Source organism: Natator depressus, chromosome 3, assembly GCF_965152275.1.
Source record: "Natator depressus isolate rNatDep1 chromosome 3, rNatDep2.hap1, whole genome shotgun sequence".
Lineage (NCBI taxonomy): Eukaryota > Metazoa > Chordata > Testudines > Cheloniidae > Natator > Natator depressus.
The window spans coordinates 95,240,902-96,355,797 of NC_134236.1; the positions used below are offsets into that span (position 1 = coordinate 95,240,902).

At 41.1% G+C, this 1,114,896-nt stretch overlaps 3 protein-coding genes across 9 annotated transcripts in view; all 3 read left to right on the plus strand.

Moving 5' to 3' along the window:
• Positions 1–85,962: 85,962 nt before the first annotated feature.
• Positions 85,963–850,818, plus strand: NKAIN2 (sodium/potassium transporting ATPase interacting 2). 2 transcript variants are annotated; one of them, XM_074948364.1, is made up of 8 exons: positions 85,964–86,880; positions 432,496–432,633; positions 499,519–499,599; positions 733,944–734,144; positions 822,359–822,419; positions 837,869–837,950; positions 840,700–840,843; positions 845,050–850,817. In XM_074948364.1, the coding sequence occupies exons 1-8, from the start codon at positions 86,827–86,829 to the stop codon at positions 845,057–845,059; spliced, it is 771 nt and encodes a 256-aa protein (XP_074804465.1). In that variant the 5' UTR covers positions 85,964–86,826; the 3' UTR covers positions 845,060–850,817. The 2 variants fall into 2 exon arrangements, with proteins under 2 accessions (XP_074804466.1, XP_074804465.1); XM_074948365.1 differs by lacking the exon at positions 840,700–840,843 and having other exon boundaries at positions 85,963–86,880; positions 845,050–850,818.
• A 76,586-nt stretch (positions 850,819–927,404) lies between these two features.
• On the plus strand, positions 927,405–1,083,532 carry RNF217 (ring finger protein 217). Of its 3 annotated transcripts, none has more exons than XM_074948366.1 (14): positions 927,405–928,037; positions 971,789–972,022; positions 980,877–981,041; positions 992,494–992,695; positions 1,013,713–1,013,784; positions 1,044,940–1,045,030; positions 1,045,229–1,045,307; positions 1,050,086–1,050,200; positions 1,062,089–1,062,273; positions 1,064,214–1,064,368; positions 1,066,368–1,066,530; positions 1,076,921–1,077,079; positions 1,079,663–1,079,830; positions 1,082,186–1,083,532. In XM_074948366.1, exons 1-14 carry the CDS (start codon positions 927,405–927,407, stop codon positions 1,082,411–1,082,413), a joined length of 2,649 nt encoding a protein of 882 aa, XP_074804467.1. In that variant the 3' UTR covers positions 1,082,414–1,083,532. The 3 variants fall into 3 exon arrangements, with proteins under 3 accessions (XP_074804467.1, XP_074804468.1, XP_074804469.1); XM_074948367.1 differs by having other exon boundaries at positions 1,082,210–1,083,530; XM_074948368.1 differs by lacking the exons at positions 1,044,940–1,045,030; positions 1,045,229–1,045,307; positions 1,050,086–1,050,200; ... (4 more) ...; positions 1,079,663–1,079,830; positions 1,082,186–1,083,532 and adding an exon at positions 1,019,298–1,022,257.
• Positions 1,083,533–1,087,681: 4,149 nt separating this feature from the next.
• Positions 1,087,682–1,114,896, plus strand: part of TPD52L1 (TPD52 like 1) — a 90,790-nt gene continuing 63,575 nt past the window's right edge. For 3 of the 4 annotated variants that reach the window (XM_074948370.1, XM_074948369.1, XM_074948372.1), the window contains exons 1-2: positions 1,087,682–1,087,846; positions 1,113,019–1,113,134. In XM_074948370.1, the coding sequence (XP_074804471.1) occupies positions 1,087,747–1,087,846; positions 1,113,019–1,113,134 (216 nt within the window). In that variant the 5' untranslated portion in view covers positions 1,087,682–1,087,746. Of the gene's footprint in view, positions 1,087,847–1,087,906; positions 1,088,093–1,113,018; positions 1,113,135–1,114,896 lie in introns of those variants that run through there. The other variant, XM_074948371.1, reaches the window with a different exon arrangement.

Below are 1,114,896 nucleotides of genomic sequence, written 5' to 3' on the forward strand. Positions count from 1 at the left end.
AATCACTGAGCTATCCCTCCCCATAGCACCTCACCCATTAAAAACTTTACCCTTGGTTTTTTCTTCAATTACTTCACTCACCTCCAAAGTTATCTGAAGCATTACAGAATGTTTGTAAATAAAATACTTGGATTAAAAGATATAGGTTATATCCATTAACCTCCACAGTTATTAAGCAGATCAGATTTTATTTCCCAGGCCTAATTCCAGGATCTCTAGCAAGTCAAATCTGGTGCAAAATGTGTTTAGAAACAAACTTTTACAAAACTCAATATCAATAATTTTTTTAAAAATTTCTAGTGGATTTATTTAAAAAAAAAAAACAAATACACTATCCACTGTGGTGCTTGAAATGCCAAAACTGGAGGATTATACTAGTGGGCGATAACATGAAATTGACAAAAAACTGTCCTCGAACCAGCATTCCTCAGCATGTAGAGACAGAGTCACATGAAATCAGAAACTGACTCTATCAGCCTTGTGACTGGTGAATCTACAGTCATCTCTATTGCAAGGGCTGGCATTTGCACTTCTCATCTCCCCTGCACCTGAAGTAAGCACCTATTTATGTGGCAAGGTGCAAGGAAAGAAGTATGGCATGGTGGGTGAGAAGCAGAAGGGAAGGCAAATGATTTAGAATGAGTAAGTGAGGACTCCAAAGAGGAGTCAAGCTGTCCCAGCCTCATACCTGCTTACTTCTCCTAGAACTGCACTGGCCAGCATGAGACAGGGTAACAAAGTCAAGGCTCTGCCCACTGTCCACCCCTTGCATTGGAGGGGAAGTAGCAGTCCAAGAGAAGCGAGTAAGGGATACATTTGCACAGGGGAGAAAGGAGGCTCTCTATGGCCCCATTGGCCCCTGCATGACCACATACTGCAGATCACAATTTCACTGGAAGTGAGATTCTGAGCAGCAAGTTGTAACAAATCAAGGTAGGTACTTCATTTGCAAAACCAAGGGCTTTTACTATTTGACAAGCTTTAGTATTAATTCCTATTTCAGATGACAAATTTTATTGCTCATATAGTCAAATTACTAGTACACATCTTTCAGGAGCTGATTTCCAGGTTGTCATGACAATAATGCTGAGGGAGGGGGGTGGAGGCAAAAAATAGTTCAGATTATATTGGTGGGGATTGGGAGAAGGGAGAAGAGACTTTCATACTAATTAAAGGAAACATCTGGAGAGCCAATCAAGTCAGTTTTTGTTAACAAGGAAATACAGAATAGGGTTTTAGATTGTCTGCTAACAAATTACACATTTGGAGAATTTCCCTAGTTTTTTCCCTCTTCCTTCTCTTCCTCAAATTATAATCCTGTATTTATGATATCACAATTTCCATAGTATTTTATAGTGATGTCACACAGGATTAGGCCTTCCTGTAAACAAGGAACAGGAGCAGATGAATTCTGAAAACCCAATTCTACAAAATGAAACTAAGGTCAAGCAAAGTGTCTTGTGTTGCAGTAAATGCACAGAAACGCAGCAGGGTCAGAGACAAAAGCCTTAGCCCCAGCTCATGCTTACAAATTTGCACTATAGGAAAACTTGCAGAACTGGTGTAACTTGATGGACCCCGGGACTATATTATCAAAGTCTTACTGCACACTTAGTCAAGCATGTATACAAAAAACAGTATATGTTCATTCTGAACACAAAAGGGGAGTAAAGTGAGGGTTAGGTGGGTGGTGTACATTGGGAGGGACACTAGTAAGTGGTAAATGCATATACAGCAGAAAGAAAACTGATTCGATGCCTTCACTCCTCATTTCCTGACTTTCTAACATTTGAGTTTTCTAGAAGGTTTAGAAAAAAAATGTAAAGAAAAAAAATACTGATTTGGAGAATTAGCTGGATTTCAGTGATATAGGCTTTCAACTTTAAAAATCTAGTGTGTATGTGTGTGAGGTTTTGTTTTGGTTTTTTTGCTAGAAGTACTGCTACAAATAGAGAAGATTTTCCTTTAGCTCCAGGTCCTGGGTTTTTCAGCCATAGGATTGGAATTCCGTCCCTGCTTATACCCATGACTGGTTACAATTAGGTTTTTTGTGATCCTTTTGTAGTCCTTGGTGTCACAGATCCTTAGCTCGTCAAACTTCAACAACATGTACAGAGAAAAATTAAACAGAAAAGGAAAAAGACATAAAGCATGAAAATAATTTCAGTGGTTATTAATTAGGGAAGAAAGTCACTTTTTAACCAGTTTTGATAGCAACAAAATTTCTGAAAAGGTACATTTTAAAAACAAGACAATAGTATTTTCCCTCATTATAATTATTATTTTTCCTAGTCTGAATGCAAGCAACACTTCTGAACCAATCAAGGTCAGAATTGTAGCTGTCAGAGCCAACAATACTTCTCTATTTTCAATGTTCTTTCTGAAAAATCTAAATGGATAGCTTTTTCATTATGCAATCTAGTTTCTTCATAGAGTATGACTGGAAGATATGAATTAGTAGATTGAGAGCCAGAGATGACAGCTGCAACTCCTCTGAAAAAGAAAGAATAAAAATAAAGGATTTTTTTAAAGGAAAAAAGGTTGGAGCATTAATGGCTTTGCCACTCAGCAGATTTGTTACATTAGTTTTCCCTGAACAGTACGTCACCACTTGTCTGTGTCAATCACATTAAATTCCTATCCATGCTCCAACATGTGTCCAGACAAAGTCAACTTTCTAATGCAGACCAAAAAGGTATTTTGCTGTATATGCAGCAGTTACTCCCTGCCCTTTCCATGCTCTCCTCCCCACCTCCCTAAAAATGGGTGACATGGAATGCAATGACCCTAAAGGGAAAATCTCAACATTTTCACTTTTTAATTAACAATTTAAATAAACCAACAAAACGAGCAGCCAGGAGAACACAGAAACAAGTCCTCAACTATGCTCAAAGATCACACAGAGTGCAAAGCAGGGAGATGGAGGGAGAATGCAAAAGTGGTGCAAAGTTCGTCTTTGCACTCCCCAAGTTCTGAGAAAACTCTGTGATTGGTACACTGGTACAAACGACAGCTGCAAAAGATGCTGACTACTAATGGCCCTAAGGCAGTAGGTCTAGTGAACAGGTCACTGGACTGGTGATTAGAAGACCTCGGTTCTATTTTCGCCACTTCCACTGACCTCTGTGTCACCTTGGGCAAGTCTGTGTCTCCCCTTCCCTCTCACCTTTTCTCTATTTAGATTTTAAGCTCTGAAAGTGCAGGCAGTATTTCTTACTATGTGCTTGCAAACTACTTAGCAAAATGGGGACCTGACCTTGGTTGGGACCTATAAGTGCTACTGCAATACAAATAATAATGGGACGGAAATGGTAGAGGGATCCACACAATGTTAGGGTGTCACAACCATACCCACTACACCAGCAGTTGGAAAGATAGTGGTGGAGGCACCCCAACACCATTCCCCTTGCCCTAGGGGGGTGATCCTTCTGGGGCTATGTATGACAGACACAGCCAGAACCAGCCAATTGTGTGGTGCAAGGCATCCACGCTGCACAGAAGGCTCTGGCCAAGAATGTACTCAAATTTATGACAGGCCAGAGCCACAAAATCCAGATCTGGATATGAACCTTCACTACGTCTGCAGGTGTACAGATCTGGGTGTTCTAGTTTGGGATCATCTTTAGCTCACATATGGGGGTCTCTCCACGTATTGCATCTGCGCTCCATAAACTGCACTGGTTTTAAATTCCTGGAACCTACTCAAAGTGTGGATTTTGATCTGTAAATCTCTTTTTGGATCCCAGGTACCTTAGAGACTGCCCCTCTCTTAGTGTTTAGGGTAACAGCTTAGATGAGCTGGGCAACTCAAACTGACATATGTTTGAGGGCAGGGCATTCTCAGTGAAAGCCCTTAACCTCTGGTATTTGTTTTCCACAAGATCCAACAGAGTCACTTTTTGGTGACTTTCTGAGCACATTAAAAGCCATGTTTATTCATTTTCTGAACGGACAGGTGGTTGAGATGGGAAGCTTTTATAAATGGAATGAGGGGGATATGAAAGTTTTGAACTGGGACCTATGGAATGAAGGTGTGATACACAGTCATAAACCCAACAATGTAAGTGTCAAAATAGAAACAAAGAACAAAACTTCGCTCTTTACAGTGCAAATAAGAAACAGCACATGCCAATTAAAGCTCTATCCTTGGGTTCAGCTGCATTAATAGCAGCAGCAATGCATCATCAAGACTACACAAACCCAAGACTAGAAGCACACACAGTCATATGTGCACTTTTCAAACATCACCAAATGCAAATTAAAATTGAGGATCAGATATATAATAGTCCATTGTTTCCTTTCCTGGGTAAAAATGTAGAGCAGAGGGACAGCTGCTTCTTTGTTCTCATGGTGTACTGCACGTGGTGGGAGAAAGAGTATATTGACCCAGACACCTATTATTAATAATCAAGTATATTTCCATTTGAAACTGGGCCAGTTAAGCTGGATTTCTGGTTGTTTTGTGCCACTGCAGCACAGGGGGAAATTAAGGCTTTTACCTTTTACAATGCAGAACCCAATCTTGCAAGGTGCTGAGCAGCCATCAACTTCAATTTGAGTCAAAGAGAACTAAGGATGCTCAGCAACTTGAAGGATCAGGTACTTAAAAATTGTTTTTCCTGAAGTCAAATTATGACTGGAATAGTCTGTTTCAGGAAGATTAATTTAAATACAACTGTCACTCCTAAGTACAATGAAGTTATGGGATATTAATAGTCTCGTGAATTATTTAAGAGATATGACTAATGTTTCATGTACCATAAGACTGTTATCTGCAAAAATAACATCTGTGTCTTTGCTTGGCAGAGCTACAATTTATCAGTATTTCTGAACCCCGGATGAAAAGGATTCCATCAGGTTATGAGTTCTTCATCTCCAGATGTAAAACCCAACTTGTAGATACTTTCACTTTACTCTTTTTGATCTGCAATGACTCAGACAAAGATTCTTTCCTGTTTGGAAACTCATAAGTTCAAAAATATTTCAGAGAAATGTTTATTAAATATTCATTTCCACTCCCAAAGAATACGGCCTACTTGAGTTAGAGATCATAAGGTCATGGTTTAAATCTCCTCTTAAGAAGGCAGAAATTGATCCTACAAAATGTTCAACTGAGGGCCCAAGAGAAGTAATAGTCAATGCAATATCTCAGAGAACTGAGGTGAATCCATTCCTGGAAGGCACCAGCTGCAGAAAAGACCTTTCATAGGTTATATTGGAGAACTTCAATTGATGGCAGTTGTAATTTAGCCGTGAATGTTGCCAGGTACTAATGGACATTATGTGTTATTAGCACACAAACAGTAAATCATTAGCCATGATGTCTGAGAAAAGGACACTATCAAGAATTTATGAAAATCTAATTCCTATTTCTTTTAGTTCTGGCAACATCTACCTGGTTTCCACAGGGAACAATAGCTACTAACCTGATCATATTTTTGCTCCATTGAGTACCCATCAATGGAAATTATCAGTGTTGTATCCGTGGCAATCATTCCTTGGTCTTCGGGAAACAATTCACAAAGGAGATGTCATAGCCTCTAACACCACACTACCAACACAGCATTCCTTTCAAATTCTAACCACCTTTGCACCCAATTAAACAAAATGCGTGAAAGTACATGAAATAGCATGGGGTATGTCTGCAGTTGGAGCTGGGGAATGTAATTCCAAGCTGGAGAAGACACACTAGTGCTAGCTGCCATCCAGTTAGTGTGCTAAAAATAGAGTGTAGCCATGGCAATGTGAGCAGGAGGACAGGCTAGCAGTCCAGAGTACATAGCCACCAGAGATCCTAGGCACATATTCAGGGCAGCTACCCCGTACCACCATTCATGATGCCATGGCCACACACTATTTTTAGCAGGCTAGCTTGATGAGAGCTAGCACAAGTATGTCTCCAAGCTGCAGGTCACACCCCCGCCCCCGCTCTAAATGTAGTGAGGCCCCATGATCTTACAGAGGATATGATCCCTGCACTTTCACCACATAGATGGAAGAGGGTCCTTATTACCCATTACCTACTTAGTGGCCCCATGCACCAGAGGACAGGATTTGGCATTTTAATTGGTTAAGACTTGATCATAAAGCACAACCAGTTAGGGCCGAATTGTCAGAGGCTGAAAACCCACCACCTCAGTTGAAGCAAATGGGAGCTGCTCAGTATTCAGCAATTTTGAAAAATCAGGCCACTTATTTAGATGACTAAATGTGGTCTTAAGAATCTAACTATAGGCATATATAGATTTTTAGAAATCTTGGCCGTGATTTCTTCAATACTCAGATGTATGTGGGTGCACCTCACCATTTATCTTTTAGACATAGCCGTGTTGCTTGTGTATCCAACAGCAATAACCATCTCTTCAAGCTAGACAGCAATGTGTGTCCAAAGCCTTCAAGCCCTTCGGTTTTTAAATGCATCTTTCATTTAATGTACCTCTCTAAATATTACTGCATGAAATAGGAATCTCCCACTGGAACAAGAGGCATCTGAAATCTATGGCTGAAATTCTCAAGATCCTCAAGAACTGAAATTCACACAATCATCTTGTAAACCTTGGGAAGAGTCTGGGACCGTATTTCAGAATTTTACACCTGTGATCACCCATTGTGTTTGTTGCTCAACACTAAAATAACATAGGGAGTATTCATCTGCCAGTATTTAAAAAAAACAGGATTATTAAAAAGGAAGCTCACTATGATAATTTTAAATACTTTCATACATTTTTATAAAAACACTTAACAGCTATTTTTCAAGTGATTAACGTTGATTAATTCACCATTAAAGTGATTATTTGCATAATTTTTGGAATGTATAAATAACCCAGTGATTTGTATGAACACTTTGGTCCCAAAAGTGTTTTTTTAAAAAGGTTTTCCTTTCAAATCAAGCTATTATTTTTACTCTGTGCCCCACAGAACAAGATTAAACAGGTGTATATATAGATGGTTCTTTTGTACTGTCCATATTTATTATATGCAGAGAGTAAGAATGCATTTACAGACCCCGTTAACAGTAGCCACTGATGAGACTCCTTTTCTAGATATTAGACAACTATATACCGTAATGCAGTTCGAGACGGATGAACTCTCCAGGCAACTGCAATGTTATTGGCTGTTAGGACTGCTGCTGACCATTAGCACACATATGATTCAGGAGTAAACCTAGTATTTAGCTGTTCCTAGTTGTTAGTTTAGCTAAACCTCTTGTAAGCTGACTGAGAACTAACATAATAAGCCAGTTTGTTGGGAAGGATGGCAGGTGTAGGAGAATGTGTGAAGAGTCACTCTAGGAAATTTTTATTGCACCTATGCAGTTTCCTTTGATGTCAGTAATCCACTCTGCCACCCTTTTATGGTGGGTCTTCACTTTGTGGGCACCCCCTGGGGCCTAGAGGCAGCATTGCAGGGGGTCATCATCAATGGCACGCCCTGGTGCATGCTTCCTTGGCCCTGCAATGGCCTGTCTGCGTCTCGGTCTTCCGTGACCACTTAAAAGTTCAATCCCCTTCCACGGTAACAAACGATCCCCTTGTAAATCCAAAATAAATCTCAAATAACTTTTTTTCTGCCTTCTCAGACAATGCTGAAGTCCTCTACTCCTGGGCCATACAGAGTTCCTCCTCGGCTGCTTCATCCGCAGTGGGATTCCCCATACCACCTTCCTTCCCCAAGGAAATTTACCGCAGAGATCTCCCTGCCCTTTACAAGCCCTATCTCAGGATCCCACCTCCCCAGCTAACCTAGTCTCTTCCAGACTGACTTTCCCAAACCTTTCCCAGAGAGAGACACCTCCTTGTTTCTATATTCTAGGTTACCTCCCTCTGACTGAGTTTAAGTCATTCTCACAGCTTGGACCAACTAACACAATCTCACCCAGCTGGGTCCACTAATTGCCCCTAAATGGCTGGATCATGGGCAAAGCTGAGGGGCAACTTCTAGGTTACAGGCAAGGCGAAGCCCAGCTTGCCTTAAAGGGCCAGCCAGTCAGTGACACACCTCAATCACTAGAGAAGGGGAAGCTATCATCATGATTCACCCCAAAGGCTCCTGGACCCTGCCAAATTTCACAACTGACTAGTAGAATCCTCTTCTCACCCCCAGGGAGAATTAAAGAAGCAATACAATCACATGCAATAGATACTTTGGCATCAAAGCACCCCCTTCTACCACATGCCCACACACATCTCCTTGGCTCTCCGACCACCTGTGACAAAATAAGCAGGAAGGAAGAGAACTGGGGGAAAAAACTGCAGTCTGACACTGACACAAAGATTTCTCCCTCCAAATTTATGCTCCTGTTCTACTAGAAGCTAAAACAGCTTATTTCTCATCAGCTATAGAGGCAGAAATGTCTTGCCTTTCAGAGCTCTTCTGAACGGTAAACCACTCTGTAAACTCAGAAGGCCTTCACTCAGTCCCAGAATATAGCATTTTTCATGAGGAATTGCCCTCCTGTTTTCCTACCTGCATTCAAGACCACCTCACAGATCTCCACAAGCAAATAAAGCCCAGGACTGGGGACACCGTGCTGCCTTTCCTGTCCATTCATATAAGATGTGATAATTCTGGATTTTGTCAGTGTTTCTGTCACCTGCAAATCTGATCCTTGCCCTTTCTGGCTGCAGGAAAGAGAGTAGCAAACACCCAAGACCAATGCTAATAGATATCATCAACAACTCCTTTTAAGAAGATTGCCTAACCTCCAGCGATAAAATTAGTGATTCTATCCATTTCCAAAGAAGCCATCACTTCATGCCAGCAACCTTGAAAACCACCCCCCACTTTTTCAACCTTCCATTTCTAAGCAAGCTAATCACAAAGTTAACTAAATATAATTTTCAAAACCACATCTCTGCAGCCACCATCCTGGGGCTGGCTTCAGGCAAAGACTGGGATAGCACTGATCACCCTGGTGCATGACTTCCCTCTGTCCACTGACAGGGAAAATATATTCATACTAATCCTCCTGGACTTTTCAAGAGATAAAATGGATCTCCTAGCTCTCCTGCACCAATTCCAAGAGGAGGTAGCAGTTAACAGAAATCCCCCACAGCGACCCAGGTCTTTCCTTTCAGACCAAACCCATGTGAAACTGCTCCCTTTCCTCCAGACTCCTTATATGCAAGGCTCTCTGTTCTCTCCCCTTCCTTTTTTCAACATCTGCATAAATCCACTGAGAGAGCTAATGAGACAGCATGGGCTGAAGCCTCATCAGTACCACAGACAACAACCAATTCTACATCTCCTTTGTGTCAACTGAAAACACCACCTTCTCCAAGCTTTCTGACTGCCTTTTTGAGATCAGCACTTGAATGAAGAGCAGATGACTGAAACTGGACAAGACTTAGGTGATGCTAGTTGGAAGAAGGGGAAAACAGCGTTGGGGAATTCTCTTTCATATCTATTCCATTCATTATAGACATTTACCTCAGATTGTCAAATTGGTTCACAGCCTTTCAGGTTCATCTATACTTGAAAGTTAATTTTGATCAGGTATGGTGTGAATTTAAAGCACAAGAGCTACTCCAGAACAGCTCTCCATGTGGACACTCTTATTCCAGAATAAGTTTCCACACAGAGAGCTATTATGCAATAACTATTCTTGTTAATATCCCCATATACACAATCCCTTATACTCTGCAATATACTCAAGTAGCTACAGTTGCCAAAAACCTCTGTGGCTGGCCTGATCCTAATGAACAAAGATATGGCCATATTAAGCCATGTATGTGTAGGCTGGAAAACTGCAGTTCTCTATAGCTAGGAAAAAAGCCCTCAGCAAGTTCCACCTTATTCAGATTGCAGCCGCCCAGGAGCTCACCAATGAAGATCAAAGCACCCCAACATTCTGCTCTCTGCACTGGTTCCCCACTGAATTCAGAATGTTGTCTGAGGTGGCTTTCCTGTGACCATGACTTGTCACAACAGCTGTGTTCCACTGGAAAAATATAACCATCAACCCACAGAGGAAGACTCATGAGACCATGGGAGGCAGAACCTTCACAGGACTTGAACTATGTTTATCATCAACTTAGTTTAGGACATATTGCTTGTGCATTGTATTCCGCTATTTAGAAAGTGCAAAGGCTTTAAAATAAAATTGGATTAAAAAAACAGAAAATGACAGTCTGCATAGGGAGCTCTATTATTTCTTCCTTCTCAATACTGAGTCTGTGTCTCTCAGTAATGGTACAGAACCTGGGGAAGAACATTAGATTTTTCCCTTTATAAGTTGTAGAGATTGTACTTTAGCCCCAGCTGAGACGCATACGGTGCAAGATGTGTGTACATATATGACAATGTAAAGCCTACCTTTGCACTCCTTCAATTGTAGGGCTGCTGCATACAGAGCTGGTGCCTCAGCATAAGTGAGAACAGCCTTAAGGATTTATTTAAAATGCTAATAGGCCCAAGAGGCAAAGCTGCAGCAGCAGATCAGCACAACACAGGGGAGTGCTGGCTATGCTCTGTTTCCTCTGGCCGTGTCAGCAGAGGAAGGAGGGTAGCAAAAAAAGGCTCTATACCACTACAATTTCCTCTGATTGAGATGATCTTTCCAGGGGTGGATACACCGTTCTATAGCCAGCTTCTACCAGCACAAAGTGACAGCATGGCACTTTAAAATCTGCCCAATAGATTTAAATTTGGCTAAATTTAAAACCTTCTTTTCCTCTAAATTTGTCAGCAGGAAACGTTGGTGACAGGCTCTTTTTAATTCAAAGACAGGCTCAGAGGTCCTTTATTGCTAAGTTACTTATAAATGACAGCACATCTTCTCCTTTCTTCCTGTAAGTTTTTCTTCTGACCGTTGTGTCCCCTTGCATCAGGATATTGTATTGCATGCATTCCCTGCTTCTGTTTACATGTGAGGCAGCCAATCTGGAGGAGCACAGCCCAGGTGAGCTCCCTAATCTCTTTAGGATCCCTTGATAAGGGGTGGGGTTAACTTCAGAAGAACAGGGCTTTAAAAAGCCAGCTTCTAAGCAACCAAAGGAGCTAGTGAACAGGGAGTTTACTGAGGAAGTATGAGAGCCAGATACACCTAACAAACATTCTCCAAACTTAGACCAATGAACCCCACCCACCCCCTCAAAGACAAAGAACAAACCATGCAAGAGTAAAAAAGTACAGTCAGAAGTCCATCAGCAGACTGGGAGCTGTCCAGTTTATTGTACTGAATGCAACATGTATTATTACCTCCCTTGTGGGCAGGTGGCATGTGTTTATTTGGTGCAAGCACCTTATGACCCTCAGAAACCAAGTATGGGGTCTTCAGATTTCAGAGTGGCTGAACTGGAAGAGCTAAGTGAGCAGGGGTACATAGACGAGACCCTCCTTTCAGATGATGTCATGGTATCCTCTCACACTGAGGATACTCCAGGATAGGGCACATAGCTATTAGGAAGAGACAGGTAATGCTAATGAGGGATTTGATTATTAGAAATATAGATTGTTGGGTTAGTGATGACTGGGAGAACCACATGGTGAATTGTCTGCCAGATGCAAAGGTGGTGGGCCTCTCGAGACATCTAGACAGACTTAAGTGCAGTTCTGGGAAGGAGCCCATGGTCATGGTACATATAGGTACTGGGGACATAGTGAAAGTTAAGAGAGAAGTCCTGGAGGCCAAATTTAGACAGTTAGGTAAGAGATTAAAGTCCATGACCACTGTGGTAACATTCCAATTCCGCACACAGGGCCAGTTAGACAAGCAGAACTGCAGGGTCTCAATGCCTGGATGAGATGATGGTGTTGGGAGGAGGGATTTAGATTTATTAGGAACTAGGGAACCTTTGGGAAAAGAGGAGCTGATACAGGAAGGATGAGCTCCACCTAAACCAAAACAGAACCAGACAGCTGGCATGTAAAATTAGAAAGATCATAGAAAGAAAAGGAGTACTTGTGGCACCTTAGAGACTAACAAATTTATTTGAGCATAAGCTTTCATGAGCTACAGCTCACTTCATCGGATGCATTCAGTGGAAAATACAGTGGGGAGATTTTATATACACAGAGAACATGAAACAATGGGTGTTATCATACACACTGTAATGACAGTGATCAGGTAAGGTGAGCTATTACCAGCAGGAGAGAAAAAAAACCTTTTGTAGTGATAATCAAGGTGGGCCATTTCCAGCAGTTGACAAGAAGGTGTGAGGAACAGTGGAGGGGCGAGGGGGGGGGATAAAGAGGCTCTTTCACCTGCACATCTACCAATGTGATATATGCCATCATGTGCCAGCAATACCCCTCTGCCATGTACATTGGCCAAACTGGACAGTCTCTACGTAAAAGAACAAATGGACACAAATCAGACGTCAAGAATTATAACATTCAAAAACCAGTTGGAGAACACTTCAATCTCTCTGGTCACTCGATTACAGACCTAAAAGTGGCAATTCTTCAACAAAAAAACTTCAAAAACAGACTCCAACGAGAAACTGCTGAATTGGTATTAATTTGCAAACTGGACACCATTACATTAGGCTTGAATAAAGACTGGGAGTGGATGTGTCATTACACAAAGTAAAACTATTTCCCCATGTTTATTCCCTTCCCGCCCCCCCGTTCCTCACAGGTTCTTGTCAACTGCTGGAAATGGCCCACCTTGATTATCACTATAAAAGGTTTTTTTTTTCTCCTGCTGGTAATAGCTCACCTTACCTGATCACTCTCGTCATAGTGTGCATTGTTTCATGTTCCCTGTGTATATAAAATCTCCCCACTGTATTTTCCACTGAATGCATCCGATGAAGTGAGCTGTAGCTCACGAAAGCTTATGCTCAAATAAATTTGTTAGTCTCTAAGGTGCCATAAGTACTCCTTTTCTTTTTGTGGATACAGACTAACACAGCTGCTACTCTGAAAGATCATAGAGGCGTTTTTAAACTAAGGGCTGGGGGAAAGCCGATAGGTCTAGACAGAGTTCAGACAGAGACATCACTTAGGTGAGGAGGATTTATTAAAAGAAGAGTCTCAATAGTCCAGCAAAGAGGAGAGAATAGAAATTGATAAAGTACAGCAAGGAAATGAAGAGAAACAGTCAAATGAAAAAGAGTCCAGTTCAATTACATCACATGAGGGCAGACAATTAAATATTGACAAATTCTGGAAGTCTAAATACTAAGATGGATGAATTTGAGTGCCTAGTTAAAATGAGGATATTGATATAATAGGCATCACAGAAACTTGGTGGTATGATGATCATCAATGGGACATGATAATACCAGGGTACAAAATATACAGCAATGACTGAGTAGATTGCTCTGGTTGAGGAGTGGCACTATATGTGAAAGGGAACAATCACAAGAGTGACATGCCTGAAAGATGCATGGAAACTTCTTAAAAACTTCATAACACTTGTTCAAACTAAATGTACACTGAATTTTTTAAAAAAATCAATAAAAGGTCCAGAAAAATGTCCCCTTAGCTAAAAAACAGAGTAAAAGAGGAGATTAGAGACAAAAAGACTTCCTTTAAAAATTGAAAGTCAAATCTTACTAAGGAAAATAGAAAGGAACATAAACTCTGGCAAGTGTAAAAGTATAATTAGGCAGTCCAAAAAAAAAATTTGAAGAGCAACTAGCAGAAGCCACAAAAACTAACAGAATATTTTTTAAGTACAACAGAAGCAGGACAAAGGCAAAACAGCAGGCCCACTGGTTGATCAAGGTGCTAAAGGTGCATTTAAGGAAGACAAGGGAGTTGCAGAGAAACTAAATGAATTCTTTGCATCAGTCTTCACTGCAGAGGATGTGAGGGAGATTCCCACACCTTAGCCATTCTTTTTAGGTGTCAAATCTGAGGAACTGTCACCGACTGAGGTGTCAATAGAGGAGGTTTTGAAATAAACGGATAAATGAAACAGTAATAAATCACCAGGACCAAATGGTATCGAACCAAGAGTTCTGAAGGAACTCAGCTATGAAATTCAAAACTGTGGTATGTAACCTGTCGCTTAAATCAGCCTCTGTACCAAATGAGTGGAGGGTAGTGAATGTAATGCTGATTTTTTAAAAAGGCTCCAGAGGCAATCCTGGAAATTACAGACCAGTAAACCTAACTTCAGTACCAGGAAAATTGGTTTTAATTATACAACCTATCAGAAACCTAGGTGAACAGTATGGCTTTTGTAAACAGAAATCATGCCTCGTCAATCTATTACAATTCTCTGAGCGGGTGAACAGACATGCTGACGTATACATATAAAATGATGGGCTCTAAAGTAGCTGTTACCACTCAAGAAAGCATTCTTGGAGTCATCATGGATAGTTCCCTGAAAACATCAGCTCGTGCAGCAGCAGTCAAAAAAGATAACAGAATGTTAGGAACTGTGAGGAAAGAGATAGATAAGACAAAATATCATAATGTCATTATCTAAATCCATGGTACACTCACACTTTGAATACACCATACAGTTCTGGTTGCCTCATGTCAAAAAAGATATATTAGAACTGGAAAAGGTGCAGAGACGAGCAACAAAAATTATTACGAGTATGGAATAGCTTCCATATGAGGAGAGATTAAAAAGACTAGGACTGCTCATCTTGGAGAAGGGATGGCAAGGGGGAAGATATGAAGGAGGGCTATAAAATCATGGTGTGGAGAAAGTGAATAAGCAACAGTTATTTACCCCTTCACAAAACACAAGAACAAGGGGTCACCCCATGAAGTGAATAGGCAGCAGGTTTAAAACAAACAAAAGGAAGTATTTCTTCACACAACACACAGTCAGTCTGTGGAACTCATTGCCAGAGGATGCTGTAAAGGCCAAAAGTAAATCTGGGTTCAAAAAAGAATTAGATAATTTCTTGGAGGACAGGTCCATCAGTGGCTATTAGCCAAGATCATCAGGGACGCAACCCTATGCTTTTGGTGTCTCAAAGCCTCTGACTGCCAGAAGCTGGGACAGGATGACAGAGGATCGATCACTCAATAAATTGCACTGTTCTGTTTATTTCTTCTGAAGCTTCTGGCACCAGTTACTGTCAGAAGACAATGTATTGGGCTAGATGGACTATTGGTTTGGCCCAGTATGGGCATTCTCAAGCTTTGGCATAGTTATTAAACAGTTAAGTAATAACCAACTCAGAATCCAGAAGTCTGCGCCGTTAGACAAACAATCAAATGTAAAAGCAGGCGGTTGATTGCAGTGCTTTAAACCCAGGACCCAACCTGGCCTTAGGATTCTCGGTTAACACTGGGACTACCTCCTCTGTCCCAGACTCATCCACCACTCCCATCAGGAGAAACAGGCAAGCTGACAGTGTTGACAGGTTTTTCCAGAACGACAAGACCTACTGGGTCTCGAAGCAAGCCCAAAACAAGCAGCAGAGAAGCGCAAGATAATTATGTTTAAAACACAAGCTTTGACACGTCTCATCTGATAGCAGGAGGGCATATATGGGATGTGGGGAAATTGAGTGTATGAGGCCATATATGGGAAACTGAGGGCAGAGGAGCATATATGGGACAGGGACAGCGGGGTGTAGGGAAAGGGTGACATATGAAACTGTGTTTCTTGGGGCTGCAACTAGTCAGTGGCCCTCAGCACAACATGCCCAGGCCGGCCCAGGCAGCTCCCACACTCTGCCCAGCCCCAAGATAGTCCCCTCACTCACCTGATGTATGGGGAAGGAGTGCAGAGAGGCTGCCAGCCCTGTTATTTCAGTGATGGAGTCTCCATCTCCAAACAGCACAATGTTCAGACAGCCACCTCTGCCACCTGGTCACTGACCAACAACCACACGGTGCCTGCCTGCCTAACAGCTGCCAGTGTTGTTGTAGCTGTGTTACTCCCTGGATATTAGAGTGACAAGGTGGGTGAGATAATATCTTTTATTGGGCCAACTTCTGTTGGTGAAAGAGACAAGTTTCTAGCTACACAGCAGAAGAACTCTTTTGCCAACAGAAGTTGGTTCAATAAAAGATATTATCACTCCCACCTTGTCATTCTAACAGCTGCCAGGCCATCCTACCTTAAAAGCCTTCTTAATTGGCCTCCTATTGGTCTATGTCACCTCCTGGCCCTTCCAGGACTAAATCTTACTAGTAGTCCAGCCTACGCTGGTTTTCCTCAAGCAGAGGTGCGCAGAGTGGTGATGCCTCCAGCAGGGGCTGTGATGACCTGACCTATACTGCTCCTTAGGAAGACTCACCATTCTCAAATTTAGTCTTGCTTAGTCTCCCAGATCTTCAAACTTCTCCTGAATTGTTACACTATCACATTAATTTCTATTCATTTGAGTTTGAGCAGTACTTTGTCACCTCAATGCTCCCATGTTGATCTCCACCTAAGAAATTCTCTCTTAGAAATACAGTATACCAAGCTTCTGGTCCTAGTCAGAACCTGACTGAAAGGCTGAAAAGCTATCTTAGACCCAGGAGCCAGAGAAAGCACTATAGGATTAGATTTTGAAGGATTAGATTTTTATCAGTAAATGTTAGTAAAAGTCAATGGCATCAAACACACCCAAACTGACAAAAAATATTTCTACAGATGATCATCAAAATTTACAAATAGTCAAAGCAAGAAAAATGCTTCTTAAGAGCTTATTAGTGTTTAATTTAAGGTTATTTACTTTGAATATTTTGACCTTTGATGCTGACAATTTGTATTTTAACAGTTATACAGTGATAACTTTTAAATCTTAATGTTTACTGTTACTAAATATTTATGGTCTGAGCCCTTCATTGCCTGACCCCCCCATCATTTCCCACAACTGTGAAAAATAAAATTGATAAAATTAAAAAAGGTGTTTAAAAATAAACATTGATTTTATCATTGAAATTTTACAAAAATAAAATCAAACTCTGCCTAGTCTAACTATAAATATTACTCACTGCTAATTCGTCTATTTTGATTAGCAGTAACCAAGGAGCTTCTTCAAGGTAAAGATGGGAAGCCCAGTTTTCCAACATGAGTGTCTAATTAGGACATCTGAGAACTCAATTCAACATTTAAGTTTGCTGGAAAGGGAAAATTACTTACCTGTACCTCTGCTTCTCTGGAGGTACTGTAACTGACCCCATAGGTCGTTGGGAGTGCTCTGGCACACCCTTGAAATCTGGTATTATGCACCACACTCTCAGAGTCAAGCACTGTGGGTGTTCCTAGCAGTAGGCCCTTCAGGCCCTGCCGCTTAGTGGGTGCCCACAAACACTCACAGATGCTAATGAACAGCAAAGGGTTGCTTTCCTAGGGCTGCCAGAAATAAACAGTGCAATTACCCTAGGCATGATTGCTTAAACAAAAGATGACAGCACAAGAGTCCCAATCCAACCACCAAAGACAGCTCACTTGGGGAGTATGTTGGGCTCCTCAGACCTACTGCCAGGGATACGCACTTCTAAGTTAGTCATCTCCCTGAGGCAATCATGCACTGCCCTGCAGATACACCAGTCTCTTTGCTCAGCACCTGCAGTCTCAGTCAAACCTACCTACACAGCCCTGTGACTGCAAGATACTCCTGGCTATTTACCTGCCATAGCTACCGCTAACCACTGGCCTTCTCTCCACAGGCAGCTCCTCCATTGCTGCCTCCAACCTGACTTTGCTGCTCATATGCATTGCAGCCTTCTGCTCCCTCCTGAGCCAATCTCCGTTGGGCCATGGGCAATACAGCACTTTCTTTTCCTTTCAACCTTTCCTTTTCAGCTCTAATGAATTTTGGCCCTGAGAGTACAGCAGTGGCATAGAACATGAGCAAAGCTGCAGATAAATACCATTCCCACAGCCTTCTAGGCTGTTGAAAAAGGAGCTTCTGGTGTCACAATCAGTAGTGTAGTCATGGGTAAACTCTTACCCACTTCTCATTTGGAGGATATACAGTTTAGTTTAGGTTAGTTTATCACTTCTTTCTTTACCACTATACCACTGATGACAAGCACTGATGACAAGCACTCCTCCAGCACTATGCATTTTTTATTATCTTCTCACATTAACCCATTTCCAGTCAGTTTAGTAGGTTGCCTAATTTAGGAGGCAGTGGCCTCGGTACTTCTGTACTTTTTACTGTGCTGCTTCAGCACACCTCAGTCAAAAAATATCTTTAGAGAAAGCACATTTTATTCACCTCATTGCTGATCTAAACACAAAAATGAAAGATTGGAACTGCCTCATATTTCAAAATTGAGTCTAAAATGGAAAAAATAAAGAAACAAAAAAAACCCCCACCTTTCAGAATAAACAAAAAATACTTTAAGATTAAAGATCTGCCATGCTGCCTGGGGTAGAGGCCAACATGTATTACTACAGAGGAAGGTGATCTCTGCACTCCTTCTAATAACGATAGACAACTGTGCAAAGCTATACTAATTCCTCCATTTCATTATCTGACTGCATTTTATTCTTTGCAATGTACAACACTTTGCATGCCCATTTAACTGCACTTCACCAAAGGGACCTATTAACCTTCTGCTGTTCTTGATATGGAGTGCTAAAAATAACTCTTCCCTTTAATGTGGATGAGTAATGTCAATAGTTTACCTTTGCCACTCTTATGGTGCAGTCAGTCATTTGGGTTAGAAGGAATACCACAAGCTTTCATGAGGAATTTTGTTGATGGAAAGATTCCCTTCAAAACATATTCACGAGTTTGTCCCTCTTCATGTAAAATCTTCTTCTCTGAGTTGTCTGCTTCATCACTGTTGACCAATAACTCAAATTATGACAATTAATGGAAAATACTGAAAAATCTAATCTTGACACGGTGCCTATTTGAATCCATATAGTATTTTATTAGATATTATGGTAGCTTTTCCCCTATCATTGCTGAATGAATAGGTATTTTTGACCTGACAAGCATTCACTGATTTGGAATGCTTTTGTAAGCCAAATTGACTTTGACAGCAACTTTCTAAAACAAAAATTTACAACTCCTCTCTATTTTCCCTCTTAAACTCTCACAAAGATCATTTGACCAAAATAACTTGCGATATTTCAGAATCTAATTACAAATATTTTCTTAATTCTCACTGGTACAATTCATAGGGCCAGATCATAGGATCCTCCTGACCCATGCACAGAGGGACCGCTGTGCACAGCTCTCACTCCTCCTGTGCAGAAATTGGGGTGCAGTTACCTTTGTAACACTATTCCCACACCCCCCACTTAAGATCCCACAGAGGGTTTGAGAATCATGTAGAGGGAGGGAACAGAAGCTAAGTGGGGTGAGGGAAAGAATGGGAGGTCCCACAATTGGTGGAAAAGAGGCTAGAGAAATATACATCATCCTCCATGTGTCCGTACTAAGATTACCCAGAAAATATACATCCTGGGGGCTGTATTTCCTTTCCTCAGGAGCACCGTCCATGGTGGAAATCCCATTTGAGGGTGAGGTCCCTGGGCAGGGGCACTCCCAGGAAGTTGGGCTACACTCGAGCCAGGCTGGCGTGGAGTTGCCGTTGGGGGTACAGAACTGGTGCTAGGATATCGTACCTCCTCACAGAAGGTCAAGGTCTCTTTCAGCTCCCACATTTGGGGCCTAGTGAGGGAAAACCACAACACTCCTCATATCCCCAGTAGAATCACTGCAGGGAACTCTGTGAGTCTGTAATGGAGATGTTCTTCCACGGGTGTTACCATGGCAGGGGATAATCTGGCCACTAGTTGTTAGGTCAGTTCACTACTAACTGCTCAGACTTATCTCAGATTAGCACTAACAGGAATTAGGTACACATCAAAAGGAAAAGACACTTCCCCTGAGCTCCAATTAATATTTTAAAGTAACAGTTATATGATTCTCAAGTATTTTAAAAGTGGACAGTTGTGTGTTTAAAAGCAGTACTGGGACAAAGTGGGGAAACATAAATTATTTCAGTGTACCAGTAATTACACAGCAGACATCACACGGAAACTGTACTTTTAGAAAACAGTGGGCAGTACCAATGGGAAATGCAACAACCGGAGAGCAATGAGAGTTCAATTTGGAAGAAAGGTGCTGTATCCTCCATCTGTACTTCCATTAGAGAAAGCCCATTTTAAGGTTGTTTACCAAGAATAACTCATGCCTGCAAATTTTGAAAATATATACTGGAGCAGGAGGGTCAGACACTTGTTAGGATGGATCTAAGGGGAAGATTTTACTGCTCCTCACATATGGTTTGAGATTCCAGGTGTTTCCAAAGTGAATTCTTTTACATCATGAATTAGATTACAAATTATGGTCTTCCACCAGGCATTTTGGTGATATTTTTCGATTTTCCAGTTAAAAAAATGTTTACAGTTTGTGTAATGAGAAATTAATTTCTCATTTGCTAGTGGCTACCAGATGTTCAGATGTAGCTGAAGAAACAAGAAGATACAATGACATGAGTGAAGAAACTTACACAAATCCTTAACACCCTTGATTTTGTTGTTTTGCATGAAAATCAATATTTCTTTGACATACATTTGTCAGTTGTATTTCTGATACAACAAAAATAGAAAACATTTTATAAAGCGTATATAAGGGTGCAATAGAACTATATCTGGATACTGAAACTGGAAATGTTCTAGAATTCATTTTATGAATCCCATTTGCTTTTGCAAAACACACAATTCCTATTATCTTTTTTCCATTATATTAAACAACTTGTCAGCACTATCTTCCTTTGATAATTCTAGCTACAAAACGCTTGGCCATTAAAATCCTGTATGCAAGAATCATGTAATTAAAGGCCTGATTCTGCCCTCAGATACAAAGTCTAGTTCTAAGGAATCAGGTGACTAAAAGAAAAGGTAAAATGTGAAGAATATAAAACAATATTCTGTATATATGACCTCTTGCTTGCTGATGATTTCAGAGTTCTAAATTCTAAAACTATTTCAGTATTAAATGTTTCTTTCGCATTAGATTTAAGTTAGTACATATATCTTCTGAAGGTTTCATTCAGAGCTAGAACATAAGAGTTCCCAAGAGCTGAGTAAGGATCAGTATATAGTTGCACTGCCCCAGGACCAGACCAAGGACCAAATTATTACTTTGACACTCAGTCACTGTTTTCCTGCTGTGCCAGTTCAACTGAAAAGGTAGGCAAGGAGTGGGCAAGGAGCGGGCAAGGCCTTGGCTAAATCCCTTCAACATGCCAACCAATGCTGCTGAGCTGGCACAGAGAAGAAGCAGTGACTGATCATCACAATCTAGTAGAAAGGGGAGTATGGGATGGAGACTATTAGGCCTCAGCAGCTGTCCCATCCTGCACACAGGCTAGCAATGCAGATAAACCACTAATTAAATAACCCTTGATGTTCATATGCAGATTCCTCTGTTGTATGGGAATCCCTGGGTGGTGTAAATCCAGCATAGGTAGCTCTATGCCACCTGCTCTCCCTACTCCTTGCTGAGCGTGTAGCTAGAATGTACTGGACTCTGGTGGTTCCCAACCAACCGAGTGGTCCCTAGGCAAACACTCCGTTGGCATAATTTAGAACAGCACTTGGTCAGCCCCATGACCCTGGGGGAATTGGATCTATGTAATAATAGAATTATATGTAAGGGGACTGTTGCCCCCTTACTAACATTCAGTGGGGGTGTTTTAGTTGCTAGCTCCCAGTACTAAAAAGGGGGAAGGGTGAATGGGGAACCAGGACCCTGAGACTGACACCCCCAGGAGCAATGGGGAGAGGCCAACGCTCCAGGTCAGCCTGAATGACAGGACGAGCAGGCTAATCAGGGAGTCAGGAGGCCAGGGAGGTCCCGTCTTCCGTGTGAGCTGGATTTGCCTGGGTCAGACAGAGTGGGGCCGAGCTATGGAGAAAGCAGGGGCCCAAGCTAAGCTGGGGAGTCCAGAGAGAGCAGACCCTGTCCTGGGAGCAGAGCTGCAGCCCCAAAGCCAGAGGCACAGCCCAGAGAGAGCAAACTTGCCCTGGGAGCAGAGCTGCAGCAACCAGAGCCAGAAAAGCAGCCCACGAAGCAGGTCAGTGCTGGGAGCAGAGTCACAGAAGCAGCCTGCAGAGCAGCCCTGTCCTGGGAGCAGAGCTGCAGCAACCAGAGGCAGAGGGGCCAAAGAAGCAGCCCAGGGAGCTGGAGGCAGAGCAGCAGTGCAGAGACAGAGTGGTGGAGCTGGGGCTGGAGCAGTCGGGAGCTGGGTGCGGCGAGCAGCTGGGGAGAGCGAGGGGGACCCTGGGCAGCAGGCCTAGCACAGGGAGACGCCTCAGCCAAGGGGCTCTGCAGGCTAGGCTTGGATCGTAACCCTGATGGGGCAGGGGCGACACTGGGAAGAAGGGTCCTACCACTTAGAGCCTGAGAGTGTGTGGCCACCACCAGAGCAAGTGTCCAACCCACAGCATCCCTACAGCACAGCCAGGGCCTGAGAAGAAGGCCTGGGACTTACAAGGAACAGACTGTGAACTGCCCGGATATTCCAGAGACACGGTTTGTGATGTTCCCTGCCACAGAGCGGGTTGATGTGTTTCCTTTAACCTTTCCCATTTTCCTTATTCTTTTTAAAATTAATTGTTGATTAAATAACTTGCATTTGCTTTAACTTGTATGTAATGGCCAGTGGGTCAGAGAAGTGCCCAGTGCAGAGAGAGTACCCCGGAGTGGGGACACCCTAGCCCCTGTCCTAGGTGACCACAGCAGGGTTGGGGGTCAAGCCCCCCAGGAATCCTGGGCCCAGCCTTGTTGGGGTTACGAGGACTCTGCCAGACAGGAGAGTGGAAGGGGAGTCCTCAAGGGCAGGGAGGCCACCAGGTAAAGGAAGTGGGAGCGAGGACTCAGATCCTTTCGCTAGCCCACTTCACCAGGGCAGTGCAGAAGCCAGGAAAGTTCCCAACAAGAGCAGGACTATTCCCCCGCTTACATATACAATCCCTTTGGAGAGATAAGTAGTCCCTCCCATTTGGAATAGGTATCAGCATCTGTCACAGGGTGGTCCCCTGCGCATATTTTCTCGCCACAAGTATAGCCCACATCCATTCCAGGCCACTCCACCACCATGCTTTATTATAGCATTCTATCAGACCATTGTCTGTAGTACTATTAATATATTTACAAGTCCCAGTCAGTTCCCCCTCTTACTTCTGGGAAGAAAGGGAGTGGTATTAGTAGCAGCCAGGTCTGCCTTCCTTTGGGCTCTTTATTCTCCCCCTCCCCCTCTGCATTTATCAGCTCCCAGCAGCTGGGATTGCTTCCCCTCACTAATTAGACATTCCGCTGAGGCCCCACTTGTTAGTTGATTCTCTATTTAGGTTCAGATTAACCTATATTGCTGGGGATTTGAGTGACAGGTACTGAGTCCCTGCTTGGCTGACTCTCGCAGCATCCATGTTCATGAAGATGCTGCAAGCTGTTTAGCAGAGGATAATTTGAGCTGCATAGAGCTCTTATTATACCAAAACATTCTTTTAAAAAACCACTGCTAGTAGTAAATGTTCTGAAATACTGTTCTATGTCTAATTCAGTCACCTGTTAATATTACAAAAGCTATTGAAATGCTTGTTGCTGCTGTGGTCCAGATTCTGGGGAGGCTACTTTTGCACCTGCCAAATTCTGGGTTGTGATGGGACCTGAAATAGTCACTGGTATAATTTAGGCAGCCCTGGAACGTGGCCTAAATTATGGCAGCCCATCCCCATCAATCCCCAAAGCATGTAGTGCCATTGCCCCAACATGCCCAATACATACCTCATGCCCTTCCCAACTACACTGGGACTTGCATGGGAGTCCTTGAAATATGTCTGTCTTCGTGAGTACCTGCACTACAGGAATTCTTCCCCTGTAGGATCTGAGGCTTTTAGAGCCCCTTTATACCACTGCAGCCCTAATGCCCTGAATAAAGGAAGAGTGGATGTGTGACATTCTCCCCAAAGTCTAAAGATCTGTTTTTTTCCTGTCTGTTTTGCTTGGCTGAATTTTCTTTTCTCTTGTTGCATGAAAGGAGTATTGTTCGTAGCACTGAAATATACACCCCAAACCTGGCTTTCATAGTAATTAAGTAGCGTAGCTTTGCTGTGGCATGATATCACTAATACATTCATGTATTGACCCACACATTCTCAGGCACCATTAATATTAACTCTTAATTAAGAAAAAATACACATTCAAATGTAGGGAAATCTGGAAGACTAGGGGAAATATCTGAAGTTTGGGCGTTAAAAAAAAGAAAATGAGAATGCAAAAAACCCTTGGAGAAATACATTCACTTTAAATATCAGAAAGGGAAAAATAATTAAGCAATAAAACACAACAGGGAGTGCAATTATCACATGATAATAATTCCCTTTCCAAATGGTCTTTAATCCAGGCTATAAATAGCATAATAGTAAGTGCTAAAGACTGATTTTCACATTCATTTTCAGTGTTATCACTGTGCAGTTCTTAAGGGATGCAATCCTGATAATATCCATGATGCCCTTCTCAAAAATGAGCAGGATTACAGACACAAGGACTGAACAATAGATTTTACAGAGACTGACTGAGAAAATCCATTTTTTTAACCAATCTTAATAGGTTTTTAGAATTGGTGTTGCAGAAAATCACATCAATGTCTTCATACGCAAAGTGGAAGAAATATCTTCTTTCTTAGTTAGGTTTATCAGAACAGCTAGTGGAGAGCACACTAGCCTGGGACTCAGGAGACCTCAGTTCTTTCCCTAGCTCTACCACAGGCCTGCTGAATGACCTCCAGCAAGTCACTTCAGTGCTCTGTGCCTCACAATATCTATCTGTCTGCAAAATAGAGATAATGATGCTTACCAGTTTTGTAAAACAAGTGGGATCTACTGCTAAAAAGAGTTAGATATGAGACGGGTTATTATTATCGGAACAATGCATAGGGCTGTTATGTAAGATGTGTTGGATTTCAACTGATTTAGACAATATGGTGGGGTAGGGAAAGGAGTTTGTCAACTGGATATGTTGGAGGTGGTTGTCATTAGAGAGATGTAGGGGGGTTTGTTGCAAGCAAGCAGGTCAGTGGTGCTTGCTTCCGATGTACGTTTGGACTGCCAAACACAAATTTTAGGGGAAGGAGATCATACATACATGTTGGGAGGAGGGGATGACAAAATGGGACACCTCAACAGTATGGTGCTCTGTGTAAGGGGGCATGGGCATGCTGAGGCAATGTTATGTACGACTTCATTGCATTTTCCTTCTTCCTCTAGCTTAGCTTAACTCTTTGCTGAAGCACAGACCAGACTTATGTCTTTTTAGGACTCAACTTCAGGCCTATTGTACATAAGACCCTAATAAAGAAGTGCTAATAGTTACCAGTCAGTTTCAAAGACAGAGTGCCATACAGTTTCTTAATAAAACAAACACATAATGCTCCCAGAACACATTGTCAACAGTAAAAAAAAAAAATCTCTTTAAGCTGTATTTGGAATATTATGGATGACTCTTAAACAAAAATTCTTAGATTGTAATCTACTACTGTTCTTCATACAAATTCCCCCACTTTGTAACTGTAACATACATTCAAATATAAGGTTTCAACATGACATTCTATACTTCGATACTTTTGCAAGCACACAGGCACAGACACCCTAGGACATGAGAGACCCAATCTGGTAAGGCCCCTAGAAAAGTATAGTTCCCCCTTGGAACAGGAAGCGACCTCTGTCACTGTTGAGTACCAGAGCCAGGCTCATTACGCTTGCGAAGTTTTTTGGCTATATTAACTGTATGTGGACATCTACATAACTCATTCCCCTCTGATCTTCTCTCGGAGATGATTTCCCTGTTTTTATTAGTGTGGCCATAGACTGTTGTGCATGCTACCTGGATTCTTCAGAGCTTAAGAAAGGTAGTATCAGTCACATGGTCCCTGTGGGGAAGATGGCTGCTTAGTCCCAAACCTACTCACTCCACACATATTAATTCGTCTCTATAGTTACTTTCCTAGCAAAATGGCAATAAGTTTCTGTCTTCAAAGTTTAAATAATCCCCTGGATAAACTTCAAACTCTTGAATATGGATTGCAATGAAAAAAATGAGAGGCAACAAAAGACCTAAGCCTGAATCACCCAAACAGCTAAAGGGGAAAACTGCAAGGCCACAGCAGAATGTAGCCCAGGATATTGTGGCACAGAAAGCACTTCTCACAGACCATGTGGATTCCATCTCAAAAGATATTCCTGGCCTCTCTAAAGATGTACATGATGTCAAATTCCAAATGGCTCACTTGGAAAATGAGCTACAAAAGACTGCCCTTGAAATCAGTGAAATTAAAGAAGAAACTGCCTTCTTAAATCTTAGACTAGACAAACTGAAAGAAAAATAGATCTCAGAGGAGCAGTCTTCACCTCCTGGGCATTACTGAGGGTCTAGAGGAAAAAGATATTATCAGCTTTGTTCATAAGCTGCTCCCTGACATATTTAAATTGGATCCAATATCTACTAAAATCCCAGTCTCCTCCTCCTTTCCTCTGCTTGTCTCCCTTTCTTTGGGCCAAACAAAGTCAAATGTTGCAATATAAAGCATGTGGTTTACATATGGTCTTGCTTTACATATGTCTAAGTGCTTATTATCAGGGACAGTCTTTATTTCCTCAAGACACCAAAGTACTATGACAGGGTTCAGTAATCCTGGAGTTATCTCCCTACTTAGATTTGATGCATGCAGTGACATGAAATAGGTAGTCCCACTTACCTTCTGGAAAGTTCCCCCTCAAACAGGGAGCTCATTCATGAGGAGAGTTGTGTCAGATTAATGAAGGCTACTTCTCCCTATTCTAATGTTCCATTTTGGTTGCAGAAGAGACGGCCATCCCAAAACTATCTTTCACATATTGTTTCAAGTGTAGCTGCAATTTAACTGTTACCCTTCTGCCAGGTTTTGTCAGCACCAAAAAGTGCCAGGTTCCATTTTTAGGAGATTCTTTAAAGACTTCACTAGCACTAGCTCCAGCCCCCAACCAGATACCTGGAAAACTAGATACACCACCCTGGGCGCCTCTTGCAAGCACTGAATCGGGGATTACAACAACAATAACTTTGTTGCGGGGGAGAAGGAAGACAGCATAATGAATTTGGAAAACCAGAAATTAACAAATTTTACGATGTAAGACTCCCACCCCCACAAGGTGTCTTATCAGTAGTCCCAACCTCACTACTTCTTCGGTCACTGAGTGGCTGATGTGTTCTGGCCACTTCCTTCCTCACCAGCTACCCACTCACAGTTAGCTGTCATGCATTGGAGCAGTCCAATGATTCTAGGAGGTCAGTGCTATCTGGACACCTCTGGGTGCTCTACTACCTAACCCAGCTGGAGTGATTTTAGCTTTAATTGCTGGGTTAGGTAGTCCAGACCAGAGTCCCTTGGGTAGGCTGCTCCTCTCTATGAGGTTTCAGCCCAAGCTGCTTAGTTCTGCCATTGCTCTGCACCATCCATTTTCTTGAAAATGCTGCTGCCACTCTGCGCTGTCCATTACCTGGAAGAAGCTGCTGCTGCTAATGCCACCATTCCGCACTGTCCATCACCTTGGAGCTGCTATCATTACTGCTACTATCTTCCAGATCTCGCTCTCTCTGACAGGCACACACCAACCCCCAAGTCCTCAGTATGTTCCCTGGAGCTTCCAGCCTCTTATCCATTGAACACTCACAGAATTATCAGGCCTGTTATTCCCAGAGCAACAGTACACACCAGCTTGTAAGATTCACCTGAGGACCAGCACTTTGCTTAACATCACAGCACTTACATATATTTGTAGTGAAAACAGGAATGACCTTATTATCAAAGAATAGAGGTTCAAGTGATAGTGAATAAGACTATTGGAAGCAATTGTTACATGTAAAACAAAGTCATACCACCCTTTCTAGAGACTAAACTTAACTAACAGGTTAACCTCCTCCTTAAGAAGTTCATCTCACCCAAAGTTCTCTTCAGCACTTTCAGCCATGCGTTGCTGAGACCACATTTTCATGAAGCAAAAACGATGTCCTTTTTCTTCCTCATGGAAGGGTGCCATGGTGTTTTCTTTGTCTTCAAAATATAGTGGAGCAAACCTTTCATGTTTACCTTCAGATAGGTTTTTGTGTTTCATTTTGAAATTATTTTCAGTATATATCTAGATACAGAGAAAGAGAGGGGGGGGAGAGAGAAAGATGGGTGGAGAGAGATGGAGAGAGAGCGAGAGAGATAGGTAGACATAGAGAGAGAGGGAGAGAGATAGGTAGGTAGGTAGAGAGAGAGTCAGAGAGAGAGATGTATATACAACTCCTTACATACTATTTGTACATACATTCCACAATGATATTGATGACTAGTGTGACACCAACTTTTATCCGAGACCCCACATGGCATTCTTTCATGAACCAGAACGTACATACCAGAATCGGGAGATTCCTGTAGTACCTCTGCATCCCCTTTTCAGTTGGCATTAAGAGGTTCTTGGGTCACATTCTCCCATTTCATCAACAGGTGAGAATGTGTGCCCTTCTCTCTGAGGCTTCACGCCACAGAATTCACATAGCTATTATTATGAGGAAACCTAGGATACTTTGGATACTTGGTTAACAAAAAGCGATCAGCTGCAAAAAATGTGTGAGCAGCCTCTTATTTTATTTCAAGTAACAAAAAATAAACATAAGGATAATGCCTAGCTCTTATATAGATCAGTAGATCTCAAAGCATTTTACAAAGGAGGTCAGCATCACCATCTCCATTTTACAGATAGGGAAACTGAGGCATGGACAGGTTAAGTGGTTTGCCAAAGGACAACCTGTGGCAGAGAAGGGAATAAAAACCAGACTCCTGAGTCCTAGTCCAGAGCTCTCTCCAGTAAGCCACACTTCCTTTCTCAACTGTCTTCTCAATTTTTATTAAATATTTTGAAGAAACTCATTCAGGGTTTTCTCCTCTATGGTGTTAAGCCCCTTCACCTGCCCAGTTCTCACTGATACCAATGGGAATTGAGGTTGTTTAGCACCTCACAGGGCCAAATCCACAATCAGGTGATTTCCATTTGTACTTTCTTTAATGCACATATTCAATTGCTCTTCTAATTTGCGAAGGAAAACAATTCGACAATAATCTGAAAAATAAATTTAAATAATCACAGGATGTTAGCGGTTGAACATAATTTCCTGTCACAAACACACCCACTTAACTTCAATCAGTCTTTCATTGTTTTGCACCACCCCAAAAATTCATTGTTGAAAACCCACCAGGCAGTGCCATTGCTGCTTGAGTTTAATGATTAAGAGAGCCATTATCTCATTCGGGAGCCATTTTACTAAGCTGGAGCTACACAAATTGGTAGTTTGTAATATGGGCACCAGTGGTTTTCTATAAAAATTGAGCAAAGTGGTGCCAGCTCAGGCAACACACTTGCTGCCCTTCAACTTGCAAGAATGCCAGTAAACTTAATAAAATAGCTTAGCAGTTCTTTTCCACTTCCACAGAAAGGGTCATTCATCATTTTCACCATAGAACAACACATTTCCTTTTAGCTTCCTCCTATTCCCAAAAATATGTTTAAAAAAAGTCAGAAGAGATGGTCTCCTGGCAGCAAGATATTTTCCTTTTAGAGACTTGTTGACACTAGGAAAATGACCTGTTGTTGATAACTTGTCCCGGCTGGCTCCTCTATACGTGGTATTGAAACTGATTTGACTGCTAGGAAGGACTGCTCCATTTTCAGTGCCCTCTATAGCAGTGGCTCTCAACCTTTCCAGACTACTCCTTTTTGGGAGTCTGATTTGTCTTGTGTACCCCCAAGCTTCACCTCACTTAAGAACTACTTGCTTACAAAATCAGACATAAAAAATACAAAATGACAGGTTTCAGAGTAACAGCCGTGTTAGTCTGTATTCGCAAAAAGAAAAGGAGTACTTGTGGCACCTTAGAGACTAACCAATTTATCTGAGCATAAGCTTTCGTGAGCTACAGCTACAGCTCACTTCATCGGATGCATCCGATGAAGTGAGCTGTAGCTCACGAAAGCTTATGCTCAGATAAATTGGTTAGTCTCTAAGGTGCCACAAGTACTCCTTTTCTTTTTAAAAATACAAAAGCCTCACAGCACTCTACTACTGAAAAATTGCTTCCATTCTCATTTTTACCATATCATTATAAAACAAATCAATTGGAATATACTGTACTTACATTTCAGTGTATAGAGCAGTATAAACAAGTCACTGTCTGTATTAAATTTTAGTTTGTACTGATTTTGCTGGTGCTTTTTTATGTAGCCTGTTGTAAAATTAGGGAGTTGATGTACCCCCTGGAAGATCTCTGCATACCTGTTTCGTACCACTGTTTTATAGCACATGTGCTAGACTCTCCGATGATGGAATATGTTGTGTAGTATATTTTCAGTAGTGAGTGCTGAAAACAGTTTAACTCCACCAATGCTAAGTCACAATCTGAGGGAACCTATTGTTGACAGCAATTCATTTTCTTAACATATTTGGGGACAGAATGTGTATATTAACCATGGATCGCTATCCTCCTTTTTTATAAAATGATGGGGGAAATGTAAAGCTTCCAATGAGAAGTACAAAGACCTATCATATATGACCATATCCTCCAGCAGATACCAAGATGCACCAAGGTATTGTAGATAGAATACTATAAAATATTATTTATTTTCCTAGGACACTTTTTAGTTTCAGAAAATATCAATATAATCTACACCTGGTGGAAAAGTTATTCACATGTCCACATGTAGTTATTATGCTCATGAAGTTTTTTTGGATATATTGAACCTGGCTCTGGTACTCAGCAGTGATAGAGGTCACTTTCTGTTCCAAGGGGGAAGTAACCTTTTCTAGAGGCCTTGCCAGATTTGGTCTCTCATGTCCTAGGGTCAGATTCCGTGCCTGTGTTCAACTTCATTTTCATCTATGGCAACCAGGGTCATAAGAATGATACTGAGTGAATAAACATGAATTCTCTGACATCCTGATGTTGGAGTGAATAGATTCTCACCCAGTTGTCCAAAGAAGAGTTTTAGGAGCTCAGAGAGGGCTCTTTATGGCTGTTTCAGAGCTCAGCTTGCTACAATGAGAAAGTATGTCAACTGAGATTTCCCCATACTCCATATAACCTATTTTGAGGAATTCTGCAACTCCCTTCCCTAGAGGGGGTGGCCTTTTTATTTTTTTCTGGTGGGAGGAGTTTCTGTCGCAGGCCAACATTTCAGCTGCACTGGTCCCAGAATTTATAAGATAGTCTGTCTGCTAAGAAAAAAAGATTTTTTTAAAAAATAATTGCTTTCAAGTAGCATTTGACATCTTATTATTACAGTCTAATTGTTACAAACATTCTCAGTGACCTAAAGTGCATGCCATTAAGTTCTGCTGGCAAGTTCATTGTGATGTAAGATGTACAGAAATATAGGGTATGAAATAACTGTAGTAAAATTACCACAGCATACATCCTAGCTTTTCAAAAATAATAGGAACATGTGGCACTGTAGAAAGAACAGGAGGACTTGTGGTACCTTAGAGACTAACAAATTTATTTGAGCAGAAGCTTTTGTGAGCATCTGATGAAGTAAGCTTATGCTCAAATAAATTTGTTAGTCTCTAAGGTGCCACAAGTGCTCCTTTTCTTATTGCGGATACAGACTAACAGGGCTGCTACTCTGAAACATGTGGCACTGTGGAATTTACAGGTAATCAAAGCTTGTGCTGCTTTCACCAATGTCATAGAAGGGGATTTTTATTAAAGCTTCTTTTTTAATGAACTGGAATAAGTATGTTCTGCTGCCCTACAGATTACACAAATAACTGCACAAAAGCCAAAATAATGAGACACATTAAAAAAAATTACGTTGGTTGTATAACTCCGCCTTCCTCCCCCAAAAATATGGAGATAGCCTGCATTTTATTATAGGTTTCATCAGTAGATTCAGATCCAGAGCTGTGATTAGGGTCTCAAAGTCTTGGGCTGAAACTGAAAGATACACTTCAGCTGCAAATATGTAGCAATTATCATGAAATGAAGTTCATTCCACATTTTAGCAAATCACCATGGAAACCTGCATTCATTGGATTCTAATTGGAAACATTGCAGACTTTGAAAACATTTTAGGTTTAGGACTGAATAATTTCTTATTTGAGCAATCATACTATTATTTTCAGGATGTGGCCATACAGCATGGTGGGGATTTTTTGACTATAATCTTTGCAAAAATATACTCCTATAATTACGCTCAGGACCTCATCTTGCAGTCTTTATTCACGCTTCAGTGGGACTTTTGCCAGATTAAGGATTGCTGGATCCGGCCATCGGCATGCTAACAAACACACACACATACACCATGAGAGGAGGCAGTATTGATTGTTATATAGCAGGTTTGACTTAAAGTTAACCATTGATTGTCTGGATATTTCCTTCTTTAAAAAAAAAAGATATTAAATTGCCTTCCGACACAAAACATTATGCACAGAGTATATTCTCCTCCTGAAAACAGGAGGAAGTTCCTTCACATTCTGTACAGTGTTCAGTATCATTATTCAGTATCATGGACCGACAAAAGTTTATATATTTATGAGATATGATCTATTTCAACCACAAACTATAGGGCTGCATAGTGTTCATTACGTAGTAGGAAAGAATAATTCCCTCCACGGAGTTACTGAGCAAAATGCAGTGGTCTGTGTTATGCAGAAGGTCAGATTAGATTAACAGAGCACAGTGGGCTCTCCTAGCCTTAAAATCAATGAATCTATATATCTATATCTATCCCTACATTTAACCCTGTGTGTATATATAAAGAGTATGTATAAAAGTAGTACAGAACAAGATTCTGTAAGTACATAGCACCAGATAATGTTATTTACTCCTGTGTGTGTTTATATCTATAACTCTGGATATTATACACATACCTGATGCCTTCAAGAGCCCACACTGTTATACATTTATCCAACTCTTTTCATGAATTAGCCCCAAATTTTCAGACTGAATCCAGTCTTCAGGGTATGAAAAAATTCTTCTGGAGAACACTGTGGGTTGGACAAATCAACATTTATTAAGCAAAAGCAGGAAGGGAACACAAAAGCAGGAAAGTAATGTTAATGTGAAGGCACACTATGCTTAGCCTCTCTATTAACAATAAAAACTTGGCAAGAAATGCTTCATAGCATCCACCAAACTCATGATTACAAAAGCACGCAGCAATATTAACATGTGCACAGTCCCTTCCTAGTGTACGTAAACATATAATACGGTAATAGCCATAAAAAGTCAACATCTGCCAACATTTGCCATTTAGTTATCACACAGTTGTAACTGTAGAGAAGCAATATGGTATCTTAGGCCCTGTCTACACTACAGAGTTAAGCTGACTTAAGTTATGTTGACAATCATAAGCCACTTTAATTATTTAGGTTGTGCACATCCACAAAACACTTTTTGTGTCAGCAGAGCGTGTCCACAGTTGGTGCTCTTGCATCAACAGAGAGAACTTTGCATTGTGGGTAGCTATCCCACTGTGCAACTCGCCACCCTCTGCTGCTGGGAGCTCTTGGTATGGATCATGGTACATCAAGGGGGCATCCCCACCATCCCATTAAGCAGTTCTTTCTGTCCCATCATTCCATGGGATTCCAACTTTGTTTCGTGCCATTTTTCAACAGCCCTTTTTAACTGTGCGCCCACCATCTCCTCCTGAAAACATGGATCCTGAGCTGCTGACCAGTCTGGTGATGAGCATTATTAACACAATGCAGCTGATCCTGCAGTATCTCAACAGCTCCAGTGTACTCCATGCAGGAGCACATCTACTGCAGAAAGCCTGCACGGTCAGCTGGGAAGATGCTGTGTGAACTGTCCATGCCGAGCAAACAGGAAGAGGAATTTCAAAAATTCCTGGGCCTTTAAGTGGGGGAGGGGCACATGCCTGTGTACCTTCAGGACAATGGAGTTCAAACTGCTGACCAAAGCAGTCATGATGGGCATTGTGGTATACCTCCTAGAGGCCAATTTGAGTGACATAAGCAAGTGCAGTGTCTACTGTATTTTCCACTGAATGCATCCGATGAAGTGAGCTGTAGCTCACGAAAGCTTATGCTCAAATAAATTTGTTAGTCTCTAAGGTGCCACAAGTACTCCTTTTCTTTTTGCGAATACAGACTAACACGGCTGCTACTTTGAAAAGTGTCTACACTGACACTCATCAATCTAACTTTTTCACAAAAAGCTCTATGCCTCTCATCAAGGTGGTTTTATTTTGTCGGTGGAGCAGGAGAGTTAAATTGGCAGGAGGAACAGTGTAGTGTGTACGCCGTCACAGTTTTGTTGATGAAAGCTGACTTTTGTCAACAAAACAAGACAAGGTCTTACATACCACGAATCTTGGTCAACCAGTCAAACAGGTTCCAGATGATGATTTTCTAGTCAGATGTCCTCCAGCTGCATGTTGAAGGGTTGTCTGCCGTCAAGCGAGAATTTATTAGTGTTCTGGCAAAGGAAGTTCTAGCTGGCATTATTTGTCTACAAGAAACTTACATCACACTGAATGAAGCTCATCAGTTTAAAATAATTGGTTTTGCTCTATTAAGTCACGACCTTTATGTGAAACATGGCTGAGCCACGTGCATCTGTAGTGATATTTCAGACGTCATATTGAATCTTCACCCTTTTGCAACATGATTGAAATTGGTGGGCTTCAAATACAAATGTATATAAGCCATCAAGTGAAACACCCGGTCCACAAGTTCTCCCAAGGATTAAGCATCCTGCAGTGTACGTTGACGACTTTAATTAGTGTGACTGCAGAATCAACCAGTGAACAACTGTTGGAGCGAGCAACAAATAATGATCTCGTACTGGTCCATGACTAAGCAGCGTGGTACCTTCCATTCAGCACATTGGAATAGGGACTACTGCCCAGACTTGTGCTGTGTCAGGTCGTTTTGTCATTGAAATCTACTCCTCTTGGTTACCAGTTCTCTGCAATATTGTTTCACCCAGTGTTCACAGAGAGGAAAGTGTAGCAAAGCTTGTGACAAAATTGTGTGATATACCACATCTGCTGTTAAAGACTTGATTAATCCATCACCTGGTCATCTGCTGTCATGGTGCCCATTGTGAATAAGTTTACTGGGTGAGGGATTTATGGCGAGCATCATGGTCTGCAGAGAAAGTGACAAATAATTATCTTGTCTTGGACCCCATGCAGAATCAACCCAGGTTTGATTTACCACAAAAGCAATGGATCCTTCTGAACCAGTTTCGTACCGGACATGGAATTTGTGCTGCAGCAGAATTTCAGTGGTGTTTTAGAGACAGTCCACTACGTCAATGTGGGCAGCCACAAACCATGACACACATTGTTGAAGTCTGCAAAATGACTCAACTTCCTGGAGGTCTTCATGGCTTGAACATTGTTGATAAGAATGCGGTGGCTTAGCTTGACCAGATTGCATACACCAAATAAATAACCATTCCCATCAGCAGGAAGGATGATGCTGCAGGGCTCTGGATTTTAAACCTTTCCTCTGTTTTGTAGATCACTTGTCTTTCCACCTCTGCCTTCTATATTTTTCACTTATATCTTGCTGAGTGTATTCTTGTGTTTACTTTGTTAACAGCTGGTCTCAGAGAATCTCATTGTTGCCTAGTGATTTGTGGCATGGATTTTAGTCTCTAGTTTTACACTGGATGTTATCTCAAGTAGCTAAGCTACTTCACTTGTTCCTATTCGCTTCAGGGTTTTATTTTTACATGCTGGTAAAAGGCAGAAAAAAACACTTCTTTCCTATCTGACCTTGTAGCAATGCAGTTGTATGCTACCGACATTCCAGTCAGCTAGTATAAACTTTAAAGGAATATAAGCCTTTTATAAACTATATTTTGCATTAACTTTAATAGAATTTACAGCGGTTAGGAACCATACCTGCAAAACATCTCTGCCCAGAATATCAGTCTAGCTGACTGGTATGTGCCTCTGAGTACGCTCTTAGGCCCGGATCCAAATAGGGACTTAGGTATTGCAATGCTCAGTGTGGGCCATTATCTCTGAGGGTGAGCTTTTATCTGTAATCTGTTCCTTAATGTATTAGGCTTAGACTTGCATGATTTGTTTTATTTTGCTTGGTAACTTACTTTGTTCTGTCTGTTATTACTTGGAACCACTTAAATCCTACTTTTTATATTTAATAAAATCACTTTTGCTTATTAATTAACCCAGAGTAAGTAATTAATACCTGAGGGAGCAAACAGCTGTGCATATCTCTCTATCAGTGTTACAGAGGGCGGACAATTTATGAGTTTATGCTGTATAAGCTTTATACAGAGTAAAACTGATTTATTTGGGGTTTGGATCCCATTGGGAGCTGGGTGTCTGGGTGCTGGAGACAGGAGCACTTGCTAAGCCATTTCAGTTAAGTCTGCAGCTTTGGGGGCGTGGGTCAGACCTGGGTCCGTGTTTGCAGCAGGCTAGTGTGTCTGGTTTAACAAGGCAAGGTTCTGAAGTCCCAAGCTGGCAGGGAAAACGGGCTGAGGCAGTCTCAGCACATCAGGTGGCAGTCCCAAGGGGGGTCTCTGTGACCGAACCCGTCACACATCCCTTATAACCTTTTGCCCTGTCGTTAGAGCACTCATCTGCAATGTGGGAAACCACTGGTTCAAGTTCCTCATTTGCCTCATGAGGAGGAGTGATTTGAACAGGGATCTGCCACCTCTCACGTGAGTGTTCTAACCACTGATCTATGGGATATTCTGAGGTGGGCCTCTTTAATCTCTCCTATTGAAGTTGTTCCCTTTAATTAAATATTTTAATTAAATGTTAATTGGACAAGAAAAATAAGGAGAATGACTCAATAGCCCAATTCTACTTCTTTCATGCAAACATTTGGTCGACTTTAAACGTTTTGGCTTAATATTACATTTAATTGTGCTTGATAAGAGTTGATAACAGTAGACCCTAAGTGTTATCACTATTCCCCAGCTTCTTTGTTTCCCTAAGGATAATCACTTTTTTTCCATTAAAGTACTTACTTCAGAAATGAATGTAGTGGCTTTTTCTGGTTGCTTTACAGAAGCAAAATAGAGCCAAATTTTATGTCTATGAACCCAGTCAGTAGATGTTTTAGATTCTAATTCTCTGACATCCACTCACATGCATGAAACTCCAGAAAGACTTAAAGTGATATTACCACGCATGTCTTGTTAGAAATCTTACTGCTTGCCTGATAGTTATGCATATAATGTATAATCAATTCCATAATCATTGTGCTTGCCTGAGTTTGGTAATTATTTGACTTAGACTAAGCAGTGCTTCTTCCAAATCCTGAAACTTTACTGAAAATCAGCCTTTTACAATTTTATAGATTAAAAGGATGGCATGTGGAATAGATACGCTGCATCTAGATATACTAAAACCTTTTCCATCTCTGGTGGACAGAGGCCTGTAGAAAGAGGTGTTAATTCTGATATACTTAGAAAAGCAAATGTAATTAAAAACTTTGCAAGGAACAGATAAGAGAAAACACATATTGGTAGAATTATTAAGACAGTGAGGTACTGCAGTTTGAAAAACTTTAATGCACATGTTATAGGATTAATTCATAGACAGCACATTATTAAAGTTATTCAATGTCACTTTTTTCTTACAAAGAACTTTTAGGAGCTCAGATGCTACAGTGGTGGTTGCCAATGTAAGAGGATAGATTGATAGAAACCCTGGTGCTAAGATTAAAAAAAAGCCCCTCCAAACCACTTGATAAAATTGGCTCGACAATTGTCTATATGGTAGTGGTGTAACAATATCTGTTTAGTGAATATTCATACTGTCACAGTGTTTGCATAGTAAGCTAATTGGGATTGTTACAGTGGCAACCGAAACCACTAATACGGGAATTTGTGTTTAAGGATAATAACTAATAGAATGCCTTTATTTCTAGTGAGATTGTTTTTTGTAAAAGTAAATAGTTCTAATGGGCCTGTGAGATGGGCAGCAGGGCTGGTAATTCAATTTAAATTCTATGGCTCAAAATCATTATTCTTCACAGATCCAAAGGGAAAAGTATCAAAGGTTGCATAATGTTGACTCTTCTACCCTTGAAACTGTGGTGATTGTCTTATCATTAGTGAAGCAACAGCTAGCCGGTTAGTTAGTGTCAATCAAAGCTTGTGAGGCATTTTACAGATTAGTCCTTATTGATATATAATGATATATGACTCAAAAGCAAGAGATGGAGCAATTTGTCATTGTAGCAGCCAGGTTCCCAATTAGCCTTTTTAGCTATTATTGTTGGATATGCCCTGTTTTTTTTAATGCTCAGTGCATTTTAATTGCATAACACAAACGCTTGAAGGAGCTGACATTAATCCAAAATCTTTGTTTTATAATCTAGTCAAGGGAAAGCACATGTGGAGAAGAAGGAGGAGGGTAGATTTTCTTATTTTATTCCTTACCTCATCTAACCTATGTTATTTACTTCTGAATTCTTGACACACTGAGGAGCTTAAGTTATAAGAAAAACCCATGAGATTCTGGCAGCATTTCAGGATTGATTTCTGCTACAAGGAAAGTAACAGAGAATTCTGTGGCAAGGGTAAACTAGTAACATGGGGCTGGATTCTGATCTCAGTCATGGTGGTGTAAATCCAGTGTAACTCTGTAGATTAAAGTGGAGTTACTCTAGTTTTACACCATTGTATTTGAGATCAGGGGCTGCTCATTCCCTCCCCGACCACTCTGAGCTCCTGGGGAGCATGAAGCTACTAAAGGATTGAGGAAGGACAAGAAGCAGGTAGGGTCATGGCCTCACCCCCTCCTCGCTATACCACAGCATGGTTCTCTATTCACTGGACAGAGAACAGTTAGACCAAAGAGAATCAATTCAGCAGTGGCTGATAAGCCATGCAAAGGAGAATTGGTGCAATGTCAGGAGATGATCTTCTATAGGTAAAAAAGGATAGTAGTACTTTAATTACCCTGTGTCCTCCAGGGTTATAACCAGTGGAATAGCAGACTATTTTGTTCTTCTCTTTTTAATTTATAAAATGTAGCTTTTGGGGCTTATTATATTCCTTATTGTATAAGGCCAGTAAATCCTGCAAAAATTATTCTTGAGTTGGTATCTTCATTATAAATTCCAGTTTTTAGGTTTCAGATCTCAGCTATTCAATATCACACTGATCTGCCATTTGGCTGGCAGCTTGGATTCAGAAACTATTGTAGCTCCATTAAGCGACTTCTAGAGGATTCCATATTTTAAGGCAACATAATGGCAACACTGAATAAGATGCTTTTCTCAGAATAAGAACAAAGAAAACTTAACAAAAAATAAATGTAAGCTATGGATTTCACATAATTAAATCAAATATTAGCACAAATCTACTAGGATATGGAAGAATAATCACAAAATATAGACTAGGGAATGGTGACAGAAATTCTGTTCATAAAGACCTTGGCTCTGAAGAAAGATTCTTTCAAGTGTGGACCATGTTTTTATCAGCTTGCATGGGATTTTCAGAATTTAAGAGAGTTAAGTGCCCAACCTCCTGTCAGAGTTCAGGGCAGCTGCCCCTGTATCCCCCCTCTATGGTCCAAGAAGGACACCCACTCTTATACTTCTGGCTCCCCAGCTGTGTCTCTCTCCCTCCTGACGAGGTTATTTCCAGGCTGCAGAGCTCTCTGGCTTTGCTATGAATATCCCTGGCAAAATCAGGCTGCCTCAGCAGTCCTTCTTTACTTTTCTCCTCAGCAATGGTTAACAGGGCAATTCCCAACACTTTAAATTACCACGCACCTAGTTCTAAGCAAACCCATTTATTCTTAAGGTAAAGCATTACAGGGGAAACCTACTGAAACCATTGAAAGAACCTACACACACACTAATAAGCTTACCAGAGATCACCCCAACTCCAACAAGGGCTCTGGCTGTTGAACAGTCCTTCAAACCACACTCTGGGGGTTTCCTGTGGTTACAAATTCATAACTCCTTTGGCTCAGAACAAGAAACCCTAGGAATCTATGAGATACTCCTTTGTGCCATTTGGGCCTTTTGATCCTGGGAATAGGTAATTCATAGACAAAGGTCCCCTTCCCAGAGTGAAGCTTCTAAAGATCAGATCCAGAAGTGGGCATTTGCATCCACTCCTCCCACATATTTCCTAGGAAACTAACAATTCATTCTTGTCCCAAGGTTTATTTACATTGGTCACATCTCCCACCCAAGTTACATATAATCCCACAACAACACATAAACATTTGCATTGTTAATACAACGAGCTCCTAAGATGCTTGAATGATCAATCTTAAATCAATATGATTTAACTTAATTCAATAAGGTTTGTCCTGGATATTGCAGGAACTTGCCATAGCTGTCACACTCTCATTAAAACTCAAAGGAATTGGGACATCTATTTGTGCCTTTGAAAATCCACCCAAAGAAAATAGACTGTAATGCATTCTACATAGGGATACATCTGGAGAACACTTGGAAGCTGAAGTGGTTGCAGAATAATGTGGCCTGCATATTGACCTTGATCCTGCAAAGTCCTTATATGTATGCTTAACTTTAAGCACATGCATAGTCCCCAGTTTTTATTATGCCAATCATGGAAACCTTTATTGCTTGTTAGTCAAGTTTTCCCTCCTACACCTTTGTGCTTTCCCCTGTGCTGCCCCATAAGCATAGGCATTGCTCCTTGTAAAAATCCACAGTCACCACATTATTTTCCTTCAGATCCCTCCTTAAAGTTCTCTTCTTTCATGATGCTTATGAAGCATCATCAGCCACTGTGCTGTTTATTGCACTAATCATAATAATCTCACTATTATCTTGTCCTGTTTTATCTCATCATATACTTAGACTTTCATGTCTTTGGAACAGTGACTGTCTTGATTATATATGTGTGTACAGTACATAGCCTAGTGAGGCATAGATCCAAATACAGCTACTGAGTCCAAAGAATAATAAATAAGATTAGGGTTGGGGGAAAAGTATTTTTAGGGGAAAGACTAAAACATGGCACTCTCTTCCAACCATAACTTATTCACATCTGGTGGGGTTGTGTAAGTGTAGGAGAAATATGGCCAGGCTAGAAGCAAGTCTGTTGGAGCAAATAATCTCTAAGTAGGGAGAAAAAGAAGGTGGAGTAATCTTTTGGAAGGGTGGAAGTGAAGTTGCTGAAAATAATGTTATTCCCTTTCAGCTCATGAAGTTACTTACAACAGTGCAGATTTGTGTAAAAACCATCTAGTAAGCCACTTTGCACAGATATAAATGACTACATTAGATGTAAGTCAGCAAGGAATAAGCTCTAGATCTACATAAATCATTAGGCATAATAGAAATAAATGCACTTACATAAAACTATGTAAGGTATCTTCCTTGAAAATAAATGTGTGTGCCTTCAGTATTTTTTTTCCATAAATGTCTTAGCATTCATGTAGAAGCAAGAGACCATTATCCTGTGACAATGTTCTCTTCAATTCATATTATCTCTTAATTAAATTAATGTATGCTGTATTTCAGACACTTATTAAACTAATCACTTGCATAAAGCAGAGATATAATAAATATAAACATTCCAGTAACTGTTTCCTTATAAATCAGAGATCATTGCTTGCTAGAGTAAAAATCTGGATTTGGTTTAAATTCTGTTATAATATTATAATTAATATATATTAATATTATAATATTAATAGTATAATATACTATTATAATTTTAGACTGTATTGGGCCTAACTCTCCATGCCATTACACCACCTTTATACCAGGTTAGTTCCATGCACTTCAGTGGAATTTCACCAGTATAAAATGGCATAACAGATTGGAGAATCAAGCCCAGGATTTAAGAGTTTGTCTAACATTAAGAAAATTTGCATCTGCGTAACTATATTAATGGAGTTACAGCAATGCAACCAGCTAATGTAGACATGCTAACCTGGTGTAAAGTGGTGCTTACACTGGTGTAACTTCAGGAATTTTCCCCAAGTTACTCTCAAGGGGAAGTTTTCTGAAGGCGCGAAGGACAGGAAGCTGGGCAACTACCTGCCCTTTTTGTCTTGGAAAATGGCCCCTTTATTCTTTCAATTGTCCCAATATACAGCTGGGCATTTTATGGTTTGTAGAGTTTATGTTTAACTACTAAGAAATTTAGAGAAACAAACTTGTTTCTTCACATATTAGGGGTATTTTCCCCCAACAGTTTTCATGTATTACTTGATATTAACTGTAATAAGTCTAATGAAATAACTAATGAAAGGTTTTTAACTGTAAAACTCTGCCAAATTATATTTTACTTAAGAGATCAATGGTTTTTTGCCTTGTGAATTATCTCAAGAATCTACAGTGTATATTAATTATGAGCCAAATTCGCCCTTTGAATGAACACATTCTGCTCCCACTGAAGTGAATGGGAGTCATATGGATTCATGAATAGACTGTGCCATTTCTAATTTCCCTGGCAACTGCATCAAAATTCCTTCAGTGAATTTAGGCCCAGATTTATGCACCTACTCCCGCTGACTTAAGTGTGAGTTAGGTACCTACATACCTTTGAGGATCGGGACCTTAATCTTTTCCTCTAAATTAAAGATGGGCCTGAACCAAAACCTTATACCAGAACATCCTAGACATGAACTTCACAGGTAGCCTTATTATAAAGGTTGTCCCAAAACCCACCCTCAAATTTGGGGCAAGTTTGGATCTGGAATCAAATTTTGAGCTTCATATCCACCTATACTCTATAAAAAGCATTATTCACTATAAACTTTTATACTCATATTGGGGAAGGGTATTTCAGTAGCTAAATACCAAGGAGTTAGGTAGGCACTTTCAGAATAATGAAGATAGGTGATTATCTATCTTTCTGTAAACTGATATAATTTACCCTGATGTGTTTCCAGGAAGCTTAAAGATTTTGCAGAATGCCAAACCATCTTTGAAAAATATAGCAGAAAAGAATAGACTTGAGTGTAAATTGAGGAGTAGGCTGCCAACCCAGCAAGGGATTGGTTGCCATGGCTGCTGGGTGTAAAAGCAGCTAGCTTCTTGAGCATCTGATTATTATAATATATTAGGTAGCAATCCACATGTATGAGAAAGTAAAAATGATATAAAATAAAATCTGCATAAGCAGCATTATGAACAATATGATGTACTGAGTCTTTTGTGTCTATCCCTGTAAGATTTCAGGTATTGGTCACAGCAGACATGGGATTTTGGATTTGATGGACAAGTGAGCTGATTCAGTATGCTAAATTCTGTGCTCTCACATCTGATAAATGCAGGCTGATGCTATGATATTTATCTTCACTTGTGAGGATGGGTGGGATAATTAATTCATGTCTACACTGCTTAATTATTTCTTTTCCTTCTCACCATGAAACTGGAAAGGAAAAGGGAGAGAGACAGATACATCTGTATTCAAGCTTTATGTAGCCATGATTTTCACACAAATATAGAATTGGCTATCATCAGGATATCTTTTATGATTCCTTTTGTATACCATTGTAAAACAGCACAGCCAATTTTTCTTTTGGTAATTTTATGTGGCATTGAATTAGCTGCAAATAAAAATGAAAAAATAAAATAAAACAAACTTACAAACTTCTAATTCATAATTCAGTTACTCCAAGCCCTTTATTTTTATTTTTCCTTGTTCTTAGAATGTAAATACAGGTATTTGATTCTTTGGTGCACCAGTCATTACTGATGCTTGTGTGATGTCAGTTTGCTATAGTATAACAAGAATTTTAATGTTCAGCTACAATGACTTTCAGAGGGAATCAGTTGTTTCCAAGGCTTAAGCTGCAATTGGAAAGGTTCCAAATCATTACCTAAATTTACATTCCACTGATGTTCAGAAATGTATCTTTATAACTAAGGGCTATGTCCTACTCCCATTAAAGCCAATGGGGGAGTTTTGCCATTGACTTCAGTGTAAGCAGACTCAGGTCCTAGCTTTTTAGGAATAAACAAAAAGTTCTGTTCTGCCAATATTATTGCATATATTGTATGTTTGTGTATTAAAACAAAAGAGTGGCACAAAGTCTGGTAAAGAACTGGAAAAGATCCTTTGTAGAGAATGGATGATTATGGGAATAGCACTAATATCCCTGCCGAGAAATATATTTATATACATGTATTGCTGAGACTTTTTTCTTATCCTTTAAGGTGTAATGTAGCAGCTTGTACTTGAATGTAAAAGCTCTGAGAAGGGAGTTTTGCAAGACAGGTGGGTAAGGCTCTTATTTACCTTAATCATCAGTTAAAAACCCTTATGATGAGACAACCTGGCTGCTAATTATGGAAGGGAAGGCTGGGAAATAGGAAGGTTTCACCACTTACAAGAACAGGGATATATTGAAGAACAGGGACATAATGATATTGACTTCCTTGGAGTTTTAACATTTCCATTGTTGATACGGTTAGGTGAAATATAAGAATGTATTTGAATTTGGGAATAAAACATGCTGAAAACTCACCTGTGTAACATCCCAGCCCAGCAAAGAACTTAGGCACATGGGACTACTCACATGCTTAAAGTTAAGCTAGAATGGGGCCTAAGTGAGATCAAATCCTGGAGTCCTAACTTGGTCCTTACTTGGGCAAAACTCCCATTATTCAGTTGAAGGATTAAATGAGGTTTGAAAGATTTAACTGATGGGTTGTGTAAATGTGACAGAATGAGGAATGTATGAGTCTTCCTTCTTTTTGTGATAAGTCACATTACATCTTTTCTACCAAGATTCATAGATTATAAGGCCAGCAGGGACCGCTGTGATCATCTAGTGTGACCTCCTGTTTAAAAGTGCTAGCCCCAGAAGCAGAAATAGGCAAACAAAGACAAGGTGTTGTGTTGGTAAAATGTACTGTGTGTTTGGCTACACAGAAAGGCAAATAGATACAGCAACTTAAAAGTTTTCCCTGCAGTAGGAATTCAGTAGCCCAGAACTGCCTGCCAAAACACAGCCTAATTGACCATTGGAACATTTTATTAATATTTGCAGTGGAGTCTCCATCATTGACAATTTTTCTCAAGATTGAATGTTTTTCTAAAAGATCTGCTCTAGGAATTATTTGGGGGAAGTTCTATGGCATGTGTTGTACAGGAGGTCAGACTTAGAGTGACCCAAAGTAAACATTTCCCAAAGTAAAAACAAGACACTGTGTGGGGCTGGCCCGAGCCACTTGGTGCCACCGCTCGCCAGAGCCCCACCACCCGGCACCTTGCATCACCACTGCCTCCCCAAATGTTCCTCCACACACCCCCTAAAAGGGTGCACCTCACTTTTTTGGCAAAACTGGGCATTTGTTCCATTTGCTCTTGCCAACTGATAATCAATTGGCAAGAGCAACCGGGATGACAAATACTCCTTTTTACAAAAAAAAGTCGGGACAGCTGGCACAGGGCTTAAAAAGGGGACTGTCCTGGCCAAAACAGGAAGTTTGGTCACCCTAGTCAGACTACATGATCATAGCAGTCCCTTCTGGCTTTGGAACCTATGAGTCTATGAAATACCATGCTATACAAACCTAATTTGTCTGGGGAGCTCTCAGAAATTATGGGAAGTGTTATTAAAATTAGATGATAGACAGCTAAGTTTTACAGTCCAGGAGTGCTTGTTGGCCAGTTCAAGGCATCTCTTATTGAATTGAGTTCTTTGTAAGCAATACTGTAGCAAATGTTGTCTGAAGACAAAAGCTATAATACACCACAATGGGCTTCCTCTGAACTCTTCTATAATCCTGTCATGAAGAAATGCTTCATTCTTTGATAAATGTGCATCCCTGAAGCAATAGCCACATGAGGTCACTGTTGTTCATACATGAATTATAAATTTAAACCTTGATGGTTTGAGTTGACTGATGCCAAGATGTGAGACTGAGAAAAAGCAAAGTGCTATGCACTATACACTGATAAAAAGTATAACTCAAGAATTAACAGCCACTGGTGATATTTATTTTAAATACAAACTTTAACTCTGAAATATAAGAATATTATCAATTGTAAATACATTCTTTAGTTAAGGTTTTAAAAATGATCTGAAAAGTTTTTTATATTGGCCAAAAACCAACTAATGACATCATGAAACATATTGTATTGTTAGAGTCATTTGGGGGCTATTACCATGTATATCTGAGTTATATTTTAATTGATGAGCTGTGGTGGCACATGAATACCAGCAGAGCCCTGAGAATGAATTATAGCCTTATATTCTGTGATTACCTTGTGCTTTTCATAAGACAGATTTTTGGTTTTATATTTAAAGTTCCATGTCCGGAGAGGTGTGACTTTCCACAATGCCGCATTTCTTCTCTACCTCCCTGCAAATTCTGCGTACATGGTAAGAGGGTCTGGCATTAGAGGAGATTATCACAGACTTTACTAGTGCATCCTATGCACTGATTTGATGACTGATGTGAAGGCAGCCTGACTGTAAATCTACTTATTGGATTCTTTTCCTTAGACTCCTATGAAAAAAATTCTACCTGTTCTCTATTAGACTGATATAATTTATGTGATTGGCTCCCCTCTTACACAAAAAGCTGCCTTCATGTAATATTGATAAGTGAATTGCACAAAAGTCAAGAATTTTTCCTTTTATTTATGTGCATTACACTAAGATCTTTCATTAAGATACCAGGCAGTATATATGCAGTAATACAAAGAGTATTATGAGTGCACCTGACATTATAATGGAAAGTAAATGCACCTTTTCTGTATTGTATTAATTGGAGTCCATTGTTGTATGGTAATATAATGAATGACCTTATTGTAATGATACAATCAAGAGGACAGAATTAATTTGGCAATTGAGAATCTCAACTCTGAATTTCTAGAATGTATGATTTATTTATATGATTAAATATATATTTATATGATTAAAATCTTCATTTCTAACATGGAATCAAATTCATTATTACAATATTTCAAGAAAAATTGCTTAAATAGTTGTGTTCATCAATGCACATTTAAACACAATGATTTGCACCATTCCTAAAATAACCAGTAAGTGTATACAAAATGAATTAATTTTACAGCATATTTCATAAAATAATTTAGTTATATAAACCTCAATGTGTTTTACAGGATTATAAACAAACTATATAATATACAAAAAATGAAGAACATTAAAATGGCAAAGTCAAGCATTCAAAAGTAAGGAAATGCTAAAATAAAAGTCATGCATGTATCCTTAACTCTATTCCAGACATAAGCATTGAAATACATTCTTCATTTAGAATATAATATATTTTTCAGATGACAGTTATTTCATCAAGCTTAGACTAATATGTAGGACAGCAGAGGACTGTGCACTAATGTCGGAAGGTAAACAGAAATAAAACACATACATCACTGATACAAAATATACACAATACAATAATAAAACTTAAATAACATAGCGCAGATGCAGTATAGTAAAACTGGTAAATAATAGGTTAACAGGGGACAGCGTTGTCAATTTTCATCTATAGTGTATTGGCTTAGAAGAATTGCAAAAAAATGAACTATTTCCATAATTACGTAACTGTGAGCTATAATTCTATAGTATATATCTTACTGTTCTCGCTGTGCCTCAGTGTTCTGTTACTATAAACATTACTATGTAATACAATTAACTATACTAATACAGGTAGGCCACACTAACGTTTGAATGGCAGTGTAAAGAACATGCCATATTTTTCAATTTAGTTTAGTTTGTGACTGTGAGGGAAGTCAAGATGATGAATCTTGAAGGAGAAACAATTTACTGTCTCACTGAGGTTCGGTTTCTTTCTTTCTTAAAATAAGACATCTAAATTGAAAATATATGCCCTTGATCCTGTAAATACTTAAGCACCTGTGTAACTTTACATGTGAATTTTCCCTGTGATAGATTGGATCACAGAAACCCCCTTGGGGCATCCACTGATGTGCCAAGACTACTTCTGCCCCTGCTTTCCCTGCCAGCTTGGGACTCCAGAACCTTGCCTGGTGGTGTTAGACATGCTTGCCGGCCACAAACACAGACCCAGGTCTGAACCACATCCCAAAAACTGCAAGCTTAACTGAAAACGGTTTAAGAAGTGTTCCTGTCTCTAACACTCAGATGCCCAACTCCCAATGGGGTCCAAACCCCAAATAAATCCGTTTTACCCTGTATAAAGCTTATGCAGGGTAAACTCATAAATTGTTTGCCCTCTATAATCTGATAGAGAGATATGCACAGCTGTTTGCCTCCCCCTCCCCCTGGTATTAATATATGCTCTGGGTTAAATAATAAGTAAAAAGTGATTTTATTAAATTCAGAAAGTAGGCTTTAAGTGGTTCCAAGTAGTAACAGACAGAACAAAGTGAATTACCAAGCAAAATAAAATAGAACATGCAAATCTATGCCTAATACAGTAAGAAAACTGAATACAGATAAACCTCACCTTCAGAGGTGTTCCAGTAGGCTTCCTTTTACAGACTAGTCTCCTTCTAGTCTGGGTCCAACAATCACTCACACCCCCTGTAGTTACTGTCCTTTGTTCCAGTTTCTCTCAGGTATGCTTGGGTGCGGAGAGGCTATCTCTTGAGCCAGCTGAAGACAAAATGGAGGGGTCTCCCAGGGGTTTAGATAGAATTTCTCTTGTGAGTGTATACCCCTCCCTCCCGCTGTGTAGAATTCCAGCTAGAAGATGGAGTTTTGGAGTGACGTGGGCAAGTCACATGTCCATGCATGACTCAGAACTTACAGGTAGCAGCCATGGTTTACATGCTACCTTGAACATCATCAAGTAGACTTCTTATGTGGACTAGAACCTTCCAAGATCCATTGTCCGTTAAGCGTTTCTTGATTGGGCACTTAATTTGCACATTCCTTTCTCAAGAAGCTGACCAAATGCCTTACTAAGGTTACTTAAAATCAAGCAAGCATACAGCCAATATTCATAACTTTGAATACAAAAATGACATGCATACAAATAGGATGAATAGAGTCAGTAGATCATAACCTTTACAGAGATAGGTTGCATGGCATATGTAGCATAAAACACATTCCAGTTATGTCATATATACATTCATAAGCATATTCACATAAAGCATTATGGGGTGCAACGTCACAGTCCCATAGACTTGATGGGACTACTCCCATGAGGAAAATTATGACCATCTTTAACTGCTTGCAGTATTGGGGCTGAGACAGAAAGTTTATTTTTTGCTTTTAGTGGAAGAAAACCAAAGCATTGCAGACTTAAATTATCTAACATGCTCTTTCCATGTGAGTATGTTACAGCTCTTTATAGATGTTAATGAATTAAGCCATCTTAAAACAAAACACATGGGCCCAGATTTTTGAAAATATGTAGGTGTTGCTGCACTCAATGCCTAAGTTTCATTTTCCAAAGGGATTTAGGCACTTAGGAGCCTATATCCCATGGTGTGTCAATGGGATTTTGGCTTCTCGGTGCTTAAATCCCATTTGAAAATGAGATTTAAGCTCCTCAATCAGTGAGCATTGCAACGCTGAGGGTAGCAATGCCTGTATACCTTTGAAAATCTGGGCCTTAAACATAGGTTTAACTTTACTCCCAGGGAAAGGGACTTCAAGGGGATCACTCATGAATTTAAGGTTTGAGTGCTTTGCTGGATTAGGGCCTTGATCCTCCCAACACCCTTCTGAGGTAGATACTTATTATTTTCTCCATTTGTTACAGTGGAAGATACTGATGCACAGAGAGATTATGTGGCTTGCTCAAGGTTCCACAAAAAGTGTACAGCAAAGCCAGGAATAAAACTCAAATCTACTGCTTTCAGTACTGTGCTTTAACAGTATTTTCTCATACTTCAAGACAAAAAAAACCAAACCTGTGTGTAAGAGCTCTATGGGTGGTTGAAGGGTGTGGACTGATCCAGACTTCCTGACCCCGACCAGACTTGTTTCCTTTGAACACTGTATTGATGCATGGCAGTCCTGTGCTGGAGAGCAATTCCAGAAGATCCATGTTAACATGTCTCCACCAATTTGAAGGGAAGATTTGGATGATTGCCCTGCCTCATACTGAGTCATTCCCTCTCTGGATACTAAGTCATCCCTGCCAGAGAGCTCATAAAATACTTGTGAAAAGCAAATTTTATCATCTTTGGAAAGGACCAGATTTAACCCAATGACTGGTATTTTAAAAATAAAAAGTCTCCATGAAGGATAACTCCAGACTTCTCCACAGTGTTTTCACTGCACACCCTGCCCTTTCAAATTATACAAGATGAACACAATGGTATTAAATCAATATATTAGGTATATTTTCTGGATCAAACCTTATGGCAAACATTTTCAGTTTACTGCCGCTTAATCTGTTTGTTTATGAAGTAGTGTTGCGTCTTTCTTTGGTTATTCTTGTAAGAAAATATTTCTGTCTAAGGGAGAAAACAAACTGCATTTTCCCCAATCTCTTACCTTTCCTTGTTGCAAGAACAAGCACCTCTGGTGCAAAAAGTTTATTGCAGGGTAAGAAAGATTTTTTTCTTTTACTCCCCTTATCTTAGCAGGGCATTACTGCAGCCCTGGAAGAGGTTTCCATCCTCTTTACTGAGAAAAATGTGTCTTATTGGAGCCAGCCACTACCATTCTATGAGATCAACAACCCAATAAAATGCTTTTGATACTTGTGGTCACTGGGCATTGCTGCCCAAGTGTATCAACCAGCTAGATGTGGTTGAAATTGCTGGAGGGGAGTTCTATTAATTTCATCAGGTAACATTAAATCAGTGGCAATGTCTAATTACTTCTTACCTTTCTTCATGGAATCCCACAGGTGTCTGTCAGTGTTGTTCAATGTGTATGTGAAACCACTTGGAGAACTGATATGTCAACATGATCTTTTGTATCACCTGTATGATGACCAGACCTATACTGCTGTCTGATCTTATCACAGTGCTTCGATCTCAGAGTAAATTTTATCAGTAGTAGTTTGTAGGATTCATAAAGGTTTATGTGCTTGGCAACATTCAGGGCACACCCGGAGTGTTGTGTAGGAGCAGTGCACACACTGCTCCATCCAAGGGCATCAACCTTGGAATCTCGCCAAGATGACATGAACCGTGGGAAGCCTCTCAGGACTGGGCTCAAGGCCCGAGAGCAAGGAATGCGGTAGATAGAAATTGGTAAATAAGAATGTTAAACAAAGCCAGTGTATTCCTTTTATCTGTTGGAGAATGTAATGCGCGGGGGGAGAGAGAGAATAAAGGGGAAGGTGGAAAGCTGACAGGCGAAAGCCTGTTAGCAGAGACCAGCCTGCTTGCTTGCTAAAAGCTGTGTTCTGTCTTGTCATTGAACCGCCACAGTAGTTAAACCTTTAAAAATTTCAGGACTAGTCTATTTGAGGGACCCATGTGCCATCAGGGACGTTAAAATCGGTGGGGTTGGAAATTCTCACTGTTATCCAGATAGGACAAAAGCAAGATCCTGCTTTTTCATGGGGCCAAAATTCTGGATTGCTCTTGCCTTGGATCCATTACATCTGTGGTGTCATTCAGGGCAAGGCTCAGAACTTTTTAGTTTCCATTTTTGATTACTTGGGTTATGTTAATGGAATATAGGGTGGCATGTGGGGTTTTTGTTTGCTGGCTCTTGGATTCTTTACAGAACTTTCACCCTATGTGATGGCAATTTTCCTTTTATGGCCAGATTCAAACACCCATTAAACTTGGCAGAAAGATACACCCTGATTTGAATGGGTGTTGAGTCCATATTTTAAGGCATTCAGAGGTCTTTAGGCATAGATATCACAGAATTTAATAATAATAAAATAATAATTAATTAATAATGTTGATCTTTAAGTTGTGCATTTCAATAAATGAATATGGATTGTTGTGTATGCAATAAGGACAATTCTCTGGATTATGAAGACACATATACATTTTCACTCCTGAGCAAGAAACATTCTCTTGATTCATTTCAATCATCATTAGTACAAGTTACAGTCAAATATAAAAATCTGAATGGACATAAATTATGGCATCTAAATAATCTGATAGTTTACTATTAAGTAAATTCTGCAAACTGGCCTTTCAGTTCTCATTCAAACATAAATGTTACCCCCAATATCTTCTTATATATTTTGTTGGGATATATAATCAATAGTGATAAACCCATTTAGGCACAGAGAAATTGCTTTTATCAAATTAGATAGTCTTAGAACATTCTTTTTCAAAACCATGGTATTCCCCTTTCCCCATCTATAAAAAGAAAGCCAATTAGGTTTACTGAGAGAGTTGAAGGTACTGGAAACAAAAAGCCCCCCCATACACACCACACACACTTATTTCAACCTCTTGTAACAGATGTATCATATATTATGAGATGGACGCTCTACGTGACATTTCGAGAGCACATCGGTTGCCCTTCACCACATTTTGTATCAGCTTCACAAGTCAATGCTAACCTGGTTGACATCTAATTTAGACACTGCTAATGAGGCTGTAAAAATTGGGGTCTCTAGAGACACTTGATTACTGACATATACTGCTCTTTTTAATCCAAGAATTATATAGCTGTCTGTCTTTGGTCATTAGACAGGGAGAAACATCCCTGAGTGAAAGTTTCAATGTTCTTAAATAGGTTTTCAAGAGCACAGCTTTCTGTTGTAAGTAGAAAACAAATGTACTTAATCGTGCAGTTTTCAGCAAATCTTGGCGCATTATGCATTTGTATTCTTACAGGAAGAAAATGTGCATCATGTAGTTGCTGCAGCTTTATAATGGCTTAACAGAGCCAATATTAGGCATATTCAAATAACAGAATATAAACAAATGTATGTGCTGTCATTCTGAAAGCTTTCATAGGGTAGCAATTTTCAAATTAGCAAACTGAAAGTTATCTAAAAGGCAACATATTGTTATATTCTAATGGACCATTATGGCATAACTTACTTACTTCTGTAGCTATCTGCTCAAGCTTAAATTTGATTTCTGCAGTTTTGGACACAGACGCCCCACAGGGCTTTTACAATTTGGCTGCTGTTGAGCCGAATCCTGATTCAAGAACCAGACGTTTTTCTGGATTATTCCAGTGGAGTTTACACTTCAGTGTTTGGCAATGCATCTATCTAAAATAATATAATTCTGTCTAGGCATTTGTACTCTGTTCATTAGCCCTAAATAGTACAGTGCAAAGAATCACATGTCCTAACATCCCCTCACATACAATGCTGAAACAAGCCTGACCTGAGAATATTTAGAAAGAATAACTTTTCTCAACAGTGAGAGGTTGAGTGAAGCCAGATTGCAGCCAACTGACCTGAAGAAAAACATCCAAGGTTTTATATATTGGTTCTATTGCTCCACTGACTGACAGGCATTTAAATACTCTCATGATCGTTTTCCTTGACTTTTCCTTTTGCCTGGCTCTCAAACAGAGAACATGAATAAAGTCTGCTTTTCTTTCCCCATCCCTAACACATACTGCTGCTATCCTCTCAGGTTCAGCCTCTTAATTTGGCTTCCAGCTCTCTAGGGCAATTACACAACTGGTCTCTTAGCCTGTCTCATAATCACTCATTTCTCATTAAGTTCAACCTGTAGGACAGTCACAGAATCATTGTAGGAATTAAATATGGAAAGTACTTTGAACATTTTGTCTATCCCTCCTGCCTCTAAAGGATTGTTCCTTTAAATGAGCCAGATCCTTAGATGGTCTAAATCCAAGTAGCTTCATTGAAGTCATGAAGCTATGCTAATTTACACTACTGACAATCTGGCCAATATATTTGTGAGTGCTTTGACCTGTGCTATTTTAAATGTTTCAAGCTTCCTTGACCTGTGCTATTTTAAATGTTTCAAACTTTTACTATCAGGATTTCTTTTCTAATATTCAACCTAAACTTTGCATTTTTCTGTTTCTACATTATTCCTCTCCATCCTGATCCAAAGCCCACTGAAGTCAGTGGAAAGACCCACACTGATTTCAATAGGCTTTGGATCAGGACTGGGTTAGGTTCCCTCTCTAGGTCCTCAGTTAGCCATGCTAATGGTATTCAGGATAGGATTTTCAAACCTGCCTGAGGAATGTGGATGCCCTGTTCCCATAAGCATAGTATACAGGCACCTTTAATTTTTTTTCTCATGGAACAGTCTTTCAAAGTCCTCTGGATATTTTCATTGCTCTTCTGTGAACTGTCTCCAATTCCACAATATATTTTTAGTGTTGAGATGCCCAGAGATGACCACAATGTTCCAAGTGTGGTCATCCCAGAGCTTCATAGACAGGAACTGTTATCTCCTTGCTCATTTATAGGCTGACTCCACATATGCAGCTTAATATTGTGTTGTCCCATTTAACTGCTATATCACTAATGCAAATACTTGTCTGATTTGCTGCCCACTATCATTGCTAAGTCCCTGCAAGAGTACTATTGTCCAGAGTTTTCCCTTCCATTTAATATCTGTGTTTTGTATTGATTAGCTTGTATTTTTCAAAGATGAATTTCAATTCAGCCCATATTTCAGACCTCTTTTTGTCTCTCTTTTATGTGTCCTCACTAGTGTTTGCAAGTCCTGTGCATTTCATTAACATGCCATTTACTCCAGATCTTGAATGAGAAAGTTAAAGCAGAACAACCTGTCACTGACTCCAATCTCACTTCTTCCCCACGTGGTACATTTCAATTTGCCATCACCCTTTTTCTGCAGTAATTCAGCTGGTTTTCAATCCATGTGATAATCCTATCTAAGAGTTTGAATTAATTTGTGTAGGATTTTGTGAACATTGACTCAAACACTTCACTAAGACCCAATCCATCTATCTAAGTTTATATGGTGATTTGTGTGGTCCTCATCACAGTAGTATCTGAGCATCTCCACAGTCTCTAATGTATTTATCCTGTGAGTTAGAGGAGTATTATTATCTGAGGCACAGAGAGACTAAGTGACTCACCCAAGGCCACACAGGAAGTCTGTGGTAGAGCCGGAAATCAAACCCTGGTCTTCCAAGTCTCAGGCTACCATTCTAACTACCTTACTCTTCTTCCTGTCTCACATCTACTGCATTCCCTTCATCCAGTAATGTTATAATTCTATCACAAAAGCAATCAACTTTTTTGTCTGGAATTATCTGCTCTTCATAAACCCATTGTACTTGTTCCTCATTGTTAGAACATGGCCTCCTTTGGAAAAGAAAAAATCTATCAGAGAAGCAAAAACAGCACACAGGGCACTCTGAGTTACAACGCGGAGTTCCCAACTTGTCACCCCCTTCTTGGAATTGGTGGAAGAGACAAACTGTTTTCCAGCCAGTGGAAGCAACCAGCAGTGAGAGTATAAACTCTTTGAAGAACCGGGAATGTTTATATAAAAGATTGTATTTTAAAAATTAAAAAGAAAAACAATGGCCAAACACAAATATAAGGTAGATCTCATTTTCAAAAGGGATTTAGACCCTCAAGAGTCAAAATTCCATTGACAGTTGATATTTAGGCTCATAAAAGAGGTAGGCATTATAGCACAGAGTGCAGCAACACCTAAATATCTTTAAAAATCTGGCCTTATGTACGAATTTAAAACACTAAAAAGACTAAATTCTTCTGCCCTAGAGATTACAACCAGATTCAGATATCTATCTGATCCCATGTTACCTTTGTAGCCTTCTTTGGGTCTTCATACCACCAAAAACAATTAAATCCCAATCAACCTCCTCTTTCCACTCCCAAAGTACCTTCCTTCCCCTCCAAAAAACCAGTTAACTTCACATGACGAAAATAGATCAGGTAAACCTTTGCCCTCATTAATTCAAGAAATCCCATCGTATTTATTTAATGTAACTAAACACAACCAACAATGCTGGCAAAAATGGCTACCAAATTACTAACCTACATTTCCCAAAAGGCATACATAGGCTAAAGGCAAATTTCATATTTGCCTCCCAGGTCTAAGAAGCCAGTGGTCACATCTCCATTTCAATGAGCATCACACTTTGAGGAAGACACATAAGGTAAGTAGCATCTTCACATTCCAATGGCCACATAACTGCCTGGGAAAATACACAACATATTAACCACAAGATAAAGTCCCTCAACAATACATAAGTCATTAACGACATCCTATCACTCTGAGGTTTGCATAATATAACATTCATTTTATAATCAGCTGCATGTTTGTTTTCACATTCCTTACCAGAAAGAACTCCTGAACACAGAAGTCCTCTCAAAGATTCTTTTAAATATGTCTTTTACCCAATGGGGCTGAATTAAAATATAAAACAAATAAACAAACAAAAACCCAAACCCTGAATCTTGTAAAAAGGCTTTTGGCCTATCTGCATAGGTACAATACTACATAGGGTATTTTACTGAAATTTCCCTCCGCAGCTACACAGAAGTAACCAAAACAAGCTTCTGCTACCCATGTGTTTTCTGACTTTTGATTGAATAGATTGGAAGGATGAAAAAGCCCGTTCCATAGAAGAAAGGCTGTGAAACCAATCATGGAAAGGTTTCAGAGTAACAGCCGTGTTAGTCTGTATTCGCAAAAAGAAAAGGAGTACTTGTGGCACCTTAGAGACTAACCAATTTATCTGAGCATAAGCTTTCGTGAGCTTCATCCGATGAAGTGAGCTGTAGCTCACGAAAGCTTATGCTCAAATAAATTGGTTAGTCTCTAAGGTGCCGCAAGTACTCCTTTTCTTTTTGCAATCTGGAAAAGAGACATTAAAGCATAATTTTCTGAGATGTTCTGAATCGTTGCATTATTGTTATTAGGATACAAATAGAAAAACTGGTCTTCAAGACAAATTTAATGGCTACAGACATTTAAATGGCAGGTGAAAAGGAAAAAATATTCTGTTTTTTTTTAAAATAATGATTACTTCTTATAACTGAATTTTATAGCACTTCATATTTACAGAGCTTTGGACAGACACAGTGAAATAGTCATTACTAAAGAAGGATTCTCCTTTCATTCTGTCTCTCTTCTTCCACATTAAAGAACAAATTGCAAATGTAAACACGTCAAGTGAATATGTACAGTATTTTTAACACTGTCATTTTCCAGGTAGAGGACGAGCTCTTACATCAAAAAATAAATTGTAAAAATTGTTCTATTCACATTTACTGATACTCGTGTTTCTGATATGCATACTGCCTGCTTGAAAGTGCAGGCCCAACATCTTTATGTATTGTTGGCCATTTACATTTTAAAACAATGTCAGTTGGATGTCTGATGATTTAAAAAATCTGGTATATGGAATGTATATGACTCTAAATGCTGCAACCTAAATTAACTCAGGACATTATTAAAGCTACATACATAGAAGCCTGTTTGTTTCTATATTCCAGCTTGTATCTGCATACTGTCCTGGTGTTAACAAAAAAAGGAAGAACATACTCAAAACTAGGCTGAAAACTAGCATGTTGAAGTGAGATTATGAGTATAGGCACAGATCTGACTAAGATAAACCACAGTAAACCAGCAGCAGCCCCAGGAAATATTGTACCTCAGAGATACCCCTCTGAGTCAAAATTCCCTCCCTGCTTCCTCTTTCCTCCAGGAGAAATGGGTTAGAAATTTACTGCTGGCCAATAAATTGCTGCACAATCTTTCCCCATTCCTTGGGAAAATAAGTTATCCAAAAAATGGGGAAGTCAAGACTCCACTCTGTCCCCACCCACCTGTTCCAGGAAGAATATAAGTAGGTACATAGACCTGTTTAATCCTACATGTCTGGAGCCAAGGATAGCTTGTGAAAGTGGGGGAATTCTTACTGCCTTGTGAAGGTCCATAGTTCAGGTCAAAATTTAGTTTTAAACTATACAAATAAGTCACTCCCTGGTCAATGTGTGTTTGTGTTTGATCCATAGAAGATATGAGTCCGTTATAAACTCCACCTACAAAGCTCAAGCTGTACAGATTTATGCTTTCAGCTCTGGGGGTGAAGGGTCTCAGTTCAATTCCTAGTATGTTGGCCAAGATGGCCAAACATACATTACAGAAAGTTCACCAAACAGGTGTGGTGTACAGACCTCAACATTAATGCAAAATTATATTAATAAAATTATTATTACTATTTTAATATTATGTCATTACAAACTTGTTTGCACCTTTACTAAATATTAAGATATAGCTACATGTATGTTATAGCCAGGATGCTTGAAATATAACAATATCTATGTATGTAAAAGTTAGTTATGATATAAAAGGTTCAGGATGGTTATGGAAATTGCAGGAGGCTTCTGTTTTGCGTCATGCAAACACAAGCCAAATGTCAGGAAGACGCTTCTTAGCCATGAAACCATGTTTATCACCCCTAAGAGTGTCTTATCTAGACCAGGACATCTCCTTATGTATAAAATACCAGTTTGGTACAAATGTAATCCTTATCTCAAGAAAACAAAGTACGTAAAACATTTATGTTTTAGAAAAAGACCCAACTGTGAAAAAGAATGTACAGTTGTATTTATCAGAGCAATAAATATATGTGTTAAGTGGGCTTTTCACCCTCTTGAGAAAAACTTTTAAGTAAACCTACACAAACAATTCTAGAAATATCCTTGTTGAAATGAATTTTCTAATTACTCTAAAAACTTCCTTCAGAAAAGCCTCTGGGGAAAAACATGTGTAGTTGCAAATGTTTTAAACTTTTGTTTATTTCTTAAAATGACAAATTATTTCTACTGTCATAGTTGCAAGTATTGTTTAAATGCAAATTAGATAAGATTTGATGCTCTTGTACCTTGTGACACATGAGGCAACACAGTGTTTCCACCTCAGTCTGTCTAGTGCAGGGATTGGCAACCTTTGGCCCGCGGCCCGCCAGGGAAATCCTCTGGTGGGCCAGGATGGTTTGTTTACCTGCAGCATCCTCCGGTTCGGCTGATCGCAGCTCCAACGGGCCGGGGTTCACCGTACCAGGCCAATGGGGGCTGCGGGAAGCGGCGAGGGCCAATGGAAGCAAAATACTCCACTTAGGAAGGAACAATCAGTTGCACACATACAAAATGGGAAATGACTGCCTAGGAAGGAGTACTGCAGAAAGGGATCTGGGGGTCATAGTGGATCACAAGCTAAATATGAGACAACAGTATAACACTGTTGCAAAAAAAGCAAAAATTCTGCTGTATTAGCAGGAGTATTGTAAAGTGTGACAGGATTCAATCGGTCCACCGAGCCCCTAGGGGGCGATGGAGAGCTGTGGTCCCACGGGCAGGCCTTAATCACACCTTTCAGGCACTGGGGAATTAGCGGAAAGGGTGTGCCAGCACGAGTTGGCAGCACGCCCCTCAAGCCCCAGGGCACGCCGGCACGAGTCGGCAGTGCACGATTCTGCTACCCAAGGCGGGTTGGCCGGGGTAGGGGAACGCAGCCCACCCAACTCCACTGCGTTCCAGCCCAGGGCCCTGACAGTGGCAGGAGGCAAAGGTCCCGCCATTAGGTCAGCAGGGGGGCCATTCGCGCCCCGCTGACCAAATACATCCACCGCACGGTGGAGTTCTGCCCCTGGGCTACTTCCTACCCGGTCTCTCAAGCGGGCCTCTCTGGTCCCTCCAGCTCATCTGGGTATTCAGCTGCTGGCAGCTCCAGCTCCCCTTCTATGTCGGGCTCACGCTGGCCCGGGTTACCGCCTGACCCCTCCAGGTCCTCCGGGTACTCAGCGGCTGGCAGTCCTGGTCGCCACAGGCCTTCCTCCCAGTCAGGTTCCTCCTGGGTCGGCAGCAGTGTCTGGAGGGAGCAGCCTGTGTCTGTCTCCCTCCCTAGTGCTCCTCTCACTGGGCAAAGGGCCCTGCCCTTTGTACTTCCTGTCCCACCCCTCCCCTTCCGGGGATTGGTGTAAGCTTGGTCTGGCCCCGCCCACTCAGGCTGAGAGGGTGGCTCTTTACCCTCTGGTTCGGAGGGAAACCACCCTGGCTCCCTACAGTAAGCAAGACAAGAAATAATTATTCCTCTCTACTCTGCACTGATTAAGACTCAATTGGAGTATTGTGTCCAGTTCTGGGGGGCCACATTTCAGGAAAGATGTGAACAAATTGGAGAAAGTCCAGAGAAGAGCAACAAAAATTATTAAAGGTCTCTAAGGGAGGACTGAAAAAAAATTGGGTTTGTTTAGGCTGGAGAAGAGAAGACTGAGAGGGGACATGATAACAGTTTTCAAGTACATAAAAGGTCGTTAACATAAGAACGGCCATACTGGGTCAGACCAAAGGTCCATCCAGCCCCGTATCCTGTCTACCGACAGTGGCTAATGCCAGCTGCCCCAGAAGGAGTGAACCTAACAGGTAATGATCTAGTGATCTCTCTCCTGCCATCCATCTCTGCCCTCTGACAAACAGGGGCTAGGGACACCATTCCTTACCCATCCTGGCTAATAGCCATTAATGGACTTAACCTCCATGAATTTATCCAGTTCTCTTTTAAACTCTGTTATAGTCCTAGCCTCCACAACCTCCGCAGGCAAGGAGTTCCACAGGTTGACTGTGCGCTGAGTGAAGAAGAACTTCCTTTTATTTGTTTTAAACCTGCTACCCATTCATTTCATTTGGTGGCCCCTAGTTCTTATGGGAACAAGTAAATAACTTTTCTTTATTCACTTTCTCCACACCACTCATGATTTTAGATACCTCTATCATATCCCCCCATAGTCTCCTCTTTTCCAAGCTGAAAAATCCTAGCCTCTTTAATCTCTCCTCATATGGGACCCATTCCAAACTCCTAATCATTTTAGTTGCCCTTTTCTGAACCTTTTCTAATGCCAGTATATCGTTTTTGAGATGAGGGGACCACATCTGTACGCAGTATTCAAGATGTGGGTGTACCATGGATTTATATAAGGGCAATAAGATATTCTCCGTCTTCTCTATCCCTTTTTTAATTATTCCTAACATCCTGTTTGCTTTTTTGACTGCCACTGCACACTGTGTGGACATCTTCAGAGAACTATCCACGATGACTTCAAGATCTTTCTCCTGATAAGTTGTAGCTACATTAGCCCCCATCATATTGTATGTATAGTTGGGATTATTTTTTCCAATGTGCATTACTTTACATTTATCCACATTAAATTTCATTTGCCATTTTGTTGCCAAATCACTTAGTTTTGTGAGATCTTTTTGAAGTTCTTCACAGTCTGCTTTGGTCTTAACTATCTTGAGCAGTTTAGTATCATCTGAAAACTTTGCCACCTCACTGTTTACCCCTTTCTCCAGATCATTTATGAATAAGTTGAATAGGATTGGTCCTATGACTGATCCTTGGGGATCTAGTTACCCCTCTCCATTCTGAAAAGTTACCATTTATTCTTACCCTTTGTTCCCTGTCTTTTAACCAGTTCTCAATCCATGAAAGGATCTTCCCTCTTATCCCATGACATCTTAATTTATGTAAGAGCCTTTGATGAGGGATCTTGTGAAAGGCTTTCTGGAAATCTAAGTACACTATGTCCACTGGATCCCCCTTGTCCACATGTTTGTTGACCCCCCTCAAAGAACTCTAACAGATTAGTAAGACATGATCTCCCTTTACAGAAACCATATTGATTTTTCAGCAACAATTTATGTTCTTCTATGTGTCTGACAATTTTATTCTTTACTATTGTTTCAACTAATTTGCCCGGTACTGGTGTTAGACTTACCAGTCTGTAATTGCCAGGATCACCTCTAGAGCTCTTCTTAAATATTGGCGTTACATTAGCTATCTTCCAGTCATTGGGTACAGTAGCTGATTTAAAGGACAGATTACAAACCATACTTAATAGTTCCGCAGTTTCACATTTGAGTTCTTTCAGAACTCTTGGGTGGAATGCCATCTGGTCCTGGTGACTTGTTACCGTTAAGTTTCTCAATTAATTCCAAAACCTCCTCTAGTGACACTTCAATCTGTGACAATTCCTCAGATTTGTCACCTACAAAAGATGGCTCAGGTTTGGGAATCTCCCTAACATCCTCAGCCGTGAAGACTGAACTAAAGAATTCATTTCGTTTTTCTGCGATGACTTTATTGTCTTCAAGTGCTCCTTTTGTATCTCGATCGTCCAGGGGCCCCTCTGGTTGTTTAGAAGGCTTCCTGCTTCTGATGTACTTAAAAAACATTTTGTTATTACCTTTTGAGTTACAAGAAGGAGGGAGACAAATTGTTCTCCTTAACCTCTGAGGCTAGGACAAGAAGCAATGGGCTTAAATTTCAAACAGGATGGTTTAGGTTACACGTTACGAAAAGGTTCCTAGCTGTCAGGGTGGTTAATCACTGGAATAAATTGTCCAGGGATGTTGTAGAATCTCCATCATTTGAGATTTTAAGAGCAGGTTAGATGAACACCTGTCAGGGATGGTCTCAATAATACTTCATCCTGCCGGGAGTGCAGAGGACTGGATTAGATGATGTCTTGAGGTTCCTTCCAGTTCTACAATTCTATGATTCTATGAAAATAGAATTTAATTTCCCATTGAACCCTAATAAAATTGAAGGAATTCAATAAAAAGAAGACATTATTCACTAACTTTAGAAGGTTTTCTGGGATTTTCCTGACACAAGAACAAAGCCAATTAGAAATGTTGCATATTCATGAAACAGACTGCATATTCAGAAGCTGAAGGTGTCACCCTAAACCAACCCACAACAGCTTGGAGCCAATGAAGGATGACAGCAAACATCTCTGAATCTAAATAAGCTTGAAAGAGATTCCTGATTTCATGAAAATAGGAAGGAGAATAATATAAAACTCTGAAGTGAGCAGCCCTCTCACTCTCTCTCTGCTATCTTGCTTAAACAGCAAGCACTCCAAAACTCATCCTGTCCATCTCTGTAAGCGAGCTACCACAGACAGTTAAGAAAAAGAGAGAAGACTCAAGAAGAAACCAACCCAAGGAAAACTTTCCCAATACTTCAACATGGATTGGTAAAAGGCAATTAACTAAGACACTGCCAAGGGATTAGTTTTAAAACTCTTGTAATGATTTTATTGGCATATGGAAATACTGTTGTAACCTAAGATACTAACAGTTTCTCCTGTTAATCACCAAATGATTAGACTATGTATTCCTAGAGAGGAGACAGGGGCTAAACATTGGCAAACAGAAATAGCGAGCTTTAATTGAATTTAAGTTTCTTAATATTTACAATTGACCTGTCTCAAGGCAGTTCCTTAAATGGCTTCTTTTAAGTAAATGATTTAAATGTTTTCTTCAATTTCATAGGATTTAATTAAGATTGCTTACTTTGCCCAGTTATGAACTGTTTAGGTTATCAATGATATACCAAACAGGACCTACCTGCTCTTCAGTGAATTCTTTTGCTCAATTATAAACAGTTTCAGAATCTATGATATACTAAAATGACTCTCAATAAATTTGGGAAATACTATACTCTTGTCTTGATTTACCAAATGAAAGAATACCCCCAAAGGCAGTCCACTCTCAGAGGTGTAATCTCTGGTGAAAGCTCTCCACAGAGAGACATACAGACAAGATTGTAATGGAAATAACCAGTTTATCAGTTGTATTCTGTCATTTGTATTGTTTTGTTTAATGTTTTCTTTTCCTTTCTGTAATAAAATAACTCTGGTTAATAATTGTGATTATTTTCCTTTCTTTTAATTATGGTGTCCCCTCAGGTTTGTTAAACAACCCCTGTTACTAAAATAGTGGGAGTCACAATCCTGAGTTAGCAGTTAGAGAAACAATCAGTTAGAGCTAACCTATCATTTCTTATTTCTCTAAACTAACTATTTTAAGTATTTTTAAAAATAAAATTATTTGGGACAGGCCCTCACACAGGCAGAGAGGACACTAATGAGCTCCTCTGGGCCAGTTCAACACCAATGAGGGCACCTGCAAGACTTGTTCTGGCTGGGGTAAGAAGAGCTTAAAGAGAAAACCTGCCTCAGGGAGGAGCAGTGAATAGGAAGAAGGCTGCCCTGCTTCAAACAGCTGAGACAAGCTTGCTGAGAGGGAGACAGCAATAAGTCTTACTGCTCCCCAAACTGTAAAATGCAGCCTCGGAGCAGTATGCCCAACGAGGAGGGGCTGGAGGTAGACCCCATTTTGGACTAAGCCCAAAGGGTTGACCCAGCAAGACTGTCTGAGATCCAGGTCACCCTTCCTTCTCTTTATTTTCCTATGGGCTCCCCACTCCCATAAGGGAAGAAAGACGGGAGAGGACTTTTGTTTGTTGGCTCTAAGAATCCCCTTGTGCATTTGCTGGGGAGTGGGGGAGAGAAAGACATTATGAAGGACCTGAATTGTGCATGGAGATGAAGATAAAGAGGAATGCATACAATCACTTCCATTCAAGTAGGTGTTATTCTATTCCTTTATCTAGTATGATTTGCATTATACTCATCAGATGTGCCCATTCCTAGACTCTTGCTTGATGTAATAAAGTAGCTTTAATGTTACAGTTTATGGAGGGCATAGAGAACAAATATGTTTGTTCTTAAATTATAACCTTATTACTCATGGAATATTTATAAGAAATTTTCCTCACTATAAGTAGAGAAAATGAAGATTTTACAGACTTCTTGTATTTAATTTATTGAATTTAAATTTCACGTCCCATAGGATTTTTAAATTCCTTTTTAAAAATATACAAATAAAATCAACTAACATGATCTAAGAAGCACTTAAGGTTGGAGATTTTGGCAATGTCAAAAACTGCATGGTCAGAGCATCTTCATTTCATGATTGTACTTTCCTGTATCATATGTTTTATAGATAAATGGCAGGAATAGATAACCAACCTTTTAAATTCAGAAGAGTGCTTATAATATATCTATTGGCATCCTCTTAAGACAGCTGACTTCCCCTGAAGGGTCAAGATAGATCATCACAATTTTAAAATGACAGCAAAATCATGAAAAAGAAAACCCTTAAAAGCTTCAAAGTGCTTAGATCAGGGAAACTGGGCAACGTTTAGTCCAGAGTGTTGAAAGGAAAATAACGTAAGATATTTCTTGTTGGTTATAATTATGGTCTTAATATTATGACGTTGCAAGTAAAGGTTTTAATAATAGTCAGCTTTTATGGAGCCAAATCCTCAATAGTCTTAAATGGAAATTTTGATCAGATCCTTAGTAGTTACCCAAAGTCACACAGTGGGCAAATAGTCAAAATGAGACTATAACCCTGGGTTCCTGACTCTTAACCCTATGCTTTATCCCCTAAAGATGTGCGGGATACACTGGAGTGAATTTTTTCTCAAATTGTGTTTGAACAGCAACCAGAAACTTTTGAATTATGTCTGTGGGCTAGGAAAATAAATAACTGTAATTGAAATTAAGAGAATAAGGACTGCAGGAGTTAGCTGAGAGTGAGCTGGAGAATTCCCAAAAAGTTTGGGAAATAGAATGGATTTTAGCAAGTGGGGAGAAGCAGAGTGAAGGAAGTCCAACAACAGCAGCAGGCTCTACAGATAGTGAGCATTAAAGGAAACAGGTTAACATGTAAAAAGAAAAGGAGTACTTGTGGCACCTTAGAGACTAACCAATTTATTTGAGCATAAGCTTATGTGAGCTACAGCTCACTTCATCGGATGCATACTGTGGAAAATACAGAAGATGTTCTTATACACACTACACGGGTAGTGATCAATGGCTCCATGTCTAGTTGGCAGCCGGTATCAAGTGGAGTGCCCCAAGGGTCGGTCCTGGGGCTGGTTTTGTTCAATATCTTCATTAATGATCTGGAGGATGGTGTGGATTGCACCCTCAGCAAGTTTGTGGATGACACAAAATTGGGAGGAGTGGTAGATACGCTGGAGGGTAGGGATAGGATACAGAGGGACCTAGACAAATTGGAGGATTGGGCCAAAAGAAATCTGATGAGGTTCAACAAGGACAAGTGCAGAGTCCTGCACTTAGGACGGAAGAATCCAATGCACCGCTACAGACTAGCTGTGATCGGACAAATCTGTGGACGCTGCAGGTAAACAAACTGTCCTGGCCCGCCACCGGATTTCCCTGATGGGCCACGTGCCAAAGGTTGCCGATCCGGGAGGGGGTGGGGAGAGGGGAGGAGGAGAAGAAGAAGAAGAGTGGTGGTACTAAGGACTACCTGATGAAATGGAATCTTCATTAGTGAAAGAACACACCAGGCTTTGATAAAATAATTCCAGGGTCCAGACTGAATGAAAATTCTGTGGTGTATAACACAAGAAGATATTAGAAATAGTATTGCACCTTTCATCCTTACCAATCAATAATCTGTTCTCCAGCCTTTGCCGTTAATACTCAGTTAGTCTCAGCCTTTAAATGAACTTTAAAGGCCTGTTGAGGTATCTTAAATATTTCAGGGGTATTATAATGGGAAATACTGGTGAAATTAAAATTACTGCTATAATCCCTTCTTGGCTAAATTCATCTGAAGTCTCTTCAAGGCAGTGACTGTCTGCCTTTGTTTGTAGAGCACCTAGCATACTGAGGCACTGATATAATAATATTCCATACAGTACATGTGTGAAGAATATTATAATATAGCTAGCTCTCTGAATCCTGGGATGGGAAAGTCTGGCTAGAGTCTTTAAAGTCTCTCCCCTGCTGATAGGGGCTACTCTGTTATGCACAAATGCATCTTGATATAGTTATGGAAAATGGAGACAACTAGGTGATTCTGAGGCTACTAAAAATGAGACATCCTTACCTGAGGATGGCTGCCTCTAGAGAGGATAGCAATTGGGGATGCATACACTGGAACTTCAGTAAAATTTGTATCAAGACAAGGGAAGGAGCCATAAAGGAAGTGCTAAAGAATCAGAAATTGTGTCAAAATCCCATGGAATTATTGATAACTAGATAGAAACTACTCTAATAAAGGCTCAGCTCTGGTGGCTGCAGGAATTGACAAACCTTTCTAGTTCAAATCTAACCTTAAGGCAGGACATGAAAAATTGGAAAGAGTATTAATTGCAGCAGATTAGACAGTACTGATACCTGCCACTGCTGAAGAAAAATGCACATAAAATCACTTTGAAAGAATCTGTGAATATTAAAAGTAACCAAAAAACCTGAAATAAATGTTAATGAATGACTGAAAAAAGGCAGAGGCAATATCTAGTGTTTACTCAGTGTAGGCTTGTGTACAGCTTAATGGTTCAAGAGGAGGGAGTTATACTTGCATCCTGTAAAGAGAATGTCAGAAATTAGTTTTGAGGAGTGATTTGAATGAGGGAGAAACTAAAATTAAGAGGTTAAAGCAGGTATCCCATGGATGCAGAGGGGAATAGGGATATGCGAAGATTCATGCAATGGTTCAAATATTCCATGGGTCTCTAAAAGAAATTAAAGTCAAGATAGCTGGTCTCAGCAGATCTGATCATTTTGACATTAGACGAGTCTATTATTCTAAAGACAAAAGAATCATGATGAGGGATCAAAGCTTGCTGTGATTCCATGGCTCACTATGTTACCAGTTAGTGTTACCAGTTGAGAAGTTTACTTCACAAGTATTATGAGAAGGTAGTAGCCGCTCCAAAGTTATGATTGCAACCAGCTTCTATTATAAGAACTTATTTGTGCCTCTCCCCTGAAATGTTGACCTGGTAAATTGTTTGACTTGAACATTCCTGTATTTTACTTTAAAAGAAAAGGAGAATGGTTCTGTAAAGACTGAAGAAAATTCATCACACTATTTTTTGAGTTATAGGTCACTAAAAATTACTGATCTGAAATTTCTTTCTCTAACATTTTTGTCTGTCTCTAGCTCAAAAATGGCTTCTTACGACTATATCTGTATTTAAATCCCCTTTCAAATCCTGTATGCCAGATACCTGTGAAGAAAATGAAAATCCAAGGAAGACAGATAATCCTTTTTTGGGAATTCTATACTAAGCAGAATAGAAAGGACATGCTGCAAGGGATAAGTGGACAACAGTATGGTGTGCTGTCTTGCTGAAGCTAACACACAAGATGTGACTAAAATGGCTTCTGAAGTCAGTGGACAAGAATCCACTGGTGATGATGCATAATGGCCCTAATTATGCTGCTTCACGGGACATGCACAGAAGCAGCTCACTGGCTCACACCCCTTTGTGGCTTGGTAAAGGGTTGCAGGGTCTTTTCCCAGTCACCTCCTCCTTTTGGTTACCTCTGCCTGGGTCTTCTGTGGCCTGGTCCTCCAGCCACGCTACTTGAAAGTTCAATCCCTGGCTGGGGTATCCAGGTCCAGTTGTAACGAGTTGGGACCCAAGCTGGCTTCTCGCAGCTGGCCTCTTCAAAGTCCCTTCACTCTGGGGAGGGACCCTATGACAACTTGGTACAAAGCGTTGGATTATAAGACAGGGCTGTGTAGTTTGGATGACCTCCATCTAAGTAGAGGAGAAACCAGTCTTCTAGGGGATAGGGTGGCTAAACTAGTCAGCGTTTAAACTAGGCTTGTCAGCTGGCTGGATTTTAACTGGTGTGGCCAGTTTTTATAGTGCTTTGCTGGTTGCAAGTTGCTGGTGAAAATGTGCCTGTCTTTTTCCCACAGCATCAACATTCCCTCTTGAGCTACGTGCATGCATGGCAGCGGCCGCACAGCGATCTTGTAACTACCAGCACGCTCATGTCACATGGTTGAGAGGGGAGCATGGCCGGTGCAGCATCCCGGTCCCATTCCATATGCCGGGCCCGCAATCTGCTGAAGCTGTGGCAGCACCTCTCGACACTGGGGAGTGGGATGGACCCAAGGGAGAGGTAAGTAGTGAGGACCAAGATGGGGAAGTCAAGAGCTTCTAGAAGGGATGGTATCGGGGACTCCCTCAGGGGCTGAGGCTCCTGGGAGGGGGTGGGTATAGGAGGGTCATAGGAAGGTAAGAGGCAAAGAAGACTTGAACCACCATTTGTGCCCAGCCTCCACCTGCACTGCTGCCTTCATGAGGGGTGCATAGGGGGTGTCAGTCTGCTAGTGTGCGGGCACCTGAGAAGGGAAGAAGAGGGTCAAGCAGTGGGGGGAGGGGGCAGTGTCTCGCTCTTTCTGTGTCTCAGTGGCAACCTTATGTTAAACTAACAACAAGTGGTGAGGGTGAAAAGGGGAACTAATGAACACTTGGTTAGCACAAAAAACAAGAAGCTCAGAACAAAATTAATCAAAGCTCCAAAGGATGAAATTCTTTAATTGCCTGTACAGCACTGCTAGGAGCCTAGGTAATGAAAGAGTAGTTGGAATTGCTCACTTATGAGCATAAATTCAACTTATTTGGTGATACTGAAACTTGGTGGGAAGCATTGCATGAATGGAATGTTAAAATCAGCAGTCTCAACCTATTTAGGAAGAAAGTTTGATTGGTCAAAAGGGGAGAGGGAATAGCACACTAGGTCAACAGTGACATTACCTATTTCCAAGCCACTGACAACTCAGACTTAGCAATTGATTTTTGAATGCTTATGGATCAGTGTCCTAACATATAAAACACAGATGGGTGTCTGCTACAGACCACCAAATCATACTAGAGAACAGGATGACCGTCTCCTTAAGCACCTAACTATGGTGGGAGGGAAGCTGTGTTATCATGGTGGACTTCAATCTGAGTGACATATACTGGAGGTCTCAAGCTGTCAGTACTAAAATATCCTCAGAATTCCTAACAATTTTAAATGACAAATTTCTAACTCAAAAAGGGTTGCATCCAGTTCTATAATAGACCGGATCTTGACAGACAAAAAGCAATTGATCACAGAACTAAAACTTAGTGGTTGCTTAGGTGCAAGTGAATATGACACATCTGTTATGTGCAAATTGAATAAGGTCCAAATCAGTAATATATAGACTTGGTGCTTTAAAATGGTCATCTTTGCAAAGCCGAAAACAATTATGAACTAAATCAGGTCGGAGACAGAATTTAAACAAAAATGTGAATGAAAATTGAGAACTGTTTAGGAACATTGTACTAGATGCCCAAATAACCACAGTTAAAAAGGCTACACTGGTTTAAAAATGTTTGGCTTAGAGGGGAAATGGAAGTAGCTATAAAAACTTTTTAAAGATATATAACAAATGGTGTGGGGAGGGATGCTGATACCAATTAATATAAAGTAGAGGCTAGAAATGATAGAAAATTGATAAAGGAAGTAAAAGGACGCAAGGAGCAATCTATAGCCAGTAGAATGAAGAACAATAGAGTTTATTAAATATACTAGGAACAAAAGGAATCATAACAATGGCATTTGTCCACTGCTACACAGAAATGGTAGAATTTACAATAATAATGCAGAAAAGGCAGAAGTGATTAATAAATATTTCTGTTTTACATTTGGGAAAAAAGCCAGATGGTATAGTCAATCATCTGATGAAGAAATTCTTTCCATTACAATAGTAACTCAGGAGGATGTTGAACCGCATCTACCAAAGTAAGACATTTTCAAGTCAACATGCCCAGATAACTTGCATCCAAGAGTTTTAAAAGAACTGGCCAAAGAGCTATCTGGACCATTAATGTTGATTTTTTTCAGTAAGTCTTTGAACTCTGGGGAAGTTCCAAGGGACTGGGGGAAAGTGAATGTTGTGCCAACATTTAAATGGAATAATCCAGGTAATTATAGACCTGGCAGCCTGACATCAATCCTGAGCTAAATAATGGAACAGATGGTACAAGACTTAATTGATAAAGAATTAAAACAGTATAATATAATTCATAGATTATAAATCCAGAAGGGACCATTGTGACCATCTAGTCTGGCTTTCTGTGGAAGGGACAGATGATAGGACTTCCCTGAACTAACTGGTGTTTGAACTAGATCTTATATATTTTAGAATTCGTTGGTCTTCTATTCTGATAATGGCCCTTACCAAGAAAGCTGCTAAAACCGAACCAGTATATGGCTGGCAATCACATGACTGCCAAATGCTTTCGTGGTATGAGATTGCAGTGATGGCCATAAACTGAACATCCAGCCAGGCCACCTTGAGATCCAGGTGGCACTCGATCTGCAAGGAGGTCACATCCCTTTGGGATTTTTCCATGATGATGGTTATATATATTTTAGAAAAACATCCAATATTGATTTAAAATTTTCCAGTGATGGAGAATCCACCACAATCCCTAGGTCAGGTGTTCCAATGGTTAACTTACCGTCTAAAAAGTGTGGCTTATTTCCAGTCTGAACTTGCCTAGCTTCAAATTCCAGCCTTTGGATCTTGTGAGACCTTTGCCTGCCAGATTGAAGAGTCCTTTATTACTCGGGGGGTTAGGAGGGGGGGTTGTTCCACATACAGGTATTTATAGACTGTAATCAAGTTACCCTTTAACCTTCTCTTTGTTAAGATAAACAGACTGAGCTCCTCTCATAAGGCATTTTTTTCCAATCTTTTAATTATTTTTCTGGCTTTTCTCTGAACTATCTCTGATTTATCAGTATTCTTGAATTGTGGACAGCAGATTACAGTAAACCAGTAGCGCTTTTGTTAGATACAAAGTAAATATTATCGAATACCGGAGTGAGAACCTCCCTACTCCTTCTTGAGATTCCCCTGTTTATAGAACCAAGGATCGCATTAGCCCTTTTGGCCACAGTGTTGCACTGGGAGCTCATCTTCAACTGATTATCCGCCACAACCCCCAAGTCCTTTTCAGAGTCACTGCTTCCCAGACTACAGTTCCCCATCCAGTAATTATGGCCTGCATTCTTTGTTCCTAGATGTATGACTTTACATTTGGCCATACTGAAACACATATTGTTTGCTTGTGTCTACATGATGAAGTGACCTAGATTGCTCTGTGTCAATGACTTATCCTCTTCCTTATTTACCCCAATCTTTTCGTTATCTTCAAATGTTATCATTAATTCACCAAAAAAAAAAAAAAATATATATATATATATAGTGTAGAGCCAAAAACCAGTCCCTGTGGAATTCTTCTAGATGCACACCTGCTCCACAATAATTCCCTGTTCACAATTACATTTTCAGACCTATCAGCTAGCCAGTTTTGTAATGTGTGCAATGTTAATTTTGTATCATTCCAGTTTCTCAATCAAAATGTTGCATGGTACCATGTCAAATACCTTACAGAAGTTTAAGTATATTATAGCAACACTGTTAACTTTATCAACCAAACTTGTAATCTGATCAGAAAAAGTGTCAGTCTATTCTTGGTTTCAGAGTAACAGCCGTGTTAGTCTGTATTCGTAAAAAGAAAAAAGAAAAGGAGTACTTGTGGCACCTTAGAGACTAACCAGTTTATTTGAGCATGAGCTTTCGTGAGCTACAGCTCACTTCATCGGATGCATAGCATATCGTGGAAACTGCAGAAGACATTATATACACACAGAGACCATGAAACAAAACTTCCTCCCACCCCACTGTCCTGCTGCTAACAGCTTATCTAAAGTGATCATCAAGGAGGGCCATTTCCAGCACAAATCCAGGTTTTCTCACCCTTCCCCCCCCCCCAATACACACAGACACACATACAAACTCACTCTCCTGCTGGTAATAGCCCATCCCTCTTTGAAACCTCTCTTTATAATGCGCATGATAATCAAGGTGGGTCATTTCCAGCACTAATCCAGGTTTTCTCACCACCCCCCCCCACACACACACACCCCCCTCCAAAAACCACACACACAAACTCACTCTCCTGCTGGCAATAGCTCATCTTACAATGTGCACAGCAATAATCCAAGTTTAACCAGAACGTCTTGGGGGGGGGTTTGTAGGAAAAAAACAAGGGGAGATAGGCTACCTTGCATAATGACTTAGCCACTCCCAGTCTCTATTCAAGCCCAAATTAATAGTATCCAATTTGCAAATGAATTCCAATTCAGCAGTTTCTCGCTGGAGTCTGGATTTGAAGTTTTTTTGCTTTAAGATAGCGACCCTCATGTCTGTGATTGCGTGACCAGAGAGATTGAAGTGTTCTCCGACTGGTTTATGAATGTTATAATTCTTAACATCTGATTTGTGTCCATTTATTCTTTTACGTAGAGACTGTCCAGTTTGACCAATGTACATGGCAGAGGGGCATTGCTGGCACATGATGGCATATATCACATTGGTGGATGTGCAGGTGAACGAGCCTCTGATAGTGTGGCTGATGTTGTTAGGCCCTGTGATGGTGTTCCCTGAATAGATATGTGGGCACAGTTGGCAACGGGCTTTGTTGCAAGGATAGGTTCCTGGGTTAGTGGTTCTGTTGTGTGGTATGTGGTTGTTGGTGAGTATTCGCTTCAGGTTGGGGGGCTGTCTGTAGGCAAGGACTGGCCTTTCTCCCAAGATTTGTGAGAGTGTTGGGTCATCCTTCAGGATAGGTTGTAGATCCTTAATAATGCGTTGGAGGGGTTTTAGTTGGGGGCTGAAGGTGACGGCTAGTGGTGTTCTGTTATTTTCTTTGTTAGGCCTGTCCTGTAGTAGGTGACTTCTGGGAACTCTTCTGGCTCTATCAATCTGTTTCTTCACTTCCGCAGGTGGGTACTGTAGTTGTAAGAATGCTTGATAGAGATCTTGTAGGTGTTTGTCTCTGTCTGAGGGGTTGGAGCAAATGCGGTTGTATCGCAGAGCTTGGCTGTAGACGATGGATCGTGTGGTGTGGTCAGGGTGAAAGCTGGAGGCATGTAGGTAGGAATAGCGGTCAGTAGGTTTCCGGTATAGCGTGGTGTTGATGTGACCATCGTTTATTAGCACTGTAGTGTCCAGGAAGTGGATCTCATGTGTGGACTGGACCAGGCTGAGGTTGATGGTGGGATGGAAATTGTTGAAATCATGGTGGAATTCCTCACCCACCATCAACCTCAGCCTGGTCCAGTCCACACATGAGATCCACTTCCTGGACACTACAGTGCTAATAAACGATGGTCACATCAACACCACGCTATACCGGAAACCTACTGACCGCTATTCCTACCTACATGCCTCCAGCTTTCACCCTGACCACACCACACGATCCATCGTCTACAGCCAAGCTCTGCGATACAACCGCATTTGCTCCAACCCCTCAGACAGAGACAAACACCTACAAGATCTCTATCAAGCATTCTTACAACTACAGTACCCACCTGCGGAAGTGAAGAAACAGATTGATAGAGCCAGAAGAGTTCCCAGAAGTCACCTACTACAGGACAGGCCTAACAAAGAAAATAACAGAACACCACTAGCCGTCACCTTCAGCCCCCAACTAAAACCCCTCCAACGCATTATTAAGGATCTACAACCTATCCTGAAGGATGACCCAACACTCTCACAAATCTTGGGAGAAAGGCCAGTCCTTGCCTACAGACAGCCCCCCAACCTGAAGCGAATACTCACCAACAACCACATACCACACAACAGAACCACTAACCCAGGAACCTATCCTTGCAACAAAGCCCGTTGCCAACTGTGCCCACATATCTATTCAGGGAACACCATCACAGGGCCTAACAACATCAGCCACACTATCAGAGGCTCGTTCACCTGCACATCCACCAATGTGATATATGCCATCATGTGCCAGCAATGCCCCTCTGCCATGTACATTGGTCAAACTGGACAGTCTCTACGTAAAAGAATAAATGGACACAAATCAGATGTTAAGAATTATAACATTCATAAACCAGTCGGAGAACACTTCAATCTCTCTGGTCACGCAATCACAGACATGAGGGTCGCTATCTTAAAGCAAAAAAACTTCAAATCCAGACTCCAGCGAGAAACTGCTGAATTGGAATTCATTTGCAAATTGGATACTATTAATTTGGGCTTGAATAGAGACTGGGAGTGGCTAAGTCATTATGCAAGGTAGCCTATCTCCCCTTGTTTTTTTCCTACAACCCCCCCCCCCCCAAGACGTTCTGGTTAAACTTGGATTATTGCTGTGCACATTGTAAGATGAGCTATTGCCAGCAGGAGAGTGAGTTTGTGTGTGTGGTTTTTGGAGGGGGGTGTGTGTGTGGGGGGGGGGTGGTGGTGAGAAAACCTGGATTAGTGCTGGAAATGACCCACCTTGATTATCATGTGCATTATAAAGAGAGGTTTCAAAGAGGGATGGGCTATTACCAGCAGGAGAGTGAGTTTGTATGTGTGTCTGTGGGGGGGGGGGAAGGGTGAGAAAACCTGGATTTGTGCTGGAAATGGCCCTCCTTGATGATCACTTTAGATAAGCTGTTAGCAGCAGGACAGTGGGGTGGGAGGAAGTTTTGTTTCATGGTCTCTGTGTGTATATAATGTCTTCTGCAGTTTCCACGATATGCTATGCATCCGATGAAGTGAGCTGTAGCTCACGAAAGCTCATGCTCAAATAAACTGGTTAGTCTCTAAGGTGCCACAAGTACTCCTTTTCTTTTTTCTTTTTAGTCTATTCTTGCCACATGTTATTATGGAAAACAGATCATGACATACTAAACTGCTATCTTTTCAATGAGATAACTGAGAACCAGAATGTTTAAATGACTTGCCAAAGGCTATAGAGGAGGATTATAACAGACCTAGTAACAAACTTCATCTTGAATCCTTTAAATGACTCATATTTTACTCACTAGACCAAAGTGTCTCTCATACAAATTGCTTCAAATCTCTGCATTTAGATGAGGTGAAACAGGGGACCAATAATGCTCACCCATTTTTGTATAATGCTTTAAGAGCTACAAATGGAAAAGACCTAGTTTAATGGAAAGCATTATTATTTGCTATATCTTTCAAATATGCTAAGGCACAGACAGGTTTAGGGACTCACTTTGAGGCACAGCAGTCTAATAATGTGTGCATTAAGGGGCCTGCTCCAAAGCCCACTGAACTTAGCAGGAGTTTTTCCATTGACTCCAGTGGACTTTGGATCAGGCCCTAGCTGTAATACCAAACAGATTAGGCTCTAGATGTGGGTCTAGCAGTTAACTTACTATGACTCTTTGCCAGCATTCTGAATGTTGGTATGCTGTGTGGTGTAGGCATACATGGTCGAGTTACCTACCTAGTAAACATATGTAGATTGCCAGGTGTGCATTGAGGTCTCCATGGGAGCCATTAACTTCTTGGGAAGCACCACTCACTCCTTCAATATAATCTAACAATCTGGTGCTCTATTTCATTCCATTTCCTTTTCATTTTCAAACCTGTATTATCAGTTACCACACAGAAGAAAAATGTGTGTTTAAAAACAAAACAAAACCTACACTTGGGAAATTCCCACAACAAAAAAGTTATTTCAGAAACCAGTTAAGATTGCTAAGTAACAACAATGTAGTTTACCTATCACATCACTTACAAAAACCTGTTTGCTCAAAATCAAGAAAATGAATAGGTAAGGATGTCACATGTTAAACACACTATTCTTATTACTATAAAGAACTTTATATATTCATCAAAACCTGCAGGTTGGGCAGGAGGTGGTTTAATAGAAAATCTCCATTACGTTCGCCAGAAGGTAGGTGTAAGGCCAGAGTAGTGGAACCCTACTCCCAACAGCCAAATGGTTCTAGGTGGCAGAGGAAAGAGAGAGCTCATTTTTTTCCTCCCAGCAGCCAGAGTGTGGTATGAGGAGACTTTAAATTCTAGGCCATATGCTGATGGGATTCCCCAAAGAAGGTCTAGTGACAGGCAGCAAACACCTTACTCTCTGCAACAGCTGGGAGTGTCACTTGGCTTCACACCAGAGCACTGCCTTTTTGTTTCACTGATGGAATGATCCCACTCATCCTTTGGATCAGCCTCTGGCAAGTTAATGTGATGAATTTTACAAGCTTTGATTCCATGCATAGTGGGATCATATAGCTCTTGCCATTTAGCTAAAACAGAGCCTTGCTTAAGAAACTTACATATTTATATCCATTGCAACGCTCTGAATAGCATTAATTTCAATAGAAACTGCTTCTTCGTGAAATGGATTTCAGGCATCAGACTGTTATATGACAGATGATTTTGTCACTATGCAAAATGTGAAACCTGTAATCAACGTGTTATGGCATTTCAAAAAAGTATGTGACAGTAAAATAAGTAAACTGTCATTTGGGCAATCAAGTCTTGAAATCCTGCAGAAGGGAAAAAGAGTGCTTGACATTCAATCTTCATGGTAGGGATGAGGTTCAAAAAATAGTTTAAAATTACTACAGCCTTTCAGGTTTCAATAGAGTTCTTGGTGAAAGGTATTTAAGCTTAGAATAATTTTCTGTTATGTATAACATTTGTTTGTTCTCCTTATTGATTCACCCCATCCCCTGGTAATACATAAAAGGTCTATGATTTTAACAAGTGCGTTAGTGAAACTGAAGTGATATTTCCTTCTCCCACCACCACCACCACTACTGCATTTTATATATTGCCAAAACTAGTTTGAAACTAGGACAAGTATAGTGGACAGGTATCTATATTGATTTGCTTAGACTTGTGTCAGACTGTATATAGACATGATGTTAATGGATGGACATGTTTAGATATGGATGGACTGTTGTGTACATTTGCAAAATTGCTTGTGATATACATGTCCAGAAATATTACCAAGGAAAATAGTAACCAATGTAAAGTAGCAAAATTCTGTTTCTGTTCATTCACCTGGAAGCTTCACCATTTGGGCTGACATCTCCCCAGTTTGGTCTTTGCTAGGGCTGTCAAGCGATTAATCACACGAATAAAAAAATTAATCACGATTAATTGCGCGATTAGTCATGCTGTTATCCAAAAATATTTAAAATAAATGGTATTCTATTGTTGCTTACTACATTTTAAAATATATTAATTTCAATTACAACACAGAGTACAAAGTGTACAGTGCTCACTTTATATTTATTTTTGATTGCAAACATTTGCACTGTAAAAAACAAAAAACTATATTTTTCAATTCACCTCATACCAGTACTGTAGTGCAATCTCTTTATCATGAAAGTTGAACTTACAAATGTAGAATTATGTAAAAAAAAAAAACTGCATTCAAAAATAAAACAATATAAAACTTTAGAGCTGTGGAGGAAAAAATCAGTGGACCCAAGTAGGCCTAAACTTCCCAAGTAGACCTAAAACTTTGGTCACGCTAACTGTGCATATAGAGCATAAGAGAAGAGTGAGGAATATTCCATTGTGGGGCAATTGCAACAGCATAGCTTAAGAAATGTAACCCTAAGAGCTAGAAATTAGGAAAGACCCATTAACCACAAAGAACAACCTGTCAATAACAGGAAAATCTTGTTCTGCTATATTCCAAATAAGGCAAAACTACTGTGAAGGCTCACATTATATGCCAAATAAGGGAAAACTCCCTTGGTGGAAGTGTGCTTGACCAATTGTGGTTTTCAGCTATGTAAACTCCTGTATTTTCTGTTTACGCCAGAGCAGCTCCGGCTGACTCTCCCTGTATGCGCATGCTTGAATAAAGGAGCCTCAGGCTTTGTTCTGATCCAAACACGAGTGGTTAATTTTCCCACGACAGAGACTACAAGTCCACTCAGTCCTACCTCTTGGTCAGCCAGTCACTCAGACAAACAAGGTTGATTACAATTTGCAGGCGATAATGCTGCCTGCTTCTTGTTTACAATGTCACCTGAAAGTGAGAGCAGGCATGCACCTGGTACTGTTGTAACTGGCATTGCAAGATATTTACATGCCAGATGCACTAAACATTCATATGTCCCTCGTGCTTCAACCAGAGGACATTCCAGAGGACATGCTTCCATGCTGATGATGGGTTCTATTTGATAATGATCCAAAGCAATGCGGACTGACGCATGTTCATTTTCATCATCTGAGTCAGATGCCACCAGCAGAAGGTTGATTTCCCTTTTTGGTGGTTTGGGTTCTATAGTTTCCGCATCAGAGCGTTGCTCTTTTAAGACTTCTAAAAGCATGCTACACACCTCGTCCCTCTCAGATTTTGGACAGCACTTCCGATTCTTAAACCTTGGGTCGAGTGCTGTAGCTATCCTTAGAAATCTCACATTGGTACCTTCTTTGCATTTTGTCAAATCTGCTGTGAAAGTGTTCTTAAAACGAACATGTGCTGGGTCATCATCCAAGGCTGCTATAACGTGACATATATGGCAGAATGCGGGTAAAACAGAGCAGGAGACATACAATTCTTGCCACAAAGAGTACAGTCACAAATTTAATTGAGACTTTTTTTTTTTTTAAACAAGCATCATCAGCATGGAAGCATGTCCTCTGCACTGGTGGCCAAAGCATGAAAGGGCATACGAATGTTTAGCATATCTGTCATGTAAATACCTTGCAATGCCGGCTACAAAAGTGCTATGCGAACGCCTGACCTCACTTTCAGATGACATTGTAAATAAAAAGCAGGCAGCATTATCTCCCGTCAATGTAAACAAACTTGTTTGTCTTAGCTATTGGCAGAATAAGAAGTAGGACTGAGTGCACTTATAGGCTCTAAAGTTTTACACTGTTTGTTTTTTGAGTGCAGTTATCTAACCAAAAAAAATCTCCATTTGTAAGTTACACTTTCACAATAAAGCACTTCAGTACTTGTATGAGATGAACTGAAAAATACAATTTCTTTTGTTTATCATTTTTACAGTGCATATATTTGTAATCAAAATAATAATATATAAAGTGAGAACTGTGCACTTTATATTCTGTGTTGTAATTAAAAGCAATACTGGAAATGTAGAAAAACATTCAAAATATTTAATGATTTTTAATTGGTATTCTATTGTTGTAAGTGCAATTTAATAGCGATTAATTTTTTTTGAGTTAATCGCATAAGTTAACTGCCATTAATTGACAGCCCTAGTCTTTGACCATGACCATAAATGATTTTTGGGAATATGAGTATAATCGGTTAAGCTATTTCTTAGAGCAAGGAGAGTGGGGAAAGAACACACTCCTCCCTCCCCCTTGTGATCATTTTTATGTTACGAACCTTTCAGTGGAATCACTGATGTCTGAAAGTTAACATTTTGTGTAGTACGATCTTCAGTGGGAAGCAGTCTCCAGCCTAGTTTCCAAGGAAATCAGTTTTGATCTAAGCATTTGAAAACTGCTTGCTGAATACACACAACAGATCCTAAGTTAATTATGTTTCAACCAAAGAAACAAATACACTATACATATGTGCACAGCTGACTTTTCTGCACAACAAACCACATGGGCCATAGAATGGATCCAAACTGGCCTGGGGAAAGACCGGAGTGTCTGCTCTACAGCTCTTTCAGACTAGCTCCACCCTGGCTAATGTAAAGTGCACAGAAGTGAGCCTCACAATGTTAGATATGGGGATGGGGGCCAAGGATATAGTTCGCCCTCACTCCATGAGGTTCATCAGAGCATAAGCTTTTTTATTTTTTGAAATAATATTTTATGATTGTAAGGAAAAACCTTCCAAAGATGAAACAAAGGCAAACCTATGCTGTGCCAAGTCTGTTACAGACTACATAGCTAAACGAGAGGTGTGAACTCTTCACAACCATCTCAGTGAGGGTTAACAGACTCCCTCCGGAGAACAATGTAAAAGTCAACATCATTAACAATATTTGACTGGCATTGGTTAGGAAGGAGGGACATGTGCCTAGCTCTTCAAATCCGAGCTTGCATGAGAACAGGAATCCCCATGCTGTTTGCAGAAAACTGGAGAGATTCTGTAATAAATACATAGGTCATGTGATCTTCACTTGACCTTAACTACTCATCTGACTGCACAGCAGTGCCCCAAGGATTCAAGAATACTCACAAGATGAGACAGACATAAGGATTTCAAGCAAGTCATCCAAAGCTAAGACATACAGTTGAACTGGCATGTTTATATTCCTTTTTTCTGCTCTGCTAGCTGATTTTCTTTCCTCCTCAGTGCAACTGCTGGTGGAGAGCAGCTGGGGCAGAAATGGAGGGGAATGGCTGCAGAGGCAGAGAGTAGGCTCTAGCGTGGTGATGCAGGGAGCAACAGGCTACAGAGCTCCCGGGGAAGAAGCATGTTCCGGGGAATGTGGAGAAGGCAAGAAGGAGAATGATCCAAGGGAGTTAAATAGCATGGAAAGAAGCACAAAGGATTAACATGGAATGGATAGAACAAGATAAGGGCAAAGGGGGTGAAGGAGGAGAGGTGGGAGAAAAGGGGAAGTGGGAAAACAGAGCAATGGAGACAGATGGAAACAGAAGAATCAGGGGAAGGAGGGAACTATAATAAAGGGGGGGGTAGGAAGTGGAAGGTACAGAGCTCCATGAAGGACTGTACTCTGTCTGGGCTCTGTTATCATTTTCATTGTAAAAAATTTACCATGTAATAAATGTGTAACACACAGGAGTTCTAGTAAGAGGTAACTGTCTCCCAGTCATCTGTCTTGGGCTAGGGTCACAAAGGTCACTACCCCATCACATGACAATGGTCAGTCTCCAGCAATTCCAGGAGCTTCTGTTGCATTGTCTCTATTAAAAAGAAAACCAAATTAAAATCAAACATAATATGAACCAAAATAACAAGTACAAATCAATGACATCAGTTAATAAAACACACATATGGAGATGTCAAGGGTGGTGCTCAAGGTAGACAACCAGAGTTCTCTGGTAGATGAGAACTATTCTGCTTCTTGCTGGGCATTTGTAATCACTGTCTCTGAATCTCCATGGCATTCTGATCACATGGCCTCTTCTTGTTCTCCAAATAGCTCTTTCTGCAGTGACTTCCTCAGCTGCGGAGGTGGATTTTCAACCTGGAGCCTGTTTGCTGTTCTTGGTGTCTTTTATCAGTGACTGGCAAGTATGTGTTACTTCTGTCAGCACCATCAATAGCATGCTGGGTGTCCTCAAAAACCAATCTGACTTTTTGGTTTTATTTAGATGTCTTCTGTTCCCCGCATGGCTGATCCTCAATGGCAGTTATACCATATGACATTGTGGATGGTATAGCTGTTACTTTGGCAGGCTGCCAGCAATTTTGTGTTCAGAACTGGACAGGGTCTATCACTTGCAGTGGGAGTAAAAGTTTGACCTTCTTGTTGAAATGTTTCTTCTGTTTTAGTTTCTTGCCCTATAGTACTTCTGTTGACTTGGTTTGAGGTTGACTGGGTTATGAGCCCAGTTACATGACTGGGTAGGGCTGGCCAGAGCTCTGAGCATTCCCTCTCTCAGGTGCTTGGCTGGCTGGTTCTTGCTCATATGCTCAGAGTCCAACTGATTGCCAAAAGTGGGGTTGTGAAGGAATTTCCCCCCACATCAGATTGGCAATGACCTTTGGGGGTGGGGAGTGCCTTCCTCTGTAGTGTGTGGGTACAGGTCTGTGATGGGGAGTTCATGTGACAGCACTCCTGAAGAAGTTAAAATGGCTCAGAAGGGGGCTACTTGACAGGATGAGCTGCACATGGGTGAAGTGTAGGCTGGATATACAGTGCTAACTGAACCTGAACCCCAGCCTGGCAGGAAAAGGCTAGGCTTGTATAAAGCCAGGGAGAGGAGAGCAGAAAGAGGCTGCAGGGGGAGTGAGTTAGCAGTCAATCTTGGGATTGAGAGAAAGAAGCAGGAAAAAGTCTAGCAAGAACTGCAGCAAGGATGAGACCACAGGGCCCTTAGCTGCTTATTGTAGGGTCCCTAGACTAAAACCCGTCGTAGAGAGTGGGCCTGGGTTCCCCTACCAGCCACTGGGAGTGGCATGGACAAGGCAGTGGACTTTGAAGACTGCCTGAGGCAGTTTGTTTGGAGATACTTGGATACCCCAGAAGTGGGGAGACTATAGTGACCTGGCTGGAAGGCCAAGCCATGAAGAGGAAGTGCTGCAGCTCACAGAGAGTAAGAGAAGCTACTGCGTGAGGGATTGGGACAATTGAGGTCTGGGGAACTGCAAGAAGAGACATAAAACCAGTGGTGAGATAATCCCCAGATGAGCCACAAGAAGGTGTCACAGCAGTGAGTGGAGTGAACCCTGTGACAGGGTTACTTGTAAGGATTATCTGGATATATCTCACTAAATAATTTCCCCGCCATTGCAAGGATCTTGAGCACTGGCGCACCTCGGTCCTTCCTATTCTCTGTCTATGGCACATAACAGTCTAGAGACTCTTGTGGGTCTCATTTACTTTGGTTTAATTTCTGTTGTTGGGTTTAGTGTGCAGCTGCTGGGTGGTGGCTTATGATATACAGGAGATCAGACTAGATGATCTAGTGGTCCCCTCTGGCCTTAAGCTCTATGACTGAATGAGGTGTCAGGACTCACTCAAGGTTACTATTACAGACACATATGATCTCAGCAGGCTTGTAGATTTAGGCTTTGATAGTGCTCACACAAGAGACCCACTTCCTGGACACTAAAGTGCTCATAAGCAATGGTCACATAAACACCACCCTATACCTGAAACCTACTGACGGCTTTTCCTACCTACATGCCTCCAGTTTTCATCCAGACCATACTGCACGATCCATTGTCTACAGCCAAGCTCTACGATACAACCGCATTTGCTCCAACCCCTCAGACAGAGACAAACACCTACAAAATCTCTATCAAGCATTCTTACAACTACAGTACCCACCTGCTGAAGTGAAGAAACAGATTGATAGAGCCAGAAGAGTACCCAGAAGTTTCCTACTACAGGACAGGCCCAACAAAGAAAATAACAGAACGCCACTAGCCATCACCTTCAGCCCCCAATTAAAACCTCTCCAACGCATCATCAAGGATCTACAACCTATCCTGAAGGACGACCCATCACTCTCACAGATCTTGTGAGACAGGCCAGTCCTTGCTTACAGACAGCCCCCCAACCTGAAGCAAATACTCACCAGCAACCACACACCACACAACAAAAACACTAATCCAGGAACCTATTCTTGCAACAAAGCTCTTTGCCAAATGTGTCCACATGTCTATTCAGGGAACACCGTCATAGGGCCTAATCACATCAGCCACACTATCAGAGGTTTGTTTACCTGCACATCTACCAATGTGATATATGCCATCATGTGCCAGCAATGCCCCTCTGCCATGTACATTGGCCAAACTGGACAGTCTCTACGTAAAAGAATAAATGGACACAAATCAGACGTCAAGAATTATAACATTCAAAAACCAGTCGGAGAACACTTCAATCTCTCTGGTCACTCGATTACAGACCGAAAAGTGGCAATTCTTCAACAAAAAAACTTCAGCAACAGACACCAACGAGAAACTGTTGAATTGGTATTAATTTGCAAACTGGACACCATTAACTTTAGGCTTGAATAAAGACTGGGAGTGGATGTGTCATTACACAAAGTAAAACTATTTCCCCATGTTTATTCCCCCCCACCCCACTGTTCCTCACGCGTTCTTGTCAACTGCTGGAAACGGCCCACCTTGATTATCACTACAAAAGGATTTTTTTTCTCCTGCTGGTAATAGCTCACCTTACCTGATCACTCTCCTTACAGTGTGTATGGTAACACCCATTGTTTCATGCTCTCTGTGTTTATAAAATCTCCCCACTGTATTTTCCACTGCATGCATCCGATGAAGTGAGCTGTAGCTCATGAGAGCTTATGCTCAAATAAATTTGTTATTTTCTAAGGTGCCACAAGTACTCTTTTTCTTTTTTCTGGAGTGAGGCATTCATTCACAGTGAGTATCTAGTGGCACTGCATATCCATTGTGCAAGTCACTGTCTAAATTTGATTAGTAAACCTAGTGAGATTCCTGCCATTCATAATTGTTGGTATAATTGCTAAAACAACATCATTAATCAGTAACCCAGCCAAAAGAGTGACCTCCCTGGAACATTGTGTCGAGTGTTTCTGATGACACAGCAGGTAAATGGCTTTGCAGTCTTACAGATACCGGATGGTTTAAATGACATAATGCTGTGATTTCCCCCACAAACTTTACCCACATATTTTGGACACCTTGGAAATCAAAAAGACTGGAACGCACCAGCCAATGCAAATATTTTCCATAGTGCTTCACAAGACACTGACTTTATCTCTTCCAACGTTCTTGAAGCAATTTTGAGTAACATCAGAAGTTGTATGCAGTGCGCTTATAGCTGTATCAGTTCCAGGATATTGGAGAGACAAGGTGGGTGAGGTAATATCTCTTATTAGACCACCTTCTGTTGGTGAAAAAGATCTTTGAGCTACACAGAGCTCTTCTACAGGTCTGGGAAAGGTACGCAGACTGTCATAGCTAAATACAAGATTGAAGAGATTCTTTACCATAACCACACATTCTAAGGGACCATTCAAGGTAAAGTGGCCTGTTAACACCCCTCCAGTCATAGGACAAAAAAAGGGAGTTAGTGGGTTACAGATTGTTATAATAAACCATAAATCCAGTGTCTTTATTAAGACGATATCTTTTAGTGTCTAGCAAAGTTGTGAATTTAAACTCCCAGACTCATCTTTTGAAAGTGTTGTACAGATTTCTTTTCAGGATGAAGACTGACAAGTCAGATATGGAATAATCGCTTTGTGAAAAGTGTTCACCCATAGGGGACAGGGTGTTGTTGTCTTTTATCATTTTCCTGTGAGTTCATTTGAGATCATAGTGATTGTCTGGTTTCACCCACATAGTTGCTACTGGGGCTACACCACACGTTGTGATAGGCATGTGTATGAATCCATGGAGCTTGAAATGTGTGCTGTGCAGTGAGATGTCGATCAGTGCAGCAGTGGAGATATATCTGCAGATCCTGCATCTGTTCTGGCAGGATCTGGTGCTGCTTTCAGTTGATGTGCCCTGGTCTGTGGGGAGCTTGCTTCTGATGATGAGCCCCGCGCACGTGTGTGTTGGGGGAGGAGGTTCAGGAAAGATTTCCCATTCTTTTGCTCCCTCCACCAGATCTGCCCCACCATCCAACCCACTCCCCATTTCCCAAGCCCCTCTCCTCTTTCCAACAGCCGCCCCCCACAAGTCACCTTCCAGTCAACCTTCTCTTGGGCTTCCCTCCGCTCATTCCTTCCATCGCTTTTGAGCAAGGAGAGCTGGGGGCCCCAAGGGAAGCGGCTTCTCTTTCTGCAGGGACCTGGGACGCGCTCCCGGGCGGCGCCCCTCCAGCTGGCGTGGGGCGGAGGCGCCGGGGGCCAGGTCCCAGCCAGGTCCCCCCCCCCGTGGCATTGCCCACGTTTCGCGCCGTTCCTCCCGCGGTGCCCCGGCAGGCGGCAGCAGAGAGCTCTTCCCGCGCCCAGTCCCTCGCTCGCTCTCTGAGCGGCAGCCGCCGCCGCCCCTTCCAAAAATGGGAGCGGGGGCGGGGGTCTGGCCGAGCGGGGACCTCGCAGCCTCAAATGCCCCCGCGGCTCCCGGAGAGGAGCCGTGTCCCCACCGCAGCCGGCACCTCCGCCCGCCCCGGTACCTGACCCAAAGAGCTGCCCCCTCCTCCCCAGCGTCCCCCCGACCATCTGCCGCCAGAGCGCGTGTGGCAGCCACAGCAGCTCCCCCCGCCGCCCATCGCCAAGGCCGCCCGGCTGCGCGGGCAGGGGGAGCTCGGGGAAGTGAAGCTTTCACTGCTGGTGGGGGGAGGGGGGCAGCAAAGTCTGTTGCAGAGCCCGAGCCCTGAGGGGAGTGGGCACCCCTCCTCCCTTCCCCGCGCCTCAGCCGGGCTGCGCTGGAGCAGGCAGAGCAGCAGCAGCCCCCACGTTGCGAGCCAGCCCCGTGCCATGCCGCTGAGCAGCCGCCGCCAGCTCCGTGCCACGCTCTCCTCCAGCTGCTGCTGCGCGGGGAGCCCGGCCGGCGCCGCATGGAGCCGCTGAAGCCTTCGCCCAGGGGAGTCGGGAGACCCGGCTAAGCCTCCCAGCGGAGGGGCGGCCGCTGCTGGCGCTGCCCGAGACCCGGCTGGGGAAGAGGAGGAGGAAGGGGGCGCGCTGCTGCCCAGCATGAACTGAGCTCGGCCCCGCCGCCTCCCCGCACAGCAGCGCCGCCGCCCTGGAGGCTTTGCGAGCTGAGCTGGGGGGCAGGCTTTGAAGCCCAGATGCCTCTGGGGCTTCGCAGCACAGCGCGGCTGCTCCTGCTGGCACCTGGCGCAGCATTGCCCCCCGCGCTGCCGCCGACGCGCTCGCTGGAGGCTCGCTCCGTGGTGCACAGGGAGAGCGAAGGGGGCAGCGGCTGCTAACCCGGCGCAGCGGGTCCTAATGCCTGTCGCTTCCCGGGACGCGCTGGCGGCGGCAGCAGGCGAAAGCCCCCGGAGCCCCGCTCAGGTGTGCCTGGCCTCTCCCGCCATCTGATTGGATCAAGTTGGGCTCTACGTGGCGAGGGCTCTTGGAAACCATGGGTTATTGCAGCGGCAGGTGCACGCTGATCTTTGTCTGTGGCATGCAACTGGTAAGTGACACGGCGCTGTGTGCGGTGCCTCTCGGCAATAGTGGCAAAGAAGTGCAGGGCAGAGGCTGACACATGGGCTGCAAGGGGGAGGTGGAAGGTAAAAAAAGAGAAAAGAAAAGAAAAGACTTTTCAGTGGATCATTGACACAAGGTATCATTGATCACATGGAGCTACTGTCCCAGCTGTCTTAAAATAAACCCCCCAAACGAGGGAACTCCCTGAAATGGGAGAGATCTGGTGGTACCTTTGATATGCATTGGAAAAAAGGGTCCGTTACAGGTGTTGCTTAGAAAGCTATAGAGTTTTGTACATACAGTAAAGTTAATAAAACAAAACCTCAGGACAGTTTTGACAGGCATTGGCTAAACTTGGTGTCTGGTTTTTTTCAACAAACTGATATTTAGTTCGCACTCAGGGATGCCATTGTTATTAGTCATGAACAGCTTGCCACACAGGTGTGAGTGAATTTACAACTGACTTTTTCTGCAGTTATGTTTCTTCTTTCAGTATTATTAACTGATGTTTAATTGCATTGCATTGTTACAGAAGTGAAAACAAATGCAAGAATGCATTGCAGATATTGTATTCATAGCCATCAGACATAGAAACAGTACTGAGTTTAGAAAGTATGCAAGAGAGGTACAATAACTTAGAAAAAGCTTAAAGATAGATCTACTTATCAAAAATATGGAATAGGTAAACATACCGTGGCACTCTAAAGTGACTGCACACTTTTAATGAACGGCTAACAAGCTAAAGAAAATCCATTTCCTTTTCTGTATTATATATGAGAATTTCTATCTGGATTATTGTCTGATTTGAGAGGATGGTGGAATTTGTAGAATTCAAATTAAATGCGATGCAAGTACACATCACTAAGGACCCAGCCACAAAAAATGCCACCTCTCTGAATTTCAATTGTCCAAGTGTGGAACATGTGGTAGAGGACTTCTTTAAGCAGTTAACCTTGATCAGGAATGAAATAATTAACATTACCTACTCCCCTGTATCTCTTATTATATAGTCTTGCTGGAAAAAGCCTGAGCTGGTATCAATGGCAACCAGCATTACCACCAATTTTTCCAATGGAGATAGGTACTAAGAAGATTGCAGAAGAAAACAATGGATTTCAGAGTCCTAAATCAAATCTACTTTTTATGTACTATCAGTAGAACTGAAGCACAAATGTCTGTGGTCTTTATATATGTTGTGATTAATCCTTCATCCTTCTGTGTTGTGGGAAGCCTTCTATTTGTACAAATGATGTTCTCAGAAGTTATCTGATCCTTTATATTTGGTAAAAAGAAAAGGAGTACTTGTGGCACCTTAGAGACTAACAAATTTATTTGAGTATAAGCTTTCGTGAGCGAGCTGTAGCTCACGAAAGCTTATGCTCAAATAAATTTGTTAGTCTCTAAGGTGTCACAAGTACTCCTTTTCTTTTTGCGGATACAGACTAACACGGCTGCTACTCTGAAACCTGTCATTATGCAAGGCTTTGTATTTGGTATATTTTAGTAGATTTCATTTATTCATATGCAGTCTAAAAAGAAAAACTTGAATAGAAGTCTGTAGTACATGAGGAATGTAATCTTTTCCCAGCAATTTGGAAACATAAAACACATCATTTAAGTTTTCCAGATCTATTTAAGTTTCAGACCCATGCTTTTCATTTTCTGTGAAAAGGCAACAAAAAGTTTAAAATGTACTTCATATGGACAAAAGATCCCTTTGAAGAAATATTAGCTGGAGTGAATTAGCTTCTGACGGTGCAGAGATGTAAAAAGTTTCTTGTTCTTAGGGTCTGCACATTTGCTATCCGTGTGTTTATGTGTGTGTAAAAACAAACAAATAAAAACACCTCTCAGGGATATGTGAGTAAGTGAAATAATGCAGGATCTTGTTTCATATTATTTTACTTTTTTATTTTAACTTGGTAGGGTCCTAGAATGAGTAAAATATAATCTAAGTACTGTATTCCACCATTGCTTACAAAACCTTTGAGAATCAATATATTTCAAATAGACTGCAAGGCACTACTGTTCCCCTTTTTGACCCGAGCTACTCAAAAAATCAGCGTTTAGTTGGTTGGTCCAGTTAGGAGGAGAAAGGGTAATAGGTACTTCTCTGATGCAGTTTAGTTTGTTTACAAGGATTGTACAAAGTCCTGTGTCTCTGAATGCAGAAGGAATCAAATAGCAGAAAACAGCTTCTTTTGCTCACAGCACCAAGAGTACTTTTAGCCTGCACCCCTGACCCCAAAACATCTCCCCATATATCTTCCAGGGTCAACCTCTGTCAGCTGTTTCTTCAGGCTCTCTCCCTGTCTCCTGTCCTTATCCCAGTTTTTTCTTTTGTTCTGCCTTCTCCCACCCCCAGCCCTATCTAAAACAGTATTCAACAAAAGCTCCTGGGTGAGTTCACATACTCCTTGTCTTAAGTGGGGGCTTATATTTACAGTTATGCTAATTGAAAGATGTATTCAGACCTGTCAATCTCCATGGGGTTTTTAACTTGACTATAACTAGATTTGAGCGAGCTCATACCATTACATAGTGTCCTGACAAACCGGAAAGCTTTAATTTCTTTACTGCACAAGAAGAGGCACATTACTTCTAAACCCCCCCCCCCAACCTCAATTATACTGTATCTGTGTGGTGACATTTCAGTAGATCAAAAATATAGTTGGCCATACAATAATACTCTTCTTATTTTACAAAGATCGTGTCCCCCCCCACTTTATGTGCCGTCGCATTGATATAAGTCATGAGCCTTCAAACCCTTTCTCATATGAGTACTTCCATTGATTGATTGGTGTGAGTGTGTAACTGATTAGGCGTCAGCCCTGATCTACACTAGAAAATTAAGTTGGCTTAACTGCATTGCTTAGGGATGTAAAAAATCCACACCCCTGAGCTGCGTAGTTAAGCCAACCTAACATTTATGTAGACAGTGCTAGGTCGATGGAAGACTGCTTCTGTTGACCTACCTACTGCCTCTCAGGGAGGTGGATTACCTACGCCAATGAGAAAATTGCACTGAAGAGCTACAGAAGTGCAGGTGCAGGGGAGTAGCAGTGCCACTGTAGCATTTCGAGTGTAGACAAGTCCCTAGCTACCATCGCTTGGGGAGATGGTGTTCCTACAGTGATGGAAAAACTTCTTCCGATGCTATAGGCTGTGTCTATATACATGTCTGTGCTGGCATAGCTATGGCACCAGAGCTATGCCACTGTAATCTCTGTAGAGTAGAATGGCCTAAATTTTCAGGATTCAGCCCATAATTAGCAGCCATGTTGATGCAGATAATAAAAAAATGAAGAAAAGTCAACTGGCATGATATTGTGAAGCAGCATTACTTGACTGTTGATAATTTTTTTGTCCACATTTTTAACAGAGAACATTTTTATTGAAAACCAATGGTTTAATTTTAAAAACAATTATAAAATATAGAAAATACACTTTTAAGGAAAAAAGTTTCCGATTTTAAGAAAGGAAAGGGGTTTTGCACTTGTATTTGTGTTAGAAGAATTTTTGCATATTTGCTTAGTATAGATGTAGTGATTTAGTTAGTCTTGGCAGGATTGGCAAAATATGTAATACAATGGTATATTGTTGAGCATTAGAAAAGTTGCTGCAGGCTTATCTGTACAGTGTATGGCCAATCTCCGAAATGGACCATAAAGGCTAAATTTTCAAAGAATGCATCAGGAATGCTGTTAGATACACTTGAGAGCACCTGCTCAAACACAGAATTCCAACTGCACACTGATCAGTGCTCCCTTGCTTAACATACAGAGTCCCTCCTATTTGTGCTCTCACTTGTATTATGCAAAGCAGCTTCTGACAGTTCATTTTCTTCTGCATTATTAACCAATAAGAAAAATTAATGCTGTTGTGACTGAGGCTGGAATGCTGTGTCCAGTTCTGGTACCCAGCATTCAAGAAGGATGTTGATAAATTGGAGAGGTTTCAGAGAAGAGCTACGAGAATGATTAAAGGATTAGAAAGCATGCCAAATAGTTATAGATTGAGCTCCTTGAGTCCATTTAGTTTAGCAAAGAGAAAATTAAGGGGTGACTTGTTTGCAGTCTATAGGTACCTACATGAGGAACAAATATTTAATAATGGGCTCTTCAATCCAGCAGAGAAAGGCAAGATTATCCAATGGCTGGAACTGAAGCTAGACAAATTCAGATTGGAAAAAAGGCAAAGTTTTAACAGTGAGAGTCATTAATCACTGGAACAATGTACAAAGAGTTATAGTGGATTCTCCAGCACTGACAATTTTTAAATCAACATTGGATGTTTTCTCAAAGGATCTGCTCCAGGAATTTACTTTGGGGAAGTTCTGTGGCCTGTATTATACAGGAGGTCAGACTAGATGATCACAATGTTTTCTTCTGGCCTTAGAATCTGTGAACCTGTAGCAAGTAAGAGTTAATTTTGCTGATGTCAGGTCCAAACTGTTAATTAATTTAGTATATGAAAATAATCCCAGTATACCTCTTAATTCTTCAAAGATATTAAACTGATTCTTTGTAAATTTATCTCCTCCTCCTCAAGAGGCCACCAAGCATGGATGTGTGTGAGTTGTGGTCTCTGTTTCTTTCACTTCTGACCCAGATTCCATGTTGCTTTCAGAGGGAGTCTCCACTATTCTATCTCTTCCCCAACCTCTCGGCCTTTTTTTCTTTTGGGTCTCCTTTCCCATTAATAGCTCTACTGGTCGCCTATGCTGTTGCTTACAGTCTTCTCAACCAGCAGAAAAATGAAACTGACAGTCTTATTGTCAGTTTCGGTGCTGTCCATAAAGGTCAGAAGAGCAGTAATGAAACTGGCCACAGCCTTTTCAGTTTCCCTCTGTTGCTGTGAGGGAAAACTATGAACAATGGCAGAAGCACTGAGCCGGTCAGCAGGAAATTCAGGAAGACGGTACTTCACTTTGTCAAACTTGGAAGTTATCGTCATAAGCAAAGGCTAGAAATTTTAAAGTGGAATTTAAAATTCTTCAGAAATTAATAGCTTATCACTCCACTTCTGTTCACTGTGGAAAGGGTCTCACTTCCCAGAGGCAAGTAGGTGAATGGTATTCTCCATCTCATGCAATATTTTATACTATTTTTATATGTCACTATTTACATTTTAATTTGTGTTCTATACTGTCATGAGGTCCATTACTGGTAGGGCACCTTGTCCTGGCTGGTCTGGGGATTAGCTCCTTCCAAGTCCGATGTCCCTTTCTTCGCATTGTGGTACCCCTCTCAATCTGGGACTCAGCTACCCCTTCTTAGAGACTCAGCCCTCCAGCCAGGTCACTAGGTCCTCTCCTTCTTGGGTAGCAAAGTCCTCAGATGCAATCCCAAGCAGTCTTCTGCTCCATGTCCCAGTCTGTGCCACTTCAGCGGTTGGTAGAGGAACCCATCCCCACCCTCTACTCCAAGTTCCAGTCCAGGACCCGTGTCTAGCAACTGTGATCTGCTTGCATCCAGAGCCTGTTGCTGTTTCCGCTGGACTCTTTCCTACTTCTCTGCTCTTATCTTCTGCACACACACACTCTCCCCCACTCTGGATTTATCAACCCAAACTCTCTGCAGACTACCTTAATCTGTAGTCTTAAACACATCTTCCTTCTCTCAAGATGTGACTGCAAACTACTTCCCCTGTAGCCCTTTCCTGCTGCCAGATTCCTGGCTTTATACCAACCCTGCCTGTTTCTTTCCAGCTGGACTCCATCCTCCATCAGCTTTTCAATCCCTGACTCTCCCCTTGTGTGGGGTGGACACCTCGTCACATATAGCTGATTGGTTATAATAAATTGTACTCATGAATGTTAGGCAGAAAATTTATAGATACACCTAACAAATAGGCACCAAGTTTTTGAAATGTTACTAGTCATTGTGGGCACCGCAATTTTTGGATGCTCAACTTCAGTTGCTTTAAAGGGGCCTGATTTTCAAAGGGTATTTACTCAGGACTTTCTGAAAGTCAAGACACCCAAAAAAACTGATACAGCCAAAATTACTAGTCATTTCTGAAAATGTAGCCCAGGCATGGGGAACCCTTTTTTTGTATCAGGGGCCATTGACCTACCAAAAAAATCAATGGCGGGCCGCGCATGTTCAACTCACGTGCCCAGGGGGGCGCAGAGGCTCGGTGCTTGTGGCTTCAGCTCCTCGGTGGGGGGTACTGCGAGCACTGGCTCGCCCGCCGTGGGCGGGAAGCCTCAAGCCTCGGGAAGCTCCAAGCCTCAGCACCTCTCCCCCCCCACAGGGCTGGAACCACAAGTGCTGGCTTGGCCTCCGCAGGGCTGGAGCTGTGAGTGCCGGCTTGTCCCACTGTGGGAGGAGGAGTCTCTGCGCCCCTCCCCCGCCCCGGGGCAGGTGAGTTTAATGTGTGTGGCCCACGGGCTGGATGAAAATGAACAAGGGACCAGATCTGGCCTGCGGACTGTAGGTTCCCCATCCCTGATGTAGGCTTTAATTCTTATCTGTGCTTTATGCTGGTTAAAGTAGTGATCAGATACTTAATGGATTCTGACAGCTTGCTTCAAAAACTCCCTTGAGTTTCATGCCCTTGCACAAATTATTAACATGAGTGTAGAGAAAACTCAAACAATTTATTTCAGAAACAACACCAATTGGGGTAATTTCTATGCTTATCTGTGATATTGATGTACTGTATGTGAACCCATACTTAGTTATACTGTTGCACCTGTATGAACATATTTGTTCTGCTGGAAATAAAGCCCTGTAAACTTTCAAATGGTGGAAATGAATTACATAGAATCAGAAAGTAATATCTGCAGTATGCCTTTCATGGTAAGAAGTACAACTAAGCTACAGTGCTAGCCTTCATACTTACAGAATTTTCTCTTCCAATTATTGCATAAACTGTAAAACAATGATACATTTAACCACGCAGAACCAGAGCTTTATTCTTTGGAGAACAAGTGTGCCTTAGTGATAGGTTATATTTCTTACTTTTTACAAAAAATTATCAAACTTCGGCTTGAACAGCAAGCAATCTTTATGCTCATTTTTATCTGTCATGAACAGAATATTTTAAATCATCATTACTGGAAAACTTGTAGATTCTGTCATGCATTGTGGTGTAGGCTTTTCATGTCAGAAACTGAGGTTGGACACCAGCTTAATGTCTGAAATGGGAAAGGTGATTTCAGGTCTGTAGCAGTTTATATCACAATTCTACCCCACTTGATTTTGCACAGTTTTGTATCATTAGTATCCTTATTTTAAGAGAAATCCTTGTCTGAATAGCTTGCAGATTGAATTATCAGCAGTCCTCCAGGGAGCTATGGCTATCCAGGTTAGAGCTGAGGTCACTTACAGAGCAGTATCAAAAAACTCACAGGGTTGTGCCTAAGCAATATTTACCAGATAGTTTTACAGAATAATTAACGTTCCATTCTAGATGTGTTCTTACACCATGCCTTCACCATAATATCTGACTGCCTTCCAGCAGTGCATTAAGGTATGTAACTGACATCACGTTTGTGTTTGTTCTTTCATCCTCTCCCCAGCTGGGAGGTGTGTACAGGGTAGTGTTTTTTTTTTTAAATTCTTTTGATAATGACACATATGTTGCTATATTTTTATGTTAGAGGAGGCCATGTCAGAGAAATGTGCCTTGTACTTAGAGCGGAAGGTGTTAGGTTTGTGTGGTCCTTAGTTCACAAATCCATAGGCTTTTTAAAAGTACAAAGATTCTTTTTTTGCTTCTAGAACTGGGTCTCTGGATGCCTTCAAAATTGTGTTTGGGTTAAAAACAGGTTGTTTCTTCTTAAAAATTCTTTGTAGTTTTGTTTTAATTTTGTGAGAAAAAAAATTGAATGGATGTAGATGAGCATCCTAGCCTCTTTCTGTTCCAAAATTTTCTGATGGCACTAACTCTACAAAGGAAGGAAACACAGATTTACCTGCAGCAGACATTCAACAAATGTATATTTTTGAAAGCTGCTGTGTAATGCTGCAGAGTGCATTTGAGGAGTTGTCAGGATTATATAAGTCAAGGATTTGAGCTAGAATTCAAAGAACTAACATCTTTTGTTGCAATGGAGGAAATGTGTAGCCAATCTGTAAGATGAGTAAAAACTTGAGGGGGTGGGGGATACACAGTATATTTCTGTGCTGTTATTCAGATGAAATACTCCAAATTGATAACTAAGATCTTTATTTCTTAATATTTTTCAGGTTATGCATGGTAACAGGTACAGAACTTCAGTATTACTAGAAGTAAGAGCTGTTATGTAACTGGATTGTAATGGGTTGAGTTCCATGTAGTAGTGAATATGTAGAGAAATTCAGTGAAGGTACAAAAGTTTTTAACCATCAAAGATGTTTTATTCTTGTTCTAATGAAGTTTTGTTGTTGTTGGTTTTAAATATGGATAGACTAACATCGCTCTTCTAGAGGGAAATAATACTGCTTTCAATATCTGGTGAGTCAGAGGATGGAAGATCTAGTTCCTTCTAACTTGTAAAGTGATAAAGAGATATAGTGGCTTGAATGGACACCTCCTTGCCAGAGCCAATAAGTAGGTCCCAAGCTACTACCCAATTTATTTAAAAAAATATGTAATATACCATTGTCTTGATGGTGTTTGAAAATATTTCACATTCTATAACTCTCTAGAAATGACATCTAGAGGGGGAAACTACTGATCTCTGTGTTCACTAAAAAGTAAACATGCATATCTAATAGTTCTATTCAACAGACATCATACTTATGCATTTTTAATTTCAAATATTGCTTTGAATTCATAAATAACTTATGAGAAATGTTTATCAGTTTAAGACTATCTGTTGATTCCTACTAAAATGTGCACATCATATACTATATCTCACAAGTGTCCTTCATTTTAAACTCATATTTACCTTTCATGCACAAACCTGCTGCTCTTCTATATATGTAATTGTACGTTTTTAAAATGAGAAATACTGGAGTGGGAAACTAAAGTCAGAAAAATGTTACTGATGTTGAAAAAAATTTACTCTTACATTGTTTTATGTTTCTTACACTGATAGCTTTCTAGTGCTCCTCTTTTTAGGCCATTTTACCTACATATGCTTTAATTCTGCTTTTATTGAAGGAACTGAATAAATGACCAATGACATCAGTGGGAGAAGGATTGGAGTCATCATATCACTTATTTGCACCTGAGTAGGTTAAGGTTCAGGGTTTTGTTTCGTTTTTTCTTTCTTTTTTTTTCCCCTTCACATCACAAGGTCTTGATGGTAGAGTTTAGTAGAGAAGACACCAACGTGAACTTAATGATATCACTTCTAAGGGGAACTCAGTGTTTCTTCCAATATAACAATACCTACCACATTTATATTTTGTACCCCCTTTATAGAATTACAATGCTCTAGTGGGAAGGGGGTGTGTGTGTGTGTGATTGCGGCCTAGTAAACAAATCCCTGAACTGGAACTCAGAAGAGCAGGATTCTATCCATAGCTCTGTCCATGGCCTTCTGCAATGACCTTGGGCAAGTCGTATCACCTTTCTATGCTTCAGTTTCTGTATCTGTAAAATTGGGATTTGATGATACATACTTCCTTGGAAAATCACTTTCAGATCTATTGATGAAAATGCTATAAAACAGGTTTAAAACATTGGTCAAACTGGACAGTGTCTACGCAAAAGAATAAATGGACACAAATCTGACATCAGGAATCATAACATCAAAAAGTGGTAGGAGAACACTTCAACCTCTCTGGCCACTCAGTAAAAGACTTAAGGGTGGCAATTTTGCAACAGAAAAGCTTCAAAAACAGACTCCAACGAGAACTTGCTGAGCTTGAATTAATATGCAAACGAGATACCATCAACTTGGGTTTGAATAGAGACCGGGAGTGGCTGGGTCATTACCCATATTGAATCTATTTCCCCATGTTAAGTATCCTCCCACTTTCTTGTCAACTGTCTAAATGGGCCATCTTGATTATCACTACAAAAGTTTTTTTCTCCTGCTGATAATAGCTCATCTTAATTAATTAGCCTCTTACAGTTTGTATGGCAACTTCCACCTTCTCTGTATGTGTATATATACACCTTCTTATATCTGATGAAGTGGGCTGTAGCCCACAAAAGCTTATGCTCTAATAAATTTGTTAGTCTCTAAGGTGCCACAAGCACTCCTGTTCTTTTTTCATAAAACAGGTAGGTATTCATCTTCTTCTTTCAGAAGACATTACTACAAAATCCTTTGCAGACTCTGCATCTATAAGGATCACATCACTTTCTTCTTAAGTCCAGCCACTTCTGGTGGTAGCATTGTCACAGCTGTTTCTTAACAGCACAGCAAGACACAGCAGAGTAGGACAGAAGTGAACAATAATTTCTCTTATTAAACTACAATGGAAATTGAGACAGAGCAGAATATAGAACTGTTAATTGCAATTTCGCTGACATAAGCATAAATAGTACGTAAAATTTCATCTGTCCTATATTTAATTAATGTTGCAGACCTAACAAAAGGGCCAGATTCTGGAGTAGTATATTACACCTTCCCAAATTCTCTCACAGAAAACAGTTTATAGAATAAGATACTATTCACTAAGAGGAAGGATAGTGAATCTGGCTTAGAGACAAATGTTGGCTAATATTTGTATCTGAACTCTTAACTGCTTTCTGAATTAAAGTAATTCTTTCTCAGGTGACTCATACTATGGTTCACTTTACTAATTAAAAATTCTTTTAGCATTCTCCACAGAAGGGCCTACTAATTGGCTCTCAACAATTATTTTCCTTTTAACTTTAAGATAAAAAGCTTTAGTGCAAAAAGGAAGATAGATACTATGATGTCTCTTTAGAACAATGCATGGGGGTATGAAAAGTAGTTATCCAATCATTCATAACAAAATGCGAAGCTTACAGATGTTGGCCATGACTAACAATGGCCCTGAGTTTTCCTTTATTCTCTGGTCACAGATTGAACAGACTATCACAGAAACTATTATAAAGCATTGAAACAAAGGAGAGAAAAAGCCAGTTGTATATCATTGCTGCTTTCACAAATAAAACCACAAATATGTTATGCCTAAGAAGACCCTGTTCAATGTTCATTGGAACCACCAGTGACATGGGTTTTTATGAATAACACTAGTTACTGGCCAGTCATGTCATTGCATCATTATTCAAGTTGGCAGTGCAAAAGACAAGAAAACATTAGGAGTTAAGGGACTACTAAAGAGGAGGAGGCTGATCTGGAAAATAATTTTAAATACAGATGCTGTATTTCTTGTTAATGATGTTGTAAAGCTTTTAAAAACAAGGTGCACAACCACTCCCATCCCATGTGTTTTAGGCCAATCATATTTTTAGTTTCTTTGACATTATCAGTTACTAGTCACGACAGCCACTCGTGATAAGCCAGGTGATGGCACTAGTAGCGTTGATTGTAAGACTCTGGCTCAAATTTACTGTATACTGAAAAGAGAGTTCATTGTCTTGTGTTTTCCATGGTAAGCAAAGCCCTCATGATAACTGGCAGTAAAACTGGACAGTAACTGGGACTTGCAAAAAGAAACCACAACAAACTGCAGCTGGATGTAGCATCCAGGAACACACCAATAATGTTTTGTTTCAATTTTTGGCAGCCTCTAAGAATAGTTAGGGGCTCAGCCATCTAGTGCAATGCATTTACTTGTAATGAATGCTATAACCCATAGTTGGGGCTATTATAGTAGGTAAAGAAGAAGAAGTTCTGAAAGAGATTTTGTGCTGTATAATGCTCAATTGTTCCTTTCCAGATTCAGAGTAAGAAAGTTATTGATACCACTTTATCAGTGTGCATTTGTTGTACAAAATCAGATAGGCATATGAACAGTACAAAAAGGCAGCTAGTTTAATGAGTCCTATTTGCTGCACACATGTGCTGTTCTCATGAATTTGAATAAAAATGCTTTTTGTGGTTGCTGGTATTTGCAATCATTCTTATTTTGTAGTATACATAAAAATATCATCATGTGGGTCCCATGTCAGTATTATATCTGTCATGACTAGCTCTCTGTTAGGGGTCAACTATTCCTCTCCATACAAAACATGCATATAACTTCCACAGATAATAAAGTTCTGAGTGTAATTCACCACAGCATTACTCTAATTTATGCTTATATAACTCTATTGGTTTCAATTAAACACTGATATAAAACAGGAATAGTACAATTCTGAACCAAATCAATGCAAATTATTCAATGGAGACTAGACCCTTATATTTGTATAGTTAGAGTGTGTTTGCAGTGCTGATGTTAGAGAATAAAAGGCCAGTGGTAACATATGCTGGATAAGACTCCTTGATCTTGACTTTAATACAGGAGACCCTTATAAAAGGCATGTGCTGGAAAATAGAGTATATTTGGACATCAAAATCATATTAATTGCCTTCACTAGAAAAGAAGGATCAGATTCTTAGGTGCTCCAACAGCGCAAAGCAGGTGGGAAGCTGGTTTAACTGGCTCCCTGAGGATTCTCCTTGTGTAAGGGAAATCTGAGTTGTATAGAGCCAGCATAGTAGTTCTACACTGACACTCACCATAAGGGGCATTCCTGGAATAAAGGAGGTGTGGCTGGGGCATTCCTATGACCCAGAAATCCAAAGCTGCCAGGGGCATCGGACCTGGATGGCGCTAATCCCCAGACCAGCCAGGAGGAGGTGTCCAGGAATATATTCTTGAGAGAGCCATCTACTGACACCGTATCTATTAATAGCTAACTGTTTACACATGCAGACACAGAGCTCTCCTTTAAAAAGTGCTCCCCTAATTCTGTGCAGAGTGAAGCTCAGTCAGACTAGAGTATTTAGCGAGATGTAGTCCCATGTTTATGTAAATGTTTCCTATTTTTTTTTATATAAAACCCTCAAACCGATTAAAAGATTGTATACCATATTTGGAATGAGGTGTATGTTTTTAAACACTGAACAGAATAGAACACTCTTTAATGAGAGCAGGAACAATTATTACTAAGACAGTGACCACTATTCCAGACAATTTTGTTGAGGATTTCAGTGGTCTAAAGTGATCTAAAACTTCTGTACTGAATGGATTGAATGGACTGATTGAATGGATACGCTTTTGTATTTCATTATTTGAGAATTTTGCCATTGAAAAAGGGATGTTTTGTTGGCTTTTGACACCCTGGTAGCATGTTTTTATTTGAACTAGAGAGCCTGGGTTTATGATAGGGATCCTCTTATCATAAGTTTTTTTGGCCTCTGGAGGAAGAATGGATGGAAGAATGGAAGGCCCCAGCAGCATTGATCAGTCAGCACTATTATTAACAGGTTCAATAGCAATCTCTCTCTCAGTAAGGTGATCAGGTGGGAATTGGGAGATAAAAATACAGCTGGTTGGAAACACCAAAGAAAAGTCACTTTTAAAAGAAATTCATGCCTGACAAAAGTAAAAATTGATAATGCTGGCAAGAATTAGGCAGAGGCCATGCAACCTGCCTCAAAGAGTTATACCAATGTACTTAAAGCTTGAGTGTAGAACACTGTCGTCACATTACTGCATCTGTCTTTGAACAGACACGCATTACTTTAGCTTAGGTGACATGGCCCCAACCCCACATCCTGGATCTTAGTATTTCCAGACTTTGGGAAAGTTTGATGCCAAACTTTGCATCCAGGCCCATCCCTACAATTTAGGACTCAATTTTGACTAGTCATATGATGGCAGGACAAGAGAGTAAAGCCCCATCCCCATCTGTGCTCACAGTAGGACAACTCAGATTTTGGCTGGGGCTTGGGGTAGACTGGGGGCTACACACCCAATATTCTCCCTTTGAGTATGTGGATGATGGGAGGGAACGAGGGTGGAGCCAGGACTGCACCACCCTTACTTCTTGCAATGGTCTGACCCAATCCAGGGGAATTAGCTGTAGCCTGAAAAGGTGAAGTAACCTATTTCCTCTTTGCCCCAGGGCAAGAAGGAGAAGAGGGAAGGAATTGTGACTTCTTTCCTGGAGTGGTCTTTCATACATGTGACCCCTTATTTAAAGGATCAATCTAGTCCTCAGTGATGAGGATGAATATTAGGTTCATTTCTACTAAAACTGTTCTATCTGTCACCAAAGCTATGCTAAAACCCAAATGGAGATAAGTGTAAGGTCAGTATATTAACATTCAGCCACCTGAATCCTCGGGAATGTTAAAGTTGATCAAGATAAAGCATAGTTCATGAATTGTATTTTTAAAAGGTCAAGAAGTGAAGACGATTTACTTATTTCAGTTGAAATTCGCCAGGTCTGGGGTTAGGGTGAAGGGAAAAGGAATTAAAACTTGAGAGCTATTTATGTGTTTAGATCAACAATTGTGTCAACCCCAGCTGTTTGTGAATATTGTCCACGTCTACATAAATATTTTTCAATACTAGTTCCTTTCAAAGTAATGATGTGCGTAAGACACACTTTCTGCATTTTGGCTTTGAATTAGTGTTCCAGGAACATGGAAAGTCTTACTTTTTCCACAGATAATTTTCTAAGCAACTTAATTTGAGTTCCCACAATGTTAGAAAGAAAATATTCTGCATGCTGTTTGTTTGACAAACATCATAAGGAGGAAATAGCATGGTGAATTTTGAAGGTAGAATCTTTTCCCATTGGGATTAAATATCTTTAAGATGTACCCCCGAAAAGTTGTCTTGAAATACTGTAATTGCATTCAACATGTCATTAAGATCACTCCGAAAGGGCTTCCCAAAGACATATGTCTACAAAGTTATTTACTTAGTGCCAAACAAAACAAAATCTTCACACCTGGGATATGGTGAAGGATCATTCAATAGTACTGTGTTTTTTCTTACTTTGTCTTATAAGCCTAACAGGAGAGAGGTGGTTATACAATCTGTCCACTCTTGCAGAAGCACAACAAATCCTTTGACTAGCCAGCTAGTATAATCTTGTAATTATTTTTTCTCATGGAGTTAGTCAGAACTTTTACTACTGAGGTCCTACATTATTTACCTGTTTCCCTTACTTTATCCACTAGAAGCTGCTTTCCCTGCCACACTTGCTCTTCACTGTCTTAACCAGAGCAGCTTCAATTCTTCAGAACTTAATTTTTGCAATGGTTGTCTTGTATTTTGTGCTACAGTTGAAATTACATTCCCTAATGACCCCTTAGTTATAGTGAATTTTGCATCTAATAGGCAAACTTTAAAATGTATATATTAAGATACATTTAGCAACAATAAAAAGGTTTTTCCTCAAAGGTCCTAGTCCCTGAAGCGGTCCTATCACTACTGGTACACACACAAATAAATAATAATAAGTAGTCCTATGACCACTGATATAATAAAAATAAAGTGGCTTTATTATAGAAATCACTCCATTGATGCAAAAGGGCTGGATACCCTGACTTATTAGGTAGTGACGTATTTGCCTACACTGGCTTTACACCATCTGTTGTGATGGAGTGGGAGCATGAGGGAATCCTTTGAGTCCTGGCTGGCACTGTGTCATTTACTGCAGCTCCTAAGCTGCTCTATGTTGTGCCAGGCTGTTTTGGTCCCCAGTAAGGGTGAGGCTTAGGGAAGAAGAACGTTTAGAGTAAACTTCTCCCCCCATCCTTCTTCTCTGGGTCCTGTGGTGAGTACATCTCAGCCAGACCCAGGGTTCTGGCCCAGAGTTGTTAAATTAGAGCATTTATTTACAGTGCCATTAAAGACAAAAACAAACACACAGAATACCCAAAACACCATCACCACTGATACCACTGGGTGATCAAGATGCTAAAGGAAGCATCAAGGAAGCACTCAAGGAAGACAAGGCCGTTACAGAGAAGCTAAATGAATTCTTTGCATTGATCTTCACTGCAGAGGATGTGAGGGAGATTGCCACACCTGAGACATTCATTTTAGGTGACAAAGATAAGGAACTGTCCCAGATTGAGGAGGCAGTAGAGGAGGTTTTGGAACAAATTGATAAATTAAACAGTAATAAGTCACCAGGCGCAGATGGTATTCACCCAAATGTGAAATTGCAGAACTACTAACTGCTGTATGTAACTATGACTTAAAGCAGCCTCTGTACCAGATGATTGTAGCACAAATTTTTAAAAAAGGCTCCAGAGGCAATCCTGGCAATTACAGGCCAGTAATCCTAACTTCAGAACAGGCAGATTGGTTGAAACTATAGTAAAGAAGAGAATTATCAGACACGTAGGTGAACATAATTTACTGGGGAAGAGGGAACACAGCTTTTGTAAAGGGAAATCATGCCTCACCTATCTATTAGAATTCATTGTGAGGGTCAACAAACATGTGGACAAGGGTGATCAAGTGGATATACTGTACTTGGGCTGTCAGAAGGCCTTTGACAAGGTCCCTCATCAAAGGCTCTTAAGCAAACTAAGCAATCATGGGATAAGAGGGAAGGTCCTCTCATGGGTCAGTAACTGGATAAAAGACAGGAAATAAAGGGTAGGAATAAATGCTCAGTTTTCACAGTGGAGAGAGCTAAATAGAGGGGTTCCCCCAAGGATCTGTACTGGTACCAGTGCTATTCAACATATTCATAAATGATCTGGAAAAAGGGATAAACAGTGAGGTCGCAAAATTTGCAGATGGTACCAAATTACACAAGTTAGTTAAGTCCAAAGCTGACTGCGAAGAGTTACAAAGGAATTTCGCAAAACAGGGTGACTGGGTAACAAAATGGCAGATGAAATTCAGTGCATTTCCATACATGCATATTGGAAAGCATAATCCGAACCATACATACAATATGGTGGGATTTAAATAAGCTGTTACCCCTCAAGAAAGAGATCTTGGAGTCATTGTGGATAGTTCTCTGAGGACATCTGCTCAATGTGCAGTAGCAGTCAAAAAAGCTAACAGAGTATTAGGAACCATTAGGAAAGGGATAGATAATAAGATAGAAAATATTATGATGCCACTATAGAAATCATTGGTACACCCTCACTTTGAGTACTGTGTGCAGTTCTGGTCACCTAATCTCAAAAAAGATTAGGGGAGGGATAGCTCAGTGGTTTGAGCATTGGCCTGCTAAACCCAGGGTTGTGAGTTCAATCCTTGAGGGGGCCATTTAGGGATCTGGGGCAAACATTGGGGACTGGTCCTCCTTTGAGTAGGGGGTTGGATTAGATGACCTCCTGAGGTCCCTTCCAACTCTGATATTCTATGATTCTAAGATATATTAGAATTGGAAAAAGTATAGAGAAGGACAACAATCTTCCTATCTTTAAAAAAGGGAAGAAGGAGATCCAGGGAAACTACAGACCAGTCAGCATCACCTCAATCCCTGGAAAAATCATGGAACAGGTCCTCAAGGAAACCATTTTGAAGCACTTGAAGGAGAGGAAGGTGATCGAGAACAGTCAACATGAATTCACCAAGCGCAAGCCTGACCAGCCTGATTGCTTTCTATGATGAGCTAACTGGCTCTGTGGATATGGGGAAAGCAGTGGACATGGTATATCTTGACTTTAGCAAAGCTTTTGATACGGTCTCCCACAGTATTCTTGCCAGCAAGTTAAAAAAGTATGGATTGGATTAATGGACTATAAGGTAGATAGAAATCTGGCTAGATTGTTGGGCTCAGTGGGTAGTGATTAACGGCTCGATGTCTAGTTGGCAGCTGGTATCAAGCAGAGTGCCCCAAGGGTTGGTCCTGGAGCTAGTTTTGTTCAACATCTTTATTAATGATCTGGATGATGGGATAGATTGCACCCTCAGCAAGTTCGCGGATGACACTAAGCTGGGAGCAGAGGTAGATACGCTGGAGGGTAGGGATAGGATACAGAGTGACCTAGACAAATTGGAGGATTGGGCCAAAAGAAATCTGATGAGGTTCCTCAAGAACAAGTGCAGAGGCCTGCACTTAGGACGGAAGAATCCCATGCACCGCTACAGACTAGGGACCAAATGGGTAGGCAGCAGTTCTTCAGAAAAGGAGCTAGGGGTTACAGTGGATGAGAAGCTGGATATGAGTCAGCAGTGTGCCCTTGTTGCCAGGAAGGCTAATAGCATATTGGGCTGAATTAGTAGGAGCATTGCCAGCAGATTGAGGGAAGTGATTATTCCCCTCTATTCGGGACTGGTGAGGCCACATCTGGAGTATTGCATCCAGTTTTGGGTCCCCCACTACAGAAGGGATGTGGACAAATTGGAGAGAGTCCAGCGGAGGGCAATGAAAATGATCAGGGGGCTGGGGCACATGACTTATGAGGAGAGGCTGAGGGAACTGGGATTGTTTAGTCTGCAGAAGAGAAGAGTGAGGGGGGATTTGATAGCAGCCTTCAACTACCCGAAGGGAGGTTCCAAAGAGGATGGAGCTTAGCAGTTCTCAGTGGTGGCAGATGACGGAACAAGGATCAGTGGTCTCAAGTTGCAGTGGGGGAGTTCTGGGTTGGAAATTAGGAAACACTATTTCACTAGGAGGATGGTGAAGCACTGGAATGAGTTACCTAGGGAGATGGTGGAATCTCTATCCTTAGAGGTTTTTAAGGCCCGCCTTGACAAAGCCTTTGCTGGGAAGATTTAGTGGGTGTTGGTCCTGCTTGTAGCAGGGGGTTGGAGTAGATGACCTCCTGAGGTCTCTTCCAACCCTAATCTTCTATGATTCTATGATTCTTCTATGAACAAAACTGATTAGGGGTATGGAACAGCTTCCATATGAAGAAAGATTAAAAAGACTGGGACTGTTTATCTTAGAAAAGTGACGACTAAGATAGAGGTCTATAAAATCATGAATGATGTGGAGAAAGTGGATAAGGAAGTGTTATTTACCCCTTCATGTAACATAGAAACCAGGGGTCACCGAATGAAATTAATAGGCAGTAGGTTTAAAACAAACATAAAGAAGTACTTCTTCACACAACACAGTGAACCTGTGGAACTCATTGCTGTGGGCATGTTGTGAAGGTCAAAAGTATAACTGGATTAAAAAAAGAATTACAGTAGAATTATGAACATCTTGGGAATGGCGGTTGTTTGTAACTCTGAAATGTTCGTAACTCTGAACAAAACTCTGAACAAAATGGTATCGTTCTTTCAAAAGTTTATAACTGAACATAGACTTAATACAGCTTTGAAACTTTACTATGCAGATGAAGAATGCTGCTTTTAACCATCTTAAACGAAACAAGCACAGAAACAGTTTCCTTACCTTGTCCATTTTTTTAAAATGTTCCCTTTGTTTTTAGTAGTTTACATTTAACACAGTATTGTATGGCAGAGTATTTGCTTTTTTTGTCTCTGCTGTCTGATTGTATACTTCTGGTTCCAAATGAGGCGTGTGGCTGTCCCGTCAGTTTGTAACTCTGGTGTTCATAACTCTGAGGTTCTACTGTCGGTAACTTCGTGGAGGATAGGTCCATCAATGGCTATTAGCCAAGATGTTGAGGGAAAAAAACCCAATGCTCTGGGTTTCCCCAAACATCTGACTTTTAGAAGCTGGGACTGGATGACAGGGAATGGATCACTTGATAAATTGCCCTGTTCTGTTCATTCTCTGAAGCATCTAGCACTGGCCACTGCTGGAAGGCAGAATACTGGGCTAGGTGGACGATTGGTATTACCCAGTATGGCTATTCTTATGTCACCCACAAAAAAATAAATAAAACATACAAAGCAAACAATAAAAAACCAAAAATACATGCAGGAGAATGCATTGAAAAAAACAAAATAAGATAGGCTGTTTCTCCAGGCTCACTTATTAAAGAAGATGGATATAATTGTAAATAGGAAAGCTGTGGAATATAGTTAATAAAATCAATCCTTACAAGGATTAGTTACGCTCATAATGGTGACTGAGTTCCTGCTTTTCAAGAGCTGACAGGCAGTGATGGAGTATGTGTCAGTGTTTTTCTTTCATAGCCTCACTTCTGCCACCCTCCATATCTTTTAACTATTTAGGGCTTATGTGCACTGCTTCCTTAAAACTTACTAGGAACAAAAAGGTAGACTGAGCCATTGCTTAGAATCTATCTCATTGGCTACATATATGGTAACAGATTGTCTCCTAAAGTTGAAGTAAAGGGCCAAACTTAAATAGCCGTCTGCTTTTGGGATTGCATCCACTTATAACAGATGCTTCAGCTAGCTGAAAATAAATGTAGGGCCTTTGTAATTACAACCTAGACTGAAACTCATATCTCTGGCCAAGCCTTTGTCATGAAGTGTTACTGAAAATCATTAAGATTCCTTAAATCAGTAACCTATCTAGTCATGAGATCATTTGTACTCTCTTCCCAAATAACCTCTCATATTTTAGACATTGCAGTGGCCAATGTTTTCATTTCTCCTTTAAGACGAGAGTTAAAAATACAAGGGAATGTCATATAATGACACAGACACACTGGATGGACCCTGCTGCAGCAGAACAGAACAAAAAGTAGCAGAGAAATACAATGTAATTTTGCACACTTTAGGAGAAAATTTAAATCTAGTAATTGATTTAAGTGGCTAGAATTACACTAGGGATTATTAATTTGAAGAAGTGCAGTTGTGGAAAGAAGAGCTGGATTGCTGAAATGTTAAGAGAGCATTATAATAGGTTTTTTTGGCAGGGGAGTGCAGATGAGAATGGAACTGATCTTGCGTTTATGGAACTTTAGCATCACAAAGCATTTTTTTCCTCGTACCTCACGTTTTTTCCTCTTTTCTATTGTTTTGAAAGCCAGCAATGCAAAATGAATGACGGAGTCAAAGGGGCTTTCTGTAAGTAGAGAATACACAGCACACATACTACTGCAGTGTTGCCAACTCTCATGACTTTTTTTGCGAGAGATGGGGTTTCACAGGGGGCTGGAGCTCATCTGGTGATTAAAGTTCAACTCTGCCAGAAGCTGGCAGATTTCTGTGCCCTCTGCTTGCTGTTTTCACAGTAGGGGAGAGGGAAGAAGCAAGCAAAGAGCCCAGCACTCAACACAGCTCTGCCTTCTCCTCCCTCCTCCTCTGCTGTGAGCAACAGGGATGGGTCATCTGGTCCTCTCCCACCCCTCCCCCAGCACCTGGCCCGGGAAGGGGCAAAGAGGGGTGAAGAGCCCCTGGAGATGCACCCCCTCAGCCTGGATGGGAGACAGTGGACCCTCTGCAGCCCGTCCCCCTACCCCTGAAGAACCACAAGAGGAGCAGAGGTGAGAGGTTGGAGGGACTGAACTGAGGTGGGGTGATGGGGAGGGATTGAACTGATGGAAAGGGCTGGATGGGGACACAACTGATGGGTGGAGCCCTGCGCAGATACACAAATGTGTATCTACATCCAATCCGCGATCCACAAAAATTATCTGCAGATTCTGCAGATTTGCAGGTCTCTACACCGGGGCTGGACTGAGTCTCCAAGGCACCCTTCCCTCCGGAGCCTCGGGTATGTCAAAGAGCATGTGTGACAACCATCATCTTTGCTGACATTCTAAGGATTCAGGGACCCCCAGAGCTAAACCATGTGAATCTCTACAGTCTGAGCTAAAGAGCCATTTTTTCAAGCTGAAAGCTGTAACAGAGCCATGTCTTCTGTGAATCAGGCACAGTTGGGGACATGTAATACCGTGACTGGTAGGTTACAGATGCATTTTAGGCAAAATATTGTAACAGTCAAAGTGGAAACTGAGGTCAGAGATTGTGCTTAAATGAGTTCACATCTGTTATGGATTTATTAGTGTATTTCTAGTTATAGAGTCAGGTTCTCCCACAGAGTGTAGGTGGTGCTCAAAGCTTTAAGAGAAAGAACAGTAAATCTGTTTTTGATGAAAGTATATTGCTGTAACCTTTAGGAACAGATCTGAGTTTACTTTAAAGCATGTGTTGTTAGTGAACTCATCATTAGAAGTCTATTATGGACAGAATAAGTGATAGATGTTTCATACTTTTTTCTGCTCAATCAAATTAAAAGAATAGTGATAATTTCACATTACCCCTTTGCAATGCTATGATTAGACCATTAATTAAAAAAATAAAAGTTAGTGTAAGTGGTATGTAGCAGGGTTCCAGGTCGCTGGGTATGCAAGACTCCTTTCCTGAGTCACTATAAACACAGGTGCCAGAACGCTGAGTACAAATGGAGAGCATTCACTGCTGAGTCTTGATTGTAAATGAACCTTGTTGGCTCCAACCATGCTATAAAAGGAATTAGAATGTCTCCCTTGGCCAGAGGGAGGCCTGTATGGAAATGGGGAACAGTGAAACTAGGAGAGAAAACTTATGCTGGGCTTTGTTTTGTTATCTGAATCACCAGTAAAGCCAAATCCCAGGAAGGGGGTAAATTTGGACTATGTATGGCAAATGGAGACACTATTGAAGGCATGGTGGGACCTTAATCTGCTTATAGAGTTCAAATATATCGTGGTCTTGCATAAAAGACTGCAGACACTGTACTGTATGTATGTATCTGTGATAGGGTCCGCAGGGTGCAACCTGATTGTGGGGCCGCTAAGTCCCCCAAACCCACTAATCTGGGTTGCCTCTCACACTGTGTTGCTGTTGTCAAGCTGTAAACCTCTGACAGGTACTGCACCTAGACAGACATCCACAGTCAGGCACAGACCCAACTGAGTTATATGAATAATCTCCCAGCTACTCATGAACCATCAATAGGAGGCTCCATCCAGTTCCCCCCAGCTCCCCAGCTTTGTACCCCAGAACTGTACCATCTTGCACTGGTCAGAAGCCTGGTCAGTGTCAGGTCACTATCGTTTGTAAACTGAGCTGAGATTTCCCAAGCACTTCAACCAAAACACACTGTTTTAGGTTAAATATAAAACAGAAATATTAACTACAGAAATATTTTAAGTGATTATAAAGAGCAAGTGTAGAGATCCGTCTGAGTTCTACAAATGTAAAGGGGATTTGAATCAAGCAGCATCTTACTCAGGCAGGCCACAAATCCTCAATACACAGGCTGGAACTGCTTTCCAGCCCAGGACCACCCTTCCCCAGCTCAAAGTCTTTGTCCTCCAGATGTTCCTCCAGATGTTGAGTTGGGCTGGGGTGGGGGCAGAAAGGCCAAGTGATGATGTCACTTCCTCTCTTTTATAGTTTCTTCCAGCTTTCTGGAAAGATCTTTTGCAGTGACCTGGGGATCAGGCAGTCCCCATTGGTCAAAAAGTCTCCATTGTCTACATGTTCTCTCTGTGAAGTCTCCATTGTATACAGTTTCTGGGATAGTGGATTCTTTCCTTGATGGGTGTTGATGAGCCACTAACCCAGAGGTGGGCAAACTACGGCCCGCGGGCCACATCCAGCCCATGGGACCCTCCTGCCTGGCCCCTGAGCTCCTGGCCCGGGAGGCTCGCCCCCGGCCCCTCCCCCGCTGTCTCCCCTCCCCTGCAGCCGCAGCGTGCCACGCTGTGTTCTGGGCTGCGCAGTTGCAGAGCCACCGCCAGCCACTCGCGCTCCAGGCAGCGCGGTAACGGGGCAGAGGGCAGGGAGCTGGGGTGGTTGCTAGAGGGCAGAGGAGTTGGGGGTGGTGATCAGGGGGCAGGGGTGTGAATAGGGGGCGGGGCAGTCAGAGGGTGGGGAACAGGGGGGTTGGATGGGGCAGGAGTCCCGGGGGGGGGAGTCAGGAAGGAGAGGGGGGGTTTGGATGGGGCGGCGGGGAGCGGTCAGGACAGGGAGTGGTGGATGGGGTAGGAGTCCCGGGGGGGGGCATCAGGGGGCAGGGGGGCATTGGATGGGGCAGGAATCCCAGGGGAACCATCAGGGGTGAGAAGCGGGGGGTGGGTGGCACGCCTGGCTGTTTGGGGAGACACAGCCTCCCCTAACCGGCCCTCCATACAATTTTAGAAACCCGATGTGGCCCTCATGCCAAAAAGTTTGCCCGCCCCTGCATTAACCGCTGTCTGGCTACTCCATTGTACCTGAAAGGCTGGTTGTGAGTGTTCCTAACCTCCCAACATATTTCAATAACATACACATAACAAAACTTCATAACTTCACACACAATGATAGCACATACAATCTAGCAGGATAATTATGTTCAACAGATCAAGACTTTTAAAATGATACCTGTTAGAGAGCTTATTCCTTCACTCTCCCACTTCCCTGGTCCTTCTCACATGAACAGAGAGCAACAATACCCGAAGTCCGAAGGTGCAAACAATTCGATGTTTATTGGGGTGAACTTCCAGCAAGCTTAAATACAAGTTCCTTTTTCCTTATTTTCGAATCCCAACTTACTTCCTGTTTGCCCCTAATTTATATAGTAATATTCTTAGCTATACCTTAACCAATCATTCTACTGAAATTTAACTAACCAATCCTAACATATTGTAACATGATTAGCTAACCAATTATATCCCACCACCTTAATTAGATTACACCCAGCAAAATTAATTATACAGCAGACAGAAGCAATCACAGAACCAGACAGAGATTATACAGACAAACAATAGCAAAGTGGGAACTATAATGACAAAACAATACAGAAGTGAGGATTTCACATCCCAGCTATTGATAAGTGAGTTCTTGCCAGACAGGATGCTACCAAACTAAGTTTCCTTTTACATTTTCTAGGCACTTCCCTTTCTCTGGAGGTGATAGGAATTATCAGGACAGGATTGTATTCCTAACAGCCCAATAGCACCTTCTTTCAATGTGACTAGTTTGGAATGTGAGGATGTGACTGTTCGCTTCCTGGCTTATGGCTGCCTCTGCTGCTTAGCCAAAGGCCTTAGCCTAAGCACAGGGCCTCAGACTGTCACAGTAAGAAAAGGCCCTTACACCAGCAGACAGTGATTTTGATTCTTTCTTTTATACCTCTAGAACTAGCCAAGTGATAAGAATACCCCTAAATTCTTAAAGTACAGGCCTTTACAGACAGGCCTGAATATCTATATCCTAACAATACCTTGCAAAGAATACTTTGTACAAAACATATCATAATTATACAACAGTGGTGAATATGGGAGTTCCAGGGTGCTGCTTTGAGATAGAGTATCACAGTATAGCAGGTTCTTTCCTATCTTCATAGCTTTCTCAAACTGATTTCTTCTTTTGGGCTGTTTCACCTAAGGCTTGAGATGAATGTTTTAGGAATGTCTGAGCAAAATCAGTTGAACCATTTAAGTCACGAGGACATGAAAAAGTACTCCATGTTCTTATTTTCCAATCACAAACACATGCATAACTCAAACATAGCTGTGTGTGTGCACGTCCAACATGACTTATTTTGTAGGTATTATTCATAATTAATGAATAATCCTAGTTTGCATAAGATTGGCCCAGTAATTGTAAAGCCATGAGAAATACAATTTTTAGAAATATTTGTATGTAGCCACTAGAATTTTGTTATCCATATTCTTTTTTTATCTGTTTCCAGCTAACGAGAGCAGATAACTATGACAGGGAGTTTATTATTATTTATATAACAATAGCCAACAGAGGCCCCAACTGAGACTAGGCCCCCATTGTGTTTGGGTGCTGTATGTGCAAAGAGTAAGAGACAATCCCTGTCTCCAAGATTTTATAATCTAAAGAGACTATACTGACAAGGAGAAGAAAGGAAGTATTATTTTCCCATTTTACAGATGGGGCACAGAGACATGAAGGCCACAATTCAGAGCCGTAGAAATTAAATGACTTGCTTAAAGTCACACTGGAAGTCTGGCAGAAATGGAAACTGAAACCATAATTCCTGAATCCAGCACCTTAACCAAAAGACCACACTGGCTCTCAGTTTCTGGAGTGATTGAACTTTGATCTTTAGTAAGCTTTTGGCCTATTGTTTAAAGCAGCTTGTTTCTTGACCAAGGGTAATTTGGGTTCCAGATGCTCTCAGTCGACAGCAAACCGGATTCAGGAAGCCCCAGAACAAATACCTGCATATCAAATAACTTAAAAGTGCCATTGGCAATTGCATTTTTTAAAATAAATAAATAAAAAAAATTCTAAGAAAATTTCATACAAAGGGAAAATGCAGCGTTAGGATTCAAAGTTCAAGTGTAATTCTGATTCCTTTTTCTTGTGTCTTAAAGTATGTTCTCTCTTTTATATCATCAAAAATAAAATGAATAACTCAAAATGGAATTTCTTTAAATTCATTTCTCATACTAAGTCACTGTTCATGGCTTGATTTGCATCCACTGAGATGTTTAAAACAAGCCCAGGTTTGAAAAAAAAATTAAAATGTTCAGTATCTGCTAGAAATATCAAATAAGTCTGAATCTTGCTTTGTGGCTGTTGTCATAAAAGATCATCCTTTTTGTATTAGTTTTTTCTTCTTCATCTTTTCATCATCTTCATTCTTTTGAGTGCAACAGTTTGTGGCTCATTGCTGATACCACCTTGAAGACTTTAGAATCAACTTCAGGAACTGTTTTCAGAGTAGCAGCCATGTTAGTCTGTATCTGCAAAAAGAAAAGGAGGACTTGTGGCACCTTAGAGACTAACAAATTTAACTGAATCCCAGACATCGGTAACTCAGGGGCAGTCATAGAAGCACCGTGGCTTCATTCAATTTGCTGCCTTTAGTCTTTGAGGACAATCCAGAATACTCCTATGCAGCCCAATATTTCTTACTTGGCCTGTGAACGGCTTGTTCAGATAGTTGTCAGACTTGCTGAAGTTACTCTGAAATCCAAGTTTGGCTCTTTCACTGTCCTTTTTACACCATCAGTTAAATGTGCCTGAGACATATCTTATACAAGTATAGAGCTTTTGCACAGCACTGTTCTAGGTCTTTTGTGCCATTTTTATCCAATCCTTATCCACCCAGCCTTTCGGCTGTGTGCTGCACAATGAATCCAGAAGAGAAGTTTATGGGTTTTGATAATGTTTTGATTATTATTTCTGTAAGCTTCCTGCCATGTGCCAGGATTGACAAAAGCATAGCAAAATGTGACCTTTTGTCATCTTCACAAATACTGTACAGTTTTTATACTGCTAGAAGGATGGTCTGATTTTCAGAGTTCATTGGTGTCACATCCCTGTGAGAAGTCTGCTGCAATACATACACATGTTCTTAGTATAGCCTGATTTTGAACTTGTGAAAACTGTCTGCTTTAAGGCCGAGATTTTCAAAGGTGCCAATGGGATTTAGACACCCAGTTCCCATTAAAATTAAAATGGGAACTGGGCAACTAAATCTTCTTGACAGTTTTTAAAATCTCAGCCTTAATCTTTTGGAAGCTTTTTTTGTAATCTTTGCCCGAATAACAGTCCATAAAATCTGTACATAAGTCAGGATATTATTTGGTAGCTGCCACTTTGTGTTTTTCTTTTTTCCATTTTTAGTGTTTTAAGACTTATACCTATCTGCTACTTTTGCTGTGCTTTAAATCCAAACTATATAGATATGCTTTTGTAACAGTAAAGAGGGAGGATGACTTTGCTTACTAGGCTTCTTGCAGCTCTTCCATTTTTGGGGGATGGGCTTAATTATTTTTTTACATACACAAAATTCATCAGATAATGCTCAATATTTAACCTGCAATGTAAAGGTAGCGTAAGGCAGGGAACTTTTTCACTTCTGAATTGCTTTTTTTTACATACTTCTCCCTTTCCTGCCTCAGAACCCTTATTACTTACCTACTATTATACTGTATTTAACCTGTTTGACTACCTGAATATAAGTCAATTTCTTCCCCGCCCAATGTTGCTCTAAAATATTGACGTATTTTTTTGGCCTATACACAAATATAAATGCCATTTCAACATGGAATACAATACTGGGAACTAGCTAGTGCTTTTCTAGTTTGGGTAATTAAAAGTACTACTTGTCAGGTTCCCCCACCCCAAGAGCATTTAAAGCATGTGAATTTAAAGTATACACATTTTTCTGTAAAAAGTGATGAAATAATTGTATGTAAAGCATACTCTATGGAATCAGACAGACATCTGAACAAACAACATATTGGGCCAAAGTCAAAGTGAACAAATAATTCTGAACATCAGATAACTTCCTATGATGCCTCTCTAGCTGTTAGATGCACACATAATATAAATGTCTATTAGTCCCTGCAGTTATTCCACATTTAAGAACCACTGATGACCAAGAATAGTTGCTATAACAACTTCCATTTGAAGGCAACTAAGAATAAAAATCTGTAAACCTGAAGTGTTTGTTTATATTTAATCCATGTTTTCTTTTCCTTCTGCCTGTACAAATACAAAACCTGTTGATGTTAACACCAGAGCTGGCTTGGCGCATACCTGCACTTCACATTGATGCAGGGGGAAAAATGCAAAAATTAAGTTATAGTGTATTTTGGGGGGAGAAATTATGCTAATGATAAAATAATCAGAACATGACAGGTCTTCCGTCACTGATATATATCATTATTGTCATTTTTATATCTGTATCACACAATCAGAATTCGAGCTTAGTTGTGCAATGCACTGTTTAAACACATCAGATAACACAGTTTCCTGCTCAAAAGAGCTTACAGTCCAGTGCTGGTTGTGATGGCATAAGTCTTTGGATAAGATATCAAGGGTCATATAATTTTCCAAAGTCCTCAGCCACTTGAGGAGATATCCGATGACGTGAGCTGTAGCTCACGAAAGCTTATGTTCAGATAAATTTGTTAGTCTCTAAGGTGCCACAAGTGCTCCTTTTCTTTTTGCGAATACAGACTAACATGGTTGCTACTCTGAGAACAGAGATGATTGATCTTGTGAGCATAAGGAAACAGCTAATCTCCATTAAATTCATTAGAACTATGTTGATTTACAGCAGCTGAGAATCTGGTCCAAAATGTCAAAAGAGCTTCCAGATGTAAAGAATTAGTTGGAGAACACACACATTCTTACTTTGTCTGCACTAGTGTTGTCTCATTTTGGAGCCTCGGGTGAGAAATAAACAGGACTGGGCCCAAACTATACATGCTGAGGATCTGTTTTTTCACACTGTAGAGAGGTTTCTAAAGAGAATTGGTGCTGCCAATGATAATGCCTGCAGAGATGGAAGTTCAGATCCTAGTATTAAACATATTGAAATTAAAGTTGAGAAGGTGACTAGGATTTAAAATTGTGATACTTTGAAGTAAAGCTCCAGTGCACAACCAATCATCCTGCCAGTCCTACTACATGGATAGTTTTCTCTAAAAATGTGCGGAAGGGTCCCAGCTTATTATTTCTAATCTTAGAGTTAATTTTAAATGCTTTTGATTTATTACCGCATAAGTAATATTTCTGCTGACTTGTGGTGTTTAACTGTGACCTCCCATGGCTGATTAGGAAAATTAAAGATTTCAACTGCTCACCTGGCTCTTCCTATATTGGTTAAGGAAGCATTATATCAGTTTTCCATTTTCAGTGTCCTAATAGAACATAGTGTGGTGCATCTTCAAACTGCTTTATAAACATTAACTGAATTTCACTGCAACCTTGCGAGGTAGATATCATCTCTGATCTTTGCAATCAAAAAACTGAGATTGCTATTCCGCCACTGATAAAATAGTAATAAATGTGCTGAATTCTGCTTTCAGTTACATGTTTGCAAGTTCATTGATTTCAGCATCCAACAGGTTTCCATTGCAAAAACAGTTTACTTGTTGATGCATGTTTAATTTGATTTCATATGCAGTCTTCAAATATTGATACTGTTAACAGAGGCAAAGTGAAGAACTATGTGCCCACCATTTTAAAAATCTGGAAACTCTGATGAAATCACTATGACTTTGGCCCAATATGTTAAATTTTTGCAAACAGAATTTTATACCAGCACCACACACATTTGACTATCACTCATAGGAATCAAACTCAAAAGCTGGAATAGCATTTTGGAATAACAACTTTATTTAGAACTGTACTCAATCCATCTTTTTGAAGAGTGCTTGCTATGTAAAAGAATATAAATATGAAATTGCCAGTATGTAGAATATTAGTTTTTTTCCTGGGTTTTAATTAAAATTGAAAGTTTATAGTAGGTAGAGTGAATTTTATTAGATACTTTATGTTCAATCTAATGTATGTGTTTATTTTTGAATGTTTTTCCTTAATATTTTCATTCTTTCTTCAAATTGTCTTAGAAGATTTAATAACACACTGCAAGAATTGTAATTGACTAATGTTGTGTTCTTTTTTAATTACAGTTATTCTTTAAATTCTATTTAGGCAAGTGTTGGTATTCTTACCATATGATTATATACTGTTCTTAAAATATTTACTTTTTGAACTGTAAGGGTTGTATTTAGTAAAAATTTACATATAAATTACATCTCTTCCTTCAAAAAATTGTAGAACACACAGCAAAAAACACCCCAAACCCAAATCCATAGATTTGCCATGCAACCAGAACCAGCTTTGGAAGCTTACAAAATTGCTATTGCAAGCATACCTCTCAAGTGTTCCACATCGGCAGAAATGTTCCACATTTCAGATTCAAAATATATGTTTGTTCTGCATGCTGTTGAAAAAAATGAGCCCACCTATGTTCCAGAAGGTGAGGGTCCCTTAGAATTTTGTGAACACTACGTTGAAAATGGCTTTTGATATGTTCTGATCACATTATTCATTTGTTTGGTGTGAAATCAATCCGGTCCTATTATTAGGTATTATTCTCTGCTCTACGTTAGTGACCACATCAGCAGAAGTGAAAGATAAAACAAAGAGACAATTCAGAGAAAAGACTCCTTATCTTTTAGTTTTACTATTAGCATAAAGGCCCCAATCCTGTGGTGAAACCCTGCAAGCGTACCCTGCACTCACACACTGGATTCAATGGGACTGCCCATGGATGCAGTTCTCAGTGCAGGATTAAAGAACTACTTTGCTTTAAATGTACCAGTAAAATGCAAGGTTCTACAGACTTAAATCCAATGAGTTCCTCTAAGTTACATTTGTCATGTAAAGACATATTTTTTCCTAATAAGATTTTGATTTAAAGTAGCCAGAGCCTTTGGCATTCCAGAATGCAAGTAATAATGGGTTCCATGGTATCCTGAAGCAGTGGCCCAGAATCCTCCCTCCATCACAAGGTATACATGCTGTCTGAGATACAGAGTACATAAGTAAAGTGCACAGTGCTAGATGATATGAACTTTTGTAATTTGTTTAGAATGGTGTAAAGAAAACACAAATGTCCACAAGTAAGGCAATTATTTCTGCTTTTAATTTTGTGGGTGCACAATTTTTATGTCTTTTTGTATTGTTTATGCCTTTTGAAATATATAGTAAAATTCTGTTTGATCATATAATTAAAGACTGTCCTAATACATGCGCACAAGGGGATCAATTAAGGCTACACAGGTAATATGATTTCTGTTATTTTCTAAATTTTGAAAGCTTGATTTTGTTGCCTTAATGTTGTTTTAATGTAGTTTTTCTGGATGTGATTTCTTAATGAAAATATGAAAACAAACAAACCCAGAATGTCCTTCATGTGGACCCAAGTTAACCCCCAGCTTGGTTCATCATCGGCATTTGGACCTTTAGATCCACAGCACAGACCTCTACTATGAGTCCTAACTGAGTAACTGGTAGCAGTAGTAGGCTGTTATCCTCCATTGTATGGACCAGTCACTAAAGGGTGAGACAAGCCCTATGTTATGTTTAAGAAACCTAGTCTTCTCATGTTGGTGAGGCACTGGCTGAGGAGAGAGAAATAGTTTCTCTTGTGGCACAATGGTCTTTGGTAACACTATTTCTTTCTCTGACAAGTGCAACTATGCTGCTTTATAACAGGAAACGCATATAAATTTCAGCTGTGAACATTCTGTACTGCATGCCTAGCATGTGGACAAAATAAAAATGCTGGCCTATATTTTTATATGACTTTATATGATGATAAGAAATCTTTAAATCCCACATTTTGAAATTAAGGCTGTTCTGTCATTTTCCAAATAAATTAAATATAAAATTGGAAAAATCTGATACCATTCTTTTTTGGTAGTTTCTGTGTCCATTATGCTGGCAGTGTTAGTGAATTCACTGCATATTATACATAGTACCACTTTAACTTGGGTAACATAATTTTTTGTAAATGCTCTATTCTTATTCAAATGGAAAATAAGGCTTTATAATTTACTTTATCTCATTTCTTTAAAGCTTGTGCAATTTTTCCTGGCTATTAGTGGTCACAGTAGCATCTGTTGTCGTTATGCCCATGTGCCACTGCCTTTTAGTGGACTGGAATGTCAGACCTACTGAATATTTGTAGTTGTTGCCCTGCAGTATCAATCTTACAAGATACTTAATACTACTGTAGCTGATAGAGGGTTTCATTGATACTTGAGTCTACCTGCTGAGTCATCAGGCCCTGTGCTTTGGGAAAGAAAGATCCTGAGTTCAAATTTAATTAACAACCATGAAACCTGTGGCCACAATATATCAGAACTGACTATAATTTATTGGCAAATGAATCACTAATGTATTGGCCAAAAGCACTATTTCTTGCCCATCACAGAAGAAAACACAACTTTGTTTTGTTAGATCATACCTGACATATGGGTGCTTCTTTGTCAATCAGATGTTTATACTGAGCCAAAGTTCAATTCTGAAAAGAGTCTTCATTTGCTAGTGTGTTGAACAACTGCAAAGCTGATTTGACCAAGTGAAGCAAAGTCTTACTCTGAACTCAGTGGCATTTCTGTTTGTCTGTCTGTCTGTAACATAAGTGGTGTGTTGTTTTTAATGCTGCTTCCAATCAATTCCAAAATTTCAGGGAGTGTTCTGTGCCTCAATGGGCAGAACCCTGTTGATTTTGATGATTAAACTTAGAAGGGGGAAAGGGAGGATACGTGGAGCACCTTGCATCTGAAAGAAAGAAAAGAAATAAGAATGGTGTATGTATGTGCTGGAATGCTAAGCATGCACAGTTTCCATGGGCTGCACTTGGAATTTTGGGTACAAATCAGCTACAAGTTTATTTCAAATTGGACCCTCAGAATCAGTGGCCACTACTAAGAGACTTGCATGATGCCATTGTGGCACAGATTGGGGGGAGCTACATCTCTAGACTTCAGTCCCCGTGCTTTTACCACAAGCCATCCAGAACTTACCATGTATTAAATAAAAAAATATAGGAGCAGTATTGGTAGCATAGTAGTTTACCACATCAGCAGTTTGTAGCAAGACTCTGAGTCTGTGGTGTGTGTGTACACACATATACTTCATACAGTCTAGGAAAGTGGACCACTTGAAAATTGCTGCGGGTCTTGGCGAACCACTTAATGATCTTTCCAAAGGTTGGTTGTACCGTTAGCTAACTATTGTAAACCGTTTTGGATAAAAGCGCTATATTAAAAAAAAACCTTAATAATAATTAACATTTTTGTTCTACAAATAAAAGCACACAACTCATATTTTAATATCAGTAATCTTACCTTTCTAATGCGATGGATGTACCCTCTCTCCCCTGCCGCAGCAGCCACCGAGCTAGGCTGGGAAGGAGGGGGGGTGTCTCCCTCTCTCCCCTGCCGTAGCAGCTCCCAAGCTGGGGCTGTGAAGGAGGGGGATGCCTCTCCCCGGCAGCCACATCCCTGGAGCTGGGGAAAGTCGACCCTTTCTCTGGCCACTGCAGCCCTGCGTGTCCCAAATTCCCCCCAACCCTTCTTCTCACCCCACTGCCCCCTCCCACCTACACCCTATTCCCTCCAAGGCCACCACCTCACCTTACATGTGCGTCTTCTCCAGGGTCCAGGCACCTAATTAGTGGAGCCATGCCTGCACAGCTCCACTAATTAGGTGGGTGGCCCTTCATTCTCTTGTGTGCGGCTGCCCAGGCGTGCACCTTACAAGGAACTATCCGCAGACCACCTGAATGGGGATTGCGGACCACTGATGGTCCACGGACCACAGTTTGAGGACCTCTGGTCTAGGAAGTGGGAAAAGAATTACAGTTCTGCAGTTTTCAACAGGAATCGTTGGTGACTTATTATAAACAGGCTAAAAATTCACTCTTAACTAAAAGCCTATGGCTAACTCAACCTTTTCTCTTACAATGAGAATAAAATCAAAACAATGGGTGGCACAGGATGTGTTGAACAAAGGAGTTAAAATACAAAAAAGTTAGTGTAGAACTGTGCCTTAATATATGAACTGGAAAACATTTAAATAGCAATTGAAAGAAAGGCTGTTCTTGGGTATTATCTTTCCATCTTTTATGTATTTGACAGACAAATAGATCAAATAAGGGGCCAGATCCTGGAGCTACATTGGATTTACACTGGCTGAGGATCTGGTCTATGTTTTTTTCTTTATTTTTGGGGAGTAGGTTTTGCTGATGCTCTCAGAAGACCAGCTTACACTGGACACAAATGGAAGCACCCATGAATCTGGCAAAGATTTGGTAATAATTCTGTGGTTCAATCCCTTTTCTGTCTCTTTGTGATGGCTCATGGAATTCTGCCATTGGCCAGTCATCTCTCGGTTGTGCAAAAGTACCTCTCTTCTACCATGAATGCATGTACTCAGCGTGAAGTTATCTATTCCACTAAAAAGGAGAATGCTACAAAGCAGCTTGTTCCCTTTCCCCTCCCTCCCTCTCTCTCTGACCCTCAGAATCTATGGAGTCCTGTCTTCATAGAGCTCTAGAAGAAGGGTTTTCACAGGATTTAAGGGGTGGCAATGAGGTAGCTTCAGCACCCTTCTCCTCTGTGCCTCATTGGGTAGGATCCAGAAGCATAGATGGAGGGAAGTGGAAGGAACAGTTGGGCCCTTAGCTAAAACATACTTCCTCTTCTCAGTGGCATCCCTTTCACATCTTTGTATTATTGTATATTTAGCAATTATGGATTCAGTTAAGTGTTTTTAAATAGTCTGCTCACTTTATTATACCATATGTATTCATTTCAAATGCAGAATAAACAATGTAAAATCATACTGCAAGAACAAACAAAAAAAAGTAGACAAGTAGCCGGAGACATACTGTTATTAGGCTGTCAGCTTTACACTATTCTTAACTTATCATAGATCCTGAAATATACAGCACAGCCAATTTTCAACCAAATGACCCAGAAAGGAATCTGTTTTATCTGAAAGTCAGTTTATTTGCTGAGAAGTATACTATCACAGTGGTCAGCCACATATTGCTGACCTTGGATAGCTCACTGGGCTACTCAGCCCCACTGTATAAACAAACTGAATAGTTATAGCTAAAATGCACATTTAAGGTATTGATTTCACCATGAAATATTTAATTGACTCATAACTTTTTGGTCTTATTCAGATGCATATTTATGTGTAAGGTTCAATAAAGTTTTATCTCTGTTTTCTACTTAATTTATAAATCAACAGTGCAAGTACAGAAACACTTTCAGTGTACAAGTGAGCTACCTGGATTACAGATCTCAAATCCCACCTTATAAAGATTGCTAAATACTAAAAGCATGAATGGACACCTTTTATACTGTCCACTGAATAAGGCAGGGCTCCTATGAACAAAATAGCATGTGGTCATGTAATTAAAGACTGTATCATAATGCATATGCACAAGAGGGCCAAATTAAGGTTTCAAAGGCATTTCCTAACTTTTGAGTTCTGGACTTGATGTTCTTTTAACAGAGTTTTTTGTGTGTAATTTCCTAGGCTTTTAAAAAAGCAAACGAAAAAACCAAGAAATTCTATAATGTGAAACCATATTGACACCCTGGTGGGTCATGAGTAGGTTTGAAAATTTTATCTGCACAAACCTCTGCCACTTGAGCTAATGGAGTAACTAATAGCTGTAATAGGTTTTCATCCTGTATGTGGTCCAGCCATTAGAGGCGCACACTTTGCTAGCAGGTTTTACAGTTACTAGGATGCAGAACATAGGGTTTCAGGAATCCTAGGTGTTCTTTCAGGTTCTGAGGGGAGTGGGTCTAGTGGTTACAGATCCTTCTGCCCCTGGCCCCTCCAGCTTGTCATGAAGCTATTGGATTTGAAGAAGGTATTATTTCAAGGAAGACCTATGGCCTGTGGTATGCAGGAGGTCAGACTAGATGATCACAACGGTCCCTTATGGCCTTAAAATCCATGAATGCTTTTCCTCCCCACTGCCTTGGTGCCAGTAGGGGAAGCATTGACAGCACAGAAGAGACAGTTTCCTCATGCTTTGTTGGAGACCCAGTGTGTCACAGTGGCCTGCAGCAACTGGGAGCAGCAGTTCAAGGAAAAATCCTGCTCAGCCATGCAGTTCTGTGCTGAAGTATGCTCAGTATAGATGGAACCTTCTGATAATTTAGCTGCTAAACTCTAACATGTCTCTACTGAGCATGCACAAACTGAGATTTTTCATAGTCTTATAACTTGACCAGAGTTGGATGGATTTTCGCAGGGATGCAAAAGGCACATCCCTGATACCAAGGCAAAGCCTTTGCCATATTTCAAGTCCCTGCTCCAAAGTATGGAGGCACCAGAGCTTCTCAACAAAACAGTTGTATGATTTTTTTTTAACATGAGCAAAACTTATTTTTTCCTAATGTCTTTCTCAGAAATTGCTGAACCATTTTTGCTGAAACTTAAAAACAAACAACACCACCCTCCCAGTCTGAAGCAGACGCACAGTATGGAAAATTTTCACTTAAATAGTTAAAATTTGCAAAATTATAAGCAACTGAAAACAAGGTCTTATAATGGGAAATGTTAGGCAACCTTTTCTATGAGCACTGCCTATAATGATTTAGAGCTGATACTATCATTAGATCTTTGCAGTAATTGCATTCAAAAGAGACACTGAAACAAAGGATTAAATTGGGAAGAATATCAATTTCCTGGTTGTTTTGTAACAAGATTAGGGAAAAGTAAGGGATAGGTCAGCCTAAATACTCAAGCTAATGACTGTATCAGATACATTGTTAGTGGGATGGAAAACAATGGGGAGAGAGGGAATTGAACAGCAAAGCATCATATTCCAGTTATTTGTATTGGTTATCAAGCTATTCAATTTATCAAGCTATTCAATTTTTGGATAGAATCCACATGAAGTTTGATTACTAAAGGCGATGTATTTTCTTCAAATATAAAGCTTTGATGTAGGAAATTATTCTGCAAAACTGTGTTTCACTTTTGTCTTGGTTAGTTCTGCATCTCTACAATTTTTTAATGTGCATTATAGCCAAATGCTAGCTCCAAACTGACATTCCCTTATCTCCTCCTTATTGAAAGGCGGGGTTATTACACGAGTCGTACTTATTAAAGGAAACTGAATGACACAGAGCTGATGGTAGAATGAATGAACTGGAGAAGTTCATTAGAGAGAATATAGAAAGAACCTAAGAATGAAAGTCATGGGATCATCAAAAGAGAGACTGTAAACAGGGAGGATAAAATAAAAAGGATAGGGAGGAGAGAGAAGGGGTTTGGCAGATGAAAATGGAAGTGTTTTGTTGGTTAGGGCTGATTAAGAGCTCAGTCCTGCACTACTCAAGCCAGTAAAAATTTTGCCATTGACTTTCAATAGGAGCTAGATCAATCTCTGGGGAGACTGGGCACTTTTTAGGAGTTATAAGAACATAGTTTATTTTGAATATTGGCATGTTCTGTTTCATGTGCATTTTTTATATTTCTGATACATTTGAAAATTATTGCTTTGAATTTTGGTCCTTGGTTACACATTTATGAGATCAGTGCCACATATTAAAGGTAAAATTTTCGAAAGCACTTGGTGTTGACCTAACTGCTGTTGATGTCAGTGGGAAAGTTTCTACTAACTTCAGTGGTTACCCTTCTCCTGATAGTATTTTTGAACTAAACTTGTTTTCATAGAGTGTTTTCCCTACTCAAGTTATCCCACTGCACTTTACAAGGTAAATGGAAATGAAAGTCATGAGAATCATATATTAAATTTTACTGTTTTAAGTTTAGGATTTTTTTTTACTTTAATATTAATCTTGGCCATCCATAAATTGTTTTCTCTCTTACTTAAATAAATGTATGTATAGTGCTTTCTTGTCCAATAATATGCTCCTGGCATAGCATGTAAAGAAAGCAAATTGGTTTACCCAAAACCACCTATCCAAACCTAATTTCAATAATGTTGTTATTAGCTGTTCAAAACATCTAAAAGGAGAATTTCACTCCAGGCTATTTTAATGAAGCCTTGTTTTTTTAAGGCTAATTTTGAACAGGAGATAGTCATATATCTTACAAAATAAGAAACTTAGGACAAGGTAAAAAGAACAGGAGTACTTGTGGCACCCTAGAGACTAACAGATTTTTTTGAGCGTAAGCTTTTGTGGGCTACAGCCCACTTCATCGGATGCATGCAGTGTAAAATACAGTAGGACGATTTTATATACACAGAGGACATGAAACAGTGGGTGTTACCATGCACACTATAACAAGAGTGATCAGTTATGGTGAGCTATTACCAGCAGGAGAGGAAAAAAAAACATTTGTAGTGATAATCAAGATGGGCCATTTCCAGCAGTTGACAAGAACGTGTGGGGAACAGTAGAGGGGGAAAATAAACATGGGGAAATAGTTTTATTTTGTGTAATGACACATCAACAAGGTGTAAGGCATAATTACTTGCTATCTTGGGAGTTACTTATTCTTCAATTTTGTTCTGTCACTTTCTCTATATGTATATATCAACAGCATATATAAAAATCCATATTCTCGTTTCCTCTAGCTTGATGTTCCATAAAGAAAAAGTAAAAGTAAAATCTTTACGTGAGTGGAACAATTTTCTTTTCAAGAGGACAGCAACTCTGCTAACGTGGAAAATAATGAAAACTGCACTTCAGCTGTCTTCTTGTGTTCTGGTTCTATATGCACAGGCATTTAATTGGTAAGAAAGGCTGTGCAAATAAAGACACAGTAAAGGAAAATATTCTCATTCATTATAAAAGTGACATTTGGAAAATGGGTGTTCTATATAAAAAAAATAATGCTGCCAAGGTAACAAGACCTGTTACACCCATGCTAGACACTGATTTAACCAGCAAATCTAGTTGAATTGCATTTTGATACCAATGTAATTTGTTTCCTCCTACTCTATATTTTTACCCAGCAGTGATGTATGACTAACAGTACTATTCAACACTGGATAATTCTATTGTTCAGCATCGACATATTGGTTAGAATTCAACTTTACCATCCATCTTTGTTGTCAGGCTATTATAGATTATCCAGGGTTCCGATAGTGTTTCTGTCACTGAGTGGCATGTGCTATATATGACATGTCTGATGTGACTGAATTTAGACATATACATTTGTGGTTTTGCATTAAACACTGCTCCAGCCTGACAACTTAGCTATTTGTGTATCTAACGTGTAAATGTTATATGGCAATATCTAAATTCATGTGAACCTACCCTAAGTAGATGTTCATATAAATGCCATAGAAGTAATTGCTCTGCATAGAGTTATGACAAAACTATTACAATTACTGTGATGTTTTAGAGAAGCAGTAAGATTAATTTATTACTTGTACCCTGAAGAGTGTAAATGTATGTATAAGAAATTACAAAAGATATATAGTTCTGGAAGTTTAGATATAAGTATATTGTGCCGCCTCATATATTTTGAGATTTTACTATAATATAAAAGTGCCAAGTGACCTGTAATTTAAACTCACCAAGTCAGAAAAGATATAACCATTACAACTTCACGTTGAGACATTCAGAATGAGGCTTCAATTTCTTTAACCTAGTTAGTTTGATAGATTTTTTTTAATGAGTTGTCAAATTTCTGTCATATAAGTGTTGAGCCGGACCCGGAAGTAATTTTTCCCCCACATTCAGAATGTGACAGCAAGACCAAAAAGTGTAAGGACTGCATGTTATTCCTATGCTGTACAAGAAAACCCTTTTGATCACTAAGCCACAACTGCACTTCCTGTACCACCCAAAAATATTCCCCTGATTTCTTCTTGAGATTTTTGGGCATGTTCCTAGAAAACTTAATAGTAAATAAAGCTTTAAGTAGGTTTGTGAAGCAAGTTGTTGTTGTTGTTGCTTGTTCTTTTAAGAACATGAACAAATCACAACCCTAACATGGTCTACATTGAATATAAATGATGGTGAAGAGAACTGAAATCAATCATATTTTTTCACTTGCTTAGGATGATTCCTAGCTCAGAATATTCTTCTACTTGTAAGGGATTTGATTGTGTTTAGTACACATTGCCTTTGGTGGAGCTATGATGATTTACACCAGCTGAGGATCTGCCCCATCAGGTTTTTGTGAGTGAAAAATACACAATTTTCCTTATTCACCATGGTAGCTGTTGTATTACTTACTACACATATAAACAGACATAGTTATGTCAAAGTAGTATTCAAGATAGCCAATGTTTTTAATTTGTCTTACTATATTGCCATCCATACTTGAGTATTCTAAAGAGCTTTATAAAGCCAAAGGTGGCATCTGTTATGTGCTCAGGATTGCTCACCCACAGTTTTGAGCATTGGTGTGTATTTTGCTAAGAGAGATTAGGTTTGCCAACCCTCCAGGATTGGCCTGGAGTCTCCTGGAATCGGAATTGAACCCCCGGTGACTATCGAAAGCAATCTGGGAGATTTTAATAGGCTATTTTAATAAAAAGACATTACGTCATGTTGGGTCGGGGGGGTAATCTCCCGGAATAGCTACAGTCATAGCTGGGAATCCTAAGAGAGAATGATGGCCAGGACATCAGGGTTAAGCCCCTTTCTTTTCTAACTTAAACTTTGTACCTCTTAGAATGCAGCGATTGGATTCCCCCCACCAAGTAAGCACTAAGGCTTCAGTTCAGCAAAGTGTTTTGGTATATACCTAATACGTTGCTTAATTGGGGCCTAAAGTGAAGTATCATGCTTTGGTATGAGCCCGAGCCCTGGTGTGGCTTACCTCTCAGTTTCCTCTCTGCTGGAGGATTTCAGTCTGACCCTTACTATTAATGTAACATATTTTGGGTGTAAGTCTCATTTTGTTTTCACTGCAAATAAATGCATTCCGTAACTATGGGCTTTTCTGCCTGTGTGTTCTTTAGTTAATAGTCTATAATGGCTCCAAAGGAGCTGTAATCATGTAAAAAACGTAATTATAGAATTTTTTAAAAAATATATGTAATTTTTTTAGATAGCCCATAATGGCTGCAATGTGTAAACATGTAATTATGGAGTTTTTCTAAACAGTTACTATTTACTCAAGAGGCTGTGAGAGCTCCAGAAGGAGTTCTTTATTACTTTGTAGATCATTGAACCTATAGACTGTATAATAGCTCCTTTGAAGCCAATGTGTGCTGTTTACCGGGGGTGCTGTGCAGAAGTCTACATGCCTAGAATTCCATGTTAAAAAGAGAATGGTGGAATTAACTTTTGTTTGTAACAGCAAAGCAGTTGTTCCTTATTATGGGAAGCGTCAAAACGTTAAACAAAAGTTCTTTGGGAATGTTAGAGATTTAGGATGTTTTTTATTTTAATTTTATGATTGTTTTGTTAAGTAAATAACTTGTTTATTTCAGGGCTGAGATTCTGCATGCCAAGATTTGATCCAGATTTATTTTTTGCTGCATCTCAGTTGGAAATCTCTAGATATAGAGATCTGCCTATAGAACCTTATGGAAATACTGACATTTTAAGATTAGGCTAATAACACTAGTAACAATCATAGTTTAAGCAACCTGCTGTAAAGAGATTTTCAAGGGCTAAGCAGGGCCTACAATGCTAGGGATCAGGGAGATTCCCAGGAGCAGAGCAAGAGTTTTGCCTGAAGTATATTCCTTTCCACCTCACCTTCCCACTGCTGGAAGTCTTCAGTGATGTGTTTCCCCCCATGACCAATTTAGCAAGTTCTGTCCTAGACCTAATCATTATGTGCCTGATCCATAGCCCACAGAAGTCAATGGAAAGACACCTGTGGGCTTCAATAGACTTTGGTTCGTGCCCTAGGCCAGAAGCCAGCAGGCAGAGGCAGGTAAGGGAGGGAACTGATATGGCGATAGAATGGCTGGAGGGGCAGGAAATCATCTTCATGAAGACAGATCAATTTGGGATACTTTCCAGAATAGGAAGATGGCAGGAATCTTGAATTTTGGGAGAGGTTTGAGTCTGTTGAGGGAGAAGTAAATGAAAAATCAGCTAGTGGGTGGTGGTCTGATTGCTTTCACTTTTTTAAAAAAAAGCTTAAAATCTGATTTTACAGCTTGTGTTCAGTTTACGCTACATGAAAATCTTGTAGTAGTTCTACACAAAAGACAGCCAAGATTAAGGTTATACAAACAATCATTTCTGTTAAGTCTTCAGCATGAGATACAGTATCTTTGTCCAGTATATTGTACTTTACTACCAGTAAAAATAAACAGCGGAACAACACATATCAAAAGATGCATTCAGACAAGACTCTTCCAGCCATTCAGGCTACACATGATGGTCCATTACTTTAAAGAAATAGATAGTCCAGAGAAGACATAAAAACCACAAGTTAAAAAAAACATAAAACCCTCCTGGTTTCACTACGTGATGAGTCATTTGGAGTTATATATATTTTTAGAGCCACTGGGGGCTGAAAAAGATCCTGGTGCTGCCTAAGTTCTCCAGACACTTGACTGTGCTCTCAAAGGAGCTGTACTGGACTAGAAGAATGCTAATACTCCAGGTTTATCTAAGTTAGTCTCAGGACTGCAGCTGCATGTAGGAAACAAGGAATGGCTAAGGCATAAGGATTCTAGTCATGTTGGGTGGTGTGGGGATTGGAGAAGAAATTAATCAGTTCTCAGAGGAACTCCCTTTATACTTCTCCTTGCTCTGAGCTGAGGGTAAATATCAATTTTTTAAACAAACCATTTCCATAGTGAAAGGGAGGGGGGAGAATACAGACTTGTGAAGACATATGTGGTATTCCTGTGCTTATTTTAGGGCCAGGAGATCAAAGCGTTCATTTTCATAATGTCATTGAACCTCTCTAAAATGTAGTCAGCTGTACCCATATGTCGGAGCAATTGTATATGAAGAGTAAAAGTGAGAGAGATTGTGGGCATGAAAAGCTAAATAGGTAAAAGCAGATATGTCATATTTAACTGATGACTGAGAAGTGGGTATATTTCTGTTTCTTTTTTCATGTGAACCAGAGTCTTTTCAGTTGCTCAAAACAAAAACAAATTATCTCCCTCTCCATTGCGCACTAACTAGTCATTTTATGAGGGGGAAGGGCGTAGGTCCCTTAAACAAGTGTAATGCAACCAAATACTCTAATTATGTTGATAAACAGGAAGAAAAGAAATCACCTTAAACTAGTCAAGAATGAATTTGAAAAATAGTTGTGATTAAGAATAAATATTAGCATTCAAGAGGGAGAGTTTAATTAAGATAACTTAAACTGCAGCAATCTGTTAGCATATCTGAGACAAGGGTCTAATCGGAATGAGGAGTTGACTGTAACATCAACATGTATGTTGAAGTTGGATACACCATAAATTAGGAATAGCTAACATTGTCAGATCTTAAGTATGTCTTCAGTTTTGATTTTATGATGTAGTGTAATGATGTGTCATTATCTGACTAACTTGTTGGTGTGATACTGTGTACAAAGGGGCCATTAGAAACACCCAACATAAAACATTTCCTGTCTGTTATTCACAGAAGCAAGCACTTATGAAAAGTAACATTGTGAAATGGATTGGACTTTGAACCAGTTACTAGCAGGTAATGAAAAATACCATTACCAAAGGCACTATTTGGCAGTCTCAGTAGAGATATAATGACCTCTCCACTGAATGGACATGGAGACCGAACTGTTTAGCCAACAGCTTACAGCGGCTAGCCTCTTTGGCCAGCAGTCTTGTTCTCAGTTTTTGTGTGCCTACACCCTCACTCTCTCTCATACACACCCAGACATACACATACATCTGAGCAAAAGCCCTCCTCCCACTCAGTCCAAAACTCCTGGGTGGGTCCATATAACCATTTTGTCTTAGGTATGGGCTTGTTATTAATTTATTCTTCCAGTTATGTTAATTGAAGGGTGAGTACACACCCATCAATCTCAGTGAGGTTTTAATGTGACTCATAAGAAAGATTCACCTAGCTCATAGCAATGACCCACAACTCAGTTTTGGCCATTGTCCCAATGAGGCCTAAAATGATGACACCTAATAGCCCAGGGGTGGGCAAACTTTTTGGCCCGAGGGCCACATCGGGGTTATGAAACTGTATGGAGGGCCGGGTAGGGAAGGCTGTACCTCCCCAAACAGCCTGGCCCCCGTCCCCTATCTGCCCCTTCCCACTTCCTGCCCCCCCCTCAGAACCTCTGACCCATCCAACCCGCCCTGGTCCTTGTCCCCTGACCACCCCCTGCCAGGACCCCCACCCCTAACCTCCCCCTGGAACCCCACCCCCTATCTAACCACCCCTGCTCCCTGTCCCGACTGTCCTGACTCCTATCCACACCCCGGCCCCTGACAGGCCCCCGGGACCCCCATGCCTATCCAACCCCCCTGTTCCCTGTCCCCTGACTGCCCCCCCAAACCTCCGCCCCTACTCTCTGTCCCCTGACTGCTCCCCGGGACCCCCTGCCCCTTATCCAACCCCTGCTCCCCACCCCTGCCCCCTTACCATGCCGCTCAGAGCAGCAGGAGCTTGCAGCCACGTTGCCCAGCCGGAGCCAGCCATGCCGCCGCGCTGCCCGGGAGGAGCAGCAGGCCAGAGTGCTGGCGGCGCGGTGAGCTGAGGCTGTGGGGGAGTAGGGACAGTTGGGGAGGGGTCAGGGGCTAGCCTCCCGGGCCGGGAGTTCAAGGGCCAGGCAGGACGGTCCCGCGGGCCAGATGTGGCCTGTGGGCCATAGTCTGCCCACCTCTGCAATAGCCCATCCCAAACAATAAGAGACTAAACAGTTCAACAATTTACAAATGATACCAAGTTAACTATTTTGTACAATGACAGGTTTCAGAGTAACAGCCGTGTTAGTGTTAGTCTGTATTCGCAAGAAGAAAAGGAGTACTTGTGGCACCTTAGAGACTAACCAATTTATTTGAGCATGAGCTTTCGTGAGCTACAGCTCACTTCATTGGATGCATACTGTGGAAACTGCAGAAGACATTATATACACAGAGACCATGAAACAATACCTCCTCCCACGCTACTCTCCTGCTGGTAATAGCTTATCTAAAGTGATCATCAAGTTGGGCCATTTCCAGCACAAATCCAGGTTTTCTCACCCTCCGCCCACTCCCCCCCCACAAACTCACTCTCCTGCTGGTAATAGCCCATCCAAAGTGACCACTCTCTTTACAATGTGTATGATAATCAAGGTGGGCCATTTGTGAGAGTGTTGGGTCATCCTTCAGGATAGATTGTAGATCCTTAATAATGCGTTGGAGGGGTTTTAGTTGGGGGCTGAAGGTGACGGCTAGTGGCGTTCTGTTATTTTCTTTGTTAGGCGTGTCCTGTAGTAGGCGACTTCTGGGAACTCTTCTGGCTCTATCAATCTGTTTCTTCACTTCTGCAGGTGGGTATTGTAGTTGTAAGAATGCTTGATAGAGATCTTGTAGGTGTTTGTCTCTATCTGAGGGGTTGGAGCAAATGCGGTTGTATCGCAGAGCTTGGCTGTAGACGATGGATTGTGTGATCTACAACCTATCCTGAAGGATGACCCAACACGCTCACAAATCTTGGGAGACAGGCCAGTCCTTGCCTACAGACAGCCCCCCAACCTGAAGCAAATACTCACCAACAACCACATACCACACAACAGAAGCACTAACCCAGGAACCTATCCTTGCAACAAAGCCCGTTGCCAACTGTGCCCACATATTTATTCAGGGGACACCATCACAGGGCCTAATAACATCTGCCACACTATCAGAGGCTCGTTCACCTGCACATCCACCAATGTGATATATGCCATCATGTGCGAGCAATGCCCCCCTACCATGTACATTGGTCAAACTGGACAGTCTCTACGTAAAAGAATAAATGGACACAAATCAGATGTCAAGAATTATAACATTCATAAACCAGTCAGAGAACACTTCAATCTCTCTGGTCACGCAATCACAGACATGAAGGTCGCTATCTTACAACAAAAAAACTTTAAATCCAGACTCCAGCGAGAAACTGCTGAATTGGAATTCATTTGCAAATTGGATACTATTAATTTAGGCTTAAATAGAGACTGGGAGTGGCTAAGTCATTATGCAAGGTAGCCTATTTCCCCTTGTTTTTTCCTACCCCCCCTCCCCCAGACGTTCTGGTTAAACTTGGATTTATGCTGGAAATGGCCCACCTTGATTATCATGCACATTGTAGGGAGAATGGTCACTTTGGATGAGCTATTACCAGCAGGAGAGTGAGTTTGTGTGTGTATGGGGGTGGGGGGGTGAGAAAACCTAGATTTGTACTGGAAATGGCCCACCTTGATTATCATACACATTGTAAAGAGAGTGGTCACTTTGGATGGGCTATTACCAACAGGAGAGTGAGTTTGTGTGGGGGGGGGGCGGAGGGTGAGAAAATCTGTATTTGTGCTGGAAATGGCCCAACTTGATGATCACTTTAGATAAGCTATTACCAGCAGGAGAGTGGGGTGGGAGGAGGTATTGTTTCATGGTCTCTGTGTATATAATGTCTTCTGCAGTTTCCACAGTATGCATCCGATGAAGTGAGCTGTAGCTCACGAAAGCTCATGCTCAAATAAATTGGTTAGTCTCTAAGGTGCCACAAGTACTCCTTTTCTTCTATTTTGTACAATATCTTCCTGTCAAAATGTTTTCACATCACCAACCCAAATTGATTTTTATTGCCACCCAAACCCCTGGGGGATTTTCGCTCCCTGATGGACTTTCTTTCTAACAGCAGTGTGTGGCCCTTTCAGTCAGCCTCTCAGGAATGCCTAGTGTTTCTGTGGAATTTCCTGGCTGAGGCCAGACCCTGCCCATTCTGTTTGAATGGGGATTCACCTCAACTTTTCTAGCTTCAAATTCCACAGCTACATTCTCAGATTGGAGGGGGAAGGGGGCAGCCAGGTTGAAGTTCTATCCCTCAGACTGTAAGCACTAGCATCTGTGTCCAATATGAAAAGAGTTTTGAAACATGGATACGACAGGAGCAGTCCCAAGAGCGCTTTTCAACTGCGAAAATGCTAAATCACATCCTCCTGACCACTGAAATGGTTTCCTTTCTTGACTATTTGCTGCTTGTCAGAAACATTCAGCAAATGAACAGGGATCAGTTCTTGTATCAGATCACAAGAGCTTTAGCAGCTAAGATCCCCCCGAGACCCTGGATCTCAAAACAGGTGTCAACAACTCCCCATCTTTCCCTTTCTGGAAAACTACCACAGCATGTAGCAGTTATAATGGTTTCTGACAACTTGTTCATTGCAAACCAGTTGTCTACAAACCATTTGTTTCACTTTGGCCTTATCTTTAAAGGGAATTTCCACAGACTAAATTTGTAAAGACATTTACTTTCCTGACCTTGATTACACGATCATTAGCCATAATGAAATCCAAGCCAATCAGTAGCGCTTTCACTATTTTAGCCATCCAGGCTTTTTGCTAATTCCAGAGGTCCAGTCCTCAAGCCCAATTTTCCTAGTTTTTGTATGGGTGCCCTTGCCCCAATCTTTGTCTCCATTTAAGACCAGTTAGGTGGTTTAGTTTTGGATTCCCTATTCCCTAGCCTTTTTATTGTTTCTGGTCTAATAACTATTGTGTTGGAGCCTGTGTTAATCACTGCTGTGCTTTTTACAGATCCTATTACCATATCAATAGCCAAACTCCCATTATTGCTGTGAAGTTGCCGAGATGTAAACAAAAACAGCGGGGCTGATCCTTGTACCTCCAACAAGCTTTGCCCCCTCAGTCTGATGTTCCCCTGTTTCATGAACTGGGTGAGGGGCTTTTACTAGACATTTCTGAGATGCTGTCTTGGCCTGCATTAAACTAACTCTCCTTTCTGTGGACAATTTTGTCACAGTACTGGCATTTAACTGAACTGTTTCCTTTTCTTTAATTTTAGCATTTTTGCCAATTTCCCTTCCAATTTTATCAATTTTTCTAATCAGGAAGCTCATGAACCAGATTAGAATCCTCTTTTCCCTTATACATAGTAGACACACAGCTGTACTTACAGAACTCATAGTGATGAATTTCCGTCTTCCTTACTAATGGCTGCTTCCTCTTCTCGTGCATTGCTGCAAAGGAAGATGCAGGTTTCACAGCCTCTGACTGTCTTTGGCCTCCATTTGCTGATCTTGATCTGCAAGTTCATGTCAGCGAAACACCGAAAAAGTTGGTCCATTGCCAGTCTATCCCGGAAGGCCTTGGTGATATCTGGGTATGGCAGGAACATGTCTCCACGGGTCGTCTGCCACTTCAGATGGCATTTCTTCATTCTGTCTTCTTCTAGCTCTTAGCTGTGCCCTTGATCAGTTCAAATTGATGGGTAGATCCAAAACACTTTTCAAGGGCTTGTACCAGGTCTGGATAATGCAGTCTCTTTTCTGGGGGTAAGTTCTTCAGCACCATCAGAGCTGGGCCACCTAAATTCACTGCAGTAACACCCGCTTTCTCTCCATCCTGACAGCCATTAATTTGAGCTATAATGCTGAATTGAGCCAAATAAGCCTCCCAGTGGGCTTTTGCATCATCTGAGCTGGGACAGCCCAACCTCTCTCCTCTGGGTCTCTGTGGTTTACAAACAGCCAGATTGTTGGCCATCTCATCAGTCTGATTTACCATTCCAGTCTGGGTGTATTGCAACTGGGTTACCCATTCTGTATGGGCACTCTGTAGTTGCTGCTCCAACAGGGATCTCATCTCAGCTCTCACATCATCTCTGAGCCCTTTCTGGGAAAGCTCCAGTTCTTGTTTAGGGTTTTGTCTTCATTCCTTTTGCCAAGTCTCTAGCTCCTGTTTTAGGTCTTGTTTTAGATCCCACTAGCCAGTCTTGAATTCTGCAAGCACTTCCATTATTTGTTCTATATTGGTTCAACAGGTAACAGTTATACCAGCTCATAATATCTCTCCTTGGAAACTGGATCCTTACAGCAGTGTTGCCCCTTCCTGACCTGAGTGGCTAGTCAGCATTCGGGGCCCTGGGGATGTTCCAGTTGGAAGTAGAAATAGATAGAATCTGGTATTTTCTTTGAGGCAATCTTGTTTATTTACAGGTGTGTACAAAGGCCTGCTTCTCCAAATACAGGAGGTACCAAGAACAAAAGGAGCAGTTTCTTAGCATGCATCCTAAAGCCTGTAGCTAACAGATCCAAAAGCACTCTCTTCTAGCTTTTTCCAGGGTCAATCTATGCTCACTGGCTATTGCTTGATTTTTCATCTCTGCTACTCTCTCTCTCCTCTCCCCCGCACCCCTCTCCCCGTGATTCGTGTGTTCCCAGTTTCTCATACAGACGTCCCCGACCCCAAAAACACCACTCATCAAAAGCGTTTTGCTCACTCACTCCAAACTCACAACTCCCTTTTGTGTTCCACAGGGCTAGTGACTAATTTATCCCTACATTTATGTTAATAAGTGCACACCCATCAATCTTAGTGAGGTAACTTGACACATAACAAGGTTTCACCCAGCTCATAACAATATGCATGGGGTAGATAGGGAGGGAATAAAAGGGCAGGCACTCAACTCAGTCCCTGCCTGCCATCCCAGAGGAGCTGGATGCATGTTTATGTTGAAAGGATCAGCAGTGAAGTAGTTAATAATGTTGATATTTAAATTGCCATAATTCACCCTCAAGGTCTGTATCTCATTGAGATGAATGGGGGATTTCATATCTCTTGAGACTAAATGTTGTCTCCTTTCAGAGCCATAGTAAACAGACTTTGCCTAGAGGGTCTGAGAAGACACTGGATGTGCCCTTTCCCACAGCCTAGCAGCTTGGTGTACAGTGGACGTGTAGCTAATCCACTGCCTCTATGAGTACCCGTGTGTGTCCCTATATGCAAGGTTTAGCTCTTGGATCTAAGTAACAGCCATTGGGCTGTATTTTTTGTTGTTTCAATTTGAGTTCCTTAATTAAACAAAACCAAATCCTAGGAAGAGCTTAATTTTTTTTACTCACTATAACATATGTGCACTGTGTTTGGAGCGTGGCAGGGAAATTGCCTGTGGACAGTGCCATTGAGGATAATAAGAATTTTGCCAGCATAGGGTCTGCAAACTTGGGCCCCCTGTAGTCAATGGAAGGAGATTTCTCCCAATGCATCGCTTATTAAAAACAAGCCTCAGAAATCTTGGTATTCTCATGTTCAGCTCTTTTTAAACAATGAATAATGTAACGGTTTATAGGAAAAGAAGAAAACCATTGTATGTTCAACATAAAGCTATATTTAATACCATGATTCAAAATGCCTTTCCAAAATACACTACAGTAGAAATTATAGAAAACCTTTTATCCTAGCAACTAACATTTTGCTAATCTGCTGTTTATTTCCAGTTCCTGAGTTTTCACTGAACTTTATGGATAAAATCAGACCCCTTCCTCTCTACTAACTCATTTAATCCCCACCCCCTTTCTTTGGAAACAGAGCTAATAAAAGAGAGAGAGTTTCATTTCAGATGTCATTTGTGTCAATCTGTGCTGAACACTGCTGTTCAGGGACTCTATGAAATCATCTTCAGTAAGATTGCATTAAAAGTTCTCAAGCAGTTGTTGGTTTTAAAATATTCCTTTTTGTAGTATGTTGCCATTAATGGATAGAATTCCTTTAGGCATACAATTTGCAGTTTCTCAGTATCAGCCTGCACATAATGATTGGTAAAAAAGCTTTTGAAACAAACATTGTAATAAAATGTTTGATGGAATGAAAAAGTACAGAAATTATGAGAAAGCTCTAGTTTACAAAGAAAAGCTTAGCACAACATGCAAATTCCTCTGGCACAGAAAGATTAACTACTTTGTACAGTAGCAAGATGATAAAATTCTCACCAAGAGTGAAATTCTCACATTATAGTAATGAGCCACAGAAAGCCACCAATGAGTTGTAGAAGGTGTTTCATTAACTATAAGTGATGCAAAGGCAGACAGAGTTGTTGGAAAGAGATCTTTGTTATATTATTTATTAAGATATATAAAATTAGATTATTAAGTATGATCAGAAAAGCTAAAGCGCAAAATGTGTTACACCTAGAAGAGACATAAGAAGCAATAGCAAGAAGTTCTGTAAATACATTAGGAGAAAGACGAAGGAAAGTGTAGGCCCTCTGTTTAGTGGGGAAGGAGAGCTAATAACTGATGACATCAAGAAAGCTGAAGTGTTTAATCCCTGTTTTGCTTCACTCTTTGCTAAAAAGGCTAATGGTGACCAGATATCAACACAAGTAATATTAACAACCGGGGGAAGGAATGCAAGCCAAAATAGGGAAGAAGGTCAAACATAGTACCTGTCTTCAAAAAACAGAAGTAAAGAGAACCCGGGGAATTATAGACAAGTCAGCCTAACTTCGATACTTGGAAATATACTGGAAGAAAACATTGAACAACCAATTTGTAAGCCTTTGGAGGATAATAGGACTATGAGGAATAGCCGTCATGGACTTGTCAAGAACAAATCATGCCAAACCAACCTAATTTCCTTCTTTGACAGGGTTACTGGCCTCGTGGATTGGAGGGAGCAGTAGATGTGCTATATCTTGATTTTAGTAAGGCTTTTGATACAGTCCCGCATGACATTCTCATAAGCAAACTAGGGAAATGTGGTCTAAATGAAATGACTATAGGGTGGATGCACAACTAGTTGAAAGATTGTACTCAAAAGGTTGTTATCAATGGTTCGCTGTCAGACTGGGAGGGTGTATCTAGTGACATCCCACAGGGGTCAGTTCTGAATCCAAAACTATTCAATATTTTCATTAATGACTTGGATAATGGATGGAGTGGAGAGTATACTTACAAAATTTGCAGATGACAGCAAGCTGGGAGGGGTTGCAAATACTTTGGAGAATCGATACAGAATTCAAAATGACCTTGACAAATTGGAGAATTGTTCTGAATTCAACAAGATAAAATTCAATAAAGACAAATGCAAAGTACTTCACTTAGGAAGGAAACATGAAATGCCCACCTACAAAATGGGGAATAACTGGTTAGGTGATAGTACTGCTGAAAAGGATCTGGGGTTTAAAGTGCATTACAAATTGAGTATGAGTCAATAATGTGATGCAGTTGTGATATCATTCTGGTATGTATTAAATATGGGAGGTAATTGTTGTGCTTTACTCAGAATTAGTGAGGCCTCAGCTGGAGTACTGTGTCCAGTTCTGAGCACTACACTTTAGAAAAGATATGGACAAATTGGAGAGAGTCTCGAGGAGAGCAATAGAAATGATAAAAGATTTAGAAAACCTGACCTATGAGGAAAGGTTTAAAAAAATGGGCATGTTTAGTCTTGAGAAAAGAAGACTTAGCGGGGACCTGGTAATAGTCTTCAAAAATGATAAGGACTTTTATAAAGAGGATAGTGATCAATTGTTCTCTCTGTGCACTGAAGGTAGAACAAGAAGTAATGGGCTTAATCTGCAGCAAGGGAGATTTAGGTTGAATATTAGCAAAAACTTTCTCATAATAAGGATAGTTAAGCTCTGGAATAGGCTTCCAAGGAGGTTGTGGAATCCCCATTATTGGACGGTTTTAAGAACAGGTTGGACAAACACCTCTCAGGGATGGTCTAGGTTGACTTTGTCCTGTGACAGCACAGAAGGCTGGACTTGACAACTTCTCAAGATCCATTCCAGCCCTATGTTTCTATAATTATTAAATATGCTTAGTGGTCAGTGCTACATGATGGGCTCCAGAGTCTTGACACTTCACAGTTTGGACTCCTCTTACATTCCCATGCCCCTTAGGCCATTCCAAACTAGTTCCCTCCTGAAACCCAGCCCTGTTTCTCCAATTCTACTTATACTGCAGAGTTGTGATTAGAGGAGAGACTAGGGAAGGATGTGAGCATATGGCCAGTCAGTTCACCATTACGTAGATTGAGTGGTCTAAAACCTGGGTGCAGGCAATATTCCAACTAAAGGGCTGGAGTAATAGCTGTGGAGAAGAGACTGAGCTTTCTTGCAGTCTGCCTTAAGGAGTCTGTCTTCTTTCCTTCCTCACGCCCAAACTTTCAGACTTCCCTGCACAAAGCCTGTTTAGTCAGACTATTCTCTGGAGTTGAGAGCACCTCAGTACAGAGAGCGAGTTTTGGCTCTATGATTCTCATGATACATTTGCACCATCACTGGCTCTGGCAATTCTGAAAATTCCAGGAGCACAGTATGCTCCAGTCACCCTCAAATACATTCTCTGTTGCTCCTGACCATCCCTTATGCAGGTACTAGGTTGGGGGATGGTACGGGGGCTGGCAGGGTCAGCTCTACAGCACCTGATAGCTTTCCTAAAGTTGGGGAATTCTCAGCAGGGGAGGTCTACCTGTTTGCTAGTTTCCTTGCACCTATTAATCACAAAGCAAAGAAGCTGGGCTTGTATGTAGGATAGGGGAATTAACTCCACAGCCAAGTGGATAATAGCAAATTGTGGCCAACCTTCCTAACCATTTCTCTTTGTAGTTGATAATATGAATCTTCAGAGATTAAGAGTATGGAATAATTTTTAAACACATTTTTAAAATATGCCTCCCAATCACACCCTGCTCAACTGGCAGTTTTGCATTGACGGGTTTCTTCATCAGCTGCAGAACTACCAACAAAGCTTTTGCTGCATTTGAAAAAAAAATGATGAGTAAGGTGTTGTACGATGTGTTATCGCTGTTGTGAAATGAAATGGTCAGAGTACAGAAGCTGGAATAAAAAGTGTCAGATTTGCAAATATGGCTATTTTTAAACACAGGCCACCTACATGAGCATCATCAAGACTGGAAAATGTGTGCCTGAGATTACATAAAGATCGCTGGAGGCGGGTTGCCAGTGGGTTGCCACAGGGATTCATGTCAACCCAAGTTTTAATTTAATGGGCCAGATTCTCTGATGCATTCTCTGGTGGCATGCAGGGGCTGGAAAGCAGCAGAATCGGGACAGCTATGAATTCCCACAATGTACCACCTTCAGTGCTGCTCCCAACACACACCCAGAGTAGGGATTATTTTGAGGGTGTGACAAGAGCACAGTTGGTAGACTGTCACTTGGAAACACTGCTGGAGGAGGAATGGGGTGGGCTTCAGGCCCTGAGCTTCAGCTGAGCTGCAACTTCAAAGCACTGTCTCTACAGCTAGTTTTAGAGTACTAGTGCGAGCCCCACTAACCTGAGTATGTAGACCCGGGCTGCAAAATGCTGCGTAGATGTACCCTTACAGGCTCACTGACAGCCCTCCCTCTCTGCTCCAACAAGCAGAAACTTAGGCAGTAAGATTGTGTGAGCCAGCATCTTTATTAATGACCTAGAATGGGTAAGCAGCTTGTTAATTACATTTTCAGACTATATGAGCCTGGGAGGTGTTGTGAACACCAGCGAGGAGGGAAAAATAATACAAACAATGAGGTTAGCAATATGCAAAGGAAATGAGACTCAATCTGGGAAAAGCTAAGCAATAATGGTAATAAGAGGAATAATAAACTCAAATAGCTATCCAGTCGGAGGGCACTCCAAAGAAAGCAGCAAGACCAAAATATACCTAAGGGTGATGGTGGACAGCAAATAAGCTATGGGGTTGCAATTCAATTTGATAGGAAAAATGCAATGTGTTTTTGAGCTGTGAACATAGAATTGTTGTCATGCCATGGACCAGGAAGATGACAGCTCATCCCTATATGGAGTGTTGTGATAGGGAAGGAATTGATGGAGACTCTTTATTTTAACAGTCTATTTTTATAAGATTGCCCAGGGCTCCCAGAACTGAGGGGGGGGCTTTTTTTTTTTTTTGGCAGCATAATGAAATTTGATATACATAAACAGAGAACACTGAGACCAGATACAGAATTCTAGGTTCAGTTTTTGGCACCTAAGAAGGGGAAATTTGTCAACATACTGGAAAGAATACAGAGAAGAGCAAATTTTAAGAAAAGGTTAAGGGGCTGGAGGAATTAATGTCTGAGGACAGAGTTAAAGTACTGAATGCTGTGAGCCAGATTCTGAGCTGGTGTAAATACATGTAGCTCCCTTGAACTCAATGGAACTACATTGATTTATAACAGCTGAGGCTCTTGCCGTTGTGTACTACTTGGCCAAACAATGGCAAAGCAGCCATGTGATGGTCATCTAAAATGTAATGGTCACTATAAAAGATGAGCATTTACCAACAGTTATCACTTCATACTGGGCTTAGTTGCTTTCTATGGCAATAAAGTGGGGTGGGTTATTTTCCCTTTTTCAAAGGGCTCAAGTGGGATTTATGTAGTGCATAGGCCTTGACCTGGCCCTATACATGGGGTGAATTTCACCATAAGTGTAGGAAAAAGAGGGGAAAGTTAGTAGTCTGATGACACAGCTAGTAGCACATGGCAGTGCCACTCAGAGTCCTGCCTCTTGTATTCCTGCTGCTCAGGCTGGTGCAGATGAGGATCATTGCAGAATGGATATGGCTAGTTCTGTTGAGGAGGGTTTGCTTGTGTAGTCCCCCCCCAAAAAAACAGGGACCTAACCAAGATGGGATGAGCATTTGCTCTCTCTTCACTCTAAAGTACACACAAAAATAAAATGTGTGAGGAAGTCCATCCCCTGTTTTATCTGGTCATTCTAACATCAAACATAAAACTCTGAAGACCAAGCCAATTAAAAAAGCAAAATAGTAAACCTCCAGACAGCTCCTAATTCCAGTGGCAGATTGTAATTTTCACTGTTCTCTGGAATTTACAAGTTTTTGCTCCTTTCAGTTGTAAGATCTTTGGCCCTTTCACATCTTTTGGAGTTTGACCATGGAAACATTTACCTAGGGGTAGGGGAGAATACACTTAAACTGCTTTCTGTGCCATAAAATTTAACCGGAAGGTGCCATTAAACTGACCTGAGCTCATTCTTTAATAGACTTCAGTTGACCAATCCTATCTGAAACACATTAGCATGCCGTGTCCAGAAATACAGTATTCTGCTTTTAGTGAGGTTATTGCACCAGTCATTAGGTATTTTCTATTGAAGAAAGGGTCACAGTTTTTAATCTTTCAGTCTAAACAAACTATCAGTAATCAGAGAGGAGTTTTGCCCTCTTTTACAACTTTACATCTGTGTGATTAGGCCTGGGTTGAAAGTTAAATTATTGTCTGTGGCACTCACATTAAATCTGTGGTTCAGTTAAAACAGAAGGAATAAAAGTAAATAATCCTACACTTGCCATTAAGTCTCATCTCTACTAATATCAGAGTTCACAGCCAATGGAAGCACTGGTTAAGTCACTTTGAATGAGATTTCAGTGAAGTTCTTGAGCAATATAAAATGGCTTTGTGATTTCTGAGCTTTCTGCTGGGATGGGAATTAAGGCAGCAACCTGCCAGAACAATCCACAATCCATAGTATGGTTCAAGTCTGTACTGCCATGGAATTGTAGGACTGGAAGGTACCTGAAGAGGACATCTGGTCCAGTCCCCTGCACTCATGGCAGGACTAAGTATTATCTAGACCATCCCTGATGTGTTTGTCTTACCTGTTTTTAAAAATTTCAGTGATGGAGAGTCCACAACCTCCCTAGGCAAATTATTCCAGTGCTTAACTACTTTGACAGGAAGTTTTGCATAATGTCCAACCTAGATTTAGCCCTTGCTGCAATTTAAGCCCATTGTTTCTTGTCCTATCCTCAGGCGTTAATGAGAACAATTTACCTCCCTCTTCCTTGTAACAACTTTTTATGTACTTGTAAACTGTTATCAAGTCCCCTCTCAGTCTTCTCTTATCCAGACTAAGCAAACCTAATTTTTTCAATCTTTCCTCATAGGTCATATTTTCTAGAGATTTAATCATTTTTGTTGCTCTGGACTTTCTCCAGTTTGTCTACATCTTTCCTGAAATGTGGCACTCAGAACTGAAAACAATACTCCAGTTGAGGCTCAATCAGCACCAAGTAGAGCGGAAGAATTACTTCTTGTGTCTTGCTTACAACACTCTTGATAATACATGTGAGAATGATGTTTGCCTTTTTTTGCAAAAGTGTTACACACTTCAACCACTGTGATCTATTATGACCCCTAGATCCCTTTCTGAGGTACTCCTTCCTAGGCAGTCATTTCCCATTTTGTATGAGTGCAGCTGATTGTTCCTTCCTAAGTTGGGACCCTAGTGGCTGTAGATAGCACAGTCCTTAATAGAAATTGTCCTCCCTGGTAACATGAATGCACTTTCTGAGGAAAGGGTAATGTCTCATGAACAAATGGCTGGTACTCATTTTAGAAGAGATTTATTTTCATTTATGGCTACCTTACTCTAGAACAGAAATCTCTAGCATGGTTTTGTATAAAAATTAACATTTCAATCACAAGTTGCAGTCATCCTGTGCATATCTGCATCTGATTCGCCAGGATCATGTCTTCCAACAGCCTACTTCAGGATGGTGTTATTCTAAGGCCAACACATAGCTGAATTGCTGTTAAGTCATTTAAAAGGTTTTTATTTTACTGAGACTTAAACACGTTATTAGAAAATATTGGACTGTTATGTGAGCAATAGCAGAAGGTACTTTAAACTGCCATGTCAACTCAAAGTTAAAAAATAATATATGTAATATTTGAATAAACTTTCATAAAATCTCATTTGGTATAGCTATTAACTCTTATTACACATATGTATAAGCTGCCCATTACCCAACTATCTGGATACAGTTTACAAACACAATTCTCCACAAATGGAAGGAAAGACTATCCTGTTACCTTTATCAAAATACACTTACTTGAACCAAACCCAGGTGATGACCAAAAACTCTGCAATGCAATTTAGAGGAAAGTTGCAATTAAGAGGCCAGTCTTGCATTGCACCCTAAAAGAGGTAAGGGCTCAGGGTTATCTCTCTAACTGCCACTTGACAAATGGTTGGTCCTCCGTCTTGGAGTGGGGATAAACATTAGCTAACACTGGGCATTGCATTGAAGTTATAAAGCGCTGAAAGTGTAAGTGCTAACTATAATTACGGTGAGGTTCTGCAGCAAGAATAAGGATGTTTAAAAAAACCCCAAATCTTACCTAGATCAGGACAATCAGAAAGATGACATTTGATACAATTATGCATACAGTTAACCATCCCCATCCAAGTAAAATGGATTAAAGAAATGCTGTGTAAAGCTTTACTGCATAGACATCAAGATGTTCACGTGCCAAAGATTTCTCCTTTTTTTTTTTTAAGAGGCAATTCCTCCTTCACCCACAGGGCTATTTTTGTGCTACGCAAGGGACTAAGATAGAATTGAATCCATGATCCATATAAAGAAAACAAAAAAGCAATTCTATTGATTAAGGCTACATTTCCTTTCCTCTTCACGGACTTGAAGTAATTGCCTGTAATGGATTTTTTTGAGAGCGCAATAAATTAAATACAAAAAACTACACCTAAGTAACATGAAATCTGTGACACAAAACAATAAAAAATGGGAAATCTGCAGTGAAAAATAGCTCTCATCCAACTGACTAAACAAGGCACAGGGCTGGGAGGTAAGGTAGAGATGTATGTTAATCTCAAACTCCTTCCAAGAATACTTTCATTGGATTTCATATTACTTATAGTATGTAATGTATAAATTTTTAAAGGCATGCCATTGGATAGACAGAAAACATCCATCAACTTTTTTTTCTGGCTTGCAGGCAATTAAAATGTGATTTCAAAGGGAGTTAAGGGCTAGCCAATTCCCACTGGGATTCCCATGGAATTTCATTAGGAGTTGTGCATCCAACTCTGGTAGGCTTCTTAGAGTATGTCAACGCTGCAGTTAAAATCCCATGGCTGGCCCATACCAGCTGACTCGACTCATGGGACTCAGGCTAAGGGACTGTTTAATTGTGGTGTTGCTGTTCGGGCTTGGGCTGGAGCCCAGACGCTAAGACCCTGCAAGGTGGGAGGGTCCCAGAGCTTGGGTGACAGCACGAGCCCAAACGTCTACACCGCAATTAAACAGTCCCTTAGCCTGAGCCCCGGGAGTCCGGGTCAGATGGTATGGGCCAGACATGGGTTTATAATTGCAGTGTAGACATACCCTTAGAAAATCTCAGCTTTAGCGTGCTTCACTATATTTGCAAAATGTTCCTGCTAAAAATCTTTTGTAAGACACTTACTGCATATTTAAGCATTACATTTTCTCTGTGAAGCCTGTACATACTGAGGCTTTTTTGTTTGGTTTGCTTTTTGTGCAGTCACAATATTAGTGATATTAGTGCAGCACCTGGATTAGGTATATTGGTTAATTGGTGCTGTAAAATGGGCAAATGAAACTCAAGAGCATAAAACATTTCTGTGCTTCTTACAGAAAGACTATTTTATAATAGCTACATTTTTTTAGTGACAGAAAGGTAGATATTTTTTAAAAAGAGTCTGATAGTCACTCTCTCTAGAGCCCATCAGTAGAGTTATCATCCTCTAATCAGAAACATTTTAGTCACCATTTAAAAAGTCAACCTTTTACCTATAATTACCATAACATTTCTGAATGGGCAGAGTCCACACACCGGTCTGAACACAGAACATACACACTGTGTAAATTTCCTAAACTCACCTCCTTGCTTTTGGTTTTCATTTAGTCTAATCTTTAAAAAAAATCACCTAAATCCTTAGTCTGAGACTCTTACTGAGCTGGCTGTCTCTTGGTGTTTTCTCTGTGAGATATTTTGTCTTACACCCAAGAGATTCTCCAGCTTTCATCCTACTGAATTGGTGCTAATAGGACTCACCTGTTCTGCCTACCAAGCTGAGTCAGCAGAATAGCCCTATATCTTAATGCAGATTCCTAGAACCTGTCTCAAAGTTTCCTGACACTTAGCCCAGGATATAAGTAGTGTTTTGGATAGTGTTGCATGGTAACTGTTGATAAATACACTCTTTTAAATGGGAACCCTTATGTAATAATATATAAAAGATATAGCAGAAGCAGCTTTTTTGCAGTGTTCAGTGTGACTGATTGACTTTGTTTTTGTGGGCTGTGAATTGCTCTACCTTTTGGTGATCATATGGAAAGGCAATCACTTCACACAGATATATGCACAGGAATCAATCTCCAATGTTAATTTTTCTCTCCATTTCAGCTTTCACCTGTTTTAACCATGTAATGTGAAATTAGGGGTTGACTCTGATATGATTTTGCTTATAACACACATTAGGAATCCATTAGCCTTAATCATTTGTTTCACCAAAAATGACTTTCCTTTAGTACCCTTTGTAGAATCAAGAATGGGTAAATGATTTGATTGTGAAAGGGAGGGAAACAGAAATTCAGAGAAATGAGTGCTTTCCTGATCTGTGTATCTTTGTGGTCAGCCAACTGAAAAACAGTACTAAAATAAGCATGGCCATTAAAATATCAGGACTGGAAAAACTACTCATGCTATTTTCCCACAGGGCTATACACAGGTTTCTCCATTTAATTCCAAAATGAATTCTCATACAATCATAGGTTTCAGAGTAGCAGCCGTGTTAGTCTGTGTTCGCAAAAAGAAAAGGAGTACTTGTGGCACCTTAGTCTCTAAGGTGCCACAAGTACTCCTTTTCTTCATACAATCATGGAATTTAGAGACTATTCAGTCACCAAGTCTATCCCTCTATTCCAACCCTCTGTCAATGTAGGATTGTTCCCTACAATACATTTTCAGGTGATTTGTGAAGTTTTAGAGGATCCAAGCAATGGGTCTTCAGTCATTTCCTGTAGGCCAGGGATTCTCCAACTTTTCAGTGTGGGTTTTGAACCTTTTCTATTGTAATGGACAGACTGTCTCATTTTTCAGATATGATGGTTGTAGGCATCAATATGATAACCTAAAGAAATAGATGGGGGCCCCCTTCCCTTCTCTTTATTACTTTGCAAATGGATCATCTTCCATCCCATTCATAGTCACACAGCAGCATTGGGCAACTGGAACAATTGCTTACGTGGAACAGTAATATTAGGCAATTTATGCATTGTTGCTGTCTATTAATGTCATTTGGTATCAAGAAGTAAGAAGGAAGATCAGCACCATGTGACCATCCAGCTCTTCATGGACCACCAGAAAGTGGTCCACAGACCACAGATAGAAAACTTCTGCCTTAGGCTATTCCATAGTGCAATAGTTCTTATTACTAAGATGTTTTATATCTAATCTTTTTCTTTGTGTAATTTCATCACATTGTTCCTATTTAAACACTCTTGTACTACCCTATAGTAGGATACAAATTTTGGGAACAAATTTGTCCTCAGACAAGCTCACAAAATACCACTGAAGTGTTGCAGAGAGTGTTTACACACTTCAAATACTTGTGTGTGGTTTTCATGTTACCCTTAGTTGTGTACCTTGAAGTATAGATATTTAGTTCTTTTAATCTTCTCTTCAACCTTTTATGTACTGTCTGTTTTTTTCCTCTTTATTCTTATTAATATATTGCAATATTCTCTACTCAGAATATATGCCAGAACTGAACATAGTATTCGGGATTTATCAACTTCTGTAGAGAAAGAAATCTTTGGATCATGGATCACGTAATGTTTTAGTTAGATAGCCCAAAATCATACTGGTTCCTCCTATCTCCCCTTCTTCCTCTCTGTATGGTGTCACTAACTCATATCTAATTTGATTTCCACTATTGCTACTAGTTCTCTCTTAGAAGCAGTGTAAATAGGGTAAAGAACTGAGACTCAAGAGACCTGGGTTCTAGTCCCAGCTCTGCCACTGGCCTGCTTAATGATCTCAGGCAAGCCATTTTACCTCTCTGCAGCTCAGTTTCTGCATCTTTAACATGTGGGTATTGATACTTGTCCTTATTTTTAAAGTGCTTTGAGCTCTATGGATTAGAAGTGCTGGCTAAGAACTTGGCATGATAGTTATGACTGATTTCCAAGTACCTGCGCAATAAATATTTTCTTTTTCTAAAATTCTCTCTATTTCCCTAATCCTTGAGTTTAGAAATAATTATAAAAATAAGCCAGAGGGTCCAAGATACTTGTTATGCAGTTGTACTGTTTTTGTCTCGTTCTATTAAGCTGTTCATTTGTCTGCCTCTACTGGTGCTTATGTCATCAACATAAGTACTATACAGTAGTTAAGGATTGTTTGTTATCAAAGGTGATATATTTACTATGTTCAAATAAGAAAGCTACAAAGGAGCCGCACACATGGTCTGCTATTATTAATATTCTAGTGGAAAATTATGGATACATTTTTGTAAGAAATGAAAGAGGATACTCCCTTTAATTCTGGTCAATATGCTGTGCATTTATTTCCCTGTTAGCCCTGGAAAAAGTTACTGGAAAAAGTGTTTTGATTTCCCACCAGGAAAGAGGTTTGGGTTGTTTGGACTGAGCTAAGAAAGCTAAGTAACTTTCTTTTAATATATTATTTTTAACATGTAGCAGATTGTATCTCATTTTAGTGGCACCCTTACACTCAAGTGTTCTGTGGAAGCCTCAGAAATGCTACAAATTAAACTTGTATTTATCAGTGCAAAGTCTCTATTGGTCTTGGTCTTTGCGGTCCTCAGCCTATTTCCGAAGATTTTCCATTTTTTTCCTGGGAGGCTTGTTTACCTTAAATGGCATCCCTTAAAACAAGTTGCACTGCCTGTCTCCTCACACATCTTTGCCTGTGTGGAGAAGGCAGAGCTGGGTGAAAATGCCAAGTAAGCCAGCCAGTGCTAAGGTAGAAGAGCTTAAACTGGCAGAAACAAAAGCAACTTTCTCTGGGAGAAATTACTGGCCCTGAAATAACATTTCAGCAATGAAACATTAAAAAGCCATACACAGTGGGAGATCATTAGAAAGTATCCTGTCACTTCCATAAAACCATGGATTGTAATGCAGATTATATTGATTTGCTGCCAATTTATGAGTGAAACTGGAGTTTCCTCCAAGTGAGCACAGATACTAAATCTCTTTGAGTTACAGTGGTGAGAAGCAGGGTAGCTGGTGGGATGCTTCTCTTACCAAAAACTTGAGATCAGAAGGTTATTAGCAGGATGTCTCCAGACTTTCTGAAGGCTTAATAAATTATTAACTAATTGCATTCATACTGTTTGCTGTACCATCAGTGGACAGTTTAGGAAGAAAGGAAGAAGAAAGACCATGCAGTGCTGTGCTGTGCCATGCCTTTATATTGGTTGTAAAGAAGGATACTATTCTTGTTCTTTTCAAAGATTAAGAGACGTTATCTCTGGTGGAAGTAAGTTACACTTTATCAAGATCTAAACTCAAATCTTACATGTCATGGCTCCTTGCAGTTACCAAGGCTTTGAGAAAATTCCTCACTGTTGCCTTTTTAAAATGCTCTAACTTTATCAGTTTCACCTTTCACAGTCACTTTAGCTCCTTCCCTCAATGGAGACAACTGAGCAGGAAATAGGAAACAAACAGCCATATCAGGGCTATAGAATAGGATGTTAGACTTATCCTCTCAAATGATTGCCTGTGACATTTCAAACCATCATAGAATATCAGGATTGGAAGGGACCTTAGGAGGTCATCTAGTCCAACCCCCTGCTCAAAGCAGGACCAATCCCCCAATTTCTGCCCAGATCCCTAAATGGCCCCCTCAAAGATTGAACTCACAACCCTGGGTTTAGCAGACCAATGCTCAAACCACTGAGCTATCCCTCCCCCCATCACATGTGATAGTAAAGTTTCATGAGTTCAGTTAAGCTGCCAAAATCATGCAGAATAGAGGTTTACTACCATTTTAGTAGCATGTCCTCACAGTGAACCACTCACAGCTGGACCTCAGTGGAATTGCAGGATAATGGCTCCCTGTTCCCATCTTGATTCTAAGGAGGTACTGTGGGAACTTGCACAATGGTTAATGAGTTACTCTTGGTGTCTGAGGACAAATGACTGAGTAAATCTACCTCTGTAGAAGGCCAAAGACAATGGGCCTGTTTCAGTTACCCTAGGTCTCTTTATGCTGCTCTGGGACCTTTAAGGATTTGGAATCAGCCAATTGCAAATACCTGCTGGACAAGGAGCCTTCCCAGCCACTGATACCTAGCATTAGGTTTCTACGCCAACCCCGCTTGCAGCCCCTGGAGTAGAAGATGTGACAATGAGTGAATAGAGGGATGTGGTGAGTCAGGGGAAGGACAGCAGCCCTAGGCTGCTCTGATTAGCACTGCAGGCCAGGCATGCCACTGGCTAGCCCAGAATACTAGCAGTGCAAAGCAAACTTCCTGATGGCCAGCTTACATCCATTTGTTCTTGTGTCCACATTGGTACTGAGCTTAAATAATTCTTCTCCCTCCATGGTATTTATCCCTCTGATATATTTATAGAGAGCAATCATATCTCCCCTCAGCCTTCTTTTGGTTAGGCTAAACAAATCAAGCTCTTTGAGTCTCCTTTCATAAGACAGGTTTTCCATTCCTCGGATCATCCTAGTAGCCCTTCGCCGTACCTTTTCCAGTTTGAATTCATCCTTCTTAAACATGGGAGACCAGAACTGCACACAATATTCCAGATGAGGTCTCACCAGTGCCTTGTATAACAGTACTAACACCTCCTTATCTGTACTGGAAATACCTGGCTTGATGCATCCCAAGACCACATTAGCTTTTTTGACGGCCAGATCACATTGGCGACTCATAGTTATCCTGTGATTGACCAGTACTCCTTCTCCTCCTCTGTTACTTCCAAGTAATGCGTTCCCAGTTTATAACAGAAATTCTTGTTATTAATCCCTAAATGCATGACCTTGCACTTTTCACTATTAAATTTCATCCTATTACTATTACTCCAGTTTACCAGGTCATCCAGATCTTCCTGTATGATATCCTGGTCCTTCTCTGTATTGGCAATACCTCCCCAGCTTTGTGTCATCCGCAAACTTTATTAGCACATTCCCTCTTTTTGTGCCAAGATCAGTAATAAAAAGATTAAATAAGATTGGTCCCAAAACTGATCCCTGAGGAACACCACTAATAACCTGACAGTTCACCTTTCAACGTGACCGGCTGTAGTCTACCCTTTAACCAGTTCCTTACCCACCTTTCAATTTTCATATTGACCCCCATCTTTTCCAGTTTAGCTAATAATTGTCCATGTGGAATTGTATCAAATGCCTTACTGAAATCGAGGTAAATTAGATGTACCTTTGTCTAAAAAATCTGTTTACCTTTTCAAAGAAGGAGATCAGGTTGGTTTGACATGATCTACCTTTTGTAAAGCCATGTAGTATTTTGTCCCAATTACCATTGACCTCAATGTCCTTAACTACTTTCTCCTTCAAAATTTTTTCCAAGACCTTGCATACTACAGATGTCAAACTAACAGGCATGTTGTTACCTGGATCGCTTTTTTTACCTTTCTTAAAAATAGGAACTATGTTAGCAATTCTCCAGTCATACGGTACAACTTCTCAGTTTAGTTTCATTAAAAATTCTTGCTAATGGACTTGCAATTTCATGTGCCAGTTCCTTTAATATTCTTGGATGAAGATTATCCGGGCCCCCCGATTTAGTCCCATTAAGCTGTTCGAGTTTGGCTTCTACCTCAGATGTGGTAACCATATCCTCATTCCCATTTGTTGTCCTACCATTATCCCTAACCTCCTCATTAAAGACTGAGGCAAAGTATTTGTTTAGATATTGAGCCATGCCTAGATTATCCTTAACCTCCACTCCATCCTCAGTGTTAAGCGGTCCCACTTCTTCTTTGTTTGTTTTCTTCTTATTTATATGGCTATAGAATTTTACTATTGCTTTTAATTCCCTTTGCAAGGTCCAACTCTACATGGCTTTTGACCTTTCTCACTTTGTCCCTACGTGTTCTGACCTCAGTAAGGTAGCTTTCCTTGCTAATCCCTCCCATCTTCCACACCTTGTAGGCTTTCTGCTTTTTCTTAATCACCTCTCTGAGATGCTTGCTCATCCAGCTTGGTCTACAACTCCTGCCTATGAATTTTTTCCCCTTCCTTAGTTTCTGTAACTTTGACTTGAAGTAATTCCAGGCCTCCTCCACATTTAGAGCCACAAGTTTTTCAATCCAACCCACTTCCCTAACTAATTTCCTTAATTTTTTAAAGTTACCCTTTTTGAAATAAAAAAACCCTAGTCACAGATCTGTTTTTGCTTATCCTTCCATTTAATTTGAACTGAATTAGCTCATGATTGCTCAAACCAAGGTTGTCCCCTACAATCATTTCTTCTATGAGGCCCTCACTGCTCACTAAAACCAAATCTAAAATGGCATCCTCTCTTTTCAGTTCAGCAACTACTTGGTGAAGGAATCCATCAGCTATCATATCCAGGAAAATCTGAGCCCTATTATTACTAGCACTTGTCCTCCAGTCTATATCTGGGAAGTTAAAGTCTCCGATGATCACACAATTCCCATTAGTATTTACTTCTTTAAAAACATTAAAGAGGTCTCTATCCATATCCACATCAGATCCTGGTGGTCTATAGCACACCCCACGCATTATCCCAGGGCAGGCTCTAGTAGCTTTCTTTCCCAATGTGATTTTTGCCCAGACAGACTCTGTCTTATCCATTCCATTACTTCTTATTTCTTTACAGTCTACCTCATCATTGATATACAATGCTACTCCACCACCTTTGCCTTTATTTCTGTCTTTCCTAAACAGCACATACCCTTCAATATCCGTACTCCAGTCATAACTACTATTCCACCATGTTTCTGTTATCCCTATAATATCTGGTTTCACTTCCTGAACCAGTAGCTCTAGTTCCTCCATTTTATTACCTAGGCTCCTTGCATTAGTGTACAAACATTTTAATTTTTGCTGTTTGGCTTTGCTCACATTCTTTACCCCATGGGGCACAGACATTCTACCTCCAATATTACCTATTAGATTGGTGTGTACACTGCCCTTCCGCCTTATGTCCATTCTCCTACCCATGGCTGTATCCTTTCTTACTTCATTTTCTTCCCTTTCAAAGAGAATAACTGGCATGGAGATTACCTGGACATCTCCCAACCATCTCCCCCGAATTCCTAGTTTAAAGCTCTCTTGATCAGTTGTGCCATCCTAGAAGTCTATTTCCCTCCTTACTCAGGTGAAGTCCATCCCAAGAGAACAGTCCTCTGTCCATGAATGCTTCCCAGTGGCCGTACATCCCAAAGCCCTCCTTGTAGCACCACTGCCTAAGCCATCTATTGAGCATCATAATCTTGTCACACCTTTGTTGCCCTTCTCTAGGAACAGGCAGAATCCCACTGAAGATCACCTGAGCCTCAATTTCCTTTAGCGTCTTCCCCAGCCTGGCATAGTCTCCCTTGGTACGTTCCAGCGAGACTCTAGCCATATCATTTGTTCCCACATGAAGGACAATCAGTGGATTCCGTTCCTGCTCCAGTTAGGATCCTCTTCAGCCTCAGGTCCACATCCCATATCTTAGCACCTGGCAGACAGCACACCCTTCTGTTCTCTGGATCAGCTCTTGTTACAGGCCTGTCTATTCTTCTCAGTAATGAGTCCCCAGTCATGTAGACCTGCCTTTTCCTGGTGATGGTGCGATTCTCCAGTCTATCCCCTGTTCCATCTGGCCGCAAGTCCTCTCAATTCCTATTGTCCCTTGCAATCCTCTGCAACCCATCCTGTATCCTCCTGGGGCTCATATTTGGTGTTGATATCTCCACTGACTCTTGCCCTCTTCCAATAGGACTATCTGCTCTTCTCGTTTTCCTTGCCCTCTCACCTTCAGTGGCCATCTGCTGTGCCCCTTCTTCATTTTTCAACTCTGCAAACCTATTCCTGCGCTCTATTTCTCCTTCACTGCCCCATCTTTTCCTCTGCCTGGTTCTCCTAGTCACATGCTTCCACTGTCCACTTTCCTCACCCAGCAGTATCCTCTCAGAGTTCTTCAGTCCTACTTCCATCTTCAAGTCTGAGCTTTTCCCTTCACCTCCTCATATCTTTGCTCCATCTTGTGTGTGAACCCCCTTCTAAACTCAACCAGAGTCTCCACCTGCATCTCCAATCCTAGGATCTTCTCTTCCATCAGCTCTGTCAGGCGGCACTTCATGCAGATGAAATTCTTTTCAGGTGCCCCCTCCAGGATCATGTACATGCCGCAGCTTCTACATCCAGTCATCTTCATAGTGTCTTCCACTACTTGGGTCACTCCCACTGCTGCCTCTGTGTCTGTCATCGCCTTCTCACTTAAGTCCTGTTAGTCTGGGAAACACAAACCAAACCAAAACACCAGCACCCACAGCAAAAACAAACCCCCAACGAGCCCGAAAACACTGCCAGAACACCCCACACTCCCTTCACTAGCCTGTCTGTTCCTTTGCCTGGCTCTTAGTCTTCCCCCCAAACTCCCCTTTCAAACTCCCACCCAAACTCCCCTGTTTACAGCTCTGTTTGCTGGCTCCTGTGCCGCTGCAGCTGTCTGTGCCGCTGCCTGACTGGCTGCTACCTTTGAGGTTCACAACTCAGAGGCTGAGAACTACTGTAGATTTGCTTCATTTTTCAAAGGAACAACACTCACTGTGTTTGTGTTCCCTGAGTGTATCGTATCAGATATGTCAAGTTTTGTTTCACAGTAGAACTAGGTTTAAAATATTATTTTACCATTTCTTTCCCTGAATGGCTTTCCAGCTGAAGTGGAGGAGTGCACGGTGATGTATTTTTCAGCTTAGTTTACCATTTTGGAGCAGTTTTCCATAGTTAATGTACTGTATGTACATACTACTACTTGTTGCTGAATTTAGCCCTGGGGGAAGTTTAGCTCTGGTGAAAGGTGTCCGTCTAGCATCCCTGGAGACTGAGCTCCTCTGGGTAACATGGGCATTGGCATTAATAATTTCCCTCACACCACTCCCTTAATTTGCTCAGACTGGATCTGAAGTGGACCACTGTAATCATCAATCCCATTGGTACATTCCATCTTGGCATCTCTGCTGAGACATCAAGGGTGCCAGTTGTGGAGGTGGCACTATCTCTTTTCTGCTATGGCAACTTGTCCATTGGGAGCTGGGCTGAGTCTGCTACCTTATGTCATGCAGGCTGCCACACGTGTTTTTTGCAACAACAGCAAGACAAGTGTGAAACTTTCTACAGGCAGGTCCAGACAGCCCACAGCTTTTAGTGGCAAATTACTTTTAGTTCCTCTTTTGTAATTTTAGAATTACCAGTAGTTATTGCTGGCTTGGGAGTTTTCATTATATTAATTACTGGAAAGGTAGGCATACTGTACTGTAAAATGCCACAAAAATGACCTAGCTGGATCCATATATTGGGCCAGATCCTCAGCTAAAGCTCTGTAGATTTATACCAATATGGGGATCTGATCCAACTTGCTGATTTCCTAATTTTTCTCAGGGCAGGAGACAGGCCTGTCAGCCGTTTGATATTGATAAATTGTTGGTTTCAACAGGTTATTGAACATTGAACATTATTGAACATTGGCTGTAAGGAAGTTTGAAAAATATGGTTCAGGGCTACAGGAAACAAACACAAATTGAAGACCTAAAAATAGCAGGCCAGAATCTCAGCTGTTGTACACAGGTGTAGATTTATTGACCTCAATGGAGTTATGCCAGTTTATATCCACTGAGGATTTTATCCAATGAGAATATTCCAGTTCCTGGAAATGTTAGGATGTCAGAAACTGAGACTTTTTGCAACGGGCATCCATAATTTTGACATCTCTTTGTAATGCTATGGCAGGAGTTGAAACTGCTCCCTGTTTATTTCACAATTATTTTCTTTCCTGACATTACTCAAAATCCTCTGCTGCAAAATTTTCTAGATCTTGGCTACAAGAAGTAGATCAGTAGCTGCACCAGATGTTAGATTTTAAGCAAACCACAACATCACTCCAAAAATAAACACTATTCTTTTCAGGGTTTGGAGACTGAATGAGCCATAACTTTATTTATCATTGGCCTGTTTGGCTAATTACGAATACATTTTTAATTACCCAGTGGTGGCTTGGATTATGGTTAAATTCAGGCAAAGAACAAGGAAGAGAGCTAATTGGCAAGAGAAGTCAATGAAGTAATCAGTCTGAATTACAGGATACTAGGGATTATTCAATATGAAGTTTGTGTACATCATGATTGTGAGTGCCAATAGAACAAACTGCATTAAGGACTTGTGTTCAATAAGTCTCTGGTGCATAAAAAAAAGCAAGCTTGAATTGCACAGGATAAGATATAAAGTCAATTCCACAATCAAAATATTTATTGCAACATCTAGTCTTGAAAGTGCTAGACCATTGTGAGGGATGGGTCCTCATTTTAGAACCAAATGTACTGTATCTCATCCCTACCTATTGAGGTCATGTTGGCTTTCTCCTTAGGCATTCTCTGGCTGCTGGTTACCTCACAGCTAATCACTGACATTTCTTTCTTTCTGAGGTGCTGAATCATGGAGCTGTTTTACTGAATATTGTGATGTCTCTAATCTTTACAGGGCAAGGATTTCTAAACCTGTTAAAACTTCTCTATTATATATATAAAACGTTTAAAAATCAATGAACCTGGCATCAGAGCTCTTCGTCTCTAGGTATTTGAGTGTGTCCTTCATTTGAGGTAATGTGTGATTTATGTTCCAGGAGACTGAGAAGTGGTAAGCTTATGTAGCCACACTTCCCTTGTGCCAGCTGTACCATTTTGCTGCAGGAAGAAAATATTAATAAAAGGATGGCCCCAGAATGCTTTTGACCCAGTACTAAATCTGAAAGAGTCGGAGTAGGGGAGTGGAATGTATGTGTTGGGGGGTGGATAGCGAGCCTGCACAATTTGGAAGACCCTACAATAACAATAAGTCAGTGTGGTCACAGGAGAGTGGTTTATCTAACTTATTAATGACACTCCAATAAAAGATTCTGGTAGAGAGTTTGTTTAGAATTCATTGTTCTTTTTGTTTAGAGTGTTAAGTGGCAAAGCCTGTGGAGATAAGGACCTTTACAAAATCATTTTGTTCTCAACAGAAGTTCAGCTCCAGTGATGGCCTTCAGTTCTAAAAGGGATGGTTGTAATTAACAGAGTGAAGGACACAATTTATCAGCAGATAAGACAGATGCTGAAGCTGCCTTATAAAGAGGAAGTCTGTATTAAGAAGGAATTAAGCAGCTTAGTATCTCCACTACACTTGTACATATTTGGGAAAAGATAAGACAGGAGAACTACAAAGACCTTGAATACCTTTACTAATGGAATTTGACAGTTAAAATTACTAGATCCAGAGAATGCCAGTGTACTTATTTTTTCTCTACTCAGGCTTGACTTAAGACTCATAAAATAAGTCTGCATATTGTTAGATAACGAAGCTTACATAGCAGATTCTGGCATGTACTCTATAGAAAAAAACTCAGCATTAGAAATTTGGTTATAGTTGGAAAGCTGACTGTAAAAATGACTTTCCATATCTGTTTTTTTCTATTGACTTTCATATCACATTTGTTCAGTTTTCATACAAGTCACAGTGATATCTTTTTAATAGTCATTAGTGCATTGTCCATTATTCAGGCTTTATTGAAGGGTTACAATCTAGCTCAGCATTACACATCTAGCGGTAAAAGGCTAGAAGTGTAACTGACTGCATCTAGACTCAAGTAATGAAGACAAGGAAAAGGGGCTAAATACTGAAGAAGGGACTACAAACTACGAGTGCATTAAAGAGGCAAGAAGAAAAGCAACAGGGCACAAGCGGGATGAACTGGAAGTGATGGTATATGAAGAAAATTATGACTTCATTGGCATTACTGAGACTTGATGGGGCAATGTCCATGATTGGAGTACCAGCATTGAGGGCTATAGCTTGTTCTGGAAGGATAGATATGGGACAAAAGGAGGAGGCATTGCACTGTACATCAAGAATGTATACACTTGCTCAAAAGTTCAAGAGGAAGTGAGCAGCAGATCTACTGAGAGTCTCTGGGTGAGGATAAAAGGGAAAAGAATAGTAGCAATGTTATGGCTGGGGTCCATTATAGACCATCAAATCAGGGACAGGAGATGGATGAGATATTCTACAAGCAGGGAACAAGATTAACTAACACACAAGGGTTTTAACTTCCCTGATATCTCCTGGAAGAATATTTCAACAAAGCATAGTATGTCCTGCAAGTTCCTCGCATGTGTGGGTGGCAACTTTCTGATCCAGAAAGTTAAGGAAACAATTAGGGGGTTGTCCATTTTGGATCTGGTTTTGCCCAACAGGGATGAATTAGTTGTGAATGTGAAGGTGGTCGGGAACTTGGGAGGAAGTGATCATGATCTGGTAGAATTCAATATCCTATGGAAAGGAGGGCATGAGAACCGCAAAACAAGGACACTGTACGTCAGAAAAGCAGACTTCAACTGACTCAGAAACAGTAGGCCAGGTCTCGTGGAAAGACCAATTAGGAAGAAAAGGAGTTGAAGGAGACTGGAAGTTCCTAAAAGATGTAATACTCGAGGCTCAACATCAGGCTATTCCAGTTCAGAGGAAAGAAAAGAAGAGCCACTGGAGGCCAATGTGGCTGCGCAAGAAACATTTTAGCTATCTAAAAAACCCCAAAGGGATACATACAGGAAATGGAAGGAGGGGCATGTCACCAAGGAAATGTACATGGGAATAGCATGAGTGTGTAGGGACAAAATCAGGAAAGCCAAGGCAAAGAATGAATTACAGCTGGCAAGGAATGTTAGAGACAACAAGAAGGGGTTCTACAAATATGTCAGACAAAAAAGAACAATCAGAGATTGTGGGGGTCCACTGCTCAGTGGAGAAAGTGAGCTAGTATTGGAAGATGATATGAGGGCAGAGCTGCTCAGTGCCTACTTTCCTTCAGTCTTCTCACAAAAAATAACATGCAACCGGATGACTAGCAAAGTTACCATGGACAATAAAGGAGAAGGATGCAACTCAGGATAAGTAAAAAACATGTCAGAGATGTTCTGACCAATTTGAATGAATTGAAGTCATTGGGGCCTGATACTATAAATCCCAGGGCGCTGAAGGAATTAGCTGAAGAAATCTCAGAGCCACTGGCAATAATATTTGCAAACTCATGGATGACAGGAGATATCCCAGAAGACTGGAGAAGGGCTAACATAGTGCCCATTTTTAAAAAGGGGAAAAAGCAGGAGCTGGGGAACTATAGACCAGTCAGCCTGACCGTGATACGAGCAAAGCCACTACAGCAATTTGTAAAACATTCAATTTGTGTTTACCTGGAGGATTACGGTAATCACTAGAAGCCAGCATGGATTTTCTAAGAACAAATCGTGCCAAAGCAGCTTGATTTCCTTCCTTGACAGGGAAACTGGTTTGGTGGGGAGGGGGCATGCACTGGATATAATATACCTGGACTTCAGCAAGGCTTTTGACATAGTCCCATGTGGCATTCTGAAAAGTACGCTGGAGAAAAGTGGGCATGGCGGAACTACCATTAAGTGGATACATAATTGGCGTTAAACAACTGCAAACAAAGAGTAATTGTTAATGGAATAGTGTCAGATTGGAGGGAGGTTTCAAGTGGGGTTCCACAGGGATCTGTTCTGGGTCTGGTGTTGTTTAACATCTTTATTAATGACCATGATGTAGGAATAAAGAGCATACTGATCAGATTTGCAGATGACACAAAGCCGGAGGGGGCGGGGAGGGGATGCCAACATACTGGAGGATAGAGCTAAAATTCAAAGGGATCTTGATAAAGTGGAGAACTGGGCTATAGACAACAAAATGAAATTCAACACAGACAAATGTAAGGTGCTACACTTAGGGAGGAAGAAACAAATGCACAAATATAGAATGGGGAATAACTGGCTTGGCAGCAGCATTGCTGAGAAGGATGTGGGAATTGTGGATCACAACCTCAACATGAGCCAATAGCATGATGCTGCTACAAAATAAGCAAATACATTTTTAGGTTGCATTAACAGAGGTCTAGCATGCAAGTCATGGGAGGTGATAGTACCCCTCTGCTCGGTGCTGGTTAGGCCTCAACTGGGGTATTGTGTCCAATTTTGGTCACCAATGTATAGAAAGGATGTAAAGAAACTGGAAAGGATCCAGAAGCAAGCAAGAAAGATGATCAAAGGGATTGGGAATGTAAGCCATATAAGCACAGGCTGAAGGAACTGGTTTCAGAGTAGCAGCCATGTTAGTCTGTATCCGCAAAAAGAAAAGGAATTTGTTAGTTTCTAAGGTGCCAAAAGTACTCCTTTTCTTTTTGAAGGAACTGGGTATGTTTAGCTTGGAAAAGAGGAGATTAGGGGGGAACATGATAGCTGTCTTCAAATACTTGAAGGGCTGCCATAAAAAAAGATGGGAAAAAGTTGTTCTCTCTTGCCACAGAGGGCAGGACAAGAGGCAATGGGTTCAAACTACAGCACAGTAGATTTAGAATAAAACTCAGGAAAAAGATACCTAACTGTAAGAACAGAAGGACAATGGAACAGACTGACTAGGGAGGTTGTGGAAGCTCCTTTGCTAGAGGTTTTCAAAAGGAGGCTGAATAGCCCTCTGTCTTGGATTTAGACACAACAAATCCTGCCTTTTGGCAGGGGGTTAGACTAAATTACCCTTGCAGTCCCTTAACTCTATAGTTCTATGATTCTGTAACCAAGGAATGATTCTCAAACTGTTACATAATACACAATTTTTAAGGTTAACCAGGTCTTCTCATGAACCACTTGTCCTCCCAAAGTTCCAATCCTAATTGCACACCTTCCCTGTGGCAACTATAGACCTTGTTAAAGAGAAATTAACTCCATAAATGAGACAAGATGAAAATACATATGCTTTAATGTGAAGGATGAGATGGAGTGATTACATTTCTGCCCCTCACCACACATACACCAACACACTTATTGTGCATCTGTGCTGCTTACTTCTCTTCTGTGACATAGGAATTCATGTTTATTAGTCCTAGAGATGTGTGAGCTTTTCCTCCTCTGTGGAAATTTGCTGTGAAAACAATGTGTCTTTTTGTCAATAAAATCAAAAGCTGACCTTTTTTAAAAAGTTTTTGGCAAGAAACCAAAGTTTTCAGTGTGGGATAAGTTGAACATTTCCAAGAAAGCAAATGCTTTTCACAAAAATATAAAAATAAAAACACATTGAGCTGAAAACCTAATTCCTGTCATAAATTAGTTTCCATGGAAAATTATTGACCAGACCTAATCAGTTCCAAGTCTACCCGCATTGTTCATAGCCATGCTGCTTTATTTTCTTCAGATGCTCTGCAATCTGGTTTTGTCCTCCCATGTGTTTGTCCTCCCTTGTGCTGAATTTTGGTGTCATCAATTTGGATCATGGTTGAATTTACACCAAAGTAACTGGAGACAAAAAATATTCCTGGGTAGCAGAGTAAACAGGTAGAGACATGCAAAGGAGCTCTGCAAGAAAACTGATACAAGTTGAATTGAAAATTTCTGACACAGTGGGACTGCTTCTTGTTTGATAGCTCATGTTTTACCGTTGTGATGTGTGTGTGGTGGTGTGTATCTTACGCTGCCATTTACATCACCCCTTAATTTAGCCCCCAAACTCTATTCTTGCTGTGCCCTGGTCTGTCTTAGTATTGTAGCACAGACCGCAGATTGTGCAGTAGTTGGAGATGACTTGAGGCAGGAGGATAGAGGGAGTTTCAGATGTCACTTTAAACTGCCTCATTTTTATGTAATTCTTCTACTATAAAAGAGTTAGTGTACAACAATCGGTTTATTCAGAGGGGAAATATCTGCTTCCTATGCACTCTTCTGTGGCATTCAGAAAACAGCTGTCAGACAAAATAAAAATACATGATAAAACCAACTCATCTTTTTAATTGATTTTAATCTAGCTGCATCCAGACATAAAAAGCTCCCCATTGATGGTATGGCAAATAATGTGAATGCAATTAGTTAGCAATTCAGCGTGCCTGCAGAAAACATTTTCAAAATCTCCTGCAAAAAACTTTCTGGTATTTTAACCAGCAAGTTGTTGTTATGAGCTGTATCAAATCAACTGGTCTTTAGCCCTGCTGATTGCCAATGGAATTAATAAATGCAGTCCAGGTCAAGGGAACACCAAAATTTTTTCTTTTACATTGCAATTTTATTTTAATTGACACAAAGCTATAGTAATACAAATATCTTACATTAAATAGACAAAATACAAAGGGATAGATCCTCAGCTAGTAAGAATATAAGAACAGCCATACCGGGTCAGACCAATGGCCCATCTATCCCAGTATCCTGTCTTCTGATAGTGGCCAATGGCAGATGCTTCAGAGGGAGTGAACTGAACAGGGCGATTTATTAAGTGATCCATCCACTGTAATTCAGTCTCAGCTTCTAGCAGTCAGACGTTTAGGGATGTGCAGAGAATAGGGTTGTGTTCCTGACCATCTTGGCTCATAGTCATTGATGGACCTATCCTCCATGAACTTATCTAATTCTTTTTTGAACCCAGTTATACTTTTGGCATTCACAACATCCCCGGCAACAAATTCCATAGGTTGATTGTGCGTTGTGTGAAGAAGTGCTTCACTTTGTTTGTTTTAAACCTGCTGCCTATTAATGTCATTGGGTGACCCCTGGTTTGTGTGTTATGTGAAGGGGTTATTCACTTTCTCATGATTTCATAGACCTTGATCACATCCACCATTAGTCATCTCCTTTCCAAGCTGAACAGCCCCAGCCTTTTCAATCTCTCCTAATATGGAAGCTGTTTTGTACCCCTCATCATTTTTTGTTCCCTTCTCTGTAACTTTTTCAAATCTAATATTTCTTTTTTGAGATGGGGTGACCAGAACTTCGCACAGTATTCAAGATGTGAGCATACCATGGATTCACATAGTGACATGATATTTTATGTCTTCTTATCTATTCCTTTTCTAATGGTTCATAACATTCTGGTAGCTTCTTTGACTGCTGCTGCAGATTGAGCAGATATTTTCAGAGAACTATATATGATAACGCCAAGATCTTTTTCTTGAGTTGTAACAGCTAAGTTAAACCCCCATCATTTTGTATGTATAGTTGGGATTATGTTTTCCAATATGCATTACTTTGCATTTATTAACGTTGAATTTCATCTGCCATTTTCTTCCCAGTCACCCAGTTTTGTGACCCCTTTGCAAATCTTTGCAGTCAGTTTTAGTCTTAACTATCTTGTGTAATTTTGTATTGTCTCCAAACTTTGCCACCTCAGTGTTTACCTTTTTATTCCAGATGATTTAGGAATATGTTGAACAACACTGGTCCCAGGAAAGACCCTCAGACAACCCTGATATTTACCTCTCTCCACTGTGAAAACTGTCCATTTATTCCTACCCTTTCCCCCCTGTCTTTTAACCCATTACTGTTCCATGAAAGAATCTTCCCTCTTATCCCATGACTGCTCAGTTTGCTTAAAAGTGTTTGGTGAAGGACCTTGTCCTTGTCTTTGGAAAGTCTTGTCAAAGACTTTCTTAAAGTCCAAGTAAACTATTCACTGGGATCGGCCTTATCCACATATTTGTTGAAGTTCTCAGTTAATTCTAATAGTTTGGTGAGGCATGATTTCCCTTTACAAAAGCCATGCTGACTCTTCTCCAACATGTCATGTTTATGTATGTGTCTGATAATTCCGATTTTTTCTGTAGTTTCAATCAATTTGCCTGGTACTGATGTTAGGCTTACTGGCCTGTAATTGCCAGGATCACCTCTCGAGCCTTTTTAAAAATCCATGTCACATTAGCTATCCACTATTCATGTGGTACAGAGGCTGATTTAAGCAATAGTTACATACCAGAGTTAGTAGTTCTGTAATTTCATATTTAAGTTCCTTCAGAACTCTTGGGTGAATATCATTTGACCGTGGTCACTTCTTATTGTTTCATTTATCAGTTTGTTCCAAAACCTCTTCTACTTACACCTCAATCTGAGACAGTTCCTCAAATTTGTCGCCTAAAAAGAATGGCTCTGGTGTGGGAATCTCCTTCACATCCTCTGCAGTGAAGACCAATGTAAAGAATTCATTTAGCTTTTATGGAACTGCCTTGTCTTCCCTGAATGCTGTTGTAGCACTTCAGTTGGCTAGTGGCTCCATTGATATTTTGGCAGGCTTCCTTCTTCTGACGTACTTAAGCAATTTGTTGCTGTTAGTTTATGTGTCCTTCGCTTGTTGCTCTTCAAATTCTTTTTTTGGCATGCTTAATTACACTTTTACACTTGAGTTGTCAGAGTTTATGCTACTTTCTGTTTGACTTCCAATTTTTAAAGATTGCATTTTTGTCTCTAACTGCCTCTCTTATGCTGTTGTTTACCCAGGGTGGTATATTTTTATTTTTTGTCCTCTTACTATAGCTTCATTGAGTTCAGTAGAGTTGAGTTGATTTTCATGACAGTGGCCCAAAGAGAATAACATTTTGTGCTTCTCAAATGAAACCCACCAGCTCATCTGAACATAAAATTACCAGGATACCACACATTCTCACTTGCAATTCAGTTCTGTAATTTGCTCATTTGCATCATATACAGTCATTTAAAGGTCAGGATAAAAAAAGAGATATTCTTAAAATGAAATGATGATAAACACTATATGTAGTTTCAGAGTAGCAGCCATGTTTGTCTGTATCCGCAAAAAGAAAAGGAGTACTTGTGCCACCTAGAGACTAACAAATTTATTTGAGCATAAGCTTTAGTGAGCTACAACTCACTTCATCGGATGCATGCAGTGGAAAATACAGTGGGGAGATTTTATATACACAGAGAACATGAAACAATGGGTGTTATCATACACACTGTAACAAGATCAGGTAAGGTGAGCTATTACCAGCAGGAGAGGGGGAAAAAACAACAATCTTTTGAAGTGATAATCAAGGTGGGCCATTTCCAGCAGTTGACAAGAACATGTGAGGAACAGTAGGCGGGGGAAATAAACAGGGAAATAGTCTTACTTTGTGTAATGACACATCCACTCCCAGTCTTTATTCAAGCCTAAATTAATAGTATCCAATTTGCAAATGAATTCCAATTCAGCAGTTTCTCGTTGGAGTCTGTTTTTGAAGTTTGAAGTTCTCCTACCAGTTTTTGAATGTTATAATTCTTGACGTCTGATTTGTGTCCATTTATTCTTTTACGTAGAGACTGTCCGGTTTGGCCAATGTACATGGCAGAGGGGCATTGCTGGCACATGATGGCATATATCACATTGGTAGATGTGCAAGTGAACAAGCCTCTGATAGTGTGGCTGATCTGATTAGGTCCTATGATGGTGTCCCCTGAATAGATATGTGGACACAGTTGGCAACGGGCTTTGTTGCAAGGATAGGTTCCTGGGTTAGTGGTTCTGTTGTGTGGTGTGTGGTTGCTGGTGAGTATTTGCTTCATGTTGGGGGGCTGTCTGTAAGCAAGGACTGGCCTGTCTCCCAAGATCTGTGAGAGTGCTGGGTCGTCCTTCAGGATAGGTTGTAGATCCTTGATGATGCGCTGGAGAGGTTTTAGTTGGGGGCTGAAGGTGATGGCTAGTGGCGTTCTGTTATTTTCTTTGTTGGGCCTGTCCTGTAGTAGGTAACTTCTGGGAACTCTTCTGGCTCTGTCAATCTGTTTCTTCCCTTCAGCAGGCGGGTATTGTAGTTGTAAGAATGCTTGATAAAGATCTTGTAGGTGTTTGTCTCTGTCTGAGGGGTTGGAGCAAATGCGGTTGTATCGTAGAGCTTGGCTGTAGACAATGGATCGTGTGGTGTGGTCTGGATGAAAGCTGGAGACATGTAGGTAAGTATAGCTGTCAGTAGGTTTCCGGTATAGGGTGGTGTTTATGTGACCATCACTTGTTAGCATTGTAGTGTCCAGGAAGTGGATCTCTTGTGTGGACTGGTCCACGCTGAGGTTGATGGTGGGATGGAAATTGTTGAAATCATGGTGGAATTCCTCAAGGGCTTCTTTTCCATGGGTTCAGATGATGAAGATGCCATCAGTGTAGTAGCACAAGTAGAGTAGGGGCATTAGGGGACAAGAGCTGAGGAAGCATTGTTCTAAGTCAGCCATAAAAATGTTGGCATACTGTGGGGTCATGCGGGTACCCATAGCAGTGCCGCTGATTTGAAGGTATACATTGTCCCCAAATGTGAAATAGTTATGGGAGAGGACAAAGTCACAAAGTGCAGCCACCAGGTTTGCCGTGACATTATTGGGGATACCGTTCCTGATGGCTTGTAGTCCATCTTTGTGTGGAATGTTGGTGTAGAGGGCTTCTACATCTGTGATGGCTAGGATGGTGTTTTCAGGAAGATCACCGATAGATTGTAGTTTCCTCAGGAAGCCAGTGGTGTCTCGAAGATAGCTAGGAGCGCTGGTAACGTAGGGCCTGAAGAGGGAGTGTACATATCCAGACAATCCTGCTGTCAGGGTGCCAATGCCTGAGAAGATGGGGCATCCAGGATTTCCAAGTTTATGGATCTTGGGTAGCAGATAGAATACCCCTGCTCGGAGTTCTAGGGGTGTGTCTGTGCGGATTTGTTCCTGTGCTTTTTCAAGGAGTTTCCTGAGCAGATGGTGTAGTGAGCTGTAGCTCACGAAAGCTTATGCTTAAATAAATTTGTTAGTCTCTAAGGTGCCACAAGTACTCCTTTTCTTTTTGCGGATACAGACTAACACAGCTGCTACTCTGAAACCTAGTTTCTTTTGGTAACCCTCATTGGGATCAGAGGGTAATGGCTTGTAGAATGTGGTGTTCGAGAGCTGCCTAGTTGCCTTTTGTTCATATTCCAACCTATTCATGATGAAGACAGCACCTCCTTTGTCAGCCTTTTTGATTATGATGTCAGAGTTGTTTCTGAGGCTGTGTATGGCATTGTGTTCTGCACATAGCTCTTGCCCTTTAATAGTTATATTGGCAATTACTGCATTTTAGGATTATAAATAATTTTAGTCGATGCATATGCGTTAATTTACTATAAATATAGAAATCTGTTCCTTAGCATTGTTTACATCTATCCATTGAAATTAAAATAATATTGATTAATACAGTGCCTTAGATCTCAAATCATTTTATATCTATTAATTCATTCTCACCACATCCTGTTGGGAGTAGGTTCCACTTTATAGATTTGTAAACTGAAGGCCAAATAGGTTAAAGTCAGTGTCCAAGATCATGTAGCAGATCCATGGCTGAGTTGGGGACAAATGCAGAACCTCGTTAAACAGTGTTCAGCAACACTAGGGAACAAGTGTTTTTTGGGGGTGGGCGAGTGGATATAGGTAGCCAGAATGTAATTATCCAAACTGAATTTGACCAAGACACTGAAGTCAACACCAAAAACAATGAGGAGTCCTTGTGGCACCTTAGAGACTAACAAATTTATTTGGGCATACATAAAATAAATTTGTTAGTCTCTAAGGTGCCACAAGGACTCCTCATTGTTTTTGATGATACAGACTAACACGGCTACCATTCTGAAAGCTGAGGTCAACACTGCTATTCTTGCAAAAAATGCAACTGGCTCCTTAATGACCACAAAATGGTCAGCACAATACCTCAGTTTTACATCTCCTATGGAAGATAGCACCTCTAGAATCACAATATCCCCCTTGTACCAGACTGGGACATTTGATTCAGTATTATCGTGGAAGAATCGTACTAGCTACCTATTTAATGCCATTACCTATGATTCCGAGGATGTCATGAATCCAAGTTCAAAACCAGCCTATTACTCTGTGCAGCCTTTGATGTCTGCCTAGTACAGCATGTTAACCTCTTACATGCTGAGAATTGGCCACTGATTGCCACCCTTTGCTTCCTGTCTCTTAACTGATTTTAATCCAGGACAGCCCTTTATTGCTCACTTTGCGGTCACTAGAGATTTCCCCTCTAGTCTTTTGTTGTTTCGTTTGTGTTAATGCAGAGTTAATCTGCAAAGGCTAATATGGTGAAGGATCCATCTAATTGAGAGATGTTTGCTCTCTCTCTGAACTGTATGTCCTGAATCAGAGGGGTAGCCGTGTTAGTCTGGATCTGTAAAAGCAGCAAAGAGTCCTGTGGCACCTTATAGACTAAGGGTATGTCTACACTACGGAATAAGGTCGAATTTATAGAAGTCGGTTTTTTAGAAATCGGTTTTATATATTCGAGTGTGTGTGTCCCCACAGAAGTGCATTAAGTGCATTAACTCGGCGGAGTGCTTCCACAGTACCGAGGCTAGAGTCGACTTCCAGAGCGTTGCACTGTGGGTAGCTATCCCACAGTTCCCGCAGTCTCCGCTGCCCATTGGAATTCTGGGTTGAGATCCCAATGCCTGATGGGGCTGAAACATTGTCGCGGGTGGTTCTGGGTACATATCGTCAGTCCCCCCTTCCCTCCCTCCCTCCCTCCGTGAAAGCAAGGGCAGACAATCGTTTCGCGCCTTTTTTCCTGAGTTACTTGTGCGGACGCCATACCACCGCAAGCATGGAGCCCGCTCAGGTAACCGTCACCATATGTCTCCTGGGTGCTGGCAGACGCGGCACGGCATTGCTACACAGTAGCAGCAACCCATTGCCTTGTGGCAGCAGACGGTACAATACGACTGGTAGCCGTCCTCGTCATGTCCGAGGTACTCCTGGTCGCCTGTGTGAGGTCGATCAGGAGCGCCTGGGCAGACATGGGCGCAGGGACTAAATTTTTAGTGACTTGACCAGGTCATTCTCTTAAGTCCGGCAGTCAGTCCTATTGAACCGTCTTATGGTGAGCAGGTAGGCAATATGTCCTTCTGCACCGTCTGCTGCCAGCCAAAGATGTAAAAGATAGATGGAGTGGATCAAAACAAGAAATAGACCAGATTTGTTTTGTACTCATTTGCCTCCTCATTCCTCTAGGTCACACTGCAGTCACTCACAGAGAAGGTGCAGCGAGGTAAATCTAGCCATGTATCAATCAGAGGCCAGGCTAACCTCCTTGTTCCAATAAGAATAATAACTTAGGTGCACCATTTCTTATTGGAACCCTCCGTGAAGTCCTGCCTGAACTACTCCTTGATGTAAAGCTACCCCCTTTGTGGATTTTAGCCCCCTGAAGCCAACCCTGTAAGCCGTGTCGTCAGTCGCCCCTCCCTCTGTCAGAGCAACGGCAGACAATCATTCCGCGCCTTTTTTCTGTGCGGACGCCATACCAAGGCAAGCATGGAGTCCGCTCAGCTCACTTTGGCAATTAGGAGCACATTAAACACCACACACATTATCCAGCAGTATATGCAGCACCAGAACCTGGCAAAGCGCTACCGGGCGAGGAGGCGACGTCAGCGCGGTCACGTGAGTGATCAGGACATGGACACAGATTTCTCTGAAAGCATGGGCCCTGCCAATGCATGCATCATGGTGCTAATGGGGCAGGTTCATGCTGTGGAACGCCGATTCTGGGCTCGGGAAACAAGCACAGACTGGTGGGACCGCATAGTGTTGCAGGTCTGGGACGATTCCCAGTGGCTGCGAAACTTTCGCATGTGTAAGGGCACTTTCATGGAACTTTGTGACTTGCTTTCCCCTGCCCTGAAGCGCATGAATACCAAGATGAGAGAAGCCCTCACAGTTGAGAAGCGAGTGGCGATAGCCCTGTGGAAGCTTGCAACGCCAGACAGCTACCGGTCAGTTGGGAATCAATTTGGAGTGGGCAAATCTACTGTGGGGGCTGCTGTGATGCAAGTAGCCCACGCAATCAAAGATCTGCTGATATCAAGGGTAGTGACCCTGGGAAATGTGCAGGTCATAGTGGATGGCTTTGCTGCAATGGGATTCCCTAACTGTGGTGGGGCCATAGACGGAACCCATATCCCTATCTTGGCACCGGAGCACCAAGCCAGCGAGTACATAAACCGCAAGGGGTACTTTTCAATAGTGCTGCAAGCTCTGGTGGATCACAAGGGACGTTTCACCAACATCAACGTGGGATGGCCGGGAAAGGTACATGACGCTCGCATCTTCAGGAACTCTGGTCTGTTTCAAAAGCTTCAAGAAGGGACTTTATTCCCAGACCAGAAAATAATTGTTGGTGATGTTGAAATGCCTATATGTATCCTTGGGGACCCAGCCTACCCCTTAATGCCATGGCTCATGAAGCCGTACACAGGCAGCCTGGACAGTAGTCAGGAGCTGTTCAACTACAGGCTGAGCAAGTGCAGAATGGTGGTAGAATGTGCATTTGGACTTTTAAAGGCGCGCTGGCGCAGTTTACTGACTCGCTTAGACCTCAGCGAAACCAATATTCCCACTGTTATTACTGCTTGCTGTGTGCTCCACAATATCTGTGAGAGTAAGGGGGAAACGTTTATGGCGGGGTGGGAGGTTGAGGCAAATCGCCTGGCTGCTGGTTACGCGCAGCCAGACACCAGGGCGGTTAGAAGAGCACAGGAGGGCGCGGTACGCATCAGAGAGGCTTTGAAAACCAGTTTCATGACTGGCCAGGCTACGGTGTGAAAGTTCTGTTTGTTTCTCCTTGATGAAACCCCCCGCCCCTTGGTTCACTCTACTTCCCTGTAAGCTAACCACCCTCCCCTCCTCCCTTCGATCACCGCTTGCAGAGGCAATAAAGTCATTGTTGCTTCACATTCATGCATTCTTTATTCATTCATAACACAAATAGGGGGATGACTACCAAGGTAGCCCAGGAGGGGTGGTGGAGGAGGGAAGGAAAATGCCACACAGCACTTTAAAAGTTTACAACTTTAAAATTTATTGAATGACAGCCTTCTTTTTTTTGGGCAATCCTCTGTGGTGGAGTGGCTGGTTGGCCGGAGGCCCCCCCACCGCGTTCTTGGGCGTCTGGGTGTGGAGGCTATAGAACTTGGGGAGGAGGGCGGTTGGTTACACAGGGGCTGTAGTGGCAGTCTGTGCTCCAGCTGCCTTTGTTGCAGCTCAACCATACACTGGAGCATACTGGTTTGGTCCTCCAGCAGCCTCAGCATTGAATCCTGCCTCCTCTCATCACGCTGCCGCCACATTCGAGCTTCAGCCCTCTCTTCAGCCCGCCATGTACTCTCTTCAGCCCGCCACTTACTCTCTTCAGCCCGCCACCTCTCCTCCTGGTCATTTTGTGCTTTCCTGCAGTCTGACATTATTTGCCTCCACGCATTCGTCTGTGCTCTGTCAGTGTGGGAGGACAGCATGAGCTCGGAGAACATTTCATCTCGAGTGCATTTTTTTTTCTTTCTAATCTTCACTAGCCTCTGGGAAGAAGAAGATCCTGTGATCATTGAAACACATGCAGCTGGTGGAGAAAAAAAAAGGGACAGCGGTATTTAAAAAGACACATTTTATAAAACAGTGGCTACACTCTTTCAGGGTAAACCTTGCTGTTAACATTACATACATAGCACATGTGCTTTCGTTACAAGGTCGCATTTTGCCTCTCCCCACCGCGTGGCTACCCCCTCAACCCTCCCCCCTCCCTGTGGCTAACAGCGGGGAACATTTCTGTTCAGCCGCAGCAAACAGCCCAGCAGGAATGGGCTCCTCTGAGTGTCCCCTGAAGAAAAGCACCCTATTTCAACCAGGTGACCATGGATTATATCTCACTCTCCTGAGGATAACACAGAGAGATAAAGAACGGATGTTGCTTGAACGCCAGCAAACATACACTGCAATGCTTTGTTGTACAATGATTCCCGAGTACGTGTTACTGGCCTGGAGTGGTAAAGTGTCCTACCATGAAGGACGCAATAAGTCTGCCCTCCCCAGAAACCTTTTGCAAAGGCTTTGGGAGTATATCCAGGAGAGCCGCGAATGCCAGGGCAAAGTAATCCTTTCACATGCTTGCTTTTAAACCATGTATAGTATTTTAAAAGGTACACTCACCGGAGGTCCCTTCTCCGCCTGCTGGGTCCAGGAGGCAGCCTTGGGTGGGTTCAGGGGGTACTGGCTCCAGGTCCAGGGTGAGAAACAGTTCCTGGCTGTCGGGAAAACCGGTTTCTCCGCTTGCTTGCTGTGAGCTATCTACAACCTCGTCATCATCATCATCCCCAAAACCTGCTTCCGTATTGCCTCCATCTCCATTGAAGGAGTCAAACAACACGGCTGGGGTAGTGGTGGCTAAACCCCCTAAAATGGCATGCAGCTCATCATAGAAGCGGCATGTTTGGGGCTCTGACCCGGAGTGGCCGTTCGCCTCTCTGGTTTTCTGGTAGGCTTGCCTCAGCTCCTTCAGTTTCACGCAGCACTGCTTCGGGTCCCTGTTATGGCCTCTGTCCTTCATGCCCTGGGAGATTTTGACAAAGGTTTTGGCATTTCGAAAACTGGAACGGAGTTCTGATAGCACGGATTCCTCTCCCCATACAGCGATCAGATCCCGTACCTCCCGTTCGGTCCATGCTGGAGCTCTTTTGCTATTCTGAGACTCCATCATGGTCACCTCTGCTGATGAGCTCTGCATGGTCACCTGCAGCTTGCCACGCTGGCCAAACAGGAAATGAGATTCAAAAGTTCGCGGTTCTTTTCCTGTCTACCTGGCCAGTGCATCTGAGTTGAGAGTGCTGTCCAGAGCGGTCAAAATGGAGCACTCTGGGATAGCTCCTGGAGGCCAATACCGTCGAATTGTGTCCACAGTACCTCAAATTCGACCCGGCAAGGCCGATTTAAGCGCTAATCCACTTGTCAGGGGTGGAGTAAGGAAATCGATTTTAAGAGCCCTTTAAGTCGAAATAAAGGGCTTCATCGTGTGGACGGGTGCAGGTTTACATTGATTTAATGCTGCTAAATTCGACCTAAAGTCCTAGTGTAGACCAGGGCTAACAGAGTGTCCTGAGTAACTCTTCCTTGGAGTGGGTTTAACTCTGCAGAACTGACAAGGTGTTCTTGGGTATGTCTACACTGCAGTTAGAGGTGTGAATGCAGTTTGGGAAGGCATAATCATGCTAGCTTTAATTTAGCTAGCCCAACTAAAATAATAGTGAAGAAGTAGTGGCACCGGCTTCAGTGTGAGATGTGCTAGCCCACCTGGTCCCCCTGGGTACATACTCGGATAGATAGCTCATGCTGCCATCACATCTCTGATTGCAGTGTAGCTGTCATAAATATAAAGGGAAGGGTAAACCCCTTTAAAATCCCTCCTGGCCAGAGGAAAAATCCTCTCACCTGTAAAGGGTTAAGAAGCTAAAGGTAACCTCGCTAGCACCTGACCAAAATGACCAATGAGGAGACAAGATACTTTCAAAAGCTGGGAGGAGGGAGAAAAACAAAGGGTCTGTGTCTGTCTGTGTGATGCTTTGGCCGGGGACAGAACAGGAATGGAATCTTAGAACTTAGTAAGTAATCTAGCTAGAGATGCGTTAGATTATGATTTCTTTAAATGGCTGAGAAAATAGCTGTGCTGAATAGAATGAATATTCCTGTCTGTGTGTCTTTTTTGTAACTTAAGGTTTTGCCTAGAGGGATTCTCTATGTTTTGAATCTAATTACCCTGTAAGGTATTTACCATCCTGATTTTGCAGAGGTGATTCCTTTTTACTTCTATTAAAAGTCTTCTTTTAAGAAAACTGTAAGAAAACTGAATGCTTTTTCATTGTTCTAAGATCCAAGGGTTTGGGTCTGTGGTCACCTATGCAAATTGGTGAGGATTTTTACCAAACCTTCCCCAGGAAGTGGGGTGCAAGGGTTGGGAGGATTTTGGGGGGAAAGACGTTCCAAACTACGTTTTCTCGGGAACCCAGATAAAGTTTGGTGGTGGCAGTGGAAGTCCAAGGGCAAAGGGTAAAATAGTTTGTACCTTGGGGAAGTTTTAACCTAAGCTGGTAAAAGTAAGCTTAGGAGGTTTTCATGCAGGTCCCCACATCTGTACCCTAGAGTTCAGAGTGGGGAAGGAACCTTGACAGTAGCCATACCCTTGGAGCCAACACATCTGGCACCTACTCTCTCTGGCAGTCTGTTAGACCATACGCTTGGCAAGCTTCAAGGTATGTTACAACACATACCTCTATGTTCAAGCTTTTGAATGACCTCCAGACCATTAAATCCAGAATGCACAGATTTTAAGTCACTTTAGACCTATATTTTGTGAATTTCATATTTAGTTTTAATTACCATAAGGAACCCAGCTGCTGAGGCAAAGGACGCAATTTTCAAACAGGTAAATAAATAATATATATACACCTATAGGTATATATGGTACATATATATATATATACACACATACAGGTATATATCATACCTGCAGGCAGGCTCCTTGACATGATTCAGCAAGTGAAAGGGGGAGGAGGGGAGAGGAGTGAGCAACAGGGGAGGGCCTTGGGGAAGAGGCAGAGAAGGGGTGGGGCCTCAAGGAAAGAGGTGGAGCAGGGGCGGGGCCGGGTCAGGGCTTATCAGCTTTCTGATCAACATCATTAGTTCAAGTCATATAAGCCTCCAGAGAAAGAGCAATGACAGAACTGTAATAGGCTAGTCTCTTCAGTAGCAGTGTAATGTAAACAGAAATGCAATACAATGCAGTTATAATACTGTGCCCTTAACATCCACAAATCCTGGCAAATGTGCTCTGTCAAAGACTTCGTAAAACATGCACTGAAGAACAATAATGATTCTATTCACATCAGTACTAAAGGCACGTCTGGCACAATTTAAATATAAAATGTTACTTTTGTTTATATTTTTGTGTACTGCTATTAAAAGGAACCAAAGTATTTGTTAAAAATTAAAATACATTGATAAAAACAAGGAAACTCGAATTAAGGTGACTCTCTCTCAGCTCTGATGTAGTGTCTTTGTATGATCTGTAGTACTTAAGTGCAACTGGACAAACTGTTTAGAGTTCAAGCCTTAACTGAATTTCTTGGCTTCTGATATTCAGAATAAGGGCTTGTCTACATAGTGAGGTAGTGTGCACTATAGGGGTGCAATTTCTAAAGTGCATTAATGTGTTGCACAGTAGGTGGTCCTTGTAGATCCTGCTGCTGTGTACTAAGTGTTCCCTAGTGTGCTTTAATGTAGTGCTGTTTCAGATATTTAGCACATACCAGCAGGTCTGCATGGGCAAATTAATGTACAGCATATCACTGAGCTTTAGAAATCACACCCCTATAGTGTGCATCACCGTACCATGCAGACAAGCCCTAAGATCAAACTGGTTCTACAGGGAATACTCCTATCTTAAGTAAAAAGAAAAGGAGTACTTGTGGCACCTTAGAGACTAACCAATTTATTTGAGCATAAGCTTTCGTGAGCTACAGCTAATCATTGGTGACCTGCTCCTAAACTCTCCCTATATGACAAGTGATCACTTTCCCTTAACTCTTTTTAAACTGTCATTTGCATTTAGAATTAGTGTTGTTATTCCCCCCTTCTAGCTAGTGGTATGGCTAAGGACTTCTGCTCTCAGGCTGGTGAATCTGGGATCTCAAATGAAACCAGAGGGATATCATGGCCAATGTTCCACTCCTCTTTTTCATCTAGGTCACCTTGCGCCTGTAACTAGTATTGTCCTTGTATAATACATAGCCTCTTACCTGAAGGACACAGCAGTTAACTTTCTATGGATCTTTCTTTGATAATGGTTGTCTAAAAAGTTAGATCCCAACGAGGGAGAAGTGAACAGCGCCATGAAGACATTAGAAATTAATGAGAATTAGGCACCCAAGTCCCCTTGGTGGTCTTAAAATTCTCATCCTAAAAGGCTTATAACTGTGGCTCCAAACTGTCAGCTCAGTATATTCAGTCTAGTAGCCTGTGGAATGACCCTATTTCATTTTCCCTTCTGTTAGCACATCCTCTTTTTAAGATTCCTTGTGCTCATGACCTACGTCACCTAATTTTTCCATCTAGAGTCAACTAACTACATTCTCCCCTAAACACTGTTGTGTAATTCCCATTGATCCCAACAGAAGTTACACATGCATAGCAAGGGCAGATTAGACTCCTAAATTATCTTTATGAGAAAGAGGAGTGAATTACTTTTTGTACTGCTATCATATTGCACATTTTTCCTCTGAAAGAAGTTTGTTTGAAAATATACCTATAGGCACAATATATTATGACTCTAAGCATAATCAAATATCACTTTAAGAGAGAATTATTTTCTTAGTTGTCATCTAATGATCCCCACTTTTATTTTAAGTACTCTCTGTGGGATAACATGAGACCATTTCTGCCTGCAGGATAACTCTTTATTATGTTCAAGGAAAATACCCATAATTTATATAAGCTAGCTTGCTAGCTTCTCTTCTTATTAATGATTTTTGCCTATAGTGGTTTTATTACCTTTATATTTCTTGCATGTATTGATTCATTGGACATCCTCTGGAACTCTGTACTGCATTGATATATAATTCAAAATTTTTATTGTAAGTCTTTACTTAATGGAATACAAGATTTTAAAATTTTAACAAAGATGCAGTGCATTCACTTTAAAAGGTTGTACCACACTGAGAGATATTACTGGTTCTACTAGTGTTCCACATTTGAAGTATGGGGTGTGTTTCTCAAACTGGTAGGCTCTTTCAAAGGGCAAGAAATGTTTAGAGTATGATCACTATATGGCTGCACAACACCCATTGACTTCAGTGGGAATAGACAAGTATAACTGCCAGCAGAATTTGACTCATGGTTTTTGAACAGGTGGTCCAAACAACGATGAGCCCCATTACATCTTTATGCTATGCAGTGCTTCTAGGTGGGTCACCGTCAGCACTAAGGAGCACAACAAGGATCTCTGGATCTAAAAGCATCAGCCTCTAGTGTCTTAGCTAAAAGATCCTGTCTTGTTAGCTCCAAGTAGCACACTCGTCAATCTGCATTTGTGGCCCAGAGAGAAGTACTGTGTAAGCAAAGGTTACATTTAAAAAATCAGAAGATTACACCAAGCTATAATGCAGGTTTTTAAACTTTTTTTTTTTTGCATTCATTCATTTGGGTATTTGTGATTTTTCTACAGCAATATGAAAGTTGAGAAATAAACTATCGTATGATAATCATGAATAATGATGGCAAGCCCCTGTAGGAAAAACGGTGCCATAATGTCCACTCATTGAGTTTCTTTGCGTGACTTGAATTGACTAAGAATATGATGAGAAAGGTAAATTAATATAAGATATAGTTTATGTAAGAACTGTTCTTCCCCTGGAATCTGCGGATGATGATTTTTTGTATGTTTACACAGAGGAAAAATGTGTCTTTGTGAGGGCAAATGGAAAGGAATTCTGAGTGAACTGGTTTCCAATTGGCTGAAGCATAGATGCAGTTTGTCCTCTAAACAATAATACAACTGTTCAAAAATGGTACTGTATTTAAATGTAGCAAAATCCACAATACTAAATTATTGAATCATCTGAATCATTTGACATGACTGAAATAGTCATTGGAATAAATCATTGTCACAGGGTCTATATCTCTTTCTTTGAAAACAAATGGTTGTGTCTTTGCCTAAGGATTTATTTTTGCTCAGTACCTTGTCTTCAGCTCTGTATATAGCTACAATACCAGCTGAATAACATATTGTGTGGAAAAAATCATGTATACCACAATAATTTTACAGACCAAACCAGAGATGGGTTTCCACTAAATAACAAATAATAATCAGAACCAATATTTGAGTCCACTGGCTTTTTTTAAAACACTTGACAGTTTGGGCATTGCAAGTAGATAATATTATTGAAACATTAACATTCCACAGTAAAGTTAATTATTGCAAAGGCAAAATTTTGATGATTTTAACTGTGCCCTCTATACATGCATTGAGCCTTACAGTAATGAGAAAAAGATGGAATGAAAGATGATTGATTTCCTTTTCCTATATTCTGATTTCACTTCTTTATAAACAAATTGTCTGAAGCTTGCTTTAGATGTGTAGATGGCAGTGTTTAACATAAAGCACTTTCTAATAATGGCTAAGTGACGGGCATCTTGTTGAGCATATGCCTCTATGATTGTTGTTTGTGCTCCTACATTGCTTTCTAAAAACCAAACAAAAATAATGTGAGAGAGAATGAGGCACCCAGCCAGATAGCCCAAGCTGTACTTCAGCTCAAGAACAAGAAACTTCATAATTTTATGGAGAAGTCAAAATCCCTGCTTTTAAAGGACTTGTTTTAAAATGTAAAGCCTTGTTCCAGGTGGATGTCACCAATGAAGAGCTTATTTCACAGAAGGCTGGTTGTTAATTCTAGGGCACTACATCAAATTCCAGAAGATAAATTAACAAGGAACAAATTTGTACTGGCTCTGTCAATAACTAATCTGACTCTAGAGCTGTAGTTCATAGACAAAAGGAGCTTTGATAGTCAGACGAGATGACAAAAGGCCCTTTCTTTCTGTTCTTATTCAAATGTTAAACGACTATCAGCACGAGCACTGCTATTAATTAAAAAAATAAACTGCTGATGTTTGCTTCTTTTCGAGAAACACACACACACACACACACACACACACTCTTACACTTTTTTACTGAGACCTTTACAAGCTGCTGGTGGCTAGCCCCTATGCTCCTGAGGCTGTTTTATTATTGTTCACCCTTTCTGCAGAAAACAAAATATAGCAACTTATGCCATGACATTTTGTGACATTTCCAGATAGAACATCTGGGAAGTTTACTGTGACAGTGACAGCCAAGCTGACAGTGATGCTGACTAGTTTTACTGCATACAGCCTGGACATCTGCAATCATTGCCTCTCTTTCCCCCCCACCCCCCGCCCCCAAAAAGCTTGGTACAGCCCATCTCTGTTTTGGCTTTGAAGATAGAATAATATCCCACATTTACTTCGAAGCTGTACACAGAGGATTGTATATCACGTGTATCACAAAGCAAGCCGTTTAGAGAAAAAAGAGAAGAGCACTATAGCAAGTGAGAGGAAGTGCAGCTGCAGAACGTGGTCAAATTGCAGACATTTGGTGGATTTGATAATCAGATGTCTACTCTGCATAAAATGGAAGTTAAACAGCTAAACATTAATTAGTCCTATTATTGCTTTTATATATTGAGATGTGGGATAAGATGAAAGAAGAAAAACATCTTGGGAATAGAGCCAAGGAAGCAGGGAGGGGAAAAAACATTTGCATTTAAAATCTAAAATTACTGTTGCAGGAGATGAAAAGCTGCAGTGGCCGAAAAGAAGGCACTTTAAAAAAATGAATCGAGTTGCTCCATCAATATGAATATTTAATTCACTAATGTAAATTAATTCAAAATATACCCAGAGTTTTGGGAAACATCATTAAAAATATCTTCTTATGCTGCCATTTATAAACATTATAGTGAGGGACCAAAGCAAAGAGAGAGAGAGAGCTCTGTGCCTGATATAAGTGTTTATGCTGGAGTCAGGCTCTGAATGTGGGAACCTCTGTAAAGGTGTGATGCATCTGGGAGAAATTTGCAATGTTCTTAAAAAGAGATTTGCCGTTACCTAATGGTGTGTAGAATAAACACATACTAAACATGATTTTATATTGGCTTCATTTCCAGCTACACTATTTCTTTACTCTTCCTAGCTTTCTCCTGAAGGTGCGCTTTGCAAGGAATGGCCCTTCTGTTATGACTGAAACCCAGTGAGAAATGTTACACAACATGAGTCAACAAGTGACTGGGTGAGATCATAGAACCTATCAAAGGAGCAAGCCTTTCAAAACACACTGTGGTTTTAAAAAGTAGTTTCAATGAGAAATGACTTGAAGAGAAATACCCCACTATCTTAAAAATATTCACGTGGAACATTTGATACCCATCTTTGTAAAGCACTCTGAGAGCCTCTCTTGTCAGATGCTCAGTACTGGGAAAATATATTTAAATATAATTATTTTTGTTTACAATTAATTTGGGCAGACAGTACTAATTTCAGGAACCAATGGATGTGGTTAAAGATATAGTACTTGAATCTTTGAGTGTTTGTTACACACATCTTCATCACAAATGGTGATGAATTAGTAATTCTGTAGGGTTCTAGAAGTACATTTAAGAAGTGTAGAGAAATAGGGTATAATGTATAGCAAAAAGGAAACAACAGCACTCCATTGGATGAACATAACTCTTTGAAACAGCTTTCCAGTGAAAAAACTCACATTTATTCATTCAGAATTTGCTTCCATAAGAACACAGGAATAGCTGTACCAGACTGGCCCTGTGATCCAGCAATTCCACTGTCCTATCTCCCAGTAGTGGCCAGTACCAGATACTTCAGAGGAAGGTGCAAGACACCTTGGAATAGGCATTTGTGCAATAACTTGCCCACAAGAAAAAGTTTCTCCCTCGCCTCCTTTAATTAAAGGTTTTCTTATGCCCTGAAGCATGAGGCTTTATATCTGTTCCAAAATTCTTGCTTTTGATTTTCACTTAAAAATTGTTGTGAAAATACCTGCTAATAAACCCATTTACTAGATTTCAGAGGGGTAGCCGTGTTAGTCTGTATCAACAAAAACAACGAGGAGTCCTTGTGGCACCTTAGAGACTAACGAATTTATTTGGGCATAAGCTTTCATGGGCTATAACCCACTTCATCAGATGCATGGAGTGAAAAATTCAGTAGGCAAGTATAAATATACAGCACATGAAAAGATGGGAGTTGCCTTACCAAGTGGAGGGTCAGTGCTAATAAGGCCAATTCAATTAGGGTGGATGTGGCCCTTTCCCAACAGTTGACAAGAAGGTGTGAGTATCAACAGAAGGAAAATTATTTTTTGTACTGACTCAGCCACTCCCAGTCTTTATTCAGGCCTAATTTCATGGTGTCCAGTTTGCAAGTTAATGCCAGTTTTGGAGTTTCTCATTGAAATCTGTTTTTGACTTTTTTTGTTGTTGAAGAATGGCCACTTTTAAGTCTGTTATTGAGTGTCCAGGGAGATTGAAGTGCTCCCCTACTTGTTTTTGAATGTTACAATTCTTGATGTCTGATTTGTGTCCATTTATTCTTTTGCGTAGAGACTGTCCGGCCAATGTACATGGCAGAGGGGCATTGCTGGCACGTGATGGCATATATCACACTGGTAGATGTGCAGGTGAATGAGCCCCTTATGGTGTGGCTTAGGTCCTATTATGGTGTCCCTTGAATAGATATGCAGACAGAGTTGGCAACAGGGTTTGTTGCAGGGATTGGTTCCTGGGTTAATGTTTCTGTTGTGTGGTATGTAGTTGCTGGTGAGTATTTGCTTCAGGTTGGGGGGCTGTCTGTAAGCGAGGACAGGAATTAATTTGAAAACTTGACACCATCAAATTAGGCCTGAATAAAGACTGGGAGTGGCTGAGTCAGTACAAAAAATAATTTTCCCTCTGTTGATACTCTCATCTTCTTGTCAACTGTTGGGAATGGGCCACATCCATCATGACTGAATTGGCCTCATTAGCACTGACTCCCCTGGTAAGGCAACTCCCATCTTTTCATGTGCTGTATATTTATACCTGCCTACTGAATTTTTCGCTCCATGCATCTGTTGAAGTGGATTATAGTCCATGAAAGCTTATGCCCAAATAAATTGGTTAGTCTCTAAGGTGCCACAAGGACTCATCATTGTTTTTCCATTTACTAGAATATCCACAGAAAGCAAAGACTAGATGGGTACAATGATATGGTGCAGAGGTCCTACCCTATCCCAGGCAAATGAAGAATTAATAACAACTCAGGCTCACATAGGTGCTCCAGGGAGTGACCATGAAAGCAGTTGCTCCCAGAAGAGGAAGAAAGACTGTCTGAAAGAATGCAGGGCTGTGGGTCTGAGGAATTGTTTATGTGTTATATTCTGATGGGTGTTCTCTGGTTTTCTGTGACCAAAAGATAATAATGGCTTCTTGTAGCTCTGTGCTTTTTAAATTCTACCTTCAGCTGGACTCCCTCTCATTTATGTATCACAGTCAACATGGTCAATGGTCTGCCAAATTTTTTGATAGTGTATTAGGGCTCCTTAGCGATCATTTCAGCCTTAGAGACTTCTGAGAGCTCTGATGTAACTTCCCAACACAGGACATGGGTCAGTATATTAAAACAAATCAAACAATCCCTTTCTAAAGTGGAAGTGACACAATGAATTGGACTGCTTGGTAAGTAGTCCGCACTTACCCCACGTACTGGCTTTGTGCTTATTTCAAAATATCTTTCAAATTCTCTCTTTTAGTTTCAAGGTTTCTGGCTCTTGCATTTCATTGTTTTCTATTCTATAAGTATTCTGTGTGGCACTGCCACACATAGTCAGCCTGAAACAGGATGCAGTAATTCTGAACAACGAGCTGAGATACCTAAACTGTGGACTGTTTCAGTCCTGGGAACCGCCTGCAGGGTTCAAAGGTGGCATAAAGTGACCTTTGCCCCTCTTTCCCCTGGGCTTTGAGTTCTTTGCTGTACCAACAAAAGGTGAAGCACAGAATTTTACTCAGAGTTTAACCTTTTAAATAGTGTCTTCTACATCACTTCTGAAATTTCATAGCTGGGCACTCCCTTAGGCTCCTATGAATAGCATTGGTGTCATTCTCCTTGAAGAAGAAAAGTTATATATAACTATCCATTTCGCAAAAACTAGGATCTGCATTATAGCACTATTAATGGATGATGAAGATTATATTTAGCTATCTGTATTCAGTATCTTGGACATGGCAGTTTTACACAGGATGTAAACAACTCAAAAATGCATCACTTGGAAGACATTGTAATATAAAAAAATAACTGAGGAGGATAAAATTGGGAAAATATCTGGTATGCAATTTTTAGACCATGATACAACTAACAACTATTAGCTTGGGATTGTGTGCCTGTCCAGCCAGTCCATTTATTAGGGCTTTTAGCAGTATTAATGAGATGCGGTTTTGAGATTGCACACACAAAGTTAGATTTTTGATTTTCACTTGGACTACAAGGCTAGCTTTCACCCTGAAGCTCAGTATTATTTTGTGCCATGTGTTAATTTCTTGCATGAATGCCTTATTTACCTTCATTTAGACTATGCTGCAGGTGGAAACAGAACAGTGCGTATTGGCAACGTTTCTGGTGGTAAAAACTGAAGGACAGTTCAGGGTCTTGCATAGCTCTAGGGTGTCACTACTGTGAAAGCAATTTTGAGGTGTGATTTGTCATTTAGGAAGAAGACTGGTCTGTTAAATACTGGTGCTATCTAGTACTAATTACAGGAATAAAGTTGTCTCAATATCTTCAAAGCAATCAGACCTTACTCTTACAGATTAAACCCCATTAAAGTCAATGAGAATCTTTCCTTTGACTTTAGTGGATTTTTAATCAGGACCTCAAAACATTTGTTTTTTGTTCAAGAGTACATGGTAATCGTAGCTGAACTCTGTGCTCTAACTGTACAGATTTGTGTAATAAATGAGTCAGTTTCTGTTACTAAATCATTATTAGATTTCAGCGGCTATTCTGGCTACTATTTTCTTTTAAGACATACTATTTATTGCATATTGTTCTCTTTTATGTGTGTTGTATAAGTTATATCCAAAGAGTTTATAGTAGGCTTCCTTTAATTCAGACTTTAGTACTTGTAATTATAACAGATATTCCACAAGGGTAGCTGGATATGAATATAAATGAAGACACTATTGCAGCTAGCTTTGCAGAGCCTATTTGTCTTTTAAAAAGAAAAGGAGTACTTGTGGCACCTTAGAGACTAACAAATTCATTTGAACATAAGCTTTCGTGAGCTACAGCTCACTGTCTTTTATGGTTTATGCATCCTTATTCACCAGAGGTGAAAGTAAGCCGGTATGCCCCGGTACGGCGTACCAGCAAGAGCCAGTGCACCATACTGGAGCAGCCCGGCTTCCCCAGGGGTCAATTTAAAGGGCCTGGGGCTCCCAGCAGTGGCTGGACACCCAGGTCCTTTAAATTGCCTCCAGAGCCCCGCTGCTGGAGCCCTGGGGTAGTGGCTGCAGGGATCCTACAGCTATTTAAAGGGCCTGGGGCTCCCCTGCTTCTACTGCCTGGGCCCTTTAAATAGCCACTGGAGCCCCGCCGCCACTACTTCAGGGCTCCGGCGGCTATTTAAAGGGCCGGGGCGGTAGAAGAGGGGAGCCCCGGGCCCTTTAAATAGCCCCCGGAGCCCCGGGCTGCTGCTGCTACCCTGGTGGGGGGGGCACTTACCTTACAGGGTGGGCTGAGGCTGGCTGTGACCCCCTCAACCCCGCCCCTTCCACCCTAGGCCCCGCCCCTTCCGGGGGCAAGAGCTGGCCCCAGAGTACCGGTAAGTCACTCGACTTACTTTCACCCCTGTTATTCACCCTCCCTCATCAGTTTTCTTTTTTCTTAGTTACTTTGGTAGTTTTTGATTTTCAAAGATGTCTTCCAGAAGGTTGTTCACCAAATATGTTGGTTCAAAGACGATTCCATTATCCTGGAATTTTTGTGCTGTTGTGAAGTTTCATACTGAAATCATTTGGTCCAACATTAATTCAAATGCATTCCAAAGTGTGAAAAGACCAACTCAGCTGTTATTGTATATAAATGTAATAAAATATGTTACAGGTTTGGTTAAAGTCCAATCCTGCATTCCTAACCCAGGAAGGCTTCCACTCAAACTAATGGGAGTTTTATGGGAGTAAGTAGTGCCCAACTATGTCCATAATAATAAAGGATGAGTGACATTGTTCAGGTAAACTAAGAAAAGCCCCTGTCCTTCACCCACTTTAAAACCAGAACCAAACCTTGTACTGGTTTCCAAAGTTCAGATCACTTGTGAACCATTCCTTCTGCCATTTTCTCCTTCTCGATATTTTGTAGTAACTGAAAGACTAATAGTCCCTTTAAAGTTAGAAGCTTAAACAGCAGAGTTAAGCAGATATGTTTCAAATCTGCTGTGACACTTATTGGTGTGGCACTCAAAAGTGCAAGTGACTATAGCAGAGGGTCAACCTGTGCACCGAATAAAAATGAATTCAGCCTAAGAACCTGCCTAATGCTTCAACTGTCAAGTGTTTACATTTAACATTTGTTTTTTTCAGCATGGAGGATGTTTTATAGAAATTAAGAATGGAGGCAGATTATATTTATACAATGCTATGTATATGACTTGTTAGAGCAACAACATATTTTACGTGCCTCGGATATTATCCAGTTGTACCATTGAGAAGTGTGTCTAGTCTGGAATTCGGCTTTCACAAACACTGATTGAATAAATAATATGAGTGTAAGAATTCACCTCATCAGAGCTGAGAGTACAGAGTCTCTAAAAATAGCCCAGTGTTTATGAGGCAGAAAAACTTCATGTAGAGGAGAAATGGGTATTATGGAGTTTGTGTTAAAACTTTGATTTTCCATTCTGATCTCAATCCTTGGTGTTTTTGAGGTGCTTTCTGGCTCTGTGATTTCTGTCATTGTTTTGAATGTGTATACACCTTGCTTGACAGTACAATGAGTAAAAATATTGTTTTCTTATCCCTGGGAACTGTTTGTTGTTTTACACACAGATGAGCAGGCAGAGCTAGTAATATGTAAATGAATTGTTTGTCTTGCCCCAAAGAAACAGGCTCTAGACGAAGATGAATTATAAGTGAAGAGTGAATGTACTGCCTTGTGCTGTGGTGCACGAGTGGGGGAAGTTAAATTGTATAATCTTCAGTGCCTGTTGGAAGCTCTGGGCGAAGAATTAACATTTTATGGCTTATCATTCTGCAGCTAGCAAAGACATTGGAAAGAAAAGGGAGTTTTGATTGGTTAATATATGCACATCCTGAGAATTTTAGATTGTTGAGAGTAATACACCACACTGGCTGAGCAGGTGAATCAAATGCTGGATAGCTACAGGAGAAATCCAAACCCAGGCCACCTGGGGTTTCTGAAAAACCTCTGCAGCTAATCTTTTAAAATACTCCAATGCAATGTGGCTCCATATAAAACACCTGTACAAGCTGGTTGGCAGTAGCTCATGCTTGTTGTTCAAATGATCAAGGTTCTACTCATTTTTAAAACTACATTTCTCATTATTAGTAACAGTTTCACAGAAATGTCAGTAATTACAACATGTTTGAACAGAAAGAACCCCACATATTCACCTGTGACAAATTTCTGCTCAATGTGGCAGAGAGTGGAGGCCATCAGGGAACCTGTGATGGTATGCACTAGCCAAGGGGGTCAGCAGCCTTTCAGAAGTGGTGTGCCAAGTCTTCATTTATTCACTCTAATTAAAGGTTTTGTGTGCCAGTAATACATTTAAACATTTTTAGAAGGTCTCTTTCTATAAGTGTATAATATATAACTAAACTATTGTTGTATGTAAAGTAAATAAGGTTTTTAAGTGAAGAGTGAATGTTTAAGAAACTTCATTTAAAATTAAATTAAAATGCAGAGCCCCCCGGTCTGGTGGCCAGGACCCGGGCAGTGTGAGGGCCACTAAAAATCAGCTTGCATGCTGCCTTCAGCACGCATGCCATAGGTTGCCTACCCCTGCACTAGCCGCTATCCCAGCACAGGCTAGAGCAGCAACTGGGCATGTACACCAACTGGGCACAGCTAGAATGTAGCAGGTTCCAGCTGTTCCTCTAAAGTGCTAACTACACTGTGGGTGATTGGCGGATAGTGCAGGAGCTGGGTATGCTAGATATGTGCCAGGTGAGAGCTTACCCCCCATACTGGGTGGAGTCTCAGCTGGCTAGATTCGGCTGCCTTCCAGTCTGTGCACCGCAAGAGTGACAAAAAAGGGTCCAGAATGCCCCAAAGTATTTGACCCATAATGTGAAAATGTTAGGTCAATTTTTAGGCCTGCCAACCATCCTTTTAAAGTTATTTCTTGATTAAAGGAGTGTTTCAAAGAGCTGACAGTTTTTAGTGTGTTATTTTACATAATGTACAATAATTTAACAGTCCAGTTTGGCAGTAAACCAGTCATTGTCAAAAAGCTTCTTGACATGAATTTATGCTTGAGTAAACTAGCTGAGATTTTTTAAATTGTATGTTTCTATTAAACTCTAATATAAAATACCAGGTGAAAACAGGATAATAACTGTTAGTCACCTTCAGACTGGAATTTATATTGCATGGTGATTTAAATAAAACTGGAATATACTTCGTATTTTATGCAAATTGAATATTACTTTAGAAAAAAATCAGACACCTTAAAATACATCCATAAATTATCAAGTTACTGGTTCATTGCATTGTTTCACATCTCATCCTGCTGCACTTTTCAGTGGTTAATGTCATTCTAAGAAGACCAAAACAGAGAGTTCTTTCTAGCTTAAAAGCTCTAAGTGGGAATACAGCTGATCAGAAGTGCAGTCTCTGAGAACAGGACAGCTTGTTCCCAGGCTTTCCTCACGAGAGCTGACTGTACAGCGGAGAATCTCATCCAGCAGCTGTAGATCAGGAACTGACCATCCAAGACAATTGAGATAAAATACCTGCTTCCACAGGGATGTAAAGTCAAGATCATTTGGAATGGAGTCAGAAATGAATCAGCTTTCAAGTGAGGTTCATATTTCAAAAAGAAAAGAGGCTATGTGGAAGGCTGTAACCTTGCTGGAGCATCTTTTCAAAGCAATACAATTGTATTAAATGCACAGGGACTGATGTCTTAAGAAGTGTGAAGCTAGATGTATATGAGTTTCTCCTCTTCACAGTTCTATAACCCAGGCTGCAGCTGTCACTATCAGCAATTGAAAATTCACATTGGCAGTTGTAAATCTATAAGAGACTTTCTAGCAAGGAAAGACAATGCAGTACAAACATAGCGCCATAAACGTACTGACTTCCCTCTAGTGTCCCATTTTCTTCAACAAAGGGAAATATTTCTTAAAACTGTACATAAAGCTTTTCTTGTATTATATTGCTATTATTCCTGATCCATTAAACACTTTCACTCCTATAATCAAACTTGTGGGAAAATAGCCATAGAACAAATGTGAAAAATCAAAGGACAATTGCTTGTGCATTATTATTGCTATTAATCGGCATCATGGGATTTCTACAGTAATGCAGTGTGTCTGCAGTACATTTTACATGTTCATAAGCACTCACTGTTCTGCTTAAAGGATTGCAGACAGAATATGCAATAAGGGAAACTAGGTGTACCCTCATGGGTAATTACAGAATGGTGGTACTGTGGTGGGGTAAAGGGACAGGTCTTTGGTGGCTTGGCAGCAAGAGATTCCTCCAAGGTTCAAGAGTCAACAGGCCACCACAGTCACAGCCCTGAGCCTCTCTGGTAGTAAGAGATTTTTCAGGGGCCAATAGTCACGAGGCAACTGTAGCTCATGCCCCTGTAGTGGCAGCATCAGTACAGGAGCAGGGAATCTCTTTAGGGAAACTACATCCTGTCCCCAGCCCAGCCAAGATTAAGAAGCCACCAGGTCACTGGAGCACCAGCCCTAAACCTCAGGGGCAGCAGCAGAAGTGGGAGTTAATCATGTAAAGGGAACACCGTTCTGACCCAGCACAGAAAGTGACACCTTGGGGGCTGTGAAGCATACTAGATATGTTTGGGTGATTTGGATAATGGTTTGATAGGATGCCAGGGGATTGTTTGGGTTTTTTTATGATTGACAAGTATTGCTCTGTGGGTGTGGGTTATAACCTTGTGCTCCTTTTGTACCGTCTTTGTGGCAGTGAGACCATGTGGCGGGCAAAGTTGAAGAGAGTGAGAAGCTTGAGAGGGTGATATGTTGACTTGATTTGAATTCCTTGATTGGTTTGGGAGGTTATAATAGAATCATAGGACTGGAAGGGATGTCGAGAGGTCATCTAATCCAGCCCCCTGCACTCAAGGCAAGACTAAGTATTATTTGGCAGGTGTTTTTCTAACATGCTCTTTAAAATCTCCAATGACAGAGATTCCACAACATCCCTGGGCAATTTATTTGAAAACTTAACTACCCTGACAGGAAGTTTTTCCTAATGTCCAACATAAACCTCCCTTGCTGCAGTTTAAGACCACGGCTTCTTGTCCTATCCTCAGACGTTAACAAGAACAATTTTTCTCCTTCTTTCTTGTAACAACGTTTTATGTACTTGAAAACTGTTATCATGTCCCCTCTAAGTCTTCTCTTCTCCAGACTCATTGGATAATTAGCCTGGGTGATCAGCCCTTACCTGAGATACTGCATTGGTTACACCCTTAATCACAAGACTCAGCCCTTCAAGAGAACTTCTTTTGGGAATACAATTCTTTTACTTTAGGTGCTTCTTGCAGACAGACATCCCCTCAGTGCCCAGCTACAAGCCAGCCTCCTGTGGCAGAAGTAGTGCACTAACTCTGAACCCCTGACCCCAGCTGCCAATGCAGGCGCTCATTCACAGTACCCACACCTTATTTCTAAAGCGGCAGCCCCCATTTCTCTTATTCTGTAATTTTATATTAATAACAAAAACAGCAACAAAGAAATATTCCAGATTGTTACTAAATAGAAACAGTGTGAACCTATCTCTATAACATCTATTTGAGAAACACCAGACATCCTCACTGGTGCTGCACTCCTCCATGTTTGTTGCTAGGACTTTTTAGGGCATATCCCGTGGTTCTTTGTGCTACAGTGTCTGCTCTTCTGGGTACGGGAGTGGGCAAAGAAGGAGGGATTGTAGGAATGTATCGAAGGACTGTCTGCACTTGCGTGGGTTAGTCTGTGTCCTCACTGCAAAGTGGAAGAGTTACCAGTCCAAGTGAAAGTGGAACCTGTGCTCTAACCCACTCCCCTATCTGTGCCAGCTAGCTTTGGTTGAAAGCACTGCCAATCTCAGGTGTAAGGGTTTTGTATGTGGATCGGGGCAACACTTGGATAAAAACCCTGGTTAACTCTGCAGTGCAGACATACCCTATGTGTTGAGGCAGGTCTGAGTGGCGGAGGGTTTAAGAAAAGATTGTGAGTATTCATCACCCCTAGTAAACATTTCCTAGGTGGGTGGCTTACATTAAACTAGATGAGCTTCTATTCTGAGTTATTCTTCCTTCCCTCAACCCTCTCTTATCCCTTCAGGGCCCTTGTTTCTAAGCCTGTGTAAGAGGGTAGCTGGATTAAGATCACCATAGATAATTTTCCTGTATGTGTGTGGGGGGCTGACATAAGGGCATGGTGTTTGTTATTTTGGAGGGGGGGGTTGAAGTGTGTCAGAAAGGGATGGGGTAGTGAACCCTAAGGAGAGGAGTACAGGGTTAAGCATTTCTGTTGTTGATATTTTCCTACTCCCTTTCCCCTAGGTATAATGGGCTAATTTGACAAGGGGGATTGCGCAAAGTGTATTATAACTGGCTGAAGAGGGTGGGGTGTGGATCAATAAGAAAGATTTTGGATGGTTGGTGGAGATTATGTTATTAAAACAGACCTTGCAGCCTGCTCTGAAGATCCCTGTTTGAGTGTCTATGGTGGGAGCTGCATCTCTTTGATGGCAACTCTAGGGTGCTTTATAGATGGAACAATATTCCTATGTACTGGGGGTTTGGGGACCCTGGAGACAGTATGTCTGTATAGTGCCTGGAACAATAGGGCCCTGATTCTTGGCTGGATACTACTGCATGACATATGATAGAGCATGATATTAGCAGTTTGCATTACAAAGGCTTGAGCCTTCAATCCCTGTAGTAGGCAGGAAATAGGGGGAAATAAGGCAGGGAGAAATATCATGCAAGGAGTGAACCTGAATTGAGGTGTTTGATGCTTGATTGGTATGTAGTTAGTATGAAAAGATGTAAAAACCAACAACGCTACTTGTGTATCCACAATTGTAGATTTTTATTGTGAACAGAATATGGGGATGTGATTAAATATTATGTCATAGGGCAGGCACACCAGGGAGAGTGTTATGATCACATGCAAAACCTTAGTACAGTGGGGTGCAATCCTGGCCCCATTGTAGTCAGTGACAAAACTGTCATTGACTTCAATTATCAGAGGGGTAGCCGTGTTAGTCTGTATCCACAAAAACCACAAGGAGTCTGGTGGCACCTTAAAGACTAACCGATTTATTTGGGCATAAGCTTTCCTGGGTAAAAAACCCACTGCACTGATGCATCTGAAGAAGTGGGTTTTTTACCCACAAAAGCTTATGCCCAAATAAATCTAGTAGTCTTTAAGGTGCCACTGGACTCCTCATTGTTTTTATTGACTTCAGTGGAGCTAGGATTTCACCCAGTATTTCAAGACTTTTGAGTGCTTAAATGGGCAACCTTCACATTCTCCATACAGAGATTTTGTATGGGATTTTAGTGTAGATGTGAAAACATGATCTCAAGAGAAGGTTTGTTTCCAAACGGTTAGGTGCATCGTTTGGATGGCATAATGTTTTCAAGCCACAACTATATGATTTATTCTTACAAGCGACGCGTGACTCTCATGGCAAGATTGTCTCTGTCATGAGTCATATCATAATGAGCTGTGGATCGCTCAAAAAATAAACCAAATGTGTTTTGCTGGCCCAAGCAATTTCTGCCAATAAAAAGCCTTTAAAAAGTGTAAATATAAAATATTTTAACAAATATTCCAACTGTTTTAACCTCCCCAGCTTTTGATGTGCTTTCAAAAAATATTTGCACTTGCAGACAGTTTACTATAAATCTCCCTCCCCTTTTTTAATATAAACTTATAAAATTCCCCCTCATGCTCTCTTCATTGTAAGTGATCCAGTGGGAGGGGACCGGATTTCAGATGCCTTTGAGGTAATTTTATACTGTGTATTTGCGTCTGACTGAACCATGGAGCAGTTTTAGGTGGCAGGGGAGGGGGAAATGTATAACTGGACGAAAGGGATTTCACTTAGAAACAATCAGACTTGAGCAGGATCAATGAAGAATTCAAGTTAGGGAGAGGAATTTCAGCTAAGGAGTTCCAGTCTTTGGAAGACATGGACCCAATGGCAATTATTTGAAGATGATGGTGTAATTTTTTTCATCTTAAGAACCACAATTGAAGACATGGTGTAATGCCATAGTAAAGAGAAAAGATTTTATTACTGGGTGAAATTTTTTGGCCTATGTTATTTAGGAGGCCCCTATGCACTCCAATGGGAGCTGCAGGGGTGGTGCCTGCAGATGGGGCACCGTGCAGAGCTCCCTGGCCGTGCCTCTGTCTTGGAGCCGGAGAGGGACATGCCACTGCTTCCGGGAGCCACTTGAGGTAAGCGCCACTCAGAGCCTGCACCCGCTGAGCCTCTCCCCATTGTCCCAACCCCGTGCCCCAGCCCTGATCCCCCTCCCACTCTCCAAACCCCTCGATCCCAGCCAAGAGCACCCTCCTGCACCCCAAACTTCTCATCCCCAGCCCCCCCCCCCGCCCCAGAGTCCACACCCCATCCCAAACCCCAACCCAAATTTTGTGAGCATTCATGGCCCGCCATACAATTTCTATTCCCCGATGTGGCCCTCGAGCAAAAAATTTGCCCACCCCATACTAGATGATCATAATGATATCTTAAATATACAAAATCAAGTTCTCTCTCTCTTGCATTCAGGCTGCTAAGGTTCTGTTTTAGTGTTCAGAGGTCATAGAATAATAGAATATCAGGGTTGGAAGGGACCTCAGGAGGTCATCTAGTCCAAACCCCTGCTCAAAGCAGGACCAATCCCCAGATAAATTATCCCAGCCAGGGCTTTGTCAACCCTGACCTTAAAAATTTCTAAGGAAGGAGATTCCACCATCTCCTGAGGTAGCGAATTCCAGTGTTTCACCAACCTCCTAGTGAAAAAGTTTTTCCTAATATACACCCTAAACCTACCCCACTGCAACTTGAGACCATTACTCCTCTTTCTGTCATCTGCTACCACAGAGAACAGTCTGGATCCATCCTCTTTGGAACCCCCTTTCAGGTAGTTGAAAGCAGCTATCAAATCCCCCCTCATTCTTCTCTTCCGCAGACTAAACAATCCCAGTTCCCTCAGCCTCTCCTCATAAGCCATGTGTTCCAGTCCCCTAATAATTTTTGTTGCCCTCCGCTGGACACTTTCCAATTTTTCCACATCCTTCTTGTAGTGTGGGGCCCCAAACTGGACACAGTACTCCAGATGAGGCCTCACCAATGTCAAATAGAGGGGAACGATCACGTCCCTCGATCTGCTGGCAATGCCCCTACTTATACAGCCCAAAATGCCATTGGCCTTCTTGGCAACAAGGGCACGCTGGTGACTCATATCCAGCTTCTCATCCACTCTATCCCCTAGCTCCTTTTCTGCAGAACTGCTGCCTAGCCATTTGGTCCCTAGTCTGTAGCGGTGCATGGGATTCTTCCGTCCTAAGTGCAGGACTCTGCACTTGTCCTTGTTGAACCTCATCAGATTTCTTTTGGCCCAATCCTCTAATTTGTCTAGGGCCCTCTGTATCCTATCCCTACCCTCCAGCATATCTACCACTCCTCCCAGTTTAGTGTCATCTGCAAACTTGCTGAGGGTGCAATCCACACCATCCTCCAGATCATTTATGAAGATATTGAACAAAACCATTCCCAGAACAGACCCTTGGGGCAAGCTGCTTAATACCGGCTGCCAACTAGACATGGAGCCATTGGTCACGACCCGTTGAGCCCGATGATCTAGCCAGCTTTCTATCCACCTTATAGTCCATTCATCCAGCCCATACTTCTTTAACTTGCTGGCAAGAGTACTGTGGGAGACCGTGTCAAGAGCTTTGCTAAAGTCAAGGAGTAACACGTCCATCGCTTTCCCCTCATCCACAGAGCCAGGTATCTCGTCATAGAAGGCAATTAGATTAGTCAGGCATGACTTGCCCTTGGTGAATCCATGCTGACTGTTCCTGATCACTTTCCTCTCCTTTAGGAGCTTCAGAATTGATTCCTTAAGGACCTGCTCCATGATTTTTCCAGGGACTGAGGTGAGGCTGACTGGTGTGTAGTTTCCAGGGTCCTCCTTCTTCCCTTTTTTAAAGATGGGCACTACATTAGCCTTTTTCTAGTCATCTGGGACCTCTCCCGATCGCTATGAGTTTTCAAAGATAATGGCCAATGGCTTTGCAATCACATCCGCCAACTCCTTTAGCACTCTCAGATGCAGCGCATCCGGCCGCATGGACTTGTGCTCGTCTAGCTTTTCTAAATAGTCCCGAACCACTTCTTTCTTCACAGAGGGCTGTTCACCTCCTCCCCATGCTGTGCTGCCCAGTGCAGTAGTCTGGGAGCTGACCTTGTTCATGAAGACAGAGGCAAAAAAAGCATTGAGTACATTAGCTTTTTCCACATCCTCTGTCACTAGGTTGCCTCCCTCATTCAGTAAGGGGCCCACACTTTCCTTGACTTTCTTCTTCTTGCTAACATACCTGAAGAAACCCTTCTTGTTACTCTTAACATCTCTTGCTAGCTGCAACTCCAAGTGTGATTTGGCCTTCCTGATTTTACTCCTGCATGCCTGAGCCATATTTTTATACTCCTTCCTGGTCATTTGTCCAATCTTCCACTTCTTGTAAACTTCTTTTTTGTGCTTAAGATAAGCAAGGATTTTACTGTTAAGCTAAGCTGGTCGCTTGCCATATTTACTATTCTTTCTACACATCAGGATGGTTTGTCCCTGTAACCTCAATAAGGATTCTTTAAAATACAGCCAGCTCTCCTGGACTCCTTTCCCCCTCACGTTATTCTCCCAGGGGATCCTGCCCATCAGTTCCCTGAGGGAGTCAAAGTCTGCTTTTCTGAAGTCCAGGGTCCGTATTCTGCTGCTCTCCTTTCTTCCTTGTGTCAGGATCCTGAACTCGACCATCTCATGGTCACTGCCTCCCAGGTTCCCATCCACTTTAGCTTCCCCTACTAATTCTTCCTGGTTTGTGAGCAGCAGGTCAAGAAGAGCTCTGTCCCTAGTTGGTTCCTCCAGCACTTGCACCAGGAAATTGTTCCCTACACTTTCCAAAAACTTCCTGGATTGTCTGTGCACCACAGTATTGCTCTCCCAGCAGATCTCAGGGTGATTGAAGTCTCCCATGAGAAGCAGGGCCTGCGATCTAGTAACTTCCGTTAGTTGCTGGAAGAAAGCCTCGTCCACCTCATCCCCCTGGTCTGGTGGTCTATAGCAGACTCCCACCACGACATCACCCTTGTTGCTCACGCTTCTAAACTTAATTCAGAGACACTCAGGTTTTTCTGCAGTTTCATACTGGAGCGCTGAGCAGTCATACTGCTCTCTTACATACAATTCAAGTCCCCCACCTTTTCTGCCCTGCCTGTCCTTCCTGAACAGTTTATATCCATCCATGAGAGTACTCCAGTCATGTGAGTTATCCCACCAAGTCTCTGTTATTCCAATCACATCATAATTCTTTGACTGTGCCTGGACTTCCAGTTCTCCCTGCTTGTTTCCCAGGCTTCTTGCATTTGTGTATAGGCACTTGAGATAACTTGCTGTTTGTCCTGCTTTCTTAGTATGAGGCAGGAGCCCTCCCCTTTCACGCTCTCCTGCTCGTGCTTCCTCCCGGTATGCCACGTCCCCACTTACCTCAGGGCTTTGATCTCCTTCCCCCGGTGAACCTAGTTTAAAGTCCTCCTCACTAGGTTAGCTAGCCTGCTTGCAAAGATGCTCTTCCCTCTCTTCGTTAGGTGGAGCCCGTCTTTGCCTAGCACTCCTCCTTCTTGGAACACCATCCCATGGTCAAAGAATCCAAAGCCTGCTCTCCGACACCACCTGCGTAGCCATTCGTTGCCTTCCATGATTCGACGGTCTCTACCCAGGCCTTTTCCTTCCACGGGGAGGATGGACAAGAACACCACTTGCACCTCAAACTCCTTTATCTTTCTTCCCAGAGCCACGTAGTCTGCAGTGATCCGCTCAAGGTCATTCTTGGCAGTATCATTGGTGCCCACGTGGAGAAGCAGGAAGGGGTAGCGATCCGAGGGCTTGATGAGTCTTGGCAGTCTCTCCGTCACATCGTGAATCCTAGCTCCTGGCAAGCAGCACACTTCTCGGTTTTCCCAGTCGAGGCGGCAGATAGATGACTCAGTCCCCCTGAGGAGAGAGTCCCCGACCACCACCACCCGCCTCCTTCTCGTGGGAGCGGTGGTCGTGGAACCCGCATCCTTAGGACAGTGCATCTCATGCCTTCCAATCGGCGGAGTCTCCTTCTGTTCCCTTCCCTCGGATGTATCATCTAGTCCACTCTCCGCATTAGGACCTGTGGAGAGAACATGAAAATGGTTGCTTACCTGTATATGCGCTGCTGGTACCTGGACGCTCCCCTTTCTTCTTCTGGAGGTCACATGCTGCCAAATTTCTTCACCATCCTCCTGTCCCCACTGTGCAGCCTGCTCTGAATCTTCAGAACGTTGTGCCCGTAGAAGCATATCCTGACGTCTGTCCAGGAAATCTTCAGTTTCTCTTATGCAACGCAGGGTCGATACTTGTTTCTCGAGATCTTGAACCTTCTCTTCCAATATGGAGACCAGCTTGCACTTTGAACAGACAAAGTTGCTTCTGTCCTGTGGAAGAAAGACAAACATGGCACATCCAGTGCAGGTCACAACAGCTGAATGCTCCCCATCCATATTACCTTCCTTCTACGAGCTTTCTCAGCAGTTGTAGTAACTACTCAGAGAAGCCGGCAAGTTGTAAGCCTCAGTGGGCTCTCCCCTGGCAAACTCCCAGGCAAACTCCCTCTGTTTGCCTCTCTGCTGTTCATCGCTCAGCTGGTTTGCAGCTGACTGGCTTTTTATAACAGTCAGGCCCACTCAAGGCTCACCTGGAACAAAGCACTCCCAATTCACACTTTTCAAACAACCAGTCAAGCACACGATGAAACTGTCAAACTGTCCCCACAACAGACACTCAGATACTCACCAACACAGCCTTCCTAATGCAGCCCTTAGCGTACCTCCTCTCAGACAGATCCCAGGCAAACTCCCTCTGTTAGCCTCTCTGCTGTTCGCCGCTCAAGCACTTGGACACAGTCATATTGTATTTATCATAATATAAAACATGATTTGTCTGTGTGACTTATTCAGAATAGAACATATCTTAAATGACCACAGGCTATCTGCTTCCCTCCACTGTATGTCATGTCAGGGAGTAAAATTATGGAAATCCCCACATAATGCAGGATAGGGGGCTATGGGGAGGGAAAGCCAAATAGAATTTTCTTCCACTTCTACACACCTTGTAGGGTCTCTAGCCCCTGAAAAATCAAAATCTCAAGGTCACAGATGAATGACCTCAGAGGTAGGGCAGGCTGGAATTGAAGAATGGACATATGTTTAATAATCTCCAGCTGTAAGATCGTGCTGCAAATTCACTTTACACTCCACAGGGTGGGAATGCAGCCATGAGGCCAGGTAGTGTCAGAGTAGCAGAGAACATGGTCATGTTGCCTGTGCTGTATGGACCTGGGAGCAGCACAAAATGTCTGAGAGGAGTGAGAGATGTATCTGTAGTATCTGGTTGTCCTGGGGGTCACCAGAGCTCATTGTCACACATTTCCTGGTCATACCACTCTGGTAGGAACTCTGGTGGAATATGGGCTTACTAAAGGTCACAGGTCTTTGCAAGTAAGACTGTCTCTTCTGCATGTTTTTTGCATAGAAAGCGGAGAATGTGGGACTCAGCACTTAAATTATGCTCAGATCATGGAATTATCATGATATAACAGAGCATCTACCTTTAGGAACCCATGTGGAGGGCAGAGCTGATTGGACAATGTTCAAAAGAAAAAACATTTTCAACTTTTTCAAGATTTTTGTGGGGAATTTTCTAGTTTTATGATTAAAAAACAGATTTTTTTAAAAAACAAGAAATTAACATTTTTTCCATGGATTTAAATAAAAGGGCAATTTTTAATTTGAAAGAATAAGTCAACCAAAGAATTTCAACCAGTTCTAATGGAGAATGCAGAATTATTTTGCTGATTTTCCCCATTTACCAGACCAGGAGGGTTTTATGACAACCAAGTCAGCTAGATAAACAGTAGGATTGGTGCCCTGAGGCAGGAGAGCATTAGAAAGAGAAAGGGGCAGCAAGTGAGCCAGGGAGAAGACCTTGGAATAGGACAAATTGGGCAAGGGTCCTTGTTGAGCTATTTGTAAATATAGTCCTGCCACAGAGCTTTGTCACTTGAATCCCATTTATAAAGCTGGAGAATAAAAAGGGGGAATTTTGGGTAGGATCATACATGTTTATCTCTGAAAAAGGAAAAACAAAAGTCACATGCAGCAGATATATAATATATGGGGCCTGATTCTCAACTCAGTTACTTCTAGTTTCACAGTAATGTGACTTTGTTGGTTTCAGTTGAGCTGCACAGACATACAATTGGAGTAATGCAGTAATGACTCACGCCCTATATGTTTACTTGTAAGATTAGATGAGTGCATTTTCTGTTTCTATGTCATTGAAATGTCACATTATTTGTTTAGAACACTATGTCTGCAGCTTTATACCCCTTTGCATGGCTTTGGAACGAACGTGTTCAATTTAAAAGATATATCGCACCCAAGAGGCATTTTTTAAAAAAAAGGTTATTTTGAAGAAGTAAATTGCTATTGTGTGTTTTAAAACTGCAACTGTGTTTACAATATAAAATAAAAACCTTTGTTTTAGAATACTGGAGAGCAAAGATTTGAATGGTGTCATAATGATGCGTGATCTGAGATAAAATTTTACTTTTACAGCTAAATTCCTAGCAGGAGAGAGATAACTCTCTCCAAATTAATATTTCAACTAAAGAATAAGTATGAGGCAGGAAAAGAATGCTTTGGAAATTAGGGTGATTAACTAAATTCATGTTTGTGTATATGTATGTGTGTGTATGTCTATAGAATCAAAGACATGTAGGGCTGGAAGGGACCTTGAGAAATCATCTAGTTCAGCCTCCTGTGCTGTGGCAGGACAAGTATACATAGATCATCCCTGACAGGTGTTTGTCCAACCCCTTTGTGACGGGGTCAAGACTCACCACCACTGGCGCCTCCCGCTAGTTGCTCCGGGAATTAGCTCTGTCCAGTCATGAAGCAACTTCTGCGCATGGTGTCTTGCCCGTTGTCTGTTCTACTGCCCTGGGACCTGCGTTGCTCCCCACTCAGCGGCGTCCGCTTCAGGACACTGCCCTCCGGCAGTGCCCACTACTCCAGACTCACCCCCTTCTGAGGGGGGTGGGGGTTAACAGCAGTTTTTGGGACTCACACCTGCCTCAGTGGCCAACCACAACACAAAGTCTAGCCCCTTAGCTCAGGGGCAAGTTGCAGTCCATATTGGCCACCGTCTTCCATAGCCAGGTGCAGTGTAAGGGGGGGAAAGGGGGAGACCCAGGCCTGTCCGCTACTCTGGGTCCTGACCCAGGGACCCTCTAGCGGCAGCCTCTTTCTGCCCTCCTTCGTTCCCTCTTGTCCGCCAATTCTTCCCTGGGCCACTTCCCCTATGGCCCTGTGCACCTTCTCGGCTCTTTCTAGCAGGATCTACAGCCTGGCAGGTAACAGGGCTGGAGCCCTCTCCTGCTCCCCTGAGCCTGCCCAGCACTGCTCTGTCCAAGGTGCTGGCTCCTTGCTTCAGGAGCCTGTCCTACTCCCTCGCTAGTCAGTGAGAGAAACTCTCTTCTTCTCTGCTAGGCCGCCTTTATATAGGGCCTCACCAGGCCCTGATTGGCTGCCTCTTCCTTCCCCTGATTGGCCCTCCACAGGCCTTTATTGTTTGGCTGCCAGTCTGCACAGCTTCAAAAGGCTTGTTCCAGCCCTTTTCTCAGAGGGTGGGGCGACTGTCACACCACACCCTTCTTAAAAACATTCAGTAATGGGGGATTCCTTCATTGGAAGCCTATTCCTGTGCTTAACTATCTTTATAGTCAGAAAGTTTTTTCCTAATATTTAACCTAAATCTCCCTTGCTGCAGATTAAGGCCATTACTTCTTGTTCTACCATCAGTGGTCATGAGAACAATTCACCACCAACCTCTTTAGAACCATGCTTAACATATTCAAAGACTGTCATCAGGTCCTCCTTAGTCTTCTTTTCTCAACACTAAACATGCCCAGTTCTTTTCAAACTAGCCTCATAGGTCAGGTTTCCTAAACCTTTTATAATTTTTATACCTTTCCTCTGGACTTTCTCCAATTTGTCCACATCTTTCTTAAAGTGTGGCCCCCAGAACTGGACACAATATTCAAGCTGAAGCCTCACCAGTGCTGAGCAAAGCAGGGCAGTTACCTGCCATATCTTACATACAACACTCCTGTTAATATACCCCATAATGATATTAGCCTTTTCTACAACTACATTACATTATTGGCTCATATTCCATTTGTGATCCACTATTACCCCCATATCCTTTTCAGCAGTACTACCACTTTGCCAATTAGTCCCCATTTTGTAACTGTGCATTTGATTTTTCTTTCCTAAGTGCAGTACTTTGCATTTGTCTGTATTAAATTTCATCATGTTGATTTCAGATCAATTTTCCAATTTATCAGGGTCATTTTGAATTCTAATCATGTCTTCCAAAGTTCTAGCAACCCCTCCTCCCTTGGCATCATCCACAAATTTTATAAACATACTCTCCACTCCATTATCCAAGTCATTAATGAAAATGTTGAATAGTCCTAGACCCAAGGCAGACCCCTTCAGAACCCCACTAGATTCATCCTCCCAGTTTGATACTGAACACAACTCTATGGAATGATCAGAAATATAAATATAGATATAGATTTAAATAGACAAAGGATATATATATACACCTTCCTGTGGTGTCAAACCTACAAATCCTCCTTCTCTAATATTTATTAACTGAAAATAATAACAGGTTAACTATAGCTGAAGATAGTATTGACTCCAGGCAAATTAAAAGAAGGATATTAGCATGGCTGTTTATATTTGATCACACTTGATGTGAAACATAGTCTACTGCCAAACATTACAACTTCATTACTCTTTTTATCCCCCTGTTCACTGATCATGTTGATAAACTGGCTGTGTGATTCACAAAACAGTATGCTTTATTTTTCCCATTATGGAATAGTACAGTACATGGAGAGGAGATTTACTCTACTTACTCTACTTACTCTTTGGTTTTCACCCTGCTGTTTCAGAATGAAAATAGTAAATCAAGTGTTGCTGTTTTCTTGAAATTTTGTAGTTCTTGTGCAAGAAGTAGTTTATTTGAATGCTCTATTCCTTATCTCAGATGGTTAACATTTTTGCCTATCTATACATTTCTTTTATATAATGGGACTATATGAGCTCCCTCTGGTGGCTAAAATATGAAAATTCTTAGTTGATGAATTACTTAAGACCAAGTGGGATTTTCAAAAGCAACTACGGAAGTTATTATGTATTATTTATATTACTGTAACACCTAGGATCCCTAGTGATAGACTAAGGCTGCATTGTGCTAGGCACTGGTTTAGAAGACCTGTTCCTTATCTTACATTCCATTGTGTGTGTGAGGAGCGCAGAAGGGCCCAGAAAAGTGTATCTTCCTCATGATGGAAAGGAGAGTTCATAATTCAGTCTTATGTCAGGGTTGCCCTTGATCTAAACAAACGGTTGTTATATCCTGACATTAATAGAATATGTTTCTGAATTCGGATCACTGAGCAAAATACTATCAGGACCGTGTGTGTGTGGTGGTAATTTGAATGGTCCCATATTTAAGCAGCACAAGAGGGTCCAGGAGTCTCCAAGAAAAAAAAATGGCAAATTTCAGAAATCATTTTTCAACAGATGGACACAGCGTTAGGAAGGTGACAGCAGGCGGTCAGCAGGTGGAGGAAGCAGGAAAGCAATGCCAAATGCTGCAAAGCTTGACATTAATTACATCTGTCTGAATTCTGCAGGACTTTTGGCTCCAAATGCTTCCTACAGTTAATCACTGTCATAGAATATCAGGGTTGGAAGGGACCTCAGGAGGTCATCTAGTCCAAACCCCTGCTCAAAGCAGGACCAATCCCCAAATAAATCATCCCAGCCAGGGCTTTGTCAAACCTGACCTTAAAAACCCAAAAGGAAGGAGATTCCACCACCTCCCTAGGTAACGCATTCCAGTGCTTCACCACCCTCCTAGTGAAAAAGTTTTTCCTAATATCCAACCTAAACCTACCCCACTGCAACTTGAGACCATTGCTTCTTGTTCTGTCATCTGCTGCCACTGAGAACAGTCTGGATCCATCCTCTTTGGGACCCCCTTTCAGGTAGTTGAAAGCAGCTATCATATCCCCCCTCATTCTTCTCTTCTGCAAACTAAACAATCCCAGTTCCCTCAGCCTCTCCTCATAAGCCATGTGTTCCAGTCCCCTAATAATTTTTGTTGCCCTCTGCTGGACACTTTCCAATTTTTCCACATCCTTCTTATAGTGTGGGGCCCAAAACTGGACACAGTACTCCAGATGAGACCTCACCAACATCAAATAGAGGGGAACAATCACGTCCCTCGATCTGCTGGCAATGCCCCTACTTATACAGCCCAAAATGCCGTTAGCCTTCTTGGTTAGGTTGTATATTAGGAAAAACTTTTTCACCAAGAGGGTGGTGAAACACTGGAATGTGTTACCTAGGGAGGTGGTAGAATCTCCTTCCTCAGAAGTTTTTAAGGTCAGGCTTGACAAAGCCCTGGCTGGGATGATTTAGTTGGAGATTGGTCCTGCTTTGAGCAGGGGGTTGGACTAGATGACCTCCTGAGGTCCCTTCCAACCCTGATAGTCTATGATTCTATAATTCTAAGGGCACACTGGTGACTCAGATCCAGCTTCTCATCCACTCTATCCCCTAGCTCCTTTTCTGCAGAACTGCTGCCTAGCCATTTGGTCCCTAGTCTGTAGCAGTGCATGGGATTCTTCCGTCCTAAGTGCAGGACTCTGCACTTGTCCTTGTTGAACCTCATCAGATTTCTTTTGGCCCAATCCTCTAATTTGTCTAGGGCCCTCTGTATCCTATCCCTACCCTCCAGCGTATCTATCACTCCTCCCAGTTTAGTGTCATCTGCAAACTTGCTGAGGGTGCAGTCCACGCCATCCTCCAGATCATTAATGAAGATATTGAACAAAACCGTTCCCAGAACCGACCCTTGGGGCACGCTGCTTAATACCGACTGCCAACTAGACATGGAGCCATTGGTCACGACCCGTTGAGCCCGATGATGTAGCCAGCTTTCTATCCACCTTATAGTCCATTCATTCAGCCCATACTTCTTTAACTTACTGGCAAGAATACTGTGGGAGATCGTGTCAAGAGCTTTGCTAAAGTCAAGGAGTAACACGTCCACCGCTTTCCCCTCATCCACAGAGCCAGGTATCTCGTCATAGAAGGCAATTAGATTAGTCAGGCATGACTTGCCCTTGGTGAATCCATGCTGACTGTTCCTGATCACTTTCCTCTCCTTTAAGAGCTTCAGAATTGATTCCTTAAGGACCTGCTCCATGATTTTTCCAGGGACTGAGATGAGGCTGACTGGTGTGTAGTTTCCAGGGTCCTTCTTCTTCCCTTTTTTAAAGATGGGCACTACATTAGCCTTTTTCTAGTCGTCCGGGACCTCCCCCAATCGCCATGAGTTTTCAAAGATAATGGCCAATGGCTCTGCAATCACAGCCGCCAACTCCATTAGCACTCTCAGATGCAGCACATCTGGCCCCATGGACTTGTGCTCGTCCAGCTTTTCTAAATAGTCCCGAACCACTTCTTTCTTCACAGAGGGCTGTTCACCTCCTCCCCATGCTGTGCTGCCCAGTGCAGTAGTCTGGGAGCTGACCTTGTTCATGAAGACAGAGGCAAAAAAAGCATTGAGTACATTAGCTTTTTCCACATCCTCTGTCACTAGGTTGCCTCCCTCATTCAGTAAGGGGCCCACACTTTCCTTGACTTTCTTCTTCTTGCTAACATACCTGAAGAAACCCTTCTTGTTACTCTTAACATCTCTTGCTAGCTGCACCTCCAGGTGTGATTTGGCCTTCCTGATTTCACTCCTGCATCCCCGAGCCATATTTTTATACTCTTCCCTGGTCATTTGTCCAATCTTCCACTTCTTGTAAGCTTCTTTTTTGTGTTTAAGATCAGCAAGGATTTCACTGTTAAGCCAAGCTGGTCGCCTGCCATATTTACTGTTCTTTCTACATGTCGGGATGGTTTGTTCCTGTAACTTCAATATGGATTGTTTAAAATATAGCCAGCTCTCCTGGACTCCTTTCCCCCTCATGTTATTCTCCCAGGGGATCCTGCCTATCAGTTCCCTGAGGTTGTCAAAGTCTGCTTTTCTGAAGTCCAGGGTCCTTATTCTGCTGCTCTCCTTTCTTCCTTGTGTCAAGATCCTGAACTTGACCATCTCATGGTCACTGCCTCCCAGGTTCCCATCCACTTTAGCTTCCCCTACTAATTCTTCCTGGTTTGTGAGCAGCAGGTCAAGAAGATCTCTGCCCCTAGTTGGTTCCTCCAGCACTTGCACCAGGAAATTGTCCCCTGCACTTTCCAAAAACTTCTTGGATTGTCTGTGTACCGCTGTATTGCTCTCCCAGCAGATATCAGGGTGATTGAAGTCTCCCATGAGAAGCAGGGCATGCGATCTAGTAACTTGCCGGAAGAAAGCCTCGTCCACCTCATCCCCCTGGTCTGGTGGTCTATAGCAGACTCCCACCATGACACTATGGAGAAAAAATAATACAAGATTAGAACACAATAAAAGTGCAGAATGATTAACTGGATTTAGTGAAAGAGCACAGGAAAACAGAGCATCTAAAAGCACCACAATCACCCTGAATTTCCAAAATTTTATTGAATTGTAATGTGTTTAATTGGGGGAGGGTGGGAAGGGCAAGAGGATGGATAGGAAACTGTCATTGTTCTTTTAAGCAACATGTTAAGGGCCAGAAAACTTTCCAGCAATATTCTTCTTAGTTGCTTGGAGTGCAGTCACAGGCATCATGAGCTTGGGGAGGGGGAAAAGGTTAAGTTTTTCCTCCCCCAAAATTTTACAAGTCATTTTTCCATCAGTGAAATCAGTGATGTCTCTGCTGTGTACATAACCTGTAGTGTTCCCCTATATTAATGCAGGTAGCAGAGTGAAACAGAGTAGGATCTGCTAGCTTTGTCATAGGAATGGATAAAGCGTAGTATTACCAGTGAGGGAGGGAGAGGAGACAGTTGCATATTTAGAATGTACAATATTTTAAAGACGATAAAACATTTTCTATGTGTTGTCCTGATTCAGCAAAGCACGTGTGTAACTTTGAGCACATGAGCAGTACCATTCACATCTGTTGACCTCATACATATGCTTAAGTGCTCTGTTGGATCTTTAGAAGAAGTTTTTGTTCTGATTCCCAGCCACAAGTTAAAAATGTGAAGTTCCCTTTGGTGTCAAGTATCAGGGGGTAGCCGTGTTAGTCTGTATCCCCAAAAACAACAAGGAGTCCGGTGGCACCTTAAAGACTAACAGATTTATTTGGGCATAAGCTTTCGTGGGTAAAAAACCCACTTCTTCAGATGCATGGAGTGAAAATTACAGATCATCTGTAATAATAAATAATAAATCTGTTAATCTTTAAGGTGCAACCAGACTCCTCGTTGTTTTTGAAGTTCTCTTTGTTTCTTTTACTGGTATTATGCTGGTATTATCCTAAATAATGTAACCTGTCTACTATCTGATATTCAGGAGTTCTTATCACCTTGTTTTGGATGAGGCTGAGAGTGAGTGCATCAAATGGAGTTAGCAAAACAATGCAAAACATTTCAGCAACAAATCTGGACATACTCTGCACAGCTCTGGCATCAACTTTTAATTGTTGTCTTTCACTAAAATAAAGACCTTGTTGGCAGAAGAAAGCAAGATAACATCTCTCATGTATAGCAAAATTATTTCCCAGCCTTTTGCTTCAACAAGGAGCCCCATCCCCAGTTCCCCCAGGCTGTTGTAAAATTGCAGAAGAGCAGATGGACAAAACACTGATGGCCAGAATGACTTAAAGCAAACCTTCACTTAGTAGGATGCAATTTGATGTCTGTCAATACAGTGAGCTCTGCATACAGGACTCTGATATAAAGAGAAGGAGCTGGACTGGGAGTGAAGGAAGATCTCCTATGGTGAATGGCAACATACAGCGTGGAATGAAATTTATAATCCCCTCCCTATTCCTTAGACCCTGATATAGACGATGTAGCCCAGGAGAAAGATATAAAAAATGCCAAGGAACGCTCATGTCCTCATTTACTCAGCACATGCTTCACAGTTAACAAATACTCAGAGGCTTTTAAATGATTTCCACCTAAGATATTAAGGTAGATCTTTGTGACCTGAGGAAAAATACAGGGTTCCTTCTTGGAACAAGGAGATAACTAATGGATTCTCAAGCTTCTGGGCAGAATGTTTGCCTAACCAACAATAAAGAATCTAGTCAAGTCTTTATAAATGCGGTTAAAGAAGTGATTGATGCAAAGGGATAGCCTTTCCTTCCCCTCCTCCTCTCCAGAACTAGAAATAGAAAATATATCTAAGAAATAAAAAAGGAAAAAGGTTACTAAGAAACAAACCAAGGCTTAGGTATTCACCTTCTTCCTCAAAGAGCTCTGTCTTTACAGAAGAGGTATTGGAGTCTGACCTAGAGCACGTATAGGAAGAAACTCAGGACAGATTGTTCCCACAGTATTTCTTTGATACTGTGGTCAAAAGAGTCATAAAAACTTTAGAGCTTCAGCTGAAATAGGCCAAAAGGAAAAAGCCAAAGGGGAAATACAGATAGTAAAAAAGGAGTCTGATACTTGCTCCTGAGGACAAGACTTGTAGATGAATTCAGAGGGCCTTGAGAAGAAACTTTAAAACATCAGCAGTGGCAGTGTAGGCCCATTCATTGCTTTCTTTCAAGCATTGCTCTTATGGCGGAACCCATTAAAGGATAAATCAAAAGATAAGCAGTTTATCAGTACTGTGCTAGATTTTCCTAGCAGCAACTCCACATTTCATATTCTTCTCTAGTCAGAATTAAGATCTCATCTAGGGCTATGGTATCAAATGCCACTTTCAGGAGGCAGCAGGCTGCCTTTGTGGAAAGCTAACACCCATGGACAGATAAAGCTGCTTCAGAACATATAGAAAATAAACTAGGGCGAATATGAGGGGGTTTAGAAAGTGATCTTCATTTTTCCCTATCAGTCCAATCACTCACAGGAAGATTACAGCTACATCAGCTACATGCCAGGCAGGTATTAGCCCGAGGGAGCAAAACAGCAAAAGAAATCCAGATAATCATTTCCTCTGTGAATAGGCTATTTATATGGTCTGCGGATGTACTCTTTAGTTGAGAGAGACTTTCCAACAGTTGAAAGACTGCCTTTCTTGAAGTCAATATGGACAGTGACAATTACAGACAATTGGGTGGTTGCAGTTATATGAGAATGCTATGCTCTTGGAAAGGTTAAATTAAGGGCTGGGTGAAAGCCGACAGGTGTGGAGGAGCACGTGGTTCAGACAGAGGCATCCCGTAGGGGAGGATCTATTAATGGAGATTCTGAATGTCCTAGTAAGGAGGAGAGGATGGAAGATGATAAAATACAGGTAGGATCTGATGAGAAACAGTCAAATGAAAAAAAGTCCCATTCAGTTACGTCATGTAATGGAAGACAGCTGAAAAGTGAAGTTTTTAAAGTGCATATATATCAATGCTAGAAGTCTAAATAATAAAATGGGGGAACTAGAGTGCCTCATATTAAATGAGGATATTGATACAATAGGCATCACAGAAACTTGGTGGAATGAGGATAATCAATGGGACACAGTAATACCAGGGTACAAAATAGAAGGACAGAACAGGTCGTGCTGGTTGGGGAGTGGCACAATATGTGAAAGAAAGCATAGAATTAAATGAAGTAAAAACATAAATGAACCAAACTATACCATATAATCTCTATGGATAGTAATTCCATGCTGTAATAATAATATAGCAGTAGGGATATATTACCGATCACCTGCCCAGGATGGTGATAGTGACTGTGAAATGCTCAGAGAGATTAGAGAGATTATTAAAATAAAAAACTCAGTAATAATGGGGGATTTCAACTATACCCATATTGACTGGGTACATGTCACATCGGGACCGGATGCAGAGATGAAGTTTCTTGACACTTTAAATGACTGCTTCTTGGAGCAGCTAGTCCTGGAACCCACAAGAGGAGAGGCAATTCTTGATTTAGTCCTAAGTGGAACACAGGATCTGGTTCAAGAGATGACTATAGCTGGACCACTTGGTAATAGTGACCATAATATAATTACATTTAACATCCCTATGGCAGGAAAAACACCACAGCAGCCCAACACTGTAGCATTTAATTTCAGAAAGGGGGACTACACGAAAATGAGGTTAGTTAAACCGAAATTAAAAGGTACAGTGGCAAAAGTGAAATCCCTGCAAGCTGCATGGAAATTTTTTAATGACACCATAATAGAGGCTCAACTTAAAATGTATACCCCAAATTAAAAAAACATAGTAAGAGAACCAAAAAAGTGCCACCGTGGCTAAACAACAAAGTAAAAGAAGCAGTGAGAGGCAAAAAGGCATCCTTTAAAAAGTGGAAGTTAAATCCTAGTGAGGAAAATAGAAAGGAGCATAAACTCTGGCAAATGAAGTGTAAAAATATAATTAGGAAGGCCAAAAAAGAATTTGAAGAACAGCTAGCCAAAGACTCAAAAAGTAATAGCATTTTTTTTTAAGTAAATCAGAAGCAGGAAGCCTCCTAAACAACCGGTGGGGCCACTGGACGATCGAGATGCTAAAGGAGCACTCAAGGACGATAAGCCATTGCGGAGAAACTAAATGAATTCTTTGCATCAGTCTTCATGGCTGAGGATGTGAGGGAGATTCCCAAACCTGAGCCATTCTTTTTAGGTGACAAATCTGAGGAACTGTCCCAGATTGAAGTGTCATTCGAGGAGGTTTTGGAACAAATTGATAAACTAAACAGCAATAAGTCACCAGGACCAGATGGTATTCATCCAAGAGTTCTGCAGGAACTCAAACATGAAATTATAGAACTTCTAACTGTAATCTGTAACCTATCATTTAAATCAGCTTCTGTACCAAATGACTGGAGGATAGCTAATGTGACGCCAATTTTTAAAAAGGGCTCCAGAGGTGATCCAGGCTATTACAGGCCTGTAAGCCTGACTTCAGTACCGGAAAATTAGTTGAAACTATAGAAAAGACCAAAATTGTCAGACACATAGATGAACATAATTTGTTGGGGAAGAGTCAACATGTTTTTTGTAAAGGGAAATAATGCCTCAGCAATCTACTAGAATTCTCTGAGGGGGTCAACAAGCATGTGGACAAGGGGGAACCAGTGGATATAGTGTAATTAGATTTTCAGAAAGCCTTTGACAAGGTCCCTCACCAAAGGCTCTTAAGCAAAGTAAGCTGTCATGGGATAAGAGGGAAGGTCCTCTCATGGACTGGTAACTGGTTAAAAAATAGGAAACAAAGGGTAGGAATAAATGGTCAGTTTTCAGAATGGAGAGAGGTAAATCGTGGTGTCCCTTAGCAGTCTGTACTGGGTCCAGTCCTATTCAACATATTCATAAATGATCTGGAAAAAGGGGTAAACAGTGAGGTGGCAACATTTGCAGATGATACAAAACTACTCGAGATAGTTAAGTCCCAGGCAGACTGCGAAGAGCTACAAAAGAATCTCTCAAAACTGGGTGACTGGGCAACAAAATGGCAGATGAAATTCAATGTTGATAAATGCAAAGTAATGCACATTGGAAAACATAATCCCAACTATCCATATAAAATGATGGGGTCTAAATTAGCTCTTTCCACTCAAGAAAGAGATCTTGGTATCATTGCAGATAGTTCTCTGAAAACATCCACTCAATATGCAGCGACAGTCAACAAAGTGAACAGAATGTTGGGAATCATTAAGAAAGGGATAGATAATAAGACAGAAAATATCATATTGCCTCTATATAAATCCATGGTATGCCCACATCTTGCATACTGAGTGCAAATTTGGTTGCCCCATCTGAAAAAAAGATATATTGGAATTGGAAAAGTTCAGAAAAAGGCAACAAAAATGATTAAGGGTATGGAATGGCTTCCGTATTAGGAGAGATTAATAACACTGGGACTTTTCAGCTTGGAAAAGAGATGACTAAGGGGGGATATGATAGAGGTTCATAAAATCACTTGTGTGGAGAAAGTAAATAAGGAAGTGTTGTTTACTCCTTCTCATAACTCAAGAATTAGGGATCACCAAACGAAATTAATAGGCTGCAGGTTTAAAACATACAAAAGGAAGTATTTCTTCACACAACGCACAGCAACCTGTGGAACTCTTTGTCAGAGGATGTTGTGAAGGCCAAGACTATAACAGGGATCAAAAAAGAACTAGATAAATTCATGGAGGATAGGTCCATCAATGGCTATTAGCCAGGATGGGCAGGGATGGTGTCCCTCACCTCTGTTTGACAGAAGCTGGGAATGGGAGACAGGGAATGAATCACTTGATGATTACCTGTTCTGTTCATTCCCTCTGGGGCACCTGGCATTGGCTACTGTCAGAAGACAGGATACTGGGCTAGATGGACCTTTGGTCTGACCCACTATGGCCGTTCTTATGTTCTTACGTTTCAGGCAGGAATTCTTGAATTCCCCTACCTTTCAGTGGGCTTGCAAGCAAAGTAACATGGACAAGGACATATATATTATGGATGAAATCCTGGCCTCACTGAAGTCAAAGGCATAACTCAGCGGGGCCAGGATTTCACCCTGTGTCCCGAGATAACATAAGAGGCACCATGCACCTTCAGTAAACCAAGTAACATTAACTGAATAAGAAGGAATAATAAAACAAAGGAGCCTCCTTGTTACAGCTGCTGCTCTGGGGTCAGTCCCAGTTCCAAAAGTCTACTTACTGACCAGTTTTGACCTTTGCCACTTAAAGCTCTGCAACTCAAAGGCTCCGTACCAGTAAAGTGATCACAGTTACCTACGTCACATAAAACACCATCTTCTGAATGTAGCAGCCATGGAAAAACACCTGACAGACGTATTTCTGAAAGAAACAGCAGGATGAGTAGGAAAAGAAGAGTGGTAAGGTAGATTTCCCCTTCCCGCCACTTTAACAAAATACAAAGAAGAGGCTGGAGAGGAAACAGATAATAGGCAGGGTAAGAAGAAGAAAGTTATAAAATGTATGGTGCATGGTTTGGGGGATGTCCAGAATTATTGGTACCCAGCTGGTGGATATTCTTGAAGTCCTTGTCATGGAGGTCATTGTTGAATGGACAACAAAGTTGAATGTAGACAGAAGATATTGGCCAATATGCACCTATCTTGTAGAAAACCATGATGAAAACTAATTAACTCTAATTCCCCATGGCTCTAGAGATTGCACATTCTCCCTGTGGTCTGCAGAATCAATGAAAATGGGTCAGAAAATGAAGCATTTTAGAATGTTTTTGTACATAAGGCACGATATTTATTGCTATAGGCTAAAAGTGAAAGCACTGGCATCTGGTTAATCCACTAGACTGCAATTCAGAAGATCTGGGTTCAATTCCTAGCTTAGTTACATATTTTCTGTGTGACCTTGGACAGGTCAATTAATCTCTTTGGGGTAGATTCACAAAGGCATTGTGATGCTCAGTATTGCAACACTTAAATGTTAGGAACCTAGAAAATCACAAGAACTACACTGAGATTCACAAAGCCTGAGTTAGGTGCCTAGGCTCCCTATACAATGACCGGGGAAAGAGAAAGGCATGTTAGACTGTGATTCACAAAAGCCAGCACATTAGGTGGGGAGCTGCCTAATCTAGTCAATGGGAGATGCTGACGACAGAAGTGTGTGTGCTAAGCCCTGGCCCTCCTATAGAGATTGCTGTTCAGATCCCATCTCCTCATCAGGGGAGGGCAGACTGGAACCAGGGGTCTCCCACATCCCATGTGAGTACCCTAACCATTGGGTTAAAGGTTGTGATGGATGTCCTTAGTTTGTGCAAACCCATCTGAGACCCTCACATGAGTTAGATGGTTGAACGCCTGTCTTTCCCCGGTTTGTGAATTGCTCTGGGCCTTAGGTAGGAGATAGGCATCTGGAGGCAGGCAGCAGCACTCATACCCAGAGGCTGAAATATAAGCGCCTAGGGAACTTTTTACTGCATAAATTTAGGCACCAAGTTTCAGTGCCTACCAGTTCAATGGGAGCTTTGGGAATTGCAGTGGAGCCTAAAACTGGGATTTAGGCACCTAATGTCAAATTTAGGCACCTAAGTACTTTTCTGAATCTAGGCCTTTGTGCCTTAATTTCTTCACTTGCAAAATTGAGATAATATTAATTCCTCCTCTCCCTTGCTACCATGTGCTTTTTTTTTATTTAGACCCTCCGCTCTTTGGAGCAAGGATTGTCTCTGAATAGGTTTGTACACTGCCTAGCATAATGGGGCCCTGATCTTAATTTATATCTGTAATTGTATTATAAATAATAATATGATTATACAAAAATTAAATAATAATGAGTTTTAATCAAATACGACAAACTAGAAAATATAGTTAATAAAATGTATATATGCATTGCTGGTGGCTAAACTTCTAATATAGAAGTTCTAGTAAAGAAGCTTCCACATTTTGAACAGTGTGAGCATTCACACAAACATATGTAATAATTTACAGGGCTTTGAAATGGTAAATGAACCCACATTCTCATTTTTCTTGACAGTTCTGGGTGTTATGTATTCTATAATTTCCCTCTGGATCTACTTAAATTACACAAAATTCCCCATGATTCTCTGGTAAAAACCTTCATTACAGAGAAACATTAAAGATAAAATGATAGGATTTCTGTATTTTAATTTTTTGCCATTTCATTCATACTCTTGTCTGCCCTATGCAAATTTAATTTCTCTTCAGCTTCAGGAATTGCTCTCCTTGGATTCCCTTTGATAAAAACGTCAAACCTGAGAGACCTGCAGCATTTAATGTATATTGTACATTATGAGCTAATGTGAATAAAACAATTTGAATCTGTAGATGTTGTATCATACAGCTTGATAAATACAATATATCTTTTCAGTTTATTGCAAGCCTCATACAGGAAAGAGAGCTAATGGGATCTAGGACCTGAGTTTTGGATTTGAGCAATTCTTGAGTTCTTATCTAATCTGGGCTTTATCACTCCCTTGCTTAGTGGCCTCAGACAGGTACTTTCTGTCTGTCTGTTTCCCCTCCTGGAACATGGGGATAATACTTACCAGCCTGCTTCTCACATGGGGGATTACTTAGTGACTTTTTGTACAGTGCTTTGACTATATGAAACAGTGGTGGGCCGCAGGTTGCCCATCACTGATATTAAATGATATAAAAGGATAATCTTTATCATTTGTATTATACTTTCAGTACTTCCATGGACTTTTAGCCAGAGAATCCCACTGACTTTAATGGGAGTTGTGCAGTTAAAGCACCATGCAACTCTCTGGCAATGTGGTAAGAGTTTAGTGGCTCATGCTCTGATTGTTACACTGCGCACCCTTTTTCCTATTCTTCATTATTTTTATTGCACTAGTGTGGTAGTTCTCAAACTTTTGTACTGGTGACCCCTTTCACACCTTTCAAACCTCTGAGTGCAACCCCCCCCATAAATTAAAAACACTTTTTAATATATTTAACACCATTATAAATACAGGAGGCAAAGCAGGGTTTAGGGTGGAGGCTGACAACTCATGACCCCCCATGTAATAACCTTGCGACCCGCTGAGGGGTCCCAACCCCCACTTTGAGAAGCCCTGCACTAGTGCCTAGAATCAGAGCCCCATCTGCTAGGTGATGTGTATCTGCATATTACGAGAAAGTTCCTGCCTCTAAGAGCTTGCAATGTAAGGCCTTGGTCCTACAAATACTTACACATTTTGGACTACTCACATGTTTGAAGTTAAGTATGTGCATACATCAGTATTTGCAGGTACAGAACCTGAGCAGTCAAGACCAAGTGAGCACTCTTATCCTGATTTTACAAAAGCAGGGCTGAGACACAGAGATTAAGTGACATGCCCACGGTCACACAACAAGCCTGTAGTAGAACTGGGAATTGAACCCAAATCTCTTTAGTCCCAAGCCAGTGCCTTAACAACGCCATCTTTCATCTTAATAGGCCCAACCACCTGGATTTGGGTACATTTTGCTTCCTCTGTTTAGCAAAGCTCCTTCTACCAGCTTGCTTTTCTGATTCAATCTGGGTGAATCTTCATACTATTTTACTTACACAATGGTACTCTTCCATCCATAGTATGTACTGATCCATTTGAGGAACTTGTTTTAATCTGGGATTCACATAATAACAATGCTGCTGCCAGTCTCTTAGTATTACAACTGTGTTTTTGTCCAACAGATGTTTGTGTGTGGAAATATACAATTTGCAGTTTTTCTATCAAATCATGTTTCTTTTGTACAATAACATGTACAAGTGTGCTAATGCAGTGGGAAATGAGTCAATACTAACACAAAGAAACTGAAATCGTGCTTCAGCAGATAACATTATTGCTGTCGTACAGAACTTAGTATAATATTTGTCAGATAAGAATGTCACTTGGCACTTACGTTATAAACTCACTGGGACAAGGACCCTGTCCACTGTCATGTTTACAGAGAGCTCAGTACATTATGGGAACTACAAGAAACAAATAATGACATTTTTATCCCGGAGTACTTCAGACTGCTTTACTAGTACTATAAGCATGTGTTTGCTAAGGGGTGTCTTCCCCTCAGAGACATTGTTTTGCCTGCCTGCTTGTTTACAAACAAGCCTGTTCATTTAACCAGTATAGTCATACAGTAAACATCCCAGTATTTAACCTAAAACAGTCATAGGGTTAACACCCCAATAACAACATCAATATATAGTATTCATAAATTATTACAAAGCATCTCTATTGGTTTGTCACAATGACTAAATTGAGTTTGAATGATGAGTTCACTTTAAGCAGTGGTCTGTACTGTAATATCTTAAGATTCATCCTGCAATGTTCCATGGAGGAAAATTCTTTAAATCCTAAATTTAGGGCACTGAAATTGTGCAAATCATAATTAGTTGTCCAATCTACTGATACTTTCTTCACAGATATGTATGGAATTCTGCAGGTAAAGCATGTCTTTTGGCTGCACAAACATTTTTGTTTGCTGAAATGTAATCAGTTATTGGTCACTGAATTCCTTTTTATACTGTATTTTCCTAGGAAGAGTGACTTTAAGAAGTAATTCTAATAAGCTCTCTAATATAAATACATAATTTGTATGTCTTCACTTTCAAGGCCTTTCATGGCCTATCCCCACTTTACCTATAATTTCTCATTCAGAATCAAAAGTTCAACTCTGATCAGCCCATGATGTCCTCCTGCATCACCCACGTGTTCAATTTTCAAACAAGCACCTTCATGCTTTCTCTCATGCTGCCCCTCATGCTTGGTAGAAGCTCCCTGGTAAAATCTGAAAAACTAACTCATTATCCTCCTTCAAAACCCTACTTAAAACTCTCCTTTGCCATGATGCCTACAAAAAATTTCGTAACACTTAGACTATTGGTGTTCTGAGATCACTGCCTATCATGCTGACCAATAATGTCTACTTGTTTCCTTGTACTTCCCCATCTGACTGTATCCATCAGGTGTCTCTTGTCTTATACTTAGATTGTAAGCTTTTGGGGGAAGGGACTGTCTTTTTGTTCTGTGTTTGTACAGCACCTAGCACCATGGGGTCCTGCTCCATGACTGGGCTCCTAGGCACTATGCTAATACAAATAATAAATTATAAGCAGGATTGCGTGCAATAGCTATAGTCAAAGTTGTCTCAACTATATTTCCATTCCATTCTGTATATCCATTCCAAACCCCTGATTTCTGTCACTCAAAGTTTTTAACCTTTCATGCTGTGTTTTCCAGGCATGTTTTCTGCCTGATGGTGAATTTTTGTGTTGTAGCTGAAAGTCTGAGATTCTACTGTTTTTGAGCACTTAAAAAAGTGAAAAAATATATTCTCCTCCCCAAATTCTTTTGATCTCTATTTGAACAGCTCTGTATCCAAAATGTCAGGAGGTGGAAAGTTGAAATTGACTATGAAAATGGATCCTATTGAGAAGTGCCCTGTAATGTTCTGGTGACTTTGACTTGACCAAATTATAAGCCTTTCAAAATTGCATGCTCTCTCTGTAACAGCTTTAGTGAATCTGGCCTAAGGTTTAATATATGGAGTTTTGCATAGTGTGACAAAGTTCCTCCTCTGCCTTGGTGGGTCCTGCGCTTATTGGCAGATTTGCTTGCCTCAGAGATTCCCAGCAGCCCTCAGTTTGGCCAGTTTTGCTAGTGGTTCAAACCTGCCATCCATTCAGCTAACCTCATCACTGGCCAGTATGGGGGAAACGGAGAATAATCCCCGCAGTCTCTGTGTCCCACCTAGTGGGTCGGGAACAGGCCAGATCCCTTTTCAATTTAGACCTTCCTTCTGGTGTTTCTCACAGACCAGGTTAACTCCTCCTGCATCCAATCAGGAGTTGGGGGGGTGGGGGGAACCCGGGCCCACCCTCTACACCAGGTTCCAGCCCAGGGCCTTGTGGATAGCAGCTGTCTACAATGCTCCCTGTATGAGATGCGTGACAGCTACAACTCCCTGGGCTACTTCCCCATGGCCTTCCCCCAGCACCTTCTTTATCCTCACTGCAGGATCTTCCTCCTGAAGCCTGATCACACTTGAACTCTTCAGTCCTCCCACAGCACGCCTTCTCCCTCCCTGCTCCTTGCATGCCCCCCTACTAAACCAGGTGTCCTGATTAGCCTACCTGCCATAATTGATTCTAGAAAGTTCTTAATTGGCTCCAGGTGTCTTGATTAGCTTGCCTGTCTTAATTGGTTCTAGCAGGTTCCTGATTGCTCTAGGGCAGCCCCTGCTCCGGTCACTCCGGGAACAGAAAACTATTCATCCAGTGGCCAGTATATTTGCCTTCTACCAGACTCCTAGACCCCACTGGTTTGGGTCTGTCACAATACACATAGAGTGTATTATATGTACTAAGGAACAGACATGCTATGCACTCAGGAAACCATATACTCAGCTTTTATTTACTATTTATATTTCATGATAATTTTAACATAATGATATTGCAAAATAAAAACTAAATAACCATGGATATTAACCAAGGACTTCACAGTGAAAAAATTGTCTATTTTATATAACAAAAACTGAAAATTATGAGCAATCATTTTCTTAGAATGTCTTTATATGAATTACAAAGCACACTTTTTGTTTAAACTTTATAGACTTCATATTCAATTTTCAAAAATATAGAAGCCTTTCAGTGGCCTATACAATACTTCTACATCCCCACGAGTGTTAATTGATAGAGAGAATGACTGCATCATATTTGAAATTCAAGTCCTAATAGGATGGTGCTTTCACTCTTTTCCATCAATGAAATTACAGTTTAAGTCCTAGCATATTCCTAGTGTAAAAAAAAAAAAAGGTGATCTAAAGGTAAACATAACATTGCATAAAAACCTAAGAAAAATTATAGTACATTAGTGTATGCATCCATGTTAAGAAAAGGGTTAGCCCTTCAAAATTATCAACTTAAATAGGACACACTTAAGCCAATGTATGATTCCTTTTTCTGCAGTAAATCATAGGCTCCAATCTAGCATCCTGTTTGCTTCGGTGGGTCCGGGGCACAAGCACAGAATTGGGGAAAGACTGCCCAGTTAGTCCTACTAGTTTTTTTTTTAACTTCTCTCTATCCTGGGGTTTTCTGTAGTGCCCATAACTGTACAGTTCTTTTTTTAACATGACTGTTTTTGCACATTTCATATGAACGGATGTCATTTCTAGGCTGGCTCTTTTACAAGTGAAGGATCAGATCCTAGGTCCTTTCTTGATTGCCTGAATAAGGACTGAGTACAAATGTCTTCTGAGGTCTAGAAAATGGACCCAAAATGTTGCACATCAAATTGAGGTCTATGTCATTAACAAGGCAAAACACACCACTGATTATTTACAATAGAATATTTGTAGCTCATTAATTTCAAAGGGAAATGAAGACAGTTCCAGATGCCATTAGAAATAAAGAAAATGAATTGGCTGGTGCAGTATTTTAAAGAATAGAGTCCAAAGCTGTTAATGAGATGTAGTAACTGCCTTTTGTAAGAGAGACAAGTTGTTTTAATCAAAAAGGTCATGCATGTCAGATAGCGTTATTGTTTTCTGTGTTAGCTTGACTCTATCTCTGTCTGTGGGAATTAAGATTTCAATGTACATTACTCATAGTTAAGACATGTCTGGGGACGTGGCGGTATCTGTATTCAGCTCCGCTGAAACTCTATTTTTGATTTATTGGCATCACTGTTAAATACTGTTTAAATACAAGCAGCCAATGTATGTCACTGAAACCCTAGAATCATGCAAGTGTAAAATTTACAATACAGAAAATAGCTCAGGGATCAGAGGAGCACAGCTAGATTTTAACTCGCGTATGAATGCTAAGAACACCCTCTTCATCTCCAAAAGGTTCAAGCAGTGTAGTGTTCTGTGGCTAATAGTTATCAGGCGCACCACAGAAAACTCTCAACACAAATGTATGGATGCACATTCCCCATACGGAGCAGCTGGAGCTGCTTTATTTATATTACAGAAGTGCCCAAAATGTGCTAGGCACTGTACAGACAAGTCAGAAGACACAATCCCTGCCCCAAACAAGTTTACAATCTAAAAGACAAGGGAAGTGTTCTCTGTTCATGAATCACTCACAAACCATTCCTGTTTTCTACAAATGTATTTATTATCTACATATATTCACTAAATAATTTGTGTGAACAAATTTCAGCCTATATGGTGTTTGCAAGCTGTTCAGTTATTCCTTTCAGGCTGTCTGATTTCATCACCTAAAGTCACATAGTATCTGTCAAGCTCCCTGGAATAGCTCATGAGTGTGTGTATCAGCCTCAGTACATACTGCCTAGAAGCAGGGCACAAATTCCAAACTGATTGTGAGTTCTATACTTAGATTTCACCAACCAAGTAACAAGTGTTAACTCCTCAAGCACTATAGCAGCCTAACCATGGAGTCAGAGCCCCCTTGAGTACTCCAGTCTATCTTGCCATTCAGGCAAACTTGCCATTATGACGGGCGATCCCTTACACCAAAAATCACAATATTATTCAGGTTACTCCCAGTCCCAAAGGATCAGTCACTTAGCCCAGGTCAGTTGCACCTTACACCTCACACCAAAAACAGTGCTTATAGCCAATCCTATAATAAACTAACTAAAGATTTATTAACTAACAAAAATAAATGAGAGAGTTCATAACAGGGTTAAAGCAGATAAATATACACACACAAATGAGTTACAGTCTTAGGTTCTAAAAGTGATAGAAACTGCTCTGATATGCAAGTTTTCTATGTCCTCTAGAGCTAATCCAAGCCAAACAGCTTGGAGATCCCTTGCTTATGCTTAGAAATATTGCCCTTTCCAAATTCCAAACAGCATAGTGATACAATTCCTCCTGGTCAGGGATTTTATTCCCTTTCCCCAGAGTTCAAACTAATGGGGCAAGTGTTTTCTTCTGTCTTCTCTTCATGGGTGAGGGTGGGGGGTTGGGAGGGGGAATCAACAAAGTCTTGGTCCTTTGATGTTTCACAATGATTCATTTGGTTTCAATGGATCTTCTTGTGTACAGGACCAGCACTTTGCATTAATTAATGCTTCTTGCCTGTTTGGTGAGTTACCCAGTTACAGAGTGTAGTGAGGCTGGGTGGCCTCCCTCCGAGCCTGATGGGGAGGGACCACTCTCCGCCTGCTAGTGGATGGAGCCAGACCAGGCTTAGCCCCCGAGCCAGAAGCAGAGAGGTGGAACAGCAAGTATAAGAGGAGGGGCCTCCGGCTTAGATGGGCCAGAGCCAGGGAATGAGTCAGATGCTTCTGCCTTGCCATGGGCCCCTGTACTGAATTGCGCCAACGGCTGGCCTGCAGGAGGACCCCAAGTTGCTGCTGGGACTGCTGGCTGTGGAGTGTCCTGAGGAGATGGAGGATGCTTGGACTACAGCAGCCTGTACCAGGAGTGTGGTAGGAAGCGGCACAGGGAAACCAGACTTTACTCTTATTTTGCTGTCAGATCGTGAGTCAGCATCTTTCGGTGGGATCCCTGCTGACTCAGTGGCGGACCCCTCCGCCACTGTTAGGGCCCTGAGCTGGGATCCGGTGGAGTACAGTGAGCCTGGGTCCCCCTACCGTCTGCTGCCAACCCCACTCCTGGGGTGGCAGCCTACCCACCTTAGGTTGAATGACATGTGTTTGTTTGCTGTCTGCCGTCTGCCAAGCCAGGCTATAGACTGTTGCTGCTCTGTCCTGTCCAAAGGGCTGAGCCTGACTGTGTTTGCTCTCTGCCCCACCCAGAGAGCTGAGCAAGACTGCATTTGCTATCTGCCCTAGCCAGATGGTGGGGCTCAAGACTGCTCCTTGCTCTGTCCTGCCCAGGAGGCCAGAGCAGCCGACTGTATATGTTGTCTGTCTTAGCCAGGAGGCTAGGCTAAAGAAAGATTGTTGTTAGGCCCTGCCCAGCGGGCCATAGATGGGTGATTTGCTAATTTCCCTGCTAATTGACTTTTTACTGCTGTGCTGTAGTGAGGAGGAGTGGCTTCAGTCTGAGTCGGGGAGGGGGAACAACCACTAACACACTACACAGAGGTTTATAATGCAAACACTCAATATAGCTTTATACCATGGGATAAGTGAGATCTATGCATGCAGCATTCTACAAGCATTTCATCAAGTCTGAACACTAAACACATTCTTATAAACTTAATGTCTGTTTTAATAATGCTACCACACAGGTAAGCCAGCCTGGTTTCCAGCTATGCATTTGTCAGTGTTCAGTGAGGCTTAGGGGCCTTGGCAGGAGGTGGCACCTTGTCTGCCAGTGTCACATATCGTTGAAGCTTTCTGATTGGATGATTGACATTTAAGCAGCACACTATGCACTCATCCTACTGTTCATCCTCCCACTACCCAGCATAGTGGGGCGTCTTCCTGGGAGAAAAGAGGATTAGACTGCCCCTAAGTTCCAGTGATCCAAAGCTGCCACAACAGTCTCTTGCAGCTGAGGGTAACTTGAAGCAGCCCTGCAGCTGGCCCCGGGATTGGGGAGCTGTGGAAGTTGGTGTGAAGCTCTTTTCGTTCCTTGCACATTACTGTGCTATGCCACTGAACACAGTGCAGCCTCATCAGAGGCTCTAGCCACATATCTGATAATTCCCCGCTCCTCAAAGTATGATATTTACAGAAGTTTACATGTTATATGTACAGTATAAACAGAATCTCATTACATTTCCTTGGATTGCTAGAGTTGCCTTTTGCTTGCTCGTTTGTTTGTCTGTTTCTTTCCTTTGACAGTTTTACCATTTGTGGCTTGTCTCATGTATATGTCAGTGTATATAGCGCTGATTATCTTGGAGCATCTGGCAAAATTGTTTTCACCAAATGTGAAAGCTAATACTACGTCACCTAAAAAAAAGGTAAAGAAACAAACAACCCATCTCCCTAACAAATATCCAGCCCCACATTTTGGGGCACTTAAAGAAACACTCATGTTGGGATGAGTGTGGCTCTCCCCAAATTTTCCAGGTTCTTCCCACACACAGATGTGCTATTTTGGCTGTCCAGTTTTATATGGAAGCATGTCAATACAGAAAAATAAGCAAGGACCTTAAGTTGCACAGGAATTTCCCTTACTACTTGTCATAGCTCTGTTGCTGTAATGGCAGTATTGGTCTGTATATGCTTTAGTTTGTACAGAGAAAGTCCTGTGTCATAGCATGAGAACAGAGGGGAAAATAGAGTGTTTTTTTAAATTCCTTGGGAGTCAGGGGAAGAGGAAAATGAGAGGAAAATATATTTGGCTCATTATTTGTAAATGGTTTATTGCTGTAATAGCTGGATTGAAGTCATGATCATGCTTCTGATGGCAGGAAATGTTGATAAAGAGTAACGTGGGAAACGGTTGCTTTTACAAATCGTTTGGCAAGCTTGCTGCATTCATTCTTTTCATTGCCGAGGAAAGATTGTGTACTTTCTTTCATTTTTATTCTAACCTTGCTGATATCCCTTTCCCCCTCCATCCCCCGATTCACTTGAGTGAGAACTGGCAGGTTTCTTCTGATTTTACTCCTTTTCTCCCTATCAAAGCTCTTTCTTGAAGTACAATAGAATCTAGGTATTCTTGACTCCTTGTAATCCAGCTTACAAAATACTGGCTGAAGGTGCAGTGAAACCAGAGATGAACAACTGTGTAGCCGAAACAATCAGGGATAGGACAGTGCCAGTGTATTTGTGATTAACAATGTAGGGGCATGTATGAATATTGCCTTTGATGGTTAATAACATTAATATGTATTAGTTCTTATATGCATTTATCACATACAAAATAACCGTGAGACTGACTGTGCCTCCTTTAGCTGTGCACATGCTCCTCCACAGAGAGGAACTGCTGTACCTGAACATCTCACTCCAAAAGGAAGGGGGGCGAGGTAGTAGCAGCCAGCGCAACAGCCTGTTTCAAGAAGAGGAAATCCCCATTCCCAGGCGGGCAGCAGGGCTAAGGTTACAGGCCCCCTGCCTGGGGCTGAAGCGCTTGGGTTTCAGCTTTGGCCCCCTGGCCTGGGGCAGTGGGACTTTGGCTTTGCCCCGTCCCTCCGCTCCCACCCCCGGTGGTTGGGCCTGGGTGGGCTCAGGATTAGGTCCCCACTCCTGGGGTCCTGTAGTAATTTTTATTGTCAGAAGGGGGTTTAATGAAGTTTGAGAACCCCTGCCCTAATTGACTCCTATGACCACAGTCCCAACTACCTTTTTACCACTTATTTCTTCAAACTCTCTCCCCACTCACCTCTCTCTGCTTACCCCAGTAACACCATCCTATCTACTGGTCTCCCTTGTGCCCATTCTCATTTCCCTTCCTTGCCCTTTTCCTCAACCTCTCACTCTCTTCTGGTTCTTTCCCATCACAATACAAACATGATTTAGTTTCTCCCATCTCAAAAAAAGCCCCAAACAACAACAAAAATAACAAAAAACCCTTTGATCCCAGTTGCCTCCAATTACTGCCCAGTAGGGGAATGCTGCTGGACATCTGTGACTAGATTGCAGCCCTTTTACATTGCTGATGTGTCCTCAAGGAGCCCAAAGGTAGCTAGAGACCCTGGCCCAATGTATAACCATACAATATGACATAACGATTTTTGAATGCAAAGCACAAACCTAGAAATGAATCTTTGAAAGAAAGGAAAAGTATTGCTTCATTGTCATCAGTCACATATCTAAGAACCGACACACAGCCGGAGCTAATCAGAAGTATCTGGTCATGGATTTAATCTTGTAATTTTTATTGCTGCCAAAAGAACCACAGGTGGATATAAATTCTGAAGAAATAGAAGCCTCTGAAAGTTTAAATCCTATTTTACTTAAAACGCCACAATGTTGTAATATGCAGCAGATACTCTCCAATGGTGGTCTTGTATTGTGTGTGTGTGTATGGGGGTGTATGTATACACATATATATGTATATCATAGCAACTGTTCTATCCATGGAATTAATATTGCGTAGAATGTGCTAGTTTACAGCATAAGCAACATGTTTAAAATGAATATTTTAAAATGTTAGCCATCATTCTATTCTTTGATCCTGGAAGCTCTGCATAGTATTGCATTGCCATGACATTACAATTTCTGCTCTGAAGTGATAAATGTGGCAATATAGTTCTATGATAGGGACAAAGGGGATAAACACTCTCAAGTGCTATTTAAAATGGAGTGATTAGAAATAGAGACATAAGCACTAATTGCAAATAAATGGAAATATCTCTATTTTAAATATTGTTTCGAAGAGGCACCAGTCATTTTTTTAAACTACAGCAATGTGGAAGTGTTCGTAAAGACTCAACTGAGAACCACTGGCTTCCCAATAAAAGGCTTCCCAATAAAAAATGGCCTTTAAATAGAGAATTGAATGCAAGTTTTATTAACCACGGCAGACTAAGAAGCTAATAGTACCAGGATTCTTCACTTGACTGCAAACCAAGTAAATAGCAAATGATACTGTCACACATCCCCTCAGCCTGTGTAAATTGGCATAGCTCCACTGAAGTCAAAGCAGCTATGCTGATTCACCCTAGCTGAGGCTCTGGCCCCATATTTTTATAATATAGAATATATTACATATACACAGATGATACAGAACAATCCATTCTTTGATGGCCCGAAGAGGCAAAATAGTTCCCTTCTTTTCTCTGAAAGTGCCATCATTCCAATACAGTTTAAAGCAGAGGGCTGTAGGTTCCAGTAACTCAACTAATTATAATACTATATTACACACAAAAATCTATGTTAAAGGAACATTATTTAGGTTGTAAAATCAAGCATGCAAAAGTTAGGAAATGCCAGAATTGTGGTTGCCTGTGAAACCTTAATTCAGGTCCTATGTGCATGTGCATTATAATATAATCTAATTACATGATAACGTACAATTTTTTCCACAGGACCCCTGTCCCTTTCAGTGCATGGGATGGATCATATATTGGGGATGAATCAGAGCTATGTAGCGAATGAGGCTGTTGTCTGTAGGACTCTTGCTTCATTTGTTGCGGAAGGTGGGTTGTGAATGACATAGGTTTGCAAGAAGAGAAAGGAGAGTCTCATAGTTAAGGGACTTGAATGTTGTCCCTGGAGAATTGGATTCTATCTCTGCCTCTGTCAGAGCTTCAGTGTGATACTAGGCAAGTCACTTAAACCAATTTTTTCACAGATGGCCACTAATTGTGTGCTCTTCATTTTCTGGGTGCTTGATCTGAGACCCGGAGGTCTGATTTGCAGAAGGTCTGAGCACTCTCAGATGCAACTGAAGTCAATGGGAGGTATTCTTTGATCTTATAAAGTGTTATATAATGCTAAGTATTCTGAAAAATCAGTCCTAGGTATCTCAAGTTTAGCACTCAGAATTAGTGAATACTTTTGACCTTAATCTCTCTGTGCTTCAATCCCCATCTGTAGATAACAACCACTCAACTCACATTGATGTTGTGAAAATAAATGAATATTTGTGAAGCATGCAGATACTACAGTGATGGGCACCATAGAAAAGTCCATGAGGAAATTAATAATTCTGTATTCAGAGCAGCATTTGAATAGTGTGCAGTATATAAGGCCAGGGCCACACATTGAATAATGAGAATAAAACAAAATATTGAATAGCTGCTCATTAAGTGAGCACTGTCCTGTAACTGACAGTAGGTTGTCATCCTCTGTGTGGATCAACATTAGTAGTTTTCACAGATATTTTCTGTCAACAGAAGAATGGTGAGACTCTGGAGTCTTGGGTTACATTCCGAGCTCTGGAGGGAAGTATCACACAGACCCTTCTGCCTGTTGCTGTTCCTAGAATGAGTCTCAGGCAGCTAATGTGCATCTAAGACACAGACTTAGTCAGACACTTGGTACACTGCTGTACAGCACTTTCAAAATGAGGCTGATTCCCATGCTGGAGGTGTCAAAACTATCTCCTGAACTCCTTGAGCAACATTATATCAATGTTGAAATAGAGGGTTAACAAGATAGAATGTTGTAGAACCCTGCATCAGGAGAGATGCAATTATACTGATATAAAGGTGCCATATTCAAGTATAGCTTATTCCCTGTCCCCTCTGGGAATAGCTATTCTGATATAAAGTACCTTCATGTGATATATCTGCATCCATACCAGGGGATTTGTATTACTTTAACTATGCCAGTATAGGTAAAGTGGCACAAGGTTTGCCTAAAGACAAACCCTAAGGCCACTTATAGCACTCTGGTAGTCTAAAACCACTCTAAGATCCCTTTTACCCTGCCAGACAAGTGTAAAGTGACCTAAATGTAAATGGGAATCAGGCCCAGGATTCTAATGTAAGGGAGATGAGTGTAATGTTCTCTCAGTGATTTGAATGTCCTCTGGTGACATTTCTGGTGCTAGGAGATGCCTATTGGACAAAACAACCTAGAGTCCTTAATGGGAAGTTAGGTGTGTTGATATCCAACACCTCTTATGGCCTCTGTTACATTTAAAAATGAAAAGCCACATGTGAAGGATATAGTACCAATACAAAGGCTTCCTGTTTTCACATGTCCAACAAAATGTGATCTCTACAGGGAGAGAGGCTCTTTCTCTTCCAAATAAAAAGATGTGGTGTTCTGTTTAAAGAGCACTGTATACACCGTGCAGAGATAGAGAATTGGAAGTGATCTGGATATTGTGTTCATTTATTAGCTACTTGAAGTCTTCTCTTTATTTTCACAGAACTGATGATTTTCTTTTATTGACATTTTCACTTCAGTGCTTTCTATAGAATAACATTAATTACAATTCATTAGCTGTTTTTAATTTAAAGGCATAACTAAATGCTAATGAACCCACATCTTTGTAAATTCCCTCAGCTAAGTCATAAAAGAAACAAATATGTGTTAGTTTGCTTTAATGTACAGTAGCCTTTAATACTCTAAATTGTATTTTTGTACTTTTGATATACTTTTGTATTGCCACTCAGTACAATAATATATGCAGATGAGCACCTTGTTCTGTCAACAGCGTGCTGGTTACTTTACAACAACAATTAAGTTGTTAATTCAGGCCCTGGTGCTACAACGACTGATATGGAATCTCCTTTCCTGCTCTTATGCACAGCCCTACTGAAGTCAATTGCAGGATCAGGGCCACCATTCATTGCCATGTGCCACTAGTCACCTCCCCTAGCTCAGAATATTGTTGTTTATTGTTATCCTCCATTTACTCATTTATTCAGTTTCAAAATTCACATTCCCGGCCCATTTAAATTTTGCGAGACACTAGGTCACATTCCTTTGTAAAATCACCTATGGTACTCTGTTTCCTTCCCTAATTTTGTAATTCTATTTAGAAAAGCAGCTAAGGTTCTCTAGTAAGATTCATTCCTTATGGCTCTAGTTTAGAGAAGTACTTAATTACATGCTTAATTTTAACCAGATGTTTATATCCCATTGACTTCAGTGGAACTTCTTGTGTGTGCTTAAAGTTAAATATATGCTTAAGTGTTTTGCTGAATCGGGACCACTGCGCTATCATACGTCAAATAATATTTTCTTTTACTATCTACAGGCACAGGAATCTTAGGTATTACTTGCAACAACAGTAGGGACAACATGCTTAGATATCATGTGATTTTCAGGTTGATGGAATATTTTAACAATTTAATTTATGCTGGTGCTATTAAATATCTGATAGATAAAACATATCAAATATTTACATAACATAGAAACAAGTAGCTGCTTCAGTACATGTTAATTATGTACAAAACATTAAAGCCGCAAAACCAACTTTAAAGCATTTGAACTCTGAAGTAAATCTGTTAATTTGGCTTCAACGGATAGCTTTGATGAAAGCACTAGTGAAGGACTGAGTGCGTAGAAGAAAATTCACAAATCATGAACAATGCAAACAAAAAGGCAAGGAGGCCATCCTCTGTGCTGCATTGAGGGGTTTACTGGTGTGTCAAAAGACCAAAAGGTCATATTCAACCTGAGACTGTGCCCTCTGGTCAGCATCACGCTTTGAGCCAAATGATAAGGAGAAAGCTGAACAAATGCAGGTTTTTATTGCTGGTCACTTAGCACTCGGTAAGGAGCCTCAGGGCTGGACCAAACTTGCATATAAGTATGAAAAGAGTTTTTCCTCAATGAATGATGGATGCACACAATTAATAAGAATGGCCTTACTGGGTCAGACCAAAGGTCCATCTAGCCCAGTATCCTGTCTTCTGACAGTGGCCAATGCCAGGTGCCCCAGAGGGAATGAACAAGACAGGTAATCAACAAGTGGTCCGTCCTCTGTCGCCCATTCCCAGCTTCTGGCAAACAGAGGCTAGGGACACCATTCCTGCCCATCCTGGCTAATAGTCATTGATGGACCTATCCTCCATTAACTTGTCTGGCTCTTTTTTGAACCCTGTTAATGTTTTGCCCTTCACAACATCAATATTTGCTTGTGTTCATCTCTTCCATAGCAGATTAATTGCATTTGCTCTTTTGAGTTCATTAGCAATCTACACATAGTCATTCTTGACTTTATCCTGTAGTGGAAGAGGATGGGAGAGCATGGCTGGCAGTCCTGTATTTGGCCCTTTGGACTGTTTATTTGCTGAATTGGAGAAATTGGCTGTATTTGTGGGATACAGTTAAATTCAGAAATAAATATTACCTAATCTTCTGGAAATAAAACAAGTAGGGGGTGGGGGGAACATATGACTATGAATGTGGAGTCTTTCCAGATTTTAATGGGTTTTGGATTTAGGATTAGGAAGATTCAAAAAGCTTTTGGACACTTATACTGTATAGATATTAAAAAATAGGCAGTTATCATAATTAATGCTAACTAAATTTTTAAAGGGATTTAAACCTTGTTCTGTGGGGTTTAAACCAAGCTCTAATTATTATAGATTGGGATGAAATCTATATGGGAAACAGATTATCCTACATCTTTCTACAGAGGAGTTCTTACACCTTCCTTTGAAGTCTCCGGTGATGGCCGCTGTGGGATACTGGATATATGGACTTCTGGTCTGATGCTGCATGGCAGTTCCTGGGTTTCTCTTACACCCTAAAGCAACAAACTAAATGTGGCCTCAGATGAAGTTTGTGAAAATGATTAGCATCATAAGGGTCTGTTCAGTCTCTGCCACGCTCAGGACACCCATAGCTATTTGCCAAGAAACTGAGTCATTTTTAATTTGCAGATACGTTTTCATCAAGTTTTTTTAAACTTTATTTTTATTTGTGTTTACATAAATTATAAACACATAACAAAACATATATAAATACATGCACAAAATGGAAATAGCATATAAATAACAAAATTTGATGTTCATTATTTGTAAAACCTGGCAAAAAACCCCAAAACATAACGAGCTCCCCATCTCCCCTCCCCACCCAAAATCCAAAACCCTGAACCCCTAGAGGTCATGAAGGGCATCAATTATTAAAGTGATTATCTAGATAATAAGTGAGAACATAACCTATTAGTATCAGGGACTAATATATACCAAACTACAAAAGTATGCAATAGTTTCATGTGTGAGCTGACATCCTCATATTTTTTCCAAATGTTTCTGTTAGAGAAGGCCATTGTTTTCCATTAATGCAGTAGTAGAGAGCTCACTAAGTCAGTCTGTGCATGAGGGAAGAATTGTAGATTTCCATTTTCTCAAAATAACTCTTTTGGGGTCTCTAAAATTAGTTGCTGAAATTCCTTAATGTTAACTGGTAATACCACGGCCCTAATATACACAAGTGTGGAAAAAGAAAGATAGCAACACTTAAAGTTTTTGAGAGAGCACTGAATATGGTGTTCCAGAACACACACTTTTTTTGACAGGTATAGAGGATGTGTGATGTGTTGCTTTGTGGCTATTTGCATCTCTAGCATTCACTGTGTGTTGCCAATCTAGTCTTAAACAAATGTTCTGGAGTCTAGTAGTACCTGTTTAATGTCTTGTTTTGGAAGAATTGCAGGACTAAAGAATTTGAGGTCTCTTTCACATTAAGCCAGATATCCTCGCAGGTTTCAGTTTTGATGGTAAAGCTAAATTACTTTTCCCATTTTCCTTTGAGACTGAGATTGAGAGCGTAATGCAAAGCATAAGCCACATTTAAGTAATTCCTACAAAGTGACTTTTGTTTCCATATTTCTTAATATGTTCTTCTATAGGTGAGCGAGCTGAAACAGAACGATTGTCCCTGAAAGAAAGTTGCTGAAAGAAAGAACTATGAGACAGCAGTAACTAATATTTGTTACACAAGTAATCAAAGGAGGCCAATCTATCATCTTGTGTTATAGCTTTAATTTTTGTTAAGCCTTTTTCTATCCAAATTGTTTTATGCATGGAGTTGGCCATAATCCTGAGGCATGGGTTATCTTGTAGTGGTAAGAGAAAAGAATTAGTAAATTCAGATGCTGTAATTATCTTAACGCATTGTAGGATGCCCCATGTAGGTGCTGTGGGGGAAATTGCTGTTAACCTTGCTGTTGAAACTGATCCCATTCTGCGGCAAAAATCTATGCACTATATGCAACATATGCAAGAGCTGTAACGCAAGAGGCCTACAGGCCTGTATCCTGTAAGACTTGGCTTAAGCTAAAGCATTTACGTATGCTAGGCTGTGTCACTTGACCCAGATAATGGACTAGGCCAATCTCTAACTAGAAAAGAACCAAAGGGCCTCCAGAAAAGTCCCTAGCTGTCCATTATATGCACCCTCCACCCTGAAAAAGTCCCTAGGCAAAACGCTGCCACAGCAAACCGCAGATCTTGATAAGATCTTGATAATAACGTGGTGCATCAGCACTGTGCTAATTATGAAACTACCCTTCCATTAATTCCTTATAAGGCTTTATTAATAATGCTTGAGTGGTAAGGAAATGTATCATTTGGCTTGAATTTTGACCTATATAAGTCTGGTATTATAGGGGCAGGGCAGAGAGAGACTAGGGTGGCACCTGTGTGTGACCATCTCTATTTCCCTCTCCCTGCATGCTTGTATTCAATAAAGGACCTCAGACTGTTTGAACCAAACAGATGGTGTGACTCGTTTTCCACAACAATGCAAAGATTGGATTTTTCCTTGAGATTCTCGGTAGCCTCTTAGGGTATATAGAAGAAGAGAGGGAACCAAATGGTTTAGCTAATTTTTTTTTTATATCAAACCAGGCCAGTGTGTATGCAGAGCTACTGGAGGGGACCAATTTTGCTACTGGACACATTTGAAATGCTTGATAATATAGATACAAATCTGGTAACCCTTGTTTGCCCAGGACTTTGTGAGGACCTGATGTGACAAGGGAGGTTTTTATCCCACATAAATTTCATGATAAGCCTATTTATTTGAGTAAAGAGCAAGGGAGAGAACTTGAAAGGCAATGGGCTAATAATATAAGTCATTCTTGGGTAGATATTCATTTTGGCTATTTCTATTCTCCCTAGTAAGGATAGAGGGAGGAGATGCCACCTCTCTACATCCTTGGAAATTTCTTTTAATATATAGTCCATGTTTATAGAAATTTTGGGGGGAAAGTTAGGAGAAATTTTAACACCTAAATAATTTATTTCCTTGCATATTTGAAATAGAAAATGCTGCACGTGAGAAAGATCTCGTCTTTTGGATATATCCATTCTTTTTTTTTTATTTCAGTTAATGTGAAAATCAGAGATCTTTCCAAAAATATCAACTAAATTAAATAATGATGTGATTGATGAGGATGGATTCTTCAGTAATACAAAAATGTCATCAGCATATAAACTCATGTTATAGTCTTTCCTGTTTATAGTCACACCTTCAATGGCTAAGTTCTGACGTACGTACGTTGCCAGTGGTTCAAGAGAGACGTTAAAAAGTAAAAAGGCGGGGTGATGGGGACAGCCCTGTCATGTCCCTCTTTCTAGTTGAAATGTGGAAGAAATAATTCCATTAATTGATTAAGCGAAGCAAGGGGAGAGTTTTATAATACACTGACCCAATTCAGGAATATGGGTCCAAAGCGGAATTTTTATAGGACAGCCATTAGATAAGGCCATTCAACCCTATCAAAGGCTTTTTCTGCATCTAGAGATAAGGTTACGGAGGGAACATCTGGGCTGCCTGGATCAAGTAAGCGATTTTTTTCATATTATCTGCACCCAATCTTCCTTTAATGAAACCAACCTGATCTGTATGTATCATTGATTGGATGATGGTGTTCAGTCGTGTTGCTAAAATGTTTGCAATTATTTTGCAATCTGTGTTCAGTAGAGATATGGGGTGGAAGTTGACAAATTTGCAACCCTCTTTTTTCTTCTTTTAAAGTAATTAAATCAGTTCTCATATCACAAGCCATGGTTCCTTCTTGGAATGTTTCAGTGAAAATATTTGAAAGAATAGAAGATAGCTGATTACAAAATGTTTTGTAGACATCTGTTGGAAAGCCATCCACCCCAGGGGCCTTGCCAGAATTCATATTTTTGTAGCCCATTCGATCACTTATGTTGTGATAGCTTTTCCATAAATAACATTTGTTCTGAAGTTACGGTATTAAGAGGTACGCCATCAATGGAATGATCAGATTTATTAGAGTGAAATGGGTTGTCTGATGTATATAACGCTTGATAGCATTGCTTAATTTCATCATTTATATCTATTGGTTCAAGAATGGCACTCCTGTCCTCTTGTAATGAGGAAGAAATATTGTTGTTGGTTAGCTCCACCTTAAGTCTTCTGGCAAGCAGTTTACCTTCTTTTATCTCCCCATTCATAATATCTTTGTTTGACCTGTTTGAATATAAATTTAACTTAGCTGGATAAGCATTCACTATATATTTGGCAATGATTAGAGAATGTCCTGTGCATTCTCTCCAACTCATCTCTTTCCTTGTCCAGAGATTCTATTAACTTGAGTCTTCTTCTCTTCTTTTGGGAGGCATACTTGATGCATTCACCCCCTACAGTAGCTTTCAGAGCTTTCCAAAATATGGTATCTGAGACTTATTTTCTTCTATGAAGTTAAATATAATTGAATCAACTGTGGAACAAAACTCTACAGAAGAGTGTTCAGTTTCCGCCTAGAAGATTTTAATGATGTGTAACCAGTGTCAATGGTAAATATAATGGGAGAAGGATCTGAAATTAATATTTTATTGATAGCTGCTTCTAGACTTGCTGAAATCAGTTATGAAGATAATTCAGAACTGACTTTTTCTTGTAAGAGGAATGTAGTGTAAAGAAATATGGATAATCACACTCCTTGAGATGTCTCAGTCTCCATGTATCTTTTAAATCAAGTTCTTTCATTAATAATGAGGGTTGGTCTATTGTGTTTTAAGAGCTGGGTCTCATGTAATTGGATTTGTCCAGATGTCTATCTAGTGTAGTATTCCAGTTGTCTCCCAGTAATACAGGAATGTCTTTTTTTATTAGAAAGAATGTCTGCAATGTCTTTGAAAAATTCAGAATTACCTCCACTTGGATTGTAAATGCTTCCTAGAATTAACTTTTTTGAGTTGAAACAGCCTCCAAGAAGAATGTGTCTTCCTTCTGGACCAGACCAAGACTGTATACATTGAAAAGTTATACTTTTATAAATTAAGATGGGTGTGCCTCTGCTCTTAGAATTCAGTGATGAATGATACTCAACACCTACCCACATCTTCTGGATTCTGTGGGCATCTAATTTTGCTAGATGATTTTCCTGCAGTCAAGTTACTTGACACTTTTTTGATCTGATGTGTCTCAGGATTTTAATTCTTTTGGAAGATTGATTAATTTCCCTGAAATTCTAGGTGCATGCTAAGAAAATTCATGGCAAAGTTTCAGATGATACATTGATATATATAACCTCATTCTGAAGGCACACGTTTCCCTGTTGATACTGTAAAACCACATCTCTACGATATAATATGTACTTATCTCTGTTAGAGACTGGTTAGCTTTGAATGAATGTATGCTGTCAGTTGCCAAATGTCCTGCACAAATTGAATAACTAGTGCTATTTAAGGTTTAGATTATGGTCTATTTTACATGTCAGGAGTATTGACTGTTCCAAGGTACTTGTGGTTACCATAACACAATCCATCAAAGGCAGAGCTAGTGGAGAGATTCTGTCTAGCAGTGCAAGTTGTGAAGATAATACTTCAGTCATTAGATGGTGCTATAAACCCCAGTTTAGTGTTAAACTGTTACACTATATGCATTGCTGACAATATTCTTCTCCTCTAGACCCTCAGCAATGCCTAAGAGGCAAAGGTCTTCTTCAAGATCTGTTTTCTGAGTTGTCTTTTTTTTTTCTTCCAGTTTGTCTAGTCTAAGCTTTAAGGAGGAGATTTCTTCTTTAATTTCACTGGTTTCAATGGCAGTGTCTTGTAGCTCATTTTCCAAGTGAGCCGTTTGGGATTTTACATCACATACATCTTTAGAAAGGCCACGAATATCTTTTGAGAGTGAATCCAATTGGTCTGTGAGGAGCTCTTTCAGTGGCACCATATCTTGGGCTAGGTTCTGCTGTGGCCTTGCAGTCTTCTCCTTCAGCTGCTTAGGTGAGTCAGGCTTAGGTCTTTTGTTGCCTCTCATTTTTTCATTGGAATCCATATTCAACAGTTTGAAGTTTACCTTGGAATTAATATAAACGGTTATGAGAGAAACTTATTGCCAATTTGCTAGGAAAGTAATTATTAGATATGAATTGATATGTGTGGAATGAGGAGGTCCAGGACTAGGCAGCCATCTTCCTCACAAGTAGCATGTGACCCCTTTTATCACATTTTAATGAAAAGATACATCATATAACCTTAAAGTTAGCATGCACTTATATCTCCCTTAATAAAATAATAGGCATTGTTCAATAATGTATCTCTTGAACTGGTTATTCTTTTATGAGTTTGGAGAGGACCTGGTCTTGCAATATGCTGAGCACTCAACTTCCCTTACTTTACATGGGAGTTGAGGACGTTCAGTATCTCACAGGATTGGGGTCAGAAACAGTCTCAGAATTCTCTCCTGAGGTTTATTTTGTGTTGTTGCTTTGCAGCCCATTAAATGTGCCTATCAGATAAATGAGTAAATATGGACTGCTTAGGTTTTGTCTTCCTTTTTATTTGGGCATGTTTCCATCAATTCTCTTATTTCCAAAATAAATGTTTATGTTATGTTTACTTCTAATCAACAGCACCCACAAATTATCCTATTGGTGTATTTCATCAAATTAATATGCAATCTTGATAAATTTGAACATTTTTCATTTCCAAGATTACTGTCTGCCTGAGTCATAAATAAGAGTTAATATACATGCTATATTGCTAGATTACAAAAATCTATAAATGTACAAATAGATAATTGTAGAAAAATGTGTTACATCAGTGCATGTTGTGTCCTGATTCAGGAACTATTGAAACATGTGAGTAAATCAGTCACTATATCGGAAAGTCATGCTTAACTTTAATGGGACTTAAACATGTGCTAGAGTGCTTTCCTGAATTGCAGCCTTAATTTCTGGAAAACATTTTGCTTCTGTAATGTATCCTTTCATATATCTGGATTTTCAGCATGCCTGCCCTTCATTATGTGGATGCATGTAATATTACCCCAACATTACTAAAAATGGTGATCTGGAAACCAAAGATCCAGGTAGGATGAATGCTTAATTATTTTATTTCTGTGATATAAAATCAGGGGTATGAGCCAACTATTGGTTACATGAAGGTTCCTTTCACGCCTTAGTAGGGTGCCATATATTAGAAGAGCAAGAGAAATCGAATGTATCAGTAGCTATGGTATAATATGATATAATATTCCATAAACCACAGTATTCTAGTTGATTTACCTCTTCTGCTGTGTCTCTCTTATGGAGAGATTCCACGTAAGATTGCACCAAGTGCAAGTGTGAGGCATGTGGCATGCCTCCTGTAGGTAAAATTTTTCTCTATCCAAGCTGAAAGAGAAGGTAATTCGAGCCAATGGGAATGGATGGATCCTGACTATTGAAAGGAAGGCAGGTCCTGTTTAAATTTTTAGCAGTTTATGAATGGACAAAAATAAGTGATCTTGCTAAATCCTAAGAAACTGGAGGGGAGCTTTAATTTGGTTACTTAAAAAAACCACTTGTAGATCAGGGTTAGATGACATGGTCGTTCTAAATCAATTGCATGGAGGAGTGAAAACCAGTAAATGTGTGGCCGTCAGTAGTTGTACTAAAAACACGCTCGGAAAAGATGTTTTTTCCATAAGAAGAGAATAACTGAGATGGATATTAAAGGAGTCCTCTAACGTCTACCAGAGCAATGGTGTGATCTCCTGCTGACTTAAGGTGCAACAGTGGAATATGTAAAAGATACATGGCATCTCATCCCCCATCAGGTTGGAGCTCACGGAGAACTCCCTAATTTAGCCTAGGTGCACATTGCTAAGAGATTGAAAAATCAACTCTGCCACCTTAACGTCAGTCTTCTCATTTACGCACAGCAACACAAGGTGTGTGTGACATCCTGATTGCTGAAGCCAGTGAGCAAAAGTGCTACTGCATTCTAAATAAGTTACAAGCAATAGAGAAGCACTGTTGGAAATCCTGTAAAGAGGAACTACAATAATTAGTCTTGTAATCCTCTGGTCATGCCTCATTTCTGTGTATTTAGAACAGAATAGGCTGAGGGGAAGCTGGGTGCAGTTAAAGGGAATTTATTTAACTTTTAAAATGTATATAAGACTATAAAAATTATACATAATTTGATAGTATTCTTCTCCCTCAGCACTCAGATATTGCTTGTAATCTTAGACAGTAAGGTCTTCAGGACAGCAGTTGTCTTGCATGTTTGTGCAGCTCTTTGCACAATGGAGTCCTGATCCTTACTGTGACCTCTGGGAGCTACTGTAATATAAATAATTAATAGTAATAATAAAAACATGATAAATAGTGCAACTGAGGAAAAACACATCTTTGTGCTACAGCCAAGATATGTTTTTTTCTTAGAAAGGGCGTGGGTAAAAGTGATATCAGGATTATTTACCTGATTCACTAGCCTCCAAACTATTAATTTCAGTAACATCATGTATAACTATTTTGGAAAGGGCCTGTGTGCATGTGTGAACTACATGGTGTTCATCATCACCAAGTCACTCTTCTTTGTATGACTTGAACTATTTAATAACCGTTCCAGACACACCAGCAAAATTTCATCAATGATATCAAAAGATGCAGAGACACATAGTGGATATGAATTTATAGTAATGAACAACTAATCCCTATTTGAAAGCAGCAGGAGATCATTCATGTCTCTTCCATTGACCTAGCTACCGCCTTCCGGGGAGGTGGATTAACCCCAGCAGTGGGAAAACCTTTCCTATCACTGTAGCGAATGTCTATACTGAAACGCTACAGTCGTGCACCTGCAGCAGCTCAAGTGTAGACGTAGCCTAAGAAACACGGTCTTGACTTCAATGGAAAGCCTAAACCCTGAAATCGAAGTGGAATGTCATTGGCATGCAAATACATCTGGGCCTGTATAGGACATCTTCTCAATCTCCTTTTCCAAAAATTGGAAGGCTTGAAAGTGAACCTCAAATAGCAATTGCTTCAGAATCAAGAAACGTTTTTTGACAAGGGGGAAAATCTGTGCATATCTGAGGAAGATCATCACCTTCCCCTGCCAGATGAGGAGTTAATAATGTTTGTAAATTGTAGTACAACAGTCATAGTACCTGCTTCAGACAAAGAGGATGGAAAGGGGTCAAATCCTGAGAAAATGGGGCTCAGGGCATCCATAAAACTATAGATAGTCTGATTGAAAAATAAATCAAATCCAGCTAGAGAAAGGTAATCTATTGCAGTCCAAAGGCCAAGAGAGATCAGGCTGCAGACTATCTCATCCATGAAGGATGTAACAGATTCCTCTCTGTAAGCAAGAAAAGGAGATACGCACACCTGTGTAAAGTGTGGGTGTACAAGATCCTTCTCCATGTGGCTTCTCAGTTATCTTCTTTCCAGTCTGCACCCAGCCTACTTCAACTCACGCAGATCACCATTATGTTGTGGCACCTTCTTTGCTAAGGGGTCAGACAACCTAGTTAAGGCAGGCAGGAGGGAAGATAAGGGCCCATTCCAATTAGTGTCAAAACCATGATTTGAAGAGGGAAGTCAGCTGTGTCTCGGCACCAGTAAGGAGAGTACAAAAGGTCATAGGATCCATTAGTCTCTAAGGCATAAGGAATTTAATTGGCTTTAGCATTAATAAATGTGAATTACCCCTTGCATTTAAATGTATATGATGATAGTTGGAGTATTCTGTGGGGTGATCCAATTATCTTAAGTATTTTAAATCAGCCCAAAATATGAAGTAGAACATATGGCCAGCCCTGAGGGATTTCTCCTTGGCCCTTGAGGTAAAACCCATAGAGTCTATCACTTCCAGGAAGTCACATGCCAGTTTATACAAGATAACATCTGTATGTAACATAGGTTTAGCATACATAAATTTAAATAGTTCTGTAACAAATATGGTTCTTTTATGTATAGTTCAGCTCATGTGACGTGCTATCTGATGTTACCACATAAATACATACATTATACAGACTTCTGTATTCATATACCATGAAACCTGTCTCGCGTGACCCTCCAAGAAACTGACAAAAATCCGTTGCCTAACAGTAATAGTTTTTTTAATAAGAAGAATTGCACTTAATACTTTTGGGGATATGTTGGTGTAATTTCTTAGGACAGAAAGTTGCATAATAAGGGTGGTTTCTTGTATAGGTTTCTCTGCAGTGAAACCTATGTAAATCAGATATTTTAGAGCTCTGAATGAGGTTCAGAAAACTAGTTTCTAAGACATGAATAATGTTAGCACTTTCAAACTCGCTATCTAAAGGGATTCATGATTGAGCAATAAAAACCGCAGTTAGTATGAAATTTGGCATATGGATTTCAAATGAGATCAGATTTTTATTTTTTGTTTTGTTGATGTTGAAAAATCAAAGTCAGTTTATCTGCTGCTGAAGTCAATAGCTTATGTCAATAAAGCATTTGCCCTGTATGCTCTTTAAGACAGAAAACAATTGTGGAATTTTCTAGACACACAAGCTGAGTATATGGTGCATCATTGTTTATTCTTCATCTTGACTAGTGTGGTCTGTTAAAATTTGCTTATTTTGCTGTTTTAAAAAGTGAGACATCAACATTTAATTACCATATGACAACTGAACATGCACAGCAACAGCTAAACTGATTCATTAGCAGTGACCAGGTCTAAAACCTGTGCAAACTGTAGAGAGCCTAGAATAAATCTGTGAAAAAATTTAGAGCTGTCACTGAATTTTAGCGGGCATAAACCAAAAATTACTTTCTCTAATGACCGTGTAATTCACTGGCAAAACATTACTACCTCAGGGTTTCCAATTATCTGGATAGTTCTTTTAGTAATGGCTGGATAGAATTCAAAATGTGCTTAAAAATTTAAAAAATCTTGACTTCCTAGAGAGCAGCACCAAGATTAGAGCTGGTTTCTGCTTGTCTATCCAGCTATGTTAGCAGTGACTAGATCTGATGAAAATCAGTAGAAAAGGTGTACAACTGCCTAGAAAACTGTATTCAAAGAGCAGCTATCAACAGCTCAAAATCAAGCTGGAAGGGCATATCAAGTGTGATCCTGCAAAGATCTGTCCTGGGTCTGATTCTATTCAATATCTTCATAAATTATTTAGATAATGGCATAGATAGCACACTTATAAAGTTTGTGGATGATACCAAGCTGGGAGAGGTTGCAAGTGCTTTGGAGAACACAATTAAAATTCAAAATGATCTTGACAAACTGGAGAAATGCTCTGAATTAAATAAGATGAAATTCAACAAGGACAAATGTAAAGTACTCTACTTAGGAAAAAATAATCAATTGCACAAATACTATATGGGAAATGAGTACTGCAGAAAAGGATCTGGGGGTTGTAGTGAATCACAAACTAAATATGAGTCAACAATGTAATAATGTTGCAAAAAATCATTCTGGGATGTATTAGCAAAAGTCTTGTAAACAAGACACAAGAAGTAATTTTTCCTCTCTATTCAGCACTGATAGGGCCTAAGCTGCAGTATTGTCTCCAGTTCTGGGTATTACACTTCAGGAAAGATGTGAACAAATTGGAGAAAGTCCAGAGGTTAGACATTAGCAAAAACTTCCTAAATGTAAGGGTAGGTAAGCACTGGAACAAATTACCTGGGGAGGCTGTAGAATCTCCATCATTGGAGGTTTTAAGAAAGTGTTAGACAAACACCTATTAGGTTGATCTAGATAATATTTAGTCCTACCTCACTGCAGGAGACTGGACTGGATGACCTATTGAGATCTCTTCCAGTCCTACACTTCTATGATTCTGTGTTTCAAGAAGACAATCAGAACCCCATGTAACAACAATCAAGGAAATACAGAAATAAACCGTTTCTAAATTACATTAAAGTTGTGAGACAGGCCACAAAAGCCAAGAATTCCATAACTGAAATGGAAACGTAAGATTCCACATGCTACAATAGCTACAACAGCTTTTCACAGGGTAATTTATTGTGTCCAAATATTAGAGTGCCATCAACTGAAAAGGACAAATTATGAATTTTTAATGCCCCAAGTTGGGACCCTCCACCTCATACCTTTATATCAGTGGTGGGCAACCTGCGGCCCATCAGGGTAATCCGATGGTGGGCTGCGAGACATTTTGTTTACATTGACCGTCCGCAGGGACGTGCTGGCTGCCGCTTCCCGCAACTCCCATTGGCTAGGAATGACAAACCGCAGCCACTGGGAGCTGCGGGAGGCCGTGCCTGTGGACGGTTAATGTAAACAAACTGTCTCGCAGCCCACCAGGGGATTACCCTGACAGGCCGCGGGCCGCAGGTTGCCCGCCATTGATTGATTTTTTTCCTCTACACTCCATGCAACTTAAAGAGCTTTTTGAAAACTTCTTTTGTTTAAGGAAGACTTTCTGGACATTGCACATGTTCAGAGGCTTTTTCAAACCAATAAATTCTTAAAATTTCTTAAGTAGTTGCAAGTTTTGGAGGGAATCCAAGCTAGTGACTTCAGGAAGTGTGCCCCTGACTTTGCAAATCCCCAAAGGAAAGAAATTTGTGTGCTGTGTTTATTTGTATTGGTTGTCTGTCACTGATACAATGTTATTTCAATATCCTTTGCATCTGTGAAGAAAATTACCATCTCTGTGCACTTTCAGAAATAAGAAAACTGGCAATTTCAGGATATGACTGTAGCTGTATGGTGAAATCCTGGCCCTATGGAAGTCAAATAAAGTTTTGCCAATGAGTATGTTAGGGCCAGGATTTCACTCCTAATCGTCAGTCATTATTACTACTGTTTGTTTACACAGTGCTGCATCAGCATAAGTTAAGAATGTTCCCTGCCCCAAAGAGCTTTAATTCAAGTACATGTATCATTATATAAATGAAAGAGGACCCTCCCAGAGTAGCCTGTGTGTGGTGGTGTCTTCTATAAAGATTAATATATATTGCTGAGGATTTCACTTGTGTTATTAGGGCCAGATTTTTAAAAAATCTGAAAGCAGCTAATATGAAAATCTTTCCACCGATTTTGGTGTCTCAATGTGAGCTGAACTCTTTTGAAAATCTGGGCCCTACTGTGGGTCCTAAAAGTATTATCTCATGGCTAGGGTGAGAAAACTGGAATGGAAGGCTGAACAATTCTGGAAACTAATGAATCAGAGGATATTCTTGACCATATGATACATTGAGAATATGTGGCAATTGTAGAGTCATTTTTAAAAAAGAAAATGTAGCAGAATTATTGTTTTCTTCACCCTGTTGAACAGTCAGGGTGGAATATTTCATCACAAGGACACAAAGAAAAACATTTTTGCTGGCTGTGCCCCTTCTCATGGCATCCAGGGGTGAGTTACCGTGTTACCATCTGCCTCCAGCGTGAGGGAGTACTGCCTATAGTAGCTGGATGTTAAGCTCCCTAACACAACCAGCCTGCCAGCTACTCAAGCACTCTCCTCTGGGCTATACCAGCTCTGTTTTTCCCCTGTAGATTGACAACAGATGCACCCTTGCCCTTGCATCCCTTCAAAATGTCTCTGATCTCTTGATACCCACAGAAATCCCAGAAATCCCACAGGAACAGTACAACAGTTTGCCAGTTTTACCGTAGGACACCCCACTCCTGTATAATGCACAGCTCTTGAGTTCCGTTGTAAAATAAATAAGAAATTTACGTATGAAAGAATAGAGATTCACATGTAAAATGTCAGCTGATTTATACCAGACTCCTCATTTTATTTTTCAGTGAACTGAATGCTGGTTTGAAAAATACTTTTGAACTGGTGAAACCTAGATTTATGTGGATAACTGTGTATTTGCTCAAACTCCAGAGTTACTTAGGTGGAAACAAAAAGTGTGTAAAAATTTCCAGCTTGAAATATTGGTTGAAATATTAATAAGTCATGAGTTTGAAAACCATGAGATTTCTAAAAATAGTGAGATGAGCTAGCTAGGTTTTGTAGAAGAGGTTTTAGGTGGAAAGCTACTTTCCGTTGTTACTTCTAGAGCACCATAAAGTATATGCATGTGAATCTGTGTAATTATAATTATTCATGCTCTGACACACACACACACGCACATAATCTCTCCCTATATATTTCACACATAACAAAGAAGTTGCGCTGAACATTAGCTATGAAGTTGTGACCAGTGACTCCATAATATAAAGCATCTTCAGATATGTTGAGCTGACCAATTAGGGGTGAAATGTTGCTATTTCTTTACTTCAATTTTACTGCAAAAAAAGAATTACCGGTAGTGAGAAACAGAGAGGAATCATCTTAAGAATCTCTGTCAGAAAGAGTTACAGGCCCGCAGAGCAATGCCGAATATGAATTCACAAGTCCACCATAGCTGAGAAGGTACATTCAACTGGATTATAAATATACCATGGTTAGCTTTGAACTGTCTCCATTTTACTTTGAGCTTCCACTCTACTTATATGCAGCTCCACTGAGAGCTCTAAAGCTGGTTATGAAGAAAATGACAGAGGTTCTGTTTGGAACCATCTGACAGCCATGGAAGAAAAAGAAATCCTGACTTTGTGTTTTCTTCTAATTGTGTAGGAGGTATAGAAAACTTTCGGTTCTCAGAACTAAAGTCTTTATTTGGAAACGTGCCTGTGTATTGGGGAGCAAGGGAGGTTTAAAAAAGTCTTTCCTTCCATGTGTCCCTGCATGTAGCAGGTACAATAGCAGTCCTTCCACTCTTTCCATGTGGCCTTTGGGGTGCACAACACCCTGGAACATGCCTTTACCCACCATGGCCGCATGCAGTGGTCAGCAGAGCTGACCAGGTATAGTGGTGGCAATATGCTGCAACTCCCGAAGGGGCGCAGTTAACAGTCACACTACTCTCCGCAGCAGGGAGCAGTTCCTTCTGGGTCTCCTCCTGTTACAGGACTGACTTACAAACAGAACTGAACCTTCTAAGGTCACTTACCCACATCAAGATAGAAAGGCGGAAGGCTACTCTCTATCCATATTTCCTCATCCTTTCCCCTTTTTTAATGAATTGCAGAACAACAAATTCTTCTGATACAGAGATCAAGCACATTTAAGCTATTTTCACCTTTATTTGTAAATTTTCAAACAGAATTATTGTTACTTATATTTTCTGGACATATATTTATGCCAGACAGTAAACAGATCAAGTTACCAAATTCCTGAGTACCAGGAACTCTGCCTCCACTTCGTGATGGTCATCTTAATCTCTGACTCCTAGTCTTGTCCTTCAGTCTTGTTCCTTCAGTTTCTGGTTCAGTATTTCTCCGATATGGGCCTTGTTCACTTAGTTTCCACATACCTTTCCACGTTACATAGTCATTAGCTTTCCTCCAATCAACATTAAGCATTGTGTCTTACATAACCTGTACGATATGCATGTACAAGCTGCAATTTATACAATTTTGCTGTTTATACTATTTTCTGTCATTATGTTTCCATGTCACCTTGCTCTTGTTTTTCCCAACACAGGGGCACTTAGCATTACGTTTGTGTATTTATTATACTAATTAACTTCCTTTTATCTAAATTTTCCAATGCAATAACAAAACGTCACCTTTGTCCTGTCAGCAATGACCATTATCTAAACACGCCTATGTAAAAGACAAATTGGCAAGAGATATGCCAGCCAAAAACTTAGATATAGTTCCATCCGAACTCATTCACTATCTATCATTATAAACCATATACATATATTATCATTGGCAACGGGCTTTGTTGCAAGGATAGGTACCTGGTTTAGTGGTTCTGTTGTGTGGTGTGTGGTTGCTGGTGAGTATTTGCTTCAGGTTGGGGGGCTGTCTGTAAGCAAGGACTGGCCTGTCTCCCAAGATCTGTGAGAGTGCTGGGTCGTCCTTCAGGATAGGTTGTGGATCCTTGATGATGCGTTGGAGAGGTTTTAGTTGGGGGCTGAAGGTGATGGCTAGTGGCGTTCTGTTATTTTCTTTGTTGGGCCTGTCCTGTAGTAGGTGACCACTGGGTACTCTTCTGGCTCTGTCAATCTGTTTCTTCACTTCAGCAGGTGGGTATTGTAGTTGTAAGAATGCTTGATAGAGATCTTGTAGGTGTTTGTCTCTGTCTGAGGGGTTGGAGCAAATGCAGTTGTATCGTAGAGCTTGGCTGTAGACAATGGATCATGTGGTGTGGTCTGGATGAAAGCTGGAGGCATGTAGGTAGGAATAGCGGTCAGTAGGTTTCCCCCCCACCTCCTCTCTCCTGCTGGTAATAGCTCACCTTAAGTGATCACTCTCATGACAGTGTGTATGGTAATACCCATTGTTTCATGTTCTCTATGTATATAAATCTCCCCACTGTATTTTCCACTGAATGCATCCGATGAAGTGAGCTGTAGCTCACGAAAGCTTATGCTCAAATAAATTTGTTAGTCTCTAAGGTGCCACAAGTACTCCTTTTCTTTTTGCTAATACAGACTAACACAGCTGCTACTCTGAAACCAGTCATTATGCAGTGCAGGTATATAATAGGGCAGGAAGAATTTTTGGAGATTGAAAAATTGCTATGCCAGAAACACTAATAAATGATAACGATGACTAGCTTCACATACACAGCTGCAGAAACAATTGGGTCAGTGCTCCTATGTGATGTTCTGCATCCCTCAAAAAGATTTCTTAGAAAAATAAAATCAGAGGTCAACTCAAAGGGCAGGTCCCATGGAGATAAGGTGACTAAAATCATTATGATATAATTGGAAAACAATTTTCAAACGTCATATTGCTTTTGGCACTCTTATAAGCTACTTTGCCTTTTCTTTTTGTCCAAAACAAACTGTATAATTTGCAGTTCTCCATGTATTGTTAGCTGGATCCAATTATTAGCGGTATTATAAGCAAAAGAACATTTAACATTACTAATCTAATGTCCAACCAAAACAAGGCAGCAATAATCATCTTAGTTCTTTCACTTTTCCCTCCATTTCTGAGTTTTATTAAACCCTGTTTTTTCTCTGAAGTCAAGCTCTCTGTCCATTGTAGTTATTTATCAATGTGTTTCATAGTGTTTGTTTCTGGCTGTGTCATATTCAGAACTGATTCTGAGACCCTGAGTTTGTAAAAGTGCATAACACAGTGGCAGTCATCATAACTGATTAGTTGTTTGGTGAGGCAGATTACAATTCTTGAGACCCCTAATGTCTGATCCTATTGCTCTTAGTTTTCCCGTCACAAATCAATCAAAAGAGAGCCTAAACATACAGTAGGTGCAATGGCTCTGCCACCCCATAAATGAGATCATGTTACCTTGTCTTTAAGCTGAGAGTCCACCTTACCCATTTGAAAAATAGCAACATTTAAAATGTGTTTATAGTCAGTAAAGTGACTGTGTAAAAATAGCACCACCTTAATAGCTGTGCTCCCTGAGACTATTCGGAGTCGTCTCTGCTGACTTTCTGTAGAATAGACTCCCTGGTTGAGTTTTCAGTGCTGGAAGTTAGGAAAATTATCTTTTTATATGTAAAGTGAACACATTTGATCTAGAAGTCACTAAGAGACAATAAAAACAGAGCACCATGATGCGATTTTTACAGTCACATTTCAGAGTATAGGACACTTCATCTCTTTGAGCACTTTGTTCTAATGCTGAGAATACACTGTAGCACTTTTGTAATGTCACATGCAAACTTTTCTAATCGGGAAGCAAAGAATCTTACTCTACAGAACAGAAATAATGGCTGTTCTGCACCTAATGAGTGGGGCTTTCATTTTTTTCATCTTTTACAATAACTAATTCCAGTGGGGGGTCAGAAGGTTTCTGATGTGTAGATTGTAATGGTTAGTGCACAGAACTAAATTGTAAGCTGCCACCCAAACAGCTTGATTTTGATGGGGTAGCATGTCAAGGAGGGTGGAATTTGACTCTTCACTAGTGAGTTTTCTTAGCTGTTGAAAACCTGAGCCTAAATTTTCAAAAGTCACTGGTGATTATATCCATTCTGAAACAGTCCCACCAAAATCGCTACAACATCAGATATTACAAAAAGACAACTATTACTTTACTTAAGAGCAATATTTCTGCTCTCAATATGTGTCAAATGACATTATTTTGTTTTATTTTCCTCACTGTTTCCCTCCATTATTTTTGTCTCTAGAAAATGAAGGCCATTGTTATAACTATAAAGGGAAGAGTAACCACCTTTCTGTATACAGTGCTATAAAGTCCCTCCTGGCCAGAGGCAAAGTCCTTTTACCTGTAAGGGTTAAGAAGCTCAGGTAACCTGGCTGGCACCTGACCCAAAATGACCAATGAGGGGACAAGATACTTTCAAATCTGGAGAGTGGGAAAAGGCTTTTGTCTGTCTGTGTGATACCTTTGTCGGGAACAGATGAAGGATGTAAGCCCTCCAACTCCTGTAAAGTTAGTAAGTAATCTAGCTAGAAAATGTGTTAGGTTTTCTTTGTTTTGGCGTGTGAAATTCGCTGTGCTGGAGGAAATGTGTATTCCTGTTTTTGTGTCTTTTTGTAACTTAAGGTTTTGCCAAGAGGGATTCTTTATGTTTTGAATCTGACTGCCTGTAAGATTATCTTATCTTCCATTCTGATCTTACAGAGTTGTTCTCTTATCTTTTTTTGTTCTTCTAATAAAGTTCTGTTTTTTAAGGATCTGATTGTTTTTTTGGGGGGGGTCTTAAAAATCCAAGGCTGGTCTGTGCTCATCTTGTTTATTCTCAAGCCTCCCCAGGAAAGGGGGTGTAAGGGCTTAGGGGGATATTTTGGGGAAATAGGAACTCTAAGTGGTCCTTTCCCTGTTCTTTGTCTAAATCACTTGGTGGTGGCAGCATACTGTTCAACGACAAGGCGAAATTTGTGCCTTGGGAAAGTTTTTAACCTAAGCTGGTAAAAATAAGTTTAGGGGGTCTTTCATGCGGGTCCCCACATCTGTAACCTAGAGTTCAGAGTGGGGAGGGAACCCTGACAGCTATATTAGAGGTTAATGCATAACCTGGCACCAGTATCTTGCAACGAGATTTTCTAGCCATCACAAAAACCCTGCTTCCACATTTCTAGAGAAACTTCCTCAGGATGGAGTCCAGTGCAAGAAAACAAGTAAGAGCAAATGTTCATCAGTTTCTAAGCAGGGAACCAGTGTTTTGAAGACACTAGTTTAGAAAGAGCAGAGTCAGAATTTCAGAGGGCTAGAATAAAGTAGATAGAATAAAGATACTGTGTCTTTGCTTAATGTATAATACATTTGAGTTTTGATTTAGATTCCTATGGAGTCCACCCTAGAAAATCTTTTCATTTAAAACTGAAAGAAAATAAAGATTTCTTTGCTTACAAAGTATTTGTCTTTTACTTCTGAGGGGCCCACAAGGGGGCCACTCCCTTTACCAGCTGATAATGGTGGATTTGCGAAGTGGTGGAACATCTTGCAAACTTTTTCTGTGGCATTATCCTGTTACAATGTCAGGGGTGGCAGCTTACTGCAAGGAATTGGGGATGGCATACCAGCTGATTGGTCATACACGATGGGGTTTGGAAGAAATACAGGCCCATATCCATAAATCCCTGAGCAGACAGGCAGAGCAGAAAAAAATCTGCACAGCATACTTGTTTCTTCTGCTAGCTGTCATTGCATTCCTGTCCCATCTGTGAGATGGTCTGAGCAGCATTGACCTTCCCAACTTTTTACCATGGACTTTACACCCACTGCCCAGGGGAGAATGGTGTCTCTAACTATGGTCCAGCTGACCCCCAATGCATGAAGCTTATGTACTGCTGGTTTGGAGGCATGGGACAATATGTCATGTAATCAACATGCTCTTTCTCAGTGGCCTGTGATCCACTCCTTCATGCACTTTCATCCTTCCCTATTGCTTAAGGGGTGAAGGAGCATCTGTTCCTATGATCATGATACCTATGTTAATTTAATTTAATTAAATAACATCTCGTCATTGCCATATTTTTATTCTTGCTAAGCCACTCTGAAGGATGCTGTTCATGTACTAAAGAGCTGAGAAAAAAGCTCATCCACTCCTTTTTTATCAATGATATCATTATATACTTGGCATTGTCAATTTGTTTCAGAATTTGCTGTTTCTTATACAAGAAAAAATACATATAAATAGGTAGGGAGAGATGAGTGAAATGGGCCTGTGTAATCTAATTCCTCAAATCTGCTCCATTACAGAAATGGGTATTACATAAAAACAACCGTATTGAGTCAGACCAGTTGTCATTCTAGCCTTCTGTCTTCTATTAGTGGTCAGCACCAGATGTATCAGAAGGAATGAACAGAACAGGGCAATTTCAAGTGATCCATCCCCTGTTGTCAAATCCTAGATTCAGGCAGTTGGAGGTTTAGGGACACCCAAAACATGGGGTTGTGTCTTTGACCATCTTGGCTAATAGCCATTTATGGATCTATCATCCAGGGATTTATCTAATTGTTTTCTGATCCCAGTTATGCTTTTGGCCTTCACAAAATCACATGGCAACATGTTCCACATGTTGACTGTGCATTGTGTGAAGAACTTCCTTATGTTTGTTTTAAACCCACTGCCTATTAATTTCATTGGGTGACCCCCCTAGTTCTTGTGAAGGGGTAGATAACACTTCCCTATTCACTTTCTCCACACCATTCATGATTTTATAGACCTCAATCATATTCCCCCATTTAGTCGTCTCTCTTTTCTAAAATGAATAATCCCAGTCTTTTTAACCTCTCCTTGTACGGAAGCTATTCCATACCCATAATCATTTTTGTTGCCCTGCTCTTCACCTTTCCAAATTCTAATAATTTTTTTTGAGAGGAGGCAACCAGAACTGCACACAGTATTCAAGGTGCTGGCGTACCATGGATTTATAAAATGGCATTATGATATTTCCTGTCTTATTTTTCTATATCTTTTCTAATGGTTCCTAACATTCTGTTACCCTTTTTTGACTGCTGCTGTACGAGTGGATGTTTTCAGATAACTTTATATGTTTACTCCAAAATCTCTCTTTTGAGTGTTAACAGCTAATTTAGAACTCATCATTTTGTATGTATAGTTGAGATTATATTTTCAAATGTGCATTACTTTGTACTGATCAACATTGAATTTCCTCTGCCATTTTGTGGCCCAGTCACCCAGTTTTGTGAGAACCTTTGTAACTCTTCCCAGCCAGTTTTGGACTTAACTATCTTGAGTAATTTTGTATCATTTGCAAATTTGCCAGTTCACTGTTCACTCTTTTTACAGATCAGTTATGATGTTGAATGGCACAGGTCTGAGTGCAGACCTTTAGGGGACAAAACTGCCAAAAATATTTCCTGAGAAAACTGAGTTTTTACAACTATTTACTCTTCCTAACGTACAGCCAATACAGCTAGGAGAGGAGATGAAATCACATCAACAGCTTGCACATCAGTGCATTGGTCTCTGAATTCCAGCTGCAGAAACTCTAGCATGCATTGTAATTAGAAACACACCTTGACTACACTTATAATATATTTCAGTTGGTTCAGAGATGCTGATGCCAGAAAGAACACAACTTGGCTTTCAGATTCCAAGTTTGTATTGCTAGGGCTCGAAGTTATAAAATAGTATATCAACCAAACCATTCTTTTTACCTGGAAACTAAACAAAGTTCCTATAGAGTCTCTGAAAGACAATAAACACAGACCTCCAACAATGTTTTCTGCAGGGTCACTTTTCAGAGCACAACTACCTTTAAATCCACCCTCCAGTCTCCTCATTTGCTTCACAGTGCATCTTTTGGTAATCTTCTTCTGACTGATACTTCAGGTAGCAACCTGAGCTCAGTGTGCCATAATGCAGTGAACAACTTCCTGTATAGATGATATATCACCATGCTACTATTCAGCCTGGCCCATGAGCTAAAATATTTTACTGGTTGATTTCATAGTTCCCTAAAAGAGTTAGGCTACAGATGAAAACATCATTGGGCTGTAGGAAACTATATTACTTAGTATTTCTAACCTAACTGGCTATGCCTTTGGTAAGCAATAAAATCGTTAACTGTGACTGCATAATTATGAATTATAACATCGCATTCATAGCATATACATATTGCTTAGCTCAGAGGACGTCAACTGCCTTTCTGTATATGTATATTCATAATATGTGAAGCTTTGGGCTATAGATCAGATAGTAACAAGAAGAAAAAGTCAACTAATAAGAAAATAATAGATTTTCTTTTAATTCTATCTTCCAGGATTATCTTGTTGGTGAGTGACAGAATTTGGGATGAATTATTGAGCAATGCAATTTTTTCAGTATTCAGTATTTTTTTCTTTCACCCAAGTTGTGCACCCTTTTTTCATACAGACCATGGGCTAGCAACTAAGCGTTCCCTTCCCAATTTATATAATCTGCAGGAGTTTCCTACCTACTTCAGTCTTCCCTCTGTATATCCATATCTGCACTTGGGAAATATTCTAAAAGTTTCACACTGATTATTATACATTTCATGAGTTTTGCTGCACAGGTGTTAGCAGCCTTCAGCATGCTAGGGTAGATTGTTAGCTAACTGCTGCAGCCATTTTAAACACTATGTTTATTAAGACCCGCCTCAGGGTTACATGACATGGTGTAAAACAACAACTTGTTGTAAGGCTGTCTACATCCGTTCTCCCAGCTTCCTAAAATCAGTGGAGCTGAAGCTTTGCTAGCAGCAGTAGGGACTGTTTAGAAAATGTCCCTAGTGTCGAAAGGGACATACTGGGTGAATCTCCTAAGGAACTCATTGTATTCTTCCAGGTACAATTCTGCTTTCTAGCATTGTTTTATGCACTACTTCCATGAAGCTAGCTGAAGCTACTTGCAGAATCTGATGAGACCCTTTCCGTGTTCTTACTTTGTACTCACTAGTTGGGTCATGCTGTACTCTCTGTGATAGCAGCACTCTACTCGGCACTGGTTAGGCCTCAGCTAGAGCACTGTGTCCAGTTTTAGTCACTAATGAATAGAAAGGATGTAGAGAAACTGGAGAGACAAGTGACAAAGATGATCAAAGAAATGGGGAACGCAGGCCATATGACCAAAGGATGAAGGAACTGGGTATGTTTAGTTGGAAAAGAGGAGATGAAGGGAGGACATGATAGCATTCTTCAAATAGTTGGAAAGCTGCCATAAAAAGATGGAGAAAAGTTGTGCTCTCTTGTCACAGAGAACGGGACAAGAGGCAATGGGTTTAAACTACAGCATAGCAGATTTAGATTAAATCTCAGGAAAAACTTCCTGACTGTACAAACAGGGGGATAATGGAACAGACTGCCTAGGGAGGTCACAGAAGCTCCTTCACTGGAGGTTTTCAAAAAGAGGCTGGAGAGCCATCTGTCTTGGATAGATTAGACACAACAAATCCTTCATCTTGGCAGGGGTGCAGACTAGATGACTCTTGAGGTCCCTCTTAACCCTATGGTTCAATGATTCTATGAATCTTTTGCCTGCAGGAAGTCAGTACCACTTGCCACAGTACCACGTGCCACAGCCTTGGTAAGGCTAGTACTTGTCAGTGCTTGCAGCTGAAGTGTGAAACATACATGGTTTACCTGGCCTGATTTTCACCTTATGTAACTAAGTGGACCAAGGAGAACCTATTATTTGATCATATTCCTGAGGTACTCTACCCAGCACAACAAAGAGAACTGGGGGTTTGGTTGGGGGTAAAATTATTGGAGTCTTTCAATGATTCCAGCGTGCAAGTTCCATGAGACTCTAAGCCAGAACATTATGGTACTTCCACATTCTCAGTAGTACTTTACCCTGTAAGCAGTCCCATTGATTTCAATAGGACCTCTTGCAGAGTAATGTACTACTGTTTGAGTAAAGATGGCAGAATACAGCCCTTAGTACATATTGGAACCCATCAAAACATCTCACAAGCAAATACATATATTCCTTTCTACCTCCCTAGAGAAAGCTCTTTAATATGTTTTAGATGATCTGCAATAAAAATATGCAAAGTTTGGAGAGACTAAAAAAATCCTTCATTTGGTAGTCAGGCCATGTTTACACTACAGACCATGGCTGATGCAAGTTATGTTGGCGTACAGCTGCTGCAGTTCGTATATCGCTCATGTGCATGCATATTTGGCTGCTTGTGTTGGCACTGTACATACTCATCTGGAGTGCTTGAGTCAATGTAAAATGCGGTGCATCATGGGTAGGTATCCCAGTGTGCCATCCACCATCAACTGGTACAAAGCCTCTTGGGACACAAGGTGGCTAGATCTTCGGGCTCAATGGGTAGTGATCAATGGCTCCATGTCTAGTTGGCAGCTGGTATCAAACGGAATGCCCCAAGGGTCGGTCCTGGGGCCGGTTTTGTTCAATATCTTCATTAACCATCTGGAGGATGGCATGGATTGCACCCTCAGCAAGTTTGCTGATACACTAAACTGGGAGGAGTGGTAGCTACGCTGGAGGGTAGGGATAGGATACAGAGGGACCTAGACAAATTAGAGGATTGGGCCAAAATAAATCTGATGAGGTTCAACAAAGACAAGTGCAGAGTCCTGCACTTAGGAAGGAAGAATCCCATGTATTGCTACAGACTAGGGACAGCAGTTCTGCAGAAAAGAACCTAGGGGTTACAGTGGATGAGAAGCTGGATTAGGGTGACCAGATGTCCTGATTTTATAGGGACAGTTCCGATTTTGGGGGCTTTTTCTTATATAGGCACCTATTACGCCCCATCCCCTGCCCCAGTTTTTTACACTTGCTATCTGGTCACCCTAAGCTGGATATGAGTCAAGAAGGCTAACGGTCTTTTGGGCTATATAAGTAGGAGCATTGCCAGCAGATCGAGGAACGTAATCATTCCCCTTGGTGAGGCCTCATCTGGAGTACTGTGTCCAGTTTTGGGCCCCACACTACAAGAAGGATGTGGAAAAACTGGGAAGAGTCCAGTGGAGGCCAACAAAAATGATTAGGGGGCTGAAGCACATGACTCATGAGGAGAGGCTGAGGGAACTGCAATTATTTAGTCCGCAGAAGAGAAGAATGGGGGGAGGGAGGGATTTGATAGCTGCTTTCAACTACCTGAAAGGGGGTTCCGAAGAGGATGGCTCAAGACTGTTCTCAGTGGTACCAGATGACAGAACAAGGAGTAATGGTCTCAAGTTGCAGTGGGGGAGGTTTAGGTTGGATATTAGGAAAAACGTTTTTACTCGGAGGGTGGTGAAGCACTGGAATGTGTGGGTGGTGGGAGGTGGTGGAATCTCCTTCTTTAGAGGTTTTTAACATCAGGATTGACAAAGCCCTGGCTAGGATGATTTAGTTGGGGATAGTGCTTTCAGCAGGGGGTTGGACTAGATGACCTCCTGAGGTCCTTTCCAACCCTGATATTCTATGATTCTATGACATTTTTGCAATGTTGTATGGGATAGTAATGACTCACCCAGGAATCTCTGGGTGTCAGGGGTCAAGTTCCCATCATGCAACTTTCCCCATCTCATAATACTGTCCATATCCCATAATTTTCACTGCATATTTTAAAAATACCACAAACTCATGCAGCGCTTTTTGGTGTCTGGCATCTCTGACGAAACATGTAGCACACAGAGCTATTGCACTATTGTCATGAATGTTGCAAATATAGGACACACAATTCTTATGTATTTGTAGACCCCCCCCCAGGAAGTACCACAACAACCAGGGACATGTGGATATCTTTGAGGACAGTTTGCTTATAGACATAGGGAAAAAAAATCAAGGTTGTTGGTGGCATTCGTGGAACAGCAGCAGATGGTGGACACTGCTTCTGGGCCGAAGCAAAAACCATTAACTGGTAGAATCACACTGGATTGCAGGTGTGGGATGATGAGCAATGGCTTCAGAAATTTCGGGTGTGAAAGGCCACATTCCTGGATCTGTGTGCCAAGCTTGCCCCAGACTTCCAGAACAGGGACACTGGAATGAGAGCTGCATTGACAGAAGAACTGGAGTACTTGTGGCACCTTAGAGACTAACCAGTTTATTTGACCATAAGCTTTCGGTTGCATCAGATGAAGTGAGCTGTAGCTCATGAAAGCTTATGCTCAAATAAATTGGTTAGTCTCTAAGGTGCCACAAGTACTCCTTTTCTTATTGACAGAAGAGAAACAAGTGGTGAATACAAAATGGAAGCTTGCAATACCGGATTGCTACCTGTCAGTGGGAAATAATTTTGGCGTTAGAAAAGAGTGTAATTTTGGATTTACAAGAGTTTAAAGCAATTAATAATCTCCTGCTTTGCAGTGTACAAAAAACAGTGGATGAATTTGCAGCAATAGGGTTCCTAAACTGTGATGGGGTGATAAATGGCACACATATCCCTATTTTGGCACCCACCCACCTTGCCACAGAGTCCATCAACAGAAAGGGGTAGTTTTCTATGGTCATGCACGTGTTCGTGGATTACCTGGGACATTTCACCAATATCGGTGTGGGCTGTTCAAGAAAGGTGCATGACGCTCACATTTTAAGAACACAGGACTTTTCAAAAAACCGCAAGCAGGGACATTCTTTCCTGACTGGTGGATCACTACTGGCAATAATGAAATGCCAGTAGTGATTCTGTGGGACCCAGCCTCATGAACTCCTGGCTTATGTACCCTTACACTGACCCCCTGCACAGCAACAAGGAAAGATTCAACTATCAGTTCAGCAGGTGCAGAATGACAATTGAATGTGCTTTTTGTAGACTGACGGGGTGCTGGCACTGTTTACTCACGAGATTGGATCTCAGGGAGAAAAACATCCCAATGATTATAGCTGCCTGTTATGTCCTGCATAATATCTTTGAGGCAAAGGGGGAGAAAGCTGTCACCAAGCATGGTGGTGGAGTGGGCGTCTGCCGACTTTGGATAGCCAGACACAAGGGATATTAGAAGACCCCAGTGTGGAGCCATGTGGACGAGGGAAGCTTTGAAAGAGCATTTTATAAAGTCATCCACAGTAGTGTTCTCTGCTGCTTTCATGGTATTATGTCTGTCTTGTGTAATCTATATTATGTATTGGTGAGTCTTTGCCTACTAGTATGTATTCTGTTGGGCTGGAGCTTTGCGTGCTGCTATGAATTGTGTGGAGCTGGCTGTACATTAATAAATATGAGTGGGTGTTTTTCTGAACCTACGGAGTCGGTGGTGCTTGGTGTGCATTTATAAGCAATATTTGCTTTCTTGAGTACTGCTATGCATTCTGTAATATTTGTTGTGAACTAATAAAGATCATATGAATCTCCAGAAATCTGAGAGGAAAAAAACAGTGCAGAAAATCCAAGTGCCAAAAACACATATAATGGTGTGGGGGGATCTAAAATTAAAAGGAAGTAAACATTTATGTTCAAATGTAAACAAATGTGTTGTGGCTACACATACACCAACTGTGGGTCTCACAGGTCAGTGTATGTGAAACTGTATTTTTCCTTTTGTCCCCCAGTGTGCAGTGGTAGGGGTAAGAATGCAGCCTGTGATACCACATGGTACATTGGGAGGGGGTAGGGTGTTGGGAACACCAACCATGGAATCCTCCAAGGACTGCAACGGCATTTTTGGACCCGTGGGTCAACCAGGGTCTGCAGCATTTGGGTTTGCTGCCTGAGAAGACCCATTATGTCCTGGTGCGTTTCCTGCTCTTTGTCCTGCTGGGACTCCTGGGCCTTTTTCCTACCTCTCTCTTTCACCATGCTGTTGGTCATATTAGCCGTCCACGCGCTTTGTTCATGGTCTGATGCAGCACTGGCTTGCAGGATCTTATAGAACAGGTCCTCCCTAGTCCTCTTCTTTCTCGTACTCATCAAGGTCAGGCATTTTGTGGCCATGGAGAGGACACACCTCAAGGCCATCAGACCAGAAGCTGTTCATAAAAACAGACAGACGTACCATTAGCTTTACAATCACAAGGGAAAGGGAAAGATAAGTTTTAAATCTCCCTTCCCGTATTCTCATAAGTACTTTTAATAAAGAATACTTACTGGCACTTTAGCTCTGGAGCGCCTTGGTATAGTACTGCTCTCCAGAATTTACCATGATGGACTGGCTCTACATTTGACAAATTTGAGTGTACACACACATATAAATAGGCGACATCTGTCTTTACCTTACCTGTTTACCAGTAAAAGGTACTGTATATGCCATCTGAAACTAGCTATAACCAATCAGCTTTCTGTCTTGTTTTTCTGGTACCATGGTGTACTCCTATCTGTGTGTTCTGAAAACATGTATTCCAGGTACTTCCAGGTACTTTCCGCTAGGGTAGAACAATCATATGTCTTGTCCTCTTCTTTGGGACATTCTGGTACAAGCCTGTGAAAATAACTCCCTTTCTGTTGCTGTGGTAAAATAATCATATTTCCTGATAGCTTTCCTATCTTCTTAAACCAAAGTTTACTTCAACTAATGTAAGGTGTTATGAGATACTTAACATAAGTGACCAGGATTAGAATAAAGGTATAGGCTAATGTAGGCTATACTATTTGTGCTTTCTGCTATTTGTGCTTAATCCATACTAATATATGTATGGTGCACATAATACAGCATATGTTGGTCAACAATGCACATGAACAGTTCCAATGAACTGAAAGTAACTAAGGTTAAGCAAGGATGTAAGAGTTTGCAAGATAGGGATCTTAGATGGAGTTCTTTAGAGCAGGATCTGCATTTGTTTATTGCCATGCATAACGGGGACCCACTCTTTAGTGTAGAAGAGGCAGTGTGACCTAGTGGATAGAGCACTGAACTTAGACTAAGAAAAAAGGGGATTCTATTCCTGGCTTTGCTACAAGCCTGCTTGGTGATCTTGGCCAAGTAATGTCCCCCCGTGCCTCAGTTTCCCCATCAGTAAAATGGGGATAATGATACTGACTTCCTTTGTAAAGCGCTTTCAGATCTACTAATGAAAAGTGCTATATAAGAAGTAAGTACTACTATTATTTGGGCTTTCTGAGCAATACTGCAATATATATATTCAGTAATGACAATGAGGAGTTCTCTGAGGCAGAGGCATTTCAGCCCTTTACCTTGTTCCAATTGCGGTGCTGTGTTACTCTGCAACCTTTGACATATCTAAGGACACAAGGATGAGATGAAGACAGAGATGCAGACTTATCTCTCAATCTTCTGATTTGAAATTTTGACCCCATTAAAAAGCTGCCAGACTAGAAGGAAACAGCAAATATAATGTCACAATTTATCTACTTTTCAGGAAAACTTTTGACACTGTAAAGTCAGAAAAAATATAGTGGCCACCAATGAAGTAAATTCTAAATGGATTAAAAATTGGTATAGGGCAGAAATTGGAGTGTATCTGATAAGGAACATGATAAAGGTGGAGAGGCATACTGTAACATGTAGATTGTCATAAGGAAAGAGTATTAAGCTTAGTTTCCTTTATATTATAGTTACTATAGTAACTTTAGCCATTTTATTTGACAGAGTATTCTCAGTCATGGCATCCCATTATTTACTCATCTTGTTTCATACTATAGTACATCATGCTAATCACAGACATGCAAAGTCTGTTAAAGATAGAATGGAGTTGAATTCCCTTCCTTTTGTGATTTTAAGGTAGACCCTATTTTTTAAACATCTTTTAACTATTATTCACAAGATGGTATAGCAAAAAGGAAATTCAATTATGCACTACATTATTATACTAGTATAATATAAATGATACTAGGAGTTGCTTAAATCCATATCCATTGTTAACATTTTCAAAAACAATATATAATGTTAGGGGACTTGTATGTGATAATATGCAGAGTTTTGGAGAATGAAGCAGTAGGATTATTCTAGCAATGTAAAAAAAAACACTGCTCAGCATACCAAGACCACAGTATATTGCTGAGATGAAAAATGTGTGACAGAAGACAACCACAATTGATTTAGGGGGTTATAGGGCCATAAAATAAGGAGAATAATAAACCAGACATGGCTTCTAGTTCTCAAGACAGAAGAGAAGACCAATGGGGATTTCACAGAAGTAGAAATGATTCTTGAAACAAGTTGCAAAAAAGACTAATAGCATGATATTCTGGGGTGTATTAAAAGGAGTATTGTATGTAAGGTTGTGTCTACACTATGAGCTAGAGGTGTGATTCCCTGCTTGTGTACACATGCTCCCCCTAGCTCTCATCAAACTAGCATGAATATAAATAGCAGTGTAACTGCAGTAACGCCATTAGCAGCAGCGGAGACATGGCTGAGTACAAACCTGCCTGTGCCTCTACTCTTGCTACCAGGGCTATTGTGGCTATACTGCTAGATGTAGCCTGCTACACTATGGGTACACTGTAGATGTAGCCTAAGATGCAGGAGCTTATTCTCAGGCTGTACTTGGCACTGGTGAGGCCTCAGCTGGAGTACCAGGTCCAATTCTTTAGGAAAAGATGTGGACAAATTGGAGAGAGTCCAGCGGAGAGCAATGCAAATGAAAAAGAGCATAGAAAACCTGACCTATGTGGAAAGGTTAAAAGAACTGGGCATGTTTAGTCTTGAGGTGATCAGTTGTCCTCTATGTCCACTGAAGGAAGGGCAAGAAGTAATGGGCTTAATCTGCAGGAAGGGAAATTTAGTTTACATATTAAGAAAAACATTCTAACTATACGGGTAAGCTCTGGAATAGGCTTTCAAGGGAGGTTGTGAGATCCCCATCCCTGGAGGTTTTTAAGAACAGGTTGGACAAACACATGTCAGGGATGGTCTAGGTTTACTTGGTCCTGCCTCAGCACAAGGGCCTGGACTGGATGACCTCTCGAGGTCTCTTCCAGCCCTTTGTCTCTATGATGCAAGTAAGCTGTTTGGGACAATAACTCAACTAAAAACAAAAAGTCAAGGACCAAAGACGAACAATGGACTAAAGCATAAACAAAGTTAATCAATATTTCTTTATAGCAAAGATGGCTGAAATATGAAATAAACTTTCTGGATGCAATTTTGGCCCTATTGAAATCAGTGACAAAATTCCAACTGACTTTGGTGGTTTCAGAATTTCTCTCACTATGTCAACAACAGAAGCAGGTGGCACAAATCAATTCAAAAAAATTTCAATAAGAAAAAGTCAAGCCACAGCCATCAGGTAGATTTGTGGGTTTAAATATTAGGAAATTGGCTGTTTTCTGGATTTATAAAGGCATATTATTTTGTTCCCTATGGTTTTAGGGAACAAAAATAGTTCAGTTAGAATATGCTTTTAATTTGATTTTGTCAGGTTCTGATTTATAATCCATTAAATAGATGGGCCCAACCTAAACAGCTGAACACCACTGTCAGGAGGATTCAAAATCTGGATTAGGAGCCATATTTTTCAGCTCAGACTTGTCTCTTAAATCTTGAGTATTGAAATTTGGATTCTGCCATAATACATAAAGATTTCGAATGACATGATTTCATAGACTCCAAGTACCTGATCCAGCTCCCTTTGGCTTCAGTTTGTGCTGGATCAGGACCCAAGAGAATAAACTCAAAAACTGATTTATAAAAGCAGTCAAGTGCAACAATTTATAACTTTTTTTAAGATTACATTTTTTATTCTTATATTTCAAAATACTTTTTTCTATTTAAACCTGTCTAGTTTTGGGTTGCTTTTGTAATGGTTCGCAAACTTTTTGACAAACAGTTGTTTAATTTAAAGAAAACTCCAAGAATTCCTCTTCATGTGCTCATTCTTCACATCTTAGCTCATCTGCTGTGTTCTGCTCCTAGGTAACTGTACACGGGATCAGTGAATATAGGACATTAAAGATGGTGTTATGACACAACACTGATTCATTAAACAATATCATGCAGTTCATTATCAATACATAGAAACTACTTAAATTGTTACTGAGGTTATTCTACCGTTTTATTGTATGCCTGTTCTACAATAACTTATCTCTGCTTAGGAGTTTTTCTTCCAGAGCTAGCTCCATGGGTCATATAACAAGGGGGTATACCTGCTTAAGAGATGAAGTACATCTCCTTAGGCTCAAAGTCAGCTTCTCATAGACCATGGCCAGAATTCATTTCTTAGCATCTTTTTAAACTTAATTTTTTCTAATATTTTTCCATATCACAATTTTTCTTATTAACTCTCTTTCTAGTGCTGCTGCATCAGCTGCAATAGGCATTTTCACACTTCATTTCTGCTTTGACTGCATATTCTGGTTCAGCGATTTAAGTTGATTCCCATTCATCACTAAGACTGTGTTCTCCCTTCCTGAATGAATCCCCTCCTTACCTAATATACTAAATTACTGAAACCAATTTTGGCTGCCTTTTCGTGTTTCTTAAACAGCAGTGACTATGAAAATCACATTGCAGCTTTGCAGAGCATCAGGCCTAGCTGTCTAGTGTTTTGTACAGTCATGCCAGACTGGAGGGTTTACTGCTATAAAATAAATTGTAATTGCAATTGTATAAAGCACCCACTACATAAAAATATATTTATTCAGTCAAGATGCATATAAACATTTTTCCTTGGGGCTTGTCTACAAATTACATTAGTCTGCACTAGAGTGGTGTGAATGTTAGTGCAGGCTGGACACTAACTAAGCCGTGTGAACCATGCTGGCACACACTAAAAGTTCCCTGGTTCATATTAATGTAGTACTGTTTGAAACAGGACTACATTGATGCACACTATGGAACTTTTAGAGCGTGCCAGCAGGAAGGATTGAAAGAATTGGGCATATTTAGGGTATGTCTACACTTACCATTTCAAGCACAAAAAGTCCCTTTTTTGCGCTAAAACTGCGGGAGCATCAACACTTGTTAATGATTTTTTGCAGTGAAACTCAGAAGTTTCACTGCAAAAAGAAAACCACCTTCACGAGAGGCATACAGCTCTTACCGCTGTTCTTTTTGCGCTGCTGTGAAAGTGAAGACACGTTCTACCAGTGTAAACACCTTTTGGCCTCGGAAGGATGTCCCACAGTTCCAAAAGCGACCACTCTGGCCAGCATCTCCGCTGCTCTGATGCACGGACGTCCGCCCCTCCCGCTGTAAGCCCCGGGAAGTTTGAAACTCCCTTTCCCTTTGTTTGTAGATGTGGCGGGGAAAGCATCCAGACAGCAGGAGGATTTTAAAAAAATGCCAGGGAAGAAACAAGGAAGTAATGGGGCTCCTGAGACATGAAGCAGGGCAACACAGGGCACTGAGCAGAGACCCAGAATGCCTTTCGCTCACGCCTCCCTTCCCACAAGACCTATCGAGAGAGCTTCACTGTGGGATAGCTGACCTACAGCACTGCTCTCATCGGCGATGGAAGTGCTGGTAGTGTAAACACTCTCTGACGCCTGAGGAATTGAGTGAGTACACAAACCAGTGCTTTACTTTCACCGGTTCCCTATCACCGATGAAACTTACAATGCAAAAACTCTGTAAGTGTAGACATACCCTTAGTCTAGAGAAGAGAAGACTGAGAGGAGACATGATAACAGTCTTCAAATATGTGAAAGATTGTAATAAAGAGGATGGTGATCAATTGTTCACCATGTCCACCAAGGGTAAGAGAAGAAGTAATAGGCTTAGTTTGTAGAAAGGGAGATTTAGGTTACATATTAGGAAAAACTTTCTAACTATAAAGGTAGTTAAGCAATGGAACAGGTTACCCAAAAAGGCTTTTACGAACAGGTTAGACAAACACCGATTAGGGATGGTGTAGAATAGATTACACTTGATCATGCCTCAGGCCTGGTCTACACTGCCACTTTACAGTGCTGCAACTTCCTCGCTCAGGGGTGTGAAAAAAACACCCCACTGAGTGCTGCACGTTTCAGAGCTGTAAAGTGGCAATGTAGACAGTGCACCAGCGCTGGTAGCTGCGCTTCCAGCACTGTGAGCTGCTCTCCTCGTGGAGGTGTTTTTTTTTATACACACCCACATTAAAGTGCTGCTGCAACAGTGCTTTCGTTGCTAGTGAAGACATACCCTCAGTGTGGGTGGATGGACTTTATGAACTCTTGAGGTGCCTTCCAGCCTGCATTTATATGATTCTAGGTAAACCATTTCTCAGATATTAAATAATAATCTGTTCATTTGGACTCCAGTTTTAAAAATCCATTAAAATAAATATCCCACTGAAAATCTAAATATCCTGTAGGCTGAAAAATAGAGCTTTCTTTATAGTCTGACAAGTCCAACGTTAGAGGACAAAGTGGGTGAGGCAATATCTTTTATTGGACCATCTTCTGTTGGTGAAAGAGACAAGCTTTCAAGGTACACAGAATTCTTTTTCAGGTCTGGGAAAGGTACTCAAAGTGTCCCAGCTGTCTGGCCTTCAAACAACCCCGCAGCCTCACCAAGCTCATCATCAAAAGCAAGCTCCCAATAGACCAGGTCACACCAACTCAAAGTGGCACCAGATCCTGCCAGAACAACAGATACAAAACCTGCAGATGTATCTACATTGTTGGGATGATTAATATCGTCTACGACACAGCTTTCAGGATCCATGGGTCCTACCCATGCCTCGCACAACATGTGGTACCTCATCCAGTGCCCTAAATGCCCTAATAACAACTGAGTAGGTGAAACCAGACAATGATTACACTTTCAAATGAACTCTCACAGAAAATTATAAAAGACTAAAACACTCTATTACCCAAGGGGGGACACTTTTCACAAAATGATCACTCAATTTCTGACCCCTCAGACCTTTTCCTCAAAGGAAAAATGCACAACACTTTTAAAAAATGAGCCTGAGAGCTTAAATTCATAACTTTGCTAGACACTAAAAATCATCATCTTTATAAAGACACTAGATTTATGGCTTACTACAACAATCACCCCACTAACTCCCCCCCCTTTTTTCCCCCTTTGACTACAGGGGTTTAACTGGCTACTTCACCTTGAATGATCCCTTAGAACACTGGCTCTCAAAGCTGGTCCGCCGCTTGTTCAGGGAAAGCCCCGGCAGGCTGGGCCAGTTTGTTTACCTGCTGCATCCACAGGTTTGACCGATCGTGGCTCCCACTAGCTGCGGTTTGCCGCTCCAGGCCAATGGGGGCTGTGGGAAGGGCGGCCAGCACATCCCTCAGCCCGCGCTGCTTCCAACAGCCCCCATTGGCCTGGAGCGGCCAGTGGGAGCCGCAATCAGCCGAACCTGCGGACGCGGCAGGTGAACAAACTGGCCCGGCAGGGGCTTTCCCTGAACAAGCGGCAGACCGGCTTTGAGAACCACTGCCTTAGAATATGCTAACCAATCTCTTCCACCTTGTATTTAGCTCTGATGCTTTGAGTACCTTTCCCAGATATGAAGAAGAGCTCTGTGTAGCTCAAAAGCTTGTCTTTTTCACTATCAGAAGTTGGTCCAATAAAAGATATTAACTCACCCACCTTGTCTCTCTAATATCCTGGGATCAACACAGCTACGACAACACAGCTAGTCCGACTTTATTCAGCTTGATACATGAGATTTACAGTGGTAGTATATGAGTTTTCAAAAAAAAATGTTTTGACCTATGTAAGGAATGAAAATTGCACTAGTCTGAGATCTTGGCCTTGTGAACGTTTTAAAGGTAAATGTATCATGAACTATTAGAGCTGCTAATCGGTGTTGGGAAAATGCTAATCTTCTCTTTCAATGGTAAATAGCAACTGAGCAATTGTTTCCAGTCCTAACAAATTGTGAGATATCATATCGAATCTTACAATCAGGTCTTTGTGATTACTATCTTGCTTTTATTCTTACCTTGTTTCCAAAACTATCTTGAGAATTGTTAGTGATAGAAACCAAGACCCCAATCCTGCAAACACTTGTATTTAATTTAAATTTAATTTAAACACATGAGCAGTTTCATGATCTACTCACTTATTTAAAAAGGGAGTACTTGTGGCACCTTAGTGGCTAACAAGCATGCATCCGATGAAGTGGGCTGTAGCTCACGAAAGCTTATGCTCAAATAAATTGGTTAGTCTCTAAGGTGCCAAAAGTCCTCCTCTTCTTTTTGCGGATACAGACTAACACGGCTGCTACTCTGAAACCTGTCACTTATTTAAAATTAAGGGTATATATGATTGCAGCACTAGAGCTCAGTGTTGTAGCCATATAACACCTGAAATCTGGAGATTCAGTTAAAACATAGGACTGGAACCAACTCCCACAGAAGTCAGTAAATTAGATGAGGCCATTAATTACTAAAGTCCCAATCCTGTGAAGATTTATGTGCACATTTAACTTAACACATTGTCTGTGAGTCGTTCCATTGCGGTGCACGCTTGTTATGCTGCTACTACTACTCACAGTGCATATCGTTAAGCGTATGTGTAATGCTTCATGGGATCGGCGTCCAACCCTTGTAGCTATTAAGATCTCTGCACTAACATCATGTCAGAATTGAAGAAGAGAAATTAAAACAAGATAGTAAATAACGTGAACTTCAGTATGGAAGGCCTCGACAAATTCTTCCAAGATCAATAAACATTTCTAAGCACAAGTCCTGGGGCCCAGTGTTCAGAAAGAAAATATTTCTATCCGTGTTGTGTTACTAAAAATCTGAGCGAATTTTAAGATATGTGACTCACTTTAAATCATGTATATGGTTATGTTTAGTGTTTACCTTTCACTTAGCTTAGACAGTAAAACTAGACTGACCAACTCCTAGCCAATTTCATTTTCTGCTTTTCATATAAATTGGTACTGGCCTGTACTGTTTAGGATCCCGACAATGCAGGGGGATAAATTAATGTTTAAATAATAATAAAAAAAATAATTGAAATTGGAGGGAAGGGGAGAGACAAATCATGAAAGCATTTCTTTTTAAATTAGGTTTTTAAAAATGTCGTGAAACTTGAGAAACAGATTATTTAAATTTTGAGCCGAAGTAAAATTGAACATGTTATGATAATGTAGGGAACAAATAGAAAACTAATATATGATTTTTTTTCTTTTATTGGGGAGGTGATGATGTAAAAGGTAATGAATGCTCACAAGGTGATAAGTAGAAGCTAATGAAGGACCTGATTCTGAAATAGCTGCAGAATTCAAAAAGAGGGCCCAGTAAATTGCCATTTAACTACATTCTAGAGAAACATGTTATTAAATTCTATAAATCCTGTTCCGATTAAATGAATTATTTTGAGTATATGACATTATTAAGGGTTAGATTGTGACCGGAACTACACACCCTCCCCCCACATACCTGTGTGGGCACCTGGGAATTGGGTCCAGGCATGCAGGAATAAAATGGCACTGTGTCCCAACTTCCTTCCCTCTATCCAGAGCAGATGGGTGGGGCCTGGACAGAGCCTTGTCCAGCACCCAACCACTAGCTCTCCAGTACAAGGGGAAAGTAAGGAACAAATTATCCCTTAAAAGGGTGTCTCTGAGGCACAATGCCTCCTGGGGTTACTCCCAGGGTGTATCTACCTTGCTCAGGGCTGTGTCTAAACACACAATCTAGCTTTGTGTGTTTTGGTTGTTTTTCTTTTCTGCAATGGAGATTACATAATAAAGAAAGGCGCTGCACTGTTCATAATGACTCTGATATCAATGAAGTGAGTTTTTCAAGTTAGAAATATCCCACCAATAATAGCAATTAGCTGATAACTCTACAACAAGTATTTTCATGCACACTATAGTGCCTCCTTTGAAAGAAAACAATAGTTTCAAAATAAAGATAGCAACTAATGATAGCCATTGTTCTGTTGAGGTTATCATTCTTGATCAGAGTTGTGTTCTTATCCTTTTGTTTTCATTGTTGTTCCGTGCAAAGACATTTGAGCAGATTTGCTTAGCTTAACAAAGCTGACATTACATCACACTTGGCACATTAGGGAAATGGACAAAGAGGGGTTTGCTGGTGGCTCTGTCATTAGTGACAAATGCCATCCCACACAAAGAGAGAAATAGAGAGACCTCTGAATTATTAAACGTCTGATCAGCAACTCAGCTGGGAATTTTGTTGGTTCATGAATGCTGGTAGGTTGTCAGGGAAACAGGAATAATGTAACTGAATGCTTAGATTTGTTGTAAAATGGTTTCATCTGTCATATTTTTGGTTGCTAATAGCTGAGCTGGATTTGCAGACTAGCTGCAATGGAAAAAATGTAATATGCTTTTGGTTTAATACAGACAGCTGTCTAAATATGCACTCATAATATGTGGGCTTTCTATTTTAGTTTGCATGAAACTTATTTTTGCCTTTTTTCATACTATTAAATATTATCCTAATCAAATGTTCCCAAATGTCAAGATTTCTACATATTTTGGTGGTAATGCAAGCAATTAAGTGGTGCTGTGCTGATGACAATACTTGCATTCCAGGTGTAGAAACACAGTCAACGTTCAAATTGGTCCAATGAAACTGTTTCAGCATAACACTTCATTTTAGATGGCTTCACTCATACAAATTATATCCACAAACCCTATAGAGTTCATAAGAACATAAGAATGGCCATACTGGGTCAGACCAAAGGTCCATCCAGCCCAGTATCCTGTCTACCGACAGTGGCCAATGCCAGCTGCCCCAGAGGGAGTGAACCTAACAGGTAATGATCTCTCTCCTGCCATCCATCTACGCCCTCTGACAAACAGAGGCTAGGGACACCATTCCTTACCCATCCTGGCTAATAGCCATTAATGGACTTAACCTCCATGAATTTATCCAGTTCTCTTTTAAACCCTGTTATAGTCCTAGCCTCCACAACCTCCTCAGGCAAGGAGTTCCACAGGTTGACTGTGCACTCAGTGAAGAAGAACTTACTTTTATTTCTTGTAAACCTGCTACCCATTCATTTCATTTAGTGGCCCCTAGTTGTTATATTATGGGGACAAGTAAATAACTTTTCCTTATTCACTTTCTACACACCACTCATGATTTTAGATACCTCTATCATATCCAAGTCCTAGCCTCTTTAATCTCTCCTCATATGGGACCCGTTCCAAATTCCCTAATCATTTTAGTTGCCCTTTTCTGAACCTTTTCTCATGCCAGTATATCTTTTTTGAGATGAGGAGACCACATCTGTATGCAGTATTCAAGATGTGGGCATACCACGGATTTATATAAAGGCAATAAGATATTCTCCGTCTTATTCTCTATCCCTTTTTTAATGATTCCTAACATCCCGTTTGCTTTTTTGACTGCAGCTGCACACTGCGTGGACATCTTCATAGAACTATTCATGATGACTCCAATATCTTTCTCCTGATTAGTTGTAGCTAAATTAGCCCCCATCATATTGTATGTATAGTTGGGGTTATTTTTTCCAATGTGCATTACTTTACCTTTATCCACATTAAATTTCATTTGCCATTTTGTTGCTCAATCGCTTAGTTTTGTGAGATCTTTTTGAAGTTCTTCACAGTCTGCTTTGGTCTTAACTATCTTGAGCAGTTTAGTATCGTCTGCAAACTTTGCCACCTCACCGTTTACCACTTTCTCCAGATCATTTATGAATAAGTTGAATAGGATTGGTCCTAGGACTGACCCTTGGGGAACACCACTAGTTACCCCTCTCCATTCTGAAAATTTACCATTTATTCCTACCCTTTGTTCCCTGTCTTTTAACCAGTTCTCAATCCATGAAAGGATCTTCCCTCTTATCCCATGACAACTTAATTTATGTAAGAGCCTTTGGTGAGGGACATTGTCAAAGGCTTTCTGGAAATCTAAGTACACTATGTCCACTGTATCCCCCTTGTCCACATGTTTGTTGACCCCCTCAAAGAACTCTAATAGATTAGTAAGACATGATCTCCCTTTACAAAAACCATGTTGATTTTTCCGCAACAATTTATGTTCTTCTGTGTCTGACAATTTTATTCTTTACTATTGTTTCAACTAATTTGCCTGGTACTGACATTACACTTACCGATCTGTAAATACATTCAGGGCAATTACACATACTTACAACAGCTGAGGCTCTGGCCCCTTGGAGCTAGATAAAACAATCATATGAAAAGGGAAGGTAAGAGGCACAGGCAAGAGAAAAGATATATGTTCATCTGAGAAATGAGAAGGGACTGAGAATCTGTGAGCTGGAGAGCTAGGAAGACAGTTCTAGATCACAGGAGCTGCAGAGGGGAAGACTCTCACACCAATAAAGGCATAGAGGTAAGCAGCCTGTGGTACGTGGAAGGGACCATGAAAAGGGGTACTTGGCTGTAGAACTCTCCAAGCTCTCTCCACGCCAAGTTCATCACAGCCAAGATTTGCTGACCATCACCTAGATGTAAGGTCACTTATTTTCATGGGCATTTGTGAAGGGAGTGGTTGTTAATTCGGAAGGTGATTTGATAAAAGGAGGATGGCTTTACATTGAGGATCCCTTATCCTGAAGCCTTGTCTACATTCAGGAATAGCCCCAATTCACTCATTGGCTATCAGTCTGTGGCTGCATGGATGTTGACCTATGTAGGTGAGGTTCAGTTGGGTTTGCAACCACTGAGATAATCAGGGTTTATACTGATAATGAGAAGAGGTGAATTTTAATTAACTCAAAGACGCAAATCCCAGTTTGCCATTGTCTGCACTCATGGAATGTTGCAGCTTCACTGATTGCTGGCCACCGAGGACTGTTGAGGCTATTCCTGTGGGTTAAAGGCTTTATTCTTAATTCTGCAACCAGTATTATGAGTTTCTTGCTGGCAATTTTGTGCCTTATTATTCAACATGTTGGAGAAAACCAAGCTTGTCATCCACTCAGACCAAGTCTCATTACTCTACATTTTATGGGAAGACCTATAAGTACAGCTATCCTAGAGGAAGCTTAGACTAGAGTGTTACTGATTGGGGAAAAAATAGTTCTGAATCTTTGTGTAACACCCACTGTTCCAACACTGAAGATGTGGTATTGGGACATTAAAAACTGTCTTAAGCAGTCCACATTAACCCAAGTTACCTTTAACACAGTAGAAAAATACTATGCAATCTGGGACCAATACAGAACAGCCTTTGTCTTTTTCTGAGTTATCCTCAAAATAGGTTTAATTTTACTGATGTTTATGTCACTGATAACTGTTAAATCCTAAAATTGCTTCCATATCACACTTAAAAACTCATGCACTTCAAAATCAAAAAATTGTACATCTCTAGTCATTAGGTTTTTTTTTTTAAGTCCATATGCTAGGCTTTCCATAGACTTCCAACCAGAACAACCTCATTGTAGATGGCAGACATGATTTTTTCCTGAAAGGTGTCTGGACTTGAGCTGAGACAGACGTAGTAAGAGCTCAGGCTGTCTTGGTGTGAAGGGAAGCTATCAGAAGACATAAACCTTTTCTTTTGTAGTCATAGTTACTTTGGATTGCAGTGCATTTCACTGCTGGAGTTGGGTTTGAAACAAAACCATCCTCATTTCTTGGATCAGCCCCTACTGAGTGTTTTGTGTTACAGGAATTTTCTTTGCTATGTTGGAGTAATAGGTTCTTTCCTGGATGTAGTTCCAGCTGCATCTTCAATGCTAATACCCTCCAAATATTGTTACTTTGTATTTGTTTTAAGGTGCAAATGGTGCCTTCACCCCAAAGCTACAGGGACTTTCTCTTTGGGAAGAAAATGCTTTAAATCTCTTTTCCTGTTTGATTCTGAAAGCTACTTACCCTTTTACTGGGCAAACTGAACAAACAATTACTCAGATAATCTGTCTTGTATTACTGTTTGGTTCTTTTACAAGCAAACCTTTTACAAGTGTAAGAGCAGTAAAAGAAACTCCTGACATTGCCTGTTGGGGAAAACTGAGAAGTAAAACTACAGCCCATAGCAATCAGTATAATCAAATCCATTTCTTGTCTATTTCAAAGAGATATTTTTAAACTGCTAATGAAAGCATTACAAAGATTAGCTTTTGAAGAGGGAAAAGGTTTACATTTATTTTCCGTTTGGTATTTCCTTTGCCACTAGCTAAAGTTTAGAAATTTACCCATTTTGTTATTCAGTACTAAATTCTATTGATGCACTATCAAAGTGCATCTGAATTATCAAAGCTTCATTCTTACCCTGTCGCATGGTATTCAACTTGAGAACACTGGTCAGCTAGCACGTTTTAGATAGTTTGAGAATATAAAATGAAAATACTCTGGATTAAATTCAACAGAATTCCTTCTTGTAGGTGATTATTTGTTTTCCCTCTTATCATGTAGTAAAACCATCCATTTATTCTATTGTATAGTAATTGTTTAGATTAGTGACACTGGACCCTTCACAACTGAAGTGTCACTTTATTATCAAATAGTTGCTAAGAACTACCAAAGAATTATATATAATAGGAATACAAAAATTGATATAAATATAGTATAATACTATATTTTAATCAACAGAGCTACAATTTAGAGAAGTTAATAAAGACTGCATTATCAACAATGGTATTTACAGCTCAGTTTGAGATGATGGTGATTTTATTTGGTTTTTAGAAGCACCCGAAATGAGCTAGGTGCATTCCAGACACACAGGATAACTTAGTCCCTGCTCCAAAAAGCCTACAATGAGAAAAGACAAAGCCATGTAAGGGGTGTAGAGAAGATATATACATATATACAAACAAACAGATCAGGATAGTCATTATCTGATTATTTACATTTGCGTTCCTCTCCCTCACAGTCCCTCCACAAACCAACCCCCACCCACCACCCATCTTCCACCTCATCATTCTAAGTTCAGTTCCAGTGCTCTTACATTTTTCGGGAGCTAGGAAGAAATTTTTATTGTGGCAGGTTGCCCTGTAAATGTTTACTACAGGGTTTCTTGCACCTTCTTCTGGGGCATCATGTAACAGCCACAGCTGGAAACAAGATACTGGATCTGATGGATTTCTAGTCCTGTATGGCAATTCCTATGTTCTTCCTACCATTCTACTCCTTCAACATAGATGAACTCATCTGAGCCCAGTGCTGTTACAACTTTCCTTCCCACCATTCAGTCTCCATCCATCCCATTTAATGGGAAATGAAATCAATGGGAGTTAGGTGCCTAACCTGCTTAGACACCTTTGAAAATCCTACTCTGCACTTATCTGCATCTTTAGGTACCTAAATCTCCTGGAAAAACTGGCACCTGATTTCTCATAAGTGTAGGAGAAGATCTCACATTTTTACTGCACCACTCCTTTTTGAGAAGTTGTGTTCTACTGATATCTCCACCACGCACTTGTGTCTTTGTGAGTGTGTCTGCCTGTATCTCTTGCTTTTGTGTTAAGTGCCATGTTTTCTCATGGCAGCCACTGCATTGACATGATGACAGCATACTGTGCCTTACTAAGATCCATGAAGAAAGCCACCTGCAGGGCTAGAAAAGTTGTGGTTTAAGTATCACTGATTTAGTTTAAAGACTCTGTTCTTCCGTTAATTAACTGTTCTTCTTTCTGCAGTATTTAAAATGACGGGGTTATTTAAGTTCTGCTGTCCAAAAACCTCAAACCTTTTTAGGTAAGGCAAGGTTTGTGCATCCAATGAGGGGAACAGCTAGAATCCACTTAAACTGTATAAGAAAGTGCAGTCTTAGATTTGTATGTTATTGGGACTTATGCAAAGAGTTCTCTAATGAATTGTCCCAAAGGCATACAAAAGCAGATAGGAGTCCTTTTACCTGTATGCTGTTGGATCATGCTCTGTTAGTGAGCACATTTAACTGATGATGGAAAGCTTAAATGGGAGTGGATGCATAGTGTAAGCAATAGCACTGAAGCAGTGGCTTGCAAATTTCATATTGCACTCCATATATTGATATGCTTTTCTTTTCTCATGCTTGAGTTAGGCATTAGGTGACATCCTCACAGATTTTAAGGTTAGAGAGAACCATTAGATCATCTAGTCTGACCTCATGTTAAATGCAGGCCATAGAATTTCACCCAGTTAACTTTGTACTGAGCCAATAAATTGACAATGTGACTGTTGTCTGAAAGCAAACTAGCTATTTAAAAACAACACACAATGCACACACTCTAGGTCGGTTAAAATTGTGTTGTTTGTGCTGATACCAGACTAAGGTAAGTGAACACTTCACTTTGACACACACACACTCTGTAGAATGTTAATGACATCTATAGAACCTGACTTCTCAAAGCTAGTGTCAGACATAAGATGTAGCTGTTTCTTATGGAATCCTAAATAATATTGGGGATACTGTTCATTTAGTTGTGTTAATACTGATATTAGCTTTCACTTGATAATAACACTTATGTTTGTTGTAATCTAAACATGTCTGGCATTTGTGCATCTCTCTTTATTCTCTGAGAAAGTAGCACTTCATCTGCTAAAGGTGGGGCAGCTCAGCAAACAGCCATGCTGGTGAATGCCAGGTTGATGGTGAATAGTGTCAGCCATCCATGATTTAATAAAGGATGAATCCCCCTGTATTGCTGAACCCTGACTGGATGTCACTGTTGGAAGAGTTCTGGCACAGTGGATGCTAGTTGGGTATTCAGTAGATCATAAACCTAAGAGAAACTGGAAAGGAGGTGGAGTACCATTTGATGGTGGTACATTGAACCAGGTCAAGGTGCATATTCTACTCCTGCTGGAATCCTGCACCACTGCACAATGCAGAATTTGCACAGAATTAACATTCCCAGCAGAATTTTATTTTTTCCTGCAGAATTTGTGATCCCCCCCCCTTCCCCAGCACTTCTGCCCGTACCTGGCATGGGCAGCTGATACTGCTGCTGTCAGCCACCTAGGGCTGACAGCAGGAGCGTGATTATATTGTGTTAATTTTGACAAATAAAATATGCAGAATTTTAAAATATTGAGTGCAGAATTTTTAATTTTTTGGCACAGAATTCCCCGAGGAGTAATAATATTCAGATGTGATTTGTGAGAGGACTTTGTGTTTATAAAGTAGAGATGCAATCTTAGGATCTTAATGTTAGATTACAAAGACCCCATAACTTCAAGTACAAGATAAGAGATCTGAATAAAATCAAGAGTGCCAGATGCCATCCCAGAGACACTGGAAGAGAAACTGAGTATTTGAAAACTGTTTCAATGAATATGAGAGAGAGAGAATTTGAATTCAGAAGGCAGGTAGAATCAACAGAGAGGATATAGTTCTGATCTTTCATTTTGTGCCCCTACCACACAAATCTTAGACTGTGCTTGCCAGTTTTCCTGGAATTGCCATCTGAATAACTCCATCAGAAAACTCTGTAAAGCAAAATAACTGTTTAGCTAGGAAGTCAACACTACTGCAGTAATTTGAGATTAGTTTAAACCACTGACTTTCTCAACAGATTGCAGCAAAGGGAAATGAAATAAAAAATATCTATAGTGAATATTTCTGGAAAATAGTCCTGAATCATATTAATATTTTCACACTAACATAAACATTAAGTGGGTATCTTTGAGGAACCACAGAGGGGGAATACAGGTGCAGTTTCCCTGAACAGAGAGATCACCCATTTCATTAAACAGAACAAAATTTCTCCTTTTATTTTTAATAGTACCTTTGCATAATACTATTATCTTAAACTAGTTCCTGGACTTTAAGAATTTAAAATCAATAATTGTCTCTCACTGAATTTTATTTAATTCAAATTATTTCAGAGATTTCATAAATCAACGATATTCCACTAAAATAATCTGCACAGATTTAACTGTTGTTTATGTTAGTGTGAAAATATTAATGTGATTCAGGAATATTTTCCAGAAATAGTCACTATAGGTATTTTTTATTTCATTTCCCTTCGCTGCAATCCGTTGTAAAAGTCAGTGGTTTAAGCCAGGGGTGGGCAAACTACGGCCCGCAGGCTGGATCCGGCCCCTCAGGGCTTTGGATCTGGCCCGCGGGACTGCCTCCCATGGTGCCGCAGGCTCTGCCGCTCTCAGAAGCGTCCAGCACCACGTCCCTGAGGCCCTGGGGGACGGGGAGGGGTTGGGTGGCAGAGGGCTCGGTGCGTTGTCCTTGCCTCCAGGCACAGCCCCCCGCAGCTCCCATTGGGCCCCCCGCCAGGGGCTGTGCAGGGACGTGGTTCTGGCCACTTCCCGGAGCAGCGTGGCGTGGGGCCAGGACAGGCATGCAGAGAGCCTGCCCTGGCTCCGGTGCGTGCTGCTGCCACCCCAGAGCCGCTTTAGGTAAGCAGCACCAGGCCGGAGCCCAAACCCCTCCTGCACTGAGCCCCCTGCTGCGCCCTGCATACCCCAACTCCCTGCCCTGAGCCCCCTGCTGCAGCTTGCACCCCCATGCACCCAACCCTCTGCCCTGAGCTCCCTCCCGCAGTCCACACCCCTCCTGCAGCCCAACTCCCTGACCTGAGCCCCCTGTTGCACCCCAAGCCCCTGACCTGAGCTCCCTCCCACAGTCCACACCCCTCCTGCACCCCTGCCCTGAGCTCCCTCCTGCACACCACACCCCTCCTGTACCCCAGCCCCCTTCCCTGAGCCCCCTCATATACCCCACAACCCTCCTCTGCCCCAATCCCTTGCCCTGAGTCCGTTCCTGCACACTGCACCCCCTCCCACACCTCACACTCCTTCCAGCACCTCAACCCCCTGCCCTGGCCCTGCATACAATTTCCTCACCCAGATGTGGCCCGTGGCCCAAAAAGTTTGCCCACCCCTGGTATAAGCTAATCCAATAGTGGAGGAAGGAACAGGACCAAGTGCAGCTGAAGGCTAGGAATGCATTGAGCAGCCACTGGACTGCTTCTGCTACTGAGCTTAAGCATCAGCCTGCAGACTCCTGCAGCCACGATCAATCAGACAGCTTCCATGGGGGCCAGCTGCACTCAGTGGGCTGCCCGGAGACTTGCTCTGCTGCAGGCTGGCCACTGTGATATTCCTTCTAGATTCCCAACTTTTTCAAGTATATATCTGAGTTTAACACACTGATTTTGCTTGAACCAGTGATTTCCTACTCCTGCAGTCACTAACTTTCTGCCCCCTTACCTACGGTACTTATGATTGAACATTCAATTAAACACATTAGTGCCTATATTCAAACCAATTTTCGTAGAATGGGAACATTCTAAGAAATGCACCAATGTATTTAGGAAGTTCCAAGATTGAGGCTGAGTAAACTAGAACCAGTTAAATTTGGGAAGGAAGTGGAGTCTGGAATCCAGAACTATTTGGCATATGTAATGGAGGTGATTATTGATTTATAGTGGTTACTGGTGCATTGCTTTGTGTGACTGTTGAAAAGGGTGACATAGCTGTGCCATGTGTATATAAAAACCATTAAAACACTTATTTCTCTTTTGTGCCACAGCTCCAAAATAGAGAAATAGGAGTTTTAACAGTTTTATGACTTATAATTTACATATTTATAAATTTAACTCAATAATGATGTAGTTATATCATCCACAGTAATTAATTTTAGCTGCACAGTGGGGCAAAATATTCACACTTGATACATTTAACATATTTTTTCTTTTGACTAATTAGCAAAGTGACAATCTCACTTATTTCAGTTTTATTCAGAAAAGCAGTATTATGGAAAAATTGACATTTATCATTAATCTGTATAGCTGAGAAGGAAGTGTTACTCCATTTTCTAAACCTTTAAATTACACATTACAGTGTATTAATAATATATTATATTTAGTTGCTATTTTCATACAGTTAGTAGGCATTCCAATTTTCAATCCATGTTCCCTTGATCCTTGGCATTACTACTGAGGTCAGGATTTCTGCACCATTTGCTTAGCTAGGATTGAGGATGGATCAGAGGGTAAAGCATCCCTTTGAAGTTTTTGAGCGTAGCCACCATGATATTTGTCATAAATATAAAGGGAAGGGTAAACACCTTTAAATCCCTCCTGGCTAGAGGAAAAACCCTTTCACCTGTAAAGGGTTAAGAAGCTAAGACAACCTCGCTGGCACCTGACCAAAATGACCAATGAGGAGACAAGATACTTTCAAAGCTGGAGTGGGGGGGGAACAAAGGGTTCTCTCTGTCTGTGTGTTGCTTTTGCCAGGACCAGAGCAGGAATGCAGGTCAGAACTCCTGTAAAGGGTTAATAAGCAATCTAGTTAGATATGCGTTAGATTCGGTTTTGTTTAAATGGCTGATAAAATAAGTTGTGCTTAATGGAATGTATATTCCTGTTTTTGTGTCTTTTTGTAACTTAAGGGTTTAGCCTAGAGGGATTCTCTATGTTTTGAATCTGATTACCCTGTAAGGTATTTACCATCCTGATTTTAAAGAGGTGATTCTTTTACTTTTTCTTTAATTAAAATTCTTCTTTTAAGAACCTGATTGCTTTTTCATTGTTCTTAAGATCCAAGGGTTTGGGTCTGTGTTCACCTATGCAAATTGGTGAGGATTTTTATCAAGCCTTCCCCAGGAAAGGGGGTGTAGGGCTTGGGGGGATTTTGGGGGGAAAGACGTTTCCAAGTGGGCTCTTTCCCTGTTATATTTCTTAGACGCTTGGTGGTGGCAGCAAAAATGTCCAGGGGCAAAAGTTAAAATAGTTTGTACCTTGGGGAAGCTTTAACCTAAGCTGGTAAGAATAAGCTTAGGGGGTTTTTCATGCAGGCCCCCTCATCTGTACCCTAGAATTCAGAGTGGGGAAGGAACCTTGATATAGTAGCAGAGAGGTGGGATTAACTTGAAATCATTTTGAGATCAATTTGAGATTTTTTGAACCAGAAGCACAGATTTTAAAAAGGAATTATTTTTTTCCTTTGGGCTGCTGGAAAGTAGGTTTTAAGCTGAAAGCAGTTAGAGTTTTTTTTGTCTCTGCTTGGGGGCCAGAACAGAGACAAAAGGGAATTGTCTTTTGTGAGCTGGAGTTTCTCTACCTAAAGGCAGGGTAGTTAACCTCCTGCAGGGAAATTCACAAGTCTTCACAGACCGGAAGAGGTTTTTTTTCTTTTTTTAACTAAGAGCAACTAAAGGCTTTTTCTGTCTATTTGCCTGGAGACAAAGGGGTTAGTTTTTTTTTTTTAAGGATTTTTCTGTAGGCTGACAACCACTATCAGAGAACATAGGTATCCAGTTACAGCATAACCTATTTTTTTTGACAAGCCAAGTTTTGTTTGTTTGTTTGTTTGTTTTTGTTTTATTTCTAACTCTCGGGTGTAAAGTTAGTTAAAAACAGAGAGGCAAACATGACAGAGCCCAAGGCAGAAACAGCCAAAGAGGCTGCCCACAGGAGAGCTAAGGAGGCAAAGGAAAAAGAAATGGTGGAAAAGGAAAAAGCCCAAGAGGCTGCCCACAGGAGAGCTACGGAGAAAAGGAAAAAGAATGGAAGGATGCTGAGGAGGAAAGGGAGGCTGCCCACAGGAGAGCTATGGAGGCAAGGGAAAAAGAAATGGAGGAAAAGGAAAAAGAGAGGAAGCATGCTGAGGCGGAGAAGGAAAAAAGAGAGGAAGCATGCACTGGAGATGGAGATGAAGAAGGCAAAGGCTGAGCGGAATCTACTGGATAACCCTAACCATCCTTCCCCAACAATCCAGAAATGGGAGCGACTATGTCCACAGTATGATGTATCTGGTGATATTGCTGAATATTTTCTCACCTTTGAGAGACTGTGCACTCTCCCTAAAATTCCTAAAGCTCACAAGATGACCACATTGGTCGCAAAATTAACTGGAAGAGCTCTGGACATATTCAATAAGATGCCTATTGATGAGGCTTCTGACTATAATAAGTACAAGGATTTGTTTTAAAGCAATTTCAAATTACATCTGAAACGTACAGAGTAAAATTTCGAACCCTTAAGAGAGGGCCTGGACTAAGTAATGTGGCTTATCTAAACCAGATGAAGGATCTGTTAAATAAATGGGTCGAAGGAAGGGGTGTCACTAGCTTTGACGGAATGTGTGATTTGATAGCTCAGGAGCAATTCCTGAATATGTCCAAGGAGGAAATAAAACAGTGTTTATGGAATAAGGAAATGGACTAAGCAGAAAGTCTTGCTTCTTATGCTGATCGATATGAGCAGTCCCAGACCGCCAGAGAGGCAGGGCAAGCCAGAACAAAACGGGTGGAGGGAGGAGAGAGGAACAACCCTGGTCGCAGTTGGAGCGGATACCAGAAGGGACACCCTCAGACTACACCCTACTACCGGGGGCAGCCCAAAGCCCCAACTACACACCAAGGAATACTCCAGACACCTTATCGTTCTGCCACACCATTCTCCAGCAACCCACCTCACCCCAGTGACCCGTCAGCTGGATGATGTTTTAAATGTAACAAGCCAGGGCATGTAAAGGCCAACTGCCCAAGAACCCCAACAGATTACAGTTCATTGCACCGGAATCACACCAGAGGTCCTCAAGCCCAGATACCTCCCAGATACCCTCAGAGCGGAGGGAAACTGTGAGTGTGGGCGGGAAGAAGGTCACCGCGTTAAGGGACACTGGAGCACAAGTGTCGGATATCCATGCTTCCTTAGTGGACCCAAATTTAATTGACCCAGAGATCCAAGTGACAATTCAACCCTTCTAGTCCAACTCTTTCAATTTGCCTACAGCCAAGTTGCCTGTCCAGCACAAGGGCTGGTCAGGAACTTGGACTTTTGCAGTCTATGATGATTATCCCATCCCCATGCTGTTGGGGGAAGACTTGGCCAATCATGTGAAGCGAGCCAAGAGGGTGGGAATGGTCACCCACAGCCAGGCTAAGAAAGCCATCCCGCCTAACTCTGTTCCGGAAACTTCTACCAGAACCCGGTCAGAGGCGATGGAACCGGACCCCATGCCAACGTCTGCAACAGCAGTAGTGGATCCAGTCCCAGAGACCCAGACAGAGCCAGCCCCAGAACTGGAACCGGTGGAACAACCAGCACCAGACCCATTGCCAGCACTGAATCCTGTACTTGCAACCCCAACACCAGAGGGCCCCACCAAACCTGAACCGGCAGGTTAGTTAAGAAGCTAAGACAACCTCGCTGGCACCTGACCAAAATGACCAATGAGGAGACAAGATACTTTCAAAGCTGGACGGGGGGGGGGGAGAAACAAAGGTTCTCTCTGTCTGTGTGTTGCTTTTGCCAGGACCAGAGCAGGAATGCAGGTCAGAACCCCTGTAAAGGGTTAATAAGCAATCTAGTTAGATATGCATTAGATTCGGTTTTGTTTAAATGGCTGATAAAATAAGTTGTGCTGGGTGGAATGTATATTCCTGCTTTTGTGTCTTTTTGTAACTTAAGGTTTAGCCTAGAGGGATTCTCTGTGTTTTGAATCTGATTACCCTGTAAGGTAGTTACCATCCTGATTTTACAGAGGTGATTCTTTTACTTTTTCTTTAATTAAAATTCTTCTTTTAAGAACCTGATTGCTTTTTCATTGTTCTTAAGATCCAAGGATTTGGGTCTGTGTTCACCTATGCAAATTGGTGAGGATTTTTATCAAGCCTTCCCCAGGAAAGGGGGTGTAGGGCTTGGGGGGATTTTGGGGGGAAAGACGTTTCCAAGTGGGCTCTTTCTCTGTTATATTTGTTAGACGCTTGGTGGTGGCAGCAAAAAAAGTCCATGGACAAAAGTTAAAATAGTTTGTACCTTGGGGAAGTTTTAACCTAAGCTGGTAAAAATAAGCTTTGGGGATTTTTCATGCAGGTCCCCACATCTGTACCCTAGAGTTCAGAGTTGGGAAGGAACCTTGACAGTATTCTTTTTGAAGGACTTCCCATTTCTATTAGTTTCTCAAACACTTTTTTTTTTAAATTTAGGCAGCCAAATGAGATGATAGCAGTGCGAATCTGGTTCCTTATGTGTCTCCTTTGCTTTGTCACCTCTGCAAAGTTCTGTGAGTGTTGCACAGCAGTTGATGATCTTTCCCATTAGAAGTTCTCTTTGCTTTAACATAAAATTAGATTTTGTCCTTATGGATACAATCTTTGTGTTTCTCTGACTCCCACTGGCTTCACTAGACTTGGATTGGGCCCATTGTGCACATAGCCCACCACTTTAGGATTTGGAAGTGAGAGTATTGCCACACAAAGTAAAGGAAAAACTTTTCAATAATAGCAAAGGCATGAGAGATGGGATTCCTTCATACCTACCTTTTGCACAACAGATGCTTGAGGGTATTCTACAGGATGCTGAATATATGTCATTAGCTAAATAACGACACAACTAGGCACAAAAAAAGTAAAAAGATTGTTTTCCCATGCCCACATTACCGTGAAAAGTAAAATGCACATATCATTTTATAGCCAAGTTACTTTGCTTTACAAATTAAATGACAGGACAGGCATGTGTGTTTCGTTTAGTCCAGTGGTTCTCAACATTTCCAGACTACTGTACCCCTTTCAGGAGTCTGATTTGTCTTGCATATCCCCAAGTTTCACCTCACTTAAAAACTACTTGCTTACAAAATCAGACATAAAAATACAAAAGTGTCACAGCACACTAGTACTGAAAAATTGTTTATTTTCTCATGTTTGCCATATAATAAAATCAATTGGAATATAAATATTGTACTTACATTTCAGTGTGTAGTATATTGAACAGTACAAACAAGTCATTGTTTGTATGAAATTTTAGTTTGTATTCACTGTGCTGGTGCTTTTTGTGCAGTCTGTTGTAAAACTAGGCCAATATCTAGATGAGTTATGTACCCCTGGAAGACCTCTGAGTATTTCCAGGGGTACATGTACCCCTGGCTGACAACCACTGTTTTAGTCCATAGAGAGCTAGACTAAATCCAATGATACAGGCTATGAACAATGAGATATGAAATCAAAGAAAATATATTGGGATCCTAATGGTTTATCACAAGCTTGGCTGAAAGATTAATATTAGTAACAAAATTCATTCTGTGGGCTGAGTCTGTTAGAACACTGACACATTCATGTTTGCCCTTGTCTGAATGATCACTGCAAACCTTAGGCATAAGCGCTTAATACTTAACTGATAGAGAATAGGGATGGTAACCCAGTAACCTTTGTCTGTTTCAGAGGCTTAAAAATGAGCCTAAGTGGTTATTTCATGGTAATAGTGATTATAGTGTTTCATCTCATTCTTTCTAAATTACGTTTAACTCACTTTTAAAAAATCAAAGTTGATATCATGCAGTTTTTAAAAGAACTGAACCTAATTCAGGGTTACTACTGCTATACCCTTTCCTCCAGGCCCTTTTAGTAAATATGCAATATATATAAATTAACATATTAACCAAGTGTTGTGATAATACAGTGTGCACATACAGTTTGTTTTATATTTAATATATTCATCCAACTGCAAGCAGTCTGGATGGTAGAATCTGGCCAGTGAATGTTCCAGTTTGTATACATATCTAGTACATCCAGACAGCGTGGATTAAACTCGCTGGTCTTCCCTCAGATAACCACTTTAATAAGATATTTCCGAGAGTTTGGAGTAGTAGCCAAATCCCACTGAAGTCAACAGGATACTTCAATTGATTTCAGTGGGAATTGGAACAGACCCTTGAAATGCTACACACTTTCTTTTCTGTAAGCTAGTTTGGGGAAATTTGCCGTGGAGTTTTCACTCACAACTCTTGGCTGCGTGTTGCCTGCTGGAGATTTTCTGCTCCTGGAAACGAAGTCCTAGAGCAGGACAAGGATACATTTTTACAGAAATTATTATTTTTTTAATCCTCAGCCTGTTTTTCCTGAGCCAGTCATAGTTTCCAAGGAAACGGGAAGGGATTAGAAACCTGAAACCAGCAACTGAATTTACTCCTTACCTTATTTTGTTGTACCATGTCTGGGATTTGGGAAAGTTACTAGACCAGGAGTACGAGAATGAAAAGTCTCAGACAAAGATTATAGCTTTTTCATTTTGCTGGCTGCCCGCTGGTTATCTGATTTTTTTTTTAGACAAATCTTTCTCTGTTCTATGTACCGTTAAAACTAAATGATTTAACATAATCCAAATGAAGAAGTATTAGTATAAATAACAGGATTAATCTGTTAAAGTATAACAACTCATTATTTTTGCTTCTGAGTCTTCACCTATTTTATTTATGAGTGAAGACCTATAAGTAAAAATAATGAGTTGTTGTTCCTTACAGATAAACAGAATAGTTGGTTTATAAATTGAAGTTAATCTATTTTTATACAACATATTTTGGCCACTCCTGCAGTATCTATCTTATTTAGAAATGTTGAGGGTTTTTATGACTGAAGTATGTTTCTTAGGTAAGTAGTATTACATTTTCAGTGTTGGAAAAGCCATAAGATTAATAGATTTTCATTAGAGTATAATTCTAAGGGTGATTAGAGATCTCCAAGAAAACTTTGCAGCAGGGACAAAACATTAATTCTTTTTTCCATGTATGTAGATAAACTTGCAGTAAGGACTCTTTGCTTATTCCTCAATAATTCACTTTAAACTGAGAAGAATAATAGAAGCTGCAGAGGGAGCATATAAAATTAAATACAGATGTTCACTGACATATTTAAGATAGTGAACACAAGTAATTAATCTACCTTAGGCTGTAAAGAAAAAGAAGATAAACCATATGTAGAGAGCAGTAGAAATGCGAAGACCAGTAACCTGATTTTGCTTGTGAGACAAGTAGTCTCATAAAACCTAGCAGAGCATAAGGACAACTAGGGGCATGAGAAGTATTCAGATTAAACCAGTGTAGCCTTTCATTTATGGAGAGTACAAATTCTTAAGGATGCATTTGCCCTTTTCTCATGCAAGACTGGGGTTGTGAGAACTAGATGAAACAATATTTTGGCAAGGTCATCCTGAAGCTGAAAGGTGCTACCACGAATCACTGAAGGAAGGAAATTATGATTAAAAGGTTGCCTTACAAGAGTTACTATGTAAATTAATCTTCTAAGAGTTATATAATGCTAATATGTTTCCATGTAATTTTAGATCTTAGTGGTCTCTTGTCTGAAAGGAGGAAAAATGACTTAACTTTTTGTCTTAGTTTTTGAGTTAATCCTAATGTTTTAAATGCCAGTGCTCATTCCAGACATCTTAATATGAAACTTCTGAGCTGAACGCATTTGATAACATAGTCTCAATTCAAAACCCAGCAAACTGGATAAATGTTTTCAGCCGGGCAGGGAAGAAGGATCCCTCTGGTCCAGCATGTGGTTGCTACAAATGGCGATGGATAATAGATACAAAACATTTCACTTCTGGGTCACTGGTTTGAATATTGCGCAGTCAATAGTGACTGAAAGTGGTTAGCATATGATAGCTGTTGGCTGGTTTGCATGAAATGAGTTGATGGCCTCCCTCTGCTTTGTAGCTGGTACATGTACATGTCATAAAACTGACTGTCGCAATTGGCACCTTGCCATTATGCAATTATATTTTATATCAGATTTTTTACTGTTAAATTATAGAAGGTAGGAAATGTCATGTCACATGTGGCCAGTTAGCATTTTGTGTAAACAAACATTGCTTACAAAAAGTGTGATAATTCCTTGTTGCCTTTAGAGGAGTTAGCTTCAGGAACTGCTCACTTGGATGTACCAATATTGGAAATGTTTTATGTATTTTTCAGCTACAGGAGACAGATATTCATCTAAATCTTAGACTGCATCTTTGCTGAAGTAATTATCTGGGTTATTTAATCTTGCAGTGCATAAAGAAATGTGTGTCATACAGTAGGTATGTTTTTGTTGTTCCTGTTGCACAAGGCAAATATTTGTGAAATTAGTTTTTCCTAGAAACACATCAGTAATGGCAGTGCTTGAATGTGTCTTTGTCCTCATCCCCCAAAACCAGATTAATTAAAAGTGATTCTTTGTAGGAGCCTCTTGTGACTGTATGGGAATTTTTCCTTTTTTAACCAGATGAGCGTAATAAATATTTAAATTATCCCTTGTTAAAAATCAGAACCATAGAGCAAGTTATTCCTGTCACAGAAGCACTGAGAATTTTTTTCCAGCGGTATTGGAATGCAGTTCAAAGGAGGTGATGCCATTAGGATTTAAGGAAACTGTAAAGTATCTGGCTTTTGCCTCCTATCTAAATGTAACTTTCAAATGTATCAACTGGGGAACTTTAAAAAATTTGATCTAAAGGTAAGTATTTGTATGTAACTAGGTTGAAATTAAATCTATCCTCTCGACATCAGAGCTGGGTTAACGAAGGTTCTGATCCGGTGCCTATTGGAGTAAATAGAAAGACTGCCATTGCTTTCAGTGGCTATTAGATCAGGCTCTACATGATTTTGAAAACAGTCTTATAGCCAAAATTACTGTACACAGTACTCAGTTCAAAGAGATTCCTCAACACTTTTGTGCTAAGTATTGTCCAATAGCATCATTCATTGTGTTAATCTATGTCTAATGGACGTAGATTGGCTAGCATATCACTCACTCTTTTAAGAGGCAGTTGACGTAAACTTATGGGCTGCAGTCACAAGAATTTTAAACAAGTATCTATCTTTGTTTAATTTAATTGGATAAGGACATTTCTCTAATATCACAATCAGAGGAATTTGGCTGCGGATGTTCCTGAGCTAAGTCTTGCATACATTTTCTAATGTCACACCAGAATTCTTTCAATTTGGGAAAGTCTTATATCATATGAAAATGGGTCCCTATGCGGCAGTGTTTTGTCTATACTTTTATCCGAATTTTGCATCTGTTATTCTTGTAAATCTGGTATATGCAAAATATTTTATCATAATTTTCCATTTGTACTTTTAGCTTGCAAGAAATTTTGTGCTGTTTATAAAGGTTAGCGTTATATTTTTCTATATCCTTTGGAGAGATTTGTTGGCTTACTTTTTTTCCCAGCTTAACCTCATGTTATCAGTATTGCCCTGCATTTCTTTAGAAAAATGGGTATTCAATATACCTATTAGGCTTTTGATTTGTTTTTTTACAGGCAACCCGATTATTTCAAAACTTTTTTTTTCCATTTCAACTGTGCCTCAGGATTATAATTTTGTAAATAATAGCAACCTGAAGATACAAACATGCTGTTTTTCTGGTATATTTTTCTTGTAATTGTGTAAAAGATTTTAGCTGGCTTTTTATGTAGTTACAGGAATAAAAAAAAATTAAGAGAAATGAAAGGAGGTACTGCTTGTTACAGGCTAAAGTTCATCTGTTTAAAGAAACCTACAGCAGGTGGGATGAACTGATTAACATAAATAATGTATATAGTTTTACAACATTAAAGTACTTACGGCAATCCGCAACGCTTGTTGGCCTATCTCCATTGTACTCGGTTAGCCCCACAACCCGCAAGCTGATCTGTATGGAAGATCCCTGCAACCATTCAGAGCCCCATTGATTTCTAGCTGAACTCAGTGCATGTGCAAAGGCCTAGCCACATCGATCAGACTGCAGGATCAAGGTTTTAACTTCTGTACCCAACACTCTCTCGTGGAGTGCCAACAATTCTATTTATATTTTATAAAATAAAAACAATAATTAAATATACTAAAGTACTCGCAAGTATATGTAAAGTATAGTAAGAGTATAGCCAATATACAAAAATATTCTGCCTTGCCTTTTCTGGGGCAATGCCCTTTTAATTATTTTGGGACTCGCAACGGCACTAATAGGTGTTATGCTGTTAATGGTATGACAATCAGCAGCTAGTATCAGTCTTTGGAATTTTTCATTTTATACCATGAAAATGATTATGGATAAGGCTATGTTTTAGTCACGGTTATTTTTAGTAAAAGTTATGGACAGGTCACGGGCAGTAAACAAAAATTCATGGCCCGTGACCTGTCCATGACTTTTACTATATACCCCTAACTAAAACTTGGGCGGGGGGGCCACAGGTGCTCCCGCCACAAGCCCCAGCTGCGTAGCTCCCATTGGCCAGGAGCCACAGCCAATGGGAACTGCGGGGACAGGGCCTGTGGGTGTGGGCAGCTCCTGGAGCCCCCTTGCCCCTCCTCTGCCTAGGAGCTGCAGAGCCATGCCAGTGGAAACTGGGGAGTCCCCCATCTCAAGTTAAGTGCTCTCCCCCTATAACCTGCAACCCCCTTTCCCTAGCCCCCTCCTACACACCCAAATTGCTGCTGCTGGCCCAGCCGCTGCAGAAGTCACGGAAAGTCATGGAATCCGTGACTTCCGTGACCTCCAAAACAGACTCGCAGCCTTAATTATGGATACCAAAACGATGATGGACAGGATCTCTTTTAGATAAAGCCACCAGCTTACAAGAATACAGACAATAAAACAGGTCTGTAGTGATCTGCAGAGCAGCTGCTGATTGAGGCCCTGGTTTAGTAGGTACTTAAGCACAAGCCTAACTTTAAGTATGGGAGTAGTTCCATGGAAGAGAATCGGAATATGCACAGGGTCCATCCCTGGATATGAGTTTGCGGGAAAAGGGCTTAAGTGATTGTGGCCCAGGGACCATTTTGTGCCATATGGCAGAAGGCACAGGGGTGCATAAGGGTTAGAGGGATCCCCTGGGTCCAATGTCTATATACAAAGTCCACCAAATAATATTATGTAAAGATCTCTGATGAAAGCCTGTCACATTTGCCATCATAATCAGTGTGCAGATCATGTGAAAATATATTTTTGATATACTGGAATAATGGTCTTAGGGCTTGAGGTTGAAGCCCTCAGTTCACTCAAAGGTAGTGTGCCTTGGACACTTATCTCTCTAACTAACCATTGTGAATTGTGTGTCTTACAATAGAATTCTGTTAGCAAACTGAGTCAAATGCTAATGAAGAGCCTGAGGGGATGTCCAAAGAAAATTAACAGGAAGAGATAAACATCAGCAGGGGATCCCTATTTTCAGGAAATCCAAGGTCTGGTCTGGTATACCTGGGGATACAGAGAGGTGCCCTTGCATCTTTCATCAAAGGGAGGCAACTTGCTAGCGGGCTTTGTCTCATGAAAGAAAAGTTGCAAGGTTGAAAAAAGCTGTGAGAAGAACTTTGGAGTAAGCAGTTCCTTATCAGACAAGAGGGAATTTTGTTAGCTGAGTTTAGGCTCTAGAAGGTGTATTATGATTTTGTTTTATATGTAACTCTTTGTTTCCATTATTTCTGTTAGCTATCATAGGAATCGCTATTCTGTGCTAAATAAACCTATACTTGCTTTCTCTATAAACAAATCTAAGTGCAGTGCGTTAAGCAGAGCAGTGTTCTAAGGCGAACTAGTAAGCTCTGGTCCCTTTGGGAACAGCAGGTCTGGTAATTCTGTAAGTGTCTGGTGGATAAGGGGCTGGTCATTCCTGGGGGATGCTTCTCCGGCAGCCACTCTAGGCTGCTTGGAGGACTCCTCAATTGCTCTTTTCCTGGGCAGGGCATGACAGGGCCCTGAGACTTCCAGCCGGAGGCCTCTACTATCCCTGTCCTGACGGTCTCACTCAGCTGTAAGATTATTAACTAATTTTTATATTTATGTTGCAGTAGTGCCCAAAGATCCCAGTGAAGATCAGGGCCTCGTGCTAGGCATTGTACAAGGAGGTAATGAAAGGTCCTTTCCCTCAAAAGCTTATTATCTAAATAGGCAGGCCTTTCAACCAAATCCTCATAACCATATCACAAATGCCATATGCCTTCATCAAAAATCCTTAAATTTACACTGTATTTTGCTGATTATAGATTAACCAGTTCAATGTTGCAGCTTTAAATCTTTCTTTATGTGTATTTCTTTTTCTAATGTATTGGAAAGTGGCAATCGGTTGTCACAGCTGATATTCCAATATTACTGTGTGTATAAGTGGGGTACACTCATGGCTCCATTAGTGCAGAGCACTGTGGCCCTGATCTAGCAAATGTGCCTTAAGCACCTGCTTAACTTTGAGCACACAAGTAGACCCATTGATTTCGTTTGAGGGAACTCAGCAACACCAGGAGTTACTTGGCTCTTATTAGGATCAAGCCCTGTCTGTATCAAAGACTATAAAGGCTTTTCCTTGTTTCGTTTAAATCTATTAAAGATAACGCAGTAGTGCTCTTTTTGGGAGTGTAGAATACATGGTATCTAAATAAAGGCAAATAATAAATCTGTATCATTAATCATTAATAGGGTAGTAGCAAAGCACAGGATCAGCATAATCCTCTTGGACATTGATGAGTGCGTACTGCCTCTTTAAATAATGGCATAAAAAGCAGCACTGCTACCCAGTATAGATTTACTATAGTAAATGAGTTTGTGTTACTGTATATATTTTGCACTATATACCCTGTTATCAATAACAGTCCTCATGCCTCACAAAGGGCAGCACAAGCAGGAGAAGAATAATTGCTATTCTGCATAGAGTCAGTTTATTGATGAGGTGGACAGAAGTAATATTTTTAGCCTGCTGGCTGTCCATCTGTAAGCACTTTCCTGGAGCTGCCACTTCTCCTTTCTCTGGAAACTGTTATGGCTTTGTCTGCCTAAGGAAAATAATGAGATCCATCTATCAAACAGAGAACAAACAATAAACTCTATACCTTCCAATTAATTTGTTTTTCACCTCTGTTTACCACTGTGTATGCAGTTAACTATCCATCATATCATATGCATGTAAAGAAGTACATTTTTCAAAAGGTTAAATCCATTAACTCTTTTGCTAGCAAAATATAGTTGAATGCCCTCCAGCTAAATGAGGGACTTGCAAAAATCAATCCCTTTGGAGAGCCTGAAACCTAACAGCATATAGTGTCTGGTGAAACCTGCTGAAATAATACCATCCAAACATAAGGCCCAGTTTGACCACTTTGCAATGGCTCGTACCTTTGTTTTACCAAAACTATCCATGAAGTAAGATACCTCTCAACATGAGTATGAGTGGCAGAATATGCCCCATTAGGTTGTTCTTGTGTTTATACTGGTAGATAAACACCTTCTAAAGATGGTTTGAGCCAATACCCCAGGTTCTAATGCTGTCCTTCCCTCCCTAAATTTTGGGGAAGTTCTATTCATGATCTATAATTAGCGTGTTGGCCCCAGCTCTACTTTACCCCCTTTTAGTTTTTGATGCTTTCCTAAGGCACCTTTAAATTTGTGACTTTTCAAAAACAGTGCCAGATGCTATCTCAAGAACCATACAATCCTATCATGGTTGATGTGGTCATGTGAGTAGAGGTGTAGACAGAATGTCACCCTTTATTTTGATAGGGTAACCTCTATTTTTGTGGGCACAATTTGTACCTGTATTTTTTGTGTCCATAATCTTGGCATTTGGATGGCTGACTGATTTACACCTGCAGCTAGTTCACCCAGAGTCCTAAAATATAAGAGTGTATACATGTCCCTTCTTTTGTCCCATGTGCTATTCAATCTGCTCACCTAACTCAGTGTAGTTCACACCGAGAATACAAGAAATCCCTATGATGACAGGAAGAATTAAAAGGTTTCAAGAGTGTAGTATGAAAAAAAGAGCATCAGAATGGGTAGGAGAGGGTGAAGGAGATACAAGACAACCAAAAAGAAAAAGAAAATTGCTTCCTATAGATTTTCTCTTTTTTTATTGGATCTATTTCCAACTGCCCCTAAATAAAACAACAGGTAGATGAGATTTTATGCGCATGAATTGACAATTTTCACAGTTTCTGTTCTATATACAGTATCTAATATGCAGTAGGTGTTTTAGCTCCTATTTGTTAGCAAGCCACTGTGTAGCCAAATACTTTTTGGGAGCTCACCCACACATGCGTTGGAGAGAGAAGTCCATTCATTTTGAATAAATGTGAGTTAGAGGGGCAGATGTGTAATCTGGGATGGCTTCCAGATTTATATTTTTTAAACAATCGATGTGTTCAGTGTTGGCTACACTAAATACGATCCTGCTGTCTGCAATAATACTACAATCACTGGTAATATTGAAGATGTCCTAGGAGTTCAGGCATGAGCAAACTTCACTAGAGGTTCAAATGTTTTATTGGTTCAATATAGATCCAGGGTTCAGCCATGGGAGTTACAAGCCTTTAAATATGAATGGAGGGTTTATTTTGTTGCTTTAATTTTATCATTGTCTTTATAATATACACTGGGCCAGATTCTCATCTAGTGTAAGCTGGCGTATCTGTTTTCAAGCAAATGCTCAGCTGCTGATCTGACCCAATATAGTATATGTGTTAGTTATAAAGCTTTTACTTGATTGTTTAAAAAGTCTTTAATAAGAGAAGGTGTCTTGGCTTTCCTTGCCTTTTGCCATTGTCCAGTTATGTCATACTGGTTTCTGGCTAGCTGTCTCTCCTTCTGTTCACTCCACATCTGACTGATGCCTCTACTCAAATCCTTTTCAGCAGCAGCAATCATTATGTACAGCCATAGAAAGGCTGCACCATGCAATTCATTTGTTCTCAATTTCAGCAAACTGTGGGCTAAATGCAGTCCATACTAAGTCCTAAGGGAAAAAAATGCATTGATCTCAGTTGGAGTTAGGACTGCAAGTGTTGGCTGATTATTAGGCATTTATATGCACACGGGTTACATTAAAAAATTTAAATTGCCATTTACAATAATTAATATTATTTTAATATTCACAGAATCCCCATGTTAATTATGCTAATTAGACAAAGGGCGAAATCATAAAGATTTTAATGGCAACCACTATACCCAGAAAGGTCTGAGTATGTCTGTACATAGATACAGATATGTGTGTATTTAGATATATTGGCAGACCCGGAGAACCCAGTTCCCAAAAATGAGCACCTTACCATGATGTCTAAATCCTCCACATTGGATGTCAAATCACCATTGAGGATCATCATATGGGTATTTGGAGGTGACCAAGTTTGGAAAAAAAAAAAAAGAAATTAGGCTTATACAGTAGATACTGCACCCTGAGAAAATGGAGCACACAAAGGTATTGGTGTGACATCATCTGAAGGCTTGAGGAACCAAAATTGAGTTCGGTGAGCAGATTGAGATGCATAAGGGACATGTAGATACTTTTGTATTTTAGGATTAGATTCTCAGCTGGGAATACTTTAGAGGAGCTCCATTGAATTCAATGGAAGCTATATCAGTTTACACCAGATGAGAATCTGGCCTTTAATTTTTAAAGACTCAGGGTCTCAGCATGTTGAAATTTGAAAACATGGAACAAAAAACACCTGTAAAACCAAACTGCTTAGCATTAGCCAGGAAACCCTGAAACCAAAGTGGCTAACAGGCTGTTTCTCTCATTTGCTTTTATGAATGAACTCTGGATGATATGCACCAGTCGGGTTGGACCCATTTGTATAGTGGGAGGGCTGAAAGCCACTGAATGAAACCACAAACCCTGCACAGGATGGAAACCAGTTCAAGCCTGGGGGTGCTGCCACGCTCCTGTACCCCTAGTTCCAGCACCCCTGATATGGAGTCAGATAGAGAAAAAACAGGTTTTGCCTGAGCTAGAGACAGCTGACTTCTCAGTTTCTAATAGGTTAAAGGGTTTTCTAGGATACCTGTGAAGCTTTACTCATGGAAATATACATGTACCATTATAAAGGCAGGCAGAACTTGCCTACATTAGTCCAGCTCCACTGTATGCTAATGAGATACAGTACCATTCAGATTATCTACATGCTTAGCACTTAAAAAGCAATTGGTGCTGGTGGATATTTATTGTCGCTGTATTTTTTTAAAAATGAGGGAAATCCTTAATTTAAAAAAAAAAACTGTTAACCCCAGAGAGAAATGCAATACAATCTGCATTGCAGACAGCAATGCAGAAACAGTAGCAGAGCTCCCTACCCTCTACCTCCTCCCCACTGCCCTGGCACATTGCATAGTTGAATATTTAAGGGGGAACAGTACTTCAGTGATTTTTGTCTGAGTAAGAACTGTAGGATTAGGCCCTACTAGTGAATTAAGACATAGGCTTTGCAAAAATTTGTAATGCATAACACACATTCCAAATAGGATTTACATGATAGACTGGAACAATTCAGTCTCTTGGGTATCGTAAATAATGCAGATTTTTAAAAAGTGTTTTAAATATATATTTCTCTGATGGACTAGCATGGCTCACAAACTACAGCACAAAGGTGTTTAGAAAACAGTACTTCAAGCAAATTATACATCCTTCAAGCTCCGTAAGAGACATACAGCCTTGCACTAATCCAGTAAGAACTGAAGCAAATACTTCACTTTAGGCACCTGAGGAGTCCCATCATCCCACATTTTGGCTGTCAACTCACTTGTATCAGTGGGATTAAATTGCTTCATTGGATTGAAATCCATATATGGCATTAAAATATAGTATTTTTCTTTTTTGCCTTAAGGAAACTAACTCCTCCACATTTTGCGCATCTCACCCACACAAACTCCATATTTTTCCATAATTTTGTTGTCTCATGGATCAGGTAGAAATTTTCTTGGAACATTATAGCAGAAAGCTTTATTGCATGGTAGCGCTGCTGGGGAGATGAATCTTAAATTTAAAAAGAAAGTACCCACATATAATTCTTTTGTCCTTTCCTGTTGCTTTAGTTTGATCCTTGTGTGATCTTGATTAGTAATTCTAGAGGGGTACTTTAAAGTAGGCACGGATGATCTTCATGCACTGTCTATCCACTGCTGAATAATAGTAATGAGCTTCTAAACCATAAGATTACATGTGGCGTCCAATACAAGATGGACTGTGAATTGTCTCAACAGCTAGTCTCTGAAGATGAAGACTAAAAATAGAAAAGAACAAATCACTAATCATGAGTATTCAGATCCCCTTCAGACAATGTTATGGTGTACTAAGATTTTGGAACTGCAGCCTTTACTTGACTCACTGTCTTTCCCTGACTTTAATTTTATTTCTTAGAAACAAGATCTTCATATGTCAGGGATGAGTTTAGGAATGATGTTCAAAGATGAATGTGGTCCTTTGTGTGACAAATAATTTGCATAAATTTCATCTGGCTTATGCTTGGGTAATAGCAATAGGAATGAAGACTTATTACTTTGTAAATATCCAACATAGTTAGGTTTGGAAATATTAGATTTTTATTGATAAATGTGAATTTCACTGTACACACACAAACCAATGAAAAAACATTTCCATTGATAATAGTCAACATTTACAGAGAGGCAAAATGAGAAAAATCGTTCTTGAGAACTTTAGAGTTTGATTTAAGGATATTTATGTTGCATATTTTAACATGTGATGTCAACATTTGTGTTTTAACTAGGGCTGTCACTTAATTGCAGTTAACTCACTTGATTAACTCAAAAAAATTAACCGTGATTAAAAAAATTAATCACGATTAATCATTGTTTTAATTGTACTGTTAAACAATAGAATACCAGTTGAAATTTATTAAATATTTTGGATATTTTTCTACATTTTCAAATATATTGATTTCAATTACAGCACAAAATACAAAGTGTACAGTACACACTTTATATTATTTTATTACAAATATTTGCACTGTAAAAATGATAAACAAAAGAACCGATCCCTGCGGGACTCCACTCGTTATGCCCTTCCAGCATGACTGTGAACCACTGATCACTACTCTCTGGGAACAATTTTCCAACCAGTTATGCACCACCGTATAGTAGCTCCATCTAGGTTATATTTCCCTAGTTTGTTTATGAGAATGTCATGCAAGGCAGTATCAAAAGCCTTACTAAAGTCAAGATATACACACATCTACCATTTGCCCCCTTCCACAAAGCTTGTTTCCCTGTCAAAGAAAGCTATCAGGTTGGGGGTTTGACATGATTTGTTCTTGACATTGACATTGATATTTAAGGATTTTCTTCAGAAATTGGAAATCAAACCCAAAGTGAAGAAAATATAAACTATGGCAGATAAAATGGAAATTTGGAGGACTAAATTAGAATTGGAAAAACAAATACTCAGACACAAAAACAAGAAGCCTACAAGAGAATTTGAGGAGCCAGCAGACAACCAGGGAGTAAAGGGAGCAATTAAGAAAGATAAGAATATTGCAGAGAAGCTAAATTTCCAATTTGCCTCAGTCTCCACCACAGCAAATGTTATAGAAAGACCTTCTTGGACTCTAGTCTCTTTTCAGCTAATAAAGCTGAGGTACTATCAGAGATTGAGGTATCAAAAAGAGAAGATGTTGGAACAAATAGATAAATTAAAAATCCTTAAGTCACCAGATTCAGATAGTAGTGCTTTCAGACTCAGATGTGAAACTTTGTTTTACATAACTGGTATGGCTCAGTGCAACTGAAGGGAATCCTGTTTACCTATGCTGCACTGGAACTTCAGTACTAGGGACAAAAAAGAGTAAAGAAAAGCTTTAAAGCAAGTGAAATCAGTATTGTTGTAATTTATAGAAGGGAGGGGCCAGAGTAATACATTTTGTACTTAAATTTCCCCAAACACACTTCCTCTGCTGTAGTTCAGGCCTAGATTCTGAATTAAATGTAGAGATGTTACAATCAAAATTACTTTTCTATTATTAACTTTAATAAAAAAAATTGTTTTTTTAAGGAAATCCAGAAAGCAAATGTATTCTGCAGAGATCTCAACCTTGCTGCTTTAGTTAACAGAAGCCAGTGCTCAAGCTATTCATATCAGGATTCAGGCTGCTGCTATCTTTCTCTCAAAGTACTTAAGGGACATCATGGTAATATTTAAGCACCTCAGACATATTGGTGAATTTTTAGGACTGCTAACCGTCGTCATCCACCGCTTCCGCTGCAACTCTGCTCTGCTGTTATTGTCTCAATAGCAAATTTCTCCATGTTGTCTGTCATGGGCTCCTGGGTACGTGTGTTCTTCCTCTGGAAATGTGCGTGGTGCTAACTGTCGTTATCCACCGCTTCCGCTGCAACTCTGCTCTCGTGAATCCACCTTGTAGGTCCTCTCGTCGTTCTCTATAAATATCTATTCTCGTGGCATCCATTGTCAGCCACCGCTTCCGCTGCTTTCCTGCGGACACCATACCACAGCAAGCATGGAGCCCGCTCAGATCAGCACAGTAGTTATGAGCATTGTAAACACCTCGCGCATTATCCTGCAGTATGTGCAGAACCAGAACCTGCAAAAGCAGGCGAGGTGGCGAGGCAGCGCAGTGATGAGGACATGGACACAGACTTCTCTCAAAGTATGGGCCCCGGCAGTTTGGACATCCTGGTGGCAATGGGGCAGGCTCATCCCCTGGAACACCAATTCTGGGCTCGGGAAACAAGCACAGACTGGGGGGACCACATAGTGTTGCAGGTATGGGATGATTTCCAGTGGCTGCGAAACTTTCGCATGCGTAAGGGCACTTTCATGGAACTTTGTGACTTGCTTTCTCCTGCCCTGAAGCACAAGAATACCAAGATGAGAGCAGCCCTCACAGTTGAGAAGCAAGTGTCAATAGCCCTCTGGAAGCTTGAAACGCCAGACAGCTACCGGTCAGTTGGGAATCAGTTTGGAGTCGGCAAATCTACTGTGGGGGCTGCTGTGATCCAAGTAGCCAATGCAATCACTGAGCTGCTGCTATCAAGGGTAGTGACTCTGGGAAATGTGCAGGTCATAGTGGATGGCTTTGCTGCAATGGGATTCCCCAGCCGTGGTGGGGCGATAGAACGCGTATCCCTATCTTGGGACTGGACCACCAGGTCAGCCAGTACGTAAACCGCAAGGGGTACTTTTCCATGGTGCTGCAAGCACTGGTGGATCACAAGGGACGTTTCACCAACATCAATGTGGGATGGCTGAGAAAGGTACACGATGCTCACATCTTCAGGAACTCTGGTCTGTTTAAACGGCTGCAGGAAGGGATTACTTCCCAGACCAGAAAATAACTGTTGGGGATGTTGAAATACCTATAGTTGTCCTTGGAGACCCAGCCTACCCTTTAATGCCCTGGCTCATGAAGCTGTACACAGGCACCCTGGACAGTAGTAAGGAGCTGTTCAACTGTAGGCTGAGCAAGTGCAGAATGGTGGTAGAATGTGCATTTGGATGTTTAAAAGCCCGCTGGCACAGTTTACTGACTCGGTTAGACCTCAGCGAAACCAATATTCCCATTGTTATTGCTGCTTGCTGTGTGCTCCACAATATCTGTGAGAGTAAAGGGGAGGAGGCTATGGAACTTGGGGAGAAGGGCGGGCGGTTACACAGGGGTTACAGCGGTGGTCTGTGCTCCTGCTGCCTTTCCTGCAGCTCCACCAGACGCTGGACCATATCAGTTTGATACCCCAGTATCCACAGCGTTGCATCCTGCCTCCTCTCATCACGCTGCCGCCACCTCTCCTCTTGCTCCCACAACCTATCATCTTGCTCGTCCCTCCTATCCTCGTGTTCGTTTTCTGCTTTCCTGGACTCTGCCATTGTTTGCCTCCAGGCATTCTGCTTAGCTCTTTCAGTGCGGGAGGACTGTATGAGCTCAGAAAACATTTCATCGCAAGTGCATTTTTTCACCTTCTTATCTGTGCTAGCCTCTGGAACGGAGATGATAGGGGGAGCGTTGAAACATTTGCAGCTGCGGGAGGAAAAAAAGGGAGAGTAGTATTTAAAGAGACACATTGTAGAGAACAACGGGTAGACTCTTTCATGGTGAACCAAGCTGTTAACATTACATAGCACATGTGCTTTAGGTACAAGGTTGCATTTTGCCTCTTATATTGAGGGCCTGGCGGTTTATGAGAGATAACACACACAGGGCCAGGCAACAGAATTCGGCTTGCAGGCAGCCATGGGAAGCTACAGTCTTTCGGCTTTTTTGACCTTCATGACATGTGGGAACGGTTTCAAACAGCAGCGCCCTCCTTTCCCATACCAAGCACCCATTGGGTTGGCCATTTAAAAGGAGAGGCTGCAGTTTTGGGTTAATGTGCAGCACAAACCCAACTAAACCTCCCCACCCACCCAATTCTCTGGGATGATCGCTTCACCCTGCCTCCCACCATATGACTAGTATCAGGGAAGATCCCTGCCAGCCAAATGCGAACAGCTCAGCATGAACACCCTCCCCCATCCTCAACGCGTGGCTAAAGTGGAGATGATTTTTTTTCAGCCACAGGCAAACAGCCCAGCAGGAACGGCCACCTCTGAATGTCTCCTCAACAATATCCCTGGAGGATTTCCACTCCATCCCCAGACAACTTAACAGACTTTTCCAGTAGCTGTACTGGCCGCGAATGCATCCAAGTCTTCAGGGCAAATTAATTATTTAACATGCTTGCTTTTAAACCTTGTATTATATTTACAAAGGTACACTCACCAGAGGTACTTTCTCCTGCTTCATGGTCTGGGAGCCGGCCTTGGGAGGGTTGGAAGGGTATTGGCTCCAGGGTGATAAACAGTTCCTGGCTGTCAGGGAGAACGGTTTCTCCGCTTGCCTGTTGTGCGCTACCCTCCTTATCCTCCTCGTCATCACCTTCCTCACCCCCAAAATCCTCATCCTTGTTGTGTGAGACTTCCCCTTTGCAGGTGTGCACGGACAGGGGTGGGGTAGTGGTAGGGGCACCCCCTAGAATTGCATGCAGCTCATCATAGAAGCAGCTTGTCTGGGGCTCTGACCTGGAGCAGCCGTTTGCCTCTTTGGTTTTTTGGTAGGCTTGCCTGAGCTCCTTAATTTTCATGCAGCACTGCTGCAGGTCCCTGTTATAGCCTCTGTCCATCATGCCCTTAGAGATTTTTTCAAATATATTGGCATTTCGTCTTTTGGAACGGAGTTCTGATAGCACGGATTCGTCTCCCCATACAGCGATCAGATCCAGTACCTCCCGTTCGGTCCATGCTGGAGCTCTTTTCCGATTCTGGGACTGCATGGTCACCTGTGCTGATGAGCTCTGCATGGTCACCTCTGGCAATGAGCTCGCCACGCTGGCCAAACAGGAAATGAAATTCAAAAGTTCAAAGTGCTTCTCCTGTGTACCTGGCTAGTGCATCTGAGTTGAAAGTGCTGTCCAGAGCGGTCACAATGGAGCACTCTGGGATAGCTCCCGGAGGCCAATACCATCGAATTGCATCCACACTACCCCAAATTTGACCCGGCGATGTCTATTTCAGCTCTAATCCCCTCATCGGGGAGGAGTACAGAAATCAATTTTAAGCACCCTTTAAGTCGACAAAAATGGCTTCGGTCGTGTAGACGGGTGCAGGGTTAAATCGATCTAATGCTGCTAAATTTGACCTAAACTCATAGTGTAAACCAGGGCTAAGATTTTGATCGAGTAGCATTTTACAGATTTTTAATACTTATTTTTCACTGTGCCAATGATGGTACATGGTGCAGGCCAACAGAGAATTGGGCCCTTTATTTTGCTTTCCATCAAAACCAGCTTATTTTAATTCTTCTCTTTTTCTGTGTATCACAGCTGCTAATGTGTGCAGCTCTTGGGACTGTTTTTTAATTAACTTCTGCTGAACTGAGGCTGAAGGGTCTCATAGCTTGTAGTTTGGTGTGACCACATCAAAATGGCGGTATTATATTTTTGCATTGCACTGCAAGGGTGCTAGCTATGTCAGGAAAATAGATAATTAGGTGTTGATTATAATCTGGGATGTGCAGGCACATGATCAATTAATTGATCTTTGACTATTAGCGGTAGATATGCCCAATAGCCTGTGATGGGATGTTAGATGGGGTGGGATCTGAGTTACTACAGAGAATTCTTTCCTGGGTGTCTGGCTGGTGAGTCTTGCCCACATGCTCAGGGTTTAGCTGATCGCCATATTTGGGGTCGGGAAGGAATTTTCCTCCAGGGCAGATTGGCAGAGGCCCTGGGGTTTTTTCGCCTTCCTCTGCAGCGTGGGGCACGGGGCACGGGTCACTTGCTGGAGGATTCTCTGCACCTTGAAGTCTTTAAACCACGATTTGAGGACTTCAGTAGCTCAGACATAAGTTAGGGGTTTGTTACAGGAGTTGGTGGGTGAGATTCTGTGGCCTGCGTTGTGCAGGAGGTAAGACTAGATGATCATAATGGTACTTTCTGACCTTAAAATCTATGGTTCTATGATTACTTGGTACTAAGTGTTTATCCAAAGGCCTTATCAAATTACAATAAATATATAAAATGTTCACAAGTTAATCACAAAATTTGATTATAGAAAATTACAATGTACAGGTTAATCACATTCATCAAAAAATTTGTGTTAAAATGCAGAGGTTTTGCTTGAATTTGCTATTACAATTATGTTCCCAAATGATTAGCCGTATAATATAAACCCCATGTGCACATTTCAGAACAAAAATAGTCATAGTTGAATATAATGTTAAAGTGTATTTTTTCTTAAAACATTTAAATACCAGAAATATTTGAAATTCAGTTTCATTATAAATTGGAAAATGAGATGACTTACAGGTGAGGAAAATGGGATTTTTTTCCCCCAGTGGGAAATAAATGCTTCCCAAATAACTTCCCAGAGCAACTTCTTCAATATATCGGGCTATGCAGACCCTTTAGATCAGTGTTTCCCAAACTTGGGACACCGCTTGTTCAGGAAAAGCCCCTGGAGGGCCCAGCCGGTTTGTTTACCTGCCGTGTCCACAGATTTGGCCGATCGTGGCTCCCACTGGCCACGGTTCACTATGCCCAGCCAACGGGGGCTGTGGGAAGCGGCGGCCAGTGCGTCCCTCGGCCCACGCCACTTCCCGGAGCCCCTATTGGCCGGGCACAGCAAACTGAGGCCAGTGGGAGCCGCGATCTGCCGAACCTGCGGACGCGGCAGGTAAACAAACTGGCTGGGCCCTCCAGGGGCTTTCCCTGAACAAGCAGTGTCCCCAGTTTGGGAAACACTGCTTTAGATGATATGATAGCTAAGTCAGTCACCTTGCACTGGGCACTTTCCATATGACAGATTTCTGACTATTTTCTCAATTTGTTCTATTTCTTTGTTAATGCCCCTGCTCCTTTCTGGGCTGCCCCCAGATCCCCTGTGTCTGGAATCAGAGATGAGTGCTTTAGGGCAGGAATGAGATCAGTGAGATAGGTGAGCGGAGTGTGTGACACAGAAACAGAATGTACGGAAGTCATTTGTTCCCTTCCCACATCCCTGCACCCACCGCTGTGGGCAAATGACAGCCCTTCCCTTTCTGAAGAATTATTCTTTCGAAGCCCTGCCTTGAATCATTTCTCCTTCAAATCATCAGTCCCAATGTTGTATTCGCTCCATTTTGCCGTTACCGTCATCCACTTGTCCTGCATTCCTCCAGGATGGTACTTACTCTTTAGCTTTACTCCATCTCTGACTCAGCAAACATCAGACACAGAAAGTTAGAAGCTGCTGTTATTTACATTGTGGGTAAAAGTATACACATTTAAAATGCATGTATTGTGTAGCATATGGAGTGCTCTGGAGTGTTTGTGCCATCCACTGAACAGTTATAGCACAATTAGAAGCAGTGCAAACTATTATGTCATACCCCAGCCCTGTCCTAACTACCTAAGGTGTTTATATGGCGCCCATCAATGTAGTACGTGAGTGCCTCACAATTTTTCGAAAAGCTAAGGGGCTTTCTCAAGGCCACGCAGAAAGTCAGGCAGTGCAGAGACTTGAACCAATAATTCCCAAGTCTTAGGCTGTCATCTAATCACTGGGTCGTCCAGCCTCCCTGCAAGGGCCACCTCAAAGACAAGAAAGGAATGCAGTCACTAGCCTCATGTAGTTCTTGGCCTTCCCACTGAGAATGCTGACACGCAGTCACCATATCCTGTGTACCATGTCTGTAAGTAGAGAAGACTGGGGTCTTTAAAGCAAATCAACCTACAGACAACAAATCTAATAGATAGTCTAGGCTCATTTTCTAGTTATGAACCACCCAACATAGATGAAAGAACTACAGTGCATTGAAAAAGTTGGAACTCATGGCTTACGTACAGCTACGCTGTGTGCTTTCATCCCCCTGTTGTGTCTAGAGAAGGGATAGTCATAGCAGGGAGGGGTGTACAGGCAAAGCATAGTGTAAAAGGTGACATGTCATGGTGCGAGGAAGGTGTGCCCAAAGTCTCTTCATAAGATGCATGTACAAAAATGTAAGTGTAGCTGAACCAGGCACATTAAATCTATACTACTGATGGCCATTGACGCTATTTGCTAGGGGTGGCCATGGAGAATGTTTTTTAATGGCCAGATAAGGAGAGCTCTATAGCAGGGAGGGACTCACAAGGGTCAATCTGTAGGTATATAGACATACAGCATATAGCCACCAGAAGAAAAATGATGGAAGATGAATCACAAAATCCAGGTCACCTAGAGAAGGTGTGCAATCAGTGTTCCTCAGTGCTGGCCCTTACAGCAGGCTTCTATCCGAAGAGATAGGACAGGGTTTGGGCAAGGGATACAGTCAGCTTGTGCCTTATACAAAATGAATTCTCCATAACAGAGGCCTGAAATCTGTATGGCCAATCCCTGTAAGACATCAGCCCTGATGGCAACTAACATATTCTGGAATCATGTTATCGTAACAACAGATGGCAGCGATTCGTCAGCTAGCCCCACATTTCTGTGACAGCACAAGAACATGCATCAGGCATACACTGTGAACTCAGGTCACACACGCATTATAATAGCTCTTGCACTTCGCAGTCTAGCAATCACTGACTTTCTCCCTCTCATCCTTAGGGCCTTGTCAGAACCAGTACCAGTTACCAGTGTAATCACTTGAGCTGCTGAGGCTGCCACTCTGAGCAGTCGTCTTTGCTTTTGTGATGGCTTCTTCAGCAACACTGTCCTTATCTGGGTGGGGGAAAGGGGGAGTACTGGTGAACTCCTCCCATAACTGGTTGTGCACAGGCCATTCACACAGTTTTAAGGGGAACAGTTGCATGCTTCAAATTCAGCTTTATTTTGAATTAATCTTTTAATTCATGCAATCTTACTGATGCAAAGGGGAGAACTGGGGCTATGCTATGTAGCCAGTAGCAAGATTCTGGATTGACGTAACTAGGCTCACATTCTGTTTGTCTGTCTTTATCTCTGCCTAGAGAAAATTCCCCGGTTTTGTCACAGCAACACTATTAGATTATGTAGCTGATCCATTTGAGTCTAAATTTGTCTCCAGTTTCATTCATCTTTCCAATTCACTAGTTCAAAACAGGTCGTTTTGTAAATATGGGATTTTTCCAGCTTATAAATTTATAACTGTCCAGATTTCAAGAACGAACAGCCTTCCCAGCACCTACAGATTTATCCCACGTGAATTGATACCATATTTGGAAACATTACAACCCTGAAACTCCCAAGAAAAGAAATATGAACTGCGGCTAATTAACAAATGTTACGTTAAGCTACTGGTGTTGCCCTGATTGAATCTGACACTACAAAAGCAAATTTCCACAGCTCATTACAATAGCATCTTTTATAGCTGTATTTTTGTAATTCTTTTCCTCCATTTCTATAAATGAGAGAGAAAATTAAAAAAAAAATATAGTCACTTGAAGCAGTGGAAGGTGTGGGGGTTTAAACCCACAATTCCCACAAAGGCAATGGGAATTTTTCAACTAAAAGGATGCATAACAGTTGGTAAATGTGCCCCCATAATACTGGGGGCGAGGGGAGAATGATGTGGGACTTATAGCATGGTTTTTGCATCACAAAACCAATGCAACTGGGACATCTTGTCTGTCACATCCTGTATTTGGGGATTGATTCTGCCTGGTGCTTAGCACTATGGCCCCCAGTCCAGCAAAACACTTAAGCATGCGCGTAACTTTAATTTTGGTGGAACCACTCACATGCTGAAAGTTAAGCATTGTGACAAAGTTCCTGCTCTACCTTGGTGGGTCTTGCGCTTATTGGTGGATTTGCTCGCCTTGGAGCTTCACGGCAGCCCTCAGCTTGGCCATTTTTCTAAACCCACAGTCCAGGTCCTGTGTCTGACCAGGAGTTGGGAGGATTTGGGGGGAACCCGGGCCTGCCCTCTACTCCGGGTTCCAGCCCAGGACCCTGTGGAATGCAGCTGTCTAGAGTGCCTCCTGGAACAGCTGTGCGACAGCTACAACTCCCTGGGCTACTTCCCCATGGCCTCCTCCCAACACCTTCTTTATCTTCACCACAGGACCTTCCTCCTGGTGTCTGATAATCCTTGTACACCTCAGTCCTCCAACAGTCTGCGTTCTCACTCTCAGCTCTTAGTGCCTCTTGCTCCCAGCTCCTCACACACACACCACAAACTGAAGTTAGCTCCTTTTTAAAACCCAGGTGCTCTGATTAGCCTTCCTTAATTGATTCTAGCAGCTTCTTGATTGGCTGCAGGTGTTCTAATCAGCCTGTCTTAATTGTCTCCAGAAGGTTCCTGATTGTTCTGGAACCTTCCTTGTTACCTTACCCAGGGAAAAGGGACCTACTTAGCCTGGGGCTAATATATCTGCCTTCTATTACTCTCCTATAGCCATCTGGCCTGACCCTGTCACAGCATGTGCTTAAATATTTTGCTAAATGGGGGCCAGAGCGCTCAGCATCTACCAGGTCAAGTGCTTGATGAGTTTCAAGGTTATTAAAATACCTCTGTTAAATCAAGCTTTGAGTTGAGCTCCAGACTGTTTTATTGGCAGGATGTGCAGGTTTGCTTGTGGAGTTTTAAAGACCTGTCATTTGTGAATTTTGTATTCTTCTAATGTAAGGCATACAAGTGATGAGGTGCCAGGGGAACCATTTATAAATATGCAAATAAATGAGCGAAAAAGCAAGGATACTTTTATGTCATAACTAAAATAAGGATTTCTATTGCACACGTGCAGAGACGTAGTGTACATGCAGCAGCACACTCTCAACACACAAAGTCTGAATTTCTACAAGCTCTCGATCTTGAATCTGAATTTGTTCTGTGTAGCTTCTTATTCTGTAGTTTAAACTAAGGCTGATACTGTGGTCTCACCAGTAATAACAGCAGTACTATTTTTCTCTTTCCTTCAGATGACAAGCCTTTGTATGGAACTTGCTAATAACGGGTAAAGTCTGTCAGACAATGGTGAGGTCACCCTCTTGATCATCACATCTGGCATTAAGTACTAGTTTTCTTTTAACCAATTAATCTAGATCAGTGGTTTTCAACCTGTGCTCTGCGGACAGCTGGGAGTCCGCAGATTATGTCTAAGATTTCCAAAGAGGTCCACACCTCCCATTCGAAATATTTTAGGGCTCGTCAGATGAAAAAAGGTTGAAAACCAGTGATTTAGACCCACAGGAAGATTTTCTGTTCTCTGACACTAGCAGTCTACCTTGAATTGAAGGGTCCAGTTGAATTGATGGGTCTACTGCTGTGAACAAAGTTATGCAAATGCTTACATTCTCTGCAAGATTGGGCTTTGCTGAGTGTATTGGGTAACTGAGTTAACTGATACTGGCCCATAACCTTAAAATCATATGTAGAAACCACATGCAAAAAAACTTAACATATGGAAAAAACATGAATGCAGAAAATGGTGCCTGCAGTTTTAGAAACTGCTTTTTTTAAAAAATTGGCTTAAATATTGCAAGATTCCATTCCTCAAATTTTGTATAGCTAACAAAAGCCACCTTTAAGAAAAAGAATGTGAGAAGCAACAGCGGCAAAAAGTGGATAGTAGCAGAGTGGCATTACAGCCTGCTGCCTGTCCCAAAATGCCTTGCTGTGCAAGAGCCTTTCAAAATCTGAAGTAATGTAGTGAGATCATCATGTCCTCCCTGTCACAGACTCAGTCCAGCCCCCTCTGCTGGACAATGACCAAGCTGTTGTGCTTAGATCATGCATGATTCTAAGCCCGCCGAGTCCAGACACTGCCTGTGGTTTCTCAGTTCACTCCAGTGTACAGACTCACTGGCTCTCAGAAGTGGGACACTGTGGTCCAGCTGCCATAGACCCCAAGACCAGTGCTGAACCTCCCCAAACTCCCCAGTAACTTAAATACACCCTCCACAGAGCTCCATCCTTGTGGGTATTCTGGTTTACAGCTTAACCTTTTGAGAACACGTGAGAGTTATAGCAAGGAACTCAGAGACTTGGCAAAGTAACTTTTTAAACACACATATACTTCATAGAGAAAGCATAAGAGACTGACAGATCCACAGGAAAATAACCATACCTAACCCCAAACCCCACATCCATGGCCCCACCCCAGAGCCCACACCCCAGCTAGAACCCTCACCTTGTCTTGCATCCCAACCCACTGCCTGAGCCTGGAGCCCCCTCCTGCACTCTGAACTCCTCATTTCTGGCCCCATCCCAGAGCCCACACCCCCAGCCAGAGCCATCACCGTCTCCCGCACCCCAATCCGGAACCAGCCCAGTGAAAACGAGTGAGAGAGTGAGGGTGGGGAGAGCAAGTAACAGAGAGAGGAGGGGATGGGGCCTCGGAGGAGTAGGGGTAGGGTAGGGGGAGGGGCAAGGGTGTTTGGTTTCATTAGAGTAGAAAGTTGGCAACCCTAGCCCTCACCACTCCTAGAACCCTTATGGTTTTTCATCAGCCCTTTCAAGGTCCCCAGACCGAATTCTCATGATCAGCCTTTAGGTCAGGGGTGGTGAACCTGTGGCTCGAGAGCTGCATGTGGCTCTTCAGAGGTTAATACGTGGCTCCTTGCATAGGCGCTGACTCCGAGGCTGGAGCTACAGATGCTAACTTTCCAGTGTCCTGTGGGGTGCTCACTGCTCAACCCCCTGCTCTGCCCCAGGTCCTTCCAATACTCCACCCCTTCCCCAAAGGCCCTTGCCCCTTCCCCTGAGCCTGCCATGCCCTTGCTCCTCCCCACCAGAGTCTCCTGCGCACTGCAAAACAGCTGTTTGCAGTAGGCAGGAGGCGTGGGGAGGGAGGGGGAGGTGCTAATTTGCGGGGCTGCCAGTGTGCGGGAGGCGCAGCGGGTTGGACGAGCATAGCGGATGGGGGGCTGCTGACATATTACTGTGGCTGTTTGGCAATGTTCATTGGTAAATTCTGGCTCCTTCTCTGGCTCAGGTTGGCCACCCCTGCTTTAGGTTCTCCCTTTCTGCACCTGCAAGGTGTTCTGTTTAGCTTGCCTAGGTCTGGCAGTCAAAATATTCCACCTAGCTCAGAAAACATATCCCTTTGAGTTCCTGGAACCTCCCGGAGTCTGTTTCTTTTAAAAATGCCCCTTTTTAACATCTGGTTTCTGTTCCTGTGTTCTTCTGGTGATTTTCCACTGCTCCAACTCTGTATACAAGCTGGATGAACTGGTTTGCCCTAAGCTGGAGCTATCCCATTGTTCTAAGGTGCTCCACTGGCTATATAGGTTAATGACTGTCCATTATTCTGTCTAGGAGATACTGGACACGGTCCTTTGTCAACATCTCTTGAAATTTCAGTCTACGATACAGGTAAACAGGGAAGGGATAGTACAGTCTTACAACCCAAATGGTGCTCAGAAACAAAATATAGTTTGATATAGATACAGACATATACTAAAACGTCATGGCTTCCCTTTGGTTGGTGACATTCGCAGCCCCAAAGACAAAAAATAAAAGTGTAATTAAAAAAGTGCAGAGAGAAGTTTATTCAAAATAAAAGGCTAACATTTCAGAGGGAGCTGGGACCTCAGCACCTTTGAAATTGAAGTAATTTATTGTGGCTAATTTATTGCTTTAGATGTTTTATTCAGGTACCAGAGCAGGAGAATTTGGCCTAGACTTCTTTTTTTCCACCGAATATATTGCAACCTATTTTTCAATTAAAAAGAACGACTCTTGGGCCGGGTTGGTAAATTTCAGCATAAATTTTTATCACAGAGTTATAAACCCCTGAATATAAGTAGTGAGAGGATTGTAACAGTCTGACACGACCGTATCTATGGAGTTGCAAACAGGATCATTATAATAAAAGAAGCTAGCTATGTCTTTCATTGATTATGTTGTTTGATGAATGTAAAGTAATTTACTGAAATGCAATTAGCATTTGCAATTGTGTTACTATGGGGATTATTTTTAATGCTGAATTGAAAATCCATACATTTTCTGGGCATGAGCTATTTCTAAGGAAGCTTTCTTTATTTTTATTATTTTAAGGTTTCAGAACTATAGTTTGTAGAATGCAGAAAGGAAATAAACCTGGACTTGTCATTTTTAAGACATGTTCAAAGGCAAATTGTACGAATTAATGCTCCTACTGATGATATAGATCTAAACAGGTATTGTGAAGGAATTTGTTTGTTTGTTTGACTTTTTATTAGAAGGCTATATATCTCTCTTGAAAAAACAAAAGGCTTCTAGGGATAGATATCTTAGCATCCTTGAAGTATTTTTTTAAACCAGTGAGTTAAGTGAGCTTATAGAGCACAGAATAATAAGCACACCGGTATGCTGAAACAATCATATCTAAATGTGATGTCGTGGTGTCAAAGTAACTATGTTGCAGGGATAAACAACAGAATTCCCAAATATGTGCAAAAACAAATGATTGGAGTGTTAGAATAAATCTCAGGGAGATAGATTTGTAGGCAGTTGATTTGGTGATAGGTATGGGTTAAAATTGGACAGGCACATGATTAATTTATTTTTCACATATCTCAGTCAATGTACTACTTGGATATTACCTCTGGATATATAGTGCATTTGAGTATGCGTCTAATTGTATAGAACATTGTGTGATTATATATATATATATATACTTTTATTGAGAATGCAGGTAAGGTTTTTTTAAAAGCATAGCACAGCCCTTATTAAGTACTCAGTCTATTTCTAAAAGTTCATCAAAATACAGTAAATAGCTCTCTAAAGGCTCCATTTTTATTTTCTTCCTTTGGAAAATAATAGGAAATAATCATATGTTTCAACAAGCTACTTTGTATTAAACATCAAGTTCTGTAGTTCTCTTGGGTACTGTTAAATATATTGTCATAATGGCTGGTCGAGTGTTTGAAAAATCAGTTGGTGAAATTACAGTGCCTATGCAATGGTGTGTGCACATATATGTATGCATGAGTGTATTTCAGATCTCTGGTGTTTCTTTAATATGAGTACTGTACTTCCATGAGAGAGTTTATGAACTTGGAAAGGTCATTATTTAAAGAATCAGTAAGTGTTGGTGCAGAAAATCAAAAGAAAATAAAACCCTGAAACAAATCAAGCATTTATCTAATGAAGTAAATAACTTTATTTGCATGAATAGGTTATTATTCTGTCTACTTGTTTAATCAGCTTGACAGCAGGAAACCAAGGTGATCTATTAGTGCTGCAGCATTCTCTTTGCCTTCAATGTCATGTACTAATCCCCTTTATAACGGGTCATGAAGGTTTGGCATACTATTCTTTGATAATTTCATTCCTTTTAACATAAAGAAAAGGAGTACTTGTGGCACCTTAGAGACTAACTTCTGGAAATCTGTGTGAGCTATTGTCATTACTTAATTGGACAAATTTGCATACAAAAAGTGATAGACTGGGGGCTCCGCCCATCTGTTTTTATTAGATTAAAAAAAGTCTGTGATTAGGAACACATTTAATGAAATCCTTAATTTACAGGCAGTCTTGTCATGGAATTTTGTTTTATGTTGATAGTCTTAACTAGCATAAGAGAGGTCGTGCACGTTACTCATTTCACATTAAGACATTTTCTGTCTATGTTATGTTTTTAACCATATGTTTTGCTTGTCATTTATCACTGTGCCCCTGAATCAGAAAGCACATTCTTATCTATATTCAGAATTTTCTCTTCATCCTTGGGAAAGAAACTGACCTATCTTTACGATCAAGAAAAATACTGATAGACAGGTAGTGTGGATACTTTTAGATATGGTCAGAGGGTTAAACATTTATCTTTAGAGATTTCATTGGGGAGTGCGGCTAAATGAGCTGCAAATGCAGACATAAAGCCAAGATCCATTGACCTGGGGCATGAAGAGTTTTAAGTTTGAAATCCCAAACACTCCTATTTGCTATGGTATTTTTTATTCCTATCACTGAATGAAAAATGTGTGACATTTTTAATGGGTATACATTCACTGGTAGTGTAGCAATCATACTGCAAGATATGCATAATGAAGGAACATACATTTCAAGACCTAATTGGTATAGATTTAAAAAGATATAAATGCTTTCACATGCACAACATTCAAATGAGTGTTTGGGCATACTGAATGTGTAGGCAGACAAGAACTCCTCCTAGGCAATTATGTTTGATGTCAGGTCTGATGTCAAGGCCATTTTTTCTAGGATTTCAGGATATTCTTGGATTTTATCTGTATATGATGAGATTTCCCAGACAAAACCTGTATTAAAATGGAAGTAAAGGCAAGACCACATATCAGTAATTAAAGGTAAAATACATTACAGGGATGTTGTACTTAACCCAAAAACAAATTTTACAAACACAGGAAATTCAGATTTAAGGTTAAATTTAAAAGAAATCCAAACATTTTAAGATATAGAAATGCATATTTAGAGCACCAAATAAGCTTAACTTTGCTGTGCAATAACCCTGCATATAATTATTATTAAGGCATTTTAATGTTTTAGGTCTTGGATTAAATTAAATTATTGCTAAAGATACTGTGACGGTGCACCCCATATGGCTTTATGGACATATGCTTATGAATGTATATATCACATAACTGGAATATGTTTTATGCTACATATGCCATGTAACATATCTCTGTAAAGGTTATGATCTACTGAATCTATTCATCCTATTTGTATGCATGTATCATTTTTGTATTCAAAGTTATGAATATTGGCTGTGTACTTGCTTGATTTTTAAGTAGCCTTAGTAAAGCATTTGTTCAGTTTCTTGAGAAAGGAATGTGCAAATTAAGTGCCCAATCAAGAAGCATTTAATGGACAATGGATCTTGGAAGGCTCCAATCCACATAAGAAGTCTACATGAGGATGTTCAAGGTAGCATGTGAACCATGGCTGCTACCTGTAAGTTCTGCGTGGACATGTGACTTGCCCATGTGACTCCAAAACTACATCTTATAGCTGGAATTCTACACGGGGGAGGGAGGGGTATCCACCCACAAGAGAAAGTCTATATAAGCCCATGGGAGACCCCTCCATTTTGTCTTCAGCTGGCTCAAGAGATAGCCTCCCCACCCCCAAGGATACCTGAAAGAAACTGGAACAATGGACTGTAACTACATGGGGTGTGAGTGATTGCTGGACCCAGACTAGAAGGAGCTTACTGGAATTCCTCTGAGGGTGAGGTTTTATCTGTATTCAGTTTTCTTAGACATAGACTTGCGTGTTCTATTTTATTTTGCTTGGTATTTCACTTTGTTCTGTCTGTTACTACTTGGATCCACTTAAATCCTACTTTCTGTATTTAATAAAATCACTTTTTACTTATTAGTACAGAGTATGTATTAATACCTGGGGCAGCAAACAGCTGGGCATATCTCTCTATCAGTGTTATAGACGGCGAACAATTTATGAGTTTACCCTGTATAAGCATTATACAGAGTAAAACGGATTTATTTGGGGTTTGGACCCCATTGGGAGTTGGGCATCTGTGTGTTAAAGACAGGAACACTTCTTAAGCTGCTTTCAGTTAAGTATGCAGCTTTGGGGCACGTGGTTCAGACCCTGGGCCTGGGTTTGCAGCAGGCTAGCGGGTCTGGCTCAGACCAGGCAGGACACTGAAGTCCCAAGCTGGGAGGGCAGGGAAAGCAAGGGCAGAAGTAGTCTTGGCACATCAGTTGGCAGTTCCCAAGGGGGTTTCTGTGATCCAACCCATCACTTCTTTTTAAATTAATTGAGCTCCTAAACTAAATAACAGAGTTACTTGTAAATTATCAGAAAATTCAGCCTATACCTAAAGAGTAAGTGCTGTAATTTTGGGGAGAATACACCATAGTATTCATAAAAAATGAAGAGATTGTGAATTGCTATTTTAAGCACAAAAGTCAACTAAACCTAAGTATGGAACCACAAATGACACTTCCATAATTAATTATAACATACAGATAATATGCTGACAAACCTTTCATTTTAGACCTTCAGGTGATCCAAAGCTTTATTTGGAAGGAAAGAAAGAAAGGGAAAAGGAAGGGAAAGAGCATAGATGGCTTTCTACCACATTTCATAACTCCATGTCCTGATGCCTGCTACTGTCATGGGATAGAGAAATCTTAAAGCTGTTTTAACTTGTACCATCTAGAATGGACGCTAGGTACCACTCCACCAGGGTATGATTGGAGCTATGTCAATTCCAGCCACACCTCCCTCTGGCCGTAGGATACCCCCAACATATCACCTATGATGGGGAGGAGCCAGAAGCAGATGGTTTTATGTACTTTATATGATCCATGAACTTTGGATATGGATTGATATTTCTCCATCACACAATTATACTAGGTGCACTGATGCCCAGGAATCTTTTAAGGGTTGCTTTTAGAATTGTGCTTTTAATGTTTTTACTGGACAAATTTGGTGTGGTTTGGTCCAGGTACCCAAACGTATATGTTTCTTTTTTCTTTCTGTGTGTGTGTGTGTGTGTGTGTGTGTGTGTGTGTGTGTGTGTGTGCGCGCACATGCGCATGCATGTGTCTGTGCATGCATGCTATTGTACTCATGCTTGGCAATGAGTATCACATATCTTTTGTGCCTGATAATGATACCAAAAAGTGTGAACTCTCTTTCAGTACCTTCCTTGGCTGCCTATGTTGTTGAGAATGCTTGAGATAGAGAAATGTTTAAATTGTATGAAATTAAGAGGACCTAGCTTCACTTTGTGGTGGGATACCCTCTTTGTTCATAACTCACAACATTCCCCGAAGACAATACAGTCTAGCAGTTAGTGCAGGGCGTTTGGAGCCAGTCAATGTGTTCCATTTTCCACCTTCCCACTGCTTTTCTGAGTAGCCTTGGATAAGTCTCCTAACCTCTACTTACTTTAGTTTTCCCATCAGCAGTAATACTTTTTTAGAGTGCTTTGGGATCTTTGGCTAAAAGCACTATAAAAGTGAAAAGTATTATTTATTATTGTCATTACCTGAAGACATGAACTGTGTATTTTTAAAAATATATCTGAGAACATTTATCTGGCTATCCATAATATTCAGAGTTATTATAATTAATAATTCTACTTTGAGTGCTTGCTCATGTTGATTCCAGTTAGGTGTGCAACATTTTGGCACCTGAGGGGGGGAGCTCAAATGACGCCCCCCTTCCCCCTCGCTTGGGCCAAAACTTTGAAAGGTCTCAATTCTGCCTTCTTCCTATTCTACTCCTCTCATGGTACTGTTCTGCTACCTACCCCAATAAAGGAGAACGAACAACTTAAAATGCCTTGTTCACAAATTTTAAGTAAAACTTAATTTTCAAATGCCTGAACAGCAAATGTAACTTTTCTTGTCTGCATAGTAAACACTGGCATTTTTATCTGTTTGAATAATCAAAGTGGTGCTTTCCGTGCCTTCTTGGTTTCAAAGATTTGAACTGCTTCAAGGACCACAGTCTGGGCCAGCTCATGCTCTATTGAGATGGTGGCAAGGCCAACCAGGCACTCCTATGTCATTGTGGAGTGTAGATGTGTTTTTATTAACTTTAGCCTGGAGAAGCTGCGTTCTCCACTGACAACTGTTACAGGAAGTGTTAGAAGTATGCGCAGAGCAACAAAAGCATTTGGAAAGAGGGTGGTCATCTTATTTGTGCACATATATTCCAGAACAGCTTTTGGAGTTGATCCTGCTGAAATGTATCTTGAAAGGGCTTTCAGTTCATCACCTAAATCACTCGCATCAATATTGCGCATGTCATCATGTGTCAGCACTGTCTCTAGTGCCCTGCATTGCTGGTGTAGGTCTTCTTCAGGTATAGTGAGGAGTTTTAGAATATCATACAACATCTCAAATATACTGCTGTGTTCCTTGAGCTGCACGAAACGTTCTTCAACTGACTGTATTGCACAATCTAGCACCTGGTTAAAGAATTCAACTTTGAATTGTTGTTTGGGGTCTCTTACGGGATTATCCCGTGCCTCGTAATCAAAATGCCTCATAATCTTCTTTGGTGACTCTTGTATTTTTGAATGGGTGAGAAAATAGCTTCAGTGTGAAGTTCCTCTGGCAACTTCTGTGCACTCTTCAGAACGTTTTGAAATCCCTCATCTGACCAGTAAGACTATAGGTATGACTTTGCTTTGTCTAGTTGTTCCATTGCTCCAGATATATCAAGGTCAACACCTTGGAGTCTCTTGCTTACAACATTTATTTCAAACAGTATGTCATGCCACAACAGTAAGCCACACAGAAATTTGAAGTTATGTATATTTCTGGTGATTCCATTTCCCTCTGCCACTGTTCTCGCATGAACAGTTCCTGTCATAGCATGTTTCCAGATGTTGCTTCAAAATTTGCCATCGATGAGTTGATGCAGAGCAAAATACATAGATGCTTTGAATTACATTAAAAAATTCAGCAGCCTCACTAGAAGCTGACGCTGCATCACTGACCACCAAGTTCAATGAATGAGAACTGCATGGGACAAAAAAAGCTCGAGGGTTTAACTCTCGGATCTGTGTCTGTACTCCTCTGTCCTTTCCTCTCATGTTGGCTCCTTTATCGTAGCCCTGACCTCTCATGTCAGCTATCTTGCCAGTAAGTTAAAGAAGTATGGGCTGGATGAATGGACTATAAGGTAGATAGAAAGTTGGCTAGATTGTCGGGCTCAACGGGTAGTGATCAATGGCTCCATGTCTAGTTGGCAGCCAGTATCAAGTGGAGTGCCCCAAGGGTCAGTCCTCGGGCCGGTTTTGTTCAATATCTTCATAAATGATCTAGAGGATGGTGTGGATTGCCCCCTCAGCAAGTTCACAGATGACACTAAGCTGTAGGGAGAGGTAGATATGCTGGAGGGTAGGGATAGGATACAGAGGGCCCTAGACAAATTAGAGGATTGGGCCAAAAGAAATCTGATGAAGTTCAACAAGGACAAGTGCAGAATCCTGCACTTAGGATGGAAGAATCCCATGCACCGCTACAGACTAGGGACCGAATGGCTCGGCAGCAGTTCTGCGGAAAAGGACCTAGGGGTGACAGTGGACGAGAAGCTGGATATGAGTCAACAGTGTGCCCTTGTTGCCAAGAAGGCCAATGGCATTTTGGGATGTATAAGTAGGGGCATAGCGAGCAGATCGAGGGATGTGATCGTTCCCCTCTATTCGACACTGGTGAGGCCTCATCTGGAGTACTGTGTCCAGTTTTGGGCCCCACACTACAAGAAGGATGTGGATAAATTGGAGAGAGTCCAGCGAAGGGCAACAAAAATGATTAGGGGTCTAGAGCACATGACTTATGAAGAGAGGCTGAGGGAGCTGGGATTGTTTAGTCTGCAGAAGAGAAGAATGAGGGGGGATTTGATAGCTGCTTTCAACTACCTGAAAGGGGGTTCCAAAGAGGATGGCTCTAGACTGTTCTCAATGGTAGCAGATGACAGAACGAGGAGTAATGGTCTCAAGTTGCAATGGGGGAGGTTTAGATTGGATATTAGGAAAAACTTTTTCACTAAGAGGGTGGTGAAACACTGGAATGCGTTACCTAGGGAGGTGGTAGAATCTCCTTCCTTAGAGGTTTTTAAGGTCAGGCTTGACAAAGCCCTGGCTGGGATGATTTATTTGGGGATTGGTCCTGCTTTGAGCAGGGGGTTGGACTAGATGACCTTTTGAGGTCCCTTCCAACCCTGATATTCTATGATGCTATCGCAATTCCTGTATCTTCCAGCTTTTTAAGAAGCACATTTGTCATACCAGCTCCTGTAGTATCATCAATGTCAATAAATTCTAGAAAATGCTCTCTGACAGTCACCATTGCAGGGACATTTTCATTAGGTTCTGTTGTTGTTACAAAACGCACCATTAAAGTAATTTGTTCCATATGGTTGATGTCAGGTGTGCAGTCCAGAATAACAGAGTAATACCTTGCTGACTTCAGATCTGCCACAATCTTCTGTTTGACTTTTGTTGCCAGTAACTGTATGATCTCATTTTGAATTGTTTTTCCAAGGTAGTGGTTTGTGTACATTTCTTGGGTGGTGACTCTTCTTAGATGCTCCTGGAGTGCAGCATCAAACTCAGATATCAGCTCCACAATTTTAAGGAAGTTTCCATTTTTTGGCACATACAGCTGATCTGAAGTGCCACGCAGTGCTAGGTTCTGGGTAGCAAGCATTCTCACAATGGAAATGAGCCTTTTCAGAACATTTTGCAGGTAAAGAGACTCTGATGCAATCTTCTCTTGCTGCTGATCATCTGTGGTGGCCTTTAACATTAGTTTCATCTCAAGCTCTTTCCACTTATGGAATGCTCTCTGGTGATTTACTGCCTTTTCATGGCATGCCAGATTTCTAGCCAGATTTTTCCAGTCCTTTGTTCCTGTAGAACCCAATGTGGCTGGAACATTAGACTGGAAGAGTTTGCAACAAAAACAGTATGCAGCATTCTGGGTTTTTGAGTACATAAGCCATGGCCTCTCCACTTTGTCACCATTGGGGATTTTACGCCAGTAATGTGTTGGATGGAAACGTTATATTTTCATTGTCTTTGGGGAACATGAAGTTTTTCACTTGCTGTGGCCCATGCAGTACAAGGAAGTCCCTCAGGCTACTGCTCAAGTGGGTCCACAGTCCTGGATCATCTAGACTTAAGGAATTAAACTCGGCAGCAGCTGTTTCTTGCGCCTCCACCACGCTCTTCTCTGATCTACACTTTTCTTCAGGAATGTGCATGGTTACATCCATTTGAGATGGAGATACGGATGCTGCAGTAGCTGCCAGGTCACCTGCACTCCAACTAACTGGAAGATCAGGCATCTCCTCACCACTCACATCCTCACTGTGGCCGGAAGGCTCACCGTGAACATTTGTGTCCATGTATCTCAGGAGAGCTCCTTCCTGCTTCGATAGAAAAGCTTCTTTGCTTGCTTTTGTTTTCTGAATGCTGCCCCAGAGGGGTGTTTTCTTCTTTCACTCATGACTGCTGTTCTGTGCCAGCTATAGTGGCTCTCAACACTCAGTTGAGGTGGACAAATAAGCAGGCTGGTAGCAGGGCCTGAGTGAGGGAAGATATCAGCATCTTAAGGGTTTAACTGGCTCCTACTACTTCAGTTGACTGCCTATTCTCCTCAAGCAGGTTCAGGGAAGCAGCAGGAAACAGGAAGCTCCCTTAGAATCTGATGTTAATCAATCCAGGCTCCTGGGGGTTCTAGAGAGGTACATAAGAGGCTCCTCCTCCTCTCTCTCCCTGCAGCTCCTGCTGCTTTCTGTTATTCCCTCTCACCTTTTTCTCCTGCCTGCCAGTTATGTCTCTTGTGCCCTCCTTCTTCCAGCACAGCACTCCACCATCTCTGTGCATCTAGAGCAGAGAGAATGCATATGCACCAGGAACAGACACAATTTTCTACACTCTGGGTCCTAGTGGCACCCTCCTCACAGTCTGGCACCTGAGGCGCCATGGAGGTGTGACTCCAGGGGGCGCCTGAAAACAACCCAAAGGATACAGCTAGTGGAAAAACCTTCTGGCTACTGTGCATACGGCGCATGCACACCTAATTGGAATGGAAATGAGCAACACGTCTCGAAGAACAACAGTTACGAAAGGTAGGTAACCATTTTTTTCAGCAATTTCAGAAGGGATGTAAGCTTCATGCTTCAGGGCTTAAGACAATACCTAAAAACTAGACATAAGGATTAGACCTAATGTATGTGGTGGGGGAGGGGCAGATTACCCCCCATCTGCCTATTGTGGCATTCTTCTGTCCTCTGAATTAATCAGTACAGGCAAAAATAGTATGTGATCATGTAAACAGAGATCGTATCATAGTGCATACAAGAAAGGGGGCCAAATTAAGGCTGCATGGCAAGCCATAATTCTAGCATTTCCTAACTTTTGAGTGCTTGAGGTTCAGCCCTTTGGAATCTCAGACTTCTACCACTTGAACTAACAGTAAATGATAGCAGCAGTAGATTGTTATCCTCTACATGGACCAGCTATTAGAGGAGGGATGAGACATAGAATCATAGAATATCAGGGTTGGAAGGGACCCCAGAAGGTCATCTAGTCCAACCCCCTGCTCGAAGCAGGACCAATTCCCAGTTAAATCATCCCAGCCAGGGCTTTGTCAAGCCTGACCTTAAAAACCTCTAAGGAAGGAGATTCTACCACCTCCCTAGGTAACGCATTCCAGTGTTTCACCACCCTCTTAGTGAAAAAGTTTTTCCTAATATCCAATCTAAACCTCCCCCATTGCAACTTGAGACCATTACTCCTCGTTCTGTCATCTGCTACCATTGAGAACAGTCTAGAGCCATCCTCTTTGGAACCCCCTTTCAGGTAGTTGAAAGCAGCTATCAAATCCCCCCTCATTCTTCTCTTCTGCAGACTAAACAATCCCAGCTCCCTCAGCCTCTCTTCATAAGTCATGTGCTCTAGACCCCTAATCATTTTTGTTGCCCTTCGCTGGACTCTCTCCAATTTATCCACATCCTTCTTGTAGTGTGGGGCCCAAAACTGGACACAGTACTCCAGATGAGGCCTCACCAGTGTCGAATAGAGGGGAACGATCACATCCCTCGATCTGCTCGCTATGCCCCTACTTATACATCCCAAAATGCCATTGGCCTTCTTGGCAACAAGGGCACACTGTTGACTCATATCCAGCTTCTCGTCCACTGTCACCCCTAGGTCCTTTTCCGCAGAACTGCTGCCGAGCCATTCGGTCCCTAGTCTGTAGCGGTGCATTGGATTCTTCCATCCTAAGTGCAGGACCCTGCACTTATCCTTATTGAACCTCATCAGATTTCTTTTGGCCCAATCCTCCAATTTGTCTAGGTCCCTCTGTATCCTATCCCTCCCCTCCAGCGTATCTACCACTCCTCCCAGTTTAGTATCATCCGCAAATTTGCTGAGAGTGCAATCCACACCATCCTCCAGATCATTTATGAAGATATTGAACAAAACCGGCCCCAGGACCGACCCCTGGGGCACTCCACTTGACACCGGCTGCCAACTAGACATGGAGCCATTGATCACTACCCGTTGAGCCCGACAATCTAGCCAGCTTTCTACCCACCTTATAGTGCATTCATCTAGCCCATACTTCCTTAACTTGCTGACAAGAATACTGTGGGAGACCGTGTCAAAAGCTTTGCTAAAGTCAAGAAACAATACATCCACTGCTTTCCCTTCATCCACAGAACCAGTAATCTCATCATAAAAGGCGATTAGATTAGTCAGGCATGACCTTCCCTTGGTGAATCCATGCTGACTGTTCCTGATCACTTTCCTCTCATGTAAGTGCTTCAGGATTGATTCTTTGAGGACCTGCTCCATGATTTTTCCAGGGACTGAGGACATTTTTCCAGGGACATACACTTTGCCAAGGGATTCCACAGCTGTCTGCTGACAACAGGGGAATGTAGAGACTCAGGACTCCTGGGTTCAATTCCAGGTTCTGTAGGGGACTGTTCTCAAGTGCTCATAGACCTTTCTGCTCCTGTGCCCCCAGCCGACTTCTGTCCCCCTCGCCATCTGCTTTCTCCTGGCTCCGGCAGCCCCTTCTTTCTGTGGCTGCTCCCTCAGTCCTTCTCAACTCTGTACACTTGAGTCAGCCAGCGTCCTCCTTCCCGTCCATTGCACCAGGGGAAACACAGAGCACAGAGAAGACAGACTCCCAGCTCTCAGGTCCATTGCTTGGAACCACAGCATCTCCTGACACATAGAAAGACCAACTGCAGAGAAAGTCCTGCTCAGACCCTGTAGCCCTGAGATGCATGCAGCATGCTCAATCATTCTGCAGGGATGTTGCATGCACAGTCTGATCTGTAGGGAATGTTTCATGCACAGTACAGTGGAATCTTCAGATAATTTAGCCGCCAAACTCTACCAAGTCCCGACTGACCGTGTGCAAACTGAGATTTTTCAGAGGCTTATAACTTCTGCATATTTTCCTAGCATAGAATCATAGAATATCAGGGTTGGAAGGGACCTCAGGAGGTCATCTAGTCCAACCCCCTGCTCAAAGCAGGACCAATCCCCAATTAAATCATCCCAGCCAGGGCTTTGTCAAGCCTGACCTTAAAAACTTCTAGGGAAGGAGATTCCACCACCTCCCTAGGTAACACATTCCAGTGTTTCACCACCCTCCTAGTGAAAAAGTTTTTCCTAATACTCAACCTAAACCTCCCCCACTGCAACTTGAGACCATTACTCCTCTTTCTGTCATCTTCTACCACTGAGAATAGTCTAGAACCATCCTCCTTGGAACCCCCTTTCAGGTAGTTGAAAGCAGCTATCAAATCCCCCCTCATTCTTCTCTTCTGCAGACTAAACAATCCCAGTTCCCTCAGCCTCTCCTCATAAGTCATGTGTTCCAGACCCCTAACAATTTTTGTTGCCCTTCGCTGGACTCTCTCCAATTTTTCCACATCCTTCTTGTAGTGTGGGGCCCAAAACTCGACACAGTACTCCAGATGAGGCCTCACCAATGTCGAATAGAGGGGAACGATCACGTCCCTCGATCTGCTGGCTATGCCCCTACTTATACATCCCAAAACGCCATTGGCCTTCTTGGCAACAAGGGCACACTGTTGACTCATATCCAGCTTCTCATCCACTGTCACCCCTAGGTCCTTTTCCACAGAACTGCTGCCTAGCCATTCGGTCCCTAGTCTGTAGCCATTTGGTCCCTAGTCTGCATTGGATTCTTCCGTCCTAAGTGCAGGACCCTGCACTTATCCTTGTTGAACCTCATCAGATTTCTTTTGGCCCAATCCTCCAATTTGTCTAGGTCCCTCTGTATCCTATCCCTACCTGCCACCGTATCTACCACTCCTCCTAGTTTAGTATCATCTGCAAATTTGCTGAGAGTGCAATCCACACCATCCTCCAGATTATTTATAAAGGTATTGAACAAAACCGGCCCCAGGACCGACCCTTGGGGCACTCCACTTGAAACCGGCTGCCATCCAGACATGGAGCCATTGATCACTACCCGTTGAGCCCGACAATCTAGCCAACTTTCTACCCACCTTATAGTGCATTCATCCAGCCCATACTTCTTTAACTTGCTGACAAGAATACTGTGGGAGACCGTGTCAAAAGCTTTGCTAAAGTCAAGGAGCAATACATCCACTGCTTTCCCTTCATCCACAGAACCAGTAATCTCATCATAGAAGGCGATTAGATTAGTCAGGCATGACCTTCCCTTGGTGAATCCATGCTGACTGTTCCTGATCACTTTCCTCTCGTGTAAGTGCTTCAGGATTGATTCCTTGAGGACCTGCTCCATGATTTTTCCGGGGACTGAGGTGAGGCTGACTGGCCTGTAGTTCCCAGGATCCTCCTTCTTCCCTTTTTTAAAGATGGGCACTACATTAGCCTTTTTCCAGTCGTCCGGGACTTCCCCCGATCGCCATGAGTTTTGAAAGATAATGGCCAATGGCTCTGCTATCACAGCCGCCAACTCCTTTAGCACTCTCGGATGCAACGCATCTGGCCCCATGGACTTGTGCACGTCCAGCTTTTCTAAATAGTCCCTAACCACTTCTTTCTCCACAGAGGGCTGGCCACCTACTCTCCATGCTGTGTTGCCCAGCGCAGCAGTCTGGGAGCTGACCTGGTTCATGAAGACAGAGGCAAAAATAGCATTGAGTACATTAGCTTTTTCCACATCCTCTGTCACTAGGTTGCCTCCCTCATTCAGTAAGGGGCCCACATTTTCCTTGGCTTTCTTCTTGTTGCCAACATACCTGAAGAAACCCTTCTTGTTACTCTTAACATCTCTTGCTAGCTGCAGCTCCAGGTGCGATTTGGCCCTCCTGATTTCATTCCTACATGCCCGAGCAACATTTTTATACTCTTCCCTGGTCATTTGTCCAATCTTCCACATCTTGTAAGCTTCTTTTTTATGTTTAAGATCCGCAAGGATTTCACTGTTAAGCCAAGCTGGTCGCCTGCCGTATTTACTATTCTTTCGACACATTGGGATGTTTGTCCCTGTAACCTCAATAGGGATTCTTTGAAATACAGCCAGCTCTCCTGGACTCCTTTCCCCCTCATGTTATTCCCCCAGGGGATCCTACCCATCAGTTCCCTGAGGGAGTCAAAGTCTGCTTTCCTGAAGTCCGGGGTCAGTATTCTGCTGCTTACCTTTCTTCCCTGTGTCAGGATCCTGAACTCGACCAACTCATGGTCACTGTCTCCCAGATTCCCACCCACTTTTGCTTCCCCTACTAATTCTTCCCGGTTTGTGAGCAGCAGGTCAAGAAAAGCTCTCCCCCTAGTTGGCTCCTCCAGCACTTGTACCAGGAAATTGTCCCCTACACTTTCCAAAAACTTCCTGGATGTCTGTGCACCGCTGTAGTGCTCTCCCAGCAGATATCAGGGTGATTGAAGTCGCCCATGAGAACCAGGGCGTGCGATCTAGTAGCTTCTGCAAGTTGCCGGAAGAAAGTCTCATCCACCTCATCCCCCTGGTCCAGTGGTCTATAGCAGACTCCCACCACTACATCACTCTTGTTGCTCACACTTCTAAACTTAATCCAGAGACACTCAGGTTTTTCTGCAGTTTCATACCAGAGCTCTGAGCAGTCATACTGCTCCCTTACATACAGTGCTACTCCCCCACCTTTTCTGCCCTGCCTGTCCTTCCTGAACAGTTTATAACCATCCATGACAGTAAAAAGCACATCTTGACATCAAGCAAAGCCCCCTAACAAATTTCAAGTCCCTACTCCAAGTATAGAAGGACTACAGCTTCTCCACAAATCACCATGTTTCATTATGTTGAAACATATTATTCATGTTCTCAGAAATGACTACATTGTTTTAGTGGAAACTTAAAAAAATCAGTCTGAGGCAGACACTCAGTATGGAAAATTTGAGCCCCAGCAGTTGAACTTTGGCAAAGTTATAAGCAACCAAAAGCAGGCAAGTGCTGGGCAACCTTAGCCATAGGTGGCACTATCACCTTTGCCTATAATAATAGTGTATATGTTACCACTGGTGGCTTAAGTCTGTGTTTTATTTTGGTTCTTTTTTGTTTGTTTGGCAGTAAGTTCTTTGATAATGTGCATCTTCGTCTTTCTCATATTTGTCTGCCTGGCAGTGGTGTGTCTGATTTAATTTGTAAAATGAATCCAAATTTATAAAAGTATTGTATAATTTAGGGAAATTTTCACTCTGTACAAGAAGGATTAACTTGGGGGTGTATTCTGGCAGCTGGAGCTGGTAAAACAGGCATTGACAGCCTGTCTTGCTCAATTTCCTTTCCTGGACAGAAGCTATGTAGATGCTGTCATCTTCTTTGAAGGGGCAGGTTTTTGTGCTGACTGAAATCTTTCTTGCTAAAAAAAGGCGCATTGAAAATCTGGAAGATCTGTTTGTCTGCTTTCTGCACCTGGTGTTTTAGATTTCCACTGAGTAAATTGCAACCTGTTCCCCCCTCCCACCCCCACAGATTTTTCCTCTACTTTTCATAAAGGCTTAGCCTTTTAGTTTAAATTGTCAAACTGGAACCAACTTGCCAGTCTCAGGAAAAAAACTTGTAGGGTCTAAAAAGTGTACATATCCAATAGAAAACAATCACGCCAATTAATCACTTAAATTAAAATTAATATTACTGGTAGTCATTGTTGTCTGGCTATACCGAAAGAAGGACAGGAGACAGTTGACATGGGTTTAATCAGGCCGTAACTTTATTATTAGATGTCTGGGACTACCTGACAGATAAAAGTGTACAATGCAGGTAATCCTATGTTTATTCCGTAATTACCTTGGGGGCATTTACCAGCTTCCCCTTTTTCCATCCAGGTCCCTCCAGCAAATCCATTGCTGGGACCTTACCATCCACCCCCACTCGAGGAAAGGCTACGGTGGGCTATAAGAATGGGGGGTTGGCTCCCTGCCATACCAATCATAGGAGTCCCCAACCACCCCCCGTTCATTCCTTAAATAAACACCTCTTTTTAAGTCCTTTTCCAAGCCATTTATCAGGGCACTGTATCCCTTCCCTGTGGCGTACCTGCACTGGACATCCACCCTACACTGAAATAAAGAGTTGCGACTGTAGCGGGGTAGTCACCCCGCCCCAGCTCAGAAAGAATTAAAAGCCAGCCCTTGGAGACAGCTGGGGCTGAGAGCCAATAAGAAAAGGCTGATTGGGAAGGCAGCCACACCTGGAACCATGCCCAATTAGGAGACAGCTGGCACTATAAAAGGGCTGTGAACCAGCAGCTGAGTCAGTCTCTCTTTAGTGAGAAGGACCTGGCTGTCTAGGAGAGAAGGGTACTTGAGACAGAGCAGTGCTGGGGAAAGGGAGGAGGAGCTGGGGAGCTCCAACGTGGCAACTCCCCAGGCTGCAGGCCTTAATGGGGGCTGGGAGGAGCAGCCCGGGGTTAGGCAGAGGCATGTGATCCAACCTCCTTGCCTGTGATGAGTGGACATGACAGACTGCAGTTTACTCCAGTGAGTGGGGGCTAGAATACAACTGACAGTAGCTACTCAGGCAAGGTGGGTGAGAGGGTTGGGGGTTCCCCTGGGAGGGGAGACCCAGAGTAAGGGGATACTGATGTGGGCAGAACCCTGAGGAAAGGGGCACCAGGATCTGGGAGGGACATGGGGCTTGATGCAAGTGAGCCACTGGCCACCAGGAGGCACTCTGAGTGCTGGAGAGCTAATTCCCAAGACAACCAGCAGGAGGCGCTGCGGTGGTGAGACTCAACCTTGTTACAGCGTCCTCTAGTCTACCGCCCTTCATGCCATGCATGAGCAGAGCCCTTCCTGAACCAGCTGTGGAGAAGGTGAAAGAACCCCAACTGCACCCAAGCCAATATGGTGATAAGGGAAAAATTCCTTCCCACCACACCTAAAAAAGGGGCAGCTAGCATAATGCCCATAGCAGGTCTTGACCAAACCTGGTATTTTACCACCTAAAGGGGAGGGAGGATGGTTCCTGCTTCAGAGCAGGCTGAAGGGAGACTTCAGGTGCAGAGCTGCCCCTTTTAAACACTGCATTTCTAGGGGATGAGTCAGTAACCACACTGACCCTTTTGCAGCAGTTTTCATCTTTCCCCTCCCCCGAGCCATAAAGCACTGTTCCCTTCATTCAGCCAGCCAAATACCCCCATGCTTAAAGGTGCAGGGCGGTCATTCTGATACTACTCTAAAAACAGTAGCGTCTAGTAAAAATATATAGGGGAAGGCTGTGGTATCTCAGGTGTTAACTGTTGGCAACTGAGAGTGTTTAAATGGGGACCATTGTAAAAATGTTGTTATCTGGTCTGACCAAAGACCTCCTGTACCTCACTCTTTGGTTTAGTACAAGAAATCATAAAACAACCAGGAAAGGACATTAAAAATCCTGACCATGAAAAATGCAAAATGTTTACTTTAACATGGAGCGTAAAGTGATTCTTCTAGGTAAAGAAAATTCTTTCCTCCTCTTATTACATAGTTACAGATATTATCTGAGGACCTCAAAGAACTTTACATAAAACAAGCCTCCCCAAACCCTGGTACTGTGCCTAGAGAACTCTGAAAGGGAAAAATGGAAATAAATTAGAAGTAAGTAATATCACGCCTGTCCTGCATTCTTTTGTGGGATGTGAAATTCTAAAAGAAGGACAGAGAGAGCTGGGAGTGGGATGATCAGGTAATAACAGCAACAGAAGTTTTAGCTGTGAAAATGCTTTGAGAAAGGAATATCTACCTCCCCAAAAAGGTCCGAATGGATAAAAGTAGTACAGCACGTAAGTGCTGGAGTATGAAAAACATGATCTATTAGAGACACCAAAGAATGGATAACTGTATAAATGAGGAGAAGGAGTAAATGTCACTGGAACAGAATAGATAATAGTCTTTTGTGCCACATAAATGCTGAGGTCATAGGGTGAAGCAGGAGACATTTCAAAACAAGTAGCATTGATCCTGTGATAACGGTCCATTACCATGATATTATTTCTATGAAACTGATTGATACAGATGTAATTATTTCATCTGATAGCTGTGGGTGCAATTGAATAGTATTTACTCACTGTGTGTCTGCTGCTATATGGCATGCCCACTCAGAATTCCCATTGACATCACTGGATCATTATTAACATGCCAGGTTATAATGTGATGGGAGAACAGAGGTGGGGAATGCTTGACAGAGACAAACATATGTTCAGAAGTACATTTCTAAAAATGTGCATTCTATTTCTATGGAGAGTCTAGTTGCTGCCTGAAATTTCATACTTTTAAAACCATGTTATCGGCAAATCTTGCTCAGGTATCCACCAGTCTAATAAGCCATAAACATTGACGCTACATAGATAAGTAAAACAGTGAATCTACAGGTTTTGTAAGACGGCACGAATGGATACAAATTAAAGGACATCCTCAGATGGTGTAAATCAGTGTAGCTCTATTGACTTCATTAAACTGCATCGATCTATACCTGCTGAAGATCTAGCCCTAAAATTGGCAGCAGTTTTGTTATTGTTTTGAAGAGTTATATAAGCTAAACCATTTTCTATTAAGCATGAGTCTGTAATAAATGTAAAATGAAGTACAAAAATCCAATAAATGGACTTAATTGAAACATTATGCATCAATATATTTTGATGTATATGCTTGTTAACTCAATTTAATACATAATATACAGTATATTAATCATCACAGCCTTCACATCACTTGGAATTATACTAATCGTGACATACAGGAGCATAGTTGTAAGACCATACATATGCCATATAAATGTGAGCTAAAGAGCTTTGTAACTATAGGTCTTCAAAAATAGTCAATATGTGATAAACACTGGTCCTAAGAGTAAGTTCTGATAAAGTTTGGAGGCACAAAAGTTCCTTTTAATGTCAAAAAGAGGTTTCATTTACTAATTTGCTTTATTCAAGAAATTGATGGCATATTTTACAAGAGAAAAGACAGTTAAGAGTTAGTGCTCCTTTCAAATGGTTTTGTACTCTAAATCAACTTTCCCCCCTTGTCCTTAAAGGCTTACATAATAATAAAATATAGGGAAGCAGTATGGTGCGCACAGGTCTAGGATCCTGGAAGTCCTGATTTATAATCTCATCTTTGATGCTGACTCGATGGATTGAATTCTAAACTAATTTATAACAGTGTAAACCACGAAGAATTCTGTTGACGTCACTGGGTAGAATCTTAGCCCCAGTGAGGCCAATGATAAAAGTTGGACTGATATAAAATCAGCGTAAATGAAGAGAGAATCAGAGCCGCTGTGTTGCCTGAGGAAGTAGTCTACCTTGTCTTGGCCTGATTCCCCACTTCCCTACATTTTGTGTAATCATACCCTCTTAGCAGAGGTCAAAATGACAACAAAAGGTACAAGGCAGCGGAGAATCTGGCCTTTTGTATTTTTCTTTCTCACATGTAAAATGAGGATAATACCTAGCTGCTGAACTGGGGTGGGTGCAGTGCTTTGGCAATGCAAAAAGTATGATTGATATTCACTACAGAAGAGGTGAATGGTTTTATTTAGCAGTTTCATTCTTTGGAGTGTATACAAAGGGGAATTTAATGTAAGCATATACATTAATTTAAAGTTAGTCCCCATCAAACCAGTAAATGGATGCCAAGCTCTAGCTGCTTGACATTCACAAAAGAAAGTGGAAGTTAAATCACAACCTGAAGTTTTGAACCAATCTGCTCGGTTTGGTGTGTTTTGGTGCTGGTATATTACAGAAAGGTAAAAGCATTGCTAGTAACCTATGTGTGAATTTAGTATTCATGAAAATGAAAGCCTAACAGCATTGACTTGAGTATAGTGCAAGTATTCTTTGTTCAAGCTTTCCTACTCATACACTCAATGAAGCCCTGGCTGAACTCCATTGAAGTCAGTGGAATAGTGCTTGCTTATTGAAGAGCTGTAATTGGCCTAATTGTATAGACATATCACTCCAACACTTTTCCCCCCAAACCTATAATGCACATCATATACCAGAGGAGAAAAAACTGTGGTTACAAGAGAGCTTTTGTGTACAGTTTTTTCTCCCCTTTGGCAAACTAACTTCTCTTTAATGCAGTTACTGGAAATACACTTTGTTCCTGAAAAAATAAAATGAGTAAATTGATTGTATAGCACAGTCCATATAGTGTACAGTTATAAAGGGATTAGTTTGTATGATTTTAAATAGGGATGGAGGAATAGTAGTAAAATACCTTGTAGGCTGATCTACAGTTATTGTCCCCAGGGATTTTTTTTTAAAAGACTTGACAATTGGAACATTGAGAAAGAGACAAAATAATTGCATTTTGTAAATATTTTTGTGAACCTCAGGAAGAGGTCCTTTCTGACAGGGATTTTAGCTGTGTCTGGAAATATTCCATTCCCTTCAATTTAATGGTGGAGTTTTAACAAGGGAACTAGTGAGCAGCCCATTTAGCACATCATTGCCCATGCCATTTTCCACCTAACTCACACCTCCACTGTGATGGTATCAATGAATATCCAAGAAGGACTATCAACAATTGAAAATTGTCCAACTTTTTTTTTTCCAATTTGCCTATCCAACAACAAGAATATTATTCAAGGGTTAGAGTAAACTCGCTGTAAGTGGCTTTGTTTTGCCAGGTTAGCATATGTGAAAACTGTTGCCTCATTTGGGAAGAAAGTTGTGCCAAACTGTATTATGGTTTACTGATGTGCACACATGGGGACTAAGAAAAGTGAACTCATATTGACTTTGACCTAAGCTTGGATTTGAACTCTTGCCCCCTCCCCTCCGAGCCAAGAGGTGACTGGCATTTCAGGTAAATGCCAGGCACTGGATCAAATGGGAATATCAAAGCTGAATCCCTTCAGATTTGGTGGGTGCATGAGGACTTGCAACTCTTTATCTGAGTCTACCTCTGTGGCTTTGAGTATAGGTCAGATCCAAAGTCAGATCTATTTTCCAGGTTTATTTCATATATAATTATAATCTTTTGAGAACTGTTTTTGAGATTGGATACAATCAAATGTGAACCAAACCCTTATCCTTATTCTTCCTTCAGTTGGAACCCTGAACTTGAACCTAAATGTGATCCAGATCTAGATCTGAATATAACTTCCTCAACCCATTTCCCTCAGACATGTTTCCCAGTGCAATCTGCCTTGATGTTGTGACCTTTCAGTGGAGCGTGGTGGGAAATTTTACAGAACTACATGGATGTATTTTAAAATGCAATATCTTTTATACAATTAAACCCAACTTGAAAAATACAATATACTAGGATGCATTTTCAAAAAATCTCTCCTGATTTGCAGGAATAATAACTAATTTCATAGCTATTGAATCCCAGCAGAATATGCCACAGTAGTTCCATCTGCTATTCAGTGTGAGCCCACCTGTTCTGAGGTTTGCATAGAATCCCCAATAGATTTAAATTAAATCTAATGGAGGATTGTGGCCCAGGGACCTCTAGGTTCCTACTGGCAGTGGGCATAGGGTTCAGATATATGCATAATCGCTCCCCAAAGGGTGACATATAAGGTCTCCACCAAGAGCCATTAGCCTGCTGGTCGTCATAATCATTGTGATATGTAGGCACAGATAACATTTAAGAGGTGTTATGTCTATACGGAAAATAATCTTTTTACAGAGTTGGAATTAGGGCAGATCATCAGAAGGTGACATGCCTCAAGAATGTTCCTTTCAGGTGGGTGGTAAGATACACAGTACACATATGACCAGATGGGAAAATAAGTGTATTGTCCACATCACAATGGTTATCTATTTGTATATTGAGCCTAATGCTAATCAATTTTTTTCCCTGTGGCTTCCCTCTCCTGTCAGTTTCACAATCAGCAGGGGAGGAGGGGAAGGGAGTGACCCAGTTTATTATAAAAATAGGACTGTCACTATATATCTAAGGGTACCTGGATCTTTCACCAAGGAGGCAAACTGCCAGTATGACTTGTCTCATGAACAGAAGATCACAGCCAAACCTGGCTGTAAAATGCTGGAAGGACTTTAGGTGAGCATTGCTCTATCAGACATGATAGTACCTTGTTAAGTAAGTCTAGGCTCTAAAATGTGAGTTATGGTTTTATATGTAACCATTTGTTACCAGTACTTCTGATATCACTTCAATCTCTATAGTTAAATAAACTTTTACTAATTTTCACTACAAACACATCTAAGTGCTATGTGTTAAGTGGAGGGATGATTTGAGGTGTAACTGGTAAGCTGGAGCGTACTGCTTCTTTGGAAGCAGTCAATCTGTGAATATTCTGAGTGCCCAGTGAAACAGGGGCTGGACATTGCAGGGAGATGTTCGGAGGGCTCAGGGATTGGAGTGTGTCAATCGCGAATCTGGAGAGAGCGGGAACTGCATAGGCTGAGAGGGGGAGTGCTTGTGTTGCCCATGGCTGGTGGAGTTGGGAAGCTGATCCATGGCAGGCCCAGACTAGGCTTCCTCACGCTAAGGGCAGGTGGTAGCAAGGTACCCTGTAGCTCTGGGTACCTCGGGGAAGCGTCACAGGGATCACATGGATCAAAAATAGATGTTAATGGGGGAGCCAATGCTAAACATAAAGTAGGACTAACAGAATTAGCCTTAATGGAAAGCATAAATCGGTGGGCTGTTTGCATCACAGAGACCCTATAAGTGAAGTACTTTCTGAGATTTCATCTCCTTAATGGAAGAATTTATTTGAAGTAGTGCAGTTTTGAACTGGTATCCTAATGTGTTCTGTGTAGCTTTGTAAAAGCATATGAGGAAAAGGTAAAATACTACTGAGGTGTACACTGTCAAGGATTTTCTATTTATAATACCTTTCAGTGTATTTTCTTCCTGAGTGTTATGATAAAATCAGACGTTCCTGTTTTAGGAGGGGCAGATAAAGTAGATATCCTACAGATCATGTTTCCCCATAGGACTGCAAATGAAAAATAAGCTAGCCAAGTTATTTTAGGTGTCTGGGCTATCATGAGATTTTTTCACAAGAAATCCCCATGAACATCTTTCTGCCGCTCTGACCTATAATAAGCCGAGGAAAGCAAAAGCTGCTGAATGCATTGTGTCATACTACAGAGTTTTTTTAATCTGTCATAACTCATTTCTAGGCCATCATTTTACAAAAAAAGGTAGGAAAAAATTGTAATTGTGCAATATCAAAAGAACTTCATAGTTGTGCTTAAATTTCTGTTCTGTGGGTGAATGGATAGGTACTGAAGACAGATTTTGTCAGATAAACTACTAGTATGTGCCAATCGCATCATTGATTTAGTAGGGAGTTTCTGGGAATTAAATTTTTCATATGGATGTTGGGGGTGCTATTTATTGGAGTAACTGATATTTCTGCTTGGGCACTGTTCAGTGTGCTCCAATTTTATTTATGGAAGTCTGAGAATAAATTATTGTGTATGTTTAATAACACAGTAAATAGCACATTTAAGTATTGGAATGCATGTCTCAATGATGCAACAGACTTATTCAACTATAATACTACTACCTACTTATTTAACCAGTATATATTAATTTTGTTTTATATTTAATTTAGCCTGTATCCATATTTTATACATATAGGACTTTGTACAATAAACACCCTTAGGCCCTGACCTGCAGACACATGTTTCACTTTACCCATTGTGAGTAGTCCCATTGCCCTAGTTAATTATCCAAGGTAAGCCCTTATAAAGAAACTCTGGTTCTTTTTGTTGCTGTCTGGCTTTTGAGTTTGCACATGCATTCAGAGCACTAGATTGGTGTAATTATATCAAGTCCACATAAATAAAAATAAAATATTATTTTACAGTTAAGGCTACATACAATGTTTATGGTAAAGCCCTCCAGCATTCTCTTGACACGCATTCCAGGCACACCCAGTTGCCAAACACTTGCACCACTTGATGGGCTATACAGGTCAGAGGTATCTGCCTCAGGTCCTGCGTGTCTGGCTTGATGAAGTGCCCAACAAACCTAGAACCATCTGGGGTTGAATCCTGCTACAAATGTACTGAGACAATGGATGGTGTCATGTAGAAATCCCCCGTCAAGATTCCTTCCCCACTCTGAACTCTAGGGTACAGATGTGGTGACCTGCATGAAAAATCCCCTAAGCTTATTTTTACCAGCTTAGGTTAAAACTTCCCCAAGGTACAAACTATTTTACCTTTTGTCCCTGGACTTTATTGCTGCTGCCACCAAGCGCCTAACAGATATAACAGGGAAAGAGCCCGCTTGGAAATGTCTTTCTCCCCAAGCCCTACACCCCCTTTCCTGGGGAAGGCTTGATAAAAAATCCTCACCAATTTGCATAGGTGAACACAGACCCAAACCCTTGGATCTTAAGAACAATGAAAAAGCAATCAGGTTCTTAAAAGATGAATTTTAATTAAAGAAAAAGTAAAAGAATCACCTCTGTAAAATCAGGATGGTAAATACCTTACAGGGTAATCAGATTCAAAACATGGAGAATCCCTCTAGGCAAAACCTTAAGTTACAAAAAGACACAAAAACAGGAATATACATTCCATTCAGCACAACTTATTTTATCAGCCATTTAAACAAAACTGAATCTAACACATATCTAACTAGATTGCTTATTAACCCTTTACAGGAGTTCTGACCTGCATTCCTGCTCTGGTCCTGGCAAAAGACACACAGACAGAGAGAACCTTTGTTTCTCCCCCCCGTCCAGCTTTGAAAGTATCTTGTCTCCTCATTGGTCATTTTGGTCAGGTGCCAGCGTGGTTGTCTTAGCTATTTAACACTTTACAGGTGAAAGGGTTTTTCCTCTGACCTGGAGGGATTTAAAGGTGTTTACCCTTCCCTTTATATTTATGACACTCCCTGATCCCATCATTATAAATTAAACAAAGACTTAATTTGTAAAGGGCCAGATCTTGCAGCCTATACTCAGTTAAAACTCCTCTTTTTTTAATGAGAATTTTTCAAAGTAAGGACTGCAGGATTTGGCTCATAGGTAGTTAAAATCTGTAGAAGTTGTACCTACTCTTGTGTCATTCTTTTCTTTAACCATAATTGTGTTTTGCTTAATGCTTTGTCATCAGAGACAGTATATAATTTATTTGATCTCTGGTTAAAAACATGTTTCCTTTATAATGGTTCTCTTATGCACCAAAGGCATCTCTCTGTCTTTGGATGTTGCACTTTGCTCTCAGCAGCATACCAGGAAGGACTAACTAATGGTCAGTCTGTCAGTGCTCTGTTTATATTTGTGCATGTCTAGTATCCCTGTGCTACTATACCCGGTTCTTGTTTTACTCTGGTCTCACATATATAAATCTCCAATTTTAAAGCATGATTATGAACTATCAATATTTATTTTACTTTAAAGAGGTTAATAGAGGTTAATATAGACCCCAAAGGTGGGATCCCAGAGGAATGTAGGCACTGTCAGACCTCCAGCCAATGCCTGTGGGGGGTCACCAAATAGGAGCCTTACTTTTTGCACCATTGTGCTCAAAGGCTAATTAAGGAAACTGCAGATGATATGCCTCAAACAGAAGCTACATCTGTTGACTGAGCAGGATCAGCTGACTAGCTGCTACCTGCTGATTGGTCACCTCCTAGCATAAATCTTTCTGTTCCTGCCATACCCCCTTTTTCTAAGCAACTAGTTGCTAGGCCTGCTGCTGATCAGACACCTCCCCCGCCCTTCTTCCCCCCCCCCCCCCCCATTCCTGCCACCTTGTCGGATGGGATAGGATGCACCCACCTTCTGGGATGCCACCTGATGTACTGGGATTTCACTGAGCCTCTCCTGCTCCACCAGTCTGGGTTTCCACTCCCTGTTTTGCTGAATTAGGCTCTCTGGCCTCTTGCAGCATACACACACAGGTAGGGCCACACCCAGCTGCAGCCACAGACTGAAGTCAGCACTGTGTGAGAGGACTCCCCCAGTACTCCCATGCACACCGCTTTTGGGATATAAACCCAAAATAATATTGTCTTGCACTGTATAGAAAAATCTGCATAGCACAAGCTCCTAAAACTCTACCCTCTTTCTCAGTGTGAAGAGAGATATGCACGACTTCTTGTCTCCCCGCTCCATTAGAAACTACATAAACTGGTTTAATAATAAACAAAATAAGTTTAACTACAACAAGTTGATTTTAAGTGGTTAAAGGGATAGCAAACAGAACAAAGCAGATTACCTTAGTAAATAAACAAGAGCTGCAGACTGAGTTTAACACACTAGATAGGTAGGATATAAATTAGCAAATTCTCACCCTGAGTGATAAACAGGCTGGCAGATTCTTAAGGTTGCCTTAGCTTTCCCAGGTTTTCATACACAGGCTAAAGATTTTAGCCTAGGGCCATCACTTCTGACAGTTCAGTCTTTTGTTCCTCAGTTGTTTTCAGGTGTTTTGTTGTAGCGTGAGAGAGGATCCCTCATGTTGTCATTGTCTCTCTTTTATATCTTCCCCCCGCTTGCTGGAAAGCTTTTTTGCTGTGACCTGGGTCAAACAGTTCCCATTGTGTAGAGCTATCTCTGAGAGGTTTCTATTGCACACAGTTCCTGGGGTAATCCTTATGCTTCTGTGCATTTCTTCAATAAACCACTAACATTGTTTGGCCTCATCCAATGTAGCACATTTGAAATACAGAGACATGGTCAATATTCCCAGCTTCAGCTACAAAAATGATATATGCATACAAATTGGATAAACACATTCAGTAAATCATAAAATTTCCAATGATACCTTACATGAGTCATCTTGTATAAAGTACATTTCTGTTAAGTCATATCCATATCATAAGCATATATCCAGAAAGAATATGGAGTGTGATGATTAGTCACCTAGCATAAATTTTTCTGTTCCTGCCACACACGCTTTTTTCTGAGCAACTAGCTGCCAGGCCTGCTGCTTACTAGACACCCCCCACACCCCATTCCTGCCACCTTGTCTGGTTCCTACTGTTTGTTCCTGCTCCCTCATCCTGACACTAGTCATGACTAGACCTGACACTAATCACAGGAACAATACAAATTTGCAAAGCCTGAGTTAGGCACTCAGGCTTCCAACACAATGAACAGAGAGAGATAGGTGCCTAAAATGTGATCCACAAAAGCTGGCAAACTAGGCAGGGAGGCGCCTAATCGAGCCAATGGTAGATGCCAACTAGAGGGGTGTTTCCTAAGTCTCTCTCACAATTAGATGCCTATGTCTATGCTTTAGGGGGACATCTATCTCTGACAGCAATCCACAAGTGGGAACCAGCCAATTGGAGTTAGGCATCTTAGATGCCTAAGGCAATTTTTGTGAGAAGTTTGGCACCTTCTTTGCTCCACCCAAGATGGCCTGCGGAGGTGGTGGAGCAGAGGGACTGAGCCCATCTCCTGCCTCCCAGGTGGCTCCCAGGGATGTGCTGGGCCACCGCTTCCCGCAGCTCCCATTGGCCAGGAACAGCAAACAGCAGCCCCTGGGAGCTGCAGGCGGCCATGCCTACGGATAGTCAATGTAAATAAACTGTCTTGTGGCCTGCCAGTGGATTACCCTGATGGGCCGCAAGTTGCCTGCCACTGCTCTAGGCTGTGCCTAGAGAGACTTGCCCTTCTTCAGGATCAGTTTTTGGAAGTTGATTACAAAACAGATGCAGTTAGCCATTCAACAACCTTCTTTTTTGAATAAATTCTCACACAGAGGTGAGTCTTATATTGTACTATCATGATGGCAAGGCTCATTGTTAGCCTGATCTTTCCTGGCAGGGAATCCGACAGCTAAGGACTCTCCACTAAAAATGCCCTGCTCATGGCTCTTATTATTTGTTTTATGGTAGTGCCTAGGGACTCCATTGTGCTAGGCATTGTGCACACACACAGAATAAGAGCCAAAGAGCACCAGAGAGTTTAGAATCCAAATAGAGAAGACCAACAAAAGGGGGGAAGTGGTATAACACACAAGCAACATGAACAGTGTGATGAGTTTGCAAATGTCATGTTGGTTCCAAGATATCTTTGTTGATTTGTGGGGGGTTTTTTAAAGTGTGTGTGGTGAGGAGATTGTCTGAAAAGAGAGACAAGGAATGTAGAAAGGCCTGTGATCGAGTGTCTACCCCCCACAGGTGAACAAAGGGTTAAGAGGTGTCTGTAAGCTGAGTTACACCCTCCAGGTGCAGCAAGTTGGGTTATCAGGTTTCATTTATTATTGGAGCCAGCTGGGTCTTCTTCATAAAAGAAGGAAGTGAAAGTTATGGGGGAGGTCTCTGAGAGGGATTCAAGACAGAGAAACCCAGAAGAGAAGAGGTAGCGAGTTCCTGCTCATGGAGATGGACCTGGGGAAGGCAGACTGAAGAAGGCCATGGAGAGATGGAATGAATTTCTGTGGTGAGCCTGGGAAAGGGGGTAAGGCACAGAGGCAGTCCTGCGGGAGCAGTGTTCCAGCAGAGAGGGAAAGAACTGGGAGGATATATGGAGAAGCCAGAGGTGTGAGAACCTGAGGAAAGAGAGGCTGCATTGAGCACAGGCTGCAGGGAAGCCACACATGGGGCTTGGTGGTAGGAAGTGGCCCAGGGAATAGCAGTGCAGCTAGGAGCAAACCTAGCTGCTTAATACAAGAGCCCTGTGTTGGAATGGAGAGGAGAGAATAGGAGTGAATTTCTCTCCCAGCCCTGAGAAATGGGCATACAAGCTTGATGTAAGGACTACTGAGCCTTAAGGATGGGCAGAAGGATCTCTTTTTGGGGGGCACTGTTGGACTTCTAGATGTACTTTTATTACCCCAGAAGAGGAAGGATTAAACTGTGATCTGACCAGAGGGCCAAGTAGCAAGAAGGGACCCACCACAGAGTGGGAGCAACTGTTGGAGGGAGTGTTGAGTGAAAAGACTTGCTATTTCATACCCAGCCACAAGGGAGTGTGCCAGTGGTGAGTCAATTTTTTCACACAGGACCATTAAAGGGAGGGGGTGAGAAAAAAGGCAGAAGCCCTGTCAGCTGAATTGTTCCTCTTAGTGGAAGTATTCTCAGAAGGGTGCTGTAAGAGATGCAGTCCTGGAGGTAGCTTAAGTCACATTGCTTTCTGCTTTGCTACTGTCAGATGAACACTTATTAAAACATTCTTTTTTTAAAAAAAAAAACATTCTGATAGTGATGGAACTCAAGTCAATACGCTGCCCCAGATACCCACCTGTGCTCTGATCATCCCATCAATTGCACATGCAGCGCTGACAGTGGTTGGGCCCCAACTGACTGAGCTAAATAAAAAGCAACAGTTCCCAAACCTTTTGGGCAGGAGTTTACCAGACTAAGCCCTTAGTTATACCAGCCACTGTACCCTGCATCCCAGTCACTTGTTTACCTCACACACTAACAGAGTTGTATAATACAATTCAACCTGTATTCATATAGGGTTAGCCTCTGTGCAGACATGGAAGGCAAGGCAAGAAACTTACTCCCCTTTACATGACTGCCCAAGCTCATGTCCAGTAGCCCCTGTGTTCTGGGCAGCAGAATGATTGCTTGTTCCTGCCCTTTGCAAGGGAGAAGGATGCCAGAAAGAGTACTGGTAGGAGACAGGGCTGTGGACTGCCCCATCCCTGTATGCATTGGCCCCTGGAGCCATCATGACAGGAGCAACAATGACACCCTCCTATATTGAAGAAAGACTATCTTTCCAGTGCTGTTTTGCACTGCCCCCTGCATAAGAACTAAAGCCACAACCTAGCCCAAAGTTTATGCATGTTAACAATTTAGCTGCTCCAAACCACAGCCTTCTGGGGAAAAAAACCTATAGGTTAAAACACACACAGATGAATGAGAGACATCAGGGACATTGCAACTAAGGCCCAGCATGGATTACTCATAATTAGGATAGAGAGTATGAGAGAATAGAATACTAATCACAAAAGCCTGAAGTGCCAAGCCTGATATGCCTGTCAATGATGGACAACTACTGTGTTGAAGTACCTAGGGAACAGTTCTATAAAAAGCCACCAATAAGACTAACTTTGAGACCATGCTAATATCACCCTGTGGAGGAAGAGCTTTGCAGGCCTCACTATTGCAGGCCACATCTTCCCTGTGCATTCTTGTGCTACTCCCAAATCTAAATGCTGGTTGACTCTTTTTTGTAATACTGACATAAAGGAAGTAGGCCTCTTACAGCTGCTCTGACATTCATTTGAACACTTGTCAAAAACAGTAATCAAGAGATGAGGCAGTAATATAACAGGATCCCACTTCAGGAAAGCAGTAAGTTACTTCCTCCTTCAACTGACAAAAGGATTTTTATTTGTTTATAAATTGTTTAATAAGGGAGGGAAACCCCATGAGATGTAATCATCTTTCTTTCGAGGCAGCCCTGGGAGCTACAAAGTCTGGGGCAATAGAACAAGCAATAAACAACTCTTTTATTAGCAACTTGCTAGCTATCTTCTTTTACTTACTGAAAGTCTGAATCTGTCCGTAATAGAGAGTGAGAGAGAGAAGACATTGTTCACCTTCACAGCTGCTGGGGAGTCAAGTTAGAAGGAGATTGAAATTGAGATGACTTAATGAACCTTTTTTGGAGTACCTGATACAAAACGGGTACTAAGCAGATCAGACTGCTTGTTTGGGTCTTCAGTTGGTGAAATCTTGAGGCTAATAATAGACTGTGTAAATGAAAAATAGTAACTGGCTTACACTGTATAGATCTCATAATACTTGAAGAAAAAAGTATATAATGTTGTTGTAGGGCTTACCCCACTCTCCTCTTCTCTGTCACTATTGACAGCCCAGTCAGTCGTGTATGTAACATGGGTGAGTTCAAGTACTTTGAGTATCTTAATTTTTGCATTTTCTGATTCTGGAGTGTTTAGAAGTGTGCCCTTATTAAAATACAAAACTTACATGAATATATGTTTTACATTTATTGTTTGGAAGTCAAGAAATGTGCAATGGGAAGCTTTGAGCAAATAGAACAAAATAGAAAACATGTGCTTTTAAACATCTAACTTTTTACAAGCTCAATAACTGTTGAGGCCTAACGCTCACAGGCAGACCTCTGTGCTTATAGAGTCATAGAATCATAGGACTGGAAGGGACCTCGAGAGGTCATCTAGTCCAGTCCCCTGCACTCGTGGCAAGACTAAGTATGATCTAAACCATTCCTGACAGATATTTGTCTAGCCTGCTCTTCAAAATCTCCAATGAATGAGATTCCACAACCTCCCTAGGCAATTTATTCCAGTGCTTAACCAGCTGGACAGTTAGGAAGTTTTTCCTAATGTCCAACCTCAACCTCCCTTGCTGCAATTTAAGCCCATTGCTTCTTGTCCTATCCTCAGAGGTTAAGAAAAACAAGTTTCTCCCTCCTCCTTGTAACAACCTTTTATGTACTTGAAAACTGTTATCATGCCCCGCACCCCCTCAGTCTTCTCTTTTCCAGACTATGTGGAATCCTACTGACTTTAGCGAATCTTCCTGAAGACAAAGGCCCAGATCTATTTTGAAGTCTGGCCTAGGGGCTGTCACCTATCCTCTTTCCTTCTTTTTTAAGGGTCTGTTTTTCCCCCTTGAAATGTTGGGGGCGAGGGGTAAGGAGTTACCTTTAATACTGCAAAGTTTTTTGTTCCAACATGCCTCTTCTCCCACAATAGGTCTCTGTTTCAGCAACCTGGTTCCTTTGAGATAAGTAGAAAAATGGCATCATCTGAGCCGGGGTTATTTCCATTTACATTCCAGTGACTAGAGGAAGTGGCTGATTCAATAACTGTAGAACTGCCATCTCATCTAGAGACAACATATGTCACCTTCACATTTAGCTCCCTCTTCATTGCTCAGATGTGTAGCCAAATTATTCTTGTAACTGAGATCAAGTATAAAGAACCATGTGTTGCTGCCACATCACTGCATCAGCCTTTTAACATTTGGCTATTAGTGACTCATCCTTCTTGTTTGTGAAAATAGGCATTTTTCTCCTCTCCCCCTTCCCCACACCTTGCCTTGTTCTGTTTCCTGTTTCCATCTCTAAGTATTCATCCCTGTTCTCCTGTGTTTGTGTATTTCCCTCTGTAGTTCCCACTCTTAAAGGGGCTTAGCAACAAACAACTAAAAGATAAACCCCAGCACCTTTCCTTTGTTATTCAGAACTTCTTTCGTTTTTTTGGATCTTGCTTTTCAAATCCAAATGCAGCTCTCTAATAGACTGTGTCTATGCTGCCATCTTTTAGAGCTTTAATTGGCATTACACCTCCTTGACCTAAAAGAGGAGTGTTTTTTCCACAGCAGGCAAATTATACACTTCTAGTTCTGCAGCAACATTGCGCTCTTGACCAACTCCTTTAAATGAGTTCTGTGTAGAAAGCACTTTTGAATTACAATATATTGAACTAATAAAGTCTACGTTAGTTATTCTGGTACTTCTATGCCACTGTTAACAGAGCAGTGCTAATCCCATAATTAAAGTCAGTGTAGTACCATATTCATCTCCTGTGTGTATATTTAGATCTAAACCATTTCACCTCATTTCCGAAATACTGTAATTGGAGAAATTATTTTTACTCTATTATTTTTATGAGTTAAAATCCAGCTTTGGGCATATTATGAAAATTAGAGATGAAACAGTTTTAAAAAAAAGTCTTAATTAAAGATAAGGGCAAAGATAAGTCAAACCACCCAGCACAATTTCTAGGGAATGTCAAGAAAACTCTAAATTATTTTGTGCAGCATGGTTGGTTTTTGAGAGCACAGAGGAAATTCATGCTGGTCAGTACTTCCCTCACTCTTCCAATTCTGTTTAATGGGAGGAGGATGGGGAAAGTATTGGTTAATTTACTGGTGCTTGGTGAATGTACGGTTTGTGTTGAATAGCAGATAGAGAAGACTTACTTTAAACTCTACATGGAGAGTGGTGGCACTGAGAAAACAAACTAAACATTAGAACCTCTCCTAACAAGAGTTTTAAATAGAAAAATGCTCTATTTGAAATTTCTGTGTATTATGGCCTCTGTAAGAAGTTGGGCTCATGGGAGAAAGTTAAAGGTAGCTTTAGGCAGGACATCTTTAATACTGAGGCGCACCACCTGAATACATAAATCCCACACATCTGCACACACTGTATCAGGACATGTTTTCTAAAGTCCTGTTGGAAGCTTACTCAGCAGTGCCTTAGGGGGAGGGGGAAATTAAACTGAAAAATGTAGATAAAGGAGGAAGTGCCAGAGCTGACCTTAGCATTTTTGGTTGCTCATGTGCAAAGGGTTGGCTTGAGGATTTTGAGGAGGGGCTAATGAAATAATTCTGTAGAATATATATATATACCCAAATTTAACGGCCTAATTTTATATGTGGATGTGTTGATCTGGTTTTGCCAACTCTCATGACTTGGTCATGTCTTTGCAATATTTGGTGTTCCCCCCCCCCCCTGCCCCAAAGTCCCACCTGCTGCAATCAGTTTATTAACTGAGAATCTCAGCTTTTATTAATGGGGAAAAAAAAATCAGTTTCTGACCCTCATGGTTGTGGAGAAAAGCTTGAAAACATGAATCCCAGTACCAGAAGGCATATGTAAAAAACCCACAACACTTATTATTTTTAAATCTTGTTCTTTTTTTAAGCCAATTTCATGATTCTCGGGGGCCTGACTCATGATTTTGTTTTTAAACATTGGGGTTGGCAGTACTACTTTCCAAACTCCCATCACCTTTCTGCATCAGAAGTGGAGGTCAGCTGTCAAAACTGTCTCTGCAAGGAAGAGTGCTAGGAACCTACTCTTTCTTTAGAACAAAAGCTGAGAGTCTCTTTTCTATTTCTATTTCCCACAAAAACAGGGTTCCTGGCCTTGGGCTTTACAGACCCAAGGGTGGGCTCTAGGAAAGGCAAGGGAGTTGGCAACTGGAACTGGTACAAAAGCCAACAAAGCCTAGCTTTCAGTTGGCCAGTAGTGAGTCATTCATAATAGTGTTTGTCATCAGTGCAACCCTGGAAAAGGATATTACCCTCACTTCATTTTAATTAGGGGCTGACGGCTAAAAATAATCACCCTGTTTGTGAAAGGAGAGAAAGGTGAGAGATGCACAGACTCAGAAAAATAGTAAGGTAGAATTCACTGAATAGCAATTGAATGAGAGATGGGGGAAATTAGTATTAGCTTCAGAGAGAGAGAGAGAGAGAGGGAGAAAAGCCCAAAAGTAACTCTGCATTTTACTGACATATACAACAGCTTCTCCTCCCGCACGCTGAGCACTAATAGCTGCAGCACATCCCGACCAGAACTCTCAGACACACATAGGGGTCATGCAGTTCCCTGGAGCTCTCTCCTATTGCAAACCATTAAGTGAGCAGAAGAAATACCACAAAGAACAGAGCTATAGTTCAGCCAGTAAACACATTATATCTCCTGTTGAGACTGCATCTTCCTGTACTAGTTCAGGAACACTTTGAGCTGGAAAATGGTTTTTGTATCTTTGCAGAAATTAAGCACTTCTGAAAAATACATAAAGCATTCGGCAGATACAAGACCGGTGTTGCAAGCTAGCATAAAAAGACAAAAAACATTGGGCAATGAAGTCCCTCAACAAGAATCAGTATGACTATTTCTTTTTGCTAGGTTTTGCCTAGTTTCAAACCTATTCAAATACCATGTGTGGAAAAGTTCTCCTGCAATAAATGTTGGGTTTACATTCTATTTAGAAGAGACTGTCAAAACAGGAGCAGAGGAGGCAAGCAGGGAGAAAATCAATAGAACACAGCAAAAAACAAATGTTGAGCTGTTATAAAAAAGAGGAGGGAGAATGATACTATATAATAAAACAGTTTTGCCTTTTTTCTTGACACCAGTATAACCTCTTCTGAGTGGTAGAAGATATTTGGGGCCTTGCAGATGGGTTTCCCAGCGGAGGAGACATCAGTGACGCAGCCTGTTTTATTTACCCACACACTCCACTCCTGGAACATAGATGGTCAAACAGCATGCAGGGCAACCTTTTTTTCCCCCAGGAATCTCAACACCGCACCAGTGCCAGGTTCCCAGGCAGTAACTCTGCCTCAAGAATTGCCTCAAGTCAGAGCAAACCCTCCTCATGCTCATGCAGCTCCTTCTATCCAGAACCTTGTATATCATCACAAGATTTCTTCTGTGATTAAAAACTTGCTTGCATGCTAAGAAAAAGAACATGGAAGACTAGGTGACAACACCACCTGATGATGCCTAAATAGTTATTATAGTTATGGTACAATATATACTGGCTGCTTACTTGTGTCAGTGCAAATTTTGGTGGGGGGTATTTGGCTTCTTTCATCCCTAGTATATATCAAAAGTTACTCTTCAATCAGGTTTTGTTTTGTTTTAATTCAATTTACTTTTAACTTGGGGGCGGGGGGGGGAGATGTAGTTCAATTACAGGAGGTAACGAATACTCAATACCTTGAATATTTAATACCTTTTTAACTGACACAATAATACGTGATATTCACAAACCTAAAACTCCCACAAGTTTACCTATCTCTGTAAAATCCGGCTCTCGTCCTGCAGTGTTAAGGTTACATGCAACTCTACCTACCTGAATAGTCCCACTGGTGAATAAAGTTATGTGCATCCATAAGCATTTGCTGGATCAGGTCCTATAGTGTTGGTTTGACCAGCCAGGTATAAAAATAAATGCTGGAATATTAAAAGTTGCTGAAAGGATTTGGGTAAAAATCCTAGTCAAAACTATTGTGTATGCAGTAGCCCAGTACAGCCGGCTTAAAACACCCAAATCTTGAATCTACCCCCAGCCCCTGAAAAATCTGAGACTGGCTTCAAAATAATTATTTTAATTTGGGGGTGGGGGGGTCTTCAAAGGGTGCTCAGGTTGTGATATCAAGCTGTTCTCCACAACCAGGATAGCTAGAGGCTTACTACTTTTGTCTTTTTTTTTTTTTTTTTTAAATAACAGCTGATATTGTAATCACTTGTCTCCAAGAGCTGGGACTTTAATTAAAACACCAAATATTGTGAGACTTGTGATAAAATTGTGAGAGTTGGCAACACTGCTTGGCTAATTATTTAGCCACAAGTACCATTTGCGAGAAGCTTGTTAATGAGTAATGTGCCGTTTGTGGTTCAAGCAAATTTGTTTAAAAAAACAAACAAAAAATCCAGTTCCATTGATACACTAATCTTCTTCAACAGTTGTTTCTGGAAGAGAAACTGTTCCTAATGCTCCATTCATCCTTTCTCCTTGAAATATAGAACCAAAAAGCAAAATAAAGGCTCAGTACAAAGAGAACAAATACTTGATCTACATCACTTCTGTTCAGTTTCCAGCAACATCTTTGTTGATCTAGATACAAAACCTTTCTCCTGTGTAAGCTACCAACACTAAAAACATCATCTAAAACATGTCAGACCCACAGTTCACTTAAGGCATAGGCCTGCTTTCAGAATCTCTGCAGAGGTAAGTTGCTGAGGATCTTGTAAAATTAGTTTCTGCCACTCTGATGCTGAAGCCCTAAAACTCCACCTGCCCTGCAGAAAGGGGGTGTGGCTTTTTTTAATAAAAAGAGGAATTCAGAGTCTTCCAGTATTATTCACTCTGCATGGCAGGAAATCTGCATAACCATTTTAAGGTCCAGGTCTATAGCTGATTTTTACAAACACAGTGATGCTCACCCATATGTCTGGTGGCAGGACCACACCCTTTAAATGGTTTGTTCTACCTGCACAAGGCTTTCTGATTATTTCATAACCCAGCATCTTGTAATGTAGAGATGTAACTGATTGCATATTTGGCATTTTTGCTACAACACCTCTGTGCCTTTGTGTTCTTTTCTGTTCTGGACTCTCTCATCCATAATAATCAAATCACTTTCTCTCTAGCGTTCTACCTACTTGGCCTTTCTTCCTCCACTCCGTTTCCCTTTGAAGGCTGTGTGAAATATTTACAGCAAAACTAATAGCTTGTTATATGTATTTCTTTTCAATTTCAGAAAAATAGTTCAAATTAATCAAAGCACAGTGAAATTTTATGGTGATGGTGGGGCTTTTTGCTTCAAAAACTAATACAATGTTTGAATGGAAATAAGCCTGTTTTCCCCAGGAAGTGGTAAAACTCTGACACTTCCACTTTCTAAATTTTATTCTGACAAACATCAGTTTTCATTTCAAAATACAACATTTTAGATTTTTAATGCAAAACTGCTACTTAAGAACATAACATAAGAATGGGCATATTGGATCAGACCAACAGTCCATCTAGCCAAGCATACTGTCTTCTGACAGCAGCCAGTGTCAAGTGCTTCAGAGGGAATGAACAGAACAGGGTACGTGTGGAGTGATCCATACTCTGTCATCCAGTCCCAGCTTCTAGCAGTCACAGGTTTAGGGCCACCCAGAGCATGGGGTTGCAGCCCTGACCATCTTGGCCAATAGCCATTGACGGACCTATCACCTCTGAACGTCTTCAGTTCTTTTTTTAACCCAGTTATACTTTTAGTCTTCACAACATCCCCAGCAATGAGTTTGACAGGTTGACTTTGTGTTGTGTGAAGTAGTTGTTCCTTTTGGTTGTTTTAAACCTGCTGCCTATTAATTTCATTGAACAATCATACAGAATCATAGAAGATTAGGGTTGGAAGAGACCTCAGGAGGGTTGGAAGAGACCTCAAGAGCAGGGGGTTGGACTAAATGACCTCCTGAGTCCCTTCCAACCCTGATATTCTATGATCTAGTCCAACCCCCTGCTCAAAGCAGGACCAGCCCCAACTAAATCATCCCAGCCAGGACTTTGTCAAGCCAGGCCTTAAGAACCTCTAAGGATGGAGATTCCAGCACCGCCCTAGGTAACCCATTCCAGTGCTTCACCACTCTCCTAGTGAAATAGTTTTTCCTAATATCCAACCTAAACCTCCCCCATTGCTCCTAGTTCTGTCATCTCCTTCCACTAATAAAAACAGCCTAGCTCCATCCTCTTTGGAACCCCCCGTCAGGTAGTTGAAGGCTGTTATCAAATCCCCCCCTCACTCTTCTCTTCAGCAGACTAAATAAGTCCAGTTCCCTTAGCCTCTCCTCATAAGTCATGTGCCCCAGCCCCCTAATTATTTTCGTTGTCCTCTGCTGGACTCTCTCTCCAACTTGTCTACATCCTTTCTGTAGTGGGGGGGCCCAAAAGTGGACACAATACTCCAGATGTGGCCTCACCAGTGCCAAATAGAGGGGAATAGTCACTGCCCTCGCTGTGCTGGCAATGCTCCTACTAATGCAGCCCAATATGTCGTTAGCCTTCTTGGCAACAAGGGCACACTGTTGACTTATATCCAGCCTCTCGTCTACTGTAATCTCCAGATTGTTTTCTGCAAAACTGCCACTTAGCCAGTCGGTCCCCAGCCTGTAGCAATGCAACCTTAATTCTTGTGTTATGTGATGGGGTAAATAACACTTTTTCTCCACACCATTCATGATTTTTATAGACCTCTATCATTTAGCCCCCCTTAGTCATCTCTTTCTAAGCTGAACAGTCCCAGTCTTGGTAATCTCTCCTCATATGGAACCTGTTTCATCCCCCTAATCATGTTGTTGCCCTTCTATGTACCTTTTTCTAGTTGTAATATATCTTTTTTTTTTTTTTGAGATGGGGCAAACAGAACTGCATGCAGTATTCAAGGTTTTATATGGAATTTATGAATTTATATGGAAGCATGATATTTTTCTGTCACTATCTGTCCGCTTCCTAATGGTTCCTAATGTTGTTAGCTTTTTTGACTGTTGCTGCAGATTGACCAGATGTTTTCAGAGATCTATCCACAATTATGCCAAGATCTTTCTTGAATGGTAAAAGCTAATTTAAGCCCCATCATTTTGTACGTATAGTTGGGATTTTGTTGCCCAGCTGCCCATTTAATGAGATCTCTTTGTAACTCTTTCTAGCCAGCTTTGCACTTAACTATCTTGAGTAATTTAGTATTCATCAGCAAATTTTGCCACCTCACTGACCCCCTCTTCCAGATCATATATGAATATGTTGAACAGCACTGGTCCCAGTACAGATCCTTTGGGAATTCTGCTATTTACTTCTCTCACTGTGAAAATTAACCATTTATTCCTAACATTTGTTTCCTATCCTTTAACCAGTGACTGCTCCATCAGAGGACCTTCCCTTTTGTCCCATGACTGTTTATTTTGCTTAAGAGCCTTTAGTGGGGGACCTTGTCAAAGGATTTCTGAAAGTCCAAATACACTAATCCATTGGATCAACCTTGTCCATGTGCTTGGATATACCCTCGAGGAATGGAAAAACTATAATTTTGCAATTGTGACTTTCCATTAAAGACCCCTATTCCCAGTTGTTTGTAACTGCCAGATTTGACTGAGTTACAAGCCTGCACATTTGCACAGGTTTGGACTTTTGCTACTGAAACCTCTAAAATTCAGTCTTCAATGAGCATGCTCCAACACCCATTGAGCCTCCTGTGTAGCAGGCACACAGCTCTTGACAGAGGGATGCAGAAGCAGCAAGCACCCCTCTGATTACGGGCTCAGCTGGGAGCCAGAAGTAGACATGAGTTTTCATCTCTGCTCTTCCACTAATTGTTCCACAGTTAAGGGCTGTAAAATGCACAAAACTATTGTTTATTGAGGAAGAACTCATATCCCTATCGAAGAAGCCAGGCATGTATCATTTCTTTCCTCAATGAGATAATTGAGAAGTTGTACAAAATAACTTCTAGTATAGCTGGAAATAGAACCAGGTCTCTAATATGGTAGACCCCAATCTCATTAATTGAGCCACTCTGCCATTCAAAATGTTTGTGCTAAATCTATGTGCGTGGCTATGCAGACTAGACAACACTTCCTATAGTATTTATTGTTAACTTGTATTTCACTAATGCCTAGGGGTCCTGCACTCCATTTTACTTGATGTTGTACAAACAAAACAAAAAGATAGTTTATTTGCCCTCAAAGAACTTGCAAAGTTAGTATGAGACAAGAAACAAAAGATTGCTACAACAAACAGGGAACGCGAGTTAACAATGAGCCCCTTCAGGGCCAGCAACAGAGCTCAGGATTCCTGATATGAACATTCCTTGGCTACCTGAGGGTGAGCCACTGGCAAAATGTGTCATGTTCCCTTGTAGTAGTTGGTCCACACATAGGATAACAGCCTACTACTTCTATAAATTGCTCCTTTAGTTCCTGTGGTAGGGGTTTGTTCTGTTGATGTAAAGCTCTTGGATTCTAAATCTGCTGATGACACATGTAAGGGGTAAATATGGTTCCAGATTATGTAATTTCCATTTTCTTAAACTACAACAACAAAAAACACCTGCAAAACTGAACACAAACATAGTGTTGAAAGAGCATTAAGGTTGCAAAGTTATGCACTCCAAAATGAGGAGGATGCCTGTGCAAATCTAAATAAAATTATTTAAATTTTTTTATACATTTCATAATGTTTTTATCTGATCCAGATTATAGTGTGCATATATGTCACTATAACACATTATATAATTTACTTGGGGACTTTCACAAACACTAAAATGGAGGTGTTTTGATTATAAGACACAATGAAGGTTAGTACCATGCAACTGTGTTTAGTCAGTCTTGCTAACCAGTCATATTTGCAGCTTTATAAAATGTATAAAAATGATTTCTGCCCTTCAAACATCAATCTCCCTTGTGCTTTACTATTCCTGAAATATGGAAGTAAGATAATACCTTTATATGTTTAAGAATAGAATTTTTTTCTTTCAAAGAGCAATATGGTTCTTAGTTAGGTTAGTGCAAATTTGTGGAGATATGTGTTAAACTTGCTCAGTGAATAGAACTCCAGGAGCAAGTTGCAAGTATAAAATGTGCAGCATTTCAGGGATGGAGGAAAATAAAGAAATTTGTCAGATTGTATTATGACCACCAATCCAGCACAGCACTTAAGCATGTGCTTAACTCTAAGCATGTGAGTGTCTCCATTAATCAGTGGATTAAGTACTGGTTAACTGGCAGGTCTCAACATGTAGTAGTCAGTGAGGAATCCTTATTGAATGGGGGTATTTTCTAGTGAGGTTCCACAGGGATCAGGTCTAGGCCTCTGACACTAGTTAATATTTTTTTTATCAGTCATCTGAAGGAAATATAAAATCACTGCTGATAAAAATTTGCAAATGACACAAAGATTAGCAGAGTGATAAACAGTGATGAGGACAGGGCAGCCATACAGAGAGGTCTGGATCTCTTGGTAAGGTGGGTCCAGTAAAACAAAATGTGTTTTAATATAGCTAAATACAAAGTTATAGCTCAAGGAGGAAGGAATGCAGGCCACACCTGCAGAATGGGAGACTTTATCCTGGAAAGCTGTGATTCTGATAAGAATAAACAACTGGAAGTGAGCTCCCAATGCAATGCTGTAGCAAAAAGTAATAATGCAATCCTTGGATGTATGAACAGGGAGTGGTGAGTAGAAATAGGGATGTTGTTGTTTGGTTTTTTTTACCTCTGTATACAGCACTGTAGAGACCGATTCTGGAATACTGAGTCCACTGTCCACATTTTTAAAAGGATGTTTAAAAACTGGAAATGATGCAGAAAAGAGCCACAAAAATGACACGAGGACTGAAAATAAAAGCCTTATAGTGAGAGATTTAAGGAGTTCTCTTTTGATCTTACCTAAATGAAGATCAAGTGATGACTTTATTATTGTGTATCCATACATTCATGGGAAGAAAATACAAGGTACTAAAAAGGCTCTTTAATCTAGTGCAAACAGGCATAACAAGACAGGCTGGAATTTAAAGCCTCACAAATTCAAATTAGAAATAAGGCACAAAATATTAACAGTGAGGGTAAATAATGAGCAGAACAAACTACCTAGGAAAGTGGCGGATTCTCCATCAAGACTGGATGACATTCTAGAAGATAGGCTTTGGCTAGTGTTACGCAGGTCAGACTAGATGATCTGATAGTCCCATTGGGCCTACAAATTTATCAAGGTATGTCTACACTATGAAATTACTCCGATTTTACAGAAGTCGATTTTTGGGAACAGATTGTAGAAAGTCGAGTGCATGCGTCCACACTAAGCACATTAATTCGGTGGTGTGTGCCCACAGTACTGTGGCAAACATCGACATTCCAAGCGGTGCACTGTGGGTAGCTATCCCACATTTCCCGCAGTCCCTGCTGCCCATTGGAATTCTGGGCTAAACTCCCAATGCCTGATAGGGCCAAAAATTTGTCATGGGTGGTTATGGGTAAATGTTATCAGTCAACCCTCCCTCTATGAAAGCAACAGCAGACAATCATTTCACACCAATTTCCCTGGATTACCCGAGCAGACGCCATGGCATGGCAAGCATGGAGCCCGTTCAGCTCACCGCAGCAGTTATGACCATTGTAAACACTTCGCGCAGTATGGTGCAGTTTATGCAGAACTAGAACCTGAAAAAGCAGGCGAGGAGGCGACGGCAGCGCGGTGACGAGAGTGATGAGGACATGGACACAGATCTCTCTAAAACCGCGGTCCCTGGCAATTTGGAGATCTTGGTGTTAATGGGCCAGGCTCATGCTGTGGACCACCGATTCTGGCCCCGGGAAACAAGCACAGACTGGTGGGACCGCATAGTGTTGCAGGTTTGGGATGATTCCCAGTGGCTCCAAAACTTTTGCATGCGTAAGGGCACTTTCATGGAACTTTGACTTGCTTTCCCCTGCCCTGAAGTGCAAGAATACCAAGATGAGAGCAGCCCTCACAGTTAAGAAGTGAGTGGCGATAGCCCTGTGGAAGTCTGCAACTCCAGACAGCTACCGGTCAGTCAGTAATCAATTTGGAGTTGGCAGATCTACTGTGGGAGTTGCTGTGATGCAAGTAGCCAACACAATCATTGAGCTGCTGCTATCAAAAGTAGTGACTCTGGGAAATGTGCAGGTCATAGTGGATGGCTTTGCTGCAATGGGATTCCCTAACTGTGGTGGGGCTATAGAAGGAATGCATATCCCAAACTTGGGACCGGACCACCAGGTCAGCCAGTACATAAACCGCAAGGGGTACTTTTCAATGATGCTGCAAGCACTGGTGGATCACAAGGGACGTTTCACCAACATCAATGTGGGATGGCTGGGAAAGGTTCATGACGCTCGCATCTTCAGGAACTCTGGTCTGTTTAAACGGCTGCAGGAAGGGATGTACTTCCTAGACCAGAAAATAGCTGTTGGAGATGTTGAAATGCCTATAGTTATCCTTGGGGACCCAGCCTACCCCTTAATGCCATGGCTCAGGAAGCCAGACACAGGCACCCTGGACAGTACTCAGAAGCTGTTCAACTGTAGGCTGAGCAAGTGCAGAATGGTGGTAGTGTGTGCATTTGGACGTTTAAAGGGTCACTGGTGCAGTTTACTGACTCAGTTAGACCTCAGCGAAACCAATATTCCCATTGTTATTGCTGCTTGTTGTGTGCTCCACAATCTCTGTGAGAGTAAGGGGGAAACATTTATGGCAGGGTGGGAAGTTGAGGCAAATTGCCTAGCCGCTGAATACATGCAGCCAGACACCAGGGCGATTAGAAGAGCACAGCAGGGTGCACTGTGCATCAGAGAAGTTTTGAAAACCAGTTTCATGACTGGCCAGGGTACCGTGTGACACTTCTGTTTTGTTTCTCCGTGATGAAAACCCACCCCCTTGGTTTACTCTAATTCCCTGTAAGCCGCCCACCCTCCCCCCTTCAATCACAGCTTGCTTGCAAAGGAAATAAAGTCACTATCATTTTAAAAACTATGTATTCTGTATTAATTGATAACTCACAAGGTAGCGTGGATAGCGTGTGGGAGGAGGGAAGGAAAAGGCCACTTCAAAACTTGTTGAATGACAGCCTTCTGTTGCTTAGGAGTGGTTGTGTGGCCGGAGCCTCCCCTGCGCCCTGGGCGTCTGAGTGGGGAGGCTGTGGAACTTGGGGAGGAGGGAGGGTGGTTAAACCGGGGCTGAAGCGGCAGTCTGTGAACCTGAGGCCATTCCTGAACCTCCACAAGACGCCGGAGCATGTCCGTTTGATCCCACAGTAGCCCCAGCGTTGCCTCATGCCTCCTCTGATCTTCCTGCCGCCACCTCTCATCTCAATCGTCCCTCCTGTCCTCACGTTCATTGGCCGCTTTCCTGTACTGTGCTAGTGTGTCCCTCCACACATTCTGCTGAGCTCTGCCAGTGCCAGACGACTGCATGAGCTTAGAGAATGTTTCGGCGCGTGTGCGGTTTTTTTCGCCGCCTTATCTGAGATAGCATTTGGGACGGAGGAGGGAGGCTTGAAACATTTGCAGCTGTGGGAGGAAAAAAAAGGAGACATTTTACAGAACAATGGCTATACTCTTTCACGGTGAACAACACTCTTCACATTACATAGCATATGTAATTTGGTACAAGGTCTCACTTTGCATATTATATTGAGTGCTGCGGTTTTGGTGTTAGAGATCACACACTCAGTGCCAGGCAACAAAATTTGGCTTGCAGTCGGCCATGGTAAGCCATAGTCTTTTGGTTTCTGCAACCTTCATAACAGCAGTTCCCAGCTTTCCCATACCAAGCAAAGCCCATTGAGTTGGCCATTTAGTGCTGCGGTTTTCGTGTTAACGTGCAGCAGCAGAAACCAAACTAACGCCCCCCCCCCATCCAATTCTCTGGGATGATCGCTTTACCCCTCCCTCCACCGCATGGCTGGTATCAGGGAAGATCCCTGCTAGCCAAACGCGAACAGTTCAGTGCCAATGCCCCACCCCCACCCCCCACGTGGCTAACTGTGGGGAGGATTTCTTTTCAGCTACAGGCAAACAGCCCAGTAGGAATGGCCACCTCTGAATGTCCCCTTAATTAAATTCCCATATTTCAACCAGGTTACCATGAACGATATCACTTTCCTGAGGATAACACAGAGATAAAGAACGGATGTTGCTTGAATGCCAGCAAACACCAGTACCATACGCTGACAGGCTTTGTCATGCAATGATACCAGATTACTCGCTGGTAATGGCGTGGTAAAGTGTCCCATCATGGAGGACGGAATAAGGTTGCTCTCCCCAGAAACCTTCTGCAAAGACTTTTAGAGTAGCTCCAGGAGAGCTTCATGGAGATGTCCCTGGAGGATTTCCACTCCATCCCCAGACACGTTAACAGACTTTTCCAGTAGCTGTACTGGCCACGAATGCATCCCAAGTCCTCAGGGCAAATTAATCATTAAAAAAGCTTGCTTTTAAAACATGTATTCTGTTTAAAAAGGTACACTCACCAGAGGTCCCTTCTCTGGCTTGGTTGGGTTGGGAAGATATTTCAGTCAAGGTGATAAAAAGATCCTGGCCATCAAGGAGAACGGTGTGCTGTGTGCTCTCCTCAAGCTCGTCCTCCTCCTCATCTTCCCCATCCGCAAAATCCTCAGGCATGGAGGAGAGTACCCCATCATCGGAGTCCACGGACAGGGGTGGGGTAGTGGTGGCGGCCCCCCCTAGAATTGCATGCAGCTCAATGTAGAAGCAGCATGGCTGGGGCTCTGTCCTGGAGCATCCATTTGATTCTTTGGTTTTCTGGTACGCTTGTCTGAGCTCCTTAAGTTTCACGTGGCACTGTGTTGCGTCCCTGCTGTAGCCTCTGTCCATCATGGCCTCGGATATTTTTTTTAAATGTTTGGCATTTCGTCTTTTGGAACAGAGTTCTGATAGCACGGATTCGTCTCCCCATACAGTGATCAGATCCAGTACCTCCGGTTCGGTCCATGCTAGAGCTTTTTTTCAATTCTGGGACTATATGGTTACCTGTGCTGATGAGCTCTGCATGGTCACCTCTGCTGATGAGCTCACCTGGCCAAACAGGAAATGAGATTCAAAAGTTCCCAGGGCTTTTCCTGTACATCTGGCCAGTGCATCCGAGTTCAGAGTGCTGTCCAGAGCGGTCACAATGGTGCACTGTGGGATAGCTCCCGGAGGCCAATACCGTCAAATTGCATCCACACTAACCCTAATTTGAAACGGCGATGTCGATTTCAGCGCTCATCCCCTCGTCGGGGGAGGAGTACAGAAATCAATTTTAAGAGACCTTTATGTAAAAAAAAAAAAAAAAAAAAAAAGGCTTCGTTGTGTGGAAGGGTGCAGGGTTAATTCGATTTAACGCTGCTATATTCGACATAAACTCGTAGCGTAGACCAGGCCTCAGTCTCTTAGAACTCTAAACAGAGTTGCTGGACCAGACCTAGCATAGTTACCAGGACACTTGCTGTAGGCCTGATCCAAAGCCCAGTGCAGTTAGTGAGAGTCTTTTCTTTGACTTCACTGGGCTTTGGATAGGTCCCAAGTCAAACAGGTCTATTAAATAATAATGAAAGTAAAGATGGGATCATTTCTGATAGTAATTAAGAGTATATGAAATAAACTATGAATAGAAAAAAATCCATTTTCAGTTTGCTAGATATTCTAGGTTTAGAAGCCACTTGCAAACTGATCTGATGTTTGCAGTTGATGTTCTTGAGGAAAATCATTCAGCACTGGCAAAGTCAATTCACTTTTATGCACTTAATGTTTCATTATAATTTCATTTGTTTTTATGTACTTAGCTGGGCTCTTGTACTCATTCCCCTGAAACACTTCAGTGCAATGTTTATGGAAGTGCACGTAACCCTGGGGACCTACTTCTAGCCATTCACTGAATTCCCTGTTTATCCTCAGTTTTTGCATGTTTAGATGGCTCCAGTCCCATAGATGCAATTGTGACGTAACTAATCAACAATGCCAACTGTAAATGTAATAATTGAACATATAACATGAAATTCAAACTAAAAATTCCCTGTTTGGTAGTATTGGCTGGTAATACTTGAGCACATGTATGTTTGTGGCAAGCAGGCACAAAAGGGTTGTGAACATGATCAAATTTAGTATCAAGTTCCAGCAAACATTTGTGGAAATGTTTTCCACTGTTAGCTCAATCTTAGCCAAAACCAACACTTCACTTGGTGCCCCAATTAATTGGAAAGTTTTGCAGACTAGCTGTACTTAATAGTGGGTCAAATTTCCAAAGGAGCTCAGGGTCTAGAGTCAAAAGTGCTTAGTAGCTCCCATTGAGACACTTATGGCTGGAATTTCAAAAGAGGTCAACATGCTGAGTTTTTTGGAAAATCTGTCCCCAATTGTGGGAGCTTAGCTTCTTCTGAATATCCTGGTCAAAAGTGTTTCCCACAGGGAATTTGTTATAAGTAAGTGAACAGATTATATTTGAGCTGAAGTTTCCAGGTGGTGTACTGTTCCTGTGTGATTTTTCACTTGTACAGTTTCTTATCTGTATTTAATGGAGAGAAATATTGTGGTACATGATGCATTCACAGATCTTTTCATTAGCAACTTCATGAGTGACAGGTAGCTCAGGTACCCTGTATGTGTGTGTTAGGAATACACATCTCTTGAGAGGAATATGACTGGGACTAAACTAAGCAAGTATCTCAAAGAATTTTTAAATTGGACCTATTTTATATGAACATTACTCAACCGCCAAGTGGTGATACTCATGAAATGTCTCAAGTTTGACACACCTAAATAAGACTGCATGTCAAAACAGAAAGTTTTGTCTTGGTAGCAGGAGAAAGGTAGTGCCTTGCTTGCTCTTCTGAAAGCCATGTTAATAGCTCTTACATGTAAATTAAACATGATTTGATTGATTCTTAACATCTCAAATTTAACTTTGTAATTTAAATGGAATCCTTTATGTGAATTAATTTTAATAAATGACTGGGAAGTTTATTGGAGTGAGGAAGGCAATGTACTGTGTCTGAAGCCTCAGTGGCTAATCTAATTGCTATTAATAAACTCTAAGAACCTAAATTCCGAAATCTGGGTTATTTCATCAAAGATGGAGATGTTAAAGAAATCGCACATGAAGAGTTTTTCATTCTTCAATGGGGAGCTATCCCTGAATGGAAATTCCTCAGTTCCCCCTGAGAACCTCTAAATGGAGGTTGTAAGTCAATGTGTTGGGGAAATCTCTACTCTGTGTTCACTTAGTTACTTGGCCAAATCATGTGTCCATTTTAATTTAAACTGGCATAGTCTGGTATGGGGCTAGATAATCCCCAGCCCCACATGGGTACACAGAGTGGAAGGGAGAGTTCAGGGAGTTATTCTTCTAACTGGCACCCCAGCACAGGGTCCAGGCACAATCTTGATCCATGCAGCAAGGACTGAGAAACTCCAGCATCACCACAGGTGCTAAATACCTGAAAGGGGACAGAACAAGGAGGGGGTCATAGTACAGCTAGCCCAGAATGGTGTGGGTAGGAGATTGCCATCTGCATCCAGCTAAAGGGTCACTCACTGATACATGGAGACTTCCTCCAGGAGCTACCTCCATCCAAAGCCTCTTCACATCTCCCCTACCAACAGTAGCTTAAAGATTACACACCAGCCCATGATACAACCAGTGGCAACTTCTACTTAGCAGAGGTTGAAGGCTGTAAACACTATTGCTTTGTTTTGATTTATACAGCCCACCACACCAGTCCCTTTGTTGCATGTACAATCATTAAAAATTATGCCCAAAATCCAGTGATTAATGTCACTCGAGCGTTGTCCTGTTTAGGAAAAGAGCCTGCCTTAAAATGGTTATATAGGCACTCAGAATTTGTCTCTGGCATTATTATTGCAGGACAGTGCTAATGCATTAGCTAGCATATTCAGATTGTACCTTGTAATGATTTCATAGAATGTTTGTTTTTTTTCTTAGCCAGTTATTCCACCTTTGCAATTCTCCTTATAAAAATAAATTGACCTATTGGCTTCCAGGTGGACAACATCTGTGCCCCTGAACATAAAACCTTGCACCCTTCTCCTGACCACAGAAACATTCTTGATGTCTCAGCTTGATCCAAGCCTATTGTAGTTAATGAAAAGACTCCCACTAACTTCAGCTGGTAGAGAACAGGCATTTATTGTACAATCTAGAGTGCACTGGCACCTTGTTTTGCACCTGAAAATTCATAGGGCCAGATTCTCTGGTCAGCCAAGTTCACTTTGCACTGCTAAGCAGACAGTTTGCCCCTGGAGATTTCCTGCTAGTACAAACCCAGCAAAGGTGGCTCCACTGGCATCAGCTCTGCCACCCCTTATTCTGGAACCCCAACCCCCCAGCCTAGCACAAGGGGGAGGAAGAAGGCATGGCAGGCAGGGTGATGGTCCACTATATACTGTTCTCCAGTGGTGCAAGTTACAGCTGCCCTGTTGTAGCTTTACCACTAGGGCTGGGTGTCACAAAAAGCACCCCCAACCACTGCATCTCTTCCATTGCTTGGTCACAGCCAAACCTGTGGATTTAAAAGGCCGGAAAGGACTATGGTGGTGATTTAGTCTGACAGTAAGAGGCAGGAAGATCGTTTCTATGCCAGATTGGGAGCAATATTTAATTGACTGCTGTGAGGCTCCAGAGGAATTCAGGGTACAAGTCTATTAGGACCAAAATTCATTAGATCTTAGCTCCTAGTCAAATACTCAAATCACTAGATAATCTATCCCCTGTCCCATTTAGATCATATGTTTATGCAGGTTTGAAGCTGTGTTCAAAGCAGTGTGTGATCTGCATCTGTGTGATGCTTTTTATATATTCTCCAAGCTTCCTGAAAGCACTGTCTGTAACCAAATATTAACGATATATATAAAATGAGAAAAATAGAGACAAATGTGGGGGAAAAATCTTGCTAATATCAAAGTGGTGAGAAATAGCCCAGTGAATTAAATGAAGTTAAAGTCAATGTATTTAGTATGGAAATAAAAATATTTGATCTTCAGAATTGTAGTAGTTTGAGCCTTTTTTTCCCCTTCGGAGGGAATCTGGACACACAATGGTGTTCTTGCTCGGTAGTGCTGAATTGCATGAGAGGTTACAAAAGTCAAACGGAGTCTTGTTTCTTATTAGCAAAAACAGACCTTTAGGGGTTGAATAGCTCAGGAACTTGGTAATCAGCTACAAAGCCTTTCATTTCAAGATCACTGGTTCAACTACAACCCAGGCTGGTAGTAACCAAAACTTACCATCTAATAGCTGGTAGGTTCTTTTAATCCAAGTAAACTGGTATCGTTACTATAAATGTCACTACCAATTTCTGGCACTCTTGTTGGTAGACTCAGCAGAGAAACTGGGGGCTGAGTGGGCCATGGAGGATGAACTGCCCTTACCTTCTCCAATGGGTAACTTGACGTCATTGGTTTCACACTGGTGAAGTGTGGGAAAGTTGGCACTCCCATGGCTTGTGCTGTACTGTTTTCGAAGGAAATAGAAGATAGATAAATGCTGAAGGGAATAGCTTAGTGGTCCAAACCTCAGGCTAGGAACATGCAAACTGTTTGGATCCATAGGGTTCATTCATCCTGTGCAGTTTTTTTTGTTTGACTCTTACAGACAAGACCCTGAAAACTGCAATTCTCTTTGCTCTGTGTGGACACGAAATATCCCATGACAGATTTCATAAGTAAAGAGTTTTGTCTGGTGCACTTAGTTAAATGCCTCCCCTCTCACCCTGCATTGTTGTTTAATGGGCTGCACACCAGCTGGCTGCATTTCAGTGCTGCTGTATGTGAACAGTTTGATAATCACTTTGCAGCAAACCTTCAGGATGAAAGACACTGTATAAAAGCCAATTATTTATTTACTTATAGCAGATTTCATTCTCCAGGGCCATAAATCCAGCACCATTCCCTGGCACAAAATTAACTTTAGGAACCCCTACCACCAGCACACTTAGCAACAGTCCACATCCTTGTTAGTGGAGAGGTTCCGGATTGAATTGGCACAGAGGCAAAACTGAACCAATGTAAGTGTTTTATTCATGTCAGATTTGGAGGCATGTTAATGGGTTGTACCTGTTCTATGACAGCACTGTGAAATTAATTCAATTCAGTCTGACACCTTTTATGAGCCATAAGGGCCAAATGCTGACTTCATATAGATATATCTATGTACAGCACCCACTGAAGGAGTTGCATGCATGCATTCTAGAGCTGAATATGATTCTAAGGGCTTGTCTACATGGGAAATTGTTCCAGAACAGCTATTCCTGATTAACTTCATGTGTGGGCGCTCTTATTCCAGGATGAGAGTGTTTTCTGAAGTAGCATTATCCACTTTTGGATCCATTTGCAAAGTGGATTAAGCTAATTCTGAATAAGGCACTTGTATCCTGGAATAACTGTCCTCACACGAAGCTAATCAGGAATAGTTCCACTTTAAATTCATGCCCTCCCTTAGCTTTCAAGCCCTACATTCACTGTTGATTAAAGTAAGCATGGAGTACTGCTTCATTTTTGTTTATTTCTTCGGTTATTTCATAAGGAGTTATGGTTTATTTTTCAGAAATTAATTGTGGCATCTTGAACACTTTTTAAAAAATGGCACAAACCTTTCTTGCTTATTTCCAGGCCATTGATCTGTAACACACATGATGTTTTTGTTGGAGTTCCAGCCTTTAGTGGTGTTACTTCTCTCCACTTTCTGCTGCCCAAATCTGTCTGATTATTTTCATGCCCTTTTCTCTGTAGAAACAATCAATAGAAAGAGTTTTTAGGAGTGTCACAGTACACTGGTTTACTGCAGCATGGGCGCTGGATGGCATTCAGACTGTTGACCTCCTGTGCACTGTGATTTCAGTAAAATAGCAAGTATCATGTGGTGCTCCTTTAATATGCGTCCTCGTTGTGACTGAACATGGACTTGGGCATAGATTATATGCATACTTTAGATTGTGAGTGAAGACCTCTTCCAGAAAACTTTATTTTATTCATTGTAACTTTAAATTCCTCTTAAAGAACAATAGTTTACATTTATAAGGCATCTTTCATCATAGTTTCTGATAACAGTACAATGGTTATGAAAGGGAGCACAAAAATAAAAAAATATAAAAATTAGGGAGTTGGGGTGAAATGCTGATTTCCTCCCCCCCCCCCCCATTAGAGGTCACTGGGAATGAATTTGATGGGAATTTTGCCACTTACTTCAGTGGGACTGAGGTTTCATTGCTTATCCCGAATCTCAGGTCTCTGGGTGTCAGTATATGCATACCTTAAAAACCACGTACCAAAAATTAGGCTGCTGGATTTCAAGATATCCTATAGTACAGGTTCCTACATACAGTATGACACTTGAGGTTAAAACTCAGTTGCACAAATTACGTATTTAAAAAACAGGTCGTTAGGCTATGCTGAGTTCTTAATGCAAGACTCACCTCTTCCATATGCAATTGCCTGAGTGTGAGACTGCTTATACACATTAAGAAAAGGAGTACTTGTGGCACCTTAGAGACTAACCAATTTATTTGAGCATGAGCTTTCGTGAGCTACAGCTCACTTCATCGGATGCATCCGGTGCATCCGATGAAGTGAGCTGTAGCTCACGAAAGCTCATGCTCAAATTGGTTAGTCTCTAAGGTGCCACAAGTCCTCCTTTTCTTTTTGCGAATACAGACTAACACGGCTGTTACTCTGAAACCTATACACATTAAGTTGCTCACATGCCTAAGGGTATGCCTACACCGCAAATAAAAACTCGGCCCATGCTAGCTGATTCCGGTTCGCGGGGCTCAGGCTGTGGGGCTGTTTCATTGCTCTGTAGGCTTCCAGACTCAGGCTGGCATGAGCCAACCCTGGGTGTCTAACTGCAATGTAAACCTACTCTAAGTGTTTGCAGAACTGTTAACAGTTATTGTTGTCACAGAATTGTATGTTGACTAGATGACAAGTACCGGAAATAATAAATAACACCTGGCATTTATGTAACAATTTACATAATCAAGTATATGAATATTAACTAATTTCTGTTCAAATAATAATGTATTAATGCAATTCCGAAAATTGTTTTCATACAGGGCAGACTCAAGTGGGAATTAGTATAAATTTAGGTAACTCTTTATGTCAGATTTGTTTTTAAATTCTCAGTAGAACTACTTGAATTTATAGTGAGTACAGTTGTTCACATGCTTAAATGTTTGCAGGACGGGCATGCACCTTACAGACAAACAAGGTACAGGGGATGGGAGACAGAGAGGTGCAGGAATAGGTATCAAAGTAAATATTATGTATTAAAGTCTTTGAGCACAGGGAGAGTGCAGAATTGAGCCACCATTTTTGATTCTCAATTTCTAGTGTGGTGTGATTAGGTGGACTAGGCCCAGAGGTCCCCCTATTGGAGACCTCAGGGTCCTGCCACACCTGTCCTGGGATAGGAGCAGTGGAGCTATGTCCTCCAAGCAGCCTAGAGAGACTGTGCAGGAAAGCAGCCAATCCGGGGAGGTTGCAAGGGGTTAGCCAATCATAGGGTTGCAGGCTAGTATAAAAAGAGCTGCAGTACAGACCAGAGTCAGTTCCTTGCTGGAGTCAGAGGAGTACGAGTAGTGCTCCTGGCTGGTGAAAGGGACCTGCAGCACCAGGGGCAACTCAGTGCGGGCGGGAAGTGAAGAAGAGCTTCTGGCTGGCTGTTGGGCCTGAACATAGAAGAGCCCTAAGGTAAGGGTGAAGGCTGGGGCTGTGGGGACATGGCCCAGGAAACTGAAAGCAGTTTTGTTAAACGGACAAGGTGGCACATGACTGCTATTCTTAGGGTCCCTTGGCTGGGATCCAGAGTAGTGGGCAGGCCTGGGTCCCTCCCATAGGTCACTGGGGAAGTGGCTAACAACTGGATAGTGATTAATCCCCAGAAGGGGATCTGATCTATTTAATGGCCCAGTTGGGGCCAGAAGGGCCAAGAGCATATGAAACCATTGCCACCAGGGAGGAAGCCCTGAGGGTACAACCCAGTACCAGGGCTGGAACTCTTTAAAGACTCCAGACATGCTGAACCAGAAGGGGAGCTCTTGAGAGGCGGGTACCATACCATTACATGCAGATTGTAAAGACCGGGTATGCATTCTTTCCTTTCATGGCGATCTTTCTTTCTGCTACACAACTTGCTCATTGTATATCTGTACCTATCCAGGTTTTTCTAATGTCACTCATCATGGTAGTATCTGATTTCAGATTTCAATCTCTAGATCCTTCAATCCAACACCTTTTGCCAGGCTTAAATTAGATTACAAAAAAAAAGAAATTAAATTAAAAAACAGAACAAATTCAAAATGCACTGTAATACCCGAATATAATTTTTATTTTGTAAAGAATATGTTGCTTGTTACTGAGCCATGAAGTAAAGCCTTATAAATTCTTATATGTCTTACGGCTGGATTTTATTGTTGCTTAGATTAGTCTAGGGACTGAGAGCTACAGTGATGTGATCCACAGGAGGAAACCAAATAGTACTTATAGGGCATTAAGGAGGTCTCAGGGTGGAAGAGAGGAAAACAGAAGAAAACAAGTGAAAATGTTATAATGAAAATAACGTTCTGCTACCATCTTTTACTTACTACTAAGAATTGACATGTTGGCCTTTCTCTGGGATGGGGAGTTTTTTGTTTTGTTTTGTTTTTTTTAAATAACAGAACTTTTGTCCTTTTATTTGCTGCCTAGTGATGGATTGTTAGACTTTCATTTAGATTCCAAAGCTTCAGTAAATTTATACTGTACAGATGTGAGGAAGCACAGGTACATCAAGGGGATGGGAATAAAACCTTAGCTAATGAGGTGGATAATTCATTGGTAAATATAGGAAATGGTTTATTGCATTTTGCCTACTTATTTATTGTCAACAGAGGCAAATAAAGGTCACCACTTGCTAATGGCATTGCAACCTCGGCCTCCCTGGTATCAAAATGTTATAAAAGAAATGTTTCTGTGGAAGGAGGGTTTTAATAAATCTTTATGGTTTCATTTTAGCACCAGTCCATTTTCTTTCCATACTCTAGTGCTTAATAATTTATTCATGACCTTTAACTGCTTTTAAGAAATGCAGGTAGGGAATTATGGCTGTCCACACCATTGGAAGTATCAAGGCAGGGATGCCTTGAGAAACTTCAAGGGATTTTAATAATGAGATCCACTTCTCAATCAGAATAAAACAGCTGAAGATGCTGGGGTCACTCCACCTGGCAGACAGGTAGAGGAGGAAAATCCATGTTTAAAATCACATTGACACTTAGGATCTAGGATAAGCAAGAGGTTAGAGTGCACTAGGATGGTTTGTGATTAATAATTTAAAAAATTAACCTTAATAAATCATTCTTTGTATTTCTGATGTCTTCCCATGAATGGCAGGGAGGTACTGTCAGTACTTGACTTACATTAACTTCCTATGTCACTTACTTCCAGTAAGGGGTAGGTGGTGTGTGTGTGTGGGAACATGTATTACATATGATATGTATAGGTGTACTTACATATGTCACATACAAACTTCATTAGGGTGAAGCTAATGCTGCAGGAGTGGAGGTCAAAGGCAGTCTCAGACATTATAGACACCCAGGGAATATTAGCACTTCCTCCTGCATCCTTGAGCTCCTCCTAAGTGTCCCCTAGCTGGACCCCTCTGCTCTTGGCAGTTCCCTTATAAGATACCAGATGGCCCATATATCTTCATTCTCTCCCCCGTCCCCCAGTAATTCCATGGTTCCCCACCAGTGACCAAATGACTGGATGTGGGGCTGCCAGGACTAGAGGGTGCCGCTGGAGAAATCATGGAGAGAAGACTTAGGGCTTCCCTGCCTTGTCCACCAGACAAACCTCCCATGGTTTAACAGAGGGCAAGTCTCAGTATAACGAGCCACAGGAGTTTTTTGGGTGGAGAAGAAAGGGACGCTCTGGTGCTTCCGGCCTCCCTCCTCCCCCAAGGCTTTCTCCTTTTGTACCCCTGAGTTGCTCCTTAGGATCTCCCCCACAATCATCTGGTGGGAATGGGCATGGAGACATGAAAAGAGAGAGGCTCTATGCAAACGGTGATGGGAGTATAAGGGCATACAGACGGTGGGAGTTCTGCTGAGGACATGTGGGGGAAGGGAGCTTCCATTAGCCCAGGACTCCAAATGTTAACAAAGTGCTCAGGAGCAACTCAAGAGGTTTGGTGATGTGCATTAATCTCTTCTAGGAAAGTTCAGTTTTATTTCTCCCTTGTTCTGTTTTTCTGCTTGCAAATACCACAAAGAGTAGAACAGGTTTATATTTAGGATGTTATAATTCAGGTACCCCTTATTTAGTTCAATTCACACTGTCTAGAAAAAAATCCTACTTTGGCCCCAGATCTAACATCACAGTTTTGATGCCAGTATGATTTGTGTGTGTATTTTAAAGAAAAGTCCTAAACTTGTCTTATGATCGACACACAGCTGCAACCTTAACTACAGGCAGCTATCACTCCACAATTGTATAAGTAATCACTTATGTTCTGGTGCAGGTTAAAGTAACCTCCATGTTCCGTTTCTTGCTTTCTTATCACCCTTTAAGAATTTTTTGGACTACTAGGATATTTTTTCTGTATTATAAAAGTCAGTATCTTATGCTTAAAGTAGAGAGTTTTATTATTTGATCAATGTAAAAGTCTGATATATTGGAACTGGGAATTAGCTTTCCCTCTCAGCAGTGTAAATTGGATAGGTATACTGTAAAGAGACATTTATAGTAACCTCCTTTATTAGGCTGCTGTCCTGCCCACTCCCTAAACATTTACCTTTTATAACTGCGGATAAAAGATGTAAGTGGGGCTGGCTGCTTTGACAATTGCACAGGATTGCATTTGCGCCTTTTATTTTTCACCAGAGATTTCAGCTCTCTTGAGGAAATCCTTTAATATTGTGACAGGTTATTGAATGTATCTGGCTTGAAAGGTGTAGAATGTGGTGCATCATCTCATTTACAGATTCATTTATCTTATTATGAAACATGGTTAGATCTTTTAGAAGAAAATGGTACACACACACTCCTTATGTTTTGTGATTTTTTTTTTTGTATTACTTATATATGTACAATAATGTTCCTGTTATAAAACCCTATTCTGAGTTGCTTATATTTTTGCCAAACGTTAACTGTTCAGGCTGAAATTTTCCATGCTGGTTGTCCTTCTTCCCTTGCCACCCCCCAAAAAACAAAAAACAAAAAATCCCCCAAAAAACAAAAACGATTTAGCTGTTTCCAAGGCTAGGGAAAACACCATTGTTTTGCCCATGTTCAATTCTGTCAAACTTTTTCTGAGATGCTCTAATGTTGTCATGCTTTGGAGCAGGGATAAGAGACCCATTAGGTAAGGAACCATGAGGGCAGAACTGGGAGCAGACGCCCCAGGGGCGTGGGATTGGCTAGGCAAGAAGGCTGGGACTGGAGTAGGGGCTGTGGGGGAAGGTGGGACTGGCTGGGCAAGAAAACTCTCCCTGGGATGAGAACATTGAGGCACGTGAGGCTGGGCTAAGGAAAAATAGTGTGTCTTCAATTGCATGAGCACTGTCATAATATGTATACACCAGCGGGCCAAATTAAGGTTGTACAGGCAACCTTAATTTTGACCTTTCCTAATTTTTTGAGTTCTTGACTTTACAACTTTGAATCTTTTAAAATAGTTTTGTGTTTGTATATAATGTACATATACAGAGGTCTCTGTATATATACATACATCTATATATTGTCACTTATGATGCAACTTTTAATTTTATTAAATCAAATTATCATATATTCCTATTAACTTTATTTTGTAGTAGTATCTGGAGCATTAACCGGGCTTGTTCCCTACTGTGCCAGGCTTTTTATATGCACAGCAAATGACAGCTGAGTTGGAGTGTTTACCACAGTCTTGGCTGGTTACATAGCCTTTCAGATAGTTAGTCTCTTCCACCAGTGACCATAGTGGGGGACACCTATCTCATCTCCCTCTCACTTGTCTCTGAGTCTAGTCAACTATCTTTCTGTGAAGTCTCCTCTATCCTGGTGGGGTTGGCGTCCAGAGGTTCTCTGTCTCTCAGTTCTGTGATTATCTTTATAGGGTCTCTCTGGTGTTGTATCTGCTGACTCATAGTGTCTCCTGTTACTTTGGATCACTTATCCCTCTTCTGTAGTCACATCATATGTCCTGGGTACTACTGCTCCTCTCATGACTCCTTTCGTCCTCTCCTTCTGGTGTGTCTCTAACGGCTGGGTCCTCACAGGAGACTGAGCCTGAGAAGACCTTCAGAGGGACCTAACAAAACTAGGGGCCTGTGCAGCACAATGATGTATAACATTTTTTGTTGACAAAAGCAAGTTAATAGCTCTTGACAGGAATAATTTAAGCTAAACATACACTTTGCTGGGTTCTAAATTGTCAGTAAAGACCTGACATTGTAATGAACAGCTCAGTGACTGTGGCCGCAGTCAAAAAAGCAAACAATGTTGGAATGGTTATAGTGGAATAGAAAATAATACTGAAAATATTAGTAATAAGCACTAGTCCATTCTGGCTACCTTGTCTCAAAAATGATAAAACAGAGAGCCTTCCATATGAAAACTTACTCGGAATGCTTATTTTAGAAAGGAGATGAAGAGGGGCATAAGAGACATTTACAAAAAGACAAAAACTTATAGAGAAGTTTACCCTTCATCATAATACAAGAACAAGGGCTCATTTCAGGAGAACTAAAGATACCAAACTTAAAACTAATAAAGAGAAATACTTTTTTTTTTACACACAGTCAAATTCACCAAGATACAGCTGAGGCCAAGAGCTCAGTGCAATTATAAAAAAGAGTAGACTTTTAAGTGGACAACATCCTCTTTATATGAGGTAGGATAAAAACTTTGTAAAGAACTTATCATCTTGGCTGAGGGCATACGACAAATGCTGACTGCCTAGGGTTACGAAGAAACATCTCCCATGGGCAGGTTGAGTTATTTCTCATTGTGGTGGTGCATGGTCCTCTCACATGGCATCTTGTATCAGCCACTGACTCTGATGAGATATTAGGCTAGATGGGCCACTGGTCTGATCTGGCATGGCAATCCTCATGTTCTTATAACTTGTTAATGGTAACTACTCTGTGGGATGTTGGAATTTGTTTACTTCCCTATAGCTATGGCTATGCCAAAGCTTAAAAGTACTTTATCACTTAATGTTTGATAATGTTTGAGAAATGTATAGGAATAAAGACTCTTGCCACCACGTTCTGTTTTTTTTTTCTCTGTTCCCATCCTGTAACATAGGGAGAAGGGGCCACCAAACAGCAAGGAATGTAACAAAGGGGCTTTGTATGAATGTTGAGCTTTACACATTAAACTCATTAGGACCACTTATGTAGAAAGTTATAGACCATGTGTAAATCATTGCAGGACTGGGGCTTTAAAGTCTTGAAGGCAGTAACCAGTCCTCTCTTTAGTACCTGGTTGTAAAGCTTTTAGCACGACTGGTCCCTGATCCTGATGGAGGCTTTTGGTTGCTACTACAATATAAATAAATAAGATTTGTGGCAAAATTCTGGTCCCATTAAAGTCAATGGCAGTTTTGCCATTTCAGTGGGGCTAAGATTTGACTCTTGGTATTACATAACACAAAGATAGTCTTGCTTTTCCAATTATGGACAGAAAAGTGTTGCAGTTAATTTTGAATTTGAATGAATGACATATTGTGCCATTGGTTCTTAAGATGAACTGTTCGTTGCTTCCAATGTGGATCTTTGGTTAATAAATTACATGATATGACCTCACGAAAACTTTGTATATAATCTAACTTTACAGTTATAATGTTTATTATAAACTTTGTTTATTAAAGCAGAGTTTATTTGGATTGTAATGCAAACTTTTCTTCAGGTAACAATCACTATGACTTACGATTTATGTAACTAAAACTTGTATTCAGTTCATGTTGATTAACATACACTTTCTTAAAGATGTCACTTTCACTTTCCCATAACATTTCTATTCATGAATTTCTTGCCATTAACTGAATATATTTGCATTTTTCACAAATGATGTCTCCTTTGGTTGTATGAGAATCTCAATTTACAGGGTTAAAAATGTAAAACAAGCACCTGGAAGTTGTTTCTAAAATTGAATAGCACTTGGATGAAATGGCAGGGCATATTGTCCCTAATGCCACAAGGGGCTTCACATATACTTCATCATACGATTTAGTCCTTAGCACACAATGTAACTCCCATTGAAGTCCATGGGAATCTTCTTCTTGACTTTAATGGACATTAGATCAAGCCTCAGTTTATCAATGTACTTAGTAGAACTTAGCAAAATTTTTCATCAAATAATAAATTTGCTGAGAAATGCATTTTTGGGGCACCAAAATGATTCAGAAAATCTGATAAAATTGAGTAGCCAGAAACAACCATTTTGAAAGCGCCAAACCATTTGGACACTTTTTTTATTTGAAATGACATTCTCAAAACATTTCAATTCGAAATAACATTTGAAACATTGTTTCAATCAAAATATTTTTTAGTTTCTTATTTTACATTTAAAAAAAATTAAGTTTCTGTTCAAAACAAACCAATCTTGGGGGGGAGGCCACTGAACTGAAAAATCAATTATTTGCTCAGCTCCAGTGCTTAAAATGTGCCTAACTTTAAGCATGTGAGTAATCTTATTGATTTCAATGGTACTCTTCATAAACTTAAACTAGCCGTGAGCTTTTAAGTGCTTAGAGAATTGGGACTGTATTGAATGATAGTTGCTCTGCCAGAGATAACTGGGATGTAAAGGCAGGCCATAAAGGCTGTTGCAAACTGCAATATCAGATTAATAGGTTTTGTGTGAGTTTCTCAAATAATTGGTGGTCTTGTTTAACAGTGTTCTAAACATGTTGAACGTCTGTCCTTTTAAAAAAAACTTCTTTACAACTTAAACCTTTTATAGCTTAATGTGATTTAAAATTTATTAAAACCTAGTTCTACCTGAAAGAAATGTGGTGTGTGTAAGTAAAAAAGGCCCAGAAGCACTATCTGCCAGGAAAAAAAAAAACCCTTGGGAATGATACAGAATTCAGCCCTTCCAACCCACAAAAGCAAGTGATGAGTCAATGTTTTTGTTAATATGCTTCATGAAAGCCACACTTTATATAATGAACAATAAAATGTTTTTCTGCTTATGCTGCGTGCCCTAACTATTATAACTCAACAATGGATTTTGTCTAATTATTCAAATAAGCATATTTTCCTTTATAGTGTAGTTTCACATGTGTGAAGCTAGTTTAAAAAAAGAAAAGCAGTAAGCTTTTCATGCCTTAAATTAAAAATATCACAGAATATGATAGGGCAGTTTATAATTGTCAAAAGAACTAAGTCTTCCTTTTAATTTTGCTGCCATTTAGATGATTTAATGTTGCAAATCAAATTAGTAGTGTTTGAAATAAGGACTGTTAAGGATAAGGATTTTGTTAGGCAGCATTTGTTAAGAAACAATATTTATTTGAATGGTAAACACTTATTGACTGATAGTATTGAGCCACCTTTGCTTTCTCTATGCTGCCCTTTGCAGTGCTCCTCCTTATAGATCCCCTGATGAGAATTATTCCTAGCCCAGGGGGTCCTCAGCTGGCTCAGAGCTTGTATAGGAATACCAATTCCAGCCCTGTTCATAGCTGTGGTATGGGCATGGTAGAGACATGGAGGGAGTATGCTGAAAGGTGGTATCCAAGGGGCGACTACCACAGTTAAGAGCAACTCTGAGGCCGCCCTAAACTACATCATGTCCTCTTGTTGATTACAGAGCTGCGGAGGCACTGAGCTTATTACACCACTGTTACTCTAATTTTATACTGGTGTAACTCCATTGAATTTTTTTTAATGGAATGATGGCAGCATAAAACTGGAAAAATGAAGCCGTGAATGAAATCCTATGTTGCCAGCATATAGATGCATTTATATGGGCTTATTGGAAGACTCCAATTGATTTCAATGGACAATTGTACCTTTCTTTCTTTTGTGAAAACTGAGCATAAACACAGTAGAAAGGTTAATTTTAGGCCTTCTTTAATGACCGTTTTAGAGGCTGTACAAACTGCTTGTCTATCATCATCATCATCATCATCATCATAGCTTGTTGCTCCAAAACCACAGCCAAACCCAGCATTGTCACTCATCGTGCATAGTTCCTTAGGGGTACAGTATGTTGACTGTGGACACAGCATCAGGCAATGGTCTAGTGTTTGCGTTGGTTTACCACGTTTACATTTGGTGGTCTCAGTTGCACACTGACAAGGGTGTCTGAATACAGTGTGTTGCATTTGCTTGTGTGAGATTCTCCATGTGACACTGCAAGGTAGAGAGGAAAAAGACTTTGAAATGAAATATACAGTTTACAGGCCTAGCACCACTAAATCCGAGATCGCCTGGTGAGCATTATCTCCTCTTTCATACTTTACACGGGAATAAAGACAGGAAGAGGCTGTACTCTGTACTGAACCAGATGTACATCATACAACGGTCTTCTCTGTGTTTTACACTGTGTATGACCAGATCTATGGTAGAAGAGCAAAGAGAGCTTCTTCTCTTCAGCGTTAATGTGCATAAAGACTAATAGCCAGCTAAGAGAAAGGAAATGTTTCTGTCCCAGGCTAGTTTAACATCTATTTTATTTCTTTTGTAGCCCTGTTATTACGAATGTCTATTTAAGCATTTATAGAGATATCCTTTAAGCTAGAGCAATATCTGTCCTGCACGGGATCTTTTCTTATATGCTTTCTTTTTACATATAACAGGAGTGTAACAAACACAGACAATTACTGAATTATTCTTACTTTGCAGACTAGTAAATCTCTACTACAACCCTTTGCAGAGATTGAGCATAGTCTGCTAAAAAATTACTACTTTTCCTATTAATCACTTTTTTTTGCTGCCATAAAAATAAATAAGAAACCAGTTGCACCTTGTTGTGTATTTAAGTATTTTGGCAGATCAAGGCAGAATTATTGAACTATTTGAATTATTTAAATTCAATAAGAACACACATACCTAGGATGTCAGCAACAATGAAGCAGACTTATGCACAATCAATGATCTAGTGAGTTTTGATTTTTAGTTAAACAGAAACTTATCACAAATCCTTCACGATGACATCTTCAATATGTGTCCAGCACTTGCTGTAAGTATTTCTCTGACTGGCCAAGGTGCTACGGGGAAAATGGTCTTTCTACTCGGTGACTTTCTATGACTGAATGTTTTGTTTAATCTGTTCCTTAATTTTTTGTTTGTTTTGAAGAACATGATATGTAAGCAGAGGTTTCCTTCAAAGTTGTAGACGCACAACTGGAAACTCGGGTTCAGGATTTACTGCTTGTGACCATCAGAAAGTATTCCCTTTAATGAATCTGAGTGGGAATCTCTCCTTATCTGTCATTATAATTCAGATTACATCATTTGTGCTACTCAGTAGGGAAAGGGAAATCTTCTACATCCTTTCAAATGGGGATTCCAAATTGCAAGGGGCAAGTTTTTTCAGAGATCTTCATATATATATCTCTAGCTACTACCTTGATAAGTGTCATCTACTTAACTGTGTCTCAATAGAACATATCACCATGGTACTTAAGTACCCTAACAGTAATTAAAACATTAGTTCTTTGCTGGTAAATGATTAGCTTCCTCCTCTCCTCACATGGTCAGAGAAGGTCATTGCTTTGAGAGTTTCTATCTTGGGCAAGAAAAGTCTTGCTTGCCACATTGACACCTCCTTTACCATGTGAATGCCTGACTATAAACTATGCCTTACATTGAGTCAGAACAAAGTTCACTGAAGTTATTTAAGACTCCCATTTATTTCATTAGGTTCAGGATGAAGCCTCAAATGCAGTGAGACATGGCTTATCCTAATCTGTCAGGTGTTTTTGTTCTGCAGCTGAGTGCCCTTCAAGAAGATGTACTCACTCTCCCCAGCCTCCAGAGATATATCATTCTTCGCCCTATAATCCAGGCCTCCTCCAAAAACAAAGACCCCTTAGCTAATGAGTGGAAGAGTTTCAAAATGAAATCTGGGGCTTTAGCCAAAAAACTAATGTGGCCAGAAATGCAGTGACTGACCATCCATCTTTGATCTCCGTTCCATCTCTGACTTTCTTTCTTACAGATGAAGACTTCACATGTCCACTTCTGATATGCAAAGTCCTTAATGGGAGAGGAAAATTTGCCCTGCCCTAAATAACCTACTCTGCATCTCCATAAAACTTCCAACAGTGATGAACACTTTACAAATGATTAAAGTCAGTGCTGGTGTGTTGCTCTGAAAATGTACCATATGTGGTGCAACCTAGATTAATAGTTCAGAATAGAGTCCCAAAAAGGACACCATAAAAATGGTTCCCATTTCAAACAGATTTGTGATCTTCATACTGACTTCTCTAACTGTAAGCAGGATTTTTAACAAATTTATATTTGCATAATCCATGACTTGGAAGCTATGGCCCTGATCCCGCAAACACTTCTTCTCATGTTTCACTTTAAGCACATGCATAAGTCTTTGCAGGATCAGTGTCTTTGTTTGCATTTTGTTATGCCTCAATAAACAGGATATTAAAATCCTTTTCTGTTGCCAAATATTTACCAGTCTTTTCCCCGCTCAGTATTTGTCTTAATTTTCTATCTAAAACATAAGTGAAACATACTCATTCAAAACCGAACAACTTTTTTTCAATTACAGCATGTGCAGTAAATAATCCTGAGTGATAACAGCAGACCTAGGAACAAAAAACATTTGCAGTCTTTTAACCTGCTTCATAAGTACTCATATCTTGACAGGGTTCTAAGCTCGGGTACATTATTTCAAATACTTCCTCTGGATGAATAGAGGACTCTGTCCAGTACTTTGTTTATTGCCTGGATTTTAGAGGACATATTCTGGACCCTGTACACTACTACTCTTATGACCCACAGGAGCCCTAACGGACCTTCAGTATTCCCCAGAGAAATCCCCCAGTCAGAGGAGCAATGTAGGGCCAACATATGTGACCTTATGCTAACTCCTCTTGCAGAGCTGGAATAGGAGGGTGGTGGGGACAGAAGTGGGTGGATATGGAGTGGGAGACATGCACTACAATTAGCACTATAGCTATTCTGAGTTGTAGAGCAATTCGTTAGCAGCCATACGGAGGCCTTGGTAATTTAGAGCATTTGCCAAGGTTGCTGTAATGCATAGTGAAGCCCACAATCCCACAGGTACAAAGGTATTTTACAGCCAGATATGCCCCACCTCTCCTGGGTTGCGCCTTCTAACTACAGTTAGCATTTGCTTTAAGAGACTGCCTTAAGACCATTCCTAATCAACAAAGCACTTAAATATGTGCTTTAAAATTAAGCCTATACTTTGGTGCCTGCTAAATAAGCATGGACAGCTGAATTGGGACCTCTGTACTGTGCCTTGTGAGAGGAGTAGTACAGAATCTAGCCCTCAATAATTTTTTTATCTTCCATTGCTTGTTACAGCCTTTTTCAAAACTAGTCAAATATCTCTTCTACCATTTAGATTCCTTTCCATGTCCATCTCATTACCCACGTCTATTACTTATGGTGCTTGAAGATTGTATGTTTTTCCCCGCTAACTTTCTTGTTTGTACATCAACAGCAATGAAGTTGTTAACAGCATATCCAGAATCACTTTTTTAAATTTAACCACTGCTGCAGACTCAGAGTGAATAGCATCATAGTGTTTTAGTGCATGTTCTATATCAGGAATGGGAATTTTAGAGGGTGGTGGTAGTTTATTTTAATTCTCACCAGTAGAAGTAAATTTTTTTTCTTCCACCAAATGGGTATTTAGAAAACACAAATATTACCTCACCAAATAAAAATGTGATGGTAGGTCATATTTTGAGCCTAAATTATTACATAATATGGGCCAGATTCTCTGCAAGGCATGGCATGGGACAGGGCCAGACAGACTTGCACTAGTTCAAGCTGAATTAACACACTTAAAATAACAGTACAAAAGTTTTTGTTAGGCACCAGCAGAGGATTGGGCTAGTCACCTGAGCTTGGACCCCTGGAGTTGGCGGGCTTGACAGCCTGAGCTGCCACCCATTCTGCTATTTTCAGCACGTTAGCTTGAGCCGAGCCAATGTGAACTGCAAGGTATGCTCCCAGCTACAGTGTAGACATACGCTTAGGTCAATGGTTCCCAGACTTGTTTTGTCGCTTGTGCAGGGAAAGCCCCTGGCGGGCCAGGCCGGTTTGGTTACCTGCCGCATCCGCAGGTTCGGCCGATCGCGGCTCCCAGTGGCCGCAATTCGCTGCTCCAGGCCAATGGGAGCTGCTGGAAGCGGCGCGGGCCAAAGAACATACTGGCCGCCGCTTCCAGCAGCTCCCATTGGCCTGGAGCAGCGAATTGCGGCCACTGGGAGCCGCGATCGGCCGAACTTGCGGATGCGGCAGGTAAACAAACTGGCCCGGCTGCCAGGGGCTTTCTCCGCACAAGCGGCGGAACAAGTTTGGGAACCACTGGCTTAGGTCCTTATTATTATAGTTTCTGAGCACTTCACAATCTTTAATGTTTTTATTCCCCACCATATGTGACAAAGTGGCTAAAAGTATATGGGGGGAAAACTGTTGTAATTTTGATTACAGAAACTACTTTTGTCAACATGAAACATGTTTAAGAAAATCTGTCAAGAAGCCCAAATCTGTTTTTATTGAACTAGCGAGAATGTGAATCTTCTGAGTTTTGTTCATGATACAGAAATTGGCACAATTATATGTCAGAGTCCCATTTCTCACATGTAGCCCACACACTTACTAATTATTATGCTAAAAAACCCTTTCATGGTGAAATATCTACCCACCAACTCCCCAGCAAGCATATAAGCATATACAGTATTATTCCTCTTATTCATTGAAATGTGCATTTAGGTCTGACTACTACACTATACATATTTCTGAGTTGCTATGTAAACTGTTGTGTATAGTGACATCCTCTTTGTGCTATCTGCAAGGATGCAACTTTCTAAAATCACCCATCTATACTGCTGCATTTAGTGGGGATAGGGAGCGCTTGTCTGCATCATTAGCTGCTGCTACTTATCATTTATTACTTACTTTGATTTATAATACATAAATAGAGCCTATTCTGGGCTCTAGGCATTTTTGACATAAATGAAAAATACCATATCTTAAAAAGATTTAACTCCTCACCTCTAAATCAGACAATAATTAATGAAAAATTAAATCAGAACCCAACCAATGCTCCCTACCCAACAACTTTGCCCAGATTTTTGTGGATTGAGGGATATCGATGGGAGCTCAAAGCTGGGAGACCACTGGCATATCACTTCTGTCAGAAGATCGAGAACCAAGCTTTCCCCTGGTGCGAGCAGGCACTTTTCTCACCAAAGTCAATGGAAGTTTGGGAGTGTCCAAACTGAATTGGGGCAGAATCTTTAGGGAACTAAAGAGCTGGGTCCAGGAGGGGAGGCAAAAAAACGTAAATTCCTATGAAAGCAGATTCTGACAGGAAGTCTTGAGACCTGGAACATGCTCTGCAAGTCATCACTGATCCATTATTATAATGATAGAATAAAGAAGTGGGGGAGGGATAGCTCAGTGGTTTGAGCATTGGCCTGCTAAAGCCAGGGTTGTGAGTTCAATCCTTGAGAGGGCCATTTAGGGATCTGGGGCAAAAAATGGGGATTGGTCCTCCTTTGAGCAGGGGGTTGGACTAGATGACCTCCTGAGGTCCCTTCCAACCCTGATATTCTGTGAAGTACAAAGAAGTATGCCGTAGCATTTCTCAGGCAACTAGAAAAGAGGTGGCACCATTAACCCTCAGTTACATTTTGCTGTTTACATTGATGCTGAAGCAGTTTGCATCACAGATCACCAGACTGAAATTTATTCCGATAATATTGTCTCCCCCTCCCAGTACTCTACAGCAATGGCCTTTTGGATAGTGGAAAGTACTCCCATAGCTCACACTTTGTCACGGTGTGTGTGTGTTCTTGTTGAGTGCTAACAGTGCAAGTAAATGTTACTGTATCTCAGTTTGTTATAAACACTATCTGGCTACTTGTGCCTTAACATTACTAACCCGTGGAGGAAGCAAATCCTATGGGGAGCAGAGGTGAAGGGGAAGTATATTTTTGAAGATCTAGTAAAGCATGACTGTGGTTGTATCACTGAGTAAGCAGACCAAATATATCTAAACATCTACTCTCCAAAGAGTACTGTGTCATTCATTGAAGTACTAGCCAGTACCAAATGTTCTGTCCTGGGAGCAAGAAGTTGAGGAAGATCCTCTGGTGGGCTCTTTTGAGGTGAGGTTTTACAGGCAAAATTTTCCTCTACAGTACAACTTGGTTTAACTTATTTTCAGAACAGTTTATTTTGGTTTTTTGTCTCTTTAGTTTCACACTTTGGGCATGACCAAGAGCCCCCTCCCCTCTGTGGTTAAACCCATGTGACTGGAGATGGGGGAGGAATCTCTTGTGAGCCTCCTCATTAAGTTCCTTCTGTGTTCCATTAGGTGGCAAAGTTTGTGCTCTTTTTGTGGAACGGACAATGGGGCTGTGCCACAAAACCCTGTGGATCCATGGGAGGCAGAGGCCTAGTATCTCCACTGCAGCTCTGTGCCCTAGTGGGTCCTCCAGCCTGCTGCCCAGCAGCCAGTTGTCACACTTCATCAGTGTTTTACAGGATCTGGCCTTTGTGGCCCTGCAGTCGTGGTAAACCCTGCCCCAGGAAAGGAGTAGTGAAGTTGGGTCATCCAGGACTGCCTAGACAGGCTGCATGGAAGCAGCCCATTAGAGCCCAGCAGGATCAGATAAAAGGAACTGGAGGGCCTTAGCAGGTCAGTTCCTGATTGGGATCAGAGGGGCAAGACAGTGAGTGTCTCCCTGACCAAAGGTGCTTGAGTGATAACTAGTCTGGTTCTAAATGCATTTGCTTAAAGTGGGGGGAGAAAGTGGATCTGAGAACTTGATCTTCATCCCTCATGTCAGAGTTAAAGGGGTCAGGTGGGCAGAGGCCCAGGGAAGTAGCACCAGTGAATTGAAGTGAGCAGTATATGTCTGCTGTTGAACCCAGAGCAGTGAGCAGGCCCGGGTTACTCCATCAGTAAAGTAGTGTAAACTTCAAGAAGGGGACAAGGATTTTTCAGAAGGCTGAGCAAAGGATGAATTTAAAGGGCCCGGAGCTCGGGCTGAACACTGTGGTGAGGGAAGGCAGCTTGTTGAACTCTTTGCTAACTCAGAAGGGGTTCATTTTTGATTGGGTGACGCCACTGAAGACCTGCCAAGTGAGGTCAACAACCTACAGGGAGTGCTAGGAGCAGGAACAAGCCTGCACTACTACATGCAGCAGGAGGCACTCAAGAGGTGATTGCCCTCTGTTACACACCCCTCTACCAGAGAGGCAGGACTACAATAAAGATAATACAGGCCTAGGCTGTATTACTGTGTCTTTTGTTCAGAATTTCCTCCAGGCCCGAGGAAGGACAATATATATCCCATCCAGTCCCTCCTGTGAGAGTCTTTCTGTTGACTTCAGTGGGCTTTGGATTAGGCCCATTATGGCACCTCTCAGCTCTAGGGGCTTGTTCAGTAAAACTACCCATTCTGGTTGTGAAGCTCCCCAGATCTTGTTAATCAGGAATTCCCGTTAATAGGTTCAAGATGCTGGCTATAGAGCAGACTGATTGAAAGGATTCCACTATATCAGTTATGACAGCATATTTTAAATCTATGTGGGATTACTGTATATTTAAGTATAATAAAATGGGCCCATTTTGCAATGGTCTACATTTTCACGTTTTCAGATAGTCTTAAACATAGATGATAAAATATGATGTGGCTAGCAATACTGTACATAGTTCAAATTTGGAAAATAGCCAGTATCCAATAAATTAATATATATGCAGCATGAGAAGAACACACACAATTCATTGTTTGATATGCTACTTAAAATATAACATTATCTACTTTATGAAATAAATGTATGGAAATAATTTTTCAGCACAGTAGGTAGAACTCAGATATTGTCTCCAAATGTGTTTTATGTAACACAATCTTCATATTTGTTTTTCCACTGGTTGACTAAATTTTGACTCAAGCCTATCTTTTTCCTATGGCTTCATCAAATCTGGCAAAACGTCCTGCATTACAAGATCCCAGTAAGTGAGCTGTAGCTCACGAAAGCTTATGCTCAAATAAATTTGTTAGTCTTTAAGGTGCCACAAGTACTCCTTTTCTTTTTGTGAATACAGACTAACACAGCTGCTACTCTGAAACAATACAGGAAGGTTGATGTTGAAGGCTCCTGCCTGTAGGTGGCACTCTCACAAAAGAGTCCTTAGTAGTTGTAGTGATGGGTGTTTGGATGTGCAGGAGCAAAAATGGAAGTTGTCTTCTATATCTTTTAAATTGTTTCATCTAAACATCAATAGATCACTCATTTGGCACTTCAGAAAAGCTATAATTGACCTACGTTACCAAAAAAACTCTCTAAAATCAAAGATATCTGAGGAAGACATAGTATGGATTTCAAAAGCTGTAAAGAAGAGAGGCCTAATGGACATGGGAATGATTTACTTTATTTAGTAGGGTTTTTTATATTCCGGAATTTAGAATTAAATTACACACAAATACCACAACAAATTACTCTTCTGTGGCTCTGAAGCTTGGTCATTTCATGGGTAGATATTAGGAATGTCACAAAACATTATTACAATTTTTTTAAAGAATGTTCAAATTTGAGAACTTGATTACTTCTGCAAGACTTGTCCTAATAGTCCTGTCTGCAATGTGTGCTGCATATAAATGATTGGTGTGTGTGTGGTAGAGGGTAAGATGGATAGCCCTGCTACCCTGGGCTTAAAAATTAGCCAACATTGAATACAGTCTTGTCATAGGACAATAGTCATCTCCATGAGGATAGGAGAGCAAATTATTTTGCTGTTTAAACCAAAAGACTCAGGAAAAAAGCAGTCTGGCATTAGATACCACTACAAGAAAAATGAAATCAACGTGTTCACAAAAGACTGTTGAACGTTTCATACTGCATTAGGAGTCTGGGATCTCTGACAACAGTAGATTTAAAGATCTGTACCAGTAGCTCTAACCTGAATGAACAATGATAAAGTGAAAATGAAGAAAGGAGCATAAGCAGACAATATGCCAAGGTCCATTAGTTTGATTCTATATAATCAATTTTCTGCTAACATCTTGTTTAATGCTTATAACACTTTCAAGATTTTTTTTAGTTCTGCTCTTTTGAAAAAAAGATATTTATATTCACTGGTGTAAGAAAGTTAAGGATTTGTTAAAAGATAAGTACTTTACGATAAATCTTGATTTTTTTTTCTATTGTCTTTCGTCTGAAACACTCTAGATAAAAATTGAATAAATGCACTGTAATTCTCCTAGCCAGTTTTGTTACTGGGGCTCACACGTTCTGCACGAACTGCAGTTTTGAACACACAATTGGAACTGCTGCTCTGGTATTTTGCAAAACAGTGGTACTGAGGACTGATATTGGAAGTGTATTGTGAGACAAGTGTAGACATTCAAAACCAAACCACCTAGTATAATAACTTTTAATAGAATAGCAGTTTTAATAGCAGTTAAGGGAAATTATCTATCTATTATTAAAAAGAAAAAAGAAAAGGAGTACTTGTGGCACCTTAGAGACTAACCAGTTTATTTGAGCATGAGCTTTCGTGAGCTACAGCTCACTTCATCGGATGCATAGCATATTGTGGAAACTGCAGAAGGCAGCATATACACACAGAGACCATGAAACAAAACTTCCTCCCACCCCACTGTCCTGCTCCTAACAGCTTATCTAAAGTGATCATCAAGGGGGGCCATTTCCAGCACAAATCCAGGTTTTCTCACCCTTCCCCCCCCCCCCACAGACACACATACAAACTCACTCTCCTGCTGGTAATAGCCCATCCCTCTTTGAAACCTCTCTTTATAATGCGCATGATAATCAAGGTGGGTCATTTCTAGCACTAATCCAGGTTTTCTCACCACCACCACCACCCCCACACACACCCCCCTCCAAAAACCACACACACAAACTCACTCTCCTGCTGGCAATAGCTCATCTTACAATGTGCACAGCAATAATCCAAGTTTAACCAGAACGTCTTGGGGGGGGGGGGTTTGTAGGAAAAAAACAAGGGGAGATAGGCTACCTTGCATAATGACTTAGCCACTCCCAGTCTCTATTCAAGCCCAAATTAATAGTATCCAATTTGCAAATGAATTCCAATTCAGCAGTTTCTCGCTGGAGTCTGGATTTGAAGTTTTTTTGCTTTAAGATAGCGACCCTCATGTCTGTGATTGCGTGACCAGAGAGATTGAAGTGTTCTCCGACTGGTTTATGAATGTTATAATTCTTAACATCTGATTTGTGTCCATTTATTCTTTTACGTAGAGACTGTCCAGTTTGACCAATGTACATGGCAGAGGGGCACTGCTGGCACATGATGGCATATATCACATTGGTGGATGTTTCATGGTCTCTGTGTGTATATAATGCCTTCTGCAGTTTCCACAATATGCTATGCATCCGATGAAGTGAGCTGTAGCTCACGAAAGCTCATGCTCAAATAAACTGGTTAGTCTCTAAGGTGCCACAAGTACTCTTTTTCTTTTTTCTTTTTACGAATACAGACTAACACGGCTGTTACTCTGAAACCTATCTATTATTGTTGGTGGTGATTTTGTTGGTGGTAGGAGTACAGCAGTTCTATCCATTCCAGCTAGATGAAGCACCTTAAATAATTGAAAAGGAAATAATACAATAGTTTCACAATTATCAGAATTATTCTCAAATGTTTGTCAGTCCCTACTACTCATGTACTTCTCCTACAAATAAACTGGTCCAAAATATCTGCTTATTTCCACGTTGTACAGAGAACAAAGAAAACAATTTTGTTATAATGGTCATTGTATTAGTAGCTGCATTTAATTTTTGTTTTTTGCTTAGTATTATTCTGGACTGTTGACTTTGTTCACTTTTCCTCTTTGGGTGTCACACAGGGCCAGCTCTAGGTATTCTGCTGCCTTATGCGAACCATCAAATGTTCACACTTGCCTGCCCAAACAAACAGCAAGTGAGCATTTTGCTGCGCCCTAATGTTTTACAGCTTAGGGAATCCACCTGCTCTGCTTGCATGAGAGAGCCAGCCTGGTTCCACATTTCTCATTTTTAGGCTTTCATAGTGTGCCTACTATTATGAATTTAAGAATCATAGAAATGTAGGGCTTGGAGGGACCTCAAAGTCTCAAGTCCAGCCCCCGGAGCTGTGCCAGGACCAAGTGAACTTAGACCTCCCTGACAGGTGTTTGTCCAATCTGGTTTTAAAAAACCTCTGTTGAATGGGATTCCACAATCTCCCTTGGAAGCCTATTCCAGAGTTTAACTTTCCTTATACTTTTAGTTTTCTTCTAACATCTAACTTAACTCTCCCTTGCTGCAGATTAAGTCCATTACTACTTCTCCTACCTTCAGTGGACATGGAGCACAACTGACCACTGTCCTCATTATAACAGCCCTTCATATATTTAAAGACTGTTCTCCGGTCCTCCTCCAGTTGTCTTTTCTCAAGACTAATCATGCTCAGGTTTTTAAACCTTTGTTCATAGTTCAGGTTTTCTAAACCTCTTCTCATTTTTGTTGCTCTTGTCTGGATTCCAGTTTGTCCACATCTTTCCTGAAGTGCCCAGATTTGGATACAACTCCAGCGGAGAACGCACCAGTGCCAAGCAGAGTGTTCCTGTTAATATACTCCAGAATGACTAGCCTTTTTTGCAGCTACATAACATTGTTGACTCTCGTTCAATTTGTGATCCACTGCAACCTCAGATTCTTTTCAGCAGCACTCCCACCTAGCCAATTATTACCCATTTTGTAGTTCTGCATTTGATATTTTTCCTTCCTAAGTGTAGTACTTTGCACTTATCTTAAATGAATTTCAGCTTGTTGGATTGTGATCCATTCTTCAATTTGTCAGACTTTTAAAATTCGAATCCTGTTTTCCAAAGTGCTTGCAACCCCTCCCAGCTTGGTGTCATCTGCGAATCTGATAAGCATCCTTGTCACTCCATTATCCAACTCGTTAATGAAAATATTGAATAGTACTGGACTCAGGACTGAACCCTGCTAGATATGTCCTCCTCGTTTGACAGAGAACCATTGATAACAACTCTTTGAATACAGTCTTTTAACCAATTGTGCACCCACTTTATAGTAATTTCATCTAGACCACATTTTCCTAATTTGTTTACAAGAATGTCATGTGGAATTATGTCAAAAATATTACTAAAATGTAAGATGTATCCTAACTACTGCTTCCCCCCCACCCTCTCCCTTCCACTAGGCCAGTAACCCTGTCAAAGAAGAAAATTAGGTTGGTCTGGAAGGGTTTGCCCTTGACAAATTCATGCTTGCTATACTTATCCTCCAGGTGTTTAAAAACTGATTATTTAATAATTAGTTCAGTATCTTTCCAGGTATCAAAGTTAGGCTGACTGGTCTAAATTCCTGGGTTCTCTTTGTTCCCCTTTTTAAAGATAGGTACTATGTTTGCCCCTTTCCAGTCATCTGGGACCTCATCTCCATGAGTTCTCAAAAGATAATAGCTGAAGCAATCTCAGAACCATTAGCAAGTTTAAGTGTCCTAGAATGAATTTCATCAGGCCTTGCTGACTTGAATATATCTAACTTATCTAAATATTCTTTAACCTGTTATTTCCCTGTTTTGGGTTGCATTCCTTCCCCCTTGTTACTATTAATTGTGAAGTATCTGGTCACCGTTAACATTTATAATGAAGACCGAAGCAAAATTTAATACCTCAGCCTTCTTGGCCGCTATTTCCCTGCAAAGTAGAGGACCTGCACATTCCTTCTTTCTCTTGCTCCTAATGTTCTGAAAGAACCTCTTGCTATGTGTAACTCATTTTGTGCCTTAGGCCTGGGCTACACTGGGCGGGGGGGGGGGGGTTCGAACTAAGATACGCAATTTCTGCTATGCTATTTGTGTAGCTGAAGTCAAAGTATCTTAGTTCGAGTTACCTGGCCGTCCTCATGGCGGCAAGTCGACCGTGGCGATGCCCCCGTCGACTCTGCTGACTCCTCCTGCCAAGGTGGAGTACAGGCGTCGATTCGGGGATTGATTTATCACGTCTAGACGAGATGCAATAAATTGATCCCCGATAGATAGATCACTACCTGCCGAGCTGGTGGGTAGTGAAGACGTACCCTTAGTCTTTCTGATTTTGTTCCTACATGCTTGTGCTATTCTTTGGTACTCCTCCTTAGCAGCTTCTCTATTTCCATTTTTTTCTAAAATTCCTTTTTGAGTTTCAGGTCATTAGAGAGCTGCTGATGGAGCCATATTGATCTTTTTTTTTTTTCCCTATCTTTCCTGTGTATCAGGATAGTTTACAGTTGTGCTTTTAATATTGTCTCCTTGAGAAATTGCCAGCTCTCCTGAACTTCTTTTTCCCTTAGATTTTGTTCCCATGGAATCTTACCTACTGGTTCTGAGTGTGTTAAACCCTGCTTTGTTGAAGTCCATTGTCCTTATTCTGCTGCTCTCACTCTTTCCTTGGATTTCATGATCTCTTTTATCCAAACTGTGTTCCAGCTTCAGATTTACAATCAATTCCTCCCTGTTGGTTAGAATCATGTCTAAAATGGCCATTGCTCTGGTTACTTCCTCTGCTTTGGAGCAAAAAATTGTCCCCAATACATTCCAAGAACTTACTGGAACATTTTTTTTTTTTTGGTCACTTTTCCAACAGAGACCTGTGTAGTTAAAGTCCCTCATTAATAACAAGTCTTGTGCTTTGGTTATTTCTATTATGTATTCAATAAATGCCTTGTCCACATCCTCTTCCTGATTTGACCCCAACAATGACATCACCCATCCCTTTCCCTTTTTTATCTTTACCCAGAGACTCTCAACTGGTCTGCCTTCCACAACCTTGCGGACTGCAGAACAAGTGTTTATATTCTTTATGTATAATACAACACCACCTCCCTTTTTACCCTGCCTGTTCTTCCTGAACAAGCTCTATCTCTCTATACCAACATTCTGGTCACAAGACTTATTCTATCAAGTCTCTGTGATGCCAATTAAGTCATAAGTTAGATTATATACTAATGTTTCCATTTATTCCTGTTTATTCCACGTACTGCTTGCATTTGTGTATAGACATCTAAGAAGTTGAGCCGATTCTCCCACTGATTTCCCTCTTGTTGCTCTGAATTACACCGGTAGCACTTACAGTGTGAGACAGGAACAAGATTGAGCCAAGGACTGCCAACTGAAGCGCCTGAGCTATCTTGGCTGATGCTTCCTTCCGTGGGAGTGTGCAGATTTAGGGTCAAAATTGACCACAGAGCACCTCTGTGCCCATGTGAGGCCCTATTGACTTCACTGAATGTGTGCTGATATAAGGGTGTGCCTTCATGCAATCATTTGCAGGATCTAGATTCAATTGCTTTCATTATATAGGACTTGTTAATATCAGTTTTCCCTTTTCATGTCACTAAAATACATCTTCTTAAATACCTAACGGGGGAGATTTTCAAAGGAACAAATGGCAGCTGGTGCCTCCCTATTTTGCTGTGAGGCAAACCTACTGGGGGAGATTTCCAGTCACTGTGGTGCTAGTAGTGCTGTTTCAGAAGAGACAGAACCAAGATCCTGATCACTTCTGTTCATTAAAGATGTTAGTCATTAATCTTGGACAAATTCTAATGGAGGAGATGCTTCCGATCAACTTTTCCTTTGCAGAAGCAACTGAACATGATGATCTCTTTGCATTCCTGTTGCAAACTGCAACTGTGGAGTAGTATTGGTTTGTATTACTAAATAGCTGCTGCATTTCACTCCACTGGAGACTACATTTTTAGTGGTGCCTGTAGTTTTCCTTTATATAGTTTATAAATTCAAATGTTGTTAAATTCTTGAGAAACTTTATATTGCAAGGAGCTGTATTAATGTTTTTATTATTTTGATGTGTCTGGATTTAGTAAGCTTCTTTATGGATCAAGTCATGAAGACTTTGCAAACAATAAACTTATGGGAGGGGAAAAGAACCCCCCAAAATAAAATAAAATAAGCCAACAATGCCTGCAACTATTCTTGAATTGGAAATTAAGGGAAAACTCAAAACAAAACATATTTAGAGGGCTCCTGTTTCCTTGATGAAAGGGTCACAATACAACTACTAATAGGTGCTCCCCAGATGTTGAACATTTTAAAATCTCTATTACGCTTTATAATACAGTGACCTTAATTACATTGCAATTATACTATAGTTATGTTTGATATGTCTCATTACTACCAAATTGACATCACTGGAAGGTTAACTGCATGATTTAGATTAATCAGGTGCAGCTACCATGTAGCTAAAGTACCTGAATTCTTTTTAAAAATGTATATTTTGTGGCAATTAAGGGTAATAATAAAAAAATGTAACCCCAGGGTAATCACATTGTAATTACTTCATTCTGTTATGAGATATAACCAAAATTTCTTCATTGGTAATTGTTATTTGGTATCATTTTTTTTTCAGAGCTAAAATAGACACTAATTTACACCCATTTATATGAAATGTGTATCTTTCCTGATGACAAGCCTGGACATCAAGGGGAAATAACCAATAAGAGTTTGTTGAATACCTTTTGGGGAAGAACATATTTTGACCAGGTCTATACTACTAAGTTTTGTTGACTTGTTTGTCGGTCGCTGTGTGTGTGTGTTGGGGATGGAATACACTGCTTAGCTGATAGAGCTATGCTGGGAAAACCCCCAGTGCAGATGCAACTGTGCCAACAGAAGAATAGCTATCCTGTCATGAAGAGAGGTGGTGTTACTATGCTGATAGAAAAATCCAATTGGCCTATGCTGCATCTACACTAGAGGGATCTTGTATAAATTACAACGCATTTTTAACACTCTGGAATGGAATGTACACCAACATCCATTTATTCATACCATTCTCACACTGTCCCTGAATTTGGCCTTTATATATAGGAGGGCTGACTAGATTGCCCCTGGGTAGATATGAGAGAGAGAGAGAGATTGTTTTGTCTCTTTCACCAATTCAAAGCAAACACAGGCTTGTGATAACTTTATGTTGTTGTCTAGAAGACTATTCAGGAGCCTAAGTGGATTGATTCAGTGGTCTCAATCCAGTTCCCAATGAACAGGTGTCCACAATCACAAAACCCACCACTAAAACTGGCACTGATTAGTGCTTTGGTTGATAGTCTTTGCAGAGGAGCTTAGAATTAAAAAGGAACAGTGTCTGAACCATCCTCCCCCACATAGGAATTTCTCCTCCTGAACAGGGTTGAAGCTGGGTGGTGAGGTGAAGCTTGCATTGCTGTGTCCATGCTATGCCTTCTTTGTAAATAACAAGAGACTTCAGAACTGATGATCTGACACCTTTCATAAATGGTGAATGTATTCTTTGAACAGCAAACTAAATAGCTGGGTTTTTAACTTTTCAAAAAATTATCTGTATGTTTGCAATGAGGTCTGATACTTGGGGCTGAATATGATCTATTGGTAAGTAAAGACTCGGTTAGAAGAAGAGACTACTAGTTAAAGCAGTAAGTCCTAGTTTTTAGAAAAATATAATATGCAGCATTCTTCATGTCACAGAGTTACTGTAGATTGCTCAATATTGGATGCAGGATTCTGATGGCGAGAACAAAGGAAGTAGATGTTAAGAGTACAGAGGACAGCAATGGGTACGGGTGAGTTTTAAAAAGGAGGAGATAGGAGACATTGTAAATATTGATTCTTAGTCAGTAGTACACATAAAACATTCTTTATGTATGCACCAAACCAATATTTCTTGTGAACCTAGCAGAAAGCTTCATGTTTATCCCTCCATGTCAATTCATTTCAAGTCACCAAGCTTTTGCGTTCTACTTCAACTTTATTTCCCCATTTTTGTGGCAAGCATATCATGTTAGGAAGTCAAATTGAGGTAAGTGAATTAGATAGTAACATTAGTTAAGTAAAATGAAACAACGTTTTCCAGGCATTGGTTCAAACTCACTGATTGTCTAAGACTGCCTGACTCCACTGACTTCAATGTAATTGCACCTAGTTATAGTGGCAGAAAATTTTGGTCCTCTTATTGAAAAGGCAAATCCATGTAGCTTCAATGAATCCCAACAGTTCTGACTCCGATGGAGTTATGCCAGTTTATACCAGCAGAGTGTATGGCTTCAACACTGCAGCCTCATACAACTGAAGGAATTATACAGCCAACATCCTTGTTACTTACAATTTCATGTGGTTTAATAATGTTATAAACCTGGGCTGTGTAATTCTTTCAGTTGCATCAGGGCCCTGTTTTCTGAAGTCACACACCCATACAGTATACTCCCATTTTTCTGAAACCCTATTAGCCAAACCTCCGCATCATATAAATCCCTTCTTTGTTCCCCTGCATGAGATACATGCCCTCAGCAGCATCTCATGCTGGTGGACAAGGAAGGGATTCAGATGATGTGGAGGTTTGGCTAATAGAGCAAAGAGCAAAGACCTCCCACCTCCACCCCACCCCCAACCAGGACCATGAGGAGGACAAGCTCCTGGCCATGGGGGAGGCTGCTGTGCTGCTGAATGGCTTCCACAGCAGCATAGCAATTCCTTTGCTGTCATGGGGGAGGGAGCAAGCAGGGCCATGACAGCAGCACTGAGAGGTTCCCTGCATGGCCACTGGGCCAGTGACACCCGATCCCAGCAGGTGGAGGGAGGCTGTGGTCCTGGCAGGGCAGAGCCGGGTGCTGGCCGGGGGGCTTGGCTCTGCGCTGCCAGGACCGCAGCCTCCCCTTGTGTACCTTGCTTCTGTAGGAACTGGGTGTCACCGACCCTTTGGCAGCACAGGGAGCCTTCTGCAGTACTGCTGTCATGGGGGTGAGCAGGGCGGAGCAGAGACCCCTGGCCAGAGCTGCAAGGAGGAGAACAATGTGCTGTCAGCTGCAGGGAAGGCCTCCCTGCTGATAAACAGCTCCTGCACTCTCGATTATTCAAACTCCCCATTATCAAAATAAAATCCGTGTCCCCCATGTTCTTTGGATAATCAGGAGTTAAGTGTGTGCACGCGCGTCCATGTGTCTGTGTATGTAATTTCACAGCTTCCTTGATTCAGTAGACTTTCACCCATATACAGCAGCAGTCATCTGGCCGACGATAGGTTTATATACAAGATGGAGAAAACATCCTTCAGATGTATGCAGTGTGGCTGGAAACAAAAGAGTGATCTGTGGAGTTGAGGAGTCTGAGTACATTTGAGGCCTATATTATGATGGGTGAAAGTTAAGACGTCACGTGAAATTGGTTGTGGATATTGTTGATTTAACTTTAGGTGATTATGTTGACAGGCAGTACACTTGAGTAAGCTAAACTGTAAATTAAAGCAGTTTTCTTGTGTGGGAATTGTACTAAATGAATTTTTTTTAATATCTCAGATTTGTGAGTGCTCATGTGACTTCTAGAACATGAGCACACCACACATAGAGAATGAACCACATGTGAAAAGTTGTCACCTTGCTTTATGCACTACTGGAAGGCACTTGTATGCTACATAATTGAGGGTGGTGTAAGAGCTAAAGAGAATAGAAATGTCTCAAAGTGAGCGCCAGGTTCCAAAAAGGGAGCACCAGAGAAAGTCACTGACTTGGATTCTTATTCCTAGATTAGTCACACAAAGTAAATGTTCTCCTTATTTTGACAAATCATAATGCCATGCACTTTACTTTTAGAATACCTCTGGCTTATCTAGAAATAAGACCCCTGTATTTCCTATCAGCAGTCATTCTGAGTATATGCTGGTGGCATTCATTAACAAAAGCTTTTGTGTAACAATAGAAATGTATTATACACCTTCTTTTAATGTAGTCTAGATGATATTTTTAAGGACTGTTTCTCATCTTGAGGGGGAAAAAAGGAGGAAATTCAAACAGAAAAGGATGGCCTTTGGGGGTTTGTAACCATGGTAACTGGAAAGCCCACTTGCTATAATTTCTTATAATTTAAGAAAGCTAATACTGGTTTATTTTTTCCTTCACAAAATAACGGAACCTCTCATAGGGGAATCCATACTTAAACAGTGTGCTTCTATTCAGTGCCTCAAATGCACAAAAATTATATTTTGGGGAAACTATTTGATTTATCTGGGATATTTAAACATGTTTCTGCTTTCACTTTACAATGAGGTTAAAGTTTTTGTCAAGTTGTCTGTGGAATTAAGTTAGATCAAAGATCTCTTGGTCTTCCAACCAGTTCATAGAGAGGACCAAAACGTGTGGGTTTGGGGCACTGGATGATCTTAAGTTAAATTTGTAATCTTTGTTGTGGATGTACATTTTCTTTCCCCTCTGCATGCCAACACTGCAGTAACAATTTTCCACTCACTCATGATATTCTAAATAAATATTCCTTGGGCAGGACTTTCTCATGGTTGACATGATGGGGTGCACATATGCCACGTCCAGCTGAGCTAAGAAAAGGTGAAAATTAAAAGCAAGCACTTAACGCAGCCCTTTTGCCCCGGACACAATCTGAGCTGCTGATTGGGAATGTGATTCCTCCAAATGAGGCATTTTGTGAGCAAGGAAACTCAAGGAAGCAGCACTCTTGAGCTAACTCTCCTCAGGTAGGAAGGAAGAGTAGCCTCCTTCTAACTATGTTTGAGGTTGGTAAACCTTGAAGCAATCTTCCTATTCCATGGTTTAACTGAAATAGGGACAAAAGGGCCCAGCCAACTAACCCCTAGGAAATAAAATGGATTCCCTGAAGCAAGGGCTGGGTTTTTGTTTTGTATTTCCTTCTTCTCTGAAGATGACAAAGATTTGATTTGGGAAGTGAAGGACTAGTTTTGTTCCATATTTCCTACACAACCTGGGACTATGCTGAGTCTCCCTGTAATAAAGACCATTTGTGAATTGGTCAATGCCCCATGGGCAGGGATATCATTTATTGTTAACCCTTGTTGGAGAAACCACCACCCACTTTTTTAAAATCTTTGTGTGATGTCCCATTGATTGTGGTGGAGAGATGGAGCCCCAAGTACTCCTCATTAACATTTTAATCTCAGATCGCACACAATATAAATGCTAGAGTCAGCATTTAAGGTCAGAAGGGACCACTAGATCCTCTGGTCTGACCTCCCGTATATCATAAGAACATAAGTGATCCATGCCCTGTCACCCAATCCCAGCTTCTGGCAAACAGAGGCTAGGGACACCATTCCTGCCAATCCTGGCTAATAGCCATTGATAGATTGATTCATGGAGGATAGGTCCAACTCCCTTTTGGACCCTGTTATAGTATTGGCCTTCACAACACCCTCTGGAAAGGAGTTCCAGAGGTTGACAGTATGTTGCATGAAAAAATACTTTCTTGTGATTGTTTTAAACCTGCTACCTATTAATTTCATTTGGTGGCCCCTTGCTCTTGAATTATTAGAAGGAATAAATAACACTTCCTCATTTACTTTCTCTATATCACTCATGATTTTATAGGCCTCTATCATATCCGCCCTTAATCGCCTCTTTTCCAAGCTGAAAAGTCCCAGTCTTATTAATCTCACGTCATACGGAAGCCATTCTATACCCCTAATCATTCTTGTTGCCTCTTCTGAACCTTTTCCAATTCATCCGATGCATCCGATGAAGTGAGCTGTAGCTCACGAAAGCTTATGCTCAAATAAATTTGTTAGTCTCTAAGGTGCCACAAGTCCTCCTTTTCTTTTTGTGGATACAGACTAACATGGCTGCTACTTATCTGTAAAATGACAGGTTTCAGACTAATCCTTAATAAGAAACAGACTCCGTTCTAATGTAAAAAGTATTCCCTACATCCACATCAATAACTTAGTAGCTTTGGGAGCTTCAATGCTCACTTCAACCCTAAGTATCACAGCTAATATTGGTAGCAAGATCTCAGTATGGAAACGGGTGCTAAGTTAAAATCTGTCAACTTCTGAAATATCTGTAATGGCCCTAGAGCAGTGTTTCCCAAACTTGGGACGCTGCTTGTCCAGGGAAAGCCCCTGGCGGGCCCAGCCGGTTTGTTTACCTGCCACGTCCACAGGTTTGGCCGATCGTGGCTCCCACTGGCCGCAGTTCGCTGTGCCCGGCCAATGGGGGCTGCAGGAAGTGGCATGGGCTGAGGGACATACTGGCCTCTGCTTCCTGCAGCCCCCATTGGCCGGGCACAGTGAACTGCGGCCAGTGGGAGCCGCGATCGGCCAAAACTGTGGACGTGGCAGGTAAACCGGCTGGGCCCGCCAGGGGCTTTCCCTGAACAAGCAGTGTCCCAAGTTTGGGAAACACTGGCCTAGAGGTATGTCTACACTGAAATTAAGTACTCCTGGCTGTCCCGTGCCAGCCAGCTTGGGCTAAGGAGCTGTTTAATTGCTATGTAGTCATTGGGGCTCGGGCTGGAGCATGGGTCTAGGACCTAGTGAGGTGGGAGGGTCCCAGAACTCGGGCTGATGCATCTGAAGAAGTGGGTTTTTTACCCACGAAAGCTTAAGCCCAAATAAATCTGTTAGTCTTTAAGGTGCCACCGGACTCCTCATTGTTTTTGTGGATATAGACTAACACGGCTACCCCCGATACAGAACTTGGGCTGCAGCCCTGAACATCTACACAGCAGTTAAACAGCCCAGTAGCCTGAGCTCCACGAGCCTAAGTCAGCTGGCACAGACCAGCTGCGGGTGTTTAATTGCAGTGTAGACATATCCTAAAAGAGAAGTTCTCTCCTACAGAGCTTATGTTCTGTGACAAGAGTGCCCATACACCTGTAAAGTGTGATACAATCCTCATCACTTTTAAGCACAGGGAGGCTCTCATGTCTAAAAAGCAGCTAGTTTTTTTTAACAAACAAAAGAGAACAAATAGATAGGATTAGGCTGTAGTTTTGACTTCTCAGAGTAACTTCCACCCACAGAATTCATCCCTTTTGCTCAGAATTCAGCCCTTTCCTTAGGAACGACTTCATCAATGATTTTCTGATCACTAAATGGATTTTTCTAGTGTGGGTTCAGCCTGTTATAGGACTCTTTCTCAACATGCTTTTCTGGTAACCACCACTTTAAACTGGCGAGAACAAACCACCTGTGGCTCTAAAATGGCCATTTTCTGCGGTCAGCCAACCAATACATACCCTGGTGTGGCTTATTGCAATAAATAAAGTTGTATGAAATAATGGAAAAAAGTTATATGCAAATGTTTTATTTGAAAATCTTCAAATAAATTGATACATATTCAGAAACTGATACTAATGCCTCTGATTGTATGGTCCAAGATACATACTATATACCAAAACAAGTTGCTGTCTGATACAATTGAGTGATCACTGTGTCAGCTGCTTGAGCAGTTAGTATTGTATTATTTTGACAGCAAAGCCCCAGAGAAATGAATGGAACTTGTTCAGGGAAAATAATATTTAAAATTATTACAGATTGTTAGCATTCCACTGTGTAACAATAACATGGCTTATGCAAGATCTTATGAAAAATACAAGAATGCTATTCTTTTCATGGAAATATTCCCTAGAGGATACAGTATTCTAATTTCAAAACAAAACAGTAAAATTAAGTGCACAAAGCTATTTTAAAGTAACACAGTGACTGACTGAGTAATAGAAACAGCGGTTGAGTCTAAAGCAAGAGTAAGAATCCTTCTTCTAAGGTGCATCATATGCCCTTTATCCTTTAATTTCCTTGCTTTTTTGATCCTTAGTATTGGAACTAAAGTTCCTTAGCTCAGATCCCAGTTCAAATCCTTAGTATTGTAGCTTTTCTGTATTGAATGTATCATGACCTCAAATCACATCTCCATTATGTAAATGAAGTGTAAAAATGGCTTACAGCTCCTGGAAGATGCACTGCTGCAGCATAAGCTGCTCACTAAATTGCGCTGAGTAGAATGAATGAAATAAGAAAATTCATGCTGTTACCTTCAGTGGATTAAACCTTTGGTACTCATTTCAAGCTAATCAGGACTTTGGACTGAAAATCAAAAACCTGTCCTGAAGAAGAGCTCTGGGTAAGCTTGAAAAGTCGCCTCTCACCAACAGAAGTTGGTCCAATAAAAGATATTATCTCACCCACCTTGCCTAACAAAAAAGATGTTCACATGGTCTCAGTAGAAGGAAGCACAGAGGTAGCAAAAAAAAAACTTTCTTTGCTCTTAATAAATTTGCTGAATCTTTTTTAGATATGCTTGTAAGGAAAATATCACACCAAATTACTTTCTAATCATGTGCTCTCACCACTCTGTTAAAACTACAAAAACTAGCATGAAAATAAAGGTTTACTAATTTAAACACTCAGTTTGGAAATGTAAATATCAAGTTTTGCACATAAACCTAACTCAGCCATTATATTCGGTATAATTTATGGTTTTTATTAACTTTGGGGTAAGATTGCTAGATTGCATGGTCCACCAATGGACTTGTAACTAGCAAGTAAATAAGCATGTAAGTAATTCAATAGCCATATATACTCCATACGACCATTCCTACTTTCATTTTCCACTACCTCACACCACTCCTAGCCCATATATCTGCACCATAGTCCAGCACCTCTGAACTCTGAGCATGTATACTGGTTGTCATGGTTTTCAATATATACTTAGTAAGCAGTTCTGTACTGGTATGGTAATTGGGGTCTAGTATTAGATTGCAAATGGTCATTGTGGGTTGTTTTTCAGTAATGTAAAGAAATCATGGGAATCTGTGAGCTATATTAGTCATTAGTAATATTTTATAGAATATGAAATCTTCACTTGTGTGTATTTGGTATATTGTATGTATAGTCAGAGTTAAGGCTATACATTGTTCATTCAGGAAGAGGCTGGAGTTAAATGAACCGAGGCTGGTGGAAGGAAGGTAGAGGAAGTAGTGAATGGGAACTGATGATCAGAGTATGGCTTTATTCAGGCAGATGGTGAATGAAGTAAGAGCTAGCAGAGTTCCGCTACTTGAAAATTCTCATAATATGAACAGATTTTGTTCTGACTTTATGAGCACACACACACAATTTCACACTGATCTGTGCCCATTATGGCAAATTTAAGCCAGAAAGGAGATCTTCAGAAAGCTATCCTGACTACTGCATAGAGTGTTGTGGGACTGTGGTCCTGCCCTTGCCCTGGACTATCCCCACCCCAGAAGATACAGATAGTTACAACAGAAACGTGCCTAGCATATCTCTTAATCTTCAAACCTGCTCTTACTATGTGACACACAGCAATTGAATGGTATGTTAAGTCACTGAAATAGGGAACACCTGTTTTATTGTATGTTGGTCTAAACCCAATAGGTTATAGTGGTTTTAACTATAAAATATTTTAAGGATGTTCTCAGTGTGAGAATTGTTGTGGTGGTGGCTTTTTAAAACAAACAAACCCTGTAAAACCAAATTCCATTATGTGTGACTGTAAGGACTCTCCACATCAATTGCCAGGAGGATTTAAAACCCTAGAATTTCAGATCCCCAGCACAGAGCTCTACCACTTGATGATTACTTTTACTCCTTTAGCTCTATTCTTAGATCTGGGAGGGGAGTGTGATCTAGTGGTTAAGAGACTGGATAGCCATATTCGTAAACTTGTAATCCATTCTAAGAGACAGTGTGGCTTAGTGGTAGGGTTGCCACCCATCTGGTTTTCACCTGGACAGTACTAGTTTCGGCTTGTGTGTCCGGGTGCCATTTGATAAGCCCTGATGTCCGGGGTTTTTTAATCAGGGGAAAGAGGCAGACCAGGGGCGTGACCTTTGGGGGAAGGGGCAGGGTCTTGAGAGGAAGAGGTAGGGTGGGGCCTCTGAGGTCCAGTTTCCAGCCATTAGAAAGGTGGCAACCCTACTTAGTGGATAAGACTATATTAAAGATCAGGGTTCTGTTCCCTACCCTGCAGGATGTGATCTTGTACAGCTTCTCAATTAACCTAGTTAAATGGGGGATGATATCTGCTTGCTTTCTAAGGTAGGGCTCAGATCTTGTGCAGAAATATAAATAGTCATTAGGGATGGAACCAGACTTTGCTATTCTGGCTTTGAGCTCAGTGTACTTTCCCCTAGGCTAGTAGGGTATTTGCAGTTCTCACTAACGTGCACATCTGCATGATATTGACATTTTCCTGACCGCATAGGGCAGTAGAACAGAGACAGCAGGTTTTGGCTAAAGATCCAGTACACTTGAGCTGTAGAAGACTCCTTATACCTTCTCATTCCTCTCACTTCAGCAGCCAGGGCCGGCTCTACCTTTTTTGCCGCCCCAAGCAGCAAAGCAAAAAAAAATAAAGGGGGGGGCCCACGTCGAAGTTCCACCGAAGAAGAAGAAAATGAAGGAGGTGCCACCAAAGAGAGAAAAATGAAGAAGCTACTGCTGAAGTGCCGCCGAGAATCCAGACTGCCGCCCCAAGAGCGACCGGAGCGCCGCCTCTTCAGATTTGCCGCCCCAGGCCCCTGCTTCCTTAGGTGGTGCCTAGAGCCGGTCCTGTCAGCAGCCACTCAATGCTAGGCGTCATCTCGCTCTGAGGCTTTTTGTCTTTGCTTGTGCTAGGTGTAGTGTTCTGTTAAACAGTTAGATTCTTCAGGGAGTATAGGGGTCACAATTGGCAAGACACATCACACATGCTACTTTCCCCTCTCTTGCTCTGTCCCCTCTTTACTTTCACCTACAGTCACTCCTTTTTCTCCTTTTTTCATTCAGTTTTTTGTTCCTCTTCTTTTCTCTATCTGTCACAGGCCTTGCAGATTTTGTGCTCCAAAACCGATTCACTCCTTGATGGCTTGATGGCTGTCTGGCTTGATGGCTGTCTGGCTCTGGCTTGCTCTGTCTGTATATTATTGTCATAGAAGTAGTCATGAGAGATGGGATCAAATAAACTGTCAGGATCTGTGGCGGGCCAAAACCCTCTGGAACTCTTGTCATCCTAGCATAAGTCACAACGTCCTCTCCAGCAGAGAGTTTTTGACTCGTGGGGTCTATCTTATTTTTCCCTGACATTAGCAATTTCAGTGTGAACAATCATGCCTCTTGGTTTATTTTGTGTGTGACGGAAAGGTGCTCTTGGATTTATGGTATGGATTACATGTGGTCAAATGTTTAATTGAGTCTCTCCTCCACGCAGGCTGTTGATTAGCATTGATTAGGCAGGGTTGGTTGTGGCTGTTTTTTCCTGAAATAAGGGTATTTTGCCTTTAAGAAATTAAACACTTAGTTCTTGATACAAAAATGTCGATGGCAAGGCTTCTGTTTACTTCAGTAGGCTTTGAATAGGCCCGTTGTGGAACAAGCCAAGCTCAGAGCCATCTTATGGGTGAGGCAGGGGCAATAGTTTGAGCAAGTTACAAGTCAGGGTATGCGGCTTGTATATATGCTCCAAAGCTATTTGTTATCCCACGTGGTCAGGCAACCATAAGCAAACAATAAGCCATTAGGCATTCCTCCTTCCCAACTGAGGTTGTAATTTTGGAGAAGCCTCTCCAGATTCATCAGGAAATTCCTCCAAAAGACCGTGTTTCCCAGAAATTTGCAAACTTGAGTTAATGGAGTAACTTCCCTCCTTTCACAATTCATATTTTTGATATTTGTATTTCATAATTCTTTTCTGGAAAAAAAGATAAAAGCTTGTTTTGTCATTGTAAATCTTTACTGTTTTTATTGCAACACAACTGAGTGGAAATTTCATGCAAATGACAATTGCATGAGCTGAGACACAAGTTACCACACTATCTGCAGTTGAAATTCTAATCTTATCTGTTGCTTAGTGGCAACACTTGCTTGACCCATGAACTTTCTATTTACTGCTCGCTGTTCTGTTGGCAATTTATTTAAATTACTTGATAACTGAATACTTTCCAGACAATAAACAAGTGCCATTAAATATATTGTCTTGAACACATTTACTTTTTAAAGTGTTTTTGATGCACTGAGCCCAGCAGAACTATGCACCTAACGCCCAACTACAGCAATTTACATGCCCTGCTGTAACACTTGCTGGTGTGGCCAGAACTCATCAACCAACTGCAGATCCCCCATTACTGAACTTGGCAAATGAGCTATTCAGAACCCTAGCAGATGGACCTCTTCTTTTATGATTATGCATGTTATCTTATGAACCATTTTTATAGCTTGTGCTCTTTTAATTTGGCAGTTTAATATATATACTCATAAACGGACTAGCCATGTAGTTAAATTCATCTGCATTACTTAAGAGGTTAAAGGTATATTGCAAAAGCTTTACTGGGTAGGGAGAAGCTTAGGCCAGCCAGATCCATTAACTTTAATGGAGCTACACATATTGACTTCTGCTGAGAATCTGGCCACTTGTTTGTAACCTTCCCATAGAGCAAAAAGCATACAGTTGTTTAAAAATGTAATTAGTACTGTCTCGCATTCTATTCGAACAGAATCTTCCACTGCCGCTTGTGGTCCCTGAACCACTGTCTCCCTAGACTTAGAGATATCACCTTTAATGGTTTGCTCAGTGGAACAGAAATTAAAATAAAAAACAAGCTGAAATAATTATTCCATTGCGTTTCTACTGTCTCATAACTGTCTCAAAAGTAGAGCTGGTCTGGAATGTTTTGACAAAACTGGTTTTTATTGGAAAATGCTGATTCATCAAAACTGAAACCTTTCACCAGAAAGGGTTGGTTTTCAAAATATCCATTAAGAAGGCTTCTCAGCTTCAGGATGGAATTTCTGGAGAGAGAGAGACAAACAGACCAGCCCACCCCAGACTAGCCAATAGCCTAGTAGTTAGAGCACTTTCCTGGGATGTGCAAGACCCAGGTTCACATCCCTGCTCTGTCTGAGTCAGATCAGGGACTTTGGTCAAGGTCTCCTGCATCTCATAAGTACCATAACACCAGGGCTGTAAAGTCAGTCTTTGTCCCAGTGAATATTTATTTATAGAAAGTGAAATGGCACCAACAGGAGAGTTTGAGACCCACCCCAGAAGAGCCAGATATTTATGACACTTCCCCTGGATGTGGGAGACATGGGTTCAAATTCCTGGTCTGAATCAGGCAGAGCCAAGATTTGAATCTGGGTTTCGCACATCCCATACAAGTGCCCCAAACATCAGACTATTCTAGGGTAGGTCTCTCTTTCTCTCTCCCCTCCTCACCTGTCCCCAGTTAAAGATTGTGAAAGGTCTTGGTTTCATCTCAATGGACAATGTTCTGAGATCTTGATTTTTTTTTTTTATTTATTTTTTGTGAAATGGGGAAACCCTTTCCTCCCCACCTCTGCTTAAGTTTCCTGAAATATATCCTGGTTTATTGTGATACTTTAAGACAAAATGCATGTTTGAGGGAAATTCGACACTGGTTGAGTGATTTTTATGCAATATTTTTTAAACCTTTGTCATCTGAATTTTTAGAAGTAGACTTATTTCAATTCAAAATTTTTTCAACTTCATAGTTGTTAATGGCTTTAGTCCTGGCTCATGAAGAAAAATGAGACCAAAAATGAAATAGAATAATGAAAGTGAAATGTTGTGCAAAAGTACTTATTCTTCACATCTGATGGACTTGATTGTCTACAAGTCCATATGTGGGGAAGAGATTTGTGCTAGAGGAAGGCTCTTTAATTCATCAGAAAAAGACATAACGAGATCCAACAGTTGGGTTTTGTGCTAGCAGGGCTCTGGGCCAGCATGCAGGAGTGGAGCTTAGTAGTTCTATCGGCTCTCCCATAGCTTCTGTAAGCACTGATTTACTCTGGTTCACTAGTCAGGAAAAACTACCAGCACTTCATGACTGACGAAAACAGTCCCATATTTGTAAAGCTAGCAAGGTACCAGGAAGGAGAACTTAAATACATCTCTTCAGGATGCAAGGCTACTCGCTGAGTTTGTTTCAGTTTAATAGGTCCGTGCCCAGAAAAATGAAGACTTCTATTCTAGTGAAAGTTTTGTGAAAGCTTTGTATTGTGATTTTGTTTAAAGTCACAGTATGTAAAAGTTTTATGAAACAAAGTTCAGAGTAGCTGCTGAAGGCTTGCGTTCCAACCATTGAGCCAGGTGGGTGAACATATTACCTTGACAACCCCTGATGTCACTATTTTACAAGTCTATCCAGGTGTCTGTTGGTTTGACAGAACTTAGCGTCTTGTCCCAGTTTGTTGCAACCCCTGCAGACTGGCCATCTGAAGCAGCCACCAGCCAGCTGAGCAGAAGGGCACCTGTAGAAAACTGGGCAGTTTTTCAGAACTGTTCCATTCTTCCTGTGTAGTTTACAAAACATCTTTGTGTAAAACAGCTTCTGAAAAAGCTACTCCTATCCCTTTTACACTGCTGCAGAAGTGGGAGAGATGAGTTGGCATCCTTTCCCCTGCTCCTAGCTCCCAAATGCTTCCCACAGTCCTGTCTTTTCACCAAAAATCTCTACCATGCACTCACCTGTCACTTGCCTGCAACATGTGTCCTTATGTGTCTTCTCTATCCCTGCCCCCCTCTTAATAAATCTGTTCATTCTATACCCAGGAAGCAGCACCAGCCTTTCTAGAGCAACTTTTGGCAGCTGTAAGACTCCTAGGACCTCAAGAATACAAAATATAATCCATCTTGAAACAGCCACAATCCCTGTGGATAGAGGGAGGGAAAAAAGACTGTCTGTTTAAATACCAAAAATCAATGTTCAAATAATATGAAGGGACAACTTAAACCAATAAAAGCCAAGTGAAATTGGAGTATAAGTTTCCCATTTCAACCTTTAGTCCCATAACTGTTCCTATATATTGCAGTTGGCTCAGAACTATGTGTTCTATCCTGGCGGTCAGTAAGGTGATTTAAAGCCACAAGGGTAAACTGTTTGTTCATTATTCATTTGTACTTTAATTTTCTTTTGTTTTAAGAAATTAAAGAAAAATAAATGTAGAATTAAGAATAAATGGATGTTGCCATGGTAGTGATGTTGATTTAATCTATTTGCCATCAGACTTCCATTCTGTTTTTGCATGCTATATCTTATTGAAAAATCTTTTGGGCTGAAATTTTCTGTGATTTTTTTCTTTTAGCCCAATGGTGAAATTTTATGGGGAGTCTGAGCAATGTGCACCCAACACACTTAAGTTATGAAAAAGTTGAGGGAAAAGTTATGAGCTGGATAAGTGTTCTAAGTCCGTGCCCTCAGAAAATGATTTTACAAGTTTAGAATTTCCAGGGGTCTTATTTTTTTCCTAGAGGATAAAAGTTACTTGGAAAATTACTTATTCTTCAAAGTGTGTCGGGGGTGGGGGAGAAATAAATAGGAGAGGAAGAAGTGCAGAAATTTGTTAGTCCTCCATTAGGACTTGTCTCCTGACTATGTGTGCACACACACACACACACACACACACACACAGGAAATGAAATTCAGGTTTGTATGTTTGCAGTAAAAAAAAAAGGGGGGGGGCAAAAAACCCTCCACTGGTATTAATGACAGGACTACAAATTGAGGTAACGAGATAATATAAGATGCTAAATTATTTAGGAGTTTGCTGCACAATGTTTTTTGTATTGTGATTGCCCTGTGCAGTTCCACAGCTGTGTAAGGGTATGTCTACACTACAACGCTACAGCAGCATTCCCTGACATTATCCTATACCTTGTTTGCTAAGCCTGCCCATGTAGTGGTGGTAACCCTTTTAAAGATGATTCTAGGTGAATTTACAGTAGCAAAGCCTTTCAGGATATCTGGGGGGAAAAATTGGGGGGGGGATTCAACAAAGGGGGTCAATCTGCACGTGGAAGAGTTCATTGCTTGTATAATGCCATCTCTTCATCGAATTTGGTCCATGAATGCTTGGATTAATCATTTTGGTTTTAGATGTACACTTTCTGAGCTTAATTCTGCCTGTAGATATGCACAGACAACTTCAACTGACTTCTGTGGGAGTTAAACAGATGTATTTGTTATTAAGATACATAATTAAGAACATAGCTGTAGTAATCCAAATCATGCATAATGTGGAGTGAGTTAGGATTATTATGAAAGCTAACTTTTTTACATTTACCTTTCTTGATGTTTGCATATTTAAAACAGTATGTTTAATGTTACATTTATATTCATATTTGCTTGAATTAATATAATTAAATACATAGAACCCCCCCCAATATTTTAAACGTTCCTATTGACATTTGTTCAGTAGCTCTTAAATCCCTGTAATCAATGTTAATTAATCTTTTCATCTACACATTTTACTGGTGCAAGATCTTTCTGTGAGATTGCATTCATTCATTACATGCCGTATGTGTCAGTGAAACCACCATCCTTCACAGTATGAGCTGGGCAAACCATTCGTGGTTAACAATTTACTCAGTGATTTTAGCCCCATTTTTGGTTGGCAAATGAAGTATGTTCATGAATATTTATGAAGGTTAGTGACTGAAAAGTATTCAACAAATCTATTTGAGTTTTATACTGCCACCATAGTATCTGAGCAAGCTAATATGAATTACTTCCCATCTGAGCACCATCTCTGTTTTAGGCAGATAGATTTCACTCTCAGGGTCACTTGAGATATTTTCCTGTGATCATTTCTAGTGTTTTCTATTTGCACTGTAAGAGTCACATGCTAAATCCCATGGTATCAATCGTATTCACAGATTCAAATTTGGATAATGGTAAAGAACTATTACTGTGTTTCATCAAATCCTACTTGTGGAGTGAGGGAAGTAATTCATATTAGCTTGCTTAGGAACACAGTTATGTAGATTATAATCTTTTAGGTTTCAAACGTATGATCACAATAAATGTATTGAAGTGGGTAGGGTGACCAGACAGCAAGTGTGAAAAATTGGGGTGGGGGGTAAAAGGCGCCTATATAAGACCAAGCCCCAAATATCAGGACTATCCCTATAAAATCAGGACATCTGTTCATCCTAGAAGTGGGCCCTACTCTCGGGTCTAGTGTTTTTAGGCTATAGTCATACAAAGACTTACATGCATGACTTCAAGGTAAAGTCAGACAGTGGAATTATTCAGTTGCTTAATGTTAAACATATGAATAGATATTTGCAGGACTGGTGCTTTACTTAACATTTTCATTACTGATCTGAAAGAAGGAGTAAACAGTATGTTAATGAAATTCACAGATAACAAAAATGTGTAGGTGATGCAAAAACCAGTTATAAGGAGAGAAGTAATCCAAAAGTTGGAGGAATTAGTTTATAAGAGAAGATTTAAAAGAGCCAGCCTGTACCTACTTAGTGAAGTGATAACCAACAGGAACATTAGATATGAAAGATATTAAAACACAAAGATGGAGAGGACAAGTTTAGTGGGGTACATAGTGGTACAATTACAGTGGGAGTATTGAGAGACAGTATCAAAAAAAGAAGCTTCCTGACAGTGAGATAGGCTAGGCTCTGCAATAGCCTTTCAAGGAAAGTAGTGGAAGCCTCATCTCTTGGGACTTTTAAAACTAGACTAGACAAAATATTAAGAAAATATACTGTAGGGAACTCTACACTGAAAGGGAGATGGCTTGGATGATCTAATAAGTCTTTTCCATCTGTAGTTCCGATAACTGTGACATTTTTGTATATTGTGTTGAGTCTGCAGGTCCATCCATGATGATATTGACATTCTTAATCCAGTAGATTACAAAAGTAGCTAGCGCAAATGTTCAGTTGCTATTTTCAGAGATAAGTAATTTTCTAGTTCACTTTTTTTTATTTTTAATTATAAAACTCAATGGTCCATAAATTACAAGTGCCCTTGGATTCTTAAGGTTGGGTTTAATTTTCTGGTTGAATATTCTGTTGAATATTCATTTTGATTGGATATTTGACTCAAAGAAAATAGCTAATCTTGGAAACTAATAGAGAAGACCCAAGAATTTTGAAGGTAGAGACAAGAACTACTAAAGCATTTTTTTCTAAGATACAATACAAGAGACCAACTTGACTGTGGGAAACAAATAGGTTCAATTACGGGCTAGACGAACTACTAACAAATGCAAGTTGTGTTTTAATATGGCCAAATGTAAAGTTATACATTTTAGGAAAAAAAGAATGTAGGTTATGAGTCCTCCATCCTGTATCTGGGGAAGCAGTGACTCTGAAAAGGACTTGTTTCAGAGTAGCAGCCATGTTAGTCTGTATTCGCAAAAAGAAAAGGAGGACTTGTGGCACTTTAGAGACTAACAAATTTATTTGAGCATAAGCTTTCGTGAGCTACAGCTCACTTCACTCTAAAGTGCCACAAGTCCTCCTTTTCTTTTCTTTTTTTTTTTTTTTGAAAAGGACTTGAGGCTTATGGTGATAATCAGCTGAGCTTGAGCTCTCAGTTCAACAGTGTGGCCAAAAGGACTAATGCAATCCTTGTATTAATAAACAGGGGAATACTTGATATTTTACTTCTGCATTTGGTGCTGGTATGACCACTGCAGGAATACTGTGGCAAGATCACAAGAAGGATGATGATAATTGGAGTGGGCTCAGGGAAGAGCCAAGAGAATGATTAAAGGGTCAGAAAACATGCCTGATAGTGATAAACTCAAGGAACTCAATCTGTTTTGCTTAACAAAGAGAAGATTATAGGATGACTTAATCACAATTTGTAAGTACCCACCTGGGGAACAGAAATTTTGATAATAGAGGGCATTTCAATCTGGCAAACAAAGGAACAGCAAAATCCAATGTCTGGAAGTTTAAACCAAACACATTCAGACGAGAACTAAGCTGCAGGTCATCATGATGGGGGAGAGGCTGGATCAAATTTGAGTGAGTTGAGTTGCAACCTGGCGCATGTGCCACTTGCTCAAATTTGGCCTGGTCGCTCCTCCGTCATAATGATGGGGGTGTGGCTGGGCCAAACATTAGCAGCACCATGACCCTCTGTGCCAGGTCATAGTGCCCAGCAGGAAGAGTCGTGCACAACCCTGTGCACAACACTGCTGCACAGTGATTACAAGTCAGGCTCAATCTGCAACACACCCCTCCCCAGGGCCTCCTACCTCCAGGGGCAGGATCTGCCACCCCAACCACGTGAATAAAATGAAGTAACACAACTTATGAAAAATAAAATGAAAAACCATGAAAAAAATCACAATCTTTTAGCTATGACTCATTGATTTGGTTTTTGTCTGTACTTTTTGTGCCAAATTTTGATCCAATTTCGCCCCAGGATTTTATGTTAGAATGTTATATAATTGAATGAAGGTGACTGACAAAGCTGGTATATTAGGAAGATAGCATTGATTTGAAGTCTCTTTTTTGAAGGCCTGCTTTTGAGACATGATTTTACGTCTCAGCTTTGTCGGAAAAGTCTCTTGGATAATATTGTGATGATAGCAGGAAGAAACTTTCATTCTCTGGGTGCAAGAACTGAAACACTATAATAGGCCAGCTTCATTCTCCAGATTCTTCTGTCCATTTATTGGGATTCTGCTAGCTCTGCATAAAATAGGAACAATCCTTAGTTGGTATTGTAGCATAGGGATCTTCCTGACCCCACTGTAGCTGATTTGAAGGTGCTATTTATCCTGCCTGTGCACATAATGTTCTAAGATAGTTTTATCTATTGTTCCTAGTTCCTTTTATCACTAGGAACACTTCTATCCATTTTTAAAAACCAGAATTCAGTAAAAAAAAGCTTTGCAACACTGCCGTGTGCTATCCCATGTTTTTTATAAGGCAATATCGAATTCACAGTGGTCAACAGGAAGTAGTACAGTTGTTAGCTTTAATGGCACCACTTCCTGCAGGAGCAACTTATTAGGCAAAGTGTGACAAGATATACTGTAAATGTAGCAATTCATTATTAACGTGTGGTAAGTCTAAAAATACCCCATTTAATAAGTACATCTTGTTAGTTGACACACAATTATGTTAATGCAGTAGAGCTGAAGAGTAATTTAAATGTAATTATCGTTTTAGAGCTTACAAGATAAATGGTACAGAACATGGAACTTGTTCATACACAGTATGTCTGAAATATTTTATTATCTTTCAAAATTCATTTCTGCAAAATGAAAAAAATAGAATAAGAGTCATTTGTGAATTAAATACAGGTCTGATGCTCAGGGTGACAGTTCAGCTCCAAGCTGAGACCTGCACAGTTATTAAAATCTGGGAAACAAATTCATGATTGAGATTCAGACAAATCGCATTAACATTTCTGGCCACAGATTTGCCACTAAAAGCTATATATAAATCTGCTTTATTGAATAACCTAATACATGTTTTTAGCCACTGATTTAATGAGATTCAGAACCCAAACGTTTTGTCTGAATCTCGGATTTCATCTTCCGCTTTTCAGCATAGATTTAAACTGCATTCATTTTCATAAAGGTAACTGTCCATACTTAGTAAGAAACATGTATCATGATTAATGTTCCTTTGCTTCCCCAAGTAGCACAGTTGTTGGTTTGTTTTTATTGTTAAGCTGTGCAGACTGGTAGCAAAGAGTAAGTCTAAAATCTTGAGCAATATACAGTGGCGTTGGAACAACTTTTGTAGTGAGGGTGCTGGAAGCCATTGAACAAAACTGGAAACCTTGTATATCCAGATGGGGAATCTTTTTTTCTATCAGGGGCTACTGACCCACAGAAAAAAATCAGTCAAGGGCCACACAGCTCTGCGTTGGGGCGCAGAGGCCCGGGTCTTTCCACCCCTGTAGCAGGGCGAGCCGGTGCTCACAGCTCCAGCCCTGTTGCAGGGTGTGGAGGCTCAGGGCTTCCCCTAGGCTCCAGGGTCGGGCCAGAAATGAGTTCAGGGTGCAGGGGGCTCCAGGCTGGGGCCAAGGGGTTTGAAGTGTTGAGCGGGCTCAGCTGGGGCAGGGGGTTGGGGTGCAGGAGGAGGTTCAGGGTGCTGGCTCTGGGAGTCTGGGTGTGGGAGAGGGCTCAGGGCTGGGCCAAGGGGTTGGGGTCCGAGCTCTGGGAGGGTGTTCTGACCTGGGGCAGGGGGTCAGGGTGGAGGTGCAGGGTCTGAGAGGGCGTTAGGGTGTGGGAGGGGGTTCTGACCTGGGGCAGGAGGTTCGGGATGCAGACTCCATCCAGGCGGTGCAGCGGGGCTAAAGCAGGTTCCCTGCGTGTTGGGGCTCCGCACTGCTCCCAGAAACTAATGCCATGTCTGGCCCCAGACGGAGAAGCCGAGAGCTCTGCGCAGTGCGTGCTGCCTGTGCCTGCAAGTGCCACCCCCGCAGCTTCCATTGGCCGTGGTTCCCAGCCAATGGGAACTGCGAAGCCGGCACTGAGGGCAGGGGCAGTGCGCGGAGCTTCCCTGATCGCCCCTCCACCTAGGGGCCACAGGGACAGGCTGGTCGTTTCTGGGAGCTTCACGGAGCTGACCAAACTTTTAACATCCTGGCAACCCCAGCTTCCCCTTTCAGCGGGGCGAGCCAGCACTCACGGCTCCAGCCCTGCGGGGGGGGGGGGGGGGGCTGGCGGGGAGCAAAGCTCGGGGCTTCCAGCCAGCGGTGCGGAAACTTGCCATGGGCCGGAAGAAATGAAGCAGCACGCCGAATCCGGCCCACAGGCCATAGGTTCCCCACCCCTACTGTATATAATGGAAACCACTTCAAACCAGGGGGTGCTGTCACAACCCCCAACACCCCTACCTCCAGCACCCCTGGCAATATAGGTCTAGGAAAATTAAAAACAAAACCCAAATAAAATAATAATAATGGTACACTGTGTTAAATGGTGCACTGAACCTTTACTGTCATCTGTTTGGAGAAAATATTTAGGAGTCTTGCCTTTCTGCATGAATGTAATTGTTACAAGATACATATTGATTTCTGACATTTTTTTATCTTGTGCATATCCAGTATTTTAAATTTCTCTTGTTGTTTTTAACAAAAATCTTAATAAATTATTTTCCCTCAGATCACAAAATATGTAGGTTGTGAAATGTAACTGAGTTTAGTGTGGTATAATTCTTTAATTGGGTTATTTTCTGATGGATGAGTGGTTGATTTCTTAACCTTAGCACCCCATTAATATTAGCCTTTTTAATCATATATCTATTAATCATATCTGGGGCAGAAAAGGCACTTACATTATTCAGGCTGACCCCCAACCCCCTTGCAAAACCACTCACTACATCATTCCCAGTAAGATTCTAGCTAACCTGTTTTTGAATATCTGCTGATATTGTCTTCCTCCTTTTCCCTTAGGCATCGGTTTCCCTGGCCAATTATTCTTACTGTTGAGAATGTTTCCTTTCATATCAAGCCTATTTTTTTTTCCTTTCTGAGCTTCAGGCCATTGCTCCTTCCTTTCTCAGTACTATCCTTTTTCTTTCTCTTATATTATCCTGAATGTTTTTATAGACTGCCATCGTGAGTCTTCCATTTTCTAGACTGAATTTAAATTCCCTCATTCTTGCCTCATTTGTTTTTCCATACTTAGTAAGATTTTTTGCTGCTCTTTGTTTTTTTTTGTTTTTTGTTTTTCCGTGCTTCTCCACATCCTCCTTAATCTAAGGACTAAAACTAAACATGATGCTCCAAGAACAGTCAAACCCAATCTATGTAGAGCAACCTTGTGTCTTTCCTGGTTTTTTATGTGGATTCCCCTCTGTGTACATAGTCAAGAATAATTTGGTTCACAACGTCATCACACTGCAAACTCCTGTTTATTGTAGCCAGCTGGATACTACTATAGCCACCCCTGTTTCTTTACTGGAGTGGATATACTTGGAGCAGGCTCTCAACAATACAAACCCTGTGGTCTTGGTGAAGTAAGTAGGCAGCACCCAAACCAACTATCTGCTTCCTGGATCTGCTGCTCCCTGCAATGTTTTCCCCAGTTGCTAGGTACTGCAGCAACAGCCCCCTGTTTCTTCGCCTTCCCATCCTACCTCGTCTGCTATGTCTGCTATGCAGAGGTCTCCCATGCTCTGTAGAGAAAGGATTGGTTGAACTGTATTATGAAAAATGATCCAAGAGTAAATATACCTGAGGCAAGATCCTTAGCTCAGCTAAGACTGCTCTGATCTTCTTTGGCCTCACAAGCAGCTTGAAATCCAGCTTGACTGGCAAATAAAGTGTTCTCCTTAGTGTACTGGTACTTATGCCCTGTATAGCCAGGACATCTCTATGTACTGCAGATCCCTGACTGACAGAATGGTCCTTGAACATAAGTGGAATTTAATTAGGACATCGGCATTGTCAGTCATCTGCAGAAGGAGGAATTTCACCCAGTGTCCATTTAAAAAAATATATATACATGTATTTTATTACTTTACTAACATGTTAGTTTTATACTGATGAATTTACATAGTCAAGTGCACATCTACCAACAAGAACAGCATACAAATGTCTAATATTCACAACAGGATTCTTGGGTGTAAACTCCTTACTGATTCTAATGTCATCCTAAAGTGTAAGTAAATGAAGCCTGGTAATGTTCTTCAACAGAGCCAGCTCTCCCATGTTGTTATGGAGGAGGGCAAGAAAGTGAACCAGCAAGCCAAGCAGTGCAAAACCAATTTAATAATCCTAATGGCTTAGTACTAGCTCATACAAATGATATAGTAACACTTAATGGATACAGATTAGCATTGTACATGAAATTTTGAATTGTGCCTGAGGTGCAAACCTTGTCTTGATCTGCCAGCTGTATCTCTCTGTACCAAACTCATCGTTGTAATGTGTCCTTGAAAATTTAATAAAGATAATATTTTTAAAAACCAATATTATACAACATCACAAACTCTGTATGAAAATAAATTCCGGCTCAGATGCTAGAGAACATGTTTGATATAACAATTTTTTTCCACTGGATTGGTCACAAAAGCCATACCAAGGTACAGCCTGGCAAAATACCTGTCCGTTCAAGATGCTGTTTGCAAGAGATTCTTGCCCTGGCATGACAGCCTCAAAAGGCCTGCTGACATTCCCTATTATTCTGTAATGCATTCTTATCATATCTTGCATGGGATTACAATCTGGGATAAGGAAGAAAATGTGCCCACAATGTTGTTCTGCACTAACCAGGGCATTGTAGGGGCCAGGGTTACCCAACTCTTATGAAAAATCCAGCATTGACCATGAGATATAGATATAGAATACCAGAGTAGAGTAGAGAATACCATGAGATATAGAATACCAGAGTAGGTTGAGTTTTTGGGGTGATATCCTGGCCTCACTGAAGTTAATGAGAGTTTTGCCACTGACTTCATTGTGGCCAGGATGTCATCTATGACCTGTGTTGGTATGCATCTTCCTATGTTCCTGGACTGTACCACTTTTAAATTAAATAACAGTCTCTAAAATGCAGAGTATAATGTTGATTATGTAATTTTGATATAGCTTTTTATTGTGGCATTAGTAGTGTTTAATATAAATTTAAAATACCTCGTGTTTAAACATAGAAGCTTATAACAGTTTAGCATATTATTCACATATTGCAGCTGTCTTTCAGGTTTAATGTCCAAAGCTTAATTCTGCATTGTGATTCATATGGGGAAACATAAGAACATAAGAGTGGCCACACCAGGTCAGACCAAAGGTCCATCCATCCCAGTATCCTGTCTACCGACAGTGGCTAATGCCAGGTGCCCCAGAGAGAGTGGGTACCTAACAGGTAATGATCAAGCGATCTCTCTCCTGCCATCCATCTCCACTCTCTGACAAACAGAGGCTAGGGACACCATTCCTTACCCATCGTGGCTCATAGCCATTAATGGACTTAACATCCATGAATTTATCCAGTTCTCTTTTAAACTCTGTTATAGTCCTAGCCTCCACAACCTCCTCAGGCAAGGAGTTCCACAGGTTGACTGTGTGCTGAGTGAAGAAGAACTTCCTTTTATTTGTTTTAAACCTGCTATCCATTAAGAAGGACCTGTATGGAGCCCCGTTGGCTTCAGTGGGCTCCAGATGTGTGCAGCAGCCTACCTGTTCAGATCACAATGTAGGACTGGGTTCCAACTGTATATTTGTTCCTCTATGATGCTTGCTAGACCAATGACTTAGGTCAACATTTTCAAAAGCAGACACAGATTCTGAGTGCCTCGGTTTTGGGCTACCCAGCTTTGATGCTCCTAGAGTGACTCAAGCTACGTACCACCCAATCAGTGGCCAGTTTGAAATGTGTTGGCTGATGTCTAGTTACAAGCTCCATAAGTTCTTCCTGTGATCCACTATTGAGTGATAAAGCCCAAATCAATAAGGGACTGCTGGTTAAATATATCCTAATGAAAGGAATGTGATTTGTAACCTGTTGAAACATTAGCAAGAAAACACCATGGTAAAAAACACAATTCCTATTTTCCTGAGTTTTTGGTCATCGTATATCTCTAGATTGATGTGGGAATTCAGAGATGAGAATTGATTCCATGTGATATTGCAAATCATTAATCTCTCTTTTCACTGTGTAGTATTTTGTAGATCACTAAGAAGAGAGCTTTCTATTCTCTTCAAAGGAACAGCGTCTCTGTTGGCCCCTTTTCAGATGATAGGTTAATTTTGTTGCGGATTGCAGGAGGACACAGAGTGAACACCCAAGTGAGAGAATTACTGCTATTGTCATTTTTGCAGTTCTACTAGTTAGTGAACAATCTGTATTCCTATAGGAACATAATGTATAACTTATTCAGAAAATGTTACTTCAAAGGACCAATTGAAAATCCAAAAGCCTCATTTATAAAGAAAAAAAATTACCTAATTGATATGCCATAGACTTCTTTTCATCTGAGATCTTCATGACCTCGATGGCTGCTCTGTTGGGTTTTTTCCTCCTGTTACATTACCACTTTAAAACTCTTCTTGACTAACTCATCTGAGACTTGACCTTTGTCGTGGAGAGCTGTGTAGTCTGGAAATCTTTTTTTCTTTCCCTTTCTTTTTCTCTCTTGAATGTAGAGGTATATAGTGGTGCCAATCTAGGATATTCATTGCTCCCTGGCTGATGTCACTGAGCCCACCTCCGCAATCAGGCTGACTGAGGCTGCCCCAGGCATTCTTACTGAAATAGGCTTGAGATCATTGGCAGTTTCTTGATTTAGAACGTAGGCATACTATGATCAGTGGAACTGGAGTCAGAAGGCCCAGGATCCCTGGAGGGAGAGAGAGGTCCCCCGGAAAGTGGGGAATGTGAGGAATTTGTCTGGAAGCAAGGCAGCTACATGAACAGAGCAGTGCATGGACAGGGTTTATTAAAGTTCCACTTTTTCAACTTAATCTGCATTCAGCTTCACTTTTTACTAATTGAATCATAGGTATGATCATTCATTCATCTTGTCCAGTATTCTGTCTCCAGCAGTGGCCTATACTAGATATGGCCAAAGAAGGCAAAGTTCACCCATAATGCATCTGAGAAACTATGTAATATTGAATCAGGTGGGAAGATTAGGTGCTTGATCACACAAGTTTTATTCTTGTGAATATTTTTTTAGCTAGTGTAGCTGCAATTGTATCAAAGGGTGGCTGGCCCCTTTAAGTGAAGTGGGTCCAGCTCCCCTTGTGCCAGAATACATACATCTCATGTTGACCTGATTAAAAGCAGAGCAGCAGCTGGGGATAATAAATGATATGAAGACAGTGTGATTGGAAAGAGTCCCTGGAGGGAGTTCTGTGGAGAAAGCTGAGGGCAGGAGAGGAGAGTGGAGGGGCTAGCCTACTGACCTTCTCCAGGCAGAGGCTTGGAAGTCAGGAAGATGGCTGGGATCTCTGTTGTGATATAACGGTTTCTGGAGTGAAAGAAGCCCAGGTGTGTTAGAAGACACTGGAGCTGGGGCATGAGGTGATTCGTTGGACTGGTTTTTATCACTATTATTACTATATGCACTGTGTCTGAGATAAATGGACTTTCAAGGACTACTTGCACTAGGTGGAATAATGAACTCGCCCCATGCAGGAGTATTATCAGACCCAGGAGAACTTATGAACTTTAAGGAACCTGAGAGGAGAAACTGAGAGGAGTAACCCTAACATTATTACACCCAGCTGCAAGTGGGAGGGGGAAATCGTGACAGTAGCTATACCTGTTCATGTGTCCCTTTTTTTTTCCTTTTAATCTTTCTAACCTATATGCCCCAGAGTCAATACTATCCCTCAGCAGTGAGTCCCATAGTTGGAAATAGAAGACAGAGATTTGGCTCCAGGCTTTGAGGAATGTTTCTGGAGGAGCCAAATGTATAATTTAGGGCTAGATCAGGGATCTGCAACCTTTGGCCCACGGCCCACCAGGGTAAGCCCCCTGGTGGGCCAGGCCGGTTTGTTTACCTGCTGCGTCCACAGGTTTGGCCAATCACGGCTCCCATTGGCCATGGTTCACCGTTCCAGGCCAATGGGGGCTGCAGGAAGCGGCGCGGACTGAGGGATGTGCTGGCCGCCACTTCCCGCAGCCCCCATTGGCCTGGAGCGGCAAACTGTGGCCAGTGGGAGCTGTGATTGGCTGAACCTGCGGATGTGGCAGGTAAACAAACTGGCCCAGCTCACCAGGGGGCTTACCGTGGCAGGCCATGTGCCAAACATTGCTGATCCCTGGGCTAGATTATAACTGACCTCTGCATAAGTGTGTAAGGTGGAAGAAACCAGACAAGGAGTCCCCACTTCCCACCTTGCACAGCCCATGTAAGGGCACATCACAACTGCAGTCCTAGTTCAAGGGGAAATGTTATCCACTGATTTCCTAAATATCAACAGCGCATAGCATTTAAATTCCTTCTATGAAGGTGTCATTAAAGAGAAGAAAATGTCCAGCTTCAACTTTCTTTGGAAAACAGTTAGGTATTAGACTTTATCAGTAACAAACATCTTTCCTAATCTCACCAGAACAAATCTGCTGTTAGCTATGGATCGGTTAACCTCTTTGTACAGGGAAACATTTTATGATTTCATATGGCTGTAGTTGCTTTAAAAAAATTGCAAAAAGAGACTTATAATTCCTAAGAATTGTACCACAGTATCATGTACGGATTTTCTGATGGCACATTGAAAGTTGTGTTATGTTTACATACTAGTCAGCAGGTTTTGGGTGGAGAGTTAGCCACTACTTAATTTTGTCATTTGGGGCCGTTAGGAAATAACACATCATGTTTTCAAATGTCAGAGCCAGAGATTTTTTTTAAAACTGGATTTGGGGAGGTGGAAAGCAAGACTTAACTAATTAAAAGTGATTTGTTGTCATTATCTGGTTGAAGCATTCTATTCCAGATGCCCAAGGTATCTCTGAGATGCAGGCAGAATTTGGTCACATCATCCAGGAAATCCTTATCAAAACACAGCGTAGTTCTCTGGTGGCACTGAGTGTATGGTTTGATAAGTGGGTCTTATTTTGCTGTCTGCACACTGGTCCTTTGTAGCAGAGGGCATTTGTTGAGGAAACAACTGATGTTTCCCCATTTATCTTTTGTGTCTTCTGTTTACTATAAAGGCCAGAAAGACATGGAGAGCTCATCTGAAATAGTTGAAGGCATCCTAGAATAAGTCAGTTATCAGGAGAGAACAGATTTATTCAGGCTCCAGGACTGGTAGAGTTGCTAACAAACCAAAGCATTTTAATAACCTTTTTACATTTGTGTTTTCTATAGGTATGCATCAAACTAGCTGAAGATTTGAAAAAAATTAGTGGATTTTATTTTTAATGACGTTGTCATGAGTAAACTAGCTTACATTCACAGGGGCTGTCATGCTGAGGGTAAAAGCTAAACGTTGGTAAGTTGTGAACACCACAGTTATTTAAAAGAAAATGATCTGATTTTTCAGAGGTGCTGCTGAGCTCCCAGCTGCAGCTTCCATTGACTTCAGCTGGCATAGTAAGTGCTCAGTACTTGTTACAATTAGACCCAAGAGCCTTAGAGAGAAATAATGAACACTGACAAAATTTCAATCTGATAAACAGATTTTTTTTTTGTTAGTGGTGGGTTAGGTATAATGTGCCTAGTAATTCTATTTTAGATTTTGGCATATTTTAGATTTGTTCAATAGCAAAGCATTCAGTCTAGAAGTTATAGGTGATCTGTCTTGTCTGAATTGTATTTGTGGCTGCACAAGTTTTTTGGGGGGGTTTATATTATTGTGATGAGTAGTCATGAACGGAACCTCAAAAGGGTAAGGTCCAGTTACAGAGAGTGCCATCCTAGAACCATCTAGAAATGTGGATAAAATATTAGTTTATATAACTTATCCTATCCTACTTTTTGTGCTGCTAGACATGAGAAGCAGGGCCCAGGACTTCTGATAATCCTATGCTGGGAACCACTGCTGGTTAATTTGCATTTAGTGGATGCTCAAACTGTGTCCCAGAGTGCATTGTGTCTCCAAAGAATGTGCAAGATGTGCTTTAAGCACAAACCAAGGACAATGAAAGAGAGGAGAGGGGAGTCCCGAGACGACTGAAAGGGGCTGATGAAAGCTCAGAGAAGTTAAGTTGTGGAAGTAAGGAATTAAGGAGCACATTGGGACCTTTGAGACTGGGGAAGCGTGTTCCCCATTGCCCCAGCAGCCCTCTGGAACCAGACCTGTGCATGGAGACTCTCCCCAAATCTAGGGGCGCAAGGTAGTGCCCTCCCTCCTGCCCACCTTGTGGCCTGGGGGAAAAGCTGCTTAGAGGAGTCAGCTAGAGACCACAGCCAGTAGGAACAGGAGCAGCGAACCAGGGACCTTTTTTTTTTTTCACCTTCAACATAACTGGCCCGTGCTGATTGGCTGTTTGCTCCAACCTTCCCCTCTCTCACTCCACACCTCCCCCGCCTCTTATCCCCTGCCCTGTTCCCCTTCTTTCTTTTGCCATTTAGTTGATCCCACTCCTAAGTAAATGCACCTCCCCCACCCCCCCCCAAAAGTGGGCATTTGCTGTTATCACATTGTTCACTCTGCTTTTATGTCTCCCCTCCCCGCAAATCTGCCTTGTCTATTAGACAGAAACGCTTTGGGGCAGGGACTGTCTTTTTGTTCTGTTTTGTACAGTAGCTAGCACAATGGGTGCTATGACTGGGGTTCCTAGGCACCAGGAAGATAATAATGCTTGGAACTCAGAGCTGTTTTAAAGTCATTGTAAATGTTTGAATGAATCAATGCAAACATATTTTGATACACTTTGTTTTATTCCATATAATTTCAAAAATGGCTAAAGCCAGTATCCCTTAGTCTGTACCATTATGTCATTCTCACCTTTCTCTGAGCTCTAGTATTTAGAGGCAAATACTGCTCTCTGACCTGATGCTGACACACAAAGATTAAGGGCTAAAGTTTTTAAAAATGAGTGCCTAAAGTTAGGTTGCTAAGTCTAAATTTAGGCACATAAATAAGTGACTTTTTTTTTTTGCGGTGTTTAGTACCCAGCCACTTCAAAATGCTAGACTTTTTGCTGGGTTTACATAAAATGAAAACCAGGAACTATTTGCCATATTTTTATTTTTATTTTTTTTTGGTTAAAATCCCTGTTATATTATTATTTATTTGGTTAAGATCCCTGTCTTCTGATGTCTTTGCTTGTTTTCTGTTAGTCATTCATTCTTCCCAAAGAAATTAAATCAATCCATAGCAGTGACATTTGCCATAATGTGTAGTTTAACTATATATTTTTCTGATACCAAATGGTTGTGCATTTTTTGCCAGATTTATTTTCTGTAGGCATTTCATTCTTTTTGTTACAAATCAAGTTAAAGAATGTGTATCCTGGGCTAGAAGTCTCTGACAATCTTAAAAATATAGTGACACAAAAAAGGCAGCCTCTTCAAAATAAGTAAATAGCCAGCCAGATATAGCAATCAAATGAACATCCCAGTGAAACCACAGTCACAAAGAACCCATATCATGCACCATACCCTATGCAAAGGCTTTGGGATATACCTTGCAACGTACACTGAAAGATTTGGTCTACTTTGAACTAAATGGGGAGAAATTTTCAAAGCTGAGATGCACTTTTTCATGAACAATGCTCTGCCAACAACGCCCCATTGTTTCTTTTATACTGAAGGGATTGCAACTCTAATGCCTCTGCTGACCACACTGGTAGCCATATGGCAGGGAGAGAGAAATGTTCCCTCAAATGAGTAGTTCCCAAGCCAATTAGGACTCAATAGTTGAAAACGAGCACCTCAAACTCCACTGGAAATCCGTGTATACCCAGTGCAGATTCCATAGCACCTGTCTACTGCCTTGATACATACAGCCCTTACTAAACAGCTGCCATGTGGTCCAGCAGCTTCAGTCCTAGGGTAGATTTTTCTAGGTTAAGGTGTAGTACTATATAGAGCACATTGCAGTAGTCTAATCTGAAAAGGAGTAAAAAGTAATGGATTATCATTGCTATTTTCATCTAACAGAAATGATTGCAAGTCCTGGCCAGAAGATGGGAGGAAAGCCTGCAACACTGCTACTACGATTGTCCAAATAAATGAACACCTGAACCTCCCCCAAAATGGATTTTTTAAAAAAAATTCTAAGTGCTCCCTACCACTTCTCTCTAAACAATTCACCCATATGACTCTTGTCCCTTTCCATCCTTTGCCACTATTAGATCCCAGTAGATCCCAGCTGCCTTTCAACTGGTTAACCTTCAAATGTCCGAGAGCAAATAGGCATTCTCTATCCACAGCTTGCTCTTTATTCACATCCCAATCTATTTATGATCCCATCGTGAGGTTCTGGCAGCCTCTCTATGTGTTGGCTACTGACAAATTCAGAGCCTGCACACTTTTAAGAAAGCAGAGAACTCTCCAAAGCACGTTGTCTCAGTGTGCAAAATTTAAATTCAGTAATGCTTGGAGCCAATAAAGAGATTACTGGAGCCTCTGGGACTAGTAAAGAAAACTTGAAAGAGAAGGAGAGGGGTCTGTTGGAGGGTTGTGGGTTAATATTGGTGGAACCAATGAGATGCTACTGGGTGGAGCCAGGAGGCTATTGGAAGACACTGAGAGGGTGGTGATGAGGGGGGAGTTTTAAAAAGTTCCGCTAAGCATGCACGCCTTCTGACACTTACTCATAGCTAATCATTACTTCTGATTCTGGACAGGCCTGTTCCTTTAAAATGCAACTTGAGTTTCTTTTGCTTAGCATAAGCTACACATCATTACCCTGTAGTACTGTACTGCTTCACCAGTGCAACTTTGTCTTCCATTGTGTAACTTAATAAGGTGTAGCTGTGTTGGCCACCATTCAGTGGATGACAGGTGGCTGATAAAGTATTCAGTGGAATTTTCCATCTGTCATTCCATTTTCTTTTTCTATCCAGGGCTTTCAGGTATATATTTTCTCCTTAACAGTGCACTTCGAACTACCAAAAGAATTTCTTTCTTGTGCCTCAACTTGCATGATGCTGCACTAATCTGACAGGTTTTAGTGATTTTTTTTTCATTATAAGGTACATGTAGTGATTTATTTATACTGTATTGCAGGATTCTGGGTGTATACCCTCCAGCAGTAACAGATGTGTCACCTTCTGGTGCTCTGCCAACTAGTGTTCATCTGCTAAAAAGGCTAATTAAAAATTAAAGTATGTTTAGAATGCTTTTAAGGCATCAGAAACACCATCACTTTGTTGTTATTAATGTACCTCATAGACTTACATTTTTCATGGCATACATTATAAAAGCTTGGTAATCTAGTTAACTGACATATTAATTAGTGATAAATAGATGGCTGCCTGCTTCAGGTTATTGCAAATGAGGGGAAAGTTATTTAACAATCTTCTTTGGAAGCACTGAGTATTTGGGAGACAGCATGGCTTAGCAGATAAAGCACTCAGCTGGACCTTAGTAGATTTCAGTTCTATTTCTGGAGTGGCTGCTGGCCTATTGGGTGACATTTCTTCACCTTTCACTTCCTCAGTTTCCCCATCTGTAAAGTGGGGATAATGATACGCTCCTTTTGTAAGGCACTGAGATCCATGGATGAACAGCACTATAGAAGATCTAAGTGGTGGTCATGGTGTTGCCAGGTCCTGGCATCTTTCTCTTTTTAACTAGTGTATCTCCTATTTTTTTATATTTTCATTAGGTGCTTGCTTGTATTGTGCAATGTGAGATTTAAGTTGTACCATGTCCTTAGAAAAATCAGAGAAGCAGAGTAATCAAGAACGGGGAGTTCGTTAGCTCCAACATAAAGACACCCATCCCAGCACAGTGACCCAAAAGAAGGGTTTGAACTAAAATCAGATCCAGAGTTCTGGGGTCTTTTGATCCAAGGTTTTTGATTAGGCTTATTTTTATTTCTAAACTATTGACTCTCTCTTTCATGTTGCCCACCTCTTTGATATCTGTCCATCCATGTATTAATCTCATCTAGTCAATCTCGTAAACTATTCAATAACTCTGGGCAATATTTTATTTTATTTTTTTGAACTAGCTTTATCATTAAACAATGAGTTTATTCCATATATACAAGTATGACCCAGTTGAAACAGAAGGTGTATAAGGACTTTCAAGAAGTACAAAATGAGTAAGTGAATGAACCCTAATTTTCATGGAGAACTCCCTTAATTCTTAATCCTTCCCTTTAGCCATTAGACAGCATCTCCCAGCAGGAGACTAGCTTCTGATTTTTACCTTAAAGGAATTTAAAGGAGCATAATTACTGAAATTATCATATTGATGTGGTATTTTATAAATGAGTTTAGCCTCTCTAATTTAAGGTTACATTATGTTCAAATAGAACCCCAACTGACTCTCATTGGAGTCTGTTTTTGAAGTTTTTTTTGTTGAAAAATAGTCACTTTTAGATCAGAAATCGAGTAACCAGAGAGATTGAAGTGTTCTCCGACTGGTTTATGAATGTTATAATTCTTGACATCTGATTTATGTCCATTTATTCTTTTACGTAGAGACTGTCCAGTTTGCCCAATGTACATGGCAGAGGGGCATTGCTGGCACATATCACATTGGTAGATGTGCAGGTTACCGCCACTGTTCCTCAGAAGTTCTTGTTAACTCCTGGAAATGTGCTGGAAATGGCCAGCCTTGATTATCACTTCAAAAGGTTTTCTCTCCCCCCACCCCACTCTCCTGCTGGTTATAGCTCATCTTAAGTGATCACTCTCCTTACAATGTGTATTTTTTCATGGTCTGTGTGTATATAAATCTCCTCACTGTATTTTCCACTTTATGCATCCGATGAAGTGAGCTGTAGCTCACGAAAGCTTATGCTCAAATAAATTGGTAAGTCTCTAAGGTGCCACACGTACTCCTTTTCTTAACACGGTTGCTACTCTGAAAGTTGAAAACCACAGCTTTATATGGTACCCATTGTGAGATTGGAGTCATTTCACTGATCCTTGAATGGGGAAAAAAGCTTTAAGCTTTTTTAAATAGGTACATGGAATGTACATATGAGGACCAAACCTATAGGCCTCACAAAGGGAAAATTCCCATGGACTTTGCTAGTTTTGTCTGCATAAGGGCTATGTGGATGGGGTCTATGTGAACTGTTTACATTCTGAAACTATTCTCTGCACTAAAACTCAATATCAGAAGGATCCCCTGTATGTATATATTCAGTTTTATAAAAGCAGAAGTCGATACCCATCTTGTCCTGCCATAATTTAATTTTACAGTAAAGTATACAAACTGCTATTCTCAATATAAAAGAAATGTGTACCGGAAGATAAATCCTTACACAGCAACAACAAAGCCTGCCCAACCCTCACTCTCCTCCCTTTTCTATAATCTCCTCTTCCTCCAAATATCTGAGAGAGAGACTGCAATTTGTAACATACTTTAAAGACATCTGGACTTTGGACACACAGCCTACACAAGATCAGGAATCAAATTCCCAAAATGAGGACCCACAGGGAGAACAGCAAGGCAGCCCTCTATACTACAGAGATTCCACTTCAAGTGCCTCGGCTGGTCTCAAAATATGGTCTAGGGAAAAGGCTGTCTGTCAAGTAACCAGCTCCCAAGGAATTTAGAGTCTGTAGATCATAGAATTATAGACTTTAGGGTCAGAAGGGACCATTATGATCGTCTAGTCTGACCCGCTGCACAACGCAGGCCACAGAATCTCACCCACCCTCTCCTGTAACAAACCCCTAACCTATGTCTGAGCTATTGAAGTCCTCAAGTCAATCAACTTTCAGTAGGTAAAAACATATGGTGGAGTAAAGAAAAGAAATTTCAAAGTAACGTGTACAAAACTCTGCCTTCTCTCTTCCAGAGTAACTAATTGTTAGTACTCTAGTACTCACTAGAATTTATAGGTCTCTTCCTTGTTTTTGGTTCCTTGATTTCCATAATAATTGATTTAGTCCTTGCACTGAATGTTTTCTTACCAAAAAATGATGATGAATTATGCATGCTGTCTCCCCCCACAGAACAAGCTGAAACCAGTTGACAGGAAAAGCATCTGATCAATTTTGTATCCCACCACAGTGATTACTGGTATGACCTTAGCCCACTTCCTCCCTTCCAACTGCTTTTTGCAGGGAAGCAGGAGAAAAGGCCAGGATAATATTGAATGTTGGGTCTTGTAATTATTATTTTCTCTACTCTCCAGCTGGAAACTGGTGTAATTTTCAAAATTTTTACCCAGAGAGATAGTGATTTGCCTAAATTCAGAGTCTGGTGTAGGGCCTGGAACAGAACCCAGTGCAGTATTTAAAGCATAGACCTTCTACCATATCAGTTATATGGTTACTTACGACAGCCTTCTCAGATGTAAGAGGAGCATATACTTCTTAGACAGAAGATACACTGGTGATAGGAAAGTTAATGCCACCTCACAAACTAATCTATAATTCCACAAGCAGGCACTAGCATCAGATGTGAACAATGTTTTTAAATGAAATAACTCCTGGAAGGAATGCAGTAGTTGTTCCCTTAGCACATGAGGGTTTAAATTTTCTTGCTCAGCAATGTCTGGTTTTGGGGTTGGGACCTGAGCAGGAAGGTTGGCAGAGGATCAGAAGTAATGCTGTCAGTGTGGGAGGCGCTCACCTCAGAGAGCGGGACCAAGCAGGAGGCCTGGCAGCAACAGGCATTCTTACCATTCCTGAGGTGACCAGTATGAAGTTAATGTTAACATTACAGAAATAGCGTGTCGAGGAATGACAGCTATTCACAGTATGAAGCCCTGAAATTGGTCCTCTGAGTCCCAGCATTAGCAGTTTGAAGCTGTGGTTTACGTGATTATTCGAGCAGCTTACTAAGCACACTGACCTAAATAAAATAAACTTGTAACACCCCCCTTCTTGCTCTTTAGTGTTTGTTTTTACCTCTACTTAGGCTTTCTCTAGTACTCTGTCACAATTCCTGGTGTAGCACTGTCAGTAGCACTGTAAGTTCAATGGGGATTGATCCTGTCTTAGAACAGCAGGGATGGAGAAGGGTGACTGTGCTTTGTCTGCACCGCTTTAAGCTCTTTAGTGGAGCCATAGCCTTAGTCTCCGTCTTCTAGTCTAATCCTTGTTAAATGGGTCAAAAACAATTGTAAACAACTCTCTTTCTACAGATCATGATTGGATAAATGATCACATTTTGTATAGCTCTCAGAGGTCACTGACAAACAAGTCAGAGCACTCTGAATGGATAGATTTAAGCAGCTAACCTAATATTATCAGCCCATTTTGTGGGAGGCACTTTAGAAGAGTTGGCCTCAGACAGTTTAATTTGCCTTTCATAGTCTGTCATGATTATTTCTTACAACAAAATATTCAGTGCAACAAATTAGAGTGTGCTGCTTTGGTCAGGCTGCATTCCAATTCCTGCCAGGCCACTGCTGGCTGCCTTAAGCACTTCCAGCACAATAATTATTGCCGAGTTTCTCGACTTCATCAAACCAGCAAGGTGATCACCCCCCTGGAACAGCTGGGGATATGAGGTATGGAAAAGTGAAAAGAAATTGCTGCAACTCTGTGCTATCATGCCAGCAAGTGCCACTTGAATGATGGCAGCTATTGGCAGGGGAGGGTTCTGTTGGAGGAGCGCTTGCAGCAGTACTAGATTATAGCTTTTGCTGCTTCCAGGTGGAATTGTGATGGGCACCGAAGCAAATAAACCAAATTGGAGGGCAAGAAAAGTGGAGATTAGAAGGCAGATGCAATAGGGAAACTATGAATTGTGACATTACAATGTTTACTTCATCCTATAGGCTTGATACTTTTATGAAGCAACAAACTTACACGATCAACAATGTGGCATAAACTAAGCAGCTATATTAGACAGCCCCTTATTTTGTCCATAGCACATTTAAATAAACAGGTGTCATTCTTTTTCATATATGACAAATTACTACTTTAGTGGTATTTTATTATATGAAGTGTAGCAGCAAAACCAAAGTGATAAATACATCTTGCCATAGCTGGCTTTTTAAAAAGATTTAATCTTCAAACTAGGTTACCTGGAGTCTGTCACTGTGCTTGAGTGAATGTATGTGTAAACAATGATGAGCTGATGCAGAGTTGGGTACTCAGCACTAGTGGGAGTTGTGTGTGCTCAGCAACCATCAGAATCAGGCCCTAAATTAGTGGAACGTTGGGCCTGATTCTCCTCTCATTTATCTTGGTGTAAATCAGAGTAACATCAATGACACTAATGGAGTAACATGAGCATAAAGGCTTGTACACACTAGCACTTACTTCAGTATAATGTAAGTCACTCAAGGATGTGAAAAAGCCAGCCTCCTGAGTGACATAAATTACACCGACCTAAGTGTCAGTGTGGATGGTGCTATGTCAGCGGGAGAAGCTCTCCTGCTTATATAGTTACTGCCATTCAGGGAGGTGGAGTAATTATGCCAACAGGAGAGCAGGAGAATTGTATGTGTGCAGGTTCTTGTTTTGTTTAGGGTGTCTTTTTTTTAATGTATGTGTTGCTATCTGTTTATATTAGAGAAGGCAGATTGAAGAAGTTCACCTTGCACTACAGCTGTACTACAGACCATCATAAACCTCATCACCTTCTGGTTGGTCAGAACATTATTACCAAAATTTCATTTTGGCAAAATAGGCTGTTGCTTTGAAGCGAAAATGTGTTTCTGAAACACATCAGTTTCCTCAGAACTTTCTCTCTCTGACCCAAAAACCTTCAGAGAGACAGTGGCCAGGAGAGTCAGACTCACTCTGTATTGGAGTACTGGTTTGGGATGTGGGAAAAAACACAGCTTTAAGTCCCTGCCCTGTGTGATTTGGAGTGATCTGGGATGAAAAAATATCTGATCTGAATGAGACAGAGAAGGGTCTTAAACCTGGGTCTCCCTCATCCCAGGCCAGTACCATAATTACCAGTTTATGGAGTGTGTGACATTTTGCAAAATCAGTCAAAAGGTTTTGAGGTTTTTCCCAGTGCAGAATGAAAACAAATTTTGAAATCATAAAAAGTTGCTGCAAAATAGAATTGTCGTCATCTGATCAGCTCTAGACCACAGTTCCTGTTGGAGTTGATTCCACACTGACTGGCCCTTGAGGAAGCTCTGAACCCGGCACAGATGAGGTTTATCTTAATGATCCAAATTTCCATTGTGCCAGAGGAGCAGAGCTGTTGACTTTGGCATTCATCCTGGCGCTTTAAGTGATCTTTTTTATGTGCTGGGCTCAGCCCATTGAATGCCTTGAAGATAAATCCTGAGATCTTGTGCTTGACTCATTGTTCGGTGGGGAGCCAGTGAAGAAAGCAAAGGACAGGTCTGTTTTCTGTAGGCCACGTTGCTGAGATGTGCTGCAGTGTTCTGTACCACATGGAGTTCCCTAAGGGCTGATGGCTTCATGTCCAGGTAGTAGGCAAAGTTTAGCAGTTGCAAACTTTTTGGGAGATAACTGATATCCCATCTCTCTCTTCTACACTACCAAAGTGGTCAGCAAAGTTGAAAGATCTGTGTATAGATAATGCTAAGGCTTGAAATCTAGTAAATGCTTCACAGTGTGTAATGATAATGAATATTCTAGCAGGAGTATATTAAAAAGAATTTTATAAGGTCAGATGAAGTCAGGCTTCTGCATATTCAAATTTGATGTGGAGTGAGTAAAGTGAGCAAAGCAGTAAGCTCTATGTGCTTATCAGTTCCAGCATGGCTTAGCTATTTTTCTGGCAATAGCTTAGAGTAAGCTTAGTATGGGAATATAGGTAAAACCACCTTCGTGTCTAGAGACTGGCTATTTTCACCTGATATATTTCTTTGATACCATTCCGCATTGATTTTTACCTTCATATCTCTCACTCCTGATGAGTTGTGAGCAGTCTCTTCTAATGCATCTCAAAACTGATTGGCTGAGGATTCTTACAGAGCATTTGTTTCTAACCCTCTTCAAGCCACCTTTCCTTCCAAAAAGACTTAGTGGATGAGTGATTTTTTTATTTGTTTGTTTTAATTGTAGGTAGGTAATTTTGTGCAGACAATAGGCCAAATTCTGCTTTCAACTACACCGTGTAAATGTAGGATAATTCAATTATCTTCAGAGGAGTTAATTTGGATATACCTTGGGGTAAACAATAGGTTATAGATGTACTGTAGGTTTATGATGTGTAAATGAGAACATAATCTGGCCCTCTATGTGTAACATGTGCACATCTTTGTGCATCAGAGAATTTCTGTATTGTCAAATATTTTAATAACATGGTAACAATTTTGATATTCTTGATATATGCCTGCATCTATCTGAATGCATGGTTCTGCCTGCGATCATACTTTTGTGCACTACCTTTTTCCCCTTCTGATTTTAAAAAAAGTATTAGAGGCCTTCCTGTCAGCTACTAGTTACATGGAAGTTGATGGGAGTTAGGTGCCTAACTCAGGTGCTTTTTAAACCCACTAGGTATCTATCTCCCTCTTTAAGTGCCCAGATGCCTTTATAAATCTGGCCCAATGGTCCTTAAAAATGGAAATCATTAGCACAGATGGAAAGACACTGTTCTGCAATCAATGTTGTGTTGTGTTGAAATGTGTGATGAAAAATATGAATGTGTGCATCTAAGCAAGTATTTTAGGTATTTTTGATGTATATTCTGTCCTTTTTGTCTAATATGTTTTAACAAGATATTTTTTCCATTTGTCTGCTTTTAAATAATTCCTCCGCCCCCTAAAAAAACCCCTAGTTTATCATTGTTGAGTGATTGAATCCTGTTCTGGGCAAAAAAGCAGGATTTTTGCCTCATAACATGTGTCATAAATATAAAGGGAAGGGTAAACCCCTTTAAAATCCCTCCTGGCCAGAGGAAATCTCCTCTCACCTGTAAAGGGTTAAGAAGCTAAAGGTAACCTCGCTGGCACCTGACCAAAATGACCAATGAGGAGACAAGATACTTTCAAAAGCTGGGAGGAGGGAGAGAAACAAAGGGTTGTGTGTCTGTCTATATTTTGTCTTTGCCGGGGATAGACCAGGAATGAAGCCTTAGAACTTTTAGTAATCTAGCTAGGTACGTGTTAGATTATGATTTCTTTAAATGGCTGAGAAAAGAATTGTGCTGAATAGAATAACTATTTCTGTCTGTGTATCTTTTTTGTAACTTAAGGTTTTTGCCTAGAGGGGTTCTCTATGTTTTGAATCTAATTACCCTGTAGGGTATCTACCATCCTGACTTTACAGGGGGGATTTTTTTTATTTCTATTTACTTCTATTTCTATTAAAAGTCTTTTTGTAAGAAAACTGAATGCTTTTTCATTGTTCTCAGATCCAAGGGTTTGGGTCTGTGGTCACCTATGCAAATTGGTGAGGCTTTTTATCCAACATTTCCCTGGAAAGGGGGGGGTGCAAGTGTTGGGAGGATTGTTCATTGTTCTTAAGATCCAAGGGTCTGGGTCTGTAGTCACCTAGGCAAATTGGTGAGGCTTTTTACCAAACCTTGTCCAGGAAGTGGGGTGCAAGGTTTTGGGAAGTATTTTGGGGGGAAAGACGTGTCCAAACAGCTCTTCCCCAGTAACCAGTATTTGTTTGGTGGTGGTAGCGGCCAATCCAAGGACAAAAGGGTGGAATATTTTGTACCTTGGGGAAGTTTGGACCTAAGCTGGTAAAGATAAGCTTAGGAGGTTTTTCATGCAGGTCCCCACATCTGTACCCTAGAGTTCAGAGTGGGGGAGGAACCTTGACAACATGGTTTCATTTTTAAGGAATAAAATGAATTTCCTATCTTGAGGTGACTTATCAGTTTGAGTCTGAGCCACTTATGGTATCTTTGCTGATTTAATCTATATCTCCTAGAACTTATAGAATACAAGCATGTCTTACTGAAATCATGCATAGCTTGGAAATCAAATACTGTATAGTGTAGCACCTCTAAGTTAATATTGTGAATAATACGCCTGTAGCTTACAAATGGTAGCAATGCAATAGTTAACTTGGGTAGAACATGATTTCCATAGAGTTAACTCTTCAAATTTTCTTGCAGAGATCCAAACTGGAAAGTTTGTGGTATTTCTCTGAGTCTGTTTTACTGCGTGTCAGCCAGAAAAACATAGCTACTTTAACCCTTCAAATAAACCATTCCACAAATAATTTTGTTCTGTTTTTCTATATTTTCAATATTGATTTCAATTACAACACAGAATACAAAGTGCACAGTGCTCACTTTATATTATTTTTATTACAAATATATGCACTGTAACAATAATAAACAAAAGAAATAGTATTTTTCAGTTCATCTCATACAAGTACTGATGTGCAATCTCTTTATCATGAAAGTGTAACTTACAAATGCAGATTTTTTTTGGTTACATAACTTCACTCAAAAACAAAACAGTGTAAAACTTTAGAGCCTACAAGTCTATTCAGTCCTACTTCTTATTCTGCCAATCACTAAGTCAAACAAGTTAGTTTACATTGATGGGAGATACTGCTGCCTGCTTCTTATTTACAATGTCACCTAAAAGTGAGAACGGGTGTTCGCATGGCACTTTTGTAGCCGGCATTGCAAGGTATTTACATGCCATGTACGCTAAACATTCATATGCCCCTCCATGCTTCGACCACCATTCCACAGGACATGCTTCCATGCTGATGATGATCGTTTAAAAAAATAATGCGTCAATTGTGACTATACTCCTTATGGGGAGAATTATATGTCTCCTACTCTGTTTTACCCACATTCTGCATATATTTCGTGTTCTAGCAGTCACAGATGATGATCCAGCACATGTTCGTTATAAGAACACTTTCACAGCAGATATGACAAAATGCAAAGAAGGTACAGATGTAAGATTTCTAAAAATAGCTACAGCACTCAGCCCAAGGTTTAAGAATCTGAAGTGCCATCCAAAATCTGAGAGGGACGAGGTGTGGAGCATGGTTTTAGAAGTCTTAAAAGAGCAACACTCTGATGCGGAAACTTTGTATTTTGTGTTGTAATTGAAATTAATATATTTGAAAATGTAGTAAACATCCAAAAATATTTAAAATAAATAGTACTCTATTGTTTAACAGGGCAATTAATTGCACAATTAATTTTTTAATCATGCAATTAATTGTGATTATTTTTTTAATCACTGGACAGCCCTACTAATTACAGTGATGATAAAAATGTATTTAAATAACACTGCTGCACATTTAAACAAAAGTAGCAATACGCTTTCTTCAGGATTATAAAAAGAACAATTTTGAAAAGCAATATAGCTGTATGTGAAATAAAAAAGGGAAATTGCTAGGTGTAAAATTGGCGACTTTTCCATTTTTTTCCCTCTTAATGCCTGGACTGTTCACATTTTTGTGGATATTGGTGTTGTGTTGTTTTTTGATGGGAGTAAAACTTTTTGATCCTAAATTGGCAGCAATTTTCTCTATTTTTTGCATATGCCATTAGTTCATCCAGGGGAACAATTCTTTTGATAATGTACTGAAAAGACCGGAATTTTTTGTGGGTCCATGGGGTTCCACATGTGGATAAGTGTGTCTGCACACAGTCCTCTACAGGATTAGAACCTTAAATGTCTCTAAATTATGAGTAATGCTATGAAAAACAACTATAAAAATCGCATACCAAACTTGCTCAGTTTACAAAAGATGTTTTGACCAAGTGCCGTCCTCTCAAATTCAGCCTGGGGTTTGAAAGTCCAGCTAGAGTCTTAGTTTTATTTCACCAGGAATAATGATGGCAGTTGCAATTTAGCTAATAATTCCATTCATTATATAAGTGAACCTAAAAAGAATCCAGCTCATTCTCCCTTTGCAGTATCTCTTTTGCAGGGCAAAACTAGTGTTTTAAACGTATTTTTGTAATTATATTTTTTCAGGAGAGTCAGCAGCTAACACTCTGAACACACACAAGGAGCAGATATGTTGAATAATAGGGTTCTATTTGTAGGCCCATATCCTCCAAGTTGTTGTAGGCAAGTGGCCTGCTGTGCCCATGGAAAGCCCCATTGGCTTCAGAATGCAGGAACGGGGCCATACACAGTAAATGTTCTGACCATAATTATAGTAAGGACCCATTCCTACACCCAATGAAGTCAAAGGGAATAGTCGTAGTGCTAGGGTGTCTGTAATCTCCTTGCGGGATCTCTATGCCATGCTTCCTACAAAGCAGTCTGCCAGCAAAGAAAAAGTGATTTCTTGCTAATTATTTCTAGAATCAACTGTATTTGTAACCAGCTTCTTCAAAACTTCGGACCCAGCCCAAGAACTTGTTATGAGTACCTTTGTGTCCATATTTCCTCAGGAGTCTTTGTTTTTAGAACTGTGCATATAGTTCACAATGAATAATTTGTATCAAATTTAACCTTTTGTTCTGCTCATCAAACATCTGCAAATAGCTCACAATTTTCTAATTTTTTTATAAATAACTTGATGTGATTTAACTTTTTAAGCATGTTTTTTAATTCTGTGGATTGATCTCAAACCTTTTTTTTAGAGTGTTTGATGTTGGTTAATTTTTATGGGTATTGTTTCTGTTTCCTGACTGGGTGAGTCTATAATCATTTTGTCTCAAACTCAGACCAACTAAATTTTTGGGTTCTTCAGATTCTAGTCTGTCCCTTTAAATTAGCTTCAGATGAATTTTTCTGCTATTAAAAATTACTCCCTTGAATGTCAATGCAAAGTGAATGAGCATGGCTCAAGGGAATTCATTTAAAAATTTGACTGAACAGACTGGGGGGGAAAAAGCCCAGCTGCGTTCATAACTTCTGTTACTTTTATAATTATTATTATTATTTTTAATCTGGTCTCTTCCTTTCAGCAGCTGGTCTTTTTCCCATACTATTTCAACTATATATAGTTGAAATATATATAGGCTCGATTCTCTTTTGTTACTTCAGTTTTTTCACTGGGGTAACTGCACTGAAGTCAATGGAGTTACACTGGAAAATCAGGCCCTATATCTGCATTTACAATCCAGAATTGTTTAAAAGATACGCTTTTACTGTGCAAACCACCAAGGGAAGAAATGAAGGCCAACATTCTCAAAATTGAATGCCTGGTAACACAGTGCTCTTGCAGCTCCTGTTACAAAGGCATGTCTAACTTTAGGCTCCTGACTTTGAAAATGTTTGCTCTAAGTTTACAACGATCAGTGTATTTTCAACAAAGCAATAAACTTTGCATTTTAATTTATTTCAGTTCTGTTCTGCACACTCATCTGGGGTGTCTGGAAAAAGTGTGTATAAAGTTTCATCCCATCAGGTAACCTTAATATTTGTCCAAAGCAAAAACTTTTTAAAGCTAACAGTAGATGAGAGCAGTCAGATTTGTATTTATTTAGCACATCAGCCACAACTTAGACAACGAAAATCCATCTTTAGGCACCTAAATAGAGGAGGGCTGATTTTTCAGAGGTGGTGAGCACTGACACTAGTCACACACCCGTGTCGTGCTCAGCACCTCTCCAAAATACAAAAAGAACAGGAGTACTTGTGGTACCTTAGAGACTAACAAATTTATTTGAACATAAGCTTTCGTGAGCTACAGCCCACTTCATCGGATGCATGCAGTGGAAAATACAGTAGGACAATTTTATATACACAGGGAACATGAAATAATGGGTGTTACCTTACGCACTATAACGAGAGTGATCAGTTAAGGTGAGCTATTGCCAGCAGGAGAGAGAAAAACCTTTTGTAGTGGTGATCAAGATGTTCCTCATGCGTTCTTGTCAACTACTGGAAATGGCCCATCTTGATTATCACTACAAAAGGTTTTTTTCTCTCCTGCTGGCAATTGCTAATTGCTGGGCTGGCTGAGGGACTTTTGAGCTCTTCTCTTTGAATTGTTAGATTTCATTTTTAATGACTGTATGATTTTAGGACTCCCTCTTTATAACTGAATTCAACAACAAAAATTTCTTCATGGCATCCTGACACACACAACTATAACGGCACAAGTCTATCTCTGAACTTTGTGATCCACAGTCTTCCAGTTTAAAGAAAACAGTCATAGAATAGCCTTAGAAAAATGACAGGGTTAATATGGAAAGAGAAATGAATGAAAATATGTTAAGTGAAGATTTACTATAGAATCTCCTCTTACTCAGTCTATATAGCCTTGTAAGCAATTTTTGACAGAACTATTAGATCTGTCACAAAAAAACCCAAAACTTTGGTATATGTTGATGCGATTTTCTTTTACCCTTACAGTTACAGTGGGAATATTAAGTTCCCTACTTTTTTTATAATTAACTACAGTACTGCTATTTTCTTCTCTAATTGGTACACTTATCTGTGTGATTTCCTACTGTTTGAATGATTTGCCTCATCCCCTCTATATTTTGTAACTGACTGACCCCCCCATAGTTGTTCTAGTAGAAGTCTGCACAGTTTATTTTCTTTTTACAACTGCTTTGCCATTCTCATTTTACTGTTTTTTCAGCTGATGAAAATAGGAGCTCTCTGTTATGAATGAACATTTTCCCATTGTTAGACAGTTAATAATAATGCTTTAGGTATAGCAGGTATTTTGTTGATACTCTTACTGGATTTCACAAAGACCTGCACAGTGTCACAGATGGATCTCATTTATATACATTGAGAGTTAAACAAATTTTATAATGATGCATTTGGAGGTCTAGGGGGATTTGGATTTTGTGAAACTTGCAAGACAGCTTGGTCTCTTAGTCACATCATTGCCATTGCAATTAGCATGTTATGTCTTGCTTCTTTGGGAAGTCTTCTGACCTGTAGTGTTGCTGAAACTGTGATGTATAATATTGTGAACCGGGCCTGGAGAATCCTGGGTAATTTAAGAACAGTGATTGTCCAGCTTGGTCTATGACTCTCTCTTAAGCAAAATTCTAAGCAAAAGTCAGAATGGGCTATCAATCTAATATACTGTACAGTGCTAACCTGCCTTCAGAGAGGAAGAATTACAGTAGTCACGATTAAATCTGGGATTTTAAAAGGAACATGAGAAATTCAGTGGGATTGGGATGCCAAACTCCCTTTGATTCCTTTAAAAATTCCAGGCTAAGAGGACAGCATTTGTCCATAGACACCATATAATTACACTTTCCTCCTATAAATTGGGGGAAAATGTGGTATCTCAGTTATCACTATGTGGCAGTAATGGGCAAATGCTGTCCTTTTAATGGTGGTGTATGTATTTAGTAACTTTTTAGCAAGGTCTTGTTGTATTTTGCTTCTTGAATGCCTTTGTGGACAGGAAAATACCTCTAATAAATTGTACTACCTAAAGAATTGCATTGAACTAAAAATCAGTTATTCAGCTAGCACTTAATTTCAGACACAGATATTAACTTTTAAATTAACTAAAAGTGTTCATGACAAAAACACCTAATACAATTGATCCACTGCATTTTATAAACTGAGTAAATATTCACCAACAGATTTTGGGGTGGGGTGGAGTTGCAACTTCATATAGGAGCAGCTGATTTAAAAGAAAAAATCCTGGTTCAATAAAGTTTCTGTCTGCTCAGAATTCTCACTAGAAGAATTGTCTAGTAAAATAGGCTTGGTCAGGGAATTTTTTTCTCTAGAAGATTCATTTAATGTTATCAGTGTTTTTTGGATATGCAGTTCTGAGCATGCACCAGTGTATAGAGCTGCATGTTAATGAAATGTCACTACACCAGTTAACACATTCTGCAGAATTCTGAAAGGTGTTTCTATTTAAACCAAACTGACGCTTAGTTTTTCTTACTCTGGTCTAGCTACTTCAAATGTTCTTGTTTGGCAGGGGTCACCAACTGCCCTAACTTGGCTGGAGATTAACATGATGTAAATATTTCTAAAAAAGAAGCTATCTTGAAGATTGTGTAGCTATTCGCATTTGCTGTGTAACTTACAGCAGTGGGGACATTATTACGGTTTGGTGGGGCTATTCCCTGCCAATGATGCATTTTATATTTGATTTGCATAAAGGTAAAGCTTTTAAAGTTTGCATCTGTGCATAATATAAAAATAAAAAACCCAACATCAAACAAACTACTTTAAAAGAATGTCAAGTTTGCAAAGTCAAGCACTCACAAGTTAGGAAATGCCAGAATGAAGGTTGCATGCTCACGTTAGTTCAACGCCTTTGTGCGTATGCACAATAGGATACAGTCTTCCATGACAGGGCAGAAGTGGGGGCAGAGGGTCCGGAGAGAGGGAAGATGTAAGCTAGGGTGCGAGTCTCTATAGCCAATTTAAACAGAAGGCAGTAAGTATTTGGGAGTAGGGAGAACTACAGTGGCAGAAGGGATAGATTAGGGGAAAAACCGAATGAATCAGTTCTGCTGTGAAGGAGAAAGAGGGATGGAAGGAGATTGCAGGATGAGGCTTACTGACGGGAGAAAAGATGTTGAGGTGAGATATTGTAACTAGAGCTGCGCAAATAACTGATTGTTCAGTTTGCTGGTAGTGCTGGGGGGAGGGGCAAATAGAAAAAAATAAGAACTTTGTTTTGAGTCAAAAGATTATTTTGTTTAGATTTGGGCATTTTTAACCTTCTATTAATAAAAGCAAAGGGAATGAAGAGCTAGATTCATAAAACAGAGGCAGTGGTGTCCCCTTTATCCCATAGCCAAGTGGTTAGGATGTTCACCTGGGGAATGTGGGGGAGATAGGTTCAAATCCTTTCTCTTGGCTAACCCTTGGGCTATAGGTTATTCTGGGGTGGGCTTCCCTCAGTGTCCTCTGTTGAAGCTGTTCCACTTTGGCCCAATGACTATTCAAGTGTTTCAGAAAGAGAGAGACTCTATAGCCTGGTGGTTAGAGCACTCACATGAGAGGGACATTCCCAGGTTCTGATCCATGCTCCAATGAATATTTAATTATTTATACCATATGGGAACAGCTTCAGCAGGAGAGATTGAGTGAGTCCCACCCTAGAATATCTAGTAGTCTGGTGGTCAGGGCAGTGACCTGGGAAGGGGGAGACCTGGGTTTCTGTCCCCACTCCAAAGCAGGGATTCAGACCTGGGATTCCCACATCAAGGGTGAGTGCCCGAACCACCAGCCAACTGGATATTGCGCAGGTGGGGGAACAGAGGGGTGGTGAACACAAACGCCTCAGTTTTTGTGAATGGTGCTTCTCCCTTGTGAATATATCCTGAAAAAATTAAATGTTTCCTTTTGATAGTGTCTAAATGAACCACCTCATCATTTCCAGGGGGGAAAAAAATCATTCATTTATGTTTTGACTAAAACAATTTGCCAAAATCCGCACAGCTGTGGAAATCAGTTAACCAAATCAGTTGATCCAATTTGATTTTTTTTCATTGAAAAAGTTTCAGCTGAAAATATTTTGCTGAGCTCGAGTATTAAACCCACCACTGACTTTCAGCACCACCGTAGAAGTACAACATTTGCCAGTGTATGACAAGATGATTTGTGCTGTTTCTGCTGCAAACACAACATCCCTGTGAACAGGGTCTGGTATCTCAGCAGAATCACCCATATGAATATTTTAGCTAACTGCATATAACTCAGTAGACTGTCAGTGAGAAATGCTGCTTTCACTAAAACCAAAGGATGAAACATCACAAACTCATTTCATTATACTGCTGAGTGAACTAGTTTTAAACTTAGGGCAATTTTCTTGTTTTGGGGAGGGAACATGTCTTCATATCTGGTTTTTCTGGCCTGTTCTAATCTATGCATTCTGATGCTTTTAAATCCTAGGTTTGTGTGCTGGAGAGGCAGATATTTGACTTCCTTGGTTATCAGTGGGCACCAATCCTGGCAAATTTTGTGCACATTATTATAGTCATACTTGGCTTATTTGGAACCATCCAGTATAGACCTCGCTACATAACAGGAGTGAGTATCATTTATGTTTTTATTTTCTGAGCATCATAAAAATGGGAGAGGTGGATGTGCAAACTTTACCCTTTTGCTTAGGAATTAAATATACATCTTACCCTTGTTTAACCTGCATATGTATTTATTTTACAACTGTAACATTGTTATGCGTCACCTATCATAATTAAATAGCACCACGAAAAATCAATAATCTCACAACATATATGAAAATATGAATATAGCATAAAGCTTAATTAGTTCACATTTGTAAAGTACTTTGGAATCCCCAAAGAAGAGGTTCAAGGTTCCTTCCCCACTCTGAACTCTAGGGTACAGATGTGGGGACGTGCATGAAAGACTCCCTAAGGTTATTCTTACCAGTTTAGGTTAAAAACTTCCTCAAGGTACGAACTTTGCCTTGTCCTTGAACCCTATGCTGCCACCACCAAGCGTTAAACAAAGAACAGGGAAAGAGACCACTTGGAGACGTCTTCCCCCCCCAAGCCCTACACCCCCTTTCCTGGGGAAGGCTTGATAAAAATCCTCACCAATTTGCATAGGTGAACACAGACCCAAACCCTTGGATCTTAAGAACAATGAAAAAGCAATCAGGATCTTAGAAGAAGAATTTTAATTAAAGAAAAAGTAAAAGAATCACCTCTGTAAAATCAGGATGGTAAATACCTTACAGGATAATCAGATTCAAAACATAGAGAATCCCTCTAGGCAAAACCTTAAGTTACAAAAAGACACAAAAACAGAAATATACATGCCATTCAGCACAGCTTATTTACCAGCCATTTAAACAAAAGGAAACCTAACACATTCCTAGCTAGATTACTTACTAACAAGTTCTAATACTCCATTCCTGTTCTGTTCCCGGCAAAAGCATCACACACACACAGACAGACCCTTTGGGCTCCCCCCAACTCCAGCTTTGAAAGTATCTTGTCTCCTCATTGGTCATTTTGGTCAGGTGCCAGCTTCTTAACCCTTTACAGGTGAAGGGGTTTTGCCTCTGGCCAGGAGGGATTTTATAGTTCTGTATACAGAGAGGTGGTTACCCTTCCCTTTATATTTATGACAAGAGGTGATATAGATAATACAAAATATTATACACACTGGATTTTACCTATTGATCAGTGAATTACTGTAATTTTTATTGACTATTTCTTATTAACTCATGTTGTTTAGAGTGCAAAAATATGCCTGCTTCTTACAAATAAGACCATGCTCCTACCCCAAAATATAATGCATGTGATGCACAGTATTGTGGGTGTGTGAGGAGAGAGAGGTAAGGAAGTGACAAAACAAAAGTAAAAAAGATAGTATGTGAATCTCGGGAGTTGACCTGGTTTTTTCCCCTTCATCCATCCTCCCTTTAATCTTTCTGCATACACACTAACAAATTAGGCTCTGTTGGACTCTCTAACCCATTACAACTTTAACTAGGTTTTAGATTTACATTTTTAGCATTTTGTTTTAAAAAAAGAAAGATATAAAAAGTTTAAAGCTCAAAACCGTTGCTCAGAATGACCTTATCTAAAAATAAATCCATAATAAAAAAATACTAATTCAACAGTACAGTGTAGATTTTTCACAGACACAAATGCAAATCAGGAAATCCCAAAGCTGCTGTTTCATCATGAACAGTAATTCAGCCTTCAGGCATACGCCTGTTTGTCTGATTTGTATTGGTCCCTATGGAGTCAGCTGTGGCTTTACCATAAGCCTGTTCTGGAGTTAGTGCATTGTTGAGATGCTCCTGGTTCAGCCCAAGAGTGAGGCTGTAACTCCCCTTGCTGCTCCAGGGAGGGAAAGGAGTAAGTTGTGTTGGGTCTGTACCTGGCTCTGAAGAGCTGGCATCCCTTCCTACACTGTTACACAAGATGTGGGCAACTGGCCAATGAGATAAGGGATCATGATGGTCTCCTTACGTCCTTGCAGTCCCTGAACCACAAATTAGTCCTATGGTATTAATGTTAATGAATGAATATTAGTATGTGTAGGAGTGAAAGTATGCTTCTGTATATATGCAGTAGTGTTGTAGCCATGTTGGTCCCAGGATATTAGAGGAACAAGGTGGAGAGGTAATCCTTTTTTATTGAACAACTTCTGTTGGCGAGAGAGAGAAGCTTTGGGTCTGAAGAAGAGCTCTGTGTAAGCTCAAAAGCTTGTCTCTTTCACCAACAGAAGTTGGTCCAATAAAATGTTACCTCCCACACCTTGTCTCTCTATCCTGAGATCTACACAGCTGCAACAACACTACAACACTGCAAACATCTTATATATATGGAAAGTGTGTGTCTGTGCGTGTAAATATTATACACATGCACATAATTAACAGTGTTGCCAACTCTCATGATTTTAACCCAAGTTTCATATTTGGAGTTTTTCATCAAGTCTCACCTTCTGCAATCCTGTGATTATGTGAGAATCACAGCTTTCCTTTTCTGAGAAAATCAGTTTCTAGTCCTTATGGTTGTGGGGGAGAAAGCTTGAAAACAGGACCTGAGTGCACCCTAAAAGCTAAGAAACCATAAGACAAATAGAAAGAACCCAACACTTATTTTTAAAATTCTTATGATTTACATTTTCAGTCAGCTCTGAAGAAAAGAAAACACCCACTTTCACACCTGGAAACATTAAAAGGGGAAATGGGATTTTATCAAATTTTTGCTTTTAAAAAAATATTACCTTTGGGCTCAAAACCACTCTAAGAAGTTTAAGCACAAAGAATTTATTCCTAAAATAGGAATTCCAGAAAATAGAGGCTTATATTTAAAAGGGCTGCTTCAATAGGACAAGGCACCGTTTTCTGCTAGAACCAGGACTATACCTGAAATCAGAATGAATTCAAATTCTAGAAATAAATTACACTTTAAACTCCTGGGCTGATTCCATTCCTACCACTCTTTCCTATTCATCTTCCCATATGCCCTCTCTTAGAGCTGCCCCCGACTTTACTCTTTGTTGTAAAGGGCCTTGTGACCTGGCATCCATCATCTAGAACTGAAGTATGTGTTCCCACACATACAGAAGGTGCCTGATGCTGCTGCACCCCTGCAGTTGGACAGGGGTGGGCAGTAAGTAGCCTGATTGCCCCAAAAGACATCTAACAAAGGGAAACTCTCCCTCTGTCACTGCAGCAGCTGCATAGAGACCACTTCCACCTTAGTGCTGTTACTAAGAAATCCCACTAGGAATTAGAAGTTGCCCCAGCTATCACAAAGTTGCTAGGAGACCAGTCAGCCTGTCAGCTGAATGTAGTGGTATAATGAGTGTTTCACATCGGCTGCTGCTCTGTTTGGAGTGAGTGTATCTGAGGATGGGAGTAGACTGATTCCTGCCCATCATGGTTTTCATGGGTCCATACCATGTATTCCATTGAAGCTAGGAGATGGAGGGAATTTCCACGTGAAGAATCAGAAGGTGGGTGCTCAGTTCCCAGTTCCAGGAGAGCACAGTAAGGAGTAAGGCAACAGTCTTCTGGGCCTTCGGATGGTAGCAATGAAGTTTGCTTATTTCCAGGGGTGTGGGTAGGAGTCGATAAAACTCAGACTGCCAATTGAATATGCAAGGGTAAGGACAGCCATCTTCTGTGAACGTACCCTGCATCATCCCTACTCCTCAGTCATATCACTATCTGTAATATTTCTTGCTTCTACAACACTAATGCATTTTAATTTTATATAACATGCTTAATAAAGGGTATCACACATTTTCTAGAGACAGTGAATCACAAGTTAAAGAGAACAGAAGGTGAGATTTAAAGAAATAAATTCGTGTCTCAGAGGGATGTGACACAGCAAGTGAATGAGTGACCTTGAACTCTGGAGAATCACAAGAAGCAGAGAGAGAGAGCAATAGGAAGCCAAAACTGGCATACTGGGGAACAGGTGAATATACTGTCAGGTCTTGGGGGATATTTTAATTTAAATGGGAGATGGTAGAGGCAGACAGAGAAGGTGGTTAAGGTAATATTGCAGGAAAGAATAGTATGGCTGAAGTTTAGAGAGCAGATATTAGAGGATTGTCAGCATTCAGAAGTGACATGATGGAGATGTGAATGTGTTTTTAGCAGAGCCATCAGTGGGGATAGGCAGTATAGATGTCTGGGGCTCCAGCTAACCAAGGGGCCTGGGAAATTGTTGATCAATCTCTTCCTCATCCTGGGCCACACACAGCAGCTCAGTCTCTTCCACTCCACTTAGGAGACTTCCTGCAGACTAGACTCAGAATGCACTGATATGTGCAGTCACAATTCCTGCTCTACACCTGCTTTGAAATGCATGAAGTAGGAGAAGGCTGCTGAACACATTGATGCTGTCTGGCTCCTGCTCTGCAGAGAAGTTCAGCATTTATATTCATCCTTTTTCCTCCCCTTCCAAGAGCTCTGAATATGAGGGGCAGGGGATGTAAATATTTGCAGTAGGTGCTATTCCTGGCTCCTGACAAAGAAGGTGAAAACATTTAGGGAGACCCCCAGTCTCTAGGGATGATGAGGTGGTAAAATTGAACTCTGTGTTGCTCTTTTTGCCCTGGGAAGAAGGTACAAAGAATGTAAAATGGAGTGATGTGAAGGAATTAAGGAGAGTTGATGGGGGATGGGAAATGCGTATCCGGGAATTTGAGGAGAAAGGCCACTGGGTGTCAGTCTTACATAGAAACAGATGTCAGCTGCCACTTTGGAGCTTTAGTCCTGTTGGTGTTGGTGAACCTGATTCTTCTAGACTAGAGCTTGTTCCACAGTATGTAAATCCTGGATGTGTGCCTGCCAGAAAAGACCAAGATAAAAGAGAATTTTGACAGCAGGAGGTGGTAATTGGCAGCTTTCAGACAAGGGATGGGGAGGATTTGCAGGGAGAGGACAGGGAAATGGATTAAAAAAGTGGTTCTCAAACTTTTTTTTTTTGTGGACCACTTGAAAATTGCAGAGGGTCTTGGTGGACCACTTAATGGTACAAACAACATTTGGAAAGATCATTAGCTAACTATTGTAAAGTGCTTTGGATAAAAGTGCTATATAAAAAACTTAATAATTGTTTTTTTGTTCTACAAATAAAAGCACACAACTCAATATTTTAATATCAGTAGTCTGACCTTTCTAATGCGATGGGTGTGTCCTTGATAACAATAGACATGTTTAATAGTTGTTGCTAGTGTGGATGTAGAGACCAGTGTGAACCGAGGTTTGTTTTTGATAACTACAGTACTAGCCAAATGATGCCATAGACAAAAAAGTTCATAGCTTCTCTCCCTGGCCACGGCAGCCCCGAGCTGGGGCTGGGAAGGCTGGGGGGGGGTCTCTCCCGGCAGCTGCAGTCCTGGAGCAGGGGAAAGTCGCCTCTTTCTCTGGCTGCCACTGCCGTGCATATACCAAATTCCCACCCACCCCCTCTTCTCACCCCACTGCCCCCTCTCACCTGCTGCCTATTCCCCACAAGGCCACCACCTCACCTTACATGTGCGTCTTCTTCAGGGTCCAGGCACCTAATCAGTGGAGCCACGCCTGCGCGGCTCCACTAATTAGGTTGGTGGCCCTTCATTCTCTTGTGTGCAGCAGCCCAGGCACGTACCATAGAGGGAACTATGGACCAGTTTGAGAACCTCTGGATTAAAGGTTTGAATAAGATTGCTGGTCTTGGGAGTGAAGAGACATGAGACAAGAAGACATTTTTAACCAGAAGAGGGATTTCAATTTTTTAATCCTGCAGTAGTAGGGAACGATAATATAACTAAGCAGATTTTAAAAATTAGCACTTACCGAATTTTTAAATTAAGAATAGATATAGATTGTATGTGATACAAACATACAAAGAGGATAAGAAACAATGTAATATTGCCATAGTTTAATTTATTCTGTTATATCCCTCTGTTAGGGATAACAATAAGAAAAAATAATAATAGTAAACATTAATGGAGACTCATGGACCTCTGAAAGTACTAACGAGCATAATATGCTGGAGAAAAAGAGCAAAGACCTCAATTTACCACAACACAAATTTGCAGCCAGTTAAAGGAGGATGGATCTTATATAGTTTAATACTTGGCTGCATTAAGTCTTGGAGAAAAGGACAGATTATCATTGGTACATTACTTAATATGTAATTGCTGATATATATTAAAAGAGCGAGAGAGAGGCAATTACCTTATGTCAGAGCTTCTTGCAGCATCATCCGTCTGCTAGACCATTAGGCCCCAGAGAGTATAGCTGAGCTAATCCATGCCTCCAAGCAAGGAATTGCCAACTGCCTCAAGCCCCGTAGGTAGACCAACTCAATGCCCCAAAGTGAATTCATCCCTGAATCTTGGCAGATTCCAGGAAGTATTTCAATAATATGTTGAACTACACATGGCAACTTAGTACCTACTACATTTTAAAAAATGTTCATGGTGATGCATAAAAATGTGGAGAAGCTCATCTATAACATGCACATATCAGGATATTGTCAAATAATACAGCTACAAATCAGCTGTACAACAAAAATGCTTAAACGTAAGCCAATAACAAGCAGGAATAATAGTGAATCTTGAGTTCTGGATCATCCTGTTCTCTGCTACCTTTTTCACTTTTAAATTTAGGTTCTGTGTATTCAGTGAGTTAGGATTCATCAGTATTGGTTTTGGTAAAAGAATTTCAGTGATTTTTTTTTTTTTTTTTACTCCCAAATATCTTATAACAGAAGATAACACAATCGACTGCCAGTGCTTTTCCCAAGAAAAGCTATTTACTCACAGTATGAGAAAAGCTCCTTATTTTCAGCATTTTCTAGTAACATTTGTTGTGAGGTTAAGTATTGCCTTGTTGACCCCATTCAATTTGCTTTCCAGAGATTTGTTTTCTTTAAAGTAAGGCAGTACATGTCTTCAAGCCCTATACAGGAATTATCCAAGACAGATATTTCCACTTTTACATTCTGTATACCTTTGGGGAAGGATACTCCTTTATGATTAGTGTATCTAAGAGAAGGCTAAAAGGGAATGAAATCCCTTACATATTCTGACCAGGCTTTGAAGCTTGATATTCTTGAGGTTCAGGAACCTAGTATCCTAGCCAGAAGCACTCACTTAAGTGATGACTCCTTGAGAAGTTCTTGTCTAGATTACGATCCTTTAAGGCAAAACTTTCAGCGGTTCATTTTGCCATTTATGGTATGCTGCAGCACCAAATCATAACATGAGTTAAGGGCATTACAGCCTCAGAGAATCAGCTGATGCATTTATTGCAAGTACAAAAAACCACAATTGTATGTATAAAGAAGCATTTGGTCACACAGTTTACCAGTTTGAAAGCACAAATTCTAATTTGTGTTCACAAATAATAGGCTTTTGTACACACAATTTGAAGCCCGTGTTGCTGTTGGTAGCACAGTTATGGAAGTGTGGGACCTGAACATTTTATAAACATATTGCCTAAGAACAGATAACTTTCTTCAACTTCTCAGTATTTGAAATTATTTCCCATAAATATTTGTGACTCTTTGCTTTGTAGAGGAGCAATGTCTTCTGAGCACTTGCTATTTGATTTGTTAGTCAGTCTTGATTGGAAACATAAGTTATATGTTCCCCCCCCCTCTTCCCCCAACACACACACACACACCCTCTAATTAGAAAACCATAATTCTTAGATACAGGCGTCTGGTACAAAAACATTTTAAAAATACAAAATTTCCTTTCTGCAAATATTATCCAATATCTGTATCAAATTGGCTGTTTCCTTGAACATCTTGCCAATGTCTTCATTTGCTAAAAGATCTGTTGAAAGTTAAAACGCAAGGGAGGTGAGCACAACTGAAGGGAACCACTTAAAATTTTGAATAAGTAGTTGTAGGAAACATTTTGCAGTATTCACATAGTTCTTGCAGTGTGATTGGCTTTAGTCAGATTGGAAATATTATGAGACTTGCCTTTTGGTTTGTGTTTTAATACTTGTGCTTACTGTCCTAGAAGGAAGAAACCAAGTAGTACATGATCACGGCTATACATTAGAGAGAAATAACAGGGTGCCAGATAAAAAGTGAAATAGGTGCACAATCAAGAGTGCTATAAATATCTATATACCAACACAAGAAGCTGAAAAAGCTAAAGTAGGATGCCTGGCAATAGAAGAGAATGTTGACGTAAGAGAATCTCTGAAACATGGTGGAAGGCCAAAAGTCAGTGGAATACTTTGTCACTGGTGTGTACATTATACAAGGAAGACCAATTTGGGTTTAAAAGTTGGGGAGCAATATTGTACCTAATAGATGTCATAAAATCTAATGAGAGGGATTATCCGAGTGGAGAGACCCATACAATAGAAAGTATATAGCTACAAATCCCAGATTATAAGAATACAAATACACTAGTAGATTTATGCTGCTAACATTTTCACTGGAAAGATATTGAGTGTGCAATGGAGAGCAAGATCATAGGCAACAAATCTGTAATAATGGGTGACTTTAACTACCTGCAGGCTGATCAAATATCATGTCAGGGCAAGGTTTAGAGAAGCAAATTTTCAATATTTTAAGAAATTGCTTCTTCGAACAGTTAGTTCAAAATCAAACAAGAGCAGAGGCTACTTTCAACTTAGTTCAAAGTAGTGCACAGGAGGTGGTTCAAAAAGTAACTGTACTGAGTCAAGAACTAATAGCGACTACTGTATGATTAAGTTCACCACCCTGTGGAGTGGGATCTTACCAAATACTGTTGCTGACACTAAACTTCGGAAGTAGGGATTTTAAAAAAATAATGAGGAATCTAGTTAAAATGACCCTAAAGTCAAAAGTGAGGAATAAGCTTAGGTCAACTTAATCACAGCACAATAGAGTCCCAGAAAGCATGTATGTCCCTAAATGGAAAAGGAGACAGAGGAAAGGGGAAACAGCATGATTGCATGCAGGGGTGCCACAAGGGGTGGGGAAGTCAGAGGGGTGAAACACACCCCCCCCCCCAACACATTTGGTAAAATTTTGCCTCCTGACTGGTAGTCCTTCTGCAGCCTCAGAGCAGCGCATTGCTGAGCCCACAGATCTCCTCCCTCTCCGCATGGAGAATGTCAGCAATGGAGGCATTTGGACCAGCCAGGCGGGGTGGCGCTACCTCTCCGGGGCTCCCCAAGTGCTGCCCGTGGGGGGAAGGGGGATGCTGAGGAGCTGACTCTGGGAGTGCTGGTGCTGTGTGGGATGGGGGGTGGTAGCCTGAGAAATGGTATTGCCACTGCCAAGCCTTTTTTGCTGTGCACGCCTCACCCAGGAGCCCGAGCTCTGTTGCTATCTCCCAGTTACACCTGAGGTGGTGTGGGGTGATGTGAGGCTGGCTCAGTACCAGATGTCTGGCCGGAGTGAAGGGCCATCCTGGCTGCAGAGGGCACGAGCACAAAATGGGAGGATGGCGCAGAAAAGCACCGATCCTACCCAGCAATTCAACTTCATGGCTCAGGATCAGATCTGGAAGGGTCTGTCCCCTCCCTTCACCCTTTCCCCTGGGTGTCTACATCAATCTCCTCCATCCACCACTGATACTATTTGATGCAATTTGGGGAAACATTTGGTAAATTTTTTAAACATCACCCTGAGATGCCTGCTTTAGACCCCAATCGGTGCCCCGGTGATATGGCAAGGTACTAGAGGGTACTGGAGCCATTAAACAGGAACATAAACTGTGGCAATTCACATATAAGATGGAATTTGTGTCAGCTGAAAGGGAATTTAAAGAGCAAATAGGTCAAATGCATGAAAACAAACAAATACTTTGAGTGTATTAGAAACAGCAAGACTGTCAGAATGGGTGAAGCTGCATGAGGGGTATCCTATTACCATTTATGGTATGCTGCAGTACCCAATCATAACATGAGCTAAGTGTATTAAGCCTCAGAGAATCAGCCTCAGTCCAGAATTAATTCAGAGTTTCATTTTCATTATGCCAAATAAATTGACACTAAGGGCACATCTAGACGGGCAAAGTTACAGCGCTGGCAATTACCGAGCGCTCAGAGAGCGCTGAAGGGAAACCGCAGTGTATGTTCACACTGGCAGCTGCCTGCGCAATAGCGTGTTCACACTTGCAGCACTTGCCGCGGTATTTGGAGCAGTGCACTCTGGGCAGCTATCTGCCAGGGCACCTCTTTCTCTTTTGCTGCTAAGACTTGTGGGAAGGCGGAGGGGGTCATGGGGCATCCTGAGTCCTGTCCCGATGCCCCGTGATGCATTGCTTCGCATCCCAGAAATCCCTGTGCTTCCATCTGCATTTGGTGTCCTCTTTCTATAGTTTGTGCACTGTGCGCTCTGCCTCTTCGGGCTGCAGGAATGGATCCCGAACTGCCGACCAGCATGCTGCTCGCTCTGACCAACACATCACAAGTGGCAGGGGAGTTATTCCTTAAACTACAAAGGCAAGAGAAATGTGACATTGATCTCGTCATGCGTACAAGCTATGACACGAGAGTGCTTGTGACCTACATGGAGGTGCTGACCACAGTGGAACGCCGCTTTTGGGCTCAGGAAACCAGCACTGAGTGGTGGGATCACATCGTCATGCACATCTGGGATGACGAGCATTGGCTGCAGAACTTTCGGATGAGGAAAGCCACATTCATGGGACTGTGTGAGGAGCTCACTCCAGCCCCGCGGCACAAGGACACGAGAATGAGGGCTGCCCTGTTGCTGGAGACGCGCGTGGCGATTGCACTGTAGAAGCTGGCTACTCCAGACGGATACCGATCGGTCGCTAACCAGTTCGGAGTGGGAAAGTCGACTGTTGGACTCGTGTTGATGGAAGTGAGCAGAGCCATTAATTGGTCTGAAAGACCGTGACTCTGGGCAACGTGCATGACATTGTGGATGGCTTTGCACAAGTGGGCTTCCCTAACTGCAGAGGGGCGATAGATGGTGGGCATATTCCAATTCTGGCACCAGACCACCTAGCCACAGAGTACATTAATCTCAAGGGGTATTTCTCAATGGTTCTCCAGGCGCTTGTGGATCACCGTGGGCATTTCACAGACATTAATGCAGGCTGGTCCGGAAAGGTGCATGACGTACGCATCTTTTGGAACACTGGCCTGTTCAAGAAGCTGCAAGCAGGGACTTTCTTCCTGGACCAGAAGATCATGGTAGGGAAGTAGAAATGCCCATTGTGATCCTGGAAGACCCCACCTGCCCCTTAATGCCGTGGCTTAAGAAGCCATACATGGGCAACTTGACAGCAGCAAGGAGCGGTTCAGCAACAGGCTGAACAAGTGCAGAATGACTAAGTGTGCATTTGGCCATTTAAAAGCCCGTTGGCAATGCCTGTATGGGAAGCTGGACCTAGCTGATGACAATATTCCTATGCTTATAGCTGCATGCTGTACGCTCCATAATTGTGAAGGGAAGAGTGAAAACTTCACTCAGGGCTGAACTGCAGAGGCTCAGCACCTGGAGGCTGAGTTTTGAATGCTAGGCATATGGTGGGAGACACGCCTGCTTTCTGCAACCCTCCTGCCCCCAAAAACTCGCTTAAGCAATTCCCAAAATCAGATCCACTTACCAGGGGCCTCCTCTCCTGTTTGCACTTTGCCAAGCTCCGACAGCTGTGACTGGGTAGCCTCCTCCGGGGTAGAAAACAGCTCCTGGCTGCATGCATCTCTGGCCTCCGAGTCATCCTCTGCCTCTGGGTCCCCCTCCACATCCTCATCCAAGATGTCCTCCTCCTGGCTTGGTCCACTCTCAACTGGCGCATGAGCTAACAAAGTATCCACAGGGGCCTTCGCAGTAGGGGTGGGGTCACCACCGAGTATCGCGTCCAGCTCTTTGTAGAACCAGTGGCTTGTGGACACAGCACTGGAGCGGCAGTTTGCCTTTCACGTCTTGTGGCAGGCGTTCCTCAGCTCCTTCGCTTTTACCCTACATTGCAATGTGTCCTGATCATGGCTCCTTTCTGTCATGCATCGTGAAATCTGTCCATAGGTATCATAATTCCTATGGCTGGAGTGCAGCTGGGACTGGACAGCCTCCTCTCCTCAAATGCTGTTGAGGTCCAGCAGCTCAGCATTGCTCCAGAATCACCTGGTGCGTGGAGCAGCATGGCCACCTGGAAAGATGTGCTGAGATCACTGCACGCATCGCTGAGCAAACAGGAAGGGGACTTTCAAATTTTCAAAGGAATTTACGGGGTGGGGATGACGGTTGATCACCTGAGGGCAGGGCAGTACAGTTCAAACCGATGACCAGAGAGGCGAGAACAGGCATTGTGGGACACCTCCCGGAGGCCAATCACAGAGCTGTAATCGCCACATTGTTTACACTGGCACTGCGGTGCTGTTGCCCCGGCACAGAAAGCTCGACGCCTCTCGTCGGGGTGGTTTTTTTAAAGCCCTGCAACTGCACAGTTTCTGCGCACTAAGTGGCGTGGCAGTGTGTGCACCTCGGGAGTTACAGCGCAGCAGGCTGCTTTACTGCGCGGACACTTGCCAGTGTAGACAGGGCGTAAATGAAGCACTGGTCTTTTATGGTAGACTAATTACTGCACAGGAGCACTTTCATGTAATGCCTTCTTTGTCATGAATATCCGCACGCATTCTCCTTGGCATCAGTTGTTCTAAGCCTTCATGATCATCAGCGTTCCTTATGTAAAAATTCCTACTGAGTAGTTTTGGTTGAGGGGGCCTGTTGATTGCCCAGCTGTCTCCTTGCTAAAGAGATTCTTTGTTCTGGTCATCTTTGACTTAATCATGCCGGCAGGTCTCAGCAGTGATTGGTGAAATACCTGCATATTCATAATCCCTGGCACCACAGCATGTTATCACTGCTGTAGAGCTGAATGGTTTCTTGTTTAAATTCTTATCAGTAATCTACTACATCCGAATGGGGCAGGTGTTTTTTCCATTTATTTTCTTTGCATATTTTGTCCTTTGGCTGCTGGACACTACATCACTAAATGACACTGTAAAGCTTGCGGTGACATTATACCTATTTTATTTTGAGAGCAATATTTGCTTTTGATACATGCAGTGAAAAAAAGGTGTGAGGATGTCCTTTGGAATTGAAACAGTTCTTGCTGAAAGAAATTGTATTTCTCAGCCCAGTTACTCTGGCCTGAAAAAGTACACTTTGTAATATAGTATTCTTTTATTGTTGCATACAAATGTCACATTTTAGTGTACTACGGATTTAAATGTTCTTCAGTTTGCATTTAAAGAAACAGTGTCAATAGTTTACCTTTACGGTAGCTCCAATTTTAAAACTTTTAAGCAGAGAAAAAGAGTGTGTGCAAGTTAGCTAGTAAACCCTATTGTCATAGCTGTACCGATGTAATTAATCCGAGTTATGAGTACAAGAATTGATGAATGAATGCATGCATGCTCTCTCATAAAACTTCTGGGATTATAAGGAGAATGGTAAGAGAGAAGTGCACAAGTCCTCTAATGGTAGAAAAATTATATTGTGTACTCTTTTACACCAGTTCAGAACTCATGAGCTTCTCCTCCATCTGACAAAAAAGCCACAGAGCTAATCCATATTTAGATTATATGGAACCTTTGATTTTGGCTTCTCTTTCTGGTGACTTTGCTCTGTACCTTGGAGGAAACCCTAGCAGAGTCTCAAATTTTGCCAGCATGGGGGCTGAGCTAAGCCTCTGGCAAAAAAAAATACCCCGACTGAAGGAGTTATTTGCTGTATATTATTGCAAAATGTGTGTCTATTGCGTACAGAGTAACAGAAAAAAGGATGTAACCTGAACTAAGTATCTTCAGTTCTCTCTGCTTTCCTGAGCCATAGAACCTTATTTTAATACTGTTTTGAACAAAGCCTAAGGGAAGAAATATTTTTCCTACTTGCAAAACTGTTTGGCTAAGGAATGATAGATGGGACATATTTAAAAATGAACGCAGCCTAAGACCCTTCCGTGCACAGCTAGATCACTCTGAAGTAGAGCTGGGTGAAACTTTTGGCTCAAACCTTTTTTCCACTGGAAAATGCAGATTCAGGTAGACTAAAACATTCCACACTTTTGTCAAATTTGCTGAAATTTTTCAGCTGGACTTCCCCCTCACCCCCCACGCCAAAAAAAAAAAAAAACCCTCTGAAAAAATTGAAATGTTTCAATTTTTTTTTTTAAATGTTAACTCACAAGAAACAAAATGTTTTGGTTTGGGTCAAATGAAATATTTCATTCAACCTGAAACAAATTTTGAAATTTTTTTCAGTTTGCCCAAAATTTTCATTTTGGGGAAACAATTAAAAAAAATTAGCATGGCCAGCAAACCAAAACCTCACTTATTTGTACAGCTCTGCTTTAAAGCACCAAGGGGATAAAATCAGTCTAAGGAAAATTGTGACCACTCTTTTCTCTTTAAACTAAAGACCTGTCCTACCTTCTTACTCTCACCTTGGGTCTCATGGCACGGACACTTCCCAAGAGAACCCAGAATTTAAAGATTGGAAAAGCTCTTAATCAGACGGTTAAAAAGAGGCTCCAGGCTCTCTGGGTCACTGTGTCTTGAAAACTTAATCTAATTGGCACGCACTCAGCAATTATGGTGATGGGTACTCCAGAAAACCCTAAAACAGATAGATATATGTTCAGGCCTCTTCTTCAACAATAGTTCTGTTTGGAGCATATTTTCATTTATTGAAAATTGATTTCAGCCTCATTTTCTGAGCGTATTTTAACTTTCCATTACAATAAATCCCTTTAAAGACACTTAGTTAATATTACACAGGGATATAAATTTTGAAAAAAAGTATTGGAAGATGACAAATTATAATTTGCATCATCTAATGAAGTGCAGCATTGATTTCCAGTAAATTTTATGCATCACCTGTTCAGTACTTGAAGCTTTCATTATTTTCACAGTTTAAAGCTTTAATTATGAGATATTTGTAACAGGTTTAATTAGTGCAAAATTCAGCTACATTCATCCTTTCTAAATGCTTTTATCTCATTTCAGAGAAGAGTATGCAAATTAAAAAAAAAGCTGTTGAGAATGTTTGTCTCTCATCCTCTTCACAAAAAGATAGATGGCTTTCCATGGAGTCTTCATTGAGTACAGTTCCAGTTTAGAACTGCTAGTAGTAAAATGTGAATATGAATTTTTATTCTAATTCAAGCTGGAGAGTTCCCTAACAGCGGGAAAGGTGCCAAAATATGATGTTCCTCCACATTCTCCTTCTCTTCCTTTAGATTACCTCCGCTGACACCTTGCTGTAAATGACAAAAGGGTTCTACTCTAAATATTTTTAACAAGAAACCTTTTATGTTGAATTAATGTCAGATGTGCACTCTGTAGCTTAAACTCTATCAGAAGCATAGAGCAATGAACAGCTTGGTGGATTATATGATTCTCAGACACATAATGTAAGAGATCAGGGTGAAGATCTATGGCTTTTGGGTCTGCATCCTACACTGCTGCAGGAAGTATTGAAATTTTCTCATAATGGCCATAGCTCTGGCCATCTAGGGATAACTAAAAGTCATGCAAGGATTTTAGTAATGTTTCTACTGCCCTGGGATGGCCTCTAATATTCAGGACTAGGTGTTCACCTGTAACCAGTGTAATCAAAGGATATTCTTTTTACCTACAGAAATAGCTTCAATCCTTGTTACTAAGCTTATGGATTTGTGTCATAGTAAAAGTGCCCAAAAGTCCCACAAAATCCACAGGGAAAATAGTATATATTGGTTATGGCTGGTTGTTTTACAAAATGACCTGAAGCTGTTCCAATGACTGGCCAGGTCATGACTCAGCCTTGGGTTATATATAGGATTCCCTAGACCAGAGGTGGGCAAACTCTTTGGGCCGAGGGCCACATTGGGGAATAGAAATTGTAGGGCAGGCCATGAATGCTCACAAAATTGGGGTTGGGGTGTGGGCTCTGGGGTGGGGCTGGGGATGAGGAGTTTGGGGTGTAGGAGGCTGCTCTGGGCTGGGACTGAGGGGTTTGGAGGGCGGGAGGGGGATCAGAGCTGGGGCAGGGGTGAGGGTTCCGGCTGGGGGTGCAGGCTCTGGGGTAGGGCTGGGGATTAGAGTTTTGGGGTGCAGGAGGGTGCTCCTGGCTGGGATCAAGGAGGGGCGAGGGGGATCAGGGCTGGGGCAGGTGGTTGGGGTGTGGGGAGAGGCTCAGGGGTGCAGAGTCCGAGCGGCGCTTACCTCAAGGTAAGCCGCGTGGTATGGCCCTCGACCCAGCGCCCCGGAGCAGGGCCCAGCCGCATGGTCCAGCCCCCGACCCAGCACCCCAGCCAGAGCGCCAGAGTGGGGCTAAGCCACATGGTGCGGTTCGCGGGCCGGCTTAAAACGGCTTGTGGACCCACCCCTGCCCTAGACACTGTTCACTGTCCGGGGGAGAAACTCTGAATCACAGCTACTTGACGTTGTATTGAAATTCTTAAAAACCCACAGGCTATGCACTTCTATGTGTCTTCCACAAGGGGATGAGCTTGTTGAGTTTCTCAAGCACACTCTTTGATAACTGCTCAGACGCAGTAAATAATCAGGAAGATGACTGGGCCCTGTGGCTACAAACAGAAGTGTATGCCAAAAGCTGTATTATAGAGGAAAACCTTGTACTTGACCATTTATTTCAATTTCTCCTCCGATAATAACTGACTCTTGTGCTGACCTGCAGCAGAAGCTGCGTGCTCTCTAGGATGGGTAAATTCTTGTAATTGCCTAGGCTGAACTGAAAAATATTATGATACCAAGGGGCAAAGAAATGTATGTGAACTCCTGCAATCTGACCAGCAAACATGACTGCATAATCCAGTTCCTGCTTAATTTCCTCTCATAGAAGTTGCAGGGAGGCAGGCTGCAGATTCACAGACTGCTCTGTAACACGTACTCATAATGTTCTGTCTTTTCTACTGCTTTTTCTTATCTTTTTCTACTCCATGACTTTGTACATACTCAGGGAGATTAGAGAGGCTATACAAATACAAAAACTCAGTAATAATGGGAGATTTCAACTCTTGCCATATTGACTGGGTACATGTCACATCGGGACCGGATGCAGAGATGAAGTTTCTTGACACTTTAAATGACTGCTTCTTGGAGCAGCTAGCCTGGAACCCACAAGAGGAGAGGCAATTCTTGATTTAGTCCTAAGTGGAACACAGGATCTGGTCCAATAGGTGAATATAGCTGGTAGGGAAAACACCACAGCAGCCCAACACGGTAGAATTAAATCTCAGAAAGGGGGACTACACAAAAATGAGGAAGTTAGTTAAACAGAAATTAAAAGGTACAGTGCCAAAAGTGAAATACCTGCAAGCTGCATGAAAACTTTTTAATGATACCATAATAGAGGCTCAACTTAAATGTATACCACAAATTAAAAAACATTGTAAGAGAATCAGAAAAGTGCCACCGTGGCTAAACAACAAAGTAAGAGAAGCAAAGAGAGGCAAAAAAGGCATCCTTAAATCCTAGTGAGGAAAATAGAAAGGAGCATAAACTCTGGCAAATGAAGTGTAAAAATATAATTAGGAAGGCCAAAAAAGAATTTGAAGAACAGCTAGCCAAAGACTCAAAGTAATAGCAAAAAAAAATTTAAGTACATCAGAAGCAGGAAGCTTGCTAAACAACCAGTGGGGCCACTGGACAATCGAGATGCTAAAGGACCACTCAAGAACGATAACGCCATTGCAGAGAAACTAAATGAATTTTTGCATCAGTCTTTACAGCTGAGGATGTGAGGGAGATTCCCAAATCTGAGCCACTCTCTTTAGGTGGCAAATCCGAGGAACTATCCCAGATTGAGGCGGTTTTGGAACAAATTGATAAACTAAACAGTAATAAGTCAGAAGGACCAGATGGTATTCACCCAAGAGTTCTGAAGGATCTCAAATGTGGGATTACAGGACTACTAACTGTAGTCTGTAACCTATCATTTAAATCAGCTTCTGTACCGAATGACTGGAGGATAGCTAATTTGACGCCCATTCTTAAAAAGGGCTCCAGAGGTGATCCCGGCAATTGCAGACCAGTAACCCTGACTTCAATACTGGGCAAACTGGATGAAACTATAGTAAAGAACAGACTTGTCAGACACATAGATGAACATAATTTATTAGGGAACAGTCAACATGGTTTTTGCAAAGGGAAATCATGCCTCACCAATCTACTAGAATTCTCTGAGGGGGTCAACAAGCATGTGGACAAGGGGGCTCCAGTGAATACAGTGTACTTAGATTTTCAGAAAGCCTTTGATAGGGTCCCTCACCAAAGGCTCTTAAGCAAAGTAAGCTGTCATGAGAAAAGAGGGAAGATCCTCTCGTGGGTCGGTAACTGGTTAAAAGATAGGGGAAAAGGGTAGGAATAAATGGTCAGTTTTTAGAATGGAGAGAGGTAAATAGTGAGGTCTTTACTAGGACCACTACTATTCAACATATCCATAAATGATCTGGAAAAAGGGGTAAACAGTGAGATGGCAAAATTTGCAGGTGATACAAAACTATTCAAGATATTTAAGTCCAAAGCAGACTGTGAAGAGCTACAAAGGGATCTCACAAAACTGGGTGACTAGGCAATAAAATGGCAGATGAAAGTTAGTGTTGATAAATGTAAAGTAATGCACACTGGAAAACATAATCCCAACTATACATATACAATGATGGGGTCTAAATTAGCTGTTACCACTCAAGAAAGAGATCTTGGAGTCATTGTGGATATTCTACTGAATGTGCAGCAGCAGTCAAAAAAGCTAACACAGTGTTGGGAATCATTAGGAAAGGGATAGCTAATAAGACAGAAAATATAATATTGCCTCTAAATAAATCCATGTGGTCACCCCATCTAAAAAAAGATATATTGGAATTGGGAAAGGTTCAGAAAAGGGCAACAAAAAGATTAGGGTTATAGAACAATTTTCATATGAGGACAGATTAACAAGATTGGGACTTTCAACTTGGAATAGAGAGGACTGGGGGGAGATATGATAGATGTCTATAAAACCATGACTGGTGTGGAGAAAGTAAATAAGGAAGTGTTATTTACTTCTTATAACACAAGACCTAGGGGTCACCAAATGAAATTAATAGACAGCAGGTTTAAAACAAACAACAGAAAGTATTTCTTCACACAACGCAGAATCAACCTGTGGAACTCTTTGCAAGAGGATGTTGTGAAAGCCAAGACTATAACAGGATTGAAAAAAGAACTAGATAAATTCATGGAGAATAGGTCCATCAATGGCTGTTAGCCAGGATGGGCAGGGATGGTGTCCCTAGCCTCTGTTTGCCAGAAGCTGGGAATGGGCAACAGGGAATGAATCACTTGATAATTACCTGTTCTGTTCATTCCCTTGGGGCACCTGGTATTGGCCACTGTCGGAAGACAGGATACTGGGCTAGATGAACCTTTGGTATGACACAGTATGGCTGTTCTTATGTTCATTCTCTTCTACTTTCTGCCACTGCCACTTATCCAGTAACATCAAAAATGTCTAAAATGACCACTACATTGCATCCACTTCTGGATGAAACAAAATTTGTTTGATCACTTTTGTCTTGATTTAAATGAATTTGAATTCTGATCATGAACAACAAATAACAAAAGGAGACAAAGAAGCCAGATCAAAACAGTTTCATCATTGTCATCATAGCAAATCCCAAAGGGATGTAACCTCCTTGTTGATCGAGCAGCACCCATATCTACATCTGGCTAGGTCCTTAACGTGGTCTGGCTGGATATTCAATTGATGTCCATCAGTGGGAATCTTCTCATGCCACTGAAGCTTTTGGCACCCACATGATTGCCGTCCACGTAGCAGTATTCCTTAGTGTACACACTTCGGAATTTCTTGGTCTTCTATCCTAATATGTCCATACCAATATAGTTGAACCAGTGATGACCGAGGCAGTTGCTCGGTTTGACTTTGAGTATTCTTATTTCTGATCTTGTCCTACCGCTTAATATGGAGCAGCTGCTGAAGTTGATGTGAATCAAAAACATCAATCACATATTCTTCAGCCTTCCTCAGCACCCACATTTCACTTCCATGTGGTAGTTAGTATAACTGTGATTCTGTAGAGCTACAGCTCTGTGAGCAGCTTGATATCACAATGTTCACATAGAGTCCCCTTAAGAGACTGAAACATGGTGGCAGTTGCTGCTACATGAGTATCTATGTCTTTTGAGTGCACTCAGCACTGCCCAAATATTTGACAGTTGCCACCTGCTTGATGTCCTTTCCAGACAGACTAATGCCGAGCTTATTGTAACACTGGAGATGGAGACTGCTTGATGGTAATGGCCAGGGACTTTCTTTTACCAGAATTAATAACCAAACCAATGCGTGCCACTTCTTGTCTGACCAGATTGTCCATCAGCTGCAGCAATTCACGAAATTGAGTTGCCAAGATAATCTCATCAGCATATTTAAGATTTATTGCATTGGTGGGGAGATCATTTCAAGATGTCCCTCAGTTGTCCACCACCTGCAGTCCACCTTCCTTCATGCAAGAAGAGATCTGGATCACGGTCCATAAGCTATAATTTGGGAAGGCACTAGGGGTTTGTAACGCAACCCCTGAAGACAGGTAAGAGTATTGTTGTACCAAGGCTGAGTAGGCGGTTACAGATGTTTTGACATACCAATGTCATACCTGATGACAGGAAGAAGATTGTTATTCTGACTGTTCAAAAAGTGTGATAAGGTTGTATGTATAGAAGTATTACACTGTTGTTGTTCCTTGGGAAGTCTTTGCTTCAGTGTTAATATCTCAAATTAATGATGCACTTTGTGGCAATGGGATACTTAGTGTGGCTTTAGACCTAGTTATTCCACTGTCAACCTGATCTATATCTCGATACACCAAAACCCAGTTTTAACCTTGGCAACTGGGTTTTTAACTTATTTGACTAGCTCTAGTTATTCCAATTGCATGATCAGTTATTCAAGTAAGGATGGGCTATGTCATGTAATTGCTTTATATCTGTCTGTAGGGTAACCTGCTAGTAGTCCCTTTCTATCTTTTTTGTGAAAGTAATATATAAGTTCTTCTTCTCAGTAACGTGACTGCTACCTTTCTTTTGTGAGTTTCAATATCACTGAAGTCATGCTTCAGGAAAGATGCATTGAAAATCACATATAACAGCACTATCCCATTCATTTACCAGTCACTACTTTTGGTAGTGAGAGATGCTGGAGATGATTTTTAGTCATATTCTAAATGTGGCTCTGCTGCCTCCCAACCAGAACCTTATGTGAACACCTTTCTTGTAAATCATCTTGTCACAAAGCTCTGTTTCAGAACTTTAGAGATGTTTCTCACTTACCCTCCACTAATCTTTTTCATTTTTAATATTTTCATTATGATTTTCAACTCCTGAAGCTCAGCAGGAAAAGGGACGCTATTTTTTTTTTGCCAAGCTTTGCCTGTCTTCGTGAGTACCATTACCAAGGAAGAAACGTTTTCCAGATGACACTGAAAAGAAAGATAAACAACATGTATGATAGTAAAATGCAGCACTAAAGATGTTCCAAAATGTCCATTGCTCCCTGTTTCAATCATTTAGCTGTCAACTGCGCTATTTATTTGGAGATTGTTTTATGGGTTATTATCTATGCTCAGGCATTGATGATAATGCCACGCACATTCATGTGGGATAAACTGAACCATAAATAAGGAGTAATCTTATATTTAAAATAATAAAGATCACAGTGAAGCAACATCTTATGTCTGTGAACTCAGCAGATATAGTGTGAATTATAAATATCTACAAGTACAGAATGGCACTTTACACATTCCCTGATATCAACATAAATTTTGTTTCTAAACAACTTAGGTATAATACTTTTTGTTGTTTCACAGGTAAATGTTACAGTTCCCCCTATGTCAGCCTCGGATACTAAGGGCATTGCTGCTGTGTTTGGTCTTTGGCTGCATTCTCTTTGCTATGTTCAATACTATTTTTGGCTAGAATCCTCTATTCTTGTTCCATGAAACTCTCAACGGCAATTCTCTTTGATTGCAGAGTCACCTTCCTGTGAGTGCAGAGATAATCAACTTGAGGCATCTTTGCTGCTGAATTCACCCAATAAGCCCACTTAAGGCTTCTCAGATGTTTCTGCTCTGAGACCAAGGGAAACTTTGTGTTTGCTTGACCTCCCTCACAGGAACAAACAGGGATTAGCATTCAGCTGTACTAGGAGTCTACTGTGATGAGTTGACTACCCATCCAGAAAAATGCAGTGCTTGTTAGAAGTGGCTACAGAGCTCATTTAGTTACTTATACTAAAACTTTGGAATGGACTGATCATCACTCACTGGAAGAATTACAAGAATAGCTGAGGCTGAAAAGATAACATGGAATATAATATAAGTATTTGGGGCATATGCACCTCACATGGTCTTTTGAGTCATCTTGTCCTTTAGCTGTTGCTTATTCATATCACATTTTCCCTGCTCCTGTCATCTGCTGCTAAGCATACTGATCAACCTTGATTTAGGCATTATGCTTTCATTAAAAGCATAGCACCCTCTAACTCATGCATAAGCAAGGACAATTATTGTTTAGTAAGCAAGCATGTTTTCTTTCCATAAATGTTTCATTATGGAAATAAATCTAAAAAAAGAAAATCATGAGTTTGAAGGTAACTTCACTTATGCTAATATTCACCATTTGCTGTCAGATAATTTGGGCAACGATCCCTCACTCTCACAGACCTTGGGAGACAGGCCAGTCCTCGCTTACAGACAGCCCCCCAACCTGAAGCAAATATTCACCATCAACTACACACCACACCACAGAAACACTAACCCAGGAACCAATCCCTGTAGCAAACCTTGTTGCCTTCTGTCCCCATATCTACTCTAGTGACAACATCAGAGGACCCAACCACATCAGCCACACCATCAGGGACGCATTTACCTGCACATCTACTAACGTTATATATGCCATCATGTGCCAGCAATGCCCCTCTGCCATGTACATTGGCCAAACCGGACAGTCCCCATGTAAAAGAATAAATGGACACAAATCGGACATCAGGAAAAGTAACACACAAAAGCCAGTGGGAGAACACTTCAGTCTTCCTGGACATTCGATAACAGATTCGAAAGTAGCTATACTTGAACAAAAAAACTTCAGAAACAGACTTCAAAGAGAAACAGCAGAACTAAAATTCATTTGTAAATTTAACACCATTAATTTGGGTTTGAATAGGGACTGGGAGTGGCTGGCTCATTACAGAAGCAGATTTGCCTCTCCTGGAATTGACACCTCCTCATCTATTGTTGGGAGTGGACCACATCCACCCTGATTGAATTGGCCCTGTCAGCACTGGTTCTCCACTTGTGAGGTAACTCCCTTCTCTTCATGTGTCAGTATATTTATGTCTGCATCTGTAACTTTCACTCCATGCATCTGAAGAAGTGAGGTTTTTACCCACAAAAGCTTATGCTCAAATAAATCTGTTAGTCTTTAAGGTGCCGCTGGGCTCCTTGTGTTTTTGTGGATACAGACTAACACAGCTACCCCCTGATACTTGACACTATAATAAAGATACTATAACAGCTGTCTGAACTCTCCATTAAGTCATTAAAATCTTTGAGATCCAAGGTTAAAAAGCTCTCTAAAAGCAAGGTGTTTTTATTATGATCTTCATTGTCCCTAAGATATATGTATAGCATTTCAGAAATGTGCCAGTATGAGCTTTCTAACCCACTTCCATTTGCAGTACTCATGAACATCACATATGAATGTTATTTAGAACAACAGCTCTTGAACATCCTAGTTAGGAACCCTGTAGTTCAAAAAGCATATGTAACATAATAAACCTTTCTCTACACAACCTACTAATACAATGTTATTCTTGGTATTTGTGGGCAAGATTTTCAAACCCATTTTTCCCCCTTCATTGGGAGCTGTGTTTGCTCAGCATCCTTGTAAATCAGGCCACTTTTCTTTGGATGCCTGAATATGTATTCAGTAGCTTAATTGTAGTCACCCAATTTTGAAAATTTTAACCAGTTTTTTCTTTTTATAGTGAGAGTGCCCAAAAGTCCAAAACCAGAGTGGGATCCAAGAGTGCTAAACTATGTACAGACTCAATTCCTCATCCCAAAGGGCTTACAAATATAATAATTAATATGGAGCACTTATATTGTGTTTTCATCTGTCATTCTCAGTGTGCTTTATAACTGTTGAGTCAGCATTACTATCCCTATTTCACAGATGGGGAAAATGAGTCAGAGCGGTTAATGATTTACCCAGTTCACATGGATGTTTTGACACATAATCTGTAAGTGGTCCTTTATGATGCACATTTTAATACTGTTTTCTTTTGTGTTAGAAGACTCTTTCATGGTCATGCTATCTGTTTTGACTCTGTCTATTCAGTTAGGCATTCTAATCCTTTCCCAATTGCTCTTTTTAAAATATACAGTTTAATATCCTCCTCAAAATATAGACACAGTATTAGAGTGTACAGATCTATGAATTTAAACTGGAACTCAGACAATAAAGATTAAATATAGTCAAAACCTTGAATATACTGCCCAGGCCTACAAATGATATTTAGGTGCATATTTGTATTTTTAAGCTTCTGTGTAGGAATTTAGATGTGCCAGACATATTCAAAAATCCTAGTTTCAAATCCTTGCATGTAAGAATGGCTGAAAAGTGAGTGCCACTACAAATCAAAGTGTACAAATTTAAATCTTCAATGAAAACCTAAAGTGCAACTGCAGTCAGATTCATGCTAGACTTAATGGAAGCTTACAAATAAGAAAAATGAACTTGTCTAAAAAGTTGTAAAGCTACAGAGGAATGACTTGATTCACACAATGCCTTAAAATGCCTCAGTGGGGCTGAATTTGCCAAGAGCATGCTCTTTCTTGAGGCAAGATCACATAGTGGGAAATTTCCCACTAAAACTACAATACTTACAGTAGGGGTACAGAAAAACCTGCCAATGTCAGTAACTTTAAATAGCTATATTAAATTTCCATATCTGCAATATTCCCTTGTACTTGCTGTGGTAAATACCTTGAATAATGCAAATATTGAGATTAGCTAACTGGATATTTTATTTTAAAATATTCCAATTACTTTATTTAATTAAGTACCACCACTGAAATCCTTTTTGGACCTTGAGGAAAAAGTATCCTGTATAGATGTCACAAAGCCTATTAACGGTGTCCTGAAATGGTGAGAAGACCTCTTAGAACACAGTCTATAGTTTGAATTCTATTATCCTTTAAAAAGCCACAGCTGCTTAATGGAGGAGTGCCTATAGTATAGACACCATACCTGGGACAGTTTCTAGATGTAATATAAATATTCTGCCTGCAGAGGTCTGAGGAAGGCAGGAGGACACTGGAGCATCTCCTGTAGCAGTGACAGCGACTATATTCTTGAAAAGGGAACAGCATGCATTCTCTGCAGCATTGGCCCTGCCTTCTACCAACTAGTATGGAATCAGGGGGACTGAGCCTTGGCCTCAAACTACACAAGCATTCACCTTTCAGCAGGTGAAATCCTGAGTCCACTGATGTCTGGGAGTTTTGCAATTGGCTTCAATGGAGCTAAGCTACACCGGTGACTCTGATTTCCCGCCCCCCAACACAACCCTTGCACTCAAGATGGTAAGCACCTGGATTGTGCTGCCAATTCTTCAACCTGGGCATATGGTTTCTTGCACTCCAGTCTCTCCTTTTGCATGCCGGTACAAGGGTAGCCAGACTCTGGCCCTTTACTTTCACTAGAAGAAGGAAAAAAATCCCATTATGCAATATATAAGCTTTCAGGCAAGAAGCTTATTGAACACAAATGTGAACTTGCTGTAGAATTACTCAAGGAGAACCAGCCACCATACAAGTTGTCCTTTAGATTTACAGCTCTAATAACATGCCCTACGTGAACTTCACATGGCAGGATAATATTATGTCAGTTCCCTGAAGTACAGAGCAAACTCATATAGATAAGTGGATCAGCCGGACAATGGTATACATATAAAGAGAAGCCAATTGTTTCTTTCCTTAAGAATTATGCCATTTCAAATGTCATCCTTTGGATGTATAAGCAGAAATAGAATTATCAGTCATCTACAATAAATGGCATCCATATAAGTGTTTAATTTGGTCCATTAGAGCAGACAGTGGCAATCTGAACGCAGATCAGACAGATGCATGTATAAAAATGCCCAACATGTCTGGAGTATTTCCTACAGTTTTCTTTTAATTTTAGCATAGGTACACAGTGACTGATATTTCATATTTAAAATGTGATCCTATATAATTATCTCAGACTTTCATTTTTTTTAAAGTAACAAGAAAATACAAAGTCAAACATCAGACATGGCCATAAACACCAAATAATTATGAGAAAGATGAATAATTCAGCAGTTCTGAGGAGGCACTCAAATGATCTTTTAAAATAAGAGGCCAAGATGGTGTGTGAAATACATATCTTAGAGCAGTTAACGTGCCCAAAAAAATGAGTAGCTCAGTAATGTAGGTTCAGTGTGTCACCCCTTCAAAAGAGAGACAGCCCCTGATGCTGGAACAATTTAGTCAAGATTGTGGTGGATTCTCTATCGCTGGCAATTTTTAAATCAAAACTGAATGTTTTTCTAAAAGATAAGTGCAAGGAATTATTTAGGGGAAGTTTTCCTGTCAGTCAAACTTGCTGATCACAGCAGTCCCTTCTGGCCTTGGAATCTGTGAATCTATGAATAATACATAAGCAGAATGTAGTGTTGGTGCAATTAATTTTTCCATCTACAAAGCAAAATGTGCACTTAATATTAGCATTGCTATCCTTTTATTTCTTAGGGGTATTAACATTTGCCATTGTCACAGACCTACTGAGTTTGGATCCAAACACTAGATTCTGTGTGCTTCTAAGCCCCCTGAGTCTGATCAGCAGCCAGACACCAGGTCTGGCCTCTCAGGCTCACTCCTAGCCTAGGAGATACAAACTTCCTGGCTGGTACCCCTTCTTGGAAGTGGGACTCTGTGCTCCACCTGCCCAAGGTATCAAGACCAGGGCTGGACCCCCAGTCTCCCTAGAATCTTAAGCATGCCCTCCCCAGAGCTCTACCCTTGTGGGTACTCCAGTTTACAGTTTAGTCTCCAAGGCCTGGCAAAGTAACTTCTTAACATACACACTCAACTCAGAGAAAACATGGAGACTTACAGATCCATGCAAATAACAAAACCTGCCTTCAAAAATCCTCCTTCAAGTGTCCTCACTGCTCCTAGAATCCTTTGGGTTTTGGTCAGTCCTTTCAGGGTTGACCCTCCTCTCCTCCTGCCCAGCCTTCAGGTTTTCTCTTCCTGCCCTGCAACAAATTCTCTGTAGCTTGTTCAGTTCTGGTAGGCAGAAAGGTTCCCTCTGACTCAGGAAGCATGTTGCTTTAACAGCAAGGTAATGCCTCTCCCTCTCTCCTCCTTTTTCTGCAGGGGAATTTCCAATGCTCTAACCTCATCCCCCAACCTTCCCCCTCTCCCCCCATCCGTCCCCCAGACAACCTTAGATAACCAATTTCCTTTAGTTTGGCCAATCTCTTTTATATACTCATTGTTCTACCAGGACAACCCCATTCTCTTTGAATCACTTCTTTATTTGACTTGTAGCACAGGGTGTGTGATGCATGGCATGGTCCCTGTCAGCAAACAGCTGACTCACTACACGCTGAAGGTTGGAATTGTATATAGAGGTCATAAAATCAATCAGAATTCATAAGTCATTCATAAACAGTTTCCCCAAACCTTCACAGGCAAGCTAGTGACTTTATGCTGCAAAATAAAGTCCTGATGATGAGTGATCCTGAGCAATCCACTCAAGGACTCCCATGAATTTAAGTGAGCCTTCAGAGTGCACAGCACCTTGCTGCATCAGACCTTACATTTCATTGAGCTGCATATCACTACATCTGAATGTTCCTATTACTTGAAATGCATACTGCTGCACTATGTGTCTATGTCTGCACAACACTAAATCATATGCCCAATATTATATTTCATATTTTTATACTTCCAGCAACTATCAAACTTTAATCCAGACTACTTTAGGCTTTGTTTTCATTGAAGCAAGGGGTATTATTATTTTATTTTTATTCTATTTTATTTTATTTTTATTGTGAGATAACTAATGTGTGTTAGCTATCCTGATGTAAAATCCTTGTGGAGACAGGCACTGTAGTTTTTACCAGGAGGTAGCTAGATGAGGTCAACAATATACCCCAGCCTTTAGTTGATATTGCCTAGTTTAACTGACAGGAAAATTACAGCTTGGGTTTTGAAAACAGAAATCTTTGTTTCTGCTTTTTTTTAATTGAAAAACCAGAAAGTTTCTAGAGAAATTAAAAAAGAAAAGGTCATTTTGGTGTGTGGGGGAATACCCAGCCCTGTCCTGGAAATAGCTAAGATACCAGCCTTCTGCCCATTTGATGGGTAGTGAAGTGGCGACTCATGCTGAGGCAGAGGCAGGGGTGAAAGTAAGTCGAATGACGCTGGGCCAGCTCTGGCCCCAGGAAGGGGCGGGATCTAGGGCGAAAGGGGCAGGGCTGAGGGTGTCAGAGCCAGCCCCAGCCCCAGCCCACCCTGTAAGGTAAGTGCTGCCCCTCCTTCTCCTCTTCCCCCCACCCCCCCGGGTAGCAGCAGCAGCCTGGGGCTCTGGAGGCTATTTAAAGGGCCCAGGGCTCCCGTGCTTCTACTGCCCTGTACTTTAATTAGTCGCTGGAGCCCTGGGGAAGCGGTGGGGCTCCAGCGGCTATTTAAAGAACCGGGGCGGCAGAGGCAGCTGGAAACCCCAGGGCTCGGGGGCTATTTAAAGGGCCTGCGGCTTCCCTGCTTCTACCACCCCGGTCCTTTAAATAGCCCCCGGAGCCATGGAGTAGCGGGGCTCTGGAAGCAATTTAAAGGGCCTGGGGCTCCAGCCACTGCTGCAAGCCCCAGGCCCTTTAAATTGCCCCCTGGGGACAGGGCCGGCTTTAGGATTTTTGCTGCCCCAAGCAAAAAAATTTTTGGCTGCCCCCGCATTTTTTTCATGCCCCCGACTCCGCCCAAACTCCGCCCCTTCTCCAAATCCCTGGCCCTGCCTCCTCCCCCGGGCCGTGCAGCATTTCCCTCCCCCACATTGCTTCCTGCAGCTCCCCCCGCGCCCTAGCTCACCTCCGCTCCGCCTGCTCCCCTGAACACGCCGCCGCTCGGCTTCTCCCTCCCTCCCTCCCTCCCATGGTTGCCGCGCCAAACAGCTGTTTGGCGGGCGGCAAGCCTGGGCGGGAAGGGGGAGAAGCGGAGCGGCGGCGAAGTGCTCAGGGGAGCAGGCAGAAGCAGAGTGGAGGCGAGCTGGGGCGGCTGGGGCACATTTCTAGGGGCGGCATGGCCGGCGCGGGAATGCCACCTCTAGAAAGGTACCACCCCAAGCACCTGCTTGTGTTGCTGGTGCCTAGATCTGGCCCTGCCTGGGGAAGCCGGGCTGCCCCAGTACGGTGCACCGGCTCTTGCCGGTACACCGTACTGGGGCGTACCGGCTTACTTTCACCTCTGGGCAGAGCTGATGCTAAACCTCAGTGAAGTATGTGGCTGCTTGTGGCACACTTTTGCCCATGGCTCCCCTTCTGCAACCCCAAGTGCTAGGGCTACAACTGGCTGCAATATAGTAAATGTTCCTTTTTTAATTTAAAGGATAGAAGGGTGGAGCTTCCTCAGGATAATGAGTAGGAATTTCATCGTGGGGATGGAGGAGAGAGCTGAAGAAACTGGCAACCCTTCCCTCTCACCTTCACTTCTCCCTCTTCCTCACTTCCCCAGCTGCACATTCATGTCCTTTATTTATATGAGACACCAGCACAATACTGCGGGAACATCTGGCACTGAAAGGCAAGAAAAGGGAAATAACATCTGAGGCAGGGCAGGGGGAAAAGGTGTCCAGATCTATAATTTCTTGTTCTTTCTTTTTAGTTTATCTTACTTTGGATGGCTGCTTCATAGCTGAATATGTCCAAAGTTTTCTTGAGGGGGCGCCTGCATTCCATGGATTATTTATTTGTAAAAAGAAAAGGAGGACTTGTGGCACCTTAGAGACTAACACATTTAGTGGTGTGTGTGCGTATGTCAAAAAACAATCCCAAATAAAATTTTTACAAAAAAACAGAGAGATTTTGATTTGGATGTGTCACCGGGATGCTTTCTGCAAGTTGTAGTTCAGGTATTCTCATCCTCCTACATTGGCTGGCTTCCCTGGATGGACAAGGGGAGTTATACCAATTATCGGGTCAATGGGGAAACAGCCACAGCTTTAGGGTTACATATTTGTAGCAGTAAAAGTCAAAATCTAAATATTAAAAGCACACTAAATCCATCCAGAACTAGAGTTAACTTTCAGCTATACTGCTACTTAGCTGCACTGTCACCAAGAAAAGGGTGCATGAAAAAATAATCATTTACACATTTTACTATGTACAAAATATTACAGGTGTACCTGGCTTTAGTTAGAGATTATTTCCCATCTGCACAATGTTGTGTCCTAACTGAGTAGGAGCTTCTGGAAAGAATCACACAGATTCTGTATATAGATTTAAATTAAGATTCCATAGGCTGTGTGATAGTGATTAGCCTCAGAATGAATCTGCCATAGTAATTTGCAAGCCATAGCAGGCTATGAACTTCAGTGGGTTTCATGGGCATGGTGGCCTAATGAATGTCCTTCACTTTCTTAGGATCTTACTGAGACGCCATCTCTGGAAAACGTACATCCAAAAAATTCTAACATTCTGGGTTTATCTTACATTTGTCTGTGTTTAATGTGAGGTTCTGTTCCTTCAGTCATTCAAAACCAGCTGCAAGTCGAGTGTCGTGTTCTTCAGATGTGGTGCCAAATACTAATATCTCATCATTCATGTTAAGAACTCCAGAGATTCCAGCTAGTAGCTCATGTATGGTGTTTTGAAATATTTCTGTGGCTGAAGAAATGCCAAAACTGAGTTGTTTATAGTGCATAAACCCAAGCATGTTATGAAGGTTATTATGTACCTTGACTTCAGGTAAAGCTCAAGTTGGTGGTATGCTGCTCTGAGGTCAAACGTGGAGAAGAATTTAGCTACATTCAGATCTGCAATAATCTCATCTATAGTGGGGCGGATGTGTCGTTTACATTTGATAGCCCCATTGGGTAAACACATATCCATGCAGATTTTGATTTTGCCTGATTGCTTGGTTTGTGGGCCACTACTATAGGGGATACCAATGGTGTGGGGCCTTCCACTTGCTTGATGACTTCAGCCTCTTCCAGATGTGCTTATTCTTCTTCCACCAGCTTTCTGACATGAAAAGGACCATGTCATCAGTTGAGCTCCACATTTGTAGCATTTTACATATGTCATCTCTGTGGTTGGACCCTGACTTTTCCAAAGTTGGTTTCCATCTTGATAACTACACACTCAATTCCTGATTGAGTTCCTAGTGTGGAGTACATGTGCTGTCTCTGTATCTGTTGCCAGGTGTCTTGCTCTATTTGTTGAACGTGTGTTTCTGACATCTTGTTTGCTCAAGCAGTGTCCATCCAGTATTCTGATGAGTCATTTGGAGTTCTTGGAGAATTTGTCTTCTCAGTTTAGCTGACAAACATCCTTGTTTTATCTGCCCTCTTATCTTGCGATCCACTTTTGTTAACTCACATGAAATCACACGGTGATGTAGGCACCCATGATACTCAGACATGTTTTTCCTCTCTCACTGATGTGCTTGCTGAAACATATATTGATTATAGTCAATATTTTTGTGATTTAAAGTACTTTGCAAGTGTAGGTAGAGTCATCTTCCTCCATCACAAGAAATAGATTTTCTAACCTTTTAAGCCAATATTCCCATCTGGGTCCCAGAGTAGAGTAAGATTCATGGACAGAAAGCTCAGGGAAGTTCAAGAACATTTTTTCCAAGTTCAGACTACAGTACTGCAAAGCATACTGTGTGGCTGTGGAATATGAGGTAGACCCTTGATAGATTTGTCACAACACCTTGGTTAGCAATGTTATGTGTACACTTGTTTGTTTATTCTTTTTGTTGTTTAACTTAAGAGGGACATGTTCAGGCTTTCTGATGCTCTCCAGAAGATATGCCCAACACTTCCAATCTGATAGAGCAAGGTACAGTTGCTGCAAAGTGCCAGTTACAGCATGGCATGAGTGTGGCTTCTGCAACTGCAGGAACAGAGACTCTTTTTTTCTGTGGGCAGTATTGTACAATCTAAAAATTCAACAGCTACAAAGCTCGTACTTTGTTTTTTGTTTGTTTTGTTGTTGTTGATCCTCATTGCCAGTGTTGTTTCCTAACTGAGTAGGAGCTTCTGGAAAGAATATATATGCTGTATACAGTTTTAATTAACATTCCACAGGCCACTTGTTTAATCCTGAAGCTCAGAGAACACAACATGCAGCTTCTTGACCGTAGCTAACTGGACTCTCCAGTAAAAACCTGAAATCTGAAATGGACTAAAAATACTAAAAGTGCTCTCTGTAGGCTATTCATTTGGATTGAGTTGCTTCTGCCAAGCTAACTGATGAACAGTGTATTCCAAGATAGAATGTCCATACGAATTTTCTGTAGGAAATGTAAGAGTTTCTATTTATGTGACCTGGCTGGTATACCTGAGACTCTAAAAGAAAAACCCGGCATGGATCACAGAATGAATTCTCCATAAACACTACACATGAGTTTCTCTTCCTGTAAGACTCCTGGGGGGAATGGTGGGAGAATGGAGAGGGATACCATTAACAGTTTCACTGTTTGACATTTTGATGAGTTATAGACACATTATTTATATTTATGGAGGAAAGAAAGCTATTAATCCATCTCCCATAAATGGCTCACAGTCAATAGTTGTGCGTATCCTGTGGTAACACTGTTGGAAGTGGAAGTCTTTTAAAATCCATAAAGGCTGACAATTGTAACTGAAATGCTTTTCCTCCTTTCAGTAACCTAATGAATGAACTATACTTTAAAAACATATTTGAGTAAATAGCTATATTTTGGCTTATCATTTAGTTTAAAATATTCTCCCAGTTGTAAGTTTTATCCTGCCAATTTGTCTGATACCATATTACCTTCCAGAATAGGCATGTGTCGAAAGCTTTATATCAGCTTTTAACAAATTAGGAGATTTTTGCTGCAGCTAAATTATGTATACTCTGTTAGATTTTAGTAATAAAGTACCAAGATTTAGTCACTCTCAGCACATACAAACTAAGGCATAGTGGAACATTTTGGCCAACTTTTAATCAAAAGTTTAAAGGCTCAGTTCAGTGCTATATTTATTACAGAACGAGAATATTCTTTTTTAGATTGGGACCTCACCACACTTAAGAAGTTTGGGCTATGTTTGATGTGCAAAAAAAACCAACAATATTTATAATGTGAGCATTAGTGCTAATGGAAACTCTGGCTGGGGATGGTAAGGTGTAAATTTTCCACGTAATTCACCCAGTGCAAGTGCTTATTCTACAAATCCCCTTGTGCACCTGTAGATTGACAACTGTGGTGAGTTATGAGAGGTTTTCTCAAGCAGAAAAAAAATTATTGCTAGTAAAGCCCCAATCCTTAGGATACTTTTATATGTGCTTTAACTTTGCGCATATCTGTGTTTCCACTGCAGTCAATGGGACTACTTATGACAATCAAGTTAAGCACATGCATGTTTGCTGAATTGTAGCCCAAGATGCTGATCCACATAAAAAGTGAGTCAATGGAAATCTTGATTCTGGCCTAAATTAAGATGACCAAATGATTTATCCTATAACTGAAACCCTTTAAAGTAGTAACAGCTTTAGTTCATATAAAGAATTATGGATATCTTAATTTAGATTTGGATAGAGCCCTGTGTTCATTGATGGTAAACATTTTGAAGAAGACCCACCAAAAAATATAACTGGACAACCTTACAAAAATATGCAAATAGTCATACAAAATTTTAATAACATTCCTTTGCTCCTTTTGTGTTCACTTCCAGAGAGTATTTGCACAAATGAACTTTACAAGCATGAACGCTCAGAGGTGGGGTAAGGTGTGGAGGGAGAACAACTCTAATCTTGCATGCTTGAATATTTCCCCAAAGTAAATTCAAATTGTATATGCAATTGTAATATTCACAATTCACTGTGTCTGTTAGTTACATAAGCAATATCACCAGGAACACAAAAAATCCAGTATGATTTATGGAATTAGCCAGAACAGTACACATATTTAATTTCATATATTCACAACCTGCAAGTCTTCATTATTCACTATTGCACATAATTTCAAATCGTAATTTTCTCAAATTTATTTGTATTTGTTGATAATTTATGAAGAAAAAAGTATATTAAGTAGTTTATGGGAAAATAGTCCCATAAACTACTTAATATAGATGTCTTGGCCAGCTCTACCCCAAAAATATTGTAGCTCTCCATTGCATTCACCTCTTCTCTCATTTTCCTAATACATTCTAAAAACTTGTTTCAAATGAAAACATAAAATAAAAGCTCAATTGTGTGTGGGTTTAGATTCTAACTTTTTTTATAGTATATCCAAACAGATGTTGTTAAACCATGTAAGATGGTTATTAGAGTAGAACCTTAATTTTTACAAACACAGATCTTATGAGTGACCAGTTATATGAACCATTTTTCCCAACTGAATTAAAAAAGCACATAACAAAAGTAATATCCATGAAGAACAAGTCAACATCTCCCTTCATATTCTGATGCCTTCAGTGCATTGGAAATAGCTTTGCAGTGATTTTAAAGACAAGAAGAAAATCAATACAGTGCACCATACTACAACTTATGCACTAGAGTGTATTTTGAGATATTAAATTTTATGAACTTTTCAATTTTTTTATGAAGTCTTCAATCCCCATTTAGTATAAAATAGGGTTACTGCCATCACTGTAAAGTATTAAGATCTTGTTTTCAAAATTTGGGGGTCTGCACAAATGCAGTTTTGTCTGTACATTTTTGAGTACTATCACCTGCAAACACCATTTGGAAAATTGCAGACTTTCATATCTTTGTTGGCAGAATCCTGAAAACTGACGTATCTCCCAGATAACAGTGCATAGATTGGAAAGTTATTGGGAAATCCTCAGCAAGGAAAAGTTGACTTATTATCCAAAATCAGCCCTAGAAACACTTCTTTACCAATTTGTTTCCCTTTCCAACAATATGAAAAATTAGATTCCACATGAGTTCCAGAGGCTTGTCTATACAGCAAGTTACTATGCAACACCAGGGTGTGAATCAACAGCACACCAGCTTGCCACACATTAACATCCAATATGAGTTCTGATACAGTACACTGAAAGTCCCAAAGTGCCATTTGGCTTACTACTAGTAATAGCAAACTGGTAGTCCGTCGATTCATACCTTGACTTATCATGCAGTAACTTGCTGTTTAGACAAACTTTCAAACAATGTCATATGCAGCCATCACGTACGGTTACCCCTGAGTACCTGGCATTATGATTTTAAATACAACAGTCCTTGTCTGCAATTCTCAGCTGGTGTAAATCTACATTAACTCTGTTGTCTTCACTGGAACTATGCTGAAATACACCAGCTGAGAATCTGAGACTACCCAGTCGAACATAATGTTAGTTAACCTGTTACAGCAGGATGCATTTTCCCACAGTGGAGAAGTTAAAAACAAACAAACACAAACAAACAAACAAAAAAAAACAAATGCATCAAAGCCTGAAAATAAGCAGTACTAAAAGGAATTATATGTGATGTATAGGATTAGAGGATGTCAGATATAGTTAGCACTTGCTTGTCCAACACCTGATTAATTGCTTTTTCAAATTCTGACATTTCAGGTGTAGAACTAATAGGTTACTCTGTTTGCTGTTTATTTCAAGTAAATTTAATCCTCATGAAAGATGGCAGCTTGATGGCATTAGAAAATAAAGTCATGTATTTATCCACTGATCAGCTACCAATTTACCTTAATCATCAGTACTGCAGGCTCCGCCATACCCTCCTGCCAATGTACCTCAACTCTGGCCCACAGGTGAGAGAATAGTTTTAGTCTCTATGCACAATATTTATGTATGTAAATTCTCCATGACCAAGTATTTCAATCTTTGGCTCATCTGCCACATCTAATTTAATCAAAGTATGTATTTTACAGCACTCATTACTGTGATGTCGTAGTGCTCAACAAATATTTAAGTAATTAAAATCTGAAAGTACACTGAGAAAATAGTAACATCTTTCTTTGTCCTCTTTCTTCCAATATCATTTATTGTATTAGCAGTTGTACTTTTTTTCTATTTTTTCCCTTCTTCTTGTTCTATACATATTTTAGAGGGAGCTTTTGTAGCCCTATCACTATAACATCTAAGCACAGCACAGGTAGTTCAGATTTGCTAGGCAATTTCAGTTAAGTCTATAGTGGATTTAATGGAGAATCTTCTCTTCAATTTTCCTTCCCTAGGTGATTGTTTTTGTGGGGTGAACATAGCAAAGAGATTGTTCTTCACTAGGTCCATTCTGTTCAGCAAAGCAGCTAATATTTAGGCATGTGTTCTTAAATTCCATTGATTTCAATGATATTTAAATTCATGCTTAAAGTTTAGCATGCATTTAAGTATTTTGCTGAATAAGCATGTGCTTCTGTACTTTGCTGAACTGAGGCCTCAGTCCTTAAAGTGTGATTATTTTGTCATTGGGCCAAGGTACTCCATAGCATAGCCAAGACTGGCTGCCAAGAAAGCCATTGTTGATGACTGTTCCATTATTCCTGTTAACTGCACTTGATGCAGTAATGTCCTGGTCATGGTGGCTCTTAAAATATCTCAGGCCCAGTCCACTGAATGCTTTGAAGATCATAGTTTCAAGACCATGATTTAGAGTTTAATCTGGAATTCAGTGGCAAGACTATTAAAAGTCTGCAGCACCAGGTTGATTTTTCCATTGCCTTCTCACTTAGCATGTGGGATGTCACACTTGATTTCAGCTGGAGCTTCTTAAATGCCATCATAGTCACATCCAGAAATAATGTGGTACGCTCGCACACAGTATAATCATATTCATAAGGAATTATATTGTTCAGCGGCAACTTCTTGAACAGACCATTAATAAATGGGAACTTTTATAGAGCAACCATTTAATATTCTAATGTTATGTCTCTGGTTTTATTTAAAAATAATAGTTGAAATGTGTGGCAGAATTAATTATTAACACATTTGTGTGCCACAGAGAAAAATAAAGAGAAAAAAATAAAAGATAGAAAAGTGGCTGGCTGGCTAGGTTGTGAAAAGCAGAAGCAGCAGAGTTTCTGCTGTGAAAGTAGGCACTGCCATCATAGGATACAGAATAAGCTAGAACTAAAATCAGCTAAGTTGCTCATAGAAGGTCACCTGTACGTAGTACTATCACAAGAAGTGAATTCTTCAAGACAGTAGTTCAAACTGCAAAGGAAAAAGCTAAGTGTGTGGACAAAGCAATGAATGGAGACAAGTACAGGTCCATAAATGGATTTTTTCAATCCCTCAAAAAAAAATTTAAAATTTTGTCCTATCCTGAATTGGGCTGAAAAGCCAAAGTCTCAAAATTTTTGGTGAACTGAAATTAAAAAAAAAGAAAGAAAAAAAAATAATTCATTTTAGATCCATCAAAATGTTTTGATTCAATACATTCAAAATATTTTTTCTCATTTTTAATGTAAAATACCATACGTTTCCCAATGAGAAGTCATTCCAAACTGCAAAATTAAAACATTTCTTTCTGAAATTGTCAAAATGGAACATTTCAATATCATTAAAATGTTTTCTCAAACTTTTCCAAAATGAAAAATTTGTCAAACTGACATGTTCCTTCAGGAAGTTCTGGTTTTGACAAATCCTCATCTTCTGACTATAAAAAAAAATTCATTAAAAAATTCCTGACCAGCTATTTTGAAGACTCTGGTTGGAAACAGTCCAGCATTCACACAGAGATGGAATAACTCCTCCAGTCTGTCTATAATTGCTAAGATTCTTTGAGAAAATAAATGCACTGAACAAGAGGTCTGGGTTTTGGTCTGCATATTGTACTTTCAGGCTAGAAAGGACACCATGTCTTGAAATTCTTTGCCCTGAGTTATCTTTTGGAAGTGTGCAACAGTTGTTCCAGCTGGAATTGAAGTAACAATGAACAGATTGTAATGTTCTTCAGAAAGCATCCCGGAGCAGGAGGACTTTTGAGCCCTTCTGCAGAGAAAGCTTTAAACTTTCTGTCAGGACCTATGACAAAGCAATACTAATTTGGTGATTCAAATTTGTGAGATCTGTAGAAAAATCATACACCACGTTTTCTGACTCCTGTGCTGACAAATGAATCAATAAAGCCATCAAAGCCTCCCAGACAGTTGGCCACAAAGCGACAGGAGTTGAAAGATAAGGCTATAAATGTATATTTTTTCAAAAGGAAATTGCAAGAAGAAAATAAGTAGATATCATTTATGGGAAAAGTAGTAGGTTACAATGCCAGCGAAAGCATTGAAGGCTGCTTATCTGATTTGTCTCAGGATAGCAACACAAGGCAGAAAATCTTATGCTACTGGGGAAACTCTTATTATGCCAGAAGCAACTGACATATGTAAAGGTATTCTTGGAGCACAGCAGAAGCGGGCTAGAACAGACTAGAAACTATTTCTGTAGTACGTCTGAAAACACAATCAAAGACACGACTTCTGTTGTAAAGCCTCAGCTCTTGGACAGAAGTGGCAGCAGGTTTGTATTCCAGTTTACTGGATCTTCCAATGACGTTGGGCTGGGATGACTACACGTGCTATGTTTATTTGTACCCTTTTCAATATCTGATTTTGTGAGGAACTGATTTCTTACCAAGATATCCCTATAAATAAGAGAGGATCTGACATCTGACGAGGTTTGGATAACTTTTATTTTCAAATAGCTTAGAGCAGGAGGAAACACGTTGATGCAGAAGGATTTGCATTGATGAAATAACGATCGCAGGGAAAAAATAGATGTTCCCCCCCCTTTTCTCAACTCTAAGGTAAAACTTAGCATTAAAACTAAAAGTGTACTCTGCTTTTCATAATGCAGCTAGCACAGTCTTGTAAATTGTATGTAAACCCTCCATGGTTTTTAGCCCGTGGTTCTCTCACTACGCTCTGTGTACACTTTTGGTTTATTAGTACTGCATTGTGGTGACGCCTCTTCCAGGCAGGGTGGGCTAAACATACCTCAGAACATTGGCCTTGTAAGGCTTCTTGAGTTAAACAAAAGACTTCTCCAGTGGAGCCTTATTTGCTGACTCTGTAGCTCTCCCAGTCTCTGCTGGCTTTGGGAGGTGGATAGGAGCATGAATGGACTACATGGGGATCAAATCACCACGTTGTTCTATACTCATTACCTCTCTATCTGCATCATTGGATTTTTCTTTGCTTTATCTAGGGCTTTTAAGCTCTGAATTGAAGTTTTCAGAATTGTATTGGCTATGACAAAGAGTCATCTTTGCTCAGTCCTTTTAAATGTTGTTGTTTCTCTTAGTTCTTGTGCTACCATAAGGACTGCCTTTTCAGTGAGAGGGTAGTTGCATCTTAAGCACTTTGGCAGGTGGGCTTTTATGAGGGTGAATTTCAAGTACATGAGATGATAGTTGGCTGGTCTCAGAGTCATCTGTGTTCTAAAAATGTTGCGGAAGATCTGGTTGTTGTTGGCATTGTTTCAGATGTGAAGATTATTGAACTAGCTCTCCCTACTGAAAACCCTCCCATGTTTTGTAGTGTTAACTAATATGGTGGCCTTTCTGGTCATTACCAGATCAAGAAGTATGTCTTAATAATGAGGCAGTTTGCATGAGTCTTCCAAGAAAACTGGCAGACACCCCCCCGCCCTTGGGATATATTGGAATTTGCCTAGTGTGACGGGGCAAGGCCAGATGGCTATAGAAAAGTAGTGGGAGATAGATATATTAGCTCCAGGCTAAACAAATCCCTGGTACCAGGATAAGTGAAATGGCAGCTGCTCCAGGTCAATTAAGACACCTGGGGCCAATTAAGAACTTTCCACAAGGCAGGGAGAATGCTAGGTTGATTGGGACACCTGAAGCCAATCAGGGGCTGGCTGAAACTAGTTAAAAGCCTCCCAGTTAGTCAGGTGGGCGCGCATGTCAGAAGCTGTGGGAGGAAGTTGCGCTGTTGGAGAGACTGAGTAGTACACACCGTATCGGGCACAAGGAAGGAGGCCCTGAGGTAAGGGTGAAGTGGAGCTTGAGGAAGTGAGGGCTGCTGTGGGGGAAGTAGCCCAGGGAATTGTACATGTCATGTTTCTAAAAGGTCAGCTACCATAGCTGATATGATTAGGGTCCCTGGGCTGAAGCCCGGAGTAGAGGGTGGGCCCAGGCTCCCCCCCCTCCTTTGCCCCCTGATTAATCACTGAGACTGGGAGACAACAGATTGTGCAAGGAAGGATAACTTCTCCTCACCTCCCTCGCTGACTTATGATGAAAATGGCTCAGTAGACTGTGACCTTTGTCCCTAGAGAGAGAAGGGTTATGTGGAGGGTCACAGTGAGCCTCTGAGGCTAGCGAAATGCACCAGGAAACGCAGGACCCACGGAGGCAAGGACAGAGCTTTGTCACACTAGATAAAACAGTTATTTAGGTGATAATCTTGCTGCAGCAGAGAAATGGACTGACTAATCACTAGGTTTTTTTTCGTTCTTCTAATTTTTGGGATTCTCTGTAAAGTTAAAAAAAATCACAATTGTTACTCTTGTGGCATCCTGTTAATGACGTCCCTGTGTCCCATGCTTTTAGCACAGTAACATTTTGTATTTTATATATCCACATGAGGGTCCCTGTGCTTTCTTTTTGCCCTACAACATGAAGGGGAGTGAAGGAGTCAGACTAATAGTGTAAAGGGCCCGTACATTCATGAAAGTGGGGAACAGTGCTAATGTGTGCCATATTATCCCCCTTTCTTTGAGTCCATATGAGCCTGAGCCTCCATGCTAATTCCACATGGTTGGAGATAGGTGCCGTTTCAAGGGGCATACAGGAAGTGGACAGGAGGGAGTTGGAGAGCAGCTACCTTATGCAACACATTTTCCTCTAAAATTATGGATATCTACGGTCAAGTTTATTGGGAAGGGATTCTGCAGGGAAGCCAGTGGCAACATAGGACTGCAAGAGTGATGCATCATGGGACCTAACCTACAGCTCAGACATCCATGGTCCCTTCCCTTCAAGGGGAGAATTTAGCTGGAGATTCACTCTGGAGGATCCTCATTGTCTGGAATCATGACCTGCAGTGGAGCCAGTGTCTGGACAACCTAACATGTGTAGCTGGCTTGTCATAGGCTGCCTAGTTGGCTGTACTGATGGATTGGTTGGAAGTGTCAACAGGCCAGCTCTTAAGCCCAGCAGCAACAGTTCAGTGGCTGCTCAAAGCGTTTCCCCTGTGATAGCCCCTGCACCTGCTTTTTACCAGCCCAGCTCCTGCTGTGCCTCCATCCACAAAACCTTGTTCTGACCCTTGGCTCCAATTCCTGACTTTGATTCTGGCGTCTGGCCTCTAACCACTAGGCACAACTGTAAATGTTGCAGTCAGTGGCACTCAGACACTCACTTCTTGCAGGTTTATCCATGCAGGGGGAAGGATGTAGCTCTAGATTCCCTCAAGTACCTTTCCTGCTACTAACTTGGGCTGTAGAATGCCTCTCAGGTGTTACAGTGCCATATTAAAGGCAAGAAGCTGGTTCCTAAAATCTAAGCAAATTATTTCCATTTGTTTATCATGTTAATTGTTTGATTACTTCCCTAGTTGATCTGAACAAGGATACCTACAGGTTAAATGCAGAGACTGCATCTTTATTAAGTAGCTATTAACTCAACATGGGTGGATAGCACCCCAACAACCATACAACAGGGGATTTCTAGTCCAGATTTCAATGGTGAAAGATATAATAGAAACCATAAGGTCGGAGCGTGATCTCATCCCTTTAAATCACCAGCTAGGAAGCTCATCAGGATGGCCAGAGTCCCTGGCCCCCACTCCACACTCAGGGAAAGGTGTAACTATGAAGGAGCCTGAAGCTGTGCAAGACATGGAGACTACAGCCGTCACTAAACCAAACCAGTTCTTAGGACTAGTGCTAGAGACCCCCCCCAGCTGCAGTTAGAGGTTCATATCTGCAGTCTGCACTTGATTCCCACTGTAGAGGAGGCCAGTAAGTAACTTGGATGTCCCCCATCACACCTTGTTGGGCAGCTAATCCTGAACCAATGCATCCCTTACTTCTTAGTGGCAGTACTTATATATCATTCACAGCCCTCGGGGCATCCAGAACAGCAGCAGCAGGGTAGACAGGGATGCAGGTTGGCCATCCTACTTCGCAGCATCTGCAGCTGTGGGTGCCTCAGCAAGCACTGCCATAGTTTCATCTGCTACTCTACCTTTCCCTTCCCAACATACTTGTGGCCGCAAAATTGGTGCCAGACTAAACGTGCCCAGATCTAGGGAGGAGTTTCCTATTATAAGCTCCAACTTAAATTCTCGGAGCCACATAATTCCAAGGCAGTCAGTGGCACCCTGGGGGTCTGAGGTGGCCAAAGGTACCAGCACACAGCACTGCCCTGCCCATCACAGGGGCGCTGCTAGCTCCCAGTGATTGAAATAAGTGCAGCACCCCTTTGCCAGAGCAGGTGCTCCTAGCTGAGCCAGTTAAGGGGGTTGGGCTGCACCTGGGCTATAAAGTGTCAGAGGGAGTTCAGTGAGGACAGAGTGAAGTTGCAGGAAGAGGAGTTGGGGCTGGGTAAGAAGACCCAGCTGAAAGTTTTGCCTTTTTGGGAAAGAAAGGCAAGGCCTTGCATCTTCTCTGGCTGCTAAGGCAGCAGGAAGGGACAGTACCTTGGGAATAAGGGGCTGTGTCCAGCTTAAGGCTGGGTGGAAGATTTGTTTTTGTGGTTAGTTTTTGAATGGGCTGTGACTGGCTGACTATGACCATGTGGAGTTTTGCTTAAGGAGCCCTGAAGAAGGGGAAAATAGAGGCAGGGCACTGCAGATGTATCCCTGGCCAAAAGGGGATGCTTGGTGTTGTTCACTGTGTTGCACTCCAGAACAGAGGTAGGATCATCTCCCCAGAACCCCAGCAAGTATGGGACAGATGAGGACCAAGTGAATGTACTTAGGGGAGAGGTCTAAGCTCCTGGCCCCACAGCAACATCTCCAGATACATGGCTCAATTGAATCCCTAACCTGGCTAGAAAAGTGAGCATTTGCTTAAGGACTAAGGTGAGTGCTGATACTCCTAAAGTCAAGCCTTCCAATTCTGTCCCATCCTATCACTAGTTAATGTTTTTCTACTCCTAGAACCTACCTTATGCAACAAAGCTACAGTTTTTCTGTAGTTTCCATATGTCCATTTCAAAATACACATTACATCACTTTTCTACAGAAATACCATCCTGTATCTCTCTTCCCATTTCATTAGTGTTCTTTGGTAGAAATCTATCTGGATTTGAAGTTTTCTTAACTTTTAGACTTTCTAATTTTTTGCTGACCAGTTCTGGCCAGACACTGATGTCCTATAGTTTTTCTTCTCTTTCCTCTTGGGATTTTCTGTTTCTGGCATCTGTCCCCATATGTCTTTGTGAAACACAGACATCTAAATTTTATCCTTGACTTTCTTTTCTGTCAATAAATTAACCTTTGTAGCTCTTAAAGGTACTACCATATCATTCAATGACCTCTTCTAGTTTATGTATCTGGCCTTTTAAAAATGTATTTAACCTCTTGTATAATTTTACTTTCTCCCTTTATTTTTCTTTAATATTTTTCTCTTAAATCAATTTTGTATTATTTCTTTTTCTTTTTTTTTCTGTTTTACAAATGAGCTGTAGGCTGGCAGAGGAGTTTGCAAACTATTAAGTGTTGCAAAGTGCTGACCATTGAAAAACAGTCTTGCAGGGCCTAGAACAAGATCTGATAAATCCCCTTACGTTACCAAGGTGTTGTAAAGATAAATTCATTAATGTTTATGGAGCTCTCAGATACTACAGTGATGAGCACTGTAGAAAAGCCCATGAGAGAATTAATTATTCTGTATTCAATACAGAGTTTGGATGGCATTCAATACATAAATTATTGGGGCCACATTGAATGATGACAATAAAGAGACAGTGAATAGCTATCCATTCATTGAGCAGCATATAGTATAGTATGTGATTGTGTCATTAAAAACTGGAGAGTTATTGACATTTTCTCACTTTTAAGTCCATGTCTTTGCTACCTTAACTTTCTTTTAACACAGTTTTTTGTATGTAACACATTAGTATACTGGGATGCAGTGGTGTCCTCCTTGACTCCTCCAACTCACCCTGAAGCATGAGTTTCAATTTAATGTAAGCATGAATTTTGTCTTGCATAGCAACAAATGCTTTTAATGGTCACAAAATTAGCCAGCTGTTTTAAAAACCTTACAGTATTTTCCTGGTGGACCTCCTGCAAAGCTGATCTCCACACTGCAAAGAGGAGTAACTCCTTTTAGAGATTCTAACTTCATTGCTCCTTATTTCATGGAATGTCTCCTTGTTTTTGCATTATAGGGCAGAGTATAAAAAAGACCTGCTAAGTTTTTATATATATATAATATGTATGTATATAATTTTGAATAACTCAGAAAGGCCCCTAAAAAAAAACAACTCATCCCCTTTCTAATCAAAGGTATCAGACAGTACAATTGCTTGCATTAAAACTGCCATCACAGTCTCTCTGGTGTGGCACTTCTGGGTGCAGTGACAAATCTGTCTGGCTCAGTTGTACTCTGAATTTGTGTGGCAATCTGGGCTCGTTGAGGCAAAACTTAACTTAGCTCTCTTGTCAATGTGTGAAAGCTACTGCTCCTTTCATTATTAATATCATCAAATATTATCTTGACATATGGATATATTCCCGTTCCATTTAAAGTGTCAGCTGTTTATTTCCTCACTCAGTTAACCTTTCCTACCTCCTTATAATTTGTTGAGCTATCATCCTTTCTACAATCTGCTATTTTTTTCAAAAATGCTGGGAAAGGGTGGTGTGTCATTCTGAGTGTTTCTCAACATAAATGTGTCTGATTTTCCATTCATGCTGTACATAAGGTCATAATACTAAGAAAGACCCTTGTTTAAGCCCATAATAATATTTTGTTGCAGGCCTGGTTTAGGTCTTGCTATTCATATACATAGATATTTCAGCTGTATTTGTTATGGTCCCTAATGATCCTCTATATATCAGAAACTAGGCTAAAATTGATTTTATTCAAGGTACACGACCAATTTCAATGTGTGTGTGTGTGTGTGTGTGTATATATATATATATATATCTATATCAGATGTCTTGTAAGAAATTTCTTAAGTTTAAGGCCCTACTTATGAATTTCAACAACTTCTTCTTGAGTCCTGTTTTTGAGGGATTATATGATCTCTCTGGACTCCCAACTTGATGAGATACTACTATTTTGATGACAGTACTGTGGCAGGGGAGACTAGGTGCAGAGGCCCTGCATCACTCTGCCCCAGAGTGGAGCAGAGAGAATTCCTCCAGGCAGTCTAGAGTGGCTGAGAGGAGCAGCCAATCAGAGGGGCTGATGGAGCAGCCAATCAGAGGGGCTGATGGAGCAGCCAATCCGGGGCCAAAAGGGCCCTATATAAGAAAGCAGCAGAGCAGTGAAGTTCAATTGCTATGTGGAGTTTGAGGAATGAAGGCCGGGTGCCTAGCTGGCGGGAAGAGCAGCAGGACAAGCAGCAGGTCAGTGCAGGCAGGCTAAAGCCTGGGGGACTGAGCACAGAACCTGGCCAGGCCAGTGAGGGTACCAAGATGGCTCCCGCTCGTGGGGTTGAAGATGAGCCCAGGGAGCCTGCTGAAACACCACCAGCTGCGGGTACCGAGATGGGCCCGGGCTGGTTGGTTGAAGAGGGCAGTGCCTCTGGAAGAAGCCTGAGCGCTACGGCCCCATACCAGGATCGTGATAAGAACTTGGACTATAAACCCTGGAAGTGGGGACAGTGTATGTGGCTCGACCGGAGGGCTGAGTTGCTGAAGATCTGCCAAGAGACCCGTCAGCCAAGAGGGGGTGCCACCCCGGTGTAAGAACAAAAACCAAAAGCAGGCTCACACTCAGCCAACCAAAGGGGGCTGTTCATGAGAGGCGGATGCTGCCCCCGAAAAAGACGGTGATTGCAGGTATATTGGCCAGAGAAAACAGGGCACTCGTGAGAGGTGGGTGCTGACCCTATTACAAGTACCTACAGTAGTTTAACTTGTATTAACTTGTATCTTGAACAGTGATTGGTTTCCAGATTATACTTTTAGTGATGATTTAGGGATCTGTCTGTATAACTTATGAATCCTGGTTGGTGTTATGAAGTTGACCTCAGCCCAAAGACCCTGTGTTGATGTGTATCCACTATCACTAACAGGGTTACACATCAAACTGAGGGCAATGGGGAATACTTAATTTTAATGACTGGGTGCTTTGTATGGGCAATAGATATGCTAAATGGGGATTGCTTGACCTCAGGAAAGGTAACTTCCTCCTCCTGTCTGAAGGGAGGGGAGAGGAAGGAGATTGGAAAGTTACTAGACTCCAAACAAAGAAGCCCAGGTATTGGTAGGGGTGAATATAAGCAGACTCAGAGCCACATGGGGAGCTTGGGGCAAGACACAGTGGAAGTTTGGTTATGACTGGCCTACATCAGAGCAAGCTGATTGATGGAGAAGGCTCCATGTTTCAAAGCATAAGGTATGCACTGGAGCAGAAGGACTCTGTGTGGATCCAAAGGACATTGACCCTAGCCCAAAGAATATCCTGGACTGTTGAGGAAACCGAGGCAGGGAAATGCATGTAGGGTTTATTATTTTTGTGCAGATCTGTTTATTTCTCATGTGATTTTTTTAAATAGAGTAATGTGTAAGAATTCTGTGCAAATTGCCTTTTATATGCTACACCTACCACTTGGCCCCTCGAAGAGGTAAGCCATGGAGTTCTGGGAGAGGATGTGTTTAAGCTATAGGAGTGTCTGAGAAGTCAGCACTGGTTCCAGGGGTTGTGCAGGAGACTATGTGGTTGCTGCTGTCATTATGGGGTGCTAGACAGAGGGCCTGAACCCCAAAATATGCCTAGGGACCCCAAGACTGTTGGTGACTAGATGTTAAGAATCTGTTTGAAGTTTAAAACACCAGTGGATCCAGCAGTTGGATCTCCTCACAGCTGTCTGATGAACAGCCAGCAGGGGGAGCCTGGCTGGATCTGTTACAACTTCTAAACCCAAATTTCAGTTTCTAAGCTGCTTATAGATCTCTTAATAATGGACTTGCAACTAGTATTGAATGCTACTTAGAGTGTCGTTTCCAACATTGATCACCAGTAGTTCACGTTTTTTCACTTGTCATCAGTTATCCCATTTAGTGTAGAAAATTATGATCTTAGCTTCGAGAAATGCATTACCATACCTGTTCTAGCCATCTCATCTTGTGTTCCGTCGCTTGCTGCTCTTCACCCCCACCCAGCTTCATCTCTCATCCCCGACCATAAATAGCATATCCATCAACCAACTGATTTTTACAATAAATCACTTAAAAATGGGAAAATGATAGCCTCATATTAAATGTAATCAAAAACAGTTTTCTACAAAATGCTCTTTTGTGGTTGGGGGTTTACCTGCTGAATAATTATAATTTCTGTTTTGTTTTTCTCTTCTTAGCTGTTCACCTGTATGTATTACAATTTTTTTATGTTGACATGACTGAATCAGAGTACAACTGTTGGTGACGTTTTAAGGATTTTTTTTATACAGCTTGTGTCAATAGAAAAGGGGATTGTGAAGAGTTTTCTTCCCAACTCTAATGCTGTATCAGTCTGTGACCTTAAGCAAGTCACTTTTAATTTACCTGTGACTCAATTTACCCACTTAAAACATGTCATAATATTTATCTCAGAAATGTGTCTCATAGTTTAATTATTTTTAAAGACCTTAAAATGAAGGACTTGATCAATCAGTGTCTTTACTCCAGTTTTACACTAATTATTATTGATTTCATTGAAGTTAGAGCTGCATAAAACTCGAATAACTCACTGGTGATTCTGGCCCACGAAATATAGCCATGCCTTGCAGGGAAATATTTTAAAAATTATTATTAAAAAGTTTCTTCTAACTTTGGACCACAAACACTAATGAAAAAGTGACAATTATGACAAAGTGATTGTCATAATCATATGGCGATTGCATGGTGTCACAACAGGGAAGAGTTAAGGTTGTTTGAATGCCCTATTTGTGTATTTGCATACCTTATCATGTTCGGATTTCTTTTAAGAGTAACTCTTTCCTGTCTTTGTAATGCTTGGTTTGAGATAACTGCAACATTTGTAAAATAGGTTTTTACCCTTATGTTAATGGTATGTACTCTCAGCCTTAACTCCATTTTAATTTAGGGGTTTTTTTGCCCTTGGATTTATACTATAGTTTGTCCTGCAGTGCCATTTTTCATGTAGCCTTACCTGTGGGCAATGCATCTCTCTTGCTCTCTTTGTATCCTTTGACTCATTAGCATTATGCGGTTTTCTGCAATGCAGCATGTCTCTGAGTATCCATGACCATAAACAATGTATGTTTTTTTTTTCTCTACAGGAGTTTTAAAAATTGTTTTGGCACATAGGTTTATTTCAGCAGGTGTGATAGTATGTCGGGAGATATGGTGTATTGGTTCTCTGCGGCAGTGCTGAAACACCAACTTCCTGCAAAAGAGATGCAGGGTTCTGCAGGCTGACCACATAAAACCATTATTTGGCACCTATGCCCCAGTGCGACAATCCAACCAACTGATGAATGGGCACCATGCCATCTGAGCAGATGGGCTTGAATGTACAGAGCCAAAAGGGAATATATGTGCATTAAGTGTGGATGTTGATGGCAGGCTTCCCAGCCAGTGATGTCTTAACAACTGAATGTCCTGAGTTCTTACAGCTGTAGTTAAAGGGATGCCAGCCTTGCCTGGGATTAACTTTCAAAGAGTAAAAATAAAAAGTTGTAAAGAACTTTTGAACGGGGCTTATTAGACAAGAAGTGAAGGTAGAGACAAAACATAATGGAGTTTCTACCTGCTAACTCCTCTGAGGACCAGAATGTGCTAATGCCAGCTCCTTTACTGCATCCTGAATACTGCAGAACCATGGCTAAATCATGGGAAATGGTGCATAAGCACTCTTCTGGTTTAATGAAACCTTGACAGATTTGTTAGAAGAAGTATGGTTGTAGGTATGCACTCTTGCTACATGTGTGCACAGTCAAATATTGATTAATAAAGAAAAATACCTGTAGTACATTGCATCCTTTAAATCTGTGCAATCCATTTTTATTGGTACACATATGTTTGTTTTCTGATTTCAGTGCAAAATGTACATTTTCAAATGCTACATTGTTTGCTTCAAGAATTTAATTACTCCTATTTTGATTTTCTGTTTTATATCTTTTAGGCCTACTGCATGAAGGAATTCTCTTTATTTTATTGGTGTTACACCTATTGTTAATAGTTCATCTAATGATTCTGCAGATTTTTAAAGAAACTTTAATGCTCTACTGAACCACGGTGATTTGTCAAATCTCTCGTTTACTGCAGTTCAGTTGTGTCCTCCAGAACTGCACTATGCTCCTGTAGTCTCAGCCTTCTAGGGCAATGAAGAGAATTCTGGCCAGCTCTGCTGACCAGTTGGCTTTAAACCAGTGGTGGGCAACCTGGAGCCTGTCAGGGAAATAAGCTGGCGGGCCACCAGACAGTTTGTTTACATTTGCACGGCTGCCCACAGCTCCCAGTGGCCGCAGGTTGCCCACCGCTGCTTTAAACAATTGTGCTAGCTGAAGCCCCTTTAAAGCTGGACAGTTTGCAAAGTCACCAGTAATCATTCTCTTTGCTGTTCTCTAGAGGATTAAGTGCAGCCTTTGTAGCTGTCTGATCCTTTTCAAAACAGCCAACATTCTCGCAAATCAGAACTGCCAGCCAAGAGGCTTTGGAGCTCTTTGTGCTCTGTCCCCCACCCCTAGAATGTAAATTTTTCAAAGTATCTTAGGTAGCTCTCGCTGACTTACAAAACCTGGATTTTCCAAACTTTCTGGGAGGCCTTGATAACATCAGAAAACCGTTATTGTAGAGAACTGTGTATAGAATGAGGAAAGACTCTGCATTTCCTCTTCACCCACCCACCCACAGGTGCTGGAATTAGGGATGCTGGGTTGCTGCCCTCCCCCTGGCTTGAAGTAGTAATAACAACCCAAATACATGGTTTCCACCTTCTACAGCTCCACAATAAAAATTGTGAAGAGAATTCCTTCTATATGAAGTTATTAGAACATCTTTTATAAGACCAGACAGCCTAGCGTAGGTAAAGGTGATAAACAGATCTGTCCTAGACAGAGGAATGTGGGTTTTCCTAAGTTTACATATGAGCAGTAAACAAGCCATTGAGCTAAACTGGAAGGGATTTTCCTGCACCTGACCTCAAGAGACCTTCCTGACTTGAAAGACAAAAAAAAAAAACCCATCCCTTTGGGGATATAAGGAACAGAGACTCCAACTGTATCCTTCGTCTTAGGAAATAAAGAAACCAAGCAATTTGATCTCCCGGATGGGTGCTGGCCAGCAAAAGCTGGAAATGAATTGGTGAGAAACTATCTTGAAGAAAAACTGTATCTTGCTAGATTAAGTTTTAGTCTTTTAGTTGCGTGGTTTGCTTGTAACCAGATCTACCTATATCCCTATTACATAGGGCTTGGCTTACATTTTATAGCACTCTAACTTGCTGGCTCAGGGGAGTGAAAAATCACCCCCCTGAGCGCAGCAAGTCAGAGCGCTTTAAAGTGCTAGTGTAAACAGGCTCCGAGCACTAGGAGCTGCACTCCCAGCGCTCGGAGCTAATCCCCTTGTGGAGGTGGATTACCAGCTGGGAGAGCTCTCTCCCCCAGCGCTCGCGCGCGACCACACTCGCACTTTTAAGCGCTGCTGCGGGAGCGCTCCTGCAACAGTGCTTTGAAGTTTCCAGTATAGCAATGCCCTTAGTATCACTTAATCCATGATTCTTTTCTTAATAGACTTGTTTTGTGAGGGTAAAGAGAGAGGGACTGGTCTCGGCAGTCGGGCGAATTCAGGGCTGGAAGCATACTAAGGTCAGCCTGCAAGGAGTAACCAGGTTGGGCAAAGCCAGGATGAAGCTTGTGGGCTGCTGACAGGCTGTTGGGACCAGAGTCCTGGACCAAAGCGGCTCAGCTACAGGACAGCCAGGATGACAAGGCAGACAGCAACCAAATTCCTTACTGGCCTGGGTGAACCCCAAAATGTCACAATTGAATCAGCAATGACAGTGCATAAGGTCTTAGCAAAAATAATAATTTATTTATGTATGCATGAGGAGGAGAATGATTCCCTTAATAGTTACTCAAATATCCAACAATCCTAAGTGGCACTCAGAGACTGTTATGATAGGCATCAAGATAAGGATCTATATAAATGTCAGTAGAGCTCTCTTCCTAGCTACTGGGTCTACTGATTTTTATCTTTTTCTTTCTGTTAAAAATTAATACCGGAAGATTTTTGGATCTCATTACTTGTATATTTTATCAGAAAGTTTAAATTGGTACAGCTGCTAAAAGCTCTATTCATATAAAGCTCCATGACTGAATCATAATCATGATTCTTGTTTCTAAATTTCTTTGAAACAAGCCCTAGGCACTAGGAATGTGGTCTATTTTTCTCCCCAGTAATATTCCTAAATCTGGCTGCAAAACAAAATAAGAAAATCATCCACTTTCTATGTTTCTTCCTGCATTTAAAAGCTCTTACGTGAAAAAAACATTTGCAAAAATTTAGTGTGTCATGATTTCAATTCCATTAAATCTGTATACCTTTTCAAGCATTGGGATTTCATTGAAAACCAATCCCTTCAGCTGTTTCTATGAAGATTATTCTGCTGTATGTTTTGCAAAGTTTAGTAAGCACTCAAGAAATAGGAACTGCACTCTTATTAACATCATGCGCAGCCAACTCAGAGGAAGTCTGCTTAGCTTTCTGGAAATATCTATCTGGATGTGTTGGAGGCTTATACAATTTATTAACATAGCCACTCCCATGAGCTGTATCATGATATCTAAAGATACATGTTACCTGCCATATTGATATGATAAACTGGCAAATAAATGTAACTTTAGCGCCCTCGTGGCCAAGATGGAGTCTGCTCTGCAGGCAGCTCTGGCCAAGAGAGGGCGCGTGCAGGAATGCAGCAGGAAAAATTCCCTCCACCCCAGGGGTACCTGTTCCAAACCCCCCAGAGTGAACACACCCACCCAGAGGAAAAGTACAATGGGTATAACAAAGGGAGATATTTATTTACAGAGGAATGAGAGGAGAAAAACAACAAGGGGAAATGTAGGAGGAGCGATAGAATAGGGTTGCATCCAAACCAAGGCCCCGCAGGTCCAGTGGTAGCATAGTTTGAAAGAGCAGACACTGAGCAATGTGTCTGCACACAGAGTTCAGGAGTCCTGAGCAAAATTCCAGTTCAATAGTGAGTCTTGGGTGCTCCTGGTCGTCTTCAGCGCCAGTGAACTTTCCCCAACAAACCCCTCCGGTGCCCTCTTCTGCCGCTCTCTGCAAAGCCACAAAGTGCGACAACCTCCCCATTTAACTAACAAGCAGCCTCCCTCCTCATTCCCAGTGCAGAGTGACAAGCCCCAGTACTCACAGCCGCATGCAGTTCTGGGCAACAGTGATACTGGGTCCAGCTCCAGCCTGTCCTTCTCGGGCGATTCCTCCCTGGCACAGTGCTCCCCCTGGCTCCTGTCCTGGGGTGTCGGCGATTGGCCACCCTGTCCTTCCCAGGCTTCAGGCAGGTTCTCTCTCCTTCGCTTTGTCCCGGGCCTCCCGACTGCAGCCCTTCTCTCCTGGGGCTCCAGAGCCACACCCCCAACTTTCCCTTTCTCTCACTGCTCCCCCTCCCCAATAGGAAAAAGATTTAAAGGTCTCTATGGTCTCTAAACCCCAAGGGGTTACACCAATGATTCAGACACCTGTTCCGTACAGGGATGGTTATTGTAAGAAAGATGGGTATAAAACAAACCATTAAGCAAATGCTTAACTGATTACCTGTACCATCTTTCTGTTTTTATAGAATTTATTAAATAGCCTTAATGACAGCAGCTAACAGTATAGGATATAAGAAGGCAAAAACGGTATTGGGCTATGATTTGGCTACATACATTTTAAAAAATGGTGGCTGTATAGCCATTTAAATTTTCAGAATCAAATTGCAGACACAATAGAAAATAATACATGTACTCAATTACTATCTTGGGAAGGTGACTTTATTTATCTTTTTGATTAAATGTGCCTCTGAACAGGGCCTGGCTTGTGACAATTAGTTATCAGCTGTGGTGTTGCTGCTAACATAATGGAGAAAAAACACTCCAAAGCTAGATTACAAAACAGTTTGTTAAATTACTTACATTCCAGTTCACCAAGGTCTCCTTCCCAATAGATCTGTGGTAGTCAACCCTTTTAACCTATTTGTCAGTGAATATCAGCCCAGGATCTAACTAATATGTCTAACTGCATAACATAAGCCCCTACATTTATGAAGCCTATATAGACTGAGTGCAGTACAAGAAACTTCCACACTCGGTCTCATTTTTTGTCTGTATGTAGACATAAAATGAACTTGAAAGACCGTATGAAACAATTATGGTAGACACACGTACAATTCTACAACACGTATTACTTTTGATTGGAACCTGTTCCAAACTAAAGGCACACAGTAACTCTGAGACAACCTTTAGAGAACATACACAAGCATGTACACTTCCTTATTAATTAGGCACTCTCAAGAATTGATCAACTGGCTGATCTGGTTAGTCACCCAAAAGAAAGTCACTGTGTTACTTATCGCACACCAGCTCAGCCAGAGCTTTCAGCTTAGTTTCTGCTCACAGTAAGAGATGACACTAGAAACAAAGAAGGAGCGAAGGATGGACATGACTATAGGCTTTTCCTGATACAATAGTGGGCAACCCGAATTGCTGGAAAATAGAAAGACAGTTAAAGGTGTCTATCCAAAAAAGGCACTTGATGTAACCAAGAAGACTTGCAGGTGGCTGGTTTAGGACCTCAGTCGTCTCCCTTCCAGGGTTAGCTTTTGAGAAATGATGTGCTGAAGGAGACAGGTCACTTTATCTTATTTCTGCTGGATTGTCCAGCTTGATTCCTCTCGCTGGAGGCGCTGGCATAGTACAATCAGATGATGACATACACTTCTTCCAAAGATTCATATGTCCAACCAAAATGAGAGTCATCCTCTCTGACTATCCAGTCAGGGAATGAGACATAAGGTTTTGAATTCTTACAACTGGGGCTGGAGTTTTCCAGTCTCTCTGTGTAACATACAAGCAGGTATGACAAGACGTAAGACATGTTAGGCCATAACTGTTGGTACTGCCATCTTGGTACATATGTTGAACACTACTTGGTTTACTCCAGTCAGCAATTTATCTCAACAAGTTGCTTTCCCTGAGCCCCTTTGTGGTGTACCACTTGGCCAATTTTGCAGTTATGCTTGCTCAAGTTGCAGTTTCTCCAACAATACTCCTCTAGCTGCTGAAATGTCCATTTTAAATTTCATGTAATTTATACAAAGTCCCTCCATATTCCTGATGTTCTTTAAACTTGTTTTAACAATCCATTATACAATGCAAAAGTCACAACAGAAACTGTTGTTCTCCAGCAGGCTGGAACAGCTGTAGAAATCTTCCATTTCTGTTCTCCTTGTTTTAACAACAATGGTAGAGCCTATGTATGATGGGGCTGAGTCCATGCATTATTAACCAAACTGTTACATTTCTGAATATTCCACTCTGTGGTCAAGTGTCCTTACTGTTTGGTTTACTGCCTCTTTCAGCACAGGTGTATTTTACTAATTTGATAGGATAAACATGCTAGACTTCAAATATTACACTGACTTCCTCACTATTACTTAAACTAAAAAAAATCAATATGAATGCAACTTTTCTTTCCTACCGCACTGCTCATGAGGTAAATACTTTCACTAAAGTTTGCAATATCTTGCCAAAAGTTGCATCTCTTGGATTTAACTTCCCTTTTATAGACATTTTAATTATAATATTAGATTCCTTCAAGTTCCCCATTTTACTACTATATCTGGCATGTCATATATCAAAGTTTGGTATTTATTGAATATCGTTGTTTTTTTTCATTCGGAGACCAGGAAAAAGAGGAAGTCTTCCTAGCTACACCAGTAGTACACTCTTGTGAAAGGTTGTAGCATTCTGAGTTTCCTCCGATTATTGAACAAATGTAGCCGTTAGACTGTGGGTTTTTGTTCTCTCAACCCTCAGTTTCTATGTTTTCTAAAAGGTTTTGATGCCTGAGCAATTCTTAATAGTCAGAACTCATGATTTCTGGGGCCTTAGTTACTACATTATAAATCTTTTCTTTTAGTATGGTGGCTTAATAGCAGTCAGTTGTTGCTTATTCACCTTATCTTGATTTCCACATCTTCTCTTGTTAAGGTAACTAATAGATCGGGGCAGGAAATTGTTTTCCTGTCCTGCAGATATTTGCAAGAATTCAAAATTGTCCCATCTCGAATTCGGACAAAAAGTTATTGTTAAAACTCTTTACAAACTGAATAATAAATAAAAATTATTTTGGGTAAGTCAAAATATGTTTCAGAGTAGCAGCCGTGTTAGTCTGTATCTGCAAAAAGAAAAGGAGGACTTGTGGCACCTTAGAGACTAACAAATTTATTTGAGCATAAGCTTTCATGAGCTACAGCTCACTTCATTGGATGCATTCAACAAAGCCCTTGCAACAAAGCCCGTTGGCAACGGTGTCCACATATCTATTCAGGGGACACCATCATAGGGCCTAATCACATCAGCCACACTATCAGTGGCTCGCTCACCTGCACATCTACCAATGTGATATGTGCCATCATGTGCCAGCAATGCCCCTCTGCCATGTACATTAGCCAAACTGGACAGTCTCTACGTAAAAGAATAAATGGACACAAATCAGATGTCAAGAATTCTAATGTTCAAAAACCAATCGGAGAACACTTCAATCTCTTTGGTCACTCGATTACAGACCTAAAAGTCACAATTCTTCAAGAAAAAAACTTCAAAAATAGACTCCAATGAAAGACTGCTGAATTGGAATTAATTTGCAGACTGGATACAATTAACTTAGGCTTAAATAAAGACTGGGAGTGGATGGGTCATTACACAAAGTAAAACTATTTCCCCATGTTTATTCCCAGCACCCTCCCACTTTTCCTCAGATTTTCTTGTCAACTGCTGGAAATGGCCCACCTTGATTATCACTACAAAAGGTTCCCCCCCACCCCCACTCTCCTGCTGGTAATAGCTCACCTTACCTGATCACTCTCCTTACAGTGTGTATGGTAACACCCATTGTTTCATGTTCTCTGTGTATATAAATCTCCCCACTGTATTTTCCACTGAATGCATCCGATGAAGTGAGCTGTAGCTCACGAAAGCTTATGCTCAAATAAATTTGTTAGTCTCTAAGGTGCCACAAGTCTTCCTTTTCTTTTTTCAAAATATGTTGTAATAACTTCAAAAAGTTTAATTTAAATTTTGATTTTCTTTTTCATTAACCTTTCGTGGGCTCATTAGCTTACATTTTTGAAACAAAAAGTAATTTTGAACCAGGAAACTAGAATTTTTCATGGAGAAAATGTCAAAATGAAACATTTCAATAAATCTTAAACTTTTAACATGACATTTGTTTCAAGGTGGGAAAGTTGTCCAGCCTGACCCTGTTTTGTGACCAGTTTTAATTTTGGTCAAATCAGCATTTTGACAAAAAAATTGTGATCAGCTCTAGTAGTGAAGAACACAACTATGTTAACTTAACTTCAACTACTCAACTTGCATAAAAACTCCCTTTTCCCCCTTATCCTAGACTGCACATTTTATGAAAGTGATGTACAAAATTTTCTGAAATACTTTTTCAGATATTCCCATGATGAGTACACCTTATACAAAATGATATCTACACTCATCATCTTCATGTGGGACAATTCCCATGATTGTAGTACCAGCATTGAGGGATATAGCCTGTTCTGAAAGTATAGATATGGGGGGGAAAAGGAGGAGGTGTTGTGCTATATGTCAAGAATGTATACACTTGGTCCAAGGGGAAGTGAGCAACAGGCCTCCTGAGAGTCTCTGGATGATGATAACAAGGGAAAAGAACAGTAGTGATGTTATGGTAGGTTCTATTATAGACCACCAAATCAGCAAAGGAAATGGATGGGTCATTCTAAAAGGAGGTAACAAGATTAGCTAACACACATGAACAAGTATTAATGGAGAATTTTAACTTCCCTGATAGCTGTGGGAAGACTGTTACAGCAAAACATAATACATCCTGCAAATTCTTAGTATGTGTAGAGGACAACTTTCTGATTCAGAAAGTTGAGGAAACAACTAAGGGGTTGTCCATCTTGGATCTGGTTTTGACCAACAGGGATGAATTAGTTGTGAATGTGAAGGTGGTCGGGAACTTGGGAGGAAATTATCATGATCTGGTAGAATTCAATATCCTATGGAAAGGAGGGCATGAGAACCACAAAACAAGGACATTGGAAATCAGAAAGGTAGACTTCAACTGACTCAGAAACAGTAGGCCAGGTCCCATGCAAAAAGACCAATTAGGAAGAAAAGGAGTCGAAGGGGACTGACCGTTCTTAAAAGATGTAATACTCGAGGCTCAACATCAAGCTATTCCGATGCAGAGGAAAGATAAGAAGAGCCCCAGGAGACCAATGTGGCTACACAAGTTGCTTTTTAGGTGTTTAGAAATCAAAAGGGATACATACAGGAAATGGAAGAAGAGGCATGTCACCAAGGAAGTATATGTGGGAATAGCACAACCATGTAGGGACAAAATCCGGAAAGCTAAGGCAAAGAATGAGTTACAGCTTGCAAGGAATGTTAGACACAACTGGATGCAGTTCTTCAAATACGTCAGACAAAAAAAAAACTATCAAGGACCATGTGGGTCCGCTACTCAGTGGAGAAGGTGAACTGGTAACGGAAGATGATAGGAAGACAGAGTTGCTCCATGCCTACTTTGCTTCAGTTTTCTCACAAAAAATAACATGTCAGCTGATGACTAGCAAAGTTACCATAGTCTATAAAGGGAGGGGATACAGATTGGGATAAGTAAAGAACTCATCAGAGATGTTCTGACTAAAATGAATGAATTCAAATCAGCACGGCCGGATGCTATTCACCTGAAGGAATTAGCTGAAGAAATCTCAGAGCCACTGTCAATAATATTTACTAACTCATGGATGACAGGAGAGGTCCTGGGAGACTGGAGAAGAGCTAATGTAGTGCCCATCTTTGAAAATGGTGGGGGGTGGGGAGAAGGGGCCAAGGAACTATAGTCCAGTCAGCGTGACTTCAATACCTGGAAAGCTACTAGAGAAATGTATAAAACATTTAATTTGCAAGTACCTGGAGGATGAAGGGATAAATCACTAGCAGCCAGCTTGGATTTACCAAGAACAAATCATTCCAAACCAGCCTGATTTCCTTCTTTGACAGAGTAGTTGATTTGGTGGATCAGGGAAGTGTGGTGGGCATAATATACCTGGACTTAATCAAGGCTTTTGACACAGCCCCACATGACATTCGCATAAGTAAGTTGGAGAAATGTGGGCTCAACAGAACTACCACTAAGTGGGTATATAATTGGTTAAACAACTGCAAACAAAGAGTAATTAATGGAATGATGTTGGATTGGAAGGAAGTCTCAAATGGGGTTTCATAGGAATCTATTCTGGGCCCGGTGTTGTTTAACTTCTTTATTACTGACCTGGATGTAGGAATGGAGAGCATACTGATCAAATTTGCAGATGACATAAAGCTAGGGAGGGTGCCAACAAATTGGAAGATAGAGCTGAAATTCAGTGGGATCTTAATACGTTGGAGAACAGGGCAACAAAATGAAATTCAATAAAGACCAATGTAAGGTGCTACACTTAGGGAAGAAAAACCAGATGCACAAATACAAAATGGGAGAAACCTGGCTTGGCAACAGCACTGCTGAGAAGGATCTGGGAGTTGTGGTGGATCACAACCTCAATTTGAGTCACAAATGTGAAGCTCTTGCAAAAAAGCAAATTTTAGATTGCATTAACAGAGGCATAGCATGCAAGTCATGGGAAGTGATAGCGCTGAGTGGGGCGGTACTGGTTTCAGCCTCAGCTGGAGTACTGTGTCCAATTTTGATCACCAATGTATAAAAAGGATGTAGAGAAACTGGGAAGGATCCAGAGGTGAGCAACAAAGATGATCAAAGGGGTGGAATGCCAGCCCTAAAAGCAAAAGCTGAAGGAACTGGGTATGTTTAGTTTGGAAAAGAGGAGATTAAGGGAGGATATGATAGCAGTCTTCAGATAATTGAAAGGCTGATATTAAAAAAATGGAGAAAAGTTACTGTCTTTTACCATAGAGGGCAGGACAAGAGGCAATGGGTTCAAATTACAGCATAGCAGATTTAGATTAAATCTCAGGAAAAACTTCTTTAGGACAGTGGAACAGACTCCGTTGGGAGGTTGTGGTAGCTTCTTCAGTGGAAGTTTTCAAAAGGAGTCTGGATAGCCATCTGTCTTGGATGGTTTAGACAGAACAAATCCTGCATCTTGACAGGGGTTAGACTAGATTTGTGTTCCTTTCTAACCCTATGATTCTGTGTGCTAAATTTGTGCATTCCTGCAGCTAAGAGTCATTGCATCGGATCATCAAGTGGTGGCTTGAACAAAACTATGCTAGCTTATGCTAGCTGAGGGGTGTGCAGCTGGAGGGGGTTTTATTTCCATTTAAACGCTCGGAACACACACCCCTATTTGACACCCACCACCCCACACTGGAATCTATATGGAGTATCCTTAAACAACTGCAACCCACACTTGATAGGGACCACATCCTGAAAGAAATCTTCCCTGAACCCCCTCTTCTGGCATTCAAATAATCCCCTCCCCCCCCCCAGACTCTCCAAGCTCATCATCAGAAGAAAGCTCTCCACAGATCAGGACACACCAGACCCTGCCAGAACCACATATGCAGAACCTGCAGATATATCTTCACTGCTATGATGATCAACACTCCCCACAGCACACCTTTCAAGATCCATGGGTCCTACACATGCCTATCACAACATGTGGTATACCTCCTCCAGTTTACAAAATGCCCCAATAACAACTACGTGGGTGAAACTAGATAGTCACTACACACTCGAATGAACTGTTAGAGAAAGGGTGTTTTTGTCTTTTATCACTTATCAGCAGTGGGCGAACATTTTTTTTTTTTCACAAAATGATTACTCTATCTGACCTCCAGTCCTCATTCTCAAAGGAAATGTGCAGAACACCTTCAAAAGAGAAGTCTGGGAGCTTAAATTCATAACATTGCTAGATGCTAAAGATCATGGACTGAACAGAGATACTGGATTTATGACTTATTACAACAATCTGTAATCCACTAACAACATTCCCCCCAAAGCTGCCTCCCTGCTTTCCTTTCCCAGCTATGACTGGAGAAGTATTGACAGGCCACTTCACCTTGAATGGTCCCTTGAAATATGTGTTAACCAGTTATGCTAAACAGTCTATTCCACCTTGTATTTAGCTGTGGCACTGAGTACATATCCCAGACCTGAAGAAGAGCTCTGTGCAGGCTTGAAATCCTGTCTCTCTCACTCTGACATTGGTCCAATAAAAGATATCACCTCACCCACCTTGTCTCTCTAATATCCTGGGACCATCATGGCTATAACAACACTGCATAGTGCTGACCTAGTCCATCCAGAGAGTCATGTATGAACATAAATATTGTCTCTTAACTATAAAGGCAGACTGAATTGTGGTGTTCAATGTCTCTCAAGGTTTCAAGGAAGCTCTACTAACCATAGGTAGGTTTGGCAAATAGGGTTCTGAGTGATAGTTCTGAGTGTTTGCAGAGCTGCAGTGGTAAGCTGAGAGCAAAGATGGAGGACTAGAAAAGGTATGCAGGGGTCAGACATGTGGTATGCACCCAGATGCTGTACCAGCACTCCTCTGAAGATTTAATACTCCAGAATCTCAGATTTCATTTTTTTGCAGGGGGGGGGGGGGCAGCAGAGAGTCTTTTACTTTTATGGTTGTGACTAAAACCTAAAAAAATGTGAACTGAGTGTAAACAATGCAGGGATATCCATGTGAGTCTGCAGAAACTTGGGGCAATAGTTCTGAGAAGTCTGAACTGCCCCATTCATCTCAATAAAATGCAAACTCAGATTTCACTTTATTATATTAATGTCAATAATGTAATTTTAAATTATTTCATTCCTCATAAGAGATGAGAGGGAGGATAACACTCTTGCTCAGTTTACTATGAAGTCTCATTTTGGTGCCACAAGTTGGCAGTGTTTAGATGAGCTTTATTACTTTTTTTTTTCGTTCACAATCAAAATGGAGCTAAACTTGGAGTCCGGTCAAGCCCAGAGAAGATACATGATCATATTCTAAACATCTGCACAACCTAAAAGCTGATTTTGTGGGTGGAGCTTGGAAGAGTACCACCATCTATCGCCCCTTCCCCATCTGACTGTGATACTGAAAATACCATGATGTGGGGCACAGTATTGTAGCTGCTATAGCATATGTTTTCAGCTTAACTGAGAGGAATTTGCAACTTTAAAAATGTAAAAATATAACAAACCAATACTTTGAACACACAGAGCATAAGAATTTAATTTTGCTTTTTCAGTTATAGAGGTATCATAACAATTTCTGAGGAACACATGCTCTTGGTCTGAGCATTTTCAAAATGATATTCAAAGGATCAGTCTCCAAAGTTGTTTTCACTTAAAAGGTATATGGGAGTTTCTTTCCATATGGGGAGGTAACATGGCAAGGACATTGGACCCAGAGAGTCCAGAAACTGGGCTTTTATTGTTAACTTTGCCACTGAGTTTTGAACTAAAACAAGTCATTTAATCTCTCTATGCTTCACTCTTCTTGTCTGTAAAATGTAAGTAATTTTCTTATCAGATGCAGAGCTCATCAAGCCAATATGTCTGAGCCTCATCAGCGAAGTGCAGAGCCCACAGACCAAATCTGGTCAGAGGGCATTTGTCAGTGATGTGAGACATTGTCTTTGGCCACAGCCACATGTGGGATCCTCTCAATGGTCCCAGATGTGAAAGCTGGCTACACATTGACCCTGGCCCATTTGAAATCAATTCAGAAGGGCCCATGAGCACATGAGAAATCTAAGTCAGGTATACCCATGTTTGGGTCAATTATAAGAGATTGGTTTCTGACATCAGCTGCAGACCATTCTTCATGCCACATTGACTTTTAGAGAAATCTGGGCAGGGCAAAGGAGCCTATAAGTGCACCCTTGGGTAGTCAAAGAGGTCCATGTATAGTGATAGGCTTGTGTATGCCCTGATCATCTCAACCTTTCTGTCTGTAACATCCGCACAATGGACGTGTGGAGGAATGATGTTAACACAGGAGCCACAGTACTGATGTGGGTCAAATCATACAGTTATGATGCACGTAGTTGTGTGTCAACCTAGCTTGTCATAAGACGAATGGAGCTAGACTGCAGCCCGGTATTCTGCTGCAGAGTAACAGAGGGCTAAACCAGATGATTGGAGAACTGGAGTATTTGCTCCCCAGGAAGTGCCAGCCACTTTGCTTAGAAGATATTTATTCATCTTCACCTTAGCCACAGATTTTCTCAAGTGGTTAAGGTATGTGAGAGATCTAGGATTTCTCTTAGACTGGGTGGGATTTGAGTTTCAAGCACCGTCCATAGTGGAAGAAATTCAGTTCCTGGCCTGCTCTGGCATTGTAAAGACAGAACATACTCAAAACTTTTTATGATAATGACTTTTAATATTCAAGTGCCCGTTTATAGTTCCTAAAGCTAGTTTCAGATTTTTCAAGTTCATCAAGTTGCTCTAGATTTTGCTGTCTTACCGTTTTGGAATGGTTTGCTTTCTGTCTAGCTGTGGCTAGGGTTAAACTCACTTCAGTTGTACCTGCTGTGAAACATTTTTTTTTCTGTGAACCCAGCTCTGATGTTTTCATGTTTTTCATTCTTATAAAATATTCAACAGTATAAAACATTATAAAACATTCAACATTTTTCCTCTGGTTCTTGAATTCTCTAGTGAAAGCATGCTCTTTCATAAGCCATATTTCTCTAGCGTATAAAGCATGCATTAAACTTAGCCAGAACCCTTTCATAGTCATCTTTGTGATTGTCTTCAGTAAAGTCAAAGGGTTTAAAGATATGCTCTGCCTGCTTTCCCATAACATAAATTAAAAAAGATACCTGTAGATCTCCAGTTTCTTTGTGTAGCTTTTTTGCAATTTGAAATCTTGCAAATATATTGCTTCCAGTCTGTCCATTATGAAGGTTTCTCAAAGCTGAAGTTCTCTGGAGCATTGAAGAGTGGCATACTGATGATTCCATTATAGCTTATACCTTGTTTATGTAACTTTTCACTGAAGGAAAGAATTTTGATTGGCTTCATGGATCAGTGCCTATGTTCCTCACAGATTAGCAATAACTGTAATTAGCATTTAAATCTTCCACTTTAGCCTTCCAGCTATATTTCTTTTCGGTGTAGATTTTCACAATACCAAGATGGCAACTCTCTCCTGGTTGTAGGTATTGCCCCCTGGTGACATCTTCTGTCTGGTGGTAGTCAAGGGTTTGCTCATTGAGGTTCTTGGCTTGTTGATTTCTGGCTGTTGTATCTTTATGGTGGTCGCTGTCAGTTAGTGCAGCTCCTTAGAACTCCCCAAAAGGGGAAAAAACAGACAACTCTGGCTCCTTGAAGATTTCTTATAAAATGTTTCTTAATTAGCTGTATATAACAGACAGCACCAGAGGGATTTGTTCCTTGTTGCAGACCTTCAGTGTCAAATTTCCAAAATGATTAGCTGAAGCTCATGAGACAAAAAGCAGTATTTATGATTGCATGTGATCCAGCGATAAGAGATGTGCCAGATCTGAAGCAGCTGAAATAACTGCCAGTGGGGAGTGGGAGCATCCTTGTTTTTCAAAATAATTGTGCTCAACACTCATCCCCAAAGGTTCAGGTAGCAAACACTTAACATGACATTTTCATAAGTAGGGGGTCTTTCAAATAATTTGAAAGATTTTTGTTGTGGTTGTCCAAAACATAGCAGATGTTTGTTTTTAAAAATTCTGAAATTCAGATGTTGGCATTTTGAATGATTGTGACTAGACAGTTAAAAAAAGAAGTTATGCTATTATTTTAAATGTAAGAGGCTCTGCTACCACAAACAAATCCAAAGTGGCTTACTGCATTGTATTGATCCATCACTGTGTGCTTGCTTTATAAGGTATCTTTCAAATCAGCTACTGCATGAATGCAACATTGAAACAGAATTCAGAATCTTCAACTCAGTCATACTACCTCCACCACAGTGCAAATAATATAAAAAATAAAATAAGAAGGTTAAGTTTGTGAAGTCAAGCACTGAGAAATTAGGAAATGTCAGAACTAAGGTTACCCAGGAAGCCGTAATTTTGCCTCCTTCTTGCTTTGGCGTATCTGACCTTTGGTATTGGACAGTAACAGTGCTGTATTGTGAAGCAGCCTGCAGTAGACTGAAAAGCTCAGTATACCATTACTGAACAGGTGCCTTCTGATTGGCTTAAGGTTGGCTTTTTAAAAACACCTATGTGACTTAGTCCCATTGACTTCCAGTAGGTATTGTGCTAAGTCATGAAGATGCTTTTGAAAATCCCATCCTGACAGAATGGACTTGTATTATCTATAAATCAGAAATCAGCTTGCTCATAAAGCATAATCTAAACATTTATTTAGTCTGCTAGACTAAAGCTTTATTTGTTATCATTTTAGGCAAAGGTTGCCTATCCAGTAGTCTGGCTGGCTGACAATGATTTAATTATCTGTAATGTAAAACTTAATAGCTAAATGTAAATGTCTTGATATGGTCACATGCAAGAATTTTCAAATAAATTTAGAACAAGATTATGGAGGCCTATGCTTCAAGTCGAAAACTGGTATGACAGACCATATGCAAATAATGAAATATCACATTGAGAAGTACAAGCAAAGCACCACAGGACTCAGTATTAGATTTAATAATTTAAATTATATACAGGAAGATGTAAACAATAGATAAACGACCATACATTCCTAATACCAAATTAGGAAAACAGATTGTAGCAGGAATGAGAGAGAGATTGTAAAAGGATCTTGAGAATTTAGAGGAGAAGGCAGAATTTAACTGAATGAGATTTACTTTAGATGAAAGACAGATGATGCACTTATAGCAAATTAATATCAAAAAGGTGAAAATGCAAGTTAAAAAGCAGTAAAGTGGGGAAAGATCTGGGAGTGGTACATTAATTCACAGTAACCTAAATGTTTCACAGCGGAAAGCTGTCAAAAATTAGAAAATGTTCTATTGGATCATCTAAAAACTGAGTATCATGAGAAAGGGAAGTAGTTCTTTTTTTCATACAATTGAGGTGAAGACAGACTTAGAGTACAGTGTACAGATGTACTTCTCATGAACAAAATAATGAATTGGATGTAATCCAGTGAAATACAAAAAGCATAACAATATTAAGCATATGAAATAAAGTCAGATTAAAGGAATATAATGTGTATAGTTTGAGGAAAAGGAAGCAAAACAAAGGGGAATGTGATAATTTTGTGAATTCTTGAGAGGCAGAGGACATTGGTGGCATAACAAGGGGAAATGGCCTCAAAGTAAAATGGGGGGGAGAATAGTTTATATTATATTGGTTTATGAAACAACTCTCATATATGCAATATCATGGGCCCATAGATTAAAATTACCAAACATACAGAATTAAATCAGGAGTAACTAGCAAATAGGAATAAGTCATTAGAATAGCATTTGCAGATGTTAAGGTTTATTAGACATTGGAATAATTTATCAAGGGAATTTTTTGGGGCACTAACACTAGGCATGACTAGACAACAGGTCAGAAATTAGCGTAGAAGATCTTCAGTATGGTAGGGAGGCAGCATTTCCAAACCCAGAATGTATGACGTCTCTATTAATGCAAAAATGTCACCATATATGTAAATGTGGATAGAAGGGCAGAAAGAAAGTGTACCTCCTTTACTCTCACAAAATATGCGTATTAGAAAATAGATAACACAAACCATTGAACAGATTTTGCTCAAGCTTTTCTACCTCCACTGTCCAGTATAATTCAAACTCAGATGAAAATGAACATTTTCAATGGTGTATTAAAGTGAACATTTTCAACCAAATGGTTTGAAATGCCAAAAAATATATGTACAGTGAGTTACCTAGAATTCCCTCTGGATTCCTCACCAACATCGTAAAACAACTAATGAAGAAACATCTTCCAGATAGTCCATCTCAGGTGTGGTACAGAGTCAAGTACATGCTGGGACAGGACTTGGGAATTTAGAGAGTCCCATTTGAATAAGCATATAGTGCAGATGCAAGCACTAAAACACACTTAGGTAATGCCAAAATGTGTCTCATTGCTTTGATACTAAGATTCTCCCATAACTAGGAATACAACAAAATCAAAATGAATTTGAACATTAAATTTCAGGACCATCACCTCCCTTGAGATGCAGAATTTCTAATGTGAATAAGCACCAAATCAGCTCTCACCAGTTTGTGGCTAGGGAAAAGGAGACATTTCTTCTTGCTTTTATTTGCAAAATGTTTTCACCCAGCTCCACTGTATTTACAGTCTCTCTCTTTTGTGTCTGTCTGAGACTTGGACAAACAGTTTAAGCTTTATTTAAGTTTAACTCATCTGATTGCAGAATTAATAATGTATTATTTCTCTCCTTCTCCTGCAGTATGCTGTCTGGCTAGTCTTCTGGGTCACATGGAATGTGTTTGTTATCTGCTTCTACTTGGAGGCTGGGGATCTTTCAAAGGTAATTTACCATCAGATATGTCTAAGCCATCTGTACATTATTAACATGCCCCCATTCAGAGGCTAAGTCTTCTGCTACTTATCCTCTTGGCATCATTTAAATGAGGTTTGCATGATGGAAATTTCACATATGCTGTATATCTTGCCATTCCACATCCCAGACAGCTGAGGTATTTGTGTTTTTGATATCAATTATACTTTTAAAGGAAAACTCACTTTCTTCTGGTAGTTATTCAGTGCAAGTGCCACCTTTGGGAGAGATACTAATCAGATTTTATAAATACAAAGGGAGATTGCTATCTCAAGGGTAAACATGCTCTTTTTGTATCATTTAACTTGGTTATTGCTTTGCTGAATTCTTTCCAGGGGCCTATACTGCAATGTAATAATGGTAAAACAAGTTGTCACTGGTAAATTAAAATGTAAACTGAGATGCCAGGATAGACTGGATTGTGGAGTCGACTTCAGTTTGTTACTTAGAATCCTAGATGAGCCAAGAAAAATTTCACAGAAAAGAAGGCAGTTTTCGCTCTTATTTCACTGTGTAAGTGCTGCCTCTCAAAGCACTCCCCAGAATATAAGTTCAGTGCACTGTTCGACAGTATCTTGTATTCCCATGTGTGCTGCTCCTGCAAAAGCCTGGATGAAACCCTAGGCTATGTCGACTCGTAAGATGCTGCAGCAGCACAACTGGAGCACTGCAACTGTGCACCATTGTCTCGCTTCAGTGTTGTAAGTTTTCGGTTTAAACCAGCCCCTCATCCTGTTGACCTCAAGAGTAAAATTCACTTTGACTTTAATAGTGCCAGAGTTCATTCTCTGAGGTGCTTAATTTATTTTTAAGATATGTCTTGCTTTCTGCCTTTGTAACTGTAGATAGGCCCACTCCATTAAGGAGCTGGGCAATGATGTAATAAATACAATGACCTTCTGGACAATATTTTTTGTTACATTACAAATGCTTTGTATATTGTGAAGTAAACTATTACAGATGTTATAACAGGCAAGTTATGCTTGTGGCATCCTATACAAACTACCATTTTATTTGTTTTAAACTCACGCCCCTTAGACCGGTTTTTGTAGCCTGCTGCATACATTGGCTAGTCTCTGGGTGTGAATGAAAATGTGGGGTGCTTGTAGGCTGATTTGAGAAGGAATTGATCTGTTTTATCATTGCATTTTAATGGCTAAAAATCATTTAAGAACATGAAAGTGATGTTCTGAGTAGATATGGGCCAGAGCTGAGATTTTTTTCAAAAGTTTGGGGGTGTTCACCTCTCGGTTGTTGTTTTTTTTTTCCAGAACTGGGTGCCTTGTTCAGGCCTATACAGCAGATGCATCTAAAAAGTTCATTTTGGTTCCAGTGATATGCTCTATACTTAGAATGGGGAAAAACCCAATGTATTCCCATCACCTAAATTAGGTTTCAAGCTATTAATTTCATCTCCTGGGTCAAGGCATGGGGGCATTACCTCACATCTAGGCATTCAGAAATTTCTAAGCATTCAGATATTCCTTCACATGGAATGGTTTTAGTGGAAAGGGGAAGCAAAGAAACGCTCATGGATCTGGCCCATGATGGAATGTTGTACAGCTTTGGAGAGGATGGGTCTATTTTACCCTAAATAAATGTGGTACCTAAAAAAACACTATTTACAAAAACTAAGCATATGCTTTGCCACATCTGTAGAAAAACAGTCTAGGACATGCTAGGGCAAACTTATCCTTGTTGTAACACATTGTGTGTGTCTTCAGGCCAGCAGAGGGGTTAAACAGTGGATCACGGCTAGCACTGTGCCTCATACATCTAGCTATCCTCGTAAGTCTTGCATTGAATTCTCTTTGTTACATGTATTTTTTAACTGAGAATAAATACGACATCGAAGCTTTAATGATACTTGGCAGTATTGTCTCCTGTTAGGAAAGGCATGTGGAATCTTAAAAAGATAAAGCACTGAACTGACTCTAAGCAGAGTATAAAAAGTAACCTTTAGGGGAGCACAGTATTAGCGTATATCTTCCACTAGGGACTCTGCTGAGGTCGTAAACAATGAGAGGAACTTGCACAGCATGGTTTTAGGAATTGCTAAGTTAAAATGACAGCTTAATAATAGTCCATCTGGGGATAGTTTATTTTATATGTATGATATATAGCTTTCTACCAAATAAAATCAAAGGGTTTTTTTTGAAAGTTTTGAAACTTGCTTCTGCTCTTTGGGCATCCATGTTGTTATCACCTAGTAATTTAAAGGAGACAACCTATTTCAATCTGTTAATATATCATACCAATAGTTTACTAGTTTCTTTCTTTCTAAATTAGTTTTCAAGGGCAGAGGTCATGGCATTTTTATAACTGTGCCTTATTATAGCAAAAGGGCCCTGTAAAGACACTATTTTTAGAACTATGAGATTATCCCCTGCTTACAAGAGTGAAGGAGCCTAAAGGATTACCAGTGAACAGCCATGTGGAGCTGTTCACATTCTATGCCAATATGGGGAATGTATGTCCATACAGTGGAGAGTGGTATTGCACTTTGACTATTTTCTATCCTTGTGCTTTTTTTGTAAATGCCTTTGCTGACAACCTAGCTTCCATAACTGTCCAGAATAATTGTGATTTATTTGTTCATTTCCAAAAAGAAGCAAGTTTGGTGGTGGGGGGGATGTTTTTTAAAGCTACTTGGTTGTTGTATGGGTTTATGGATTGCCATCTGGAATGCCCACTTCACAGTACATTCTGTTACACAGTAACCCTTTTAAGTAATATTTCACTGGTCTTCATGTTTTCTCCTTGGCCATATGGAGATCCTCTTAGTAAGGCACCATAGCCAATATAAGTGGGAGTTTGTAGGCATCTTTAAGAGAAACAGACAAGATTACTACTTAAAATATATCCATTTTTGTCCCAAGGGTGGAGACAACACACAGCATACAGAAGGTATAAACTCCCTTGGGTTAATATATGCATATGTTGTGCCCTTTTAATGAGCATACTGTCAAAAATCAAAGAAAATGTATTTATCCTTTACAAGACAAAAGTAGGATGAGTTTCCATTAAATTTTAATTTTGCATTTACCACTTTTAAAAGGTCAAGAAATATTTCCAGATGTCATTTCAGTGAGGTGGTTCTGCAACTTTGTAATGGAGCACAAGAGCTATTAAATGTAGGGCTGTATTCAGTACTGCTTATTCGTCGTTCAGGCAAAACTCCCGGAGATTTCTACGGGAGTTTTGCCTGAACAATGTCTGCTAAATAAAACCCCTCAGTAAAGAAGTGCTGCAAATGCTTATATAACATACTTGGTTCCAGGAACATGAAAGCTCCCACTAGAGACATCTCCAGATGCTGTAAATTCCACAAGCTGGATAGCTGAGGAATAAGAAGTTTACAAGCCAAAGGCATCCAAATGTTTTTTTTTTAATTTAAAAATGGTAAGATATTGACTGGAAAAAAAAAGTGTTGATGTGCTATTTAACTTGTACAATTAAAATCACAACAGCACCATTAATTTAGACATGTTGCACAAAAAATTCTATTTAGTCACATCAGTGTAATTCTGGAATATGACTGCACTGACTTCAGTGGTGTTCTCCAGAATTGTATGAACCTGGCTGAGTTCTGCTGATGTTCTACTTTTTGATCTTTGTTGGTTGTTAACTGTGTAGGTTAATGTATTTGCATTTATGGTGCATTTCCTGACATCTTCCTTTTTTTAAGTTAGCAGCTGTAATATCACATCAATGAACTGTAGGTTTGCTCGCTCTCTCTCTCTCTCTCTCTCTTTTTCTAACATTACACACAAAAATACTTTAAAAGAATGTTATATTTGAAAAGCCAAGCCCTAAAAAGTTTAGGAAATGCCAGAATTTAGGTTGCCTGTGGAAACTGAATTCAGCCCCCTTGTGCATATGAATTATGATATGGTCTTTAGTTACATATCCTTTCCAGAGGACCCTTACCACATTCAGTGCACAGGATGGATCTGCTCTGTGGATGAATCGGAGAGATATATAGTAAAACAGCCTATTGTCTGTAAGACTCCTGCCTCATTTGTTGTAGAATTTGAAAGGTGTGTAATGAATGAAGCATGAAATGAATAGATGGTGCTAGTCAGTAACTTATTTTCTTCTAATTGTTCACTGTGTGGTCCCAAGCCATATTTACTTCACACTATTTGCACTCTGCTCAGAGTACTGAAACATGATTATTGTTACCCTAGCAGCTAGGAGCTCTACTCATGGCTATGGTGCTCTTCCCTATAATAGCTGAGTGATTCACAAACTTTAATGAATTTATTTTGAAAACACCTCTGGGAGATGAGGTGGTATTACAAATCCCCTTGTACAGATGGGGAACTGAAGTGATCAAAAGTGTCTGCTAACTTTGGATTTGCAATTTGAGAAGCCCAGGGGCAGATATTCAGAGTACTTAGCACTGTATAGCACTTTATACGTTCAAAGCACTGTGAGCAGAGGCAAGGATAGAATTGGGTTCTCCAGGGTCAGCATTCAACTGCCATAACCATAACCATGATAATCCAGGTATTTCACATCCTGGATGGGATTGTTCTGTAGATGGCATACATCCTTTGTCCCTGTCCCCTCTAGGCTGTTGCTGTTCTAGTGTTCCCCCCTCCCACCCCACATACCATCCTGGCTCTTCATCCCTGTCCCAATCTCCTTGCCCAGTCTTTGCCTTGGAGCTCAGTTCCAGTCTTTGCCTTGGAGCTCAGTTCCAGCCTTTGCCTTGGAGCTCAGTTCCAGTCTTTGCCTTGGAGCTCTCCATATCATTCCCAGTCTTTCTCCACCCCATCCAAGCTCTGACTCTTCCCTCCCCCTGGGCTCCTCATTCCAGCCTACTGCCTCTTCTTTCTGTCCTCTTCCCACATCAGTTTCTCGTCCCTCTACATTCAGGTCAGAGTGCTTCCTCCTCCATGTGGGCTGGGTACATTCAGGGGAGCATGAGAGAAAAGGAGAGAAAATATCTGTGTGTAGGAGGAGTGTGTGTGTGTGTTCTGCTGCCCAGTGCCATAGCAGTGAGGAGCAAAGAAACATGTCCAATTCAGATCAGATCTTCAGAAAATGCACTTACCAAACTCTAATAAGTCTCTACTGAGCATGTGTAAACTGATTTTTTTTTCAAATTCACTCAATTTTGGTATCTTTTAATGGGACATCCCAGCTACCAGAGTGACTTCCTGCCAGATTTCAAGTTCCTGCTTCAAAGCAGGTGGGCGCTACAGCTTATCAACTCAATGGTTGTAAGAACTTCTTAACATGGGGAAACAACGTTTCCCCCACCCTCTCTTGGTCTCAGTCTTGGAAATGGCTGAATTTTTTATAATGTATCCAAAAAAAGTCAGCCTGAGATAGAGATCCAGTATGTAAAATTTCACAACAAATACTTTATTTTGGCAAAAGAATAAGCAACCAAAAGCAGGGTCTTATAATGAAGAGTGTTGGGCAACTTTACTACATGTGGTTCTGCCTGTGTTGCCTACCATTTGTGGTAGAATAGACAGCTATTTAACTAGCTGCCAACAAAGTGTGGAAAAGTAAGCAGTGTGTTAAAGAAAATCAAACCCTGTTTGCCTTAGCAAGTCACAAGGGACATACAGGTTGTGAGGTATTAAATGCCCCGGGACTGTAAATGATGATAGCACCGAAGGTTTCAAGGCCAGTAGAACTGAAGGGTTTCTTTCTTTCTGCCTTTCTTGCACCCTGGATCAAGTCATTTTGTCATTTTTGTTTATCAATCAATCTAAAAGATGGCCAGAGAGGGTAAAATTTTGTCAACAACTTGCATTATTTTGTGTTCTGTGGTTTTGAGAAAATAAGCTTATACTGTTTAATTCTTTAGCTTCTATGGCTGCTGCACATCCTTTTTGGTCAAGGAATACAATGGCAGATGCAATCGGCATCAATGTTGAATGGAAAAGAAACATAGATATTCAATCTCTAAAATGGAAACCTTTAAACCACATGTATTGATATCGTTCTGAATTTAGAATCATAGAATATCAGGGTTCTAAGGGACCTCAGGAGGTCATCTAGTCCAACCCCCTGCTCAAAGCAGGACCAAGCCCCAATTTCTGCCCCAGATCCCTAAATGGCCCCCTCAAGGATTGAACTCACAACCATGGATTTAGCAGGCCGATGCTCAAACCACTGAGTTATCCCTCCCATGTTTAGAATAAACATGCATCAGTTGAGAGCAGTGAGAGCTGCTGTGTGCTGAGCCATTTTGAAAATCAAACTACTTCATTTATATTCCTAAATAGGAACTGAGCTCGTTGGAAATCCAGCCACAACTGTGGGTATGCAGACCTGCCATGTGTCATGCATCTACTGTGGCACTCACATACTCTCTGCCAGGTTGAAATGTCTCTCTTCAGCTGGGCTACATGAATTGCGGCTTCTGGCTACTGGAGTGCAGTAGCGTCTAATTTCTTCTTGTTGCTCCTCCTACTAGATCCCTGTGGAAGGATCAGCAAAGAGGCAGTGTAGGCAGCAGCAGCCAAAGGGGAAAGAGACAAGAGGTCCAGTACTGGTGCCCACTCACTTTGCATCCCTTTGGCCACCCATCCCTCCCCAACATGAGATTTTTCCACCAGCTCTCTCCAGCCCTGTAGTTTTATTCCTCTAGTTTCCCCCAAAAGCCCTTCTGTCCCCAGTTTACACCCCAAATACCCAGCCCTCACCTTTCACCGCCAGCAGCCCTGCAGCTACACATGCCCAATTTTCCTCCTACTTCCCCATCCAGGCCCCTGCTTCCCACTCAGCACCCACCTAAGCCAGAATCCCCTTGACACCTGTCAGAAATTCCAGACTCCCTCCATAATCCTCACATCTAGCCAGTGCCCCAGATACCTTCCAGCATTTGCCAACCTACCTACCTCCCAAACACCCTAAGACTGTCCATCACCCACTCGTCTGCACAGCTCAGACACCCTCTGGTACTCACCCACTTGTGTAACATAACAGCCTTCCACCTTTTCCAGCTGAAGCTGCCAAACTTCTGCAACTCCATATCCTGCCCTTGAACCTGCTGGGGGACAGGGTGTGTCAAGCCACTAGCTGAAGTTTATGGGCATACGCAAATTATTGGCAAGTATGCCAGTTAGCTCAATATATAATTTATATAGACTGGAAGACATGGAGCTCAACAAAACTTGGCAGCTGAGCACTTTTCAAAATGTGTTCCTAAATCTTAAGCAGTTAATATGCTGGAATTCAATAATGACCCTTAAAATAAAATAAACTCAATTCAATTGAAAACACCGAAAAAAGATGTGGAGGAGGGAAGAGGAGAAGAAAAAGACATAAAAACCAAGAGTTTAAATTAATCGCTAGTGTAATTCTGTAGTAGCAAAAGAATGAATTTGGCATGAGGGCTGCATTTGCACCAGGCACAAACTGACCCTATATTTCCTATCTGTGACAGTAATAATTATATTGTTTTAGTTTCACATTTACTAGTCATTTTCATAAGGGAGTGGTGGTTATCAGTTGAATGTCACTGCAGCACATACTCTAATGAGACAAGCTGCAGGATGTTTAATTTTGAACATATTACCTTCCTTGGATGTTGTTTTAACAGATGTCCCGTTATGATAACAGAGAAATTAAATTAGTTTTCCATTTAAAGCATCTGGTTAACTTTGTAGGTAAATGCCTTTGAGCACTAAATCTGACCAGGGTTTTTGGATAAATAGCTATCAGAATGTTTTAAGTAAATGACTTTACTTTTTCACTTCTATTACTTAGAGCAGATTTGACATGCTTGATCATATATCTAACAGATGAAAATTGAAAATATGCTGGCAACCAGCAGTGTTAGGTTATTTTGAGGGTAGTTTCATGGGTAGATAATATTAAGCATGCTTATGGTTCCAGTTAAATTAGTTTGCAGCAATTTTTTAACCTCGAGATCTCAACCAGTGAGAATGCAACTGATTACAAAATAAAACTGTTTTTCTGTAGATTCAGCATATGGTTGAAAGCATATATAAAAAGTTGCATTTTTCTTCTTCGTAGGACTAGTAATGCACATGGCAATTGAAAGTGATTCAAAGGTACAAAAAATACAAAATATGATTGTACAAACTCTGACCGGCATAGAATGTGGCCACATTATTGTAATCATAGCTTATATTTTATACTAAGATTTAATGTAAACACACGTGTGTGTGTGTGTGTGTACACTCTGCCCATTAATCCCTTTACTATAATAATTATGGTTCTAAGTGCAAGAAAAAACGTAAATAGCATCTTAAGGGAAAAATGCAGTGATTAATTGTTGTGATAAAGTGGTAATTACCATCTCATATGTATATTAATCTAGGGTCATGTTTAAAGATGATCCAGTTTGTGGTGTACTGGAAACTGTTACAATTTAGAGCAATAGCTTGTAATTGTAAGGGGTTTCCTGATCCTGCTTGCAGACTAGGAAGTTCTGAGGGAAGGTGTGTGAGCTGGGTCCTCTGTGGAGTCTCCACAAGGTGGAGCAAGATGGGTTGAGTTGTGCTCCTCTGCCACAGGGAGCAGCCTACTACATCTCTCTTTTTAGATTCTTATGTGTTAGGGTTCTGGATTCTAAGAAATAAAGTAGTATTACGTTGCAACCTTCTGGCAAGAGTATGTTATGTCTTTTCCCTACTCCGCTGTATGTATGCTGTGAACATAAACAATTACTACGTATTCAAGCTATACCTCACAGCAGCCAATTGTATAATATGTATGCATGTACATATGATAACATGTATATACAAGCAATGCGTCGTAATGGAGATTTCTGCAGGTTTTTTCAAACACTCCGCTCTAGACACTGCAGCAAAAGAGCAGTTTTTAGGTGTTACATTATTATTTATTTATTATATTGCAGTACCACATAAAGGTTCCAATCAGGTATTGGGGCTCCACTGGACTAGGTGCTCTATGAACATATAATAACAAAAATACTCCTTGCCCCAAACAGTTCACAATCTTAGCATATGATGAGACAGGACAGGAGGAGGAAACAAACAAACGGGAAATGCAGGAGAGGAAGTGGGGCGGGGCAGGAAGATGACACTGAAAACATCTTCAAACCTATGATGTCTTTTAATGAACTGCCATTTACCCCCATGCTTACCAGCAGGAAATCCAACCTGATAAGACAGAAAATGCAGTTCAAAGTTTCGATATGAAAAGTTCTATTATTGAGATATATATATATATATATATATTTTAAAGAACATTTTGTTACCTCACAACAATGATGAAAATACATTTCCACTTTTCCACTGCTTTCAAATTCAAATAAGTTGTATTTCTCTTGTCTCAAACTCAAGTCATCAGCCTGTCATGATGGCATCTTCTTGTTTGATTAATTAGTTTTTTTGCTTACATTTAAGATGCTTTCATATTGGCCTTAGTGATTTACTGTTCTTTCTAGCTACAGATGAAATTACAGTAATTTACTTTTTTCACATTTCCCTTTTCTTTGAATGTAAACGAAGATTTATGCTTCCAATTACAACATACCAAAGAGATCATTTTATAATCCATGTGGAGTTGAGGATGGGGCAAGACTTTTAAATGACATCAAGCCAATATACATTCTTAGAAGGATGATACTGAGAGGATTTCCTGAAGGAAACAGATTCTGAGCTCACTTATACTATATAATCAAGGAGTTACTCCAGTGTTTACACCAGCATGAAGCTGGTATGAGATCAAAATTACACCTATTCTGTGGAGTATTTTGCCAGAAACACGATTTCAGTTTTAAAAGAGAACAGTCTACTTAGCACTGGGATTCTCCTTGGAGGAGATGAAGAGAGTATTCAAGCTTACTTTGTCACTGCTCTTACCTTGGTGTTGCCCAGTGCAAGTTAGTCCCTCAGAATAGTTCAAGCAGCTTGAGGGGCCAAAAATGCAGTGAAGGATCAATACAGCCTACATCCTGGCCATGCTTTTCTCTCCTGCTACACATGGCAGTAGAGAGGCATTGTAGTGTAACAGTTCCTATGTCTGCTCCACACCACAAGAGTATTGCAATGCTTTACACTGGGATGAACCTCCTTGGGACCAGTTATACTGGAAGTAAGGCCAAATTACACTGGCAGTGTGATGCAAAGCAGCTGCATGGCATACGAATTTTAGGTCCGTACCCCATAACTACTACTACTAGACTGCTTATTAATATTAATATAGGTTCTTTTCTTGTAGCTTGTCAGTAAGAGCACTGTATTAGTTTCTAATGCTACTATTAAAAGACAACAGTCTATCTTATATTCCTATGTGAATTAATTCACTTCAGCGTCTAGGATTCCTGAGAAACTTGGTGATGCATTTTTATTAAGTGTTCCTGATAAATGAGGCAAATTTCATCCCTAATCTATCTCCATCGACTTCAATATTATGCCAAGTTGAATCTGGTGCACTCGGTGTGTTGTGCCGGTGTTCCCACATACATATGATAAAAGACTGTTGAAAGGAATATATGTGAACTCTTTTTCTAAAAATCTACTAAACCCCACAATTACCTTTGTGAATTTATTTCCTCGGTCCAGGCTGAGCCTAGTGCTAATGCTTCAAAACCTACTGCTGCTATTTCAATTACCTTAATTTTAAGGGGCATCCTATCTATTCCAGAGTAGACTGCAGTACTATGACATTATATCCCACTTAATCAGACTACCACAAACACTTATTTGGAAAGAAATTGGCTTCTGTATTTGAAGGGTTGGACCAGCTTGATTAAGTAACCTTATGAATTGAACAAAAGTGAGGTTTATTGTGGGTTTCATTCTAAAAGCCTGGTCTTCAGCAGGCAATAGCATAACTCTCAGGCTCTTTTTCTTTTATTCCAGAATAGTTGGCTAATTAAGCAAAAATGTAACCTGCTGTGTCTGACAGTCTCACGGATATTTTCATACGACCAATGAGGCTGTTTTAAAGAAAAGAACAGAAAAACACCTATTTATATATGAGAGGGTTGTTAGATGTTCAGCCAATCCAACATTTCTGAAGGAGTGCCCTCTTTTTCACATACCTCATTACTTTAATGTTTGCTGTGGTGTTTGTAGCTAGAAGGTGTTCCATTTGTTCTCAGTGTACTGCATCATTAAATGTAGAGGCATCTCCCTGCCTCATTCAAGGGATGCCATTTTGTGTGTCAGTTCAGTTCTTTCTGTCAAGGGAACTTTAAATTTGTAGTTTCTCTGTTTTCCTCACTTTGAAATAAATAGTTTAAATTGACAAATATATTTTGCATTTGTTGTATTAGAAAACATAACAATGTACATGTTTTTTTTTTTCATGTTGTATCTCTTACCTGCCATTATCCATTGTAGCCACATGTGCCGGGGTTTAGGGGGCCTAATTCCAGGTCAGAGGGAGGTTTCTATCACAATTTGGGATTCCCAGCCATTCATTGGGCCAGAGGGAGAGAGTGAGAATAACTCAACAGCCCAGTAGTGGGCATGCTTGTGGACATGGAAGAACCAGGTTCCAGTCCCTGCCCCTTTCAGGCTGAGTGGGGTTTTGAACACTGGGCTATAAAGTATAAGGGCAGTGCTGCCCACTAGTGGATTTTTAGGCATCTAGTGGATGTCATTAGAGGAAACTTTGCCACCTACAGTATTAGGTGGCAGCTAAGCAGGTGTTTCCAAGATATAAATTTTGGATTTAGGTACCCAAAGTGGCAATTAGGTGCTTAAATTCCTTTGGTAGTTGCCTTATGCCTTGTAGTATGAGAGTTTATATCCTCTCAGCATTTTTCATTTGAACTAATATAACTTCATGGCTAATCCTTTTTCTTTAACATTAAATTTTTAGCCTTTCCATCATTGTGTAGCTATGAAGTCCACATAATAAAAATATTGTAAGAATAAAAAAATATTTTTATCAATTATACATTTGTTGTCCTTCAATTTTATTAGGTATGCCCTTGTTATTGTATTGTACATTACTGTCCTTATGCTATAATTTATTATTCTGTGCATCTATATCATGTCCCTCCTCATTTCTGTTATCTCTAAACTAAACAGTCCCTATTATGCTCACTGGTATTTTTTATTAGCCAAAAGCTGAATCAGTCCCTTTATTTCTGTGGAGTGTGATGCTAGAAAATGTTAGTGTCACATCAGTGATTTCAATCCAAAGCAAGAACATACGATGTATATCTATTCATATGACATTAGCAGCTTTTTGGGGGCAGGGGGTGATACTGTACATTTTTATGGCTAAGGTGGTAAAGGGGAATCAAAGCGTTAGCTCGTATATAAAATTACATTTTTAGTTATGCTGTCTGCCTTCTTGATTTTTAATTTTTAATCAAGGAAATTTTTATGAGATTTGATATAATCAGACAGCTGTTTACAACAAAGGTTGGGGAGTGCTCACTAACTGACTATATGATACTATATAATTTTTGTTCATTAGCACACATAACCTGCTATAGGAATGAGAACATAATGAGAATTGCATGACCCTTGGGTTTTCACACATAGAGACAGTGTGAAGGATGAAACTGAAGTAACTGGGACTTGTTAAAGAAACATTTCCTTTCCATAGAGTGGAACCAGGCACTCATAACAGGTTATTGAAATATAATTGTAATATTACACTTCTGCAAGGCACCTTCAAGAGACTGCAGTTCATATCCCAATTTAGGTCTCAAAGTGGGAATGAATGTGGTGGTCTCCAGCTTACCTATAGGAGACAGCGTGACTCTGCTGAGCAGAGATTATCTCCTTATTGAAATAGTCACTCAGGGCTGAAGTTCACTGGCAGAATTTATGTGGGGAATTTGCTCTATTTCCTGCACCCCTGGTTTAGTCAGTGCTGTCAGTCCTTTTTACAAGCACTTAAAATTCTTCCAGTAAAAAGAATTTATAAAAAGCCTTACTACTGACTGTTTTTTTCCAGTGCATTGGTATTTTAACATAGACATCATTGTGTGCTGTATAAGATGACAATTCCCTTTTGTCCACTGACATTGTAAAAAGCGACATTTTTTTATGCTTGTAAATATCAAATACTGATTTTTAGGTTCTTTCACTGCATACAGGCAGAGGGCATAATGCAAACTGTTGCAAACACAGGTGGCATAATTTCATATAATTTCTGGAAAAATGTATTTGCAGCCCACATATGATGAGAAGTGGCCCTTGAACTAATGTGCTTCAATTGTGGAAAAGGGATGTCTTCATTTATCATAGATTCAACTGTGGAGTAAAGAAAATGTGGCAGTGATAGCATTTTATAAAGTTGCAGAAAAAATGCTACGTGTTTTCAATCACAGGTTGTAATCGTATGTAAGATACTACCTCCCCTCCTTTATTATTTATAGGCTTTTATTTCAGAGTAGTTCAGTGGTGCTGAACATCAAATATCCTGAAAATCTTCCGAGTACAGCCATGAAAAAACAGGGCCCAGGTTTGAAAAACTTTATACAGAAAGTCATGCTAAAATGCAAAGGAATAGCAAGCACCAATATTTTCACTTTTCTGATCATGGAGTGATTGAATTTCAAGAAGTATGAAGATTTTAAAAAGCTGCATAAAATAAGTGCACGCTTGGAAACAAAGTGTTGAATACTGTGACTGTAAATTTTTTGCGCTATGTAAGGCTCTCATAACGAGAAATATGCAAAGGACTACATAAAACATTCAAAACCGAGAAAATGTGGTTTGGAGATTCTTCATACTGAACACTGCATTTGCACAATCTACAAGATATGTGTCTTTTAAGCTATCACTGTTCTGTTGCATTTTCTGGTGAAAACATCCCCCTAAGGCATGCACACCTAATTTTCTTTCCTGCCAAAATGTTGTTAAACTAGATTTAGAAAAATGCCTACTTGGTGTTTATCACTGCAAGGCATGGATAAACATATGAGTGATAGTATAGAATGAATTCAGGGTTTGATAAATTGCTTATTTCTGGCCTTCATAATATAGCAGGCTTTGCATATAACAGGTGTGTCAATGTTTAGTGGGCCAAATTCCTTACTGAGACTTTTTTAACACTTTAAAAACAGGCCTCACAGAGAATTAGCCATTTATTTATCTGCAGAAAAGAGAGATAATCATGTCACTGGACTAGAACTCAGGAGATCTTGGTTCAGTTTCCAGCTCAGTCACAGATTTTCTGTGTGTCCTGGGGCAAGTCACTTAATCTCTGTGTTTCCATTTCTGCAAAATGAGGACGACTGGTTCCCTGCATCACAAGGATGTTAAGGCTGTATCCATTTATATTTGCAAAGTGCTCAACTAATATGAAATAAGGACTTTAATCAGAGAGTTCACCTAGAATGACTCTGTTGTTACTATTTGTATTACAGTTACGCCTAAGAGCTCCAGTCACGGATCAGGATCTCATTGTGTGAGGTGCTGTACAAACACAGAACAAAAAGAGCTTATAGAATCTTTTTGTAGCAAGAAATGTGTTCAGTAAATTAAACCTTTTATTTATTTTTTCTTGCCATAAATTGTTTATAAACTGACTGTGGTGATCATAATTGGATATTCAAAATTATTTCTGTTTCATAAGGACAAATTATAGCTGATGGGTTGCTCACAAATAGTTTTCATCTGAAGTTCTTTATTTCCATACACTGTGTGAATGTTGGTCACGTTAGTATCTCATGGTATTTTTTCCATTCTGGGTGAGTGTAACTGCAATACAAGGGAGAGGTGACCAAAGGAATAGGCATTTGGTTCTTTCAGGGAGATTGTGGGAACAGTTTGAGGCATTAGAAGGAGCCAGGATGACAAAATAAGGACATTTGATTTTAATCTTTCTCTTTGTGTCGCTTGAATTAGGACTTGCCTGAAACAGCTTAATTTTTCGATCAGCGATTTCATAACATTGTAGGATGGGGCAGATTTCATTTCCTATCACTGTGTATGTGTAATTTACTAGAAGATTATATATGTCTCTTTTCATCCATTCACCATGGCCACTGACAAATACCAGTTGGATGTGTGTATCCATAATTGGAAAGGATGCAATTGGGTCCTTTGTAGTGATCTCTGTATCAGACCCCTGGCCAGGGATTTGGAGAAGAGAGCTATAATTCGGACCCTTTTGTATTAATTAAGGATTGTTTTATTTGTAACTGGCTTTAACTTGCTTCTCGGATGTATTTATGATTTATTCATCAGCTGCAGATGCAGTGGACAAGGGGGAGCAATGGGCAGTATTGCCAGCTGTTTTGTTATGGCAAGTCTTGTGATAGTTGTTTTCCTTAAAGACCCATGTCTTAGAGTCACCTTCCTCAAGGGTTGGTTTTAGGATTTATAACAAGTAGGGGAAGGAATTTAAAAGTTGTATGTTTAGCTGGGGTATGTAATTTAATTGCACTTTATTGTGCAGTACAAGTACAGGTACAAGTACAGGGAAGAGGCTGAAAGGGACCATCTTCAAAGAAAATATGAGCAGGAGACCTGAAATATAGTTGGTGAACCTGTTACCCTGTATAGAGAAAGGTTGACCTTAAGTCTTTGCAGGCTCTGATAATCCTCATAAACATCCTCATTCTTCCTTGATTCAGAGGTGAGCCAAATACTAAGGTTTAGACTGAAGGGGAACAACCCTGAATATTGATCATATGGCATGAAGTCATTTAACACCACAGTGGATCTAAGTAAATGTCTGCAGGGTTTTGGGAAGGGTGATTTAATGCCCTACCCACCCAATTAAAGATCAAAGTTAATCAAGTTGCAGCCTGCAGCTTTAAATGCATCCCAGTGTTTTATTCTTCATGTCCCCTGATGAAATGATGGTAAATCTGAACCATTGCTTCTTTTGGAAAATATGCCATTTAGGACTTCAGTGGCTATTGTTTAAATGTTATTCATGTCTCTCTTAATATATATTTATTTTGGGGCATGGATGAGCTGTCTATCACTGACTTAAAACCGGTATAATTATTCCAGGGATTCCAAATGTACTGGCATAAATGATGGAGATTAACTGCAGACTTTACTACAGTGGGATTAAAAGACTATTTATGTACTGAAAGTTTATGTTTGACACATATTAAAGAGTCAGATTTCACCTTATGAAAGTTAAGCTTCTGGGAGTTTCATTCTGACTAAATTTATGAGTGAGGAAACTTGAAAGTTCATTTCTACAACATAAAATGATGCATAGCCTGGCACTTTTAAGGTTCTTGAGAAGAAGCGTATGATTTATATTTAGATATCACTTTTCATTTGGAAGAATCGCAAAGCACTGTACAACATATAGATACAGGAATCACTTCACCCACCACTGCAATTTAGCAGTTGGTTAAGACTGCACTACAAAATTGCATAGCAATACAGTACAGGAAATGAAGAAGAATACATTATTCAGTAGGAGGAATGTAGGTAGGCAAAATGTAATTAATTCATTTTGGAATTTAGCCAGGATACCAGGGTTAACACCTTTAGTCTAACGAAGGGTACCATGGGACCTTTAACAACCACAAGCACTCGGACTTTGGATTTATGTCTCATCTGAAAGACAGGTTCTAAGAAACTCTCTAATGTGACATTTTTTTGATAGCAAAGTGCTTTTTAACAGAAAATACTTAATTGTAAGCAGTGCTTCACTACAGCAGAAGGGAATCTACCTGTCAAAATAACCCTTCCTCTTCATCTTGGGGGTATTGGCAAAACCCAGCAGCCATGGAAGGCCATATATCTTCTTCATGGGAAATAGCTGTGTAGCAAGACTGATACTACTCCTCTTCCATCTCTATTTGGTACAGATACAGGAAGACAGGGATTTCTTTTCACCACTTCCCTCCATGAGTTTGTGCCAATGTCCTTTATTCCTCTCTCTTGTGATCTGCACGGGCACTATTTGATAACCAGCAAACAGGGGGTTAACTCCTGATTGGCTTCCCTTTCCCCTTCTAGGGGTGCCCAGGGGAAAATAATGAAGGGCAGCTGGAAAGTGCATGTCAATCAGATTTCCCAACAGGAAAGAACAGGGAACTCTGATTGGCTGCTTGTGAGAAAGGCCGCCGACTGTCTTGGAGTAAGGAAGACTCTTTCCATCCATCTGTCCAGCCACAGAGAGTGTCAGTGCTGTGGTGGTAGCCAAGACTTTGGTTTCTCTGTTTTGTTTTCAATCAATATGTCATGTTTTGATTGGTTACTTAGAATTGTAAGACTGGAAGGGACCTCAAGAGGTCATCTAGTCCAGTCCCCTGTACTCATGGCAGGACTAAATTAGACCATCCCTGACAGATGTTTGTCTATTCTGCTCTTAAAAATCTCCAAAGATAGTGATTCCATAACCTCCCTAGGCAATTTATTCCAGTGCTTAACTACCCCGACAGTTAGATTGAACACTAGGAAAAACTTCCTAAACTTCCCTTATTGCAATTTAAGCCCATTGCTTCTTGTCCTATCCTCAGAGGTTAAGGAGAATAATTTTTCTCCCTCCTCCTTGTTGCAACCTTTTATGTACTTGAAAACTGTTATCATGTCCCCTCTCAGGCTTCTCTTCTCCAGACTAAAGAACTCACATTTTTTCAATTTTCTCTCATAGGTCATGTTTTCTAGACCTTTAATCATTTTTGTCACTCTTTGACTTTCTTCAGTTTGTTTACACCTTTCCATAAATGTGGTGCCCAGAACTGGACACAATACTCCAGCTCAGGCCTAATCAGTGGGGAGTAGAGAAGAATTAATACTTGTGTTTTGCTTACAACACTCCTGCTAATGCATTCCAGAATGATTTTTTGCTTCTTTTTTTTTTGCAAGTGTTACACTGTTGACTAATATTTAGCTTGTGATCCACTGTGATCCTAGATCCATTTCTGCAGTACTCCTTCCTATGCAGTCATTTCCCTTCTGTGTGCACCATTAGTTCGGTTTACCACTGGCTTACATTGCCTTGTCTGAACTTTGGTATCTAGATAAGAGCAAACTGAGTTTACTATATAAAGATTTATCATATGGTGTGTTTGGGAGGGAGGAAGTTTCAAGTAGTTTCAATGGACTTTCCTCCTCTTCTCCAGGTGAAGATTTGTGATAATCATCATCACAATCACTGTAAGGCAAAAAGAAAAGGAGTACTTGTGGCACCTTAGAGACTAACCAATTTATTTGAGCATGAGCTTTTGTGAGCTACAGCTCACTTCATCGGATGCATACTGTGGAAATTGCAGAATACATTATTATATACACAGACACCATGAAACAATACCTCCTCCCACCCCACTCTCCTGCTGGTAATAAGTTATCTAAAGTGATCATCAAGATGGGCCATTTCCAGCACAAATCCAGGTTTTCTCACCCTCCGCCCCCCCACAGACAAACTCACTCTCTTGCTGGTAATAGCCCATCCAAAGTGAGCACTCTCTTCACAATGTGTATGATAATCAAGGTGGGCCATTTCCTGCAGGAATCCAGGTTCTCTCATCCCCTCACCCCCCTCCAAAAACCACACACACAAACTCTCCTTACAACATGCATGAAAATCAAGGTGGGCCATTTCCAGCACAAATACAGGTTTTCTCACCCCCCCACCCCCATACACACACAAACTCACTCTCCTGCTGGTAATAGCCTATCCAAAGTGACCACTCTCCTTACAACATGCATGAAAATCAAGGTGGGCCATTTCCAGCACAAATCCAGGTTTTTTAACCCCCCCCCCCCCCGCCCACAAACTCACTCTCCTGCTGGCAATAGCTCATCCAAACTGACCACTCTCCTCACAATGTGCATGACAATCAAGGTGGGCCACTTCCAGCATAAATCCAAGTTTAACCAGAAGGCCGGGGGGGGGGGGGAGAGGAAAAAACAAGGGGAAATAGGCTACCTTGCATAATGACTTAGCCACTCCCAGTCTCTATTTAAGCCTAAATTAATAGTATCCAATTTGCAAATGAATTCCAATTCAGCAGTTTCTCGCTGGACTCTGGATTTGAAGTTTTTTTGTTGTAAGATAGCGACCCTCATGTCTCTATATGAATTCAAGTAAATGGAAAGGGTATATTATTGTAGAGGAGAAATCACTGCTCAGAAAATGTCAGTGTTTGAACCAACTCCAGTCACTTGTTCATCTTAATCATTTCAATGCCATTAGTCCAGTTCATGAAAACTTACTTACTAAATCTTTGAGTAAGAAAGAAAACTAAGGCAACATCTTCTGTTTGCCATCCACATTTATTGCAGTGAAAAGGGTGATCGCTTTTTCTAATACTTTAGGCATTCTACCTCTTTATTTACTTTATTGAATGCAATGTGATTAAAATGTTATGCTTGAAATTATAAATTAAAATTGATTATTAGTGTGGTTTATTTACTTAAGTTATTCTCCTCCACCCCCACCTTGCCAGTTTATGATGTAAGTAATGTAGTTGCCCAGTGCTCCTGCGGCCAACATAGAAATAAAAAGGCAAATGTCTTACTGTAATACTGTATCTAATCAATACATGATTTAAAGAACAATGTGGAAAGAGGAAAGTGCAGTTCTTGTCTGGTTTTTGACATGCAGCACTCAAACTAATAAAAAAGCTACTGGAAAAAATTAATTTATGGGCAATTCATATTTTATTTATTTTCCCCATCTTTTTTCATTTATAAATGAAATTGCTAATGCCCAGGCTAAAGCCCAAATTGAAATAAATACAAACAAAAACCCATATTGATGACTAAATATTCCTGAGTGTTGGACAGCTCCATAAATCTGAGACTCTAAATTAATGAGTTTTGTTAGGATTTCCTTTTCCCCTCCTCACCAAGACAGTTACCCAGTATAGAAATACTGTCCTTCATTCATTGCTCTGCCAGAGGCAGACTACTTTATTTTTAAGATGGTTGAGAGACTTTCATTGAACACAATTGTACATAATTTGAAATACTGATGTAAAAGAATGACCAATGAGCTGATGTCATTGAATAGAGTTGTGCTTGCTTATACTAGCAGAGAATATGGCCTTATAGTCATTGTTTCGATAGCTAGACCCAGACTGATTTCATTAAATTTCAATAATTAGGCACAATACTGCATCTGTTTAATTTTTTTTTTGCAGGGGAGTGGGGGGAGGAGATGGTTTATATGATTATCCATTGTGTCCCATTTTGTAGTTTCTGCCATTCTTTCTTTGGTGATATGTCATTGTGGACAAAGAAATGCAGCCAGTTGCATGAAAGCTGTTGATGTCTGGTGCAGCATAGGAGAGAAAAGCTGAGAATGATTGCTGAAACTGATAAATGATGCCTTCCCCTCACAAGTCCTTTTTTAAAAAAAATTATTTCTGGTGGCCGTCAGAATATAGAGCTCCAAAAAGTTCCTATAACTGAATGTGAGAGAAATCTCTGATTATTATCATCTCCATAGTAATGCAGAAAAGTATAACTATCAAAGGCAGAATTCACAAAACACTGAAGTTGAGAATACGTTTTGCCTTGACAGCAAATGCACAGCTAAAATGGTAGGTAACACATTTAAAATACATATAAAGCTATAAGAGGAGAATCCTAACAAATGACAATACTGTTACTGATGCACATTTTTCATTATTTGAAAAGAGAAGCCAAAATGATGACTAATTAGAGAACGAATTTAACAGTACAGTATTGTCATGTCTTTATTTAGCCATCACATGAAAAGCCATTAAAAAGTACATTTACGACACTTGGCTTAGAATAGATTACCTCATGGCTTTGTTGTAGCTATGCAATACAAAATGTATTTATGATGGCAGAAGATAAAACGACTCATCCTCCGCTGATTTAAGCTATAACATTTAAAAGCTGCCATGTTTGGAAGAACTGTCTGCATCTTAGCTATAATTGTTCATCATTTGTAGAAATGCTAGAAAACTTCTTGACATATGCAAAAATAAGAAGAGTAAAACATTTGCAGATTAATATTGCAATAATAAAAAACCTAAATATTGTTAGAGCAGTGGTTCCCAAACTGGTTCCGCCGCTTGTGCAGGGAAAGCCCCTGGCGGGCCAGGCCGGTTTGTTTAGCTGCTGCGACCGCAGGTTCGGCCGATCGCGGCTCCCTGTGGCCGCGGTTCGCTGCTCCAGGCCAATGGGAGCTGCTGGAAGCCGTGCAGGCCAAGGGACATACTGGCCGCCGCTTCCAGCAGCTTCCATTGGCCTGGAGCAGTGAACTGCTGCCACTGAAAGCTGCGATCGGCCGAACCTGCGGACGCGGCAGGTAAACAAACCGGCCCGGCCCACCAGGGGCTATCCCTGCACAAGTGGCGGAACAAGACTGCTATGTTAGAGGTCTGATTTGATATTTAATATCAACAAATCTACTTTAGGATTTAGGACTTTAGTCAAAAAATAATGCATATGGTGATAAAAATGCACAGTATTGCAAAGTCCTTTGCAGTTCAATTCCTGAATACATTTCCATGTAGATGAAATATTATGTGACTTTTCTCTCACAGATTAGTGCACCTAAAAGTGCCATGAAATTTTTTTACTGAGGATGGTATCCTGTAGACAACTCTAGGTCTTAATCACCAATTTCAAAAAAGCCGCAGAGTATCCAGTACATTATTATTCAATCTCTTTTTTAAAACGGTCTCAACTAGGTGACAATTCTTGCACATTTCTTAATTGGTTGCATAAGACAGGTTTCTCAGTAACTCAAGTAATGTGGGTTTTATTGGTTGTTTTTTTCAGATCACTTTAGAAAGTAGTCTTAAGGAGTCATGCTGGGTGTTGGTGGTCCTGGAGACTTAGACTAAGCTAACTTAAAAACTCCTGCCTGGTTCACCTGTTTTATTTTACAGACCAGTATTTCCTTCATCTCAGTAGGGTTGCCAATTTTGTGTGGGCATATTCCTGGAGGTTTCATCACATGATATAACCTTTAATCAAGATTAATCTTTTAATTCCTGGACAATCCAGGACAATCCTGGAGGGTTGGCAAGACTACAGAAAAGAAAGCTCAGGAAGCTACTTCCTTGCTTTTCCCAGGGAAAGTGTAATGTTCTCTCTCTAGGGGCTAGGTAAAACCTTGCTGCTCCAAGAAAACAGGAACCACTCACAGTGGTTCTACTCTGAATAACAGCTCTATAAAAAAGGAATGCACTTAGTCAACAGATCTGCTCCCTTTGTACAAATAGAGAGATCTCTGCTGACTTTTTCTGACAAAAATAAGCTTGTATTTCTTTTTACTGCCTTTACATTTCAAAGGCAACATAAATGTGAATGAATGAACATGACTCTCTAGTCTTTCTTGCATATCATCAACAGACTTATTTACTAAATTACACTTGTGCAAACCTTTTAAAGGCAATTCAGCTATTGAAGACATAATCTGAAGATATTGGGAGTCAGTCATTGCAATGGTGGACATGATTTGTCCCTCAAAACCATTGTTATTGGCAATGATAGTGAAAGAGACCCCAGGCTGACCTTCAGATCCTAGGTTGAATTTTCATGGGAGACTCTTTAAAAAAAAAACCAACTTGTAAACTGATAGCTTCTAATCTAGAAACCATTGAGACAATAAAAATAGAATCCTGCTTTGCTATTTTAGTGTCCCTTTTCACAGTAGAAAGACACTTCAAGACCTGTACTTGCAGTAGAGTTCTCCACTTTTCAGATGCCACTAACTACTCTTCTAGCCTGGCTTGATTCATTTATTATGATTGAAATCCTCCTTGTGTTAGGAATTCTGAGCTGAAACTCCTGAAGCTGCACGTGTGTAGACCCACTGGGATAAATGGGACTACTCGTACACAAAAAAACACTCTTGCCAAAGTCTCTAATAACGTCTTCCTAACTAAAGCTCAGAATCAGTACTCCATCTTCATCCTCCTTGATGTATTATTCATCTTCAATTCAATCAACCATACTATTCTTCCTGAAATCTTTTCCTCCCTTAGCTTCACTGATTCTGTCCTCTCCTGGATCTCCTCTGACTTCTCTAATTGCTCCTTCAACATGTTCTTTGGAGGATCTTCCTCATCAGCCCTCCAGCTTTCTGGTGGGGTTCCACAGGGCTCCGTCCTTGGTCCCCTTCTTTTGTCTCTCTCTGTAACTTATCTCATCTGTAAAACCAAATTACACTACTATCTCTATGCCCAACAACTCTGATCTACCTGCCTCCTTGTGTCTAAACTAAAATCTTGACCTGTCTCTCTGACCTTTCCTTGTGGCTCACTACCAGGAGGCAGTGCTGTAAGAAGTAGGAGCTAAAGCTCAACATGGTTGAAACACAGATGTTAATCTTTCCCCTCACATCCTCCCTGCTACCACCATTCTTGATCACTGTTGACAACACCACCATCCTACCTGTCACTCAGGCCAGTAACCTGGGTGTCATCTTTAACTGATAAGTCTGCCTAGGTCTTCACATTCAGGTTAATTCTTAATCTTGCAGAATCTTTCTGCATAACATTTCTAAGATCTGATAGTTCAACTGTCCATCAACACAACTAAAACTCTTTTCCAGATTCTCATCATTTGCCACATCCTTCTTGCTGGCCTTGAAAAATGTAATCTTGTCCCACTCATGTTCATTCAGAATGTTGCTTCAAAGAACATTTTCCTAGCCCATAGTTTTGACCATGTTACCTCTCTTTTTGCGTCCCTGTACTGGCTCTCCCTTCTCTACTGCATCAAACATCAACTGCTTGTATTCATCTGAAAGGCCCTTTCCAGATCTCCACCCTGTCTATAGTCTCTCATTTGCTATTGAGTTGTTGGTGTTCTTCCCTAACCAGCCCATGGTGTTAGCCTCTGTTACCTATTTTGTAATAAATATTCAAGGCAGCCTCTTTGTACTTTCTCCCGTGCGGCCCTACATACTTGGGAAGCCCTTTCCACAAACATCCACAAAACCACTTAATGTATGTTCCCTTCTCAAAACCGTGTTACCATGATGCTTACAAAAAACTTGTCAATGGTTAGGCTGCTGGTGTGCTGAGACCACCGTCTATCATGTGGACCTATGTTGTCATTGTTTACTTTATTCCCCTCCCTCTCTGTGTCCACCCTTATCTCTTGTCATATTCTTGGATTGTAAACTCCTTGGAGCAGAGACCGTATTTTCTTCTGTTTGTTCAGTGCCTAGCACAGTGGGGTCCTGACCCATGACTAGGGCTCCAGAGTGCTAAGTTACAGTAACTCCTCACTTAAAATCATCCTAGTTAACATTGTTTCATTGTTACATTGCTGATCAATTAGACAACATGCTCGTTTAAAGTTGGGCAATGCTCCTTTATAACGTTGTTTGGCAGCCACTTGCTTTGTCCACTGCTTACAGAAAGAGCAGCCCATTGGAGCTAGCTGGTGGGAACTTGGCACCAGGGTGGACCGGCAACTCCCCTATCAGCTCCCCTCTCCCCTAAGTTCCCTGTGCAGCAGCCACCCAGCAGGCTATCAGTTGCCGGCAGTTCAGTTGTCCCTCCCCACACTGCCATGTGCTGCTCCTGCCCTCTGCCCTGGAGCTGCTCCGCAGAGCCTCCTGCTTGCTGTGCAAGGGAGGGGGAAAGAGGGGTGCTAATATCAGGGTGTCCCCCTCCCCTCCCCCGCTCCTTTACCCTATCTCCACAGAGTGGGTCGGGGGACACACAACAGGGCTCAGGACGGAGGCAGAAGCTGCTCAGGATCTTGCTCAGGATCTTGCTGGCAGCAGCTGCTGTCTCAACTTGCTGTTCTACTTAAAAAGGCAATGTACTTAGAGCGGCGTCAGTCTACTTAAAGGGACAATTCCCCTCTCTCTTTCACACAGGGTGTGTCTCTCTGTCTCTGTCTGCCATGCTGTCTCCCCTCCCTCCATTCGTGCTCCCTTGTAGAGTGTGAGGCTTCCTTAAAAACAATGCGTTAACCCTTGAGGACTCAGCCGAGTGATAGTTCATAATTTAGCAGTAAGGTATTCCCTGGGAAATATCCCACCCTCTTCCACCCTCTGACTTCACCACCTCAACCAAGCTTCACACTCATCATTGCTGTGTACAGTATTAAATTGTTTGTTTAAAACTTATACTGTGTGTGTATATATATATATATAAAATATAGTCTTTTGTCTGGCGAAATAAATTTCCCTGGACCCTAACCCTTCCCCCCATTTATATTAATTCTTATGGGGATATTGGATTCACTTAACATCATTTCGCTTAAAATAGCATTTTTCAGGAACATAACTATAATGTTAAGCGAGGAGTTGCTAATTTTATAATAAAAATGTGCAGTCAAATGCCCTACTGAAGTCTAAATATATTCTGTCAGTACAGTACCTTTGTGAACCAAACTTTTATGCTAATTAAAGAACAATATCAGGTTTGTTTGACAGAACCTACTTTCCATAAAATTGGCATTAATTTTGCTATCATCCTTTAATTCTTCACGGATTTGCATCCAATCAGCATTTTCTATTACTTTGCCTGGGAACGGTGTCAACCTAACTGACCTATAGTTATCTGTGTCATCCACTTACCTTTTTTAAAATATTGGCACAATCAATAACCACTGGTGATTTCCATTAAGCTACGCTTTTTACCATAATCTTAGATACATATGCAGACCTAAATGTCCAACCTTGAAAGTTGGTTAGTACCAGGAGACCGTAAAATGGACTAAATCCATGAGTCTCTCAGCAAGACTCTGTTCAAGCTGGTTGGGAATTTTTTTGACTAAAATGGTTTTCCATTAGAAAATGCTGATTTGTCAAAAACAAAACTTTTAAAGAAACATATCAGTTTTAAAAAAATGTTGTCCAGTAGGTTTCTTAGGTTCAGAATGGAATTTCTGGTCAAAAACCAGAGAGAGAGATAGACAGACAGACCCCCCCCCCCAAATAGCTGATAGGCCCATTGGTTAGGGTGCTCACTAGGGGTGTGGGGAGACCCATATTCAAGTCCCCACTTTGCCTGATTCAAAGCAGAGATTTGAACCTGAGTATCCCCCGTCCCACGTGAATGCCCTAACTAACTACCAGGTCATAGAATTAGTTTCTCTAGCCTGATGAATATTTAATTACTTACACAAAGTGGAACAGCTCCAACAGGATGAACTGAGAGAGAGACTAGCCTGGTTGTTAGGGCACTCACCTGTCTGATTCTGCACAGGAACTTGAACATGGTTGCCTACAACCCTGCTGAGTGTCCTAGCTGGGCTATTGGCTGTGCCTATCCAACTGGGCTATTGGCTATTATATGGTGGGGTTTTTTTTAATGAAAGTTTTCGGAAGGTGTAGATTTTGTTCTGCATTGTAGTGAGGAAAAATGATGAAATCTGAATTTTTGTGAAATGGAATTCTAAGGAATGTAAGACTGGAAGTGACCTCCTGGGACACCCAGTCCAATTGCCTGCTATCGCAGGTAACCACAGCATATAATCCCATTCATAAATTCATGAAACTCCATTTTAAAACTAGTTATATTATTTGCTTCCTCTACTCCTACTGAAAAGCTGTTCCAGACCCTCACTCTTAAGATGACTTCCAATTTCTAGCCTAAGTTTATTCATGGACAGTGAACACCATGTTTCTATCTTGTACTCTAGCAGCCCTAGTCCTATGGAGCTCCAGTCACAATTCAAGGCTGCTGTCCCTGTACAAACCCTTAAGGGACAACAGTGTGCAAATTGTTCCCCATTGTGTCAGGAAAGGGGAACGGAATCCATGTTATGTAGCATTTGTTTTGGTGCATAGATGGTTTGTAGACATATAATGAGGGACTTTATTAACAGGTATGCACATGTACAAGGTGGCATATTAAAGGCTGATGATGGAGCTTTAACCCTAAGGCTACATCTACACTTGGAGCTAGGGTTGTGATTCCCAGCTCATGCAGACATATTTTAGTGAGCTACTGCGCTAAAAATAGAAGTGTAGCCATGGCAGCATGGGCAGTGGCAAGTGGTGGTGGTGGCACAGGCTAGCTGCCCTGAGTACAAAACCACCTGGCCCCAAAGGTACATGCTCAGGGCCAGTAGCTCATACTGCCACTCACCGCTGCCCAGGCTTTCCCAGCAACATGACTATTTTTAGTGCGCTAGCTCTATCAGAGCTAGCCCAAGTATGTCTACGTGAGCTGGGAATTACACCCCTAGCTCCCAGAGTAGACATAGCTTCAGCCTCCTGACTCTTGGACAGTTACATTTTCTGGGCCAGATCCTCAGCTAGAGTCACTCAATAGCTTTATTGAATTCAGTGGCGCATCACTGATTTACACCAGCTGAGAATCTCGCTTTCAGTTTAAAAATTGCATTAACCTGGTATTTTGCTTTTAATATAACAACGAAAGATTTAGTAATTATATGGCATTACCCACAACATTTTGGAAGTCTTTAAAGGGAAGTGTACTCTATTCACCTGGAGTGTTTCCAATTTTTTACACTTGAATACATCAAGAGGTGCCCCGTATAATCACACTGAATGGTAAAACACAGAAAAGCGAGTACAATTGGAACAAAAGTGCTTCAGAAATCATGTCTAATGTTTTCATGCCTGTTATTGCCCACTCAGTGGCACACCTTCAGGAAATAAAGCTTAATTTCTCCAATCTACAAATCCAGCCTTCTCTTGTGTAATAAGTGCGGTGGGCAAAACTACAGGGATAAACTATGTTTCTTAGTGTTGTTACTCCAGCCAATATGAAATGGAAATATCCTGATAAAATTCCAGATGTACTTAGTTTCCATCTCAATCTCAACAACAAACTGAAGGAGAACGTGTTCTTGTAAGGTAGTGGCAGGAATATTAAATTGATGTTTTAATTGTGAGGTCTCATTGAAGTTCACTGAAGATGGTAGTGCCCTCTGCAGACATGGACTGAAAGTATTGTACAGGAACCCTGGTTTTTGTACTGAAAGGATGAAGTGGAAACAGAATCTACATTTATAACAAGTAAACACAAAATAAATGTATAGGAATGGGGTAAACAGATTTTCGGGTGGGTTAAGTGTGATCTGTATTTTAAGTAAATTCTGGTTTGCTAGCTGAAGAGACAAAAGGAAGGAATAACCCATTATTCTTTGTGAGATGACCTGAGATTCCTCCACCCCAGCCTACAAAAATATTTTTTATTCAAGTATAAAGATAGAGGGAGCTATCTGAAATATTGCCCATACTACCTATATTTTTCTCTCTCTCAACACACTTTTCCCTCTCTTTCACTTCACTGTATTTATTATAGCCATTCCTTAGTTCTTAGCAACCTCTCTATTGCGCTTCTTTCTCCTTTTCCCCCACTCAATATATAGTTGCTACTGTATTCACTAGGGAGATGTTGAAAGGATGTTTTGTTCCTCCCATATCCCCTCAAGTCTATGAATGGGTAAAAATGTGGTAGTGGCACTTAAATAATGCTTACATTGGCCTTATGTGTCACTGTAGGTCTCTGTGCCGCACACTAGCTGTACTGTGAACAAAAGAAAACCAGTGACCATGCTACAATTCTGGTCTGGGGTGAATGCATATCTTTCAGTAAAATTTTAAAATTAAATTACGTGGCTTTTGCAAGAAAACAGAAATCTGGTATGTGGCACCTGCAGTAACTGGTTGTGCATGCACATATTGATTTTAAAAAGTTTTGTTTTTTATCTTTTGAAAAAGAACCAGTTGAGACTTCTTTGTTGGCATTTGGACTTGTGTAAAAATAACATGGTAATATCTTAGATTTTCAGATAGCACCCTTTACACCACAGGATATTTTACGAAGCCTCTTTGGTCTTGAAGTCTCCTGAGAGCTTTTCAGGAGATTTCCAATGCTTATTTGTTTCAGGAAATAAGAGGATTGTTTTGTTTTGCTTTCCCTTGGGCTGTTTCTTCTTCCAGGTTTGATGAAATCAGGATGCAAAAAAAAAAAAAAAATGCCTCTTTTGAACAAAGAAAAATATTTGTGGTTGGTTCCACTTTCTGGCAAAGGTGGAGGATGGCTTTTATTTCATGGGAATTGGTTTGTATTTCCCTTGAAACAAGGGAATGTTTAGTCCAAGAATACTGCTTTTATTTAATAAATGCAATTTTTAATCATTTCTCTCCCCACAAATATCCAGTAATCATCTGGTCCTGGGCTTTAAGTATTTTGAAATCAGATTTAGACTGATAAATTTCAAAGTTGTGATGTATTGCAGAACCTTGCACAGATTGTACAGGATGGGTAGGTTACTATCTTCAAACATTTGGGAATGTGTGCTAATCAATCCAAGTGCCACAGCAGTTGCCTCTGGATGCAAAAGGTTTGTTAGCCTAGTGGTAATCAGTATACTGTGCAATAAACACTGAAGAAGTTTTGGCTAAATAATTATGAAATGCCTAAGTCACTGATTCTCAACTTTTTAAAATAAGAATTATCAACAATGTCATTTATTGTATTTAATCTCTAGCAGCCTATCACTAGATAAGTGCTAATCAATTCGTAGAGTTCCCCTGTTAGGTGGGTCTCAGCTGGAAGTTACTCTTTGCCTATCTTATATTTTCCTCCCCTTCCAGGAATGGATCATGAGGCTGATCCCATCCTTCTTCACCAGCTGCTGCTAGTTTTCTTATGGCCAAAAACTGGAATGGACTCTTAGAAGTAGCTGAGTCCTATCTAGTGTCTGGCCTCGGTAAGTGCATGATCTGCACATTAATGCAGCAGAGACCCAAACTGACAGGCCACTTCTTTACTAGGTGAGCCAAAGATAGTCTCCTCTTGGTGAAGACAATATGAACAGTATGAGCTCCTCTCAGCTGGAAGTCCCTGTTCTGTACTTAATATATATTTTCACTGTAAGTGCCATTAAGAAGGGAATGTGTAAGTGCTGTGTGTCCAAGTGACCCAAAGATGCCTCGGTCCTTATTTTTAAGGTAGTATTTAACTATCAAAGTTAGGAAGATAAAGTTTAACAGCAAACGGCCTCTAAACAGAGATGTATGATCAGATGATGATGATTATGTTTGTTGTTGGTTTATATTGCCACTCAACTTCACTTGCCATTATGTCATTGAACTATGCTATAGAACTCCACTGGTCTAAAACTAAGTGCTTGTTTACAAAGGAAAGCTATACCAGTTTAAGATAGACTGTGGTTTTAAACTATAAAGCCATATAGGTATAAATTAAATTCAGACCTAGCTCGGGTTTGTTTATGCTTACTCCAGCCACACCTCTGATCGCAGAATAGAATTACCCATAGTTAAACCTGAATAATTGTTAACTGTGTGGACACTCTCATTCTGGCATAAGAGTGGCTTTTTTGGTTTAGCTTAACCTCCATTCCAAGTGACATAAAATTAAAAATGCCCTCTTACAGTGGAATAAAAGCATCCATATGGGGGTTATTCGGGTATATCCGTTTAAATTCACATCTTAGCTTAAAATGGTATAATGGTGTAGACAAACCCTTACGATAGAGGTGGGAAGTCCCTTGGTTTCTGTCCATCAAACAGAACTAACCTGTACATTGTCACAAGCTGGGCTTGTTGGTATGATACAGACCAATTTAGAGGTTAGTTATTTTACTTCCACTTCAGATGATTCAGCACATGAATCTCCATTGGAATCTGCCTTTTGAGTTGGCATATTTCTGTTGTAAATAAAATACAATGATCAGTGGGCCAGGCACAACTTTAATCTTTGTGCCAATGGCATTGGTCACAGCCATTTTGTATTGCGACTGTGAAAGTCTAAGATAGCTTACTACATACTACACATGATTCTCTGATCTTACTGGGTTCTTTTGTCCTAATGGGTAGGGTTAGCTACACAGCAAAGTTAGATTTGGTAGGAGGAGAGATACCTCAAGGCTGATCTTGTATAAACAAAGTGCATTGAAATGCAAAGCCAAAGTACTCGTTCCAAAATTGTGAACTTCAACTAAAATTTCAACTTGTATGTGGAGTGTAATAGGTTATACCTTAGAAGACAAGAGTAACTCTAACCCACTGTATGTCTCACTTGTGCATAATATTTCTGCCAGAATTTTACCTATGTATTTCTAGAGTTCCAACTATCATGGTATATCTGAAAATCACCCCCTGTGGGTCTTAAATTGGGCCCCCAAAGTTAGAGACCACTTTTGAAAATCTGTCATTGCACCACTTCTATATAGTAGCGCCTTGCAATAGCAATACAATTTATATTAGCTACACAAATATTCAACACAATTCTGTATTCTACTAGGGCAGCGTCAGCCAGTCTCACTTGTCAGAAAAAGAGGGGAATAGGATATGAAGACTGAAACAGGCATAACAGGCAAGAATGCATTTCCTGGTGAAACTAGAAAATACTATTAAGGTTATTTGTCACTTGTTTAATACCTAGATACTCTCTTTTTGGAATCCGGGGCTGTGGTGAGAGAAATCCATTGTACAATAAATAAATAAAACTGCAATTTTGAAAAATAAATAATTCCAAAACAGAGCAAAATCAAAATATTTTAAAAATTTCCAGTGAAATGAAATAAAAAATAAAATGGGTTGAGCTAACATCAGTCAAATTTCAATCCTATATTGAATTTGAAAAATCATTTTGAAACAAAAATGACAAAACTGGACATAGTATCAAAACATCTTGTTTATTTTATTTTATTTTTAAAACAAAATTCCATTTAGTATCTAATATAATTGTGTGCATTCTAACGGTGATACTGGGAGCAAAGCTGGTCAGAATTTTTTCAGTTTTTTTTATAAAATGTCATTTTTGTCAAAATCAAAACATTTTGAAAGTGTTGATTTTGATGAAAACAGCACTTTTAGAAGAAGAATATTTAGGTGAAAAATTTCTGACCAGCTCCACTCCCAGCAACTATTTGAATGCATGCAAGATAATGAACATCTGCCATGATAAGTGCTACGGGGTGCTGGGGATGCTGCCATACCCCCTGGCTTAAAGTAGTAGTAACTCAAATACTTAGTTTCCGCCTGCCGCACCCCCACAATAAAAATTGTTCCATCACCACTGTCTGCCATGTGTGTCAAATACAGACCATAGCAAAGTATTTTGTAACAAACATTCCTCCTCCCCAAAAGAGAAACAAAGCCAAATTCTACCATTATAGCAAATACCCGCAAACATTTAGATCCTACAGTTAAAGGCTTTGGCATTGTAATAAATAGCTGGGATTTAGAGTGAGTACAAAGAAAAGGGAAATTCATCTTGGATTAAATATTCAGTGTCGGTACAGAAAGGAAGTAGAAGACTCCTCTGATTGCAACACAAGTTTCATTTAACTCCAGTATAGTTTTTGTGCCGTTAATAATAGCATTACAGCAAAGGTGGTGAAGAAATGCATTAATAAAATGCATACATAAGTAGAAACTCTCCAGGAAAGAGTTAAGCATAAGGGATCATAGCAGTAGAACGTCAATAATCTGATCTGTGCTCAGGATGTCTTAAAAATTGCAACCGCACCAGTTTAACAGTACAATATTATGTTTTACATATATTCATAGTTATACTGTCAAAGGCACCTGCAAAGAGAAAAGTCTTCTATGCTCTAATTTTACTTATTTTTGTTATATGAACTAGGCATGGTTATATTTTTTTCCTATTTGTTTTTCTTAACTTAGAAATTAAGGAGTTTTATAACCAGGTACATCTTATGCATAACAGGCAGTTTATTATGATGTCACGCATTCTAAGGTGTTGACGTCTAGTTAAATGAGAGTGGCAGTGTGTTTTCATCAGTCTTGGTTAACTCAAGCGTACTAGCGCAATTGAAAGAAAAGATGAAAGATAAAGAATGGCCACCTTTGGTCCTTCATTTCAGGGATAACAGAACTCACAACAGGCAGTTCTGAAGGAAGACCTGAATTGGCATTCCTGATATTTAAAATATAAAGCAATTGGGATAAAAATGTGTACACACACACACACACACACACACACCAATAAACCACCACCAATAAAATGTGTACACACAAAACAAAAGCCAACAACCTTCAAGCTTTGTTTATGCCTCAATGAGACAAAAAATACGACACACACCGTTTCTCCCCCTCCCCCTTTTCACCTTTATACTATTGGGTTAAAGACAGTTGTTCTTTTCCTATAAGACAGGAGGGCGTTAGTTCTTTCTTTTGTCTGAATGGAGGATCACACACAGGGAGATTTCATTTGGAGCTTAGCTCTGGCAAGAAGTGTTTTTGAAAAGCACTTTTAACAACAACAACAAAAGGCTATTTTTGGTTCCAGTCCTACACAGAGCTCCATTGACTTTGCAGAGCTCCTTGCAGGGCTCAGGCCAAAGGGTAGGTTTGGGGTTCTATACAGTAGAAGAAAACCATCTTTGAGACCAAGTGTTCTTAAAAATGCTATACATTTAGCTTGTGCCCTGAAAAGGGTATTGCCATTGTACGTTTTTTTGCTGTTACTTTTGCCATCTTTGTTCAAGGTGAAGACAATCTGTGTACGTACTGTGAGTAAAACATCTGAGAGAGAAGATCCTGAGCCTCTGAATCACTCAGTTTCTCTCTCAGGCCCCAATTCAGCAAAACATTTAAGTGCGTGTTTACGTCCATCCATATTCAGGAAGGCACTTAGGTATTGGCTTACCTTTAAGCACGTACTTAAGTGCTGTCCTCAGTAGAGATATTTTCCTGAATCTGAGCCTTAATGAACAGTTAATAAATGAACAGTTAATAAACAACCCCTTACTAGGAAGCTCAAACTTTTCTTCAGCCACTGAATGCTGGGGCATTTTATTAATTGAATATTTTAATGAAAGGACTTTATTTATTTGGGGAGTATTATTCTTTACTCCATAACATAAATAGGGAAAGAAGATTGTTTTTAAAAAGAAAAAAGAAAAGGAGTACTTGTGGCACCTTAGAGACTAACCAGTTTATTTGAGCATGAGCTTTCGTGAGCTACAGCTCACTTCATCGGATGCATCCGATGAAGTGAGCTGTAGCTCCCGAAAGCTCATGCTCAAATAAACTGGTTAGTCTCTAAGGTGCCACAAGTACTCCTTTTCTTTTTTCTTTTTACGAATACAGACTAACACGGCTGTTACTCTGAAGATTGTTTTTGTGATGCTTCTTCTGTGTAGTATTTTTCCAGATTTCCTGTTGAGAGTCTCAAAGTAAATCCAGGTAAATAAAGAGCATTACAGCTACTATTTCTATAGGCCCAAACTTGGAAAAAAATCTGGGTTAGTGGTCTGACAGTATTAAGGACTGGAACAGATGTGTGTGACTTTTAGAGACTGAATCAAACCAATATCATATAATAAGAATAAATCCCTTTAATTATATGCGGAGATTGAATGTTGCCTCATTCATGGGTATTTTTATACTAGGAAAATGCTATTTTATAGTCTTAAATTTGTATAAAGTTTGGCTTGCTTTTTTTAGGTATATTATTCCCCAGTTCCTGACACTTAAATTTGAACATCATAATAGTTCAATCCAATTTTTTAATTAACTTTTCCTCATAATGCTCAATATGTTTCTGCTGCAATCATGGAAGAATATGGGCTTCCTCTAGAGACCAGTATGATGTCTGTAAATTTCCACAGGAATTACCTAAAGTGACTGTGTAGACTAGTGGATAAGGTCTTTTGTACTCCAAAGCTATTAAATTCAAATCCTGCTGGATTTTTCATTAGTGCAATTATAGATGAATCCTTATCAATTTTCTAAAGGGAAAAAATAGTTCAGATACAAACATTTCACATTTGAAATAATCCAAATTAGAGAAACGGTAGGTTCAGACTTATAAAAATGCAATAACAATTTTAAAAAATTAGAAAAGGGTTAACCACTTATAACCATACTAAATGTGACACAAATAGGTCTAATTTGTTCTTCTTTCTCCAATTCATAATTCCAGTATGTGGGTTTATGGACCTTAAGAAAGGGGACCAGATTATCCATAAATGACTGTTTAAATTATTTGTCCTTTCCTAATATGGTGGTTTTTCTACATTGCACATCCTTATAGATTAATATATTTTATGATGATCTATTCTGGCCTCCTATGTAACACAGGCCATAGAATTTCCTACATCAGGCCCCCAACTTCTGGCTGAGACGGAGTATATCTTTTAGAAAGACATCCAATCTTGATTTTAAGTGATACACAATACATCATAACCTTTGATTAATCATTTCGGTGTTCTAATATCCTCACTATTTTCTAAAGAAAAAGTTTATTTTTAGTCTCAATTTGTCTAGCTTTGGTTTCCAGCCATTGGATCTCCATTTGCCTTTTTTCTGCTAGATATAAGAGCCTTCTACTATCAGAAGTCTCTTTCCCATGTAGATAGTTGTTGACCAAGTCACCTCTTATCTTTCTTTTGGATTAAGTAGATTGAGTTTCTTTAGCCTCTCACCGTAAATCATGTTTTCCAGACCTCAAATCTTTCTCGCAGCTCTTTTCTGAACCCTTTCCAATTTTTCAATGTCCTTTTCAAAATGTGTACACTAGAGCTGAAGTCAGTATTCCAATACAGAGTAGGGTTGCCAACTTTATAATCACATAAAACTGAACACCCTTGCCCCACGCCCTGCCCCACTCCCTGCCCTGAGGCCACACCCCTTCTCTGAGACCCCACCCCCGCTCACTCCATCCCCCCTCCCTGCATCGCTCGCTCTACCCCATCCTCACTCACTGGCTGATTTTCACCAGGCAGGGAGTGTGGGAGGGTGAGGGCTCCAGCTGCGGAGGGCGGAAGATGGCTCAAGGCTAGGGCAGGGGGTTGTGTGCAGGGAGGGGTGAGGGCTGTGGCTGGGGATGCGGGCTCTGAGATGGGGCCGGGGATGAGGGTTTTGGGCTGCAGGAGGAGGCTTTGGGCTGGAGCCGAGGGGTTCAGAGTGTGGGAGGAAGCTCAGGGCTGGGGCAGGGGGGTGGGATGCGGGAGGGAGTACAGTCCCCAGGAGGGAGTGTGGGTGCAGGAGGGGGCTCAGGGCTGGGGCAGTAGGAGTGGGGTACAGTCCCCAGGAGGGAGTTTGGGCGCGGGAGGGAGCTCAGGGCTGGGACAGGGAGTTGGGATGCAGGAGGAGGTTCAGGGTGTGGGCTCCAGCCGGTGCTACCTCAGGCGGCTCCCAGGAAGCGGCCAGTATGTCACTCTGGCTCCTAGGTGGAGGCGCGCAGCCAGAGGGCTCTGTGCACTGCCCCCATCCACAGGCACCACCCCAGCAGCTCCCATTGGCTCTGGTTCCTGGCCAATGGGAGCTGCGAAGCCAGTGCTTGGGGCAGGGGGAACGCGTGGAGCCCCCGTGGCTGCCCCTATGCCTAGGAGCCAGAAGGACATGCTGGCTGCTTCCCAGGAGCTGGGCAGAGCTGGGTAGGGAGCCTGCCAGCTCTGTGTCCAACCGGACTTTTAAAGGTCCAATCAGCAGTGCTGACTGGAGCTGCCAGGGTCCCTTTTCGACTGAGTGTTCTGGTTGAAAACCAGATACCTGGCAACCCTAGTATATAGTTGAATTATTTCTCCCCTCTAATTTATCCAATATATTTATATTGTGATAGTGCTCAGAGTCCCTAGTCAGAAAAGAGCTGTGTCATTGTTGGCCTTTTCTGCAACTTGACTTCAGTAGATTAATTATGAGGGGTGCGGAAGGGGATTGGCTTCTTCTCCCGACTCTTGCAGGGTAGGGCAGAGAGCAACAGTGTATTTATCTGCTTCAACTTTCAGCTCTGCTGTGGGGTGGGCAGGAGAGGCAAAGGGAAGGAACAATAAATCTAGAAGTGCTGCTGTCTGCAGGGCAGTGCTCAATGCTTGGCAAAGAACTTTTGAGTTGAAATTACTCCAGTGTTGACCTGATTAAATATATATCAGCAATAGTGAGACAATTTACTGATTTAAAATTGTTAAAGTTCCAGAATTAATTTAAGAATTTTGTGTACCAAAAGTAGTAATTTTGTTAAAAACCTGCCAAATGTTTAGTTGATTAAGGGCACTTGCAAATTGTTTTATTTTGCAATAATTGCCTCTTTTATTTAGAGAACTGAATATTTCAATATTCTTATGAAATAAGAATAATTTGTGGTATGTGTATTGTAAATTGTCATTTTTGCAAAGTGGAAAAAATTAAAACTTGTTGATTTCTAAAGTTAGTAGTCACTTGTAACTCATAATGCTGAGTGTGATTTTCTGCTTTCAGAGGTTATTTTTAAAACATAGCATGAACATAAAAAATCTGCTGTTCAGAATAAAAAGTTTGAAATGGAGGGTTTAAACATCCTATTCATAGTGATAATTCATATGCCATAAATTTCCATCCTTCCCCACCTATCTGTCAGCTTCTCAAAAGGGAAGATATTTTATAGAAGTATTTTAAAAAGCAGAGCTATAATTAAGGCTTTTGGAATTTAGCTTCAAATAGCAAAACAAGTAACATATCTGGGACTGAATTTGCCACTGCATTTACACCGGTTTTACCTTGGAGTAAATCTGTTGAAGTCTATGGAATTACCCTTACATAAAACTGATGCATTGATATACACTTTTATGTAGCACAATGGAGAATCAGGCCCTCTGACTTCACAGGTATCATTTGATTTTTCTGGATCTTTCCCTTTTGTCTAAACTACATATTATAAAGGCACCTAACCATCCCAGTTATGTTACATCTAATATCACTGCATTATCTTCCCAATAAGATTTCAATAGCTTGCTGTTATTGTGTAGTACTTTTCATTGAGAACTATCCCAAAGCACTCGACAGATTTTGTGAGTGAGAGAGCAACAGAGAATGCTCCTTCACTCACCACTGGAAAGCACTGACTTTGGAGTGGCATGTGTGAGCTATTTCCAACCAGCCATTTTTAGGATGGGATTTTGAGAATTACCTTCCTCTCTTTGAAATGGCAGGCAAAATTTGGGTTGGTAGACTGTTATAGACAAAATTGGAATTTTGCAACTGCTAGCATTGCAAGAAGTGCCATTGATAATTCAATAACAAGTGTTGAGGGCATTGGTTGTACGTGTCCTCTAATAGCTGGCATACCCAGCAACATAACAGTTCCCTAATGCCATGCTGTGGCATTGATTTATTCCTGAATTAGAAGGAAGAGTGCCAATTGCTGAATCACCAGTGCTACTTTCTGTAGTACATGGGCTTTTCCTTGGAGACCTCCCAGCCGATTGTTATTCAGGCTAGAGCCTGCTTAGCATATGAGATCTGACAAGATCACAATCTGAAGAGGTACAGATAGTAAGGTATTCCCATTAATACAGGCATCCACAGACAAATACACAATTCTCATTTCATATCTGCTCCCAAGAAAACTGTATGAAATTGGTGTTTGATGCAGATAGAAATATTTAAGGTGAATCTGAATCCACACAGCAAATATGTATTGACAATATATCCTAATTTACTTATATGACTTTGGAGTCTTGGTAAAAAATTACTGTGCGGTGACAGGTAATGTTGTGTGTGTGTGTGTGTTTATAAACATACATACTCTTTCTCTCCCATTAGGAGAGTAGAGCATTTGAGGACTTGAACATGCTCTCTCATCCTCTTTAGGTGACAGGCTGCTCTAATTCCTGTTTCTGTGCACTTTCATTGTCTCTATCTGTTGCGCTAAATTTCCCTTCCTTTCTAACGGTTGTTTTGGTACCACCTGTTCCACCATCCCCATCTTAGGCTTTCCAAAATCTCCTTAGATTTTCCTTTGCTTCACATATTTCATTTTCTCTTTGCATAAGTCATTTTGTAATTTTTTCCCTACGCCAGGCTGCCTTTTGTTTGTCGCTGAATTACAGTACATTGGCTCAGTTATTTCATTATCAGTTTCATTTATCACAATCTGTGATACTCACAAAGCACCTACAGTTCACCTACAGCTGCAAAGGTGACTCTGCATTGATACTGTTCATCTGTCCTTTTTTCCCACCCTGACATCTTTGTTGGCCCTTACAGGTGTCTTTTCACTTGCCATGAACTTGTGCTAACTGTTCATATTTCTATCAAGCATGCAGTGCTAAAAAATCCCTCCTGGCCAGAGGCAAAACCCTTTCACCTGTAAAGGGTTAAGAAGCTAAGGTAACCAAGCTGGCACCTGACCCAAAATGACCAATGAGGGGACAAGATACTTTCAAATCTGGAGGCGGGGGGAACAAAGGGTCTGTCTGTCTGTGTGTTGCTTTTGCCGGGAACAGATCAGGAATGCAGCCTTCCAACTCCTGTTAAGTTAGTAAGTAATCTAGTACAAAATGTGTTAGATTTCCTTTTATTTAATGGCTGGTAATATAAGATGTGCTGGAGAGAATGTATATTCCTGTTTTTGTGTCTTTTTGTAACTTAAGGTTTTGCCTAGAGGGATTCTCTATGTTTTGAATCTGATTACCCTGTAAGGTATTTACCATCCTGATTTTACAGAGGTGATTGTTTTACCTTTTCTTTAATTAAATACTTTTTAAGAACCTGATTGATTTTTCATTGTTCTTAAGATCCAAGGGTTTGGGTCTGTGTTCACCTGTACAAATTGGTGAGGATTATTATCAAGCCTTCCCCAGGAAAGGAGGTGTAGGGTTTGGGGGGGATATTTTGGGGGAAGACGTCTCCAAGTGGTCTCTTTCCCTGTTCTTTATTTAAAATGCTTGATGGTGGCAGTATACTGTTCAAGGACAAGGCAAAGTTTGTACCTTGGGGAAGTTTTTAACCTAAGCTGGTAAGAATAAGCTTAGGGGGTCTTTCATGCAGGTCCCTACATCTGTACCCTAGAGTTCAGAGTGTGGAAGGAACCTTGACAAAAATCATAGAATCATAGACTATCAGGGCTGGAAGGGACCTCAGGAGGTCATCTAGTCCAACCCCTTGCTAAAAGCAGGACCAATCCCCAACTAAATCATCCGAGCCAGGGCTTTGTCAAGCCTGACCTTAAAAACCTCAAAGGAAGGAGATTCCACCACCTCCCTAGGTAACGCATTCCAGTGCTTCACCACCCTCTGAGTGAAAAAGTTTTTCCTAACATCCAACCTAAACCTCCCCCACTGCAACTTGAGACCATTACTCCTTTTTGTGTCATCCGCTACCACTGAGAACAGTCTAGATCCATCCTCTTTGGAACCCCCTTTCAGGTAGTTGAAAGCAGTTATCAAATCCACCCCCCACATTCTTCTCTTCTGCAGACTAAACAATCCCAGTTCTCTCAGCCTCTCCTCATAAGTCATGTGCTCCAGCCCCCTAATCATTTTTGTTGCCCTCCGCTGGACTCTTTCCAATTTTTCCACATCCTTCTTGTAGTGTGGGGCCCAAAACTGGACACAGTACTCCAGATGAGGCCTCACCAATATCGAATAGAGGGGAATGATCACGTCCCTCGATCTGCTGGCAATGCCCCTACTTATACATCCCAAAATGCCATTGGTCTTCTTGGCAACAAGGGCACACTGTTGACTCATATCCAGCTTGTTGTCCACTGTAATCCCTAGGTCCTTTTCTGCAGAACTGCTGCCTAGCCATACGGTCCCTAGTCTGTACCAGTGCATGGGATTCTTCCATCCTAAGTGCAGGATTCTGCACTTATCCTTGTTGAACCTCATCTGATTTCTTTTGGCCCAATCCTCTAATTTGTCTAGGTCCCTCTGTATCCTATCCCTACCCTCCAGCGTATCTACCACTCCTCCCAGTTTAGTGTCCTCTGCAAACTTGCTGAGGGTGCAGTCCACGCCATCCTCCAGATTATTAATGAAGATATTGAACAAAACCGGCTCCAGGACCGACCCTTGGGATACTCCGCTTGATACCGGCTGCCACTTACACCTGGAGCCATTGATCACCACCCATTGAGCCCGACAATCTAGCCAGCTTTCTATCCACCTTGTAGTCCATTCATCCAGCCCATACTTCTTTATTGTGGGAGACCCATATCAAAAGCTTTGCTAAAGTCCCCTCATCCACAGAGCCAGTTATCTCATCATAGAAGGCAATTAGGTTAGTCAGGCATGACTTGCCCTTGGTGAATCCATGCTGACTGTTCCTGATCACTTTCCTCTCCTCTAAGTGCTTCAGAATTGATTCCTTGAGGACTGCTCCATGATTTTTCCAGGGACTGAGGAGAGGCTGACTGGCCTGTCGTTCCCCGAAGCCTCCTCTTTCCCTTTTCTAAAGATGGGCGCTACATTAGCCTTTTTTCCAGTCATCCAGGACCTCCCCCGATCGCCATGAGTTTTCAAAGATAATGGCCAATGGCTCTGCAATCGCATCTGCCAACTCCATTAGCACCTTCAAATGCAGTGCATCCGGCCCCATGGACTTGTGCTCGTCCAGCTTTTCTAAATAGTCCTGAACCACTTCTTTCTCCACAAAGGGCTGGTCACCTCCTCCCCACGCTGTGCTGTACTTAGGCAAATCAGCCTGGCTAAGTTATGACTAGAAATATTATTCCTCTGACTGATTTTAGGGAGGGGAGCTGGGAAGAATCAAAGAGAAAGAGACTTCCTGTGCCTCCAGTGTGTGTGGTAATCCATAAATAAATACAGGGAGGGATGATTAGTCATCCTAAGGAACAAAACCCTCAAATAAAATAGTCACAAGTTTCTCAAGACAGACATTTTTGTTTGCCGCTGTGTCATAGCCATCATCTCAGTCCTCCTGAAATTTTGATACCATTTTACTCTGCAAAAGCACTGCAGTTAGCATCTCTAAACATAGCCAGCTCAGAACTTGCTGTTTGGAAATTGTATAAATTAGAGCTATGTATAAGATATTCCATTTTAAGAATCCATGAAGCTCAGGTTATTAGCAAGACCCACAAACTTCTAAAACAAGCCTGAACCATTATGGAAAATTCATGCCACTTAAGTGACTTGGCTATAATCCCTTTTCCTTTCAACAGCCCTTAAAACTGTCCACATGAAAATTGCAGCAACCTTATGACAGTTCCGGGCTGAATATTTTCTGGATGTTTGCTCTTTGCTTTAAAAAAAAAAAAGCCTACAGGTAATATACAGTAACAGCATATTTGGAATAAGCTAAAGGCAGAAGAACTCTTTGGAAATATCATAATATTCTCTCATTAAATATGAAACCTTTCCAATGCTGGAGGACTGTATATATGCTTGTGTATAAAATTAGCATGAGTATATTATTTTCTGTAGACATATTGGACTTTTATGAATGCAGATCATGCTAGGATTGGAGAAATCCATTTCAGCTTGTATCTGTTCTCCTTTTGGATAACGCTTGTCCCCTACTATATTATTTCTCACCTTTTTTCTGAAACTGTTTACTTTCATTGCTGCTAAGTGTACACTTGGTCATTTTGTTCCATATATTAACTATTATCTCTGTGCAGAAATTCCACCTAACCACCTAGACTCCTTTACCCTCCACAACTTTTATAAAGAGATAACATAATTATTTTATTTATGTTAGCTGCAGTATTGTAACTGTGTTAGTCCCGGGTTATTAGAGAGATAAGGTGGGTGAGGTAATATCTTTTATTGGACCAACGTCTGCCAGAGAAAGAAGTTGGTCCAATAAAAGATATTACCTCGCCCACCTTGTCTCTAATAAATTATTTTATAACTGATTGATCAGAACTGCTCACTGCATTTTAACTATAACCTTAATTAGTACCTTTTACAGTTTTAGAAAAATTTCCTTTAACATAAGTGATGCCTGTTTTTATTCATGACAGGATTTGATTTGTTTCCCGTACACTTGTGCTGTTAAGGACTGGCCTGTAGACCAAGAAGAGTTTTATCCACCACTTTCCAATATCCTTCCTTGATTCAGGGTTTTGTTGTGTATTATCCTGAAGTGTTGATTGCCTTTTCATGTGTTTATCACTAGTCTTAATATCAAGTTTTTCTATATATTTCATGGGGTTGTCATTTAGCACCATGCTCTTGGTATCTCCAAGTCATTCTTAATTTATTGCTGTTTTTCTTTTAATTGCGTAGTTCCCAGGTTTGTCTCAGCAAATTTCTTCTTCATAGTGTGTGCACATTCTTCCCAATCTCTGATATATAACCTGTGCAAAATTAGCCCCATGGTCCATGCCATCACCAGAGCCAACGGGATAGGCAAGGATCAATTGTCTAATGATATGGACCATACAGTAAAAAAAAAGTGGATGGAATAAAATTTAAATGGTGTTTAAAAAAGGGTAGTGGTGGGGAGGGGGGACTTCGGCTTCTCAGGTCAGTGTTTAGTGTTTGCAACAGTGGGTCCAAAGCCTGACTCCAGGGAAAAAGCCTGATTCCTTCAAGGAAGGCATGCCGGTGGTGCCAATATTCAGCCATTTGAGGATGATTAAGCAAGACACACGCTCATCTGCTGGGTTATGAGCATAAAATTTACAGTACACTTTAGCCGGTGTCTTTCATGTGATAATATATATTAAGAAAAGGTTAGAATGGTGGCCTACTGAATCAGGCTCTTTCCTCTGGAGATCTGGGTTTAAATCTAGTTTCAGGAGATAAGCCAAATTATTGTGGTTGTGGGTAGGTCATTTAGTCCATCTTTCTGTATTGTAGTGGGTTTAATTATTTCTAAATAGATGGGTCACAGGAGTTAAGTTTGATCTACAGTTATCTCCTTTGAACTTTCTTTTGTAGCTTTGCTGCAGTGTCTAGTTAGACTTTTAACATTTTTCCTAGTATTTTATCAAAAATTTTCCTACCATAGTTTAAGATACATGCCCTCGTCTCCTGGACTAATGAGAACTGAGCTTTCACATCTACTTATGTAAGCAGAAGTGTGATCCATGTCAACAGTATTGCATTTATAGTCTTGAAAAAGGAACCCAGGCGATAGCAAAATTGATTGGGTAGATATGGCATCACAGTATTATGAGGGGGCATCGCTATGTAGATTTCCTCATGTCACCATTCCATGGCGTGTCACCTGCACTGCAGGCCATCCATCCATAGAGGATCAAGAAGATACTGCTCAGCTGTCTTTTTATGTAGCCACTTGTGGGGGGAATCCTAGAAACTCATCCCAGGAGCACTGGATAAAACATAGGCTGATCACTTCTCCATATGATCAGCCTAGCCCACCTTCTATGACCCAACTCTGGGAGCACAGACAGAGGAGTTTGGGGTCAACTTTGTTGAACTTGGGTAACATGAACCTTGAACCTAAACACACTTCTAAGGATAGGCAATTGCCATGTCTCCCCTCTGTCTTCGCTCCTTAATGTGTTCAGTCATCTTAATCTTCTCTTTACAGATTTGAATTTCAGGCCCATTTATTATTTGTTTGTTTTATAACCATACTTAATAGAGCATTCAGTGTGGGAAGAAAAATTCTGGTACCCAGTTCATAGTCTCTATTGGATATTGTTTATATATCATGGAGCTACTCAATTTTTGTACAGTTGTCAGCCTTCTCAGAGGGGCCAAGGCCTAGAATGGAAGGAATAGTGGCAGAGATGTGTGGCAAGGTTGCCTAGTGCCTGTAAATGCTCAGTGAAATTCACTCGAGACTGAGGTGATATGTAGAGAGCCTTTTGAGGAGACAAAAGTAAAATCGCCTAGTTTACATGATTTCAGCTTAATGTTAGTTCCTCATTGTCACAAGTAACAATTTAAAATATATTTTTAAAGAAAGCAGAAAAGATCTATCTATATAGGAACGTATGTGGCCATCATCACCATAATATCTCAACACTTCCCATTTAATAACAAGAACAGCAACATTTAGTGCAGTTTCTTTACCTGATAAGGTTATGCCGGACATTAATACATTTTTGTCATGAAACTTAAATTGGCAAGAACAGAAAAATTAACATTCAGAATGACAAATGAAAGATGAGTTTACAAAGAGCTGAATACACGTCAGTGGTAAGTTCACAGGAGTCATGGCCTAGAATATTCCTGTCGAAAGCCTAGTAAAAGCTAGTCTGTCAGTGTTTTCTTTCTGTCATCAAGTCACATATATATAGTCTGTGTATATGTACGTATAGTGAAACTCGGATTACAGTTTTTATGGGAATGCTTAGCCCTTGTGAGGGGCAGTGCCCTTCAACAACAAGATTGAGTATAAGTCTTATTTCCTATCACCAGCCCCTATTACTTCATATAAAATTCCAGAATTCTGATAAACTGTCATGGAGAAAAATGATAAAGTGATTTATACTCAATTTTACTGGAAGGGAGAAATGCAGGGGTTGTCATTCTGGGTCTTCAGAACAAATGAGTTACAGTTCACGAGGCAGCTCAATAAGGCTATCATTTCCCATCATCTCCCATCACTGACAGTCACAGATTTACTAGACAGGGAAAAGGAAAATGGCTGCATTTTGGTGCCCAGTCAGTCGACACTATTACTCTATCAACCAGCCTTGTATAGACAAGAGGCTACCATGAATATTTGATAGAAGCTTCTTCCCAGAAATGCTTGTGGAATGCAGTAAAGTTCTTCTTTTATTTGCTGAGAAATGCTCCCACTCTGTCTGCTTGGATCCCTTTGAAATTGGCCATTTGTAAACCACAAAGGTTTCTCTGATTGTGTGTGTGTGTTTCATTCAGCAGTCTGTTTGTGCCACACTATTTATTTATAGCCCTTTCAGAATGAAACAAAAGAATCCTCAATCTGCTGGGATTTCATATACAATACATTTGTCATTATCCATCTAGCAGAATAGGAATATGCACATAGCCACAGAGCCACCTGTGTGCCCAGAGGAAATAGACTTTGATCTGCTATGCTTACAAATTGTTGGAAATGTGTATGTTCCACTTTCAGGCAGAAAAAGGCTTAGGTCATGACCGAAGTACTTATTCTCTGCACTTTCTCATTAAAGTAGATCAACATAACTGGCTTCTACATTATCCCAGCTTTCAGTTATGCAGAACTTTTCTGGCAATCTTTGGCTTCTGTTCAAAGAGAGATTGAATATGCTGCCTCCATTTTTCAAGGATGCTTGCATGCCATGATGCAACTGAAATCCAAATTGCCTCTGTGATACTCCTCTGTTAAAGTATATTTTAAAAATAAATCCTAATGGTGAGGTTTTCTTATGTAGATTTCAGCTTTAAAAATTCTCTGAGGCTGGGTGGCTGCATTATGAATGAAGGGGGTCTATTCTTTCCTTGAAACCTAAAGTTGATTCCTCTTTACTTTTATTACATCCTTCTCTCACCAATGTTGTCACACAGGGTGGAAAGCAGTCTCTTCCATCCATCTCTGTCATTAGCTGCTGCGTCCATCTGCTCTCTGGTTTTGCGGTCAACTGTTCTGCTCTCCTTGCTAAGGGTTCTTGTTAAGGTTTCTCTTGGGCACCCTTATTTCCTCACACCAGTTGGTTACCGCTTGACAGCTTCATGTTGGAGTTGTGTTTTGGCATCCAGAGTGCATGACCCAAATATATCCAATGTTTTCTTCTGATTTTGGTGGAGACGAGCTGCTGACTGGTAATTTCTCAGATCTCTCCATCCAGTGAGTCTCTCCATCCAGTGTCCCGAATCTTTTGTAGGCACTTGCTTTCAGAAGCATCTAGCTTTCAGTTTAGCACGTTAATAGCTCTCCAGCTCTTGCAGCCATATGTTGGCACTGAGATTTCGTTTGAGTTGAAAATTGTCAGTTGTGTTTTGGTACTGTATGTCTTTAATTTCTATACGTTGTTAGGTTTAGGGAATGCTGTGGAAACCTTTCCTTTCCTTAGTGTCCCTTCTTTCTTGAGGACTGAGGTTCAAGGATAATGGAAATGTATGTGTAGATGGGCAGAATAATGGCCCTTGAGAAGTGGATTGAAATCCTAAAATTCAGCCTCAGTAGTGAGCAATAAATAGCTGCATTGCTCCACATGCAGGGCAGAAACCAGCTTGGGACTCCAAGTTGTTATAAAATGATTCTGGCTTCCCCTCCCCCATCCCCCATGTCAGCTCCTGTGCACAGGCTGGTGCATTAGAGAAGGAGACTCCATCTTTCCCCTGCCTCTGACTCGCACACCACCCACCTGCATGGGAAGAGTAGCAGCAGCCTGGTGTCAGCTGCTGTCTCCTGCCCACATACACAGGTTCTGGTGATGCAGATAGCCCATGTTGTGTCATAAAGGGACTTCAGACATTCCTGATGCCGTTGCATGGGCATACAGGAGGACTCACAATCTGGACCAAAGAGAATATCAAAAATGAAACCCAATATTTCTAAACTACACTGCATCCTTGTATCCTGATTTGCTTCAAAAGCTGGATATGAGTCAACAGTGTGCCCTTGTTGCCAAGAAGGCCAATGGCATTTTGGGATGTATAAGTAGGGGCATAGCGAGCAGATCGAGGGATGTGATCGTTCCCCTCTATTCGACACTGGTGAGGCCTCATCTGGAGTACTGTGTCCAGTTTTGGGCCCCACACTACAAGAAGGATGTGGATAAATTGGAGAGAGTCCAGCGAAGGGCAACAAAAATGATTAGGGGTCTAGAGCACATGACTTATGAGGAGAGGCTGAGGGAGCTGGGATTGTTTAGTCTGCAGAAGAGAAGAATGAGGGGGGATTTGATAGCTGCTTTCAACTACCTGAAAGGGGGTTCCAAAGAGGATGGCTCTAGACTGTTCTCAATGGTAGCAGATGACAGAACGAGGAGTAATGGTCTCAAGTTGCAATGGGGGAGGTTTAGATTGGATATTAGGAAAAACTTTTTCACTAAGAGGGTGGTGAAACACTGGAATGCGTTACCTAGGGAGGTGGTAGAATCTCCTTCCTTAGAGGTTTTTAAGGTCAGGCTTGACAAAGCCCTGGCTGGGATGATTTAACTGGGAATTGGTCCTGCTTCGAGCAGGGGGTTGGACTAGATGACCTTCTGGGGTCCCTTCCAACCCTGATATTCTATGATTCTATGATTCTATGATTATTTTATTATTACTTTGGCCATCTGATCACTTGACTTCTCGTGGATGTTGTTTGCAGTGTTGTTGGTGGTGTAGCTGTGTTCGTTCCAGGATATGAGAGACAAGGTGGGTGAGGTACTATCTTTTATTGGACCAATGTCTGTTGGTGGAAGAGAGACAAGCTTTTGATCTTCGCAGAGCTCGTCTCCAGAACAGATGCAAAACCTGCAGATTTCAGAGTAACAGCCGTGTTAGTCTGTATTCGCAAAAAGAAAAGGAGTACTTGTGGCACCTTAGAGACTAAATAAATAAATTGGTTAGTCTCTAAGGTGCCACAAGTACTCCTTTTCTTTTTGCGAAAACCTGCAGACAAATTTCTGCTGTCATGATGATCAACACCCCCCACAATAGACCTTTCAAGATTCATGGGTCCTACACATGCGTATCACAAGATGTAGTATACCTCATCCAGTGCATCAGTTACCCCAACAAAAACTAGGTGGAGAAAACAGTCAATCACTACGCTCTTGAATGAACTTGCATAGAAAAATGATAAAAGACAAACAAACCATGTTATCCATGGCCGTACACCTTTCACAAAGAGAGAACTCCACATCTGATCTATCCTTGTCCTCAGAGGAAACCTGCAAACACCTTCAAAAGAGACAAGACTGGGGACTAAAATTCATAACTCTGCTAGACACTAAAAATCATGGTCTCAACAGAAACACTGGTTGTATGGCTGATTACCACAATTTGTAACCTGTTAAACCTCATTTGTCCTATGACTGTCAAGATGTTAATTGGTTGCTTCATTTTAAGTGGTTTCTTGCAACATGTTAACCCTTTGTGCTTAACAATCTGTATCGCCTTGTATTTAGCTGTGACATTCTGGTTACCTTTTCCAGACTTGAAGAGCTCTGTGAAGCTTGAAAACTTCTCTTCCAACAACAGAAAGTTGGTCTAATAAAAGATATTACCTCACCAATCTTATCTCTTCCAGTGATGTTGTTTATTAAGATCGAAATATTTGTTTCTCAAAGAGAATTTAAAGTGACAATTAAGGACCAGATACTCTGAGTCACACTGATGTGCCTCACTCCACGTGTAATCCCATTGAAGCTGTGGGTATAAAGCACTATTCAGTGTAGTAAGCATATCACAATCTGGCTCAAAATTACTTGTGGACATTGAATATTTTCTGGAATATTAGGCGAACCATTTAGAAATTCAGTAGCTTCGAATAAATGTTAAAAAGAAAAGGAAAAAACTGCACAGTCACACCTTCCTCACCCCCAATACAATTCAAGGGATCATAAAAAGTTGATTTTAAATTATCATCAGAGCTGGCTTCAGGGAAGAAGGAAAACCACTAGCATGCAATAGCACTTTGATAGTTTCTCATAATCCAAATACTTTGTAACCCCAGACCACCTATTAATGAGCTGTTCCGTTCTAGCTTTGATCTCATTCTTTCCAGAGTTTGTGGTTCCAGCCTTGTATTAAAATATAATTATAATGTCCCAAAAGCAACGTATGGACCCCAGTCCTATGAGACTCAGTGTTAAACCACTAGAAGGAATTTTGTTTTATTGAGGTTGGAAGGTTCTACAAAGCAAAGTAAAAAACTGTACTGGACATGCTATCAGTGTGAAACTTGATTTATTTGAAAATGATTTATTTCATCTTGTCACCAAAAAAAAAAGAAGAAGAAGAAGAAACAAAGCATGTCTCCAATTAAAGAAAATTGCAGCCAGTATGTATGTTAAGTAATGTTTTATTAGCAGTCTTTTAAAGTCAATGCTAAATGTTTTTATCTAGAGACAGAAATTCTTTATAAGGTTTTATTTTTCCCCATATGGTTGAGCCTTTCCCCATTATTACTAATAGGTAACAGCTTTTTCAAAGAAAAGAATGCTTTCATTTGCTCTAATGATGGAAAGCTGTGTGCTAGCTCTGTCTTTAATCTTTTCTCTCTCTCTCTTAAGCTTTGAGAATCTCAGTAAATATAGTTTTAAAAACAGAAAAAACCTTTCAAAGTCAAATCAGATGATCAGGTTTGTCATTTCATGGACATTTTTTCATTCAAATATAATAAATACATGGCTGTAATTTAGTGACTTCCATTTCTTCTCATTTAGCGGAATGTGTAGAGTTGTGCACCACAAATAACACATAAACACATCAGTCTGAGGTGACTTGAGGTGAATTGAGTCATGGAGTCCCCATATTGTTTTATTTGTCATCTATCATGCTCAGTTATCAGAATTCATAACAAAATCCAATCTAAACTACCTAGGAAATGCTAGTGTGTCTACTACCAGATTATCTAGATGCCAAGTGCATAGCCCCTTGTTTCTTAGACTTGCTCAGCAGCAGTGATGGCTGAACCTCAAAAAGCATCACCATAATGGGTACATTAGAATTTCCTACATAAATTAGAGTTTGCTATGTACTCTGATAACTGAACATGATAGACAGATTACAAATTAATCAGTATAGAGTCTCCATGGCCCCCATCTCTCCCAGCTCTCCATGTCCTCTACAACGTCTGATGAGTCAGATGGTTGTACACAACACAGAGTGAACTGAAAGCATCCAGAGATTTCCACAGGAGAATCCCTGTCTTAGAGAAGTCTGCTGGAGTAAATTGGGTGGAGGTGGCTCTGCCTTCTATCCTGGAAACCTTCCTCTCTCCTGCACCCTTTCCCCTCCTCACACTCCTGCCTAAGAGGATGGGAAAAAGAAAAGGAAGAATAAGAAAAAGGAGGGTACATGGAAGAATGAGTCTCCATCAACATAAGATCCTGGAAGGAACTTATATTAGTGGTATAAGTTACAGCTGCTCCTTTGCAGTTTTAACTTGTGCTAAGGCTGGTCAACTGAGAATCAGGGAGGTCTGGTACAGTTGAGAATCTGGTTCTTGCACAGCCGTGATGTGATTATGGATGTCTTGTGGCTTCTCCCACTTGGAATATAAAACAAACACATTTAAATGAGAGAAAAACAGGAGTCAAAGTATAGCTATGTATATATAATTCTGAAAGGCAAAGCTGTCTACATATAAGAAAATGGAGCTTAGACACTATGGTGAAAACCACTTTGGAAATAGATCTAAGATACTGTAACTACATTAGAGAAAAAATGTATCTGAACATCAGGGTTCTGTAAAATTGGGCTGGGTACATTGCAACAAACTGCCTTTCTCATAGTATATTCAACACCTCTACTATTTATCCTGATCGGAATCACAGTTAACTAAACTTTTCTGAACCACAAAAAAGGGATCCATTTGAGTTTTAATGAAAGTTCAAGTTGCTTTTTATTTGCTCTAGATCTGAGCCTGAGCCACAAATTTTGGATCCAGATCTGTTTCCCAGCGTTTGGGATTGTTTGGATCTGTAATTCGATCCAAGTCCATTTCTAATTTTATCCAGACTGGTTCACCCATCCCTACAAAGAGGCCAGTCTGCTCTGTGATGTAAGTTCACCATCAGTTTGTCTCTGTGCTAGTTGATTATTTTCCTTATGTCTTCCCTCTCCATCTTTCACAGCCATTGTTGACTGTTGAACAAATCAAAAGCTAGAGAAACCTATAATTTGTGGAGAAGTTTCAAAAAAGCTCTAATTTTATACCTGACACATCTCATATTTCAGAAGTATGAGAGGAGCAGGGGTTCAGTAGCATGGTGCTTAAATGAACTGGACCTTTTTTCCCTCTGGGGCTCCGGGTTCAAATATGTGTTAAGTTACAAGTGAAAATGAATTTGCAGTTTCAGTCTATAGCTCATATTTGAAATCTGTTCACGTCACAGAATCACTCTGTAGTTTGGCACGAGTAATAGCAGGAAAAGACCAGAACTGGAATAACAAGACAGAATAAATGTACAACTTCAATGCTGGACAGCTTCCACAGCCTGCTTGCCCACGCTTTCTGCACCAGTTCTTCATTTTTTATGAGCATTCTGTTCTCCAAAGGTCATATCTTCTCTCCGCTTTTTGTTCTGGAGGAGATAAAATGATCATAAAACATGCTTCTTTTTGGCCACAATACTGTTGAAAGCAAAGGGATTGAAGCCAACACAGCAGCAACCCTTCTGTGCTTACAGTAGCCCCTCTGTCTAAATGTTACATATTGGAGTTATATGCTAGGTGGTGGAGCAATTCTCTGTACATCCTTGGGGACTGCTGTGTATAAGAAAGTGCTTACTGTGCTAGCATTATCTTATGGGGAATCCCAGTAAACACTATCAAACTTCTTGCTTTTTGTGGGTCAGGGAAGTATTACTAAGGAGCCCCTGGCCACAAGAATCCAAGGGATATGTGGTAAGCCAGGAGAAGAGGTTGATGCCTAGAGAGTGTTGAACAGGCACTGGACATGTGCATGAATGCCCCAGCCAACCCATGGGATTTCCCTTTACATCATGGGGCACCCATGGAGTTAGAGCACTGTGCTACTGACTGCTAGGCTAGGAGGAATAGGCCAGGTATCCCACAAGCCAGAGAGACTGCCACCTGTGGAGCTGGGGTATCTCAGCAGCATAACAGACAGCCATCCAGGAATCCAAGGTTCTACCAGTGGGGGAGCCAGTAGCTCAGGGAGTCAGAGATTCTGACAGCCAGGGATCTGGTCACCTGGGGAGCCCTCATTCCCCAGCAACCCGTCAGGCAGGGAGCCAGGGAACCTTCCTGGTTTCTATTGAAAGTTTAGACACAGTTGACATGTTCTGTCAAATCTGGGTGTTCCAACAGAAAACTTTTCTGTCGGAAAATTTTTGACCAGTTCTGCATCATGGCAAGATATTTTTTTAAAATGTGATGAGAAACCACATCCCTGTCAAGTACCCTTTCTAAGTGGAAACCTATCAGTTTCATTGGCAGCAAGGTCTGATAATTGTTGATTGTCACACAGAGATTGCAACAATCCAATTTCAGTGAGCTGGAAAAATCTGTATTCTACAGTACTGTCTTCATCTGCATAAACATACAGGCATTTACAATAAAAAAAGATTTAGGAAACCTCTCTCTCTCTGCAAAATTACTTTCATGTCGTAGCTTGAATGACTTGCCTTCTTCTTACTTGCATCTAGGAGTAATCTGCTAACTTTAATTTGAGGTATTCTTCCGGGTCCTATTTTTTAGACATCCTTGTGTAAAATAGTTGTTGTCATCATTCTAGTGTTTCTCCATCTTCCAAACACCTTGGCTCATATTGATATATACTGTAGTAACTGTCCTATCATCAGGCTCTTCAAAGAGCTCAACTAAAGCACACTTATGACCGTTGCCACTTGTGGCCCTTAAATACAGAACACAGACTAGGTTTCGGTATTTGCCTACAAAGCTGTGGATTCTTTAATGGCATTTATTGCTTCACTCTTACTAAGTTTAAAATATGCAATACTAGAGCTGTGCAGGAACCAGATTTTCCACTTTGCGGGAAATTCTCTGATTTTGACATTTGTTTTCACCCTGAACTGGAATGAAAATAAAGAATTTTGAAAACTCTTGTTAAATGAAAGTAAAAAAAAATTGTCAATTGAAATGTTTTCTTTCAACAAAAAACATTTCATTTATATTGACTTTATTTTATATTGTAATACAACATTTATTTTGTAGTGAAAAGTCATTTAGATAAAAATTGAAAAGTTTCATTGAAATTTCAATTTTTAAAAAATATTTAAAATGATCTCAATACAAAATGTCATTAAAATCCTGTGGAACATTTCAGTGTTGACAAATTGGCATTTTCCTGATGGATAAAACGTTCCATGAGAAAACTTTTGACCATCTCACCCTTGTGCATATCTGACAATATCATGGGATGTTATAGAACTTCACAGTGGTCTCCTGAGCTCTTCTGAGGTCTTCATATTCTGTTTGCAGCTTGCTAGCTAAGGCTTTGAAGAGACTACAGAGGGGGAAGAGAATACAGACAGTTGTAATGAATTTCTTACACAATTTCTTTCTACCCACTATCTAATTATGCACACTTTCTGTTGGTGTATTCCAGCTGCATTTACCTAACTTTGTAGCTCATGATCAGGGACCTTGTACTGAACTTGTATAGTTTCTTTGTCATGTGTTTGTTTTTTATAAAGATTTTCATGTTGGCTTTGCTGTGTCTATGATCTTCTTCTATCCACTTCTTTTTTCTTTGTGCTTTAGCTTTGCTTCTCTATCACAGTATTATCATACTTTCTTAATGTTGTATTAATCTCTCATCACAGATTTATTCATTTCCTTTATGATCTTTGATATTTTCTCTGATGGATAATTAACTCTTACCCAATAACTTTACTTCTTTATTTTATATATACACACCATTTTATTCCTGGCACTTTTTCTCAATAAGGGATAAACCTTCACTACTAGCAGTTGATGTGCTATTAGTGAAGCAATATTAGAAAGATACAGTATGACTGTTTGAAATGCTTGATTTCTGATAGTTAGGATTGGACTATAATTCATTTGGTTACATTTGCATTAGTTTTCCAGGAACAATCAGAAGGCCTGATTCACCACCGCATCACTCTAGTTGATTTCAGTGGATTCACTGTGGTGTGAAATTGGAGCAACACAATGGTAAATTGGTCCCAGAGTTTGTATTCTGAGCAGCCTGGATTTTTTTTTATTAAATTATTATTATGGGTTGGATTAAAACCTAGTTGAAACTGCTGGGTATGAATATATCTTTAATTTAAGATAGCTGTGAGAGACATTTAAGGAGCCCCAGTTAAAACAAGGCACAGTGGAGTCAGTCTGCCTGGAAACTAGCAACCTCTGGGTGGGTGCTACACTGGGTATTGTTTGTTTGCCCGGTGTGTGTGTGTGTGCGTGTGTGTGTGTGTAAGATGAGCTGAAGTGCAGTCAAAACCTGAGCAAGCACATGGAGAGAGACTGGGACAGAGAGACAGAAGCAGAGAAAGAAGGCTAAGCAACATCCTGAAAGCATGGTGTGGCCCTATGAGAAGTCGAAAAAGAGACTTTAGGTCAGGGATTCTGACTGAGAGAAGCTTTGGCCTGTGAGCTAGGACACTGTTTCCTAATATTTCAGTTCCTCCTGGAACCAAGAATATGGGATTTTTTACATTCTTTGTAAGTAAATAAGATTGCATGAAAGATCCTAAACTCCATTTTCAATTTCCCTTCCTAAGTGGAACAATCCACAAGACCCGGAATTTTTGGTTGGCTGCTTCATCAAAAGGGATAACAATGTAGTTTAAGTTAGTGGATAGTGTCGTCCGTGGCTTAGTGTACTAACCTTTCACTTCTCAAGATCTGTGTTCAACTTCTACCTCTGGTCACAAATAAAAATGAGACTTGTGATTTTATCCTAGTACCTATCTGGCCAGATGACACAACGACCATACAATCTTATACAACTGGCATGTCTCTGCACAAGAGATCCAGGACTTTAATTATGGTTTCCATTTTACATTCAAACAAAGACCAAATAATGCTTGTGTCCTCACTTCTATTAGTCCACACTCCTTTCTTCCTGATGGCATCATGATAAAGACTCTTTCTTTCTCCAAGGAGGGATCTGAGACCAAATTTTCTTCTCCGTTGCACTCTTGTGAATCAGGACTAACTTCAGTTAAGTTTGTGGATTCCAAGTTCCAAGATTTACTCAAGTGCAAGTGAGCTCAGAATCTGGCTTTTTATTTCTCTCTTCCCTCTCCCGTCTTGGCTTCTTGTTGAGCTCAACTCTCCTTACTGCTAAGCAGTGACACAGTCTTGGTGCCTCCAGTAATGCTTAGTCAGAACTGGAGCTGCTGATCATGCCTCACTAGCAGACCCAACAGTGTATGATCCAGGTGAGAGTATGAGCAGCAATTGTTAAAGCATCAACCTTTTGAGTTTAAAAAAAAGGGGAGCAAGAGAGAGACTTTATAGATCAGACCTAGAGGGCAAAAAGCTGGGTCCTCCTCTTTAAAACTTGGGGAGGTGATAACCATTACTGGAACAGCAATTGTTGCGAGTTAGGAGTGATATATGTTAGCAGAGCAGTATATCTAGCAGTTTAGTCTAAACCAGCTGTTAGTTCACGTATCCTACATTTGCTTTCGGATTTTAACTCCAAAATATGCCTGAAACTGCATCCAGAAAAGTATGTTTGAGGGACTGGAATTTCTTCTTAGAGCAGGTGACAGTAAAAAGTGCAAACTATCTAGAACAAAAGGGCAGAGGGAAGAGACCTAAAACTTAATGCTTTGTGGTCCATAGTCTTAAGAGCTGAATCTCTGAGACCATTCTGTTTTGACTGAAATTGTTTTTTGTTCACCCTGAGTTGGAAAGCTATCTCCATTACAAATATACAAAACTGTGACAAAGTGTTCTTACTCTATGCTGATATTCTCCATTCAGTGCACACACAAGATCTTACTGGAAGTTACACACATGCACTCAGGGGAGATTTTATTCCAGAGACTGCATAGATGTATCTATTTCTCTTTCATCAAGGACTCCAACACTTGAAATGCTGAATACTCAGATGTATATTTAAGGTAATCAGAAACTACTATTCATCTACATGATAGCAAAGGATAAGGGAAATATAATTACTGATACAGAACATCATTTTTTTATGTTGTAAATGTTTGTTCATTAACAGCAAGGAAGACTATTTTTAACCAAATAGGAAAAGGATGTAATTGTTTTAAAGGTTTTGGCAAATTATTTTTTAGAAGAGATTGTTAAACAGATCTAATACATTTGCACCTGTAATGTGAGAGTTTTCAGTGTAAAATCAGTCAGTTCCTAAATTTTGTATTTAATCTTTTATATAATTTAAAGCTATATATTTTAAATCACTTCATCTTCACTTTAATCAGAAGCACTATACTTTCCCCAATGACCCTTTCTGTTTGAATTACATTGTTCTCCTGCCTGAGGGAGTATGAGAACTTTAGACGTATATACTTCAGATTACTTAAGGCTTGTAAATCTGCCACCTAGGAAGACCGTGTAAGAGTCAGTAATGATGCATAAAAAATAGACTTAAACCAGCTGTGAAGCAATATAGGAGATGGCTAATATATGCATCCGCAACAGCAGAAGTGGAAAAATCAATGGTATCTCTCAATGCAACCTCAACTTCTATATTCATTGCAAGGAGATCCATCTGCACATAAGTAGGACCTTAAATGGTTCAATTTTTTCTCATTTTAGTTTGTGATAACTCTAATAAAAAAAAAGTGCTTCTGCTCTAAGAGATCTTAGTTTCCTAAGACCTATTTCCAGTTCTTCCACTGATTTGATCCGTGACCTTTGCCAAGCTACAAAAAAATCAAACTTTAACAAACTCAGAGAACTGGTAGGTAAGGTCCTGTGGAAAGAAAATAAAGGAGTTCAGGAGAGCTGTAAGTTTCTCAAGGAGATAATATTAAAGGCATAACCTCAAACTATCTAGATACAAAGGAAAGATAAGAAGAACAGTAAGCAGCCAAAATATGGCTTCATCAGGAGTGCTTTAATTACCTGAAATTCAAAGAGAAATCCTACAAAGAGTGGAACCATAAACAAATTGCTAAGGAAGAATAGAAAAGAATAGCACAAGCATGTAGAGACAAAATCAGAAAGGCTAAGACACAAAATGAGTTACACCTCTCAAGGGACATATTAACACAATAAAAAGAGGTTCTTTAAATACATTAAGAGCTAAAAGGTCTTCGTAGTGGGGAAGGTGAGCTAATAACTGATGACATCACAAAGGCTGAGGTGTTTAATGGCTATTTAGCTTTAGTCTTCACTGAAAAGGTTAATGGTGACCAGATACTCAACACAATTAATATTAACAAGGGGAAAGCCAATATAGGGAAAGAACAAGTTAAAGAATGTTTAAATAAAGTAAATGTATTCATGTCATCAGGCCCTGATGAAGTTCATCATAGGGTACTTAAGGAATTAGCTGAACAATCTCAGAACCATTAGCAATTATTTTTGAGAACTCATTGAGGACGGGTGCGGTCCCAGATGGCTGGAGAAGGGCAAACATATCACCTATTTTAAAAAGGGGAACAAAAAGGACCCGGACTGAATTCCCTATATTCATAATTCCCTAACTTCAATACCTGTTGAATAATTTGTTCCAGTATTTTTCAATGAATTTGTAAGCCTCTGGAGAATAACTGGATCATAAGGAATAGCCAGTGTGGATTTGTCAAGAACAAACCATGCCAAATTAACCTAATTTTCTTCTTTGATGGGATTACTGGTCTAGTGGATAGGGGTGAAACAATAGCTGTGATATATCTTGATTTTAGTAAGGCTTTTGACACAGTCCTACATGACATTCTCATAAGCAAAGTAGGGAACTGTGGTCTAGATGGAATTGCTATGTGGGTGCACAGCTGGTTGAAAGACCATACTCAGAGACTAGTTATCAATGGTTCACTGTCTAACTGGAGGGTTTATCTAGTAGGATCCCACAGGGGTCAGTCCTGGATCAGGTACTAGTCAATATTTTCATTAATGACTTGGATAATCAATGGAGAGTACACTTCTAACATTTGTGGATGACACAAAGCTGTGAGGGAATTGCAAGCACTTTGGAGGATAAGATTAGAATTCAAAATGACTTTGACAAAGTAGAGAATTGATCTGAATCCAGAAGGTGAAATTCAGTAAAGACAAGAGCAAAGTATTTCACTTAAGAAGGAAAAATCAAATGCAGAACTACAAAATGGGGAATACCTGGGTAGGTGGTAGTACAGCTGAAAATGATCTGGGGGTTATAGTGAATAACAAATTGAATATGAGCCAACAATGTGATGCAGTTGTAAAAAAAGGCTATTAACACAAGAGTTGTAAGTAAGACCTGGGAGGTAATTTTCCCGCTCTACTTGGCACTAGGGAGGCCTCAGCTGCAGTACTGTGTTCAATTCTGGTCGTCACACTTGAGGAAAGATGTGGACAAATTGGAAAGAGTCCAGAGGCAAGCAACAGAAATGAGAAAAGGTTTAGAAAATCTGACATACAAGGAAAGGTTTTAAAAAATGGGCTTGTTTAGTTTTGAGGAAAGAGGACTGAGGGGGACCTGATAATAGTCTTCAAATAAGGGCTGTTATAAAGAGGGCTGTGATCGGTTGTTCTCCATGTCCACTGGAGTTGGACAAAAAGTAATGGGCTTAATCTGTAGCAACGGAGATTTAGATTAGGTATTAAGACAAACTTTTTCTAATTATAGGCATAGTTAAACCTTTGAATAGACTTCCAAGGGAGTTAGTAGAATCTCCATCCCTGAAGGTTTTTAACATGTTAGACAAGCACCTGTCCGGGATGGACTAGGAATACTTGGTTCTGCCGCAGCACAGGGGACTGGACTTGATGGCCTCTTGAGGTCCCTTTCAGCTCTATATTTCTGTGATTCTATGATATTCAAAATGAATATTTAAACGTAAGTTCTTAAAATCACATTTAGCCACTTAAATGACATGATTTTCAAAAGAGCTGAGTGGAACTGGTCAGAATTTTTTTCTCCCCCCACGGAGCATTTTGATGAAAACAATTTATTTTTCACTGACATTTTCAGTGGAAAATTTTGACTTTTCATTGAAAAACTGAAAATGTTTTTGTTTTCAGCAATCTGTTGCCAGCTGAAAATATTTGAGATTAGGTTTTTAAACAAAGTCTTTTTGTGAAAAGAAAGCCCTTTCTGGGAGCATTTTCATTTAGTTGAAAACCCAATTTACATAGAAATAAACTTTTGACAAAATTTTTGATCACCTCCAAAGGCTACTGGAGCAGAACAAATAATAAATTTTTCAATTCAGTGGCTGAACTGAAAAATCGGTTAACAAAAATCACTTGTTCAAAGCAATATAAAACATTTGGTTAGTTTTTGAGTGTGTTTTGTCCTTCTAAAAATAATTAATTCAAGTACAATTTCTAAATGATTTGTCAGTTTGAAAGGAAAGGTTGAAATGTTTAATTTGAAAATATTGAAAGAAAACATTTTGACTTTTTCAGAATTTTTTTCCCCCTAAAACTGCATTTTTATGAATAAATTATTCACCTAAAAATTTGCATCCTACCCTAATGCTGAGCAATCAGTAGCTTCACTGGTTAGGTTTGTTAGATGTTGTGAGTGTGTGCATTCATCGAGAACAAGTCTGCATGTAGTACCAAAATTAATGACAGACTATTTTGATTTTTTATGCTTTCCAAGTTCTTGCAAATTGCAGCACGCTGCCTGCTCACAAGAACAGAACAGAAGGGAAGACAGGAAGGGGTGGTATGACATACACATGCGTACACACAAATAGAAAAGAGAGCAGGTAGTGTTTAGGCTAACTGAATCCTAGTCTGGGTCTTTTCAACGATATAGTGACAAAATAGCTATTCTACAATGAAAACTAATAATGCAGTGGAAAGACAGGCCTTTTTAACCATATTAAGGCTCATAACTTCATACACTGTCACAAAAATTAATTGTGTATATAAATGTGAAGGCTGTAATAATGGCATAATAGATGAAGAACTATCCTCTCATGTCTAGGGTCACTTTAAATGTAACCTGAGGTTTTCACCACAATTAGTTTAGTGTTATTACCAGTTAGGCTGCAGACCTCCCCTCCCATTAGAATTAATAAAAAGCATATAATTTATCACAATTAGGCTTAATTGGTCATTCTCAGCTTCTGTTCAGCAGAAGCCCAGAAATGAGACTACAGCATGGACATGACTCCCTTGTGAACATCCTAAAAGGTGATTTCCTTCAAGTCACTGCCAAGCTCATTGATAGGTATTGAGAGAATTTAACTTAAAACTACTAAGGCTATGAATAAAGGGTGTCAGTGTTGAATTCTGCACCAGTACCTTTCACATACCTCACCACATTCCTCCTCAAACTATATATTGCAAGCAATTTCAGATAGAAGTCAGGTAACTCCTGTTAGAATGTGTCTCAATGTAAGCAACTATCAGATGAGCATCAGTAAGTTGAGACAAAGTTCCTGCTCTGCCTTGGTGGGTCTTGCGCTTATTGGGGGATTTGCTTGCCTTGGAGCTTCAGGTAGCCCTCAGCTTGGCCGTTTTTCTGAATTCACAGTCCAGGTCAACTCCTCCTGTGTCTGACCAGGAGTTGGGAGGATTTGGGGGGAACCCGGGCCCGCCCTCTACTCCAGGTTCCAGCCCAGGGCCCTGTGGAATGCACGTGTCTAGAGTGCCTCCTGGAACAGCTATGCGACAGCTACAACTCCCTGGGCTACTTCCCCATGGCCTCCTCCCAACACCTTCTTTATCCTCACCATAGGACCTTCCTCCTGGTGTCTGATAATGCTTGTACACCTCAGTCCTCCAACAGTCCAAATTCTCGCTCTCAGCTCCTCGAGCCTCTTGCTCCCAGCTCCTCACACGCACACCACAAACTGAAGTGAGCTCCTTTTTAAAACCCAGGTGGCCGTTTCCGGTCGAGAGGACTCTTATCACTTGCTCCGGCATTTCTGGAATGCAAAAAAGAAAGCCCGGAACAGACAGAGAAAAAGCTGTCCACCGGAGGAACACCGCCCGGGGAATCTACAAATCGCTGTGGAGGGGGCCTAAGACTGAGTAACTTTCGAACTGTGCACTCGTGTGGGGGAGGCCTTGACTGTATCTTAACTGTGTCTGTAGGGACACAGGGGGTGTGGCACAGAGCTGCCCCCCGATCCATCTGTGTCCTCCCAACTTGCACACTACGATCGTCACCCCCCCACTCCACCATCTTTGCTGGCTGTCTAACATCTGCCTCTGGACTCAGCTGCTCACCTTGATTCCACCGCGTGGGCCAGAAGCACCAGCCAACCAAACAGGACTCTCTGGACAAGTGTACGGTGGTTCATGTGCCCCCCCATCCCGAATTGTCCAACCCACAGCTTGTCCCTTTCTAACTGACCCCAACTCCTGTTAATCACCTGCCACCGCCCCCGCTGGGGCATCAGCAATGGAGGGCACCGGGGTGACCTCTGCCGCTGCCATGCCCATCGCCTCCCCAGACTCTAGGGCAGCCCCCCAGCTGGCAGGAAAGGCCAGGGCAAGAAGAAGGGGAAGGGCCCCGCTAAAACCACCAGGCCCTCCATGGCAGGGGCCACCCCCCCGCTGCAGCCTCGCCACCGACCACGGCATCCTCCCCCGCTTCCCCCTCCACCAGCTCTGCGGATATCCCTCCCTCAGACCCCAGGACGTATGCCCGGGCGGCAGCAGCCCCCCCCCCCGCTTGCCGCCTCGTCATCTCTCCCGCCCACCGCTTCCACCACCATCAATAGCGGCCGGGTCCCCTTTCTCACCATGACAAGGAAGCACGGTGTCCGATGCCTCCTGGTGCCCACCTCACCCCATGTGGAGACCTACGTGCGGGCGTTGGCGAGGGTGGTGGGGCCCTTGGCCATTGTGGCGGCCTCCAAAATGTACGGGAAGGTCATTTTCTTCTTAGCATCAGAGGCTGCCGCCCCGGAAGTGGTGGAGAGGGGCCTGGCGGTGGGGGGGGTGTTTGTCCTCCTGGAGCCGCTAGAGGACCTGGGCGTCCGCCTGGTCCTGACCTCTGTCCCTCCTTTTCTCCCCAATGCTGCCCTGCTACCCGCCCTTTCCACCCTGGGGAAACCTGTTTCTGTTATCAGCCCTCTCTTGTTGGGCTGCAGGGACCCTACCCTCCATCACATTTTTTCCTTCTGCCAGCAAGTGCAACTTTTACTGCCGTCGGCAGCGCGTGACGGAGTGGCACTCAAAGGGTCCTTCCTAGTCCCCCACCAGGGTGCCCATTACCGGGTGTACTTTTCCATGGGGGAAGCCCGGTGCTACCTCTGCCGGGCATCGGGGCATGTCCGGAGGGACTGCCCCTTAGCCCGGCAAGGAGGGGCACCTGGGATCCCTGAGACCCGGCAGGACAGTGGCCCCGTCATTGCCGATGCCCCCGGCCGCCTGGTACCCAAACCCGCCCCCCCTCCTCTTCGGACCACCGCTACTCCCACTCAGGCCCAAGGGGCACCTCCCCTACAACGCCCAGACGAGCGGGAGAGCCCCACCCTCGCTGCTGACAATCTAGCGGGGCCTATGGAGGAGGGTGTGGCAGAGATACCACCAGGCATGGGAGAGAGCCTGCCCCCAGGGAGAATCCTCCCTCCCTTATGCTGCCCCACCATTCCCCCCCCCAAGTCCCTGAGCCATCGCCTTTACCCCCTGACACGACCCCTGCTAACCAGCCCCCAGATGATGCCATGGAGGGCTGGGCCCTAGTCCAGGGGAAGTGAGGCAAGCGGAAGGCTCGAACTCCGCCTCATCTACCGTAGGCAGAAGCCCCCCGGAAGACCAGGAAGGGGGCACCGATGCGGAAACTTCCGCTTTGCCCACGAGTGCATTCCATCCACCAGTGTTAGCTGGGAAAGATGTGGCAGCACCAGAGGGTAGTGTCTCCCCTCCACGGGAGACCCTCCCCTCCGAGACCCTCGAGGAAGCCCCTTCTGTCCTGACGCTATCCGAAGCCCCTGTGAACCCCGAGGCAACCATCGTGGCGGGTGCCGGCGGGGAGAACCCTGGGGCGGTGGAAAGTGTCCTCTCCTCCATGTTTGAGGAGATCGAGGCCTTAGATCTGACCCTGGTCGCCCAGGGGGAGGATGACCTTTTGCCAGCAAATCTCGATCTGGGCAACCTCACTCCACCTCTCTTTTCCCCATGCTCCCTCCCCTTAACTGCTGCTTCCACTCCCACCTCCGAGGGGCCCCTGGACTCCTCCACCGACCCAGCCGCTGATGGCACCTCACTGACGACCACCGAGCCTGCTCAGGTGACAGCCGGCGCCATGCGGCCGGGACACGAGTCGCCAGGGGCACCCCCCGTTGATGCGGAGCAATTGACTTCCTTCCCGGGTGGGGGCCCTACAGAAGATAATCTATCTCCTGATGCTATGGCCACTAAATCCACCACAGAGTGCATGCCCAGTGTCACTGAGAGCTCCCTCCCCACCCCCTTAAGCCTTGAGCCTGATCGGGAGGCGCCACCATCCAGCTGCTTGCCTCCCGAAACCCAGAACCTCGCCTCTGCCCCTGCCCCTACCCCTATCCAATTTACCTCCTGTAATGTCATTGCCGCCCCCTTGGCTGTCTCCTTCCCTTTCCCAACTGATGACCCCCAGGGAGCGGCTTTGTGTTCTCCTGCCTCGACCCATTAGGAGCTGCTATTTTCCCTCCACCGCCCCCTATCGCCCCAGAGCTTGAGGCGGGCCTAGAAGCTCCAGCCCATCAGGCACCCCGTCGGGGGTCCGCACCCTGCTTGTCCGTTTTAGTGGACCACAGGGCTGCACCAAGGGCCCCGCTGGGGAACAACCGGGAAACCGTAACCCCACCCCCCCATGAGCTGCGAGGAGAGCTGCGGAAGTTTTTAGAGGATGTCCGTGGCTCCCGCAACAAGGTAGAACTTGCTCTCCAGCGATGAGGGGACTTTTCTCAAATCCTCCGGGCCACAAGGGCCCTCATGGGGGAAGGTAAAGGGACAGGGAAGCAGGATGCCGCGGCCTACTGGCAGGTCCACGTCTTCCGTGAACAATTACTCACCTACGGCATGGGTCACAGACCGCTGCGTGGCCTGCTGGGAGTTGCGAGCGTCCCTGCCAGTGAGGACCCCCCCGACCCTCCCCATGAGACCTCTCACCATCGCAACGTTGAACACCCAGGGTTGTAGGATGGCTCTCCTCAGGCCCCAGGTGCTCTCCTTCCTTTGGGAGGGAGGGTACTCTGTGGTTTTCCTGCAGGAGACCCATACGGATCTGACCGCCGAAGACAGTTGATGGCTGGAGTGGGGGGACAGGGTCTACTTTAGCCATGCCATGGTTCGACAGGCTGGAGTGGCGACCCTGTTCTCCCCCGACCTACGGCCCGAGGTGCTAGGGGTCGCCGAGCCTGTGCTGGGTCGCCTGCTGCATCTCCAGGTCCATTTGGAGGGGCTCGTGGTTAACCTCATTAATGTCTATGTCCTGACATCAGGCCCGGAGCGGCTACAATTCTACCAGCAGGCGTCCGCCTTCCTCAGCACCTTAGATTCTCACGAGTGCCTGGTCCTGGGAGGGGACTTTAATACCACTCTCGAGGAACAGGACCGCTCGGGGACCAAGCAGAGCCCGGCCGCCACGGACACCCTCCAGGAGATAGTCGAACATCACTCCCTAGTGGACATCTGGCGCGACCACCACCCGGATGACACTTCCACATTGACCTTTGTCCGGGTGGAAGCCCATCAGTCGAGCCACTCCCAGTTGGACTGCATTTATTTATCACGCTTCCATCTCTCACAAGCCCACTCCTCCAGCATTCGGCTGGCCCCATTTTCTGACCATCATCTAGCCACCGTGACAGCCTCCCTCTGTGCGGAGAGGCTGGGGCCGGCCTACTGGCATTTTAACAACAGCCTGTTGGAGGATGAGGGCTTTGTGACGTCCCTCCGGGAATTCTGGCTGGCCTGGCGAGGGCAGCGGCGTGCCTTTCCCTCGGCGCGGCGATGGTGGACCTGGGGAAGGTGCACGCCAGGCTTTTCTGCTGCGACGACACCCGGGGCACCAGCCGACGGAGAAATGCGGCGATAGAGCAGTTGGAACGGGAGGTCTTAGAGCTGGAGAGGCGTCTGGCCGCCAGCCCCGAGGACCCGCTCCTCTGCGGAGCATGCCGGGAGAAGCGGAAGGAGCTCCGGGCCCTTGAGGACCATCGGGCCCGGGGCACCTTTGTTCGATCCCACATCTGCCTCTTTCGGGAGATGGATCGCGGCTCCCGCTTCTTCTATGCCCTGGAGAAAATGAGGGGGGCCAAGAAACACGTCACCTGCCTCCTGGCAGAAGATGGCACCCCCCTCACGGAACCGGTGGAGATGTGCGGGAGGGCCTGAGCCTTCTACACAAGTCTTTTCTCCCTGGATCCGACTGACCCTGGCGCTTGCAGAGTGCTCTGGGAGGAGCTCCCTACGGTCAGTGCGAGGGACCAAGACCGGCTAGAGTTGCCTCTCACTCTGGCCAAGTTCTCGAAAGCCCTACATTGTATGCCCACTAATAAGTCTCTGGGCATGGACGGGCTGACCGTGGAGTTCTACCGCGTGTTTTGGGAAGTCCTCAGCCCAGACCTAGTCACCGTCTGGGCCGAGTCTCTGCAGAGCGGGGTCCTCCCTTTTTCGTGCAGGCGAGCTGTGCTCACCTTACTGCCAAAGAAGGGGACCTCCGCGATTTACGAAATTGGTGTCCCGTCTCGCTCCTCAGTACGGACTACAAAATCGTAGCGAAAGCAATCTCGCTGTGGCTAGGGTCTGTGCTGGCGGACATGATCCACCCAGACCAGACCTACACCGTCCCAGACCGCAGTATCTTTGATAACCTATTTCTGGTTCGGGACCTTTTGGAACTCGGGCATAGAGACGGTCTGTCATTCGCCCTCCTGTCCCTAGATCAGGAGAAGGCTTTCGATAGGGTGGACCATGGGTACCTCCTGAGCACTCTGTGGGCGTTCGGCTTCGGACCTCAGTTTGTGGGTTTTCTCTGGGTGCTGTATGCTTCCTCAGAGTGTCTGGTTAAGCTCAACTGGACCCTGACTGAATCGGTCAACTTCGGGCGAGGAGTACGACGGGGTGCCCCCTCTCGGGCCAACTGTATGCTCTCGCGATCGAGTCCTTCCTCTGTCTCCTCCGCAGGAGGGTGACAGGGTTGGTGCTGCGGGAGCTGGAGCTGCAGCTGGTCCTGTTGGCGTACACTGATGATGTGCTTCTCGTGGTCCAGGACCCGGGCAACTTGGCGTGGGTGGAGGCTTGCCAGGCCATCTATTCGGCAGCCTCCTCTGCCCGGGTCAACTGGGTCAAGAGCTCTGGCTTGGCGGTAGGAGACTGGCGACAGGCAAACTCCTTCCCACCCGCGCTTCAGACCATCTGGTGGAGTGCGGGTCAGCTGCTCTACCTCGGCGTTTACCTTTCTGCCACGCATCCCTCTCCGCCGGAGAACTGGGAAAACTTAGAGGGCGGGGTGATAGAGCGGCTCCGGAAATGGACAGGACTACTCCGATGTCTCTCCCTCCGAGGGAGAGCGCTGGTGCTTAATCAACTAGTCCTGTCCATGCTCTGGTACCGGCTCAACACTCTGGTCCCAGCCCCGGGTTTCCTGACCAACCTCCGGACATCGATTCTGGGGTTCTTTTGGTCAGGAATGCACTGGGCCCCTGTAGGGGTTCTTCATCTACCCCTGAAGGAAGGAGGACAGGGCCTGAAGTGTCTGCACACTCAGGTCCGCGTCTTCTGCCTACAGGCCCTACAGTGGCTCCTTTATGGTGCAGGCAGTTTGGCGTGGAGCATACTGGCACACGCCATCCTGCGCCGCATCCGAGGGCTCCAATATGACTGGCAGCTCTTTCATTTCTGTCCGGGAGGTCTTCCGCGAGACCTCTCCAGGCTGCCGGTCTTCTACCAGGACCTCTTCCAGACTTGGAAACTGTTTTTAATGACCAGGTCCGTGGCGGCCACCGAGGGGGCAGATCTCCTCGCGGAGCCCCTGCTACACAACCCCCAGCTCTGTGTGCAGGTGGCAGAGTCCCGCTCGGTGCGCCAGAGCTTGATCCTGACAGAAGTACGAGAGTCGGAGACCTCCTGGACTACGACCGGGGAGACTGGCTGGATCCCCTGACACTCGCTCGGTGCATGGGGCTCTCCAGACCTCGTACCCCCCCGGCACGTACTTCAGGAGGCGAAGGCTGCTTTGCCGCCCGCTGCTAGAGCTTACCTCGATCGGGTCCTGCTCGAGGGCACGCCCCGCCCACCCTCTACCCCAGGCCCGCTGGACCTTTTAATTGGACCCCTGCCCCGTAGACCCAATCAACCCCCTCACCCCTTTATGGCGAGCCGGCTGCATGAACTGCAGCCGGTATGCTTCCAAACCGCGCCAAGGAAACATCTGTACACGCTCGTGCTCCACACCCTTCACGCCCTCACCCTAGTGTCCTGCCCCAACCCAAAGTGGCGAGACCTTCTGCCACCTTTGGAGGGTGAGCAGCCCCGGTGGGCCAGCCTATATTCCACCTTGGTTCCGAGGCCCATCGGGGACATCAGTTGGCAGCTCCTTCATGGAGCTGTGAGCATGGGCACATACTTGGCGTGGTTCAACCCCATCCCAGATACTTGTCCCTTTTGCGGTGTGAGGGAAACCCTGGTGCACGTATATTTGGAGTGCGCCAGGCTGCAGCCCCTGTTCCGGCTCCTCACAAATCTTTTATTACATTTTTGGTTGCATTTTTCCCCTCACCTTTTTATTTATGCACTCCCCATCTGTGGCCTCACAAAGTCGTGGGATCTCCTAGTTAACCTCCTCCTGGCCCTGGCTAAAACGGCCATCTATAAAACCAGAGAGAGGAGGTTGGCCGATGGAGTTTCCTGTGACTGTGGGGCCGTTTTCCGATCCTCGGTCCGTTCACGTATCCACGCGGAGTTCCTCTGGGCGGCGTCCACTGACTCCCTTGATGCTTTTGAGGAGCGGTGGGCGCTGTCCGAGGCTCTCTGCTCAGTGTCCCCATCCAGCTCCCTTTGTTTTGACCCTTTGATTGGGGGAGAGAGTAAGGGACCCCAGCCCCAGCCATTGCTGCTGCGGACACCACCACCTTAGAGGGGTCCTTTCACACATGGGTGCACGTGCCCCCCCCCCCCGGTTGTCCACCCCACAGCCTGCCCCTTTTGTTGGGTGCTTTCAGAGGAGGGAATTGTTGGTGACACTCGGGCGTGGCGCCAGGTAATTCGAGGGGGTGGCAGACCTTGAGAGTCTATGAAGCCCCCTTGCTCTGGACCACCAGGTAACTCAGAAGGGTGGAAGACCACGCGAGTCGAGGAAGCCCCCCCCCCCCCGGGCCCAGGCAAGCTTGAACACTTCCCTCCCCTGAAGCTAATAGAAAACAATTGTAATTGGTTGCTGTGTTACACATCGCATATGCTGTTGTTTTGTTTTGTAAGTGTGTTATGCAAATAAAAAAATACCTTTTTTGCTTAAAAAAAAATTACTCTCCTATAGATATCTGGCCCGACCCTGTCACAAAGTGTAATATGCTGTACATTATTCACATACATAAATAAACTGATATTGAAGTATGCTGTTGAATGCCAGGATGGCAAAGCCTTGCACAGTGAGTAAAAGAGAAAGAAAATCTACCCTATTTAAATATTGCAAGAAAGTCTTTCCACCATTAAGAATATATTTTGGAAAGGCTGTAACACCATTCAAGCTTGGTTTGTTTCTGTTTGGTTTTTTTCTTTTGGAATGTTTGAAATCCTGTCCTGCAACATTGCTGAAGGTGTTCAAGTGCTGTAGGTAATACAAATGCAATACCATTGACATCAAAATAGTTGTATGTAACGGAGGACATCCTTTCCTAAAAGCTGTGTTTAGTTTTCACCGGTAGCTATTGTAGCTGAAGCTCAGCTTTGCCAACCAATGTGAGATAGCTTTGGGAGCATTCAGAGTACTAACGTGAAGACAAGCACATCCAGTATGTGGCTATGGTTTGTATGCTTGCGACCTGTGTGCTTTTGCCTTCTGGGAAAATGTCACTGTGCTATGAAGTGTGACACTGCATTAGTCTATAGTATTTCAGGTGTGCTACACAATGTGAAATACCTTTGTCAAAACTGAGGTTGTCCCTTTAGGATGGGAAGAAAAGACAGGTACAGGAGCAAACTTCAATGTGATCCCTCTCCTGAGTAGAATCCTAACTTCTACATTTCATAAGCTGCTACATGTGACTGTTCTATCCAGGGCCAGCCCACAACATTTTGGCACCTGAGGCAGGGAGCTAAAATGACGCCCCCATACCCCCTCGCTTGGGCCAAAACTTTGAAAGGTCTCAATTCTGCCTTCTTCCTGTTCTACTCCTCTCATGGTACTACTCTGCTACCTACCCCAATAAAGGAGAACTAACAACTTAAAATGCCTTGTTCAAAAATTTTAAGTAACACTTATCTTTCAAATGCCTGAACAGCAAATGTAACTTGTCTGCATAGTAAACACTGGCATTTTTATCTGTTTGAATAATCAAAGTGGTGCTTTCCGTGCCTTCTTGGTTGCAAAGATTTGAACTGCTTACTGCTGAAGGTTCACAGTCTGGGCCAGCTCATGCTCTACTGAAATGGTTGCAAGGCCAACCAGCCTCTCCTATGTCATTGTGGAGCATAGATGTGTTTTTATTAACTTCAGCTTGGAGAAGCTGCATTTTCCACTGGCAACTGTTACAGGAAGTGTTAGAAGTATGCGCAGAGCAACAAAAGCATTTGGAAAGAGGGTGGTCATCTTACTTGTGCACATATATTCCAGAACAGCCTTTGGAGTTGATCCTGCTGAAATGTATCTTGAAAGGGCTTTCAGTTAATCACCTAAATCACTCGCATCAATATCGCGTATGTCATCATGTGTCAGCACTGTCTCTAGTACCCTGCATTGTTGGTGTAGGTCTTCTTTAGGTATAGCGAGGAGTTTTGGAATATCATACAACATCCCAAATACACTGCTTTGTTCCTTGAGCTGCATGAAATGTTCTTCAGCTGACTGTATTACACAATCTAGCACTTGGTTAAAGAATTCAACTTTGAATTGTTGTTTGGGATCTCTTATGGGATTATCCCATGCCCCATAATCAAAATGTTGTCGTCTTCGGTGACTCTTGTATTCTTGAATGGGTGGGAAAATAGCTTCAGTGTGAAGTTCCTCTGCCAACTTCTGTGCACTCTTCAGAACGTTTTGAAATCCCTCGTCTGACCGGTAAGACTGTAGGTATGACTTTGCTTTCTCCAGTTGTTCCATTGCTCCAGATATATCAAGGTCAACACCTTGGAGACTCTTGTTTACAACATTTATTTCAAACAGTATGTCATGCCACAACACTAAGCCACACAGAAATTTGAAGTAATGTATGTTTCTGGTGATTCCATTTCCCTCTGCCACTGTTCTCCCACGAACAGTTCCCGTCAGAGCATTATCCTCCATAATGGCAACTATGACATCATCTATGTTCCCAATTTGGTGTTTGATAGGCTTTAATCGCCTCCACTCGACTTTCCCATCGTGTGGCACTCAGTGGTTTCAGTGTCAGAGGGGATGTTTCCAGATGTTGCTTCAAAATTTGCCATTGATGAATTGATGCAGAGAAAAATACATAGATGCTTTGAATTACACTAAAAAATTCAGCAGCCTCACTAGAAGCTGATGCTGCATCACTGACCACCAAGTTCAATGAATGAGAACTGCATGGGACAAAAAAAGCTCGAGGGTTTAAATCTCAGATTCATGTCTGCACTCGTCTGTTCTTTCCTCTCATGTTGGCACCATTATCATAGCCCTGACCTCTCATGTCAGCTATCGCAATTCCCATATCTTCCAGCTTTTTCAGAAGCACATTTGTCATACCAGCTCCTATAGTATCATCAATGTCAATAAATTCTAGAAAATGCTCTCTGACAGTCATCATTGCAGGGACATTTTCACTAGGTTCTGTTGTTGTTTCAAAACGCACCATTAAAGTCATTTGTTCCGTATGGTTGATGTCAGGTGTGCAGTCCAGAATAACAGTAACATCTTGCTAACTTCAGATCTGCCACAATCTTCTGTTTGACTTTTGTTGCCAGTAACGTATGATCTCATTTTGAATTGTTTTTCCAAGGTAGTGGTGTGTGTACATTTCTTGGGTGGTGACTCTTCTTAGATGCTCCTGGAGTACAGAATCGAACTCAGCCATCAGCTCCACAATTTTAAGGAAGTTTCCATTGTTTGGCACATACAGCTGATCTGAAGTGCCACACAGTGCTAGGTTTTGGGTAGCAAGCATTCTCACAATGGCAATGAGCCTTTTCAGAACATTTTGCCAGTAAAGAGACTCTGATGCAATCTTCTCTTGATGCTGATCATCTGTGGTGGCCTTTAACCTTAGTCTCATCTTAAGCTCTTTCCACCTATAGAATGCTCTCTGGTGATTTGTTGCCTTCTCATGGCATGCCAGATTTCTAGCCAGATTTTTCAAGTCCTTTTGTTCATGTAGAACCCAATGTGGCTGGAACATTAGACTGGAAGAGTTTGCAACAAAAACAGTATGCAGCATTCTAGGTTTTTGAGTACATAAGCCATGGCCTCTCCACTTTGTCACCATTGGGGATTTTACGCCAGTAATGTGTTGGATGGAAATGTTATATTTTCATTGTCTTTGGGGAACATGAAGTTTTTCACTTGCTGTGGCCCATGCAGTACAAGGAAGTCCCTCAGGCTACTGCTCAAGTGGGTCCACAGTCCTGGATCATCTAGACTTAAGGAACTAAACTCAGCAGCAGCTGTTTCTTGCGCCTCCACCACGCTCTTCTCTGATCTACACTTTTCTTCAGGAATGTACATGGTTACATCCATTTGAGATGGAGATATGGATGCTGCAGTAGCTGCCAGGTCACCTGCACTCTGACTAACTGGAAGATCAGGCATCTCCTCACCACTCACATCCTCACTGGGGCTGGAAGGCTCACCGTAAACATTTGTGTCTATGTATCTTAGGAGAGCTCCTTCCTGCTTCGATAGAGAAGCTTCCTTTGCTTTCTTTCTTTTTCTGAATGCTGCCCCAGAGGGGCGTTTTCTTCTTTCACTCATGACTGCTGTTCTGTGCCAGCTATAGTGGCTCTCAACACTCAGTTGAAGGGGACAAATAAGCAGGCTGGTAGCAGGGCCTGAGTAAGGGAAGATATCAGCATCTTAAGGGCCTAACTGGCTCCTACTACTTCAGTTGACTGCCTGTTCTCCTCAAGTGGGTTCAGGAAAGCAGCAGGAAACAGCAAGCTCCCTGAGAAGCGTGTGTTAATCAGTCCAGGCTCCTTGGGGTGCTAGAGAGGTACATAAGAGACTCCTCCTCCTCTCTCTCCCTGCAGCTCCTGCTGCTTTCTGTTATTCCCTCTCACCTTTTCTCCTGCCTGCCTGTTATGTCTCTTGTGTCCTCCTTCCTCCAGCACAGTACTCCACCATCTCTGTGCATCTAGAGCAGAGAGAATACATATGCACCAGCAGCAGACCCAATTTTCTACACTCTGGGTCCTAGTGGCGCCCTCCCCCCCCCCCCAGTCTGGCACCTGAGGCGGCTGCCTCGGTTCACCTCATGGTAAGGCCAGCCCTGGTTCTAGCCAGAATGAATCCTGCGGTAGAATGGGAAATGTGGTGAACACATGGCTTAGCCTAGAATGCCCTTGTCAGGTTACAGTTATAATAGGAGTCACCTGGGAAAGAACAATTATTTCATAACCAATGTGTAGCAAGACAGTAGAACTGCCAAAAGACAGCTATTGGCTGCTTCCTGATGATATAGTAAATTTAACATGGGGTGACTTCACTGTTGCATAACCTCCCCTTCTGCCACCTCAGTTGTGTTTTGTACTAATGGTATCTAAATTCAGAGACTGTAACATCTTGCTGCTCTTTATCCATAATAAGTAGTACAGTAGAACCTTGGAGTTATGAACACCTCGGGAATGGAGGTTGTTTGTAACTCTGAAATGTTCATAACTCTGAAAAAAACTTTTTGGTGGTTCTTTCAACAGTTTACAACTGAACATTGACTTACTACAGCTTTGAAACTTTACTATGCAAAAGAAAAATGCTGCTTTTAACTATCTTAATTTAAATGAAAGAAGCACAGAAACAGCTTCCTTTCCTTCTTAAATCTTTTTAAAACTTCCCCTTTATTTTTTTAGTAGTTTACATTTAAACACAGTACTGTATTATATTTGCACCCCTTTTTTTTTTTTTGGTCTCTGCTGCTGCCTGATTACATACTTCTGGTTCCAAATGAGGTGTGTGGTTGACCAATCAGTTCGTAACTCTGAGGTTCCACTGTATCTAAACTGCAAAGACCCTAGTACTATTTCAAATCAGAGTAATTTCTGTTTACAGTGTCCAAAATGTTCGATGTACACCAGCAGTAACCAGTCTCTTCACCAATCGTTAATCTGAAATAAATAATTCACGTGGTTAGTTGGTTTTAGGCTTTAAATATAGCATCTACTACTCCATATGACTTTTTCTTCTTGTACATTTCCAGCATTGCTTGTTTCAGTTACTGTGTGTCCATTTGTTCAATAAGACATTAGGCAAGACAGTTTGAAAGAACATTCCTGAGCCTTTGAGAACACTAAAAATAGATGCAGATGTAAGGATCTGAGCCACATGCTGTGTTAGACACAAAGGATTTTGTTCCAAAATATACTGTTGTTTTATAAACTGAAGGGAAAGCATATTTTTCAGAGCACATGAGTGTAAAGTAATACAATATTGGGGGAAATGTATTTTTGAAGAATCAATATTTTACCCATTCACTTGAGATATAAGATTGATGACTTTGAATGTGCTCGTTGTGACCTGTAATCAATGGAAAATTTAAACAGCAATCTCCTCAGTGCAGTAACAGCATACATTTATACATCATCTTTCCTCAAAGCTGATCTGTGATCTTTCAGCATATCAAACAAACTGGTTATGGATAATTTCTAGTGTGGTGAAGGCCAAAATGAAATATACAGAAGGCTTCCTATTACAAAAATAAACTAAGTGTTAGGTATGTGCTTGATTCAAATCTTAGACCCAGTTTGGGCATAAAATGAACATGAAAAACTGGCATTGTCAGTTATGCTACTTCAGATGAGTTAAAAAGAAACCCTCAGGCTACAGTGTTATTCATATTCACATCAATTATATAAAAAACAAATATTTTCATTTTTAAAATGCCAATTTTTTGGATTTTTGGGATAAATGCCTGGTTTACATATATTCTCCCTCAACTACCCAACAGTTGATTCTGTTCATTTTACTGAATTCCTTTTGCAAGAAAGTTACAGTGCTGTTTGATATGTGTAATTTCTATTTACATTAAGAACATAAGAATGGCCACACTGGGTCAGACCAAAGGTCCATCCAGCCCAGTATCCTGTCTACCGACAGTGGCCAATGCCAGGTGTTATAGTCCTAGCCTTCACAACCTCCTCAGGCAAGGAGTTCCACAGGTTGACATTGTGAAGGAATACATATTTTAACCCACCAAATAGTAGTATTCCTTTAATACAGCTGTTTTAAAAATTTTTTCCAAAGAAACTGTTTTCCATCCTTTTAAAACCAAGTTATTACTGAATCTTGAGTTACTGTGGATTAACTTTTCCAGTAGACTTCTGGTAGCCACACATTGCCAGGTCAGGTATTGTAGTAATACAGATTAGTTAAAATTTCCACAGCAAGGGATAGATAGAGAATATTCTCCACAGGAAGTAACCCACAAATAATTTAAATCAGTAGTGCAGTTCTATGTGCTGCTGATGTGATCCTTAAAACCATGATTATGAAACAACCACAATTTAATTTGTGGCATAGATGATAAAAGTGTTGCTTTGTAGGAGCAGAGCTGAATAATGCCAGCTGGATTAACTTAACCAAATGGATTGATTTCCAACTGTAACTGAAAAGCTGAAATTCCAATTAAGTAGGCCAAATTTAACTTATTCTTTTTCCGACTGAGTGGGGGTAAGGGGAAAAGCCAGCTGAAATTCTCTCACATATAATAAATGTAGTTAATTTTTCAATGCCATTAGAGTCAAAAGCAGTAAACTGTTTGTACAAATTCTTTAAACATGCCAGTGGAATTGCCTCAGGGGGCTCTGACTAATTATCCTACATTAAACCATGCTAAAGTAACACAAAAATATTTTTTTTGCTTGCTATGAAAACTCAAATGTGTGGGCCAAAACAACTAAGAAAAGTACTTTAAGCCATGAAGTTTGTCTTTAGAAAGAAGTACTGTTTTTTCACAGTATGCAAAATAAATGTACAATTTTCTTCTTGTTAAATTCACTGTTTTTAAGGGATGCCATAATCACCACAACCAGAATCTGAAAAGATTGATTTTAAGAATACATAACCTACAAACTATGCTGTAAGAAAGAAAATGGGATGAACTTACTGTATCATTTTTTAATTTTAATACTGTCCTTGAATATATAAGTCATTATGCAGGTTTGTTAGATTAAAACAGAACCCAGACAGGCATTTTGTCAACTAGTATGTGAGTAGAAAACAGATCTAAGGATCTCCTAGCTGAGCCTCCAGTTGCCATTTTATATTTGCAATATTTGTATGTCTGAGTTATCATCCGGATACATATAGGTCAGAAAATATTTGTAAAATGTTTGAAAGATTTTCTTCATATACAGACAGATATTTAGCACTAATTTTTATCCCTTCACCTCTGAAGTCTTAATTACTATGAGTCCAATTTTACAAGCCAGAAAAATTATAATGTTTTGGAAACCTAAAAAAAATAACAAAAATCGTTTATTTTCCTTTATAGAATAAGACTGTGATTTCTTAAATTGTAAACTTTTTGGGACAAGGAGAATGAGTGAAAACCTGGCTCCACCGAAATCACTAGTAAAGTTCTCCCACCTTTGACATGCAAATATCCACCCACGCAAGTTTGCCACAACCCCAACCACAGGCAACTCCACAACCCCCACTCCCTTCAACAGCCAGTTACAGTATCTAGAGAGATTTCACGTATAGATGAGATTAATAACATCGTTTTCTTACCTTGGTCATGTTTCTCCAAGCTGCTTTGTTTGTGTCCATCTTCACTGAGATTATTTTTTCCCAAACTGCATTGATTCTGTATTTTAACTATATACTTGAATGTGAATGTTTTGGAGCTTTATACATAAAGTAAATCCATTGAGTCTATGTCTTCAATTTATATTTGCTGTTTGATTTTGCTGTATCCAGCTATTTCTTATTTTTAACAGCAACATTGTAGCATCTTTAGTTGGACACAGAAATTTTTAACATTAGATTTAAAAAAAAAAAAAACCTGGCAGATTACATTCTTTTTTTGGCAATTGGCAAATCCACAAAAACACCCAGCCAGGCCAGTCAAATACCAGCCCGGTGGTAGCCCGAGGGGAGCCAGGATTTCACTCCATATCTTTGTGTGTGATTGTACAGCACCAGCACAATAGAGTCCAGAGACTGTTGGGGGCATCCAGATGCCACTGCTATATGGATATTAAAGGATAATAATTTTATGGTACAATAATTTTAAGATCCAATATATCAAGACTCTTCAAGCATAGACGAAAATGCTGCCCATTCAGATCTCCCCTTTCTAATGAGATCTCTTCCATTTTGTACCATGAAGGCTCACAAGTGTAAACCCTGTAGCCTGAAGCCTTAGAGAAAAGGAAGTTCACTACTGTCATCCTCTTGGTGAAATGGGTGAAGAGTGGCCCAGAACTGCCTAAGATGGGCCCGGGCTCCACTAGCAAAGGAACTCTCTGCCAGTTTCTGTTGCAAAGCAAGAGAAGTTAACAGAATTGAGCAGGCCTTGTTTGCATTTCATTATTTTGATGGTTTGGAGCATTTGCTTAAGATTCAGTATGGGGGCAATAAAATGTAATTGACCTTGTTGGGAAATACAAGGATCAAACATTCCTATTGACTGGGGCTACACTGACTGCGACTGCTGTCAGGTGCCATTGGGTGGGAAGGGATCCTGGACGGAGCTAAAGCAGGCGGCGAGAGGGGAAGTGCCTGCTGCTGGGAATATGTCTCTGGTGGTGAGAACTCTGTCAGGAGTCCCCGATACCATTGATTCCTTCCTAAGAGCTGAGCTGAGAACACTGAACAGTCAACATTGTACAGTGCAGAGCAGAGATAGCAGCAGCCCCTTGGTGACAACAGATGGCACAGAGCAGCAGAATTTGTTAATTGCTGGTTTTCCCAAATTCATTCTATTGTTTTCCTCCTCCTCCCCCATCCCATCCCAAGTGAATTTATCTTTGTTGCAAGCCCTGGACTCAGTGCTTGCAAGTGGGGAAGAATTGCCCATTGGGAAGGCCAGGGTGCTGTTTATAGTTTCTGGGTGGGGGTTCAAGACATAGTTAAGACTTCCAGAAAGCCCTTAGAAAAATCAACCTGGTCCTCTTTGCTGCCGAGGACACCTGGCAGAAGGGTTATATAAGGTATAAACCTCTCACTGCTTCAGGACTCAGTGTTGTCCTTACTGGCTCTTGAACTCTTAGCTTTGCAGAGGGGAAAGAAGGAAACACTTCCTTGGAAGACAGTTCTCAAAAATAAAAATGGCAACCATTTAACACTGCTCAGAGGTGTGATATTGTTACTATATGTTACGATTATTCCTGGAGGAAACAGATCAGTAGGCAGAGTGCAAGTGAACTCTTTAAAGCTGCATATATAATTTGTATTTAGACACACTGGTGATGGGTCCTATAAAAAATCAATAAGTACATGCTAAGAAACACAAAATTTATTAGATATCTCTGCAGTTTGTCACATGGCTATCACCACCTTCTATGGGTGTGTGTGTGTGTAATATGAGGCAAATAATAATGTAATTCCTGTACACAGAACTAGAGACACAGATTGTAAAATTTGTTTAGAGTTTAATTAGGTTTAACTATATGAATTTAGCCAGTGGGATTGTGGATATTTACATAGAGCAGAATTTGTGTTTTTTAAACCTACATGCTGGCTTCTGCATGAGGGATATCTGGTTAATCAATGCTTCACCTTGTAGTTTGTTTCGCTGAATTGAAATGTAATTAGTAAATCTGTAATAAAACATGACAAGACAACAAAAGCTGCTAGTAGTTTGAATCCTCAAAGCACATTGTTTAAAAATACCGTGCTTCATTGCCACATGAAGACCAAACATAACTTTGATTTATGAGTAGAACAGGATGATTTGGCCATTCAGTTTAGTTCCTTAGAGTAACCTCAGAGGAAGGCAGAAAGGCCAAAATGTCAATTTTTACTCCTGTTATGGTGAATAAAAAATTACCTGTGTGACTTTGATGTGACATTGAAACACGGTATTTTTAATGGTGTGCTAAGGCAAACTGAACTGCAGTGAAGAATTGTCAGTTTTCTTAAAGGGACCTTCCTACTAGCTTAAATTGTAAACACCTGAAAAATACAACAGTTTTTCCCAGTGTAAAACTGACTTTTTAGATTTGGCTGTGGGCAATTACTTTTAACTGTAGTTACCTTGAAGTATCAAAAGGGAAATCTGGTGTGTGTGTTTGTGTATAGTATGATTTCAGTAAAGCAGAAAACATTGCTACTTATAAAGATGAAGTATGTTTAGTATAAGAGAAAATTTATGGAAAAACCTTGAACAGTTCTTCAGCATCATCATGCATAGCTTCATGCTGAACCTATTGAGTCAGAAATGTGAGAAAATGAAGTGACTGAAGCCTGTCAGAAAAGAAAAACAGCCAGCAGAGCAGTGATATTAAGCCACGGATGGCAAAATTGAATCTGCTATCTTCACTGCACTGATTAAAGACTGTTACCATTCTGCTGGATGAAAACCATGGTAGAGATGAGCACAGTAAAAAATGGCTGGCCATTAGCAACTATGGAGGATTCTGAACCAAGGGACTAATTTCTTCTGTTATGATTCAACCTAGTAATGTAAAATAGCTCATGAAGAATTGTCGTTAGGTGTGTGTTTGTTTTAAGTTAATCCATACTTCAGTATTTAGTAGATGCTAATAACCAGTTAAGGAACGATCAGTTTGGAGGGCGAACTCCTGGCCTCATTGACATCAGTGGGAGTTTTGCCATTGACTTCAGTAGGGCCAGGGTTTCACCCTCAAAATGCTTTTAGATCTTAGAATGAAAGATTGCTGTGTCTCTAATACGATCTACTCTACTCCTGGTATTTCTAAGGCAATTATCAGTGTGGTATCTAAGCACCAAAAAACAATTAAAGATAGCATTGCGCATGACATTGTGTCAAAATTCTAGACTCCCTCCTCATTGCCTGTTTTATGTGGGGGCATTATTCTTCTATCTTCTCCTCTTCCTTCTTTTATCATGTTGCTTATGATTTGTTGTTAATTATTAGAAATACATGGTTGCCTGAGACTGACTGTGTCTGGCATCACCTTCTCTCATGCCTTACCACAAATGGCTCATAAACTTTGCCCCACATAGCACCATGTTGTCTGTCAGCTTGAAGAGAGCACCTATTTTGCATAAAATTGAGTGTGTTGTAGCTGTCCTCATAGTTAATATGAATTTGCAGCCCTGTAGACACTACAGTTCCCAACATGCTGTGCTCATGCTTGATCACAGTTGAGTGATTCTATACAGCTCACATCTGTATATTAAGCATGAGGATGTCTACCTACCCTATTTCACTTGGATTTGAGTCACACTCCAAATACCACACTGACAGATTTCAGAAACTTACTGCTTTAACTATAATTGCATGCAGTTAGTGTTTGTGTGGCAGTCTTCTCTTTTGTTTAAGAAGTAATATATCTTTTTATCTGGTTATTTGACTTACGCTATCTTCTCAATCATGGAGTCAATTTTAAACAAAAAGATGAGCTGATTTCTTGAATGTATCAGAAAATAATTATTCGTAAGACAATTTGTGGTCTCTGTTGAAGCAATAATAGTTTTAGTTCCTTACCATGAAAGGTTCCCTCTTAATGTCATTGAGTATATTGTAAATGACAAACTGCAACTTGTATACACAAGGTGTGAAATAAATGTACAAATGGCCTGAAAAGGTGTTTTAAGAGGCACTAAGGTCAAACTTCACAAGGACTTTGACATTAGTTTAGGTGAAGGAATAAACGTTTGTATGGTTAATGGATAATGGCACATCCAGTTACATTCAACGGGATAAAAACTATATAAGGGATATAATAAACTGTCATGCTTTTGAGCATAAGGCAATTGCTAGTTGCCTGAGGTTTGGAAAAAGCTTCCCACTATAGACGAGTTATTCCATAATTTTCTATTGCTGGATTTTTTTCAATCTCCCTTGATGCATCTGGCACTGTTTGTTCTTAAAGAAAAAGCTTTGGACTAGATAGGTCTGATCCACTATCGCTATTCCTATTTTCTTATGATGACATAATCAGCTATACACTATAATAAGTAATTATTAAAAAGCATGAGTAAGTATATTTGATAAAGCAAAATTAGACAAAGAAAATTCTATATGTGGTTAATTTTCCTGATAGCTTTACTGAAATAATTATCTGTAATTAGATGATAATTAAGATCCTATCAGGTATAGAAGAAATTTAGAGGAGCATTTCTTGCACTCTGCAGATTGCTACAAAGTAACACCTCGCTAATGGCTGTGCAACTGGAACCATACCAAAAGAAAACCTTTATTCTAGCACCTGTCTTGCATGGAGGTAGAAAAATAGAGTGTGCCCCATCAACTGAAGTTACAGTTAAATGGTGCTCTCTTGGTTCAGCAGTTACTTGAGTTTGCCTTTATTTTAAATTAATTGGGGAAAATGAATTTATCATCCTCTTTGTCTCTGTCTGGAATGAAACTGAGATCTCTTGATAGTGTTCTTCATCCCTCAAAAATCATGATCATGAAACAAAACAAAACATGATTAAAACATTGGGGAAACTACCATGAAATTTGGATAATAATAGGTATGCTATTAAAGGACATCAATTCACTTTGAACTTGTATTATATCAACTAATACAACAGGTGAAAACACAGAAGACATATGGATGCCCTCGTCAGTCTCTGGATCTATTGTCCAGCCGGTGCTGTATAATCACATACAAACATATGGAGTGAAATCCTGGCTTCACCAGGGTTTCCACCTGGCCGGTATTTGACCGGCCTGGCTTAGTGTTTTTATGGATTTGCCAGAAAAAGAATTTAATCTGCCAGGGTTTTGTTTTTGTTTTTGTTTTTTTTTAACATGGGTCTAAAGATCTGCCGCCTTAACACAATACACTGGGATATCTAATGTTAAAGGTTTCTGTGTCCAGATAAAGATGCTAAAATGTTGCCATTAAAAATAAGAAATGGCTGGAAACAGCAAAATCAAACCGCAAATATAAATTCAAGAAATAGACTCAATGGATTTTCTTTAAGTATAAACCTCCAAACTGTTCACATTCAAGTATATAGTTAAAATTTAGAATCAATGAAGTTTGGGGGAAAATAATTTCAGTGAAGATGGACACACAGAAGACATTTGATAAAGCCTCAAAGCCTGCCATTTTGAGCCTGCAATTCTGAGTTAGTGGAAGGAATGGCAAAGGCGACTTATTGTCTAGTGTTTCAAATGGAGGCACGGTTGCTGCAAATGGAGGCATGGTTACTTCAAATGTGGTCAACCAGCAGAAGTATAATTACATAATTTTGATAGGTGTTTGAGGTCTTTCTTCAGTCAGAGGATAAGTTGATACTCTGTTACTCTGGTGTAAATGCAGACTAACTGCATTGAATTAAAGGATCTGTGCTGGTGTGACTGAGAGCCCTGTCTGGCTTCTGATCTCTAGTTGGTTGAATTTTCACTCTTTTCAGTTCTGGAGAAAGAAAACTGGAATTTCTGTGTGTATTGCAGAAGAGAAGGTAAATGTTACCATAATGATAAATGAAGCTAAATCTTTAAAGAATAGGGTTAAACAATGTAGCCCAGTAACCATTTGAAATTGTTTTCCTTTATTATTTAGAAATGATCGTATAACTCCAGTTGAATTTACCAATCCTTATTTTAAGCTTTTAACATGGAGCAAAGATGTGTCAAAAAATCTTATGAAAATTCAGATATCAGGCTTCCTGGCAAAGCAGAACTACTGTTGTTGCACATTTGCAGTTTATATTGGGTGCACCTGAATGTAATGAAATGCAAGTGATTAGCCTACTAGTTTAAAAAGCAAAACAAAATACTGAAGTCAGTATTATCCCTTCAAAGTAGTTATTCTAGCCCTGTAATTTTGCAGCGTCTCATACATGGCAAATGGCCACAAAAGTAGAGAGCATTTGACTCCTTTCCTGTACCTGCAACATAAGCTAATCATGCTTTATCAACTCAAGGCTAAATTATGGAAATACAGGCTTCCCAAGGATCTTCCTTGAAGCAAGAACGCTCAGAAGCTTCAGCTAACACAAAATATGGCTGCCTGCCCTGTGACCAGGTTAGAGTATCATGCATAATACAGTTGTGCTCTGTACTTTCCAATGGTTGCCAGTTAACTTCTAGGAGAAATTTAGGGTGCTGGTATAGAACCCTAAATGGTCTAGGTCCTAATTATCTGAGAGACGGCTTTTCACTTTGTGTCCAGACACCTGTGCTTAGTTAACTGTCCCCAGGGTAGCGTGGAAAGAAATCAGAAGGAGAGGGTATTTGTAGTGGTAGGCTTGTACTTCTGGAATTTACCCCTGATGGAAATATATTGGAGGTCTGTCTATTTTTAGAGCATAATATACGCCACAATTTCATTCAGGCTTTCTACTAACTGTAGGCTTTGGCATCCCCAGCATTTAAACTAGTTTCCTATTTCTGATCCTTAGGTCCTTCCAAGGAGTTGGTTGACTTGCTGCAAGTGATCACACAGGACAATGTATGATCCCAATTTTAGGGAAGATGTCACTTTGTTTCAGATTTAAATCCTATAATGTGCTCATAGAAGCCATGGTGATGAGTCTTATAAAAGCAGAACAGTAAGAGATAATAAAAATAATGAGCTGGAGGCAGGAGGTAATGCAGAGGCACAGCCTGGTTCCCTCTGGTGAAACCCCCGGCAGGGGAAAGGAACAACACACTGACTGAACAAAACAGTGACAATTCTGAGAGTTTCCTGTCCTGTTTAGCAGATGATCCAGTCTTTCGTGTGAATTGAAACACTTGGCATTGGGCTTTGAAGGCAGTGGGCAAGCCTATTCCTACCATTGTCATAACCTAAAGAACCTTAACTTGGCAGGGGGTAGTATGCCTACACATCAATGGAGATAGCACCATGGTGGGTGTGCACAGTAGTGGTACAGTGAGTGAGAAAAGGTCTTAGTAGAAGAATATTTTCCATATCTTGCACTAAACAACTGTGACCTCAATCATGTGAGATACTGAACGCCTTCAATGCTCAATAAATTCATTGGGAGTTGAGGGTCTGAGCACCTTGTAGGTTTAAGCCATTTATGTATAAAAACGGTTAACATTTCCTGACATTTCTTAAGCATTTTGTTAATATACCGATTGGTTGATGTCTTTTACTTAAAGCTTTGATTGAACCAATCTATATGTTTTAACACAAAAGGCCAAATGGGATGGCAAAATTGAGGATTTTTTTTAACTTAACACTGGTATACGTTAAAGGTTGAGTAATTTCATATTTGAAATTAAATGTAAATGCTTCAAAAATGATAGGACACCCCCAAAGAAACATTTTCAATAAAAGCAGTTACACGTTCAGCTACTGCAGCAAAATCCTAAATCCATCAAAAATCTAACTGCTATTACTATATGACAGAACAGTGAGAAACTGATGGACCATATTTTCAATAATGTACCAGGGCTGAAGGTATTTTTCCACCTCTCTCCCTGCATTAATAATGACAGGTGGTTCTGAAGATAATTTTAACCAGATTATGATGAGCTGTAGTTCAGATTCAAAGATTTTTTTTTTTTTTGCAGCTTCTCTTGCTTGGTATGTGACTGAACACATTTTAAAATGCAGTTCTTCAAAAAAAAAAAGTATTTGAAGATTTATGCATATGAGAACTGATGAGGTGCTTGCCTTTTTGAAAATAATTCTTTGAAAAACTTAAAAAGCACGTATTTCAAAAAGGTATCTTTGCCTTTCATGTGAAGATACATATTTTGATATAAAAATGTTTGTAAATGGAATTTCCAATTTGCAGATTTCTCCCTTCCTCCCCACCCCCCAAAAAGTGAGTACAAACTAAATGAGGAACAAAAAGAATCCTGTGCTACTTTTAGACCTTGCAAACGAACAGTGACTGCTAATTGCAAGGTAGTGCTTCTTTTAGGAAGCAAAGAACTTACAGTACTCGACCCCACTGCCTAGTTCTAAGGTTTGTAAGGCTTTCTTCAAAGCTTACTCTTGAGCAAGGTTTGAGTTTCCCAGATCCTTTTCTTTCAGAGTTTCACTTTCAGTGTTGTTTGCGCGTGTGCGTGCATATGAACACATGCAGGCAGATTTGTGCAAGTGTATGCGCGCTTGATCATGTATCTGCCCATTTACTAGAGTAGCTGTATTGTAACAAAAATGGAAAAACTATTAAACATACCATTTATGCTATAAATTATAATTTAGATAGAAAAATGGTTAACAGCCACCCCATAGAATCCTAGAAATGTAGGACTGGAAGGGTCTTTGATAGCTCATCTGGTACTGAGGCAGAAGTATTATCTAGAGACCATCCCTGACAGGTGTTTGTCTAACCCATTCTTAAAAAACTCCAATGATGGAGATTCCACAATCTCCCTGGGTAATTTATTCCAGTGATTAACTGCCCTTAGAGTTAAGAAGTTTTTCCTAATGTCTATCCTAAATCTCCCTTGCTGTAATATAAACCTATTACTTCTTGTCCTGTCTTCGGTGGTTAAGGAAAACAATTATCACCCTTTTCTTTATACCTATCTACCTTTTATGTACTTGACTTTTCTCGTGTCCCCCCCTTAGTTTTCTCTTCTCCAGACTAAACAAACCATTTTTTTTTCAATATTTCCTTGTAGGTCGAGTTTTTGAGACGTTTAATTAGTTTTATTGCTCTCCTCTGGACTCTCTCCAATTTGTCCACATCTTTCCTGGAGTATGATGCCCAGAACTGTACACAATACTCCAGTTGAGGCCTTATCAGTGCTTGCTAGAATGGAAGAATTACTTCTTGTGTCTTACTTACAATGTGCTTGTTAATATGTCCCAGAATGATTTTTTTTGCAACAGTATTACATTGTTGACTCATATTTAGTATGTAGTCAATGATAACCCCCGGATTCTTTTCTGTAGTACTCCATCCTAGGCAGTCATTTCCCATTTTGTATTTGTGCAATTGATTATTACTTCCTAAGTGTAGTATTTTGCATTTGTCCTTATTGAATTTGATCGTATTTATTTTAGACCATTTCTTCTGTTTGTCAAGATCATTTTGAACTCTAATCCTGTCCTCCCAAGTGCTTGCATCCCCTCCCAGCTTGGTATCATCCACAAACTTTATAAGTGAACTCTCTCCGCCATCTTTTATCATCACAAATTATTTATTTATTATCAGCTCCATCTGAGTGGTGAACGATCGCTAAGGCCCACTCTCTGGCTAAGTGTTGAAAAAGAAGAGGAAGAGGAAGAAGAAGAAACAGCTCTATCCACCTCATTTGGAATTGGTTTTAATGGAATACTAAATTCAGAAATTTGACAATTGGTATCATCTTGTTTCAGTGTTGGGAGGTTTAACAGCACCGATCATTCCAAAAGCAGAGGCAGTTTTGAAATGCAGGAAATTAGAGATGTGAATCAGAGCAATGAATGTAGTGACTCCACCCATAGTATAATATCAATTGACATCTGGATTAGGTAGCTGAGAGTGATGATTTTGAATGACATGAGCATATCAAAGGAGCAGTGTTTGGAATACTAACAGAACAAGTGTCTGGTTGGACATTTGGTTTCCGTATAGTATTCTCTGCTGGTGTTTGTTTTCTGTGTCTGAGTATTAAAACTGCACTTTGTTTTTGTCAATTAATATCCCTGTTTAAAAGTGTACATAACTGCAAATATATTAGCATATGAATACAATGTGCTCTGTGTATGTGTGAATTTCTTTGTTTCTCATCAAGGAAATAATCCAGTCCTGGAGTCTATAGTATCCCAACTGCTTGTAAAGCAAAAATATATTTATCCCCCATCACGCTCTCCAGTCTCCATGTTAAATTATACCATGCTATTCTTCTCAACTCAGCCATAAGAATTTTCTCCAAATTAAAATATGACACACAAACTTAGCTTGGAAGCTCATTTTTCTCCCTTAAAAATGTGGAATTATTTTTATTAAATTATTAATATGTAAAAATATATAGAAGCTAATGGTTTTAGACATAATTTGGTAGTCCTAACATAAGAACATAAGAATGGCCACACTGGGTCAGACTGTCTGCTGACAGTGGCCAATACCAGGTGCCCCTGAGGGAGTGAACCTAACAGGTAATGATCAAGTGATCTCTCTCCTGCCATCCATCTCCACCCTCTGACAAACAGAGGTTAGGGACACCATTCCTTACCCATCCTGGCTAATAGCCATTAATGGACTTAACTTCCATGAATTTATCCAGTTCTCTTTTAAACCCTGTTATAGTCCTAGCCTTCACAACCTCCTCAGGCAAGGAGTTCCACAGGTTGACTGTGTGCTGAGTGAAGAAGAACTTCCTTTTATCTGTTTTAAACCTGCTACCCATTCATTTCATTTGGTGGCCCCTAGTTCTTATATCATGGGAACAAGTAAATAACTTTTCCTTATTCTCTTTCTCCATACCACTCATGATTTTATATACCTCTATCATATCCCCCCTTAGTCTCCTGTTTTCCAAGCTGAAAAGTCCTAGCCTCTTTAATCTCTCCTCATATGGGACCCGTTCCAAACCCCTAATCATTTTAGTTGCCCTTCTCTGAACCTTTTCTAGTGCCAGTATATCTTTTTTTGAGATGAGGAGACCACATCTGTACGCAATATTCAAGATGTGGGCATACCATGGATTTATAAAAGGGCAATAAGATATTCTCCGTCTTATTCTCTATCCCTTTTTTAATGATTCCTAACATCCTGTTTGCTTTTTTGACTGCCACTGCACACTGCGTGGACGTCTTCAAAGAACTATCCACGATGACTCCAAGATCTCTTTCCTGATTAGTTGTAGCTAAATTAGCCCCCATCATATTGTATATATAGTTGGAGTTATTTTTTCTAATGTGCATTACTTTACATTTATCCACATTAAATTTCATTTGCCATTTTGTTGCCCAATCACTTAGTTTTGTGAGAGCTTTTTGAAGTTCTTCACAGTCTGCTTTGGTCTTAACTATCTTGAGCAGTTTAGTATCATCTGCAAACTTTGCCACCTCACCGTTTACCCCTTTCTCCAGATCATTTATGAATAAGTTGAATAGGATTGGTCCTAGGACTGATTCTTGGGGAATCCCACTAGTTACCCCTCTCCATTCTGAAAATTTACCATTTATCCCTGCCCTTTGTTCTTTGTCTTTTAACCAGTTCTCAATCCATAAAAGGATCATCCCTCTTATCCCATGACAACTTAATTTACAGAAGAGCCTTTGGTGAGGGACCTTGTCAAAGGCTTTCTGGAAGTCTAAGTACACTATGTCCACTGGATCCCGCTTGTCCACATGTTTGACCCCTTCAGAGAACTCTAATAGATTACTAAGACATGATTTCCCTTTACAGAAACCATGTTGACTTTTGCCCAACAATTTATGTTCTTCTATGTGTCTGACAATTTTATCCTTTACTACTGTTTCAACTAATTTGCCCTATACCGTGACTCAGAAATGTAGATTTTGTTTAAAAATGATGGAATTTGGCAAAGTGGTTCAAAAAATAGTCTAATCCTGTTCATTGTTTTGAATACAAAATTAAATAGATATTGAATTTTAAAATGTAAATAACATACACAGATAATGACTTTTTCCAATAAACTTTAAGATTTTTTCTTAGGTTTGTTTCTAAATATGGATTTAGTATATAAATTGTAATTTCTCTCTTTTAGCCATTACAGACAGTTGAGTTAATATTTCTTTTATTATAGAGATTATAATGATATATTTAACAGTTCTCTGTAGCAAATTATGGAATACTGAGTAAATTATTCCCATTTTTAAAAAATCCACTATTATGAACGTTTATAATAAAACTTCCCTATAATATATATAAAATATAATATATATAAAATATAATACTTTTTCTCTTCAAAGAATTTTGCAAATGTTAACTAACTAATCTCCAAATTACCGCTGTGTTTTAAGTAGTAGTTCTATTTTAAAGATGGGAAAAGTGAAGCACATAAGTTAATTTACTTGCCCCATTTCATTCCCAGTTTGTTCCCTGAAACTACTGGTCACTCTACATAGAGTTCTCGTCTCTCAGCCCCAAACTTGATTCCATCTTACAAATAGTTAATAATCCCTCAGAACCTCTTAAAAGCCCCACTTTAATCTCTCTGTTCCTGAATTAATTAACCTCAGTGTGGCATCGTGTATGGAATTCCATTTTGGTCCTGATTGGACTGAGGGAGGTTGCTGTTCAAGGGTAATGGTGGAGGGATTGTAGTAGTAGCCTGGAGCCAGGAGAGAGAGAGAAATTTGAAGTGAGAGTCAGAGAAAGAGGGGTTGCAGTGTCATATAGGGTGATTTTGTTAGGGTTAGTGGTATCCAGGACATCAGCTGGAGTTCAAGGGAAGTGGGTTCAGGTGGAGTAGCTGCCTCAGTACCAGATGGGAGGTTGGGTACAGTTGATATTGAAAGGAAAGCGGTAATTCCAATGGAGGGGAAAATGTGTGTAGTCCTGGGAGGATTGGATGGTGTGAGAAGTTATGATGAATGAGATTACAGGGAAAGGCTGTGCAGGGAGCTGAAGAGAGGGATAGGCCACAGGGATCAAAAGTAGGCAGGGGTGAAGGAGCTACAAGTCTGCAAGGCTGATAGGAGGCAGTGGGATAGAGTCCATAAAAAGAAGCAGGGTAGATCAGGGAAGAAAAAAAGGAGACGGAGTAGGCCCTGGATGTGGAGTCAAAAGCAGTTGTCAGCAGCACTATCTGCAGATTTGACAGGAGCAGTGAGGTGACTCGAGACATGAGCAATTATTTTTCCAATTTTAAAAAGTTATCAAGGTGGGGGGGAGGGGTTGAGTATTTGATATCAAGGGACATTGTCACTGATATTGAACATTTAAAAGAAAAAGTAGAGAAGGCTTAAATGGTTGGTCATTAATTAACATTCTTCGACCCATCTCCACTGAATAATAACATGAGTAGATGACAAAAGTATCAGCCAAGTGTTTTTTTTTTTTTTTTTTACTTTTCTTAAATGTTGAAGGTTTAATTGGACAACTATTCACTATAGTGGTAGTTTTGTACTTTCTTCAGTTTACACTCTATACAACTATATGAACATTTATAGAGGCATTATATATATTTTGCCCCCTTTTCTGATACCAGTGTCCTGTTCTGACACCAGCATCACTCCTCATCTGAGGAGTAGTAGATGTCTGGGGCATTTCAGGTTGGCTTCTCAGTGAAGCAGAAATCAGTGACGGAGAGTCTGGGTATTTAGTGTCACTTGTTACACTTATAGACATAACAAGTCCTGGAACAGAGATGGTCAAAGACCATACAGGCAATGCCTTCTTCCAGGAATCTCAGCTCAATACCATGCCCACTTCCCAGGGCATGGTATTGCCTCAAGAATGGACTCTAATCGGAGACCAAGGCAGCTTCCTCTTCAAGGACCCCTGCTTCTATGCACAATCTCACATAACAAAAACTAAGAACAGTCCAACATATCTTCCCAACATGTCTTCTGAACACATGCTTGAACACAAAGAAAAAGGACTTGGAAGACTATATATAACAGCACTGTGTAATGTAAGCAATATTTATGGTAATGAATAGTTAATACTCTCTCAGGACTTGGAAGTACTATGTTCTCCTAACTGACCAACATTAGAACACAGCAATTAATTCAGTTCAGGCCTTATGATTATGAGGTTGTGGTTGACAAAGTACACCATTATTTCTTAAATAATGTCTGCAAGGAGAAAAAGTCACATGATTTCTCATCTTAGTGTTACTGTACTTCCTGATTCGCCTATCAAACTACACTCCCACCAGGACACCATACATGCATTCAGTTTGCTTTTGCCTCATCCTTTTTTTTTCTTGCTTGTGTGTGTGGGCCTACATGTAAAGTATCTTTTCTGTTGATTATATTTTTAGTTGCCAGCAGATACATTGTCAAGATTTTTTTTAACTAATATAACATAAAAGAGTTGCTTGTTCTGTAGCCCATCTATGGAACAGGTCCTGAAGAGCAGTTTTTATTAATAAATGCAGGACTTGGGGTGCCATTTGCAGTTAAACTGCACCCTAATTAGCTAGCCTGCTTAAACTATGCTTAAAAGATATAGTTTAAACAAGACCCAGCCATGGGCTCTCACCACGTTAAACCTTGAACTTACAGAAAACTTTAATTCAGCTATGGGGACACAGTTTCTGTTTATGCTCTGGTTTGTAACAGTGTTGTAACTAAGTTCCTTGACTCAGTTATAGAAGAAGTGTGGTCAGGTCTTTAGGCTAGGCCTGGATAGGCTGAAATGTTTGCCCTTCACAAAGTGAACTTAATCAAACAGACTATGAAATGTTTCTGAAAAAAGTTTACTCACAAACCAGTTTTGTGTCAAAAGAGTACATTGTTAAAATACAGCTCTTCTTCAAAACTAACTGCTGTACTTTTAAGGTAACTCCTCTACTGTATTATAAATTGATGCATCAAATAACAGGCCTTGTCTACATGAGATTGTTACACCACTGCAACTAAAGAAGTGATATTAAACAAATTTAGATAAAGCAGTGAACAGGACTTTAAACCAGGGTTTTTTCAGTTTAGTTTGTCATTTAAGACTCTGTTTAAGTTAAACTGAAATAAGCCACTCTTAAATTGACATAAGTGTCACAAAAGGGTTTGCACCGGTTTAACTAAATGAGGTTAAGAAATTACTTAAGTTAAACCAATGCAACTTTCTGGTGTAGACAAAACACAAAAGACATAACTGAAGTCCTCAGAGCCTAAACTGATAAAAGGCAGCTGAAAAAACATACACAGTATTCACTCTTGGCAGAAGAATGGAAAAGGAGCCACACATGACAGATGCTAGTTCACATAACCATGTGTATTACTGGAAAGCACTCAAAAACCAAGGTGAAGGGTGGAGCATAAAATCCTGAATTAAAGAGAACAGAGCTGCAGGTGTTAGCACTGTAAATACATCATTTGTTAGAGAATGTAAAGAGGTCTCATGTACAGCTCTCTGAAAAGTAAGTAGATATATCCGAGGGAGAAACGCAAGGATAAACTGGATATGACCACCTTTTAGTTCTACATGGGCCAGATCCTCAGCATGTATAAATCAACAGAGCTCCACTGAAAGCACTGGAGGTATCTCAATTTACTCCAGCTGAGGATCTGGCCCTAGAGGAGTTTAGAACTGTAAACCTGATTCTCTTCTCACATAGGCCTCAAATCAGGACATCGTTCTTTTTTAGGAAAGTACTTAGGCAAATGCTTATCTTTAAGCACATATTTCAGTCCCAATGAATTCCTGAATAGGGATGAACTTAATTATGTGTGTAAGTGCTTTTCTCAGTTGCACCATTATAACTCTACTAACTTCATTGGCGTTGTCTTGTTTTATAGTGGTATAAATGAAAAGGAAATTGGAACTTATAAATTCAAACTACCTGGTACCCGAGCCATGTCTGTAGGTGGAGACTGAGGTTCCCAAAAATTTCATCCTCTGTGGATGAGGAGGCTCCACAGCGAGCAAAACCAGCGCAATTCTCCTGCACAGTAGGGGGACAGAATTCCGGTAGACTCTGCATGGGGTGCAGATTGCTGAGGTAGTGAATAGCTCTGCTCTCCAGGGCCTCTTGTGATGCAGCATGTGGTGAGTAGAGGCAGGGACCAGGGTGAATGGGATAATAGTGGGGCTTCAGGACAGAGGTTCCACCATGAGAATTTGGGGGAGGAAAATATCAGGTTATAAAAGCTATTTCGGCCAATGCAAACAGGGCTGCAATCATTTCAACTGGGAACGGAGCCATCAGTTTTAAGATCATGAAGTAAAATTGTGTTTGATGTCGCAATTAACTGCAAAAAAAGTCATGAAGTGGCAAGTTTTCTTGCACAGTCATTTTGTTTCTTGAATGTTTTTTCTTGAAACACAGCTGGAGGTTGACATAGAACTTGACCTCCTCTTACAGTATTTGTTCCACTTGCGCATATAAAATGTTGCCAGAATGCAATTATTTAAAAAGAAATAAGTAGCAACTTGAATGCAGATAAAGATACCAAATCCAGTTAAGAGAGCCTTTTTTTTTCCAAGTCTGAAAGCAGGCATTATCCTCCTTCGGTAGAGAAGCACAGCTGTGCAGTACTGAGATACTAATACATTCTGCATTAAGTAGATTGTAGGGGAAAACAGACACTTATTTTGGATACAATTCAAATGTTTGGCAGCATCTTCTAGCTTCTGAGGTCACTTGCTTCACTTCATTACAACAGACAGACATTGTTCATACCTTGTTGTATGTCAATCAAGTATAAGTGAGGTATTTTCGTGCTATTGGTATGTAGTTTAATGAGAAGCATTTCATTTCAGAAATTTAAAATTTTAAGTCACAGGTGGCTGACTGCCAAATACAAATTACCATGTGTGCACTTTTAAGAGGAAAAAAATATCCAACCAGTTCGGTAACAGCCTCTCACTGCCCAGAATAGTACAGTGTGTAGATATAATAACAAGCTAAATCCTGCTCTCCTTTTAACCACTGTAAATCTGGAGTAACTCCATAGAAGCCAAGGGCTTTATTCTAGATTTACAGTTTTAATTAAGATTAGAATGTAGGCTCTGCTGTATAGATATGTTAAGGATGGACTTAAAATATTGCATTTATAAAAATAAATACAAGCAAAATTGCAAATTGGGGAAAGAATAAGAAAATTTCAAGAGCACTGAACATTTTTAGGAAATTAGACAACAAAAAATCTTCTAACACTTCAAGACTTTTGGCCATCTTTGTTCTCATCCTTCTGATTGCTCATTTCTATAGTTTTCAGTCAAATTTTTCAAACATGGCTACCTAAGGTTAGGCTCTTAAATCCATATTTTTGTGCCTAAATAGAAATAGCTTACATTTCAAAGTTGCAAAACACCTTCAGCTCTCATAGACTCAGCACCTTTCATTAGACAGCTATCCAAATAAGAAAAAACATAGTAACTCTGTCTGGGATAAACTTTTATATGAGATATAAATCCTCATGTTCAAGGCATGGCTTACAGGCTTTCAGAAGAAAATTCCCCCTTGGAAATATTACTAACTAATTTTCCATTATGGGGATATTATACCTTCCTCTGAAGCATCTGGGTTATGATCTTGACCCCATGGAAGTCGATGGGTTGGAGAGAGGGGGCCTGTAATGGCAGTCCCTCCATTTAATGTGTTCTCCTCCAAGGAGAAGGTATCATTACAACCCTCTCCAAAATTTTTATCTAGGGTTTCTTCTGAGTTTCATATTAACCAAACTATTCACCTTCCAGTTTTCTTTCCTAAGCTGCATCAGTTTACATAGCATTAGAGAGCATTAGCCTTTATTTGACAGAATCAGGCCATTCATGAAGACCCCTTATACTCTTTGTTTCTATTGCAGATAGGTCTGTCTCCACTCAGAGACTTTCTAAATGGATCTCTGGATGCATTATTGCCTGCTATGGTTCTGCTAAGGTTTCACGTTCTAATAGATCACAATCTACATCCATAGCCCTACTCTAGAACGCTCCAGTTGCTGAAATCCACAAGGCTGCAACATGGCCCTTGGTGCATATATTTTCCACCCATTATCCTTTGGTTCAGGCTGCCACATCAGATGCTGCAGTAAGCCACGCAGTTCTTTCTTCTGTGAAGGACTCTGTTCCGAAACTCCCAACTCCTTAAGGAGTTACTGCTAGGAAGTCACCTGAAATGGAGCACTGACAGGGACACTACTCGAAGAAGAAGGGGGGGTTACTCACCTTGTGCAGTAACTGGAGTTCTTCAAGATGTGGGTGCTTCACTACCCATCTTCCTCCCCTCTGCTTTGGAGTCTCCTCTGTGGGACTTTGAAGAAAAGAAGAAACTGAGGGCAGTTTGCCCATACAGCCCTATATAGGGCACATGCACGGGCTGAACAGGCATGCTACTAAAAATCTCTAATCAAAAGCACAGGGCGCACACACACCTGAAGTGGAGAGCCCACAGGGATGCACATCTTGAAGAACTTGAGTTACCGCACAAGGTGAGTAACCTCTCCTTATCCTAGTCACTCCCTTGTTTGAAGCACAGCTGGTTCTCAGAGATTTTCCTCAGAAAACTGTCTCTTCTACTATGCAGTCTGTACCATCTTCATCATGTTCCCATATTTCAGCCCAATCCTCAGATACTGGTTCTTTCTTGATGACTTTTGAGAGATAATGCATGACTGACTGACTGACTGAAAAGGGGTGACTGATGAATAAAATGCCAGGAGTGGCTTTTGCTGCCAAGGTCTCAAAACTTCAGTTATTTCTACGTATCATAGTATTTGAGCCATTTCTTCCACTTATTTTGGCTTAAAACATTAGTATTTTTTGTAAGTGAGTAAGAGACCACCTCCCTAAGTGGCATTGACCATGCCCCCATTTACTGACGTCAACACAGTGTGAATGTAGACACTGCATTACCTCTGTTGACCCTAAAAATCCTACAGCAGCTGTCCCACAATGCCTGACATGGATTGCTCTGGCCAGAGTTGTGAACTCCACTGCCCAGGGATCACAGAGACCGGAATCTTCCCTCCTCTTTTTAAAACCTCACGAGTGAGCTGGAAACATGCCAGGAAAGGGAGAGGGGGCTCCAGGTCGCTCGGCCCCTGTCCCTGGCAGCTGGGCCTGCACAGCCTGCTGCTGCCACCTCCCCAGCCGGGCTCTCTCTCAGGCAGCTGACCATCTTCAGCCAGTGTGAGAAGCGGCTCCCTCTCACTCCCCACCCAGGCCCGGCTGCCAGGGAGAACGGCCAAATGTGCTGGGGGGGAGGGGAGGCACTGTGGGAGAAGGACAGAGCCCTCTCCCCATAGGTAACTCTGATAACATTTGCAGCTGCTCCGTGAATACCACCAACAATCATGAATTGGTTCTCCTATGTCTGACAGCAATCTGTCCCCCAGGAAATTATGTTCCTGGTGGCTCTTCTCTGCAAATATCAGAGGATTGTGCATCCTGTGGTCGCAACGCTCATGACAGTAATGCAGAGCTGTGTACGTTCCATGCTTCTGTCAGAGATGGAGGACAGCAGCAAGTTCCATGCAGATTTGTGGGGTTTTAAAGATAGGCACAAAAATTATGGAATACACATAGCATTATGGGATGAAGAAAGCTGTATGATGGAAACTTGCCCCCACAGTCCCAGTCATTCCTGTGCGACTTGATTCTGCCCCACCATGAATTGCCAAAACTTCCCAAAAGACAGTGAGATGGATGATGGCGAGGTGCACACTGGGATACCTTCCCATGGTGCACCACAGTGTGTATCAAAACAAGCACTCCTGGTGAGTATGCACAGCACTAACACAAGGAGCCAAGTATGCACACGCACCTGCGATATACAGTACTGACTGCAGAGACTTTATGCCAATGTAATTTGCATTAGTACAAGTTTGTAGTGTAGACATGCCCTTAGTAACCTTACTCCCAGGTTTGTCTACATAGGGACACTCAAGAAATTTAAGGAGAATCAATAAAAGACGTGAAGTCAGTGCACATAAGTTAAAGCATGCTCTCATTTAGGAGTAAAATGGTCTTAGCTCACTTACAGCAAACCAAGATCACTTTACTCCTGGATGAAACCATCCACATTTGATTTAACATGTTTAGCTTAGGGGCATTGACTTCACACCTTAAGTTGATTTGCCTTAACTTTCCTGTGTGTCCCTGTGTAGACGTGCCCTTAAATGGATCCCCCATTTTTCAGAGGTTTCTTTGCATAGATCTGCTCTTTTAAAAATAGAATGGGAACCCACTGTGGTTGCATAACCTCTGATGCAACTTCCCACTGAAACTCAGAGGGCTTCTTATTTTTTCCTTTTGCATCACAAAACATCCTTATGGTTATCATTCAGTCAGTCAGATCAGGAATCAAATTCCAGGTCTTGTTCTCTCAAGGCACTTTTCATGAGGAGAAGATGGCGAATTGAAGATTCTGCTATTCACTTCCAAGATAAGCTTAGAATTACACTTTGTTCAGACCTTTGAAGTGATGTAAAGAGTAAAGTGTATGTATATTACATGAATACTTTATGAAAAAGGCAGACTTTTCTGAGGGGCAATGGCATGTTCAATGAGAGCACAATTGTAGAGCTATATTTCAAAATATATCTGAGGAACTATATCTTCTCTAATTACCTAACTTTTGTCAAATTTTTTCATCCTTTTTTTATAATTTTTTATAATTATATGAGGTTCTACTGCTTGAAAAATGCATATAGTTTTCATTTGTAATATATCCTCCTGCTGACAAATGAGTAAATCCAACTTACCTGGTTTGATATAGAGGAGCTCACAGAGACCAATTTTTCAAGTAGGAAAAAAAATTCCTTCCGGTTGTTGCTTTTCTTCTTTTTTACACATTTGAAGGCTTGAGAATTCTGCATTTTCCTATGCACCTCCAATCTCAGAATAACCAACGTAACTTAAAACATTAAACATAACAGTAAAATTAAATTAAAACAATTAATTCCGGTGAGTTACCCTTTTGGGCAGGTTTCATACTGAAGCAAATTTTAAGTGGCTGAGTTATAAACCCCTCAAAAAATTAGATTTGTGATGAGACCACTGACAGACCCTTAACAAAAGGAGTAGAGCTAGTATGAGCTGAGCCATTATAACTTTTGGTAAATTAACACTGATTATTTAGATCACATTTTAATGGCTTTCAGAGTAGCAGCCGTGTTATTCTGTATTCACAAAAAGAAAAGGAGTACTTGTGGCACCTTAGAGACTAACAAATTTATTTGAGCATAAGCTTTCGTGAGCTACAGCTCACTTCATGAAGTGAGCTGTAGCTCATAAAAGCTTATGCTCAAATAAATTTGTTAGTGAGCTGTAGCTCATGAAAGCTTATGCTCAAATAAATTTGTTAGTCTCTAAGGTGCCACAAGTACTCCTTTTCATTTTAATGGGTGTATTCCTTTAGAGAAAAATTCCAATTTTCTAATTCTCTTTATTTCTAAAGTTGAAACAAATTCACAACAACATGACTTCAAAATATCTAAAATTAAGTTATTCATCATTGCTGCCTCCATTTTTTGTATGTGTATATAGGTGTGTGTGTGTGTGTGTGTATGTGTATTCTCTTATATACATACACATACACAATACACATACATAATACAGGACCTGTATCCATGAGCCTAACTGATTGCTCTGCGTATATGAGCTCTGCTTAGCGAACTACAAGACAAGGTGTTTGCCCTTAACTCCCATGGGATTTTCTTCCTCTCGTATAGTAAATCTTTCAAAATGGTCTATGTTATAAAGCTGTCTGTAAGAGAAAGCTAGTAGAGTAGGTCCTTGCTCTCATCAGGAATATTGATCCCATTTTATAAATAGTTTCATTAAAACTTACACCTCAGCCATGAGCCTCAAATGTCAGGCTTCCAGTATTCATTATCCTTATGGGGGAAAAGAAGTGTCCTTGTTCTAACCTGAAACCATTAGGATAGGGTATTGTAAATATTTGACTGTCAAAAATGTGTTATTTGCCTGTCAAGCTGTGGACTAATCTTGAACGAAAGTGATAACTATTTTTGAAGCATGACAGAACTTAAATACTGTAAATGATTCCACAAAACAGTCTTTTGTACATTAGGGTAAGATATATAGGCACATTTGTAGACAGATATATAGAATCAAAAGGAGGTACCCAAGTTGGAGTGTGTTTTGTTTATTTAACTCCAGTGTTGGTCTTTTGTTTCCCTTCTTCTCTTGCTTATTGCAGTTGTGGACTCCTTGGTTATGAACACTATCATCAGTTAGAAGAGCAATAAAAATGATGAAGAGGCTTGAAGGACTGATTTATGAGGAAAAACTAAAAGAGCTCAATGCATGGTGCTTCTCTAAATTATGACTAATGCAGGATATGCTAAACGTTATAAGATTTTAAGAGTGAAAACACCAAGGAGAAAGCAGAATGGCTTAGGGGTAGTTCAAACAAAAATAACTAGGAGTGACTGGATGTAAACAAGCAAAGGAAGATGGAGGCTGAATGTCATACTTTTCCTAATACTAAATTCTATTACAATAAGAAATAATTTCCCAAAGGAAGTGATAGAACCTCAGTAACTCGAGCCATTTAAAATTGACTGGATAAAGCACACCACCATTATATTCTAGGGTAGGGGTTCTCAACCTTTTGCTTTCTGAGGCCCCTCTCAACATGATATAAAAACTCCACAGCCCACCTGTGCCACAACTGTTTTTTCTGCATATTAAAGCCAGGGCTGGCATTGGGGGTAGCAAACAGGGCAATTGCCTGGGGCCCCCACAAAGCTATATTGCTCAGGCTTTGACTTCAACCCTGGATGATGGGGCTCAGAGCTCCGGGTTTCAGACCCATGCAGTGGAGCTTCCGCTTTCCGCTCTGGGCCCCAGAAAGTCTAACGCTGGCCCTGTTTGGTGGACCCACTGAAGCCTGCTCAGTCCCCCAGGGGGCCCCAACCCTGGTTAAGAACCACTGCTCTAGGGAACCATTCTTCATTTTAATAATAACACTTCTAATAGAAGTTTTTATATAAGGATCTTAAAGCGCTTTACATGCAATACATAACTAATCCATGTGACACCTTTTGGGCAGGTCAATATTATTTGGATATGACTTTTGGTTGACAACCAACTGGTCAACTGAACAAACACTCAGTGTCATTCACTCTAAAGCCCATATCACCCATTAAGCTTGACAACCTGGAATGTGATGCGTTAAAAAAACCAGCACAGGAAGGCCAGCTCCCAAATATCTGAGAAGGGTAAATTCAGAGAAGGGAGAGGGAAGTTACTTTGGTATCTCATTGAAGCTATTCTTCCAGGTGATCTCATTTACATGGATATGGATTTCTTATAGTGTATTTCCCCCACTCCTTCAATCCCGAGCCTCATTTGCCCATTAGCCTGCTCAGTCTCACCAAACCTGACCCAGGTTGAGCTGCACAAGCTGCAGTCAGGAGGTGAGGAATAGGCCCAGCAAAGAGGTCATGCAACCCCTAATGGATCAGGATGAAGGGGTTCCAAACTTAAGGGAGGGAGAGACATGCTCCCATCACGATCACTCCTTCTCTAGTCAGCCACCATTGCATTTGCATGTTTACTCTATCCACTGGAGGCCTAGCTTTCTCTTGTGATAGTCTATTGAACACATACCAGGGAAAGCACCCATAGCTACAGAAAGTCTATCTAGAGCCCCAGTTAAGCAGCCACCAACACAAGAAAAGTCTGTAGAGATATATGTCAAAGTCTACATTGACCTTTTCTTGGCAGCAATTCCAGCATCTGCCAGTGGACTTCAGCAAATTAGAGATAAACAACTAAAGGATGAGACTTGCCTGAACGTATTCAACTTTGCCAAAGAGAATGAGTCCATCGGATGGTTAACATAAGCTAAACAAATCCTGCCAAAGATTAACAAGGGCATTGGTTCTCAACCAGGGGCACGCAGAGATCTTCCAGTGGTTACATCAACTCATCTAGATATTTGGCTGGTTTACGACAGGCTACCTAAAAAGCACTAATGAAGTCAGTACAAACTAAAATTTCATACAGACAAAATGAGAAAGTAAGCAATTTTTCAGTAATAGTAATCATTTGTATTTTTATGTCTGATTTTGTGACCAAGTAGTTTTTAAGTGAGGTGTAACTTGGGGGTATGCAAGACCAGTCAGACTCCTGAAAGGGGTATAGTAGTCTGGAAAAGTTGAGAACCTCTGAACAAGGGATTGGCAGGCTCTGGCTCATGTTAATGGACCAGGAATCATATATTTCTGTTTGTTTTGAATTCCAGTACTTTTCAAATGGTTCTGGCATCTTGCAGTTCTTTGTTTCTTAGGACAAAAGATTTATCATAAACCTTCCCTTTGTGTCAAGTATCAGGGAGTAGCCATGTTAGTCTGTATCCACAAAAACAACAAGGAGTCCGGTGGCACCTTAAAGACTAACAGCTTTATTTGAGCATAAGCTTTCATGGGTAAAAACCCTACTTCTTCAGATGCAACTTCCCTTTGTGGTTCTTAACTTCATCTTCTATGGCCTTTATACTTTTCTCTTTTAGCTCATATTTCTGCAAACAACAGAAGAATTATTATGCAGAAGTTAACTCTCTGCAGTAGTATCAATAAAAGAATGTAAAAGAAGAGAATGATCCCCCATCTTCCTGAATTTCAGAAGCTATTTTCGAGTGATGTTTGTTTATATTCCATTGTTAATTGCAGCACCAGATAATATAGTAGTATTTTTCTAGGGTACAATAGCAAGTGCAGAGGCTTCACTTTATATCATTTGTGTTCAAGAAAAGTATGACTAATGCAGTGCACATCAGAAAGAAAGCTGTCCTGAGTTACTATGCATGAGTCACAGAAGCCATATTATTGTTATTCAGAATAATAATAAGACAAGAAATAATAGACTCCTAAAATGTAATGAGGTAGTTTAGTTAAAAAGTATACTGCCTGTTTGTGACAACCTACAAGCCAATGCAATGCGTGCTTGTTTTACTTTCTTTCTTTTTTTAACAACCATGTGCCGTGGGGCTATCAATTGCCATAATTAAATGTAGACCATAACCTTAACTAGGTAATATGAAGTATTTGCACCTTTGTTTCCATAATCATATTGTCTGCATAATACAGGAATGATAGTGGTGAAAGAAAACAAGTCAGACAACTCAAACATACACTGTGTGCGTGTGTTATAGGCAACATTAAAACAAATGAATTTGGTGAATAGCATTGAAGATGCAGTGTACAACGCCAATCCAATTCCAAGTATCCATGTAGAAATGCTTAGGATATGCTGATATGGAGAGTGGGAGATTGGTTCTCCTCACATAAATAAAAGAGAAGGTTATAAACACGTGGCTTGCTTTGTTTTCGTCTTTCTGCAGATCTGGCTTTTGTACCTCCTGAAAGGTGCATACCTTAAACTAGCAGCATTTGTTTTACCTCTTTGTATTTGAATAATCATTTCTTAAAAAAACAAACAAACAAAAAACCAACAACAACTTACAAGGTTAAAGCAAGGGAGAGCCAAGAAATTGAGGGAACACATATTTTTTTCTTTATTAGATGGCAATGGTGCCTGCTCAGCATGAATTATACCATTTTAGAACAAGGCATATGCTGGAGTAAACCCAGCCTTGTAGGCAGGGACACAGGATACCACCAAGTATTGGTGTTGTTTAATCCTGAGATTTAATGTGGAGAAAAATACAGGTCTGGAAAGTAGTCAAATTTCAGTGGACCACAGAGAAGCCACGATAAGGGAAACAGATTTCTTAAATCAGGCTGGCTAATGAGGGTTATTCCTTTATCCTCCATAAACTGAAGGATTATAGGACAGCATGAGAAGTCTTTAAGCAATGATTCTTTGCCCCAGCAGGAAGAGAGAGGGCTATTCCATCACAAATTTTCCTCAGTGATACTTGATTTTTTTAAAAATCAAATATGTAGCTTTTTTTAATCAAGTATGTGTGGGGGGTTTTTTAACATCTCATTTGTCTGTTAATGACTCCACTATACACAGAGGACAATATAAATTAATTGTCCTAGAATTCCAATTGCAGACTGCCTTCTTTACCACTCTTGTCCCTAGATTCAGTTTTGCCTCAGCCAGGTTACATTAACAGCCATTTTCTGATAATGTAGCAGTGATGGAAAAAACTTGCATTTTTCTTAAAGAAGTTGGTTTTCTGAAAGTATTTTTAGTTAGGCCATTAATTATACCCCCAAATGAATCTAAAAAAGTCACCTTGACAATGTGGTTGTGTTCTTGTTGATGGACGTACCAAAGCTTAATGTGAAGATTTTTGTTTGGTATCCTCTGCACTTTGTTTTGTACATCAGATACACAGAGAGTGATTTTTAACGTGTAGCAGAAAATGAAGTGCGTTAGCATTAGGCAAAATACCCTACTGATGCTTAAATCCTTGAAGGAAAATACTTGGACTGTAGCCAGCATCTTGGGTAATTAATTTCAGTGGTCAAAAACCACGATTGCTGTCAAAGGCGCTCAGCTTCTGAATTATGCCTATGTGTTTTTATCCACCACAAAGATAATGCTTGGGTTGCTAGGGAACTTACTTGAATTTAACAAAGGGTAGTACAGGCATTTCTTCTGCTTCTCAATGATATGTGTGCCAAAAGCTTTATTTCTTTAGGACTAAGAGTATTTCTTGGTTGTAATAATTAGACTAGTGCATATTCTGGGATAATCTCTGCATATAAATATTTTCATGTGTTCTGACATGATAGAGGATAGAGATGGACCCAAAATAAATGTGACCATCCCTTAATGTTGGTAGGAAGTGTTCACAATCTGAAATAGAATCTGGTTCCAAATTTTTCAAATGGTCCTGAACCGAAACCAACTGACTGAGGCAGCCTCGGTGTTTTGCAGTATGTGAAATCCAGATCCAAATTTTACTACTTGTGTCCTTCTCTAGCACAGAACTTTGCAAACAGTATATGACATCGCCTCACCCTGTAAATACGATACCACCGCAATTGAAAAAAAAAACAAAAAAGGATAATATTCCTGTCCTAGGCTTAAAACCTATAGAAAAAAATCATTGGCTATTAAATTCTATGGGTGTCATTCTGTGCTGCACTTTTGGATGCACACGGCATAGTGAGGAGAGAAGGCTAAAATGGCTTAAAGCTGCCCTTGTGCACTCCTGATTATGAGTTGCTCTGGGAGCCTGAGCAGCCCCTGGTAGTGATTAGACAGCCCTGAGTACTAAATGACAGGATCCTTCCTTGGCTGGCAAGAATGTATTTGGTGCTAAGTGCTATGAGCTCACCCCCACCTCCACCTTTGACACCCCGCCTACACCAGGACTTGGATGACGGTCCTCTGAGTACAGCTTGTGGCTGTCTACCACGGTTCCTGCACTGGGGGAATTCTCCCATGGCTAGGGTTTTTAGAGCCTCTTTGCGGTGCTTTGGTCCCTTTATGTGCTGTAAAGGAGCCATAGCAAGGGTGTAATCTCACTATATAGGTTGTTAAAATAATTTCTATAGAAACATACTACATTTTAATAGAACCCTATTTGGTTTATCCATTTGATAGAAACTTCCAGAAACATTCTATCCTCAGTATAATCATGGTAGCACAACCACATTACCTACAATTTTGTTTTTTCTATAGAGTTGCCAATTTTGATTGGATGTATTCCTGGAGATATCATCACATGACATAATCTTTAATTAAAGATTAATCTTTTCATTCCTGGAGACTCCAGGACAATCCTGGAGGGTTGGCCACCCTATCTTTCTATTATTAACACTATTTTTTCCAGGGGTGTGTAGATTCATTTGAAAATTAAAACCTTACTTTATAATAGTGTGTTAAAGCTTCTGTGCTCTCTTTACTAGCATTGTTCCGTTTCTTATTACATTGATCACTGAGAGCAGATTTTCTTTGGCAACAGCGAGAAATGAAGCATATCACTGTGCTGAGTAGGTCACTCTACCATTATTCAGATCATATATAAGAAATCGAGAAGGAGGCTTGATGCTCTTCAGTGGAGTGATTTATTTCCATTTCTTGCTGACAAATATAATAATGCTATAAGTTTAAAATAACAAGGTAAAGTGAAGAAAATGAAAGCAAGTCTCATGGTTTTCAGTCTGTTACTAGAATCTTCACAGCCAGTATCTAAAATCACAGACATTCAGGATACCAAATAGGGTTTCGAAGTCTGATGGCAGATTTCATGTTTAAGTATCTTTTTAGGTGGGAAAGTGACTGTACATATGGTATTAAAGGGTTCCATTTTTATTCCTCTCCTAGACTTCAATCAAAATTACGCAGTTTACCAGTCAGACTGATTTTTCTAGCTGCTCTGCAAATTCTGTATAGAATCTGAAAGTCAGCTGTGTTCTTCCTGTCTCTTCTGGGTACACACTAATGCCAAGCCCATGTTCTAGCCAACAGTGGCTCCATGCACATTCTTTCTAGACAGATTATTCCTGTATATAATCTGTCAGAGTGGGATGGGAGAAGGATCTACATGATCAGCAAACGCTTGAAGGTGTATATACTATTTTAACTGGTAAACTTGAACAGTTAAAAGGGAAGTGATGAGAACATTACGGTTCTTCTTCGAGTAGCGTCCCTGTAAGTACTCCACTGTAGGTGTGTCTGCATCCCTGCACTTCTGATCGGCGATTAGCAATCTGTTGACGGATTCTTTACCTCTTTAGAAGTCTTTCTTTCAGATATTCTTAACATTTTTGTTCATCTTTTCTTCTCAATATTATAAGGTTTCAGTTAGTTTTTCTTTACTGTTCAAAAAAATATATACTTCACTCCTTTTTTCCCCCCTTCCAGTAGGGACTGCCCCAGCCAGGGACATGCCTGGCTCCCCCTGCATTTAAGAGTTGCCTCTCCTGCAGGGAGGCCATACCAGTAACAGTGAGCTGTAGCTCACCAAAGCTTATGCTCAAATAAATTTGTTAGTCTCTAAGGTGCCACAAGTACTCCTTTTCTTTCAGTAACAGATATTCTTACTGCGTGCGCTGCCTCGGAGAGGCCCACATTCCACAAAACTCTACTTTTTGTCAACAATTGAAAGCCAGATCCTGAAAAAATGGTAACTAAAACTGAAAATACTCCTTATGCGAGGGAGCTCTTCAACCTGAGACTGACCCAGGTCCCAAGTTGTCTCATGATGCAAGTCATCACCACAGCCTTCTACCTGTAAAGAGGGTGAACTGAGGAAAAAAGCTTTGGATTCCCCACTCCAGACCTCCAGAAAGAGAGCTATGAGTCCTCACTGCGAGTTGTGAACCAGCCAGAGGAGATCCCTGGCACATTGTCATTTTGATACCAATGGTACTGCAGGAATTTTGGTTTTCTCAGGACCTTGTGGTATCTGAGACCCCAGAGTCCCATTTACTTGGTCCCGGTTCCCCAGTCCCAGGCACATCTTGAACCCTGGAGTCACCACTGGTACCGAGCTGATCACCTCCAGTCTCCTTGTCTGCTCCATCAATATCCAGCAGAGATTCAGACAGTGACCAGGAGGTTGTCCACTCTCGCTATACAATACTCCCTCCCACCATCAACATGGGCCTTCCCAGACACACCTTCACTCTGGACCTCAACCCCCATGGTATGACCAGCCATGGGCTCTACCATCCATGCCCTTTCTACTGCCCCAGGGGCCTTACTGGGATCTGTGGGAGGCTTACAGACACTAGGCTTCCTGGGCATAGTGTCACCCACTGAGAGTCTATGAGGCTCTATGCTTCAGCCTCCATATCTAGAGCCTCAAAACCTTCTGAGGAAATATTTGAGCAGCAGGAGATTGGACTAGAAGAGGAGACCACACTGCAAACTAATTTCTCTTCCTCCTCTCCAGACAAGGCACTGTTGCCCCCTTCTCTGCCAATGGCAGACAATTTCAGGCTTTTTCAGGACCTTATGAACAGGGTCACAGATACACTGCAGATCCCTCTTGAGGAGGTGAAGGGATACCCACCATAAGTTGCTAGACATATTACATACATCCTCCTTCTCGAGAATTGCCCTCCCCATCAATGAGGTGCTTTTGGATCCAGCTAAGCTCATCTGGCAAACACCAGCGTCGGCCACATGCAAAAGAGCTGAAAAAAGTACTGTGTACCCCGCAAAGATATAGAATTTCTTTTTTCGCATCCTCCACCTAATTCCATTGTGATGGATGTGGTGAACTCCTGTGGCTGCCAACATTACTCAAAATCCACCCCTTAAGATAGGGACTGGAAAAGGCTTGACTTGTTTGGAAGGAAGGCTCTTCTGCAACCTTGCAATTCAGAATTGCAAGCTACCAGGTCCTAATGGACAAATACAACCAGATGAACTGCACCAAACTCAACACCTTTATTGACCACCTGCTGGAGTCACAGTGGGAACAATTTCAGGCCATCATATACGAAGGGCAGTTAGTGGTGAGAACAGAACTCCAGACCACACTAGATGTTCTAGATACAGTGGCTCATTCGATTTCAACAGCAGTCATGACGCGACACATGTTGTGGTTGCATTTTTCAGGGCTGCCGAAGGAGGTACAGACAACAGTCAAGGATCTCCCTTTCAAAGGCTCCAAATTGTTTATGAATAAGACTGATGCATCACTCCACACACTCAAGGACTCCAGGGTCATGCTACAGTCACTGGGGATCTATACACCTGGACAGAAAAGGAAAGTTAGTTATCAGTCTTCCCACAAGTCACATCAGCCCCAGTATCCACCACAGTGCTACTATGAGCCACAGCAGAAAAAGTCAAAATTTCAGAAGCATAAACCATCAGGACCTCAATCCTCAACATCACAGCCTTCCACTTGCAAACACCAGTATTGATGCCTTGGTCGAGGCCCCAAGAGACCATTGTGACATCAGCTGCAACTTTCCAACCTCTTGCATCCCTTTGCCTTGCTCTGTTCACATCCATCGCCTTGCTCTGTTCCTTCAAAATTGAGAACACATAACGGACAGATGGGTCCTAAAGATTATCTCCATTGGGTAGTCTATCCATTTCGCCTTCCTCCCCTCCTAGCCATCCTCCCTGTCCCTCTTCAGGGACCCTTCTCACGAGAGGCTGTTAAAACAGAAGATAGATCACCTCATACACCTGGCACCCAAAGAGCCCAATTCCCGCACATCTCAGAGGCAAAGGTTTTTATTCCCAATTATGTCATGATCCCCAAGAAAAGGGAGGTTGGAGACCCATACTGTACCTTAGAGACGTGAACAAATACGTGAAGGCTCAAAAATTCTAGACTCACACGAACAGCAATTATCCCATCTCTGGAGCAGGGAGATTGGTTCTCGGCCCTCAGCCTCCAGGATGCATATTTCCACATATCCACTCTACCATCCCACAGATGATTCCTCAGATTTACCCTAGGTAAGGACCATTACCAGTACAGAATACTCCCCCTTGGTCTCTCATCAGCTTACAGAGTATTCTCCAAGGTCCTGTCTGTAGTAGCAACTCATCTATGCACCCAGGAGATCATGATTTACTCATACTTGGACGACTGTCTCCTCAGGACCCACTCCTTCAAAGACACCCTACAGGCCACCTATGGAACTATGGACATGTTCAAAAATCTGGGGCTACAAATCAATGTCCAAAAATTTACCTTAACTCCGGTATAGTGCTTGGAGTTTATAGGAGCCAATCTTGACTCACTGCAAGTGAGAGCATTCCTCCTGCAACACAGATTTCTTAGCCTGACTATGCTCATAGAGACAATTCAAGCCAGCCCACAAATGTTGGCCACTCATTGCCTCCTGCTTCTGGGACACATGGTGGCAGGCACATTTGTAATATCTCATGCCAGACTACTCATGAGGTGTCCACAGGCATGGTTCTGATCTGTTTACAGACAAAACAAATCTCTCTTGTTTAGACAAACCTCTCTTGATGCCCTCCAGGGTCAAATGCTCCCAGGATTGGTGGAAAGACCCAACAAACATCTATATGGGCGTGCTGTTCACACAGCACCCCTTTCCCCCGCAACTTTGCTTTTAACTATGGATTCATCCCTAATTGTCTGGGGAGCACAACTCAACAACCTCAAGACTGAGGGGAAGTGGTTGCCCTCAGAGACGACTCTCCACATCAGTCTCCTCGAACTCAGAGCAGTCAGAAATTCTTGTGCTCACTTTCTTCTACTGATCAGAAATACGCACATGAAAAATTATGACAGACAACATAGTGTGCATGTATTACATAAATCATCAAGTGGGTGCCAGATCATCCTCCCTGTGCATCCACCACAATGTCTTAATATCAGCAGCATACCTACCGGGAGTACAGAACATAGCATCAGACAGTCTCAGTCGCAAGTTTTCACACAACCACAAGTGAGAAATGAACCCAACAGTGCTCCGCAGCATATTCTATCAGAAAATGCCCACTCTATTGCTCCAGAGCCAGCCTTGAGAAGGGAGCGCTCTCCTTCTTCCATGGAACAAAGGCCTCCTATACACCTTTCCCCCATTCCCTCTGTTGCTGAGGGTCTTGATAAATATAGAAAGAAAAAAAGCAAATGTCATATTGGTTGCTCCCATCTAGTCAAGACAGATGTGATACCTATACCTGATACAGCTGGGGACACATCCACCAATTCCCCTTCAACCCACCCCTTACTTCCTCTCACAGAATGAAGGATACACTCTGCATCCCAACCTGCAGATCATCCAGCTCAAGGCTTGGCTTCTTCATGGTTCCAACACATAGGGAGCTGCTGCTATGAGGAAGTACAGGAAGTGTTACTACGCAGTAGAAAATCGGCTACCCAATGCATTTACCTGCAAAAGTGGACTAGGCTTCAGGTTTGATGTAATTCCAGACACATTACTCTAGGATCGTCCACCCTTCCCATGGTGTTGGACTACCTGCTCCATTTCAAGAGGTCAGGGCTATCCCTTGGTTCACTCAAAGTGCACCTTGTGGCCATAACGGCTTTCCGTCCGCAAATAGAGGGATACTCAATTTTCACCCACCCAACTACAAAGTGATTCCTCAAGTACATAGCGAACCTGTAGCCCCACCCCACATACCCCACTTCCACTTGGGATCTAAATCTAGTTTTAAAAAGCCTGACTAGACTACCCATGGCACCTATGTCCACTTGTTCACTCACATACCTATCAATGAAGATGGCATTCCTGGTGGCCATCACCTCAGTGAGGAGAATAGGGGAGATAGTGGCACTAATGGCACACACACCCTTCACAGTATTCTTTAAGGACAAGGTTACTCTTAGGCAACACCTGAAGTTCATCCCCAAGGTGACCTTGTCTTTTCACATAAACCAACTAATTCACTTCCCAACATTTTACCCTAAGCCTTACTATGATAACAGGAAGGCCATATTGCATATGTTAGATGTTAGGAGACCCCTAGCCTTTTATCTGGACAAGATGAAGGCCTTTAGAAAGTTTTTCCTCTCCATTGCAGAAAGGTCAAAAGGTGAAGCAGAATCAGCCCAGAGACTCTCCAAATGAGTCTCAAACTATATCAACCACTGCTATCATGTTTGCAAGGTGTTACCTCCATCCAGAATCAGCACAGACATTTCCACCTCTGTCAACTTTTTCAAGAGTGTTCCTATCTTGGAAATCTGTAGGGCGGCCACTTGGGCTTCTGTGCATAGCTTCATAGAACACTATGTGGTTACTGGAGACTCTGCTTCTGACTCCATCTCGAGATCAGCAGTATTGTCATACATAAAAGACTCGACTTAGAAGCCCCAGCCTCCCATTGGGGATATGGCTTGGGGGTCACCTACAGTGACCTACACTCATAGGGACACTACTCAAAGAAGAAGAGGAAGTCACTCACCTTGTGCAGTAACAATGGTTTTTTGAGATGTGTGTCCCTATGGGTGTTCCCCAACCCACCCTCCTTCCCTCTGTTTTGGAGTTCTCAATAGGGGCTCTGCGGTAGAGAAGCACTAGTTAGCTTTCAGGCAGAGCATGAGGGGGGAAAGCAATGTGCAGGCCCAACAGACACTGCTACCAAATATCTCCTATCAGAAGCGCAGGGACACAGATGCATCTACAGTGGAACACCCACAGGGACACATATCTAAGAGGAACCACTGTTACTGCACAAGGTGAGTAACTTCCTCTTTGTGCCTTGCCTATTCGGAAACAATAAGAGAAGTACAGAGCTGGCTAGTTGTCTAGGGAAATGGATGCAAACATTAGTGATCAGAGTCGTGGGTGTGGCTGGTGGGTGGAACCAACAATCATTAGAAGTCAAAGAAATGGGATTGGGTGGAGTTATGAACTATTACGGGAGACATGGTTTGTTAAAATCCAATAACTTCAGAGCGTGAGCAGGGCATTTGATACCATGGGTCTATGTAATGTATGCTAAGTCATGTTGTTATTCAGTCTTCACAGTGAATTCAGGAATGTCCTTGTCGTTGTAGGTGTACAACACCAGTGTATGGATGTATCCAACCCATTGTGCCTAAAGCTGAAGGAAGTGAAAGGAAACAAGTGATTGAGTGGTCTGAAATACTGAAAATTGATCATATATTTAAAGCTAAATGTAAATATTGTCAAGAGTTGTTAAGTAGGGAGACAGAAAGGATTTGTGCCAGTTCAAAATACAGAAAATTGGATCCTTTGGCTCCTTCAAGTTCAAATGTGCCATTGATTGAAATGTGTCTATTGAAAACACAGAAAAATTTGAGTCTGATGATCCTGCAAATGAGACATTTTTATGCCATCATCATCATCTCTGAAACATAGTTGCAATGATAATTTATGTTCCTGTTCCCGAACTTTCTGCAGCATTTCAATATCTGCTACTTTCAGGTGCAGCCTTTGTTCATTTTCAACACCCCAAAAATGACAAAGATCAACTTGTGTTTATGTCATAAAAAATCACTAAAAGGCAAAAGCTTAACAAGAAGGTTTTAACATTTTGATCAAGTTATATTAACAACATCACCTACGAGATAGTACAAAATGGACTGAAGCCCTTCTCCATGGACATATTTACTAGTCTAGACTGATTTAATCTCAGAGGTCTGCTACTAAATGCTGCAAGTGGAGAAATATGGGGAAAATTAAAGGAAGCAGTAAAAGTATCAAGACTATTTGTAGATTTCAAGGCCTGAAGGGACAACTGTGATTATCTAGTCTGACCTCCTGTACAGGCCATAGAACTTCCCCAAAATAACAAGAGCAAATAGTTCTCAATAATTCCTAGAGTAATGATCCAAAAATGACTGCCATCATGTGTACAGGGAAGAATGAGTTCCCACTTAATTTGTTCTGGTTGGTGGAGGGGAGCTGTAGGACACTGTGTCCAAGATGGTTAAGATACAATTTCTAAACAAAATTTGTTCGTGAAAGAAGTTTGCAAGGTGACACCCTTGAGCACACCTCCTTGTGGAATGGTGTGACTTTGCTGCTAGTTGTCTACTTTATTAGATGCCTAAATACCAAGGCCAGAAGGAACCATTGTGATCATCTAGTCCAGTGGTACCCAAACTTTTCCTGTCGTGCCCCTCCCTTACCAGTTATGGAATCTGTCCGTGCCCCTCCCCCATTACAGCACAGTTTGCTCAGCAGAGGAGCTTGGGCTGAAGATGGAGCTGGGAGCAGAACTGGGGATGTGCTTCTCCCCCCCCCCCACCCAGCGCCGAACATTCCTTCACCCCCCCACTAGGGGGGCATGCCTCATAGTTTGCGGACCACTGATCTTCTCTGACCTGCTGTATAACAAATTCCCCAAAATAATTCCTCTTGTGTTCTTGCAATGGTTTACTTAGACCCAGGAGCTGTGAACAAGAACCGCCCTTTGTGGGGTCTCATTATTTAGCTCCTTTTGCAAAGAAAACCTCTCTTCATTAGCCTTTCAAGTCAACCCTTCCTTTGGATCTGGGTCAATGCCGACAAGCCTCTCCCAAGATCAGGAGTGCCCAGCCCTCCTCCCCAATTTGGGTTATCATTTGAAATGTCTCAGTCTTCTTAAACCAGGAGTCCTCTAGATATCTTCCTGAAACAAGGTTATGCTTCAGGCCAGTGGTAACCCTCAGTCAGCTCTTCCCCATCTAGCCCCTTTTTACTCACAACTTTCACCTGTCAGCTTGGAAAAGTTCACAGACCACAGCCCTTCTCTTGCTAGGATCTCAGAGAGCTCCACGGTCTAGGGAGCATCTCCCTACAACTGAGCCCTAATGGCTTTTTTTCCTAGCCCTCGTGCTCATTATTTAATTAACTGCCTAGATGGACTTGTTCCTTTAAATTAACTCATGGGTAATCTGGGCCTGGTATCCCATTAAAGGGGCCAGCAACCATGTGACGGAAGCTTTGTTGCTTTGTTTGTAAACATGATGGAAAATTGGGAAATTAAAAATCATAGAAGACAGGACAATTGAATTCAGAATTTTGTCAGTATTGAAAAGACCTGCAGATCTGGCCAGCCATCAACTCAATATGCATATTTAGGTTAGTTTGATCATAATGGAGTAGGTGCTGAAAAGACAAACAATTTGGCAAAAGTCTATCAGTATCTAAGGGTAGATACAAACAGAGTGGCAGCCCTAACCTAGCATGTCAGAATGGGGAGTCAGTTATTTTGTTCTTCTGGTTTACTTGCAGAATGGAAAGCTTTTAATTTAGGTTGTATACTTTTTTTCTATTTGAGGAACAAATATGTTTATAAATCCAAATTACCAACTTTACAGTACTACTAACCAGATATATGTAAATGTTTTCTTTTAGTTAGTCTTGTTTAGCACTGTCTTCACATGCAAAGTAGAAAAATGTTAGTGTTGAAATCTATATATAGAACACATGCATTATTTCTTATATTCTTAGTATTAGTAATACTAAATAAGAGGTAGAATAATTTGACTGAAAAGGTTTCTTTTCCAATGTAATATTATTTTGAGGCATTACAAAACCAATTTTGCACTTAGCATATGTTATGTGAAGAAAAACACAATTCTTTGTTGAAAAATACTTCAACTATAATTGAGATGGAAGAAATGTCATTCAGACATGACTAATATTATATTTTGTGCAGTATGGCCCCAATGCTACAGCTTTCAGCAAAGCATTTAGCATGTACATAAATTCCATTAAAGAGATTTACTGAAGAGGGATGGACTTAAGCTGTGATTGACACAAACCTCCCAACCTGGGAAGACTTGTGCCAGCAGGGCTTGAGCTAGTGTGCTAAAAAGAGCAGTATGGATGTTGCGATTCTGTAGACACTCCACCTGAGCTCATACCTAGGGGTTGGCTGGGCCTGAGAGAGAGCTCAAGTTGCCACCAGAGCTGCAATATCCACCCTGTATTTTTTGACTGCTAACTCGAGCCCCACTAGTGCAAATCTGTGAACATGCCCTGGAAGTCTTGTCCCCAGCTTCCGTGTTGACATACCCTCTTGGGCCCCAATCCTGCAGGCACTCACATATCTAACTTTAGAAACTTTTGATTTCAATGGGACAGTGATGACTTAAATTAGACATATATAGATAGATAGATAGATAGATAGATAGATAGATAAACTATTTGCAGAATCAGGGCCTTAGTGGTTTAAAAGTACATTTTCTATTATTTATTTTAGGGGGGGAAATGGTATGGCCAATAAGAATTCTCCCTTCAGTAGAAAATTATGTAATATTTTATTAAAGAGTGCTCACTGGACAAAAGGACACTACAGTATTTTGTTGAAGTTGTAATATTTTTAATTTTGAAGTTTATCTTCTTGCAATATTCCTAAAGCGATCTTTTAACTAACTCACAACATAAAAACAACATGTTAAACTTGATTTCTTTTAAATTAGCTTGCTTGCTTGCTTGTTTGTTGCAAATCCATTTTCTGTTAAAGGATAGAGCAGCCTTTAAACAGCATGTCCTGAGCTTTTTTTAAAGTCAATTAAAAATTATAAGGATTTTTCTGTTTTCTTGAAAGCATGTTCAAGAGAGGGAAGACATGAGAGGGCTCGAATCCTACCAATACTTTATGTCAATGGCACTACTCATGTCTTTAAAGTTAAGCATGTGCATAAGTGTTCATGGGATTGAGGTCTAAGGGTATGTCTACACTTGGAGCTGGAGGTGTGATTCCCAGCTTGAGTAGACATACTCACACTGGCCTTTATCAGGCTAGTATGCTAAAAATAGAGTGTAACCGCAGCAGTACAAGCAGTGGAACAGGTTAGCTGCCCAGAGTACATGCATAAGGTCTTGGGCATGAACTTAGGTCAGCTAGCCCATTCCATAGCTCACTCTGCTGCAGATACATTCTATTTTTAGCATGCTAACTCAATGAGAGCTAGCACAAGTATGTCTCCTCAAACTGGGAATCGCACCCCAACTCCAAATGTAGTGGGAAGTAGAAAGCGGTGATTTTAATTGTTGGACACCAGGTAATTTTATGTTAAAAATTACTGAAAATAGTTTATTTAGAGAAACAAGAAATGGTAGGCTAGCCCTTAGTAATTGCTTGTCTTACTGCTATGTCGGGGCGTGACTACTTATTTTAGTCACAAGGGTTCTTTTATATATCTTAGGGGACACCCTGATTAAGACCAAGCAAAATCATCACAATTATTAATCATGGCTATTTTGTTATTAAAGAAAGGGGAAAAACATTAAACAAAACAACACAAATGACCGAACTCGAACAATAAACTGGTTACTTCCATTACAATCTTTGGTGTGTGTGACTCTCTCTGTGGAGAACTTTTAACAGATTACACCCTTGAATATGAATGGCCTCTGGTGGAGTGCTTTTCTCTTGGTAAGTTAAGACCAAAGTATAGTGTTTCCCAAAATTATTGTGAATCCAATCTTAGTATCTTATTAGATACTTAAAAGCTGTTTATGTTGGACAAAAGAATTTGTTAAGGGCAGGTGGATCCCATCTATTTATTAAGAATAATAAAACTAGTAAGTTTCTAGATGGGAAAAGGAAGCTATATTAACTAAATAATATGTAATTGAAGAAAATATTTAAATCAGTTAGTTAGAAGTCATTTAAGGAGCTGTCTTGAGACAGGCCAGGTATAAGTATTAAGAATCTTAAATCCAATTAAATTCCACCATTTCTCTGTTTTCCAATGTGGTGATTAACAAGATACATTTTTAATATTTTAAGTTACAACAGCAGTTCACTATTCCAATAAAATCATTATATGAATTATCATTATAGTAATTCCTTGGCAGTGTCTTAGTTAACTTTCGCTCAGCAGTCCATGTTGAAATTTTATTTTTCTCAGGTTGGTTTCTTCTTTGGTCTTCTGTTTTTATCGTCTGTCTGTGGCAGCTTGCTTATAGAGACGGACAGAATGGGTTGTGGAATTCATGCTGTCTGAGCAGGATAGCAGAATATGTGTATAGGGGAGGGTACTCACTTCAGAGGGTTTTTTTAATGTGCTTCTCCTTCCTATTTTGATGCAATTATATCTTTCAGGCTTGTTTAGATTCGAAGTTGGTTGTTATCACTCTTTCATTGGCCTCATGCCTTTGGGGTTGGCTTAGGTAACACCTTCAGCAGAGATAGGGAAGTGTTTCCCATGTTTAAGAAAGATAAATTCAAACTAGAACTGTTGCAGAGAAAGGCTACTAGGATGATCAGAGGAATGGAAAACCTGCCTTATGAGAGGAGACTCAAAAAGCTTGGCTTGTTTAGCCTAACCAAATAAAGGCTGAGGGGAGATACGATTGCTCTTTATAAATACATCAGAGGGATAAATACCACGGAGGGAGAAAAGTTGTTTAAATTAAGCACCAGAGCTGACACAAGAACAAATGTATATAAACTGGCCATCAACAAGTTTAGACCTGAGATTAGACGAAGGTTTCTAACCGTCAGAGGAGTGAAGTTCTGGAACAGCCTTCCAAGGGCAGCAGTGGGGGCAAAAAAACTAAGGCTTCAAAACTGAGCTTGATAAGTTTATGAAAGGGATGGTGTGATGAAACTGCCTACAATAGCATGTAGGCAATCTGCAACTGCTAGTAGCAAATATTGACAACTGCCAATGATAGACCACTAGATGGGGAGGGCTCTGAGTTACTACAGGGAATTAGAATCATAGAATCATAGAACATCAGGGTTGGAAGGGACCTCAGGAGGTCATCTAGTCCAACCCCCTGCTCAAAGCAGGACCAATCCCCAATTTCTGCCCCAGATCCCTAAATTGCCCCCTCAAGGATTGAACTCACAACCCTGGGTTTAGCAGGCCAATGCTCATTCTTTCCCAGGTGTCTGGTGTTGGGTCTTGCCAAAATGTTCAGGGTTCAACTGATTGCCATATTTGGGGTTGGGAAGGAATTTTCCTCTGGGTCAGATTGGCAGAGACCCTGGGTTTTTTTGCCTTCTCTACAGATCGGACACAGGCCACTTGCAGGTTTAAATTAATGTAAATGGTGGAGTGTCAGTAACTTGAAGTCTTTAAATTGTGATTTGAGGACCTCAGTAATTTATGCGGTGGTTATGGGTCTATTACAGGAGTGTGTGGATGAGGTTCTGTGGCCTGCAACGTGCTGGAGGTCAGACTAGCTGATCATGATGGTCCCTTCTGACCTTAAAGTCTATGAGTCTCTATGAGTCTAATAAGTGGTTAGTTACTGCACATGTGCATTAATGTTGTAATTCTTTCTCAACACTAATAGGTTTGTTTGCTTTTTGATCAAATGGTTTCTAGAGTGACACCCTACCATTTGCTTACATTTTGTAATTACAGATTCTTATGAAATATTTTATACAAAGTGCCGCTCACGGTAACGAACACTTATATACATCTTTCAAAACATAGTATGAAAGAAAATAGTATAGAACATTAAAGAGAAATAGAGCTTATAAAGCTGCATTTTAGAGTCTGTGTAAACACACTTGGAGATAATAAACATCTCCTTAGCTACAAAACTATGTTTACCTTCGTGACATTTGCTTATCCTGGGGGATAATGTAGAAGCCTCCTGGGATTCCTTTGGTTAGCTTGAATATTTCACATAATTACATAAACAAAAATATATGCATGTGAGGTACTTCTCTCCAAGTCCCTTATGCATGAAAGTAATGATAAATATATTTGTAAGCCTCAGTAAAGACACAAACAAGCTTAATGACCTAATATTAAAAATATATAGTTTATTAATATCATTTTTGCATCCATTTTGAGTTCTCGCTGCTACAGTATAGGTACCCTAAGTTATTATGAAAAAAAAACAATGAAAGCAACTATTAAAAGATCATAGTCAAATGTACAAAGTACACAAACTGGGTATGTATGTGTGTCGGGGTGGGGGTGGAGGATATAACTCCTTTCAGTTGTAGCAATCTTAGGCATTACTTGCATAGAGTGATAGAACCATAGAGTTAGAAGGGACCGCAAGTCATCTAGTTTAACCCCCTGCCAAGATGCAGGATTAGGTGTGTCTAAATCATTCAAGACAGAGGGCTATCCAGCCTCCTTTTGAAAACCTCTAGTGAAGGAGCTTCCACAGCCTCTTTATGCAGTCTGTTTCATTGTCCTACTGTTCTTACAGTTAGCTGTTTTTCCTCAGATTTCATCTACATCTGCTGTGCTGTAGTTTAAACCCATTGCCTCTTGTCCTGTCCTCTGTGGCAAGACAGAACAATTTTTCTCCATCTTTTTTATGGCAGTCTTTCAAGTATTTGAAGACCTTTATCATGTCCCCCTTTAATCTCCTCTTTTCCAAACTAAAATGCCCATTTCAGAAGGTACAAAATTTTCAGACAGAAATAGGATTTTTAAGTAGCTAGTCTCTTTTAATTCTGCAGTAGGCTGATGCTAACCAGAATTTACGGCTTGTCATTACATTTATTCTGTGTATTCCATGTTAATTATAGCTGAAGTGTTTTTCCACTAGTAGGATAATGCACTGAGTTTACCACTGGCACCTAACCACAGTAGCTCTTGACAGACTCTCTAACCTATCCTCCTTCGTGGGATTACACAGAGCTTTCCTTTCCTTCCTTTGTGTTGCAGTGAAAGCATTACACTGATGCTTCAGGTGCAGTACTCGTTGCTAAAAATAACACGCCAACAAATGTGTAAATTGCATTTGGCCAGACATCATATTTAATGTTTTTCTTAAACTGTCTTATTACCTCCTACTTGCTGCAACACGTTTTTATCAGAACAGATAACGTACCATCATGATTTTTCATGAGGAAGACAGGGATTTTAATGAAAATGCCACTTTTAATAGGAAAACTCAATATTATGCAGTCTTGGTTTTTCTAGCTGAGATATTAATGTCTAGCACTTTTTTTCTATAGAATTCAATAACTAAGAGGGAGAAGGGAAGATCTGGAGAGTTAAATGTGCTATGCTATACTAAAATATATAAAAAGGTCATTGGAAACAACAATGGAACTGCCTTAAAGCCTTTCTTACAGTAGATTTAAAGCTCCCTGCGGTCTAAAAAGATTTTTACATGGCTTTCTCAGTTAAGTAGCACGGAAGTCCTCCATACTGTCTAATATTCTTGCTTACCCCAAAAGGTGCACATGATTGTGAATCTTTATTTGTGAGGTGGGTATAGTGAAGGAAACAGTGGTCCTGAGTACACGACAAATTATGAGTTAGCTTGTGGTGTCCCTTCTTTGCAACACCATTTTGTATATGTGTAAGAATGGTGGCTACATTGGGCAATATTTCAAATCTATCTAGACACTGCAATTGTAGCCAAATTCAATGGTCAGCTTGTGAAACAGCATTTTTTGTGACTGCATTTAACTTGTGCTCTATAATCTGCAGCAGTAGCCTATTGGTTTCTACATGGTTTTGGTGTAAAGCCCTAAATACCTTGTGATCTACCCATCTAAGGCCCCAATCCTGCAAGCCTGTATGTACATGCTTAACTTTGTGTATGTGAATAGTGACATTAACTTTGATCAGCTGCTCACATGCATAAACTTAAGAACTTGCCTAAGTGTTTGCAGGATATAGGCCTACAAGACTGACTGTCACCATGATAGTCTGCCACAGTTGCACTCAGTGGAGACACCTGAACTTAAACCCCATTGATGTAAAAGAGTGGGGCTTCTGGTAATGTAAAGCTTCTTGTCTATTCTTTAGTGCCCAATTCTTTAGTGATTATTGATTGTTGATTTCCAGTTAATTACTAATTAAATAGCTGGGGGATTGTAGGGTTCTAGTCCCAGAACCAGGTGCAACAGAGTAAAAGTTATCCAGTTTAACATCTGGTTGGGAACCCTGGTGTACACAATGAAGACACTCACACTGAGGGCAAAGCAGAACTCAAAGTAATTTTGTTAGCACAATTAGTAAAGACAAAAAATCTCTGAACCGCATAAAGATATAGCAAAAATGCAAAGTTAATAGTATCTAGTGCAAAGTTATCACTTGTACTATTAGTGCTAAATAGTGCAAAGTTATCTCTTGTACTATTCCTCATACATATGCTCATATACTCACACCCTTCCTTAGGGATCTAATGGTAAGAAATAAAGGTCCTGCTCTGTCCCTGGCATGCCAGATAAGTGCAATGGTCCAGATCTCCCTCTTACATCATGGTTTGACCTATTATAGGGCCTAGGGGCTGCCATGAATATTCATACAAATGCCCAGCCTCCCTTGTCTGTATCTAACTTCCTCATTCCAATAATGTTGGGATGTCCTTCCCAATGTTTTATTCTAAAATATCCAAACCTAGTACCAGTTCAATGTTCCTGTGGTTAGCTGGTATCATTTTGTACAAACTCCCTCCTTAAACACACTGTTCCCAGTCCCCCAAAACTCAGGATGACTGTCGGGCCATTTCTGCGGCAAAATTCATGGTCTCAAAGTCTTACGCTAACTGTGTAAGCCAGTCTTACAGGATATAGGCCTGTAGGTTCCTTGCATTACTGCAGAGTAAAATAAAATGCTAAAGCTAGCTTTAAGGGTTACAGGGCCTCTCACCTTTGGAACTCATTTCTGGCTTTGGTCCACAGCAGCTTGAATTTATTAATCTCCAGGGATGGCAGCAAAGCCCACTACTTCTCCCTGGCCTGCCATGAGATTGGCTGGGGAATGGCTGGATGTGGAATCTGATGGTAATTCTGTTAGTGGGGTTGATTATACTCATGTTGTCTGAGTGTAATTTCTGAAGTCTGTTTATTTCTAAAAGTTTGTAAAGGATGACCAATGCTTGGGATGGCCACTCTTCTGTTTGCTCTAGTTTTCATTCTGTAGTTTATTCTACTATTTGTTTTAAATAATAAATAAATAGTGAACTGCTTATTAAAGAGATGACAGGTCACCTTAAAGAAGTGTTGAAATGTATAAGGTGAAATCTGGCCCCACTGAAGTCAGAGGGAGTTTAGCCATTGATTTCAGTGGAACTAGAATTTCACTATTAGCATTCACTACTAATAGCGTTCACTACTAGCTTTGGTAGTAATCCCAACTGTAAACCTTTGTCTTCAAAAGAATGCCGTTTAATTTCTTGTGTTTCAACAAACATATTTTGGAATATAAATATAAAGAGGATATGTAACTTATTGTGAGCCAAAACTTGAGTTTTTCAGTAAAAGCAAGTTTTCCTCTTTCCCCTGCTTTTTGGAGAAGGGGGGAAGTGAGAGCGGCAATGTGTGTAGTGTGAACAGAGTTGAATGAGGAAATTGCTGGTTTTTGCTTCATTGTTTAAATTAGTTTCTATTGTTAGTTTATTTCAAAGACACCTAAAACATTTGCATAGGCACATTTTCATGTTTACAGAAATATACATCAATAGACAACCAAATCCCTTAAATTTAGCATGTAAATGTTGATTATCTCCAAAATTATATCACTTAATCTCAGGATACTGATATAACTTTCTTGAAAGTTTGAAGTAAAATTCTTCTTTATTATAAGTGTTTGAAGCAGTTAATAATGACCATTTTCTGCAGTTGAATGGCTGCTGTTTACTTTTTTATTCAGAGCCTAGTTGCTTCAAACCAGAGACACTGACAAAGTTCAAGCTTTCCAAATACAGCACATGGATGATGTCATCTGCACTGGCTAATGAAGAAATTATACAAATAAAGAATAGTTGTTCCCTTCATTTGTTATAACAGATTTATATTTATGACAAAATAGCCAATGGAGAAAAAATAAAATGATTCTCCTGATGCTTATATCTAAAATTATGACATATTGAGACACATTGAAAGTCTAGAGTTTAAATTAAGCTCTTCGAGGAAGGGAATAAAGTACCTGATCAGTGAAGCTCAAAGCCCAACAGAAGCAGAGTTCCTGCCATGCTCCCTCTGACTGTTGAAGCACTGCAGCACAGGCATCTTCCCCAGAGGCTCACCTCCTAACACTAGTCTGAGGGAAATTCTGTGCTGGTGGCTTAGCCACCCTTCCTAGTGGATGCTGCTAGCCTCTAGGTCAATCTCTCTCTCTCTCTCTCTCTCTCTTTCTCTTTTTTTTTTTTTTTTTTTTGTATGTACATGTTCTGGTTACAGCTGAGTACCAGGAAAAATCTGGGACCCCAAAATACTTTGACTTGAAACCAAATAGTGTTCACTTCACATAGCACCGCTTTGCCTTCCCCTCAGACAGACAGTATCTGGCCTATATGCCTTCCTGCATTAGTTCAGGACCCCACAACAGAGTTCAGTTGTGGTTTCCTCAGTCATCCTCCTAGACTTCTAAAAGAGTCAATAGGGCTGGTACCTCCTCAGTGTTTCACAGATAAAGCTGCATTAATGTGTTTTGCATAAAAATTATAGTAATTAATTCAGGAATCTGAACTTAACAATGTTTGGCTGGTTGGCTTTTGTATATGTGAAGGCCACCATGTTGGCCAATACTCCAGAAATTGAATTGGTAGCTGCCAGAGCTTAAAGCATGAATTGCTACAGCTTGAGCTAAAAAGCCAGGGCTCTGTAGCTGGGCACTATAACAACTCATATCCTCTGTGAACTGGCACAGAGGGAGACCTATAGGGTGACCAGGTGTCCAGTTTTTGACCGAAACTCCCAGTCAAAAAGGGATCCTGGTGGCTCTGGTCAGCACCACTGACTGAGCCGTTGAATGTCTGGTTGGCTGTGCCCGGGAAGCAGCCGACATGTACCCCCTCCAGCTCCTATGCTGAGGCACGGCCAGGCAGCTCTGTGTGCGTCTGCTGGTGCTGCCCCTACAGCTCCGACTGGCCGTGGTTCCCAGCCAATGGGAGCTGCGGGGGCAGCGCTTGGGGCAGTGGCAGCGTGTGGAACCACCTGGCCACCACGTAGGAACCGGAGAGGGGGGCATGCCGCTGCTTCTGGGAGCTGCTTGAGGTAAGCGCTGCCCGGAGCCTGGACCCCTCATCCCCTCCTACCCTCTGAACCTCTTGATCCCAGCCCAGAGCACCCCAAGCCCCTCATCCCCAGCCCCACCCCAGAGTCCACACCCCCAGCCGGAGCCCTCACCTCCCCACCCCCCACACCCCAACCCCCTGCCCCAGCCCTGAACCCCCTCCCACCCTCTGAACCCCTCGGTCCCAGCTCGGAGCACCCTCCTACACCCTCTCATTCCCAGTCCCACTCCAGAGTTGGCACCCCCAGCCAGAGCCCTCACCCCCCCCACTCCCCAACCTCCTGCCCCAGCCCAGAGCCCCCACCCCAAACTCTGAAACCCTCAGCCAAAGCATGGAGCCCTCTTTTCCACCTCCAGCCAGAGTGCTCATCCCCTCTCACATCCCAATCCACTGCCTCAGCCTGAAGCCCCCTCCCACACTTTGAACTCCTCTTTTCTGACCCCATTCTGGAGCTCGCACCCCCCGCCGGAGCCTCACCCCCTCCTGCACCATAGCCCCCTGAGCCTGTCTGGTGAAAATGAGCGAGTGAGTGTGGGTGAGGAGAGTGAGCAACAGAGGGAGGGGGGATGGAGTGAGTGGGGAGCAGGGCTTCAGGGGCGGGGCAAGGGTGTTTGGTTTTGTGTGAGTAGAAAGTTGGCAACCCTAGGGACGTACAACACACTCTTCAGTGAGTTACATATACATAGTTGCATACACACAATAGGTGCTTTAACATCATTCAAAAAGTGTTCAACAACTTGCTGAATCAGGCCCTTACTTAAAGTGTTGTTTTAGTTTAATTATATATTATAAGAGTTTATGGTATGCTAGTAAATGTTCTATAGTAAGTACTGTAGAAGTCAAGAAGTCCGAATTATATGAGACTTCAGTACCACAAAATGATCCTAAATCTGCTGAAAATTGAGGAAAGGCCACTGTTTGTTTTTGTTTGATGCGTATGAGTGAAGTATATCAGAGAGCTTCTACTTTTGTACAAATATTAATTTGTACATATAGCCAAATATTCCACTTGACTGTATGTGAAGCTCCTGCTCAAGTCAGTGGGAACCCTTTATTGACCAAATGAGGGGAATTATTGGCCCGCAATGTTTATAAATTTACCTTTCAGTGTCTGGAACTATTGGTTTTGAAATAAAATATTGTACAAGGATGGACTGCTGGAGAATTTATTTTAGAGCTACTGTTAAGGTGGTTCTATTTTGTAGCCTAGTGCTCTCAGAAGCATCCTTTTAAATTCTCCTATAAATGGATCTAGGGTCAGAAAGAGCATTTTTCCTATGCTATCTTTCACTTCTGCATACCCAGTAATGTGCCTGCCTCAGAGCAGCCTACACTTCAGTTGCTAATAGCCTCCACAAGGCTACACCTTCTCTTCCTCTGTTACAAAAACAATTTCTGTTTTGTAAGTAAAGGATGGATTAAACACCTGTTTGGAATGAAGTGCATCTACTGGTAATTTCTTACTTTGAAAGCAAGCTCCGTAACTGATTCTTAGGCTTGCACAAAGTCTCTCCAATATAAATTGACATTGATTACATAAATGACTCTGAACCAGGCATGCTTGCAGACAGTAATAATAATAGGCTCTGCTAATGCTGCTTAAGACTGAATCCCAAAGCACACCCTTGAGGAAATAAAACAAGAGAATTCAAAATTAGCTGAAGTACCTAGCTGATCACTTGTTAAATAATTATCATTTACTTGTTTGACTGAACCGCACCCTGCTCTCCCTCCCCGTTGGACATATTTACTCTCTCCCTTAGCTCAAATAAGAATTATACTTCTGTGCTTAGATACTTATACACAATGTGCTGCAGTATTCAGGCAAAACACCCATGATGTTGATACAATATTTATACAGCTGGATTCAGTGAGATGCAGCTTCTCCTTCTTTTACGTTAACAAGCTTCTGTCAGCTGTTGGATAGGGTAAAATAAAAGACATGTAACTGCAGAACAAAACCCTCCACAGAATATGTCTATGGCACTCTAGTGGCCCATATAATTCACAACCTCATTTCATGCCACAGCATTCCAAACACAGTGCAGAATGCAGATACAAGTGTTTGTACTTAACTTATTTAATCCTAAACAGTTGGAAACATTCTATTTTTGTCTTAACTCAGGAAGCAGCAGCGAAACAATCAGCTCATTATCCACAAAATGACCTATCCCTTTCCCTGTTCTGCATATAAGGACCTTGACTTCCGTGGAGGCGGGACTGGTTTTATGTAGCTTGGATGAAGCTGTCTAAGCAATGGACAAGCAGAGATTAATACACAGTACTTCCTCCAGCCAGTTATGGTATGTTCATTATTTTTGCACAGAAAGGAACGAGTTAAGTACCTTGCTTAAAATCCATTAATTTACAGAGCAGAATAAATTATATAAATGAGCACCATATGACTGAGCCAGTGCACAAATGTTGGCATACAGTATTACACTAAAAATTGATAATAGATTTTTAATATGTACGTATAGAGTTGTGCCTACTATTTGAACTGCAAAAATTTCATACCCAGATATAGTGCTGTACTGTTACAGATTATGGCATCTCATTTTCCTAACGTTTCCTTAGTGTTCTACTAGCATTTAGCTCTCTGCAATATGGAAATTTTTGCAGCTCATCTCTTAAAAAAAACGCAGTACAAACACACACAATGTATTGGTATGAAAATGTATCTATCACAGAACCTATTCAGGAAAAGTATCTAAGTATATTTAAACTTCTGAACATTTTTCACCAAAGTGCTATTCAAAAGGGTGAACAGCCACCTGGATTATTCAGAGAGATGCTGGCTTATTGCTTTCCCTCCTATATCCTATTCTTCTACCCATATGAAAAATGAGTATATGTAACCCACACATGAGCTCTATGTAAGTAATGTCTGTTTTACACATTGGACTTAGCTCATATATTGACTCATCTATGAATTAATATGAAAGTGACACTTTGATATATATATTACAGTCCAATATGTAGGATGGTTTGTTGTAATATATAGTATACTCCCGTTTATCCAAAACCTTATTATCCAAACCTCCGCATTATCCAAATCCCTTCCTTGTCCCCTTTGTGTCTCACGCAAGGTAGAGGGAACAGTGCAGTCCTGACAGGGCAGAGCAGAGTTGTGACCGGGGTCTCCCTCAGCCAGGACTGAGAGGAGGAGGAGCTCCCAGCTGTGAAGAAGGCCACCCTGCTGCTGAATGGCTACTGCCCTCTCGATTTATCTGAACACCCAATTAGCCAAATAAGATCCACGTCCCCCATGCGATGCAGATAACCAGGCATATACTGTACATGCAAATGAAACACACAGTTCAGTGTTGCCAACTCTTGCTACTTTATCACAAGTCTCACAATATTTGATTTTTTTTCTTAAAGTCCCATCTCTGGGAGGCATGTAATTATGTTTGAATCCAAGTTTCATTTAAAAGAAAGAAAGTTTCCAACACTCTCAGTTGCAGAGAACAGCTGGAAAATGCTAATCATAACTCTTAAAGGTTCAAATACCAGAAGGCAAATCAGACCACAAGTGTTTTAAATCTCATGGTTTTAAAGCCAATCTCATGATTTTTGAGGCCTGCCCTTGATGTGACAGGCTGGCAATACAGTTGTTCTTCCCATAGAGGTCTAGGTCAGGCCAGCATTCCATTCCAATCCAATCCAATCCAATCCAGCAGCAGTCTTCTGGGAGTGGAGCGGAGAAATGCGGTAATTGGCCTTAGCACCTCCCTCCCACACAAACAGAGTACAGTAACTCTGCTCCATGTTGCTAGTGCTACCTGCTAAGACTACAAATCCCAAAAGCACCTCTGTGGTTCCCTAGCAACTCTACAAGGTCTTCTATGTATTTGTAGCTCCAATGGATAGTGCTAGCAATGGGGACTAGACTATGTTGTTCCACACTGTTCCTGGTTGGGGGTGGGGAGAAGCCTACTTCTTCTGCACGTGCTCTCAGAAGACCCATATTGTAATGTGTAGGAGGAGTAAAAGAGTGGTGAACAGTTATTTCTGAAAGTTTCCTGCCATTTGGGTTTGGGTGGTAGATGCATATTTCGATATAGACCAATTCAGGGAAATTTTGACTTTGGCATCTGGATCCAACTCCCAAGCCAAACACGACTGCATCTGCCCTTCTTTAATTTGAATAAATAAATGGCATGCCTATTTTTTTATAGTTGTGAATAATAGAATCACAGAAAAGTAGGGCTGGAAGGACTTTGAGAGGATATCAAGTCCAGCCCCCTGTACTGAGGCAGGACCTAGTAAGCCTAGACAATCCCTGACAGGTGTTTGTTTAACTTGTTCTTAATAACCTCCATGATGGGGTTCCCACAACCACCCTGGAAAACTATTCCAGAGCTCAACTACCCTTATAGTTAGAAAGCATTTCCTAATATCTAACCTAAATCTTCCTTGCTGCTGCTTAAGCCCATTACTTCTTTTCCTACTTTCAGTGGACATTGAGAACAATTGATCCCATTCCTCTTTATAACAGCCCTTATCATATTTGAAGACTGTTAGCAGGTCCCCCCTCAGTCTTCTTCTCTCAAAACTAAATGTACCCAGTTTTCTTAATCTTTCCTAATAGGTCAGGTTTTCTAAATCTTTTTATCATTTTTGTTGCTTTCCGCTGGACTCTCTAGAATTTATCCACATTTTTCCTAAAGTGTGGTGCCCAGAACTAGACACAGCACTCCAGCTGAGGCCTCACCAGTGCCAAGTACAGGGGAACAAATACTTCCCGTGTCTTACACATGACACTCCTGTTAATATACCCCAGAATTATATTACCCTTTATCACAACTGCATCACATTGTTGACTCATATTCAATTTGTGATCCACTATAATCCCCAGATGCTTTTCAGCACTACTACCCCATAGCCATTTATTCCTCATTTTGTAGTTATGCATTTGATTTTTCCTTCCTAAGTGAAATACTTTTCACATGTCTTTACTGAATTTCATCTTGTTTAATTCAGACCAGTTCTCCAGTTTGTCAAGGTCATTTTGCATTCTAATTCTATCCTCCAAAGTGATTGCAACCCCTCCCAGCTTGGTGTTATCTGCAAATTTGATAAGCATATTCTCCACTCCATTACTCAAGGCCTTAATGAAAATATTGAATAGTACCCGATGCAGGACTGACTCCTGAGGGATCCCACTAGATATGCCCTCCCAGTTTGACAGAAAACCGTTGACAACATGGTCTTTCAATCAGTTGTGCATTCACTTTATAATAATTTCATCCAGGCCACATTTCCCAAGTTTAGTTATGAGAATGTCATGTGGGACTGTGTCAGAAGCCTTGCTAAAATCAAGATATATCACATCCACTGCTTTACCACATTCATTAGGCCAGTAATCCTGTCAAAAGAGTAAGTTAGGTTGGTTTGACAGGATTTGTTCTTGGCAAATCCATGCTGGATATTCCTTTATGTGAAGTCCCATCTCTTCAAATGTTTGGACTCTGCTCACTCAGAGAAGGAGCCTCACTTTGGTTTCAGTTTTCCAGTCAGAACAATAATGGCTCCATGAGAGACTGCTCTGTTTCCATTAGCTCCCTCTGTCTGGGTATATCTCCTTCTCTGAGGGATCCAGATGTAACACTTATAACCAACCCTATTATCTTTTAGATACTTACAAATCGCTTAATAATATGTCCCAGTATCTTTCCAGGTATCAGAGTTAGGCTGACTGGTTTATAATTCCCCGGGTCCCCTTTGTTCCCCTTTTTAAGGGCAGGTACTATGTTTGCCCTTCACCAGTCATTTGAGACCTCACCTGTCTTCCATTAAATGTCAAAGATAATTGCTAAAGTTTCCAAGATTGCTTCACCCACTTCCTTAAGTACCCAAGGATGAATTTCATCAGGCCCTGCTGACTTGAATACATCTAACGTATCTAACTAGTTTTTAACCTGTTCTTTCGCTTGTATTCCTTCCCCTTTGCTGTTATATTAATTGTGTTACATATCTGGACACCATTAACTTTTTTAGTGAAGACCAAAGCAAAATAGCCATTAAACACCTCTGTCTTCTTGATGTCATCAATTATTAGCTCTCCTTCTCCTTCTCCACTAAGCAGAGAATCTACATTTTCCTTTGTCTTTCTCCTAATGTATTTTTAAAAGTATGTAAATAATAGTTTGTGATCATTGCTAGTGTTTCTAGTGGAGTACTTCAGGGATCTGTTCTTGGCCAAATGCTCTTCAGTATCTTTATCAGTGATCTGGAAGAAAATATAAAAGCATTGCTGCTAAAACTTGCAGATGACAGAAAAATGGATGCACTTGTAAATAATGATGGGGACAGGTCAGCTCTACACATCAACCTAAACTGCTTGGTAAAGTGGACTTACTGAACAACAGGTGTTTGAACATAGCCAAATGAAAGCTCATAACCAAGGAACAAAGAATGTAGTTCACACTTACAGTGTCCTGGGATGCAGTGACAGTGAAAAAGACCTTGGGGTCATGTTAGATAACCAATGGGATATGAACTTCCAATGGGATACTGTAGCTAAGAGGGCAACTAGGATCCTTCAATGTGTAAATAGAGGAATATCAAGTAGGAGTAGGGAGGTGGCATTACTTTGGTATATGGAATTACTGAGACCATTACTGGACTATTATGTCCAGTTCCATTGTCCACACTTTAAAAAGTATGTTGAAAAACTGAAAGGATTCAGAAAAGATCTACAACAATGATCAAAGATCTGGTGAACTAGCCGTATAATGGGAAACTTAAGAAGCTGAACCTAGTTTATCAAGGAAAAGGTTAAGAGATAACCTGTTCATGAGCTATGAGTACCCACAGTTAAAAGAGATTTCTGGTGGTAGATGGTTCCTTTATCTAGTGGAAAAAGGCATACTGAGATCCAATGGTCAGAAGCTGAAGCTAGACAAATTGAAGGTGTATATTTATAACAGTAAGAGTAATTAACCATTCAGACAACTTACCTAGGAATGAGGTGGATTCTGCATCACTTGCAGTCTTTAAATCAAGACTGGATATCTTTCTAAAAGAGATATACTGTAGTTCAGATAGAAGTAATAGGCTTGATGCAGTAATTCTCTGCCCTGTGTTATGCAGGAGGTCAGGCTAGATGATCATAATAATTCCTTCTGGCTTTAAAATCTATGAAGGTCCAATATGTGAACTTGGGCTGCTTTTTTTTTTTTGGAGGTGCTGTGCACCCTCCATTCCCCCTTACCTCTATAGGTGCATTCAGCATCTTGCAGGCTCCCTCCTGTTCTGTATATGCTACTGAACAAAGTAATAAATGAAAGAATTGTCTTCCATGAAAGAAGCCTTGATTATCTGGACCAATAGTGATTTTTTTGGTGACTTTGTATGATATTTATGGAAATGTGAATGTTTCCTCAGTCCCACCTAAACCCCTGAATCAAAGTTCATCGTGCACTCTCAGGTCTAGTTTGCCACCATCTGCCACTCAGACAAGAAATAATTACATTTACATATGCAAACCCAATCATATTCAGTAACCTAGGACTCAGAAGCAAGGTCATTGTATTAAACTGATTACTTTTATCTAACTATCCTTAGAACAAATGAGAGGACAGACTTATATGGGCTTTCATAGCCGCCAGAACAACTCTAAAATTAGAGATGGAAGCCACCAAGTTCAAGGGTGTTTTGGATCTGTGGTTCTTGAGCCGGATCCAGATTGTTCCCATTGATTTCACTGGTACTACTTGTGGAATCAGACATTACTGAACATGAGTAACAGAGGCAGAATTGTGCCTTTAAATAGCAATAGGGAACAGAAGCAATAAAAACAAGGGGACAACTCAGTAAGCCAAATTAGATTTGGCTCACAATGGGCTAACTTCTGTCCTCAGTTGCATGAACAACACTCCCTTTGATTTTAATGGGAAAAACAAATCTGCTGAGAGCAGGATTTGGGGCAAAAAAGTACTCTTTTTATCAGATTTTCCAGGAATTTAGAAGTTGGAGGGGAAAGGAAAAACCAGTTAAAATAGAGAACAAATTAATAGGACTTGTTCAATGTCATTTTTTTTTTTACATTGAGCATAAAGAAATCTGATTTTGAATCTTTAACTGAGACCTTTAGCACAGCAGTGCTCTCTGGTATATGACATTTTGACTTGCATTTAATTGATAAAAGAGACTCAACTATAAACTTCAAAAGTGCATTTCATCATAAATGTTAGTAAATGATTTAATTATAATGAAATGGTACCATTTTCATGTTATCTTTATAAACTTATAATAATTAGTCATGCTGTCCTTTTTGCATTTGATATTTTTTAGAGCTGAAAGGCCCATACAGTAAGCAATCTGGTTCACAGCAAGGTGTTCAACTTGACATTTTAAAAAGCATGGATATTTGTGCCCTCTGTCTCTTCAGCTGCATGCATGATGATTACAATATTTCTGTTGTATTTTATATCTCTCCCTCTTAGCATTGTTGCTCTTTGTGTCTCAGAAAACAAACAATTTAAGTGAATTGTAAAAAACCTTTTTTCCAAAGCAGTCCTACTTAATACCTTGAAAAAAATTATGTCTGTTATAATTTAATACAAGTACACTTGGGAAAAGTCATCCCACAACTTGGGTGTGTCTCTTCACATGTGTGTGGTGGGTTAAGGGCAGGCATGTCTCTATGAGTGTGTGGTTTTGTGTGATATTTACTGTATACACACTGTTTAATTTAGAGCTGAGTGAATACAGGGGTAAAAAGTATTTGCAGCTATTCCTGGTGATACACTTCATTGGCACTCACAACCCCTTTTATTCACAAATGTTAGAGCGAGCGAAATGTTATTCACAAGAATGTTCATACAAAGCAAAACTATCATGAATACTAGAAAGAATAAATGTTTACTACAGGGCTTGCAGTGGAAGGGAGCTCATGGTCATTTTAAAAGACTTTTTTAATCATTCCCACAATAGATTTAATTGTGGATAATCATGGATAATTCATGAACAGAAAGGGCACTCTTCCTTTTTATAAGACTTAGGTCATCCAGTCTGGGAACAGAAACAATACCAATTGATTTAGGTGACTAATCATACAATATGAATAATAAATTGCAAATACTGATATTGACCAGTTTATGAATAAACCCTATAAACTAAAGATTGTTCACACAAATGATTGCAAATAGCATAAAAAATTATGAAAATCACAGCCTGTTTATGAATAATTTGCAAAAGGGCTAATTTTTTTTTGAATAAACTGTCCCATAGTTTGTAAGGACAGAGTAAATGGTTGGATTTAAAAAAAAATGTGTGTTGTACTGCTTGGACACATTAAATATTTTTAAATAATCAGGAATCAATACACAGAGTCAGTAAGACTAGGCAACATGATGACAGTTCATTAAAAAGAGCATTTGAATAGTGCGGGTAGAAATGACCATGATTATAGCTGTGCAAATAATGGAGAAGGAGCCTGCTTCACTTTATGAAACAAAAAAAATAAGAAGTTTTGGAAAATCAAAAAGTAAAAAAAATGTTTTAGATCAGAGTATTTTTGTAACATTCCTGAATTTAAAAAAACAATAAAATTTTTGAAACAAAAGAAAAGTACATTCAAGCCAAAACATCAAAATATTTTGTTTCTAAATATCCAAGCGCAATGTTTTATCTTTTCTGGTGGTGCATGCATGTTTTTGTGCTTTTAATTTTAATTTTATTTTATATTATTTTATTTATTGACAACAGCATTTCAGAAAAACCAACATGAATTTGCAAAATGTTTTCATTTTGCCAAATCTGCATTTTTTCACCAAAAAAAGGTTTGGGCTAAAAAATTTCACTCAGCTCAAGTCATAGCTCCAGCTACATAAAATAGTCAACTTGATGGCTCAGTGTTGAGGCACATGAGTTCAAAACATTTTGAGGTATCACAGCAGAACTTGAGCTCATGCCAACTGCTGATACTACAGTATAGCAGTGCATTCATTCACTGCTATACTGATGCCATCATTCAAATTAGATTTTAAAACCTGGTTTCTTCTGTCTAACTCTGGAAGCTGCTTAGGTAAAAATTTAAAATATCATGTCCCTCTTTTTTAGAAAAGGTCACCTAAGTTATCTGGCCAGACTTCTCTCTTTGAAACTAGATCTTAAGACTGCATAAGAGTTATCATCACATGTAAAATGCCTGCCCTGTAGGTCTGCATTGCCACTGAAGCATTTCTATCTAATTTACTATTTATAAAATGCTTTAGAAAACTATTACTAGACAATGAAAATAGGGTGTGTGAAAAATGGGATAATTTAATAAGGTGCAAAAATTGTGCTAAGGCAAAAAAAAAATAAAATGAGAGGTGAAGCAGGGTAGTGTACAAAAATTTCAAATAACAAATGTGATTTTTGTTTTAAAGAAGTTTCTGTTAAAGATGAGTGAAAAATGCAAGGGGCAGATGGAGACGATCATTAAAGCAGAAGTGAAAGTAGAATAGACACTAAATCAGTCAAACTGTATAGAAAGTGCATACCCTAAAATATAGGGAGAATAAATAGAAAAGACAATATACATAGTTCCTGAAATATTACAAGAACTGTATTTGCTTCCCTGCGGATTAATATGCAAGATATGGGATGCAGAATACATATGCAGTCTACATCAAACACTAGTTGTGCCTGATTGAAAATAATAACATTCCCAAGAGTGATGATTTCAGGCAGGATCTGTGGCACCACTCAGCTGGTTAATATGAAGTATGAGAAGCAAAAAAGAAATGTTAGCAGTAGGCTAAAAATCTTTCATTTATTCTTGAGACTGGTGGGAACAGGGAACCCAAAGAGTGGATGATACATTGATTTTGGTGTTTTTTCTCTGTTTGACAGCTAGGAAACCCGAAAGAGATCAGAACAATCATTCTTATTAGAAGTGAATTTGGACACAATAGGTCTGCTAGTCAGTGGTGCTGGAACAATTTTTATAGTGGGGGTGCTGAAGGCCAAAACCATGAATTTGAGTTATTACTACTTTAAGACAGGGGGTGCGGCAGCACCCCCAGGACCCCTCATTTCAGCACCTGCGCTGTTAGTTTCTCTATCTCAGTGCTCTAGTGTTCTCTCAAGTGGTTATTGAGGTACTTGCCCATCTTTTCATCATAAATGACTGGCCATTTCCTGCAAAGAATACAATAGACTAGCTTATTGGAAATGTAAGTAAACTGTTATGTGGTATGGAAAAATCACTTCCTGACAAATGAAGATGTCTGCCAGAAGTCCCATAAAATACACAGAGACCTCAAAGGAGTTTTGAACCAGTCACAAGCTTTTATAAGTTTCTTCCTGTTAATCTGAGGGGAAAAAATGATCCATTTTGAATAATTGGATACTTACCTTTATTCTTACTACTTAACCATCTGTGGGAAAGGGGGATGATTTTAGCAAGCCCCTTCACTAGAAAACTGCCTGGTGAAAATATTCATTGTGGGGGCTGCGCCCACCCTGCACTCACCCTGATGCATCATCTCTTGTCCCAGATGGTTTGGTCAGCCTCCCCGCTCCAACCTATTGCCTCCCACCACTCACAAATTCAGAGCTTGGCACAGAATCATTTGATGCGTGCATCTGTGCGCAGGTGGGGCCCTCCTTGGCAACACCCTGCCCCATCATTCCTCCCTTCCTGGCCCTGGTGCCACCGGACATGAGGCTTCAGGATGCCCCCCGCCCCCCAGGACTTTCCTCCCCCAACCTCCACAATCACCTCAGGATCTCCCCTATGCCCAGACTCTCCTTTTCTGCCCCCCACAACCACCTCAGGTTCTCCCCTTCCCCTGGAACTCTCTGCCATCACCCACAATCATCTCAGGATTCTCTTTTTCTTCCCCATCACCAGCTAGGGCTAGAGTGTGCTCAGCTTCCCACTCTCCCCACTCCCCAATATCTCTCTCTCTGGCAGCACCAACACCCAAGCAGGGCCCTCCCCTAGTGATGCCCTGCCCCACCTCCTCCCTAGTCCTAGCAACACCAGACTGAGATAGATTTGGGATGGGGGGCTGAGCCCACTCTAGCCCTAGCCACCTGCTGCCTATGCCCATTGCTAACAGCTTTCAAGGTGTAATTCAAGTGTACACATCTGTACATGTTAACATAAAGATTCTGCAGTTAGAAGTACATCCATTGATGATGTACAAGAATCCAGCTTCCAGCTCTCAGTTCACCCTCTACACTAACATCTTGGCTTTGTGAGGAGGAAGAAAGGTCTTGTGGTTAAAGCACAAGACTGAGAGTCTGGATTCTTAGATTCTATCCGTGGCTCAGTCTGCCACAGACTTCATGTGAAACTTAATTTCTTTGCTTCAGTTTACTCACCTGTAGAAGGGGGATAATAATCCTTCTCACCCTCACAGTGTTCTTCTGAGACAAAATTAATTGATGTTTTTAAAACATATCAAGATAATTGGATAGAATTTGCTATGTAAGTGCACGGTATTTGTTCTTTTATCCTTTTAATGATTGGCTGCCTGGCTCCTGTCCTTGTCTCCAGGTGGAAAGAACTTGTACCAGCTGCAATAGCTAGGTTTTTCTTGTCCTTTGTTTTTCTTTTCCTTTTATCTTAGTGAACAAATTCAAGGTCTTTGAGATAGCAATGACCCACTGACTAGAAGGTAAGCTGCTATGATGTTTCAGTGCAATTCCCTTGATTTAGGACTAGCACTATTTAAAGTCTATTTCCAGGGAGCACTACCTCAGCTATAGGATACAGTTGCTAGTCACTGAATTCTGCCCATGCATGGTGACACAGCATCAAGGGAAAGACCCCTGCAGGCTGCTAAGGTAGGTCTCACGGGCAGTTTGACCTAGTTGGAGACAAGAAGTCAGTGCAGCTAATCTACCACATGGCAGCCCTTGCAGGTGGGAGTCCAACCAGGTTTTCCTGGTTCTTTCTCTCTCTCTCTCTCTCAGTCTCCTCTTCATTTCCCTCCTTTTTCCTCTCTTCCCCTTTCCTGAAACAGAGGGAAGTTGCGGGGCTTGCAGCACTTACATCCACATTGCTAGTGTTGTCACCTCATGGCAGTCATTAGAAAGTATACAGACATTTTAACCCTTTCTATCCACTCTGCCTAGAGCCCCTGTGGCTGTAGGGATATTAAGCTATATATACATACTTTGTTGTATGAACAACGGGGTATGTTAATTAAGGTGTATCCTTCGTGGGGAAAATACCAAAGTACGTGTTTTTTCAAGATGTCCTGACCCACTTGGGTCCCTGGCCAAACACCCAAGTTATCCAGGATGCAACGTGAAACAATGTGAGATATTGTAATTCTTGCCATAGATAGATACCTGCTTTCTTTGCCGATGCACAAGCTGGTGGAAATCTGAGGGCAGTGTTATGGACTGTTTGGGGACATTAACTCTGCATCTCCATACTTTATGTTTCAATTTGTGTCTTAAATTGTAGCCTTAACTCTGAACTTCTTGGCTTTCAGTCATTTAAAACTATATGTTACTGTTTTATTTCATTTTGTTTATGAGTACATATTTATAACTGTAACTGCATGAGTATGTACTTATAACCACAACTCCATCTTATGGGGTTTTTTCCCTTCCTTATGGTTTCAAGTCATTAGGTCTTAACTGATGCCAACTATGGACGATTGTCTCTCAGACATGAATCCTAGGTATCTGCAGTGCAAAAAATTACCACATACATTCATGTGAGTAAAAGGACAGAGTAGTTGGGAATTCACTTCTCACATGAAGGTTTTGGTATAAACCCTCTTTACACTCTCACACTGTGTTTGAAAGTAAGGAGGCCACATAAACTTCAGAGCGCATGTTTTTTTCATGCCACCTACCTCCCTCACAATCTTAATGTTACCTAGAGAACTGTTAAATAAAGGCAATGGACTGCTTTCATCCCTCGCCCTTATTTTAGATTTCCTTTTTTTTCTCTTTTAAACTAGTTTCCTTCCAAAAGATATGGTGTTAATAATTCTTTTTATGTTCACTTTTTCCACAGAACAGTATGAAATTAAGGATATGAGGTGGGTACTATACAGTACATTACAACTGTAGGTTCCCAGTTCAAGCCGTTACATTTGGTGATAACGAAATGCATTTATCTTCTGTGGCATTTTAGATAGCTCCACAACCTGCTGCGTATTCTAATGAAACCTGTATCACTACCAATTAGACACCTGCAGTAGAAGTGGGCTATGTAAATGCTTTGCGCCCGAATGTTATTTTCCCTCTCTCATTAAGCTTTCAAACTAAATTACATCACAGTTAATGGCTAGAGACTTCCCCCTCAAATTCCAAAGTGTTGCATGGAATTTAGCCAGACATCTCCCACTGATTTTAATGGGAGTTGTGTGGCTGCAAGTCTTCTGAAAATGTATTTGCATTGCTTCCCACATGCATAACCTAGACCCTTAAAATAAATAAATAAAATGTTTTGGTAGGCTTGGCAGTACAGTGGGTTATTGCTGAAGCTTTTCACCTCAGGAGCCCCTTGAATTCAAATGTGACTTGATATGAGTTGCATGTGATGTGAACAAATGTTTTTGGATACATATATAAATCTAGAATACACGGCAGGTAACTGACTTATGGGGCAATGTTTCCATCAAGGGGCTCTAGTTATATCATAAACCATAAGAGCAAAGCAGGAGTGATTTCTGAAATCACCACAAACCCAAGTTAGAATTATAGCTTCATAATTCACAGTTACCTCTTTGTTCGTTATAATACATGGTTCTGAGGACCAGTTCCAAGCCCTACACAGGATACACACCCCTTTTTACTCTTCCAATGCTGTATTAACCCCTTCATTCTCTCTGGGATGCTGCCTCTCCCCCATGCTTCCCTAGTCTATGCCAGATGCTGTCTCCCCCACACTCTGGTTTGATTGACTCCTGCTGTAGTTGCTTTCCTCTCCTTGAGCATTTCCCCCAGTCTTTCAATGACACATGCAAACATATTTCTGCACACAAGGTGTGTTCATACATCAAAACTGGCTGAGGAGGTACCTAAACAATTTGTGCTCAGAAGTGAGTTTTCAAAAAAGTTGTACCATCCCAACTGTAAAATTGATAGAATGTACTTTATTATTGTATCCATCTAAATGTGAAATTCTTGCATTGTTGGTCAGGCCTTTTTTTATTTTCTATCTTGAAGAAAAATTTCAGTGTGACAAATATAAAAACAGCATTTCCTTTGCGCAGAAAGCAGTTGTAATTAATGTCACTTTATCAGTTTTAACATTTTTAAATTCCAAGAGATAGGAGGGACAGGGTGGTTCAAATATTTATCTTCCTTTCCTAAATATAGTTTTAAAACAGGTTTTCAATTGGATAAAAACAGAAAACAAAACAAAAAAACAAAACCCCACAACTTATTTGGAACTAATTTAAGGCATCATGATATATTGAACAAACATTTCCATAACATCAGCCATCTCTAAAAAGAATAATGTGGATTTATAATGTAATTAAACTATGTAATATGATTTGTTTTCAATATCAAAACTGTGTTGTCTTCTGAAGATGTTCCTGTAGATTTGTATATTATTATAAAATATACTGTTCTTTCCACAAGAAGAGACTGAAAGAACACTCCTTGCCCTAAATTTGTTTTTAGGTTAACATATTTATTTCACACTGGCAATTAGCAGCACACAATAGTTTAAGCACAGGTTGTTGCAGCCTTGAAAATGCAGAATATAATTTTTAAACCCCTTAATTCTGTTGCAACTAAGATGTATGTGTTTGTGTACACCTACATATGCAAGCACATACATATCAATGTAGTATGTTACTATTCTTATAAAGTATATAGGTTGTGTGACTACTTCTGTCTGTCTAAAAGGTTAACCTTGGATGGCAAAGGATTTGTATTTGTGTAAAAACAAATGTTGCTGGTGGCAAAGTTCACTTGAGTTGGCAATAAGGCTATAAATATCTGTAAAGTGAGCTACCTTCAACACAGAGAGACTTGCATAAAGGCCAAAATGTGAAAAGGCTGTAAAATGACTCACTAAACAGAGTAAAACTTTGGTGTTTGTTTTCTGATGGGGACTGCAGTTCTTTTATTACTTTGCAATGACACTTACCTAGGTGACAGAAAACCTGTGGTTTTGCTTTATTTCCTGTCATTCACAAACAGAAAGCAAAGAGTGCACAAAGCCCGCAATAATCCAAGGCCTTAAAACAAACAAACAAACAAAAATTATGAATTTTAAACAGAAACGCTCTGTTTATTATTGACCCGCTTACCAGGAGTGTTTTCCTCTCAGTTTAGGATTCCTTAGAGTCATAAATAGACACTGCTCTGTAACTCAGAATCATTATTACTGATTAAAGTACACTCCTGCCATTAATTCATTGACAAAGAGTGTGTAGTCTTTTTCTACTTGTTTGTTGTGTAACCTATGGAAAAAGATTTGAAAAGTTCAAAATACTGATCTGGGTGGATTGATTTACACTTCACGCTACCTGGTCTACACTTGCGTTGGCATGTAGGTTACATGTGTAGCTCAATGCCGCAGTGAAAGGCTCCAGTGGAGGGAAGTGGTGAGGAAAGGCTCCTACAGAGAGGAACTGCCAGACGCTTTCCCCACTGACTCCCTTCTGCCAGAGCCTTTCCCCACTGCTAGAGTCTTTCACTGCAGCAGGGAAAGGTTCCAGAAACAGGACACTACACTCATAAAAGTAGCAGTGTAAACATGGGAGATACTGCTTGGGTATGTAGAGAGCACTGTAGGGTATTATATACCTTAAGGGTTCAAGCATGTAGGGCACTCTACTCCACTTGCCTAAGCCATGCATCCTGCTATTTATACCAGTGCTAACTGGGTGTGCCGTAGCTGTACTCTACACACTGCCATAAGTGTAGACTTACCCTAAATATTTTGTCCTGTTTTATTATGTTTCATTCTAACAATTCTAAAGACATTTTTGGAATTTAAGGGCCTGATCCAAAACCCACTGAAGTGGAATGGAGAGGCTCGCTTTAGTTCAGGCTCTAAGGGCTGGGATTTTCAAAGAAGCCTAAAGGACTTAGGTGCCCAGCTCTCATTGAAAGACCTGTTCTGTGCCTTTCCATAGCAACAGTTTCAGCCTCTTGGCGCTATTAGCATCAGGTGTGTCAGTGATGCCAACTCTCTCAATTTTATCATAGGTCTCATGATATTTGATGTCTTTTTAAAACACTAGCTGCTGGAATCAAGACATAGGAGGAGAATCTCCTGGAGTCATGTGAATGTGAAAATCTCAGTTTTCATTTTAAAAAAAAAGCAAATTTCTGGTTGACTAGAAAAGCTTGAAAACATGCAATGACTGTGACCTAAAGGCTCAGAAACTGGAAGCCAATGAAACATAATGTAAACTTTTAATTATTTTTAAAGTGATTTCTGAACACCTGACTCGTGATTTTTGCATGCTTGAGATTGGCAATACTGGCGCTGCTCCAACTTCGCCAGGAATCTGACCCTGCTCATTGCAGCCCCAGAGTTAAGATGTGCAAACTATGCCACTATTGCACCATCATTTTTAGGCATCCTGATATACTGAACAAAGAGAAAGGAGAAAGATAGTCACAGCTCCTCTTGGTGTCTTTGCAGTGTGTGTGAATATATAGTGATTATCCTGTGACAGGTTCTTGTTAGTGAAAGCCTTTTCAACTCTATAAATAAGCCTTCCCATACTCAGTCCAGAAAGTACTCAAGAAAGGATAGATTAATAGCACAGGGAGTGTTCACTTTGCTGGTAATGTTACATAATGACCACTTATTAAGAAGAGCTTGCTGCTTATGCCACACAAGCAGAACTACTTTATCAGATTTCTTTTTTTGACGGAACAATTGAAAGGTTGCTTTGACAATGTGCTATTGATCTGGAAGAATCACAATCAATAAGTATTATAGCTACTCAGTGACTGCATTATTAGAAAAATAAATTAGGAATTATCCTGCTGGCAAATAACCATTATTTCACATGGTGGATTGAAAAATTGTTCACATGTCATGGCATATTGTTCATTTGCAGAAAAAGATAGTCCTTTTCTAATGTTATAAATTTCATTTATTGATTGCAGACCATGATTAAGTGGTTTCTATAGAAGCATTGCTGCTCTGAGTTTTGTCTTTTAAATTTAGAATCTGTTGTACTTCACCACAATTTATCATAAAAAACTGTGTATGTATTGTGACAAAGCTCTGTCCTTGCCTCCGTGGGTCCCGCGTTTCCTGGAGGATTTCACTAGCCTCAGAGGCTCACTGTGACCCTCCACGTAACCCTTCTTTCTCTAGAGACAAGGGTCACAGTCTACTGAGCCATTTTCATCATAAGCCACCGAGGGAGGTGAAGAGAAGTTATCCTTCCTTGCACAGTCTCTGTTGTCTCCCAGTCTCAGTGATTAATGAGGGGGCAAAGTGTGGGGGGGGGGAAGCCCAGGCCCACCCTCTATTCTGGGCTCCAGCCCAGGGACCCTAATAGTATCAGCTATGGTAGCTGACCTTTTAGAAACATGACATGTACAATTCCCTGGGCTACTTCCCCCACAGCAGCTCTCACTTCCTCAAGCTCCACTTCACCCTTACCTCAGGGCCTCCTTCCTTGTGCCCAATACAGTGTGTACTACTCAGTCTCTCAAACAGCACAACTTCCTCCCACAGCTCCTGACACACACACACCCACCTGACTAACTGGGAGGCTTTTAACTAGTTTCAGCCAGCCCCTGATTGGCTTCAGGTGTCCCAATCAACCTAGCATTCTCCCTGCCTTGTGGAAAGTTCTTAATTGGCCCCAGGTGTCTTAATTGACCTGGAGCAACTGCCATTTCACTTATCCTGGTACCAGGGATTTGTTTAGCCTGGAGCTAATATATCTATCTCCCACTACTTTTCTACAGCCATCTGGCCTTGCCCCGTCACAGTAATTATTAGCAAGTCTTTCTCTTCTTCTTTTTCAGCATAACTGACTCAGTGGCCCCTCTGATTTAAAAAAGAATATTTTTTTGTCTTTTTCCAACTTATCTCTGTGTTCTGGTATAGTGAACATATATTGCTTCTTGTTGTGGCTTATGCTATAGGCCGTTCTGATATTTGCATCTGCACATCATGTGCATTTTGAACTAAAGAACTGACAGATTATCTCTATGTTGAAAGCTGGGTTTGTACTGGTATTATTCTGTAAACTCTTGCTTTGGACTACCTTGTAATCTGTAAAGAAGTTTTATATTGAGGAAACAAAAAGGGGTATAAATTCTATTAGTGAGAAAATAATTGGCACAAAGTAACATCCCCACATAGCATTATATGCAGGTGGAGACTCAAGCCTTCAGTCCCAGGACAGTGGAAAATACGCTGAGGTAACTATTGATTTAATATAAGGAAATAAGTCCTTTTCAGGGACATTTTGCTTTCTTGAGGGCTAGTCAAGAATTGATAGGGGCTGATAAAACAACTGCTCACCCAAAAAAAACCTGAAAGGATAAAGAGGAGGTTGGAGTAGAAAAAGAATGATTCTTTAGAAGTTATTGAGATGTTCCATAGCTCTGAATCACAACTTATTTTCAATGTGTTGACACTTTTGGAGGCATTCATACACAATGCTGATGGACATGATGTAAAAACCTAGACAGAGATATTGTGTTAATCTATTTACAGATTTCTGGAGTCTGTTGTTTCCAGTAAAATTCATGAGTATTCATCATGGCAGAATAAAATTATTTGATGAATACCCTTTAGTCAGATGACTATCTCTTTTCATCCAAACAATATATATTGCAAGGATTCCATGGTCGGAAAGAAAGTTCAACAGGATGTGTTCATTAGTGGCATTTCCACTCTTCTGCCTCTGTCTCTTCTTGTCTATCAATTAAATGGTTTCTGAGGGAAATTACACTAGCAATGATATAGCACAGCAAAAGGATCATAAAAGATCAGATGGATGTGTGTTAACAAAGATGAGGCTAGAAGTCATGTTTTACAAACAAACAAAATAACACAATCCGTATTCTGCTTTAGTCGTGGGCTTATTTTTAATGCAAAATTACTTAAAATTCAATAACTAAAATGTAAAAGTTAAGAAGCCAGGTCAACACAAATCAATGTTCTAGATGAACAACAAAAAGCAGAGTTGAATACTGATGCTAACTGCTGTACATATTGACTGTCTCAGCCTAGTTTTGGAATCATACCAGGACAAAAAGGTTAGCAAAATATGCAGGCCAATTACTGCTCAGATTATTTAATAGCAAAAAACATAAAAATATTAGAAAATTTAATGCAAAATCTAGTGTTAATTCAATGTTAAGTTAAATTGTGCCTCTACATAGGGGACGATGTCAAGGTGCCCTGACTCTTGCAGTGCAGAAGGAGCAAATCCCAATCCTCTGTGTAATGCCATGAGGCTCACTCCCTTCCCTCTTTGCCATGCTTTGGGAATCTGGTGCTGGCAGCAGGCCTAGACTAAAGTGTTCAATATAGTTAGGGGAGTGGACTATAAATGACTATAAGGACTATAAATGGGTGAGGAGAGAGGAACGGGGGGGGGATCCACTTATTCCTTCTCCTTCCCCTTTGCAAACCAGCCTATGACTGAGCACAATCAACCCCTAAAGTTACAGGATGATCTACTATTTGAATGATGTTACATCCCAGTACCGCCCTCCCTGGCTTTTTCAGTGTTGGAGAGGCTTTGCCTGAACCATCAGGGACAGAGTACCCTTGGTTCTTTAAGGATTGCCTACTGGTATTTTTCCTTCCTCATGGCTACTCAGACCTCTCATGGGTTTAAGAAGGGAAGGAGGAGAGCTTTTTGGTTAGCTGGCTGCACAGAAGGACATAGCATACCCAGGCTCCTGCACACCCAAGAAGAGGCGTTTTAAGCCTTTCCCACTGCCAATCTGAGACCAGGAGCAAATACTCCTATCCGCCACTTGGGATTAGCATACAACCAGATTTTGGGACCTTTCTGTGGTCATCACATAAGTTGCCTTTTGTGGGTTCGGAACGAATTTTCTTGTATTGCCTGATTGACCTGGCTGGATGGGGTATGAGTTTTGCCTTCCCCGCAGCAGCAAAGAGACCTAGTGGGTATGGGATGTTGGAAAATTCATTTTGTCACAACTTGGCAGGTGCCCAGTACAGGTAAACATTCAAACCAGTGTCTGGTTCCCTGGTAAATCAGAAAAGAAAGCAAATTAGGAGAAGGCATCTCCTACAGAAGGTGGGGAACAGAGTTGGGGATCATAATGTCTAATATAGCAAGGAGAAAATTCACTCTTCCCCACCCACTTAACCCTCATATGAGGGAGGGCATTGGGGTCTCAGCAATGGTGCTGGGACCAGGTTAAAGATGGGTAAGGGCCTGAGGGCAGCCCTCTCCCAAATAGTACAGAGAGATGGGGAGCTGATGGCCTGCATTGGATGAGATATGGGCAGATAGTTCCCCGGATGTATTATTTAATACAATTGTGGATTAGTTAAACCACATTCCTGTGGTCATATCTTCCTGTGATGTCTGGAACAATGTTAAATTAACTTGGGTACATTGTACAGCTGAAATATTTTCTATTTCTCTCCACTTGTTAACAGACCTCAACATATTACTCTGTGGTACTAATGCATACTATAAAATATGTTGCCAAAGCTTTGAGTCTTTAGCCTCCGAAACTTAACATTGCATTAATTCTAGTTTTTGCATTTAGTAGGTAATATCTTGCTACGCAATGCAAAAGTAATGAAATAAAATTTAATTTATGGCTGTCTTCTGCAGAATCAGCACCATTTTATGAGTTTAGATTTGCTTTTTACCTTAATAATTTTAAAATGAGTTTACAGTTCAGAAAAAGTCCAGGCTATCAGGACTAGAAATTGTGTTTTCTAATCTACAGAATAAATATGGTAAAGGTAGTATCCACACACTGCCCTACCAAATGTACCTCATTAATGATAAGAACATACAACCTCCAGATGATAAGGCCATTCATATTTTATGCTGATCTACTCCTTGGCCTTTCCCAAAGACTTCCACAAGGGACTCCCACAAAACTCCTTCTCCTCCTCCTGTAATATATCCCATGAATTAGGGCTGCATGTACTAGTGGAAAAACTGGATGAGGGACTGAAGAAAATGGTAATTTGCTCACCACATTCTTATAAATAAAAGCAAGAATTGAGGCAGAGCAATAGGCAAACATCTTAAAGGCACTTGGCTGAAAATGCTCTGCTTTATTTGTGAAACATATACAGAATCCTGTATTTTAACAGTCCACCACAGTGTTCAGTAGGTGGTAATTTAAAAGGTTATGTCTGGGGTAGGTACTGGGGAGGGAAGAGGGTAAAGAAAAGGGGCTAAGGCATATTTTAGGGAAGTCTGGATAATTGCCTGTTGGAAATATTTTACATACTTGCCTTTCTGTGTAATCTGGTCCATATATAAAAAGGCAAATGTTTTGCTATACAGAAATATTTGTATGAGCTATGGGGATGCATCATCTCTGTCAGGAATGGTTCACCAGCATCCAGAAAAGGGGTTGAACTTTATCAGAGGCAGGATGTCATTTTAGCCCTCCTTTCCATTTGATAACAGAATATTAGCAAGGGCCTCCAGAGAGCCTCTTCTGCCACATAATGACCATGTCTGCTATCCAGGATAACAGTTAATAATGGCTTTTTTGATGAGAACACCTATTCTTTTAGACCTGCAGTATGACTAGTTCATGTCTCACAGGCCACCAAACTGATACCAGAAAACTCATGTTCACTGTCTAATGAGTTTATTTCTTCAGAGGATCGTGCCCGACAATCTGCTGTGAGAATGGGTATAATACAAGCACCAAATTCACTGAAGGTGGCACAGGAGAGGTAGCATCCCTTTTCCACTCCCCACCGGTTGACAGGATGTGCCAAATCAGCACATTCCCAACCCACCCTGCCCATACCTGCCACGTTGTGAGCTATTATGTCCCTTACTGGATCCCGCAGCAAAGGAGAATCCATAACCGTTTTCTATTTCTGTGTCTCCCTCCATCTGCACTGGACTTTGTTGTTGGGACTCTCTGACAGTGTACATTAAGAGGTGGATTTAGCCTCGGTGAGAACATTTATAGTTAGATATTGTTGTAAGAAGAATCATTACTGGGGACAGCTTCTCCCTGTTAGAGCATTTTGCTTCCTTCAAGAGGGTAGAAATGTACTGCTAGCCTATACCAGCATAACGTTACTATTTCCTGCCTCCCTCTCAGCTATTCCTGACATTCCTCATCCATGGTTGTCCACTCACTGCCTATCTCTCCAGGGAAAGAGTAAGGCAGTGCGTAGCCCCGCTTACTTCTTTATCTATATATTTATACAGCTTTCATCATCAGAACGCCTCATAATCATTAATGGATTTTCTTCACAACACAGCTGCAAGGTAAGGAAGCAATATGTCCCCTTTTACAGATGGGGAACTGAGACAGAGTAGATAAGGGATTTATCTAAGGTCACACAGGAAGTCTGTGTCTAAGCCTGGAATTAAAGCAACGTTTCTTCAGTCTCAGGCCAGTGCCCCTATCCACTAGATAATCCTTCCTACCTAGCCCTGGGCCCAAGTTCTAGATAGCTTATGTATGGTTATATAGTTATTCTTAATTCCTTGAATTCCCTTACATAGGCATGTAGTCCAATCACAATCTATCTTCAAGCCTATATAACCCAGTAGGAAATGGATGGTCATTCTTCTGAGAAAATGCAATAAGCACGTCTCATGCACTGTGATCTGGTGATCCAAATACAAGCGAACACCTAAGGGAGATGTTTGCATATGTTAAGTGTCAACAGGACGCCTGAAGCTGTCCAAGACACTAAATACAGACAAACCCTACTTAGCATTGGCTGAAGTTAGGTTTCTTCTTCGAGTGATTGTACATGTGCATTCCACTCTGCATCCCAAGTGCAGCTGTCAGTATATTTTGGACTATTTTTTTGTACTAAAACTGCAAGGTTTGGCTGCTAGTTCCATCAGGGTCCACCTGACAGCTATTTTGGCCTACCCTCAGGTAGGTAATCACTTTATCTTTTCTGATAGAGTATCAGTAAGATTTTTGGAAAGATTGTACCTGAGGTACAAGATCCTGTTCCCCCATTGGATCTAAACTTGGTAATGTCAAAGCTTATGGGTCCTTCTTTTGAGCCTTTTGCTACCTGCTGTTTAGTGCATCTTTCAATGAAGGTAGCATTTTTGGTGGTCATCACTTCTACTAAGAGGGTAGGTGAGCTGCAGTCCTTGATGTCTGGCCCTCCTTACACTTTTTTGTTAAAAGACAAAGTTTATCTGCATCGTCATCCAAAGTTTGCCTCAAAAATGGCATCTAGCTTCCACATCAACTAAGTAATTTATGTACCTTAGTTCTTTCTGAAATCACACTTAAATAAAGATGAAGAAAGGCTTCACACTCTGGATGTCAGGAAAGTTTTGGCATTCTATCTGAACAAGTCCAGGTAGCTTCTTCCCAGCTCTTCAAGATGATCACAGGCAGGATTGAAGGAGCTCCCCATTTCTTCTCCAAGAATGCCATCTTGCATAGCCTTGTGTATTCGCGTATTACATTTGCTACAATTTGGCTAGTGTTATCCTGCCGAGCAGAGTGACAGTCCATTCAATGGGGGCTTCTGCTGCCTTCCTGACTAAAGGTCCTATTCTAGACATTTGTAAGGTGGCAACTGGGTCTTCAGTGCATCTTTGCTTCCCATTATGCCATCACTCAGCAAGCTTGAGATGATGTCAGATTAGGTTGAGCTTTTCTTCAGTCCTTGTTCAGATAGGCTCTAATCCCACCACAAGTTTTCGCGGATTGTGAGTCACCAAGAGTGGAATGCGCACATGCAATCACTCAAAGAAGAAAAAACAGTTACTAACCTGTTCCATAACTGTTGTTGTTTGAGATGTGTTGCACATGTCCACTGCGTGACCCGCCCTCCTAATCCTCTGTATCAGAGTTTTTCCGGCAAGAAAGAACAGAACAGAGTTTGGAGAAGCTCCACCCTTTATACCTGCGTGCAGTGGCATGTGGCAGCAGAGGGAGCTCGAGCTGCCCCGATTGGTTCCACGGAGGGAAAACTTTCTGCCAACTGTGCTTGGGATGTGCATGTACCAAGAGTGGAATGGACACGTGCAACACATCTCGAAGAACGGCAGCTACAAAACCGGTTAGTAAAGGGTTTTTTTCTGTATAAACCATACAAATACCCTGCCAACATTATTAATCATAATGTCATTTGTCCCATAAGGATGCTATCCTTGAGAACTGTATATAGAGGTTCCCTAAAAATATAGAAGGGCCAGACCCCCAGTTGGTGTAAGTGGTGATAGTCCATTGCATCCAGGGGCTCCAGTTTATACCAGCTCTGAATCTGGCCCTAAAAGGGAACTACACCCTTCCTGTAACTATTATATAATCTGTATTTGTGATTAGAATGAAGAGTGAAATCGATATAAATTCTTTATTTACAAGCTAGCCAGATACATAGTCAATATAGTTCTCTTCTATGAGTAATAAGAACAATCTGTGAAGCAGACTTATTTTTTCTTTGATCATTACTCCTTTCATTCATGTTATTTCCAGCCAAAAAGCAACACCTGACCTTTGAGAAATGCCAGGAAAAAAAACTTTCTCCTTGCCGTTCTACTTTGCAGGCATCAGGTACATTCTTACTCTGAGCACTGTTTAGCATAGCTATTCTAAGATAGGTACTTCTGGTGTATCTCTTGCTGTGCTTTCAGGGACATGGTATTCCTTTCCTGACCTTCTCTAAATGTTATATGTTGCTGTGGGTGTTTCATTATTGCACAGAATTGTGCCATCTATTTGGCTCCCGCAGTTGCATTTCTTAGAGTGGGGGAGTGACAACAAGTGGGCACCAGGTGAACATCTCTCGTAGGCTCACAGTCTGATTCAGCTGCAATTTATGTATTTTACTGTAAAGGAAGCAAAAAAATAAGATTTTTTAAATTATCTTCTCCTTCAAAAACACTAGGATGTGTTCTTTTTTGCATCAGTCATCCAGAGTTTCTTATTATATAATATAAATATTTTAATGTATTACGCCAAGAGAAAATCTTGAAATTAAATATTTTATCTTTTAAAGTTCTACACAATTGTTTCACTCAAGTCTGATTCTCTGATCATACACATTAATTAGAATTTTCTACCAAAGAACAGCTTGTCAAATATACCTGAATGTCATTCAATCATTTTCCCAGTCTTTAAAATCTATTGGCATTATATAACAATAATAATTAATAATGGGCCATATTCATCCCTTGTGTAACTCATTAAGTTCAGCAGAATTACATCAAAGACAAATAACTTTTCCCCTAGTTTGGAGGATACACAGTAAAGCCTGTATCCTTCAAACCAGGGAAAAGTTATTTTTGTTTATATAAAGAAATATTATTTTATAAAAATCCCCACAACTTGGAATACATTTATTTTCAAAAGATATAATGATCCCTGATAACATCAGTGGCGGTGCCACCAACCTCTCCTTTTTCAATCTCCTCCTAAATGTCCACTTCTACTCAACATCTACAAGGAATTAACCGACTGCTGTAAATATGACTAGGTTGAGAGGCAGATAGAGGAGAAGTTGGGAATACTGTATATCAGTGCTTAGTTTGGGCCAGGGTTTGCCAGAGCTGAGCTCCGGCACCTCTAGGCATGGCAGTTCATAGCCACAGCACCTCTGGGCTTGCTGCATCAGTTATGAATGTAAAAAAATGGCTAGGGCCCCAGCACCTAATTACTTGAGCCCCAGCGCCTCTTTCATTACAAATTAAGCACTGATGTATATAAACAAAGACAAGATGATCATAATCATTACTCTGAGATCACGATGTATATGTTGCATTCCTTTCCTCCATCCTTGTGTTTGTGCATCTTCTTATAATGTAAGCTTGGGGCAAATACCATCTTCCTATTTATCTGTACAGTGCCTACCACATTTTTGGCACTGCAGTATCATAATACTTGGCATTTCTGAGAGTTTCCATCTTGCATTCTTTGAAGAGGACAGATAAGAAAGCAAATTCTTGTAAAATCCAAGCTAGTACATGACAACTTCCTAAAATGCATACGATACTATAACTGCTTGGAAATTTTCAGAGGCCATTAGGCCACTGAAAGAATACATTTCAGTGTCCCTTTCCCAGCAAATCAAACAGGAAAATGCTAATAAAGAGCTAGATCATGAGTCTATGATTCACCTGAGCAGTGCTTTGCTGCTCTGCCCCTGAAGCAGCCTGGGAGCGAAAGTGTAACTTAGTGATCATATCCCTCCTACTCTCCCAGCTGCTCCTGGAAGGAAATAAACTGTTCTGTGTCTATATGCAGCACAGCATATGTCTGCTGACATGCTGGTGCAGTTATGTTTGCCTGGCATGTTGGGTGAACAGGGCAGAGCTAAAACTCTGCCTCTTCACAGCCCCTTCTCATGTATTCTGCCCACAGCTGTGCATGAAGGAAATGTAATGGCACTGTGGAGCCTGCCTCCCGTGTTGAGTGGTTAGCTGTCGAAAGGTAATAAAGAAGTGCCTTATGCTCCCTTGCTATCTTGTGCAGCTGCTGTAGCAGGACCCCAGTCTGGCCTAAAATATATAATATACTGATATATTTCAAATACCTCCTCTCTCTCTCTCTCTCTCTCTCTCTCTCTCTCTCTCTCTCTCAGAGGAGGCATTTAGTTATGCCTTAAAATAAAGAGAACCATGATTGTGGGTAATTGAAAATAAAAGATTTGTGCAAATTCCAATTGCAGTAACAAGAAGGTGCTTCAGTGAAGGGTTATGCATCAGTTGTGCCAAATATAGAGCCTTAGAAATGGAAGAGACCTAGTAAATTACCTTGTCCACACTACTGCTGGTGCATGATTGTTCCCTGCTCTGTTTTCTCGAATTCTTTGTATAATTTAGTTTGAATCAAATACAAGGACTGGGCATTCCACTACTTCATTTGCACAGTCCACCAGAGGATTTGACAATATACCTTTGTAATATGGGGTAGACACTTCATCTGTAAGCTACAAAACCATTGACTATTGACTGATATGAGAAGCCTCTTGTTTTTTTACTTTTAGTCATGTATGGTGGCCAGTAAATGATCATAATTTATTGGCACAATAGTTTTGATAGCCTTAGCCAGTGGTGGTGTAGTGGATGAGGAAGTGATGTTAACTTTCATCTCCAAAAATCTTTTTATAGCAAGGGATGAAATTATACTAGAACATTATTTAAACTTAATAGTATTCCTTTGAGATTTTGCTCAGTTCTCTCTATCTTTCAAGGATCAGAAATGATGCACATTATCCTACGGAAAAGATATTGCACATTGTACTTCAAGGGAGATGGTCTGAGGTTTAGTGTCTGGCTGGAGAGACTATTAATGACTTGCTTGGGAAAATAGTAAAGATACAACACAACATGCAGATTGTCCATGTGTTACTTACTGTATGCATCATTTTGGACCTGACCCATGAAACATGGAAAGACTGCCATTGCCCTCAATGGGCTTTGTATTAGGCCTTCTTTGAAGAAGCCTGACTGTAGGAAAAAGGGGAGCAGAGCATAGAAGACAGAAAATATGCAAGTAAAGAAAGAGAATGTGCTACCCAACACGGGTTTTCTGCTGTTTGACAAAGCTAGGATTTAATTTACAAAAGGCAATAATCGGTTGTCTTTTTTAATGGGATATTGGAACGCAGCAGGATTTGGTGTAATAAGAAATGCATTGTTTTAATTAGGAAGGTATGTAAGATTATGTGTACTAAATGAATTAACAAAGTGCTCAAAGAAATCTAAAAAGAAAAAAGAAAAGGAGTACTTGTGGCACCTTAGAGACTAACCAGTTTATTTGAGCATGAGCTTTCGTGCTCAAATAAACTGGTTAGTCTCTAAGGTGCCACAAGTACTCCTTTTCTTTTTTCTTTTTACGAATACAGACTAACACGGCTGTTACTCTGAAAGAAATCTAAGATTTCTACACTGATTGCATGCATAACAGAGACCTTCAGCAGACCTGCTGTCGCTTACATTTGTCTGTTTACAGTGAACAATACAGTGATAACACCAGTGACCTGAAATAATTGCCATTTAAGTACACTTTGGATGAAAGTTCATTTTATTGCTGATAGATGCCCGGAGCTCATATTGTTGCAGTGACAGCAGCCTCAAACTTTCTTTCTTTGTTTGGAGGAGAGGAAGGAACAGGAGCAGGTGCAAAATGACAGATCTGTGAATTCCCTCCCCTCTGCCTACCTTCTCTTTCCTTGCCCAAGGCATGAATCAACAGCTCCAGCTAGAACGAAGAAATGAATTATTTTTTGTGTGTGATATGAAAAGGAACACTGCCTAGCTAGCAACCTGTTAAGCTGGTATGGCTGGATCCTATTTATGGCTGCCTGCTGTGTCAAAGATCAGGCCTCAGGAGACCTGGTCCGTAGTGGACCGCTGCGCAATGCCGGTCTGAAACACTGACTTTCCAAATGGAATGGAGCCTAGTGAGTTCAAAATCACTCAGCAACAAATGATTTATTTAACTCTTCTTCTAAGATATGGCTCCACTCGAGCAGCCTATGAAATAATGTGGACAGGATAGCAAACTACAGGAGTTTGTTTGAAAGGCAGGTTTATTTAAAGCAAACCTACTGCCCTCTATTTGCTGGAGAAAAGGGTTTTTTTTAATCCTTTATGTAATAAATAAGATGATCTCAAACCTGTATACATTATGGAATTCTGTACTATGCAGAGGATTTATGCATATAACACAATTAGCGGTTAGCTATCTGTATAAATTCCTGCTTTGTCAATAGGAAAAGTAATCCCTTAAAATATCAAGTATACAAATCAAATATATTAGATGATTAAGATTGTATGTGGGCTATTCAGGAAGGCACCCTAGATATAATTGATATTTTGGTTTCCAAATAATACAAGATCACTTAATTCATTCTTGTCAGACAAGAATAAATTTGTGCAGCAGAGTTAGCATGAGCACTCATAGGTACGTTTCTCAGTCTCAGACTGAATTAATTCTGCAGTCAATAGCTCAAGTAGATGTCTGTTTTTTCCATAACTGACTATGCATATGTTATGATAAAATAATATATCTGAGAACGAATAAGCATTCATTACATTCCTGTGATTAAGACACTTGTAGTTGAATAAGCTTTCTCTAAAGTTTTCCTTTAAAATGCATGAATACCCATATGATACAGCCTCTGGAAGAAGGGTGTTCATTCAGGAAGGGGGTAAAAAGGAGGAGAACGATCATTGTTTTGTCCAAATAATATCCCAAGACACATAAAAGATGTCTTGGCGTTCGCAAGTTGTGGATCCAAATTCAACATTTCAGAGAGCCTCTTGGAGCTAAGAATAAATGTCTCTTTGCATCTGACTGACTGTGAATCAGAAGGGGCAAGAGGCCTTCTCCCACTGAAGTCAGTGGCAAAACTCTTATTGACTTCAGTACAAAGGGAATTGGGCACATTGTGATTTCCTTGTGATTTCCTCACTGATCTGCACGTCTATCTCTTCCTCCTCACATTTTGTCTTTTCGATTGTAAGTTCTTTGAGGCCAGGACTGTCATTTAGCATATCTTTGTGCAGTGCCTAGCACAACGCAGCCTGCCCTGCTTGTGACATTTAGGCTCTACTACAATATAAAAGTTCAACAACAACAACTGTTTCTTCCAGTTTTCTAGGCTCTTAGATAGTCTTATGTATGTACAGTTTGAGATTCACAGCCTTATTTTAACGTGTTCTTGCATTATGGTCATGCCACATTGTTTTAACCAGGTGCTTGGCAATACATCTGCAAAAAGTGTAGAATGTCTGTCAGCTCTGTATGACTGGTGCAATGCCAGCACCCTGCCCAGACTGTGTTTGGGAGGCTCAGCCCATAAAGGCACAGTCCACAATCCCACAACTCTTATGCATATAAAATGCCTGTTTGATTTCCTGTCGGGGAGAGTGCTCTGCAGAGCACCATCCTACTAGATCAGGCACTAGGTTACAAACCAGATATTTTCAGGCACAATTTAGGCTTTTGCATCCCAGTATTTGGCTCTAAGAAGCCATTTCTGATGGTTCATCTGTCACAGAGGGAGGTCCCTGGAAGTCAGAGAAAAACATTGGTTGAAATCCATAGTGCAGAGGGCTAACACAAGCCTCATGCATCATTTAAGTCCCACTTATGCTCTCAAATATAGGCTCTAAGTGGTGCACGGGGGTCAGTTTTGTTCTCTGTAACTAAATTGTCTATTTTGTTAAAATGACCATGGTTTAATGAGTGTAACTTTTGGCAAGTGTAAAGATAAGACATAAACTTTAACAGAGAAAAATAAACTTGGTCTGATGCCTCCCATGAAGAGGGCTCTGAGAATAGGCTACCCTGAAATATACCTCTCACTGAGCAAACTCGTTCTGAAACCTTGACTTGTTTGTTTTGTTTTGTTTTCCATTTGTTTTGCACTCCAAAATTAGAAACAGGACATCTGGAAGCTGACGCAGATCAAGCCCTTTATTATCAGGTGTCATATCAATGTTTTCATGTTACGTTTTGACAAAATGGATAATTTCCAATGCACATAAATATACACTGCAACCTGTGTTCATAAAACTAGATAGTCTTATGCAATTTTACAAGAAAAACATATTTAATTATCTCGCCACTTCTAGCGAATGTAGTAAGCTGAATTGCCATAAAATGTATTTAATGGTATTTTGAAAGATACTAACAGTGGGTGGGGGGGAAGATTTACATTTAAATCATATCCCAATCAACCTTAAGGGTGCTGTTTACACAGTAAGGGTTTAAAATGTTAGCTCATTAAATATGCACAATGTTTTGCATTGCAGAAAGGATGTGGATTGTACTTTTCACTTCCAAGCAAATTAAGCCTGCTGTCAGAAAGCATACTGTAGCAGGATACGGTGGGCTCTGCGGAAACCAATTTAAACAATTTATGCCGGTGCTTAAAAGTTTTGTGAATTGGATTGCAGATAAATTCTCTCTGACAAGCATAGCTACTTCTTAAAAGAACAGGAAAAAACCTTCTCTCTCAGATTCAAGTGAATGATTATTCATTTTCATTTTCTTCCTGATTGCAAATGAAGGGCCACATTTTTACCCTCCATACAAAGTGTTTTACCCATGAGTAAATGGGATTAGTGTGGGAGGCCTAAACAGCTGCCTTCCTTCCACACCTGAGGCAAGGATACAGAGCAGCAGAACAGCCTCCAGGGTTTAGTAGTAGCCTACTTTGTCTCTCTGCTTACACATGATGGTTTTGGTCAATGAGTCCATGTAGCTTGTATGGTCATCCCTAACCACCTTCTTTACAGAGATAACCAACGCAGGGAGTTCTCCATGATATGCAGGGTCTGTGGGATCTCCCTCTATGGCCTTGCTGTCCCCGACTGCCCCCAAAATAAACAGTAGCAGATCCACTGTTGTTTAGGTCTTTAAAGACCATACAGCATGCCAGAATATGCACTTTAGAAATTAATAATTTGGAGTCATAAAACTGTATTATTTTCCTTAATATCTATTTAGGGCAGAGAAAACAGCATATGGTTCCATACACTGGAATTTCAATGTAAATGAAGTTCTCAACCACAAACCTTCTTGTCCCAGTACAATGCCTTAATGAAAAGCTAGGAAAAATCGAGGAGTCCGGTGACACCTTAAAGACTAACATATTTATTTGAGCATAAGCTTTCGTGGGTAAAAAATCCACTTCTTCAGATGCATTCAGTGAAAATTACGGATACAGGCATAAATATACATTGGCACATGAAGAGAAGGGAGTTACTTTACAAGTGGTGAACCAATGTTGAAGGCCAATTCAGTCAGGGTAGATGTGGTCCACTCCTAATAATTGATGAGGAGGTGTCAATACAAAGAGAGGGAAAATTGCTTTTGTAGTGAGCCAGCCACTCCCAGTCCTTATTCAAGCCCAAATTGATGGTGTTAAGTTTGCAAATGAATTAGCTGTGCAGTTTCTCTTTGAAGTCTGTTTTTGAAGCTTTTTTGTTGAAGAATGACTACTTTTAAATCTGTTATTGAGTGTCCATGGATTGAAGTGTTCTCCTACTGGCTTTTGTATGTTACCATTCCTGATGTCTGCTTTGTGTCCATTTATCCTTTTACATAGAGACTGTCTGGTTTGGCCAATGTACATGGCAGAGGGGCATTGCTGGCACATGATGGCATATATCACATCAGTAGATGTGCAGGTAAATGAGCCCTTGATGGTGTGGCTGGTGTGATTGGGTCCTATGATGGTATCTCTAGAGTAGATGTGGGGACAGAGAAGGCAACGGGGTTTGTTACGGGGATTGGTTACTGGGTTAGTGTTTCTGTGGTGTGGTGTGTAGCTGCTGGTGCGTATTTGCTTCAGGTTGGGGGGCTGTCTGTAAGCGAGGATTGGCCTGCCTCCCAAGGCCTGTGAGAGTGGGGGATCGTTTTCCAGGATAGACTGTAGATTGTTGGTAATGCACTGGAGAGGTTTTAGCTACGGGCTGTATGTGATGGCCAGTGGTGTTCTGTTATTTTCCTGAACACTGACTGATCAGCTGTCTTGACAATGGTGATGACTCATTTGTGGGGATAATGTGAATGATGAAGAAGAGGTCATGAAAGAGCCATGACAGTCAACTAACAAGCTTATCAAATGCTTCAGCTTATTATATATTTAATTAAAGGCACAGAAAATGATCTATGATTACTAAAACTATGTACTAATGTTTTATTAAATAACAAACTATAGTATTTATTAGTAATAATAATAGTGCATCTATACCTGTCATGGAGCATGTATATAGTTGCTTTGTTGTCTTTATGAAAATTGGCAAAAGCTGCTTGATAGTTAGTCTAAAAATGAAGTGACTTGCTGTAATTCTTTCATGGTTCTTTCTCATAAAGTATTTTAGGGAATTTATACTGTCATAATATATGACCTATCAATATAATGTTAAACTACTACCTTCAGTATTGAAGAAATTGGGTTTTACTGTGCAATACCCAGCAATATTTTCTGCAACCTTCTCTTTAGACAGCAATCGCAGTGACTCCGATTTCTACTCATAAAGGCTATTTTTTCAACAGTAACACCTGTCTCCTAGGAGACCTCAGTCAGACACTTGTGTTAGCATCTCTCAAGTTTCTTCTGAATGTATGTGTCATGCAATTAGGCTGCTGATGGGCTGCCATGACAAACTGGATACTATTTGCTTTGGATGTACTTTTGATTTTGATGCTGAACATAAGTTTTCTGTTTGTAAATACTGTCTTCTGAGATCTGTATATTGTTTTTTTTATTATTTGAACAAAAAATACCCATAGCAACACCTTTACTTCATGAATCAGGAGGAACAGCTATAGCATGTTGCATTTGTTCCTATGTGAGCATTATATTTAACAATACCTACTATACCATGGAGTAATTTCTGGACCAAAAAAGAGAATTAGTTCCTGTTTTTTCTGACTTGAAGGACTAAGGGAGCTGTTCTCTAATTCTAAGTACATTAGTGATCATATACAGCTGAGATGGAATAGGAGGGCATTGCAATTTTTCATTTGGTACAGGAAATGCTTTCATATTCCTGAAATATTTAGGCAAACCCATTCTGAAAAATTAATACTGTAGTCATTATACTGTAGTGTGGTTAAAGGAGTATTTAGAACTCATCTTAATATAACTGAAGTTGCAGCCAACTAGATTTTATATTCCAGTCACTTTGTCATATTACTTAGCTTAAGTCTTCATTTTACATTAATGTACTTGGGGCCAACTTCTACTTTCATTGAAATCAATGACAAAATTCTTATTGCGTCCAATGGGAGCAGAACTAGGACATAAGGTTAAGACTCTAAATCCCAAAATACAACACCCTTGATGTTCTTCAGTACGTGTGTTATTGCCGGGATACACTTACATATCCCTCTTTTAATTGGAGGCTTAAGTTTGAACTCATTTAGTAATGTATAACTAGCCAAAGACTTTTGTTTTGGTTGGAAAACAGGGCAAGCTTGGCCTGTGACAGCAAAAATTGTTCATGGCTACCCAAGCTGAATATATTCAGGAAATGCACGAATAACAGCTTTGCAGGAGGTTGGTCTATTCAGGGCAAGTTCATGCTGCTGTGGAAGCCAACCCCTCTGCATCAAAACAGCCCACTTTTTTTCAGTTTACCCTCTCTGGTTTAGGAGATAAAGGCTTTGTCTACATAGTCTGCTACGGAGCCTATGTTGTTATAGCTATGCCAGCATCGCTGCCTGCGTAGATGCAGCGGATGGCAATGGAAGGAGTTTCTCTGCAGGTTGGAACACCACCCCAAACAAAGTTAGCTGTGCTGACAGTAACACTTTTCTGTTGGCATAGCTGTGCCTACAATGGGGTTTTGTCAGCATAACTATGGCAATAGGAGGTGTAGTTTTTCACACCCCTACCGACATAACTATGCCAGTATAAGTTTTAAGTGTAGACCACGCCAAAGATATTACATACATAAAACTATTAGTATATCACTTGAGATTGAGGTTTGCCCTCTGCCGCTTATGGATACTCGGGGGCCTAAACAACCTTATCTCCACCAAGCAATAACCATATTATTATGATAAAGGCTTTTTAGTGTTTGTGGTTCCAGATTAAATTGATTTTTAAAGCCACATTAGACTTTCCTCTTTTGGGGTGTTGCTATAGGGCAGAGTTAAGGTTTTATGAGTGCCCTAACTGTGCATTCATACATTAACATATCTGCCTTTCTTTTAAGGTTACCTTTAACTCTGAATTTCCTGAGTTTCTAATATTTGGTTTGGCATAATTACAATATCCCTGTTATGTAGTTTATCCTAAATTATTTATGGATTGTTACCCCCTTTTAATTCCAGCAGCTAGTCAAAGTCAGTCAGGGTGTTGCAGATTGTTCCAGTTTGGAAGAGAAACTGATGATAGGTTATTTTCTTTGATGCAATCTTGTTTATTTCATGCATACAGAAGGAAACAAGCAACAGGAAATAGTTTCTTTGATTACAGCCCTAAGCCTCTAGCTAGCACCAAGTCCCAGAAGTCCCCTCTCTCAGCTGCTCTAAGGGTCACGTAGCGTGCTTGTCCTCATGTGCACACACTCTCAATCTCTCTCCCCCTTCCCCCCCTGTCAAAACAACACACAGTGAAGTCCTCTACCCAGGTGATTGAAATTTCTTGGCATCTTTGCATTTACTTTTGTTTGAGGCAGAGACGTATGCTTGTGTTCTGGGTTTGGAGACTGCCATTATTTCAGTCACTTCTTTACATTCATCCTGACTTAGAGGTGATGGTTATGCCCCATCCTTAACAAGGTATAATCCAAGTCAATTTTTACAGTTTTGTAAATTTATGTTTATTGCAGCTTTATATGAAAATGTGTAATGAATAAAGAAGGTGGCATAAGTTGCAAATAAACCTACAATTAGCAATTAAAGACTATAAAATTGGAAGTGAACAACTAGAACATGAAAATATAAAATCTGATATAATAATAAAAAATAATGTTTAGTTTATTTTAAATCATAATTTATATACAGCCTGCCTTGCACCCAAAATTCCCCTTCCCTGCCTCTCTTTCGCACCCCCATGCATGCACACTTCCTGCTTTCTTCCTCCCTTCTGCCATCACTATTGAGGTTTTCTTAGGGTTGCCAGCTTTGATTTGATGTATTCCTGGAGGTTTCATCATATGACCAAATCTTTGATTAAAAGATTAATCTTTATTTCCTGGAGACTCCAAAACAATCCTGGAGGGTTGGCAGCCCTAGATTTAGTTGTAATTTCTCAGAAAATTAATTCTATAGTCAAAGAATAAATGCTGTAATTTGGGGGGAAATTATGCTGTATTTTTCATACACACAAAGAGGTTCAATCCTTTCTTTAAGTACAAAAACTCAACTCAACTTTAACTTTTGGAGTCACAATTCTTCCATCCATAATAAATAATAGTGTTTGATACATACAGATTAATCCAGTGGAGGCATAAATATAGGATTAACATTGACTACAATATCATATATTATCAGAACATACAGATGAATTTGTGTAAGAGGTTCCTAGGACAATGGACATACTGCTTGGAAAAATATTATTTAACAGATCATCCTAAAGAACCTAAAGATTAAACTATTTTCCTTATATAAAGAATGGTCTTTGTACTGTATGCTAGGCAAAATGGTAGAAAAAATTTCAACCAGCAACTGTAATTGCTTATTTAAATATTAATAGTGCCCCACAAAGTTATTATAACTAAAGGAAAAGAATGCTTTTAAGCATTTCATATTCATCAGTTCATGAAAATACATAACAAATTATGACACATCTAATAAAGATGAAAAGGGATGTGAATCCTTGTGAATGTTTAATACAAATAATAAAGAATGTGAATAAAACTTAATTATATTAATAAATATTTAAAATTACTTTCTAAGCTACATTTTATTTTTATTTGAAACATCTTTATGTGGAACACTTAAGAGAACGCTACATAAAACAACGCCAATTGTTCTCACAAGAGGAAATTAAAGTTGCTGTATTTGGTTATCCTAGTAAATATTTCCATTTTATATATTCTTAAGAAATGTCAGCAGTCTTTAGACCCTATTACAGTTAATCCTTTTCTCCATATAGAGAGGCAAATAATTACTACTTTGAAAACCCATCATAAAATCTTTATCTTTTAAAAATAACTTTGCATTTCATAAGAATATTAGCATTGTACAATTTAAGCTTATGATTACATTTTTGCAAGATCAATATTGCATTTGTTCAACTTCATTTCATGGCTAGCATCATTCTTCACAGCACATCATCCAAACTGTGATCTGTGTGTTTAACTCTATCTTGGTCATAGGGTTAGCAATACATTTGTCCCCTTTCTCGTCTCTCTGAGTTCACCCCCTCAAGTGTTAGTCTTCTCAACCTTACCTGTCTCTGGGTGATTATTCCATTCTAAGACTGGGACCTGGTGACACTACCCTCTCCAACTGTTGTCATCCTGCAGGTTTAACTGGCTACCTGCATTTCTTCCTTTCAGGTACTTGTGACCAGTGATATAGTAACGAGCAGCTTTCTTAAAACAAATATGTTTATTAGCCGATGGAACAAAGCTTTAGGGGAAAACAGTTTCTAGAACAGCAAACAACCTACACGTGTCTGTCTCTCTAACCTAAAGTGTTATCATTCCATGATGATGACCTAGGCAAGCCTAGTTTCTCCAGATACTGCCATACACCCCCTCCCCACCCCCTGTGGGTTCTTCCTGTGTCTGCGTCTGGTTTCAAGGTGGTTTCCTCCTTGCATCTCTGAGAAAGTGTCCTTCTAAACCTGCCAGGTGTCTTTGTTAGCAGTGTTGGAAGGCTTGGGCCCTTCTTGTCAAATCAGTCCCTTAGGCTCAGCAGGGACTAGGCCAAGTCTGAATTAATAGTTCTGGCATTATCCTTTAAGGATTTTTAATAGCCAGCTGATAGGTGTCCATCTTGAGCCACTTTCTCCTTTCTGCCTGACAGATTCCTAATGGCAAATAATTAAAGCAAGATATAGAAACACTGTCCCAATAACAAAGCCAACATATAGTATTAATAAATCATTACAAGCACTGCATATTCATCACAGCCTCCACATAGTTAACTTGTAAAATATTTATTTGCTGAATAGTGCTTTGTACAGTTCTGTGTATTTTTGTAATGAAAGCCCCTTTCTGTGAGTCAATGCTAATGCAGATCCTGTGCCTACACATGCTTCCAGTGGTAGCCACTCTGTGCTTTCACAGCTGTTCAACAACAACCCCTTTCCAAGAGCAGAACCTGTGACTGTGAAAACCTCTTCCCCCAAGGAGGTGTTGCCTGCCCAATGTCCCAGCAGGGTACAAGCAAAGTTCTTCCTAACCAGGTGCCATTAGGAAAATTGAGTGGGCCATATAGACATGAGAGAGAGAATCCCTTACTGGCCTATTGGTGAAAGATTCTCAAAGATCCATTTGCAATGAGGAAAGACACAGAGCTAACCTCACATCAATCCCCTACAAAGACACAGCTGGAGAGAAGTTATGGCCTTCCCTTTCTCCTGCAGGAATTCTGCAGGCTTACTTTAGGCTTGCAATGAAATGCACCAACCGCCCTAACTGATGCCAAAGGATAGAAACTATGGAAAGCTGCTAAAACAGTAGGTGGTACATTTAGATGAACTTCCTGTTCCCACCACTACCCTGAACAGTCCTATGGCTCCTAAGCACATAGCAAGAGTAGGTCTCCTCTGCAATCCCTTGTCCTTGAACCTCAGTTTAGTGCAGAGCAGATTTAGGCTTCAGTAAAGGGACATTGCTTTCCTTACTGCTGCATTCTCTAGTTCCAGAATTGGACCTTTAATGCTGAATGCATTAAAGATAAAATTCCCGTAAGAACCTTGATTCTAAAATTCCTGGATTTTGTGTTCTTAAATCTCAACCTTACCACAGTACATGTGTAAGGACTAAGGAAAGACTTCATGATTTGTCCAATGTCTTTTAGGGTATGTCTATGCTACCTGCCGGCTCGGCAGGCAGCGATCAATCCAGCGGGGGTCGATTTATCGTGTCTAGTCTAGACGCCATAAATCAACCCCCGAGCGCTTTCCCGTCAGCTCCTGTACTCCACTGCTGCAAGAGGCGCAAGCAGAGTCAACGTGGGAGCAGCAGCAGTCGACTCACTGCAGTGAAGACACCACGGTGTGTAGGTCTAAGTATGTCAACTTCAGCTACGTTATTCACGTAGCTGAAGTTGCGTAACTTAGATCGATCCCCCCCCAATGTAGACCAGGGCTAAGTCTTTCATAGAAAGAGGACTGAATTCATCCCTGGTGTAATTCCACTGAAATCAATGATGAATTTGGCTCAAAGAATGTAATTTGTTTCTGTGCCATACAATTGTCATAAAAGGGGATCCCTATCTAAGGCAAGCTTGGGATGAGTTCATCATGCATTATGTGTTAACAATTCTGCTTGATGGCACTAATGCTATTGTTTATGTGAGATGTACAAAATGACAGTAATATAATTAGAAATGCTGGCTCCAAGTTGCAAAGCATATGATTATAAAATAGAGTAGTAAAAGTAAAGTCACATAAATTCAGGCTTGAAATCTGACTTTGATTCACTGCTAATAACAATACAAAGTGTTCTGCACTTTAAAGGAGAATGTAGTAGCTCTTCAGTACAATAAATTTCAATTCTCTTCTTTAATCTAATCCAGCAACACAAAAACACAATTAAAATACCTTTGTTAACAGAATAGCCTCTGTGATCTCTTTGGTTTTTCCTCTTTTGTGCCTGCCTCTGGTTAGATTTTTAGGATTAGTTTGATTTTCAACAGATCAGAAATTTGTGTCACCATGAATCAGAAATTCATCATTTGACATTCTGACTTGTTTTGAGATACCTGTGTCACAGGCCCCTGGGTAGGCTGTCGTTACCCTGTTCCAGTCCCCTAAGTGTATCACTTTCAAGTGACAAACCCATTCCTCTACTTCTGTTTGGGGTGTGACCCCACAATACAACCACTCTCTAACTGGATCTCCAGGTTACACACAACCCTCATCCCAGTTGCCAATTATATTACCTTGCAGGCCCAGTGAGCTTGGCACCTGCAAGAATTTTCCTTTGGGAGTCTGTGGGCAGTAACAGTACACAATAACACAGAAGCAGCTTCTTCAAAACAGAATGATTTATTTTCCAAAAGGTGCACAGAACTCTGAGGAATAGATTTTAAACAGTAAAGAGACCAATATGCGTACTGTCAGACTGGAGCTTGCCATTCCCCTCCAGATTCTAGGCAGATGGAGACAGATAGTGGGTATTCTCCAATTAACACCTTCCCCGTTGTTTCTCCAGGACTCTTATACGTGCCATTGTTTTGCCTATCCTGCTTGGTGCCTCTAACTAACAACCCCTTTTGATCTAACTCCATCACAAGTAACCTCTCATAAACAAACATGCACATATTATTAAAAAATAGAGGTATTTCCCAGTTTTCCACAACTTGGGTCCTCCTTGATCCCAAGAGAAAATATGAAGAAGTATGCTAGTAATCTGTCCAGGTAAGTGTCTGTTCTATAATAGTACATTGCATTTTTTATTTTACTTCAGTGGATTTGGGGGAGATCAGAATGTAGAGCCCTAGGAGAGGGATACTCTTTATAAAATATAGTCATGCTGTGGAAGACCAGCATATTAGTCTTTAGTAATTACATTTATTTCTATGTATGGAATACAACATTCAAACATACCTGTAACTATATCACGAAAAGAGATTTCAACAAACACCCTCAATATAAGTAATAAAACATTTTATGTATATTTTAAAGCTCTGATATTAAACATTATTTACAGAACATAAGAATCTTGCCTTTCTCTTTCTAGAGTATTCAGTAATGAGGGTGATGTTGAACTCTTCCCCCCCCACCCCTGACACACAAAAGAAAATAAGCTTAGTGTTAAACAGAATGACTATGTAAGTTCTGGCATTTGAATTTTAAATGTAAATCTCTCAGTGGTCAGATGGCTATAACCATACTCACATTAAATAATACCTTATTGCACAAAAAAAATGGTATCACAGTCTGGCCGAGTATTATTAGATGGCCACTATAGAGTAGTTTTGCTATGTGTTGATGAAAATGTAGCAAACGACGTAAATTTAATGAGCTCCATGGTTTCACTTTCTGTTTCTCTTGCTGAGTAAGTTTTTGCAAACTGTAAGCGTAGTGAACTGAATAGTTATGTGCAGCCTGACGCTGAAAGATCACAGCATAAACTGAGAGGACATGAAAGCAATCTGTTAAACTGTTAGAATCACCTGCTGAGTATGCCTTTATTGGAATACAGAAGATAGGAAGCATCCAGGGATTGAGACTGAGAGGAACTGCAGGATTCAGAAACCAAATGATGCACAGACTGAGACTTTGAAGAAAACTGAGTAAACTCTTTAACTGAAAATCAAATTGCATGGGCTGGGTTTCGTCTAGAGATTGACCCAAATTAAAATCACAGGTTTAATCCTCCCCAAATTTTGAAGGCAGAAGGTACTTGAAATACAAACCCAGTTCCTAGACTGATTTTTGCAAATTCTCTTCATTATAATAGGACAAATTAAAATTCTGGATCTCAGCAGTTGTGAACTTTGGGGTATTTGAACTCTGCATCTAAATCCAAATTTGGCATCTTGAATTCATCTCTAGTTGTGTCCTAATTTGGCATCAGAGAATTGAGTTAATGCTTTCCTGAAACTCAGAGAATTTGATGTGTGTAGGTCAGGATAAATGATATCTGCATAAGAGATGGTGTATCCTAGGGTAAAATATCTTGATCTGGAACACTATTACTGCTTATTCCTTTTAGTTCTTTTTATTTTCACCTTTCACAATGATTAAAGCCCAGGTTTAAAGCAGAGCATTCCTTGAGCACATTTGCTTTTATTAACCAAGGATAAGTGTCTCTATCAGAAAATCCTAAATCTAAAAGAAATAAGTTCACAGCCAAATTCTCACTGATATCATTCCACTGAAGCCAACTAAGTTATGTTAGCAGAGAATTTGGCCTTATATCACTGTAGGACTGCAAAGATGCCTTAAGAAAAGGAGTACTTGTGGCACCTTAGAGACTAACCAATTTATTTGAGCATGAGCTTTCGTGAGCTACAGCTCACTTCATCGGATGCAACATCCGATGAAGTGAGCTGTAGCTCACGAAAGCTCATGCTCAAATAAATTGGTTAGTCTCTAAGGCACCACAAGTACTCCTTTTCTTTTTGCAAATACAGACTAACACGGCTGTTACTCTGAAAGATGCCTTAAAAATTAAAGCAATAAAATGAATAAAAACAAACAAAAACCCTGCCTCTTTTTTCCTCCATCCATAGGTCTATAGAAGTTCTTATTAAGCTGTATATCCCTAGTCAAAAATTATATTGGAGTTCTGTTTTTCCTTTCAAAGAATCAATAACCACTTCCAGAGTATTGCACTTCAGGATGCTTTTCAGAGACAGGGAGCAGCTTCTCATCAGTACCTCTTGAAGGAGCTGTGCCTTTATACTGCTGTCACATGTAGCTACACAGGACAGCTGAGATCAATAAATTGGCAGAACTGCCAGTGCAAACCATTCTGCAGAAAGATTACGGTATAACAGTATGAAAAATGCACTGATAACTTTCCAGATTTTTGATGGACATGGTGGAAATGCTGTTATCTGTCAGTGGACCAGATAGCTTGCTTATGGCAAGATTACTGCAAAGTGACTAATAGAAGACAACTTGCAAGAAATCAGATTCCTTTGCACAAAAGAACCCCAAACAGCAATTTAGAGCAACCAGAATTTTTTAAATCTATTCATTCTTAATTTTAGATAAGAAAAAAGACCAATAAAACAAACAAAGCTTGTTAACTCAGGATGTGCACCTGTACAGGGCTTTAACAGAAACGAAGAGACCCCCTTTTGTGCCCGTGGGCAATCTACTCAAACCTTGGGTCTAGGCACACTTACACTATTTAGCAGGTGAGTAGAGTGCAGTGGGAAATAGGTAAAGCCTTGGCTCTGCCCCCAGTAGTGCTTGTGCAAGGGGTGGAGCTGTAATTTGGTCAGCAGTCAATTACTAATCCTTTGGAGCTAAGGGGAAAGCAGGAAAGAGATTGTGCCTCTCTGAGCCATAATTCTTTCCCTGAGATGCTCCTGGGGTAGTGCAGCACCTATGGGCTGTGTCCTAGGGAGCCAGTCTAGTTTATAGAGATACCGAACAAATATGTTCAATAACATAAACTGTGGTAAAAACTCTACAACTGAATCTAATTCCACAATAGTTACAGCAAAATAACATTGGAAAATTTCCAACCAACCAACCCAAAAGCAATACTCAGACAGGAAGAGATAAGCTGCATATCTGAATGGGAAAAGACCCTGGGAATCACATTTCACTGAGGAGGAGATTATGCCACACCAGACATTAGCCATAAGGCTGTCTTAAAATTGGACATTTGTCATCAAAAATAAAAATGCAAGTAAAATTGAAAGTAAGAGCAGTAATCCCAAAAATGTGAGGTGAGGTTTCCCATATGTCTTCCACACATACAGTTGCCCAGACAGAAGTCATAGCTTTGCTTAAGAGATTTAGTCTCTTATTGGTTACATTTTAATTTTTAATTATTACTATTACTCTAATAGCTTAAATCAGGAAGACAGGGTTTTCTCTGTCATTGGTATGAACGTTTTAGAACAGAAAGTTAAGAAATATACAGTTAAATGTGCACAATAGGCCACCATAGTGACTGTTTTAATGTATCTCATATGTTTCCAGTACAGCTTTGTTTGCCCTTTAAATAAAGACCACTTCTGCTAGGCAACTGCTTGATGAAAATCCAGTTACTATTGTTGTTGTTCTTAATATTACTGTAGTACAGTAAGGTCTCAATCAGAACTGGAGCCACATTGTTCTAGATGCTGTCGAAACATGCACTGTCTAAATACATGGAACAGTTTACAATCTAATTTTAAAAAGGGTTTTTTAATGACAGATTTTGCTGTCGTTATCTTGACAATGAGCTGTTGAATCTTTAAAAGGAAATGTTAGCAGCTCAGTTGCTTTGAGCAATTAAAACCAGTCTGGGCAAAACACTAGAAAATAGTGAACGGTCCTGCATTGGCATGGAGATGCATTGAGTGACATAATAGGTCTTCCAATAAAATCCACAGAATTTAGCAGGAGGACTCAGAGGACTCAGTTGTAGTGCTTGAAACTACTTTTAAGTTGGTTTTTGAAACTGACTAGTGAAAAATTTGCATGCAATAAGTAGCCTAGAAATGCCATTCATTCAGACTTGATTTCTTTATATTTGTGACTAGAAAACACTCCTATCCCTTTATTACTTAGGTTCTGATTTTTGTCTCATGCTGGTATAAATCAGGAGTAACTCTCCTGAAGTCTGTGGATTTACAGTGATGTAAAACCAGAATGGCAGAAGAATCAGGCCCTCATGCTGCCTGACTTACATGAAGAGTAACAGATTAAAAAGAGAGGAGGAATGTATGGATGACCTAAGCAAGGAGAGTCATAAAAACATGTCTATACAGCCAAGAATAAGGGTGTTGTGCTAATTAGGAATGTGGACTGGAGAAGCTGGAGATGGTACTGTAGATCGCAGCATAGTACAAAATGATAAAAATTAAACTTTTCTTTATGGCAATAGAAATTCAATTTCTACACTATACCTAGAAGTTGTATGACCCTTGAATAATAATAAATAGTTCAAGTAAATCAGAGTGATAATATGCTGTTGCCTGCACAATAAAAATATACAACACAGACAAACCAATTAAACTAGTATGAAGTCTTCAAAATACCTAAATTGTGTTTTACTGTCACAGTTTGGATACTTGTTGCACAAACAGGATTTGATTATTCAATTACATGCATTAAAAAAAAAACCCCTCCAAAAAACAACCCATACTGTTGAACATTACAAAACAATTAGCCTATACATTTATTCAGTGAGTGTCTTAAAAACAAATACATTCCAGAACAGCTGGAAGCCTGGAAATGACATTTATAACACATGCAAGGAGTAGTTAACATAATGTAGTAAAAGAGAAGATCAAATTTTTACAAATTTTGCTATTAAATTTATATTTGGGTTATGATTTCCTTTTAATGTTTTACCTAGTCTCTTGTCTCTTAAAAGCCTGTTTAACTATTTTTTGCACATCCCAGTGAGATACCAAGTTACCAGGTTCATGTTCAAACATCACTAAGGCCTGGTCTACACACAGTTTTAGTACCAGTATAACTATTTTGGTTAGGATGTGATTTTTTTACTGAAATAATTGAACTGATATAATCCACAGTTCCCAATTCCTGTTCAGGAGTAGGTTTTACCAGAATAAACATTTTTATGTTGTTATAACTGCATCCACACTGGGGAGTATTGGTTGTATCACTTTAACTATACTAATGTAGTTAAAACTGTATAACTTTTGTATATAGACAGGGTCTAAGAATGTAAACCTAGATTTTGCCATTTTGGCATAGGCTGTAGTAAGAAGCAGAGTTAAGTCACACCCAAGAGGAGCACTAAGAGGCATTCTGTCTAAAGGAGGAGAACGCATCTGAAAGCAGAACTTGGCCTTTGGAATTGGAAAGTTTGATTTTTGTTCTCATAAACACTTTGACTTAAAATCACTAACTCCTGAATAACACCAATGTGGGTGTGTTCAGAACTGGACCCTAAAGAGGCAATAGAGAAATGATGGTGATTGATGACCCACCTTAATGGTGAGAAGATACTGTCCTGACAGTAAATAATCCTGATAACAATTCAGTGATTTTGAATGGATGTTTTACTTATATACCTTGTCAAAAATATAAAAGCAAACCAGCCTTATTATACTTCATAGATTTTAAGGCCAGAAGGGACCATTGTGATCATCTAGTCAAACCTGCATAATTCAGGCCTTGAAAATTAATACATGTATTGGCAAGGATCCATCATGGGTGACTAAAATATTCTTAAAAACAAAAACAAGTCTTCAAATTATATTTTATGTTTGATTTATGCCAGGTACTCAGTGGTGACTGAATGATTACAGACTCTAAGGAAGCAGAAATAGTAGAAATAGAAAAGTTCCTATGAAATAGTAATAAGTAGGGCTGTTGATTAATCTCAGTTAACTCAAACGATTAATTCAAAAAAATTAATTGCAATTTAAAAAATTAATCCCGATTAATAGTAGTTTAAATCGTACTGTTAAGCAATAGAATACCAATTGAAATTTATTAAATATTTTTGGATGTTTTTCTACATTTTCAAATATACTGCTTTCAGTTGCAACACAGCTGATAGTGCTCACTTTATATTATTTTTTATTACAAATATTTGCACTGTAAAAAAGAAACAAAAGAAATAGTATTCTTCAGTTCACCTCATATAAGTACTATAGTGAAATCACTTCCTCGTGTAAGTGCAACTTACAAATGTAGAATTTTTTTGTTACATAACTGAATTCAAAAACAAAACAATGTAAAACTTTAGAGCCTACAAGTCCACTCAGTCCTACTTCTTGATCAGCCAATCACTAAGACAAACAAGTTTGTTTACATTTACAGGAGATAATACTGCCCGCTTCTTATTTACAATGTCACCTGAAAGCGAGAAGAGGCGTTCGCATGGCACTTTTGTAGCCGGCATTGCAAGGTATTTACGTGCCAGTTTTGCTAAACATTCATATGCCCCTTCATGGTTCACCCACAATTCCAGAGGACATGATTCCATGCTGATGATGGTCGTTAAAAAAATAATGCATTAATTAAATTTGTGACTGAGCTCCTTGGGGGAGAATTGTATGTCTCCTACTTTGTTTTACCCGCATTCTGCCATATGTTTCCTGTTATAACCGTATCAGATGATGACCCAGCATGTTGTTCATTTTAAGAACACTTTCATTGCAGATTTGACAAAACACAAAGGTACCAATGTGAGATTTCTAATGATAGTTACAGCACTCGACCCAAGGTTTAAGAATCTGAAGTGCCTTCCAAAATCTGAGACGGACTAGGTGTACAGCATGCTTTCAGAAATCTTAAAAGAGCAACACTCCGATGTGGAAACTAGAGAACCGGAACCACCAAAAAAGGAAATCAAACTTCTGCTGATGGCATCTGACTCAGATGATGAAAACGAACTTGCTTCAGTCTGCACTGCTTTGTATGGTTATAGAACAGAACCTATTATCAGCATGGATGCCTGTCCTCTGGAATGGTGATTGAAACATGAAGGGACATATGAATCTTTAGTGCATCTGGCACATAAATATCTTGCGATGTCAGCTACAACAGTTCCATGTGAATGCCTCTTCACACATTCAGATGATATTGTAAATAAGAAGCGGGCAGCATTATCTCCTGCAAATGTTAACAAACTTTTTGTCTGAGCACTTGGCTGAACAAGAAGTAGGACTGAGTGGACTTGTAGGCTCTAAAGTTTTACATTGTTTTGTTTTTTGAATGCAGTTATGGAACAAAAAAATCTACATTTGTAAGTTGCATTTACACAACAAAGAGATTTCACTGCAGTACTTGTATTAGGTGAATTGAAAAATACTATTTCTTTTGTTTCTTTTTTACAGTGCAAATATTTGTAATCAAAAATAATATAAAGTGAGCACTGTACACGTTGTATTCTCTGTTGTAACTGAAATCAATATATTTGAAAATGTAGAAAACATACAAAAATATTTAAATAAATGGTATTCTATTATTGTTTAAAAGTGCGATTAATTGTGTGATTAATCACGATTAATTTTTTTAATTGCTTGATAGCCCTAGTAATAAAGTATAAAAATCCTAGTGAGACATAACAGTCAATCCTTCCTTTCCTTTCAAGTCTCCAATTAAACCCATCTAACATGGATTGACTAGAATTGGCATTACTGTGTCCAGATTCTAACAATAAGAAATTTGGGGGAAAAACAGCCATCCAGAATTTGGTAAAGATAGAGATTTTTTTAAAAACATTTATATATATATATATCTTTATCTTTGAACAGGTTAGTTAAAACTTCCCTGGTGAAGAATTATGGGGAAATTCCAATTAAAAATTGTCCTTTTCTTCTATTATTTTCTCCAAGAGACTACTGGGATTCTTATTTCTTGAATTACCAAGCCAACTATTTTATTGTTATTGTTTTTTCCAGTTATAGGGTTTGACTTTGGTATGAAAATTCCAGTCACTTCAGGTGCTCCAGAAAGTTTTCAAAGAGACCATACTGAAAAAAATTGTCAGTTGCTGTTGTAGCTATTGAGGTGACATACACTTTATTTTTGGTGTGTAATTTTGTTTCATGTCACACCAGTCAAAGGCATGCAAAGGGTTTCAATATATGTGAAGTGAGATGTGAATTTTACAACAGTTTTGTTTTTGTAATTAGCAGGAAAAACATGTGCCTTCACATTAGCTTTCGTGGTAAGGAAAAGACCAGAGTTGTTCTCTGATAACTCTTAAACAATGAGAGAGACCATCCAATCTATTTTGTTATGGTTTTTTTTCTTCTTAACACAACTTGTACCATCGGATGAGGAACACTCATCCTTTGACCATCTGTCAATATTTTTTTTAGTTGTGCAGCATTAGCCACAGGTATAGAAATTAAAGTAATGAACTAACTCAAAATATTGATAATGCACAAGTGTACAGAATCCTGCAGTTGCATGTGAAAGCCGTAGCCCCTCACCTCTCAAATCTGTTTTGTCCTGCTGCTGTCAGTTGACTACTCACTTGATGAGCAGTGAGATGACATTGTTAAAGATGAAAGCCTATTCCTGAAATTGAATTAATATTGGGTTCCTCTGCACTTTCAGGCACCCTTACAATTTCTAAAATTGAGTCCTCGCTCTGCTTCTCCAGCACAGAGCCGTGACAAACAAGTACTTTTTGATTTTCAGGTATTCTCCTCCATGTACATCTTTCAATTTTCACGAAAAATCAAGCCAAAGATAGAAGAAAATGTTTTGCCTTTTCACAAAATGCATTCCCATGGAAATATATACTATACACTATACTACAAACTTTTGACTTCCTCCTGTGCTCCGCTGCATCAGCTCTGTGATATTGTTCATCCACAGTTCAGCTCCAACTGCTGACGTTTTCTGAAAGCCTGGTTTTCATTTCAGCTATCTTGGATTGTGGATCTCTCACTTCTAACCAAACCGTATCAAAATTAACGGAAATCTCTGCAATAGTCTCAGTATGAGGGAAACATCAGAACCATCAACTCCGCTTCCACTGGTTGTTGTCAGGGGCACAATTGGTTCCCAGTGTGATCACTAGGCAACCCAGCAAGTTCAGCAGGACCCATTGAGCCTCCTCCAAATGGCGGAGCTTTTTGATTGGGCAGGGGAGCCAGAGGTTTGTTACCTGAGCCTTTCAGCTGCAACAGCAGCGGCTCAGTGGCTGCTCAGTGTGCACCATGCCCACAGCTGCCCTTACCCGGTTCTCACTTCTGATTCCTGCTCGAGCCCTTACTCCAGCCTGCTTCCAGTCCTTGCTCCAAGCCATGCTCCTGCCTTGGTCACAACTCTGTTCCTGCTCCAGCCCCAGCCTGTACTTGCTTGTTCTGGTTTCTGACTCCTGACTTTCCTGACTACAACTCTGACTAACCCTTCAGCTTAGGCTTTGGCTTCTGACTCCCAGCTCTGACCCCTGGCTATATCTCTGATTACAAGTCCAGCTTACCCTTTTAGCTCAGGCTTTGGCATCTGACTCTGGTTCTGACCTTTGGTTTGTCCCCTCGACCCTGATTCTGGCTCCATCTTTGGACTGGGGCCTGATGCCCGGATCTATGCTTGTCATTACCTGAATTGCCACCGCAACCACCAGGCAAGGTCCTGCTCCACCCACTAGGTTGGCCGCCATTCTCCGGCAGCTCGACAGTGGCATCCAACATAAGTCCTCATTTGAGATAGTACTCCTCATCTCCTTGAACAAATGTGCGGCCCATGATGACATACCAAAATTCGTGGAGTACCCCCCCTGCTTCAAAAGTATTGCCCACCCATGGGTTAGAAGAAAACCTGCCCCCAGGAAGGTATCCCATAACAGCCTACTGCATGTTTTTCCCCCCTACTTTCCTCTGAAGCTGTTGGAGTCAGGATACTGAACTAGATGGACTATGGGTGTGATCCAGTATAACTATTTGTTTGTTCCTCGTGTGTGTGTGTGTGTGTGTTTGCGCATGAACACAGACAGAAGTAAATGTTAAAACAATTTCAGATAGTTAAGGGGAGAATGAGATTGGGAGGAAATGTAATTCCCAAAATAGCAATGGCATTTTTTAGGACATCTGTAAAATTACATGATGCTGTTTACTCTATCACAAATCCTCAATAATATTATCTTGCACAGAGTCAATTTAAAGGTGAAGAGTGAAAATAAGTCTTTTCTGAAAGTAAAGGTAATTTTTATTGTTGGACAGGAGAGATCTGACAGTTTAATATGTTTGGGTTGCATTCTACTAAAACAAAGCACTAACTGGTCAGTAACTGATTTTGAATTTCCAGTCTTGGTGAACAGAGAATTTTCACATGATTATAGTAATAAAAATGTCAGTTTCACCACCATCCCTTTCCTATTTTCCTCCATCCTATTTCCCCTTACGCTCGTTGATATCAAATATACATCTGGACAATTTATCGGCTTTTGATGAGCACTTTTGAGTTCCAGTATGAAGTCATAATGTATATTGCCACAGAATAGACACTCTAGAAAACCATCAAGAAACATGCTGAATAAGGTGCATAAGCGATTGTAAGGAATTTAATTGATGTCTGACCCCCATTAGATTAGCACTTTAGAAAAGAAATCAGTTGTTTGGATATCCATTGTGAAGACATCCCTGTTTGAAATGGGAGCACAAAGTCAATGCCACTCCACACAAATGTGTCTTAAAGAAGTTGTAAGGAAGGATATTTGTTTATGGCAGTTTTATTTAGTTTGCTATCTAATATCCACATGAGAGCAAGGAAAGAAAGGATGGATTTAAAGGCACAAAAGAAGATCTTATCTCTTAATATAAAGCTGAATTAAAACTTTCCTGTTAACTCTAATATGGCACTTTCATTTTCAAAAATATTTCTCTTTTTCTAATTAAGAAACTGTGAGGTGAAAAGGGCCAAATTTCAGCTGAGACAAATTAGCTTTGGTAAGAAGCACTACAGGGAATAGACGGAGAGATATAGCTATGTGTTTTAACAGGCCAGCAATAGTCTCTCGAGAAAATAGCATCACTGAGATGAGACAGAGAAGCAATTAGTAACTAGAGCTGGGTGATATTTTTCGAAGTAATCATTTATTTGCCGAAAAATGTCATTTCTGTCAACCCCAAACTATTTGTGAATTTGACATAAAATTGCTAAATAGATTCAGCTCCCAAAATAATGACAGGCTAGATTCACAAGGAGACTTAGGTGCCATTCACAAAATGGATGGAAGTGGTGCTTGTATAACCTTTAGACCAGTGGTTGGGGCACTAATCTGGGATGTGGGAAACCCAAGTTCAAATCTCCTGAAATAGGAAGTTGAACCTAGGTCTCCCTCTGCGTAGGTGAGTGCTTGGATTACTAAACTGTAAACTACTGCTGGGTGGGTTTCCCTCAATCTCTTTTGTTAAAGCAATTCCACTTTGCATACATAGTTGTTGGAGCAGGGATTCAAACTTGATTATCCCCCCCAACCAAGTGCCCTAACCAGCAGAAAGGCAGCAGAGTGATTCTCTCTTGCTCTTGCTTTTTGGCCCAATGACTATTCATGTATTTTATACAATGTGCAACAGGAGAGATTAAGAGACCCACTGCAGGATAGCTGATAACCTGGTGGTTAGGAGCACTCACCTGGGAGGAGGAGACCCAACTTCCAGCTCTAATTACTGGTACAAATTGGAATAGCTGCAACAGGAGAGACTGGGAGAGACCTAACCCAAAATAGCCTGAAGCCTGGTGGTTAGGGCAGCTGGATTCAAATTCTTGTTTCAGAGCAAGGATTTGAACCCAGGTCTTCTACATCCCAGGTGAGTGCCCTACTCTCCCAATGACATGGTCTCCAATGGTACCTCCTCTCTTGTGCCTACTATTCACAGAGGCTCACTCCAGCTGAACAGAATTATGAAATTCTACATAAGGAGCTTCTAGTCCCCAAGGCAGCCTTTGAAGAGTGGAAGGTGCTTGGTACCTAGTACAGGGTTACATAGATCATAAAAACTTAGAATACATCCACTGAGCCAAGGCACTGAACCAGAGGCTGCCTTGTTGGATTCTGCTCTTCACATGCTTCAGTGTCGCCATCATGTACCACCTGGGAGCCCAGAACAAGACCACTGATGCCTTGTCCCAAAAAGGGGAATATCTTGCCACCCAGGATCCACCCCGAAACTGAGTCCCCATGTGTTCTTAAGTCCTGGTGCCACAGTTCCGTAAGACCTCATGTCACTGATCTTCTCAGCTGCAGTGATGGATCCTCCTCCCAATGAACTTGAGACACCAAGCTAGGGGAAATACAAGATCCAGGATAGCTGGCTCTACATCAAGGGCCACTGGTATGTTCCTCTGGGACCCCCTCGGTTAGAGGTTCTATGGCTCTGTCACAACTCCTGATTGGCTCCTCACCCTATATAAACCCATTGGGCATTCCAGGAAGTGTCCAGGCAACAGTGTGGCTCTCCTGTAGCTACCATGATCATTCCAACTCTTGAACTCCTGGTTTTGATCTCGACTTGATTTTGACTTCACCTCCTGGATTCAGTACTATTCACATTTTCATTAATGACTTGGATAATGGAGTGGAGAGTATGCTTATAATATTTGCAGATGACACCAAGCTGGGAGGATTGCAATACTTTGGAGGACAGGATTAAAATTCAAAATGACCTTGACAAATTGGAGAATTGGTCTAAAATCAACAGGATGAAATACAGTAAAGAGAAATGCACTCAAGAAGTAAAAATCAAATGCACAATTACAAAATGGGCAATAACTAGCTAGGCAGTAGTACTGCTGAAAAGGATGTGGGGGTTACAGTGAATCACAAATGGAATATGAGCCAATAATGTGATGCAGTTGTGAAATTTTAATTCCAGCAAAAAGGTACTTTTTCATCTTTGTTCTGTTATCCCTTTTCTTACTACTAGAAATAAATGGTTGTTATAGATCTGGGATTGGAAGATCTGTCCATATGTACAGTGCTGGCCTGAGGTGTGGAGCTGGAGTAGGAATGGATTTTCTGGAACCCCCTGTTATTTATTTTGAATCTATAGCCATTGGTGAATTCTTGGTCTTAATTCAGGGGCTCATTCTGACTTCTGTTTGAAAAGAGTAAGCAAGAAAAAGTAAGTATCTCTGTGCATTATGGACTCCTTCCAACTCCACTGAAGTCAATTAAAAGACTTCTGTTGTTTTCAGAGAGTCTTGGATCAGGTCCTTTAAGGTCAGCATAATGTACAAGATGTATTACTCTTAGTGTTTGATCTGAATAAGGTTTTCAGATTGGCTCTTCTATCAAGCATAGTTCATGTTTAACCCAAGTATGGGTTTCTAAACTCATTCCACATTCAGACTCTCTAACCTGGAATGGGCTTCCTACACTTTTTTACAGAACAGAATAGGGACTAATCTTGTAAAGAAGATATTACCTGGTTTTGACCTGAGCAGCCGAACAAAATTCAGGGCCCTTGGGATGTTCCAATGGGGAGTAAAAATGAATGATGGAGTCTGGTACTTTCTTTGATGCAATCTGGTTTATTTACAAGAAATGTACAAAGTCCTGCTTCTTTGAATGCAGCAGGATCCAGAAGCAGGGGATAGTTTCTTTACTTACTTTCAGACTACTTTCAGGCAGCATCTCTGACCCAGAACCTGCACTCAAGGTCCCATTCTGCTTATAGGGTGCCACTTGGCTTTCTTGCTCTCCCTCCGAGTCTCTGTCAGTTTCTTTTCTGCTCCTTCCTTTTTATGCACCCACCCCCACCCACTTCTCTTCAGAACAATACCCCGTGGAACCCTCCCCCCACATGATGCTAGTTTCTGTGCAGGCTCCATTATGGTTTTTTTTTTAATGCGTGGGCCCTTAACTGTACCTCACATCAGTTTCACAAAGTTTTCACTCAATCCATAGCCAGGTTTAACCCAGCTCTTAACAATACAGTAATAATAATATTTTGCACTTATGTCGCAACTTCTATCCAAACAATCTCAAAGCAATTTCCGAGCATTCGTTAATTTGGTTTTCTTTGAAGTGCCAAATTATTGCCATCTCTTTTGCAGACTGGGAAACTGAGACACATATTGAATGACTGTAGGGTGACCAGATGTCCTGATATTATCGTCTTTGTCTTATATAGGGACCCTATTACCCCCCGTATCCCAATTTTTCACACTTGCTATCTGGTCACCCTAAGTGGCTTTAATGGGGTCACACAAGAAGTCAGTGGCAGAATTGCGTACAGACTCCATGTTTCCTGAATCAATCCTAATATCCAACAAAATCATCCTATATTCTTCATACTTACCTCTGGATAAGAAATAAATCATTTTCATCCAAAACTACAGGGTCCTGTTTAGCCAACAAGTTTGTGTTTTTGAAATATAAATATTTGCCTCCATTTCTAATACCCTGTTTGTGACTGCTGCAGTTATGGATTATAGCCCTCTGTAGCAAATGACACATTTCATGTAACCCGGGAAGGCCGTGTACCTGAAACTGAAACATTTTTCATTCAGAGTTTAATCGTTATGTGATACGTCCCTTAAGGTATGTCTACACTGCCATCAGAGGAGAGACTGCAGCACATGTACCTGAGCCAGGTTTGATCCAGCTAGCTTGAATTACAATAGCAGTGAAGTCGCATCACAGGCTAGCCAATCATGTACATACCCAGGGTCCCGGGTAGGCTTAGATGCACCGTGCTGCTACCAATGCTGCTGAAGCTTCACTGCTGTAGTTATTTAAGTGAGTTAGATCAAAGTTAGCTCTGGTATGTCTACCCGTGCTTCAGTCACACCTCTGAATGCACAGTAGATATACCCAATGGCAGAGCCTGGTTTTTCAAAGGGGGACTGGAGAGCAAGTCCGCCCCACGCTCACCTGGCAGTGTCAGTTCCTGTCCAGTGATGCTGGACCTGGCTCCCCATTCTGGGCATTCCACCCTGGCTCACAGGGTCACAGCACTATTCAGGTACGGCCTGGCCACCCCACCATCATGACAGAGAGGTGGCCAGACCAAATTTGAGTGAATAGCATTGTGACCTGGTTCACAGGGCTTCAGTTCCTCACAACACCATGTGTTCTGTTGCAATTCCTGGAGTGGGTAGCCAGGAACAACCCCACAGGATAGGAGCTGCCGCTGTCGGGTGCATGCAGAGTGGGATATCTCTCCAGCACTGTGTGAAAATTCCTATCATACACCTCCTTTTGTCAGTTGCATAATATGCTTGTAAAGGCATCACACATTATCTAAAGGCCTCTGGGGGAGACTGCTGCCCCCGCATTTAACCGCTGGACATACCCTTAATGAAAGGGGTGACAAGTGCTGACTTTTCAGCTCTTACATGCCACCTTTGCTGCGGTTAGTGATGGATGCAATGTTTAGGTGGAGCATCCAAAAGTTTGAATGCTTTTCTGAACCTCTTCCTCATATTGATAGTCCTATCTGCATGCTGCAGTGCAGCTGTCTTAACATAATTATAGCCATTAAAATACATTTTAAATCATTATAGATATTACTCCAAGTTTTGCAACCTAAAATGATGGCACTTTAACTCTAATAAATGATCAATTCTGTCTAAGGAAAATAAGTCTTTGGCACTGAGTCTGTGTTGTGCCTGCTAAAATATGGGAAAATATGGATTCACTTCTGTTGACTGAATAAGTCAACTTCCCACTTTGTTACCTTCAGGTCACTATCTCATTCAAATATGGAATGAAGTAGTCCCTCCACAGCACCCTTGAACTCAGACTGATCCAAGGGTCTATGGCTGATCCTGCTGCCATCATTTTTTGATGGGGGAGTTGAATTTGTATTCAGTTTTCAACCCATGAACAACTTTAATTTTCAAGTCATTGCTCAGAAGGACAGAATATGAACTTCTGTGAATAGTGCTGAGTTCCTGGGGTAAATTAGGGTTGTAATTGGTGTACAGAAAAACCCCACTGAACTGCAGAAGTCCTCACTGTACTAATCAGGTTCCTCTCTGTCATGGCACTGGAGCTATTAAGGCTGATAGTGCTCAGTGACTTCATGATGTGCATGATGATGATTCATCTGAATCAGCTCAGAATTTCATGGCTGCCATGACAACCATGGGACTTTTTCAAGTTGTTTATTAGCTCAACCCATAGGGCTGAGCATGATATTTAGGATTTGATTAAATGATAGAGGAATAGAGATTATACTACTGGACAAACTGGAGAAATGGTCTGAAACTAAACAGGATGAAAAGCAATAAGGACAAATGCAAAGTACTCCACTTAGGAAGGAACAATCAGTTGCATGCATACAAAATGGGAAATGACTGACTAGGAAGGAGTGCTGCGGAAAGGGATCTGGGCATCATAATGGATCACAAGCTAAATATGAGTCAACAGTATAATGCTCCTACCAACAAAAAAACAAAAATCTAAAAAAAACCCCACCAAACATCATTCTGGGATGTATTAGCAGGAGTGTTGAAAGCAATACGCAAGAAGTAATTCTTCCACTCTACTCCTTGCTGATAAGGCCTCAACTGGAGTATTGTGTCCAGTTCTCAGTACCACATTTCAGGAAAGATATGGACAAATTGGAGAAAGTCACAAGAAGAGAAAAAAAATTATTAAAGGTCTAGAAAACATTATCTATGAGGGAAGATTGAAAAAACTAGGTTGTTTAGGCTGGAGAAGAGAAGATTGATCATGATAACAGTTTTCAAGTATATAAAAGGTTATTACAAGGAGGAAGGAAAAAAATGTTCTTGCTAACCTCTGGGCTTAAACTGCAGCAAAGGCAGTTTAGGTTGGACTTTAGGTAAAACATCCTGTCATGGTGGTTAAGCACTGGAATAAATTGCCTGGGGAGGTTGCAGAACCTCCATTATTGGAGATTTTTAAGAGTAGATTAGACAAATGCCTGTCTGTTAGGGATGGTCTAGACAACACTTAATACTGCCTTGAGTGCAGGGGACTGGACAAGAAGACCTCTCAAAGTCCCTTCCAGTCTTATGATTTTATGGACCATTCATTGTCTCCTGTATTTTGATGTTGAGACACTCCTGTCTCAAAGGACCTATTTTCATGGCCAGCTCAAAGAAACTTGTGGAGCTGGTTAGCTTCCAATTAGTGCTGAGGAGCAATGCTATTCAATAGCCCTCCACACACACGCGCACGCATTTTTTAGTATTTTTGTATCAAATTAATATTTTCCTACAAAAATGTCTTTCACAGGGGAAAAAAGCTACTTTTCCATTCAAAAGTTTTATATGTATTAATTATTTTTACCATCTTTAGTTACTAAGCTAGAGATAGCAGCCAGAGGAGTTGGTGGATATTAGTTTGGCACCTCTGATTGGGTAATGAATCTGCCATTCACAGCTCATGCTTAAAATCTTGGTGTCTTAACAGATCGTGATCTTCTCCTGTTTGTTCAGGTAGAGGCTGTGTTTTTCCATTTCTGCTATGCAAGGTGTGTGTAACTTTCTTTTTTTTCATGCTAACCTTGTTTTAGTTACCCATGCCTTTGCCAATGGAGAGTAAATTACTGTAATGTACATACATGAATCTACTTGTTGATATTAATCAGAAACTAACACTGGTGCGGATATGGCTGCCTACCTGTTACATGGTGCACTATGCAGAGCACACAATACACAGTGCTTCAGAATTTGCAGTAGCAGCTAAGGTTTAAGGGCTAGATTTGGGGGGAGCACTATGATTGTTGCTTCACTCATATGTTGATTATTGTTGGGATATTGGACAGCACTAGCAGTTAACAAGAAAGAAAATTAAGGTATAATGGACAACTCTGTAGTGAGGAGTTTGTGTCTTATGATATGCACTTGCATATTTTGTAAAAAGAGCCTAGGGCACTAAATAAGTGCCTTTAAAATTTTAATTTGCTTAAAGAAATAAACATCTTTATGTGTATCCATTCCTGGATCTAGAGTAACCCTGTTCATCTCCCTCAGAGATATCCAGAACGATTGTTTTACTACAAAATAAGACATTTTATTTTACAGTGCTCTGCAACTCTCTTACATTTTCTCTTGGACCTCTGTAATGGGGAAAATATTGCAATCGGAAAAGTCAATGCTGATTTAATTTTAAGAATCATGATATCTAATGTAATTTTATCATTTGCAAGTTTCTATCAATTTCCCAAAGTGAAATACCACTTGTAGTATGAGAGAAGTTACCAGATGAAATTTGCTGTCAATAGCATGTAAAACCAGTTGGATAGGCTTTAGTAATATAGTGAAGATTTTGGGCCTAGATCTGCAGTTAGAGAAAGGGAGCTCTGAGATAAATAGAGGTCCTACCAATTTGGGATTGTAATGGAGCTCTTTGATTCTATTATATGAATCACAGACTTCCTGGTGTATTCCTGCAGAAATCTCTGAAACGAGCCAAAATGGGAGAAGGTGGAGAAGAAAAATGACTATTTACCTGATATATTTCTGAATATTAAATTAAACTTCAATGTATTGCTGCTGAAGGTCAAAAGAGAAAATTAGATGCCAAGATGTAGAGGTACAGTAATTATACTAATACTAATGATAATAAAATGTAAACTCTGTACCAGTCATACAGTAAGTGCTTTTCTTTTGCCGCATTAAAGTGCAATTCAAGAAACCTGCTATATTTATTGATAGGTATAAGAGGCCTGTAGCAAAAGATTAGAAACCTGCTTTGAGAATAACATGTAACTGTCAGTGAATTGAGTTTGATGTCCTTAGTTCCTCCTGAACAATGCCTTGCTTTTGAAAAGAATCACATGTAATTTGATACAATTGTCAGGTGTGATCAAGAGAGACTGAGAACTTCATTTACATACCATAGGAACTGAAGCCCCTAGCCACTCTACGAAGAGTTGAGCATGTTGAGAACAGTGTGCTGAGAAGTATTTTGTGGTTTCACTGAGCGCACATAGACAGTGTATAAAAAAAGAGGGCTTCAGATTTCAGCAGTGCAGTCCCCAAACACCAATAAGCACACATATTAATGTAAAAAGTTTTAAGATGATGGCAGAATTAATGTACCTGGTTCATTCATAATTATTTTTAGTAAATATAAAATTCCCAACCAAAAGGATGGTTTGTGTTTAAGTACAGTTTATGTATTTATAGAAGTTTCCTAAAAAAGATTCCATGCATCTGTGCTTTCCATATACAGGCGGCCCAATGCATTGAGAAGTACACTGAAAATTAGTAGGTCCAAAAACATTGAGATTTTTTTATTATAATGCATAGTGGCTTTGGGACTGTTAAGTGAAACATTTTCTAGTGTTAAAAAAAAAGTTTTATTCTGATAATCTTTCAATTCTGCAGCTTGTCATCCAATAAAGCAGCACATTTAAGTCTTTCTATCAAACAGCTATAACTACTCTGTCAAGCTTGACTTCTTAAACCTGTCAAGTAGTCATTCCTTTTCCTTCTCAAAATGTCGAACTTTGAAGCTTTCTAACCTTCTTTCCTGATGGAAGTTTCAACAAAATACAGAAAAAAAAATCCTATTTTAGAAATTTCTTACTTGAAAACAAATTCCACCTTGTGTTAATATGGGTGTCTCAGTTTAGCTCAGTCAATTTACTTCCTTGCAGAAGAGACTTACCTCAGATTCTGGCCGATTGCTCCCAAGAATTAGTAGTGCTGCAATATTTTGTTGATCTAACGGTCCAAAAACTAAATAAATAGATAAGCAGCATCTTTTATTTTGCAACTGGGATTTGTAATTGAAAGGATCTCTTTCTGTATTGCTACTCCAGATGGTAATTCAAACATGAAACCTGCCCCATGTTATCATTTATAAAATGATGAATATATGGGACCAGCAAAAGTTATTTCCTTGTTTAACTGGTTATTGTTGTGTGTAGGATTGGAAACAAGAAGTCAGGTTAAAGTTACCTAACATTGTCCATTATAAACCCCTGTTTTCAGTTGCTTATAACTTTGCCAAAGTTTAAGTGTTCAGGCTAAAATTGTTTATGCTTCCTTTCTGCTCCAGGCTGATTTAAAAAAAAAAAGTTTCAGTGAAAACAATTTAACAATTTTCAAGAACAAGGATGGGGGGAAATAGGTATTTTTGCCAATGTTAAAATACGTCTCTAGCCATTTCTTTGCAGAGTTCTAACATGTCCATGCTTTGGAACAGGAATTTGAAATTGGGCAGGATCTTAGAATAAGAAATGTGCATTTTGCTGTCCCCATGAAAATCCACTGGAATTTAGCCAAACTAAAAATCACTATTGGCACCTGCTAAGTAGAGCTTGTTAGAAGCTTGCTGCTAAATTTTCTGAGCATTCCCTATGCACTGCTCATGCTCCAGGCCCACAAAGATCACTGTTTGCCATAGCACCAACTACAAGATGGGTGCAAAGATAGAGTTCTGAAAAAGTTGTGAACAGGATGTAACAGCAGCAGCCACACAGAGACCTTTGACCTAGAAAAAGGCATACTGGGTTGGGAGACCTCCTTGCATGCTTGTCAAGCTCATCCACTAATGGGTGTTAATTTTGTGCCTTTCACAGCCCTTATTATTTAGCCAGGGGTCATACCTCCTACTTAGGAGGAAGGCAAGTATTATTTATCTATTTTACAAATAACTGAGAGGGTACACAAGGTCACTTCTGTCCGAGTTGGGAATGGAATCTAAAATGGCAAGTTTCATGTACATATCCACAGTATTATTCAAAACAAATGTAAAAAATGTGTCTGCTTATCTATAGTTTCTGTAATGGCTAGACTACTCTCCCCTCCAGAGCTAGGAATAAAACCCAGAATTTCTGATCTTCAGTACTCTTCTGCTATCTAGTAAATAGTCATGCAAGCCACTTGCAAAGTTTGTCTTGCATGCACTGGTGGCTGGTCCACATAGAGGATAACAGCCTTCTACTGCTACGAGCTACTCCTTTAGCTCAAGTGGTGGAGGCCTGTACTGTCATGCTAAAAGCCGTTGGTTTCAACCCTGCTAATTACCCATGTGATTACATGGGTTCCACATTATTGAATTTGTTTGTTCAGTTTTCTTTTGGGGGAAAAAAACGTAGAAAAGAACATTAAGTCTGTAAAGTCAAGCACTCAAAAGTTAGGAAATGCAAAAATTAATGTGTCTTGGCAACCTTAATTCAGCCTCCTTTTGCATATTGTGACAGATTAGTATTAGTACAGTGGTGTAGGAACCAGGGCATGGGTGGTCATTCCTAATGGTTAGAGTCAGGAGTCTGGAAGCAAAGTCAGATTCAGAGTCAAGGGTCAAAGCTGGAGTCAGTGTCAGTGGTACGGCATAGGATCAGGGACCTGGAGCAAGGCAGGAAAGCAGTGACCAGGAACAGACAGTGGTCCAAGATAAAGAGGACAGGAACAGGCAAATGGCAGGGCTGAGGAATGAGACAAGTAGGGACGGTACATAGCAACAGCCAGCCAGGGATTCACCAAATTCCTCAGACAACTTCCTGTGCCTCTTTCTTATTTAAGTAGAGCATCCCAGCCCATTGATGGGGCTGGATGTCTCCCCCAGTCAGGAGCTTTGTGGGTGGAGACCTCTATGAGCTAGCGTTTCACTAGTCCCATTCTCCACTGGTTCAGGTAAGCTGCTGAGCACTTCCTGGGGACCTGAGGGCCCAGGTTCAAGGCCTGCAACCACCTACAGTTGATGGCACTAGAGCGGGGGTGAGGTTTGCAGGCTGGCATTTGCTATTTTTGCCTAGATCTGTAACTCTTCTGCTTGGTCTATGAGTAAAGTGTCTAACGTAGAAGTTCCTTTGCAGAATCCTTTGGTTTAACTATCACAATATCCTCAAAGTGTTGAGTGGTAAACCAGAGTACCCATGAACATAGGTACTGGGAAGGTAGGCTTTTGGGGAGGCTTGGGGCATCAGTACTGGTCTTTGGGCCTAGAATACCTGTACCTTAGCGGGTATTACACAGGGGGGTTTATGCCCAGGAAGTGTGCCAGAGATGTTGGACTAAGAGACAGCGTCTGGACGATGCTCATACCCAAAAGATTTAAAGGCATGTGGGATCCAAGGGTTTGGGTCCAATACAGCAGTCTGACCACAACGGGGAGCTTGGTCTAAGCCACAACACATATGCATTATGACATAGTCTTTAATTACATGATCACATGCTATTTGCTCTGTATGATCTGTGTCTCGCTCATTGCACAGGATTAACAGTAACAGAACTCTATTCCTGGCTCTGCCATAGACATCTCATTTGATGCTGGGCAAGATTATCATGATGCATACAATCGAGTGAGCCAGGCTGCACAGGCAACCTTCATTCTAGGATTCCCTAACAGTCGAGTGCTTTACTTTACAACCTTAATGTGCTTTTTAACACGGTGTTTTTGTATGTGATTGTTATTTGTGCCACACTGCAGATGTGCCAGGGTCCTCCACAAACTAAGCAAATGGTAGATCCCTCCCCTGCTAAGTTTTCTACTTAGTTTAGACAAACAGGTAGTTCTAAAAAACTCACCAATTTTACCTAAAATAGAGACCTCCATATCTGCAGTACTCCTTTCTAGTTTCTGTTCCCTTGTATGATTGAAAATAACCTGGCTCCTACAATTACTGAGATCATGGAACAGATTATCTATTTCAGGTTAACTAATACTTCATTACATCAGGAAATTAGCAGCTTTTGAGAACCCCCACTTGATATGACAACAGATGAAAATAAACAAATGGAAACAAAGGGGAGGAGGGTTACAGTAGTGCAAAATCATTCAATGAGCTCAATGTCAAGTAGGTATTTAATTAATTCCTCTGACGCAAGATGAGGTGGAAGTTGGTGATATTTACGTTGACACATTTTTTAGAATGTGAGTTAAAAGAAATGAATGTTCTTGTCACAGCTCTTCTACTTCTACTTTTTACTGATTTCTACCCTCGTCTTTTGAAGTTCTGCAGTCACAACATGGACTACAGTATGTTCCAATAGATATCGTGGAATTCAGTATACCATATGAAAAAATAATAAATCCCTAAACATTAAATAATAAAATTAGATTAGAAAGATCAAGTGTCCAATTAGTCACAGTGCATTTTCAAATTGTGATGCCACCAGGGAATAGCCTGGATTCTGCTCTCACCAATTTTATCCTAGTGTAACTCCATTGATTTCAGCTGAGTTACTCCTGATGAATACCCCTACAAGTCAGAGCAGAATCAGGCTCACTATTTCTCATGCCTGGAAGCTTGAAAATCAAAATAATATTTTTTTGATTTCCCCCCCCCACACACACACACACACTACTCAATACTGTCAGTTTCATAATGTGGCAGGTATGCAGTTCCCCTAGAATCTTACATCACAGTAGATACGAAATCAAACCACACCATATTTTCCTGCATGTTTTACATCTATCACACTGGGGCCCAGTTATGATTGAAGACTTTTGGCATTACAGCAATATATGTGATAAAGAGTAAAAATGATAACTAACGACTGCCATTTTGTATTGACTTTGCACAGTGATTCGTGACATTTCCCTATCCTTTTTATTCAAACAAACATGTCTTTGTGAGATTCAAAAGGGGCCACGAAGACACTGTCCTCAGAGAAGAGAATCAAAATTGGTGAGTGAAAACAAGCCACACCATCTGCTTCTGAATTTAACAGTTTTATCTTTTACTTTAAAGGAAAATTTCATCTGAGTGCAGGCAGCATTCAAATTGGCTCTTTAAAGCATAATCTAATCTTTTAAGAAAACTGCTATATGCACTCAGTTGCAGACTCCATTTTGAATTCAGTCTATTTGAGTTGACACACAGCTTTAAAAGTTTTCAGTGAAGTCACCTATCCTGGGTATGGCAGCACATCAACATGATACAGGTATGTTCAAATGTGCTGTCAAAACTGATGTGTTTATTATTTTAAAACCATCAGCAGAGACTCAGTCCACAAGAGCTAAGCATCTGCAGACACTACAGAAGTGTGCAGAGCCCTGTGATTTGGCCATTTCATTTTCAAATGATGCTTTAACAGGGTTTGTTTGATATTAATTGTGTATCAGTGTACATGACATCACTGCACAGACGTGCATACAAGAAAAGTCTGCTAATTTCCAAAGGCATCAGAGTTGCTGAATTTTACAATAACACTTTGAAAAAGAATATAGTAAACTGTAAAAGGCAAATTCAAAGCCATTTTACAGTTGCAATGAGACATCTCAAGACATGATTAACATATAGTAATAGGTATATTTAAAAACAAAAACAAAACCCTACCAAATCAAGACACTGCAATGCACACAGTTCTCTCCCTAGGAAGATGATGAGACAGAGACAAACTACTTGTGATGGGTGTTAATCAGATTATTTAATGCACTATTAGAAGGCGATCAGATACTACAGAGGGTAGTGTAAGAATTTATATAAACTAGGTACTGCTTACTGACACCCCATCTAAAGTACACAAGCTGAAAATACTCAGTCTAATTCTACCCTCAGATATATGAGTGTAATTCAATAAGTGGGAGTTTTGCCTGAGAAAGGACTTCAGGATTAGTCATTTAGGGCCATATACAAAGCCCTGGTAAATGAACTTTGCATCAGGGTTCTACAGCTGTTGAGGGAAGAGTTACATAATACTGCCAGCTACCAAATCATGAAGTGACATTGTAACTGCTCTGCAGATGCTTCTTCAACCTCAGGGTTGCAGCAGCTTTCGTGGAAATTGTGCCCAATTCCCATCTGAGCGGAGGGGGTTTGGTCAATGAAGCCACATATTTATGGATCCATTTACCATGCCTAGCGCTAGGCTCTGTACTAGGAAAGATTTCACCCCTGCAAAGCACAGTTCTGTGGCACGCACAAGGTGCAAGCTACTCTTGTGTGTGCTGTCAGCAGCCTTCTTCATTCAATTCCTCTCCTGTAGAGTAGTGTCTGAACAAACAAACAAAAAAAGATAATTTCAGGTTGATCTGAAACATTTCGTTTGAGTTTATCTTCTTAAATATAAAAATAAAGTAAAATTTGAAACAAAGTCTTTTAGAATTGAAAAATCTACCATTGCTACCACTTGGGGAGCTGCATCAGTGGTGAATTTCATTTGTGTTGGGTAGATAAGCCCTTACTTAGATTCTCCCTACAGATTGACATTAAAATCCTTTAGTAACCAGATCAAAGCACCAAGATACAAATGGAAAACTGAGGAACAGCACAGAGCTAACTGCAAAGCAGCCTCTCTGGTTTTGAAAATGAAGTTTGGCTGCTTGTAGTGAAATACAAGACAGAGACAACATTTCACATTGGAATAGGAGTCACAGATGGCAAAAAAAAAAAACTTGATTAAACTATCAGACCACTCACACCAAGTCTCCGGAGCCAGTGCAGAATGATCCCAATATTATAGTGCTTTGAGGGGGGAATTTTCATTTATAGTGAACTTCTGAAAGCTATTTGAATATAATGGTTAGCGGTTTGAATTCCCTTTGCAGGGTGTTCCTTTTCTCTAATCCTTAGCTTTTCTCAGTAATTAGTGTTCTTTTTCAGATCATTTGCTACAAAAAGAGAGTTGCCTTTGCAGATTGGCACATCCTTCCCAGATTTCTAAGAAAAAGTTTTTCCAACATGATGAAAAGACATTGGCAAATCAAATACAGTACATTTGGAAGATGTTCCTTATGGGATTTAGTTCCATTTTTCTGTAGGATAGTTTTCTAAGACCTTGTTCAAAATGACATCTTCCTGACTGAGTTGCCCAGGGTCAGCATACTGTCTGCTTAAAGTTAATGTAGTTTATTTTTTAACTTTCTCTGCATGGAATCACTGGTTGTTGGAGAGTATTGAGAGTTGAGATGTCATTTAAACATGGGTCTAAATGGAGTAATAATTTGGTGAAGAGGAAAGTTGTTCAAACTAGTCTAGAGAATTGCTTCAGCCGTGGCTATCGCCATGATATCACTCCCAGAATTCCCCTGACTGCACATAGGTGAAGTAAGATTTTGTTGTTTGTATAGTGGTAGCAACTAGGAGCCCCTTGGTGCTGTATAAACACGCAACCAAAAGATGGTTCTGATGCTGAGAAGTTTACACTCTAAGAAGGAGATCTTATGGATAGAGCTGGGTGAAAAACTGATTTTTCGGTTGGGTGGCAGTTCTGAATAATCAAAAACAAATTTCAGTTCACGTCGAACTGAACTTGATTTTTTTCTGAATTGAAAAAGACCATTTCAAATTTGTTCAAGAGCAAGGATTTGAACTTGGGTCTCCTAAGTCCCCAATAAGTTCCCAAACCACTGGGCTAAAGGTTGTAAGGGAAAGGCAACATAACCACCATCTCTTTCTTGAGCTGTTTTGTAAATGGCCAAAAGTAGATGTGTCAAATTCATGAATAGTTTCAGATACACCGAAACTGCATTTTTTTGGTCAAATAAACTATACATCAAAAAAATTTCACCAGCTTTCCACTTGTGAGTTCACCAAAAATAAGCGTGTGGGTTTATTATCTGATGTGACCAACTATCTCTAAATACCAGTTCACATGAACATTCAACAGCCTGTAAAATTTAAGTTTAGATTTTATGGCTGAAGTACATGACTGAGAATCAGGATACCTCAGACATTTCTGACACTGCCACAAGTTTCCTTGTATGATCCTCAGTGAGCCACTTCTGTTCTCTTCAAGTTCTTACACTGCCAACCACCCCCATGGTATCAGTGTGTCTAATCTCTTTGGGCCTGAATTTCCCCATCTGCATAATAGGGATGATGATAATATTTACCTGTCTCGGGGGTAGGAGAATGATCTTATGCTTAATGTATTAATTGCAGCTCTGTGGAGGATGGAAGTTTCATTTCACAAAGGATTTTGAAATTTTACTTCATTCCGAATTAAAACAAAACCCCAAAATTTCAAAACTTTCTGGTAGAAAATTCATCCCTAAAATTGGTTTCTGGTCAATTGAAATGTTTTGTTTTGGTTTGGACTTTAAATTTTGTGTTATAACATATACTATAATACAAAATAAAAAAATTCAAAACAGAATAATTTCAAAATGAAAAATTGAATTGAAATATTCCACTATGAATACTTTTTCCCCATTTTTTCACCAAGACCAAATTCCAGTAAAATTGATCTGATTTTGTGAAGCATTCAATTTTAAGAGAACTGCATAGACCAATGGAATACGGTTCTAAGTTTCTCCAGCTCTAGCATTAATGTTTGCAAAGTGCTTTGTTATCTTGGCATGAAAAGTGCTACAGAAATGCAGTGTTAGTGTCAATATTATTTTTCAAAGTGAAGCAACTTCTTCAAATTACAGGAGCATGTAAAAATCATCTGGAACCACCAAACTATTTCTTTTAATATTATTGTGCCTCTGTGACACAAAAATGGTAAAAATGAGCAAAGCTGAATTTGGGTTAAAAACAATAATTAATTTCAAGGGCTGGGTTAAATAATTTTGACCTTTGTTCAGGGGTGAAAGTGATCTGGTACGGGCAGGTACGACATACCGGTAAGAAGCCGGTACTGGCCCTGCCACGGCAGCGCTTTAACGTTGTTGCCCGTTTTTCCCAGCCCCGGCCGCCGACGGGGGGTGAGGGAGGCAAAGGAAGCAGCTTCCCCGGGGCCGGCGATTTAAAAGGGCCCAGGGCTCCAGGCACCGCTGCCACTACCGCAACAGCGGTGGCTGGAGCCCCAGGCCCTTTAAATCACTGCTGGAGCCCCGCACAGCACGGGCCAGGTGGTGTGGAAGGGCGGGCTGGGAGAGGCCGACCCCGCTCCCCGCCCCTTCCGCCCGAGGCCCTGCCCCGTACTGATGAGTCTTGGGATTTACTTTTACCCCTGCCTTTGTTGTAATAAGAATACAAAAGCATTAAAGAGATGATTTTGGATTTTATGGTTTCAAATGCTTTTATGTGATCCTGTAATCAAGAAGGGCTGCTACACTTTTTGGTGTTGTATCTGTCTGAAAATAGCTTAATTTAAAATTAGTTTTCACATTTAGATGTCACTGGGATAGAATCCACTAAATTCAACACCTGAAAAATATTCTTCTTTTGTAATCTGCCAAATAAATGAGTTACCTTTGCAATAAAATGTCATGTTTTGCAAGAACCACAAAATTATATTAACCTGTCTTGAAGAAATTTTCTGCCAGATGCTTGGCCTGTAAACAATTTATGGTAAAATGTAAGACAGTTATTTGTAAATAATCAATAGTAGGTAAGGATAGTTTAAATTGGGAAGGCTTGCAATCTTTCTTCTTTTATCCCAGAAAAGAGACCACTACCAGTCTGATCAGCAGTCAAGATGCTGTGAACATCATGTAGCCTTCAGATGATTAAATGTGAATGTACCTGTATGCATGATCTGATTCCATATATTAATGCAAACCGCTTTAGTGAATTGATCTTCTGCTTGCTGATGTGATTTTTGGGGTCTCTCTATAAATTTAAAGGATTTCATTCAGACTGAGACATTTTGAAACAACTTCTATGAGGCTAGGATAGGACATGTACTATTAGTCCTGGGTGGGAGCAGGAGGAATCCATTTCAGATGAGTGAGCCCCACTCAAGCCATGCACATATTGCGAAGTCAGTGGAAACCCAGAAAGGTAGTAATCACTGAACACGAACTCCCATGTTTTCCAGTAAGTTAATGTACATCACATTTTTCCTGCACAACATTCAAATTAAAGTGTATATTCTGCCATGTAAGTGGCTAAGATGGGTAGCCATATAGTAGGATTTAGGTCAGGCATTTTTATGTTAGCTGTCATGGGATAACATGGTACTTGCTTTTCCTCTAATAAGGGCAAACCTGCATGCACAGGTTAAATGAGTTCTTGCTTTTCATCCTGCAAATGCACACCAGTGCAATAGGGATACTGTTAATACCAAGTGGAAATCATCAGAGACCATTTTCTTGTGGCCACAAAACCAGGTTTCTATAATATTGTGCTGGGTCCCAATATACTTTGTTGCATTATTATTACATTAACTCTGATGCTTGTCTGCCCCTACTCGGTATGATACTAAGATGCTTAGTCGAGTAAAATTCCCATTGAAGTCAGCAAGACTTTTTCCACAGTATAGACTGAAAGATCAGTCTCATTTTAATCGCTGCTGTCAACACTAGAGGTGGGACAATTTTTTTTCAGCGAATAGTAAATTTGCCCAAAGTGCATATTTCAGCACACTGAAAATATTTATGAATTTTCTGAATAGTTTCAGCCCCGACATTTTTTTTTCTTGGTACTGACAGACCAGTCACCAACAGCTAAAGAAGTCATTGAAGCAGAGACATGAACTTGGGTCACTCAGCTCCCACTTAGATGCTCTGTTCTAAGTGATAGAGTCATTCTTGCTATAGCTTTGATCCATTTGATTGTTTATACACAGTGGCCCAGCTTGAACAGGAGCAACTAAGAAAAAACACACATCAGAATATCCCACAGTCCAGTGACGAGGGCATGTTCCTGCCGTATGTGCGACCCAAGTGCAAATCCCTTCCCCATTATCAGGCAGGGAGGAAAACTGAACGTGGGTCTCCCACATTCTAGGAGAGAGCCTTTGCCACTAGGCTAAAGCTTCGAAGAGCCTATTCATCTGCTGACATTTTGTGACTCTAGCCATTTAAAAATGCCAGAAACAAAATGTCTTGGTTGAACAAGACATTGTGTTGGACCGGAAACTGATTTTATTTGCCAACATTTGTTGGAATTTTAAAATTTGGTTTGACCTGAACTGATTTATTTTTCTTTAACTGCCACAAACTGAAAAATCTGCAATTCACACAGCTCTACAGAATAGTGACTGAGGCACAAAGCACAGTTTTTGAACTTTGGCTTTCCTGAGTCTTCCACAGCCGGGAAAATCAAAGTGGGGACAGAATACAGTCCTAGCAGAATAGAGGTGGGAAATATTAATTAATACAGTGATTTATTACATGAAAATAGAAAACAGGGAATGCTTTGTAACTTTGGACAAAAGAAAGACTTATTCATTCTTTATGTAGTATGATAGGGAGGGGGGAAAAAGCATTGTAATAGTCATGTAAGCAGTGATGGTTTTGTTGGTGAAGACTGTAGTATTCCCAAACACTTACAGCCTAGATCCTTCGGTGCAGGACAGCTGCTTGCACTGTGCCACGGGCACATTCTGATCATTCAGAGAGCATATTCAGCCCTGGGGGATCACCTCAGTGTATGCAAGCTGATCACCTGCTGAAGGAGAGGTTCATTTGCCACCCCATCCTCACCATGCTGCCATTGTAGGAGTTGTGGTTCAGGAGTTGGCTGGCAGCCAGCGTAAATCAGAGCAGCCTGAGGGAGGGACCTCAGCATATAAAGGTGAATTTCATGCCACCGTTGCATCCTCTTACTCAACTTGCACTGCGAGTATTTTAGCCAGACCCTAAGATCCTAGTTACTCTGGTTTTACCAATGTTTTCATCATTGTAAAATGATATCAGAAACCCAAGATATTTTTCCCAAACTTTTTTGAAGTGAAATGCAATAATGTTGTGTAACATTCATATATGTAATGTTTCCCCAGTATTAAAGATTTTTTAGATTTTCTGTGGTAGAGTATTAACTTCATTCTTATTCTATTGTTACTGAAAATCTCTGAAAATTTCTCATAAGTAAGGAGAGAACCCTAACGCACACAATTCCCTTTTTCTGAGATATAAAATTATCAGGTTTAATTCTTTTAAATTATTTTGTTACTGCAGGCTTTTTTCTTTCGTCTCTATATTTTGCAAATAATTGTTTGATTTTCATAATTTATTTTTCCCTTACTAAAATACTGTCACAGAATGAAGTATATAGTGTTACATTTATAAAGGCATCTGTACTAAAGAAATTAATTATAAAACACAGTACTGGAGTGCTATTGGTAGTGAGGATAGCGGAAAATTTCAGACCTGTAGTGGATAAGCAAAAATATATTAATAATTACAGTAGTTTATTTCTGTTTCTCTTTTCAGCTGTTTCTAACATACCAGTACCAACATATTTTACAGCTAGGTTGTGAAGAGGAAAATGTTGTTGGTTTTGTCATGATCCCTGCAAGATACTGACTAAGGAAACTGTGTTGTAGGGCAGTGGCTCTAAGCCTTTCCAGACTACTGTATGCCTTTCAGGAGTCTGATTTGCATACCCTGAAGTTTCACCTCACTTAAAAACTACTTGCTTACAAAATCAGACATAAAAATACAAAAGTGTCACAGCACACTATTACTGAAAAATTGTTTACTTTCTCATGGTTGCCATATAATTATAAAATAAATCAATTGGAATATACATATTGTACTTACCTTTCACTGTATAGTATAGAGAGTAGTATAAACAAGTCATTGTCTGTATGAAATTTTAGTTTGAATTGACTTTGCTAGTGCTTTTTCTGTAGACTATTGTTAAACTGGGCAAATATCTAGATGAGTTGATGTACCCCCTGGAAAACCTTTAAGTACCCCGGGTTGAGAACCACTGTTCTAGATCTTGAGTGTCTTCTCAGCAAGTAGTGTGGAAAGAGTCACCTTATTCTCTGAATGTATTCAACCACATTGAAACAACAGAGCAAGAAAAAGGCAAACCTTTAAAAATGGGAACTAAGGGAACATTGGTCACATACACATAATTGCTACATCACACTTGACATACAAATGTTCCATGAAGCATTTTATTGCACCTCACATCGTAGTTCTGACTGAGAGGTTTGTATAGTATGTACCACTACAGCAGGTTTTGTCCTGGTAGTGCACTTTCATTTCAGTAATTTGCAAATGCTGCCATCTTTCAGAATGCAGCAGCATTAGTCTCAGCAGCAGCATGTTACCATTCCCTGTATTATCACGGCATTGGGAGCAGCTGCTCCTCATCTCTGCCTTATACTAGAAATGAACACTGGTTTCATGGGGTAGTCCCTGCACTTCCATGTTACATTTGCTATGGGAGAGGGAGGAGGAGTACAGCACTGAGGCTTAGGACTGCAGGATAACGTTTTAAACACTCCTAAGCGATTTAGGGCCAGATTTTTACAGGTATTTAGGTATCTAAAGATGCAGATAGATTCCAGGGTACTTTTGAAAATCCCATCAGGCCTGTATCTGCATCTTTATGCACCTAATAACCTTTACAAATCTGACCCTTATGCATGTAATTTACTTTTTTCAAAAGGGGACGGAGGTTCCTAAATAACTTAGGAGCTTTTGAAAATTTAACTTACTGCCATTTGTATGTGGGAGAGTTCAGTCCCTGTTTCTGATGGTTATTTTCTGTTCATTAAAAGTTCGTAAAGGTCAAGTCACCTCTCAAACTTCTTTTTGATAAACTAAACACATTGAGCTCTTTCAGTTTGTCATTGTAAGGCATTTTCTCCAGCCCTTGAATCATTTTTGTTGCCTTTTGTTGCACCTTCTCCAGTTTTTCAATTTCCCTTAAAGAATGTGAACACCAGACCTAGATTGCAATGCTGATCTCACCAACGCTGTATACAGAGGTAAAATTACCTCCCTACTTCCATGTTTATACATCTAAGCATTGCATTAGCCCTTTTTGCATAGCATCACCCTGGGAGCTCATGTTCAATTGTTCGTCCACTATAATCCCTAAACCCTTTTCAGTGTCACTGGTTTCCAGTCCCCCATCCTGTACATATAGGCTGCATTCTTTTCTTCATAGATATGTGTCCTTGCATTTGTCTGTATTAAAACACATTTTGTTGTAATGGGCCCACCTCACCACGCAATCCAGAATACTCAGTATGACTGCCCTGTCCTCCTTACTATTTACTATTACACCAGTCTGTGTGTCATCTGCAAATTCTATTGTCAGTGATTCTTGTTAATTGAATACAGTATCAGTTTTCCCATTACTTTGCCCAGGATTGATGTCAGGCTAACCGGCCTGTAATTACCTGGGTCATCCCATTTGTCCCATGGGGGGTTATGTGGGGAGCGGTGCAGGGATGAGTCATGCGAGGGGGTCACATGGAGGGTGGGGACGAGTCACATGGGGAGGTCACTTGCCCCCCCTTTAGCTGGTGCCCCCTTTCTGTGTTCACTATGCAGCGCATAGTGTCGAACAGAGTTCCGCATGCCACCATCAGGAACTAAAGGGTGGAATTTGAATTCCTACACAGGGAGAAGATATGTGATACTAGAAGGCTTTTAATCTGGCCTGGGGAGAACCAAGGCCTGGAAGTTGAAGTGAACAAAGATAAAACTGAAATTAAGACATAAGCATTTAACAGTGACGGTAATAAACCATTGCAGCAGATTAACAAGGGATGTGGTCACTTGGAATCTTTACATCAAGACTGGATAGCTTTCCCAAGGAGATGCTCTAGTTCAACCACAAGTTATTGGGCTAGATACAGGAATTTAGACTAAATGATCATAAATGCCCCTTCTGGCCCTAACATCTATAAATCACATCAAATATGGAGATATTTTACTAAGTAAATATTTTCAGACCAAGTCTAGTCTTCTATTCCACTAGAGCTTCACAAATAAAAAAGTAACAGATAATTAGATTCCCTCTAATGTTTTAATTTACATGGAATTCCATGTGCAGGACAGAAAGAAAAATGAAGGCTGGTGTACTATCTTGGCATATAGATAGGTCTCCATGCAGAATTACTCGTCAAATAGGGCAGATTAACCAACCATTTGGTGAGCATGAACAATCGTGATCCTGGGGTACTGCAGAGACTAATAAGATTTCTAAACTGTATGTATATATAAAATGTAAAACGACTAATTTTGTTGCAGTTTCTTAGTGTTTCCTTCACATGACCAGTGGCAAACCCTGGGAACGGCAAATTGTAGAGGCAGTTGGCCTTTTCAGGCATTAGTGTGTGTTTTGCCTGCATTGCTTATGCACATATTTAGGCCAGGATTCAACAATATACTAAAGCTTGTGCTTAAAATTACTCATACATGATGAATTGAGTCATAATACTCAGTGGTAAATTTTCATTGAACTGTATGAATTAGCATGTGCTCCAAGCAACTGTTCATATACAATAATTTATCACACATAAACTCTGAGAATTTACTCCTCTGTAAATTTGCTCCTCTGCATTATTAGTCTTTGTGGTTTATCTGGTTCGAAGATGAACTTTTGGGCCAAATGCTTGTGTGTTTACATCTGACACTCATAATGTAACTGAAATTTGATAATATATTAGACTGAAATGCCATCTGTAATTTTCCTGGTGGCATTGAATGTAAACAAAATAGTCCTGGTATAGTACATTCCTTTTTTGAACTTCCAGTGAAATGATGTTAAAAGATGTCTCAAATATACTGTATGAAAGAAAAGGAGGACTTGTGGCACTTTAGAAACTAACAAATTTATTTGAGCATAAGCTTTCGTGAGCTACACGAAAGCTTATGCTCAAATAAATTTGTTAGTCTCTAAGGTGCCACAAGTACTCCTGTTCTTTTTGCGGATACAGACTAACACGGTTGCTACTCTGAATACTGTATGAAGACATTTATGGCAACAACGTTTAAAAGGAATAATATTTTTTCTGAAGATAACATGGTACTATACAAAGTGGGCTGTCAAACATGTCAACAGCTGTAGTAGAAAGGGATAAATTGTAAAATCTTAGAGAAAGTACAGTAGTCATACTGTAGATTTTAAGGATGATGGGTTTAGAATCCTTTGTGTAGGTTTGATGCTGTAAAGTTTCAGAAAATATAAGACCTGTGTTAATGGCCATGATTCTATTTGAAATGTTGCCTTTTAGTTACACTTACTGCTATCAACCCATTATTCACTGTAACCCGGAAATATAAAAAACATTCAAATGTAGGATACTTCTTGCACATACTATAAGTTTAAAAAGCATTGCATTCATGCTATATGATAAAGGAAATGCACAAGGGCTTAATCCAAAATCTATTCAAATGCAAGGAAAGACTCCCGTCGACTTCAGTGTGTTCTGGATCAGGTCCTTGTGCGGTTTTTTATTTTTGTAATATAGGGAATGCAGATTCATGCTTTTCTTTGTTCTTTTTAAAGGAAACCTCTAGTTAAATAAAACAAATTGTAATCATTGCATCTTACTTAAATAGAATAAAGCAAGGAGGTATTAGAGGGCTTTCCTTTCACCCTCTCCCCTGGTTCTTGTCACGCAGATGGAAAGCTGAAGACCGGAAGTCCATAGTGCAGGCAATGAGATGTTTATTGTGGTTAGTTCCAAGCAAACATATCCATAGCTCTACATGCCAGCAGAGTCTGTTTCCTAGTGTTCCATTCCCAGCTCTGACGCCACAGAGCCTTGCCCCGTGTCCCCTTTCCCAGCTTTGATGCTGTGGAGCCTTGGCTGTGTCCCCATTCCCACCTTCTCCTTCTTAGCAGGCCAAATATACCTGCAATGCACACCCACAGTCCCACGCCTTACAATTTATGGTCATGTTCCATTTTGCGGGTCGTGAGTCTAAGGTCTTCGTCCCACCTCTTCTGCATCCCATGGGAGGGGTGAGGAGTGAGGTTGTGCTAGGTCAGGGACAGGCATTTCTTTGGCCTTTTTAGTGTTTTAACCCTCCCCCCAATCTCCCTTTGCCCCTCCCGACTGGTTGCTTAACGTTGCCTTGAGATAGGGGTTGAGGCAATCTCCAGTAACACTTTAACTGCTTTTATCTGTTCCCATTATACTAACAAACCCATCTGGCTAGGGAGAAGCAACACACACAGTGTCTTTGTTCTTTGTTCACACATATTAATATAAGATATAAGAGTATCAAAAGGTCAAACACAAAATTCTATCTCAGGCTGACAAATAAGCCTATATACTAATAGGAGGCAATTTGGTCTACTGGACTAAGCACAATGCTGGAAAAGAGGAACTCCTCAGTTCCTCTGTGTGGCCAATGTCAAATCACATTAACTTCTCTCTGTTTCCCCATCTATAACAAGGGGTAACAATACTTACTACCACCACTACTTACCTCACTCCAGCTATTAATTCTAACGTGCTTTGAAAAAATAAAGAGGTGAATGTCTTTGTTATTAAATCACTAAACAAAATAATTAAACTGTCTAAATAGAATTAAAAAGAATAATTAGCAATTAAACAGGAAGCTGTTATCTAAAGTGTGGGAGTGATGGGAGTAGGTCTTTGAGAAGGCAGAACCCATTTGCATTCAAAGAAAAGCATGAACAGTGAAAACTATTGCAAAGTTCTGTTCAAGCTGTAATTCTTCATTCATGAAAAAGTTACTAAAACATTTTTAAATTAACCATTTACTTGTATTAAATGATAGAATATATGGTGGTAAAAGTCCTTTCTTTCCTGTGTTATCAAATGAGTTTTGCATTCTCTCTATCTTACTCTACAAGATCAGAAAGATGCTCCTGCTACAAAATATCTCTAAAATGGCAGCCTTGGTAGTGAGTCAATTGCCACCACTCACAGTTACGGAGACAATAAAACAGTTACGGATTTTAAAAAAATAATCTTTAATCTGTATTCATAGAGCCAAATGCTCCCCATAGATGTGTGTGTTCACATCTCATTGGAAGTCAAAACAGAATTATGTCTATGTATCAGAGCACAATTTTTGACCCTTATTTCAGATATATGTATTTTACTAAGGTTTTATAGCTAATTATGGCAATTTTCCATTAAATACATTGCAAGGGTTGTTTGTCAAAAGAAGAAAATCAGGGGAAATGTAACCTGCAAAAAAATGGCATCTAGCTCAATTAATTCTTCCTCCTTTAAAATTATGACAACTGATCTCTTCAAGGGCAAAATATAGGCTTGATTCTCCAAATACTTATGTACATGCTTAACTTTATGTGTTAGTGTCCCCACTGAAGTCAATGAGACTACTCATAGTGTGTAAAGTCATGCATATTGTGAATATTTGCAGAATCAGGGCCTATACGCTCCAGTGAGGTCTGGGTGCAAGTCCTTAATCTGACGCAAACTTCCTTGTGTGACCTTTGGCACATCACTTAGCATTTCCGTGCCTCATTTCTCATCTGTAAAATTCACAGCCATAACTGAGCTTCCCCATCTGGACACTCATCAAGGTGCTGTGGTTGGGTCCCGATACACAGGACCATGTACGTTGAGTTTCTTGTGTCAGAGTATGTTCCATCTCTGTCTCTTTTTTTGGCCTTGCTGGCACACTTCCTGAGCATAGCTTCTATCTCTTACCCCTTCATAGACATTGGACCTTGTGGTCCTGGTGCCCTAGACCCTCAGGACCAGTGCTTACTCCTCAAGACAACCCAGTAGCTTAAACACACCCTATCCCAGAGCAGCACCCTGGAGTGCATTCTGGGTTATGGTTTACCTCTCCAAGGACTTATGGTGGTTGAAGAACACAACACACAGGCTTTGCTAAGGTTTTCAACTCAATTAGTCTTCACTCTAATCAGCACAGCAGATATACAGATCTAGGTAAAAACAATAAAACATCTATATACCATTCCCTGCCTCAGTTTCATCACCAGTCTTGAATGTTCTTTGAGATTTGGTCAGAGTCCTCTAGGGTGTCCCTCCTGTACATGGATTGTCCTCCAAATTGTGGGGGGAGAGAGAGAGACAGTATTTGTATCTGTCTGTGCTATCTCTCCCCCCGCCCCCCCCACGCCCTTCATGACCAGTGAAATACAGAAGAGTGCAGCTCTGGGATAGGGTGTGTTTAAGCTACTTGGTTGTCTTGAGGGCTCAGGGCACCTGGACCACAAGGTCCAATGTCTATTAAGGGGTAACAGATAGAAACTATGCTCAGGAAATGTGCCAAAGAAAGATATAAATAGATATCTATATCTATAAAAGAAAAGGAGTACTTGTGGCACCTTAGAGACTAACCAATTTATTTGAGCATAAGCTTTCGTGAGCTGCAGCTCACTTCATCGGATGCATACTGTGGAAAGTGTAGAAGATCTTTTATACACACAAAGCATGAAAAAATACCTCCCCCCACCCCACTCTCCCAACTTGATTATCATACACATTGTAAGGACAGTGATCACTTTAGATAAGCTATTGCCAGCAGGAGAGTGGGGTGGGGGGAGGTATTTTTTCATGCTTTGTGTGTATAAAAGATCTTCTACATTTTCCACAGTATGCATCCGATGAAGTGAGCTGCAGCTCACGAAAGCTTATGCTCAAATAAATTGGTTAGTCTCTAAGGTGCCACAAGTACTCCTTTTCTTTTTGCGAATATAGACTAACACAGCTGTTACTCTGAAATATATCTATAAACTTACAGTTCCCTTTGTTAGGTGATCAAAGATCCTCACCAGGTGATCTGTTTCTTAGTTACCAGCCCACCTGGGAAGAACCAGTTTTCTTGGTTTGGTCACCTTCTTTAGCATATCCATTGTATTGCCCAGGTAGACCTATTCAAATGTCAGTGAGTCTTAATAGTCTGTTCATCTAATCCAGATATACAGGTGCACTTCCCCTGTCTTCTTAGCACAATGAGTATGAAGCTAGAACACAATAAAGACTGTCATCATGATCCAGAGTGTTCATAAAATCAAACTGGAATTCATAAATTATACATAGACAGATTCCCCTAATCATCACATGCGGATAAGATTATGTCCCCACCTCATACATGTATTGTTCGGATAAATACACTAATTCATAAATCATCACAAAGCTATCAAATGCTATGATACTGGGGGCCATATAAGTACCTCGGATAAACTACTTGCAGGATTATGCCATATATGTGAACTAACTGCATTTTAAGAGTTTCATACTCTGATACCCTTCACTGAATAAATATATGAGTATGTCTCAAACCGTATGCATAAGGCAGAGCGGTGTATTGACAAGTTAGAGTATTAATAAAGATGTAGCGGTACTGTATTGTCTCCATATTCAAATTGTCTGTGGAAAATTCAAATGACCTGCTTTATGCAGACACCAATCTGCTGAACTCTCACCAAGAATTAGGAACTGCAGAGGGCTTATCCAGTTTGCAATGAGTGTTTTAAAAGGTTTTTCCACTGGTTGTGCCATCATTAGGAATGTAAAAAACCCAAACAAATAACAGAAACAATATTTCTTTCTATGGATTTGGTGCTTACTGCTCATGCAGAAGCCAATCCTGAAGTCAGAAAATGAGTCATTGAGGAGAGTGGAAGCTGAGCAATTAGGTATGCGCCCCTCATGCTTTCAGGTCTGGCAGGTCTCTACTCAAAAAATCTTCAGTCAGTTGGCCTGCTCATTAGCATTGCATTAAAAATGCTGCAGAACAAAAAGAAAACCGTACAGCCCTTTAACAAAAAAAGTGGCGTAGTGAAACCAGTATGAGGCAAACATTCAAGGGAGTGACAGGAAGGGAATCTCCTTAAAGACGTAGGGTAACATTTTCAAAAAAGCTTTTGTGACTTAGGGAGCTAAGTCTAATTTTCAAAAGTGACTCGGATGCTTTGGAAAAATTTATCCAGGATATTTAAAAAAGGTAGATGAGAATTTTAGTTGAACAGCTATAGGGAGTCCCATGAAAGATATAAAGAATATTTATGTTAGCACCATTTCTAATTATTTATAAACCTCTTAATACTCAAATATTTCAATACTTTTAATGTTTTAAACACATAAAATAACAAAAACATTTTTATGTATAAATATTCATTTGTAGCTTAAACCTTGATATATCTGCCAGTTACTCTAGACATTAGTGACATAAAAACATAACATTTAACTGCTGCTTTTACACACTTTGGCTGTTAACACCCCCCAAGATTGCCAGTTATGGCAGAGTTGAAAATCTGGACCTCCACCTACCAACCATTGCAATGTCCATGTGTTTCCTTCACTCGCCCTTGAGCGCATAGGGCTTGATTTTCCTTTGCCTTGTACTCTGACATACTGCCAAGCAGAGGAGCCTGAGATGAAGGTCCGTTACTATAAGAGAAAGGGAGTGGATGACAGGGCATTATCCATTAGGGCCTGTTATATTAATTTAGATGGAGCATATGGGCCCAAAGAGTCAAACATAACCCAGTCACTGTCCAACATTAAACAGTATGAAACAAGTGTTTGGTATACAGAAACCAAGGCCTGCTTAGTACCATGGCAAACACATCATCAACAATATTTTAAGCTTTTATAAAAGATACAGAAAAGAAGGGGGAACAAAAATGGTTAAAGCATTTGAAATGTAAAGTTTTAAATAAGGCTTTCATTTTAACCATATCCTATGTGTCCGTTTGCTGGGAAAATCTTTAGAAAGGAAAAAAAAAAGCCCTTGTCTGACAGTATTTTAGATGGTATTAAGGATGGTAATAGCTGTCCTTTGTGGGAAAGAGAAGTTAGTTGAGATGGGCTGGAGCTGTTTTTGTTGCTATTATTGTTAAAGTCCGATCCTGTTTCCTAGAAGACAAAGCAAGACAAATACACACAAAAGGGGAGATAAAAGAATAACAAAGATAAAAAATGCAGCTTCTGTCACCTGTGTTTAATTTCACTTGCAACCCCTCTGATGGAAAACCATAGTTCCATCACACAGAATTATTAGCCACTTCAAAACCTGGTAAATTTGTATGAGCATTGGGCTTTTAGAGCATTGCATTTAGCTGTCTCTTTCTGGCCTTCTGGTCATAGGCTTACAACAGTGTTACAAAATATGCAGCCTTGGCTCTTATTTGGCAGAAGGAAGAAGGATATGAAAGAGAAGAAATGAGGCAGGGAAGGAAAAGAACACAGGAGAAGAGGTGTTTGACAAAGTCTCACCTCTGAGGTGGTATTCAGGGTTTAATCAGAACTGGTGAAAGTAGCAATGTAACCTGGCTCCCTCTCTTTGGCACTGTCTGATCAGGACACCTTACAGGATTTGGATGATGAAGGACTGAGAACTACAATACCCACCTGCTGAAGTGAAAAAAACCGATTGACAGAGCCAGAAAAGTACCCAGAAGTCACCTACTACAGGACAGGCCCAACAAAGACAATAACAGAATGCCACTAGCCGTCACCTTCAGCCCCCATCTAAAACCTCTCCAGCGCATCATCAAAGATCTACAACCTATCCTGAAAGACGATCCCGCACTCTCACAGATCTTGAGAGGCAGACCAGTCCTCATTTACAGATAGGCCCCCAACCTGAAGCAAATACTCACCAGCAACCACACACCACACAACAAAAACACTAACCCAGGAACCTATCCTTGCAACAAAGCCCGATGCCAACTCTGTCCACATATCTATTCAAGTGACACCATCATAGGACCTAATCACATCAGCCATGTCATCAGGGGCTCGTTCACCTGCATATCTACCAATGTGATATATGCCACCATGTGCCAGCAATGCCCCTGTCCCATGTACATTGGCCAAACCGGACAGTCTCTACGCAAAAGAATAAATGGACACAAATCTGACATCAGGAATCATAACTTTCAAAAACCATTAGGAGAACACTTCAACCTCTCTGGTCACTCAGTAACAGACTTAAAGGTGGCAATTTTGCAACAGAAAAGCTTTAAAAACAGACTCCAACGAGAAACCGCAGAACTGGAATTAATTTGCAAACTAGATATCATTAGACTGGGAGCAGCTGGGTCATTACACAAATTGAATCTATTTCCCCATGTTAAATATCCTCACACCTTCTTGTCCACTGTCTGAAATGGGCCATCTTGATTATCATTACAAATTTTTTTTCCCTCCTGCGGATAATAGCTCATCTTAATTAATTAGCCTCTTAGAGTTGGTATGGCAACTTCCACCTTTTCATGTTCTCTGTATGTATATATATCTCCTTTCTATATGTTCCATTCTATGCATCTGATGAAGTGGGCTGTAGCCCACAAAAGCTTCTGCTCAAATAAATTTGTTAGTCTCTAAGGTGCCACAAGTACTCCTGTTCTTTGTACACAGTGTGGGTGCTCTGGTATGGGTGTGGGCAGCCATGATGGTGAAGCTTTCTCCTTCCCCTTCTCTCCTCTTTCAGCCAGCCAGCATTGCAGGAGTCAGCTTTTCCCCACTGCTAATTTGTTTAAGGTGGGTGTTTTTAAGAACCCCAAAAGGGAGAGTTGGCGAAAATAGACCCTTTGCTTATTATTTTGTTTACCCATTAGGCCTAATTTCCAGCACACCAATTTTTATTCATTTATTTATGATTCTACACTATTCTTGTTTACCAGCCTGATCATAACACAGTCCTTCTATTACTTACAAGTCCTTTTTGTTTGGGCTAATTTAGGTTTTTTTTTGTTCTGTTTTTGGACTTTCACCCTTCAATTATTTAGGTGGGACTGTACCAGATTTGTATCTTCTGCAGATCAGGCACATAAGGGGACTTATAATGCACTCACCAGTAGGTTATATACTTCCTCTGATCAAAGGAAACTTGTCCAAAAAATCTAAGACCCATCAAATCCCAGAAGAGCCCCTGCTTATGTGTTGGTCAACACACCAGAGCTTGAACTGGGGACCTCCAGAGCTGAAAGCATAAGCTGCTACAACTGGAGCCATAGCTCTTTAGTTGAGAGCTGTAACAAATTCACATCCTCTGTGGACTGGGTTACACTTAATTTTAAACATATGAGGAGCCCCGTTCACTTCAGTGAAGCTACTCACATGTTTAAAATTAAGCCTGTGCATAAGTGTTTGCAGCATTATGACTACTGTGAGCTTCTCTAAGGTAAATGAAATGCTTAAAAGCTAGTGCTCTAAGAAAGATCCTTTAAACAAAAAGAAGCTGAACTGCCATAGTATTGTATTAGAAAGACAAGGTAGGGGAGATAATATCTTTATTGGACCAAATTCTGTTTGTGAAAGAGACAAGCTTTTGAGCAAACACAGCATTCACCCACCTTATGTCTGATGTCCTGGGACAAAAACACCTACAAAAACACTGCAAACAATAGTCCTCTATTACAGTGGTGACATACCTTTTCTAACATTAAGACTGGAGAGTGGGATTTGTTCATTGCTCTGTTTATTGAAGAAAAAATAATGAAGCAAACAGACTTGGATACCTAATGTAAAATAAGCTTAATATGTTGAAGATGTTGTCTCAGAATAGTTTTCTGGGTGAAGATATGACCCCTGTAATGCAGTTACCATTATGATCTACTGTACTTACCAAAAAGTACTTACCAAACAAGTTGAATGTTTCCTCAGAACTTTTTTAAAACTGCCCAATAGTTCTCTGTTATGTTATGTATACATATACTGGAGTGTCACATTTCTTGGGCTGCTGATGGGCACCTTTGATTATATGAACACTAAAAAATCCTCAGGGCACCCTGTCTACATAAGTTGGGGTGTCTCTGATAGTCCAACTTTGTTTCAAGGGGTGGAGCTGTTGGCCCCCACTACCCTAGTCTCAGATTCCCTAATCTCAAAAGGGGTAGAGGGTAATGGTACCGAACGCCTCATGCCTAACTAGCTCACCTTGGGGCTTGCCAAACCTACCCTACCCACCAGAATCCCAGAGTCTGTTATCTCCTTGTAGGCATGGTGGGGATTGGTAAATGCCTTCCCTGAGGGTAGTTACCCTGAAGGCTTCCAGGATTCTCTCTTGGGAGCCCCAGAGCTGCCCAGCAACTACCTGGAACGTCCTGCTTTTAGGTCGTTATTCACCCCTGACATGGTTGACAGGACTGGAGTGGGCAGGGCCAGCCTTGCCCCAGCAGCTCTTTAACCCCTTCATCAATTATATGGGGTTTATACACCACTTCCGGGGGAGACAGGCAATTAATATATATTGGAGACAACTTCCTGCCTTCCTCATTAGAATTTTAGGAGAGAAAATGATGACATTGCTGAACTGAAACCAGAAAGCTAATTTGCACCACTATCTTGTTTTAAAAACAGAGAGCTGCAAAGTGTATGCAAGTGTTATAAAGGGCTCTTTTATTTATTTAGTTGGTAACTAACAGAAAACCTTCATGAGATCTTTGTTCTTTATGGAATGTTTCTGCGTATTGTGCTCCCTGATATGTATTCCCTTCTATGTGTTCTATATTGTGAATTACTAAACTGTCCCAATTGTCTCTTCCCAAAAGTGATCTTTCATTTTTGTAAGTCTAAATTCTAAATCCTAAATTTTATATTTTTTGTAAACAACAAAGATAACATAATAATAAAAATTTGTTTTGATTATGACTCTGCAAGTACAAAAGAAAGTGTTTAGAATAACAGAAACTAAAATTCTGTTTTAAGCTTCACTCTGGGAAGGCAGCCTCTGAACAGCATTAGGACAAAGTACATTACAACTGAAAGAAGCACAATGACATCAAACACACTAATGCTATATGAGTGAATCACCGAAAGTATTAGCTCATTGCATAAGGAAGCTTCTTTAGCTCATGCCACCTCAGCCCTTTTGCACTGAATCATTCTCTCTAAAAAGTGTAAACTCTGAGAAATTTGAAAGAATGGACAGAATTATAAGAATTGATTTTGTGCCTTACTTGCCACCTCCTGTTTTCTGAATAACAAGAAAAAGCTCTTCCCCCCTTTCTGCTGTGAGTTACATGATCGCTGATTAATTTTGCATGTTTCATAGAATTGTGCTCCAAGAAATAACTATTACATTAAATTCTGAGCTGAATATTGATGTGGCATTAGCAGCCTTTACAAATAAAGCTAGGGGTTTAGATGACATGGCAAGCTAGGCTGGGTCATAGCACTCTAAGCCTTTTAGCATTGTGTATGGTCAAGTCAAATGTATTCATTTCTAATGAAATAACTGGCTCAAAAGCTTGGAGGGGTTTTTACTGGATAAAAATAAATGAGCACAGCCTCTTAAAGCCAGAAAGATCTAGTTTAAATCCTGTGAAAGAAAATTAGAAATAACCTGCTAGAGGGATCAAAAGATGTTTGGGAATTGTAGCCACAGTAACAATGAACTTTATGATCTTAGCGCACCAGAGAAGGCAAGTTTGGAGTCATTGCATTTTAAGAGATGAGAAAAATTAAATTCATCTGTATGAAGATGTTTGCTGTGAGAACGTGTGTAGTACGAGTATTATCACCACTAGTATGCATCAACTGTGGGCAGCCAATCAACGAAGCCTACACAGAGTATGCAAGCGTTATATTAAACACAAACAGAGGCATTAAAAGAACGCTATAAAGGTTGAAAAGCCTTGCACTCAAAAATTAGGGAATGCCATAATTACAGTTACCTGTGCAACCATAATGCAACACACTTGTACATATGCATTATGGTAGAGTCTTTAATTATGTTATTTTTACGCAGGACCCCTGACCAAGTCAGTGCACAGGATGGATAGTGCTCACTTACTGTAGCCCCATGCCTTATTTACTGCATACTTTTCAAACCCTGCTCTAAAGACAGAATTATTAATTTCCTCATGGGCTTCTCTATGGTACTCATCACTCCAGTATCTGAGTGCGTCACAAAAGATTTATTTTCACAACAATCCTGCAAGGTGAGTGGGTGTTGCTATCCCCATTTTACAGATAGGGAGCCAAGGCATAGAATAATTAAGTCAAGAGTATCCAGTAATTTTGGATGCCCAATATGAGACACCTAGCACCTGATTTTCAGGGCACAGATCCCAAGACTTTTGTTGCAGCTGTGAGTGTTCAGCACTTCTGCAAATCAGAATCCAGGGTCTCAGATTGGGCACCCAGAAAATGAGGAATATATAGTTAGTGATCACCTGTGAAAGGTTTGATTTAAGTGTTTTTTCATAGAGTTTTAGGCCTAAGGGGACAATTGGATCATCTAGTCTAACCTCCTATATATTAGAGGCCATTATGTTTCACTCATTCACCCCTGTATTGAACTCAGTAACTCTTGTGTTGACTAATAACTTGTGTTCAGCTAAAGCATATGTTTCAGAAAGGTATCCAGTCTTGATATGAAGTTCCCTTGGGAGTTTGTTCCAATGGTTAACCACTCTCACTCCCTCACTGTTAAATTCAAATTTATCATTTGAATTTGTCTGGCATCAGCTTCCAGCCATTGGTTCTTCTTATGCTTTTCTCCACTAGATTAAAGAGCCCTTTAATAGGTGTTGTTCTCCTGAAGGTATTTATACATTTTAATCAAGTTACCTCTGTGTCTTCTTTTTGGTAAACTAAACAGATTGAGCTCTTTGTCTCTCACTGTAAGGCATTTTCCCCAGCTTTTGAATAATTTTTGTGGCTCTTTTCTGCACCCTTTCCAATTTTTCAACATTTTTAAAATGTGGACACCAGAACTGCACACGGTATTCCAGTATCAATCTCACCAGTGCCATATACAGAGGTGAAAACACAGTCCAGCTCCTACTCACTACTCCCCTGTTTGTACATCCAAGAACCACATTAGTCCTTTTTGCCACAGCATTGCATTGGGAAGTCATGTTCAGTTTTTTGTCCACTATGATCCCTAAATCCTCTTTTTAGAGTCACTGCTTTCCAGAACACAGCCCCCATTCTGTAGGTATGGCCTGCATTTTTTGTTCATAAATATATGGCCTTGTATTTCTCAGTATTTTGTTGGAAAAAGACCAGTTTACCATTTAGTCCAAAATACTCTGGATGCCTGCTCTGTGCATCTTATTATTTACCATTCCACCTGTCAGAGTTACCTCCCCACTCTGAAGTACAGATGTGGGGACCCGCATGAAAGACCCCCTAAGCTTATTTCTCCCAGCTTAGGTTAAAAAATTCTCCAAGGCACAAATCCTTCCTTGTCTTTGGATGGGTACTGCTGCCACCACCATGTAAGATAGACAAAGATTAAGGAAAAGGAACACTTGGTGTTCCTGTTTCCCTAAAATATCCCCCCAAGCCCCTTCACTCCCTTTCCTGGGAAGGCTTGAGAATAATCTACCAACCAAATAGGTAAACCAGGTGAGCACAGACCATACCCTTGGGTTTTTAGGACACTAAAAACAAATCAGATTCTTAAAAAACAGAACTTTATTATAAAGAAAAAAGTAAAGAAGCACCTCTGTAAAATCAGGATAGAAGGTAACTTTACAGGATAATCAGATTCAAAACACAGAGGATTCCACTATAGGCAAAACTTTAAAGTTACAAAATACAGGGATAAACCTCCCTTTTAGGATTGATGTCATGCCAACCAGCTTGTAACTATCAGGGTCATGCCAACCAGCTTGTAACTATCAGGGTCATGCCCTGTCCTCTCCAACCTCTCCTTGTGCCAGTCCTGTCTCTTCCCCACCCCAGGCTCATCATCTTAGTCCCATTCTCCTCACCTAACCAGTTACACAATCTCCACTCCTCAGGCTTCTCATCCCAGTCCTAGTCTCCTTGCCAAACCAGTCCTAGCCTCTCCCTCTCGAGTCTCCATTCCAGTCATAGTCTCCCCATAGCCCAGTCTTCTTGCCCAGCCATTCCTAATTTCTGTCTCCTGTTCCTCATCCATCTGTTTCTCCCCACCCATGTTCCCTGTCCTTACTGGCTCCCTATCCCAATCTTCCTCTGCAGGGTCCTCATCCAACCTCAATCTCCCACCACCAACACCATCCTCTCCCTGGCTGCTTGTGCCAGTCTCTGCCTAACCAGTGCCAGTTCTCCTCTTCACTCCGGTTCCCCTTCAGATCTGTCTCCCCTTCTTCTTGCTCCACTGTTTCCCAGCCACCTTGCCCAGCCAATCCCAGTCTCTCCTTGGCTCCTCATCTGATCTCAAACCCCCACCCACTGGCTACCAATCCTTCCTTTTTCTCCCCACTTCCAGTACCAGTCTCCCCCCACCTGTTTCCCAGCCCCAGTCTTCTTGTTCAATCAGTCCCAGTCTCCTCTGCCTTCCCTGGCTCCCAGTGCCCACCCAGTCCCACTCACCCACCCTCTGCAATGCTCAGTCCCATTCTTCCACACCCTTACTAGCTTCCAGGCCCAGTTCCCCTCTCCCAGGCTCCTTGAGCCAATCTGTTCTCACTGCCTCCTGGTTCAGTGTTTGTCCCTTCTGCTTTCAAATAAGCTTCTTCCTCCTTTTTGTTGTCTGTGCGCCATGGGGCAGGGGCATTGAAAGCACAAGAGAGACAGGCTCCCTACTCTTACTTCCAGTGCCCAGCCCCGATATCGCCCAGAGAAGTCCATGGAAACAATTACAGGAAATGTTCTGCTGAACACTGGGCTGGACCATGACCAGTACAGCTGGGGTCTTTGAGGTGTGGGGAGAGGAAAGCAGGAGCTGCATGCCATTACTTCCCTTTCTATAGATAGGTGGGAAAGGTGAGGAATGGGCACAGACTTGGCTCTGCCCCTCACCTTCTAACACTGGGACAGGCAATTGAGCCATTTTAGAGAGGGTAGTAATCTGCTACTGGTGAGTCACAATTTCTTCCTTGGGTGGTTCAGTCATGCACCCACCCATACACAAGGCTGCTTCCTACAGCATAAGCTAGCCCTGACTGAAATTACTATAATGCCTAGTTGTAATTTAGTTATGATAATGGAATAGAAGATCAATGGGATTTGGCAAGAGATTAGAAAATTAAAGGGTTCATTAGACCAACTGCAGAATGGTTATCAAAGAAAACTCAAGAGTCTGGATTAATTAAAAATAAAAGCAGAAAATTAAAAAGAAAATGCATTTTTCTGGTTAGAGAGAATTTTACAAGATGAACTGGCATCTTTAAAATAAATCTTGTATGTGCAGTATTTATATTTTGCTGTTGAAATAAGGGTAGGAGGGCAAAGACCCCATTGTGACTATCAGATATATTTGAACAAGTTTAATTCATCTTTGTCAATGATTTTGACTTCGAGATGTCTGGTTCTTGTACTTCTGCTGTTATCAATTATATGTGTACATTAAGATAGTCAGTGGGATATGTTCATACTTTAAGAAAGCTTTTTTTTTTTAAATCAGGTTGGAATGTCATTTATACAAATAGGAGAAATTTTGTTTTCAAGGCATTTATTAATGTCCTGAGACATTAATAAATTAATGAAGGTAAGAAAAAAAGGTTCTAACTTTTAAGAGATTTCCTTAAAATTTGACATTATCAAATAGTAATATATTCCTGTTTTTATTGATCTAATTGTGATGCCTTGAACATTATATTAACATCCGGGAGTTTGTTAATGAGCATTTTGGATAAGCTCTATACTCTTCTGGAATACTAAACTAAGGAGAGGGAGTTCATTATCTTCACTGAGAAATGGAAATGTGCTTCTAATGTAAGAAATTAATCAATTGTAGAGAGCGATTTTTGTCTGGGATTTTTTAAAAAATGATAAACAACATGTTAAAAGATTAAATTTTACGTGACTCCCTGCCGCTCACCCTTTTTTATCCATTTTAGTAAAAACCCTCACACAGCAAATGAAAATTTTGCAGGCATGCTTTTGGAAGAATCCTTTTGTTTTCATTTAAGGAAAATGAATATGTTCCTGTCTTTTCTTGCTATAGGCAGATTAAGAACAGGACGTGGAGATTTGAGGGTTATATGGGGATGGTGTTTACTTGTGAATAACTTGAATTAAGCTTTAAAGAAAAAGACCTAATTTATACAGTTCTAGGTAAAGCATTTTCTTTCAGAAAGTCAAAAGCAAGTGAAAAGAGAATTATGATGAGAGTTCCAACCTAATCTTAATTTATAACTAAGTGCAACATAACTGTAGTGGCTGTTACTACGACGAGGTATCATATATGACATCTGAAATTGACAAAGTGTGTGTGTATCTAATGGGCTATGAAGTCAACTGATGTAGGTTTTTGGATCAGGTCTCGCTCATGAATATTAGGTTAGACATTAACAGTCTGATAAGGAGTGAAAGCTGAGTTTCAGTTTTTGCTGCTGGAAACCCTAAGCTGGCATTAGTGGTATTTGGCTACTCAGTGGTAACCTATTGCAGACTTGTTTTTCCTAAATTCTGTTGAATAAACTACATCCACAATCCTCTTCTCCTGACAGTTGTATCATGGAATGTTTGCATTCACTTTAGTTATATTTTCTTCCTAATTTAAGACCACGTCTAGAACTAAATTTTATAACATATAAATTTTACTAATTGGAATCCCTTCTAGAAACAGATATTATAATGTTGTGACACATAACAGCACTGGTAACAGTCTGAGTTTTATTTACTGGATGTGACCATCTGATATGGGTCAGTGTTCCAAGAGGTTAATAGCCTTGTCAAACGAGCGGGGTCAGTATCCACTGACCTTGTTGGTAGCTTGTCCTGTCTTTTGGCATTCCACCTTTATATCTTTCTCCCAGAGATTTTTATTCTTAATTACATGGGAGACACCACACAGAATTTGAAGTCACGTTTATAAATATATGCTAAATAGGTCAAGCACGGTAATTTACAGAACACCATGCCAGATTATAACAAGAGAAGCCTATTTATTTACATACAGTCACATATTCCACAGTTTTGCTGTGAATAGTGAAGAAATTCAGAGTTTAGCAAATTAATCTTCATACCTAACTCCATAAAAGATGTCCATCTCATCTGAGTGAGGGGTTTACAATCTTTAGTTTGGGATTTATCACATATTTAGGTCTATCTTATTACAGATCATTTCCATATTTATTCAAACTGTCTCTTCTGGATCAGCAGAATAATAATCCCCTGAAAGTAATAACTGGATTTTAATAGGAAACGTGAAGTACAGATATTCACTTTGGTTCAACATTTATTAGTAATATCACAATTCAGTTTCACTGAATTTATAACTAGAGAGCCAATGAAAATGTTTATTAGTACCAACAAACACTGTAAGTAATGAATGTTTTAGACTGTTATAAAGAATCTCCTCAGTACAGCTCTTGCATATAAAACAAAAGTCATGAACAATGAGCTGCTCGATATGCCCTATTTTAGTTCAGTGTTTAATATAAAAGATGCATAACCTGGTAAAGAAATGTTATGAGGCTTAATTGTTGATATTTCTAAAGTAGTTTGACTTTGAAAGGAATGGAGATGTAACATCTATGTATGAGTGTGCATGTAACATGATCAATTATTTACAATTACTGCTGGGAGGAGAGGCTGTAAAGCAGAGACTTGAGTTTGGCTGGGAGATGGTACCAACAAGTAGAATAGTGCAAGAACCAGGAAACTAAAATGTGGGGTCAGTTTAAATTGGAAATTAGAACCAGGCAAGAATGAAGAACATCACCTGAGACTGGGAAAGTAGGAAAGTGAGAGACTTTGGTTCAGCCAGAGAAAGTAAAAGGATGAGCGCACCGTTACTTTTCTCACAAACTACAATATAAATGGCAGCTATGTTCACAACAGTAACTGCCAACAAGAGATATAAATGCAGCCACTTCCATTTGCAGACAGATTTTAGTTTTAAGATTCTAAAATAGAGGTAATAGTATTACATTAAAAATATTCCTTCAACCTCTGAGAGGGTCTTTTTAACCTTTTGAATAAAAGGTACACCAAACCTACACTTTCCAAGATCATGTAATTTCTTTAATTTCTGGTCAAAGACATTTTGGATTCCAGAGTAAAGGTTTTGATTGGTATTATTATATTTTGCCAAGTGACTTCAAGACCAGTGCAAATCCTGGGAGAAGCTGATCATCTACAACTTCCACTGACTTCATGGTGAAACCAAATATTCTGTTACCCTACTTTTGAACCCTTATCTAGTCCATTTTTATGTCCATTCAAAATCATTTGTGTGGGTCTTCAAAGTTTGGTTACATTCTTTCCAGCATCTCTCCTTGCCTCATATCTGAAAGCTTTATTTTATGCATAGCATGTTGTTTGCCTTCATGCTCGTAAAATTTTCAGCTAACTTAGTTTGACTGAAGGTCTGAATTAGTTGACACTTCTAATCCAGGACTCATGATTTGTTTCACCTTGATCTTTTAACTTGGGGCAAGTTGACATTGACACTCAACCTGCTGGTCTGAAAAATTCCCACATGTTTTCAATATCCATGTTGTCTAGTAGTTCTACTCAAACTGTAGCTTTCAGTCTACAAGCAAATTCATCCTTTCAGAATTATGTAAGGAATGGTCACCTGCAAATCAGACTAGATTCCTTGACTTTTCCACGGTTAATTAAATCCAGTCTGTCATGACAAATTTGTCCCAACAGTAAATTGTCATTATTAGTAACAATATGTCTTGTTTGTCTTTCTCACCCATAATTCCAATAAAAATCATGTGGTTGTTTAGAGGGAGATTATGAAAACAGTAAAGGTCAGCAGTAGAGCTAGTCAGAAATTTTCTGATGGAACATTTTTCCATCAGCAAATGTCAATTCATGAAAATCAAATCTTCTGTAGGAATGACATGATTTTGACAAAATGCCAGTGGAAACCAGGCAGGTTAACAACATGATCCTGCCTGATATTGGAAATCTGCTTGCTTTGGTGGCAGCTCACCCATCTGGGCCCTTGGCAGCCCAGGCTTCCAGCTCCTTGACCCCAGCTCCCAAGTTCCCAATGTCATGGGTCCTTGGAAGCCTGGGCTTCCAGGGTCCATGGCTTCCCATCAGCCTACCAGGTGGAGGGGTTCCAGAGTGCCCAGGCTGCCCAGCTCCCTGCCTGGCAGACTGCTGGAACTCTGGGCACCTCAGGGAGCTTTGAAAGTAATGTCATTTTCAAAATGAACATTTGAAATTCCCATTTTTCATGAAATTTTGAAATTTCATTTTGTGTACTGTTTTAGAACAGAATTTTTCTCGAGTTTTCAAATTCCAATTTTCCATGGATTGGGAATTCCAGTTTCTGACCAGTTCTAATCAGAAGCCATTCCTGCTACATGAATCTGCAGTAAGCCAACACCCCCAGACCAGCATCCTTTTTATTGTTATTTTTACTGCTCTATAGGTAAGCATAATGCTTTCTTCTTTTTATGTACACTTCCAGTCCCATCTCCTAGATACACTCCACTCATATTGTGTCATCAGGGTCCCATGGGTAGACTAAGAAAATTACCAAAGAAAAGTTAGAAACAAGAGAGAAAAATAACTTTTTTCAAAAGATGCCATTCCATTATAATTGCTCCTAAAATGAGCATCTCTTAAAATCACTGATGCCTCTCAGAAAACTCTGGAAAGAATGTTGTATTAGATTGAGTTATTCTTATGTAGCATATATTTTGAGGGGTATTTCCACTTTTTATATTAAATACGTCAAACTTCAGTGGAACTATTTATGATTAAGGGTACAATTTTGTCACAGAGGTTGCAGAAGTCACAGAATCCGTGACTTCCACAGACCTCCATGACTTCAGCCCACGGTGGCTGGGAGCTGTGGAGACAGCGGGGACCCCCTCAAACTCTGAGCTGCCACAGGCTGCGCTGCGGGCGGCGGAGAGACCCTGCAACTCCCTGGAGCTCCGAGACCCCCTGGGTGACGGGGGCCCCTGGTGCTTCAAGCCAGGGCCCCCACAGCTGCCCAGCCACTGCGGTGGTGTGCGGAACCTACCGCTCCCCATTTTGTCACACATATTTTTAGTAAAAGTCACGGACAGGCCACAGGCAATAAAGAAAAATTCATGGAAGCCCATGATCTGTCTGTGACTTTTACTAAAATATGTGTGACAAAATCTTAGTCTTACTTAGGATAATAAATACTATCTGTTCGCAGGAGCAGGCCTTAGAAAGAGAGAACTTGTATGAAAAGCCTAACTCCTCAGTCCTGCAAGGATTTAGGCACATGCTTACCTTTATGCACTGTGTTAAGTTTGAACTATTCCCAATGTGTAAGGTAATATACCTTTGAAAATCCTTGCAAGATCAAGTTGATAGTGTATAAAAGACATATTGGACTGCTTTAACAGTGCAGATTACATGGGTGTAAATAAATGAAAAAGTATTACAAGATGTTACGTGTGTAGCTCAGGTTGCAAAAAAGTTTTTTTGTTTGTTTTTGTTTTTTTAAATACTACATGACCATGTAATTAAAGACAGTATTGAAACGCATAGGCACACGAGAGTAGGCACAAGGTGGTGTGTGCAAGCATACGTTTGGCATTTCCTGACTTTTGAGTGGTGAACCACGCGGTTTTGACTTCCTCCTAACATAGGGCCTGATTGTGCCATCAATTAATATTAATGGGTATCTATGCTTAAAAATGAATGGTACAATATAGTTCAACTTTTTAGATGGAATTAATGTATGTACTTTGTGTTATGAGTGCAAAAGAGGCTTAGTGCTACATTCCTTGTGCACTTTAAACTCCCTTTGAAGTCAGTAGAGCTACACTGATTTATACCATCAGAGGAGCTGGTGCAGTATTGGGAATTCAAGGAAGTTTTAATTATTTTAATTCTTTCATACAAGAAAGATAAAAATAGATGGGGTCAGTATAAAATATATGTGCCCTGTAAAGAAAATGTCACTCTAGCAAGTAATTTCTTAGTAGAGTTTTACACAATAAAGGGACAGGCCTTAAGTGTTTTATTGATAGTACTTCATAATAAAGTAGTTATATAGATACTATAGTCATGAATTACTAGAGGTGACATTTGATTTATTGGGTATATATATATTCTTTCTATAAAATCTATTTTTATCTTTCTTCAAAGCCTATATTTAATAAATCAGATATTTAATATTTATTCCTTGACAAGGAAATTAACTGTATATCCTAGAGTTCACAAGTTCCAATGTATTACAGTATTCTTAACACTATGAAGTCCAATGTCTTTGATTTTTCCCCAGCTGGTATTCTTTTGTGTATACCAGCATTGCAATTCATAGTAGTAAAAGCATCGATCTTCTAACTCTCTGACACCATAGTTCCTCTAATTCTGCATAAGCACTAAACACAAACAAAAAAAATGCAGTTTAAGAAGCCCCCAGAGACAATTCAACAAGATTTTGCATTTCCCAGGGCCAAATCAGCTCTTGAAAGCTTAATTTAAGACCCTGATTCCGGACACCACCATTAGAATGGTAAATCTACTGTCTGTGTCTTAAATAAAGTTTCAATCACCGATTAAGTCTACACAGAGAGAGCGAGCTCCATTCTAGCTGACTCTCTGGCAAGCTATGCTTATTAAAGTTCATCTTTGTGTTTGATTTTAGTGTTGACAGGAAACTGGAGCATCTTTGGATTCAGAGATGGAAAATGAAGAGGGGTTTTGGTGGGTGGAGTTTTAGCTGCATAGATGAAAACTTGGCAAGCGGAAAACACTGGCTGAGCAGTGTGATTATACGACTCAGGCTGAACGAATACTAGTGGAACAAAACATTTTAAGACAAATTCCCGAAACTGTGGGCCGGATTCTGTTCATTTCTGGCCTGCTTGTGACACCTGAGTGGCAGAAAGGAGCTGGGACCTCGCCACATCTGAACAGTTGATATTCTTTGTAACCTCTAAAGCCAGTGAAGCCAGCTCCTATGCCTCCTGCCCCTCTTCCATTCTGTTGTAGGGGACATGTCAGAGGTGTATCAGGGCGGAGAGGAGGTGAGGTGAAATTCAGCTCCATTCTACCAATTCACAGTTATTCTGGTGTCTTCAGGTACACCTTCACTGAGGAGTTAACCCAGGTGGTACTGCCACTACAAGTTTCTCTTCCTCTCCTGTCGTGAGGATGAAGCAAGCTACCGAGAAGGAAGCCACTTGGGGAGACATGGGTTTTAAACCAGAATTTTGGACAGAATGATGAAGGGAAGCAAGACTGAGACTGGGTATTTTGGTCATTGTTAAGGTGTGTGGCAGCAGTTAATTCAGCCCATTTCCCATCAGGATACCACCCACCACAAGGCATAACTTATTTTTTATCACACGTACACTATGCTGCCAAGAGGATTTTTTTAAAAAATCCGCACCCCAGTTTTAACATGACCAAACTACATGTAAAAGCACACTGTAAACCATCCTCAGTAAAGAAAAATTATATATAAAAAGATTGATGCAGGAACTCAAAAAGTTCAACATTTGTATGCCTCTCAAACCTATGGGAGGCACCACCATGACACATAGATCTCCATCCCAACACAATCCTCCTCCATTCTGCCCTGATGTCTTCCTGTGGGGGAGGACAAAGTACTTCCCAGCATGGTGGAAAACTCTCCTCTCCAGTGTCTTTGACAGCCTAGCAAATGTAAGTACAAACTATTATGAAATTGGAGTTACGACAAGAAAGGTTGATTTGGTTTAGGGTTTCTGGGGGGAGAAAGAGTGAGATCCCCAGCATAGTAACTGTTCTGAAGTAAGCCTGTGTACATCAGAACTGAAAGGTGATTTCCCTCTTCACAACATTGTCAGATGAAGGGGAGCATCAATACATGAAAGTCATGAGATGATTCAAGACTGTATACTCCATTCACCTATGTACAATGTAAACCTCACCATTCTGCCAGTGAAGCTGACAGTTCACGTGAACTGCATCATTAAAGAATACTTGATCCAGGAATTAATTTCTTACGGGAGTATATATGGAAATAAGGAGTGGAGGGATGTGAGAGAAAACCAGATTCTAATCTCTGATAAATGGCACCCTGAGTTTCTATTCATCTTGTAAAAGCATTTGCTTTGCATTTGTGCTCAAGGGACATAGCTACTTTTACAAGATAATATCTGAGATCAAAATGCATGTGTATATGAAATTTAAATATAAGTGTTTTCAATCCATATATATTATTTTAGTTTACTTTTTTTAATTTATTTTTTAAATTAATTTAATTTTAATTCAATGATCTCAGCCCACAACTGTCTCTAGTAATCTAATACCACACCTATCAGTTTCCTGGCTCTGTCTGTTATTTCTTCTGTGTGACACACTAAGTTCTCCATGTCATATAGCTGATAACAGTATACATGTGGTGATGAATATTAGGCTTGCAAAAGAGTGGTTGCTTTTATTTATTATGGGGTGGATTCTGCCACCCTTGTATTTTGTATTCCCTTATCCTCCAAGTATTCCCCTGGATTTCACTGCGACTATGCACAGAGTAATGAACAAGTCAATATGTAGAAGGATGACAGAATCTTGTCCTCTGCACCAGTTCCTCAGCTGATGTAAACTGGAATTGTTTAATTGGCTTCAATGGACATGTTCTCACTGAAACCAGCAGAGGATCTGGCTCACTGGGTTCATAGCATTCCTTAACATGTACTTCTGAAAAATAATGGAAAGTGTACATACATTGTATGCAACATCATGCTTCAAGCTGACCTAGAAAGATCAGAGTCTCAGGAGGTTAGAGTATTAAAGTAACCATAAATATTTGTTTGGGGTTGTAATGCATTAGCCACAGCTCAAAAGATGATTATAATATGATTATAATAATGTCAGTTTCTTTGAGGTCATAATTATATCTCCTATGAACTTTTGTTTTTTTCAAACGTATGCTTTAGTCTTTGTGGACAGTGCCTACAGTGTAGGAGGAATTGTGAATCTCATTTGTTGTGAAAACATTTCAAATGTTATTCCAAATGTAACCAGAAAAGCACACAAATGCAGGAAGCAGCCAACACACATCCTCCTTATTTCACACTGCAGTCTAAAATATGCTTATATCTTAAATCCATAGTCAGATGAGAGTGGAGACTCAAGTAGTAGATAATCAAATTACTTTTAATAAAACTAAAGCTGTGATCATTACTAAGTGACGTAATGTAGCACCACACAAAGAAAGAGCAGTTTCACTTACTGTTAAATTAATTACTGCATGTAAAGTGAAATGAGTTTGATATATCAAGTCTCAATATAGCCTTAGGCACTGTGCTAAACTTCAACACCTCCAAGGACAGGAATGAACTTTTTATGGGCTAAAGTTTGTCAGAGACATTTAACATATCCCAATAACTATTGCCTTGTTGATTTAAAAAATAAAATGAACCTTTTAAAGAGCAACCTAAAGAAGATAGTTATACTTTTCAGAATGTAAAGGCTAGGTATAACTGTGTCCCTAGCCTCTATTTGCCAGAAGCTGGGAATGGGCGACAGGGGATGAATCACTTGATAATTACCTGTTCTTTTCATTCCCTCTGGGGCACCTGGCATTGGCCACTGTCAGAAGACAGAATACTGGGCTAGATGGACCTTTGGTCTGACCCAGTATGGCCGTTCTTAAGTTCTTATGTTATGTTCCTATCCATGTCTTCTTGGCCAATAGCCTGATCAGAGCTATTCTGGGTTCCATGCTACTTCTCCATCCTTATAATTGTTTCCCAGGGTGACCTGCCCCCCTACAGCTCATTTCCAGCTCATAAAATGGATTTGGTGGCAGGATATGTCAGAAGTATGTGCAAAGGAAGGAATGGGAATACTTGGCAGAGGTAGATGAGGCTGACTGAATCAAAAACAGTATTAGCTCCTGTAACAGGACTGCTGCTTACTATGAACCCCAACTTGTTACATACTCTCCCCTTTTTGAACCTTGTCCACACCAGGGTAAGTTCTATTGGAAAGAACTGCCAGCTGAAACCTACAAGTGGTAGAAATTGTTCTAAAACAATTAGATCCATGACAACCACCAACAAGATTGTCTCTGGATTCAGACACTGGGCAGCTAGGTCTCGCAACCACTGGGCTGCTATATAGGGTCAGGCTCCCTGTGGACATGGCTCTGTGTGGAATTTATGCCGGTATGCTTCAGTCATGAACCCCTGCCAAACTAAGCTGCTTTCCATTTGTCGTACAAGCTCAACTGTATCACTCAAGTTTCTATGAGCAGTTTTAGCCTCTCTAGTCAGAAATGGCATCGCCCTGGCAACCCAGTGGAGTCTTCCCAGCCAGCAGCCCAGGCAACCTGCTCAAAGATGCAGAGAAAGGCCTTAGCAACATCTTCCAGGTCCAACTTTGCCAGTGCCAGGCTCGGCCTGCCCTGTCCCAATCCTTCCAGATATTCTGGGCCCATCTGCCGTGCTGCGGCAGAAACTGCTCCTGCTGCTGACATTAGGACTCCTGCCACTGCTGCTGGGTGACCAGCTGTACCTCCTGCTGCTTTTGTTGGCTTTGCAAAAGCAGCAGGAGAAGATCTGAGTCTTTTGCTGCTGCTGTACTAATAGGCAGATAACCATAAGAAGAGATGGAGGAAATTATCTCTTCTATATCAACTCTCCTCTTTAGTTGAAGGGGGGTTTAGGATCCTCTGACTATGCCAATATGTAACAGAACTGCTGCTTACTGAGCAGCCCCTCCTGGCCAGGGTTGTCCCTGCAAGCTCCCCACCTCTGGTTTTCCTCTTGTTCAGGGACCTTCAAGAAATAAGGCTTTCTCTGGTTAACAGTACCCCTGCCTTGGGATAGTTTAATACCAGAACCAGTTTACAACAACCTAGGGTGACCACCTTTTCAAAAGACAAAAGCTGCCCTGCCCCTCCCTGCCCTCCACTCCTCTTCCTCCTGAGGCCTCGCCTCCTGGTCAGGCTGGAAGCCAGAGCCGGGTTGTGGTAAGAGCTACCCAGGGAGCCCAGGCTGCTGTGGAGCACCCCAGACCCTACACCTGCCCTGTGGGGGGAGAGGGGTGTGCCGATGTCCCTGTTCCCCGGGGCACACCATCCAGGGCAGGTGGAGAGTCTGGGGCTCCCCATAGCAGCCCAGGCTCCTTGGGCAGCTCTTACCACTTCCCAGCTCTGGCTTCTGACTTACACAGATGGGATGGGACCTTGGGCGGGGGGAGACAAGGAACAGGGTGTGGGGTCTTGGGGCAAGGGGCGGGGACTAAGACCCACCTCAGCCCCAGTCCCACCCCCACCAGGAAGAGGCTGGCACTGCCCCTGAGTCTCAGGCAGGCACAGAGTGGTGCTGTAGGGCATCCAGGACAAATGCTGTACTGGAGTCATTCATCCTGGGGCCAGGACTTAAACTCTGCATTTCAGGACTATCCCGCCCAATTTGGGACGGGTGGTCACCCTACAACAACCCAGAGTCCCAAACTAAAGTCTCTTCCAACAAGACAAGGAAAAAGTCCATAGTTAGGTCTGGCATTTTCTCTCACCTCCAAGGCTCTTCTTCCAAGCCCCTACAGAGCCTATTTAAGGAGCTCCTTGAAGGGGGAAATGGAGGCAGGGTGCTGCAGAGCCACATCTGGTGCACAGGGGATGCTGCAGGACTGGCATGCCCACTTACAATGTTATTGGAAATTAGGGAAAAACAAATATCCATCAGTTTACAATTACACATTTTTAACAGCATTTAATAATATTTAACTGATGGTTTAAAACCAATGTGTATTCCACTCTGCTGAGCAGATAGAAAATGAGTTCCATGACAAAACTCTAGATTTGTTGGGGTTTTTTTCCATGAATATTCTTTGTTAACCCAGTTAGCTCACTATTGAACATAATTGCTCTCTAACAACCTTAGGGTTAGATTGTGCTTTTAGGCTCAGCCTCTAAGTAGCTCCTTTCTTTGGAGGGTAGTAATTTGCTACTGTCCAATACAGCAGCAAGTGACAACAACTCTCCGCTGGTTCATCTGAGTTGGTCAGCAAGTGGTGGAGATGGGCTTGCCTGCACAGGGAGTTATTTTGGAATAGCTATTTCTGTTCCATTATTTCTGATTAACTCCATGTGTGGATGCTTCTATTCCATAATAAGTCATCACTTATTCCGAATTAGCTTAATCCACACTGGAAGGAATAACAGCATCCACATGTAGTTAATATGAATCTGATGAAGCGGGTTCTAGCCCACGAAAGCTTATGCCCAGATAAATTTGTTAGTCTCTAAGGTGCCACAAGGACTCCTTGTTGTTTAATCAGAAATGGTTAATCTGCTTTAAATTCACACCCTACCTTATTCTGGATTAAACTTGCATGTGAAGACAAGCCCTAAGTCTCCACCGGTTCTCCATCCCCTCTACCCACTCACTCGAGGGGCAGTGGGAATAAGCCATGGCACAGAACTTCCTTACTTCTACGTGCCCAGACCCAAAGTCTAGGCAAGCTATATAAAGGCCTAAGGGGAGTCCTTGCTCCTTCTTACTCCTTTGTGCTCATGTGTAGTCCAAGTTTCAGTCTAGTACTCTGTCACAAACATTTGCCTTGCCCCCACTGGGAGCCCTAAAGACCTGGAATTCTCCGTTCTCCTTGTGCCACTCCAACCAGTGCAAAGGGACCATAAAGCAGGCAGACCTCACCAAATATCCATGTATTCTCCTACATGGGGAGAATTTCCAGGTGGTGGAGAGCTGTAATAGCAGCTCTCAGAGTGGTAGCCGTGTTAGTCTGTATCAGCAAAAACAACGAGGAGTCATTGTGGCACCTTAGAGACTAACAAATTTATTTGGGCATAAGCTTTCGTGGGCTAGAACCCACTTCATCCACTCCATGCATCTGATGAAGTGGGTTCTAGCCCACGAAAACTTATGCCCAAATAAATTTGTTAGTCTCTATGGTGCCACAAGGACTCCTAATAGCAGCTCTGTGACACTCCTTTGTGGCCCACTAGTACTGGAGGCATAGCGGGGGAAAAGATTTTATGTTGGGCTAAAACTAGAACTCTGGATTGGATAGAGCTGATCAAGCAGAGTGCTTTTGGCACGGTGTAGAAATAATATTTTAGCCAATATAGCAAATGAATCACTCCAGAAGGGGAAGACTTCAATATTTCTCTCCTGGCTTAAACTTTTCCATCAGCAGCCTCAGCAGCCAACTAACTTTGTCCCAGTTGGGAGAGGAAGCTAGACCAATCTTTTGGATGTTGTCCAAATGTAATAAATCCATGTCCTGAAAAGTGTTTTATTTAGAATTAGGAGGTTATTTATGTTTGTCTCGGCAAATTCTAAGCACTATTGATCTACATATTTGCCTGGATAAACCAAGACAAGAAACATAGCAACTATCCTGAAAATAAAGTACAACTAAAATGTTTTTAAAAGCCCTTCTGCACGGCACATGAGAAACATTAATACTGCTATAAGCCAGTGGACTCTCAGTTTTAATTATTAGTAAACAACTAACACCCTGAAAGTCTTTCACATGTTTCTCTTCATGTTGGAAAGAGATGCAAAAGAAGATTGAATTTAGAAAGGTTCTGAAATCCATTGTTAATTGTATTTTCTAAAATATGACTTTGATGTGGGAAGAATGATGGTGGAGACTAGGAGCATTGGATGGTGTCCTGATTCTCTCTATTAAGTTCTGTTCTCATTTAAGAAAAAAGAAGTGCACAAAGCCCAATTATCAGTCTAAATTAGGCCACTTGGTTTCACATTTTCACACTGAAACAGAAACATAACTCCCTAAACTAGGTATCTGGACACCTAGTAGCTGATTTGAGCGTCCAAATATAGAACTTGGTACCTTAAGTAAGGTGTCCACGTTTGAAAATACTTCTCCACAGAATTTACAGTATTCTATATTTTGCTACTGATGGGCTAAGAAGATACCAAAAGACAAAGGTTCTATCCTGAAGTCATGTACATGGGTGTCAATCATGAGTAATTCCATTTAAATCAGTGGTGTTATACCTGGATAAAACTGGTGTGAGTGGAATCAGGCCCACTGTACAGCTGCATCAACAAAGCTTCTAGGTTCCCATAGCACAAATTGTGAGATGTTATAGTATTTCCTTGTGATATTTTTCAGTGGGGAGCTATGCAGATCATTTGCCGAACATATTGCCAAGCCTATGGTGAAGCTGAACTCTCCCACAATAATAGTCTGCTTCTTGACTGATGGCACTAAATATGCTAGAGTTAAATCTTTTTATGAGTTTTCCTAGAACAGACAAGAAATCTTAGCCATGTTGAATGTACTTGTTCCATCAAAAGGTAGAACTACGATGTTAGTTGAGATTGCTCTAATCATAGCTCAAAAGACTTCAGGACAGCGTTGATGGGAGTGGCCAAAACATTAGTATTCTGCTGTACCAAGTGACAAAACTATTCAGTGTTCTGAGAATTTTGTAATTTCTTTAGCAATTTCAAAGGGGCTCAGTCATCCCCATATTTCTTAATATCTTTTAATGTGATTTAGTGGGCTCCTTGGAAGAATACCATCCCTAGAACTTTAGATGAATTTGGGGAACTTCTTAATAGCACATTGGTGAAACATACTGATGAACAAGCTTCTGATATCTCTGTTTATCAATTGGTAATTAGATGGCCATGCAATGGTCCTGATTCTTCTCTCTTGAACTAATGAAAATCAGGAATAATACCACTGAAAAATAACAGATTCGTACTGATGTAAAACTGGTTGTGTGAGAGGAGATTCAGGGCCAGTATGTTATGGTTATCTGACTCCCAAATATCAAAGAAATCAAATCAAATATAAAATATACTAATAATAAATACCAAATCAAAGAAAGGGACCCAAAGATCCATGTGCAAGAGAAAGGAGTGACAGAGATCAATGACTATGCAACAGGAGAAACGAAAGTGTGCAATTAGAAATCCATGATCTCTATACGGGAGTAAGGCAATGATGTCATTATATAGTAATTGTATATGAATATGAAACTTTCTGATGTGATTACTTCATTCCTATACATTTCTGAATAATAACATTTACAGTTCCAATTTTAAAAAGATAAATCAGTCATATTCCATAAAAAGAAAAGGAGTACTTGTGGCACCTTAGAGACTAACAAATTTATTTGAGCATAAGCTTTCATGAGCTACAGCTCATTTCATTGGATGCATGCAGTGGAAAATACAGTGGGGAGATTTTATATACACAGAGAACATGAAACAATGGGTGTTACCATACACACTGTAACGAGACTGATCAGGTAAGGTGAGCTATTACCAGCAGGTGAGCGGGGGGGAAGAGGGGAAAACCTTTTGCAGTGATAATCAAGGTGGGCCATTTCCAGCAGTTGGCAAGAACGTGTGAGGAACAGTAGCAGGCGGGGGGGAGGGAATAAACATGGGGAAATAGTTTTACTTTGTGTAATGACACATGGACTCCCAGTCTTTAGTCAAGCCTAAGTTAATTGTGTCCAGTTTGCAAATTAATTCCAATCCAGCAGTCTCTTGTCGGAGTCTGTTTTTGAAGTTTTTTTGTTGAAGAATTGCCACTTTTAGGTCTGTAATCGAGTAACCAATGAGATTGAGGTGTTCTCCGACTGGTTTTTGAATGTTATAATTCTTGACGTCTGATTTGCGTCCATTTATTCTTTTACGTAGAGACTGTCCAGTTTGGCCAATGTACATGGCAGAGGGGCATTGCTGGCACATGATGGCATATATCACATTGGTAGATGTGCAGGTGAACGAGCCTCTGATAGTGTGGCTGATGTGATTAGGCCCTATGATGGTGTCCCCTGAATAGATATGTGGACACAGTTGGCAATGGGCTTTGTTGCAAGGATAGGTTCCTGGGTTAGTGTTTTTGTTGTGTGGTGTGTGCTTGCTGGTGAGTATTTGTTTCAGGTTGGGGGGCTGTCTGTAAGCAAGGACTGGCCTGTCTCCCAAGATCTGTGAGAGTGATGGGTCGTCCTTCAGGATAGGTTGTAGATCCTCAATGATGCGTTGGAGAGGTTTTAGTTGGGGGCTGAAGGTGATGGCTAGTGGCGTTCTGTTATTTTCTTTGTTGGGCCTGTCCTGTAGTAGGTAACTTCTGGGTACTCTTCTGGCTCTGTCAATCTGGTTCTTCACTTCACTTCAGGTGGGTATTGTAGTTGTAACAACGCTTGATAGAGATCTTGTAGGTGTTTGTCTCTGTCTGAGGGGTTGGAGCAAATGCGGTTGTATCGTAGAGCTTGGCTGTAGACGATGGATCGTGTGGTGTGGTCTGGGTGAAAGCTGGAGGCATGTAGGTAAGCATAGCAGTCAGTCGGTTTCCGGTATAGGGTGGTGTTTATGTGACCATTGCTTATTAGGAGCGTAGTGTCCAGGAAGTGGATCTCTTGTGTGGACTGGTCCACGCTGAGGTTGATGGTGGGATGGAAATTGTTGAAATCATGGTGGAATTCCTCAAGGGCTTCTTTTCCATGGGTCTAGATGATGAAGATGTCATCAATGTAGCACAAGTAGAGTAGGGGCATTAGGGGACGAGAGCTGAGGAAGCGTTGTTCTAAGTCAGCCATAAAAATGTTGGCATACTGTGGGGCCATGTGGGTACCCATAGCAGCGCCACTGATTTGAAGGTATACATTGTCCCCAAACGTGAAATAGTTATGGGTGAGGACAAAGTCACAAAGTTCAGCCATCAGGTTTGCTGTGACATTATCGGGGATACTGTTCCTGACGGCCTGTAGTCCATCTTTGTGTGGAATGTTGGCGTAGAGGGCTTCTACATCCATAGTGGCCAGGATGGTGTTTTCAGGAAGATCACCGATGGACTGTAGTCTCCTCAGGAAGTCAGTGGTGTCTCGAAGATAGCTAGGAGTGCTGGTAGCATAGGGCCTGAGGCGGGAGTCTACATAGCCAGACAATCCTGCTGTCAGGGTGCCAATGCCTGAGATGATGGGGCTTCCAGGCTTTCCAGGTTTATGAATCTTGGGTAGCAGGTAGAATACCCCTGGTCGGAGTTCTAGGGGTGTGTCTGTTCGGATTTGTTCTTGTGCTTTTTCAGGGAATTTCTTGAGCAGATGGTGTAGTTTCTTTTTGTAACCCTCAGTCGGATGAGAGGGTAATGGCTTGTAGAATGTGGTGTTGGATAGCTGCCTAGCAGCCTCTTGTTCATATTCTGACCTATTCATGATGACGACAGCACCTCCTTTGTCAGCCTTTTTGATTATGATGTCAGAGTTGTTTCTGAGGCTGCGGATGGCATTGTGTTCTGCACAGCTGAGGTTATGTTGTGGCCCCTCGTGGCATGTAGTAGTTTAGATAGTTTAGTGTCCTTTTTCTTTTGTAGAGAAGCAAAGTGTGTGTTGTAAATGGCTTGTCTAGTTTTTGTAAAGTCCAGCCACAAGGAAGTTTGTGTGGAAGGTTGGTTTTTTTAGGAGTATCCAGTTTTGAGAGCTCATTCTTAATCTTTCCCTGTTTCCTGTATAGGATGTTGATCAGGTGGTTCCGCAGTTTCTTTGAGGCACAAGCTGTCCCCATAGTCTGTGTGGTATGTAGATTGTAATGGATTTTTTACCGTCAGTCCTTTTGGTATGATGTCCATCTGTTTGCATTTGGAAAGGAAGATGATGTCTTTCTGTATCTGTATGAGTTTTTTCATGAAGTTGATAAGATTTCCACTCCATACGGCTAAATTCAGTGCCTTGCATGATGACAGGTTTCAGAGTAGCTGCCGTGTTAGTCTGCATCCACAAAAAGAACAGGAGTACTTGTGGCACCTTAGAGACTAACAAATTTATTTGAGCATAAGCTTTCGTGAGCTACAGCTCACTTCATTGGATGCATGCAGTAGAAAATACAGTGGGGAGATTTTATGTACACAGAGAACATGAAACAATGGGTGTTACCATACACACTGTAACAAGAGTGAATTTCTGTGCACATTACTAATATTTAGACACACTGAAGGACAACAGAAAGGTCTGCCTATGGGAACAGATGCCAGGCTGCTTTACATTGTTTTGCCCCAGAGGTGAATATAGATATTTCTTTAGAGAGAAAAAGGTCTGCTTGCATGATGAAAACGATACTGCCCAATGAGAACTAGTAGAAGTGGGAAAGTAAGATAACAGGAGAAAAAGCTGTCTGGAGAGGCCTCTGTGCATCCAAAACACCCAGAACTATAGAAGCTTTTAGAGGTTGATTTTTATCAGTGAAACTGCATGTGATAATTCAGTCTCCAAGCAGCCTGCTCTTGATAGTGTGTGTTTGAAAAATTAAACAAGTGGGGTTGCACTGCTGTATTTGACAAAACTTGTATTGAAACCTTGCAGGCTTGCACAGATTTCAGCAATTCCTAATTAGAACAATGAAAGCATCTGATTTCCCATGACATGATGACCAGATTAACTGAAGTTTATACAGGAAGGTAGAAATTATATCTCCTTCTACCAGCAAACTGTGTTGCTCCCTATGAGGGAGCTGCTCTGAAGTACCACTACTTGCTGCCTTCTCTTGGGGTTGTCTCTAGAATAAGCTGCTCTAACCGATGCCAGAACTCCATAGGGGAACCATTGTAATGGAAAAATTGACTCACTATAACTCCTGACCATCTCTGTCCATGTGCTGGCCTTTTACTGTCCCCTAGTGCAAGAGAGGTTGTGACCGTTTTCTGACAATGCAATGTACTCCTTTGGTGGACAGTCCACTTCAGGGACCTTTCACTAGTGTCATCTTCAGCATAAATTGTTATGCACTGAGGGGTTAATCTGGAGCCCATTGTCTTAAACTAGTCACATAACTATCAGTGATCAGTATGGTTTAGAGAAAACTAGGATAAACTGAAATTATAATTTCATAGACAGACTCGTCTCAAAAACATCTGAGTTTATAATGCCTCTCTGGAATCTCCAGACTATAGCTTTGTTATGTAATCCTCCCATGTCCACATTTGTCATTTCAAGAATGACAACAAAGATACCTTTCCAAATATTCTTTCCCAGTTTCTCTTTCTTGGTGCATAAACAAAATCTAGTTTAATTTTTCTTAACAGGTTTTGTAAATATCACCAGGCTTTACAGTAATCGTCAATAAAGCTTGTACAGATGTATTTGTGTCCATAAGAGGAAGCAACTGTTTGATGAATTAGAATAATAAAATCTTCCTTGACATACAGGCTGTGAACAATACCGTATCGGCATGCCCGGCATGTCTCAACATTCCTGTTAAGTTCCACAGCTTCAAGGCTTATCAGGCTACTTCTCAGCATTTCTCTGAATAGCATCTGAACCACAGATGTTGAAAAGAACACATACAGGAAATTCATAAGAGGATAAAAAAAATCCCTTGCTGCTTTTGTAGACTTTTTCTCTGCCCACTAAAACTGTATTCAAACAGTGTGCATAGTAACGTGTGTAAATAGCGAGAGGAGCTTTTCATGAAGAATTCTCAGTGCTTCTGCATAATGGATGTTAGTGATGAATGCGTCATTCCTCAAACTGACTTACACAGTTCTTCAGAGCTCACCTGTTTTGTCATTAGAACCTTTCACACACACAGTGGTCCTTCGCCACCCACCAACTATGGATGCTTGTCTCATCTGCCTGTAGATGGAATGACATACACTTAAGGGCCAGATCCTCAGCTGGTGTAAATTATCAAAGGCTCATTGGACTTGAAGCCCATGCGCCTATGATAATTTACATCAGCTGCAGATCTGCCACTTAGTCTTACTTTGCACACTGGTTTACTAACTAGTTCGCTTTGTGTTGTTGGAGACATAATGGACTCTGGGCCTGATTCTGAGCCCACTTATGCCTGTTTTATATGGTAATACCCTTGAATTCAATAGAGTTACTCCTGTAACTCCTCTTACAACAGTTAGAGATCAAAATCAGGCCTATTATATTCAGATTTGTGTTGGGACATTTGGATGTATTTGCTGAAACCAGGATCCCATTTGGCTTATCACCTCTTTTTGCTTCTTAAAATAAATATCTCTTAGTTGTTGACTCAGCTTTGCAGTTTTAAAATCTTATTGATATTCAGCACTTTTTAGGACCTTCCACCCAAGGATCTCAAAGTTGGGGTTCTGTTTTGGTTTTTTGAAACTGAAGTCTTCCAACACTTCTCTGTGATAGGTATCCCCCCATTTTACAGATGAGGAAAACAAACAATGCAGAAGTTCAGTGATTTGCTCAGGGACCCAAAGCAAGTCTTTGGCAGAGCTAGAAGTTAAACCCAGTTCTGCTCACACCCACTGTGGTGTTCTGCACTTGCTCAAGCTTTCTTTTTTTATTTTTTTTACTGATGGACCCAAAATGTCTATCCTTGTCTGAAGCAATTTTATTTAATACTAATCACAGCTTTCAAATAAAATGCCAAAAACTGTTATTTTGAAAAAAAAAACCTGTTAAGCATAATAGAGAATCATTCCTGTGAAGCTTTAGGGGACAGGTTTAGCAATGGAAGAAGGTTGGAATGTGCAATGTTTTCTTTGCATATGTAATTATGCAAATTTTAATATGTAATTATATTATCTATGCCATTTGGAATTTTACTTGCACTTCACATTTATAAGTCTGCAGATCAATGCAGCCAGATGGCCACTTACACAATGGTTGAGTTTTGCCCCTCTATGACCAGCCTCCCTTGCTCTTTTTTTTTTAACTTCCAGCTTTACACACAGTAAAAAATTATTCCATATCTTGATTTCTTTGTATTATTGATTTTTTTTTGTATTATTTTTCAGAGTTCATTTTGCTCTTCTCATTTTATTTTCTTACAAATTTTGGTTGATCATGATACTTCTGAGTTCACTGCGAGCTATAAAATAGAACGAAACAATTAATCCTATTCATTCTTACTGCTTTTCTGATGAGAGTAGAAAGGTTAAGAATTTCCCACGGTAGCTACAGTGACTTAAAGAGGAAAAACTCTTCTGACAATAATGTGATGAAATTTGATTTCACTCATACCAGTATAAATCCATTAACTTAACTTCAGCAGAGATATTGGTGGGGTGAGATCTTCACCTTTGTTCCAGCCTCTGTATGCCAGGTAGGGGGGACTTTCAATTTTCTCGTGAAGAAAAGGCAATCAAAAAGCTATTACTCAGGCAGATGTTCTGGGCACATAAAGATGATTCATCATTCCAGATGTTGTTTTACAATGCTTGGGACAACTGAGGTATTGAGAAAAATTGGTTTCCTTTTGGAGTAATTTTAATATAAAGTGTTAGGATTCTCTACTTCATTGTATTACTTTTGCCTCTGTTGTTTCTATATTCAAATATTCCCCCACACACTAGATTTTCAATTCTGTTTATTTCAATATGGGTTATGGCTCGAAACACATGGGTATGTCTACACTGTAGCTGGGAAGGCGCTTCCTGGCATGGGTAGACAGATGCATGCTAACTGTGCTCCCGTTAGCGTGCTAAAAATAGCAGGGTAGCGAGACAGCGTGGGTGGCAGTTTGGTCTAGCATCCTCAATACAAACCCGCCCAGACCCCCTGGGTACATACTCGGGCAATGAGCCTGAGCTGCTGCCCGTGCTGCCCCAGTTACACTGCTATTTTTAGTGCACTAGTTCAAGCAGAGCTAGTGCTTATATCTACCAGTGCTGTGAAACATGTTCCCAGCTGCAATATAGATGTATAGTATATAAAACCAGAATCTTTTGTCTTGTACCTCTCTATTTCCAGTGCATCACCCTCATTATACATGCTTAACATATGTGCAAAATAAGGGTAGCTTTCTTTGCTGTGAGTGTGCATAGTGTTACGAAGTTTGTCTTAAAATGTCTGCCAGATTGAACCACAGTATTCAGTTCATTGGACCTGAATATATCTAGGTTTGGCAGCTTTGATTATGTGCCCAAATGTTCACATAGGGTCTGATTATCCGAACACTTGCCACTAGGCATAGAAGTTACTATTATGAATAGCCCTGTTCACATTGATAGCACTATCCATACCTGTAAGGCCTTTATGGAATTGCGTGGTATTTATTGATGGCAAAAAAATTTACAGCTGGCCCTGCTATCTGGTAGTCGGGTGGGTACATGCAGATTAATAGTTGATTTTTAAGACATACCCAGCAGCAACATCACAGTATCTTAAGGCAGGACTACAATTTTTTAAAATATGTTCAGCAGCACGATGGTGGCAAACGCAAGCCCAGATTAATATATCAGTCATGAAATTATGCAAAAATTCTCTGGATTGAATTACATTTGGTTGAGTTAGTACAAACAAGGAGCCTATGATTTAAATGCAATTGGAAAGTGAGTATTTTTGAAGGAAGGGGAAAATACACACAGTATCTATAGCATGGGGTGATTATATTCAATTCACGTTGGTAAACCTGGTTAAATAGTTACTTTGAAATCTTTGAGGGTCTTAAATATTAATGTTATCAATAGGCTGAAAAAAATGTAAATTACTCTGGATGATGTGTAGGAGAGCTTGGTTCTGAAAAGATGTTTCTAACGCAATTTTTCTTTGCATGACTGAGTACATGTGCAGATTGACACTTTACACAAAGGTTATGTTTATAAAGGTTACTAAATGGTTAATCAATTGTTATAAAGTCCAGCAGCCAGTAGGTTGCTTATAATAATCTATAACACCTTTGACTGATGTCCTTGCCACCATCTACAACACATACGATTCATGTCTGTGATATGTTTATTACATCTATTAATAATTTATTGGTATTTCTGTGAGTGTTCAGTGAAGAAAGGGCTGGACACTACAGGGGAATGCTTTGAAGAGCCTCAGGGACTGGGGTACACCTATTGTTCACCTGCAAGGCTAAGCAAGGACTAGCATAGCCCAAAGAAGACTGCTTGGGTGTCTAACAGAGCTGACACCCAGTTAAGTGCAAGCAAATCTGCTTCTTGCTGGGGCCAGGGAAGTAATAAGGTGACTGACTGGGTACCCCAAGACCCATCAAAGTACCATTCCAGAATTATTGCCTTCCCTTTTTCTTTTGCAGGAAACGGATCTTATTCTGACCTTTAATATCTCAATGCACCGTTCTTGGTGGATGGAGAATGGCCCAGGCTGTACAGTGACATCTGTGACTCCAGCCCCAGAATGGGCACCAGAGGATCATCGTTACATCACGGTCTCAGGGTGTTTGCTTGAATACCAGTATATAGAAGTGGCTCACAGCTCCCTTCAGATCTTCCTTGCAGTAAGTGTTCACAATCAACCTCTCTTCCAGCACTTTTTCCAGAATTTATCTTACAGTGAAGGCTGACCTGCCTCACCAGTCTAAAACTGGGACTTCTTATGGTCCATCTAACCACTCAGAAAAATATTTTTTTAGATACCTATATTTTTGTAAACTCATTCTCCAAAATGGTTGTTTTTGCTGAAACTTTGGGGGGGGGGGGGAAATAAGCTTGGGGTAGAGAGCAAGCATGGAAAATTTCTGCCATGACACAAGGGCTGTGAAATTCTCACTCTATTGATGTCAATAAGCAAAATTCCCATGTCTTCAGTGGGGCCAGATTTTCACCTTTAAAGTGTGACAAAGTTATAAGCAACTGAAAATGGGCTTGTAGTGTAAAGTGTTCAACAACTTTAACTATAGACGCTGGTACCAGCTCTGCCTATAATAATGATGATTGTTTCTATTGTCGCAGTATTTAGAGACTATGATTGAGTCCCCATTGAGTTTAGCATGTTCAAATGGGTAAAACAAAGACAGTACCTGCTCAGGCAAGGGCACAGTCTTGGATTATGACAAATTGCAACTTGTGGATAAACAGACAACTAGGCTTGGGGTGGAGGGGACAAAGTAATAATAAAGACAGGTGTATTTGCATATATATGTAATGACAGGATAGTGTTCAGGCCCAAAGTCTGTAGCTCAGGCTCATCTCCAAAGTCGATGTCAAGGATTTTTTTTCTAACTCAATTTTGTGGACAATAATGTGGGGTGAGTGAAAGAACAAAGAAAAAATATCGTTCAGCGTAGGTTCTGTTCCCATTCAGAAATACATGGTGTGTTGTACGTCAGATCTTTTAGAGGTGTCAGTGTCTGAACACAGCTGTATTTCTAGATAAGGCCTCGCTTTTCATGCCACAGAAAAAGTACAGAATGACGAGCTATCAGATTCTGTGTTGAAATCCCAGCATAGTTTAGCGAACCATGGTTAGGCCTTTTATTACTGCTCATGTTACCATACCTGTAGTTATTATAGGTACCCATTTACAAAGAAAACATTTGGGTCAATTTTCCAAACCATCATATTGGATTGCATAACACATAGTTTAAATGTTTTCTTAAAAATAATAACCACTGTTTGGCATGTAAATACAGTAATAGAACCACGGGGTGACCTGCAACACAAAGTTAGACAAGCAGAGTTTTCTTCTCTTTTCAACAAACTAATCTCCAAGTCTCTGCCCAGATTTATCCCTGGTTAGTGAAAAGAAGTTGATCTTTTCTTTCAATTTCCTTTTATGGGCACTTACATGGATCTTGGGCTTTAACTGTAAAACCATAAATTGCGACCTACAAATCGGTTACTTGCTTTAAATTTGTTTGGTTTTTTTCCCCCTGTGTTCCTGGCCAGTATCAAGTTAATGTTGATCTTCGCTTTTTCAGGGACAGTAGCACCACTGGTTGCTCTTAAAGGGGTTCCTTGCAGATAAATGTCTCAAAAAGGAGTAAGGAAATAATTCTGATTGGAGCTGACTTTTATGATTCTTTGAAAGTGACATAACATATTCAGTGCATTTTCTATGACTTTTTACTAGGTTTGCAAAGTGTGCAGCTAAAGGAAGTTGTGCAGTTCATGTGTGTATGACTTAGTGAAAAGAGTACTTAAGGTACATTATGCATAGGGAGAAGTGAGAGGTCTTGGCCCCATCCTTTTACACATTAAATAGAGGGGTTTAGAGGGAACTGTATTTTTGCAAAAGGAAGTTCTGCTGATGCACTACAAGAACTCCATAGCATTTAAGGTTCCCAGGGGAAGTGATCTCTCCTGAGAGCTTCCTAAACTGTGTTGGACAAAGTGTTTTGGTGGCATCTAGCCAAATAGTGCCAGATTATGGAATTTATATGTGCTATTACAAATATTATGTGAGTCATCTGTAATTATACATTCTGAAGAGTGTTCGTTTATAGATAGTTATTTTTTCCTTTTCAGATCTAAAATACCTTGAGAACATTAAAGAGTCTGACCTACACTCTCAAAAGTCAAGAGATTCACCCCTGTGCAGAGGACCAGCCCCAGGCCTGGGCACCACTTATATCCCACATACATTCAAAATAGGTCTTAAGAATAACACTGGGGGACGTAAGTGATACCCAGATCTTGTGCTGGCTTCCGTAGAGGATAGAATTTCATTCAGTACGGATAAACATCAAGGCCTGTTTCCTACCAATACAGCTGGTAACTTTGAAGAAGCAACAGAACTATTCTGATTAATGCTGTTCGCAATATTCTGAGCTACTGAAAGCAAGTAGCCTTGTAAAAACTTCCAAATTAGGAACAGTTATCAGAGAGGTACCAAATGCAAGGATATGCCTTCATAGAACAAGGACTATCCTTATCTACCATGGTGTTAGAAATGCCTAAGATAGTCACTTTGTGCCCATTTATGGTTGCCTGATAGCCATGTTGATTTTTTTATTACTTTTTAAGCTCATCTCTTGATTGATTTTATGTTGACAGTTGTTGCTCTTGAAAGGACCTCTTGTGATTTCACCCAGATATTGTGGAGGTCTCATGTGAGCTTGTTATGCTTGACTTGCCTCTCTGAAACTGTGCAGTATCAAAGATCCCAATGCCACACCTATTGTGCTTGTCAGCTTTTCCTCAGTGCTTCATTGAAAATAAAAGAAATCAGGAGCTAAGCCTCAGTTGTCAGCTGTGTTTCTGGTTTGGTTCTTTTCAAGCCAAGCTTGGCCTAAATTTTATCACTTTCTTTCTGTGCTGTTCATCATCACACCTCTCCCCCTCCCCTACACCCTCACCCCCATACGCAGTTATGTGAAAAGAAAGAAAGGATTCTATTTCATTTTTAGTTCTGCAGCCTGCAGCGCTGCAAAATAAACATTTTTCAGGCACCACCTGCAGCATGCAGCTGTACTTAGCAGAGCAGAACTGCTAAGGATGTGATTTGTTCTGTTTAGTATGAAGCCCTGAGCTTTGGGAAAAAGATGTGGGGGAGAAATTTCTACAAAACCATCCCACACATTCCCAGTTAATACTGCAGTTGAAACTGCTAACTCAGAACCTTAGCTTCATTATGTCTCACAAAGCAACAGAGGTTTTATTAGAGTAGCATGTCCCCTTACTGATATCAGTGAGGTATTTTGGTATGTTACTCAGCTTTTACTCACTACTTACTCAGACAAACTCTATTTACAAGTGTGAGGGGGGGCGAGCCTCCGCACCTGGCAGTAGCGGTCCATGGTGGCAGCCCCATTTGTGGTTATGGGATAGGGGAACCCAGGCCCTTCCACTCCACTGGATTGTATAATGCAGGAGTCTGCTACCTGTGGTCCAACTAATGCTATCCCCCGGGCTTCTCCCTACCGCTGTACCCCTCCCCTTGGGGCACACTATGACTGGTGATTGTCCCTGGTGACCTGGTCCACAGGTCTCAACGGGGTAGAGATCCCCTGCTCTGTGCAGCAGACCTCCACCATGCCTTTAGAAGGTTTATGTGATAAACCTGAGTCTCTTTCCTCTTCCCAGGTTGCCAGATCTTGTAATCCACTGCTCCCATCCAGTGCATCACATGAAAGGACTCAAGAGTGCTGTCCACTCCAGTGCTGTCTGGCCTGAACTTTAACTCAGAGTTGGGCAGTAGCAGCAATACTCTGAGGCTGGAATTCATGTGGGTGAACACCCTTGTCATAAGCTTGCTTCTGATACTCTTGGGCCCTTAAAAGATTTTCTTTTGCAAAGGACACTAGTGTCTTCATCGTTTCTAGTAGCTGCCAAACATACTGTATTACCCTGATGACCCTGGGCTCTTTCTTCTCCTATGTTTCTCAAACTAGATTTAGGGTCTCCCAGGGTTGCCTCTCATACAACAACTTGAAGGGCAAGAACCCCATTAAGGTCTGGGGAACCTTGTGCACTGCAAATAGAAGGGTTGGTAAAAGGTGATCCTAGTGGTGGGGGTCTTTAGCCACAAACTTTCTTAGCATCCTCTTCAGGGTCCCACCGGAGCGTTCCACTAGCCCATCTGTTTGGGGATGGTAGACGGATTCTCAGAGATTTGATTTTCAGCAGCTCACGCAAGTTCTTCATCAGTCACGACATGAAGTTCATCGCCTGGTCTGTTTTTATTTCCTTGTGGATTCCCACCCTCATGAAGGGGAGTGCCCCAGGGGTCGGTCCTGGGGCCGGTTTTGTTCAATATCTTCATAAATGATCTGGAGGATGGTGTGGATTGCACTCTCAGCAAATTTGCGGATGATACTAAACTGGGAGGAGTGGTAGATACGCTGGAGGGGAGGGATAGGATACAGAAGGACCTAGACAAATTGGAGTATTGGGCCAAAAGAAATCTGATGAGGTTCAATAAGGATAAGTGCAGGGTCCTGCACTTAGGATGGAAGAATCCAATGCACCGCTACAGACTAGGGACCGAATGGCTAGGCAGCAGTTCTGCAGAAAAGGACCTAGGGGTGATAGTGGACGAGAAGCTGGATATGAGTCAACAGTGTGCCCTTGTTGCCAAGAAGGCCAATGGCATTTTGGGATGTATAAGTAGGGGCATAGCGAGCAGATCGAGGGACGTGATCGTTCCCCTCTATTCGACACTGGTGAGGCCTCATCTGGAGTACTGTGTCCAGTTTTGGGCCCCACACTACAAGAAGGATGTGGATAAATTGGAGAGAGTCCAGCGAAGGGCAACAAAAATGATTAGGGGTCTAGAGCACATGACTTATGAGGAGAGGCTGAGGGAGCTGGGATTGTTTAGTCTGCAGAAGAGAAGAATGAGGGGGGATTTGATAGCTGCTTTCAACTACCTGAAAGGGGGTTCCAAAGAGGATGGCTCTAGACTGTTCTCAATGGTAGCAGATGACAGAACGAGGAGTAATGGTCTCAAGTTGCAATGGGGGAGGTTTAGATTGGATATTAGGAAAAACTTTTTCACTAAGAGGGTGGTGAAACGCTGGAATGCGTTACCTAGGGAGGTGGTAGAATCTCCTTCCTTAGAGGTTTTTAAGGTCAGGCTTGACAAAGCCCTGGCTGGGATGATTTAACTGGGAATTGGTCCTGCTTCGAGTAGGGGGTTGGACTAGATGACCTTCTGGGGTCCCTTCCAACCCTGATATTCTATGATTCTATGATTCTATGAAGACCTTCATGAGTTCCACCGCCATGGTCGCTGCGTTCGTTGTGAGAAGCGGAATAGCCATGCACACTACACACTGCAGGCCTTTCAAGTCCATACCAATTCTCTCAATGGGGGTGTCTGCAAACGCATCAGTATCTGGGAGGCCCTTGGGGTATTCTTGGGCGCTGTCAGTTGGCACTCCAGGCAGGACATAGAATAATCTCTCACCGTTTTGTGGATGTCCAGCCAATAGAACCAGTTGCTTTCTCCTTCCCCAGGAGACCAGCACATGGTACTCAACATGCAAGACAGAGTAACTCCCTCTTAGAGGGCCAGGGTACCAGGAGTTGGGCCTGGACTTCATTGGTCTGGGGGGTCATATGCCCAGCTTAAGGTGAGATCTTTTTTCTGTTCCCCAATTAAATCCTTGTTTTGGGTCAGGCATTTCATACCCACAGGTGTTGAGTTTGCAGGTCCTGCTGATCTCTCAGGGGTGCCTCTGTCTATAGTGAGGCCCTTCCCCTAGATCTTCTTGCTCTCCTGTGTCAGCCAGTTCTGCAGGCTCTGCTTCTTCCCCAGTGTCAGGGTCATGATCACGCCCCAAGGCCGGGTCTCTTTTCTGCACCTGCAAGACATCACCAAAGTACTTCCAGTCTTGTCCCAGGATCATGGGTTAGGCAAAAGCAGCTGCCACCCGCACACTGAGTCTCAGTGTGGTTCCCCATGGTCAGCTGTATTTCATTCATGGGGTACAGGCACAGGTTCCTGTGTATACACTGTAGAAAGATCATATCACACAATGGCCCATGGGTCTGTGATGGAGATCTCAACCACCTTTTCCTTCATGAGGGTCTGGCTGCAACCAGAGTCTATTAGTCCCATCACCTCAGTCCCGTAGACCTTCACAGGGATTATTATCTTGGCCAGCCCCTGCTTGTGGGATCTAGGAGCAGCCATTCAGGCCTTTCTGTAGTTACAATCCATAAAGGGGCAGTTGCATTGAAAGTGGTGATGCTGCCCACAATTGAAGCAATTGCCATCCAGTGGGGCTGCTGTCTGTCCCCACCCCGTTGGGATTGTCCTGTTTGGAGGAGGGCCTCTGTGTCTTGGGGTGCTCTTATTCAATCTCATAGTCTCTTCCTTGAAAGGAATTCAGACCCTGCCCCAGCTGATGGTCTCCTGTGCCCCGTTCTCTCCATTGTGCTCAGCCCTCCATATCTGGTGATGGCCTACACCCTTGGGGTCCAGGGGATTGGACCTTCAGTGGTCAGGTAATTTTCTGTGAGTCCCACTGCCTCCAACAGTAGGCAGTGTTTCTCTCTCCTCACATCACCCAACCACAAGGGGCTGGATAAATTGCTTGAGGACAATATCTTCTGCCACCTGCACCTCGATGTGCCCTTGCAGAATTAGCCAGTGCCCATAATAATCCTTTAGATACGGGGCCACTACAATCAGGGCAGTCATTTTTCCTTCTGGAAGCGTTGTGGTAGGTCTTGGGGGAGATATTGAAGCAGTCCAAGATAGGCACCTTGACCTTCTGGTAGTCTCAGGCACCCCCAGGATCCAGTACCCTATAGCTGCCTGGGCCAGCCCTGTCAGATAGGGGGCCAAGAGTGTGGTCCAATGATCTGGCAGCCACAATGATCACCCATTTGAACGTCCCTAAAAAGCCTTTGGGGTCATTCCGTGGGCCCATCTTTGTCATCTTGACTGGTGTAAGGACCCCATCCCAGAGGACCTTGGCCCTAGGCTAGCAGCAGCTCCTGCGGGTTGTAGGAGCGCCGACATCAGGTGGTGATGGTGTTCTTGGTATTGAGTGGGCAGTTCCCAGATCAATTGCTGCTGCTGGTATTGTGAGTCCAGTTGTTGTAATAATTGCTTCTGTTGTTGCTGAAGCTGAGTTGCCTGTTGCTGTTGGCTCTCCATTACTCACTTCTGCAGGTTTTCCATCTCCATGCCATCCCTTCTTATTTTTTCCTTGCTCCTCTTTTGGCCTTTTTTATGTCCTTCAGCAGGACTAGGCCATTTTGCCTGCATTCTCCACCAGTTGTGAGCAGGCGAGAGCCTCCTCACTTTGTGGTTATAGTTTGAGGCGGCAGCACCACCTGGCCGTTGTAGTCCATGGTGTCAGCCACACCTGGTGATTATGGAATAGGAGAACCCAGGCCTTCCCACGCCACTGCATTCTGACCCAGAGACCCTCTGGAGCATTGTAATGCAGGTGTCCAGCTAATGTTCTCCCCTGAGCCTCTTCCTACTGCTCTGCTCCTTGCCTTGGGTTTGTCTTGGTGGCGGTTGTTCCTGGCTACCTGATCCATGGATCTCAGCAGGGTAGGGAGTCTTGACTCTATGCAGTTGACCTCCACCTAGGAATGCCTTCTTGGCCTAGTGTCTCTGTAGCAGTGAGTGCTGTCGGGGCGGAGCCCCCTGGTGTGTTCCTGCATTCTTAACTCTCCAGTGTATGGTTATCCACCCCATCACAAGAAGCTATGCCAATTTACACCACTTGAGACTCTGGCCCAACTACTAAGTAAAAACTAAGTAAAAACTCTCACTAAGTAAAAACAGAGTTAAATACAGAAAGATTCAACCTGATGCAGTATTTTCAAAATACCATCTACTTGTAAAATATTTACTTTTTCATGGTTCCATTGACTTTCTCTGAAATGCAAGAACTCTATTTCCATTATCCGTCTGCTTCTGCAAATATGAGCAACTTCCTGGAGAACTCTGCTTGTAGAGCTTTCACCTACCTCCCACTTACCAAATGGTCCTTAGCAACTCTTTAGTTTGGTTCCTATTTGTCTATTCATCTGTGCTGGCTTCATGGTCAGCAAACATGTAGTGGGCTGATCAATAGTTCAGTCTTTCTCTGGCTCCTCTGTATGACCAGACTGAGCTATTGTGGTGGTGGAGTAGCTTAGACACTCAGCATGCTCCATACTTTAAAATGTCCTCATTCGTTTAATGGCTATTGATTTTGGCCCTGTATATCAAAGTCATAATTTCATGTTCAGACCTCCTGGGTTATCAGGGATGAACATAATTAAATTACAAACTAATCTCTGGAGATGGTTGTCCCAAGTAAAGGATGAGGTCAGGTAGAAATACAGTGTGAGGATGTCTGGTTTACTACTGGTCTGTGGATTAAATCATTGCTGTGGATATTATCCATAGACGAGATACTGGGTGAAATCTTAGCCCCGTTGACTTCAATGGGAGTTATGCCATTGACTTTAATGAAGCTAGGGTTTCACCCACTTCATAGGCAGTGGCTGTGCTTATTTTCCCACTTTGGGCAACAGTATAACCTGTGGCAGGATATTTTCTTTACCTCAGCACTTCTCCCTCAGGCAGTGGGGGGCCTGGAGTAAATCAGTCTGTCTCTGGAGGGTTTTTCTCTTATCTCTAGTTTTATTTTTCCCTACTTACATGGTGGGCCTCAGGGTGGGCCCAAGAAGTTTTCTTAAGAAAAAAAAAATACCCAAAACCCACACTTACAAGGAAAACAGAAATACTTTTCCCTGCCCCGCTCTGTGGCGTTACCTTGCTATGCTGGCTCCTAGTTGCCAGTACTTCCCAAGCAGGTGTTAACTTAGTTTCTTTCCCTATAGCGAGGGGAGACAGACTTCCACCAGGAAGTCTTTCCTTCGTACTGCCACTACCCCTACTATAGCTTGTCTCTGTTCGCTCCCTTTCTCACTCTCTCACCAGAAAAGGGGTTTTTTTAAAGGTCACTGGCTGCTCTTAACTGGCCTCAGGTGTCTCCAGTTAACCTGAGGTAACCTTTTTTCAGCTCATAGCGAACAGGGCCTTCACCATTCTAGGGCTGATACATTTGCCCCCATCCAGTCTCTCAGATCTGCCAGGACTGACTTTGTCATAGGTTGAATCCTGACCTGGAAAGTTCACATTATGAAACTAATTCAGTCTTCATTCCATTTGAGTCTTGAGCCTCTGTGCTAATACTAACAAGAGTGACCACATGGATGGTGATTCTTAGGTTGTGGACAGCTGTCCACTCTGGTTGAACCAATACCACTGTCTAATTTACTTATTTTAAGAGGAGATCAAAGGTTATATGTACAGCATCATTCATTAGCAGCATGCTGAGCTATCTCCTCTCTTTCCTATAAAGTCGGTGACTGCAAAGCATGAGTTTCTGATTATCTTCAAGAAACACACGTGGAACAATAAAGTCCAATCAGAATTTGAAATATAAGTTTAAAGATGTGTGAATATTTCACCTACTGTAAGAGTTTGGGCCCTGTTGTATATTGCCCTCTTCCAGCTGGACCCGAGCTTGCTCTAGTTGAGCCAGCACCCTTCCTGTGGGAATTCTGCCTGGAACCTTCCCACCTAGTCCAGGAAAGGTAGTTTCCAGCAGGGGCAGTTGCTGTGGAAAACTTCCCCAAGTCTGTCCCTCAGCTCCCCACCTACCCACCCCAGAAGTTTCTCAACCCAAAATTTGTGTGTCTTACCTCAGAGCCTTTTGATAATAGGACTTCCCACAGTCTCCCTTCTGTCCATTTTTTATTTCCGGAAGCAGTTCCTCCCAGCAATTGCTTCAGCCTCTGGCAGGTATTGCAGCTCCTCCTCTCCTTTTCCTGCTCCTCCTTTTATGAGGATCAGCCAGTGAAGCTGCAATTCTTTTCCCAATGGGTAGAGCTAATCAGCCAGTTGCTTGCCTCTGACCTCAGTCAAACGGCATCTGTTATACCTTCACACCTATATACAAATATAAGATCTCTTTCATTAAATATAACTTGTCCAGAAACTGGGGCAAATTCAGATCTAGGGAAGGCTGGCACTCCCACTTTTGATTTCATTGGGAATTGCATGCATTTAGGCCCCAATCCAGCAAAGCAGGAAAGCACGTGCTTAAGTCCCACTGAAGTTAATAGGATTCAATGATGTGCTTAAAGTAAAGCATGTGCATAATTGTTTTGCTAAACGAGAGCCTTAAAGCACGTCTGAATCTGGTCCTCATTGTTTAAAGAGGAAGGATGTTTTTGTAGTTAAGGCACTGGATGGAGATTCTGCCTCAAGATCTTCTACAACAGACTTTTTGCATGTCCTTGGGCATGTCACTTCATCTCTCTGTGCCTCGGTTCCTCATCTGTAAAGGAAGGAAAATATTTTTTGTGTATCTCTTATCTGTTTTGTAAGTAGATTGTAAGTTTTTCAGAGAGGGGACTGTCTCTTACAATCTCTGTGTTTGTACAGCATGTAGCACAGGAGGACCTTTAAGTAACACAAATAGTAACAATAATTACATTTCACATAGCAATGGAGTTCAGACTCACTATGTGCAACTTCTATCAGTCTATATTTTACTCTCTGATTAGCCATTACCTGCCTTCATTCCCAAAAGGCTGTTCCTTCAAAAGTACACAAATTAAAATCCATTTGTAGATCAAAACTTTGAAAATATGCAAAACAAAGATCAATCATGCAAATAAGTGTGAAAGAATTACATATCTATTTGACAACACAGGTTTTGGACTATTTATTATGCTTGTCTTTTACTTCTGCACTTTCACACTCACAAGTCTGTTGATTTTAGTGGAATGAAGTGCCTGAGTTATGGGAATACGATTAATGCAAAGGCATCACCTTAGGCAATTTGGTTTTTACTTATACAGGCCCTGAAAAGATGAACTGTGTAACATGTACCACTAAATATGGTTCAGTAATATTACTCCAGTAGAACAAGTGAGTAGGCATTCCTTCACATACTATAAATACATTATTGCTGGTAACTTAACGATCAAATTAATAAAACCATAGGAAAATTAGTGTATGTAAATATTGACCAATACCATAATAATCTTGTTAATGGCCTTAGTACGTTCTATGTTGTATATTGTTTGCAATTTTTTTATTCCTTCCTGTATTAATACAAGAAAACATGCATTACAAGAACTACCATTATACCATCATTAAAAATTATTTCATGGTTTAGAAAACTATAATCAATACTTACTAATCCAGGTTGCTTACAGTAAATACCTACCACTCAGAAATCTGCATAGCCTTTTTAGTTTACATGATCTTTCAAGCTATGATATTGTCAAATTGATTTAAGCCGACATGAAATGTAATTGTGTTAAGATTAGAGAGGAAGGAGGGCCCAATGGTTAGCATGCTAGTTTAGCACAGGGGGGATCTGGGTGCTACAGACTTCCTGTGTGACTTTGCGCAAGTCACTTAGTGCATATATAAGTACTTAAGTCACACAGCTGCTGGGAGGTGTGATTCCCAGCTTAGATTGGCATACATGCACAAGCTCTGCTGCAGCGAGTCTGCTTAAAAATAGCAGTGTGACTGTGGAGGCTTGGGCCAGTCGCCTGAATACAATCCTGCTTAACCCTCTGGGTACGTACTCAGGTGGCCACCATAGCTATACTGTGATTTTCAGTACACTAAGCAGAGTGTATCATACTTCCTAGCTGCTGTGTAGACATATCCTTAGTCTCTATGTCCCTCAATTCCCCATATATAAAATGGGGATAACAGCTCTTCCCTACCTCATAGGGATGTTGAGAGGATGAGTGCATTAAAGATTGTGAGCCAGTCAGATACAGTATTGATGGGGGCCATATAAGTACTTAAATACCTAAGATAAACTAGCATTGCTATAGTTTGCTAAAATATATAAAGAGGGGATTTTCAACATGGCCCCCTCAACGATTAGCAATCAAAACATATTGCTGATGGCATCAGATAAGAAATGTGAATAATCTGATGCCATGTTTTGGAGTTATTAATCTGTTTCAGTGCATTGAGGCATTTAGTCTCAGGGGATGAAGGCTATGCTGATTTAATAACCAACCTGGATTAGAGGAAGTGAAAAACAGCTATAAAAATAAAAATATAAAAAAATCATATAACAAATGAAAGAAAGGGGAAGTTGATAGTGATAAATATAAATCAGAAGCTAGATATTGTAGAGAATGGATAAGAGAAGCAAAAGGAGGGATAGCTCAGTGGTTTGAGCATTGGCCTGCTAAACCCAGCGTTGTGAGTGCAATCCTTGAGGGGGCCATTTGGGATCTGGGGCAAAAATTGGGGATTGGTCCTACTTTGAGCAGGGCATTGGACTAGATGACCTCCTGAGGTCCCTTCCAACCCTGATATTCTATGATATGATTCTGTGAACACATGGCACAATCTCTGGCCAGCAGAGTTATGGACCATAAGAAGGAGTATTTTAAGTATATTTGGAACAAAAAGAATCCTAACAATGGTATTGATCTGTTACTAGATGGAAATGGTAGAATTATCAGTAATCCCAAAGAAAAGACACAAGTGTTCAATAGATATTTCTTGCGGGGGGGGGAACAGATGATGTAGTCCTGTCATACATGAGTATGAAACACTTCCATTTAAATAGTAATTCAGGAGGATGTTAAAGAGCAGCTACTAAAGTTAGACATTCTTGAATCAGTGGGTCCAGATAACTTGCACCCAAGAGTTTAAAAGAGCTTTCTGAGGAGCTCACTAGCCCATTGATACTGATTTTTAGTAATTCCTGGAACAATGACAAAGCAAATGTTGTGGCAATATTTAAAAGGGGTAAATGGGATGATCCAGGTAATTACAGGCTGTCAGCTTGACAACAATCCTGGGAAAACAATGAATCATCTGATGTGTGACTTAAAGAAAGATAATATAATTAATGCCAATAAACATCGGTTTATGGAAAACAGATCTTGTAAAACTAACTTTTTTGATTAGATTGCAGGTTTGGTTGATAAATGTACTAGTGTTGATGCCATATATTTAAACTCTTATAAGGCATTTGACTTGGTACTGCGCAACATTTTGATTAAAAACCTAGAATGATACAAAATTAACAAGACACATGTTAAATGAATCAAAAAGTGGATAACTGACAGGTCTCAAATGTAACTGTAAATGGGGAATTGTCAGTGAACAGATGTGTTTCTGGTGCGATCTCACAGCGATTGGTTCTTGGTCCTATGTTATTTGATATTTTTATTAATGACCTGGAAGAAAACATAAAATCATCACTGATAAAGTTTGGAGAAAACACAAAGATTGAGGGAGTGGTAAATAATGAAGAGGACAAGTCACTGATACAGAGTGATCTGGACTGCTTGGTAAGCTGGATGCAAGCAAACAATATGCATTTTAATACAGCCAAGGTAAAGTCATATACCTAGGAACAAAATATATAGACCTTATTTACAGGATAAGGGACCCTATCCTCAAAAGTGACTCTAAAAAAAGAGTCAGCTTAACCTAAGTTCCCAGTGCAATGCTGTGGCCAAAAAAGCTAATGCAATCTCCAGATGTATAGACAAAGAATCCTGAGTAGGAGTTAGAAAGGTTATATTACCTCTGCGTGTAGCACAGGTATGATTGCTAGAAGATTATACAGTCCAGTTCCAGTATTACAATTCAAGAAGGACATTGATATATTGGAGGGGGTTCAGAGAAGAGCCACAAGAATGAATGAAGGACTGAAAAGCATGCCTTAGGGTGAGAGACTCATGGAGTTCAGTCTATTCACCTTAACAAAGAGAACATTAAGTGGTACCTTGATCACAGTCTGTAAGCACCTATGTTGGGAACAAACATTTGATAATGAGATCTTCAGTCTAAAATTGCTGGACCAGCTTTTCTTTTGTGGCTGCAGACACTATTCAATATCCAGAAATTTCAGCAGCAAAAGTAGGACTGAAAACTAGTCGGGGTCAAATTAAAATTCTTCTGGTTGGCAATTTTGAACACCCTGCAGGCTCTCGCACCTTGGCTGACCATCCAGTTAAGATTCTCAGTGGGTGACCATCCAGTTAAGATTCTCAGTGATTTCACCTCCTTGGCTGTGTTGTCAATAACATGAGTGGCATTGAGAAAGAACCTGAAGCCCACACTGCAAAAAAGTCATGGGACGCCTCATTAAGAAAGTCATTCGCAAACTGAATCCCCTGATACATAGAGAGATGAAGCTGAGGATATATAATATGTAAGGAACATAGGCCATATCTGGGTTTAAGCCTGAGTGACTTTGGTTGACCAAAATGTGTAATAAAAGTTAGCATTGCAAAGAGATGCTTGAAGCAGCTTTTTGAGTGTAGGCAAAGGGTTATTAGGATAAAATATTATATATTTGTCCTAGTCACTATCCCACTTCTTAGGATATTTTCCCAGTGTCATAATTAACTCATTGTCATGACAAAGTACGAAAATGAGCAAATACATCACCTTGAATACGTCCTGAATTATATTTAAACAATCAAGACGTTTCAATGTAGGGGTAAAACAGAAACTTGTCTCACAGCCCCTTATCACATGGCACCTTCTTGCATTCTGTTTTCAAGAGACATGTGTTTGCAGTTAGTAATGAATTGGGTTACGACATGTCCAACCTAGCAGGAACCTTCAATGTACCTTCAAGACAAAGATGTCAAATCATTGGTCCCCGATGACCTACACCAACATGCTGGAACCCCTACATAGACAAAAGTGCCCCTAGGGGTGCAGTAGAGAGATCACTGATCCCAACAAAAGATGCCAGCCCAGCAGAGAAAATGGAGGGAGGGAACTCTCTAGCGCCAGCAAGATAACTGAAGTTATATCCTGCTCCATTCTCTGGACTGGCCACCCAGAGAAGGAGTAAAGAATGCTGAGAGACTAAGCCAAGCAAGAGAGAGGGTGAAGATCAAACCCCACTGCATGTGAAAGAACAGATCATGTCTTATGATCTATGAAGATACCAGTGAATATCAGCTTAAATTCAAGCTAAAACCAATCACATGAGTTAGAAACTTCGAATAGAAAGTCCGTCTGTAAAGCAATTTGAATCACTCCAAAGCTCTCGTGTGTGTGTTTATGTATTACTAACTTTTCCACAAAATAGACACTAACCCCTCAAGTCTGTTACTGAAATAGTGAGGGATCCCTGGATTAAACCAATGTCATGCTAAAGCTGCTATAAGTCTGGAGTTTTAGAAATCATTTTGTGTTTGTGCCAGACTATCGGAGAATTACAGGCATTGCTCAATGTGGGGTGGGAAATACATTAGACAAACCCAAGCTCAGTATAATCTCTGTAAACAGTAAAGCTTAATGGGAGAGAGGTAGCCAAAAGGGAAGCTACTGGGAAATCATTTAAAGTGGTTTACATCCTTAAAATCAAGGCAAAGTTACAGCTGTTGCTTTCAGCACATTTTAAGTTAAATTAATCAAGTTCAAGGAAAAGGGACTCTCCTATCAACCTTTCTGTAAAACCTTAAGAAGGATTGTTTTTCTTAATTTGTTCAGTGTAATTTAATTACTAATTGCAGTCATTGGTAAGCCAGTTCCAACCATTGACATTGATTGTATTTCAATTTTAATATCACTTTGACCAATGTAATATGCTCTTATAAATTAAGCCAGGAGAACTATGCCACCTAGCTTAAACTTATAAAACAAATATAGCTGCCTGCTTAATCTTTTTAATAAATTTCTAAAAGACGCACCGATCTGGTCTATTTCCAAAAACTTCAATGCAGACAAAGTAACCTACATAGGCGAGAACGGTAAAATCCATAACATTCCTGAGCCCATTTTACATTTCAGTAAGTTAGAATATAGTCCTATTATTCCTACAAATACTTCAGTGGTCAGTATTCTGATTTACAGAACTGAAACATGGCCCCTCTCTCACTACATCTACACTACGAGCTCATGTACACATACTTGTGCAGGCTCTCATCAAGCTAGCATGAGTATAAATAGCCGTGCAGCCAGGCTAGTATGGGCAGTGGTAGCAGAGGAAGCTGGTTTCAGGAGGGTTTGTGCTGAGCATGGCTCAGCAATGCCTCCACTTCTACTACCCATGCTACCACAGCTACGCTGCTATTTACATTTGCACTAGCTTGATGAGAGCTAGCGCAAGTATGTGTAGGTGAGCATGGGAATCATATTCCTAGTTTGTAGCATAGATGTAGCCTCAGTCAAGATGGAAAAAAGTTGGACACCATTCGGATGAGTCATCTCTGAATGATCGAAAATGTCAAACGATTAGGGCTGTCATGCAATTAAAAAAATTAATTGCGATGAATCACGTGATTAAATAAATTAATCATGATTAATCGCACTGTTAAACAACAATAGAATACCATTTATGTACATATTTTTGATGTTTTCTACATTTTCAGATATGTTGATTTCAGTTCCCACACAAAATACAAAGTGTACAGTGCTCACTTTATATTTATTTTTGATTACGAATATTTGCACTGTAAAAACACAAAAGAAATAGTATTTTGCAATTCACCTAACACAAGTACTGCGGTGCAATCTCTTTATCATGACAGTTGAACTTACAAATGTAGAATTATGTACAAAATAAACTGCATTCAAAAATAAAACAATGTAAAATTTTAAAGCCTACAAGTCCACTCAGTCCTACTTCAGCCAATCGCTCAGGAAAACAAGTTTGTTTACATTTGCAGGAGATAATGCTGCCCACTTCTTGTTTACAATGTCACCTGAAAGTGAGAACAGGCATTCTCATGGCACTGTTGTAGCCAGCATTGCAAGATATTTACGTGCCAGATGCACTAAAGATTCATATGTCCCTTCAGGCTTCAACCACCATTCCAGGGCACATGCGTCCATGCTGATGACGGGTTCTACTTGATAACAATCCAAAGCAGTGCGAACCGATGCATGTTCATTTTCATTATCTGAGTCAGATGCCACAAGCAGAAGGCTGATTTTCTTTTTTGGTGGTTTGGGTTCTGTAGTTTCCGCATTGGAGTGTAGCTCTTTTAAGACTTCTGAAAGCATGCTGCACACCTCATACCGCTCAGATTTTGGAAGGCACTTTAAATTCTTAAACCTTGGGTTGAGTGCTGTAGCTATCTTTAGAAATCTCACTTTGGTACTTTCTTTCCATTCTCTGCAGTGAAAGTGTTCTTAAAATGAACCATATGTTCTGGGTCATCATCTGAGACTGCTATAACGTGAAATACATGGCAGAATGCAGGTAAAACAGAGCAGGGGACATACAATTCTCCCCCCAAGGAGATCAGTCACAAATTTAATTAATGCGTTATTTTTTAACAAGTGTGATCAGCATGGAAACATCCTCTGGAATGGTGGCCAAAGCACAAAGGGGTAAACAAACGTTTAGCATATCTGGCATGTAGAAACCTTGCAATGCCAGCTACAAAAGTGATTTAGTTGGGGTTGGTCCTGCTTTGAGCAGGGGGTTGGACTAGATGACATCCAGAGGTCTCTTCCAACCCTAATCTTCTATGATTCTAAGAAGAGGGCAGCATTATCTCCTGTAAATCTTCTTTGTCTTTGACCCAGTGAAAGCAAGATGGAAAAGACCACCCAGAAGACCTAAGACAATGACTGGATGGCATCAACAGACACCTGTACCTTACTTACCCTATAACGTGCCAGAACAAACAATGTGGAGACGCATAACTTGTTCTGTGCCATCCAACAGCATGAGAACTAATCTCTTCAAACTAGCAGAGAAAGGTAAAACACGATCGAATGACTGGAAGTTGAAATTAGACAAATTCCTGCTAGAAATAAGGCATATTTTTTTTACACTGAGGGTCATTAATCATTGAAACACTGGCAATTTTAAAATCAAGATTGGATGTTTTTTTCTAAAAAAATCTGTTCTAGTTCAAACAGAAATTTATTCAGGTAAGTTTTATGAGCTGTGTTCTACAGGAGGTCAGACTAGATTCATAGATTCCAAAGCCAGAAGCGACCATTGTGATCATTTAGTCTGACACTGCCCCCCCAGTAGAACACAGGTCAGAGAACTTCCACAAAATAATTCCTAGAGCAGATCTTTTTTAAAAAAATCCAATCTTGATTTAAAAATTGTCAGTGATGGAGAATCCACCATGACCCCTGATAAATTGTTCCAGTGATTAATTATTCTCACTACTCTAAATGAAGCCATCCCTTAACCTTTTCTGTGTTAAACTAAATTGATTTAGCTCTGTGAGTCTATCACTATAAGGCATGTTTTACAATCCTCTAATCATTTTTGTGGCTCTTTTCTGAATCCTCTCCAAGTTATCTACATCCTTCTTGAAGTGAGGACACCAGAACTGGACGCAGTATTCCAGCAGTGGTCACACCAATACCAAATACCCTCTCTACTTTTACTTGAGATTTCCCTGTTTATGCATCTCAGGATCACATTAGCTGTTTTGGCCACAGCATCTCACTGGGAGCTCATGTTCATCTGATTATCCACCAGGACCCCCAAATCTTTTTCAGAGTCACTGCTTCCCAGGATAGAGTTCCCCATCCTGTAAATGTGGCCTACATTCTTTGATCCTAGATGTATACATTTACATTTAGCCATATTAAAACACATATTGTTTGCTTGCAATCCAGTTTACCAAGTGATCCAGATCACTCTGAATCAGTGACCTGTCCTATCCATTATTTTCCACCCCCCAGTTTTTGTGTCATCAACATTTATCAGTGATGATTTTTGGTTTTGTGCCTGGTCATTGATAAAAATGTAAAATAGCGCATTGTGTGTGTTTCCAGTGATGTTCGTATGGGACCCACTGGAAACACCCGAACAATGATAATTCCCCATTCACAGTCACAGTTTGAGACCTATCAGTTATCCAGTTTTTAATCCATTTTAATACGTGTCATGTTGATTTTATATCATTATAGTATTTTAATCAAAATGTCATGAGATACCAAGTCAAATGTCTTACAAAAGTCTCAATATATTACGGCAACATTATATCCTTTATCAACCAAATTTGTAATCTCATTAAAAAAAGTTAAAGTTAGTTTTACAGGATCTGTTTTCCATAAACCCATTTTGATTTGCATTAATTACATTATTTTCCTTTCATTCTTTATTAATTGAGTCCTGTATCAGCTGTTCCACTATCTGGCCTAGGATCAATGTCAGGCTGACAGGCCTATAGTTACACAGGTCATCCCATTTACCCTTTTTTAAAACTGGCACATCATTATCTTTCTTCTGGAACTTATCCAGAACTCTAAGACTTATTGAATAACTAAATAAGCATTAAAGTTCCAGTGAACTCACCAGCCAGCTTTTTTAAAACTCTTGGATGCAAATGTTCTGGACCTGCTGATTTAACAGCTTCTGTTTAACATCCTCCAAAGATACTAGTGGAATGAAAAGAGTGTTATCATTTGATGAGATGGTGTCAGCTGCGGTTTTTTCCAAATACAGAACTTAATTTTTTTTAATACTTCTGCCTTTTCTGCGTTATTGATAATTCTACCTTTTCCATCTATCAACGAACCAATACTATTGTCAGGATTCTTTTTATTCCTAATATATTTTTAAAACTTCTTCTTTTTGTCCTTAATTCTACTGGCTACAGATGTCTCCTTGTGTCCCTTGGCTTCCCTTCTCAGTTTTCTACAATCCCTAACTTCTGATTTATATTTATTACTGTCAACTTTCATTTGTTATATTTTATTGTTACAGCTGCATTCACTTCCTCTCTAAACTGGGTCTTTTTTTAATCAGTATCTCCTTCCTCAATTGTGGCTTTTTAGGGCATCTAGTAATATGTTCTTAAATTATTCCCAATTATCATTTACACTTCTCTAATTAAATTGTTCCTCCCCGCTGATTTGTTTCATAATTGTTTTCAGCATTGTGAACACAATGGTCCCTTCTAGCTTTAGAATCTATGAATCTCAGATGTTGTTGTGGCACCTTCTGTATGCAGATAAAAGTGTAGTTAAATTTACTCAAGTTCTAGCCTCTGAGGCTGAGAAAAAACAGTAATTGTCATTATGCTGCTACCTGTACTCTGCCCAGTGCAGCACAGAATAGGAACCATAGCACCGAGTGCGGCAAGGGAGACAGAGAGTGTGTTCATGTAAAGTTCTGATTTCCTGGAGACTTTTTTCCTTGTAAATTGAATCCTAAATGTGGTATGTATTTCACTCAAATACAACTATTAAATATTATTATTTGTATTACCTAGAAACCCTAGTCATGGACCATGGACCGTATTGTGCGAGGCACTGTCTGACCTAGAGAAGACAGTCTCTGCTCCCTTGAGCTTACAATCCAAATATAAGACAAGAGACCATGTATGAATACAAACAGACACAAGGGGGAGCACAAGGACATAATGAGACAATATTGGTCAGCAGGATAGGCAGTGATAGCACACCAGCAGCCAAATGTTGTCAGGGTTTGTTTGTTTTTTTAATTTGGGTTTGTTTGGGTTTTTTTGTTAGGCACCACAGCAATTTTAAGGAAGGTTTTAAGGAGGTAGTTTTGTGGATGTTTACAGAGAGCTTCTCCCAGGTGTGAGGGCCAGCATGGAAGAAAGCACAAGAATGCTTGTTTGAAAATTTAACATGGATGATTTAGGCGAGCATCATGATTCAATCAGAGGTGGGAGCTGACATGTTGACAGTGAATTAGCAATAAGGATAGGATAGCATGGTATAGGCCATGAAGGGCCTTGAAAGTGAAAACAAGTAGCTTATGTTTGATGCAAGCCAGTGGAAGGATACAAAAAGAGAGGATACGTGGCCAAAGTGATGAGCTGGCAAAATGACCTTTGCAGCAGCATTCTGAATGCGCATAAGTGGGGCGAGATTGCATTTCTCAAGACCAGAGAAAAGAATGTTGCAGTAACTGAGATGTGAGATGATGAGAGCCTGATGAGAGTTTTAGCTGTGTGTATGGATAAGAAAGGCCATATCTTAGAGATGTTATGCAGAAAGAATTGGCAAGATTTAGACATAGCCTGGATTTGAAGGCCTAGAGGGAGGTCAGAGCCGAAGATGATGCTCAGGTCACAGGCCTGGGTAACAGAGAGGTTAGTAGTGTTGTCCACAATGATTGAGAAAGGAGATAGCAGGGAGAGATTTGGGGGGAAGGCAAGAAGATTAAAATCTCTGTTTTAGCCATATTGTTCTTAAATTGATGGCTAAATATCCACGGGGAGATATCAAAGAGACAGGCCAAGATTTTACTATGGACAGAACGAGACAGGTGGATTTTAGAGAGGTAGACCTGTGAGTTGTTGGCCTAAAGATGCTAGTTGAATTCATGTTTTGTGGATATGACAACCCAGAGATAGGGTGTAATAGAACAAAAGGTGACCAAGAATAGAGCCCTATGGAACCCTCACGGAAATTCTGATGGGAGGATGAGGAGGATCCTCAAAGGCCACAGTGAAGAAGTTATTAGAAAGTTAGGAGGAGAACCAAGAGAGGACAGTCCAAGGGAGAACAAGATTTCAAGAAGAGGAGTCTGTCTGGCAGTGTCAAAGTCAACTGACATGTCAAGAGATGTGGTGGCAGGAGGAGGAAAGGGTTTAAGAAGTGAGTCAGAGGTGTTGAAAAGATGTCAGGGATTGCAGGCACAGCATTCAATTAAAAAGGAGTGGTGGAGTTGTTTAGTTAAAAAGATGGCAGAACTGAAGGAGGAGAGAACGAATTGGTGGTGGAGGAAGTCAGCCTGATCATGAGATTTCCACCAGAGACAATCAGGAGTGTGAGAGCAGGAGTTGTGGAAGTAGACACTGAGAGTGAACCACAGTGGGGGCAGGCTGAGGAATGAGAGAGAGAGGGAAAAAAATGGCAAGGGTTGAAGACAGCGAAGCAAACAGAGGATCGAACAACCATGTCAATGAAAGAAAGAAAAGAGGTAGACTACAGGTAGAAGTTGACTAAGTAAAAAGGAAAATACCAGAATTAAAAAATACATTTTAACTACTAGATTTCTTTGGAATGAGGATCCCATTCCAAAGGCAATAAGGGTACTAGTGTGTCCCCAATATGCTACTGAGTAGAAATGAACAAAATATAGAGATTTTGAATTTGTTAAGTCAAAAAGATAAACAGGTCAAATCAGGGTCGCATTTTATCCAAGCCACCCAGGCTGTGGACTAGCCACCATCTTCTAGGCTCTTCATAGTATATTAGAGGGGATTTGAATTCAAATGAAAGATCACAGACTCTAAGGAAATAATACTGTTTGACATAGGTTTTGAACACTTTTAATAGTCTAGTGAATTAGTATGTAATTCCTATTTTTAGAATAGGAATTGAATCTTTTTAAATAACACTTCTCTTACAAAGAGAGAGTTTACTTTCTGTAAGATCAAAGAACCCACCCATAGTCTAATAGGGAAACTTGGGTGAGCTCAGAAGAGAGGAAACTGAGGAGGAAAGAAATTTGGAAGAGTAAAAAATGAGGAGGGATTATGTTAAGAAGGAAGAGTCTGTCCAGAGCTGAGGGCAGGATGTTTTGAGTAATTTTGTGCTTGAGTAGAAGGACTGTTACAAACTGTGAGTGCAAGTCTAAAGCTATACAAAGTGAACATCTGAAGAAGTTTCTCACAACATGCTTTCAAAATGCCTGATGCCTCTTGTTGTGCTTGTGTAGTCATAGGGATATATTTTTATAGGAAAATGAGCCAGAACTTCTTGTAATCAACATTTGACTCTTTGAGCCTGATGGTGAAGAATAACCTTATTTGATTAGAGTGGAGTTCTGATCTAACTAGTATAGATTGATACTTGAGAAAGACTAGTCTTTACCACAGAACTGGGTACAATTAGTACAATGGAAGGAGGGTATAAACCATTGCTAATTTAATAACACTGTCATGCTGTATTAGCAGAAGAGTGACTTCAGGTTTCTTTTACCCTACCTCAGAGCACAGTATATTGCTGTTTCTCTATTTGACAATAATGTTAGGGCACACGTCATTAGTGTTTTGAAGGAGTAAAATAGAGAGAGAGATTTCTCTATGCCTGCATATGTTATCTGTTGTCTCCCTTTATCAGATTCCACCTGCTCTCTTTTGACAGCCTTTGTCGGAAACTCAATCGCATATATCAAAGCCTGTACAGTACTTGCATAAATTGCTTTTTAAAAAGCAGGGAGCTTTGTATGTAAAATTGTACTTGTTCGTTTACATAAAGGATTCTCTTCTAAATACATTTCATTCACATGAAGTGAGTTCCATGATAGTTGCATGGAAAAATTGTGCAATCAAGTCAGCTTTAGGGTTATTTGCATGTCCAGGATTTACAGCACCAGATTTATTTTCCTAATCTCAGCACATGGTGATCCAGACTGGATCAATTGTCCCTCTGCCCCATGAAGCATATGAATTAGCCTTTCAGTAGAGTAGTCTGAGGATACAACTGCCTTTCATGGATGAGAAGTGGTAGCATCAGCATGAGCAGACTGTGACCAGGCAGTTCTTGGAAGCATGCTGGGACTACTCACTAGCTCTCTCATACTAGTGAAAGCAAATGGTGGAACTTGTTCCCACTGAGAATCAGGCTGGCCCCAACTCTTGCTACTGTCAGAGTTCAATGTGAGACTCATCTCTTTGTGGCATGCAGGTGTTTTCCAAACAATTGAGTGGGGACCAGCCAACTCCACTTGGATTCTGACCCTCCATGTAAGACATTCTGAGGGAGAACCTCTTTGATGACGATGCTCCCATTTTGCATATTCCTTACATGTGAAAATGTATGTAAGAGAATCCAGATGATATAATGATGGGTGCTTTAGAAACGCATACAATAATAATAATGATTAATAAAGAGTGCAAGCTGTTTATACTCTAAGGTCTTCCATTATAATATATGGTCAAACAACAAGTAACCCCTCTGCCCATATTGGAAACACACATTCCAGGCCGCAGTTCACCAAACTCTTCTCAGAGATTATTTTGAGGTACAGGAAACACACCCCAGTTGCTATTTAGAAAGAAAATCCTGAGGCGAGGCTATGTAAATACCTGCAGTACATAACTATCTTATTGTGCCCAGTATGCTTACTAACTTATATAGCATAGTCCCCTGCTGGGGCATTAGTCAGTACCTGACTGAGGCTTGGTCTATACTACATACTTACTTCGGTATAAGTACATCGCTCATGGGTGTGAAAAATCTACACTCCTGAGTGACATAGTTATACTGACCTTAACCGCCCATCTAGACAGGACTATGTTGGTGGGAGAGCTTCTCCCTCCAACATAGCTACTGCCTCTCACAGAGGTGGGGTTATTAAGCTGACTGGAGAACTCTCATCCATTGGCTTAGAGCATCTTCACCAGGTATGCTACAGTGGTGCAGCTGTGCCAACATAAATTTGTAGTGTAGACCTGCCTAAGTTTAGTGCATTCACTTCAGTGTGCTATTGTTATGGCTTCCCTGTTGGGCAACGTGTCAGGGATTGAACTGGTGATATCCAGAGCTAAAAGCATGAGCTGCTCTAGCTTGAACTAAATAGCCAGTGCTCTAGCTGTGACTGTTACAGATTCCCATCCTCTCCGGATTGGGCACAGACCTGTAACACACATTCACCAGTGCATTACACACTATTATGGCTGGTGTTTTAGACCATGTTTTCAAAGTTGTGTGCAAACATGTATGTGCAACAATTGGAGTTGCAGCTAGCAAGGGATGTGAAGGGTAACAAGAAGGGTTTCTACAGGTATGTTAGCAACAAGAAGGTGATAAGGGAAAGTGTGGGACACTTACTGAATGGGGGAGCCAAACTAGTGACAGATTATATGGAAAAAGCTGAAGTACTCAATGCTTTTTTTGCCTCGGTCTTCACAGGCAAGATCAGCTCCCAGACTGCTGCACTGGGCAGAACAGTATGGGGAGGAGGTGAGCATCCCTCTGTGGTAAAAGAACAGGCAAAGGACTATTTTCAAAAGCTGGACATGCACAAGTCCATGGGGCCGGATGCAATGCATCTGAGGGTGCTGAGGGAGTTGGCTGATGTGATTTCGGAGCCATTGGCCATTATCTTCGAAAACTTGTGGTGATCAGGGGAGGTCCTGGATGATTGGAAAAGGTAAATATAGTGCCATCTTTTAAAAAAGGAAGAAGGAGAATCCAGGGAACTACAAACCGGTCAGCCTTACCTCAGTCCCTGGAAAAATCATGGAGCAAGTCCTCAAGGAATCCATTTTGAAGACTTGGAGGAGAGGAAGGTGATCAGAACAGTCAACCAAGGGCAAGTAATGCCTGACCAACCTGATTGTCTTCTATGATGAGATAACTGGATAACTGTGGATATGGGGAAAGCAGTGGATATGATATATCTTGACTTTAACAAAGCTTTTGATACGGTCTCCCACAGTATTCTTGCCAGCAAGTTAAAAAAGTATGGATTGGATGAATGGACTATAAAGTGGATAGAAAGCTGGCTAGATCGTCTGGCTCCATGGGTAGTGATCAACAGCTTGATGTCTAGCTGGCAGCCGATATCAAGCAGAGTGCCCCAAGTGTCGATGCTGGGGCCGGTTTTGTTCAACATCTTCATTAATCATCTGGATGATGGGATTGCACCCTCAGTAAATTCATGGATGACACTAAGATGGAGGGAGCGGTAGATATGCTGGAGGGTAGGGATAGGGTCCAGAGTGACTTAGACAAATTAGAGGGTTGGGCCAAAAGAAATCTGATGAAGTTCAACAAGAACAAGCACTTAGGATGGAAGAATCCCATGTGCTGAGGACCGACTGGCTAAGCAGCAGTTCTGCAGAAAGGGACCTGGGGATTACAGTGGACGAGGATCTGGATATGAGTCAACAGTGTGCCCTTGTTGCCAAGAGAGCTAACAGCATATTGGGTTGCATTATTAGAGCATTGCCAGCAGACTGAGGGAAGTGATTATTTCCCTCTATTCGGCACTGGTGAGGCCACATCTGGAGTACTGCGTCCAGTTTTGGGTCCCCCACTAACAGAAAGGATGTGGACAAATTGGAGAGAGTCCAGCAGAGGGCAATGAAAATGATCAGGGTGCTGGGGCACATGACTTATGAGGAGAGGCTGAGGGAACTGGGCTTATTTAGTCTGAAGAAAAGAAGAGTGAGGGGGGATTTGATAGCAGCCTTCAACTACCTGAAGGGGGGTTCCAAAGAGGATGGAGCTAAGCTGTTCTCAGTGGTGGCAGATGACAGAACAAGGAGCAATGATCTCAAGCTGCAGTGGAGGATGTCTAGGTTGGATATTAGGAAAAACTATTTCACTAGGAGGGTGGTGAAGCACTGGAATGGGTTACCTAGGGAGGTGGTGGAATTTCCATCCTTAGAGGCTTTTAAGGCCCGGCTTGACAAAGCCCTGGCTGGGATGATTTAGTTGAGGTTTGAGCAGGAGGTTGGACTAGATGACCTCCTGAGGTCTCTTCCAACCCTAATCTTCTATGATTCTGTGTGCTACCCTGCATTTCATTGCTGTGGCATCTCACAGTGGCATCTGCAAAAGCATTAACTGAGCACACAAAAGGACACTTAGGCATACACCTGGGTATTTGCTTTGAATGATCCCTTATGTATCTGTAATTATGAACACAAAATGGAACACACAAAATTTTTAAAAACTGGTTTGCTTAATTAATAGAAGGCAAAAAAAAAAGTTATTTCTCTCAGCTGCTGCAGTTTGGCCTTATTGAAGGTACGATATCCAGTAGATTTCCACACTCACAAGTATATTGATTTTAATGGAACTAAGTGCTTGAGCATAGAAAATACTACATGTGCACACAAGAAAATGGAAGCTGAGAACTATGACTTTGATTATTCTGACTTCTGTGAGTATGTAAAACATCAGCCAACATCACATTATGAATTTTTAGCGGTTTTTTTTCATTTTATATTATATGCATTTCAACAAGAGTGCCTTTCAAAATACTGTAAATGTACTATTCATGAATTATTAAGGCAGGCCAAGGAGGTGGAGTGGGAAAAGTGGTCATGTTATTTTGGTCCTGGGAGGGTCCTTCATATCACGCTAAGAAATTTTTCCTTGAAAGGAAGGGCCAATCCAGGAAGCCTGCAAAAATTCAGTGTTCTCCTTGAAATATAGTTTTAGTGCTGGGAGACAGGACAGACATCTGGGTATTCAGAGAATATCTCCACTCTCAAAAGATCTGAGTGATCACCCACTGCAAAGTCCTCATCTGATCACCCAGAGCATAAGTATGAGTTTCAGGAGAATGCTGAACCAAGGTGTCTTTTCTATATCCTTGATTAAATAAGAAAGTTGGGTGATATAGGAGGATGACACCATTGTATAGAAGGCAACTGATTAGGGGAAGCGAGGAGTGAGTCTGCTGTGCTCTAGTTAAGCATCAGGTGAAAAAAACCTGTTAGCTATGGAAGACAAGTCCCATTTCTACATATATGTAGTGTAGGATACAATCTATGCACTGTCGGAAATAATCCTATGTTTACAGAGAAATCGATGATTTAAGGACTTTTCCTTCTCTAGCTTCCATGACGCTTCAATTTTATTATTCTATACTAGAGAGGAATCCGAGATATTTTTTGGCATGAGTGTTTTGGAACTTTCACCTGATGCCAAGATTTCAACTGATGGGTAATAGTGAAAATGTCATTGTTCTACCCAAATAAAAAGAATGACCTTTCCATAAAAGCACAGGTAATCTGTTCTTAGCACATACTTTGAGAGGATGTCAGCCTACTCTCAATCACTTCCTCAGCAGATGATACCTACAAAGCCCACTGGAAATGGTTTGGCTAGACAGCACATTTGTGTTCTGCTGATATATTGTTTGGGCTTTCAAGATGTGCTCTTTAGCAGCACCATTCAGTTAAACTGCAGAACCATTTAGATATCACAGTTCTTCAATTCCCAACCTCTGTAAATTGATTGGCACAAAGGGATTCATATTTCCAAGGCCAATAAGGCAGATTCCTTTTTCCAGCAGACAGGATTTTTTTTATCTGCAACCTTGAGCACTGCTAACTTAACCTCCACTCAATTCAAAATGTGGAAAAGGAAATGGTTACATTTTAATGAACACAAATTAATAATGCAGTGCCTGGACCTTTTTTTTTTTTTTTTTGGTGCAGGCTTTATGTGGTTCTGGAGCAGATCATTCCTGTGAGATTTGTCACTGCCAGAAAATGACATTTGCCAATTCTTAGGGGCATATAGCTATTGACAGTGCAGGTTGCTATACATGGGAGTCTTATATTGACATAGCAGAATTTTTTTTCTTTAAATGCATTTGCAGAAAGTAATGAAATGGTCACATCTGGACTCTTCCCTAGAGGTTCTAGTCAATAAAATTTTAATAGCTGTCATTTCCAGCAACGGGAATATGACAATAGCACAAAGGAGGAGTCTCCAACATTTCCTGCACCCATAGGGCTCCCTAATTAATTAACCAGCTACCCTTCTTCCTTACCCACCCGTGAAGATCAGGGACAGTAAAACCTAGGGACGAGATGTGAATTAACAGGGAAATTGGTTTCTCTGTCTGTCACCTTGTACTTGTCACATATTTCTTCAGGAAGGTTTTCTGTGTTTGAGAAATCAAAGGGTCATATGATAAGTGATAGTAACTGTCCTTCAGTCCTCACTCAGACAAAACTACCATTGAAGCTAATGGGAGTTTAGCTCAAATAAGGACTGCTGAATTGGATCCTGTAATTATAGAGTAATACCTGCAGGAAACCCACATACTGAAATTCAGTTTATACTATGCAGTCTTAACTTGTGCACACAACATTTTGCCAGTTGTTTCAGGCTCCTAGTAAATACAAGTACTGCGTATTCTAATGTCTCATAGAGGATATGAGGAGGATGTCACATTCTTGTTTCAAGTGTTTCTGCTCTCCCTTCTCTGCAAAGCTAGTGAGTATGTCCAAATGGTCACTTATACATAAGAGGAAATAATTAGGTTTAATGAATCTCCAAATATCAGCCACTTTGTAAAAGACCATTGCACGCTTTTATCAGTTAAAGGCCCCCAAACTCTGTATAAGAGAGAAATTTTTTTAGCAAACTGGACCCAGCATCAATAAATTATCATAGACTGATTACTAGACTTTTATCCAGTCAACGTTATAATCCCCCAGTGAACTGTTTATTGTCAGTGTGTCTGCTTCAAAACATGTCTTCCCTAGAAAGCATTCCTTCATTCAGCTTCTGCTGCTAGAAGCAGGCAACAGCTTGAAGCTAGCAGCTGCTCCTGAACAAAGCAGGTAGAGATGCAAGAAAGGCTGCTGAATCCATAACAATAAGCACATCATGATATAATTACAGTAAATCTCCAGAGTGGCCCATGCACACAGAATGCCATATGTTTTGGATTGAGGAAGTGTGCAATACTGAAGGCATAGTTTAATATAGGCGTGTTCCATAGTACTTCTGCTAGCATTAAACTGATTTTTTTTATCCAGAAAATTATCATATGTACTTGTTGGCAGAACTGAAGATAATATTTTCAGGATCACCTAACTATGTTGTTAGATATAATTAATAATAAATAAAATTCTGAAGGACATGAACAGGTAGAAGGAAGGTTTCTGTTTCTTTGCAGTGTAACTGTACATATTCTAATAGGCAGTACATCCATTTAACCTCTCTTTGATAAGGTGTTCTTTGAACAGTGCATGTAATAGCTGTTCCATTTTTAAAATGTCTTCATTTGACTTTGACTAGGTTAATAGGATTTACTGCTTCTGCAGCCTGCCCATACAAAACAGATTGTCAGTATGGACAATACCTTGTGGTCTGTCAAGGATTAATAAACTGCAGTCTCTGTCCCTGCTTCAGGAAATGATTTATTCTCCAGAAGATTTAGACACAAACGGGTGTGAGTCTCATCTGAGCTGGCACTGCTTAGTAGCCGCTTGGTATTTTCTCTATCAGCTGGCGATGTCTGCCCCATTTTCAGATGACACACTCCTGATTCTCCTTTAGAGAACTATGCAGAAATTTTGCTGTAGCCAGATGCTGACTGTCTAAAATAGATCAGCCAGATGTATTTCAAAGATGGCACTGTACTCTTGCAAACATTTTCAGTTACAAACAGCACAAATCAATTTGGTTTTCAGAAGCATTCATCTCTTAAATCATTGTTTTATGCTTTGTCTGAACTTGGCTTTTATGTTCCTGTGTTCTGTAAAGAAGTTCCTGAAATCTTGGTGTGCCATAAGAAAAGGATTTGTTCCTTGATTGCTAACTGTTTCTTGCCATGATTACTTCCTGCTGCAATGATCAGAATATAAAGCTGCAGCAAAATTTGCAGGGATGCAAATGGAGTAAAATAACAATATATTATTGTTCTCTAAAGATGAAGATCCTAATCCCAGCTATTATCCAGATACCAAGTGAGTGCACATGCATACACACACACACACACACCCTTTATGATTTGTGAAGCTCCAAGCAAGAGTGGGGCCCAAGTTGCTATCACGGAGGGAGGGGAACAGGGATTCTGATATAACTGCCATTTGACTGCTCCGGCCAGAAGGTGAGAGCACAGAAGCACATGATCCCTGGAACCACAGGGCCTCAAGTGGTCATTCTGAACCTAAGGCCAACCTGCATGCATGTGCTCTCCCTCATCCCACACCCCCACTCCCTTTATTTAATTCTACTATATTAAAATATGAGGAATACCTAAAATCCTACCACAGCATATTGCAGTCTCCATCCTGAAGTGCTCCTTCTGGGCCAGATCTTCTGCTGGTGTGCACGTAAAACTGTCTTAATCCTTTTTAAAAAGCAACGCTTTACAAATATGTGACAGACGCTCACTCTTAGAAGGAGCAAGCTGGAGGTGGCTGCTGGAATTTTAAAAATGTCCATATCATTGAGTATTTCCCCGGATGATTGCAATTCCAGACTAATGAAATGAGGCCTATCCATTGTCCATAAACTCAGTCATTTACTCATAACATCTCAGAAATTTAACTAGACCACTTAGCTCTGATAGAAACTCACCAAAACTAGAGATGAGCCCAAACTAAAGCCCTGGAACAGAACATAAGAATGGCCATACTGGGTCAGACCAACGGTCCACGTAGCCCAGTATCCTGTCTTCAAGGCCACATGCTTCAGAGGGACTGGGCAGAACAGGACAATTATTGAGTGATCCATCCCCAGTTATCCAGTCCCAGCTTCTGGCAGTTGAAGATTTAGGGACACCCAGAGCATGGGGTTGCATCCCTGACCATCTTAGCCCCGATGGACATGTAATAATACAGCACATAATCAAACAATATAGTAAATAAGAATAATATAGTGGTTTTGCTTAAAAGTGGTGATGTAGCACCTGATGTAAATGGTTCTGGGGCACATTTAAGTAAATTTGTGGGTGTATTAGTGTTTATGAAAATGAGGGATTTAATGGCAAGAACATGAATCAAATGAATTTCCCCACAAGGACTTTCCTCTTGATAATTGCTATGTATTCAAATCCCCTGCTACTCTAGTCCTTGGGCTCCGATTGGGAAGACACCTGCTCAATTATACGGAGTTTGTGAGGTTTTCTCTTACAATATTAATTTTCATTGAGTTTTTCATAATTATAAACAAATGAAACTGACTTCAACCATACAAATTAGGGGCCAGAGTTGCACCAGCTGCAAACTTGACTTGGTAAAATTATCATTATACACTAGAGAATTTGTTGACTGTATTTACTGTAATGTTTCCACAATTATTTATTGAACAGCACTGTGCTTTTCATGCGAGCCAGTGAGCAAACAGGAGTGTGTTGTTTACTTACCTGTATTTAAAACACGGAACACAATGCAAAATTATTGTAAAATACAGCTCCTAGAAGTAAACTTGGAGATCCTTGAACAATCTCCGCATGCAATAGTACTAGAGCTGTACTACATTTATTTTGTTTACTGACTGATAACTACACTAAAGCTATAGAGATAAGCAAGCTAAGGTGTGTCAGTGTCTTGCCATTTGGAATGTCATGTGGTAATATTTTGTCATCTCCAACTCCATTATAATTACAAATGTAACCAAAGCAGGTGATTGGAAGTGCAGTGGATGCACAGAGACAGATAGATTAAGACTGTTGTAATTGTAGTTTTACTTGATTATAATTTTAACAGGCTCCAGGTGATTTCTATTTTTTACAGCATCACTCATCTCAGTAAATCCCAGCGGGCCTGGAAACGGGGGAGAGAAGCATTCTGATTTTTATATGAACCCGTTTGCATTGTGAGCGCTTAGGAGAGTTCTGCTGTGAAAAAGCAATTAGCTTTTTTAGTCTAGGGTGCCATTTAGAATATTCAGGCTCATGTGTTTCATCATAAAATTGACCTTTTTAATTTTTTATGGCTGAGGTTCTCCACTAAAAGAGTTAGCATAAAAAAAATACAGCCCTAGAGAAAATACTGAAGGCATGTGTAGAATTTATTAAAGGAGGTCTGGCCCTCAAGTGCTGCAGATAGCAACTCTATCTGAATACAATAAATGTGAAGCATGTGGTACTGTGTGCTTAATTTTAAATAATTGGTGTCATTAAGTAACATAATGACACTAGTTATATATGAAGCATAGGCAGGCAATGTGCAGTGCATTTACAGTTTCTATCACATTTTGCTCGGTGTAATTGCTTTCCTCTCTAGAAAATAGGTCTGCCTCTTGTTACCTTTGAATGCCATTCCCATGTGCTAATCATCCTAATGTGTTAGGATTTTAACCATCCTGCCCCCCAGCACACACAGTCTCATACCCATATTACTAATACATTTTCCTAATAAAACTCCAGAGTATTTTTATGTGAGAAAGACTGTCATGCAGGTTTATTTTGCTTCAGGACAGGGAAAGGACTACATGGAGACTTCTATGTGCAAGCTACCAGTTCAAATCCAGAAGGGGTAAAAATAATAGCTTTGGGACCCATCACCTTTCCCCTGCCCTAGTGACTATTATAGGTCCAAAGAGCCATCAGAGAATCTTAGTGACACATGGAGTTGAGTGTACCTGTGGGTACCAGAGTGTCAGTGGCTGTGGACAACAAACGGTTGCAGTGTTATACCAATCCATCAATATATTTGCCCTGCAGCTCAGTGGTAATTTCCCACAGGGAGTTGTGGAAGCCTCCTCTACCCTTGTGTCCTTGGGAGTAGACAGTCTGTCCTGCACATAGAAGGCTGATAGCACCTTTATCTTTACTTGGAGGCAGTGATGACCTGACTATGGTTCATGTCCCATATCGTTCATATGACTATGGTTCATAACATCACTCTTAGCCTTGGTCTAATAACCACTGTTCTTCACCACCAGGCCCTTTTCCATAGCAGGTTACCTCTTTAGACAAATTGTGGAGAATAAGTGAAGAGTTGGAAGAAGGCAAAATATAAGCAGCAAAATGAGAAATAAAGAAAAGGGAAACAATTCATTCCTGAGCTTCATTAAGTTAAATGAATGTAGGCCCTCTTTCACCAGGGCTGAATTTGGCCCCGGATCTTTGAGCTCAGTCCACCACCTGTTGAAGTCAGTGGAAAGAGTCCATTGACATCAATGGGCATTGGTCAGACCCTTTGATTCCTGTCCTCACCTTCCAATAGCCTCTTTCTCCCCTGATCACCTGCCAGAGCTCCACTTGCCCCAAAGAAGATGGCATTTTGAATTAGTTGTTTGAAAGCAGCACTATATAGATCTGTCTTCAGAGTTAAACTGATAATGCAAACGACCCTTACATTGGCCATCACTTTTCTTTTGTCCTCCTCTCTTCACCATGTCCACTCTGTCCTGTTGCATCTTCCTCTTGTTTCCTACCACCCCCACTGCTAAATCCCTGGTCTACCACTGGATCATCTCTTGCCTGTATTATGGGTAGTCTTTCTTCTGTCTAGGCTGTGTGCCTTTCACCCCCCCTAGTCCAAAATGCAGTTGGTAAAGTCATATTCATCTCAAACCCTACTCTTGAATCCCTTCATTGGCTTCATATTTCTTGCTGCATCACATTGAAATTTCCTGTTCTGACCCTAAAGGCCCTACAAACTCTTGACTGCATCCACCTCTCTGTACTCGTTATCTTTCCTTTGGCGTCCTGTGCTCTTCCCAATCCTTTTGCCTTGTGCCTCTTCATCTCCTTTTCCTGCTATAGGCTTCATAACATCTATTATGCTGTCTCTACCCATGGAACTGTCTCCTTTCCCTCACCCACTAAGCACCCCTTCTGTGTTTCAAATCCCTCCTTAAAACTCACCTCTTCCCTTGTTCTTATCATAAATCCTCCCTCTCCTGGATGGTTGTCCTGTGCTTTCTATAGAGTATGTGTTTGTCCAGTGTTATTTAGACTATAACCCCTTGGGGGCAGAAGATGTGCCTGTATCTGTGTGGTAAAGCACAGAATAAATTCATAGCACTTTGTAAATGTTTTTAGGTAGTAGTGAGAGTACAGTTATTTGATTGATAAATCAATTTGGAGAAATACTTTTGAGGCTTCATGATTCTGTCATATCATCTAGGTCACATGCTAATTGTTTCCAAGGTTCTGACAAATAACAGCAATTAATTATACTAGCCATGGCCTGCTTACTGCATATAGCTGAAACACAAGTTTTACTTTCATTTCAATGGCAAGGAGTTTCTAAGACAGATTATTTACTTTCTTTCCTCTCCCTCCCCATCAGCTGCAATAATAAGAAATGTTTATGTTGGGGATTTTGCTCATTAATAGCTTATTTAAGTTTAAGCGCCTTCAATCCACACTGCAGAGAAAAGAACACAGGCAAACATAGAGGTTTTTCCAAGCAGACAACAGAAGAAAGTACCGTACTTACAAAACTAATTTTCATCTAAGTATGGTAGATTGCAGCTCCCGGAGGCAAAGTCCTTGATATCAGAAAACCAATTTCTGGCAGATTGAAGGGGTTATTCCCCTTTGGTTTTCCAACATCAGACAGGAGATGGGAATGGAAGACCCTCTCTCAGAGGGCTGGCAACGTCACAAAAAAACAGATGGGACCTGACAGGCTCTTTCCAGAAGATGGAGTCTTTGAAGCAGGAAGCAGGGATGCCTGAGTGACTATTGAGAGGCACCTGCTTTTAAACTGGGAAAGTCAAGGACTCTGCCGACAGCAGGTAGCATTCACTCACATGTTACCAACTGTTGTGTTTATTATAGGGCGGTGGTTAACCATATACAACACCAGTTACCTCAGCTTAATTCTGAGAAGAATTTTTTGTATTGTTTGGTTTGGTTTTGCAGTTCTCTAGCTCTAGGGCCTTTGTTGTATAAAGAAACACCCTTTGGTCAGTTACAGGGTATATTATACCACACCCACACTATCATTTTCGTATCATCTGAAAGAAATTGCGAACTTCGCATCTGCCCACTCCTTCCTGCTTCTTACAAGCCCTTTAAAACTAGGGACTGGAAGACTATTAAAAAAGAAATCAAGTTTGGAAAATGCTTGAAATGTAAAGAGTTAAGGCCCAGCTCATGGCTATCTCTGAAATTCTAATCTCACATCTTGAAAAACTAATTCAGTGTGCACAAACCGCCACACATCATGTCTGTGGGAACTCGATGCAATTTGAATCTCTCTTGGCCACCCCAAAGGGTTAATTGTGTGGTGTGGGCTGCTTACAAGCAGGTACTTCTCTTCCATCTGCAGGGAGAATGCATGCTTTTAAGCAATGTGGAGAATATTTTGTGCAGGGAGGAAGGAAATACTGATGTGAAAAGGAAGAAGAGTCAGTTTGTTTTTGTGTGGACTGTATGTAAAACTCATTCATATATAGTGAAACTCCACTTATCTAATCTAATTGGGACCGGGGCCAGATCGGATAATCAGGAGAATGGGCAGGGCTCAGGCTCAGTTCAATTAATACAGGGAGCCAGATGATGGAGGCTTGGATAAACAGTGTTCTCTATTTTGAATAAATGATTATTGGGATCAACAGCAAGGAAAATTTCACTCTCTGTTTTACTCTATTTTTGTCCTTACAGTATCACAGGATTTGGATGAAATATGGGATTGTATTGCACACTTCTCTTTTTTGTAGAGTTCCACTTGGAGCCTGAGCAAACTACCCAATTTCCATGTAAACAAAACCTAGAAACTAGTTAATGTGGAAGGCAGGGCAAGAATGGTGTTAAGGAGATAAGCAGATAAGCAGCTGGTATGCTGAGGACACTGCTTCTTGTGCTGACCAAAACTGTCTCATTGCTTCCTTGTGCTCCTCATCTGTCTATCTGTATCCATCTGTTGTCTTGTCTTATACTTCAGATTGCAAACTCTTAAAGTCAGAGACCATCTTCTTCTTCTGTGTTTGTACAAAGCCTAGCACAATGGGCTCCTGATCCATAACTAGGGCTCTGTAGCGGGGCGGTCACCCCGCTCCGGCCCTGAAAGGGTTAAAAGTCAGCCCTTCGAAAGGGCTGGGGCTGAGAGCCAATAAGAAGAGGCTGGGAGGCAGCCAATCAGGGCCAGGCTTGGCCCTATAAGGGAGCTGTGGGGCCAGAAGGCAAACAGTCTCTCTCCTGCCTTGGAGGGAGAAGGGCCTAGCTTTCTGGGGGTAGGGTACTAGACTGGGGAAAAGGGCAAGAGGAGCTGGGAAGCTCCAGTCTGGCAACTCCTCAGGCTGAGGCCTTGGTCAAGGCCTAAACAGCTACTGGGGCTGCAGGGGTGTAGCCCAGGAATAGGCAAAGGCAGCAGGTCCTACCCCTTGCCAATGATGGGTGGCCATTACAGACTGAAGTCTGCCCCAGGGAAAGGGGGCTGGATGATGACTGGCATTAGCCACTGAGGCAAGGTGGGTGTAGAGGGTTGGGGGTTCCCCTGGGAGGGGAGACCCAGAGTGTGGGGGTACTGCTGGGGCAAGAACCCAAGGTAAAAGGCACCAGGGTCCAGGAGAGACATGGGGGGCCAACAGCAGCCGAGACACCAGCCATTAGGAGGTGCTCTGTATGCTGGAGAGCTAATTCCCAAGATGACCAGCAGGAGGTGCCACACCGGTGAGTTGTTGCTTCACTACAGGCTCCTAGGTGTTACACATTTACCATTTGTATTTCCATATGTTCCTCAAGGAAACTTACCGTGAGGGTTGTTTCTAGTGACAGAGCACTGAGGCTGATTTACCTGACCTTGGAATGTGAAGATCTAGAGTGTTTTCCTTGGACTGTTGCCTTAGAGTAATGTCTCTTCAGGTATCACAAATGGAAGAATTAAGAGTGTCAATATCAGCAGACAATGATGAATTTTTCCATGTATGTGCGGTGGTCTGTGTATCTGAAATCCAAGTTTTGGAGTGAGCCAGATTTATGGAGTTTTGGAGCATGTATATGTGCTGCTGCTTTGTGGAAGAGGAATGCTATGTAACGGTGACAGAAGGGGTCTAGAATGCAGGGCTGTGTGACCATCCTCACCAGATCTGTTGTCCAACCCAACTGCCCAGGGGAGAGGATTCATATACCATTGCTGCAGGAAAGAAGATGGCACTAGTGACTGGAGTGCCTCTAAGGTGCAGCATAGAACTCTGAGCCCAGGGGAAAAGGAGGCCTAAGGAGGCTTTTGTGGTAAAGTGGTCTTCAAATAATTAATTGGATTACGCAGCATATTATGGGTTGGATCCATGCTCTACCCATTCCTCACTTCCTGTTTAGTGTGTGTTTTCCTTCTCTGTTTGTTATGTAGTTGAATAAAGCAGCATGTTCCCAGCCTGCAGTAGTGTAAAGTGTGTGTGTTCTGCACTGAGTAGACCCTTTTACAAAATTGGCAATGAGGACAAATATAAAAAAGGTAACTTATGGGAAATTTGAGGCGTTTAATGCAGAAAATGAGAACGGGCAGCAATATATTGGAAGATTGGGCCACTTTCTTGCAAATGAGATTGTAGAGAAGGACAGGTAGAATTTCCTCTGTCTGGGAGTAAAATCTACTCCCTGTTAAGGAGTTTGTTATAACCTCAGACACCAGGAAATAAAAGTTTAAAAGTCTGCAAAATATCTTAACAGAGCACTACAAACCAAAGCTTAGCACTATTTGTAGAATGTTTCAAGAATGAGGAGGCAAGGTGAACTGCAGCTGTGTATGTGGCAGAGCTAAAACAACTAACAGACTAGTGCTCATTTGGAAATGTCTTAGAAGACATGCTGTGGGACAGATTTCCTTGTGGTATTAATAAGAGAATTCAAAGACTATTGCTGCCAGAGGGGAACTTAACCTGGCCCAAAGCAGTAGAAATTAGCAACCGCAATGGAATCAGCAGTGAAACACTTACAAGATTTTCACTTAGAATGCAGGGACAATCAAACTGATTTAAAAAGGGAAGAAAGAGGAATCCAGGGATCTACAGCCTCATCTCAGTCCCTGGAAAAATCATGGAACAGGGCCAAAAGGAATCCATTCTGAAGCACTTGGAGGAGAGGAAGTTGATCAGGAACAGTCAACCAAGGGCAAGTCATGCCTGACCAACCTGATTGCCTTATATGATGAGATAATTGGCTCTGTGGATATGGGGAAAGTAGTGGACATGAGATATCTTGACTTTAACAAAGCTTTTGGTATGGTCTTCCACAGTATTCTTGCCAGCAAATTAATGGATTGGATGTATGGACTATCAGGTGGTGTGACAAAGTTCCTCCTCTGCCTTGGTGGGTCCTACACCTATTGGTGGATTTGCTCGCCTCAGATTCACAGCAGTCCTCAATTTGGCCACTTTTGCTAGTGACTCAAACCTGCCGTTCACTCAGCTAACCTCATCACTGGCCAGCATGGGGAAAAGGAAGGAGAACAAGCCAGGGACCTTCCCCTCTGGTGGGTCCCACAGTCTAGGTCAACTCCTCCTGTATCCAATAGGGGGATTGGGGGAACCCGGGACCACCCTCTACTCTGGGTTCCAGCCCAGGGCCCTGTGGATCACAGCTGTCCACAGTGTTTCATGTAACACCTGTGTGATAGCTACAATTCCCTGGGCTACTTCCCCATGGCCTCCTTCCAACACCTTCAGTATCCTCACCACAGGACTGTCCTCCTGATGCCAGATAGCATTTGGACTCCTCAGTCCTCCAGCAGCATGCCCTCTCACTCAGCTCCTTGTGCGTCCCCCACTGACTGAAGTGAGGTCCTTTTTAAACCAGGTGCCCTGATTAGCCTGCCTGTCTTAATGGATTCTAGCAGCCTCGTAATTGGCTCCAGGTGTCCTAATTATCCAGTCTGCCTTAATTGGTTCCAGCAAGTTCCTGATTGTTCTGGAACTGCCCCTGTTACCTTACTCAGGGAAAAGGGACCTGCTTAACCTGGGGCTAGTATATCTGCCCTCTCACTCTCCGGTAGTCATCTGGCCTGACCCTGTCACAGTGGATAGAAAGCAGGCTCGATCACTGGGCTCAACGGGTAGTGATAACAGCTTGATGTCTAGTTGGCAGCCGGTATCAAGCGGGGTGTCCCAGGGGTCGGTGCTGGGGCTGTTTTTGTTCAACATCTTCATTAATGATCTGGATGATGGGATGGATTGCACCCTCAGCAAGTTTGTGGATGACACGAAGCTGAGGGGAGAGGTAGATACACTGGCGGGTAGGGATAGGGTCCAGAGTGAGCTACACAACTTGGAGAATTGGACCAAAGAAATCTGAGGTTCAACAAGGACAAGTGCAGAGTCCTGCACTTAGTGCATGGGATTCTTCTGTCCTGCTACAGGCTGGGGACTGACTGGCTAAGTGTCAGTTCTGCAGAAAAGGATCTCGGGATTACAGTGGATGAGAAGCTGGATATGAGTCAACAGCGTGCCCCAGCATTTCCACACATGAAAACTTTGGCTCAGCACTCTGGACCTAAAAAAAAAAGATGAAGGAATGTCACCTACATAAGGTACACCAGCAGACCCCAGCATGGGCACCCCTTCACCTATGGGAATGGCCAGGATATCCATGATTCCTCATACATATGGACTTTGCCAGCCATATATGGCAAAAATGTTTCTAATTAGAGTGGATGCACATTCAAAATGGTTAGAAGTGCATGTAATGACTCCACTGCTACCTGTGAAAAGCACCGATGGACATTTGTCCAGCATGGACTGCCAGCAGTACTTCTCACAGACAGTGGACCAAATTTTACAAGCATCCAGTTTAAAGTATTTCTGAGGGGGAAAAACGGGATTAAATTTATTCAAATTTCCTTCTATCATCCACTTTACAATGGCATAGCAGAGAACGTTGTGAGGATTTCTGAAGAGAGGATGAAGGTGACTAATTGGAGCTTGGAAAAGAAGTTGGCTCAATTTCTTTTGAAATACAGAACCACTCTTTAAACTATGATGGGCATGACCCCAACCCAGCTGTTGACAGGAAGGTGAGGGACACATTTGGACTTAATCTATCCCAGCACAGAGGCGGAATGTGTTACAGAAACAAGTTTTTCAAAAACAGCCATGAACATTATGCTTAAAACAGAGTTGGGCCCAAGGGATTTAGTGATCCTAAAAGTTTCAATACTCACCAGCCAATGTGTATTCCATGCACAATCCTAGAGCAATCTGCACCCCTTGTCTTTTAAAGTCTGTTTAAGTGATTGTTGAGTCATAAAATGACATCAGAATTATGTCTCATCGTGGAGTGATGTACCAGCAGCAGAGCCTTTCTCCTTGGATGATGACCATCTGGAGAAGCCAAGGCCAGGAGAGGATTCAGTTTTGCCAGGAATGCCTAAGATGGGAATATCTATAGAATTGCTGGATCAGAAGACTGGGGGAAATGTCTCTCTACCCCTGGAGACAGCCTCTGGTTATTCTGAAGACTACATCCAGGCTGTAAATTAAGAGGAAAGGGATGTAGTACAATGGTCATCAAGGAGATAACTAGTTTACTTAGAGTATTATGGATTGGGGCCAAGCTCCAACCCTCCCTTATTTCTGGTTTAGTTAGTGTGCCTTCTCTGTTTGTTAATGTGTCGAATAAAGACACATTTCCAGGCCGCAGTACTGTACATAAAGTGTGTTTCTTGTGTACTGAGAGGTTCCTTTTACAAAAGCTTTAAGCTGCCTTTGTATCCTCCCTGGGTTGCTTGGGGGACTGAAGTAGCCCTCAGTATAACTTAGACAGCTGTAGAAGTAAATTATGGCAACCTCCCAGGGCTTGCCATATGGGCCACAGCGCTCCCAGAATTACTGCAACACATCAGGTGGTAGCCCCACCTTGAGTACACCCCCTACACCTATAGGAATGGCCAGAATACCCATGGGCTTGCAAGGGGGTCCTTGGAAAGCAACCTTATGGTTGCCTTCTGCAGTGCCTGCACCAGGGAACCCTACCCCAGCTGGCTTGAGGGATTTTTCAAGCCATTTTATGCTGCTCTAGCTGGCCCTTTGGCCCTTTACACTGGATTAATGTAGGGATGAGGATCTCACCCTTGTTCTGTGTTTGACTCACTATATGATTTTGGACAAGTCACTTAACCAGTTTATGCCCATATCTAAAAGATGATATAATATCACTTACCTATCTCACAGGGGTATTGTGAAAATTAATTGTCTGCAAATAGCTTTGAAATCTTCCAGTGAAAGGCCCTGTACCACACCAGGGCTAAGTACAATTATTATTTACTGTAATATCAGTAACATGCTCAGATATCTAATACCTCCTGCATTAAAATCTGCCAAAACAGTATGCAAACATGGATTCCTGATGCACACTCTGGGACACTCGCAGTCAAGTGAGTGCTGCCGTTCAGCACAAGTCACATGACAAAGGAAGGTTTCAGAGTAACAGCCGTGTTAGTCTGTATTCGCAAAAAAAAGGAGTACTTGTGGCACCTTAGAGACTAACCAATTTATTTGAGCATGAGCTTTCGTGAGCTACAGCTCACTTCATCGGAAGATATGCATGTGTACATCAAGTTTTAATAAATCATTCTTTAGATCTCTTATCAATTTCTTTTTATGCACTTCATTCATCATTCTAAAAAATTAGACCAATTCAGTAACATAATTTGAATGTATAATTGAATTTGCTTGTTACACTCAGGCTTTACAAGTTAATCAAATGACATAGCCTGTACCAAGCACTGAAAACTTACTTAAGACTATGCGGGTGGCCAATCAGCCCATTAGGAACAGAGAACTCTTATACATCATGCTCATTCAGGTTTCTTACTGATTAAACTTGTTCTCTTTACAAATAATAGAATAAATGCTTTTTTTCCTTCCAAGATAAAAATTAATAACACAAGGCTATGAGGAAGGATGAATAACGTGTAATTCCAGTTAGAAGATTGGAAATGACAAGTAAATGAAAAATGTTAACTGAGGTGGAAGAGAAATGTGTAATTGAGCAGCACCAGAACCATATGTCAGATGCTGTCATAGAAGGAGACAGGAAAAGAAAATCTTAGCTGAAGCTCTATAAAAACACCAAAGTGAGTGCTGCTTCTCTCATCTTGATGTAGTGGACTCATCAGGGAGATCTTACTAACTTGTCAAATGTTAGATCGGGTATCTGTGTTGATGTGTTCTGACATCCAGTCAGTCTTCCTCTTCTTTCTTGCCAGGGCTAGAAAGACATTCAAATTAAGCTACAACAAGGTAACAAAAGTAAATTAGGCTGAGACTACATAAATCTTCTTAGAATGATTTAAATATATTGGAAGGCTGGCTGTTTAAAGCCCTGATATGTTTGAATTGTTGCTTCTCTCAGATTTCTACGCTTTGTGTCAGATATGATTCCAAAAGCCTGGTAAGCAAATAATAGATGTGTGTCATGCGCTGAATGGAATCAAAGAGAAGGTTAGCTTTTCTTGCAAACACAAATGGAACACAAGGATCTTAACTGAACACTATGACCTTTATGTATATGTCTATGGAACCTTTTCAAAGGGGTTGCTACCGTTGGCATGCCATTTCATTAATAAATCTCCACATAGCTTTTAATCTAGCTCAGATTATAATTGAAATTAATAGACCCCATTAATCTCCAGTATAATTCCATTGATTCCAGAGGAGTTACACAAGAGATGAATTTGGTCCAGTACATTTTATTAATCTTGTTTCTTATGGACAGTTGCATGGCCCAATTTGCAAATCCCCCCTCAGAGTTGTGTTAAAGAAGCTTCTGCAGTATATGCCTATTGTACTCTTAGACCCAGATCTTCAATGGGAGTTAGACACCTAAATACCTTTGAAGATTTGGGCCTGAGCTCTTAATGATGTCAACCTCTGACTTTTATGAACATTAAAAATCCCCAGTTCAGCTGAAAACATTAAACACTTTAGATTCATCCCAACGTTTGTTTTTTTTTTTCCCCTGTCTCCATCTCTTGCATAGTATCCACCAGCTCATACGAACAAACACAACAGCAAACTGGTAGGAATTTACTTTTTTAACATCTTGTTGGCATAAGAGAACCAAATATGGCTGCTTTTTAATGCTGTTTTTGTTCCCGCAGATCCTGCAAAGTGCTGAGCACTACTGAAGTCAGTGGCTGCTGAGGGGTGCTTGGTATCCCACAATGGTGCTCAAGTCCTCAGAGCAGTGCTCAACACCTTGCAAGATTCAGCCCGAGTGGCCTGAATCACATTAGATCCTATTGAAGTTGGGGGAAAGAATCCCACTGACTGCAATAGCAATTGGAGCAGTCCCTACATAAGTAATCATGGTGCAGCACAGGCCTGAAAGCTCCATTACAATGCATTGGCTTTGCTTCCTCTACTGTGGCACAGACTAGTCATTTAAGCAACTTGAGGCCTGGTCTACGCTCCGGCATGGCTGTGATATTTTTTTCCCTACCCCTGAGTGTAGGGTCACCACGTTTTCAAAAGGCAAAAACACGGCACATGCAAGAGTCCCACCCTCTCCACGGCCCCATCCTTGCCCCTCCTCTTCTCCCTGAGGCCCCGGCCCCTGGCCAGGCTGGAAGCCATAGCTGGGCTCTGGCAAGAGCTGCCCAGGCCACTGTGGGGAGCCCTGGACCCTCCACCTACCATGGGTTGGGAGTCAGGGTGCCCAAGAGCAGTCCCCAGCACATGTCCCCACCTTCCGTGGCATGCTGCCCAGGGAAGTGGAGGGTCTGGGGCTTCCCACAGCAGCCCGAGCTCCCTGGGCAGCTCTTGCCAGGGCCTGGCTCTGGCTTCCGACTGAGTCAGGGGGCAGGGCCTCAGAGAGGAGGAGCAGGGGGCAGGGCCGTGTGGCAAGAGAGGGCTATGGCCCACCTTAGCCCTCCTCACTGGGACTGGGCTGGTGCCACCCCTGAGCCTCAGGCAGGCACAGAGCAGCACCACAGGGAATCCAGGACAAATGCTGTCCTGGCATCATGAGCCAGGGACCAGGACTTGAACTTTCCATTTCAGGACTGTCCCACCTAGTTCAGGTCAGGTGGTCACCCTACCTGAGAGACAGCAGTGCCAGCAAAAGCCAGAGTGCAGGCACAGTTCTATTAGCAGAAAAGTCATTTGAACTATGTAGTTTATGCCATTTGGGGAACCGGTATGAGCTATACCAGGAAAAGAACTCAAAGCTGTGTCTCCGCGAGGGGGACTTGTGTGGCCCTACCAGTATATCTATACTGGCAAACCCTCTGTGAGATACAATTATCTATTTTTTATTTACCTTTTTAACTCCCTCCTTAAGACTCACCTCTTCTGTGAAGCCTACTAAAATGATCCTGCTAAAGATCATCCCTCTTCCCCTTCCTTTTCTTACTTCCTTACTGTTAACCCCCACATTCCTGCCAATTCCCCTCCCCATCTCCTCTCTAGCCAATTAAAAACAGCAAAAAACAACACAACTTGTAACTAACAAAACTGGGCCAACCATCACCATGCTCATTAGATTGTATGTTATCCCTTCCCTCAACCTGTCAGATCCCTGGGTCAGGTGCTGTATCGTTATCTGCCTTGTACAGTACCCTGCACAAATGGGGCCCTAATCCTCACTGCAGTCATAGTATGGTATCATAATAATTGTATCAGTAACAACAGCTGTCCTGTTCTTTGACTATTCTATTTAAATCATAATCATCATGATGGACCTGGGACACATGTCAGTCAGGGTGCACATTGTCCCCCATGTAATGCAAACACTGTAATTTTCAGTTACTTAAAATATCACTGGCTGTATTAAGTGAGTGTATTTCACTACATTGAAGGAAAGAGCAGAATAGCAAATCAATGTACTGTTAATTGTGTATGTATATATCTTTTTCTCTCTTTATACTGAATATATATTTTATAATTAAGATAGTGGTCTCTTTTGATTCACTGGATGCCACCATATTGAAACATATAATTCTTTATTCCTCTTTTTCCATTAAGCAATTAAAAAAAAGATTACATTTTAATTCCTCTGTTTATTTAATAGCTATTTCAAAGTCTTTCAGAATAATTAGTGCTCCTGGTACTATTGATTTCACATAGCCCACTATAGAAGGAACAGGCTTAAATAGATCTATTTATATTTTTCCAGTTCATTGACAGTGAAAACCTAAGAAAGATGGTGATAATTGTATCTTTAAATGACAGCCTGCAAGAGAGTAAAGGCATTGGCGATAGGAAAACCAATTTAATTCTCTATGCATATGAGGGAATCTGAAACAGTACTTAGTGCCGGAGCTTCAATTAACAAGATTCCAAAAAAACAAGGTTTTTTTTAAGATCTAAAATATACATGTCTACTTTTTCTTTAATGGAATTACACTTTTAAAAGTGTGTCTGATCAGACTCTTACCTTCCAGAGAACTGGCACATTTCCAGATTTGACTTGAAGATTTATTGTACTTCCACCCTCTTTTCTACTCCCAAGCACAGTCTGCTTTCAGCAATTAATACAAATGTTATGGCTTTTGATTTGCATCACTGCAGCACATGAACTCAATTACTTTTCATCTGTAGCTCTGAAATGGGATAAACCTTTGTGATGAAGTTTCATATTGCACTGGTAGGAATTACTGGACCGTGAACTCTCACCATTAGTCAGCCATGAAGAGCGCCTTCCTTTTGTTTTAGTTTAATGTGATTCCACTCACTGATATGCTCCACTGTGGCAGGAGGTCACAGAGGCAAATACCATAACTGGATTTTAAAATTTGTTAATTTTCTGACCAGTAATAACATACATAGTTTTGCATGCTAAAATAGGAGTAAGCAAATTTCATGCTTCAGGGCATAAGATCATCACGGGTCAAGAATGAATTTTCATAGAATCATAGAATATCAGGGTTGGAAGGGACCTCAGGAGGTCATCTAGTCCAACCCCCTGCTCAAAGCAGGACCAATCCCCAATTAAATCATCCCAGCCAGGGCTTTGTCAAGCCTGACCTTAAACTTCTAAGGAAGGAGATTCTACCACCTCCCTAGGTAACGCATTCCAGTGTTTCACCACCCTCCTAGTGAAAGTTTTTCCTAATATCCAACCTAAACCTCCCCCACTGTAACTTGAGACCATTACTCCTTGTCCTGTCATCTTCTACCACTGAGAATAGTCTAGAACCATCCTCTTTGGAACCACCTCTCGGGTAGTTGAAAGCAGCTATCAAATCCCCCCTCATTCTTCTCTTCTGCAGACTAAACAATCCCAGTTCCCTCAGCCTCTCCTCATAAGTCATGTGTTCCAGACCCCTAATCATTTTTGTTGCCCTTCGGTGGACTCTCTCCAATTTATCCACATCCTTCTTGTAGTGTGGGGCCCAAAACTGGACACAGTACTCCAGATGAGGCCTCACCAATGACGAATAGAGGGGAACGATCACGTCCCTCGATCTGCTCGCTATGCCCCTACTTATACATCCCAAAATGCCATTGGCCTTCTTGGCAACAAGGGCACACTGCTGACTCATATCCAGCTTCTCGTCCACTGTAACCCCTAGGTCCTTTTCCGCAGAACTGCTGCCTAGCCATTCGGTCCCTAGTCTGTAGCTGTGCATTGGGTTCTTCCGTCCTAAGTGCAGGACCCTTCTTTCTATATACAGAAAGGCATTATTTGTATACCTCTAAGGTATTGAGTATTGGCTGCTGTTGGAGGCAGGATAAGAACCTGGGATTCCAATCAGGACTGTAGAAAGATATTTCCAAGATACCTATTTTCAGTTTCTGGACCAGAAGAAAAACAAAGACTAAGGGAAAAAGAGAGGACCAGACCATCAGTTGTTTCTGAGGAATGCTCAAATGGAGCTGAGTTTAAAGAGAAGTATGAATGCACGCAGAATCCTAGGCTGTCTGGGTGCTGAGCCAGTTCCCAGTATAAATTAGAGCAATGTGTCTGCACACAGAGTTCAGGAGTCCTGGCAAAGTTCCAATTTGGCTTCGGTGAGGCTTGGGTGCTCCTGATCATCTTCAGCTCCAATAAACTTTCCACAACAAACCCCTCTGGTGCCCTCTTTGGCAGCTCTCTGCTAAGCCACACAGAGCGACAGCCTCCCCCCTTATTCCCAATACAGAGTCACAAGCCCCAGTACTTACAGCCCCATGACTCTTTGGGCAAGAGTAATACTGGGTCCAGCTCCAAGCTTGCTGCAGCCCTTCTGTCAGAGCTCCAGCCACATACACCCTCTTGCTCTCCCCTTTCCCTTTCTGCTCCCCCTCCCACCAAAAAAGCACTTCCTCCTTTTGGAACAATCAGTATTCCCCCCACCCCTCAAAATAAAGATGTAAAGGGGCCATGTTCTCTAAACCCCAAAGGGATTACAATAGTATGGTCAGCAGCCATATTTCCACATTGCCCTACCAATGTACCTCAACCCTAGACTAGCAGGACCTCCTTTAGGATTAACCAGCTATTTAATCACCATGTCTCTTTAGCTTCTCTATTGATACTGCCAATAAAGTTACCAGTTATAGTGCCAATTGTAATGGTGGTTTTTGTGATTTGTAATTACAATCCACTGGGAACCTGAGACCACCAGAACAAGAAGGTCTGGTTTCAGGAGTTCTAAGCACTCAACTCCTGCTGAAAATCAGGCCCTGAGTTTGACATCCTTCCTTGGAAACAGTGCCTTGCTAACCAGGAGGATTTATTTGTTTCCTCTCTTGCCAAGTGGATGTGTTATGGAAACTTGGTGACTGTGCAGGAAAAATGGTTTTTTGTACATGTGGGGTCTTCTAATAGTTGAAGCACAAATCGTCTCTCTAGCCCTGTGATGCCTTTTACCAGTTCCACATTATTGTTAGTATTTATTTGAAAAATACTTGCAGTTCAGTTGAGATTTAATGACTCCTGTTGATTGTGGCTCCCATAACATTGTTTTGGTTGCTGAAAAGTTCAGTTTCGTATTGTAGAGTGATATGATGTACTACCATTAACAGCAAAGGAGCTACACCTATATACACCAGCTAAAAGATTTGGCCTGTACTTTCTTATAAAGGCTGTGGTGTACATCTCATCAGCATGGCTGCCAATTGCAAGTTTCTGTCTCTCTATAAAGGACTATGGAATCTTGTGGCCATACTATAATACACAGGCATCATTTTACCTCTTTCAATTGTATGACTGTATTCTTTTACCTTAAAAGGCTCACTAAGCCATTCTAGTCAGAAGTTGCAGGCCAGCTTTCTTGTTGAATAGGTAAATTCTTGCTTACATAGGAATTGTAAACACAGTGCGGGACTAATCCTGTAAGCAAAGGATCCTTTAAATGACTACGCTGACTTTGGAAGAACCAGAACACTGAAGAGAAACAACTATGTAACACTTGAGAAATTATCTTGTTTTAAGAACATCTATTTATAATGACTTGATTATACAAGTCAGTCCTGCATATAGCCTTTGTTCAAGTAACATAAGGATGCAAACATAATGCCTGATTCTGCATTTCTTACTCATGGGAGTAAATGAAACTACTGTCATAAGGAAGGGCTAAGACTGGGCCCAACCATTATATAGCTTGTCTAAATTGGGATAGCAGGATCAAACAGGCTAAGTAAGACTCATTCCCAGGGAATTCAGACTTTCAGTTCTACACAAATTTCAAAATCCCCAGGTTGCTAGACAGTCAGGTCTTAATGTCCAAGGAAGTGTGAATAGGAGACCAACTGTGAAAACATTTTTATCATAGGTTGGAGCTGACCTAACAGCAGTAAAGCAATTGTTGGGGTTTAATAGCATGATGCATTCTCAGTTACAGTTTTACACACACATCAACCAATGATAGTCTCTTCTGTCAGCCAGTATCATCCAATCTAGGACAGCAGGCAAGAGACAATGATGTGTCATCTTGTCACAGTTAAAAATAACCCTGTGAAAGTGAGAGCATCCAGTTTGTCAAGTATACTTAATTGAGTTAAAGTCGCCAAACCACTGATCAAATGCCCAGGGTATCATAGGGACATAATAAGCAACAATAGATGACAGCACGGATTAGAGAGAGACTTAAATGATAGGTAAATAATGTGAATTATGAGCTTGTAAATACATCAGATTCTGGTAGCATTATAATAAAGCACTAGTGCATAGTTCACCTTCTTTAAAATGGCATCACAACATCCACTTGTGTTCATAGCCGTGTTCACAGCTTTCCTAGTTTTGTATTTGTTATGATATATAAATTAAATTACAGGTTTAAAATAAGCCTTTTTGTTTGTGGTTTTTAACAATTTTAATACATTTGGTGGATGGTACCACTCTTTTGATTTACAACTGGGATGTTTCACTGCCTTTTTTTGGGGGGTGGGGGTGTTTTTGTTTTTGTTAGTGCTTGTTTTTTAATGAGACACAAGACCCAATAGTTGATCCTGTATTTTTCAGATTTGGGAAGTGTTTGTTATGATTTTTAAATCTCTGATTCTGTTCTTACTCACCTTGAGTAGTCCCACTGGAATCCAATAAGGGGTCAGTTTCTCTATTATTTTTAAAGAAAATCCACTTTAAATTTGCACCTCACGTGTGGGGCTTTGAGACCTGAGGCCAAAGCACATGCAACACCAATTTCATCCCCCGCAAAAAAGGCTGTCAGGGAAATGCAGAGATGATATATAAATAGGGCTGTTAAATTGCATGAGTTAAGTGTGATTAATCAACGCAAAAAAATTAATCACACTATTTAACAATAGAATACCAATAGAAATTTATTAACTATTTTGGAGGTTTTTCTACCTTTTCATATATATTGCATACTGTGTTTTAATTGAAATCAAAGTGTGTGTTTTTATTACAAATACTTTTACCGTAAAAATGATAAACAAAAGAAATAGTATTTTTTCAATTCACCTTGCACAAGTACTTTAGGGCAATCTCTTTTTACAAATGTAGATTTTTTTTGTTACATAACTGCACTCAAACAAAACCATGTAAAACTTCAGCGCCTACAAGTCCACACAGTCCTACTTCTTGTTCAGCCAATCACAAAGATAAACAAGTTTGTTTACATTTACAGGAGATAATGCTGCCCTGTTATTTACAGTGTCACCAGAAAGTGAGAATGGGCATTTGCATGGCACTTTTGTAGCCAGCATTGCACGGTATTTATGTTCCAGATATGCTAAACATTCGTATGCCCCTTCGTGTTTCGGCCACCATTCCAGAAGACATGCTTCCATGATGACGACGCTCATTAAAAAAATAATGCAGTCATTAAATTTGTGACTGAACTCCTTGGAGGGAGAATTGTATGTCCCCTGCTGTTTTACCTGAATTCTGCCATATATTTCATGTTATAGCAGTCTCGGATGATGACACAGCAAGTTCGTTTTAAGAACACTTTCATAGCAGATTTGACAAAACACAAAAGATACCAATGTGAGATTTCTAAGGATAGCTACAGCACTTGACCCAAGGCTTAAGAACCTGAAGTGCCTTCCAAAATCTGAAAGGGACGAGATGTGGAGAATGCTTTCAGATGTCTTAAAGGAGCAACACTCTAATGCAGAAACTACAGAATCCAAACCACCAACAAAAAAAAATCTTCTACTGGCGGCATCTGACTCAGATAATGAAAACGAACATGCATCAGTCTGCACTGCTTTGGATTGTTATCAAGCAGAATGCATCAGCATGGATGCATGTCCTCTGGAATGGTAGTTGAAGTATGAAGGGACATATGAATCTTTAGCACATCTGGCACAAATATCTTGCGATGCCAGTTCCAACAGTGCCATGAGAATGCCTGGTCTCATTGTCAAGTGACTTAAACAAGAAGCTGGAAGCATTATTTCCTGCAAATGTAACCAAACTTGTTTGTCTGAGCAATTGGCTAAACAAGAAGTAGGACTGAGTGGACTTGCAGGCTCTAAAATTTTACCTTTTATTTTTAAATGCAGTTTTTTGTACATAATTCTACATTACTAAATTCAACTGTAATGATACAAATATTGTAGTGCAATCTTTTTATTAGGTGAAATGAAATACAATTTCTTTTTACAGTGCAAATACCTGTAATTAAAAATAAATATAAAGTGAGCACTATACACTTTGTATTCTGTGTCATAATTTGAAATTGTAGAAAACATCCAAAATATTTAAATAAATGGTATTGTTTAAACAGTGCAATTAGTCACAAGATTGATCATTTTTTTAATCGCGCTATTAATTGCGATTGGTTTTTTTAATCTCTTGACAGCCCTATATATAAACTATCCTGTAAATGCATCTTTTTGTCCCAAACATTTCACATGTAAAAAACAGTCAAGATAGAAGTGGGGGGGTGAAAGCAATCTGTATCAAGAGGTAATATCTAGAAGACCAGATCAAAATGTAAAATTGTGGACAGGATACAAGTTTATTATAAATAGTCATTGGGTCTGGTCCACCTCATTAACAAGGAGCCTAAAAAAAATTATTTTCAAAGTGTCTCAAAATAGATATAACGTTTGTCATTTTTAACATTTGTTGAAAAGAAAAATCGCCCCAGTGCTGACATCTTACCTTGTAATTCAGCATTCACCAATTTTTTTTATGTTAAATTATAAACACCTGAATAAATAAGATTATCAAAGGAAACACTGACAGAGTACTAAGTACCACTAAAATTTAGGATTGATTCAGAAAACAGATGGGAATACTATTCCATATTTTTCAGGGAACACTGCACTGCTTAACATCCTCATTATATAAATAATATAAAACAATGCAGAAAATAACCAATTAACAGATGAGGGAAGAACAAGATCATGCTGCCTTTAACCAGAAAAGTAATTATCACTTGCAGAAATTACCACCAGCATATTTTTCCATATCTGAATCCAGGGGGTGAGGTGAGGGTGCAGAGAGCAGAACTCCAACATAACAGTAATGAACTGATTTCCTGCTGCTCCTCCCAACCCATGTGTTATTACTGTTCACTAACTCTCTCCATTAGATTCAAAACAATGTTAAGACAAATCCAGTACATTCAGCAGTACAGTAGGCATACTCCTACTTGGATATGTCGACTGCAAAATACAGCAAAAGCTAATGCAAGGCAAGTATATGATAGCTTTCTGTAAAGGGGAACAACTATAAAATGACATTAATAAATAGAGCCCTGCATGGATACAAAATTTGTATCTGCATCCAATCTGCAAAAATGATTCACGGATATAAAGCAGATATCCACAGGTTTGCATGGTTTTACATGTAAAATTTGGATCCGTATCCATCCAGGATTGGCAAACATGGTCCGCAGATATAAAGTGGATATCTGCAGATTTGCAGGGCTCTATTAATAAAGGCCCCAGTCCTGCAATCAGGTTGTGCAAACAGACACCTTGACGTTAAAGCAACTCCACATAGGTGTCCATGCAAATCCGATGGCAAGATTGGAGCCTAAATAGTTTTATTACCAGCTCATGAAGCCTATGACAGGAGGAATAGACAGTCTTTCAAATCATTCATTCTAGCCTTCTTGCCGACACAAAGCTATCATCTAATGGCTGTTCAATGACATATATGGAATGCCTTTGTTGGTTTCAGTCTAATATCCAGTGATCGTGTCTATATCTCCAAGAACTGTTACTAACTGGTACTTTTGTAGGACATCTCTTCAAAGACTGAATGGACTGCAGACACCTAAAGGTGGTCTTTATAAGCCATGTTGAGTTACAGCGTAGTGTAAGGAAGTTTCTGCTGCTGTTGCCTGTCCTTTGCATAAACAGATTTTTTCCAGCCCTGGCAAATTTGCCAACTTTGAACAATAAATTCATTCCACAAAAATTCAAAATATACTTTTTATGACAGTACACTTATTTAGCACAGAAACAAATAACCAGGGAGATTCTTCTATTGCTACCATCTGCCCAAGGAGGTGGATGATGGCTAATGAGCTTTGTAAATAAGCCAGCTTTCAGTGACATTAAAGGAAAAAAGACAAAACACTCCTTTTTTGTTGCAAAGAAAACTGCAACAAATGACTTCCACCAGATAACCACCAATAGACCATTTCATGGGTTCATTTCATAACAGATAATAAAGAGAAAGCAATCCAAAGTTTTAGTCACTTCCAAGTGCTCTGAACTTTCAAGTCATTGAGCTACTAAACGAGCTAGATATTGTTTGGGTTTCCTATTAGAATCCTTGTCTCCCCCAGAATAATGGTTTTTCTATTGTATTCTTAGTTTAATGCATGCAAAACTGAAAAATACTGTTTCAGCAAATGAAATCACTTTGCCTTTGTAACCAGGCTGAGGTTGAAAAGGGAAAGTACCTTCTGATTATTGCCGGGCAAATAATGGATATTTTTGGTCACTGGCAATTCTAAAAAACAATGTTTTCGATCAAACAAAAACCAAATGTTTTTGAAACTTCTGGCATAAAAGTCCAAAAAATTGGATTGAACCAAACTCTTCATTTTGAAAAAATCAATATTTTGTTTTGATTTTGTCCATTTTAAAATATTTTTATTAATTTTAACAAAATTAAAGGAAACTTTAAACAAAGTCACTTCAAGCCAAAAAATTCAAAATATATTATTTGGAAAATGTTGAAACTGTGGGTATTCTATTACTGATACACTGGTAAAGAGTTGGAGGGTTTTCTCCAGTGGTTTGGTAAGATATAAGTTATTGGGAATTGGGAGAAATTATTTTTTGTTTTGTTTAAACAAGAGGAATAACATTAAAATGTCTCCCTGATGTTGAAACATTATAGGGAAACTAATGTTAACTGAATCCCAAACTATTTCGGCTGTAAAAATTCAAACACTATAGTTGAACAACTTTATGTGAATTATTTTGTTTCTTAAACTGATCAGAACTGGGGTACTTTTATCAAATAAGTCTAAATACACAAATATGCAACTATTGAGATACATTCACACTCATTGGTAGTAATTAATATTACTATTTACTAAGTTAGTTTTGGTAGCACAACCAGTGGGCTACATACTTTCCTTGCCCCAAGGAGCTCAATATTTAATAACAGATAATCTTTCCCCTAGTCTTTGACTAAGATGGTACTTGCCATAATATGTTAATCTCCACATGACTTGCAGCTTCACCACTACTGAAAGGAATAACCAGACATAAGTGCCGATTCCATAGGTGCTCCAGGAGTAGAGCACCCATGGGGAAAAAAATAGTGGGTGCTTAGCACCCACTAGCCACAGCTGTTCAGTGGCACCCCAATCAGCTAATGGGTGGCACTGCCAAACAGCTGATCAGCAGCTGAGGGAGGGACTTGTGGGAGAGCGGCAAGCAGAGGGCAGGCAGGGGCCTCAGGGAGGGCAGTGGAGCAGGAAGAAGCAAAGCAAAGGTGTGGCTTTGGGGGAGGGGGCATAGCGGGAGTGAGAAGAGCCGGAGCAAGGGTGGGGCCTTGGGGTAGGGGCCGGAGCATGGACGGGCCCTTAGGGGAGGGGACAGAATGGGAGTGACAAGAGGCAGAGTGAGAGCGGGGCCTTGGGGAAGGGGCAGAGTAGGGGCAGGGCCTCAGGGTGGAGCAGGGGCAGAGTGCCCCAGGGGAAAAATAAGTCAGTGCCTGTGCAACCACATCATCCATTTATGGAGGGCCATGAGATTATTTAGCACGGAACTACCTGAAATTTTCAGTGCAGTAACAGGTCTAATATAAAGCTGAAGCATCATTGATCTTTCTCCTAGGTTTACGAAAGTTACAGGGGAATGTTCAGCTTGACAGCCAATCTCATGCTATGTCTTTAATCTCAGAACTGCCTAGATGTGATCCATCAAAAAGCATGAAGTTGAGATCTTTCCTGAGAAGCAACTGTAAGATAGTAAAGTTCAATTAGGTTCAATATCCTTCAAGGCTTCAGTAGGCCTTTTGCTCCTTCTGATAAAGGATGAGTATCTCTCCCAATTAACTAAGTTTTCAACATGAATGAAAAATGCCAAGGGCCTCAACATTGATTTGAGCCCCAACCAATTCACAACTGCTGAAGCATATCTGAATGATTCTAGGCTAAATTGTCTGAGATTTAATTGTCCTCAGAATCCCTAATACTATAGGAGAAGAAAAAGATGCATTTATCCAGTTCAATATACTGCAAAATATTCCCTAACAGCAAACAGATTTGGCAGTGTTCCAACACTAGAAATTTTAATCAGGCCTAGATGAAAATCCAAGATCATGTATTGCCATATATTGTGTATCTCTATTGGAGGACAATATATTTAAGAGATGGAGTAATTCAGTTAATCTATAAAACCATTAAAGCAACCAGTTCTGTTTCTTGTGTCCTGATCAAATGCTCCAACTAGTTATAATGATCAGTGAATCAGTGAAGTTTTGGGGCAATTTACTCTTAAGAACTATTTTGCAAACACAGAAATGACTTTGTACCCCATGAAAAGGAAACATGAACTTGTATTATCATCTGTTATTATTATTATTTATTATTATATGCACAGAAACAGCAGATGACTAGATTCTTTACAGAAAGGTAATAAGACTTGGTCCTTGCCCCAAGGACTATAAAAATCTACCCAGGGAGAGGATGGGATGTGACAAAAATGTATTACTGACTGGTATATTCCTTTGTTCTCTTCATTGGGTTTGTTTTAGATATTTTAGCATTATTTAGCATTGGTGTAGAAAAGAGACAGAGCAGGAAGGACTACGTTTATAGATCTTTTGGAAGACGTGCATTCTAAGAAGGGAGTTGAAGCATAACAAGTTGGAGGTATGGGTGGACCTGGTCAGAGAAGAAGTCCTGCACGTAGGGGTTCATATGGAAGAAGGCAGAGACTTGCAGGATACATTTCATCGAAAAAGGTCAGGTATGCTGTGAAATACTGTGGCAAGAATATCGGAACTATCAGGGTCGAGGAATGTTACCTTTCTGTTGCATGCAATGCGGAGTATTTATTTGGCTGGTAAGGACCTGATTCCAATTCTAGAAAGTGAAGAGAAGCGGGATGAAAAAACAAAGTAAGGTATCTAGGCTTGATCTAAAGCCAGTTGAAGTCAATGGAAGTCCTTGACTTGCAGAACCAATATGTTGTGATTCACCAGATTTTGCACAGTGAAGCATGTCCTTAATTAGATATCACACAGAAACCAATTCTACAGCTGTACTCTGGCCTGACCTAACCACCACCATGTCGGGCATACCGGGGTGCATTTCATCATCCTCAGTGTTCAGTGAACAGGATTAGAGAGAAGAAGGAGCTTCTTGTGCCTTCTCCTTTCATTGTGTTCTCACACACAAGCAGCTAGAATGTGGGCCATATATTTTAAGGTACTACTGTAGTTCAACACATATTCCAGCTCTGATAGAGCTGTGTTGGTTTTCAATGTACTACGTGGGAAATATGTCCAAGGAATGTATGTATATAGCTGCTCTGCACTGCTTTAAACATTACTCCCTAAGGGCTCAACTCACTAAACTGTTTGTTCTTTATATGTCTTATATGCTTTTTTTTAAAAATCCCAACACTGCTAGTGTGATTAACAAGTAGGGTGGCCAGATGTTCAAACCCACCAGGAAAGACTGCTCTTAAAATATTTCATGCCTACAGGTATTCTGAAAAATATTGAATTTTCATTTTCTATTGTCTTCACATAGCACAAAGCACAGGGAAACAGTGGTAAAGTGACAAGAGGGGAAATCGGGAGAGCAAGCAGCGGCAGGTATCAAAAAATCTGATGTCATTTTCATTATCATTTCTGATAATGTAACTGATTTGACTCCAAAATGGAAGCTAGAGAATTGTATTTTAATATGCAATATTATATTAAATATATAAACTGCCTCTGTTACTCAGTGCTTTATGGAAATATGAGGGGTGTTTTGCAAATACAGTCTTAGTGATTAATACCACTAATATCAATGCAGTATAAATCATGTCATACCTTCCAAACTAGTACCTGACACACATTCTTTGTGTATTGGTTCTGACTTGTTGCCCAGTGCTGTTCAACCTTGACCTGAGCCTCAGTGTACCAAAGGAATTAAACCTATTTGGAAAACAATGATCCATGTAATATGTCTTGAAAGCCCTTCCATTTCTATATACTTCTTTATAGACAGCAGATGCTTGTTTTGCAGTTCAGTGTCTACACTAGCAAAAGTTGTCTGCTCCTGAAGGGCAATTTTATTCTTGTTAGTTGTGTTTTTAACTCCATATGGTCTTCTCCACCCTTTAATTATTTTCCATTTTACGAGACACATGTTGAGTATAACTGCATTATAGTCATTCTGGCCCAGTGTAGATTTAGGCCTTGAAGTGGTAGTTGCCCATCACTAAACTTCCTTTCCCAGAGTTTTACCTTTGAAAACTTTTTCTTAATTATTTTATTAGGAAAGATTTTTTTCCTATGCTTTGGGGTTTCTTCCAAGAAAGCATTTGCAGTCACAATTAAGAAATGTGTTAAGCCTTCTGTCAATTAGCTTAATTGATGTAAAAAGCTGATTGGGTCCTGGGAGGGTTGGCTATCCCCAGCTGAACTTTATCAAAGAACAGCTTAGCGCAAAAGGAGGAAGAAGCCAAAACATATAAGACAGCCAGAAAAGCTAACAAAGCTCCAACAGAAGGTGAAAATCAAAACTCACATGCACAGACTACTGTGTGGGTGTTTTAAAAAGTACTCAAGCATTTTTAAAATATTTTCATTCTAGTGCATGGCAGCAGCATAGTTTAAAACTAAGTGTATAAGTGAAGAAGAGAAATCTGGATTGGCATAAAAGATTTATCTGGAAAGATTATCAGAATCTGTGAAGAAAGGTTTTCCAAAAGGAGAGGCTCAGTGAGCTTTGATGGTCTGGAGAAAGAGCTTGGTTTCTGCTGAAAAGTCTCCTTGTGAATTCCAGAGGTTAGGGAGATCATGGGATACCAGATGACCTTTATCTGAATGTATTATGTGACTTGGAGTCTTGTATGTAATCTAGTGAAAGCCAGCCCAAGATGAACACATGAATGCCAAAAGTGGGATCAGAAATAGCATTTGAATATTTGGATCTCCACTTGCACAATGGAAAATTCTATTAATATTTAAACTGCTGTCTGTGCTAATGCTAGATGTGATGTGCACATGAGCACAGTCACTCAAGGAATGTCTGCACTGCAAAAAAAGACTGATGGCAGTGAGTCTCAGAGCCCAGGTCACCTGACTCTGCTGTTTTTAGCCCCATAATGTGAGCCAATGTAGACATTTGGGCTTGGACTGTAGCCCGACCTTTGAGTCCCTTCCCCCTTGCAAGGTTTCAGAGTTCAGGCCCCAGCCCAAGCCCAAACATCTACACTGCTAGTTTTGGCCCTGTAGCATGAGCCCAATCAGGTGACCAGGACACTGCCATGGGTTTTTTATTTTATTTTATTTTTTTTTGTTGGCAGTGTAGAGGTACCCTCAGATACATACTGAAATGACTAATCTAAAATATTTCAAGGATGCTCCAACATTTTGTAAACAGAACTCTTACTCTACAAGGTCTAAAGCACCACAGGACTGTGGGGCCAGGTGGTACTGGGTTCCGGTTTTGCTGATGGAGAAGAGGGACTCATTCATCACCTTTACCTGAGGTTACGCTGCCGCTCAGTCTCTGACCCAGGATTGTAACCGAGTCCTCTTAAATTCCAATCCTCGGACTACTTTGATAGACCTCAGTGCCCTCCCAGCAAGTTCACTTTATTGTATCTCAGCTTCTCCATCTCTAAAAAGGAAATCATGATTACCTATTTCACTGAGAGATCCACAGTATCACCTTCTTGATTGAGTTGAAGTTGGAACTTGATTTATTGGCCTTCTCTTTTTGTTGGCTTGAGGATGTATGTGGGAAAGACAGTTCACTTTCTACAAACACTTGGATGCAGATCACTAACACTACATACATGATCACATCCAGTACCCAGCCTTATGGAAGGAAATCTGGACAGGAAGAATAAGGGTTAATACTGCAGCAGCATCCAGCAAAATGACAAACCATGCATGTGTGGCTTCCCCAAATCACATGCTGCATGGAACAGGCTGCACAAGCTGAGGAGGCTCTCAGGGAGTGACTACTGCTGACTGGTTCCTTGCTGACCCATGTGTTTGGGGCCAATGTGGCACTTGTGGTGTAGGGCTTTCAAGGGAAAGATGAGAAGTCTAGAATTCATTAATTTTTTCATATATTTTTCTTTTCTAAATCATTTTCCTGGCTCTTTGATTTGATCTGAGAATTGTTGGAAATAATTACAGTAATTTTTCTGATTTGCAAATGGGTCAGGTACTTGTTCATTACTCAGTAAGACATGGACTTAGGAAACAGGAGACCTGGGTTATTAGAGTGATCAGAAAATGGGGATTTTTTTTCCACAAAAAATTGCAACTTTTTGGTGGAAAAATTGAAACCAAAAATTTTTAACTGAAAATTGAAAAATTCAGCTGCAAACTCAAAATTTTGATCTGGATATGCTGCCCCAGTGTCTCATAGGAGTTGTAGTTTCAGTGCCTCAGGATCCCATTCTTCTCTACGGGCCAAGCTCCCTCTCTGGATTACATTTCCTATGATGCACTACAGTCATCCTTGTTAAGCAACCATGGTTCATCATAACAATCCCTGTCTGTGATGGATCATGGGAGATGTAGTACACCTGGGGAATGTGCCCCATAGAGTAGGATGGGGGCATGAGGTATTCAAATTACTATTCACAGATGGCTTTATGGCAGCATTTCCAAATTGAATTTTTTCAGTTTTCAACTGAAAACTTTTTGGCTGGGGGTGTTTGCTTCTGCACTGAAATATCAAACATTTCTGTAAAAAGCAGATACTTTTAGCAAAACAATGGTTTAGTTAAAAACCCAATTTTTCTGCCAGAAACCAGCGTTAATAGGAAATTTTTGGCCTTTGTTCTAATGTTTCTGTCTCTTATCTGAGTTGCTTTGTGAGCTTGGTCAAATCACTGGACCTCTGAACTTCTGTCTCCATGCGTAGAACAGCGAAAATTCTTATTTACCTGCCCCACAAGGGGGCTGTATGAATTAAATATTTAAAATATATTCAGTGTACTTTATGCAATTTGAAAAGGTGTTATGTCAGGATTATTGAAGAGCCCCAACAGTTTGTTGGAGCAGAAAGTAGCACTGTACAAGGGAGAATAAACAACCTAAGCACTGTCCTAACTCTGGTGACACAGAGTCTAAAAGAGGGTGGTTTTTTCTCTGCGTATATAAACCGAGGAGCTGTGGGAGAGATTGATGGGGAGGGGATGTCCGGCAGAAATATTTTCGAAAGAAAGAAAAGATGATTTAAATAGCTTGTATTGTAGAGCTCATTGTGAGTTAAAAAGCAAGTCAGAGCTGAAGACTGAACTGTACTGCAACTACAGGGGGTAGAAGAAATGTTAGTTAGCATAATATTATTTATTGCAGGGGTGGTCAAACTTACTAACCCTCCAAGCCACATACACTCTTCAGAAGTTCGAGAGCCTCAAGACACACACAACCTGCAGAGTATGGGGAGATGCCTGCTGGGGCGTGGGGTTTCTGCCCCTATCTCTCTCCTTCTCCCCACCCCCGCAGGGCTAAAGCCTCGAGATCCCCCTCCTTGCAGGGCAGAAGCCCCTAGCCCCACCACAGGGAAGAAGCCACGAGCTTCCCTCCCCAATCTGGTAGGCAGAGAATGGGAGATGTGGGGGGCTGTACTGTACTAACACAGAACAAAAAGATAATCCCTGCCCCAAAGAGCTTCTGTGATTTCTCTGCCTGAGAGGCAACGTTTTAAGCAGCTCTAATGTAAATCATTAGCGATCTTGGCAGTCAGGACAAATGTAGATTAGGGTGTGCTGAGTTAAAGCTAGTTCCCTATAGAACTGAAGGAATTTATAGGCAGTAAAAAACACTAATACCATAACAGCATGTGAGATAAGTGTAACCAGTATTCAGTCCATGCACTAAATCCAAAGATCCCAAAGAAAAGGGCAAATATATGCAAAGTCCTGCTGGCCAGTACACTTCCCCAGCTGCAACACATTGTGTACACATTAGCTTCACATAGGTGAATAAGAACTTTTGAAAATTACATTACACATAAGAAAAGGGATAAATCCCCAAAGAGATCCTAGACAAGGGTTGAAATGTAGTCAGTAGTCAAACACACATTAAGCTATTATACGTGGCTGACTCTGGGCCCAGTTGGTGCAGCTATTACTCACATTGAGTTGTAGTCACATTCAGAAGTCCAGTTAATTTCAATGGGCTGACCCATGTGAGGTAAGTACTACTGAAAGTGAGCAAGGATTTACAGAATTAGACCCTCTGACAATACCAGACATACTATATAGTGTCTGCCACTCCCTGGTAGTTGGAAGGTTTAAAGAGATGTCCTGAGAGTGTCTCTGCTATAGCTCATGCACTACACAGCTCCTTTGAAGGTATGTTACCTTACTAAGCTGTAAGGCTTCCAGACGCTGCTCTTCAGGTAGTCTATCCCCTCTACCGCCCCAGAGGGACTCTGCTTCATCAGAGGCAAAATGTATACAGTTTACTGCTCTTAAAATGTATACAATTTCCTATCTTTTAATGTGAGGCTCGCGCCTTCTCTACTACTGGATGGTAAGAGAGTTCTCTAACCATGGGTGCAACCCAGGCAGATGCTCAGCCTTCAGATTCCTTGCATGCTTAGTTTCTAAAATAAAAGCCTAACTGGGTGGTTATATGATGTTCTGGGGAGAGCAGCTTTATTTGCCTCAAGCACCTTCCTGCAGAGTTTTAAAATACTAATTTTGAAAGTTTTTGCCTCTATCCACTTCATATCAACTCCCAACTCTCTATATTATAGACACCTAAGGCGTATTATGTCCCTTACGAAGATAAATGAAAGGAAAGTGCAGGAAGGCTAGGACAATGGTTTTCCCTCAAGCTCTTCTCTTGTCCTTTCCCCCTCCCATATTACATTCCTTGTATCCTGTGTGTCTTATTATAGAAGACATACACTACAATTTTCTTTCTTGTCTGTATTTTTCTTTTTCTCTGGATCCAAACCTGATTTCTTTTTAAATGAGGGGCTGAAGACAAAGAGAGCTCTCTTGTATTTCCTTATTTCCAAATACAGGATGAAATTCAGCTCTGGTGTATGCTGATGTAACTCCCCTGCAAGTCTCTGGGTCAAACTCTGCAGTAACATACACAGTGGTGGTATAAATTACACATTGGGTGAAGTGCGTATAATAGCTCATTATATTACACTACTGCCACCATTCACTAGCTCTGCCAAATTAAAGTAACTTCCACACAGAGAAACCAGCCGAAAGAATCGGAGGTCAGTCTGTGGGAGGGACGAGGGTGCATAGCTGTAGTCTGAGTGAGTTGGAGACTGTAACCGCCACAGCTGTTCTACCAGCTTCACAACCTGTTGCTCGCTGAAGGAACCTGCCCCATTTTTCACATACGACGGCTCCATTTTTCAGATAAATATTGATATACACTAAATTGTGACAGCTCAGTATGATACCCACCATATGAGAATGAGCACCAGATCCCGCAGTCCTTGCACACCCCAATCTCGCATCAATGTCAGGGGCTAATCTGGGAATGCTAAAGCTCCAAATTTCAAATCTGGTTCCCTACATTATACTGGAAGTGTTTTACTGAAGTATACGTTCTGTTGTCCCCGGGACTCTAGAGAAATGAGATAAGTGAAGATTGTCACAGTGTGCAAAATTTTAATTAAATAAATTCATTCTTTAGTATTAAAATAGATGTGTTGCATCAAAGATAGCTGTAAGTCTGGGAGAGAGCAAATGCCTACATCCTCTCTTTATTTGATGCCCCTAGCTAGACCCCAACAATGGTGATAATGGACTGTCGAACTGGCAAAATTAAACTGTGCACTTTACCCCATCTTCTCCTCCCTCCCTCTGTCCCTGCTTCTGTTTTTGCAACCAGGAAGAAACAAAAGAGAATCTGGACAGGCATCATTCACCTTCACAATTCAGGAGGCAAGAAAAGTGGCTAGAACAATGCAGAGCAAATTAAACTCTAGGGCAACAAAGATCTGGTTTTCATCACAGCCATGCACATGGATAACAAAGACTGTAGCACCGAGAAAAAACACTGTATAAGAGAGTTCAGTATTAACACTAATTCCATATTAACCATGGCACCCACCATCTGTATATTACTATATATTCATTTCTGACCCAAATAGAACCACACTAAGCTTCATGTCTCCACTGGCTTTATGTTGTGTTCACTGCCTGGTAGGTTTAAACCCTCCACGGAACTAGTACTCCATGCTGACACTCAAGCTCAAACTCAGCTGTGGTTACCTGAGTTGTGTCTGCAAATCATGCACAGTTAAAGCATGAGAAGTGGGGCCATTGCATGAAATGATGCCCTTGGACACAACAATGGAAGGTTTCCATAAGCAACAGGTGAGCACCCAGAATTTCCAGGCACCGCAATAAGCACCTACGTTTGAAAATGTGTGGCTTTCATTGCAAAAGCAACAGTAAGCCTTTGCGGAAGTGGTCCCTGAGCTGTACAAGAAAAAACTCCCACCTAAAATAAGCCAGACTGCACCTGAGTAAAATATCCTACAATACCTTAGGTCTATCATCAGTTAAAGGGGCTGAACATCTCTCAGAGATCTTCCTGGAGATCTGCATCTGCAGACTCATTCCACTTTTAGTCAGAGTAAGGAAAGGTTCTTGGTAATGTGGGGAAAAAATCCTCTTTTAGAGGGACTGGCTTTTTTTATGCCATCTTGTCTCTACAGCACAATCCATTACTGTGTGAAGGATACAGCTTTTCCAAATGCACAGCAGTGTGATGACAGATCAGCTATTATGATATGTGACCATAGACCAACCCTCATAAAATTCTCTCTTTAGAACAAGATTGTATGCAGCACAATGAAAACCCTAACAACGATGTGTTTTCTGACAGTTTGGCTTTTCATGCTATTTCAATGCTGAGATTTTTTTCATACTTGTATTACTGACTGAACCCTGGAGTAAAATGCCTACTTATATGATTAGAGATCAGCAATATGGAATGCTGTGTATTCAAAATGTACAGGAATTGCCAAAGTTATCAACAATTTTGAAGAAATCTGAGAAGCACACAAAAAATTAAGAGTGGCTGGAAGAAAAAAGTAGAAAAATTAAAGGCCCCATTTACCCTCTGTGTTAGTCCAGTTTTCAACCAGTAAATGTCACTGAAGTCTGTGGAAATGAACCAGTGGAAAAGTGCAATAACACAGTGGTGAATCAGACCCTAAATACAGTGTTGCCAATTCTCCTATTTGGTGCATTTCTTAAATCCCCAGCTCTGAAATCATGTTAGTTGGGAATTTTCTGATGAAACTGGGTGTTGTTTGAAAATGTCAGTTTGTCCAACCCAAAATGTTTCATGGAAGCATGAGGTTTAATGAACTTTCCATGAACCACAGGCATGTGCTGTGAGAGCCCAGGAGTCCAGGGTACCCAGCTCTGAGCAGCCCTGCCATATGAATGGGCCCAGGGACTCCATAGCTTCCAGGATCCTTGCTGCAGAGTCTGACTTCTGGAAACCTTGGGTGATCTCAGGGTTTCCAGGGTCTGCAGCTTCTGGACAGCCCCACCGTGCAGATTGCCCCAGCCCACAACCAGGGTTTCCAGATTCCAAGGGCACTTGGCTGCCTGATTCCTCAGCTCGGTGAGCCAGCTGCCCCAAAAGTGAGGTAGCCCAGGGAGCCAGTTGGCTTGGTAGTCTGGAAGTCTTGGGGTCCCTGGCTTGGGGCATTCTGCATGTAAAGGTTATCCTGGAGTTATGGACCGTGGAAGTCCTGACAGCTTGGGAGTAAAACTGACATGATTCTAAAGAAATTTGAGTGTAAATACCAAAAAGTATTTACACTCAAACAGGAGTTGCTTAGGTACAACAGGGTATAACTAATGCTGTGCAAAAACTGCTAATGTAAATTACCATATGTTTTGGCCATTTCTGGTAGTCTGGGGCTCCCATGATTGCAGGGAATCACTGCAGGGAAATAAATCCTGTCAGGCTCCACTTCCTGTGATGGAAGAAGTTGGATGAAACTCCACAAGGGAAACTTTCTACAGATTTCTGGCTTCTATAGGTATTTCAGTCGGAGGAGGCAATTGGGAGTTAGCAAATTATGTCCTTGGCTTACCCCTTAAGAATTTACTTTTGTTGCTTTCTTAAAACAACTCTTGCAAATTTTTTAGGCATGGGGTAAAATTTTCAAAAGCTTCTAAGCGACTCAAGCTAAATCAGCTTCCGAAGTGGATTATCGAGTTTGCAAAAACTGTCAAGTTAACTTGGAAGAATTGTCCTGTGTGGAGGAAGGGAATTTTAATTAAACAACAACAACAAAGTTAGCATGAAAAAAAAACCCCAAACCTGTGTAAACAAGCCATAGATTGAACTGACTTTCAATGAGACAGGCTTCTAGTGTCTTAGTCACTTCCGAAAACAGGACCTGTTTGCTTTTGAAAATGTTATCCATGATCTCCTCTTTGAGAATCAGTGTGGACAAGCTGCCAGACTCTTAACTCTCCAAGGCATTTTTTTCTCCTCTTTTTCTGGTTGGTGTCTCTGTCATCTTCCCTATCACTGACGTTGCTCTTACTGGTTTAAAGTTTCCTGGATCTTCCCTAGCTCCTGTGTATATTTTGTTTTCCCTTCCTTGACCTATGGTGCAGATGTTACTTTTTTTTTCTGGTTCACCGGTCTCTGTTTTCTGAGTGGTTTTATCTACTGAAGATTCTTCTGTCTGTGTCTCTTATGCCACTGCCTAGTGGAATTATGAGATTATAGTCTGTTGGAGGATTTTCAATTTTAATTTTAACCTAGTCTCTTCAAGACCTTTATTGATATATTCCTGAGTTTCTTCTTTTTCTCTTGGAAATTTAAGCCTGTTTCTTTAACCTATCCCTCTGCGTACCTTGTGAACATGAAACCAAAGACTCAATTTCATTTTGAGGGACAGATTCATCTCCAAAGTCAGTAATTGCACATTTTACCTCTAAAAGTCCTGCTGTCTCTTTCATTGATCCCGTGTTCTTTTAAGTGTTTGAACCATCTCTTATTTATCTTAACCTGTAATACACTCTTCCTTGCAAATGCTGAATTGATTTTTCTTATATTTTATGCAACCTTAAGTTCCTTCAGCAGTGCTTCTGATCCTCCATTATACTTGATGTTTTATGCTTTAGCATTCATGCTATAGGTTTACATTTTTTCAGATTAGTAATTTATTGTCCTCTTCATGCTTATTTGTTAATTTCCAAGAAACATGAACCTTGTTGACCATTCACAAGGTAGAATTAGCTCTTTACTCCACTGAACATGATCAGAAATCCGACTAGATCCATTAGTTTATGAAAGTGTAGTTCATCTGTGACAAGAACAACCTTGAGAAAGATAAGGTGTTTCATCTCAAGTCTTAAACCAAGGTATATATTAATGGTTATCTTCAGAATTACAATATGCTTCCCAGAGACATGGATGGCATTTTACAAAGCAATAAAACGTAATGGGGATGGAGTTATTAAGAGGTGATCTTTCCCATTAGCAGTTAAGAGTTTCATGGTGCTGTACAACTGGTTGTATAGGATTATCCAGAAATGTGATGATTTAATGAAGATTATCTTGAGTTACCTTATGGATGTAAAATTTGGCTACCACTTTAAATTCATTGCCCTTGAATCTGCTGAAGTAAACAATTAATTTAAATTTAATGGGACAACTGTTGTGTATGATGATTATAAAACGTAAAGTTTTCAAAAGCACCTTAGGCCCATTTTAAAAAGTGACTTTGGTACCGAAGTCTCATTAAAAGTCAGTTGGAGGTAGGATCCTAAGTGCTAAAGCCACTTTTGAAAATGGGACTTAGGCTCCCAAGTCATTTAACCACTTTTGAAATTTTAACGGGATGTGCCTAATTCTGCGCTGACTCTCGTGTAAAGCTGGAGGAATTCCATTGAAATCCATGGAGCTACTCCAATTTTACATCTGAATAAATGAGTGCAGAATTTGGTCCAATGGCTCTTTGAGTTCCTGAGAAATACATAACCTATAAATGTGAGTCCTATAGGCAAAGTGTGCACATAGTTGCCTCAGTTATCTCTAGTGTCTTGTCACAAAGGAAGGCAGAGCATCAAAGTGACTGGAAAGGTATGCTAGCTAGCTCAGAGGACTTTAACATGAGATTCTCAGTTTTGATCTCAGAGATTCTCTTCTCACCTCTGCATCAGTAAGGTGTATCTGTACCAGTTATCTGATGCTGCCCAAGATGTCTGTGAAGAGTGACCTTTACTGGGAGTTTTAGACTTTAGAATAATGTTATGTATTATTTTAGAGCCCCCTACAGTGCACTGAGCACTTCTTAGAACACAGGGAAAGATTTGGTCCCTGCCCCAAAGGACTGGCAACCCTTATTTTCAGTGTGACACAACAGTCAGGGTGACAAACAGGAGAGGACAGGGAAAGAAGAGGATGGCAATCATCTGAAAATTCAGTTCTTCATTTCAAGGCATGTGCACAGCTTGGTAGTTTTCTCAGTGTGTGTATATGTTTAAGTATATGACAATATTGGAGATGAAGATAATTATAGCTAGGGATCATTAGTGACTCACTAACTGTTGGCATGATAATCATGCAGTCATTCAGTGTGACTAACCACCACCCTGCCTTCTGCCCTATTTAGGTTGGATGAAATTGAGTGTCCTAATAATTGGGAGGAATATGTATCTATAAAGAGAGGTAGAGTTTTAGTACTTCTTACATGTTAATTATATACCAACTAATAATTAAAGGTGTTTATTGAGGTTTAACAAGCAGGCTAAATAAATATTCGTTACATAGCTCTTAAACCTCAGTAGTCTTTTAATGCCAATGTTAGACAGTATGATCTATCATATGTACTTATATGGCCCCCATCACCACCTCACAGTCTTTATTGTATTTATCTTCACAATTCCCCTGTGAGGTAGGGAAATTCTGTTATCCCCATATTACAGACAAGGAACTGAGGAACAAACAGGTGAAGTGACTTGCCCAGTGTCACACAGAATGTTTGCAGGAATTGATCCCAGATCTCCCACAGCCTAATCTGGCTCCCTAAGCACTGACTATCCTTTCTCTTATACTTGGAGTATCCATGAAAGACGAAAACCATTATATCTATCTATCTATCTGTCATCTCTGTGGCCTGATCTATCGATTGTGTAATAATTATAAACTAGAATCTTGTGGTTACCTGCATAGGCACTGACTTCCCCTCTTTCATGTGGGTGCTCAACCCCCCGCTCTGCCCGTGGCCCTGCCCCACCTCTTCCCACCCCTTCCCTGCCCCCATTCCAACCCCTTCCCCAAAGTCCCCACCCCAACTCCTCCCCCTCCCTGCCAATATTCCAACTCCTTCCCCAAATCCCCACCCCGCCCCGCCTCCTCCCCGAGCATGCCACGTTCCCGCTTCCCCCGCTGCCCTCGGAGGATGCTAACGCTGCCAAACAGCTGTTTGGTGGTGGCTGGATGGGAAACACTGGAAGGTAGGTGGAGGAGCGGGGACGCAGCACACTCAGGGTGGGCAGGAGGAGGTGGGGTGTGGGGGGTAGAGGAGCTTGGCTGCTGGTGGGTGCAGAGAACCCACTAATTTTTCCCCGTGGGTGTTCCAGCCCTGGAGCACCCATGGAGTCGGCATCTATGGTTACCTGTTAGCAGTTTAGTCATTACAGCATACTCTTATGATCTGGTTAACTGCGTATACTAAGGCTTTTGGGCCTTATGCCTTATTTAGCTAAGCTATTGTCTTACAGGCTTAAGGCCTGTAAGTTCATTGATTCACTGTGTTAACTTATGCCTACGACTTACCTAGCAAATACCTACTGGCTATACCTCCAAAGGGTCTGGGTATCTATGCATATGTCTCTTGTTCCTCTGCACTGGCACTGCTTTTTATGCCTCCTTGTTACCCAAATACTGTTCCATTTTTTTCCAGACAGATCTCAGGTGACTGGTACAAAATCTGAAGCTTTTAATCTTCCTGCTAGACTCTCTCCTGATGATTTCTAATAGCTATAACTTTTTTAAGTGGCTCTGAATAGCATTAAATACTTGGATATTTGGGTATCAACTAAATCTTTAGCAAGTTTGTCAATTAGAAGCACCTAGGACGGTAAATGTGATCAAGGCTGACCTGTAGCAATGGAGCATTCTGCTCCTCTCCATTTCGGAGACATTAATTGAGTCATAATGAACTATTTCCCTAATCTGTTATACCCTTATCACTCCCCTGGCATATTTAAAGATATTAATAGATCTTTCTCCCACTTTTGGTGGAAACATAAGATGCAAAGAAAATCCCATGAGTTGTGCTGTGTCTTGGCTTTATTCAATGTTTAGTGTGATCATGCAGCTACACAGCTCGTCTGTCTTCATAGATGGTTATGTGACTTGGACCTCATTGCATGGTGCCATATTGCATCCTCTTATGTCTTGCCAATTAAATTATCCTCTCTTCCTTTTATTCTGCCAAGACAGTAGAACTAGGTGAAATAAGGTCGCACTTCCCAATTTCAGTGTTGAAATTTTTATCCTGGACATCAAAACATGTGAGAACCATCTCTCCTCTCACTGTCATTAAGGCATAACCCTGGTTTTCATTCTTCAAAGATCCAGGTTGTGTGTTTAGGTCAATGGCACTAAACTTTATCTGTCAAAGACCTACTTTGTCACTGAATGGAGTCTGTCACTGAACTAAAAAAGAATGAGGTATGCATCTTTTGGAATACAAAAATGCATGAAACAAAGTTACAATAATGCATTAGTAAATTACTATTTCTATTCATACAATACTAAAATTTATTCTTTAATAATTGTGTAATAACGTAGGATAATTAGTTTTCATATAGCACTTTCCATCCAAAATCTCAATGCAATTGGCATACTTGGATGAATGAAACTTTACACCACTGCTGTGAGATAAGTAATATTGTCCCCATTTTATAGATGGTGGAAATGAGACACAGAAAAATTGTATGCACTGTTGTAGTCCTGTTGGTCCGAGGTTATTAGAGAGACAAGCTGGATGAGGTAATACCTTTTATTGAACCAACTTCTGTTGGTAAGAGAGCATTCGAGCTTACACACAGCTCTTCTTCAGGTCTGGGAAGTGTACTCTGAATGTCATAGCTAAATACAAGGTGGAACAGATTGTTAGCATAAGTAGTTAACATATATTTCAAGGGACCATTTGAGGTGAAGTGGCCTGTTAACACTTCTCCAGTCATAGGGAGGAAAGGAGAAAAAAGGGCTGTGGAAGGGGAGGAGACAGTTAGTGGGTTATATATTGTTCTGATAAGCCATAAATCCAGTGTCTCTATTTAGTTCATGATTTTTAGTGTCTAGCAAAGTTATGAACTTAAACTCCCAGACTGGTCTTTTGAAGGTGTTATGCAGGTTTCCTTTGAGGATGAGGACTGAGAGGTCAGATATAGAATGCTTACTTTGTGAAAAGTGTTCACTCACAGGCGATATGGTGTTTTTGTCTTTAATTATTTTTCTGTGTGAGTTCACCTGAGAGCATAAAGATTGTCTCATTGCACCCACATAGTTGTTATTGGGGCATTTAGTGCAGTGGATGAAGTACACCACATGTGATAGGCATGTGTATCATTGGTTTTGTGGTGCAATTGTCCAGAAATTCTTCTTCAAGGTGGCTCATGATGAGGTTAGCATATTGGGGAGCCATCCTAGTACCCATGGCTGTTCCCATGGTTTGGTCAAAGTGTTTGTTGTTGAATGTAAAATTGTTATAGGTGAGGATGAAATGGATAAGTTGGGCAATGAGTTTGGGGTGGATATTGGACTGTTGACCATTGTCTTGTAAATATTTCGCACAGACAGTGATGCCATAAAAAATTGACTGTGAAATCCTTAACAAACATCACATCCACAAAAAAGTAGCTATACAGTCCCTAAAATCCAACCACCAGATAGTGATCAAACCATCAGGCAAAGGGGGTGCCATTATAGTCCTCAAACGAGATGACTATGTTGATGAGTTCAACCAACAACTCTCCAATACCACATACTATAAGGGACTCAAAGAAAACCCCACACCACAATTTACAGAGGAATTTAAGGCTGTCATAAAATTCTTCCCCAAACAACTCCAAGAGAAACGCAAGAACCTCAACCCCCACAAACCCATTCCAGGAACCTTCTACATTTTTCTTCAGATATGCAAACAAGGGAGCCCAGGCAGACCCATCATACATGGCATCATACTCTTACTGAAGGAATGTCGGGACTCCTAGAAACCATCCTCAAACCACTCATCACACAAAGTGCCAGCTTCCTCCAGGACACGAATGACTTCCTCCAAAAACTCTGCAACATTAACAATCTCTCTCAGAACACCATCTTTGCCACCATGGATGTCACTTCCCTATACACCAACATCCCTCACAATGACAACATGGCTGCCTGCCTCAAATATTTCCAAAATAATGGACAATACTCAGATATCCACCCCAAACACATTGCCAAACTCATCCACTTCATCCTCTCCCGTAACAGTTTTACATTCAGCAACAAAAACTTTGTCCAAACCATGGGAACAGCCATGGGTACTAGGGTGGCTCCCCAATATGCTAACATTTTCATGAGCCACCTTGAAGAAGAATTTCTGGACAATTGCTCCATGGAACCACATGCCTATCACAACATGTGGTGTACTTCATCCAGTGAATTAAATGCTCCCGTAACAACTATGTGGGTGAATCATTACGCGCTCAGATGAACTCACACAGAAAAATGGCCCCTTGAAATACGTGTTAACTACTTATGCTAAACAATCTGTTCCACCTTATATTTAGCTGTGACACTCGGAGTACATTTCCCAGACCTGAAGAAGAGCTCTGTGTAAGCTCGAAAGCTTGTCTCTCTCACCAACAGAAGTTGGTCCAAGAAAAGATATTATCTCCCCCACCTTGTCTCATATAGAGAAGTTAACAGCTAAACTGCTTACTTCTTGGAAGTCTGCAGTAGGACATGGGGTGGTTCTGCATCACCATAGCAAGAGCTCCCAGAGGCATTGTGCATTTGAATGTCACAATACCTTAAGGGGCAAAGAAGGAGCACAGCCACTATATCACCATGAGGAACTGGGTGCAGTGTGTGCTGTTGGCCAGTGCAGAGGAAGCAGATATATGGGCTTTTTTCCCTTCCCAACCATCTCTGTGCAGTCTGGTGCCAGCAATGCAGCTGGACTGAAACTGTCCTTCCACACTAGTGCAGAAAGGCAGGTAAGTTGCCTTCACAGTCTTTCCCTCATGCACATGCAGGGGCTAGTCACCACAGCCTGGCTCTAAACTAGTTGCCTCAGGTCTCACAGAAAGTCTGTGGCAAAACTGGGAACAGAACACAAATCTTCTGACTTTCTGAGCTGTGCTTTAAACTCAGCCTTGTCTGGAGCTCCCTGACATCAGTCACCCATCATGAGTGATAAAGACTAACATGTGCCTTGTGTTTTACACCATGTCTACATTTATAAGCTTACAGGGAGTCCTCTCTTCCCATTGCAGCCCCAGCCCTGAGCCCCCTCCCACATTCCAAACCCCTTAGCTCCACCCCGCCACACATCACTTCCATATTGGCGCATATAACAAAATTCATTCCACACATGGATGTAAAAAATTAGAGGTTTTTTCACACCTCTGAGCGTTTTGCTGACATATGTGCTAGTGTAGACATGGCATTAGTCACTCACGTTTCCCCTCAGGGCAAATGCTACAGCAGCATGCTAAGCAATGTCTTACTCAAAGCTAAGAAGAGAACTACATGCAGGGCTCTGAAGAGCCACATGCAGCTTGAGAGCTTCTGAATGAGTATCACGAATTTAATGGACAGCAGAGAAGGGACTCGGTCAATTTTAACATTTAGCATTAAATTGGTCTCTGATGTCTGTCAACAGTCTGAGTTCTAACTGTGACTTCCCTGGATCATCCTGGCTGGCACAGTCCCAGATATTGCATTATATTAACAAGGCTCATAAACTGTCAGATATAACTCGTTCACTTAACTCACTAGAATGATGCATAGATTCTAAGGACACAGCCTTTCTGAGAATTGTCTCTCTATCATTTGTCATTCCCCCAAAATGATGCAAGATAGAGAGTTACTGGAAGCTTCAACCAAACTTTTTTTTTAATAATGCATATTTCTGAGGTGTCTATATCCTCTTTTGAGGATTTATACATAGGTACTCTTTTGTTCCAAGCTGTGATGGGGACACAACTTTAAACTCATCCCGTTCATTACTAATGACTATGCATCACACAAAGTAAACAGTAAAGTGATTTCCCCTCTACCCCTCCCCCCCACACACACACATATTTATGACAGAAGGTATGTGTGATGAAAATTACCCCTGTCAGTGGGTTTTTTTAATTGTCCTTTTCTTTGGAATTCCTGCAGGGTAATCTCTTTTCACACAAGCCAGACCGCCCGATATGATATTCCTTTAAAATTTCTAGTGGCTTTCTTTGCAGGGAAGATTTCATAAGGTGCTGTAGTGTTGGCTTTTTTGAAGCCTGCTTAGCCTATTTTGCTGAACTGAAACAGTAGCATTGCCATGTCTGTTTCAATATAAATCACACAGGTAACAAAAGCCTGGTCGCTGCAATAGCCTAACACTTGAAAAAAAGCAGTGAAACGTGAGCTGTGTTCACTCGTTGTAAATGTTAGGTACCAGAGAAAGCGCTTTTACTGATCATGTCCTTGAAGTCCTGTGGGACTTGGGAGTAATTTTATATTGTGCTTATACGGCCAAATCCTCATGGCGGGCTAAGTGTTTGGGATGTGAACTGGGCAGACGCACAGGTAATAAATAGGAAGGAGGAATTCTGTTGAGTTGCTCTGTGCAGGTTGCTTCAGTCTGTTTACTAAAGTAGCCCCCCATGTCCCTGCCACAGAGCAAAAGGCTTGAGTATCTGTATAGGGTAGGGTTGCCAGATGGCCAGTTTTTCATTAGAACACCTGGTCAAAAAGAGACCGTGGCGGCTCCGGTCAGCACTGCTCACTGGGCTGTTAAAAGTCCTGTTGGCACAGGGCTCGCAGGCTCTCTACCTGGCTCCACGTGGCTCCCAGGAAGCGGTGACAGATCCCTCCAGTTCCTAGGCATAGGGGCAGCCATGGGGGCTCTGCACGCTGCCCCCGCCCTGAGCACCAGCTCCACAGCTCCCATTGGCCGTGGTTTCTGGCCAATGGGATCTGCGGAGCCAGCTCTTGGGGTGGGGGCAGCACACGGAGCCACCTGGTCGCACCTCCACCTAGGAGCTGCACGGACATTTCGCCACTTCCGGGAGCCACCTGATGTAAGCACTGCCCGGAGCCCTCACCCCATCCCACACCCAATCCCAGGCCTGAGCCCCCTCCTACACCCAAACTCCCTCCTGGAGTCCACACTCCCTTCCACACCCCAACCTCCTGCCCCAGCCCAGAGCCCCCTCCTGTACCCCAAGCCCCTCATCCCTGGCCCTACCCTAGAACCCACACCCCCAGCTGGAGCCCTCACCCTCTCCTGCACTCCAACCCCCAGCCCAGAGCCCCCTCCCACACCCTGAACCCCTCACCCTCTGCACCCCAATCCCCTGCACCAGCCCGGTGAAAATGAGCAAGTGAGTGAGGGTGGGGGAGAGCGAGCAACGGAGGAAGGGCGGGTGGAGTGAGCGGGGGCAGGGCCTCAGAGAAGAGGCAGGGCCTCAGGGAAAGGGCGGGCAGGGATGTTCGGTTTTATGCAATTCGAATGTTGGCAACCCTAGTACAGGGACCAGATTCTCTGGCCCCACTCCTCTTCCTGCCCCTTCCCCATCTGCCTTATGTGCTTTGCCAGGTGGGCTCCTTGTCTCCATTCCTGCCTCCCCATCCTGTGCATGAGCTTTGCTGCCAGTGGCTCCTCTGTGGCCGTGGAGATGAGATTAGCCCCTTTGTGAGCTAACCACCTGCCCTTTGTTAACTCTGTTGTTTATGCACTTATAGATTTCTGATCAGTATGTCCCTGGGTTATTACTCTGATTCCTGCTTCCTTCACAAATTATGGTTCTTGTCTTTTAATAATCAATTGATATTCATTGTAGAATAAATTAAATCCTTATTTGACGAGCACGGTTTAAAGCATGATCAATAGTCTTTAATGTGGATGGAAAGACATCCTGCATTTGGTTTTCTTTTTGTGATGGAAAACTTGGCCATTCAGACTGCTGAACAGCAGCTTCTGCTGAGCCATGCACTTCACATACAGTGCACCAATCTGCCTTGCCACCACAGCCATCGCTAGCCAATCACAGCAGCACTTTGATCAGAGCCACGCTGGGCTGTTACACCTTGACCACCCACCATGAAGGGAGTGTAATATTGAGGCTGTCATTCCCAAGACTGTAACTGCCCTCAGCGCCTTCAAATGCACGGCAATTCATCAGAATGAAAATAAATAGCATCACGGGAAAGGAGTCAATCTTTGCAGGAAAGCTTCTCTCACCTCCTCTGAAACATTCTGTCTCTTGGTGTAGGTGTGATAGCATTGTTCTAATTTAATCCAATATGTCACTGTAAAGAACAGTGAATTACCTCTGCTTCTACAGCACCCTTTCCTTCCACATTGTTTTCATATTAGCCTGCAAAATCTTTGTGAGCTGGCAAACCAACACAGCACTTTTCCTCTTATCCTGCATTTCTTTTCCTCCGAATGCTGAATCTTTGGGAGTATAAGTACAGCTCTAAGAACCCATTGTTCACATTCAGATCTCCCAGATCTCACTGGCCATGTGGACACCAGTACATGAAGATGTTTTCATTCAGCCGAGGTACTTGCACGTATTGGTTTACCAAAGGTTTTTAGTGTTCTCTTATACCATCAAAATATTCCCCCCATATAATCTGCACAAGCCTCAGTTATGCAGATTTTTTTCCCTGGTCCCCTAAATGAATGCCTAGCATTCATAATCAACTGTTTCATCTCATCCAGGTCGATTTTAAATGCTTAGGCATTCATTTGGTGGGCTGTGAGCAGTCTGTGGGTTTGTTAGATCTGTAGCATAAAGAACCAATTTTTCTTTTCCTAATCCTATAGCTGTCTAGAAAAGGTGACACACAGTAAGACATACCGATAAGAAAAGCTACAGCTGCCCAAGGCAGTCAGATACCAAAGCCAGATGATTAAACTATTCTGTAGAATTCCCAGAAGACAAGCGGGGGAAATGTCTAAATGCCTAATGCTATAAAACCTTCAGAGCAAAACATAAGAACGGCCATACTGGGGCAAACCAATGTTTCTTTTAGCCCAGTATCCTGTCTTCCGACAGTGGCCAGTGCCAGGTGCTTCAGAGGGAGTGAACAGATCAGGGCAATTTATCAAGTGGACTGTTGTCCAGTTCCAGCTTCTAGCAGTCAAAGGTTTAGGGACACTTAGAGCCCTAGTCAAGCAGGTGTTTACAGAAAAAGGTCAAGTGGAGTTAGTTTCTCAAAAGGAAAAAAAGAAAAAGCAGACATTGGTTTGCTAACTTAGGTAGTTCTCTGTTCAAGTGACACTAAGGCCTTGACCATAAAAAGCTCCCAGTATCTGCCAAATGCAGCTCAGATAGGGAGCTGTTTCTGGCTCTTCAGTACTGTCGTTTATCTGATAGGGATTGCCATAGGTCAGCATATTCTGGCCATGCCCCCTCCTGCCAAGAAAAATCCCCACATATTCTCTTTATGCAGCAGAGACTGTGCAACAGGAGTAGATTGGGACTCAGGATTGAGCCTGATAGTAGTAAAATATTCTTTGTTTGGGCTTATATCAGGTACAATGAACAATACCCAGTTTCGGTTCATACAGGTTGGCAGCCTCTAAATTTTACTTGTGGACTGGGGTTTGAAAGAACTTGAAAACAAAGTGAAACTCAGTCCAAACCACAGCATTTCCTAATGCTTCAAATTGAAACCATGTAACGGTACCAAACTGCACATGCTTGGAGTCAAAACCATAAACTCCCCCCCCCCCCCCCCCAATGCCTACACAGGTGGAAGATTTGTCTAAAATTTAGCACAGGTTTGCCCAAAAGGTTTGCAAAATGTTCTGCAAACCTAGGTCAAATTAAGGGTTTGTAACAAGACTTCAAAACAAGTATCACCTGGTTTCCGCTGTTAACAAAGGTTTGCACAGCTCTCAAGTGACAGATATCAGTCCTTTGATTTTCTGTGTCCCTGCAATGTCTCCTCCAGGCATTGGGTAAGAAGGCTAGCCAGGGAAGAAGCTAAGGGAACAGTTGCCCTAAACAATATAGATGTGGAAGAGTCCAGCAGCATTTCAAATAAAAATGTTCTAGCTTGTTCTTGGTGCTGATCTTGAGATTTTTATGTAAGGAAGAAATTAGAAATACCAGCCAGCAAATAGACAGGCCTGCCCCAAGCAACTTCTAAATTACTGCTATAAAGAAGATAAGATGCACTGAACAAAACAAAATCTAAAAATTGAATGTAACTTAATAGTATCCTCTGTATTTCCCAGTGTGTCCAGGTTTCTGTAGCTATCATTTAAGTTATATTGTTCCCATAAGGGATTTTTTTTTTTAATTAAAAAGCAAACTGGATGCTTACTATGTAGGTTAAGACATAAGCTTTTCTCAAGTGTTTCAGTGCCATGCTTGGAAACTGGATGGCTCCAGTGACTGGGCCACAAAACGGTAGATGAAATTCACTGTTGATAAATGCAAAGTAATGCCCATTGAAAAACCATAATCCCACCTATAGATATAAAATGATGGGGCCTAAATTAGCTGTTGCCACTCAAGAAAGAGATCTTGGAGTCATTGTGGATAGTTCTCTGAAAACATCCACTCAATGTGCAGCGGCAGTCAAAATAGCTAACAGAATGTTGGGAATCATTAGGAAAGGGATAGATAATAAGATAGAAAATATCATATTGCCGCTCTATAAATCCATGGTACGCCCACATCTTCAATACTGTGTGCAGATCTGGTCGCCCCCCTCAAAAAAGATATATTGGAACTGGAAAAGTACAGAAAAGGGCAACAAAAATAATTAGAGGTATGGAACAGCTTCCATATGAGGAGAGATTAATAAAACAGGACTTTTCAGCTTGGAAAAGAGACAACTGAGGGCAGATGTGATACAGGTCTATAAAATCACGACTGGTGTGGAGAAAGTAAATAAGGAAGTGTTATTTACTCTTTCTCATAACACAAGAACTAGGGGTCACCAAATGAAATTAATAGGCATCAGACTTCAAACAAACAAAAGGAAGTATTTCTTCACACAGCGCACAGTCAACCTGTGGAATTCTTTGCCAGAGGATGTTGTGAAGGCCAAGATTTTAACAGGATTTTTAAAAGAACTAGATAAATTCATAGAGAATAGATCCATCAGTGGCTATTAACCAGGATGGTCTGGATCAAAACCATGCTCTGAAGTGACCCTAGCCTCTGTTTGTCAGCATTTGGGAATGGGCAACATGGGATGGATCACTCGATGATTGCCTGCTCTGTTCATTCCCTCTGAAGCACCTGGCATTGGCCACTGTTGGAAGACAGGATACTGGGCTAGGTAGACCATTACTCTGATACAGTATGGCTGTTTTTATGTTCTCCAGGAGTTTAACACAGCTTCTACAAGATCAGTTGTTCTGGCTATCAGTCAGGACCAAGAGACTTGATCACATCAACTACATATCTGCTTTATATAGCATAGCATTTGTTAATTCCACAGCCAAAGAGTTCAGTGTCAGTGCAAACTGCATTCTCCAGAAGGGTTTTGGCCCAGTATGTTAATATTTTTTTAAATGCACCTGCCTACTGTTTCAATAAGGAGTAGTTAAACTTGTAAGCAGACGAGAACTCTCAAAAAATCAGGATAACAATTGTACATATAAACATAAATAAAGCTGCATCTCTGGAGAATAGTCTCTGTACTGTATTACTTCAATGTCATCATAAACTCTGGCAGTGAGCTCCTGTCTACAATGCCATAATACTTCAGGCAACCAAAACATAATTTGGAAGGGTTAGTATATGGGGCAGCTTCAGAACCCCCATGACACTAATCTAATTCTACAGCTATTGATAGAAAGGTCTCTGTCTCCTTTGTTCTACTAAGTAATGGGTATGATTTTCTTGAGAAATCAATATACTGCAAGTTTTCTTGATGGTAATTTACCAACCCTCATCTTCAATTGGGTCATAATATTATATACATATTTTAAACTGCCAAAAATCTATTTCAAAGAAACAGTGACCCTTAACTGTATTGCGTTACGTGGAATCTAGCCACACAGATCCCAGTAAAGTCAGTGGAAGACGCATATCTAAATGGCACGTGACTGAAAATTTAGGTGCAATGGTTCGACTTATATGGTTCTCATAAAAGCAATAAAATCCAGAATTAACACTGGCACTCTGGGCCTGATCCTACAGCATTGGGCCCAGCCTTCTGTCCCTAGCCCAGCCCCCTTTTGTTTTCTCTTCAGAGATCTTCCACTTCTGAGTGATCCTTTTAAACCCCTGTGTGCTACAAAACTTAGGCTTGGCATGAGAAGTTAAAATACAAGCACTAGCACTTAACTGCCTCTGTGGATGCTGCTCTGTTTTTCAGCCCAAAGACACAATGCATTTCTGTTGGATTGACCTTTCTTCTGACAAAGAGCAGTTATGGAAGGAGATAAGAATTATTCACTTTCAGTGCGGACAGGACCTTGTGCTAGTTCCAGAATCCTTAAGTCATTTTCATATTTATAACGTTCTCTTCTTCAGCTCCGTGTGCAAAACTTACCCTCTTCTAATTTTGTTTTCCTTGGTGTCATTCTTTGGTTCAGCTAACTGGCTTAATAAAGATTCCTCTTTATAATTATCAATGTAGGTGCTATGGTCAAAAAAAATTGAACAGGAATGATGAGTTTTCCAAAAAAGCCTTTTCCCAAGCCTGCTGCCATTTGCAGTGAATGAAAACATTTTGTCTCAATCAAAGGGGTGGAGGAAAAATAACTAGACAGGATTTTGATCAATGTTGATTTAGATTTAGTGTGATCACAGCACTTGGCAACCTTGGCAACTCCAGAAGTACACTCTGATCAAGCTCAGGGTTAACTTATAGCCTCACAAACACCTTAAGAGTATACTTCTGGGTTACAGTGGTAAATCATAGAATATCAGGGTTGGAAGGGACCTCAGGAGGTCATCTAGTCCAACCCCCTGCTCAAAGCAGGACCAATCCCCAAATAAATCATTCCAGCCAGGGCTTTGTCAAGCCTGACCTTAAAAACTTCCAAGGAAGGAGATTCCACCACCTCCCTAGGTAACGCATTCCAGTGTTTCACCACCCTCCTAGTGAAAAAGTTTTTCCTAATATCCAACTTAAACCTCCCCCACTGCAACTTGAGACCATTACTCCTCGTTCTGTCATCTGCTACCACTGAGAACAGTCTAGATCCATCCTCTTTGGAACCCCGTTTCAGGTAGTTGAAAGCAGCTATCAAATCCCCTCTCATTCTTCTCTTCCGCAGACTAAACAATCCCAGTTCCCTCATCCTCTCCTCATAAGTCATGTGTTCCAGTCCCCTAATCATTTTTGTTGCCCTCCGCTGGACGTTTTCCAATTTTTCCACATCCTTCTTATAGTGTGGGGCCCAAAACTGGACACAGTACTCCAGATGAGGCCTCACCAATGTCGAATAGAGGGGAACGATCACATCTCTCGATCTGCTGGCAATGCCCCTACATATACATCCCAAAATGCCATTGGCCTTATTGGCAATGCCACTGGCCTTATTGGCAAATAATTTGTCAGTTTTTCTTAGAGATTTTTTTTAACTATGTGTAGACATGAGAGGCGTGTACCCATCAAACAGAATATAAGCAGTCGTGAAGTAATCTTTGAAACCTTGTAGTTCCTCTTGGGGTTGTGTTGCAGGGTTGGGTTTTTCTTTGTTGGTTTAAGGTTTGGGGGAAGAGAAGTGGTATTTTACTGCACTGGTTCAGACCATCATATTTCCATCTTTATCATATGAAAATAGCCTTCAATCACAAACTAACATTGGGATTGGGATGGGAGAAGAGTAGCTTTCAGAAACAGTAGTCTTTAATTATAGTCTGTTGTAGGCATATCTGTGAGAGTAGTAAAGAGCTTCAGAAAATCGAGTCTGTGATGGCATTCAGTGTCAAAGACAAGCATTTAGCCATCTATGTATCTAAATTAGATTAATTATTGTCCCTCTCCTCTAGAGTCCCTAACCACAATGAATTAGAGAAGGGTATAAAGCCAAACCCTGGCTCAAATACTGGGTAAGCTCCAGGCAGCATGGGAGAGAGCCAAACATCTAACCAGGGGGAATTTGGGATCCAGAGCTGACCTTTGGTGCTTTGGACCCATTTCTTCTCATCTTTAATGGAAGTGTCTATAACGGAAGTAGCAGTGACCAGAATGCACTCACAGTAACAAGAGTTTCCATGGCAGCTTTCCTAGCTGTGAGGTGTTTCTCTAAGTTTGAGTCAAGGTCCTTCTCTCCACAACACCCAAGTGCTCGTTCACTCTCTTCTCGTAGCAAAATTTTCCCATCAGATGCTGAATTTGAAAAGTTCTATTTTATATAGGTTTTGATACCACACTCATCAGAGTAGCATCTGAACACCTTCCAGTAGTGCATTAAGTGACATGACTAACATCTGTCACATGTTTGTTCTCTGATACTCTCCCCAGCGGGGAGTGTGTGCAGTGAAATGTTTTGGAATTTATTTTGTTATATATACACACATTGTTATATCTTTATGGTAGAGACGGCAAGGTCAAAGAAGTGATCAAACATTAATGTCTGTGGACATGTCTCCTCCCATCCCCCTTCCCATCCCCCTCACTCTGACAATGGGGGAACAGCTGTGGAATACTGTGCAGGAGGACAAACGGGGACACCTCCGGCATGAGGTTTGGGGGCCGAACACAGGTTGGACTATTGAGACTAGATTGGGCTCCCTTCCTGAATGTTCTGGCGGGGGGGTTCCCCAACAAGGGGATTCAGGTGCCTACAGAGGATCTTGTTCTGGGCATCCAGCATGCGCCTGCCCAGAATTGGGGTTGTGGGGGGTTCACCACCTCAGCAGCAGCCGGGGTGGCAGCTGGAGGAGTAAAGGAGGAGGTGGTACTTGTTTCTGGACAAGAGTAGCTACAGTGGCGGGTGGGTCCTGAGAGCATTCCTCCACCAGCTGGACTAGGGCTGCATGAGTGCATGATCCCACTCTTGCTGCGTACATGCCCGTTGCCTGTGCTGTCTCTCCATTTGCAGAAGTGCCTCATGCTGCCTGAGAGCCCATGCCTGCCTTTACCTAAGAAAGTCAGACTGCTCCTGGCTCCTTCTCTCTGTGCCAAGAAGCAAATCTTCCAGGGTCCTTCATCTTCCTCTGCTATCTTTGCGGTGCCACTCCTGCCTTACCATTGGAATGGTTTCCCTGCCAGCATTGGAATGTCCTGCCAAATCGAAGACAAGGGTAGCATTTACCTATATGTACCTAAATCCCCCCACATAAGGCAACTGTGCTGTGAAAGGCCACAATCTTGATACTTTTTAGCATCCCAGGAATACAACTGTTATAGCCTCCTTCCTTCAAACTACTTTTGCAGCCCATGAGGAAGGAGCTGAGGATAAAAATGGTAAGATGCCTGCATTATTTTATTAAACTCTTGTAGTGTTTACAGAGCATCAAGGAGACCAGTATGGGTCTGATTTGGTTCCTTCAGGGGTAACGTTACCAGTCACCTTTTTCTTCTTTAAAGGCTGGCCATCACTTGGAGAACATAACTGTTTTGAAGGTACTGGAATGGAAAAGAGACGTCGCTTTCCAGTGCTGTGAAGAACACCCAGGCACTTATGCCAGAGAGATGCTTCTGCTAATGGTGACCCTCTACATATTGCTGAGTGGAGGGTTTTGGTGAGCTACCAAGGTGTATCAAGAACATTCACTGTGCTGTTAAATTTGAAAAAAACAGCTTGAATTACTGCTACATCCAAATTTGCTGAATTTTGCCTACAGAACTGGGTGGCAATTCAAGAGAAAATTGACTGTATTCTATGCTAGCATGGAATAGGAACAGAGACCCACAGAAGATATTCACCAACGCCCTAATTCCCCCTGCATCGTCAGAACGTTCAGGCCCTGTGTCCAGCAAACAGCATTGAAAGGGACAGGGACACAAAGTGTGATTCCAGAAGTGTATGTTCTTCCCTGAACTTTTTGATTAACACCACAAGCCAGGTGCCTCTCCACTGCTAAGAAACATGGCATTGTGTTGGTGCAGCCACCGGAGTGGATGCTTCACCCACCCCTGCTTCTCCTCGCTTCTGCTTAGTGGCTTAGCGCAAGTAGAAGAGAGACACCAGAGACGGGGACAGTACAAAACATTTGAAATGGGTATCGGGCATCTGACTTTCTTTAGACAGCCAAATAGTTCCCTTTCCCTTCCTGGACTTAAGGGCATCCACACACAAGCTACCAACTACCCCCACCCACTTCTGAATGGCTCCCATTCGTAAGGGGAAGGAAAGATGGAGGAGGGGATGGAGAGGGGTGGCGTTGGGTCTCTGCACAACAATAACTGTCATGAAACTATTATTTTCCCACACAGGCCCTTTAAAACCCGCCCTCTCCCTCTCACCTTCCCTCCCTCCTTTTCCGCCTGTGTCACGCAACCTCAGGACTATTGGTGTCAGTTCTGTCTGAGAAATGTGCAGATACAGGGAGGGACTCAGGGACTGCTTGTTAATAACTTCTTATAGCTTCTGCTAAATATTTCAGTGTCTCATGGGATTTCAATAAAATCATTGAATTACAGCTTTGCGTTGCTCTAGAACCATATCGGGGTGAGGGTGAGGGCAGTGATGAGCTGCCAAAATCTTAACAACTGATTCCCTCCTCACCCCACGAGGGGATCGTGGCCCACCCCCAACCCCTGGGGACTCCTGCCCCATCCACCCCTGTCCCCTGACTGCCCCAAGAACTGGGCAGGAGGGTCTTGTGGGCCACCCTGTCCCTAAGAGCCAGTGGGCGAGGTGTGGAGACCCAGCGATGCTTACCTGGGGCAGCTCCCAGGAAGCATCCGGCAGGTCCCTCTGGCTCCTAGGGGCGGGGGAGCAGCCGCTCCCCTCACTGATCCACATCAAAAGTGGCGCCTTAGGCACCGACTCCCTGGGTGCTCCGGGGCTGGAGCACCCACGGGGAAAATTTGGTGGGAGCAGTGCACCCACTGGCAGCTCCCCGCCCCGTGCCCAGCCCCACCTCACCTCACCTCACCTCCGCCTCCTCCCCTGAACGCACCGCCCTGCTCTGCTTCTCCACCCCCCCCCGGCTTCCTGCGAATCAGTTGTTTGCAGGGGAAGCCGGGGAGGGCTGAGGAGCAGGTGGCGGCTTCCCGCTTAGGCCCAGGGAGGCGGAGTGAGATGGGGAGGGGAGCGGTCCTTGCATTCCCGCCTCGCCCCAGCTCCCCTCCACTCCGCCTCCACCTCCCTGGGCCTGAGCACAAAGCCGCCACCTGCTTCTCAGGCTTCCCGCGCGAACAGCTGATTCGCAGGAAGCCGGGGGGGGGGAGAAGCAGAGCGGGGCAGCACGTTCAGGGGAGGAGGCGGAGCGGAGGTGAGGTGAGCTGGGGCCGGGCGCGGGGCGGGGCCGGGCGGGGAGCTGCCGGTGGGTGCTCTACACCCATCAAATTTTCCCTGTGGGTGCCCCAGTCCCGCAGCACCCACGGAGTCGGTGCCTAAGGCGCCACTTTTGGCCGGTTGTTAAATTTAGAAGCCCTAAACCGGTTCTAAAAGGGCTTCTAAATTTAACAACTGGTTCTAGCAAACCAGTGCGAACTGGCTCCAGCTCACCACTGGGTGAGGGCCAGGGTGAAGTATTTACCACCAAAGCAAGAAGGGATATTGCTGGTGATGGTTATGGGGTCCATTGTAAAACTTACCAGTGTCAGATTCTGGTTCCTGCAGCAGCTCTAGGTCCTCAGGCTCCTCGAGTGGGCTTCCTCAGCCAGATCCGCCGGGTGGAAGTGCAAAATCACATGCTCCTCTTTCTCTGTGTCTCCTGGGACTTCCTCTGACATCCCTGCTTCCCCTTCATGCAGCCCCTCCACGGCATCCCATCATTGCTACTACTGCTGGCAAGGGGGCAGGAGGCAGGGACCTTTATACATTTGGGAAAAGGTCAGGCAGCAAAGGGATCTGTGCATTGTGGGAATAGCCCTCAAGGATTATCGATCCCCATGACCTGGTATGTGTGCCCCTTTCCCTCGTTCACACTGTACGGTCGAATGGGTACAGAGCTATGCGACATTGGCGGTGTGTAAATACCCACACCCTTCATGTATGCTAGCTTTTGTGCACTAGACTGGCCTTCCGGAATGTGCTTCAAGGTTTCAGATGTGGACAATAGGGAGGTTATAGCACAACAATGCACATGCAACAGTGTACAGTCAGAAGTATAGACTCGTCCTTGGATATATTGGGCCCTGACCATTTAGCACCTTGAAGATATGAACGAAGACTTTGAATTTGACTCCTTATTCTATGGGAAACCAGTGTAGAGAGCACGGGACAGGTTTGACACTGATGTTCACGGTAGCCTGTACTGCTGAGGAGATACGCTATAGCATTCTGTACTAGTTCGAGTTTCCTAAGGGGTGGTGGCTTCATGCCCAGGTATATTGCATTGGTAACTCTTCACTTGTTTAGAGACACCATGCAATAACCGTGTGAAAACAACTAAGGGCTATTTTGCTAAATAATATTTATTCAGTGCAGTTCATCTGTGCTCTGTGAACCATCAGTGCCTCAGCTTTCCATGGATACCCTTTATTGTTTGACAGAATGCATCTCCTTTTGAAAACAGCAGTGGAATGTCCATCACTGTATCTGAACCAATACGTTATTGTGGAAAAATAGCTGTGAAGTTAAAATTAAAACAAAGGTTGCTATACGTGCATCAAGAAAAGAGCTGGAAAAGCGTGAGAGAAAGAGGTTTGTTTTATGAATCCTGATTATCTCGCGGGAAACAAACTTCCATTTGTGTTCAGAGCACAACAATTTCTAGCTTAAAGGCACTGTTTTAATCAGCAAGCTCATTTGATGAAATGCTGTAGGATTTACGTATATATTAAAGAAGTTCCCCAGATATTTAATAGATGCAACTGGATGCAATTAAAAGATCAGTAGCAAGCACAGTTTGTGATACAGTTTGTTTGCTTTACTTGGTAAGAGAAGTTTAGTTAATAACGTGAACTTGTGGCATTTTAGCAAGAAGTGAAATACCAGACTATTATCAGAATGTCTTTACCACTGTTACTGCCTATCAGAGATGCAACTATTAGGCTAACTTGGATCTGATGATCTGTAAAAAGAGAACAGAGAAACTATTAAGCTGAGGCTCACATTCAAGAGTGGAATCATTTATGAATGTTTCTGGGCCTAATTCTTTGCTGAATTATACCCCATGTAACATCGTTGAAGTCAATGGGGTTGCACAGGATTATGTCAGTGGAGTAATTTAGTCCTCTATCTTTAAGCCAAGATACCAAAGGAAATAGTGAACCAATAAAGTAGAGATGAAATGCTGCTGTTAACAGAAGATGCCGCTGTTCTTGGTACAATAGGTTCTTTGTGTCCAACAGCGAATTTTCATGCCTCCCTGGTGTCAAATCCTCCCAGCAGAGCTATAGGTCAGATATGAAATAAATGACTGAAATGATCATTTAGCTCTGTTGTAACATAGAAATATAACCTCTGTTGATTTTTTGTGCTCCCAATAGAGATTTAACTATCCCCCACACACTATCTGTATTGGTTGCAAGTGATCTCCAAACAGAGACTGGATCCGGCCAAAAAAAACTTTTTTTGTTATCATTTGAATGTTTTTTAAGTTTTCTGCATCACAAATCTAGACTCTAGTATCTCAAAACTGACAATGATGTTATGCAAAAGGGTTAGACCAAAAGATCACTTTTCAGCACAAAAAAATTAAAAAACCTAGACTCAGTTGACTGCCTACCATCTTTATGTAGACCTTAGTGATGAGCTAGAAGAGGTAGTAGTCTGTTAACACTATGTAAAGGAAAACTTCTCAGATATCAGATGTGATGGACAGCCTTGAAAAGCACATAAGATGCTGCAAAGAGCTTTCACATGGAATCTAACTTCCCAGAGACAGCTAACTAGACTTGAACCAATAGAAGTACCAATTACATTATATTTGGCCTATGGTATGTGTGATTCTAACATTTTTGGAAAATATTATCTGGGGTAATCCACTGGTGACCCTGGTCTTCCAGCACATATATATGTATATGTTCTTTGAATGATATTGTTTCCATTTAAGATTATATTCTGTACACATTCTTACAAGGGGGGATGTAAGGAACAAAATCTGTGTTTGCCAACTGCTGTAAGAGACACCGACATAAACACATCCATAAATCTATCCTCAGATGTAGGACTAGCTATTTCTTCACAGAAACCCATTCCACAGCCACAACTACAGGACTCATTTGCAAGTGGCAGATGAAGGAATACTCAAATGAGATCAACTCTCAAGCTCATTGGACTAGATCCTAGACCTGACTGAAGTTTTTTCACTGAAAAGTTTTTTTTGGTTTGTTTCTTTGTTTCATTGTTATCCCCTCCCCCATGGGGTTTCATTCAAAAATAGTATTTCTGCCAAAAAAATATTCAAAACAGTTGCCAAAAAACAAAAATATTCAGTTTTTGTTCTTCAGTTGGTTAACAAAAATACACATTGGTATGGGAAATTTTTGACAGAAGCCATTTTGCTTTCATTTTTCTTGGAATATTTTGCAGGGGAAAAAATAATCTCCTGACTAGTTCTAATAGAGTCACAGAAAATAAGAGAAATTCACTCACTAAAGGACATAGAGAACTATAATAAAGAATTGGCAATGCCTCAGCAAAGAGTCTAGGAAGTTTTTGGTTTTTAAACCAATTTTTGTATTGGCTTGATATCTAATACTATTACATTTTGTTTCAGCTGGCAGGGTTCATCTATGCCTGTTATGTTGTGAAATGTATAACTGAAGAAGAGGACAGCTGTAAGTACTAAAGCTCTATTAATACTAGATGAATTCTTTGTGATATTCTTAACTCTGCTGACACTCTCTGGCTGAGCTTCATCCTAAATACTTTGTTATAGGGTCATCAGGAGCACGTCTTCTGTCCCACATACTCGATCTATTAGTAAATATCTAGCAAATCAAGGAAGTGAATAAATTCAACTTTTAAAAAAATTCTTTAGTATTCTGAAAGCATGACTTACCGCCTTTTTTTTTCAAACCCCCCTACCCCATCCCCCCCGAATTTGTAAACAACACTTTTTTTAAGACTGTTATTAACTATCGTGATAATAATTGGCTACTGCTGGGGGTACATCTCTTCTGTGTTGACTGCAAGGGGTTGTAACAGCACTTCTGGCAAGAACTGGCTTTAGATCATTGCAGGAATTTCATTTAATAGAGGTGAAGCAGTGTTCTTGTTAGGTCCTGCTGCTCCAGTGTACAATTAAAAGTAGTGGAAATGTTTACAAAATACCTTTAGGTTTCTCTTACTTACTTGTGTCAATAAAAACCTGTTGAGGAGCATTTACTGTGAATAGAAGCTATGGATCCAAGTAATCTCATTTATTGTTTATTTTAACTTTGATTTTGTTTTAAAAAGAGGCACGGCAGTATTTCAGTGCAGTTTGGGATTGAAATGCTTCAGAAACAAATATCCAGACCGCATGTAACTTTGATAAAATATACATGAATCCTAGAGACAGAGTTTTCCAACAGGAAGCTTACAGGCTTTTATTTGATTGAGAGCGATGTAAACCTGGTGGGGTTTCCTTTGTATATTTTGCTGTGCAGAAGATAGCTGGAACCCTATAATCTATTGGTTTTGCAGTGCCACTGTGAGCCATTATGGAGATTCAGCTTGTAAGTAAACCTCATTTCCAAGGTCCTAGGGAAGAGATTCATTTCAGCCTTCTCTTGTTTTTGAGGCGGTCGGAGTGGAATATTAGTAAAAAGGGCTCTGAGCATGTTTGGTGTGAGGGCCTACACCATGAATGTAGTGCCACTTCATGAAACGATGTAGGCATAAGTTCTTTGTCCGGTTGTCTAATGTGATGAGTTGGGTAGCAACAGAGCTAGAGGAGAATTAGACCACCCCAAAATGGAATCATATTTAAAACAATTCTGCCTTCTCTTCTAAGAGATTACATTCATTTTCAGTTTTCTGTAATGCTACTGGGCCAAATCGAAGGAAAAACTGAGTAAAGACATCAAGATTTGGCTCACTGAACAGGTGAAGAATTAAATTAAAAACTCAAATGATTTCTCCTGTGGTTTGTAAAATGGTATTTCCTTCTCAAATCTTGTAGAGCTAATATACAATTTTTCATTCACTGGGTGAGAGCTACCCAGAGGAAAAGATTTTCATGCTTTTCAGAAGATTTTCTTGTAGATTTCTTGCCTATTTTGGTTCTCTTATAACTTTGCTAGTGTACTGTATGCCATCAGTCTGGTCCTCCAAGTAGGTGCAGCAGCTTTGCACCACACCAGCAGTGGAATCTGGCTAAAGAGTCATCTTATCCAGTTCTGAGAGCATCATCACAGTTCAGGGATGGCCTCAGATATGTAAAGCCAGCACAGAGATTTCTCCGCCACCATTCCAGCTGGGGCCAGTTTATGGAGCGAGACTGGAGAAATGGGAGTGTGGCTAAGATGCCCCTGGACTACAGTGATCCCCAGCTGTGGTTCTGGTCTTTTTTCATTCTATTAACAGACATCATAAAGCAAAGCAACTTGAGGAAAGTTCTCCCTTATACTATGGGACCAGTCCTACATACTATGGCCCTTGTTTACAAGACACTGTTTGGCTGAATATTCGGACAAGTCTGTTGGGTGTGTCCTTTGCCAGTTGGTGTAAAAGGGGTCTTAGGGTCATAGCAACATGAAAGCCAAGTGATCAAGCTTATGATGGGTGCCTGATTTACTTAACCTAGAGCTTTTGGCCTAACTCTCAGGTTTTTTCAAGTCTTCTCAGGCCCTCACAGTTATGTCCATAATCTCAGGATTTTGGTTGGCCCCTGCCATCAGTGCCATGAGCATGAAAGCGGTGCCAGATAAAAGCAGAGAAAGAATAGAAAGATGAATCTTGCAAGGACAAGATACAAAAAAAAGAACAGTTCTGGACTCCTTGAGCCCCACAATTGTCAGAATTCACTTAAAATGGGGAGAGATTATGTTTCTAATTTAAAACAATGGTAACAACAACAAAAAAAAACATAAAGCCTTTTTTTGTTGTTCAAATGGGGGAAGGAAATTAGGTATAGGGGGAAAGTGGAGCATGAGGTGGGCATAATAGCCAAAAGGAAAAGTCCTGGCTTTTAACTTGCCTAATGCAGGCCAGTATAATGGGCACACTTCTTGTTAATTCCATGCTCTTTTTTTTATTTGTGGTGTGATGGGAACTGAGGCTGTGGTGAGGCGAAGTGTTAGGAGGGGCTGAGAACATGGGAAAAAGGAAGGAAGGGAAGGAGAAATTGCAGGGAGAAACATCCAGGGCAGGAGGAGTAAGGCTGGCAGCCGGGAGACAGTAGGAGAGTAGGCGATGGGGGATAAACAACCAATCAGCAGACAGAAAAGAATGGCCAGCATTCTAATGGTAATAAACACCCTGCTGTCATCCCCAATGTCCCAGGGCTGTGAAGGTGCCTCACCCTCTGCCTTGCTAATGCTACTCTTGGCTGTGGCTGAATAAGCCCCTGTTGCTTCTGTGGGACCTGCTCTGCCTCCTGTTCCATGTCCCCAAGTAGGGAGGGAGACTTGAAACTTTGCAGCCTGGTGCTTCTGAGAGAGATTCTCCTGGAGGTCTAGATCTGGGAAGAGGGGAGAGCCTGAGTCTCCCACCTGGGCCTCCCATTACTCCTCTCCATCATTTGCCCTGTTGCCATTGGTATGACTCAGTGATTGTCATTCTAACTTCATTAGCATTATTAGTCCAGCAATTAAAAAAATAAACCATGAAAATGTTGACAGCTATCATTGCTTGGCAGCATTCAACAGCTGTAAACTTACCAGAGCTTCTCATTTGTTCCTGAAATCTTATTAGAGCTACATTTTTAAAAGACTACAAACTATTTTAATACTTTGAAATGTACAGTTAATGTGCTTTTGTCTCACTAGCAGTTTGACTCCCTGCTATAAGCTGTTAGCTGCCTTTTGTAAAGAAAATTCAACATATTTTCAAAAATGGTATTAAATATTCAGATACTTAGTGAAAAAAACGGGAATGTCATCAATAAAACAACATCCTCCTGGGATTTTTATACTGCAGGAAATTAAACAAGGAACCTGGCTGCTTAACTGGAATGCACCCGCACCAACTTTCAACAGACTCAACCTCTCCTCTGCTGGTAGATGAGGAGTGGTGAGAGGGTCAGTGGAGCCCAAAGGTGGGCCGCACTGACTAGGGAGGAGGTGCAGCTGAGATGGCAGGGGGATGTTCCAATGCAGTGCATCCCCACATAGCACCAGCCATCACCGGGGCACCTATGCAGCCGCAGCTACAACCTAAAGCTGACCTCTCCCTTTGTAACACACCCTCAAAGAAGGCAGCAGTAGAACTATTACCTGTCCAGGGTGAATAGTCCTGGAGCACAGGCAGGTCTGCTTTGCACCACCCGGTACCAGCAGGGGTGAATCTAAAATATGGCAACTGGGACATCTCACCTTACGGTGCCACATCACTGCCTGTTAAGAACTTGTTCCCTCTTTTATTGTTTCAAGGTGAAATGCAAGGCAAAAATGACAGCTTTCCATGCTGAATATCCATCAAGCCAGGCGTTTAGGGATATTTGGCACAGAAATAAGTTCTAAGTAACCTTTTGAAATTTCTTTACTCCCCTCTGTGAAAACCTCTTGGTACTTCCTGATTCACTGATGATATCCCAGAATACAATGTCACAGATACTACAACCCCCATAAATCAATGATAGTTGTAATGTTAAAGAATGAGGTGCTCTGGGATACCAACCGTGAACTGATAAGTATCATGATGATTTCACATAGGTGGGAAAAGAGAATTTTATTTGGCTGGTTTTAAGAGATGTGATCTTCTGGCTAACGCTCAGGATTGGGAGCTGGCACGCTATTTTTGGCTCTGACATAGACTTCTTTGTGACCTTGGGCAAGTAATTTAAATTGTCCATACCCGTTTCCAATATTTAAATTAGGGATAATAATAATATAAGTGCTTGGGGTGCTAGGCAACATCATAAAAACAGTTTCTCATTCATTAATAAAAAGAACACCCCAACATAATTACAGACCAGGTGAGTAAAGACAAAACAATAATACTAGCATACTTCTCAGGTGTGTTGGCAGGCCTTCATAACTTTGAGCTCTTTGGATGAAATGGCCTATAGAAGTCCAAGGTGTTATTGCATATTCTTTTATTTCTGTGCCGAATGCCTCCCACAGTATGATTAGTGAGGCATTATTGAGAATTAGTACTGTGCCTAAGTCTCTGCTTAAAAAGCTCTAAAAGTACAGTACAAACACAAAGAATCAGAAACATGTAATAAATGTTAAACTGCAAATCTTTCTCTCTTCCTCCCTGCCTCTCTCTCTCTGATGTTTGTGAATTGGGAGTTTTGAGGCTAGAAGGATAGGAAAAGTCTCCACTGGAACTGTGCCCTCTCCAATTGGACCATTTATCGCAGTATTCATATTTGTGTTTATATATTTTGCCTCAGGGAGCCATTTTTCAGGTCAGAGTAATACAAAAGAAATCTGCCACCTAAGAACTGAAATATCCTGGAAAGCCTGACTCTTCCATTATTTTGGCCCCATGAATGGCTCTTTGAGGCATTAGAAAAGCTCTCAAAAATCAGTCATAAATACAACTGTAAACCAATGCTTGACACACAAAGATGAGAACCCCCACACATGCATGCACCTGTTCTCCCTCCTGTTCAACAAGCTGTTTGTGCCTTGTATGAGCAGACTAAGGCTGAGAGGCTAAAGATCTGTTTTGAAATTTGTCAAAGTGCTTTGGCCCAACTGCACCCCCAAATTTACAGCCACTGATTGGCTAGAAGCTTTTCTGGGTACTTGTTTCCTGTAGTGCTGTGACTGCTACATAAAGCAAGCGAAGCCAAAGAGAGAGAGGGGGAAAGCAATGGGATGTTTTCCAGCTGTCAGGATGCTAACACACAGAATGGAGCTTCTGAAATCCCATGACACTGTCTGACACATTTCATCCTAAAACAAGCTGGCTTGGGACACCAAACTACCACCACGAGCAATGAGCATATAGGAAATGTACTGGGAAGTCTTTTCAGCATCAGCCTTTTGAAAGTAACAAGAGCCGCTTCCCACTTCATTGCTTTCAGTTGTGTTCTAGCCTTAGAAGTGGCCTTGAATAAAAACAGAGAGGGTTGGCTTTTACCGTCTCATTCCCCCAGCAGCAAGAAGTAAACACTCTGAATCCCACAAGGTTTGGCCACTTGTTCTAAAGTACACACTGGAAACATCTAGGAAGCAGCCATAACTGTAACTGCCGGAGGGGGAGTATTTAAATAGCAGATAGAAAAACAAAAACTCGTTGTGTTTGACATGTAAATTGAACTACACTATCCAGGTGTTCACAGGACCTACACAGACATTACGCAGCCTTAGCTATGATCAGCTGGCACTGTGCTGCAGAGAGAGAAACAAAGTGAAAGCTCAGAGGAGGGGCAAGTTTGTTTAAATAATAGCAAGTAATTAGGCTGAAGACAAAATCAGCGATGGCATTTTATAATTACAATTAATTTAGAGGTTAATTTCCTTTGGTGCTAAAATCTTATTTAAAACATTTACCAGGAAAGGAAATTAGGATGTTACTATCAAGATGCACAGAGTACTTCTGGGAATCCATGTCTATTATCACTAGAAAATTAGGTGAGGTTCAAAGTGGGAATTTCAATTCATTTGAGTGTATAATAGATGGTGGTCAGGACCTTGAGTCAGACGGGTTGGTTAGGGTAGACTGTAAGATTTGCATTTTCTTTGTTTTCGGGATTAATTGCAAATGCTTCCAACAAAAGGGCTGGGTTTATACGTGAACAAGCTTGACATGAAAGGAAAATTGGCTATGGATTGCTGCCTTCATAACTAATGAAGTTGATGTTAAAGGAGTCCCTAAGAGACTGGGATGTGGTATGAAACAAAATATATAAATAAATAAAATCATTGGGGGGTGGGGGGGGGCCCAGGACATGGTGCTGTCTCTGGCTTCATAGATGTTAATTTCCCTTCTTCCAATTTCACTCTCTTGCCTGCCCCTCCCCCCACATCCCTCACTGCTTCCTATGGGGATTATCAAGCTCGAGTTTCAAAAATATCTAAAGAACATAATGTTAGTGCTTGAAGGAAGTGACATTTCCATTTTGGTGGCTCATCACGATGGAATACTGTTTAATAAAATCAATGCATCACAGTAGCCAAGGGATGTATCTGCCTTACATTATTGTATTTTTTTCATTCATCATCCATTGCTGAATCTTATTAAATGAAAAGTGTTTTTAAATAAGGCTGCTTAAAATATTATATTGATTCCACTAGTATAAAAAGCCACCTTAGAAGCAAATTGCACTAGAAAAGATGCAGGAAGCACGCAAAATTAATCTCCTTTCTATAAAAAGAGATGAATTTTACACCCAAACCCTTTCAAAAATCTTACTCTGCTACTCACAGAGTAATTGTCCTTGGAGGAGAAACTCAAGACAGGAGATCAAGATAATGATGCCCTTCACAATTTTATCAAGTCTGTAACAGAAATGGGTTAGTAACAAAGGAGTTTTGCAGTTCCGACTAGAAGTTATGGGTGGTTTTGAGAGACACTCAGGTTATAACTATGCATCATATACAGATTTACGTCATACTGGATGTTATACAGTATTTCTCTAACAGCAGATACTTGGACGTCTAGTCTTAATTCAAACTGCTGTGTTTAAAGAGACTTTGAGTTGTGCCTACATTGACTGGACTACCTACTGAGAATGCGCATATATGATTAATTCAATGTAATGTATAGTTTGTCACAACTGCTCCAAACAAGTTCAGCTGAAAAGCATTGTCACTCATTTGTCTGGCACTCTTTAAAGCAGGTTTGATATGAACAGCTAAGCTCCAAAATCCCTTGTTTGGGGGTCCAAAGCTATTGAGCTGTACCTTTCAAGGTGTGTCTGTTCATTGCACTGTCTGGCATTCTCATATTCCGTCCAATTTGGTGTTTTCCCCATTGTAGGAGTCAAACTGGATTTTTTGTAATGTCCTGGGTGTTCCTAGACCGTATCTGACACATATCTTTGTGCTACATTTTCTCTAGTCTATTAGTATGTCACCCCCTAAAGGTTTCCTCATTTCTTATTACTTTTGCCTGTTCCTTTTAAATTTTTGGATGGCTCTTCATTAATCTTGCCTTGTTAGTCTTCACACATTCAGGGCCCAGTTCTCCTCTTTGTTACACTTATTAATTCTTATTATGCTTACTTATTTGTATAGTATCATTTCTCATTTGCTACTGAGATGTCAGTTCCTGCTTCCAATTGTCCCATGATGCCTGCCTCCATCTTCCACCTTTCTCCCTGCTGCCTCTCACACTTGAGAGGAGCTCCCCATAAACATCCACAAAACTAACTTGTTATCCTCCTTCTAAACCCTCCTTAAAACTCTCCTCTGCAGTTAGGCCTACAAAAAACTTGACATCCGTTATGCTCTTGATGTGCAGAGACCACAGCCCATCATGCTGACCAATATTGTTTCTGTGTACTCTCCCATGTGGCTTTATCCATCTCTTGTCTTATATTTAGATTGTAAAATCTTTGGGGCAGGGACTGTCTTTTTTTGTTCCATGTTTATACAGAGCCTAGCACAGTGGAGCCCTGGGCCAGGACTGGGGCTCCTAGGTGCTACAATAATACAAATAATAAATAATAATTGTGGTAGCATGGCCGCAGTCTGCTTTTCCTTATCACTAGCTTAGCCCTTGTGATGAGATGGTCTAGAGCAAATTCCTCCTAAGAACTCCTTTTATTAATATGTAATCTGCATTACCTCTAGATGGCACTGGGCAAAACCTATGGAATCCTTAGCTAATTTAGAAATATTTTATCAATTTAAAAATATCTCAAGGACGTTTTGGAAATGTTCGCATGCACAAAAATTGGAGAGCAAATGGAAACTGTTCTGGGAGGCCCAGGCCTATCTGAAATATACTTAAAGAAAAAACATAAAATATATTTTTTAAATTATTTTAGCAGGAGTGGGAACATTTAACAGAATGGAGGAAGGAGCTTGCTTAGGATGTGCGGACACAAAATTCTCACAATCTGGTTTTGCTGATTTTAGCTTATACCAGATGGAGTGAGGGAAGAGCTGGCCAGGGATCAGCAGGGCTCAGAGGGGGCCCTGCAGGGAATTATCTGAAGAACAAATTATGTGGTATAAGGATCTGCTGGAAAACCTGGAAAATCATGAGCTACCAGAAGGGACTGCCAAAGAGAACAGTTTCCATTGCTGTGAAAGGGAATGGAATTGCAATGATGAGAGCACATCAAAATCAAAGCAGAGACATATGGCTAGAGGATTTCCTTCTGCTAACCCTTTGGAACTCTTATGTAGTTTCAATCTTTTGCTATCTCACTGGTAATGGCACAGCTTCACAAACTGGCAGATACGTTCTGTGTCCCTGCCACTTTTCTGCTATCTACTTCTGTGGGGCTTAATTGCTATTTCCACAAGACAAAGCCTATGGCATTTGATTACCATTGTAAACAAACTTTATTGAAGATTTGTATTAGAGCAAACCTCTGCCTATCTGCTGAACAGTGTGTAACTGTACAGCAGATAGGCATGCTTACAGTATACAAAGGGTAAGGCTAGGGTAGATTTGGCAGGCAGTGAGTATCATGCTATCACAAGACAGCTTAGCAGGAGGCCAGACGGCAATGGTAGCCTGCAAGAGCATGAGGTTCTTCCTCCTAGCTTATAGATTTTCTTTATTTTTTTTAAGGCAGACTTCTGGTTTTCTGCTTTAATTTCAAATTTAATAAAATTAGCCCTAATTTCACGCCCTTAATCGTTTCTAAATTGTGTCAAGGTTTGTAAAATTCAGCATTTTTGCACAGCTCTCAACTACATCCAGCATTTTGTTCTAGTCTGGATAGGTTTTTATACCACCCTCATCACCATGGTATCTGAGAGCCTTCCAGTAGTGCATTGAGTAACAGGACTGACATTTGTCACGTGTGGTCCATTCTCTTGCAGCGTCTCTCCAGCGGGAGAATTGTGTGTACAGTGGAGTATTTTGTTTTCATAAGAATGATTGTTTTTAATGTGTATGGCTATTTCCCAGCCCACTCTTCCCCTCTCCTCCTCTCAAGAGTCTGTATCCTTTCATATTTAATCTGTACTGATGTTTACATCCCGACTAAATTTTGATGACTGCCATAATGTCAGTGTTATTTCTATCGGCACATGTCCCTAACTGTGCTTGTTAAACTTGTTGGGTCAGATCCTAAGCTGGTATACATTGCCATAGCTCTACTGAAGCCATTTGTATTTGCTGGAGGGGGATGTCCGATTGCCTGATTTTTCTTTTAATATTCTTCCCTATTTTCTGCATGAGCATCACTTTGCTATATTATACCACGTTATTTCCTGCCTACTTATCTATCTGCTTATTTCTTTGTTCCTCCCTGCTGATCTTGGTAGAAACTCCCCACTCTTTTATATAAACAGGTCCCCTTCTGTTCAGGTATACACATCCTAGCTTAATAGGCTCTTTGCACACCAACAAATGTCCAACAACTGAAGCTGAATACCGAATTCAGACAGACAATCCCATCCTACAGACTGAGACAAATTCAAAGCTCCTATTGACTTCAGTGGGAGTTTTGACTATGTGCCAGGTCCTTAGTGGGTGTATTAATAGAAAATATGTCCATTATTTTGAACCATAACCAATTTTAATTACATGACTTCCCCAGTTATGTCCTAAAAAGAGTTTATGGTGCTTTTGTAAACCTGACCTTATAACCAAGGAGCCAGTTAGTATCAGCAAGGCAAGAAAGAGATTCAGACTCACAAAATGGAAGTGAGCTATTCATTGTTAAATGTTCCATTACCAGATTTCAGGCAAGCCTCTCAGTATATCTCATCTGTTGATATGGTATCTGAGTAGGATTGTATGTGTATGTGTTTATGAAGGCAAAACATGATTAAAGACCTGAGTTTGGTAATGATGATATACAAGATAAAAGTAAAATATAGTAGGCAAAAATGTGTTTGATGGATAAGGTTAGGAATTGAAAATCTGTAATGATTCAGCTAATGAGGCTTATTTTATTCATCTCATGTTACTGCTGCCAGGAGTGTATCCGTGGTATGACACTTTTAGTGACCTTTCAGGCACAGCGAGGATAAAACGCCCAGCAGAAAGGGCAGCATTTTGCATACTTTGAGGAACTAACTCAAAATCCACAGGGAGCTTTTAGCATCGTCTAGGCACCACAGGCTCTGCAGCGCTAACTGAGATGCTGCCACGATGAAGAAAATGTGCTGCAAAGAAATTACAGACATTCTCTGCATCAAAGTTAATTCCCTGTTACCCACCCTTCCTAGTTCACTTGCAGCACTGTTGTTGTATGTAAGGAGCCATTGTATCCCTTAAACAAGGTCACAATCATATTCTCTCCCCTACCGTCATCTGGATATATAAGTGGGGAGCCTGTACCGTCTGCTTAAAACAGAGCTGTCTCCATAGGCCCATCTTGTTTATATCACATTGTAATCTGGCCTGTTTACACACTGAGTTTCCTTTGTGCAACCGGGCAAAAGACAGGGACACACAGCCGTGCAAAGATAATAGGCACATATTTTTTTCCTGAGCCCACACAAACTCTTTTTATTGCTGGGAATTTATTTCGGAGCATTTTGGTTTAGCTTTCTGGGAAAAAGAAAAGGAGTACTTGTGGCACCTTAGAGACTAACCAATTTATTTGAGCATGAGCTTTCGTGAGCTACAGCTCACTTCATATCCGATGAAGTGAGCTGTAGCTCACGAAAGCTCATGCTCAAATAAATTGGTTAGTCTCTAAGGTGCCACAAGTCCTCCTTTTCTTTTTGCGAATACAGACTAACACAGCTGTTACTCTGAAACCTTTCTGGGAAAGGACCTAGAAACGCCCTCAGGATATTTCTTCTTGTGTCTTCAAAACAGAGCATCCCTACCTGTGACATTAGAGTCATTTTGTCATTTCTTACAGGGTACAACTTTATGTTACAACATACCTCTGAAAACACACACACACTGTATAGAGGGACAGGTCCCCCCAGCTGACTTAAATTGGCATAAATCTGTTGAACCTGTGGAGCTATGCTGATTTATACCAGTGGACAATCTAGCCCAGACAGCTTGTTTTCTGAATTCCATGTTCAGAAGGTCAAGGCCGAAGAAAAGAACATTTATACAAAAAGCAATTCACTACAAGACATACCAGCAAAGGCCTGTGTCACCCTTATCTTTGAATGTATCTGTATTTGAATAAGAGCTCATTCATGTCCTCCTTAAATCTCAATCCTGTGTTTATTACATGTGTGTCTTCCCATGGAAATAATTGTGATGTCACAAAGTTAGCATTGTGAGTACATACTCAGGGAGGAGGGATATATTCACTGTGCAAGGGCTGCATCTAGGAACCTCATTTGTAGTGTACCGAGTTAATGGCTGCAGTATACGGAACTGATGTAAGGGAAGTGCAGATGTGTGCCTTAACAGATGTTAGTAGGAAGTCACATGTACATAAGGTGCACTATATATAAATTGGAGGGGCTAGAATAGAAGACAGGGCAGTGTAAACACAGAGCTCTGTAATCCACACTAAAATCCATTTAAGTTGAAGTAGGTATAGTCTTTGTTATTCCTTTTTGCAGTACAAATGGTCTTAATTATGGGCCAGATGGGGCTAGCTCTGCTCATGCTGAATAGCACCTCACTTAATAAGTAGTCTCATTAATTTCAGCGGGATTACTTACATTCTAGTCTATACTGGTTCTTATTCTACCCCCATCACCATAGTATCTAAGTGCATTAAACAATGCGACTAACATCTGTGACACGTAGTTCATCCTCGCTCTCATCCTCTCACCAAAAGAAGAATTGTGAATGCAATGGAGTGTTTTGTTTTGATAGGGATTTGGGTGTTGGCTTGGTGGGGAGTTGTTGCTGTGTTTTGTTTTTTAATGTACATACTATTATGTGTTTATGTTGGAGAAGGCAAAGTGAAGAAGTTTGCCTTGCTCTCGAAGTGGAAGATGGTGAGGTTTGAGATAGTCCTTAGTTCTTGGGGAAGTTCATTCCACTGTCTTGGACCAGCCCCCAAGAAAGTTCTGTCCCTTGTACAGATGAGCTTTACCCTTATGGATGAAAGCACCATTGTGCCAGAGAAGCAAAGTTGTCGACCAAGGCCTTCATTCCAGAGCTTTAGGTGATCTTTTAGATACACTGGGCCAAGACCATTGGGTACCTAGAAGATAAGGGTCAAGACCTTGAACTTGACTCAATATTCTATGGCAGGGATCGGCAACCTTTGTCACACAGCCCACCAGAGAAAGCCTTTGATGGGCCAGGCCGGTTTGTTTACCTGCTGCGTCTGCAGGTTCTGCAGATTGCAGCTCCCACTGGCCATGGTTCACCGCCCCAGGCCAATGGGGGCTGCAGGAAGGGCGGCCAGCACATCCCTTGGCCCGCCCCGCTTCCCGCAGCCCCCATTGGCCTGGAACAGCGAACCGCGGCCAGTGGGAGCTGCGATCGGGAGAACCTGCGGACGCAGCAAGTAAACAAACTGGCCCGGCACACCAGGGGCTTTCCCTGGCGGGCCACAGGTCAAAGGTTGCCGATCTCTGTTCTATGGGAAGCCAGCATAGAGAGTAAACGACAGGCCTGATGTGTTCACAGTAGCCTATGTTGCTAAGGAGATGTGCTGTAGTGTTCTGTACTAGTTGGAATTTCCTAAGAGCTGATGGCTTCGTGCCCAGGTCCTGCATGGATAGAGGTGAGGGTATGGCCCTACGAAAAGGATAGAGTTTTTGGAAAGTGAATATGTGTATGTTTAAGTATGATTATATGTTAATGTTTATCCTAGAGTGAAAGCTCTTCATAATGATGTGTTGTGAGATGCAGTATTTAAGTTGTCCACTGTGAAAGATCTCAAATACAGATTTGTGAATTATAAAAGGAATGACATGTGAACTCTAATTTTATTATTGCATTCATATCAGAAAGGACTTTCCTGTATTAGAGAGTAACTTGCTACTTTCTGGTGCATACAGATACCTTCAGAATCACAGTTTGCTCAGGGACATCCCAGTACCTAGGGGAAATACAGTTTCAGAGCTGAACTTTACAGCTTTGGCTTCTCTCTTGCTAAGTAACATCAAAGTGGTGTACACTAGAGCTAGGTAAAATTTTTCGGCTGAAACTTATTTTGCTGAAAAATGAAGATTTGGGTCAAACCATTTCATGAATTCATGTAGATTTTGGTGAATTGTTTCAGTTGAAATGAAAAAAATTGGAAATGTCAAAATAGTTAATCTAAATGTCAAATCTTTCTGATTTTTCAGGCGAGATTCACAAGAGGATTTAGGCTCCATTAACAAAATGACAATGATGGGAGGTGTCCCCTTTTTACCTAATAGCTCAGTGGCTAGGGCACTCACTTGGGATGTAGGAGATGCAGGTTCAAATCCCCACTCTGGAACAGGGTCTAACCACCAGGCTATAGGCTATTCTGTGGTGGGTATCTCTCAATCTCTCCTGTTGAAGAGGAGCGGCCGTGTGAGTCTGTATCCACAAAAAGAAAAGGAGTACTTGTGGCACCTTAGAGACTAACAAATTTATTTGAGCATAAGCTTTCGTGAGCTACAGCTCACTTCATCGGAAGCGTCCGATGAAGTGAGCTGTAGCTCACGAAAGCTTATGCTCAAATAAATTTGTTAGTCTCTAAGGTGCCACAAGTACTCCTTTTCTTTCTCCTGTTGAGGTAGATCCAGTTATTCATGTCATGTCCATTGGCCAAACCAGACAGTCTCTACACAAAAGAATAAATGGACACAAATCTGACATCAGGAATCATAACATTCAAAAACCGGTAGGAGAACACTTCAACCTCTCTGGTCACTCAATAAAAGACTTAAGGGTGGCAATTCTGCTACAGAAAAGCTTCAAAAACAGACTCCAACGAGAAACTGCTGAGCTGGAATTAATATGCAAACTAGGTACCATTAACTTGGGTTTGAATAGAGACTGGGCGTGGCTGGGTCATTACCCATATTGAATCTATTTCCCCATGTTAAGTATCCTCCCGCCTTCTTGTCAACTGTCTAAATGGGCCATCTTGATTATCACTACAAAAGTTTTTTTTTCTCCTGCTGATAATAGCTCATCTTAGTTAATTAGCCTCTTACAGTTTGTATGGCAAATTCCACCTTCTCTGTATGTATATATATATCTTCTTACTATATGTTCCATTCAATGCATCAGATGAAGTGGGCTGGAGCCCACGAAAGCTTATGTTCTAATAAATTTGTTAGTCTCTAAGGTGCCACAAGTACTCCTAGTTTTTTAATGCCGCTCTGGTGTATGATATGTAGGTTAGAAAAATTTCATGGAGATAGCATCCAAATATATATGAGGAGTACAGTTAAGGAAGACAAAAAGACCTCATATTTCACCATTTAAAAGAAAGCACTTGAGTATGGGAAACTGGGAGTTTCTGACTCGGATGTGACTGTATTGTCCCAGAAATGATATAAATAAACATAGGTAGGCAGTGGTATGAGTTAGAAAATAACCCCCACTCATAGACCTCCACTGTATTTGGAGTATCCTTAGGTCTGTGAAGGATCTCCAAATAGGATGAACCCCCATCTCCAATGCTCAGATAAATTGTTCTAAGCCTCTGTCTCTGCATTTCAACCCAAATGTCAAAGTATGGAATCAGAGCAACTTCTGTCTCTCAAACAGAATAGGATCAATATGCTTTCTCCGCTAGATCACTGAACCACAGTATGTCAGTGAGCTTGACACAATAATAACAGTCAGTTACATTGCATCCATACCAATAAATAAATGGTTTGCAGCATTTGTAGTATCCAGATAAAATGTAATTTTATACTCCAATAAGGTGGTCTGCTTGAGAAAAGAGTGATGCATAATTCTCTCTGGTGTAGGTGGATTTTATAAATCCCTCATTGTCTGCCTCTGAAGACACTGCCTCTCCTCCCCCATTGACCCCCCACCCACCCTCTATACAATGAGTCACTCTAATTTTAGTAGATAGATTATTCGGGGGTCTGTCCAAAGTAATTTGTGTGGAAGCTTGTTCTTGAATGATAGTGCCTATCTCTTCTGAAAAGATGTTGCTAATGAAAGCAATTTTCCCCTCTTTCAGTTGATTTCATAGGTGGATTTGACTCTTACGGCTATCAAGGCCCACAGAAGACATCGCATTTACAGCTACAGCCCATGTATATGTAAGTACTTAACTTTTGAGATATTCTATGGAGTGCTAGGCAGATATTAAAGGATTATTAAACTGAAAGATTACGTGTCTTAAAAATTCAGGATAGGCAAAAGCCTTTCTTGTTAGACTGAATTCAAGTTCTGCACTTAACCACTAACATTATCCTTCTCCTGCAACATAATGATTTCTTGTGGTGGGATACCATATGTCACATTTGTTTTAATAAGACTGACCTCCTGACATGGATTTTTACTAACCCTCCCTCAGGCAGACTGAGACTCATTCTATACTACAGTCTACACAAAACTCCTGGTGTAGACAGTGCTATGTCGAAAGGAGGGTTTCTCCCGTCGACATAGCTACCACCTCTCAGGGAGGTGGATTAACTACACCAATGGGAGAAGCTCTCCCCTTGGCGTACGTAGTATCTTCACTAAGTGCTACAGTGCACCAATGCAGTGCTATATATGTAGACAAGTCCTGAGTAAAATCTAACTAAGGATTTGGCCCAGTGATTTTAGCTAGGTTTATAGGAGGTTTAGAAACATATTATGCAGAAAACATAGTTAGCATTTCTCTTATTAGAGCATCTATTCTTTGAGGTGTCCCTCTACTTCCCTTGCTCTCCTCATTTCTGTTTTCTTTATTTTACTGGCATGTTGCTTTTGAAATCAGTTTAACTAAGATGGTATATTTTGACTATACTGTGTGAGTGACAGTTCCCTCCACTGCCTAGAAATACAAGCTGATACATTTTGGGTTTGAGTGGAAAAGAAAATGTCAGCAAAAGCACAAGACTGGAGCAGATTTACGCTGAAGTCCTTGCTCATCCTTAGACTGCAACATGGCAATGATTTACAAACATCACCTGTACTAGTGCCAAGGAGAAAGCAAGTCACAGATTCATTACTGCCCAGGTGAATCTTGCCTCACTGCAGTGCAAAGGTGTAACTTTGGGGTTTTGTTTAATATCACAAGCTTATTAGGTGAAAGTATGGGATGTGGTGACTTGCAAGAGGGCATCATTTCCTTTGTCCCTTTTCTCTTCCAATCATTTGTACTGAAGGAGAGAACTAAACATAACTAGGTGACATCAATTCAACCCTAGTATCCATTCAAACTTTAATGGAAACATTTAACTAAACCATGTAATTACTTTTAAAAAAGGAAATCTGCTGATGAATGAGCAGCCATTATTATTTATGTGGGTCTGGTATTTACTCCTTTACTGTTTGTGGACCTCAAACTGGGAGAATGCTCAGGACTTGGCCCTTTGTGAAGCATGCTAGTTTCTGGGGGGATTTTAACAGTCTTAAATTACAATAGTGCATAGCTCCCATTCCAGCCCAGCTTCAGTTCTCCATCTGTATGTGCTCAAATAAAGATTTTTCACCTGCACTTTTGGCATCATGTTGTACATTTAGAAAACGTTATTTCCTTCCTTGTACTCTGTGTGGCTCATAGGTACTTAGAACAATTCTAATCCTGTTTCTTTCTCGGTGTACTATACACTGTCATCAACATATGGAGCCCTCTAGCTGAGATATTATCCCATTCTCTTTATGCTCTCAGTGTTTCTTCTTCACGAGTAGCTGATTGCATTTACAGAGCCTGCTAACACTGAGTGGAGGGAACACTGGAGCTTTGAAAAGAGAAGCCAATATAAATTGTAAAGCATGTAGCTGAGACAAGGAAACCTGTGATGAACCTTTAAACTGTATTCTGTTTTATGGCAGTACTGCTTTCTTGCTAGAATGTAGGGGATTTCTTTGCACTAAAAGACAAAAATCAGTAAATAAGTTGATGTTGTTTCAAATAAACCCAGAGAAGGCATATTGTCATGTCCCAGTGACAGACAAACAAAGACATGTAATGTTTCCCTCTCACTGTACAGTATTTGATCAAGGTTCTATAGAATTTCTACCCACAATGCTTAACCATCTTTGACTGCATGTGGCAACAGCCTTGTACTGCATACTGCAGAGGCAGGCCAGGAGCACACACACAATTATCCTGGAGCAATGCCTTGCCTTCAGCTCTGTTAACGTGGGCAGATCATTAGATAGTGGAGTGACAAATTCAAATTTCAGTTTAATCAAATTGCAGTTTGACTAGGTTGTAGCACTTTTTAAGATAATACTTAGTGGAAATCGCATCCCTGAAATGATAACAGAAGACTACATTAGGTTGCTTTAAAGCTTTATTGTATCTTTCGTTTCCCCATGGCTCTTGTCTACTGGAGAACAGCAATATTAATCCCATAGGATTCAAAGGAAAAGTAATTTTAAAATAGCTAGACTTCACACTACCATATGTGGCCAAGAAGATTTCTGTGTTTTACAAACAATCAACACCCCTCAGGTGTTACTCAGGACTCCTGTGAAGTAGGTAAAGGATATGCACATATTGCTAAATATGCTGTCAGCCAAATACAACCATCTCTGGGTTGGAATGTAGCAGCTGTTTAACAGTACACAGAAACACGACACAACGGTGCAGGAAGAAACATGAAAAAGATTAGTGAGTTCAGTTGAAACTGCAGGGGAGAATTTAGAAAGGCTGAAAGTAATTGCTCAACTCAGAATGTGGTTTGCCAGTGAGGTTACTATGCAGATCAAATTCTGACTTGGGCAATTACATTCCCCTGGCCTAAACTGAAATCATGCACAAACCATGGGCTCATTATTGACCACAACTGATCAAGACCTAAATTTTGTAACTTATATCACAGTTCCCCTTAACACCATGTTGGGTTCTAGGCTCAGCACTGAACTAGAGGAAAGAGCACCACCTTTTGAATCAGCAACAGCACTTCCAGCAGCATTGAGCACTTCCTTGGAGGTCCCCTATCCATCCCAGTGCTGCTTAGTTTCTGAAATCTTCCAGGATCACAGCACAAGGCGGTATGTTTTCTGGACATATATGGTTAATCAAATCCCACTCTTCAAAGTATGTATAATTTCATCACTTGCAGGAATTAGCTAAATACATTGGACTAGATTAATCCAGTTTGAGGAAATCTTCAGGTTGTGCAGAGCTGCTTTAGAAACTCCGACACCATCCACCTTCCTGGCCTCCAATTGCAAGGAAGGTTCCTAGTAGAGAGGGAGTATGGCTTGGGCATTCCTACATCCGTGCTCCCAGGCTGCTTAAATAAACCCTTGGAGCTATGGACAGCCTGACCGAAATTAAAGCATTATGCCAGGCAGCAAGGGCACATAAAGGTGACTTAAAGCCACCTATGCCGTCTCCTTTCTCCATTCTTGCACTGAATGCAGCTCAGCTGGACCTGAGGATATGCACCATTGTGTCTATGCAGAGAGAGAAGAGAGATGCCCTTCCTCTGTAGTACTAGGTATCAGAGGCAGATAATATTGGTTTGTTATTTATGTTGTAGTAGCACTTATTGACTCCAGTCAGGGTGGGGGTCCAGTTGTATTAGGCACTGTGCAAAAGCAAAGGAGGACATAGTTTCTTCTCTGACAATATAAACGTTCAGTGATCTAATCTGAGTATGGCTGCTCCTGTGTGATGCCCATAAAGCTTGTTGAATTGTGGATTACAGCACGGATTTCAATAATGCCTGCAGAGATTCATCCCCACATATTTAACGTTTTTTGGTCATGTAAGGAAACCTCCCAAGTCTTAGTTACACCTGTGCAGTTCCAAGGTATTTGTTAGACTTCACCAGCAAGCTGTTCACAGGAACCGATTGATTTTGTGGATTCTGGTGGGAGAATTCCATCAACCCGAATTTTTATTTGTATTCTAAATATCTATTATGTTTATTATTTAAGTGCCAGTAATGAGCTTCATGCTGCACAAGACACAAAGCACAGGCAGTTTTGTACAAATCATTTTCCTTTCCTTCCTTCCTAGTCATACTCGTTTACAAACTGTCTGACCATAGAAATAGACTATAAAAGCTGCCAAAAAACATGCAGTCTAAATAGAACCAAACAGCGCTGGTGTTCATATCCATCCTTCCCAGGCTCACACGTCTGATACCCTACAAAGCAGCTTCATGGCATTCTGTGTTGAAGATGCCAGTGCCCACTTTCAGACAATGGTACAGGAGTGTGCTCACAGGCTTTGCATGATCAGATGAGGAAAATAAATAGCCAAAAAATGGAAGAACTGGCATGGAAGGCAAACTGAACACTAGGAGTTGCTCGGTGGCACTGGAATTAGTGCCAGTGAAATCCAAAAAAATTAGGGCTGTCGATTAATCGCAATTAACTCATGCGATTAACTCAAAAAAATTAATTGTGATTAAAAAAATTAATCGTGATTAATCACAGTTTTAATCGCACTGTTAAACAATAGAATACCAATTGAAATTTATTAAATGTTTTGAATGTTTTTCCACATTTTCATATATATTGTATTGGGTTGAAATTGAAATCAAAGTGTATATTATTTTAGATTACAAATATTTGCACTATAAAAATGATAAACAAAAGAAATAATATTTTTCAATTCACCTCATACAAGTACTGTAGAGCAATCTCTTTGTCTTAGTGATTGGCCGAACAAGAAGTAGGACTGAGTGGACTTGTAGGCTCTGAAGTTTTACATTGTTTTGTTTTTGAGTGCAGTTATGTAACAAAAAAAAAATCTACATTTGTGAGTTGCACTTTCATGACAAACAAGTTTGTTTACATTTACAGGAAATAATGCTGCCTTCTTCTTACCCACAATGTCACCAGAAAGTGAGATATATGTTGATGATGCTCATTACAAAAATAATGCGTTAATTACATTTGTGACTGAACTCCTTGGGGTAGAAGTGTATGTCCCCTGCTCTGTTTTACCCGAATTCTGCCATATATTTCATGTTATAGCAGTCTCAGATGATGACCCAGCACATGTTGTTGTTCATTTTAAGAACACTTTCACTGCATGTGAGGTTTAAGAATCTAAGTGTCTTCCAAAATCTGAGAGGGACGAGGTGTGGAGCATGCTTTCAGAAGTCTTAAAAGAGCATCACTCCAATGCGGAAACTACAGAACCCGAACCACCAAAAATAAAATCAACCTTCTGCTGGTGGCATCTGACTCAGATAATGAAAACGAACATGTGTCGGTCTGCACTGTTTTGGATTGTTATTGAGCAGAACCCATCATCAGCATGGACGCATGTCCCTGGAATGGTGGTTGAAGCACGAAGGGACATATGAATCTTTAGTGCATCTGGCACTTAAATATCTTGAGACACCATCTACAACAGTGCCATGAGAACACTTGTTCTACTTTCAAGTGACTTTGTAAACAAGAAGCAGGCAGTATTATCTCCTGCAAATGTAAACAAACTTGTTCATCTGAGCGATTAGCTGAACAAGAAGTAGGACTGAGTGGACAGCAGGCTCTAAAATTTTACATTGTTTTATTTTTGAATGCAGGGGGTTTTTTGTACATAATTCTACATTTGTAAGTTCATCTTTCATGATAAAGAGATTGCACTACAGTACTTGTATTAGGTAAATTGCAAAATACTATTTTTTTTTGTTTTTTTACAGTGCAAATACTTGTAATCAAAAATAAATGTACAGTGAGCACTGTACACTTTGTATTCTGTGTTGTAATTGAAATCCATGTATTTGAAAATGTAGAAAACATCCAAAAATATTTAAATAAATGGTATTCTATTATTGTTTAACAGTGCGATTAATCGCGTGATTAATCGCGATTAATTTTTTTAATCGTTTGACAGCCCTAAAAAAAATACTTTGAGTTCTGGAACAGGATTCTGCACTGTGTGATCATTGCCCTGGGAGAGCGTCGGAGGGCAGGCGATGCAAATAGAAAGTAAATTGAAAGAGAGAGATTTTCCCTGTGTTGTTCACAATAAACATGTTTGTTCAAGAAAAGAAGAGATGAAACAAAAAAAATCCCTGTCTGATGCTGAAGCCTAATGCACTGGAGAAATTGTTCCTTAAGTAAAGATTTCCTTGTCATTCTATGAGGTCTGTGAGCCTTTGAGTTATCTGTCATGTATATGCTACACAGAAATATTTGTAGGCTTTGCTTTCTGGGTACATGCAGTTTACTTTATGGAGGGACTTGAGCTATGAAATTCAGATCAGGATCTAAATATCCCCAAAGAATGAGGAAGTTTGGATCCAGTGACCCAGTTTGGTCCATCTCTAGTTTGTTTGACCTCCTTCCCTGTTTCCACATTTCCTCTGCCCGCTGAAATTGCATAATCACTCTGCCTGTATGGTCTCCTATCCTAATGCTACAGCTACATGTCCAGGTGACTGAATACTAATTTCACATACATTAGATCAAAGAACTAAAGTACATTGTGCCATTTTGCCATTCACATTGTCTGAAGGTCAGATGTAAGTAAGGCATAGGTCTAATCGGCAGAATAGGGCCCCTGATATGTAGCAGGCATCATAATGCCCAATTCATCACAGTGATATGAATATGATATGATGTGATTGTCTCCTTCAGCTGAAATACCTTAATTAGGACTTATATTTGAGTAATTTAAACAATACGAGCAAAGTTGCACTCAAGTAAACTACCACTGAACACCTGTATAGCAACTGGTACCAATACAAGTTTAGCCATAGAAGTCAGCAGGAGCTGTGCAGCTAAAACCTTGCACAATTGCTTTGCTGAGGTAGCCATAGGTGACTTAACTATGCAGCTGCTTTTCAGCCATTCTGTTTTATGTACCAAACTGTTTCTTTTTCTAAAGGCAGCTGCATTTTGCTGGATTACTATTGTTCAGGTCATCCTCCAGGTTACACATGGTCAGCAGCCTCAGAGGATTGCATAATTAAATATTGCTCCTACCCAGAATCAAGGTTTTGGGAACCTCCATCAAATACCTTGATAATATTTTAAAAGATGCTAAAGAGATTATTTGAGCAAATCACTTGCCTGTCCTTTCTTTCTGTATACACACATATGCAATCTGTCTGACCATACAAATGGGGTATTAAGGCAGAGGAAGTGATCTCTTGTTTCCAGGAGGTTGTTTTGGAGAGGGTAGTTACACGTTTGCAGTCTTGTGGGTGCCTGAAGTGAAGGGAGGTGATGCATCAATCCATCTGTTAGTTGATTACAATGTCTTTTTCTCCCGTGTCTCTCTTTTAGGTCAAAATGAACAAGGTGACTTCTGTGTGGGGGCTGAAGGACCTTTCAAAAAACTTGTTTCCGAATGGCCCCCTGTGTTCTACAAACAGCAAAAAAACAACCTTTGTGTTAAAAAAAAAAAAAAAAGAGCATACGTTGAGACAGAGAAACAAAAGGTGCATTCAACCTCTCTTTCCAACAAGTACAGACAGAGATGCACATTACCCCCTTCTTGGATTTCCTGAATACACAAAAACAACTGCCAGGCCTTTGGAAGGTTCAAAAGGAGAAGCATTGGTGCCATCTGCTGGCTATTACCTGTGTTTACTACCTTCATTCCTACTTATTTGAGTTATGAAATTATTTCATCCAATTCAGTTCTTTCTGAGACCACTTGCACCAAGTCTCCTTAGTCATTATAATATTAAAAAAAATACCGTGATGACCTTGTAACAGAAGCCAATAGACAGCAAGTTGTTTGCCCTAAAGGCTGTACAGTACATACTTGCCTTAACCCAACTAAGTTGCACATCACAGAAACACAGTGCAGGCTTATTGAAGTGACTTCCTTTAGATTCAACCTGCTGCTGTTAATTCTGAAAGATTAGTTTTTCGTGTCAGGGAATAAGGCTCTGTTGCTCAGCAGCTCCAGAGTGACCGCGTACGAAAACTGCCAGCTGTCAGAGAAGTGCTTTACTAATGAGCCTCCACAATGGTCAAGAAAACAAACAGTTTATAATGCTTAAAAGAGAAATAGATCTCTGGGGTTGGGAAAGGGGTAAAGGGAATCCCTCCTTAAACCAATAACTGAACCTACTGGAAATAAACAACAGAAACAGTGTTTCATAACCCCACTGTTTTTATTTATCACACTGTAGGTGCTTTTATAACTAACTCTAAATATGTCTTTTACTAACTCCAGAGACATCTGCAGATTTCTAGCAACAGAGGCCAACTGAATATGTATTAGCTACGTTTACTCTTTTATATCTAATTTCAACTGAAAATCCTATGTAAGGGAGCATTCTTTTTTCTAATTGCACCGGAAGGGATCTAACTTCTTTTGTTTGTTTTGGTTGACATAGAGTGGGGAGGGACTAGCTGCATTGGTGAAATATTGGAGATCTTTTTGTGGTATATTTGGGGATCCGTTGTGTGTTAGAATGTGTATTTTATCTTCCTGTAAAATTGTGGCTGAAAAAACCTGTGCTGTTATGTAGTTGGCAACAAGATGCCTTTGGGGATTTTACTAGTAGGTCAATGTGTTTGACATATTCTGAACTCATAGGAACGTTTGTTTTGTTCTGAATTTGATCTGTATTTTCAAGCACTTAGGCAGCTTTTATTAGGAAAAAAATATTTTGCTCAGGCTTTTCAGGAACTTGAATTGTCATTCTTTCTTTGTTCAGAAACTGCATAGACAAATGCACACACCTGCCGCACACCAAAGCCACATGTCCTTGAGGGCCTGACTGGTCAGTGCTTGGAAAGGTGCAAGTCCACCACAAAGCGACTCTATTCCTAGCTTGCCAAACCTTCACAGTCTCTGTGGCTTATAGGTTCTGATGCCCTGTGCACTAACTCTACTTATCCAATGCTATAGAAATTGGCACCCTTCACTGTGTATGCATGAATGTAATGTGTCACAAACAATAAATCTGGACAATGACAGTGGAACAAGCATTTCCCACTGACAATAAGATAAAAGACAGATTTAGGAACTATACTTACATTAATTCTGTAAGATTTTCTATATATGTGTGTGTGTATGTGTGCATGTATGTATGTATGTATATATAATACACACCTACATATATTGAGGAAAGATGCATAATGTTCTGGCTTGAACATGAGGCTAAGAGCCAGGAATTCCTGAGATCCTGATAAGCTATGGGACCATAAACAAGTCACTTAGGCCCTGGACCAGCAAACCCCTTAAAAACATGCTTAACGTCTTTGGCTGAATTGGTGTCTTCTTCAAAACTTTTCCTATGTGGCTGCCTAAATTTTGAGCCCTTAAATCGATATTTAGTAGAGCTGGCTGGAAATGGAATATCCATTCTATGGCAAATTCTGACAGTTCAAACTTTTTTTCCATTTGGAATCAGAAAAAAAAGCTGAAATTTCTTGCAAAACAAAATATCTGACAAATTTTGAGTTGAGGTCATTGCAACATGTTGTTGCTGTTGAATCATTTCATTTTGATCATGTTGATTTATTTCCTTTTGACTTATATATTTGATTAAAAATTAAATGTTTATATATGCATATAAATTAAATATAAAAGTCCAGATGAAATTAATCAAAATGTCTAAACAAAATGAGAAAGTCAAAACAATTCATTTTCATTTCTTCCAGTCAAAAATATTGTTCCAATGAAACATTTTGATTTTAACACAGCTGCATTTTTCATTTACATTTTTTTTTTTACCAGCTCTAGTATTTAGGCACCTAAATAGTGGCCTGATTTTCAAGGATAATGAGCAGTCATGTCTTGCATTGACTTTCCATTCACATTGAATGGGAGCTATTGGTGCTCTGCACCTTTGAAAGTCAAGCAATTTATTTAGGTGCCTCAGCATGGATTTAGGGGTCTAACTTTAGGCACCCAAGTTAGAAAAGTTTGTCCTTAACATCTCTCTGTTTCAGTTCCCCCAACTATAAAATGTGAATAATAATAACTACCTCACATAGTGGTTGTGAGGATTAATTAATGTTTGTGCAGTGCTTAGAATTACTATGTAAGTGCTAAGTATTATAAATAATGTGTGAATATTTATATATTGCATATGTACACACATATGTATACATACACTCAAGTATATAGAGATATATACACATATATAAAGTAGGCATTCATATTCCTGCTTAAGTTGCAGTGAAAGCACTGGTATTTCAGGACTGTTGACTACTACGCTAAAGGATGATGTTTTGGAAGCAGTTTGGAGCACAGTAGTGTGAGAATATCTGGAATGACATTTTTGATTTGTACAGCTATATCCGCCTCAAAATCCAGTAAAGAATGTTATTTTTCTAGGCTGGGTTTTTGTTATGAAGCTAAATATTCAGAAGGCAAGAGTTACAATCCAAATGTGTCTTTTTTTTTCTTTTTTGCATTTGTTAATTCTGAATGTATTTTTAACAAAAGTGATTTTTTTTTTACTTACTAGTGTAATTTGCATTAAAAAAAATGAAAAAAATATAGGTTTCCAAGCTATTTATGGCCCCCTGGTACTATTCACAAACTTGCGAGAAACTTAGAATTACAGTTCTTGGCTGAGCAACAATACAGAATGAGGACTCCTTTTAAATTTACAGGATGCCCATCCTACTCTGTGCAATGCATGGATGTGTCAGTGCTGAAAAGAAACTGCCAGGTCATGACATCATTTTAACTGAGTCATAGGTAACATGTATTTTCATGGTCTCCTGACACTAAAAGGTTTCTTTTACAAGGCTGGCTGCAGTAGGCACATTGTCATTTAAAAAATGTCTTTGTATTTTGTCTACTCATCAGGAATTTTAAGTCTATGACAGGTTTACAGTTACCAACAGTGCTAAGTACTGTATTAAGTAATCCTTGTTAAGAGGGAGCGATGTAATATGGATTTTTCCACTGCAGTTTGTTTTTTAAAATGCTGCTTCATTGCCCATGCAGTGAAATAACACAATAAAATGAAAACGTGTCTTAAGCAACCACTTCAAGGGACTCACAAAAACTGGTTACTTTAGACTGCGTGCTTAATAAAGGTGGCCCAGAATTCTATTCAGTATGTTCAGGGATACTTCAGGGTCGTTTAAGATAGGTGATTGCTTAGGAAGAGTGGCCTTTTGTATGGGTATTTTAATCCTTTCATTATTATTATTCCGTGCATACCCTCCTAGGTACTGTGTACATGATACATTTCAGGCATGTGAGAAGACAAGATCTGTGTCCCAGAATGCTGGTTATGGTACTCAGCTATTGTGTAGCATTTTGGAAGGGGTTGGGCCAGACTATAAACTACAGATGTTACACACGGTGATTCGTGGTTGTATCTAGATGGGGTTTATCTATTAACTCTGAGGCTGATGCTTTTAATCTTTTTAAATACTGACGGCCGCCCCACAAAAACAGTGAAGCACCCCCTCTCACACACACAACCTGTAATATACCATCAGAATGCTATACAAAATTCAGTGTAAAATCGAACCTGAAGTCCTGGAGCATTTTTATTTTCCAGAAAGAATGAGTTGTCTGTATTTTTCTTCTTAAACTTTATTAATCAGAAAACAGGTTTGTTCTTGCGAAGACTTGTAGTGAGTTTAAACCTGGCTGAAGGCGACTCATGCATTCATCAGGTTTGTATTCTAGTCATTCTCTTACTATTACAGCCCCATAGTATTGTATATGGATTATGGACTTCTTTGAATCGACATTGAGCCTAAACCAGATTTTATTAAAGAACACTGCTGGTTAGATATGCTGCAGGCAGCACTGTATCAATTGCTCCATTACAACTTGAGAATAATGTAGATTGGATGCTGGCTACACACTCCAGAAAAGAGTATGTGCTTTTAAATATATCTAGCTCTTGTGACAAATGCACTTTAGACTGACATAATCTATTTATACACAGAACAGGTATCACACTGACTGAGTGCTGGCTAACCTTGTCCTCAGACTTCCAATAAGAGTACCAATTAGTGCCAGCTGGATTTGTGATACATACATCTGTCCACTAGACCCTGGACTGAAGCCACCAATGTGACTGAACCTGGACTGAGCCTTTCAGTTCATGGCAAAAGAGTGTTCCCGTTCTTCTGTCGGGTGCTCTCAACTGTTGGGTTGCATCATAGTGTGGAGCATGGATCATATCAGCACGTATTGTAACTTGGAGAACAATGGCACACAATTAATGCCAGATTGGATAACAATTAGCCACATGGCTAATTCAATGAATAATGTAGCTGGAGTCCACGTAACTTAGGTCCACTTACTGCAGTGTCTTCACTGCGCTGCGTTGACAGGAGACGCTCGCTGGTCAACTTCCCTTACTCTTCTCGAGGAGCTGGAGTACCAGAGTCAACCGGAGAGCGCTCTGCGGTCATCGATTGCAGCAGCGTCAATCTGCCCAGTAGTGAAGACAAGCCCTAAGTTATGTACAAACAAAATATTTTTCTGCAAACAGTGGGGGGAAAAAAACAAAGATATTACACAAAAGGATGAGCTCCTGGTAGCATAGTACATATGCTCCTTACATATCTCTTGCCACGAATTGCCTTTCCAGAAACCCAGAAGTGTGATTTTTTAATATACACTCTTTCTTTAGCAGGCCCTTTATCTGGCATCTGGCTCCTAAATCAATTAAGTCCATCTTTATGGACCTGGTCCAAAGCTAACTGAAGTCATAGAGTCTTTCCACTGACATAAGTGGGCTTTGGATCAGGCCCTACCAAACATGCCACCTTTTTTTGCATATTAAACAGCTCAGCCCTGCTTTCTCCACAGGCTCATTCCCTGCACTTCCACATTCACGTGTCCCCTGTTTGGCCCTAACATGTTGCCTAATGGGCCACTGTCATAAATATAAAGGGAAGGGTAAACCCCTTTGAAATCCCTCCTGGCCAGGGGAAAGCTCCTCTCACCTGTAAAGGGTTAAGAAGCTAAAGGTAACCTTGCTGGCACCTGACCAAAATGACCAATGAGGAGACAAGATACTTTCAAAAGCTGGGAGGAGGGAGAGAAACAAAGGGTCTCAGTCTGTCTATATTCTGTCTTTGCCGGGGATAGACCAGGAATGGAGTCTTAGAACTTTTAGTAAGTAATCTAGCTAGGTACGTGTTAGATTATGATTTCTTTAAATGGCTGAGAAAAGAACTGTGCTGAATAGAATAACTATTTCTGTCTGTGTATCTTTTTTGTAACTTAAGGTTTTGCCTAGAGGGGTTCTCTATGTTTTGAATCTAATTACCCTGTAAGGTATCTACCATCCTGATTTTACAGGGGGGATTTCTTTATTTCTATTTACGTCTATTTTTATTAAAAGTCTTCTTGTAAGAAAACTGAATGCTTTTTCATTGTTCTCAGATCCAAGGGTTTGGGTCTGTGGTCACCTATGCAAATTGGTGAGGCTTTTTATCCAACATTTCCCAGGAAAGGGGGGTGCAAGTGTTGGGAGGATTGTTCATTGTTCTTAAGATCCAAGGGTCTTGGTCTGTAGTCATCTAGGCAAATTGGTGAGGCTTTTTACCAAACCTTGTCCAGGAAGTGGGGTGCAAGGTTTTGGGAAGTATTTTGGGGGGAAAGATGTGTCCAAACAGCTCTTCCCCAGTAACCAGTATTTGTTTGGTGGTGGTAGCGGCCAATCCAAGGACAAAGGGTGGAATATTTTGTACCTTGGGGAAGTTTTGACCTAAGCTGGTAAAGATAAGCTTAGGAGGTTTTTCATGCAGGTCCCCACATCTGTACCCTAGAGCTCAGAGTGGGGGAGGAACCTTGACAGCCGCTATCTTCCTCTAGGGAAGCCTAGCTTGGGAAACAATGAGAGTAGTGTCCATCTTGCTGAGGGAAGTCTGTGGCTTCTGTCCCATTGACATTAATGGTGCGGGGGGCGGGGGAGGAGACAGTCATTTTGGATAAGGGCAAAACTTCAAGCAATTGAAGACAGAAATCAATGAGACCCCTTTAAAAAAAAACAAATATCATGAGACTCACAATAAAATTGCAAGTTGACAACACTGTAGTCACTACAATATTCAAGGACTTTCTTTTTCTCTTAAGCTAATCCTTGTAGAAATGATTTTCAGATGTGTAATATTTGCTAAAAGCTATAGTTCAGTGACTACAAAGAGCTCATAATTATCAACAGTCACAAGAGGAATGATTCTGGGAAAATGTGTTTGTGAACAAGTTCACTGAATCAGACTTGAGTTTCAGTCTGGTAACATATATGCCTCTTTTCGCTCGCTTGCTCTCTCGCTCGCTCGCTCAAACTTTCAAGTGACTGGTTTATGTTTGTATAAATGTGTAAGAAGGCACTTTTATTCATGAGTATACAAGTATTCATGTGCAATTCAGCATATGTACATGTGATTATCGATATTCATGCAACTGCATGTATTTGCACCAGAAGTGCTGGGACCCCTTCTCTGCCTGTTTTTCAATAGGCAACGCCTTTCTGGTTCAGGAGACTCCAGTATCCAATACACTGATGTACTTGCTCTTTTCTGGTTTGTATGGTCTCCAGCAAATTCCACTTTCATCGGGAACCTTTTCACCTATGGCTGGAGTACCAGCTGGGCAGTGCTGAGTTCAGTTCTAAGTCTCATTTCATAAATACACTCAAGTGATTAGTCTACTTCGCATATGCTTCACAGAGCAAAAGAAGAGAGAGCGAGTGGGTATTTGTTTTTGTTTTTTCAAATCAAATCGCCATGTGTTTAAATAGTTTAGCTCAAATAATATTAATATATTTCATAATATTTAATATATTTAAAAGCCATCTCCAATCTAATAATAATAATTAATAAATGAAGATGTTCTCATATTTATACACTATCACATGCTCTGTCTCGTTTAAGGAAGGTGCGGGAGCCCCCAATTTCCATAGTGCACAGGGCCCCACAATTCTTTAATCCGATCTTGGAAGGAACAGAAAACAAAAGTTTCAGCTAATGACATCTCAGTAAGCTAACAGATTCCTATACAATACATGTTTATACATATTAACATCCTACGCAACCTTTTACCTTGATATGAGTTTAAAGCAGCAGCTATGAAAGAACAACAACAACAAAAGACTGCAAATTGATGCTGTCACAAAAAGGATGATGGATTGATTCAATTAATCAGTAAATCATTTCTAAGAGTTCTGCAGGGAGTTATTTACCAAAGCCATACTCTGTTTCTCTTTTCTGGAGGGTATGCATGCTCTCATTTTTCTTCATTATTTTTCCTGTTTCATACATCAACTTTTGCTGCATATTCTCATCATGATGTGTGGGAAGCTGCACAAGTAAATCTCCCCCCCACACACACACACACAAATTGAAAGCTTTGCACTGACCACTTCCACTAGTACAGCCTGCAAGCTTTGTTTATTGCCTTTCCAACAGTGAGAAACACTAAGCAAGTATTGTCAAAATGAGAGTTTATTTTTTATTTAATCTTTGCTTTTACTGTCTAATTCATATGCAATAGATTTAGACCCCGACCCAGGAAAGCACTTAAGTGTGTGCTTAATTTTAAGCATGTGAATAGTCCTGTTGAAGCCAATGGGACTATTCATGTGCTTAAAGTTAAATGCATATTTAAGCACTTTGCTGGATTGGGGGGGGGGGATTGGATCAAAATACTGACGCAACCATTATTACTATTTTAAATACTGCCATAGGAGTGCATACTCGTCCCTACCCAACCTTGGCACTGGAAAAAGATACTGGTGTTTAGGTGTTTGTGGTATTTCAAGGGTTAAATATAAGGAAATGATTCCTGCAGTAACAAGGCATATACTGTAAAATGGGAGAAAAAACACAAAGAAGGAATAGTTGGGGTGTGTGTGTGTGTAAATAAACATACAGTGGACACACTTAAAAAGCTCATTCCAGTTTTAGAGGTGTAGATGGTTCTAATAGTATCTCTGAACTAAAATATAGGGAATATCATGAGAACTGGCAATGTCTCTAAAACCAGAATGAATGTTTTAAGTGTGTCTAGTATACATGTATCTGAGATATGGGTGAGATTATAAAAAGTACTCACATTGGCCAATCTTTGCTCCATTGAAGTAGGTCCATTGGGTTACAGTTAGGCCATAGACTTCAACGGAGCCATGAAAATTTATACTCTCTGAGGAGCTACCCTGGAGTGTTTTTGAAAACTCCACCCTAGTTACATTTATACACACATACATTATATGTGGTGGTAACGTGTGCTATGAAGGCAGCTGGGACACTAAGGGCATTAGCCAGGTTTGCCAGCAGGGGAAAGAAGGGTGGTATTTTTTTCTTCAATCTGCAGGTACTCTGCAAGGAAGAACCCACAATGAAAGGAAAATAGTGTGTTGCCAACATCACTCCTAGCTCTTGTGGGAGCCCTGGACAGACAGATATCCTGACCCTGGAGGCTTCCACCCAGGCCTGGTCTTGACTTGCTGGGGACATGACCTGCATGTCACCACTGATGAAAGCCAGGCAGATGGAACAACTCGGTGTGAGACGTGTCCTCTGATGGAGTCCCTCGGGAAGCAAGTAAGAGAACTGCAGGAAGAAGTGGCTCATCTGTGTAGCATCCAGGAGCACGAGGACTTCATTAACAGGATGCACATGGAGATGGCTGGCATGGAGGATGCTACCCGAATAGAGACTCTAAGTGGGACTGGAGGAGGAAGGAGAACCAGCTGCTCAGTGAAGAGGACACTGGCTGCTGGCCTCGAGCAGTAGACAGTTCTCCACCCACCATCTGGTCCCCTATCCACCAAGGTCACGAACCAGCATGCTGTACTGGCAACAGGAGGAAAAAAGCAGACCTCAATGGCTGATTAGGAGAAGCCACCTACCCTGAAGGCTGGGAGGCTCACAGCCACCACTCCAAAGGAAGCTGAGGGTGCTAGTGATCAGGGACATCCTACTGAGGGGGATGAAGACATCCATCTGCCAACCTGACCTGATATCCCAGTAGGGTGTTGCTTGCTTGGAGCCTGAATCCAAAACATTATGGAAAGGTTGCTGAGGATCATCCAGCCCTCTGACCACTATCTCATGCTCTTCATCCATGTCGGCACTAGTGATACTGCTAGGATGACCCTGAGCAAATCAGCAGTGACTATAGGGCTCTGGGAACCAGGGTGGAGTCAGGGATGCAGGTTGTGTTATTCTCTATCCTCTCGGATGAGGGTAAGGGCCCCGGAAGGGATACACACATCCTGGAGATGAGTGTCTGGCTTAGGGTGACCAGACAGCAAGCATGAAAAATTGGGACACTTTTTTTACAGGGGGGTTATAGTTGCGTATATAAGACAAAGCCCCTAATATCAGGACATCTGGTCATCCTAACATGGCTGCGCAAGTCGTGTTGACAGGAGGGCTTTGGCTTCCTCATCCACGGGATGTTGTTCTGTGAAGGAGGACTGCTAGGAAGAGATGGGATCCACCTGATAAAAACAGGAAGAGCATCATGGAGGACAGGTGAGGTCCTAGGATGCTGGAGAAGAAAAATCATACTGCCTATCTTTAAAAAGGGGAACAAAGCGGACACATGGAATTATAGATCAGTCACCCTAACTTTAATACCTGGAAAGATACCAGAGCAAATTATTAAACAATCACTTAGAGGATAACAGGGTAATAAGTAATAACCAACATGAGTTTGTGAAGAATAAATCATGTCAAACCAATCTAATTTCCTTCTTTGACAGGGTTACTGGCCTAGTCGATGTGGGAAATGCAGGAGACATGATATATGTTGATTTTGGTAAGGCTTTTTACACTGTGCCACATGATATAAGCATATCATAAGCAAACTAGGGAAATGTGGTCTAGATGAAATTACTATAAAGTGGAGGCACAACTGGTTGAAAAACTGTATTCAAAGAGTAATGGTTCACTGTCAGACTGGGGGGATGTATCTAGTGAGGTCCCAAAGTGGTCTGTCCCAGGTCCAGTAATATTCAATATTTTCATTAATGACCTGAATAATGGAGTGGAAATTACACTCATAAAATTTGTGGATAACTCCAAGCTAGGAGGGATTGCAAGCTATTTGGAGGACAGGATTAGTATTCAAAAGGATTTGATAAATTGGAGCACTGATCTGAAATCAACAAGATTAAATTCACTAAAGATAAGTGTAAAGTAATATACTTAGGAAGGAAAAATCAAATGCACAATAACAAAATGGGAAATAACTGGCTAGATGGTAGTACCGCTTGAAAAGGATCTGGGAGTTATAGTGGATCTCAAACTGAATATGAGTTAACAATGTGATGCAGTTGCAAAAAAGGCTAATATCATTCTGGGATGCATTAACAGGAGTGTCATATGTAAGACATGGACAGTAATTGTTCTGCTCTGTTTGGTATTGATGCGGCCTCAGCTGGAGTACTGTGTCCACCTTCGGGTGCCATACTTTTAAGAAAGATCTGGATTCTCTCCAGTTTTTCCACAGGAGAGCAACAAAAATGATAAAAAAAAAAGTTTAGAAAACTTGACCTGTGTGGAAAGGTTAAAAAATAGGTATGTTTAGTCTTGGGAAACAAAGACTAAACAAAGAAACAAACAAAGACCTGGTAACAGTCTTCAAGTATGTTAAGGGCTTTTATAAAGAGGTCGATGATCAGTTGTTCTCCGTGTCCACTGAAGGTAAGGACAATGAGTAATCAGCTTAAACTGCAGTAAGGGAGATGTAGATTTGATATTAGGAATAATTTTCTAACTGTAAGGATAATTAAGCACTTGAATAGGCTTCCAATGGTGATTGTAGAATCCCCCTCACTGGAGGTTTTTAAGAACAGGCTAGACAAACAACTATCAAGGATGGTCTAGATTTAATTGGTCGTGCCTCAATATGGAAGACTGGACTAGGTGACCTCTTGAGGTCCCGTCCAGCCATACATTTCTATGATTCTGTGATAATTTGCAGAGTCATGTGACATATTTCCTTTACCATGCATCTCTGAGTGCCTCACTTGCTCTCTGACCACAAATTTCTCTCTCTCTTGGAATTACTTCTAACACTGCAAACCTTTGAGTAGATTCAAACAGTGGCTGGTTTGGGGTTTGTTTGTTTTTAAATCAACCTCCCTTAAAATGTTTGCTTTTTCCTTCAAATTTGGAAATTCTTACTAACCATATACTGGCCTGAAGCCCAGGATAGACAATAATAGCTCGTACAGCAATGATAGGTTTATAGTCTGGTATTTCACAACCTATATTGCTGGAAACAGCTGTATCCCCATGGAAAGGGAATATTCCTGAATTCTCAATAGCAAACATACCTCTTTCTTCCTGGATGAGTCTGAGAATTGAATCTTGTCATCACAATGTTATTGTGTAAAGAAAAGCTATTTTGGCTAATATTTCAAGATTTCTAAAATGTATTGTCATTTTGCTCTTTTCTGAGTCCTTCATGCTTGGACTCAGGTACTGATATCCTGACTCCACTGAAATCAATTGGAGTTTAGCCACTGATTCCAACAGGGTCAGGACTTCAGCCTTGGTAACCTGAAAACCTGGTTTTACAAGTACAGGAATACAAAAATTAGCCCCAATTTTTTTTTTAAACTCTAACATTTCTAAAATATATTATGGTGGGGGGCGGAGGGACTGTTTGGCATATACAGAAGATATGGAATGGTGTTATATTTTATTAACAGTCATTTGGACAGACTTGCTGAACTTGCTCATTGCCACACTCATGCCAATAAAACATTTATACCATCCCATTCCTTTGGGTATTTCATTTCATATGACTAAAACCTCTCAGTGGTGGATTGGCAGTGAAAACTGCAGAAAAAGTGAGTTTTAAGAAGCATTTGAATGAAGGTTGCATGGTTATTTGATGGATGATATAATAGGTTGAATCCTTTGAACAACCTCCTCGACATTTGCCTTTTTAAAATAAATGTTAAATATTAATTTTAGTCTTACACTACCAATCTAACTATTTTGTATCGTTCTGTCTTCCTGCTGAATTAACTAAAGCGCTAAAGACTTGCTAAGTCTTCTAGTGAGCAAACTGCTTTGCCAGCAGGGAAATGTTTAAACCTAGATGGCAACATGAGGTGCCACAGCAAAGGGTGGCCCAATAATGTCCTATATTTACCAAAAGCACCAATTAAACTGGAGCTATTCCTGTGTACAAGTGTCTCTCTGCTAATTGCACAAGCTTGTAATGTAAAGCAATCTTCACACAGGGCGGTCTAGATGAGATCCCACGATATAACTTCCCTTTAAAGCTCATTTCGCCATCTGTGTGAGTTTTGTGCTTCGGGGAGGAAGGCGGGTAATCAGACCCTTTCTTGATGGGTGCCCCATAAAAACCTAGACAGATAGATAGAAAGTGTCTGAACGGTTTCGATTAGAACAGACACTCATGGTACACCAAAGCTCTGTGACAGATGGAGCTTGAGAAGAGAGCAACCATTTACTTTCCCACAACAATCCAGGTCTGTTTCTTTCATGCCAACTCGTCCAGTGAGTCAGGGACACAGCCATGTTTCTAAACTTGTCATCCATGCCAGGCCATGTGCGACTTTTGCTATATGACAATCTCATCCCTGGTGGGTTTTTAAATAAATTAAACTGGAATCTTTAAAAGCATGTTCTGTGCTGTTTGAAACTAACCAGGGTTGCCATGTCCTTGATTACATAGGTAACATTCTAGTATCCTACATGTGATAAGACCAATATGGAGCTCAGTGGAATGACCCCACCATACAGCTGCTGAGGAGCGAGTATTCCAAGTGTAGGAAGTTTCAAGGAGCATGGACCATGCTCCAAACTTTTGACATTAGGACAGCATTGGCTGGAGCTCTTTAAAAAAAAATCTTTAGGTAGGGGAAATTTAATGATGATCTGGACTCATGAATTTATTCTAACCTCCCATAGGTATTTGAACATATCTCTGCATAATTACTTAGTGTTTTTATTACTCCTCATTTGAGTGGAGGAACATGATTAGATAACTGAAATGTAGGATAGTGCATGGGCAGACAGCCATTACAAGGCTGTAATTCAATTGAGCAGTTCTGATAGTACAATAAACTGCAAGAGCAAAGCTAAGTAGGACTCAAGTTATCAGAACCCCAAGACAGACTTACAGCCTTAGTAATGGCTGTTGGCCCATATATTGTTATTTATAATACAATCAATGCAGCTTTTAAAACAAGATTAATTTATTTGAAAAAATAAACTTTGCAATGCATCAGAGACACCGGGAAGTCAGTTTACAGTGCCCATGGCATAATCTTACACACTGCATGGCATCAGTGCATGAATCTACTGACCAAAAATGTGAACCTGAATAAAGGCTAGTGATGTTTTGTAAATTACAAGGCTATAATGCTCCTCACACAATAGTTTTGTAGGCATCTCTTTCTCCGTAAATGCTATCTGAAATCATTTGTAGTTGGTTAACTTAAAATATATTTTGTCAAGAGCTAAAACTTTCTTGCAGTTGATTTACTTTTATGGATCACATTTTCAGCTGTGACTTGGACACTGAGGCCTAGATATTTAAAGGTATTTATGCATTGCTGCACTCAGCGTTACAGTGCCAAACTGATTTAGGAGCCTATATCTCATTTACAACAGACATTTAGGGGCCTAAATCCCATTGACTGTCAGTGGGATTTTGGCTCCTACCTGCCTACATCTCTGTTGAAAATGAGATCTAGTGTCCTAAATCAGATAGGCACTGGAACCCTGAGCACAGCAATACCAACATACCTTTACAAATCTGGGCGTTAATGCACAGGTCCTCAAAGGTATTTAAGCTCATAACTTCCATTGAAATCAATGGGAGATAGGTTCCTAAATGCCTTTGAGGATCTGGGAGTAGGAGCCTAAGTCTCACTGTAAGTCAATGGGCCTTATGCTCCTAAGGACCAGATTTTTAAAGGTAAAGATGCAGAGACACCCCTAGTGGGATTTCCAAAAGCACCTTGACACCTAAATCCTGTCGATTTCAATATGAGTTAGACATCTAGGTGCTTTGAAAATCTGAATCAGTGCCTATTTGCATCGTTAGTTGCCTAAATACCTGTAAAAATCTAGCCCTAAGTGATTACATTATTTTTGAAAATGAGACTTGGCCTCTGTTGTGAGGTGGAGTGTCCTCCCTCTAGACTTGAGAGCGAGGGGGCCACTACACTCCCCCTAATGCAGGGGTTCTCAAACTGGGGGTCAGGACCCCCCACGGGGTCGTGAGGTTATTATGTGGGGCGGTTGCGAGCTGTCAGCCTCCACCGCAAACCCCACTTTGCCTCCATCACTCTAATAATGGTGTTAAATATATAAAAAAGTGTTTTTAATTTATAAGGGCGGTTGCACTCAGAGGCTTGCTATGTGAAAGGAATCACCAGTACAAAAGTTTGAGAATCACTGCCCTAGTGGGTGGAGCCAAACCTGCCCTGCCCTGCCCTCCCCTAACGCCCCCCCCTCCCCGAAGTACCAGGGTGGGACAGGAAGTACAAAGGGAGGGCTTTGCCGCTCAGCTGAGTGGGAGCCAGGGAAGGAGACAAACGTCTCCGTTCTGCTGCAGAACTCTGGAGCTGAACCTGCGCTGTGCAGCGCCCTGCCCCTGGAAGAGAGTAACCCTGGAGAGGAGTTGCCGGGACTGCCTGCCGCTGTGTACCCAGAGGAGCCAGAGGACCTGTGGACTCCACACTGCCCCACCCAGACTGCAGTAGGAAGTAGCTTAGGGAAACCAGACTGTAGTCCGGTTTTGTTGCCAGAGCACAGGTCAGCGTGTTTCGGTTGGACCCTCCCTGGGCCCTGGGCTGGGATGTGGTGCAGTTGGGTGGGCCTGCATCTCCCTATCCCCTGCCACCGCAGCCTCCCCACTGTAGGCCAAGGGGCTTGCCTTTGCCTGTGGTCTGCTCGAATTGAGACATCAGACCTGTTGTTGCTCCTCCCTGTCTGAGGGTCGGGACGTGCTAGATGCTTACTTGTTGTCAGCCCCAGCCAGAAGCCTGTGGACTAAAGACAGGTCTGCTCTGCTCACGGGGCTAGAGCACCAGACTGAGTGTTTGCTGGCTGCCTCAGCCCAAAGGCTTCGGCTAAAGTGCTCCCGGCTCTGTCCCACCCACAGGGCCAGAGCCTTACATTGTTAATTACTGCCAGCCCAGCCAAGGGGCTGCGGGCTAAAGACAGCTCAGTGCTCCGCCAGCCTGAGGGAGGGTGAGCGCCTCGGACTATTACTGATTGTTTGCCTCTCGAGGCGCCCACAGAACTATAGACTGCTTACGACTCGGCCCCGCCAGCAAGACCCGAGTCCAAATGCTGTTGCCTGATACAGCGAGGCGGAGTGGCCTCCCTCCCCACTTAAGAGCGAGGGACCAGCCTCTTAAGTCACTTTGGGTATGTCTACGCTGCAATGAAAAACCTGCAACACCAAGTCTCAGAGCCTGGGTCAGCTGACTCAGGCCTGCAGGGCTAAAAATAGCAATGTAGACATTCCGGCTCCAGCTGGTACCTGGGCTCTGAGACCCTCCCATCTTATAGGGGTATCGGAGCCCTGGCTCCAGCCCGAGCCTGAACATCTACACTGCAATTTTATAGCCCCACAGCCCGAGCCATGTGAGCCTGAGTCAGCTGACCCAGGCCAGCCGCACCTGTGCTGTTGATCTTTCATTGCAGGGTAGACATGCTCTTAGATGCCTTTGAAATTTTTACTTTTTGTTCCTAGACCCTCAGGACAGGTACATTGTACAAGTCAATATACATAAATTAATTAATCCTGGCAAGCTTAGCATTTCAAGCGTATTAAAGTCATCTGTCCTTAACAAGGGTGAGAGGCTTTTTGCCCTAATGACTATTAAGTGGCAGATAAATGCATTTTTTAAATAGCTCTCTCAAGTGTCATTTAACAGCTCTGCCTTTAAAAGACTTTAATAGCCACCTGCAAACTTCTCCTATATATCAAAGGGGAAAATGAATGAGGTGACAAAACCAGGAAAGCCAGGGAGGGGCTAGTGCCCCCATAATGGAAATATTGTGGGGGCTCTGCGTCCACTTGAACTTGTGTATGCCCTCGGGTGTGGGGGGGAGGGGTCAAAGGAAGAGAGGGATCCAGAAGGGCTGAAGCAGCTGCCATGGGGCCCAGGATTGGGCTGGGAGCAAATCCCAAAGGGGCTGTAATGGGCCAGGACCTCCCAGGACCCTCCTTCCCAGCATGCAACAGGCTGCCCCCTCCTCTCAGATTCCCAGTTCCTCCCCTCACACCTCCTTCTATTCTTCTGCAGGAGCGTCCACCCCCATCCCCTCCTGAGTTGAATCGTTCTTGTTACTAATTATATCGAAGATCCTGTCAATTTGCTGAATTCACTTGCAATTCTTATAGATATTATGAAATTTGGAGAAACACTAACAGAAATCTGCCAACAGATTTCCCTTCCCAGCTTTCTAAAATCTATTGCAGGCTTACAACATTTATGATTTTGTATCAGAATGTATGAAAGTAGTTCAGAAAAACCTGAGGGCCCAGATGGGAAACATGACATGGGCTAACAGCTCTCTCGAAACAAGCACACTGATATCAGATTAACAATGCAACTGCTGACAGTTTTGACATATTTAGCATGCCAGAGGTTTGGACAATGGGCGCAGAAACTGCCACTCAGTCTGCTTCGCTTGAGGAATTAAGTGTAGAACAAACCCCTAAAATACAGCAGGGAGTGTGTTATAATTGTCAAAGTTACACTCCACGGGGACCCAATACACCCACTTGTTTCATATGCTTTGGATATGAGACACGGAATGGGAATCTTTCTACTGGAAAAACTGTTATTACTTAGAGAGGGCCATGTCTTCTCCTAGGTGTCATGCCTGTGTACAGACTGGAGGACTGGGAACATAGCCCATTTATGTTTCATAGAAATATGCCTGCTCTATATGAGATAAACAGGGCTTGATTCTCATTTATACTATGGCCTCTTTGTACCGTTCTGGCAGTTTAAAGAGACGTTCAAGTGTCTGATAATTTATTTATGCCCACTTTAAGGCTCTTTTACACTGCTAGAGGAGAGTCAAGGGACCCTAGTATAAATGAGAATCAGGCCCAGAGTATTTAACTGAGCGTTGCCAATCCACCAAGGGGCATAGCTCACGCTCCCTGTCAGTACCTGGCCTGAGCCAAGGAAGCTAATGAGCCAACCAGCAGACCAAATTCAATGATGAATCCTGTTCACATGTCACCTAAGGCACGTTGTGCATGTGGTAAGAAGACCAATCCACCCTCCCAGCTCAAAAATCTATTTAAATATTCACCAGCCAATGCAAATTAACTATTGGTGCAGTAGCTGATTTTCCAAGATACACAATGATGCCCACCCAGAGATTTGGGATAAGGGATTTTTTCTGACCCAGCATAACTGTGGAATCTCACTAATGTGCTTCCAACTTTCAACAACTCTTCATAGTCTTGCAACAATTGGGCCACAATTTAAACTCCCGCACATAGGGCAGAGATATGTGGGAAAATGAAGAAGAAAATGAAGAAGGCAGAGAAAGAATCATAGTCAATACAAGCTGAATGAGGTGGATGTGGCATTTCTAGAACAAATAGCAGAAACAGCCAAAACACAAGACCTGATAGTAATGGGAGACTTTAACTCCACAGACATCTGTTGGATAAGAAATACGCAAAAACACAAAATGTCCAGTAAGTTCTTGGAAGGTATTGGGGACAACTTTTTGTTTCAGAAAGTGGAGGAAGTAACCAGGGGGGGTAGCCATTTAAGGCTTGAGTTTGACCAATAGGGTGGAATTGGTTTTGCATCTGAAGGTGGAAGGCAAGTCTGGTGAGAGTGATCATGAAGTGATAAATTTCATGAGTCTAGGGAAAGGAAGGAGTGAGAGCAGCAGAATAAGGTCAATGGACATCAAAAAAGCAGACTTTTTAAAATGCAGAGAACTGGTAGGTAAGGTCTCATGGGAAGAAAAACTAAGGAATTAAGGAGTTTAGGAAAGCTGGAAGCTTCTCAAGGAGACAATATTAAAGGCACAATTACAAACTATTCTGATGTGAAGAAAAGATAGAAAGAATAGTAAGAGGCCAATATGGCTCCATCCAGAGCTCATTAATGACCAGAAAATCAAAAAGAGATCCTACAAAAAGTGGTAGCATGAAGAAATTGCTAAGGAGGTGTACAAAAGAATAGCACAAGCATGCACAGACAAATTCAGAAAGGCTCAGGCACAAAATGAGTTACACACAGCAAGAAACATAAAAGGCAATAAGAAAAAAGATTCTTTAAATACATTAGGAGCAACAGAAAGACAAAGGAAAGTGTAGATCCTTTACTTAGCGGGGAAGGAGAGCTAATAATTGATGACATCAAGAAAGCAGAGGTATTTAATGCCTATTTTGCTTCGTTTTCACTAAAAAGGTCAACGGTGAGCAGATATTCAGCACAATTAATGTTAACAAAAAGCAGGAAGGAACACAAGTCAAAATATGGAAAGAACAGGTTAAAGAATATTTAGATAAGTTAGATGTATTCAAGTCAGTAGGTCCTGAGGAAAGTCATCCTAGGGTAGTTAAGGAACTAGCTGAAGCAATCTTGGGAATGTTAGTGATTATCTTTGAGAACTCATGGAGGATAAGTGAAGTCCCAGAGGACTGGAGAAGGGCGAACAGATACTGAAACAAATGATAAAAGAATCAGCACCTAGAGGATAATAGGGTTATACAAAATAGTCAGCGTGCATTGTCAAGAACAAATCATGTCAAATCAGCCTAATTTCCTTTTTGACAGGGTATCTGGTCTAGAGGACAGGGGAAGGGGGGAAGGGGAAGCATTATACATGATATATCTTGATTTTAGCAAGGCTTTTGATACAGACCCACATGACAGTCTCATAAGAAAACTAGGGAAATGTGGGCTAGATTAAATTACTATGAGGTGGGCACACAACTGGTTGAAAGACTGTACTCAAAGTGTACTTAGTGGTTTGCTGTGAAACTGGGAGGATGTATCTAGTGGAGTTCTGCAGGGTGTCAGGTACTGGGTCTGGTACTATTCCATATTTTCATTAATGACTCAGATAACGGCGTAGAAAGTATACTTATAAATTTGCAGATGGCATCAGGTTGGGAGGGCTTGCAAGCACTTTGGAGGGCAGGATTAGTAATCAAAATGACCTTGACAAATTGGAGAACTGGTCTGAAATCAATTAGATTAAATTCACTAAAGACAAGTGCAAAGTAGTACACTTAGGAAGGAAAAAATCAAATGCACAAATACAAAATGAGGAATAACTGGCTAGACAGTAATATCCCCCCCCCCAAAAATCTAGGCGTTACAGTGGATCACAAAAAAAATCTAGGCGTTACAGTGGATCACAAAAAGATTGTAAGCCAATAATGTGATACAGTTTCAAAAAAAGGATAATATTATTCTGGGTTGTATGAAGAGGAATGTCGCATGTAAGACATGGGAGATAATTGGCCCACTCTGCTTGGCACCGGTGAGGCCTCTGATCAAGTACTGTGTGCATTTCTGGGCACCACACTTTAGGAAAGATGTGGATAAATTGGCGAGAGTCCAGAGGAAAGCAACAAAAATAATAAAAGGTTTAGCAAACCTGACCTATGAGGAAAGATTAGAAAAACTGGCATGTTTAGTGTTGAGAGGAGAAGAAGACTGAGGCAGGACCTGATAACAGTCTTCCAATATGTTAAGGGCTGCTATAAAGAAGATGGTGATCAGTTGTTCTCTGTGTCCACTGAAGGCAGAACAGGAAATAATGAGCTTAATCTGTAGCAAGGGAGATTTAGGTTAGATATTAGGAAAAACTATAAGGGTAGCTGAACTCTGGAACAGGCTTCCAAGCGAGGTTTTGGAATCCCTGTCACTGGAGGTTCTCAAAACCAGGTTGGGCAAACACCTGGTCTAGGTTTACATGGCCCTGCCACAGCACAGGGGGCAGGGCTTAATGACTTCTAAAAGTCCCATCCAGACCTACATTTCTCCAATTATACAATTCTATCATGTGTAGCCTTTTATTTTATTTAAAGAGAATTTAGTAATGTTGAATTACACCACCGTGGATTTGGCTCAGGCGGCTACAATTTCAAGCTTTACAGAGGTTGAAAGGAACCTCTGATACCTGCTTCAGATGTAGAATCTCTAGGAATGCATAAAGACCAAGAATAGTGTCCACACATACACAAGTACACAGTCTACTCTGTTTTACAAGTTTTATTAAAGTCAGAATTAAGGTTATGATTATCCATGCATAAAAAATCCTATAAAGACCTATGCACACATTACAAATATACTTATACTCACACAAGGTCATGTGCAGGGATTTAAATGTGACTACTTTTGGAGGAGCAGTTTAAACATTGCTCCCCCATCCAATGCCCCTAGGCCCTGCTGCCTCCCCCACCCACAAGGCCCTCATTGCCTTCCCGTACTCCCCACAGCGCCCCAGGTCGCCACTGCCTCCACCCTCCATTGTCACGAGCTCCCTTCTGCGCACCCCAGGTGGGCTCCAAACACTTACTGGGGCTGCGGGTGAGGAAGGGAAGGGATTCAGCCAGCTTCCCCGCAGCCCCTCTGTCAGTCCAGCTTTCCTGCTCTGGGTGCCATCTAGTGGTGCTCAGTGGGAGCGCTAGCTCCAGTGCCTTTCCCAGGCACATCCCTTCAGCCACACTCAGCCAGACTCCCACCCTGGCAGAGAGCAGGAAGGATCGGCTTGTGGGAGGGAATCCTGGGCAGAAAGCCAGGGCGGAAGCTGGGCGTGGTGGTAACGATGATTATTGGAGAGACCAGGCCCCTGCTTACCCCCCACCGTGCATGCCCCGATACCTCACATCCTTAACGCTATTCTGAAGGTCTGATGGATACCTTGCCAATGGATCATCAATAGAGGGATGGTTCCTGCTGGAGTTTTCCCATAGGGAACTCATTTTACCCAATCTGGGAGCCCTCTTTTATCTTGTGATTCTGACTACACCTAATACTCTGTGCATGTGCATGAAGGTGTCCACCCTCTTTTTCCTTATTTGTAGGGCCCTACCAAATTCATGGTCCATTTTGGTTGATTTCACAGCCATAGGATCATAAATTTCATGATTTCAGCTACTTAAATCTGAAATTTCACAATGTTGTAATTATAAGGGTGCTGACCGAAAAAGAAGTTGGGGGGGGTCGCAAGATTATTGTAGAGGAAGTTGTGGTACTGTTACCCTTATTTCTGCTCAGCTGCTGGTGGTGGTGCTGCCTTCAGAGCTGGGCAGCTGGAGAGTGGCGGCTGCTGGCCGGGAGCCCAGCTCTGAAGGCAGAGCCGCCGCCAGCAGCAGCACAGAAGTAAGGATCACATGGTTTGGTGTTGCCACCCTTCCTTCTGTGCTGCTGCCTGCCGAGCTGGGCCCTCAGTCAGCAGCCGCCACTCTCTGGCTGCCCAGTTCTGAAGGCAGCAGCAAGAAGTAAGGTGGCATGGTATGGTATTGCCCCCTACTTCTGTGCTGCTGCTGGCAGGGATGCTTCCTTCAGAGCTGGGTGCCTGGCCAACAGCCGCCGCTCTCCCGCCACCCAGCTCTGAAGGCAGCATAGAAGTAAAGGTGACAATACTGTGTCTCCCCCCTAAAATAACCTTGTGACCCCCTCCTGCAATTCCCTTTTGGGTCAGGACCCCTTATTTGAGAAACGCTGGTCTCCCCCGAGAAATCTGTATAGTATAGGGTAAAAGCATACCAGCTTTCATGAGGGGAGACCAGATTTCAGGGTCCATGATGCATTTTCCATGTTCGTGAATTTAGGAGGGCCCTACTTATCTGTATTGTGTCCCCCAAAAATATTGCTCATAGGTTATTTATAGTTCCTTTTGTGCTCATTAGCATTTATGCACATAGTGCACCCTACGGTTAGGGCATGTGTTAGAAAAATGTGACTACCAGGTATCTTGTACTCAAAAATTAATCTTGCAGCTAATTTTTTGCAATACTACCCATTGGCGCAGCTTTTCCCGTATTTTTGTGGCATCAGGTCATTCTTTGGTCACCTATGTCAAGCATTTCTTAAGTCTATGGCCTAGTATGGCTAAGCTGACTTCTTACAGGCCTCAGCCTGTAGGCTTTGCGTTTCAGCCCTACTTTCTTAGATACCTAATGCATAGTTATTGTGTCTGACTACTGATCAATCTTATACTTCTATAATCCTAACATCACACAGCACACAATAAATGGATGCTAAGATAAAACAATTGGCTGCAAATGTTATTGTACTTGGGTATTTCCTCTCCTTTTCCTCCCTCCACTTCACTGTTTATGGCCCTTCCTTGCTGAGTCATGTTAAATATAGAGCATGTACTCTTTGGGGCAAGGATTGTGCCTTTGCTTGGGTTTTCAAGGTTTGAACATGCTCTGTGTTGATGAAATTCATTCTCCATGCTAGTGAAGACAAAAATGTACTATTCTTGTGGACAAGAAGATTTCCAAAGGGCTATACATTAGTGAAATCAAAACCAAATTTCACCAGAACACACAAAGGCACTTCTTCTCGAGGAGGACTTTGTCCCTACCAAATTTCAATTTCTTATACCAGGCCATTTTAAATATACAGTTCTTCAACACTACAGCTGACCCACACTCCAAAACAGAATGGCTATAAAATAGACACATGGCACTTATGCAGGCTCCTCCACCAGTTCAAATAACAGTGGTTCAATTCTCTACCGGAGAGTAGGCCTATGAAACCAGATTCCAAGTCCTGTCATGATTTCTAGTAAATTGCTTTGAAAACATTAGCTGGCAAACTCATCTTTGAAATTCACTGGTTGCTATTAGAGATGTAATGGCAAGAAAATAACTCAGATTTCCCCTTTAACTGCTGTAATACAGTCTGTACAGCTGATTACTAGGTTGTCATTTTTAATGAAGTTGAAAAAATGCTGACAACTCAGTAATGTTTTCTTTTCAGCTCTACAAATGCTGCAGCAACAGATTACAGCCAGATTGGAAGTGCTTAACAAGAGCATTACAAAAAGGAAAGAACAATTGGACGTGCGGGGAAGAGAGTGAAAAACATGAAAATAAATTAAATGAATTAAAAGAAAGGAGGAAAGAAGCCAATCCAGTACTCTTTATTACTCTAAAATTTAGAACTACAATAGCAGAAAAACAGTTCAGTAATGAATTCCCTTTATGGTTTCATGTACCAATTTGTAAAGTGTCTCTCTGCTTCCATTATTCTCTCCCTGGGATTGGGGGGAGAAATGGATGTATGAACTACTCCAAACTATGAGTGTTAAATACAACAAAGCATCACACATTTCACATGAGGTATTTTGTGTAAATGTACCATTCTTCTGAGTTTAGGGATAACCTACAGTATTCTAATTAAATTTGGTTTTAATTGTGTGTGTTCTGGAGTGCTAAAAGCCCGGCTCTAGGTCAAAGACACTCACTAAAACAAACACAAACATCAGCTGTTATTTACATTTTAAAAATTGAAAACAAAACTTAGTTAAACCCTTTTGTGGTGCAGTGAAAGTATTTTAATCATAAATGGCTGATTAGAGAGGTTCAGTGCAGGATTGCCAATTAAGTATGATATTTACACAACATTATTCTGCATAGAAAATTGCTCTGCTTTTGGGAGAAGAAATTGTTCTAATTATTATAGATCCCTATTCATCAAAGGTATAAATTTGCATGCTATACCCGAACTGTACCCTACGCAAAGCCAGAGTAAACAGACCACATGCAAGGGTGATGGAGAGTGAATCTACCGCCAAAGTTGTGGAAAGAGTACAGGACAGAGGGCAACTCCATGGCCACTACTGTAAGCCCTGGCTGGAAAAGGGACAACAAACCTTGTACAGCCTCTATCTGAGAGTCTGTGGTCTCTGGATCCATGTAATTGCAGACCAAGTAATACACCTCACACCACATTGCCTGGTTGCTCCCACACCTCCCTACCGCCATGGTAGACTATTTAGAACTAGCACATAGACCAGCTCCACCATGCACATGGGGTGAAATCTTGGCCCTGTTGAAGTCAATGACAAAACTTCCATTCACTTCAGTGGAGTCAGGATTTTGCCCATGGGGTGAGAAATTTCCATCCCACAGCTATGCACCCACTGTGCAGTGGAACTGCGGGAGTTGTGTTAAGCTGAGGATCTCTGAGGGCTGTTACATGATTACTCTCCCACTCCCCCTGAATGTGGACCTAGTCCTAATGTCCTTACTCAGGGAAAACTCTTATAGCAGGCATTGGGAGTTTTGCCTGGGCAAGGACTTAAGGGCAAATCATACCCTGCTTCTGTGGACACAAGGCCCAAAACACAGCAGAACCACAGCAATTCCACTGTGCAGCAAGATGCTGATCTGAGCGAATCTACCCCCTCGTCTCCTTGCCCCCCTCTTGTGGCCAGGCTGGTGGAGGAGGAGGGCAAGGTCCACTGACTCCATGAATTATATGTTTCCATTGACTTAAAGTTAGTGTAGGGGGAGCATAGTGGGCCTTGGCCTCAAGAGCTGCAGTAAGGCCCATGAAGTTACTGCAGGGTGCTCTACAGTTTGGGGAGCATTGTGGGTTGTATAGAGCCCATGCAGGCCCAGCAGCCAAGGAGTTAATGCCAGCACTGATTGGCAGCCTCAGAGCAACTGAGAAACAGAGGGGCGGGGCCGCTGCCAGAGGAGCAAGCAGGCCAGAGAAAGAAGGTCCTGCCAGCTAGCTGGCGAGAAGCTGCCTCAGAGTGACAAGAACCCAAGGAAGGGACAACGAGAGCCACAGGCTGCAGAACCTACAGAACCAAGGGAGGTAGGAAGCAGCTCAGGGTACAGCAGGAGAAGTGTGGAGGACTGATTCTGATGTCCTGGGTTAAAGGCCCTAAGCTGAAACCCAGTGGAGTGGAGTGTGTGAGCCTTCCCTTCCTACCCCTTAACAGAGACTTAAGTACCAAGGGGGGTTCCAGGGCCCTTGAGGACAAGGACCAGACAATCCCCTGCTAAACATAAGGTGAAGCCGATACATCCCGGTGGGACAGAAATTAATGTCCTTGGCTCCAGAATAGGACTATAGAGACTTAGACAAGAAGGGTGGACTGACTGCCCCACCAATCTGAGCAGACTCTGTGCAACACCCTGTCTGACCAAAGGGGGGTGTTGATGCACTGGGGCACCAGCCCACAGGGAGAGAATTGTGTCCTCCATCAACCCTTCATGGATTACCCAACCAAAGTTATTTGCACAGACTTCACATAGGAGATGAAGATTTCACCATGTGAGGGGCCTGATCCTGAGTGGTACTGAGCAGGTGGTAAGTCCTTTTCAGGAAGTGCTTATCACTGGTCAGAATTGGGCCCTACATGTGTAGACTTAAAATCTGCCAATTTTTATTCTGAAACTCTCTTTGAAAATGAGTTGCTCCTTCATTTACCTACTAGTTTCTGAGTTCAGTGTGCTGAGCGTTCTCTATAGCATCTGATAACATCAGCAGCAATGACAACATGGTTATGTTTTCCTGTACACAAAGTGCAACCGTTACTGTCAGCCCAAATTACTTTTATTTTACATTTTTTTAAAAGAACAATGGTAAAGGACTACAGTATAGTCTGTACATCAGAGCCCAGTATGTGTGTCTCTTTTGTCCAGGTTTCAGTGACTCAAAAACAAAATGGCTACTGTCCCTGTACACAGGCAGAGCTCCTAGATGTACGGAGTAATATGCAGTTTCCTGGCCACATATACAACATGAACCAAGGTTGCTGTATCATCAGCTACTGCACGGCAAATACAGAATCCCGAATTCAGTTCTTAGCAGATGTACTACAGTAAGTAAAGGAGAAATTGATTATTTATTCTTTATATTAAGATGTGCTAGACTCCATATTTAATGTGCGTGAAATGGCATTTTAAACAATGTACGTTTTTTTTAAAGCTTTGCAATGCACGTCAGAAAAATTGAAAATGTTATAAAAAACAGAAAACCAGGAACACAATTTCTAATTTCAGGCAGAAATGCAAGTAAAGAGGAGATCCAGGTGTTGCTTGACCTGTTGCTTGCTGTTTGTATAAAAATAAACAGCAATTGCCTTGCTGTAGTTTAAGTATTCCATTTTAAAAATGTTGAAAGTGAATTTACAGAAGAAAGCTAAATGTTCTTCTTCAATCCAAGCAATCTAGTAGGTAACTTAGAATGCAGAGTGTGTGTGAAGTTCTGTGATGTTGCTATTTGCCATATGAATCTTACACATTCTTACTACCAGCCCTGTAAATTACCACTTTAAAACCTACATCACTGCTAAATGCCCCTTTAATTCCCAAAAGACACAGTACAGTCACCTTACTTCATATTCTTAGTATGTTTTTATTATTTAGTCTCCTAGAGCTTGATTCACAAAATAAATTCTGGATCCTTGTCTCTAAACTTATTTAGCAGAAGCAGCACAGGATCCTGTTTCTATGCTCACTAATCAATTTTATGTACAATTCATTCAAACCTTTCTTCTCCTCAGTTTTCTAACTGGGTCTTCCCACAGAAGGAGGCCAGTTCAGAGTTGGAGATGCTCAGTCCCTCACTACTAATGCAGAGCCAGCTTGTGCTGCTTCTGAGTTCAAAAAGGAAGAACTTTCCTGGAATCACAGATTTATTGGTATTAGAGAAAGAAAGATTTGTCTGGGTCATCCAGTACCTCTGCCTGCAAAGGCAGGATTGTTTGATGGTTTCCAAATGTATATTTCCTAGTGCTTTGTCCAGTCTTCTGTTTTCCATGAACTTCTGTTCCTCCCCCACTTCCCTTAGATACTATTCCACAACTGAATATGTCCCATCATCCGGAGATTTTTTCCTGCTGTTCAGTCCAACATTTCCCTCTCTTAATTTCATCTCCTCTCCCTTAGTTAAACTTCCCTTGTATCACGCTAAATAATCCTCTTCTTTGTCACTGTTTATACCCCACTGTGGTGGGCAAATCCCCAGCGTAGTCAGGAAGGAGTTAGAGTTCCTCTGAGCATACTCAGCCCCAGATTGGTGCACCTGTGAAGTCTGCCAAGCCTGGAGTTGAGCAGTTCCTTAAAAGGGAGGATCCCTGCTCAGTGCAGGATGACTCTCTGAAGGATCAGGACTGAAACTCAGATCTTCCTAGTGCCTGCAAGGAGGGGCTGCTGACTGGGAAAATGGTGTGAGAGCCTTGACTGCCCAGGCTGTCTCAGAAGGAAGAACTGTAATGGTGAGCTGTAGCTCACGAAAGCTTATGCTCAAATAAATTTGTTAGTCTCTAAGGTGCCACAAGTCCTCTTTTTTTTTTTTTTTTTGTAATGGAATGCTAAATTGTGTTATACTGTGTAACCCCTACGTGGCACTATGTGTAGAAGACCTTATTTAAGTAACCTCCGCCATACTTGGCAGAGCATTAAAGGGTATTATAGCTTATGTCTACACTGCAATTAGAAACCTGCGGCTGGCCCGTGCCAGCTGACTCAGGCTCGTGGTGCTATTTAATTGTGAGTTTTTCCAGCTCTGACTGGATCTCATGCTCTAGGACCCTGCAAGATGGGAGAGTCCCAGAGTTCCACCTGCAGCCTGAGCCTGAAAGGCTACACTGCCATTACCAATGAAACAATGAGCCTCTCTTTTGTCTTCAGTTATGGGTGGTGGGTGAAGCTTCCCCGGGGGAGGCTAGCTCCCTGTCTTGCCTCTTCTGCCCGCGTCCCTGCCCACACTCCGATCCCACCCCGCCCCAGGCCCCACCCCTGCTCTGCCTCAGGTCCCACCCCGACTCCATCCCCCTCCACTCCCTGCCCGCTCCACTCCCCATGGGCCGCTGCCACTCCCCACATCCCTCCTCTCCTCCATCCTCCTCCCTATCGGGGGCGGGGGCTGAGGAGGGACACAGTGAGTGGTGGGGGAAGTGGGGCCTCTCGGGGAAGGGGGGTGAAGGAGAGGAGGGGAGCGGCTGGGACTTCCAGAGAGGGGAGGCAGAGTGGAGGAGAGGAGGGATTCACCAGGTAGGGCCAGGCAGTGGGGGCCTCGGGGAAGAGGCAGAGCAGAGAGGGGAAGAGGAGGAGTGCAGGCAGAGCCACCATGGCCCAGGCGTCTGGCAGCGGGTCAGTAGCAGCTGTACCATGGGAGGCTTAGCCTCCTCTGGCCTATTATACCTGCTGCCCATGTCTTCAGTGGATTTTGGATTAGATTCTTGGTCCCTTTTGTGTTACTTCTTTCCCTTCACTGGTGCAGTCATCCAGTCCCAGTGTCTATAAATGTTCTTAATGTATTGTTTGCCTTCTATTTCAAACCAATAAAAAAAAGATGTTAAATGATGTCAGTCCTCATGGTACCCAACAAAAAACCCTCTTCCAACATGATACATTTACACTGACTATTACCAATCGCTTATGGTATTTCAGTCAGTTTTCAATTTATATGACAGTTTTCCTATCCAAGCCAATATGAATTAGTTTTGAAATTAAAATGTTGTAAGATGTAATAAATGCTGTACTGAAATTCAAATATATGACATCTACTGCTTTCCCTTCACTTACTAATGCTATAAGTCTATTAAGAAAGCAATTAAATTTTGTCTACCAAAATTTATTCTCTATAAACTCATGCTGCGTAATGCTAATGATTCCTTTAAATGCTAGAGTGGTGCAAGACAGGAATCCCAGATCCAGTGAATCTCGGTAACCGGGAGCTGTGAGCACGCTACACCAATGTATCCCCAGGCCCTGCAGAAGGCACTCTATTGGGAATGGCCCCAGTCCCCACAGAAGGTGCAGACTGGAGGTGACCTCAAATTGCCCCACTACACAGTGAATATGTCTTCCCTCTTGGGAAATTTGGGGGGATTCAGCAGACTAGAAGTTCCTTAAGGTGCTGTGCAGCTATGGAGGTTAACCAGGTTAGAAGGCAGTGTAGATGTGTGGTTCATCCAAAATCAATGGAATAAGGGGGCAAAATCCTGGCCCAAAACACTGGTGAGTGCCAAAATACCCTGGTATTTAGAGGCCTAATCAAAGGGTTTCAGAGGTTTAAGACTCTTCAAATTGTATATAGCATTGCCACAAAAATAAAGAAGTTAGTGATTAGCCTCTGATTAGCTTACTCATTTGTATTGGAGTAAATCACTTTGAATACAATATTTTATGTATTATTAGTAGTATTGTACTGGCATCGAGGAGTCCTAGTCATGGTCCAGGAACTGTTGTGCTAGGTGCTGTACAAACAGAACAAAAAGACAGTCCCTGCCCCATAAAGAGCTTACAATCTAAGTATAAGACAAGAGATTACAGATGGACAAAGATAGATGGGGAGGTACAAGAAAACAATGAGACAATATTGGTAATCTGATAGGCTGTGGTCTCAGCACACCAGCAACCTAACCATTGTCAAGTTTTTTGTAGACATCACAGCAGAGGAGATGTGAAGGTGGATGAGATAGCTTGATATGTCTTTATAGGGAATTCATCCCAAGCATGTGGAGAAAGCATGAAGATGCTTGTTGGACAATTTATAAAAGCGGGCAATGGAAGCTGGCGCCATGGGCTGATTGGAGGAAAGCATTGATAGCTTGGTAGCTAATGAAAGATGATGGGTAGGGTGGAGATTGACCATGAAAAGCCTTGAAAGTGAATACAAACAGCCTGTGTTTAATATGACAGAGAAGAGGGAGCCAGTGGAGGGATGCAAAGAGGGGTAACATGATCAAAGCGGTGGACTAGGAAAATGATCTTTACAGCAGCATTCTTAATGGAGATGAAGAGAGCAAGACTGCATTTGCCAAGCCCAGAGAGAAGGCTGTTGCAGGAACTGAGGCACAAGATGATCATTTTAGCTGTGTGGATTTATGAAAAAGACCAAGTCTTAGTGTGATACAGAAAGAACTTGCTACATTTAAACATAGCCTTGATTGTGAAGACCTAGAGAGAGAGCTCTGAGTCAAAGAGGACACACAGGTTACAGACCTGAGTGATAGGCAGGATGGTGGTATTGTCCACAGTGATCAAGAAAAGAGATAGTGGGGAGGTCTGTGCGGAAGGAGAGATTAGGAGCCCTGTTTAGCTTGAGCTGGTTGTTAGGCATCCACAAGGAGATGTAAGAGACAAGTTGAGATTTTAGTTTAGACAGAAGGAGACAAGTCTGTGAGTCTATATCTACATCTGTAAGCCCTCAGTATAGAGCTCATGGAAAGAGGTGGAGGCTTTCTCACAACACCACCACCTGACATTGTATTCTCCCCTCTTCCCTGGACCAGCCACCCAGAAAAGAAGAGGCAAAAGATTCTGACCATCTGCTAAGCCAAGCATGATGTCTATCCTGAAAAGAAAGACCAGATTCAACCCTGCATGCAAAAAGCTTCAGGTTCATCCTATCATCAATAGAAATACCAGTAAATACCAACTTAGTTCTAAATGAAGACCAAGGCATGTAAGCTAAAGACTGTGAGAGGAAGAGCAGAGTACAGCAAATTTTTCTGTAGAGTAATTTAAGGATGCTCCAATCACTCCTACACCCATTGGTGAGTGTGTGTAGGTGTGTATGTCTCTTTACATGTCACTAATTGTTCCCCAAAATAGACACTAAATGCCTGAGTTCTCTGAGTTAAACCAGTGTCACTCTAAAGCTGCTATAAGTGTGGGATTTTAGAAATCATTTTGTGTCTGTAAGGCTGCCAGACAGATGCAGATATTGTGTTAAAGTGGGGACAGGAAGGTAAACTAGATAAAAGCCTGGTGCAATTTCTGTGAACAATGATGCTTAATGGGACAAAGCAGCCAAAAGGAGGAAGTTACCAAGAAATCATTTTGAAGGTATACTTTCTTAAAACCAAGGCAAGGAATAGCCCCCTGCCTTTAACAGACTCTTAGCTAAATGCCTTAAATCAAATGCCTTCTCCCTTTAACCTTCTTGCAAAACCATGAGATATATTGTTTTCCTTGACCTGTTCATTATAATTTGATTTAATTACTGATTGTAGTAACTGGCAAGCAAGATAAATTGAGCTATTGACTACATTTCAATTATAACCTTGATTTGACTATTGAATTGTAGTATTGTAAATTAGGTTAGAAAAATTATAGGTTAAAGTAGCTAGTGACATTTTTGGTTAAACTCATATTTTTCTTAGAACTGCTTTCTTAATCTTTCAATTATTTTATAAAAGATACACTGAACTGGTTTATTTACCAACATTTCAATGGAGACAAAGTAACCTACATAGTGGTGAAAGGAATTTTTAACGATTTCACCTGAGCCCAACTTATATTTTCATTAAAATAACACCCTATTATCTGTATATGGTGTAACTTTCACCTTCCACTGACCCCCTCATCTTTTGTGTTACACCAGCTTAGAGACGCCCTTAAATGTATAGGCATGTAAATCATACCCCGTTATTTGACCCAAAGCCAAGCTGAGGTGCTTTGTTCTGAACTGGTCAATCAATAAAACTATCAGGTTGATTAAATAAGGTAACAGCACCAGAAATCACTTTGAGTACCTAAGAGTTAACCTAGTATCAAAATTCAAAATCATAACACCACTTTTTGCGTTACATTTGAATAAATAAATAAGCTTGTACCATTTTGAATAATTAATAGTGTATTGCAGGCAGGGCTGCTGGAACAATTTGTGTAGTTGGGGTGCTGAGAGTCATTGAACCAAACTGTAAACCCTATATATAATGGAAACCACTTCAAGCAGCACCCCTCGTTCCAGCACCTATGCAGGCTGCATTGTGTCCATCTCATTGTGTTAACAGCTTGGGTATTAATATATGAACAATTCAGCTCAGACCATACTTTACGGTGTGTACCTTGCCTCAAAACTCTCACATCTAAGCATCTGTCACTATTGCTACTACTGTACAGTCTAAATACAGACTTTATCTTGAGCCCATCAAGAAATCTTAATCCTGGTCCATAAATGGATTGTGTAAGCGCTACAGATACCTTATATGTTCTCCTCTTGAAGGATTAACTGCTTCACCTGCAGTAAAAGGCTATAGAGTTGGAGGTAAAATTTTAATAGCATTCTCGTCTCAGGAACAAAGTGAAACAGTGCCTGCAGACCCTTCTGATGACATGAAATAAGCTCAGCCAAGCAGTAACACATGAGGAGCGCTGTGTGACTTGCCTCATGGGACACTTCCCAGCAAACAACGTTCAAATACATAATGCAGCAATGAACAGGAGCCTCCAAATGTTCCTAGCCACCCACAAAAGAGCTTGTACAAAAATTCTGGATATGAACACAATTCACAACCAGGTCTGGGTCATGAATTCAACTTCAACTCAAGCAGGAGCAGTGAGTTATAGGGGCCCAGGGTGCCCGTGCTCCGCAAATTTAGGGCACGGGGGCTCAGTTCCACCAATGTTTGGAGCCGGATCTCTCCCCCGTCCCCGCCTGCCGCCCCATGCGCCTCTCCCAGAGCGTCCCACCCTGAGCACTGGGCAACTGCCCTGCCTCTCCGTGCTGCGCTCCCTTGCCGGCCGTCGCTGCTGCTGGCTACAAAAGAGAGCGGGGCCGGCGGCAGGCTGAACCACAGCCTGCGGAGGGAGGAGGTGCACATGTGATAGTACCACCCCCCACCTCAGCACCCACCACAGGGGAGGTGAGGTGGCTTCTTGGACCTGAGAAGGGCCCAGCCCCTAGGAGAATGTGCAGTGACGGTGCCGGGTGAGTGTGCTGCCCGGGGGGAGAGGGCTGGGGGGACTGTGGAGTCCTCCTCTCTGGCCCCAGCCCCGGGGCAGCCTGCCTGCACCCCAAACTCCTCATCCCCTGCCCCGCACCCCCAGCCAGAGCCCTCACCCCCCTCCGCACTCCAACCCTCTGCCCCAGCCCTGAGCCCCCTCCTGCACTGTGAACCCCTCATCCCAGTCCCAACCCGCAGCCCTCACCCCAACTCTCTGCTCTAGCCCTGAGCCCCCTCCCACACCCCAGACCCCTCATCCCCAGCCCCACCCCACACACACACATTGTGCAATATAGGGAAACTGTTAAACGCTTACTGTTTCCAGTCCATTTTTACATTATTTTTTAAAAAAAATATCGGCTTATAAGGCAGGTGTGGGGAGGGCGGGATGTGGACCGCTTCTGGGCACCACCAAAAATTATACAAACTGGCCACCCCTGAACTCAAGCAAAGTCTGATTTTAATGTGTTTGCAGCTTGAGTCAAACATACTTCACAATTCCACCTGCCTAAGGCTAACCAGGTTCTTTATGAGCATGGTGAGCTTATTGCTGCTCTAAATTACTCTTTACAAACCAGGGAACCTAGATTTTTGTGGTAGAATCCATTAAATATCATCTAATAGTGTACAAACCACGTGGTACTGAACACTGAAAAATGATAGATCCACACAATAATAAAAAAGCAATATGGACCATAATTCTTGTTAAATTGCTAGTACCACCTATTGGTGAAAGGGTAAAATTGAAGGTGCTTGTTGCTAATATGTATACTTTCAAATAGCTGTAGGTGGCATTGTCCCCTCAGGAGAAGCCTGAGGGGAGTACGCCTTGCAGAGTTTCCACTGAGTCATTCTGGCAGGGTTGGGATTCACCACAGGCCCAGTTCTCAAACTCTTCAGAGCTCCCATGGATGTGTAAGAGCCCAGGGTTCTCCCCATAGAGGCCCTATGCCTTCATATAAGCTCCTTTCCCACCAGCTTGTTAGGTGTATTTATCCTGTGAAGCTCTATTATCAGGGAACTCCCCTGCGAATGCTTCTGCCATAATGGAAGCTTTCCCTCATCTATGAGGCTCCACAGGAAAGGTAATACAGCCCTTAAGCCATATTTCTTTTCATGGGAAATCTTCACATGGTCAGTATGGAGGGAGAGAATGTGTCCCACAAGTTCTACCCCTATCTAAGGCAGGGTCACCTACTCAGTGTCTCCAGCTTGCTGATTCCCTGCCCCTCCTAGTGTGGAGGACATGGAGCTGATGTGTAATAATGTTGTGAATGCTGTAAGTGATCTGGTCAGTGAGGTATGATTGTATAGTCATATTGAGTTATTAGAATTTCCCATATGAATGCACTGATCTAGCTTAATGAGGGGTGTATCACGATTGGTGGAACTGGAGTCAGTGGGGCCATGTTCCCTGGAGGGACTGTAATGGACAGGACACCTGGGGAAATGGGTGCAGTTAGGCTGGAAGCCACTCAGCCGCATGGACACAACGGTGCACAGGGTTTAATAAAGTTCCACTTGTTTGACTTAATCTGCATTCAGCTTCACTCTTTCCTAATGAAATATGGTGGCAGCGGAGGAGCTGTGAATTCTCTGAAGAGTAGCTGCTGACAGAGTGAGCTATGGAACTCAGTCTAAAGAACCCCAGAACCCTGGGTTTTGCAGACACAAATCTGGCCTGGCAATGGACCTGATGGAAGGAGGAATTTGAGCTGTCCACAGACCTGGCCGTGCAGAAGGACTCCAACAGCAGGAAAGTAAAACTGTTATGCACCACTCTGAAGCGCACCACTGCCTAAGCCTCCCAGCAGTCCAAGGAGCCCTGGGGACTTATTGCTCCCCAGACAGAATGAAACTATGGAGTGATATGGGTTTGTCACTACAGACCAATCCAAAGAGGGGGGGAGAGACTCCTGTGTTATAGCACACTGGCTGCTACATGTGATTCTGGGGACCTGAGAGTCTCCCTGATTCAGGATAGAATTGTCTGCAACTCTTGGGGTCATCACCTGCAGGAGCGGCTGCTCCGGAAAGGTGATCTCCTGTTAGACAGATGCTGAGATGTAGGGTGTGCAGTGGAAGCCTCAAGACAGAGGATGAAAACTCTAGGAGGCACAGCACCCCTAGATATACATGCAGTGAGACAAAAGAAAATGGTTTTAAGTTTCTGTCCCCACAGTGTGATGTATTTAGTGTGGGGGACAGCCTGAGCAGGTAAAGGAGAAGTGTCTTGCACTGGGACAGCATTGAAAGGAATGTTGCAAGTTGAACCATTTTTGCAGGGTTTGCAAGAGCAAAGTCCCAGAAAGATTCTGAGGAACAAACTGTAGAATGTTGACAGTTTCTGTTGAAGTTTCCACTGTCAGTCTCAATCACATAGGATTTGGGTGCTGAATTCTTTTTTCTGTCTGATAGCTTTATGTCCATCCTTTTTCTCCATCTAGTTTGAGACACATGGTAACCAAATTCTAGACCCGGAAGCTCTCTAACCGAGTGACATCTTTTGTAAAAGTGTTTGTAAGGTTTTTTTTTTTTTGCCTTTTTCTCCCCTGATTTGGCTACTCTCTTCTTGTCTGGCCACTTTGGAGTTAGGTACTTTTTGAAAGTTAGTCCCATAAGGAGTTGCACTGGACAGGAGTAGCTGCTATTGGTGTTGATCTGTAGCTCAGAAGAGCAAGGACTGGATCTTCCTGCTGTAGGATGTCCTTGGCTGTCTGTACAACTCTCTCAGACTCTCCATTCGCTTGTGAGTAATGTGGGCTGCTTGTAATATGATCAAAATCTAGTAATATGATCAAAATGATGTGTCATTCAGAATAACTCAGATTCTGCTGCAGTGAATTGTGGTCCATCGTCCATCACTAGTTGTTCTGAAATATTAAATGAGCAAAATTGCACTCCAATTTCTCAATAACATTGCAACATGCTATGTCTTTCAAGTATTTCTATATATCTGGAAAAATAGTCCACTATACCAGGTAATGATGTCCTCTTAATTTGCATATGAGGAGTCTAGAGACCCAGGACATCATGGTAGAAGTGAATCCAAGACTGGCTTTATTTCCTGCTAACACAGGCTTATACCTCCCTGCTGCATGCCCCCTAGAGGCTTTGTCTTTTCACAACTAACGCTACATTACCCCTTCTGAAGAAGGGTGATAAACATAGGCACCAACTCTGTGAGTGCTACAGAGCTGGAGCACCCAAGGGAAAAAATAGTGGGTGCTCAGCACCCCTGGGATAATCAGGTGTGGCAGCTGCAAATCAACTCTGGTGCATCCAGGGCCCCATCAACCTTTGGAGAGTGGCCGGTGTGATGGGTTGGATCACAGAAACCCCCTTTGGGAACTGCCACCAGATGTGCTGAGACTACCTCTGAGCCTGTTTTCCCTGGCAGCTTGGGACTTCAGTGCCCTGCCTGGTTGTGCCAGACACGCTAGCCTGTTGCAAACACAGACCCAGGTCTGAACCACGTCCCCCAAAAGCTGCAGGCTTAACTGAAAACAGCTTAAGAAGTGTTCTTATCTCCAACACTCAGGTACGCAGCTCCCAATGGGGTCCAAACCCCAAATAAATCCATTTTACCCTATATAAAGCTTATACAGGGTAAACTCATCAATTGTTCGCCCTCTGTAACACTGATAGAGAGATATGCACAGTTGTTTCCCCCACCACCACCAGGTATTAATACATACCCTGGGTTAATTAATAAGTAAAAAGTGATTTTATCAAATACAAAAGTAGGATTTAAGTGGTTCCAAGTAATAACTGACAGAAAAAAGTGAATTACCAAGCAAAATAAAATAAAACACAGAAGTCTAAGTCTAATACAGTAAGAAAGTGATTACAGATGAAATCTCACCCTCAGAGATGTTCCAATAAGTTTCTTTTACAGACTAGCCTCCTTCTAGTCTGGGTCCAGCAATCACTCACAGCCCCGTAGTTGTTGTCCTTTGTTCCAGTTTCTTTCAGGTATCTTTTGGGAATGGAGAGGCTACCTCTTGAGCCAGCTGAAGACCAAATGGAGGGGTCTCCCAGGGCTTTATATAGTTTCTCTCTTGTGGGTGGAAACCCCTCCCTCCCCCTGTGTAGAATCCCCTCTACAAGATGGAGTTTTGGAGTCACCTGGGCAAGTCACATGTCCATGCATGACTTTTAATTCTCTACAGGAACTTTCCCAGGAAAGCTCAGATGTGGATTGGCGTCTGTCAAAGTCTATTAACAGCTTAAACGTTTCTTGATTGGGCACTTACTGAGAATAGTCTTTTCTCAAATGCTTCACTGAGGCTACTTAAAATCAAACAAGTACACAGCCAATATTCATAACTTTGAATACAAAAATGATACATGCATACAAATAGGATGAATATATTCAGTAGATCATAATCTTTGCAGAGATATGTTACATGGCATATGTAGCATAAAACCTATTCCAGTTATGTCATATTTACATGTATAAGCATATTTCTGTAAAGCATTATGGGGTGCAACGTCACAGCCGGATTCGCTGTTTCCAACCAATCAGCTGTAGCACACAGCTGCCTATCAGCTGTTTTGGCAGGGAGCCGGCAGATGAGCTCTTGCCACATGTGGCTGCAGTTCCTAGCCTGGCTCCCACTGCTGGTAAAAGTGGTCCCTTTCCAGGGCAGAGGGAACAGAGTGCCATGTAGGGAGGGCAGAGGGGGCTTCTGCTCCTCCCTGAGTTTCCTACCACGGAGTGCAAACAGGAAAATGAACTGCTGCTCCCCGCTGTCACCGGAGGTACCTGAAGCTCTAAGCTGTGAGCTGAGCAAGAAGTTGATAGGGCTCTTCCCGGAGGAGCTGGATCAGCAGCTCCTCTGTCCCCCTTGGCTCTGGGCTATGGGAAATATCAGTTCCCCATTGTGCGGGTGGCTGCTGCTCTGTGGCTGGGAGCAGGAAAGCTGTCCGCATTGCTCGGTCCACTCCCACCCCTGCGCACACAGAGGGAGTCTTTAATGAGTCTCAAATGCCCCCTCAGACTGGACGGCTGAGAGCCTGTGCACCTTAGAAACACTCCCGCCCCCACGCCAGTTCCCCCAGCCAGAACCAGTGCTAGCAGCCCCAGGACCATAGGGGCACTCAAAGCACTTCATGTAGGTAAATAGCTCCCATCCAGCTGATAAGATGAGATCCAGGCAGAGGTGAAAGTAAGCCGGTATGGTATGGTGTACCAGTAAGAAAGTGCCAACCATACCGGCAGGGCCACTGATTGGTGCAGCGGGGGGGAGAGCAAAAGGGGCCTGGTGATTTAAAAGGGCCCCGGGCTCCCAGCAGTGGCCAGAGCCCCAGGGCTCCCTGCCGCCACTACCCCGGGGCTCCTTCAGCGATTTAAAGAGCCTGGGGCTCCCGGCCACTGCTACTGCACCTGTGGCTAGAGCCCCTGGCCCTTTAAATCGCTGCCCTGAGACATTGCAGTTGCTCTTGATGGAAATCTGAGAAGCAGAGCTATGTACCCTAACTTCCTCTATCAGAAAATAAAAATGTTTTCTTTCTTGAATCAGTCTATGGATCCTGGGGACTTTTTTTTTAACAACTCCTGGAGTGCTCTTAATTCTATCTGGTTGTTATAGCCTTAGAACAGGTCTCTTTACTATCTTCCTTAATATTTGAGTATGCCCTTGAAAATGACATTGTTTAGAGGGCACATTTTCTTAACATTTAAGATGTACAGTGTTATATTGCCTTTTCAGTAAGGCACAGTTAAGAATCATCCAGTTAAGTCACGGTAGATACATACTCAGGATTTCTATATTACATTATAAAACTGAACTGTTTCCAGAGCTAAAACGGGCTTTTAAATCAGTCATTTTCTAAATGCAAGTTCAATTTTTAAATTTGATTTTATGTTTTGAATCTTTACACCTTTAATACCTTGAACTGGAATGTGTTTTAATTTGTGCTGGAGAAATAGTAAATGCATTGTATGAATAGATTACAATATTTAAGATTTTATTTCTAGTTACTGAGTAACTTAATAGGTAAAGAAAGCACACTGCCATAGGAAAAGGTGATAACATTTTTATCTACTGGAAGTACACCTTCAAGTGTCTTAGAGCTGATAGGAAACAAACAAAAGGAAGAATTCTTCACACAACCTGTGGAACTCATTGCCAGGGGATGTTGTGAAGTCCAAAACCTTAATACCTCCATTGCCTCCAGCACCAAACAGGCATGAATGATTTAGACGAGGAGGCAGGGAAGTATTAGCCCCATTTGGAAGGTGGGATCTAGAGCACCCAGAGGTAAAGTGACTTTTCTGAGGCTAAGCGGGGAGTCTGTGGCAGAGCAGAGAATCAAACCCAGAACACCTGAGCCCCAGGCCTGTGTCATAACCACTAGGCAATCCTTCCTACCCTGAAGAGGGGAAACCTCCTCTGCCACTTTGAGTGAGTGGGTGAGGGTGTGCGCTAGACAGAGCCACCAGGAGGGGGGGGCAGAGAGAGGCAAAGTGGGGTGGGGCCTTGGGGGAGGAGTGAGAGTCGGGCCTTGGGGGAGGGGACAGAGCCATGTGGGGCACCTGCCAGCAAAACCAAAAGTCAGCACCTATCAGGGTGGACAAAAATCAATTATTTTTGTTTTAAATCTGATTGTTTGTTTTTTTATTTAAATCGGATTTTTTGGATCAAATGATAGTTTTAATTAAGGTACATTATAGCTCAAAGATATCTCATCATGGAATAGGGATTATAAATTCTAATTCTATAGTATGAGATAATATATTCATGTAATGTTTAAGAAAAGTTTTGTAAATGAGTTCCAATAGTTCATGGATTAGGGACCCAATCTTATAGGGTTCCAGGGGCTTCTGTAAAGATTATTTAGGTTAATCTTTCTGTCTACCCAACAGGACTCAGTGCTCCGTCTAGAAGATACCATCAGAGATGCTTAGTTTTGCAGTTCTCAAACTGTGGATTTGTGTCTCCAGAGATAACATGCTTGTTAACAGCAAAAATGTTTTAAAATAAATAATATAGAGAGGTGAGAAATAACAGACCTGAACCCTATTGTCCCTCTGCAAATTTGTGTGCACAGAGTCAATCCCTTACCTCTCTCTAAAAGTGCAAAGTTTCAAAAATTAAATGAATAGAAGATTGTTGGGGGTGGAATAGATCTGGACAAGGACAAGTCTGGAGATAAATGTGAGGAGGGAGGGACAGGCAGTAGAAAAAAAAGTGAAACTGTTTGAGCAGCATATTCCAGAAGTCTTGAGGTCTTTCTGAGTGTAGCCTTCATTGATTTGAGATCTACCATACCATTTTCTCACTAGAAGGGAAAACCTATAATGGCAACAGGCTGTAAAAGAGACCCAGTTTGGGAATATTTTAATGAAGTGCCTCTACCTGTGGGTAAGACAGGCATGTGTGCAAAACGCAAACAGTGCAACAAAGAAATGCAAGACCTGGTTGCCCGAAAGAAACATCATCATGAGAAGTGTTCTTCTCAGGAGGAAGCTGCATTGAAGATGATGAAAGGAACATGTCTAAACATGCAGGATCTTCAGGTTGGTAAACTTTTTTATTTCATACTTCTTTCTTAAGGACTGCCTGTCTTCCTTCTGGACTATTCTCGAATTCTCATGTTTAGCAAAAAATATAGTTGTTACTCTCTGGTACTATCATTTTAGATGCAGTTGTGATAAAAAATAAATAGCTGAAATAGGCAGATCTTCCTTTTACAATTTCACCTTTAAAGTAGTACTGAGTGTCAGTGAATGCAATCAGTAATACTAAATGAGCAGTATGGTAATAATAATTAAATAACTGCATTGACTTATTTTGTTTAGGAGAATCCATCCTCAATATACAGGATTCTGAAGACTATCCACCTTCAAGATCACCATCATTTTCCATAGTTTCAGAGTTATCTGCCAATGATAGTGTTTCAGTCACATCATGTATGTCACATAGCCACAGTATATCACCTGTAGCAAAAAGAAAAAAAAATCTCCATCATCCAGAAACAACCATAGATAAGTTTGTGATAAGAACCAGCAGATTACAAAAAGAGGTAATGGATAAAAAATTGCACAGTTTGTTTATGCAACAAACTCTCCCTTCCATATGATTGAGAACCCACACTTCATTAACATGGTTCAGTCATTAAGACCAGGATACTGTCCACCCAACAGAGCAGATGTCGCAGGCAAATTGCTGGATCAAGTGTGTGAAAGAGAAATGGAGCAGTGTGCAAAAGGTCAAGAGGGTGAAATTGTTAACCTGAGTCTTGATGAGTGGAGCAATGTCCACAATGATCCTGTTGTATGTGCTTGTGTGACAACGGAAGATGGGAATGTCTTCCTTACAGAAACAATTGATACATCAGGAAATGCACACACAGCAGAATACTTACAAGAAGTAGCAGTAAAAGCTATAACAAACTGTGGGGAAAAAATTCAAATGTCTAGTACACAGCTTGGTCACAGACAATGCAGCAAACGTATCCAAGATGAGAAGAAATTTAGAAGACAGTGAAGAGAGTCCCAAGCAATGCAAAATACTTCCATAACAACCACTTTGCAGCAGCTGCTCTGAAAAAAGTGGGAGGAACCAAGCTAACTTTCCCACAAGACGTGCGATGGAACTCAGTAGTGGACTGTTCTGAGCACTGTATCAAGAACTGGCCTAATCTGATAACAGTTTGTGAACAAAATCGTGAAAAAATAGATGGCACTATCACAACCAAAGTTCTCAACATTGGGCTTAAGAGAAATGTTGAACACATGCTGAGTACCCTGAAGCCTATATCTGTAGCCTTGAACAAAATGCAGGGAAACAGCTGTTTTGTTCCTGATGCTGTTGAAATTTGGAAGGAATTTAGTAGATCTTAAAAAGAGAAATATGCAATTACAGAGTTAAATTACAAGCATTAAAGAAAACCTGAATGGGACAAGCACTATCTCCAGCTCATTTTCTTGCAAATATTCTCAATAGTTGGTACCAGGGTCAAACCTTAACTCCTGAAGAAGGAGATGGCTATGACATGGACATTGAGCAGTCATCCCTCCATAATGCTGGCTATAATAAACTTCAGAGCTAAGGGTGAACCATTCAAGAAATATATGTTTGCTGATGATATTTTAAAGAAAGTCACACCAGTGAACTGGTGGAAGTCACTTAAGCACTTGGATTCAGCGACTGTTGAAGTGATAATCTCACTTTTAACAGCAGTAGCTTCTTCTGCCGGTGTAGAAAAAATATTTTCTTCCTTTGGACTAATTCATTCCAAATTGAGAAATCGTTTGGGGCCTGAAAAAGCAGGAAAGGTTGTTTTTCTTTTCCAGATTATGAACAAACTGGAAAACGATGGTGAAGACGACTGAGTTAGCTGCAGAAGCCAATATTTGAAGTTTCTCACATTGACATGGCTGACATAGTCGATACAATTTTTGGTTTTTTAAAAAAATATATTTCATTTCACTATTTTAGTTAAAAACAATTTTAACAAAAACAAACCTGATTTTAAAAAACTTGAACTTTTAACTAAATTCAAAAATTCATATGCTTGTTTTGTTAAAATATTATGTTTGCTGTTGAAGAAAAATCCAGAATACATAACGTTGTTTTAGTTAAATAAAACAATTTAAATGTCTGTCTGGTGATGTTCTCCTAATACAGCCTGGCAAGAAAATCCTCCAAATAGTAATGATTAACCTGTTGAATTGGAGATAGTTCACCTCCCAATAACTTCATAAATATCTGCTTCAGTTACCTTTGGTAAATGAAATAACTAAACAATCATTCATTTTCTGATATAGCCGTAAAACTAATCTGAAAAGTTTTCAAAATAAATCAGTTTAAAAATGTATAGTGTGAACCTTCAAAAAATGAAACCTACATCTATCTCTGAGTTGTGAAGAATATGTATTAAGATTATAACAACCAACAAGAATGTACTTTTATGTAGAAATCCATGATTAAATCGAGTCTTCCTGACTAGTGATTTAAATAATGATTTAAATTTAATAAATCAATTTGATTTAAATCAAATCCACCGTGGTGCCTATGGTCAGTGGCGGATTGAAGATTTTGCTGTCCCTAGGCCCTGAAATAATTGCCGCCCCCCCCCCGGCCCCAGCTCACCTCTGCTCCGCCTCCGCCTCCTCCCCTGAGCACGCCGCTGGGTCCCGCTTCTCCCCACTCCCTGCCAGTGATTGTGTACGAAACAGCTTCGCGAAGGAGGGGGGAAGAGGGGGAACACGGCGTGCTCAGGAGAGGAGGCGGGGCCGGGGCAGGGATTTGGGGAAGGGGCCAATAGGGGCAGGGAGGGGGCGGGGAATGGGGGCGGGGCCGAGGGAGGGAACCGGCACCCGGGGAAGCAGCCTCTGGCTGCTATTATAAATTTGCCACCCCTGCAAATTTGCTGCCCTAGGCCTAGGCCTTGTCGGCTTAGGCATTAATATGCCGCTGCCTATGGTGATAAACCTTTATCCAAACTTTTCATTAAACAGCAACATAGAACTAAATAAAATGTCAATACAAGCAAAAATGAACCACCCTAGGAAGGACTGGATAGACTGCCTAAATCTTCAGCCTTGGGTCAGGGATTTTTTCTGGACTTTTATGACATTTGGCTATTAGTCCTCTGATTTTCTTGGATTTGCAAAATTGTATGTAATCCTCCAGGCATGCAGGAGGCGTCTTTCTCTAGCTGGATACTTCCTTGCAGGGAGAGGTTCTGAAGGTTATGCTGGCAGTTCTGTATCATGCTGGCAGTTCTATATTCACAGCTTCTGTCTTGGGGTAAGGATCAGAGTGTATCGAAGATTCCTGGGGTGACACTGGTTGCAGCAGATGATTCCTGCTGGCACACTACTGAAGTAGGATCGAGAGATTCTGGAACATCCCTGCACTGTCCCCTTTTGTTGAGACTCTTTCATGCAACTGTGATCTGGATTCAATACTCTCAGGGTTTGACTTTATGTCACCTGTCAAAGTTCTTCTTCTGATTAGTTTTATGTTGGTCTTCCTCAAAGTCAAGCCAACAAGGGTTTAGTTGGGAAGGGATGGTTGGATGAGTGGACCGTAGCTTCTTCCCATCAACAGTTCTTCAGAGTTGAAGCCATTTGCCAGAGGTTTTGACTGGTATGCTAGTTGGGCAAGATGAGTGTCTGAGTATTTAGAAAGGAGCTGTGACATTTTCTTCTCGAAGTATTCAGAAGCAAATGACATGCCAAACAGTAATCGATTGAAACAAAACCTTCCAAAAGGTGTGATGGAAGTTGTTAGTAGTTCCATTTCTGCAGCAAAAGGTATCTGCAAGAATCTAGACTGAGCATCCAATTTTGAGCAGAATTTTGCTTCACTAAGGTGTCCGACGGTGTGGACACTAGGGGGTACATGTCACTCTCTACAGTCATTCTCATTGAGCTTGGAAAGGTCTACACTGATCTTTCCCTTATCATTTGATTTTGGGACCACTCCCAAGCCTGCATACTATTCTGTAGGGGTGTCTATTCTGGAAATTGCATGGAGCAAATGGGTGTAACTCAGCTCTGCTTTCACTCTGAAGGCAGAGCCCCGCCAGAGCAGCACAGAAGTAAGAGTGGCAATGCCATACCATGTAATCCTTACTTCTGCACTGATGCCTTCAGAGCTGGGTGGCCAGAGAGTGGCAGCTGCTGACTGAGGGCCCAGCTCTGCAGGCAGCAGCATAGAAGTAAAGGTGGCAATACCATATGATGTCATCCTTACTTCTGTGCTGCTGCTGGTGGCGGTTCTGCCTTCAGAGATAGGCTCCCAGATAGCAGTCACCGCTCTCCAGCTGCTCATCCCCGAAGGCAGCACCACCACCACCAGCAGCGCAGAATTATGAGTAGCAGTACCGCAGCCTCACCTACAATAACTTTGTCAGCGGGAGAGAACATTCCTGCCGACAAAATAAAACCATCCCCAATGAGGGACAGTAGCTTTGTTCGTGGGAGAGTGTCTCCCACCGACAAAGCACTGTCCACACCGGCGCTTTTTGTTAGTAAAACTGTTGTCGGTCGGGAGGCTATTTTTTCCACACCCTGACCAACAAAAGTTTTACCGAAAAAAGTACAGTGTAGACATAGCCTTAGTTGTGACACTTTTAGTAGCTTTCCAGGATGTGAAGAAGAGCTCTGTGCAGCTCAAAAGCTTGTTTCTCTCGCCAACAGAAGTTGATCCAATAAAGTTATTACCTCCCCCATCTTTTCTCTATAGTAGCCTGGGACCATCACAGCTACAACAACATCGCATACATGAGGGGAAAAATACACATTTTTACTAAAGCCTCAATTAATTGCTGTGCACTTCTTTCCTCTGTATTAATATTAACTAGGATATTTATGTGTAAACAGAAGCATTATCCTTTATACTCATGAGTTAGTATTAGACTTAGTGGGGGAAAATATGGAAAATTGATTTTTTTTCTGTGTGTGTTTGTAAAATTGTTGTTTTCAACATTTTCAGAGTTTTCAGTGCAAATGGGGGAAAAGGTGTCATTTATTCTTTTTGCTTTCCTCTCCCCACTTGTTCCTTCCCCTTCTCCCCCCTTTTCAGTCACAAAATGCAAAAAGCTGTGGGGGGAAGGAAAAGAGAAGGAAAACAAAGAAGAGGAAATAGAAATAAATTTTCAAAACTGAAAAATGTTCATGAAAAATGTTGAATAAGTGGCAAATCGTTGGTTTTTGAAACCTGCAAAATGAGAATGCCTTTGGAAATCTTTTAAATTGCAAAAACATTTCCCTTCTCCAGTTATTACACTGTTCTAATCCGCTCTTGTGTTCCTCCTGTCTAATCTATTCAGACCAGCAACAAGTCTGCGTAAATGGGCTCAGCATTGAAGTTCCATAGGGAACAGAATTCTAAACCCCCAGCAGGTCATGGATCAGTAGCAGTGCTGCTCATTAGCCACGACCTTTGTTTTGGTTTGCCGTAGTCATCGCAGCACCTATGCACCTGTAAGAAGGGTCTGACTGAGCTCTCCCTGACATCTCGTGATGAGCTGGGGGAGAAGGACTTCAGGAACAGACCGTATCTGCATAAACACACCCACTCTGCCCAGGTGCGCAGCATGATAGAGCTGCTCTGCCAAAGTGGTCAATTTTGGCTGGGGTTCGGTTGCAAATCATTTTGGTATTGAGTGCAGGGGTAATAAAATGTTATCCTTATTACATTAGTCAAGGGCAGCAGATCTGTATTTAGCCTGCCCTGATTGAGGGGGTCACCCTAAACTGAACCTCACTCCCTGGGGTGGGGAGGTAGGTACGCCAACTCCCCATGAAGAGGAGAGAAATACTCTGACCCAGGGGTGTGGGCTCTGTTCAAGGAGTTCTAGACACCATTTGATCCTCCCCTTTTTAAGGACAGAGCTGATTAGACTCAATTTGAGAGTCCTTGCTTTGTTCAGTAATCATTAGAGCTGAAATAATTCATAACCAGCTGCTGAGCCTTAAACCTGGTGTGGGACAGTAGTACAGTGAATGACTTTACAGCCTGCACTGGCAGTGAGGTTCCCCACTACCTGCTGAAACCACTGAGAGCTGCGTTAAGTGGTGGAACCTCAGAACATGTCACAGCAGAAAGACACTGGTAGCAGAGCGATGACAGTGAATAACATCAATTGTGACCTAGCTGCAGCAGCTGAGGTACTGCTTGGTGCCTGACCCTCTTCCCCCAGGATGGGAGGTGAGCTCCCGTGAACACATCTCTGAACTCTGGGACCTCACTGACCAAGGACAGCAACTGTGAGTGGGATGCAGTGGAGGGAGAGGGGAGTGGTGTGTTAAAGGAACATCTGTTTGTCAGACTTTCACACCGCAAGGTGAGAACTTGAGGCAAAAGGCACTGCTCACCATATTCTGGGGTGGGTGTTTGTTCATGGGCATATGCTTTCTAATCGTGGTTGTGGTGTTTTCTAAAATTAATGCTGGGTTCCTTTTCCCTTTTTATTACAAGTTTTCTTTGCTATACACAGACTCACTCCTTGTGAGAGGTAAAGTATTGCCTCTTAGAGGCTCCCGGAGTGGTGGTTAATTTTCCCAAATTACCGGGTGAGGACTTGAGTGGGTTCTGTTTTGTATAGTTAATAGGAATCCCTAGATATTGAACTCAGCCCTTGTCACTGCCGCCGACACCTTTCAGAACCTACGCGGGGGTTTATAGTCTGTTAATGCATGCAGCCACAAATCTAGTAGCCACACCTCTGACTGTGCCCCAGAAAACCACGACCCTGCCTCTAAACCAAGGTGAAGTATGGTCTGATGATCTCAGTAACGACCAGGGACAGGAGATCTAGGTTGTATTTGAGCTCTGCCAGAGACTCCATGTGTCACCCTGCACCTGAGTTTTCCAAAGTTCGGACCATCCACCACTCCCACAGCCTGAAGTGTTTAGCACCTTTTGAAAATTACGCATTTAAGCTCTCTGTGCCTCAGCTCAGCAGCTGAAAACAGGAAACTTTTTTACCTCCTAGGGATGTCATGAGGGTAAGTTCAGTGTTTGAACAGGAGTTGTATGTACAGTGATGGCACCCATAGGAAAGCTCGTCAAAAAAATAATTTTAACAAATAAAGCAGGGGTTGACTTGGCTTGGGAATGGCAGCTCAACAAGCTGGTGGTATTTCCCTTTTGGCAGCACCTAGTGCTCTAGAATCACAGCTTTCATTAAAGAAATTAAGTCTCTAGCCCTCGAGCTTGTGAAGATAATTTTCAACTGGTAGTAAAATATTCCAGTTGGTAAAATATTTCATTTTTGGAGTATGGTGGTGAGCCTTACAGGTCTTTATACAGTTTGTAAGCACTCCAGGGCAAGGACCTTCTATTTGTTATGTGCTTGTACAACACCTACCATAGTCGAGCCTTGATTCCTGGTTGGAGTCTCTAGGCACTACTGCAATAGCAGTAACAACAGGTCTGACAGCCTGATAAGGAGAGTTTTAGAGCCAGTCCTTTTAAAAGTGAAAGTATTTTTCTCTTAAAATTGAGTGGGTTTTCCCCCCTTGCTCTTTTTAAGATATATTAATTTGTTTGCTCTTCCAAGGAATGCAGCGCCAGATTCACATAGGAAGGCAGACAGACATTCCATGTTTCTGTGCCTTCTTAGCCCCCTGTCTGACCCAAGATGGGTGGGCTTTCCCTGATGGGATGGCAGATGGTGATACTGTGCCCATGTTCCCTTGTTTTTTCCACCAGAAGGAGCAGCTTTAGATTTTTGTCTGGGGCTCCATAGGAGCCTGCTGGTAAAGCTTGTTGAGGTTTTGTGCTCAATCTACAAAGCGGTTCTGTCAAAGCCCCCTTCCCTTCTAGTGCCATATTTTAGGTTATACTTTTTATCTGTGGACTTCTAGGGAGAGCAAAGATTAGGGTCATTTTCCACTGCTGCAGTCTCTCCATGGCAGACTTTCTGATTGTGGGGCCCTCTTTCAGGCTGCCAGCATCTGTTTAGCTGTGCCATTGCTAACCACAGTTTGTCCTTGTCTACACTTTGAGCTAGATCATGGCCAACACCAGTGAAGCTAGTCAATTGCTGACAATGGTCTACTGAAATGCTGCTATTTCCTTTATCTAACTTGGCACTTTTCTGAAAAATCTATTCTCACTCTATCACTGATGCAGATTCACCTGCAATAGCAACACTGGGAACACTTGTGTGGACTGGACATTGGTGTTTGTACCACTGTGTCTCGAATCCTGCTCAGTATGGGTCAACATGATTCAATGGTAAAAATATGGATGGTCTCCCACAGTCACAGCTGCACTGGTGCTAGTGCAACAGACAGAAAGCTGAAGAAAATATTGCTAGTGTAGGCATAGTTTTTCAGTTTAAAAAAAGGACATTTCTAGCAAGAATTGTATATAAACAAGTGTCTGGTTGACCTGTTCTAAAATTCTAGTACAAATGGGGTTATACAGTCTCAAAGTGTTACTCAGAGCTGCTCACAAAAGTCCGGGTTATTTGAATTACAAAGTGTAATCTGACCTACAAGAGAAACCTAGTATTTTAATACAAGAATATCTCTACGGTACATGCTGTTCTGGAGGAAATGTGCAGTACAAATATGTACATGCATTAGCACTCATATATAGCTTGATCAACAGTCTTCAGTTCATTCTGGAAAATACATTATATTCAGCAATCTATAGATAAAAGTTTGCAGCTCAGTTGATGCAGTTGTTGGTTGGTGGAGCTGGTAGCATGGCGTATTAAGATTGCCCAACGCACCCCGTTACAAAAATTCTGTTTTCAATTGCTTATGTCTTTGCCAAATTTTAATTTTCTGGGTTAAAATTTTCCATTCTGAGTGTCTGCCTCAGGCTGAATTTTATTTATTTACTAATAGATGAAAGCCCATGCTATCTCACGGCTGTGGCAGTTGGGTCAAGTAATCCACCATCAATGCAATCTCCTGCATGCAACCAATGAAAGGTTTGCATGCAAATTAGCTGTAGAATATGGGCAGTGATTGGTTGAGTTATCTCTAATATCACAATCGTCTAAGAATCTTGGTGTGGCATAGATACTTGCCTTACTGTAACTGTGAAATAACTCTGTATCTGACAACTGTCAAAGGAGATAAACTTTTAAATAAACTCTATGCTGGGTAGGACACCCTGTAGAGGATAGTATATTTTCTAACTCTCACATTTTTCCTGAACATTACTGCTGCCCAGCATGCTCGTCTTATGCTTCGGATTCTCAGTGTATACAGGTACTTGCTCACGCTGTCTCTCTTCCCTCAACAACAAGCTGAATGTTTCATGGAGTTTTAGTCACCATAAATGTAATCACTAGGTTATCTTCAACTTCCACCCAAGAAAGGATGGTCTTGTGGGTAAGGCACTGGACTGGAACTTGAGAACTTCTTTCAATTCCTGGCTCTGCCATGCACTTCCTGTGTGATCTTGGGCAAGATACTTAGAGTGAAATCCTAGCCCTATTGAAGTCAATGGGAATGTTGCTATTGACTTCGGTACAGCCTGGCTCTCCCCTGTAGCCTCTCGGGGCCAGATTTGCAAAAGTATTTAATGATGCAGGTACGTGTCTAGTGTAATTTTTTTTTCTCAAAAGTACCTAACTACCATTGGGAGTTAAGCACTCAACCTGCTTAGACCCTTTTGGAAATTCCACTATGCACCTATCTGCATCTTTAGGAGCCTAAATTCTTTTAAAAAACTGGTCCCCTGTGCCTCATCTGCATATCTGTAAAACAAAATAGTGATGAGAATAAACTCATTCATGCCGATGAGGTGCTCAGATCCAAAAGTGATAGGAGCCATTTAAGCAACTGCAATTAACTAATATTATGGAGCTGAGCTGATTCTTGAATTTCTTGTGCTTACAATACATAAACAGAAGAGGGAGCTCTAGGACCAGCATGAATTTTCAATTAATAAACTGTATTGATGGACCAGATCTGGAAGAATGGAATACTTGGATAAACAAAGGCAAACAGAACAAAAATAATCTTGTGTCAGCCAATATTCTTTTAGGGTTATGTACTGTTCCCATAGCATCAGTTTGCTATAAGGGAAAACCAGTCACACAGAGGGAAGTAGGGTCATACCGGTCAATGCACTCTCTAATAAATCAGAGTATCACAATTTCAGAAATATTTCATTTTAATTTTTTAGTGGTGTATTAAGATTCTCTACTACCTTGTAGTGACATTGACAACTGTGCAAGATGGATTCAAGTGTTGCCAGATCGGAATGACTTTGTTTTACGCTTTCTTTGCACAGGTCTCAATGACTACAAAAGGCATAAGACAATGGAGAATAAAGGTCCAGGAACAGATGGGACAGGTCAGATTGAAAGAATAGGAATTGGAGAGCATTCAATAGAACCTTAAACTCATTGAGTAATGAAACTCAGTTTACAAGTAAGAGAATTTCCCTCACTTAGTTCTTCTGTTACCATAATTTTGACATGTACGTAGGCCTGTACAAGTTGCTTCTCTTAAATTTTTTTTAACTTAATTTGTAAATCACATAGCAGCACAGGTTATTTCCTTCCCATGACTTTCGGATAGGTATCACTGAACTGGTTATTGTGGTTTGATTACTTGATTAGACTCCTAGCTAATTTGGGTCGCGTGAGTATTTATCAATTCTATATAACACTTCTATGAATCCATTCTGTCTTCATAAAAATTGGCTGTAATGAACTGTTCCTGCGATAGGACATACACATCCCACACCAAACAGGTTAAAAGACTGGGACCAAGGAGAGAAAAAATCTACCTAAAACAACAAATCTACCCAAACTACAAATGTTTGGCTATAAAAAGGAAATAAAAATTAGTCTAATTTATGTCAGAGTATTTTTCTAAAAGGGATGCATACTACGTCACAGGCCTTGAAGCAGGAAGGAGGTTTGGATTATCCAGGGAAATCGAAGGCTTCTACTTCAAGCATGAAAGAACTAAGAAAAGAATCCAAATGCTGCTGAAACACTTTATTCTTTGTCTTGATGTTTAGATTCTTAGCCCTACTTTTCCCTGTACAAGCCAAAGACTGACTGACTGTTCACTCCCATGATGACCTGGGATTACTTGAAGGACATCCTGAAGCAAGGGATGGACCAGCTTGTAAACTGTTGTAGCAATAGAGAGTGCTCCTGGCATATTCCTGGACCATATTTCATAACCTGCTGGATTAAGTAATGTCTGATGGTATAAGAGAGACAGACACCTTGTTGTTGTTTTTCTGTGTTGGACCTGTGCCGCCAGCTACACTACTAGTCCCAGAATGCGCCACATCCCGCTGTGAGCTGCCCCAGTTGAAGCAGGTGGCAGCGGAGCAGACCAAAAAACGGGAAATGGTGCAGGGAGAGGTTTCCCGGTGCTGGGCCACTGATCCCGCTGTGCCGCCCTCCCCATGGGGCACAGGCTAGGAGCTCCTGGCTTGTGCCCCTCTGTCCCCGAGTCTCCCCCGCTCTCCTGGGGCAGCAGCAATGCTGTGACTCCCGGCGTGTGGCCCCCCGGCGACCCTGATTCCTGGCCACAGACTCTTGGGCACCATCTTGGCCCTGTAGCTTCGCGCCAATGGGCTGTGTGTGTGTCCCCTCGGCTGCCATCAGGGGCCGCGCTGGGGAAGCTGTCTGTCTGTGGGTGTCAGGGCCGGGACAGGGCATGTGGTGACAGTGGGGCTGGCTGCTGCCCCATCCCTGCCAGTGGGAATGCCCAGAAACTACACACACACACACACACACACACACACACACACACACACACACACACACACACACACACACACACACACATCTGAGGAGGGGAAAGGGTAGAACGCGGTTTGGGGGGAAGGGGCAGTTGTGGGGCAAGTCCAGGTGCGACCGGGGAGCTAGCAGTGACTCTGGGAGGGGGAGGTAGGAGAAACGGGATGGGGGGGGATTATGTGGGGTGAAGAGGGAGGGAGGGGAGTCTGGGTTGAAGGTGGGGATTGGCTCTGTGGGGAGGGGGGGGTCAGTAGAAGGGAAGGGACAGCCCTGGGGTGAAAGTGGCAGGTGGGCAATAGCAGGGCAATTGAGGAGAGCCCTTATGTGAAGATGTGGGTTAATTGTGGGAGGGAATGGGACAGAAGGCGGGACGGGGGAGGGGAAGAGCCCAGGTGTGAAGGTTGGGGGAGGGGCTTGAGGCTGGATTGTGATGATAAAGTGGGTGTGCATGTATGTCTCAGTGGCCCTTTCTCCCTGCAAAAGACAGGTACCCGCAATTTTCCTCCCCACCCTTCACCCCAGTAACTTTACTGTTTCACTTGAAGTCATGAGGGGTGGTGAGGCAAAGGGAGAAATAGGCTAAATAAACTAACTTTTTAAAAAAAAGTTTTTAAAACATGATTGTACCGAAGTAGAAAATCCAGCTTTCAAAAAAATGTATTTACGAAATATAACTTTGGGTGGAGGTGGAGGATGAGGAGGTGGTGGTGGTGAGATGCAGGTGCAACTCCACTGACTGCCACATCTGGGCTTAATATGGCTCATAAATGTGCTAATTAGGCACTTGTGTTCAGGTCCCCAAGCAGGTCCTTCCCACCGAAGTAAACCAAATTCAAGAGTATTCTGAATATATTGATGCTAGCCCAGTTTGTTCTCTATGGGCTAAGTGGGGGTCTCAATCAAGTGTGGCTTCAAATATCTTATCTTGTTTTTGAATAAATGTTTTCATCCCCATCCCAGCAGTACCGGGTTTACTATGGCACCAGTGGTACTATTGCGCCAGCCCACAATTGGAAGGGGCCCATAGCGACTACATGGGGGCCCACAAATATGTTTGGGGCCGGGCCCACAAAAGGTTAATCCAGCCCTGCAGACAGGTGTAGATATATTGTGTGAATGCAGCCCACATAACACACAGAGAGTTGCATATGCAGCCACAATAATAATAGGTTGAGAACCACTAGAGTAAAGTGTTTTACCTCTGGCCTGGTGCATTGCTTGTCTGGGGCCTTGGGCAGTAAACTGAGATGCTCTCAGGAAACTTAATTTAAATGACTGTCTAAGGCTATGTCTCCACTTAAAATGCTACAGTGGCGCTTTAGCACTTCAGTGTAGACACCACCTATGCTGACAAGAGGGGTTCTCCTGTCACTGTAGTTAATCCACCTTAATTCCTGAGAGGTGGTAGCTGGGCTGATGGAAGAGTTCTTTCTACTGTCTATACCAGGGGTTAGGTGGGCTTAACTACCACATTCAGGGGGTGGGATTTTTCACACCCCTGACCAGCATAGTTGGTTCAGCCTAACTTTTTATTGTAGACTTGACCCACCTTTAGCTGCATTTCAGATTCACCAGTTTAGGTCATTATCATTAAGAAACATGCAAACGCTCAGTGGCAGAGGCATCTAAGTATTAGAGAAAAGCTACATTTTCAACATTGATAACCTTACAAAATTAAGGATCTACTCCCATGTAAATCATAAGGCATTTTGCCATTGACTTCAGTAGAAACAGGATCAGGCCCCTTATGCAAAGTCAATGACCATCTTCTTATTACAAGATCAGGATGTCTTCTAACTGCCAATACTACACTTTTAAGCAGCGTTTCATAGTGACAATTATGGTGTCTTTCTGGAAAAGCCTGGAGTGTCATGTGGGGTGGCATAGTGTAACCCTTGCGGGGTTACACTGGCATTTTATTTTTCCTATGCTGTGTACTCTCTTTTACTTAGGTACAGTTTGTTCAACTACACTAAGGTTTCATGAGCGGTGTCCCAGGTTTCCTATTTCTATTACATTAAGCCAGTTTGATTTCTTTTTCTCTCTTAGATCCATAGCCCCCAGATGTATTTTTTGAAAACTGACAATGTTCTTTTTGAGTAGATAGTGGGATGTCAAAGAAATTCTAACATTAAATCAGAAAAAAACGCTGAAAATGTCTTGTCCATAAATGTTACCTGGTAGCTTTAATACTGCCCCTTTATGGTTTGTGTTCCTTTGATTTCTATAGTAGCAAGATGTTGAGGGCTGTGCAAAAATGTAAATTCATTCCTAAAAGTCTTTTAGGCTTTCACCTTCACAGTGAGGTTTTTGGTAGATACTGAGAGGGATGGATACTTTGTTGTTTGTTTGCAAAACTAAAGGATTTGACAAGGTAAGGAAACTGTTTATGTGCTTGTTTCATTTAAATTCAGATACTTAAAAGCAGCATTTTTCTTCTGCATACTAAACTTTCAAAGCTGTATTAAGTCAATGTTCAGTTGTAAACTTTTGAAAGAACAACCATAACATTTTGTTCAGAGTTAATGAACATTTCAGAGTTAAGAACAACCTCCATTCCTGAGGTGTACATAACTCTGAGGTTCTACTGTATAGTCAAATAGTTGTTACAACTTTTGGATTACAAAACAATTTTTAAAACCTTTTATACTGTATATTTAAGCAAAAACTATTATGCCTGGGGCCAAATTCATCCCTGATATAACTCCATTACTAATTTTAATCTGGGATGATTTTAGCTCTTGGAATCCATTATCAATCTAGATTATTTTACTGTTATAATTGTAGTGGGTAAACAACATTTCTCTGAAATGTTCCTATTCTGAACATTGTGTTCCTTCCTTGATAGATATCAGACTAGAACATTTTTTACCTGGCAATGATGAAAAATAAAAGGTAAACAGCAATGCGCTGTCTTCCCTGTATACCATATACTTGGCACACAACCAGTTTTTTTCATTGCAAACTGGATTATTCCACTTAGTCTCTGCTTAGAATTCCTTTTTAAATGAGATACAGATCAGTGTTACTGTACACACTATTTTAGTACCAGAGACAGCATTCACGCTGAACAAGAAATCAAATATATGCTTTATGGCAGAAAATTCAAACTGCATTCATCAGAGTCTCTGCCAATGGTTTTGGCAAAACCAGCTATTTCCTCCTCAATCTCTACATTCTGTATCATTGAATAAACTTTAGAGGGAGCCAACCTTTTTGAAGTTTTAAAGTCACTGGGGACTACCAATGACGTTAATACTCTTGGAATGTTACTCAACCAGTTATACCAACTGGGATTGTTTACTTTATCCCTGGAGGCAGCTGCTGCTTTCAAAAAAGAGAAATATTTTAAAATCTGCAACAAGAGTCATTAAGACTTTACACTTGGGTATGCTTTTGAGGATACTAAATTGAATATGTAAATGGAAAATCAGCAGTGCAGGAAAATGATTAGGGGGTGAGGCTATTGAAGAAGAATTGAAACCCATCAAAATATCAGACTATCAAGAGCTCCATCTTGCTGAATTCTCCTTTAAAAAACACACGGTGAAGTAAATTATATTACAAATGCTCTAGCTGAAAAAAAATAATTGAACCCACCAGCCCAGTGCAAAGCCACAGGCAAACAAGTCACTTATGTTTCATTAGCAGAGGGAGACACTAAGGCATTGTCTACAGTACTAAATTAAGTTGACATAAGGCACCTTATTATGATCTAACTACAGAGGTGTACACACTACAGTGCTCCTCCCACAGCTGTAACTGCCGACCTAATAAAATCACCTCGGTGAGAGATGTGGTGCTTAGGTCAATGCAGTGCCAGTGTAGACACTGTACTGCTTACATCGACTAAGTGGCTTCCAGGCAGTGTCCCACAATGCCCACCGTGACCACTCTGGTCACCGTTTTGAATTTCGCTGCCCTGCAGCTAGGTACATTAGTATGTGCCCCTTCCCTTTTAAAGCCCCAGGAAGTTTTGAAATTGTTCTTCCTGTTTGCTCAGCATGGAGAGCTAACAAAACTACTGCCCAGCTAACTGTGCCGGCTCCACACAGCAAATGTGCTCCTGCCTGAAGTACACCAGAGGTGGCGGATCTCCTGGGTCTATGGGGAGCGGAGTCTGTGCAGTTACAGCTCCGTTCCAGCAACAGGAACTTTGACATTTGCGGGGGCATGCTGGAGAAGGTCTACAACAGGGACACACAGCAGTGCTGTGTAAAAATCAAGAAGCTGCAGCAGGTGTACCAGAAGGCAAGAGAGGCAAATAGTCACCCTGATGCAGAGCCGCAGACATGCTGCTTCTACAAGGAGTGCCATGCCATCCTCTGCAGCAGCCCCACCTCTACTGTTAAGTGCCCCGTGGCTACTTGGGGCAAGATGGAGTCACAGGGCACTGAAGTGAGCCTTGAGGATAACGTGCTAGATGAGGAAGTGTAGGAGAATGCACATGGGGGACAGGCAACAGGGAGATCCAGTGGCATGGCGAGGCAGGACCTCTTTTTGACTCCTGAGCTTCTAACCACTCCCAGCAGTCCAGCTGTGCTGAGCCAAAATGCAGGAGATGGAACCTCTGGTAGGTACTCATTTTGCTTCAATACTGCATGGACACATCTGCTCATGTATTACTTTATTAATCAGGCTCGAAAAGGTAGTGAAATAACTAATACAGGTACAGTTGCTATCTTCTCCTTATTCCCCTGTACAGCTAGGCACAGGGGACACATCAGGATGTCCCGTGACCCCTCCATAGAGATCTCTAGGAAACTTTCCTAGGGGTAATCTTTAATCCTCTGCCAAAGGTTTCTTGGGAGGGCTGCCTTGTTTCTTCTCTGGCAGTAGGACACTTTCCCATGCCAGCGATACTTTCAGCAGGCACCATTCAGGCGAGAAGCTTACAGACCTGGTCTGCAGCCAGACACAGGCAGGACCTTCTCCCTTGCTTTCTCGGTTACCCATGGAGTAAGATATCGCTACAGTCACTGCCACCTGTGGAAAACGGTGCCAGTATTCAGTACAATAGTCCTATCCACTTGTACTGATATACCAGGGCTACCCCTGCTTATTGTTCCATCTCCCCCCACCCCCGACGGGCCGTACTCACCATGGCTGGGGCCACCACCCTGCTCTAGTCTCCCAAGGGAGAGTGAAAAAGTTGTGCTTGTAATTTGTTTTGCTCAAGGAGTGTAAGTACCCTAACAATGGAACCTCTGTCCATTGTTTCTTTAGCAGATGCAGATGTGGCCTTGAGGGTCTCATCCAGCACACTGGTAGAGTGGCTCACCCAGATAAGAAGGAGAAAGAAGAGAAGTAAAGATGACATGTTTCAGGAGATGCTGCAAGTCTCTGGTGCTTCAGATTGCGAGCAGAGAGCTTGGAGGGTAGCAATCAATGACAAAATGCAGAGGGATAGCAAGGACAGTAAAAACGGGTTGCAGGAGATAACGCTGCTCGGGAAGCAAACAGACATGCTGCAGTCTCTGATTCAACTTCAGGCTGAGCACATCCGTGCTTACCTCCCCTTACAGCCTATAAAGTACTGCATTCTAGGACCTCCATACACTCCCCCACACCACAAACACCCCTACACATTCCTTGTATCTTCCAGGGCTGCAGCAGTACCCAAGGCACTCCACCTCATGGGAGATTAAATACATTGACAGCCCCACATACACCCAGATGTGAGAGCCTTGTTGTTGTATGTGCTTGTGAATTCCCTGTTCCTTCCCCTTTAAAGATACTTTACCATGTATGTATGCAGTTAACCTCAGCATTATCTAAGTGTGTTTGCATGGCTGTGGAATAAATACCACTTATTCTCCAAAATATGGTGACTGATATTATCATTCACAGACAAAGGCAATAGGTGCATTTGCATTGTTATAGTAGTGCACGCACTGCAACCATTCATAGCACAGAGGCAAAAAACAATGCCAGGCTCAACACATTACAGCAACACACATTACTGTGGCTCATTGGTAAAATGCACTTTCAAAGTCTTCGTGAGCTGAATTGCGCCCCATTGAGCCTCTCTTATAGCCCTGTATATTGCTGCTCAGATTCAGCAGACAGCCAATCCACCTCCACGTTCCATCCTTGGGGAAACATCTCCCCCTTTGCTTCACAGATATTATGAAGTGCACAGCAGGCAGCTATGACCATGGGGATATTGTCCTCACTGAAGTCTAACCTCCTGAGGATTCCACACCAGCGACCCTTCAAACATCCAAAGCCATATTCAACTAACATTCTGCACCTGCTGAGTGTGTTGTTGAAGTGATCCTTGTTGCTGTCAAGGTGGCCAGTGTACACTTCATTAGCCGTGGGAGCAAGGGGTAAACTGGGTTTCCCAGGATCACTATTGGCATTTCTAAACCTCCAGTGGTAATCCTCTGGTCTGGAAAGAAAGTCCTTTCTTGCTTCTTTCTGTACAGGCCTGTGTTCCTATAGATGTGTGTATCAGGCACCTTCCCTTAGCAGCCCACAGTGATGTCGGTGAAGAGACCCTGGTGATCCACCAGCGCTTGCAATACCATAGAAAAGTAGCCCTTTCTGTTGATGTGCTCTGTGGCAAGGTGGTCTGGGGACAAAATAGGGATATGTGTACCATCTAGTGCCCCAACACAATTAGGGAACATCATTGCTCCAAAACATCCGCTGTGTCATGCACATTGCCCAGAGTCACACTCCTTCACAGCAGGAGGCAATTAATGGCCCTGCACATTTGCATCACAGCAACCCTCATGATGGATTTCCCAACTCCAAACTGATTTGCAATTGATCAGTAACAGTCTGGCATTGCAAGCTTCCACACAGCGATCGACACTCACTTCTCCACTGTCAGAGCAGTTCTCATTTTAGTGTCTCTGGGCTTTAGAATTGGGGTGAGATCCACACAAAGTTCCAGGAAGGTGGCCTTGCACATCTGAAGGTTCGCAGCCACTGCTCATCATCCCATACCTGCATAATGATGCTTGTTTCTCGAGCCCAGAACTGATGGTCCACTATGTGCAGCTGAATGTGAATGCCAACAGCAATCTTGACTTGGTTCTTTCCATGGCATGCAGCAAGGCAGATACCAAGGCATCGTAATCAGAGTTGCAGCTCATGAAATACTGCAGGATCAGGTGTGTTGTGTTAATAACACTCTTCAAAATAGTGAAGAGCAGTCAAGGATCCATGGTTGCTGATAGATGGCAGATGTGCAGGTTACAGGAGCTATTGAAAAGTGGCGCATAATGTATTAGGATGTGGACTGAATGATGTGGCGGGGAAAACTACATCATAGGATGCTCAACCTGCCCCCATGAGGCAATGCAAAACCTTCCCCAAACACCCTGCAGTAAATGGTGGCCAGTTGCACAGTAGGATAGCTACACAAAATGCACTGGATCGCTTGTGTGGATTGGTCTAGGCTAAGGTTGATGGTGGGATGGAAATTGTTGAAATCATGGTGGAATTACTTAAGGGCTTCTACACAAAAGAATAAATGGACACAAATCTGACATCAGGAATCATAACATTCAAAAACCAGTAGGAGAACACTTCAACCTCTCTGGCCACTCAGTAAAAGATTTAAGGGTGGCAATTTTGCAACAGAAAAGCTTCAAAAACAGACTCCAACAAGAAACTGCTGAGCTTGAATTAGTATGCAAACTAGATACCATTAACTTGGGTTTGAATAGAGACTGGGAGTGGCTGGGTCATTACACATATTGAATCTATTTCCCTAAGTTAAGTATCCTCACACCTTCTTGTCAACTGTCGAAATGGGCCATCTTGATTATCACTACAAAAGTTTTTTTTTGTTCTGCTGATAACAACTCATCTTAACTAATTAGCCTCTCACAGTTTGTATGGTAACTTCCAACTTATCTGTATGTATACATATCTTCTTACTATATGTTCCATTCTATGCATCCGATGAAGTGGGCTGTAGCTCACGAAAGCTTGTGCTCTAATAAATTTGTTAGTCTCTAAGATGCCACAAGTACTCCTGTTCTTTTTGCGGACTAACACGGCTGCTACTCTGAAACCTGTCAAGTTGCTTTAGGATCTGAAATGTCAATACCCTTCTTTTTGCAGTGAAGCCTCCTGCTCCCTCTCTCCTGAACAGGGATCAAAAAGCTTATGTCCCTTCTTTATTGTGATGCAGAGCTTAAAGACAATCAGCTGGAGAGCAGGAAAAGTGTGGCCACCACAAGTGAAATTTACAAGGCAAGAATGTGCAGCAGACCACAACACAATTAAGTAATATATTGTATGGAGTCAGGAATGAGAATAATTTCCCCAGAATCTCTGCTTTCAAGAGCAGAAGAGGAAAATTCAGAGACAAAGACATCTGTATTGACACCTCCCACCACAAAAATGGTGATTCGGAAAGTAGGCATGTTGAGGGGTAAGGCAGGGAGTCTAAAAAAATAAATGAATAGACAACGTACAGTACTTGTTTTCCCTCTGCATTCTCTACAACAGGATTTCCTTCTCACATCATGTGGAGTCATGTAAATATGGCCCCTTTGGCTCAGTGGCAGGAATCATTTCCTCTCTAATGCTTACAGGGAAGGGAAGCCAAAAGAGAGGTCAGGATCTCGGGGATTTGTATCAGCAGATGATAGCACTTACTCAGGAAAAGGATAAAGATTATGGAGAAAATGTTGTTGCTGCTCTGTAATCCTCTTCTAGCGCACACACACCCTTCCCCCCACCCCTCCCGAATCATAGAGATTTGTACATTTTTTAAAAATCACCTTTATTTTACATTTCTAATTGATGCACAATGCAGACATTAACAACATATCTCAAAATGTCCGTGTATCAAGCTAGTAAGTAGAAATTCAGTATCTAGCTGTAGATTGATATAAAAAAGTTCCCTCTCTGAGTTTGTCCACTCAAGGTATATAAAAGATTATGGGTCCAATTGTTCCCACTTTCAAAACAAAAACATGGGAAAAGAAAAAAGGTCTTTTAAAAAAGGGACAAGTACCCTGACACAGTCCTACAGGCGTTTCCCACCCTCCATTTCCCTCTCTGTTCTCGTTTTTTGAAACAAAACCAAGAAATTACAGTCTAAATCTGGATGAATAACAGATACAAAAAGAAAACATCCCACCCTCCAGACTCTTTGTCCTGAAACCTAGAAGATCTATTCAGTATCCTAGTCCCCTTCCCCCATTCCACTGAACTCATTCTTTTTTTCCTCCACCATAGCCGGTTACCAACTGCACAAATAGTGTGAACTAGAGTTTCAAATACATTGTTCTGTGCCTGAGGACAGGCCAAACAGCAAGTCTGCCATATAAAACCCACTATGTTAACAATTACCAGTCCAAGGAAAATATGTGGCAAATGTCTGTCTTTCCTTATCGAGACCGATGCTGAGTCCTCTGGTGTCTGAAAGAGTCCAAAAGCCAATTGTCTCACATAAGTGTGGCAATGGAACAGTTGGACTCTCAGTTTTGAAGCCAACAAATCCCAAATGCAGACATTAAGGGAGCAGAATAATAAAAAGTGCTCCATTGTCTCCCCTGATCCAGACTAGGCTTCTCAGGGACAGCTTTTATCTTCAGTGTACTTCCCTCATAGCCTATGTTCTAACGTGCAATTTACTATGAAATACCCACTACCAAATAGTGCTATATTTACAGGGAACTCTATTTTTTCAAAGATACAACAAAGCCTCCCTGAGACAATCTTCTGTATGGCTAAATAGCGTTCTGAAACAATAGTCCTTAAGCACCCTCTGGTATAGCACTCTCCTAACCCATGAGTCACTATGCTGAAATGCTGTTGCATGAATCTGCCATCTTACAGCAACTTGTATGTAAGAAGGAGCCTGCCCGGCTGTTGCAGGGGGAAAAAATCCTTTTTAGGGGCTTTTTCTTACTAGTTACTCCATTTCTTCCCCTGTGACATTTCCCAGTAACACTGGAAAATGAGTAGCCATCCCCTGCCCCCAGTTGTGTGAATCTTATGAAAATTAAAAAAACCAAAAACACCACCAGTTAGAAAACTTCAATGCATACCATCCCCAAACCCCCTTCTTTAACTGGCAGGTACACCATGCTTCTCTTCACTATGTTACATTTATTGCCCAATAGCATCTGAAAAAAATGATCCTGTCAATCTAATGCACAGTGTTCCAGGGAGAGAATACACATATGCCACATAAATGCAAAGTGGTAACAGGGATGTTTTAATTAACATCACCTTTTCTATCATCTCTTCCACCTCATCACCTTAACCTGGCACAAGGCTAACTGTTTCTCCAAGTTCAGCTCAGCTACTGAATCAGTGACGAGAGCTCACATTCAAATAACAGAAATCAACTGACAAACCCCTTCCCAGCTCCAGTTCTACCACCCTCTCCACTGAAAAAATCAAACGTATAAAACAGTACCCTACTTCATCATAAGTATCAGGTCCTGTGGACCAAAAAGATGGGACCCTTCAAGCTTCCAAAACATCATGCCTACAACATAGTTTTGTTTCCTGGGTCCCCACTAGATCCAAATCCTGCCCCTCCAAAAACTGAAAGATCGTCTGCCTTCGGCACATGGTCAGGATGCAGCGCACATTCCAAGTTGCAATTTTCAGTATCATCTGTAGTCGTGACAAGTACATGCATGCCACACCTAGTTGAGAGCTTTCTTGCTGCTACTAAACTTCTCTGACTTACCGTCTCTTGCTCACTCCTTTTCTTTAGCTATTTTTTCCTTGTTGGCTGGTCCATGATGCTCTTGGTCTTCCTAAATCCCTAGCTCCTAATCCCACCTCTGATAGTTCTCTCTGAAGTTGCTCAAGCCGACTAACCCTGAGTTCCTTTCCTCCAATTAATGTGCTTGCAATGCATCCGCAGGCTTCTCTCTCTGTTCTCCCTTGTTTCCAACAATGCTTAACGCAGAAAACCTGTAATCCATTTCAACTGTGAAAATGCTGTGTGATTTGGACAGTTGTAGGCCATTCTCAGTTACCATAACCCCATCAGTTTCCTTGGATTCTCTCTTTCCCTGTCTGAATTCAAGAAATTCTTCTGCTCTTGAAGTTGAGCACATCAAAACCTACTCCCCAGCAATAGGGTCTGCCAAACCCATTGCTGGCCAATCCCTCCCTGGGGACTGGGATTCCTGCATAACCAACTGCACCTGTAGATGTTCCTTACCTTGTTTCTTTCCCCACCCCTTACCCAGCTCTCATAGTCACACCCACATTACTAGCGCTCATGTCCCCATCTGTGTCATCCTGGCTCTCAATTATTCCCACTCCTTCCCCCAAAAGTAGAGCAACCTTGCCACTCAAAATGGGCTTTCATAAATCTTTGCAGGACTGCTTGGAATCCTCTGACCCTGTGGCTCAGAGAAAGACGAAGGGTCCTTGAAAGGCTGGGTATTACGTCTTTCCCTATTGTGCCACCAGGCACTGCCTATAAACACGACCACTTTTCCCAGGCATGTTGCATCTTATGGAGTCCCTACCATCTTCGGTTTTGTGTGTATGAGAAAAAAAGCACATATACTTCCTCACACTACATCCCAGACTAAAATGCTTTGTAGAACTACAGAGCAAACAAGTGCATGGCTACCCAGGATACCTACAGTAACCCTGCTCAGAACCTAAATAAAATATATTGGGGACATATTGTTGGTAAAGTTCAATGGTGCCTTTAATTTCACCATTCCAAATCCTAAATCAATCATAAACTTTAACTGGAGGCTGCAACTCTTCAGTGTAACGTGGAACACAATGCAGAACATCCACGCCCTGTATATTTTCATTTTGCAAGAAAATAGTGTCTTAAAGGCAGGTTGGAACAAAGAAACGGCTATTGTTCCATCCCAGTCTTAGTCCCCTTCCTAATTCCAAACTGCCCCCAGAAAAATTCTACCTCACTAATGAGAGTAAATGTTAACATCTAATTCTCTGCTACCCAATGGATACATCACAGGTTTCAGTTATGCAGGAAAAAATCCAAGAGATTTTTAACACGCACACACCAACAAAAAAAAGGCCGTTGTGGGACATTTGTCTATGTTCTCCATGTAGTGCAGTCAAATCTAGGATAATGCTTCCATTATGAGGAGTCTTGCCCAGAAGCCTGATCCTGGCCAGATGTGACTGCTGCAGAGTATCTCCCTACACAGGTCCTCAGGGACTCATGGCTGGAGACAGACACCTCAGTGCCTTCCTTATTTTCACTGTTCCTCAGTTTCACTCACGTGTTCCCTCATCAGTACTGAGGCTTCCCTTTGTGTTCCTGGGAATCTCAGGGTCAAGAAAAACAAAAGACCCCATTTCAGATTCTTAAGATTCAGATTCTTTCCCTCTAGTCAGCTAATACCCTTAATAATCCGCTGAGGGGATTATAGCAAATGGAGTTACTGCACATATGCACCAAGTTTCTAATGTGCTGGGGGTGCCCCCCCTCCAGCTCTGCCCCAGGCCCCACCACTTCTCCACCCCATTCCATACCCTCCCCCAAGCACACCTGGCCCTCGCTCCTGTCCCCTCCCCCCCGCCAGTGCCTCCTGCATGCCACGGAACAGCTGATTGTGGCAGGCAGGAGGAGCTGGTGGGGAGAGGAAGGTTCTGACCAGTGGGGCAACCAGCAGGTGGGAGGTGCTGCAGGGAGGCACTGATAGGAGGGCTGCTGGTGGTGCTCAGCACCCATCATTTTTTTCCGTGAGTGCTCCGGCCCTGAAGCACCCACAGAGTCAGCACCTAGGGAGAACCCACTCTCCCCTCCACTCACAGGGGAAAGGGGAGCTGCAGTTGTGGCAGCTAAACAGTCCTTTAACTCTACATTTCTGATACAGCCTGACTGTGGCAAAACACTGTATTCCTGCCCCTCCTCGAGACCACATGCACAGTTTGAAATGGAGGACATGCTCTTCAATCCATTTCCCAAAATAAAGGGACTTAGTTCTGTGACTGCTAGAAGCAAATATCTCCAACAGTCAGTGATGGGACACTAGATGGGGAGGCTCTGAGTTTCTCCAGAGAATTCTTTCCCAGGTGTCTGGCTGGTGGGTCTTGCCCAAATGCTCGGGGTCTAACTGAGCACCATATTTGGAGTCAAGAAGGAATTTCCCCCCAGGTCAGATTGACAGAGACCCTGGGTGGGGGAGGGGGGCAGGGGTTGCCTTCCTCTGCAACAGGGGCATGGGTCACATGCAGGTTTAAACTAGTGTAAACAATGAATTCTCTGTAACTTGAAGTCTCTAAATCATGATTTGAGGACTTCAGTAACTCAGCCAGAGGTTATGGGTCTATTTCAGGAGTGGGTGGGGAAGGTTCTGTGACCTGCAATGTGCAGGAGGTCAAACTAGATGATCATGATGGTAGGTGACCTTTAAAGTCTATGAGTTCCACCCTCTCCATACCCTGGTCTCCTTCTGGTAGCTGCTCCCCAACAGCAGGGGGCCACAAAGCAAACTTTTTCCTTTTCAACATGTACTCCAATTTTCTGTGCCTTCTCCCCCAAATCCTCCCCAAGCACAGTTCCCAAGTCAGCTTCCCCACAGCTACTTTCAGCCAGGAGCCACATGACAGAGTGCTGAGAGCCAGTACCTATTGAGTTCCAGGAGATGAGCAGGCTCAAGCCCATCTACATCTGAAGGCGCCTACCTCAGGCTGATCCAGTGCTCTGATCATGTAAGAAAAAAAGGCCTGATGAAGGAGTGACGGGGGGGGCGGGGAAGAAATTAATTATCCCATTAGCTGAGAGGGTAATTAAATAGCACTGGAAGGAAGTCTAGAGGAAATAAGATCTCAGGGTGGTAAGATCTCTTCCTCAAGAAAGAGCTGAGGACTAGAGAAGACTATAAATAGAATTGCTGCATGGCATTTTTACGGTTGTTTGGTGGACGTGATATAAATAAAACACATGGAGGTGCTAACAAACAGAAAGCATCCAAGGCTGTTTGGATGGGATCTCAGGACAGGAGTGGAATCTGCTCTGTTACAGGGCACAACCCCCAGCAGCACCACAGGAATAGGGCTCAGAACATCAGCTGATAGCACTTCAGGATCTACCAGTCCATGCACAGTAACTTCTGCATCAGTCTCCAAACAGACAGACTCTTTCACCATCACATCCAAAAATACTTCCTTCAGTCCCACTATCTGTGACGGCAGTCACCTTGGCAGGAAGATGAAGTGAGAAATATTTTTTTCTCACGTGCCCACTCCCACACACTGAGTAATGTGGGGATGGTGGCCTAGTGGGAAGCAGACAGGGCTGCTTAGACTAGATGTTCATGTGAAATATAGGCCTGCACACCTACAGTATACATATCCCATACAAAGCCATGGAGAAGTTTTCTTCTTATTGGCCCACCAACTGTTCTTTACCTTGACAGCATGGCTGGTTCCCATGTCCTGTTGCCATTGGCTCTTCCGATGTAGTTGCACATTACAATCATGGAGTTACTACCATCATGGGGTAAGTTAATTTTCACACAGTGCTTGTATTGTTTAACTTCTTCAGTTAGGGGGTGTGATTTTTTTTCTATCAAAATAGCTAAATTGGTACAATCCTTTATTGTGGACAGTGTTATACCAGTATAAAGGTACTTTATTACAGTAAAGTTTATTCCTCTTCCCTATGAGAATAGCTATGCTAATATAAGGCTGCTAGAAGTGCTTCCATACTAAGGGGTTATACCACTTTAACTATAGTGGTATACTTAAAGCAGTGCAATTTTTGTGTGTAGACAAGGTTTTGGTCAACTATATCTTTCTGAACTTCACTATTGTCAGAGACTCTTTCATCTTTTCAGCCCACTGCTGAGTTTATTCTTCATCAGCAATCTACGGAGACTTGAGCCTTGTCTATACATGCTTTAAATATATGTGCTTCTAGCAGTGTAGCTTATTCCTGTATGGGACGGGAATAGGCTATATACCACTTTTCTACTGGTATAATTACATCTCACATTAGGCATTGTACTGATATAAACAGTCTGGTTAAAAACTCCCCTAACCAAAATAGTTATGCTGGTACAAAATTTGTATTTAGACCCCGATTTGATCATTTCTCTCTGACTAGCAGTTCATGGACTACTTGCAGAAGTACCTATGATTCTCCCCCACAGCTTTAATTTGTCACTCAGTGCATTGGCAAAGCTGTGGCTACTGCCCTTGCTCATGGTACTATCAAAAAAATTTTTAGTTTCCTTTCACTAGGACCTTGTCTAAACATACAAGTTGAACCAACTTAACTGTTTTTCTTAGGCCTGGCCTAAACATACAAGTTGCACTGATTCAACTTAAAGGTGACAGGTTTCAGAGTGGTAGCTATGTTAGTCTGTATCAGCAAAAACAACGAGGAGTACTTGTGGCACCTTAGGGACTACTCCTTGTTGTTTTAACTAAAGGTGTGATTTCACAGAGTTTAATGCCAGAAGGGACTATTGGATTATCTAATCTGACCTCCTGTACATCATAAGACAATAAATTCCACCCATTTACACCTGTCTTGAGCCCAATAACATGTGTTTCACTAAAGCATAACTTGTGTCTGACTAAAACATACCTTCCAGGGAGGCAATCGAGTCTTGATATGAAGACACCAAGAGGTAGAGAATCCACCACTTCCCTTGGGAGTTTGTTCTGATGGTTAATTATCCCCACTGTTAAAAACGTGTGCCTTATTTCTAATATGAATTTGTTTGGCTTCAGCTCCCAGCCACTGGTTTTTGCTACACCTTCCTCTGCTAGATTAAAGAACCTTTAATTTATTAGTACCTGATATTTTCCTCCCATGAAGGTACTTATACACTGTAAACAAGTCACCTCTCAGTGGCCTTTTCGGTAAGTTAACCATATTGAGTTCTGTAAGTCTCACTGTAAGATATTTTTTCCAGCCACTGCATCACTTTTGTGGCTCTGGGCTGCCCACTCTCCAGTTTTGCCACATCCTCTTTAAAATGTGGACACCAGAACTGGATGCAGTGTTCTAGTATTGGTCTCACCAATGTTGTATACAGAGTTAAAATTTCCTCCTTTCACCTCCTCACTATTCTCCTGGTATTTTCATGCAAGGATTGTATTAGGCCTTTTCGCCATAGCATTACACTAGGAGCTCATGTTGAGTTGCTTATCTACTACTGTGACCCCTAAACCCTTTTCTGAGTCACTGCTTTCCAGGATACAGTCCCTCATTCTGTAGGTCTGGCCTGCATTCCTTGTTCCTAAATGTATAACTTTGCATTTGGGTATAATAAAACACATTTTGTTTGTATGTGCTCAGCCTACCAAGTGATCCAGGTCATCCTTTGGCTGCCCATTTATCATTCTGCCTATCTTTGTGTCATCTGCAAATTTTATCATTAGTGATTTTATATATACTTCCAGATCAGCAATGAAAGTGTTGAAGTGTTGCACCTTGTACTAATACCTGGAGAACCCTACTAGAAACACCTCCATTCAATGATTCCCCAATGACAGCTATTTTTTGAAAGCTGTCAATTAGCTAGTTCATAGTCCACGTAGCATATGCTTTATTGATATTATATAGTGCTAATTTTTAAGTCAGAACGTCGCGTGGTTCTGTGTCTTATGAAAGTCTATTATATCTATGCATGTGTATGTGGTCTTTTGAGCCTCAGTTGGTAGGAGCAGGGAGCAATGTGATTTAATGTAGGTGTGGAGAGATTGCACTGGAAGAACAGCAGTGAATAGGTACATGTGATGTTAAACTAATGCAACTTTGTTTGTGGACACTCTTACAGTGATTTAAACCTAGTTTATATTGATTTAACCGGCACTAACACAGTTTAAACTGGTTGCACCAGTTTAACTAATCTGAATTAGCATCATACCTTTAGTTAAATCAGTGCAACTTCTGTGTATAGATAGGTTTCAGAGGAACAGCCGTGTGAGTCTGTATTCGCAAAAAGAAAAGGAGTACTTGTGGCACCTTAGAGACTAACCAATTTATTTGAGCATAAGCTTTCGTGAGCTACAGCTCACTTCATCGGATCCACAAGTACTCCTTTTCTTTTTGTGTATAGATAAGCTCTTACTTAAATATAACCTATATTTTTATGTTGAGGCATCATCATCAAACACACATAGGATTGTTTTGCCAGCCAAAGTGGCTACAGTTGATGGCATCTAACCAGGCATTATATGGTGAAGTTCCCAGATCTGGCTCAACCCTGCAAATCCAGGGGCAGTGCCAGGGTCAGGGCATGTACCCCTTCATGTCTTGATGGAGAGTTTGAGAGCATGGAGTGCAGGAGTGTTTTTGGCTATCCTGAGAACATGGCCAAAGAGCATGCAACTCCGCTTGAGAATATAATGAGCGATTGAAGGAAGGCCAGATGTCTGCAAGATTCATAAAGTCAAATCGCCTTATGCTCAGGATTTGGTGCTGATGGCATATATAAAATGCCTCTGGGTTTTCCACGTCTGCCTGTAAGAAGGTCCAGGTTTCTGACGCATATAGCAATATAGGTAGTACGCAGGGTTGTTAGATCCTGAACTCTGCCTCAGTGCAAAGATGTTTTTGCATCATAGGCAAGACATGGACTCATACAGGAGGTGGCAAGACCTAGTCATCGAAGAACATGTATATTTTGAGAGAACCCTAGATAAATCTATTCTTAGTTTTAAAAAAAAAAAAGTTCCCAGTACTACTCAGTGAATTAATGGCCTGGTTAGCCGTGTCAGCACATAGCAGCATACAGTTGTATCACATCTGAAATACTTAGCCAGCACATTCCCACCATTAAATCTCTCTAGGTGTGAAAAGTGCACAGACAATAAGAATTTAAAACAAAAGATAAATCTGATTACAAACACATGATTGTGTGTTTCTCATTTGCTATATTCTGTATAATTTCTTTGTTCTACGACTCCCTATTTTTCCCTAGGGGAAGGGATCTACCGGGCACTTTCAGAAGTGCAAGCATATCTTCAATATCTCTTGCTCTTTTTTTATTTTTCCTCTTCAGATTCCATCAACGCCCTGACATTGTGGAAACTGAGCAACTGTCTCTCTGGAAGAATTGTACATTAATGTTACTGTCAAAATGACTAGAGAAATCACTACTGTACTTGCAGTACAATCTCTCCCCTTCTACATTAATCATTTTGCTCACTATCCCTATCCCTATGATCAAAAGCCAAAATTTGAGTCTTGTGCTTGGATTCCACATGTTGCAGGCTGTCTGGGTCACTTTTTAGTACGTAAAATTTTTGTTCTCAATACAGGATATTTTCATTCAGTAAGTATTTGAAAAATACTTTATTGGATTGATTTTTTTTTTAAAGAATGGCCAGGGCTGTGTGCAAAAATGCATGTGCAGCCACATGCATAATTATCGCTGTGGCAAGTACAAATGGACAGTTGTTTAACTCCCCATTTTCATATGCACAAATGTCTGATTTATACGTGCAGTTACAGTAGCTACACACACAAACTGGGTGTAATTTTCACATAGATTTTTGTTTGGACTTTAGCACCTGACCATTTGAGAACCAGACTTTCAACTGCTGACAAAACACTGCATCGTTTTGCTTAAGAAAAAAAATGGCGTTTTAGTAATTTATTTTAACTTTGTTCCCTGTTGATTGTTGTTGTCGTGCAATGACAGAGTTTATCATTATTTAAAGTCTTAGCAGCACTTTCAAGAGATGTATTATCTGTCATTGTGTGCATTTTGCATCATATGCTGGACATGTAATGCAGCAGACAAACTGTTAAACATGTGGTCAGGACCGTTTGCTTCCTGTTCGTGCTTACTAATTATTCTTGATTTTTGTTAGGATGCAGCAAAAGCAGAACTATCTATAGAATAATCAATAAACAGTTGTTCTGCTTTTGCTGAGTCACAAATTATTAAGACAGAAAGAAATTCCTTGGGTGGGGTTCTTTTTGTTTGTTTGTTTGTGTTTTTCTTCATTTACCATTGGTTTTCTGAGACTCTCTTGGAAAAGCATTGCGCCTCTCCAGTAAAGCCTCTCTCTCAGTTTGAGAAACACCGCAGAACAGTACAAGAGTCCTAATCATCTCACGCATTGCAATGCCAAAGCCTTCAAAGGTCTTCTCTGAAGAGCGGGCATGTAAACCTGTCATCCTCTTACCCATTGTTTACAGTGTTGTTATAGCCATGTTGGTCCCTTAAGAAGAGCACTTTGTAGCTCAAAAACTTGTCTCTTTCAGCAACAGAAGCTAGTACAATAAAAGATATTACCTCATCCACCTTGTCTCTCACATCCTCTTACTCAGCAGAATGATTTCCTGTGTATAGTCAATCACGTGTTTTTACTTCAGTGACTGATATAAGGTGTGTGTGTGTGTGGGGGGGTGGATTATGACACTTTACTTGTTAGCCTTGGAAAGCGAACATAGTTATGGGAAAGTGAGCTGGATTATATTCTGGCTTGTGCAGCATCAATATAATTGTTAGTTACGTTCTTTTATTGGCCCAATTCTGCTCTTAGCAGGCTGTGAAAAATTCTATTGTGCAGAAGTCTGACAAGTAGAAGTGTTACTTAGGCAAGTGAAAATGTTGTGTTTCCTCCTTCTGTAAGAGGACTGGGGGGGGCGGGGGGAAGGGTGAGGGTTGGTTGTCTTTCATGTTTTTACACTAGATACCACAGAGTAAGGTTTAATTCCTTACAATATGCACCATTATTATTTCATAGTGGTCTGGGACGCACTGAGAGGTTTTCCAGACTGTCCCGTGCCGAGTGAAATTAACAAAGTAAGGGTGGGGGTGTGTGGAAACATATGTATAATAAAAGTAAATGTATATAAAATTATAAAGAGGGCTATGTCCACCTCTCCCTCAACCTAGCCATTATTAATTATCTAATTTCTTATAGGCACCACAGTAGCACTATGTCCTGAGGTGGTGGTGGTTATATATTATTTGTATTCCAGTGATCTAGAAATCTCAGCCAAGATCAGGGCCTCATTGTACTAAGTACTATATGTGTATAAACAATCTGTGTCACCAAATAGCTTACAGTACAAATAGAGAAAATAGGCAAAGAGTGAGAGGGGAAACAGAGTCACAGAGAGGTAGAGTGACTTGTCCAAGGTCACAGAGCATGTCATCATTAGGCTGAGATTAGAAACCAGGTCACCCAACTCCCAGTCAAGTGCCTTATCCAGTAGGCTACACTACCTATCTCTAATATATTTGTTAAAATAATATAGTGGCCCTTTGCAGAAATAATAAATCTCAGTGGGGTCAATCATCAAGTAAAATTAGCTTTTGTTCATGACAGCAGATTAAGTTCAGTGACAGACATGAGCGTAAGAAGGTCTCCAAAATCATTCCAAAATTTTCCGTTAAGAAACAAAGAACTATAATTAAGCAGCTAATTTGAGTGGCTTTATATATTTCCACCGTCTGATCAAGCTAAGTACTTAATTTAATTATATTCTTAAATCCTTCTATATTATTAACATTGTAACAACCCTCAAGCACCAAATTATAAAAGTATTATTTGATAATCCTGTAATATGGGTAGACAATTGTTTTAACAAATGTTCAGCTCCTTTTCGTTTCCGGCGAGGAATGAAAAGATAGCAATCGGTATTTATACATCAGAGAATTACATGTTATATTTTTGAAAATATAGCTGCTTAGTCTTACTTTGACAAAACATTCTATCTGTGTATTACTAGGAATAGTTCATTAATGTAATAATCTCTGTAAAAATGTATTTGCTCCTTCGCACAATTTATTTGTACCGTGCTATTTGTGGAGAGCTTTTATTTTAAAGATTAGTTCAAGAGCAGCAATGTTAACAGCAATGATACAAAAATGAGGGATTCCCTCTTTGGGAGAATCTAGAAACAGTGGTAAGGTTTAGAATGTTCTCATACTTCTGTAACAGCTATTTTCAATGGATCATAACTTCAGATTCGCAAAAGATAATCTACCAGAAAACATGTTGTGGATATAGGCATTCCATTCATTAGCAAAATTACATAGGTATGCATTTCGTTTTGAATGATTACATGGGAAACTAATCATTTTTGGATGCAGGAAACATCCCTTGATTTTGTTATGGATTATGGACTGTCAAAAGGATCTTGAAATAACAATAACTGTGCTCCTTGGAGTAGGTTATCTGTATAATTCCCTGTGATTGGAATATGCATGTGCCAATATGTACTCAGCATAAAGTTGTAGTGATGGATGGGGTTAGCCTTGTGGGGCCAGGTTTGTAAAGGTATTTATGTGCCTAAAGATGCAAATAGGAGCCTAGGGTGATTTTCAAAACTAACCCTACTCACATTGATTTCAATTTAAAATTTGATCTTTAAAAATCTGGTCTGTGATCCCTTGAAGATCCAAACACTTACCGAAGTTTTCCATTAGGAAACATTGCATCTATTTTATCCACTAAAGTCAGTTGTTTAGATGAATGGGTGGCTGGATTGAATAGCAGTTAGAAAAACTAAAAGAAGCAATCCACACTTTTCGGCAACTGGAGAGTCTCCAGTTTAGCAGTTATAAAATAAAGGGCTAACTCAGAGACCAACAGAAATTATAGAAAACAAAATTAATGCCTAAAAATTCTTAGAGTTTCTATTAGAAAAGAAAAAAGAGACTTTATTTTAGGGTGGTGTGGGATGTTTTCTTCAGTGCATTTTTTGTCACAGTCTCAGGATCGAGTTGCATATTCAATCGTCTCTTTAATACCTTACCTTGAAGCTGATAGGGATATGTTTGGGCAAGCTGTTTAAACACAACTTTCTTTAGCTGAGTTTTAATCCCCAACTCTCTGAGTTTAAACTCCAAAAACCATAGAATTGTACACGGGAGCACTGTTGGGCAGACTGGAACCCTACAATTAGCTGAATGTCTACAGAGCTTAATTCAATTAAACTATCCTGTGTAGGTGGTGAAGTTAACTCTTTAACTATGGGCCGCAATGATTAGAAGGATGGTAATGGTGCCCAAATGAGAGAGACTTGGGGGGAGTGGAAAAAAATTATAGTTTTTATTATGTTAAGCTCATGGTGAGACATCAGGAGATACCAGAGAGACTGACTGAAAAATGGGATTGGATTGAGCAAAGAAAGTCAAGAATGAAAAAATAAATTTGTGAGCCATTAGTGTAAAGATGGTAGCCGCAGCTGTGTTTGCAAGTGCAAGCCAAGGATGGAGTCTTGTGGTACTGTCAGGAAGAGGAGGAAATGGGAGGAGGACCCGTAGAAAGAGATAATGAAGAAATACACAGAGGGTAGGTGGAGAACCAGGAGAGGTTGGTGTCACAAAAATTAAGGGAGGACAAGATTTTGAGAAGGTAAGTATGATTGACCATATCAAAATCAGCAGAAGTGTTAAAGAGGATGAATATAAAGTATAGGCTCTGAGATTTGGCCATAAAGAGATAAGAAGAGATCTCAATGAAAGCTGTTTCAGTGGAGTCAAGAGGGGTAGATCCTGGTGAGATAGATTAAGAAGGGTCATCAAAATTTTTCAGAAGAATATTTCATCCCACAAACCTATGTATGGTTTGTAAACATGCATGATCCAGCATTTTCACTGATTTGTGCCATGCTTGGTTCTCAATGACATTGCACTAATATCACTACAGTTATTTTGTAATTTCAGGGAAGTATCAATGATGGCACCTGCATGGAGGCTACTAGAAGCTGAAAAGATGGTGCTCTGTGCCACTGGTTAAGTTCTTTTTAGGATTCAGGTCAAAATGATGCATTTTGAAGACTGGTTTAATAGATAGAAAAATTGTCATAGTGTAGGGTCAAAATAATTTCTGTAACAATTAAACTAGACATCCATTCATCATTCTTGATTAATTTTAAAAGGCACTGTATTAAAAGATTATCATAGGAAATTACTCTAATTTACACTTGTTTTTCTTATTCCACATCTCTTGTGGCATTAATGTTGTTCCTTCACCTTGAGAAAGGAAACAACAGAAATTCAAAGAATTGAGCCTGCAAGAAACTAACTTCCAGCTGCAAATGTATATCATGTAATTTTTAAAGCTGTGTACCGTTAAGAATACTTTTTCACCTACTCTAATTTAAATGCCATGAGAATTTTCTTGTCAAATGAAGTTATGAAGAAATGAGGTATGATTAAATTCACTAAAGGCTTTTTTTAAGATCTTTTTTTTCTTTCATAAAATAAGCAATATCCAATCCATCCAAACTCATGAATGTAGAGGAAGGACAGCTTTTAAGAGTTCTGTTCTCATTGGATGATCCCAGATGATAATGATAGTATTATCACTGTGAGTTTTCCTCACAGAAAGAATATTAATATTCTCTTGCTGAAAACTATCAAATTGTGTGATGAAGTAATAAATCATTGCAGGAAAAAAATCACCGTGGAGTCAGTTCATAACATCTGAAAAATAAGACTGTGCCCGAAGATTTATGTGCTATCAATGAAGCATATTCTTCTTTCTCAAGAACACATAGAGAATGTGAGACAGAGTATTATGAAGTATGCTGAAAGTGTCTTGGCTGTTGAATGTATTTGTTCTGATGCAAAGTAGTGATAGTGAAAAGTGAGAGTATAACTCAAGTGTGAATAAGAAATACTGTGTGTTTTTGTGTGGTGTTTATATGATAAATCATATGGAAAAAGTTATTCCTATATGGTGACAAATCAAAATCAGTTTTACAGTTTCTATTTCAAAAACCGAGAAACAAACATTCAGCGAAGGCTACTGCACAAAATAATTAGTATTCTGTGAAGTATTTCACAATTTAATTATTTGTTTTATATACTTTATCACCCATGTCTTTTCAGTATAAAGACTAAAATCACTGGAAGTAGAGAGAATCTCAGCTGAAGTGAGTTCTAAACCCTATGGGTAAATACAGCAATGACAATTATGCAGTGTTGTACATGGCAAAATGATTCGTATCTGAATTCCTAAGGCAAATCAACATGCAATGAAGCATGAATGTTAGTTACTCATATGTTCTAATTAAACGTACCTACAAATATTCAGGTGACTTTTTTAGTAAAACTAACGTTCATGAAGTGGTATAAAAATAACAGCCCTGGAAAATGGAGTCCTCCCATTTACCTACAGAACAGATACAGAACAGGCAGTGATAACTTCCTCATAGTGTCCCACAGATGTACCTTACCACAGGGTAAAGTAGATGAGGTCAGCCCCAGGTCGGGGTATAGGTTTAGGACCTATATGAGTTTACTTTGCAATAAAACTAAAGTGTCTTGTCTTCACTGTGTTTTTACCATGGGATAGCTCACGTGTTAGTTTCCTTTAAATAAAAAAATGCACCTTTTTTTTAGCAGTGAAGACAAGGCTTTTTAAACCCAGCAAAAGAATTATTTTAATGACTGTGATTAAAAATCACAACATCACAAAAGTACTGGTCCTAAATATCTTGGCCCATGCCCTCTGCAAGAGATGTAAAAAGAAGAAAAAAAGATGGACTTTGCAGCACGCATGGAAGGATAACGAATCTGGCCTCTGGTGGACCATGTTGGAAAGCGAATTCTCAAACTGAGGACCCTCCACAGAGAATGCCCTGCCAGCAGCTCGCTCACATTTATATTGAGGGAGCTCTAACTGATATACCTGTCCTGATCTCAGCTGTAACAATATATCAGCAGGAGAGAGGTGATCTCTCAAGTACGAAGGTCCAGTTCTTCACACTGTGTCCAAACATGATAAAATGTTTGTGTAGACCAGTACTAAACTCTTCTCCTTTTCAAGCTAAATAATTGCAATCTATTATTTTATGCACATCCTGACATGCTGCTAACCTTTTCATTACAATTGGTAAGACCTAGTCTGCGTGTGACCTTAGACCATTGTAAAATATATGGGTTCAAATTCATCCTTTAAGTCAACAGAGTCACATCAGTGAAGTTATATCAGTTATGTATTTGGCTCATAAAAATGGACTATAGCCAACCCTTGCCAAAACATCCAGTAAGTCATTAGCCAAAAGGCCTAGTGCTCAAAATGTGTGTAGGAAATGAATGAGAATCCTGTTCCTTGAAATAATTCTAGGATAAATCTCTGCAAAGGCACAATGGGAAAGGCTGTGGGTTAATCCTAATATATAATCAGTAACGAGGTCATGCCAGGAGAGAAGTATCTATTGTGTTCCTCTGGACAATATTTCTGTCATTCTGCTATTTTATTTAACTCTGTGATGTTAAACACTTTAGCACACCATCTACATGAAAGAAACCATATAAAATTAATACAAAAAACCCTATGTTGTGAAGCAGGGTTTCTACACATACACAACAAATTTGACACAAACCCACAAAAGCAAGGAAATAAACATCTAACAGTACACACCTTCTACTCCTCTACACACAAGTACACACCTTACCATTACCACATCTACTGCACAACACAGACCACACGTTGCAATCTTAACACTGCCCTATGTTTCACCCTTCTGCCCATACTCCTTTACCAGGCACCCCAAGGAGATAAAAGAAGGTTAAGCACCCAAAATAAGCAGTTAAACCAATGGATTGCATATTGAGTTATTGTACTATAAAATATATCAAGGAAAGTTTTTTATGAAAGTTTGTAACATTCTGAACTTGATGGTCATTATGAGAAATGTATACAGACTGTGGTTCTGAATTTATCTATTTGTGAATATGGAAAACTCTGCTCATAAACTGTGTTGCAACTTCAGCCCCACCTCACAGCAGGGTGGTGAACGGTCAAGTAGGGAATGACACCTCCCAAGCCAGTTGTTTACATGAAATTGGCTCCAAGTAACTATCCATAGTCCAGCTCAGGAAAAGACAATGATGGACCATTAGAGTTAGGACCATTAGGAAAGACACTGAGGGCATGCCTACACTACAGAATTAAATCAACTTAAGTAAGGTTAACCTACAGCCACGGCAATAATTAAACTGGCTCTTTGTGTCGACACTATGCTTCTTCTGTTCGCAGTGTGCATCCTCACCAGGAGTGCTTGCACTGACTTAAGTGAGCCATTGTGTGGCACTGACAGCTGGAGCTCTGCCACCCTGGAGCTGACAGCTGGAACCCCACCGCCAAGGCTCCAGGCCATCAACCCCAATGGCGGGTGTCTGGCTGTCAGCTTCGGTGGCGGGGCTCCATGCTGTCAGCCCTGGGGTGGAAGAGCTTGGGCTGTCAAAGGCAGCAACAGGTGATGTAAGCAACACAGTGTCTACACAGACACGGCATCGACCTAACTACATTGACCTAAGTGCTACGCCTCTTGCAGAGATGGAGTTATTAGGTTTGTGTAGCAGGTAAGTTAAATCGGTGGGAGGAACTTTGGTAGACATTTACACAGTTAGGTAGACATAAGCTGCCTTACGTTGACCTAACTCTGTAGTGTAGACCAGGTCTCAGACAACTCAAAATTGAAAAGAGCATCCCAGCTCTCAAACATGGAGTTAGGAAGGAGTTTCCCAACTCTGAGTAACCATGAGTCACCAGAAACTAAGAGAAAATAAAGAGAGTAAAAAGCCTTTTATAAATGGGCTTGGAACTGATCTTTTTTTTAAATCCAGAACTTGGGGGACACTTTCAAGGCAGTTGCCAGTTCCTGAATACTGTCCTTTTAGGTAGGGGGTATGCTGATTTAAGGCATTTTATAATAATATGAAAGTGTAAAGCATTAGGTTGTGTCTTTATGTGTATTTTCTGTGTGACTTATATTTGTTTGCTTTCCCTCACTATTTCCTCTTTAAACCTGTGGTTTTTCTGTGAAATACATTTTTTGTTTATTTTTATCCCAAGGTCTCTGGTGTGCCAACTGTGTGGAGTGTATGGCAAAGTGAGCTGATAACTGGAGGTCTGGTTTCATGCCAAACCAGAAAGGAAGGGTCTGAGGGTCTGATCGTTAAGAACTTGGAGAGGACATGTTTGGGAAGACTTGGGACCGGAAGGGCTATTGGTGCAAAGAGTAACTGGGCTGACGAGAGCCAGGGTGAGACCTTATACTTGTGGGCTGGCTACTGATGTCAGGGATCTGAACTACAGGTACACAACACAAAGCCCCCCAAGGTTAGAGGGCAGGCAGTGACAGAACGCCTTATTGATCTGGGTGGTCCCCAAAATGTTATACATGTACTGTTAGTTACCTTTACTTTTAATTTACTTGCTTATGTGTGTTTGTGAGGTATGTTGCATGTAGCAAGCCTAACAGCTTCAGAAGAAAGATTGGAAAACATAGAATGGGGAGGGGTGGAGCTGTAGAGTTAAAGGTGCAACTGCTAATGGGGAGACTATCTTATTTCTCAGCATGTGTGCATCAACTCTCATGTTCCAGCACCTGCTCATGAACTCTGTATAGGATAAAATCTGATAGGAAAGTGTAGCTCCTGACAGAAAGTTTTATGCACAGCCCCCATCTGGCAATCAGATTTAAGTGCACCTATTTCCTATCAAGGAAATTTGTGTGCAGAGCACATAAACTTCCAGCTATAACCTAAAAAAGATCCTGAATCCAACACACACACACATACATATATATATATATATCGAACACATATATATATATATTTTAAAAACTACCTATTGCACCAGATCTACTCAGGATACCCCCTTGTGACAATCTGTACTGCAAAGATCGAAAATATGGATCCCCCATATTCACCACTGTCATATGATTATTATATTTTTTATACAAAGTATGCCTTGTGAGGTATCATTTAAAAAGACTTGGTCTGTTGAACCTTAATATCCACTATCATTGTATGTGAAGTTATGAAGTATTGCTATATGTGCTACTGACATACGTTGTGAGGTTGGGAGATGCCCACATCTGCCCTTTCAGTAGGGACAAAGAGCAACTACCACCATCCAGACAGGCATTAATGGCACATCAGGAAGAATCCATGATCTCAGAGAATTCCCAGAGAGGGCATGTATGGAATGGGGGCTGCCTGACCTCCGCATCACATCAAGGATCTTTCTAGCAACTGGAAGAAAGTATAAAAAAGAGGGACAGTGACATTATCACTGATCACATTATCATTGATTTCAATAGAAAGTTAGGAGCCATCTGGGGCAATGGACCAAAACCGCTAGTCTAGACAAGATAGAAGAAGAAGAAGAAGAAGAAGCACCTTTTAGTAAATGCCTGCTGTACTTGCCACTACCAACACTGCAGCTGTCCTAGAATGGGCTTTATGTTATCTGCGGTATCTATGTTGATGTTGAGTTCTGAAAGACATTTTTCCTTGCTTTTGGGCAGGCTTTCTAAACAGCATCCACAGGCATTTTTTCTTTAATCCTCTTACTTGCAAATGACCAGACACATTGGATGTGTATTTATCAATTTGTCTGAGTTTAATTATTTAAATCACTTTTGAAGATGTCATAGTATTGTTCAGATGTGGTATGCCAATCATAAACCTAAACACCTGTGACACTAAGAGGATAAAAATGATGCTTCTGTTTTTTACAGTTTGTTTTCTTTGGGAGTAATTTTTAATTGGATGATGGATTTTTATTCAAAATATATCACATTCAAAGTACAAAGACGTTTTGAAATTAAAAAGGGTGTTTGCTTCCTAATGAGTGTGCTCACTTTCTCTATCAATGTATCTGTTTACGGGCGGGGGAGGCTGTACTACTGCGTAGGTGACTATTGCTTTTTAGAGTGAGGAACAGATCATCACATCTGGCTAAAATGAGATTTTTTTAATGGAAAGGTGTGGAGGTGGTCAGCTGATTTTTCTGTAAATTACATTTACACTGGTATCCTGGAGTAAGAATATGGGAATACTATCTTCTGAGGAACCTTCGTGACAATCTCTCTCTTGTGAAGAATTAGTGAACAAAACTGTAAATACACAAAAGGAGCACTTCCTTTTTATTTAATGCTGAAACTACTCTGAAGAAACCTCAATGTTCATGTCAAAGATTGTTTAAAGTCCTTATAGCCTGCTCCTGCTGTACTTTGGGTATGTGGTAGGGAGCCAAGGAAGCTGGCGTGATTGTATGGTGAGCGAATGAGAGGGGCAGTGTTAATGGGCGGGGAGGGAGAGCAGAGTAGGTATGAGAGGCAATGTTAAGGGGTGAGTAAGGGTGTGTGTGTGAGAGAGGGGCAGGGTTAAGTGGTAGTTAGGAGTTTGTGTGTGTGAGAGTGTGGCAGGATAAAGGGATAAGTAGATATATGTGAGCGAGAAGGGGGTGTGTATGTGGTGGGCAGAAGTGAAAGGTGGGTGAGTAGATAGAGGTGTGTGTAAAGTAGGGTGATCTGACATCCCAATATTATCGAGACCTCCCTGACATTAGGGGCTTTGTCTTATATATGCAACTATACCCTGCCTCCACCCCCAAAGTTCTGATATTTCACACTTGCTATCTGGTGACCCGAATTAACGCAGGAGAGGAAGAGAGATAGGTAGGTAGGTGGGAGGGCAGAGGAGTGTATAAGGGGGGCCCAGGCAAAGACTCAGAGTGGGGTGTGAGAAAGGGGCAGGATTAAGGGGTGGAGGAGGTTGTGTTTACGTGAGGGGCAGGATTGAGAGTGGGTGGGTCCCTTGTGTAGGCAGGAAGGGGCGGAGAGTGGCCCTGCCGGGATACATGTGAGGGGGGGTGGGGGTCGGGGCCGGGGCCGGCGCGGCTCCTGGGGGGCTGCGCTCAGGCGGGGCCGGGCCGGGCAGTCCGAGCCCAGTTCTGTCTCTCCGGTGGCGGCCGGGGCTGCGGGATGGGAGCGCGGCCCGGCAGGGCCCCCGGGCGGCGTTGACCTGCGCAGGCCCGGCGGGGAGCGGCGGCGGCCGCTGGCCCCGGGGAGGCGGCGGCGGTTCCCCGCTGGGTCGCGGAGCTGCGGGGCCCGGGACCCGGAAGCAGAAGCGGGGCCGGAGGCGGCTGGATGGGAAGCGGCGGGGATGGGGGAGCAGCAGAGCTCGCTGAGCACCCTGCGGGCGGCCGCCGCTGAGGCGCCGTTCCCGGCCGGCGGGGCCCGGGAGCCGGGGCAGGAGGCGGCCGGACCGCGGGATCCGGAGCCTGGCAGCAGGCGGCGGAGCGGGGAGCAGGAGCCGCTTCCCGCCGGGGCCCCGGGGAGTCCGGAGCGCAGCGTGGAGCCGCCGCCGCCGCCCCCTGAGCCTCCCGCGGAGGAGCCGGGGGCCGGCGGGGAGCCCGGGGCGCCCCCCGAGGAGGGGCCGGGGCGGGACTGGGGCAGCAGCCGCCGCCGCCTCGCCCCGCGGCGGCACGTGTACTGCACCGTGTACTGCGTGGAGAACGACCGGGCTGGGGCCGGGCCGGGACCCCCGCCCGCCGCAGCCCCCGGGGCCCTGCCCGCCCGCCGCGGCCCCGTCGGAGACCCCTTGACCTCGGGGGGCAGCATCGAGGTGGACTTTTACCTGCTGCCCGAGCCCTTCTCCGGGCTGATAGCGGGGGACTTCGGGCCCCTGCTGGTGCTGAGCTGCCGGGTGTGCCTGGAGGAGAAGCCCATCAAGCCCCTGCCCTGCTGCAAGAAGGCGGTGTGCGACGAGTGCCTGAAGCGCTACCTGAGCGCCCAGGTAAACGCCCCGGCTCACCTCACCCCCTCGGTGGAGAGCCCTGACCCGACCCATCCCACCCCACCCCAGCACCCAGGTAAAAGCCCCGGCCCTCCTCGCCCTCTCGGTGGAGAGTCCTGGCCCGACCCATCCCACCCCAGCACCCAGGTAAATGCCCCGGCCCTCCTCGACCTCTCGGTGGAGAGCCCTGACCCGACCCATCCCACCCCAGCACTCAGGTAAATGCCCCGGCCCTCCTCGCCCTCTCGGTGGAGAGCCCTGACCCGACCCATCCCACCCCAGCACTCAGGTAAATGCCCCGGCCCTCCTCGCCCCCTCGGTGGAGAGCCCTGACCCGACCCATCCCACCCCAGCACCCAGGTAAATGCCCTGGCCCTCCTCGCCCTCTCGGTGGAGAGCCCTGACCCATCCTACCCAGGTAAATACCTCGGTTTTTATCACCCTTTCGATGGATGGCCCTGCCCCATCCCACCTTGGCTCCTAGGTAAATTTCCTGGCCCTCCTGAGCATTCAAGCTGTCAGCCTGGTTGAGGGAGCTCTGCCATCAGGGCAGGCTTCACACCCCCTATCCTATCCCATTTCTTAGACCCCAAACATAGTTAAAACTTAGTATTTTTCTCGGAAGTGACTGGTTACAGGGCTGCTCTCTCTCTCATGTGGAGCAGAAGGACTTGCTGGACACTATGGAGGTGTGCACACTCTTCCCCTCAATGGCTGAGGATTTGTGTGCATAGGTTAAAGATGCTCTAAAGTTTAAACTCATTTTCTTTAAATTTCTCTTGAATTTATCCCAGCTTGATAACGTCAGCAGGTCAGTAAAACATGGAACAGACTGATTCACTCCTGCTGCTGTTGCCAGAGGCCAGTTAAAACTTTCCACTCAGCACTGGCTAGTACATTAGCCGTTTTGTATTGGACCTTGTGCCTTTTTTCAGTGACTAGTGGAACTGGGCTAGGTTTAAATGAGAGAGGCACCATCTTGCTCAGCCAGTCTAACTTAGATCAAAATATAATTTAAAACTCTTTTCCTACCCTAATCTAATAGGAATAAGAATCTCCATAGCTGGATTTAAAACTAGTCTGTATGTATCAGCAATACTAGTAGATTTATTAGGTTAATTTCATACAACATACAGCAAACAACTGTTGATTTGCACACTAGGGTTGATTTTTCAGTGAATTACTTAAAACTAAGGTGAAGCCTTATAGCCCAGTATAGAAACACTTTGTACCACCTTATACAAACAAAAGTATTTACCAAACTGCTTCCAAATTTTTTTGGTGATTTTTTTGTTACTAAAATAAGCCAATAGCTCTCAAATATTAACTGTTTATTACTTAAATGCTAGAGTATCATGCACAACCACATGCTTTATCGTGCTTCACACTTCAGTGAGCTTATTCCATCTTTCTCTCTTTGTACATTTTCATATTGTTGCCTCCCAGTCTGAACTGAAAAATGTATGTTATTTTATAATTGACTGAATCTCCCCCAACGCTTTTCCTTAAAACTAACAGAATTGCTAACTAGTTTAGTAATTATAGGGTTTTTTCTTTGAGGTGTCTGCCTGACAGACATACTCTGGGTGATGCATGAGTTCCAAACTTTGGTCCTCATCCTACAGAACTTTACGTACTTGTAAAGTCAACAGCACTGCGTGCATCTGTGTTTTCAGGATCAAAGGCTCTTTTGGGTAGCAGAGTGTGTTTAAGTGGGGTGGGTGCATAGTCCTGTTTGTGCACTCCCATTAGTGCAGGGGTGTCAAACATGTGGCCCACAAGGTTATTTCCTGCAGCCCGCCAAGCTCCCCACGCCCCCAGAGTTATTTCCTGTGGCCCGCCAGGCTCCCCCTCCCCCTAGAGCACCGCATCCTGGCTCCTCTGCCTACCTGCAGGCACTTCCAGGAGGGAGGGGGAGGAGTGGGGAGCCACGCACTCGGGAGCGGAGGTGGAGAAGAGGTGGGGCAGAGGCGGGGCTGGTGGCAGCACTGCGTGGGGGGGGAGGGTCAGTGATGCAGCCCTCGGTTCAATGTACTCGTCCTCATGTGGCCCTTGTGGTGATTCGAGTTTGAGATCCCTGCATTAGTGGATATAAAAGGGTTTATAACAAACTACAGCACAATTCCTTCTATTAAATAAAAACTAGGGCTGTTGATTAATCACACTTAACTCATGCGATTAACTGAAAAATTAATTGCAATTAAAAATTGTGATTAATCACAATTTTTATCGCATTGTTAAACAATAGAATACTAATTAAAATTTATTAAATTTTTTTGTATGTTTTTCTATATTTTCAAATATATTGATTTCAATTACAACACTGAATACAAAGTGTACACTGCTCAATTTATATTTTTGATTATAAATATTTGCACTGTAAAAATGATAAGTGTTTTTCAGTTCACCTCATTCAAGTTCTATAGTGCAATCTCTATTGTGAAAGTGCAACTTACAAATGTAGATTTTTGTTGTTTGTGACATAACTGCACTCAAAAACAAAACAATGCGAAACTTTAGAGCCTACAAGTCCATTCAGTCCTACTTCTTGTTCAGCCAATCACTAAGACAAACAAGTTTGCTTACATTTACAGGAGATAATGCTGCCCACTTCTTATTTACAATGTCAGCAGAAAGTAGGAACAGGCATTTGCATGAGAATGTAGTAGCCTGCATTGCAAGTAGGGATGTAAATACCGTTTAAAAAGTTAACCATCGAAAGGATTAAAAAATATTTAGTTTAAATGGTTAACCGATTAAAGGGCCCGCTGGGGCTGCTCTGGCTGGAGCAGGGTTGGTGGGCCAGCCCAGAGGTTAGTGGGTAAGGCGGGTTAACCAGTAAGACTAATGCTTACTGGTTAAGGCAGGTTAACATTTTACATCCCTAATTGCAAGGTATTTACATGCCAGCTATGCTAAACATTTATATGCTCCTTCATGCTTCGGCCACCATTCCAGAGGACATGCTTCCATGTTGATGACGCTTGTTAAAAAATAATGTGTTTAATTAAATTTGTGACTGAACTCATTGGGGGAGAATTGTATGTCTCTGGCTCTATTTTATCTGCATTCTGCCATATATTTCATGTTATAGTAGTCTCAGATGATGACTCAGCCCATGTTCATTTTAAGAACACTTTAGCTGCAGGTTTGACAAAATGCAAAGAAGGTACCAATGTAAGATTTCTAAAGATAGCTGTAGCACTCAACCCAAGATCTAAGAATCTGAAGTGCCTTCCAAAATCTGAGAGGGATGAGGTGTGAAGCATGTTTTCAGAATTCTTAAGAGCATCACTCCGATGCGAAAACTACAGAACCCCAACCACCAAAAAAAGAAAATCAACGTTCTGCTGGTGGCATCTGACTCAGATGATGAAAATGAACGTGCATTGGTCTGCACTGCTTTGGATTGTTATTGAGTAGAAACCATCATCAGCATGGATGCATATCCTCTGGAATGGTGGCTGAAGCATGAACGGACATGTGAATCTTTAGTGCATTTGGCATGTAAATATCTTGCAGTGCCAGCTACAACAGTGCCATGTGAACGCCTGTTCTCCCTTTCAGGTGATATTGTGAACGAGAAGCGGGCAGCATTATCCCCTGCAAATGTAAACAAACTTGTTTGACCGAGTGATTGGCTGAACGAGTAGGAGGACTGAGTGGACTTGCAGGCTCTAAGATTTTACATTTTTATTTTTGAATGAAGTTTTTGTGCATAATTCTACATTTGTAAGTTCAGCTTTCATAATAAAGAGATTCCACAGCAGTACTTGTATGAGGTAAATTGAAAAATACTATTTCTTTTGTTTGTTTATATTTTTTTGATTACAAGTATTTGCACTGTGAAGTGAACACTGCACACTTTGTATTCTGTTATAATTGAAATCAGTATATTTGAAAATGTTGAAAACATCCAAAATATTAAAATGAATAGTATTCTATTGTTTAATCATGCAGTTAATCTCTTTAATTGCTTTACAGCCCTAATAAAAACCAGTTGTAAGACTAAAATAATGCTGATAAGGAAGGTGGGGAGTGTAGGTCCATGCAGTCATGGTGAAGAACCATATTTATTGTAGTAAGTAAATGTTCCCCTTGTTTAAAACATAAAATTCTTGCCCTGGGTAAATAGCAAGTAATTAGGATACCCACTGTGATTTAAAAAATAATCACAGGAGATGTTGAGGTGTCTCAGCTTAACAGTGACACTGCTATTCCAAGCAGTCTGAGAACATCTGATTTAGAGGTTAAGGTCTTGTCTACAGTGCAGTTTTTAGCCTGTGGTGTAGCTGCACCAGCGCAAGCTCTTAGTATAGACAGTGTTGTAAACTGTGACTTGCACTGATGCAGTCTACCTCAGTGCAGACGCTCACTAAATCCAGGGAGTAATTCAATGTAAAGGTATGGATAAAAACCTAATAACTGGAGTTATGTATTTCTATAGTGGGCACATCTGAGAGATGCAATAGGAGCCTTTCAGAGTAGCAGCCGTGTTAGTCTCTAAGGTGCCACAAGTACTCCTTTTCTTTTTAATAGGAGCCTTTAACACCTGTTGGTACTGGAATCCTTGCTCGTTCTTATGGCATATGTTTATGGAAGTTTACTGACAACTAGAACTATCCCTCCGTGCTATTAACAGTCTAGAGATTGTGTTGGCTAGGATAACTTGTTTTTGTTTTTTAGAACTCCTTAACTAGCATGTTCTCACACTAACACAGAAAAGGTAACAAACTTTTTCATGTTCTAGCTGGTTGAGCTGAAATATAGGCTCCGTCCTCGGCTTTAACTTGACCAGTTAATGTACGTGCCAAAGTACAATTTGCTTTGTCTGTGCTAGTATTGGAATGTGTTAGGTGACATTTGAAAAACAAAACCCGAAATCAAGACAAACCTGGAATGTCTTATGGAATGGTCTAGTTCTGTTCAGATGGTAATAAGCTCCACGGTGCTGCATCTGATAGGATGAGAAGAAATTGAAGGGGGCACATACAGGTATATTTGTTTCCAGTCTAAGAGGAATGTATCCAATAAGGATCCTTGATACTTCCTATCCTCAGAGTAGAACGGATTTCATTTGGTATTGAGTTCTATGGCAAATAGGTCCACCTGTCTCAGAGCATGGGTTTGCCAGTGCACTCTTCAGGGGCCACTTGTGCTGGATACTGTATTTACAGCTCAGGTAATCTGTCAGGATGTTATCTTTGCCTTTAATGTGGAAATTTCCCATTCTTCATAGCTTCCTGATGTGGTAGTTGTGCTGAGCCCCACCCTGACAGTTGACTTGGCACACAGCAATAGAATTGCTCACTAAAAGTTGTGAAAAGAACACTTTTTGAGGCAGGCTAAAAACGCCAGGCAGGCTAGACAACATGACAAGCCATCCAGAACATGACAGCTGGACTCTTCCTAAACCCAGAGACCTTGAATTATGAGATGGTTCAGCTGAGCTCTGCAATCTAAACCTGTGTCTGTTACTAATACTGTTGATGGGCTGGGTTGAAGGGAACTCCTCAGCAAGCATGCAGTGGTTTTATCCACAACCATTGAGATTCCAGTTGCAGGGTGCACAGTGCTTGCCATGATTGTCTACAAATTGAGGTGGTTGAACTGTTTTTAGCTAATCCTGCATTGATCTCAACTGGAGTTTGATTATAGAAGCAATAACTGAATAGAAGGATTTGTCCTGAGCTAAAGCAACTCTGAACATAGCCTGTAAGTAGTCTAGTAGGAGGTGCGTTGTCTGGAGTCTGAAGCTGTCCCTGTTAACTACTCCACCATTTTGAGGGATGGTTCTTAGGCCTAAGAAATAAAACAGCAGATTATTTTAGTTTCTGCATCATTTTCCTATTGAGCAAGTCTGGGACCTGTAGTGACAGTTTTTAATCATGGTTTCTGAAATGGTGCTGAACAGAGTTTTTTTTTCTTCTCCTACAATTGCAATTAAATGGTGTTCACTGGTTCATTGCCAATGACTGTTTTCTGCTTTATTTAATTTTGCTAGCGTAGGACAAGACTTAAGAATCAGAGCCACTAACACAACCCTCTCCCACTTATACATCAAATTCCACCTAAATCTGTCTGTTTTCCCTGTCTGTGAAATGTGCCACCTAATACTTAAGCAGTGTGGCAAAGCACTTTCTGCAGATGGAAAAAGTACTCAGCAACTGCAAAGAATTCTCTGTTTTACAGATGTAAAAACCAAAAGCTAAGATTAATTTACTGGGGGTGGGGTGGGGACTGATTTAGTGGTTAGACAGAAGTTTAGCAGATGAGACCAGAGTTCTAATAATGGTCCTGATATTGACTTACTGTATGTGGTCTTTGGTAAGTTGCATACCTTCTCTCTGCCTCAATTTACCAATTCAAAACTTGGGCATGATACTTAACTGACCTCTCAGGGAGTCCTTTAGGGTTGATTGGGAGCTGACTGCCTGAGAAAATGTTTCTGTTCCCTCCCTGTTTAAAGGCAGTAAACGTAAAGATAGTCATTGGGGCTGTGGGAAGGAGATGACTTGAGTGAGATTCCAACACCTGTGTGCCAGGTGGGGATGGCTCTAGAAGGTATGGATCTGGCCATAGGAATTCCGTGGCATGGGAGCTGAAGAAGACAGCCACTCGCAAACCTCAGCATAGGTAGCATGCTGGGGTGGGACTGGAGAATGAGGGGGCGGAATTGCCGGGCTGTTTCTGGGCAGCACCATCTATGGGCAGCCTCCTTAGTGCTGATTAAATTACCCCTAGGGCTGCTCACCAGGAGGCAAAAGGTGGCTGAAAGCTAGGTTAGCAACCCATCCCTTGGGCTGTAAATCTTGTTCTGCATAGTGTATAAACTAAGAAGAAAAGGGAGAGATTAGTGTACTTGGTTTCTCAACCTTAATATTGTATTCATGCTGCTTCTCTTACATGGCATTCAGCTTTCTTTATTTTAGAAGCTGTGTGTGTACACAAGCCTGATAAGAGTGATTCACTTCCTCATCTCTACTGGTTTGTAAATCTGAGCCAGAGTGAATATTTGGTGTTTGTTTATTTGAGAATTCCCTTGAAAAACAAAACCAGACATAGTGACAGCTTCTGGTACAAAGATTATGAATAACTTCAGCTATTCATAAAACAAAATCATGGCTAAATTTGTTCTGGATGGATGAGCGGGAAGAAATTGAAGAATTACACTTACAGTAGAACCTAACTTTTTTTCCTCTTACCTCATTAATCTGTAAACTTGATAAGTACCACACAAAACTGGTAGTCTTATTGCCCAATTTTCAGCAAATATTAAAATGACTAACTCATATTAGTGAGATTTCATTATTTCTATAAATTGCAGTACAGTACACTACTAAATATGTGAAGTTTTATAATTAAATCTATGCTATCATTTTCCTCATAAACGAACCAAGTAAATCTTGTGGTATAAGACCCTTGCTGTTTTTACTGCTTTGTTTACTTGTGGATCATCAAGTTTTGAGAGTTAGGTTTTGGTCCCCCATTTGTCAGTGATGTGTTTTACTTGACGCTTGCTTGCAGTATTCATTCCTATGTTAAAAGAACATTGTCAGGTCAACTTAAGTGGCATACTATATTCTGAATATTTTTTTATATAGTAAGTTGACCCCTTAAAGATGCTATAATTGAAAGAAAATGGAGGAAAAATTCCTTTTTCATTTTCTCCTCTATGGAGTCAGTCTGTCCCCTATTTATGTGGATCTTTCATCCAACTGGAGGAAAAAAAACTGAAAACATGACACTAAAACCATGCAGGCTGGTGGGGATGTGGGAGCAGGTGTATTGCCTAACTTGATCTTTAAAAGTGTCTAGATTTAAAGCTGCCTTTGTTGTGCTTGCATGAGCTAGATCTGACTCCTTATGTGCTAAATCCTCTTTGCCTCTCTGGTGGTATAAAGTGGATGCAGAGCTACCCAGTATGAACAGCTGAGAATTACGCTGGTGTGGAAAAATCATCAGCAGGTGTAATGTCCTCTTCATGACCAAAGTGTTTTACAACCATAAAAAATTTTACAACATTTTTGGGTGGTAGGTAGCGCATCTTTATTTTACAGATTAGTGAATACTTTCAAAAAGTAACAAAGCTAAGTCTAGCTGAGACAAGAATTCAGGAGTTAGTAATTCCAGTCTTTATATGTTCTACTGGGTTATATATCCCTCCTTGCTTCTCCAAACAGACTTACACATGATCCTCAGTGTACAGCTTTTTGCCATATGGTATCTGTATCTATGTGGTAAAAACAAATTGAGATTCTCCCAGCTCAGATACAGTTCCTTAGGGCAATGGTTACTAAGCTGGTGGATAAATCAGACAAATTTTATTCAACAAGTACAAAATCGAGACTTGTTGGCTTTAGAGGGAAAACTCTGCTATAAATTATTTTTAAGATTTAAGCAGTGTTAGAAAAGGCTTATTTTGTAATTGCTTTTAAAAAAACCCACCAAAACCCTCTTTTCTGCCTCATAAGATTACTAATGTGTGTATTGTATTACAAGCTTGTCAGGACAATAGAAGTTTCCTTAATTGTGGGAGAGGTTACTCACTTCATAAGTTGTATTGACTAAAGGAAAATATAAATAGTTCCTAAAACATACCAACAGTTCCTTTTTTCATAAATATATACTTAAAGGCTAAGCAGTGCAGTTTTATAAAGTGACTATAAATGTTCCTGTTGTTACTCTTTCAATCTGAAGTGTCTTTAGATCAAAAAAGAAACTTGTCTCCAAGTGTTTTAGTAAAACTCTTAAAAAAGCTTCAGAATCGAAATATCTTAGGTAACATAGGTAGAGAAATTCTGTTGCCTAAAAACATCCGGCTAAATGGCTTCCTTGCAAGTCAGAGGAGCATCACTACAGATCACTGGTGGCAGAGAAGTAGTGTGAAGGAAGGTGTTGTCACCATAAGGCATAATACCTTCACAGGTGGTGGGGGAGTGCAATGAGCAGTGACTTGTGCATATTCCTATTACAAAGGGGTACTCTGCACGTACCACCATTGCTATCCTGTCTATGCCCAGGTCCTCCCCATGCTTGGCATTACCCCCTTGTTCTTCTCAGCACTTGCAGCCAAATTAATACTGTTTATTGTATGAATGCCCTGGGGGGAAGGGACTCCTTGTATGTTCTTTCCATTCTAGTGCACCTGTGCTGTGTGAGTCATTTGTCCTATTACTTCTAACCTGACTTAAAAGCTTTCCAGAAGCAAGGATACTAACTCTTTTGTGCTCTTTCAAGTGCAAATGGAATTGGATTGTGTAATAGCTTGGAAACTCTGCTTGTTTACTTTCATGGTATCGTGTGCAGCTCAGGAAGCAAAATGAACAAGTGACAAGTTCTTATATGGAAGAGATAAACAGAATACCAACAAAGTAGAAACACGTGCAATAGTCTGTATTAATCTAGAATTCATCTTCACTAGGAAATCTGCGACTTGTAATTCTCAGCTCCCCTGGTCCCTGCCCCCGCTTAGCTGTCCACTATGCTGCAGTTCCCTCAGCCAGCCAGGCATGCAGTCCTTTCTTCTCCAGCTTCCAGCAGCTACTAACTGATGCTCTGTTCTGCAGCTCTTTTTATATGGCCCTCCTGGACCCTGATTGGCTTTTTCCCCTGCAGCCACTGTAGCCTGTTTGGAGGACCTCTCCACTGCTCCTTTCCTTTGGGCCTAGTCCACTCCGTCACTTCTTCTTGGGTCTGCCTCTGTCTGTCTTTTTCCTTCAGTTTTGATCTGCTGGACTCTCTTACCCTTGTAGTTGTCAGGACTGTGCTTTTACCTGACCAAACCATCTGAGCCTGCACTCCCTCACATTTTTGTTTATGCCTCTAACACAGCAGTGCATTCCTTAGCAACCTAAGTCACAATGAATATGGCTTCATGGTTGCAGTCTTGAGGCATACCAAAGGAGGTCCAAGTGACCTTCAAGGACCTCCCAAAGACTGTGACCTCTTATACTATCATGCTGATGAAACCCTGCACACTTTGAAGGACTCAAAAGCCACTCTTTACTCTCTAAGGGTATCTACACCAGCCCCAAGGAGAAAGCAGTATAGAATTCCAAAGCTGTTTGAGGCAGAAGCCTCCTTACTGTTAGGGCCAATAAAAAATCAGAATGTCCAAGGGGAGGCAGTGGTTCCAAAGGAGATCCTCTGTCCTCCCTTCTGCCATGCAGTCTGTCAACCTCATGTCTTCAGGTGTAATGCCATAACTGAGAACTAGCTAGAACTGTTGGATCTTTCTCCTGCTTCTCTTTCCCTCTGCTTGTTCCCCCCCCCCCAATTTTTTTCTCAGGAGGCCTGGTAGTGAATACCTTTGGATCAATAGATCCTGGAGACTGTAGGCCAGGAATATTTTATCCCATTTAAATTCCTTTTTAGGGGCTCCTCTAGTGATTTTTTTGTTAAGAAAGGAGGTAGACTCCTATGACATGTCATTCCATATTCTTTATGAAAATATGCTTATGATATGAATGACATAATTGAGATACTTTATGCAAAATGGCTCATGTGAGATATCATTGGAAAGGTTATGATTTACTGAATGTGATTATCCAATTTGTATGCCTGTATCGTTTCTGTATCTGAAATTAGGAATATTGACTGTCTCTGTATTTCAACTATGCTACTTTGTGTGATGCCTGCTGACACTTCAGGTACAACAGTGGAAAAGCCAAACAGGATGGATGGCCCATCAGCAAGGACAATGGACTGTGAAAAGCTTGGCCTTCCTGTGGACGCTCCATACTGCCACTGACTCATGGACGGTGTGATCCTATAGAATCAGGTGGTCTTCTCACCTGATACTAAAACATTACGTGGGACTTCTTGTAACTTTCCACTGTTAAGGGGAGGGGGGAGTCAAACTAGGGAAACAAAGGACTCCCACCTTATGCAAATCCTATTAAGGGTGGGGAGTGAGGTAATCCTAGTTTTCAGTTCTCCCCTGCTACCTCACCCAAGATGACTGCTGGAAACAACTAAAACTGATCAGGGGGAAAGAACTGGGCCCAGACTAGAACGGCATCTGGCCTGTGAAGAAGATTATTAGAACCACCTTTAGGGTGAGAACTTGCATGTAACCAGTTTCTTTAGTGTATTAAGCTTAGTTTGTGTGCTCTGTTTTATTTTCTTAGTAATCTGCCTTGTTTTGTCTGCTACCTCCTTAACTACTTAAAATACACCTGTTATCATTAATAAATTTATTTCTGGTTTATAATACAACCCACTTTGTGATTTCTAATGGGGAGGGGAGGGAGAAGTTATATATACCCTCTTTCACATTGAAGGAAGAGGTGAATTTCATATAATTTTGGGTTTGTACTCCAAGTGGGGGGTGGACATCTGGGTGCTGTGACAAGCCCCTTAAGCTGAGCCTTCTCAGAGCGGATCTCTGTCTTTCTGTGTAGCTGGGTGTGGCCTTGTCTGTGTGCTTGGCTGGAAAAGGCTGGGGAGCCTAGCCCAGCAATACCAGATAAAAAGGGGGCCCAGGCTGGCAGAATATTCTGACTCAGTGGCATCCCAGCAGGCCAGGTGACACCTCAGGGGCTCCAAACCTGTCACAACTGCCTTCTGTAACTCAGAGCAGTAAAGGAAGTACCCATGGAGTTAATTCACATTTCCTAATCCCAAAGAAGAAAGGAGATTGGTGTTTTATTGTGGACCTTCATCTGAACAGATTCATGTTGTTGTAAGTTCTGAATTGTGACTCTGGCTTCCATAATCCCCATACTAGATCCTCATCACAGGTTCCCAACCGTGATTTACAGGATGCCTATACTCGTACTAAATTTGAGACCCGTAGGAACTACCTCAGATTCCTGATGGGGAAAGTCACAATATCAATAATACTTCTGTTTGGTCTCTCTCTGTGCCTTCCAGGGTGCTCACCGAGTGTCTAGCATTTGTAGTAGCTCATCTAAGTAGAGAAATATGAACCTACCCATATCTCAGCAACTGGCTAACTTGGACAGGCACCACAAGTGAGTAATTCCATCCAAGTGACTCAAACTTTTAATCACTTTGGGTCTCACGATCAACAGAGAGTACTTGTAGCATAGAGTTCACAGGAGCAATGTTAGATTCCAGAGCAGTGAGAAGTTCCATGAGAAGTTCCATGCCTTATTGAACTCTGTCAACTCCAGGGTCACCCAAAGACATCAGTAAGAGCATGCCTCAGACTCTTGGGGTATGTGACCTTGTACCCCTGTGTGATAAAGCCCAGACCTGATGTATGCTTCATGAGCACCTAAGCAGTCCCATCCTTGTTAAATTGATGGGATCCTCTATAAGTGTGCACCGAAGTACTATTCTTGCCACCTCTACCTATCATGATGATAGTAATGGATGCCTACGCTTTTGGATGGGGGAGCTCATCTGGACCATCTTTGGATGCAAGGTCTCTGATTCCCCCCAATCCCTCCCTCTCAAGGTGCTCTTTCACATAAATGACCCCGAGCAGTAAGGCACATTGGCATGCACAGCATTGCTACCCTTCTTTTGAGGAGCCACCATGATAATGTACAATGTACAGCATTGTACTAAATCAGTAGGGCAGGAAGGAGCAAGGAATTCACCACTCTGCCAGGAAGCAGTCCATCTTTGGGCCTTTTCTATCAAATCATACAGTGGATCTGTATCTTCCAGGCTTGCAGAACACTGTAGCTGATCAGTTCAGCAGACATTACTTAGACAATTACATGTGATCTGTCAAGGACTGTTCTTGTGAAAGATGCTCTGCAGTGGTGATGCCCAAGAATAGACCTCTTTGTCTCAGACTAAAACAGAAAGTGTCAGCTCTGCTCTAGAGGGAGTTCAGTACAGGCTCCATCTCAATACCTTTCTCATGCCTGGGACACCAGGACTCACTTATGGTTATGCACACGTACCATGGATACTCGGTATCCTGAAGAAAATCAAGATGGGCACAGCCTTAATATAATGATAGCTCTGGCAAGGCCCATTGAGTTCTGGTATTTGGATCTGATGAACCTACCAACACAGACCATGGTTTTGGTTCAGCCAGATATGATTGTGCTGAGCAGAAGCCAAATCCTACCCCTGGACCCAGGATCTGACAGCCTCAGTACTGACTGGTTAATTGATACAGACAGAACCTGCTCCACTGAAGTCAAGAACATTTCTACTCTTAGAAGTTAAATGGAAAAGATTTTTGATTTGGCCACTACAAACACTCTCATCCATTTAGAAAACCCCTGTAGTTGCCATTTCAGATTACTTGTTAGATCTAAAATGTTCAGGACTGTCAATCAGCTCCATAAGCAGAAATTACTACTAAATAAAGTCTTCTCACCCATCTGTCCAAGGTCACACAGTCTTCTCACCCAAAGTTGCTGGATTCTTCAAGGATCTCATACGTATTTTCCCCCAGTCAGAGACCGCTGCCTTCCTAGAACCTTGGGGTCATGTTAGCAGGCTTGATGGGAACTCTCCTCGAACCTCTAGCAACCTGTTCTCTATACTATCTGTCTTCATAGACAGCCTTTTAGGAGCAATAACATCAGTTCAAAGATTAGGAGAGATTCAAGCTCTCATGGCTGTCATCCTTAGTGACATCTTGTCTTTGTGGAAAACCATTTAAGACCTGACCCTAAATTATTGGCTGAAGTTGTTTGACTTTCACCTGAACCAAGTTATCCACTTTCTTGTTCTTTCCTAAGCCACACGCTGGCTAAGGGGAAGCTAAGCTTCACACCCTTAATGTCATTAGGGTACTCTTCTATCTGGACAGGACAAGACCCCTCTGAAAAGACTCTAGCTTGTTTCTGGCCTTTGCAGACTAGGTTAAAGGTTGAACTGTATCCACCCAAAGACTAACTGGATGTCTGTCTGAATTAGAAGTTGTAGCATAGCTGAGTTAGAGCCACCTCAAGCAGCCCCTACAGCTTTTAAGAGAGGCATTCCTACTTCTGAAATCTGTAGGTAGCTACTTGGGGTTCAGTTCACACTTTCACCTAGCACTATTCCTTTGTTGAAGCTTCAAGATCTGTGACTGAGTGTCTACCTTCTGAGTGGAGTGGGGTGGTGAAAATCCTTTTCTGTATAATATTGTGTTCATTTTTTCCCATTGTTACCCACGGTATGGAAAAGTTAGAGGAAGTTCGTGGTGAGAAATTAGCTTGTACGTGGGACTGACTGGAAAGGAAATATTAAAAGTTAAATATGTAGAGGACTGAGTCTAAAAATACTTTAAAAGATGTGAGCATTAAGAAAGGAGGAGAAATTTAGTGTTAGTGGAGGTTAATGGGATGAAAGTAAAGGAAAACTTCCTGACCTAGAACTGCTAGGTTGTAGCTTAGTCTTACTAAAGTGGAGGAAAAGCCCGCTGATTAAATTTAAACTCTAGACTGGAGAAAACACATTGTAGGGAAGAGTCCTGCATCTCTAAGGAAACCAAGTGGATATTCCATCTCTCTTTATTTCTGAGGTCTATGATTCTGTGGCCCTGTCTAGCAATAGCTCTCGTAACTTTGAAGTGAAGACAAGGACAATCTGGGGTTTGTGCTGATTTAATTGTTTAATGTTCAGGAGCTGGGTTTGTTTTTTCCCCCCCAGTCTCTTCTCTCAGCCCAAATTAGCAAAGCGACTATGCGTAATGGAGGCCTACCCAGATGCCAAGTTTGGAAGTTTTCTTCAACTATTTTTGAATTATTGGTGAGCAAAATAAAGCCAAATGTTGAGTATTTTTATAGCACTTTCAGACATGTAAAGAGATTTTTCCACAAACTTTTATTTTTTAAAGGGAGAAATAACTGGTTTGGGATTAGGCTTGGAAAATGTTGATTCCAAAGGGGAATGTTTCTAAAAGTTATGAGCATATAAAAACAGAAGATGTTAATAGAACTCTGTATGTAATTGCCCTAATGATTGCATTAATTACCATAAACACTAACTGAAAATATTGGTGAGTCTGAATTATAATCAGGTTTGGCAGTCTATCTCCCTTATAAATCATTTGGCCCATGCTAGGTGGAATGATGTTTATGCTCAACATTCTTATGGAATTTGGCAAGTGTGCTCAGATAGAATGCTGTAGGTTTCATAAGTATATATTCTGATAGTTTGATTTGGGGGGGGGGGGAAATCATCTAGGTTACAAAGTATTAAGTGACCAATGGTGTAGGGCAGACGAGGGATACTTAGGACACAGCAGGAGGAAAGTTTGAGAAGGACAGGGCAAATGAAAGGCTCACAGGATTGCTAGTCAAAGACTGACAGCTGCATGGGGAGAACATACCAAATTATAATAGGAAGTGCTGCGTTGGTGTATTACACCACTGTTCTACTCTCTTATTTTTATTTCCAGACAAAAACGACATTAAATAGGAGTTAAGATTGATAATACATTGTGATGGGTTTGGCCCCTTTGGGGTGTCACCTGATGTGCTGGGATGCCACTGAGTCAGCCTATTCTGCTAGCCTGGGTCCCCTTTACCTGGCCTTGCTGGGCTAGGCTCACAAACCTCTTCCAGCCAAGCACACAGGCAGGGCCACAGCCAGCTGCACAGAGAGACAGAGATCCGCTCTGGAAAGATTCAGCCTTTTGGGCTTGCCCCAACACTCTGGTGCCCACTCCTTTTAAGGGATACAAACCCGAAGGTTTTATTAAGTTTGCCCTCTCCCTCAATATAGAGGGAGATATGCACAACTTCTTCCCCCCCTCCAGCGCCCATTAGAAATGACATAAATGGTTATATTATAAACAAGAAGTAAGTTTATTAACTACAAAAGTTAGTAATTTGTAAGTGAATATAAGAGTGAATTGTAAGTGAATATAAGAGATACCAGACAGAACAAAGCAGATTACTGAGCAAATAAACCAAAGTACACTAAATAAGCTCAATATACTTAAGAAAGAGGTTACACAATGTAATTTCTTACCCTAAATGTTATTTTGGTGGGTTGCAAATCAGAGTTCGTTATATTTCTTTTCAGACTGGACCCCGTCTAAGTCTGGACTCCCCCCTTGTCTTCCCTCCAGGTGGCTTTATAAATATAAATCTATATAAATATATTTATAAATATATATAAATCTTGGGTACACCTCATTGATCCTGCTCATAATCATTTTTATATCTTCTGTTAAAACAGCTGTTTCACAGTTTCCCTCTTCATTTTTTTTGTAGTTAGGGCAGCTATAGATTAATGGAAAATGAATTATGATTCCCTTTCCCTTGGAATTTTAGTATATAAAAACTGTGAATCTTCCTATCTGTATAGTTTCGTTTTATGTTCACTCTCTCGCTCATGTTCAGTGTATGTTTACACTACGGAATTAGGTTGATTTTAGAGAAGTCAATTTTTAGAAATCGATTTTATACAGTCGATTGTGTATGTCCCCACTAAGCGCATTAAGTCAGTGGAGTGCGTCCTCACTACCGTGGCTAGCATCAACTCACGGAGCAGTGTACTGTGGGAAGCTATCCCACAGTTCCTGCAGTCTCCGCTACCCATTGGAATTCTGGGTTAAGCTCCCAATGCCTGATGGGGCAAAAACATCATCACGGGTGGTTTTGGGCACATGTCGTTAGTCTTCCCTCCTTCCCTCCCTCCATGAAAGCAACTGCAGACAATCATTTTGCACCTTTTTTCCTGGGTTTCCCGTGCAGGCGCCATAGCACAGCAAGCATGGAGCCTGCTCTGCTTACCGCTGCTGTTGCGAGCATTGTAAACACCTTGCGCATTATACTGGAGTATGTGCAGAACCTGGCTAAGAGATGGCAGCACGAGGACAATTGTGATGAGGACATAGACACAGACATTCCTGAAAGCACGGGCTGTGGCAATTGGGACATCATAGCGGCAGTGGGGCTGGTTGATACAGTGGAACACCAATTCTGGGCCCAGCAAACAAGCACATACTGGTGGGACCGCATAGTGTTGCAGGTATGGGATGATTCCCAGTGGCTGTGAAACTTTCGCATGCGTAAGGCCACTTTCCTGGAACTTTGAGAGTTGCTTTTCCTCGCCCTGAAGCACAGGAATACCAAGATGAGAGCTGCCCTCACAGCTGAGAAGCGAGTGGCGATAGCCCTGTGGAAGCTTGCAATGCCAGACAGCTACCGGTCAGTTGGGAATCAATTTGGAGTGGGCAAATCTACTGTTGGGGCTGCTGTGATGCAAGTAGCCCACGCAATCAAAGATCTGCTGATATCAAGGGTAGTGACCCTGGGAAATGTGCAGGTCATAGTGGATGGCTTTGCTGCAATGGGATTCCCTAACTGTGGTGGGGCCATAGACAGAACCCATATCCCTATCTTGGCACCTGACCACCTTGCCAACCAGTACATAAACTGCAAGGTGTACTTCTCAATGGTGCTGCAATCACTGGTGGATCACAAAGGACATTTCACCGACATCAACATGGGATGGTCAGGAAAGGTGCATGACACTCGCATCTTTAGGAACTCCGGGCTGTTCGAGCAGCTGCAAGAAGGGACTTACTTCCCAGACCAGAAAATTACTGTTGGGGATGTTGAAATGCCAATAGTTATCCTTGGAGACCCAGCCTGCCCCTTGCTCCCATGGCTCATGAAGCCATACACAGGCAGCCTGGACAGTAGTAAGGAGCAGCTCAACTGTAGGTTGAGCAAGTGCAGAATGGCGGTAATTAAAAAAGGGATAAAATTGATAAGGTAGCCCGGGGGAGGAGGAAAGGACAAGGCCACATTGTTTATTGTAGCCACACTACAAATCAAAACTGTTTGAATGACAGCCTTCTATTGCTTGGGCCATCCTCTGGAGTGCAGTGGCTGGATGCCCGGAGCCTTCCCCCCCACCCCGGCGCATTCTTGGGCATCTGGGTGAGGAGGATATGGAAGTTGGGGAGGAGGGCAGGCGGTTGTAAAGTGGATGCAGCAGCGGTCTGTGCTCTCGTTGGCTTTCCTGCAGCTCCACCAGACACCCGAGCATGTCCGTTTGCTCCCCCATTAGCCTCAGCATTGCATCCTGCCTCTTCTCATCGTGCTTACTTAATGCTTTCCTGGACTCTGCCACTGAATGCCTCCATCAGTGCGGGAGGACTGCATGAGCTCGGAAAACATGTCATTGCGAGTGCATTTTTTTCACCTTCTAATCTGTGATAACCTCAGGGCCGGAGATGATGGGCGGGGCATAGAAACATTTGCAGCTGCAGGGGGATAAAAAGGGAGATTAAAATTTAAGATGATACATTTCAGAGAAGAAAAGGGAGACTTTCACAGTGAATCAAGCAATTCACAGCAGACAGCGCACGTGCTTTAGGTACAGATCGCATTTTGCCTTTTATATTGAGCGCCTGCTGGTATGGTGACACATCACACACGGCTGGGCAACAGAATTCGGTTTCCAGGCAGCCATGGTAAGCCAAAGGGTACACAGGTTTGGCTTCTAACGCCTTCATAACATGTGGGAATGTTTTCAAACTGCAGCACCCTCCTTTCCCATAGCAAGCAATGCCGGTTGGGTTTGCCATTTGAAAGGAGGAGCTGCGGTTTTCGGGTGGATTTGCAGCACACACCTCCCCCCACCCTTCTGCGTGGCTGTTTTCAGGGATGATCCCTTTTAGCGAAGCGCAAACAGCCCAGCATCAACGGGGTCCTTTTACTGTTCCCTTACAAAAATTCCCCTATTTCAAACAGGTGACCATGAATAATATCACTCTCCTGAGGCTAACACGGAAAGATATAGACCGAATGTTGCTTGAAAGTGACCAAAACCCAGGACCATTGGCTGCCATGCTTTGTGCTGCAGTGATTCCAGACTACTTGCTACTGGCTTGGTGTGGTAAAGTGCCCTACTGTGGAGGACGAAATAAGGCAGCCCTCCCCAGAAACCTTCTGCAGAGGCTTTCAGAGTACCTCCAGGAGAGCTTCATGGAGGTGTCCCTGGAGGATTCCCGCTCCATCCCCAGACACGTTAACAGACTTTTCCAGTAGCTGTACTGGGCACGAATGCATCCCAAGTCTTCAGAGTGTAACAAACAGCAAACACTATTGCTTTTAAACCCTGTACTGTAGTTACAAATGTGCACTCACCAGAGGTGCCTTCTCCGTCTTCAGGGTCGGGGATCCCGCATTGGGAGGGTGTTGGCTCCAGGGTGATGAAGAGGTCCTGGCTGCCAGGGAGGATGGATTCACCGCTTGCCTGCTGCGCATTCTCATCCTCCTCCTCCTCTTCCTCATCCCCAAAATCCTCCTCTGTGTTGCGTGAGACTCCCCCCTTGCAGGTGTCCACAGACAGTGGTGAGGTAGTGGTAGGGTCCCCCCTAGAATGCCATGCAGCTGATCATAGAAGCGGCATGTGTGGGGCTCTGACCCAGAGTGACCGTTTGCCTCCTTTGTCTTTAGGTAGGCTTGCCTGAGCTCCTTGACTTTCATGCGGCACTGCTGTGTGTCCCTCTTGTTGCCTCTCTCCATCGTGCTGTGAGAGATTTTGGCATATATATTAGCATTTCTTCTTTTTGAGCCGAGTTTGGCCTGCACAGATTCTTCTCTCCATACAGCAGTCAGATCCAGTGTCTCCCGTTCGCTCCATGCTGGAGCTCGTTTGCAATTCTGGGGGGACCGCAAGGTCACCTGTGCTGCTGAGCTCGCCACGCTGACCAAACAGGAAATGAAATTCAAAAGTTCCCAGGGCTTTTCCTGTGTACCTGGCTAGTGCATCGGAGTTGAAAGTGCTGTCCAGAGTGGTCACTTGGCCCACTCTGGGATAGCTCCCGGAGACCAAAAACGTCAATTTGCGTCCCCACTACCCCAAATTTGACCCAGCAAGGTCGAATTTACTGCTACTCCCCTTGCCGGAGAGGAGTACAGAAGTCCAATATTAAGAGCCCTTTAGGTCAATGGAACGGAGTTGCTTGTGTAGACGCGTTCCATTTTAAAATCGACCTAACGTGGCTAAATGCGACCAAACCCCGTAGTGTAGACCAGGGCTTATATTCTCTTCTACATTTAGATCCCTTGAAAAGAACAGTTTCTAGTGCAGAGTGTTACATTGATTTCACTGTACTGCACTTCCATTTGCTGCCCATAAGGATATTTAGCCTCAGAGTCAGGTTGATGTCAGGTGTCTTTTTAAAAAAAAAAAAACAAAAAAAAAAACTGCTGCTGCTCTGTGGTATTAATTCTTCACCGCACAGGTGCTCTTAGCTGTTCAAGTGACAGAGGACAAAAATCAGCCAGCTTCTGTCTCAATGGATCCATCAGCTGTTGTCCCAGAGGAAAATTGAAGCGTATTTGCTTCATTGTAAGCAAAAGATCCTTCAGCGTAGTCTGCGCTGGCAGCACAGCCTATACTTAGGGTTGCTGAACACTTCCTATGTCAGACCCTTTTTCCAGGTGCTTATAACTTTGGCAAGCTTGACCATTCGAGTTGAGATTTTCCATGCCGGGTGTCTGCTTTGGACTGAATTTTTAGGAGGAAATTTTAGCAAAAAATGGATCAGCCATTTCTGAGAACAGGATTATGGGAAACATATTTTTGCCTAGGTGTTTTTTTTTTTTTTAAACAACTCTAATAATTTGGTTGAGAAGCAGTTTGTGCCTCCCTTCCTTGGAGCAGGGATTTGAAATTTGGCAGTGGGTTGCCTTTGTGTCAGGGATGTTCCTTTTACCTTCCCTCTTGAAAAACCACCCAAACTTCACCAATTTATAAACCTTTGGAAAATTGCACTTAGCACACCCTAAGAGATTTGTTAGTTTGGCAGCTAAATTCTCCCAAGGATTCAGTCTACATTGAGTATGCTTTAGTCCAGGGTTACAGGGATAAAGCAGGACTCACTTCAGTTGCTGCTCTGGGCTGCTGTGGTATCAGGTACTGGAACAGAGAACAGTGAAAGACCTGGATTTCCAGGGCTCTAAATACCATATATACTCGTTCATAAGCCTAATATTTTTGGTAAAAAAGTGATGCATCAAAGAGTGGGGGTCGGCTTATAAATGGGTCTACACCAGAATTTGATGATTTTAAACTCTATGAAATCATTGAATTGAATATCTAATACATTGTCGTTTTGTTTACCTGGAGCGTCTGCAGGAATGGAGCCCCTCAGTTCCCTGTGGCACGCCACTTCCTGCAGCTCCCATTTGGCTGGGAACGGCAAACCACGGCCACAGGGAGCTGAGGGGCTCCGTGCCTGCGAACACTCCAGGTAAACAAAACGTCCCAACCTGCCAGCGGCTTACCCTGACGGGCTGGAAGCCAAAGTTTGCCAACCCCCGAAATATAGCATCGGCTTATAAAAGGGTCATACAGGTTTTACTATTTTTACCTATCCATCTTGGGTGGTCGGCTTATAAACGAACGGGCTAATGAACGAGTATTTACGGTAATTCCCCTGCTGGCTTCCAGGCAGTGAGGAGGAGTGAAATGTAGAGGGGACAAAAGCTGAAGGGGGATGGGGAACTTGATGGACAAGGAAGCTGGGAATAGGACGAGGAATCTAGGATGAGGAGGTGGGATGGGGCAGGAGGGAGAGGGCTGGCACAGGGATAGGCTGGAGGTGAAATGGGCAGAAGGGTCAGGCTTGTGCAGAGGGTTTTGTGAGGGGAGAGGGGGAAGGAGCAGAAAAGTCTGTGCCCACTCCTCTCCGGAACCTACAAATAAACCCAGAATTCCAGTCTCCCCATTCTTCTGCTGTCTCCAGCCTCCTCTAATGGCTGGTCCTTACTGCTGTTACTAGTTACTCCCATTACTCAAGTGGTAGAGTTTTGTGCTGTGGATGTAAAGATTCCAGCTCTTCTGATGAAGCGTGAGGGAGTCAGTATTTCTTCATTTGATGAAATTTCTGGGTTTTGTGAGTGTGCTTGTTTTTTTAAACAAGGGTCTTACAAGTGGAAAACTGTTAAAATAACATTAAGGTTGCAAAGTGAAGCATGAAAAGTTAGGAAATGCCGGAATTGAGATTGCCTAGCAACCCTGATTCATCCCCCTTGTGTTTATGCATTATGATAAGTCTTTAATTACATGATCATATTTTTTCCACGTGACTGCTGCCTCATTCAGTTTACTGGATGGATGGATGGTGCTCACTGAACAAGCCGCTAGTTGGTATTTGTATCATCATTGTTCACTGTGTGGCTCCATGCCTTATTTACTGCATGCTATTCAAAGTCAGCTCTGAAGACAGAATTAACTTCCTCCATGGCACTTATCACTATAGTATATGAGTACTTCATGAACATTAGTGAATTTATTTTCACAACATTCCTCTGAGGTGGTGGTTTTTCCAGATCTGTGAATGGGGGAACCGAGGAAGAGAGAGGTCAAAACTGTCTGCTAATCTTGAGTACCCAATTTGAGATGTCCCAGGGTCTGATGTGTTTTTCAGAATACTTAGCATCATATAGCACAGCTCCCAGTTCCTTCAATAGCAGCTGTGAGTGCTCAAGTTGAGCATCCATAAAATGAGGAACACTCAGTTAGTGACCACCGGTGAAAAATTTGGTTTAAGTGAATTGACTAGCATCATATGGATTCTATTCCTGCTTCAGAGTTCCCAATCCTCCAGGGCAGCCTTCAGGTGCCATGACCATGAGACTGTTCTTTCCCTTCTTGGAGTTCCCTGCCTCATTCGTTGCACATCTTCCCAATTGTGCAGCAAATGAGGCAGGGATCCTACAGACAAAAGTCTCTTATTACACAGCGCCGAGTGATCCCAAGAGCAGGTCCATCCTGAGCACTGAATGAGGCAGGGATCCTGTGGAAAAATCTGATGATATAATTAGAGACTGCATCATTATGTGTACACACAAGGGAGCTATGTAACAAGCAATGTTAATTCTGGCATTCCCTAATTTTTGAGTGCTTGACTTTGTAACTTTAGCATTCTAACAAGGGGTGTGTGTGTGTATAATAGATCATGTAGTATGTCATGTCTCACAAAGTAGTCTCCTGCTCTGGTTGTCCTGAGCAGCCAGAAGGTCATCTTCACATATTACCTAAAGATTCCACCTATGTAAGCGAATCACCACAGGGTGTAAGTCTGCTGTAGCAGTGCCTTTGCTACATCCTCTCCAGTGCAGGTGGTGATGTCAGCTCCTCCGTTCCCTTCCCCTGTGCACACACATGTCAGGCTGATCCTTAGCTTCTGGAATGGGATCCTTAGCTCCTGGACACACGAGCCATTCTCAACTTTTGGAGAATGCTGTAACTTGCACAGCTGGCTGGTCCAAGGAAGAAGAGAGTGTAAAGATTGCTTAAAGTTCAGTTCTTCCAGACCAGAGAATCTGGCCCCAGCATCTCTAGAATAGTATTTATTTTTACACACTTAATGTAAGTGAATGCAGTGTGTAGTGTTGGGGGGAAGCCCTTATACTCTTATATGGGGTAGAGTCTTAGAAAATCTGTTGCCTTTAACTCATGTGTAACTTTTTAAAAGCATCCCCCCTCTCCCCCCCACACAAACATTAGAGCATTATCTAAGACTTTATTATCTAAAATTTAAAAGTACATATAAACTATGGTAATCTGACCTGATTTTAAGGAGTACATTTAGCAGTTAATAAAAATTACTAAGAATGATATCCATGTTTGGTGACCTGCTTTTTGACTAAGGCCCCAATCTTGCAAATGAAAAGTAAGTGGAACTTTTCTCGAGTGTAAAGGTAAGCATTGGTGTAACTGTTTGTTTGCAGGATCTGGGCTTCAATGTACAAAGCAAGTGATACGACTGGAAGCAAGATGAAGTGGTGTGGGCATTATAGGCATAATCTTTTAAAATTAGATTACATTTTCCCTCATGTATCCCATAGTTCAATGTGCAAAACTTGAAACAAAGGCTAAATATAATACATATGTCTGAAAGTCTGTGAGAGTTCCAGTTGACTTATAACAGTAGGACTATTTTGTTCCCCAGTTAGAGTGGAATTGTACAGCAGATACTTTTTCTTCTGCTGTCTGTGGTAGTATTTAGCACACTTGCATGTTTAGTACACTTCTATAAAATGGATTTCAGTGGAGGTGGAAAGTAGACTCCAGAGATTGTATTTATAAAAACAGATTTATAATTAGGGTACACTATGCACAAGGATACAACAAAGGATCAATTTGGTTTTAATAAAATATGTTCCATTAAATCTAAATGATTCCATAAAATGCTCTTAAATTTTCCCTGGGTGCTGCTTAATGTTGCTTGGCAGGGAATGGCTTGTGGGTTTAAAAAGTAATCTTGTGGCTTTGTAATGTTTGTCATTTACTAATTGAGTGACCCAGAAGTAGACTGGTGTGTGTGTGTGTGTGTGTGTGTGAGTGAGAGTGTGTATATATTTATTTATTTTCAGGGTCCCATGATTTCCTTTCTGTTTTGGAATTGGCTATAGAATGTCACCCTAGAAGCAAGCTTTGGCTACCACATCTAAGCTTTTATTTATTCTTTTAACACTGATTTTAGCTCTTTATGGTTGTGAAGATAACTTCCTAAATGTGAATTGATGTAGTTTGCTTTACTATGCAGACAGCATGAAAGGAAAGCTTTTAGAGTAGCATGACTTGTTCCTGTTCACCCTAATAAGATGTTAGTCTGAAATTCACTCATGCAATTTTAAAGGTCTTGTTAACTTATTTCACTGCTGGTAGTATTGGCAGACTGTTGAGCTAATGTTTTTATCTATCACTGGTTAGCTGTAGTGCTGGAGAAATAGAGGGGGGCACCACAGGTCATCTGGCTGTTGACCAGAGTTGCTGGGGCAGGGAAAGGAGTCAAAAACCTGGCCCACTTCCCATGGTTTTCCTTCACCTTTCCTGGAAAGAAATCAGGTGAGTGTGGTCTCTGCTCACAAGGGGAACAGAAGGAGGAGATGCATACTTTCTCAAGTACCAAAAATCTTAGCTGGCCTTGTGGTGTAAAAAAACCCTCAAGACATCTATTGCCCATTCCAAGTTGCTAAAAGCCCCAGCTTGACAGAAACCTGCAGATTTTATGCATAAATTCAAAATCTTGCAGCATACTAAACAATGAAAATCTGGAGGCAGTGCATATGGGGAAAAAATCCATGAATTTGTTGTTTAATTTAATATGAAAATAAAAACAAACTCATTAATAAAATCTTGAATTTATCTGAATCTACTGTAGAAATTTCATTGTGACTCAAAATTAGCACTATATCACAGAAATCAGGATTTTCCTGCAGAATTTAATTTGTGTGCCAGAGAATATTCAGGCCCCTTCATGTAATCTGATCCTGTGGAGTCCTGAGGGAATCTTTGTTTCTTTCACTTTCACAACGTTCTCGCTAACAGTTTTTCACCTCTGCTTTCCAGCTTCCCAAGTTGTAACTACATCTCACCATCTGAAGACAAGAAAGTACTCCCTTTGGAGTTAGTTAATAAAACTATGAATAGTTGGATCACTTTGGCTTTGGGACTGGATGTAGTTGACTTATTTCCTGTCCCTGTTTGTGCCGATTTGAAATGTCTCTGGCCTTCAGACAGTCTTGGAGGAGCAAAGCTGTCTTCTCAAAAATAAGGTTCACTGTGATTAGAAATGGCAGCCGAACTGGTGTAGTCTGAGATCTACCAAAAGGTTTGATATGGGCATCTTGAACTTCATTTTGGGCCTAAGTGTGTTATCCATCTTACCGGTTAAAATACGCTACATGGCCAATGATCTTTGAGTTGGGCAGACTTAAAGAAGTATTGCTTGTGGGTGAATTGTTGGTGTTTGCTACAAAAAGGCTACCAAGAACAAAACACTGGTCACAGATAGAGACAAAAAGACCTGCATTTCTCCACTTCGCAAAATTTCAGTAATAGCTTATTCTAGCTAAAGAATAGCAAAGTACTGTCTAATTTACTGTTTAAAAACATGACAAGGCCACTGTTCGTAAAACATCCTCACAATGGTGTAATCTCATCTAATCATTCTTGAACCAATGCCGCCATCAGTAAATGGGAATGATTAATTTGTAACCCTCATTCTATCTCCTTGTTATGGATGTGCTGAAATTTCTTTCTCTGTATTAAGCTTGAAGTGACTCAGTGAAGTGTTTGCATTTAGCTTGTCAAACATTCTTCAAGAGAAAGTCTGGCTGCTCATAATAAAAACAGGCCTCTTAACCTGTATTTGTGCTCGGGCTGCTTTAGTTTCAAAGAAGAAAATACCACTACTTTGTTACCAAAACAGTATCGTTCAGTGTGGAGACCTGATTAAAGAAAACAGTAACACTGCAAAAAAAAAGAACAGGAGTAGTTGTGGCACCTTGGAGACTAATAAATTTATTTGAGCAGAAGCTTTCATGGGCTACAGCCCACTTCATCAGATGCATAGAATGGAACATATAGTAAGAAATAAATAAATATATATACACACACACACACACATACAGAGAACATAAAAGGTGGAAGTTGCCACACCAACTCTAAGAGGCTAATTAATTAAGATGAGCTATTATCAGCAGGAGAAAAAAAAACTTTTGTAGTGATAATCAAGATGGCCCATTTCAGACAGTGGACAAGAAGGTGTGAGGATGCTTAACATGGGGAAATAGATTCAGTTTGTGTAATGACCCAGCCACTCCCAGTCTCTATTCAAGCCCAAGTTAATGGTATCTAGTTTGCAAATTAATTCCAGTTTATGATGATTTAGTTGGGGATTGGTCCTGCTTGAGATGACCTCCTGAGGTCCCTTCCAACCCTGATATTCTATGATTCTAACTTGGGCTTGAATAGAGACTTGGAGTGGCTGGGTCGTTACACAAATTGAATCTATTTCCCCATGTTAAGTATCCTCCCACCTTCTTGTCCACTGTCTGAAATGGGCCATCTTGATTATCACTACAAAAGTTTTTTTTCTCCTGCTGATAATAGCTCATCTTAATTAATTAGCCTCTTAGAGTTGGTGTGGCAACTTCCACTTTTTCATGTTCTCTATATGTGTGTGTGTGTGTGTATATATATATATATATATATATATATATATATATATCTTCTTACTATATGTTCCATTCTATGCATCTGATGAAGTGGGCTGTAGCCCACGAAAGCTTCTGCTCAAATAAATTTGTTAGTCTGTAAGGTGCCACAAGTACTCCTGTTCTTTTTGCAGATACAGACTAACATGGCTGCTACTCCAAAAACTGCAAATAAAAAAAAATGTGTTCTTTGAAAGACCATCATAGAAGTACTGTGCAGATAGATTTCAGTCTTGTCATAGTTAAAAATCAAATTTGGAGTTTTAATGAAGAATTTCTAAACATGGAAGAGTTAAATGTTTAATTTAGGGCTTCTTTTGAAGGATGTGGAGCTGCTCAGTAATTTAATATGGTATATAAATTGATTATTGGTAGCGTACTATATAAATATTGGTTTAGTATCATAGAAATGTAGGGCTGCAAGGGACCTTGAGAAATCAAATCCAGCTCCCTGTGCTGAGGCAGGACTGAATAAATCTAGACCATCCCTGACATGTTTGTCCCATCTGTTCTTAAAAACGTCCAATGATAGGGATTCCACAGCCTCCTATGGAACGCTATTCCGGAGCTTAACTGGAAGGGGGATGGGAGGGAGGAGAGGGGGAGGAAGCAAAGTATAGGCATGTCTGTAGACCTTTTGATGATTTAAAAATCCTTTACTTCTGGGTCATGCTTTGTCCCTACTGTTAGTAGCCTTCTCAAACTAAAGTATTATTTGATACTGTCTGATCACTGTACTCACCCAATATGCATGAAGAGTGATTTAAGAGTAAATAAAATCACACATACTATACTCTTAGCAGCACTGGTGGGTGATGTAGGAATGCAGCCGCGGTAGTTTCAATAGCAGAAGCTGCCACGAAGGTGGCAGCCGTGGCCAGGCCCTGTGGTGGGACAGATGCCTAACCATGCAGCAGCCAACACGGTTGGTAGCCTCAGAAAGCATGAAAAATTGTAATGAGCAAAGATGGTCTTAGAAGTTTTGGGGAAAGCCTAACCACAATTTTGGTTTCCCGTTCAAACCCTTTTACAGGTCACCGTGGTTACACAACTACATCTAGAGCCCACTGAAATATTTTGGGAAAAGTTAGCCAGCTGTTCCTTGGAATTACACCAAAACTTAACCGACACTTTTTTCTTATTTTTAATCCTGCCTACAATACAAACATGCTGAACAGTTAGGCTGTGGAGTGTGGCATCACTGAAATGTGCAGCTTGGTTCCTGGGCCTGAAGAACAAAAACACTAGTAAAAGTAAGAAATTCTTCCATTTTAAGTGGTAGCACTGGAGTGCTTCAGAAGTGCTTTGTATTTAGCAGCTGGCATGCTAATTAGCTGCTTGTCAGACCATCTACTTAATACTAAATGAATGGATACCCAGTGGTAGCATCATTTGTGTGTTGAATCAGACATTAACGATAAAGTTCCTTTACAAACTGGGCAGCCATCATTTATTGTTAGAAGTCACACTTTAAAAAAAGACCCCCGGGAGATAGTCGCAATGTCATAGCCAGAATTCTCAACATCTTTCTCTTTCCTGCAGAGAAAGAGAGAGAGAGAGAGAGAGGATGATTGTCACGCTGTGGTGCCAGAGCAGCAGCCGCCCTGGAGCCCAAAGTTATCCCTTCACCCACAGAACAAGTAAAGCACAGGCACAGAGAGCGCGCACGGGTGTTCTGAAATTGCACCCTAGGCAGATTGTTTCAGTTCAATCCCCATGTACATTCAATGTGAGGATGCCAGTTTATGCTAGTGGTGACTTCTGTGTTGCGAACACTTCATTGGGAAAGGAGCCCACAGCTAGGGTTGCTAACTTTGTAATCGCACAAAACCGAACACCCTTGCCCTGCCCCTTCCCAGAGGCCATGCCCCTGCCCTGCCCCTTCTCCAAGGCCCTGCCCTGGCTCAGTCCATTCTCCCCCAACTCGCTGTCCCCCACCCTCACTCACTTTCACTGGGCTGGGGGAGAGGGTTGGAGTGCTGGCACCAGTGTGGGCTCTGGGGTGGGGCTAGGGATGAGGGATTTGGGGGGCAGGAGAGGGCTCCGGGATGGAGCTTGAGTGTGGGAGGGGGGTCAGGGTGTTGGCTCCAGGCTGCGCTTATCTCAGGTGACTCCTAGAAGCGATTGGGATGTTCCTCCGGCTCCTAGGCTCAGGGGCGGCCAGTGGCTCCATACGCTGCCCGTGCCTGCAGGCGCTGCACCCATAGCTCCCATTTGCTGGGGTTCCAAGCCAATAGAAGCTGCAGAGTTGGTGGTCAGGGCGGGGAAAGTGCATGGAGCTCCCGTGGCCGCCCCTACGCCTAGGAGCCAGATGTGCCGGCTGCTTCTGGAAGTGGCACGGAGCCAGGCGTGTAGGGACCCTGCCTTAGCCTTGCTGCGCCACCAACCGGACTTTCAGCAGCCTATTAAAATCTCCTGGATTCAGTGTTTTCCCCAGGAATTGCAATTTGGGGGTGTTCAAATTTACGGGGGGGGGGGCAGGGCCAATGAGGGGTGAGACCGTGAGGGTGAAGGTGGGCTGTATAGCACCATAGTAAAAAATGAAAAATGTTTCATGACCATTTTATTAGATTTTTAAAATCAGCACACAAATTAAAGTTGGCTATTCAAGCCTTCTATGAAGCACTAATTCTACATCCTTCTTGGTTTCTTGTTATAATTTTGCACAGCTCTGTTAATGAACTTCTTGAATGCAATGCGTTCATCTTTGGTGGCTTCTCGTGTGTCCGGTACTTCCATTCCTTCAACTGATATGCTCATTAGTTCATTCACATGATCAGGCAGAAGGCGGCTTCTGTCAAAACACAAAATTCTATTCAATGATGAAAAAGAATGCTCAACTGTAGCTGTTGTGACTGGGAGTAGCAAGAGATGAATTCCTACTTCTTTCAGCCCACGAAACATAGCATAAAGATCGGGTCGAGCCACTAGTGATGATAAAAAAGAAGTTGAAGTCAAATCTTCATTCATTCGTCGTATGATAGTCCACTCTGTGTTCAAATTCTCTGTTCTGTCCTGAGCACATGGCAGCCCCATTGCTGGTAGTGCCTTACTCCACTCAGCTGTTGGTGTTTTATAAGACAGGGATCTGTAAAAGCTACGTAGAAATTGAGTAGAATCTAGAAGTTGCTGTTGTAGATTTTTAAGAATCAAGTCTGTGTACTTTTTCAGTTGTCTTAACAAACACTTCTTGTCCTCTTCACTTAGGGATTCAATATAAATGCCATTAGTCAACTTTTGGACTGAAGTCTTTGCTTCTTCCAGTACTTTTTCAATGGATAGCTCTGATTGATCCAAATGTAGCTTCTATTGCTGGACAACTGTTGTAGCAGATGCCTGGATGGCATTGTTTAATAACCCAAGTGGTTTCAACAGAAGGCTTACAAGAGAGAGAATGGCAATAGTCTTCTCTGAACATAGTAGCAAAAGTAATCCACCAGCCTCACTACTTAGATCCATCCCATCTTGGTAGATACTTTCCAAAGCCGGTAATAATGGCTGGAGTAATTTTAAGACAACAGCCAAGGATCGCTCATGAGAAAGCCAGAGGGTTTTCCTAGGTTGGACTAATTTGAATTTCAGTCCTATGTACCTTCTATATTTTCCAAGATAGTCAGTCTTTTTGGACTCTTGCTGAAAAAAGAATATAATAAAGACATTAAATTTATAGCTTTTTTAATGTCTTTTGGAAGAGTCTGCAGCTCGCACTAGCGCTAGTTGGAGTAGATGGCCTCTGTAGTGTGTATAGGAGAGATTAGGGTTACACTTTTCTCTGAGCAAAGCTTGTGGTCCACCATGTCTTCCAGAGAAGTTTGCAGCTCCATCAAATGCACAAGCAGCCATCTGTTTGGGGTCCCATTGATAAGCATTTAACTCTTCTAAGATGTGGGTTGTCACAGATACAGCCAATCTGTCTTATATAACTTGAACATCTAGAAATGCATCTACTGGCCTACCACTGACATCAAAATAACGTACACAGTGACTTAATACTTGATGACCATTTGCATTGGTGCATCAGCCATGTATGCAAATTTTTTGAATGTGGTGAGAGAGTTCTTCACTTTTTCAACTATTGAGTCTTTCACTGTTGCACCACATGCGTCTAGCCAGTCAGCAGTGTTTCTTGCAGAAAGATAGAGCATTTGCGCGTCTTGTTCGGAATCAGTGTTCATTTTCAGGATGAACAAGGGACAATGCACTTAACATTGGCCTCCAGTTTGTAGTGTGTGGTATCTCTTGCTTAAATAGAAAGTATGATGCCACGGCCATGTTTGTTTGCGTGAACTGTGTTGTGTCTCCAGGATTCTTAACAGCCTCATTGACACTCACTGGTGGTGTCCTTGGTCACTGGAGACTTCAGAGTTTAGAGGTGCTTTCACATGAGTTCACCTCCCAGGTGGGGGGGCAAGAAGGCACCTTGTTCATTCCTCCAGCTGCTCACTGTTCGCTCTGGACAGTGTTGTTCGTTGTGCACCGTTCACTCCATTGCTCTGTTGCCAAAGGCCCTGCGCCATCACCTTCTGCTGCCACCTGCCACTATGACCTCTGTGGGTTGGTCTCTTGAGGTTCCACCCAGCTCTCAGTGATTTCAGCTGAGCTCTCAGTGGGGAAACCTCGGTGCTAGTGCAGACTGAGCTGTCTCTTCCATAGAAACACCGTCCCACCGCAGGTCTAAGCACTTAGACCTGATTATCAGTAATTTCAGGTGTAGTGATTACTTAACAGAACAAAAGACTGTCTATGGAGCCTAATCATCTCTGTCTTTAAACAGTGGAGGGGGCAGGTCTAAAAGTACTTGTGACTCAGGCAGACCATCAAGCAAAACACCTGTCCCCCACCCTCTCTCTTGATTCCCTCAATCAGCAGAGGCTAAGTACGGTTCTACTGCCCTTTACTCATACAATAAGAATAACAACATATCTTTACCCCCTGCATTCAAGTGATTTGTAACCCAACCCCAGCCAATATCTATCACTTGGGCAACACAGCTCTGTTTGCTGGATACCTAGGTAGATTAGGTGTGAATGTAAATACAATCTGGTCCTGAAGCCTTTCCCCCCAGCTCATCACTAGCTGTCAGGGAGAGGTCATTTAGACTTTGCTTACAAATCATAGTTTGAAATTATTAGGCTGGCCAACATCACCAAAATGAATGCACTGACATGGCCATAAAAGCAACAGCTGTATAAGGAAGCTAATCTATGTTCATACTTTTCAAATCTATTATGCTTTTTCAGATACACGTATTTTATCAGACACTTTATATGCTTTTAAAGTGTGTATTAATGTTTCAATTTCAATTCAAATTTCCAAACAATCACTACATTGGCAGCACTGCATGTAACTAGTTCACAAAACTGGGGGGGGGCGTGTTGGGGAAATTCAGGGGGGATAATAACCCCCATGGGGGGCGTGTAGAGAAATCCCTGCATTGCTTTCAGTAGTCACTGGGAGATCTGTGCTGATTCCAGTAAAGTCCTGGCCAATCCGGGAGGGTTGGCAACCCTACCCTTAGCTCATTCTACCTTCGCCTAAGAGCCTTCAGGTGGTAGCAGCTTTTACTCATTACTGAAACAGATAAGGTCTAAATGAGTAACCCAGAACTGAAAAGCCCTGTATTCTGTTATCAGCCTCTTGAGCTATTCAGTCAACATTCTCTCTCCTAAATAACATGGACCCAGAGAGCACAGGATGAATGCAGGCTATTACTGAGCCTGTAATCTAGGATAAATTTGCTTACAGTCACTTAACTACCACTATCAGCAATAACTCATTCATTAAAGGGCTTTGTTATAGCTAGAGATTGAAATTATATAGTTAAATTTATTGAAGTGCATGGTGTATTACATCTTCTGTAATAATCATGGCAAACCCCTTTAGTGACACCCACTTTAAAATGCTGATGAACTACCATTGCCTGTAGATTGCAATACACATCTCTGGCTTACATATTTTTATCATGGTGATAAGGAACATCACACTTCACTGACTAAAAGAAGCACATTCATATATTCGTTATAAGGCTGAAATGCTACTGTCAAGTAACATGGAGTAGGGGGCAGAATATGACGTAGGATTGATAATGGAGACAGAACTTTTCACCGAGATCCCGTTCAGTCCATCAGTAGTGAGTGAAAGTTGCTCACACTAGTGGCTGTTAGGTGCCTATACTAAAAATACCAAAACAAACATACACTACAGTTTCACATTGCCAATTTTGATGGCTTTTTTTGGAAACTTATCGATGGACTCAGCAGGGGCACCAAGGACCAAATGGTCATGAACACTGAGTTACCCAGCTACTCTCTCTCACCCTTGAGATGGTACCTCAGGTTTATTTTTGATTCACATTGGCAAGGCAGACCATGGAAACTTACAGTGCTGCTGGCTGGGCTGCAGCTATTCTGTGGATACAGGAATTCAATCTCAGACTGTTGGTTTAGCCCTGATGAAACTAGAACATTTATTCTTTACATGAATAGGTCATTGTTTCATAGTTTGAGATACAAATCCCCAACCCCAAGCTAAAGGCTTTGTTCTTTAGTTTCAGTCAGACACCACAAACGAACAGTACCAGAATTAGTGCTTCACTAACATTTCCCATTACTGACAATGGAATTAAGTTCTGTTTCTTGCCAATATACACTGAAAACCTTGCCTCATCGAGTACTATCAATGCACCGATCTCTGCTACATTCCTCATCATGTCCTTCCGATTCATCAGTGAGAGTTCACAAAGGAAATTAGCAGCTAAAAACCAGAAAGTCAAATAGTTTTTACGTACACATCTACAACGCTCTTTATTCTGTTTGTTCTCTAGATGTAGATCGTTCATTTATAACTTTAAATGAATGATAAACTTTTGTACTTCAGTTAACTTGAAAAGACAAGGAGGAGGAGGTGACTCCATCTTAATGTCCAAAGCAAGGAGACGTTCCCCGTTTGAGAGGTAAGCCTGCCTTGGGACCCTTCCAGCGGTCTCCATCAGTGTGGCACTGCTCCTTGCAGCAGGGGGTGCCTTGCCAGCGCTCATCTGAACAGCGCCACCAGCCCCCAGACTTAGGTCTGCTGTCAGAGTTCCTGGTTTTGGTCCCCAAACTGTAGGCAGTGTTCCTCGGGCTCTAGGTGTTGATCGCCTGCAGTCTGGCACAGACCCGCAGAGGCATGGCATAAGTCCCAGAGGGTCGAGACGCCCGTCCCTGAAGCCCCGTCGGTAGATCGCCGGTACAGATCACCGTGGGCACGTCAGTGGTCTCCGAGATGTCAGTCTTCTCTCTCTCGTTCCCGATCTATGGAGCCGCACCGCACTCTAAGCGTGAGGTGTTGATTGCTGGGGTACTGTTGCCGATCTGCCAAACGCCACCGTCGGTCACTGGGGTCGTGGCGCTGAGAGCCATCACCCCCGTACAAGTCCTCAGTTGAGGTCCATGGCCAGAGCCGATGGGATTGGGGTAGACAGGCGGCCTCGGTACCCTCTTGGTACCACAGACAAGTCTCTCCCTCCTCGGACTTGGACAGCGAGGAGGAGAACCTGCCTGTAGGCCAACATCACCCACTGGGGGCATCGACATTCCCCTCTGGGCCACCAGTGGCTACATGGCCCCAGAGCCAGTGGCCGGCCCCCTGGCAACTATAGAACCCCTGGGAGTTTTCACCCTATTGCAGGGACATAGGTCGGTCTCGGGGCATCTGAAATATGATCAGCAACAGTCTCCCGCCCGACCCCTAACTCGGGCGCAGTGTCAGAGCAGGCTCCCCAGGGTCAGCCAGCCTCAGCAGAGACTCTCCTAGCAGAAGTGGTGCAATTGGCAGACCCTCCTGTACCTGCCTCCTCCTCATCTTCACCTGATGAGACGATAGCGGGGCCCTCTCACACGGTTCCCCAGGATGATGCAAGGGCCCATCAGGAGCTTTTGAAATGGTCTTCGGTACACGTGTTCATGACACATTGCGCCCATCACCCAGCAAGCCAGAGATGACCCTGTATTTGGCAAAGCTGTGTTGTAATCAATATGTCCATGAACTCCTACCTGCCTCCAGTGCTACTGCTTGGGAGTCACCTACAATGGAATGGACATGAGCAAGCACTCGAAGAAGAAAAGGTGGTTACCTTTCATAACTGTTGTTCTTTGAGATGTGTTTCTTATGTCTATTCCATGACCCACCCTCCTTCCCCTCTGTTGGAGTTCTGGCAAGAAGGAACTGAGGGAGGGTGGCGCCCCTTGTACCGGCACATACGTGCACCACTCTAGAGGGCACCAGAGCCGGTCCTTTCTGGATACCATTGAGGGGAAAACTTCTGGCATCGGTGCATGTGGCGAGCACACACACCTACAATGGAATGGACATGAGCAACACATCGCGAAAAACAACAATTACGAAAGATAACCGTCTTTTTCAACTACTATTTAGTCCTGTTGCTTGTGACGAGTCTGAAGCCCTGAGAGAGTTTGCTGTATTATATTCTTATTCACCAGTAGTATTATTAATTTTCAACATCAAGAACATATTCTGCCCCCATTTGTACCTGTGCAACCCAGTACAAAGACAGTGGGGTTGCATATGTGCAACCGAGAGTGGAATTTGATCTGGAGAATCTTTATTATTCCTGGCAACTAGGTATGAACCAGAAAGAAGACAGCCTGAGTTTTGAGATTCCAGGCTGAATTCACAAGGGAGGCAGTTTACAAATGGAACAAAGTGGTGACTTTTTAACAGAGCCGTTCACTGAGACAATACACACCAAAACCCCTATTCTTTTAACAGTTACTTTATTCAGAAAACTGCATTTAAAGACAATAAATTTCATGTTTTATGCAGCCAAAGATATTCCCCCATTGCATAACTGTCCCAATAAGGAGCACACATTCAGAATCAACAACCTGTCCATTGTCTACAGCCAAGCTCTACGATACAACCGCATTTGCCCCAACCCCTCAGACAGAGACAAACACCTACAAGATCTCTATCAAGCATTCTTACAACTACAATACCCACCTGCTGAAGTGAAGAAACAGATTGACAGAGCCAGAAGAGTACCCAGAAGTCACCTACTACAGGACAGGCCTAACAAAGAAAATAACAGAACGCCACTAGCCGTCACCTTCAGCACCCAACTAAAACCTCTCCAACGCATTATCAAGGATCTACAACCTATCCTGAAGGACGACCCATCACTCTCACAGATCTTGGGAGACAGGCCAGTCCTTGCCTACAGACAGTCCCCCATCCTGAAGCAAATACTCACCAGCAACCACACACCACACAACAGAACCACTAACCCAGGAACCTATCCTTGCAACAAAGCCCGTTGCCAAGTGTGCCCACATATCTATTCAGGGGACACCATCATTGGGCCTAATCACATCAGCCACAATATCAGAGGCTCGTTCACCTGCACATCCACCAATGTAATATATGCCATCATGTGCCAGCAATGCCCCTCTGCCATGTACATTGGTCCAACTGGACAGTCTCTACATAAAAGAATAAATGGACACAAATCAGATGTCAAGAATCATAACATTCATAAACCAGTCGGAGAACACTTCAATCTCTCTGGACACTCGATTTCTGATCTCAAAGTGAGTATCCTTCAACAAAAAAAACTTCGAAAACAGACTCTAAGGAGAGACTCCTGAATTGGAATTAATTTGCAAATTGGATACAATTAACTTAGGCTTGAATAGAGACTGGGAGTGGTTGAGTCATTATACTAAGTGAAACTATTTCCCCTTGTTTATCTCCCCCCCCCCTCCCCCCCCCTGTTCCTCAGACATTCTTGTTAACTCCTGAAATCTGGAAATGTGCTGGAAATGGCCCACCTTGATTATCACTTCAAAAAGTTTTCTCTCCCCCCACCCCACTCTCCTGCTGGTAATAGCTCATCTTAAGTGATCACTCTCCTTACAATGTATATTTTTTCATGGTCTGTGTGTATATATAAAATCTCCTCACTGTACTTTCCACTTTATGCATCCGATGAAGTGAGCTGTAGGTCACGAAAGCTTATGCTCAAATAAATTGGTTAGTCTCTAAGGTGCCACAAGTACTCCTTTTCTTTCTGCCCCACCAAGTTATCACAGGTAAAAACCTAAGTTTGAACCATACTTAGAGAGTTAAATTTAGCTTATGTTGGATGAAAAAGAGGAAGTAAATTTCAGAGTTAAGAGCCAGGTAATAGGAATGTCATGCCACCGGCCCCCAAACATTTAAATATAAGAACTATCAACTCAGATGCCTCAGCTGATAACTTCTTCCCTGGCCAAAGGGAGAAACATAGTTTTATGACCAGTAAGGGCAGTTTCATATGTGGACTGCTAAAATTGAGACAGTTTTGAGCTACAGAACTGCACTGGAGTTACGAAGATTTCTAAATGATGTATTATAGAGGGGCAGTAGGTCCTGTTTGTCTCACCTAAATTAAATTGATTCAAATGTTTAAAGTTGAACCATTTCAATATTCTAGTTGATAACAAGGGCAGTGTGCAATAAACGTTGCTGTGAGCACTGTTAGCATGTAGTTTCTTATGTTTAAAAGAATTCTGTTACTATCTGCCTTTATTATTAAAAATAGTGTGACAATAATATATGGATGTGATGCATTTATTTGTATTACTGCAGCACCTAAGAATCCTAGTCTTGGAGCAGGAGGACTCCATTGTGCTAGGCAGCAAAAGTATGCCAACAATTTATGAATGCTGCCTTTGGAAATTTAGTAGTATAAAAAGAATTCAGCTGGGTTACAGTGACCTGTAAATGAAGAGATTATTTCATTTGCAGATTTAAACAGGGACCTGATTCTGGCTAACCTCCAAGAAGACTGAGTTGATCCAGTAAGCAAAGATTTCTAAATGGAGTGTGAAGAACATATCAGCTTTGGTAGTAGTTTTGGACTTGTATTTGACAGAGTCTGTGGAAAAGAGTCATTTTGAAATTTGAAACCCCCCTCCCTGCAAACTCATATGTTTTAGAGCATAAAGGGATTAATTAACAAAAGGCACTTAATGCGTGTAGGAGGGACTTCTACTCTGAAGCACATTAGGAATCCTGCTCTGAGACACCTGTAGTTCATAAAACAGGGGCTCTCTCCATGCTCCTCCTAAATTGTTCCTCTGCTACCCTTCTCTGGAGCTTGTCAATTTCAGTTCCAGGCTCCAAGTGTTCTGGAGCATACTGGAGCTAAATTCTCAAGTATTCAAGCCACCTTGAATCCTGTGATGCATCAGTGCAAAGTTCTGTAGCACGCACTTTTTAGGAGCCCAGTTTAGGGGATTCTGTAGAAATCATAACTGAACTGTCTGAGTTTTGTGCATGTAAAATATGAACCACAACTTACACATCAGCAGTTTTTGACCTATATACACATACAAACATTTAAAAAAATTAAATTTTGAAAAGTAATTTATAAAATTATCAGTGAACCCATTCCCCTCTTCTTCCTTTATCATGGCTTTGTGGTTCAAATCCAAAGAAAAATGGAGGCAGAATGGTGAAGAGAAGATTACCAGAAAAAATGCCAGTATACATTTGATTTAATGTTGTAGCTTTGTTGGTCCCAAGGTATGAAGGAGACATGATGGGTGAGGTAATATCTTTAATTAGACCAGCTTCTGTTGGTGGAAGGGGCAAGGTTACAAGCTTCACAGAGCTCTTTGTCAGGCCTAGAGAAGGTAACCAGGGTGTCCAAGCTATATACAAGGTGGGACAGATCAAGCACAATGTTGTAGGAGACCACTTAAAAAGAAGTGGACAGTTAACACCCTTGCAGTCATAGGACAGTGGAGGGTTAGTAGGCAGCAGGATGTTTTGCAAATTGTTGTAATGGGCCATAAAACCTACACAACTCCTTTTACCAGCTGGAGTCACAAATCTCCCACTCTTAGACTTGGTCTCAGGTGGCTGTACCTTGTGTACTGACCATGCTTTCCCTGGTGCTACTGAACTTGGTCAGTGCCTGCAACTCTTTCCTTTGGGAGCTATAACCAGTGTAGGTAAGGCATATTGGGTTTAAATTTCAAGCTATAAATAAAGGTATAAAAACTAGATGAGCTTTGGGAATTTAAACTGATGAATGCACTTAAATGGGTATTATAAAATGTTTAAGACATGCTGTTAGGTCCAAAAGGTCAAACTTTTGTATCAAAGGTGTTTGTATTGCAGGTGTATATGTAGCACTTTTTCTTTACTTGCCTCCCCCCTCCTTGCTGTAAGCAGATTGTATACTAAAATGTTCAAGAATCCTGTTCTCCCAGTGCCTCAACAGGATTTTTGTGTGATTTATGCCTTTTTATTGTTTATCAACAAAGAAGTGTCTGAGGATAATGAATAGTGAATATTTACATACTTATATAATTAGGCTGCATGCCACCCCTGGAGGCCTGGAGCGAGTAAGGCACTTGGCTTAGGTTATTTCACCCCACTCCAGGATCACATGGGGCAGGAATTCCTTCCAGAGGCATAGTCTGAGCTTGGGAGGGGAAATGAGAGACTTCGCTTATAGAGATGCAGCAGCATGACTTCAACCCTCTCAGAGTCCGTCTACATACAAACGTGCACCGCAGTAATTAAACCTGTTCTAGTTGATATCTTGGGGGAGTGGGGCGGTTTTCAGGGAAAGTCTCTGTGGATGCTCTTATGTAGGAATAAGTGTCCTGTTCTGATTTAGCGTACACTGAATGTTTACATCCGTAAGCAAAATAGAACACATTCTAAAATAAGATAAGGTGTAAATTAGAACTGATTTAGTTATTGCAGTGCAAGTTTGTGTGTGGAGAAATCTTCAGTTTCTGAAACTCTACCAGGAACAAATTACCCATATTTTCTTGGGACAGATTTTCCTTTTGAGAGAAGGGAGCATGACGACTCTGGTAAGAAGGCTATAGGACATTGTTGGTAGGAAAAAGCAGTCTGGTGCAGGGATTGGGAAGGAACTTTAATGTATCTACTATGGAAAAGAATGAATAAAGGAAAAGTGAAAGTGAAACGTAACAAAGGAATATAGTTTATAAAGAAATGGGAGATGGGCAAGAATTTTAGGTACAAGTGTGTGGTGGTGGGGAATTGTATCAGAGGCTAAATTCTATAAAAAATCACTGTTTCTACTGTTGAATCACAAGTTGCACATAGAAAATTTAAATAATTGTACAATCTCTTATAGTACTATTGTCCACTGTCTTTCTCCTCTGGTTTATCACCTGTTACTTCACGTCTACTGGGATAGTGTTAGCACAGCACCTGGGGTGGTGGGATTCTGGGGCCTCTGAGAGCTACCCAAATAAATATAAAAGTTATATAAGAAATTACAGTGGTGCTAACTCTCACAATTTTGGGGGAGTGATGTGATTTTGGTTGTGACTGGTGCCCGTGTAGTGAATTTGAGCCTGCAAGTTGGCTGTCTGGCCACTTGCCTGCCTCTTGGGGCAGAATAGCTAACCAGAGCTGCTACAGACAGAGCTGTCTCTCCCCACCCCTCCAACCCCAGAGCAACCTAAAGCCATTCTCATAGGAGGAGAGGGTGAAGATGGCTCTGTACCCTCCCCTTCTGTGAGCCATGGGGACAGGATGGTTCCTTTGCCCCTGCCTACCCCACAACATCTGGCCAGGAGCAGGGGTGGGGGGGAAGTGAAGACCCTTTGGAGTGCCCCCCCAGTCTGGAAGCCATGGCAGTAGGGGGTGAGGAACCTCAGGAGGAGCAGAGGTGAAGCTGTATGAGTGAGTACAGAACTGAGGGCAGCTTTGTGGACTGAGCTGATGGGGTGGGAGCTGGGTGTGAGATGAATTATAAAAAGCACACAGGATCTTTTCAGGGGAAAAGGCAATACGCCGCATTTATTGAAAATACAACAGTTAGCATGCGCGCGCGCGTGCACACACATTCCGCAGATGGTCTTATAGTTACCAGTCTGTCGTGGCTTGAGTCAATCTACTGGCCAGTTTGATTGAGCACAGAGTGAGGAGCTGGGTTCTGTCAGTCGCACTCCAAGGCTTTGCAGGACTGAACCCATAGTTCTATGGCAAAACACCCCAACTTTACACTTGTAAATTCCCACTTCAGTCTATGGATTTTGCAATGTCATTTTGTAATTGTTAGTCCCTAAATTGTGTTAATCTTGGGGTTTTCTGCTGTTATCTCTTATTTGTTGTCTCGCCTTCGGGGGTGTTTGCCTCACCTCTGAGGTTGTCAATTCTGCTAACTCGTAGAGCATCAGATACAATAGATGTTATCTGATTGTTTCCTGCTGTCTCTCCAAGTCTCTCACTTCTTCTTGAGCATCTGGACATTTGTGATAGCTTTCGCACTCATCCTTAACCATGCACACATCCTTTACTCACACCAAACAATTTTACAGAGAATTTCAGACAGGATTACATTTTAGAAAGGGTTATATGGTTACAAAGGAACCTTACACAACTTCATTTGCAATGCAGATAAGAAACAAGACCTTGTAGCAAATACTGTAATGAAAACTTATCCTAAAAGAAAAGGTGACCATAATCAGCCATACGGACTGTTCTGGTCTGTTCCTGCTTTAACATCAGTTCAGACACAGGCAGCCTGTCTGATTCGTTTCTACCAATGACCTCTTAGGCCATTCCTTTCTGCTATTCAAAAGGGTGGCTGTCAGGATATGGTTAAATCATACATCAAATACATGCTACGTTATTATATCCTTCATTCTAAATTATCCAAAATACATACATAAAATCCTACTACTACAAATTAACTGCTGGGCGGGGACAGGCAGATGTGCAGGTGAGAGCTCTTTCAACGGGGCCAAAGGCATCTTTTTTTTTTCTCACTCTCACCCACAATGGAAAGGGGGAATTAAAAAATCAAAAGACAGACCGAAAAAGCACACTATATAGTCTTTGAAAGAAAAGAAAACCTCATGTTTTTGGAGGTCTGACTAATGATTTTTGATCTCCTGAAGTTGGCAATAGTGGGAAATATATAATGGGAAATAAAGGCATTTTTTTCAATCTTTTAGTCTTGGATTATCAGTCTTATAGTGAGTAGAGGATTCACAATTTAATAGGGATTTTGCTCATGAGGGACACTAGAAAAAATAAGAGAAATTTGAAGGTAACTGATTTCTTCCAGCTCCATATTCACCAGTATTAAAAGTTCTGCAGGCCAGAATTTTCCCTTCACTTGCATTTGTGCAATCCCACAGTACATCTTCCTTGGTAACACCTTAAATGGCTGATGAACATGTATCAGAGGACAGAATTTGGCCCTGTGGTAGGAATTAAATTATTCCCTTAACGAGAGAGTCTAGATATAATCCGTCTCCCTTTTCCATGTCTGTCTACAGTCCTAACAGTAGCTAACTTTAGTCAGTGAAGTTAGTACATGAGTCTCAGAACACACAGCAAACTTTCTGAGTAAGAAGGTGTCGTTTTTACATAGTTATATCTGGTCACCTTAGGCAAATCATTCAGGCTGTGATTTTGAAACTGATATATCTAAATGAGTGGAAAATTAGGCCATTTTGGGGCTTAACGTTAGGCCTCCTTCTTTAAAAGTTGTGGCTTTAACCTCTCTGCCTTTTTCCTCTGTAAAATGGGGAATTGTGAGATTTAATTCACTGTTTGTGCGGTTCTAGGCAGTGATTGAATATCATAGAAATTCCTGTACATAATATTTGCGTTTATATACTCAGTTTATGAGAGTAGAGTAGGTGCAGCACCATTATATGGTAAAGCTCCAAACAGAAGAAGTGTCTTCAAAACTTTAACCTTTCTCGATTTAAAAGTACTGCCTTTCCATTCCTTACAGCTTTACCTTTTGTAGTGATAGTACTCTTATTCTTTCAGTATGTGTGAGATTCTCCCCACTGTGGAGTTGTCTGCACAAGACTCTGCGCACTGCATAGGCAGTTAATGCATGATGTAAGTGGTGCATAGAGTTTTTATCTATGAAATATATTTATATCTGCTATAAGCATTCTCTGTTAAAACAAGTATTTGTATTTAAGAACATAAGAATGGCCATAGTGGGTCAGACCAGTGGTCCATCTAGCCCAGCATCCTGTCTTCTGACAGTGGCCAGTGTTCAGAGGGAGTGAACAGGGGAGGGCAATTATCAAATGATCCATCCCGTCCTCCAGTCCCAGCTTCTGCCAGTCAGAGGTTTAAGGATACCCAGAGCAAGCAGTTGTGTTACTGACCATCATGGCTAATTGCCGTTGATGGACCTATCTTCCATTTGATTGAGAGTGATGTAGAATAAAACGGCAACAGCTTATTCTGTGCTCTTCAAGGAACAGATAGAATTTGCTTTCCCTATGCCAACTTCTGGTAAGAAGCACGCATAAGAGCATTGAGCTAGCAAAGGCAGCCAGAGGCTTCTGGAGCAAGTGTAATCTTTTTTCCCTTGTAAAAACTGGGCTCTCTCTTTGGGTACATGTTTTTATCCTTTCTGCATGAAATAAAAAATACCACTGTAGTCTACATGTATTGCATATCTTAGTAAGATATAAAATGAGGATTAGCTAGACTGTCTCTCTCAGTAGCCAATATAAAAGATAAAATGTTTGAACATAGACTCACTGGCAAACATACATGTGCTTTGTGCATGTGATGTAACAGATGGGGATGTGACAGAAAAGCAAAATTACTCTTTTAAAATATTTTCCAGAATGTGTTCAAAATAAACTTAAAAAAAAATGGCATATTTTGTTAGTGTACGGATAGCTAGAATTCAGAACAAATGCATTATCTTGTGCAATTCACAAGATGTGTTGGAAGCGCTTTGCTTTTTGCATAGTAGATATGGAGTACTTGCTTCACAGCTATATGACCACTTACCTGGTAATTTTTTACCCTTCTGTTTACGTGCAGGTGCAGCTGGGACAGGCAGATATAAAATGTCCAATCACAGAGTGCAGTGAACACTTGGATGAAACAACTGTCCTCTACAACCTGCCACATGAAGACATCATCAAGTATAAATACTTCCTGGAACTCAGCCGTATTGACTCCAGCACCAAGCCATGCCCTCAATGCAAACACTTTACCACTTTCAGGAGGAGAGGTCACATTCCAACCCCTATGAAATTGGAGAACAAATACAAAGTGAGCATGCTCACCAAACCTATGGATTAGATGACACAGCTGTGAGCAACAAAAGTAGGACAGCATGTGGTGGGCATTAAATGGGCTTTCCTCCATTACTGGAGCCTAATGTAAGCTGTGATTTAGAATATGAATCTATAGTATGATACCTCTGAATAACTGGTCAAGTCATGTAACAGTTCAGTCTTCTATTTGAACTTTCTTTTTATCATTTATTTCTTGTGGTGGTAGAAGAACAGTTTTGGTCATTAAATTTTCATGATACCTTGAAAGGTGACTGAGCCCTTCACTTTACTCTGTGCACTAACTGAACGTCAGTTTGGACAGAAGAGAGATGGGGGCACTAAGATTGACTTTCATAATTAACCAGAGTTTTTAGCCACACAACTCCAGTCAACTTTTCTCACAATTAACAAAAATGTTTAGGTACAAGTATAAAGGACTATGTGTTGGGGAAGCACTTTTCGTGAGGGCTGCTATGCTGCTTTGTGATCAGTTGCTTATAGGTGCAACTTTTTATTTTTTTAATGGATAACTGTTTTAAAATTCCCAAAAAAAATCTGATTATCAGTTGCTTAGAATTCTTCATTACCCTATTGAGGAAGGTATGATACCGGAGGGTCAAGGAAGGTAGAGGTGAAAAAGATGTATCATATATTTATCTGTCCTCCTGTCATGCCAGAACATAATACTCTGAGAGGGGATATACTGGATATTAAGATGATGACGGTACATATGCTCATAGCCAAAAAAGCAAAGTACCATCCACTATGCGTACAGTCTGACTGAAACTCACATGCATAATGCAAAAAAGACTAGTAATAGGTAACTACTGTCCAGTTGCATTATTTAGTCACTTGTACTAGATTTTCTCAAAGTTACTTAACATTCTGAGAGCAAGTGTACGTGTATGATATGTGATGAGGTTTTAAACTTGTTTACAACAGTGGACACTAAATATTTGCTAGGAGAAAAAAAATCCATATCTGAAGAATAGCGTTAGTGTAGTCTTTAACACTATCCCCCCCCCTTTCATTTTTTTTACTTAATTTAAATCTTGTTGCTTCAGATACTTTTTTTGTTGCCATTTTGAGGAAGGAACATGTAGGGTGGCAGTTATATTACACATTTTTCACAACTATTTTACTCATTTCCTCTTTCTTCACTCTCCCTTTCCATGACTTTTTATATGGTAAAATACTAAAGGTGACAGCACTTGTTTATATATTAGAACCACATTTTTATTAGTTTATTTTATTAAAGTATTTACTTACTGCCATTTACATATTATTGGTAACCTCTAAAAAAGCTGCAAAGATATGTACCATGTTCTGCGCCTTGAGTCACCACTAGGTCTAGAAAGCCCTCTGTGGTGGCAAATGGCAGAGTTATTTCGAAGGGCGACAAGATTCTGGGCATGACACTCAAGATGTCATTTTTTGTCTTCTATGTATTTTATCAGTTAATTTAGGAAATATTTGTTAGTAAATGGATGAAAACTACCAACTCATGATTAAGAATACTGTAACTTGCCTGTCACAGTCACTGTTTTTGCTTCTTGCTTTAATGACAGTAGTGTTGCAGATTTTCCAGTCTTTGGAATATGCTGGTGTCTCGTTGGGTTTCAGGTCACTCAGGGTGTGTCTACACCCCAGCCAGGAGTGAGCCTCCTAGCCGGCTTGGACAGACTCATGCTAACAGGGCACTAGCTATAGTGATAAACATATCAGTACGGACATTGTGGCTTGGGCTGGAGCTTGAGCTCTCAAGCCTATGGGGTCGGGTGGGCTTTACAGCCTGAGCTGCGACATCCATACCGCTATTTTTAGCGTGATCGCTCGAGTCCCATTAGCATGTGTCTGTCCACCTGGCCTGGGAGGCTTGCTCCCAGCTGCAGTATAGACACACCCTCAAGGGAAGCTGAATTCAGAATGACAGCTTCCAAGGCTGTGACCAAGCTGTGCTTACCAGCTTAGTTAGGAGTAGTGTAAAGGTATTTGTCATCTTTACACCTCCCTCTCAAAATCCTCAGGCACTCCAGCCACTAGGCCTCTTCAGAGCATACATTAGAGCAGCCTTATAACAGTTGTATTTTCTGCTGTCTGTCCATGTCCCCAAGGGACAATTCAGCAGCTGAATATCGCTGAGGTAGAAGGACACACTGATCATAGTGCTTACACTTCTAGTCTCGTCCTAGGGAGGGAGAGTCACTGAGTGGCCTATTAAGCCCAGTCTAGGGGTGTCAGAGCAGACTGGAGAATGAGGCCCAATATATATATTTTTGAAATTGTAGGTGTTTCCCCAAGGAATGTAGAATTAAATATGACTGTGTGAAATAAAACATTAGTTCTTTTGTTACATTTATCCTTGTTGTCTAGACCACTGCATTTACAGTAGAACGTCAAAGATATGAACACCAGAGTTGCGGACTTACTGGTCAACCAGTCGCCTTCTGGAAACCGGACGTAATCGGGCAGCGGGGGGGGGGGGGGGAGGGGAGAGAGAGAGAGACACACACACACGCAAATACTTTACTACTTCGGGAGCACCAGGTTCAGGGCTTTAGATGTGTTGTGGTGGGGACATGCTGAGGCTCAGGGTTTCAGCCCTGCAGGGGGACACCAGGGCTTGGCCTTTTAGCTACAAATGGAGCCCCAGTGCGCACGCTCCCCCTCCCCCTCATACTGAAACCAGGAGCGGAGCCATGGGGAGCCCCAGCACTCCCTGTCACCCCAGGCCAGAGGCCGGGAACAGAGCCGCGGGGCAGAAGCCAGGAACGGAGACACAGGGCTGAAGCCCCAGGCCCCAGCGCTCCCCCCAGATCTAAAGCCCTGAGCCCTGGTGCTCCCGAGGGTCAGAAGCCATGATCCCCCGCTACCCAGAGCCCTGACACCACTCCCCTCGGCTGCAGCCCCAAGGCCCACCCCCTTCCACCCCCAGTGACTGAAGTCCGTAACGTCTTGTTCAGAGTTATGGACAACCTCCATTCCCGAGGTGTCCATAACTCTGAGGTTCTGCTGTAGCTTTATGATAAGTGGTGTTCTCCTTTTTTGTAGGCTTGATCTAAGATCCATTTGGTAAGTCTGGACTTGCCAGATTGTGTTCCCTCAGAGTGACTGAAGATAATATCTTTCCACTTGTCCTTATGGAACCGAGCTCATTTGAGGCTATCCTACATTTGTGTAATTTGGTAAAAAGCAGTAATTTTTCTGTGACAGAGTCCTCCAGATGGAAATACTTGAAAATGGCAGCCTTTAGACAGCTTGCTCATTTTAGCTATTCAGATCACCTGCTATTGTTTCTACTATTTGCACTTGAAAGAAATGGCAGGTTGCAACTCTGGCCATCTGTCTCAGTGCATATCAGAGTAGCTGCACTGTTTGCAGTTAATGTGATCATTGCTCATCAGATTTTCTTGAATTATTTCTCTCTAGCACCAATAAAATATGTGACGTATAGAGCTCTCCAGTCACTGCTGCTGTGCCCACAAAGATTACCCTCCTGGGCTGCTGTTACCTGGCTGAATGCCTCTTTTCCCTGCTCCTCACTCCATCTGTAAATTACACCAGAGGGAATTCTTCCTTATCGCTATTGAATAAGTAACAGGAAATATATTGCCTTCAGAAGAACCAGGTTACATATGTGAGGCTTACAGAACATCAACAGTGGGACTGAAGTCTAGAAATACTGTATCAGTTGTGCATTTTTACTCTGAATAGTAATTCGGGGGGGATTTTTGTATCTCTTAGAAACCAAGAATACACTTTTACTAGAGATTAAAAAATAGCATACTCACATACTCCAAATAATTAATACAGTTTGAAAACAATTATGGCAAATCATTCACATACCTTCTAAAACCTAAATTCAGGCTAATCTCAGCATTGTTTATTTTTCTTGCTGCAGTTGAGTCTTCTACAAGCTAAGCTAAAGCCTAAAGATCAGTTGTTGTTGGTTGTATTCTAGCATTAATTACTAGAGGCATCAATCAAGATCAGGGCCCCATTGTAGTAAGCACTCTATGAACATAGAGTTAAAGGACAGTCCCTGCCCTGAAGTTTAGAATTTAATTCAGGGGTGTCAGATTCATTTTGTGGTGCGGGCCTAATTACCCATTCAGTCAGTCAGTGGGCTGGGAGTAAAAGGTGTTAACTGATTTTTCCTAGAATCAATAGAGTTCTGGTCACTGGTGCCTAGAATGTTTCCTTTAAATTTTGGAATTGATTGGTTAGGGCGTTTACAAGTTACTGCATTACAGATAGACTGAGAAGCACTTGGCAGCAGTTGGCTAGCTGCTGAAGGTCTTCAGTTTTTAGAAGAGGTAACTATGGCTACATATTCGTTTTGGAGTGGAGATCACAAACTAAGAAATCACAAATATAGCACAATGTGTCATTACCTACTGTAGAATATCAGCACAGCATAGGTTACGTAACTTCTTCTGTTAGTACAGTAACTCATTGCTTAACATTGTAGTTATGTTCCTGAAAAATGCGACTTTAAGTGAAATGATATGAAGTGAATCCAGTTTCCCCATAAGAATTCATGTAAGGGGGGGGCTAGGTTCCAGGGAAATTTTTTTCACCAGACAAAAGACTATATTATATAATATATATATATATATATATACACACACACACAGAGTATACGTTTTAAACAAATAATTTAATACTGTACACAGCAATGATGATTGTGAAGCTTGGTTGAGGTGGTGAAGTCAGAGGGTGGAAGAGGGTGGGATATTTCCCAGGGAATACCTTACTGCTAAATGATGAACTAGAACAGCTGAGCCCTCAAGGGTTAACACGTTGTTAATGTAGCCTCACACTCTACAAGGCAGCACAAATGGAGGGAGGGGAGACAGCATGGCAGACAGAGACACACACCCTGTGTGTGTGTGAGAGAGATGCTCATTGCCCCTTTAAGTACGCTGACTCCACTCTAAGTACATTGCCTTTTTAAGTAGGTCAACAAGTTGAGACAGCCCCTGCTGTCAGCATGCTCCCTCTGTCCTGAGCCCTGTCTTGTCCCCCCTCCCATGGAAATGGGGTAAGCGAGGGGCAGGAGCAGAGGGGCGGGGGACACCCTGACATTAGACCCCTTCTTCCCTCCCACCCTGCACAACAAGCAGGAAGCTCCCGGGAGCAGCTCCAAGGCAGAGGGCGGGAGCAGCACAGGGCAGTGGCAGGAGGGACAGCTGAACTGCCGTCAATTGATAGCCTGCTGGGTGGCTGCCGCACAGGGAACTTAGGGGAGAAGGGGGCTGCCGGTCCACCCTGGTTCCAAGCTCCCACCAGCTAGCTCCAACGGGCTGCTCTTTCTGCAAGCAGTGGACAAAGCAGGCGGCTGCCAAACAACATTATAAGGGAGCATTGTGCAACTTTAAACGAGCATGTTCCCTAATTGATCAGCAACGTAACAATGAAACAGCGTTAACCGGGATGAGTTTAAGTCAGGAGTTACTGTAGTGATAAGTGAAAGTTTTTTAAGGACTTTAAAACAAGTTTGGAGGACACTATCTAGGCTGGTAGACCAGTAATTAAAGCTACGAGCTCTATGTGTTGACTTCTAGGGATGTATGCAAACCTATATCAGTCTTCTGAGACAGTAGGATACTGAAAATAATAAGCATCCTACTCTGCAAGCTCTTTGAACAGCTGAAAATTTCCATATCATTAAAAAGCAGCCTGGGGACAGGAATGCTTCTGACAGGCAGAGCAATAGGACAATATGCATGCTTGTTTAAAAACCAGGCACCATGAGACTGACTCTAACAAAAAACCCAGCAGAGGCTTCAATATTTCAAATTCTGTAGAATTTTATCTGGGAAATGTTTGTAGGGCGAAGAGATGAGCATAGCTGGAAGGGGAAGGATTAATGTTGTAATCTTTAAATGTAACTTTCAACATAGGGGAGATACAGGGGCCTGTCAATTTTGTCGTCCCTTTTTAAAATAGGACATATTTGTATCCCTGCATATCTTTGTTCATGTCCTGGCTATCCTATGAAGTTGTAACTCTGGAGAATGTATTTCACAAGCTTTCAAATAAATATGATAGGGTTTCACCTGACTCTTAAAATTTTGTGATACTTTATGGCAGGAAGTGCTCTTTAAGTGGGTTATTTTATGTCTGTCAAAGATGAATCATGAAATGACAGGGTTAGAAGTGACTGTTTGGAGCAGCTTCTGTGTTTGCAGAGACAGTCTTGTATTACTTTCCCCATAGGGATATTTAATGTTATTTTTAAAGGTGCCTTATTTAGAGCTCAGTGAAATTTTTCAGATAGTTTATTTGCTGAAAAATGTGGTTTGGTATTCTGTTCTTCTTTGAGTGCTTGCTCATGTCGATTCTGTGCTAGGTGTGTGCGTACCAAGTGCACAGTTGCTGGAGATTTTCCCCCCTGTGGGGGCTGGCCTATGCACCCCAGCATGAAATGGATATGAGCAACACATCTTGAAGAAAAACAGTTCCGGAAGGTTAGTAACTGCATTTTTAAACTATTTTCTAAACAAAATGTTTTCTGTTTTTAGATACTTAGCTAGATTTATTTTACAAAACAAAATACAAGTTCCAGATTGGAAAGTCCACCATTCACTGAACCAAAAAACCCAATTATGCATTCAGCTCTAATCTTATCACTATGGCATTACTACCTCCATTGTGCATTACATTGTCATCATGTTGTCCTTTATAAATTTGACATGGAGTAAAATTTTCAAAAGTGCCTAAGTGACACAAGAGCCAAAGATCCATTGACTTCCAGTGAGACTGAGGGCTGGTCTACAATGAAAACTTACATCGTCATAGTTACATCTCTGAGGGATGTGAAAAAGCCACACCCCTTTGAGACGTAGCTATGCCAACCTAACCACCATTGTAGACAGCGCTAGAACGATAGAAGATTTCCGTTGCGCTAGCTACCACCTCTCCGGGAGGTCAGTTAACTACAGTGATGGTAGAACCCCTTCCGTTTCTGTAGTGAGTCTACACTGAAGCACCAGAGCAGTGCAGCTGCAGCTGTGTCACTGTAGTGTTTTAAGTGTAGCCATACCATAACTAAGTGCGAAAGTCTGTTTCAAAAATAGGACTTAAGCTCCCCTCTCATGTAAGTACTTTAGAAATTTTACCTAGGGCCAGGAGGTTAAAGGAATAAAAATTTAGTTACTTATAGAACATCAAATTCCTAGCAGAATTTTTTAAAAATATACTCTTCTGCTTTTATTTACTTTTGTATTTATCTTGGACACTGAAAATCAATCAATTTGGCTTTCATGTTCTGATGCACTGTCACTATCTGCAATATTTGGATTACAGATGTCGCAGAGAAGTACTTAAATGCAAACAAGCTTTCATTTTTTTTCCTAAATAATGATGGAAACATTCCTATTAATATATTAACTCTTTTTCACAATCTTTGTGCTGCCTTCCTTGAAGACTACAGTAGTCCTTTAATTACATGATCACCTACTTCTTGTCAAATGCAATATATTGTGTTTTTACAATGTTGTATGTGTATATGCAGCATCTTGTAGTACTGTAGTTCAAAGACTGGAAAATAATATGTGTTGAAAGTACTACGTATATGACATTTACATAACCTACTACAGAAAGCAAAATTTAAGTTTCTTCATATTGTGGTATCATATAGGCCATCTAACTTAACAGCAAAGTTAACTGTCTCATCCTTTGAATTGCACATAAGGAAGGCTGTACTTGTTAGAGAGAAAATTAATACATGGCAGCCTAAAATATTAAAATTCATAGTTTACAGAGGAGAACCTGCATCAGAATTCTGGCACTGATTCTCTTCCTCCTTGCTTTGTGGTTGTCATTTGCACCTGTGCAAAGTGGATGAAAACACCATCAAATGAGAGTAGTAGGAAGATAGTTTAAGCCCTTCAGGGATTTTGGGGGGGGGCTGGTCTATACACACATTTAGAATGGTTGTGTTAAGTCCCCATGGGTACACAGTTGTATACATTTAAATCTGATTGAATTAGTTGAATTTGCCTCTGTAAACTTATAGGGGCAAGATAAACCTATGTCAGAACACCAAGTTGCAATGGTTTAGTTAAATTGATTTAGAATCATAGCGCTCATTAAACGGGTGCAACTTTGTGCAGACCAGACCTTTGTGTTTGTACACTGCCTAGGCAAAATAGGTCTGGGGCCTCTAGGTGTACTACCTCAGCACAAAAACTATTTGCTCTGTGCAGACGTAAATTACTACAATAGGTACCGGACAGTGAAAATAAGGTCTTCTAAATCTTTAAAAATGTGAATGCACCATTGTGCGAATCAGAATAGTGAAGGAAAAATACTAAAGGTTACACATCTAATTAAAAGCATTTAAATTGTATTAAAGTTTGTAGAAAAAGCTATGATATTACCTGAAAACACATTGTCTATCAAGTAATTAAAGTTTGTACTAAACTGCTTATTCATAAAAGGGCAGAATGAAGAATTGTGCATTCAACACTAACTTTGGCCCCAATCTAACAAAACACTTACAATTTGAGTAATTCCATTGAATTCAGTGGGATAGCTCATGTGCTGAAAGTTAAGCACCTGTTTAAGCATTGGGGCCTTTGACATCTCCTGATCTTGAGTAATTAATTGTGACTCTTTAATGTTTTCTTAATATAGTTTCTTACATATAGAATTATACATTAAATTGGTACTTTTTTATATACTTTTTTAAAGGTTTGTTTGACCTGAGCTGTTAACGAAATTGAGAGCTTAATTAAAATTAGTTATAAAGGTTTATAATGGTGGTGATAGTTTTTCCACACACATTCAATGCCCAGCTTTCAAATTTGTCTGGTATTTTCTTGTTTCACTTGTTTCTGCAGATCCAGTGTCCAACTTGCCAACTTGTCTGGTGTTTTAAGTGCCACTCTCCCTGGCATGAAGGTGTTAACTGTAAAGAATACAAAAAGGGAGACAAGCTGTTGCGTCACTGGGCCAGTGAGATTGAACATGGGCAAAGGAATGCTCAGAAATGTCCAAAATGCAAGGTAAGCTATCCTCTGTTAGGGCACAATATAAGCTTTCAGAATTGCAGTTGAATAATAATGATCCAAACTGAGGCATCTGTTTGCCTAATGTTACTTCAGCAAATATATAATGGAATAATGGAATGGATGCATATTAAGGAGGTGTTACCCTGAGTAACATAGTTAAGCCTACCTAACCCCCACCGTAGACAGCGCTAGGTCAACAGAAGAGTTATTCCATTGTCCTAGCTACCACTTCTCAGGGAGGTGGATTATCTATGCCAATAGATAAGTAGTATCTATACTGAAGTGTAGCTGTGCTCCTGTAGCATTTGAAATGTAGACAAGCCCAATGTGTGGAAAAGTACCTTTGTTAATAAAAGTCCTTCTGCAGTTCAATGACATTTGTTTAGAAATTCGATATTTCTGTGTATGAGGAAGTGTGACTGTTGTTTATACAGTTTTTTTTCACTGTGCCAGAGGATGGATGTGGCAGGTCTTTAAAGCTGAATGTTTTGTGTTCTGATTTGAAAGTGAATTCTTGAGGCTGTACTGTCTTTCATGTAGGTCACTCTTGTTAATTCCTTTTCGTAGTGAGTTTCTCCTCTAACTACATAATATTAAACCAAAGTGTCATTAATATCTGAGAGGGAATTCTGGTTGTTCAGCATTCATCTTTGGAGGAAAGGAGTGTTCTCTAAGCTACACAGTCTGACCAGTTCGTATCAAAATATTATTTGTTTAAGCAAGATCAAGTCTGTGCAACTGGCAAATAGTAACAAAATAACTGCTTAGAAGGATTGCAAGGTTGCTGTGTTTCTGCTTTTTCCCAACACTCGTAGCACAGAGTACACCACGACTCAGTCTTACCAGCTTTCATTTGTAGATCTCAAAGCACACAAAAAGATCTCAGGAAAGGGGAGCTGCACCACAAAATAGCAGTTGTAACTATAAAAAAAAATGTGTATCTGAAGTAGTGGGATATTTTGAAGCAGTTGTATATGAAGTAGTGGGATATGGATATTCCATATGCAAATTAGAAAAAGAGGGGGGGAAAGAAGAATCTGCAGCTGATGTACTCTTCCATTTGATCTGTCCTAACTTGTTCTAGGTCCAGTGCATTCTCACTTGAAGTATTTCATAAAAACAGCTTTCTTGCATACTCTTAAGCAGTAGCATTTATAATATGGTAAGGTCAAAATCAGCCATTAAACTGCGATACTACAAAAAGTAGTGAAGCTTAAGTATTAAAAGGAGCAGGGTATTATTGTTTGTTTTAAGCAAACAGGATTGAAGTATTATTTGTTAAACTGAGAACATATTATGATTTATTTTAAAGTACAGCTATACTTTTCTGTACTTTGATTGGATATTTTTTGAATGGCTGTGTTTTGCTGCTTCGTGTTTTCCACCAGTTCCCTTTCCCAGCAAAAAATCCAAGTGCTGGCCAAAAAAAAGAGAGTGCGGCCTTTTTTGTGAATCATTTACTAGATCATGGCTTTTTTTGGTTTATATGGAAGGACAATGAACATGTTAATGCTGACTGAATATTCTGTTCGGACCAAAGAAGCAATGTAAAATGATTTGCATACTGTTATGTGATGGAACACAAACTTTATTTTCATATTCCAAGACGCTGAAGACCAATTTGAATGCCAGTTTAAGGATAAACTGAGGCTTCAGGAACTGGTGATACAGGAAAGGAACTGCACTTTCAGAAATGGATCCTTCCTGAACAAACCCACAAGAACTTCTGTTACCTGGGAGAATGTTAGAAGAGCATGTGAAAGAGGATGCAGTATTACTTGTATTGCATACAAGTAGCTTCAGTACAGATATGACAATATGCTGCAATATCTAGGACAAAACTAATGGGATTAAGTTAAACCTTGTTAAATTGTGGTTAGTTGTTTTTAGGAACTCATATAGAAAAAGCTGTGTGGTAACTTATAACTGTGGCAATTAGATTGTGTGCCATCTCTGAAGAGAAGGCAAAAGAAGCCTGCTTAGTCAGCTTGTCTGTTGCTGGAGATATCACAGTATCGTCAGGGGCCTGTGCAGCCTGGAAATATCCCAATCAGAAAGATGTGAATATTCACCCACAAGAGGCAACTGCTGGGGAACTAGACACCTAGAGTGGGTGCCCTGGGCGGATCAGAGAAATACAGATGTAGTTGTCCTGAACTGTGACAGCTTCTAAGAGATGATCCTTTAAAGGAATACTACCTACTATAGCTTTGCAAATAGTTATACATATAGAAGTTCTTTTTTTCTATACCTTAGGAAGTGTCTTAAAAAATTTTCTCTCTCTCTATATATACACACACACACACACAAACATTCACACTCCATATCTGATCTGTTGAGAAAGAGAGGGCAGCAGGTCTGTTGTGACTAAGAAAAGCTAAACAGTCATTTCTTATTGTAGCAAGTGATGTAGGAATGGCATTTGAATGGATTTATGATTAATAATATTTGAATGTCAGTATTTCAGTATGACAGTATATTTTAACCCCAGAGTACATTTTTTGCCTAAAGCTTTAAGCTCAAGTATAGTTGTTTGTCATTTGTTCAGAAACTAAAAACTGTAGCAAAGCAGGGAGGTAAGTCTGACTTCTTTTGATGTAACATAGGCTATGTCTAAACTGCACACTACTGGTGGCAGCACGTAAGGATCATGTAGCTACATGCATTCGTGAAAAGCAGGCTGCATCCACACTTTGGGGGGTAGATATGCGTGTCAGTGAAAAGCTGCGGCAGGGGAGAGGCAGTGGGGAAAGGCTTCAGCAGCTCCCTGCTGCTGGAGCTTTGGCTCTGGCCTGAGAGGAAGCAGCAGGGAAAGTGTCCAGCAGCGGGAAGCTGCTGAAGCCCTTCCCTGCTGCCTCTCCTCTATTAGAGCCTTTCCTGGCTGCTGGAGCCTTTTCTTGCATCAGGGAAAGATTCCAGCAGCAGGGAGGCAGCGGGACACTGCTACTAAAAATAGCTTTGTAGACTGGGAAGGCACTGCTTGGGCATTTAGAGAGCCGTGTTGGGTACATACCACATGGTTCAGGCCTGTCTTTACTTCCCTAAGCAGTGCCTCCCATCTATAGTGGCATTTACACCCGTGCTAGGGAGGCACTTATTGTATGTACTGTACACGCCACAGTAAAGAGTGCAGTGTATATATACCTGAAGAGGCAAGCTGGTTATTCTCATCAGGAAGGCATAATGTAAAATTATTGGTTGCCTCCAAAGAGTACCATCTTACAAGTTTTGCCTTATTTATGAGCAGGTAGATATTGGGGGAATGTTGATGTGACCTAAGAACCTCTTAATGCAAACTGCCAAAGGAGGTGTAGAGGGAATACAAGAATGTCATGAGTCTGGTGTGTACATTCTAGATCACCAAAGAATGTCATGTAAGGTCTCAAATGAAAACCGGTGTCACACTGTTCATTAATTCCATTCTGGAGTGTATGTAAAATATTGTATAAGGAGTTGTGTGTGTGCTGAAAATACGTTCTTAAAGTCTGTATCCAGGTACTGGTCACCAGCAAAGGTGAAAAACAGGATTTCTGTCGGATGAGAGATTTATCCATCTATTTGTTTATATGTAAATTGAGTGTTGTCTCATTTGCAATGGTCTTCCTATCATCAGTCTGAACTGAATGCAAATGAAGGTTGTCAGAATTTCAGAAAGAAACTAACAACAAGAAAAGAAGATTTGCGGGGAGAGAACTTTATCTAGAGGTGACCTCTAAAAGTTTGTTTGACTATATTTGTGGGGCAGAGAAGACAGATGGGCACCTTTCACTGAGGAAGTAAAAGGACAGCAATTTTTCTTCAGGAAAAAGGGGTCTCAGCCAGGCTTGGTTGAAAACACTGGGGAGAACTTTAGGTAATATAACTTTAGACAAGTGAGTAGTTTATTAGTTAAGGTTTAAGTTTTAGAAAGTGTATGGTTATATGTAACCATTTGTTTCCAATATTCTTACTCACTATTACTCGAATCTCTGTTCTTTGATAGCAAATTTATTCTCGTTTTCACTCTCACTATATGAGAGTGCTGTGGTGTTAAGCAAAGTACTGGTCCTGGGTTGAATTTTACAAGCTGATGTGTACTATTCCTTTACCAGCGAGTCTGGTAATTCTGAGTGTGTTCAGTGGATAAGGGGCTGGATGCTGTAGCAATGTTCGAAGTATAAGGGGCTTGCTGTGTGGCTGTCGCTATCTGTATAGAGAGAATGAGGCTTAGAAGCTTGGAAGGCAGTGCTTGTGTTGCCAGAGGCTGTTGGTTTCAGGGAACTGATCCACAGCAGGCACAGACAAGACTTATTCATGCTAAGGGCAGGTGGTGGTGAGGAGCCTCACAACCCTCAGTACCCCTGTGGAGCTGATTTGTTAGCTGTGGTGCAACTTTTCATAAAGTGAACATATAGTCAATAAAGTGTTACCTTAGTTATGCATTTTTCTGATTTTCTTAAGTTTGTGGGTGTTTTTAGTGTTACAAGAATTTTCCTTTGGGGGATATCTGGGGAGATCTCTAAGAGCATTTCTTGTTTTCCAACATTTTGAGGTAGGTGTTTTGGAATTTCAAGTTCTGGAAGGGTACACAGAGCAGAAGGCATCATTCTGTGGCCACAACTTTAATCCCACCTTAAATTTTTTGAAAGTGAATACACTACCTTCCTGTATCTGACTGAAACATTTATTTAGGTGTAGCTGCTGCCTACAGGATATACTTACACCAGCAAGCAAAAACATGTACTGTCAAAACACAATATGTTGTATTTTGCCTTTAACATTTGTAAATGATAACTACAGTGGCAGGATTGGGATTTCTTTGGGTTCTGTATTACATGATTTAAGACTAAATAATTTGTTAGCTTTTTTTAACTGATCCTGTCCTGTTTTGGGATACCTAGTGCAGTCTGACTTTCTGAATAGTTCTGCATCTTGGTGAAAAGTCCTGGGTTTATTTCAGTCACAGATGTCTAGAGCGGTATAAAATCTCCTGTATACATATCCGATGAAAAGGAATATAATTAGTATACCTGTTTCCTCAACCAAAAGTTTTCAAAAATTCTTAAAATAGTGTGGTTAAAAAACTCACCCACAAAATTCCCCTTCTTCCTCAAGGGTAATTTCTATACAATAAAACAGGAAGTACCGTATGTAGAAAATGTGAACTTGCCGGGGATTTCAGGAGAAAACACATTTTAGGGTGACAGAAGAAAACTTTAAAAGCTGGTGAGTTACAGTTGTGGAACTTTGAACAGTCGAAGGAAGTTAAGTGAACAAGAAAACTGCTGCAAATCAGGACATACTTACACTCTTTTTGGATCATATATTCAAATTAACATGAGTATCATCAAATAATCCAGCAAATTGATTGTTGAGTATTTCCAGCTGAATCTTTTAAGGAACTCTCTGGGCTCCTTTTTAGGGCAGTGAATTACTGCAGATATATGAAAGGATTTAACTATATAGAGGGTTTCCTTTTGAAAGAAGTGTAACGAAGAGGATAGCTAGTCATTTATGATACAGTAAAGTTGTTTGAAAATGTTTGTCTCGGGATTTTTTTAAGGGCTCTTTCTTTCAAGAGGATTTTTATTGAATGGAAAGATAGTTATGGTGGTACAAAAGGTGGGGAAGAAGCTTAACTTTTCAGCAAACTGATAGGTCATTAAGTAACTTGCTGTAAAATATTGTTCACTCGAGAGTCTCATTTAGCCGGCAGAGCAGGTGATCAGGGTGGTTGGGAGTGCCAAAAACATTTTTGCTTGGCCACTCCTCCCCACAACTAGAGTCAGCCCTGTTAGGTAGCTCATACATACTGTAAAGAAATGTGCAGTTTGTTTGTTTATTACATAGTTATAAAATAGCCATGTAGTTTTTTAGAGCAGGGGATTAGGGATCTATTCTAGACTCTGCCACTGATTCAATGTGACATCCTGGCCAAGTCATTTAGCTCTATGATGCAATTTGCCCATCTGTAAAATGGGTATAATTCTCACCTTTTGTAAAGCACTGTTGGATTCTTGGATAAAAGTGCATAATCCTGTAATATGAAGAATGTTTTATGACTTCAGTGGGAGTTAAGGGTGCTCATTGCCATGCAGGATCAAGCCAATAATAGATTCTTCAGCGATTCAAACTGTCTTCTGTTTGGTTGCTCTCCTTTTTCCATTTCTGTGTTATCCTCCTCTATAACAAAGAAATTAAGTTTATCAAGCAATTGAAATGTACTTCGCTAATTATAGCAAAATGAATTTCTAGGCCTGCACATTCCTTGTGGTGTCTATTGCATGTCATACTCCTGCTGTTTTGCCCAATAGGGTAGAAACATGCAAATGACATTTGATCCATTAACGGTCACTTTTTCCAAACCCTTAGCTGCATAATCCATTTCCATTGGAGGGTTATGGAGACGGGGAGGGAGAAATACCCATCTGAACCAGAGCTGAAGTTTATCAAATGAAATGTCATTTGTAAATTTTTAAGCATCCTGACTGAATTATACAGACTTCATCTGCCACTGTTAGTCTCTGCATTAGATATGAAGCTCCAGGAACAATGTTAAAGATGTGTGGCCAATTTTTTTAAACTAATCTGAATAACAATAAAGTGGTAAATTTTGAAGAAAATGTTTTACAATTGAAAATACAGTCACTGGAGAAAAGTGAAGGTAGTTGTTTCAAATTTACAGCTTTTCAGAGGCACTTGTGTACATATTCTTGGGGATGTACACTCAGGTCTGTGTAAGTGGCACCTAAAAGTTGAGTTCTCTGGGCTCCTTGAGTGGTTGAACAATGTTCTGTAACTTGGGGAACTAAAGTTAGTCAATGCTTAATTTCTTTTATTGTTCCCCCTAGCCTCTGCAGGTTTATGCCATGTTGGCCTCCAATGAGGAATCTCAGTTCATTTCTCTGTTTTCTTTGGAAATTAGGGACAAGTATATATATTGCATGTGGAGATATTTAGCTTTTATCTGGAAATAAGAAAATACATTTCACAGTTATAGTATGAAAGTTTCCTTCTTGTGCTGTAGCATCCCTGCACACAAAAATGAAAGATCAGTGACGGTGTGGGTCCACTGCTCAATGGAAAACATGAGCTGGAAACAGAAGATGATAGGAAGGCAGAGCTGCTCAATGCCTACTTTGCTTCAGTGTTCTCACAAAAAATAACATGAGACCGGAAGTTACCATAGACAATAAAGGGGAAGGGATGCAGATTGGGTTAAAGAACATGTTAGAGATCTTCTGAACAATTTGAATGAATTCAAATCAGCAGAGCCTGATGCTATTCATCCCAAGGTACTGAAGGAATTAGCTGAAAAAATCTTGGTGCCACTGGCAATAATATTTGCAAGTTTATGGATGAGAGGAGAGGTTCTGGAAGACTGGAGCAGGGCTAACGTAATGCCTATCTTTAAAAAGGAAAAAGGAGGAGCCAGGGAACTATAGACCAGTCAGCCTGACTTCAGTACTTGGGAAACTACTAGAGCAATGTATAAAACATTCAGTTTGCAAATACCTGGAAGTTGAAGGCGTAATCACTAGCAGCCAACATGGATTTACCAAGAACAAATCATGCCAAACCAGCTTGATTTTCTTCTTCGATGTGGTAACTGGTTTGGTGGATAGGGGAAATGCAATAGACATAATATACCTGGACTTCAGCAAGGCTTTTGGCACAGCCCCCCATGACATTCTGATAAGTGAGCTGGAGAAATGTAGGCTCACTGGACTACCATTAAGTGGATACGTAATTGGTTTAACAACCACAAACAAAGAGTATAATTATTAATTGAACAATGTCAGATTAGACGGATGTCTCAAGTGGGGTTCCACAGGGATCTGTTCTGGGTCCGGTGTTATTTAACATCTTTATTAATGACCTGGATGTAGGAATGGAGAGGATACTGATCAACTTTGCAGATGACACAAAGCTGGGGAGGGAGGGATGCCAACACATTGGAGGATAGAGCTAAAATTCAGAGGGAACTTGATACATTGGAGAACTGGGCTATAGACAACAAAATGAAATTCAACAAAGACAAATGTAAGGTGCTATACTTAGGGAAGAAAACCTAAATACACAAATACAGAATGGGGGATAACTGGCTTGGCAGTAGCACTGTTGTAAAGGATCAGGGAGTTGTGGTAGATCATAACCTCAACATGAGTCAGCAGTGTGATGCTGTTGCAAAAAAAGCAAATGCAATTTTAGGTTGCATTAACAGAGGCATAGCATGCAAGTCATGGGAGGTGATAGTACCGCTCTACTTGGCACTGGTTAGGCCTCAGCTAGAGTACTGTGTCCAGTTTTGGTCACTACTGTATAGAAAGGATGTAGAAAAACTGGAAAGGATCAAGAGGTGAGCGACAAAGATGATCAAAGGGATGGGGAATGCAGGCCATATGAGCAAAGGCTGAAGGAACTGGGTATGTTTAGTTTGGAAAAGAGGACATTAAAGGGGGATCATGTTAGCGGTCTTCAAATACTTGAAAGGCTGCAATAAAACAGATGGAGAAAAGTTGTTCTCTCCTATCACAGAGGGCAGGACAAGAGCCAGTGGGTTCAAACTACAGCACAGCCGATTTAGAATAAAACTCAGGAAAAGTTTCCCAACTGTAAGAATGGTAGGACAATGGAACAGACTGCCTAGGGAGGTTGTGGAAGCTCCTTCACTCAAAGTTTTTAAAAGGAGGCAGTGGGATAACTATCTGTTTGGATGGTTTAGATGCACCAAATTCTGCATCTTGGCAGGGGGTTAGACTAGATTACTCTTGCAGTCCCTTCTAACCCTCTGATTCTATGATCCCCTCAGTGAGGATATTCTAGTTGTTAATCTGCAGAGGCCATAGTAAGTTCAGCATTGATCATCTGAATGACACCGAAGAACTGCTCTGTTTATGTGAATTTAGACATCCAAAGCAGCGTCATGATACGTGATAACAGGGTGCTGTGGGTAATCAAAGTTGAAATATATATGCTTTGGAAAGAGTCACATCAGTGGTGTGTAACAAAAATTTCCGATTTGAAGATGCACGCACCTTCAGAACTTGTTAGCTAATACTGGCAGCTGCTTCAAGGCTACCACTGGGAGTACAGCTAGGGTGGTGGGGCTGAGCTTTGGGGGTGCCCAGGACCTGTTTCCTTCCTGAGTGTAGGGCTGTGCTGCTCCATGCATGTTTATGGGAAAGGAGGATGGAGAAGGACAAGGGTTACACAATAAGATAATGCAGTGACTCAGTTTAAGTATGTGAATGGTGCGTGTTTTAGTGGTTTAGTTAAGGGTGGGTTTAATATTGAAGAAAGATATTAAAGATACGCGAATGAATCTTCAGGGATAATTCCCTTAGTCTTGTATGCTAAGATTTTTTCGGTATACTCTCTAGTAGTTTTCAGATTGAGGCCTAATCTGACTGCAGACACTAGGAACTGGGATCCAGAATTTGAAATGTTTTGTCTTTTGTTTTGTGGGGTATTTTTTTACAATTTTAATTTTTTTAGTCAATTGAACAACATACAAATTGGGGTATATCTGGTGGTAGTGTGATGGAAACGCCCATCATTCTGTTGTGTGAGACATGTTTGACCCTAGGCTCTGCAAAGTGGTGCACTTTAAAAGTGATACTTTGGTCTCTTTTAAAGTATAAGTGGTTGAAAGTGGTGGTGTAGGGAGAATGTGATGCTAATGATGATTTTCAGCACCCTCTGCTCCCTGATGTAATAGTATCAGTGACGAGGATCTCTGAACTGATACCATGTCTCTTTCTGAGGAAAAGTGCCCCAATGGCTACCTGCTTGTCGAGATAAAGAAAAAGTTGAAGGGGTGGAGGAAAAAGAGACGTAAAATGGCCACAAATGATATGGGAGAACACATATCAGAGAGATATGAGTAGGGATACATCAGGGGATGTAGAAGAGATACTTTATTCTTCAATTTTAAAAAAAAGTGTGTTGGGGGTTGTTTTTAGTATTCATGTTATAGTAGTGTCTAAGACAGGGGTTCTCAAACTTCATTGTATTGCGACCCCCTTCTGACAACAAAAATTACTACACAACCCCAAGAGGGGGGACTGAAGCCTGAGCCTACCCGAGCCCCGCTGCTCCGGGTGGGGGGGCAAAGCCTGAGCCCCACCACCCTGGGCAGAGGGGCCCAAAGCCCCAGGCTTCATCCTCGGGCAGGGGGCCTGTATCCTGAGCCCCGCTGCCCAGGGCTGAAGCCAAAGCCTGAGCCCTGGGTGGCCTCAGCTAGTCTAATGCCAGACCTGGCATGGGGTTGTGACCCACTTTGGGGTCCTGACCCACAGTTTGAGAACTGCTACTCTAAGGTATGCTAGATTCTGTTCAGACGTAGGAAGACAGTCCCTCCCTTAAACAGCTGATAATTGAAAGAGAGCAATGTGTGTGGAGAAGATACAAAATACCACTTAAAATTTGAGTGAAGATAGGAACGCATCTTGTTGTTCCCTTGGGTTTTTGTTGCTTGTTTTTGCTGTACTTCGGGCGGAGGGTGGGGAAAGCAAGAACTGGGCAGTGGTGCAGAGTTGGGTTTCTAGTAGTGATTTGAGTGATGTAAGGGTGGAGGCTGGACTGTTTTCAGAAGGTGGCTCCAAGTATAAGGCGCAACAGTCAGAGGCATAAACATGTGTGGAAGGAGATAAGGTATTAAGGACAGAACATGTAAAGCACTATTCAGCTGCTTCTAAGTGTCTCACAGTCAGTTGACTCTTTAAAATGAAGAATTTACAAGTGCTTTTACCAAATCTGAGCTTTACATTTTGCGGGGCCCTGTGCATGAAGCTCAGTGTGCAGGATCCTCAGGCAGACATCCATAACTTGTACATTAGGATGGCAAGGTGGAGAAGAGGGGAGTTCAGCAGTTGCTGTAGGGACCAACATGCTTGGGGCCAGGAGGGCTTGATGCTCTCACTTCCAATTTCATGGTGGAAGAGTGTCATGACAGGTCAGCAGGCAGGAAAAGGTGCCTTCCTAAGTTATGTTTTTCAGTACTTTTTTTAATTGAACCATAGTTGTAGTACTGAATAATGTATCTAAATAATCACCAGAGTTCTTATCATTTTGAAACTGTAATAACATTTGGATTATTTGAAGAACTCCCGTGGGCTCTTGTCTGAGGTGCAAAAAAAAGATTGTTCTCTAAAAAAAGAATGGGAGGGGAGATAAATGGGGAGGTAATCCTTAAATGGAATTCCAGAAATGAATTTAAGTGAAATATTCAGGTTTGTTGCTTCATAAACAAATGTGTGAATGTCATTGTACACTTATTTAAGCCAATCATATTACTGATAGAATGGCTGGGACAGTAACAGGGTGACTGTTACTCTGGGAATCACTTATGTTCACTCTTTATCTGATCTTTGTTCCAGATAATTATTACGTAGTACTTGCTTTAATGTTTTTTTTAATTTGTTTAAATTAACATTTTCTTTTTCTTCCTCTTGTGCTCATAAAGATCCACATCCAGAGAACAGAAGGGTGTGACCACATGACCTGTTCACAATGTAACACTAATTTCTGTTACCGCTGTGGGGAGAGATACCGCCAGCTCCGTTTCTTTGGAGATCACACGTCAAACCTCAGTATATTTGGATGCAAATATCGCTACCTCCCTGAGAGACCGCATTTAAGGAGATTAGTGCGAGGCTCTGTCTGTGGTGAGTGGATGATGTGCCTTGCAGAGAACTGCATTATGAAGTGATGAGTGAAAAAAGTATTAACTAATTAACAGTTTGTCCAAAATGCATCATAGACTTCTTATAAAGAAGTTGGGTTGTTTCAAGATGCTTCATTAAAAATATAAACAAATTTAGCATTTGGAATTTTTAATCAGAGGGTTATGGGTGAATAAGCTCTTTTTTACTTTTACCTTTTCTAATGGACTCTCTTGTATTGGAACTTTTTTGTAATCAGAGTGTTACTGTAGCAAGCAAACTGAAAAAACTTTGCATCCCAACATAAAACTATTTTAATGGGGAACTGAAGCATATAACTTCTGGAAAGATAAACTTATAGTTGTCTTGTGCTTACACTTTCTAAGTATTCTTTTGTTGTGACTTAGGGTATTTAAATGAATCCTCTGTTCCGTGTTGTATCCTAAGAAACAAGGGTGCTGTGGTGAACGTCCTTTATGAAATACTCATATTTCCAAAAGGAATTCAACACTGGGATTCTACATTTCTCTTTTGCATTCTGTCCCATATTATTGTTTTGTACTGCACACATACATACACACAGACGCGCGTGTACATTAGTGCAGCTGTTTTGATTAGTGGGAGAATCAGCAAGCACTTTCTTGATAATGCAGTGAAAACCACATCGGTGGTCTTATATATATAAAAAACGTATATATAGGAACGAAGGGCTTTGTCTCAGTGATGATACCCTCCTCTTTGTCTAACTGCCAGACTTAGACCTTCAAAGTACTAATACTCATCAAAACAATGCTCATCTACAGCTGGCTGAGAATTTTCTATCAATGTTTTTCCATCGAAAAAACAGTTTCTGCAGAAAAATTTTGATTTTGTCCAAATTTGTATTGTCCTTTTTTGGTCTGCTATCTAAATGAAATATTTTGAGTCAGGTCATCCTGAATTAAAACATTTCATTTCATATCAGTTTGACATTGAACTGTGCCTATTATGGAGCCTCATGGGAGTTGTAGTTTTGACATTGCTTGGTCTGTCCTATTCTACAGTCCAGACTACATCACAATCTCCCCTTTGGTTGAACCACCATGGTGGATCATGGAAGATGTTGTCTGGCCCAGAGAGGAGAATGGGGGCATGAGGAACATGAGGTTCAATGGCAGCGTGGGTGGACACAGTTCAAACAAGCTGCAGTGAAACATTTTGATTCAGGAATATCAAAATAGTTTCAATTGAAAATGGCAAAATAAAACACTTCTGCACTTCTGGATTTACATTTTTGTAAACTTCCCATTCTGGGTAAATTTCTGATATTACAACTTCTCATCCCAGATCAGGAAGAAAGCAAATGTTAAAATATCAAAAATGTACCTCAGGACAAAAATTTTGGGTTTTGACCATCAATGTTATCACATTCGTAGCCTGCCACCTCACTGAACTTTAACTTTCAAAACCAGTATAATAAAATTGAGAGTCAACATGGACTAGAAGGAAGTTATGAGGTTGGGTGAGAGGAATTCCTAACTTCCAGTCTGGGGACTTCTGACTGCTTTCTGTGTGGCCTTGGGCAAGTTATTTTAATGTCTCTTGCTTTCGCCAATTCTGTAAAAAAGGGATATTACTTTACCTTTTAGGTTTTTTGGGGGGAGTAAATAATTTACATAGTGTTTCTGCATCACTTTGAAGATGCTCTTGTAAATGCTAATTTTTTTCTTATTATTCTAGTTTGTTACTCATAGTTTGACTAGGATATGGTGCTGGTGAATCGTTAACTCCTATTCAGAATATATTTTATAGTTACTACATTTTATTTGGGGAAAACTGTTGTCCTCCCTTCTCTTTTCTGCTTGCTTCTGATCCCCTTTGCTTAGCTCATCATCTTTCCTTTTGCCCCGTCTCTCCCTCCACCCCACCCCACCCCACCCCACATTTATTTTCTCTTTGCTCTATCCTCTTCTTCCTTCCTGTCCCCTTCTCTCCACTCTCTGCAACCATATTACGGTCTTCTGATGGCTGTAGTGCTCTTTGCTTTTGCCATAAGAGCGGCCATACTGGTTCAGACCAGTGGTCCATCTAACCTTAGTATCCTCTCTTCTGACAGTGGCCAGTGCCAGATGCTTCAGAGGGAATGAACAGAACAGTGATCCTGTTCTCCGGTCCCAGCTTCTGGCAATGGGAAGTTTATGGACACCCAGAGCGTGGGATTGTATCACAGACCATTTTGGATAATAGCCTTTGATGGACCTATCCTCCATGAACTTATCTAATTCTTTTCAGAGAACAGTTATAATTTTGGCCTTCACAATATCCCATGGCATTGAGTTCCATAGGTTAGCTATGCATTGTATGAAGAAGTGCTCCCTTTTGTTTGTTTTAAATCTGGTGTCTATTAATTTCTTTGGGTGACCTCTAGTTCTTCTGTTATATGAAGGGGTAAATAACGCTTCCACCTCTATTACATCCCTCTTTAGTTGTCTTTTTTCTAAGATGAACAGTCCCAGTCTTTTTAATCACTCCTCCTCTAGAATAGTGCTACTCAAAGTGGTGGTCCGTGGACTGCTGCCGGTCCACGAGCCATCGGCTGCCGGTCTGTGCGTACATTGGGAAAAAAAATTGCCAGTCCCCCACATCAGATAGCTTGAGAAGCACTGCTCTAGAAGCTGTTCCATACCCCCTAATCATGTTTGTTGCCCTTCTCTGCACCTTTTCCAGTTCTAATGTACCTTTTTTGAGATGAGGCAAGCAGAACATGCAGTATTCAAGGTGTGGGCATGGATTTAGATAACATGGTTTTATATAGTGGCATTATGATATCTTCCATCCTTTTCCTAATGGTTCCTAACATTCCGTGATCTTTTTTGACTGCCTCTGCCCAATGAGCAGAAGTTTTCAGGGAACTATTCACAATCCAAGATCTCGCTCCAGAGTGGTAACAGCTAATTTAGACCCCATCATTTTGTATGTATAGTTGGGATTATTTTTCTAATGTGCATTACTTTATACTTACCAGCATTGAATTTCATCTGCCATTTTGTTGCCTAGTCACCTAGTTTAGGGAGATCCCTTTGTAACTCTTCTCAGTCAGCTTTGGACTTAAATATCTTGAGTAATTTTGTATTGTTTGCAAATTTTGCCACCTCACTATTCATCCCTGGACTGTGGGTTCAGAAAAACGGCCAAGCTGAGGGCTGCCGTGAAGCTCCAAGGCGAGCAAATCCGCCAATAAGCGCAAGACCCACCAAGGTAGAGCAGGAACTTTGTCACAGTATCTGATAATTTTGTTCTTTACTATAGTTTCAACCAAATGCCTGGTACTGAAGTTAGACTTACTGGCCTGTAATTGCCAGGATCACCCCTAAAGCCATTTTTAAAAATCAGCATTACCTTAACTACCCTCCAGTCATCTGGTAGACATTTATTTAAGTGATGGGTTACATACCACAGTTAGAAGTTCTGCAATTTCATATTTGAGTTCCTTTAGAACTCTTGGGTAAATACCATTTGGTCTTGGTGACTTATTACTGTTTAATTTATCAGTTTGTTCCAAAATCTCTTCTACTGACATCTCAATCTGGGACAGTTCCTCAGATTTGTCACCTAAAAAGAATGGCTCAGGTGTGGGAATCTACCTAACATCCTTTGCAATGAAGACTACTGCATAGAATTCATTTAGCTACTTGGCAACAACCTGGTCTCCTTTAAATGTTTCTTTAGCACCTTGATCATCCAGTATCCCACACTGACTCTCTTTGGTAGGCTTCTGACGTACTTAAAAAAAATTGCTGTTAGTTTTTATGTCCTTAACTAGTTACTTTTCAAATTCTTTCTTGTTCTGTCTTATTATACTTGACTTACTAAAGTTTCTATTTTCCTCAGAAGGATTTGACTTCAGATTTTTAGAGGATGCCTTTTTACCTCTAACTGGTTCTTTCGCTCTGCTGTTCAGCCAGGGTAGCATTTTTTGGTCCTCTTACTGTTTATTGTGGTGTATATATATTTAGTTTAAGCCTCTATTATGGTGTTTTAAAATAGTCTCCATGCACTGTGCAGGCATTTCACCCTTGTGACTGTTCCTTTTTATTTCCATTTAATTAACTTTCTTATTTTTGTGTAGTTCCCCTTTCTGACATTAAATGCTACTGTGGTGGGTTTCTTTGGTATTTTAACCCCCCTACAAGGTTTTTAAATTTAATTACCATATGGCTACTATTACCAAGTGGTTCAGCTATAGTCACCTCTTGGACCACATTCTGTTGTTCCGCTTTGCACTAAATCAAGAATTGCCCATATACTTTTGTAGACATACTCTGTGGTAGTATCACTAACAGTAGCAGCAGCTCTCCACTCCATTCATTCATTACACTCAAAAAATAATTTTTAACACCCAGCAATCAGACATGAAGGGGTTACAAATGTAGTTCCATGGTCTAACAGCAAGCAATTGATAAGAATCTGTCTAAGAACATGCAGTCATGAAAAATCTAGACTTTAGGTTCCAAATGGGTAGGTATATACTGTGTGTGCTAAAATACAGGAAAGCAATTGTAAAACAAAACAGAAGTAACTTTTCTGACAAATGCCCTATTCTGATTAACATTTTGTTGAGGGCACATATAGAAATGTCGGTTCACAAAAATGTGCGCACAAACTTTGCGAGCATGACTGCTCACACATTTCTGGAAACCTGGCCTTTTGTCTACTTTTCATCTGTTAAAAACTGATGGCAGTGTGTGATGGGTTCCCTGGGGTGCAACCTGGAACTGGGATACCGCTGAGCCCTCTGTGTCACCAACCTGGGCTCCCTCTCACACTGATGCTCCAGGTCCTGCACTTAACACAGACATCCACAGGCAGGGACACACCCAACTGCTTTTGCCAGCCACTCATGAAACAACAATAGAGAGACTCCAGCCAGTTCCCCCTACGCCCCGGCCTAGGATCCCAGGGCTTTACCATCCTGCTCTGGTCAGAAGCCTGACCAATGTAAGTTTATTACCTAGTCCACCACTTCTACAAAGGCAAGTGGACGTGCACCAGCTTTGGTACACTGAGCAGATTCCCCAAGCACTTCAAGCAAAACACACTATTTGAAGTAAGATATGAAACAGATTTATTAACTACAGAAAGATAGATTTTAAGTGATTATAAGTAGTAAGCGTACAGATCAAAGTTGGCTACCCAAGATATAAAAGTAAAATCGCAATTTTAGTTCTATAAACTAGACAGGATTTAAATCAAGCAGTGTCTCACTCTCAAGGTATAGTTCCTTAATTCACAAGATGGGATTTTCCTTTCCAGCCTGGGACCGTCTCCCCAGTTCAGTCTTTGTTCTCCAGACATGTTTCTGGGTGTTGAGATGTGGGGGGAGTGAGGCCAAATGATGTCATTTCCCCTCTTTTATAGGTTCTTCACTCTTGCTGGAAGGATCTATTGCTATGAGTTAAGCAGCCTCTGTTGTCTACCTTCTCTCTCTGAGAGGCCTCCATTGTATACAGTTCCTGGGGTAATCTTTGTGAGTGTGTATTCCCCTTAATGGGCTATCAACGCTGTCTGGCTTCTCCATTGTTGTACCTGAAAAGCTGGTTGTGTGTGTTTCCAGCTTCACAATAAAAAGAAAAGGAGGACCTTAGAGACTAACAAATGTATTTGAGCATAAGTTTTCGTGAGGTACAGCTCACTTCATCAGATGCATTCAGTGGAAAATACAGTGGGGAGATTTATATACACAGAGAACATGAAACAATGGGCGTTATCATACACAGTGTAACCAGAGTGATCGGGTAAGGTGAGCTATTACCAGCAGGAGAGAAAAAAAACCTTTTGTAGTGATAATCAAGGTGGGCCATTTCCAGCAGTTCACAAGAACGTGTGAGTAACAGCGGGGGGGATAAACATGGGGAAATAGTTTTACTTTGTCTTTATTCAAGCCTAAGTTCATTGTATCCAGTTTGCAAATTAATTCCAATTCAGCAGTCTCTCGTTGGAGTCTGTTTCTGAAGTTTTTTTGTTGAAGAATTGCCACTTTTAGGTCTGTAATCGAGTGACCAAAGAGACTGAAGTGTTGTCCAGCTGGTTTTTGAATGTTATAATTCTTGACGTCTGGTTTGTGTCCATTTATTCTTTTATGTAGAGAGTGTCCAGTTGGACCAATGTACATGGCAGAGGGGCATTGCTGGCACATGATGGCATATATCACATTGGTAGATGTGCAGGTGAACAAGCCTCTGATAGTGTGGCTGATGTGATTAGGCCCTATGATGGTGTCCCCTGAATAGATATGTGGGCACAGTTGGCAATGGGCTTTGTTGCAAGGATAGGTTCCTGGGTTAGTGGTTCTGTTGTGTGGTGTGTGGTTGCTGGTGAGTATTTGCTTCAGGTTGCGGGGCTGTCTGTAAGCAAGGACTGGCCTGTCTCCCAAGATCTGTGAGAGTGATGGGTCGTCCTTCAGGATAGGTTGTAGATCCTCGATGATGCGTTGGAGAATTTTTAGTGGGGGCTGAAGGTGATGGCTAGTGGCGTTCTGTTATTTTCTTTGTTGGACCTGTCCTGTAGTAGGTAACTTTTGAGTACTATTCTGGCTCTATCAATCTGGTTCTTCACTTCAGCAGGTGGGTATTGTAGTTGTAAGAATGCTTGATAGAGATCTTGTAGGTGTTTGTCTCTGTCTGAGGGGTTGGAGCAAATGCGGTTGTATCGTAGAGCGTGGCTGTAGACTATGGATCGTGTGGTGTGGTCTGGATGAAAGTTGGAGGCATGTAGGTAGGCATAGCGGTCAGTAGGTTTCCGGTATAGGGTGGTGTTTTTGTGACCATCACTTATTAGCAGCGTAGTGTCCAGGAAGTGGATCTCTTGTGTGGACTGGTCCACGCTGAGGTTGATGGTGGGATGGAAATTGTTGAAATCATGGTGGAATTCCTCAAGGGCTTCTTTTCCATGGGTCCAGATGATGAAGATGTCATCAATGTAGCGCACGTAGAGTTGGGGTATTAGGGAACGAGAGCTGAGGAAGCGTTGTTCTAAGTCAGCCATAAAAATGTTTGCATACTGTGGGGCCCATAGCAGTGCCACTGATCTGAAGGTATACATTGTCCCCAAATGTGAAATAGTTATGGGTGAGGACAAAGTCACAAAGTTCAGCCACCAGGTTTGCTGTGACATTATTGGGGATACTGTTCCTGATGGCCTGTAGTCCATCTTTGTGTGGAATGTTGGTGTAGAGGGCTTCTACATCCATAGTGGCTAGGATGGTGTTTTCAGGAAGATCACCGATGGATTGTAGTTTCCTCAGGAAGTCAGTGGTGTCTCGAAGGTAGATGGGAGTGCTGGTAGCGTAGGGCCTGAGGAGGGAGTCTACATAGCCAGACAATTCTGCTGTCAGGGTGCCAATGCCTGAGATGATGGGGCATCCAGGCTTTCCAGGTTTATGGATCTTGGGTAGCAGATAGAATACCCCTGGTCGGAGTTCCAGGGGTGTGTCGTGCGGATTTGTTCTTGTGCTTTTTCAGGGAGTTACTTGAGCAAATGGTGTAGTTTCTTTTGGCAACCCGCAGTGGGATCAGAGGGTAATGGCTTGTAGAAACTGGTGTTGGAGAGCTACCTAGTAGCCTCTTGTTGATATTCCGACCTATTCATGATGGCGACAGCACCTCCTTTGTCAGCCTTTTTGATTATGATGTCAGAGTTGTTTCTGAGGCTGCGGATGGCATTGTGTTCTGCACGGCTGAGGTTATGGGGCAAGTGATGCTGCTTTTCCACAATTTCAGCCCGTGCACGTCGGCAGAAGCACTCTATGTAGAAGTCCAGTCTGTTGTTTCGACCTTCAGGAGGAGTCCACCCAGAATCCTTCTTTTTGTAGTCTTGGTAGGAAGGTCTCTGTGGGTTAGTGTGTTGTTCAGAGGTGTGTTGGAAATATTCCTTGAGTCGGAGACGTCGAAAATAGGATTCTAGGTCACCACAGAACTGTATCATGTTCGTGGGGGTGGAAGGGCAGAAGGAGGGGCCCTGAGACAGGACAGATTCTTCTGCTGGGCTAAGAGTATAGCTGGATAGATTAACAATATTGCTGAGTGGGTTAAGGGAACCACTGTTGTGGGCCCTTGTGGCATGTAGTAATTTAGATAGTTTAGTGTCCTTCTTCTTTTGTAGAGAAGAAAAGTGTGTGTTGTAAATGGCTTGTCTAGTTTTTGTAAAGTCCAGCCACGAGGAAGTTTGTGTGGAAGGTTGTTTTTTTATGAGAGTATCCAGTTTTGAGAGCTCATTCTTAATCTTTCCCTGTTTGCTGTAGAGGATGTTGATCAGGTGGTTCCGCAGTTTCTTTGAGAGCGTGTGGCACAAGCTGTCAGCATAGTCTGTGTGGTATGTAGATTGTAATGGATTTTTTTCGTTCAGTCCTTTTGGTATGATGTCCATCTGTTTGCATTTGGAAAGGAAGATGACGTCTGTATGTATCTGTACGAGTTTTTTCATGAAGTTGATAGATTTCCACTCCCTACAGCTAAATTCATTGCCTTGCATAATGACAGGTTTCAGAGTAGCAGCCATGTTAGTCTGTATCCTCAAAAAGAAAAGGAGTACTTGTGGCACCTTAGAGACTAACAAATTTATTTGAGCATAAGCTTTCGTGAGCTACAGCTCACTTCATCGGATGCATATTTCACACACATGGCAAACCTTCATAACTTCACATATGACAGCACATACAATCCAACAGTATATTAATGTTCAGTAGATCAACATTTTAGAATAATACCTCACAAGGCATACTTTGTACAAAACATATTTTAATCATATCACCATGGTAAATATGGGGGTGCCAGGGTGTTGATTTGGGGTACAGAATGTCACACAGTGTTACTATATAGCAATACGCATGTTAATGCCATCTAAACTCTGAAAAGTACATTTTCCAAGTGATGGCTTAAGTAGCTGTATGGACACATTAGTTTTCTTTTGTTTTAAATTAAATGTTTTCCTTGTTTTTCACGGGAGAAAACCTTTCATACTGAGGATTCAAGACAGAGATGATAAATCCAGAATATTGTTCACTGATTTCTATTGTACTGCAAGATTCAAGTTATAGGATGCAGAACAAGAATAGTTAGTTGAATGCCAGTAAACACAAACACTTAGGTAGCAAATTACAAAATATTCTCTTAAAAAACAATAAAACAAAAATAAAATTGTACCTCTGAATGCAGGGTTTCCTGTTTGAAAATGAACTTTACTTTAACTAAATAATGTGTATACGTTCCTTTTTTTTTTTTCTTTCTTTCTTTCCCTGGCTTGCTCCCTCATCGCTCACCTTAAAACTACTATACTTCTCTGGAAGCTGGAGACAAATGTTTCTGTTTATTGTACTCATCTCTTTCTTCCCCTCCAGCTCTTTCCTCCTTTTGTGATGTTCCACAAATTATTTTAATGATGCTTTCTCTATATCAGCCTTTACCCATAGCTAAATAAAAATAGTGGCTCTGTTATCGCTTCAAAATGATCTCTTCCAGATGACCGCTCACTGTTCTGAAAAATGCTGTACAGGACCTGGATTCCTTCCAGAAAACTACTAGATTATCTATGTTAAATACAGATCATAGGCAAGCTAGGACTGACCAATAGCATAAAAGGCATCCTTAGGCGACCAGTTTCAGGAATAGCAAATGATACAACCACACTCTGTCCTTCCTCTCCCTTCCCTCATTCATTACCATATTCTTGGTAGCACATGCTCTTATATATCCATAGAACAATAATCTTTGGAGATTTTGATGTTTCCAAGTCTTTCTCACCCAACTTTCTTCAGGGCTCTGCATCTAAAGGAATATTCAGAAGTATTGTAACCTAAATCAAAGACTCCATTAAAAGATACTATAGGCCAAGTGTGGCCAGACTGTGGCTCGTGAGCTGTATGTGGCTCTTTTACAGTTAAAGTGTGGCTCGTGGAAACCGCCACACCTTCCCCCATTCTCCACCTACCAGAATTGGGGGGGCGGGGAGCTTGGGGCTTTCTGCCCTGTGGTGGGATGGGATGGTAGGGCTAGGGATTTCTGCCCTGCGGGGAGTGGGGTCTCGGGACTTTAGTCCTGTGCCCCGGCAGGTGCTGCCCCAAACGGCAGACTGTGTGTGTCTTGCGGCTCTTGAACTTCTGAAGATTATCATATGTGGCTCAGAGTGTCAATAAATGTGGCTACCCCTGGTATAGGCAATCCATCATAAAAGCTCCAGCTGTTAGCTTTCTTTTTGATCTGAAATAAGATAGATAACCTAATATGTTTGTATAAATTTAGTCTTTGTTGCCAAATGACACTTGAACTGGATACTATTAATAAGAATATTAGGAGTTCGTATAGCCCTTCTGGAGGAGATCTTTGCATTTCCCAAAGAGGTTTAAACCCTCAGTCTTACATGCTATTTTTGGGACCTAGCAAAGAGATAAATAATTTTGCGTGTTTTCCAATTATCCTTGTTCTTTTTTTAAACTTTCTAATAGGAAATTGATCTGCATCATCTCACTTGCAAAAAGTGAGTTTCAATGTCCAGATACTATGACTGTGCCTTTTTCTAAAACTACAAGGGAGAGATGGGCCAAAACAAGAACTTATTTTTTTCAATGAACCCCTGTATGTGGGTTTTGGTTTGGATAAATTTAACCTGGATCTGAACCAACCCTAGTTTTGACTCTTCAAAACCTAAGTGACACAAAGATATTACAAATTCCATGCTGCCTTCATGCTAAAGCATTAACTTATTACTCCATGGCTAGTGCTACAGTAAAGTAAATAATTAGTTCTGATCAGTATAAATACATATAGTTCATCAGACTTATCACAATGCAGCTGTCCAAAATTAAATACTACTCATGCATCTGTGATCTCTAAATATACAACAAATACAGAAATCTGACTGAAAAAGGTTATGTTTGTATGTATGTATTAATGAGACCCATTGGTAAGATCTAAATGAAAGTCCATATACATAATTTAACAATAAAATCAATATTTTACTACTTCGTAGTCTATTGTTATAGATCTGCAAGAAACAACATTTCTATTGTTACAGCAAAAAACCAAACAAACCCCAAACCCCCAAAAAACAATACTCTACCAAAAAAAACTCCATCACTAGATTATTGGAAAATATTATCAGTTTTATTTTTTTTTTTGAGGAAATACTGTTTAAATACTGATGTGGAGGTAACAAATAAATGCAGCCCCAGTAATCCTTGAATCAGAGTTAAATTTGTTGTGTTATGATGACAATACATTTCTCCATGTTTGGGCTGTGTAAGATTTGATGTCCTTAGCTCTTCATTTCCTTGTTTGTAAGTGCTCTTGTGACTAGATTTTCTTGATAAGTCAATAAGAGTAGTACAATGCAAAACCTCAGCCTATGTTTACTCACTGAATTTTACTGTAGGGCAGTATGTCCCTTGGCCTGCGCCGCTTCCAGCAGCTCCCATTGGCTTGGAGCAGCGAATCGCAGCCACTGGGAGACGCGATCGGCCAAACCTGCGGACGCGGCAGGTAAACAAACGGGCCCGGCCCGCCAGGGGCTTTCCCTGCACAAGCGGAGGAACAAGTTTGGGAACCACTGCTGTAGGGTTTCTCTCTGGGGCAACCTCTGTTTTAGCTCACTACTTCCCTGTGAAACTCTGACCTCCTCAATGTGGATGGAGCTAATTGGAGCCACCTGCCTACATAATTCAGTAGTAATTACCTTGAATTTTGGTGTAAGGTTTTAGCACCTGAACCTAGGATGGCACAATCAGAAAATTCTGCATTGATATACATGGTCCTAATGTCTTCCTGTTACAGAAGGGAAACAGGCTTTTTTTAAAAAAGGAGGACTTGTGGCACCTTAGAGACTAACAAATTTATTTGAGCATAAGCTTTCGTGAGCTACAGCTCACTTCATTGGATGAAGTGAGCTGTAGCTCATGAAAGCTTATGCTCAGATAAACTTGTTAGTCTCTAAGGTGCCACAAGTCCTCCTTTTCTTTTTGCGGATACAGACTAACACGGCTGCTACTCTGAAACCAGGCTTTTTTTATGTTGCTCTAGTACAAGATGTGGAAACAAAAAATGTATGGGTAGCAAAATACCATGGAATTCCAGCAAATCTCAGAGGAGAAAATTGAAAAATAAAACCAGAATGGTTTGAATCGAATTAGGACTCAAGATTGCTGAGGAGAAGGCATTAGGCTGTAGATTAGATTTAGTGTATAATTTGGTTGTCTGAATCAGGGAAATGTTATGTATTAAATGGCATCAGTCTCTTATGAGCTTGTCTGCTGATAATTCCTTCATTCAGGAAGGTGGAAAATGCTGAAATTGAGCTGATATTTACAAGATTTCAGCTCAACTTGTGAATTCTGCCTTATTGAATGGTGGAAATCTTGCGAGATCAGCTAAAATCTTGTAAGATTTTCACCATCTTGTGCAGAGAGTCTGTTCTTGTGAACTTTCAAGTATCTCTGAACCAGAACTGGAAAATAGTTTCATTCCAGTTTTGGATCTGGCCTTGAACTAAAACTGTATGGGTTTGTTTGGTTCTTGTAGTTGTGAATCCAGATCTCATTATACTATGGGAAATTTTGGAGAGATTCTTATAATGCTAGTTCTTGGTCAGTCGCTACTTGGAGCAGGATTGAAGAAGGTTTTAAAGGGGAGACAACATATTGTAACTTGTAGGAAAATAGCATCTATGGAGTATAGCAGGGGTAGGCAACCTATGGCACGCGTGCCAAAGGCGGCACACAAGCTGATTTTCAGTGGCCCTCACATTGCCCGGGTCCTGGCCACCAGTCCAGGGGGCTCTGCATTTTAATTTAATTTTAAATGAAGCTTCTTAAATATTTTAAAAACCTTATTTACTTTACATACAACAATAGTTGAGTTTTATATTTTAGACATATAGAAAGAGACCTTCTAAAAACGTTAAAATGTATTACTGGCACGCGAAACCTTAAATTAGAGTGAATACATGAAGACTCGGCACACCACTTCTGAAAGGTTGCCGACCCCTGGAGTAGAAATGAAAACAACACTTTAATGTAGAGAAGTGGGATTTCCTGATTGTCAGTCCTATAGCAAAATGAATTGGCATTTAGGTCTGGAACTCATGGAAGAATGGCGGGAGAGGTAGTGAGGAAGTGGAGTGCTGTATGATTGAAATACTGCTGGAGATATTTCACTTTGATTTCTGTTTTGGAAGGAAAACGCTTAGCTTAAACAAAAATCTGTTTTTAGAAATAACTAAGTCTGTGCTTTAAAATGTTTTGAATTTGGTTTTTACCACGCAATCCTGATTTCAATTTTAGTGTTTATATAAAAAGGGAAAGATTTGCGCAGCAGACTTGGCAGGCTGGCAAACTTGCTGTTCAGAAGCAAATGTTTCAGTCAGGAAAAACTGCACGTGTCTCTGTGGCAGACTGTCTATTTAAAAATTATTAAAAGAAATTAGAGAAAGGGGGGAAAACATACAGCTGAAGTGATTGTTCCTTTCCTCACTTTGGCCCTGTCTTTCACCGTGCCTTCAACCAGCAGATTTTTTTTAAAGGGATTTTGTCCACAGTCTCCAGAGAAAGCAGTAAGACTAAGCACCTGGTGTCCAAAAAATTAGCAGATTTCATCTCTACCCTGCCTAGCCTTCATTCGGCTGAATTGTAGAAAACAGGATGATCAGACTAAGGCCTGCTCTACACCTAAAACTTAGGTTGACCTATCTATGTCATGTAGGGGTGTAGTTAAGCTGACCCTAAGCCACAGTGTCTACATTGCTAGGTCAGTGGAAGAATTCCTCCATAGACCTGACTTCTACCTCTTAGTGAGGTGGATTTACTTCAGCAATGGAAAAACCCTTCCATTGCTGTAGCAAGTGTCTACACGGCTGTGCTACAGTGATGTCTCTGCAGCTGTAGTGCTCGTAGCGTAGATGTAGCCTAACTTGGGTTTATTATGGCAGGGATTATGAATCCCGCGGTCACTGAAAATGGAGGAAAAAATACACAGCTCGTTTAAATTTTATTAAAGCATTATCTGACTCCAGTTAAGTGCATTAAATGGTAAATCATGTGCTGCATTACTGATTACATGCTACATAGCAGGGCAAAACAACAAACCATAAAACAGATTCCGTTATAACAACTGAAGCTTTTACATCAGAAATAACTGTTTAAAAACTTGCTCTAGTTCTAAGATTTATAAATATTATGTTTTTACACCTGTTTATTCTATCTTCTACTCCCCTCCGCCCTTCTCAAGACTGAGTGCCTGATTCAGCAGGGTATATAGTCATGCATTTATGCACTGCAGAAACCAGCATATGTCTCCAGTGTCCAGTCTTTGTTAGACATCTGCATGCAGATGCCAGGCTTATTTATTACTGACCTGATAATAAGTCCTCATATATGTATTTGATTTTTTTTTAATCCAGATGGGAACTGAGAATAGTATTTGCAGACTAGCTAGATCTGCCTGTATTTGTGTTTACGTATATTATCAGTACAGATACTGGAGTGACTCCATAGTTAAAGAGTGTATTGAAATTTGTGCATAAATAGACGAAACACTCCGTTTTATGCTAGTGGTTGAATTCAGTGTCCAAATAACTCAATAGAACAATAGCTTTTTAAAAAAGTTTTTTTTAGTGTAATTTTAATAACACATGCAGAGTAAAAGATTTCTTGGAGGGAGTAAATAGAGGATCTGCAGTGTTTTGAGGTGGATTTGGAGTACCAGTTTGGAGTACCAGTTCTCTCACCCTGAAGAAAAATATCATGAAATATACCAGAACAACATGAAAAGGTACAGTAGAACCTCAGAGTTACGAACACCAGAGTTATGAACTGCCAGTCAACCACACACCTCATTTGAAACTGGATGTACACAATCAGGCAGCAAAAAACTCCCCCCAAAACCAAACAAATACTGTACAGCACAGTACTGTGTTAAATGTAAACTACTAAAAAAAAAGTTTAAAAAAAGGATTTGACAAGGTAAGGAAACTGTTTCTGTGCTTGTTTCATTTAAATTCAAATGGTCAAAAGCAGCATTTTTCTTCTGCATAATAAAGTTTTAAAGCTGTATTAAGTCAATGTTCGGTTATAAACTTCTGAAAGAACAACTGTTAGAGAGCTTATTCCTTCACTCTCCCACTTCCCTGGTCCTTCTCGCATGAACAGAGAGCAACAATACCCGAAGTCCGAAGGTGCAAACAATTCGATGTTTATTGGGGTGAACTTCCAGCAAGCTTAAATACAAGTTCGTTTTTCCTTATTTTCGAATCCCAACTTACTTCCTGTTTGCCCCTAATTTATATAGTAATAGTCTTAGCTATACCTTAACCAATCATTCTACTGAAATTTAACTAACCAATCCTAACATATTGTAACATGATTAGCTAACCAATTATATCCCACCACCTTAATTAGATTACACCCAGCAAAATTAATTATACAGCAGACAGAAACAATCACAGAACCAGACAGAGATTATACAGACAAACAATAGCAAAGTTGGAACTCTAATGACAAAACAATACAGAAGTGAGGATTTCACATCCCAGCTATTGATAAGTGAGTTCTTGCCAGACAGGATGCTATCAAACTAAGTTTCCTTTTACATTTTCTAGGCACTTCCCTTTCTCTGGAGGTGATAGGAATTATCAGGACAGGATTGTATTCAGGACAGGATTGTATTCCTAACAGCCCAATAGCACCTTCTTTCAATGTGACTAGTTTGGAATGTGAGGATGTGACTGTTCGCTTCCTGGCTTATGGCTGCCTCTGCTGCTTAGCCAAAGGCCTTAGCCTAAGAACAGGGCCTCAAACAGTCACAGTAAGAGAGGGCCCTTACACCAGCAGACAGTGATTTTGATTCTTTCTTTTATACCTCTAGAACTAGCCAAGTGATAAGAATACCCCTAAATTCTTAAAGTACAGGCTTTTGCAGACAGGCCTGAATATCTATATCCTAACAACAACCATTATGTTTTATTCAGAGTTACGAACAACCTCCATTCCCAAGGTGTTCCTAACTCTGAGGTTCTACTGTAGCTGGAATTGCTTGGAGTTATTCTCCCATTGTCAGATAATCTTGTGCAATTAGCTTCCGCTTAATGAAGGTGTAGAATTCTAAAAGTTTTTCTTTTTAAGTTTGGTTATTTACTTAGTCTCCAGTATTTCTCAGCGTTTAATGTTTCCTATAATAGTGACTGACTGCATCATGATCCTTGTGCATTAGTTGGACTAGATTCTCAGCTAGTGTAAATTGGTAGAGACTCCACTAAAGGCAGTGGATCTTCACCAGTTTACACCAGCTGTGTATCTTGCCCAGTGCGTTCTACATAGAGGCCATAACTATGCATTTTGTTTACAATGAGAAACCAGTTCTTTAGTGGTGGCTATGGCAGACCCCTTTTTAGCAGTGGAATTCATTACAATTTATGCTTCTGTTTCATATGATTCATCAAAAATATTCTGTTGTGGACTCATGTCGTGTCTGCTTCTCCTCAGCTTAACGTGGACAGTGGATATACCAGCTAGTAGTAGAAAATGTACTACAATGGACAGTCCTGCACTGGCAGGACAAGGTACTTATTGTCCTAATTAATCTTACAACTGTAAGTTCAGTGACTCTATTAACTGAATTTGAAGGCACAGATGGGCTGGTTACAAGCAGTAATCTAGGTATTTCTCTCCAGGGTGAGAATTCTCCTCTTGCCCTCCCCCCTATCACTTAAGTTTCTTGCCCTAATGAGTTCCATTCATTCTGATAAACAGAGGTGTTCTGTTGCTGTCCCTCACGTTTTTTTAGTGTTCTAATTTAGATATTTCATACATTTTATACAAATAGTTTCTTCAGTTAAACCCCATGAACGGTGATGTGTTAAGCAGTAACTGTTATTTTTTTACTGCTGCCAAGCATGCTGACCAATATCATCTGGAATGGATTGATTTAAGTCACTGATTTTAATTACACCTCTACCAAATATAACGTGACCCGATATAACACGGGTTCACATACAACGCGGTAAAGTAGCGCTCTGGGGGGCGGGGCTGCTTTAATAATGGAAATGCTCGAGGCCAAAGCAAGTTTGATATAACGCAGTTTCACCTGTAAAGCGGTAGGATTTTTTGGCTCCCGAGGACAGCATTATACCAGGGTAGAGGTGTATAATTTAAATCAGCAAATGGGAAACCTTAACGATAGAATCATAGAATATCAGGGTTGGAAGGGACCTCAGGAGGTCATCTAGTCCAACCCCCTGCTCAAAGCTGGACTAATCCCCAATTTTTGCCCTAGATCCCTAAATGGCCCCCTCAAGGATTGAACTCACAACCCTGGGTTGGTTTAGCAGGCCAATGCTCAAACCACTGAGCTATCCCTCCCCCAGCCTTGATTAAAATTGATTTAAATCAAGATTTTCTGCTTGCTGATTTAAATAACTGATTTTAATCTTGGTTTGCATTTGTACCTTTTAGTTATTTCTTAAAGAATGGTTGATATTGGTAGGTTGGTAACCAGTGAAACCTTGATTTGAAACTAAATATAGCCTTTGCTGCTACTTGTTAACCAGGAGAATACACTCTATCTATGCACATTTAAGTAACTATATAGATGTGACGTTCCCCAGGGTACAATCTGGATAGTTGAATAGCTGTGTCCTCTCAACCCTCCAACCTCGGGTGCCTTTCACACTGCTTTGCTTTGAGAACAACCACTCCTTGCCTTTTAACATACAGCCTCTAGTATGCAAAATTACTCCCAGCTGAATTATATGAGTGCTTCTAGCCAGCCACTCCTAAATTATGTTGCAGAGTGAAACCAGCAAATTCTCAGTCCCAGACTTGTCCCAAGAAATGTGTGTCTTGTCCTGCCCAACTCTTTTTCTTTCCGTGCAGTACAAGCTCATAGAAAGTCCATCATTTCATTAAAAGAAAATGGTATGCACAAACCCTGTTATCTCAGGTTCCAGATACTTCAATCCAAACACACACTGATTTAGATAAAACAAGTTTATTAACTACAGAAAGATAGATTTTAAGTGATTACAGATAATGAGGCATAAAAGTCAGAATTGGTTACAAAGAAATAAAAGGTAAACGCAAACTAATACCTAATTTATGAAGCTAAATGAATTCAAAGCACAGGTTTTTTTCACCACATGCTTTCACTGGCTGACCTCCTTTTGTCAGGACCACTCCCTTAGTTCACTGATGTGTCCTTTGTCTTTCAAACATTATTGATGCTGTGAGTGGAGATGAGGTGAAAGAAGTGATTTGTGTCCTCTGTTCCTCATTTTTATATCTTTTACTCTTTGAGAATCCTCTCCAGCTGGGGTTCAGGTGATAGCCAGTCTGCTTACATGGAAACCCCAAGCTGTTCCATTGCCAAAATGTAAATTTCTCACTCACGCCCTTCTTCCTGTTAAAGAATAAACACTCAACCCAGTAATAGTTCACTTGATTATGTTGACACATGGCTGAGGTACTTGCTAACCTTTTGTCTCTGAGGAACTGGTTTGGGTTGTTTTTCTAACTTGGAGCATGTCTCAGCAATGTCATAGAGTAAAATCTTATCATTTTACCTACAATGTTGCTGCACACATTTTACCAGGACAATAATATTTAGTAGATTTTGAGCTTTCAAACAATACCGCACAATGCATAGTTTGTTCAAAATTTATCATAGTCTTGTAAAAGTGATGAACATAAGGGTACAGGCTGTCATGAGAGATTAATGTACATTTATTCAGATTCTTAATTTTTACATTTTTTATTATAAAATGCTGAATCACACATTTCTTTACTAAATTGATTTTTTTTTTTACTTGTGACTTGTGTTAAACTATATTTGCATGGTAATTGGAATTCAATTATAAATTCACAGACCGCATTTTAATATTTTTTTAAATAAACTACCATAACTATGCTGGTTACAGAATAAGAAAGTTTATCAAAATATGTTTTTTATTTAAAACGGCTGTATTAAAGGAATTCTTACATGTAGTTACTGAATTCCATTGATTGTTTCTGGTCACTGTCCTTCAAGATTTTAGAACTATTAGATCTCATCCTCTCACAGCTAGTTTTTATTCATAGATTGGAATTGGAAGAAAAGCTTTCCTACTTTTTTCAACTCCCAACTGGTTTCTCCCCTTTGAATGAACTAGTTGATTGAACTGAAATGAAGAAAATATTCTCTCTGCACCCGCAGAAGAGGCTACTTCTGGTTTAGCGCTACAACAAACTCTGATTCCAGGTGCTTAGCCAATGATTTCCAAGTTCTACCAGTTCAGTGGTTTGACGTTCTTTAAAACTTCAGTAGCAAACATGTACTGCTTGTGTATTTTTAAATGTAATTATTTTAATAGATTTCATAGGTTTAGGCCTGAGTATAGCTTGTCATAGCTTCAAATACTTTAAATATTTTTACTTTTTAAAAATGTACTGAAATAACAAAAATTGATGGTTTTTATCTATATGCTTTTCCTTGATTGCCTTATTTCCTTGTGGTCCCCACCTGTCTATTTGCATCCATCTGCTGTCTCTTGTGTTAGATTGCAAGCTATTTGGGGTAGAGACTGTTGTCTTGTTCTTTTTACAGCATCTAGCACAATGGCATCCTGATCCATGGGTAGGCATCTAGGTTTTATGATAATTCAAAGAATAAACTTTTCCAAGTCTTTTCTTTTAATAATTAATCATACTTTCAGAACCCTTCTCTCCCGCTCAACACACTCTGTTTTTAAGGCTTTTTGAATTATACAGAAGTGTGAAAAGGACCAGTTCAGTTACCGTTGTAAATGTTTGTGAAACAACTTGTTTTCCCTTCAAACTGCTCAAATTAGTGGCTCTGGTTCTGGAGAAGTTTACATCATTGTTCTCTTGAATGATGAAATCATTCCCTAAAACCTAATTCAAGTCAGTCTGTATTTCTGAGGTATCTATTTTTAATTTTCCTCCCCTTCCAAAGGTAATCTCTTAAAGGCACAACCTAATTTACTGAAATTCACATCTCCATTTGAACTACTGGACCATTAGTAACAATAAAATACTTGGCATTTACTTCCCACTTTGCATTTTCAAGCAGCTGAGACCAGAGCCCCTTTGTGCTACCTGCTATACAGCACATGGAAAGAAACTATCCCTGTTTCTAGAGGTCAGTCTGTGTCAGCAAGACAAAGTAGTGGTATTGCATGGGTTCTAGTTTAATCCAAATTGACATCAGTTTGGCAAGTCTTTGGCTGCTCAGTCCTTTCATGCAGTTGAACAGCTGTAAACTGAAAAATACAAACCTAAAAAGAACAACCCATGCAGTGTAACTTCTATGCTCCTATGGCGTCTACTCAGCTCAACTCTTCTAACCCCGTCCTGGGAGAGCCACACCATTTCTTTTAGGTATTGATTGGAAACAGGATTAGATGCTCTTAGGGATTGGCCCTGCATCATGGAAGTCAATGGGAGCACTACCATTGCCTTCAAAGGGCAAAGGATCAGACCCTAAATTAGCTAGTTACCAGTTGGTGATGTCTCTTTGAGCTGCTGCTACTGACTATGAACTGAGATCCCGTTTTTGGATCTGGGCCTGACTCCATAGATCCCCAGAATGATGGATGCTTTGGTGGGGCATCCTCCTAGAGATGGTAGTAGGGTGGATGTAGTAGGACTCCTAGAGCCTCCCGAGGGGATACCAAAAGTACTGAGCGTATATGCCCATCGTTCTGCTCTTAATCCTGAAATGTCCTAAAATTAGAACTGGTAATAGATGCACTGTGAAAGCTGAGATACACAAAGGTAGATTGTGGCATGTGAGAGTGGTTACAGTGCAGGAAGAGCAGAAGATTGGCTTATCACTAATGGCCTCTCACTGGAGTTGAAGGATATCATTTCAAAGGGGAACTCCAGTAAAACTTCCAAAAATTAGTTTTATTTCAGAAGTACCTATGAGGTTAGATTATTTCAAGTATTTGTGGGTAGCCAGGATGATAATGAAGTAAAATAAATAATTTTAATTCTTTTTGTTTTTCAGCTGGAAAATTACTCATTGCACCCTTAATACTGGTATTGGGACTGGCACTGGGAGCTATAGCTGTTGTAATCGGTAAGAACTCATGCAGCATAATAATGACTGTTCTGCTAAAAAAAAGGAATTTCTAAGTCTAAGTAATTAGTATATCCCGAATCTGAGAGTATAATTCAGTTGAAACTTAGTGATCGTATTAAAGGGTTAACACAAAACTGGGAATCAGAAGCTGCTGATCTGGGTTCTAATCCTGATTTTGCCACTGACATGACATGTGACCTTCAGCAATTCATTGTGTCTCACAGTAATGCCATTTTTAGAGATGGATAAATGGAGGCACAAATACATACATACATACATATCTCACAGGGGTGTTTTTTGTGACTGATGTTTGTAAATCCCTTTGCATCTTAATAATGCTTTCTATATGAGAATCTCAATGCATTATAATTATTTTTTCCTGTGCAGGATTGATGCCTCCCAGCTATTTAGAAAGAACAAATTATTTTCAGTGAGTCAATACTTAGGGCTTGTCTGCACTAGAACATTTTGCCACCTGAAGTATATCAGTACAGTTACAGTAACAAAGCCTCCTTTAGTGTGGTTGTAGTTATGCCAGTCTGAAAGTGCTTGTACCAGTACATCTTAGTCCTGGGTCAGAAAGCAAAATAAGCTATATACTGGTATAAGGCATCTTTATTCTGTGTAACTGTGGCCATGCCTACCCTAGAAGCGCTTTGGTGCTTGGTGTTTTTGTTTTAACTTCTTTGGTGACATTTCTGTGCTGGCAAAAGCCCTAGTGTCAGTGCATTTATACTGGCATAAAATGCTTTTGCCTGTAAAGCTTATTTTGCTCACCAAGCTATACTGGTGAAACCACTTTTTCTGCACTAAGAGGGGTTTGTCTAGCTATATACTGGCATAGCTATAATGGCAAAACTCCTAAGTGTAAAACTGGGCCTTAGCTATGATCAGATCACTGAGATGATCCTGCAGAGTAATGTGTATGGGGATTAGAAAAGACATGTTGATTATATATATAGTTAATCTCTGAAATTGAAGTAATTATAGCAACGTCTGGTACCAACACAGCTGTAAAAGTAATCTTAATAGGGAAGTTGTAAACCACTCTACACCAGTAATTTCACCATCTGTATTTTGACAGTTCATTTTGGTAAATACTGAGCTAGGAGTAATGACTTCAGAAGGTTTTCTTTTTGATGATAGAGCAGCAGTCTCTGAAAAGCACATATTTTCTAATCAGGCCATATGGACAAAGTGTATGGACTACTCTTTCGATTTGGATTGAAAAGTACTTCTAACAAACTGTTCTTTTTCACTTAAAAAACACAATCAGGTTTATTAAACAGCTTGCTTTTTACAGAAAGGCTTTAAGATAAACTCAAGTCTTGCTTAGGCTAGGATCAAAGGTGTAATATTAGCACACATTTGCTGATGTGAAGATAAGACATGCTGCCTTCAGCACATACTAAACTGGTTGAATTAAAGCCTAGAGAGGAACCTGGTCTTTAAGTTGACCAATTTAGCATGTTTTAAGGCAAAATATCAATGTGTTAGAACATGTTGGATAACACGGACAAACACCACACCTTTAAATCCTAGTCTAGACAAGGCATGAGTGAAAATCACTCCACATAATATTTGTATTTCTGTATCACCTTCTCTCTGATCAACTCAAAGTGCTTTATAAATATTAATGAACTAAGCCACATCCCTTTGAAGGCAGAAAGGACTATTGCCCTCATTTTGCTGAAAGGTATTGCTGTTTCTCCTCCACTTTTCAAATTAATAGTGTTACTGGAAAGCCAGTGAACTGCAGACGTTTCATACACTCATTGTGTCTTTGTGCAGACAGCTGGTGATCCGGAGACCATACTTTTTCACTAGGGAAAATGAAAACATTATACTGAGGATTTGCTTCCTAGTTAATTAAGTTTAAAATAAATAAGTTTTCTGTTAAAATACCACCCCACCTAATGTTCAGGAAAGTGAAGTTACTAATAGAGGAAGACATGTAATACTTGAAATCTACAAAAAGAACAGGAGTACTTGTGGCACCTTAGAGACTAACAAATTTATTTGAGCATAAGCTTTCGTGGGTTAGAGCCCACTTCTTCGGAGGTATGCATCCGATGGAGTGAGCTGTAGCCCACGAAAGCTTATGCTCAAATAAATTTGTTAGTCTCTAAGGTGCCACAAGTACTCCTTTTTGCAGATACAGACTAACACGGCTGCTGTGAAACTTGAAATCTACATTCCATCAAAAAAAGACAGGGACCGAGGGAAAAAACAGCTGTAAGCAGAGGGTAAAAACTGATTGATTTTTTTACTATGCCAATACATACAGTCTGATATCTATGCAAAGCACATTGTATTTAGCTGTGACGCTTGGAGTACCTTTCCTAGTCCTGAAGAAGAACTCTGTGGAGGTCTTAGTGAAGTAAATCCTAGTGAGGTAAATAGAAAGGAGCATAAACACTGCCAAATTAAATGTAAAAATGTAATAAGAAAAGCCAAAAAGGAGTTTGAAGAGCAGCTAGCCAAAAACTCAAAAGGTAATAACAAAATATTTTTTAAGTACCTCAGAAGCAGAAAGCCTGCTAAACAACCAGTGAGGTCCCCGGATGATCGAGATACAAAAGGAGCACTTAAAGACAATAAAGTCATCGCGGAGAAACTAAATGAATTCTTTGCTTCAGTCTTCACGGCTGAGGATGTTAGGGAGATTCCCAAACCTGATCCGTCTTTTGTAGGTGACAAATCTGAGGAATTGTCACAGATTGAAGTGACACTAGAGGAGGTTTAGGAATTAATTGAGAAACTTAACAGTGCAAGTCACCGGGACCAGATGGCATTCCACCCAAGAGTTCTGAAAGAACTCAAATGAGAAATTGCGGACCTATTAACTATGGTTTGTAACCTGTCCTTTAAATTAGCTACTGTACCCAATGACTGGAAGATAGCTAATGTAACACCAATATTTAAGAAGGGCTCTAGAGGTGATCCTGGCAATTACAGACCAGTAAGTCTAACATCAGTACTGGGAAAATTAGTTGAAACATTAGTAAAGAATAAAATTGTCAGACATATAGAAGAACATAAATTGTTGCGCAAAAGTCAACATGGTTTCTGTAATGGGAGATCATATCTTACTAATCTGTTAGAGTTCTTTGAGGTGGTCAACAAACATGTGGACAAGGGGGATCCAGTGGACATAGTGTACTTAGATTTCCAGAAAGCCTTTCACAAGGTCCCTCACCAAAGGCTCTTACGTAAATAAAGTTGTCATGGGATAAGAGGGAAGATCCTTTCATGGATTGAGAACTGGGTAAAAGACAGGGAACAAAGGGTAGGAATAAATGGTAAATTTTCAGAATGGAGAGGGGTAGCTAGTGGTGTTCCCCAATGGTCAGTCCTAGGACCAATCCTATTCAACTTATTCATAAATGATCTGGAGAAAAGGGTAAACAGTGAGGTGGCAAAGTTTGCAGATGATACTAAACTGCTCAAGATAGTCAAGGCCAAAGCAGACTGTGAAGAACTTCAAAAAGATCTCACAAAACTAAGTAATTGGGCAACAAAATGGCAAATGAAATTTACTGTGGATAAATGTAAAGTAATGCACATTGGAAAAAATAACCCCAACTATACATACAATATGATGGGGGGCTAATTTAGCTACAACTAATCAGGAGAAAGATTTTGGAGTCATCGTGGATAGTTCTCCAAAGACGTCCACGCAGTGTGCAGCGGCAGTCAAAAAAGCGAACGGGTTGTTAGGAATCATTAAAAAAGGGATAGAGAATAAGATGGAGAATATCTTATTGCCCTTATATAAATCCATGGTACGCCCACATCTTGAATACTGCGTACAGATGTGGTCCCCTCATCTCAAAAAAGATATACTGGCATTAGAAAAGGTTCAGAAAAGGGCAACTAAAATGATTAGGGGTTTGGAACAGGTCCCATATGAGGAGAGATTAAAGAGTCTAGGACTTTTCAGCTTGGAAAAGAGGAGACTAAGGGGGGATATGATAGTGGTATATAAAATCCTGAGTGGTGTGGAGAATGTGAATAAGGAAAAGTTATTTACTTGTTCCCATAATATAAGAACTAGGGGCCACCAAATCAAATGAATGGGTAGCAGGTTTAAAACAAATAAAAGGAAGTTCTTCACTCAGCGCACAATCAACCTGTGGAACTCCTTGCCTGAGGAGGTTGTGAAGGCTAGGACTATAACAGAGTTTAAAAGAGAACTGGATAAATTCATGGAGGTTAAGTCCATTAATGACTATTAGCCAGGATGGGTAAGGAATGGTGTCCCTAGCCCCTGTTTGTCAGAGGGCAGAGATGGATGGCAGAAGAGAGATCACTAGATCATTACCTGTTAGGTTCACTCCCTCTGGAGCAGGTGGCATTGGCCACTGTTGGTAGACAAGATACTGGGCTGGATGGACCTTTGGTCTGACCCAGTATGGCCATTCTTTTGTTCTTATGAGCTCAAAAGCGTCTCTCTCTCTCACCAAGAGAAGTTGGTCCAATAAGATATTACTTCACACAACTTGTCTCTCTAATATCCTGGGACCAACACAGCTATAGCAACACTGCATACAACCACTTAGTATAACATAAATCACAATATCCTTGTGGCCCAAGACATTACTTTTATGTTACATGGTAGTTCAGATTATATCACCCATGAAAGGTTTTCTATAGTCAGAAATTGGGATTCTGGAAAGTGAGCAAATAGAAAAGAAAACTGAGCTGAAAGTAGGTAACAATGAGTGTAATTTAGTGTCGGAGTTTTTAGATTTGCATTTGTATGAAAACTGATTTATTAACTTAGTTGTGAATTTAAAAGTGTGTAAGTTTAAAATATTCTCTTTAAATCTATGATGGAATTCTCATGTCTTGTATAATAGACACTATGGAATAGACATTTATTTTTGTTCCTGAGAGATAGAGGCATTAGCAGGAATTGTATCATGTAAGTTACAAAATAAACACTGCTTTATCATAAAGCCAGTAGTTAGCAAGTAAATTAAAAGTAAACCATAAATTGAATGGCATCCTTCTTTTATACCCACAGGATCTTTATGCCAGATAAAATCAGAGAGTTAAGGTTTCTTTGAATAAATCTAAAAGTATTTTGGAAAGCTTCCTGATAATTTATAATTTCACAGCAAAAAACTTCAATGTGGAGTTAAGATTGCCAGTGCTCAACAGTTCTGTACTATTTATGTCCTTTGATGTATTGTGAGAGTTTAAACTATGCAATTTTCGACGTATAATATAAGTTTTAAACCCAAAATTAATGAAAGATAGAGAAATGTTAGTGTAGTTACCAAAAAGAGACGATTGCAGTTCAGTGTTTTCTGTGCTAGTCTAAATGTCTTAACCATTTAAAGTTTCACAGGAATTTGTGGAGCAATATTTGGATACTGGGTGGTGTGTGTGTGTGTGTGTGTGTGTGTGTGTTTCAGTAGATGCGCACACACTGGGAAATTACAATTTAGTATTTCATAACTATATACTGTTTTCTTTTAATTTTGTGTGTTCTTTTTTGGCAGGTTTATTTGTGTTTCCTATCTATTGCCTCTGTAAAAAGCAGAGGAAAAGGTCACGGACAGGTATGCCCTGGTAAGAATGGACCTTACTCACCTGAACTGAGCTGGTCATGTAAGGGCTATACAAAAATTGTGCGACAGAGCAATATAGTACTGGTTAACAGCTTTGAAGCCACAGTCCTGGAAAAAGAATAGGAACTTTCTGCGATTTTCCCTCCACACAGTACACTACTGCTGACCAGAATGCCTCCTACTCTGGTGCACTCCAACAAGATGGGCCCCCAACTGCTGCTTTTTAAATGTGTTTTTTACTTTATTTTTAAAGGTTTAGGTCTAAGTTTCTTTCGTAGACAATCAAAGTCTGTATTGTAGCCACAACTCCACTGATTGTCCTGTGAAGAAAACATTTAATTGGTAACATGTTTTCCATTTAGCTTCTGTATAGGCCTTTCAGAGGAAATGCCTAGAGGTGTTTGGACTTTTAGTGTACACTGAATAGCCTAGTCTGGTTTTAGAGTCTAATTCTGTAAGTATTTTTCATCACACAGTGTTCTGTCTAACATACCAATGTGTAAAATCAGATGCTGGAAGATGATGGCTGGTTATATTGTCTGCCGATTGTACCAGCGGATTAGGGAGCTTAATCACCTATGTGGCAGGGGTTGCCACAGCCAAAATATCAGTGCCTCAAAGGGAAGTAAGGAGTAAAATTATTGGAACCAAGTCAATGATATTTGTTGTAGTATTTAAATTACATTAGGAATATAAGCAATGATTTTGGGGAGACTAATTCTGTAGGACATTACAGCATTTCAGCCCCTCCCAGCAAAAAAGAAATGTCTGTCTTAGCTAATGAAACAAATATTACTGGCCCTTTCTGTCTTCAAGCACTCACTGAAAGTGAGATGGGGAAATGGCTGGGAAAGTCTGTTTTCATGGTAGAGCTAGAACTAACTTGTATCTTCAGTTGTATATTGGCACATACACTACAAACTAGCTACAGTATGAAGATTCAATCTATGAAATATTATTTACCCAAACAGCACGTTTAAGTTGTTAAGTAGACTGCTCAATTCCTAAAAGACCCAATGTCTCATGGGTGGGGGCAGGCAGAGCGTGGAGGCAAGGAGTTAGAAACAATCCTACTAGTATTCCATACTTTGTTTTCTCTTCCTTGGTTTTGATAATGTACTGTGAAAACAATACCTTTGTTTGAAGAGCTCGGCTAGTCCTGTTGTTCATTCCTAACTTAAAATCATATTATTCTGACTGACTTCTTTTTCACAGTCCATTGCAATCAGAACAATGTAATTAAAGGTTAGGAATAAGTTACTAGAAATAAAAAACAAAAAAAATCCCACTATCTTGCTATCATGCAAATATCACTAAAGGTTTTTTTAAAAAATGTTAGGAAGAAGAAGAAATGAAAATGTTTGTAACTAGAATATCTAAACATTAAAGGAGGAGGAGGAAATAAAAATATCAGTTTTTTCCATAAAGTGTCAGTTGGCCTTTAAGAAACAAAAGGAATAAAATTGATTAAAATGGCCATATTAACTGACCACATCTAGCCACATATTTGTATATGCTGTGGTTTTATTTAGTCTCCTTCAAAGCTTGTAGGTATTGTAAATTGCATCCAATTACAGCATACAATTTTGCAAGTATATATTTTGCACTGATATCCTTAAAAAAAAAAAAATCAACTGAAACCTGAATATAGCAGTAGCAATTTAGTGATCCATGTTTACCCCTGCAGTAGAGTGTACTTCAACTTCAAAGCCTCAGTGGACGAAATTGTAGTGGCTTTTGTTTACCTGGCAACACAAATGTCAGCTTACTGTAGTTGGCTAGTGTTTGCTTATTTACAGGCTTTAGCCAGCTTGCTTTTTTTTTTCTTACCAAAACACTGTGTACAAGTATATAATAGTAGCCAAGATAGTTCCAACAGCACCTGTCAGTTCATCTTCCATTTCAGTTTAAAGGTATGCTGACCCTGCAATGATTGTGGAAATAGGACCTTTCCTAAGAGTTTTATATTAAAAACGGAGGCAATTACCTAATTTCAAAGTATAGTATTTCTATTTAAAATACATATATTATATAACTTTAAAACCGTCTCTGCTATGACACATCTGTCCCTTATTTTGGTTGTACCTGAAAGTTGTCAGCTGCCTTGAAATTAGTCTGTTTTAAGAGTCCGTTTTCTGAGGTCATACATATCAGTTGTTTTTGGATTACTCAGGGATTTTTATTCCTTTCTTTTAAAAGTCAAATAATTTTCTGGGGATACTTTTGTATTATTTAGAAAAGTTCCAGACCTTAGAGATGTATAGAGAATTTTGGTGTTTGTGGTGTAGTCTATAAAACCAGTGTCAAATCAACTATTTCATTTAAGACTATCTTAGTACTTGAGATTTTCTGTAATTGGTTACACAGTGGAATGATTCAATTATTCTTCCTGGTTCTTTATAAATGTTTGAAATATTCTTACAATGTGTAACCTATTTTTGTAGCTTTTTCAGTATGGGAGGTTTGAGGTAATAACTTCAGATTTTCTTATGGGAATGCAAGTAAGATCTTAAGATAAGAGAATGGAATGAATAGCATGAATTTCCACATTAGTGCCATCAGAGGGGGTAGGGTAATAGATCTAGTCACTTATTATAATAAAAAAAAATATTTGTGAACAGAAAAAGCATGCCATTAAGGTTAAAAAAATACAAAATAACATATCTCAGTTCCTACAGTACTATGTCATCTAGGGCATTAATTTAATCAAGGTAGACAAAATCAAATGGAAATGATTTTTCCATTTTGTTTATACATATAACAAAATTAGCCAAGTTTTATCTAATGAATTTATAAAGATGAGAGAGTATGCTTATGTTTAGTATGTTCTCTCTCCAAAAGAATGATAAGAATAATTGATAGTGCTTTCTTGTATGAGAGGAGAGAGATTCAGTCCTGGATTGCTTGCCTACTTTGTAGTTCACTTCTTCACTCTTCTTAAATTAAAAATACCTTAAAAATTTGAACACTGTATTAAAAAAAAGACTATTTTATATTCCAGTTTAAATATGTTATCACATAAATTGACAACTATTCAAATGTGAATACTTCTAAGTTTAACTATTTTGTTGATAAAATTTTGACTTCTAAACAGTCTTTTAATTTTCTGGAAAATAAATTTAATATTTGATTTGAAAGTAAAAGTCAATATTTTCTAAATTATTTCTGATACGCATAAATTATACCAAAATTTCTGGAATAGAATTTATTTAGCTACTAGGATTGGGAAATTGATAAATGGTTTTTCATTCATCCTCTTACCAAGTATTTTTATTTGTAAATTATATAGAGTAAAACTTACATGACAGCACTCTTTACTAGACAACAGTTCTGCTCCGCCTTGATCAGTAAACCCCTTCCATTAAAACACTAAGTTGTTTCCCATTTGAATGATTCTTAAGACAGGTTTCATGTTACTGTATGCTGGACCCACGGATGCAGTAGGCACTGGGAAGTAGCCACAGTAGACAGTAAAAGGTTGTTTTTCATTTGAGGAGCTCTTTCACACCAAAAGACATATTCAGAATGAGATTCCACAAGGTAATTGGAGAGTGGCAGGCTAGCTGAGGACATGATCGCTGCCCACTGTAGAGATTCCTGTGCAAAGATAATACAGCCTTAGCCTGAATTACCTTTCTACAGCCACCTCTCTGCAATTGGAAACCTCCCTTAAAAGTAGATCCCAGCATCTGATGCCAGCTGTATAAGCCCTATCATAGTGGCTCCAACTGTGGTCCCAGTAAAACCAAGTTGGGCAGAGGTCCAGGACATCAGTGTGAAGGGCTCTGGCCTCCTGATCTTCTTAAATCTCTGATTTTCGATGCCAGCTTTGTTCTTCTTCCATGGGGAGGAACAACCTACCACCCACAAGGCATGTCAAAGACTTCCTCATTCTTTGTCCCCTCGCAGATTGTTCTGTCAGAGGAGGAAATTTGGCCCTGTGTACTTAAATTGTAACTTTAAGATACTTATTTTCAAAGTAGTAGCCCTCCTGGGTGAAATAAAATTTGAGGGCAAAAATTCAGGAGTTGTTAGCCCAGTATATAGTTATTACAGAGTCATCAAAGCCCCCTGAAATTATGAATATTGTACTGAAAAGTATCCTGCATTCTGACTGGCTACTCTGATTATCTCTGCTCTGAATGGCTAGTGCCCTAGAACTTCCCACCCATATGTTCACAACAAACACTGCCACCTGCCAATCTAATTCTAGTTTTCCCAATATTTATCTCTCCCATGCTGCTGTTTGCCCCTTGAGGAAGGTTTAGTCCCCTCCCTTCCTTCACTTACTGTAATTAAATGGTATTTAGTGCAACTAGGTGAGGTTACAGGGTGGGAAGGGGACCAGAAGCTGAGACAACCATATTTGTGGCAGTATGTTATGGAGTTCTAGGTGCAGTAGCCTTTCATAATGGAGGTATTTGTGTAACTGTAAGGTGATTATGCAGGGAATTGCATATTGTATTATTGGAAAATAACTAGTTATTGTGCAAATCCTATTACCTTAGCCAATAAGAGTGCAATGAATTATGCAACTGAAAAGTGGGACTGCAGTTATGAGTCAATAACTGTACTGCAACCCTGTCCTCCAGTTGATTATAACATTTCCTTTTCAGTATCACAAATTATATTTACAACATTTCCAATTTTTATCACTTATTTATAGCACAGTATAGTCATATCTTTAAAATAATTAAAAATGCACTTTCAGTTCACCTCTGTGATCTCCCGTTAGGATAGCAGGGGCTGAGGATCTGTCCATAGTTCATTTTTTGAGATACTATATAAATAGTCGTTTATTGCACAGCTCTTGATGACATGGTGTTTTTTTTATTGCATCTGTTCACCTTGCTTTTGGAAGGTTGGACAACATGATGTTTTACTTTTTCTATAATATTAATGAGAGGTGAATATTGCCAATAATACTTGAAATACTTGCCACTATGAATTTTGTTTAGCCAGTGAGCTGTCTGTTTTTCCAAAGAGTCATAGCAGTTAGTGTGACATTAAAAAAAAAAAAGTGCAGGACAGTATAACTGTCTCTTGTAGAGGACTGATAATTCTTTGCTTACATCTGATGAAATGATTCTTAGAGAATTTAATGGTTTCTCTTGTCAAGTGTATCTAATTGGTTCAAATTCAGTGGCCAAATGGATTACTTTTACAGACTTTGAACTTTTAAATCTTGTGGCATTTCTTTCTGGAGTGGACCTTATACCGTTTATAATTCTTGGCCATGGTTATGGCTGTATAATTCTAAGTTGTGGGTGTGAACCATGGGCCATTATAACTTAAATCTATATTAGATCACTTTGAATTTTGCTGATGGGAAGCATCCTAAAGGAGCACTTTGTTGGAAGAGAATTTCATGATTTCTTCATCAGGAGCCTTTTAGTTGCAGTGGGCCAAATTTGCTGCTGGTGTTTGCTGCAGGCACAACTCCATTGGAGTCACTGAAGTTGCATCCATTTGTATGCCAGTAGTAAATTTGGCCCACAATGTTTTGACCAAGTTACATGAAGTTATGTTTAAGGACTGTAGCACAGCAACTGTAAAATCAGATGATTTTACATCTTCTGTAAGAGCAGAATTTTTCAGAAAGGTGCTCCCCTCTCCACCCTTGTAAGGCATCCCATCTTTTTTCTATCAAAACCTCTTAGTAGTTTCTTCATAGTAACACTAGCACCGGTTTTTCTTTGGTGGTTTTTTTTTTTGTGGGGAAGTGAGGTTAGACTTTTTTCTGTAGAATAGTTGATCTGGTCTCAAATTGCTTTCTCTGGAAGGTTCCATGCTAAAGGAATGTTGACTTGTAATAATACGTAGCCATTTTTCCTCTTTGGGATACTGGTAAACCACTTTGTATATAGTGTTTATTTAGGCATTTTTTAAAGTCTGCACTATTCAGCAGACCCATATCAGTAAGTTTTAGGAACTGCAACCTGCAGATATCCAGAGTTTTTAATAGGGACTTTCACACTGGGACAAACTTGAAAAAGAGTATTCATATACAATTCGCAGTTTGAGTTGCTAATATTTTTTTTTTTTTTTTTTTTTGGTATTTTGCCTATTGTTAGTAGAGATATTTACATCAAGGAAACTCCCTTTCAGAACCCAGCTTCATCATTTGTTATATTTTGCAGTGAAGTAGTCCTGTGATTCAGAAATCAGCCTGACATGGAAAACAGCGATGTCATGATTCAACATTTTGACTTCACTTACATAGGAGTAATTGGCTTGTTAGGAGGCAAGAAAAAGTAAAATATATAAAAAGAATGAATGTAAGTTTAAAGTGTGACTGTATTTGTAATTTTTCATACCATTGAGTTGATCTAAGCAAAATTGTCCCCATAACACATTGTGACTCCTTAAAAACAGGACCTACTACAAAATTACTTTCTGTTCGCAGGACTGTAATTTTCCTGGTCCAGCTTCTTCCATGTTATTCCAAGTGATAGTAAAGGCTTTAGAGCTATCTATATTCTCTTCCTATAAAAAGTGGAAACATTAGCAGTGAAAGGCAAACTCATTAATGCTCTTTTTAATATGGCAGTAAAATATTTGCCAATACCTACGGTATTGTAGGAACTTGATTATAGAATGCATGATGTTATTTCAGATATGAGTGTGTGTAAGTAAAGTACAGTTGCTTGTTTCTTAGAAAAGTAAAACTGGATGTCTAAATATGTCTCATCTTTCCCCTTAAAAATTATTGCAAGTCTTATTATATAAAATTAAAAGACCCTGTTCTCAATGGTAATTAGGGAAAAATACTGTGTACAGCACAGCAGAAAACCTTTCGTTTTCTGTTTGGCTCATGTGAAAAACTGAACAGTAAATCTGAAATTGTTGTATGGATCAAAGTCAAAATGGCAGAGGTTTATTTGAAAATTATTAGAGAAATACTCATTTTTACACTAAAAAAACGAAAACAAAAAGTGTGTGCAAGACCCTTTTAAACATCAGTGCATGCCAGCCCCTTGCATTTCCAGCTATAATGTTTCACAAGACCTGGCATAGGCAATTAGGAAATTCTTGGAAAACAGTGAAACAAAAATGATACTTTAACAGTTTTTATTTATTTATTGTCACTAACTCAGCATAAAGTTACTAATGTGATCCCATGATTACCTCATTTTACAAAGAAAAAAAGGCGAAATGAAAAAACATACAGTCAAAACAAGCTGTTAAAATGTGAACACTGCTGCTTGTAAATTGCTGATACAGGCAAGAAATGCGCTCATATCTGATCCAAGCTCCAGGGGAAGCCAAACAGGTTCAATCTTGAGCCATGTCCCATTTTTTTTTACATGGAAATTGCAGTTAAGAATTTTTCATGTCAATCTACATTCTCCTGCTTCATATCCAGAAATTAGTACAAGTACAAGGAGGTAAATTTACATTTGTCTGTTTGTGCCATCTCATAATAAAATGTTTACCTTATTGCCCGTTGTTATACATTTTATTTAATTATATTCCCAACTCTCAAACTGATGGTTAAAGTGGCTAAAGAAGGAAATAATTGCATTTAAAATTGACCACTTGAGACAGTATTGGTACAGTATTACTATTCGCTAATGCAGTTTAGCATATATAAATAGTATCACATTTTGGATTATAGTATGATAAGAATTTTATCATTACATAATATTGTTCAGTTTAATAGCAATGGCTCCTAAAAAGAGAATGATCTTAGGCTAGTATAAATGGATGTAACTCAATAGACTTCAGTGAAGCTAGGCAGATCTATAAAAGCTGAGGATCTGACCTATTATATTTTCTATGGGAAATTTAAAAACAAACCCCCAATGTCTCCTTTGGGATTTTAAATTAAATTTCTAAAAAATTCCAAAATTAGACAGCCTAAAATCTTTTTTGTCCAATCTTGAACTGTTCAGGGCCAAATTTCTTATCTTTAATGGCAATTAAATCATTGAAATAAAATAGGTTATTTTTTGTATGTGATATACATAAGTACAATATATGGTGAGAAAATAAAAATATTAATCCTGCTCCTAGCATTGTTCAGAACATAGGTGGTGATCCTACTTCTAGCAAAACAGTGACAAATCTTTCTCCCCTTATATGAAGTAGACAGGAATGCTGGGGCAAGAGGGAATTTGGATTAATTAAGTAAGCAGTTTCTCCAAATGTATTTTAAAATGAAAAGTTGCACGCATGAATAGGACTCTAATATGTCTCTTAAGTAGTCAACAAAGAGAGAGAAACATAAAGGCCATTAAAAATTGGAAAAGTGGGTATGATATTAACACTTGCTTTTCAGGTTTGATTTAGAGCATTGTGTATTGACAGCATGCTTTTATTAACTTATGTTAGTGCCTTATTGCTTGAATCAGTTGAGTTTTCCTTTATAAAAGAGCCATATAGGAAATATTGACAAGTTGATTGCTATATATAGACATCTTTAGACCAAAAGTCTTTTTTTCTGAAACAGGGATATTTCAACATAATACATTTTAGGAACAAGAAAGGTAATCTAACCTTTCTGTTTTTTAAACTACTATTCACTCCCCCTCCTTTTCCAGAAATGCATCTAAATATGTGTTGTCAGTGTTCATTTTGTCTTCTAATAAAAATAACTGTGGGTTTTGACATAACCTTTCAGGCCAAATTTTAGATGAGACAGAATGGTGGAGCCAAGTTTTACAACCGGGGGGGGGATTTGTGGAAACTTCCTGTTTAATGGATGTACTCCTTCTCTGCCGCTGCATCCTCTTTACCCTGCCGAGGGAGTACCTACCTCCTGCAGCAGCACCCTCCATCCCGACACCACAACCCCTAATCCTGGCGCAGTGCAGGAAGGAGACCTTAGGGATGGGGGTGGGGGGAGGGCTGGAAAGCAAGCCTGCCCCGCACTCACGTGGCAGTGGTGGCTCCTGACCCACAGGGCTGGGCCTAGCTCCCTACTCTGGGTATTGCAACCTAGCACACAAGTCATAAGAGCATCATTTAGATTTGGCCTGGTTACCATTTCACCATGAATTTGAGTGAGTGGCATTGTGATGTGGCTCACGGGGTTGCTATACCACTTGAACCTGTGTGCCATGTTGCAACTCCTGAAATGTGCAACCAGGCCCAGCCACGTGGGACAGGAGCAGATGCTGCTGGGTGAGTTTGGGGCAGGCTTGTGTAGTGTCTGTGGCATCCAAGGATGATTGAAGAGACATCCTCGCTAATATTTGACCTTCCATGACGATGGCCTGAAACTGTTCCCTCTGAAAATGCTGTCATACACCTCCTTTTGTCAGTTACATAATATGCTTGAAAAGCTACCACACATACACCTAAAGGCCACTGGGGGAGAGGCAGTTGCCCCCTACCTATTAGTTCTGCTACTGATGATACGTTAAAAGTTATAATCCTGGATTAAAGAGATTTATTCTTGTGTGAAGAGACTTGAGTTAATGTGAAACGGATACATGCCATACTGAGTCTCAGTCTCAAAAAGGAGGATGTGATTGCAACTTCTTTCCTCCCTTCTGTCAAACTATTGGGTGAAGTCCCAGCCCCCACTGACTTCAGTGAGGGCCAGGATTTACCCACTATATTCTAGATCGCGTGAAATACTTACATATGTACCATAAAAAGTTACTGATCCCTTTTTTTGTCTCTTTCCTCAAATGTGGTGTCAGAATAAGGAATACGTTCTGTTTCTGAATTTTTGTAGATTCTTCTGAATTGTTGAAAATTAAAAAAATAAAGACCAATGTCAATTGTCAAAAGAAAATTACGGTAGGCAAACTGATTTTTAGATGAAAACTGATGCTTGTTTTACAAAATTATTTCTTCATGAAACTATGGTCATAAATATGCTTCCTTTATAAACTGTTTTCTACACTCTGTCTAGTTTGACCAAAAATAAGGTTGTGTGGCTTTTGTTTTCTAGAGCCTTTCCTGTTACTGAAATTTCTGAATTCTAGAAGATGTTTCATCCAGTGCAGTTAGCTTAAATTACAGTAAGGAAAATCTTTGAAGAAATTATTATTCCCACCTGAAGTTCGATTTTTTATAAAGAAACATACAAGTACTTCACTAAGATTCAGTCAGATATGTCTTAATTCCAACATACTACAATTCTGAAGTTACTAAGATCAAGGAATTTGCCTGAGAGTCTCACTTCAGTGAGACTTATTGAATTGCCATAACCCTTGTTGATACCCTCTCATACCAATAGCTTTATTCCTGTAGTATCTTAAATTTATCAGAATTAAGTACTCTACAGTCTACTGAATGAGAGACCATGTATCGTAAAGTCTTCAGCTATCATAAGAGAAACATGCAGTATTTGTGTAACAAATTGTTCCCTCAAAAGCACATTCTTCTCTGCTTCCATGCAACTAAAATACTAAAAGATAATGTATAATTCTTATCTTGTGTTTCTATTTGAAAATTACATTATGCAGCAAAATTATTTAAAGCAACATTTTAGCAAGAGTGATTGTGTCTATACTAAATTTGTGAATGTTAATCTAAAATCTCTATGCTACAGTAATTTGACAAAAAAACCCAAACACCTCAATAGATGATTTTAGGCAGTATTTTTTTTTTTTTAACTAATCTACCTTCCAGACTGATACTTAGAATTATATCAATGGCTATTACTGAATATGCTCCCTCCACAATTGCTTCAGTTTGTGTCAATGTTTTGTAATTAATAATTTTTGCTATCCTTTTGAGTGCCTTTTGTTTTAGGTGGCCTATAGACAATGTTTGTGCTCTATCATCCTCTGTACAATCTGCCATAGGAGTGTCTGACTAAACTTGTACTAATGAATGTAAAATAATTAAAATGAATCCTGTTCTTCAAAAACATTTAGACACAGGTTGTATATGCACATGTACAAAAACATGGAAAGAAGGAAAAGCATCATCCTGCTGGACAGGACCTTTTGAAATTTAAGTGAAATTTTTAACAGTTTATTTTCAAAATGGTACCTCACTAATATTCATTTATAGGAATGTCATTGTACTGTTCCACTTTGCTAAATCCAATCACACTTACTGTAGGCATTTTCAGTAAAGAGTGTCCAGTGAATCTGGTGTATATCCTGTGAGTGAAGTTCATAAGTCAGAAGCTTATGGTGCTTCAGTGCTTTTGAATGCATCCCTTTGACTTTCATCAATATTCTAATGTCCCTTATTTATGAGGAATTAAAAGGAAATTTTCTCATGATGAAACTGGAGGATGTTATAAAAAGAATCTGAATGCACTTCACCTGTTCTAATCTTGGGAAACAGTGTTCTGAGTATGTTAAGATATGGATTGTGTGAAGGTATACACAGTGGAGTTTTTCTTTACTTGCATGCTGAGGGTCATACAGTGTCATCTAGTAATGTCTACCTAATAAAGTTTTGGAGAGGAAAAAGCTACTGATGTTTCTGAATCCTTTTTTGCAAGCAAAGGACTAAACTTCTGTAGCTGTACAAATTAGGCAAACAGTCTGCACGCACATTGGAAAAAAAAATTGCCGGTCCCCCACATCAGATAGCTTGAGAAGCACTAATTTAGATAACTTTTTGAAACAGGAAAATAAAAAATATTCTCCAGAACCCATTCTTCTAATCACGGTAACTATAAGGATACCAAAAATTTCAGTAATCTTGAAAAGGGTGCTCTCAAGTGTTAACTAGGCTTAGCCAGTACTGTGCCCTTAACTGTCACCGAGAATACCTATTTCTCAGGGATTGAAACTTTTGGTTAAAAAAAGGAACTATGCCTTGACTACATTTTGTATGATAAAATGTATCAATAGGATTCAGTGATTTTAATTCACATTCTAGGGTGTCTCTAAGCATAAAGTCTGATCCAATGAACAGACTATCAGAGGGGAGTCAGGAGACTTGCATTCTAGCCCCAGTTTTGCCACTGAGTCACTGTGTGACTTTGGGCACGTTTCTTAATCGCTTTGTGCTTCAGTTTCCTCTGTAAAAACGGAATAATAATGTCTATTCACCTCGTTAAAGCACATTGGCTTCTATGGATCCAAACCTCTAAATGCAAAGTGTTGTATATCTCTGATAATTGACCCTAACGTGTCTAAACGCATGAGTGTAATCATGATTATGTGTGTAGAGAGTTTACAGGAAGAAACCCTTGGGAAAGAAAAAGGTACTGGTAGTTGCTCTTCAGAGATAAATATCGCTATGCTGAGCTGCCACCTTCCTACAACATTATACAGATAGCTTTGTTTTAGATTGGCCAGAAAACACCTCACAGAGGGTGAGCTGAAGATCTAAGAACTTGATCCGAGACTGAGAGAGAAACTATGAGATAATGAAGTCCTAGGCCATTAATTCAATTAATGGACAAAATGTTCTCTCATTGAGCCAGTTTCTTCATCAGAAAGCTAGTGACAGAAAATAAGAAAATTTGCATGGAGCCTCTAGCTCACAGACTGTATGAAAAGAAGCAGGAGGAAAAACTTGCTCATCATTCAGCTCCAAGATTTGAGCTGGATGAGATGTATCTGTCTCTAAGCCAGTCTGTACATGAATAGTACTAATTCCTGTGTACCTAATAAACTAGTTGCAGTTTAAAGCACCTGCTTTCTTTTGACTTCTTAAATAGTTTTGGACTTAAGTTATCCATCTAATACTGCTTCAATTTGTTTTACTTTTTAAAGGGTGATTTCTATTATTTTTTAATTGCATTTAAGAATGTTGTACAACATCTCAAGTATTTTGGTGGGGGCAGGAAAAGGGAAAAGTTAACTAAATAAAATTAACATTAAACAGTGATTATTAGAGATAAATGAGCCTGAAGACCAAAATTCCATGATTAACTGAAAGGGCTTCCTTTTCTAATGAATGTGCACTCCGTTTCTTGTACAAATAGTTAGCAGGCTATTAATGTGTACAGTTCTTGTGAGTGTGTAATTATGATCATTTTGTGTACAGACCTAAATATTTGGTCCCTAATGGTTGCTGAAGCCCATTTCCGAGTTAATTATAACTGGCATAATTAATGATGATTGATTGGGACTTATAGACCAATCAGCCTAACTCTGATACCTGGTAAGATACTGGAACAAATTATTAATAATGGGGGAGGATAATGGGGTTATAAGGCAGAGCCAACATGGATTTGTCAACACCAAATCATGCTAAACCAACCTAACTTCCTTCTTTGACAGGGTTACTGGCCTAGTGAACAGCAGGTGATTTTTAGTATGGCTTTTTATGCTGTCCTACATGATATTCTCATAAGCAAACTAGGGAAATGTGGGCTAGCTGAAATTATTATAAGGTGGGCGTCCAGCTGTTTGAAAGACCATGCTAAAAAAGCAGTTATCAATACTTCACTGTCAAACTGGGAGGGCATAAAAGTGGGATCCTTTAGGGGTCATTCCAGTATCTGGACTACTACTCAATATTTTAATTTATGACCTGGATAATGGAGTGGAGAGTATGTTTATAGCATTGCAGATGACCTCAAGCATGGTGGAAGTTGGAGGTGATTTGGAGGACAGGATTAGAATTCAAAATAACCTTGACAAATTAGAGAAATGGTCTGAACTCAAGACAAAAATCTGTAACGATAAGTGCAAAGTACTTCACTTGTAAATTTGATTTTTTTTCCCTATCTAACTACAAAATGGGGAATAACTGGCTAGGTGGCAGTATTGCTGAAAAGGATCTGAGGGTGATAGTAAATCACAAATGGAATATGAGTCAAGCCTGTGATGCAGTCACAATAAAGGCTAATATTCTGAGGTATATTAACAAGAATGTCATATGTAAAACATGGCATGCTAGATGTGGAGCTGCCTAAGCCAGCCAGTGGGAGATGGTGAGGAGAGGCCTGGGTTCTAAACGCTGCCCTTCTCACAGAGTTTAAGTCTGGGCTGCAGGGAGGTGCTTAGCTGTGTGGATGATTCACAATCAGGAACCCCTCTTTTCAAGTCAGGTAGCATAGGCTTCTAAACTGTTGCTTGGGAGAATGAGCTAGGCAGATGTCTGTCTCACTCCGCACAAAATGGCTGAATGATGCGGTGGTGCCCATCTTACAACTTTTTGCACAGTGGTTAGAGCACTCACTTGGGATGTGGGAGATCCCTGTTCAAATCTTTTTCCCCCTCTACTGAGGGGGGAACTAAATGTTGGATTTCCCACATCCTAGGTAAGTGCTCTAGCCACTGGGCTCAAAGTTATAAGGTGAACAGTAACGCCACCCTGTCTGGGCAGATTTTGAATGAAACCAGCTCCAGTAGGCAGCCTCAGCGTATACCTACTGGATCAGGCCCTGCATGCAATTTAGGTATTTGCCTGCCTATCTTCCCTGGTTCATGAATTGCTCTGGGTCTTAGGTGGGAAGTAGGCATCCACAGGACAAGAGTGTTTATGATCAGAGGTAAAAACTTCAGTGTCTAGGGAACTTCTATTCCTGAAAATGTAGGTGTGAAATGAGTGCATTTAGATACCTATAGGGTGCAGGGAGAGTTCTGTGAATTGCTGTGGAGCCTAAACCCCTGATTTAGCTGCCTAAGTACCTTTGTTAATCCAGCCATAAACCTCTATTATGTGGTCATAATATACAGTATAGTATATGTACCTGGCTACTTAAGAATGTCAGTGTCAGCCTTCTTTTCAAAACACTTCCCAGTGCTGTCAACAAATCCATCACTCAGAGACAACCTGCATGCTCTTGCATTGATGACCCACTGAAGACACTTGGCTAGCCTAAGGAGACATATTTCTAACATTTCTCCCAGTGAGGCTTGATTGGCTCAACCAGTGGGTAAGTAAACCAGCCAGGTGGCTTGCCTACAATGAAAACATGCTACTGCTTCAGAAACAAATACAGAGTATATCTAGTAGCTGCCACACCTTATTTCTGGATGTTTCTGGGTCAGGTAATGAGTCCTACATGAACTATGCATGTATGCTGAGACAACATCACAATGTTTTCAGCTAACTTTAAATGTTTTTGTTGCAGTCTACCAGACTCTCCTCACACCATTGCTGATATCGCAGTCATGGACTCATTAACACTACTATCAATGTAAGGAAAGCGTAAGAGATGATGGGGACTTGGGGAGTTTGTAAGTTAAATTTTCCTGGGAGCACAGAGTAAAAGAGAAGATTTTAATCACAAGTGGCTAACGAGCAGGTAGAGGCTAAAGTCAAAATGGAATCTCACTAGCTGTATTCTTCAGAAGACAGTCCCATGGGCCAACTTGACCACAAGGGCCTTCATTTGGCCTACCAGCCATCAGCTGTTCTGTTCTGCTTCCAGTGGGGGGCTCTGCTGTAAGGATGGCCCTGCTTCCTGCCTCTGTGCTTCCCTGACTTTGGGGTGCATAACTCATGATTTTTTAATTCCTGTGGTTGCCAATCTTGTAGTTGTGTGTTTATCTTGAGTAAAAATTACAGTAGAAACTGCCTTTCAGAAAGATTTCATACAAGATAGCATAGTGCCCCTAGGATCAGATTTCTAAGATATTTAGGGTCACTAGTGAGATTTTCAGAAGCAGCCGGGTGTTTTCAACCTTTAAAAATCTGGCCTTTACTGAATATTTGGGAAACAAATTCTACTCACAAGTGGTGAAATACACTCAAATGCTGGGTACAGATACAAAACAGTTGCCAAGGGCCAATGATAGATAAAGGAAAGCAAAGAAGTTTTAGCACCAACCCAAGAACTCAGGCAGCCTTGAAGTTTTATGAGCCCAAAGAACAGACTTGTGTTTTAAAAAAAGGGAATAACTAATTTAGGAATAAAAATTATAGATTACAAAATCACAACTGAAAAACAGGAAATGTTACTAGAAATGCTGTAGCTGTGATTGCTGAAGCTACTAGCAGCTATTAATATTTTCCACTGATTATTAAAATGTAAATTAATGACATCCATCTGCACAAAAGTAATGAAGGTAAATGATGAAGTGCTAAAACTAATAAAACATTTTAAAAAGTAAATAAAAAGGAGTGAAACTATACTTAGTGGAGAAACGCAAGTGTGTGCTTCAGGCAAACAGCATTAGCGATGGCAAATCTGGATACTGCTCTGAAGTTTTAGGCAGACATAGTAACTGGAAAGGGATTCTTAACAACACTAAAAAAATCATGTATGACAAGACTAGTGTTTCGGGGGCAGGTATGTAAAATATTCCACTGAAACCAATATCCTTGAGCGGCTCATAACCTGCTTTCGGAGAGAGAGAAGCGAAGCCTCCGCGAGGCGTTGGGCCGCACCCGCGCCTTTCAGAAGACAGCCCTGCGGCGCCGCGGCGGCTGACAGGCACCCTGCCGCCGGGGACCGCCCCCGCCCCCGCCAGCACGGCAGATCGCTCACCTCGTGTGGGTGAGCGGCTGTCCCCTCTACCCCCCCGCCCGGGGTTTCCCCGCCCCCACTGGCGGCGGCGCATCGCCCTCGTTCTTACCCCCAGGGGCTCGGCCCCTGGCTCCTCGTGCATGCGGGTTTGCCCCCCCCGCACAGATGCTGCCCCGCCCCGCGCCCCTCGCGGGCAGCGCCTTCAGCCGTCACCGAGCAGGCCCAGCTCACACGAGCGCGCCGGGGACCTCACAGCGGCCGGTTCTGCACTTGGGGGACAGAACCAGCCCGGCCCGTCGGCCCCGCCTTGCGCGGGGGCGGGGACCCCCCAGACCGCCGGAGGCGGCGCGTGGCCGCACCCCCGGCAATGGAAGACGGCTGGCTCCATAGGCCGGGCTGGTTACCCTGGCAACCAACACCGCGTGCGGCGGCGCCTCCAACTTGCCCAGTCGCGCCCAGCCTGTCCCTCTGCTAAGACCCCCGCCCCCAGCGAAGAGACTTGCCGCGAGCGAGGTGAGGGGGCGGGGCGGGGCGTGTGACCCGGCGCCGGGCGGCCGCCGGCGCTGGCAGGTGGGTGCTTCCCATCGCTCGCAGCTCCCGCCGTGACGTCAGCGCTGGCGGGGGAGCCGGGCCCGGGCCGTTGTGGGGGCTCAGAGCCCTCAGCCTCCCCGCCAGGCCGGCGCGAGGAGACGCCACCGGTGGGTCCTGGGAACCGGCCCGACCTGCCTGGGACCGCGGGAGGCGCTGTCCCCTTTCCCCCTCCCTGGTCAGAGCCGCGCTACCCCCCGCTCGCCGGCTGCAGCTCGGGGGCTGGCCGGAGCGGGGGCTCTTGCTCCTTTCAACGTGTTTAAAAGGTGGTTTTTACGTTCAGTCCTTTTGGACTCTTGCTGAAAAAAAAAAGAGTATAAAACGCCATTAAATTTATGGCTTTTTAATGTCTTTTGAAGAGTCTGCAGCTCATAGTAACGCTGGTTGGAGTAGATGGCCTCTGTAGCGTGTGTAGGAGAGATTAAGGGTACATTTTTCTGTGGGCAAAGGCTTGTACTCCACTATGTCTTCCAGAGAAGTTTGTAGCCCCATCAAATGCAGAAGCAGCCATCTGTTTGGGGTTCAACTGACAAGCATTTAACTCTTCGAAGATGTCACAGATGCAGCTGATGTGTCTTCTTTAACCTGATCACCTAGAAATCATCTACTGGCCTACCACAGACATCAAGATAACATACACAGTGTCTTAATATTTGATGCCTATTTGCACTGGGGCATTCATCAGCCATGTATGCGCATATTTTGAATATGGTGAGGGAGTTCTTCACTTTTTCAGCTGCTGAGTCTTTCAGTGTTACACCGCATGCTTCTGGAGAGTCAGCTGAGTTTTTTCAGAAAGATAGCAAGCATTTGCCAGTCTTGTTCGAAACCAATGCCCATAGGGCGACCAGACAGCAAGTGTGAAAAATCAGCATGGGGGTGGCGGGTAATAGGAGCTATATAAGAAAAAGACCCCAAAATTGGAACTGTCCCTATAAAATGGGGACATCTGGTCACCCTAAGTGTCCAACTTCAGGATTAACAAATGACAATGCACTTAACATTGGCCTCCACTTTGTAGTGTGTGGTATGATGCAACAGCCATGTTGGTTCACATAAACTGAGTTGCATCTCCAGCATTCTTAACAGCCTCATTAAGTTCTTCTAAAATTGGCTTTGACAGTGACTGGCTTATAAGGCTTTCTGCATGTTGATGCAGTCCAGAGGCATGGTGTTTTGCAGTCTTTTCATATGGGTTTTCAGTATTGATTTAGCTGATCAGTCTGGCAAACCAAGCTCCTCCACTTTTAATATATAAATCCATTAAATGCCCACATTTTGAATACTGTGTGCAGTTCTGGTCACCCCATCTCAAAAAAGATGTATTGGAATTGGAAATAGTTCAGGGAAGGGCAACAAAAATGATTAGGCGTATGGAACAGATTCCATATGAGGAGAGATTAAAAAGACTGGGACTTTTCAGCTTGGAAAAGAGACGACTAAGAGGGGATATGATAGAGGCTTATAAAATGACTGGTGTGGAGAAAATGAATAAGGAAGTGTTATTTATCCCTTCACTTCACAAGAACCAGGGATCAGCCAATGAACTTAATAGGCAGCAAGTTTAAAACAAAAGGAAGTATTTCTTCACACAATGCACAGTCACTCATGGAGCTTTTTGCCAGGGATGTTGTGAAGACCAAAACTATAACAGGGTTCAAAAAAGAACTAGATAAATTCATGGATGTTAGGTTCATCAATAGCTATTAGCCAGGATGGGCAGGGATGCAACACAATGCTCTGAGTGTCCGTAGCCTCTGTTCTCCAGAAGCTGGGAGTGGACGACAGGGGATGGATCACTTGATGATTCCCTGTTCTGTTCATTCTCTCTGAAGCACCTGGAATAGTCACTGCTGGAAGACAGGATACTGGGATAGATGGACCATTGGTCTGACCCGGTATGGCTGTCTTTCTGTACTAAACTTTTTATTATTATAAATATTTTTGTACGTAAACTCCAAGATAATGACCACTTGGAGTTAGCGACGTTGTGAGATAAATACCTTGGCAAATAATGCATTTTAAAAATCTTGACCTACTAGGAAACATATATTTATATAAGTTTCCCAGTCACAAATCTAGCATTCTGGAGCAAAGTCACTAAAACATAGTCCAATGCTCTGGCCGCTGTTGTTTGCTGTGCCACCATTCACTCTACCGCTCCGTCCCCAATGGCCCTGCACTGTCACCTTCTGCTGCTACTGTGACCTCTGCAAGTTGGTCTCTCAAGTTTCCACCCAGCTCTCAGTGGGGGAACTTCACAGCGAGTGCAGGCTGAGCTTTCTCTTCCACAGAAACACTGTCCCACAGCAGGTCTAAGCACCTAGACCTGATTATCAGTGATTTCAGCTCTAGTGGTTACTTAACAAACCAAAAGAGTCTCTATGGAGACTAATCGGCTCTATCTCTAAACAGGAGAGAGGAGCAGGTCAAATAATGCCTGTGACTTAGACAAAGCCCACACCACCAAGCAAAACACCTGTGCCCTACCCTCTCTCTCTTCCCTAGGATATGGCATCCAAACCTCTTGCTTAGGGAGTGCAGTTCAGCTGAGGATGACCGGTGCTTAATTTGTAATGAAAAAGGTGCGAGGGCTCAAGCAAGTTTGTTACTTTCATAACTGATGTGACAAGCCCAGAGGTCCGAGGGTTATGAACTGCCAAGCCTAGAGGTGTTGGGGCTCAGCCCTGGCAAGCCCTAGCACAAATTAAGCACTGAGGGAGACCCCCCTCATTCAGTCAGGCTAAGTACAGTTCTGCTGCCCTTTATTCTTACAATGAGGGTAACACAATTTCATGACCCACACATTTAATACTTAAGTGATTTGTAACCCACACCAGCCAAAATTGATCACTTGGGTAGCACAGCTCTGTCTGCTGGATACCTAGGCAGAGTAGGTGTGTTCATCTAAATGCAATCTGCTCTTGAAGCCTTTCCACTGACCCCTGGCTCTTCACTAGCTGTCAGGGGAAAGCTCATTCAGACCTTGCTTATAAATAATCATTTAAAATTATTAGGTAGGCCAATATAGCTGAAACAAATGGGCTGACATTGTCATAAATAACAATTGTATGAGGATGTTAGTCTTTGTTCACAGTTTCAAACCCATTATGCTTTCTCAGGTATAAGTATTTTCTCATATACTGTATATGCTTTTAAAGTGTGTATTAATGTTTCAATTTCAATTCAAATTTCCAACTAACAACTAAATTGCCATCACTGTGTGTAACTCGGGGGGGAGTTTCAGGGAAATTAGGGGAGGTGGTCTAGGGAAATCCCTGCTTGCTTCAGAGTTTTGGGGTTTGCTTGGGCTTTTTCCAAACAGAAAAGCAAGGGAAGGGAATCTTACATGTTCTGCTATACAATGGCTTTATTTTTATTTATTAAACATCATTTTTAAAAAGTTGGCTTCATCTTAATGTCATCTGGCTTTTATGAGGTGAGGCACCAGCCGGAGCTAGCAATAAACTGCCCAGGTGGCAACCCTTTGCCAAACTAAACAAGCATTAATTCAGTACAGCTTTCCCATAAGGCCTTCAGCTGTTTTGTATTTTCAAATAAATCTGCTGTTGCCTTTCCCTCAAATTCCTTAATAACCTTTACAAGTACCTAACACCACAGCACTGATTATTTTGCTTCTAAAAATCACATTTCATCGAAGGTAGGTAAGCTGTACCATTTTTTAAACTCTTGCTTATTACTTCATTCTGAATTGACTCATAAAATTCAGCTGTTTTGTGAGTAGTTTAGCAATTCTAGAATTTATAAATGATCTTTTAACATTTGTATAATCTAACAATGCCATCTTTTCTTTAGCTGTAACAGAAGGGTAAAAGGTATAGAGTGCTAAAAATAAATTGATTTCCTTTTGTCACAAAGTAGTCTTTCTAGGTTGAAATAATTCTGTCATTATGATCTTGCACTATAAGGACTCAATCCTCATTTTTTTAGAACTGAAAACTCTTATGCTGGATTTCACATATCCCCTATGTAATGTATATCACAGTCAAGGGTGCTGGAACAATTTGTATAGTGTGGGCGCTGAGAGCTATTGAACCAAACTATAAATCCTGTATATAATGGAAATCATATTTCAAGCCAGGGGTACGTCAGCATCCCTAGTTCTAGCACTTATGATCATAGTGCAAGACTAAGGCATATCAGGCCACGTGTCAGTACAGGGTACATCCAAGAAAGCACAGTATGCAATCTTCATTTGCACGAAGACTGTGCTAGGATAGAGACCCTATATCCACTGTTTCCAAATGTATCCTTAAATTGAATCTTAGAAACACTTCTTCATACTCACACCCATTGATCTCTTGAGACCAGATTTCTAAAGATGCAATTTTATGCATAGCCTATTAGCTTATATGAGTAGGATGAGCAGAATATTGCACCAAAAGTTTCTTCATTACAAATAATTTTGCTGTTCTCTTATAGCTAAAGCAATCTCACGTTATGATGTGAAACAACTATGTTGAAGTAATTTGTCCAAGGTATTCTTATATCATGATGTAACTCTATGGTGCCTTTTTTCTTTAATGAATATTTTAATGATAAAACAGGCACTACTCCATCCCTAGGAGCCATGGCAGATGTACTTTACAATGTATTACTCCTGAGGGCATTCTATGCCAAAAAATTAAAAATTTTGTGCCAAAAAAATAAGAATTCAGTGAACATTATTTTAAAATTCTGCAAATTTTATTTGTCAAATAAAAGTGGAGGCTTCAGCATAGCACTGGGGAGCACAGGCCACTGGCTGCACAGAGGTGGGAGATCACTGTACAGCTCCCACCGGGACATGGACTCAGCGGGAAGGCTGCATCCAACCCTGACACAGCACGAGAACCAGGCCTGCCCCAGAAACACCCAGGGCCCTGCCCCTCCGTGCCAGGTGCACCAGGTTTGGGCAGGCAGGCTCAGCAAGGCAGGATCCAAGGGTGGAGGGGCTTAGTGTGAGAGGGTTCTGTGTGGGACAATCTGGAAGCAGGTGGCTCAGTGGGGGACCTGAGTGTGTGTGGGGGATCTTGATGTACAGGGGCTTGTTGGGGGTTTCTGGGAGTAACAGTAATGGGACTCTGCAGGAGGTGAAAGTGGGATCTGGGTGTGGGGGATATAGAGGTTGGTGGGGGGGTCTGGGTGTGGGTGGCTCATCAGGGTGGTCTAGGTGCAGTGGGAGTGGGGCTCATCGGGGGGTTCTGAGTGCAGGGGTGTGAGGCTCGGCGGAAGGGCCTGGATATGAGGGTGTCTGGATGCATGGTGTTTGGGTGGATGGGGGATCAGCTCCCTGTCCAGGGATCCTTCGCCCTGCAGCTGAGGAGCAATGGGTACAGGGAGGGAGTTTGCAGAGCTTCCTGAAGCTGGGAGAGAAATTTGGGGGTGGGTCTGACCCAGCCCCGGATGCTGTGCAGGGGAAGAGGAAGTCCTGTCTTCCCTAGCCCAGCCAGGACTAGCAGCTGAGTCCAGCAAAGGATAGGAGCCAGGAGCTGGGTCTTCCACAGTCCTGCTCTCTGCCCCACAGTGAATTACCTCTCTGCCGGCTGCCCCGGGCACCCGAAACATACTGGTGGGGAGGGTCGCATGACCACTGTTGTGGCTTCCCTTTGCTTCCCTGTCAGAGTCATTTTTCTGCAGGGAAGCAAAGAAATCTACGGGGGACATAAATTCTGCACATGCGCAGTGGTGAAGAATTCTCCCAGGGGTAAAGGTTTGGAATTATTAAAAACAGTAGAAACATAAGAATTGTCATTTAGATCAGATCCATGATCCGTCTCTTCTAGTATCGTGTCTCTAACAATGTCCAGCACCCGATGCTTCAGAAGAAGGTGCAACAAACCCTGCGGTAGGCAGGTGCGGGGTAATCTGCCCCCCTCCCTCCCCGCCAAAGGTTTCATCTTAATCCCTAATACAGATTAGTTTAAAACCTGAAGCATGAGGTTTTATATCCCTTCAAAAATATTTGTTAGTATTGTAACTGGTTAATCTTATCAGTATAAATGTCCAATAACTTTTTGACTCTTGCTAAGTTCTTGGTCTCTGTGAGATAATATAGCAAGGGGTTCCACAGTCTAATTACACATAGTTTGGAGAAGTGTTTCTTTTTATCAGTTTTGAATTTGCCATTTTTAATGTCATTGAAAGTAAAGTTTGTTGCATGGCTCCTGAATCTGTTTATACTGATAGGCATTGCACTACAGGAACAGTTAAAAATGTAAAAAAATAAGCATTGAATCATTTCCAGCTGACCAACAAAAGGCACCTGTGAGTTTTCAGTATAATTACATATTCAACGAAGATTGAGGGTTCGGGTCCCTTCGTGGTTGCCAAAACTGTTACGACTTACACCTGGTAGGACACGCACGCAAGTGCTACGACTTACACCTGGTAGGACACGCACAGTTCGAATCTAGGCTGAGGCACAGAAATAAAGTCCACAACTGCAGAGTTCCCAAAAGACACTAAGTTTATTACGCTCGAGCGTGGTGCCCGCCTGCTAGCCAGGAGGGGACCCTGAATGCAAATTATACAAAGGTTATATACCTTTTTAGCAAAGCATGTTGCCCTCGTGCATCGGAAACCTTAGCCAATAAACAAACCCTTTTCTTATCTACCACCTATCCCTGCTTGGTGCATTCCTCATGCTATACCAGTATGTTAATTACACAGCATGGTCCTAAAGCCATGCATCAGTAACTTTTATTATCAGGATGGGAGGCCTCACATCAAGGCTAAGAGACAGGGAGTTAGAGACTGACAAAAACCAGATACTGGGAATCAAGGCAGGCTGGAGACAAGGAGGAGGATTTTCACAGAGATTCAGTATCTAAGGATTACTCCTCCTGGTGTATGATGTGCTGGCATTTAAACAATGGTGGGCCCCAAACCAAAATGGAGTCACATGTGCTAACTTTTCCTTAACAACTGTACACACCTGTAATTATTTGATCTGAATGCTAGAAATTGAACATTGTATATGGGGAGAAGTAAGAAAGCATTCCTTGATGTAGGTTGGTTTTCTGGAGGAATATGACAGAGTGAGTGAGCAATGCAAACTGAGAAGGAGACTTGCTTTCTTAGAAAGCAGCGTGAAAGAAAGGAGAGGGAGAAAGGACTGGAAGGAACAGAGAGAGTGATTTGCAGGTTGGATAAATAAGAGTAGAGTTATAGGTATGGGGTGAAATTTATATAGTGCCTTTAAGGTGAGGACAAGGAATTTTGGGGGGTGGGGAGATTGTTTGTTTGTTTTTAGGATAAAACGAATTAATGAAAGGATTGAAATGAGTTGCAAGTGCTTTGGAGGATAGGATTAAAATTCAAAATGATCTGGATAAACTGGAGAAATAGTCTGAAGTAAATAGGATAAAATTCAATAAGGACAAATGCAAAGTGCTCAACTTGGGAAGGTACAATCAGTTGCACACATGCAAAATGGGAAATGACTGCCTAGGGAGGGGTAGGCTGGGGGTCATAGTGTATCACAAGCTAAATATAAGTCAACAGTGTAACACTGTGGTTTTTTGTTTGTTTTTAAAAAGCAAAAATCGTTCTGGGATGTATTGGCAGGAGTGTTGTAAGCAAGACACAAGAAGTAGTTCTTCCACTCTACTTTGTGCTGATAAGGCCTCAACTGGAATAATGTGTCCAGTGCTGGATGTCACATTTCAGGAAAGTTGTGGACAAATTGGAAAAAAATCCAGAGAGCAATAAAAATGACTAAAGGTCTAGCAAACATGACCTATGAGGAAAGATTGAAAAAATTGGGTTTGTTTAGTCTGGAGAAGAGAAGGTTGAAGGGGGACAAGATAACAGTTTTCAAGTACGTAAGATATTGTTACAAGGAGGAAGGAGAAAAAATTGTTCTTGTTAACCTCTGAGGATAGAACAAGAAGCAATGCTCTTAAATTGAAGCAAGGGAGGTTTAGGTTGGACATTAGGGAAAAATCCTAACTGTCAGGGTAGTTAAACACTGAAATAAATTGCCAAGGGAGGTTTTGGAATCACCATTCTGTTTTTTTAAGAGCAGGATAGACACAACCTGTCAGGGATAGCGTAGATAATACTTAGTCCTGTCTCAAGTGTAGGGGACTGGACTTAGAAGACCTTTTGAGGTCCCTACCTGTCTTATGATTCGAGGGCAGAAGAGTGGTGAAAAGCTCAAGTCATTGGGTAAAGAATTTAACTAGTAACAGATTTAAGAAAGATGAAAGGAAGAGAGCCCTTGTCATTGGCACCTTTTGTAGGGAGCATACACTCGTGTGTGTTAAATACTGACCAGGTTAGGAGATGTGTATTTAAACCTTAGCTTCACTAATTGTTGAGAAGCAGAATCTTGTAATTCTGCCTGCATTGTTTGTAAATTTTACATATTAGGCATAAGTTCTTCAGAAAAAAACAGGTTTTGGTCCTTGGGTAAACTTAAATAAGGTTTTTCCTGATGTTTGAGTTGGAAGTCATCTTGTTCTTAGCATTTATATTATACATAACGGTAGTAACTGACTCACCTTTAGGAAGTGTGCATTACAGTGTACTTCACACCACTATCATCAGTACGTGTGAAAATATACTAAGATAAGTAGAAGAAATAGGCTTAATAGAGACATTTTAGCATAGGGAGACTACATTATGAGTATAATATTTTGTTGCTTGATAATTACAATGTAAATATAGTTTTGAATTAATCTATTCTAGCAATGGAGAATACAACTTTAAGTATAGAATCTGAATACATCAAGAACCTCCAGCAACAAATCTACTTCCTTGAACTGGAAGCCAATTTTCTATATCCTTCAATATACCTTGCTAAAAAATGAGATAAATATACACAAGAAAAACTTATCTTGGAAATACATTAAGATCACACAAGCTGAATAAAACATTTTAACTGTTGAGTGTTATGATTTTGATTAAAGAAAAACTTTTTCTGCACTTTATGTAATTAATTTAAAATCACTTTTTGACCTTAACTTTTCATTATCACGCGTGAACAGACTAAAAAAGCCACTGATCTTCAACCGCGCATTACCTCTGAAACTGAGCACTTGCTTCAAAAGCTACAGGTAACTTTTCCAGTTATACAACTTTATTTTCATGTGAATAACTCTGTGGTCTATTCTGTTTCTATCAAATACTGTAGCTTTTTTGCACTTTGGGGTTTTTTTTGTAAATAAAATGAAATATTGTGTCAACTTGAAACACAGTATCAAAGAATGAGTTAAAATAGTTTCAGCTATTGCACCTGTTCTAAGTCATCCTGCCAAGTGTTCTGAGTTTACAATCAATTTTAAAAAAAATTCCTTACTTCTGTTGTCGACAAAATGGGAAACTGAATTGTTAAGACTCTCATTCTACAATGACACGTGCACATACTCAGTTGGACTACTCATGAGCTTAAAATTAAGCATGTGTATAAAGGCTTGAGGCCTGACTACAAAAATGCTGTCATATGTATAAACAGGGAAAAAAGACAATAAATACTTTCTCAAATCTTTTAATTATAGTAAATTTAAGTATTACTTGTAACAATAACAAAGAATTTTCAGTTGTTGTTGTTTTTTTTTTTAAGTTGACTGTGTCCCTTTAAAAAGTTTGTTGCCTAAACTGGCCATATCTACCTATATACGGCCCTGATCTTACAAGGAGAACAAAGCTAAAGTTAGTAACCAAGGACTTGTCTACATGGGGAAGTTGACCGGCATAGCTATAATGGAATAATTATTCTGCTATAGCTATGTAAGTATAACTTTTTTTGTGGGTATACTCTGTTTAGGAGAAAACATTACTTTATTCTGGAATAGTTACTCCACAACAGATTACTATTCCAGAATTCAGTGTCCACATGGGGAGCTATACTGGCATAGCTATAGCAGAATAAAAAAAGGTCTTGATGCAGAAAGGAGCCATGCAGCCCACCTAAATCTATGTACTAATCTAGGTGAGGGGATATATTTAGTGAGGAAAACAGATCATTTTTCAAAAGTTTCAGTATATTTCTATGTAAATAAATATGGAAAAAGCATTTTTGTTCACTTTGCTTATGTCAGCAAAATGAGGTATTTTGTCTCCTAGGGCTTCACAACTTTGCTAAGTCTGTCATGTTCATGCATAAATGTTTTATTGATAGCCCACCATGACAGAAAAAGGAAATGATCAAGTGGGTTAAAGGAGTTGACATTTGATTTATTGTGTGTTGGTGGTTTACATCATGTTTAAATAATTTTGTATGCCATGCTGGTTTGTTACCATGCTCTCAGTGAATTTGTGGAGGAGTTAACTAAAGCTAATAACAAACTAGTAAGGGAACAGCACATCAGATATAGATTGTTATAAATCAAATGAAGGAATTTTTATGAGACAATTCTGTGTATAATCAAAAGGAAAAATGCAGCCATTTGACTGAATAAGGATATTGTGTTCTTTGCTTATGAATTGGAAAGTAAAATCACTAGTAGACATAAGCTACAGAGTTCAGTTCAGAAATATATAGAAGTGGGACAGTGCTTCCAGGGGTCTGCAATGGGAGCTGGATTGGCTGCTTGGCACTTTTGAAAATCTGACCATCTATTTAGAAGCCTGATTTTAGGCTCTTGTTTTCTGGGGTTTTTTTGTTTTGTTTTTTAAAAAGGTAGCCTAAAACCACATTTTAAAAGAGGTGAAATCTTCTAATGACTTAAAAAATTTACATCCTTTTGAAGATTTTCCCAGAACTGTGGACAATAAAGGTTCATCAGTGGGATATTCGAAGTTGATTTTAGCTATACTATGTGCTTTGTTGTACATCAGCTGCAAGGTCTTTGGGGCTGGGAGTGTCTCTGTTTTTGTACATCACCAAACATGTTGGTAATAAATAACAGAATATGTATACATGATATAAGATATGTCAGTTTCTTTAAAACAGGTCATACTGGCTCAGGGGCCTTCTGCATATGTTTGCAATCGCTTTGAGGGTCTTTCCACTTTTTTTGCTTGAGGGCCTACCAAAACTTGAAGCCCCATATTATAGCCATAATAAAAAAAGAAAACAATCTCCCTAAATTCTCAAGTCATATTTCATCTTAGAGTAGACATTTTCTGGGAGATTTGCGGGGGGAGGGAGGTGGGAATCAGAAGAGGAGTTAAGGTGTGTTTGAAAAATTTCTCCACTGTAGACTATTTGAAAATATTCCTAACTTTTTTTTTCTTTTCTCATCATAATTCTAAAATGTGGAAAAGTGGGGGAAAAGTGCCTTTTTGTATATTGGGTATGCAGGTTTGTGGTGGAATTACAAAGAAGACCTCGGTAATTACTTTATAAAGATGCAATGAGACCTCTCAAAGCCAGACAAAAATCTTTCGAATGTGACACATGGTAACTTCAGAGGACTGTCATGTTTTCCATGTACTAATTTTAGTTAAATATTTGATAATTTTGGCAGAGTAAAATTTTAAAATGTTTCCTCTTTTAATTTTGCTTTGTTTTTCTTGCGTTTCTTAAGGTTCCTCTAACTGTTCAACTAGTTCAGTAATTCCCATATATTTTAAACTTCACACCCATATGTGTTTTGATAACATCCCAGACATGGGCATTTTTAAAATTAAACACAAAAAGCATTGAACTATGCCAAGATTAGCCAAAGGGACTGGTCAGATCTGAGAGTTGCTTCCTTTTTCTGATGTTGCCAGTCCGACACTCAGATTTGCCAGCCATATTCCATGCATGCTCCTGGTCAGTAGGGAGCTATTTACGCAGTCAATGGCTTGGAGGTGGACGTTGAGGGAAGGAAGGCAGAGTGAATGGGCCTTCAATGGGGGGGGGAGTTGCCAGCAAGTGGGGTCCTCTGTTAGAAAGAGGATTGTGTGCAGTGGTGGGGGCCTAGAGTGGCTGAATCCCATGTTTCTGTGCCAAGGTGTTGGCACATCAAAGGCTCTCCACGACATTAAGGAGCCAAGGCAACAGTGTTTATGTGACCATCGTTTATTAGCCCTGTAGTGTCCAGGAAGTGGATCTCTTGTGTGGACTGGACCAGGCTGAGGTTGATGGTGGGATGGAAATTGTTGAAATCATGGTGGAATTCCTCAAGGGCTTCTTTTCCATGGGTCTAGATGATGAAGATGTCATCAATGTAGCACAAGTAGAGTAGGGGCATTAGGGGACGAGAGCTGAGGAAGCGTTGTTCTAAGTCAGCCATAAAAACGTTGGCATGCTGTGGGGCCATGCGGGTACCCATAGCAGTGCCGCTGATTTGAAGGTATACATTGTCCCCAAATGTAAAATAGTTATGGGTAAGGACAAAGTCACAAAGTTCAGCCACCATCAACCTCAGCCTGGTCCAGTCCACACAAGAGATCCACTTCCTGGACACTACAGTGCTAATAAACGATGGTCACATAAACACCACCCTATACTGGAAACCTACTGACCGCTATTCCTACCTACATGCCTCCAGCTTTCACCCTGACCACACCACACAATCCATTGTCTACAGCCAAGCTCTGCGATACAACCGCATTTGCTCCAACCCCTCAGACAGAGACAAACACCTACAAGATCTCTATCAAGCATTCTTACAACTACAGTACCCACCTGCGGAAGTGAAGAAACAGATTGATAGAGCCAGACGAGTTCCCAGAAGTCGCCTACTACAGGACAGGCCTAACAAAGAAAATAACAGAACGCCACTAGCCGTCAGCTTCAGCCCCCAACTAAAACCCCTCCAATGCATTATTAAGGATCTACAACCTATCCTGAAGGATGACCCAACACTCTCACAAATCTTGGGAGACAGGCCAGTCCTTGCCTACAGACAGCTCCCCAACCTGAAGCAAACACTCACCAACAACCACATACCACACAACAAAACCACTAACCCAGGAACCTATCCTTGCAACAAAGCCCGTTGCCAGCTGTGCCCACATATTTATTCAGGGGACACCATCACAGGGCCTAATAACATCAGCCACACTATCAGAGGCTCGTTCACCTGCACATCCACCAATGTGATATATGCCATCATGTGCCAGCAATGCCCCTCTGCCATGTACATTGGTCAAACTGGACAGTCTCTACGTAAAAGAATAAATGGACACAAATCAGATGTCAAGAATTATAACATTCATAAACCAGTCGGAGAACACTTCAATCTCTCTGGTCACGCGATTACAGACATGAAAGTTGCAATATTACAACAAAAAAACTTCAAAACCAGACTCCAGTGAGAGACTGTTGAATTGGAATTCATTTGCAAATTGGATACAATTAACTTAGCCACTCCCAGTCTCTATTCAAGCCTAAGTCATTATGCAAGGTAACCTATTTCCCCTTGTTTTTTCCTATCCCCCGCCCCCCAGACGTTCTTGTTAAACCCTGGATTTGTGCTGGAAATGGCCCACCTTGATTATCATACACATTGTAAGGAGAGTGATTACTTTAGATCAGCTGTTACCAGCAGGAGAGTGGGGTGGGGGGAGAGAAAACCTTTTGTAGTGGTAAACACCCATTTTTTCATGTTTTGTGTGTATAAAAAGATCTTCTGTACTTTCCACAGTATGCATCCGATGAAGTGAGCTGTAGCTCACGAAAGCTTATGCTCAAATAAATTGGTTAGTCTCTAAGGTGCCACAAGTCCTCCTTTTCTTTTTGCATTCAGTAGACATTTGAAGCAGTTGGTGTAGAATGCTGGCACTGTAAATATGCAATTTGTATCTGAATGCATCTATCTGTGTTTAGTTTCTTTTTAAATTTTTATTGGTTTGAACTGAGATGCAAACGACCAGAATAAATGAGCATTTGACATTTGTGGAAATATTTAGTAATAAATGTACTTTCACCACAAAAATTTTTTTTTTTTTTTTTTTACAGGAATTACAGTCCCAAGATGATGGCCTCCATTTGGAACTTAAGCGAAAGGAAGCCAGTTTAAATATGCTGAAAACAGACAGAGAACGAATTAATAACCAGATCAATGTTGCAGTTGGTAATTGTTTTTCAGGAATCAAATGTCAACATCTGAATGTCTACAGTCTTTTTTTTTTTCTTCTTAATACCTTGAGGGGCATAAACTGCATCGTTTCAGGTTCCAGAAAAGCAGCCAAAGTTCTGTAGCAGTTGCTCTAGTGTGGACAATGGGTTCTTTCCTTTGGTGTCAGGTAGAAATGGATCAATTAAGAGTTGGTGCCAATCCCTTGCTCTTTACAGGCACTCTGTATCTTGGTTGTCCAGTTCCTTTCTGTCTCTCGGTGAATAATTAGAGAGAGAAGATGTGTGAGTTAATATCTTTTTATTGGACCAACTTCTGTTGGTGAGAGAGACAAGCCTTTGAGCTACACAGACCCCTTCTTCACGTCTGGAAAGGTATTCAGAGTGTCACAGCTAAATATAAGATTGAACAGATGGTTTAGCATAAGTAGTTAGCACAAATTCTAAGGGTGAAGGTGAAGTGGCCTGTTAACATACCTGTAGTCATAGGTCAAAAAGGAGGCTCAGTGGGTGTCACCGGGGTCCCACTGGGGGCCAGCTGAGGTCACTCAATTAGGGTGAACTGCGAAGAATGGGACAGACAAACCCCAAAGCTGGTGGATGTGTCAATACTTATATTTACCAAGCCAGCACTAAACAGCTTCTGTTATACCTTACTGGTTACCCAGAAACCAACAACACAGTTCTCTTAAAGTAACCTAGCCTCAGGCCTCCATCCAGGTACCCAAGTCAAATATTATGAAGATTTCTGAAAATCTTATTTCATCATATTAAAGAAAAGGTTCTACCAATCCCAAAGGATCGGACACATTACCTTCAACGTAATTAATATTCCAGATCTGCCCCAAATACACGCTACAGCCAATTCTTATTAACTAAACTAAAATTTATTAAAAAAGAAAAAAGAGACACTATATGGTTAAAAGATCAATATACATACAGACATGAATTCAATTCTTGAGGTTTAGATACATAGCAGAGATGGTGAGCTTTGTAGTTGCAAAGAGTTTTTAGAATTTAGTCCATAGGTTATAGTCCAATGTCCAATATCCTGTTCAGGGAGTACCAGCATAACTGGGATCTCAATCTGGCAACTCAAACTTCCCCTAATGAAGCTTAAGCAGATCTGAGATACAAAGGACTGGGTCCCAAGGATCTTTTATACAACTTCAGGCCTTCTTTGACAAGTTGGAGTCCCTTGGGGAACAATAGGCCCTCAATTCCTAAGCATCATCATTAATTATCACATAGATTAACATAAGGCAATTTATCCATAAGGCAGTCTATCACTGGTACTTAGCTACATGAATTAACAAAAGGCAACTGCCTGTTTTTCGACCATTCACAGATGATTTGCTGTGCATTTAGAGATGAATACAGTGATATCCCTTGTTTACAATTCATTTAAATGTTAGGATGTTCTTTTGATCTCTGAATTATCAGAATACAGCATAGACAGGGACTGTTGATTACATTGTTGACAACTACCCATATATATGTCAATACACAAAAACACAAACATTATCTCCCCATATGTCTTTAAGTGTTGAATTTCAGTCATTTATTTTACAGGATATTTAACCCTTTCTGGCCATGTGTCACAGGGGGTTAAAGATTATTGTAATAAGCCATAAATCCAGTGTCTTTATTAAGATCATGATTTTCCCAGGCTCCAATATTCAGTTCTCTGGGAGAAAGCTACTCTCTACTACACTGGAAACTTCAGGTTTTTTGGCTTTCCTGACCAGAAGATACAGCTGTCAGCTCCTCCTCCTAACCGCTTAATGGGCCACAGCTATCAGCTCCTCTGTCCAGGCCTGGCACCTCCAGTAGTCTTTCCCACTCAGACCAGTCAATGGACCTAAAGAAGAGCTCTATATAGCTTGAAAGCTTGTCTCTCTCACCAAAAGAAGTTGGTCCAATGAAAAAATATTACCTCACCTCCCTTGTCTCTCAAATATCCTGGGATCAACACAGCTACCACAACACTCTCATTGAATAAGCTGGGAAATGCTTCATATTGAGAAATGATCTTTTGATCACAGTTTCAAAGAACCATAGAAGACAGCACAGGCAGAACAGGGCTCTGAGGGAGTTGGCTGATGTGATTGCAGAGCCATTGGCCATTATCTTTGAAAACCCGTGGTGATTGGGGGAGGTCCCGGACAATTGGAAAAAGGCAAATATAGTGCCCATCTTTAAAAAAGGGAAGAAGGTGAATCTGGGGAACTACAGGCCAGTCAGCCTCACCTCAGTCCCTGGAAAAATCATGGAGCAGGTCCTCAAGGAATCCATTTTGAAGCACTTGAAGGCGATAAGGAACAGTCAACATGGATTCACCAAGGGCAAGTCATGCCTTACCAAACTGATTGCCTTCTGTGATGAGATAACTCGCTCTGTGGATATGAGGAAAGCAGGATGGGGATATGGGGATGTGATATACCTTGACTTTAGCAAAGCTTTTGATACGGTCTCCCACAGTATTCTTGTCAGCAAGTTAAAAAAAGTATGGATTGGATGAGTGGACTGTAAGGTGAATAGAAAGCTGGCTAGAGTGTTGGGCTTAATGGGTAGTGATCAGTGGCTCAGTGTCTAATTTGCAGCCAGGTTCAAGCAAAGTGCCCCAGTGGTCTGTCCTGGGGCTGGTTTTGTTCAACATCTTCATTAATTATCTGGATGATGGGACGGATTATGCCCTCAGCAAGTTCACGGATGACACTAAGCTGGGGGGAGAGGTAGGTACGCTGGAGGGTAGGGATAGGGTCTAGTCAAATTGGAGGGTTGGGCCAAAAGAAATCTCATGAGGTTCAACAAGGACAAGTGCAGAGTCCTGCACTTAGGAAGGAAGAATCCCATGCACTGTTACAGGCTGGGGACCAACTGGCTAAGCGGCAGTTCTGCAGAAAAGGACCTTGGGATTACAGTGAACGAGAAGCTGGATATGAGTCAACAGTGTGCCCTTGTTGCCAAGAACGCTAACGGCATATTGGGCTGCATTAGTAGGAGCATTGCCAGCAGATTGAGGGAAGTGATTATTCCCCTCTATTTGGCACTGGTGAGGCCACATCTGGAGTATTGTGTCCAGTTTTGCCCCCCTGCGCTACCGAAAAGATACGGACAAATTGGAGAGTCCTGCGGAGGGCAACAAAAATTATTAGAGGACTGGGGCATATGACTTATGAGGAGAGGCTTAGGGTATTGGTCTTATTTAGTCTTCAGAAGAGAAGAGTGAGGGGGGATTTGATAGCAGCCTTCAACTACCTGAAGGGAGGTTCCAAGAGGATGGAGCTAGGCTGTTCTCAGTGGCAGATGACAGAATAAGGAGCAATTGTCTCAAGTTGCAGTGGGGGAGGTCTAGATTGGATATTAGGAAAAACTGTTTCACTAGGAGGGTGCTGAAGTTCTAGAATGGGTTACCTAGGCAGGTGGGGGAATCTCCATCCTTAGAGGTTTTTAAGGCCTGGCTTGACAAAGCCCTGGCTGGAATGATTTAGTTGGGGTTGGTCCTGCTTTAAGCAGGGGGTTGGACTAGATGACCTCCTGAGGTCTCTTCCAACCCTAATCTTCTATGATTCTATGAAAGTGCAAATAACCCCTGACTAAGACAGCTCTGTCTGCTCCTCTGTCAGAGGGCTGGTACACCTGAAATGTCTAGCCAAGCAGTGGCTCAGTGGTTTACCTGTCCAGCCATCCGCCAGTGACAATGGACCAGGACTGGGTAACCTCGCTGCCCTTCAAAGCTCCCTCACTAAATCCAGATCTGGACAGGAGGCTCAGGACAGTGAAAAGGCAGAAATGGTAGGAGATTCTCTCTGATCCTTACTACAAGCTACCTTTTTTTTTTTTTCTCCCCCTCCCCCCTCTTTCCCCCTGAGGGAGAAACAGAAATTCAGTTCACAGGGCAACACTTAGATCAACAGGCCCTTTGAGACATACATCTTTGACCCCTTCCTGGTTCATCTAGGAATGGACTTTTTTGTAGATATATATGGGGTATATAAACCCCATTACAATTACATAAAAAGTACAATATTTACTGTTGTAACTAGAATCCTGCTAAACTCTTGCACTTGAGATATCCTGTGGCAATGAATTCAAAAAAGCTACCGGTAATTACGCATTATATGAAAAGGTGTGTCATTTTATCAGTTTAATATTTTCTTCTTTTGACTGTTATGATCTCTGGATTTCTCCTCTCCCCCCCCCCCCCCCCCCAGCCAGCCTGACTGCTAAAGGCAGTTCCTCCCTCTCTCTTGCCCTGGAAGGAGAGCCCCTGTCCTGGTTTGGCACTAGTAGTCATCCCCATCATCCACGCTGGGGACCCAAACCACAGCAGAACAAGCATTTTTACCTACTAATTGGCAAAGCAAATGTAGACACCTGTTTAGGAAGTCCCTCAGGCTAATGCAATTGGTCTGGTTTGAAAGGGATGATGTCAGAATAATTACATAAGAAAGAGTGTTTCTTGTAAGATGTGGATTTATATTTTTCCTCTAGGATAAAATATAAATTTATGTCTATCTTGGTTAAGTGTATTGTATTCCAGTGGGAAAAATGCACAGTACTTGCCATATACTAAATAATTAAAGGTATGATTGCTTAACTTATAGTACTCCATGGAAATATATTATTTATCTTCCAACTGAATCCTGTTAATTCTTAAACCATTTTTAGCTGTGTTCATCTGATTACACTAGGTTGACATTAGGTTACACTAATTCTTAAGTCTAGTTTTGAGCAATGCTGACAATTACTGTATTGTACTTTATATGTAATTGGGATGGTAATATATACCCCAAATATATGTACAAAAAAGCCCATCCTTAGCTGAACCAGGAAGGGGACAAATCCATTGACTGGCTGAGCAGGAAAGCCTAGACCATAGAGACTGCTGGAGGTGCCAGGCCAGGACAGAGGAGCTGACAGCTGTGTCCCATTAAGATGCTAGAAGGCAGAGTTGACAACTCTACTGCCTAGTCAGGAAAGCCATTAAAGCTGAGGTTCCCAGTGTAGAGTATCTTTTTCCCAAACAAAGAATTGAATTAGACGTGCCTGGAAAAGGGATTTTTTTTTTCCTCATTTTTCAGCCCAGTGAATTGAAAGACTAGAATTGATTGGCTACCTTGCTGATAGGGGAACCTCTCTAGTATAATTCCCTGTCTTTAGTTAGGTCTCTTAGCCATAAAAGAAATTTTGAGACCTTAATTTCTACCTGCAGCAGTCCCAAATACTGGGAGGAAGGGAGAGGCAGGGCTGTTGTTTGTTTTTTGGTTTATGTTTTCAACCCTGGCTGCTTAAAGGAATGATGTTTCCAAATGCAAAGAGATAAGCAGTGGCCCTAGTCCAGTGGTGTTAATTCTTAATGGTAATATGATTAATTAGATGTCTGTGAAGGATTTTAGACATGAAAAGGCAGTATATAAGTATGAAGGTTACTGGGTTTGTACATGAACATATGTAAATATTGCAGAATTCATACAGGTTTATGTCACTTTTCAGTGCATGATCAGTAGAGTATAATTTAAATTTTCTATGCTATATATATGAAGTATATAAATGGGTTCTGTACCTCAAGTGTTCCAAGAATATTGTTGAACAATTTTTTTCATATAATAATAGAGGGCAATCAAGTAAAACATTCACAGATACAGTATGCAATTTACTGCTTGCTAAGATGATGTTGAAAAGATTTACCTTTAGTTTTTCTTTTAGTGAATATGGATATGTTTTGCACAACAGCTGTGAATACGGCAGTTTTAATGCATTCTTAGTTGCATCCAATTCTAGTCACGTGAAAAAGGAAGAAAGATGATCATAGAGACGTAAAGAAAAAAGGGGATTGGTGAATTTCAAGCAAGTTTAATCTACAAATGTCTGTTATAGTAAACTATAACAGTATGTTTTTTCCATAGAACCACAGAGGTTCACATGCAGCTTAAACAGCATTGCAAAATGTGACTTTTTTTGAAAGGCTTTTAAAAAATATATTTGGCACCATCAAGTGGTAAAATTGGGTATTGCCACTTCAGATTAACAGGTTTCAGAGTAACAGCCGTGTTAGTCTGTATTCGCAAAAAGAAAAGGAGTACTTGTGGCACCTTAGAGACTAACCAATTTATTTGAGCATGAGCTTTCGTGAGCTACAGCTCACTTCATCGGATGCATACTGTGGAAGCTGCAGAAGACATTATATACACACAGAGACCATGAAACAATACCTCCTCCCACCCCACTCTCCTGCTGGTAATAGCTTATCTAAAGTGATCATCAAGTTGGGCCATTTCCAGCACAAATCCAGGTTTTTTCACCCTCCGCCCCCCCCCCCCCCCCACAAACTCACTCTCCTGCTGGTAATAGCCCATCCAAAGTGACCACTCTCTTCACAATGTGTATGATAATCAAGGTGGGCCATTTCCTGCACAAATCCAGGTTCTCTCACCCCCCTCCAAAAACCACACACACAAACTCACTCTCCTGCTGGTAATAGCCTATCCAAAGTGCCCACTCTCCTTACAACGTACATGAAAATCAAGGTGGGACATTTCCAGCACAAATACAGGTTTTCTCACGCCCCCCCACCCCCACAGGACAGGCCTAACAAAGAAAATAACAGAACGCCACTAGCCGTCACCTTCAGCCCCCAACTAAAACCCCTCCAACGCATTATTAAGGATCTACAACCTATCCTGAAGGATGACCCAACACTCTCACAAATCTTGGGAGACAGGCCAGTCCTTGCCTACAGACAGCCCCCGAACCTGAAGCAAATACTCACCAACAACCACATACCACACAACAGAACCACTAACCCAGGAACCTATCCTTGCAACAAAGCCCGTTGCCAGCTGTGCCCACATATTTATTCAGGGGACACCATCACAGGGCCTAATAACATCAGCCACACTATCAGAGGCTCGTTCACCTGCACATCCACCAATGTGATATATGCCATCATGTGCCAGCAATGCCCCTCTGCCATGTACATTGGTCAAACTGGACAGTCTCTACGTAAAAGAATAAATGGACACAAATCAGATGTCAAGAATTATAACACTCATAAACCAGTCGGAGAACACTTCAGTCTCTCTGGTCACGCAATCACAGACATGAAGGTCGCTATCTTACAACAAAAAAACTTCAAATCCAGACTCCAGCGAGAAACTGCTGAATTGGAATTCATTTGCAAATTGGATACTATTAATTTAGGCTTAAATAGAGACTGGGAGTGGCTAAGTCATTATGCAAGGTAGCCTATTTCCCCTTGTTTTTTCCTACCCCCCCCCAGACGTTCTGGTTAAACTTGTATTTATGCTGGAAATGGGTTTCTGTGTGTGTTTTTTGGGGGTGGGGGGGTGAGAAAACCTGTATTTGTGCTGGAAATGTCCCACCTTGATTTTCATGCATGTTGTAAGGAGAGTGGTCACTTTGGATAGGCTATTACCAGCAGGAGAGTGAGTTTGTGTGTGGGGAGGGCGGAGGGTGAGAAAACCTGGATTTGTGCTGGAAATGGCCCAACTTGATGATCACTTTAGATAAGCTATTACCAGCAGGAGAGTGGGGTGGGAGGAGGTATTGTTTCATGGTCTCTGTGTGTATATAATGTCTTCTGCAGCTTCCACAGTATGCATCCGATGAAGTGAGCTGTAGCTCACGAAAGCTCATGCTCAAATAAATTGGTTAGTCTCTAAGGTGCCACAAGTCCTCCTTTTCTTTGTTCAGATTAACAGTTCATTGTGCTAAGCAGGGAAAAGCCAGATCAAACCTCATAGTTAGGGCCCTACCAAATTCACAGCTATGAAAAACGTGCCACAGACCGTGAAATCTGGTATCCCCCTGTGAAATCTGGTCTTTTGTGTGCTTTTACTCTATGCAGTACTATACAGATTTCATAGGGAGACCGGTGTTTCTCAAATGGGGGGTCCTGACGCAAAAGGGAGTTGTGGGGTGGGGGGGTCTCAATTTTATTTTAGGGGGGTTGCAGTATTGTCACCCTTACTTCTGCACTGCCTTCAGAGCTGAGCAGCTGGAGAGCAGCAGCTGTTGACCAGGTGCCCAGCTGTGCAAGCAGCAGTGCAGAAGGAAGGGTGGCAATATCATACCATGCCATCCTTACTTCTTGTACTACTCCCGGGAGCAGCTCTGTCTTCAGATTTGGGCTCCTGACCGGCAGCTACCACTCTCCAACTGCCCAGCTCTGAAGGCAGGGCCACTGCCAGCAGCAGCGCAGAAGTAAGGGTAGCAGTACCACAACCCCCCCCCTCCCTTTCAATAACCTTGTGACCACCCCACAACTCCTTTTTGGGTCAGGACCCCTACAATTACAACACCATGGAATTTCAGATTTAAATAGCTGAAATCATGAAATTTATGATTTTTTTTTTTTTAATCCTATGAATGTGAAATCGACCAAAATGGACCATGAATTTGGTAGGGCCCCCACTCATAGTAATATGCAACATAACTATACATACATGGAGGACTTCTTATTTTGTTTTGTTCAGCTGTATTTTCTGGGCTTTCTTATTAAATCAAACCGAAAAATTGCCTGAAGTAAAATGTTTGTGTTTTAAGGGTAATTTTCAGAAAATCTTCTTACATTAAGGGTATGTCTACACTGTGATTTAAAACCCACAGCACCTAGTCTCAGTGCCCAGGTCAGCTGACTTGGGGTCACAGGGCTATAAAATTGCAGTGTAGATGTTTGGGTTGAGCCTGGAGGCCAATCTCTGAGACTTTCCCACCTTGTGGGAGTCTGAGAAGTCAGGCTCCAGCCTGAGCCCGCACTTAGATGCTGTAATTTTATAGCCCAGCAGCCCAAGCCCCGGGAGCCTGAGTCAGCTGACCCAGGCCAGCAATGGGTGTGCCATAGGGTATGACTACACTTCAATAAAAAAAAAAAAAACCTAACAGTTTAGGGCTAATCAAGTATGCTTTGTCTAGCTAGAGTAACTGGGCTTGGTGCTGTGAAGATGCATGAGAGTGTGGGGCAGGATGAGGGAAGAAATCTTTCTCATTTTATCAGGAGACAGAGGTGAATGAGTACAGACACAGGGATGGATTACAGCAGCAGGCTGCAACTTTATTCATGTAGCACCTCTCCTCACAGCTGTCTGTACCATCTACCCATGCCAGACGTTCATGTGGCCCAGAATGGGTTTAGTGGGCTCCCATCACATAACCCATATTTCTCCTCAGCCTACCCCTAAGACTCAGTTCACTCTGCTGAATCATCTCATACACATGCCTCAGAAGGGAGACAGAGGGTACTAAAAGCGGGACCTTGATCTGTGAAGACTTTAGGTATCCCCTTTTCTTAAGGTCCCCTAGCCAAATTCCAGATCTGTTTTACTTCTGGTAGCTGGCCATTTTGGCCTTTTATCTGCACTGGGCACAGTCTACAAGTTCCAACAAGCTAAACAATCACACAAAGTACTGATATTAAATTCTAAGTCCTATTTCTATTTAATCTAATTGTGCTGTTCTTGATGCTGTGAGGAAAGTGGAAAAATCTACCTTGTCTCTGACAGTTTGGCTCAAATGGAAACCCCAAAACAGGTGATCAGTAAAAACCACAGTATCCTAACAGAGAGCAGGGTGGAATAGGAGCTAAAATTGAAATAGGAGTTTCCAAAAATGGTAAAACCATTGGCCAGGGTTTAAATTAATGAGAAGGGAGAGGAGGAAGCTGATCAGCTCCCATCTCCCTCTGGCTGTCAATGGGAAGCAGAGAGCTCATGAGGCAGGAGTGTCTATCCCTGTTTCCCTCCGGTAGGCACTTCCTCCAGCGTTTTTTCACAGAACTTGCCCCCCTTCCTGCAGATTCAATTGAGTTTTCCACCTGTTGAGCCAGGTGGATGATATTCCACCTTTCCCCAGGCCCTGGGCTGTTCTAGCTGTTGCAGCTTTGAGACTGAAGCAGAACCTGTGGCCTTATCACTTGAGGATCCTGTGACCCTGCCCCCACCTGTTCTCTGGTCCCAGTTAGCTTCTGAAGACCTTAGCTACACGCTGTAATTGAGCCAGATCTTTCAAATTATTTGTCATGTGTTTGAATTGCAGTAGTGCCCTGAATGTGGTAGACACTATAGACGCACTTATGGAGATGCATTGTCCCTGCGTTAAAGAGCTTATGTTCTAAAAAGACAAAATAAATATATTGAGAGGTAGGAGAAATAGGAAAAATGTATAATGTTTCCCTTGTTTTATTTTATTAAACTTATAACCAATTCCCAAGTGCCCCCATGTCATTATTAGTTTGTAATTCTTATTCATGTTGTTACATGTATTTAATATCCCCCAAGTTCCCCTCTTCTCTTTGAACAAGAAAACATAAAAGAATCATATCTAGGACTGGAAGGGGCCTCTACAGGTCATCTAGTCCAGTCCCCTGCACTGAGGCGGAACTAAGTATTAACTAGACCATCCCTGAGAGCTGTTTGTCTAATCTTTTCTTAAAAACAGCCAGTGACAGAGATTTCACAACTTTCCTAGGTAACATGTTCCAGTGCTCAACTACCTGTACAGTTAGGAAGTTTTTCCTAATGTCTAACCTAAATTTCCTGTGTTACAGATTAAGGCCATTACATCTTGTCCTGTCCTCATTTGATACGGAGAACAATTTATCACCCTTCTCTTTATATCTACCTTTTACATACTTGAAGACTGTTATGTCCCCCCTCAGTCTTGTCTTCTCCAGACTAAACAAACCCAATTTTTTCAATCTTTCCTCATAAGTCGTATTTTCTAGACCTCTAATCATTTTTGTTGCTCTCCTTTAGACTTTCCTCAATTTGTCCACATTTTCCCAAAATGTGGTACTCTGAATTGGATACAGTACTCCAGCTGAGGCCTTGCCGGTGCTGAGTAAAGTAGCAGAATTACTTCTTGGGTCTTGCTTACACGTCCTAGAATGATGTTTGCTTTTTTTTTTTTTTTAACTCATATTTAGTTTGTGATCCACTATAACCCCCAGATCCTTTTCTGCAGTACTACTTCCTAGGCAATCATTTCCCATTTTATATTTGTTTGATTATTTCTTCCTATGACTAGTGCCTTGCATTTGTCCTTATTGAATTTCATCCTGTTTATTTCAGACCATTTTTCCAGTTTAAGATCATTTTGAATTCTAATCCCTTCCTCCAAAGCACTTGCAACCCCTCTCAACTTGGTATAGTCAGCAGACTTTATAGCAGTACACTCTATGCCATTATCCAAATTATTTATTTATGAATAGAACTGGACCCAGGACAGATCCCAATGTGACCTCACTCGATATGCCCTTCCACCTTGACTATGAACTATTAATAACTATTCTCTGAGGGCATTTTTGCAACCAGTTATACACCCACCTTATACTAGGTTTGTCTATGCTATATTTCGCTAGTTAGTTAATACCAGGTCATGTGAAACAGTATCGAAAGTCTTCCTAAAGTCAAAATACATCAAATGTACTGCCTCCCTTTCCCCACCATCCACAAGGCTTGTTATCCTGTCAAAGAAGGATATTAGATTGGTTTGACATGATTTGTTCTTGACAAATCCATGTTGACTGTTACTTGCTGAACATATAAACCTGTTTTATTTGTGTAATTTTTTTAAAATACCTTGTTGTTCCTCATTTCCAATTCCTCATGTAGAGGAGAGTAATAAATGCAGTAATCATGCATCATTTCAGTTAGCACCAATCTGGATACATGTAGCAGTTAGTGTGTTAACTTGATTAAAGAAATAATTGACCCACATTGGGTAAAATAATATGTAGTTAACCTGCATGATTGCTATATAAATATTTGTAATGTAAGCAAACATTGCTGAAAAATAAAAATGTTGACCTATCTATGCTGAAAAAAACTTGAAACCATTAAAATCCCTCTTTCCTTTCTTTAGAACTTCATTCTAGAGAGAAGCAGACTTTAGTAGAGGAGATCATACAACTGAAGAGAAGAAAGGAACAGACAGACGGACAGGCCTCTGAAAAGGAAATGGAGCTATTGCGTGCCAAGCAGGAATTAGAACAGCAACAAACCAGCCTGAGTAATTGTGAACAGAAAATCCTTGTGATACAGTCAAAGGTACACTGCGCAGTATCATTGTTTTATTACATCAGTCAGCAGCATTTATGGGATTTTTATTTCTTGTGTATGATGTTAGGGGAGAGGTTTTAATAGGAATAAGTTATATATTTATTGCTGTTAATATAGCGGATGGAATTCAGTTGATCAGAAAAACATTTTTATTATTGTCTATTAGCAATTTAGATTCTCATTGTTAAATCTACAGCTATTATAATAAAAACTTTTCATAATACACTGAAAAATCATGCTATCAGCTTTGTGTGGAATCACTATTTATTATGACTAGGGGTCTGATCCTGCATTGTAGTGAGTGTCCTCAAACTCCACTGACATTTTTCTGAAAATGGTACAGAGGCTATGAATAAGGGAGTCTAGATGAGCCTCAGGGGAACTGATTTGTACCACCTTGCACATCACCTCTGAATTCAGCCATCCCCCCCAGAAATGAATTCACACCCAGCACATACTTCTTATTTCATTAGCAGTCAACCCACAATCAGCAGAGAGTCCAGCCTACCACACCTTGCCCTCTCAACATTTCCAGTACAACATGTTTTATGAGGCCTTTCCAAGTAGATTTATACCACAATGTTCATAGGTATTGAAAGGGATACTGTGAATATCACAGTAACATGAATTACCTGCAGAGGTAATGGTGACTGCTATATGGTTCAAATGAGTGCATTGAGTTTTAAACCTTGATCCCGCAATGACCTTTGCATCCACCTGGGGCCTTAAAGGCCTAATCCTGCACCACTGAAAATACTGGGAGTTTTGCATTGACTTCAGCTGGCACAGGACTGATCCTGTAGAGTGTAAATTCCTTGAGGTAAGGTCTCTGACTTCCTATGTGTTTGTAAATTTCTTAGCACAATGGGGAACTAGTCTTGGTTGAAGCTTCTGAGTGCTGCAATGTTCTAAATAATAATAGATGACAATATTTGGCTAGGAATATATTTCCTGAATTCAATCTGTGTATTTATATAAGGCAATAAAAACAATTTAAATATTTTAGGATACTTTTGTGATGTCAAAGAAACAACAAAAAAGCAACAAAAATGCAAAGTAGTATTAGCAGGGTTTAAAGGGTACTAATGCTTTATCTAAATTGTATTTCTCCAGCTAGTCTGAAGTTCACTACTTGCATATTGTAAATGACTGTATAGAAAATATGAAGAATGGCCCAGCACAATTTTTTCTTCAGGAACTGCTACTAGTTTATATATAATGCCAAGGCAAATTCAAATATACTATATAACTATTATATAAATCCCAGTCCATGAAATGTGTACACACGCATATAGTCCAGTTGAGTTCAATAGGATTACTCGTGCATTAAATTGTTGGCATGTATAAGTGTTTGCAGGATGCTAATAACCCCTTTCTTATCTTCATTTTCCCCCATCTGTTTTTTCAGTATTCTGGTAAGTGGTACTTCAAATAAACAGTAGTTCATTGATCAAATATTTGTATGTGTGGTGAAATTTGATGGAGACACTTACTTGAATTGGAAAAAAAAAGTTTTTGTTGATCAGGAAATGTTAAAATAATAGACATGTAAAAATATGTATTCCATGCTCTCACTGTAAGTAAATTTTCTCCAGCATCCATATAATAAACCCTAACCACATACATGCAAACACCACATTCATCAGCTGAGATTGAATTTAGAACTTTCAGCGCCAAAAGCACAAGCCCCTACCACTTGAGCTTTATGTACCTGGTCATGAGTCATCATATAAAGCTGGTAAGACAATAAAGGAATCAGACTACTGGACAGTTTTGCAGTAGTCAAACTAAAACCAGATTACTTTTTGGAACTACTTAATGAGTGATGTATGTTTTGCAGTTATTTTAGAAATAAACATAAAATAAGCCTGAATCTCAGAATTCATTCTGCTCTAACTTTGTCTCCTTTTATGTATGTGGACACCAAGTTAAAGCAACGGTCAGAGCAGCAGACGGCAGTAGAGTTGCAGCTTTCTGAAAAGAGAAAGGAACTTATGAAAGTGCAGTTTGCTGTGCATGAAATGGAAGACAAAATATTTAAAAAAACAGCAATGATGCAAGACCAGATCACACATGGCATCAGGTATTAGCCAAAGTATTTGGCAGTTTTTCGACGGATGGTCAGGTATCGATGATTTGGAATTTACTAACCCATTAAGCTTTAGGTTACTGGTTTCTGTCTTCACTACGGATTGGGTCACTTTAAGCTGGCACCCATTTTCTGACACATTGCAGGAAGTCATGATGTACTGCTTTCAGTTCATCCTCATCTACCGAAAGATGTTACACTCTGTTGGCTTTTCAGCAGAAAGACAACAGAGAAAATGGACATGTTGAAACAAAAGGTACTCTCTCTCTCTCTCATCCACAGAGGTAGTCCTTTCAGTTCAGGATTGACTAACACAAAGTGTAAGAGAGGTTGCACGGTAGCTCCACTTGTAGCGTTTTAAGGGATAAATGGTTAGTTTTAGTCCCCATAGTTAACAATTTAGCACCCTTCAGGAATTTGCTTGATTTGAAAATTAGAGGGTTCCTTCTGGGGAAGAGCAGCCAATTGGAACTACTGCAGAAAGCAAGTGGAGCTTTCTCCCTCTCCCCTCAGGAGCAGACACGATTCTCACAGGAAGGGAGGAGGGAACAAAAAGAGCCCAGCAGCTCAGGGCAGCTTTAATCCATCCCCCCTCCACTTCTGTGAGCAAAGAGACAGCTCTTCTCTGCACACCTTCCCCGCTTCCCTCTAACATCTGGACTGGGAAGGGGCAGAGGGGCTGAAGAACTCCTGGGTCTGCCCCACTCACTCAGCTGGGAAGGGGAAGAAAAGAACACTGCATCAGCCCTTGCCTCTGGCTTGGGAGAGTGCGATGAAGAGCCCCAGGAATAGGAGAAGCAGTGGTGAGGCTGGGGGAATTCTTCTTGAGTTTCTCTAAAAGGCAACATTTTATTTTTCCTTCTCAGCTATGAAAAATAATGAAAAAGTGAACATTAATCCTAAATAATTATTCTAAAAAGTAATCATTGCACCTGATTGGCTCAACAGAGACGTAGTAAACTAAGGGAGTATATGTGAACTGGGAAGTACGAGGGACAGGATGGAGAAACGGGGGTGTGTGAGAGCAGGGGAACATGGGAGACATGGGGAGGGAAACTTTTCTGTGTAGGGGGAAACAGGTACAGGAGAAAGAGGGAGACTGGAGCTGTGTGTGCAGGGGAATGTGAGGTGTAGGAGGGAGGGGGCAAGTAGAGGGTATGTGTGTGGGCAGGGAAAAGAGGAGTACATGTGGAAGGGGAAAACTAGGGTGTGCACTCCAGCTATTTTGTGCTGCTCTGGCAATGCAAAACAGCTTAACTGACCAGTATTCTCTTGTTGCTATGCAGTGCTTGAGATGCCCCAAATCAGTCAGATCAAATCTGACCTCAAAATAGAACATAAAAATGATTTAAGATTGATAGTACAGACTTTCAGATCTTTAGAAATGTCACATGGTAGCATTCTGGGGGGCGATTCTTGTTAGTGTTCAGGTATGAAATTTTTAATAGTTGTAACTGATTTTATCATTTTTACTTGAGTATCCTGAGGGCTTTTAAATTGTGTAATATATTTTACTTGAGTAGAGCTAATTTCCTCAATTTCCTTGTTTTGAGAGAAAAAGAGAATATGTGTGTGTGCACATACATTACAGTAATTCTCCATTGTTACAACAGTATGCCCTTCTACAAGCAAGACGTGCCTTGCTAGTGATTCATCCTTGTTTTTAGAGTTAATTCTTAATAAACAGAGCTAGATAGATTGTATAATATAACTAACAATGTTAGGTTGCTTTTTGCCAGATTTAGGATACAAAGTATATGGAAAGGGCTGCTTTTAGTGAGATAATTCAGAGTATTCAGAAAGCTGTATAAAATGTCCTAACATTAAGATCCTATTATACAAACCTTATAATTGGATCCTAATGTTAGGACATCTTATACAATTTTCTGAATAATGTCATATATATCTTTTAAAAATATGGCATGTCATTTTCAGATGGAACAATTTTTAACAATTAATAAATATTATTTTTTCTGCATTTTTTTTTTACCAGAAGTGAGATAAGTTTTCTTCTTCAGCAACTGAGAGAGAAAGATCTACTGGCAGAGCAGGATCGTTTCTTAAGAAGCAAAATGATGGATGATTATGCATCCCTGACTGCAGAGAATGCTGTGCTGCGTTCCGAGCTCTTGGAACTTAACAAGCAACTGAACATAGTAAGAATGGGATAGGGAATGACCAATTGGTCATATATATATATATATATATATATATATATATATATTTTTTTAAAAAAACAAAACACTAACAAACAGTTAAGTGCTATGAAGACAACATAGATTAACATGATGTTCCTTTTCCACTGCCTTACATTAAAATAGCTAAGATTCTATATTTTTACATTTCAGTAATGTTCAGACTACACTCAGTTCACTTTTCTTAGTAAAATAAACAGTTGAGACTACAAAGGAAATCTGATCCAAATTAGAGAACATCTTAAAATTTCTGAAGGCACATGATAAAAGTAGGCGATTAAATTCTCTTTTTTCCTCCCTCTCTAGAGTGGTAAACTGCTATTGTTTTTTAAATATGAACACATCAGCATGCAATTCAAACTGAGAAATTAGCATTTTTATTTAAATATGTATGTTCTTATTAAATCAGCAGTTCCCTGAAGCTTGCATTTGCTATTTCTATCTGTAATGCTTTGGCCTAATTTTCACCTGAGATGTTGCTTAAAGACTTCCCTCTGCCTTTTAAATTCCATTTGATGGCAGTGACTTCTGAACCCTAAGCAAAAAATGCTACAGCAATCCTCCATATGTGGGATAAGTGTGAAAAAACAAAGAAGGTTAAGAAGTACTGAATTGACCTGCCCTCAAATATAGAATGAGTTTCAAGTCATTAATTGGAATGAGGTTGTAGAACATAACTGAAAGATGAAGACAATTTTTCAAATGATACATTGCATTCTTTTTCAACTCCTGAGACATTTTGGCCAGATTCATCAAAAGTTTCATGGAAGCGTATTTGAGCCTACTTCTCATTTCTTCTCCCTGTATCTGGGTTCCTAAATACTCCATACCAAGCGGCTCCTGGGCTTTCTGTGGCCCTGCCAATATTGGCCAAGTGTATTTGATCTCACTGTAGGTGCATGTGTGCCCCATGCATGCGAGTTCAGAATCTATGAATAGCAGCATCTCGGCACTGCGGTTAGAGGAAATCTGTTCTTTCTTCCCTTCTCTTGACTACGTTTTCTTGCTGCACCCCATCCCATCGAGCTGGAGATCTTCACCACCTTGCTCAACAAGATCAGAAGCTTGTTCATCCCTTCAGATCAAAACCACTCATTTCAGAGCCCCCAGCTTACCCATTGCAGAGATGCGAATGGCCCAGCCAACAATATCTTAACCAACCCAGTCAACCTAGTCAATCTTATCCATAACAGCTCTCCACCATGGCCATACGGGACTAACCAGGGCTCATCTTCCAGAGCCTCCAGAAGTGAGTCCCCCTTCCCAGTATCTCCCGAACATAGAAGGTCTCATTCTTCTTTGGCCTTAGTTTCAAGACCTCCCACAGAAGCTCATAGGAATGAGAATGAAGAACTCCTGAATAATGAAAAAGAGTCCGGTTCCAAACCACTGGACTAGGGCCCTTCAGCTTCTCCCAAAGACCCATCATTATCATCATTTGCCAAGGAGGCGGTCTCTTTGTCTGCAGTACCAGCTCCTGATAATTTCGAGCTTTTCAATAGCTGCTGCCTTGAATTGCTGACACGGAGGACTGGGACTCTTGTGATCAAGGAAAAGCCCCATATATTATTGGTTATTCTCCACAAGTTAGCAATGCCTATATATGAAAGCATTTTAGAGCCAGCTAAATATCTCTGGCAAACCCCTGCTATATTTACCCCAACTACAAAGCAAGCAAGAAAAAAAGATACCAAATTCCAGTGAGGGGCTTTGAACAATTCTGTACACATCCAATCCCACAATCTCTGGTGGATTGTGTGGTCTGGGAGAAAACTTGTCTTTGATAGGCTAGGCTGACTACTCCCCCAAAAGACCCCAGTTAGCTAGATCTCTTTGGAAGGAAAGCTTCCTCCTCCATTTTGTTCAAACTACTTATAGCAAACTAACAAGTGTTATTTGCTAAGTATCTCCCTTTGTGAACAGCATTCCTCCAGAAGCCAGGGAGAAATGAAAGGGCAACTGGAAGCAAAAACATCTCTACATGTGGCTCTGGACGCTTCTGATATCACAGTTCAGTCCACGGCCATGGAAGTTATAACAAGGAATGACTTGTAGTTTTAAGTGTCATGCAAAGAGGCACAGAACACCATAGAAATCTTTCCCTTTGTTTAGCAATTCAACAAAAGGGGCCTTACTCAAAGGAAGCCCTTCAGATACCAATCTCAACCCAGAGTACCTGCTTACTCTTTAACAACAGCCTACTGATTATCCTCTGATTATCCATGTTCTTTCAAAAAAGGCTTACATAGTCACCAGTCACCCTGTGGCATCATCAAGATAGCAGGGTTGGCATAAATGTTAAAAGTCACAACCTAGACAGACTAGAGTTGTTTTTGAACCCTATCTTTGGATGCCATCTTTCCCTATTCTACCAGACTTTGACTGGAATAACTACCTTAAAGTGGATACTAAAAGTCATCTCTCATGGCTAAGGCTATGTTTTAGTCACAGGTATTTTTAGTAAAAGTCATGGACAGGTCACAGGCAGTAAACAAAATTCGCAGCCTGTGACCTGTCCATGACTTTTACTATACCCCTAACTAAAACTTGGGCAAGGGGGTCGCAGGTGCTGGGGTGCGGGGGAGCGGCCCGGGACTCCCACTGGTGCTGGGGGGCACAGGGGCAGGCGGTGGCACTCAGCCCAGGACCCAGTTGGTGCTGGGGGGCTGGGATGGGCAGCAGCACGTGGCCTGGGACCCCCGCCAGTTCTGCGGGGATGGGCTACGGCCTGGGAGAGTTGGCACGGGGAGGGTTGGGGGGGCTGGCAGGCTCCCTACCCGGCTCCAACTGGCATGTCCCTGCAGCTCCTAGGGGGGCTCTGTGTGCTGCTCTCACCATGAGCGCCATCTACGCAGCTCCTGTTGGCCAGGAGTCGCAGCCAAAGGGAGCTGGAGGGGCAGCGCCTGCGGTTAGAGCACCTAGCCCCCCTCCGCCTAGGAGCTGCAGGGACATGCCAGTGGGAGCCAGGGAACCTCCCCACCCCAGGTAAGCACTGTCCCGCACCCCAACTCTCTGCCCCAGCTCTAAGCCCCCTCCCACACACCCAAAATTCTGCTGCTGGCCCAGGGGCTGCCCAGCACTTGTCATGGAAAGTCACGGGATTTGTGATTTCCATGACCTCAGTGACAGACAAGCAGCCTTCCTCATGGGTACTGTGTTCACTACCAGTCTCTGCCTCCTTCCCATCCCCATCAAGCAAGACACCTTTATATGGAATCAAGGTCTCATGTATGTATTGCCTCTGATCTCTCTGATACCCAGAGTGATATGGAAAGTCAGACAGGATGTAGCTACGCTGATCCTGATAGCCAGAATTGCCTTGGCCAATAAGGAGCTAATGGCTCTCCTCCAAATGTCCACTCAGCCTTCAACTTCAGATTGTCCAGGCATAATAATCATAGAATCATAGGACTGGAAGGGACCTCAAGAGGTCATCTAGTCCAGTCCCCTGCACTCATGGCAGGACTAAGTATTATCTAGACCATCCCTCTCAGGTGTTTGTCTATCCTGCTGTTAAAAATCTCCAATGAAGGTAGATTCCACAACCTCCCTAGGCAATTTATTCCAGTGCTTAACTTCCCTGACCATTGGGAAGTTTTTCCTGTTGTCCAGCCTAAACTTCCCTTGCTGCAACTTAAGCCTATTGCTTCTTGTCCTATCCTCAGATGTTAAGAAAAACAATTTTTCTCCCTCCTCCTTGTAACAACCTTTTACATACTTGAAAACTGTTATCATCTCCCCCCGCCCCCGTCTTCTCTTTTCCAGACTAAACAAACCCAATTTTTTCAATCTTTCAACATAAGTCGTTTTCTAGACCTTTAATCATTTTTGTCACTCTTCTCTGGACTTTCTCCAATTTGTCCACATCCTTCCTGAAATGTGGTGCCCAGAACTGGACACAATACTCCAGTTGAGGGCTAATCAGCGCGGAGTAGAGAGGAAGAATTACTAAGTGTCTTGCTTACAACACTCCTGCTAATACACCCCAGAATTATGTTTGCTTTTTTTTGCAACAGCGTTACACTATTGAATCATATTTAGCTTGTGGTCCACTATGACCCCCAGATCCCTTTCCGCAGTACTCCTTCCTAGGCAGTCATTTCCCATTTTGTGGGTGTGTAACTGATTGTTCCTTCCTAAGTGGAGTACTTTGCATTTGTCCTTATTGAATTTCATCCTATTTACTTCAGACTATTTTTCCAGTTTGTCCAGATCATTTTGAATTTTATTCCTATCCTCCAAAGTATTTGCCACCCCTCCCAGCTTGGTATCGTCCACAAACTTTATAAGTGTACTCTCAATGCCATTATCTAAATCATTGATGAAGATATTGAACAGAACTGGACCCAGTACTCATCCCTGCAGGACCCCACTCATTATGCCATTCCATGCATAATATTGCAGGTCAAATTCCTAATCCCAAACCCTGGATGTAGGCTTGTTAAGTGCTACTCAGAGAGACTTCACTATAGATACAAGGAAAATCCAACTGCAAAGCAGGAAGCCCTCCACGAGAAAAACTTAGTCCTCAGAGTGGAAAAGGTTTTCAGTTTAATCATGTCAAGACAACCTTGATCTTTGGAGGCTCCTTTTCCTAAGATCCTTGATTACATCCTGCATCTTTGGACTCTGTCAGTTCCATTTAAGTCCACCTTGCAGAGATTTTTGGCATGCCACTCTCACATCCAGCGATATTTTCCCACCCTACTGTAACCTGATTTTTAAAAGGATTGCTTCACACTTATGAATCAATTAGGAGGAGCCCAATCTATGTGGGATCTTAATGTTTCCCTTTCAGGTCTCATTCTTTCTGGATGGTGTCTAGACTTTATTCTTGTGACTGACCATTTGGTCACCATTATGTCAGTCACAAGGGTCAGCGAACACTAAGCTCTCCTCCTTTTTGGAATTCCCTCAGAGACCTCTTTCACTCAGCTTCTCAAGAACTCAATTCGACTCTGGACTTCATCACTCATGCGTCTTTATTTGGCATACAGCAAAGCTACACTGAGTTGATCAGACTCAAACATAGGAGGTGGTTGCAGGGTACTTCACAGATCCAAAGGTACACAGAAACCCTCCTCCTTTATATACATTTGCACATCTCATTAAATTTACTGTACATTGCATCACATGTTTAGGGATTGGCTTGGTTACTTTGCAAGAACCAATTCCCATACAGCATGCTTAGTCCACATGCTATCCATGTATGACTTTACTCTTTACCTCATCCTTATGCTTTCCTGACACATCTTGTCCATTTTTATCTTGTTCTTAGTAAATGGTTCCCTAGGTGTTTTTCCTCTTATGTTAGCTAGCTCAGACATTCTGTCTCTAGTGCATTGACCCATTTACTTATCCTAGTTAGCAAAAACATTCTGTTTTCAGCCTGCTGATCTATTTACCTCCCTAATCTTGTCTTCCAAGAAATGAGGCCTCTCCTATGTTTAATTATTCATGTCAAGCCAGGCGTACAACACTCCTTACACAAATTTCAACAGAGATAAGGCGCTGTTGAGACCTCATTCTAAGTTTATTCCCAAAGTTGTTTCAGATTTTCACTTAAATGAATCTATTTATCTCTTCATTTTCTTTCCAAAACCAAAAATTGTGCTTCTAAAGAATGAGCCATTTCTTCCCAGAGAAGATTTAAATTGATTACGCAGTATATTTCAATATTTTATCACATGGCTGATAACACTCGTTCCTTCCAATATCAAAGCTCATTCTACTAGAACTCAGGCTGCCTCAGAAATCACCATATCTGAGATCAGCCATTAGGAATAATCCCCTTGACCTGGCCACAAAATCAGATGACAGATTTGGGTGGGTATTGTTAAAATGACAGTTTAGGTAGTAGCAGCTAGGACTCCTTAGTAACTGAGGGGATGGCAGCTGCTTAATCAGATGTGAAGGTACTAGATAAATGATTAGTTTTTTACATTTTCATTGCCAGTGTGTTGGTTTTTAAAAGAAAAATATTTTAGCATCTGAGAATATTTGCAGCAAGTTAGTAAGAATTTTGGATATGTAAGATAAATCTTGGCTAAACTTCCTTGACTGACTCCCTTAAAAAAGACTCCTAAGAGTTTTTTTTTCTCCAAATCCAGTTGTGTAGTTTATTTTTACCTTCTATAGAAACAAAATCAGTTCTTCTCAAGTCGTGTCCCTATGAGTGCTCTACTGTAGGTGTGTTTGTGTTCCTGCACTGCTGACTGGAGAACTTTGGTAGCTGTGTCCATTAGGCCCACACACGTGCAGTCTCTCCTTGTGCTGCACCACAAAGCTATCCAGTTCATGCAGGCAAACCTCCCTCAGTTCCTTCTCAACTGCCCTAGCTAGAGACGGAGGCATTAGCAGTCCGTTAAGACCATTGTTTAATTTTACATACCTACAGTTAGTCTCCTAGTTCTAGTTGTAGTCACAGTATTCTTCTCCTTCTCCTTATTTTACCCTTGGGGAAAAAAAACAACCCCCCCACCCTAAACCTTTAATTTCTTTCCCACTTTTTCTCCCCATCAGGGACCCTTTCCCGCAATGGGCTATGCCCAGTCCACCAGACTTCAAAAAATGCCTTACTTGTAAAGTGGCGATCCCAGTTGCAGACAAGCACTCAGTGCATTTGCTGCCTCAGGGAAGGCCACGTACAATAAAAGTGTGGTCTTTGCCAACAACTCCCGCCAAGATCCCTCAAAGATAGAGAGATCTGCCATGAGATCATCATGGAGGCAGCTCTCCGACTCCAGTCGCCTGGTAGATGTGAGTCTTCCCCACAGCCTTCTATAGCTAAGGGCTCTGGGTCAAGGAAACAGGCTATGGACCCCTCTCATAAATCCTCTAAGAAGAGAGTGGGAAGGCCCCACAGTGAGCCCCAAGATAGCCATAAGTGATCACCATCTTGCTCAGTATCATCGGCACTGCCAGCACCAAGACCATCTCAGTTCAGCACCCATGGCTCAGGGAAACCCACAACTGGCACCATTGACAGGCCCACGGACCTGATGGGCATGGGCACCGAGTCATCAGCACTGAAGGACAGGATAAGCACTCCTCTAAAAAGACGCTCTCAGTGTACGACTCCACATCAACACCACCAGCGATGGCTTGCTCGGTACAGAAGCGACCAGTGCAGACAAGATTCTCCCTTCCCTTCTCCTTCCTCCCAGGCACCACCACCAACACTGGGACGTATCGATACCCCATTCCAGAGACCTCTGCATGCCAGATGCACTAGAGTCTCTGCCCCTCAGTGCCGAGACCTCTGCACCGAGCCTCTGCTGAGTGCAGGAAGTATCCTTGCTGCCATGCCATGCTCCTCCACTCTCTAGCAGGTGTTCAGACAGTGAATTAGAGGAGGTAGTGTTGCATTACTCCTCTGGAGCTCCATATGGTTGTCACTACCAGAAGAGCCCAAGGATATACCCGCAGATGGCCCCACTGCCACTATCTTGGTTACCCATGGGCACCACCACTGGGCTCTATGCCACCACTACTCCAATGGCCATATTGGGAACCTTGGGCAGCGCACCACCAGCATGCCTCTCAGGCTTCGAGCCTCACCTGAGAACCCTTGAGGCACACCCCCTTGGCCACAGCATCCAGGGCTTCAGAACTGCCTTAAGACATAGACAAACAGGAAGCCGGTACCGAGGAGGAAGTGACACCGAGGACCATATCCTCTTCTCCAGCTGAAGCTGTCATGCCTTCCCCATGATCTCTGACAGACGACTTTTGTCTTTTCCAGGAGCTGGCAAAGAGAATGGAAAAAACTCCCTAGACTTGTAGAAAGACCCAGCCAACATTTGCAAGGGGATCCCCTTCTCACAAGCATCGTCATTGTTGCTCCTCACCACCGACACATCATTCATAGGGTGGAACGTGCATTTAAACAGCCTCACGATGCAAGGCAAAGGGTCGCCCACAGAGATAGCCCTTCACACCAATCTCGAGCTAGAGAGGTCAGGAATGCCTGCACCCATTTCCTCCAACTGATCACCAGATCATGCACAAAGATCCTAACAGACAACATAGCCTGCATATACTACATCAATCAGCAAGGGGGGAGCCAAGTCACCCTTCCTATGCGCAGAAGCAATGAGGCTATAGAATTGGTGCATCTCCTACAACGTTACACTTTCTGTGGCTTACCTCCTGCACGCACAAAACTCGACAGTAGGCAGTCTCAGTCACAAATTCCCACACGACCACAAGCGGCAGATACACCCAACAGTACTTCACAACCTATTCAGACAATGGGGGACTCTGTCCACAGACTTATTCCCTGAACAAGAAATGTCCATGCTACTGCTCCAGAACAGAGATGTGACAACATTCCCTGGGTGATGCTCTCCTCCTCCCCTGGGACAGGGTCCTTCTCTATGCCTTCCCCCCATTACTCCTATTGCTGAATGTCCTGCTGAAAATAAAAAGGGATGGAGCTTACGTCATTTTGATTATCCATTTGGTCGAGACAGACTTAGTGGTACCCTTACCTGTCACAGCTCGCGATGTGCCCGCTGATCTCTCTCCCGGCCATTCTGCATCTCTGTTAGAACAGAGGATGTACCTGGAATTCCAACTTGGGGATTTTCTGCCTCAAGGCTTGGCTACTGCTTGGTTCCAACACCTAGAAAGCTCCTGTTCGAGAGGTACAAGAGGTTCTATTACACAGCAGAAAGTCCTCAACATGACGTAACTTACTTTCAGAAATGCTCCAGGTTACAGATTTGGTGCATGTCCCAATAAATCTCCCCAACATCTGCAACTCTTCCACATTATTCTTTGACCCTAAAAACGTCGGGTCTATCTCTAAGCTCTCTTAGGGTCCACCTAGAGGCTATAACAGCTTTTCACCAACCTGCGGAAGGGTACTCCATGCTGTCACACCCAACCACTAAGAGGTTCCTCAAGGGTATAGTAACCTCTTCCCTCAACCTGTAATTGCCAGGATCACCTTTGGAGCCTTTCTTAAAAATCAGCATTACCTTAGCTACCCTGCAGTCATCTGGTAGAGGCTGATTTAAGTGATGGGTTACACGCCACAGTTAGCAGTTCCTTCAGAACTCTTGGGTGAATACCATCTAGTCCTTGTGACTTATTACTGTTTAATTTATCAATTTGTTCCAAAACCATCTTTGTTGACACCTCAAACTTGAGACGATTCCTCAGATTTGTAACCTTAAAAAATGGTTCAGGTGTGTAAAGACCAATGCAAAGAATTCATTTAGCTTCTTCCCTCAACATCCTTGTCATCCTTGAGTGGTCCTTTAGCACCTTCATCGTCCAGTGGCTCCACTGATTGTTTGGCAGGCTTCCTGCTTCTGGTTAAAAAATTGCTGTTGTGTTTTGAGATTTTTGCTAGTTAGTCTTCAAAATCTTTTTTTCTAAAATATATGTAAGTGTAATATTAAAGTTATGTATCTATACTGAAAATTATGTTCTTAAGGTAAGCCAGGCCACCAGGAGGTGACATGCCTTGGACAGGTTCCATCAGGCAAGGAGTAATAGACAGTTATCTTTCTGTGTATTGTCCACTTCGCAATGGAAGCCTATTTGTATTGAGCCTGAAGCTAATAAAGAGACTGTGAAATCATGAGAGAAAATCTGCATGAAAAAAATGAAACCACAAAGGGGTATCCTGTTTGAGTAAAGACTTTTGGGGAATAACTGGGGACTACTGAGGCACACCAGGGAGATGAACTGTCAGTGTCTTCTGTCTTATGAAAGGAGGGTTATAGCCAACCTGGCTGGAAAACACTGCGAAGACTTTGGGTGAGCTAAACTTCATTAGACAGGAAGATATCTTGTTAATTAATCCTAGGCTGTGGAATGTGTGTTACGATTTTTTTTTTTACAGGTAATCATTTGTTTCCAATACTTTTACTTGTGACTTCTCAAATCTCTATTCTTTAAATACTTGATATTTGTTTTCACTATAAACATATCTAAGTGCTGTGTGTTAAGAGGAGATGTGACCTAAGGTCTAACTGGTAAGATGGGGGTACTGTTCCTTTTGGGAACAGCAAATCTCTGAATTCTGTGAGTGTCTATTGGAGTAGGGGCTGGACAGTCCAGGGAGATGCTCAGATGGCTCAGGTTTTGGAGAGTGCCTGTCACTAACCTGCAGAGGTTATAGCAGAGCCTGCATAGGCTAAGAAGGGAGTGCTTGCATTACCTGTGGCCAGTGGAGTCAGGGAACTGACGCATGGCAGGCACAGGCAAGGCTTCCTCATGCTAAGAACAGGTGGTAGCTAATTCCTTCATAATCCTGGGGGCTTCTAGGAAGCATCACAACAATCTTACTTCATTTTAATATATTTTGATCCAGTTGTGCTTTTATGATGTATTTCAGGAGAGAGCCCTCAGGGAAGAGAGTTATACATTTCAGTCTTCCAGCTTTACTCAGCTTCTCACAGTAAAAGACCAAGAAGAGCATCTGAAACATGAGATCAAGATGCACCAAGAGCTCTTGCAGCAGGAAAAGAAAAACTTGCAAGACCTTATGGAAAAGGTTGTCTCTGACTACACTGGCTTTCTAAATGCATCTTCACTGTTCACCCAAAGATAGGGAATCATATTCTTTTCTACTAGATTCGTTTGTTAAGAAGAGGTATACTCCACTTTGCTTGCAGGACCTGATCCAGCTCCCATTGAAGTCAACAGGAGTCTCTTCATTTATTTCAATGGGAAATGGAACAGATCCACAGTGCTCTGCCTTACTAATTGAAGGAAGGCCTAGTGGTAAGATTTATTTTTTCCATTTATGGTACTGCTGACCCAGCACCATGAATCAAAAGTGTACTGGTTCTTTCTGTTTGGAGCTGTTTTATTTATTATTCAGAGGTCACGGGCCTCTAGAAGCCATGACTCCAGACTCTTTCTCATGATCTGAAGTTGGAGCCATCTCTTCATGGCTGACTTTGCCATTCTGGAGTCACTGTGTTTTATCCCAGTTTTCCTGTGACTCCTGCTATATGTAGCTACCATCGCAGCACTTTCCCACTTCTCAGAAAGACAGAATATGCAGACATCTCCAGGGATGCTGTCAGCCAGTTCGGGGGTTTGCCTTCAAGTAATAGCACCCTTTTTTTTGTTGTTGCCCTCAGATCTTGGTGTTTTTATGTGATTGCATAATAAGTCATTAATACAAAATAACCAAGTCCCTGGATTGAATCTTCTTTCTAGCTCTGATTATAGCTAAGGCTACATTTTAGTCACGGGTATTTTTAGTAAAAGTCGTGAACGGGTCATGGGCAGTAAACAAAAATTCACGGCCCATGACTGTCCATGACTTTTACTATATACCCCTAACTAAACCTTGAGCCAGGGGGCTGTGGGTGTTCTGGGGAGGCGGCCCGGGGACGCGGCCCGGGACCCCCACTGGTGCTGGGGAGGGAGAGTTGGCGGGACTGGCAGGCTCCCTGTTCAGCTCTAACTGGCATGTCCCTGCAGCTCCTAGGGGGAGGGGCAGCTGGAGGGCTCTGTACGCTGCTCGCACCACAAGTGCCGGCTCCGCAACTCCCATTGGCCGGGAACCGCAGCCAATGGAAGCTGCGGGGGTGGTGCCTGCAGGCATGGGCAGCGCACGGAACTCCCTGGCCCTTACGGCTAGGAGCTGCAAGGACATGCTGGTGGGAGCCGGGGAGCCCGCCCAAGGTATGCGCCGCCTCATACCCCAACCCCCTGCCCCAGCCCTGAGCCCCCTCCCACACACCCAAACTGCTGCTGCTGGCCCAGGAGCTGCCCGGCTCGGGCAGCCCCTGGACCAGCACCGGCTGCTGCAGAAGTCACAGAGGTCATGGAAAGTCATGGAATCCGTGACTTCCGTGACAGACACGTAGCCTTAGTTATAGCTCTTGAAGAAAATCAGTGTTGATTTATTATTGTTGCAGCTAATGGCATTATGAGAACTGCTCCCTGTTATAATAAAGGTAACAGCAAATACCACTTCTAAGGAAGCTCTGACTATCACTTAACAAGTCTTTAGTCCTTTTGATATAGTAGTAGTATTATCATAATACCTCGTCATGGACCAAGTCCCCATTGTGCTAGGTACTGAACAAACACAAAATAAAGAAGTGGTATAGCAGCTCTCTGGGGATCCTCAGGATATGTCCACACAGCTGCTGGGAGCAAGTCTTGCAGCCTGGGTTGACAGTCGCATGCTAGAGGGGCTTGAGTGAGCATGCTAAAAATAGCTGCATAGACTTTGCTTTGACATTTAAGCTCGAGCGCAGGCCCTGAAGCCCACCTCCCTCCCTATGCTGGAGCAGAGGCTCTGAAGCCTGAGCTGGAACATCTGTCTCCGTTACTATTTTTAGCACGCTAGTGTGGCCCCACTAGCACAAACCTGTAGACTCAGACTGCAAGATTTGCTCCCAGCAGCTATGTAGGCAGACCCTAACTGTCCCAATTGGATGCCATGCAGCAAGTCTGTCTGCGGACAAAAATAGAGCTCTGATAACTGGCCCTGAGTTTGGTAATTAGTTGGCAAATAAACCCACTACTGCAAAGTAACTGTCATATATAAAACCAAGCTGGAATGGGAAAGTAGTTCTGGATTCTCACGCCCCAGGCCAGCAGAACACAGACTTGTCATGGAGGTGATGGGTTTATTTGGTAAAGAGGTTGTAAGCTGCAGTTAGTTTAACATTCTGTTTAATTTATAGTTCACCATTCACAGTGCTCCTAAAAGTTGGTCACAGTCTGAAAGGAACATTTGTTGATGCTGGCTGCATGTGGGTAGGTGCATAATGAGAAAAACTATGTCTTTAGGTCTCCGAAGTGAAGAAGACCAAACTTTGATTGCAGATGCTTGATCCCAGAGAGTGATCCCAAGCTCAGAAATCAGTATCACCCTTTACTTAATTTGGAAATTGATTTTTTTGTTTGTTTGTTTTAGATAAACAAAATATGGGAGAGGCAATCCCAAATGTTCCAAAAGCTTATATAACAGGAAGCATTTCTGTAAGGAGTCACTTGTATTTGAAATTGAAAAATATTCCAGCTTGCGTGGGCTTGTGCATGTACATAGTTAGCATACGTATATATTTTTGTCTTTTATGATCTTGACCCTGGCTTGTTCTTCTCACAGATTCATATTTTGGGACAAGGAAGCACATCTCTTGATTTAAATGTTGCAACAATATGTAGTCAAATAGCTGAAATGAAGGGTATGCTGGACAAAGAGGAACAGGATAATATTGAACTACAAAGAGATAAAGCTTTGTTGGTAGATCTTGTATCTAGTTTACAAAACCAGGTAAATTGCTTTGTCTAATCTATATGATGAAATCGAACCTTAAAATAAACATAGGGCCCAATCTAACTTTCATTGAAGTGAGTGGTAGACTGATTAAATGATTTAGTGCATTCCCACTGTCCCTGATAGGTGAGGCCCTACCAAATTCACAGCCATGAAAAATGTGTCAAGGACCCTGAAATCTGGTCTTTTGTGTGCATATTTCACAGGGCTGACCAGAGTTTCTCAAATTGGGGGTCCTGACCCAAAAGGGAGTTACAGGGAGGTCACAAGATTATTTTTGGGGGGTTGCACTATTGCCACCCCTGCTTCTGCACTGCCTTCAGAGCTGGGTGGCCGGAGAGCGGCGGCTGTTGGCCAGATGCCCAGTTCTGAAGGCAGCACCCTGCCAGCAGCAGCACAGAAGGAAGGGTGGCAATACCGTACCATGCCACCCTTACTTCTGAGCTGCTGCCTTCAGAACTGGGCGGCCGGAGAGTGGCGGCTGCTGACTGAAGACCCAGCTCCATAGGCAGTGTAGAAGGGTGGCAACACCATACCATGCCATCCTTACTTCTGCACTGCTGCTGGTGTTGGCTCTGCCTTCAGAGCTGGGCTTCCAGCCAGCAGCCACCGCTTTCCAGCTGCCCAGCTCTGAAAGCAGCGCCGCCGGCAGAAATAAGGGTAGCTCTACTACAACCCCCACCTACAATAACCTTGCGACCCCCCCCATGCCCCCCCCACACAACTCCTTTTTGGGTCAGGACCCCTACAATTACAACACTGAAATTTCAGATTTAAATAGCTGAAATAATGAAATTTACTGTTTTTAAAATCCTATGCCCACGAAATTGATCAAAATGGAGAGTGAATTTGGTAGGACCCCACTGATAGGGTTTTCTGGAAAGCCCCTGGCACAGGTTCACACTTTCCCCCTTACTAAAACTTCAAATTAGGATGAAGTGGAAAGCCCTACTTTCCCTTTCCCTGGGGGAAATCCCCACTAAGCACAGAAGACCGTAAATCTATCCTCTAGTATTATAATTGCATCCGTTACATCAACTATTCTGTGACTGTTGTCTGCTGTAACTTGTAACATAGACATTTCCTAGGAACCTGTGTTTCTTTATTTTTCAGAACTGTGCTAAACACCACGTATACTTGAGATACAAAAATAAAAAGCAAAAGAACTTAGAACAAGTGAAAATGAAAACTACATTGAGTTTTTTATTCTCATTTTGAATATGAATGTAAGGGAGTAAATTATAAGTGATGTGCCCTAAAGTATAACTTAATATTTTCCCAGTCTCCTATTGGAGTAAAAGTAATCAAAGCATGACCTTGGCATTTCCAGCCAAAGCATGTGACTAAAGATGTGTCTACACAGAAAAAAAAGAAAAATCACAGCTGGACCATGCCAGCTGGCTTGGGTGTTTCATTGCTGTATAGATAGATTTCTGGCTCAGGCTGGAGCCTGAGCTCTCGGACATTCCCATCCTACAGGGTCTTAGCGCCTGGGCTCCAGCCCGAGCCCAGAGGCCTAGACCGCAATGAAACAGCCCCACAGCCCAAGCCTCATGAGCCTGAGTCGACTTGCATAGGCCAGCCTTGGGTTTTTCTTTGCTGTGTAGACATACCCTTGGAGTCTCTTGTCCCACCTATTGGTGGTAGATCTAATTTCTGGCAGTCCTAACAGGAGTTAAGGCTCATCTACATTCATTGTGGACTGCCATTTTCCTCATGCAGTCTCTTCATGCCTATGCTGCAGCTTCATCCTACTATGTGGTCGTTCAGCCCAGGGGACTGACAATCAATGCTGATATTTTATTGTCATCCTTAGGGCTGTGTTGTGAACCATGCATCACAATCCCTCAGTATTAACTGTGGGAAGTTAATGGGATTGAAGAGTGCTCAGCATCCTGTAGAATCTTGCCCTTAATCTCTTTGCAGAATGGATTTAAGGTTGATCACAAATGACAAACAAACAGAGAACCACTTAAGGCTCTCACTAAACCAAATGGTGTAATTTTAATATATGTATCATCAGAAGGCAAAAAATAGCCTGTGAAATGTACTAAATATCTCTAACAAAATTGAATCACTGTCTTTGATTACTCGCAAAAAGAAGAGGAGGACTTGTGGCACCTTTAGAGACTAACAAATTTATTTGAGCATAAGCTTCCGTGAGCTACAGCTCACTTCATCTTTTTGCGGATACAGACTAACACGGCTGCTACTCTGAAACCTTTGAGTACTCTGCTCTGTTTTTAAAACACAATCTCAAATGTGTACATATCTATCCAATAACTCATAAGACTTTTTAAAAATCTTAACTCGCTTGCTTTTGGTTTTGTTCCATCTGGCCTTCTTTTTCAGCTGACAATATTTTCCCCGTTACAGCTTGTTGGGAGGGACAATGAACTCTTGCAAACATCTGCTAAGATGCTGCAGCTTGATCAGGATATGTCAGCACTGAAATCAAAGCATGTGTTACATCAGTCTCTTCAGTCAGAAAAATGGCAGGAAATCTCCAAAATCGCAAGCTCGATGAGGAAACTTACTAAATCAGTGACAGATGTAGTGGATAGCATGGGGAAATATTAGGTTGGGTGACACAATTAGAGATGCTATGCTGTAGATAGAAAATTAATCCTTTAAGTACAACATGACTTTAATTTCAGTGGGCTGTTTGGCTTTATGATCACTTTTGTTTTTAACAAAATTGATTTCAGAGATTTTAAATGCTATCAAAATACTTGTAATGGAGCAGTTTATTTTTCACTATACCACATAGACATGAGATTGTTTTCATGAAGCCAATAAACAATATACATTTGGTTCCTCAAATGTACTTGAAATCTAATAAATGTGGATCTAGCTTTGGTGATTGCCAAATATTGTAATTTTGGTGAGTAAAATGTTACTCAGTTTCTCTTTACATGGTAATGAATAAGATTTCTTGTGTGGAAAAAATGAGTGATATGTGAGTGAAAAAGATTTCACCCGTAATAGGGCTTCATAAAAATATGAATAAAATAACCTATTTTTCAGCAGATTGAATGGATTTAGATGCATAATTCTCATTAAATTTAAAAGCAAATGTACTAATTGTGCTCTATTCAGTGAAACAGTTATATATAGAGAGGGGTTGCTCTGCCGTTTCACAAATTTCACTATATCCTGGCATTAGTGTATTTTGGATTAAAAATTTCAAAATATCTGTTCACATAAATTAGAGAGACAAGGTCGGTGAGGTAATATCTTTTATTGGACCAACTTCTGTTGGTGAGAGAAACAAGCTTTCAAGCTACACCAAACTCCCCTTCAGGTCCTGAGATACTACCTCACCCACTTTCTCCCTAATATCCTAGGATCAACACAGCTACACCAGCACTACATATTGACTTAAATAGTATTTCTGTGCAGAGATCTATTTATGGAAGAATGTCTCCTTATTTGAAAAGATATGAAACACTGCAAAATCAGTTTGTCTCACATTCAGCATACTACTGTCACCCTTGCATAAGTAGTAAACTCTTCTGTGCAGTCAAAAGAGATGTATAAATCACAAATGGGGTGGGCTTGCCAGAAAAAAGCTATTCATATTTTACAATAATTCATATTCAAAAGCAGCAGTCTATGAATATTAAAAGGAACTTTTTTTTTCAAATGTATATGAATTAAGGCTGCCTTGGGCAGATCTGGCACTTTCAAGTTTTGTCTTCAAAAAACAAAGTTGAGCTGTAATATGAAGTTTGTACTTTGCAGTGTTCTAAAATATTTTCCAATAAACAGTCATTTTTCTTACTTATAAATCTTCATTTTAGACTATCTATAATCATTTTCATTTAGTTCCATTATTTTTTCTTGATACTAAACTGGGAGGAGTGGTAGATACGCTGGAGGGCAGGGATAGGATACAGAGGGACCTAGACAAATTGGAGGATTGGGCCAAAAGAAACATGATGAGGTTCAATAAGGATAAGTGCAGGGTCCTGCACTTAGGACGGAAGAACCCAATGCACCGCTACAGACTAGGGGCCGAATGGCTAGGCAGCAGTTCTGCGGAAAAGGACCTAGGGGTTACAGTGGACGAGAAGCTGGATATGAGTCAGCAGTGTGCCCTTGTTGCCAAGAAGGCCAATGGCATTTTGGGATGTATAAGTAGGGGCATAGAGAGCAGATCGAGGGACGTGATCGTTCCCCTCTATTCGACATTGGTGAGGCCTCATCTGGAGTACTGTGTCCAGTTTTGGGCCCCACGCTACAAGAAGGATGTGGATAAATTGGAGAGAGTCCAGCGAAGGGCAACAAAAATGATTAGGGGTCTGGAACACATGACTTATGAGGAGAGGCTGAGGGAACTGGGAATGTTTAGTCTACGGAAGAGAAGAATGAGGGGGTATTTGATAGCTGCTTTCAACTACCTGAGAGGTGGTTCCAGAGAGGATGGTTCTAGACTATTCTCAGTGGTAGAAGAGGACAGGACAAGGAGTAATGGTCTCAAGTTGCAGTGGGGGAGGTTTAGGTTGGATATTAGGAAAAACTTTTTCACTAGGAGGGTGGTGAAACACTGGAATGCGTTACCTAGGGAGGTGGTAGGATCTCCTTCCTTGGAAGTTTTTAAGGTCAGGCTTGACAAAGCCCTGGCTGGGATGATTTGATTGGGGATTGGTCCTGCTTTGAGCAGGGGGTTGGACTAGATGACCTCCTGAGGTCCCTTCCAACCCTGATATTCTATGATTCTTAAAAATGTTACATCTTGTTGTTAGACCCACAAATAAGGGTCCAATATGTTCTTTACCTCATGTTACCTTATTGCCCTGATATCTTGACTCTCTCATTTTAGCCTCCAACAAGTCCAGGCAGCAATGTACTGAATGCTAGAGCTGGCTGAGTAACAGATTTTTCAGTTTGCTGGCAATTCTAGAAAACACAAAAAAATTGTTTCAGGTTGACCCAAAACACAATATTTTTGTTTCAGTTTTCCATGTTATGTTTTGGCAAACCAAAAAGTCAAAAAATTCATTTCAGGTCAAACAAAACGCTTTGACCTGAAGCATATGTTCAGATGTTTGTTTAGATTTTGACCATTTTTAAAACATTTTAACATGTTAAAATAAAACTGAAGGAAATTTCAAAATGAAAAGTTGTTTCAAGTCAAAAAATTCTAACATTTTGTTTAGAAAATGTCAGAACTGTTTTGATTTTTTGGAGAATTTTTAAGAGTTTGTTTTTTTTTTTAAATCAAAACAATATGCAAAATTGACACAGATTTGCAAAGAGTTTCAGTGTCACCAAATCTACTTTTTTTTTTTTTTTTTGCGCAGTTCTGCGTGCCTTCAACTCCTGTCGTGCTCAGGTGAGGTCCACACAATAAGTAACAGTCTCTATCCAACAAATGTATATGTAAGAAAGAGGCAACACCTAATTTCATTATTTCCCAGTGTCACGTTAATTATGAAGAAAAAAGAAACAAGATTACCCTGGATACTGGACTCAGAAATATTCTTGCATTAGCATAAATTGAAGCAAATGTGCAGTCTGCCTCAAACTATGTACTAACAATCTCCATTCTTTAATACACTCACACTTAAACGGGCTACAGCTGCCATTTTACACTAGAGCATATAGAGTGGTGTCCTGACAAACTTTCCATTTTTAGTTAAGATGCTAAATTTGGGTACTCAGCAGAGGCTAGTGTACAGCATAACATCATAAAGAAGCTGTGGTTTTGTTAAATAGCTGTGGTGATTGGATAGTGTCTTATAGACATTGCAATAGCTCCACTAAGGAGGGAACTAAATTAGGAAAGTGGCCTTGTCAACAAGCACAGGAAGAAGAATGACTTTCTCTTGACTCTCTGAGCTATTTTACTGGCTATCTAGCACAGCTGAAATAAATGCAATGTAAAAAGGTTACTTTTTTGATATACACAATGCATAACCATTGAAAGGTTGGGTGGGAGAATAGTGTTTCCAAACATAGTTTACTAAACGTAGAATAGAAATTGAAGACCAAGATAATCTAGGCCATCCCCTGCCCCTAGAGGATTTTACCAACACTCTATCTTTGAGTGCATTATTCTGTCTTAGTTTTAAAGTACACAAGTGATGGGACTTTCACCATTTTCTATGAGAAATAAACTACATTTGAAAACAGTGTTTAAAATAGTTCACAAATGTGGGTTTCCATCAGACCCATCCTGAACAAGCAGAGGGGAGCTGATCTGGATGGACCTTAACAGAGTTCCCATCCTTGTGAATGGTACTTGACTCCTAGCCTTACAGTTTTCTTCAAAAATTGTTTTGAACACAGTTTGACCCTATACACACCAGCCATCTAACCGTGTTCAAGATCAATGTAGTGGAAATTATGTGTAACCCCATTTTATTAACATTTTTCATATAGACCTCCTTCTGTTGTTCGAAAAGGCTATTTCGTTTCACTTTTAGGAAATGTTTTCCTAGTATTCAGTCTAAATTTTCTTTGCTTAATGTTATTGTATACCTATTTTTGAACTTTATACTGTGCATGTATTCTTCTATCTTAGTGAGCAGTACTAGAAATGAGGAGCTTTTGATAGTCCGACTCCTGCAAAAAATTAAGACTTAACGTTATGTATAGATTACATGGGACAACTCATGTGCATAATTATTTTCAGGATTGGGGCCTAAATCTGTCATTGTTGACTGACTTCTGTGTTCCAGCCTGACTGCCTATTGGCATATTTTATTTGTTTAATTTGAATCATTTGGTCTTAAAGAGTCACTGGCAACTTAAAAAAAAAAAAAGCAACTTTTTTTCTTACTATTGTTACTTGTAGCACATAAGATGACTATAACTGAAAGAAATTAGAAATATATGTTCTTTTTTCATTTTGTTTATTTTGTGCATTTGATAGCACTGCATATACTCAGTTCCACTGTTTTCACCAGTCAGTTCCCTATAGGGTTTGTGAGTCTTTCACATGGCAATAAGGGAGAGAACTTAAAAAACCCTGAGATTGTAAAACCACCCAAGCTGACAGTGACACTCAGGAATGTGTCATACTTGAAATTACTTTTTAAGGAAGACCATCACCTTGAGATTTGGAAAATTTTGCCATCAAACACCTAAGTGACTTACAAAAATAGAACTTATGCTCCTAAGTCACTTAGGGTGCAGATCTTCAAAAGTAGTTAGGCACCTAAGGACCTTTGAGGATCTGGGCCTTATGCTCCTAAGTCCTAGTGAAAGTGCTTCAGTGAGTTAGAAGAATAAGTCCCATTTTCAAAAGTAACATAGACCCATATCGCCACATTTTAAAGGTGCCTAAAGAGACATGTGCCTAGTGGGATTTTCAAAAGCCCATTTTCATTGTGGGAGTCAGGACCCCAGGCACCTTTAAAAATGGGACTTACATTCCTAAGTACCTTACGCACTTTTGAATATTTGACCCCTAATTTTTTTAAATTGTTCCAGGTACATCTGCCTCTGAGTCCCCTGCCCTGCCAGTTTTACAATCAGATTTTTTTTTAAAGAGGAAAATTTATTCCCTTTGCTGAGTGAAAGACTGGAAGAAACTGACTACGTATAATCAAATGGTGGGGGGGGGGGGGCAGCAACGTATTTACTAATCTCTTTCAGTCACAGCCACTAAATTTTAGGTGTTGCGTGTAACAATAATAAATAAATAAAAATCCCACAAGAGTGATTTATAAATTGATAATATCTCTTTAACACATTCAGTGTCATTAAACAAAGATATGTCCTTTACGTGTCTTAAAATAGATTGAGAAAGCAGGTGAAACGCCAGCTCTTACTCCCTGCACAGGTCCCTTGTCAGCAGATTTGCTCTATAAGAGGACATTGGGGTGGTTTCCCGATAGCAGACTTCTGTCCAGGAACTCGCTTTTCATCTTGTGCTGGTTTTTTAATCCAAGCCTGGGGATTCCATGGCTTCGCAGCTGTTTCCACTCAAGGCCGGAGTGACACCCGCATGGTGCAAGCACCTGTGGGGAGCGGACGGCGGAGAGGCCGATCGGCCGGTTCCAGGTGAGCAGCATTAATGTAGCGCGCCGGCTCGCAGCCGGGGCTGGCCGCTAGGGGGCGTGGGGCTGCGTCTCCCGGACTCCAGGGCGGGGAGCGGTAACGAGGGGCCACTTGCGGCGGCTACCGCAGCCGCGCTGCGCCTTTTCCTCTGGATGCCGAGCGGTGCAGGTGGGTGCCAGGTAGCGGCTCCTTCTCAACCTCGACCCGGCCTTACCGTCCCCTGGACAATGGAGGCGCAGCAGGCACAAGGTTAGTCCTTGGGAGGGCGGCGGAGTCCGCAGGAGGCTGGAGCTTTGGGGGTTGTTCTTGGGAGTCACTTTGTATTTTGCTCTCTTCGGTTTTCTCTTCTGGTGCGGCAGGTCCAGGCTCCAGAGGGGGGGAATTTCATCCCCCTGGCCCCAGGGACGTGCAGCTCCGCCTTGGGGGCTCTTTTTGAGCAAGGGATGCTCCTTAGACTACAGAGATGATGAAGCCTCTCTGTCCCCACCCCTGCAAACAACCCCCCTTCCTGCAAGTAAATCAACTTTGGGTGAGCACCTAAGGGCTAGGAGAGGTTATTTCTGGTGTGTTTGTTTCTCCCTTTTCTTGGGGGAGAGGGCCCTCGTCGTGCCCCCCCTTAACCCAATGCTACAGGTTAGATGCAGAAATAGATTTGGGTTGGTTTAAAACCGAATTGGAGAGAGTTAGGAAACCAGGGAAATGAGACTCTCCTAAAGCACTGGCTCTGCTCCCTCTCTTCACAGTGTTAAAGACCTTCCTGTACAAGAAATGTTTTTTCTTTCCTTCTGGCTATAATTTGCTGGGGTCTGCATTAACCTATACTGTACTAAATATATCAGAACATGCTATTTACCTTGCTCTGCAGCTTCCAGATCGTTGTGTGGCTTCCTTTATTCCTTCCCCCAATCCATTTCATAAATCATTTGTACTTCAGTCTGTCTTTTATTAATCTGTTCACTGGAACTTTAAAGGTAAATAAAAGCCTATTGGTTACAATACAAAGCACACCCCCATTTTCTGTGTTTGGGGGATGGTGAATGAAGCCCATTTTGTTGAATAATTAAAGACTTTATTTACCTCTTAGAGATTAAACAGTTCTCAAAGTAAATTGTGGGCTTTTGTGTCACTAATGACATGCTTGTCTGCCTTGTTTAAAAGCGGGGGGGGGGGGGGGATATTGTATTCTCTCTCAAAGGTTTTGTAGGGATTGCTGTGTAACAGGATCCAAAATGTAGAGGGTGTCCTGATAGCTCCTTGAAAAAAATCTCCCTCCCCGTCTTCATGTGTCCTGATTCCAGATCTGTTTCTTCTGGGATCACGATTTTACAGTCTTGCTACTCTAATTTCTGCTTTTCCTCTCACTTCTTGTATGCATCCCCCATAGCTACAGTAAATGTAGTACAGCAACATATTAACAGAGACCTTTTTAAAAAGCAAAGCACTATGTTTATTTAAAACATTATATATAAAAAGAATCCTCCGTTTAAACTAGAGCCTTCTCGTTCAGAGTTCACTTCTTTTTGAGCTTTCTTCACATAGAGAAATTATAATCCTGGTCTTGTGACACTGCCAATGCGTGTGAGAGTTGCACACAATAGGCCAGATCATGCGACCAGTTTTTAAACCGATCTCGATTGAGGTCAGTGGGGAGCTCTGTTTAAAAACTGATTGCATAATATGTCCCAAGATATTTTTGTTAGGTTTTTCTTTACACAGTTTTAGTTAATGTTAGTTACAATACTACCAGTAAGATTATTTATTATTTATTTTTTAATTATCTCAGGGTCCAGTTATAGAAAGTATAATTTACACTGGATGAAATTCACCACTGTGCAGAAAGCCAGTTTATTTTGAAGGCTTATGCAGGATTTAAAAGGTGCCTGGGGCCAGCATAAGGCCTTCTTCACAGGGATGCATTTCACTAATCTTTCTAACTCCCATTGGCTTTTTTGGGAGTTGTGGAATCTCAGCATGTGGCGGGACAGGGCTCTTAAAACACAAGGGTGAGTATTATCATTTCACTGGGAGTGGCAAGTTTAGAAAACACAATTTAATGGGGATGGACAGAGAAATGGAAGGGTGAAATTTACTGAAGTAAATATAGGCCGCATTCATACTTACCAGAATTGTGTTAAACAGGTGCCCCAAAGGAAGGCAAAATGTTGGTTGTGAACAGGATTGTATGTATTTTCTTGGAGTAACACAATGGGGAATTTGGCCTTTGTTTAGCTTTTAAAGAAAAAGGTAAAATGTCATTGTCGTTAGACGTTCAGTGCCTGCTGAGGAGCAGGGATTCTCAAGTAAAAGCATGTTCTGTAGGCTGCTATTACAGAAGCTGATTGACAGAATTAATGGATTTATATAGCTCAGCTCCTGGACTTTTTTAATGCTCTACATTGAGGCTGCAGTGTAATGTGGTTTATTTTGGATCCCTGTTTCCTAAATTTATCTTTTCAAATGCCATGTTAGGTGATCCTGTTCTTCAAAGATCCTGTTCTTCAAAGAGTTTGATATGACAACATTGCTTATTCTTTTTCTGCTTTGTAGGATTTGTGTAAACTGTCATGTTCCAATTTGTCACTTACAAATATTTTCTCTCTAATTAATAAGATTATGTTAATGGGACAGTTCAAAAAATCAGTGCAATAATATGTATTGCTAAAGCATATTTCACTTAGCAGCTCTTCATAGCATTCCCCCTGCTGCCATTGCTGCCCCAGAAGAGACTGTCCTTGTCAAACTGGTCTTTTACTATGCCTTAGTAGTGCGTGTTGGGTACAGAGATTAAATTAAGCCACTTCATGTTGCTTAGTTTTGTTCTGTTCATGGTTTGTTTTTAGCCCTGAGGTTGTCTGGGTCTTAGTGCACAGATACATTTTATATTCTGGTTATGAAAAAGGTACTGCAGTTAATCAGAAAACAGGTGTGGGATGCCCCAAGGTTTCACCCATTTCTTTTTAGGTTACGTTTTCCCACTGTTTTCTCATTTGTATCTTGTGTCTCATTCTCCCTCAGGACAGTGTTCACGGTGTAGAGGGGAAAAAAAAAAAATCTTCCAGTGATGTTAACATGCAAATAGATCCCATGCTAAAGCTTCATGGAACTTTTATATCTGTAAATCTTTTATTCTGAGATCTGTCTGACCTAACTTTTAACCCTTATTACTGCAGTTATAAACTTCAGTCTAATCAGCAGCAGAGCATACTGAACCTCCATGCTTTTAGCACAGTGGGATTCAATTAAAGACACTTAAATACTGAAAACTGAATATTTTTTGTCATATTATCTTCTGCAGTTTTTCAGAACATTGCTACTACTTTGTTACCTGCTATAGCTGTTTACTTTGAACAATCCATTGAGTTCAAAGTATCTGATTAATCAGATCAACATGCACTGCTGGGGGGGGACTGCATTCCCACTGAAAGGAAGATAAATGCTAAAAATTTGCAAGCACTCACAAATGCCCCATTATTTAACAGCTTTCAGGAAATTAAAAGACTTTTTGCCTGTTTCAAAAATGTCTTTCTACACAATCTAGTTCTTTGTGCCGTTTTATGTTGCCACAGTGTGGGGTGACATAAATCAGTAAAATGTGCAATAAGTCAAGAAATACATACATGCCCCTCCCGACACACACATGTATATTAATATAAAATGTAGCAGAGAAAAGGGAGTTGGCCACCATCTTCAGTCTATCTGCAAATCAGCATGTGCTGTTATTTGTAGACTATCTGAATTAAATCAGACTTTTGATGGGCTCTGTGAATTTTCATGAAACTTCAAAAAGCCCTTTTATTAATTATTTGCATTGTGGTAGTTCCTGGTGGCCTCAGCTAAGCTCAGGACTCCATTTCGTTAGGCACTGTATGAACACATACATCGGTAAGAGACCGTCTGTGCCCCAAAGACCTTACAAACTAAATCCCTAATCCCATGTTTATCTTTAAGCACTAGAGAAGTACCATTGACTTAACTTTAAGCACATGAGTAATCTCATTTCAGCGCACAAAAGCATTTGCCGGGCCAAGACAAGATAATGGGAGGGAGGGATGGGAGAAATTATTATTAAAATACATAATTAGATCCTTACTTTCAATTTAAGCAATATTAATTAATAAGAGCCCATATAAAACTAGAAAGATGCAGGTTTATTCAAATAATAAACATCATGAAATACAAACCTTTCTTCTCCCGATCTTTGAGCCTCTGTCTGCTTTTATCTTTCATCACTGGCAGTCTGAATAAGCATAGGGCTGATGCTGGGAACCTCCCATTCAGTAACGGCAATGCTAAGTGCTGAAAATACCATAGAATGCTTAATACCTATTTTCCAAATAGTCTGGCTTCAGAAATAAGCATATTTTCAGAGATCGAGGCATTTGAGGAGAGGGTCTGGAGGGTCAGGCCTGCTTAGCCATCTACAGTTCCCATCATACAACACCAATCTTATTGTTTTGTTCCGACCCAGTTCACCTTCCCATCCTAAATCTCCTGATGTTACATTGTCCCATGAATCACTTCTGTCCCTTTCCCTAAACTGAGCAGCCTACTTTGCCTTCTGTCCTACCTTCGAACATGGCTTGTGCATAGCCTTCTACCTCTACAGTCCTCTTTTGATTTCTTCTCTAATGGGACTTTGTTTCTAGTTCAGCTGTGTGCAATTTGATGCCTTCTGGCATTGCATATGCCCCAGAATCTTTTGCGCAGGCTGCTGTTGCACTTCCATGTAACCACCTTGGCAACTGATGCAAAAGATTTTGGGGTACATAGAGATACTAGACAGGAAACAAGAAAGCTCCTTCATAACATAAGCTGGATAAGAGCAAGGAAAAATGGCACTAACTACAGTGTGGTGCTACCAACACTTTAAAGAGGGGTTTCCTTTAATATTTGCCAACTCAGCTGGTGATACGTGTGACATCCCCTGGGCAGAAGACTCCTCTACCCCAGTTGTTCTCTGTGTTCTCCCCACAACACACACACATCAATTCCATTCTCTCCCCACCCACATCCCATCAATCCAATATTCTTTTCCCACCCCCAACTGCATCGGTCCTTCCACCCTACCTCTCTAGGTCCATCATGCTTCTTGTCCACCCTAACATCTCATGGAGGTTCTAGGTGGCTCCCCTGACCTGGCATCGCTCTTCCTTACAGCAGTGGTGGAGGTGTCCTGTAGCCTCTGGTAGGCAAGGCAGCCATCTCTCAGCTCCCGCTGGTGGGGTGGGTATGCAATGAAGAGTGGGTCCTATTTGGTGGTGGTTTTGAATGTCTATTCGAAAATGTTCTCTTTAGTTCCTGAGGTGGATGGGATTCCCGGTCAGTGGAGTGGCAGGTTGGCCTGCCTCCTTCTTCCTCCACCTCACATCTGGAGTGACTGACAGGAAAAAAGTGTGAGGACTAACTACATCGTGTCTCACCGCTGTACTCCTAGCAGTGGTGGTGGGCTTTTGAAGGGAGTGCCTCTTGCAGCAGCTATTGTGGCTTCAGCACTAGTAGGTACACCCTGGCTGTGGCTATGAGGGGACTAAGCCAGCCGCTGCTCCTGTTTCCTAAAGGGGGCTGGAAACTTTAACAAGCAGAGCTGGCCTTAGCATTTTTACGTGGCCTGCAAAAGTTTTTTGCTGCCCCAAATGTAATCTACCTTGTGGACCATGACCACCCTATTAGGAACAGGGCCTGCCTGAGGAGCGTGAGAGGGCTGGTGAAATCCATCTTTGAGAGACACCCCAGCCTTTACAGATGTGTGTTATATAAAGTGTGTGTAGTGCGTGAGAGAGAGAGGATAGTGTAGGGTATCTAGCTTCCCCACCCAGCCTCCTGATGCAGAAGGGCAGCCCCCAGCTACTTGCTCCTTTTAACCTGAGTGAGTGGCTTACATTCCTGAGGCTACTTTCATAAGGAAGAAGGCTAGGTATACAGGGGTTTTTGTCTGGTTTTAATGAATGCTGAGATTTCTCTTCATGGGGCTCAGAGGTCAGCTCTGTTAACCTTGGGCATGCATGATCTACTGTGAGCTCTCTCCAGGTTCTCATTGCCTAGGCCGGGAAGAAAGCAGGAGAGGGGAAACTGCAAAAGGTCCTCCAGGTGGTGGGAGAATTGAAAAGGGAAGTGGTAGTTAGCATATTTTCCCCTAAAACTGGATGTCTTGGCTGCTGTGTTAATAACATCACATGAAGATGGGGTGAGGTGAAATTTATAAGAATTGAATTTTAAAATATTTACCAAGGTGGCCTAGAGCCTGAGATAGCTGTTCTTTTATCTTTTAACCTTTTTGTACAACTCAGAAGAAAAAATAGAACTAGAACAAAATACCAGTGATTATCCTTGGATTTTAAGCAAATAAATGTCAATAAACCAAATGCAGTACTTTTCTTGCAAGCTTTTGAACCTGTGCAGCTTTTCAGCATGGCTAAGGTACTTGTCACAGAAGTAAGTTCAATTTTCTGAGGCTGAAGAAATTTGAGTGGGATAATGCTAATCCTGGGCAATGAGAATATAATCTGGTTGGATACCAGATATAAACAGACTTCCCCCATCTTAAATAGATTGCCAGTTATACAAGACTTTGCAACTTTGCCAATTTTATAAACAAAGATGATGATGGAGAGAAGCAGAACGTGCTCATAAATGCTGGCTGTAATTGTTCTCTGCTATTTTATTATTACTTTACTTTTCATAAGAGCTCTTTCTGGGGAGGCAGTGCAAATATGGGTGCTCAATGTAGTTTAGTAGGGTATCAAGAAAGGTTTCTATTAATGTGCCTCCCAAATCAATAAAGTATAGAAATGTTAGCACTTGGTATTCTGAGGAATTTTGTTTCAGGCCACCTCCTGCTTAAAGATTGATTACAACAGAGCAGGCTTGGTACTAGAATGCAAAGCTGTAGAAATATGCGGCTATGTTGTAGATAGTAGTATTTAGGAATTTGGATGCTTGTTGTTTAGCAGCATTCTTGAAGGTAGAGTATTCTAGGAATCTTGGTTTAGAAAGAGCATATTCAATTTTCTATTTCAAAAAGTGCCTGAATGGAAAATTAGATCTTTCTGATTTAACAGATATACTCTGTGCAGTAATATAGTAATAGATCTGGGTAAGCTAGTTTTATTTGACTTTATTTAAATGTCATAGTAAAAAAACCCAGTAAAGTATACATGTAACAGATTAAATTAAAAGTAAATGTTTCTTTTGTTGTTACACTGTGCCTCTCTAAAAGTGGGCTCTTTGTTCAAAGAACTTTTTAATGTATCTGGCACTGGAATGGGAGCCAAAAGGCCTGGGTTTTAATAGCAGATCAGTTACTGACCTTAGATATCATTTTGTCTATATGTGCCTTAATTTTCCTATCTATAAAATAAGGATAATGATACTTAATCATCTTCATAAAGCCATTTGAGTTCTATGGGTGAAAAGCAGAACATAGTGATGAAGTATTATTATTGCAATTACATTTTTATATCCAAGATACAGTTACATGTCACTGGAGATGTGACCAAGGTGTGACACAGTCTCTGTCTCAGATCCAAAATCTTTCTCATTTTCTCCTTGCCTTTCTTGTATGTTAGAAGAACATTAGTACCCCTCCACCCCCCCCCCCCACACACACACCAAGCTGATCAAAAGTAAGTATTGAGCCCCACTGCTTGCAAACTCCCATACCAGCAAGTTCAGCACATGGGCAAGGTACGAGAGAGCATGGTTTTAAGTGTGATCTTCATCATGATAAGCTCTTAGGATCAGATTTGCCTGCACCCCTGCTTGTCACCTTTGCATATACACATAGTGCTCCTAGAAATCAATTTTTGAAGGTTACTTTCGTATATTTTTGTTTTTTTATATAAAATGTGGTTGCTCCAGTAAAAGGGACCGATGTCTATCATGTATTCTTTTTTATTTGTAATATGACAGAATTAAGGAACCCCAGTCATGGACCAGGACCCCACTGTGCTAGGCACTGTACAAACATAAAACAAAAAGATGGCCCTTGCAGCAAAGAGCTTACACAGATTTTACCTAGATTGTATGTTCTTTAGTTAGTTAAGAAAAACCTCAGATTTCTTTCACTGTACAAAAAAGGCAAACTTTAGTGAAGGAGTGCCTACTCTATTTCACATCTCTCAGAGGACCAGGAGCAGCATTATTAACTTTAGCCAGGGCGCTGGGTTCAAGAAGTGGAGGTAACACTGCCATGGATCAAGTTGACTGTTCTGAAGGAAAGAAGACTGATATGAAAAATAACTTGAGCTTATTTATTTTTAATAAGCTTATCTTACTACCACCCCTGACATGTTTTGTTATGCCAATATTTTTGTTGTCCACCAAATAATCATCAATGTTCATACAGGTAAACACTGCTCATACATATTGTATTGGCCGTCTACTAGAAAGCGATCTCCGATTGAATCACCATGAAATTGGTCAAAAGTGTGATTTTTGAATTTGGGTTTCGGTAGTCACTTATGAGTGGTGGGTGAAGCGACTTACCCCTCTGTTTCTACTACAGATGCTTCCACGTTCATTCTGTCAGGAAAAGCTAGTGACATTTCCATCTTTGGATCCTCAATGGAATTGTCCTGTAAGTTGTAAGAGGACTAGAAGTCACCTCAGGCTAGAGTGGCCTCTGTTTCAGCATGACTGCTTCGCCCTTAATGACTGCTCACACCTTCAACAGGTATCTCCATGCTTTGATATACTCCTGTATAACTTCCTTGGAATAATTGTTGTAATCTTTTACTCGATGAATTTGGTAATAATTGGCCATGCTGTCGTTGAGGCAAATACTGTAAGTACTTGTTTCATTCCTCATTCATGTTTCACGCATTGTATTCACCTTTCTTAACTCCTTCTCACTGACCTAAACCAAGACACTCTGCAAAAGGCCTGTCAGTTGTAGCCATCCCCAGGAGCTCTGCACTATTTAATTGGAATTTATAGGCTATTTTCTGGTAGTTTCAAAACTCTTTGTGCGTGTTCTTTCTGTACATGGTGGATAAGTGCAAAAATTTCATTAAAGGGTGATCAGGGTAATTTGGGAATTTTCAACAAATTGTATAAATATCTGTCTCAGAGGCCTCTGAGACGAATATTATCTGTATATTTTGTGTTCAGAGGGGCAATCATGGCAGGCTCTCAGTGCTTTGAGCAGAAAACATAGTGTATGTCTACACTTCAATGCAAGGTGTGATTGCAGCTCGGGTAGACCTACCCATGCTAGCTTTGTCCACACTAGCATGACTAAAAATATCAGTGCAGATGTAGTGGCATGAGCTTCAGCGCGGGCTGTACAGGCATGCCGGGAACCAAGAGTGTCTATTGGCATTGCTGAAGCCTGTGCCACTACAACTATGCTGTTATTTTTAGGTATGTTTATCTGAGTTGAAAACATACCTTGGATTGCACTATAGGCAGATGGTAGAAGTTATGGTAGCAGGGAAGAATCAAAGGCATAACCAGGAGGACTGGTATGCCATGTAATGAAACTACCAAATTGTTGCTTTGTGCTGTGCATGATGGATGTTAGTATTTGTGATTGAGGGCACATAGAAAAAGTGAAACATCCAGGCATAGTGGAGTAAATGCAGATGATGAAGGAAGGGAACTTAAGCAGAGAAAAAGAAAGGTGATAGTGAAGGACTTGTTTCTCAGAAATATACACTTGCTAGCATGAGAGGTGATCTTAACTATCAATATAATGCAACTTTTCTACATAGTTTACTTTTTTTTTTACTGAATTTCAAAACAATTTGCCGGGTTAAATAACATCACTGCAGAGTTAGGTAATAAATTATATCAGCTGGGAACTGAAATTAAGAGGTTATAGACAAAGGAGAAAAATCACATTTTTTTTTACCTGAGTTTTGAAATGACTTAAGAGCATAAGAATGGCCATACTGGGTCAGAGCAATGGTCCATCTAGCCCAGTATTCTGACTTCTGACAGCGGCCAATACCAGGTGCTTCAGAGGGAATAAACAGAACCAGCGGTCATAGAGTGATCCATCCTGTCGTCGACTCCCAGCTTCTGGCTAACAGAGGTAGTGACACTCAGAGCATGGGGTTGCATCCCTAACCATTCTGGCTAATAGCCATTGATGAACCTATCTAGTTCTTTTTTTATCCCTGTTATAGTTTTGACCTTCACAACATCCCCTGACAATGAGTGAGTTCTACAGGTTGACTGCATGTTGTGTGAAGAAGTTCTTCCTTTTGTTTCTTTTAACCCTGCTACCTATTAATTTCATTGGGTGACCCCCCCACCCCAAGTCCTTGTGTTATCTGAAGGAGTATATAACATTTCCTTACTCACTTTCTCTGCACCAGATTTTATAGACCTCTATCGTATCCCCTCTTAGTCATCTCTTTTCCAAGTTGAAAAGTGCCAGTATTTTTAATCTCTCAAACGGAAACTGTTCCATATCCCTAATCACCTTTGCTGTACTTCTCTGTACCTTTATCAATTCTAATGTGTTTTTTTTTTTGAGATGGGGCAACCAGATCTGCATGCAGTATTCAAAATGTGGGTGTACCAGGGATTTATATAGTGGCCTTATATTTTCTGTCGTCTTATCTATTTCTTTCCTGATGGTTCCTAACATTCTGATAGCTTTTTTGACTGACTGCTGCTGCACACTGAGCAAATGTTTTCAGAGAAATATCCACAATTACTCCAAGATCTTTCTTGAGCGGTAACAGCTAATTCAGACCCCATCATTTTGTTTGAAGAGTTGGGATTATGTTTTCCCATGTGCATTACTTTGAATTTTATCAACATTGAATTTCATCTGGCATTTTGTTGCCCAGTCACCAGTTTTTTTTGAGATCCCTTTGTAGCTCTTTGCAGTCTGCTTTGGACTTAACTATCTTGTGTAGTTTAGTATCACTTGAAAATTTTACCACTTTACTGTTTACCCCTTTTTCCAGATCATTTATAAATATGTTGAATAGGATTTGTCAAAAAAAAAAAGAAGCTGATTTGCAGAGAGCAAATCAATTTTGTAGCAAAATGACACCTATTTTCTCATCTCCCATCATTCAGCCAGGACTCTGTTTTTTCTCTGTTACTGGCTATAGAAAAGAAAATGCCCTTTCCATTTGTGACACATTTTTTCTTTCCATGACCCCTTAGGAAGTTGTGAAGAATGATTAATAAATAACAAAATGAATGGTACAATACTGTTATTACTTTCACTATTGATATAATGGAAAGAAACCTCTGCTGGCTTTGAACTGTTACATTTCACAATTGTATTATCATACCTACAACTTAAAAATCAAAGCCATCTTTGTTCCCTCAGGCAGCCAAGAGTATTATACTGTGCAGAGAGAGCTAGACGTGATTGCATAAGATGTTAACGGCCATACATGACTAATATGTACACTGGATATTTCAGAAAATGATTTTGGTTGGAGGGTTAGATCTTGTGTTGAAGTCTGGTAGTTGTTTTTCATTGGTAATATGTGCTCTTTACCGCAGCTGGAATTGTGCTACTTTTACCCACTGAACTGCAGCTTGATTTATCTGTGGCAAGACGGGAAAACTCAGAGTGCATATCACATCTTAGCATAGAGGTCATGTCATGGAGTATGTTCTGTCGTTGATTGTTGCACAAGCTACCTTCCATTAGCGATGGAATAACAGCCCTCTGGCATCTGCAGCAATTCCTTCTACAGGAAAACAATATTAGGAAAGTATTTTAATGTATTTTTAGCTTCTTTTAATGTGACTTTGTAGCTGAAAACAAAGACCAGTGCTTACATACTGTGACCAGCAAGTTGGCCAGGGACTACAAACAAGTGTTCCACAAACCGTAATTTGAGAATCGCTAAACAATGATATTTCTAAGGCTATTTCCAAATTAGGGCTAGATTGTGCTGCTTAGGAACAGCCTAGATAAGGGGCTGTAAAGAGCACTAGGAGGCATGTTCTGCCTTGAGAAGATAGAATGCCTCCTGGAGCACTGAGCACACAGAGGCTACGTTCCCAATACTAGCCCCTATGCAACTAGCCAGTGCAAGGAAGAAATTAAAGCACTGGTCCCACCCAACCCCCACCAGTCCCTGCCTTCCTCAGAAGGCTGAAGCTCTAATTCTGCTTGGTCCTTGCAAGGAGTGAAGAAAAGGCTTCTTGTATATTTTCTCCTGTGTGCACCCATGTACAAGCCAGGAGGAACCTGGCTTTTGATTTTTCATCCTCTGCACTTGCCTCCACCTCTGCCTTCTTTCTTCCTTCAGTTCTGTAAGCAGGTCTAGCCAAGCCACAAAACAGCATTGGCTTCAAGCTTGGAGGTGAGGAAAAATAAGGCAGTACTATCCACAGGAGAACGGACAAGTTCTAGGATGTTCTCCAGAATCAAGCATCCTAGGTCCATATGCACAGAAGGGAAGTCAGTCTGTGTGTGTATGTATCTGTGTCTCTCTCTCTCACAGAAATTGTGTGGTCCACATGGACTAGAATGAGCAATGACACTCTTCCTGCTTGGATCCTCCTGGTGTAATTTAAGGAATGAAAAAATAAGAGCAGTGGTAATTGCTGCAATTTGAACTGGATTTTATGACCACTTTTTAATTTTTATTGCAAGCATTTCAGATGTCCCTTTCCTGGCATTGTGTGTTGATGATGAGAAAAAGAATATGAATGACACTAATGCAGTATTATAATCTGGACAGCTCCAGTGTTCTTAATTACAGTTTCTGAAATCTGAATGCTTAATTAGTCTTTTCGCCCTGCTTAGTTTCCTAACAGAAAAAGAAATATAAATGTTTGCCTTTTAGACATAAGGTGTGGTGTAGTGTCTATCTTTCATTAAAGTGCTCAGGGAAACAGAAGATGTAGCTAATCAATATTTGATGCTGTTGTCTCTGTTTTTTATCTTTAAAATGTAACTGAGTTTGAATACTTCGAAGGTAAAACTAGACTGGAAACGTATTTTGGCTGATAATTCCAGCATGTATACTTGCAATTATAACATTTAACCTGACCATTCCCATTCGGATGAGTAGAGGGGTTTCCAAGACCATCTACAGAGAAAAGAGGCAGCAAATACCCAATTACATCATTCCAGCAGTCATAGCAGGATACTATTAAAAACAATTGTATACAATTGTCAGTTTCTTAGAGGCAGCAGAAGTAGAAATTCTGCATAAAAACTGATACTTCTCCTAGGTGACAGAATTGAATTCCAAGAGTAAGAGTGTAACATGAATAAATGAATAAAGCCTTGTCGATACTCGAAAGAGTTTACTGAAACAGCTATACTGGCACCTCCTCCTAGTGGAGATGCAGTTTGTACTGGAAAAAATTCTTTTGGACTTTTGCCAGTTGAGCCAGTTCCCTGGGTGAAATAGGCTACATTGGTGGTAGAACTGCATCCAGACTAGGGCATTTGCTGGCACAGCTATGTCTGGGAGGGAGTGATTTTTTTTTTCAAATGCCTAGCCATGGCTCTGCCAGCAACACTTTTTAGGTGTAGACCAGGCGAAGTTTCAAACTTAAACTAGAGGCTAAGGGATTTTAAAACAACTGTTTGTGGTGGATTGGATCATGTCTGACCCTGCGCCACAGAATTCCCAGAGGGCCATAGAGGCTGATCCCATGACTCTATTCAGTGCAAGGCTGATAGCCATGGAAGCCAAAAGATAACAAATGTAAAAAAAAACGAGGAGTCCTTGTGGCACCTTAGAGGCTAACAGATTTATTTGGGCATAAGCTTTTGTGGGCTAAAACCCACTTCATCAGATGTATGGAGTGGAAAATACAGTAGAGGTATAAATACACAACATATGAAAAGATGGGAGTTGCCTTTCCAAGTGGGGGAGGGGTCAGTGCTAATGAGCCAATTCAATTAAGGTGGAAGTGGGCTATTCTCAACTGTTGCCAAGAAGGGAGGAAAAATCACTTTTGTAGTGCTAATGAGTTCAGTGTAATCAAGGTGGCCCATTTCAAACAGCTGACAAGAAGGTGCGAGTATCAGCAGGGGGGGGAATTAGTTTTTTGTAGTGACCCATCCACTCCCAGTCTTTATTCAGGCCTAATTTGATGGTGTCCAATTTGCAAATTAGTTCCAGTTCTTCAGTTTCTTGCTGGAGTCTGTTTTTGAAAAAAAATTTTTGTTGAAGAATTGCCACTTTTAAGTCTGTTGAGCGTCCAGGGAGATTGACGTGTTCTAGTACTGGTTTTTGAATGTTCTGATTCTTGATGTCAGATTTGTGTCCATTTATTCTTTTGCATAGAGACTGTCCGGTTTGGCCAATGTACATGGCAGAGGGGCATTGCTGGCGCATGATGGCATATATCACATTGGTAGATGTGCAGGAAGTCACAAGCAATGTAAAAGGGGAAGTCACAAGCATAAGTTGCATAAATGATTGAGTTCTCACTCCATTTCCTGCTGTATAATTAAATGTGGGATTATAAAAATCCCACATAAAAGCTTCATTAATTTAAAGTTCAGATTAAGTGCTATTCACACCACAGGCCAAGTCCTTGTGTCCAGCTGAGAGAGGTTGGTACAAGATCGGAGAAGGGAAACAAAGGTAGATCAGAGTTATCTGTCCACTGCCCCTATCCTGACACTGATGGTTTCCTACAGACTGTTTCAGTGGCTGAGGATTGCCAGAATACCAGGCACCTGCTTCCCCTTGCCCCTGGTCTGCCTCTCAACGTGCCCCCTAGAGCAGGAAGTTGAGTGGGTGCAAAACCAGGCTAGAATGAATGCAGAGCTCTGGAAAGCAGGGGCAGTGACTCCAGTGGAACTCCCAGTAGCAGACTGCAGCCAGCAGAGCCCCGAAAAGCTGGGCTTACCCCTGCAGGGTATGTATAGTCCAGAGTTGCCTGTGCCCTTTGCTCCATTAGGGCAGCTGAAAAAGGGACTGGGGAGTGGCATCCATTTCTCTCTCTCTTCCAAGCTATGGTTACATAGACTGACGCTTACCTTACCATCCAAGTCAAAATCATGTACACTATAACAGAATCATTCTTACTGACCATCACCTAAAAAGCCTTTAATTCTCTCACATTCTTAACTTGACATGGAAGGATTTCATTTCCCTGAAAAGGCTGACTCTGAGCACTACAATAAAATACACATTTTTAAAATTCAAAATTTAGACTTTTTTTCTTACCTACCTTTTAACCCTCTAGACTTTCTCCACAGCTGTTAGGCTATTTGGTAAATCCTTCTTAGTTTGCCGTATTGTCTAGACAGAATATAAATTATGCTCTATCACATCACTCTGGTGTAGCCTGCTGTATGTGTTGCATGCAACCACCACAAGCAACTGTATGAATTTAAAAAGCCAGTAGCCTCACTACACATGCACAAAAGCTGATTTGTAAACTTTAACCTTATTGTGTGTGTTGTTCTACCCAAAGAATTAGGCTCTGATACAGATGGTACATACACATTCACTGGATGAAATCCTACCCCAGTGAAGTCAACGGGAGTTTTGCAATTGACTTCAGTGTGGCCAGGATTTTACCCACAGAATTCACTTTAAATAAATAAAAAAAAAAAAAAGCAGCAGCCAGCTCACTTGAACTGTATTGTATATGTAATAGTGCTGCTGAAGTGAACAGAACTACTCACATGTCCTGATCAGAAGCCTGTAGTAGTAAAATAGTCTCTCAATTCACTTCTTTGAGATTTGGTTCAAGCCCACTGGGTGTGTTTCTTTTTTAAAAAAAAAAAAAAAAAAAAATCAAGCACATGCATAGATCTTTGCAAAATGTGGGCCAAAATTGTATAAATATTTGATTTTTAAGAGTAAATACTCTATGTGCCAGGATTAAGTTTGAAGAGATTTTGTTGTTAATGCACTGAGATGTCAACAGTAGATAACTCTGCAAAAACAAGAAGGGGGGGGGGGAACCCACCCACCACAACTAATAAGTCACTAACTACAGTATAATGGCATGACTTGCACAGCTGTAGTAAAATGTAACATAACATGATTATTCTGAAGATTTAAGGCTGAATGAACCTTCCAATACTGGCAGTAGTCAGCAAGTTATGCATGCTGTTTTTAATATTCAGTGACCAGAGATTATGATAGGAGATCTCGTAAATTAACAAATAAAGAGTACAGAAAATGAATAAAGTAAAGTATGCAAGTAAATATTTTGTTGGACTACAGGAGAATTTTTCTATGGATTTCCTGCTTTTAACTCTACAGGTATTATTGTCTGTAGTGCATTATTACCAGGTCACTGTACGTGACATGGCTTGATATGGAGTACTCTGCAAAATGAACTTTAAAAGAATGTCTCACTGCACGCTGATTTAAAAAAAAAAAATACAGCCAGTAACCTCCAGATACCTGGATGAAGGTTGTACAGCCTACGACAGGACCAGTGAAGCATCATACTTTTTGGATAATTAAAACTCCAGAATACATAACCTTGTTGTTTTAGTTAAATAAAACCATTTAAATGTCTGTCTGGTGGTGGTTTCCTCCTAATACAGCATGGCAAGAAAATCCTCCAAATATTAATGATTAACCTGTTGAATTGGAGATAGTTCACCTCCCAATGACTTCATAAATATCTGCTTCAATTACCTTTGGTAAAGGAAATAATCAAACAATTATTCATTTTCTGATATAGCTGTAAAACTAATCTGAAAAGTTTTTTCAAAATCACTTTAAAAATGTATAGTGTGTACCTTCTAAAAATGAAACCTACATCTGAGTTGTGAATAATGTGTATTAAGGTTATAACAACCAACAAGAATGCACTTTTGTGTAGAAATCCATGATTAAATTGAGTCTTCCTGACTAGTGATTTTAAATCAAATCCACCCTGCAATTAACCCTCAAGAATTGACTCTAATCACAGACTAAGGCAGAGAACAGACTTGCTAGCCACTCTCTCAGCTACCTTTACACCAGACTTTGCAATAACCAACACCAACAAAACCATGTCTTCCCAAGAGTCAAAACTTACTCGCATACAGGCAAAAAAACTTGGAAGACTGTCTGTAACAGCACCATTTGGGTGATGCCTGCCCACACACTATTATCCACTGCATAGAATACTGGACACTCACTTCATGATTTAGCAGATTCTATGCTTTTTCCAGGCCATTTTCAGACTTCAGGCTAGGAAATGGTAGAGTTGGACTGACTTTCAGAATTTGAAATCAGTCAAATAAATGTACAGGTGCCAGAATCCTAATATGGTCAATTGTTTAATGTCTTTAATTTTGTGCACATGCGGTTAAAACTGGTTCCATTTTGCTGCATGTAAAACCAATCAGTAATTTGGTAATGAGGTAAAATACATATGTTTGTTCATTTCATCTGAAAAACTAATTTTGTAATTCTGAAATGTCTCATATTTGTAAACTATGTGCTTGGGATATATTGGAAAACAGGGCCTGAAATGAATTTAAGGCATAAATATCACAATCTATTTAAAAGGCATAATTTCAATTCAGTCTCTCATTCTTTCATTAAACTCTAGGGGAAATGCCGCTTATTGACTCATGCTAAAATTTCATCTGGTCTTTTAATTTATTTAGGGCTGTATTCTACCACATTATCTCATACTGAGTAGTTACATACTCTGCATATAGCTCTACTGAAGTCAAGGGAGGTATTCCTAGAGTAAGATATTACTGGATCTGAGAAAGGGGCAGAGTAAGATGCTGTTGAACTCCTAATGGTTTATCTTGTAAATAAGTGTAGCTTTTATAAAAATTATAACACATAAATTGCATAGACAGCCCATTGTGTAAAACAATCCTGGTTGCCTCAAGGGATATTTTAATAGCCAAATAATATTTAAGTAAACAAAAATTGACAGTCAATCAAAAACTAGGCAAAATATGTGTTTTGCCCTAGCAAATAAAAGGCCATGTATTCCAATAGCAAAGGCCCTGTATTTGGAAAGCTTAGTCCCAGAAAACAAAAAACAGTATCATCCCAGTTGAATCATAGAATATCAGGGTTGGAAGGGACCTCAGGAGGTCATCTAGTCCAACCCCCTGCTCAAAGCAGGACCAATCCCCAAATAAATCATCCCAGCCAGGGCTTTGTCAAGCCTGACCTTAAAAACCTCAAAGGAAGGAGATTCCACCACCTCCCTAGGTAACGCATTTGTGTTTCACCACCCTCCTAGTGAAAAAGTTTTTCCTAATATCCAACCTAAACGTCCCCCACTGCAACTTGAGACCATTACTCCTTGTTCTGTCATCAGCTACCACTGAGAACAGTCTAGATCCATCCTCTTTGGAACCCCCTTTCAGGTAATTGAAAGCACCTATCAAATCCCCCCTCATTCTTCTCTTCCACAGACTAAACAATCCCAGTTCCCTCAGCCTCTCCTCATAAGTCATGTGTTCCAGTCCCCTAATCATTTTTGCTGGATGTTTTCCAATTTTTCCACATCCTTCTTGTAGTGTGGGGCCTGAAACTGGACACAGTACTCTAGATGAGGCCTCACCAATGTTGAATAGAGGGGAACGATCATGTCCCTCGATCTGCTGGCAATGCCCCTATGTATACATCCCAAAATGCCATTGGCCTTCTTGGCAACAAGGGCACACTGTTGACTCATATCCAGCTTCTCGTCCACTGTAACCCCTAGGTCCTTTTCTGCAGAACTGCTGCCGAGCCATTCGGTCCCTAGTCTGTAGCGGTGCATGGGGTTCTTCCGTCCTAAGTGCAGGACTCTGCACTTGTCCTTGTTGAACCTCATCAGATTTCTTTTGGCCCAATCCTCCAATTTGTCTAGGTCCCTCTGTATCCTATCCCTACCCTCCAGCGTATCTACCTCTCCTCCCAGTTTAGTGTCATCTGCAAACTTGCTGAGGGTGCAATCCACACCATCCTCCAGATCATTTATGAAGATATTGAACAAAACCGGCCCGAGGACCGACCCTTGGTGCACTCCACTTGATATCGGCTGCTAACTAGACATGGAGCCATTGATCACTACCCGTTGAGCCCGACAATCTAGCCAACTTTCTATCCACCTTATAGTCCATTCATCCAGCCCATACTTCTTTAACTTGCTGGCAAGAATACTGTGGGAGACAGTGTCAAAAGCTTTGCTAAAGTCAAGGAACACCACGTCTACCGCTTTCCCCTCATCCACAGAGCCAGTTATCTCGTCATAGAAGGCAATTAGATTAGTCAGGCATGACTTGCCCTTGGTGAATCCATGCTTACTGTTCCTGATCACTTTCCTCTCCTCTAAGTGCTTCTCCTCTAAGTTGGCTTTAATTGTTGTGATGAGGTGTAACACAAGAAGTGGTTTCTCTGGTAATTGGGCTTAAAGTACCAGGGCTGAATAATTTTTTTTATTTTATTATTATTATTTATTATTAAAGGCTGAGGCCTAAATTCCACAGGGGAAAAAGATGTACCTTTGCACACCTTTGTTTACCTGCTCCATTACAGCAGGTGCATGTAAGAACTAAGTATTTGTGCTCGCACATGTGTAAATGTCTGTGTACGTATTTAATTTTGCAATTGGGGTACATGGTTTCAGTAAAGAAATGCACTCTTTGAAGTGCAAAAATGCACAACCATTTTTTGTGCATAGACCTCAGGTCTTCCACATAAAAGTCTTGGATCTTAGCTGCCTAGATCTGGTGATTTGGGCACAGTGGAGCTTTCAGTGAAATAACCTCACCCTAGCTTAATTTACAGTACTGTAACATGGTGACAAATTCTAGGGCCCTTTCACTGAAAACATGTGGGATGGGGGGAAGGAAGTGAGGCAGGAGAAGATCTGATGAGGAACTTGCATGCAGGGGGAGAACTGGGACTGGCAGGTCAAAGAGACTGGAACAAGGAGCTGAGTGTGAGTTTGGAACTGAGAGCCTATGAGAATATGGGAGGGTTATGGTGGGGGATTGATTGGAGGCCATGGTGGCAGAGAGAGACAAATGGATGAGGATCACAGGCAGCCTTAATTCTGGCATTTCATAACTTTGAGTGCTGAACTTTGCCATCTTAATCTTTTAACATAAGTGTGTGTGTGTATAACAAATAGATATACAATGTTCATTCATGTTTGGTAGCTACAAATCATATCAACCAATCTGCTCACTCGCTTCCATTCAACTATCTTTGTTATTGGGGCGTTTCCTGTTATGCTACTAAATTCTGTGACATCATCCCTCTAGAGCATGAGCTGTGTAAATCTCATCCAACATTAAATGCTATTTCAAATAGGAAATAGCTAGTTGGTTCTCTCTTCATCCTTCTCTTACTTTCTTTTCTCGCTTCCCTCTGGATGCTGTATCTTAGATCAGGGGCCAGATCAGACTCTGGCTGCCCCAGAGTTCATTTTATTCTCCTCAAACTGTGCTGAATTCTGCTTAGCCATAGCTCTGTCTTTGTGGCAGCTGAGTGATGCACATTGTAAAGTATCTTTTGTCTAGGCTATAGCTGACCCAGAGATTTGATTTTTGGTCAGAAGTTACATTGGATACATGCAGCTGTGGATTGGAAGGACACTGTGTTTATCCAGGCTTCCAAGTCTAAAGTAGAAATTTACGGTGGTGGTTTTGACATACTGGTTGATGGAGTATTTGAAGGACAAAGCAGAGACCCTTAAACAGTCTTTTTATTTTTTTTTTCTGCTGGAGTCTAATTTATTCTTTCTTTTCTAAAGCGCATACTGGAGCTATGAAAAAGCTGTTAGTAAGACTGTTTAAAATCTCAGAATAAACTGGAAACAATAATTAGCTCCTCTGGCTAATAAAAATAATTTGGAAATTATTTTCTTGCAGTTTGTGTGAAATATATTTTTTTTGTTTTGTCAGGGCTTTAAAAATCCATATACCTAGCTTTTCCAAGCAAGCTGGCATGATGTTTCTAAATGATCAATTTCTGCACAATTTAAGCTTTTATTTTTATTAAAAAGTTTCTGACCCTTATGGTTGCAAAGGTAAGCTTCCAACATGAATCAACACAGTGGTCTGTACCTGAGGGTGCCACCAGACCGGTCAGTGCTTCTCTTGCAATTCATTGCTTTGCCAAGCAGCACCAGAGTGAAGTTGTCAAAACTATGGTCCGGTTTACTTTTGCTATTCAGAACCCTGTGAACTGCAGTGTGAAATTGATAAGAAGCAGTTTTGTTAAACTTTGCTATACAACACACAAATGCCAGGCCCCCTAGGCAATGCACAAAGAAGGAGAGGCTGGGGAAGGAGGAGTCTGGAAAAGTTCCACGTTCTCTTTGCAACCAATAGGAAGCATCCACCAGTTATTTAAGCCACCAAATTCCTTGTGACAGTCACTGGATGCCGTTTTTGTAAAACTCTTTCCTGTTGGTGCTTATCGAACAAGACATGATGCTGCTGATCTTCAGCGCACCTGAGCATAAGAGACAAATCATGGTCCTGATCCTGGAAGCAGTTAAGCATGCACTTAAATACCATGAGTACTGTCATTGGTTTCATAGAATCATAGAATATCAGGGTTGGAAGGGACCTCAGGAGGTCATCTAAGTCCAACCCCCTGCTCAAAGCAGGACCAATCCCCAATTTTTGCCCCCGATCTCTAAATGGCTTCAAGGATTGAACTCACAACCCCGGGTTTAGCAGGCCAATGCTCAAACCACTGAGCTATACCTCCCCCCAATGGGACTACAGGTAGTAAGATTAAGCATGTGCATCAGTGTTTGTATGATCAGGGCTTAAGTGTGACAGCACAGTGAATTAAGCTATCAAGAATAATCACAAGTATACTCTGCTCGAAGCTTCTGGACTATTCCACTCCCCATACCTGTTGCTTGTACTTCAGACTTACCAGCATTCTGAAACCTCCATATAGCATCATCTTAGGGCTTGTCTTCACTGTTAAAAAAGCAGTGATGTTTACCTCAGAGTAAATAACCCATGTGAGCTCTCCTGAGGTAATGACACAGTGAAGACAAGGCACTTTAGTTTCACCATCAGGTAAATCTCAGTGGGGATCCAGAATCATAAAAATGTAGGGCTAGAAGGGACAGTTACTTCCAGTGCAATCCATATAACACTCCTGTTGTTCCCCATTTTGTAGTTGTATATTTGATATTTTTCCTTTCCTAAGTATAGAACTTTGTATTTGTCTTTATTGAATTTCATTTTGTTAATTTCAGACCAATTAGTAAAGATGATTTTGAATTCTAATCTTGTCCTCCAAAATGTTTGCAACCCCTCCCAGCTTGGTGTCGTCTGCAAATTTATAAGCATACTCTCCTGTCCATTATCTGTGATTGATTAATGAAAATTATTCATCCCCTGTGGGAATCCACTAGATATGTCTTCTCAGTGTGACCGCGAACCATTGATAACTACTCTTTCAGTATGGTCTTTGAACAGGTTGTACACCCACCTATATAGTAATCTCATCTAGACCACATTTTCCTAGTTTGTTTGAGACTGTCATGTGGGACTGTGTCAAAAACCTTACATCTTGATTTTTAGTATCACATCTACTGCTTTCTCCCCCCCCACCATCCCTAGTAACTTTTGGCCAGTATAGGACTGCACATGATAAGTTTACCTCATGGTAAAACTAAAATGTTTTGTCTTTACTATATTTTTATCTTGGAATAGCTCATGTGCATAAGTCAGCTGAGGTAAAAACTGCACCTTTTAAACAGTGAAGTCAAATCTAGAGGTACGCTTTCCATAGTAGTAGTACTCAGTGTGACGTTGCATCCCATAATGCTTCATGGAAATATGCTTATGAAGGTAAATATGACATAACTGGAATATGTTTTCTTTTACATATGCCATGTAACATATCTCTGCAAAGGTTATAATCTACTGAATATATTCATCCTATTTGTATGCATGTATCATTTTTGTATTCTAAGTTATGAATATTGGCAATGTACTTGTTTGATTTTAAATAGCCTTAGTAAGGCATTTGGGCAGCTTCTTTAGAAAGGAATTTGCAAATTAAGTGCCCAATCAAGAAACACTTAATGGACAATGGATCTTGGAAGGCTCCAGTCCACATAAGAAGTCTACCTGAGGATGTTCAAGGTAGCACGTAAACAATGGCTGCTACCTGTAAGTTCTGAGTCATGCATGGACATGTGTGTGACTTGCCCATGTGACTCTAAAACTCCATCTTGTAGCTGGGATTCTACATGGGGAGAAGGGAGGGGTGTCCACTCACAAGAGAGTCTATTTAAACCCCTGCGAGACCCTTCCATTTTGTCTTCGGCTGGCTCAAGAGAGAGTCTCTCCACCCCCAAAGGATACCTGAAAGAAACTGGAACAAAGAACAGTAACCAGGGGGGTGTGAGTGATTGCTGGACCCAGATTAGGAGGAGGCTAGTCTGTAAAAGAGGTTTATTGGAACATCTCGGAGGGTGAGATTTTATCTGTATTCAGCTTCTTACTGTATTAGGCATGGGCTTTCGTGTTTTATTTTATTTTGCTTGGTAATTCACTTTGTTCTGTCTGTTGTTACTTGGAACCACTTAAATCCTACTTTTGTATTTAATAAAATCACTTTTTACTTATCAGTTAACCCACAGAATGTATTAATACCTTAGGGGAAGGGGGGGTCAAACAGCTGTGCATATCTCTCTATCAGTGTTATAGAGAGTGAACAATTTGCGTTTACCCTGTATAAGCTTTATGCAGGGTAAAACAGATTTATTTGGGGTTTGGGCCCTGTTGGGAGTTGGGCATCTGAGTGTTGGAGACAGGAACACTTCTTAAGCTGTTTTCCATTAAGCCAGCAGCTTGTGGACATTGTTCAGACCAGGGTCTGTGTTTGTAGCTGGCAAGCGTGTCTGGCACAACCAGGCAGGGTTCTGGAGTCCCAAGCTGGCAGGGAAAGCAGGGGCAGTAGTAGTCCTAGCTCATCAGTTGGCAGCCCCAAGGGGGTTTCTGTGATCCAACCCATCACACTCAGTTAATAGTGAGAGGCTCTGAAACACCTCGAACAAGACACACATGGAAAAATATAAAGTGTATATTGATCTACTGTATGACACAGTGCTATACTGACCAGCAGTTATATTGTCATCCTTGTTGTGGACATCACACAGCAGTGATCCATATTTATTTTTTAATTTGAAGAAAAGGCTAGGTTTTTTTCATGTTCTTTTCTTCTATACTGTATCATGCAGTAGTGTTGTATGCTGCATCCAGTGATATTTGATTTCTTGATCTTGTTGGTGCCTTCACGTCAATATTCTACAAAAAGAATACAACAAAATACTATTGTTCTCCATGTCCATCAAGGTTGGTGCAAGAAGTAATCCGCCTAGTTTCAGCAAGGGAGATCTAGGTTGGTGTGATGAGGTGTGTAAGCCTCACACTAGGACTGAAGGGGTTAAAGAACAATTTTGGGCCCAGCCACATCTGCAGCGCATGCTCCAGGTGGAAATGGAGCTTAAAAGGAAGTCAGACAGCTCAGAAAGGGGCTGACAAGGCAGAGAGAAGGACCTGTCCTGGGTGCTCCTGTGAAAGGATGCTGGAGCAGCTCCTCTGGGAAAAGAGGAACCTACCTGGTAGGCCCAGACAGACTAAAGATGCAGTCAGTACCTTTTTTTTTTTTCCAGTTTTGCTACAGACTGTAAAGCTTGGACTATAGCATGGGAGGTAGTAAGTGTCCCAGAGATGGCAGTCATAAGGCACTCGTGGGTGCCTGGCCTTTGGTAACCCTCATGGGGTCTGGGGCTGTAGCCCGGTGGAGTGGGAGGGCCTGGGCTCCTCTACCAATTCCCCGCTTCATTAAAAAAGACTCCCTAACCACTAGGTAATGCATCCATCAAGCTCCAGTCATCACAGTTGGATCTTAGGAAAAGCTTTATAACGATAAGGATAGTTAAGCACTGGAACAGTACTTAAGAAGTGGAATCCCCATCATTAGAGGTTTTTAAGAACAGGTTAGACAAACACCAGTCAGGGATGGCTTAGGTATACTTAACCCTGGCTCAGGCAGGGAGATGGACTAAATGACCTCTTGAGGTCCTTTCCAGCCCTGCATTTCTATGATTCTGTGATTATCTATCATTTGCAATAGGTTTATAAAAGCAAAAAAAGAGGAATCCAAATGGGATGTATTAGAAAGACCTGGATAACTCTAGTGCATGTAACAAAAGTTAGACCTTTATTTAGGTTTCGTACAGTTGGCCACCCTCTGCCCCCTCCCCATCACCACTCAGTGAAATGTATTGTAAGAGTTTTATTGACAGTTACTTTCTTATTTTCAAAGGTCTGCTGGAAACACAGCCATTGCACGAGACAGATGAAGAAACAGTCACTGATATTGATTTCACAAGCATTATTTCTGAAGAAGAGAAAGAAGAGTTAAAGATTGAGCTAGCCAAGGTAATGCTTTTGATCCCCTGGATATTAACTTCCAAATTCCAGAGGTATAAATATTATTAGCAGGATAAAGTGCAGATGTCACAAGTACATTATGTTTCCTTTAATTATTCTAGACTAGAGTAGTGCAAGATGATTCATTCTGTCGATTATTTTTGGAAAACTAATCATCTATTAGTAAAGGTAAAGGCAGAGGTAAAATTAGTGGGTGTGCTATTTTAACAAATGAGCCATGTGTCATTAGTCTTAAATTTGTAGCACATATAATGAAAGACCCCTGAAAGAACCCATATTCTTTCAAGACCATGGATTTGTGGCATGATGTTTTGTCAAGTGCCTCCTGAGAGCCCCCTCATGGCTTGGAATTGGCTCTGTGGCTCCCTGTCTCGGATTCCCCTCTTCCAGGCTCCCCGATACACCACAACTCATGCACAAAAGGCTTTCATAAGTCCAGTAACAACCACTCTTATTGAAGTATGGTGTGTTTTAAAACAAAGTTCCAAAACAAACATCAAAGGTCTTCCATCCTCCCACCCGTTAAAGCTGGGCCCAACTCCTCCTCCCTGAGGTATTGGCTCGTTCTCTGTTCACAGGAGAAGACCTAAGGCCTGGCCTGGCCTGCCTTCTTTGCCACTCCCCAAATGGAAGACACAACTTTCAGCTGGGTCTTTCTACCCAGCCACGACTCCCTTCTTGAGGGACCACTGCAAGAGAGTCTCTTTTCCAGCTGGTCCACTCTGCAGTGCCTCACTTTAGCTGTTCACAAGCTTCTGTTTTTCTAACCCTCAGAGGCCTGGTTTAGTCACATGACTGCCTGTCAAGTGACTTGATTCATTCATTCTTTCCACCTGGGGAGGCAAATCAGCTGTGTCACAGGTGGGCTGAGATCTCTCTCTCTCTGGAAGGGCCAGCCAGCCTGTGACACACTTACTGAAAAGAACTGATTACATGATTCTTAGAGAAAACGCCACTGATGGTGGTTGCAACATCATAACACAACTTCTTACAGTACTGCGAAGAGAATTTACAAAAAAATAAATCCCAGATGGCTGAAGGAAGTTGCGGGAGCTTGAACTGGATGAAATTACATGGCACTATTGATTTAGTTTTGGTGAGATTAGGAAGAGAGTCAACATCAGGCTTAAATCCAGTCCGAGTGCAGTCTTCCCTCATGGTGTCTGCTGTATGATACAGAAGAAATAGATGAGGTTCAGGGGCAGCCAATTAGAAGCATGGAAAAACCTTCATATGGAGCCAGATTGAAAGAATTGGGATTGTTTACTTTAGAGGAGACAAATAAGAGGGATTGTGAGAAAAGTATTCACAGTAAGGAAGGGTAAAGAGAAGGTAGATTGCGAACTTCTATTCACTTTCTCATAGTACTATAAGAAAGGGGCAATCAGTGAAACCAGAAGGTGGGAAATTCAAAACCACTAAAAGTTCCAATTCTAAGGATTTTAATAAGCCAAATGTTTGGGAAGGGACAAAAACCTTCAAGCTTCAGTGCATGAGTAGACACTAACAGTTGGCAGGGTCATAGGAAAGTTTTTCTGTCACTGAACCATCTTCTGGAGCATCTGATACTGACAACTATGGGAGGCTGATACAGGACTAGATGATGTAATTCAAAGGACAATTCTTAGCAGAGACTAGACCTCCACTATGCAGTAAAAATATTTAAATTGCAGTTAATAGTCATAAGAACAGCCATACAGGGTCAGCCCGGTGGTCCATCTAACCCAGTATCCTGTCTTCTGACCGTAGC

What these genes read in the sequence shown, in the direction of transcription:
- RNF217 (XM_074948366.1), top strand. Translation starts at nt 927,405, where the DNA reads ATGGGGGAGCAGCAGAGCTCGCTGAGCACCCTGCGGGCGGCCGCCGCT. An exon ending in GAACTGGAAGCCAATTTTCT is followed by an intron (nt 1,045,031 to 1,045,228) that starts ATATCCTTCAAT and finishes TTTCATTATCAC; the next exon opens with GCGTGAACAGACTAAAAAAG. An exon ending in TATCTAGTTTACAAAACCAG is followed by an intron (nt 1,079,831 to 1,082,185) that starts GTAAATTGCTTT and finishes CTTCTTTTTCAG; the next exon opens with CTGACAATATTTTCCCCGTT.
- NKAIN2 (XM_074948364.1), top strand. Translation starts at nt 86,827, where the DNA reads ATGGGTTATTGCAGCGGCAGGTGCACGCTGATCTTTGTCTGTGGCATG. An exon ending in CCCTTCAGATCTTCCTTGCA is followed by an intron (nt 734,145 to 822,358) that starts GTAAGTGTTCAC and finishes ATTTTGTTTCAG; the next exon opens with CTGGCAGGGTTCATCTATGC. An exon ending in CAGCTACAGCCCATGTATAT is followed by an intron (nt 837,951 to 840,699) that starts GTAAGTACTTAA and finishes GTTGGGTTCTAG; the next exon opens with GCTCAGCACTGAACTAGAGG.